Source organism: Rhinoderma darwinii, assembly GCF_050947455.1.
Source record: "Rhinoderma darwinii isolate aRhiDar2 chromosome 5 unlocalized genomic scaffold, aRhiDar2.hap1 SUPER_5_unloc_46, whole genome shotgun sequence".
In the NCBI taxonomy this organism is placed as follows: Eukaryota; Metazoa; Chordata; class Amphibia; order Anura; family Rhinodermatidae; genus Rhinoderma; species Rhinoderma darwinii.
The window spans coordinates 1-949,879 of record NW_027461805.1 but is presented as its reverse complement, the minus strand read 5'-3'; the positions used below and the strand labels follow the sequence as shown (position 1 = coordinate 949,879).

Here is a 949,879-nt window from a genome sequence, read left to right as displayed (position 1 = left end):
GTTATCGCTTCTCGGCCTTTTGGCTAAGATCAAGTGTAGTACCTGCTCAAGCTGAGGTTAGTAATCATCCCTGCCGGTGGTACGTGGGCCATCGTAGGGGGATGACAGAACGCCGAGGTGAGGGCAGGGAACCACAACGGTCATCGCTCTGGTGTACGCATTTGGTTTAAAGGTACCATTTGTAGGTGACCAGGCGACCGCCGGATCGAGGTCAGGAGGTCGGGTAGTTTGAAAGCCCGAGTTGCTATGTGCCCCAGGGCTGGTGACCCTGGGGTGCCTTAACTCACTGGGGGTGGGATCCCACTGAGTGAAGGCACACTTGCACGCACTCTTCTTTCACACTTTTAAGCACACACCTTTATTCTCCCGGCCTTCTGGCTGGGAGATGAGGAATTTTTATATACCTGGCGGATGTCCAGGCTGTATCACAGCGCACATCCACTTATTTAATTTTGTTTTTCACTGTGTGTTTGTCACGTTTGTCACAAGGATTTTGGGATGCGGTGCCCTTTTGGGACCCTCCTGAGGTCTAGGGGGAAAATGTGTGGCCTTCTGGTTCCTTTTTCCCCTGCAACCCGGCCTCCCTTCTTCGGAGGGGAGGTGCAACTAGGATGCAGGCTCCTGGGTGGACACTGGGGTGGCAGCCCAGGTAGAAGCCTAGGAGTGTGTTTGGGTCTCCCTAAGCTTCGGCGAGGGGGGACCATCGATCCTTGATCCTCTAGGCCTATGGTTTGGAGGGTCAGGGAATGGTTATGCGGGGCCTCTCTCTTTTAAGAGAAGGGCTGCGATAGACCGCATCCTTGTGCACTTTTTGTGTGGCACCTCTGCACTTTTTATGCACTTGGGTGATAGAAAGCACGGCTCGGGCTTTTTTAAAAAAAAGGAATCTGTTCTTATCAGTTTAATATCTGATACGTCCCCTATCTGGGGACCATATATTAAATGGATTTTTAGAACAGGGAGATGGAAATAGAGCTTGCTCTGTCCACTCCACGCATTGACCTGGTATTGCAGTATTTCCAGGACCGGTGCACCCTTCCCTTATGTGTTGACTAAAATCAGATTCCAAAAGTGTTTTTTCTCTTTGCCATTGTTTCTGTCTTTCTGAAGGGATCTCCCCTTTTAATCCCATTATTTCAACACCTGTTGGACAATGCATTTGTACAGTCATGTGTGATAATGAGCTCATTTATTAAATGCAATTAATGAATACATTGCCACCTCTTGTTGTGTGTGTGTGTGTGTGTGTCTTCTGTGTTTCTGTGTTTCCGGCATTTCACATTGGAACAGCTCATTCACCTTCCTTGTCTTCTCTCCGCCCTCCCTCCCTCCCTCCTAGGTAAGTTAAAGAGCTGCACCTGAGCCAGCCACTGATTGATGCAGCACCACAGTCAAATAGTGGAGTGGAGTGGAGTAGGGGAACAGCAAACAGCCATTAAAGCAGCCAGCCGCCTACCCGCCACAATGGACCTACCTGTGTACACTAGGTGGATGTGATGGAATGTACTGTCGTCCCTACATTTCAAGAAGAAGTAAGAATTGCAGTTGCAACAAACCCTTGCTTGCCTACAAAGAGAGCAGCAATTTGGATTTGTTACTATGTTACCTGGAAGAATAACAAACTGTGCAAGGATGGAGGTTGTAGGAGCAAAGAGAAGTTGTCTGTAAAGTTGGTGGATGCCTATTTTCCATTTTGCAGTCCCTTGTCTCCCTCTTGTGGCCTCCTGGAGGCAAATAAATGTGCAAAAAAAAGACAGCCTGGCGGCCGGCTGTTGCAGTGTTGCCCTCTCAGGCAACACTGAGTGACTGACTGAGCCTCACAGTCTTATATAAAGTTCAGACGGAACTTTGCACGTGTCATAGTGGAGCCCTCAGGATTCCAGAGCCAGCTTTCTGACATCATAATGGGGCCTGCCTCAGAGATAAAAGCCTGGGCCCAGGCAGTGTTGTTCAGTGCTGCTCAGCAGGCAGCACAGGACTGGATTAAAGCTGATACAAGGTGTGAAGGAACAAGGGGTGGCTGTGGGCATGCACTTGCTGCCGCTGCCAGTGTTTATCTGCATGGCAGGAGGGCATTTGGGCGTTGCCAGGAAGGCGTTTTTATGTAGATTCCTCCTCTTTCAGCACTGCATTGTGGTGCAAGCAAAAGAAGCAAATCCTGTCTGGCTTCCTCTCCGGCCTTTATTCACCTCCCGCTTAGTAGCTGTAAATGTGTGTGAGCCTGCAGGGCCCCATGGAATTGCCTAGGAGTAGGCTGAATCGCTGCAAGGGGTGAACAGCAGTATGGGACAGGCTCGGGCAAGGCAAGGGCCGCTCGGGTTATCGCTTCTCGGCCTTTTGGCTAAGATCAAGTGTAGTATCTGTTCTTATCAGTTTAATATCTGATACGTCCCCTATCTGGGGACCATATATTAAATGGATTTTTAGAACAGGGAGATGGAAATAGAGCTTGCTCTGTCCACTCCACGCATTGACCTGGTATTGCAGTATTTCCAGGACCGGTGCACCCTTCCCTTATGTGTTGACTAAAATCAGATTCCAAAAGTGTTTTTTCTCTTTGCCATTGTTTCTGTCTTTCTGAAGGGATCTCCCCTTTTAATCCCATTATTTCAACACCTGTTGGACAATGCATTTGTACAGTCATGTGTGATAATGAGCTCATTTATTAAATGCAATTAATGAATACATTGCCACCTCTTGTTGTGTGTGTGTGTGTGTGTGTCTTCTGTGTTTCTGTGTTTCCGGCATTTCACATTGGAACAGCTCATTCACCTTCCTTGTCTTCTCTCCGCCCTCCCTCCCTCCCTCCTAGGTAAGTTAAAGAGCTGCACCTGAGCCAGCCACTGATTGATGCAGCACCACAGTCAAATAGTGGAGTGGAGTGGAGTAGGGGAACAGCAAACAGCCATTAAAGCAGCCAGCCGCCTACCCGCCACAATGGACCTACCTGTGTACACTAGGTGGATGTGATGGAATGTACTGTCGTCCCTACATTTCAAGAAGAAGTAAGAATTGCAGTTGCAACAAACCCTTGCTTGCCTACAAAGAGAGCAGCAATTTGGATTTGTTACTATGTTACCTGGAAGAATAACAAACTGTGCAAGGATGGAGGTTGTAGGAGCAAAGAGAAGTTGTCTGTAAAGTTGGTGGATGCCTATTTTCCATTTTGCAGTCCCTTGTCTCCCTCTTGTGGCCTCCTGGAGGCAAATAAATGTGCAAAAAAAAGACAGCCTGGCGGCCGGCTGTTGCAGTGTTGCCCTCTCAGGCAACACTGAGTGACTGACTGAGCCTCACAGTCTTATATAAAGTTCAGACGGAACTTTGCACGTGTCATAGTGGAGCCCTCAGGATTCCAGAGCCAGCTTTCTGACATCATAATGGGGCCTGCCTCAGAGATAAAAGCCTGGGCCCAGGCAGTGTTGTTCAGTGCTGCTCAGCAGGCAGCACAGGACTGGATTAAAGCTGATACAAGGTGTGAAGGAACAAGGGGTGGCTGTGGGCATGCACTTGCTGCCGCTGCCAGTGTTTATCTGCATGGCAGGAGGGCATTTGGGCGTTGCCAGGAAGGCGTTTTTATGTAGATTCCTCCTCTTTCAGCACTGCATTGTGGTGCAAGCAAAAGAAGCAAATCCTGTCTGGCTTCCTCTCCGGCCTTTATTCACCTCCCGCTTAGTAGCTGTAAATGTGTGTGAGCCTGCAGGGCCCCATGGAATTGCCTAGGAGTAGGCTGAATCGCTGCAAGGGGTGAACAGCAGTATGGGACAGGCTCGGGCAAGGCAAGGGCCGCTCGGGTTATCGCTTCTCGGCCTTTTGGCTAAGATCAAGTGTAGTATCTGTTCTTATCAGTCCTTGTAAGGATAGATAGCTCGGAGAACCACTGGGGGCTATAAACACTAGCTTAGCGATCCAAGAGCGTTCCAGACGAAGCCGGCGACGAACTGCGGAGAAGAACCAGCGAAGACGACGATCCAGAAGGGAGAAGCCGCCATCGAGGAAGAAGCTCCGGGAGATCGCTGCCGGGAAGAAGAAGGAGAACTTCGGAGAAGAGCCGCTGCTGAAGGGGATCTTCGAAGAAGCTCGGCCGCAGAAGAAGAAGCTCGACGAGGAACCGCTGCGGAAGAAATTTCGTGGAAGAACCTCGGCCAGCAAGGAGAAGATTTGCATAGCTCCGCCCCCTTCGGGAAAGAGCTATCGAAGATCCTCCCCAAGCGACAGGAACAGCTGGAAGAAGCCATGGCCTCAACCAGCAACCCTGCCACCCAGAAGGAGAAGGCTGATGGACCAGGTGAGCCGGCCCAGGCCAGGACATCTCCTCCTGAAGCCTCCTCAAGCCAACAGGCCACCAGGAAGCCGAACCAGGCTGCTCCAACCCTGGAGCCCTGGATGAAGCAGACGGTGGCCCTGAAGCTCAAGGAGGTGGACGGGAGAGTGCCGGACATGACGGAAGAAGTGTTCTGCCAGAAGATGCTCCTGGATCAGGGCTTCGCTAAGCCGGAGACCATCAGTATCCAGGCCTTCATGACCGGGATGTTCTTCGTGACCTTCGCTTCGATCAACATCTGCAGAAGGTACTGGGAGATGGTGAAAGCGGCGAGGCCTGAATCCCCATTCTCTCGCTTTGTGGGCAACTGCCCTGTCCAAAGAGAGGAAAGGCGGGTGACGGTCTCAATGCGGAACCCACACACCCCCGGCAAAGACATCACCACGCTCCTGAAGCGGTTCTGCACAGTGGTGAGGGAACCCACCCACATCCTGAACGGACTCGGCTTCTGGACTGGCAAGTGGTCGGTAATCGTCCGACTGAACAAGGATTCGAGCGCGGAAGACGGCCTCCAGCACCTGCCCCAGTCATTCTCGCTGGGCAACTCCTACGGCCTCATCTATTACCCGGACATGCCGCAGATCTGCAGGAGATGCAGCAAGAAGGGTCATTCGGTGAAGGACTGCAAGGAGGACGCCTGCAAGAACTGCCGGGTAACAGGACACGAGACCAAAGACTGCCCGAAACGGACAATGTGCAACCTCTGCGGACAAGCAGCCCACTCTTACAAGGACTGCCCGAAGAGGGATCGATCCTGGGCAACTGTAGCAGCGAAAGCTCCAGCCAGAGGGAACCCCGCCCCAGCCAGAGCTCCAGCGGCACAGAAGACCGGGAAAAAGAAGGATGGTAAGAAGACGACAGTCCCTCCCCCCCCTCTCCCGGCCCTCCCTCGCCCTACCCTTCCCACCCTCCCTCGCCCGGCCCCCCCCTCCCCCCCGTCCCCAACCCCTGTCACCCCCACTGAGGCTCTCACCTTCTCCTACCCACCCATCTCAGTGGTCCTGTCACCTGCACCTCTCCCAACCCAGCCTCCCTTCTCCCCAGCTCCAGCAGCACTAACATCTTCCCCTCCAGCTGCTGGAGTCCTCTCCCTGGAGGATTTTCCCCCTCTTGTCTCCTCAGGTGCCATCCAGAGGAAGAGAAAGGTGAGGGACAGCCCAGCTGCTGAGTCCTCAAAGAGACAAGTCGTGGAAATCTGCGAAGATTCCCTTGCGCAGCAGGAGGAAATGGAGCAGATGGTGGAGGAACTCGTGTCTGAACCTGAGGTCATCGACTTCACAACAGACATCCAGGTGGCTACAATCCTGGAACAATTTTTGTCAGAGGGCCTGCTGGATCTTCCGGACCCGCCAGGCTCCAGAGAGGAGGATCCGCCCGACCGGACTGGTAACTAAGGTGTATCGTTTGCACTAACCTTCTTTATTCTCCCCCATGGCTGCTAAACTTAACATCTTTAGCCTCAATGTGAGGAGTGTTAGAGATAGGACTAGATGTCAGATGGTGCTAACTTTTCTTTCCAAGCAGTCGAGTGATGTATTTATGCTGCAGGAATGTACTCTCCCCTCTTCCAGGTCATACCATCATCTGGCCAGGCAGTGGACCCATGGTCCGTCCTACTGGTCTGGTGGGGGCGACTGTAAGTCTGCAGGGGTTGCCATCCTGATTAGGGGAAGCGTATTTACTGTTGACTCTGTCCAGGAGCTCGTCTGCGGCCGCTTGTTGGTCGTAGACGGTTCCTGGGCGGGAGAGCCGATTAGGCTCATCAACGTGTACGCTCCCCCTATGAAGGCTGAGCGCCTGGAACTATTCCAGACCCTGCGGACCCAGCTCGCCACCACTAGGGCAGTGGTGATGGCCGGGGACTTCAACTGCCCCATCGAAGAGGATGGACGAAGTTCCGGCACTTCAATCAAGCTGGATGTCAGTTCCAAACTGCTTATCGAGATGGTAACCGAAGCATCCTTGCAGGACGTTGTGGGCTCCATGGGGATCGGCTCTGTGAACTATTCATGGAGCCGACCCGATGGCTCACTTCGTTCTCGGATTGACTTTGTGTTCACCTCCCGGGCAGTCAAGCAGCATGGGCACTCCATGGTCCCCTGCTTCTTCTCTGACCACAGGGCCATTCTCTTCCAGGGTGCCATCGGCCACGGTTTTCCTCCCGGCCCTGGCTCCTGGAAGCTGAATTGTGCCCTGCTGGAAAGAGAAGAGGTACTGGCGGAACTTAGAGACGCCTATATTGTTTGGAGGAATGATAAAGTTTTCTTTGACAAAACCTGTGACTGGTGGGAATATGTTAAAGTTGAATTTCGTTGTTTCTTTCAGGCAAAAAGTCGTCAACAGGCGTGTGAGAGGAAGAGAGACTTCAGAGAGATGCAGCGTCAGCTGCGATCCCTGCAAGACCTCCTTCAATGCGGCTGGGACGTCAGGAAGGAGCTGGAGGAAGCCAAAAAGGGCCTGAAAAGGCACTTTGAGGAGGAATCCAAGCGAATTGTCTTTCGTTCCAAGGTGGAGAACCTGGAGAAGGGTGAGAAATGTAACTCGTTCTTTTTCAGGAAACTCCATGCCGGCCACACGCCCCTGAAGGAACTCCGAGATGAGACCGGAAACATGCATTCTGGGAAGAAGGAGGTGATGGGAGTCGTCACAGACTACTACCGAAGCCTCTACTCCCGGAAAACCACTGACCCCGAAGCCGCCGATAAATTCCTGTCAGGTATCACTAATCATCTTGATCCTGCAGGTACGGAGGCTATGGACGTACCCCTGACGGTGGAGGAACTGCTCTCTGCCGCTAAATCCTTCAGACCCGGCAGGACCCCGGGCAGTGATGGTCTCCCAGCAGAGCTCTATGTAGCGCTGGGGGACTTGATCTGTCCGGACCTGCTGGAGCTCTATGAGGAGATGGTGGTGGAGGGTAGAATGCCACCGTCCTTGAGAGAAGGCATGATCACGATCTTGTATAAGCGGAAGGGGGAGAGATGTGACCTGAAAAACTGGCGTCCCATCTCTCTCCTGAACGTGGACTACAAGATCCTCGCCAAAGTATTGACCAACAGACTGAAGGTTGTCATCGGACAGATCATCGGATCGGACCAAACCTGCGGCATTCCTGGCCGTAGGGTGGCCGACAGTCTTGCCCTGGTGAGGGACACGGTGCATTACATGCAAAGCCGCCGTACACACGCGGCCCTGGTCAGTCTGGATCAGGAGAAGGCTTTTGACCGGGTCTCTCACGAATTCATGGGTAAGGCTCTGCGTAGGCTGCGGCTTGGCAGGTTGTTCTGTTTGTATGTTAACCTGATGTATTGCGACATTTACAGCTCGGTGCTGGTGAACGGCTGGAAGACTGACCCCTTTCCTGTATCGTCGGGGGTTAGACAAGGCTGTCCTCTTTCACCTCTCCTTTTTGTTTGTGTTATAGAGCTCTTCGCAGAGGCTATCCGGCAGAATGGAGAGATCAGAGGGATCACCGCACCAGGTCCAGGACACTTCGAGGTCAAATGCTCGCTGTACATGGACGACGTGACCGTCTTCTGCGCTGACCAGAGTTCGGTGACTGCACTCGTCCAGACCTGTGAGGAGTTCGGACGCGCTTCAGGGGCAAAAGTCAACTGCGGGAAGTCGGAAGCCATGCTCTTCGGAAAGTGGTACCTGCCTTCTCCTGCCTCCTTCCCGTTTACTATCAAGCCGGACTTCATCAAAATTCTGGGAGTCTGGTTCGGTAAGGAAGGTGCAGCCCTAAAGTCGTGGGAAGAACGCTTGGCCAAAGTCAACCAAAGGATCGGACTGTGGAGCCTCAGACAACTCACTATTGAGGGCAAAGCAATGGTCCTGCGTAACGAAGTCTTGCCTGTGCTACAATACACTGCACAGGCATGGCCCCCTCTTGCCACCGTCTCGAGGGCCATTACCAGGACTGTGTTTCGCTTCATCTGGGGCTCGAAAATGGACAGAGTAAAGCGGACTGTTATGTACAAGGAGCCCCGCAAAGGTGGGAAGGGTATACCCGACATTCCCACTCTGCTGCGGATCGCTTTTGTATGTGACTGTGTTCGTAGGACTCTGAGGACAGCAAACGGCTCTGCGGGCAAGGCCATGTCCCGCTACTTCCTCCTTCCCCTCTGGCGAGGTTTTGGCTGGGACAAGTGGGACAGCTCCTTCCCTTACAACTGGCACGCTCCCTGGTTCTACGGAGATGTCGTCCGGTTCGTGAGGGAGCATCAACTGGAGGGTCTTAAGCCCGACTTGTGGAAACCTAAGACGATCCACAAGCACATCAGAGCAAAGGACTCACTGGAGTCTGTTCCAGGGCTTCATGCCGACACGTTGGAGACTGTTTGGACTAACGTGTCATCTGGCAGGTTGACCAACGGGCACAAGGACATTTCATGGATGGCCATCCAGGGAGGACTGCCTCTTAGGTCATTCATGCATGCCCGCAACCTGTGCAAGACCCGGTACTGCCCCAGGTGCCCCTTCACGGAGGAAACATCTTTGCACATTTTCTGGCAGTGCCCCTTTGCACAGGGTCTGTTGAAAGCCTTGGAACATGAACTCAAGGACTCAGTACCCAGGAACAGACTGTCGTACCGCTCGGTACTTTATGGACTATTTCCTGGGAATACCACGGATGGAGCAATCCAGGAAGCCTGGCGCCTTATGAACTGCTTTAAGGACGCTATATGGTTCGCCAGGAACCGTCTGATTTTGCGGAGAGAGAGTGTGTCCGTCCAGGACTGCCGCAGGCTGATCCACAGCCTGCTCAGAGACTATTCCACCTGGGACAGCCCGGACGTCGATGAGGAAGAGGACTGATACTCCCCTTCCCCCCACCCTCCCTTCTTGTGTGTTGTCTTTCAATAAAGCTTCGGGCCTGTGATTTCCCCCTTCCCTATCCCCTCCTACCCACTCCCCTATCCCATCACTTGTCTGTAATGCTTTGTTGTTTGGCTTTAGTGAATGCAAGAATGTTAGTGTAGCATGTGGTGTAATGTATAGCATAGGCTAGCCTGTACTGTGTATTATACTGTCATGTTATGTTTGACGACTGTTATTATTTATTATTTGCTGCTTCATGGCTTGCGCTGCGTCGCAGTAATGTTTGTATGATGACGATTGATTGTCAATAAAGCATTTTTCAATCAAAAAATCTGTTCTTATCAGTTTAATATCTGATACGTCCCCTATCTGGGGACCATATATTAAATGGATTTTTAGAACAGGGAGATGGAAATAGAGCTTGCTCTGTCCACTCCACGCATTGACCTGGTATTGCAGTATTTCCAGGACCGGTGCACCCTTCCCTTATGTGTTGACTAAAATCAGATTCCAAAAGTGTTTTTTCTCTTTGCCATTGTTTCTGTCTTTCTGAAGGGATCTCCCCTTTTAATCCCATTATTTCAACACCTGTTGGACAATGCATTTGTACAGTCATGTGTGATAATGAGCTCATTTATTAAATGCAATTAATGAATACATTGCCACCTCTTGTTGTGTGTGTGTGTGTGTGTGTCTTCTGTGTTTCTGTGTTTCCGGCATTTCACATTGGAACAGCTCATTCACCTTCCTTGTCTTCTCTCCGCCCTCCCTCCCTCCCTCCTAGGTAAGTTAAAGAGCTGCACCTGAGCCAGCCACTGATTGATGCAGCACCACAGTCAAATAGTGGAGTGGAGTGGAGTAGGGGAACAGCAAACAGCCATTAAAGCAGCCAGCCGCCTACCCGCCACAATGGACCTACCTGTGTACACTAGGTGGATGTGATGGAATGTACTGTCGTCCCTACATTTCAAGAAGAAGTAAGAATTGCAGTTGCAACAAACCCTTGCTTGCCTACAAAGAGAGCAGCAATTTGGATTTGTTACTATGTTACCTGGAAGAATAACAAACTGTGCAAGGATGGAGGTTGTAGGAGCAAAGAGAAGTTGTCTGTAAAGTTGGTGGATGCCTATTTTCCATTTTGCAGTCCCTTGTCTCCCTCTTGTGGCCTCCTGGAGGCAAATAAATGTGCAAAAAAAAGACAGCCTGGCGGCCGGCTGTTGCAGTGTTGCCCTCTCAGGCAACACTGAGTGACTGACTGAGCCTCACAGTCTTATATAAAGTTCAGACGGAACTTTGCACGTGTCATAGTGGAGCCCTCAGGATTCCAGAGCCAGCTTTCTGACATCATAATGGGGCCTGCCTCAGAGATAAAAGCCTGGGCCCAGGCAGTGTTGTTCAGTGCTGCTCAGCAGGCAGCACAGGACTGGATTAAAGCTGATACAAGGTGTGAAGGAACAAGGGGTGGCTGTGGGCATGCACTTGCTGCCGCTGCCAGTGTTTATCTGCATGGCAGGAGGGCATTTGGGCGTTGCCAGGAAGGCGTTTTTATGTAGATTCCTCCTCTTTCAGCACTGCATTGTGGTGCAAGCAAAAGAAGCAAATCCTGTCTGGCTTCCTCTCCGGCCTTTATTCACCTCCCGCTTAGTAGCTGTAAATGTGTGTGAGCCTGCAGGGCCCCATGGAATTGCCTAGGAGTAGGCTGAATCGCTGCAAGGGGTGAACAGCAGTATGGGACAGGCTCGGGCAAGGCAAGGGCCGCTCGGGTTATCGCTTCTCGGCCTTTTGGCTAAGATCAAGTGTAGTATCTGTTCTTATCAGTTTAATATCTGATACGTCCCCTATCTGGGGACCATATATTAAATGGATTTTTAGAACAGGGAGATGGAAATAGAGCTTGCTCTGTCCACTCCACGCATTGACCTGGTATTGCAGTATTTCCAGGACCGGTGCACCCTTCCCTTATGTGTTGACTAAAATCAGATTCCAAAAGTGTTTTTTCTCTTTGCCATTGTTTCTGTCTTTCTGAAGGGATCTCCCCTTTTAATCCCATTATTTCAACACCTGTTGGACAATGCATTTGTACAGTCATGTGTGATAATGAGCTCATTTATTAAATGCAATTAATGAATACATTGCCACCTCTTGTTGTGTGTGTGTGTGTGTGTGTCTTCTGTGTTTCTGTGTTTCCGGCATTTCACATTGGAACAGCTCATTCACCTTCCTTGTCTTCTCTCCGCCCTCCCTCCCTCCCTCCTAGGTAAGTTAAAGAGCTGCACCTGAGCCAGCCACTGATTGATGCAGCACCACAGTCAAATAGTGGAGTGGAGTGGAGTAGGGGAACAGCAAACAGCCATTAAAGCAGCCAGCCGCCTACCCGCCACAATGGACCTACCTGTGTACACTAGGTGGATGTGATGGAATGTACTGTCGTCCCTACATTTCAAGAAGAAGTAAGAATTGCAGTTGCAACAAACCCTTGCTTGCCTACAAAGAGAGCAGCAATTTGGATTTGTTACTATGTTACCTGGAAGAATAACAAACTGTGCAAGGATGGAGGTTGTAGGAGCAAAGAGAAGTTGTCTGTAAAGTTGGTGGATGCCTATTTTCCATTTTGCAGTCCCTTGTCTCCCTCTTGTGGCCTCCTGGAGGCAAATAAATGTGCAAAAAAAAGACAGCCTGGCGGCCGGCTGTTGCAGTGTTGCCCTCTCAGGCAACACTGAGTGACTGACTGAGCCTCACAGTCTTATATAAAGTTCAGACGGAACTTTGCACGTGTCATAGTGGAGCCCTCAGGATTCCAGAGCCAGCTTTCTGACATCATAATGGGGCCTGCCTCAGAGATAAAAGCCTGGGCCCAGGCAGTGTTGTTCAGTGCTGCTCAGCAGGCAGCACAGGACTGGATTAAAGCTGATACAAGGTGTGAAGGAACAAGGGGTGGCTGTGGGCATGCACTTGCTGCCGCTGCCAGTGTTTATCTGCATGGCAGGAGGGCATTTGGGCGTTGCCAGGAAGGCGTTTTTATGTAGATTCCTCCTCTTTCAGCACTGCATTGTGGTGCAAGCAAAAGAAGCAAATCCTGTCTGGCTTCCTCTCCGGCCTTTATTCACCTCCCGCTTAGTAGCTGTAAATGTGTGTGAGCCTGCAGGGCCCCATGGAATTGCCTAGGAGTAGGCTGAATCGCTGCAAGGGGTGAACAGCAGTATGGGACAGGCTCGGGCAAGGCAAGGGCCGCTCGGGTTATCGCTTCTCGGCCTTTTGGCTAAGATCAAGTGTAGTATCTGTTCTTATCAGTTTAATATCTGATACGTCCCCTATCTGGGGACCATATATTAAATGGATTTTTAGAACAGGGAGATGGAAATAGAGCTTGCTCTGTCCACTCCACGCATTGACCTGGTATTGCAGTATTTCCAGGACCGGTGCACCCTTCCCTTATGTGTTGACTAAAATCAGATTCCAAAAGTGTTTTTTCTCTTTGCCATTGTTTCTGTCTTTCTGAAGGGATCTCCCCTTTTAATCCCATTATTTCAACACCTGTTGGACAATGCATTTGTACAGTCATGTGTGATAATGAGCTCATTTATTAAATGCAATTAATGAATACATTGCCACCTCTTGTTGTGTGTGTGTGTGTGTGTGTCTTCTGTGTTTCTGTGTTTCCGGCATTTCACATTGGAACAGCTCATTCACCTTCCTTGTCTTCTCTCCGCCCTCCCTCCCTCCCTCCTAGGTAAGTTAAAGAGCTGCACCTGAGCCAGCCACTGATTGATGCAGCACCACAGTCAAATAGTGGAGTGGAGTGGAGTAGGGGAACAGCAAACAGCCATTAAAGCAGCCAGCCGCCTACCCGCCACAATGGACCTACCTGTGTACACTAGGTGGATGTGATGGAATGTACTGTCGTCCCTACATTTCAAGAAGAAGTAAGAATTGCAGTTGCAACAAACCCTTGCTTGCCTACAAAGAGAGCAGCAATTTGGATTTGTTACTATGTTACCTGGAAGAATAACAAACTGTGCAAGGATGGAGGTTGTAGGAGCAAAGAGAAGTTGTCTGTAAAGTTGGTGGATGCCTATTTTCCATTTTGCAGTCCCTTGTCTCCCTCTTGTGGCCTCCTGGAGGCAAATAAATGTGCAAAAAAAAGACAGCCTGGCGGCCGGCTGTTGCAGTGTTGCCCTCTCAGGCAACACTGAGTGACTGACTGAGCCTCACAGTCTTATATAAAGTTCAGACGGAACTTTGCACGTGTCATAGTGGAGCCCTCAGGATTCCAGAGCCAGCTTTCTGACATCATAATGGGGCCTGCCTCAGAGATAAAAGCCTGGGCCCAGGCAGTGTTGTTCAGTGCTGCTCAGCAGGCAGCACAGGACTGGATTAAAGCTGATACAAGGTGTGAAGGAACAAGGGGTGGCTGTGGGCATGCACTTGCTGCCGCTGCCAGTGTTTATCTGCATGGCAGGAGGGCATTTGGGCGTTGCCAGGAAGGCGTTTTTATGTAGATTCCTCCTCTTTCAGCACTGCATTGTGGTGCAAGCAAAAGAAGCAAATCCTGTCTGGCTTCCTCTCCGGCCTTTATTCACCTCCCGCTTAGTAGCTGTAAATGTGTGTGAGCCTGCAGGGCCCCATGGAATTGCCTAGGAGTAGGCTGAATCGCTGCAAGGGGTGAACAGCAGTATGGGACAGGCTCGGGCAAGGCAAGGGCCGCTCGGGTTATCGCTTCTCGGCCTTTTGGCTAAGATCAAGTGTAGTATCTGTTCTTATCAGTTTAATATCTGATACGTCCCCTATCTGGGGACCATATATTAAATGGATTTTTAGAACAGGGAGATGGAAATAGAGCTTGCTCTGTCCACTCCACGCATTGACCTGGTATTGCAGTATTTCCAGGACCGGTGCACCCTTCCCTTATGTGTTGACTAAAATCAGATTCCAAAAGTGTTTTTTCTCTTTGCCATTGTTTCTGTCTTTCTGAAGGGATCTCCCCTTTTAATCCCATTATTTCAACACCTGTTGGACAATGCATTTGTACAGTCATGTGTGATAATGAGCTCATTTATTAAATGCAATTAATGAATACATTGCCACCTCTTGTTGTGTGTGTGTGTGTGTGTGTCTTCTGTGTTTCTGTGTTTCCGGCATTTCACATTGGAACAGCTCATTCACCTTCCTTGTCTTCTCTCCGCCCTCCCTCCCTCCCTCCTAGGTAAGTTAAAGAGCTGCACCTGAGCCAGCCACTGATTGATGCAGCACCACAGTCAAATAGTGGAGTGGAGTGGAGTAGGGGAACAGCAAACAGCCATTAAAGCAGCCAGCCGCCTACCCGCCACAATGGACCTACCTGTGTACACTAGGTGGATGTGATGGAATGTACTGTCGTCCCTACATTTCAAGAAGAAGTAAGAATTGCAGTTGCAACAAACCCTTGCTTGCCTACAAAGAGAGCAGCAATTTGGATTTGTTACTATGTTACCTGGAAGAATAACAAACTGTGCAAGGATGGAGGTTGTAGGAGCAAAGAGAAGTTGTCTGTAAAGTTGGTGGATGCCTATTTTCCATTTTGCAGTCCCTTGTCTCCCTCTTGTGGCCTCCTGGAGGCAAATAAATGTGCAAAAAAAAGACAGCCTGGCGGCCGGCTGTTGCAGTGTTGCCCTCTCAGGCAACACTGAGTGACTGACTGAGCCTCACAGTCTTATATAAAGTTCAGACGGAACTTTGCACGTGTCATAGTGGAGCCCTCAGGATTCCAGAGCCAGCTTTCTGACATCATAATGGGGCCTGCCTCAGAGATAAAAGCCTGGGCCCAGGCAGTGTTGTTCAGTGCTGCTCAGCAGGCAGCACAGGACTGGATTAAAGCTGATACAAGGTGTGAAGGAACAAGGGGTGGCTGTGGGCATGCACTTGCTGCCGCTGCCAGTGTTTATCTGCATGGCAGGAGGGCATTTGGGCGTTGCCAGGAAGGCGTTTTTATGTAGATTCCTCCTCTTTCAGCACTGCATTGTGGTGCAAGCAAAAGAAGCAAATCCTGTCTGGCTTCCTCTCCGGCCTTTATTCACCTCCCGCTTAGTAGCTGTAAATGTGTGTGAGCCTGCAGGGCCCCATGGAATTGCCTAGGAGTAGGCTGAATCGCTGCAAGGGGTGAACAGCAGTATGGGACAGGCTCGGGCAAGGCAAGGGCCGCTCGGGTTATCGCTTCTCGGCCTTTTGGCTAAGATCAAGTGTAGTATCTGTTCTTATCAGTTTAATATCTGATACGTCCCCTATCTGGGGACCATATATTAAATGGATTTTTAGAACAGGGAGATGGAAATAGAGCTTGCTCTGTCCACTCCACGCATTGACCTGGTATTGCAGTATTTCCAGGACCGGTGCACCCTTCCCTTATGTGTTGACTAAAATCAGATTCCAAAAGTGTTTTTTCTCTTTGCCATTGTTTCTGTCTTTCTGAAGGGATCTCCCCTTTTAATCCCATTATTTCAACACCTGTTGGACAATGCATTTGTACAGTCATGTGTGATAATGAGCTCATTTATTAAATGCAATTAATGAATACATTGCCACCTCTTGTTGTGTGTGTGTGTGTGTGTGTCTTCTGTGTTTCTGTGTTTCCGGCATTTCACATTGGAACAGCTCATTCACCTTCCTTGTCTTCTCTCCGCCCTCCCTCCCTCCCTCCTAGGTAAGTTAAAGAGCTGCACCTGAGCCAGCCACTGATTGATGCAGCACCACAGTCAAATAGTGGAGTGGAGTGGAGTAGGGGAACAGCAAACAGCCATTAAAGCAGCCAGCCGCCTACCCGCCACAATGGACCTACCTGTGTACACTAGGTGGATGTGATGGAATGTACTGTCGTCCCTACATTTCAAGAAGAAGTAAGAATTGCAGTTGCAACAAACCCTTGCTTGCCTACAAAGAGAGCAGCAATTTGGATTTGTTACTATGTTACCTGGAAGAATAACAAACTGTGCAAGGATGGAGGTTGTAGGAGCAAAGAGAAGTTGTCTGTAAAGTTGGTGGATGCCTATTTTCCATTTTGCAGTCCCTTGTCTCCCTCTTGTGGCCTCCTGGAGGCAAATAAATGTGCAAAAAAAAGACAGCCTGGCGGCCGGCTGTTGCAGTGTTGCCCTCTCAGGCAACACTGAGTGACTGACTGAGCCTCACAGTCTTATATAAAGTTCAGACGGAACTTTGCACGTGTCATAGTGGAGCCCTCAGGATTCCAGAGCCAGCTTTCTGACATCATAATGGGGCCTGCCTCAGAGATAAAAGCCTGGGCCCAGGCAGTGTTGTTCAGTGCTGCTCAGCAGGCAGCACAGGACTGGATTAAAGCTGATACAAGGTGTGAAGGAACAAGGGGTGGCTGTGGGCATGCACTTGCTGCCGCTGCCAGTGTTTATCTGCATGGCAGGAGGGCATTTGGGCGTTGCCAGGAAGGCGTTTTTATGTAGATTCCTCCTCTTTCAGCACTGCATTGTGGTGCAAGCAAAAGAAGCAAATCCTGTCTGGCTTCCTCTCCGGCCTTTATTCACCTCCCGCTTAGTAGCTGTAAATGTGTGTGAGCCTGCAGGGCCCCATGGAATTGCCTAGGAGTAGGCTGAATCGCTGCAAGGGGTGAACAGCAGTATGGGACAGGCTCGGGCAAGGCAAGGGCCGCTCGGGTTATCGCTTCTCGGCCTTTTGGCTAAGATCAAGTGTAGTACCTGCTCAAGCTGAGGTTAGTAATCATCCCTGCCGGTGGTACGTGGGCCATCGTAGGGGGATGACAGAACGCCGAGGTGAGGGCAGGGAACCACAACGGTCATCGCTCTGGTGTACGCATTTGGTTTAAAGGTACCATTTGTAGGTGACCAGGCGACCGCCGGATCGAGGTCATTAGGCCGGGTAGTTTGGAAGCCCGAGTTGCTATGTGCCCCAGGGCTGGTGACCCTGGGGTGCCCTAACTCACTGGGGGTGGGATCCCACTGAGTGAAGGCACACTTGCACGCACTCTCTTTCACGCTATATGAGCACACACCTTTATTCTCCCGGCCTTCTGGCTGGGAGATGAGGAATTTTTTTATACCTGGCGGATGTCCAGGCTGTATCACAGCGCACATCCACTTATTTAATTTTGTTTTTCACTGTGTGTTTGTCACGTTTGTCACAAGGATTTTGGGATGCGGTGCCCTTTTGGGACCCTCCTGAGGTCTAGGGGGAAAATGTGTGGCCTTCTGGTTCCTTTTTCCCCTGCAACCCGGCCTCCCTTCTTCGGAGGGGAGGTGCAACTAGGATGCAGGCTCCTAGGTGGACACTGGGGTGGCAGCCCAGGTAGAAGCCTAGGAGTGTGTTTGGGTCTCCCTAAGCTTCGGCGAGGGGGGACCATCGATCCTTGATCCTCTAGGCCTATGGTTTGGAGGGTCAGGGAATGGTTATGCGGGGCCTCTCTCTTTTAAGAGAAGGGCTGCGATAGACCGCATCCTTGTGCACTTTTTGTGTGGCACCTCTGCACTTTTTATGCACTTGGGTGATAGAAAGCACGACTCGGGCTTTCAATAAAAAAAAAAAAAATCTGTTCTTATCAGTTTAATATCTGATACGTCCCCTATCTGGGGACCATATATTAAATGGATTTTTAGAACAGGGAGATGGAAATAGAGCTTGCTCTGTCCACTCCACGCATTGACCTGGTATTGCAGTATTTCCAGGACCGGTGCACCCTTCCCTTATGTGTTGACTAAAATCAGATTCCAAAAGTGTTTTTTCTCTTTGCCATTGTTTCTGTCTTTCTGAAGGGATCTCCCCTTTTAATCCCATTATTTCAACACCTGTTGGACAATGCATTTGTACAGTCATGTGTGATAATGAGCTCATTTATTAAATGCAATTAATGAATACATTGCCACCTCTTGTTGTGTGTGTGTGTGTGTGTGTCTTCTGTGTTTCTGTGTTTCCGGCATTTCACATTGGAACAGCTCATTCACCTTCCTTGTCTTCTCTCCGCCCTCCCTCCCTCCCTCCTAGGTAAGTTAAAGAGCTGCACCTGAGCCAGCCACTGATTGATGCAGCACCACAGTCAAATAGTGGAGTGGAGTGGAGTAGGGGAACAGCAAACAGCCATTAAAGCAGCCAGCCGCCTACCCGCCACAATGGACCTACCTGTGTACACTAGGTGGATGTGATGGAATGTACTGTCGTCCCTACATTTCAAGAAGAAGTAAGAATTGCAGTTGCAACAAACCCTTGCTTGCCTACAAAGAGAGCAGCAATTTGGATTTGTTACTATGTTACCTGGAAGAATAACAAACTGTGCAAGGATGGAGGTTGTAGGAGCAAAGAGAAGTTGTCTGTAAAGTTGGTGGATGCCTATTTTCCATTTTGCAGTCCCTTGTCTCCCTCTTGTGGCCTCCTGGAGGCAAATAAATGTGCAAAAAAAAGACAGCCTGGCGGCCGGCTGTTGCAGTGTTGCCCTCTCAGGCAACACTGAGTGACTGACTGAGCCTCACAGTCTTATATAAAGTTCAGACGGAACTTTGCACGTGTCATAGTGGAGCCCTCAGGATTCCAGAGCCAGCTTTCTGACATCATAATGGGGCCTGCCTCAGAGATAAAAGCCTGGGCCCAGGCAGTGTTGTTCAGTGCTGCTCAGCAGGCAGCACAGGACTGGATTAAAGCTGATACAAGGTGTGAAGGAACAAGGGGTGGCTGTGGGCATGCACTTGCTGCCGCTGCCAGTGTTTATCTGCATGGCAGGAGGGCATTTGGGCGTTGCCAGGAAGGCGTTTTTATGTAGATTCCTCCTCTTTCAGCACTGCATTGTGGTGCAAGCAAAAGAAGCAAATCCTGTCTGGCTTCCTCTCCGGCCTTTATTCACCTCCCGCTTAGTAGCTGTAAATGTGTGTGAGCCTGCAGGGCCCCATGGAATTGCCTAGGAGTAGGCTGAATCGCTGCAAGGGGTGAACAGCAGTATGGGACAGGCTCGGGCAAGGCAAGGGCCGCTCGGGTTATCGCTTCTCGGCCTTTTGGCTAAGATCAAGTGTAGTATCTGTTCTTATCAGTTTAATATCTGATACGTCCCCTATCTGGGGACCATATATTAAATGGATTTTTAGAACAGGGAGATGGAAATAGAGCTTGCTCTGTCCACTCCACGCATTGACCTGGTATTGCAGTATTTCCAGGACCGGTGCACCCTTCCCTTATGTGTTGACTAAAATCAGATTCCAAAAGTGTTTTTTCTCTTTGCCATTGTTTCTGTCTTTCTGAAGGGATCTCCCCTTTTAATCCCATTATTTCAACACCTGTTGGACAATGCATTTGTACAGTCATGTGTGATAATGAGCTCATTTATTAAATGCAATTAATGAATACATTGCCACCTCTTGTTGTGTGTGTGTGTGTGTGTGTCTTCTGTGTTTCTGTGTTTCCGGCATTTCACATTGGAACAGCTCATTCACCTTCCTTGTCTTCTCTCCGCCCTCCCTCCCTCCCTCCTAGGTAAGTTAAAGAGCTGCACCTGAGCCAGCCACTGATTGATGCAGCACCACAGTCAAATAGTGGAGTGGAGTGGAGTAGGGGAACAGCAAACAGCCATTAAAGCAGCCAGCCGCCTACCCGCCACAATGGACCTACCTGTGTACACTAGGTGGATGTGATGGAATGTACTGTCGTCCCTACATTTCAAGAAGAAGTAAGAATTGCAGTTGCAACAAACCCTTGCTTGCCTACAAAGAGAGCAGCAATTTGGATTTGTTACTATGTTACCTGGAAGAATAACAAACTGTGCAAGGATGGAGGTTGTAGGAGCAAAGAGAAGTTGTCTGTAAAGTTGGTGGATGCCTATTTTCCATTTTGCAGTCCCTTGTCTCCCTCTTGTGGCCTCCTGGAGGCAAATAAATGTGCAAAAAAAAGACAGCCTGGCGGCCGGCTGTTGCAGTGTTGCCCTCTCAGGCAACACTGAGTGACTGACTGAGCCTCACAGTCTTATATAAAGTTCAGACGGAACTTTGCACGTGTCATAGTGGAGCCCTCAGGATTCCAGAGCCAGCTTTCTGACATCATAATGGGGCCTGCCTCAGAGATAAAAGCCTGGGCCCAGGCAGTGTTGTTCAGTGCTGCTCAGCAGGCAGCACAGGACTGGATTAAAGCTGATACAAGGTGTGAAGGAACAAGGGGTGGCTGTGGGCATGCACTTGCTGCCGCTGCCAGTGTTTATCTGCATGGCAGGAGGGCATTTGGGCGTTGCCAGGAAGGCGTTTTTATGTAGATTCCTCCTCTTTCAGCACTGCATTGTGGTGCAAGCAAAAGAAGCAAATCCTGTCTGGCTTCCTCTCCGGCCTTTATTCACCTCCCGCTTAGTAGCTGTAAATGTGTGTGAGCCTGCAGGGCCCCATGGAATTGCCTAGGAGTAGGCTGAATCGCTGCAAGGGGTGAACAGCAGTATGGGACAGGCTCGGGCAAGGCAAGGGCCGCTCGGGTTATCGCTTCTCGGCCTTTTGGCTAAGATCAAGTGTAGTATCTGTTCTTATCAGTTTAATATCTGATACGTCCCCTATCTGGGGACCATATATTAAATGGATTTTTAGAACAGGGAGATGGAAATAGAGCTTGCTCTGTCCACTCCACGCATTGACCTGGTATTGCAGTATTTCCAGGACCGGTGCACCCTTCCCTTATGTGTTGACTAAAATCAGATTCCAAAAGTGTTTTTTCTCTTTGCCATTGTTTCTGTCTTTCTGAAGGGATCTCCCCTTTTAATCCCATTATTTCAACACCTGTTGGACAATGCATTTGTACAGTCATGTGTGATAATGAGCTCATTTATTAAATGCAATTAATGAATACATTGCCACCTCTTGTTGTGTGTGTGTGTGTGTGTGTCTTCTGTGTTTCTGTGTTTCCGGCATTTCACATTGGAACAGCTCATTCACCTTCCTTGTCTTCTCTCCGCCCTCCCTCCCTCCCTCCTAGGTAAGTTAAAGAGCTGCACCTGAGCCAGCCACTGATTGATGCAGCACCACAGTCAAATAGTGGAGTGGAGTGGAGTAGGGGAACAGCAAACAGCCATTAAAGCAGCCAGCCGCCTACCCGCCACAATGGACCTACCTGTGTACACTAGGTGGATGTGATGGAATGTACTGTCGTCCCTACATTTCAAGAAGAAGTAAGAATTGCAGTTGCAACAAACCCTTGCTTGCCTACAAAGAGAGCAGCAATTTGGATTTGTTACTATGTTACCTGGAAGAATAACAAACTGTGCAAGGATGGAGGTTGTAGGAGCAAAGAGAAGTTGTCTGTAAAGTTGGTGGATGCCTATTTTCCATTTTGCAGTCCCTTGTCTCCCTCTTGTGGCCTCCTGGAGGCAAATAAATGTGCAAAAAAAAGACAGCCTGGCGGCCGGCTGTTGCAGTGTTGCCCTCTCAGGCAACACTGAGTGACTGACTGAGCCTCACAGTCTTATATAAAGTTCAGACGGAACTTTGCACGTGTCATAGTGGAGCCCTCAGGATTCCAGAGCCAGCTTTCTGACATCATAATGGGGCCTGCCTCAGAGATAAAAGCCTGGGCCCAGGCAGTGTTGTTCAGTGCTGCTCAGCAGGCAGCACAGGACTGGATTAAAGCTGATACAAGGTGTGAAGGAACAAGGGGTGGCTGTGGGCATGCACTTGCTGCCGCTGCCAGTGTTTATCTGCATGGCAGGAGGGCATTTGGGCGTTGCCAGGAAGGCGTTTTTATGTAGATTCCTCCTCTTTCAGCACTGCATTGTGGTGCAAGCAAAAGAAGCAAATCCTGTCTGGCTTCCTCTCCGGCCTTTATTCACCTCCCGCTTAGTAGCTGTAAATGTGTGTGAGCCTGCAGGGCCCCATGGAATTGCCTAGGAGTAGGCTGAATCGCTGCAAGGGGTGAACAGCAGTATGGGACAGGCTCGGGCAAGGCAAGGGCCGCTCGGGTTATCGCTTCTCGGCCTTTTGGCTAAGATCAAGTGTAGTATCTGTTCTTATCAGTTTAATATCTGATACGTCCCCTATCTGGGGACCATATATTAAATGGATTTTTAGAACAGGGAGATGGAAATAGAGCTTGCTCTGTCCACTCCACGCATTGACCTGGTATTGCAGTATTTCCAGGACCGGTGCACCCTTCCCTTATGTGTTGACTAAAATCAGATTCCAAAAGTGTTTTTTCTCTTTGCCATTGTTTCTGTCTTTCTGAAGGGATCTCCCCTTTTAATCCCATTATTTCAACACCTGTTGGACAATGCATTTGTACAGTCATGTGTGATAATGAGCTCATTTATTAAATGCAATTAATGAATACATTGCCACCTCTTGTTGTGTGTGTGTGTGTGTGTGTCTTCTGTGTTTCTGTGTTTCCGGCATTTCACATTGGAACAGCTCATTCACCTTCCTTGTCTTCTCTCCGCCCTCCCTCCCTCCCTCCTAGGTAAGTTAAAGAGCTGCACCTGAGCCAGCCACTGATTGATGCAGCACCACAGTCAAATAGTGGAGTGGAGTGGAGTAGGGGAACAGCAAACAGCCATTAAAGCAGCCAGCCGCCTACCCGCCACAATGGACCTACCTGTGTACACTAGGTGGATGTGATGGAATGTACTGTCGTCCCTACATTTCAAGAAGAAGTAAGAATTGCAGTTGCAACAAACCCTTGCTTGCCTACAAAGAGAGCAGCAATTTGGATTTGTTACTATGTTACCTGGAAGAATAACAAACTGTGCAAGGATGGAGGTTGTAGGAGCAAAGAGAAGTTGTCTGTAAAGTTGGTGGATGCCTATTTTCCATTTTGCAGTCCCTTGTCTCCCTCTTGTGGCCTCCTGGAGGCAAATAAATGTGCAAAAAAAAGACAGCCTGGCGGCCGGCTGTTGCAGTGTTGCCCTCTCAGGCAACACTGAGTGACTGACTGAGCCTCACAGTCTTATATAAAGTTCAGACGGAACTTTGCACGTGTCATAGTGGAGCCCTCAGGATTCCAGAGCCAGCTTTCTGACATCATAATGGGGCCTGCCTCAGAGATAAAAGCCTGGGCCCAGGCAGTGTTGTTCAGTGCTGCTCAGCAGGCAGCACAGGACTGGATTAAAGCTGATACAAGGTGTGAAGGAACAAGGGGTGGCTGTGGGCATGCACTTGCTGCCGCTGCCAGTGTTTATCTGCATGGCAGGAGGGCATTTGGGCGTTGCCAGGAAGGCGTTTTTATGTAGATTCCTCCTCTTTCAGCACTGCATTGTGGTGCAAGCAAAAGAAGCAAATCCTGTCTGGCTTCCTCTCCGGCCTTTATTCACCTCCCGCTTAGTAGCTGTAAATGTGTGTGAGCCTGCAGGGCCCCATGGAATTGCCTAGGAGTAGGCTGAATCGCTGCAAGGGGTGAACAGCAGTATGGGACAGGCTCGGGCAAGGCAAGGGCCGCTCGGGTTATCGCTTCTCGGCCTTTTGGCTAAGATCAAGTGTAGTATCTGTTCTTATCAGTTTAATATCTGATACGTCCCCTATCTGGGGACCATATATTAAATGGATTTTTAGAACAGGGAGATGGAAATAGAGCTTGCTCTGTCCACTCCACGCATTGACCTGGTATTGCAGTATTTCCAGGACCGGTGCACCCTTCCCTTATGTGTTGACTAAAATCAGATTCCAAAAGTGTTTTTTCTCTTTGCCATTGTTTCTGTCTTTCTGAAGGGATCTCCCCTTTTAATCCCATTATTTCAACACCTGTTGGACAATGCATTTGTACAGTCATGTGTGATAATGAGCTCATTTATTAAATGCAATTAATGAATACATTGCCACCTCTTGTTGTGTGTGTGTGTGTGTGTGTCTTCTGTGTTTCTGTGTTTCCGGCATTTCACATTGGAACAGCTCATTCACCTTCCTTGTCTTCTCTCCGCCCTCCCTCCCTCCCTCCTAGGTAAGTTAAAGAGCTGCACCTGAGCCAGCCACTGATTGATGCAGCACCACAGTCAAATAGTGGAGTGGAGTGGAGTAGGGGAACAGCAAACAGCCATTAAAGCAGCCAGCCGCCTACCCGCCACAATGGACCTACCTGTGTACACTAGGTGGATGTGATGGAATGTACTGTCGTCCCTACATTTCAAGAAGAAGTAAGAATTGCAGTTGCAACAAACCCTTGCTTGCCTACAAAGAGAGCAGCAATTTGGATTTGTTACTATGTTACCTGGAAGAATAACAAACTGTGCAAGGATGGAGGTTGTAGGAGCAAAGAGAAGTTGTCTGTAAAGTTGGTGGATGCCTATTTTCCATTTTGCAGTCCCTTGTCTCCCTCTTGTGGCCTCCTGGAGGCAAATAAATGTGCAAAAAAAAGACAGCCTGGCGGCCGGCTGTTGCAGTGTTGCCCTCTCAGGCAACACTGAGTGACTGACTGAGCCTCACAGTCTTATATAAAGTTCAGACGGAACTTTGCACGTGTCATAGTGGAGCCCTCAGGATTCCAGAGCCAGCTTTCTGACATCATAATGGGGCCTGCCTCAGAGATAAAAGCCTGGGCCCAGGCAGTGTTGTTCAGTGCTGCTCAGCAGGCAGCACAGGACTGGATTAAAGCTGATACAAGGTGTGAAGGAACAAGGGGTGGCTGTGGGCATGCACTTGCTGCCGCTGCCAGTGTTTATCTGCATGGCAGGAGGGCATTTGGGCGTTGCCAGGAAGGCGTTTTTATGTAGATTCCTCCTCTTTCAGCACTGCATTGTGGTGCAAGCAAAAGAAGCAAATCCTGTCTGGCTTCCTCTCCGGCCTTTATTCACCTCCCGCTTAGTAGCTGTAAATGTGTGTGAGCCTGCAGGGCCCCATGGAATTGCCTAGGAGTAGGCTGAATCGCTGCAAGGGGTGAACAGCAGTATGGGACAGGCTCGGGCAAGGCAAGGGCCGCTCGGGTTATCGCTTCTCGGCCTTTTGGCTAAGATCAAGTGTAGTATCTGTTCTTATCAGTTTAATATCTGATACGTCCCCTATCTGGGGACCATATATTAAATGGATTTTTAGAACAGGGAGATGGAAATAGAGCTTGCTCTGTCCACTCCACGCATTGACCTGGTATTGCAGTATTTCCAGGACCGGTGCACCCTTCCCTTATGTGTTGACTAAAATCAGATTCCAAAAGTGTTTTTTCTCTTTGCCATTGTTTCTGTCTTTCTGAAGGGATCTCCCCTTTTAATCCCATTATTTCAACACCTGTTGGACAATGCATTTGTACAGTCATGTGTGATAATGAGCTCATTTATTAAATGCAATTAATGAATACATTGCCACCTCTTGTTGTGTGTGTGTGTGTGTGTGTCTTCTGTGTTTCTGTGTTTCCGGCATTTCACATTGGAACAGCTCATTCACCTTCCTTGTCTTCTCTCCGCCCTCCCTCCCTCCCTCCTAGGTAAGTTAAAGAGCTGCACCTGAGCCAGCCACTGATTGATGCAGCACCACAGTCAAATAGTGGAGTGGAGTGGAGTAGGGGAACAGCAAACAGCCATTAAAGCAGCCAGCCGCCTACCCGCCACAATGGACCTACCTGTGTACACTAGGTGGATGTGATGGAATGTACTGTCGTCCCTACATTTCAAGAAGAAGTAAGAATTGCAGTTGCAACAAACCCTTGCTTGCCTACAAAGAGAGCAGCAATTTGGATTTGTTACTATGTTACCTGGAAGAATAACAAACTGTGCAAGGATGGAGGTTGTAGGAGCAAAGAGAAGTTGTCTGTAAAGTTGGTGGATGCCTATTTTCCATTTTGCAGTCCCTTGTCTCCCTCTTGTGGCCTCCTGGAGGCAAATAAATGTGCAAAAAAAAGACAGCCTGGCGGCCGGCTGTTGCAGTGTTGCCCTCTCAGGCAACACTGAGTGACTGACTGAGCCTCACAGTCTTATATAAAGTTCAGACGGAACTTTGCACGTGTCATAGTGGAGCCCTCAGGATTCCAGAGCCAGCTTTCTGACATCATAATGGGGCCTGCCTCAGAGATAAAAGCCTGGGCCCAGGCAGTGTTGTTCAGTGCTGCTCAGCAGGCAGCACAGGACTGGATTAAAGCTGATACAAGGTGTGAAGGAACAAGGGGTGGCTGTGGGCATGCACTTGCTGCCGCTGCCAGTGTTTATCTGCATGGCAGGAGGGCATTTGGGCGTTGCCAGGAAGGCGTTTTTATGTAGATTCCTCCTCTTTCAGCACTGCATTGTGGTGCAAGCAAAAGAAGCAAATCCTGTCTGGCTTCCTCTCCGGCCTTTATTCACCTCCCGCTTAGTAGCTGTAAATGTGTGTGAGCCTGCAGGGCCCCATGGAATTGCCTAGGAGTAGGCTGAATCGCTGCAAGGGGTGAACAGCAGTATGGGACAGGCTCGGGCAAGGCAAGGGCCGCTCGGGTTATCGCTTCTCGGCCTTTTGGCTAAGATCAAGTGTAGTATCTGTTCTTATCAGTTTAATATCTGATACGTCCCCTATCTGGGGACCATATATTAAATGGATTTTTAGAACAGGGAGATGGAAATAGAGCTTGCTCTGTCCACTCCACGCATTGACCTGGTATTGCAGTATTTCCAGGACCGGTGCACCCTTCCCTTATGTGTTGACTAAAATCAGATTCCAAAAGTGTTTTTTCTCTTTGCCATTGTTTCTGTCTTTCTGAAGGGATCTCCCCTTTTAATCCCATTATTTCAACACCTGTTGGACAATGCATTTGTACAGTCATGTGTGATAATGAGCTCATTTATTAAATGCAATTAATGAATACATTGCCACCTCTTGTTGTGTGTGTGTGTGTGTGTGTCTTCTGTGTTTCTGTGTTTCCGGCATTTCACATTGGAACAGCTCATTCACCTTCCTTGTCTTCTCTCCGCCCTCCCTCCCTCCCTCCTAGGTAAGTTAAAGAGCTGCACCTGAGCCAGCCACTGATTGATGCAGCACCACAGTCAAATAGTGGAGTGGAGTGGAGTAGGGGAACAGCAAACAGCCATTAAAGCAGCCAGCCGCCTACCCGCCACAATGGACCTACCTGTGTACACTAGGTGGATGTGATGGAATGTACTGTCGTCCCTACATTTCAAGAAGAAGTAAGAATTGCAGTTGCAACAAACCCTTGCTTGCCTACAAAGAGAGCAGCAATTTGGATTTGTTACTATGTTACCTGGAAGAATAACAAACTGTGCAAGGATGGAGGTTGTAGGAGCAAAGAGAAGTTGTCTGTAAAGTTGGTGGATGCCTATTTTCCATTTTGCAGTCCCTTGTCTCCCTCTTGTGGCCTCCTGGAGGCAAATAAATGTGCAAAAAAAAGACAGCCTGGCGGCCGGCTGTTGCAGTGTTGCCCTCTCAGGCAACACTGAGTGACTGACTGAGCCTCACAGTCTTATATAAAGTTCAGACGGAACTTTGCACGTGTCATAGTGGAGCCCTCAGGATTCCAGAGCCAGCTTTCTGACATCATAATGGGGCCTGCCTCAGAGATAAAAGCCTGGGCCCAGGCAGTGTTGTTCAGTGCTGCTCAGCAGGCAGCACAGGACTGGATTAAAGCTGATACAAGGTGTGAAGGAACAAGGGGTGGCTGTGGGCATGCACTTGCTGCCGCTGCCAGTGTTTATCTGCATGGCAGGAGGGCATTTGGGCGTTGCCAGGAAGGCGTTTTTATGTAGATTCCTCCTCTTTCAGCACTGCATTGTGGTGCAAGCAAAAGAAGCAAATCCTGTCTGGCTTCCTCTCCGGCCTTTATTCACCTCCCGCTTAGTAGCTGTAAATGTGTGTGAGCCTGCAGGGCCCCATGGAATTGCCTAGGAGTAGGCTGAATCGCTGCAAGGGGTGAACAGCAGTATGGGACAGGCTCGGGCAAGGCAAGGGCCGCTCGGGTTATCGCTTCTCGGCCTTTTGGCTAAGATCAAGTGTAGTATCTGTTCTTATCAGTCCTTGTAAGGATAGATAGCTCGGAGAACCACTGGGGGCTATAAACACTAGCTTAGCGATCCAAGAGCGTTCCAGACGAAGCCGGCGACGAACTGCGGAGAAGAACCAGCGAAGACGACGATCCAGAAGGGAGAAGCCGCCATCGGGGAAGAAGCTCCGGGAGATCGCTGCCGGGAAGAAGAAGGAGAACTGCGACAGAGACCTTCGGAGAAGAGCCGCTGCTGAAGGGGATCTTTGAAGAAGCTCGGCCGCAGAAGAAGCTCGACGAGGAACCGCTGCGGAAGAAATTTCGTGGAAGAACCTCGGCCAGCAAGGAGAAGATTTGCATAGCTCCGCCCCCTTCGGGAAAGAGCTATCGAAGATCCTCCCCAAGCGACAGGAACAGCTGGAAGAAGCCATGGCCTCAACCAGCAACCCTGCCACCCAGAAGAAGAAGGCTGATGGACCAGGTGAGCCGGCCCAGGCCAGGACATCTCCTCCTGAAGCCTCCTCAAGCCAACAGGCCACCAGGAAGCCGAACCAGGCTGCTCCAACCCTGGAGCCCTGGATGAAGCAGACGGTGGCCCTGAAGCTGAAGGAGGTGGACGGGAGAGTGCCGGACATGACGGAAGAAGTGTTCTGCCAGAAGATGCTCCTGGACCAGGGCTTCGCTAAGCCGGAGACCATCAGCATCCAGGCCTTCATGACCGGGATGTTCTTCGTGACCTTCGCTTCGATCAACATCTGCAGAAGGTACTGGGAGATGGTGAAAGCGGCGAGGCCTGAATCCCCTTTCTCTCGCTTTGTGGGCAACTGCCCTGTCCAAAGAGAGGAAAGGCGGGTGACGGTCTCAATGCGGAACCCACACACCCCCGGCAAAGACATCACCACGCTCCTGAAGCGGTTCTGCACAGTGGTGAGGGAACCCACCCACATCCTGAACGGACTCGGCTTCTGGACTGGCAAGTGGTCGGTAATCGTCCGACTGAACAAGGATTCCAGCGCGGAAGACGGCCTCCAACACCTGCCCCAGTCATTCTCGCTGGGCAACTCCTACGGCCTCATCTACTACCCGGACATGCCGCAGATCTGCAGGAGATGCAGCAAGAAGGGTCATTCGGTGAAGGACTGCAAGGAGGACGCCTGCAAGAACTGCCGGGTAACAGGACACGAGACCAAAGACTGCCCGAAACGGACAATGTGCAACCTCTGCGGACAAGCAGCCCACTCCTACAAGGACTGCCCGAAGAGGGATCGATCCTGGGCAACTGTAGCGGCGAAAGCTCCGGCCAGAGGGAACCCCGCCCCAGCCAGAGCTCCAGCGGCGCAGAAGACCGGGAATAAGAAGGATGGTAAGAAGACGACAGTCCCTCCCCCCCGTCTCCCGGCCCTCCCTCGCCCTACCCTTCCCACCCTCCCTCGCCCGGCCCTCCCCACCCCCCCGTCCCCAACCCCTGTCACCCCCACTGAGGCTCTCACCTTCTCCTACCCACCCATCTCAGTGGTCCTGTCACCTGCACCTCTCCCAACCCAGCCTCCCTTCTCCCCAGCTCCAGCAGCACTAACATCTTCCCCTCCAGCTGCTGGAGTCCTCTCCCTGGAGGATTTTCCCCCTCTTGTCTCCTCAGGTGCCATCCAGAGGAAGAGAAAGGTGAGGGACAGCCCAGCTGCTGAGTCCTCAAAGCGACAAGTCGTGGAAATCTGCGAAGATTCCCTTGCGCAGCAGGAGGAAATGGAGCAGATGGTGGAGGAACTCGTGTCTGAACCTGAGGTCATCGACTTCACAACAGACATCCAGGTGGCTACAATCCTGGAACAATTTTTGTCAGAGGGCCTGCTGGATCTTTCGGACCCGCCAGGAGAGGAGGATCCGCCCGACCGGACTGGTAACTAAGGTGTATCGTTTGCACTAACCTTCTTTATTCTCCCCCATGGCTGCTAAACTTAACATCTTTAGCCTCAATGTGAGGAGTGTTAGAGATAGGACTAGATGTCAGATGGTGCTAACTTTTCTTTCCAAGCAGTCGAGTGATGTATTTATGCTGCAGGAATGTACTCTCCCCTCTTCCAGGTCATACCATCATCTGGCCAGGCAGTGGACCCATGGCCCGTCCTACTGGTCTGGTGGGGGCGACTGTAAGTCTGCAGGGGTTGCCATCCTGATTAGGGGAAGCGTATTTACTGTTGACTCTGTCCAGGAGCTCGCCTGCGGCCGCTTGTTGGTCGTAGACGGTTCCTGGGCAGGAGAGCCGATTAGGCTCATCAACGTGTACGCTCCCCCTATGAAGGCTGAGCGCCTGGAACTATTCCAGACCCTGCGGACCCAGCTCGCCACCACTAGGGCAGTGGTGATGGCCGGGGACTTCAACTGCCCCATCGAAGAGGATGGACGAAGTTCCGGCACTTCAATCAAACTGGATGTCAGTTCCAAACTGCTTATCGAGATGGTAACCGAAGCATCCTTGCAGGACGTTGTGGGCTCCATGGGGATTGGCTCTGTGAACTATTCATGGAGCCGACCCGATGGCTCACTTCGTTCTCGGATTGACTTTGTGTTCACCTCCCGGGCAGTCAAGCAGCATGGGCACTCCATGGTCCCCTGCTTCTTCTCTGACCACAGGGCCATTCTCTTCCAGGGTGCCATCGGCCACGGTTTTCCTCCCGGCCCTGGCTCCTGGAAGCTGAATTGTGCCCTGCTGGAAAGAGAGGAGGTACTGGCGGAACTTAGAGACGCCTATATTGTTTGGAGGAATGATAAAGTTTTCTTTGACAAAACCTGTGACTGGTGGGAATATGTTAAAGTTGAATTTCGTTGTTTCTTTCAGGCAAAAAGTCGTCAACAGGCGTGTGAGAGGAAGAGAGACTTCAGAGAGATGCAGCGTCAGCTGCGATCCCTTCAAGACCTCCTTCAATGCGGCTGGGACGTCAGGAAGGAGCTGGAGGAAGCCAAAAAGGGCCTGAAAAGGCACTTTGAGGAGGAATCCAAGCGAATTGTCTTTCGTTCCAAGGTGGAGAACCTGGAGAAGGGTGAGAAATGTAACTCGTTCTTTTTCAGGAAACTCCATGCCGGCCACACGCCCCTGAAGGAACTTCGAGATGAGACCGGAAACATGCATTCTGGGAAGAAGGAGGTGATGGGAGTCGTCACAGACTACTACCAAAGCCTCTACTCCCGGAAAACCACTGACCCCGAAGCCGCCGATAAATTCCTGTCAGGTATCACTAATCATCTTGATCCTGCAGGTACGGAGGCTATGGATGTACCCCTGACGGTGGAGGAACTGCTCTCTGCCGCTAAATCCTTCAGACCCGGCAGGACCCCGGGCAGTGATGGTCTCCCAGCAGAGCTCTATGTAGCGCTGGGGGACTTGATCAGTCCGGACCTGCTGGAGCTCTATGAGGAGATGGTGGTGGAGGGTAGAATGCCACCGTCCTTGAGAGAAGGCATGATCACGATCTTGTATAAGCGGAAGGGGGAGAGATGTGACCTGAAAAACTGGCGTCCCATCTCTCTCCTGAACGTGGACTACAAGATCCTCGCCAAAGTATTGGCCAACAGACTGAAGGTTGTCATCGGACAGATCATCGGATCGGACCAAACCTGCGGCATTCCTGGCCGTAGGGTGGCCGACAGTCTTGCCCTGGTGAGGGACACGGTGCATTACATGCAAAGCCGCCGTACACACGCGGCCCTGGTCAGTCTGGATCAGGAGAAGGCTTTTGACCGGGTCTCTCACGAATTCATGGGTAAGGCTCTGCGTAGGCTGCGGCTTGGCAGGTTGTTCTGTTTGTATGTTAACCTGATGTATTGCGACATTTACAGCTCGGTGCTGGTGAACGGCTGGAAGACTGACCCCTTTCCTGTATCGTCGGGGGTTAGACAAGGCTGTCCTCTTTCACCTCTCCTTTTTGTTTGTGTTATAGAGCTCTTCGCAGAGGCTATCCGGCAGAATGGAGAGATCAGAGGGATCACCGCACCAGGTCCAGGACACTTCGAGGTCAAATGCTCGCTGTACATGGACGACGTGACCGTCTTCTGCGCTGACCAGAGTTCGGTGACTGCACTCGTCCAGACCTGTGAGGAGTTCGGACACGCTTCAGGGGCAAAAGTCAACTGCGGGAAGTCGGAAGCCATGCTCTTCGGAAAGTGGTACCTGCCTTCTCCTGCCTCCTTCCCGTTTACTATCAAGCCGGACTTCATCAAAATTCTGGGAGTCTGGTTCGGTAAGGAAGGTGCAGCCCTAAAGTCGTGGGAAGAACGCTTGGCCAAAGTCAACCAAAGGATCGGACTGTGGAGCCTCAGACAACTCACTATTGAGGGCAAAGCAATGGTCCTGCGTAACGAAGTCTTGCCTGTGCTACAATACACTGCACAGGCATGGCCCCCTCTTGCCACCGTCTCGAGGGCCATTACCAGGACTGTGTTTCGCTTCATCTGGGGCTCGAAAATGGACAGAGTAAAGCGGACTGTTATGTACAAGGAGCCCCGCAAAGGTGGGAAGGGTATACCCGACATTCCCACTCTGCTACGGATCGCTTTTGTATGTGACTGTGTTCGTAGGACTCTGAGGACAGCAAACGGCTCTGCGGGCAAGGCCATGTCCCGCTACTTCCTCCTTCCCCTCTGGCGAGGTTTTGGCTGGGACAAGTGGGACAGCTCCTTCCCTTACAACTGGCACGCTCCCTGGTTCTACGGAGATGTCGTCCGGTTCGTGAGGGAGCATCAACTGGAGGGTCTTAAGCCCGACTTGTGGAAACCTAAGACGATCCACAAGCACATCAGAGCAAAGGACTCACTGGAGTCTGTTCCAGGGCTTCATGCCGACACGTTGGAGACTGTTTGGACTAACGTGTCATCTGGCAGGTTGACCAACGGGCACAAGGACATTTCATGGATGGCCATCCAGGGAGGACTGCCTCTTAGGTCATTCATGCATGCCCGCAACCTGTGCAAGACCCGGTACTGCCCCAGGTGCCCCTTCACGGAGGAAACATCTTTGCACATTTTCTGGCAGTGCCCCTTTGCACAGGGTCTGTTGAAAGCCTTGGAACACGAACTCAAGGACTCAGTTCCCAGGAACAGACTGTCGTACCGCTCGGTACTTTATGGACTATTTCCTGGGAATACCACGGATGGAGCAATCCAGGAAGCCTGGCGCCTTATGAACTGTTTTAAGGACGCTATATGGTTCGCCAGGAATCGTCTGATTTTGCGGAGAGAGAGTGTGTCCGTCCAGGACTGCCGCAGGCTGATCCACAGCCTGCTCAGAGACTATTCCACCTGGGACAGCCCGGACGTCGATGAGGAAGAGGACTGATACTCCCCTTCCCCCCACTCTCCCTTCTTGTGTGTTGTCTTTCAATAAAGCTTCGGGCCTGTGATTTCCCGCTTCCCTATCCCCTCCTACCCACTCCCCTATCCCATCACTTGTCTGTAATGCTTTGTTGTTTGGCTTTAGTGAATGCAAGAATGTTAGTGTAGCATGTGGTGTAATGTATAGCATAGGCTAGCCTGTACTGTGTATTATACTGTCATGTTATGTTTGACGACTGTTATTATTTATTATTTGCTGCTTCATGGCTCGCGCTGCGTCGCAGTAATGTTTGTATGATGACGATTGATTGTCAATAAAGCATTTTTCAATCAAAAAATCTGTTCTTATCAGTCCTTGTAAGGATAGATAGCTCGGAGAACCACTGGGGGCTATAAACACTAGCTTAGCGATCCAAGAGCGTTCCAGACGAAGCCGGCGACGAACTGCGGAGAAGAACCAGCGAAGACGACGATCCAGAAGGGAGAAGCCGCCATCGGGGAAGAAGCTCCGGGAGATCGCTGCCGGGAAGAAGAAGGAGAACTTCGGAGAAGAGCCGCTGCTGAAGGGGATCTTCGAAGAAGCTCGGCCGCAGAAGAAGAAGCTCGACGAGGAACCGCTGCGGAAGAAATTTCGTGGAAGAACCTCGGCCAGCAAGGAGAAGATTTGCATAGCTCCGCCCCCTTCGGGAAAGAGCTATCGAAGATCCTCCCCAAGCGACAGGAACAGCTGGAAGAAGCCATGGCCTCAACCAGCAACCCTGCCACCCAGAAGAAGAAGGCTGATGGACCAGGTGAGCCGACCCAGGCCAGGACATCTCCTCCTGAAGCCTCCTCAAGCCAACAGGCCACCAGGAAGCCGAACCAGGCTGCTCCAACCCTGGAGCCCTGGATGAAGCAGACGGTGGCCCTGAAGCTGAAGGAGGTGGACGGGAGAGTGCCGGACATGACGGAAGAAGTGTTCTGCCAGAAGATGCTCCTGGACCAGGGCTTCGCTAAGCCGGAGACCATCAGCATCCAGGCCTTCATGACCGGGATGTTCTTCGTGACCTTTGCTTCGATCAACATCTGCAGAAGGTACTGGGAGATGGTGAAAGCGGCGAGGCCTGAATCCCCTTTCTCTCGCTTTGTGGGCAACTGCCCTGTCCAAAGAGAGGAAAGGCGGGTGACGGTCTCAATGCGGAACCCACACACCCCCGGCAAAGACATCACCACGCTCCTGAAGCGGTTCTGCACAGTGGTGAGGGAACCCACCCACATCCTGAACGGACTCGGCTTCTGGACTGGCAAGTGGTCGGTAATCGTCCGACTGAACAAGGATTCGAGCGCGGAAGACGGCCTCCAGCACCTGCCCCAGTCATTCTCGCTGGGCAACTCCTACGGCCTCATCTACTACCCGGACATGCCGCAGATCTGCAGGAGATGCAGCAAGAAGGGTCATTCGGTGAAGGACTGCAAGGAGGACGCCTGCAAGAACTGCCGGGTAACAGGACACGAGACCAAAGACTGCCCGAAACGGACAATGTGCAACCTCTGCGGACAAGCAGCCCACTCTTACAAGGACTGCCCGAAGAGGGATCGATCCTGGGCAACTGTAGCGGCGAAAGCTCCGGCCAGAGGGAACCCCGCCCCAACCAGAGCTCCAGCGGCGCAGAAGACCGGGAATAAGAAGGATGGTAAGAAGACGACAGTCCCTCCCCCCCGCCTCCCGGCCCTCCCTCGCCCTACCCTTCCCACCCTCCCTCGCCCGGCCCTCCCCACCCCCCCGTCCCCAACCCCTGTCACCCCCACTGAGGCTCTCACCTTCTCCTACCCACCCATCTCAGTGGTCCTGTCACCTGCACCTCTCCCAACCCAGCCTCCCTTCTCCCCAGCTCCAGCAGCACTAACATCTTCCCCTCCAGCTGCTGGAGTCCTCTCCCTGGAGGATTTTCCCCCTCTTGTCTCCTCAGGTGCCATCCAGAGGAAGAGAAAGGTGAGGGACAGCCCAGCGGCTGAGTCCTCAAAGCGACAAGTCGTGGAAATCTGCGAAGACTCCCTTGCGCAGCAGGAGGAAATGGAGCAGATGGTGGAGGAACTCGTGTCTGAACCTGAGGTCATCGACTTCACAACAGACATCCAGGTGGCTACAATCCTGGAACAATTTCTGTCAGAGGGCCTGCTGGATCTTTCGGACCCGCCAGGCGAGGAGGATCCGCCCGACCGGACTGGTAACTAAGGTGTATCGTTTGCACTAGCCTTCTTTATTCTCCCCCATGGCTGCTAAACTTAACATCTTTAGCCTCAATGTGAGGAGTGTTAGAGATAGGACTAGATGTCAGATGGTGCTAACTTTTCTTTCCAAGCAGTCGAGTGATGTATTTATGCTGCAGGAATGTACTCTCCCCTCTTCCAGGTCATACCATCATCTGGCCAGGCAGTGGACCCATGGCCCGTCCTACTGGTCTGGTGGGGGCGACTGTAAGTCTGCAGGGGTTGCCATCCTGATTAGGGGAGGCGTATTTACTGTTGACTCTGTCCAGGAGCTCGCCTGCGGCCGCTTGTTGGTCGTAGACGGTTCCTGGGCGGGAGAGCCGATTAGGCTCATCAACGTGTACGCCCCCCCTATGAAGGCTGAGCGCCTGGAACTATTCCAGACCCTGCGGACCCAGCTCGCCACCACTAGGGCAGTGGTGATGGCCGGGGACTTCAACTGCCCCATCGAAGAGGATGGACGAAGTTCCGGCACTTCAATCAAGCTGGATGTCAGTTCCAAACTGCTTATCGAGATGGTAACCGAAGCATCCTTGCAGGACGTTGTGGGCTCCATGGGGATCGGCTCTGTGAACTATTCATGGAGCCGACCCGATGGCTCACTTCGTTCTCGGATTGACTTTGTGTTCACCTCCCGGGCAGTCAAGCAGCATGGGCACTCCATGGTCCCCTGCTTCTTCTCTGACCACAGGGCCATTCTCTTCCAGGGTGCCATCGGCCACGGTTTTCCTCCCGGCCCTGGCTCCTGGAAGCTGAATTGTGCCCTGCTGGAAAGAGAGGAGGTACTGGCGGAACTTAGAGACGCCTATATTGTTTGGAGGAATGATAAAGTTTTCTTTGACAAAACCTGTGACTGGTGGGAATATGTTAAAGTTGAATTTCGTTGTTTCTTTCAGGCAAAAAGTCGCCAACAGGCGTGTGAGAGGAAGAGAGACTTCAGAGAGATGCAGCGTCAGCTGCGATCCCTGCAAGACCTCCTTCAATGCGGCTGGGACGTCAGGAAGGAGCTGGAGGAAGCCAAAAAGGGCCTGAAAGGGCACTTTGAGGAGGAATCCAAGCGAATTGTCTTTCGTTCCAAGGTGGAGAACCTGGAGAAGGGTGAGAAATGTAACTCGTTCTTTTTCAGGAAACTCCATGCCGGCCACACGCCCCTGAAGGAACTCCGAGATGAGACCGGAAACATGCATTCTGGGAAGAAGGAGGTGATGGGAGTCGTCACAGACTACTACCGAAGCCTCTACTCCCGGAAAACCACTGACCCCGAAGCCGCCGATAAATTCCTGTCAGGTATCACTAATCATCTTGATCCTGCAGGTACGGAGGCTATGGACGTACCCCTGACGGTGGAGGAACTGCTCTCTGCCGCTAAATCCTTCAGACCCGGCAGGACCCCGGGCAGTGATGGTCTCCCAGCAGAGCTCTATGTAGCGCTGGGGGACTTGATCTGTCCGGACCTGCTGGAGCTCTATGAGGAGATGGTGGTGGAGGGTAGAATGCCACCGTCCTTGAGAGAAGGCATGATCACGATCTTGTATAAGCGGAAGGGGGAGAGATGTGACCTGAAAAACTGGCGTCCCATCTCTCTCCTGAACGTGGACTACAAGATCCTCGCCAAAGTATTGACCAACAGACTGAAGGTTGTCATCGGACAGATCATCGGATCGGACCAAACCTGCGGCATTCCTGGCCGTAGGGTGGCCGACAGTCTTGCCCTGGTGAGGGACACGGTGCATTACATGCAAAGCCGCCGTACACACGCGGCCCTGGTCAGTCTGGATCAGGAGAAGGCTTTTGACCGGGTCTCTCACGAATTCATGGGTAAGGCTCTGCGTAGGCTGCGGCTTGGCAGGTTGTTCTGTTTGTATGTTAACCTGATGTATTGCGACATTTACAGCTCGGTGCTGGTGAACGGCTGGAAGACTGACCCCTTTCCTGTATCATCTGGGGTTAGACAAGGCTGTCCTCTTTCACCTCTCCTTTTTGTGTGTGTTATAGAGCTCTTCGCAGAGGCTATCCGGCAGAATGGAGAGATCAGAGGGATCACCGCACCAGGTCCAGGACACTTCGAGGTCAAATGCTCGCTGTACATGGACGACGTGACCGTCTTCTGCGCTGACCAGAGTTCGGTGACTGCACTCGTCCAGACCTGCGAGGAGTTCGGACGCGCTTCAGGGGCAAAAGTCAACTGCGGGAAGTCGGAAGCCATGCTCTTCGGAAAGTGGTACCTGCCTTCTCCTGCCTCCTTCCCTTTTACTATCAAGCCGGACTTCATCAAAATTCTGGGAGTCTGGTTCGGTAAGGAAGGTGCAGCCCTAAAGTCGTGGGAAGAACGCTTGGCCAAAGTCAACCAAAGGATCGGACTGTGGAGCCTCAGACAACTCACTATTGAGGGCAAAGCAATGGTCCTGCGTAACGAAGTCTTGCCTGTGCTACAATACACTGCACAGGCATGGCCCCCTCTTGCAACGGTCTCGAGGGCCATTACCAGGACTGTGTTTCGCTTCATCTGGGGCTCGAAAATGGACAGAGTAAAGCGGACTGTTATGTACAAGGAGCCCCGCAAAGGTGGGAAGGGTATACCCGACATTCCCACTCTGCTGCGGATCGCTTTTGCATGTGACTGTGTTCGTAGGACTCTGAGGACAGCAAACGGCTCTGCGGGCAAGGCCATGTCCCGCTACTTCCTCCTTCCCCTCTGGCGAGGTTTTGGCTGGGACAAGTGGGACAGCTCCTTCCCTTACAACTGGCACGCTCCCTGGTTCTACGGAGATGTTGTCCGGTTTGTGAGGGAGCATCAACTGGAGGGTCTTAAGCCCGACTTGTGGAAACCTAAGACGATCCACAAGCACATCAGAGCAAAGGACTCACGGGAGTTTGTTCCAGGGCTTCATGCCGACACGTTGGAGACTGTTTGGACTAACGTGTCATCTGGCAGGTTGACCAACGGGCACAAGGACATTTCATGGATGGCCATCCAGGGAGGACTGCCTCTTAGGTCATTCATGCATGCCCGCAACCTGTGCAAGACCCGGTACTGCCCCAGGTGCCCCTTCACGGAGGAAACATCTTTGCACATTTTCTGGCAGTGCCCCTTTGCACAGGGTCTGTTGAAAGCCTTGGAACATGAACTCAAGGACTCAGTACCCAGGAACAGACTGTCGTACCGCTCGGTACTTTATGGACTATTTCCTGGGAATACCACGGATGGAGCAATCCAGGAAGCCTGGCGCCTTATGAACTGCTTTAAGGACGCTATATGGTTTGCCAGAAACCGTCTGATTTTGCGGAGAGAGAGTGTGTCCGTCCAGGACTGCCGCAGGCTGATCCACAGCCTGCTCAGAGACTATTCCACCTGGGACAGCCCGGACGTCGATGAGGAAGAGGACTGATACTCCCCTTCCCCCCACTCTCCCTTCTTGTGTGTTGTCTTTCAATAAAGCTTCGGGCCTGTGATTTCCCCCTTCCCTACCCCCTCCTACCCACTCCCCTATCCCATCACTTGTCTGTAATGCTTTGTTGTTTGGCTTTAGTGAATGCAAGAATGTTAGTGTAGCATGTGGTGTAATGTATAGCATAGGCTAGCCTGTACTGTGTATTATACTGTCATGTTATGTTTGACGACTGTTATTATTTATTATTTGCTGCTTCATGGCTTGCGCTGCGTCGCAGTAATGTTTGTATGATGACGATTGATTGTCAATAAAGCATTTTTCAATCAAAAAATCTGTTCTTATCAGTTTAATATCTGATACGTCCCCTATCTGGGGACCATATATTAAATGGATTTTTAGAACAGGGAGATGGAAATAGAGCTTGCTCTGTCCACTCCACGCATTGACCTGGTATTGCAGTATTTCCAGGACCGGTGCACCCTTCCCTTATGTGTTGACTAAAATCAGATTCCAAAAGTGCTATTTGTGTTTGCTATTGTTTTTGTCTTTCTGATGGGATCTCCCCTTTTAATCCCATTATTTCAACACCTGTTGGACAATGCATTTGTACAGTCATGTGTGATAATGAGCTCATTTATTAAATGCAATTAATTAATACATTGCCACCTCTTGTTGTGTGTGTGTGTGTGTGTGTGTGTGTGTGTGTGTGTGTGTGTGTGTGTGTGTGTGTGTGTGTGTGTGTGTGTGTGTGTGTGTGTGTCTTCTGTGTTTCTGTGTTTCCGGCATTTCACATTGGAACAGCTCATTCACCTTCCTTGTCTTCTCTCCGCCCTCCCTTTTAGGTAGGTTAAAGAGCTGCACCTGAGCCAGCCACTGATTGATTGATGCAGCACCACAGTCAAATAGTGGAGTGGAGTAGGGGGAACAGCAAACAGCCATTAAAGCAGCCCGCCCGCCACAATGGACCTACCTGTGTACACTAGATGGATGTGATGGAATGTACTGTCGTCCCTACATTTCCAAGAAGAAGTAAGAATTGCAGTTGCAACAAACCCTTGCTTGCCTACAAAGAGAGCAGCAATTTGGATTTGTTACTATGTTACCTGGAAGAATAACAAACTGTGCAAGGATGGAGGTTGTAGGAGCAAAGAGAAGTTGTCTGTAAAGTTGGTGGATGCCTATTTTCCATTTTGCAGTCCCTTGTCTCCCTCTTGTGGCCTCCTGGAGGCAAATAAATGTGCAAAAAAAAGACAGCCTGGCGGCCGGCTGTTGCAGTGTTGCCCTCTCAGGCAACACTGAGTGACTGACTGAGCCTCACCGTCTTATATAAAGTTCAGACGGAACTTTGCACGTGTCATAGTGGAGCCCTCAGGATTCCAGAGCCAGCTTTCTGACATCATAATGGGGCCTGCCTCAGAGATAGATAAAAGCCTGGGCCCAGGCAGTGTTGGTCAGTGCTGCTCAGCAGGCAGCACCGGACTGGACTGGATTACAGCTGATACAAGGTGTGAAGGAACAAGGGGTGGCTGTGGGCATGCACTTGCTGCCGCTGCCAGTGTTTATCTGCATGGCAGGAGGGCATTTGGGCGTTGCCAGGAAGGCGTTTTTATGTAGATTCCTCCTCTTTCAGCACTGCATTGTGGTGCAAGCAAAAGAAGCAAATCCTGTGTAGCTTCCTCTCCGGCCTTTATTCACCTCCCTCCCGCTTAGTAGCTGTAAATGTGTGTGAGCCTGCAGGGCCCCATGGAATTGCCTAGGAGTAGGCTGAATCAATCGCTGCAAGGGGTGAACAGCAGTATTAGGCAGGCTCGGTCAACGGCCGGCCCATTCGGGTTATCGCTTCTCGGCCTTTTGGCTAAGATCAAGTGTAGTACCTGCTCAAGCTGAGGTTAGTAATCATCCCTGCCGGTGGTACGTGGGCCATCGTAGGGGGATGACAGAACGCCGAGGTGAGGGCAGGGAACCACAACGGTCATCGCTCTGGTGTACGCATTTGGTTTAAAGGTACCATTTGTAGGTGACCAGGCGACCGCCGGATCGAGGTCATTAGGCCGGGTAGTTTGGAAGCCCGAGTTGCTATGTGCCCCAGGGCTGGTGACCCTGGGGTGCCCTAACTCACTGGGGGTGGGATCCCACTGAGTGAAGGCACACTTGCACGCACTCTCTTTCACGCTATATGAGCACACACCTTTATTCTCCCGGCCTTCTGGCTGGGAGATGAGGAATTTTTTTATACCTGGCGGATGTCCAGGCTGTATCACAGCGCACATCCACTTATTTAATTTTGTTTTTCACTGTGTGTTTGTCACGTTTGTCACAAGGATTTTGGGATGCGGTGCCCTTTTGGGACCCTCCTGAGGTCTAGGGGGAAAATGTGTGGCCTTCTGGTTCCTTTTTCCCCTGCAACCCGGCCTCCCTTCTTCGGAGGGGAGGTGCAACTAGGATGCAGGCTCCTAGGTGGACACTGGGGTGGCAGCCCAGGTAGAAGCCTAGGAGTGTGTTTGGGTCTCCCTAAGCTTCGGCGAGGGGGGACCATCGATCCTTGATCCTCTAGGCCTATGGTTTGGAGGGTCAGGGAATGGTTATGCGGGGCCTCTCTCTTTTAAGAGAAGGGCTGCGATAGACCGCATCCTTGTGCACTTTTTGTGTGGCACCTCTGCACTTTTTATGCACTTGGGTGATAGAAAGCACGACTCGGGCTTTTAAAAAAAAAAAAAAAATCTGTTCTTATCAGTTTAATATCTGATACGTCCCCTATCTGGGGACCATATATTAAATGGATTTTTAGAACAGGGAGATGGAAATAGAGCTTGCTCTGTCCACTCCACGCATTGACCTGGTATTGCAGTATTTCCAGGACCGGTGCACCCTTCCCTTATGTGTTGACTAAAATCAGATTCCAAAAGTGCTATTTGTGTTTGCTATTGTTTTTGTCTTTCTGATGGGATCTCCCCTTTTAATCCCATTATTTCAACACCTGTTGGACAATGCATTTGTACAGTCATGTGTGATAATGAGCTCATTTATTAAATGCAATTAATTAATACATTGCCACCTCTTGTTGTGTGTGTGTGTGTGTGTGTGTGTGTGTGTGTGTGTGTGTGTGTGTGTCTTCTGTGTTTCTGTGTTTCCGGCATTTCACATTGGAACAGCTCATTCACCTTCCTTGTCTTCTCTCCGCCCTCCCTTTTAGGTAGGTTAAAGAGCTGCACCTGAGCCAGCCACTGATTGATTGATGCAGCACCACAGTCAAATAGTGGAGTGGAGTAGGGGGAACAGCAAACAGCCATTAAAGCAGCCCGCCCGCCACAATGGACCTACCTGTGTACACTAGATGGATGTGATGGAATGTACTGTCGTCCCTACATTTCCAAGAAGAAGTAAGAATTGCAGTTGCAACAAACCCTTGCTTGCCTACAAAGAGAGCAGCAATTTGGATTTGTTACTATGTTACCTGGAAGAATAACAAACTGTGCAAGGATGGAGGTTGTAGGAGCAAAGAGAAGTTGTCTGTAAAGTTGGTGGATGCCTATTTTCCATTTTGCAGTCCCTTGTCTCCCTCTTGTGGCCTCCTGGAGGCAAATAAATGTGCAAAAAAAAGACAGCCTGGCGGCCGGCTGTTGCAGTGTTGCCCTCTCAGGCAACACTGAGTGACTGACTGAGCCTCACCGTCTTATATAAAGTTCAGACGGAACTTTGCACGTGTCATAGTGGAGCCCTCAGGATTCCAGAGCCAGCTTTCTGACATCATAATGGGGCCTGCCTCAGAGATAGATAAAAGCCTGGGCCCAGGCAGTGTTGGTCAGTGCTGCTCAGCAGGCAGCACCGGACTGGACTGGATTACAGCTGATACAAGGTGTGAAGGAACAAGGGGTGGCTGTGGGCATGCACTTGCTGCCGCTGCCAGTGTTTATCTGCATGGCAGGAGGGCATTTGGGCGTTGCCAGGAAGGCGTTTTTATGTAGATTCCTCCTCTTTCAGCACTGCATTGTGGTGCAAGCAAAAGAAGCAAATCCTGTGTAGCTTCCTCTCCGGCCTTTATTCACCTCCCTCCCGCTTAGTAGCTGTAAATGTGTGTGAGCCTGCAGGGCCCCATGGAATTGCCTAGGAGTAGGCTGAATCAATCGCTGCAAGGGGTGAACAGCAGTATTAGGCAGGCTCGGTCAACGGCCGGCCCATTCGGGTTATCGCTTCTCGGCCTTTTGGCTAAGATCAAGTGTAGTATCTGTTCTTATCAGTTTAATATCTGATACGTCCCCTATCTGGGGACCATATATTAAATGGATTTTTAGAACAGGGAGATGGAAATAGAGCTTGCTCTGTCCACTCCACGCATTGACCTGGTATTGCAGTATTTCCAGGACCGGTGCACCCTTCCCTTATGTGTTGACTAAAATCAGATTCCAAAAGTGCTATTTGTGTTTGCTATTGTTTTTGTCTTTCTGATGGGATCTCCCCTTTTAATCCCATTATTTCAACACCTGTTGGACAATGCATTTGTACAGTCATGTGTGATAATGAGCTCATTTATTAAATGCAATTAATTAATACATTGCCACCTCTTGTTGTGTGTGTGTGTGTGTGTGTGTGTGTGTGTGTGTGTGTGTGTGTGTGTGTGTGGGTGTGTGTGTGTGTGTGTGTGTGTGTGTGTGTCTTCTGTGTTTCTGTGTTTCCGGCATTTCACATTGGAACAGCTCATTCACCTTCCTTGTCTTCTCTCCGCCCTCCCTTTTAGGTAGGTTAAAGAGCTGCACCTGAGCCAGCCACTGATTGATTGATGCAGCACCACAGTCAAATAGTGGAGTGGAGTAGGGGGAACAGCAAACAGCCATTAAAGCAGCCCGCCCGCCACAATGGACCTACCTGTGTACACTAGATGGATGTGATGGAATGTACTGTCGTCCCTACATTTCCAAGAAGAAGTAAGAATTGCAGTTGCAACAAACCCTTGCTTGCCTACAAAGAGAGCAGCAATTTGGATTTGTTACTATGTTACCTGGAAGAATAACAAACTGTGCAAGGATGGAGGTTGTAGGAGCAAAGAGAAGTTGTCTGTAAAGTTGGTGGATGCCTATTTTCCATTTTGCAGTCCCTTGTCTCCCTCTTGTGGCCTCCTGGAGGCAAATAAATGTGCAAAAAAAAGACAGCCTGGCGGCCGGCTGTTGCAGTGTTGCCCTCTCAGGCAACACTGAGTGACTGACTGAGCCTCACCGTCTTATATAAAGTTCAGACGGAACTTTGCACGTGTCATAGTGGAGCCCTCAGGATTCCAGAGCCAGCTTTCTGACATCATAATGGGGCCTGCCTCAGAGATAGATAAAAGCCTGGGCCCAGGCAGTGTTGGTCAGTGCTGCTCAGCAGGCAGCACCGGACTGGACTGGATTACAGCTGATACAAGGTGTGAAGGAACAAGGGGTGGCTGTGGGCATGCACTTGCTGCCGCTGCCAGTGTTTATCTGCATGGCAGGAGGGCATTTGGGCGTTGCCAGGAAGGCGTTTTTATGTAGATTCCTCCTCTTTCAGCACTGCATTGTGGTGCAAGCAAAAGAAGCAAATCCTGTGTAGCTTCCTCTCCGGCCTTTATTCACCTCCCTCCCGCTTAGTAGCTGTAAATGTGTGTGAGCCTGCAGGGCCCCATGGAATTGCCTAGGAGTAGGCTGAATCAATCGCTGCAAGGGGTGAACAGCAGTATTAGGCAGGCTCGGTCAACGGCCGGCCCATTCGGGTTATCGCTTCTCGGCCTTTTGGCTAAGATCAAGTGTAGTATCTGTTCTTATCAGTTTAATATCTGATACGTCCCCTATCTGGGGACCATATATTAAATGGATTTTTAGAACAGGGAGATGGAAATAGAGCTTGCTCTGTCCACTCCACGCATTGACCTGGTATTGCAGTATTTCCAGGACCGGTGCACCCTTCCCTTATGTGTTGACTAAAATCAGATTCCAAAAGTGCTATTTGTGTTTGCTATTGTTTTTGTCTTTCTGATGGGATCTCCCCTTTTAATCCCATTATTTCAACACCTGTTGGACAATGCATTTGTACAGTCATGTGTGATAATGAGCTCATTTATTAAATGCAATTAATTAATACATTGCCACCTCTTGTTGTGTGTGTGTGTGTGTGTGTGTGTGTGTGTGTGTGTGTGTGTGTGTGTGTGTGTGTGTGTGTGTGTGTGTGTGTCTTCTGTGTTTCTGTGTTTCCGGCATTTCACATTGGAACAGCTCATTCACCTTCCTTGTCTTCTCTCCGCCCTCCCTTTTAGGTAGGTTAAAGAGCTGCACCTGAGCCAGCCACTGATTGATTGATGCAGCACCACAGTCAAATAGTGGAGTGGAGTAGGGGGAACAGCAAACAGCCATTAAAGCAGCCCGCCCGCCACAATGGACCTACCTGTGTACACTAGATGGATGTGATGGAATGTACTGTCGTCCCTACATTTCCAAGAAGAAGTAAGAATTGCAGTTGCAACAAACCCTTGCTTGCCTACAAAGAGAGCAGCAATTTGGATTTGTTACTATGTTACCTGGAAGAATAACAAACTGTGCAAGGATGGAGGTTGTAGGAGCAAAGAGAAGTTGTCTGTAAAGTTGGTGGATGCCTATTTTCCATTTTGCAGTCCCTTGTCTCCCTCTTGTGGCCTCCTGGAGGCAAATAAATGTGCAAAAAAAAGACAGCCTGGCGGCCGGCTGTTGCAGTGTTGCCCTCTCAGGCAACACTGAGTGACTGACTGAGCCTCACCGTCTTATATAAAGTTCAGACGGAACTTTGCACGTGTCATAGTGGAGCCCTCAGGATTCCAGAGCCAGCTTTCTGACATCATAATGGGGCCTGCCTCAGAGATAGATAAAAGCCTGGGCCCAGGCAGTGTTGGTCAGTGCTGCTCAGCAGGCAGCACCGGACTGGACTGGATTACAGCTGATACAAGGTGTGAAGGAACAAGGGGTGGCTGTGGGCATGCACTTGCTGCCGCTGCCAGTGTTTATCTGCATGGCAGGAGGGCATTTGGGCGTTGCCAGGAAGGCGTTTTTATGTAGATTCCTCCTCTTTCAGCACTGCATTGTGGTGCAAGCAAAAGAAGCAAATCCTGTGTAGCTTCCTCTCCGGCCTTTATTCACCTCCCTCCCGCTTAGTAGCTGTAAATGTGTGTGAGCCTGCAGGGCCCCATGGAATTGCCTAGGAGTAGGCTGAATCAATCGCTGCAAGGGGTGAACAGCAGTATTAGGCAGGCTCGGTCAACGGCCGGCCCATTCGGGTTATCGCTTCTCGGCCTTTTGGCTAAGATCAAGTGTAGTATCTGTTCTTATCAGTCCTTGTAAGGATAGATAGCTCGGAGAACCACTGGGGGCTATAAACACTAGCTTAGCGATCCAAGAGCGTTCCAGACGAAGCCGGCGACGAACTGCGGAGAAGAACCAGCGAAGACGACGATCCAGAAGGGAGAAGCCGCCATCGAGGAAGAAGCTCCGGGAGATCGCTGCCGGGAAGAAGAAGGAGAACTTCGGAGAAGAGCCGCTGCTGAAGGGGATCTTCGAAGAAGCTCGGCCGCAGAAGAAGAAGCTCGACGAGGAACCGCTGCGGAAGAAATTTCGTGTAAGAACCTCGGCCAGCAAGGAGAAGATTTGCATAGCTCCGCCCCCTTCGGGAAAGAGCTATCGAAGATCCTCCCCAAGCGACAGGAACAGCTGGAAGAAGCCATGGCCTCAACCAGCAACCCTGCCACCCAGAAGGAGAAGGCTGATGGACCAGGTGAGCCGGCCCAGGCCAGGACATCTCCTCCTGAAGCCTCCTCAAGCCAACAGGCCACCAGGAAGCCGAACCAGGCTGCTCCAACCCTGGAGCCCTGGATGAAGCAGACGGTGGCCCTGAAGCTCAAGGAGGTGGACGGGAGAGTGCCGGACATGACGGAAGAAGTGTTCTGCCAGAAGATGCTCCTGGACCAGGGCTTCGCTAAGCCGGAGACCATCAGCATCCAGGCCTTCATGACCGGGATGTTCTTCGTGACCTTCGCTTCGATCAACATCTGCAGAAGGTACTGGGAGATGGTGAAAGCGGCGAGGCCTGAATCCCCTTTCTCTCGCTTTGTGGGCAACTGCCCTGTCCAAAGAGAGGAAAGGCGGGTGACGGTCTCAATGCGGAACCCACACACCCCCGGCAAAGACATCACCACGCTCCTGAAGCGGTTCTGCACAGTGGTGAGGGAACCCACCCACATCCTGAACGGACTCGGCTTCTGGACTGGCAAGTGGTCGGTAATCGTCCGACTGAACAAGGATTCGAGCGCGGAAGACGGCCTCCAGCACCTGCCCCAGTCATTCTCGCTGGGCAACTCCTACGGCCTCATCTATTACCCGGACATGCCGCAGATCTGCAGGAGATGCAGCAAGAAGGGTCATTCGGTGAAGGACTGCAAGGAGGACGCCTGCAAGAACTGCCGGGTAACAGGACACGAGACCAAAGACTGCCCGAAACGGACAATGTGCAACCTCTGCGGACAAGCAGCCCACTCTTACAAGGACTGCCCGAAGAGGGATCGATCCTGGGCAACTGTAGCAGCGAAAGCTCCAGCCAGAGGGAACCCCGCCCCAGCCAGAGCTCCAGCGGCACAGAAGACCGGGAAAAAGAAGGATGGTAAGAAGACGACAGTCCCTCCCCCCCCTCTCCCGGCCCTCCCTCGCCCTACCCTTCCCACCCTCCCTCGCCCGGCCCTCCCCACCCCCCCGTCCCCAACCCCTGTCACCCCCACTGAGGCTCTCACCTTCTCCTACCCACCCATCTCAGTGGTCCTGTCACCTGCACCTCTCCCAACCCAGCCTCCCTTCTCCCCAGCTCCAGCAGCACTAACATCTTCCCCTCCAGCTGCTGGAGTCCTCTCCCTGGAGGATTTTCCCCCTCTTGTCTCCTCAGGTGCCATCCAGAGGAAGAGAAAGGTGAGGGACAGCCCAGCTGCTGAGTCCTCAAAGCGACAAGTCGTGGAAATCTGCGAAGATTCCCTTGCGCAGCAGGAGGAAATGGAGCAGATGGTGGAGGAACTCGTGTCTGAACCTGAGGTCATCGACTTCACAACAGACATCCAGGTGGCTACAATCCTGGAACAATTTCTGTCAGAGGGCCTGCTGGATCTTTCGGACCCGCCAGGCGAGGAGGATCCGCCCGACCGGACTGGTAACTAAGGTGTATCGTTTGCACTAACCTTCTTTATTCTCCCCCATGGCTGCTAAACTTAACATCTTTAGCCTCAATGTGAGGAGTGTTAGAGATAGGACTAGATGTCAGATGGTGCTAACTTTTCTTTCCAAGCAGTCGAGTGATGTATTTATGCTGCAGGAATGTACTCTCCCCTCTTCCAGGTCATACCATCATCTGGCCAGGCAGTGGACCCATGGCCCGTCCTACTGGTCTGGTGGGGGCGACTGTAAGTCTGCAGGGGTTGCCATCCTGATTAGGGGAAGCGTATTTACTGTTGACTCTGTCCAGGAGCTCGCCTGCGGCCGCTTGTTGGTCGTAGACGGTTCCTGGGCAGGAGAGCCGATTAGGCTCATCAACGTATACGCTCCCCCTATGAAGGCTGAGCGCCTGGAACTATTCCAGACCCTGCGGACCCAGCTCGCCACCACTAGGGCAGTGGTGATGGCCGGGGACTTCAACTGCCCCATCGAAGAGGATGGACGAAGTTCCGGCACTTCAATCAAGCTGGATGTCAGTTCCAAACTGCTTATCGAGATGGTAACCGAAGCATCCTTGCAGGACGTTGTGGGCTCCATGGGGATCGGCTCTGTGAACTATTCATGGAGCCGACCCGATGGCTCACTTCGTTCTCGGATTGACTTTGTGTTCACCTCCCGGGCAGTCAAGCAGCATGGGCACTCCATGGTCCCCTGCTTCTTCTCTGACCACAGGGCCATTCTCTTCCAGGGTGCCATCGGCCACGGTTTTCCTCCCGGCCCTGGCTCCTGGAAGCTGAATTGTGCCCTGCTGGAAAGAGAAGAGGTACTGGCGGAACTTAGAGACGCCTATATTGTTTGGAGGAATGATAAAGTTTTCTTTGACAAAACCTGTGACTGGTGGGAATATGTTAAAGTTGAATTTCGTTGTTTCTTTCAGGCAAAAAGTCGTCAACAGGCGTGTGAGAGGAAGAGAGACTTCAGAGAGATGCAGCGTCAGCTGCGATCCCTGCAAGACCTCCTTCAATGCGGCTGGGACGTCAGGAAGGAGCTGGAGGAAGCCAAAAAGGGCCTGAAAAGGCACTTTGAGGAGGAATCCAAGCGAATTGTCTTTCGTTCCAAGGTGGAGAACCTGGAGAAGGGTGAGAAATGTAACTCGTTCTTTTTCAGGAAACTCCATGCCGGCCACACGCCCCTGAAGGAACTCCGAGATGAGACCGGAAACATGCATTCTGGGAAGAAGGAGGTGATGGGAGTCGTCACAGACTACTACCGAAGCCTCTACTCCCGGAAAACCACTGACCCCGAAGCCGCCGATAAATTCCTGTCAGGTATCACTAATCATCTTGATCCTGCAGGTACGGAGGCTATGGACGTACCCCTGACGGTGGAGGAACTGCTCTCTGCCGCTAAATCCTTCAGACCCGGCAGGACCCCGGGCAGTGATGGTCTCCCAGCAGAGCTCTATGTAGCGCTGGGGGACTTGATCTGTCCGGACCTGCTGGAGCTCTATGAGGAGATGGTGGTGGAGGGTAGAATGCCACCGTCCTTGAGAGAAGGCATGATCACGATCTTGTATAAGCGGAAGGGGGAGAGATGTGACCTGAAAAACTGGCGTCCCATCTCTCTCCTGAACGTGGACTACAAGATCCTCGCCAAAGTATTGACCAACAGACTGAAGGTTGTCATCGGACAGATCATCGGATCGGACCAAACCTGCGGCATTCCTGGCCGTAGGGTGGCCGACAGTCTTGCCCTGGTGAGGGACACGGTGCATTACATGCAAAGCCGCCGTACACACGCGGCCCTGGTCAGTCTGGATCAGGAGAAGGCTTTTGACCGGGTCTCTCACGAATTCATGGGTAAGGCTCTGCGTAGGCTGCGGCTTGGCAGGTTGTTCTGTTTGTATGTTAACCTGATGTATTGCGACATTTACAGCTCGGTGCTGGTGAACGGCTGGAAGACTGACCCCTTTCCTGTATCGTCGGGGGTTAGACAAGGCTGTCCTCTTTCACCTCTCCTTTTTGTTTGTGTTATAGAGCTCTTCGCAGAGGCTATCCGGCAGAATGGAGAGATCAGAGGGATCACCGCACCAGGTCCAGGACACTTCGAGGTCAAATGCTCGCTGTACATGGACGACGTGACCGTCTTCTGCGCTGACCAGAGTTCGGTGACTGCACTCGTCCAGACCTGTGAGGAGTTCGGACGCGCTTCAGGGGCAAAAGTCAACTGCGGGAAGTCGGAAGCCATGCTCTTCGGAAAGTGGTACCTGCCTTCTCCTGCCTCCTTCCCGTTTACTATCAAGCCGGACTTCATCAAAATTCTGGGAGTCTGGTTCGGTAAGGAAGGTGCAGCCCTAAAGTCGTGGGAAGAACGCTTGGCCAAAGTCAACCAAAGGATCGGACTGTGGAGCCTCAGACAACTCACTATTGAGGGCAAAGCAATGGTCCTGCGTAACGAAGTCTTGCCTGTGCTACAATACACTGCACAGGCATGGCCCCCTCTTGCAACGGTCTCGAGGGCCATTACCAGGACTGTGTTTCGCTTCATCTGGGGCTCGAAAATGGACAGAGTAAAGCGGACTGTTATGTACAAGGAGCCCCGCAAAGGTGGGAAGGGTATACCCGACATTCCCACTCTGCTGCGGATCGCTTTTGTATGTGACTGTGTTCGTAGGACTCTGAGGACAGCAAACGGCTCTGCGGGCAAGGCCATGTCCCGCTACTTCCTCCTTCCCCTCTGGCGAGGTTTTGGCTGGGACAAGTGGGACAGCTCCTTCCCTTACAACTGGCACGCTCCCTGGTTCTACGGAGATGTCGTCCGGTTTGTGAGGGAGCATCAACTGGAGGGTCTTAAGCCCGACTTGTGGAAACCTAAGACGATCCACAAGCACATCAGAGCAAAGGACTCACTGGAGTCTGTTCCAGGGCTTCATGCCGACACGTTGGAGACTGTTTGGACTAACGTGTCATCTGGCAGGTTGACCAACGGGCACAAGGACATTTCATGGATGGCCATCCAGGGAGGACTGCCTCTTAGGTCATTCATGCATGCCCGCAACCTGTGCAAGACCCGGTACTGCCCCAGGTGCCCCTTCACGGAGGAAACATCTTTGCACATTTTCTGGCAGTGCCCCTTTGCACAGGGTCTGTTGAAAGCCTTGGAACATGAACTCAAGGACTCAGTACCCAGGAACAGACTGTCGTACCGCTCGGTACTTTATGGACTATTTCCTGGGAATACCACGGATGGAGCAATCCAGGAAGCCTGGCGCCTTATGAACTGCTTTAAGGACGCTATATGGTTTGCCAGGAACCGTCTGATTTTGCGGAGAGAGAGTGTGTCCGTCCAGGACTGCCGCAGGCTGATCCACAGCCTGCTCAGAGACTATTCCACCTGGGACAGCCCGGACGTCGACGAGGAAGAGGACTGATACTCCCCTTCCCCCCACTCTCCCTTCTTGTGTGTTGTCTTTCAATAAAGCTTCGGGCCTGTGATTTCCCCCTTCCCTATCCCCTCCTACCCACTCCCCTATCCCATCACTTGTCTGTAATGCTTTGTTGTTTGGCGTTAGTGAATGCAAGAATGTTAGTGTAGCATGTGGTGTAATGTATAGCATAGGCTAGCCTGTACTGTGTATTATACTGTCATGTTATGTTTGACGACTGTTATTATTTATTATTTGCTGCTTCATGGCTTGCGCTGCGTCGCAGTAATGTTTGTATGATGACGATTAAAAAAAAAAAAAAAAAAAAAAAAAAAAAAATCTGTTCTTATCAGTTTAATATCTGATACGTCCCCTATCTGGGGACCATATATTAAATGGATTTTTAGAACAGGGAGATGGAAATAGAGCTTGCTCTGTCCACTCCACGCATTGACCTGGTATTGCAGTATTTCCAGGACCGGTGCACCCTTCCCTTATGTGTTGACTAAAATCAGATTCCAAAAGTGCTATTTGTGTTTGCTATTGTTTTTGTCTTTCTGATGGGATCTCCCCTTTTAATCCCATTATTTCAACACCTGTTGGACAATGCATTTGTACAGTCATGTGTGATAATGAGCTCATTTATTAAATGCAATTAATTAATACATTGCCACCTCTTGTTGTGTGTGTGTGTGTGTGTGTGTGTGTGTGTGTGTGTGTGTGTGTGTGTGTGTGTGTGTGTGTGTGTGTCTTCTGTGTTTCTGTGTTTCCGGCATTTCACATTGGAACAGCTCATTCACCTTCCTTGTCTTCTCTCCGCCCTCCCTTTTAGGTAGGTTAAAGAGCTGCACCTGAGCCAGCCACTGATTGATTGATGCAGCACCACAGTCAAATAGTGGAGTGGAGTAGGGGGAACAGCAAACAGCCATTAAAGCAGCCCGCCCGCCACAATGGACCTACCTGTGTACACTAGATGGATGTGATGGAATGTACTGTCGTCCCTACATTTCCAAGAAGAAGTAAGAATTGCAGTTGCAACAAACCCTTGCTTGCCTACAAAGAGAGCAGCAATTTGGATTTGTTACTATGTTACCTGGAAGAATAACAAACTGTGCAAGGATGGAGGTTGTAGGAGCAAAGAGAAGTTGTCTGTAAAGTTGGTGGATGCCTATTTTCCATTTTGCAGTCCCTTGTCTCCCTCTTGTGGCCTCCTGGAGGCAAATAAATGTGCAAAAAAAAGACAGCCTGGCGGCCGGCTGTTGCAGTGTTGCCCTCTCAGGCAACACTGAGTGACTGACTGAGCCTCACCGTCTTATATAAAGTTCAGACGGAACTTTGCACGTGTCATAGTGGAGCCCTCAGGATTCCAGAGCCAGCTTTCTGACATCATAATGGGGCCTGCCTCAGAGATAGATAAAAGCCTGGGCCCAGGCAGTGTTGGTCAGTGCTGCTCAGCAGGCAGCACCGGACTGGACTGGATTACAGCTGATACAAGGTGTGAAGGAACAAGGGGTGGCTGTGGGCATGCACTTGCTGCCGCTGCCAGTGTTTATCTGCATGGCAGGAGGGCATTTGGGCGTTGCCAGGAAGGCGTTTTTATGTAGATTCCTCCTCTTTCAGCACTGCATTGTGGTGCAAGCAAAAGAAGCAAATCCTGTGTAGCTTCCTCTCCGGCCTTTATTCACCTCCCTCCCGCTTAGTAGCTGTAAATGTGTGTGAGCCTGCAGGGCCCCATGGAATTGCCTAGGAGTAGGCTGAATCAATCGCTGCAAGGGGTGAACAGCAGTATTAGGCAGGCTCGGTCAACGGCCGGCCCATTCGGGTTATCGCTTCTCGGCCTTTTGGCTAAGATCAAGTGTAGTATCTGTTCTTATCAGTTTAATATCTGATACGTCCCCTATCTGGGGACCATATATTAAATGGATTTTTAGAACAGGGAGATGGAAATAGAGCTTGCTCTGTCCACTCCACGCATTGACCTGGTATTGCAGTATTTCCAGGACCGGTGCACCCTTCCCTTATGTGTTGACTAAAATCAGATTCCAAAAGTGCTATTTGTGTTTGCTATTGTTTTTGTCTTTCTGATGGGATCTCCCCTTTTAATCCCATTATTTCAACACCTGTTGGACAATGCATTTGTACAGTCATGTGTGATAATGAGCTCATTTATTAAATGCAATTAATTAATACATTGCCACCTCTTGTTGTGTGTGTGTGTGTGTGTGTGTGTGTGTGTGTGTGTGTGTGTGTGTGTGTGTGTGTGTGTGTGTGTGTGTGTGTGTGTCTTCTGTGTTTCTGTGTTTCCGGCATTTCACATTGGAACAGCTCATTCACCTTCCTTGTCTTCTCTCCGCCCTCCCTTTTAGGTAGGTTAAAGAGCTGCACCTGAGCCAGCCACTGATTGATTGATGCAGCACCACAGTCAAATAGTGGAGTGGAGTAGGGGGAACAGCAAACAGCCATTAAAGCAGCCCGCCCGCCACAATGGACCTACCTGTGTACACTAGATGGATGTGATGGAATGTACTGTCGTCCCTACATTTCCAAGAAGAAGTAAGAATTGCAGTTGCAACAAACCCTTGCTTGCCTACAAAGAGAGCAGCAATTTGGATTTGTTACTATGTTACCTGGAAGAATAACAAACTGTGCAAGGATGGAGGTTGTAGGAGCAAAGAGAAGTTGTCTGTAAAGTTGGTGGATGCCTATTTTCCATTTTGCAGTCCCTTGTCTCCCTCTTGTGGCCTCCTGGAGGCAAATAAATGTGCAAAAAAAAGACAGCCTGGCGGCCGGCTGTTGCAGTGTTGCCCTCTCAGGCAACACTGAGTGACTGACTGAGCCTCACCGTCTTATATAAAGTTCAGACGGAACTTTGCACGTGTCATAGTGGAGCCCTCAGGATTCCAGAGCCAGCTTTCTGACATCATAATGGGGCCTGCCTCAGAGATAGATAAAAGCCTGGGCCCAGGCAGTGTTGGTCAGTGCTGCTCAGCAGGCAGCACCGGACTGGACTGGATTACAGCTGATACAAGGTGTGAAGGAACAAGGGGTGGCTGTGGGCATGCACTTGCTGCCGCTGCCAGTGTTTATCTGCATGGCAGGAGGGCATTTGGGCGTTGCCAGGAAGGCGTTTTTATGTAGATTCCTCCTCTTTCAGCACTGCATTGTGGTGCAAGCAAAAGAAGCAAATCCTGTGTAGCTTCCTCTCCGGCCTTTATTCACCTCCCTCCCGCTTAGTAGCTGTAAATGTGTGTGAGCCTGCAGGGCCCCATGGAATTGCCTAGGAGTAGGCTGAATCAATCGCTGCAAGGGGTGAACAGCAGTATTAGGCAGGCTCGGTCAACGGCCGGCCCATTCGGGTTATCGCTTCTCGGCCTTTTGGCTAAGATCAAGTGTAGTATCTGTTCTTATCAGGGTCTGTTGAAAGCCTTGGAACACGAACTCAAGGACTCAGTTCCCAGGAACAGACTGTCGTACCGCTCGGTACTTTATGGACTATTTCCTGGGAATACCACGGATGGAGCAATCCAGGAAGCCTGGCGCCTTATGAACTGTTTTAAGGACGCTATATGGTTCGCCAGGAATCGTCTGATTTTGCGGAGAGAGAGTGTGTCCGTCCAGGACTGCCGCAGGCTGATCCACAGCCTGCTCAGAGACTATTCCACCTGGGACAGCCCGGACGTCGATGAGGAAGAGGACTGATACTCCCCTTCCCCCCACTCTCCCTTCTTGTGTGTTGTCTTTCAATAAAGCTTCGGGCCTGTGATTTCCCCCTTCCCTATCCCCTCCTACCCACTCCCCTATCCCATCACTTGTCTGTAATGCTTTGTTGTTTGGCGTTAGTGAATGCAAGAATGTTAGTGTAGCATGTGGTGTAATGTATAGCATAGGCTAGCCTGTACTGTGTATTATACTGTCATGTTATGTTTGACGACTGTTATTATTTATTATTTGCTGCTTCATGGCTTGCGCTGCGTCGCAGTAATGTTTGTATGATGACGATTGATTGTCAATAAAGCAATTTTCAATCAAAAAATCTGTTCTTATCAGTTTAATATCTGATACGTCCCCTATCTGGGGACCATATATTAAATGGATTTTTAGAACAGGGAGATGGAAATAGAGCTTGCTCTGTCCACTCCACGCATTGACCTGGTATTGCAGTATTTCCAGGACCGGTGCACCCTTCCCTTATGTGTTGACTAAAATCAGATTCCAAAAGTGCTATTTGTGTTTGCTATTGTTTTTGTCTTTCTGATGGGATCTCCCCTTTTAATCCCATTATTTCAACACCTGTTGGACAATGCATTTGTACAGTCATGTGTGATAATGAGCTCATTTATTAAATGCAATTAATTAATACATTGCCACCTCTTGTTGTGTGTGTGTGTGTGTGTGTGTGTGTGTGTGTGTGTGTGTGTGTGTGTGTGTGTGTGTGTGTGTGTGTGTGTGTGTGTCTTCTGTGTTTCTGTGTTTCCGGCATTTCACATTGGAACAGCTCATTCACCTTCCTTGTCTTCTCTCCGCCCTCCCTTTTAGGTAGGTTAAAGAGCTGCACCTGAGCCAGCCACTGATTGATTGATGCAGCACCACAGTCAAATAGTGGAGTGGAGTAGGGGGAACAGCAAACAGCCATTAAAGCAGCCCGCCCGCCACAATGGACCTACCTGTGTACACTAGATGGATGTGATGGAATGTACTGTCGTCCCTACATTTCCAAGAAGAAGTAAGAATTGCAGTTGCAACAAACCCTTGCTTGCCTACAAAGAGAGCAGCAATTTGGATTTGTTACTATGTTACCTGGAAGAATAACAAACTGTGCAAGGATGGAGGTTGTAGGAGCAAAGAGAAGTTGTCTGTAAAGTTGGTGGATGCCTATTTTCCATTTTGCAGTCCCTTGTCTCCCTCTTGTGGCCTCCTGGAGGCAAATAAATGTGCAAAAAAAAGACAGCCTGGCGGCCGGCTGTTGCAGTGTTGCCCTCTCAGGCAACACTGAGTGACTGACTGAGCCTCACCGTCTTATATAAAGTTCAGACGGAACTTTGCACGTGTCATAGTGGAGCCCTCAGGATTCCAGAGCCAGCTTTCTGACATCATAATGGGGCCTGCCTCAGAGATAGATAAAAGCCTGGGCCCAGGCAGTGTTGGTCAGTGCTGCTCAGCAGGCAGCACCGGACTGGACTGGATTACAGCTGATACAAGGTGTGAAGGAACAAGGGGTGGCTGTGGGCATGCACTTGCTGCCGCTGCCAGTGTTTATCTGCATGGCAGGAGGGCATTTGGGCGTTGCCAGGAAGGCGTTTTTATGTAGATTCCTCCTCTTTCAGCACTGCATTGTGGTGCAAGCAAAAGAAGCAAATCCTGTGTAGCTTCCTCTCCGGCCTTTATTCACCTCCCTCCCGCTTAGTAGCTGTAAATGTGTGTGAGCCTGCAGGGCCCCATGGAATTGCCTAGGAGTAGGCTGAATCAATCGCTGCAAGGGGTGAACAGCAGTATTAGGCAGGCTCGGTCAACGGCCGGCCCATTCGGGTTATCGCTTCTCGGCCTTTTGGCTAAGATCAAGTGTAGTATCTGTTCTTATCAGTTTAATATCTGATACGTCCCCTATCTGGGGACCATATATTAAATGGATTTTTAGAACAGGGAGATGGAAATAGAGCTTGCTCTGTCCACTCCACGCATTGACCTGGTATTGCAGTATTTCCAGGACCGGTGCACCCTTCCCTTATGTGTTGACTAAAATCAGATTCCAAAAGTGCTATTTGTGTTTGCTATTGTTTTTGTCTTTCTGATGGGATCTCCCCTTTTAATCCCATTATTTCAACACCTGTTGGACAATGCATTTGTACAGTCATGTGTGATAATGAGCTCATTTATTAAATGCAATTAATTAATACATTGCCACCTCTTGTTGTGTGTGTGTGTGTGTGTGTGTGTGTGTGTGTGTGTGTGTGTGTGTGTGTGTGTGTGTGTGTGTGTGTGTGTGTGTGTGTGTCTTCTGTGTTTCTGTGTTTCCGGCATTTCACATTGGAACAGCTCATTCACCTTCCTTGTCTTCTCTCCGCCCTCCCTTTTAGGTAGGTTAAAGAGCTGCACCTGAGCCAGCCACTGATTGATTGATGCAGCACCACAGTCAAATAGTGGAGTGGAGTAGGGGGAACAGCAAACAGCCATTAAAGCAGCCCGCCCGCCACAATGGACCTACCTGTGTACACTAGATGGATGTGATGGAATGTACTGTCGTCCCTACATTTCCAAGAAGAAGTAAGAATTGCAGTTGCAACAAACCCTTGCTTGCCTACAAAGAGAGCAGCAATTTGGATTTGTTACTATGTTACCTGGAAGAATAACAAACTGTGCAAGGATGGAGGTTGTAGGAGCAAAGAGAAGTTGTCTGTAAAGTTGGTGGATGCCTATTTTCCATTTTGCAGTCCCTTGTCTCCCTCTTGTGGCCTCCTGGAGGCAAATAAATGTGCAAAAAAAAGACAGCCTGGCGGCCGGCTGTTGCAGTGTTGCCCTCTCAGGCAACACTGAGTGACTGACTGAGCCTCACCGTCTTATATAAAGTTCAGACGGAACTTTGCACGTGTCATAGTGGAGCCCTCAGGATTCCAGAGCCAGCTTTCTGACATCATAATGGGGCCTGCCTCAGAGATAGATAAAAGCCTGGGCCCAGGCAGTGTTGGTCAGTGCTGCTCAGCAGGCAGCACCGGACTGGACTGGATTACAGCTGATACAAGGTGTGAAGGAACAAGGGGTGGCTGTGGGCATGCACTTGCTGCCGCTGCCAGTGTTTATCTGCATGGCAGGAGGGCATTTGGGCGTTGCCAGGAAGGCGTTTTTATGTAGATTCCTCCTCTTTCAGCACTGCATTGTGGTGCAAGCAAAAGAAGCAAATCCTGTGTAGCTTCCTCTCCGGCCTTTATTCACCTCCCTCCCGCTTAGTAGCTGTAAATGTGTGTGAGCCTGCAGGGCCCCATGGAATTGCCTAGGAGTAGGCTGAATCAATCGCTGCAAGGGGTGAACAGCAGTATTAGGCAGGCTCGGTCAACGGCCGGCCCATTCGGGTTATCGCTTCTCGGCCTTTTGGCTAAGATCAAGTGTAGTATCTGTTCTTATCAGTTTAATATCTGATACGTCCCCTATCTGGGGACCATATATTAAATGGATTTTTAGAACAGGGAGATGGAAATAGAGCTTGCTCTGTCCACTCCACGCATTGACCTGGTATTGCAGTATTTCCAGGACCGGTGCACCCTTCCCTTATGTGTTGACTAAAATCAGATTCCAAAAGTGCTATTTGTGTTTGCTATTGTTTTTGTCTTTCTGATGGGATCTCCCCTTTTAATCCCATTATTTCAACACCTGTTGGACAATGCATTTGTACAGTCATGTGTGATAATGAGCTCATTTATTAAATGCAATTAATTAATACATTGCCACCTCTTGTGTGTGTGTGTGTGTGTGTGTGTGTGTGTGTGTGTGTGTGTGTGTGTGTGTGTGTGTGTGTGTGTGTGTGTGTGTGTCTTCTGTGTTTCTGTGTTTCCGGCATTTCACATTGGAACAGCTCATTCACCTTCCTTGTCTTCTCTCCGCCCTCCCTTTTAGGTAGGTTAAAGAGCTGCACCTGAGCCAGCCACTGATTGATTGATGCAGCACCACAGTCAAATAGTGGAGTGGAGTAGGGGGAACAGCAAACAGCCATTAAAGCAGCCCGCCCGCCACAATGGACCTACCTGTGTACACTAGATGGATGTGATGGAATGTACTGTCGTCCCTACATTTCCAAGAAGAAGTAAGAATTGCAGTTGCAACAAACCCTTGCTTGCCTACAAAGAGAGCAGCAATTTGGATTTGTTACTATGTTACCTGGAAGAATAACAAACTGTGCAAGGATGGAGGTTGTAGGAGCAAAGAGAAGTTGTCTGTAAAGTTGGTGGATGCCTATTTTCCATTTTGCAGTCCCTTGTCTCCCTCTTGTGGCCTCCTGGAGGCAAATAAATGTGCAAAAAAAAGACAGCCTGGCGGCCGGCTGTTGCAGTGTTGCCCTCTCAGGCAACACTGAGTGACTGACTGAGCCTCACCGTCTTATATAAAGTTCAGACGGAACTTTGCACGTGTCATAGTGGAGCCCTCAGGATTCCAGAGCCAGCTTTCTGACATCATAATGGGGCCTGCCTCAGAGATAGATAAAAGCCTGGGCCCAGGCAGTGTTGGTCAGTGCTGCTCAGCAGGCAGCACCGGACTGGACTGGATTACAGCTGATACAAGGTGTGAAGGAACAAGGGGTGGCTGTGGGCATGCACTTGCTGCCGCTGCCAGTGTTTATCTGCATGGCAGGAGGGCATTTGGGCGTTGCCAGGAAGGCGTTTTTATGTAGATTCCTCCTCTTTCAGCACTGCATTGTGGTGCAAGCAAAAGAAGCAAATCCTGTGTAGCTTCCTCTCCGGCCTTTATTCACCTCCCTCCCGCTTAGTAGCTGTAAATGTGTGTGAGCCTGCAGGGCCCCATGGAATTGCCTAGGAGTAGGCTGAATCAATCGCTGCAAGGGGTGAACAGCAGTATTAGGCAGGCTCGGTCAACGGCCGGCCCATTCGGGTTATCGCTTCTCGGCCTTTTGGCTAAGATCAAGTGTAGTATCTGTTCTTATCAGTCCTTGTAAGGATAGATAGCTCGGAGAACCACTGGGGGCTATAAACACTAGCTTAGCGATCCAAGAGCGTTCCAGACGAAGCCGGCGACGAACTGCGGAGAAGAACCACCGAAGACGACGATCCAGAAGGGAGAAGCCGCCATCGGGGAAGAAGCTCCGGGAGATCGCTGCCGGGAAGAAGAAGGAGAACTGCGACAGAGACCTTCGGAGAAGAGCCGCTGCTGAAGGGGATCTTTGAAGAAGCTCGGCCGCAGAAGAAGCTCGACGAGGAACCGCTGCGGAAGAAATTTCGTGGAAGAACCTCGGCCAGCAAGGAGAAGATTTGCATAGCTCCGCCCCCTTCGGGAAAGAGCTATCGAAGATCCTCCCCAAGCGACAGGAACAGCTGGAAGAAGCCATGGCCTCAACCAGCAACCCTGCCACCCAGAAGAAGAAGGCTGATGGACCAGGTGAGCCGACCCAGGCCAGGACATCTCCTCCTGAAGCCTCCTCAAGCCAACAGGCCACCAGGAAGCCGAACCAGGCTGCTCCAACCCTGGAGCCCTGGATGAAGCAGACTGTGGCCCTGAAGCTGAAGGAGGTGGACGGGAGAGTGCCGGACATGACGGAAGAAGTGTTCTGCCAGAAGATGCTCCTGGACCAGGGCTTCGCTAAGCCGGAGACCATCAGCATCCAGGCCTTCATGACCGGGATGTTCTTCGTGACCTTCGCTTCGATCAACATCTGCAGAAGGTACTGGGAGATGGTGAAAGCGGCGAGGCCTGAATCCCCTTTCTCTCGCTTTGTGGGCAACTGCCCTGTCCAAAGAGAGGAAAGGCGGGTGACGGTTTCAATGCGGAACCCACACACCCCCGGCAAAGACATCACCACGCTCCTGAAGCGGTTCTGCACAGTGGTGAGGGAACCCACCCACATCCTGAACGGACTCGGCTTCTGGACTGGCAAGTGGTCGGTAATCGTCCGACTGAACAAGGATTCGAGCGCGGAAGACGGCCTCCAGCACCTGCCCCAGTCATTCTCGCTGGGCAACTCCTACGGCCTCATCTACTACCCGGACATGCCGCAGATCTGCAGGAGATGCAGCAAGAAGGGTCATTCGATGAAGGACTGCAAGGAGGACGCCTGCAAGAACTGCCGGGTAACAGGACACGAGACCAAAGACTGCCCGAAACGGACAATGTGCAACCTCTGCGGACAAGCAGCCCACTCTTACAAGGACTGCCCGAAGAGGGATCGATCCTGGGCAACTGTAGCAGCGAAAGCTCCAGCCAGAGGGAACCCCGCCCCAGCCAGAGCTCCAGCGGCACAGAAGACCGGGAAAAAGAAGGATGGTAAGAAGACGACAGTCCCTCCCCCCCCTCTCCCGGCCCTCCCTCGCCCTACCCTTCCCACCCTCCCTCGCCCGGCCCTCCCCACCCCCCCGTCCCCAACCCCTGTCACCCCCACTGAGGCTCTCACCTTCTCCTACCCACCCATCTCAGTGGTCCTGTCACCCGCACCTCTCCCAACCCAGCCTCCCTTCTCCCCAGCTCCAGCAGCACTAACATCTTCCTCTCCAGCTGCTGGAGTCCTCTCCCTGGAGGATTTTCCCCCTCTTGTCTCCTCAGGTGCCATCCAGAGGAAGAGAAAGGTGAGGGACAGCCCAGCGGCTGAGTCCTCAAAGCGACAAGTCGTGGAAATCTGCGAAGATTCCCTTGCGCAGCAGGAGGAAATGGAGCAGATGGTGGAGGAACTCGTGTCTGAACCTGAGGTCATCGACTTCACAACAGACATCCAGGTGGCTACAATCCTGGAACAATTTTTGTCAGAGGGCCTGCTGGATCTTTCGGACCCGCCAGGCGAGGAGGATCCGCCCGACCGGACTGGTAACTAAGGTGTATCGTTTGCACTAACCTTCTTTATTCTCCCCCATGGCTGCTAAACTTAACATCTTTGGCCTCAATGTGAGGAGTGTTAGAGATAGGACTAGATGTCAGATGGTGCTAACTTTTCTTTCCAAGCAGTCGAGTGATATATTTATGCTGCAGGAATGTACTCTCCCCTCTTCCAGGTCATATCATCACCTGGCCAGGCAGTGGACCCATGGCCCGTCCTACTGGTCTGGTGGGGGCGACTGTAAGTCTGCAGGGGTTGCCATCCTGATTAGGGGAAGCGTATTTACTGTTGACTCTGTCCAGGAGCTCGTCTGCGGCCGCTTGTTGGTCGTAGACGGTTCCTGGGCGGGAGAGCCGATTAGGCTCATCAACGTGTACGCTCCCCCTATGAAGGCTGAGCGCCTGGAACTATTCCAGACCCTGCGGACCCAGCTCGCCACCACTAGGGCAGTGGTGATGGCCGGGGACTTCAACTGCCCCATCGAAGAGGATGGACGAAGTTCCGGCACTTCAATCAAGCTGGATGTCAGTTCCAAACTGCTTATCGAGATGGTAACCGAAGCATCCTTGCAGGACGTTGTGGGCTCCATGGGGATCGGCTCTGTGAACTATTCATGGAGCCGACCCGATGGCTCACTTCGTTCTCGGATTGACTTTGTGTTCACCTCCCGGGCAGTCAAGCAGCATGGGCACTCCATGATCCCCTGCTTCTTCTCTGACCACAGGGCCATTCTCTTCCAGGGTGCCATCGGCCACGGTTTTCCTCCCGGCCCTGGCTCCTGGAAGCTGAATTGGGCCCTGCTGGAAAGAGAGGAGGTACTGGCGGAACTTAGAGACGCCTATATTGTTTGGAGGAATGATAAAGTTTTCTTTGACAAAACCTGTGACTGGTGGGAATATGTTAAAGTTGAATTTCGTTGTCTCTTTCAGGCAAAAAGTCGTCAACAGGCGTGTGAGAGGAAGAGAGACTTCAGAGAGATGCAGCGTCAGCTGCGATCCCTGCAAGACCTCCTTCAATGCGGCTGGGACGTCAGGAAGGAGCTGGAGGAAGCCAAAAAGGGCCTGAAAAGGCACTTTGAGGAGGAATCCAAGCGAATTATCTTTCGTTCCAAGGTGGAGAACCTGGAGAAGGGTGAGAAATGTAACTCGTTCTTTTTCAGGAAACTCCATGCCGGCCACACGCCCCTGAAGGAACTCCGAGATGAGACCGGAAACATGCATTCTGGGAAGAAGGAGGTGATGGGAGTCGTCACAGACTACTACCGAAGCCTCTACTCCCGGAAAACCACTGACCCCGAAGCCGCCGATAAATTCCTGTCAGGTATCACTAATCATCTTGATCCTGCAGGTACGGAGGCTATGGACGTACCCCTGACGGTGGAGGAACTGCTCTCTGCCGCTAAATCCTTCAGACCCGGCAGGACCCCGGGCAGTGATGGTCTCCCAGCAGAGCTCTATGTAGCGCTGGGGGACTTGATCTGTCCGGACCTGCTGGAGCTCTATGAGGAGATGGTGGTGGAGGGTAGAATGCCACCGTCCTTGAGAGAAGGCATGATCACGATCTTGTATAAGCGGAAGGGGGAGAGATGTGACCTGAAAAACTGGCGTCCCATCTCTCTCCTGAACGTGGACTACAAGATCCTCGCCAAAGTATTGACCAACAGACTGAAGGTTGTCATCGGACAGATCATCGGATCGGACCAAACCTGCGGCATTCCTGGCCGTAGGGTGGCCGACAGTCTTGCCCTGGTGAGGGACACGGTGCATTACATGCAAAGCCGCCGTACACACGCGGCCCTGGTCAGTCTGGATCAGGAGAAGGCTTTTGACCGGGTCTCTCACGAATTCATGGGTAAGGCTCTGCGTAGGCTGCGGCTTGGCAGGTTGTTCTGTTTGTATGTTAACCTGATGTATTGCGACATTTACAGCTCGGTGCTGGTGAACGGCTGGAAGACTGACCCCTTTCCTGTATCGTCGGGGGTTAGACAAGGCTGTCCTCTTTCACCTCTCCTTTTTGTTTGTGTTATAGAACTCTTCGCAGAGGCTATCCGGCAGAATGGAGAGATCAGAGGGATCACCGCACCAGGTCCAGGACACTTCGAGGTCAAATGCTCGCTGTACATGGACGACGTGACCGTCTTCTGCGCTGACCAGAGTTCGGTGACTGCACTCGTCCAGACCTGTGAGGAGTTCGGACGCGCTTCAGGGGCAAAAGTCAACTGCGGGAAGTCGGAAGCCATGCTCTTCGGAAAGTGGTACCTGCCTCCTCCTGCCTCCTTCCCGTTTACTATCAAGCCGGACTTCATCAAAATTCTGGGAGTCTGGTTCGGTAAGGAAGGTGCAGCCCTAAAGTCGTGGGAAGAACGCTTGGCCAAAGTCAACCAAAGGATCGGACTGTGGAGCCTCAGACAACTCACTATTGAGGGCAAAGCAATGGTCCTGCGTAACGAAGTCTTGCCTGTGCTACAATACACTGCACAGGCATGGCCCCCTCTTGCAACGGTCTCGAGGGCCATTACCAGGACTGTGTTTCGCTTCATCTGGGGCTCGAAAATGGACAGAGTAAAGCGGACTGTTATGTACAAGGAGCCCCGCAAAGGTGGGAAGGGTATACCCGACATTCCCACTCTGCTGCGGATCGCTTTTGTATGTGACTGTGTTCGTAGGACTCTGAGGACAGCAAACGGCTCTGCGGGCAAGGCCATGTCCCGCTACTTCCTCCTTCCCCTCTGGCGAGGTTTTGGCTGGGATAAGTGGGACAGCTCCTTCCCTTACAACTGGCACGCTCCCTGGTTCTACGGAGATGTCGTCCGGTTTGTGAGGGAGCATCAACTGGAGGGTCTTAAGCCCGACTTGTGGAAACCTAAGACGATCCACAAGCACATCAGAGCAAAGGACTCACTGGAGTTTGTTCCAGGGCTTCATGCCGACACGTTGGAGACTGTTTGGACTAACGTGTCATCTGGCAGGTTGACCAACGGGCACAAGGACATTTCATGGATGGCCATCCAGGGAGGACTGCCTCTTAGGTCATTCATGCATGCCCGCAACCTGTGCAAGACCCGGTACTGCCCCAGGTGCCCCTTCACGGAGGAAACATCTTTGCACATTTTCTGGCAGTGCCCCTTTGCACAGGGTCTGTTGAAAGCCTTGGAACACGAACTCAAGGACTCAGTTCCCAGGAACAGACTGTCGTACCGCTCGGTACTTTATGGACTATTTCCTGGGAATACCACGGATGGAGCAATCCAGGAAGCCTGGCGCCTTATGAACTGTTTTAAGGACGCTATATGGTTCGCCAGGAATCGTCTGATTTTGCGGAGAGAGAGTGTGTCCGTCCAGGACTGCCGCAGGCTGATCCACAGCCTGCTCAGAGACTATTCCACCTGGGACAGCCCGGACGTCGATGAGGAAGAGGACTGATACTCCCCTTCCCCCCACTCTCCCTTCTTGTGTGTTGTCTTTCAATAAAGCTTCGGGCCTGTGATTTCCCGCTTCCCTATCCCCTCCTACCCACTCCCCTATCCCATCACTTGTCTGTAATGCTTTGTTGTTTGGCTTTAGTGAATGCAAGAATGTTAGTGTAGCATGTGGTGTAATGTATAGCATAGGCTAGCCTGTACTGTGTATTATACTGTCATGTTATGTTTGACGACTGTTATTATTTATTATTTGCTGCTTCATGGCTCGCGCTGCGTCGCAGTAATGTTTGTATGATGACGATTGATTGTCAATAAAGCATTTTTCAATCAAAAAATCTGTTCTTATCAGTTTAATATCTGATACGTCCCCTATCTGGGGACCATATATTAAATGGATTTTTAGAACAGGGAGATGGAAATAGAGCTTGCTCTGTCCACTCCACGCATTGACCTGGTATTGCAGTATTTCCAGGACCGGTGCACCCTTCCCTTATGTGTTGACTAAAATCAGATTCCAAAAGTGCTATTTGTGTTTGCTATTGTTTTTGTCTTTCTGATGGGATCTCCCCTTTTAATCCCATTATTTCAACACCTGTTGGACAATGCATTTGTACAGTCATGTGTGATAATGAGCTCATTTATTAAATGCAATTAATTAATACATTGCCACCTCTTGTTGTGTGTGTGTGTGTGTGTGTGTGTGTGTGTGTGTGTGTGTGTGTGTGTGTGTGTGTGTGTGTGTGTGTGTGTGTGTGTGTCTTCTGTGTTTCTGTGTTTCCGGCATTTCACATTGGAACAGCTCATTCACCTTCCTTGTCTTCTCTCCGCCCTCCCTTTTAGGTAGGTTAAAGAGCTGCACCTGAGCCAGCCACTGATTGATTGATGCAGCACCACAGTCAAATAGTGGAGTGGAGTAGGGGGAACAGCAAACAGCCATTAAAGCAGCCCGCCCGCCACAATGGACCTACCTGTGTACACTAGATGGATGTGATGGAATGTACTGTCGTCCCTACATTTCCAAGAAGAAGTAAGAATTGCAGTTGCAACAAACCCTTGCTTGCCTACAAAGAGAGCAGCAATTTGGATTTGTTACTATGTTACCTGGAAGAATAACAAACTGTGCAAGGATGGAGGTTGTAGGAGCAAAGAGAAGTTGTCTGTAAAGTTGGTGGATGCCTATTTTCCATTTTGCAGTCCCTTGTCTCCCTCTTGTGGCCTCCTGGAGGCAAATAAATGTGCAAAAAAAAGACAGCCTGGCGGCCGGCTGTTGCAGTGTTGCCCTCTCAGGCAACACTGAGTGACTGACTGAGCCTCACCGTCTTATATAAAGTTCAGACGGAACTTTGCACGTGTCATAGTGGAGCCCTCAGGATTCCAGAGCCAGCTTTCTGACATCATAATGGGGCCTGCCTCAGAGATAGATAAAAGCCTGGGCCCAGGCAGTGTTGGTCAGTGCTGCTCAGCAGGCAGCACCGGACTGGACTGGATTACAGCTGATACAAGGTGTGAAGGAACAAGGGGTGGCTGTGGGCATGCACTTGCTGCCGCTGCCAGTGTTTATCTGCATGGCAGGAGGGCATTTGGGCGTTGCCAGGAAGGCGTTTTTATGTAGATTCCTCCTCTTTCAGCACTGCATTGTGGTGCAAGCAAAAGAAGCAAATCCTGTGTAGCTTCCTCTCCGGCCTTTATTCACCTCCCTCCCGCTTAGTAGCTGTAAATGTGTGTGAGCCTGCAGGGCCCCATGGAATTGCCTAGGAGTAGGCTGAATCAATCGCTGCAAGGGGTGAACAGCAGTATTAGGCAGGCTCGGTCAACGGCCGGCCCATTCGGGTTATCGCTTCTCGGCCTTTTGGCTAAGATCAAGTGTAGTATCTGTTCTTATCAGTTTAATATCTGATACGTCCCCTATCTGGGGACCATATATTAAATGGATTTTTAGAACAGGGAGATGGAAATAGAGCTTGCTCTGTCCACTCCACGCATTGACCTGGTATTGCAGTATTTCCAGGACCGGTGCACCCTTCCCTTATGTGTTGACTAAAATCAGATTCCAAAAGTGCTATTTGTGTTTGCTATTGTTTTTGTCTTTCTGATGGGATCTCCCCTTTTAATCCCATTATTTCAACACCTGTTGGACAATGCATTTGTACAGTCATGTGTGATAATGAGCTCATTTATTAAATGCAATTAATTAATACATTGCCACCTCTTGTTGTGTGTGTGTGTGTGTGTGTGTGTGTGTGTGTGTGTGTGTGTGTGTGTGTGTGTGTCTTCTGTGTTTCTGTGTTTCCGGCATTTCACATTGGAACAGCTCATTCACCTTCCTTGTCTTCTCTCCGCCCTCCCTTTTAGGTAGGTTAAAGAGCTGCACCTGAGCCAGCCACTGATTGATTGATGCAGCACCACAGTCAAATAGTGGAGTGGAGTAGGGGGAACAGCAAACAGCCATTAAAGCAGCCCGCCCGCCACAATGGACCTACCTGTGTACACTAGATGGATGTGATGGAATGTACTGTCGTCCCTACATTTCCAAGAAGAAGTAAGAATTGCAGTTGCAACAAACCCTTGCTTGCCTACAAAGAGAGCAGCAATTTGGATTTGTTACTATGTTACCTGGAAGAATAACAAACTGTGCAAGGATGGAGGTTGTAGGAGCAAAGAGAAGTTGTCTGTAAAGTTGGTGGATGCCTATTTTCCATTTTGCAGTCCCTTGTCTCCCTCTTGTGGCCTCCTGGAGGCAAATAAATGTGCAAAAAAAAGACAGCCTGGCGGCCGGCTGTTGCAGTGTTGCCCTCTCAGGCAACACTGAGTGACTGACTGAGCCTCACCGTCTTATATAAAGTTCAGACGGAACTTTGCACGTGTCATAGTGGAGCCCTCAGGATTCCAGAGCCAGCTTTCTGACATCATAATGGGGCCTGCCTCAGAGATAGATAAAAGCCTGGGCCCAGGCAGTGTTGGTCAGTGCTGCTCAGCAGGCAGCACCGGACTGGACTGGATTACAGCTGATACAAGGTGTGAAGGAACAAGGGGTGGCTGTGGGCATGCACTTGCTGCCGCTGCCAGTGTTTATCTGCATGGCAGGAGGGCATTTGGGCGTTGCCAGGAAGGCGTTTTTATGTAGATTCCTCCTCTTTCAGCACTGCATTGTGGTGCAAGCAAAAGAAGCAAATCCTGTGTAGCTTCCTCTCCGGCCTTTATTCACCTCCCTCCCGCTTAGTAGCTGTAAATGTGTGTGAGCCTGCAGGGCCCCATGGAATTGCCTAGGAGTAGGCTGAATCAATCGCTGCAAGGGGTGAACAGCAGTATTAGGCAGGCTCGGTCAACGGCCGGCCCATTCGGGTTATCGCTTCTCGGCCTTTTGGCTAAGATCAAGTGTAGTATCTGTTCTTATCAGTTTAATATCTGATACGTCCCCTATCTGGGGACCATATATTAAATGGATTTTTAGAACAGGGAGATGGAAATAGAGCTTGCTCTGTCCACTCCACGCATTGACCTGGTATTGCAGTATTTCCAGGACCGGTGCACCCTTCCCTTATGTGTTGACTAAAATCAGATTCCAAAAGTGCTATTTGTGTTTGCTATTGTTTTTGTCTTTCTGATGGGATCTCCCCTTTTAATCCCATTATTTCAACACCTGTTGGACAATGCATTTGTACAGTCATGTGTGATAATGAGCTCATTTATTAAATGCAATTAATTAATACATTGCCACCTCTTGTTGTGTGTGTGTGTGTGTGTGTGTGTGTGTGTGTGTGTGTGTGTGTGTGTGTGTGTGTGTGTGTGTGTGTGTGTGTCTTCTGTGTTTCTGTGTTTCCGGCATTTCACATTGGAACAGCTCATTCACCTTCCTTGTCTTCTCTCCGCCCTCCCTTTTAGGTAGGTTAAAGAGCTGCACCTGAGCCAGCCACTGATTGATTGATGCAGCACCACAGTCAAATAGTGGAGTGGAGTAGGGGGAACAGCAAACAGCCATTAAAGCAGCCCGCCCGCCACAATGGACCTACCTGTGTACACTAGATGGATGTGATGGAATGTACTGTCGTCCCTACATTTCCAAGAAGAAGTAAGAATTGCAGTTGCAACAAACCCTTGCTTGCCTACAAAGAGAGCAGCAATTTGGATTTGTTACTATGTTACCTGGAAGAATAACAAACTGTGCAAGGATGGAGGTTGTAGGAGCAAAGAGAAGTTGTCTGTAAAGTTGGTGGATGCCTATTTTCCATTTTGCAGTCCCTTGTCTCCCTCTTGTGGCCTCCTGGAGGCAAATAAATGTGCAAAAAAAAGACAGCCTGGCGGCCGGCTGTTGCAGTGTTGCCCTCTCAGGCAACACTGAGTGACTGACTGAGCCTCACCGTCTTATATAAAGTTCAGACGGAACTTTGCACGTGTCATAGTGGAGCCCTCAGGATTCCAGAGCCAGCTTTCTGACATCATAATGGGGCCTGCCTCAGAGATAGATAAAAGCCTGGGCCCAGGCAGTGTTGGTCAGTGCTGCTCAGCAGGCAGCACCGGACTGGACTGGATTACAGCTGATACAAGGTGTGAAGGAACAAGGGGTGGCTGTGGGCATGCACTTGCTGCCGCTGCCAGTGTTTATCTGCATGGCAGGAGGGCATTTGGGCGTTGCCAGGAAGGCGTTTTTATGTAGATTCCTCCTCTTTCAGCACTGCATTGTGGTGCAAGCAAAAGAAGCAAATCCTGTGTAGCTTCCTCTCCGGCCTTTATTCACCTCCCTCCCGCTTAGTAGCTGTAAATGTGTGTGAGCCTGCAGGGCCCCATGGAATTGCCTAGGAGTAGGCTGAATCAATCGCTGCAAGGGGTGAACAGCAGTATTAGGCAGGCTCGGTCAACGGCCGGCCCATTCGGGTTATCGCTTCTCGGCCTTTTGGCTAAGATCAAGTGTAGTATCTGTTCTTATCAGTTTAATATCTGATACGTCCCCTATCTGGGGACCATATATTAAATGGATTTTTAGAACAGGGAGATGGAAATAGAGCTTGCTCTGTCCACTCCACGCATTGACCTGGTATTGCAGTATTTCCAGGACCGGTGCACCCTTCCCTTATGTGTTGACTAAAATCAGATTCCAAAAGTGCTATTTGTGTTTGCTATTGTTTTTGTCTTTCTGATGGGATCTCCCCTTTTAATCCCATTATTTCAACACCTGTTGGACAATGCATTTGTACAGTCATGTGTGATAATGAGCTCATTTATTAAATGCAATTAATTAATACATTGCCACCTCTTGTTGTGTGTGTGTGTGTGTGTGTGTGTGTGTGTGTGTGTGTGTGTGTGTGTGTGTGTGTGTGTGTGTGTGTGTGTGTGTCTTCTGTGTTTCTGTGTTTCCGGCATTTCACATTGGAACAGCTCATTCACCTTCCTTGTCTTCTCTCCGCCCTCCCTTTTAGGTAGGTTAAAGAGCTGCACCTGAGCCAGCCACTGATTGATTGATGCAGCACCACAGTCAAATAGTGGAGTGGAGTAGGGGGAACAGCAAACAGCCATTAAAGCAGCCCGCCCGCCACAATGGACCTACCTGTGTACACTAGATGGATGTGATGGAATGTACTGTCGTCCCTACATTTCCAAGAAGAAGTAAGAATTGCAGTTGCAACAAACCCTTGCTTGCCTACAAAGAGAGCAGCAATTTGGATTTGTTACTATGTTACCTGGAAGAATAACAAACTGTGCAAGGATGGAGGTTGTAGGAGCAAAGAGAAGTTGTCTGTAAAGTTGGTGGATGCCTATTTTCCATTTTGCAGTCCCTTGTCTCCCTCTTGTGGCCTCCTGGAGGCAAATAAATGTGCAAAAAAAAGACAGCCTGGCGGCCGGCTGTTGCAGTGTTGCCCTCTCAGGCAACACTGAGTGACTGACTGAGCCTCACCGTCTTATATAAAGTTCAGACGGAACTTTGCACGTGTCATAGTGGAGCCCTCAGGATTCCAGAGCCAGCTTTCTGACATCATAATGGGGCCTGCCTCAGAGATAGATAAAAGCCTGGGCCCAGGCAGTGTTGGTCAGTGCTGCTCAGCAGGCAGCACCGGACTGGACTGGATTACAGCTGATACAAGGTGTGAAGGAACAAGGGGTGGCTGTGGGCATGCACTTGCTGCCGCTGCCAGTGTTTATCTGCATGGCAGGAGGGCATTTGGGCGTTGCCAGGAAGGCGTTTTTATGTAGATTCCTCCTCTTTCAGCACTGCATTGTGGTGCAAGCAAAAGAAGCAAATCCTGTGTAGCTTCCTCTCCGGCCTTTATTCACCTCCCTCCCGCTTAGTAGCTGTAAATGTGTGTGAGCCTGCAGGGCCCCATGGAATTGCCTAGGAGTAGGCTGAATCAATCGCTGCAAGGGGTGAACAGCAGTATTAGGCAGGCTCGGTCAACGGCCGGCCCATTCGGGTTATCGCTTCTCGGCCTTTTGGCTAAGATCAAGTGTAGTATCTGTTCTTATCAGTTTAATATCTGATACGTCCCCTATCTGGGGACCATATATTAAATGGATTTTTAGAACAGGGAGATGGAAATAGAGCTTGCTCTGTCCACTCCACGCATTGACCTGGTATTGCAGTATTTCCAGGACCGGTGCACCCTTCCCTTATGTGTTGACTAAAATCAGATTCCAAAAGTGCTATTTGTGTTTGCTATTGTTTTTGTCTTTCTGATGGGATCTCCCCTTTTAATCCCATTATTTCAACACCTGTTGGACAATGCATTTGTACAGTCATGTGTGATAATGAGCTCATTTATTAAATGCAATTAATTAATACATTGCCACCTCTTGTTGTGTGTGTGTGTGTGTGTGTGTGTGTGTGTGTGTGTGTGTGTGTGTGTGTGTGTGTGTCTTCTGTGTTTCTGTGTTTCCGGCATTTCACATTGGAACAGCTCATTCACCTTCCTTGTCTTCTCTCCGCCCTCCCTTTTAGGTAGGTTAAAGAGCTGCACCTGAGCCAGCCACTGATTGATTGATGCAGCACCACAGTCAAATAGTGGAGTGGAGTAGGGGGAACAGCAAACAGCCATTAAAGCAGCCCGCCCGCCACAATGGACCTACCTGTGTACACTAGATGGATGTGATGGAATGTACTGTCGTCCCTACATTTCCAAGAAGAAGTAAGAATTGCAGTTGCAACAAACCCTTGCTTGCCTACAAAGAGAGCAGCAATTTGGATTTGTTACTATGTTACCTGGAAGAATAACAAACTGTGCAAGGATGGAGGTTGTAGGAGCAAAGAGAAGTTGTCTGTAAAGTTGGTGGATGCCTATTTTCCATTTTGCAGTCCCTTGTCTCCCTCTTGTGGCCTCCTGGAGGCAAATAAATGTGCAAAAAAAAGACAGCCTGGCGGCCGGCTGTTGCAGTGTTGCCCTCTCAGGCAACACTGAGTGACTGACTGAGCCTCACCGTCTTATATAAAGTTCAGACGGAACTTTGCACGTGTCATAGTGGAGCCCTCAGGATTCCAGAGCCAGCTTTCTGACATCATAATGGGGCCTGCCTCAGAGATAGATAAAAGCCTGGGCCCAGGCAGTGTTGGTCAGTGCTGCTCAGCAGGCAGCACCGGACTGGACTGGATTACAGCTGATACAAGGTGTGAAGGAACAAGGGGTGGCTGTGGGCATGCACTTGCTGCCGCTGCCAGTGTTTATCTGCATGGCAGGAGGGCATTTGGGCGTTGCCAGGAAGGCGTTTTTATGTAGATTCCTCCTCTTTCAGCACTGCATTGTGGTGCAAGCAAAAGAAGCAAATCCTGTGTAGCTTCCTCTCCGGCCTTTATTCACCTCCCTCCCGCTTAGTAGCTGTAAATGTGTGTGAGCCTGCAGGGCCCCATGGAATTGCCTAGGAGTAGGCTGAATCAATCGCTGCAAGGGGTGAACAGCAGTATTAGGCAGGCTCGGTCAACGGCCGGCCCATTCGGGTTATCGCTTCTCGGCCTTTTGGCTAAGATCAAGTGTAGTATCTGTTCTTATCAGTTTAATATCTGATACGTCCCCTATCTGGGGACCATATATTAAATGGATTTTTAGAACAGGGAGATGGAAATAGAGCTTGCTCTGTCCACTCCACGCATTGACCTGGTATTGCAGTATTTCCAGGACCGGTGCACCCTTCCCTTATGTGTTGACTAAAATCAGATTCCAAAAGTGCTATTTGTGTTTGCTATTGTTTTTGTCTTTCTGATGGGATCTCCCCTTTTAATCCCATTATTTCAACACCTGTTGGACAATGCATTTGTACAGTCATGTGTGATAATGAGCTCATTTATTAAATGCAATTAATTAATACATTGCCACCTCTTGTTGTGTGTGTGTGTGTGTGTGTGTGTGTGTGTGTGTGTGTGTGTGTGTGTGTGTGTGTGTGTGTGTGTGTCTTCTGTGTTTCTGTGTTTCCGGCATTTCACATTGGAACAGCTCATTCACCTTCCTTGTCTTCTCTCCGCCCTCCCTTTTAGGTAGGTTAAAGAGCTGCACCTGAGCCAGCCACTGATTGATTGATGCAGCACCACAGTCAAATAGTGGAGTGGAGTAGGGGGAACAGCAAACAGCCATTAAAGCAGCCCGCCCGCCACAATGGACCTACCTGTGTACACTAGATGGATGTGATGGAATGTACTGTCGTCCCTACATTTCCAAGAAGAAGTAAGAATTGCAGTTGCAACAAACCCTTGCTTGCCTACAAAGAGAGCAGCAATTTGGATTTGTTACTATGTTACCTGGAAGAATAACAAACTGTGCAAGGATGGAGGTTGTAGGAGCAAAGAGAAGTTGTCTGTAAAGTTGGTGGATGCCTATTTTCCATTTTGCAGTCCCTTGTCTCCCTCTTGTGGCCTCCTGGAGGCAAATAAATGTGCAAAAAAAAGACAGCCTGGCGGCCGGCTGTTGCAGTGTTGCCCTCTCAGGCAACACTGAGTGACTGACTGAGCCTCACCGTCTTATATAAAGTTCAGACGGAACTTTGCACGTGTCATAGTGGAGCCCTCAGGATTCCAGAGCCAGCTTTCTGACATCATAATGGGGCCTGCCTCAGAGATAGATAAAAGCCTGGGCCCAGGCAGTGTTGGTCAGTGCTGCTCAGCAGGCAGCACCGGACTGGACTGGATTACAGCTGATACAAGGTGTGAAGGAACAAGGGGTGGCTGTGGGCATGCACTTGCTGCCGCTGCCAGTGTTTATCTGCATGGCAGGAGGGCATTTGGGCGTTGCCAGGAAGGCGTTTTTATGTAGATTCCTCCTCTTTCAGCACTGCATTGTGGTGCAAGCAAAAGAAGCAAATCCTGTGTAGCTTCCTCTCCGGCCTTTATTCACCTCCCTCCCGCTTAGTAGCTGTAAATGTGTGTGAGCCTGCAGGGCCCCATGGAATTGCCTAGGAGTAGGCTGAATCAATCGCTGCAAGGGGTGAACAGCAGTATTAGGCAGGCTCGGTCAACGGCCGGCCCATTCGGGTTATCGCTTCTCGGCCTTTTGGCTAAGATCAAGTGTAGTATCTGTTCTTATCAGTTTAATATCTGATACGTCCCCTATCTGGGGACCATATATTAAATGGATTTTTAGAACAGGGAGATGGAAATAGAGCTTGCTCTGTCCACTCCACGCATTGACCTGGTATTGCAGTATTTCCAGGACCGGTGCACCCTTCCCTTATGTGTTGACTAAAATCAGATTCCAAAAGTGCTATTTGTGTTTGCTATTGTTTTTGTCTTTCTGATGGGATCTCCCCTTTTAATCCCATTATTTCAACACCTGTTGGACAATGCATTTGTACAGTCATGTGTGATAATGAGCTCATTTATTAAATGCAATTAATTAATACATTGCCACCTCTTGTTGTGTGTGTGTGTGTGTGTGTGTGTGTGTGTGTGTGTGTGTGTGTGTGTGTGTGTGTGTGTGTGTCTTCTGTGTTTCTGTGTTTCCGGCATTTCACATTGGAACAGCTCATTCACCTTCCTTGTCTTCTCTCCGCCCTCCCTTTTAGGTAGGTTAAAGAGCTGCACCTGAGCCAGCCACTGATTGATTGATGCAGCACCACAGTCAAATAGTGGAGTGGAGTAGGGGGAACAGCAAACAGCCATTAAAGCAGCCCGCCCGCCACAATGGACCTACCTGTGTACACTAGATGGATGTGATGGAATGTACTGTCGTCCCTACATTTCCAAGAAGAAGTAAGAATTGCAGTTGCAACAAACCCTTGCTTGCCTACAAAGAGAGCAGCAATTTGGATTTGTTACTATGTTACCTGGAAGAATAACAAACTGTGCAAGGATGGAGGTTGTAGGAGCAAAGAGAAGTTGTCTGTAAAGTTGGTGGATGCCTATTTTCCATTTTGCAGTCCCTTGTCTCCCTCTTGTGGCCTCCTGGAGGCAAATAAATGTGCAAAAAAAAGACAGCCTGGCGGCCGGCTGTTGCAGTGTTGCCCTCTCAGGCAACACTGAGTGACTGACTGAGCCTCACCGTCTTATATAAAGTTCAGACGGAACTTTGCACGTGTCATAGTGGAGCCCTCAGGATTCCAGAGCCAGCTTTCTGACATCATAATGGGGCCTGCCTCAGAGATAGATAAAAGCCTGGGCCCAGGCAGTGTTGGTCAGTGCTGCTCAGCAGGCAGCACCGGACTGGACTGGATTACAGCTGATACAAGGTGTGAAGGAACAAGGGGTGGCTGTGGGCATGCACTTGCTGCCGCTGCCAGTGTTTATCTGCATGGCAGGAGGGCATTTGGGCGTTGCCAGGAAGGCGTTTTTATGTAGATTCCTCCTCTTTCAGCACTGCATTGTGGTGCAAGCAAAAGAAGCAAATCCTGTGTAGCTTCCTCTCCGGCCTTTATTCACCTCCCTCCCGCTTAGTAGCTGTAAATGTGTGTGAGCCTGCAGGGCCCCATGGAATTGCCTAGGAGTAGGCTGAATCAATCGCTGCAAGGGGTGAACAGCAGTATTAGGCAGGCTCGGTCAACGGCCGGCCCATTCGGGTTATCGCTTCTCGGCCTTTTGGCTAAGATCAAGTGTAGTACTTTAGGGTATTGCCTTGTTTCTTGGTCAGGAGGTGCCCTGGTACCCTTTTCCTTGGCCTGGGGGGATCGTTTCTCTTAGGAGAGACTTCACCCCTCTGCTGCTATTGGGGAGGAGGATTAGTCCAGGGCAACGGGGAGCGATCACCTGCCTGGTACTTCGGTACTGAAGGTATTCTTTGGAGATTGCTGGAATTCGTTTGGAGCAGGATGGAGGAAATTCCCGAATATATGCGTACCAGGAATGCTGTCCGGTTTTTCGTGGAGGAATCTGAGCGACAAAGGAAGGATCTGGAGTTCATCACAAAGGTTCTTTTGTTGGATTTCTTTCAGCTGGAGAGATCATGCATTTTGGCGGTGATGGACTATCCGAGGAGAGGGTGCTTTGACGTTACCTTCGCCACAGAAGAAATTTATGCTGTCTTTTTAGAACGCTTGAAGGAAGGTAAAAGGGACCCAAGACTTGTGGGTGTGAAGGTAACACCACATTTTGTGCCAAACAAAAAGTTGGTGGTTGTAAAAATGTTTTCGCCTTACGTGGATGAAGAGGACATTAAGTTATTTCTCAATAAGTTTTGTGAGGAGGTGGTGGGAAAGGGGAAAGTGTTTAACCCTTTTGGATTTTGGACTGGGAAGTGGAAATTTCTTTGTAAATTTGTGAGAATTGGTGAATCTAGAAACCTATTGTTTCCTCCAGCGCGGTTCAAGATTGGAAGTGCGTGTGGAAATTTATTTTTTCTTGGAATGGATATGTTTTGTTTGAATTGTAAAGAGTATGGTCATGAGAGAGAAGCCTGTGAGAAAGTAATGTGTACAAAATGTCTGCAAGAGGGACATAAGTATAATGAATGTCAGAAAGGGAAAGTATGTAATATGTGTGGAGAGGAGGGGCACATATTCAAATCGTGCCCAAAGAAAAGCAAACGTGAGGTACAAGAGGAAAATAAGAAGATAGTCAAAAGAAAGGAAGCGGAAGTTAGTTTGGAAGAAGGCAAGCTTCACAAATTGGAAGGAAGTGGGCAAAGTGATGAGAAAAAAAGGAAAAAAGCAGAGAGAAAGAAAAAAAGTGTCATTTCAGAAGAGGAAAGAGCAGAAAGAGACAGGTTATTGGAAGAAGTAGAGCAGTTACGTAGTAAAATTAATTTTGAAAAAATGCGGAGGAGGGTGCGGCTCTGTGTAAGAGAAAATTTACCAGGGTTTCTTGAAAGGTATGGTGTGCCAACGTGGTTAACGTGCATTGTAAACTGTGAGTGGGATGGTAATGATTTGCAGGAACATCTAGTGGATATGTTAGGAACTATTGCTGTTAAAAAAGGAATGTTTTTTTGATTTCTTAAGAAAAAAAAAGGGAAAGAGGAAAACAAAAATTAATTGTACGTTTTCAGTTTTCATTGTGATGATCTAAGTCTTTTTTATTTTGAATTTTATGATTTTTAAGACGTGATCTGAATGAAAAAAAAAAAAAAAAAAAAATCTGTTCTTATCAGTTTAATATCTGATACGTCCCCTATCTGGGGACCATATATTAAATGGATTTTTAGAACAGGGAGATGGAAATAGAGCTTGCTCTGTCCACTCCACGCATTGACCTGGTATTGCAGTATTTCCAGGACCGGTGCACCCTTCCCTTATGTGTTGACTAAAATCAGATTCCAAAAGTGCTATTTGTGTTTGCTATTGTTTTTGTCTTTCTGATGGGATCTCCCCTTTTAATCCCATTATTTCAACACCTGTTGGACAATGCATTTGTACAGTCATGTGTGATAATGAGCTCATTTATTAAATGCAATTAATTAATACATTGCCACCTCTTGTTGTGTGTGTGTGTGTGTGTGTGTGTGTGTGTGTGTGTGTGTGTGTGTGTGTGTGTGTGTGTGTGTGTGTGTGTCTTCTGTGTTTCTGTGTTTCCGGCATTTCACATTGGAACAGCTCATTCACCTTCCTTGTCTTCTCTCCGCCCTCCCTTTTAGGTAGGTTAAAGAGCTGCACCTGAGCCAGCCACTGATTGATTGATGCAGCACCACAGTCAAATAGTGGAGTGGAGTAGGGGGAACAGCAAACAGCCATTAAAGCAGCCCGCCCGCCACAATGGACCTACCTGTGTACACTAGATGGATGTGATGGAATGTACTGTCGTCCCTACATTTCCAAGAAGAAGTAAGAATTGCAGTTGCAACAAACCCTTGCTTGCCTACAAAGAGAGCAGCAATTTGGATTTGTTACTATGTTACCTGGAAGAATAACAAACTGTGCAAGGATGGAGGTTGTAGGAGCAAAGAGAAGTTGTCTGTAAAGTTGGTGGATGCCTATTTTCCATTTTGCAGTCCCTTGTCTCCCTCTTGTGGCCTCCTGGAGGCAAATAAATGTGCAAAAAAAAGACAGCCTGGCGGCCGGCTGTTGCAGTGTTGCCCTCTCAGGCAACACTGAGTGACTGACTGAGCCTCACCGTCTTATATAAAGTTCAGACGGAACTTTGCACGTGTCATAGTGGAGCCCTCAGGATTCCAGAGCCAGCTTTCTGACATCATAATGGGGCCTGCCTCAGAGATAGATAAAAGCCTGGGCCCAGGCAGTGTTGGTCAGTGCTGCTCAGCAGGCAGCACCGGACTGGACTGGATTACAGCTGATACAAGGTGTGAAGGAACAAGGGGTGGCTGTGGGCATGCACTTGCTGCCGCTGCCAGTGTTTATCTGCATGGCAGGAGGGCATTTGGGCGTTGCCAGGAAGGCGTTTTTATGTAGATTCCTCCTCTTTCAGCACTGCATTGTGGTGCAAGCAAAAGAAGCAAATCCTGTGTAGCTTCCTCTCCGGCCTTTATTCACCTCCCTCCCGCTTAGTAGCTGTAAATGTGTGTGAGCCTGCAGGGCCCCATGGAATTGCCTAGGAGTAGGCTGAATCAATCGCTGCAAGGGGTGAACAGCAGTATTAGGCAGGCTCGGTCAACGGCCGGCCCATTCGGGTTATCGCTTCTCGGCCTTTTGGCTAAGATCAAGTGTAGTATCTGTTCTTATCAGTTTAATATCTGATACGTCCCCTATCTGGGGACCATATATTAAATGGATTTTTAGAACAGGGAGATGGAAATAGAGCTTGCTCTGTCCACTCCACGCATTGACCTGGTATTGCAGTATTTCCAGGACCGGTGCACCCTTCCCTTATGTGTTGACTAAAATCAGATTCCAAAAGTGCTATTTGTGTTTGCTATTGTTTTTGTCTTTCTGATGGGATCTCCCCTTTTAATCCCATTATTTCAACACCTGTTGGACAATGCATTTGTACAGTCATGTGTGATAATGAGCTCATTTATTAAATGCAATTAATTAATACATTGCCACCTCTTGTTGTGTGTGTGTGTGTGTGTGTGTGTGTGTGTGTGTGTGTGTGTGTGTGTGTGTGTGTGTCTTCTGTGTTTCTGTGTTTCCGGCATTTCACATTGGAACAGCTCATTCACCTTCCTTGTCTTCTCTCCGCCCTCCCTTTTAGGTAGGTTAAAGAGCTGCACCTGAGCCAGCCACTGATTGATTGATGCAGCACCACAGTCAAATAGTGGAGTGGAGTAGGGGGAACAGCAAACAGCCATTAAAGCAGCCCGCCCGCCACAATGGACCTACCTGTGTACACTAGATGGATGTGATGGAATGTACTGTCGTCCCTACATTTCCAAGAAGAAGTAAGAATTGCAGTTGCAACAAACCCTTGCTTGCCTACAAAGAGAGCAGCAATTTGGATTTGTTACTATGTTACCTGGAAGAATAACAAACTGTGCAAGGATGGAGGTTGTAGGAGCAAAGAGAAGTTGTCTGTAAAGTTGGTGGATGCCTATTTTCCATTTTGCAGTCCCTTGTCTCCCTCTTGTGGCCTCCTGGAGGCAAATAAATGTGCAAAAAAAAGACAGCCTGGCGGCCGGCTGTTGCAGTGTTGCCCTCTCAGGCAACACTGAGTGACTGACTGAGCCTCACCGTCTTATATAAAGTTCAGACGGAACTTTGCACGTGTCATAGTGGAGCCCTCAGGATTCCAGAGCCAGCTTTCTGACATCATAATGGGGCCTGCCTCAGAGATAGATAAAAGCCTGGGCCCAGGCAGTGTTGGTCAGTGCTGCTCAGCAGGCAGCACCGGACTGGACTGGATTACAGCTGATACAAGGTGTGAAGGAACAAGGGGTGGCTGTGGGCATGCACTTGCTGCCGCTGCCAGTGTTTATCTGCATGGCAGGAGGGCATTTGGGCGTTGCCAGGAAGGCGTTTTTATGTAGATTCCTCCTCTTTCAGCACTGCATTGTGGTGCAAGCAAAAGAAGCAAATCCTGTGTAGCTTCCTCTCCGGCCTTTATTCACCTCCCTCCCGCTTAGTAGCTGTAAATGTGTGTGAGCCTGCAGGGCCCCATGGAATTGCCTAGGAGTAGGCTGAATCAATCGCTGCAAGGGGTGAACAGCAGTATTAGGCAGGCTCGGTCAACGGCCGGCCCATTCGGGTTATCGCTTCTCGGCCTTTTGGCTAAGATCAAGTGTAGTATCTGTTCTTATCAGTTTAATATCTGATACGTCCCCTATCTGGGGACCATATATTAAATGGATTTTTAGAACAGGGAGATGGAAATAGAGCTTGCTCTGTCCACTCCACGCATTGACCTGGTATTGCAGTATTTCCAGGACCGGTGCACCCTTCCCTTATGTGTTGACTAAAATCAGATTCCAAAAGTGCTATTTGTGTTTGCTATTGTTTTTGTCTTTCTGATGGGATCTCCCCTTTTAATCCCATTATTTCAACACCTGTTGGACAATGCATTTGTACAGTCATGTGTGATAATGAGCTCATTTATTAAATGCAATTAATTAATACATTGCCACCTCTTGTTGTGTGTGTGTGTGTGTGTGTGTGTGTGTGTGTGTGTGTGTGTGTGTGTGTGTGTGTGTGTGTGTGTGTGTGTGTCTTCTGTGTTTCTGTGTTTCCGGCATTTCACATTGGAACAGCTCATTCACCTTCCTTGTCTTCTCTCCGCCCTCCCTTTTAGGTAGGTTAAAGAGCTGCACCTGAGCCAGCCACTGATTGATTGATGCAGCACCACAGTCAAATAGTGGAGTGGAGTAGGGGGAACAGCAAACAGCCATTAAAGCAGCCCGCCCGCCACAATGGACCTACCTGTGTACACTAGATGGATGTGATGGAATGTACTGTCGTCCCTACATTTCCAAGAAGAAGTAAGAATTGCAGTTGCAACAAACCCTTGCTTGCCTACAAAGAGAGCAGCAATTTGGATTTGTTACTATGTTACCTGGAAGAATAACAAACTGTGCAAGGATGGAGGTTGTAGGAGCAAAGAGAAGTTGTCTGTAAAGTTGGTGGATGCCTATTTTCCATTTTGCAGTCCCTTGTCTCCCTCTTGTGGCCTCCTGGAGGCAAATAAATGTGCAAAAAAAAGACAGCCTGGCGGCCGGCTGTTGCAGTGTTGCCCTCTCAGGCAACACTGAGTGACTGACTGAGCCTCACCGTCTTATATAAAGTTCAGACGGAACTTTGCACGTGTCATAGTGGAGCCCTCAGGATTCCAGAGCCAGCTTTCTGACATCATAATGGGGCCTGCCTCAGAGATAGATAAAAGCCTGGGCCCAGGCAGTGTTGGTCAGTGCTGCTCAGCAGGCAGCACCGGACTGGACTGGATTACAGCTGATACAAGGTGTGAAGGAACAAGGGGTGGCTGTGGGCATGCACTTGCTGCCGCTGCCAGTGTTTATCTGCATGGCAGGAGGGCATTTGGGCGTTGCCAGGAAGGCGTTTTTATGTAGATTCCTCCTCTTTCAGCACTGCATTGTGGTGCAAGCAAAAGAAGCAAATCCTGTGTAGCTTCCTCTCCGGCCTTTATTCACCTCCCTCCCGCTTAGTAGCTGTAAATGTGTGTGAGCCTGCAGGGCCCCATGGAATTGCCTAGGAGTAGGCTGAATCAATCGCTGCAAGGGGTGAACAGCAGTATTAGGCAGGCTCGGTCAACGGCCGGCCCATTCGGGTTATCGCTTCTCGGCCTTTTGGCTAAGATCAAGTGTAGTATCTGTTCTTATCAGTTTAATATCTGATACGTCCCCTATCTGGGGACCATATATTAAATGGATTTTTAGAACAGGGAGATGGAAATAGAGCTTGCTCTGTCCACTCCACGCATTGACCTGGTATTGCAGTATTTCCAGGACCGGTGCACCCTTCCCTTATGTGTTGACTAAAATCAGATTCCAAAAGTGCTATTTGTGTTTGCTATTGTTTTTGTCTTTCTGATGGGATCTCCCCTTTTAATCCCATTATTTCAACACCTGTTGGACAATGCATTTGTACAGTCATGTGTGATAATGAGCTCATTTATTAAATGCAATTAATTAATACATTGCCACCTCTTGTTGTGTGTGTGTGTGTGTGTGTGTGTGTGTGTGTGTGTGTGTGTGTGTGTGTGTGTGTGTGTGTGTGTGTGTGTGTGTGTGTGTGTGTCTTCTGTGTTTCTGTGTTTCCGGCATTTCACATTGGAACAGCTCATTCACCTTCCTTGTCTTCTCTCCGCCCTCCCTTTTAGGTAGGTTAAAGAGCTGCACCTGAGCCAGCCACTGATTGATTGATGCAGCACCACAGTCAAATAGTGGAGTGGAGTAGGGGGAACAGCAAACAGCCATTAAAGCAGCCCGCCCGCCACAATGGACCTACCTGTGTACACTAGATGGATGTGATGGAATGTACTGTCGTCCCTACATTTCCAAGAAGAAGTAAGAATTGCAGTTGCAACAAACCCTTGCTTGCCTACAAAGAGAGCAGCAATTTGGATTTGTTACTATGTTACCTGGAAGAATAACAAACTGTGCAAGGATGGAGGTTGTAGGAGCAAAGAGAAGTTGTCTGTAAAGTTGGTGGATGCCTATTTTCCATTTTGCAGTCCCTTGTCTCCCTCTTGTGGCCTCCTGGAGGCAAATAAATGTGCAAAAAAAAGACAGCCTGGCGGCCGGCTGTTGCAGTGTTGCCCTCTCAGGCAACACTGAGTGACTGACTGAGCCTCACCGTCTTATATAAAGTTCAGACGGAACTTTGCACGTGTCATAGTGGAGCCCTCAGGATTCCAGAGCCAGCTTTCTGACATCATAATGGGGCCTGCCTCAGAGATAGATAAAAGCCTGGGCCCAGGCAGTGTTGGTCAGTGCTGCTCAGCAGGCAGCACCGGACTGGACTGGATTACAGCTGATACAAGGTGTGAAGGAACAAGGGGTGGCTGTGGGCATGCACTTGCTGCCGCTGCCAGTGTTTATCTGCATGGCAGGAGGGCATTTGGGCGTTGCCAGGAAGGCGTTTTTATGTAGATTCCTCCTCTTTCAGCACTGCATTGTGGTGCAAGCAAAAGAAGCAAATCCTGTGTAGCTTCCTCTCCGGCCTTTATTCACCTCCCTCCCGCTTAGTAGCTGTAAATGTGTGTGAGCCTGCAGGGCCCCATGGAATTGCCTAGGAGTAGGCTGAATCAATCGCTGCAAGGGGTGAACAGCAGTATTAGGCAGGCTCGGTCAACGGCCGGCCCATTCGGGTTATCGCTTCTCGGCCTTTTGGCTAAGATCAAGTGTAGTATCTGTTCTTATCAGTTTAATATCTGATACGTCCCCTATCTGGGGACCATATATTAAATGGATTTTTAGAACAGGGAGATGGAAATAGAGCTTGCTCTGTCCACTCCACGCATTGACCTGGTATTGCAGTATTTCCAGGACCGGTGCACCCTTCCCTTATGTGTTGACTAAAATCAGATTCCAAAAGTGCTATTTGTGTTTGCTATTGTTTTTGTCTTTCTGATGGGATCTCCCCTTTTAATCCCATTATTTCAACACCTGTTGGACAATGCATTTGTACAGTCATGTGTGATAATGAGCTCATTTATTAAATGCAATTAATTAATACATTGCCACCTCTTGTTGTGTGTGTGTGTGTGTGTGTGTGTGTGTGTGTGTGTGTGTGTGTGTGTGTGTGTGTGTGTGTGTGTGTGTGTGTCTTCTGTGTTTCTGTGTTTCCGGCATTTCACATTGGAACAGCTCATTCACCTTCCTTGTCTTCTCTCCGCCCTCCCTTTTAGGTAGGTTAAAGAGCTGCACCTGAGCCAGCCACTGATTGATTGATGCAGCACCACAGTCAAATAGTGGAGTGGAGTAGGGGGAACAGCAAACAGCCATTAAAGCAGCCCGCCCGCCACAATGGACCTACCTGTGTACACTAGATGGATGTGATGGAATGTACTGTCGTCCCTACATTTCCAAGAAGAAGTAAGAATTGCAGTTGCAACAAACCCTTGCTTGCCTACAAAGAGAGCAGCAATTTGGATTTGTTACTATGTTACCTGGAAGAATAACAAACTGTGCAAGGATGGAGGTTGTAGGAGCAAAGAGAAGTTGTCTGTAAAGTTGGTGGATGCCTATTTTCCATTTTGCAGTCCCTTGTCTCCCTCTTGTGGCCTCCTGGAGGCAAATAAATGTGCAAAAAAAAGACAGCCTGGCGGCCGGCTGTTGCAGTGTTGCCCTCTCAGGCAACACTGAGTGACTGACTGAGCCTCACCGTCTTATATAAAGTTCAGACGGAACTTTGCACGTGTCATAGTGGAGCCCTCAGGATTCCAGAGCCAGCTTTCTGACATCATAATGGGGCCTGCCTCAGAGATAGATAAAAGCCTGGGCCCAGGCAGTGTTGGTCAGTGCTGCTCAGCAGGCAGCACCGGACTGGACTGGATTACAGCTGATACAAGGTGTGAAGGAACAAGGGGTGGCTGTGGGCATGCACTTGCTGCCGCTGCCAGTGTTTATCTGCATGGCAGGAGGGCATTTGGGCGTTGCCAGGAAGGCGTTTTTATGTAGATTCCTCCTCTTTCAGCACTGCATTGTGGTGCAAGCAAAAGAAGCAAATCCTGTGTAGCTTCCTCTCCGGCCTTTATTCACCTCCCTCCCGCTTAGTAGCTGTAAATGTGTGTGAGCCTGCAGGGCCCCATGGAATTGCCTAGGAGTAGGCTGAATCAATCGCTGCAAGGGGTGAACAGCAGTATTAGGCAGGCTCGGTCAACGGCCGGCCCATTCGGGTTATCGCTTCTCGGCCTTTTGGCTAAGATCAAGTGTAGTATCTGTTCTTATCAGTTTAATATCTGATACGTCCCCTATCTGGGGACCATATATTAAATGGATTTTTAGAACAGGGAGATGGAAATAGAGCTTGCTCTGTCCACTCCACGCATTGACCTGGTATTGCAGTATTTCCAGGACCGGTGCACCCTTCCCTTATGTGTTGACTAAAATCAGATTCCAAAAGTGCTATTTGTGTTTGCTATTGTTTTTGTCTTTCTGATGGGATCTCCCCTTTTAATCCCATTATTTCAACACCTGTTGGACAATGCATTTGTACAGTCATGTGTGATAATGAGCTCATTTATTAAATGCAATTAATTAATACATTGCCACCTCTTGTTGTGTGTGTGTGTGTGTGTGTGTGTGTGTGTGTGTGTGTGTGTGTGTGTGTGTGTGTGTGTGTGTGTGTGTGTGTGTGTCTTCTGTGTTTCTGTGTTTCCGGCATTTCACATTGGAACAGCTCATTCACCTTCCTTGTCTTCTCTCCGCCCTCCCTTTTAGGTAGGTTAAAGAGCTGCACCTGAGCCAGCCACTGATTGATTGATGCAGCACCACAGTCAAATAGTGGAGTGGAGTAGGGGGAACAGCAAACAGCCATTAAAGCAGCCCGCCCGCCACAATGGACCTACCTGTGTACACTAGATGGATGTGATGGAATGTACTGTCGTCCCTACATTTCCAAGAAGAAGTAAGAATTGCAGTTGCAACAAACCCTTGCTTGCCTACAAAGAGAGCAGCAATTTGGATTTGTTACTATGTTACCTGGAAGAATAACAAACTGTGCAAGGATGGAGGTTGTAGGAGCAAAGAGAAGTTGTCTGTAAAGTTGGTGGATGCCTATTTTCCATTTTGCAGTCCCTTGTCTCCCTCTTGTGGCCTCCTGGAGGCAAATAAATGTGCAAAAAAAAGACAGCCTGGCGGCCGGCTGTTGCAGTGTTGCCCTCTCAGGCAACACTGAGTGACTGACTGAGCCTCACCGTCTTATATAAAGTTCAGACGGAACTTTGCACGTGTCATAGTGGAGCCCTCAGGATTCCAGAGCCAGCTTTCTGACATCATAATGGGGCCTGCCTCAGAGATAGATAAAAGCCTGGGCCCAGGCAGTGTTGGTCAGTGCTGCTCAGCAGGCAGCACCGGACTGGACTGGATTACAGCTGATACAAGGTGTGAAGGAACAAGGGGTGGCTGTGGGCATGCACTTGCTGCCGCTGCCAGTGTTTATCTGCATGGCAGGAGGGCATTTGGGCGTTGCCAGGAAGGCGTTTTTATGTAGATTCCTCCTCTTTCAGCACTGCATTGTGGTGCAAGCAAAAGAAGCAAATCCTGTGTAGCTTCCTCTCCGGCCTTTATTCACCTCCCTCCCGCTTAGTAGCTGTAAATGTGTGTGAGCCTGCAGGGCCCCATGGAATTGCCTAGGAGTAGGCTGAATCAATCGCTGCAAGGGGTGAACAGCAGTATTAGGCAGGCTCGGTCAACGGCCGGCCCATTCGGGTTATCGCTTCTCGGCCTTTTGGCTAAGATCAAGTGTAGTATCTGTTCTTATCAGTTTAATATCTGATACGTCCCCTATCTGGGGACCATATATTAAATGGATTTTTAGAACAGGGAGATGGAAATAGAGCTTGCTCTGTCCACTCCACGCATTGACCTGGTATTGCAGTATTTCCAGGACCGGTGCACCCTTCCCTTATGTGTTGACTAAAATCAGATTCCAAAAGTGCTATTTGTGTTTGCTATTGTTTTTGTCTTTCTGATGGGATCTCCCCTTTTAATCCCATTATTTCAACACCTGTTGGACAATGCATTTGTACAGTCATGTGTGATAATGAGCTCATTTATTAAATGCAATTAATTAATACATTGCCACCTCTTGTTGTGTGTGTGTGTGTGTGTGTGTGTGTGTGTGTGTGTGTGTGTGTGTGTGTGTGTGTGTGTGTCTTCTGTGTTTCTGTGTTTCCGGCATTTCACATTGGAACAGCTCATTCACCTTCCTTGTCTTCTCTCCGCCCTCCCTTTTAGGTAGGTTAAAGAGCTGCACCTGAGCCAGCCACTGATTGATTGATGCAGCACCACAGTCAAATAGTGGAGTGGAGTAGGGGGAACAGCAAACAGCCATTAAAGCAGCCCGCCCGCCACAATGGACCTACCTGTGTACACTAGATGGATGTGATGGAATGTACTGTCGTCCCTACATTTCCAAGAAGAAGTAAGAATTGCAGTTGCAACAAACCCTTGCTTGCCTACAAAGAGAGCAGCAATTTGGATTTGTTACTATGTTACCTGGAAGAATAACAAACTGTGCAAGGATGGAGGTTGTAGGAGCAAAGAGAAGTTGTCTGTAAAGTTGGTGGATGCCTATTTTCCATTTTGCAGTCCCTTGTCTCCCTCTTGTGGCCTCCTGGAGGCAAATAAATGTGCAAAAAAAAGACAGCCTGGCGGCCGGCTGTTGCAGTGTTGCCCTCTCAGGCAACACTGAGTGACTGACTGAGCCTCACCGTCTTATATAAAGTTCAGACGGAACTTTGCACGTGTCATAGTGGAGCCCTCAGGATTCCAGAGCCAGCTTTCTGACATCATAATGGGGCCTGCCTCAGAGATAGATAAAAGCCTGGGCCCAGGCAGTGTTGGTCAGTGCTGCTCAGCAGGCAGCACCGGACTGGACTGGATTACAGCTGATACAAGGTGTGAAGGAACAAGGGGTGGCTGTGGGCATGCACTTGCTGCCGCTGCCAGTGTTTATCTGCATGGCAGGAGGGCATTTGGGCGTTGCCAGGAAGGCGTTTTTATGTAGATTCCTCCTCTTTCAGCACTGCATTGTGGTGCAAGCAAAAGAAGCAAATCCTGTGTAGCTTCCTCTCCGGCCTTTATTCACCTCCCTCCCGCTTAGTAGCTGTAAATGTGTGTGAGCCTGCAGGGCCCCATGGAATTGCCTAGGAGTAGGCTGAATCAATCGCTGCAAGGGGTGAACAGCAGTATTAGGCAGGCTCGGTCAACGGCCGGCCCATTCGGGTTATCGCTTCTCGGCCTTTTGGCTAAGATCAAGTGTAGTATCTGTTCTTATCAGTTTAATATCTGATACGTCCCCTATCTGGGGACCATATATTAAATGGATTTTTAGAACAGGGAGATGGAAATAGAGCTTGCTCTGTCCACTCCACGCATTGACCTGGTATTGCAGTATTTCCAGGACCGGTGCACCCTTCCCTTATGTGTTGACTAAAATCAGATTCCAAAAGTGCTATTTGTGTTTGCTATTGTTTTTGTCTTTCTGATGGGATCTCCCCTTTTAATCCCATTATTTCAACACCTGTTGGACAATGCATTTGTACAGTCATGTGTGATAATGAGCTCATTTATTAAATGCAATTAATTAATACATTGCCACCTCTTGTGTGTGTGTGTGTGTGTGTGTGTGTGTGTGTGTGTGTGTGTGTGTGTGTGTGTGTGTGTGTGTGTGTGTGTGTGTGTGTGTGTGTCTTCTGTGTTTCTGTGTTTCCGGCATTTCACATTGGAACAGCTCATTCACCTTCCTTGTCTTCTCTCCGCCCTCCCTTTTAGGTAGGTTAAAGAGCTGCACCTGAGCCAGCCACTGATTGATTGATGCAGCACCACAGTCAAATAGTGGAGTGGAGTAGGGGGAACAGCAAACAGCCATTAAAGCAGCCCGCCCGCCACAATGGACCTACCTGTGTACACTAGATGGATGTGATGGAATGTACTGTCGTCCCTACATTTCCAAGAAGAAGTAAGAATTGCAGTTGCAACAAACCCTTGCTTGCCTACAAAGAGAGCAGCAATTTGGATTTGTTACTATGTTACCTGGAAGAATAACAAACTGTGCAAGGATGGAGGTTGTAGGAGCAAAGAGAAGTTGTCTGTAAAGTTGGTGGATGCCTATTTTCCATTTTGCAGTCCCTTGTCTCCCTCTTGTGGCCTCCTGGAGGCAAATAAATGTGCAAAAAAAAGACAGCCTGGCGGCCGGCTGTTGCAGTGTTGCCCTCTCAGGCAACACTGAGTGACTGACTGAGCCTCACCGTCTTATATAAAGTTCAGACGGAACTTTGCACGTGTCATAGTGGAGCCCTCAGGATTCCAGAGCCAGCTTTCTGACATCATAATGGGGCCTGCCTCAGAGATAGATAAAAGCCTGGGCCCAGGCAGTGTTGGTCAGTGCTGCTCAGCAGGCAGCACCGGACTGGACTGGATTACAGCTGATACAAGGTGTGAAGGAACAAGGGGTGGCTGTGGGCATGCACTTGCTGCCGCTGCCAGTGTTTATCTGCATGGCAGGAGGGCATTTGGGCGTTGCCAGGAAGGCGTTTTTATGTAGATTCCTCCTCTTTCAGCACTGCATTGTGGTGCAAGCAAAAGAAGCAAATCCTGTGTAGCTTCCTCTCCGGCCTTTATTCACCTCCCTCCCGCTTAGTAGCTGTAAATGTGTGTGAGCCTGCAGGGCCCCATGGAATTGCCTAGGAGTAGGCTGAATCAATCGCTGCAAGGGGTGAACAGCAGTATTAGGCAGGCTCGGTCAACGGCCGGCCCATTCGGGTTATCGCTTCTCGGCCTTTTGGCTAAGATCAAGTGTAGTATCTGTTCTTATCAGTTTAATATCTGATACGTCCCCTATCTGGGGACCATATATTAAATGGATTTTTAGAACAGGGAGATGGAAATAGAGCTTGCTCTGTCCACTCCACGCATTGACCTGGTATTGCAGTATTTCCAGGACCGGTGCACCCTTCCCTTATGTGTTGACTAAAATCAGATTCCAAAAGTGCTATTTGTGTTTGCTATTGTTTTTGTCTTTCTGATGGGATCTCCCCTTTTAATCCCATTATTTCAACACCTGTTGGACAATGCATTTGTACAGTCATGTGTGATAATGAGCTCATTTATTAAATGCAATTAATTAATACATTGCCACCTCTTGTTGTGTGTGTGTGTGTGTGTGTGTGTGTGTGTGTGTGTGTGTGTGTGTGTGTGTGTGTGTGTGTGTCTTCTGTGTTTCTGTGTTTCCGGCATTTCACATTGGAACAGCTCATTCACCTTCCTTGTCTTCTCTCCGCCCTCCCTTTTAGGTAGGTTAAAGAGCTGCACCTGAGCCAGCCACTGATTGATTGATGCAGCACCACAGTCAAATAGTGGAGTGGAGTAGGGGGAACAGCAAACAGCCATTAAAGCAGCCCGCCCGCCACAATGGACCTACCTGTGTACACTAGATGGATGTGATGGAATGTACTGTCGTCCCTACATTTCCAAGAAGAAGTAAGAATTGCAGTTGCAACAAACCCTTGCTTGCCTACAAAGAGAGCAGCAATTTGGATTTGTTACTATGTTACCTGGAAGAATAACAAACTGTGCAAGGATGTGCAGCATCCCAGAAGATACCCTTCTGGTTCCCTGTTATTTGTATGTCATGCATTGTATGTGTTTTACATGTCTTTATTATTTTTCACACAGTGTGCTGTTCACCAGCTGAAGAGAAGGATGAAGGTATCAGTGGGGAGCCACTAGAGGGTGCATTGTACATCTAGCATTGTTTGAAAAGGGGGTGGAGCCTGGCTACAGCCCGAGAGCCTCACTCTGACTCTGTCTCACAGTCTGCACGGAGGAGTCGGGTCGTGTCTGTGAGGAGACAGACATGTCTGCTAGCTGCTCTGACACAGCAGATTAATACAATCCTTTCAACTGGCAACAGGTCTCAGCACCTGCAGCCCAATGCAAGAGGAGGAACAGTAAGGAGATTGTAACCAGCATATCATCTCTATCATCACCACAGCAAGTATTATTTAGCTGAAAAGCTGTCTGTTTGTTTCTGAGGAGAAGTCTATATAATATTGGGCCTCAGAACTCCTGCTGGCGCTGTTACCGGTTCTGCCGCACGCCACAATTAATATAAGAAGTGTCTATCAAGTCACTCAACTACAACCCTCATCACTGAGAAAAGTGAGTTCATTTATTACACACGCTGCTGGAAAAGTGAATGATTTCTAGATATAGCTGGACAATTGAAACCCTCATTGGTCACCCACTGGTCCCTTCTTCCCCTCAACTGTTGAAGTGGACAGAAGATAACGTGCCTCCATTTTGGAAGACTGTATAAAGTTCTTCAGTAAACGTGAGTTATTCAAATCCCCTGTGTCGTCTGGTCCCTGCACTGCATAACATCAAGGGCACCCCACATACCACCTTGCCAGGCGCACACATACTACTACCACCATCACGGGAGTTGCTACGGGGGAAAAGACTATCACCACCATCATCCATAGTGCAGCCCCCCTGTCACTGTGCCAGCCCGAGAAGGAGCGAGGGAGGAGAGGTAGAGATTCCTACAGATACCTCAGGCCATACACCGTGCACTTCACTACTGCTCCCATCCTCCTGGGAAGCTCTTCCTCGTGGTTGCTGCATATAAACTTTGGCGTCACGAACAGGATACGTTTAAATCTCATGTGGGCCCCAAACCAGAGAGACTTTGTCCCAAAGCCCTGGCCCCCACCGTACAAAGCTGCAACCGCAGCTGCAAGAGACTATTTCAGCCCCAAAAGGGGTTAAAATCACTGTTTCCCGGCAGTTCCAGCCCAAAAGGGGTTAATCCGCCATTTTACCTCACAAACTGCTGCGTCACAGTTCCATTTACCCGCTCCAGACAGGTTAACCTGCGGCGCCAGTCTAGCGCCACCATCTGGATGATTATAGGAACTCACAATATCCAGCACAGGCAAGAGGGAACGGCCGAAAACTGCTAGGCGCCGCCATCTTGGATGAGTGAAGCCTCTGCACGGCACCTCCACCGCGGATCCCCTGCAACCAGCAACTCTCCCAAAAACATCACAGGAGAGCAACGGAACAGCCCGGTAACAAAGTACAGCCCAGAGGGAAGCAACAGCATACCATCGGTGAGTCCAGATTCAATTGGCCATCAAGTTAACCCCTGCTGTACCACCACCGGTGCCCAATAAAAAGCCCGGGAGCATCCTGGACATCACTCCGGACCCAATAAAAAGTCCGGGAGCACCTTTAACAAGACCCCCGACTCAGTTAAAAGTCCGGGAGCGCCAATAATAGACATTGGAAAAATTTAAAGGGACAGTAACAATGTCGGACTCAAGTGACACGGAAGAGCCCGTTCTCAGCACGGTCACTACACCGGCCATGACAGAAAGAACAACACCTGCTGCAGCACCCTGCATCATGCCGCTGTCCATGCCCTACTATGCAGGGGCCCCATGGCTGCCCCACTACAAAGGTGAACCACACACCTTAAAAGACTTTAGAAAAAAAATGCTTGCCATGTTCCGCCTCTACCCCATTCCAGAAGAACAGAAGGTAGAGATTTTAATGGGACAACTACAAGATGTGGCCCTAAAAGAAGTGGAGTCCTGGCCACGTATCCAAAAGAAGGCTGTGGATCAGATCCTGGTCCAGCTACGTACCACCTTTGAGCCCAAATCCATCTCTGAGCTCAGGATGAGGTTCATGGACAGAGTTCAGCAACCAGGTGAGACACTCCGAAATTTTGCTCTTTCCTTACAGGAGACCATGAGGGCCATGATACAAGCCGACCCCCATGAGGCTGAAAAAGCAGACAGAATCCTGAGGGAGCAGTTCATTGAAGGAGTCGCCTCAGATTCCATGAGTCATCAACTACAAATGATGTCCGTCCAGAACCCTGACAGCACCTTCCATGAGTTTAAAGAACTGGCCATAGAGGTACTAGAAAGAAGGCCCAGAAGAAGAACAGTCAGGGCTGCCACCCCTCTTAAAGAGGCAGAAGAGGAACCTGCCCCGGTAGCACCATATCCAACACCTTGCAAGCCCATCACCTACCAGGCTACACAGGCTCAAATCACAGCTGGAGGAGATCAGTACCAAGATCAACTGAAACTCATTGCCAAAAGCCTGGAGCAAGTCTGCCAACGACTGGAGAATCTAGAAGCTAGCTCTCCAGTAAAATGTGAGCTGCCAACATCTAGAGACAGTTATCCAAATAGTCCTAGCAAGGGCTACCGCAATAGTCCCAACAAAACGTCGACAGATCGCTTTGATGAACATGGGAGACCTGCCTGCAGACACTGCCATAAGATAGGTCACCAAGAACGTCAATGCTGGGCGTTAAACGGACGTCTCCCGAGGCAGAGGACCATTCCTCGGGAGGAGAAATAATAGGTCCCAAAGATCCAAAATGGCTGCCACGGTTTGTCGGACCTCGTCCAGAAGTTACCATCCGCATCAATGGAGTACCATTTGCTGCCCTCCTGGATACGGGATCCCAAGTGACAACCATCCAGCGGGCCGCCTTTGAACAACACTGGAGTAGCGAGATCCTGATGCAACCTCCAGAAGCCTGGTTAGACGTCATCGCTACCAACGGCCAGTCCCTACCTCTGCACGGGTACTGGGAGCCTACTGTCCAAGTGGGAGGAGTGCACTTACCTCAGCAAGGAGTCCTCGTGATCAAAGTTAAAGATCAAGGACAACCCACAGTAATTCTGGGAATGAACATCCTAAAGCACTGCTATGGAGAAATGCTAGAGGCCCTACGACAATCCGTCCCCACGGCTTCCCAGGCTGCCCAGAAGGTAATACACAAGACCATCCGTGTACTGGCTGCCCAACAGCGATTCACCAACGCCAGAGGAGAGATCTGCAGAGCTCGCATCAAGGACCACCATCCAGTAACCCTAAAACCTGGCACAGAAACACTGCTATGGTGTCGGGCCCGTTCAGGCCTACAAGGACTTGACTACCAAGCCCTAGTGGAACCAATACCACTAGATGAACATCCAATGGTTATGGCTGCCCGAAGTTTAGTGACTGTGGTCGAAGGGAAAGTACCCATCCGTCTTCTCAACTTAGGAGACCATTCAGTAACCCTGAGGAAGTACTACCCTGTAGCACAGCTGTCCCAACTCAGTGTGCAAGACCTGGTGGACATTCCAACTGTCACTGCTAAACAGGCTGCACAGCAACTAAAGACGTCAGAAGAAGCACCAGTAACACCCTGGTGGGGAGAAATCCATGTGGGAACTGCAACAACACCTGCCTACCAGATCCAAGGAGTACTTGAAGTGGCTCAGGATAACCATGAAGCCTTCAGTAAGCATCCTCTGGACCATGGGAGAGCAAAAGACATTGAGCACACTATTCCCACTGGTACTCATCCTCCCATTAAGGAAAGACACAGGCCTATACCACCTGCCCTATACCAAGACGTGAAGCAGATGGTCCACGACATGAAAGAGGCTAAAGTCATCCAAGAAAGTCACAGCCCCTGGGCTGCACCACTAGTTCTTGTCAGGAAGAAAGATGGCAACCTTCGCTTCTGTGTGGATTACAGAAAAATTAATAACATTACCCACAAGGATGCCTATCCTCTTCCAAGGATTGAAGAATCTCTGACAGCCCTGGGATCAGCTGCCTACTTCTCTACACTGGATCTCACAAGTGGTTACTGGCAAGTACCAATGTCTCCAGCTGATAGGGAGAAGACAGCCTTCACCACCTCAATGGGCTTATTCGAGTTCAATTGCATGCCCTTCGGACTGTGCAATGCTCCTGGAACATTCCAAAGGCTGATGGAAAGATGCCTAGGTCACAGGAACTTTGAGACTGTGCTCCTATACCTGGATGACGTCATAGTCTACTCCAAGTCCTATGAAGATCATCTCAAGCATCTAGCTGAAGTGTTCCAGGTCCTAACCAAAAATGGCTTAAAAATCAAACCCTCCAAGTGTCACCTCCTCCAACCTCAAGTCCAGTACTTGGGACATATAGTGAGCGCAGAAGGCATAAAGCCAGATCCTGAGAAGATAGCTGCTGTCCACAGTTGGCCTACACCTACCACTGTGAAGGAAGTAAGAAGCTTTCTCGGATTTGCCGGGTACTACCGGAGATTCATTCCTCATTTTGCCCGCATCGCTGAACCGCTACAAGAACTCTTGAGGGGGCACCCTAAAGAACACTTGAAGAGGAGAATTCCCATTAACTGGAAAGAAGAACAAGAAATTGCCTTCCAGTTACTGAAAAGATTATTGACTGAACCACCCATTCTGGGCTACCCAGATTACAGCCTGCCCTTCCATCTTTACACAGATGCAAGCAACCAAGGACTTGGTGCAGTGCTGGCCCAACAACAAGGAGACAAAGAAAGAGTGATCGCCTATGCAAGTAGAGCACTCAAAGGAGCTGAAAGAAACGATCAGAACTATAGTTCCTTCAAGCTGGAGTTCCTTGCATTGGTCTGGGCCGTCACAGAGAAGTTTAAGGACTACCTTGCCGCTTCTTCCTTCACTGTCTTCACAGATAACAACCCGCTAGCACACCTGAACACCGCAAGGCTGGGAGCCTTAGAACAGAGATGGGCTTCACGATTAGCAAATTACAACTTCGTGGTCAAATACAGAACAGGCAAGTCCAACATCAATGCGGATGCCTTGTCCCGCCTGCCTACAGGAGAAGACCCGGAGAATCCTGATGATGACAACCACAAAGAGGAAGTAGAGATGCCTGCATTCTACAACCGCTTTGCAGATCCTGATGCTATCAACAACAAAACCCAGATACATTGTTCTTCCCAACAGGCCAAGAAGCAGTCACCAGAACAAGAACAATGGGCCCTGTTGCAAGCTGAGAGCAGAGTGATTGGAGATATCCTAGACTACCTGGATACCAAAAAAATACCCATTAGAATCCGCCGAGGCAACACAAACCCAGAACTACTTCGCCTTTGGAGACAAAGGAAACGTCTCTTTGAAGAGAATGGTCTGCTGCTGAGGAGAGTGCTGGATCCCATCACCAGTAATCGGCTGCACCAAATTGTCATCCCAAGGAGAGATGCCAAAGTTGTCCTTGAGGCATACCACAACAAGTCTGGACACTTTGGAGTTCAAAAGACAGAAGCTACAATTCGTAGAAGATTCTATTGGATCGGAATTAGAGGTGATGTCGAGAAATGGTGTCAAGAATGTACTGCTTGTGCCTTAGCAAGAGGAGAGAAGCCAAACCAAAAGGCCCCTCTGCATCCTATCGTGAGTCATCGACCGCTGGAGATCGTGGCCATCGACCATGTGAAAATGGAGCCAAGTAGAACAGGATACACCTATGCCATGACCATCATCGACCATTACACCAAATTCACAGTCGCAGTACCAGTAAAGGACTTGACAGCAAAGACCACCGCTGCAGTCTTCCTAAAAACTTTCCTTCTACCCTATGGCTGTCCTGAGAAGATCTTGACAGATAGAGGTTCTGCATTTGAATCCCAACTATTTCAGGAACTTTGTCAGCTGTACAACTGTAAGAAACTAAGAACAACCGCTTACCATCCCCAAGGAAATGGGTTGTGTGAGAAGATGAACCAGATTCTGATTGAGATGCTCAGAACTTTACCGCCTCATCAGAGAGCTGTCTGGCCAAATCATTTGCCTGAGTTGGTGTACATCTACAACAACACTATGCAAGCCTCCACAGGTTACACCCCATACTTCCTATTGTTCGGAAGACAAGGAAAGCTGCCTTCAGACATTTCATTGAATGTGTCCGTTCCAGATGACTTGAACCCTCTACCAACCACAGAGTGGGTGAGTGAACACCAAAGACGCATGGCTGAGGCAAATGAAATTGTTGAAGCTAGGATGGAAGAAGCGAGAAAGAAGCAACAACAAGATTATGACCAACATGCTAATGCTAAACCCTTTCAAGTTGGAGACCTTGTCTGGTTGAAAAACTTTCAAAGAACCAGCAAATTGGACACTAAGTGGGAAAGAATCCCTTATACCATCAAGGCTGTCCCATACCAAGGAACAGATATCTATGAGATCCAAAGAGATGGTAAACAACCGCAAATTGTCCACCGTAACAGGCTTAAACTGTGCCTACAAGATCAACAGTTGCCTACCATTGAACAGGAAATATCAATTGAAGAACCAGTTGCAATTGATCTACCAGAAGTAACTGAAGCTATTGAAGCAACAACTACTGAGTCCTCAACTCAAGAGCCACACTTGGACATAAAGAACCCACTGAGTTGGTGGTTTACCCCAATTTTGTCATTCCTTGCACCTGATCCTACACCTACAGTGTCTACAACTCACACAGAGGACAGATCACATCATGTACCTGCTGTTGTTGTACCTGAACCTGTCAGGAGATCAGAGAGAACCACTAAAGGAGTGAAACCAGTTCGCTATAGGGATTGAATATAATTGCAAGTAGGGAACAAGAAAGACTCTTATGTTCTAGAGCCCCTTCTTCATTTCTTCATTTATTCCTATCCAAGTTAGGCCGAAGCCTACCAACCCTTGTTACGTTCAAGAGGGAATATCCCCATAGACTCTGACGTACCAGAGCCCCTCATATCCTAAGTGCCATAAACTGTTGGACACTGCCGCTCATCTTGACTTGAGACTTCTGCCCCTCATCTTCCAACTGTTACAGAAGAAATCTTCGCCCCTATTCCCCCTTCGAGAGTCAAGAATACAGGAATACAATGTTATTAAGATGTTTGCATTTCATGTTAACCCTTTTTACATCTTTTAGGCTGTTCATATCCAAGAAAACGACGAGGACGTCTTGTCTTAAGTCCGGGAGTATGCAGCATCCCAGAAGATACCCTTCTGGTTCCCTGTTATTTGTATGTCATGCATTGTATGTGTTTTACATGTCTTTATTATTTTTCACACAGTGTGCTGTTCACCAGCTGAAGAGAAGGATGAAGGTATCAGTGGGGAGCCACTAGAGGGTGCATTGTACATCTAGCATTGTTTGAAAAGGGGGTGGAGCCTGGCTACAGCCCGAGAGCCTCACTCTGACTCTGTCTCACAGTCTGCACGGAGGAGTCGGGTCGTGTCTGTGAGGAGACAGACATGTCTGCTAGCTGCTCTGACACAGCAGATTAATACAATCCTTTCAACTGGCAACAGGTCTCAGCACCTGCAGCCCAATGCAAGAGGAGGAACAGTAAGGAGATTGTAACCAGCATATCATCTCTATCATCACCACAGCAAGTATTATTTAGCTGAAAAGCTGTCTGTTTGTTTCTGAGGAGAAGTCTATATAATATTGGGCCTCAGAACTCCTGCTGGCGCTGTTACCGGTTCTGCCGCACGCCACAATTAATATAAGAAGTGTCTATCAAGTCACTCAACTACAACCCTCATCACTGAGAAAAGTGAGTTCATTTATTACACACGCTGCTGGAAAAGTGAATGATTTCTAGATATAGCTGGACAATTGAAACCCTCATTGGTCACCCACTGGTCCCTTCTTCCCCTCAACTGTTGAAGTGGACAGAAGATAACGTGCCTCCATTTTGGAAGACTGTATAAAGTTCTTCAGTAAACGTGAGTTATTCAAATCCCCTGTGTCGTCTGGTCCCTGCACTGCATAACATCAAGGGCACCCCACATACCACCTTGCCAGGCGCACACATACTACTACCACCATCACGGGAGTTGCTACGGGGGAAAAGACTATCACCACCATCATCCATAGTGCAGCCCCCCTGTCACTGTGCCAGCCCGAGAAGGAGCGAGGGAGGAGAGGTAGAGATTCCTACAGATACCTCAGGCCATACACCGTGCACTTCACTACTGCTCCCATCCTCCTGGGAAGCTCTTCCTCGTGGTTGCTGCAGATGGAGGTTGTAGGAGCAAAGAGAAGTTGTCTGTAAAGTTGGTGGATGCCTATTTTCCATTTTGCAGTCCCTTGTCTCCCTCTTGTGGCCTCCTGGAGGCAAATAAATGTGCAAAAAAAAGACAGCCTGGCGGCCGGCTGTTGCAGTGTTGCCCTCTCAGGCAACACTGAGTGACTGACTGAGCCTCACCGTCTTATATAAAGTTCAGACGGAACTTTGCACGTGTCATAGTGGAGCCCTCAGGATTCCAGAGCCAGCTTTCTGACATCATAATGGGGCCTGCCTCAGAGATAGATAAAAGCCTGGGCCCAGGCAGTGTTGGTCAGTGCTGCTCAGCAGGCAGCACCGGACTGGACTGGATTACAGCTGATACAAGGTGTGAAGGAACAAGGGGTGGCTGTGGGCATGCACTTGCTGCCGCTGCCAGTGTTTATCTGCATGGCAGGAGGGCATTTGGGCGTTGCCAGGAAGGCGTTTTTATGTAGATTCCTCCTCTTTCAGCACTGCATTGTGGTGCAAGCAAAAGAAGCAAATCCTGTGTAGCTTCCTCTCCGGCCTTTATTCACCTCCCTCCCGCTTAGTAGCTGTAAATGTGTGTGAGCCTGCAGGGCCCCATGGAATTGCCTAGGAGTAGGCTGAATCAATCGCTGCAAGGGGTGAACAGCAGTATTAGGCAGGCTCGGTCAACGGCCGGCCCATTCGGGTTATCGCTTCTCGGCCTTTTGGCTAAGATCAAGTGTAGTATCTGTTCTTATCAGTTTAATATCTGATACGTCCCCTATCTGGGGACCATATATTAAATGGATTTTTAGAACAGGGAGATGGAAATAGAGCTTGCTCTGTCCACTCCACGCATTGACCTGGTATTGCAGTATTTCCAGGACCGGTGCACCCTTCCCTTATGTGTTGACTAAAATCAGATTCCAAAAGTGCTATTTGTGTTTGCTATTGTTTTTGTCTTTCTGATGGGATCTCCCCTTTTAATCCCATTATTTCAACACCTGTTGGACAATGCATTTGTACAGTCATGTGTGATAATGAGCTCATTTATTAAATGCAATTAATTAATACATTGCCACCTCTTGTTGTGTGTGTGTGTGTGTGTGTGTGTGTGTGTGTGTGTGTGTGTGTGTGTGTGTGTGTGTGTGTGTGTGTGTGTGTGTGTCTTCTGTGTTTCTGTGTTTCCGGCATTTCACATTGGAACAGCTCATTCACCTTCCTTGTCTTCTCTCCGCCCTCCCTTTTAGGTAGGTTAAAGAGCTGCACCTGAGCCAGCCACTGATTGATTGATGCAGCACCACAGTCAAATAGTGGAGTGGAGTAGGGGGAACAGCAAACAGCCATTAAAGCAGCCCGCCCGCCACAATGGACCTACCTGTGTACACTAGATGGATGTGATGGAATGTACTGTCGTCCCTACATTTCCAAGAAGAAGTAAGAATTGCAGTTGCAACAAACCCTTGCTTGCCTACAAAGAGAGCAGCAATTTGGATTTGTTACTATGTTACCTGGAAGAATAACAAACTGTGCAAGGATGGAGGTTGTAGGAGCAAAGAGAAGTTGTCTGTAAAGTTGGTGGATGCCTATTTTCCATTTTGCAGTCCCTTGTCTCCCTCTTGTGGCCTCCTGGAGGCAAATAAATGTGCAAAAAAAAGACAGCCTGGCGGCCGGCTGTTGCAGTGTTGCCCTCTCAGGCAACACTGAGTGACTGACTGAGCCTCACCGTCTTATATAAAGTTCAGACGGAACTTTGCACGTGTCATAGTGGAGCCCTCAGGATTCCAGAGCCAGCTTTCTGACATCATAATGGGGCCTGCCTCAGAGATAGATAAAAGCCTGGGCCCAGGCAGTGTTGGTCAGTGCTGCTCAGCAGGCAGCACCGGACTGGACTGGATTACAGCTGATACAAGGTGTGAAGGAACAAGGGGTGGCTGTGGGCATGCACTTGCTGCCGCTGCCAGTGTTTATCTGCATGGCAGGAGGGCATTTGGGCGTTGCCAGGAAGGCGTTTTTATGTAGATTCCTCCTCTTTCAGCACTGCATTGTGGTGCAAGCAAAAGAAGCAAATCCTGTGTAGCTTCCTCTCCGGCCTTTATTCACCTCCCTCCCGCTTAGTAGCTGTAAATGTGTGTGAGCCTGCAGGGCCCCATGGAATTGCCTAGGAGTAGGCTGAATCAATCGCTGCAAGGGGTGAACAGCAGTATTAGGCAGGCTCGGTCAACGGCCGGCCCATTCGGGTTATCGCTTCTCGGCCTTTTGGCTAAGATCAAGTGTAGTATCTGTTCTTATCAGTCCTTGTAAGGATAGATAGCTCGGAGAACCACTGGGGGCTATAAACACTAGCTTAGCGATCCAAGAGCGTTCCAGACGAAGCCGGCGACGAACTGCGGAGAAGAACCACCGAAGACGACGATCCAGAAGGGAGAAGCCGCCATCGGGGAAGAAGCTCCGGGAGATCGCTGCCGGGAAGAAGAAGGAGAACTTCGGAGAAGAGCCGCTGCTGAAGGGGATCTTCGAAGAAGCTCGGCCGCAGAAGAAGAAGCTCGACGAGGAACCGCTGCGGAAGAAATTTCGTGGAAGAACCTCGGCCAGCAAGGAGAAGATTTGCATAGCTCCGCCCCCTTCGGGAAAGAGCTATCAAAGATCCTCCCCAAGCGACAGGAACAGCTGGAAGAAGCCATGGCCTCAACCAGCAACCCTGCCACCCAGAAGAAGAAGGCTGATGGACCAGGTGAGCCGACCCAGGCCAGGACATCTCCTCCTGAAGCCTCCTCAAGCCAACAGGCCACCAGGAAGCCGAACCAGGCTGCTCCAACCCTGGAGCCCTGGATGAAGCAGACTGTGGCCCTGAAGCTGAAGGAGGTGGACGGGAGAGTGCCGGACATGACGGAAGAAGTGTTCTGCCAGAAGATGCTCCTGGACCAGGGCTTCGCTAAGCCGGAGACCATCAGCATCCAGGCCTTCATGACCGGGATGTTCTTCGTGACCTTCGCTTCGATCAACATCTGCAGAAGGTACTGGGAGATGGTGAAAGCGGCGAGGCCTGAATCCCCTTTCTCTCGCTTTGTGGGCAACTGCCCTGTCCAAAGAGAGGAAAGGCGGGTGACGGTCTCAATGCGGAACCCACACACCCCCGGCAAAGACATCACCACGCTCCTGAAGCGGTTCTGCACAGTGGTGAGGGAACCCACCCACATCCTGAACGGACTCGGCTTCTGGACTGGCAAGTGGTCGGTAATCGTCCGACTGAACAAGGATTCGAGCGCGGAAGACGGCCTCCAGCACCTGCCCCAGTCACTCTCGCTGGGCAACTCCTACGGCCTCATCTACTACCCGGACATGCCGCAGATCTGCAGGAGATGCAGCAAGAAGGGTCATTCGGTGAAGGACTGCAAGGAGGACGCCTGCAAGAACTGCCGGGTAACAGGACACGAGACCAAAGACTGCCCGAAACGGACAATGTGCAACCTCTGCGGACAAGCAGCCCACTCCTACAAGGACTGCCCGAAGAGGGATCGATCCTGGGCAACTGTGGCGGCGAAAGCTCCGGCCAGAGGGAACCCCGCCCCAGCCAGAGCTCCAGCGGCGCAGAAGACCGGGAATAAGAAGGATGGTAAGAAGACGACAGTCCCTCCCCCCCGTCTCCCGGCCCTCCCTCGCCCTACCCTTCCCACCCTCCCTCGCCCGGCCCTCCCCACCCCCCCGTCCCCAACCCCTGTCACCCCCACTGAGGCTCTCACCTTCTCCTACCCACCCATCTCAGTGGTCCTGTCACCTGCACCTCTCCCAACCCAGCCTCCCTTCTCCCCAGCTCCAGCAGCACTAACATCTTCCCCTCCAGCTGCTGGAGTCCTCTCCCTGGAGGATTTTCCCCCTCTTGTCTCCTCAGGTGCCATCCAGAGGAAGAGAAAGGTGAGGGACAGCCCAGCTGCTGAGTCCTCAAAGCGACAAGTCGTAGAAATCTGCGAAGATTCCCTTGCGCAGCAGGAGGAAATGGAGCAGATGGTGGAGGAACTCGTGTCTGAACCTGAGGTCATCGACTTCACAACAGACATCCAGGTGGCTACAATCCTGGAACAATTTTTGTCAGAGGGCCTGCTGGATCTTTCGGACCCGCCAGGAGAGGAGGATCCGCCCGACCGGACTGGTAACTAAGGTGTATCGTTTGCACTGACCTTCTTTATTCTCCCCCATGGCTGCTAAACTTAACATCTTTAGCCTCAATGTGAGGAGTGTTAGAGATAGGACTAGATGTCAGATGGTGCTAACTTTTCTTTCCAAGCAGTCGAGTGATGTATTTATGCTGCAGGAATGTACTCTCCCCTCTTCCAGGTCATACCATCATCTGGCCAGGCAGTGGACCCATGGCCCGTCCTACTGGTCTGGTGGGGGCGACTGTAAGTCTGCAGGGGTTGCCATCCTGATTAGGGGAGGCGTATTTACTGTTGACTCTGTCCAGGAGCTCGCCTGCGGCCGCTTGTTGGTCGTAGACGGTTCCTGGGCAGGAGAGCCGATTAGGCTCATCAACGTGTACGCTCCCCCTATGAAGGCTGAGCGCCTGGAACTATTCCAGACCCTGCGGACCCAGCTCGCCACCACTAGGGCAGTGGTGATGGCCGGGGACTTCAACTGCCCCATCGAAGAGGATGGACGAAGTTCCGGCACTTCAATCAAACTGGATGTCAGTTCCAAACTGCTTATCGAGATGGTAACCGAAGCATCCTTGCAGGACGTTGTGGGCTCCATGGGGATCGGCTCTGTGAACTATTCATGGAGCCGACCCGATGGCTCACTTCGTTCTCGGATTGACTTTGTGTTCACCTCCCGGGCAGTCAAGCAGCATGGGCACTCCATGGTCCCCTGCTTCTTCTCCGACCACAGGGCCATTCTCTTCCAGGGTGCCATCGGCCACGGTTTTCCTCCCGGCCCTGGCTCCTGGAAGCTGAATTGTGCCCTGCTGGAAAGAGAGGAGGTACTGGCGGAACTTAGAGACGCCTATATTGTTTGGAGGAATGATAAAGTTTTCTTTGACAAAACCTGTGACTGGTGGGAATATGTTAAAGTTGAATTTCGTTGTTTCTTTCAGGCAAAAAGTCGTCAACAGGCGTGTGAGAGGAAGAGAGACTTCAGAGAGATGCAGCGTCAGCTGCGATCCCTGCAAGACCTCCTTCAATGCGGCTGGGACGTCAGGAAGGAGCTGGAGGAAGCCAAAAAGGGCCTGAAAAGGCACTTTGAGGAGGAATCCAAGCGAATTGTCTTTCGTTCCAAGGTGGAGAACCTGGAGAAGGGTGAGAAATGTAACTCGTTCTTTTTCAGGAAACTCCATGCCGGCCACACGCCCCTGAAGGAACTTCGAGATGAGACCGGAAACATGCATTCTGGGAAGAAGGAGGTGATGGGAGTCGTCACAGACTACTACCGAAGCCTCTACTCCCGGAAAACCACTGACCCCGAAGCCGCCGATAAATTCCTGTCAGGTATCACTAATCATCTTGATCCTGCAGGTACGGAGGCTATGGACGTACCCCTGACGGTGGAGGAACTGCTCTCTGCCGCTAAATCCTTCAGACCCGGCAGGACCCCGGGCAGTGATGGTCTCCCAGCAGAGCTCTATGTAGCGCTGGGGGACTTGATCTGTCCGGACCTGCTGGAGCTCTATGAGGAGATGGTGGTGGAGGGTAGAATGCCACCGTCCTTGAGAGAAGGCATGATCACGATCTTGTATAAGCGGAAGGGGGAGAGATGTGACCTGAAAAACTGGCGTCCCATCTCTCTCCTGAACGTGGACTACAAGATCCTCGCCAAAGTATTGGCCAACAGACTGAAGGTTGTCATCGGACAGATCATCGGATCGGACCAAACCTGCGGCATTCCTGGCCGTAGGGTGGCCGACAGTCTTGCCCTGGTGAGGGACACGGTGCATTACATGCAAAGCCGCCGTACACACGCGGCCCTGGTCAGTCTGGATCAGGAGAAGGCTTTTGACCGGGTCTCTCACGAATTCATGGGTAAGGCTCTGCGTAGGCTGCGGCTTGGCAGGTTGTTCTGTTTGTATGTTAACCTGATGTATTGCGACATTTACAGCTCGGTGCTGGTGAACGGCTGGAAGACTGACCCCTTTCCTGTATCGTCGGGGGTTAGACAAGGCTGTCCTCTTTCACCTCTCCTTTTTGTTTGTGTTATAGAGCTCTTCGCAGAGGCTATCCGGCAGAATGGAGAGATCAGAGGGATCACCGCACCAGGTCCAGGACACTTCGAGGTCAAATGCTCGCTGTACATGGACGACGTGACCGTCTTCTGCGCTGACCAGAGTTCGGTGACTGCACTCGTCCAGACCTGCGAGGAGTTCGGACGCGCTTCAGGGGCAAAAGTCAACTGCGGGAAGTCGGAAGCCATGCTCTTCGGAAAGTGGTACCTGCCTTCTCCTGCCTCCTTCCCGTTTACTATCAAGCCGGACTTCATCAAAATTCTGGGAGTCTGGTTCGGTAAGGAAGGTGCAGCCCTAAAGTCGTGGGAAGAACGCTTGGCCAAAGTCAACCAAAGGATCGGACTGTGGAGCCTCAGACAACTCACTATTGAGGGCAAAGCAATGGTCCTGCGTAACGAAGTCTTGCCTGTGCTACAATACACTGCACAGGCATGGCCCCCTCTTGCCACCGTCTCGAGGGCCATTACCAGGACTGTGTTTCGCTTCATCTGGGGCTCGAAAATGGACAGAGTAAAGCGGACTGTTATGTACAAGGAGCCCCGCAAAGGTGGGAAGGGTATACCCGACATTCCCACTCTGCTGCGGATCGCTTTTGTATGTGACTGTGTTCGTAGGACTCTGAGGACAGCAAACGGCTCTGCGGGCAAGGCCATGTCCCGCTACTTCCTCCTTCCCCTCTGGCGAGGTTTTGGCTGGGACAAGTGGGACAGCTCCTTCCCTTACAACTGGCACGCTCCCTGGTTCTACGGAGATGTCGTCCGGTTTGTGAGGGAGCATCAACTGGAGGGTCTTAAGCCCGACTTGTGGAAACCTAAGACGATCCACAAGCACATCAGAGCAAAGGACCCACTGGAGTCTGTTCCAGGGCTTCATGCCGACACGTTGGAGACTGTTTGGACTAACGTGTCATCTGGCAGGTTGACCAACGGGCACAAGGACATTTCATGGATGGCCATCCAGGGAGGACTGCCTCTTAGGTCATTCATGCATGCCCGCAACCTGTGCAAGACCCGGTACTGCCCCAGGTGCCCCTTCACGGAGGAAACATCTTTGCACATTTTCTGGCAGTGCCCCTTTGCACAGGGTCTGTTGAAAGCCTTGGAACATGAACTCAAGGACTCAGTACCCAGGAACAGACCGTCGTACCGCTCGGTACTTTATGGACTATTTCCTGGGAATACCACGGATGGAGCAATCCAGGAAGCCTGGCGCCTTATGAACTGCTTTAAGGACGCTATATGGTTTGCCAGGAACCGTCTGATTTTGCGGAGAGAGAGTGTGTCCGTCCAGGACTGCCGCAGGCTGATCCACAGCCTGCTCAGAGACTATTCCACCTGGGACAGCCCGGACGTCGATGAGGAAGAGGACTGATACTCCCCTTCCCCCCACTCTCCCTTCTTGTGTGTTGTCTTTCAATAAAGCTTCGGGCCTGTGATTTCCCCCTTCCCTAACCCCTCCTACCCACTCCCCTATCCCATCACTTGTCTGTAATGCTTTGTTGTTTGGCGTTAGTGAATGCAAGAATGTTAGTGTAGCATGTGGTGTAATGTATAGCATAGGCTAGCCTGTACTGTGTATTATACTGTCATGTTATGTTTGACGACTGTTATTATTTATTATTTACTGCTTCATGGCTTGCGCTGCGTCGCAGTAATGTTTGTATGATGACGATTGATTGTCAATAAAGCAATTTTCAATCAAAAAATCTGTTCTTATCAGTTTAATATCTGATACGTCCCCTATCTGGGGACCATATATTAAATGGATTTTTAGAACAGGGAGATGGAAATAGAGCTTGCTCTGTCCACTCCACGCATTGACCTGGTATTGCAGTATTTCCAGGACCGGTGCACCCTTCCCTTATGTGTTGACTAAAATCAGATTCCAAAAGTGCTATTTGTGTTTGCTATTGTTTTTGTCTTTCTGATGGGATCTCCCCTTTTAATCCCATTATTTCAACACCTGTTGGACAATGCATTTGTACAGTCATGTGTGATAATGAGCTCATTTATTAAATGCAATTAATTAATACATTGCCACCTCTTGTGTGTGTGTGTGTGTGTGTGTGTGTGTGTGTGTGTGTGTGTGTGTGTGTGTGTGTGTGTGTGTGTGTGTGTGTGTGTCTTCTGTGTTTCTGTGTTTCCGGCATTTCACATTGGAACAGCTCATTCACCTTCCTTGTCTTCTCTCCGCCCTCCCTTTTAGGTAGGTTAAAGAGCTGCACCTGAGCCAGCCACTGATTGATTGATGCAGCACCACAGTCAAATAGTGGAGTGGAGTAGGGGGAACAGCAAACAGCCATTAAAGCAGCCCGCCCGCCACAATGGACCTACCTGTGTACACTAGATGGATGTGATGGAATGTACTGTCGTCCCTACATTTCCAAGAAGAAGTAAGAATTGCAGTTGCAACAAACCCTTGCTTGCCTACAAAGAGAGCAGCAATTTGGATTTGTTACTATGTTACCTGGAAGAATAACAAACTGTGCAAGGATGGAGGTTGTAGGAGCAAAGAGAAGTTGTCTGTAAAGTTGGTGGATGCCTATTTTCCATTTTGCAGTCCCTTGTCTCCCTCTTGTGGCCTCCTGGAGGCAAATAAATGTGCAAAAAAAAGACAGCCTGGCGGCCGGCTGTTGCAGTGTTGCCCTCTCAGGCAACACTGAGTGACTGACTGAGCCTCACCGTCTTATATAAAGTTCAGACGGAACTTTGCACGTGTCATAGTGGAGCCCTCAGGATTCCAGAGCCAGCTTTCTGACATCATAATGGGGCCTGCCTCAGAGATAGATAAAAGCCTGGGCCCAGGCAGTGTTGGTCAGTGCTGCTCAGCAGGCAGCACCGGACTGGACTGGATTACAGCTGATACAAGGTGTGAAGGAACAAGGGGTGGCTGTGGGCATGCACTTGCTGCCGCTGCCAGTGTTTATCTGCATGGCAGGAGGGCATTTGGGCGTTGCCAGGAAGGCGTTTTTATGTAGATTCCTCCTCTTTCAGCACTGCATTGTGGTGCAAGCAAAAGAAGCAAATCCTGTGTAGCTTCCTCTCCGGCCTTTATTCACCTCCCTCCCGCTTAGTAGCTGTAAATGTGTGTGAGCCTGCAGGGCCCCATGGAATTGCCTAGGAGTAGGCTGAATCAATCGCTGCAAGGGGTGAACAGCAGTATTAGGCAGGCTCGGTCAACGGCCGGCCCATTCGGGTTATCGCTTCTCGGCCTTTTGGCAAGATCAGGTGTAGTATTTCTGCATCTGGTTTTGTTGGGAGGTGTCCGGGGTACCCTGCTCCTTGGCCTTGGGGGATCGTCTCTTTTCACAGAGAGACTTCACCCCCTTGCTGCTATTTGGGGAGTGGGCTTAGCCCCCGGACAACGAGTTGCGATCGCGCCTTACCCAAGAGGTCAACCGGCCTTGAGGCGTTTTTCTAAGAGCGTTCCGAGGGCGTTTATCGGGCTTCGTAGGTGTCTGGGGTACCCTAATCCTTGGCCTTGGGGGAGGGTTCCACTTAATTGTGGAATCTGAGCCCTTGCTGCTATAAGGGACAGGCTTAGCCCCCAGGCACTGAAAATGCCATTTACATTTGGATTTGCATCCGGGGACACCCGGTTGCGCCAGTCCGTCCGCATCGAGGTGGAAGAAGGCCATCGCCAGCGGAAGAACCTTCGCTTCATTGTGGAGGTGATTCTGCTGGACTTCCTGGGGCTCAAGCGGGCGGACATCCTGTGTCTCAATGACCAGGAAAGCCGCGGTCGGTACACCATATCCTTTACGGCCGCGGCATGTTGCGACAACATGCACAAAAGATTGTCTGATGCGGACCAGAGTGAGGAGCGGCTAAATGGACTGAACTTTTTATTCCTCTACGGGGAGGAAGAAGTCCCGCTCGTGATGTGCATGTTCAGTCCATTTGTCTCAGAGTGTGACATTGAAACCTTCCTCAGTCGTTACTGCAGGGAGGTCCGCTTCTCACACAAAATCTTGAACACCCAGAGCTTCTGGAACGGCAAAAGGAAATATTGGGTGAAGTTCCGCCAGGATCCCAATGGCATTGGAGGCTTACATCACCCACCCCAGAACTTTGCCATTGGGAAGAATCGAGGATTCTTATTTTACCCCCAGATGCCAATAGCCTGCCGGAACTGCTTGAGATATGGCCACACCAGAGAACATTGTGACCGGCCCCATGTGGTGCAGTGTAACAGGTGTGGCCAGGTTGGACACGTGGCGGCAAAATGCAGTTCCGAGGTGTTGTGCAATCTGTGCGGCATGACTGGGCATGCTTTTAAAGATTGCCCCCGCAGAGCGAAATCTGGGCCACCCAGACCAGGGCCAGAGCGGCAGTTTGCAACATGTGCAGACGCCGCTGGTAATGCCCCAAAACGAGCATTGACGACTGAGGGGTCCAGGCCAAAGTCCTTCACAGCTCCATCGGGGGGCCCACCGATGTCAGCCTCGAGGGACGGCCATAGGGATTCCACCGGGTCCAGGCAGAGCAGGAGGAATTCTGACTCTGCTGGACATAAGTTGACCGGCACCTCTGCAAACAGGTCCTCTGCTCCGCCTGCAGTGGACCCTGTTGAGGCAGTGGTTAGCGACAGGCGTCGTGGCTCCGTAGGTTCTGCAGTAGGACCTGACGCCTGTCCCAAGAGTGTGGGCATGGAGCGGAGACACTCTGTGTCAGACGAGGGCTCCATTAAGAAAACCCTAAAATATGCTGGATTGGAGCCTCGTTTTGACCATTACCGGTCAACGGGGGGGTCGGAGCAAAGTTCCTCCACTGCGGTTGTGGAGGGGCTTGCGATGAAGGCTCCCCGTAAGCAGGCAAAGGTTGCCAAGAGTGATGGGACCTCACAGGCCCCTGTGCAGCTGCCCAGTAAGGACATCAGCGATATCTTCAGCCAGGGGCCAGAGATGGGTGAGAGCGACTTCGAGGAGATGGATAGGAGCCATTCTGCAAAGAGACAGCGAGAGGAAGAGGAGTCCGGAGTTCGGAGGAAAGCTGCCTATCGGAGTTCGGATGAGAGCAGTGTGGGGGTTGGAGCCGCCCACGTATCTGGCTCTGACCCTACCAACATCCAAGATTTATTGACCCCTCAAAAAGGGGGTCCAGACTCGCAGCTGATCTCCGAGTACGACTCTTCTGGTTCGGACTCTGACCTCAACTAAGACTATGTTGGTTCCTATCAAAGTCGCCTCACTAAATGTGAGGTCCCTAAAGAGCCCTGTCCGCAGGACTGCTTTATTTTCATTTTTAGAGACTGTGGACTTTGACCTTTGCCTGCTTCAAGAATGTGGAATCCCTAATGACTTGGAATATCAAGATTTAAAGATGGACTGGAAACTAGGCCCCTCAGTCTGGTCTGGTGGAAATGACTGTCGCTCTGCGGGGGTTGGATTGCTCTGCCGAGGTCGTTTTATCTCCATCCAAACAGTGACTGAAATCATGCCCGGCAGAGCTATTTTAATACATTTGCTTTTTAATGGAATTTTAATTCGTGTTTTAAACGTTTATGCCCCTCCTACCAAACAGGAGAGGGCAGAACTATTAGAGATTTTACCATTGTTTTGTGTTGGGTCTACCCCCCTGCTGGTGGGTGGTGATTTTAACTGTGTACGTGATGGAGAACACCGGCAGGGTGGGGATTTTAATCGAAAAATTGACCGTACTTCTTACCTGCTCAAGAATTTTATTGGTGATTTTAAATTGAAAGATTGCTGGAGGGAACTCTTGCCTGCGGACCCAGGCCCCACCTGGTCCAATGGAAGAGTGAGCTCCAGAATTGATTTTATTTTCACTTCTAATAGTTTTATTCCCAAAAAATGTTTGCTTTTAACAAATATTTTATCTGATCACAAGCTCCTTTCGGTGCACCTGGAGCTAGAGGGAGAGCAAAAAGCTTGTAGGGGTCCCTGGAGACTAAACACCACACTCCTGGAGGACCCCATCATTAAAGAGGAGTTTGTGCGGACCTACCAGTGTTGGCAGTCCCATAGAGCGCCCAGTCAGCCTATGCTACACTGGTGGGAGGGCATTAAACCCAAAATCAGAGCTTTTTTTATTCGAGCAGGTAAGAAGAAAGCAAAAGAGAAAAAACAATGGTTTTATGTTCTTAATAAACGTTTACATGTACTTTTTAAATTGAAGGAGATTGGTATGGATGTTGATGATGATATTTTAAATCTTAAAGCTGAAATAAAACATGCCATAGAAGAGAAAGGGAAACAAATAATTTTTAATTCACATGTAAAGTACCTCGAGGATGGCGAGAAGTGTTCCCGGTTCTTCTTCAAAAAGGTAATGGATAAACGAGATGTCATTTTAAACCTTGAAGGAGAAACCACTATGGTCGGCATTTTAAATTCTGCTTTTAATTTCTACCAATCTCTTTTTAACAAGAAAAATATTGATCCTTCCTTTTTAGAACATGTTCTTAATTCCCTTGATGCCAAGCTAGATATTTTAGACCAGGAAGTTTTATCCCGTAATATTACCTTGGAGGAACTTTTATTTGCTTTTAAAAGTTTTTCTAATGGGAAAGCTCCTGGGGAAGATGGTCTGCCCATCGAATTTTATCATGCTTTTTGGGAAATTTTAAAGAATGACATGTTTTTATTGTATAAGGAAGTTTTTATTACTGAAGAGCTGCCCCCTTCCTGGAGGAGGGGGATTGTGTCCTTAATTTTTAAAAAAGGTGAGAAGGACCAGTTAAAAAACTGGCGCCCTATTACTCTTTTAAACGTTGATTGTAAAATTTTAGCTAAACTAATAACAATCCGTTTTAAACCTTTTATTCATAAATTAATCCATCCAAACCAGGTATGTGGGGTACCTGGGAGGTCAATTACTGAGTCCCTGAATATTTTACGTGACATCATTTGGTATTTTAAAGAAAGGGGTCAAAGCCTTGCTATTTTATCCTTAGATTTCGAGAAGGCTTTTGACCGGGTCTCCCATGAATATCTTTTTATGGTTCTTAAAAAGATGGCTGTTCCTGAAATTATTTTAACACGTATTAAGCTTTTATATCGATCCTGTTTTAGCCAAATTTCTATCAACGGATTTTTAACTAAAGGTGTTCCTCTTTTATCAGGGGTGAAACAGGGGTGCCCGTTGTCTCCGCTCCTTTTTATTTGTGCCATTGAACCTCTGTTCACCCTAATAAGAGATGATAAAGTCATCAGAGGCGTGCCCATACCTGGAGGAAGGGGGAACCAGGTAAAAATCCTAGGCTATATGGATGACGCCACCATCCTATGCCCAGACGCCGCTTCTATGAGAAGGGCATTGAGGAACACCGGCTTTTTTTGTGAAGCCTCTGGTTTTAAATTAAACGTTGATAAATGTGACTGTTTTTATACTGGTGTATGGGATTCCTCTGTGACACCAGGAGTTAACATGCAGCAGGATCAGATAAAAATTTTAGGAATTGTTTTTAATCAAGAAAACGATGGGAGACCCAATTGGGATTCAGTAATTGCCAAAATGGAAAAAAAGGTTTTAATGTGGAATTTGAGAAATCTCACCATGGAGGGAAAAGTTTTAATAATTAAATCTGTTTTATTACCCATAATGCTTTATGTAGCTATGGTTTTCCCTCCAACAATTTTATATATTAAAAAAGTGACCAGGATCTGTTTTATGTTTTTATGGGGTTCCAAAATGGAAAAACTAAAACGTGATTTTATGTACAGATGTAAGGACAATGGCGGGAGAGATGTTCCTAACCTTTTTAACTTCTTTTACATTAAATACTTTTGCTTCTGTTTTAAAATGTATAATTCTGATGGTATTTTTAGCTACTTTTTAAAGTACGCTACGGGCATGATTTTTAAACGATGGTTTCGTGTCCCTTTGAATTCTCCTGTGCTTCTGTGTCCCCCAAAACAATATGCGGTGCTCGAAAAAACTGTCAGGCTCCTAGGTCTCCAAGAATTGGAGCCTGACATATTGGGGGACCAGAAAAAAGTGTCACTCTCCTGTAGGCGGCAGGAGGATACACTGGCAGTTTCAAATTTCTCACAGGCAAGGTCCAAGGTGGTGTGGCGGAACGTTTTCGGGAAATTTATGGCAAATGTGCACAAGGACCTTGCCTGGGCAATCGTTCACCAGTGCCTCCCTACCCGTGAATTCCAGCATAGGCGAGGACTGGTGGCGAGAGCCAAGTGCCCGAGAGACAGGTGTGGTGACGACGAGACGGTAATGCACCTGTTTTGGAACTGCCCATATGCACAGGAGGTTTGGAGGAAGGTAGGCCCATTGTTGAAATGGGCCTGCGGTCTTAAAGATCTTAAATTTGAATACGTGTTTTATGGTCTTTTTAACTGCCCAAGTTTTAAACAGCAAATGGTCTGTTGGATCATTTTAAACTGTTTTAAGAATGCCATCTGGAAGGTTAGGAACATTCTGCTTTTTAAACATGATTTTATTGATGTTAAAAATTGTGTCAAATATGCCCTAAGTGAAATGTACATTTATTATCTTAGGGACAAAAAGCAGCTAGGGGTAAAAGAAGCAACATCCATGTGGTGTTTGCAAATGTGGAATACCATAACATTGTAAATAAAAATGGTTTTATTCTTTTATGTCTTTTATGCCCTGTATAAATTTTATCCTGCTATTGTTCTGTACTTTTATTATAACATCTGTATTACTGGTCTTATTATTATTACTTTTGTATTCATTTAAATGTATGAATATTTATGTATTATGCCATTGATTTTATCTTGTGGTTTCAATTTTAAAAAAAAGTCTGTAAAATATAATATTTTTGCCAATAAAAAACTTTGTTGAAACCTTATCTGTTCTTATCAGTTTAATATCTGATACGTCCCCTATCTGGGGACCATATATTAAATGGATTTTTAGAACAGGGAGATGGAAATAGAGCTTGCTCTGTCCACTCCACGCATTGACCTGGTATTGCAGTATTTCCAGGACCGGTGCACCCTTCCCTTATGTGTTGACTAAAATCAGATTCCAAAAGTGCTATTTGTGTTTGCTATTGTTTTTGTCTTTCTGATGGGATCTCCCCTTTTAATCCCATTATTTCAACACCTGTTGGACAATGCATTTGTACAGTCATGTGTGATAATGAGCTCATTTATTAAATGCAATTAATTAATACATTGCCACCTCTTGTTGTGTGTGTGTGTGTGTGTGTGTGTGTGTGTGTGTGTGTGTGTGTGTGTGTGTGTGTGTGTGTGTGTGTGTGTGTGTGTGTGTGTCTTCTGTGTTTCTGTGTTTCCGGCATTTCACATTGGAACAGCTCATTCACCTTCCTTGTCTTCTCTCCGCCCTCCCTTTTAGGTAGGTTAAAGAGCTGCACCTGAGCCAGCCACTGATTGATTGATGCAGCACCACAGTCAAATAGTGGAGTGGAGTAGGGGGAACAGCAAACAGCCATTAAAGCAGCCCGCCCGCCACAATGGACCTACCTGTGTACACTAGATGGATGTGATGGAATGTACTGTCGTCCCTACATTTCCAAGAAGAAGTAAGAATTGCAGTTGCAACAAACCCTTGCTTGCCTACAAAGAGAGCAGCAATTTGGATTTGTTACTATGTTACCTGGAAGAATAACAAACTGTGCAAGGATGGAGGTTGTAGGAGCAAAGAGAAGTTGTCTGTAAAGTTGGTGGATGCCTATTTTCCATTTTGCAGTCCCTTGTCTCCCTCTTGTGGCCTCCTGGAGGCAAATAAATGTGCAAAAAAAAGACAGCCTGGCGGCCGGCTGTTGCAGTGTTGCCCTCTCAGGCAACACTGAGTGACTGACTGAGCCTCACCGTCTTATATAAAGTTCAGACGGAACTTTGCACGTGTCATAGTGGAGCCCTCAGGATTCCAGAGCCAGCTTTCTGACATCATAATGGGGCCTGCCTCAGAGATAGATAAAAGCCTGGGCCCAGGCAGTGTTGGTCAGTGCTGCTCAGCAGGCAGCACCGGACTGGACTGGATTACAGCTGATACAAGGTGTGAAGGAACAAGGGGTGGCTGTGGGCATGCACTTGCTGCCGCTGCCAGTGTTTATCTGGCAGGAGGGCATTTGGGCGTTGCCAGGAAGGCGTTTTTATGTAGATTCCTCCTCTTTCAGCACTGCATTGTGGTGCAAGCAAAAGAAGCAAATCCTGTGTAGCTTCCTCTCCGGCCTTTATTCACCTCCCTCCCGCTTAGTAGCTGTAAATGTGTGTGAGCCTGCAGGGCCCCATGGAATTGCCTAGGAGTAGGCTGAATCAATCGCTGCAAGGGGTGAACAGCAGTATTAGGCAGGCTCGGTCAACGGCCGGCCCATTCGGGTTATCGCTTCTCGGCCTTTTGGCTAAGATCAAGTGTAGTATCTGTTCTTATCAGTCCTTGTAAGGATAGATAGCTCGGAGAACCACTGGGGGCTATAAACACTAGCTTAGCGATCCAAGAGCGTTCCAGACGAAGCCGGCGACGAACTGCGGAGAAGAACCAGCGAAGACGACGATCCAGAAGGGAGAAGCCGCCATCGGGGAAGAAGCTCCGGGAGATCGCTGCCGGGAAGAAGAAGGAGAACTGCGACAGAGACCTTCGGAGAAGAGCCGCTGCTGAAGGGGATCTTTGAAGAAGCTCGGCCGCAGAAGAAGCTCGACGAGGAACCGCTGCGGAAGAAATTTCGTGGAAGAACCTCGGCCAGCAAGGAGAAGATTTGCATAGCTCCGCCCCCTTCGGGAAAGAGCTATCGAAGATCCTCCCCAAGCGACAGGAACAGCTGGAAGAAGCCATGGCCTCAACCAGCAACCCTGCCACCCAGAAGAAGAAGGCTGATGGACCAGGTGAGCCGGCCCAGGCCAGGACATCTCCTCCTGAAGCCTCCTCAAGCCAACAGGCCACCAGGAAGCCGAACCAGGCTGCTCCAACCCTGGAGCCCTGGATGAAGCAGACGGTGGCCCTGAAGCTGAAGGAGGTGGACGGGAGAGTGCCGGACATGACGGAAGAAGTGTTCTGCCAGAAGATGCTCCTGGACCAGGGCTTCGCTAAGCCGGAGACCATCAGCATCCAGGCCTTCATGACCGGGATGTTCTTCGTGACCTTCGCTTCGATCAACATCTGCAGAAGGTACTGGGAGATGGTGAAAGCGGCGAGGCCTGAATCCCCTTTCTCTCGCTTTGTGGGCAACTGCCCTGTCCAAAGAGAGGAAAGGCGGGTGACGGTCTCAATGCGGAACCCACACACCCCCGGCAAAGACATCACCACGCTCCTGAAGCGGTTCTGCACAGTGGTGAGGGAACCCACCCACATCCTGAACGGACTCGGCTTCTGGACTGGCAAGTGGTCGGTAATCGTCCGACTGAACAAGGATTCCAGCGCGGAAGACGGCCTCCAACACCTGCCCCAGTCATTCTCGCTGGGCAACTCCTACGGCCTCATCTACTACCCGGACATGCCGCAGATCTGCAGGAGATGCAGCAAGAAGGGTCATTCGGTGAAGGACTGCAAGGAGGACGCCTGCAAGAACTGCCGGGTAACAGGACACGAGACCAAAGACTGCCCGAAACGGACAATGTGCAACCTCTGCGGACAAGCAGCCCACTCCTACAAGGACTGCCCGAAGAGGGATCGATCCTGGGCAACTGTAGCGGCGAAAGCTCCGGCCAGAGGGAACCCCGCCCCAGCCAGAGCTCCAGCGGCGCAGAAGACCGGGAATAAGAAGGATGGTAAGAAGACGACAGTCCCTCCCCCCCGTCTCCCGGCCCTCCCTCGCCCTACCCTTCCCACCCTCCCTCGCCCGGCCCTCCCCACCCCCCCGTCCCCAACCCCTGTCACCCCCACTGAGGCTCTCACCTTCTCCTACCCACCCATCTCAGTGGTCCTGTCACCTGCACCTCTCCCAACCCAGCCTCCCTTCTCCCCAGCTCCAGCAGCACTAACATCTTCCCCTCCAGCTGCTGGAGTCCTCTCCCTGGAGGATTTTCCCCCTCTTGTCTCCTCAGGTGCCATCCAGAGGAAGAGAAAGGTGAGGGACAGCCCAGCTGCTGAGTCCTCAAAGCGACAAGTCGTGGAAATCTGCGAAGATTCCCTTGCGCAGCAGGAGGAAATGGAGCAGATGGTGGAGGAACTCGTGTCTGAACCTGAGGTCATCGACTTCACAACAGACATCCAGGTGGCTACAATCCTGGAACAATTTTTGTCAGAGGGCCTGCTGGATCTTTCGGACCCGCCAGGAGAGGAGGATCCGCCCGACCGGACTGGTAACTAAGGTGTATCGTTTGCACTAACCTTCTTTATTCTCCCCCATGGCTGCTAAACTTAACATCTTTAGCCTCAATGTGAGGAGTGTTAGAGATAGGACTAGATGTCAGATGGTGCTAACTTTTCTTTCCAAGCAGTCGAGTGATGTATTTATGCTGCAGGAATGTACTCTCCCCTCTTCCAGGTCATACCATCATCTGGCCAGGCAGTGGACCCATGGCCCGTCCTACTGGTCTGGTGGGGGCGACTGTAAGTCTGCAGGGGTTGCCATCCTGATTAGGGGAAGCGTATTTACTGTTGACTCTGTCCAGGAGCTCGCCTGCGGCCGCTTGTTGGTCGTAGACGGTTCCTGGGCAGGAGAGCCGATTAGGCTCATCAACGTGTACGCTCCCCCTATGAAGGCTGAGCGCCTGGAACTATTCCAGACCCTGCGGACCCAGCTCGCCACCACTAGGGCAGTGGTGATGGCCGGGGACTTCAACTGCCCCATCGAAGAGGATGGACGAAGTTCCGGCACTTCAATCAAACTGGATGTCAGTTCCAAACTGCTTATCGAGATGGTAACCGAAGCATCCTTGCAGGACGTTGTGGGCTCCATGGGGATTGGCTCTGTGAACTATTCATGGAGCCGACCCGATGGCTCACTTCGTTCTCGGATTGACTTTGTGTTCACCTCCCGGGCAGTCAAGCAGCATGGGCACTCCATGGTCCCCTGCTTCTTCTCTGACCACAGGGCCATTCTCTTCCAGGGTGCCATCGGCCACGGTTTTCCTCCCGGCCCTGGCTCCTGGAAGCTGAATTGTGCCCTGCTGGAAAGAGAGGAGGTACTGGCGGAACTTAGAGACGCCTATATTGTTTGGAGGAATGATAAAGTTTTCTTTGACAAAACCTGTGACTGGTGGGAATATGTTAAAGTTGAATTTCGTTGTTTCTTTCAGGCAAAAAGTCGTCAACAGGCGTGTGAGAGGAAGAGAGACTTCAGAGAGATGCAGCGTCAGCTGCGATCCCTGCAAGACCTCCTTCAATGCGGCTGGGACGTCAGGAAGGAGCTGGAGGAAGCCAAAAAGGGCCTGAAAAGGCACTTTGAGGAGGAATCCAAGCGAATTGTCTTTCGTTCCAAGGTGGAGAACCTGGAGAAGGGTGAGAAATGTAACTCGTTCTTTTTCAGGAAACTCCATGCCGGCCACACGCCCCTGAAGGAACTTCGAGATGAGACCGGAAACATGCATTCTGGGAAGAAGGAGGTGATGGGAGTCGTCACAGACTACTACCGAAGCCTCTACTCCCGGAAAACCACTGACCCCGAAGCCGCCGATAAATTCCTGTCAGGTATCACTAATCATCTTGATCCTGCAGGTACGGAGGCTATGGATGTACCCCTGACGGTGGAGGAACTGCTCTCTGCCGCTAAATCCTTCAGACCCGGCAGGACCCCGGGCAGTGATGGTCTCCCAGCAGAGCTCTATGTAGCGCTGGGGGACTTGATCAGTCCGGACCTGCTGGAGCTCTATGAGGAGATGGTGGTGGAGGGTAGAATGCCACCGTCCTTGAGAGAAGGCATGATCACGATCTTGTATAAGCGGAAGGGGGAGAGATGTGACCTGAAAAACTGGCGTCCCATCTCTCTCCTGAACGTGGACTACAAGATCCTCGCCAAAGTATTGGCCAACAGACTGAAGGTTGTCATCGGACAGATCATCGGATCGGACCAAACCTGCGGCATTCCTGGCCGTAGGGTGGCCGACAGTCTTGCCCTGGTGAGGGACACGGTGCATTACATGCAAAGCCGCCGTACACACGCGGCCCTGGTCAGTCTGGATCAGGAGAAGGCTTTTGACCGGGTCTCTCACGAATTCATGGGTAAGGCTCTGCGTAGGCTGCGGCTTGGCAGGTTGTTCTGTTTGTATGTTAACCTGATGTATTGCGACATTTACAGCTCGGTGCTGGTGAACGGCTGGAAGACTGACCCCTTTCCTGTATCGTCGGGGGTTAGACAAGGCTGTCCTCTTTCACCTCTCCTTTTTGTTTGTGTTATAGAGCTCTTCGCAGAGGCTATCCGGCAGAATGGAGAGATCAGAGGGATCACCGCACCAGGTCCAGGACACTTCGAGGTCAAATGCTCGCTGTACATGGACGACGTGACCGTCTTCTGCGCTGACCAGAGTTCGGTGACTGCACTCGTCCAGACCTGTGAGGAGTTCGGACGCGCTTCAGGGGCAAAAGTCAACTGCGGGAAGTCGGAAGCCATGCTCTTCGGAAAGTGGTACCTGCCTTCTCCTGCCTCCTTCCCGTTTACTATCAAGCCGGACTTCATCAAAATTCTGGGAGTCTGGTTCGGTAAGGAAGGTGCAGCCCTAAAGTCGTGGGAAGAACGCTTGGCCAAAGTCAACCAAAGGATCGGACTGTGGAGCCTCAGACAACTCACTATTGAGGGCAAAGCAATGGTCCTGCGTAACGAAGTCTTGCCTGTGCTACAATACACTGCACAGGCATGGCCCCCTCTTGCCACCGTCTCGAGGGCCATTACCAGGACTGTGTTTCGCTTCATCTGGGGCTCGAAAATGGACAGAGTAAAGCGGACTGTTATGTACAAGGAGCCCCGCAAAGGTGGGAAGGGTATACCCGACATTCCCACTCTGCTGCGGATCGCTTTTGTATGTGACTGTGTTCGTAGGACTCTGAGGACAGCAAACGGCTCTGCGGGCAAGGCCATGTCCCGCTACTTCCTCCTTCCCCTCTGGCGAGGTTTTGGCTGGGACAAGTGGGACAGCTCCTTCCCTTACAACTGGCACGCTCCCTGGTTCTACGGAGATGTCGTCCGGTTCGTGAGGGAGCATCAACTGGAGGGTCTTAAGCCCGACTTGTGGAAACCTAAGACGATCCACAAGCACATCAGAGCAAAGGACTCACTGGAGTCTGTTCCAGGGCTTCATGCCGACACGTTGGAGACTGTTTGGACTAACGTGTCATCTGGCAGGTTGACCAACGGGCACAAGGACATTTCATGGATGGCCATCCAGGGAGGACTGCCTCTTAGGTCATTCATGCATGCCCGCAACCTGTGCAAGACCCGGTACTGCCCCAGGTGCCCCTTCACGGAGGAAACATCTTTGCACATTTTCTGGCAGTGCCCCTTTGCACAGGGTCTGTTGAAAGCCTTGGAACATGAACTCAAGGACTCAGTACCCAGGAACAGACTGTCGTACCGCTCGGTACTTTATGGACTATTTCCTGGGAATACCACGGATGGAGCAATCCAGGAAGCCTGGCGCCTTATGAACTGCTTTAAGGACGCTATATGGTTTGCCAGGAACCGTCTGATTTTGCGGAGAGAGAGTGTGTCCGTCCAGGACTGCCGCAGGCTGATCCACAGCCTGCTCAGAGACTATTCCACCTGGGACAGCCCGGACGTCGATGAGGAAGAGGACTGATACTCCCCTTCCCCCCACTCTCCCTTCTTGTGTGTTGTCTTTCAATAAAGCTTCGGGCCTGTGATTTCCCCCTTCCCTATCCCCTCCTACCCACTCCCCTATCCCATCACTTGTCTGTAATGCTTTGTTGTTTGGCTTTAGTGAATGCAAGAATGTTAGTGTAGCATGTGGTGTAATGTATAGCATAGGCTAGCCTGTACTGTGTATTATACTGTCATGTTATGTTTGACGACTGTTATTATTTATTATTTGCTGCTTCATGGCTTGCGCTGCGTCGCAGTAATGTTTGTATGATGACGATTGATTGTCAATAAAGCATTTTTCAATCAAAAAATCTGTTCTTATCAGTTTAATATCTGATACGTCCCCTATCTGGGGACCATATATTAAATGGATTTTTAGAACAGGGAGATGGAAATAGAGCTTGCTCTGTCCACTCCACGCATTGACCTGGTATTGCAGTATTTCCAGGACCGGTGCACCCTTCCCTTATGTGTTGACTAAAATCAGATTCCAAAAGTGCTATTTGTGTTTGCTATTGTTTTTGTCTTTCTGATGGGATCTCCCCTTTTAATCCCATTATTTCAACACCTGTTGGACAATGCATTTGTACAGTCATGTGTGATAATGAGCTCATTTATTAAATGCAATTAATTAATACATTGCCACCTCTTGTTGTGTGTGTGTGTGTGTGTGTGTGTGTGTGTGTGTGTGTGTGTGTGTGTGTGTGTGTGTGTGTGTGTGTGTCTTCTGTGTTTCTGTGTTTCCGGCATTTCACATTGGAACAGCTCATTCACCTTCCTTGTCTTCTCTCCGCCCTCCCTTTTAGGTAGGTTAAAGAGCTGCACCTGAGCCAGCCACTGATTGATTGATGCAGCACCACAGTCAAATAGTGGAGTGGAGTAGGGGGAACAGCAAACAGCCATTAAAGCAGCCCGCCCGCCACAATGGACCTACCTGTGTACACTAGATGGATGTGATGGAATGTACTGTCGTCCCTACATTTCCAAGAAGAAGTAAGAATTGCAGTTGCAACAAACCCTTGCTTGCCTACAAAGAGAGCAGCAATTTGGATTTGTTACTATGTTACCTGGAAGAATAACAAACTGTGCAAGGATGGAGGTTGTAGGAGCAAAGAGAAGTTGTCTGTAAAGTTGGTGGATGCCTATTTTCCATTTTGCAGTCCCTTGTCTCCCTCTTGTGGCCTCCTGGAGGCAAATAAATGTGCAAAAAAAAGACAGCCTGGCGGCCGGCTGTTGCAGTGTTGCCCTCTCAGGCAACACTGAGTGACTGACTGAGCCTCACCGTCTTATATAAAGTTCAGACGGAACTTTGCACGTGTCATAGTGGAGCCCTCAGGATTCCAGAGCCAGCTTTCTGACATCATAATGGGGCCTGCCTCAGAGATAGATAAAAGCCTGGGCCCAGGCAGTGTTGGTCAGTGCTGCTCAGCAGGCAGCACCGGACTGGACTGGATTACAGCTGATACAAGGTGTGAAGGAACAAGGGGTGGCTGTGGGCATGCACTTGCTGCCGCTGCCAGTGTTTATCTGCATGGCAGGAGGGCATTTGGGCGTTGCCAGGAAGGCGTTTTTATGTAGATTCCTCCTCTTTCAGCACTGCATTGTGGTGCAAGCAAAAGAAGCAAATCCTGTGTAGCTTCCTCTCCGGCCTTTATTCACCTCCCTCCCGCTTAGTAGCTGTAAATGTGTGTGAGCCTGCAGGGCCCCATGGAATTGCCTAGGAGTAGGCTGAATCAATCGCTGCAAGGGGTGAACAGCAGTATTAGGCAGGCTCGGTCAACGGCCGGCCCATTCGGGTTATCGCTTCTCGGCCTTTTGGCTAAGATCAAGTGTAGTATCTGTTCTTATCAGTTTAATATCTGATACGTCCCCTATCTGGGGACCATATATTAAATGGATTTTTAGAACAGGGAGATGGAAATAGAGCTTGCTCTGTCCACTCCACGCATTGACCTGGTATTGCAGTATTTCCAGGACCGGTGCACCCTTCCCTTATGTGTTGACTAAAATCAGATTCCAAAAGTGCTATTTGTGTTTGCTATTGTTTTTGTCTTTCTGATGGGATCTCCCCTTTTAATCCCATTATTTCAACACCTGTTGGACAATGCATTTGTACAGTCATGTGTGATAATGAGCTCATTTATTAAATGCAATTAATTAATACATTGCCACCTCTTGTTGTGTGTGTGTGTGTGTGTGTGTGTGTGTGTGTGTGTGTGTGTGTGTGTGTGTGTGTGTGTGTGTGTGTGTGTCTTCTGTGTTTCTGTGTTTCCGGCATTTCACATTGGAACAGCTCATTCACCTTCCTTGTCTTCTCTCCGCCCTCCCTTTTAGGTAGGTTAAAGAGCTGCACCTGAGCCAGCCACTGATTGATTGATGCAGCACCACAGTCAAATAGTGGAGTGGAGTAGGGGGAACAGCAAACAGCCATTAAAGCAGCCCGCCCGCCACAATGGACCTACCTGTGTACACTAGATGGATGTGATGGAATGTACTGTCGTCCCTACATTTCCAAGAAGAAGTAAGAATTGCAGTTGCAACAAACCCTTGCTTGCCTACAAAGAGAGCAGCAATTTGGATTTGTTACTATGTTACCTGGAAGAATAACAAACTGTGCAAGGATGGAGGTTGTAGGAGCAAAGAGAAGTTGTCTGTAAAGTTGGTGGATGCCTATTTTCCATTTTGCAGTCCCTTGTCTCCCTCTTGTGGCCTCCTGGAGGCAAATAAATGTGCAAAAAAAAGACAGCCTGGCGGCCGGCTGTTGCAGTGTTGCCCTCTCAGGCAACACTGAGTGACTGACTGAGCCTCACCGTCTTATATAAAGTTCAGACGGAACTTTGCACGTGTCATAGTGGAGCCCTCAGGATTCCAGAGCCAGCTTTCTGACATCATAATGGGGCCTGCCTCAGAGATAGATAAAAGCCTGGGCCCAGGCAGTGTTGGTCAGTGCTGCTCAGCAGGCAGCACCGGACTGGACTGGATTACAGCTGATACAAGGTGTGAAGGAACAAGGGGTGGCTGTGGGCATGCACTTGCTGCCGCTGCCAGTGTTTATCTGCATGGCAGGAGGGCATTTGGGCGTTGCCAGGAAGGCGTTTTTATGTAGATTCCTCCTCTTTCAGCACTGCATTGTGGTGCAAGCAAAAGAAGCAAATCCTGTGTAGCTTCCTCTCCGGCCTTTATTCACCTCCCTCCCGCTTAGTAGCTGTAAATGTGTGTGAGCCTGCAGGGCCCCATGGAATTGCCTAGGAGTAGGCTGAATCAATCGCTGCAAGGGGTGAACAGCAGTATTAGGCAGGCTCGGTCAACGGCCGGCCCATTCGGGTTATCGCTTCTCGGCCTTTTGGCTAAGATCAAGTGTAGTATCTGTTCTTATCAGTTTAATATCTGATACGTCCCCTATCTGGGGACCATATATTAAATGGATTTTTAGAACAGGGAGATGGAAATAGAGCTTGCTCTGTCCACTCCACGCATTGACCTGGTATTGCAGTATTTCCAGGACCGGTGCACCCTTCCCTTATGTGTTGACTAAAATCAGATTCCAAAAGTGCTATTTGTGTTTGCTATTGTTTTTGTCTTTCTGATGGGATCTCCCCTTTTAATCCCATTATTTCAACACCTGTTGGACAATGCATTTGTACAGTCATGTGTGATAATGAGCTCATTTATTAAATGCAATTAATTAATACATTGCCACCTCTTGTTGTGTGTGTGTGTGTGTGTGTGTGTGTGTGTGTGTGTGTGTGTGTGTGTGTGTGTGTGTGTGTGTGTGTGTGTGTGTCTTCTGTGTTTCTGTGTTTCCGGCATTTCACATTGGAACAGCTCATTCACCTTCCTTGTCTTCTCTCCGCCCTCCCTTTTAGGTAGGTTAAAGAGCTGCACCTGAGCCAGCCACTGATTGATTGATGCAGCACCACAGTCAAATAGTGGAGTGGAGTAGGGGGAACAGCAAACAGCCATTAAAGCAGCCCGCCCGCCACAATGGACCTACCTGTGTACACTAGATGGATGTGATGGAATGTACTGTCGTCCCTACATTTCCAAGAAGAAGTAAGAATTGCAGTTGCAACAAACCCTTGCTTGCCTACAAAGAGAGCAGCAATTTGGATTTGTTACTATGTTACCTGGAAGAATAACAAACTGTGCAAGGATGGAGGTTGTAGGAGCAAAGAGAAGTTGTCTGTAAAGTTGGTGGATGCCTATTTTCCATTTTGCAGTCCCTTGTCTCCCTCTTGTGGCCTCCTGGAGGCAAATAAATGTGCAAAAAAAAGACAGCCTGGCGGCCGGCTGTTGCAGTGTTGCCCTCTCAGGCAACACTGAGTGACTGACTGAGCCTCACCGTCTTATATAAAGTTCAGACGGAACTTTGCACGTGTCATAGTGGAGCCCTCAGGATTCCAGAGCCAGCTTTCTGACATCATAATGGGGCCTGCCTCAGAGATAGATAAAAGCCTGGGCCCAGGCAGTGTTGGTCAGTGCTGCTCAGCAGGCAGCACCGGACTGGACTGGATTACAGCTGATACAAGGTGTGAAGGAACAAGGGGTGGCTGTGGGCATGCACTTGCTGCCGCTGCCAGTGTTTATCTGCATGGCAGGAGGGCATTTGGGCGTTGCCAGGAAGGCGTTTTTATGTAGATTCCTCCTCTTTCAGCACTGCATTGTGGTGCAAGCAAAAGAAGCAAATCCTGTGTAGCTTCCTCTCCGGCCTTTATTCACCTCCCTCCCGCTTAGTAGCTGTAAATGTGTGTGAGCCTGCAGGGCCCCATGGAATTGCCTAGGAGTAGGCTGAATCAATCGCTGCAAGGGGTGAACAGCAGTATTAGGCAGGCTCGGTCAACGGCCGGCCCATTCGGGTTATCGCTTCTCGGCCTTTTGGCTAAGATCAAGTGTAGTATCTGTTCTTATCAGTTTAATATCTGATACGTCCCCTATCTGGGGACCATATATTAAATGGATTTTTAGAACAGGGAGATGGAAATAGAGCTTGCTCTGTCCACTCCACGCATTGACCTGGTATTGCAGTATTTCCAGGACCGGTGCACCCTTCCCTTATGTGTTGACTAAAATCAGATTCCAAAAGTGCTATTTGTGTTTGCTATTGTTTTTGTCTTTCTGATGGGATCTCCCCTTTTAATCCCATTATTTCAACACCTGTTGGACAATGCATTTGTACAGTCATGTGTGATAATGAGCTCATTTATTAAATGCAATTAATTAATACATTGCCACCTCTTGTTGTGTGTGTGTGTGTGTGTGTGTGTGTGTGTGTGTGTGTGTGTGTGTGTGTGTGTGTGTGTGTGTGTGTGTCTTCTGTGTTTCTGTGTTTCCGGCATTTCACATTGGAACAGCTCATTCACCTTCCTTGTCTTCTCTCCGCCCTCCCTTTTAGGTAGGTTAAAGAGCTGCACCTGAGCCAGCCACTGATTGATTGATGCAGCACCACAGTCAAATAGTGGAGTGGAGTAGGGGGAACAGCAAACAGCCATTAAAGCAGCCCGCCCGCCACAATGGACCTACCTGTGTACACTAGATGGATGTGATGGAATGTACTGTCGTCCCTACATTTCCAAGAAGAAGTAAGAATTGCAGTTGCAACAAACCCTTGCTTGCCTACAAAGAGAGCAGCAATTTGGATTTGTTACTATGTTACCTGGAAGAATAACAAACTGTGCAAGGATGGAGGTTGTAGGAGCAAAGAGAAGTTGTCTGTAAAGTTGGTGGATGCCTATTTTCCATTTTGCAGTCCCTTGTCTCCCTCTTGTGGCCTCCTGGAGGCAAATAAATGTGCAAAAAAAAGACAGCCTGGCGGCCGGCTGTTGCAGTGTTGCCCTCTCAGGCAACACTGAGTGACTGACTGAGCCTCACCGTCTTATATAAAGTTCAGACGGAACTTTGCACGTGTCATAGTGGAGCCCTCAGGATTCCAGAGCCAGCTTTCTGACATCATAATGGGGCCTGCCTCAGAGATAGATAAAAGCCTGGGCCCAGGCAGTGTTGGTCAGTGCTGCTCAGCAGGCAGCACCGGACTGGACTGGATTACAGCTGATACAAGGTGTGAAGGAACAAGGGGTGGCTGTGGGCATGCACTTGCTGCCGCTGCCAGTGTTTATCTGCATGGCAGGAGGGCATTTGGGCGTTGCCAGGAAGGCGTTTTTATGTAGATTCCTCCTCTTTCAGCACTGCATTGTGGTGCAAGCAAAAGAAGCAAATCCTGTGTAGCTTCCTCTCCGGCCTTTATTCACCTCCCTCCCGCTTAGTAGCTGTAAATGTGTGTGAGCCTGCAGGGCCCCATGGAATTGCCTAGGAGTAGGCTGAATCAATCGCTGCAAGGGGTGAACAGCAGTATTAGGCAGGCTCGGTCAACGGCCGGCCCATTCGGGTTATCGCTTCTCGGCCTTTTGGCTAAGATCAAGTGTAGTATCTGTTCTTATCAGTTTAATATCTGATACGTCCCCTATCTGGGGACCATATATTAAATGGATTTTTAGAACAGGGAGATGGAAATAGAGCTTGCTCTGTCCACTCCACGCATTGACCTGGTATTGCAGTATTTCCAGGACCGGTGCACCCTTCCCTTATGTGTTGACTAAAATCAGATTCCAAAAGTGCTATTTGTGTTTGCTATTGTTTTTGTCTTTCTGATGGGATCTCCCCTTTTAATCCCATTATTTCAACACCTGTTGGACAATGCATTTGTACAGTCATGTGTGATAATGAGCTCATTTATTAAATGCAATTAATTAATACATTGCCACCTCTTGTTGTGTGTGTGTGTGTGTGTGTGTGTGTGTGTGTGTGTGTGTGTGTGTGTGTGTGTGTGTGTGTGTGTGTGTGTGTGTGTGTCTTCTGTGTTTCTGTGTTTCCGGCATTTCACATTGGAACAGCTCATTCACCTTCCTTGTCTTCTCTCCGCCCTCCCTTTTAGGTAGGTTAAAGAGCTGCACCTGAGCCAGCCACTGATTGATTGATGCAGCACCACAGTCAAATAGTGGAGTGGAGTAGGGGGAACAGCAAACAGCCATTAAAGCAGCCCGCCCGCCACAATGGACCTACCTGTGTACACTAGATGGATGTGATGGAATGTACTGTCGTCCCTACATTTCCAAGAAGAAGTAAGAATTGCAGTTGCAACAAACCCTTGCTTGCCTACAAAGAGAGCAGCAATTTGGATTTGTTACTATGTTACCTGGAAGAATAACAAACTGTGCAAGGATGGAGGTTGTAGGAGCAAAGAGAAGTTGTCTGTAAAGTTGGTGGATGCCTATTTTCCATTTTGCAGTCCCTTGTCTCCCTCTTGTGGCCTCCTGGAGGCAAATAAATGTGCAAAAAAAAGACAGCCTGGCGGCCGGCTGTTGCAGTGTTGCCCTCTCAGGCAACACTGAGTGACTGACTGAGCCTCACCGTCTTATATAAAGTTCAGACGGAACTTTGCACGTGTCATAGTGGAGCCCTCAGGATTCCAGAGCCAGCTTTCTGACATCATAATGGGGCCTGCCTCAGAGATAGATAAAAGCCTGGGCCCAGGCAGTGTTGGTCAGTGCTGCTCAGCAGGCAGCACCGGACTGGACTGGATTACAGCTGATACAAGGTGTGAAGGAACAAGGGGTGGCTGTGGGCATGCACTTGCTGCCGCTGCCAGTGTTTATCTGCATGGCAGGAGGGCATTTGGGCGTTGCCAGGAAGGCGTTTTTATGTAGATTCCTCCTCTTTCAGCACTGCATTGTGGTGCAAGCAAAAGAAGCAAATCCTGTGTAGCTTCCTCTCCGGCCTTTATTCACCTCCCTCCCGCTTAGTAGCTGTAAATGTGTGTGAGCCTGCAGGGCCCCATGGAATTGCCTAGGAGTAGGCTGAATCAATCGCTGCAAGGGGTGAACAGCAGTATTAGGCAGGCTCGGTCAACGGCCGGCCCATTCGGGTTATCGCTTCTCGGCCTTTTGGCTAAGATCAAGTGTAGTATCTGTTCTTATCAGTTTAATATCTGATACGTCCCCTATCTGGGGACCATATATTAAATGGATTTTTAGAACAGGGAGATGGAAATAGAGCTTGCTCTGTCCACTCCACGCATTGACCTGGTATTGCAGTATTTCCAGGACCGGTGCACCCTTCCCTTATGTGTTGACTAAAATCAGATTCCAAAAGTGCTATTTGTGTTTGCTATTGTTTTTGTCTTTCTGATGGGATCTCCCCTTTTAATCCCATTATTTCAACACCTGTTGGACAATGCATTTGTACAGTCATGTGTGATAATGAGCTCATTTATTAAATGCAATTAATTAATACATTGCCACCTCTTGTTGTGTGTGTGTGTGTGTGTGTGTGTGTGTGTGTGTGTGTGTGTGTGTGTGTGTGTGTGTGTGTGTGTGTGTGTGTGTGTGTGTGTGTGTGTGTCTTCTGTGTTTCCGGCATTTCACATTGGAACAGCTCATTCACCTTCCTTGTCTTCTCTCCGCCCTCCCTTTTAGGTAGGTTAAAGAGCTGCACCTGAGCCAGCCACTGATTGATTGATGCAGCACCACAGTCAAATAGTGGAGTGGAGTAGGGGGAACAGCAAACAGCCATTAAAGCAGCCCGCCCGCCACAATGGACCTACCTGTGTACACTAGATGGATGTGATGGAATGTACTGTCGTCCCTACATTTCCAAGAAGAAGTAAGAATTGCAGTTGCAACAAACCCTTGCTTGCCTACAAAGAGAGCAGCAATTTGGATTTGTTACTATGTTACCTGGAAGAATAACAAACTGTGCAAGGATGGAGGTTGTAGGAGCAAAGAGAAGTTGTCTGTAAAGTTGGTGGATGCCTATTTTCCATTTTGCAGTCCCTTGTCTCCCTCTTGTGGCCTCCTGGAGGCAAATAAATGTGCAAAAAAAAGACAGCCTGGCGGCCGGCTGTTGCAGTGTTGCCCTCTCAGGCAACACTGAGTGACTGACTGAGCCTCACCGTCTTATATAAAGTTCAGACGGAACTTTGCACGTGTCATAGTGGAGCCCTCAGGATTCCAGAGCCAGCTTTCTGACATCATAATGGGGCCTGCCTCAGAGATAGATAAAAGCCTGGGCCCAGGCAGTGTTGGTCAGTGCTGCTCAGCAGGCAGCACCGGACTGGACTGGATTACAGCTGATACAAGGTGTGAAGGAACAAGGGGTGGCTGTGGGCATGCACTTGCTGCCGCTGCCAGTGTTTATCTGCATGGCAGGAGGGCATTTGGGCGTTGCCAGGAAGGCGTTTTTATGTAGATTCCTCCTCTTTCAGCACTGCATTGTGGTGCAAGCAAAAGAAGCAAATCCTGTGTAGCTTCCTCTCCGGCCTTTATTCACCTCCCTCCCGCTTAGTAGCTGTAAATGTGTGTGAGCCTGCAGGGCCCCATGGAATTGCCTAGGAGTAGGCTGAATCAATCGCTGCAAGGGGTGAACAGCAGTATTAGGCAGGCTCGGTCAACGGCCGGCCCATTCGGGTTATCGCTTCTCGGCCTTTTGGCTAAGATCAAGTGTAGTATCTGTTCTTATCAGTTTAATATCTGATACGTCCCCTATCTGGGGACCATATATTAAATGGATTTTTAGAACAGGGAGATGGAAATAGAGCTTGCTCTGTCCACTCCACGCATTGACCTGGTATTGCAGTATTTCCAGGACCGGTGCACCCTTCCCTTATGTGTTGACTAAAATCAGATTCCAAAAGTGCTATTTGTGTTTGCTATTGTTTTTGTCTTTCTGATGGGATCTCCCCTTTTAATCCCATTATTTCAACACCTGTTGGACAATGCATTTGTACAGTCATGTGTGATAATGAGCTCATTTATTAAATGCAATTAATTAATACATTGCCACCTCTTGTTGTGTGTGTGTGTGTGTGTGTGTGTGTGTGTGTGTGTGTGTGTGTGTGTGTGTGTGTGTGTGTGTGTGTGTGTGTGTCTTCTGTGTTTCTGTGTTTCCGGCATTTCACATTGGAACAGCTCATTCACCTTCCTTGTCTTCTCTCCGCCCTCCCTTTTAGGTAGGTTAAAGAGCTGCACCTGAGCCAGCCACTGATTGATTGATGCAGCACCACAGTCAAATAGTGGAGTGGAGTAGGGGGAACAGCAAACAGCCATTAAAGCAGCCCGCCCGCCACAATGGACCTACCTGTGTACACTAGATGGATGTGATGGAATGTACTGTCGTCCCTACATTTCCAAGAAGAAGTAAGAATTGCAGTTGCAACAAACCCTTGCTTGCCTACAAAGAGAGCAGCAATTTGGATTTGTTACTATGTTACCTGGAAGAATAACAAACTGTGCAAGGATGGAGGTTGTAGGAGCAAAGAGAAGTTGTCTGTAAAGTTGGTGGATGCCTATTTTCCATTTTGCAGTCCCTTGTCTCCCTCTTGTGGCCTCCTGGAGGCAAATAAATGTGCAAAAAAAAGACAGCCTGGCGGCCGGCTGTTGCAGTGTTGCCCTCTCAGGCAACACTGAGTGACTGACTGAGCCTCACCGTCTTATATAAAGTTCAGACGGAACTTTGCACGTGTCATAGTGGAGCCCTCAGGATTCCAGAGCCAGCTTTCTGACATCATAATGGGGCCTGCCTCAGAGATAGATAAAAGCCTGGGCCCAGGCAGTGTTGGTCAGTGCTGCTCAGCAGGCAGCACCGGACTGGACTGGATTACAGCTGATACAAGGTGTGAAGGAACAAGGGGTGGCTGTGGGCATGCACTTGCTGCCGCTGCCAGTGTTTATCTGCATGGCAGGAGGGCATTTGGGCGTTGCCAGGAAGGCGTTTTTATGTAGATTCCTCCTCTTTCAGCACTGCATTGTGGTGCAAGCAAAAGAAGCAAATCCTGTGTAGCTTCCTCTCCGGCCTTTATTCACCTCCCTCCCGCTTAGTAGCTGTAAATGTGTGTGAGCCTGCAGGGCCCCATGGAATTGCCTAGGAGTAGGCTGAATCAATCGCTGCAAGGGGTGAACAGCAGTATTAGGCAGGCTCGGTCAACGGCCGGCCCATTCGGGTTATCGCTTCTCGGCCTTTTGGCTAAGATCAAGTGTAGTATCTGTTCTTATCAGTTTAATATCTGATACGTCCCCTATCTGGGGACCATATATTAAATGGATTTTTAGAACAGGGAGATGGAAATAGAGCTTGCTCTGTCCACTCCACGCATTGACCTGGTATTGCAGTATTTCCAGGACCGGTGCACCCTTCCCTTATGTGTTGACTAAAATCAGATTCCAAAAGTGCTATTTGTGTTTGCTATTGTTTTTGTCTTTCTGATGGGATCTCCCCTTTTAATCCCATTATTTCAACACCTGTTGGACAATGCATTTGTACAGTCATGTGTGATAATGAGCTCATTTATTAAATGCAATTAATTAATACATTGCCACCTCTTGTTGTGTGTGTGTGTGTGTGTGTGTGTGTGTGTGTGTGTGTGTGTGTGTGTGTGTGTGTGTGTGTGTGTGTGTGTGTGTGTGTGTGTGTCTTCTGTGTTTCTGTGTTTCCGGCATTTCACATTGGAACAGCTCATTCACCTTCCTTGTCTTCTCTCCGCCCTCCCTTTTAGGTAGGTTAAAGAGCTGCACCTGAGCCAGCCACTGATTGATTGATGCAGCACCACAGTCAAATAGTGGAGTGGAGTAGGGGGAACAGCAAACAGCCATTAAAGCAGCCCGCCCGCCACAATGGACCTACCTGTGTACACTAGATGGATGTGATGGAATGTACTGTCGTCCCTACATTTCCAAGAAGAAGTAAGAATTGCAGTTGCAACAAACCCTTGCTTGCCTACAAAGAGAGCAGCAATTTGGATTTGTTACTATGTTACCTGGAAGAATAACAAACTGTGCAAGGATGGAGGTTGTAGGAGCAAAGAGAAGTTGTCTGTAAAGTTGGTGGATGCCTATTTTCCATTTTGCAGTCCCTTGTCTCCCTCTTGTGGCCTCCTGGAGGCAAATAAATGTGCAAAAAAAAGACAGCCTGGCGGCCGGCTGTTGCAGTGTTGCCCTCTCAGGCAACACTGAGTGACTGACTGAGCCTCACCGTCTTATATAAAGTTCAGACGGAACTTTGCACGTGTCATAGTGGAGCCCTCAGGATTCCAGAGCCAGCTTTCTGACATCATAATGGGGCCTGCCTCAGAGATAGATAAAAGCCTGGGCCCAGGCAGTGTTGGTCAGTGCTGCTCAGCAGGCAGCACCGGACTGGACTGGATTACAGCTGATACAAGGTGTGAAGGAACAAGGGGTGGCTGTGGGCATGCACTTGCTGCCGCTGCCAGTGTTTATCTGCATGGCAGGAGGGCATTTGGGCGTTGCCAGGAAGGCGTTTTTATGTAGATTCCTCCTCTTTCAGCACTGCATTGTGGTGCAAGCAAAAGAAGCAAATCCTGTGTAGCTTCCTCTCCGGCCTTTATTCACCTCCCTCCCGCTTAGTAGCTGTAAATGTGTGTGAGCCTGCAGGGCCCCATGGAATTGCCTAGGAGTAGGCTGAATCAATCGCTGCAAGGGGTGAACAGCAGTATTAGGCAGGCTCGGTCAACGGCCGGCCCATTCGGGTTATCGCTTCTCGGCCTTTTGGCTAAGATCAAGTGTAGTATCTGTTCTTATCAGTTTAATATCTGATACGTCCCCTATCTGGGGACCATATATTAAATGGATTTTTAGAACAGGGAGATGGAAATAGAGCTTGCTCTGTCCACTCCACGCATTGACCTGGTATTGCAGTATTTCCAGGACCGGTGCACCCTTCCCTTATGTGTTGACTAAAATCAGATTCCAAAAGTGCTATTTGTGTTTGCTATTGTTTTTGTCTTTCTGATGGGATCTCCCCTTTTAATCCCATTATTTCAACACCTGTTGGACAATGCATTTGTACAGTCATGTGTGATAATGAGCTCATTTATTAAATGCAATTAATTAATACATTGCCACCTCTTGTTGTGTGTGTGTGTGTGTGTGTGTGTGTGTGTGTGTGTGTGTGTGTGTGTGTGTGTGTGTGTGTGTGTGTGTGTGTCTTCTGTGTTTCTGTGTTTCCGGCATTTCACATTGGAACAGCTCATTCACCTTCCTTGTCTTCTCTCCGCCCTCCCTTTTAGGTAGGTTAAAGAGCTGCACCTGAGCCAGCCACTGATTGATTGATGCAGCACCACAGTCAAATAGTGGAGTGGAGTAGGGGGAACAGCAAACAGCCATTAAAGCAGCCCGCCCGCCACAATGGACCTACCTGTGTACACTAGATGGATGTGATGGAATGTACTGTCGTCCCTACATTTCCAAGAAGAAGTAAGAATTGCAGTTGCAACAAACCCTTGCTTGCCTACAAAGAGAGCAGCAATTTGGATTTGTTACTATGTTACCTGGAAGAATAACAAACTGTGCAAGGATGGAGGTTGTAGGAGCAAAGAGAAGTTGTCTGTAAAGTTGGTGGATGCCTATTTTCCATTTTGCAGTCCCTTGTCTCCCTCTTGTGGCCTCCTGGAGGCAAATAAATGTGCAAAAAAAAGACAGCCTGGCGGCCGGCTGTTGCAGTGTTGCCCTCTCAGGCAACACTGAGTGACTGACTGAGCCTCACCGTCTTATATAAAGTTCAGACGGAACTTTGCACGTGTCATAGTGGAGCCCTCAGGATTCCAGAGCCAGCTTTCTGACATCATAATGGGGCCTGCCTCAGAGATAGATAAAAGCCTGGGCCCAGGCAGTGTTGGTCAGTGCTGCTCAGCAGGCAGCACCGGACTGGACTGGATTACAGCTGATACAAGGTGTGAAGGAACAAGGGGTGGCTGTGGGCATGCACTTGCTGCCGCTGCCAGTGTTTATCTGCATGGCAGGAGGGCATTTGGGCGTTGCCAGGAAGGCGTTTTTATGTAGATTCCTCCTCTTTCAGCACTGCATTGTGGTGCAAGCAAAAGAAGCAAATCCTGTGTAGCTTCCTCTCCGGCCTTTATTCACCTCCCTCCCGCTTAGTAGCTGTAAATGTGTGTGAGCCTGCAGGGCCCCATGGAATTGCCTAGGAGTAGGCTGAATCAATCGCTGCAAGGGGTGAACAGCAGTATTAGGCAGGCTCGGTCAACGGCCGGCCCATTCGGGTTATCGCTTCTCGGCCTTTTGGCTAAGATCAAGTGTAGTATCTGTTCTTATCAGTTTAATATCTGATACGTCCCCTATCTGGGGACCATATATTAAATGGATTTTTAGAACAGGGAGATGGAAATAGAGCTTGCTCTGTCCACTCCACGCATTGACCTGGTATTGCAGTATTTCCAGGACCGGTGCACCCTTCCCTTATGTGTTGACTAAAATCAGATTCCAAAAGTGCTATTTGTGTTTGCTATTGTTTTTGTCTTTCTGATGGGATCTCCCCTTTTAATCCCATTATTTCAACACCTGTTGGACAATGCATTTGTACAGTCATGTGTGATAATGAGCTCATTTATTAAATGCAATTAATTAATACATTGCCACCTCTTGTTGTGTGTGTGTGTGTGTGTGTGTGTGTGTGTGTGTGTGTGTGTGTGTGTGTGTGTGTGTGTGTGTGTGTGTGTGTGTGTGTGTCTTCTGTGTTTCTGTGTTTCCGGCATTTCACATTGGAACAGCTCATTCACCTTCCTTGTCTTCTCTCCGCCCTCCCTTTTAGGTAGGTTAAAGAGCTGCACCTGAGCCAGCCACTGATTGATTGATGCAGCACCACAGTCAAATAGTGGAGTGGAGTAGGGGGAACAGCAAACAGCCATTAAAGCAGCCCGCCCGCCACAATGGACCTACCTGTGTACACTAGATGGATGTGATGGAATGTACTGTCGTCCCTACATTTCCAAGAAGAAGTAAGAATTGCAGTTGCAACAAACCCTTGCTTGCCTACAAAGAGAGCAGCAATTTGGATTTGTTACTATGTTACCTGGAAGAATAACAAACTGTGCAAGGATGGAGGTTGTAGGAGCAAAGAGAAGTTGTCTGTAAAGTTGGTGGATGCCTATTTTCCATTTTGCAGTCCCTTGTCTCCCTCTTGTGGCCTCCTGGAGGCAAATAAATGTGCAAAAAAAAGACAGCCTGGCGGCCGGCTGTTGCAGTGTTGCCCTCTCAGGCAACACTGAGTGACTGACTGAGCCTCACCGTCTTATATAAAGTTCAGACGGAACTTTGCACGTGTCATAGTGGAGCCCTCAGGATTCCAGAGCCAGCTTTCTGACATCATAATGGGGCCTGCCTCAGAGATAGATAAAAGCCTGGGCCCAGGCAGTGTTGGTCAGTGCTGCTCAGCAGGCAGCACCGGACTGGACTGGATTACAGCTGATACAAGGTGTGAAGGAACAAGGGGTGGCTGTGGGCATGCACTTGCTGCCGCTGCCAGTGTTTATCTGCATGGCAGGAGGGCATTTGGGCGTTGCCAGGAAGGCGTTTTTATGTAGATTCCTCCTCTTTCAGCACTGCATTGTGGTGCAAGCAAAAGAAGCAAATCCTGTGTAGCTTCCTCTCCGGCCTTTATTCACCTCCCTCCCGCTTAGTAGCTGTAAATGTGTGTGAGCCTGCAGGGCCCCATGGAATTGCCTAGGAGTAGGCTGAATCAATCGCTGCAAGGGGTGAACAGCAGTATTAGGCAGGCTCGGTCAACGGCCGGCCCATTCGGGTTATCGCTTCTCGGCCTTTTGGCTAAGATCAAGTGTAGTATCTGTTCTTATCAGTTTAATATCTGATACGTCCCCTATCTGGGGACCATATATTAAATGGATTTTTAGAACAGGGAGATGGAAATAGAGCTTGCTCTGTCCACTCCACGCATTGACCTGGTATTGCAGTATTTCCAGGACCGGTGCACCCTTCCCTTATGTGTTGACTAAAATCAGATTCCAAAAGTGCTATTTGTGTTTGCTATTGTTTTTGTCTTTCTGATGGGATCTCCCCTTTTAATCCCATTATTTCAACACCTGTTGGACAATGCATTTGTACAGTCATGTGTGATAATGAGCTCATTTATTAAATGCAATTAATTAATACATTGCCACCTCTTGTTGTGTGTGTGTGTGTGTGTGTGTGTGTGTGTGTGTGTGTGTGTGTGTGTGTGTGTGTGTGTGTGTGTGTGTGTCTTCTGTGTTTCTGTGTTTCCGGCATTTCACATTGGAACAGCTCATTCACCTTCCTTGTCTTCTCTCCGCCCTCCCTTTTAGGTAGGTTAAAGAGCTGCACCTGAGCCAGCCACTGATTGATTGATGCAGCACCACAGTCAAATAGTGGAGTGGAGTAGGGGGAACAGCAAACAGCCATTAAAGCAGCCCGCCCGCCACAATGGACCTACCTGTGTACACTAGATGGATGTGATGGAATGTACTGTCGTCCCTACATTTCCAAGAAGAAGTAAGAATTGCAGTTGCAACAAACCCTTGCTTGCCTACAAAGAGAGCAGCAATTTGGATTTGTTACTATGTTACCTGGAAGAATAACAAACTGTGCAAGGATGGAGGTTGTAGGAGCAAAGAGAAGTTGTCTGTAAAGTTGGTGGATGCCTATTTTCCATTTTGCAGTCCCTTGTCTCCCTCTTGTGGCCTCCTGGAGGCAAATAAATGTGCAAAAAAAAGACAGCCTGGCGGCCGGCTGTTGCAGTGTTGCCCTCTCAGGCAACACTGAGTGACTGACTGAGCCTCACCGTCTTATATAAAGTTCAGACGGAACTTTGCACGTGTCATAGTGGAGCCCTCAGGATTCCAGAGCCAGCTTTCTGACATCATAATGGGGCCTGCCTCAGAGATAGATAAAAGCCTGGGCCCAGGCAGTGTTGGTCAGTGCTGCTCAGCAGGCAGCACCGGACTGGACTGGATTACAGCTGATACAAGGTGTGAAGGAACAAGGGGTGGCTGTGGGCATGCACTTGCTGCCGCTGCCAGTGTTTATCTGCATGGCAGGAGGGCATTTGGGCGTTGCCAGGAAGGCGTTTTTATGTAGATTCCTCCTCTTTCAGCACTGCATTGTGGTGCAAGCAAAAGAAGCAAATCCTGTGTAGCTTCCTCTCCGGCCTTTATTCACCTCCCTCCCGCTTAGTAGCTGTAAATGTGTGTGAGCCTGCAGGGCCCCATGGAATTGCCTAGGAGTAGGCTGAATCAATCGCTGCAAGGGGTGAACAGCAGTATTAGGCAGGCTCGGTCAACGGCCGGCCCATTCGGGTTATCGCTTCTCGGCCTTTTGGCTAAGATCAAGTGTAGTATCTGTTCTTATCAGTTTAATATCTGATACGTCCCCTATCTGGGGACCATATATTAAATGGATTTTTAGAACAGGGAGATGGAAATAGAGCTTGCTCTGTCCACTCCACGCATTGACCTGGTATTGCAGTATTTCCAGGACCGGTGCACCCTTCCCTTATGTGTTGACTAAAATCAGATTCCAAAAGTGCTATTTGTGTTTGCTATTGTTTTTGTCTTTCTGATGGGATCTCCCCTTTTAATCCCATTATTTCAACACCTGTTGGACAATGCATTTGTACAGTCATGTGTGATAATGAGCTCATTTATTAAATGCAATTAATTAATACATTGCCACCTCTTGTTGTGTGTGTGTGTGTGTGTGTGTGTGTGTGTGTGTGTGTGTGTGTGTGTGTGTGTGTGTGTGTGTGTGTGTGTCTTCTGTGTTTCTGTGTTTCCGGCATTTCACATTGGAACAGCTCATTCACCTTCCTTGTCTTCTCTCCGCCCTCCCTTTTAGGTAGGTTAAAGAGCTGCACCTGAGCCAGCCACTGATTGATTGATGCAGCACCACAGTCAAATAGTGGAGTGGAGTAGGGGGAACAGCAAACAGCCATTAAAGCAGCCCGCCCGCCACAATGGACCTACCTGTGTACACTAGATGGATGTGATGGAATGTACTGTCGTCCCTACATTTCCAAGAAGAAGTAAGAATTGCAGTTGCAACAAACCCTTGCTTGCCTACAAAGAGAGCAGCAATTTGGATTTGTTACTATGTTACCTGGAAGAATAACAAACTGTGCAAGGATGGAGGTTGTAGGAGCAAAGAGAAGTTGTCTGTAAAGTTGGTGGATGCCTATTTTCCATTTTGCAGTCCCTTGTCTCCCTCTTGTGGCCTCCTGGAGGCAAATAAATGTGCAAAAAAAAGACAGCCTGGCGGCCGGCTGTTGCAGTGTTGCCCTCTCAGGCAACACTGAGTGACTGACTGAGCCTCACCGTCTTATATAAAGTTCAGACGGAACTTTGCACGTGTCATAGTGGAGCCCTCAGGATTCCAGAGCCAGCTTTCTGACATCATAATGGGGCCTGCCTCAGAGATAGATAAAAGCCTGGGCCCAGGCAGTGTTGGTCAGTGCTGCTCAGCAGGCAGCACCGGACTGGACTGGATTACAGCTGATACAAGGTGTGAAGGAACAAGGGGTGGCTGTGGGCATGCACTTGCTGCCGCTGCCAGTGTTTATCTGCATGGCAGGAGGGCATTTGGGCGTTGCCAGGAAGGCGTTTTTATGTAGATTCCTCCTCTTTCAGCACTGCATTGTGGTGCAAGCAAAAGAAGCAAATCCTGTGTAGCTTCCTCTCCGGCCTTTATTCACCTCCCTCCCGCTTAGTAGCTGTAAATGTGTGTGAGCCTGCAGGGCCCCATGGAATTGCCTAGGAGTAGGCTGAATCAATCGCTGCAAGGGGTGAACAGCAGTATTAGGCAGGCTCGGTCAACGGCCGGCCCATTCGGGTTATCGCTTCTCGGCCTTTTGGCTAAGATCAAGTGTAGTATCTGTTCTTATCAGTTTAATATCTGATACGTCCCCTATCTGGGGACCATATATTAAATGGATTTTTAGAACAGGGAGATGGAAATAGAGCTTGCTCTGTCCACTCCACGCATTGACCTGGTATTGCAGTATTTCCAGGACCGGTGCACCCTTCCCTTATGTGTTGACTAAAATCAGATTCCAAAAGTGCTATTTGTGTTTGCTATTGTTTTTGTCTTTCTGATGGGATCTCCCCTTTTAATCCCATTATTTCAACACCTGTTGGACAATGCATTTGTACAGTCATGTGTGATAATGAGCTCATTTATTAAATGCAATTAATTAATACATTGCCACCTCTTGTTGTGTGTGTGTGTGTGTGTGTGTGTGTGTGTGTGTGTGTGTGTGTGTGTGTGTGTGTGTGTGTGTGTGTGTGTGTGTGTGTCTTCTGTGTTTCTGTGTTTCCGGCATTTCACATTGGAACAGCTCATTCACCTTCCTTGTCTTCTCTCCGCCCTCCCTTTTAGGTAGGTTAAAGAGCTGCACCTGAGCCAGCCACTGATTGATTGATGCAGCACCACAGTCAAATAGTGGAGTGGAGTAGGGGGAACAGCAAACAGCCATTAAAGCAGCCCGCCCGCCACAATGGACCTACCTGTGTACACTAGATGGATGTGATGGAATGTACTGTCGTCCCTACATTTCCAAGAAGAAGTAAGAATTGCAGTTGCAACAAACCCTTGCTTGCCTACAAAGAGAGCAGCAATTTGGATTTGTTACTATGTTACCTGGAAGAATAACAAACTGTGCAAGGATGGAGGTTGTAGGAGCAAAGAGAAGTTGTCTGTAAAGTTGGTGGATGCCTATTTTCCATTTTGCAGTCCCTTGTCTCCCTCTTGTGGCCTCCTGGAGGCAAATAAATGTGCAAAAAAAAGACAGCCTGGCGGCCGGCTGTTGCAGTGTTGCCCTCTCAGGCAACACTGAGTGACTGACTGAGCCTCACCGTCTTATATAAAGTTCAGACGGAACTTTGCACGTGTCATAGTGGAGCCCTCAGGATTCCAGAGCCAGCTTTCTGACATCATAATGGGGCCTGCCTCAGAGATAGATAAAAGCCTGGGCCCAGGCAGTGTTGGTCAGTGCTGCTCAGCAGGCAGCACCGGACTGGACTGGATTACAGCTGATACAAGGTGTGAAGGAACAAGGGGTGGCTGTGGGCATGCACTTGCTGCCGCTGCCAGTGTTTATCTGCATGGCAGGAGGGCATTTGGGCGTTGCCAGGAAGGCGTTTTTATGTAGATTCCTCCTCTTTCAGCACTGCATTGTGGTGCAAGCAAAAGAAGCAAATCCTGTGTAGCTTCCTCTCCGGCCTTTATTCACCTCCCTCCCGCTTAGTAGCTGTAAATGTGTGTGAGCCTGCAGGGCCCCATGGAATTGCCTAGGAGTAGGCTGAATCAATCGCTGCAAGGGGTGAACAGCAGTATTAGGCAGGCTCGGTCAACGGCCGGCCCATTCGGGTTATCGCTTCTCGGCCTTTTGGCTAAGATCAAGTGTAGTATCTGTTCTTATCAGTTTAATATCTGATACGTCCCCTATCTGGGGACCATATATTAAATGGATTTTTAGAACAGGGAGATGGAAATAGAGCTTGCTCTGTCCACTCCACGCATTGACCTGGTATTGCAGTATTTCCAGGACCGGTGCACCCTTCCCTTATGTGTTGACTAAAATCAGATTCCAAAAGTGCTATTTGTGTTTGCTATTGTTTTTGTCTTTCTGATGGGATCTCCCCTTTTAATCCCATTATTTCAACACCTGTTGGACAATGCATTTGTACAGTCATGTGTGATAATGAGCTCATTTATTAAATGCAATTAATTAATACATTGCCACCTCTTGTTGTGTGTGTGTGTGTGTGTGTGTGTGTGTGTGTGTGTGTGTGTGTGTGTGTGTGTGTGTGTGTGTGTGTGTGTGTGTGTGTCTTCTGTGTTTCTGTGTTTCCGGCATTTCACATTGGAACAGCTCATTCACCTTCCTTGTCTTCTCTCCGCCCTCCCTTTTAGGTAGGTTAAAGAGCTGCACCTGAGCCAGCCACTGATTGATTGATGCAGCACCACAGTCAAATAGTGGAGTGGAGTAGGGGGAACAGCAAACAGCCATTAAAGCAGCCCGCCCGCCACAATGGACCTACCTGTGTACACTAGATGGATGTGATGGAATGTACTGTCGTCCCTACATTTCCAAGAAGAAGTAAGAATTGCAGTTGCAACAAACCCTTGCTTGCCTACAAAGAGAGCAGCAATTTGGATTTGTTACTATGTTACCTGGAAGAATAACAAACTGTGCAAGGATGGAGGTTGTAGGAGCAAAGAGAAGTTGTCTGTAAAGTTGGTGGATGCCTATTTTCCATTTTGCAGTCCCTTGTCTCCCTCTTGTGGCCTCCTGGAGGCAAATAAATGTGCAAAAAAAAGACAGCCTGGCGGCCGGCTGTTGCAGTGTTGCCCTCTCAGGCAACACTGAGTGACTGACTGAGCCTCACCGTCTTATATAAAGTTCAGACGGAACTTTGCACGTGTCATAGTGGAGCCCTCAGGATTCCAGAGCCAGCTTTCTGACATCATAATGGGGCCTGCCTCAGAGATAGATAAAAGCCTGGGCCCAGGCAGTGTTGGTCAGTGCTGCTCAGCAGGCAGCACCGGACTGGACTGGATTACAGCTGATACAAGGTGTGAAGGAACAAGGGGTGGCTGTGGGCATGCACTTGCTGCCGCTGCCAGTGTTTATCTGCATGGCAGGAGGGCATTTGGGCGTTGCCAGGAAGGCGTTTTTATGTAGATTCCTCCTCTTTCAGCACTGCATTGTGGTGCAAGCAAAAGAAGCAAATCCTGTGTAGCTTCCTCTCCGGCCTTTATTCACCTCCCTCCCGCTTAGTAGCTGTAAATGTGTGTGAGCCTGCAGGGCCCCATGGAATTGCCTAGGAGTAGGCTGAATCAATCGCTGCAAGGGGTGAACAGCAGTATTAGGCAGGCTCGGTCAACGGCCGGCCCATTCGGGTTATCGCTTCTCGGCCTTTTGGCTAAGATCAAGTGTAGTATCTGTTCTTATCAGTTTAATATCTGATACGTCCCCTATCTGGGGACCATATATTAAATGGATTTTTAGAACAGGGAGATGGAAATAGAGCTTGCTCTGTCCACTCCACGCATTGACCTGGTATTGCAGTATTTCCAGGACCGGTGCACCCTTCCCTTATGTGTTGACTAAAATCAGATTCCAAAAGTGCTATTTGTGTTTGCTATTGTTTTTGTCTTTCTGATGGGATCTCCCCTTTTAATCCCATTATTTCAACACCTGTTGGACAATGCATTTGTACAGTCATGTGTGATAATGAGCTCATTTATTAAATGCAATTAATTAATACATTGCCACCTCTTGTTGTGTGTGTGTGTGTGTGTGTGTGTGTGTGTGTGTGTGTGTGTGTGTGTGTGTGTGTGTGTGTGTGTGTGTGTGTCTTCTGTGTTTCTGTGTTTCCGGCATTTCACATTGGAACAGCTCATTCACCTTCCTTGTCTTCTCTCCGCCCTCCCTTTTAGGTAGGTTAAAGAGCTGCACCTGAGCCAGCCACTGATTGATTGATGCAGCACCACAGTCAAATAGTGGAGTGGAGTAGGGGGAACAGCAAACAGCCATTAAAGCAGCCCGCCCGCCACAATGGACCTACCTGTGTACACTAGATGGATGTGATGGAATGTACTGTCGTCCCTACATTTCCAAGAAGAAGTAAGAATTGCAGTTGCAACAAACCCTTGCTTGCCTACAAAGAGAGCAGCAATTTGGATTTGTTACTATGTTACCTGGAAGAATAACAAACTGTGCAAGGATGGAGGTTGTAGGAGCAAAGAGAAGTTGTCTGTAAAGTTGGTGGATGCCTATTTTCCATTTTGCAGTCCCTTGTCTCCCTCTTGTGGCCTCCTGGAGGCAAATAAATGTGCAAAAAAAAGACAGCCTGGCGGCCGGCTGTTGCAGTGTTGCCCTCTCAGGCAACACTGAGTGACTGACTGAGCCTCACCGTCTTATATAAAGTTCAGACGGAACTTTGCACGTGTCATAGTGGAGCCCTCAGGATTCCAGAGCCAGCTTTCTGACATCATAATGGGGCCTGCCTCAGAGATAGATAAAAGCCTGGGCCCAGGCAGTGTTGGTCAGTGCTGCTCAGCAGGCAGCACCGGACTGGACTGGATTACAGCTGATACAAGGTGTGAAGGAACAAGGGGTGGCTGTGGGCATGCACTTGCTGCCGCTGCCAGTGTTTATCTGCATGGCAGGAGGGCATTTGGGCGTTGCCAGGAAGGCGTTTTTATGTAGATTCCTCCTCTTTCAGCACTGCATTGTGGTGCAAGCAAAAGAAGCAAATCCTGTGTAGCTTCCTCTCCGGCCTTTATTCACCTCCCTCCCGCTTAGTAGCTGTAAATGTGTGTGAGCCTGCAGGGCCCCATGGAATTGCCTAGGAGTAGGCTGAATCAATCGCTGCAAGGGGTGAACAGCAGTATTAGGCAGGCTCGGTCAACGGCCGGCCCATTCGGGTTATCGCTTCTCGGCCTTTTGGCAAGATCAGGTGTAGTATTTCTGCATCTGGTTTTGTTGGGAGGTGTCCGGGGTACCCTGCTCCTTGGCCTTGGGGGATCGTCTCTTTTCACAGAGAGACTTCACCCCCTTGCTGCTATTTGGGGAGTGGGCTTAGCCCCCGGACAACGAGTTGCGATCGCGCCTTACCCAAAAGGTCAACCGACCTTGAGGCGTTTTCCTAAGAGCGTTCCGAGGGCGTTTATCGGGCTTCGTAGGTGTCTGGGGTACCCTAATCCTTGGCCTTGGGGGAGGGTTCCACTTAATTGTGGAATCTGAGCCCTTGCTGCTATAAGGGACAGGCTTAGCCCCCAGGCACTGAAAATGCCATTTACATTTGGTTTCGCATCCGGGGACACCCGGTTGCGCCAGTCCGTCCGCATTGAGGTGGAAGAAGGCCATCGTCAGCGGAAGAACCTTCGCTTCATTGTGGAGGTGATTCTGCTGGACTTCCTGGGGCTCAAGCGGGCGGACATCCTGTGTCTCAATGACCAGGAAAGCCGCGGTCGGTACACCATCTCCTTTACGGCCGCGGCATGCTGCGAGAATATGCACAAGAGACTATCTGATGCGGACCAGAGCGAGGAGCGGCTAAATGGACTGAACTTTTTATTCCTCTACGGGGAGGAAGAAGTCCCGCTCGTGATGTGCATGTTCAGTCCATTTGTCTCAGAGTGTGACATTGAAACCTTCCTCAGTCGTTACTGCAGGGAGGTCCGCTTCTCACACAAAATCTTGAACACCCAGAGCTTCTGGAATGGCAAAAGGAAATATTGGGTGAAGTTCCGCCAGGATCCCAATGGCATTGGAGGCTTACATCACCCACCCCAGAACTTTGCCATTGGGAAGAATCGAGGATTCTTATTTTACCCCCAGATGCCAATAGCCTGCCGGAACTGCTTGAGATATGGCCACACCAGAGAACATTGTGACCGGCCCCATGTGGTGCAGTGTAATAGGTGTGGCCAGGTTGGACACGTGGCGGCAAAATGCAGTTCCGAGGTGTTGTGCAATCTGTGCGGCATGACTGGGCATGCTTTTAAAGACTGCCCCCGCAGAGCGAAATCTGGGCCACCCAGACCAGGGCCAGAGCGGCAGTTTGCAACATGTGCAGACGCTGCTGGTAATGCCCCAAAACGAGCATTGACGACTGAGGGGTCCAGGCCAAAGTCCTTCACAGCTCCATCGGGGGGCCCACCGATGTCAGCCTCGAGGGACGGCCATAGGGATTCCACCGGGTCCAGGCAGAGCAGGAGGAATTCTGACTCTGCTGGACATAAGTTGACCGGCACCTCTGCAAACAGGTCCTCTGCTCCGCCTGCAGTGGACCCTGTTGAGGCAGTGGTTAGCGACAGGCGTCGTGCCTCCGTAGGTTCTGCAGTAGGACCCGACGCCTGTCCCAAGAGTGTGGGTATGGAGCGGAGACACTCTGTGTCAAACGAGGGCTCCATTAAGAAAACCCCAAAACATGCTGGATTGGAGCCTCGTTTTGACCATTTCCGGTCAACGGGGGGGTCGGAGCAAAGTTCCTCCACTGCGGTTGTGGAGGGGCTTGCGATGAAGGCTCCCCGTAAGCAGGCAAAGGTTGCCAAAAGTGATGGGACCTCACAGGCCCCTGTGCAGCTGCCGAGTAAAGACATCAGCAATATCTTCAGCCAGGGGCCAGAGATGGGTGAGAGCGACTTCGAGGAGATGGATAGGAGCCATTCTGCAAAGAGACAGCGAGAGGAAGAGGAGTCCGGAGTTCGGAGGAAAGCTGCCTATCGGAGTTCGGATGAGAGCAGTGTGGGGGTTGGAGCCGCCCACGTATCTGGCTCTGACCCTACCAACATTCAAGATTTATTGACCCCTCAAAAAGGGGGTCCAGATTCGCAGCTGATCTCCGAGTACGACTCTTCTGGTTCGGACTCTGACCTCAACTGAGACTATGTTGGTTCCTATCAAAGTCGCCTCACTAAATGTGAGGTCCCTAAAGGGCCCTGTTCGCAGGACTGCTTTATTTTCATTTTTAGAGACTGTGGACTTTGACCTTTGCCTGCTTCAAGAATGTGGAATCCCTAATGACTTGGAATATCAAGATCTAAAGATGGACTGGAAACTAGGCCCCTCAGTCTGGTCTGGTGGAAATGACTGTCGCTCTGCGGGGGTTGGATTGCTCTGCCGAGGTCGTTTTATCTCCATCCAAACAGTGACTGAAATCATGCCCGGCAGAGCTATTTTAATACATTTGCTTTTTAATGGAATTTTAATTCGTGTTTTAAACGTTTATGCCCCTCCTACCAAACAGGAGAGGGCAGAACTATTAGAGATTTTACCATTGTTTTGTGTTGGGTCTACCCCCCTGCTGGTGGGTGGTGATTTTAACTGTGTACGAGATGGAGAACACCGGCAGGGTGGGGATTTTAATCGAAAAATTGACCGTACTTCTTACCTGCTCAAGAATTTTATTGGTGATTTTAAATTGAAAGATTGCTGGAGGGAACTCTTGCCTGCGGACCCAGGCCCCACCTGGTCCAATGGAAGAGTGAGCTCCAGAATTGATTTTATTTTCACTTCTAATAGTTTTATTCCCAAAAAATGTTTGCTTTTAACAAATATTTTATCTGATCACAAGCTCCTTTCGGTGCACCTGGAGCTAGAGGGAGAGCAAAAAGCTTGTAGGGGTCCCTGGAGACTAAACACTACACTCCTGGAGGACCCCATCATTAAAGAGGAGTTTGTGCGGACCTACCAGTGTTGGCAGTCCCATAGAGCGCCCAGTCAGCCTATGCTACACTGGTGGGAGGGCATTAAACCCAAAATCAGAGCTTTTTTTATTCGAGCAGGTAAGAAGAAAGCAAAAGAGAAAAAACAATGGTTTTATGTTCTTAATAAACGTTTACATGTACTTTTTAAATTGAAGGAGATTGGTATGGATGTTGATGATGATATCTTAAATCTTAAAGCTGAAATAAAACATGCCATAGAAGAGAAAGGGAAACAAATAATTTTTAATTCACATGTAAAGCACCTCGAGGATGGCGAGAAGTGTTCCCGGTTCTTCTTCAAAAAGGTAATGGATAAACGAGATGTCATTTTAAACCTTGAAGGAGAAACCACTATGGTCGGCATTTTAAATTCTGCTTTTAATTTCTACCAATCTCTTTTTAACAAGAAAAATATTGATCCTTCCTTTTTAGAACATGTTCTTAATTCCCTTGATGCCAAGCTAGATATTTTAGACCAGGAAGTTTTATCCCGTAATATTACCTTGGAGGAACTTTTATTTGCTTTTAAAAGTTTTTCTAATGGGAAAGCTCCTGGGGAAGATGGTCTGCCCATCGAATTTTATCATGCTTTTTGGGAAATTTTAAAGAATGACATGTTTTTATTGTATAAGGAAGTTTTTATTACTGAAGAGCTGCCCCCTTCCTGGAGGAGGGGGATTGTGTCCTTAATTTTTAAAAAAGGTGAGAAGGACCAGTTAAAAAACTGGCGTCCTATTACTCTTTTAAACGTTGATTGTAAAATTTTAGCTAAACTAATAGCAATCCGTTTTAAACCTTTTATTCATAAATTAATCCATCCAAACCAGGTATGTGGGGTACCTGGGAGGTCAATTACTGAGTCCCTGAATATTTTACGTGACATCATTTGGTATTTTAAAGAAAGGGGTCAAAGCCTTGCTATTTTATCCTTAGATTTCGAGAAGGCTTTTGACCGGGTCTCCCATGAATATCTTTTTATGGTTCTTAAAAAGATGGCTGTTCCTGAAATTATTTTAACACGTATTAAGCTTTTATATCGATCCTGTTTTAGCCAAATTTCTATCAACGGATTTTTAACTAAAGGTGTTCCTCTTTTATCAGGGGTGAAACAGGGGTGCCCGTTGTCTCCGCTCCTTTTTATTTGTGCCATAGAACCTCTGTTCACCCTAATAAGAGATGATAAAGTCATCAGAGGCGTGCCCATACCTGGAGGAAGGGGGAACCAGGTAAAAATCCTAGGCTATATGGATGACGCCACCGTCCTATGCCCAGACGCCGCTTCTATGAGACGGGCATTGAGGAACACCGGCTTTTTTTGTGAAGCCTCTGGTTTTAAATTAAACGTTGATAAGTGTGACTGTTTTTATACTGGTGTATGGGATTCCTCTGTGACACCAGGAGTTAACATGCAGCAGGATCAGATAAAAATTTTAGGAATTGTTTTTAATCAAGAAAACGATGGGAGACCCAATTGGGATTCAGTAATTGCCAAAATGGAAAAAAAGGTTTTAATGTGGAATTTGAGAAATCTCACCATGGAGGGAAAAGTTTTAATAATTAAATCTGTTTTATTACCCATAATGCTTTATGTAGCTATGGTTTTCCCTCCAACAATTTTATATATTAAAAAAGTGACCAGGATCTGTTTTATGTTTTTATGGGGTTCCAAAATGGAAAAACTAAAACGTGATTTTATGTACAGATGTAAGGACAATGGCGGGAGAGATGTTCCTAACCTTTTTAACTTCTTTTACATTAAATACTTTTGCTTCTGTTTTAAAATGTATAATTCTGATGGTATTTTTAGCTACTTTTTAAAGTACGCTACGGGCATGATTTTTAAACGATGGTTTCGTGTCCCTTTGAATTCTCCTGTGCTTCTGTGTCCCCCAAAACAATATGCGGTGCTCGAAAAAACTGTCAGGCTCCTAGGTCTCCAAGAATTGGAGCCTGACATATTGGGGGACCAGAAAAAAGTGTCACTCTCCTGTAGGCGGCAGGAGGATACACTGGCAGTTTCAAATTTCTCACAGGCAAGGTCCAAGGTGGTGTGGCGGAACGTTTTCGGGAAATTTATGGCAAATGTGCACAAGGACCTTGCCTGGGCAATCGTTCACCAGTGCCTCCCTACTCGTGAATTCCAGCATAGGCGAGGACTGGTGGCGAGAGCCAAGTGCCCGAGAGACAGGTGTGGTGACGACGAGACGGTAATGCACCTGTTTTGGAACTGCCCATATGCACAGGAGGTTTGGAGGAAGGTAGGCCCATTGCTGAAATGGGCCTGCGGTCTTAAAGATCTTAAATTTGAATACGTGTTTTATGGTCTTTTTAACTGCCCAAGTTTTAAACAGCAAATGGTCTGTTGGATCATTTTAAACTGTTTTAAGAATGCCATCTGGAAGGTTAGGAACATTCTGCTTTTTAAACATGATTTTATTGACGTTAAAAATTGTGTGAAATATGCCCTAAGTGAAATGTATATTTATTATCTTAGGGACAAAAAGCAGCTAGGGGTAAAAGAAGCAACATCCATGTGGTGTTTGCAAATGTGGAATACCATAACATTATAAATAAAAATGGTTTTATTCTTTTATGTCTTTTATGCCCTGTATAAATTTTATCCTGCTATTGTTCTGTACTTTTATTATAACATCTGTATTACTGGTCTTATTATTATTACTTTTGTATTCATTTAAATGTATGAATATTCATGTATTATGCTGTTGATTTTATCTTGTGGTTTCAATTTTAAAAAAAGTCTGTAAAATATATTATTTTTGCCAATAAAAAACTTTGTTGAAACCTTATCTGTTCTTATCAGTTTAATATCTGATACGTCCCCTATCTGGGGACCATATATTAAATGGATTTTTAGAACAGGGAGATGGAAATAGAGCTTGCTCTGTCCACTCCACGCATTGACCTGGTATTGCAGTATTTCCAGGACCGGTGCACCCTTCCCTTATGTGTTGACTAAAATCAGATTCCAAAAGTGCTATTTGTGTTTGCTATTGTTTTTGTCTTTCTGATGGGATCTCCCCTTTTAATCCCATTATTTCAACACCTGTTGGACAATGCATTTGTACAGTCATGTGTGATAATGAGCTCATTTATTAAATGCAATTAATTAATACATTGCCACCTCTTGTTGTGTGTGTGTGTGTGTGTGTGTGTGTGTGTGTGTGTGTGTGTGTGTGTGTGTGTGTGTGTGTGTGTGTGTGTGTGTGTGTGTGTGTGTGTGTGTGTCTTCTGTGTTTCTGTGTTTCCGGCATTTCACATTGGAACAGCTCATTCACCTTCCTTGTCTTCTCTCCGCCCTCCCTTTTAGGTAGGTTAAAGAGCTGCACCTGAGCCAGCCACTGATTGATTGATGCAGCACCACAGTCAAATAGTGGAGTGGAGTAGGGGGAACAGCAAACAGCCATTAAAGCAGCCCGCCCGCCACAATGGACCTACCTGTGTACACTAGATGGATGTGATGGAATGTACTGTCGTCCCTACATTTCCAAGAAGAAGTAAGAATTGCAGTTGCAACAAACCCTTGCTTGCCTACAAAGAGAGCAGCAATTTGGATTTGTTACTATGTTACCTGGAAGAATAACAAACTGTGCAAGGATGGAGGTTGTAGGAGCAAAGAGAAGTTGTCTGTAAAGTTGGTGGATGCCTATTTTCCATTTTGCAGTCCCTTGTCTCCCTCTTGTGGCCTCCTGGAGGCAAATAAATGTGCAAAAAAAAGACAGCCTGGCGGCCGGCTGTTGCAGTGTTGCCCTCTCAGGCAACACTGAGTGACTGACTGAGCCTCACCGTCTTATATAAAGTTCAGACGGAACTTTGCACGTGTCATAGTGGAGCCCTCAGGATTCCAGAGCCAGCTTTCTGACATCATAATGGGGCCTGCCTCAGAGATAGATAAAAGCCTGGGCCCAGGCAGTGTTGGTCAGTGCTGCTCAGCAGGCAGCACCGGACTGGACTGGATTACAGCTGATACAAGGTGTGAAGGAACAAGGGGTGGCTGTGGGCATGCACTTGCTGCCGCTGCCAGTGTTTATCTGCATGGCAGGAGGGCATTTGGGCGTTGCCAGGAAGGCGTTTTTATGTAGATTCCTCCTCTTTCAGCACTGCATTGTGGTGCAAGCAAAAGAAGCAAATCCTGTGTAGCTTCCTCTCCGGCCTTTATTCACCTCCCTCCCGCTTAGTAGCTGTAAATGTGTGTGAGCCTGCAGGGCCCCATGGAATTGCCTAGGAGTAGGCTGAATCAATCGCTGCAAGGGGTGAACAGCAGTATTAGGCAGGCTCGGTCAACGGCCGGCCCATTCGGGTTATCGCTTCTCGGCCTTTTGGCTAAGATCAAGTGTAGTATCTGTTCTTATCAGTTTAATATCTGATACGTCCCCTATCTGGGGACCATATATTAAATGGATTTTTAGAACAGGGAGATGGAAATAGAGCTTGCTCTGTCCACTCCACGCATTGACCTGGTATTGCAGTATTTCCAGGACCGGTGCACCCTTCCCTTATGTGTTGACTAAAATCAGATTCCAAAAGTGCTATTTGTGTTTGCTATTGTTTTTGTCTTTCTGATGGGATCTCCCCTTTTAATCCCATTATTTCAACACCTGTTGGACAATGCATTTGTACAGTCATGTGTGATAATGAGCTCATTTATTAAATGCAATTAATTAATACATTGCCACCTCTTGTTGTGTGTGTGTGTGTGTGTGTGTGTGTGTGTGTGTGTGTGTGTGTGTGTGTGTGTGTGTGTGTGTGTGTGTGTGTGTGTGTCTTCTGTGTTTCTGTGTTTCCGGCATTTCACATTGGAACAGCTCATTCACCTTCCTTGTCTTCTCTCCGCCCTCCCTTTTAGGTAGGTTAAAGAGCTGCACCTGAGCCAGCCACTGATTGATTGATGCAGCACCACAGTCAAATAGTGGAGTGGAGTAGGGGGAACAGCAAACAGCCATTAAAGCAGCCCGCCCGCCACAATGGACCTACCTGTGTACACTAGATGGATGTGATGGAATGTACTGTCGTCCCTACATTTCCAAGAAGAAGTAAGAATTGCAGTTGCAACAAACCCTTGCTTGCCTACAAAGAGAGCAGCAATTTGGATTTGTTACTATGTTACCTGGAAGAATAACAAACTGTGCAAGGATGGAGGTTGTAGGAGCAAAGAGAAGTTGTCTGTAAAGTTGGTGGATGCCTATTTTCCATTTTGCAGTCCCTTGTCTCCCTCTTGTGGCCTCCTGGAGGCAAATAAATGTGCAAAAAAAAGACAGCCTGGCGGCCGGCTGTTGCAGTGTTGCCCTCTCAGGCAACACTGAGTGACTGACTGAGCCTCACCGTCTTATATAAAGTTCAGACGGAACTTTGCACGTGTCATAGTGGAGCCCTCAGGATTCCAGAGCCAGCTTTCTGACATCATAATGGGGCCTGCCTCAGAGATAGATAAAAGCCTGGGCCCAGGCAGTGTTGGTCAGTGCTGCTCAGCAGGCAGCACCGGACTGGACTGGATTACAGCTGATACAAGGTGTGAAGGAACAAGGGGTGGCTGTGGGCATGCACTTGCTGCCGCTGCCAGTGTTTATCTGCATGGCAGGAGGGCATTTGGGCGTTGCCAGGAAGGCGTTTTTATGTAGATTCCTCCTCTTTCAGCACTGCATTGTGGTGCAAGCAAAAGAAGCAAATCCTGTGTAGCTTCCTCTCCGGCCTTTATTCACCTCCCTCCCGCTTAGTAGCTGTAAATGTGTGTGAGCCTGCAGGGCCCCATGGAATTGCCTAGGAGTAGGCTGAATCAATCGCTGCAAGGGGTGAACAGCAGTATTAGGCAGGCTCGGTCAACGGCCGGCCCATTCGGGTTATCGCTTCTCGGCCTTTTGGCTAAGATCAAGTGTAGTATCTGTTCTTATCAGTTTAATATCTGATACGTCCCCTATCTGGGGACCATATATTAAATGGATTTTTAGAACAGGGAGATGGAAATAGAGCTTGCTCTGTCCACTCCACGCATTGACCTGGTATTGCAGTATTTCCAGGACCGGTGCACCCTTCCCTTATGTGTTGACTAAAATCAGATTCCAAAAGTGCTATTTGTGTTTGCTATTGTTTTTGTCTTTCTGATGGGATCTCCCCTTTTAATCCCATTATTTCAACACCTGTTGGACAATGCATTTGTACAGTCATGTGTGATAATGAGCTCATTTATTAAATGCAATTAATTAATACATTGCCACCTCTTGTTGTGTGTGTGTGTGTGTGTGTGTGTGTGTGTGTGTGTGTGTGTGTGTGTGTGTGTGTGTGTGTGTGTGTGTGTGTGTCTTCTGTGTTTCTGTGTTTCCGGCATTTCACATTGGAACAGCTCATTCACCTTCCTTGTCTTCTCTCCGCCCTCCCTTTTAGGTAGGTTAAAGAGCTGCACCTGAGCCAGCCACTGATTGATTGATGCAGCACCACAGTCAAATAGTGGAGTGGAGTAGGGGGAACAGCAAACAGCCATTAAAGCAGCCCGCCCGCCACAATGGACCTACCTGTGTACACTAGATGGATGTGATGGAATGTACTGTCGTCCCTACATTTCCAAGAAGAAGTAAGAATTGCAGTTGCAACAAACCCTTGCTTGCCTACAAAGAGAGCAGCAATTTGGATTTGTTACTATGTTACCTGGAAGAATAACAAACTGTGCAAGGATGGAGGTTGTAGGAGCAAAGAGAAGTTGTCTGTAAAGTTGGTGGATGCCTATTTTCCATTTTGCAGTCCCTTGTCTCCCTCTTGTGGCCTCCTGGAGGCAAATAAATGTGCAAAAAAAAGACAGCCTGGCGGCCGGCTGTTGCAGTGTTGCCCTCTCAGGCAACACTGAGTGACTGACTGAGCCTCACCGTCTTATATAAAGTTCAGACGGAACTTTGCACGTGTCATAGTGGAGCCCTCAGGATTCCAGAGCCAGCTTTCTGACATCATAATGGGGCCTGCCTCAGAGATAGATAAAAGCCTGGGCCCAGGCAGTGTTGGTCAGTGCTGCTCAGCAGGCAGCACCGGACTGGACTGGATTACAGCTGATACAAGGTGTGAAGGAACAAGGGGTGGCTGTGGGCATGCACTTGCTGCCGCTGCCAGTGTTTATCTGCATGGCAGGAGGGCATTTGGGCGTTGCCAGGAAGGCGTTTTTATGTAGATTCCTCCTCTTTCAGCACTGCATTGTGGTGCAAGCAAAAGAAGCAAATCCTGTGTAGCTTCCTCTCCGGCCTTTATTCACCTCCCTCCCGCTTAGTAGCTGTAAATGTGTGTGAGCCTGCAGGGCCCCATGGAATTGCCTAGGAGTAGGCTGAATCAATCGCTGCAAGGGGTGAACAGCAGTATTAGGCAGGCTCGGTCAACGGCCGGCCCATTCGGGTTATCGCTTCTCGGCCTTTTGGCTAAGATCAAGTGTAGTATCTGTTCTTATCAGTTTAATATCTGATACGTCCCCTATCTGGGGACCATATATTAAATGGATTTTTAGAACAGGGAGATGGAAATAGAGCTTGCTCTGTCCACTCCACGCATTGACCTGGTATTGCAGTATTTCCAGGACCGGTGCACCCTTCCCTTATGTGTTGACTAAAATCAGATTCCAAAAGTGCTATTTGTGTTTGCTATTGTTTTTGTCTTTCTGATGGGATCTCCCCTTTTAATCCCATTATTTCAACACCTGTTGGACAATGCATTTGTACAGTCATGTGTGATAATGAGCTCATTTATTAAATGCAATTAATTAATACATTGCCACCTCTTGTTGTGTGTGTGTGTGTGTGTGTGTGTGTGTGTGTGTGTGTGTGTGTGTGTGTGTGTGTGTGTGTGTGTGTGTGTGTGTGTGTCTTCTGTGTTTCTGTGTTTCCGGCATTTCACATTGGAACAGCTCATTCACCTTCCTTGTCTTCTCTCCGCCCTCCCTTTTAGGTAGGTTAAAGAGCTGCACCTGAGCCAGCCACTGATTGATTGATGCAGCACCACAGTCAAATAGTGGAGTGGAGTAGGGGGAACAGCAAACAGCCATTAAAGCAGCCCGCCCGCCACAATGGACCTACCTGTGTACACTAGATGGATGTGATGGAATGTACTGTCGTCCCTACATTTCCAAGAAGAAGTAAGAATTGCAGTTGCAACAAACCCTTGCTTGCCTACAAAGAGAGCAGCAATTTGGATTTGTTACTATGTTACCTGGAAGAATAACAAACTGTGCAAGGATGGAGGTTGTAGGAGCAAAGAGAAGTTGTCTGTAAAGTTGGTGGATGCCTATTTTCCATTTTGCAGTCCCTTGTCTCCCTCTTGTGGCCTCCTGGAGGCAAATAAATGTGCAAAAAAAAGACAGCCTGGCGGCCGGCTGTTGCAGTGTTGCCCTCTCAGGCAACACTGAGTGACTGACTGAGCCTCACCGTCTTATATAAAGTTCAGACGGAACTTTGCACGTGTCATAGTGGAGCCCTCAGGATTCCAGAGCCAGCTTTCTGACATCATAATGGGGCCTGCCTCAGAGATAGATAAAAGCCTGGGCCCAGGCAGTGTTGGTCAGTGCTGCTCAGCAGGCAGCACCGGACTGGACTGGATTACAGCTGATACAAGGTGTGAAGGAACAAGGGGTGGCTGTGGGCATGCACTTGCTGCCGCTGCCAGTGTTTATCTGCATGGCAGGAGGGCATTTGGGCGTTGCCAGGAAGGCGTTTTTATGTAGATTCCTCCTCTTTCAGCACTGCATTGTGGTGCAAGCAAAAGAAGCAAATCCTGTGTAGCTTCCTCTCCGGCCTTTATTCACCTCCCTCCCGCTTAGTAGCTGTAAATGTGTGTGAGCCTGCAGGGCCCCATGGAATTGCCTAGGAGTAGGCTGAATCAATCGCTGCAAGGGGTGAACAGCAGTATTAGGCAGGCTCGGTCAACGGCCGGCCCATTCGGGTTATCGCTTCTCGGCCTTTTGGCTAAGATCAAGTGTAGTATCTGTTCTTATCAGTTTAATATCTGATACGTCCCCTATCTGGGGACCATATATTAAATGGATTTTTAGAACAGGGAGATGGAAATAGAGCTTGCTCTGTCCACTCCACGCATTGACCTGGTATTGCAGTATTTCCAGGACCGGTGCACCCTTCCCTTATGTGTTGACTAAAATCAGATTCCAAAAGTGCTATTTGTGTTTGCTATTGTTTTTGTCTTTCTGATGGGATCTCCCCTTTTAATCCCATTATTTCAACACCTGTTGGACAATGCATTTGTACAGTCATGTGTGATAATGAGCTCATTTATTAAATGCAATTAATTAATACATTGCCACCTCTTGTTGTGTGTGTGTGTGTGTGTGTGTGTGTGTGTGTGTGTGTGTGTGTGTGTGTGTGTGTGTGTGTGTGTGTGTGTGTGTGTGTGTGTGTGTGTCTTCTGTGTTTCTGTGTTTCCGGCATTTCACATTGGAACAGCTCATTCACCTTCCTTGTCTTCTCTCCGCCCTCCCTTTTAGGTAGGTTAAAGAGCTGCACCTGAGCCAGCCACTGATTGATTGATGCAGCACCACAGTCAAATAGTGGAGTGGAGTAGGGGGAACAGCAAACAGCCATTAAAGCAGCCCGCCCGCCACAATGGACCTACCTGTGTACACTAGATGGATGTGATGGAATGTACTGTCGTCCCTACATTTCCAAGAAGAAGTAAGAATTGCAGTTGCAACAAACCCTTGCTTGCCTACAAAGAGAGCAGCAATTTGGATTTGTTACTATGTTACCTGGAAGAATAACAAACTGTGCAAGGATGGAGGTTGTAGGAGCAAAGAGAAGTTGTCTGTAAAGTTGGTGGATGCCTATTTTCCATTTTGCAGTCCCTTGTCTCCCTCTTGTGGCCTCCTGGAGGCAAATAAATGTGCAAAAAAAAGACAGCCTGGCGGCCGGCTGTTGCAGTGTTGCCCTCTCAGGCAACACTGAGTGACTGACTGAGCCTCACCGTCTTATATAAAGTTCAGACGGAACTTTGCACGTGTCATAGTGGAGCCCTCAGGATTCCAGAGCCAGCTTTCTGACATCATAATGGGGCCTGCCTCAGAGATAGATAAAAGCCTGGGCCCAGGCAGTGTTGGTCAGTGCTGCTCAGCAGGCAGCACCGGACTGGACTGGATTACAGCTGATACAAGGTGTGAAGGAACAAGGGGTGGCTGTGGGCATGCACTTGCTGCCGCTGCCAGTGTTTATCTGCATGGCAGGAGGGCATTTGGGCGTTGCCAGGAAGGCGTTTTTATGTAGATTCCTCCTCTTTCAGCACTGCATTGTGGTGCAAGCAAAAGAAGCAAATCCTGTGTAGCTTCCTCTCCGGCCTTTATTCACCTCCCTCCCGCTTAGTAGCTGTAAATGTGTGTGAGCCTGCAGGGCCCCATGGAATTGCCTAGGAGTAGGCTGAATCAATCGCTGCAAGGGGTGAACAGCAGTATTAGGCAGGCTCGGTCAACGGCCGGCCCATTCGGGTTATCGCTTCTCGGCCTTTTGGCTAAGATCAAGTGTAGTATCTGTTCTTATCAGTTTAATATCTGATACGTCCCCTATCTGGGGACCATATATTAAATGGATTTTTAGAACAGGGAGATGGAAATAGAGCTTGCTCTGTCCACTCCACGCATTGACCTGGTATTGCAGTATTTCCAGGACCGGTGCACCCTTCCCTTATGTGTTGACTAAAATCAGATTCCAAAAGTGCTATTTGTGTTTGCTATTGTTTTTGTCTTTCTGATGGGATCTCCCCTTTTAATCCCATTATTTCAACACCTGTTGGACAATGCATTTGTACAGTCATGTGTGATAATGAGCTCATTTATTAAATGCAATTAATTAATACATTGCCACCTCTTGTTGTGTGTGTGTGTGTGTGTGTGTGTGTGTGTGTGTGTGTGTGTGTGTGTCTTCTGTGTTTCTGTGTTTCCGGCATTTCACATTGGAACAGCTCATTCACCTTCCTTGTCTTCTCTCCGCCCTCCCTTTTAGGTAGGTTAAAGAGCTGCACCTGAGCCAGCCACTGATTGATTGATGCAGCACCACAGTCAAATAGTGGAGTGGAGTAGGGGGAACAGCAAACAGCCATTAAAGCAGCCCGCCCGCCACAATGGACCTACCTGTGTACACTAGATGGATGTGATGGAATGTACTGTCGTCCCTACATTTCCAAGAAGAAGTAAGAATTGCAGTTGCAACAAACCCTTGCTTGCCTACAAAGAGAGCAGCAATTTGGATTTGTTACTATGTTACCTGGAAGAATAACAAACTGTGCAAGGATGGAGGTTGTAGGAGCAAAGAGAAGTTGTCTGTAAAGTTGGTGGATGCCTATTTTCCATTTTGCAGTCCCTTGTCTCCCTCTTGTGGCCTCCTGGAGGCAAATAAATGTGCAAAAAAAAGACAGCCTGGCGGCCGGCTGTTGCAGTGTTGCCCTCTCAGGCAACACTGAGTGACTGACTGAGCCTCACCGTCTTATATAAAGTTCAGACGGAACTTTGCACGTGTCATAGTGGAGCCCTCAGGATTCCAGAGCCAGCTTTCTGACATCATAATGGGGCCTGCCTCAGAGATAGATAAAAGCCTGGGCCCAGGCAGTGTTGGTCAGTGCTGCTCAGCAGGCAGCACCGGACTGGACTGGATTACAGCTGATACAAGGTGTGAAGGAACAAGGGGTGGCTGTGGGCATGCACTTGCTGCCGCTGCCAGTGTTTATCTGCATGGCAGGAGGGCATTTGGGCGTTGCCAGGAAGGCGTTTTTATGTAGATTCCTCCTCTTTCAGCACTGCATTGTGGTGCAAGCAAAAGAAGCAAATCCTGTGTAGCTTCCTCTCCGGCCTTTATTCACCTCCCTCCCGCTTAGTAGCTGTAAATGTGTGTGAGCCTGCAGGGCCCCATGGAATTGCCTAGGAGTAGGCTGAATCAATCGCTGCAAGGGGTGAACAGCAGTATTAGGCAGGCTCGGTCAACGGCCGGCCCATTCGGGTTATCGCTTCTCGGCCTTTTGGCTAAGATCAAGTGTAGTATCTGTTCTTATCAGTTTAATATCTGATACGTCCCCTATCTGGGGACCATATATTAAATGGATTTTTAGAACAGGGAGATGGAAATAGAGCTTGCTCTGTCCACTCCACGCATTGACCTGGTATTGCAGTATTTCCAGGACCGGTGCACCCTTCCCTTATGTGTTGACTAAAATCAGATTCCAAAAGTGCTATTTGTGTTTGCTATTGTTTTTGTCTTTCTGATGGGATCTCCCCTTTTAATCCCATTATTTCAACACCTGTTGGACAATGCATTTGTACAGTCATGTGTGATAATGAGCTCATTTATTAAATGCAATTAATTAATACATTGCCACCTCTTGTTGTGTGTGTGTGTGTGTGTGTGTGTGTGTGTGTGTGTGTGTGTGTGTGTGTGTGTGTGTGTGTGTGTGTGTGTGTGTCTTCTGTGTTTCTGTGTTTCCGGCATTTCACATTGGAACAGCTCATTCACCTTCCTTGTCTTCTCTCCGCCCTCCCTTTTAGGTAGGTTAAAGAGCTGCACCTGAGCCAGCCACTGATTGATTGATGCAGCACCACAGTCAAATAGTGGAGTGGAGTAGGGGGAACAGCAAACAGCCATTAAAGCAGCCCGCCCGCCACAATGGACCTACCTGTGTACACTAGATGGATGTGATGGAATGTACTGTCGTCCCTACATTTCCAAGAAGAAGTAAGAATTGCAGTTGCAACAAACCCTTGCTTGCCTACAAAGAGAGCAGCAATTTGGATTTGTTACTATGTTACCTGGAAGAATAACAAACTGTGCAAGGATGGAGGTTGTAGGAGCAAAGAGAAGTTGTCTGTAAAGTTGGTGGATGCCTATTTTCCATTTTGCAGTCCCTTGTCTCCCTCTTGTGGCCTCCTGGAGGCAAATAAATGTGCAAAAAAAAGACAGCCTGGCGGCCGGCTGTTGCAGTGTTGCCCTCTCAGGCAACACTGAGTGACTGACTGAGCCTCACCGTCTTATATAAAGTTCAGACGGAACTTTGCACGTGTCATAGTGGAGCCCTCAGGATTCCAGAGCCAGCTTTCTGACATCATAATGGGGCCTGCCTCAGAGATAGATAAAAGCCTGGGCCCAGGCAGTGTTGGTCAGTGCTGCTCAGCAGGCAGCACCGGACTGGACTGGATTACAGCTGATACAAGGTGTGAAGGAACAAGGGGTGGCTGTGGGCATGCACTTGCTGCCGCTGCCAGTGTTTATCTGCATGGCAGGAGGGCATTTGGGCGTTGCCAGGAAGGCGTTTTTATGTAGATTCCTCCTCTTTCAGCACTGCATTGTGGTGCAAGCAAAAGAAGCAAATCCTGTGTAGCTTCCTCTCCGGCCTTTATTCACCTCCCTCCCGCTTAGTAGCTGTAAATGTGTGTGAGCCTGCAGGGCCCCATGGAATTGCCTAGGAGTAGGCTGAATCAATCGCTGCAAGGGGTGAACAGCAGTATTAGGCAGGCTCGGTCAACGGCCGGCCCATTCGGGTTATCGCTTCTCGGCCTTTTGGCTAAGATCAAGTGTAGTATCTGTTCTTATCAGTTTAATATCTGATACGTCCCCTATCTGGGGACCATATATTAAATGGATTTTTAGAACAGGGAGATGGAAATAGAGCTTGCTCTGTCCACTCCACGCATTGACCTGGTATTGCAGTATTTCCAGGACCGGTGCACCCTTCCCTTATGTGTTGACTAAAATCAGATTCCAAAAGTGCTATTTGTGTTTGCTATTGTTTTTGTCTTTCTGATGGGATCTCCCCTTTTAATCCCATTATTTCAACACCTGTTGGACAATGCATTTGTACAGTCATGTGTGATAATGAGCTCATTTATTAAATGCAATTAATTAATACATTGCCACCTCTTGTTGTGTGTGTGTGTGTGTGTGTGTGTGTGTGTGTGTGTGTGTGTGTGTGTGTGTGTGTGTGTGTGTGTGTGTGTGTGTCTTCTGTGTTTCTGTGTTTCCGGCATTTCACATTGGAACAGCTCATTCACCTTCCTTGTCTTCTCTCCGCCCTCCCTTTTAGGTAGGTTAAAGAGCTGCACCTGAGCCAGCCACTGATTGATTGATGCAGCACCACAGTCAAATAGTGGAGTGGAGTAGGGGGAACAGCAAACAGCCATTAAAGCAGCCCGCCCGCCACAATGGACCTACCTGTGTACACTAGATGGATGTGATGGAATGTACTGTCGTCCCTACATTTCCAAGAAGAAGTAAGAATTGCAGTTGCAACAAACCCTTGCTTGCCTACAAAGAGAGCAGCAATTTGGATTTGTTACTATGTTACCTGGAAGAATAACAAACTGTGCAAGGATGGAGGTTGTAGGAGCAAAGAGAAGTTGTCTGTAAAGTTGGTGGATGCCTATTTTCCATTTTGCAGTCCCTTGTCTCCCTCTTGTGGCCTCCTGGAGGCAAATAAATGTGCAAAAAAAAGACAGCCTGGCGGCCGGCTGTTGCAGTGTTGCCCTCTCAGGCAACACTGAGTGACTGACTGAGCCTCACCGTCTTATATAAAGTTCAGACGGAACTTTGCACGTGTCATAGTGGAGCCCTCAGGATTCCAGAGCCAGCTTTCTGACATCATAATGGGGCCTGCCTCAGAGATAGATAAAAGCCTGGGCCCAGGCAGTGTTGGTCAGTGCTGCTCAGCAGGCAGCACCGGACTGGACTGGATTACAGCTGATACAAGGTGTGAAGGAACAAGGGGTGGCTGTGGGCATGCACTTGCTGCCGCTGCCAGTGTTTATCTGCATGGCAGGAGGGCATTTGGGCGTTGCCAGGAAGGCGTTTTTATGTAGATTCCTCCTCTTTCAGCACTGCATTGTGGTGCAAGCAAAAGAAGCAAATCCTGTGTAGCTTCCTCTCCGGCCTTTATTCACCTCCCTCCCGCTTAGTAGCTGTAAATGTGTGTGAGCCTGCAGGGCCCCATGGAATTGCCTAGGAGTAGGCTGAATCAATCGCTGCAAGGGGTGAACAGCAGTATTAGGCAGGCTCGGTCAACGGCCGGCCCATTCGGGTTATCGCTTCTCGGCCTTTTGGCTAAGATCAAGTGTAGTATCTGTTCTTATCAGTTTAATATCTGATACGTCCCCTATCTGGGGACCATATATTAAATGGATTTTTAGAACAGGGAGATGGAAATAGAGCTTGCTCTGTCCACTCCACGCATTGACCTGGTATTGCAGTATTTCCAGGACCGGTGCACCCTTCCCTTATGTGTTGACTAAAATCAGATTCCAAAAGTGCTATTTGTGTTTGCTATTGTTTTTGTCTTTCTGATGGGATCTCCCCTTTTAATCCCATTATTTCAACACCTGTTGGACAATGCATTTGTACAGTCATGTGTGATAATGAGCTCATTTATTAAATGCAATTAATTAATACATTGCCACCTCTTGTTGTGTGTGTGTGTGTGTGTGTGTGTGTGTGTGTGTGTGTGTGTGTGTGTGTGTGTGTGTGTGTGTGTGTGTGTGTGTGTCTTCTGTGTTTCTGTGTTTCCGGCATTTCACATTGGAACAGCTCATTCACCTTCCTTGTCTTCTCTCCGCCCTCCCTTTTAGGTAGGTTAAAGAGCTGCACCTGAGCCAGCCACTGATTGATTGATGCAGCACCACAGTCAAATAGTGGAGTGGAGTAGGGGGAACAGCAAACAGCCATTAAAGCAGCCCGCCCGCCACAATGGACCTACCTGTGTACACTAGATGGATGTGATGGAATGTACTGTCGTCCCTACATTTCCAAGAAGAAGTAAGAATTGCAGTTGCAACAAACCCTTGCTTGCCTACAAAGAGAGCAGCAATTTGGATTTGTTACTATGTTACCTGGAAGAATAACAAACTGTGCAAGGATGGAGGTTGTAGGAGCAAAGAGAAGTTGTCTGTAAAGTTGGTGGATGCCTATTTTCCATTTTGCAGTCCCTTGTCTCCCTCTTGTGGCCTCCTGGAGGCAAATAAATGTGCAAAAAAAAGACAGCCTGGCGGCCGGCTGTTGCAGTGTTGCCCTCTCAGGCAACACTGAGTGACTGACTGAGCCTCACCGTCTTATATAAAGTTCAGACGGAACTTTGCACGTGTCATAGTGGAGCCCTCAGGATTCCAGAGCCAGCTTTCTGACATCATAATGGGGCCTGCCTCAGAGATAGATAAAAGCCTGGGCCCAGGCAGTGTTGGTCAGTGCTGCTCAGCAGGCAGCACCGGACTGGACTGGATTACAGCTGATACAAGGTGTGAAGGAACAAGGGGTGGCTGTGGGCATGCACTTGCTGCCGCTGCCAGTGTTTATCTGCATGGCAGGAGGGCATTTGGGCGTTGCCAGGAAGGCGTTTTTATGTAGATTCCTCCTCTTTCAGCACTGCATTGTGGTGCAAGCAAAAGAAGCAAATCCTGTGTAGCTTCCTCTCCGGCCTTTATTCACCTCCCTCCCGCTTAGTAGCTGTAAATGTGTGTGAGCCTGCAGGGCCCCATGGAATTGCCTAGGAGTAGGCTGAATCAATCGCTGCAAGGGGTGAACAGCAGTATTAGGCAGGCTCGGTCAACGGCCGGCCCATTCGGGTTATCGCTTCTCGGCCTTTTGGCTAAGATCAAGTGTAGTATCTGTTCTTATCAGTTTAATATCTGATACGTCCCCTATCTGGGGACCATATATTAAATGGATTTTTAGAACAGGGAGATGGAAATAGAGCTTGCTCTGTCCACTCCACGCATTGACCTGGTATTGCAGTATTTCCAGGACCGGTGCACCCTTCCCTTATGTGTTGACTAAAATCAGATTCCAAAAGTGCTATTTGTGTTTGCTATTGTTTTTGTCTTTCTGATGGGATCTCCCCTTTTAATCCCATTATTTCAACACCTGTTGGACAATGCATTTGTACAGTCATGTGTGATAATGAGCTCATTTATTAAATGCAATTAATTAATACATTGCCACCTCTTGTTGTGTGTGTGTGTGTGTGTGTGTGTGTGTGTGTGTGTGTGTGTGTGTGTGTGTGTGTGTGTGTGTGTGTGTGTGTGTGTCTTCTGTGTTTCTGTGTTTCCGGCATTTCACATTGGAACAGCTCATTCACCTTCCTTGTCTTCTCTCCGCCCTCCCTTTTAGGTAGGTTAAAGAGCTGCACCTGAGCCAGCCACTGATTGATTGATGCAGCACCACAGTCAAATAGTGGAGTGGAGTAGGGGGAACAGCAAACAGCCATTAAAGCAGCCCGCCCGCCACAATGGACCTACCTGTGTACACTAGATGGATGTGATGGAATGTACTGTCGTCCCTACATTTCCAAGAAGAAGTAAGAATTGCAGTTGCAACAAACCCTTGCTTGCCTACAAAGAGAGCAGCAATTTGGATTTGTTACTATGTTACCTGGAAGAATAACAAACTGTGCAAGGATGGAGGTTGTAGGAGCAAAGAGAAGTTGTCTGTAAAGTTGGTGGATGCCTATTTTCCATTTTGCAGTCCCTTGTCTCCCTCTTGTGGCCTCCTGGAGGCAAATAAATGTGCAAAAAAAAGACAGCCTGGCGGCCGGCTGTTGCAGTGTTGCCCTCTCAGGCAACACTGAGTGACTGACTGAGCCTCACCGTCTTATATAAAGTTCAGACGGAACTTTGCACGTGTCATAGTGGAGCCCTCAGGATTCCAGAGCCAGCTTTCTGACATCATAATGGGGCCTGCCTCAGAGATAGATAAAAGCCTGGGCCCAGGCAGTGTTGGTCAGTGCTGCTCAGCAGGCAGCACCGGACTGGACTGGATTACAGCTGATACAAGGTGTGAAGGAACAAGGGGTGGCTGTGGGCATGCACTTGCTGCCGCTGCCAGTGTTTATCTGCATGGCAGGAGGGCATTTGGGCGTTGCCAGGAAGGCGTTTTTATGTAGATTCCTCCTCTTTCAGCACTGCATTGTGGTGCAAGCAAAAGAAGCAAATCCTGTGTAGCTTCCTCTCCGGCCTTTATTCACCTCCCTCCCGCTTAGTAGCTGTAAATGTGTGTGAGCCTGCAGGGCCCCATGGAATTGCCTAGGAGTAGGCTGAATCAATCGCTGCAAGGGGTGAACAGCAGTATTAGGCAGGCTCGGTCAACGGCCGGCCCATTCGGGTTATCGCTTCTCGGCCTTTTGGCTCAGATCAGGTTTATTGCCTGGTCTGGGCCGGGGGTTCGGTCTTTCGTGGAGTCCTCTCCGACGTTTTTGGGAGCGATCATCGTGCCGTTGGGCATTCCTCATCAAGATGGCAGCTGTGCGGAATACAATTCGTTTTGTGGTGAATGAGCAGAGGAGAGAAGAAGTGGATACTGGGCACATCATTGAGAACATCCTTCTGGACCTGGCTGGAGTCACATTGGTAGAGGTATTCTGTATCCAAGCTTTCAGCAATATTGCTACGTATGACGTATCCTTTTTTGAGGCCGCCTACTGTCTAAATGTTTTTCAGTTGCTCAAGGAGAAACACATGCATGAGGCTTTAAAATCTATTGAAGTGCAACCTCTTTTTTCAGCAGTGGAGAAATGTATTACCATCCACATGTATAACCCATTTCTGGATAGAAGGCTGGTCAGGGCCTTCTTAGCTCACTACTGTACCCATGTTAGAGGAGGTGTGGAGCAGAAGAACCTATGGGGAGTTTTCAATGGTGATATTAAGTACTGGGTCAGGCTGAAACCTGACTCCAGCTGTATTGGAGGAGTGATGAATCCTCCTGCAAATTTTTCAATTGGTGGTAATAAGGGATATCTTTATTACCAAGATATGCCATGTTTTTGCAGATCATGTTTTTCCTACGGGCATACCAAAGATGCATGCAAAGGCAAAGTATGCAGGAATTGCAAAGAAACAGGACATGAGGCTAGTACATGTATTTCCCCATCCAGGTGTGACATTTGTGGTTTGCCGGGTCATACTTGTAGGAAATGTCCAAAGGTGTTTCCCTTTTTAGGGCAAGAGAGAAGAACATGGGGCAGACAGGTGAGAACAACAAGTTCCCTTGCTGCCACTTCTGATGCAATTTCAGAGCCAGCTGGCAGTGTTTCTGTGCCTGCTTCTCAGGACCCTGGGAAAGCTGGATTAGGAGAGGTTCTAACCTCACATACTAACAGCATGGAGTTGGGTGTGGTCCCTCCTGCAGAGCAAAGTGTTGATGAAACACCTGGGGTTATGCCTATGGAAGGTGAAGACACAGCGCCACCTATTGGGTGTGCTTCCCCTGATGATGGTGCAAGTATGCAAATTTTGTCTTTTTCTAGCCCAGAGTCAAAAATGGAAGACTCAGCTAAAGTGGAGTGGTCAATATCGGAGGAGGACGAGAAGGAGGCCAGGATGCCTAGTGCCACTAGTGCTGAAATTTTTCATAAAGTGGTCTCAAAAAGGGGGAAGTCTGGAAAGGCGGTGAAGAGACTGAAGATAGGCTTATTGGAAGATTCTGCTCATGCAAATCCCTTCTCATTGCTGGACAGTGACTCTAGTTCTAGCCCTAAGTCATCTGAGGTGGCCTCAGAAGTACCCAGCTCTCCTGGGGAAGGTTTCCTCAGTGAAGTCAATGTGGCAAATCTGGAAAGAGCTATGTATTTCCCTGGGACGTGATATGTTCTGGTTATCTCATGGCTTTCCTTTGCACTAACCATACTATGCCCGCATGTCTTTGAGATTAAAGATTGTCTCTCAAAATGTACGGGTGTTCTCCTCTGCTCACAAGCGTGCTGCAGTCCTGGACTTTTTGGCCTCTAAGGGCAGTGACATTGTTTGTGTACAAGAATGTGGTTTGTCAAAAAATCCTAGTAAAGAAGAATGGAAGTTTGGGGAAGCAATTTGGTCCTTTTCTTCCACAAATAGGAACGATGGAATTGGTATTCTCTTTAAAAATAATGAGTTTGTCATCAAACAGACTCAAATCATTCAGGAAGGAAGATGTGTCTGCGTGTTACTATCCTACAAGGGGTGGCAGTTTAGGCTTATCAATATCTATGGCCATGCTGTGAAATCTGATAGGTTGGCACTTTTTGATACTTTAAAATTTTTTCTACACGGTAAAGTTCCTGTTATTATTGTCGGTGACATTAACTGTATCCTGGAGAAGCAGGCCCGAGCTGGATCCACAGAGTCTAATGTGGACGCTACCGGAGTTTTGTGGAATAAAATTTTGCAGGACTTTGCTTTGCAGGACGCTGTCACCAGGAAACCAGGTCCATTTACCTATCATGCCGATGACGGAAGAACGGATTCTCGTCTGGACTTTTTCTTTTTTTCTACCTCTGCAATGGAATGTGTAGATTATGCGCAGGAGAGAGTGTGGTTTTCAGATCACGAGTGTTTGTTGGGGGTTTTTGTTATAAATAATTTCTTTTATGGTAGAGGGGTATGGAAGATGAATGTTAGTTTTCTGAGTGATAAAAGGGAAAAAACTAGGTTTGGGAAAAAATATGGGTTTTGGGTTAGGAAGAAAAGTTCTTTCTCTAATGTGTGTGAATGGTGGGTATGGGTGAAAAAAAAGATTGGTGGGTTTTTTAGACAGATAGGGTATAGAAGAGCGAGAAGGAAAAGATTAGAATATTCACGCTTTAATATGCGGATGACGTTCCTTCAACAATGTAAAAATTTGGGTATGGATGTAAGACACGATTTGGAAAAAACAAAAAAAGATATTAAGGAGTGGTTCCGAGAGAAAGGGAAAGAAATTATATTTAGGTCTAAGGTGGAGGTTAGAGATAATCACGAGAAGTGCACTAGATTTTTCTTTAAAAAAATGTGTGGTGGAAAAAGTGGAATGAATGTATTATTGGATAAGGATGATAAAGAGGTGTTCGGTAAGGATGTGATTGATGTGGTGTCTGATTTTTATAAAAAACTGTATGATGTGAAGAAATGTGATTTGGGCGATGATGAGGAGTTTTTGGATATTGTGTGTAATTTTGTTCCTGAAAGTGAATGTGCGTTTTTGCTTGGTGAGATTATGGATGGTGAAGTAAAGGATGTGGTGGGAAGTATGGCTAAAAATAAGTCTCCAGGGATCGATGGAATACCAGCTGATTTCTATGGGAAATATTGGGACATAATTGGGAAGGATGTTATAGAAGTTATGAGAGTGTTGTTTTCTGGGACTAATATGTGTGATGTGATGAAGAAGGGTATGGTAGTTTTGTTGCATAAAAAAGGAGATAAGAGACGGTTAGAAAACTGGCGACCAATTACTTTGCTTAATACGGATTATAAAATTTTTGCCAAGCTGATTGCGAATCGTATGAGAGATGTGATTGGGTGTGTGATTGATGAGGATCAGGTATGTGCGGTACCGAAAAGGAAATTGCATGAAAACGTGGCGTTGGTGCGGGACATGCTTGAGGATTGTAAGGGTCGGAATAAGAAGGTGATTGTCTGTGCGTTAGATTTTGAGAAAGCGTTTGATCGTGTGGCGCATGTGTTTTTGTTCAAAGTGTTAGAGAGAATGGGTTTTCCGGTTCAGTTTGTGAGTTTGTTGAAGAATTTATACGCGAATGCAAAGAGCTGTGTGCAGGTGAATGGTTTTTTTTCAGAAACGTTTAATATTATGTCTGGTGTGCGACAGGGTTGTCCGTTGTCTCCCATCCTATTTATTTGTGCGATTGAACCATTGTTGCAAATGATTAGAAATGATAAGGTTGTGAAAGGTTTGGTGGTGCCCGGGTGTGATGGAAAGCGTGTGAAAGCTTTGGGATATATGGATGATATTTGCGTATTGTGTGATTCAGTGTATGATATGTCCAGAGTGAAGTTGATCGTAAATATGTTTTGTATTGCGTCTGCTTTTAAAATAAATTGGGGTAAGAGCAAATTTAAAATTTTTTTCAGTAATGAGCGGGTGAGTGATTCTGATATGGAACAGGTGAATGGTGTGAAAATTTTGGGTATTGTGTTTGATGATGAGCTGAAAGGGAGAGAAAGTTGGGATGAGTTAGGTGGTAGGATTGTGAGAAAGTTGGAAATGTGGAGAATGAGGGATCTTTCTTTTTCGGGGAAGGTTTTAATTGTCAAAAGTATTATTCTTCCTATGATTTTATATGTTGCTCTGGTTTTTCCTCCTGCTGTAGCTATGTTAAAAAAAGTGAATAGAGTTTTGTTCCTTTTTTTATGGGGGAGCGGGATTGAGAAGGCAAAGAGAGAAATTCTAATGAAAAGCAGACGTAATGGAGGCTTGGATTTCCCAAATTTGGAGATTTTCATCGGAATTAATTGTGTACGTTTTTTTGTAGAGCTTTTATTTAAAGAATCCAAGGCTTCCAGAATGTCGAAATATTTAGCTGGAACGGTGATTCAGCGTCTAAGGTGGGAAAAACGTAATTTATGTAAACCAATTGCTTTTCAGTGCACAGGGTGGTATTTGTATGTTGAAAAATTTATTAAAAAGTTCCAGCTAGAGGATGTAAGAATGGAGAGTTTTTTGAGTGAAAAGAATGTTGTGAGAAGTATGTGTATGAATAATGTGATGTGTTCTGTAAATGGTTTGAATTCAATGGAGTCTAGGTCTGTGTGGAAGAAGATTGTTACGTATGATGTGTCAAATAAGCAGAAAGATTTGTTATGGATGTCGGTACATGGAGTGTTGCCTGTAAGGAGTGTTCAGAAAAGAAGAGGTTTGGTTGCATCTGAAAGGTGTCCGAGAGAAGGTTGTGGGGATGATGAGGATGTGAGTCATGTGTTTTGGTCGTGTAAGCATGCAAAGGATGTTTGGAAAAAGTTGAGTGGGTTGTGCGAAGAATTGACTGGTTTGAAGAGTTTGACGTATGAAATTGTCTTGTTTGGTTTGTGTAGTTTGGGTAGTGAAAAGGATAGAGTGTTGTGGATTTTTTTGACTTGTGTGAAAGAGGTATTGTGGAATATGAGGAATTTGAATGTGTATAAAAGAGAAGTATTTGAGATTGAGGATGTGGTTAGTATGGTATTGGCTAAGTTGTATTTTTATTATAAATGGGATCTAGAAAAAGGTATGGATGCGGAAGGGATATGGCGAATGTTAAAATGGCGGTATTTAGTTTGAGGAATTTTGTTTGACTTATCTTGTATTTGATGGAAAAATAAAATAATGAACCAGAGTGATGAGATTTTTTGAAAAATAGAGAGGTGGTTTGAACAACTACAGTTCTCGGTTTTATTCAAAAAAACCTGAATGGTTTAATAAAAAAAAAAAAAAAAAAAAAAAAAAAAAATAAAAAAAAAAAAAAAAAAAAAAAAAAAAAAAATCTGTTCTTATCAGTTTAATATCTGATACGTCCCCTATCTGGGGACCATATATTAAATGGATTTTTAGAACAGGGAGATGGAAATAGAGCTTGCTCTGTCCACTCCACGCATTGACCTGGTATTGCAGTATTTCCAGGACCGGTGCACCCTTCCCTTATGTGTTGACTAAAATCAGATTCCAAAAGTGCTATTTGTGTTTGCTATTGTTTTTGTCTTTCTGATGGGATCTCCCCTTTTAATCCCATTATTTCAACACCTGTTGGACAATGCATTTGTACAGTCATGTGTGATAATGAGCTCATTTATTAAATGCAATTAATTAATACATTGCCACCTCTTGTTGTGTGTGTGTGTGTGTGTGTGTGTGTGTGTGTGTGTGTGTGTGTGTGTGTGTGTGTGTGTGTGTGTGTGTGTGTGTGTCTTCTGTGTTTCTGTGTTTCCGGCATTTCACATTGGAACAGCTCATTCACCTTCCTTGTCTTCTCTCCGCCCTCCCTTTTAGGTAGGTTAAAGAGCTGCACCTGAGCCAGCCACTGATTGATTGATGCAGCACCACAGTCAAATAGTGGAGTGGAGTAGGGGGAACAGCAAACAGCCATTAAAGCAGCCCGCCCGCCACAATGGACCTACCTGTGTACACTAGATGGATGTGATGGAATGTACTGTCGTCCCTACATTTCCAAGAAGAAGTAAGAATTGCAGTTGCAACAAACCCTTGCTTGCCTACAAAGAGAGCAGCAATTTGGATTTGTTACTATGTTACCTGGAAGAATAACAAACTGTGCAAGGATGGAGGTTGTAGGAGCAAAGAGAAGTTGTCTGTAAAGTTGGTGGATGCCTATTTTCCATTTTGCAGTCCCTTGTCTCCCTCTTGTGGCCTCCTGGAGGCAAATAAATGTGCAAAAAAAAGACAGCCTGGCGGCCGGCTGTTGCAGTGTTGCCCTCTCAGGCAACACTGAGTGACTGACTGAGCCTCACCGTCTTATATAAAGTTCAGACGGAACTTTGCACGTGTCATAGTGGAGCCCTCAGGATTCCAGAGCCAGCTTTCTGACATCATAATGGGGCCTGCCTCAGAGATAGATAAAAGCCTGGGCCCAGGCAGTGTTGGTCAGTGCTGCTCAGCAGGCAGCACCGGACTGGACTGGATTACAGCTGATACAAGGTGTGAAGGAACAAGGGGTGGCTGTGGGCATGCACTTGCTGCCGCTGCCAGTGTTTATCTGCATGGCAGGAGGGCATTTGGGCGTTGCCAGGAAGGCGTTTTTATGTAGATTCCTCCTCTTTCAGCACTGCATTGTGGTGCAAGCAAAAGAAGCAAATCCTGTGTAGCTTCCTCTCCGGCCTTTATTCACCTCCCTCCCGCTTAGTAGCTGTAAATGTGTGTGAGCCTGCAGGGCCCCATGGAATTGCCTAGGAGTAGGCTGAATCAATCGCTGCAAGGGGTGAACAGCAGTATTAGGCAGGCTCGGTCAACGGCCGGCCCATTCGGGTTATCGCTTCTCGGCCTTTTGGCAAGATCAGGTGTAGTATTTCTGCATCTGGTTTTGTTGGGAGGTGTCCGGGGTACCCTGCTCCTTGGCCTTGGGGGATCGTCTCTTTTCACAGAGAGACTTCACCCCCTTGCTGCTATTTGGGGAGTGGGCTTAGCCCCCGGACAACGAGTTGCGATCGCGCCTTACCCAAGAGGTCAACCGGCCTTGAGGCGTTTTTCTAAGAGCGTTCCGAGGGCGTTTATCGGGCTTCGTAGGTGTCTGGGGTACCCTAATCCTTGGCCTTGGGGGAGGGTTCCACTTAATTGTGGAATCTGAGCCCTTGCTGCTATAAGGGACAGGCTTAGCCCCCAGGCACTGAAAATGCCATATACATTTGGATTTGCATCCGGGGACACCCGGTTGCGCCAGTCCGTCCGCATCGAGGTGGAAGAAGGCCATCGCCAGCGGAAGAACCTTCGCTTCATTGTGGAGGTGATTCTGCTGGACTTCCTGGGGCTCAAGCGGGCGGACATCCTGTGTCTCAACGACCAGGAAAGCCGCGGTCGGTACACCGTATCCTTTACGGCCGCGGCATGTTGCGACAACATGCACAAAAGATTGTCTGATGCGGACCAGAGTGAGGAGCGGCTAAATGGACTGAACTTTTTATTCCTCTACGGGGAGGAAGAAGTCCCGCTCGTGATGTGCATGTTCAGTCCATTTGTCTCAGAGTGTGACATTGAAACCTTCCTCAGTCGTTACTGCAGGGAGGTCCGCTTCTCACATAAAATCTTGAACACCCAGAGCTTCTGGAATGGCAAAAGAAAATATTGGGTGAAGTTCCGCCAGGATCCCAATGGCATTGGAGGCTTACATCACCCACCCCAGAACTTTGCCATTGGGAAGAATCGAGGATTCCTATTTTACCCCCAGATGCCAATAGCCTGCCGGAACTGCTTGAGATATGGCCACACCAGAGAACATTGTGACCGGCCCCATGTGGTGCAGTGTAACAGGTGTGGCCAGGTTGGACACGTAGCGGCAAAATGCAGTTCCGAGGTGTTGTGCAATCTGTGCGGCATGACTGGGCATGCTTTTAAAGATTGCCCCCGCAGAGCGAAATCTGGGCCACCCAGACCAGGGCCAGAGCGGCAGTTTGCAACATGTGCAGACGCCGCTGGTAATGCCCCAAAACGAGCATTGACGACTGAGGGGTCCAGGCCAAAGTCCTTCACAGCTCCATCGGGGGGCCCACCGATGTCAGCCTCGAGGGACGGCCATAGGGATTCCACCGGGTCCAGGCAGAGCAGGAGGAATTCTGACTCTGCTGGACATAAGTTGACCGGCACCTCTGCAAACAGGTCCTCTGCTCCGCCTGCAGTGGACCCTGTTGAGGCAGTGGTTAGCGACAGGCGTCGTGGCTCCGTAGGTTCTGCAGTAGGACCTGACGCCTGTCCCAAGAGTGTGGGCATGGAGCGGAGACACTCTGTGTCAGACGAGGGCTCCATTAAGAAAACCCTAAAATATGCTGGATTGGAGCCTCGTTTTGACCATTTCCGGTCAACGGGGGGGTCGGAGCAAAGTTCCTCCACTGCGGTTGTGGAGGGGCTTGCGATGAAGGCTCCCCGTAAGCAGGCAAAGGTTGCCAAGAGTGATGGGACCTCACAGGCCCCTGTGCAGCTGCCCAGGAAGGACATCAGCGATATCTTCAGCCAGGGGCCAGAGATGGGTGAGAGCAACTTCGAGGAGATGGATAGGAGCCATTCTGCAAAGAGACAGCGAGAGGAAGAGGAGTCCGGAGTTCGGAGGAAAGCTGCCTATCGGAGTTCGGATGAGAGCAGTGTGGGGGTTGGAGCCGCCCACGTATCTGGCTCTGACCCTACCAACATCCAAGATTTATTGACCCCTCAAAAAGGGGGTCCAGACTCGCAGCTGATCTCCGAGTACGACTCTTCTGGTTCGGACCCTGACCTCAACTAAGACTATGTTGGTTCCTATCAAAGTCGCCTCACTAAATGTGAGGTCCCTAAAGAGCCCTGTCCGCAGGACTGCTTTATTTTCATTTTTAGAGACTGTGGACTTTGACCTTTGCCTGCTTCAAGAATGTGGAATCCCTAATGACTTGGAATATCAAGATTTAAAGATGGACTGGAAACTAGGCCCCTCAGTCTGGTCTGGTGGAAATGACTGTCGCTCTGCGGGGGTTGGATTGCTCTGCCGAGGTCGTTTTATCTCCATCCAAACAGTGACTGAAATCATGCCCGGCAGAGCTATTTTAATACATTTGCTTTTTAATGGAATTTTAATTCGTGTTTTAAACGTTTATGCCCCTCCTACCAAACAGGAGAGGGCAGAACTATTAGAGATTTTACCATTGTTTTGTGTTGGGTCTACCCCCCTGCTGGTGGGTGGTGATTTTAACTGTGTGCGAGATGGAGAACACCGGCAGGGTGGGGATTTTAATCGAAAAATTGACCGTACTTCTTACCTGCTCAAGAATTTTATTGGTGATTTTAAATTGAAAGATTGCTGGAGGGAACTCTTGCCTGCGGACCCAGGCCCCACCTGGTCCAATGGAAGAGTGAGCTCCAGAATTGATTTTATTTTCACTTCTAATAGTTTTATTCCCAAAAAATGTTTGCTTTTAACAAATATTTTATCTGATCACAAGCTCCTTTCAGTGCACCTGGAGCTAGAGGGAGAGCAAAAAGCTTGTAGGGGTCCCTGGAGACTAAACACCACACTCCTGGAGGACCCCATCATTAAAGAGGAGTTTGTGCGGACCTACCAGTGTTGGCAGTCCCATAGAGCGCCCAGTCAGCCTATGCTACACTGGTGGGAGGGCATTAAACCCAAAATCAGAGCTTTTTTTATTCGAGCAGGTAAGAAGAAAGCAAAAGAGAAAAAACAATGGTTTTATGTTCTTAATAAACGTTTACATGTACTTTTTAAATTGAAGGAGATTGGTATGGATGTTGATGATGATATCTTAAATCTTAAAGCTGAAATAAAATATGCCATAGAAGAGAAAGGGAAACAAATAATTTTTAATTCACATGTAAAGCACCTCGAGGATGGCGAGAAGTGTTCCCGGTTCTTCTTCAAAAAGGTAATGGATAAACGAGATGTCATTTTAAACCTTGAAGGAGAAACCACTATGGTCGGCATTTTAAATTCTGCTTTTAATTTCTACCAATCTCTTTTTAACAAGAAAAATATTGATCCTTCCTTTTTAGAACATGTTCTTAATTCCCTTGATGCCAAGCTAGATATTTTAGACCAGGAAGTTTTATCCCGTAATATTACCTTGGAGGAACTTTTATTTGCTTTTAAAAGTTTTTCTAATGGGAAAGCTCCTGGGGAAGATGGTCTGCCCATCGAATTTTATCATGCTTTTTGGGAAATTTTAAAGAATGACATGTTTTTATTGTATAAGGAAGTTTTTATTACTGAAGAGCTGCCCCCTTCCTGGAGGAGGGGGATTGTGTCCTTAATTTTTAAAAAAGGTGAGAGGGACCAGTTAAAAAACTGGCGCCCTATTACTCTTTTAAACGTTGATTGTAAAATTTTAGCTAAACTAATAACAATCCGTTTTAAACCTTTTATTCATAAATTAATCCATCCAAACCAGGTATGTGGGGTACCTGGGAGGTCAATTACTGAGTCCCTGAATATTTTACGTGACATCATTTGGTATTTTAAAGAAAGGGGTCAAAGCCTTGCTATTTTATCCTTAGATTTCGAGAAGGCTTTTGACCGGGTCTCCCATGAATATCTTTTTATGGTTCTTAAAAAGATGGCTGTTCCTGAAATTATTTTAACACGTATTAAGCTTTTATATCGATCCTGTTTTAGCCAAATTTCTATCAACGGATTTTTAACTAAAGGTGTTCCTCTTTTATCAGGGGTGAAACAGGGGTGCCCGTTGTCTCCGCTCCTTTTTATTTGTGCCATAGAACCTCTGTTCACCCTAATAAGAGATGATAAAGTCATCAGAGGCGTGCCCATACCTGGAGGAAGGGGGAACCAGGTAAAAATCCTAGGCTATATGGATGACGCCACCGTCCTATGCCCAGACGCCGCTTCTATGAGACGGGCATTGAGGAACACCGGCTTTTTTTGTGAAGCCTCTGGTTTTAAATTAAACGTTGATAAGTGTGACTGTTTTTATACTGGTGTATGGGATTCCTCTGTGACACCAGGAGTTAACATGCAGCAGGATCAGATAAAAATTTTAGGAATTGTTTTTAATCAAGAAAACGATGGGAGACCCAATTGGGATTCAGTAATTGCCAAAATGGAAAAAAAGGTTTTAATGTGGAATTTGAGAAATCTCACCATGGAGGGAAAAGTTTTAATAATTAAATCTGTTTTATTACCCATAATGCTTTATGTAGCTATGGTTTTCCCTCCAACAATTTTATATATTAAAAAAGTGACCAGGATCTGTTTTATGTTTTTATGGGGTTCCAAAATGGAAAAACTAAAACGTGATTTTATGTACAGATGTAAGGACAATGGCGGGAGAGATGTTCCTAACCTTTTTAACTTCTTTTACATTAAATACTTTTGCTTCTGTTTTAAAATATATAATTCTGATGGTATTTTTAGCTACTTTTTAAAGTACGCTACGGGCATGATTTTTAAACGATGGTTTCGTGTCCCTTTGAATTCTCCTGTGCTTCTGTGTCCCCCAAAACAATATGCGGTGCTCGAAAAAACTGTCAGGCTCCTAGGTCTCCAAGAATTGGAGCCTGACATATTGGGGGACCAGAAAAAAGTGTCACTCTCCTGTAGGCGGCAGGAGGATACACTGGCAGTTTCAAATTTCTCACAGGCAAGGTCCAAGGTGGTGTGGCGGAACGTTTTCGGGAAATTTATGGCAAATGTGCACAAGGACCTTGCCTGGGCAATCGTTCACCAGTGCCTCCCTACTCGTGAATTCCAGCATAGGCGAGGACTGGTGGCGAGAGCCAAGTGCCCGAGAGACAGGTGTGGTGACGACGAGACGATAATGCACCTGTTTTGGAACTGCCCATATGCACAGGAGGTTTGGAGGAAGGTAGGCCCATTGCTGAAATGGGCCTGCGGTCTTAAAGATCTTAAATTTGAATACGTGTTTTATGGTCTTTTTAACTGCCCAAGTTTTAAACAGCAAATGGTCTGTTGGATCATTTTAAACTGTTTTAAGAATGCCATTTGGAAGGTTAGGAACATTCTGCTTTTTAAACATGATTTTATTGACGTTAAAAATTGTGTGAAATATGCCCTAAGTGAAATGTATATTTATTATCTTAGGGACAAAAAGCAGCTAGGGGTAAAAGAAGCAACATCCATGTGGTGTTTGCAAATGTGGAATACCATAACATTGTAAATAAAAATGGTTTTATTCTTTTATGTCTTTTATGCCCTGTATAAATTTTATCCTGCTATTGTTCTGTACTTTTATTATAACATCTGTATTAATGGTCTTATTATTATTACTTTTGTATTCATTTAAATGTATGAATATTCATGTATTATGCTGTTGATTTTATCTTGTGGTTTCAATTTTAAAAAAAAGTCTGTAAAATATATTATTTTTGCCAATAAAAAACTTTGTTGAAACCTTATCTGTTCTTATCAGTTTAATATCTGATACGTCCCCTATCTGGGGACCATATATTAAATGGATTTTTAGAACAGGGAGATGGAAATAGAGCTTGCTCTGTCCACTCCACGCATTGACCTGGTATTGCAGTATTTCCAGGACCGGTGCACCCTTCCCTTATGTGTTGACTAAAATCAGATTCCAAAAGTGCTATTTGTGTTTGCTATTGTTTTTGTCTTTCTGATGGGATCTCCCCTTTTAATCCCATTATTTCAACACCTGTTGGACAATGCATTTGTACAGTCATGTGTGATAATGAGCTCATTTATTAAATGCAATTAATTAATACATTGCCACCTCTTGTTGTGTGTGTGTGTGTGTGTGTGTGTGTGTGTGTGTGTGTGTGTGTGTGTGTGTGTGTGTGTGTGTGTGTGTGTGTGTGTCTTCTGTGTTTCTGTGTTTCCGGCATTTCACATTGGAACAGCTCATTCACCTTCCTTGTCTTCTCTCCGCCCTCCCTTTTAGGTAGGTTAAAGAGCTGCACCTGAGCCAGCCACTGATTGATTGATGCAGCACCACAGTCAAATAGTGGAGTGGAGTAGGGGGAACAGCAAACAGCCATTAAAGCAGCCCGCCCGCCACAATGGACCTACCTGTGTACACTAGATGGATGTGATGGAATGTACTGTCGTCCCTACATTTCCAAGAAGAAGTAAGAATTGCAGTTGCAACAAACCCTTGCTTGCCTACAAAGAGAGCAGCAATTTGGATTTGTTACTATGTTACCTGGAAGAATAACAAACTGTGCAAGGATGGAGGTTGTAGGAGCAAAGAGAAGTTGTCTGTAAAGTTGGTGGATGCCTATTTTCCATTTTGCAGTCCCTTGTCTCCCTCTTGTGGCCTCCTGGAGGCAAATAAATGTGCAAAAAAAAGACAGCCTGGCGGCCGGCTGTTGCAGTGTTGCCCTCTCAGGCAACACTGAGTGACTGACTGAGCCTCACCGTCTTATATAAAGTTCAGACGGAACTTTGCACGTGTCATAGTGGAGCCCTCAGGATTCCAGAGCCAGCTTTCTGACATCATAATGGGGCCTGCCTCAGAGATAGATAAAAGCCTGGGCCCAGGCAGTGTTGGTCAGTGCTGCTCAGCAGGCAGCACCGGACTGGACTGGATTACAGCTGATACAAGGTGTGAAGGAACAAGGGGTGGCTGTGGGCATGCACTTGCTGCCGCTGCCAGTGTTTATCTGCATGGCAGGAGGGCATTTGGGCGTTGCCAGGAAGGCGTTTTTATGTAGATTCCTCCTCTTTCAGCACTGCATTGTGGTGCAAGCAAAAGAAGCAAATCCTGTGTAGCTTCCTCTCCGGCCTTTATTCACCTCCCTCCCGCTTAGTAGCTGTAAATGTGTGTGAGCCTGCAGGGCCCCATGGAATTGCCTAGGAGTAGGCTGAATCAATCGCTGCAAGGGGTGAACAGCAGTATTAGGCAGGCTCGGTCAACGGCCGGCCCATTCGGGTTATCGCTTCTCGGCCTTTTGGCTAAGATCAAGTGTAGTATCTGTTCTTATCAGTTTAATATCTGATACGTCCCCTATCTGGGGACCATATATTAAATGGATTTTTAGAACAGGGAGATGGAAATAGAGCTTGCTCTGTCCACTCCACGCATTGACCTGGTATTGCAGTATTTCCAGGACCGGTGCACCCTTCCCTTATGTGTTGACTAAAATCAGATTCCAAAAGTGCTATTTGTGTTTGCTATTGTTTTTGTCTTTCTGATGGGATCTCCCCTTTTAATCCCATTATTTCAACACCTGTTGGACAATGCATTTGTACAGTCATGTGTGATAATGAGCTCATTTATTAAATGCAATTAATTAATACATTGCCACCTCTTGTTGTGTGTGTGTGTGTGTGTGTGTGTGTGTGTGTGTGTGTGTGTGTGTGTGTGTGTGTGTGTGTGTGTGTGTGTCTTCTGTGTTTCTGTGTTTCCGGCATTTCACATTGGAACAGCTCATTCACCTTCCTTGTCTTCTCTCCGCCCTCCCTTTTAGGTAGGTTAAAGAGCTGCACCTGAGCCAGCCACTGATTGATTGATGCAGCACCACAGTCAAATAGTGGAGTGGAGTAGGGGGAACAGCAAACAGCCATTAAAGCAGCCCGCCCGCCACAATGGACCTACCTGTGTACACTAGATGGATGTGATGGAATGTACTGTCGTCCCTACATTTCCAAGAAGAAGTAAGAATTGCAGTTGCAACAAACCCTTGCTTGCCTACAAAGAGAGCAGCAATTTGGATTTGTTACTATGTTACCTGGAAGAATAACAAACTGTGCAAGGATGGAGGTTGTAGGAGCAAAGAGAAGTTGTCTGTAAAGTTGGTGGATGCCTATTTTCCATTTTGCAGTCCCTTGTCTCCCTCTTGTGGCCTCCTGGAGGCAAATAAATGTGCAAAAAAAAGACAGCCTGGCGGCCGGCTGTTGCAGTGTTGCCCTCTCAGGCAACACTGAGTGACTGACTGAGCCTCACCGTCTTATATAAAGTTCAGACGGAACTTTGCACGTGTCATAGTGGAGCCCTCAGGATTCCAGAGCCAGCTTTCTGACATCATAATGGGGCCTGCCTCAGAGATAGATAAAAGCCTGGGCCCAGGCAGTGTTGGTCAGTGCTGCTCAGCAGGCAGCACCGGACTGGACTGGATTACAGCTGATACAAGGTGTGAAGGAACAAGGGGTGGCTGTGGGCATGCACTTGCTGCCGCTGCCAGTGTTTATCTGCATGGCAGGAGGGCATTTGGGCGTTGCCAGGAAGGCGTTTTTATGTAGATTCCTCCTCTTTCAGCACTGCATTGTGGTGCAAGCAAAAGAAGCAAATCCTGTGTAGCTTCCTCTCCGGCCTTTATTCACCTCCCTCCCGCTTAGTAGCTGTAAATGTGTGTGAGCCTGCAGGGCCCCATGGAATTGCCTAGGAGTAGGCTGAATCAATCGCTGCAAGGGGTGAACAGCAGTATTAGGCAGGCTCGGTCAACGGCCGGCCCATTCGGGTTATCGCTTCTCGGCCTTTTGGCTAAGATCAAGTGTAGTATCTGTTCTTATCAGTTTAATATCTGATACGTCCCCTATCTGGGGACCATATATTAAATGGATTTTTAGAACAGGGAGATGGAAATAGAGCTTGCTCTGTCCACTCCACGCATTGACCTGGTATTGCAGTATTTCCAGGACCGGTGCACCCTTCCCTTATGTGTTGACTAAAATCAGATTCCAAAAGTGCTATTTGTGTTTGCTATTGTTTTTGTCTTTCTGATGGGATCTCCCCTTTTAATCCCATTATTTCAACACCTGTTGGACAATGCATTTGTACAGTCATGTGTGATAATGAGCTCATTTATTAAATGCAATTAATTAATACATTGCCACCTCTTGTTGTGTGTGTGTGTGTGTGTGTGTGTGTGTGTGTGTGTGTGTGTGTGTGTGTGTGTGTGTGTGTGTGTGTGTGTGTGTGTCTTCTGTGTTTCTGTGTTTCCGGCATTTCACATTGGAACAGCTCATTCACCTTCCTTGTCTTCTCTCCGCCCTCCCTTTTAGGTAGGTTAAAGAGCTGCACCTGAGCCAGCCACTGATTGATTGATGCAGCACCACAGTCAAATAGTGGAGTGGAGTAGGGGGAACAGCAAACAGCCATTAAAGCAGCCCGCCCGCCACAATGGACCTACCTGTGTACACTAGATGGATGTGATGGAATGTACTGTCGTCCCTACATTTCCAAGAAGAAGTAAGAATTGCAGTTGCAACAAACCCTTGCTTGCCTACAAAGAGAGCAGCAATTTGGATTTGTTACTATGTTACCTGGAAGAATAACAAACTGTGCAAGGATGGAGGTTGTAGGAGCAAAGAGAAGTTGTCTGTAAAGTTGGTGGATGCCTATTTTCCATTTTGCAGTCCCTTGTCTCCCTCTTGTGGCCTCCTGGAGGCAAATAAATGTGCAAAAAAAAGACAGCCTGGCGGCCGGCTGTTGCAGTGTTGCCCTCTCAGGCAACACTGAGTGACTGACTGAGCCTCACCGTCTTATATAAAGTTCAGACGGAACTTTGCACGTGTCATAGTGGAGCCCTCAGGATTCCAGAGCCAGCTTTCTGACATCATAATGGGGCCTGCCTCAGAGATAGATAAAAGCCTGGGCCCAGGCAGTGTTGGTCAGTGCTGCTCAGCAGGCAGCACCGGACTGGACTGGATTACAGCTGATACAAGGTGTGAAGGAACAAGGGGTGGCTGTGGGCATGCACTTGCTGCCGCTGCCAGTGTTTATCTGCATGGCAGGAGGGCATTTGGGCGTTGCCAGGAAGGCGTTTTTATGTAGATTCCTCCTCTTTCAGCACTGCATTGTGGTGCAAGCAAAAGAAGCAAATCCTGTGTAGCTTCCTCTCCGGCCTTTATTCACCTCCCTCCCGCTTAGTAGCTGTAAATGTGTGTGAGCCTGCAGGGCCCCATGGAATTGCCTAGGAGTAGGCTGAATCAATCGCTGCAAGGGGTGAACAGCAGTATTAGGCAGGCTCGGTCAACGGCCGGCCCATTCGGGTTATCGCTTCTCGGCCTTTTGGCTAAGATCAAGTGTAGTATCTGTTCTTATCAGTTTAATATCTGATACGTCCCCTATCTGGGGACCATATATTAAATGGATTTTTAGAACAGGGAGATGGAAATAGAGCTTGCTCTGTCCACTCCACGCATTGACCTGGTATTGCAGTATTTCCAGGACCGGTGCACCCTTCCCTTATGTGTTGACTAAAATCAGATTCCAAAAGTGCTATTTGTGTTTGCTATTGTTTTTGTCTTTCTGATGGGATCTCCCCTTTTAATCCCATTATTTCAACACCTGTTGGACAATGCATTTGTACAGTCATGTGTGATAATGAGCTCATTTATTAAATGCAATTAATTAATACATTGCCACCTCTTGTTGTGTGTGTGTGTGTGTGTGTGTGTGTGTGTGTGTGTGTGTGTGTGTGTGTGTGTGTGTGTGTGTCTTCTGTGTTTCTGTGTTTCCGGCATTTCACATTGGAACAGCTCATTCACCTTCCTTGTCTTCTCTCCGCCCTCCCTTTTAGGTAGGTTAAAGAGCTGCACCTGAGCCAGCCACTGATTGATTGATGCAGCACCACAGTCAAATAGTGGAGTGGAGTAGGGGGAACAGCAAACAGCCATTAAAGCAGCCCGCCCGCCACAATGGACCTACCTGTGTACACTAGATGGATGTGATGGAATGTACTGTCGTCCCTACATTTCCAAGAAGAAGTAAGAATTGCAGTTGCAACAAACCCTTGCTTGCCTACAAAGAGAGCAGCAATTTGGATTTGTTACTATGTTACCTGGAAGAATAACAAACTGTGCAAGGATGGAGGTTGTAGGAGCAAAGAGAAGTTGTCTGTAAAGTTGGTGGATGCCTATTTTCCATTTTGCAGTCCCTTGTCTCCCTCTTGTGGCCTCCTGGAGGCAAATAAATGTGCAAAAAAAAGACAGCCTGGCGGCCGGCTGTTGCAGTGTTGCCCTCTCAGGCAACACTGAGTGACTGACTGAGCCTCACCGTCTTATATAAAGTTCAGACGGAACTTTGCACGTGTCATAGTGGAGCCCTCAGGATTCCAGAGCCAGCTTTCTGACATCATAATGGGGCCTGCCTCAGAGATAGATAAAAGCCTGGGCCCAGGCAGTGTTGGTCAGTGCTGCTCAGCAGGCAGCACCGGACTGGACTGGATTACAGCTGATACAAGGTGTGAAGGAACAAGGGGTGGCTGTGGGCATGCACTTGCTGCCGCTGCCAGTGTTTATCTGCATGGCAGGAGGGCATTTGGGCGTTGCCAGGAAGGCGTTTTTATGTAGATTCCTCCTCTTTCAGCACTGCATTGTGGTGCAAGCAAAAGAAGCAAATCCTGTGTAGCTTCCTCTCCGGCCTTTATTCACCTCCCTCCCGCTTAGTAGCTGTAAATGTGTGTGAGCCTGCAGGGCCCCATGGAATTGCCTAGGAGTAGGCTGAATCAATCGCTGCAAGGGGTGAACAGCAGTATTAGGCAGGCTCGGTCAACGGCCGGCCCATTCGGGTTATCGCTTCTCGGCCTTTTGGCTAAGATCAAGTGTAGTATCTGTTCTTATCAGTTTAATATCTGATACGTCCCCTATCTGGGGACCATATATTAAATGGATTTTTAGAACAGGGAGATGGAAATAGAGCTTGCTCTGTCCACTCCACGCATTGACCTGGTATTGCAGTATTTCCAGGACCGGTGCACCCTTCCCTTATGTGTTGACTAAAATCAGATTCCAAAAGTGCTATTTGTGTTTGCTATTGTTTTTGTCTTTCTGATGGGATCTCCCCTTTTAATCCCATTATTTCAACACCTGTTGGACAATGCATTTGTACAGTCATGTGTGATAATGAGCTCATTTATTAAATGCAATTAATTAATACATTGCCACCTCTTGTTGTGTGTGTGTGTGTGTGTGTGTGTGTGTGTGTGTGTGTGTGTGTGTGTGTGTGTGTGTGTCTTCTGTGTTTCTGTGTTTCCGGCATTTCACATTGGAACAGCTCATTCACCTTCCTTGTCTTCTCTCCGCCCTCCCTTTTAGGTAGGTTAAAGAGCTGCACCTGAGCCAGCCACTGATTGATTGATGCAGCACCACAGTCAAATAGTGGAGTGGAGTAGGGGGAACAGCAAACAGCCATTAAAGCAGCCCGCCCGCCACAATGGACCTACCTGTGTACACTAGATGGATGTGATGGAATGTACTGTCGTCCCTACATTTCCAAGAAGAAGTAAGAATTGCAGTTGCAACAAACCCTTGCTTGCCTACAAAGAGAGCAGCAATTTGGATTTGTTACTATGTTACCTGGAAGAATAACAAACTGTGCAAGGATGGAGGTTGTAGGAGCAAAGAGAAGTTGTCTGTAAAGTTGGTGGATGCCTATTTTCCATTTTGCAGTCCCTTGTCTCCCTCTTGTGGCCTCCTGGAGGCAAATAAATGTGCAAAAAAAAGACAGCCTGGCGGCCGGCTGTTGCAGTGTTGCCCTCTCAGGCAACACTGAGTGACTGACTGAGCCTCACCGTCTTATATAAAGTTCAGACGGAACTTTGCACGTGTCATAGTGGAGCCCTCAGGATTCCAGAGCCAGCTTTCTGACATCATAATGGGGCCTGCCTCAGAGATAGATAAAAGCCTGGGCCCAGGCAGTGTTGGTCAGTGCTGCTCAGCAGGCAGCACCGGACTGGACTGGATTACAGCTGATACAAGGTGTGAAGGAACAAGGGGTGGCTGTGGGCATGCACTTGCTGCCGCTGCCAGTGTTTATCTGCATGGCAGGAGGGCATTTGGGCGTTGCCAGGAAGGCGTTTTTATGTAGATTCCTCCTCTTTCAGCACTGCATTGTGGTGCAAGCAAAAGAAGCAAATCCTGTGTAGCTTCCTCTCCGGCCTTTATTCACCTCCCTCCCGCTTAGTAGCTGTAAATGTGTGTGAGCCTGCAGGGCCCCATGGAATTGCCTAGGAGTAGGCTGAATCAATCGCTGCAAGGGGTGAACAGCAGTATTAGGCAGGCTCGGTCAACGGCCGGCCCATTCGGGTTATCGCTTCTCGGCCTTTTGGCTAAGATCAAGTGTAGTACCTGCTCAAGCTGAGGTTAGTAATCATCCCTGCCGGTGGTACGTGGGCCATCGTAGGGGGATGACAGAACGCCGAGGTGAGGGCAGGGAACCACAACGGTCATCGCTCTGGTGTACGCATTTGGTTTAAAGGTACCATTTGTAGGTGACCAGGCGACCGCCGGATCGAGGTCAGGAGGTCGGGTAGTTTGAAAGCCCGAGTTGCTATGTGCCCCAGGGCTGGTGACCCTGGGGTGCCCTAACTCACTGGGGGTGGGATCCCACTGAGTGAAGGCACACTTGCACGCACTCTCTTTCACGCTATATGAGCACACACCTTTATTCTCCCGGCCTTCTGGCTGGGAGATGAGGAATTTTTTTTATACCTGGCGGATGTCCAGGCTGTATCACAGCGCACATCCACTTATTTAATTTTGTTTTTCACTGTGTGTTTGTCACGTTTGTCACAAGGATTTTGGGATGCGGTGCCCTTTTGGGACCCTCCTGAGGTCTAGGGGGAAAATGTGTGGCCTTCTGGTTCCTTTTTCCCCTGCAACCCGGCCTCCCTTCTTCGGAGGGGAGGTGCAACTAGGATGCAGGCTCCTAGGTGGACACTGGGGTGGCAGCCCAGGTAGAAGCCTAGGAGTGTGTTTGGGTCTCCCTAAGCTTCGGCGAGGGGGGACCATCGATCCTTGATCCTCTAGGCCTATGGTTTGGAGGGTCAGGGAATGGTTATGCGGGGCCTCTCTCTTTTAAGAGAAGGGCTGCGATAGACCGCATCCTTGTGCACTTTTTGTGTGGCACCTCTGCACTTTTTATGCACTTGGGTGATAGAAAGCACGACTCGGGCTTTCAATAAAAAAAAAAAAAATCTGTTCTTATCAGTTTAATATCTGATACGTCCCCTATCTGGGGACCATATATTAAATGGATTTTTAGAACAGGGAGATGGAAATAGAGCTTGCTCTGTCCACTCCACGCATTGACCTGGTATTGCAGTATTTCCAGGACCGGTGCACCCTTCCCTTATGTGTTGACTAAAATCAGATTCCAAAAGTGCTATTTGTGTTTGCTATTGTTTTTGTCTTTCTGATGGGATCTCCCCTTTTAATCCCATTATTTCAACACCTGTTGGACAATGCATTTGTACAGTCATGTGTGATAATGAGCTCATTTATTAAATGCAATTAATTAATACATTGCCACCTCTTGTTGTGTGTGTGTGTGTGTGTGTGTGTGTGTGTGTGTGTGTGTGTGTGTGTGTGTGTGTGTGTGTGTGTGTGTGTGTCTTCTGTGTTTCTGTGTTTCCGGCATTTCACATTGGAACAGCTCATTCACCTTCCTTGTCTTCTCTCCGCCCTCCCTTTTAGGTAGGTTAAAGAGCTGCACCTGAGCCAGCCACTGATTGATTGATGCAGCACCACAGTCAAATAGTGGAGTGGAGTAGGGGGAACAGCAAACAGCCATTAAAGCAGCCCGCCCGCCACAATGGACCTACCTGTGTACACTAGATGGATGTGATGGAATGTACTGTCGTCCCTACATTTCCAAGAAGAAGTAAGAATTGCAGTTGCAACAAACCCTTGCTTGCCTACAAAGAGAGCAGCAATTTGGATTTGTTACTATGTTACCTGGAAGAATAACAAACTGTGCAAGGATGGAGGTTGTAGGAGCAAAGAGAAGTTGTCTGTAAAGTTGGTGGATGCCTATTTTCCATTTTGCAGTCCCTTGTCTCCCTCTTGTGGCCTCCTGGAGGCAAATAAATGTGCAAAAAAAAGACAGCCTGGCGGCCGGCTGTTGCAGTGTTGCCCTCTCAGGCAACACTGAGTGACTGACTGAGCCTCACCGTCTTATATAAAGTTCAGACGGAACTTTGCACGTGTCATAGTGGAGCCCTCAGGATTCCAGAGCCAGCTTTCTGACATCATAATGGGGCCTGCCTCAGAGATAGATAAAAGCCTGGGCCCAGGCAGTGTTGGTCAGTGCTGCTCAGCAGGCAGCACCGGACTGGACTGGATTACAGCTGATACAAGGTGTGAAGGAACAAGGGGTGGCTGTGGGCATGCACTTGCTGCCGCTGCCAGTGTTTATCTGCATGGCAGGAGGGCATTTGGGCGTTGCCAGGAAGGCGTTTTTATGTAGATTCCTCCTCTTTCAGCACTGCATTGTGGTGCAAGCAAAAGAAGCAAATCCTGTGTAGCTTCCTCTCCGGCCTTTATTCACCTCCCTCCCGCTTAGTAGCTGTAAATGTGTGTGAGCCTGCAGGGCCCCATGGAATTGCCTAGGAGTAGGCTGAATCAATCGCTGCAAGGGGTGAACAGCAGTATTAGGCAGGCTCGGTCAACGGCCGGCCCATTCGGGTTATCGCTTCTCGGCCTTTTGGCTAAGATCAAGTGTAGTACCTGCTCAAGCTGAGGTTAGTAATCATCCCTGCCGGTGGTACGTGGGCCATCGTAGGGGGATGACAGAACGCCGAGGTGAGGGCAGGGAACCACAACGGTCATCGCTCTGGTGTACGCATTTGGTTTAAAGGTACCATTTGTAGGTGACCAGGCGACCGCCGGATCGAGGTCAGGAGGTCGGGTAGTTTGAAAGCCCGAGTTGCTATGTGCCCCAGGGCTGGTGACCCTGGGGTGCCCTAACTCACTGGGGGTGGGATCCCACTGAGTGAAGGCACACTTGCACGCACTCTTCTTTCACACTTTTAAGCACACACCTTTATTCTCCCGGCCTTCTGGCTGGGAGATGAGGAATTTTTATATACCTGGCGGATGTCCAGGCTGTATCACAGCGCACATCCACTTATTTAATTTTGTTTTTCACTGTGTGTTTGTCACGTTTGTCACAAGGATTTTGGGATGCGGTGCCCTTTTGGGACCCTCCTGAGGTCTAGGGGGAAAATGTGTGGCCTTCTGGTTCCTTTTTCCCCTGCAACCCGGCCTCCCTTCTTCGGAGGGGAGGTGCAACTAGGATGCAGGCTCCTAGGTGGACACTGGGGTGGCAGCCCAGGTAGAAGCCTAGGAGTGTGTTTGGGTCTCCCTAAGCTTCGGCGAGGGGGGACCATCGATCCTTGATCCTCTAGGCCTATGGTTTGGAGGGTCAGGGAATGGTTATGCGGGGCCTCTCTCTTTTAAGAGAAGGGCTGCGATAGACCGCATCCTTGTGCACTTTTTGTGTGGCACCTCTGCACTTTTTATGCACTTGGGTGATAGAAAGCACGGCTCGGGCTTTCAATAAAAAAAAAAAAAATCTGTTCTTATCAGTTTAATATCTGATACGTCCCCTATCTGGGGACCATATATTAAATGGATTTTTAGAACAGGGAGATGGAAATAGAGCTTGCTCTGTCCACTCCACGCATTGACCTGGTATTGCAGTATTTCCAGGACCGGTGCACCCTTCCCTTATGTGTTGACTAAAATCAGATTCCAAAAGTGCTATTTGTGTTTGCTATTGTTTTTGTCTTTCTGATGGGATCTCCCCTTTTAATCCCATTATTTCAACACCTGTTGGACAATGCATTTGTACAGTCATGTGTGATAATGAGCTCATTTATTAAATGCAATTAATTAATACATTGCCACCTCTTGTTGTGTGTGTGTGTGTGTGTGTGTGTGTGTGTGTGTGTGTGTGTGTGTGTGTGTGTGTGTGTGTGTGTGTGTGTGTGTGTGTGTGTGTGTGTGTGTCTTCTGTGTTTCTGTGTTTCCGGCATTTCACATTGGAACAGCTCATTCACCTTCCTTGTCTTCTCTCCGCCCTCCCTTTTAGGTAGGTTAAAGAGCTGCACCTGAGCCAGCCACTGATTGATTGATGCAGCACCACAGTCAAATAGTGGAGTGGAGTAGGGGGAACAGCAAACAGCCATTAAAGCAGCCCGCCCGCCACAATGGACCTACCTGTGTACACTAGATGGATGTGATGGAATGTACTGTCGTCCCTACATTTCCAAGAAGAAGTAAGAATTGCAGTTGCAACAAACCCTTGCTTGCCTACAAAGAGAGCAGCAATTTGGATTTGTTACTATGTTACCTGGAAGAATAACAAACTGTGCAAGGATGGAGGTTGTAGGAGCAAAGAGAAGTTGTCTGTAAAGTTGGTGGATGCCTATTTTCCATTTTGCAGTCCCTTGTCTCCCTCTTGTGGCCTCCTGGAGGCAAATAAATGTGCAAAAAAAAGACAGCCTGGCGGCCGGCTGTTGCAGTGTTGCCCTCTCAGGCAACACTGAGTGACTGACTGAGCCTCACCGTCTTATATAAAGTTCAGACGGAACTTTGCACGTGTCATAGTGGAGCCCTCAGGATTCCAGAGCCAGCTTTCTGACATCATAATGGGGCCTGCCTCAGAGATAGATAAAAGCCTGGGCCCAGGCAGTGTTGGTCAGTGCTGCTCAGCAGGCAGCACCGGACTGGACTGGATTACAGCTGATACAAGGTGTGAAGGAACAAGGGGTGGCTGTGGGCATGCACTTGCTGCCGCTGCCAGTGTTTATCTGCATGGCAGGAGGGCATTTGGGCGTTGCCAGGAAGGCGTTTTTATGTAGATTCCTCCTCTTTCAGCACTGCATTGTGGTGCAAGCAAAAGAAGCAAATCCTGTGTAGCTTCCTCTCCGGCCTTTATTCACCTCCCTCCCGCTTAGTAGCTGTAAATGTGTGTGAGCCTGCAGGGCCCCATGGAATTGCCTAGGAGTAGGCTGAATCAATCGCTGCAAGGGGTGAACAGCAGTATTAGGCAGGCTCGGTCAACGGCCGGCCCATTCGGGTTATCGCTTCTCGGCCTTTTGGCTAAGATCAAGTGTAGTACTTTAGGGTATTGCCTTGTTTCTTGGTCAGGAGGTGCCCTGGTACCCTTTTCCTTGGCCTGGGGGGATCGTTTCTCTTAGGAGAGACTTCACCCCTCTGCTGCTATTGGGGAGGAGGATTAGTCCAGGGCAACGGGGAGCGATCACCTGCCTGGTACTCCGGTACTGAAGGTATTTCTTTGGAGATTGCTGGAATTCTTTTGGAGCAGGATGGAGGAAATTCCCGAACATATGCGAACCAGGAATGCGGTCCGGTTTTTCGTGGAGGAATCTGAGAGGCAAAGGAAGGATTTGGAGTACATCACGAAGGTCCTTTTGTTGGATTTCTTTCAGCTGGAGAGATCGTGCATTTTGGCGGTGATGGACTATCCGAGGAGAGGGTGCTTTGACGTTACCTTCGCTACAGAAGAAATTTATTCAGATTTTTTGGAACGCTTGAAGGAAGGTAAAAGGGACCCAAGACTTGTGGGTGTGAAGGTAACACCACATTTTGTGCCAAACAAGAAGTTGGTGGTCGTAAAGATGTTTTCGCCTTACGTGGAGGAAGAGGACATTAAGTCATTTCTCACTAAGTTTTGTGAGGAGGTGGTGGGAAAGGGGAAAGTGTTTAACCCCTTTGGATTTTGGACTGGGAAATGGAAATTTCTTTGTAAATTTGTGAGAATTGGTGAATCTAGAAACCTATTGTTTCCTCCAGCGCGGTTTAAGATTGGAAGTGCATGTGGAAATTTATTTTTTTTGGGAATGGATATGTTTTGTTTGAATTGTAAAGATTATGGTCATGAGAGAGAAACGTGTGAGAAAGTAATGTGTACAAAATGTCTGCAAGAGGGGCATAAGTATAATGAATGTCAGAAAGGGAAAGTATGTAATATGTGTGGAGAGGAGGGGCACATATTCAAATCATGCCCAAAGAAAAGCAAACGTGAGGTACAAGAGGAAAATAAGAAGATAGTCAAAAGAAAGGAAGCGGAAGTTAGTTTGGAAGAAGGAAAGCTTCAGAAATTGGAAGGAAGTGGGCAAAGTGATGAGAAAAAAAGGAAAAAAGCAGAGAGAAAGAAAAAAAGTGTCATTTCAGAAGAGGAAAGAGCAGAAAGAGACAGGTTACTGGAAGAAGTAGAGCAGTTACGTAGTAAAATTAATTTTGAAAAAATGCGGAGAAGGGTGCGGCTCTGTGTAAGAGAAAATTTACCAGGGTTTCTTGAACGGTATGGTGTGCCAACGTGGTTAGCGTGCATTGTAAACTGTGAATGGGATGGTAATGATTTGCAGGAACATTTAGTGGATATGTTAGGAACTATTGCTGTTAAAAAAGGAATGTTTTTTTGATTTCTTAAAAGGAAAAAAGGAAAGAGGAAAACAAAAGTTAATTATACGTTTTCAGTTTTCATTGTGATGATCTAAGTCTTTTTTATTTTGAATTTTATGATTTTTAAGACGTGATCTGAATGGAAAAAAAAAAAAAAAAAAAAAAAAAAAATCTGTTCTTATCAGTTTAATATCTGATACGTCCCCTATCTGGGGACCATATATTAAATGGATTTTTAGAACAGGGAGATGGAAATAGAGCTTGCTCTGTCCACTCCACGCATTGACCTGGTATTGCAGTATTTCCAGGACCGGTGCACCCTTCCCTTATGTGTTGACTAAAATCAGATTCCAAAAGTGCTATTTGTGTTTGCTATTGTTTTTGTCTTTCTGATGGGATCTCCCCTTTTAATCCCATTATTTCAACACCTGTTGGACAATGCATTTGTACAGTCATGTGTGATAATGAGCTCATTTATTAAATGCAATTAATTAATACATTGCCACCTCTTGTTGTGTGTGTGTGTGTGTGTGTGTGTGTGTGTGTGTGTGTGTGTGTGTGTGTGTGTGTGTGTGTGTGTGTGTGTCTTCTGTGTTTCTGTGTTTCCGGCATTTCACATTGGAACAGCTCATTCACCTTCCTTGTCTTCTCTCCGCCCTCCCTTTTAGGTAGGTTAAAGAGCTGCACCTGAGCCAGCCACTGATTGATTGATGCAGCACCACAGTCAAATAGTGGAGTGGAGTAGGGGGAACAGCAAACAGCCATTAAAGCAGCCCGCCCGCCACAATGGACCTACCTGTGTACACTAGATGGATGTGATGGAATGTACTGTCGTCCCTACATTTCCAAGAAGAAGTAAGAATTGCAGTTGCAACAAACCCTTGCTTGCCTACAAAGAGAGCAGCAATTTGGATTTGTTACTATGTTACCTGGAAGAATAACAAACTGTGCAAGGATGGAGGTTGTAGGAGCAAAGAGAAGTTGTCTGTAAAGTTGGTGGATGCCTATTTTCCATTTTGCAGTCCCTTGTCTCCCTCTTGTGGCCTCCTGGAGGCAAATAAATGTGCAAAAAAAAGACAGCCTGGCGGCCGGCTGTTGCAGTGTTGCCCTCTCAGGCAACACTGAGTGACTGACTGAGCCTCACCGTCTTATATAAAGTTCAGACGGAACTTTGCACGTGTCATAGTGGAGCCCTCAGGATTCCAGAGCCAGCTTTCTGACATCATAATGGGGCCTGCCTCAGAGATAGATAAAAGCCTGGGCCCAGGCAGTGTTGGTCAGTGCTGCTCAGCAGGCAGCACCGGACTGGACTGGATTACAGCTGATACAAGGTGTGAAGGAACAAGGGGTGGCTGTGGGCATGCACTTGCTGCCGCTGCCAGTGTTTATCTGCATGGCAGGAGGGCATTTGGGCGTTGCCAGGAAGGCGTTTTTATGTAGATTCCTCCTCTTTCAGCACTGCATTGTGGTGCAAGCAAAAGAAGCAAATCCTGTGTAGCTTCCTCTCCGGCCTTTATTCACCTCCCTCCCGCTTAGTAGCTGTAAATGTGTGTGAGCCTGCAGGGCCCCATGGAATTGCCTAGGAGTAGGCTGAATCAATCGCTGCAAGGGGTGAACAGCAGTATTAGGCAGGCTCGGTCAACGGCCGGCCCATTCGGGTTATCGCTTCTCGGCCTTTTGGCTAAGATCAAGTGTAGTATCTGTTCTTATCAGTTTAATATCTGATACGTCCCCTATCTGGGGACCATATATTAAATGGATTTTTAGAACAGGGAGATGGAAATAGAGCTTGCTCTGTCCACTCCACGCATTGACCTGGTATTGCAGTATTTCCAGGACCGGTGCACCCTTCCCTTATGTGTTGACTAAAATCAGATTCCAAAAGTGCTATTTGTGTTTGCTATTGTTTTTGTCTTTCTGATGGGATCTCCCCTTTTAATCCCATTATTTCAACACCTGTTGGACAATGCATTTGTACAGTCATGTGTGATAATGAGCTCATTTATTAAATGCAATTAATTAATACATTGCCACCTCTTGTTGTGTGTGTGTGTGTGTGTGTGTGTGTGTGTGTGTGTGTGTGTGTGTGTGTGTGTCTTCTGTGTTTCTGTGTTTCCGGCATTTCACATTGGAACAGCTCATTCACCTTCCTTGTCTTCTCTCCGCCCTCCCTTTTAGGTAGGTTAAAGAGCTGCACCTGAGCCAGCCACTGATTGATTGATGCAGCACCACAGTCAAATAGTGGAGTGGAGTAGGGGGAACAGCAAACAGCCATTAAAGCAGCCCGCCCGCCACAATGGACCTACCTGTGTACACTAGATGGATGTGATGGAATGTACTGTCGTCCCTACATTTCCAAGAAGAAGTAAGAATTGCAGTTGCAACAAACCCTTGCTTGCCTACAAAGAGAGCAGCAATTTGGATTTGTTACTATGTTACCTGGAAGAATAACAAACTGTGCAAGGATGGAGGTTGTAGGAGCAAAGAGAAGTTGTCTGTAAAGTTGGTGGATGCCTATTTTCCATTTTGCAGTCCCTTGTCTCCCTCTTGTGGCCTCCTGGAGGCAAATAAATGTGCAAAAAAAAGACAGCCTGGCGGCCGGCTGTTGCAGTGTTGCCCTCTCAGGCAACACTGAGTGACTGACTGAGCCTCACCGTCTTATATAAAGTTCAGACGGAACTTTGCACGTGTCATAGTGGAGCCCTCAGGATTCCAGAGCCAGCTTTCTGACATCATAATGGGGCCTGCCTCAGAGATAGATAAAAGCCTGGGCCCAGGCAGTGTTGGTCAGTGCTGCTCAGCAGGCAGCACCGGACTGGACTGGATTACAGCTGATACAAGGTGTGAAGGAACAAGGGGTGGCTGTGGGCATGCACTTGCTGCCGCTGCCAGTGTTTATCTGCATGGCAGGAGGGCATTTGGGCGTTGCCAGGAAGGCGTTTTTATGTAGATTCCTCCTCTTTCAGCACTGCATTGTGGTGCAAGCAAAAGAAGCAAATCCTGTGTAGCTTCCTCTCCGGCCTTTATTCACCTCCCTCCCGCTTAGTAGCTGTAAATGTGTGTGAGCCTGCAGGGCCCCATGGAATTGCCTAGGAGTAGGCTGAATCAATCGCTGCAAGGGGTGAACAGCAGTATTAGGCAGGCTCGGTCAACGGCCGGCCCATTCGGGTTATCGCTTCTCGGCCTTTTGGCTAAGATCAAGTGTAGTATCTGTTCTTATCAGTTTAATATCTGATACGTCCCCTATCTGGGGACCATATATTAAATGGATTTTTAGAACAGGGAGATGGAAATAGAGCTTGCTCTGTCCACTCCACGCATTGACCTGGTATTGCAGTATTTCCAGGACCGGTGCACCCTTCCCTTATGTGTTGACTAAAATCAGATTCCAAAAGTGCTATTTGTGTTTGCTATTGTTTTTGTCTTTCTGATGGGATCTCCCCTTTTAATCCCATTATTTCAACACCTGTTGGACAATGCATTTGTACAGTCATGTGTGATAATGAGCTCATTTATTAAATGCAATTAATTAATACATTGCCACCTCTTGTTGTGTGTGTGTGTGTGTGTGTGTGTGTGTGTGTGTGTGTGTGTGTGTGTGTGTGTGTGTGTGTGTGTGTGTGTGTGTGTGTGTGTGTCTTCTGTGTTTCTGTGTTTCCGGCATTTCACATTGGAACAGCTCATTCACCTTCCTTGTCTTCTCTCCGCCCTCCCTTTTAGGTAGGTTAAAGAGCTGCACCTGAGCCAGCCACTGATTGATTGATGCAGCACCACAGTCAAATAGTGGAGTGGAGTAGGGGGAACAGCAAACAGCCAATAAAGCAGCCCGCCCCGCCACAATGGACCTACCTGTGTACACTAGATGGATGTGATGGAATGTACTGTCGTCCCTACATTTCAAGAAGAAGTAAGAATTGCAGTTGCAACAAAGCCTTGCTTGCCTACAAAGAGAGCAGCAATTTGGATTTGTTACTATGTTACCTAGAAGAATAACAAACTGTGCAAGGATGGAGGTTGTAGGAGCAAGGAGAAGTTGTCTGTAAAGTTGGTGGATGCCTATTTTCCATTTTGCAGTCCCTTGTCTCCCTCTTGTGGCCTCCTGGAGGCAACTAGCTGTGCAAAAAAAAGACAGCCTGGCGGCCGGCTGTTGCAGTGTTGCCCTCTCAGGCAACACTGAGTGACTGACTGAGCCTCACCGTCTTATATAAAGTTCAGACGGAACTTTGCACGTGTCATAGTGGAGCCCTCAGGATTCCAGAGCCAGCTTTCTGACATCATAATGGGGCCTCAGAGATAAAAGCCTGGGCCCAGGCAGTGTTGGTCAGTGCTGCTCAGCAGGCAGCACTGGACTGGACTGGATTACAGCTGATACAAGGTGTGAAGGAACAAGGGGTGGCTGTGGGCATGCACTTGCTGCCGCTGCCAGTGTTTATCTGCATGGCAGCAGGGCATTTGGGCGTTGCCAGGAAGGCGTTTTTATGTAGATTCCTCCTCTTTCAGCACTGCATTGCGGTGCAAGCAAAAGAAGCAAATCCTGTCTGGCTTCCTCTCCGGCCTTTATTCACCTCCCGTGTAGCTGTGAGTGTGTGAGCCTGCAGGGCCCCATGGAATTGCCTAGAAGTAGGCTGAATCGCTGCAAGGGCTGAACAGCAGTATCGGGCAGGCTCGGGCAACGCGCGGCCCGTTCGGGTTATCGCTTCTCGGCCTTTTGGCTAAGATCAAGTGTAGTATCTGTTCTTATCAGTTTAATATCTGATACGTCCCCTATCTGGGGACCATATATTAAATGGATTTTTAGAACAGGGAGATGGAAATAGAGCTTGCTCTGTCCACTCCACGCATTGACCTGGTATTGCAGTATTTCCAGGACCGGTGCACCCTTTCCTTATGTGTTGACTAAAAGCAGATTCCAAAAGTGTTTTTTGTCTTTGCTATTGTTTCTGTCTTTCTGAAGGGATCTCCCCTTTTAATCCCATTATTTCAACACCTGTTGGACAATGCATGAGTGATAATGAGCTCATTGATTAAATGCAATTAATGAATAGATTGCCACCTCTTGTTGTGTGTCGTCTGTGTTTCTGTGTTTCCGGCATTTCACATTGGAACACCTCATTCACCTTCCTTGTCTTCTCTCCGCCCTCCCTTTTAGGTAAGTTAAAGAGCTGCACCTGAGCCAGCCACTGATTGATTGATTGATTGATTGATTGATTGATTGATTGATTGATTGATTGATTGATGCAGCACAACAGTCAAATAGTGGAGTGGAGTAGGGGAACAGCAAACAGCCAATAAAGCAGCCCGCCCGCTCGCCTGCCCGCCACAATGGACCTACCTGTGTACACTAGATGGATGTGATGGAATGTACTGTCGTCCCTACATTTCAAGAAGAAGTAAGAATTGCAGTTGCAACAAAGCCTTGCTTGCCTACAAAGAGAGCAGCAATTTGGATTTGTTACTATGTTACCTAGAAGAATAACAAACTGTGCAAGGATGGAGGTTGTAGGAGCAAGGAGAAGTTGTCTGTAAAGTTGGTGGATGCCTATTTTCCATTTTGCAGTCCCTTGTCTCCCTCTTGTGGCCTCCTGGAGGCAACTAGCTGTGCAAAAAAAAGACAGCCTGGCGGCCGGCTGTTGCAGTGTTGCCCTCTCAGGCAACACTGAGTGACTGACTGAGCCTCACCGTCTTATATAAAGTTCAGACGGAACTTTGCACGTGTCATAGTGGAGCCCTCAGGATTCCAGAGCCAGCTTTCTGACATCATAATGGGGCCTCAGAGATAAAAGCCTGGGCCCAGGCAGTGTTGGTCAGTGCTGCTCAGCAGGCAGCACTGGACTGGACTGGATTACAGCTGATACAAGGTGTGAAGGAACAAGGGGTGGCTGTGGGCATGCACTTGCTGCCGCTGCCAGTGTTTATCTGCATGGCAGCAGGGCATTTGGGCGTTGCCAGGAAGGCGTTTTTATGTAGATTCCTCCTCTTTCAGCACTGCATTGTGGTGCAAGCAAAAGAAGCAAATCCTGTCTGGCTTCCTCTCCGGCCTTTATTCACCTCCCGTGTAGCTGTGAGTGTGTGAGCCTGCAGGGCCCCATGGAATTGCCTAAAAGTAGGCTGAATCGCTGCAAGGGCTGAACAGCAGTATCGGGCAGGCTCGGGCAACGCGCGGCCCGTTCGGGTTATCGCTTCTCGGCCTTTTGGCTAAGATCAAGTGTAGTATCTGTTCTTATCAGTTTAATATCTGATACGTCCCCTATCTGGGGACCATATATTAAATGGATTTTTAGAACAGGGAGATGGAAATAGAGCTTGCTCTGTCCACTCCACGCATTGACCTGGTATTGCAGTATTTCCAGGACCGGTGCACCCTTTCCTTATGTGTTGACTAAAAGCAGATTCCAAAAGTGTTTTTTGTCTTTGCTATTGTTTCTGTCTTTCTGAAGGGATCTCCCCTTTTAATCCCATTATTTCAACACCTGTTGGACAATGCATGAGTGATAATGAGCTCATTGATTAAATGCAATTAATGAATAGATTGCCACCTCTTGTTGTGTGTCGTCTGTGTTTCTGTGTTTCCGGCATTTCACATTGGAACACCTCATTCACCTTCCTTGTCTTCTCTCCGCCCTCCCTTTTAGGTAAGTTAAAGAGCTGCACCTGAGCCAGCCACTGATTGATTGATTGATTGATTGATTGATTGATTGATTGATTGATTGATTGATGCAGCACAACAGTCAAATAGTGGAGTGGAGTAGGGGAACAGCAAACAGCCAATAAAGCAGCCCGCCCGCTCGCCTGCCCGCCACAATGGACCTACCTGTGTACACTAGATGGATGTGATGGAATGTACTGTCGTCCCTACATTTCAAGAAGAAGTAAGAATTGCAGTTGCAACAAAGCCTTGCTTGCCTACAAAGAGAGCAGCAATTTGGATTTGTTACTATGTTACCTAGAAGAATAACAAACTGTGCAAGGATGGAGGTTGTAGGAGCAAGGAGAAGTTGTCTGTAAAGTTGGTGGATGCCTATTTTCCATTTTGCAGTCCCTTGTCTCCCTCTTGTGGCCTCCTGGAGGCAACTAGCTGTGCAAAAAAAAGACAGCCTGGCGGCCGGCTGTTGCAGTGTTGCCCTCTCAGGCAACACTGAGTGACTGACTGAGCCTCACCGTCTTATATAAAGTTCAGACGGAACTTTGCACGTGTCATAGTGGAGCCCTCAGGATTCCAGAGCCAGCTTTCTGACATCATAATGGGGCCTCAGAGATAAAAGCCTGGGCCCAGGCAGTGTTGGTCAGTGCTGCTCAGCAGGCAGCACTGGACTGGACTGGATTACAGCTGATACAAGGTGTGAAGGAACAAGGGGTGGCTGTGGGCATGCACTTGCTGCCGCTGCCAGTGTTTATCTGCATGGCAGCAGGGCATTTGGGCGTTGCCAGGAAGGCGTTTTTATGTAGATTCCTCCTCTTTCAGCACTGCATTGTGGTGCAAGCAAAAGAAGCAAATCCTGTCTGGCTTCCTCTCCGGCCTTTATTCACCTCCCGTGTAGCTGTGAGTGTGTGAGCCTGCAGGGCCCCATGGAATTGCCTAGAAGTAGGCTGAATCGCTGCAAGGGCTGAACAGCAGTATCGGGCAGGCTCGGGCAACGCGCGGCCCGTTCGGGTTATCGCTTCTCGGCCTTTTGGCTAAGATCAAGTGTAGTATCTGTTCTTATCAGTTTAATATCTGATACGTCCCCTATCTGGGGACCATATATTAAATGGATTTTTAGAACAGGGAGATGGAAATAGAGCTTGCTCTGTCCACTCCACGCATTGACCTGGTATTGCAGTATTTCCAGGACCGGTGCACCCTTTCCTTATGTGTTGACTAAAAGCAGATTCCAAAAGTGTTTTTTGTCTTTGCTATTGTTTCTGTCTTTCTGAAGGGATCTCCCCTTTTAATCCCATTATTTCAACACCTGTTGGACAATGCATGAGTGATAATGAGCTCATTGATTAAATGCAATTAATGAATAGATTGCCACCTCTTGTTGTGTGTCGTCTGTGTTTCTGTGTTTCCGGCATTTCACATTGGAACACCTCATTCACCTTCCTTGTCTTCTCTCCGCCCTCCCTTTTAGGTAAGTTAAAGAGCTGCACCTGAGCCAGCCACTGATTGATTGATTGATTGATTGATTGATTGATTGATTGATTGATTGATTGATTGATGCAGCACAACAGTCAAATAGTGGAGTGGAGTAGGGGAACAGCAAACAGCCAATAAAGCAGCCCGCCCGCTCGCCTGCCCGCCACAATGGACCTACCTGTGTACACTAGATGGATGTGATGGAATGTACTGTCGTCCCTACATTTCAAGAAGAAGTAAGAATTGCAGTTGCAACAAAGCCTTGCTTGCCTACAAAGAGAGCAGCAATTTGGATTTGTTACTATGTTACCTAGAAGAATAACAAACTGTGCAAGGATGGAGGTTGTAGGAGCAAGGAGAAGTTGTCTGTAAAGTTGGTGGATGCCTATTTTCCATTTTGCAGTCCCTTGTCTCCCTCTTGTGGCCTCCTGGAGGCAACTAGCTGTGCAAAAAAAAGACAGCCTGGCGGCCGGCTGTTGCAGTGTTGCCCTCTCAGGCAACACTGAGTGACTGACTGAGCCTCACCGTCTTATATAAAGTTCAGACGGAACTTTGCACGTGTCATAGTGGAGCCCTCAGGATTCCAGAGCCAGCTTTCTGACATCATAATGGGGCCTCAGAGATAAAAGCCTGGGCCCAGGCAGTGTTGGTCAGTGCTGCTCAGCAGGCAGCACTGGACTGGACTGGATTACAGCTGATACAAGGTGTGAAGGAACAAGGGGTGGCTGTGGGCATGCACTTGCTGCCGCTGCCAGTGTTTATCTGCATGGCAGCAGGGCATTTGGGCGTTGCCAGGAAGGCGTTTTTATGTAGATTCCTCCTCTTTCAGCACTGCATTGCGGTGCAAGCAAAAGAAGCAAATCCTGTCTGGCTTCCTCTCCGGCCTTTATTCACCTCCCGTGTAGCTGTGAGTGTGTGAGCCTGCAGGGCCCCATGGAATTGCCTAGAAGTAGGCTGAATCGCTGCAAGGGCTGAACAGCAGTATCGGGCAGGCTCGGGCAACGCGCGGCCCGTTCGGGTTATCGCTTCTCGGCCTTTTGGCTAAGATCAAGTGTAGTATCTGTTCTTATCAGTTTAATATCTGATACGTCCCCTATCTGGGGACCATATATTAAATGGATTTTTAGAACAGGGAGATGGAAATAGAGCTTGCTCTGTCCACTCCACGCATTGACCTGGTATTGCAGTATTTCCAGGACCGGTGCACCCTTTCCTTATGTGTTGACTAAAAGCAGATTCCAAAAGTGTTTTTTGTCTTTGCTATTGTTTCTGTCTTTCTGAAGGGATCTCCCCTTTTAATCCCATTATTTCAACACCTGTTGGACAATGCATGAGTGATAATGAGCTCATTGATTAAATGCAATTAATGAATAGATTGCCACCTCTTGTTGTGTGTCGTCTGTGTTTCTGTGTTTCCGGCATTTCACATTGGAACACCTCATTCACCTTCCTTGTCTTCTCTCCGCCCTCCCTTTTAGGTAAGTTAAAGAGCTGCACCTGAGCCAGCCACTGATTGATTGATTGATTGATTGATTGATTGATTGATTGATTGATTGATTGATGCAGCACAACAGTCAAATAGTGGAGTGGAGTAGGGGAACAGCAAACAGCCAATAAAGCAGCCCGCCCGCTCGCCTGCCCGCCACAATGGACCTACCTGTGTACACTAGATGGATGTGATGGAATGTACTGTCGTCCCTACATTTCAAGAAGAAGTAAGAATTGCAGTTGCAACAAAGCCTTGCTTGCCTACAAAGAGAGCAGCAATTTGGATTTGTTACTATGTTACCTAGAAGAATAACAAACTGTGCAAGGATGGAGGTTGTAGGAGCAAGGAGAAGTTGTCTGTAAAGTTGGTGGATGCCTATTTTCCATTTTGCAGTCCCTTGTCTCCCTCTTGTGGCCTCCTGGAGGCAACTAGCTGTGCAAAAAAAAGACAGCCTGGCGGCCGGCTGTTGCAGTGTTGCCCTCTCAGGCAACACTGAGTGACTGACTGAGCCTCACCGTCTTATATAAAGTTCAGACGGAACTTTGCACGTGTCATAGTGGAGCCCTCAGGATTCCAGAGCCAGCTTTCTGACATCATAATGGGGCCTCAGAGATAAAAGCCTGGGCCCAGGCAGTGTTGGTCAGTGCTGCTCAGCAGGCAGCACTGGACTGGACTGGATTACAGCTGATACAAGGTGTGAAGGAACAAGGGGTGGCTGTGGGCATGCACTTGCTGCCGCTGCCAGTGTTTATCTGCATGGCAGCAGGGCATTTGGGCGTTGCCAGGAAGGCGTTTTTATGTAGATTCCTCCTCTTTCAGCACTGCATTGTGGTGCAAGCAAAAGAAGCAAATCCTGTCTGGCTTCCTCTCCGGCCTTTATTCACCTCCCGTGTAGCTGTGAGTGTGTGAGCCTGCAGGGCCCCATGGAATTGCCTAGAAGTAGGCTGAATCGCTGCAAGGGCTGAACAGCAGTATCGGGCAGGCTCGGGCAACGCGCGGCCCGTTCGGGTTATCGCTTCTCGGCCTTTTGGCTAAGATCAAGTGTAGTATCTGTTCTTATCAGTTTAATATCTGATACGTCCCCTATCTGGGGACCATATATTAAATGGATTTTTAGAACAGGGAGATGGAAATAGAGCTTGCTCTGTCCACTCCACGCATTGACCTGGTATTGCAGTATTTCCAGGACCGGTGCACCCTTTCCTTATGTGTTGACTAAAAGCAGATTCCAAAAGTGTTTTTTGTCTTTGCTATTGTTTCTGTCTTTCTGAAGGGATCTCCCCTTTTAATCCCATTATTTCAACACCTGTTGGACAATGCATGAGTGATAATGAGCTCATTGATTAAATGCAATTAATGAATAGATTGCCACCTCTTGTTGTGTGTCGTCTGTGTTTCTGTGTTTCCGGCATTTCACATTGGAACACCTCATTCACCTTCCTTGTCTTCTCTCCGCCCTCCCTTTTAGGTAAGTTAAAGAGCTGCACCTGAGCCAGCCACTGATTGATTGATTGATTGATTGATTGATTGATTGATTGATTGATGCAGCACAACAGTCAAATAGTGGAGTGGAGTAGGGGAACAGCAAACAGCCAATAAAGCAGCCCGCCCGCTCGCCTGCCCGCCACAATGGACCTACCTGTGTACACTAGATGGATGTGATGGAATGTACTGTCGTCCCTACATTTCAAGAAGAAGTAAGAATTGCAGTTGCAACAAAGCCTTGCTTGCCTACAAAGAGAGCAGCAATTTGGATTTGTTACTATGTTACCTAGAAGAATAACAAACTGTGCAAGGATGGAGGTTGTAGGAGCAAGGAGAAGTTGTCTGTAAAGTTGGTGGATGCCTATTTTCCATTTTGCAGTCCCTTGTCTCCCTCTTGTGGCCTCCTGGAGGCAACTAGCTGTGCAAAAAAAAGACAGCCTGGCGGCCGGCTGTTGCAGTGTTGCCCTCTCAGGCAACACTGAGTGACTGACTGAGCCTCACCGTCTTATATAAAGTTCAGACGGAACTTTGCACGTGTCATAGTGGAGCCCTCAGGATTCCAGAGCCAGCTTTCTGACATCATAATGGGGCCTCAGAGATAAAAGCCTGGGCCCAGGCAGTGTTGGTCAGTGCTGCTCAGCAGGCAGCACTGGACTGGACTGGATTACAGCTGATACAAGGTGTGAAGGAACAAGGGGTGGCTGTGGGCATGCACTTGCTGCCGCTGCCAGTGTTTATCTGCATGGCAGCAGGGCATTTGGGCGTTGCCAGGAAGGCGTTTTTATGTAGATTCCTCCTCTTTCAGCACTGCATTGTGGTGCAAGCAAAAGAAGCAAATCCTGTCTGGCTTCCTCTCCGGCCTTTATTCACCTCCCGTGTAGCTGTGAGTGTGTGAGCCTGCAGGGCCCCATGGAATTGCCTAGAAGTAGGCTGAATCGCTGCAAGGGCTGAACAGCAGTATCGGGCAGGCTCGGGCAACGCGCGGCCCGTTCGGGTTATCGCTTCTCGGCCTTTTGGCTAAGATCAAGTGTAGTATCTGTTCTTATCAGTTTAATATCTGATACGTCCCCTATCTGGGGACCATATATTAAATGGATTTTTAGAACAGGGAGATGGAAATAGAGCTTGCTCTGTCCACTCCACGCATTGACCTGGTATTGCAGTATTTCCAGGACCGGTGCACCCTTTCCTTATGTGTTGACTAAAAGCAGATTCCAAAAGTGTTTTTTGTCTTTGCTATTGTTTCTGTCTTTCTGAAGGGATCTCCCCTTTTAATCCCATTATTTCAACACCTGTTGGACAATGCATGAGTGATAATGAGCTCATTGATTAAATGCAATTAATGAATAGATTGCCACCTCTTGTTGTGTGTCGTCTGTGTTTCTGTGTTTCCGGCATTTCACATTGGAACACCTCATTCACCTTCCTTGTCTTCTCTCCGCCCTCCCTTTTAGGTAAGTTAAAGAGCTGCACCTGAGCCAGCCACTGATTGATTGATTGATTGATTGATTGATTGATTGATTGATTGATTGATTGATTGATTGATGCAGCACAACAGTCAAATAGTGGAGTGGAGTAGGGGAACAGCAAACAGCCAATAAAGCAGCCCGCCCGCTCGCCTGCCCGCCACAATGGACCTACCTGTGTACACTAGATGGATGTGATGGAATGTACTGTCGTCCCTACATTTCAAGAAGAAGTAAGAATTGCAGTTGCAACAAAGCCTTGCTTGCCTACAAAGAGAGCAGCAATTTGGATTTGTTACTATGTTACCTAGAAGAATAACAAACTGTGCAAGGATGGAGGTTGTAGGAGCAAGGAGAAGTTGTCTGTAAAGTTGGTGGATGCCTATTTTCCATTTTGCAGTCCCTTGTCTCCCTCTTGTGGCCTCCTGGAGGCAACTAGCTGTGCAAAAAAAAGACAGCCTGGCGGCCGGCTGTTGCAGTGTTGCCCTCTCAGGCAACACTGAGTGACTGACTGAGCCTCACCGTCTTATATAAAGTTCAGACGGAACTTTGCACGTGTCATAGTGGAGCCCTCAGGATTCCAGAGCCAGCTTTCTGACATCATAATGGGGCCTCAGAGATAAAAGCCTGGGCCCAGGCAGTGTTGGTCAGTGCTGCTCAGCAGGCAGCACTGGACTGGACTGGATTACAGCTGATACAAGGTGTGAAGGAACAAGGGGTGGCTGTGGGCATGCACTTGCTGCCGCTGCCAGTGTTTATCTGCATGGCAGCAGGGCATTTGGGCGTTGCCAGGAAGGCGTTTTTATGTAGATTCCTCCTCTTTCAGCACTGCATTGTGGTGCAAGCAAAAGAAGCAAATCCTGTCTGGCTTCCTCTCCGGCCTTTATTCACCTCCCGTGTAGCTGTGAGTGTGTGAGCCTGCAGGGCCCCATGGAATTGCCTAGAAGTAGGCTGAATCGCTGCAAGGGCTGAACAGCAGTATCGGGCAGGCTCGGGCAACGCGCGGCCCGTTCGGGTTATCGCTTCTCGGCCTTTTGGCTAAGATCAAGTGTAGTATCTGTTCTTATCAGTTTAATATCTGATACGTCCCCTATCTGGGGACCATATATTAAATGGATTTTTAGAACAGGGAGATGGAAATAGAGCTTGCTCTGTCCACTCCACGCATTGACCTGGTATTGCAGTATTTCCAGGACCGGTGCACCCTTTCCTTATGTGTTGACTAAAAGCAGATTCCAAAAGTGTTTTTTGTCTTTGCTATTGTTTCTGTCTTTCTGAAGGGATCTCCCCTTTTAATCCCATTATTTCAACACCTGTTGGACAATGCATGAGTGATAATGAGCTCATTGATTAAATGCAATTAATGAATAGATTGCCACCTCTTGTTGTGTGTCGTCTGTGTTTCTGTGTTTCCGGCATTTCACATTGGAACACCTCATTCACCTTCCTTGTCTTCTCTCCGCCCTCCCTTTTAGGTAAGTTAAAGAGCTGCACCTGAGCCAGCCACTGATTGATTGATTGATTGATTGATTGATTGATTGATTGATTGATTGATTGATTGATGCAGCACAACAGTCAAATAGTGGAGTGGAGTAGGGGAACAGCAAACAGCCAATAAAGCAGCCCGCCCGCTCGCCTGCCCGCCACAATGGACCTACCTGTGTACACTAGATGGATGTGATGGAATGTACTGTCGTCCCTACATTTCAAGAAGAAGTAAGAATTGCAGTTGCAACAAAGCCTTGCTTGCCTACAAAGAGAGCAGCAATTTGGATTTGTTACTATGTTACCTAGAAGAATAACAAACTGTGCAAGGATGGAGGTTGTAGGAGCAAGGAGAAGTTGTCTGTAAAGTTGGTGGATGCCTATTTTCCATTTTGCAGTCCCTTGTCTCCCTCTTGTGGCCTCCTGGAGGCAACTAGCTGTGCAAAAAAAAGACAGCCTGGCGGCCGGCTGTTGCAGTGTTGCCCTCTCAGGCAACACTGAGTGACTGACTGAGCCTCACCGTCTTATATAAAGTTCAGACGGAACTTTGCACGTGTCATAGTGGAGCCCTCAGGATTCCAGAGCCAGCTTTCTGACATCATAATGGGGCCTCAGAGATAAAAGCCTGGGCCCAGGCAGTGTTGGTCAGTGCTGCTCAGCAGGCAGCACTGGACTGGACTGGATTACAGCTGATACAAGGTGTGAAGGAACAAGGGGTGGCTGTGGGCATGCACTTGCTGCCGCTGCCAGTGTTTATCTGCATGGCAGCAGGGCATTTGGGCGTTGCCAGGAAGGCGTTTTTATGTAGATTCCTCCTCTTTCAGCACTGCATTGTGGTGCAAGCAAAAGAAGCAAATCCTGTCTGGCTTCCTCTCCGGCCTTTATTCACCTCCCGTGTAGCTGTGAGTGTGTGAGCCTGCAGGGCCCCATGGAATTGCCTAGAAGTAGGCTGAATCGCTGCAAGGGCTGAACAGCAGTATCGGGCAGGCTCGGGCAACGCGCGGCCCGTTCGGGTTATCGCTTCTCGGCCTTTTGGCTAAGATCAAGTGTAGTATCTGTTCTTATCAGTTTAATATCTGATACGTCCCCTATCTGGGGACCATATATTAAATGGATTTTTAGAACAGGGAGATGGAAATAGAGCTTGCTCTGTCCACTCCACGCATTGACCTGGTATTGCAGTATTTCCAGGACCGGTGCACCCTTTCCTTATGTGTTGACTAAAAGCAGATTCCAAAAGTGTTTTTTGTCTTTGCTATTGTTTCTGTCTTTCTGAAGGGATCTCCCCTTTTAATCCCATTATTTCAACACCTGTTGGACAATGCATGAGTGATAATGAGCTCATTGATTAAATGCAATTAATGAATAGATTGCCACCTCTTGTTGTGTGTCGTCTGTGTTTCTGTGTTTCCGGCATTTCACATTGGAACACCTCATTCACCTTCCTTGTCTTCTCTCCGCCCTCCCTTTTAGGTAAGTTAAAGAGCTGCACCTGAGCCAGCCACTGATTGATTGATTGATTGATTGATTGATTGATTGATTGATTGATTGATTGATGCAGCACAACAGTCAAATAGTGGAGTGGAGTAGGGGAACAGCAAACAGCCAATAAAGCAGCCCGCCCGCTCGCCTGCCCGCCACAATGGACCTACCTGTGTACACTAGATGGATGTGATGGAATGTACTGTCGTCCCTACATTTCAAGAAGAAGTAAGAATTGCAGTTGCAACAAAGCCTTGCTTGCCTACAAAGAGAGCAGCAATTTGGATTTGTTACTATGTTACCTAGAAGAATAACAAACTGTGCAAGGATGGAGGTTGTAGGAGCAAGGAGAAGTTGTCTGTAAAGTTGGTGGATGCCTATTTTCCATTTTGCAGTCCCTTGTCTCCCTCTTGTGGCCTCCTGGAGGCAACTAGCTGTGCAAAAAAAAGACAGCCTGGCGGCCGGCTGTTGCAGTGTTGCCCTCTCAGGCAACACTGAGTGACTGACTGAGCCTCACCGTCTTATATAAAGTTCAGACGGAACTTTGCACGTGTCATAGTGGAGCCCTCAGGATTCCAGAGCCAGCTTTCTGACATCATAATGGGGCCTCAGAGATAAAAGCCTGGGCCCAGGCAGTGTTGGTCAGTGCTGCTCAGCAGGCAGCACTGGACTGGACTGGATTACAGCTGATACAAGGTGTGAAGGAACAAGGGGTGGCTGTGGGCATGCACTTGCTGCCGCTGCCAGTGTTTATCTGCATGGCAGCAGGGCATTTGGGCGTTGCCAGGAAGGCGTTTTTATGTAGATTCCTCCTCTTTCAGCACTGCATTGTGGTGCAAGCAAAAGAAGCAAATCCTGTCTGGCTTCCTCTCCGGCCTTTATTCACCTCCCGTGTAGCTGTGAGTGTGTGAGCCTGCAGGGCCCCATGGAATTGCCTAGAAGTAGGCTGAATCGCTGCAAGGGCTGAACAGCAGTATCGGGCAGGCTCGGGCAACGCGCGGCCCGTTCGGGTTATCGCTTCTCGGCCTTTTGGCTAAGATCAAGTGTAGTATCTGTTCTTATCAGTTTAATATCTGATACGTCCCCTATCTGGGGACCATATATTAAATGGATTTTTAGAACAGGGAGATGGAAATAGAGCTTGCTCTGTCCACTCCACGCATTGACCTGGTATTGCAGTATTTCCAGGACCGGTGCACCCTTTCCTTATGTGTTGACTAAAAGCAGATTCCAAAAGTGTTTTTTGTCTTTGCTATTGTTTCTGTCTTTCTGAAGGGATCTCCCCTTTTAATCCCATTATTTCAACACCTGTTGGACAATGCATGAGTGATAATGAGCTCATTGATTAAATGCAATTAATGAATAGATTGCCACCTCTTGTTGTGTGTCGTCTGTGTTTCTGTGTTTCCGGCATTTCACATTGGAACACCTCATTCACCTTCCTTGTCTTCTCTCCGCCCTCCCTTTTAGGTAAGTTAAAGAGCTGCACCTGAGCCAGCCACTGATTGATTGATTGATTGATTGATTGATTGATTGATTGATTGATTGATTGATTGATTGATGCAGCACAACAGTCAAATAGTGGAGTGGAGTAGGGGAACAGCAAACAGCCAATAAAGCAGCCCGCCCGCTCGCCTGCCCGCCACAATGGACCTACCTGTGTACACTAGATGGATGTGATGGAATGTACTGTCGTCCCTACATTTCAAGAAGAAGTAAGAATTGCAGTTGCAACAAAGCCTTGCTTGCCTACAAAGAGAGCAGCAATTTGGATTTGTTACTATGTTACCTAGAAGAATAACAAACTGTGCAAGGATGGAGGTTGTAGGAGCAAGGAGAAGTTGTCTGTAAAGTTGGTGGATGCCTATTTTCCATTTTGCAGTCCCTTGTCTCCCTCTTGTGGCCTCCTGGAGGCAACTAGCTGTGCAAAAAAAAGACAGCCTGGCGGCCGGCTGTTGCAGTGTTGCCCTCTCAGGCAACACTGAGTGACTGACTGAGCCTCACCGTCTTATATAAAGTTCAGACGGAACTTTGCACGTGTCATAGTGGAGCCCTCAGGACTCCAGAGCCAGCTTTCTGACGTCATAATGGGGCCTCAGAGATAAAAGCCTGGGCCCAGGCAGTGTTGGTCAGTGCTGCTCAGCAGGCAGCACTGGACTGGACTGGATTACAGCTGATACAAGGTGTGAAGGAACAAGGGGTGGCTGTGGGCATGCACTTGCTGCCGCTGCCAGTGTTTATCTGCATGGCAGCAGGGCATTTGGGCGTTGCCAGGAAGGCGTTTTTATGTAGATTCCTCCTCTTTCAGCACTGCATTGTGGTGCAAGCAAAAGAAGCAAATCCTGTCTGGCTTCCTCTCCGGCCTTTATTCACCTCCCGTGTAGCTGTGAGTGTGTGAGCCTGCAGGGCCCCATGGAATTGCCTAGAAGTAGGCTGAATCGCTGCAAGGGCTGAACAGCAGTATCGGGCAGGCTCGGGCAACGCGCGGCCCGTTCGGGTTATCGCTTCTCGGCCTTTTGGCTAAGATCAAGTGTAGTATCTTTTCTTATCAGTTTAATATCTGATACGTCCCCTATCTGGGGACCATATATTAAATGGATTTTTAGAACAGGGAGATGGAAATAGAGCTTGCTCTGTCCACTCCACGCATTGACCTGGTATTGCAGTATTTCCAGGACCGGTGCACCCTTTCCTTATGTGTTGACTAAAAGCAGATTCCAAAAGTGTTTTTTGTCTTTGCTATTGTTTCTGTCTTTCTGAAGGGATCTCCCCTTTTAATCCCATTATTTCAACACCTGTTGGACAATGCATGAGTGATAATGAGCTCATTGATTAAATGCAATTAATGAATAGATTGCCACCTCTTGTTGTGTGTCGTCTGTGTTTCTGTGTTTCCGGCATTTCACATTGGAACACCTCATTCACCTTCCTTGTCTTCTCTCCGCCCTCCCTTTTAGGTAAGTTAAAGAGCTGCACCTGAGCCAGCCACTGATTGATTGATTGATTGATTGATTGATTGATTGATTGATTGATTGATTGATTGATTGATGCAGCACAACAGTCAAATAGTGGAGTGGAGTAGGGGAACAGCAAACAGCCAATAAAGCAGCCCGCCCGCTCGCCTGCCCGCCACAATGGACCTACCTGTGTACACTAGATGGATGTGATGGAATGTACTGTCGTCCCTACATTTCAAGAAGAAGTAAGAATTGCAGTTGCAACAAAGCCTTGCTTGCCTACAAAGAGAGCAGCAATTTGGATTTGTTACTATGTTACCTAGAAGAATAACAAACTGTGCAAGGATGGAGGTTGTAGGAGCAAGGAGAAGTTGTCTGTAAAGTTGGTGGATGCCTATTTTCCATTTTGCAGTCCCTTGTCTCCCTCTTGTGGCCTCCTGGAGGCAACTAGCTGTGCAAAAAAAAGACAGCCTGGCGGCCGGCTGTTGCAGTGTTGCCCTCTCAGGCAACACTGAGTGACTGACTGAGCCTCACCGTCTTATATAAAGTTCAGACGGAACTTTGCACGTGTCATAGTGGAGCCCTCAGGATTCCAGAGCCAGCTTTCTGACATCATAATGGGGCCTCAGAGATAAAAGCCTGGGCCCAGGCAGTGTTGGTCAGTGCTGCTCAGCAGGCAGCACTGGACTGGACTGGATTACAGCTGATACAAGGTGTGAAGGAACAAGGGGTGGCTGTGGGCATGCACTTGCTGCCGCTGCCAGTGTTTATCTGCATGGCAGCAGGGCATTTGGGCGTTGCCAGGAAGGCGTTTTTATGTAGATTCCTCCTCTTTCAGCACTGCATTGTGGTGCAAGCAAAAGAAGCAAATCCTGTCTGGCTTCCTCTCCGGCCTTTATTCACCTCCCGTGTAGCTGTGAGTGTGTGAGCCTGCAGGGCCCCATGGAATTGCCTAGAAGTAGGCTGAATCGCTGCAAGGGCTGAACAGCAGTATCGGGCAGGCTCGGGCAACGCGCGGCCCGTTCGGGTTATCGCTTCTCGGCCTTTTGGCTAAGATCAAGTGTAGTATCTGTTCTTATCAGTTTAATATCTGATACGTCCCCTATCTGGGGACCATATATTAAATGGATTTTTAGAACAGGGAGATGGAAATAGAGCTTGCTCTGTCCACTCCACGCATTGACCTGGTATTGCAGTATTTCCAGGACCGGTGCACCCTTTCCTTATGTGTTGACTAAAAGCAGATTCCAAAAGTGTTTTTTGTCTTTGCTATTGTTTCTGTCTTTCTGAAGGGATCTCCCCTTTTAATCCCATTATTTCAACACCTGTTGGACAATGCATGAGTGATAATGAGCTCATTGATTAAATGCAATTAATGAATAGATTGCCACCTCTTGTTGTGTGTCGTCTGTGTTTCTGTGTTTCCGGCATTTCACATTGGAACACCTCATTCACCTTCCTTGTCTTCTCTCCGCCCTCCCTTTTAGGTAAGTTAAAGAGCTGCACCTGAGCCAGCCACTGATTGATTGATTGATTGATTGATTGATTGATTGATTGATTGATTGATTGATTGATTGATTGATTGATTGATGCAGCACAACAGTCAAATAGTGGAGTGGAGTAGGGGAACAGCAAACAGCCAATAAAGCAGCCCGCCCGCTCGCCTGCCCGCCACAATGGACCTACCTGTGTACACTAGATGGATGTGATGGAATGTACTGTCGTCCCTACATTTCAAGAAGAAGTAAGAATTGCAGTTGCAACAAAGCCTTGCTTGCCTACAAAGAGAGCAGCAATTTGGATTTGTTACTATGTTACCTAGAAGAATAACAAACTGTGCAAGGATGGAGGTTGTAGGAGCAAGGAGAAGTTGTCTGTAAAGTTGGTGGATGCCTATTTTCCATTTTGCAGTCCCTTGTCTCCCTCTTGTGGCCTCCTGGAGGCAACTAGCTGTGCAAAAAAAAGACAGCCTGGCGGCCGGCTGTTGCAGTGTTGCCCTCTCAGGCAACACTGAGTGACTGACTGAGCCTCACCGTCTTATATAAAGTTCAGACGGAACTTTGCACGTGTCATAGTGGAGCCCTCAGGATTCCAGAGCCAGCTTTCTGACATCATAATGGGGCCTCAGAGATAAAAGCCTGGGCCCAGGCAGTGTTGGTCAGTGCTGCTCAGCAGGCAGCACTGGACTGGACTGGATTACAGCTGATACAAGGTGTGAAGGAACAAGGGGTGGCTGTGGGCATGCACTTGCTGCCGCTGCCAGTGTTTATCTGCATGGCAGCAGGGCATTTGGGCGTTGCCAGGAAGGCGTTTTTATGTAGATTCCTCCTCTTTCAGCACTGCATTGTGGTGCAAGCAAAAGAAGCACCGGCCTTTATTCACCTCCCGTGTAGCTGTGAGTGTGTGAGCCTGCAGGGCCCCATGGAATTGCCTAGAAGTAGGCTGAATCGCTGCAAGGGCTGAACAGCAGTATCGGGCAGGCTCGGGCAACGCGCGGCCCGTTCGGGTTATCGCTTCTCGGCCTTTTGGCTAAGATCAAGTGTAGTATCTGTTCTTATCAGTTTAATATCTGATACGTCCCCTATCTGGGGACCATATATTAAATGGATTTTTAGAACAGGGAGATGGAAATAGAGCTTGCTCTGTCCACTCCACGCATTGACCTGGTATTGCAGTATTTCCAGGACCGGTGCACCCTTTCCTTATGTGTTGACTAAAAGCAGATTCCAAAAGTGTTTTTTGTCTTTGCTATTGTTTCTGTCTTTCTGAAGGGATCTCCCCTTTTAATCCCATTATTTCAACACCTGTTGGACAATGCATGAGTGATAATGAGCTCATTGATTAAATGCAATTAATGAATAGATTGCCACCTCTTGTTGTGTGTTTCCGGCATTTCACATTGGAACACCTCATTCACCTTCCTTGTCTTCTCTCCGCCCTCCCTTTTAGGTAAGTTAAAGAGCTGCACCTGAGCCAGCCACTGATTGATTGATTGATTGATTGATTGATTGATTGATTGATTGATTGATTGCAGCACAACAGTCAAATAGTGGAGTGGAGTAGGGGAACAGCAAACAGCCAATAAAGCAGCCCGCCCGCTCGCCTGCCCGCCACAATGGACCTACCTGTGTACACTAGATGGATGTGATGGAATGTACTGTCGTCCCTACATTTCAAGAAGAAGTAAGAATTGCAGTTGCAACAAAGCCTTGCTTGCCTACAAAGAGAGCAGCAATTTGGATTTGTTACTATGTTACCTAGAAGAATAACAAACTGTGCAAGGATGGAGGTTGTAGGAGCAAGGAGAAGTTGTCTGTAAAGTTGGTGGATGCCTATTTTCCATTTTGCAGTCCCTTGTCTCCCTCTTGTGGCCTCCTGGAGGCAACTAGCTGTGCAAAAAAAAGACAGCCTGGCGGCCGGCTGTTGCAGTGTTGCCCTCTCAGGCAACACTGAGTGACTGACTGAGCCTCACCGTCTTATATAAAGTTCAGACGGAACTTTGCACGTGTCATAGTGGAGCCCTCAGGATTCCAGAGCCAGCTTTCTGACATCATAATGGGGCCTCAGAGATAAAAGCCTGGGCCCAGGCAGTGTTGGTCAGTGCTGCTCAGCAGGCAGCACTGGACTGGACTGGATTACAGCTGATACAAGGTGTGAAGGAACAAGGGGTGGCTGTGGGCATGCACTTGCTGCCGCTGCCAGTGTTTATCTGCATGGCAGCAGGGCATTTGGGCGTTGCCAGGAAGGCGTTTTTATGTAGATTCCTCCTCTTTCAGCACTGCATTGTGGTGCAAGCAAAAGAAGCAAATCCTGTCTGGCTTCCTCTCCGGCCTTTATTCACCTCCCGTGTAGCTGTGAGTGTGTGAGCCTGCAGGGCCCCATGGAATTGCCTAGAAGTAGGCTGAATCGCTGCAAGGGCTGAACAGCAGTATCGGGCAGGCTCGGGCAACGCGCGGCCCGTTCGGGTTATCGCTTCTCGGCCTTTTGGCTAAGATCAAGTGTAGTATCTGTTCTTATCAGTTTAATATCTGATACGTCCCCTATCTGGGGACCATATATTAAATGGATTTTTAGAACAGGGAGATGGAAATAGAGCTTGCTCTGTCCACTCCACGCATTGACCTGGTATTGCAGTATTTCCAGGACCGGTGCACCCTTTCCTTATGTGTTGACTAAAAGCAGATTCCAAAAGTGTTTTTTGTCTTTGCTATTGTTTCTGTCTTTCTGAAGGGATCTCCCCTTTTAATCCCATTATTTCAACACCTGTTGGACAATGCATGAGTGATAATGAGCTCATTGATTAAATGCAATTAATGAATAGATTGCCACCTCTTGTTGTGTGTCGTCTGTGTTTCTGTGTTTCCGGCATTTCACATTGGAACACCTCATTCACCTTCCTTGTCTTCTCTCCGCCCTCCCTTTTAGGTAAGTTAAAGAGCTGCACCTGAGCCAGCCACTGATTGATTGATTGATTGATTGATTGATTGATTGATTGATTGATTGATTGATTGATGCAGCACAACAGTCAAATAGTGGAGTGGAGTAGGGGAACAGCAAACAGCCAATAAAGCAGCCCGCCCGCTCGCCTGCCCGCCACAATGGACCTACCTGTGTACACTAGATGGATGTGATGGAATGTACTGTCGTCCCTACATTTCAAGAAGAAGTAAGAATTGCAGTTGCAACAAAGCCTTGCTTGCCTACAAAGAGAGCAGCAATTTGGATTTGTTACTATGTTACCTAGAAGAATAACAAACTGTGCAAGGATGGAGGTTGTAGGAGCAAGGAGAAGTTGTCTGTAAAGTTGGTGGATGCCTATTTTCCATTTTGCAGTCCCTTGTCTCCCTCTTGTGGCCTCCTGGAGGCAACTAGCGTGCAAAAAAAAGACAGCCTGGCGGCCGGCTGTTGCAGTGTTGCCCTCTCAGGCAACACTGAGTGACTGACTGAGCCTCACCGTCTTATATAAAGTTCAGACGGAACTTTGCACGTGTCATAGTGGAGCCCTCAGGATTCCAGAGCCAGCTTTCTGACATCATAATGGGGCCTCAGAGATAAAAGCCTGGGCCCAGGCAGTGTTGGTCAGTGCTGCTCAGCAGGCAGCACTGGACTGGACTGGATTACAGCTGATACAAGGTGTGAAGGAACAAGGGGTGGCTGTGGGCATGCACTTGCTGCCGCTGCCAGTGTTTATCTGCATGGCAGCAGGGCATTTGGGCGTTGCCAGGAAGGCGTTTTTATGTAGATTCCTCCTCTTTCAGCACTGCATTGTGGTGCAAGCAAAAGAAGCAAATCCTGTCTGGCTTCCTCTCCGGCCTTTATTCACCTCCCGTGTAGCTGTGAGTGTGTGAGCCTGCAGGGCCCCATGGAATTGCCTAGAAGTAGGCTGAATCGCTGCAAGGGCTGAACAGCAGTATCGGGCAGGCTCGGGCAACGCGCGGCCCGTTCGGGTTATCGCTTCTCGGCCTTTTGGCTAAGATCAAGTGTAGTATCTGTTCTTATCAGTTTAATATCTGATACGTCCCCTATCTGGGGACCATATATTAAATGGATTTTTAGAACAGGGAGATGGAAATAGAGCTTGCTCTGTCCACTCCACGCATTGACCTGGTATTGCAGTATTTCCAGGACCGGTGCACCCTTTCCTTATGTGTTGACTAAAAGCAGATTCCAAAAGTGTTTTTTGTCTTTGCTATTGTTTCTGTCTTTCTGAAGGGATCTCCCCTTTTAATCCCATTATTTCAACACCTGTTGGACAATGCATGAGTGATAATGAGCTCATTGATTAAATGCAATTAATGAATAGATTGCCACCTCTTGTTGTGTGTCGTCTGTGTTTCTGTGTTTCCGGCATTTCACATTGGAACACCTCATTCACCTTCCTTGTCTTCTCTCCGCCCTCCCTTTTAGGTAAGTTAAAGAGCTGCACCTGAGCCAGCCACTGATTGATTGATTGATTGATTGATTGATTGATTGATTGATTGATTGATTGATTGATTGATTGATGCAGCACAACAGTCAAATAGTGGAGTGGAGTAGGGGAACAGCAAACAGCCAATAAAGCAGCCCGCCCGCTCGCCTGCCCGCCACAATGGACCTACCTGTGTACACTAGATGGATGTGATGGAATGTACTGTCGTCCCTACATTTCAAGAAGAAGTAAGAATTGCAGTTGCAACAAAGCCTTGCTTGCCTACAAAGAGAGCAGCAATTTGGATTTGTTACTATGTTACCTAGAAGAATAACAAACTGTGCAAGGATGGAGGTTGTAGGAGCAAGGAGAAGTTGTCTGTAAAGTTGGTGGATGCCTATTTTCCATTTTGCAGTCCCTTGTCTCCCTCTTGTGGCCTCCTGGAGGCAACTAGCTGTGCAAAAAAAAGACAGCCTGGCGGCCGGCTGTTGCAGTGTTGCCCTCTCAGGCAACACTGAGTGACTGACTGAGCCTCACCGTCTTATATAAAGTTCAGACGGAACTTTGCACGTGTCATAGTGGAGCCCTCAGGATTCCAGAGCCAGCTTTCTGACATCATAATGGGGCCTCAGAGATAAAAGCCTGGGCCCAGGCAGTGTTGGTCAGTGCTGCTCAGCAGGCAGCACTGGACTGGACTGGATTACAGCTGATACAAGGTGTGAAGGAACAAGGGGTGGCTGTGGGCATGCACTTGCTGCCGCTGCCAGTGTTTATCTGCATGGCAGCAGGGCATTTGGGCGTTGCCAGGAAGGCGTTTTTATGTAGATTCCTCCTCTTTCAGCACTGCATTGTAGTGCAAGCAAAAGAAGCAAATCCTGTCTGGCTTCCTCTCCGGCCTTTATTCACCTCCCGTGTAGCTGTGAGTGTGTGAGCCTGCAGGGCCCCATGGAATTGCCTAGAAGTAGGCTGAATCGCTGCAAGGGCTGAACAGCAGTATCGGGCAGGCTCGGGCAACGCGCGGCCCGTTCGGGTTATCGCTTCTCGGCCTTTTGGCTAAGATCAAGTGTAGTATCTGTTCTTATCAGTTTAATATCTGATACGTCCCCTATCTGGGGACCATATATTAAATGGATTTTTAGAACAGGGAGATGGAAATAGAGCTTGCTCTGTCCACTCCACGCATTGACCTGGTATTGCAGTATTTCCAGGACCGGTGCACCCTTTCCTTATGTGTTGACTAAAAGCAGATTCCAAAAGTGTTTTTTGTCTTTGCTATTGTTTCTGTCTTTCTGAAGGGATCTCCCCTTTTAATCCCATTATTTCAACACCTGTTGGACAATGCATGAGTGATAATGAGCTCATTGATTAAATGCAATTAATGAATAGATTGCCACCTCTTGTTGTGTGTCGTCTGTGTTTCTGTGTTTCCGGCATTTCACATTGGAACACCTCATTCACCTTCCTTGTCTTCTCTCCGCCCTCCCTTTTAGGTAAGTTAAAGAGCTGCACCTGAGCCAGCCACTGATTGATTGATTGATTGATTGATTGATTGATTGATTGATTGATTGATTGATTGATTGATGCAGCACAACAGTCAAATAGTGGAGTGGAGTAGGGGAACAGCAAACAGCCAATAAAGCAGCCCGCCCGCTCGCCTGCCCGGCACAATGGACCTACCTGTGTACACTAGATGGATGTGATGGAATGTACTGTCGTCCCTACATTTCAAGAAGAAGTAAGAATTGCAGTTGCAACAAAGCCTTGCTTGCCTACAAAGAGAGCAGCAATTTGGATTTGTTACTATGTTACCTAGAAGAATAACAAACTGTGCAAGGATGGAGGTTGTAGGAGCAAGGAGAAGTTGTCTGTAAAGTTGGTGGATGCCTATTTTCCATTTTGCAGTCCCTTGTCTCCCTCTTGTGGCCTCCTGGAGGCAACTAGCTGTGCAAAAAAAAGACAGCCTGGCGGCCGGCTGTTGCAGTGTTGCCCTCTCAGGCAACACTGAGTGACTGACTGAGCCTCACCGTCTTATATAAAGTTCAGACGGAACTTTGCACGTGTCATAGTGGAGCCCTCAGGATTCCAGAGCCAGCTTTCTGACATCATAATGGGGCCTCAGAGATAAAAGCCTGGGCCCAGGCAGTGTTGGTCAGTGCTGCTCAGCAGGCAGCACTGGACTGGACTGGATTACAGCTGATACAAGGTGTGAAGGAACAAGGGGTGGCTGTGGGCATGCACTTGCTGCCGCTGCCAGTGTTTATCTGCATGGCAGCAGGGCATTTGGGCGTTGCCAGGAAGGCGTTTTTATGTAGATTCCTCCTCTTTCAGCACTGCATTGTGGTGCAAGCAAAAGAAGCAAATCCTGTCTGGCTTCCTCTCCGGCCTTTATTCACCTCCCGTGTAGCTGTGAGTGTGTGAGCCTGCAGGGCCCCATGGAATTGCCTAGAAGTAGGCTGAATCGCTGCAAGGGCTGAACAGCAGTATCGGGCAGGCTCGGGCAACGCGCGGCCCGTTCGGGTTATCGCTTCTCGGCCTTTTGGCTAAGATCAAGTGTAGTATCTGTTCTTATCAGTTTAATATCTGATACGTCCCCTATCTGGGGACCATATATTAAATGGATTTTTAGAACAGGGAGATGGAAATAGAGCTTGCTCTGTCCACTCCACGCATTGACCTGGTATTGCAGTATTTCCAGGACCGGTGCACCCTTTCCTTATGTGTTGACTAAAAGCAGATTCCAAAAGTGTTTTTTGTCTTTGCTATTGTTTCTGTCTTTCTGAAGGGATCTCCCCTTTTAATCCCATTATTTCAACACCTGTTGGACAATGCATGAGTGATAATGAGCTCATTGATTAAATGCAATTAATGAATAGATTGCCACCTCTTGTTGTGTGTCGTCTGTGTTTCTGTGTTTCCGGCATTTCACATTGGAACACCTCATTCACCTTCCTTGTCTTCTCTCCGCCCTCCCTTTTAGGTAAGTTAAAGAGCTGCACCTGAGCCAGCCACTGATTGATTGATTGATTGATTGATTGATTGATTGATTGATTGATTGATTGATTGATTGATGCAGCACAACAGTCAAATAGTGGAGTGGAGTAGGGGAACAGCAAACAGCCAATAAAGCAGCCCGCCCGCTCGCCTGCCCGCCACAATGGACCTACCTGTGTACACTAGATGGATGTGATGGAATGTACTGTCGTCCCTACATTTCAAGAAGAAGTAAGAATTGCAGTTGCAACAAAGCCTTGCTTGCCTACAAAGAGAGCAGCAATTTGGATTTGTTACTATGTTACCTAGAAGAATAACAAACTGTGCAAGGATGGAGGTTGTAGGAGCAAGGAGAAGTTGTCTGTAAAGTTGGTGGATGCCTATTTTCCATTTTGCAGTCCCTTGTCTCCCTCTTGTGGCCTCCTGGAGGCAACTAGCTGTGCAAAAAAAAGACAGCCTGGCGGCCGGCTGTTGCAGTGTTGCCCTCTCAGGCAACACTGAGTGACTGACTGAGCCTCACCGTCTTATATAAAGTTCAGACGGAACTTTGCACGTGTCATAGTGGAGCCCTCAGGATTCCAGAGCCAGCTTTCTGACATCATAATGGGGCCTCAGAGATAAAAGCCTGGGCCCAGGCAGTGTTGGTCAGTGCTGCTCAGCAGGCAGCACTGGACTGGACTGGATTACAGCTGATACAAGGTGTGAAGGAACAAGGGGTGGCTGTGGGCATGCACTTGCTGCCGCTGCCAGTGTTTATCTGCATGGCAGCAGGGCATTTGGGCGTTGCCAGGAAGGCGTTTTTATGTAGATTCCTCCTCTTTCAGCACTGCATTGTGGTGCAAGCAAAAGAAGCAAATCCTGTCTGGCTTCCTCTCCGGCCTTTATTCACCTCCCGTGTAGCTGTGAGTGTGTGAGCCTGCAGGGCCCCATGGAATTGCCTAGAAGTAGGCTGAATCGCTGCAAGGGCTGAACAGCAGTATCGGGCAGGCTCGGGCAACGCGCGGCTCGTTCGGGTTATCGCTTCTCGGCCTTTTGGCTAAGATCAAGTGTAGTATCTGTTCTTATCAGTTTAATATCTGATACGTCCCCTATCTGGGGACCATATATTAAATGGATTTTTAGAACAGGGAGATGGAAATAGAGCTTGCTCTGTCCACTCCACGCATTGACCTGGTATTGCAGTATTTCCAGGACCGGTGCACCCTTTCCTTATGTGTTGACTAAAAGCAGATTCCAAAAGTGTTTTTTGTCTTTGCTATTGTTTCTGTCTTTCTGAAGGGATCTCCCCTTTTAATCCCATTATTTCAACACCTGTTGGACAATGCATGAGTGATAATGAGCTCATTGATTAAATGCAATTAATGAATAGATTGCCACCTCTTGTTGTGTGTCGTCTGTGTTTCTGTGTTTCCGGCATTTCACATTGGAACACCTCATTCACCTTCCTTGTCTTCTCTCCGCCCTCCCTTTTAGGTAAGTTAAAGAGCTGCACCTGAGCCAGCCACTGATTGATTGATTGATTGATTGATTGATTGATTGATTGATTGATTGATTGATGCAGCACAACAGTCAAATAGTGGAGTGGAGTAGGGGAACAGCAAACAGCCAATAAAGCAGCCCGCCCGCTCGCCTGCCCGCCACAATGGACCTACCTGTGTACACTAGATGGATGTGATGGAATGTACTGTCGTCCCTACATTTCAAGAAGAAGTAAGAATTGCAGTTGCAACAAAGCCTTGCTTGCCTACAAAGAGAGCAGCAATTTGGATTTGTTACTATGTTACCTAGAAGAATAACAAACTGTGCAAGGATGGAGGTTGTAGGAGCAAGGAGAAGTTGTCTGTAAAGTTGGTGGATGCCTATTTTCCATTTTGCAGTCCCTTGTCTCCCTCTTGTGGCCTCCTGGAGGCAACTAGCTGTGCAAAAAAAAGACAGCCTGGCGGCCGGCTGTTGCAGTGTTGCCCTCTCAGGCAACACTGAGTGACTGACTGAGCCTCACCGTCTTATATAAAGTTCAGACGGAACTTTGCACGTGTCATAGTGGAGCCCTCAGGATTCCAGAGCCAGCTTTCTGACATCATAATGGGGCCTCAGAGATAAAAGCCTGGGCCCAGGCAGTGTTGGTCAGTGCTGCTCAGCAGGCAGCACTGGACTGGACTGGATTACAGCTGATACAAGGTGTGAAGGAACAAGGGGTGGCTGTGGGCATGCACTTGCTGCCGCTGCCAGTGTTTATCTGCATGGCAGCAGGGCATTTGGGCGTTGCCAGGAAGGCGTTTTTATGTAGATTCCTCCTCTTTCAGCACTGCATTGTGGTGCAAGCAAAAGAAGCAAATCCTGTCTGGCTTCCTCTCCGGCCTTTATTCACCTCCCGTGTAGCTGTGAGTGTGTGAGCCTGCAGGGCCCCATGGAATTGCCTAGAAGTAGGCTGAATCGCTGCAAGGGCTGAACAGCAGTATCGGGCAGGCTCGGGCAACGCGCGGCCCGTTCGGGTTATCGCTTCTCGGCCTTTTGGCTAAGATCAAGTGTAGTATCTGTTCTTATCAGTTTAATATCTGATACGTCCCCTATCTGGGGACCATATATTAAATGGATTTTTAGAACAGGGAGATGGAAATAGAGCTTGCTCTGTCCACTCCACGCATTGACCTGGTATTGCAGTATTTCCAGGACCGGTGCACCCTTTCCTTATGTGTTGACTAAAAGCAGATTCCAAAAGTGTTTTTTGTCTTTGCTATTGTTTCTGTCTTTCTGAAGGGATCTCCCCTTTTAATCCCATTATTTCAACACCTGTTGGACAATGCATGAGTGATAATGAGCTCATTGATTAAATGCAATTAATGAATAGATTGCCACCTCTTGTTGTGTGTCGTCTGTGTTTCTGTGTTTCCGGCATTTCACATTGGAACACCTCATTCACCTTCCTTGTCTTCTCTCCGCCCTCCCTTTTAGGTAAGTTAAAGAGCTGCACCTGAGCCAGCCACTGATTGATTGATTGATTGATTGATTGATTGATTGATTGATTGATTGATTGATTGATTGATGCAGCACAACAGTCAAATAGTGGAGTGGAGTAGGGGAACAGCAAACAGCCAATAAAGCAGCACGCCCGCTCGCCTGCCCGCCACAATGGACCTACCTGTGTACACTAGATGGATGTGATGGAATGTACTGTCGTCCCTACATTTCAAGAAGAAGTAAGAATTGCAGTTGCAACAAAGCCTTGCTTGCCTACAAAGAGAGCAGCAATTTGGATTTGTTACTATGTTACCTAGAAGAATAACAAACTGTGCAAGGATGGAGGTTGTAGGAGCAAGGAGAAGTTGTCTGTAAAGTTGGTGGATGCCTATTTTCCATTTTGCAGTCCCTTGTCTCCCTCTTGTGGCCTCCTGGAGGCAACTAGCTGTGCAAAAAAAAGACAGCCTGGCGGCCGGCTGTTGCAGTGTTGCCCTCTCAGGCAACACTGAGTGACTGACTGAGCCTCACCGTCTTATATAAAGTTCAGACGGAACTTTGCACGTGTCATAGTGGAGCCCTCAGGATTCCAGAGCCAGCTTTCTGACATCATAATGGGGCCTCAGAGATAAAAGCCTGGGCCCAGGCAGTGTTGGTCAGTGCTGCTCAGCAGGCAGCACTGGACTGGACTGGATTACAGCTGATACAAGGTGTGAAGGAACAAGGGGTGGCTGTGGGCATGCACTTGCTGCCGCTGCCAGTGTTTATCTGCATGGCAGCAGGGCATTTGGGCGTTGCCAGGAAGGCGTTTTTATGTAGATTCCTCCTCTTTCAGCACTGCATTGTGGTGCAAGCAAAAGAAGCAAATCCTGTCTGGCTTCCTCTCCGGCCTTTATTCACCTCCCGTGTAGCTGTGAGTGTGTGAGCCTGCAGGGCCCCATGGAATTGCCTAGAAGTAGGCTGAATCGCTGCAAGGGCTGAACAGCAGTATCGGGCAGGCTCGGGCAACGCGCGGCCCGTTCGGGTTATCGCTTCTCGGCCTTTTGGCTAAGATCAAGTGTAGTATCTGTTCTTATCAGTTTAATATCTGATACGTCCCCTATCTGGGGACCATATATTAAATGGATTTTTAGAACAGGGAGATGGAAATAGAGCTTGCTCTGTCCACTCCACGCATTGACCTGGTATTGCAGTATTTCCAGGACCGGTGCACCCTTTCCTTATGTGTTGACTAAAAGCAGATTCCAAAAGTGTTTTTTGTCTTTGCTATTGTTTCTGTCTTTCTGAAGGGATCTCCCCTTTTAATCCCATTATTTCAACACCTGTTGGACAATGCATGAGTGATAAAGAGCTCATTGATTAAATGCAATTAATGAATAGATTGCCACCTCTTGTTGTGTGTCGTCTGTGTTTCTGTGTTTCCGGCATTTCACATTGGAACACCTCATTCACCTTCCTTGTCTTCTCTCCGCCCTCCCTTTTAGGTAAGTTAAAGAGCTGCACCTGAGCCAGCCACTGATTGATTGATTGATTGATTGATTGATTGATTGATTGATTGATGCAGCACAACAGTCAAATAGTGGAGTGGAGTAGGGGAACAGCAAACAGCCAATAAAGCAGCCCGCCCGCTCGCCTGCCCGCCACAATGGACCTACCTGTGTACACTAGATGGATGTGATGGAATGTACTGTCGTCCCTACATTTCAAGAAGAAGTAAGAATTGCAGTTGCAACAAAGCCTTGCTTGCCTACAAAGAGAGCAGCAATTTGGATTTGTTACTATGTTACCTAGAAGAATAACAAACTGTGCAAGGATGGAGGTTGTAGGAGCAAGGAGAAGTTGTCTGTAAAGTTGGTGGATGCCTATTTTCCATTTTGCAGTCCCTTGTCTCCCTCTTGTGGCCTCCTGGAGGCAACTAGCTGTGCAAAAAAAAGACAGCCTGGCGGCCGGCTGTTGCAGTGTTGCCCTCTCAGGCAACACTGAGTGACTGACTGAGCCTCACCGTCTTATATAAAGTTCAGACGGAACTTTGCACGTGTCATAGTGGAGCCCTCAGGATTCCAGAGCCAGCTTTCTGACATCATAATGGGGCCTCAGAGATAAAAGCCTGGGCCCAGGCAGTGTTGGTCAGTGCTGCTCAGCAGGCAGCACTGGACTGGACTGGATTACAGCTGATACAAGGTGTGAAGGAACAAGGGGTGGCTGTGGGCATGCACTTGCTGCCGCTGCCAGTGTTTATCTGCATGGCAGCAGGGCATTTGGGCGTTGCCAGGAAGGCGTTTTTATGTAGATTCCTCATCTTTCAGCACTGCATTGTGGTGCAAGCAAAAGAAGCAAATCCTGTCTGGCTTCCTCTCCGGCCTTTATTCACCTCCCGTGTAGCTGTGAGTGTGTGAGCCTGCAGGGCCCCATGGAATTGCCTAGAAGTAGGCTGAATCGCTCCAAGGGCTGAACAGCAGTATCGGGCAGGCTCGGGCAACGCGCGGCCCGTTCGGGTTATCGCTTCTCGGCCTTTTGGCTAAGATCAAGTGTAGTATCTGTTCTTATCAGTTTAATATCTGATACGTCCCCTATCTGGGGACCATATATTAAATGGATTTTTAGAACAGGGAGATGGAAATAGAGCTTGCTCTGTCCACTCCACGCATTGACCTGGTATTGCAGTATTTCCAGGACCGGTGCACCCTTTCCTTATGTGTTGACTAAAAGCAGATTCCAAAAGTGTTTTTTGTCTTTGCTATTGTTTCTGTCTTTCTGAAGGGATCTCCCCTTTTAATCCCATTATTTCAACACCTGTTGGACAATGCATGAGTGATAATGAGCTCATTGATTAAATGCAATTAATGAATAGATTGCCACCTCTTGTTGTGTGTCGTCTGTGTTTCTGTGTTTCCGGCATTTCACATTGGAACACCTCATTCACCTTCCTTGTCTTCTCTCCGCCCTCCCTTTTAGGTAAGTTAAAGAGCTGCACCTGAGCCAGCCACTGATTGATTGATTGATTGATTGATTGATTGATGCAGCACAACAGTCAAATAGTGGAGTGGAGTAGGGGAACAGCAAACAGCCAATAAAGCAGCCCGCCCGCTCGCCTGCCCGCCACAATGGACCTACCTGTGTACACTAGATGGATGTGATGGAATGTACTGTTGTCCCTACATTTCAAGAAGAAGTAAGAATTGCAGTTGCAACAAAGCCTTGCTTGCCTACAAAGAGAGCAGCAATTTGGATTTGTTACTATGTTACCTAGAAGAATAACAAACTGTGCAAGGATGGAGGTTGTAGGAGCAAGGAGAAGTTGTCTGTAAAGTTGGTGGATGCCTATTTTCCATTTTGCAGTCCCTTGTCTCCCTCTTGTGGCCTCCTGGAGGCAACTAGCTGTGCAAAAAAAAGACAGCCTGGCGGCCGGCTGTTGCAGTGTTGCCCTCTCAGGCAACACTGAGTGACTGACTGAGCCTCACCGTCTTATATAAAGTTCAGACGGAACTTTGCACGTGTCATAGTGGAGCCCTCAGGATTCCAGAGCCAGCTTTCTGACATCATAATGGGGCCTCAGAGATAAAAGCCTGGGCCCAGGCAGTGTTGGTCAGTGCTGCTCAGCAGGCAGCACTGGACTGGACTGGATTACAGCTGATACAAGGTGTGAAGGAACAAGGGGTGGCTGTGGGCATGCACTTGCTGCCGCTGCCAGTGTTTATCTGCATGGCAGCAGGGCATTTGGGCGTTGCCAGGAAGGCGTTTTTATGTAGATTCCTCCTCTTTCAGCACTGCATTGTGGTGCAAGCAAAAGAAGCAAATCCTGTCTGGCTTCCTCTCCGGCCTTTATTCACCTCCCGTGTAGCTGTGAGTGTGTGAGCCTGCAGGGCCCCATGGAATTGCCTAGAAGTAGGCTGAATCGCTGCAAGGGCTGAACAGCAGTATCGGGCAGGCTCGGGCAACGCGCGGCCCGTTCGGGTTATCGCTTCTCGGCCTTTTGGCTAAGATCAAGTGTAGTATCTGTTCTTATCAGTTTAATATCTGATACGTCCCCTATCTGGGGACCATATATTAAATGGATTTTTAGAACAGGGAGATGGAAATAGAGCTTGCTCTGTCCACTCCACGCATTGACCTGGTATTGCAGTATTTCCAGGACCGGTGCACCCTTTCCTTATGTGTTGACTAAAAGCAGATTCCAAAAGTGTTTTTTGTCTTTGCTATTGTTTCTGTCTTTCTGAAGGGATCTCCCCTTTTAATCCCATTATTTCAACACCTGTTGGACAATGCATGAGTGATAATGAGCTCATTGATTAAATGCAATTAATGAATAGATTGCCACCTCTTGTTGTGTGTCGTCTGTGTTTCTGTGTTTCCGGCATTTCACATTGGAACACCTCATTCACCTTCCTTGTCTTCTCTCCGCCCTCCCTTTTAGGTAAGTTAAAGAGCTGCACCTGAGCCAGCCACTGATTGATTGATTGATTGATTGATTGATTGATTGATTGATTGATGCAGCACAACAGTCAAATAGTGGAGTGGAGTAGGGGAACAGCAAACAGCCAATAAAGCAGCCCGCCCGCTCGCCTGCCCGCCACAATGGACCTACCTGTGTACACTAGATGGATGTGATGGAATGTACTGTCGTCCCTACATTTCAAGAAGAAGTAAGAATTGCAGTTGCAACAAAGCCTTGCTTGCCTACAAAGAGAGCAGCAATTTGGATTTGTTACTATGTTACCTAGAAGAATAACAAACTGTGCAAGGATGGAGGTTGTAGGAGCAAGGAGAAGTTGTCTGTAAAGTTGGTGGATGCCTATTTTCCATTTTGCAGTCCCTTGTCTCCCTCTTGTGGCCTCCTGGAGGCAACTAGCTGTGCAAAAAAAAGACAGCCTGGCGGCCGGCTGTTGCAGTGTTGCCCTCTCAGGCAACACTGAGTGACTGACTGAGCCTCACCGTCTTATATAAAGTTCAGACGGAACTTTGCACGTGTCATAGTGGAGCCCTCAGGATTCCAGAGCCAGCTTTCTGACATCATAATGGGGCCTCAGAGATAAAAGCCTGGGCCCAGGCAGTGTTGGTCAGTGCTGCTCAGCAGGCAGCACTGGACTGGACTGGATTACAGCTGATACAAGGTGTGAAGGAACAAGGGGTGGCTGTGGGCATGCACTTGCTGCCGCTGCCAGTGTTTATCTGCATGGCAGCAGGGCATTTGGGCGTTGCCAGGAAGGCGTTTTTATGTAGATTCCTCCTCTTTCAGCACTGCATTGTGGTGCAAGCAAAAGAAGCAAATCCTGTCTGGCTTCCTCTCCGGCCTTTATTCACCTCCCGTGTAGCTGTGAGTGTGTGAGCCTGCAGGGCCCCATGGAATTGCCTAGAAGTAGGCTGAATCGCTGCAAGGGCTGAACAGCAGTATCGGGCAGGCTCGGGCAACGCGCGGCCCGTTCGGGTTATCGCTTCTCGGCCTTTTGGCTAAGATCAAGTGTAGTATCTGTTCTTATCAGTTTAATATCTGATACGTCCCCTATCTGGGGACCATATATTAAATGGATTTTTAGAACAGGGAGATGGAAATAGAGCTTGCTCTGTCCACTCCACGCATTGACCTGGTATTGCAGTATTTCCAGGACCGGTGCACCCTTTCCTTATGTGTTGACTAAAAGCAGATTCCAAAAGTGTTTTTTGTCTTTGCTATTGTTTCTGTCTTTCTGAAGGGATCTCCCCTTTTAATCCCATTATTTCAACACCTGTTGGACAATGCATGAGTGATAATGAGCTCATTGATTAAATGCAATTAATGAATAGATTGCCACCTCTTGTTGTGTGTCGTCTGTGTTTCTGTGTTTCCGGCATTTCACATTGGAACACCTCATTCACCTTCCTTGTCTTCTCTCCGCCCTCCCTTTTAGGTAAGTTAAAGAGCTGCACCTGAGCCAGCCACTGATTGATTGATTGATTGATTGATTGATTGATGCAGCACAACAGTCAAATAGTGGAGTGGAGTAGGGGAACAGCAAACAGCCAATAAAGCAGCCCGCCCGCTCGCCTGCCCGCCACAATGGACCTACCTGTGTACACTAGATGGATGTGATGGAATGTACTGTTGTCCCTACATTTCAAGAAGAAGTAAGAATTGCAGTTGCAACAAAGCCTTGCTTGCCTACAAAGAGAGCAGCAATTTGGATTTGTTACTATGTTACCTAGAAGAATAACAAACTGTGCAAGGATGGAGGTTGTAGGAGCAAGGAGAAGTTGTCTGTAAAGTTGGTGGATGCCTATTTTCCATTTTGCAGTCCCTTGTCTCCCTCTTGTGGCCTCCTGGAGGCAACTAGCTGTGCAAAAAAAAGACAGCCTGGCGGCCGGCTGTTGCAGTGTTGCCCTCTCAGGCAACACTGAGTGACTGACTGAGCCTCACCGTCTTATATAAAGTTCAGACGGAACTTTGCACGTGTCATAGTGGAGCCCTCAGGATTCCAGAGCCAGCTTTCTGACATCATAATGGGGCCTCAGAGATAAAAGCCTGGGCCCAGGCAGTGTTGGTCAGTGCTGCTCAGCAGGCAGCACTGGACTGGACTGGATTACAGCTGATACAAGGTGTGAAGGAACAAGGGGTGGCTGTGGGCATGCACTTGCTGCCGCTGCCAGTGTTTATCTGCATGGCAGCAGGGCATTTGGGCGTTGCCAGGAAGGCGTTTTTATGTAGATTCCTCCTCTTTCAGCACTGCATTGTGGTGCAAGCAAAAGAAGCAAATCCTGTCTGGCTTCCTCTCCGGCCTTTATTCACCTCCCGTGTAGCTGTGAGTGTGTGAGCCTGCAGGGCCCCATGGAATTGCCTAGAAGTAGGCTGAATCGCTGCAAGGGCTGAACAGCAGTATCGGGCAGGCTCGGGCAACGCGCGGCCCGTTCGGGTTATCGCTTCTCGGCCTTTTGGCTAAGATCAAGTGTAGTATCTGTTCTTATCAGTTTAATATCTGATACGTCCCCTATCTGGGGACCATATATTAAATGGATTTTTAGAACAGGGAGATGGAAATAGAGCTTGCTCTGTCCACTCCACGCATTGACCTGGTATTGCAGTATTTCCAGGACCGGTGCACCCTTTCCTTATGTGTTGACTAAAAGCAGATTCCAAAAGTGTTTTTTGTCTTTGCTATTGTTTCTGTCTTTCTGAAGGGATCTCCCCTTTTAATCCCATTATTTCAACACCTGTTGGACAATGCATGAGTGATAATGAGCTCATTGATTAAATGCAATTAATGAATAGATTGCCACCTCTTGTTGTGTGTCGTCTGTGTTTCTGTGTTTCCGGCATTTCACATTGGAACACCTCATTCACCTTCCTTGTCTTCTCTCCGCCCTCCCTTTTAGGTAAGTTAAAGAGCTGCACCTGAGCCAGCCACTGATTGATTGATTGATTGATTGATTGATTGATTGATTGATTGATTGATTGATTGATGCAGCACAACAGTCAAATAGTGGAGTGGAGTAGGGGAACAGCAAACAGCCAATAAAGCAGCCCGCCCGCTCGCCTGCCCGCCACAATGGACCTACCTGTGTACACTAGATGGATGTGATGGAATGTACTGTCGTCCCTACATTTCAAGAAGAAGTAAGAATTGCAGTTGCAACAAAGCCTTGCTTGCCTACAAAGAGAGCAGCAATTTGGATTTGTTACTATGTTACCTAGAAGAATAACAAACTGTGCAAGGATGGAGGTTGTAGGAGCAAGGAGAAGTTGTCTGTAAAGTTGGTGGATGCCTATTTTCCATTTTGCAGTCCCTTGTCTCCCTCTTGTGGCCTCCTGGAGGCAACTAGCTGTGCAAAAAAAAGACAGCCTGGCGGCCGGCTGTTGCAGTGTTGCCCTCTCAGGCAACACTGAGTGACTGACTGAGCCTCACCGTCTTATATAAAGTTCAGACGGAACTTTGCACGTGTCATAGTGGAGCCCTCAGGATTCCAGAGCCAGCTTTCTGACATCATAATGGGGCCTCAGAGATAAAAGCCTGGGCCCAGGCAGTGTTGGTCAGTGCTGCTCAGCAGGCAGCACTGGACTGGACTGGATTACAGCTGATACAAGGTGTGAAGGAACAAGGGGTGGCTGTGGGCATGCACTTGCTGCCGCTGCCAGTGTTTATCTGCATGGCAGCAGGGCATTTGGGCGTTGCCAGGAAGGCGTTTTTATGTAGATTCCTCCTCTTTCAGCACTGCATTGTGGTGCAAGCAAAAGAAGCAAATCCTGTCTGGCTTCCTCTCCGGCCTTTATTCACCTCCCGTGTAGCTGTGAGTGTGTGAGCCTGCAGGGCCCCATGGAATTGCCTAGAAGTAGGCTGAATCGCTGCAAGGGCTGAACAGCAGTATCGGGCAGGCTCGGGCAACGCGCGGCCCGTTCGGGTTATCGCTTCTCGGCCTTTTGGCTAAGATCAAGTGTAGTATCTGTTCTTATCAGTTTAATATCTGATACGTCCCCTATCTGGGGACCATATATTAAATGGATTTTTAGAACAGGGAGATGGAAATAGAGCTTGCTCTGTCCACTCCACGCATTGACCTGGTATTGCAGTATTTCCAGGACCGGTGCACCCTTTCCTTATGTGTTGACTAAAAGCAGATTCCAAAAGTGTTTTTTGTCTTTGCTATTGTTTCTGTCTTTCTGAAGGGATCTCCCCTTTTAATCCCATTATTTCAACACCTGTTGGACAATGCATGAGTGATAATGAGCTCATTGATTAAATGCAATTAATGAATAGATTGCCACCTCTTGTTGTGTGTCGTCTGTGTTTCTGTGTTTCCGGCATTTCACATTGGAACACCTCATTCACCTTCCTTGTCTTCTCTCCGCCCTCCCTTTTAGGTAAGTTAAAGAGCTGCACCTGAGCCAGCCACTGATTGATTGATTGATTGATTGATTGATTGATTGATTGATTGATTGATTGATGCAGCACAACAGTCAAATAGTGGAGTGGAGTAGGGGAACAGCAAACAGCCAATAAAGCAGCCCGCCCGCTCGCCTGCCCGCCACAATGGACCTACCTGTGTACACTAGATGGATGTGATGGAATGTACTGTCGTCCCTACATTTCAAGAAGAAGTAAGAATTGCAGTTGCAACAAAGCCTTGCTTGCCTACAAAGAGAGCAGCAATTTGGATTTGTTACTATGTTACCTAGAAGAATAACAAACTGTGCAAGGATGGAGGTTGTAGGAGCAAGGAGAAGTTGTCTGTAAAGTTGGTGGATGCCTATTTTCCATTTTGCAGTCCCTTGTCTCCCTCTTGTGGCCTCCTGGAGGCAACTAGCTGTGCAAAAAAAAGACAGCCTGGCGGCCGGCTGTTGCAGTGTTGCCCTCTCAGGCAACACTGAGTGACTGACTGAGCCTCACCGTCTTATATAAAGTTCAGACGGAACTTTGCACGTGTCATAGTGGAGCCCTCAGGATTCCAGAGCCAGCTTTCTGACATCATAATGGGGCCTCAGAGATAAAAGCCTGGGCCCAGGCAGTGTTGGTCAGTGCTGCTCAGCAGGCAGCACTGGACTGGACTGGATTACAGCTGATACAAGGTGTGAAGGAACAAGGGGTGGCTGTGGGCATGCACTTGCTGCCGCTGCCAGTGTTTATCTGCATGGCAGCAGGGCATTTGGGCGTTGCCAGGAAGGCGTTTTTATGTAGATTCCTCCTCTTTCAGCACTGCATTGTGGTGCAAGCAAAAGAAGCAAATCCTGTCTGGCTTCCTCTCCGGCCTTTATTCACCTCCCGTGTAGCTGTGAGTGTGTGAGCCTGCAGGGCCCCATGGAATTGCCTAGAAGTAGGCTGAATCGCTGCAAGGGCTGAACAGCAGTATCGGGCAGGCTCGGGCAACGCGCGGCCCGTTCGGGTTATCGCTTCTCGGCCTTTTGGCTAAGATCAAGTGTAGTATCTGTTCTTATCAGTTTAATATCTGATACGTCCCCTATCTGGGGACCATATATTAAATGGATTTTTAGAACAGGGAGATGGAAATAGAGCTTGCTCTGTCCACTCCACGCATTGACCTGGTATTGCAGTATTTCCAGGACCGGTGCACCCTTTCCTTATGTGTTGACTAAAAGCAGATTCCAAAAGTGTTTTTTGTCTTTGCTATTGTTTCTGTCTTTCTGAAGGGATCTCCCCTTTTAATCCCATTATTTCAACACCTGTTGGACAATGCATGAGTGATAATGAGCTCATTGATTAAATGCAATTAATGAATAGATTGCCACCTCTTGTTGTGTGTCGTCTGTGTTTCTGTGTTTCCGGCATTTCACATTGGAACACCTCATTCACCTTCCTTGTCTTCTCTCCGCCCTCCCTTTTAGGTAAGTTAAAGAGCTGCACCTGAGCCAGCCACTGATTGATTGATTGATTGATTGATTGATTGATTGATTGATTGATTGATTGATTGATGCAGCACAACAGTCAAATAGTGGAGTGGAGTAGGGGAACAGCAAACAGCCAATAAAGCAGCTCGCCTGCCCGCCACAATGGACCTACCTGTGTACACTAGATGGATGTGATGGAATGTACTGTCGTCCCTACATTTCAAGAAGAAGTAAGAATTGCAGTTGCAACAAAGCCTTGCTTGCCTACAAAGAGAGCAGCAATTTGGATTTGTTACTATGTTACCTAGAAGAATAACAAACTGTGCAAGGATGGAGGTTGTAGGAGCAAGGAGAAGTTGTCTGTAAAGTTGGTGGATGCCTATTTTCCATTTTGCAGTCCCTTGTCTCCCTCTTGTGGCCTCCTGGAGGCAACTAGCTGTGCAAAAAAAAGACAGCCTGGCGGCCGGCTGTTGCAGTGTTGCCCTCTCAGGCAACACTGAGTGACTGACTGAGCCTCACCGTCTTATATAAAGTTCAGACGGAACTTTGCACGTGTCATAGTGGAGCCCTCAGGATTCCAGAGCCAGCTTTCTGACATCATAATGGGGCCTCAGAGATAAAAGCCTGGGCCCAGGCAGTGTTGGTCAGTGCTGCTCAGCAGGCAGCACTGGACTGGACTGGATTACAGCTGATACAAGGTGTGAAGGAACAAGGGGTGGCTGTGGGCATGCACTTGCTGCCGCTGCCAGTGTTTATCTGCATGGCAGCAGGGCATTTGGGCGTTGCCAGGAAGGCGTTTTTATGTAGATTCCTCCTCTTTCAGCACTGCATTGTGGTGCAAGCAAAAGAAGCAAATCCTGTCTGGCTTCCTCTCCGGCCTTTATTCACCTCCCGTGTAGCTGTGAGTGTGTGAGCCTGCAGGGCCCCATGGAATTGCCTAGAAGTAGGCTGAATCGCTGCAAGGGCTGAACAGCAGTATCGGGCAGGCTCGGGCAACGCGCGGCCCGTTCGGGTTATCGCTTCTCGGCCTTTTGGCTAAGATCAAGTGTAGTATCTGTTCTTATCAGTTTAATATCTGATACGTCCCCTATCTGGGGACCATATATTAAATGGATTTTTAGAACAGGGAGATGGAAATAGAGCTTGCTCTGTCCACTCCACGCATTGACCTGGTATTGCAGTATTTCCAGGACCGGTGCACCCTTTCCTTATGTGTTGACTAAAAGCAGATTCCAAAAGTGTTTTTTGTCTTTGCTATTGTTTCTGTCTTTCTGAAGGGATCTCCCCTTTTAATCCCATTATTTCAACACCTGTTGGACAATGCATGAGTGATAATGAGCTCATTGATTAAATGCAATTAATGAATAGATTGCCACCTCTTGTTGTGTGTCGTCTGTGTTTCTGTGTTTCCGGCATTTCACATTGGAACACCTCATTCACCTTCCTTGTCTTCTCTCTGCCCTCCCTTTTAGGTAAGTTAAAGAGCTGCACCTGAGCCAGCCACTGATTGATTGATTGATTGATTGATTGATTGATTGATTGATTGATTGATGCAGCACAACAGTCAAATAGTGGAGTGGAGTAGGGGAACAGCAAACAGCCAATAAAGCAGCCCGCCCGCTCGCCTGCCCGCCACAATGGACCTACCTGTGTACACTAGATGGATGTGATGGAATGTACTGTCGTCCCTACATTTCAAGAAGAAGTAAGAATTGCAGTTGCAACAAAGCCTTGCTTGCCTACAAAGAGAGCAGCAATTTGGATTTGTTACTATGTTACCTAGAAGAATAACAAACTGTGCAAGGATGGAGGTTGTAGGAGCAAGGAGAAGTTGTCTGTAAAGTTGGTGGATGCCTATTTTCCATTTTGCAGTCCCTTGTCTCCCTCTTGTGGCCTCCTGGAGGCAACTAGCTGTGCAAAAAAAAGACAGCCTGGCGGCCGGCTGTTGCAGTGTTGCCCTCTCAGGCAACACTGAGTGACTGACTGAGCCTCACCGTCTTATATAAAGTTCAGACGGAACTTTGCACGTGTCATAGTGGAGCCCTCAGGATTCCAGAGCCAGCTTTCTGACATCATAATGGGGCCTCAGAGATAAAAGCCTGGGCCCAGGCAGTGTTGGTCAGTGCTGCTCAGCAGGCAGCACTGGACTGGACTGGATTACAGCTGATACAAGGTGTGAAGGAACAAGGGGTGGCTGTGGGCATGCACTTGCTGCCGCTGCCAGTGTTTATCTGCATGGCAGCAGGGCATTTGGGCGTTGCCAGGAAGGCGTTTTTATGTAGATTCCTCCTCTTTCAGCACTGCATTGTGGTGCAAGCAAAAGAAGCAAATCCTGTCTGGCTTCCTCTCCGGCCTTTATTCACCTCCCGTGTAGCTGTGAGTGTGTGAGCCTGCAGGGCCCCATGGAATTGCCTAGAAGTAGGCTGAATCGCTGCAAGGGCTGAACAGCAGTATCGGGCAGGCTCGGGCAACGCGCGGCCCGTTCGGGTTATCGCTTCTCGGCCTTTTGGCTAAGATCAAGTGTAGTATCTGTTCTTATCAGTTTAATATCTGATACGTCCCCTATCTGGGGACCATATATTAAATGGATTTTTAGAACAGGGAGATGGAAATAGAGCTTGCTCTGTCCACTCCACGCATTGACCTGGTATTGCAGTATTTCCAGGACCGTTGCACCCTTTCCTTATGTGTTGACTAAAAGCAGATTCCAAAAGTGTTTTTTGTCTTTGCTATTGTTTCTGTCTTTCTGAAGGGATCTCCCCTTTTAATCCCATTATTTCAACACCTGTTGGACAATGCATGAGTGATAATGAGCTCATTGATTAAATGCAATTAATGAATAGATTGCCACCTCTTGTTGTGTGTCGTCTGTGTTTCTGTGTTTCCGGCATTTCACATTGGAACACCTCATTCACCTTCCTTGTCTTCTCTCCGCCCTCCCTTTTAGGTAAGTTAACCCCTTCCCGCTCCTTGACGTACTATTACGTCATGGCAGCTGTATCGTTCGCGCTCCATGCCGTAATAGTACGTCTCGGGAGTAACGGCCGTTTCGGCCGTCCTCCCGACACATACAGGAGCTGTGACGCTGCTGTCTTGTTCAGCAGCTGTCACAGCTCCTACAGCGGGGACCGATCGCTGTGTCCCCGCTGATTAACCCCTTAAAAGCCGCGTTCTATAGAGATCGCGGCTTTTTAGGGGTTAAGCTGCCATCGCCGGCCTGCTACGCGATAGCGGCCGGCGATGGTGACTATGGCAACCGGACACCAAACAATGGCGTCCGGCTATGCCATAGACGGAAGCCTAGTGGGTCCTGACAACGTCAGGACCCACTATGCTTGCTGTCAGTGAGTAGCTGACAGTTCTAATACACTGCACTACGCATGTAGTGCAGTGTATTAGAATAGCGATCAGGGCCTCCTGCCCTCAAGTCCCCTAGTGGGACAAAGTAATAAAGTAAAAAAAAAGTTAAAAAAAGATGTGTAAAAATAAGAAAATAAAAGTTTTAAAAGTAATAAAAGTAAAAGTTCCACTTTTTCCCTTATCAGTCCTTTATTATTAATAAAAATATATAAACAAATAAATAAACTATACATAATTGGTATCGCCGCGTCCGTAACGGCCTGAACTACAAAATTATTTTGTTATTTATCCCGCACGGTGAACGCCGTAAAAAAAAATATTAATAAACCGTACCACAATCACAATTGTTTGGTCACTTCACCTCCCAAAAAATGGAATAAAAAGAGATCAAAAAGTCGCATGTACCTAAAAATGGTACTGATGGAAAATGCAGTTCGTTACGCAAAAAATAAGTCCTCGCACGGCTTTATTGATTGAAAAATAAAAACGTTCTGGCTCTTAGAATAAGGCAACACAAAAAGTGAATGATTGTTTACAAAACGTATTTTATTGTGCAAACGCCATAAGACATAAAAAAAAACTATAAACATCTGGTATCGCCGTGATCGTATCGCCCCGCAGAATAAAGTGAATATTTTATTTATAGCGCACGGTGAACGCTGTAAAAAAGAAAGAATAAAAAAACAATAGTAGAATTGCTGTTTATTAGTCACCACGCCACCTAAAAATGGAATAAAAACTGATCAAAAAGCCGCATGCACCCCATGAAAACTACAATGGATTCCTCAAGGGGTCTAGTTTCCAAATTGGGGTCACTTTTGGGGGGTTTCCAATGTTTTGGCACCACAAGACCTCTTCAAACCGGACATGGTGCCTAATAAAAAAGAGGGCTCAAAATCCTCTAGGTGCTCCTTTGCTTCGGAGGCCGGTGCTTCAGTCCATTACCGCCCGAGGGCAACATGTGGGATATTTCTCAAAACTGCAGAATCTGGGCAATAAGTATTGAGTTGCGTTTCTCTGATAAATCCTTTTGTGTTATAAAAAACAATGGTATAAAAAGAGTAAATTTCACCTCTACTTTGCTCTAAATTTCTGTGAAACACCTAAAGGGTTCATAAACTTTCTAAATGCTGTTGTGAATACTTTGAGGGGTCTAGTTTCTAAAATGGGGTGTTTGATAGGGGTTTCTAATATATGGGCCCCTCAAAGCAACTTCAGAAATGAACTGGAACCTAAAAAAATAAATAAATGAGGCAATACTTCGCTTCTTACATTATACTGATAATGAGCCGTGCCCACCCCGAGATGACCCCAGTTTTGACCGTTTGTATAAACGGAGACCCCTATTAGACCGTTCCAGTGCCCGGTTTTCCCAAGCATACACCCCCGAGAAGTGTTTTTCTATTGATGAGTCCCTGGTACATTTTAAAGGGAGGGTTCAATTCCGCCAGTACCTGCCAGGTAAGAGGGCAAGGTATGGCGTGAAGATGTATAAGCTGTGCGAGAGTGCATCAGGGTATACCTACAGGTTTAGGATATATGAAGGAAAGGCCACCCCCAAACCAGACTGCATCCTGGACTACAATAGGTACATGGGAGGGATGGACTTGTCAAATCAAGTCCTGAAGCCCTACAGCGCCATTCGGTGTGGTATAAGAAGCTGGCCGGGCACATCATACAGATGGCTTTGTACAATGCGTATGTGCTACGTCGATGTGCAGGCCAGAGGGGAACTTTCCTGGAATTTCAAGATCTATCTTTAGGGACCAGGAAGGGGGGGCACCCAGTACTTCTGGAAGCGAGGCCACACGCATCGTACCAGGGCAACACTTTCCAGGAGAAGGTCCCCAAACCGGTGGAAAGGGAAAGAGTCAAAAGAGGTGCAGAGTCTGCTATAAGAGGGGGATAAGGAAGAACACAATATACCAATGTGACACGTGTCCCGAAAAACCAGGGCTCTGTATAAAAGATTGTTTTAAAATGTATCATACATCCCTTGATTTTTAATTTACCCTGATGCACTCCGCACAGCTTACCCCCCTCATCTTTCCCTTCTGAGCCCTGCCGTATGCCCAGGCAGCTGATAACAGCCACATGTAGGGTATTGCCGTACCCAGGAGAACCCACATTACAATTTAAGGGGTGTATATCTCCGGTGGCGCATGCTGGGCACACTATATTGGACACTGAAATGGCATATACATATATAAAATTGCAAATCTCACACTGCACCATCTGCTGCGCATTATCTTTTACACAGTACCTGTGGGGTCAAAATTCTCACTACACCTCTAGATGAATGTCTTAAGGGGTGTAGTTTTTAAAATGGGGTCACTTCTCGGGGGTTTCAACTGTACTGGTACCTCAGGGGCTTCTGCACACATGACTTAGCACCAGAAAAGCTCCAGTAGGCCAAATGGTGGTCCTTTCCTTCTGAGCCCTCCCATGGGCCCAAAGGGCAGTTTATCACCACAAATGGGGTATTGCCGCACTAAGGACAAATTGGGCAACAAAATGGGGTATGTTGTTCCTTGTGAAAATAAGAAATTTTGATCAAAAATGACATCTTATTGGAAAAAATATCATTTTTTTCATTTCACAGCCCAATTCAAATAGGTGCTGTGAAAAACCTGTGCGGTCAAAATGATAAAAAAAACCATAAATGAATTCCTTGAGGGGTGTAGTTTCCAAAATGGGGTCACTTCTGGTGGGTTTCCATTGCTTTGATACCTCTGGGGCTCTGCAAATGCGACATGGCACCCGAAAACCAATCCAGCAAAATCTGGACTCCAACAAACACATAGCGCTCCTTTCCTTCTGAGCCCTCCCATGGGCCCAAACGGCAGTTTATCACCACAAATGGGGTATTGCCGCACTAAGGACAAATTGGGCAACAAAATGGGGTATGTTGTTCCCTGTGAAAATAAGAAAATTTGATCAAAAATGACATTTTATTGGAAAAAATATCATTTTTTTCATTTCACAGCCCAATTCAAATAGGTGCTATGAAAAAACTGTGCGGTCAAAATGATAACAAAAACCATAAATGAATTCCTTGAGGGGTGTAATTTCCAAAATGGGGTCACTTCTGGTGGGTTTCCATTGTTTTGATACCTCAACGCCTCTTCAAACCTGGCATGCTGCCTAAAATATATTCTAATAAAAAAGAGCCCTCAAAATGCACTAGGTGCTTCTTTGCTTCTAGGGCTTGTGTTTTAGTCCACGAGCGCAGTAGGGCCACATGTGGGGCATTTCTAAAAACTGCAGAATCTGGACAATACATATTTAGTAGTGTTTCTCTGGTAAAACCTTCTCTGTTACTAAAAAAAAAATTGAATAAAATTGAAATTCAGCAGAAAAAATGAAATTTGCAAATTTCATTTCCACTTTGCTTTAATTCCTGTGAAATGCCTGAAGGGTTAAAAAACTTTCTATATGCTGTTTTGAATACTTTGAGGGGTCTAGTTTTTAAAATGGGGTGTTTTATGGGGGTTTCTAATACATAGGCCCCTCAAATCCACTTCAGAACTGAACTGGCACCTTCAAAAAAAGGCTTTTGAAATTTTCTTAAGAATATGAGAAATTGCTGTTTATGTTCTAAGCCTTGTAACGTCCAAGAAAAATAAAATAATGTTCAAAAAACGATGCCAATCTAAAGTAGACATATGGGAAATGTGAACTAGTAACTATTTTGGGTGGTAAAACCGTCTGTTTTTCAAGCAGATGCATTTAAATTCTGAAAAATGCTTTTTTTTGTAAATTTTCTCTAAATTTTGCAATTTTTCACAAATAAAGACTGAATATATCGACCAAATTTTACCACGAACATGAAGACCAAAGTGTCACGAGAAAACAATCTCAGAATCGCTTGGATAGGTTTAAGCATTCCGACGTTATTACCACATAAAGTGAAATATGTCAGATTTGAAAAATGGGCTCTGAGCCTTAAGGCCCAAACTAGGCTGCGTCCTTAAGGGGTTAAAGAGCTGCACCTGAGCCAGCCACTGATTGATTGATTGATTGATTGATTGATTGATTGATTGATTGATTGATTGATTGATTGATTGATGCAGCACAACAGTCAAATAGTGGAGTGGAGTAGGGGAACAGCAAACAGCCAATAAAGCAGCCCGCCCGCTCGCCTGCCCGCCACAATGGACCTACCTGTGTACACTAGATGGATGTGATGGAATGTACTGTCGTCCCTACATTTCAAGAAGAAGTAAGAATTGCAGTTGCAACAAAGCCTTGCTTGCCTACAAAGAGAGCAGCAATTTGGATTTGTTACTATGTTACCTAGAAGAATAACAAACTGTGCAAGGATGGAGGTTGTAGGAGCAAGGAGAAGTTGTCTGTAAAGTTGGTGGATGCCTATTTTCCATTTTGCAGTCCCTTGTCTCCCTCTTGTGGCCTCCTGGAGGCAACTAGCTGTGCAAAAAAAAGACAGCCTGGCGGCCGGCTGTTGCAGTGTTGCCCTCTCAGGCAACACTGAGTGACTGACTGAGCCTCACCGTCTTATATAAAGTTCAGACGGAACTTTGCACGTGTCATAGTGGAGCCCTCAGGATTCCAGAGCCAGCTTTCTGACATCATAATGGGGCCTCAGAGATAAAAGCCTGGGCCCAGGCAGTGTTGGTCAGTGCTGCTCAGCAGGCAGCACTGGACTGGACTGGATTACAGCTGATACAAGGTGTGAAGGAACAAGGGGTGGCTGTGGGCATGCACTTGCTGCCGCTGCCAGTGTTTATCTGCATGGCAGCAGGGCATTTGGGCGTTGCCAGGAAGGCGTTTTTATGTAGATTCCTCCTCTTTCAGCACTGCATTGTGGTGCAAGCAAAAGAAGCAAATCCTGTCTGGCTTCCTCTCCGGCCTTTATTCACCTCCCGTGTAGCTGTGAGTGTGTGAGCCTGCAGGGCCCCATGGAATTGCCTAGAAGTAGGCTGAATCGCTGCAAGGGCTGAACAGCAGTATCGGGCAGGCTCGGGCAACGCGCGGCCCGTTCGGGTTATCGCTTCTCGGCCTTTTGGCTAAGATCAAGTGTAGTATCTGTTCTTATCAGTTTAATATCTGATACGTCCCCTATCTGGGGACCATATATTAAATGGATTTTTAGAACAGGGAGATGGAAATAGAGCTTGCTCTGTCCACTCCACGCATTGACCTGGTATTGCAGTATTTCCAGGACCGGTGCACCCTTTCCTTATGTGTTGACTAAAAGCAGATTCCAAAAGTGTTTTTTGTCTTTGCTATTGTTTCTGTCTTTCTGAAGGGATCTCCCCTTTTAATCCCATTATTTCAACACCTGTTGGACAATGCATGAGTGATAATGAGCTCATTGATTAAATGCAATTAATGAATAGATTGCCACCTCTTGTTGTGTGTCGTCTGTGTTTCTGTGTTTCCGGCATTTCACATTGGAACACCTCATTCACCTTCCTTGTCTTCTCTCCGCCCTCCCTTTTAGGTAAGTTAACCCCTTCCCGCTCCTTGACGTACTATTACGTCATGGCAGCTGTATCGTTCGCGCTCCATGCCGTAATAGTACGTCTCGGGAGTAACGGCCGTTTCGGCCGTCCTCCCGACACATACAGGAGCTGTGACGCTGCTGTCTTGTTCAGCAGCTGTCACAGCTCCTACAGCGGGGACCGATCGCTGTGTCCCCGCTGATTAACCCCTTAAAAGCCGCGTTCTATAGAGATCGCGGCTTTTTAGGGGTTAAGCTGCCATCGCCGGCCTGCTACGCGATAGCGGCCGGCGATGGTGACTATGGCAACCGGACACCAAACAATGGCGTCCGGCTATGCCATAGACGGAAGCCTAGTGGGTCCTGACAACGTCAGGACCCACTATGCTTGCTGTCAGTGAGTAGCTGACAGTTCTAATACACTGCACTACGCATGTAGTGCAGTGTATTAGAATAGCGATCAGGGCCTCCTGCCCTCAAGTCCCCTAGTGGGACAAAGTAATAAAGTAAAAAAAAAGTTAAAAAAAGATGTGTAAAAATAAGAAAATAAAAGTTTTAAAAGTAATAAAAGTAAAAGTTCCACTTTTTCCCTTATCAGTCCTTTATTATTAATAAAAATATATAAACAAATAAATAAACTATACATAATTGGTATCGCCGCGTCCGTAACGGCCTGAACTACAAAATTATTTTGTTATTTATCCCGCACGGTGAACGCCGTAAAAAAAAATATTAATAAACCGTACCACAATCACAATTGTTTGGTCACTTCACCTCCCAAAAAATGGAATAAAAAGAGATCAAAAAGTCGCATGTACCTAAAAATGGTACTGATGGAAAATGCAGTTCGTTACGCAAAAAATAAGTCCTCGCACGGCTTTATTGATTGAAAAATAAAAACGTTCTGGCTCTTAGAATAAGGCAACACAAAAAGTGAATGATTGTTTACAAAACGTATTTTATTGTGCAAACGCCATAAGACATAAAAAAAAACTATAAACATCTGGTATCGCCGTGATCGTATCGCCCCGCAGAATAAAGTGAATATTTTATTTATAGCGCACGGTGAACGCTGTAAAAAAGAAAGAATAAAAAAACAATAGTAGAATTGCTGTTTATTAGTCACCACGCCACCTAAAAATGGAATAAAAACTGATCAAAAAGCCGCATGCACCCCATGAAAACTACAATGGATTCCTCAAGGGGTCTAGTTTCCAAATTGGGGTCACTTTTGGGGGGTTTCCAATGTTTTGGCACCACAAGACCTCTTCAAACCGGACATGGTGCCTAATAAAAAAGAGGGCTCAAAATCCTCTAGGTGCTCCTTTGCTTCGGAGGCCGGTGCTTCAGTCCATTACCGCCCGAGGGCAACATGTGGGATATTTCTCAAAACTGCAGAATCTGGGCAATAAGTATTGAGTTGCGTTTCTCTGATAAATCCTTTTGTGTTATAAAAAACAATGGTATAAAAAGAGTAAATTTCACCTCTACTTTGCTCTAAATTTCTGTGAAACACCTAAAGGGTTCATAAACTTTCTAAATGCTGTTGTGAATACTTTGAGGGGTCTAGTTTCTAAAATGGGGTGTTTGATAGGGGTTTCTAATATATGGGCCCCTCAAAGCAACTTCAGAAATGAACTGGAACCTAAAAAAATAAATAAATGAGGCAATACTTCGCTTCTTACATTATACTGATAATGAGCCGTGCCCACCCCGAGATGACCCCAGTTTTGACCGTTTGTATAAACGGAGACCCCTATTAGACCGTTCCAGTGCCCGGTTTTCCCAAGCATACACCCCCGAGAAGTGTTTTTCTATTGATGAGTCCCTGGTACATTTTAAAGGGAGGGTTCAATTCCGCCAGTACCTGCCAGGTAAGAGGGCAAGGTATGGCGTGAAGATGTATAAGCTGTGCGAGAGTGCATCAGGGTATACCTACAGGTTTAGGATATATGAAGGAAAGGCCACCCCCAAACCAGACTGCATCCTGGACTACAATAGGTACATGGGAGGGATGGACTTGTCAAATCAAGTCCTGAAGCCCTACAGCGCCATTCGGTGTGGTATAAGAAGCTGGCCGGGCACATCATACAGATGGCTTTGTACAATGCGTATGTGCTACGTCGATGTGCAGGCCAGAGGGGAACTTTCCTGGAATTTCAAGATCTAATCTTTAGGGACCAGGAAGGGGGGGCACCCAGTACTTCTGGAAGCGAGGCCACACGCATCGTACCAGGGCAACACTTTCCAGGAGAAGGTCCCCAAACCGGTGGAAAGGGAAAGAGTCAAAAGAGGTGCAGAGTCTGCTATAAGAGGGGGATAAGGAAGAACACAATATACCAATGTGACACGTGTCCCGAAAAACCAGGGCTCTGTATAAAAGATTGTTTTAAAATGTATCATACATCCCTTGATTTTTAATTTACCCTGATGCACTCCGCACAGCTTACCCCCCTCATCTTTCCCTTCTGAGCCCTGCCGTATGCCCAGGCAGCTGATAACAGCCACATGTAGGGTATTGCCGTACCCAGGAGAACCCACATTACAATTTAAGGGGTGTATATCTCCGGTGGCGCATGCTGGGCACACTATATTGGACACTGAAATGGCATATACATATATAAAATTGCAAATCTCACACTGCACCATCTGCTGCGCATTATCTTTTACACAGTACCTGTGGGGTCAAAATTCTCACTACACCTCTAGATGAATGTCTTAAGGGGTGTAGTTTTTAAAATGGGGTCACTTCTCGGGGGTTTCAACTGTACTGGTACCTCAGGGGCTTCTGCACACATGACTTAGCACCAGAAAAGCTCCAGTAGGCCAAATGGTGGTCCTTTCCTTCTGAGCCCTCCCATGGGCCCAAAGGGCAGTTTATCACCACAAATGGGGTATTGCCGCACTAAGGACAAATTGGGCAACAAAATGGGGTATGTTGTTCCTTGTGAAAATAAGAAATTTTGATCAAAAATGACATCTTATTGGAAAAAATATCATTTTTTTCATTTCACAGCCCAATTCAAATAGGTGCTGTGAAAAACCTGTGCGGTCAAAATGATAAAAAAAACCATAAATGAATTCCTTGAGGGGTGTAGTTTCCAAAATGGGGTCACTTCTGGTGGGTTTCCATTGCTTTGATACCTCTGGGGCTCTGCAAATGCGACATGGCACCCGAAAACCAATCCAGCAAAATCTGGACTCCAACAAACACATAGCGCTCCTTTCCTTCTGAGCCCTCCCATGGGCCCAAACGGCAGTTTATCACCACAAATGGGGTATTGCCGCACTAAGGACAAATTGGGCAACAAAATGGGGTATGTTGTTCCCTGTGAAAATAAGAAAATTTGATCAAAAATGACATTTTATTGGAAAAAATATCATTTTTTTCATTTCACAGCCCAATTCAAATAGGTGCTATGAAAAAACTGTGCGGTCAAAATGATAACAAAAACCATAAATGAATTCCTTGAGGGGTGTAATTTCCAAAATGGGGTCACTTCTGGTGGGTTTCCATTGTTTTGATACCTCAACGCCTCTTCAAACCTGGCATGCTGCCTAAAATATATTCTAATAAAAAAGAGCCCTCAAAATGCACTAGGTGCTTCTTTGCTTCTAGGGCTTGTGTTTTAGTCCACGAGCGCAGTAGGGCCACATGTGGGGCATTTCTAAAAACTGCAGAATCTGGACAATACATATTTAGTAGTGTTTCTCTGGTAAAACCTTCTCTGTTACTAAAAAAAAATTGAATAAAATTGAAATTCAGCAGAAAAAATGAAATTTGCAAATTTCATTTCCACTTTGCTTTAATTCCTGTGAAATGCCTGAAGGGTTAAAAAACTTTCTATATGCTGTTTTGAATACTTTGAGGGGTCTAGTTTTTAAAATGGGGTGTTTTATGGGGGTTTCTAATACATAGGCCCCTCAAATCCACTTCAGAACTGAACTGGCACCTTCAAAAAAAGGCTTTTGAAATTTTCTTAAGAATATGAGAAATTGCTGTTTATGTTCTAAGCCTTGTAACGTCCAAGAAAAATAAAATAATGTTCAAAAAACGATGCCAATCTAAAGTAGACATATGGGAAATGTGAACTAGTAACTATTTTGGGTGGTAAAACCGTCTGTTTTTCAAGCAGATGCATTTAAATTCTGAAAAATGCTTTTTTTTGTAAATTTTCTCTAAATTTTGCAATTTTTCACAAATAAAGACTGAATATATCGACCAAATTTTACCACGAACATGAAGCCCAAAGTGTCACGAGAAAACAATCTCAGAATCGCTTGGATAGGTTTAAGCATTCCGACGTTATTACCACATAAAGTGAAATATGTCAGATTTGAAAAATGGGCTCTGAGCCTTAAGGCCCAAACTAGGCTGCGTCCTTAAGGGGTTAAAGAGCTGCACCTGAGCCAGCCACTGATTGATTGATTGATTGATTGATTGATTGATTGATTGATTGATTGATTGATTGATTGATTGATGCAGCACAACAGTCAAATAGTGGAGTGGAGTAGGGGAACAGCAAACAGCCAATAAAGCAGCCCGCCCGCTCGCCTGCCCGCCACAATGGACCTACCTGTGTACACTAGATGGATGTGATGGAATGTACTGTCGTCCCTACATTTCAAGAAGAAGTAAGAATTGCAGTTGCAACAAAGCCTTGCTTGCCTACAAAGAGAGCAGCAATTTGGATTTGTTACTATGTTACCTAGAAGAATAACAAACTGTGCAAGGATGGAGGTTGTAGGAGCAAGGAGAAGTTGTCTGTAAAGTTGGTGGATGCCTATTTTCCATTTTGCAGTCCCTTGTCTCCCTCTTGTGGCCTCCTGGAGGCAACTAGCTGTGCAAAAAAAAGACAGCCTGGCGGCCGGCTGTTGCAGTGTTGCCCTCTCAGGCAACACTGAGTGACTGACTGAGCCTCACCGTCTTATATAAAGTTCAGACGGAACTTTGCACGTGTCATAGTGGAGCCCTCAGGATTCCAGAGCCAGCTTTCTGACATCATAATGGGGCCTCAGAGATAAAAGCCTGGGCCCAGGCAGTGTTGGTCAGTGCTGCTCAGCAGGCAGCACTGGACTGGACTGGATTACAGCTGATACAAGGTGTGAAGGAACAAGGGGTGGCTGTGGGCATGCACTTGCTGCCGCTGCCAGTGTTTATCTGCATGGCAGCAGGGCATTTGGGCGTTGCCAGGAAGGCGTTTTTATGTAGATTCCTCCTCTTTCAGCACTGCATTGTGGTGCAAGCAAAAGAAGCAAATCCTGTCTGGCTTCCTCTCCGGCCTTTATTCACCTCCCGTGTAGCTGTGAGTGTGTGAGCCTGCAGGGCCCCATGGAATTGCCTAGAAGTAGGCTGAATCGCTGCAAGGGCTGAACAGCAGTATCGGGCAGGCTCGGGCAACGCGCGGCCCGTTCGGGTTATCGCTTCTCGGCCTTTTGGCTAAGATCAAGTGTAGTATCTGTTCTTATCAGTTTAATATCTGATACGTCCCCTATCTGGGGACCATATATTAAATGGATTTTTAGAACAGGGAGATGGAAATAGAGCTTGCTCTGTCCACTCCACGCATTGACCTGGTATTGCAGTATTTCCAGGACCGGTGCACCCTTTCCTTATGTGTTGACTAAAAGCAGATTCCAAAAGTGTTTTTTGTCTTTGCTATTGTTTCTGTCTTTCTGAAGGGATCTCCCCTTTTAATCCCATTATTTCAACACCTGTTGGACAATGCATGAGTGATAATGAGCTCATTGATTAAATGCAATTAATGAATAGATTGCCACCTCTTGTTGTGTGTCGTCTGTGTTTCTGTGTTTCCGGCATTTCACATTGGAACACCTCATTCACCTTCCTTGTCTTCTCTCCGCCCTCCCTTTTAGGTAAGTTAAAGAGCTGCACCTGAGCCAGCCACTGATTGATTGATTGATTGATTGATTGATTGATTGATTGATTGATTGATTGATTGATTGATGCAGCACAACAGTCAAATAGTGGAGTGGAGTAGGGGAACAGCAAACAGCCAATAAAGCAGCCCGCCCGCTCGCCTGCCCGCCACAATGGACCTACCTGTGTACACTAGATGGATGTGATGGAATGTACTGTCGTCCCTACATTTCAAGAAGAAGTAAGAATTGCAGTTGCAACAAAGCCTTGCTTGCCTACAAAGAGAGCAGCAATTTGGATTTGTTACTATGTTACCTAGAAGAATAACAAACTGTGCAAGGATGGAGGTTGTAGGAGCAAGGAGAAGTTGTCTGTAAAGTTGGTGGATGCCTATTTTCCATTTTGCAGTCCCTTGTCTCCCTCTTGTGGCCTCCTGGAGGCAACTAGCTGTGCAAAAAAAAGACAGCCTGGCGGCCGGCTGTTGCAGTGTTGCCCTCTCAGGCAACACTGAGTGACTGACTGAGCCTCACCGTCTTATATAAAGTTCAGACGGAACTTTGCACGTGTCATAGTGGAGCCCTCAGGATTCCAGAGCCAGCTTTCTGACATCATAATGGGGCCTCAGAGATAAAAGCCTGGGCCCAGGCAGTGTTGGTCAGTGCTGCTCAGCAGGCAGCACTGGACTGGACTGGATTACAGCTGATACAAGGTGTGAAGGAACAAGGGGTGGCTGTGGGCATGCACTTGCTGCCGCTGCCAGTGTTTATCTGCATGGCAGCAGGGCATTTGGGCGTTGCCAGGAAGGCGTTTTTATGTAGATTCCTCCTCTTTCAGCACTGCATTGTGGTGCAAGCAAAAGAAGCAAATCCTGTCTGGCTTCCTCTCCGGCCTTTATTCACCTCCCGTGTAGCTGTGAGTGTGTGAGCCTGCAGGGCCCCATGGAATTGCCTAGAAGTAGGCTGAATCGCTGCAAGGGCTGAACAGCAGTATCGGGCAGGCTCGGGCAACGCGCGGCCCGTTCGGGTTATCGCTTCTCGGCCTTTTGGCTAAGATCAAGTGTAGTATCTGTTCTTATCAGTTTAATATCTGATACGTCCCCTATCTGGGGACCATATATTAAATGGATTTTTAGAACAGGGAGATGGAAATAGAGCTTGCTCTGTCCACTCCACGCATTGACCTGGTATTGCAGTATTTCCAGGACCGGTGCACCCTTTCCTTATGTGTTGACTAAAAGCAGATTCCAAAAGTGTTTTTTGTCTTTGCTATTGTTTCTGTCTTTCTGAAGGGATCTCCCCTTTTAATCCCATTATTTCAACACCTGTTGGACAATGCATGAGTGATAATGAGCTCATTGATTAAATGCAATTAATGAATAGATTGCCACCTCTTGTTGTGTGTCGTCTGTGTTTCTGTGTTTCCGGCATTTCACATTGGAACACCTCATTCACCTTCCTTGTCTTCTCTCCGCCCTCCCTTTTAGGTAAGTTAAAGAGCTGCACCTGAGCCAGCCACTGATTGATTGATTGATTGATTGATTGATTGATTGATTGATTGATTGATTGATTGATTGATTGATTGATTGATGCAGCACAACAGTCAAATAGTGGAGTGGAGTAGGGGAACAGCAAACAGCCAATAAAGCAGCCCGCCCGCTCGCCTGCCCGCCACAATGGACCTACCTGTGTACACTAGATGGATGTGATGGAATGTACTGTCGTCCCTACATTTCAAGAAGAAGTAAGAATTGCAGTTGCAACAAAGCCTTGCTTGCCTACAAAGAGAGCAGCAATTTGGATTTGTTACTATGTTACCTAGAAGAATAACAAACTGTGCAAGGATGGAGGTTGTAGGAGCAAGGAGAAGTTGTCTGTAAAGTTGGTGGATGCCTATTTTCCATTTTGCAGTCCCTTGTCTCCCTCTTGTGGCCTCCTGGAGGCAACTAGCTGTGCAAAAAAAAGACAGCCTGGCGGCCGGCTGTTGCAGTGTTGCCCTCTCAGGCAACACTGAGTGACTGACTGAGCCTCAGCGTCTTATATAAAGTTCAGACGGAACTTTGCACGTGTCATAGTGGAGCCCTCAGGATTCCAGAGCCAGCTTTCTGACATCATAATGGGGCCTCAGAGATAAAAGCCTGGGCCCAGGCAGTGTTGGTCAGTGCTGCTCAGCAGGCAGCACTGGACTGGACTGGATTACAGCTGATACAAGGTGTGAAGGAACAAGGGGTGGCTGTGGGCATGCACTTGCTGCCGCTGCCAGTGTTTATCTGCATGGCAGCAGGGCATTTGGGCGTTGCCAGGAAGGCGTTTTTATGTAGATTCCTCCTCTTTCAGCACTGCATTGTGGTGCAAGCAAAAGAAGCAAATCCTGTCTGGCTTCCTCTCCGGCCTTTATTCACCTCCCGTGTAGCTGTGAGTGTGTGAGCCTGCAGGGCCCCATGGAATTGCCTAGAAGTAGGCTGAATCGCTGCAAGGGCTGAACAGCAGTATCGGGCAGGCTCGGGCAACGCGCGGCCCGTTCGGGTTATCGCTTCTCGGCCTTTTGGCTAAGATCAAGTGTAGTATCTGTTCTTATCAGTTTAATATCTGATACGTCCCCTATCTGGGGACCATATATTAAATGGATTTTTAGAACAGGGAGATGGAAATAGAGCTTGCTCTGTCCACTCCACGCATTGACCTGGTATTGCAGTATTTCCAGGACCGGTGCACCCTTTCCTTATGTGTTGACTAAAAGCAGATTCCAAAAGTGTTTTTTGTCTTTGCTATTGTTTCTGTCTTTCTGAAGGGATCTCCCCTTTTAATCCCATTATTTCAACACCTGTTGGACAATGCATGAGTGATAATGAGCTCATTGATTAAATGCAATTAATGAATAGATTGCCACCTCTTGTTGTGTGTCGTCTGTGTTTCTGTGTTTCCGGCATTTCACATTGGAACACCTCATTCACCTTCCTTGTCTTCTCTCCGCCCTCCCTTTTAGGTAAGTTAAAGAGCTGCACCTGAGCCAGCCACTGATTGATTGATTGATTGATTGATTGATTGATTGATTGATTGATTGATGCAGCACAACAGTCAAATAGTGGAGTGGAGTAGGGGAACAGCAAACAGCCAATAAAGCAGCCCGCCCGCTCGCCTGCCCGCCACAATGGACCTACCTGTGTACACTAGATGGATGTGATGGAATGTACTGTCGTCCCTACATTTCAAGAAGAAGTAAGAATTGCAGTTGCAACAAAGCCTTGCTTGCCTACAAAGAGAGCAGCAATTTGGATTTGTTACTATGTTACCTAGAAGAATAACAAACTGTGCAAGGATGGAGGTTGTAGGAGCAAGGAGAAGTTGTCTGTAAAGTTGGTGGATGCCTATTTTCCATTTTGCAGTCCCTTGTCTCCCTCTTGTGGCCTCCTGGAGGCAACTAGCTGTGCAAAAAAAAGACAGCCTGGCGGCCGGCTGTTGCAGTGTTGCCCTCTCAGGCAACACTGAGTGACTGACTGAGCCTCACCGTCTTATATAAAGTTCAGACGGAACTTTGCACGTGTCATAGTGGAGCCCTCAGGATTCCAGAGCCAGCTTTCTGACATCATAATGGGGCCTCAGAGATAAAAGCCTGGGCCCAGGCAGTGTTGGTCAGTGCTGCTCAGCAGGCAGCACTGGACTGGACTGGATTACAGCTGATACAAGGTGTGAAGGAACAAGGGGTGGCTGTGGGCATGCACTTGCTGCCGCTGCCAGTGTTTATCTGCATGGCAGCAGGGCATTTGGGCGTTGCCAGGAAGGCGTTTTTATGTAGATTCCTCCTCTTTCAGCACTGCATTGTGGTGCAAGCAAAAGAAGCAAATCCTGTCTGGCTTCCTCTCCGGCCTTTATTCACCTCCCGTGTAGCTGTGAGTGTGTGAGCCTGCAGGGCCCCATGGAATTGCCTAGAAGTAGGCTGAATCGCTGCAAGGGCTGAACAGCAGTATCGGGCAGGCTCGGGCAACGCGCGGCCCGTTCGGGTTATCGCTTCTCGGCCTTTTGGCTAAGATCAAGTGTAGTATCTGTTCTTATCAGTTTAATATCTGATACGTCCCCTATCTGGGGACCATATATTAAATGGATTTTTAGAACAGGGAGATGGAAATAGAGCTTGCTCTGTCCACTCCACGCATTGACCTGGTATTGCAGTATTTCCAGGACCGGTGCACCCTTTCCTTATGTGTTGACTAAAAGCAGATTCCAAAAGTGTTTTTTGTCTTTGCTATTGTTTCTGTCTTTCTGAAGGGATCTCCCCTTTTAATCCCATTATTTCAACACCTGTTGGACAATGCATGAGTGATAATGAGCTCATTGATTAAATGCAATTAATGAATAGATTGCCACCTCTTGTTGTGTGTCGTCTGTGTTTCTGTGTTTCCGGCATTTCACATTGGAACACCTCATTCACCTTCCTTGTCTTCTCTCCGCCCTCCCTTTTAGGTAAGTTAAAGAGCTGCACCTGAGCCAGCCACTGATTGATTGATTGATTGATTGATTGATTGATTGATTGATTGATTGATTGATTGATTGATTGATGCAGCACAACAGTCAAATAGTGGAGTGGAGTAGGGGAACAGCAAACAGCCAATAAAGCAGCCCGCCCGCTCGCCTGCCCGCCACAATGGACCTACCTGTGTACACTAGATGGATGTGATGGAATGTACTGTCGTCCCTACATTTCAAGAAGAAGTGAAGAAGTAAGAATTGCAGTTGCAACAAAGCCTTGCTTGCCTACAAAGAGAGCAGCAATTTGGATTTGTTACTATGTTACCTAGAAGAATAACAAACTGTGCAAGGATGGAGGTTGTAGGAGCAAGGAGAAGTTGTCTGTAAAGTTGGTGGATGCCTATTTTCCATTTTGCAGTCCCTTGTCTCCCTCTTGTGGCCTCCTGGAGGCAACTAGCTGTGCAAAAAAAAGACAGCCTGGCGGCCGGCTGTTGCAGTGTTGCCCTCTCAGGCAACACTGAGTGACTGACTGAGCCTCACCGTCTTATATAAAGTTCAGACGGAACTTTGCACGTGTCATAGTGGAGCCCTCAGGATTCCAGAGCCAGCTTTCTGACATCATAATGGGGCCTCAGAGATAAAAGCCTGGGCCCAGGCAGTGTTGGTCAGTGCTGCTCAGCAGGCAGCACTGGACTGGACTGGATTACAGCTGATACAAGGTGTGAAGGAACAAGGGGTGGCTGTGGGCATGCACTTGCTGCCGCTGCCAGTGTTTATCTGCATGGCAGCAGGGCATTTGGGCGTTGCCAGGAAGGCGTTTTTATGTAGATTCCTCCTCTTTCAGCACTGCATTGTGGTGCAAGCAAAAGAAGCAAATCCTGTCTGGCTTCCTCTCCGGCCTTTATTCACCTCCCGTGTAGCTGTGAGTGTGTGAGCCTGCAGGGCCCCATGGAATTGCCTAGAAGTAGGCTGAATCGCTGCAAGGGCTGAACAGCAGTATCGGGCAGGCTCGGGCAACGCGCGGCCCGTTCGGGTTATCGCTTCTCGGCCTTTTGGCTAAGATCAAGTGTAGTATCTGTTCTTATCAGTTTAATATCTGATACGTCCCCTATCTGGGGACCATATATTAAATGGATTTTTAGAACAGGGAGATGGAAATAGAGCTTGCTCTGTCCACTCCACGCATTGACCTGGTATTGCAGTATTTCCAGGACCGGTGCACCCTTTCCTTATGTGTTGACTAAAAGCAGATTCCAAAAGTGTTTTTTGTCTTTGCTATTGTTTCTGTCTTTCTGAAGGGATCTCCCCTTTTAATCCCATTATTTCAACACCTGTTGGACAATGCATGAGTGATAATGAGCTCATTGATTAAATGCAATTAATGAATAGATTGCCACCTCTTGTTGTGTGTCGTCTGTGTTTCTGTGTTTCCGGCATTTCACATTGGAACACCTCATTCACCTTCCTTGTCTTCTCTCCGCCCTCCCTTTTAGGTAAGTTAAAGAGCTGCACCTGAGCCAGCCACTGATTGATTGATTGATTGATTGATTGATTGATTGATTGATTGATTGATGCAGCACAACAGTCAAATAGTGGAGTGGAGTAGGGGAACAGCAAACAGCCAATAAAGCAGCCCGCCCGCTCGCCTGCCCGCCACAATGGACCTACCTGTGTACACTAGATGGATGTGATGGAATGTACTGTCGTCCCTACATTTCAAGAAGAAGTAAGAATTGCAGTTGCAACAAAGCCTTGCTTGCCTACAAAGAGAGCAGCAATTTGGATTTGTTACTATGTTACCTAGAAGAATAACAAACTGTGCAAGGATGGAGGTTGTAGGAGCAAGGAGAAGTTGTCTGTAAAGTTGGTGGATGCCTATTTTCCATTTTGCAGTCCCTTGTCTCCCTCTTGTGGCCTCCTGGAGGCAACTAGCTGTGCAAAAAAAAGACAGCCTGGCGGCCGGCTGTTGCAGTGTTGCCCTCTCAGGCAACACTGAGTGACTGACTGAGCCTCACCGTCTTATATAAAGTTCAGACGGAACTTTGCACGTGTCATAGTGGAGCCCTCAGGATTCCAGAGCCAGCTTTCTGACATCATAATGGGGCCTCAGAGATAAAAGCCTGGGCCCAGGCAGTGTTGGTCAGTGCTGCTCAGCAGGCAGCACTGGACTGGACTGGATTACAGCTGATACAAGGTGTGAAGGAACAAGGGGTGGCTGTGGGCATGCACTTGCTGCCGCTGCCAGTGTTTATCTGCATGGCAGCAGGGCATTTGGGCGTTGCCAGGAAGGCGTTTTTATGTAGATTCCTCCTCTTTCAGCACTGCATTGTGGTGCAAGCAAAAGAAGCAAATCCTGTCTGGCTTCCTCTCCGGCCTTTATTCACCTCCCGTGTAGCTGTGAGTGTGTGAGCCTGCAGGGCCCCATGGAATTGCCTAGAAGTAGGCTGAATCGCTGCAAGGGCTGAACAGCAGTATCGGGCAGGCTCGGGCAACGCGCGGCCCGTTCGGGTTATCGCTTCTCGGCCTTTTGGCTAAGATCAAGTGTAGTATCTGTTCTTATCAGTTTAATATCTGATACGTCCCCTATCTGGGGACCATATATTAAATGGATTTTTAGAACAGGGAGATGGAAATAGAGCTTGCTCTGTCCACTCCACGCATTGACCTGGTATTGCAGTATTTCCAGGACCGGTGCACCCTTTCCTTATGTGTTGACTAAAAGCAGATTCCAAAAGTGTTTTTTGTCTTTGCTATTGTTTCTGTCTTTCTGAAGGGATCTCCCCTTTTAATCCCATTATTTCAACACCTGTTGGACAATGCATGAGTGATAATGAGCTCATTGATTAAATGCAATTAATGAATAGATTGCCACCTCTTGTTGTGTGTCGTCTGTGTTTCTGTGTTTCCGGCATTTCACATTGGAACACCTCATTCACCTTCCTTGTCTTCTCTCCGCCCTCCCTTTTAGGTAAGTTAAAGAGCTGCACCTGAGCCAGCCACTGATTGATTGATTGATTGATTGATTGATTGATTGATTGATTGATTGATTGATTGATTGATTGATGCAGCACAACAGTCAAATAGTGGAGTGGAGTAGGGGAACAGCAAACAGCCAATAAAGCAGCCCGCCCGCTCGCCTGCCCGCCACAATGGACCTACCTGTGTACACTAGATGGATGTGATGGAATGTACTGTCGTCCCTACATTTCAAGAAGAAGTAAGAATTGCAGTTGCAACAAAGCCTTGCTTGCCTACAAAGAGAGCAGCAATTTGGATTTGTTACTATGTTACCTAGAAGAATAACAAACTGTGCAAGGATGGAGGTTGTAGGAGCAAGGAGAAGTTGTCTGTAAAGTTGGTGGATGCCTATTTTCCATTTTGCAGTCCCTTGTCTCCCTCTTGTGGCCTCCTGGAGGCAACTAGCTGTGCAAAAAAAAGACAGCCTGGCGGCCGGCTGTTGCAGTGTTGCCCTCTCAGGCAACACTGAGTGACTGACTGAGCCTCACCGTCTTATATAAAGTTCAGACGGAACTTTGCACGTGTCATAGTGGAGCCCTCAGGATTCCAGAGCCAGCTTTCTGACATCATAATGGGGCCTCAGAGATAAAAGCCTGGGCCCAGGCAGTGTTGGTCAGTGCTGCTCAGCAGGCAGCACTGGACTGGACTGGATTACAGCTGATACAAGGTGTGAAGGAACAAGGGGTGGCTGTGGGCATGCACTTGCTGCCGCTGCCAGTGTTTATCTGCATGGCAGCAGGGCATTTGGGCGTTGCCAGGAAGGCGTTTTTATGTAGATTCCTCCTCTTTCAGCACTGCATTGTGGTGCAAGCAAAAGAAGCAAATCCTGTCTGGCTTCCTCTCCGGCCTTTATTCACCTCCCGTGTAGCTGTGAGTGTGTGAGCCTGCAGGGCCCCATGGAATTGCCTAGAAGTAGGCTGAATCGCTGCAAGGGCTGAACAGCAGTATCGGGCAGGCTCGGGCAACGCGCGGCCCGTTCGGGTTATCGCTTCTCGGCCTTTTGGCTAAGATCAAGTGTAGTATCTGTTCTTATCAGTTTAATATCTGATACGTCCCCTATCTGGGGACCATATATTAAATGGATTTTTAGAACAGGGAGATGGAAATAGAGCTTGCTCTGTCCACTCCACGCATTGACCTGGTATTGCAGTATTTCCAGGACCGGTGCACCCTTTCCTTATGTGTTGACTAAAAGCAGATTCCAAAAGTGTTTTTTGTCTTTGCTATTGTTTCTGTCTTTCTGAAGGGATCTCCCCTTTTAATCCCATTATTTCAACACCTGTTGGACAATGCATGAGTGATAAAGAGCTCATTGATTAAATGCAATTAATGAATAGATTGCCACCTCTTGTTGTGTGTCGTCTGTGTTTCTGTGTTTCCGGCATTTCACATTGGAACACCTCATTCACCTTCCTTGTCTTCTCTCCGCCCTCCCTTTTAGGTAAGTTAAAGAGCTGCACCTGAGCCAGCCACTGATTGATTGATTGATTGATTGATTGATTGATTGATTGATTGATGCAGCACAACAGTCAAATAGTGGAGTGGAGTAGGGGAACAGCAAACAGCCAATAAAGCAGCCCGCCCGCTCGCCTGCCCGCCACAATGGACCTACCTGTGTACACTAGATGGATGTGATGGAATGTACTGTCGTCCCTACATTTCAAGAAGAAGTAAGAATTGCAGTTGCAACAAAGCCTTGCTTGCCTACAAAGAGAGCAGCAATTTGGATTTGTTACTATGTTACCTAGAAGAATAACAAACTGTGCAAGGATGGAGGTTGTAGGAGCAAGGAGAAGTTGTCTGTAAAGTTGGTGGATGCCTATTTTCCATTTTGCAGTCCCTTGTCTCCCTCTTGTGGCCTCCTGGAGGCAACTAGCTGTGCAAAAAAAAGACAGCCTGGCGGCCGGCTGTTGCAGTGTTGCCCTCTCAGGCAACACTGAGTGACTGACTGAGCCTCACCGTCTTATATAAAGTTCAGACGGAACTTTGCACGTGTCATAGTGGAGCCCTCAGGATTCCAGAGCCAGCTTTCTGACATCATAATGGGGCCTCAGAGATAAAAGCCTGGGCCCAGGCAGTGTTGGTCAGTGCTGCTCAGCAGGCAGCACTGGACTGGACTGGATTACAGCTGATACAAGGTGTGAAGGAACAAGGGGTGGCTGTGGGCATGCACTTGCTGCCGCTGCCAGTGTTTATCTGCATGGCAGCAGGGCATTTGGGCGTTGCCAGGAAGGCGTTTTTATGTAGATTCCTCCTCTTTCAGCACTGCATTGTGGTGCAAGCAAAAGAAGCAAATCCTGTCTGGCTTCCTCTCCGGCCTTTATTCACCTCCCGTGTAGCTGTGAGTGTGTGAGCCTGCAGGGCCCCATGGAATTGCCTAGAAGTAGGCTGAATCGCTGCAAGGGCTGAACAGCAGTATCGGGCAGGCTCGGGCAACGCGCGGCCCGTTCGGGTTATCGCTTCTCGGCCTTTTGGCTAAGATCAAGTGTAGCATCTGTTCTTATCAGTTTAATATCTGATACGTCCCCTATCTGGGGACCATATATTAAATGGATTTTTAGAACAGGGAGATGGAAATAGAGCTTGCTCTGTCCACTCCACGCATTGACCTGGTATTGCAGTATTTCCAGGACCGGTGCACCCTTTCCTTATGTGTTGACTAAAAGCAGATTCCAAAAGTGTTTTTTGTCTTTGCTATTGTTTCTGTCTTTCTGAAGGGATCTCCCCTTTTAATCCCATTATTTCAACACCTGTTGGACAATGCATGAGTAATAATGAGCTCATTGATTAAATGCAATTAATGAATAGATTGCCACCTCTTGTTGTGTGTCGTCTGTGTTTCTGTGTTTCCGGCATTTCACATTGGAACACCTCATTCACCTTCCTTGTCTTCTCTCCGCCCTCCCTTTTAGGTAAGTTAAAGAGCTGCACCTGAGCCAGCCACTGATTGATTGATTGATTGATTGATTGATTGATTGATTGATTGATGCAGCACAACAGTCAAATAGTGGAGTGGAGTAGGGGAACAGCAAACAGCCAATAAAGCAGCCCGCCCGCTCGCCTGCCCGCCACAATGGACCTACCTGTGTACACTAGATGGATGTGATGGAATGTACTGTCGTCCCTACATTTCAAGAAGAAGTAAGAATTGCAGTTGCAACAAAGCCTTGCTTGCCTACAAAGAGAGCAGCAATTTGGATTTGTTACTATGTTACCTAGAAGAATAACAAACTGTGCAAGGATGGAGGTTGTAGGAGCAAGGAGAAGTTGTCTGTAAAGTTGGTGGATGCCTATTTTCCATTTTGCAGTCCCTTGTCTCCCTCTTGTGGCCTCCTGGAGGCAACTAGCTGTGCAAAAAAAAGACAGCCTGGCGGCCGGCTGTTGCAGTGTTGCCCTCTCAGGCAACACTGAGTGACTGACTGAGCCTCACCGTCTTATATAAAGTTCAGACGGAACTTTGCACGTGTCATAGTGGAGCCCTCAGGATTCCAGAGCCAGCTTTCTGACATCATAATGGGGCCTCAGAGATAAAAGCCTGGGCCCAGGCAGTGTTGGTCAGTGCTGCTCAGCAGGCAGCACTGGACTGGACTGGATTACAGCTGATACAAGGTGTGAAGGAACAAGGGGTGGCTGTGGGCATGCACTTGCTGCCGCTGCCAGTGTTTATCTGCATGGCAGCAGGGCATTTGGGCGTTGCCAGGAAGGCGTTTTTATGTAGATTCCTCCTCTTTCAGCACTGCATTGTGGTGCAAGCAAAAGAAGCAAATCCTGTCTGGCTTCCTCTCCGGCCTTTATTCACCTCCCGTGTAGCTGTGAGTGTGTGAGCCTGCAGGGCCCCATGGAATTGCCTAGAAGTAGGCTGAATCGCTGCAAGGGCTGAACAGCAGTATCGGGCAGGCTCGGGCAACGCGCGGCCCGTTCGGGTTATCGCTTCTCGGCCTTTTGGCTAAGATCAAGTGTAGTATCTGTTCTTATCAGTTTAATATCTGATACGTCCCCTATCTGGGGACCATATATTAAATGGATTTTTAGAACAGGGAGATGGAAATAGAGCTTGCTCTGTCCACTCCACGCATTGACCTGGTATTGCAGTATTTCCAGGACCGGTGCACCCTTTCCTTATGTGTTGACTAAAAGCAGATTCCAAAAGTGTTTTTTTGTCTTTGCTATTGTTTCTGTCTTTCTGAAGGGATCTCCCCTTTTAATCCCATTATTTCAACACCTGTTGGACAATGCATGAGTGATAATGAGCTCATTGATTAAATGCAATTAATGAATAGATTGCCACCTCTTGTTGTGTGTCGTCTGTGTTTCTGTGTTTCCGGCATTTCACATTGGAACACCTCATTCACCTTCCTTGTCTTCTCTCCGCCCTCCCTTTTAGGTAAGTTAAGAGCTGCACCTGAGCCAGCCACTGATTGATTGATTGATTGATTGATTGATTGATTGATTGATTGATTGATTGATTGATTGATGCAGCACAACAGTCAAATAGTGGAGTGGAGTAGGGGAACAGCAAACAGCCAATAAAGCAGCCCGCCCGCTCGCCTGCCCGCCACAATGGACCTACCTGTGTACACTAGATGGATGTGATGGAATGTACTGTCGTCCCTACATTTCAAGAAGAAGTAAGAATTGCAGTTGCAACAAAGCCTTGCTTGCCTACAAAGAGAGCAGCAATTTGGATTTGTTACTATGTTACCTAGAAGAATAACAAACTGTGCAAGGATGGAGGTTGTAGGAGCAAGGAGAAGTTGTCTGTAAAGTTGGTGGATGCCTATTTTCCATTTTGCAGTCCCTTGTCTCCCTCTTGTGGCCTCCTGGAGGCAACTAGCTGTGCAAAAAAAAGACAGCCTGGCGGCCGGCTGTTGCAGTGTTGCCCTCTCAGGCAACACTGAGTGACTGACTGAGCCTCACCGTCTTATATAAAGTTCAGACGGAACTTTGCACGTGTCATAGTGGAGCCCTCAGGATTCCAGAGCCAGCTTTCTGACATCATAATGGGGCCTCAGAGATAAAAGCCTGGGCCCAGGCAGTGTTGGTCAGTGCTGCTCAGCAGGCAGCACTGGACTGGACTGGATTACAGCTGATACAAGGTGTGAAGGAACAAGGGGTGGCTGTGGGCATGCACTTGCTGCCGCTGCCAGTGTTTATCTGCATGGCAGCAGGGCATTTGGGCGTTGCCAGGAAGGCGTTTTTATGTAGATTCCTCCTCTTTCAGCACTGCATTGTGGTGCAAGCAAAAGAAGCAAATCCTGTCTGGCTTCCTCTCCGGCCTTTATTCACCTCCCGTGTAGCTGTGAGTGTGTGAGCCTGCAGGGCCCCATGGAATTGCCTAGAAGTAGGCTGAATCGCTGCAAGGGCTGAACAGCAGTATCGGGCAGGCTCGGGCAACGCGCGGCCCGTTCGGGTTATCGCTTCTCGGCCTTTTGGCTAAGATCAAGTGTAGTATCTGTTCTTATCAGTTTAATATCTGATACGTCCCCTATCTGGGGACCATATATTAAATGGATTTTTAGAACAGGGAGATGGAAATAGAGCTTGCTCTGTCCACTCCACGCATTGACCTGGTATTGCAGTATTTCCAGGACCGGTGCACCCTTTCCTTATGTGTTGACTAAAAGCAGATTCCAAAAGTGTTTTTTGTCTTTGCTATTGTTTCTGTCTTTCTGAAGGGATCTCCCCTTTTAATCCCATTATTTCAACACCTGTTGGACAATGCATGAGTGATAATGAGCTCATTGATTAAATGCAATTAATGAATAGATTGCCACCTCTTGTTGTGTGTCGTCTGTGTTTCTGTGTTTCCGGCATTTCACATTGGAACACCTCATTCACCTTCCTTGTCTTCTCTCTGCCCTCCCTTTTAGGTAAGTTAAAGAGCTGCACCTGAGCCAGCCACTGATTGATTGATTGATTGATTGATTGATTGATTGATTGATTGATTGATTGATTGATTGATTGATGCAGCACAACAGTCAAATAGTGGAGTGGAGTAGGGGAACAGCAAACAGCCAATAAAGCAGCCCGCCCGCTCGCCTGCCCGCCACAATGGACCTACCTGTGTACACTAGATGGATGTGATGGAATGTACTGTCGTCCCTACATTTCAAGAAGAAGTAAGAATTGCAGTTGCAACAAAGCCTTGCTTGCCTACAAAGAGAGCAGCAATTTGGATTTGTTACTATGTTACCTAGAAGAATAACAAACTGTGCAAGGATGGAGGTTGTAGGAGCAAGGAGAAGTTGTCTGTAAAGTTGGTGGATGCCTATTTTCCATTTTGCAGTCCCTTGTCTCCCTCTTGTGGCCTCCTGGAGGCAACTAGCTGTGCAAAAAAAAGACAGCCTGGCGGCCGGCTGTTGCAGTGTTGCCCTCTCAGGCAACACTGAGTGACTGACTGAGCCTCACCGTCTTATATAAAGTTCAGACGGAACTTTGCACGTGTCATAGTGGAGCCCTCAGGATTCCAGAGCCAGCTTTCTGACATCATAATGGGGCCTCAGAGATAAAAGCCTGGGCCCAGGCAGTGTTGGTCAGTGCTGCTCAGCAGGCAGCACTGGACTGGACTGGATTACAGCTGATACAAGGTGTGAAGGAACAAGGGGTGGCTGTGGGCATGCACTTGCTGCCGCTGCCAGTGTTTATCTGCATGGCAGCAGGGCATTTGGGCGTTGCCAGGAAGGCGTTTTTATGTAGATTCCTCCTCTTTCAGCACTGCATTGTGGTGCAAGCAAAAGAAGCAAATCCTGTCTGGCTTCCTCTCCGGCCTTTATTCACCTCCCGTGTAGCTGTGAGTGTGTGAGCCTGCAGGGCCCCATGGAATTGCCTAGAAGTAGGCTGAATCGCTGCAAGGGCTGAACAGCAGTATCGGGCAGGCTCGGGCAACGCGCGGCCCGTTCGGGTTATCGCTTCTCGGCCTTTTGGCTAAGATCAAGTGTAGTATCTGTTCTTATCAGTTTAATATCTGATACGTCCCCTATCTGGGGACCATATATTAAATGGATTTTTAGAACAGGGAGATGGAAATAGAGCTTGCTCTGTCCACTCCACGCATTGACCTGGTATTGCAGTATTTCCAGGACCGGTGCACCCTTTCCTTATGTGTTGACTAAAAGCAGATTCCAAAAGTGTTTTTTGTCTTTGCTATTGTTTCTGTCTTTCTGAAGGGATCTCCCCTTTTAATCCCATTATTTCAACACCTGTTGGACAATGCATGAGTGATAATGAGCTCATTGATTAAATGCAATTAATGAATAGATTGCCACCTCTTGTTGTGTGTCGTCTGTGTTTCTGTGTTTCCGGCATTTCACATTGGAACACCTCATTCACCTTCCTTGTCTTCTCTCCGCCCTCCCTTTTAGGTAAGTTAAAGAGCTGCACCTGAGCCAGCCACTTGATTGATTGATTGATTGATTGATTGATTGATTGATTGATTGATGCAGCACAACAGTCAAATAGTGGAGTGGAGTAGGGGAACAGCAAACAGCCAATAAAGCAGCCCGCCCGCTCGCCTGCCCGCCACAATGGACCTACCTGTGTACACTAGATGGATGTGATGGAATGTACTGTCGTCCCTACATTTCAAGAAGAAGTAAGAATTGCAGTTGCAACAAAGCCTTGCTTGCCTACAAAGAGAGCAGCAATTTGGATTTGTTACTATGTTACCTAGAAGAATAACAAACTGTGCAAGGATGGAGGTTGTAGGAGCAAGGAGAAGTTGTCTGTAAAGTTGGTGGATGCCTATTTTCCATTTTGCAGTCCCTTGTCTCCCTCTTGTGGCCTCCTGGAGGCAACTAGCTGTGCAAAAAAAAGACAGCCTGGCGGCCGGCTGTTGCAGTGTTGCCCTCTCAGGCAACACTGAGTGACTGACTGAGCCTCACCGTCTTATATAAAGTTCAGACGGAACTTTGCACGTGTCATAGTGGAGCCCTCAGGATTCCAGAGCCAGCTTTCTGACATCATAATGGGGCCTCAGAGATAAAAGCCTGGGCCCAGGCAGTGTTGGTCAGTGCTGCTCAGCAGGCAGCACTGGACTGGACTGGATTACAGCTGATACAAGGTGTGAAGGAACAAGGGGTGGCTGTGGGCATGCACTTGCTGCCGCTGCCAGTGTTTATCTGCATGGCAGCAGGGCATTTGGGCGTTGCCAGGAAGGCGTTTTTATGTAGATTACTCCTCTTTCAGCACTGCATTGTGGTGCAAGCAAAAGAAGCAAATCCTGTCTGGCTTCCTCTCCGGCCTTTATTCACCTCCCGTGTAGCTGTGAGTGTGTGAGCCTGCAGGGCCCCATGGAATTGCCTAGAAGTAGGCTGAATCGCTGCAAGGGCTGAACAGCAGTATCGGGCAGGCTCGGGCAACGCGCGGCCCGTTCGGGTTATCGCTTCTCGGCCTTTTGGCTAAGATCAAGTGTAGTATCTGTTCTTATCAGTTTAATATCTGATACGTCCCCTATCTGGGGACCATATATTAAATGGATTTTTAGAACAGGGAGATGGAAATAGAGCTTGCTCTGTCCACTCCACGCATTGACCTGGTATTGCAGTATTTCCAGGACCGGTGCACCCTTTCCTTATGTGTTGACTAAAAGCAGATTCCAAAAGTGTTTTTTGTCTTTGCTATTGTTTCTGTCTTTCTGAAGGGATCTCCCCTTTTAATCCCATTATTTCAACACCTGTTGGACAATGCATGAGTGATAATGAGCTCATTGATTAAATGCAATTAATGAATAGATTGCCACCTCTTGTTGTGTGTCGTCTGTGTTTCTGTGTTTCCGGCATTTCACATTGGAACACCTCATTCACCTTCCTTGTCTTCTCTCCGCCCTCCCTTTTAGGTAAGTTAAAGAGCTGCACCTGAGCCAGCCACTGATTGATTGCTTGATTGATTGATTGATTGATTGATTGATTGATTGATGCAGCACAACAGTCAAATAGTGGAGTGGAGTAGGGGAACAGCAAACAGCCAATAAAGCAGCCCGCCCACTCGCCTGCCCGCCACAATGGACCTACCTGTGTACACTAGATGGATGTGATGGAATGTACTGTCGTCCCTACATTTCAAGAAGAAGTAAGAATTGCAGTTGCAACAAAGCCTTGCTTGCCTACAAAGAGAGCAGCAATTTGGATTTGTTACTATGTTACCTAGAAGAATAACAAACTGTGCAAGGATGGAGGTTGTAGGAGCAAGGAGAAGTTGTCTGTAAAGTTGGTGGATGCCTATTTTCCATTTTGCAGTCCCTTGTCTCCCTCTTGTGGCCTCCTGGAGGCAACTAGCTGTGCAAAAAAAAGACAGCCTGGCGGCCGGCTGTTGCAGTGTTGCCCTCTCAGGCAACACTGAGTGACTGACTGAGCCTCACCGTCTTATATAAAGTTCAGACGGAACTTTGCACGTGTCATAGTGGAGCCCTCAGGATTCCAGAGCCAGCTTTCTGACATCATAATGGGGCCTCAGAGATAAAAGCCTGGGCCCAGGCAGTGTTGGTCAGTGCTGCTCAGCAGGCAGCACTGGACTGGACTGGATTACAGCTGATACAAGGTGTGAAGGAACAAGGGGTGGCTGTGGGCATGCACTTGCTGCCGCTGCCAGTGTTTATCTGCATGGCAGCAGGGCATTTGGGCGTTGCCAGGAAGGCGTTTTTATGTAGATTCCTCCTCTTTCAGCACTGCATTGTGGTGCAAGCAAAAGAAGCAAATCCTGTCTGGCTTCCTCTCCGGCCTTTATTCACCTCCCGTGTAGCTGTGAGTGTGTGAGCCTGCAGGGCCCCATGGAATTGCCTAGAAGTAGGCTGAATCGCTGCAAGGGCTGAACAGCAGTATCGGGCAGGCTCGGGCAACGCGCGGCCCGTTCGGGTTATCGCTTCTCGGCCTTTTGGCTAAGATCAAGTGTAGTATCTGTTCTTATCAGTTTAATATCTGATACGTCCCCTATCTGGGGACCATATATTAAATGGATTTTTAGAACAGGGAGATGGAAATAGAGCTTGCTCTGTCCACTCCACGCATTGACCTGGTATTGCAGTATTTCCAGGACCGGTGCACCCTTTCCTTATGTGTTGACTAAAAGCAGATTCCAAAAGTGTTTTTTGTCTTTGCTATTGTTTCTGTCTTTCTGAAGGGATCTCCCCTTTTAATCCCATTATTTCAACACCTGTTGGACAATGCATGAGTGATAATGAGCTCATTGATTAAATGCAATTAATGAATAGATTGCCACCTCTTGTTGTGTGTCGTCTGTGTTTCTGTGTTTCCGGCATTTCACATTGGAACACCTCATTCACCTTCCTTGTCTTCTCTCCGCCCTCCCTTTTAGGTAAGTTAAAGAGCTGCACCTGAGCCAGCCACTGATTGATTGATTGATTGATTGATTGATTGATTGATTGATGCAGCACAACAGTCAAATAGTGGAGTGGAGTAGGGGAACAGCAAACAGCCAATAAAGCAGCCCGCCCGCTCGCCTGCCCGCCACAATGGACCTACCTGTGTACACTAGATGGATGTGATGGAATGTACTGTCGTCCCTACATTTCAAGAAGAAGTAAGAATTGCAGTTGCAACAAAGCCTTGCTTGCCTACAAAGAGAGCAGCAATTTGGATTTGTTACTATGTTACCTAGAAGAATAACAAACTGTGCAAGGATGGAGGTTGTAGGAGCAAGGAGAAGTTGTCTGTAAAGTTGGTGGATGCCTATTTTCCATTTTGCAGTCCCTTGTCTCCCTCTTGTGGCCTCCTGGAGGCAACTAGCTGTGCAAAAAAAAGACAGCCTGGCGGCCGGCTGTTGCAGTGTTGCCCTCTCAGGCAACACTGAGTGACTGACTGAGCCTCACCGTCTTATATAAAGTTCAGACGGAACTTTGCACGTGTCATAGTGGAGCCCTCAGGATTCCAGAGCCAGCTTTCTGACATCATAATGGGGCCTCAGAGATAAAAGCCTGGGCCCAGGCAGTGTTGGTCAGTGCTGCTCAGCAGGCAGCACTGGACTGGACTGGATTACAGCTGATACAAGGTGTGAAGGAACAAGGGGTGGCTGTGGGCATGCACTTGCTGCCGCTGCCAGTGTTTATCTGCATGGCAGCAGGGCATTTGGGCGTTGCCAGGAAGGCGTTTTTATGTAGATTCCTCCTCTTTCAGCACTGCATTGTGGTGCAAGCAAAAGAAGCAAATCCTGTCTGGCTTCCTCTCCGGCCTTTATTCACCTCCCGTGTAGCTGTGAGTGTGTGAGCCTGCAGGGCCCCATGGAATTGCCTAGAAGTAGGCTGAATCGCTGCAAGGGCTGAACAGCAGTATCGGGCAGGCTCGGGCAACGCGCGGCCCGTTCGGGTTATCGCTTCTCGGCCTTTTGGCTAAGATCAAGTGTAGTATCTGTTCTTATCAGTTTAATATCTGATACGTCCCCTATCTGGGGACCATATATTAAATGGATTTTTAGAACAGGGAGATGGAAATAGAGCTTGCTCTGTCCACTCCACGCATTGACCTGGTATTGCAGTATTTCCAGGACCGGTGCACCCTTTCCTTATGTGTTGACTAAAAGCAGATTCCAAAAGTGTTTTTTGTCTTTGCTATTGTTTCTGTCTTTCTGAAGGGATCTCCCCTTTTAATCCCATTATTTCAACACCTGTTGGACAATGCATGAGTGATAATGAGCTCATTGATTAAATGCAATTAATGAATAGATTGCCACCTCTTGTTGTGTGTCGTCTGTGTTTCTGTGTTTCCGGCATTTCACATTGGAACACCTCATTCACCTTCCTTGTCTTCTCTCCGCCCTCCCTTTTAGGTAAGTTAAAGAGCTGCACCTGAGCCAGCCACTGATTGATTGATTGATTGATTGATTGATTGATTGATTGATTGATTGATTGATTGATTGATTGATGCAGCACAACAGTCAAATAGTGGAGTGGAGTAGGGGAACAGCAAACAGCCAATAAAGCAGCCCGCCCGCTCGCCTGCCCGCCACAATGGACCTACCTGTGTACACTAGATGGATGTGATGGAATGTACTGTCGTCCCTACATTTCAAGAAGAAGTAAGAATTGCAGTTGCAACAAAGCCTTGCTTGCCTACAAAGAGAGCAGCAATTTGGATTTGTTACTATGTTACCTAGAAGAATAACAAACTGTGCAAGGATGGAGGTTGTAGGAGCAAGGAGAAGTTGTCTGTAAAGTTGGTGGATGCCTATTTTCCATTTTGCAGTCCCTTGTCTCCCTCTTGTGGCCTCCTGGAGGCAACTAGCTGTGCAAAAAAAAGACAGCCTGGCGGCCGGCTGTTGCAGTGTTGCCCTCTCAGGCAACACTGAGTGACTGACTGAGCCTCACCGTCTTATATAAAGTTCAGACGGAACTTTGCACGTGTCATAGTGGAGCCCTCAGGATTCCAGAGCCAGCTTTCTGACATCATAATGGGGCCTCAGAGATAAAAGCCTGGGCCCAGGCAGTGTTGGTCAGTGCTGCTCAGCAGGCAGCACTGGACTGGACTGGATTACAGCTGATACAAGGTGTGAAGGAACAAGGGGTGGCTGTGGGCATGCACTTGCTGCCGCTGCCAGTGTTTATCTGCATGGCAGCAGGGCATTTGGGCGTTGCCAGGAAGGCGTTTTTATGTAGATTCCTCCTCTTTCAGCACTGCATTGTGGTGCAAGCAAAAGAAGCAAATCCTGTCTGGCTTCCTCTCCGGCCTTTATTCACCTCCCGTGTAGCTGTGAGTGTGTGAGCCTGCAGGGCCCCATGGAATTGCCTAGAAGTAGGCTGAATCGCTGCAAGGGCTGAACAGCAGTATCGGGCAGGCTCGGGCAACGCGCGGCCCGTTCGGGTTATCGCTTCTCGGCCTTTTGGCTAAGATCAAGTGTAGTATCTGTTCTTATCAGTTTAATATCTGATACGTCCCCTATCTGGGGACCATATATTAAATGGATTTTTAGAACAGGGAGATGGAAATAGAGCTTGCTCTGTCCACTCCACGCATTGACCTGGTATTGCAGTATTTCCAGGACCGGTGCACCCTTTCCTTATGTGTTGACTAAAAGCAGATTCCAAAAGTGTTTTTTGTCTTTGCTATTGTTTCTGTCTTTCTGAAGGGATCTCCCCTTTTAATCCCATTATTTCAACACCTGTTGGACAATGCATGAGTGATAATGAGCTCATTGATTAAATGCAATTAATGAATAGATTGCCACCTCTTGTTGTGTGTCGTCTGTGTTTCTGTGTTTCCGGCATTTCACATTGGAACACCTCATTCACCTTCCTTGTCTTCTCTCCGCCCTCCCTTTTAGGTAAGTTAAAGAGCTGCACCTGAGCCAGCCACTGATTGATTGCTTGATTGATTGATTGATTGATTGATTGATTGATTGATTGATTGATTGATTGATTGATGCAGCACAACAGTCAAATAGTGGAGTGGAGTAGGGGAACAGCAAACAGCCAATAAAGCAGCCCGCCCGCTCGCCTGCCCGCCACAATGGACCTACCTGTGTACACTAGATGGATGTGATGGAATGTACTGTCGTCCCTACATTTCAAGAAGAAGTAAGAATTGCAGTTGCAACAAAGCCTTGCTTGCCTACAAAGAGAGCAGCAATTTGGATTTGTTACTATGTTACCTAGAAGAATAACAAACTGTGCAAGGATGGAGGTTGTAGGAGCAAGGAGAAGTTGTCTGTAAAGTTGGTGGATGCCTATTTTCCATTTTGCAGTCCCTTGTCTCCCTCTTGTGGCCTCCTGGAGGCAACTAGCTGTGCAAAAAAAAGACAGCCTGGCGGCCGGCTGTTGCAGTGTTGCCCTCTCAGGCAACACTGAGTGACTGACTGAGCCTCACCGTCTTATATAAAGTTCAGACGGAACTTTGCACGTGTCATAGTGGAGCCCTCAGGATTCCAGAGCCAGCTTTCTGACATCATAATGGGGCCTCAGAGATAAAAGCCTGGGCCCAGGCAGTGTTGGTCAGTGCTGCTCAGCAGGCAGCACTGGACTGGACTGGATTACAGCTGATACAAGGTGTGAAGGAACAAGGGGTGGCTGTGGGCATGCACTTGCTGCCGCTGCCAGTGTTTATCTGCATGGCAGCAGGGCATTTGGGCGTTGCCAGGAAGGCGTTTTTATGTAGATTCCTCCTCTTTCAGCACTGCATTGTGGTGCAAGCAAAAGAAGCAAATCCTGTCTGGCTTCCTCTCCGGCCTTTATTCACCTCCCGTGTAGCTGTGAGTGTGTGAGCCTGCAGGGCCCCATGGAATTGCCTAGAAGTAGGCTGAATCGCTGCAAGGGCTGAACAGCAGTATCGGGCAGGCTCGGGCAACGCGCGGCCCGTTCGGGTTATCGCTTCTCGGCCTTTTGGCTAAGATCAAGTGTAGTATCTGTTCTTATCAGTTTAATGTCTGATACGTCCCCTATCTGGGGACCATATATTAAATGGATTTTTAGAACAGGGAGATGGAAATAGAGCTTGCTCTGTCCACTCCACGCATTGACCTGGTATTGCAGTATTTCCAGGACCGGTGCACCCTTTCCTTATGTGTTGACTAAAAGCAGATTCCAAAAGTGTTTTTTGTCTTTGCTATTGTTTCTGTCTTTCTGAAGGGATCTCCCCTTTTAATCCCATTATTTCAACACCTGTTGGACAATGCATGAGTGATAATGAGCTCATTGATTAAATGCAATTAATGAATAGATTGCCACCTCTTGTTGTGTGTCGTCTGTGTTTCTGTGTTTCCGGCATTTCACATTGGAACACCTCATTCACCTTCCTTGTCTTCTCTCCGCCCTCCCTTTTAGGTAAGTTAAAGAGCTGCACCTGAGCCAGCCACTGATTGATTGATTGATTGATTGATTGATTGATGCAGCACAACAGTCAAATAGTGGAGTGGAGTAGGGGAACAGCAAACAGCCAATAAAGCAGCCCGCCCGCTCGCCTGCCCGCCACAATGGACCTACCTGTGTACACTAGATGGATGTGATGGAATGTACTGTCGTCCCTACATTTCAAGAAGAAGTAAGAATTGCAGTTGCAACAAAGCCTTGCTTGCCTACAAAGAGAGCAGCAATTTGGATTTGTTACTATGTTACCTAGAAGAATAACAAACTGTGCAAGGATGGAGGTTGTAGGAGCAAGGAGAAGTTGTCTGTAAAGTTGGTGGATGCCTATTTTCCATTTTGCAGTCCCTTGTCTCCCTCTTGTGGCCTCCTGGAGGCAACTAGCTGTGCAAAAAAAAGACAGCCTGGCGGCCGGCTGTTGCAGTGTTGCCCTCTCAGGCAACACTGAGTGACTGACTGAGCCTCACCGTCTTATATAAAGTTCAGACGGAACTTTGCACGTGTCATAGTGGAGCCCTCAGGATTCCAGAGCCAGCTTTCTGACATCATAATGGGGCCTCAGAGATAAAAGCCTGGGCCCAGGCAGTGTTGGTCAGTGCTGCTCAGCAGGCAGCACTGGACTGGACTGGATTACAGCTGATACAAGGTGTGAAGGAACAAGGGGTGGCTGTGGGCATGCACTTGCTGCCGCTGCCAGTGTTTATCTGCATGGCAGCAGGGCATTTGGGCGTTGCCAGGAAGGCGTTTTTATGTAGATTCCTCCTCTTTCAGCACTGCATTGTGGTGCAAGCAAAAGAAGCAAATCCTGTCTGGCTTCCTCTCCGGCCTTTATTCACCTCCCGTGTAGCTGTGAGTGTGTGAGCCTGCAGGGCCCCATGGAATTGCCTAGAAGTAGGCTGAATCGCTGCAAGGGCTGAACAGCAGTATCGGGCAGGCTCGGGCAACGCGCGGCCCGTTCGGGTTATCGCTTCTCGGCCTTTTGGCTAAGATCAAGTGTAGTATCTGTTCTTATCAGTTTAATATCTGATACGTCCCCTATCTGGGGACCATATATTAAATGGATTTTTAGAACAGGGAGATGGAAATAGAGCTTGCTCTGTCCACTCCACGCATTGACCTGGTATTGCAGTATTTCCAGGACCGGTGCACCCTTTCCTTATGTGTTGACTAAAAGCAGATTCCAAAAGTGTTTTTTGTCTTTGCTATTGTTTCTGTCTTTCTGAAGGGATCTCCCCTTTTAATCCCATTATTTCAACACCTGTTGGACAATGCATGAGTGATAATGAGCTCATTGATTAAATGCAATTAATGAATAGATTGCCACCTCTTGTTGTGTGTCGTCTGTGTTTCTGTGTTTCCGGCATTTCACATTGGAACACCTCATTCACCTTCCTTGTCTTCTCTCCGCCCTCCCTTTTAGGTAAGTTAAAGAGCTGCACCTGAGCCAGCCACTGATTGATTGATTGATTGATTGATTGATTGATTGATTGATTGATTGATTGATGCAGCACAACAGTCAAATAGTGGAGTGGAGTAGGGGAACAGCAAACAGCCAATAAAGCAGCCCGCCCGCTCGCCTGCCCGCCACAATGGACCTACCTGTGTACACTAGATGGATGTGATGGAATGTACTGTCGTCCCTACATTTCAAGAAGAAGTAAGAATTGCAGTTGCAACAAAGCCTTGCTTGCCTACAAAGAGAGCAGCAATTTGGATTTGTTACTATGTTACCTAGAAGAATAACAAACTGTGCAAGGATGGAGGTTGTAGGAGCAAGGAGAAGTTGTCTGTAAAGTTGGTGGATGCCTATTTTCCATTTTGCAGTCCCTTGTCTCCCTCTTGTGGCCTCCTGGAGGCAACTAGCTGTGCAAAAAAAAGACAGCCTGGCGGCCGGCTGTTGCAGTGTTGCCCTCTCAGGCAACACTGAGTGACTGACTGAGCCTCACCGTCTTATATAAAGTTCAGACGGAACTTTGCACGTGTCATAGTGGAGCCCTCAGGATTCCAGAGCCAGCTTTCTGACATCATAATGGGGCCTCAGAGATAAAAGCCTGGGCCCAGGCAGTGTTGGTCAGTGCTGCTCAGCAGGCAGCACTGGACTGGACTGGATTACAGCTGATACAAGGTGTGAAGGAACAAGGGGTGGCTGTGGGCATGCACTTGCTGCCGCTGCCAGTGTTTATCTGCATGGCAGCAGGGCATTTGGGCGTTGCCAGGAAGGCGTTTTTATGTAGATTCCTCCTCTTTCAGCACTGCATTGTGGTGCAAGCAAAAGAAGCAAATCCTGTCTGGCTTCCTCTCCGGCCTTTATTCACCTCCCGTGTAGCTGTGAGTGTGTGAGCCTGCAGGGCCCCATGGAATTGCCTAGAAGTAGGCTGAATCGCTGCAAGGGCTGAACAGCAGTATCGGGCAGGCTCGGGCAACGCGCGGCCCGTTCGGGTTATCGCTTCTCGGCCTTTTGGCTAAGATCAAGTGTAGTATCTGTTCTTATCAGTTTAATATCTGATACGTCCCCTATCTGGGGACCATATATTAAATGGATTTTTAGAACAGGGAGATGGAAATAGAGCTTGCTCTGTCCACTCCACGCATTGACCTGGTATTGCAGTATTTCCAGGACCGGTGCACCCTTTCCTTATGTGTTGACTAAAAGCAGATTCCAAAAGTGTTTTTTGTCTTTGCTATTGTTTCTGTCTTTCTGAAGGGATCTCCCCTTTTAATCCCATTATTTCAACACCTGTTGGACAATGCATGAGTGATAATGAGCTCATTGATTAAATGCAATTAATGAATAGATTGCCACCTCTTGTTGTGTGTCGTCTGTGTTTCTGTGTTTCCGGCATTTCACATTGGAACACCTCATTCACCTTCCTTGTCTTCTCTCCGCCCTCCCTTTTAGGTAAGTTAAAGAGCTGCACCTGAGCCAGCCACTGATTGATTGATTGATTGATTGATTGATTGATTGATTGATTGATTGATTGATTGATGCAGCACAACAGTCAAATAGTGGAGTGGAGTAGGGGAACAGCAAACAGCCAATAAAGCAGCCCGCCCGCTCGCCTGCCCGCCACAATGGACCTACCTGTGTACACTAGATGGATGTGATGGAATGTACTGTCGTCCCTACATTTCAAGAAGAAGTAAGAATTGCAGTTGCAACAAAGCCTTGCTTGCCTACAAAGAGAGCAGCAATTTGGATTTGTTACTATGTTACCTAGAAGAATAACAAACTGTGCAAGGATGGAGGTTGTAGGAGCAAGGAGAAGTTGTCTGTAAAGTTGGTGGATGCCTATTTTCCATTTTGCAGTCCCTTGTCTCCCTCTTGTGGCCTCCTGGAGGCAACTAGCTGTGCAAAAAAAAGACAGCCTGGCGGCCGGCTGTTGCAGTGTTGCCCTCTCAGGCAACACTGAGTGACTGACTGAGCCTCACCGTCTTATATAAAGTTCAGACGGAACTTTGCACGTGTCATAGTGGAGCCCTCAGGATTCCAGAGCCAGCTTTCTGACATCATAATGGGGCCTCAGAGATAAAAGCCTGGGCCCAGGCAGTGTTGGTCAGTGCTGCTCAGCAGGCAGCACTGGACTGGACTGGATTACAGCTGATACAAGGTGTGAAGGAACAAGGGGTGGCTGTGGGCATGCACTTGCTGCCGCTGCCAGTGTTTATCTGCATGGCAGCAGGGCATTTGGGCGTTGCCAGGAAGGCGTTTTTATGTAGATTCCTCCTCTTTCAGCACTGCATTGTGGTGCAAGCAAAAGAAGCAAATCCTGTCTGGCTTCCTCTCCGGCCTTTATTCACCTCCCGTGTAGCTGTGAGTGTGTGAGCCTGCAGGGCCCCATGGAATTGCCTAGAAGTAGGCTGAATCGCTGCAAGGGCTGAACAGCAGTATCGGGCAGGCTCGGGCAACGCGCGGCCCGTTCGGGTTATCGCTTCTCGGCCTTTTGGCTAAGATCAAGTGTAGTATCTGTTCTTATCAGTTTAATATCTGATACGTCCCCTATCTGGGGACCATATATTAAATGGATTTTTAGAACAGGGAGATGGAAATAGAGCTTGCTCTGTCCACTCCACGCATTGACCTGGTATTGCAGTATTTCCAGGACCGGTTCCTTATGTGTTGACTAAAAGCAGATTCCAAAAGTGTTTTTTGTCTTTGCTATTGTTTCTGTCTTTCTGAAGGGATCTCCCCTTTTAATCCCATTATTTCAACACCTGTTGGACAATGCATGAGTGATAATGAGCTCATTGATTAAATGCAATTAATGAATAGATTGCCACCTCTTGTTGTGTGTCGTCTGTGTTTCTGTGTTTCCGGCATTTCACATTGGAACACCTCATTCACCTTCCTTGTCTTCTCTCCGCCCTCCCTTTTAGGTAAGTTAAAGAGCTGCACCTGAGCCAGCCACTGATTGATTGATTGATTGATTGATTGATTGATTGATTGATTGATTGATTGATTGATTGATGCAGCACAACAGTCAAATAGTGGAGTGGAGTAGGGGAACAGCAAACAGCCAATAAAGCAGCCCGCCCGCTCGCCTGCCCGCCACAATGGACCTACCTGTGTACACTAGATGGATGTGATGGAATGTACTGTCGTCCCTACATTTCAAGAAGAAGTAAGAATTGCAGTTGCAACAAAGCCTTGCTTGCCTACAAAGAGAGCAGCAATTTGGATTTGTTACTATGTTACCTAGAAGAATAACAAACTGTGCAAGGATGGAGGTTGTAGGAGCAAGGAGAAGTTGTCTGTAAAGTTGGTGGATGCCTATTTTCCATTTTGCAGTCCCTTGTCTCCCTCTTGTGGCCTCCTGGAGGCAACTAGCTGTGCAAAAAAAAGACAGCCTGGCGGCCGGCTGTTGCAGTGTTGCCCTCTCAGGCAACACTGAGTGACTGACTGAGCCTCACCGTCTTATATAAAGTTCAGACGGAACTTTGCACGTGTCATAGTGGAGCCCTCAGGATTCCAGAGCCAGCTTTCTGACATCATAATGGGGCCTCAGAGATAAAAGCCTGGGCCCAGGCAGTGTTGGTCAGTGCTGCTCAGCAGGCAGCACTGGACTGGACTGGATTACAGCTGATACAAGGTGTGAAGGAACAAGGGGTGGCTGTGGGCATGCACTTGCTGCCGCTGCCAGTGTTTATCTGCATGGCAGCAGGGCATTTGGGCGTTGCCAGGAAGGCGTTTTTATGTAGATTCCTCCTCTTTCAGCACTGCATTGTGGTGCAAGCAAAAGAAGCAAATCCTGTCTGGCTTCCTCTCCGGCCTTTATTCACCTCCCGTGTAGCTGTGAGTGTGTGAGCCTGCAGGGCCCCATGGAATTGCCTAGAAGTAGGCTGAATCGCTGCAAGGGCTGAACAGCAGTATCGGGCAGGTTCGGGCAACGCGCGGCCCGTTCGGGTTATCGCTTCTCGGCCTTTTGGCTAAGATCAAGTGTAGTATCTGTTCTTATCAGTTTAATATCTGATACGTCCCCTATCTGGGGACCATATATTAAATGGATTTTTAGAACAGGGAGATGGAAATAGAGCTTGCTCTGTCCACTCCACGCATTGACCTGGTATTGCAGTATTTCCAGGACCGGTGCACCCTTTCCTTATATGTTGACTAAAAGCAGATTCCAAAAGTGTTTTTTGTCTTTGCTATTGTTTCTGTCTTTCTGAAGGGATCTCCCCTTTTAATCCCATTATTTCAACACCTGTTGGACAATGCATGAGTGATAATGAGCTCATTGATTAAATGCAATTAATGAATAGATTGCCACCTCTTGTTGTGTGTCGTCTGTGTTTCTGTGTTTCCGGCATTTCACATTGGAACACCTCATTCACCTTCCTTGTCTTCTCTCCGCCCTCCCTTTTAGGTAAGTTAAAGAGCTGCACCTGAGCCAGCCACTGATTGATTGATTGATTGATTGATTGATTGATTGATTGATTGATTGATTGATTGATTGATTGCAGCACAACAGTCAAATAGTGGAGTGGAGTAGGGGAACAGCAAACAGCCAATAAAGCAGCCCGCCCGCTCGCCTGCCCGCCACAATGGACCTACCTGTGTACACTAGATGGATGTGATGGAATGTACTGTCGTCCCTACATTTCAAGAAGAAGTAAGAATTGCAGTTGCAACAAAGCCTTGCTTGCCTACAAAGAGAGCAGCAATTTGGATTTGTTACTATGTTACCTAGAAGAATAACAAACTGTGCAAGGATGGAGGTTGTAGGAGCAAGGAGAAGTTGTCTGTAAAGTTGGTGGATGCCTATTTTCCATTTTGCAGTCCCTTGTCTCCCTCTTGTGGCCTCCTGGAGGCAACTAGCTGTGCAAAAAAAAGACAGCCTGGCGGCCGGCTGTTGCAGTGTTGCCCTCTCAGGCAACACTGAGTGACTGACTGAGCCTCACCGTCTTATATAAAGTTCAGACGGAACTTTGCACGTGTCATAGTGGAGCCCTCAGGATTCCAGAGCCAGCTTTCTGACATCATAATGGGGCCTCAGAGATAAAAGCCTGGGCCCAGGCAGTGTTGGTCAGTGCTGCTCAGCAGGCAGCACTGGACTGGACTGGATTACAGCTGATACAAGGTGTGAAGGAACAAGGGGTGGCTGTGGGCATGCACTTGCTGCCGCTGCCAGTGTTTATCTGCATGGCAGCAGGGCATTTGGGCGTTGCCAGGAAGGCGTTTTTATGTAGATTCCTCCTCTTTCAGCACTGCATTGTGGTGCAAGCAAAAGAAGCAAATCCTGTCTGGCTTCCTCTCCGGCCTTTATTCACCTCCCGTGTAGCTGTGAGTGTGTGAGCCTGCAGGGCCCCATGGAATTGCCTAGAAGTAGGCTGAATCGCTGCAAGGGCTGAACAGCAGTATCGGGCAGGCTCGGGCAACGCGCGGCCCGTTCGGGTTATCGCTTCTCGGCCTTTTGGCTAAGATCAAGTGTAGTATCTGTTCTTATCAGTTTAATATCTGATACGTCCCCTATCTGGGGACCATATATTAAATGGATTTTTAGAACAGGGAGATGGAAATAGAGCTTGCTCTGTCCACTCCACGCATTGACCTGGTATTGCAGTATTTCCAGGACCGGTGCACCCTTTCCTTATGTGTTGACTAAAAGCAGATTCCAAAAGTGTTTTTTGTCTTTGCTATTGTTTCTGTCTTTCTGAAGGGATCTCCCCTTTTAATCCCATTATTTCAACACCTGTTGGACAATGCATGAGTGATAATGAGCTCATTGATTAAATGCAATTAATGAATAGATTGCCACCTCTTGTTGTGTGTCGTCTGTGTTTCTGTGTTTCCGGCATTTCACATTGGAACACCTCATTCACCTTCCTTGTCTTCTCTCCGCCCTCCCTTTTAGGTAAGTTAAAGAGCTGCACCTGAGCCAGCCACTGATTGATTGATTGATTGATTGATTGATTGATTGATTGATTGATTGATTGATTGATTGATTGATTGATGCAGCACAACAGTCAAATAGTGGAGTGGAGTAGGGGAACAGCAAACAGCCAATAAAGCAGCCCGCCCGCTCGCCTGCCCGCCACAATGGACCTACCTGTGTACACTAGATGGATGTGATGGAATGTACTGTCGTCCCTACATTTCAAGAAGAAGTAAGAATTGCAGTTGCAACAAAGCCTTGCTTGCCTACAAAGAGAGCAGCAATTTGGATTTGTTACTATGTTACCTAGAAGAATAACAAACTGTGCAAGGATGGAGGTTGTAGGAGCAAGGAGAAGTTGTCTGTAAAGTTGGTGGATGCCTATTTTCCATTTTGCAGTCCCTTGTCTCCCTCTTGTGGCCTCCTGGAGGCAACTAGCTGTGCAAAAAAAAGACAGCCTGGCGGCCGGCTGTTGCAGTGTTGCCCTCTCAGGCAACACTGAGTGACTGACTGAGCCTCACCGTCTTATATAAAGTTCAGACGGAACTTTGCACGTGTCATAGTGGAGCCCTCAGGATTCCAGAGCCAGCTTTCTGACATCATAATGGGGCCTCAGAGATAAAAGCCTGGGCCCAGGCAGTGTTGGTCAGTGCTGCTCAGCAGGCAGCACTGGACTGGACTGGATTACAGCTGATACAAGGTGTGAAGGAACAAGGGGTGGCTGTGGGCATGCACTTGCTGCCGCTGCCAGTGTTTATCTGCATGGCAGCAGGGCATTTGGGCGTTGCCAGGAAGGCGTTTTTATGTAGATTCCTCCTCTTTCAGCACTGCATTGTGGTGCAAGCAAAAGAAGCAAATCCTGTCTGGCTTCCTCTCCGGCCTTTATTCACCTCCCGTGTAGCTGTGAGTGTGTGAGCCTGCAGGGCCCCATGGAATTGCCTAGAAGTAGGCTGAATCGCTGCAAGGGCTGAACAGCAGTATCGGGCAGGCTCGGGCAACGCGCGGCCCGTTCGGGTTATCGCTTCTCGGCCTTTTGGCTAAGATCAAGTGTAGTATCTGTTCTTATCAGTTTAATATCTGATACGTCCCCTATCTGGGGACCATATATTAAATGGATTTTTAGAACAGGGAGATGGAAATAGAGCTTGCTCTGTCCACTCCACGCATTGACCTGGTATTGCAGTATTTCCAGGACCGGTGCACCCTTTCCTTATGTGTTGACTAAAAGCAGATTCCAAAAGTGTTTTTTGTCTTTGCTATTGTTTCTGTCTTTCTGAAGGGATCTCCCCTTTTAATCCCATTATTTCAACACCTGTTGGACAATGCATGAGTGATAATGAGCTCATTGATTAAATGCAATTAATGAATAGATTGCCACCTCTTGTTGTGTGTCGTCTGTGTTTCTGTGTTTCCGGCATTTCACATTGGAACACCTCATTCACCTTCCTTGTCTTCTCTCCGCCCTCCCTTTTAGGTAAGTTAAAGAGCTGCACCTGAGCCAGCCACTGATTGATTGATTGATTGATTGATTGATTGATTGATTGATTGATTGATTGATTGATTGATGCAGCACAACAGTCAAATAGTGGAGTGGAGTAGGGGAACAGCAAACAGCCAATAAAGCAGCCCGCCCGCTCGCCTGCCCGCCACAATGGACCTACCTGTGTACACTAGATGGATGTGATGGAATGTACTGTCGTCCCTACATTTCAAGAAGAAGTCTGTCGTCCCTACATTTCAAGAAGAAGTAAGAATTGCAGTTGCAACAAAGCCTTGCTTGCCTACAAAGAGAGCAGCAATTTGGATTTGTTACTATGTTACCTAGAAGAATAACAAACTGTGCAAGGATGGAGGTTGTAGGAGCAAGGAGAAGTTGTCTGTAAAGTTGGTGGATGCCTATTTTCCATTTTGCAGTCCCTTGTCTCCCTCTTGTGGCCTCCTGGAGGCAACTAGCTGTGCAAAAAAAAGACAGCCTGGCGGCCGGCTGTTGCAGTGTTGCCCTCTCAGGCAACACTGAGTGACTGACTGAGCCTCACCGTCTTATATAAAGTTCAGACGGAACTTTGCACGTGTCATAGTGGAGCCCTCAGGATTCCAGAGCCAGCTTTCTGACATCATAATGGGGCCTCAGAGATAAAAGCCTGGGCCCAGGCAGTGTTGGTCAGTGCTGCTCAGCAGGCAGCACTGGACTGGACTGGATTACAGCTGATACAAGGTGTGAAGGAACAAGGGGTGGCTGTGGGCATGCACTTGCTGCCGCTGCCAGTGTTTATCTGCATGGCAGCAGGGCATTTGGGCGTTGCCAGGAAGGCGTTTTTATGTAGATTCCTCCTCTTTCAGCACTGCATTGTGGTGCAAGCAAAAGAAGCAAATCCTGTCTGGCTTCCTCTCCGGCCTTTATTCACCTCCCGTGTAGCTGTGAGTGTGTGAGCCTGCAGGGCCCCATGGAATTGCCTAGAAGTAGGCTGAATCGCTGCAAGGGCTGAACAGCAGTATCGGGCAGGCTCGGGCAACGCGCGGCCCGTTCGGGTTATCGCTTCTCGGCCTTTTGGCTAAGATCAAGTGTAGTATCTGTTCTTATCAGTTTAATATCTGATACGTCCCCTATCTGGGGACCATATATTAAATGGATTTTTAGAACAGGGAGATGGAAATAGAGCTTGCTCTGTCCACTCCACGCATTGACCTGGTATTGCAGTATTTCCAGGACCGGTGCACCCTTTCCTTATGTGTTGACTAAAAGCAGATTCCAAAAGTGTTTTTTGTCTTTGCTATTGTTTCTGTCTTTCTGAAGGGATCTCCCCTTTTAATCCCATTATTTCAACACCTGTTGGACAATGCATGAGTGATAATGAGCTCATTGATTAAATGCAATTAATGAATAGATTGCCACCTCTTGTTGTGTGTCGTCTGTGTTTCTGTGTTTCCGGCATTTCACATTGGAACACCTCATTCACCTTCCTTGTCTTCTCTCCGCCCTCCCTTTTAGGTAAGTTAAAGAGCTGCACCTGAGCCAGCCACTGATTGATTGATTGATTGATTGATTGATTGATTGATTGATTGATTGATGCAGCACAACAGTCAAATAGTGGAGTGGAGTAGGGGAACAGCAAACAGCCAATAAAGCAGCCCGCCCGCTCGCCTGCCCGCCACAATGGACCTACCTGTGTACACTAGATGGATGTGATGGAATGTACTGTCGTCCCTACATTTCAAGAAGAAGTAAGAATTGCAGTTGCAACAAAGCCTTGCTTGCCTACAAAGAGAGCAGCAATTTGGATTTGTTACTATGTTACCTAGAAGAATAACAAACTGTGCAAGGATGGAGGTTGTAGGAGCAAGGAGAAGTTGTCTGTAAAGTTGGTGGATGCCTATTTTCCATTTTGCAGTCCCTTGTCTCCCTCTTGTGGCCTCCTGGAGGCAACTAGCTGTGCAAAAAAAAGACAGCCTGGCGGCCGGCTGTTGCAGTGTTGCCCTCTCAGGCAACACTGAGTGACTGACTGAGCCTCACCGTCTTATATAAAGTTCAGACGGAACTTTGCACGTGTCATAGTGGAGCCCTCAGGATTCCAGAGCCAGCTTTCTGACATCATAATGGGGCCTCAGAGATAAAAGCCTGGGCCCAGGCAGTGTTGGTCAGTGCTGCTCAGCAGGCAGCACTGGACTGGACTGGATTACAGCTGATACAAGGTGTGAAGGAACAAGGGGTGGCTGTGGGCATGCACTTGCTGCCGCTGCCAGTGTTTATCTGCATGGCAGCAGGGCATTTGGGCGTTGCCAGGAAGGCGTTTTTATGTAGATTCCTCCTCTTTCAGCACTGCATTGTGGTGCAAGCAAAAGAAGCAAATCCTGTCTGGCTTCCTCTCCGGCCTTTATTCACCTCCCGTGTAGCTGTGAGTGTGTGAGCCTGCAGGGCCCCATGGAATTGCCTAGAAGTAGGCTGAATCGCTGCAAGGGCTGAACAGCAGTATCGGGCAGGCTCGGGCAACGCGCGGCCCGTTCGGGTTATCGCTTCTCGGCCTTTTGGCTAAGATCAAGTGTAGTATCTGTTCTTATCAGTTTAATATCTGATACGTCCCCTATCTGGGGACCATATATTAAATGGATTTTTAGAACAGGGAGATGGAAATAGAGCTTGCTCTGTCCACTCCACGCATTGACCTGGTATTGCAGTATTTCCAGGACTGGTGCACCCTTTCCTTATGTGTTGACTAAAAGCAGATTCCAAAAGTGTTTTTTGTCTTTGCTATTGTTTCTGTCTTTCTGAAGGGATCTCCCCTTTTAATCCCATTATTTCAACACCTGTTGGACAATGCATGAGTGATAATGAGCTCATTGATTAAATGCAATTAATGAATAGATTGCCACCTCTTGTTGTGTGTCGTCTGTGTTTCTGTGTTTCCGGCATTTCACATTGGAACACCTCATTCACCTTCCTTGTCTTCTCTCCGCCCTCCCTTTTAGGTAAGTTAAAGAGCTGCACCTGAGCCAGCCACTGATTGATTGATTGATTGATTGATTGATTGATTGATTGATTGATTGATTGATGCAGCACAACAGTCAAATAGTGGAGTGGAGTAGGGGAACAGCAAACAGCCAATAAAGCAGCCCGCCCGCTCGCCTGCCCGCCACAATGGACCTACCTGTGTACACTAGATGGATGTGATGGAATGTACTGTCGTCCCTACATTTCAAGAAGAAGTAAGAATTGCAGTTGCAACAAAGCCTTGCTTGCCTACAAAGAGAGCAGCAATTTGGATTTGTTACTATGTTACCTAGAAGAATAACAAACTGTGCAAGGATGGAGGTTGTAGGAGCAAGGAGAAGTTGTCTGTAAAGTTGGTGGATGCCTATTTTCCATTTTGCAGTCCCTTGTCTCCCTCTTGTGGCCTCCTGGAGGCAACTAGCTGTGCAAAAAAAAGACAGCCTGGCGGCCGGCTGTTGCAGTGTTGCCCTCTCAGGCAACACTGAGTGACTGACTGAGCCTCACCGTCTTATATAAAGTTCAGACGGAACTTTGCACGTGTCATAGTGGAGCCCTCAGGATTCCAGAGCCAGCTTTCTGACATCATAATGGGGCCTCAGAGATAAAAGCCTGGGCCCAGGCAGTGTTGGTCAGTGCTGCTCAGCAGGCAGCACTGGACTGGACTGGATTACAGCTGATACAAGGTGTGAAGGAACAAGGGGTGGCTGTGGGCATGCACTTGCTGCCGCTGCCAGTGTTTATCTGCATGGCAGCAGGGCATTTGGGCGTTGCCAGGAAGGCGTTTTTATGTAGATTCCTCCTCTTTCAGCACTGCATTGTGGTGCAAGCAAAAGAAGCAAATCCTGTCTGGCTTCCTCTCCGGCCTTTATTCACCTCCCGTGTAGCTGTGAGTGTGTGAGCCTGCAGGGCCCCATGGAATTGCCTAGAAGTAGGCTGAATCGCTGCAAGGGCTGAACAGCAGTATCGGGCAGGCTCGGGCAACGCGCGGCCCGTTCGGGTTATCGCTTCTCGGCCTTTTGGCTAAGATCAAGTGTAGTATCTGTTCTTATCAGTTTAATATCTGATACGTCCCCTATCTGGGGACCATATATTAAATGGATTTTTAGAACAGGGAGATGGAAATAGAGCTTGCTCTGTCCACTCCACGCATTGACCTGGTATTGCAGTATTTCCAGGACCGGTGCACCCTTTCCTTATGTGTTGACTAAAAGCAGATTCCAAAAGTGTTTTTTGTCTTTGCTATTGTTTCTGTCTTTCTGAAGGGATCTCCCCTTTTAATCCCATTATTTCAACACCTGTTGGACAATGCATGAGTGATAATGAGCTCATTGATTAAATGCAATTAATGAATAGATTGCCACCTCTTGTTGTGTGTCGTCTGTGTTTCTGTGTTTCCGGCATTTCACATTGGAACACCTCATTCACCTTCCTTGTCTTCTCTCCGCCCTCCCTTTTAGGTAAGTGAAAGAGCTGCACCTGAGCCAGCCACTGATTGATTGATTTATTGATTGATTGATTGATTGATTGATTGATTGATTGGTTGATTGATTGATTGATTGATTGATGCAGCACAACAGTCAAATAGTGGAGTGGAGTAGGGGAACAGCAAACAGCCAATAAAGCAGCCCGCCCGCTCGCCTGCCCGCCACAATGGACCTACCTGTGTACACTAGATGGATGTGATGGAATGTACTGTCGTCCCTACATTTCAAGAAGAAGTAAGAATTGCAGTTGCAACAAAGCCTTGCTTGCCTACAAAGAGAGCAGCAATTTGGATTTGTTACTATGTTACCTAGAAGAATAACAAACTGTGCAAGGATGGAGGTTGTAGGAGCAAGGAGAAGTTGTCTGTAAAGTTGGTGGATGCCTATTTTCCATTTTGCAGTCCCTTGTCTCCCTCTTGTGGCCTCCTGGAGGCAACTAGCTGTGCAAAAAAAAGACAGCCTGGCGGCCGGCTGTTGCAGTGTTGCCCTCTCAGGCAACACTGAGTGACTGACTGAGCCTCACCGTCTTATATAAAGTTCAGACGGAACTTTGCACGTGTCATAGTGGAGCCCTCAGGATTCCAGAGCCAGCTTTCTGACATCATAATGGGGCCTCAGAGATAAAAGCCTGGGCCCAGGCAGTGTTGGTCAGTGCTGCTCAGCAGGCAGCACTGGACTGGACTGGATTACAGCTGATACAAGGTGTGAAGGAACAAGGGGTGGCTGTGGGCATGCACTTGCTGCCGCTGCCAGTGTTTATCTGCATGGCAGCAGGGCATTTGGGCGTTGCCAGGAAGGCGTTTTTATGTAGATTCCTCCTCTTTCAGCACTGCATTGTGGTGCAAGCAAAAGAAGCAAATCCTGTCTGGCTTCCTCTCCGGCCTTTATTCACCTCCCGTGTAGCTGTGAGTGTGTGAGCCTGCAGGGCCCCATGGAATTGCCTAGAAGTAGGCTGAATCGCTGCAAGGGCTGAACAGCAGTATCGGGCAGGCTCGGGCAACGCGCGGCCCGTTCGGGTTATCGCTTCTCGGCCTTTTGGCTAAGATCAAGTGTAGTATCTGTTCTTATCAGTTTAATATCTGATACGTCCCCTATCTGGGGACCATATATTAAATGGATTTTTAGAACAGGGAGATGGAAATAGAGCTTGCTCTGTCCACTCCACGCATTGACCTGGTATTGCAGTATTTCCAGGACCGGTGCACCCTTTCCTTATGTGTTGACTAAAAGCAGATTCCAAAAGTGTTTTTTGTCTTTGCTATTGTTTCTGTCTTTCTGAAGGGATCTCCCCTTTTAATCCCATTATTTCAACACCTGTTGGACAATGCATGAGTGATAATGAGCTCATTGATTAAATGCAATTAATGAATAGATTGCCACCTCTTGTTGTGTGTCGTCTGTGTTTCTGTGTTTCCGGCATTTCACATTGGAACACCTCATTCACCTTCCTTGTCTTCTCTCCGCCCTCCCTTTTAGGTAAGTTAAAGAGCTGCACCTGAGCCAGTCACTGATTGATTGATTGATTGATTGATTGATTGATTGATTGATTGATGCAGCACAACAGTCAAATAGTGGAGTGGAGTAGGGGAACAGCAAACAGCCAATAAAGCAGCCCGCCCGCTCGCCTGCCCGCCACAATGGACCTACCTGTGTACACTAGATGGATGTGATGGAATGTACTGTCGTCCCTACATTTCAAGAAGAAGTAAGAATTGCAGTTGCAACAAAGCCTTGCTTGCCTACAAAGAGAGCAGCAATTTGGATTTGTTACTATGTTACCTAGAAGAATAACAAACTGTGCAAGGATGGAGGTTGTAGGAGCAAGGAGAAGTTGTCTGTAAAGTTGGTGGATGCCTATTTTCCATTTTGCAGTCCCTTGTCTCCCTCTTGTGGCCTCCTGGAGGCAACTAGCTGTGCAAAAAAAAGACAGCCTGGCGGCCGGCTGTTGCAGTGTTGCCCTCTCAGGCAACACTGAGTGACTGACTGAGCCTCACCGTCTTATATAAAGTTCAGACGGAACTTTGCACGTGTCATAGTGGAGCCCTCAGGATTCCAGAGCCAGCTTTCTGACATCATAATGGGGCCTCAGAGATAAAAGCCTGGGCCCAGGCAGTGTTGGTCAGTGCTGCTCAGCAGGCAGCACTGGACTGGACTGGATTACAGCTGATACAAGGTGTGAAGGAACAAGGGGTGGCTGTGGGCATGCACTTGCTGCCGCTGCCAGTGTTTATCTGCATGGCAGCAGGGCATTTGGGCGTTGCCAGGAAGGCGTTTTTATGTAGATTCCTCCTCTTTCAGCACTGCATTGTGGTGCAAGCAAAAGAAGCAAATCCTGTCTGGCTTCCTCTCCGGCCTTTATTCACCTCCCGTGTAGCTGTGAGTGTGTGAGCCTGCAGGGCCCCATGGAATTGCCTAGAAGTAGGCTGAATCGCTGCAAGGGCTGAACAGCAGTATCGGGCAGGCTCGGGCAACGCGCGGCCCGTTCGGGTTATCGCTTCTCGGCCTTTTGGCTAAGATCAAGTGTAGTATCTGTTCTTATCAGTTTAATATCTGATACGTCCCCTATCTGGGGACCATATATTAAATGGATTTTTAGAACAGGGAGATGGAAATAGAGCTTGCTCTGTCCACTCCACGCATTGACCTGGTATTGCAGTATTTCCAGGACCGGTGCACCCTTTCCTTATGTGTTGACTAAAAGCAGATTCCAAAAGTGTTTTTTGTCTTTGCTATTGTTTCTGTCTTTCTGAAGGGATCTCCCCTTTTAATCCCATTATTTCAACACCTGTTGGACAATGCATGAGTGATAATGAGCTCATTGATTAAATGCAATTAATGAATAGATTGCCACCTCTTGTTGTGTGTCGTCTGTGTTTCTGTGTTTCCGGCATTTCACATTGGAACACCTCATTCACCTTCCTTGTCTTCTCTCCGCCCTCCCTTTTAGGTAAGTTAAAGAGCTGCACCTGAGCCAGCCACTGATTGATTGATTGATTGATTGATTGATTGATTGATTGATTGATTGATTGATTGATTGATGCAGCACAACAGTCAAATAGTGGAGTGGAGTAGGGGAACAGCAAACAGCCAATAAAGCAGCCCGCCCGCTCGCCTGCCCGCCACAATGGACCTACCTGTGTACACTAGATGGATGTGATGGAATGTACTGTCGTCCCTACATTTCAAGAAGAAGTAAGAATTGCAGTTGCAACAAAGCCTTGCTTGCCTACAAAGAGAGCAGCAATTTGGATTTGTTACTATGTTACCTAGAAGAATAACAAACTGTGCAAGGATGGAGGTTGTAGGAGCAAGGAGAAGTTGTCTGTAAAGTTGGTGGATGCCTATTTTCCATTTTGCAGTCCCTTGTCTCCCTCTTGTGGCCTCCTGGAGGCAACTAGCTGTGCAAAAAAAAGACAGCCTGGCGGCCGGCTGTTGCAGTGTTGCCCTCTCAGGCAACACTGAGTGACTGACTGAGCCTCACCGTCTTATATAGAGTTCAGACGGAACTTTGCACGTGTCATAGTGGAGCCCTCAGGATTCCAGAGCCAGCTTTCTGACATCATAATGGGGCCTCAGAGATAAAAGCCTGGGCCCAGGCAGTGTTGGTCAGTGCTGCTCAGCAGGCAGCACTGGACTGGACTGGATTACAGCTGATACAAGGTGTGAAGGAACAAGGGGTGGCTGTGGGCATGCACTTGCTGCCGCTGCCAGTGTTTATCTGCATGGCAGCAGGGCATTTGGGCGTTGCCAGGAAGGCGTTTTTATGTAGATTCCTCCTCTTTCAGCACTGCATTGTGGTGCAAGCAAAAGAAGCAAATCCTGTCTGGCTTCCTCTCCGGCCTTTATTCACCTCCCGTGTAGCTGTGAGTGTGTGAGCCTGCAGGGCCCCATGGAATTGCCTAGAAGTAGGCTGAATCGCTGCAAGGGCTGAACAGCAGTATCGGGCAGGCTCGGGCAACGCGCGGCCCGTTCGGGTTATCGCTTCTCGGCCTTTTGGCTAAGATCAAGTGTAGTATCTGTTCTTATCAGTTTAATATCTGATACGTCCCCTATCTGGGGACCATATATTAAATGGATTTTTAGAACAGGGAGATGGAAATAGAGCTTGCTCTGTCCACTCCACGCATTGACCTGGTATTGCAGTATTTCCAGGACCGGTGCACCCTTTCCTTATGTGTTGACTAAAAGCAGATTCCAAAAGTGTTTTTTGTCTTTGCTATTGTTTCTGTCTTTCTGAAGGGATCTCCCCTTTTAATCCCATTATTTCAACACCTGTTGGACAATGCATGAGTGATAATGAGCTCATTGATTAAATGCAATTAATGAATAGATTGCCACCTCTTGTTGTGTGTCGTCTGTGTTTCTGTGTTTCCGGCATTTCACATTGGAACACCTCATTCACCTTCCTTGTCTTCTCTCCGCCCTCCCTTTTAGGTAAGTTAAAGAGCTGCACCTGAGCCAGCCACTGATTGATTGATTGATTGATTGATTGATTGATTGATTGATTGATGCAGCACAACAGTCAAATAGTGGAGTGGAGTAGGGGAACAGCAAACAGCCAATAAAGCAGCCCGCCCGCTCGCCTGCCCGCCACAATGGACCTACCTGTGTACACTAGATGGATGTGATGGAATGTACTGTCGTCCCTACATTTCAAGAAGAAGTAAGAATTGCAGTTGCAACAAAGCCTTGCTTGCCTACAAAGAGAGCAGCAATTTGGATTTGTTACTATGTTACCTAGAAGAATAACAAACTGTGCAAGGATGGAGGTTGTAGGAGCAAGGAGAAGTTGTCTGTAAAGTTGGTGGATGCCTATTTTCCATTTTGCAGTCCCTTGTCTCCCTCTTGTGGCCTCCTGGAGGCAACTAGCTGTGCAAAAAAAAGACAGCCTGGCGGCCGGCTGTTGCAGTGTTGCCCTCTCAGGCAACACTGAGTGACTGACTGAGCCTCACCGTCTTATATAAAGTTCAGACGGAACTTTGCACGTGTCATAGTGGAGCCCTCAGGATTCCAGAGCCAGCTTTCTGACATCATAATGGGGCCTCAGAGATAAAAGCCTGGGCCCAGGCAGTGTTGGTCAGTGCTGCTCAGCAGGCAGCACTGGACTGGACTGGATTACAGCTGATACAAGGTGTGAAGGAACAAGGGGTGGCTGTGGGCATGCACTTGCTGCCGCTGCCAGTGTTTATCTGCATGGCAGCAGGGCATTTGGGCGTTGCCAGGAAGGCGTTTTTATGTAGATTCCTCCTCTTTCAGCACTGCATTGTGGTGCAAGCAAAAGAAGCAAATCCTGTCTGGCTTCCTCTCCGGCCTTTATTCACCTCCCGTGTAGCTGTGAGTGTGTGAGCCTGCAGGGCCCCATGGAATTGCCTAGAAGTAGGCTGAATCGCTGCAAGGGCTGAACAGCAGTATCGGGCAGGCTCGGGCAACGCGCGGCCCGTTCGGGTTATCGCTTCTCGGCCTTTTGGCTAAGATCAAGTGTAGTATCTGTTCTTATCAGTTTAATATCTGATACGTCCCCTATCTGGGGACCATATATTAAATGGATTTTTAGAACAGGGAGATGGAAATAGAGCTTGCTCTGTCCACTCCACGCATTGACCTGGTATTGCAGTATTTCCAGGACCGGTGCACCCTTTCCTTATGTGTTGACTAAAAGCAGATTCCAAAAGTGTTTTTTGTCTTTGCTATTGTTTCTGTCTTTCTGAAGGGATCTCCCCTTTTAATCCCATTATTTCAACACCTGTTGGACAATGCATGAGTGATAATGAGCTCATTGATTAAATGCAATTAATGAATAGATTGCCACCTCTTGTTGTGTGTCGTCTGTGTTTCTGTGTTTCCGGCATTTCACATTGGAACACCTCATTCACCTTCCTTGTCTTCTCTCCGCCCTCCCTTTTAGGTAAGTTAAAGAGCTGCACCTGAGCCAGCCACTGATTGATTGATTGATTGATTGATTGATTGATTGATTGATTGATTGATTGATTGATGCAGCACAACAGTCAAATAGTGGAGTGGAGTAGGGGAACAGCAAACAGCCAATAAAGCAGCCCGCCCGCTCGCCTGCCCGCCACAATGGACCTACCTGTGTACACTAGATGGATGTGATGGAATGTACTGTCGTCCCTACATTTCAAGAAGAAGTAAGAATTGCAGTTGCAACAAAGCCTTGCTTGCCTACAAAGAGAGCAGCAATTTGGATTTGTTACTATGTTACCTAGAAGAATAACAAACTGTGCAAGGATGGAGGTTGTAGGAGCAAGGAGAAGTTGTCTGTAAAGTTGGTGGATGCCTATTTTCCATTTTGCAGTCCCTTGTCTCCCTCTTGTGGCCTCCTGGAGGCAACTAGCTGTGCAAAAAAAAGACAGCCTGGCGGCCGGCTGTTGCAGTGTTGCCCTCTCAGGCAACACTGAGTGACTGACTGAGCCTCACCATCTTATATAAAGTTCAGACGGAACTTTGCACGTGTCATAGTGGAGCCCTCAGGATTCCAGAGCCAGCTTTCTGACATCATAATGGGGCCTCAGAGATAAAAGCCTGGGCCCAGGCAGTGTTGGTCAGTGCTGCTCAGCAGGCAGCACTGGACTGGACTGGATTACAGCTGATACAAGGTGTGAAGGAACAAGGGGTGGCTGTGGGCATGCACTTGCTGCCGCTGCCAGTGTTTATCTGCATGGCAGCAGGGCATTTGGGCGTTGCCAGGAAGGCGTTTTTATGTAGATTCCTCCTCTTTCAGCACTGCATTGTGGTGCAAGCAAAAGAAGCAAATCCTGTCTGGCTTCCTCTCCGGCCTTTATTCACCTCCCGTGTAGCTGTGAGTGTGTGAGCCTGCAGGGCCCCATGGAATTGCCTAGAAGTAGGCTGAATCGCTGCAAGGGCTGAACAGCAGTATCGGGCAGGCTCGGGCAACGCGCGGCCCGTTCGGGTTATCGCTTCTCGGCCTTTTGGCTAAGATCAAGTGTAGTATCTGTTCTTATCAGTTTAATATCTGATACGTCCCCTATCTGGGGACCATATATTAAATGGATTTTTAGAACAGGGAGATGGAAATAGAGCTTGCTCTGTCCACTCCACGCATTGACCTGGTATTGCAGTATTTCCAGGACCGGTGCACCCTTTCCTTATGTGTTGACTAAAAGCAGATTCCAAAAGTGTTTTTTGTCTTTGCTATTGTTTCTGTCTTTCTGAAGGGATCTCCCCTTTTAATCCCATTATTTCAACACCTGTTGGACAATGCATGAGTGATAATGAGCTCATTGATTAAATGCAATTAATGAATAGATTGCCACCTCTTGTTGTGTGTCGTCTGTGTTTCTGTGTTTCCGGCATTTCACATTGGAACACCTCATTCACCTTCCTTGTCTTCTCTCCGCCCTCCCTTTTAGGTAAGTTAAAGAGCTGCACCTGAGCCAGCCACTGATTGATTGATTGATTGATTGATTGATTGATTGATTGATTGATTGATTGATGCAGCACAACAGTCAAATAGTGGAGTGGAGTAGGGGAACAGCAAACAGCCAATAAAGCAGCCCGCCCGCTCGCCTGCCCGCCACAATGGACCTACCTGTGTACACTAGATGGATGTGATGGAATGTACTGTCGTCCCTACATTTCAAGAAGAAGTAAGAATTGCAGTTGCAACAAAGCCTTGCTTGCCTACAAAGAGAGCAGCAATTTGGATTTGTTACTATGTTACCTAGAAGAATAACAAACTGTGCAAGGATGGAGGTTGTAGGAGCAAGGAGAAGTTGTCTGTAAAGTTGGTGGATGCCTATTTTCCATTTTGCAGTCCCTTGTCTCCCTCTTGTGGCCTCCTGGAGGCAACTAGCTGTGCAAAAAAAAGACAGCCTGGCGGCCGGCTGTTGCAGTGTTGCCCTCTCAGGCAACACTGAGTGACTGACTGAGCCTCACCGTCTTATATAAAGTTCAGACGGAACTTTGCACGTGTCATAGTGGAGCCCTCAGGATTCCAGAGCCAGCTTTCTGACATCATAATGGGACCTCAGAGATAAAAGCCTGGGCCCAGGCAGTGTTGGTCAGTGCTGCTCAGCAGGCAGCACTGGACTGGACTGGATTACAGCTGATACAAGGTGTGAAGGAACAAGGGGTGGCTGTGGGCATGCACTTGCTGCCGCTGCCAGTGTTTATCTGCATGGCAGCAGGGCATTTGGGCGTTGCCAGGAAGGCGTTTTTATGTAGATTCCTCCTCTTTCAGCACTGCATTGTGGTGCAAGCAAAAGAAGCAAATCCTGTCTGGCTTCCTCTCCGGCCTTTATTCACCTCCCGTGTAGCTGTGAGTGTGTGAGCCTGCAGGGCCCCATGGAATTGCCTAGAAGTAGGCTGAATCGCTGCAAGGGCTGAACAGCAGTATCGGGCAGGCTCGGGCAACGCGCGGCCCGTTCGGGTTATCGCTTCTCGGCCTTTTGGCTAAGATCAAGTGTAGTATCTGTTCTTATCAGTTTAATATCTGATACGTCCCCTATCTGGGGACCATATATTAAATGGATTTTTAGAACAGGGAGATGGAAATAGAGCTTGCTCTGTCCACTCCACGCATTGACCTGGTATTGCAGTATTTCCAGGACCGGTGCACCCTTTCCTTATGTGTTGACTAAAAGCAGATTCCAAAAGTGTTTTTTGTCTTTGCTATTGTTTCTGTCTTTCTGAAGGGATCTCCCCTTTTAATCCCATTATTTCAACACCTGTTGGACAATGCATGAGTGATAATGAGCTCATTGATTAAATGCAATTAATGAATAGATTGCCACCTCTTGTTGTGTGTCGTCTGTGTTTCTGTGTTTCCGGCATTTCACATTGGAACACCTCATTCACCTTCCTTGTCTTCTCTCCGCCCTCCCTTTTAGGTAAGTTAAAGAGCTGCACCTGAGCCAGCCACTGATTGATTGATTGATTGATTGATTGATTGATTGATTGATTGATTGATTGATTGATTGATTGATGCAGCACAACAGTCAAATAGTGGAGTGGAGTAGGGGAACAGCAAACAGCCAATAAAGCAGCCCGCCCGCTCGCCTGCCCGCCACAATGGACCTACCTGTGTACACTAGATGGATGTGATGGAATGTACTGTCGTCCCTACATTTCAAGAAGAAGTAAGAATTGCAGTTGCAACAAAGCCTTGCTTGCCTACAAAGAGAGCAGCAATTTGGATTTGTTACTATGTTACCTAGAAGAATAACAAACTGTGCAAGGATGGAGGTTGTAGGAGCAAGGAGAAGTTGTCTGTAAAGTTGGTGGATGCCTATTTTCCATTTTGCAGTCCCTTGTCTCCCTCTTGTGGCCTCCTGGAGGCAACTAGCTGTGCAAAAAAAAGACAGCCTGGCGGCCGGCTGTTGCAGTGTTGCCCTCTCAGGCAACACTGAGTGACTGACTGAGCCTCACCGTCTTATATAAAGTTCAGACGGAACTTTGCACGTGTCATAGTGGAGCCCTCAGGATTCCAGAGCCAGCTTTCTGACATCATAATGGGGCCTCAGAGATAAAAGCCTGGGCCCAGGCAGTGTTGGTCAGTGCTGCTCAGCAGGCAGCACTGGACTGGACTGGATTACAGCTGATACAAGGTGTGAAGGAACAAGGGGTGGCTGTGGGCATGCACTTGCTGCCGCTGCCAGTGTTTATCTGCATGGCAGCAGGGCATTTGGGCGTTCATTTGGGCGTTGCCAGGAAGGCGTTTTTATGTAGATTCCTCCTCTTTCAGCACTGCATTGTGGTGCAAGCAAAAGAAGCAAATCCTGTCTGGCTTCCTCTCCGGCCTTTATTCACCTCCCGTGTAGCTGTGAGTGTGTGAGCCTGCAGGGCCCCATGGAATTGCCTAGAAGTAGGCTGAATCGCTGCAAGGGCTGAACAGCAGTATCGGGCAGGCTCGGGCAACGCGCGGCCCGTTCGGGTTATCGCTTCTCGGCCTTTTGGCTAAGATCAAGTGTAGTATCTGTTCTTATCAGTTTAATATCTGATACGTCCCCTATCTGGGGACCATATATTAAATGGATTTTTAGAACAGGGAGATGGAAATAGAGCTTGCTCTGTCCACTCCACGCATTGACCTGGTATTGCAGTATTTCCAGGACCGGTGCACCCTTTCCTTATGTGTTGACTAAAAGCAGATTCCAAAAGTGTTTTTTGTCTTTGCTATTGTTTCTGTCTTTCTGAAGGGATCTCCCCTTTTAATCCCATTATTTCAACACCTGTTGGACAATGCATGAGTGATAATGAGCTCATTGATTAAATGCAATTAATGAATAGATTGCCACCTCTTGTTGTGTGTCGTCTGTGTTTCTGTGTTTCCGGCATTTCACATTGGAACACCTCATTCACCTTCCTTGTCTTCTCTCCGCCCTCCCTTTTAGGTAAGTTAAAGAGCTGCACCTGAGCCAGCCACTGATTGATTGATTGATTGATTGATTGATTGATTGATTGATTGATGCAGCACAACAGTCAAATAGTGGAGTGGAGTAGGGGAACAGCAAACAGCCAATAAAGCAGCCCGCCCGCTCGCCTGCCCGCCACAATGGACCTACCTGTGTACACTAGATGGATGTGATGGAATGTACTGTTGTCCCTACATTTCAAGAAGAAGTAAGAATTGCAGTTGCAACAAAGCCTTGCTTGCCTACAAAGAGAGCAGCAATTTGGATTTGTTACTATGTTACCTAGAAGAATAACAAACTGTGCAAGGATGGAGGTTGTAGGAGCAAGGAGAAGTTGTCTGTAAAGTTGGTGGATGCCTATTTTCCATTTTGCAGTCCCTTGTCTCCCTCTTGTGGCCTCCTGGAGGCAACTAGCTGTGCAAAAAAAAGACAGCCTGGCGGCCGGCTGTTGCAGTGTTGCCCTCTCAGGCAACACTGAGTGACTGACTGAGCCTCACCGTCTTATATAAAGTTCAGACGGAACTTTGCACGTGTCATAGTGGAGCCCTCAGGATTCCAGAGCCAGCTTTCTGACATCATAATGGGACCTCAGAGATAAAAGCCTGGGCCCAGGCAGTGTTGGTCAGTGCTGCTCAGCAGGCAGCACTGGACTGGACTGGATTACAGCTGATACAAGGTGTGAAGGAACAAGGGGTGGCTGTGGGCATGCACTTGCTGCCGCTGCCAGTGTTTATCTGCATGGCAGCAGGGCATTTGGGCGTTGCCAGGAAGGCGTTTTTATGTAGATTCCTCCTCTTTCAGCACTGCATTGTGGTGCAAGCAAAAGAAGCAAATCCTGTCTGGCTTCCTCTCCGGCCTTTATTCACCTCCCGTGTAGCTGTGAGTGTGTGAGCCTGCAGGGCCCCATGGAATTGCCTAGAAGTAGGCTGAATCGCTGCAAGGGCTGAACAGCAGTATCGGGCAGGCTCGGGCAACGCGCGGCCCGTTCGGGTTATCGCTTCTCGGCCTTTTGGCTAAGATCAAGTGTAGTATCTGTTCTTATCAGTTTAATATCTGATACGTCCCCTATCTGGGGACCATATATTAAATGGATTTTTAGAACAGGGAGATGGAAATAGAGCTTGCTCTGTCCACTCCACGCATTGACCTGGTATTGCAGTATTTCCAGGACCGGTGCACCCTTTCCTTATGTGTTGACTAAAAGCAGATTCCAAAAGTGTTTTTTGTCTTTGCTATTGTTTCTGTCTTTCTGAAGGGATCTCCCCTTTTAATCCCATTATTTCAACACCTGTTGGACAATGCATGAGTGATAATGAGCTCATTGATTAAATGCAATTAATGAATAGATTGCCACCTCTTGTTGTGTGTCGTCTGTGTTTCTGTGTTTCCGGAATTTCACATTGGAACACCTCATTCACCTTCCTTGTCTTCTCTCCGCCCTCCCTTTTAGGTAAGTTAAAGAGCTGCACCTGAGCCAGCCACTGATTGATTGATTGATTGATTGATTGATTGATTGATTGATTGATTGATTGCAGCACAACAGTCAAATAGTGGAGTGGAGTAGGGGAACAGCAAACAGCCAATAAAGCAGCCCGCCCGCTCGCCTGCCCGCCACAATGGACCTACCTGTGTACACTAGATGGATGTGATGGAATGTACTGTTGTCCCTACATTTCAAGAAGAAGTAAGAATTGCAGTTGCAACAAAGCCTTGCTTGCCTACAAAGAGAGCAGCAATTTGGATTTGTTACTATGTTACCTAGAAGAATAACAAACTGTGCAAGGATGGAGGTTGTAGGAGCAAGGAGAAGTTGTCTGTAAAGTTGGTGGATGCCTATTTTCCATTTTGCAGTCCCTTGTCTCCCTCTTGTGGCCTCCTGGAGGCAACTAGCTGTGCAAAAAAAAGACAGCCTGGCGGCCGGCTGTTGCAGTGTTGCCCTCTCAGGCAACACTGAGTGACTGACTGAGCCTCACCGTCTTATATAAAGTTCAGACGGAACTTTGCACGTGTCATAGTGGAGCCCTCAGGATTCCAGAGCCAGCTTTCTGACATCATAATGGGGCCTCAGAGATAAAAGCCTGGGCCCAGGCAGTGTTGGTCAGTGCTGCTCAGCAGGCAGCACTGGACTGGACTGGATTACAGCTGATACAAGGTGTGAAGGAACAAGGGGTGGCTGTGGGCATGCACTTGCTGCCGCTGCCAGTGTTTATCTGCATGGCAGCAGGGCATTTGGGCGTTGCCAGGAAGGCGTTTTTATGTAGATTCCTCCTCTTTCAGCACTGCATTGTGGTGCAAGCAAAAGAAGCAAATCCTGTCTGGCTTCCTCTCCGGCCTTTATTCACCTCCCGTGTAGCTGTGAGTGTGTGAGCCTGCAGGGCCCCATGGAATTGCCTAGAAGTAGGCTGAATCGCTGCAAGGGCTGAACAGCAGTATCGGGCAGGCTCGGGCAACGCGCGGCCCGTTCGGGTTATCGCTTCTCGGCCTTTTGGCTAAGATCAAGTGTAGTATCTGTTCTTATCAGTTTAATATCTGATACGTCCCCTATCTGGGGACCATATATTAAATGGATTTTTAGAACAGGGAGATGGAAATAGAGCTTGCTCTGTCCACTCCACGCATTGACCTGGTATTGCAGTATTTCCAGGACCGGTGCACCCTTTCCTTATGTGTTGACTAAAAGCAGATTCCAAAAGTGTTTTTTGTCTTTGCTATTTGTTTCTGTCTTTCTGAAGGGATCTCCCCTTTTAATCCCATTATTTCAACACCTGTTGGACAATGCATGAGTGATAATGAGCTCATTGATTAAATGCAATTAATGAATAGATTGCCACCTCTTGTTGTGTGTCGTCTGTGTTTCTGTGTTTCCGGCATTTCACATTGGAACACCTCATTCACCTTCCTTGTCTTCTCTCCGCCCTCCCTTTTAGGTAAGTTAAAGAGCTGCACCTGAGCCAGCCACTGATTGATTGATTGATTGATTGATTGATTGATTGATTGATTGATTGATTGATTGATTGATGCAGCACAACAGTCAAATAGTGGAGTGGAGTAGGGGAACAGCAAACAGCCAATAAAGCAGCCCGCCCGCTCGCCTGCCCGCCACAATGGACCTACCTGTGTACACTAGATGGATGTGATGGAATGTACTGTCGTCCCTACATTTCAAGAAGAAGTAAGAATTGCAGTTGCAACAAAGCCTTGCTTGCCTACAAAGAGAGCAGCAATTTGGATTTGTTACTATGTTACCTAGAAGAATAACAAACTGTGCAAGGATGGAGGTTGTAGGAGCAAGGAGAAGTTGTCTGTAAAGTTGGTGGATGCCTATTTTCCATTTTGCAGTCCCTTGTCTCCCTCTTGTGGCCTCCTGGAGGCAACTAGCTGTGCAAAAAAAAGACAGCCTGGCGGCCGGCTGTTGCAGTGTTGCCCTCTCAGGCAACACTGAGTGACTGACTGAGCCTCACCGTCTTATATAAAGTTCAGACGGAACTTTGCACGTGTCATAGTGGAGCCCTCAGGATTCCAGAGCCAGCTTTCTGACATCATAATGGGGCCTCAGAGATAAAAGCCTGGGCCCAGGCAGTGTTGGTCAGTGCTGCTCAGCAGGCAGCACTGGACTGGACTGGATTACAGCTGATACAAGGTGTGAAGGAACAAGGGGTGGCTGTGGGCATGCACTTGCTGCCGCTGCCAGTGTTTATCTGCATGGCAGCAGGGCATTTGGGCGTTGCCAGGAAGGCGTTTTTATGTAGATTCCTCCTCTTTCAGCACTGCATTGTGGTGCAAGCAAAAGAAGCAAATCCTGTCTGGCTTCCTCTCCGGCCTTTATTCACCTCCCGTGTAGCTGTGAGTGTGTGAGCCTGCAGGGCCCCATGGAATTGCCTAGAAGTAGGCTGAATCGCTGCAAGGGCTGAACAGCAGTATCGGGCAGGCTCGGGCAACGCGCGGCCCGTTCGGGTTATCGCTTCTCGGCCTTTTGGCTAAGATCAAGTGTAGTATCTGTTCTTATCAGTTTAATATCTGATACGTCCCCTATCTGGGGACCATATATTAAATGGATTTTTAGAACAGGGAGATGGAAATAGAGCTTGCTCTGTCCACTCCACGCATTGACCTGGTATTGCAGTATTTCCAGGACCGGTGCACCCTTTCCTTATGTGTTGACTAAAAGCAGATTCCAAAAGTGTTTTTTGTCTTTGCTATTGTTTCTGTCTTTCTGAAGGGATCTCCCCTTTTAATCCCATTATTTCAACACCTGTTGGACAATGCATGAGTGATAATGAGCTCATTGATTAAATGCAATTAATGAATAGATTGCCACCTCTTGTTGTGTGTCGTCTGTGTTTCTGTGTTTCCGGCATTTCACATTGGAACACCTCATTCACCTTCCTTGTCTTCTCTCCGCCCTCCCTTTTAGGTAAGTTAAAGAGCTGCACCTGAGCCAGCCACTGATTGATTGATTGATTTATTGATTGATTGATTGATTGATTGATTGATTGATTGATTGATTGATTGATTGATTGATGCAGCACAACAGTCAAATAGTGGAGTGGAGTAGGGGAACAGCAAACAGCCAATAAAGCAGCCCGCCCGCTCGCCTGCCCGCCACAATGGACCTACCTGTGTACACTAGATGGATGTGATGGAATGTACTGTCGTCCCTACATTTCAAGAAGAAGTAAGAATTGCAGTTGCAACAAAGCCTTGCTTGCCTACAAAGAGAGCAGCAATTTGGATTTGTTACTATGTTACCTAGAAGAATAACAAACTGTGCAAGGATGGAGGTTGTAGGAGCAAGGAGAAGTTGTCTGTAAAGTTGGTGGATGCCTATTTTCCATTTTGCAGTCCCTTGTCTCCCTCTTGTGGCCTCCTGGAGGCAACTAGCTGTGCAAAAAAAAGACAGCCTGGCGGCCGGCTGTTGCAGTGTTGCCCTCTCAGGCAACACTGAGTGACTGACTGAGCCTCACCGTCTTATATAAAGTTCAGACGGAACTTTGCACGTGTCATAGTGGAGCCCTCAGGATTCCAGAGCCAGCTTTCTGACATCATAATGGGGCCTCAGAGATAAAAGCCTGGGCCCAGGCAGTGTTGGTCAGTGCTGCTCAGCAGGCAGCACTGGACTGGACTGGATTACAGCTGATACAAGGTGTGAAGGAACAAGGGGTGGCTGTGGGCATGCACTTGCTGCCGCTGCCAGTGTTTATCTGCATGGCAGCAGGGCATTTGGGCGTTGCCAGGAAGGCGTTTTTATGTAGATTCCTCCTCTTTCAGCACTGCATTGTGGTGCAAGCAAAAGAAGCAAATCCTGTCTGGCTTCCTCTCCGGCCTTTATTCACCTCCCGTGTAGCTGTGAGTGTGTGAGCCTGCAGGGCCCCATGGAATTGCCTAGAAGTAGGCTGAATCGCTGCAAGGGCTGAACAGCAGTATCGGGCAGGCTCGGGCAACGCGCGGCCCGTTCGGGTTATCGCTTCTCGGCCTTTTGGCTAAGATCAAGTGTAGTATCTGTTCTTATCAGTTTAATATCTGATACGTCCCCTATCTGGGGACCATATATTAAATGGATTTTTAGAACAGGGAGATGGAAATAGAGCTTGCTCTGTCCACTCCACGCATTGACCTGGTATTGCAGTATTTCCAGGACCGGTGCACCCTTTCCTTATGTGTTGACTAAAAGCAGATTCCAAAAGTGTTTTTTGTCTTTGCTATTGTTTCTGTCTTTCTGAAGGGATCTCCCCTTTTAATCCCATTATTTCAACACCTGTTGGACAATGCATGAGTGATAATGAGCTCATTGATTAAATGCAATTAATGAATAGATTGCCACCTCTTGTTGTGTGTCGTCTGTGTTTCTGTGTTTCCGGCATTTCACATTGGAACACCTCATTCACCTTCCTTGTCTTCTCTCCGCCCTCCCTTTTAGGTAAGTTAAAGAGCTGCACCTGAGCCAGCCACTGATTTTTTGATTGATTGATTGATTGATTGATTGATTGATTGATTGATTGATGCAGCACAACAGTCAAATAGTGGAGTGGAGTAGGGGAACAGCAAACAGCCAATAAAGCAGCCCGCCCGCTCGCCTGCCCGCCACAATGGACCGACCTGTGTACACTAGATGGATGTGATGGAATGTACTGTCGTCCCTACATTTCAAGAAGAAGTAAGAATTGCAGTTGCAACAAAGCCTTGCTTGCCTACAAAGAGAGCAGCAATTTGGATTTGTTACTATGTTACCTAGAAGAATAACAAACTGTGCAAGGATGGAGGTTGTAGGAGCAAGGAGAAGTTGTCTGTAAAGTTGGTGGATGCCTATTTTCCATTTTGCAGTCCCTTGTCTCCCTCTTGTGGCCTCCTGGAGGCAACTAGCTGTGCAAAAAAAAGACAGCCTGGCGGCCGGCTGTTGCAGTGTTGCCCTCTCAGGCAACACTGAGTGACTGACTGAGCCTCACCGTCTTATATAAAGTTCAGACGGAACTTTGCACGTGTCATAGTGGAGCCCTCAGGATTCCAGAGCCAGCTTTCTGACATCATAATGGGGCCTCAGAGATAAAAGCCTGGGCCCAGGCAGTGTTGGTCAGTGCTGCTCAGCAGGCAGCACTGGACTGGACTGGATTACAGCTGATACAAGGTGTGAAGGAACAAGGGGTGGCTGTGGGCATGCACTTGCTGCCGCTGCCAGTGTTTATCTGCATGGCAGCAGGGCATTTGGGCGTTGCCAGGAAGGCGTTTTTATGTAGATTCCTCCTCTTTCAGCACTGCATTGTGGTGCAAGCAAAAGAAGCAAATCCTGTCTGGCTTCCTCTCCGGCCTTTATTCACCTCCCGTGTAGCTGTGAGTGTGTGAGCCTGCAGGGCCCCATGGAATTGCCTAGAAGTAGGCTGAATCGCTGCAAGGGCTGAACAGCAGTATCGGGCAGGCTCGGGCAACGCGCGGCCCGTTCGGGTTATCGCTTCTCGGCCTTTTGGCTAAGATCAAGTGTAGTATCTGTTCTTATCAGTTTAATATCTGATACGTCCCCTATCTGGGGACCATATATTAAATGGATTTTTAGAACAGGGAGATGGAAATAGAGCTTGCTCTGTCCACTCCACGCATTGACCTGGTATTGCAGTATTTCCAGGACCGGTGCACCCTTTCCTTATGTGTTGACTAAAAGCAGATTCCAAAAGTGTTTTTTGTCTTTGCTATTGTTTCTGTCTTTCTGAAGGGATCTCCCCTTTTAATCCCATTATTTCAACACCTGTTGGACAATGCATGAGTGATAATGAGCTCATTGATTAAATGCAATTAATGAATAGATTGCCACCTCTTGTTGTGTGTCGTCTGTGTTTCTGTGTTTCCGGCATTTCACATTGGAACACCTCATTCACCTTCCTTGTCTTCTCTCCGCCCTCCCTTTTAGGTAAGTTAAAGAGCTGCACCTGAGCCAGCCACTGATTGATTGATTGATTGATTGATTGATTGATTGATTGATTGATTGATTGATTGATGCAGCACAACAGTCAAATAGTGGAGTGGAGTAGGGGAACAGCAAACAGCCAATAAAGCAGCCCGCCCGCTCGCCTGCCCGCCACAATGGACCTACCTGTGTACACTAGATGGATGTGATGGAATGTACTGTCGTCCCTACATTTCAAGAAGAAGTAAGAATTGCAGTTGCAACAAAGCCTTGCTTGCCTACAAAGAGAGCAGCAATTTGGATTTGTTACTATGTTACCTAGAAGAATAACAAACTGTGCAAGGATGGAGGTTGTAGGAGCAAGGAGAAGTTGTCTGTAAAGTTGGTGGATGCCTATTTTCCATTTTGCAGTCCCTTGTCTCCCTCTTGTGGCCTCCTGGAGGCAACTAGCTGTGCAAAAAAAAGACAGCCTGGCGGCCGGCTGTTGCAGTGTTGCCCTCTCAGGCAACACTGAGTGACTGACTGAGCCTCACCGTCTTATATAAAGTTCAGACGGAACTTTGCACGTGTCATAGTGGAGCCCTCAGGATTCCAGAGCCAGCTTTCTGACATCATAATGGGACCTCAGAGATAAAAGCCTGGGCCCAGGCAGTGTTGGTCAGTGCTGCTCAGCAGGCAGCACTGGACTGGACTGGATTACAGCTGATACAAGGTGTGAAGGAACAAGGGGTGGCTGTGGGCATGCACTTGCTGCCGCTGCCAGTGTTTATCTGCATGGCAGCAGGGCATTTGGGCGTTGCCAGGAAGGCGTTTTTATGTAGATTCCTCCTCTTTCAGCACTGCATTGTGGTGCAAGCAAAAGAAGCAAATCCTGTCTGGCTTCCTCTCCGGCCTTTATTCACCTCCCGTGTAGCTGTGAGTGTGTGAGCCTGCAGGGCCCCATGGAATTGCCTAGAAGTAGGCTGAATCGCTGCAAGGGCTGAACAGCAGTATCGGGCAGGCTCGGGCAACGCGCGGCCCGTTCGGGTTATCGCTTCTCGGCCTTTTGGCTAAGATCAAGTGTAGTATCTGTTCTTATCAGTTTAATATCTGATACGTCCCCTATCTGGGGACCATATATTAAATGGATTTTTAGAACAGGGAGATGGAAATAGAGCTTGCTCTGTCCACTCCACGCATTGACCTGGTATTGCAGTATTTCCAGGACCGGTGCACCCTTTCCTTATGTGTTGACTAAAAGCAGATTCCAAAAGTGTTTTTTGTCTTTGCTATTGTTTCTGTCTTTCTGAAGGGATCTCCCCTTTTAATCCCATTATTTCAACACCTGTTGGACAATGCATGAGTGATAATGAGCTCATTGATTAAATGCAATTAATGAATAGATTGCCACCTCTTGTTGTGTGTCGTCTGTGTTTCTGTGTTTCCGGCATTTCACATTGGAACACCTCATTCACCTTCCTTGTCTTCTCTCCGCCCTCCCTTTTAGGTAAGTTAAAGAGCTGCACCTGAGCCAGCCACTGATTGATTGATTGATTGATTGATTGATTGATTGATTGATTGATTGATTGATGCAGCACAACAGTCAAATAGTGGAGTGGAGTAGGGGAACAGCAAACAGCCAATAAAGCAGCCCGCCCGCTCGCCTGCCCGCCACAATGGACCTACCTGTGTACACTAGATGGATGTGATGGAATGTACTGTCGTCCCTACATTTCAAGAAGAAGTAAGAATTGCAGTTGCAACAAAGCCTTGCTTGCCTACAAAGAGAGCAGCAATTTGGATTTGTTACTATGTTACCTAGAAGAATAACAAACTGTGCAAGGATGGAGGTTGTAGGAGCAAGGAGAAGTTGTCTGTAAAGTTGGTGGATGCCTATTTTCCATTTTGCAGTCCCTTGTCTCCCTCTTGTGGCCTCCTGGAGGCAACTAGCTGTGCAAAAAAAAGACAGCCTGGCGGCCGGCTGTTGCAGTGTTGCCCTCTCAGGCAACACTGAGTGACTGACTGAGCCTCACCGTCTTATATAAAGTTCAGACGGAACTTTGCACGTGTCATAGTGGAGCCCTCAGGATTCCAGAGCCAGCTTTCTGACATCATAATGGGGCCTCAGAGATAAAAGCCTGGGCCCAGGCAGTGTTGGTCAGTGCTGCTCAGCAGGCAGCACTGGACTGGACTGGATTACAGCTGATACAAGGTGTGAAGGAACAAGGGGTGGCTGTGGGCATGCACTTGCTGCCGCTGCCAGTGTTTATCTGCATGGCAGCAGGGCATTTGGGCGTTGCCAGGAAGGCGTTTTTATGTAGATTCCTCCTCTTTCAGCACTGCATTGTGGTGCAAGCAAAAGAAGCAAATCCTGTCTGGCTTCCTCTCCGGCCTTTATTCACCTCCCGTGTAGCTGTGAGTGTGTGAGCCTGCAGGGCCCCATGGAATTGCCTAGAAGTAGGCTGAATCGCTGCAAGGGCTGAACAGCAGTATCGGGCAGGCTCGGGCAACGCGCGGCCCGTTCGGGTTATCGCTTCTCGGCCTTTTGGCTAAGATCAAGTGTAGTATCTGTTCTTATCAGTTTAATATCTGATACGTCCCCTATCTGGGGACCATATATTAAATGGATTTTTAGAACAGGGAGATGGAAATAGAGCTTGCTCTGTCCACTCCACGCATTGACCTGGTATTGCAGTATTTCCAGGACCGGTGCACCCTTTCCTTATGTGTTGACTAAAAGCAGATTCCAAAAGTGTTTTTTGTCTTTGCTATTGTTTCTGTCTTTCTGAAGGGATCTCCCCTTTTAATCCCATTATTTCAACACCTGTTGGACAATGCATGAGTGATAATGAGCTCATTGATTAAATGCAATTAATGAATAGATTGCCACCTCTTGTTGTGTGTCGTCTGTGTTTCTGTGTTTCCGGCATTTCACATTGGAACACCTCATTCACCTTCCTTGTCTTCTCTCCGCCCTCCCTTTTAGGTAAGTTAAAGAGCTGCACCTGAGCCAGCCACTGATTGATTGATTGATTGATTGATTGATTGATTGATTGATTGATGCAGCACAACAGTCAAATAGTGGAGTGGAGTAGGGGAACAGCAAACAGCCAATAAAGCAGCCCGCCCGCTCGCCTGCCCGCCACAATGGACCTACCTGTGTACACTAGATGGATGTGATGGAATGTACTGTCGTCCCTACATTTCAAGAAGAAGTAAGAATTGCAGTTGCAACAAAGCCTTGCTTGCCTACAAAGAGAGCAGCAATTTGGATTTGTTACTATGTTACCTAGAAGAATAACAAACTGTGCAAGGATGGAGGTTGTAGGAGCAAGGAGAAGTTGTCTGTAAAGTTGGTGGATGCCTATTTTCCATTTTGCAGTCCCTTGTCTCCCTCTTGTGGCCTCCTGGAGGCAACTAGCTGTGCAAAAAAAAGACAGCCTGGCGGCCGGCTGTTGCAGTGTTGCCCTCTCAGGCAACACTGAGTGACTGACTGAGCCTCACCGTCTTATATAAAGTTCAGACGGAACTTTGCACGTGTCATAGTGGAGCCCTCAGGATTCCAGAGCCAGCTTTCTGACATCATAATGGGGCCTCAGAGATAAAAGCCTGGGCCCAGGCAGTGTTGGTCAGTGCTGCTCAGCAGGCAGCACTGGACTGGACTGGATTACAGCTGATACAAGGTGTGAAGGAACAAGGGGTGGCTGTGGGCATGCACTTGCTGCCGCTGCCAGTGTTTATCTGCATGGCAGCAGGGCATTTGGGCGTTGCCAGGAAGGCGTTTTTATGTAGATTCCTCCTCTTTCAGCACTGCATTGTGGTGCAAGCAAAAGAAGCAAATCCTGTCTGGCTTCCTCTCCGGCCTTTATTCACCTCCCGTGTAGCTGTGAGTGTGTGAGCCTGCAGGGCCCCATGGAATTGCCTAGAAGTAGGCTGAATCGCTGCAAGGGCTGAACAGCAGTATCGGGCAGGCTCGGGCAACGCGCGGCCCGTTCGGGTTATCGCTTCTCGGCCTTTTGGCTAAGATCAAGTGTAGTATCTGTTCTTATCAGTTTAATATCTGATACGTCCCCTATCTGGGGACCATATATTAAATGGATTTTTAGAACAGGGAGATGGAAATAGAGCTTGCTCTGTCCACTCCACGCATTGACCTGGTATTGCAGTATTTCCAGGACCGGTGCACCCTTTCCTTATGTGTTGACTAAAAGCAGATTCCAAAAGTGTTTTTTGTCTTTGCTATTGTTTCTGTCTTTCTGAAGGGATCTCCCCTTTTAATCCCATTATTTCAACACCTGTTGGACAATGCATGAGTGATAATGAGCTCATTGATTAAATGCAATTAATGAATAGATTGCCACCTCTTGTTGTGTGTCGTCTGTGTTTCTGTGTTTCCGGCATTTCACATTGGAACACCTCATTCACCTTCCTTGTCTTCTCTCCGCCCTCCCTTTTAGGTAAGTTAAAGAGCTGCACCTGAGCCAGCCACTGATTGATTGATTGATTGATTGATTGATTGATTGATTGATTGATTGATTGATTGCAGCACAACAGTCAAATAGTGGAGTGGAGTAGGGGAACAGCAAACAGCCAATAAAGCAGCCCGCCCGCTCGCCTGCCCGCCACAATGGACCTACCTGTGTACACTAGATGGATGTGATGGAATGTACTGTCGTCCCTACATTTCAAGAAGAAGTAAGAATTGCAGTTGCAACAAAGCCTTGCTTGCCTACAAAGAGAGCAGCAATTTGGATTTGTTACTATGTTACCTAGAAGAATAACAAACTGTGCAAGGATGGAGGTTGTAGGAGCAAGGAGAAGTTGTCTGTAAAGTTGGTGGATGCCTATTTTCCATTTTGCAGTCCCTTGTCTCCCTCTTGTGGCCTCCTGGAGGCAACTAGCTGTGCAAAAAAAAGACAGCCTGGCGGCCGGCTGTTGCAGTGTTGCCCTCTCAGGCAACACTGAGTGACTGACTGAGCCTCACCGTCTTATATAAAGTTCAGACGGAACTTTGCACGTGTCATAGTGGAGCCCTCAGGATTCCAGAGCCAGCTTTCTGACATCATAATGGGGCCTCAGAGATAAAAGCCTGGGCCCAGGCAGTGTTGGTCAGTGCTGCTCAGCAGGCAGCACTGGACTGGACTGGATTACAGCTGATACAAGGTGTGAAGGAACAAGGGGTGGCTGTGGGCATGCACTTGCTGCCGCTGCCAGTGTTTATCTGCATGGCAGCAGGGCATTTGGGCGTTGCCAGGAAGGCGTTTTTATCCTCCTCTTTCAGCACTGCATTGTGGTGCAAGCAAAAGAAGCAAATCCTGTCTGGCTTCCTCTCCGGCCTTTATTCACCTCCCGTGTAGCTGTGAGTGTGTGAGCCTGCAGGGCCCCATGGAATTGCCTAGAAGTAGGCTGAATCGCTGCAAGGGCTGAACAGCAGTATCGGGCAGGCTCGGGCAACGCGCGGCCCGTTCGGGTTATCGCTTCTCGGCCTTTTGGCTAAGATCAAGTGTAGTATCTGTTCTTATCAGTTTAATATCTGATACGTCCCCTATCTGGGGACCATATATTAAATGGATTTTTAGAACAGGGAGATGGAAATAGAGCTTGCTCTGTCCACTCCACGCATTGACCTGGTATTGCAGTATTTCCAGGACCGGTGCACCCTTTCCTTATGTGTTGACTAAAAGCAGATTCCAAAAGTGTTTTTTGTCTTTGCTATTGTTTCTGTCTTTCTGAAGGGATCTCCCCTTTTAATCCCATTATTTCAACACCTGTTGGACAATGCATGAGTGATAATGAGCTCATTGATTAAATGCAATTAATGAATAGATTGCCACCTCTTGTTGTGTGTCGTCTGTGTTTCTGTGTTTCCGGCATTTCACATTGGAACACCTCATTCACCTTCCTTGTCTTCTCTCCGCCCTCCCTTTTAGGTAAGTTAAAGAGCTGCACCTGAGCCAGCCACTGATTGATTGATTGATTGATTGATTGATTGATTGATTGATTGATTGATGCAGCACAACAGTCAAATAGTGGAGTGGAGTAGGGGAACAGCAAACAGCCAATAAAGCAGCCCGCCCGCTCGCCTGCCCGCCACAATGGACCTACCTGTGTACACTAGATGGATGTGATGGAATGTACTGTCGTCCCTACATTTCAAGAAGAAGTAAGAATTGCAGTTGCAACAAAGCCTTGCTTGCCTACAAAGAGAGCAGCAATTTGGATTTGTTACTATGTTACCTAGAAGAATAACAAACTGTGCAAGGATGGAGGTTGTAGGAGCAAGGAGAAGTTGTCTGTAAAGTTGGTGGATGCCTATTTTCCATTTTGCAGTCCCTTGTCTCCCTCTTGTGGCCTCCTGGAGGCAACTAGCTGTGCAAAAAAAAGACAGCCTGGCGGCCGGCTGTTGCAGTGTTGCCCTCTCAGGCAACACTGAGTGACTGACTGAGCCTCACCGTCTTATATAAAGTTCAGACGGAACTTTGCACGTGTCATAGTGGAGCCCTCAGGATTCCAGAGCCAGCTTTCTGACATCATAATGGGGCCTCAGAGATAAAAGCCTGGGCCCAGGCAGTGTTGGTCAGTGCTGCTCAGCAGGCAGCACTGGACTGGACTGGATTACAGCTGATACAAGGTGTGAAGGAACAAGGGGTGGCTGTGGGCATGCACTTGCTGCCGCTGCCAGTGTTTATCTGCATGGCAGCAGGGCATTTGGGCGTTGCCAGGAAGGCGTTTTTATGTAGATTCCTCCTCTTTCAGCACTGCATTGTGGTGCAAGCAAAAGAAGCAAATCCTGTCTGGCTTCCTCTCCGGCCTTTATTCACCTCCCGTGTAGCTGTGAGTGTGTGAGCCTGCAGGGCCCCATGGAATTGCCTAGAAGTAGGCTGAATCGCTGCAAGGGCTGAACAGCAGTATCGGGCAGGCTCGGGCAACGCGCGGCCCGTTCGGGTTATCGCTTCTCGGCCTTTTGGCTAAGATCAAGTGTAGTATCTGTTCTTATCAGTTTAATATCTGATACGTCCCCTATCTGGGGACCATATATTAAATGGATTTTTAGAACAGGGAGATGGAAATAGAGCTTGCTCTGTCCACTCCACGCATTGACCTGGTATTGCAGTATTTCCAGGACCGGTGCACCCTTTCCTTATGTGTTGACTAAAAGCAGATTCCAAAAGTGTTTTTTGTCTTTGCTATTGTTTCTGTCTTTCTGAAGGGATCTCCCCTTTTAATCCCATTATTTCAACACCTGTTGGACAATGCATGAGTGATAATGAGCTCATTGATTAAATGCAATTAATGAATAGATTGCCACCTCTTGTTGTGTGTCGTCTGTGTTTCTGTGTTTCCGGCATTTCACATTGGAACACCTCATTCACCTTCCTTGTCTTCTCTCCGCCCTCCCTTTTAGGTAAGTTAAAGAGCTGCACCTGAGCCAGCCACTGATTGATTGATTGATTGATTGATTGATTGATTGATTGATGCAGCACAACAGTCAAATAGTGGAGTGGAGTAGGGGAACAGCAAACAGCCAATAAAGCAGCCCGCCCGCTCGCCTGCCCGCCACAATGGACCTACCTGTGTACACTAGATGGATGTGATGGAATGTACTGTCGTCCCTACATTTCAAGAAGAAGTAAGAATTGCAGTTGCAACAAAGCCTTGCTTGCCTACAAAGAGAGCAGCAATTTGGATTTGTTACTATGTTACCTAGAAGAATAACAAACTGTGCAAGGATGGAGGTTGTAGGAGCAAGGAGAAGTTGTCTGTAAAGTTGGTGGATGCCTATTTTCCATTTTGCAGTCCCTTGTCTCCCTCTTGTGGCCTCCTGGAGGCAACTAGCTGTGCAAAAAAAAGACAGCCTGGCGGCCGGCTGTTGCAGTGTTGCCCTCTCAGGCAACACTGAGTGACTGACTGAGCCTCACCGTCTTATATAAAGTTCAGACGGAACTTTGCACGTGTCATAGTGGAGCCCTCAGGATTCCAGAGCCAGCTTTCTGACATCATAATGGGGCCTCAGAGATAAAAGCCTGGGCCCAGGCAGTGTTGGTCAGTGCTGCTCAGCAGGCAGCACTGGACTGGACTGGATTACAGCTGATACAAGGTGTGAAGGAACAAGGGGTGGCTGTGGGCATGCACTTGCTGCCGCTGCCAGTGTTTATCTGCATGGCAGCAGGGCATTTGGGCGTTGCCAGGAAGGCGTTTTTATGTAGATTCCTCCTCTTTCAGCACTGCATTGTGGTGCAAGCAAAAGAAGCAAATCCTGTCTGGCTTCCTCTCCGGCCTTTATTCACCTCCCGTGTAGCTGTGAGTGTGTGAGCCTGCAGGGCCCCATGGAATTGCCTAGAAGTAGGCTGAATCGCTGCAAGGGCTGAACAGCAGTATCGGGCAGGCTCGGGCAACGCGCGGCCCGTTCGGGTTATCGCTTCTCGGCCTTTTGGCTAAGATCAAGTGTAGTATCTGTTCTTATCAGTTTAATATCTGATACGTCCCCTATCTGGGGACCATATATTAAATGGATTTTTAGAACAGGGAGATGGAAATAGAGCTTGCTCTGTCCACTCCACGCATTGACCTGGTATTGCAGTATTTCCAGGACCGGTGCACCCTTTCCTTATGTGTTGACTAAAAGCAGATTCCAAAAGTGTTTTTTGTCTTTGCTATTGTTTCTGTCTTTCTGAAGGGATCTCCCCTTTTAATCCCATTATTTCAACACCTGTTGGACAATGCATGAGTGATAATGAGCTCATTGATTAAATGCAATTAATGAATAGATTGCCACCTCTTGTTGTGTGTCGTCTGTGTTTCTGTGTTTCCGGCATTTCACATTGGAACACCTCATTCACCTTCCTTGTCTTCTCTCCGCCCTCCCTTTTAGGTAAGTTAAAGAGCTGCACCTGAGCCAGCCACTGATTGATTGATTGATTGATTGATTGATTGATTGATTGATTGATTGATTGATTGATGCAGCACAACAGTCAAATAGTGGAGTGGAGTAGGGGAACAGCAAACAGCCAATAAAGCAGCCCGCCCGCTCGCCTGCCCGCCACAATGGACCTACCTGTGTACACTAGATGGATGTGATGGAATGTACTGTCGTCCCTACATTTCAAGAAGAAGTAAGAATTGCAGTTGCAACAAAGCCTTGCTTGCCTACAAAGAGAGCAGCAATTTGGATTTGTTACTATGTTACCTAGAAGAATAACAAACTGTGCAAGGATGGAGGTTGTAGGAGCAAGGAGAAGTTGTCTGTAAAGTTGGTGGATGCCTATTTTCCATTTTGCAGTCCCTTGTCTCCCTCTTGTGGCCTCCTGGAGGCAACTAGCTGTGCAAAAAAAAGACAGCCTGGCGGCCGGCTGTTGCAGTGTTGCCCTCTCAGGCAACACTGAGTGACTGACTGAGCCTCACCGTCTTATATAAAGTTCAGACGGAACTTTGCACGTGTCATAGTGGAGCCCTCAGGATTCCAGAGCCAGCTTTCTGACATCATAATGGGGCCTCAGAGATAAAAGCCTGGGCCCAGGCAGTGTTGGTCAGTGCTGCTCAGCAGGCAGCACTGGACTGGACTGGATTACAGCTGATACAAGGTGTGAAGGAACAAGGGGTGGCTGTGGGCATGCACTTGCTGCCGCTGCCAGTGTTTATCTGCATGGCAGCAGGGCATTTGGGCGTTGCCAGGAAGGCGTTTTTATGTAGATTCCTCCTCTTTCAGCACTGCATTGTGGTGCAAGCAAAAGAAGCAAATCCTGTCTGGCTTCCTCTCCGGCCTTTATTCACCTCCCGTGTAGCTGTGAGTGTGTGAGCCTGCAGGGCCCCATGGAATTGCCTAGAAGTAGGCTGAATCGCTGCAAGGGCTGAACAGCAGTATCGGGCAGGCTCGGGCAACGCGCGGCCCGTTCGGGTTATCGCTTCTCGGCCTTTTGGCTAAGATCAAGTGTAGTATCTGTTCTTATCAGTTTAATATCTGATACGTCCCCTATCTGGGGACCATATATTAAATGGATTTTTAGAACAGGGAGATGGAAATAGAGCTTGCTCTGTCCACTCCACGCATTGACCTGGTATTGCAGTATTTCCAGGACCGGTGCACCCTTTCCTTATGTGTTGACTAAAAGCAGATTCCAAAAGTGTTTTTTGTCTTTGCTATTGTTTCTGTCTTTCTGAAGGGATCTCCCCTTTTAATCCCATTATTTCAACACCTGTTGGACAATGCATGAGTGATAATGAGCTCATTGATTAAATGCAATTAATGAATAGATTGCCACCTCTTGTTGTGTGTCGTCTGTGTTTCTGTGTTTCCGGCATTTCACATTGGAACACCTCATTCACCTTCCTTGTCTTCTCTCCGCCCTCCCTTTTAGGTAAGTTAAAGAGCTGCACCTGAGCCAGCCACTGATTGATTGATTGATTGATTGATTGATTGATTGATTGATTGATTGATTGATGCAGCACAACAGTCAAATAGTGGAGTGGAGTAGGGGAACAGCAAACAGCCAATAAAGCAGCCCGCCCGCTCGCCTGCCCGCCACAATGGACCTACCTGTGTACACTAGATGGATGTGATGGAATGTACTGTCGTCCCTACATTTCAAGAAGAAGTAAGAATTGCAGTTGCAACAAAGCCTTGCTTGCCTACAAAGAGAGCAGCAATTTGGATTTGTTACTATGTTACCTAGAAGAATAACAAACTGTGCAAGGATGGAGGTTGTAGGAGCAAGGAGAAGTTGTCTGTAAAGTTGGTGGATGCCTATTTTCCATTTTGCAGTCCCTTGTCTCCCTCTTGTGGCCTCCTGGAGGCAACTAGCTGTGCAAAAAAAAGACAGCCTGGCGGCCGGCTGTTGCAGTGTTGCCCTCTCAGGCAACACTGAGTGACTGACTGAGCCTCACCGTCTTATATAAAGTTCAGACGGAACTTTGCACGTGTCATAGTGGAGCCCTCAGGATTCCAGAGCCAGCTTTCTGACATCATAATGGGGCCTCAGAGATAAAAGCCTGGGCCCAGGCAGTGTTGGTCAGTGCTGCTCAGCAGGCAGCACTGGACTGGACTGGATTACAGCTGATACAAGGTGTGAAGGAACAAGGGGTGGCTGTGGGCATGCACTTGCTGCCGCTGCCAGTGTTTATCTGCATGGCAGCAGGGCATTTGGGCGTTGCCAGGAAGGCGTTTTTATGTAGATTCCTCCTCTTTCAGCACTGCATTGTGGTGCAAGCAAAAGAAGCAAATCCTGTCTGGCTTCCTCTCCGGCCTTTATTCACCTCCCGTGTAGCTGTGAGTGTGTGAGCCTGCAGGGCCCCATGGAATTGCCTAGAAGTAGGCTGAATCGCTGCAAGGGCTGAACAGCAGTATCGGGCAGGCTCGGGCAACGCGCGGCCCGTTCGGGTTATCGCTTCTCGGCCTTTTGGCTAAGATCAAGTGTAGTATCTGTTCTTATCAGTTTAATATCTGATACGTCCCCTATCTGGGGACCATATATTAAATGGATTTTTAGAACAGGGAGATGGAAATAGAGCTTGCTCTGTCCACTCCACGCATTGACCTGGTATTGCAGTATTTCCAGGACCGGTGCACCCTTTCCTTATGTGTTGACTAAAAGCAGATTCCAAAAGTGTTTTTTGTCTTTGCTATTGTTTCTGTCTTTCTGAAGGGATCTCCCCTTTTAATCCCATTATTTCAACACCTGTTGGACAATGCATGAGTGATAATGAGCTCATTGATTAAATGCAATTAATGAATAGATTGCCACCTCTTGTTGTGTGTCGTCTGTGTTTCTGTGTTTCCGGCATTTCACATTGGAACACCTCATTCACCTTCCTTGTCTTCTCTCCGCCCTCCCTTTTAGGTAAGTTAAAGAGCTGCACCTGAGCCAGCCACTGATTGATTGATTGATTGATTGATTGATTGATTGATTGATTGATTGATGCAGCACAACAGTCAAATAGTGGAGTGGAGTAGGGGAACAGCAAACAGCCAATAAAGCAGCCCGCCCGCTCGCCTGCCCGCCACAATGGACCTACCTGTGTACACTAGATGGATGTGATGGAATGTACTGTCGTCCCTACATTTCAAGAAGAAGTAAGAATTGCAGTTGCAACAAAGCCTTGCTTGCCTACAAAGAGAGCAGCAATTTGGATTTGTTACTATGTTACCTAGAAGAATAACAAACTGTGCAAGGATGGAGGTTGTAGGAGCAAGGAGAAGTTGTCTGTAAAGTTGGTGGATGCCTATTTTCCATTTTGCAGTCCCTTGTCTCCCTCTTGTGGCCTCCTGGAGGCAACTAGCTGTGCAAAAAAAAGACAGCCTGGCGGCCGGCTGTTGCAGTGTTGCCCTCTCAGGCAACACTGAGTGACTGACTGAGCCTCACCGTCTTATATAAAGTTCAGACGGAACTTTGCACGTGTCATAGTGGAGCCCTCAGGATTCCAGAGCCAGCTTTCTGACATCATAATGGGGCCTCAGAGATAAAAGCCTGGGCCCAGGCAGTGTTGGTCAGTGCTGCTCAGCAGGCAGCACTGGACTGGACTGGATTACAGCTGATACAAGGTGTGAAGGAACAAGGGGTGGCTGTGGGCATGCACTTGCTGCCGCTGCCAGTGTTTATCTGCATGGCAGCAGGGCATTTGGGCGTTGCCAGGAAGGCGTTTTTATGTAGATTCCTCCTCTTTCAGCACTGCATTGTGGTGCAAGCAAAAGAAGCAAATCCTGTCTGGCTTCCTCTCCGGCCTTTATTCACCTCCCGTGTAGCTGTGAGTGTGTGAGCCTGCAGGGCCCCATGGAATTGCCTAGAAGTAGGCTGAATCGCTGCAAGGGCTGAACAGCAGTATCGGGCAGGCTCGGGCAACGCGCGGCCCGTTCGGGTTATCGCTTCTCGGCCTTTTGGCTAAGATCAAGTGTAGTATCTGTTCTTATCAGTTTAATATCTGATACGTCCCCTATCTGGGGACCATATATTAAATGGATTTTTAGAACAGGGAGATGGAAATAGAGCTTGCTCTGTCCACTCCACGCATTGACCTGGTATTGCAGTATTTCCAGGACCGGTGCACCCTTTCCTTATGTGTTGACTAAAAGCAGATTCCAAAAGTGTTTTTTGTCTTTGCTATTGTTTCTGTCTTTCTGAAGGGATCTCCCCTTTTAATCCCATTATTTCAACACCTGTTGGACAATGCATGAGTGATAATGAGCTCATTGATTAAATGCAATTAATGAATAGATTGCCACCTCTTGTTGTGTGTCGTCTGTGTTTCTGTGTTTCCGGCATTTCACATTGGAACACCTCATTCACCTTCCTTGTCTTCTCTCCGCCCTCCCTTTTAGGTAAGTTAAAGAGCTGCACCTGAGCCAGCCACTGATTGATTGATTGATTGATTGATTGATTGATTGATTGATTGATTGATTGATTGATTGATGCAGCACAACAGTCAAATAGTGGAGTGGAGTAGGGGAACAGCAAACAGCCAATAAAGCAGCCCGCCCGCTCGCCTGCCCGCCACAATGGACCTACCTGTGTACACTAGATGGATGTGATGGAATGTACTGTCGTCCCTACATTTCAAGAAGAAGTAAGAATTGCAGTTGCAACAAAGCCTTGCTTGCCTACAAAGAGAGCAGCAATTTGGATTTGTTACTATGTTACCTAGAAGAATAACAAACTGTGCAAGGATGGAGGTTGTAGGAGCAAGGAGAAGTTGTCTGTAAAGTTGGTGGATGCCTATTTTCCATTTTGCAGTCCCTTGTCTCCCTCTTGTGGCCTCCTGGAGGCAACTAGCTGTGCAAAAAAAAGACAGCCTGGCGGCCGGCTGTTGCAGTGTTGCCCTCTCAGGCAACACTGAGTGACTGACTGAGCCTCACCGTCTTATATAAAGTTCAGACGGAACTTTGCACGTGTCATAGTGGAGCCCTCAGGATTCCAGAGCCAGCTTTCTGACATCATAATGGGGCCTCAGAGATAAAAGCCTGGGCCCAGGCAGTGTTGGTCAGTGCTGCTCAGCAGGCAGCACTGGACTGGACTGGATTACAGCTGATACAAGGTGTGAAGGAACAAGGGGTGGCTGTGGGCATGCACTTGCTGCCGCTGCCAGTGTTTATCTGCATGGCAGCAGGGCATTTGGGCGTTGCCAGGAAGGCATTTTTATGTAGATTCCTCCTCTTTCAGCACTGCATTGTGGTGCAAGCAAAAGAAGCAAATCCTGTCTGGCTTCCTCTCCGGCCTTTATTCACCTCCCGTGTAGCTGTGAGTGTGTGAGCCTGCAGGGCCCCATGGAATTGCCTAGAAGTAGGCTGAATCGCTGCAAGGTCTGAACAGCAGTATCGGGCAGGCTCGGGCAACGCGCGGCCCGTTCGGGTTATCGCTTCTCGGCCTTTTGGCTAAGATCAAGTGTAGTATCTGTTCTTATCAGTTTAATATCTGATACGTCCCCTATCTGGGGACCATATATTAAATGGATTTTTAGAACAGGGAGATGGAAATAGAGCTTGCTCTGTCCACTCCACGCATTGACCTGGTATTGCAGTATTTCCAGGACCGGTGCACCCTTTCCTTATGTGTTGACTAAAAGCAGATTCCAAAAGTGTTTTTTGTCTTTGCTATTGTTTCTGTCTTTCTGAAGGGATCTCCCCTTTTAATCCCATTATTTCAACACCTGTTGGACAATGCATGAGTGATAATGAGATCATTGATTAAATGCAATTAATGAATAGATTGCCACCTCTTGTTGTGTGTCGTCTGTGTTTCTGTGTTTCCGGCATTTCACATTGGAACACCTCATTCACCTTCCTTGTCTTCTCTCCGCCCTCCCTTTTAGGTAAGTTAAAGAGCTGCACCTGAGCCAGCCACTGATTGATTGATTGATTGATTGATTGATTGATTGATTGATTGATTGATTGATTGATTGATTGATTGATTGATTGATTGATTGATGCAGCACAACAGTCAAATAGTGGAGTGGAGTAGGGGAACAGCAAACAGCCAATAAAGCAGCCCGCCCGCTCGCCTGCCCGCCACAATGGACCTACCTGTGTACACTAGATGGATGTGATGGAATGTACTGTCGTCCCTACATTTCAAGAAGAAGTAAGAATTGCAGTTGCAACAAAGCCTTGCTTGCCTACAAAGAGAGCAGCAATTTGGATTTGTTACTATGTTACCTAGAAGAATAACAAACTGTGCAAGGATGGAGGTTGTAGGAGCAAGGAGAAGTTGTCTGTAAAGTTGGTGGATGCCTATTTTCCATTTTGCAGTCCCTTGTCTCCCTCTTGTGGCCTCCTAGAGGCAACTAGCTGTGCAAAAAAAAGACAGCCTGGCGGCCGGCTGTTGCAGTGTTGCCCTCTCAGGCAACACTGAGTGACTGACTGAGCCTCACCGTCTTATATAAAGTTCAGACGGAACTTTGCACGTGTCATAGTGGAGCCCTCAGGATTCCAGAGCCAGCTTTCTGACATCATAATGGGGCCTCAGAGATAAAAGCCTGGGCCCAGGCAGTGTTGGTCAGTGCTGCTCAGCAGGCAGCACTGGACTGGACTGGATTACAGCTGATACAAGGTGTGAAGGAACAATGGGTGGCTGTGGGCATGCACTTGCTGCCGCTGCCAGTGTTTATCTGCATGGCAGCAGGGCATTTGGGCGTTGCCAGGAAGGCGTTTTTATGTAGATTCCTCCTCTTTCAGCACTGCATTGTGGTGCAAGCAAAAGAAGCAAATCCTGTCTGGCTTCCTCTCCGGCCTTTATTCACCTCCCGTGTAGCTGTGAGTGTGTGAGCCTGCAGGGCCCCATGGAATTGCCTAGAAGTAGGCTGAATCGCTGCAAGGGCTGAACAGCAGTATCGGGCAGGCTCGGGCAACGCGCGGCCCGTTCGGGTTATCGCTTCTCGGCCTTTTGGCTAAGATCAAGTGTAGTATCTGTTCTTATCAGTTTAATATCTGATACGTCCCCTATCTGGGGACCATATATTAAATGGATTTTTAGAACAGGGAGATGGAAATAGAGCTTGCTCTGTCCACTCCACGCATTGACCTGGTATTGCAGTATTTCCAGGACCGGTGCACCCTTTCCTTATGTGTTGACTAAAAGCAGATTCCAAAAGTGTTTTTTGTCTTTGCTATTGTTTCTGTCTTTCTGAAGGGATCTCCCCTTTTAATCCCATCATTTCAACACCTGTTGGACAATGCATGAGTGATAATGAGCTCATTGATTAAATGCAATTAATGAATAGATTGCCACCTCTTGTTGTGTGTCGTCTGTGTTTCTGTGTTTCCGGCATTTCACATTGGAACACCTCATTCACCTTCCTTGTCTTCTCTCCGCCCTCCCTTTTAGGTAAGTTAAAGAGCTGCACCTGAGCCAGCCACTGATTGATTGATTGATTGATTGATTGATTGATTGATTGATTGATTGATTGATTGATTGATTGATGCAGCACAACAGTCAAATAGTGGAGTGGAGTAGGGGAACAGCAAACAGCCAATAAAGCAGCCCGCCCGCTCGCCTGCCCGCCACAATGGACCTACCTGTGTACACTAGATGGATGTGATGGAATGTACTGTCGTCCCTACATTTCAAGAAGAAGTAAGAATTGCAGTTGCAACAAAGCCTTGCTTGCCTACAAAGAGAGCAGCAATTTGGATTTGTTACTATGTTACCTAGAAGAATAACAAACTGTGCAAGGATGGAGGTTGTAGGAGCAAGGAGAAGTTGTCTGTAAAGTTGGTGGATGCCTATTTTCCATTTTGCAGTCCCTTGTCTCCCTCTTGTGGCCTCCTGGAGGCAACTAGCTGTGCAAAAAAAAGACAGCCTGGCGGCCGGCTGTTGCAGTGTTGCCCTCTCAGGCAACACTGAGTGACTGACTGAGCCTCACCGTCTTATATAAAGTTCAGACGGAACTTTGCACGTGTCATAGTGGAGCCCTCAGGATTCCAGAGCCAGCTTTCTGACATCATAATGGGGCCTCAGAGATAAAAGCCTGGGCCCAGGCAGTGTTGGTCAGTGCTGCTCAGCAGGCAGCACTGGACTGGACTGGATTACAGCTGATACAAGGTGTGAAGGAACAAGGGGTGGCTGTGGGCATGCACTTGCTGCCGCTGCCAGTGTTTATCTGCATGGCAGCAGGGCATTTGGGCGTTGCCAGGAAGGCGTTTTTATGTAGATTCCTCCTCTTTCAGCACTGCATTGTGGTGCAAGCAAAAGAAGCAAATCCTGTCTGGCTTCCTCTCCGGCCTTTATTCACCTCCCGTGTAGCTGTGAGTGTGTGAGCCTGCAGGGCCCCATGGAATTGCCTAGAAGTAGGCTGAATCGCTGCAAGGGCTGAACAGCAGTATCGGGCAGGCTCGGGCAACGCGCGGCCCGTTCGGGTTATCGCTTCTCGGCCTTTTGGCTAAGATCAAGTGTAGTATCTGTTCTTATCAGTTTAATATCTGATACGTCCCCTATCTGGGGACCATATATTAAATGGATTTTTAGAACAGGGAGATGGAAATAGAGCTTGCTCTGTCCACTCCACGCATTGACCTGGTATTGCAGTATTTCCAGGACCGGTGCACCCTTTCCTTATGTGTTGACTAAAAGCAGATTCCAAAAGTGTTTTTTGTCTTTGCTATTGTTTCTGTCTTTCTGAAGGGATCTCCCCTTTTAATCCCATTATTTCAACACCTGTTGGACAATGCATGAGTGATAATGAGCTCATTGATTAAATGCAATTAATGAATAGATTGCCACCTCTTGTTGTGTGTCGTCTGTGTTTCTGTGTTTCCGGCATTTCACATTGGAACACCTCATTCACCTTCCTTGTCTTCTCTCCGCCCTCCCTTTTAGGTAAGTTAAAGAGCTGCACCTGAGCCAGCCACTGATTGATTGATTGATTGATTGATTGATTGATTGATTGATTGATTGATTGATTGATGCAGCACAACAGTCAAATAGTGGAGTGGAGTAGGGGAACAGCAAACAGCCAATAAAGCAGCCCGCCCGCTCGCCTGCCCGCCACAATGGACCTACCTGTGTACACTAGATGGATGTGATGGAATGTACTGTCGTCCCTACATTTCAAGAAGAAGTAAGAATTGCAGTTGCAACAAAGCCTTGCTTGCCTACAAAGAGAGCAGCAATTTGGATTTGTTACTATGTTACCTAGAAGAATAACAAACTGTGCAAGGATGGAGGTTGTAGGAGCAAGGAGAAGTTGTCTGTAAAGTTGGTGGATGCCTATTTTCCATTTTGCAGTCCCTTGTCTCCCTCTTGTGGCCTCCTGGAGGCAACTAGCTGTGCAAAAAAAAGACAGCCTGGCGGCCGGCTGTTGCAGTGTAGCCCTCTCAGGCAACACTGAGTGACTGACTGAGCCTCACCGTCTTATATAAAGTTCAGACGGAACTTTGCACGTGTCATAGTGGAGCCCTCAGGATTCCAGAGCCAGCTTTCTGACATCATAATGGGGCCTCAGAGATAAAAGCCTGGGCCCAGGCAGTGTTGGTCAGTGCTGCTCAGCAGGCAGCACTGGACTGGACTGGATTACAGCTGATACAAGGTGTGAAGGAACAAGGGGTGGCTGTGGGCATGCACTTGCTGCCGCTGCCAGTGTTTATCTGCATGGCAGCAGGGCATTTGGGCATTGCCAGGAAGGCGTTTTTATGTAGATTCCTCCTCTTTCAGCACTGCATTGTGGTGCAAGCAAAAGAAGCAAATCCTGTCTGGCTTCCTCTCCGGCCTTTATTCACCTCCCGTGTAGCTGTGAGTGTGTGAGCCTGCAGGGCCCCATGGAATTGCCTAGAAGTAGGCTGAATCGCTGCAAGGGCTGAACAGCAGTATCGGGCAGGCTCGGGCAACGCGCGGCCCGTTCGGGTTATCGCTTCTCGGCCTTTTGGCTAAGATCAAGTGTAGTATCTGTTCTTATCAGTTTAATATCTGATACGTCCCCTATCTGGGGACCATATATTAAATGGATTTTTAGAACAGGGAGATGGAAATAGAGCTTGCTCTGTCCACTCCACGCATTGACCTGGTATTGCAGTATTTCCAGGACCGGTGCACCCTTTCCTTATGTGTTGACTAAAAGCAGATTCCAAAAGTGTTTTTTGTCTTTGCTATTGTTTCTGTCTTTCTGAAGGGATCTCCCCTTTTAATCCCATTATTTCAACACCTGTTGGACAATGCATGAGTGATAATGAGCTCATTGATTAAATGCAATTAATGAATAGATTGCCACCTCTTGTTGTGTGTCGTCTGTGTTTCTGTGTTTCCGGCATTTCACATTGGAACACCTCATTCACCTTCCTTGTCTTCTCTCCGCCCTCCCTTTTAGGTAAGTTAAAGAGCTGCACCTGAGCCAGCCACTGATTGATTGATTGATTGATTGATTGATTGATTGATTGATTGATTGATTGATTGATGCAGCACAACAGTCAAATAGTGGAGTGGAGTAGGGGAACAGCAAACAGCCAATAAAGCAGCCCGCCCGCTCGCCTGCCCGCCACAATGGACCTACCTGTGTACACTAGATGGATGTGATGGAATGTACTGTCGTCCCTACATTTCAAGAAGAAGTAAGAATTGCAGTTGCAACAAAGCCTTGCTTGCCTACAAAGAGAGCAGCAATTTGGATTTGTTACTATGTTACCTAGAAGAATAACAAACTGTGCAAGGATGGAGGTTGTAGGAGCAAGGAGAAGTTGTCTGTAAAGTTGGTGGATGCCTATTTTCCATTTTGCAGTCCCTTGTCTCCCTCTTGTGGCCTCCTGGAGGCAACTAGCTGTGCAAAAAAAAGACAGCCTGGCGGCCGGCTGTTGCAGTGTTGCCCTCTCAGGCAACACTGAGTGACTGACTGAGCCTCACCGTCTTATATAAAGTTCAGACGGAACTTTGCACGTGTCATAGTGGAGCCCTCAGGATTCCAGAGCCAGCTTTCTGACATCATAATGGGGCCTCAGAGATAAAAGCCTGGGCCCAGGCAGTGTTGGTCAGTGCTGCTCAGCAGGCAGCACTGGACTGGACTGGATTACAGCTGATACAAGGTGTGAAGGAACAAGGGGTGGCTGTGGGCATGCACTTGCTGCCGCTGCCAGTGTTTATCTGCATGGCAGCAGGGCATTTGGGCGTTGCCAGGAAGGCGTTTTTATGTAGATTCCTCCTCTTTCAGCACTGCATTGTGGTGCAAGCAAAAGAAGCAAATCCTGTCTGGCTTCCTCTCCGGCCTTTATTCACCTCCCGTGTAGCTGTGAGTGTGTGAGCCTGCAGGGCCCCATGGAATTGCCTAGAAGTAGGCTGAATCGCTGCAAGGGCTGAACAGCAGTATCGGGCAGGCTCGGGCAACGCGCGGCCCGTTCGGGTTATCGCTTCTCGGCCTTTTGGCTAAGATCAAGTGTAGTATCTGTTCTTATCAGTTTAATATCTGATACGTCCCCTATCTGGGGACCATATATTAAATGGATTTTTAGAACAGGGAGATGGAAATAGAGCTTGCTCTGTCCACTCCACGCATTGACCTGGTATTGCAGTATTTCCAGGACCGGTGCACCCTTTCCTTATGTGTTGACTAAAAGCAGATTCCAAAAGTGTTTTTTGTCTTTGCTATTGTTTCTGTCTTTCTGAAGGGATCTCCCCTTTTAATCCCATTATTTCAACACCTGTTGGACAATGCATGAGTGATAATGAGATCATTGATTAAATGCAATTAATGAATAGATTGCCACCTCTTGTTGTGTGTCGTCTGTGTTTCTGTGTTTCCGGCATTTCACATTGGAACACCTCATTCACCTTCCTTGTCTTCTCTCCGCCCTCCCTTTTAGGTAAGTTAAAGAGCTGCACCTGAGCCAGCCACTGATTGATTGATTGATTGATTGATTGATTGATTGATTGATTGATTGATTGATTGATTGATGCAGCACAACAGTCAAATAGTGGAGTGGAGTAGGGGAACAGCAAACAGCCAATAAAGCAGCCCGCCCGCTCGCCTGCCCGCCACAATGGACCTACCTGTGTACACTAGATGGATGTGATGGAATGTACTGTCGTCCCTACATTTCAAGAAGAAGTAAGAATTGCAGTTGCAACAAAGCCTTGCTTGCCTACAAAGAGAGCAGCAATTTGGATTTGTTACTATGTTACCTAGAAGAATAACAAACTGTGCAAGGATGGAGGTTGTAGGAGCAAGGAGAAGTTGTCTGTAAAGTTGGTGGATGCCTATTTTCCATTTTGCAGTCCCTTGTCTCCCTCTTGTGGCCTCCTAGAGGCAACTAGCTGTGCAAAAAAAAGACAGCCTGGCGGCCGGCTGTTGCAGTGTTGCCCTCTCAGGCAACACTGAGTGACTGACTGAGCCTCACCGTCTTATATAAAGTTCAGACGGAACTTTGCACGTGTCATAGTGGAGCCCTCAGGATTCCAGAGCCAGCTTTCTGACATCATAATGGGGCCTCAGAGATAAAAGCCTGGGCCCAGGCAGTGTTGGTCAGTGCTGCTCAGCAGGCAGCACTGGACTGGACTGGATTACAGCTGATACAAGGTGTGAAGGAACAAGGGGTGGCTGTGGGCATGCACTTGCTGCCGCTGCCAGTGTTTATCTGCATGGCAGCAGGGCATTTGGGCGTTGCCAGGAAGGCGTTTTTATGTAGATTCCTCCTCTTTCAGCACTGCATTGTGGTGCAAGCAAAAGAAGCAAATCCTGTCTGGCTTCCTCTCCGGCCTTTATTCACCTCCCGTGTAGCTGTGAGTGTGTGAGCCTGCAGGGCCCCATGGAATTGCCTAGAAGTAGGCTGAATCGCTGCAAGGGCTGAACAGCAGTATCGGGCAGGCTCGGGCAACGCGCGGCCCGTTCGGGTTATCGCTTCTCGGCCTTTTGGCTAAGATCAAGTGTAGTATCTGTTCTTATCAGTTTAATATCTGATACGTCCCCTATCTGGGGACCATATATTAAATGGATTTTTAGAACAGGGAGATGGAAATAGAGCTTGCTCTGTCCACTCCACGCATTGACCTGGTATTGCAGTATTTCCAGGACCGGTGCACCCTTTCCTTATGTGTTGACTAAAAGCAGATTCCAAAAGTGTTTTTTGTCTTTGCTATTGTTTCTGTCTTTCTGAAGGGATCTCCCCTTTTAATCCCATTATTTCAACACCTGTTGGACAATGCATGAGTGATAATGAGCTCATTGATTAAATGCAATTAATGAATAGATTGCCACCTCTTGTTGTGTGTCGTCTGTGTTTCTGTGTTTCCGGCATTTCACATTGGAACACCTCATTCACCTTCCTTGTCTTCTCTCCGCCCTCCCTTTTAGGTAAGTTAAAGAGCGGCACCTGAGCCAGCCACTGATTGATTGATTGATTGATTGATTGATTGATTGATTGATTGATTGATGCAGCACAACAGTCAAATAGTGGAGTGGAGTAGGGGAACAGCAAACAGCCAATAAAGCAGCCCGCCCGCTCGCCTGCCCGCCACAATGGACCTACCTGTGTACACTAGATGGATGTGATGGAATGTACTGTCGTCCCTACATTTCAAGAAGAAGTAAGAATTGCAGTTGCAACAAAGCCTTGCTTGCCTACAAAGAGAGCAGCAATTTGGATTTGTTACTATGTTACCTAGAAGAATAACAAACTGTGCAAGGATGGAGGTTGTAGGAGCAAGGAGAAGTTGTCTGTAAAGTTGGTGGATGCCTATTTTCCATTTTGCAGTCCCTTGTCTCCCTCTTGTGGCCTCCTGGAGGCAACTAGCTGTGCAAAAAAAAGACAGCCTGGCGGCCGGCTGTTGCAGTGTTGCCCTCTCAGGCAACACTGAGTGACTGACTGAGCCTCACCGTCTTATATAAAGTTCAGACGGAACTTTGCACGTGTCATAGTGGAGCCCTGAGGAGCCAGAGCCAGCTTTCTGACATCATAATGGGGCCTTAGAGATAAAAGCCTGGGCCCAGGCAGTGTTGGTCAGTGCTGCTCAGCAGGCAGCACTGGACTGGACTGGATTACAGCTGATACAAGGTGTGAAGGAACAAGGGGTGGCTGTGGGCATGCACTTGCTGCCGCTGCCAGTGTTTATCTGCATGGCAGCAGGGCATTTGGGCGTTGCCAGGAAGGCGTTTTTATGTAGATTCCTCCTCTTTCAGCACTGCATTGTGGTGCAAGCAAAAGAAGCAAATCCTGTCTGGCTTCCTCTCCGGCCTTTATTCACCTCCCGTGTAGCTGTGAGTGTGTGAGCCTGCAGGGCCCCATGGAATTGCCTAGAAGTAGGCTGAATCGCTGCAAGGGCTGAACAGCAGTATCGGGCAGGCTCGGGCAACGCGCGGCCCGTTCGGGTTATCGGTTCTCGGCCTTTTGGCTAAGATCAAGTGTAGTATCTGTTCTTATCAGTTTAATATCTGATACGTCCCCTATCTGGGGACCATATATTAAATGGATTTTTAGAACAGGGAGATGGAAATAGAGCTTGCTCTGTCCACTCCACGCATTGACCTGGTATTGCAGTATTTCCAGGACCGGTGCACCCTTTCCTTATGTGTTGACTAAAAGCAGATTCCAAAAGTGTTTTTTGTCTTTGCTATTGTTTCTGTCTTTCTGAAGGGATCTCCCCTTTTAATCCCATTATTTCAACACCTGTTGGACAATGCATGAGTGATAATGAGCTCATTGATTAAATGCAATTAATGAATAGATTGCCACCTCTTGTTGTGTGTCGTCTGTGTTTCTGTGTTTCCGGCATTTCACATTGGAACACCTCATTCACCTTCCTTGTCTTCTCTCCGCCCTCCCTTTTAGGTAAGTTAAAGAGCTGCACCTGAGCCAGCCACTGATTGATTGATTGATTGATTGATTGATTGATTGATTGATTGATTGATTGATTGATTGATGCAGCACAACAGTCAAATAGTGGAGTGGAGTAGGGGAACAGCAAACAGCCAATAAAGCAGCCCGCCCGCTCGCCTGCCCGCCACAATGGACCTACCTGTGTACACTAGATGGATGTGATGGAATGTACTGTCGTCCCTACATTTCAAGAAGAAGTAAGAATTGCAGTTGCAACAAAGCCTTGCTTGCCTACAAAGAGAGCAGCAATTTGGATTTGTTACTATGTTACCTAGAAGAATAACAAACTGTGCAAGGATGGAGGTTGTAGGAGCAAGGAGAAGTTGTCTGTAAAGTTGGTGGATGCCTATTTTCCATTTTGCAGTCCCTTGTCTCCCTCTTGTGGCCTCCTGGAGGCAACTAGCTGTGCAAAAAAAAGACAGCCTGGCGGCCGGCTGTTGCAGTGTTGCCCTCTCAGGCAACACTGAGTGACTGACTGAGCCTCACCGTCTTATATAAAGTTCAGACGGAACTTTGCACGTGTCATAGTGGAGCCCTCAGGATTCCAGAGCCAGCTTTCTGACATCATAATGGGGCCTCAGAGATAAAAGCCTGGGCCCAGGCAGTGTTGGTCAGTGCTGCTCAGCAGGCAGCACTGGACTGGACTGGATTACAGCTGATACAAGGTGTGAAGGAACAAGGGGTGGCTGTGGGCATGCACTTGCTGCCGCTGCCAGTGTTTATCTGCATGGCAGCAGGGCATTTGGGCGTTGCCAGGAAGGCGTTTTTATGTAGATTCCTCCTCTTTCAGCACTGCATTGTGGTGCAAGCAAAAGAAGCAAATCCTGTCTGGCTTCCTCTCCGGCCTTTATTCACCTCCCGTGTAGCTGTGAGTGTGTGAGCCTGCAGGGCCCCATGGAATTGCCTAGAAGTAGGCTGAATCGCTGCAAGGGCTGAACAGCAGTATCGGGCAGGCTCGGGCAACGCGCGGCCCGTTCGGGTTATCGCTTCTCGGCCTTTTGGCTAAGATCAAGTGTAGTATCTGTTCTTATCAGTTTAATATCTGATACGTCCCCTATCTGGGGACCATATATTAAATGGATTTTTAGAACAGGGAGATGGAAATAGAGCTTGCTCTGTCCACTCCACGCATTGACCTGGTATTGCAGTATTTTCAGGACCGGTGCACCCTTTCCTTATGTGTTGACTAAAAGCAGATTCCAAAAGTGTTTTTTGTCTTTGCTATTGTTTCTGTCTTTCTGAAGGGATCTCCCCTTTTAATCCCATTATTTCAACACCTGTTGGACAATGCATGAGTGATAATGAGCTCATTGATTAAATGCAATTAATGAATAGATTGCCACCTCTTGTTGTGTGTCGTCTGTGTTTCTGTGTTTCCGGCATTTCACATTGGAACACCTCATTCACCTTCCTTGTCTTCTCTCCGCCCTCCCTTTTAGGTAAGTTAAAGAGCTGCACCTGAGCCAGCCACTGATTGATTGATTGATTGATTGATTGATTGATTGATTGATTGATTGATTGATGCAGCACAACAGTCAAATAGTGGAGTGGAGTAGGGGAACAGCAAACAGCCAATAAAGCAGCCCGCCCGCTCGCCTGCCCGCCACAATGGACCTACCTGTGTACACTAGATGGATGTGATGGAATGTACTGTCGTCCCTACATTTCAAGAAGAAGTAAGAATTGCAGTTGCAACAAAGCCTTGCTTGCCTACAAAGAGAGCAGCAATTTGGATTTGTTACTATGTTACCTAGAAGAATAACAAACTGTGCAAGGATGGAGGTTGTAGGAGCAAGGAGAAGTTGTCTGTAAAGTTGGTGGATGCCTATTTTCCATTTTGCAGTCCCTTGTCTCCCTCTTGTGGCCTCCTGGAGGCAACTAGCTGTGCAAAAAAAAGACAGCCTGGCGGCCGGCTGTTGCAGTGTTGCCCTCTCAGGCAACACTGAGTGACTGACAGAGCCTCACCGTCTTATATAAAGTTCAGACGGAACTTTGCACGTGTCATAGTGGAGCCCTCAGGATTCCAGAGCCAGCTTTCTGACATCATAATGGGGCCTCAGAGATAAAAGCCTGGGCCCAGGCAGTGTTGGTCAGTGCTGCTCAGCAGGCAGCACTGGACTGGACTGGATTACAGCTGATACAAGGTGTGAAGGAACAAGGGGTGGCTGTGGGCATGCACTTGCTGCCGCTGCCAGTGTTTATCTGCATGGCAGCAGGGCATTTGGGCGTTGCCAGGAAGGCGTTTTTATGTAGATTCCTCCTCTTTCAGCACTGCATTGTGGTGCAAGCAAAAGAAGCAAATCCTGTCTGGCTTCCTCTCCGGCCTTTATTCACCTCCCGTGTAGCTGTGAGTGTGTGAGCCTGCAGGGCCCCATGGAATTGCCTAGAAGTAGGCTGAATCGCTGCAAGGGCTGAACAGCAGTATCGGGCAGGCTCGGGCAACGCGCGGCCCGTTCGGGTTATCGCTTCTCGGCCTTTTGGCTAAGATCAAGTGTAGTATCTGTTCTTATCAGTTTAATATCTGATACGTCCCCTATCTGGGGACCATATATTAAATGGATTTTTAGAACAGGGAGATGGAAATAGAGCTTGCTCTGTCCACTCCACGCATTGACCTGGTATTGCAGTATTTCCAGGACCGGTGCACCCTTTCCTTATGTGTTGACTAAAAGCAGATTCCAAAAGTGTTTTTTGTCTTTGCTATTGTTTCTGTCTTTCTGAAGGGATCTCCCCTTTTAATCCCATTATTTCAACACCTGTTGGACAATGCATGAGTGATAATGAGCTCATTGATTAAATGCAATTAATGAATAGATTGCCACCTCTTGTTGTGTGTCGTCTGTGTTTCTGTGTTTCCGGCATTTCACATTGGAACACCTCATTCACCTTCCTTGTCTTCTCTCCGCCCTCCCTTTTAGGTAAGTTAAAGAGCTGCACCTGAGCCAGCCACTGATTGATTGATTGATTGATTGATTGATTGATTGATTGATTGATTGATGCAGCACAACAGTCAAATAGTGGAGTGGAGTAGGGGAACAGCAAACAGCCAATAAAGCAGCCCGCCCGCTCGCCTGCCCGCCACAATGGACCTACCTGTGTACACTAGATGGATGTGATGGAATGTACTGTCGTCCCTACATTTCAAGAAGAAGTAAGAATTGCAGTTGCAACAAAGCCTTGCTTGCCTACAAAGAGAGCAGCAATTTGGATTTGTTACTATGTTACCTAGAAGAATAACAAACTGTGCAAGGATGGAGGTTGTAGGAGCAAGGAGAAGTTGTCTGTAAAGTTGGTGGATGCCTATTTTCCATTTTGCAGTCCCTTGTCTCCCTCTTGTGGCCTCCTGGAGGCAACTAGCTGTGCAAAAAAAAGACAGCCTGGCGGCCGGCTGTTGCAGTGTTGCCCTCTCAGGCAACACTGAGTGACTGACTGAGCCTCACCGTCTTATATAAAGTTCAGACGGAACTTTGCACGTGTCATAGTGGAGCCCTCAGGATTCCAGAGCCAGCTTTCTGACATCATAATGGGGCCTCAGAGATAAAAGCCTGGGCCCAGGCAGTGTTGGTTAGTGCTGCTCAGCAGGCAGCACTGGACTGGACTGGATTACAGCTGATACAAGGTGTGAAGGAACAAGGGGTGGCTGTGGGCATGCACTTGCTGCCGCTGCCAGTGTTTATCTGCATGGCAGCAGGGCATTTGGGCGTTGCCAGGAAGGCATTTTTATGTAGATTCCTCCTCTTTCAGCACTGCATTGTGGTGCAAGCAAAAGAAGCAAATCCTGTCTGGCTTCCTCTCCGGCCTTTATTCACCTCCCGTGTAGCTGTGAGTGTGTGAGCCTGCAGGGCCCCATGGAATTGCCTAGAAGTAGGCTGAATCGCTGCAAGGTCTGAACAGCAGTATCGGGCAGGCTCGGGCAACGCGCGGCCCGTTCGGGTTATCGCTTCTCGGCCTTTTGGCTAAGATCAAGTGTAGTATCTGTTCTTATCAGTTTAATATCTGATACGTCCCCTATCTGGGGACCATATATTAAATGGATTTTTAGAACAGGGAGATGGAAATAGAGCTTGCTCTGTCCACTCCACGCATTGACCTGGTATTGCAGTATTTCCAGGACCGGTGCACCCTTTCCTTATGTGTTGACTAAAAGCAGATTCCAAAAGTGTTTTTTGTCTTTGCTATTGTTTCTGTCTTTCTGAAGGGATCTCCCCTTTTAATCCCATTATTTCAACACCTGTTGGACAATGCATGAGTGATAATGAGATCATTGATTAAATGCAATTAATGAATAGATTGCCACCTCTTGTTGTGTGTCGTCTGTGTTTCTGTGTTTCCGGCATTTCACATTGGAACACCTCATTCACCTTCCTTGTCTTCTCTCCGCCCTCCCTTTTAGGTAAGTTAAAGAGCTGCACCTGAGCCAGCCACTGATTGATTGATTGATTGATTGATTGATTGATTGATTGATTGATTGATGCAGCACAACAGTCAAATAGTGGAGTGGAGTAGGGGAACAGCAAACAGCCAATAAAGCAGCCCGCCCGCTCGCCTGCCCGCCACAATGGACCTACCTGTGTACACTAGATGGATGTGATGGAATGTACTGTCGTCCCTACATTTCAAGAAGAAGTAAGAATTGCAGTTGCAACAAAGCCTTGCTTGCCTACAAAGAGAGCAGCAATTTGGATTTGTTACTATGTTACCTAGAAGAATAACAAACTGTGCAAGGATGGAGGTTGTAGGAGCAAGGAGAAGTTGTCTGTAAAGTTGGTGGATGCCTATTTTCCATTTTGCAGTCCCTTGTCTCCCTCTTGTGGCCTCCTGGAGGCAACTAGCTGTGCAAAAAAAAGACAGCCTGGCGGCCGGCTGTTGCAGTGTTGCCCTCTCAGGCAACACTGAGTGACTGACTGAGCCTCACCGTCTTATATAAAGTTCAGACGGAACTTTGCACGTGTCATAGTGGAGCCCTCAGGATTCCAGAGCCAGCTTTCTGACATCATAATGGGGCCTCAGAGATAAAAGCCTGGGCCCAGGCAGTGTTGGTCAGTGCTGCTCAGCAGGCAGCACTGGACTGGACTGGATTACAGCTGATACAAGGTGTGAAGGAACAAGGGGTGGCTGTGGGCATGCACTTGCTGCCGCTGCCAGTGTTTATCTGCATGGCAGCAGGGCATTTGGGCGTTGCCAGGAAGGCGTTTTTATGTAGATTCCTCCTCTTTCAGCACTGCATTGTGGTGCAAGCAAAAGAAGCAAATCCTGTCTGGCTTCCTCTCCGGCCTTTATTCACCTCCCGTGTAGCTGTGAGTGTGTGAGCCTGCAGGGCCCCATGGAATTGCCTAGAAGTAGGCTGAATCGCTGCAAGGGCTGAACAGCAGTATCGGGCAGGCTCGGGCAACGCGCGGCCCGTTCGGGTTATCGCTTCTCGGCCTTTTGGCTAAGATCAAGTGTAGTATCTGTTCTTATCAGTTTAATATCTGATACGTCCCCTATCTGGGGACCATATATTAAATGGATTTTTAGAACAGGGAGATGGAAATAGAGCTTGCTCTGTCCACTCCACGCATTGACCTGGTATTGCAGTATTTCCAGGACCGGTGCACCCTTTCCTTATGTGTTGACTAAAAGCAGATTCCAAAAGTGTTTTTTGTCTTTGCTATTGTTTCTGTCTTTCTGAAGGGATCTCCCCTTTTAATCCCATTATTTCAACACCTGTTGGACAATGCATGAGTGATAATGAGATCATTGATTAAATGCAATTAATGAATAGATTGCCACCTCTTGTTGTGTGTCGTCTGTGTTTCTGTGTTTCCGGCATTTCACATTGGAACACCTCATTCACCTTCCTTGTCTTCTCTCCGCCCTCCCTTTTAGGTAAGTTAAAGAGCTGCACCTGAGCCAGCCACTTGATTGATTGATTGATTGATTGATTGATTGATTGATTGATTGATTGATTGATGCAGCACAACAGTCAAATAGTGGAGTGGAGTAGGGGAACAGCAAACAGCCAATAAAGCAGCCCGCCCGCTCGCCTGCCCGCCACAATGGACCTACCTGTGTACACTAGATGGATGTGATGGAATGTACTGTCGTCCCTACATTTCAAGAAGAAGTAAGAATTGCAGTTGCAACAAAGCCTTGCTTGCCTACAAAGAGAGCAGCAATTTGGATTTGTTACTATGTTACCTAGAAGAATAACAAACTGTGCAAGGATGGAGGTTGTAGGAGCAAGGAGAAGTTGTCTGTAAAGTTGGTGGATGCCTATTTTCCATTTTGCAGTCCCTTGTCTCCCTCTTGTGGCCTCCTAGAGGCAACTAGCTGTGCAAAAAAAAGACAGCCTGGCGGCCGGCTGTTGCAGTGTTGCCCTCTCAGGCAACACTGAGTGACTGACTGAGCCTCACCGTCTTATATAAAGTTCAGACGGAACTTTGCACGTGTCATAGTGGAGCCCTCAGGATTCCAGAGCCAGCTTTCTGACATCATAATGGGGCCTCAGAGATAAAAGCCTGGGCCCAGGCAGTGTTGGTCAGTGCTGCTCAGCAGGCAGCACTGGACTGGACTGGATTACAGCTGATACAAGGTGTGAAGGAACAAGGGGTGGCTGTGGGCATGCACTTGCTGCCGCTGCCAGTGTTTATCTGCATGGCAGCAGGGCATTTGGGCGTTGCCAGGAAGGCGTTTTTATGTAGATTCCTCCTCTTTCAGCACTGCATTGTGGTGCAAGCAAAAGAAGCAAATCCTGTCTGGCTTCCTCTCCGGCCTTTATTCACCTCCCGTGTAGCTGTGAGTGTGTGAGCCTGCAGGGCCCCATGGAATTGCCTAGAAGTAGGCTGAATCGCTGCAAGGGCTGAACAGCAGTATCGGGCAGGCTCGGGCAACGCGAGGCCCGTTCGGGTTATCGCTTCTCGGCCTTTTGGCTAAGATCAAGTGTAGTATCTGTTCTTATCAGTTTAATATCTGATACGTCCCCTATCTGGGGACCATATATTAAATGGATTTTTAGAACAGGGAGATGGAAATAGAGCTTGCTCTGTCCACTCCACGCATTGACCTGGTATTGCAGTATTTCCAGGACCGGTGCACCCTTTCCTTATGTGTTGACTAAAAGCAGATTCCAAAAGTGTTTTTTGTCTTTGCTATTGTTTCTGTCTTTCTGAAGGGATCTCCCCTTTTAATCCCATTATTTCAACACCTGTTGGACAATGCATGAGTGATAATGAGCTCATTGATTAAATGCAATTAATGAATAGATTGCCACCTCTTGTTGTGTGTCGTCTGTGTTTCTGTGTTTCCGGCATTTCACATTGGAACACCTCATTCACCTTCCTTGTCTTCTCTCCGCCCTCCCTTTTAGGTAAGTTAAAGAGCGGCACCTGAGCCAGCCACTGATTGATTGATTGATTGATTGATTGATTGATTGATTGATTGATTGATTGATGCAGCACAACAGTCAAATAGTGGAGTGGAGTAGGGGAACAGCAAACAGCCAATAAAGCAGCCCGCCCGCTCGCCTGCCCGCCACAATGGACCTACCTGTGTACACTAGATGGATGTGATGGAATGTACTGTCGTCCCTACATTTCAAGAAGAAGTAAGAATTGCAGTTGCAACAAAGCCTTGCTTGCCTACAAAGAGAGCAGCAATTTGGATTTGTTACTATGTTACCTAGAAGAATAACAAACTGTGCAAGGATGGAGGTTGTAGGAGCAAGGAGAAGTTGTCTGTAAAGTTGGTGGATGCCTATTTTCCATTTTGCAGTCCCTTGTCTCCCTCTTGTGGCCTCCTGGAGGCAACTAGCTGTGCAAAAAAAAGACAGCCTGGCGGCCGGCTGTTGCAGTGTTGCCCTCTCAGGCAACACTGAGTGACTGACTGAGCCTCACCGTCTTATATAAAGTTCAGACGGAACTTTGCACGTGTCATAGTGGAGCCCTGAGGAGCCAGAGCCAGCTTTCTGACATCATAATGGGGCCTTAGAGATAAAAGCCTGGGCCCAGGCAGTGTTGGTCAGTGCTGCTCAGCAGGCAGCACTGGACTGGACTGGATTACAGCTGATACAAGGTGTGAAGGAACAAGGGGTGGCTGTGGGCATGCACTTGCTGCCGCTGCCAGTGTTTATCTGCATGGCAGCAGGGCATTTGGGCGTTGCCAGGAAGGCGTTTTTATGTAGATTCCTCCTCTTTCAGCACTGCATTGTGGTGCAAGCAAAAGAAGCAAATCCTGTCTGGCTTCCTCTCCGGCCTTTATTCACCTCCCGTGTAGCTGTGAGTGTGTGAGCCTGCAGGGCCCCATGGAATTGCCTAGAAGTAGGCTGAATCGCTGCAAGGGCTGAACAGCAGTATCGGGCAGGCTCGGGCAACGCGCGGCCCGTTCGGGTTATCGGTTCTCGGCCTTTTGGCTAAGATCAAGTGTAGTATCTGTTCTTATCAGTTTAATATCTGATACGTCCCCTATCTGGGGACCATATATTAAATGGATTTTTAGAACAGGGAGATGGAAATAGAGCTTGCTCTGTCCACTCCACGCATTGACCTGGTATTGCAGTATTTCCAGGACCGGTGCACCCTTTCCTTATGTGTTGACTAAAAGCAGATTCCAAAAGTGTTTTTTGTCTTTGCTATTGTTTCTGTCTTTCTGAAGGGATCTCCCCTTTTAATCCCATTATTTCAACACCTGTTGGACAATGCATGAGTGATAATGAGCTCATTGATTAAATGCAATTAATGAATAGATTGCCACCTCTTGTTGTGTGTCGTCTGTGTTTCTGTGTTTCCGGCATTTCACATTGGAACACCTCATTCACCTTCCTTGTCTTCTCTCCGCCCTCCCTTTTAGGTAAGTTAAAGAGCTGCACCTGAGCCAGCCACTGATTGATTGATTGATTGATTGATTGATTGATTGATTGATTGATTGATTGATTGATTGATGCAGCACAACAGTCAAATAGTGGAGTGGAGTAGGGGAACAGCAAACAGCCAATAAAGCAGCCCGCCCGCTCGCCTGCCCGCCACAATGGACCTACCTGTGTACACTAGATGGATGTGATGGAATGTACTGTCGTCCCTACATTTCAAGAAGAAGTAAGAATTGCAGTTGCAACAAAGCCTTGCTTGCCTACAAAGAGAGCAGCAATTTGGATTTGTTACTATGTTACCTAGAAGAATAACAAACTGTGCAAGGATGGAGGTTGTAGGAGCAAGGAGAAGTTGTCTGTAAAGTTGGTGGATGCCTATTTTCCATTTTGCAGTCCCTTGTCTCCCTCTTGTGGCCTCCTGGAGGCAACTAGCTGTGCAAAAAAAAGACAGCCTGGCGGCCGGCTGTTGCAGTGTTGCCCTCTCAGGCAACACTGAGTGACTGACTGAGCCTCACCGTCTTATATAAAGTTCAGACGGAACTTTGCACGTGTCATAGTGGAGCCCTCAGGATTCCAGAGCCAGCTTTCTGACATCATAATGGGGCCTCAGAGATAAAAGCCTGGGCCCAGGCAGTGTTGGTCAGTGCTGCTCAGCAGGCAGCACTGGACTGGACTGGATTACAGCTGATACAAGGTGTGAAGGAACAAGGGGTGGCTGTGGGCATGCACTTGCTGCCGCTGCCAGTGTTTATCTGCATGGCAGCAGGGCATTTGGGCGTTGCCAGGAAGGCGTTTTTATGTAGATTCCTCCTCTTTCAGCACTGCATTGTGGTGCAAGCAAAAGAAGCAAATCCTGTCTGGCTTCCTCTCCGGCCTTTATTCACCTCCCGTGTAGCTGTGAGTGTGTGAGCCTGCAGGGCCCCATGGAATTGCCTAGAAGTAGGCTGAATCGCTGCAAGGGCTGAACAGCAGTATCGGGCAGGCTCGGGCAACGCGCGGCCCGTTCGGGTTATCGCTTCTCGGCCTTTTGGCTAAGATCAAGTGTAGTATCTGTTCTTATCAGTTTAATATCTGATACGTCCCCTATCTGGGGACCATATATTAAATGGATTTTTAGAACAGGGAGATGGAAATAGAGCTTGCTCTGTCCACTCCACGCATTGACCTGGTATTGCAGTATTTTCAGGACCGGTGCACCCTTTCCTTATGTGTTGACTAAAAGCAGATTCCAAAAGTGTTTTTTGTCTTTGCTATTGTTTCTGTCTTTCTGAAGGGATCTCCCCTTTTAATCCCATTATTTCAACACCTGTTGGACAATGCATGAGTGATAATGAGCTCATTGATTAAATGCAATTAATGAATAGATTGCCACCTCTTGTTGTGTGTCGTCTGTGTTTCTGTGTTTCCGGCATTTCACATTGGAACACCTCATTCACCTTCCTTGTCTTCTCTCCGCCCTCCCTTTTAGGTAAGTTAAAGAGCTGCACCTGAGCCAGCCACTGATTGATTGATTGATTGATTGATTGATTGATTGATTGATTGATTGATTGATTGATGCAGCACAACAGTCAAATAGTGGAGTGGAGTAGGGGAACAGCAAACAGCCAATAAAGCAGCCCGCCCGCTCGCCTGCCCGCCACAATGGACCTACCTGTGTACACTAGATGGATGTGATGGAATGTACTGTCGTCCCTACATTTCAAGAAGAAGTAAGAATTGCAGTTGCAACAAAGCCTTGCTTGCCTACAAAGAGAGCAGCAATTTGGATTTGTTACTATGTTACCTAGAAGAATAACAAACTGTGCAAGGATGGAGGTTGTAGGAGCAAGGAGAAGTTGTCTGTAAAGTTGGTGGATGCCTATTTTCCATTTTGCAGTCCCTTGTCTCCCTCTTGTGGCCTCCTGGAGGCAACTAGCTGTGCAAAAAAAAGACAGCCTGGCGGCCGGCTGTTGCAGTGTTGCCCTCTCAGGCAACACTGAGTGACTGACTGAGCCTCACCGTCTTATATAAAGTTCAGACGGAACTTTGCACGTGTCATAGTGGAGCCCTCAGGATTCCAGAGCCAGCTTTCTGACATCATAATGGGGCCTCAGAGATAAAAGCCTGGGCCCAGGCAGTGTTGGTCAGTGCTGCTCAGCAGGCAGCACTGGACTGGACTGGATTACAGCTGATACAAGGTGTGAAGGAACAAGGGGTGGCTGTGGGCATGCACTTGCTGCCGCTGCCAGTGTTTATCTGCATGGCAGCAGGGCATTTGGGCGTTGCCAGGAAGGCGTTTTTATGTAGATTCCTCCTCTTTCAGCACTGCATTGTGGTGCAAGCAAAAGAAGCAAATCCTGTCTGGCTTCCTCTCCGGCCTTTATTCACCTCCCGTGTAGCTGTGAGTGTGTGAGCCTGCAGGGCCCCATGGAATTGCCTAGAAGTAGGCTGAATCGCTGCAAGGGCTGAACAGCAGTATCGGGCAGGCTCGGGCAACGCGCGGCCCGTTCGGGTTATCGCTTCTCTTCCTTTTGGCTAAGATCAAGTGTAGTATCTGTTCTTATCAGTTTAATATCTGATACGTCCCCTATCTGGGGACCATATATTAAATGGATTTTTAGAACAGGGAGATGGAAATAGAGCTTGCTCTGTCCACTCCACGCATTGACCTGGTATTGCAGTATTTCCAGGACCGGTGCACCCTTTCCTTATGTGTTGACTAAAAGCAGATTCCAAAAGTGTTTTTTGTCTTTGCTATTGTTTCTGTCTTTCTGAAGGGATCTCCCCTTTTAATCCCATTATTTCAACACCTGTTGGACAATGCATGAGTGATAATGAGCTCATTGATTAAATGCAATTAATGAATAGATTGCCACCTCTTGTTGTGTGTCGTCTGTGTTTCTGTGTTTCCGGCATTTCACATTGGAACACCTCATTCACCTTCCTTGTCTTCTCTCCGCCCTCCCTTTTAGGTAAGTTAAAGAGCTGCACCTGAGCCAGCCACTGATTGATTGATTTGATTGATTGATTGTTTGATTGATTGATTGATTGATTGATTGATTGATTGATTGATTGATTGATTGATTGATGCAGCACAACAGTCAAATAGTGGAGTGGAGTAGGGGAACAGCAAACAGCCAATAAAGCAGCCCGCCCGCTCGCCTGCCCGCCACAATGGACCTACCTGTGTACACTAGATGGATGTGATGGAATGTACTGTCGTCCCTACATTTCAAGAAGAAGTAAGAATTGCAGTTGCAACAAAGCCTTGCTTGCCTACAAAGAGAGCAGCAATTTGGATTTGTTACTATGTTACCTAGAAGAATAACAAACTGTGCAAGGATGGAGGTTGTAGGAGCAAGGAGAAGTTGTCTGTAAAGTTGGTGGATGCCTATTTTCCATTTTGCAGTCCCTTGTCTCCCTCTTGTGGCCTCCTGGAGGCAACTAGCTGTGCAAAAAAAAGACAGCCTGGCGGCCGGCTGTTGCAGTGTTGCCCTCTCAGGCAACACTGAGTGACTGACTGAGCCTCACCGTCTTATATAAAGTTCAGACGGAACTTTGCACGTGTCATAGTGGAGCCCTCAGGATTCCAGAGCCAGCTTTCTGACATCATAATGGGGCCTCAGAGATAAAAGCCTGGGCCCAGGCAGTGTTGGTCAGTGCTGCTCAGCAGGCAGCACTGGACTGGACTGGATTACAGCTGATACAAGGTGTGAAGGAACAAGGGGTGGCTGTGGGCATGCACTTGCTGCCGCTGCCAGTGTTTATCTGCATGGCAGCAGGGCATTTGGGCGTTGCCAGGAAGGCGTTTTTATGTAGATTCCTCCTCTTTCAGCACTGCATTGTGGTGCAAGCAAAAGAAGCAAATCCTGTCTGGCTTCCTCTCCGGCCTTTATTCACCTCCCGTGTAGCTGTGAGTGTGTGAGCCTGCAGGGCCCCATGGAATTGCCTAGAAGTAGGCTGAATCGCTGCAAGGGCTGAACAGCAGTATCGGGCAGGCTCGGGCAACGCGCGGCCCGTTCGGGTTATCGCTTCTCGGCCTTTTGGCTAAGATCAAGTGTAGTATCTGTTCTTATCAGTTTAATATCTGATACGTCCCCTATCTGGGGACCATATATTAAATGGATTTTTAGAACAGGGAGATGGAAATAGAGCTTGCTCTGTCCACTCCACGCATTGACCTGGTATTGCAGTATTTCCAGGACCGGTGCACCCTTTCCTTATGTGTTGACTAAAAGCAGATTCCAAAAGTGTTTTTTGTCTTTGCTATTGTTTCTGTCTTTCTGAAGGGATCTCCCCTTTTAATCCCATTATTTCAACACCTGTTGGACAATGCATGAGTGATAATGAGCTCATTGATTAAATGCAATTAATGAATAGATTGCCACCTCTTGTTGTGTGTCGTCTGTGTTTCTGTGTTTCCGGCATTTCACATTGGAACACCTCATTCACCTTCCTTGTCTTCTCTCCGCCCTCCCTTTTAGGTAAGTTAAAGAGCTGCACCTGAGCCAGCCACTGATTGATTGATTGATTGATTGATTGATTGATTGATTGATTGATTGATTGATTGATTGATTGATGCAGCACAACAGTCAAATAGTGGAGTGGAGTAGGGGAACAGCAAACAGCCAATAAAGCAGCCCGCCCGCTCGCCTGCCCGCCACAATGGACCTACCTGTGTACACTAGATGGATGTGATGGAATGTACTGTCGTCCCTACATTTCAAGAAGAAGTAAGAATTGCAGTTGCAACAAAGCCTTGCTTGCCTACAAAGAGAGCAGCAATTTGGATTTGTTACTATGTTACCTAGAAGAATAACAAACTGTGCAAGGATGGAGGTTGTAGGAGCAAGGAGAAGTTGTCTGTAAAGTTGGTGGATGCCTATTTTCCATTTTGCAGTCCCTTGTCTCCCTCTTGTGGCCTCCTGGAGGCAACTAGCTGTGCAAAAAAAAGACAGCCTGGCGGCCGGCTGTTGCAGTGTTGCCCTCTTAGGCAACACTGAGTGACTGACTGAGCCTCACCGTCTTATATAAAGTTCAGACGGAACTTTGCACGTGTCATAGTGGAGCCCTCAGGATTCCAGAGCCAGCTTTCTGACATCATAATGGGGCCTCAGAGATAAAAGCCTGGGCCCAGGCAGTGTTGGTCAGTGCTGCTCAGCAGGCAGCACTGGACTGGACTGGATTACAGCTGATACAAGGTGTGAAGGAACAAGGGGTGGCTGTGGGCATGCACTTGCTGCCGCTGCCAGTGTTTATCTGCATGGCAGCAGGGCATTTGGGCGTTGCCAGGAAGGCGTTTTTATGTAGATTCCTCCTCTTTCAGCACTGCATTGTGGTGCAAGCAAAAGAAGCAAATCCTGTCTGGCTTCCTCTCCGGCCTTTATTCACCTCCCGTGTAGCTGTGAGTGTGTGAGCCTGCAGGGCCCCATGGAATTGCCTAGAAGTAGGCTGAATCGCTGCAAGGGCTGAACAGCAGTATCGGGCAGGCTCGGGCAACGCGCGGCCCGTTCGGGTTATCGCTTCTCGGCCTTTTGGCTAAGATCAAGTGTAGTATCTGTTCTTATCAGTTTAATATCTGATACGTCCCCTATCTGGGGACCATATATTAAATGGATTTTTAGAACAGGGAGATGGAAATAGAGCTTGCTCTGTCCACTCCACGCATTGACCTGGTATTGCAGTATTTCCAGGACCGGTGCACCCTTTCCTTATGTGTTGACTAAAAGCAGATTCCAAATGTGTTTTTTGTCTTTGCTATTGTTTCTGTCTTTCTGAAGGGATCTCCCCTTTTAATCCCATTATTTCAACACCTGTTGGACAATGCATGAGTGATAATGAGCTCATTGATTAAATGCAATTAATGAATAGATTGCCACCTCTTGTTGTGTGTCGTCTGTGTTTCTGTGTTTCCGGCATTTCACATTGGAACACCTCATTCACCTTCCTTGTCTTCTCTCCGCCCTCCCTTTTAGGTAAGTTAAAGAGCTGCACCTGAGCCAGCCACTGATTGATTGATTGATTGATTGATTGATTGATTGATTGATTGATTGATTGATTGATGCAGCACAACAGTCAAATAGTGGAGTGGAGTAGGGGAACAGCAAACAGCCAATAAAGCAGCCCGCCCGCTCGCCTGCCCGCCACAATGGACCTACCTGTGTACACTAGATGGATGTGATGGAATGTACTGTCGTCCCTACATTTCAAGAAGAAGTAAGAATTGCAGTTGCAACAAAGCCTTGCTTGCCTACAAAGAGAGCAGCAATTTGGATTTGTTACTATTTTACCTAGAAGAATAACAAACTGTGCAAGGATGGAGGTTGTAGGAGCAAGGAGAAGTTGTCTGTAAAGTTGGTGGATGCCTATTTTCCATTTTGCAGTCCCTTGTCTCCCTCTTGTGGCCTCCTGGAGGCAACTAGCTGTGCAAAAAAAAGACAGCCTGGCGGCCGGCTGTTGCAGTGTTGCCCTCTCAGGCAACACTGAGTGACTGACTGAGCCTCACCGTCTTATATAAAGTTCAGACGGAACTTTGCACGTGTCATAGTGGAGCCCTCAGGATTCCAGAGCCAGCTTTCTGACATCATAATGGGGCCTCAGAGATAAAAGCCTGGGCCCAGGCAGTGTTGGTCAGTGCTGCTCAGCAGGCAGCACTGGACTGGACTGGATTACAGCTGATACAAGGTGTGAAGGAACAAGGGGTGGCTGTGGGCATGCACTTGCTGCCGCTGCCAGTGTTTATCTGCATGGCAGCAGGGCATTTGGGCGTTGCCAGGAAGGCGTTTTTATGTAGATTCCTCCTCTTTCAGCACTGCATTGTGGTGCAAGCAAAAGAAGCAAATCCTGTCTGGCTTCCTCTCCGGCCTTTATTCACCTCCCGTGTAGCTGTGAGTGTGTGAGCCTGCAGGGCCCCATGGAATTGCCTAGAAGTAGGCTGAATCGCTGCAAGGGCTGAACAGCAGTATCGGGCAGGCTCGGGCAACGCGCGGCCCGTTCGGGTTATCGCTTCTCGGCCTTTTGGCTAAGATCAAGTGTAGTATCTGTTCTTATCAGTTTAATATCTGATACGTCCCCTATCTGGGGACCATATATTAAATGGATTTTTAGAACAGGGAGATGGAAATAGAGCTTGCTCTGTCCACTCCACGCATTGACCTGGTATTGCAGTATTTCCAGGACCGGTGCACCCTTTCCTTATGTGTTGACTAAAAGCAGATTCCAAATGTGTTTTTTGTCTTTGCTATTGTTTCTGTCTTTCTGAAGGGATCTCCCCTTTTAATCCCATTATTTCAACACCTGTTGGACAATGCATGAGTGATAATGAGCTCATTGATTAAATGCAATTAATGAATAGATTGCCACCTCTTGTTGTGTGTCGTCTGTGTTTCTGTGTTTCCGGCATTTCACATTGGAACACCTCATTCACCTTCCTTGTCTTCTCTCCGCCCTCCCTTTTAGGTAAGTTAAAGAGCTGCACCTGAGCCAGCCACTGATTGATTGATTGATTGATTGATTGATTGATTGATTGATTGATTGATGCAGCACAACAGTCAAATAGTGGAGTGGAGTAGGGGAACAGCAAACAGCCAATAAAGCAGCCCGCCCGCTCGCCTGCCCGCCACAATGGACCTACCTGTGTACACTAGATGGATGTGATGGAATGTACTGTCGTCCCTACATTTCAAGAAGAAGTAAGAATTGCAGTTGCAACAAAGCCTTGCTTGCCTACAAAGAGAGCAGCAATTTGGATTTGTTACTATGTTACCTAGAAGAATAACAAACTGTGCAAGGATGGAGGTTGTAGGAGCAAGGAGAAGTTGTCTGTAAAGTTGGTGGATGCCTATTTTCCATTTTGCAGTCCCTTGTCTCCCTCTTGTGGCCTCCTGGAGGCAACTAGCTGTGCAAAAAAAAGACAGCCTGGCGGCCGGCTGTTGCAGTGTTGCCCTCTCAGGCAACACTGAGTGACTGACTGAGCCTCACCGTCTTATATAAAGTTCAGACGGAACTTTGCACGTGTCATAGTGGAGCCCTCAGGATTCCAGAGCCAGCTTTCTGACATCATAATGGGGCCTCAGAGATAAAAGCCTGGGCCCAGGCAGTGTTGGTCAGTGCTGCTCAGCAGGCAGCACTGGACTGGACTGGATTACAGCTGATACAAGGTGTGAAGGAACAAGGGGTGGCTGTGGGCATGCACTTGCTGCCGCTGCCAGTGTTTATCTGCATGGCAGCAGGGCATTTGGGCGTTGCCAGGAAGGCGTTTTTATGTAGATTCCTCCTCTTTCAGCACTGCATTGTGGTGCAAGCAAAAGAAGCAAATCCTGTCTGGCTTCCTCTACGGCCTTTATTCACCTCCCGTGTAGCTGTGAGTGTGTGAGCCTGCAGGGCCCCATGGAATTGCCTAGAAGTAGGCTGAATCGCTGCAAGGGCTGAACAGCAGTATCGGGCAGGCTCGGGCAACGCGCGGCCCGTTCGGGTTATCGCTTCTCGGCCTTTTGGCTAAGATCAAGTGTAGTATCTGTTCTTATCAGTTTAATATCTGATACGTCCCCTATCTGGGGACCATATATTAAATGGATTTTTAGAAAAGGGAGATGGAAATAGAGCTTGCTCTGTCCACTCCACGCATTGACCTGGTATTGCAGTATTTCCAGGACCGGTGCACCCTTTCCTTATGTGTTGACTAAAAGCAGATTCCAAAAGTGTTTTTTGTCTTTGCTATTGTTTCTGTCTTTCTGAAGGGATCTCCCCTTTTAATCCCATTATTTCAACACCTGTTGGACAATGCATGAGTGATAATGAGCTCATTGATTAAATGCAATTAATGAATAGATTGCCACCTCTTGTTGTGTGTCGTCTGTGTTTCTGTGTTTCCGGCATTTCACATTGGAACACCTCATTCACCTTCCTTGTCTTCTCTCCGCCCTCCCTTTTAGGTAAGTTAAAGAGCTGCACCTGAGCCAGCCACTGATTGATTGATTGATTGATTGATTGATTGATTGATTGATTGATTGATTGATGCAGCACAACAGTCAAATAGTGGAGTGGAGTAGGGGAACAGCAAACAGCCAATAAAGCAGCCCGCCCGCTCGCCTGCCCGCCACAATGGACCTACCTGTGTACACTAGATGGATGTGATGGAATGTACTGTCGTCCCTACATTTCAAGAAGAAGTAAGAATTGCAGTTGCAACAAAGCCTTGCTTGCCTACAAAGAGAGCAGCAATTTGGATTTGTTACTATGTTACCTAGAAGAATAACAAACTGTGCAAGGATGGAGGTTGTAGGAGCAAGGAGAAGTTGTCTGTAAAGTTGGTGGATGCCTATTTTCCATTTTGCAGTCCCTTGTCTCCCTCTTGTGGCCTCCTGGAGGCAACTAGCTGTGCAAAAAAAAGACAGCCTGGCGGCCGGCTGTTGCAGTGTTGCCCTCTCAGGCAACACTGAGTGACTGACTGAGCCTCACCGTCTTATATAAAGTTCAGACGGAACTTTGCACGTGTCATAGTGGAGCCCTCAGGATTCCAGAGCCAGCTTTCTGACATCATAATGGGGCCTCAGAGATAAAAGCCTGGGCCCAGGCAGTGTTGGTCAGTGCTGCTCAGCAGGCAGCACTGGACTGGACTGGATTACAGCTGATACAAGGTGTGAAGGAACAAGGGGTGGCTGTGGGCATGCACTTGCTGCCGCTGCCAGTGTTTATCTGCATGGCAGCAGGGCATTTGGGCGTTGCCAGGAAGGCGTTTTTATGTAGATTCCTCCTCTTTCAGCACTGCATTGTGGTGCAAGCAAAAGAAGCAAATCCTGTCTGGCTTCCTCTCCGGCCTTTATTCACCTCCCGTGTAGCTGTGAGTGTGTGAGCCTGCAGGGCCCCATGGAATTGCCTAGAAGTAGGCTGAATCGCTGCAAGGGCTGAACAGCAGTATCGGGCAGGCTCGGGCAACGCGCGGCCCGTTCGGGTTATCGCTTCTCGGCCTTTTGGCTAAGATCAAGTGTAGTATCTGTTCTTATCAGTTTAATATCTGATACGTCCCCTATCTGGGGACCATATATTAAATGGATTTTTAGAACAGGGAGATGGAAATAGAGCTTGCTCTGTCCACTCCACGCATTGACCTGGTATTGCAGTATTTCCAGGACCGGTGCACCCTTTCCTTATGTGTTGACTAAAAGCAGATTCCAAAAGTGTTTTTTGTCTTTGCTATTGTTTCTGTCTTTCTGAAGGGATCTCCCCTTTTAATCCCATTATTTCAACACCTGTTGGACAATGCATGAGTGATAATGAGCTCATTGATTAAATGCAATTAATGAATAGATTGCCACCTCTTGTTGTGTGTCGTCTGTGTTTCTGTGTTTCCGGCATTTCACATTGGAACACCTCATTCACCTTCCTTGTCTTCTCTCCGCCCTCCCTTTTAGGTAAGTTAAAGAGCTGCACCTGAGCCAGCCACTGATTGATTGATTGATTGATTGATTGATTGATTGATTGATTGATTGATTGATTGATGCAGCACAACAGTCAAGTAGTGGAGTGGAGTAGGGGAACAGCAAACAGCCAATAAAGCAGCCCGCCCGCTCGCCTGCCCGCCACAATGGACCTACCTGTGTACACTAGATGGATGTGATGGAATGTACTGTCGTCCCTACATTTCAAGAAGAAGTAAGAATTGCAGTTGCAACAAAGCCTTGCTTGCCTACAAAGAGAGCAGCAATTTGGATTTGTTACTATGTTACCTAGAAGAATAACAAACTGTGCAAGGATGGAGGTTGTAGGAGCAAGGAGAAGTTGTCTGTAAAGTTGGTGGATGCCTATTTTCCATTTTGCAGTCCCTTGTCTCCCTCTTGTGGCCTCCTGGAGGCAACTAGCTGTGCAAAAAAAAGACAGCCTGGCGGCCGGCTGTTGCAGTGTTGCCCTCTCAGGCAACACTGAGTGACTGACTGAGCCTCACCGTCTTATATAAAGTTCAGACGGAACTTTGCACGTGTCATAGTGGAGCCCTCAGGATTCCAGAGCCAGCTTTCTGACATCATAATGGGGCCTCAGAGATAAAAGCCTGGGCCCAGGCAGTGTTGGTCAGTGCTGCTCAGCAGGCAGCACTGGACTGGACTGGATTACAGCTGATACAAGGTGTGAAGGAACAAGGGGTGGCTGTGGGCATGCACTTGCTGCCGCTGCCAGTGTTTATCTGCATGGCAGCAGGGCATTTGGGCGTTGCCAGGAAGGCGTTTTTATGTAGATTCCTCCTCTTTCAGCACTGCATTGTGGTGCAAGCAAAAGAAGCAAATCCTGTCTGGCTTCCTCTCCGGCCTTTATTCACCTCCCGTGTAGCTGTGAGTGTGTGAGCCTGCAGGGCCCCATGGAATTGCCTAGAAGTAGGCTGAATCGCTGCAAGGGCTGAACAGCAGTATCGGGCAGGCTCGGGCAACGCGCGGCCCGTTCGGGTTATCGCTTCTCGGCCTTTTGGCTAAGATCAAGTGTAGTATCTGTTCTTATCAGTTTAATATCTGATACGTCCCCTATCTGGGGACCATATATTAAATGGATTTTTAGAACAGGGAGATGGAAATAGAGCTTGCTCTGTCCACTCCACGCATTGACCTGGTATTGCAGTATTTCCAGGACCGGTGCACCCTTTCCTTATGTGTTGACTAAAAGCAGATTCCAAAAGTGTTTTTTGTCTTTGCTATTGTTTCTGTCTTTCTGAAGGGATCTCCCCTTTTAATCCCATTATTTCAACACCTGTTGGACAATGCATGAGTGATAATGAGCTCATTGATTAAATGCAATTAATGAATAGATTGCCACCTCTTGTTGTGTGTCGTCTGTGTTTCTGTGTTTCCGGCATTTCACATTGGAACACCTCATTCACCTTCCTTGTCTTCTCTCCGCCCTCCCTTTTAGGTAAGTTAAAGAGCTGCACCTGAGCCAGCCACTGATTGATTGATTGATTGATTGATTGATTGATTGATTGATTGATTGATTGATTGATTGATGCAGCACAACAGTCAAGTAGTGGAGTGGAGTAGGGGAACAGCAAACAGCCAATAAAGCAGCCCGCCCGCTCGCCTGCCCGCCACAATGGACCTACCTGTGTACACTAGATGGATGTGATGGAATGTACTGTCGTCCCTACATTTCAAGAAGAAGTAAGAATTGCAGTTGCAACAAAGCCTTGCTTGCCTACAAAGAGAGCAGCAATTTGGATTTGTTACTATGTTACCTAGAAGAATAACAAACTGTGCAAGGATGGAGGTTGTAGGAGCAAGGAGAAGTTGTCTGTAAAGTTGGTGGATGCCTATTTTCCATTTTGCAGTCCCTTGTCTCCCTCTTGTGGCCTCCTGGAGGCAACTAGCTGTGCAAAAAAAAGACAGCCTGGCGGCCGGCTGTTGCAGTGTTGCCCTCTCAGGCAACACTGAGTGACTGACTGAGCCTCACCGTCTTATATAAAGTTCAGACGGAACTTTGCACGTGTCATAGTGGAGCCCTCAGGATTCCAGAGCCAGCTTTCTGACATCATAATGGGGCCTCAGAGATAAAAGCCTGGGCCCAGGCAGTGTTGGTCAGTGCTGCTCAGCAGGCAGCACTGGACTGGACTGGATTACAGCTGATACAAGGTGTGAAGGAACAAGGGGTGGCTGTGGGCATGCACTTGCTGCCGCTGCCAGTGTTTATCTGCATGGCAGCAGGGCATTTGGGCGTTGCCAGGAAGGCGTTTTTATGTAGATTCCTCCTCTTTCAGCACTGCATTGTGGTGCAAGCAAAAGAAGCAAATCCTGTCTGGCTTCCTCTCCGGCCTTTATTCACCTCCCGTGTAGCTGTGAGTGTGTGAGCCTGCAGGGCCCCATGGAATTGCCTAGAAGTAGGCTGAATCGCTGCAAGGGCTGAACAGCAGTATCGGGCAGGCTCGGGCAACGCGCGGCCCGTTCGGGTTATCGCTTCTCGGCCTTTTGGCTAAGATCAAGTGTAGTATCTGTTCTTATCAGTTTAATATCTGATACGTCCCCTATCTGGGGACCATATATTAAATGGATTTTTAGAACAGGGAGATGGAAATAGAGCTTGCTCTGTCCACTCCACGCATTGACCTGGTATTGCAGTATTTCCAGGACCGGTGCACCCTTTCCTTATGTGTTGACTAAAAGCAGATTCCAAATGTGTTTTTTGTCTTTGCTATTGTTTCTGTCTTTCTGAAGGGATCTCCCCTTTTAATCCCATTATTTCAACACCTGTTGGACAATGCATGAGTGATAATGAGCTCATTGATTAAATGCAATTAATGAATAGATTGCCACCTCTTGTTGTGTGTCGTCTGTGTTTCTGTGTTTCCGGCATTTCACATTGGAACACCTCATTCACCTTCCTTGTCTTCTCTCCGCCCTCCCTTTTAGGTAAGTTAAAGAGCTGCACCTGAGCCAGCCACTGATTGATTGATTGATTGATTGATTGATTGATTGATTGATTGATGCAGCACAACAGTCAAATAGTGGAGTGGAGTAGGGGAACAGCAAACAGCCAATAAAGCAGCCCGCCCGCTCGCCTGCCCGCCACAATGGACCTACCTGTGTACACTAGATGGATGTGATGGAATGTACTGTCGTCCCTACATTTCAAGAAGAAGTAAGAATTGCAGTTGCAACAAAGCCTTGCTTGCCTACAAAGAGAGCAGCAATTTGGATTTGTTACTATGTTACCTAGAAGAATAACAAACTGTGCAAGGATGGAGGTTGTAGGAGCAAGGAGAAGTTGTCTGTAAAGTTGGTGGATGCCTATTTTCCATTTTGCAGTCCCTTGTCTCCCTCTTGTGGCCTCCTGGAGGCAACTAGCTGTGCAAAAAAAAGACAGCCTGGCGGCCGGCTGTTGCAGTGTTGCCCTCTCAGGCAACACTGAGTGACTGACTGAGCCTCACCGTCTTATATAAAGTTCAGACGGAACTTTGCACGTGTCATAGTGGAGCCCTCAGGATTCCAGAGCCAGCTTTCTGACATCATAATGGGGCCTCAGAGATAAAAGCCTGGGCCCAGGCAGTGTTGGTCAGTGCTGCTCAGCAGGCAGCACTGGACTGGACTGGATTACAGCTGATACAAGGTGTGAAGGAACAAGGGGTGGCTGTGGGCATGCACTTGCTGCCGCTGCCAGTGTTTATCTGCATGGCAGCAGGGCATTTGGGCGTTGCCAGGAAGGCGTTTTTATGTAGATTCCTCCTCTTTCAGCACTGCATTGTGGTGCAAGCAAAAGAAGCAAATCCTGTCTGGCTTCCTCTACGGCCTTTATTCACCTCCCGTGTAGCTGTGAGTGTGTGAGCCTGCAGGGCCCCATGGAATTGCCTAGAAGTAGGCTGAATCGCTGCAAGGGCTGAACAGCAGTATCGGGCAGGCTCGGGCAACGCGCGGCCCGTTCGGGTTATCGCTTCTCGGCCTTTTGGCTAAGATCAAGTGTAGTATCTGTTCTTATCAGTTTAATATCTGATACGTCCCCTATCTGGGGACCATATATTAAATGGATTTTTAGAAAAGGGAGATGGAAATAGAGCTTGCTCTGTCCACTCCACGCATTGACCTGGTATTGCAGTATTTCCAGGACCGGTGCACCCTTTCCTTATGTGTTGACTAAAAGCAGATTCCAAAAGTGTTTTTTGTCTTTGCTATTGTTTCTGTCTTTCTGAAGGGATCTCCCCTTTTAATCCCATTATTTCAACACCTGTTGGACAATGCATGAGTGATAATGAGCTCATTGATTAAATGCAATTAATGAATAGATTGCCACCTCTTGTTGTGTGTCGTCTGTGTTTCTGTGTTTCCGGCATTTCACATTGGAACACCTCATTCACCTTCCTTGTCTTCTCTCCGCCCTCCCTTTTAGGTAAGTTAAAGAGCTGCACCTGAGCCAGCCACTGATTGATTGATTGATTGATTGATTGATTGATTGATTGATTGATTGATTGATTGATGCAGCACAACAGTCAAATAGTGGAGTGGAGTAGGGGAACAGCAAACAGCCAATAAAGCAGCCCGCCCGCTCGCCTGCCCGCCACAATGGACCTACCTGTGTACACTAGATGGATGTGATGGAATGTACTGTCGTCCCTACATTTCAAGAAGAAGTAAGAATTGCAGTTGCAACAAAGCCTTGCTTGCCTACAAAGAGAGCAGCAATTTGGATTTGTTACTATGTTACCTAGAAGAATAACAAACTGTGCAAGGATGGAGGTTGTAGGAGCAAGGAGAAGTTGTCTGTAAAGTTGGTGGATGCCTATTTTCCATTTTGCAGTCCCTTGTCTCCCTCTTGTGGCCTCCTGGAGGCAACTAGCTGTGCAAAAAAAAGACAGCCTGGCGGCCGGCTGTTGCAGTGTTGCCCTCTCAGGCAACACTGAGTGACTGACTGAGCCTCACCGTCTTATATAAAGTTCAGACGGAACTTTGCACGTGTCATAGTGGAGCCCTCAGGATTCCAGAGCCAGCTTTCTGACATCATAATGGGGCCTCAGAGATAAAAGCCTGGGCCCAGGCAGTGTTGGTCAGTGCTGCTCAGCAGGCAGCACTGGACTGGACTGGATTACAGCTGATACAAGGTGTGAAGGAACAAGGGGTGGCTGTGGGCATGCACTTGCTGCCGCTGCCAGTGTTTATCTGCATGGCAGCAGGGCATTTGGGCGTTGCCAGGAAGGCGTTTTTATGTAGATTCCTCCTCTTTCAGCACTGCATTGTGGTGCAAGCAAAAGAAGCAAATCCTGTCTGGCTTCCTCTCCGGCCTTTATTCACCTCCCGTGTAGCTGTGAGTGTGTGAGCCTGCAGGGCCCCATGGAATTGCCTAGAAGTAGGCTGAATCGCTGCAAGGGCTGAACAGCAGTATCGGGCAGGCTCGGGCAACGCGCGGCCCGTTCGGGTTATCGCTTCTCGGCCTTTTGGCTAAGATCAAGTGTAGTATCTGTTCTTATCAGTTTAATATCTGATACGTCCCCTATCTGGGGACCATATATTAAATGGATTTTTAGAACAGGGAGATGGAAATAGAGCTTGCTCTGTCCACTCCACGCATTGACCTGGTATTGCAGTATTTCCAGGACCGGTGCACCCTTTCCTTATGTGTTGACTAAAAGCAGATTCCAAAAGTGTTTTTTGTCTTTGCTATTGTTTCTGTCTTTCTGAAGGGATCTCCCCTTTTAATCCCATTATTTCAACACCTGTTGGACAATGCATGAGTGATAATGAGCTCATTGATTAAATGCAATTAATGAATAGATTGCCACCTCTTGTTGTGTGTCGTCTGTGTTTCTGTGTTTCCGGCATTTCACATTGGAACACCTCATTCACCTTCCTTGTCTTCTCTCCGCCCTCCCTTTTAGGTAAGTTAAAGAGCTGCACCTGAGCCAGCCACTGATTGATTGATTGATTGATTGATTGATTGATTGATTGATTGATGCAGCACAACAGTCAAGTAGTGGAGTGGAGTAGGGGAACAGCAAACAGCCAATAAAGCAGCCCGCCCGCTCGCCTGCCCGCCACAATGGACCTACCTGTGTACACTAGATGGATGTGATGGAATGTACTGTCGTCCCTACATTTCAAGAAGAAGTAAGAATTGCAGTTGCAACAAAGCCTTGCTTGCCTACAAAGAGAGCAGCAATTTGGATTTGTTACTATGTTACCTAGAAGAATAACAAACTGTGCAAGGATGGAGGTTGTAGGAGCAAGGAGAAGTTGTCTGTAAAGTTGGTGGATGCCTATTTTCCATTTTGCAGTCCCTTGTCTCCCTCTTGTGGCCTCCTGGAGGCAACTAGCTGTGCAAAAAAAAGACAGCCTGGCGGCCGGCTGTTGCAGTGTTGCCCTCTCAGGCAACACTGAGTGACTGACTGAGCCTCACCGTCTTATATAAAGTTCAGACGGAACTTTGCACGTGTCATAGTGGAGCCCTCAGGATTCCAGAGCCAGCTTTCTGACATCATAATGGGGCCTCAGAGATAAAAGCCTGGGCCCAGGCAGTGTTGGTCAGTGCTGCTCAGCAGGCAGCACTGGACTGGACTGGATTACAGCTGATACAAGGTGTGAAGGAACAAGGGGTGGCTGTGGGCATGCACTTGCTGCCGCTGCCAGTGTTTATCTGCATGGCAGCAGGGCATTTGGGCGTTGCCAGGAAGGCGTTTTTATGTAGATTCCTCCTCTTTCAGCACTGCATTGTGGTGCAAGCAAAAGAAGCAAATCCTGTCTGGCTTCCTCTCCGGCCTTTATTCACCTCCCGTGTAGCTGTGAGTGTGTGAGCCTGCAGGGCCCCATGGAATTGCCTAGAAGTAGGCTGAATCGCTGCAAGGGCTGAACAGCAGTATCGGGCAGGCTCGGGCAACGCGCGGCCCGTTCGGGTTATCGCTTCTCGGCCTTTTGGATAAGATCAAGTGTAGTATCTGTTCTTATCAGTTTAATATCTGATACGTCCCCTATCTGGGGACCATATATTAAATGGATTTTTAGAACAGGGAGATGGAAATAGAGCTTGCTCTGTCCACTCCACGCATTGACCTGGTATTGCAGTATTTCCAGGACCGGTGCACCCTTTCCTTATGTGTTGACTAAAAGCAGATTCCAAAAGTGTTTTTTGTCTTTGCTATTGTTTCTGTCTTTCTGAAGGGATCTCCCCTTTTAATCCCATTATTTCAACACCTGTTGGACAATGCATGAGTGATAATGAGCTCATTGATTAAATGCAATTAATGAATAGATTGCCACCTCTTGTTGTGTGTCGTCTGTGTTTCTGTGTTTCCGGCATTTCACATTGGAACACCTCATTCACCTTCCTTGTCTTCTCTCCGCCCTCCCTTTTAGGTAAGTTAAAGAGCTGCACCTGAGCCAGCCACTGATTGATTGATTGATTGATTGATTGATTGATTGATTGATTGATTGATTGATTGATTGATGCAGCACAACAGTCAAATAGTGGAGTGGAGTAGGGGAACACCAATAAAGCAGCCCGCCCGCTCGCCTGCCCGCCACAATGGACCTACCTGTGTACACTAGATGGATGTGATGGAATGTACTGTCGTCCCTACATTTCAAGAAGAAGTAAGAATTGCAGTTGCAACAAAGCCTTGCTTGCCTACAAAGAGAGCAGCAATTTGGATTTGTTACTATGTTACCTAGAAGAATAACAAACTGTGCAAGGATGGAGGTTGTAGGAGCAAGGAGAAGTTGTCTGTAAAGTTGGTGGATGCCTATTTTCCATTTTGCAGTCCCTTGTCTCCCTCTTGTGGCCTCCTGGAGGCAACTAGCTGTGCAAAAAAAAGACAGCCTGGCGGCCGGCTGTTGCAGTGTTGCCCTCTCAGGCAACACTGAGTGACTGACTGAGCCTCACCGTCTTATATAAAGTTCAGACGGAACTTTGCACGTGTCATAGTGGAGCCCTCAGGATTCCAGAGCCAGCTTTCTGACATCATAATGGGGCCTCAGAGATAAAAGCCTGGGCCCAGGCAGTGTTGGTCAGTGCTGCTCAGCAGGCAGCACTGGACTGGACTGGATTACAGCTGATACAAGGTGTGAAGGAACAAGGGGTGGCTGTGGGCATGCACTTGCTGCCGCTGCCAGTGTTTATCTGCATGGCAGCAGGGCATTTGGGCGTTGCCAGGAAGGCGTTTTTATGTAGATTCCTCCTCTTTCAGCACTGCATTGTGGTGCAAGCAAAAGAAGCAAATCCTGTCTGGCTTCCTCTCCGGCCTTTATTCACCTCCCGTGTAGCTGTGAGTGTGTGAGCCTGCAGGGCCCCATGGAATTGCCTAGAAGTAGGCTGAATCGCTGCAAGGGCTGAACAGCAGTATCGGGCAGGCTCGGGCAACGCGCGGCCCGTTCGGGTTATCGCTTCTCGGCCTTTTGGCTAAGATCAAGTGTAGTATCTGTTCTTATCAGTTTAATATCTGATACGTCCCCTATCTGGGGACCATATATTAAATGGATTTTTAGAACAGGGAGATGGAAATAGAGCTTGCTCTGTCCACTCCACGCATTGACCTGGTATTGCAGTATTTCCAGGACCGGTGCACCCTTTCCTTATGTGTTGACTAAAAGCAGATTCCAAAAGTGTTTTTTGTCTTTGCTATTGTTTCTGTCTTTCTGAAGGGATCTCCCCTTTTAATCCCATTATTTCAACACCTGTTGGACAATGCATGAGTGATAATGAGCTCATTGATTAAATGCAATTAATGAATAGATTGCCACCTCTTGTTGTGTGTCGTCTGTGTTTCTGTGTTTCCGGCATTTCACATTGGAACACCTCATTCACCTTCCTTGTCTTCTCTCCGCCCTCCCTTTTAGGTAAGTTAAAGAGCTGCACCTGAGCCAGCCACTGATTGATTGATTGATTGATTGATTGATTGATTGATTGATTGATTGATTGATGCAGCACAACAGTCAAATAGTGGAGTGGAGTAGGGGAACAGCAAACAGCCAATAAAGCAGCCCGCCCGCTCGCCTGCCCGCCACAATGGACCTACCTGTGTACACTAGATGGATGTGATGGAATGTACTGTCGTCCCTACATTTCAAGAAGAAGTAAGAATTGCAGTTGCAACAAAGCCTTGCTTGCCTACAAAGAGAGCAGCAATTTGGATTTGTTACTATGTTACCTAGAAGAATAACAAACTGTGCAAGGATGGAGGTTGTAGGAGCAAGGAGAAGTTGTCTGTAAAGTTGGTGGATGCCTATTTTCCATTTTGCAGTCCCTTGTCTCCCTCTTGTGGCCTCCTGGAGGCAACTAGCTGTGCAAAAAAAAGACAGCCTGGCGGCCGGCTGTTGCAGTGTTGCCCTCTCAGGCAACACTGAGTGACTGACTGAGCCTCACCGTCTTATATAAAGTTCAGACGGAACTTTGCACGTGTCATAGTGGAGCCCTCAGGATTCCAGAGCCAGCTTTCTGACATCATAATGGGGCCTCAGAGATAAAAGCCTGGGCCCAGGCAGTGTTGGTCAGTGCTGCTCAGCAGGCAGCACTGGACTGGACTGGATTACAGCTGATACAAGGTGTGAAGGAACAAGGGGTGGCTGTGGGCATGCACTTGCTGCCGCTGCCAGTGTTTATCTGCATGGCAGCAGGGCATTTGGGCGTTGCCAGGAAGGCGTTTTTATGTAGATTCCTCCTCTTTCAGCACTGCATTGTGGTGCAAGCAAAAGAAGCAAATCCTGTCTGGCTTCCTCTCCGGCCTTTATTCACCTCCCGTGTAGCTGTGAGTGTGTGAGCCTGCAGGGCCCCATGGAATTGCCTAGAAGTAGGCTGAATCGCTGCAAGGGCTGAACAGCAGTATCGGGCAGGCTCGGGCAACGCGCGGCCCGTTCGGGTTATCGCTTCTCGGCCTTTTGGCTAAGATCAAGTGTAGTATCTGTTCTTATCAGTTTAATATCTGATACGTCCCCTATCTGGGGACCATATATTAAATGGATTTTTAGAACAGGGAGATGGAAATAGAGCTTGCTCTGTCCACTCCACGCATTGACCTGGTATTGCAGTATTTCCAGGACCGGTGCACCCTTTCCTTATGTGTTGACTAAAAGCAGATTCCAAAAGTGTTTTTTGTCTTTGCTATTGTTTCTGTCTTTCTGAAGGGATCTCCCCTTTTAATCCCATTATTTCAACACCTGTTGGACAATGCATGAGTGATAATGAGCTCATTGATTAAATGCAATTAATGAATAGATTGCCACCTCTTGTTGTGTGTCGTCTGTGTTTCTGTGTTTCCGGCATTTCACATTGGAACACCTCATTCACCTTCCTTGTCTTCTCTCCGCCCTCCCTTTTAGGTAAGTTAAAGAGCTGCACCTGAGCCAGCCACTGATTGATTGATTGATTGATTGATTGATTGATTGATTGATTGATTGATTGATTGATTGATGCAGCACAACAGTCAAATAGTGGAGTGGAGTAGGGGAACAGCAAACAGCCAATAAAGCAGCCCGCCCGCTCGCCTGCCCGCCACAATGGACCTACCTGTGTACACTAGATGGATGTGATGGAATGTACTGTCGTCCCTACATTTCAAGAAGAAGTAAGAATTGCAGTTGCAACAAAGCCTTGCTTGCCTACAAAGAGAGCAGCAATTTGGATTTGTTACTATGTTACCTAGAAGAATAACAAACTGTGCAAGGATGGAGGTTGTAGGAGCAAGGAGAAGTTGTCTGTAAAGTTGGTGGATGCCTATTTTCCATTTTGCAGTCCCTTGTCTCCCTCTTGTGGCCTCCTGGAGGCAACTAGCTGTGCAAAAAAAAGACAGCCTGGCGGCCGGCTGTTGCAGTGTTGCCCTCTCAGGCAACACTGAGTGACTGACTGAGCCTCACCGTCTTATATAAAGTTCAGACGGAACTTTGCACGTGTCATAGTGGAGCCCTCAGGATTCCAGAGCCAGCTTTCTGACATCATAATGGGGCCTCAGAGATAAAAGCCTGGGCCCAGGCAGTGTTGGTCAGTGCTGCTCAGCAGGCAGCACTGGACTGGACTGGATTACAGCTGATACAAGGTGTGAAGGAACAAGGGGTGGCTGTGGGCATGCACTTCCTGCCGCTGCCAGTGTTTATCTGCATGGCAGCAGGGCATTTGGGCGTTGCCAGGAAGGCGTTTTTATGTAGATTCCTCCTCTTTCAGCACTGCATTGTGGTGCAAGCAAAAGAAGCAAATCCTGTCTGGCTTCCTCTCCGGCCTTTATTCACCTCCCGTGTAGCTGTGAGTGTGTGAGCCTGCAGGGCCCCATGGAATTGCCTAGAAGTAGGCTGAATCGCTGCAAGGGCTGAACAGCAGTATCGGGCAGGCTCGGGCAACGCGCGGCCCGTTCGGGTTATCGCTTCTCGGCCTTTTGGCTAAGATCAAGTGTAGTATCTGTTCTTATCAGTTTAATATCTGATACGTCCCCTATCTGGGGACCATATATTAAATGGATTTTTAGAACAGGGAGATGGAAATAGAGCTTGCTCTGTCCACTCCACGCATTGACCTGGTATTGCAGTATTTCCAGGACCGGTGCACCCTTTCCTTATGTGTTGACTAAAAGCAGATTCCAAAAGTGTTTTTTGTCTTTGCTATTGTTTCTGTCTTTCTGAAGGGATCTCCCCTTTTAATCCCATTATTTCAACACCTGTTGGACAATGCATGAGTGATAATGAGCTCATTGATTAAATGCAATTAATGAATAGATTGCCACCTCTTGTTGTGTGTCGTCTGTGTTTCTGTGTTTCCGGCATTTCACATTGGAACACCTCATTCACCTTCCTTGTCTTCTCTCCGCCCTCCCTTTTAGGTAAGTTAAAGAGCTGCACCTGAGCCAGCCACTGATTGATTGATTGATTGATTGATTGATTGATTGATTGATTGATGCAGCACAACAGTCAAATAGTGGAGTGGAGTAGGGGAACAGCAAACAGCCAATAAAGCAGCCAAGCCCGCTCGCCTGCCCGCCACAATGGACCTACCTGTGTACACTAGATGGATGTGATGGAATGTACTGTCGTCCCTACATTTCAAGAAGAAGTAAGAATTGCAGTTGCAACAAAGCCTTGCTTGCCTACAAAGAGAGCAGCAATTTGGATTTGTTACTATGTTACCTAGAAGAATAACAAACTGTGCAAGGATGGAGGTTGTAGGAGCAAGGAGAAGTTGTCTGTAAAGTTGGTGGATGCCTATTTTCCATTTTGCAGTCCCTTGTCTCCCTCTTGTGGCCTCCTGGAGGCAACTAGCTGTGCAAAAAAAAGACAGCCTGGCGGCCGGCTGTTGCAGTGTTGCCCTCTCAGGCAACACTGAGTGACTGACTGAGCCTCACCGTCTTATATAAAGTTCAGACGGAACTTTGCACGTGTCATAGTGGAGCCCTCAGGATTCCAGAGCCAGCTTTCTGACATCATAATGGGGCCTCAGAGATAAAAGCCTGGGCCCAGGCAGTGTTGGTCAGTGCTGCTCAGCAGGCAGCACTGGACTGGACTGGATTACAGCTGATACAAGGTGTGAAGGAACAAGGGGTGGCTGTGGGCATGCACTTGCTGCCGCTGCCAGTGTTTATCTGCATGGCAGCAGGGCATTTGGGCGTTGCCAGGAAGGCGTTTTTATGTAGATTCCTCCTCTTTCAGCACTGCATTGTGGTGCAAGCAAAAGAAGCAAATCCTGTCTGGCTTCCTCTCCGGCCTTTATTCACCTCCCGTGTAGCTGTGAGTGTGTGAGCCTGCAGGGCCCCATGGAATTGCCTAGAAGTAGGCTGAATCGCTGCAAGGGCTGAACAGCAGTATCGGGCAGGCTCGGGCAACGCGCGGCCCGTTCGGGTTATCGCTTCTCGGCCTTTTGGCTAAGATCAAGTGTAGTATCTGTTCTTATCAGTTTAATATCTGATACGTCCCCTATCTGGGGACCATATATTAAATGGATTTTTAGAACAGGGAGATGGAAATAGAGCTTGCTCTGTCCACTCCACGCATTGACCTGGTATTGCAGTATTTCCAGGACCGGTGCACCCTTTCCTTATGTGTTGACTAAAAGCAGATTCCAAAAGTGTTTTTTGTCTTTGCTATTGTTTCTGTCTTTCTGAAGGGATCTCCCCTTTTAATCCCATTATTTCAACACCTGTTGGACAATGCATGAGTGATAATGAGCTCATTGATTAAATGCAATTAATGAATAGATTGCCACCTCTTGTTGTGTGTCGTCTGTGTTTCTGTGTTTCCGGCATTTCACATTGGAACACCTCATTCACCTTCCTTGTCTTCTCTCCGCCCTCCCTTTTAGGTAAGTTAAAGAGCTGCACCTGAGCCAGCCACTGATTGATTGATTGATTGATTGATTGATTGATTGATTGATTGCAGCACAACAGTCAAATAGTGGAGTGGAGTAGGGGAACAGCAAACAGCCAATAAAGCAGCCCGCCCGCTCGCCTGCCCGCCACAATGGACCTACCTGTGTACACTAGATGGATGTGATGAAATGTACTGTCGTCCCTACATTTCAAGAAGAAGTAAGAATTGCAGTTGCAACAAAGCCTTGCTTGCCTACAAAGAGAGCAGCAATTTGGATTTGTTACTATGTTACCTAGAAGAATAACAAACTGTGCAAGGATGGAGGTTGTAGGAGCAAGGAGAAGTTGTCTGTAAAGTTGGTGGATGCCTATTTTCCATTTTGCAGTCCCTTGTCTCCCTCTTGTGGCCTCCTGGAGGCAACTAGCTGTGCAAAAAAAAGACAGCCTGGCGGCCGGCTGTTGCAGTGTTGCCCTCTCAGGCAACACTGAGTGACTGACTGAGCCTCACCGTCTTATATAAAGTTCAGACGGAACTTTGCACGTGTCATAGTGGAGCCCTCAGGATTCCAGAGCCAGCTTTCTGACATCATAATGGGGCCTCAGAGATAAAAGCCTGGGCCCAGGCAGTGTTGGTCAGTGCTGCTCAGCAGGCAGCACTGGACTGGACTGGATTACAGCTGATACAAGGTGTGAAGGAACAAGGGGTGGCTGTGGGCATGCACTTGCTGCCGCTGCCAGTGTTTATCTGCATGGCAGCAGGGCATTTGGGCGTTGCCAGGAAGGCGTTTTTATGTAGATTCCTCCTCTTTCAGCACTGCATTGTGGTGCAAGCAAAAGAAGCAAATCCTGTCTGGCTTCCTCTCCGGCCTTTATTCACCTCCCGTGTAGCTGTGAGTGTGTGAGCCTGCAGGGCCCCATGGAATTGCCTAGAAGTAGGCTGAATCGCTGCAAGGGCTGAACAGCAGTATCGGGCAGGCTCGGGCAACGCGCGGCCCGTTCGGGTTATCGCTTCTCGGCCTTTTGGCTAAGATCAAGTGTAGTATCTGTTCTTATCAGTTTAATATCTGATACGTCCCCTATCTGGGGACCATATATTAAATGGATTTTTAGAACAGGGAGATGGAAATAGAGCTTGCTCTGTCCACTCCACGCATTGACCTGGTATTGCAGTATTTCCAGGACCGGTGCACCCTTTCCTTATGTGTTGACTAAAAGCAGATTCCAAAAGTGTTTTTTGTCTTTGCTATTGTTTCTGTCTTTCTGAAGGGATCTCCCCTTTTAATCCCATTATTTCAACACCTGTTGGACAATGCATGAGTGATAATGAGCTCATTGATTAAATGCAATTAATGAATAGATTGCCACCTCTTGTTGTGTGTCGTCTGTGTTTCTGTGTTTCCGGCATTTCACATTGGAACACCTCATTCACCTTCCTTGTCTTCTCTCCGCCCTCCCTTTTAGGTAAGTTAAAGAGCTGCACCTGAGCCAGCCACTTGATTGATTGATTGATTGATTGATTGATTGATTGATTGATTGATTGATGCAGCACAACAGTCAAATAGTGGAGTGGAGTAGGGGAACAGCAAACAGCCAATAAAGCAGCCCGCCCGCTCGCCTGCCCGCCACAGTGGACCTACCTGTGTACACTAGATGGATGTGATGGAATGTACTGTCGTCCCTACATTTCAAGAAGAAGTAAGAATTGCAGTTGCAACAAAGCCTTGCTTGCCTACAAAGAGAGCAGCAATTTGGATTTGTTACTATGTTACCTAGAAGAATAACAAACTGTGCAAGGATGGAGGTTGTAGGAGCAAGGAGAAGTTGTCTGTAAAGTTGGTGGATGCCTATTTTCCATTTTGCAGTCCCTTGTCTCCCTCTTGTGGCCTCCTGGAGGCAACTAGCTGTGCAAAAAAAAGACAGCCTGGCGGCCGGCTGTTGCAGTGTTGCCCTCTCAGGCAACACTGAGTGACTGACTGAGCCTCACCGTCTTATATAAAGTTCAGACGGAACTTTGCACGTGTCATAGTGGAGCCCTCAGGATTCCAGAGCCAGCTTTCTGACATCATAATGGGGCCTCAGAGATAAAAGCCTGGGCCCAGGCAGTGTTGGTCAGTGCTGCTCAGCAGGCAGCACTGGACTGGACTGGATTACAGCTGATACAAGGTGTGAAGGAACAAGGGGTGGCTGTGGGCATGCACTTGCTGCCGCTGCCAGTGTTTATCTGCATGGCAGCAGGGCATTTGGGCGTTGCCAGGAAGGCGTTTTTATGTAGATTCCTCCTCTTTCAGCACTGCATTGTGGTGCAAGCAAAAGAAGCAAATCCTGTCTGGCTTCCTCTCCGGCCTTTATTCACCTCCCGTGTAGCTGTGAGTGTGTGAGCCTGCAGGGCCCCATGGAATTGCCTAGAAGTAGGCTGAATCGCTGCAAGGGCTGAACAGCAGTATCGGGCAGGCTCGGGCAACGCGCGGCCCGTTCGGGTTATCGCTTCTCGGCCTTTTGGCTAAGATCAAGTGTAGTATCTGTTCTTATCAGTTTAATATCTGATACGTCCCCTATCTGGGGACCATATATTAAATGGATTTTTAGAACAGGGAGATGGAAATAGAGCTTGCTCTGTCCACTCCACGCATTGACCTGGTATTGCAGTATTTCCAGGACCGGTGCACCCTTTCCTTATGTGTTGACTAAAAGCAGATTCCAAAAGTGTTTTTTGTCTTTGCTATTGTTTCTGTCTTTCTGAAGGGATCTCCCCTTTTAATCCCATTATTTCAACACCTGTTGGACAATGCATGAGTGATAATGAGCTCATTGATTAAATGCAATTAATGAATAGATTGCCACCTCTTGTTGTGTGTCGTCTGTGTTTCTGTGTTTCCGGCATTTCACATTGGAACACCTCATTCACCTTCCTTGTCTTCTCTCCGCCCTCCCTTTTAGGTAAGTTAAAGAGCTGCACCTGAGCCAGCCACTGATTGATTGATTGATTGATTGATTGATTGATTGATTGATTGATTGATTGATGCAGCACAACAGTCAAATAGTGGAGTGGAGTAGGGGAACAGCAAACAGCCAATAAAGCAGCCCGCCCGCTCGCCTGCCCGCCACAATGGACCTACCTGTGTACACTAGATGGATGTGATGGAATGTACTGTCGTCCCTACATTTCAAGAAGAAGTAAGAATTGCAGTTGCAACAAAGCCTTGCTTGCCTACAAAGAGAGCAGCAATTTGGATTTGTTACTATGTTACCTAGAAGAATAACAAACTGTGCAAGGATGGAGGTTGTAGGAGCAAGGAGAAGTTGTCTGTAAAGTTGGTGGATGCCTATTTTCCATTTTGCAGTCCCTTGTCTCCCTCTTGTGGCCTCCTGGAGGCAACTAGCTGTGCAAAAAAAAGACAGCCTGGCGGCCGGCTGTTGCAGTGTTGCCCTCTCAGGCAACACTGAGTGACTGACTGAGCCTCACCGTCTTATATAAAGTTCAGACGGAACTTTGCACGTGTCATAGTGGAGCCCTCAGGATTCCAGAGCCAGCTTTCTGACATCATAATGGGGCCTCAGAGATAAAAGCCTGGGCCCAGGCAGTGTTGGTCAGTGCTGCTCAGCAGGCAGCACTGGACTGGACTGGATTACAGCTGATACAAGGTGTGAAGGAACAAGGGGTGGCTGTGGGCATGCACTTGCTGCCGCTGCCAGTGTTTATCTGCATGGCAGCAGGGCATTTGGGCGTTGCCAGGAAGGCGTTTTTATGTAGATTCCTCCTCTTTCAGCACTGCATTGTGGTGCAAGCAAAAGAAGCAAATCCTGTCTGGCTTCCTCTCCGGCCTTTATTCACCTCCCGTGTAGCTGTGAGTGTGTGAGCCTGCAGGGCCCCATGGAATTGCCTAGAAGTAGGCTGAATCGCTGCAAGGGCTGAACAGCAGTATCGGGCAGGCTCGGGCAACGCGCGGCCCGTTCGGGTTATCGCTTCTCGGCCTTTTGGCTAAGATCAAGTGTAGTATCTGTTCTTATCAGTTTAATATCTGATACGTCCCCTATCTGGGGACCATATATTAAATGGATTTTTAGAACAGGGAGATGGAAATAGAGCTTGCTCTGTCCACTCCACGCATTGACCTGGTATTGCAGTATTTCCAGGACCGGTGCACCCTTTCCTTATGTGTTGACTAAAAGCAGATTCCAAAAGTGTTTTTTGTCTTTGCTATTGTTTCTGTCTTTCTGAAGGGATCTCCCCTTTTAATCCCATTATTTCAACACCTGTTGGACAATGCATGAGTGATAATGAGCTCATTGATTAAATGCAATTAATGAATAGATTGCCACCTCTTGTTGTGTGTCGTCTGTGTTTCTGTGTTTCCGGCATTTCACATTGGAACACCTCATTCACCTTCCTTGTCTTCTCTCCGCCCTCCCTTTTAGGTAAGTTAAAGAGCTGCACCTGAGCCAGCCACTGATTGATTGATTGATTGATTGATTGATTGATTGATTGATTGATTGATTGATTGATTGATTGATTGATTGATGCAGCACAACAGTCAAATAGTGGAGTGGAGTAGGGGAACAGCAAACAGCCAATAAAGCAGCCCGCCCGCTCGCCTGCCCGCCACAATGGACCTACCTGTGTACACTAGATGGATGTGATGGAATGTACTGTCGTCCCTACATTTCAAGAAGAAGTAAGAATTGCAGTTGCAACAAAGCCTTGCTTGCCTACAAAGAGAGCAGCAATTTGGATTTGTTACTATGTTACCTAGAAGAATAACAAACTGTGCAAGGATGGAGGTTGTAGGAGCAAGGAGAAGTTGTCTGTAAAGTTGGTGGATGCCTATTTTCCATTTTGCAGTCCCTTGTCTCCCTCTTGTGGCCTCCTGGAGGCAACTAGCTGTGCAAAAAAAAGACAGCCTGGCGGCCGGCTGTTGCAGTGTTGCCCTCTCAGGCAACACTGAGTGACTGACTGAGCCTCACCGTCTTATATAAAGTTCAGACGGAACTTTGCACGTGTCATAGTGGAGCCCTCAGGATTCCAGAGCCAGCTTTCTGACATCATAATGGGGCCTCAGAGATAAAAGCCTGGGCCCAGGCAGTGTTGGTCAGTGCTGCTCAGCAGGCAGCACTGGACTGGACTGGATTACAGCTGATACAAGGTGTGAAGGAACAAGGGGTGGCTGTGGGCATGCACTTGCTGCCGCTGCCAGTGTTTATCTGCATGGCAGCAGGGCATTTGGGCGTTGCCAGGAAGGCGTTTTTATGTAGATTCCTCCTCTTTCAGCACTGCATTGTGGTGCAAGCAAAAGAAGCAAATCCTGTCTGGCTTCCTCTCCGGCCTTTATTCACCTCCCGTGTAGCTGTGAGTGTGTGAGCCTGCAGGGCCCCATGGAATTGCCTAGAAGTAGGCTGAATCGCTGCAAGGGCTGAACAGCAGTATCGGGCAGGCTCGGGCAACGCGCGGCCCGTTCGGGTTATCGCTTCTCGGCCTTTTGGCTAAGATCAAGTGTAGTATCTGTTCTTATCAGTTTAATATCTGATACGTCCCCTATCTGGGGACCATATATTAAATGGATTTTTAGAACAGGGAGATGGAAATAGAGCTTGCTCTGTCCACTCCACGCATTGACCTGGTATTGCAGTATTTCCAGGACCGGTGCACATTTTCCTTATGTGTTGACTAAAAGCAGATTCCAAAAGTGTTTTTTGTCTTTGCTATTGTTTCTGTCTTTCTGAAGGGATCTCCCCTTTTAATCCCATTATTTCAACACCTGTTGGACAATGCATGAGTGATAATGAGCTCATTGATTAAATGCAATTAATGAATAGATTGCAACCTCTTGTTGTGTGTCATCTGTGTTTCTGTGTTTCCGGCATTTCACATTGGAACACCTCATTCACCTTCCTTGTCTTCTCTCCGCCCTCCCTTTTAGGTAAGTTAAAGAGCTGCACCTGAGCCAGCCACTGATTGATTGATTGATTGATTGATTGATTGATTGATTGATTGATTGATTGATGCAGCACAACAGTCAAATAGTGGAGTGGAGTAGGGGAACAGCAAACAGCCAATAAAGCAGCCCGCCCGCTCGCCTGCCCGCCACAATGGACCTACCTGTGTACACTAGATGGATGTGATGGAATGTACTGTCGTCCCTACATTTCAAGAAGAAGTAAGAATTGCAGTTGCAACAAAGCCTTGCTTGCCTACAAAGAGAGCAGCAATTTGGATTTGTTACTATGTTACCTAGAAGAATAACAAACTGTGCAAGGATGGAGGTTGTAGGAGCAAGGAGAAGTTGTCTGTAAAGTTGGTGGATGCCTATTTTCCATTTTGCAGTCCCTTGTCTCCCTCTTGTGGCCTCCTGGAGGCAACTAGCTGTGCAAAAAAAAGACAGCCTGGCGGCCGGCTGTTGCAGTGTTGGCCTCTCAGGCAACACTGAGTGACTGACTGAGCCTCACCGTCTTATATAAAGTTCAGACGGAACTTTGCACGTGTCATAGTGGAGCCCTCAGGATTCCAGAGCCAGCTTTCTGACATCATAATGGGGCCTCAGAGATAAAAGCCTGGGCCCAGGCAGTGTTGGTCAGTGCTGCTCAGCAGGCAGCACTGGACTGGACTGGATTACAGCTGATACAAGGTGTGAAGGAACAAGGGGTGGCTGTGGGCATGCACTTGCTGCCGCTGCCAGTGTTTATCTGCATGGCAGCAGGGCATTTGGGCGTTGCCAGGAAGGCGTTTTTATGTAGATTCCTCCTCTTTCAGCACTGCATTGTGGTGCAAGCAAAAGAAGCAAATCCTGTCTGGCTTCCTCTCCGGCCTTTATTCACCTCCCGTGTAGCTGTGAGTGTGTGAGCCTGCAGGGCCCCATGGAATTGCCTAGAAGTAGGCTGAATCGCTGCAAGGGCTGAACAGCAGTATCGGGCAGGCTCGGGCAACGCGCGGCCCGTTCGGGTTATCGCTTCTCGGCCTTTTGGCTAAGATCAAGTGTAGTATCTGTTCTTATCAGTTTAATATCTGATACGTCCCCTATCTGGGGACCATATATTAAATGGATTTTTAGAACAGGGAGATGGAAATAGAGCTTGCTCTGTCCACTCCACGCATTGACCTGGTATTGCAGTATTTCCAGGACCGGTGCACCCTTTCCTTATGTGTTGACTAAAAGCAGATTCCAAAAGTGTTTTTTGTCTTTGCTATTGTTTCTGTCTTTCTGAAGGGATCTCCCCTTTTAATCCCATTATTTCAACACCTGTTGGACAATGCATGAGTGATAATGAGCTCATTGATTAAATGCAATTAATGAATAGATTGCCACCTCTTGTTGTGTGTCGTCTGTGTTTCTGTGTTTCCGGCATTTCACATTGGAACACCTCATTCACCTTCCTTGTCTTCTCTCCGCCCTCCCTTTTAGGTAAGTTAAAGAGCTGCACCTGAGCCAGCCACTGATTGATTGATTGATTGATTGATTGATTGATTGATTGATTGATTGATGCAGCACAACAGTCAAATAGTGGAGTGGAGTAGGGGAACAGCAAACAGCCAATAAAGCAGCCCGCCCGCTCGCCTGCCCGCCACAATGGACCTACCTGTGTACACTAGATGGATGTGATGGAATGTACTGTCGTCCCTACATTTCAAGAAGAAGTAAGAATTGCAGTTGCAACAAAGCCTTGCTTGCCTACAAAGAGAGCAGCAATTTGGATTTGTTACTATGTTACCTAGAAGAATAACAAACTGTGCAAGGATGGAGGTTGTAGGAGCAAGGAGAAGTTGTCTGTAAAGTTGGTGGATGCCTATTTTCCATTTTGCAGTCCCTTGTCTCCCTCTTGTGGCCTCCTGGAGGCAACTAGCTGTGCAAAAAAAAGACAGCCTGGCGGCCGGCTGTTGCAGTGTTGCCCTCTCAGGCAACACTGAGTGACTGACTGAGCCTCACCGTCTTATATAAAGTTCAGACGGAACTTTGCACGTGTCATAGTGGAGCCCTCAGGATTCCAGAGCCAGCTTTCTGACATCATAATGGGGCCTCAGAGATAAAAGCCTGGGCCCAGGCAGTGTTGGTCAGTGCTGCTCAGCAGGCAGCACTGGACTGGACTGGATTACAGCTGATACAAGGTGTGAAGGAACAAGGGGTGGCTGTGGGCATGCACTTGCTGCCGCTGCCAGTGTTTATCTGCATGGCAGCAGGGCATTTGGGCGTTGCCAGGAAGGCGTTTTTATGTAGATTCCTCCTCTTTCAGCACTGCATTGTGGTGCAAGCAAAAGAAGCAAATCCTGTCTGGCTTCCTCTCCGGCCTTTATTCACCTCCCGTGTAGCTGTGAGTGTGTGAGCCTGCAGGGCCCCATGGAATTGCCTAGAAGTAGGCTGAATCGCTGCAAGGGCTGAACAGCAGTATCGGGCAGGCTCGGGCAACGCGCGGCCCGTTCGGGTTATCGCTTCTCGGCCTTTTGGCTAAGATCAAGTGTAGTATCTGTTCTTATCAGTTTAATATCTGATACGTCCCCTATCTGGGGACCATATATTAAATGGATTTTTAGAACAGGGAGATGGAAATAGAGCTTGCTCTGTCCACTCCACGCATTGACCTGGTATTGCAGTATTTCCAGGACCGGTGCACCCTTTCCTTATGTGTTGACTAAAAGCAGATTCCAAAAGTGTTTTTTGTCTTTGCTATTGTTTCTGTCTTTCTGAAGGGATCTCCCCTTTTAATCCCATTATTTCAACACCTGTTGGACAATGCATGAGTGATAATGAGCTCATTGATTAAATGCAATTAATGAATAGATTGCCACCTCTTGTTGTGTGTCGTCTGTGTTTCTGTGTTTCCGGCATTTCACATTGGAACACCTCATTCACCTTCCTTGTCCTCCCTTTTAGGTAAGTTAAAGAGCTGCACCTGAGCCAGCCACTGATTGATTGATTGATTGATTGATTGATTGATTGATTGATTGATTGATTGATGCAGCACAACAGTCAAATAGTGGAGTGGAGTAGGGGAACAGCAAACAGCCAATAAAGCAGCCCGCCCGCTCGCCTGCCCGCCACAATGGACCTACCTGTGTACACTAGATGGATGTGATGAAATGTACTGTCGTCCCTACATTTCAAGAAGAAGTAAGAATTGCAGTTGCAACAAAGCCTTGCTTGCCTACAAAGAGAGCAGCAATTTGGATTTGTTACTATGTTACCTAGAAGAATAACAAACTGTGCAAGGATGGAGGTTGTAGGAGCAAGGAGAAGTTGTCTGTAAAGTTGGTGGATGCCTATTTTCCATTTTGCAGTCCCTTGTCTCCCTCTTGTGGCCTCCTGGAGGCAACTAGCTGTGCAAAAAAAAGACAGCCTGGCGGCCGGCTGTTGCAGTGTTGCCCTCTCAGGCAACACTGAGTGACTGACTGAGCCTCACCGTCTTATATAAAGTTCAGACGGAACTTTGCACGTGTCATAGTGGAGCCCTCAGGATTCCAGAGCCAGCTTTCTGACATCATAATGGGGCCTCAGAGATAAAAGCCTGGGCCCAGGCAGTGTTGGTCAGTGCTGCTCAGCAGGCAGCACTGGACTGGACTGGATTACAGCTGATACAAGGTGTGAAGGAACAAGGGGTGGCTGTGGGCATGCACTTGCTGCCGCTGCCAGTGTTTATCTGCATGGCAGCAGGGCATTTGGGCGTTGCCAGGAAGGCGTTTTTATGTAGATTCCTCCTCTTTCAGCACTGCATTGTGGTGCAAGCAAAAGAAGCAAATCCTGTCTGGCTTCCTCTCCGGCCTTTATTCACCTCCCGTGTAGCTGTGAGTGTGTGAGCCTGCAGGGCCCCATGGAATTGCCTAGAAGTAGGCTGAATCGCTGCAAGGGCTGAACAGCAGTATCGGGCAGGCTCGGGCAACGCGCGGCCCGTTCGGGTTATCGCTTCTCGGCCTTTTGGCTAAGATCAAGTGTAGTATCTGTTCTTATCAGTTTAATATCTGATACGTCCCCTATCTGGGGACCATATATTAAATGGATTTTTAGAACAGGGAGATGGAAATAGAGCTTGCTCTGTCCACTCCACGCATTGACCTGGTATTGCAGTATTTCCAGGACCGGTGCACCCTTTCCTTATGTGTTGACTAAAAGCAGATTCCAAAAGTGTTTTTTGTCTTTGCTATTGTTTCTGTCTTTCTGAAGGGATCTCCCCTTTTAATCCCATTATTTCAACACCTGTTGGACAATGCATGAGTGATAATGAGCTCATTGATTAAATGCAATTAATGAATAGATTGCCACCTCTTGTTGTGTGTCGTCTGTGTTTCTGTGTTTCCGGCATTTCACATTGGAACACCTCATTCACCTTCCTTGTCTTCTCTCCGCCCTCCCTTTTAGGTAAGTTAAAGAGCTGCACCTGAGCCAGCCACTGATTGATTGATTGATTGATTGATTGATTGATTGATTGATTGATTGATTGATTGATGCAGCACAACAGTCAAATAGTGGAGTGGAGTAGGGGAACAGCAAACAGCCAATAAAGCAGCCCGCCCGCTCGCCTGCCCGCCACAGTGGACCTACCTGTGTACACTAGATGGATGTGATGGAATGTACTGTCGTCCCTACATTTCAAGAAGAAGTAAGAATTGCAGTTGCAACAAAGCCTTGCTTGCCTACAAAGAGAGCAGCAATTTGGATTTGTTACTATGTTACCTAGAAGAATAACAAACTGTGCAAGGATGGAGGTTGTAGGAGCAAGGAGAAGTTGTCTGTAAAGTTGGTGGATGCCTATTTTCCATTTTGCAGTCCCTTGTCTCCCTCTTGTGGCCTCCTGGAGGCAACTAGCTGTGCAAAAAAAAGACAGCCTGGCGGCCGGCTGTTGCAGTGTTGCCCTCTCAGGCAACACTGAGTGACTGACTGAGCCTCACCGTCTTATATAAAGTTCAGACGGAACTTTGCACGTGTCATAGTGGAGCCCTCAGGATTCCAGAGCCAGCTTTCTGACATCATAATGGGGCCTCAGAGATAAAAGCCTGGGCCCAGGCAGTGTTGGTCAGTGCTGCTCAGCAGGCAGCACTGGACTGGACTGGATTACAGCTGATACAAGGTGTGAAGGAACAAGGGGTGGCTGTGGGCATGCACTTGCTGCCGCTGCCAGTGTTTATCTGCATGGCAGCAGGGCATTTGGGCGTTGCCAGGAAGGCGTTTTTATGTAGATTCCTCCTCTTTCAGCACTGCATTGTGGTGCAAGCAAAAGAAGCAAATCCTGTCTGGCTTCCTCTCCGGCCTTTATTCACCTCCCGTGTAGCTGTGAGTGTGTGAGCCTGCAGGGCCCCATGGAATTGCCTAGAAGTAGGCTGAATCGCTGCAAGGGCTGAACAGCAGTATCGGGCAGGCTCGGGCAACGCGCGGCCCGTTCGGGTTATCGCTTCTCGGCCTTTTGGCTAAGATCAAGTGTAGTATCTGTTCTTATCAGTTTAATATCTGATACGTCCCCTATCTGGGGACCATATATTAAATGGATTTTTAGAACAGGGAGATGGAAATAGAGCTTGCTCTGTCCACTCCACGCATTGACCTGGTATTGCAGTATTTCCAGGACCGGTGCACCCTTTCCTTATGTGTTGACTAAAAGCAGATTCCAAAAGTGTTTTTTGTCTTTGCTATTGTTTCTGTCTTTCTGAAGGGATCTCCCCTTTTAATCCCATTATTTCAACACCTGTTGGACAATGCATGAGTGATAATGAGCTCATTGATTAAATGCAATTAATGAATAGATTGCCACCTCTTGTTGTGTGTCGTCTGTGTTTCTGTGTTTCCGGCATTTCACATTGGAACACCTCATTCACCTTCCTTGTCTTCTCTCCGCCCTCCCTTTTAGGTAAGTTAAAGAGCTGCACCTGAGCCAGCCACTGATTGATTGATTGATTGATTGATTGATTGATTGATTGATTGATTGATTGATGCAGCACAACAGTCAAATAGTGGAGTGGAGTAGGGGAACAGCAAACAGCCAATAAAGCAGCCCGCCCGCTCGCCTGCCCGCCACAATGGACCTACCTGTGTACACTAGATGGATGTGATGGAATGTACTGTCGTCCCTACATTTCAAGAAGAAGTAAGAATTGCAGTTGCAACAAAGCCTTGCTTGCCTACAAAGAGAGCAGCAATTTGGATTTGTTACTATGTTACCTAGAAGAATAACAAACTGTGCAAGGATGGAGGTTGTAGGAGCAAGGAGAAGTTGTCTGTAAAGTTGGTGGATGCCTATTTTCCATTTTGCAGTCCCTTGTCTCCCTCTTGTGGCCTCCTGGAGGCAACTAGCTGTGCAAAAAAAAGACAGCCTGGCGGCCGGCTGTTGCAGTGTTGCCCTCTCAGGCAACACTGAGTGACTGACTGAGCCTCACCGTCTTATATAAAGTTCAGACGGAACTTTGCACGTGTCATAGTGGAGCCCTCAGGATTCCAGAGCCAGCTTTCTGACATCATAATGGGGCCTCAGAGATAAAAGCCTGGGCCCAGGCAGTGTTGGTCAGTGCTGCTCAGCAGGCAGCACTGGACTGGACTGGATTACAGCTGATACAAGGTGTGAAGGAACAAGGGGTGGCTGTGGGCATGCACTTGCTGCCGCTGCCAGTGTTTATCTGCATGGCAGCAGGGCATTTGGGCGTTGCCAGGAAGGCGTTTTTATGTAGATTCCTCCTCTTTCAGCACTGCATTGTGGTGCAAGCAAAAGAAGCAAATCCTGTCTGGCTTCCTCTCCGGCCTTTATTCACCTCCCGTGTAGCTGTGAGTGTGTGAGCCTGCAGGGCCCCATGGAATTGCCTAGAAGTAGGCTGAATCGCTGCAAGGGCTGAACAGCAGTATCGGGCAGGCTCGGGCAACGCGCGGCCCGTTCGGGTTATCGCTTCTCGGCCTTTTGGCTAAGATCAAGTGTAGTATCTGTTCTTATCAGTTTAATATCTGATACGTCCCCTATCTGGGGACCATATATTAAATGGATTTTTAGAACAGGGAGATGGAAATAGAGCTTGCTCTGTCCACTCCACGCATTGACCTGGTATTGCAGTATTTCCAGGACCGGTGCACCCTTTCCTTATGTGTTGACTAAAAGCAGATTCCAAAAGTGTTTTTTGTCTTTGCTATTGTTTCTGTCTTTCTGAAGGGATCTCCCCTTTTAATCCCATTATTTCAACACCTGTTGGACAATGCATGAGTGATAATGAGCTCATTGATTAAATGCAATTAATGAATAGATTGCCACCTCTTGTTGTGTGTCGTCTGTGTTTCTGTGTTTCCGGCATTTCACATTGGAACACCTCATTCACCTTCCTTGTCTTCTCTCCGCCCTCCCTTTTAGGTAAGTTAAAGAGCTGCACCTGAGCCAGCCACTGATTGATTGATTGATTGATTGATTGATTGATTGATTGATTGATTGATTGATTGATTGATTGATGCAGCACAACAGTCAAATAGTGGAGTGGAGTAGGGGAACAGCAAACAGCCAATAAAGCAGCCCGCCCGCTCGCCTGCCCGCCACAATGGACCTACCTGTGTACACTAGATGGATGTGATGGAATGTACTGTCGTCCCTACATTTCAAGAAGAAGTAAGAATTGCAGTTGCAACAAAGCCTTGCTTGCCTACAAAGAGAGCAGCAATTTGGATTTGTTACTATGTTACCTAGAAGAATAACAAACTGTGCAAGGATGGAGGTTGTAGGAGCAAGGAGAAGTTGTCTGTAAAGTTGGTGGATGCCTATTTTCCATTTTGCAGTCCCTTGTCTCCCTCTTGTGGCCTCCTGGAGGCAACTAGCTGTGCAAAAAAAAGACAGCCTGGCGGCCGGCTGTTGCAGTGTTGCCCTCTCAGGCAACACTGAGTGACTGACTGAGCCTCACCGTCTTATATAAAGTTCAGACGGAACTTTGCACGTGTCATAGTGGAGCCCTCAGGATTCCAGAGCCAGCTTTCTGACATCATAATGGGGCCTCAGAGATAAAAGCCTGGGCCCAGGCAGTGTTGGTCAGTGCTGCTCAGCAGGCAGCACTGGACTGGACTGGATTACAGCTGATACAAGGTGTGAAGGAACAAGGGGTGGCTGTGGGCATGCACTTGCTGCCGCTGCCAGTGTTTATCTGCATGGCAGCAGGGCATTTGGGCGTTGCCAGGAAGGCGTTTTTATGTAGATTCCTCCTCTTTCAGCACTGCATTGTGGTGCAAGCAAAAGAAGCAAATCCTGTCTGGCTTCCTCTCCGGCCTTTATTCACCTCCCGTGTAGCTGTGAGTGTGTGAGCCTGCAGGGCCCCATGGAATTGCCTAGAAGTAGGCTGAATCGCTGCAAGGGCTGAACAGCAGTATCGGGCAGGCTCGGGCAACGCGCGGCCCGTTCGGGTTATCGCTTCTCGGCCTTTTGGCTAAGATCAAGTGTAGTATCTGTTCTTATCAGTTTAATATCTGATACGTCCCCTATCTGGGGACCATATATTAAATGGATTTTTAGAACAGGGAGATGGAAATAGAGCTTGCTCTGTCCACTCCACGCATTGACCTGGTATTGCAGTATTTCCAGGACCGGTGCACATTTTCCTTATGTGTTGACTAAAAGCAGATTCCAAAAGTGTTTTTTGTCTTTGCTATTGTTTCTGTCTTTCTGAAGGGATCTCCCCTTTTAATCCCATTATTTCAACACCTGTTGGACAATGCATGAGTGATAATGAGCTCATTGATTAAATGCAATTAATGAATAGATTGCAACCTCTTGTTGTGTGTCATCTGTGTTTCTGTGTTTCCGGCATTTCACATTGGAACACCTCATTCACCTTCCTTGTCTTCTCTCCGCCCTCCCTTTTAGGTAAGTTAAAGAGCTGCACCTGAGCCAGCCACTGATTGATTGATTGATTGATTGATTGATTGATTGATTGATTGATTGATTGATGCAGCACAACAGTCAAATAGTGGAGTGGAGTAGGGGAACAGCAAACAGCCAATAAAGCAGCCCGCCCGCTCGCCTGCCCGCCACAATGGACCTACCTGTGTACACTAGATGGATGTGATGGAATGTACTGTCGTCCCTACATTTCAAGAAGAAGTAAGAATTGCAGTTGCAACAAAGCCTTGCTTGCCTACAAAGAGAGCAGCAATTTGGATTTGTTACTATGTTACCTAGAAGAATAACAAACTGTGCAAGGATGGAGGTTGTAGGAGCAAGGAGAAGTTGTCTGTAAAGTTGGTGGATGCCTATTTTCCATTTTGCAGTCCCTTGTCTCCCTCTTGTGGCCTCCTGGAGGCAACTAGCTGTGCAAAAAAAAGACAGCCTGGCGGCCGGCTGTTGCAGTGTTGGCCTCTCAGGCAACACTGAGTGACTGACTGAGCCTCACCGTCTTATATAAAGTTCAGACGGAACTTTGCACGTGTCATAGTGGAGCCCTCAGGATTCCAGAGCCAGCTTTCTGACATCATAATGGGGCCTCAGAGATAAAAGCCTGGGCCCAGGCAGTGTTGGTCAGTGCTGCTCAGCAGGCAGCACTGGACTGGACTGGATTACAGCTGATACAAGGTGTGAAGGAACAAGGGGTGGCTGTGGGCATGCACTTGCTGCCGCTGCCAGTGTTTATCTGCATGGCAGCAGGGCATTTGGGCGTTGCCAGGAAGGCGTTTTTATGTAGATTCCTCCTCTTTCAGCACTGCATTGTGGTGCAAGCAAAAGAAGCAAATCCTGTCTGGCTTCCTCTCCGGCCTTTATTCACCTCCCGTGTAGCTGTGAGTGTGTGAGCCTGCAGGGCCCCATGGAATTGCCTAGAAGTAGGCTGAATCGCTGCAAGGGCTGAACAGCAGTATCGGGCAGGCTCGGGCAACGCGCGGCCCGTTCGGGTTATCGCTTCTCGGCCTTTTGGCTAAGATCAAGTGTAGTATCTGTTCTTATCAGTTTAATATCTGATACGTCCCCTATCTGGGGACCATATATTAAATGGATTTTTAGAACAGGGAGATGGAAATAGAGCTTGCTCTGTCCACTCCACGCATTGACCTGGTATTGCAGTATTTCCAGGACCGGTGCACCCTTTCCTTATGTGTTGACTAAAAGCAGATTCCAAAAGTGTTTTTTGTCTTTGCTATTGTTTCTGTCTTTCTGAAGGGATCTCCCCTTTTAATCCCATTATTTCAACACCTGTTGGACAATGCATGAGTGATAATGAGCTCATTGATTAAATGCAATTAATGAATAGATTGCCACCTCTTGTTGTGTGTCGTCTGTGTTTCTGTGTTTCCGGCATTTCACATTGGAACACCTCATTCACCTTCCTTGTCTTCTCTCCGCCCTCCCTTTTAGGTAAGTTAAAGAGCTGCACCTGAGCCAGCCACTGATTGATTGATTGATTGATTGATTGATTGATTGATTGATTGATTGATGCAGCACAACAGTCAAATAGTGGAGTGGAGTAGGGGAACAGCAAACAGCCAATAAAGCAGCCCGCCCGCTCGCCTGCCCGCCACAATGGACCTACCTGTGTACACTAGATGGATGTGATGGAATGTACTGTCGTCCCTACATTTCAAGAAGAAGTAAGAATTGCAGTTGCAACAAAGCCTTGCTTGCCTACAAAGAGAGCAGCAATTTGGATTTGTTACTATGTTACCTAGAAGAATAACAAACTGTGCAAGGATGGAGGTTGTAGGAGCAAGGAGAAGTTGTCTGTAAAGTTGGTGGATGCCTATTTTCCATTTTGCAGTCCCTTGTCTCCCTCTTGTGGCCTCCTGGAGGCAACTAGCTGTGCAAAAAAAAGACAGCCTGGCGGCCGGCTGTTGCAGTGTTGCCCTCTCAGGCAACACTGAGTGACTGACTGAGCCTCACCGTCTTATATAAAGTTCAGACGGAACTTTGCACGTGTCATAGTGGAGCCCTCAGGATTCCAGAGCCAGCTTTCTGACATCATAATGGGGCCTCAGAGATAAAAGCCTGGGCCCAGGCAGTGTTGGTCAGTGCTGCTCAGCAGGCAGCACTGGACTGGACTGGATTACAGCTGATACAAGGTGTGAAGGAACAAGGGGTGGCTGTGGGCATGCACTTGCTGCCGCTGCCAGTGTTTATCTGCATGGCAGCAGGGCATTTGGGCGTTGCCAGGAAGGCGTTTTTATGTAGATTCCTCCTCTTTCAGCACTGCATTGTGGTGCAAGCAAAAGAAGCAAATCCTGTCTGGCTTCCTCTCCGGCCTTTATTCACCTCCCGTGTAGCTGTGAGTGTGTGAGCCTGCAGGGCCCCATGGAATTGCCTAGAAGTAGGCTGAATCGCTGCAAGGGCTGAACAGCAGTATCGGGCAGGCTCGGGCAACGCGCGGCCCGTTCGGGTTATCGCTTCTCGGCCTTTTGGCTAAGATCAAGTGTAGTATCTGTTCTTATCAGTTTAATATCTGATACGTCCCCTATCTGGGGACCATATATTAAATGGATTTTTAGAACAGGGAGATGGAAATAGAGCTTGCTCTGTCCACTCCACGCATTGACCTGGTATTGCAGTATTTCCAGGACCGGTGCACCCTTTCCTTATGTGTTGACTAAAAGCAGATTCCAAAAGTGTTTTTTGTCTTTGCTATTGTTTCTGTCTTTCTGAAGGGATCTCCCCTTTTAATCCCATTATTTCAACACCTGTTGGACAATGCATGAGTGATAATGAGCTCATTGATTAAATGCAATTAATGAATAGATTGCCACCTCTTGTTGTGTGTCGTCTGTGTTTCTGTGTTTCCGGCATTTCACATTGGAACACCTCATTCACCTTCCTTGTCTTCTCTCCGCCCTCCCTTTTAGGTAAGTTAAAGAGCTGCACCTGAGCCAGCCACTGATTGATTGATTGATTGATTGATTGATTGATTGATTGATTGATTGATTGATTGATTGATGCAGCACAACAGTCAAATAGTGGAGTGGAGTAGGGGAACAGCAAACAGCCAATAAAGCAGCCCGCCCGCTCGCCTGCCCGCCACAATGGACCTACCTGTGTACACTAGATGGATGTGATGGAATGTACTGTCGTCCCTACATTTCAAGAAGAAGTAAGAATTGCAGTTGCAACAAAGCCTTGCTTGCCTACAAAGAGAGCAGCAATTTGGATTTGTTACTATGTTACCTAGAAGAATAACAAACTGTGCAAGGATGGAGGTTGTAGGAGCAAGGAGAAGTTGTCTGTAAAGTTGGTGGATGCCTATTTTCCATTTTGCAGTCCCTTGTCTCCCTCTTGTGGCCTCCTGGAGGCAACTAGCTGTGCAAAAAAAAGACAGCCTGGCGGCCGGCTGTTGCAGTGTTGCCCTCTCAGGCAACACTGAGTGACTGACTGAGCCTCACCGTCTTATAGTTCAGACGGAACTTTGCACGTGTCATAGTGGAGCCCTCAGGATTCCAGAGCCAGCTTTCTGACATCATAATGGGGCCTCAGAGATAAAAGCCTGGGCCCAGGCAGTGTTGGTCAGTGCTGCTCAGCAGGCAGCACTGGACTGGACTGGATTACAGCTGATACAAGGTGTGAAGGAACAAGGGGTGGCTGTGGGCATGCACTTGCTGCCGCTGCCAGTGTTTATCTGCATGGCAGCAGGGCATTTGGGCGTTGCCAGGAAGGCGTTTTTATGTAGATTCCTCCTCTTTCAGCACTGCATTGTGGTGCAAGCAAAAGAAGCAAATCCTGTCTGGCTTCCTCCCCGGCCTTTATTCACCTCCCGTGTAGCTGTGAGTGTGTGAGCCTGCAGGGCCCCATGGAATTGCCTAGAAGTAGGCTGAATCGCTGCAAGGGCTGAACAGCAGTATCGGGCAGGCTCGGGCAACGCGCGGCCCGTTCGGGTTATCGCTTCTCGGCCTTTTGGCTAAGATCAAGTGTAGTATCTGTTCTTATCAGTTTAATATCTGATACGTCCCCTATCTGGGGACCATATATTAAATGGATTTTTAGAACAGGGAGATGGAAATAGAGCTTGCTCTGTCCACTCCACGCATTGACCTGGTATTGCAGTATTTCCAGGACCGGTGCACCCTTTCCTTATGTGTTGACTAAAAGCAGATTCCAAAAGTGTTTTTTGTCTTTGCTATTGTTTCTGTCTTTCTGAAGGGATCTCCCCTTTTAATCCCATTATTTCAACACCTGTTGGACAATGCATGAGTGATAATGAGCTCATTGATTAAATGCAATTAATGAATAGATTGCCACCTCTTGTTGTGTGTCGTCTGTGTTTCTGTGTTTCCGGCATTTCACATTGGAACACCTCATTCACCTTCCTTGTCTTCTCTCCGCCCTCCCTTTTAGGTAAGTTAAAGAGCTGCACCTGAGCCAGCCACTGATTGATTGATTGATTGATTGATTGATTGATTGATTGATTGATTGATTGATTGATGCAGCACAACAGTCAAATAGTGGAGTGGAGTAGGGGAACAGCAAACAGCCAATAAAGCAGCCCGCCCGCTCGCCTGCCCGCCACAATGGACCTACCTGTGTACACTAGATGGATGTGATGGAATGTACTGTCGTCCCTACATTTCAAGAAGAAGTAAGAATTGCAGTTGCAACAAAGCCTTGCTTGCCTACAAAGAGAGCAGCAATTTGGATTTGTTACTATGTTACCTAGAAGAATAACAAACTGTGCAAGGATGGAGGTTGTAGGAGCAAGGAGAAGTTGTCTGTAAAGTTGGTGGATGCCTATTTTCCATTTTGCAGTCCCTTGTCTCCCTCTTGTGGCCTCCTGGAGGCAACTAGCTGTGCAAAAAAAAGACAGCCTGGCGGCCGGCTGTTGCAGTGTTGCCCTCTCAGGCAACACTGAGTGACTGACTGAGCCTCACCGTCTTATATAAAGTTCAGACGGAACTTTGCACGTGTCATAGTGGAGCCCTCAGGATTCCAGAGCCAGCTTTCTGACATCATAATGGGGCCTCAGAGATAAAAGCCTGGGCCCAGGCAGTGTTGGTCAGTGCTGCTCAGCAGGCAGCACTGGACTGGACTGGATTACAGCTGATACAAGGTGTGAAGGAACAAGGGGTGGCTGTGGGCATGCACTTGCTGCCGCTGCCAGTGTTTATCTGCATGGCAGCAGGGCATTTGGGCGTTGCCAGGAAGGCGTTTTTATGTAGATTCCTCCTCTTTCAGCACTGCATTGTGGTGCAAGCAAAAGAAGCAAATCCTGTCTGGCTTCCTCTCCGGCCTTTATTCACCTCCCGTGTAGCTGTGAGTGTGTGAGCCTGCAGGGCCCCATGGAATTGCCTAGAAGTAGGCTGAATCGCTGCAAGGGCTGAACAGCAGTATCGGGCAGGCTCGGGCAACGCGCGGCCCGTTCGGGTTATCGCTTCTCGGCCTTTTGGCTAAGATCAAGTGTAGTATCTGTTCTTATCAGTTTAATATCTGATACGTCCCCTATCTGGGGACCATATATTAAATGGATTTTTAGAACAGGGAGATGGAAATAGAGCTTGCTCTGTCCACTCCACGCATTGACCTGGTATTGCAGTATTTCCAGGACCGGTGCACCCTTTCCTTATGTGTTGACTAAAAGCAGATTCCAAAAGTGTTTTTTGTCTTTGCTATTGTTTCTGTCTTTCTGAAGGGATCTCCCCTTTTAATCCCATTATTTCAACACCTGTTGGACAATGCATGAGTGATAATGAGCTCATTGATTAAATGCAATTAATGAATAGATTGCCACCTCTTGTTGTGTGTCGTCTGTGTTTCTGTGTTTCCGGCATTTCACATTGGAACACCTCATTCACCTTCCTTGTCTTCTCTCCGCCCTCCCTTTTAGGTAAGTTAAAGAGCTGCACCTGAGCCAGCCACTGATTGATTGATTGATTGATTGATTGATTGATTGATTGATTGATTGATGCAGCACAACAGTCAAATAGTGGAGTGGAGTAGGGGAACAGCAAACAGCCAATAAATCAGCCCGCCCGCTCGCCTGCCCGCCACAATGGACCTACCTGTGTACACTAGATGGATGTGATGGAATGTACTGTCGTCCCTACATTTCAAGAAGAAGTAAGAATTGCAGTTGCAACAAAGCCTTGCTTGCCTACAAAGAGAGCAGCAATTTGGATTTGTTACTATGTTACCTAGAAGAATAACAAACTGTGCAAGGATGGAGGTTGTAGGAGCAAGGAGAAGTTGTCTGTAAAGTTGGTGGATGCCTATTTTCCATTTTGCAGTCCCTTGTCTCCCTCTTGTGGCCTCCTGGAGGCAACTAGCTGTGCAAAAAAAAGACAGCCTGGCGGCCGGCTGTTGCAGTGTTGCCCTCTCAGGCAACACTGAGTGACTGACTGAGCCTCACCGTCTTATATAAAGTTCAGACGGAACTTTGCACGTGTCATAGTGGAGCCCTCAGGATTCCAGAGCCAGCTTTCTGACATCATAATGGGGCCTCAGAGATAAAAGCCTGGGTCCAGGCAGTGTTGGTCAGTGCTGCTCAGCAGGCAGCACTGGACTGGACTGGATTACAGCTGATACAAGGTGTGAAGGAACAAGGGGTGGCTGTGGGCATGCACTTGCTGCCGCTGCCAGTGTTTATCTGCATGGCAGCAGGGCATTTGGGCGTTGCCAGGAAGGCGTTTTTATGTAGATTCCTCCTCTTTCAGCACTGCATTGTGGTGCAAGCAAAAGAAGCAAATCCTGTCTGGCTTCCTCTCCGGCCTTTATTCACCTCCCGTGTAGCTGTGAGTGTGTGAGCCTGCAGGGCCCCATGGAATTGCCTAGAAGTAGGCTGAATCGCTGCAAGGGCTGAACAGCAGTATCGGGCAGGCTCGGGCAACGCGCGGCCCGTTCGGGTTATCGCTTCTCGGCCTTTTGGCTAAGATCAAGTGTAGTATCTGTTCTTATCAGTTTAATATCTGATACGTCCCCTATCTGGGGACCATATATTAAATGGATTTTTAGAACAGGGAGATGGAAATAGAGCTTGCTTTGTCCACTCCACGCATTGACCTGGTATTGCAGTATTTCCAGGACCGGTGCACCCTTTCCTTATGTGTTGACTAAAAGCAGATTCCAAAAGTGTTTTTTGTCTTTGCTATTGTTTCTGTCTTTCTGAAGGGATCTCCCCTTTTAATCCCATTATTTCAACACCTGTTGGACAATGCATGAGTGATAATGAGCTCATTGATTAAATGCAATTAATGAATAGATTGCCACCTCTTGTTGTGTGTCGTCTGTGTTTCTGTGTTTCCGGCATTTCACATTGGAACACCTCATTCACCTTCCTTGTCTTCTCTCCGCCCTCCCTTTTAGGTAAGTTAAAGAGCTGCACCTGAGCCAGCCACTGATTGATTGATTGATTGATTGATTGATTGATTGATTGATTGATTGATTGATTGATGCAGCACAACAGTCAAATAGTGGAGTGGAGTAGGGGAACAGCAAACAGCCAATAAAGCAGCCCGCCCGCTCGCCTGCCCGCCACAGTGGACCTACCTGTGTACACTAGATGGATGTGATGGAATGTACTGTCGTCCCTACATTTCAAGAAGAAGTAAGAATTGCAGTTGCAACAAAGCCTTGCTTGCCTACAAAGAGAGCAGCAATTTGGATTTGTTACTATGTTACCTAGAAGAATAACAAACTGTGCAAGGATGGAGGTTGTAGGAGCAAGGAGAAGTTGTCTGTAAAGTTGGTGGATGCCTATTTTCCATTTTGCAGTCCCTTGTCTCCCTCTTGTGGCCTCCTGGAGGCAACTAGCTGTGCAAAAAAAAGACAGCCTGGCGGCCGGCTGTTGCAGTGTTGCCCTCTCAGGCAACACTGAGTGACTGACTGAGCCTCACCGTCTTATATAAAGTTCAGACGGAACTTTTCACGTGTCATAGTGGAGCCCTCAGGATTCCAGAGCCAGCTTTCTGACATCATAATGGGGCCTCAGAGATAAAAGCCTGGGCCCAGGCAGTGTTGGTCAGTGCTGCTCAGCAGGCAGCACTGGACTGGACTGGATTACAGCTGATACAAGGTGTGAAGGAACAAGGGGTGGCTGTGGGCATGCACTTGCTGCCGCTGCCAGTGTTTATCTGCATGGCAGCAGGGCATTTGGGCGTTGCCAGGAAGGCGTTTTTATGTAGATTCCTCCTCTTTCAGCACTGCATTGTGGTGCAAGCAAAAGAAGCAAATCCTGTCTGGCTTCCTCTCCGGCCTTTATTCACCTCCCGTGTAGCTGTGAGTGTGTGAGCCTGCAGGGCCCCATGGAATTGCCTAGAAGTAGGCTGAATCGCTGCAAGGGCTGAACAGCAGTATCGGGCAGGCTCGGGCAACGCGCGGCCCGTTCGGGTTATCGCTTCTCGGCCTTTTGGCTAAGATCAAGTGTAGTATCTGTTCTTATCAGTTTAATATCTGATACGTCCCCTATCTGGGGACCATATATTAAATGGATTTTTAGAACAGGGAGATGGAAATAGAGCTTGCTCTGTCCACTCCACGCATTGACCTGGTATTGCAGTATTTCCAGGACCGGTGCACCCTTTCCTTATGTGTTGACTAAAAGCAGATTCCAAAAGTGTTTTTTGTCTTTGCTATTGTTTCTGTATTTCTGAAGGGATCTCCCCTTTTAATCCCATTATTTCAACACCTGTTGGACAATGCATGAGTGATAATGAGCTCATTGATTAAATGCAATTAATGAATAGATTGCCACCTCTTGTTGTGTGTCGTCTGTGTTTCTGTGTTTCCGGCATTTCACATTGGAACACCTCATTCACCTTCCTTGTCTTCTCTCCGCCCTCCCTTTTAGGTAAGTTAAAGAGCTGCACCTGAGCCAGCCACTGATTGATTGATTGATTGATTGATTGATTGATTGATTGATTGATTGATTGATTGATTGATTGATGCAGCACAACAGTCAAATAGTGGAGTGGAGTAGGGGAACAGCAAACAGCCAATAAAGCAGCCCGCCCGCTCGCCTGCCCGCCACAATGGACCTACCTGTGTACACTAGATGGATGTGATGGAATGTACTGTCGTCCCTACATTTCAAGAAGAAGTAAGAATTGCAGTTGCAACAAAGCCTTGCTTGCCTACAAAGAGAGCAGCAATTTGGATTTGTTACTATGTTACCTAGAAGAATAACAAACTGTGCAAGGATGGAGGTTGTAGGAGCAAGGAGAAGTTGTCTGTAAAGTTGGTGGATGCCTATTTTCCATTTTGCAGTCCCTTGTCTCCCTCTTGTGGCCTCCTGGAGGCAACTAGCTGTGCAAAAAAAAGACAGCCTGGCGGCCGGCTGTTGCAGTGTTGCCCTCTCAGGCAACACTGAGTGACTGACTGAGCCTCACCGTCTTATATAAAGTTCAGACGGAACTTTGCACGTGTCATAGTGGAGCCCTCAGGATTCCAGAGCCAGCTTTCTGACATCATAATGGGGCCTCAGAGATAAAAGCCTGGGCCCAGGCAGTGTTGGTCAGTGCTGCTCAGCAGGCAGCACTGGACTGGACTGGATTACAGCTGATACAAGGTGTGAAGGAACAAGGGGTGGCTGTGGGCATGCACTTGCTGCCGCTGCCAGTGTTTATCTGCATGGCAGCAGGGCATTTGGGCGTTGCCAGGAAGGCGTTTTTATGTAGATTCCTCCTCTTTCAGCACTGCATTGTGGTGCAAGCAAAAGAAGCAAATCCTGTCTGGCTTCCTCTCCGGCCTTTATTCACCTCCCGTGTAGCTGTGAGTGTGTGAGCCTGCAGGGCCCCATGGAATTGCCTAGAAGTAGGCTGAATCGCTGCAAGGGCTGAACAGCAGTATCGGGCAGGCTCGGGCAACGCGCGGCCCGTTCGGGTTATCGCTTCTCGGCCTTTTGGCTAAGATCAAGTGTAGTATCTGTTCTTATCAGTTTAATATCTGATACGTCCCCTATCTGGGGACCATATATTAAATGGATTTTTAGAACAGGGAGATGGAAATAGAGCTTGCTCTGTCCACTCCACGCATTGACCTGGTATTGCAGTATTTCCAGGACCGGTGCACCCTTTCCTTATGTGTTGACTAAAAGCAGATTCCAAAAGTGTTTTTTGTCTTTGCTATTGTTTCTGTCTTTCTGAAGGGATCTCCCCTTTTAATCCCATTATTTCAACACCTGTTGGACAATGCATGAGTGATAATGAGCTCATTGATTAAATGCAATTAATGAATAGATTGCCACCTCTTGTTGTGTGTCGTCTGTGTTTCTGTGTTTCCGGCATTTCACATTGGAACACCTCATTCACCTTCCTTGTCTTCTCTCCGCCCTCCCTTTTAGGTAAGTTAAAGAGCTGCACCTGAGCCAGCCACTGATTGATTGATTGATTGATTGATTGATTGATTGATTGATTGATTGATTGATTGATTGATTGATGCAGCACAACAGTCAAATAGTGGAGTGGAGTAGGGGAACAGCAAACAGCCAATAAATCAGCCCGCCCGCTCGCCTGCCCGCCACAATGGACCTACCTGTGTACACTAGATGGATGTGATGGAATGTACTGTCGTCCCTACATTTCAAGAAGAAGTAAGAATTGCAGTTGCAACAAAGCCTTGCTTGCCTACAAAAGAGAGCAGCAATTTGGATTTGTTACTATGTTACCTAGAAGAATAACAAACTGTGCAAGGATGGAGGTTGTAGGAGCAAGGAGAAGTTGTCTGTAAAGTTGGTGGATGCCTATTTTCCATTTTGCAGTCCCTTGTCTCCCTCTTGTGGCCTCCTGGAGGCAACTAGCTGTGCAAAAAAAAGACAGCCTGGCGGCCGGCTGTTGCAGTGTTGCCCTCTCAGGCAACACTGAGTGACTGACTGAGCCTCACCGTCTTATATAAAGTTCAGACGGAACTTTGCACGTGTCATAGTGGAGCCCTCAGGATTCCAGAGCCAGCTTTCTGACATCATAATGGGGCCTCAGAGATAAAAGCCTGGGCCCAGGCAGTGTTGGTCAGTGCTGCTCAGCAGGCAGCACTGGACTGGACTGGATTACAGCTGATACAAGGTGTGAAGGAACAAGGGGTGGCTGTGGGCATGCACTTGCTGCCGCTGCCAGTGTTTATCTGCATGGCAGCAGGGCATTTGGGCGTTGCCAGGAAGGCGTTTTTATGTAGATTCCTCCTCTTTCAGCACTGCATTGTGGTGCAAGCAAAAGAAGCAAATCCTGTCTGGCTTCCTCTCCGGCCTTTATTCACCTCCCGTGTAGCTGTGAGTGTGTGAGCCTGCAGGGCCCCATGGAATTGCCTAGAAGTAGGCTGAATCGCTGCAAGGGCTGAACAGCAGTATCGGGCAGGCTCGGGCAACGCGCGGCCCGTTCGGGTTATCGCTTCTCGGCCTTTTGGCTAAGATCAAGTGTAGTATCTGTTCTTATCAGTTTAATATCTGATACGTCCCCTATCTGGGGACCATATATTAAATGGATTTTTAGAACAGGGAGATGGAAATAGAGCTTGCTCTGTCCACTCCACGCATTGACCTGGTATTGCAGTATTTCCAGGACCGGTGCACCCTTTCCTTATGTGTTGACTAAAAGCAGATTCCAAAAGTGTTTTTTGTCTTTGCTATTGTTTCTGTCTTTCTGAAGGGATCTCCCCTTTTAATCCCATTATTTCAACACCTGTTGGACAATGCATGAGTGATAATGAGCTCATTGATTAAATGCAATTAATGAATAGATTGCCACCTCTTGTTGTGTGTCGTCTGTGTTTCCGGCATTTCACATTGGAACACCTCATTCACCTTCCTTGTCTTCTCTCCGCCCTCCCTTTTAGGTAAGTTAAAGAGCTGCACCTGAGCCAGCCACTGATTGATTGATTGATTGATTGATTGATTGATTGATTGATTGATTGATTGATGCAGCACAACAGTCAAATAGTGGAGTGGAGTAGGGGAACAGCAAACAGCCAATAAAGCAGCCCGCCCGCTCGCCTGCCCGCCACAGTGGACCTACCTGTGTACACTAGATGGATGTGATGGAATGTACTGTCGTCCCTACATTTCAAGAAGAAGTAAGAATTGCAGTTGCAACAAAGCCTTGCTTGCCTACAAAGAGAGCAGCAATTTGGATTTGTTACTATGTTACCTAGAAGAATAACAAACTGTGCAAGGATGGAGGTTGTAGGAGCAAGGAGAAGTTGTCTGTAAAGTTGGTGGATGCCTATTTTCCATTTTGCAGTCCCTTGTCTCCCTCTTGTGGCCTCCTGGAGGCAACTAGCTGTGCAAAAAAAAGACAGCCTGGCGGCCGGCTGTTGCAGTGTTGCCCTCTCAGGCAACACTGAGTGACTGACTGAGCCTCACCGTCTTATATAAAGTTCAGACGGAACTTTTCACGTGTCATAGTGGAGCCCTCAGGATTCCAGAGCCAGCTTTCTGACATCATAATGGGGCCTCAGAGATAAAAGCCTGGGCCCAGGCAGTGTTGGTCAGTGCTGCTCAGCAGGCAGCACTGGACTGGACTGGATTACAGCTGATACAAGGTGTGAAGGAACAAGGGGTGGCTGTGGGCATGCACTTGCTGCCGCTGCCAGTGTTTATCTGCATGGCAGCAGGGCATTTGGGCGTTGCCAGGAAGGCGTTTTTATGTAGATTCCTCCTCTTTCAGCACTGCATTGTGGTGCAAGCAAAAGAAGCAAATCCTGTCTGGCTTCCTCTCCGGCCTTTATTCACCTCCCGTGTAGCTGTGAGTGTGTGAGCCTGCAGGGCCCCATGGAATTGCCTAGAAGTAGGCTGAATCGCTGCAAGGGCTGAACAGCAGTATCGGGCAGGCTCGGGCAACGCGCGGCCCGTTCGGGTTATCGCTTCTCGGCCTTTTGGCTAAGATCAAGTGTAGTATCTGTTCTTATCAGTTTAATATCTGATACGTCCCCTATCTGGGGACCATATATTAAATGGATTTTTAGAACAGGGAGATGGAAATAGAGCTTGCTCTGTCCACTCCACGCATTGACCTGGTATTGCAGTATTTCCAGGACCGGTGCACCCTTTCCTTATGTGTTGACTAAAAGCAGATTCCAAAAGTGTTTTTTGTCTTTGCTATTGTTTCTGTCTTTCTGAAGGGATCTCCCCTTTTAATCCCATTATTTCAACACCTGTTGGACAATGCATGAGTGATAATGAGCTCATTGATTAAATGCAATTAATGAATAGATTGCCACCTCTTGTTGTGTGTCGTCTGTGTTTCTGTGTTTCCGGCATTTCACATTGGAACACCTCATTCACCTTCCTTGTCTTCTCTCCGCCCTCCCTTTTAGGTAAGTTAAAGAGCTGCACCTGAGCCAGCCACTGATTGATTGATTGATTGATTGATTGATTGATTGATTGATTGATTGATTGATGCAGCACAACAGTCAAATAGTGGAGTGGAGTAGGGGAACAGCAAACAGCCAATAAAGCAGCCCGCCCGCTCGCCTGCCCGCCACAGTGGACCTACCTGTGTACACTAGATGGATGTGATGGAATGTACTGTCGTCCCTACATTTCAAGAAGAAGTAAGAATTGCAGTTGCAACAAAGCCTTGCTTGCCTACAAAGAGAGCAGCAATTTGGATTTGTTACTATGTTACCTAGAAGAATAACAAACTGTGCAAGGATGGAGGTTGTAGGAGCAAGGAGAAGTTGTCTGTAAAGTTGGTGGATGCCTATTTTCCATTTTGCAGTCCCTTGTCTCCCTCTTGTGGCCTCCTGGAGGCAACTAGCTGTGCAAAAAAAAGACAGCCTGGCGGCCGGCTGTTGCAGTGTTGCCCTCTCAGGCAACACTGAGTGACTGACTGAGCCTCACCGTCTTATATAAAGTTCAGACGGAACTTTTCACGTGTCATAGTGGAGCCCTCAGGATTCCAGAGCCAGCTTTCTGACATCATAATGGGGCCTCAGAGATAAAAGCCTGGGCCCAGGCAGTGTTGGTCAGTGCTGCTCAGCAGGCAGCACTGGACTGGACTGGATTACAGCTGATACAAGGTGTGAAGGAACAAGGGGTGGCTGTGGGCATGCACTTGCTGCCGCTGCCAGTGTTTATCTGCATGGCAGCAGGGCATTTGGGCGTTGCCAGGAAGGCGTTTTTATGTAGATTCCTCCTCTTTCAGCACTGCATTGTGGTGCAAGCAAAAGAAGCAAATCCTGTCTGGCTTCCTCTCCGGCCTTTATTCACCTCCCGTGTAGCTGTGAGTGTGTGAGCCTGCAGGGCCCCATGGAATTGCCTAGAAGTAGGCTGAATCGCTGCAAGGGCTGAACAGCAGTATCGGGCAGGCTCGGGCAACGCGCGGCCCGTTCGGGTTATCGCTTCTCGGCCTTTTGGCTAAGATCAAGTGTAGTATCTGTTCTTATCAGTTTAATATCTGATACGTCCCCTATCTGGGGACCATATATTAAATGGATTTTTAGAACAGGGAGATGGAAATAGAGCTTGCTCTGTCCACTCCACGCATTGACCTGGTATTGCAGTATTTCCAGGACCGGTGCACCCTTTCCTTATGTGTTGACTAAAAGCAGATTCCAAAAGTGTTTTTTGTCTTTGCTATTGTTTCTGTCTTTCTGAAGGGATCTCCCCTTTTAATCCCATTATTTCAACACCTGTTGGACAATGCATGAGTGATAATGAGCTCATTGATTAAATGCAATTAATGAATAGATTGCCACCTCTTGTTGTGTGTCGTCTGTGTTTCTGTGTTTCCGGCATTTCACATTGGAACACCTCATTCACCTTCCTTGTCTTCTCTCCGCCCTCCCTTTTAGGTAAGTTAAAGAGCTGCACCTGAGCCAGCCACTGATTGATTGATTGATTGATTGATTGATTGATTGATTGATTGATTGATGCAGCACAACAGTCAAATAGTGGAGTGGAGTAGGGGAACAGCAAACAGCCAATAAAGCAGCCCGCCCGCTCGCCTGCCCGCCACAATGGACCTACCTGTGTACACTAGATGGATGTGATGGAATGTACTGTCGTCCCTACATTTCAAGAAGAAGTAAGAATTGCAGTTGCAACAAAGCCTTGCTTGCCTACAAAGAGAGCAGCAATTTGGATTTGTTACTATGTTACCTAGAAGAATAACAAACTGTGCAAGGATGGAGGTTGTAGGAGCAAGGAGAAGTTGTCTGTAAAGTTGGTGGATGCCTATTTTCCATTTTGCAGTCCCTTGTCTCCCTCTTGTGGCCTCCTGGAGGCAACTAGCTGTGCAAAAAAAAGACAGCCTGGCGGCCGGCTGTTGCAGTGTTGCCCTCTCAGGCAACACTGAGTGACTGACTGAGCCTCACCGTCTTATATAAAGTTCAGACGGAACTTTGCACGTGTCATAGTGGAGCCCTCAGGATTCCAGAGCCAGCTTTCTGACATCATAATGGGGCCTCAGAGATAAAAGCCTGGGCCCAGGCAGTGTTGGTCAGTGCTGCTCAGCAGGCAGCACTGGACTGGACTGGATTACAGCTGATACAAGGTGTGAAGGAACAAGGGGTGGCTGTGGGCATGCACTTGCTGCCGCTGCCAGTGTTTATCTGCATGGCAGCAGGGCATTTGGGCGTTGCCAGGAAGGCGTTTTTATGTAGATTCCTCCTCTTTCAGCACTGCATTGTGGTGCAAGCAAAAGAAGCAAATCCTGTCTGGCTTCCTCTCCGGCCTTTATTCACCTCCCGTGTAGCTGTGAGTGTGTGAGCCTGCAGGGCCCCATGGAATTGCCTAGAAGTAGGCTGAATCGCTGCAAGGGCTGAACAGCAGTATCGGGCAGGCTCGGGCAACGCGCGGCCCGTTCGGGTTATCGCTTCTCGGCCTTTTGGCTAAGATCAAGTGTAGTATCTGTTCTTATCAGTTTAATATCTGATACGTCCCCTATCTGGGGACCATATATTAAATGGATTTTTAGAACAGGGAGATGGAAATAGAGCTTGCTCTGTCCACTCCACGCATTGACCTGGTATTGCAGTATTTCCAGGACCGGTGCACCCTTTCCTTATGTGTTGACTAAAAGCAGATTCCAAAAGTGTTTTTTGTCTTTGCTATTGTTTCTGTCTTTCTGAAGGGATCTCCCCTTTTAATCCCATTATTTCAACACCTGTTGGACAATGCATGAGTGATAATGAGCTCATTGATTAAATGCAATTAATGAATAGATTGCCACCTCTTGTTGTGTGTCGTCTGTGTTTCTGTGTTTCCGGCATTTCACATTGGAACACCTCATTCACCTTCCTTGTCTTCTCTCCGCCCTCCCTTTTAGGTAAGTTAAAGAGCTGCACCTGAGCCAGCCACTGATTGATTGATTGATTGATTGATTGATTGATTGATTGATTGATTGATTGATTGATTGATGCAGCACAACAGTCAAATAGTGGAGTGGAGTAGGGGAACAGCAAACAGCCAATAAAGCAGCCCGCCCGCTCGCCTGCCCGCCACAATGGACCTACCTGTGTACACTAGATGGATGTGATGGAATGTACTGTCGTCCCTACATTTCAAGAAGAAGTAAGAATTGCAGTTGCAACAAAGCCTTGCTTGCCTACAAAGAGAGCAGCAATTTGGATTTGTTACTATGTTACCTAGAAGAATAACAAACTGTGCAAGGATGGAGGTTGTAGGAGCAAGGAGAAGTTGTCTGTAAAGTTGGTGGATGCCTATTTTCCATTTTGCAGTCCCTTGTCTCCCTCTTGTGGCCTCCTGGAGGCAACTAGCTGTGCAAAAAAAAAGACAGCCTGGCGGCCGGCTGTTGCAGTGTTGCCCTCTCAGGCAACACTGAGTGACTGACTGAGCCTCACCGTCTTATATAAAGTTCAGACGGAACTTTGCACGTGTCATAGTGGAGCCCTCAGGATTCCAGAGCCAGCTTTCTGACATCATAATGGGGCCTCAGAGATAAAAGCCTGGGCCCAGGCAGTGTTGGTCAGTGCTGCTCAGCAGGCAGCACTGGACTGGACTGGATTACAGCTGATACAAGGTGTGAAGGAACAAGGGGTGGCTGTGGGCATGCACTTGCTGCCGCTGCCAGTGTTTATCTGCATGGCAGCAGGGCATTTGGGCGTTGCCAGGAAGGCGTTTTTATGTAGATTCCTCCTCTTTCAGCACTGCATTGTGGTGCAAGCAAAAGAAGCAAATCCTGTCTGGCTTCCTCTCCGGCCTTTATTCACCTCCCGTGTAGCTGTGAGTGTGTGAGCCTGCAGGGCCCCATGGAATTGCCTAGAAGTAGGCTGAATCGCTGCAAGGGCTGAACAGCAGTATCGGGCAGGCTCGGGCAACGCGCGGCCCGTTCGGGTTATCGCTTCTCGGCCTTTTGGCTAAGATCAAGTGTAGTATCTGTTCTTATCAGTTTAATATCTGATACGTCCCCTATCTGGGGACCATATATTAAATGGATTTTTAGAACAGGGAGATGGAAATAGAGCTTGCTCTGTCCACTCCACGCATTGACCTGGTATTGCAGTATTTCCAGGACCGGTGCACCCTTTCCTTATGTGTTGACTAAAAGCAGATTCCAAAAGTGTTTTTTGTCTTTGCTATTGTTTCTGTCTTTCTGAAGGGATCTCCCCTTTTAATCCCATTATTTCAACACCTGTTGGACAATGCATGAGTGATAATGAGCTCATTGATTAAATGCAATTAATGAATAGATTGCCACCTCTTGTTGTGTGTCGTCTGTGTTTCTGTGTTTCCGGCATTTCACATTGGAACACCTCATTCACCTTCCTTGTCTTCTCTCCGCCCTCCCTTTTAGGTAAGTTAAAGAGCTGCACCTGAGCCAGCCACTGATTGATTGATTGATTGATTGATTGATTGATTGATTGATTGATTGATTGATTGATTGATTGATTGATGTGCAGCACAACAGTCAAATAGTGGAGTGGAGTAGGGGAACAGCAAACAGCCAATAAAGCAGCCCGCCCGCTCGCCTGCCCGCCACAATGGACCTACCTGTGTACACTAGATGGATGTGATGGAATGTACTGTCGTCCCTACATTTCAAGAAGAAGTAAGAATTGCAGTTGCAACAAAGCCTTGCTTGCCTACAAAGAGAGCAGCAATTTGGATTTGTTACTATGTTACCTAGAAGAATAACAAACTGTGCAAGGATGGAGGTTGTAGGAGCAAGGAGAAGTTGTCTGTAAAGTTGGTGGATGCCTATTTTCCATTTTGCAGTCCCTTGTCTCCCTCTTGTGGCCTCCTGGAGGCAACTAGCTGTGCAAAAAAAAGACAGCCTGGCGGCCGGCTGTTGCAGTGTTGCCCTCTCAGGCAACACTGAGTGACTGACTGAGCCTCACCGTCTTATATAAAGTTCAGACGGAACTTTGCACGTGTCATAGTGGAGCCCTCAGGATTCCAGAGCCAGCTTTCTGACATCATAATGGGGCCTCAGAGATAAAAGCCTGGGCCCAGGCAGTGTTGGTCAGTGCTGCTCAGCAGGCAGCACTGGACTGGACTGGATTACAGCTGATACAAGGTGTGAAGGAACAAGGGGTGGCTGTGGGCATGCACTTGCTGCCGCTGCCAGTGTTTATCTGCATGGCAGCAGGGCATTTGGGCGTTGCCAGGAAGGCGTTTTTATGTAGATTCCTCCTCTTTCAGCACTGCATTGTGGTGCAAGCAAAAGAAGCAAATCCTGTCTGGCTTCCTCTCCGGCCTTTATTCACCTCCCGTGTAGCTGTGAGTGTGTGAGCCTGCAGGGCCCCATGGAATTGCCTAGAAGTAGGCTGAATCGCTGCAAGGGCTGAACAGCAGTATCGGGCAGGCTCGGGCAACGCGCGGCCCGTTCGGGTTATCGCTTCTCGGCCTTTTGGCTAAGATCAAGTGTAGTATCTGTTCTTATCAGTTTAATATCTGATACGTCCCCTATCTGGGGACCATATATTAAATGGATTTTTAGAACAGGGAGATGGAAATAGAGCTTGCTCTGTCCACTCCACGCATTGACCTGGTATTGCAGTATTTCCAGGACCGGTGCACCCTTTCCTTATGTGTTGACTAAAAGCAGATTCCAAAAGTGTTTTTTGTCTTTGCTATTGTTTCTGTCTTTCTGAAGGGATCTCCCCTTTTAATCCCATTATTTCAACACCTGTTGGACAATGCATGAGTGATAATGAGCTCATTGATTAAATGCAATTAATGAATAGATTGCCACCTCTTGTTGTGTGTCGTCTGTGTTTCTGTGTTTCCGGCATTTCACATTGGAACACCTCATTCACCTTCCTTGTCTTCTCTCCGCCCTCCCTTTTAGGTAAGTTAAAGAGCTGCACCTGAGCCAGCCACTGATTGATTGATTGATTGATTGATTGATTGATTGATTGATTGATTGATTGATGCAGCACAACAGTCAAATAGTGGAGTGGAGTAGGGGAACAGCAAACAGCCAATAAAGCAGCCCGCCCGCTCGCCTGCCCGCCACAATGGACCTACCTGTGTACACTAGATGGATGTGATGGAATGTACTGTCGTCCCTACATTTCAAGAAGAAGTAAGAATTGCAGTTGCAACAAAGCCTTGCTTGCCTACAAAGAGAGCAGCAATTTGGATTTGTTACTATGTTACCTAGAAGAATAACAAACTGTGCAAGGATGGAGGTTGTAGGAGCAAGGAGAAGTTGTCTGTAAAGTTGGTGGATGCCTATTTTCCATTTTGCAGTCCCTTGTCTCCCTCTTGTGGCCTCCTGGAGGCAACTAGCTGTGCAAAAAAAAAGACAGCCTGGCGGCCGGCTGTTGCAGTGTTGCCCTCTCAGGCAACACTGAGTGACTGACTGAGCCTCACCGTCTTATATAAAGTTCAGACGGAACTTTGCACGTGTCATAGTGGAGCCCTCAGGATTCCAGAGCCAGCTTTCTGACATCATAATGGGGCCTCAGAGATAAAAGCCTGGGCCCAGGCAGTGTTGGTCAGTGCTGCTCAGCAGGCAGCACTGGACTGGACTGGATTACAGCTGATACAAGGTGTGAAGGAACAAGGGGTGGCTGTGGGCATGCACTTGCTGCCGCTGCCAGTGTTTATCTGCATGGCAGCAGGGCATTTGGGCGTTGCCAGGAAGGCGTTTTTATGTAGATTCCTCCTCTTTCAGCACTGCATTGTGGTGCAAGCAAAAGAAGCAAATCCTGTCTGGCTTCCTCTCCGGCCTTTATTCACCTCCCGTGTAGCTGTGAGTGTGTGAGCCTGCAGGGCCCCATGGAATTGCCTAGAAGTAGGCTGAATCGCTGCAAGGGCTGAACAGCAGTATCGGGCAGGCTCGGGCAACGCGCGGCCCGTTCGGGTTATCGCTTCTCGGCCTTTTGGCTAAGATCAAGTGTAGTATCTGTTCTTATCAGTTTAATATCTGATACGTCCCCTATCTGGGGACCATATATTAAATGGATTTTTAGAACAGGGAGATGGAAATAGAGCTTGCTCTGTCCACTCCACGCATTGACCTGGTATTGCAGTATTTCCAGGACCGGTGCACCCTTTCCTTATGTGTTGACTAAAAGCAGATTCCAAAAGTGTTTTTTGTCTTTGCTATTGTTTCTGTCTTTCTGAAGGGATCTCCCCTTTTAATCCCATTATTTCAACACCTGTTGGACAATGCATGAGTGATAATGAGCTCATTGATTAAATGCAATTAATGAATAGATTGCCACCTCTTGTTGTGTGTCGTCTGTGTTTCTGTGTTTCCGGCATTTCACATTGGAACACCTCATTCACCTTCCTTGTCTTCTCTCCGCCCTCCCTTTTAGGTAAGTTAAAGAGCTGCACCTGAGCCAGCCACTGATTGATTGATTGATTGATTGATTGATTGATTGATTGATTGATTGATTGATTGATGCAGCACAACAGTCAAATAGTGGAGTGGAGTAGGGGAACAGCAAACAGCCAATAAAGCAGCCCGCCCGCTCGCCTGCCCGCCACAATGGACCTACCTGTGTACACTAGATGGATGTGATGGAATGTACTGTCGTCCCTACATTTCAAGAAGAAGTAAGAATTGCAGTTGCAACAAAGCCTTGCTTGCCTACAAAGAGAGCAGCAATTTGGATTTGTTACTATGTTACCTAGAAGAATAACAAACTGTGCAAGGATGGAGGTTGTAGGAGCAAGGAGAAGTTGTCTGTAAAGTTGGTGGATGCCTATTTTCCATTTTGCAGTCCCTTGTCTCCCTCTTGTGGCCTCCTGGAGGCAACTAGCTGTGCAAAAAAAAGACAGCCTGGCGGCCGGCTGTTGCAGTGTTGCCCTCTCAGGCAACACTGAGTGACTGACTGAGCCTCACCGTCTTATATAAAGTTCAGACGGAACTTTGCACGTGTCATAGTGGAGCCCTCAGGATTCCAGAGCCAGCTTTCTGACATCATAATGGGGCCTCAGAGATAAAAGCCTGGGCCCAGGCAGTGTTGGTCAGTGCTGCTCAGCAGGCAGCACTGGACTGGACTGGATTACAGCTGATACAAGGTGTGAAGGAACAAGGGGTGGCTGTGGGCATGCACTTGCTGCCGCTGCCAGTGTTTATCTGCATGGCAGCAGGGCATTTGGGCGTTGCCAGGAAGGCGTTTTTATGTAGATTCCTCCTCTTTCAGCACTGCATTGTGGTGCAAGCAAAAGAAGCAAATCCTGTCTGGCTTCCTCTCCGGCCTTTATTCACCTCCCGTGTAGCTGTGAGTGTGTGAGCCTGCAGGGCCCCATGGAATTGCCTAGAAGTAGGCTGAATCGCTGCAAGGGCTGAACAGCAGTATCGGGCAGGCTCGGGCAACGCGCGGCCCGTTCGGGTTATCGCTTCTCGGCCTTTTGGCTAAGATCAAGTGTAGTATCTGTTCTTATCAGTTTAATATCTGATACGTCCCCTATCTGGGGACCATATATTAAATGGATTTTTAGAACAGGGAGATGGAAATAGAGCTTGCTCTGTCCACTCCACGCATTGACCTGGTATTGCAGTATTTCCAGGACCGGTGCACCCTTTCCTTATGTGTTGACTAAAAGCAGATTCCAAAAGTGTTTTTTGTCTTTGCTATTGTTTCTGTCTTTCTGAAGGGATCTCCCCTTTTAATCCCATTATTTCAACACCTGTTGGACAATGCATGAGTGATAATGAGCTCATTGATTAAATGCAATTAATGAATAGATTGCCACCTCTTGTTGTGTGTCGTCTGTGTTTCTGTGTTTCCGGCATTTCACATTGGAACACCTCATTCACCTTCCTTGTCTTCTCTCCGCCCTCCCTTTTAGGTAAGTTAAAGAGCTGCACCTGAGCCAGCCACTGATTGATTGATTGATTGATTGATTGATTGATTGATTGATTGATGCAGCACAACAGTCAAATAGTGGAGTGGAGTAGGGGAACAGCAAACAGCCAATAAAGCAGCCCGCCCGCTCGCCTGCCCGCCACAATGGACCTACCTGTGTACACTAGATGGATGTGATGGAATGTACTGTCGTCCCTACATTTCAAGAAGAAGTAAGAATTGCAGTTGCAACAAAGCCTTGCTTGCCTACAAAGAGAGCAGCAATTTGGATTTGTTACTATGTTACCTAGAAGAATAACAAACTGTGCAAGGATGGAGGTTGTAGGAGCAAGGAGAAGTTGTCTGTAAAGTTGGTGGATGCCTATTTTCCATTTTGCAGTCCCTTGTCTCCCTCTTGTGGCCTCCTGGAGGCAACTAGCTGTGCAAAAAAAAGACAGCCTGGCGGCCGGCTGTTGCAGTGTTGCCCTCTCAGGCAACACTGAGTGACTGACTGAGCCTCACCGTCTTATATAAAGTTCAGACGGAACTTTGCACGTGTCATAGTGGAGCCCTCAGGATTCCAGAGCCAGCTTTCTGACATCATAATGGGGCCTCAGAGATAAAAGCCTGGGCCCAGGCAGTGTTGGTCAGTGCTGCTCAGCAGGCAGCACTGGACTGGACTGGATTACAGCTGATACAAGGTGTGAAGGAACAAGGGGTGGCTGTGGGCATGCACTTGCTGCCGCTGCCAGTGTTTATCTGCATGGCAGCAGGGCATTTGGGCGTTGCCAGGAAGGCGTTTTTATGTAGATTCCTCCTCTTTCAGCACTGCATTGTGGTGCAAGCAAAAGAAGCAAATCCTGTCTGGCTTCCTCTCCGGCCTTTATTCACCTCCCGTGTAGCTGTGAGTGTGTGAGCCTGCAGGGCCCCATGGAATTGCCTAGAAGTAGGCTGAATCGCTGCAAGGGCTGAACAGCAGTATCGGGCAGGCTCGGGCAACGCGCGGCCCGTTCGGGTTATCGCTTCTCGGCCTTTTGGCTAAGATCAAGTGTAGTATCTGTTCTTATCAGTTTAATATCTGATACGTCCCCTATCTGGGGACCATATATTAAATGGATTTTTAGAACAGGGAGATGGAAATAGAGCTTGCTCTGTCCACTCCACGCATTGACCTGGTATTGCAGTATTTCCAGGACCGGTGCACCCTTTCCTTATGTGTTGACTAAAAGCAGATTCCAAAAGTGTTTTTTGTCTTTGCTATTGTTTCTGTCTTTCTGAAGGGATCTCCCCTTTTAATCCCATTATTTCAACACCTGTTGGACAATGCATGAGTGATAATGAGCTCATTGATTAAATGCAATTAATGAATAGATTGCCACCTCTTGTTGTGTGTCGTCTGTGTTTCTGTGTTTCCGGCATTTCACATTGGAACACCTCATTCACCTTCCTTGTCTTCTCTCCGCCCTCCCTTTTAGGTAAGTTAAAGAGCTGCACCTGAGCCAGCCACTGATTGATTGATTGATTGATTGATTGATTGATTGATTGATTGATGCAGCACAACAGTCAAATAGTGGAGTGGAGTAGGGGAACAGCAAACAGCCAATAAAGCAGCCCGCCCGCTCGCCTGCCCGCCACAATGGACCTACCTGTGTACACTAGATGGATGTGATGGAATGTACTGTCGTCCCTACATTTCAAGAAGAAGTAAGAATTGCAGTTGCAACAAAGCCTTGCTTGCCTACAAAGAGAGCAGCAATTTGGATTTGTTACTATGTTACCTAGAAGAATAACAAACTGTGCAAGGATGGAGGTTGTAGGAGCAAGGAGAAGTTGTCTGTAAAGTTGGTGGATGCCTATTTTCCATTTTGCAGTCCCTTGTCTCCCTCTTGTGGCCTCCTGGAGGCAACTAGCTGTGCAAAAAAAAGACAGCCTGGCGGCCGGCTGTTGCAGTGTTGCCCTCTCAGGCAACACTGAGTGACTGACTGAGCCTCACCGTCTTATATAAAGTTCAGACGGAACTTTGCACGTGTCATAGTGGAGCCCTCAGGATTCCAGAGCCAGCTTTCTGACATCATAATGGGGCCTCAGAGATAAAAGCCTGGGCCCAGGCAGTGTTGGTCAGTGCTGCTCAGCAGGCAGCACTGGACTGGACTGGATTACAGCTGATACAAGGTGTGAAGGAACAAGGGGTGGCTGTGGGCATGCACTTGCTGCCGCTGCCAGTGTTTATCTGCATGGCAGCAGGGCATTTGGGCGTTGCCAGGAAGGCGTTTTTATGTAGATTCCTCCTCTTTCAGCACTGCATTGTGGTGCAAGCAAAAGAAGCAAATCCTGTCTGGCTTCCTCTCCGGCCTTTATTCACCTCCCGTGTAGCTGTGAGTGTGTGAGCCTGCAGGGCCCCATGGAATTGCCTAGAAGTAGGCTGAATCGCTGCAAGGGCTGAACAGCAGTATCGGGCAGGCTCGGGCAACGCGCGGCCCGTTCGGGTTATCGCTTCTCGGCCTTTTGGCTAAGATCAAGTGTAGTATCTGTTCTTATCAGTTTAATATCTGATACGTCCCCTATCTGGGGACCATATATTAAATGGATTTTTAGAACAGGGAGATGGAAATAGAGCTTGCTCTGTCCACTCCACGCATTGACCTGGTATTGCAGTATTTCCAGGACCGGTGCACCCTTTCCTTATGTGTTGACTAAAAGCAGATTCCAAAAGTGTTTTTTGTCTTTGCTATTGTTTCTGTCTTTCTGAAGGGATCTCCCCTTTTAATCCCATTATTTCAACACCTGTTGGACAATGCATGAGTGATAATGAGCTCATTGATTAAATGCAATTAATGAATAGATTGCCACCTCTTGTTGTGTGTCGTCTGTGTTTCTGTGTTTCCGGCATTTCACATTGGAACACCTCATTCACCTTCCTTGTCTTCTCTCCGCCCTCCCTTTTAGGTAAGTTAAAGAGCTGCACCTGAGCCAGCCACTGATTGATTGATTGATTGATTGATTGATTGATTGATTGATTGATGCAGCACAACAGTCAAATAGTGGAGTGGAGTAGGGGAACAGCAAACAGCCAATAAAGCAGCCCGCCCGCTCGCCTGCCCGCCACAATGGACCTACCTGTGTACACTAGATGGATGTGATGGAATGTACTGTCGTCCCTACATTTCAAGAAGAAGTAAGAATTGCAGTTGCAACAAAGCCTTGCTTGCCTACAAAGAGAGCAGCAATTTGGATTTGTTACTATGTTACCTAGAAGAATAACAAACTGTGCAAGGATGGAGGTTGTAGGAGCAAGGAGAAGTTGTCTGTAAAGTTGGTGGATGCCTATTTTCCATTTTGCAGTCCCTTGTCTCCCTCTTGTGGCCTCCTGGAGGCAACTAGCTGTGCAAAAAAAAGACAGCCTGGCGGCCGGCTGTTGCAGTGTTGCCCTCTCAGGCAACACTGAGTGACTGACTGAGCCTCACCGTCTTATATAAAGTTCAGACGGAACTTTGCACGTGTCATAGTGGAGCCCTCAGGATTCCAGAGCCAGCTTTCTGACATCATAATGGGGCCTCAGAGATAAAAGCCTGGGCCCAGGCAGTGTTGGTCAGTGCTGCTCAGCAGGCAGCACTGGACTGGACTGGATTACAGCTGATACAAGGTGTGAAGGAACAAGGGGTGGCTGTGGGCATGCACTTGCTGCCGCTGCCAGTGTTTATCTGCATGGCAGCAGGGCATTTGGGCGTTGCCAGGAAGGCGTTTTTATGTAGATTCCTCCTCTTTCAGCACTGCATTGTGGTGCAAGCAAAAGAAGCAAATCCTGTCTGGCTTCCTCTCCGGCCTTTATTCACCTCCCGTGTAGCTGTGAGTGTGTGAGCCTGCAGGGCCCCATGGAATTGCCTAGAAGTAGGCTGAATCGCTGCAAGGGCTGAACAGCAGTATCGGGCAGGCTCGGGCAACGCGCGGCCCGTTCGGGTTATCGCTTCTCGGCCTTTTGGCTAAGATCAAGTGTAGTATCTGTTCTTATCAGTTTAATATCTGATACGTCCCCTATCTGGGGACCATATATTAAATGGATTTTTAGAACAGGGAGATGGAAATAGAGCTTGCTCTGTCCACTCCACGCATTGACCTGGTATTGCAGTATTTCCAGGACCGGTGCACCCTTTCCTTATGTGTTGACTAAAAGCAGATTCCAAAAGTGTTTTTTGTCTTTGCTATTGTTTCTGTCTTTCTGAAGGGATCTCCCCTTTTAATCCCATTATTTCAACACCTGTTGGACAATGCATGAGTGATAATGAGCTCATTGATTAAATGCAATTAATGAATAGATTGCCACCTCTTGTTGTGTGTCGTCTGTGTTTCTGTGTTTCCGGCATTTCACATTGGAACACCTCATTCACCTTCCTTGTCTTCTCTCCGCCCTCCCTTTTAGGTAAGTTAAAGAGCTGCACCTGAGCCAGCCACTGATTGATTGATTGATTGATTGATTGATTGATTGATTGATTGATTGATGCAGCACAACAGTCAAATAGTGGAGTGGAGTAGGGGAACAGCAAACAGCCAATAAAGCAGCCCGCCCGCTCGCCTGCCCGCCACAATGGACCTACCTGTGTACACTAGATGGATGTGATGGAATGTACTGTCGTCCCTACATTTCAAGAAGAAGTAAGAATTGCAGTTGCAACAAAGCCTTGCTTGCCTACAAAGAGAGCAGCAATTTGGATTTGTTACTATGTTACCTAGAAGAATAACAAACTGTGCAAGGATGGAGGTTGTAGGAGCAAGGAGAAGTTGTCTGTAAAGTTGGTGGATGCCTATTTTCCATTTTGCAGTCCCTTGTCTCCCTCTTGTGGCCTCCTGGAGGCAACTAGCTGTGCAAAAAAAAGACAGCCTGGCGGCCGGCTGTTGCAGTGTTGCCCTCTCAGGCAACACTGAGTGACTGACTGAGCCTCACCGTCTTATATAAAGTTCAGACGGAACTTTGCACGTGTCATAGTGGAGCCCTCAGGATTCCAGAGCCAGCTTTCTGACATCATAATGGGGCCTCAGAGATAAAAGCCTGGGCCCAGGCAGTGTTGGTCAGTGCTGCTCAGCAGGCAGCACTGGACTGGACTGGATTACAGCTGATACAAGGTGTGAAGGAACAAGGGGTGGCTGTGGGCATGCACTTGCTGCCGCTGCCAGTGTTTATCTGCATGGCAGCAGGGCATTTGGGCGTTGCCAGGAAGGCGTTTTTATGTAGATTCCTCCTCTTTCAGCACTGCATTGTGGTGCAAGCAAAAGAAGCAAATCCTGTCTGGCTTCCTCTCCGGCCTTTATTCACCTCCCGTGTAGCTGTGAGTGTGTGAGCCTGCAGGGCCCCATGGAATTGCCTAGAAGTAGGCTGAATCGCTGCAAGGGCTGAACAGCAGTATCGGGCAGGCTCGGGCAACGCGCGGCCCGTTCGGGTTATCGCTTCTCGGCCTTTTGGCTAAGATCAAGTGTAGTATCTGTTCTTATCAGTTTAATATCTGATACGTCCCCTATCTGGGGACCATATATTAAATGGATTTTTAGAACAGGGAGATGGAAATAGAGCTTGCTCTGTCCACTCCACGCATTGACCTGGTATTGCAGTATTTCCAGGACCGGTGCACCCTTTCCTTATGTGTTGACTAAAAGCAGATTCCAAAAGTGTTTTTTGTCTTTGCTATTGTTTCTGTCTTTCTGAAGGGATCTCCCCTTTTAATCCCATTATTTCAACACCTGTTGGACAATGCATGAGTGATAATGAGCTCATTGATTAAATGCAATTAATGAATAGATTGCCACCTCTTGTTGTGTGTCGTCTGTGTTTCTGTGTTTCCGGCATTTCACATTGGAACACCTCATTCACCTTCCTTGTCTTCTCTCCGCCCTCCCTTTTAGGTAAGTTAAAGAGCTGCACCTGAGCCAGCCACTTGATTGATTGATTGATTGATTGATTGATTGATTGATTGATTGATTGATTGATTGATGCAGCACAACAGTCAAATAGTGGAGTGGAGTAGGGGAACAGCAAACAGCCAATAAAGCAGCCCGCCCGCTCGCCTGCCCGCCACAATGGACCTACCTGTGTACACTAGATGGATGTGATGGAATGTACGGTTGTCCCTACATTTCAAGAAGAAGTAAGAATTGCAGTTGCAACAAAGCCTTGCTTGCCTACAAAGAGAGCAGCAATTTGGATTTGTTACTATGTTACCTAGAAGAATAACAAACTGTGCAAGGATGGAGGTTGTAGGAGCAAGGAGAAGTTGTCTGTAAAGTTGGTGGATGCCTATTTTCCATTTTGCAGTCCCTTGTCTCCCTCTTGTGGCCTCCTGGAGGCAACTAGCTGTGCAAAAAAAAGACAGCCTGGCGGCCGGCTGTTGCAGTGTTGCCCTCTCAGGCAACACTGAGTGACTGACTGAGCCTCACCGTCTTATATAAAGTTCAGACGGAACTTTGCACGTGTCATAGTGGAGCCCTCAGGATTCCAGAGCCAGCTTTCTGACATCATAATGGGGCCTCAGAGATAAAAGCCTGGGCCCAGGCAGTGTTGGTCAGTGCTGCTCAGCAGGCAGCACTGGACTGGACTGGATTACAGCTGATACAAGGTGTGAAGGAACAAGGGGTGGCTGTGGGCATGCACTTGCTGCCGCTGCCAGTGTTTATCTGCATGGCAGCAGGGCATTTGGGCGTTGCCAGGAAGGCGTTTTTATGTAGATTCCTCCTCTTTCAGCACTGCATTGTGGTGCAAGCAAAAGAAGCAAATCCTGTCTGGCTTCCTCTCCGGCCTTTATTCACCTCCCGTGTAGCTGTGAGTGTGTGAGCCTGCAGGGCCCCATGGAATTGCCTAGAAGTAGGCTGAATCGCTGCAAGGGCTGAACAGCAGTATCGGGCAGGCTCGGGCAACGCGCGGCCCGTTCGGGTTATCGCTTCTCGGCCTTTTGGCTAAGATCAAGTGTAGTATCTGTTCTTATCAGTTTAATATCTGATACGTCCCCTATCTGGGGACCATATATTAAATGGATTTTTCGAACAGGGAGATGGAAATAGAGCTTGCTCTGTCCACTCCACGCATTGACCTGGTATTGCAGTATTTCCAGGACCGGTGCACCCTTTCCTTATGTGTTGACTAAAAGCAGATTCCAAAAGTGTTTTTTGTCTTTGCTATTGTTTCTGTCTTTCTGAAGGGATCTCCCCTTTTAATCCCATTATTTCAACACCTGTTGGACAATGCATGAGTGATAATGAGCTCATTGATTAAATGCAATTAATGAATAGATTGCCACCTCTTGTTGTGTGTCGTCTGTGTTTCTGTGTTTCCGGCATTTCACATTGGAACACCTCATTCACCTTCCTTGTCTTCTCTCCGCCCTCCCTTTTAGGTAAGTTAAAGAGCTGCACCTGAGCCAGCCACTGATTGATTGATTGATTGATTGATTGATTGATTGATTGATTGATTGATTGATTGATTGATGCAGCACAACAGTCAAATAGTGGAGTGGAGTAGGGGAACAGCAAACAGCCAATAAAGCAGCCCGCCCGCTCGCCTGCCCGCCACAATGGACCTACCTGTGTACACTAGATGGATGTGATGGAATGTACTGTCGTCCCTACATTTCAAGAAGAAGTAAGAATTGCAATTGCAACAAAGCCTTGCTTGCCTACAAAGAGAGCAGCAATTTGGATTTGTTACTATGTTACCTAGAAGAATAACAAACTGTGCAAGGATGGAGGTTGTAGGAGCAAGGAGAAGTTGTCTGTAAAGTTGGTGGATGCCTATTTTCCATTTTGCAGTCCCTTGTCTCCCTCTTGTGGCCTCCTGGAGGCAACTAGCTGTGCAAAAAAAAGACAGCCTGGCGGCCGGCTGTTGCAGTGTTGCCCTCTCAGGCAACACTGAGTGACTGACTGAGCCTCACCGTCTTATATAAAGTTCAGACGGAACTTTGCACGTGTCATAGTGGAGCCCTCAGGATTCCAGAGCCAGCTTTCTGACATCATAATGGGGCCTCAGAGATAAAAGCCTGGGCCCAGGCAGTGTTGGTCAGTGCTGCTCAGCAGGCAGCACTGGACTGGACTGGATTACAGCTGATACAAGGTGTGAAGGAACAAGGGGTGGCTGTGGGCATGCACTTGCTGCCGCTGCCAGTGTTTATCTGCATGGCAGCAGGGAATTTGGGCGTTGCCAGGAAGGCGTTTTTATGTAGATTCCTCCTCTTTCAGCACTGCATTGTGGTGCAAGCAAAAGAAGCAAATCCTGTCTGGCTTCCTCTCCGGCCTTTATTCACCTCCCGTGTAGCTGTGAGTGTGTGAGCCTGCAGGGCCCCATGGAATTGCCTAGAAGTAGGCTGAATCGCTGCAAGGGCTGAACAGCAGTATCGGGCAGGCTCGGGCAACGCGCGGCCCGTTCGGGTTATCGCTTCTCGGCCTTTTGGCTAAGATCAAGTGTAGTATCTGTTCTTATCAGTTTAATATCTGATACGTCCCCTATCTGGGGACCATATATTAAATGGATTTTTAGAACAGGGAGATGGAAATAGAGCTTGCTCTGTCCACTCCACGCATTGACCTGGTATTGCAGTATTTCCAGGACCGGTGCACCCTTTCCTTATGTGTTGACTAAAAGCAGATTCCAAAAGTGTTTTTTGTCTTTGCTATTGTTTCTGTCTTTCTGAAGGGATCTCCCCTTTTAATCCCATTATTTCAACACCTGTTGGACAATGCATGAGTGATAATGAGCTCATTGATTAAATGCAATTAATGAATAGATTGCCACCTCTTGTTGTGTGTCGTCTGTGTTTCTGTGTTTCCGGCATTTCACATTGGAACACCTCATTCACCTTCCTTGTCTTCTCTCCGCCCTCCCTTTTAGGTAAGTTAAAGAGCTGCACCTGAGCCAGCCACTGATTGATTGATTGATTGATTGATTGATTGATTGATTGATTGATTGATTGATGCAGCACAACAGTCAAATAGTGGAGTGGAGTAGGGGAACAGCAAACAGCCAATAAAGCAGCCCGCCCGCTCGCCTGCCCGCCACAATGGACCTACCTGTGTACACTAGATGGATGTGATGGAATGTACTGTCGTCCCTACATTTCAAGAAGAAGTAAGAATTGCAGTTGCAACAAAGCCTTGCTTGCCTACAAAGAGAGCAGCAATTTGGATTTGTTACTATGTTACCTAGAAGAATAACAAACTGTGCAAGGATGGAGGTTGTAGGAGCAAGGAGAAGTTGTCTGTAAAGTTGGTGGATGCCTATTTTCCATTTTGCAGTCCCTTGTCTCCCTCTTGTGGCCTCCTGGAGGCAACTAGCTGTGCAAAAAAAAGACAGCCTGGCGGCCGGCTGTTGCAGTGTTGCCCTCTCAGGCAACACTGAGTGACTGACTGAGCCTCACCGTCTTATATAAAGTTCAGACGGAACTTTGCACGTGTCATAGTGGAGCCCTCAGGATTCCAGAGCCAGCTTTCTGACATCATAATGGGGCCTCAGAGATAAAAGCCTGGGCCCAGGCAGTGTTGGTCAGTGCTGCTCAGCAGGCAGCACTGGACTGGACTGGATTACAGCTGATACAAGGTGTGAAGGAACAAGGGGTGGCTGTGGGCATGCACTTGCTGCCGCTGCCAGTGTTTATCTGCATGGCAGCAGGGCATTTGGGCGTTGCCAGGAAGGCGTTTTTATGTAGATTCCTCCTCTTTCAGCACTGCATTGTGGTGCAAGCAAAAGAAGCAAATCCTGTCTGGCTTCCTCTCCGGCCTTTATTCACCTCCCGTGTAGCTGTGAGTGTGTGAGCCTGCAGGGCCCCATGGAATTGCCTAGAAGTAGGCTGAATCGCTGCAAGGGCTGAACAGCAGTATCGGGCAGGCTCGGGCAACGCGCGGCCCGTTCGGGTTATCGCTTCTCGGCCTTTTGGCTAAGATCAAGTGTAGTATCTGTTCTTATCAGTTTAATATCTGATACGTCCCCTATCTGGGGACCATATATTAAATGGATTTTTAGAACAGGGAGATGGAAATAGAGCTTGCTCTGTCCACTCCACGCATTGACCTGGTATTGCAGTATTTCCAGGACCGGTGCACCCTTTCCTTATGTGTTGACTAAAAGCAGATTCCAAAAGTGTTTTTTGTCTTTGCTATTGTTTCTGTCTTTCTGAAGGGATCTCCCCTTTTAATCCCATTATTTCAACACCTGTTGGACAATGCATGAGTGATAATGAGCTCATTGATTAAATGCAATTAATGAATAGATTGCCACCTCTTGTTGTGTGTCGTCTGTGTTTCTGTGTTTCCGGCATTTCACATTGGAACACCTCATTCACCTTCCTTGTCTTCTCTCCGCCCTCCCTTTTAGGTAAGTTAAAGAGCTGCACCTGAGCCAGCCACTGATTGATTGATTGATTGATTGATTGATTGATTGATTGATTGATTGATTGATTGATTGATTGATTGATTGATGCAGCACAACAGTCAAATAGTGGAGTGGAGTAGGGGAACAGCAAACAGCCAATAAAGCAGCCCGCCCGCTCGCCTGCCCGCCACAATGGACCTACCTGTGTACACTAGATGGATGTGATGGAATGTACTGTCGTCCCTACATTTCAAGAAGAAGTAAGAATTGCAGTTGCAACAAAGCCTTGCTTGCCTACAAAGAGAGCAGCAATTTGGATTTGTTACTATGTTACCTAGAAGAATAACAAACTGTGCAAGGATGGAGGTTGTAGGAGCAAGGAGAAGTTGTCTGTAAAGTTGGTGGATGCCTATTTTCCATTTTGCAGTCCCTTGTCTCCCTCTTGTGGCTTCCTGGAGGCAACTAGCTGTGCAAAAAAAAGACAGCCTGGCGGCCGGCTGTTGCAGTGTTGCCCTCTCAGGCAACACTGAGTGACTGACTGAGCCTCACCGTCTTATATAAAGTTCAGACGGAACTTTGCACGTGTCATAGTGGAGCCCTCAGGATTCCAGAGCCAGCTTTCTGACATCATAATGGGGCCTCAGAGATAAAAGCCTGGGCCCAGGCAGTGTTGGTCAGTGCTGCTCAGCAGGCAGCACTGGACTGGACTGGATTACAGCTGATACAAGGTGTGAAGGAACAAGGGGTGGCTGTGGGCATGCACTTGCTGCCGCTGCCAGTGTTTATCTGCATGGCAGCAGGGCATTTGGGCGTTGCCAGGAAGGCGTTTTTATGTAGATTCCTCCTCTTTCAGCACTGCATTGTGGTGCAAGCAAAATAAGCAAATCCTGTCTGGCTTCCTCTCCGGCCTTTATTCACCTCCCGTGTAGCTGTGAGTGTGTGAGCCTGCAGGGCCCCATGGAATTGCCTAGAAGTAGGCTGAATCGCTGCAAGGGCTGAACAGCAGTATCGGGCAGGCTCGGGCAACGCGCGGCCCGTTCGGGTTATCGCTTCTCGGCCTTTTGGCTAAGATCAAGTGTAGTATCTGTTCTTATCAGTTTAATATCTGATACGTCCCCTATCTGGGGACCATATATTAAATGGATTTTTAGAACAGGGAGATGGAAATAGAGCTTGCTTCTGTCCACTCCACGCATTGACCTGGTATTGCAGTATTTCCAGGACCGGTGCACCCTTTCCTTATGTGTTGACTAAAAGCAGATTCCAAAAGTGTTTTTTGTCTTTGCTATTGTTTCTGTCTTTCTGAAGGGATCTCCCCTTTTAATCCCATTATTTCAACACCTGTTGGACAATGCATGAGTGATAATGAGCTCATTGATTAAATGCAATTAATGAATAGATTGCCACCTCTTGTTGTGTGTCGTCTGTGTTTCTGTGTTTCCGGCATTTCACATTGGAACACCTCATTCACCTTCCTTGTCTTCTCTCCGCCCTCCCTTTTAGGTAAGTTAAAGAGCTGCACCTGAGCCAGCCACTGATTGATTGATTGATTGATTGATTGATTGATTGATTGATGCAGCACAACAGTCAAATAGTGGAGTGGAGTAGGGGAACAGCAAACAGCCAATAAAGCAGCCCGCCCGCTCGCCTGCCCGCCACAATGGACCTACCTGTGTACACTAGATGGATGTGATGGAATGTACTGTCGTCCCTACATTTCAAGAAGAAGTAAGAATTGCAGTTGCAACAAAGCCTTGCTTGCCTACAAAGAGAGCAGCAATTTGGATTTGCTACTATGTTACCTAGAAGAATAACAAACTGTGCAAGGATGGAGGTTGTAGGAGCAAGGAGAAGTTGTCTGTAAAGTTGGTGGATGCCTATTTTCCATTTTGCAGTCCCTTGTCTCCCTCTTGTGGCCTCCTGGAGGCAACTAGCTGTGCAAAAAAAAGACAGCCTGGCGGCCGGCTGTTGCAGTGTTGCCCTCTCAGGCAACACTGAGTGACTGACTGAGCCTCACCGTCTTATATAAAGTTCAGACGGAACTTTGCACGTGTCATAGTGGAGCCCTCAGGATTCCAGAGCCAGCTTTCTGACATCATAATGGGGCCTCAGAGATAAAAGCCTGGGCCCAGGCAGTGTTGGTCAGTGCTGCTCAGCAGGCAGCACTGGACTGGACTGGATTACAGCTGATACAAGGTGTGAAGGAACAAGGGGTGGCTGTGGGCATGCACTTGCTGCCGCTGCCAGTGTTTATCTGCATGGCAGCAGGGCATTTGGGCGTTGCCAGGAAGGCGTTTTTATGTAGATTCCTCCTCTTTCAGCACTGCATTGTGGTGCAAGCAAAAGAAGCAAATCCTGTCTGGCTTCCTCTCCGGCCTTTATTCACCTCCCGTGTAGCTGTGAGTGTGTGAGCCTGCAGGGCCCCATGGAATTGCCTAGAAGTAGGCTGAATCGCTGCAAGGGCTGAACAGCAGTATCGGGCAGGCTCGGGCAACGCGCGGCCCGTTCGGGTTATCGCTTCTCGGCCTTTTGGCTAAGATCAAGTGTAGTATCTGTTCTTATCAGTTTAATATCTGATACGTCCCCTATCTGGGGACCATATATTAAATGGATTTTTAGAACAGGGAGATGGAAATAGAGCTTGCTCTGTCCACTCCACGCATTGACCTGGTATTGCAGTATTTCCAGGACCGGTGCACCCTTTCCTTATGTGTTGACTAAAAGCAGATTCCAAAAGTGTTTTTTGTCTTTGCTATTGTTTCTGTCTTTCTGAAGGGATCTCCCCTTTTAATCCCATTATTTCAACACCTGTTGGACAATGCATGAGTGATAATGAGCTCATTGATTAAATGCAATTAATGAATAGATTGCCACCTCTTGTTGTGTGTCGTCTGTGTTTCTGTGTTTCCGGCATTTCACATTGGAACACCTCATTCACCTTCCTTGTCTTCTCTCCGCCCTCCCTTTTAGGTAAGTTAAAGAGCTGCACCTGAGCCAGCCACTGATTGATTGATTGATTGATTGATTGATGCAGCACAACAGTCAAATAGTGGAGTGGAGTAGGGGAACAGCAAACAGCCAATAAAGCAGCCCGCCCGCTCGCCTGCCCGCCACAATGGACCTACCTGTGTACACTAGATGGATGTGATGGAATGTACTGTCGTCCCTACATTTCAAGAAGAAGTAAGAATTGCAGTTGCAACAAAGCCTTGCTTGCCTACAAAGAGAGCAGCAATTTGGATTTGTTACTATGTTACCTAGAAGAATAACAAACTGTGCAAGGATGGAGGTTGTAGGAGCAAGGAGAAGTTGTCTGTAAAGTTGGTGGATGCCTATTTTCCATTTTGCAGTCCCTTGTCTCCCTCTTGTGGCCTCCTGGAGGCAACTAGCTGTGCAAAAAAAAGACAGCCTGGCGCAGGGGCGTAACTAGGAAAGACTGGGCCCCATAGCAAACTTTTGACTGGGGCCCCCCCTCTGCTGGGAATCACACAACCCCCCCCCTTGTAGATAGTGCCTCCCTATAGATTCCACCACACAGCGCCCCCCTATAGATAGCACCATACACAGCCCCCTGCAGATAACGCCATACAGCCCCCCTGTAGATAACGCCATACAGACCCCCTCTGTAGATAACGCCATACAGACCCCCTCTGTAGATAACGCCACACAGACCCACTGTAGATAACGCCATACAGACCCCCTCTGTAGATAACGCCATACAGCCCCCCCTGTAGATAACGCCATACAGCCCCCCCTGTAGATAACGCCATACAGAACCCCTCTGTAGATAACGCCATATAGCCCCCCCCCCCAAAAAAAACGGCCTATAGTTTGTCCTACAAAAGACATGCATCCCCTATCCACAGGATAGGGGATACATGTGTGATCGCTGGCAGCGATAAGGAGAACGGGGGACCGAAAGTCCCCCGAAGTTCTCCATGACTAACCTCGGACTTCCGGCGTCTGCGCAGTTCAATAAAAATGAAAGGAGCGCTAGTCACGCATGCGCACAAGCGCGACCGGCGCTCCATTCATTTCTACGGAGCTGCCGACACAGACCCCGGGAGTCTGAGGTTTGTCATGGAGAACTTAGGGGGGACTTTTGGTCCCCTGTTCTCCTCATCCCTGCCAGCGATCACACATGTATCCCCTATCCTGTGGATAGGGGATACATGTCTTATGTAGGAACAACCCCTTCAGTGGCGTCGCGCTGTAGCAGCTATAGCGGCTGCTAGCGGAGCCTGCGGCCATGGGAGGGGGCCGTTCCGACGGGTGGCACGGGCCCCCTCATGCTGCAGGCTCTGTAGAAGTCGCTACGGCTGCTATAGCGGTAGTTACGCCACTGCGTATAGGTTTGTACGGCGTAAAACTACAGCTCCCAGCATGGCCTGAACAATGGTAAGGATATGCTGGGAGATGCGGTTTCACAAAAAAAATCCTATCACCATCATCTCGCTGCAGATCATACAGTGACTACAATACTGATTAGAGGCAGAATAAACATTTACATTAAGTGACTCACCGGTGACGTCTCAGATTCTAGTTATTTTCTTCTCCCTCCGGTACAGACATCTATGATGGATTTCTCCCGGCCATGACCCATTTCTGCAGTTTTCCGTTCAGATGTCTTCAGCTTCTCACTTTTAAAACATTTCTGCTCCTATAAACAAAGTTAAAATTCTCAACACATCTAAATATAACTGTCACAAACACACAACATGCCCCCTGTAGATAGTGACCTACATAGAAGCCCCTATAGATAGTGCCCACATATGGACTCCAGAGCTGCAAGGCAATAGTGCTAACCACTGAGCCACCGTGCTGCCCTACATATAGCTTCCCCTATAGTTAGTGCTCCACGTATAGCCCACCTCTGTATATAGTGTCTCACATATAGCTCCCCTGTATATAGTGTCCCACATATAGCCCACCCCTGTAGACTGTGCACTACATATAGCCACCCTGTTGCTAGTGCCCCACAGGTAACCCACCCCTGTATATAGTGTCCCACATATAGACCCCCCTGTATATAGTGCCCCACAGGTAACCCACCCCTGTATATAGTGTCCCACATATAGACCCCCCTGTATATAGTGCCCCACAGGTAACCCACCCCTGTATATAGTGTCCCACATATAGACCCCCCTGTATATAGTGGCCCACATATAGACCCCCCTGTATATAGTGGCCCACATATAGACCCCCACCTGTATATAGTGGCCCACATATAGAGCCCCCTGTATATAATGGCCCACATATAGAGCCCCCTGTATATAGTGGCCCACACCCCCACATATAGACCCCCCTGTATATAATGGCCCACATATAGAGCCCCCTGTATATAATGGCCCACACAACCACATATAGACCCCCCTGTAGCTACTACCCCACATATAGACCCCCCTGTAGCTACTACCCCACATATAGACCCCCCTGTAGCTACTGCCCCACATATAGACCCCCCTGTAGCTACTGCCCCACATATAGACCCCCCTGTAGCTACTGCCCCACATATAGACCCCCTATATATAATAGCCCACATAAAGATGACCCCCCCCCACTATAGATAATGCCATTCACATTTTTATGAGGGGAAAAAAAAAAACTTGACATACTCACATTCGCCGGTTCCCACGCTGTTCACTGGCGATGCAGACATGCTCTCTTCTGAGCATGTCTGCAGGAGCTGAACGAGCGTCCTCCAATGACGCCGATTGGCGGGGCAGAATGACTTGCCCCGCCAATCAGCACCTTCCAAGCATGGAAGCGGCGCGATGATGTCATCGCGCCGCTAGCCAATCAGTGTCATTGTAAGGCACTGGATGGTCAGGCACGGAACATGCCCGGCCATTCAGTGCTAATACATGTATTTGGCTGCCGCTAGCACTGGGGCCCCCTCCGGTGCTAGCGACACCTACAGGCATGAGAGGGCCTGTGTAAGGCTCGGCGTCGCGGGCCCCACAGTAGCGGCGCTACCGCTGTAGTAGCCATAACGGCTGCTAGCGGCGCCACCGGGCCCCCTCAAGCCCCGGGCCCCGTAGCAGCCGCTACTGCTGCTACCGCGGTAGTTACGCCACTGGCCTGGCGGCCGGCTGTTGCAGTGTTGCCCTCTCAGGCAACACTGAGTGACTGACTGAGCCTCACCGTCTTATATAAAGTTCAGACGGAACTTTGCACGTGTCATAGTGGAGCCCTCAGGATTCCAGAGCCAGCTTTCTGACATCATAATGGGGCCTCAGAGATAAAAGCCTGGGCCCAGGCAGTGTTGGTCAGTGCTGCTCAGCAGGCAGCACTGGACTGGACTGGATTACAGCTGATACAAGGTGTGAAGGAACAAGGGGTGGCTGTGGGCATGCACTTGCTGCCGCTGCCAGTGTTTATCTGCATGGCAGCAGGGCATTTGGGCGTTGCCAGGAAGGCGTTTTTATGTAGATTCCTCCTCTTTCAGCACTGCATTGTGGTGCAAGCAAAAGAAGCAAATCCTGTCTGGCTTCCTCTCCGGCCTTTATTCACCTCCCGTGTAGCTGTGAGTGTGTGAGCCTGCAGGGCCCCATGGAATTGCCTAGAAGTAGGCTGAATCGCTGCAAGGGCTGAACAGCAGTATCGGGCAGGCTCGGGCAACGCGCGGCCCGTTCGGGTTATCGCTTCTCGGCCTTTTGGCTAAGATCAAGTGTAGTATCTGTTCTTATCAGTTTAATATCTGATACGTCCCCTATCTGGGGACCATATATTAAATGGATTTTTAGAACAGGGAGATGGAAATAGAGCTTGCTCTGTCCACTCCACGCATTGACCTGGTATTGCAGTATTTCCAGGACCGGTGCACCCTTTCCTTATGTGTTGACTAAAAGCAGATTCCAAAAGTGTTTTTTGTCTTTGCTATTGTTTCTGTCTTTCTGAAGGGATCTCCCCTTTTAATCCCATTATTTCAACACCTGTTGGACAATGCATGAGTGATAATGAGCTCATTGATTAAATGCAATTAATGAATAGATTGCCACCTCTTGTTGTGTGTCGTCTGTGTTTCTGTGTTTCCGGCATTTCACATTGGAACACCTCATTCACCTTCCTTGTCTTCTCTCCGCCCTCCCTTTTAGGTAAGTTAAAGAGCTGCACCTGAGCCAGCCACTGATTGATTGATTGATTGATTGATTGATTGATTGATTGATTGATTGATTGATTGATTGATTGATTGATGCAGCACAACAGTCAAATAGTGGAGTGGAGTAGGGGAACAGCAAACAGCCAATAAAGCAGCCCGCCCGCTCGCCTGCCCGCCACAATGGACCTACCTGTGTACACTAGATGGATGTGATGGAATGTACTGTCGTCCCTACATTTCAAGAAGAAGTAAGAATTGCAGTTGCAACAAAGCCTTGCTTGCCTACAAAGAGAGCAGCAATTTGGATTTGTTACTATGTTACCTAGAAGAATAACAAACTGTGCAAGGATGGAGGTTGTAGGAGCAAGGAGAAGTTGTCTGTAAAGTTGGTGGATGCCTATTTTCCATTTTGCAGTCCCTTGTCTCCCTCTTGTGGCCTCCTGGAGGCAACTAGCTGTGCAAAAAAAAGACAGCCTGGCGGCCGGCTGTTGCAGTGTTGCCCTCTCAGGCAACACTGAGTGACTGACTGAGCCTCACCGTCCTATATAAAGTTCAGACGGAACTTTGCACGTGTCATAGTGGAGCCCTCAGGATTCCAGAGCCAGCTTTCTGACATCATAATGGGGCCTCAGAGATAAAAGCCTGGGCCCAGGCAGTGTTGGTCAGTGCTGCTCAGCAGGCAGCACTGGACTGGACTGGATTACAGCTGATACAAGGTGTGAAGGAACAAGGGGTGGCTGTGGGCATGCACTTGCTGCCGCTGCCAGTGTTTATCTGCATGGCAGCAGGGCATTTGGGCGTTGCCAGGAAGGCGTTTTTATGTAGATTCCTCCTCTTTCAGCACTGCATTGTGGTGCAAGCAAAAGAAGCAAATCCTGTCTGGCTTCCTCTCCGGCCTTTATTCACCTCCCGTGTAGCTGTGAGTGTGTGAGCCTGCAGGGCCCCATGGAATTGCCTAGAAGTAGGCTGAATCGCTGCAAGGGCTGAACAGCAGTATCGGGCAGGCTCGGGCAACGCGCGGCCCGTTCGGGTTATCGCTTCTCGGCCTTTTGGCTAAGATCAAGTGTAGTATCTGTTCTTATCAGTTTAATATCTGATACGTCCCCTATCTGGGGACCATATATTAAATGGATTTTTAGAACAGGGAGATGGAAATAGAGCTTGCTCTGTCCACTCCACGCATTGACCTGGTATTGCAGTATTTCCAGGACCGGTGCACCCTTTCCTTATGTGTTGACTAAAAGCAGATTCCAAAAGTGTTTTTTGTCTTTGCTATTGTTTCTGTCTTTCTGAAGGGATCTCCCCTTTTAATCCCATTATTTCAACACCTGTTGGACAATGCATGAGTGATAATGAGCTCATTGATTAAATGCAATTAATGAATAGATTGCCACCTCTTGTTGTGTGTCGTCTGTGTTTCTGTGTTTCCGGCATTTCACATTGGAACACCTCATTCACCTTCCTTGTCTTCTCTCCGCCCTCCCTTTTAGGTAAGTTAAAGAGCTGCACCTGAGCCAGCCACTGATTGATTGATTGATTGATTGATTGATTGATTGATTGATTGATTGATTGATTGATGCAGCACAACAGTCAAATAGTGGAGTGGAGTAGGGGAACAGCAAACAGCCAATAAAGCAGCCCGCCCGCTCGCCTGCCCGCCACAATGGACCTACCTGTGTACACTAGATGGATGTGATGGAATGTACTGTCGTCCCTACATTTCAAGAAGAAGTAAGAATTGCAGTTGCAACAAAGCCTTGCTTGCCTACAAAGAGAGCAGCAATTTGGATTTGTTACTATGTTACCTAGAAGAATAACAAACTGTGCAAGGATGGAGGTTGTAGGAGCAAGGAGAAGTTGTCTGTAAAGTTGGTGGATGCCTATTTTCCATTTTGCAGTCCCTTGTCTCCCTCTTGTGGCCTCCTGGAGGCAACTAGCTGTGCAAAAAAAAGACAGCCTGGCGGCCGGCTGTTGCAGTGTTGCCCTCTCAGGCAACACTGAGTGACTGACTGAGCCTCACCGTCTTATATAAAGTTCAGACGGAACTTTGCACGTGTCATAGTGGAGCCCTCAGGATTCCAGAGCCAGCTTTCTGACATCATAATGGGGCCTCAGAGATAAAAGCCTGGGCCCAGGCAGTGTTGGTCAGTGCTGCTCAGCAGGCAGCACTGGACTGGACTTGATTACAGCTGATACAAGGTGTGAAGGAACAAGGGGTGGCTGTGGGCATGCACTTGCTGCCGCTGCCAGTGTTTATCTGCATGGCAGCAGGGCATTTGGGCGTTGCCAGGAAGGCGTTTTTATGTAGATTCCTCCTCTTTCAGCACTGCATTGTGGTGCAAGCAAAAGAAGCAAATCCTGTCTGGCTTCCTCTCCGGCCTTTATTCACCTCCCGTGTAGCTGTGAGTGTGTGAGCCTGCAGGGCCCCATGGAATTGCCTAGAAGTAGGCTGAATCGCTGCAAGGGCTGAACAGCAGTATCGGGCAGGCTCGGGCAACGCGCGGCCCGTTCGGGTTATCACTTCTCGGCCTTTTGGCTAAGATCAAGTGTAGTATCTGTTCTTATCAGTTTAATATCTGATACGTCCCCTATCTGGGGACCATATATTAAATGGATTTTTAGAACAGGGAGATGGAAATAGAGCTTGCTCTGTCCACTCCACGCATTGACCTGGTATTGCAGTATTTCCAGGACCGGTGCACCCTTTCCTTATGTGTTGACTAAAAGCAGATTCCAAAAGTGTTTTTTGTCTTTGCTATTGTTTCTGTCTTTCTGAAGGGATCTCCCCTTTTAATCCCATTATTTCAACACCTGTTGGACAATGCATGAGTGATAATGAGCTCATTGATTAAATGCAATTAATGAATAGATTGCCACCTCTTGTTGTGTGTCGTCTGTGTTTCTGTGTTTCCGGCATTTCACATTGGAACACCTCATTCACCTTCCTTGTCTTCTCTCCGCCCTCCCTTTTAGGTAAGTTAAAGAGCTGCACCTGAGCCAGCCACTGATTGATTGATTGATTGATTGATTGATTGATGCAGCACAACAGTCAAATAGTGGAGTGGAGTAGGGGAACAGCAAACAGCCAATAAAGCAGCCCGCCCGCTCGCCTGCCCGCCACAATGGACCTACCTGTGTACACTAGATGGATGTGATGGAATGTACTGTCGTCCCTACATTTCAAGAAGAAGTAAGAATTGCAGTTGCAACAAAGCCTTGCTTGCCTACAAAGAGAGCAGCAATTTGGATTTGTTACTATGTTACCTAGAAGAATAACAAACTGTGCAAGGATGGAGGTTGTAGGAGCAAGGAGAAGTTGTCTGTAAAGTTGGTGGATGCCTATTTTCCATTTTGCAGTCCCTTGTCTCCCTCTTGTGGCCTCCTGGAGGCAACTAGCTGTGCAAAAAAAAGACAGCCTGGCGGCCGGCTGTTGCAGTGTTGCCCTCTCAGGCAACACTGAGTGACTGACTGAGCCTCACCGTCTTATATAAAGTTCAGACGGAACTTTGCACGTGTCATAGTGGAGCCCTCAGGATTCCAGAGCCAGCTTTCTGACATCATAATGGGGCCTCAGAGATAAAAGCCTGGGCCCAGGCAGTGTTGGTCAGTGCTGCTCAGCAGGCAGCACTGGACTGGACTGGATTACAGCTGATACAAGGTGTGAAGGAACAAGGGGTGGCTGTGGGCATGCACTTGCTGCCGCTGCCAGTGTTTATCTGCATGGCAGCAGGGCATTTGGGCGTTGCCAGGAAGGCGTTTTTATGTAGATTCCTCCTCTTTCAGCACTGCATTGTGGTGCAAGCAAAAGAAGCAAATCCTGTCTGGCTTCCTCTCCGGCCTTTATTCACCTCCCGTGTAGCTGTGAGTGTGTGAGCCTGCAGGGCCCCATGGAATTGCCTAGAAGTAGGCTGAATCGCTGCAAGGGCTGAACAGCAGTATCGGGCAGGCTCGGGCAACGCGCGGCCCGTTCGGGTTATCGCTTCTCGGCCTTTTGGCTAAGATCAAGTGTAGTATCTGTTCTTATCAGTTTAATATCTGATACGTCCCCTATCTGGGGACCATATATTAAATGGATTTTTAGAACAGGGAGATGGAAATAGAGCTTGCTCTGTCCACTCCACGCATTGACCTGGTATTGCAGTATTTCCAGGACCGGTGCACCCTTTCCTTATGTGTTGACTAAAAGCAAATTCCAAAAGTGTTTTTTGTCTTTGCTATTGTTTCTGTCTTTCTGAAGGGATCTCCCCTTTTAATCCCATTATTTCAACACCTGTTGGACAATGCATGAGTGATAATGAGCTCATTGATTAAATGCAATTAATGAATAGATTGCCACCTCTTGTTGTGTGTCGTCTGTGTTTCTGTGTTTCCGGCATTTCACATTGGAACACCTCATTCACCTTCCTTGTCTTCTCTCCGCCCTCCCTTTTAGGTAAGTTAAAGAGCTGCACCTGAGCCAGCCACTGATTGATTGATTGATTGATTGATTGATTGATTGATTGATTGATTGATTGATTGATTGATTGATTGATGCAGCACAACAGTCAAATAGTGGAGTGGAGTAGGGGAACAGCAAACAGCCAATAAAGCAGCCCGCCCGCTCGCCTGCCCGCCACAATGGACCTACCTGTGTACACTAGATGGATGTGATGGAATGTACTGTCGTCCCTACATTTCAAGAAGAAGTAAGAATTGCAGTTGCAACAAAGCCTTGCTTGCCTACAAAGAGAGCAGCAATTTGGATTTGTTACTATGTTACCTAGAAGAATAACAAACTGTGCAAGGATGGAGGTTGTAGGAGCAAGGAGAAGTTGTCTGTAAAGTTGGTGGATGCCTATTTTCCATTTTGCAGTCCCTTGTCTCCCTCTTGTGGCCTCCTGGAGGCAACTAGCTGTGCAAAAAAAAGACAGCCTGGCGGCCGGCTGTTGCAGTGTTGCCCTCTCAGGCAACACTGAGTGACTGACTGAGCCTCACCGTCTTATATAAAGTTCAGACGGAACTTTGCACGTGTCATAGTGGAGCCCTCAGGATTCCAGAGCCAGCTTTCTGACATCATAATGGGGCCTCAGAGATAAAAGCCTGGGCCCAGGCAGTGTTGGTCAGTGCTGCTCAGCAGGCAGCACTGGACTGGACTGGATTACAGCTGATACAAGGTGTGAAGGAACAAGGGGTGGCTGTGGGCATGCACTTGCTGCCGCTGCCAGTGTTTATCTGCATGGCAGCAGGGCATTTGGGCGTTGCCAGGAAGGCGTTTTTATGTAGATTCCTCCTCTTTCAGCACTGCATTGTGGTGCAAGCAAAAGAAGCAAATCCTGTCTGGCTTCCTCTCCGGCCTTTATTCACCTCCCGTGTAGCTGTGAGTGTGTGAGCCTGCAGGGCCCCATGGAATTGCCTAGAAGTAGGCTGAATCGCTGCAAGGGCTGAACAGCAGTATCGGGCAGGCTCGGGCAACGCGCGGCCCGTTCGGGTTATCGCTTCTCGGCCTTTTGGCTAAGATCAAGTGTAGTATCTGTTCTTATCAGTTTAATATCTGATACGTCCCCTATCTGGGGACCATATATTAAATGGATTTTTAGAACAGGGAGATGGAAATAGAGCTTGCTCTGTCCACTCCACGCATTGACCTGGTATTGCAGTATTTCCAGGACCGGTGCACCCTTTCCTTATGTGTTGACTAAAAGCAGATTCCAAAAGTGTTTTTTGTCTTTGCTATTGTTTCTGTCTTTCTGAAGGGATCTCCCCTTTTAATCCCATTATTTCAACACCTGTTGGACAATGCATGAGTGATAATGAGCTCATTGATTAAATGCAATTAATGAATAGATTGCCACCTCTTGTTGTGTGTCGTCTGTGTTTCTGTGTTTCCGGCATTTCACATTGGAACACCTCATTCACCTTCCTTGTCTTCTCTCCGCCCTCCCTTTTAGGTAAGTTAAAGAGCTGCACCTGAGCCAGCCACTGATTGATTGATTGATTGATTGATTGATTGATTGATTGATTGATTGATTGATTGATTGATTGATTGATGCAGCACAACAGTCAAATAGTGGAGTGGAGTAGGGGAACAGCAAACAGCCAATAAAGCAGCCCGCCCGCTCGCCTGCCCGCCACAATGGACCTACCTGTGTACACTAGATGGATGTGATGGAATGTACTGTCGTCCCTACATTTCAAGAAGAAGTAAGAATTGCAGTTGCAACAAAGCCTTGCTTGCCTACAAAGAGAGCAGCAATTTGGATTTGTTACTATGTTACCTAGAAGAATAACAAACTGTGCAAGGATGGAGGTTGTAGGAGCAAGGAGAAGTTGTCTGTAAAGTTGGTGGATGCCTATTTTCCATTTTGCAGTCCCTTGTCTCCCTCTTGTGGCCTCCTGGAGGCAACTAGCTGTGCAAAAAAAAGACAGCCTCGCGGCCGGCTGTTGCAGTGTTGCCCTCTCAGGCAACACTGAGTGACTGACTGAGCCTCACCGTCTTATATAAAGTTCAGACGGAACTTTGCACGTGTCATAGTGGAGCCCTCAGGATTCCAGAGCCAGCTTTCTGACATCATAATGGGGCCTCAGAGATAAAAGCCTGGGCCCAGGCAGTGTTGGTCAGTGCTGCTCAGCAGGCAGCACTGGACTGGACTGGATTACAGCTGATACAAGGTGTGAAGGAACAAGGGGTGGCTGTGGGCATGCACTTGCTGCCGCTGCCAGTGTTTATCTGCATGGCAGCAGGGCATTTGGGCGTTGCCAGGAAGGCGTTTTTATGTAGATTCCTCCTCTTTCAGCACTGCATTGTGGTGCAAGCAAAAGAAGCAAATCCTGTCTGGCTTCCTCTCCGGCCTTTATTCACCTCCCGTGTAGCTGTGAGTGTGTGAGCCTGCAGGGCCCCATGGAATTGCCTAGAAGTAGGCTGAATCGCTGCAAGGGCTGAACAGCAGTATCGGGCAGGCTCGGGCAACGCGCGGCCCGTTCGGGTTATCGCTTCTCGGCCTTTTGGCTAAGATCAAGTGTAGTATCTGTTCTTATCAGTTTAATATCTGATACGTCCCCTATCTGGGGACCATATATTAAATGGATTTTTAGAACAGGGAGATGGAAATAGAGCTTGCTCTGTCCACTCCACGCATTGACCTGGTATTGCAGTATTTCCAGGACCGGTGCACCCTTTCCTTATGTGTTGACTAAAAGCAGATTCCAAAAGTGTTTTTTGTCTTTGCTATTGTTTCTGTCTTTCTGAAGGGATCTCCCCTTTTAATCCCATTATTTCAACACCTGTTGGACAATGCATGAGTGATAATGAGCTCATTGATTAAATGCAATTAATGAATAGATTGCCACCTCTTGTTGTGTGTCGTCTGTGTTTCTGTGTTTCCGGCATTTCACATTGGAACACCTCATTCACCTTCCTTGTCTTCTCTCCGCCCTCCCTTTTAGGTAAGTTAAAGAGCTGCACCTGAGCCAGCCACTGATTGATTGATTGATTGATTGATTGATTGATTGATTGATTGATTGATTGATTGATTGATTGATGCAGCACAACAGTCAAATAGTGGAGTGGAGTAGGGGAACAGCAAACAGCCAATAAAGCAGCCCGCCCGCTCGCCTGCCCGCCACAATGGACCTACCTGTGTACACTAGATGGATGTGATGGAATGTACTGTCGTCCCTACATTTCAAGAAGAAGTAAGAATTGCAGTTGCAACAAAGCCTTGCTTGCCTACAAAGAGAGCAGCAATTTGGATTTGTTACTATGTTACCTAGAAGAATAACAAACTGTGCAAGGATGGAGGTTGTAGGAGCAAGGAGAAGTTGTCTGTAAAGTTGGTGGATGCCTATTTTCCATTTTGCAGTCCCTTGTCTCCCTCTTGTGGCCTCCTGGAGGCAACTAGCTGTGCAAAAAAAAGACAGCCTGGCGGCCGGCTGTTGCAGTGTTGCCCTCTCAGGCAACACTGAGTGACTGACTGAGCCTCACCGTCTTATATAAAGTTCAGACGGAACTTTGCACGTGTCATAGTGGAGCCCTCAGGATTCCAGAGCCAGCTTTCTGACATCATAATGGGGCCTCAGAGATAAAAGCCTGGGCCCAGGCAGTGTTGGTCAGTGCTGCTCAGCAGGCAGCACTGGACTGGACTGGATTACAGCTGATACAAGGTGTGAAGGAACAAGGGGTGGCTGTGGGCATGCACTTGCTGCCGCTGCCAGTGTTTATCTGCATGGCAGCAGGGCATTTGTGCGTTGCCAGGAAGGCGTTTTTATGTAGATTCCTCCTCTTTCAGCACTGCATTGTGGTGCAAGCAAAAGAAGCAAATCCTGTCTGGCTTCCTCTCCGGCCTTTATTCACCTCCCGTGTAGCTGTGAGTGTGTGAGCCTGCAGGGCCCCATGGAATTGCCTAGAAGTAGGCTGAATCGCTGCAAGGGCTGAACAGCAGTATCGGGCAGGCTCGGGCAACGCGCGGCCCGTTCGGGTTATCGCTTCTCGGCCTTTTGGCTAAGATCAAGTGTAGTATCTGTTCTTATCAGTTTAATATCTGATACGTCCCCTATCTGGGGACCATATATTAAATGGATTTTTAGAACAGGGAGATGGAAATAGAGCTTGCTCTGTCCACTCCACGCATTGACCTGGTATTGCAGTATTTCCAGGACCGGTGCACCCTTTCCTTATGTGTTGACTAAAAGCAGATTCCAAAAGTGTTTTTTGTCTTTGCTATTGTTTCTGTCTTTCTGAAGGGATCTCCCCTTTTAATCCCATTATTTCAACACCTGTTGGACAATGCATGAGTGATAATGAGCTCATTGATTAAATGCAATTAATGAATAGATTGCCACCTCTTGTTGTGTGTCGTCTGTGTTTCTGTGTTTCCGGCATTTCACATTGGAACACCTCATTCACCTTCCTTGTCTTCTCTCCGCCCTCCCTTTTAGGTAAGTTAAAGAGCTGCACCTGAGCCAGCCACTGATTGATTGATTGATTGATTGATTGATTGATTGATTGATTGATTGATTGATGCAGCACAACAGTCAAATAGTGGAGTGGAGTAGGGGAACAGCAAACAGCCAATAAAGCAGCCCGCCCGCTCGCCTGCCCGCCACAATGGACCTACCTGTGTACACTAGATGGATGTGATGGAATGTACTGTCGTCCCTACATTTCAAGAAGAAGTAAGAATTGCAGTTGCAACAAAGCCTTGCTTGCCTACAAAGAGAGCAGCAATTTGGATTTGTTACTATGTTACCTAGAAGAATAACAAACTGTGCAAGGATGGAGGTTGTAGGAGCAAGGAGAAGTTGTCTGTAAAGTTGGTGGATGCCTATTTTCCATTTTGCAGTCCCTTGTCTCCCTCTTGTGGCCTCCTGGAGGCAACTAGCTGTGCAAAAAAAAGACAGCCTGGCGGCCGGCTGTTGCAGTGTTGCCCTCTCAGGCAACACTGAGTGACTGACTGAGCCTCACCGTCTTATATAAAGTTCAGACGGAACTTTGCACGTGTCATAGTGGAGCCCTCAGGATTCCAGAGCCAGCTTTCTGACATCATAATGGGGCCTCAGAGATAAAAGCCTGGGCCCAGGCAGTGTTGGTCAGTGCTGCTCAGCAGGCAGCACTGGACTGGACTGGATTACAGCTGATACAAGGTGTGAAGGAACAAGGGGTGGCTGTGGGCATGCACTTGCTGCCGCTGCCAGTGTTTATCTGCATGGCAGCAGGGCATTTGGGCGTTGCCAGGAAGGCGTTTTTATGTAGATTCCTCCTCTTTCAGCACTGCATTGTGGTGCAAGCAAAAGAAGCAAATCCTGTCTGGCTTCCTCTCCGGCCTTTATTCACCTCCCGTGTAGCTGTGAGTGTGTGAGCCTGCAGGGCCCCATGGAATTGCCTAGAAGTAGGCTGAATCGCTGCAAGGGCTGAACAGCAGTATCGGGCAGGCTCGGGCAACGCGCGGCCCGTTCGGGTTATCGCTTCTCGGCCTTTTGGCTAAGATCAAGTGTAGTATCTGTTCTTATCAGTTTAATATCTGATACGTCCCCTATCTGGGGACCATATATTAAATGGATTTTTAGAACAGGGAGATGGAAATAGAGCTTGCTCTGTCCACTCCACGCATTGACCTGGTATTGCAGTATTTCCAGGACCGGTGCACCCTTTCCTTATGTGTTGACTAAAAGCAGATTCCAAAAGTGTTTTTTGTCTTTGCTATTGTTTCTGTCTTTCTGAAGGGATCTCCCCTTTTAATCCCATTATTTCAACACCTGTTGGACAATGCATGAGTGATAATGAGCTCATTGATTAAATGCAATTAATGAATAGATTGCCACCTCTTGTTGTGTGTCGTCTGTGTTTCTGTGTTTCCGGCATTTCACATTGGAACACCTCATTCACCTTCCTTGTCTTCTCTCCGCCCTCCCTTTTAGGTAAGTTAAAGAGCTGCACCTGAGCCAGCCACTGATTGATTGATTGATTGATTGATTGATTGATTGATTGATTGATTGATGCAGCACAACAGTCAAATAGTGGAGTGGAGTAGGGGAACAGCAAACAGCCAATAAAGCAGCCCGCCCGCTCGCCTGCCCGCCACAATGGACCTACCTGTGTACACTAGATGGATGTGATGGAATGTACTGTCGTCCCTACATTTCAAGAAGAAGTAAGAATTGCAGTTGCAACAAAGCCTTGCTTGCCTACAAAGAGAGCAGCAATTTGGATTTGTTACTATGTTACCTAGAAGAATAACAAACTGTGCAAGGATGGAGGTTGTAGGAGCAAGGAGAAGTTGTCTGTAAAGTTGGTGGATGCCTATTTTCCATTTTGCAGTCCCTTGTCTCCCTCTTGTGGCCTCCTGGAGGCAACTAGCTGTGCAAAAAAAAGACAGCCTGGCGGCCGGCTGTTGCAGTGTTGCCCTCTCAGGCAACACTGAGTGACTGACTGAGCCTCACCGTCTTATATAAAGTTCAGACGGAACTTTGCACGTGTCATAGTGGAGCCCTCAGGATTCCAGAGCCAGCTTTCTGACATCATAATGGGGCCTCAGAGATAAAAGCCTGGGCCCAGGCAGTGTTGGTCAGTGCTGCTCAGCAGGCAGCACTGGACTGGACTGGATTACAGCTGATACAAGGTGTGAAGGAACAAGGGGTGGCTGTGGGCATGCACTTGCTGCCGCTGCCAGTGTTTATCTGCATGGCAGCAGGGCATTTGGGCGTTGCCAGGAAGGCGTTTTTATGTAGATTCCTCCTCTTTCAGCACTGCATTGTGGTGCAAGCAAAAGAAGCAAATCCTGTCTGGCTTCCTCTCCGGCCTTTATTCACCTCCCGTGTAGCTGTGAGTGTGTGAGCCTGCAGGGCCCCATGGAATTGCCTAGAAGTAGGCTGAATCGCTGCAAGGGCTGAACAGCAGTATCGGGCAGGCTCGGGCAACGCGCGGCCCGTTCGGGTTATCGCTTCTCGGCCTTTTGGCTAAGATCAAGTGTAGTATCTGTTCTTATCAGTTTAATATCTGATACGTCCCCTATCTGGGGACCATATATTAAATGGATTTTTAGAACAGGGAGATGGAAATAGAGCTTGCTCTGTCCACTCCACGCATTGACCTGGTATTGCAGTATTTCCAGGACCGGTGCACCCTTTCCTTATGTGTTGACTAAAAGCAGATTCCAAAAGTGTTTTTTGTCTTTGCTATTGTTTCTGTCTTTCTGAAGGGATCTCCCCTTTTAATCCCATTATTTCAACACCTGTTGGACAATGCATGAGTGATAATGAGCTCATTGATTAAATGCAATTAATGAATAGATTGCCACCTCTTGTTGTGTGTCGTCTGTGTTTCTGTGTTTCCGGCATTTCACATTGGAACACCTCATTCACCTTCCTTGTCTTCTCTCCGCCCTCCCTTTTAGGTAAGTTAAAGAGCTGCACCTGAGCCAGCCACTGATTGATTGATTGATTGATTGATTGATTGATTGATTGATTGATTGATTGATTGATTGATTGATTGATTGATTGATTGATTGATGCAGCACAACAGTCAAATAGTGGAGTGGAGTAGGGGAACAGCAAACAGCCAATAAAGCAGCCCGCCCGCTCGCCTGCCCGCCACAATGGACCTACCTGTGTACACTAGATGGATGTGATGGAATGTACTGTCGTCCCTACATTTCAAGAAGAAGTAAGAATTGCAGTTGCAACAAAGCCTTGCTTGCCTACAAAGAGAGCAGCAATTTGGATTTGTTACTATGTTACCTAGAAGAATAACAAACTGTGCAAGGATGGAGGTTGTAGGAGCAAGGAGAAGTTGTCTGTAAAGTTGGTGGATGCCTATTTTCCATTTTGCAGTCCCTTGTCTCCCTCTTGTGGCCTCCTGGAGGCAACTAGCTGTGCAAAAAAAAGACAGCCTGGCGGCCGGCTGTTGCAGTGTTGCCCTCTCAGGCAACACTGAGTGACTGACTGAGCCTCACCGTCTTATATAAAGTTCAGACGGAACTTTGCACGTGTCATAGTGGAGCCCTCAGGATTCCAGAGCCAGCTTTCTGACATCATAATGGGGCCTCAGAGATAAAAGCCTGGGCCCAGGCAGTGTTGGTCAGTGCTGCTCAGCAGGCAGCACTGGACTGGACTGGATTACAGCTGATACAAGGTGTGAAGGAACAAGGGGTGGCTGTGGGCATGCACTTGCTGCCGCTGCCAGTGTTTATCTGCATGGCAGCAGGGCATTTGGGCGTTGCCAGGAAGGCGTTTTTATGTAGATTCCTCCTCTTTCAGCACTGCATTGTGGTGCAAGCAAAAGAAGCAAATCCTGTCTGGCTTCCTCTCCGGCCTTTATTCACCTCCCGTGTAGCTGTGAGTGTGTGAGCCTGCAGGGCCCCATGGAATTGCCTAGAAGTAGGCTGAATCGCTGCAAGGGCTGAACAGCAGTATCGGGCAGGCTCGGGCAACGCGCGGCCCGTTCGGGTTATCGCTTCTCGGCCTTTTGGCTAAGATCAAGTGTAGTATCTGTTCTTATCAGTTTAATATCTGATACGTCCCCTATCTGGGGACCATATATTAAATGGATTTTTAGAACAGGGAGATGGAAATAGAGCTTGCTCTGTCCACTCCACGCATTGACCTGGTATTGCAGTATTTCCAGGACCGGTGCACCCTTTCCTTATGTGTTGACTAAAAGCAGATTCCAAAAGTGTTTTTTGTCTTTGCTATTGTTTCTGTCTTTCTGAAGGGATCTCCCCTTTTAATCCCATTATTTCAACACCTGTTGGACAATGCATGAGTGATAATGAGCTCATTGATTAAATGCAATTAATGAATAGATTGCCACCTCTTGTTGTGTGTCGTCTGTGTTTCTGTGTTTCCGGCATTTCACATTGGAACACCTCATTCACCTTCCTTGTCTTCTCTCCGCCCTCCCTTTTAGGTAAGTTAAAGAGCTGCACCTGAGCCAGCCACTGATTGATTGATTGATTGATTGATTGATTGATTGATTGATTGATTGATTGATTGATTGATTGATTGATTGATTGATTGATTGATGCAGCACAACAGTCAAATAGTGGAGTGGAGTAGGGGAACAGCAAACAGCCAATAAAGCAGCCCGCCCGCTCGCCTGCCCGCCACAATGGACCTACCTGTGTACACTAGATGGATGTGATGGAATGTACTGTCGTCCCTACATTTCAAGAAGAAGTAAGAATTGCAGTTGCAACAAAGCCTTGCTTGCCTACAAAGAGAGCAGCAATTTGGATTTGTTACTATGTTACCTAGAAGAATAACAAACTGTGCAAGGATGGAGGTTGTAGGAGCAAGGAGAAGTTGTCTGTAAAGTTGGTGGATGCCTATTTTCCATTTTGCAGTCCCTTGTCTCCCTCTTGTGGCCTCCTGGAGGCAACTAGCTGTGCAAAAAAAAGACAGCCTGGCGGCCGGCTGTTGCAGTGTTGCCCTCTCAGGCAACACTGAGTGACTGACTGAGCCTCACCGTCTTATATAAAGTTCAGACGGAACTTTGCACGTGTCATAGTGGAGCCCTCAGGATTCCAGAGCCAGCTTTCTGACATCATAATGGGGCCTCAGAGATAAAAGCCTGGGCCCAGGCAGTGTTGGTCAGTGCTGCTCAGCAGGCAGCACTGGACTGGACTGGATTACAGCTGATACAAGGTGTGAAGGAACAAGGGGTGGCTGTGGGCATGCACTTGCTGCCGCTGCCAGTGTTTATCTGCATGGCAGCAGGGCATTTGGGCGTTGCCAGGAAGGCGTTTTTATGTAGATTCCTCCTCTTTCAGCACTGCATTGTGGTGCAAGCAAAAGAAGCAAATCCTGTCTGGCTTCCTCTCCGGCCTTTATTCACCTCCCGTGTAGCTGTGAGTGTGTGAGCCTGCAGGGCCCCATGGAATTGCCTAGAAGTAGGCTGAATCGCTGCAAGGGCTGAACAGCAGTATCGGGCAGGCTCGGGCAACGCGCGGCCCGTTCGGGTTATCGCTTCTCGGCCTTTTGGCTAAGATCAAGTGTAGTATCTGTTCTTATCAGTTTAATATCTGATACGTCCCCTATCTGGGGACCATATATTAAATGGATTTTTAGAACAGGGAGATGGAAATAGAGCTTGCTCTGTCCACTCCACGCATTGACCTGGTATTGCAGTATTTCCAGGACCGGTGCACCCTTTCCTTATGTGTTGACTAAAAGCAGATTCCAAAAGTGTTTTTTGTCTTTGCTATTGTTTCTGTCTTTCTGAAGGGATCTCCCCTTTTAATCCCATTATTTCAACACCTGTTGGACAATGCATGAGTGATAATGAGCTCATTGATTAAATGCAATTAATGAATAGATTGCCACCTCTTGTTGTGTGTCGTCTGTGTTTCTGTGTTTCCGGCATTTCACATTGGAACACCTCATTCACCTTCCTTGTCTTCTCTCCGCCCTCCCTTTTAGGTAAGTTAAAGAGCTGCACCTGAGCCAGCCACTGATTGATTGATTGATTGATTGATTGATTGATTGATTGATTGATTGATTGATTGATTGATGCAGCACAACAGTCAAATAGTGGAGTGGAGTAGGGGAACAGCAAACAGCCAATAAAGCAGCCCGCCCGCTCGCCTGCCCGCCACAATGGACCTACCTGTGTACACTAGATGGATGTGATGGAATGTACTGTCGTCCCTACATTTCAAGAAGAAGTAAGAATTGCAGTTGCAACAAAGCCTTGCTTGCCTACAAAGAGAGCAGCAATTTGGATTTGTTACTATGTTACCTAGAAGAATAACAAACTGTGCAAGGATGGAGGTTGTAGGAGCAAGGAGAAGTTGTCTGTAAAGTTGGTGGATGCCTATTTTCCATTTTGCAGTCCCTTGTCTCCCTCTTGTGGCCTCCTGGAGGCAACTAGCTGTGCAAAAAAAAGACAGCCTGGCGGCCGGCTGTTGCAGTGTTGCCCTCTCAGGCAACACTGAGTGACTGACTGAGCCTCACCGTCTTATATAAAGTTCAGACGGAACTTTGCACGTGTCATAGTGGAGCCCTCAGGATTCCAGAGCCAGCTTTCTGACATCATAATGGGGCCTCAGAGATAAAAGCCTGGGCCCAGGCAGTGTTGGTCAGTGCTGCTCAGCAGGCAGCACTGGACTGGACTTGATTACAGCTGATACAAGGTGTGAAGGAACAAGGGGTGGCTGTGGGCATGCACTTGCTGCCGCTGCCAGTGTTTATCTGCATGGCAGCAGGGCATTTGGGCGTTGCCAGGAAGGCGTTTTTATGTAGATTCCTCCTCTTTCAGCACTGCATTGTGGTGCAAGCAAAAGAAGCAAATCCTGTCTGGCTTCCTCTCCGGCCTTTATTCACCTCCCGTGTAGCTGTGAGTGTGTGAGCCTGCAGGGCCCCATGGAATTGCCTAGAAGTAGGCTGAATCGCTGCAAGGGCTGAACAGCAGTATCGGGCAGGCTCGGGCAACGCGCGGCCCGTTCGGGTTATCACTTCTCGGCCTTTTGGCTAAGATCAAGTGTAGTATCTGTTCTTATCAGTTTAATATCTGATACGTCCCCTATCTGGGGACCATATATTAAATGGATTTTTAGAACAGGGAGATGGAAATAGAGCTTGCTCTGTCCACTCCACGCATTGACCTGGTATTGCAGTATTTCCAGGACCGGTGCACCCTTTCCTTATGTGTTGACTAAAAGCAGATTCCAAAAGTGTTTTTTGTCTTTGCTATTGTTTCTGTCTTTCTGAAGGGATCTCCCCTTTTAATCCCATTATTTCAACACCTGTTGGACAATGCATGAGTGATAATGAGCTCATTGATTAAATGCAATTAATGAATAGATTGCCACCTCTTGTTGTGTGTCGTCTGTGTTTCTGTGTTTCCGGCATTTCACATTGGAACACCTCATTCACCTTCCTTGTCTTCTCTCCGCCCTCCCTTTTAGGTAAGTTAAAGAGCTGCACCTGAGCCAGCCACTGATTGATTGATTGATTGATTGATTGATTGATTGATGCAGCACAACAGTCAAATAGTGGAGTGGAGTAGGGGAACAGCAAACAGCCAATAAAGCAGCCCGCCCGCTCGCCTGCCCGCCACAATGGACCTACCTGTGTACACTAGATGGATGTGATGGAATGTACTGTCGTCCCTACATTTCAAGAAGAAGTAAGAATTGCAGTTGCAACAAAGCCTTGCTTGCCTACAAAGAGAGCAGCAATTTGGATTTGTTACTATGTTACCTAGAAGAATAACAAACTGTGCAAGGATGGAGGTTGTAGGAGCAAGGAGAAGTTGTCTGTAAAGTTGGTGGATGCCTATTTTCCATTTTGCAGTCCCTTGTCTCCCTCTTGTGGCCTCCTGGAGGCAACTAGCTGTGCAAAAAAAAGACAGCCTGGCGGCCGGCTGTTGCAGTGTTGCCCTCTCAGGCAACACTGAGTGACTGACTGAGCCTCACCGTCTTATATAAAGTTCAGACGGAACTTTGCACGTGTCATAGTGGAGCCCTCAGGATTCCAGAGCCAGCTTTCTGACATCATAATGGGGCCTCAGAGATAAAAGCCTGGGCCCAGGCAGTGTTGGTCAGTGCTGCTCAGCAGGCAGCACTGGACTGGACTGGATTACAGCTGATACAAGGTGTGAAGGAACAAGGGGTGGCTGTGGGCATGCACTTGCTGCCGCTGCCAGTGTTTATCTGCATGGCAGCAGGGCATTTGGGCGTTGCCAGGAAGGCGTTTTTATGTAGATTCCTCCTCTTTCAGCACTGCATTGTGGTGCAAGCAAAAGAAGCAAATCCTGTCTGGCTTCCTCTCCGGCCTTTATTCACCTCCCGTGTAGCTGTGAGTGTGTGAGCCTGCAGGGCCCCATGGAATTGCCTAGAAGTAGGCTGAATCGCTGCAAGGGCTGAACAGCAGTATCGGGCAGGCTCGGGCAACGCGCGGCCCGTTCGGGTTATCGCTTCTCGGCCTTTTGGCTAAGATCAAGTGTAGTATCTGTTCTTATCAGTTTAATATCTGATACGTCCCCTATCTGGGGACCATATATTAAATGGATTTTTAGAACAGGGAGATGGAAATAGAGCTTGCTCTGTCCACTCCACGCATTGACCTGGTATTGCAGTATTTCCAGGACCGGTGCACCCTTTCCTTATGTGTTGACTAAAAGCAAATTCCAAAAGTGTTTTTTGTCTTTGCTATTGTTTCTGTCTTTCTGAAGGGATCTCCCCTTTTAATCCCATTATTTCAACACCTGTTGGACAATGCATGAGTGATAATGAGCTCATTGATTAAATGCAATTAATGAATAGATTGCCACCTCTTGTTGTGTGTCGTCTGTGTTTCTGTGTTTCCGGCATTTCACATTGGAACACCTCATTCACCTTCCTTGTCTTCTCTCCGCCCTCCCTTTTAGGTAAGTTAAAGAGCTGCACCTGAGCCAGCCACTGATTGATTGATTGATTGATTGATTGATTGATTGATTGATTGATTGATTGATTGATGCAGCACAACAGTCAAATAGTGGAGTGGAGTAGGGGAACAGCAAACAGCCAATAAAGCAGCCCGCCCGCTCGCCTGCCCGCCACAATGGACCTACCTGTGTACACTAGATGGATGTGATGGAATGTACTGTCGTCCCTACATTTCAAGAAGAAGTAAGAATTGCAGTTGCAACAAAGCCTTGCTTGCCTACAAAGAGAGCAGCAATTTGGATTTGTTACTATGTTACCTAGAAGAATAACAAACTGTGCAAGGATGGAGGTTGTAGGAGCAAGGAGAAGTTGTCTGTAAAGTTGGTGGATGCCTATTTTCCATTTTGCAGTCCCTTGTCTCCCTCTTGTGGCCTCCTGGAGGCAACTAGCTGTGCAAAAAAAAGACAGCCTGGCGGCCGGCTGTTGCAGTGTTGCCCTCTCAGGCAACACTGAGTGACTGACTGAGCCTCACCGTCTTATATAAAGTTCAGACGGAACTTTGCACGTGTCATAGTGGAGCCCTCAGGATTCCAGAGCCAGCTTTCTGACATCATAATGGGGCCTCAGAGATAAAAGCCTGGGCCCAGGCAGTGTTGGTCAGTGCTGCTCAGCAGGCAGCACTGGACTGGACTGGATTACAGCTGATACAAGGTGTGAAGGAACAAGGGGTGGCTGTGGGCATGCACTTGCTGCCGCTGCCAGTGTTTATCTGCATGGCAGCAGGGCATTTGGGCGTTGCCAGGAAGGCGTTTTTATGTAGATTCCTCCTCTTTCAGCACTGCATTGTGGTGCAAGCAAAAGAAGCAAATCCTGTCTGGCTTCCTCTCCGGCCTTTATTCACCTCCCGTGTAGCTGTGAGTGTGTGAGCCTGCAGGGCCCCATGGAATTGCCTAGAAGTAGGCTGAATCGCTGCAAGGGCTGAACAGCAGTATCGGGCAGGCTCGGGCAACGCGCGGCCCGTTCGGGTTATCGCTTCTCGGCCTTTTGGCTAAGATCAAGTGTAGTATCTGTTCTTATCAGTTTAATATCTGATACGTCCCCTATCTGGGGACCATATATTAAATGGATTTTTAGAACAGGGAGATGGAAATAGAGCTTGCTCTGTCCACTCCACGCATTGACCTGGTATTGCAGTATTTCCAGGACCGGTGCACCCTTTCCTTATGTGTTGACTAAAAGCAGATTCCAAAAGTGTTTTTTGTCTTTGCTATTGTTTCTGTCTTTCTGAAGGGATCTCCCCTTTTAATCCCATTATTTCAACACCTGTTGGACAATGCATGAGTGATAATGAGCTCATTGATTAAATGCAATTAATGAATAGATTGCCACCTCTTGTTGTGTGTCGTCTGTGTTTCTGTGTTTCCGGCATTTCACATTGGAACACCTCATTCACCTTCCTTGTCTTCTCTCCGCCCTCCCTTTTAGGTAAGTTAAAGAGCTGCACCTGAGCCAGCCACTGATTGATTGATTGATTGATTGATTGATTGATTGATTGATTGATTGATTGATTGATTGATGCAGCACAACAGTCAAATAGTGGAGTGGAGTAGGGGAACAGCAAACAGCCAATAAAGCAGCCCGCCCGCTCGCCTGCCCGCCACAATGGACCTACCTGTGTACACTAGATGGATGTGATGGAATGTACTGTCGTCCCTACATTTCAAGAAGAAGTAAGAATTGCAGTTGCAACAAAGCCTTGCTTGCCTACAAAGAGAGCAGCAATTTGGATTTGTTACTATGTTACCTAGAAGAATAACAAACTGTGCAAGGATGGAGGTTGTAGGAGCAAGGAGAAGTTGTCTGTAAAGTTGGTGGATGCCTATTTTCCATTTTGCAGTCCCTTGTCTCCCTCTTGTGGCCTCCTGGAGGCAACTAGCTGTGCAAAAAAAAGACAGCCTCGCGGCCGGCTGTTGCAGTGTTGCCCTCTCAGGCAACACTGAGTGACTGACTGAGCCTCACCGTCTTATATAAAGTTCAGACGGAACTTTGCACGTGTCATAGTGGAGCCCTCAGGATTCCAGAGCCAGCTTTCTGACATCATAATGGGGCCTCAGAGATAAAAGCCTGGGCCCAGGCAGTGTTGGTCAGTGCTGCTCAGCAGGCAGCACTGGACTGGACTGGATTACAGCTGATACAAGGTGTGAAGGAACAAGGGGTGGCTGTGGGCATGCACTTGCTGCCGCTGCCAGTGTTTATCTGCATGGCAGCAGGGCATTTGGGCGTTGCCAGGAAGGCGTTTTTATGTAGATTCCTCCTCTTTCAGCACTGCATTGTGGTGCAAGCAAAAGAAGCAAATCCTGTCTGGCTTCCTCTCCGGCCTTTATTCACCTCCCGTGTAGCTGTGAGTGTGTGAGCCTGCAGGGCCCCATGGAATTGCCTAGAAGTAGGCTGAATCGCTGCAAGGGCTGAACAGCAGTATCGGGCAGGCTCGGGCAACGCGCGGCCCGTTCGGGTTATCGCTTCTCGGCCTTTTGGCTAAGATCAAGTGTAGTATCTGTTCTTATCAGTTTAATATCTGATACGTCCCCTATCTGGGGACCATATATTAAATGGATTTTTAGAACAGGGAGATGGAAATAGAGCTTGCTCTGTCCACTCCACGCATTGACCTGGTATTGCAGTATTTCCAGGACCGGTGCACCCTTTCCTTATGTGTTGACTAAAAGCAGATTCCAAAAGTGTTTTTTGTCTTTGCTATTGTTTCTGTCTTTCTGAAGGGATCTCCCCTTTTAATCCCATTATTTCAACACCTGTTGGACAATGCATGAGTGATAATGAGCTCATTGATTAAATGCAATTAATGAATAGATTGCCACCTCTTGTTGTGTGTCGTCTGTGTTTCTGTGTTTCCGGCATTTCACATTGGAACACCTCATTCACCTTCCTTGTCTTCTCTCCGCCCTCCCTTTTAGGTAAGTTAAAGAGCTGCACCTGAGCCAGCCACTGATTGATTGATTGATTGATTGATTGATTGATTGATTGATTGATTGATGCAGCACAACAGTCAAATAGTGGAGTGGAGTAGGGGAACAGCAAACAGCCAATAAAGCAGCCCGCCCGCTCGCCTGCCCGCCACAATGGACCTACCTGTGTACACTAGATGGATGTGATGGAATGTACTGTCGTCCCTACATTTCAAGAAGAAGTAAGAATTGCAGTTGCAACAAAGCCTTGCTTGCCTACAAAGAGAGCAGCAATTTGGATTTGTTACTATGTTACCTAGAAGAATAACAAACTGTGCAAGGATGGAGGTTGTAGGAGCAAGGAGAAGTTGTCTGTAAAGTTGGTGGATGCCTATTTTCCATTTTGCAGTCCCTTGTCTCCCTCTTGTGGCCTCCTGGAGGCAACTAGCTGTGCAAAAAAAAGACAGCCTGGCGGCCGGCTGTTGCAGTGTTGCCCTCTCAGGCAACACTGAGTGACTGACTGAGCCTCACCGTCTTATATAAAGTTCAGACGGAACTTTGCACGTGTCATAGTGGAGCCCTCAGGATTCCAGAGCCAGCTTTCTGACATCATAATGGGGCCTCAGAGATAAAAGCCTGGGCCCAGGCAGTGTTGGTCAGTGCTGCTCAGCAGGCAGCACTGGACTGGACTGGATTACAGCTGATACAAGGTGTGAAGGAACAAGGGGTGGCTGTGGGCATGCACTTGCTGCCGCTGCCAGTGTTTATCTGCATGGCAGCAGGGCATTTGGGCGTTGCCAGGAAGGCGTTTTTATGTAGATTCCTCCTCTTTCAGCACTGCATTGTGGTGCAAGCAAAAGAAGCAAATCCTGTCTGGCTTCCTCTCCGGCCTTTATTCACCTCCCGTGTAGCTGTGAGTGTGTGAGCCTGCAGGGCCCCATGGAATTGCCTAGAAGTAGGCTGAATCGCTGCAAGGGCTGAACAGCAGTATCGGGCAGGCTCGGGCAACGCGCGGCCCGTTCGGGTTATCGCTTCTCGGCCTTTTGGCTAAGATCAAGTGTAGTATCTGTTCTTATCAGTTTAATATCTGATACGTCCCCTATCTGGGGACCATATATTAAATGGATTTTTAGAACAGGGAGATGGAAATAGAGCTTGCTCTGTCCACTCCACGCATTGACCTGGTATTGCAGTATTTCCAGGACCGGTGCACCCTTTCCTTATGTGTTGACTAAAAGCAAATTCCAAAAGTGTTTTTTGTCTTTGCTATTGTTTCTGTCTTTCTGAAGGGATCTCCCCTTTTAATCCCATTATTTCAACACCTGTTGGACAATGCATGAGTGATAATGAGCTCATTGATTAAATGCAATTAATGAATAGATTGCCACCTCTTGTTGTGTGTCGTCTGTGTTTCTGTGTTTCCGGCATTTCACATTGGAACACCTCATTCACCTTCCTTGTCTTCTCTCCGCCCTCCCTTTTAGGTAAGTTAAAGAGCTGCACCTGAGCCAGCCACTGATTGATTGATTGATTGATTGATTGATTGATTGATTGATTGATTGATTGATTGATGCAGCACAACAGTCAAATAGTGGAGTGGAGTAGGGGAACAGCAAACAGCCAATAAAGCAGCCCGCCCGCTCGCCTGCCCGCCACAATGGACCTACCTGTGTACACTAGATGGATGTGATGGAATGTACTGTCGTCCCTACATTTCAAGAAGAAGTAAGAATTGCAGTTGCAACAAAGCCTTGCTTGCCTACAAAGAGAGCAGCAATTTGGATTTGTTACTATGTTACCTAGAAGAATAACAAACTGTGCAAGGATGGAGGTTGTAGGAGCAAGGAGAAGTTGTCTGTAAAGTTGGTGGATGCCTATTTTCCATTTTGCAGTCCCTTGTCTCCCTCTTGTGGCCTCCTGGAGGCAACTAGCTGTGCAAAAAAAAGACAGCCTGGCGGCCGGCTGTTGCAGTGTTGCCCTCTCAGGCAACACTGAGTGACTGACTGAGCCTCACCGTCTTATATAAAGTTCAGACGGAACTTTGCACGTGTCATAGTGGAGCCCTCAGGATTCCAGAGCCAGCTTTCTGACATCATAATGGGGCCTCAGAGATAAAAGCCTGGGCCCAGGCAGTGTTGGTCAGTGCTGCTCAGCAGGCAGCACTGGACTGGACTGGATTACAGCTGATACAAGGTGTGAAGGAACAAGGGGTGGCTGTGGGCATGCACTTGCTGCCGCTGCCAGTGTTTATCTGCATGGCAGCAGGGCATTTGGGCGTTGCCAGGAAGGCGTTTTTATGTAGATTCCTCCTCTTTCAGCACTGCATTGTGGTGCAAGCAAAAGAAGCAAATCCTGTCTGGCTTCCTCTCCGGCCTTTATTCACCTCCCGTGTAGCTGTGAGTGTGTGAGCCTGCAGGGCCCCATGGAATTGCCTAGAAGTAGGCTGAATCGCTGCAAGGGCTGAACAGCAGTATCGGGCAGGCTCGGGCAACGCGCGGCCCGTTCGGGTTATCGCTTCTCGGCCTTTTGGCTAAGATCAAGTGTAGTATCTGTTCTTATCAGTTTAATATCTGATACGTCCCCTATCTGGGGACCATATATTAAATGGATTTTTAGAACAGGGAGATGGAAATAGAGCTTGCTCTGTCCACTCCACGCATTGACCTGGTATTGCAGTATTTCCAGGACCGGTGCACCCTTTCCTTATGTGTTGACTAAAAGCAGATTCCAAAAGTGTTTTTTGTCTTTGCTATTGTTTCTGTCTTTCTGAAGGGATCTCCCCTTTTAATCCCATTATTTCAACACCTGTTGGACAATGCATGAGTGATAATGAGCTCATTGATTAAATGCAATTAATGAATAGATTGCCACCTCTTGTTGTGTGTCGTCTGTGTTTCTGTGTTTCCGGCATTTCACATTGGAACACCTCATTCACCTTCCTTGTCTTCTCTCCGCCCTCCCTTTTAGGTAAGTTAAAGAGCTGCACCTGAGCCAGCCACTGATTGATTGATTGATTGATTGATTGATTGATTGATTGATTGATTGATTGATGCAGCACAACAGTCAAATAGTGGAGTGGAGTAGGGGAACAGCAAACAGCCAATAAAGCAGCCCGCCCGCTCGCCTGCCCGCCACAATGGACCTACCTGTGTACACTAGATGGATGTGATGGAATGTACTGTCGTCCCTACATTTCAAGAAGAAGTAAGAATTGCAGTTGCAACAAAGCCTTGCTTGCCTACAAAGAGAGCAGCAATTTGGATTTGTTACTATGTTACCTAGAAGAATAACAAACTGTGCAAGGATGGAGGTTGTAGGAGCAAGGAGAAGTTGTCTGTAAAGTTGGTGGATGCCTATTTTCCATTTTGCAGTCCCTTGTCTCCCTCTTGTGGCCTCCTGGAGGCAACTAGCTGTGCAAAAAAAAGACAGCCTCGCGGCCGGCTGTTGCAGTGTTGCCCTCTCAGGCAACACTGAGTGACTGACTGAGCCTCACCGTCTTATATAAAGTTCAGACGGAACTTTGCACGTGTCATAGTGGAGCCCTCAGGATTCCAGAGCCAGCTTTCTGACATCATAATGGGGCCTCAGAGATAAAAGCCTGGGCCCAGGCAGTGTTGGTCAGTGCTGCTCAGCAGGCAGCACTGGACTGGACTGGATTACAGCTGATACAAGGTGTGAAGGAACAAGGGGTGGCTGTGGGCATGCACTTGCTGCCGCTGCCAGTGTTTATCTGCATGGCAGCAGGGCATTTGGGCGTTGCCAGGAAGGCGTTTTTATGTAGATTCCTCCTCTTTCAGCACTGCATTGTGGTGCAAGCAAAAGAAGCAAATCCTGTCTGGCTTCCTCTCCGGCCTTTATTCACCTCCCGTGTAGCTGTGAGTGTGTGAGCCTGCAGGGCCCCATGGAATTGCCTAGAAGTAGGCTGAATCGCTGCAAGGGCTGAACAGCAGTATCGGGCAGGCTCGGGCAACGCGCGGCCCGTTCGGGTTATCGCTTCTCGGCCTTTTGGCTAAGATCAAGTGTAGTATCTGTTCTTATCAGTTTAATATCTGATACGTCCCCTATCTGGGGACCATATATTAAATGGATTTTTAGAACAGGGAGATGGAAATAGAGCTTGCTCTGTCCACTCCACGCATTGACCTGGTATTGCAGTATTTCCAGGACCGGTGCACCCTTTCCTTATGTGTTGACTAAAAGCAGATTCCAAAAGTGTTTTTTGTCTTTGCTATTGTTTCTGTCTTTCTGAAGGGATCTCCCCTTTTAATCCCATTATTTCAACACCTGTTGGACAATGCATGAGTGATAATGAGCTCATTGATTAAATGCAATTAATGAATAGATTGCCACCTCTTGTTGTGTGTCGTCTGTGTTTCTGTGTTTCCGGCATTTCACATTGGAACACCTCATTCACCTTCCTTGTCTTCTCTCCGCCCTCCCTTTTAGGTAAGTTAAAGAGCTGCACCTGAGCCAGCCACTGATTGATTGATTGATTGATTGATTGATTGATTGATTGATTGATTGATTGATTGATGCAGCACAACAGTCAAATAGTGGAGTGGAGTAGGGGAACAGCAAACAGCCAATAAAGCAGCCCGCCCGCTCGCCTGCCCGCCACAATGGACCTACCTGTGTACACTAGATGGATGTGATGGAATGTACTGTCGTCCCTACATTTCAAGAAGAAGTAAGAATTGCAGTTGCAACAAAGCCTTGCTTGCCTACAAAGAGAGCAGCAATTTGGATTTGTTACTATGTTACCTAGAAGAATAACAAACTGTGCAAGGATGGAGGTTGTAGGAGCAAGGAGAAGTTGTCTGTAAAGTTGGTGGATGCCTATTTTCCATTTTGCAGTCCCTTGTCTCCCTCTTGTGGCCTCCTGGAGGCAACTAGCTGTGCAAAAAAAAGACAGCCTGGCGGCCGGCTGTTGCAGTGTTGCCCTCTCAGGCAACACTGAGTGACTGACTGAGCCTCACCGTCTTATATAAAGTTCAGACGGAACTTTGCACGTGTCATAGTGGAGCCCTCAGGATTCCAGAGCCAGCTTTCTGACATCATAATGGGGCCTCAGAGATAAAAGCCTGGGCCCAGGCAGTGTTGGTCAGTGCTGCTCAGCAGGCAGCACTGGACTGGACTGGATTACAGCTGATACAAGGTGTGAAGGAACAAGGGGTGGCTGTGGGCATGCACTTGCTGCCGCTGCCAGTGTTTATCTGCATGGCAGCAGGGCATTTGTGCGTTGCCAGGAAGGCGTTTTTATGTAGATTCCTCCTCTTTCAGCACTGCATTGTGGTGCAAGCAAAAGAAGCAAATCCTGTCTGGCTTCCTCTCCGGCCTTTATTCACCTCCCGTGTAGCTGTGAGTGTGTGAGCCTGCAGGGCCCCATGGAATTGCCTAGAAGTAGGCTGAATCGCTGCAAGGGCTGAACAGCAGTATCGGGCAGGCTCGGGCAACGCGCGGCCCGTTCGGGTTATCGCTTCTCGGCCTTTTGGCTAAGATCAAGTGTAGTATCTGTTCTTATCAGTTTAATATCTGATACGTCCCCTATCTGGGGACCATATATTAAATGGATTTTTAGAACAGGGAGATGGAAATAGAGCTTGCTCTGTCCACTCCACGCATTGACCTGGTATTGCAGTATTTCCAGGACCGGTGCACCCTTTCCTTATGTGTTGACTAAAAGCAGATTCCAAAAGTGTTTTTTGTCTTTGCTATTGTTTCTGTCTTTCTGAAGGGATCTCCCCTTTTAATCCCATTATTTCAACACCTGTTGGACAATGCATGAGTGATAATGAGCTCATTGATTAAATGCAATTAATGAATAGATTGCCACCTCTTGTTGTGTGTCGTCTGTGTTTCTGTGTTTCCGGCATTTCACATTGGAACACCTCATTCACCTTCCTTGTCTTCTCTCCGCCCTCCCTTTTAGGTAAGTTAAAGAGCTGCACCTGAGCCAGCCACTGATTGATTGATTGATTGATTGATTGATTGATTGATTGATTGATTGATTGATGCAGCACAACAGTCAAATAGTGGAGTGGAGTAGGGGAACAGCAAACAGCCAATAAAGCAGCCCGCCCGCTCGCCTGCCCGCCACAATGGACCTACCTGTGTACACTAGATGGATGTGATGGAATGTACTGTCGTCCCTACATTTCAAGAAGAAGTAAGAATTGCAGTTGCAACAAAGCCTTGCTTGCCTACAAAGAGAGCAGCAATTTGGATTTGTTACTATGTTACCTAGAAGAATAACAAACTGTGCAAGGATGGAGGTTGTAGGAGCAAGGAGAAGTTGTCTGTAAAGTTGGTGGATGCCTATTTTCCATTTTGCAGTCCCTTGTCTCCCTCTTGTGGCCTCCTGGAGGCAACTAGCTGTGCAAAAAAAAGACAGCCTGGCGGCCGGCTGTTGCAGTGTTGCCCTCTCAGGCAACACTGAGTGACTGACTGAGCCTCACCGTCTTATATAAAGTTCAGACGGAACTTTGCACGTGTCATAGTGGAGCCCTCAGGATTCCAGAGCCAGCTTTCTGACATCATAATGGGGCCTCAGAGATAAAAGCCTGGGCCCAGGCAGTGTTGGTCAGTGCTGCTCAGCAGGCAGCACTGGACTGGACTGGATTACAGCTGATACAAGGTGTGAAGGAACAAGGGGTGGCTGTGGGCATGCACTTGCTGCCGCTGCCAGTGTTTATCTGCATGGCAGCAGGGCATTTGGGCGTTGCCAGGAAGGCGTTTTTATGTAGATTCCTCCTCTTTCAGCACTGCATTGTGGTGCAAGCAAAAGAAGCAAATCCTGTCTGGCTTCCTCTCCGGCCTTTATTCACCTCCCGTGTAGCTGTGAGTGTGTGAGCCTGCAGGGCCCCATGGAATTGCCTAGAAGTAGGCTGAATCGCTGCAAGGGCTGAACAGCAGTATCGGGCAGGCTCGGGCAACGCGCGGCCCGTTCGGGTTATCGCTTCTCGGCCTTTTGGCTAAGATCAAGTGTAGTATCTGTTCTTATCAGTTTAATATCTGATACGTCCCCTATCTGGGGACCATATATTAAATGGATTTTTAGAACAGGGAGATGGAAATAGAGCTTGCTCTGTCCACTCCACGCATTGACCTGCTATTGCAGTATTTCCAGGACCGGTGCACCCTTTCCTTATGTGTTGACTAAAAGCAGATTCCAAAAGTGTTTTTTGTCTTTGCTATTGTTTCTGTCTTTCTGAAGGGATCTCCCCTTTTAATCCCATTATTTCAACACCTGTTGGACAATGCATGAGTGATAATGAGCTCATTGATTAAATGCAATTAATGAATAGATTGCCACCTCTTGTTGTGTGTCGTCTGTGTTTCTGTGTTTCCGGCATTTCACATTGGAACACCTCATTCACCTTCCTTGTCTTCTCTCCGCCCTCCCTTTTAGGTAAGTTAAAGAGCTGCACCTGAGCCAGCCACTGATTGATTGATTGATTGATTGATTGATTGATTGATTGATTGATTGATGCAGCACAACAGTCAAATAGTGGAGTGGAGTAGGGGAACAGCAAACAGCCAATAAAGCAGCCCGCCCGCTCGCCTGCCCGCCACAATGGACCTACCTGTGTACACTAGATGGATGTGATGGAATGTACTGTCGTCCCTACATTTCAAGAAGAAGTAAGAATTGCAGTTGCAACAAAGCCTTGCTTGCCTACAAAGAGAGCAGCAATTTGGATTTGTTACTATGTTACCTAGAAGAATAACAAACTGTGCAAGGATGGAGGTTGTAGGAGCAAGGAGAAGTTGTCTGTAAAGTTGGTGGATGCCTATTTTCCATTTTGCAGTCCCTTGTCTCCCTCTTGTGGCCTCCTGGAGGCAACTAGCTGTGCAAAAAAAAGACAGCCTGGCGGCCGGCTGTTGCAGTGTTGCCCTCTCAGGCAACACTGAGTGACTGACTGAGCCTCACCGTCTTATATAAAGTTCAGACGGAACTTTGCACGTGTCATAGTGGAGCCCTCAGGATTCCAGAGCCAGCTTTCTGACATCATAATGGGGCCTCAGAGATAAAAGCCTGGGCCCAGGCAGTGTTGGTCAGTGCTGCTCAGCAGGCAGCACTGGACTGGACTGGATTACAGCTGATACAAGGTGTGAAGGAACAAGGGGTGGCTGTGGGCATGCACTTGCTGCCGCTGCCAGTGTTTATCTGCATGGCAGCAGGGCATTTGGGCGTTGCCAGGAAGGCGTTTTTATGTAGATTCCTCCTCTTTCAGCACTGCATTGTGGTGCAAGCAAAAGAAGCAAATCCTGTCTGGCTTCCTCTCCGGCCTTTATTCACCTCCCGTGTAGCTGTGAGTGTGTGAGCCTGCAGGGCCCCATGGAATTGCCTAGAAGTAGGCTGAATCGCTGCAAGGGCTGAACAGCAGTATCGGGCAGGCTCGGGCAACGCGCGGCCCGTTCGGGTTATCGCTTCTCGGCCTTTTGGCTAAGATCAAGTGTAGTATCTGTTCTTATCAGTTTAATATCTGATACGTCCCCTATCTGGGGACCATATATTAAATGGATTTTTAGAACAGGGAGATGGAAATAGAGCTTGCTCTGTCCACTCCACGCATTGACCTGGTATTGCAGTATTTCCAGGACCGGTGCACCCTTTCCTTATGTGTTGACTAAAAGCAGATTCCAAAAGTGTTTTTTGTCTTTGCTATTGTTTCTGTCTTTCTGAAGGGATCTCCCCTTTTAATCCCATTATTTCAACACCTGTTGGACAATGCATGAGTGATAATGAGCTCATTGATTAAATGCAATTAATGAATAGATTGCCACCTCTTGTTGTGTGTCGTCTGTGTTTCTGTGTTTCCGGCATTTCACATTGGAACACCTCATTCACCTTCCTTGTCTTCTCTCCGCCCTCCCTTTTAGGTAAGTTAAAGAGCTGCACCTGAGCCAGCCACTGATTGATTGATTGATTGATTGATTGATTGATTGATTGATTGATTGATTGATTGATTGATTGATTGATTGATTGATTGATTGATGCAGCACAACAGTCAAATAGTGGAGTGGAGTAGGGGAACAGCAAACAGCCAATAAAGCAGCCCGCCCGCTCGCCTGCCCGCCACAATGGACCTACCTGTGTACACTAGATGGATGTGATGGAATGTACTGTCGTCCCTACATTTCAAGAAGAAGTAAGAATTGCAGTTGCAACAAAGCCTTGCTTGCCTACAAAGAGAGCAGCAATTTGGATTTGTTACTATGTTACCTAGAAGAATAACAAACTGTGCAAGGATGGAGGTTGTAGGAGCAAGGAGAAGTTGTCTGTAAAGTTGGTGGATGCCTATTTTCCATTTTGCAGTCCCTTGTCTCCCTCTTGTGGCCTCCTGGAGGCAACTAGCTGTGCAAAAAAAAGACAGCCTGGCGGCCGGCTGTTGCAGTGTTGCCCTCTCAGGCAACACTGAGTGACTGACTGAGCCTCACCGTCTTATATAAAGTTCAGACGGAACTTTGCACGTGTCATAGTGGAGCCCTCAGGATTCCAGAGCCAGCTTTCTGACATCATAATGGGGCCTCAGAGATAAAAGCCTGGGCCCAGGCAGTGTTGGTCAGTGCTGCTCAGCAGGCAGCACTGGACTGGACTGGATTACAGCTGATACAAGGTGTGAAGGAACAAGGGGTGGCTGTGGGCATGCACTTGCTGCCGCTGCCAGTGTTTATCTGCATGGCAGCAGGGCATTTGGGCGTTGCCAGGAAGGCGTTTTTATGTAGATTCCTCCTCTTTCAGCACTGCATTGTGGTGCAAGCAAAAGAAGCAAATCCTGTCTGGCTTCCTCTCCGGCCTTTATTCACCTCCCGTGTAGCTGTGAGTGTGTGAGCCTGCAGGGCCCCATGGAATTGCCTAGAAGTAGGCTGAATCGCTGCAAGGGCTGAACAGCAGTATCGGGCAGGCTCGGGCAACGCGCGGCCCGTTCGGGTTATCGCTTCTCGGCCTTTTGGCTAAGATCAAGTGTAGTATCTGTTCTTATCAGTTTAATATCTGATACGTCCCCTATCTGGGGACCATATATTAAATGGATTTTTAGAACAGGGAGATGGAAATAGAGCTTGCTCTGTCCACTCCACGCATTGACCTGGTATTGCAGTATTTCCAGGACCGGTGCACCCTTTCCTTATGTGTTGACTAAAAGCAGATTCCAAAAGTGTTTTTTGTCTTTGCTATTGTTTCTGTCTTTCTGAAGGGATCTCCCCTTTTAATCCCATTATTTCAACACCTGTTGGACAATGCATGAGTGATAATGAGCTCATTGATTAAATGCAATTAATGAATAGATTGCCACCTCTTGTTGTGTGTCGTCTGTGTTTCTGTGTTTCCGGCATTTCACATTGGAACACCTCATTCACCTTCCTTGTCTTCTCTCCGCCCTCCCTTTTAGGTAAGTTAAAGAGCTGCACCTGAGCCAGCCACTGATTGATTGATTGATTGATTGATTGATTGATTGATTGATTGATTGATTGATTGATTGATGCAGCACAACAGTCAAATAGTGGAGTGGAGTAGGGGAACAGCAAACAGCCAATAAAGCAGCCCGCCCGCTCGCCTGCCCGCCACAATGGACCTACCTGTGTACACTAGATGGATGTGATGGAATGTACTGTCGTCCCTACATTTCAAGAAGAAGTAAGAATTGCAGTTGCAACAAAGCCTTGCTTGCCTACAAAGAGAGCAGCAATTTGGATTTGTTACTATGTTACCTAGAAGAATAACAAACTGTGCAAGGATGGAGGTTGTAGGAGCAAGGAGAAGTTGTCTGTAAAGTTGGTGGATGCCTATTTTCCATTTTGCAGTCCCTTGTCTCCCTCTTGTGGCCTCCTGGAGGCAACTAGCTGTGCAAAAAAAAGACAGCCTGGCGGCCGGCTGTTGCAGTGTTGCCCTCTCAGGCAACACTGAGTGACTGACTGAGCCTCACCGTCTTATATAAAGTTCAGACGGAACTTTGCACGTGTCATAGTGGAGCCCTCAGGATTCCAGAGCCAGCTTTCTGACATCATAATGGGGCCTCAGAGATAAAAGCCTGGGCCCAGGCAGTGTTGGTCAGTGCTGCTCAGCAGGCAGCACTGGACTGGACTTGATTACAGCTGATACAAGGTGTGAAGGAACAAGGGGTGGCTGTGGGCATGCACTTGCTGCCGCTGCCAGTGTTTATCTGCATGGCAGCAGGGCATTTGGGCGTTGCCAGGAAGGCGTTTTTATGTAGATTCCTCCTCTTTCAGCACTGCATTGTGGTGCAAGCAAAAGAAGCAAATCCTGTCTGGCTTCCTCTCCGGCCTTTATTCACCTCCCGTGTAGCTGTGAGTGTGTGAGCCTGCAGGGCCCCATGGAATTGCCTAGAAGTAGGCTGAATCGCTGCAAGGGCTGAACAGCAGTATCGGGCAGGCTCGGGCAACGCGCGGCCCGTTCGGGTTATCACTTCTCGGCCTTTTGGCTAAGATCAAGTGTAGTATCTGTTCTTATCAGTTTAATATCTGATACGTCCCCTATCTGGGGACCATATATTAAATGGATTTTTAGAACAGTGAGATGGAAATAGAGCTTGCTCTGTCCACTCCACGCATTGACCTGGTATTGCAGTATTTCCAGGACCGGTGCACCCTTTCCTTATGTGTTGACTAAAAGCAGATTCCAAAAGTGTTTTTTGTCTTTGCTATTGTTTCTGTCTTTCTGAAGGGATCTCCCCTTTTAATCCCATTATTTCAACACCTGTTGGACAATGCATGAGTGATAATGAGCTCATTGATTAAATGCAATTAATGAATAGATTGCCACCTCTTGTTGTGTGTCGTCTGTGTTTCTGTGTTTCCGGCATTTCACATTGGAACACCTCATTCACCTTCCTTGTCTTCTCTCCGCCCTCCCTTTTAGGTAAGTTAAAGAGCTGCACCTGAGCCAGCCACTGATTGATTGATTGATTGATTGATTGATTGATTGATGCAGCACAACAGTCAAATAGTGGAGTGGAGTAGGGGAACAGCAAACAGCCAATAAAGCAGCCCGCCCGCTCGCCTGCCCGCCACAATGGACCTACCTGTGTACACTAGATGGATGTGATGGAATGTACTGTCGTCCCTACATTTCAAGAAGAAGTAAGAATTGCAGTTGCAACAAAGCCTTGCTTGCCTACAAAGAGAGCAGCAATTTGGATTTGTTACTATGTTACCTAGAAGAATAACAAACTGTGCAAGGATGGAGGTTGTAGGAGCAAGGAGAAGTTGTCTGTAAAGTTGGTGGATGCCTATTTTCCATTTTGCAGTCCCTTGTCTCCCTCTTGTGGCCTCCTGGAGGCAACTAGCTGTGCAAAAAAAAGACAGCCTGGCGGCCGGCTGTTGCAGTGTTGCCCTCTCAGGCAACACTGAGTGACTGACTGAGCCTCACCGTCTTATATAAAGTTCAGACGGAACTTTGCACGTGTCATAGTGGAGCCCTCAGGATTCCAGAGCCAGCTTTCTGACATCATAATGGGGCCTCAGAGATAAAAGCCTGGGCCCAGGCAGTGTTGGTCAGTGCTGCTCAGCAGGCAGCACTGGACTGGACTGGATTACAGCTGATACAAGGTGTGAAGGAACAAGGGGTGGCTGTGGGCATGCACTTGCTGCCGCTGCCAGTGTTTATCTGCATGGCAGCAGGGCATTTGGGCGTTGCCAGGAAGGCGTTTTTATGTAGATTCCTCCTCTTTCAGCACTGCATTGTGGTGCAAGCAAAAGAAGCAAATCCTGTCTGGCTTCCTCTCCGGCCTTTATTCACCTCCCGTGTAGCTGTGAGTGTGTGAGCCTGCAGGGCCCCATGGAATTGCCTAGAAGTAGGCTGAATCGCTGCAAGGGCTGAACAGCAGTATCGGGCAGGCTCGGGCAACGCGCGGCCCGTTCGGGTTATCGCTTCTCGGCCTTTTGGCTAAGATCAAGTGTAGTATCTGTTCTTATCAGTTTAATATCTGATACGTCCCCTATCTGGGGACCATATATTAAATGGATTTTTAGAACAGGGAGATGGAAATAGAGCTTGCTCTGTCCACTCCACGCATTGACCTGGTATTGCAGTATTTCCAGGACCGGTGCACCCTTTCCTTATGTGTTGACTAAAAGCAAATTCCAAAAGTGTTTTTTGTCTTTGCTATTGTTTCTGTCTTTCTGAAGGGATCTCCCCTTTTAATCCCATTATTTCAACACCTGTTGGACAATGCATGAGTGATAATGAGCTCATTGATTAAATGCAATTAATGAATAGATTGCCACCTCTTGTTGTGTGTCGTCTGTGTTTCTGTGTTTCCGGCATTTCACATTGGAACACCTCATTCACCTTCCTTGTCTTCTCTCCGCCCTCCCTTTTAGGTAAGTTAAAGAGCTGCACCTGAGCCAGCCACTGATTGATTGATTGATTGATTGATTGATTGATTGATTGATTGATTGATTGATTGATTGATGCAGCACAACAGTCAAATAGTGGAGTGGAGTAGGGGAACAGCAAACAGCCAATAAAGCAGCCCGCCCGCTCGCCTGCCCGCCACAATGGACCTACCTGTGTACACTAGATGGATGTGATGGAATGTACTGTCGTCCCTACATTTCAAGAAGAAGTAAGAATTGCAGTTGCAACAAAGCCTTGCTTGCCTACAAAGAGAGCAGCAATTTGGATTTGTTACTATGTTACCTAGAAGAATAACAAACTGTGCAAGGATGGAGGTTGTAGGAGCAAGGAGAAGTTGTCTGTAAAGTTGGTGGATGCCTATTTTCCATTTTGCAGTCCCTTGTCTCCCTCTTGTGGCCTCCTGGAGGCAACTAGCTGTGCAAAAAAAAGACAGCCTCGCGGCCGGCTGTTGCAGTGTTGCCCTCTCAGGCAACACTGAGTGACTGACTGAGCCTCACCGTCTTATATAAAGTTCAGACGGAACTTTGCACGTGTCATAGTGGAGCCCTCAGGATTCCAGAGCCAGCTTTCTGACATCATAATGGGGCCTCAGAGATAAAAGCCTGGGCCCAGGCAGTGTTGGTCAGTGCTGCTCAGCAGGCAGCACTGGACTGGACTGGATTACAGCTGATACAAGGTGTGAAGGAACAAGGGGTGGCTGTGGGCATGCACTTGCTGCCGCTGCCAGTGTTTATCTGCATGGCAGCAGGGCATTTGGGCGTTGCCAGGAAGGCGTTTTTATGTAGATTCCTCCTCTTTCAGCACTGCATTGTGGTGCAAGCAAAAGAAGCAAATCCTGTCTGGCTTCCTCTCCGGCCTTTATTCACCTCCCGTGTAGCTGTGAGTGTGTGAGCCTGCAGGGCCCCATGGAATTGCCTAGAAGTAGGCTGAATCGCTGCAAGGGCTGAACAGCAGTATCGGGCAGGCTCGGGCAACGCGCGGCCCGTTCGGGTTATCGCTTCTCGGCCTTTTGGCTAAGATCAAGTGTAGTATCTGTTCTTATCAGTTTAATATCTGATACGTCCCCTATCTGGGGACCATATATTAAATGGATTTTTAGAACAGGGAGATGGAAATAGAGCTTGCTCTGTCCACTCCACGCATTGACCTGGTATTGCAGTATTTCCAGGACCGGTGCACCCTTTCCTTATGTGTTGACTAAAAGCAGATTCCAAAAGTGTTTTTTGTCTTTGCTATTGTTTCTGTCTTTCTGAAGGGATCTCCCCTTTTAATCCCATTATTTCAACACCTGTTGGACAATGCATGAGTGATAATGAGCTCATTGATTAAATGCAATTAATGAATAGATTGCCACCTCTTGTTGTGTGTCGTCTGTGTTTCTGTGTTTCCGGCATTTCACATTGGAACACCTCATTCACCTTCCTTGTCTTCTCTCCGCCCTCCCTTTTAGGTAAGTTAAAGAGCTGCACCTGAGCCAGCCACTGATTGATTGATTGATTGATTGATTGATTGATTGATTGATTGATTGATTGATTGATTGATGCAGCACAACAGTCAAATAGTGGAGTGGAGTAGGGGAACAGCAAACAGCCAATAAAGCAGCCCGCCCGCTCGCCTGCCCGCCACAATGGACCTACCTGTGTACACTAGATGGATGTGATGGAATGTACTGTCGTCCCTACATTTCAAGAAGAAGTAAGAATTGCAGTTGCAACAAAGCCTTGCTTGCCTACAAAGAGAGCAGCAATTTGGATTTGTTACTATGTTACCTAGAAGAATAACAAACTGTGCAAGGATGGAGGTTGTAGGAGCAAGGAGAAGTTGTCTGTAAAGTTGGTGGATGCCTATTTTCCATTTTGCAGTCCCTTGTCTCCCTCTTGTGGCCTCCTGGAGGCAACTAGCTGTGCAAAAAAAAGACAGCCTGGCGGCCGGCTGTTGCAGTGTTGCCCTCTCAGGCAACACTGAGTGACTGACTGAGCCTCACCGTCTTATATAAAGTTCAGACGGAACTTTGCACGTGTCATAGTGGAGCCCTCAGGATTCCAGAGCCAGCTTTCTGACATCATAATGGGGCCTCAGAGATAAAAGCCTGGGCCCAGGCAGTGTTGGTCAGTGCTGCTCAGCAGGCAGCACTGGACTGGACTGGATTACAGCTGATACAAGGTGTGAAGGAACAAGGGGTGGCTGTGGGCATGCACTTGCTGCCGCTGCCAGTGTTTATCTGCATGGCAGCAGGGCATTTGGGCGTTGCCAGGAAGGCGTTTTTATGTAGATTCCTCCTCTTTCAGCACTGCATTGTGGTGCAAGCAAAAGAAGCAAATCCTGTCTGGCTTCCTCTCCGGCCTTTATTCACCTCCCGTGTAGCTGTGAGTGTGTGAGCCTGCAGGGCCCCATGGAATTGCCTAGAAGTAGGCTGAATCGCTGCAAGGGCTGAACAGCAGTATCGGGCAGGCTCGGGCAACGCGCGGCCCGTTCGGGTTATCGCTTCTCGGCCTTTTGGCTAAGATCAAGTGTAGTATCTGTTCTTATCAGTTTAATATCTGATACGTCCCCTATCTGGGGACCATATATTAAATGGATTTTTAGAACAGGGAGATGGAAATAGAGCTTGCTCTGTCCACTCCACGCATTGACCTGGTATTGCAGTATTTCCAGGACCGGTGCACCCTTTCCTTATGTGTTGACTAAAAGCAGATTCCAAAAGTGTTTTTTGTCTTTGCTATTGTTTCTGTCTTTCTGAAGGGATCTCCCCTTTTAATCCCATTATTTCAACACCTGTTGGACAATGCATGAGTGATAATGAGCTCATTGATTAAATGCAATTAATGAATAGATTGCCACCTCTTGTTGTGTGTCGTCTGTGTTTCTGTGTTTCCGGCATTTCACATTGGAACACCTCATTCACCTTCCTTGTCTTCTCTCCGCCCTCCCTTTTAGGTAAGTTAAAGAGCTGCACCTGAGCCAGCCACTGATTGATTGATTGATTGATTGATTGATTGATTGATGCAGCACAACAGTCAAATAGTGGAGTGGAGTAGGGGAACAGCAAACAGCCAATAAAGCAGCCCGCCCGCTCGCCTGCCCGCCACAATGGACCTACCTGTGTACACTAGATGGATGTGATGGAATGTACTGTCGTCCCTACATTTCAAGAAGAAGTAAGAATTGCAGTTGCAACAAAGCCTTGCTTGCCTACAAAGAGAGCAGCAATTTGGATTTGTTACTATGTTACCTAGAAGAATAACAAACTGTGCAAGGATGGAGGTTGTAGGAGCAAGGAGAAGTTGTCTGTAAAGTTGGTGGATGCCTATTTTCCATTTTGCAGTCCCTTGTCTCCCTCTTGTGGCCTCCTGGAGGCAACTAGCTGTGCAAAAAAAAGACAGCCTGGCGGCCGGCTGTTGCAGTGTTGCCCTCTCAGGCAACACTGAGTGACTGACTGAGCCTCACCGTCTTATATAAAGTTCAGACGGAACTTTGCACGTGTCATAGTGGAGCCCTCAGGATTCCAGAGCCAGCTTTCTGACATCATAATGGGGCCTCAGAGATAAAAGCCTGGGCCCAGGCAGTGTTGGTCAGTGCTGCTCAGCAGGCAGCACTGGACTGGACTGGATTACAGCTGATACAAGGTGTGAAGGAACAAGGGGTGGCTGTGGGCATGCACTTGCTGCCGCTGCCAGTGTTTATCTGCATGGCAGCAGGGCATTTGGGCGTTGCCAGGAAGGCGTTTTTATGTAGATTCCTCCTCTTTCAGCACTGCATTGTGGTGCAAGCAAAAGAAGCAAATCCTGTCTGGCTTCCTCTCCGGCCTTTATTCACCTCCCGTGTAGCTGTGAGTGTGTGAGCCTGCAGGGCCCCATGGAATTGCCTAGAAGTAGGCTGAATCGCTGCAAGGGCTGAACAGCAGTATCGGGCAGGCTCGGGCAACGCGCGGCCCGTTCGGGTTATCGCTTCTCGGCCTTTTGGCTAAGATCAAGTGTAGTATCTGTTCTTATCAGTTTAATATCTGATACGTCCCCTATCTGGGGACCATATATTAAATGGATTTTTAGAACAGGGAGATGGAAATAGAGCTTGCTCTGTCCACTCCACGCATTGACCTGGTATTGCAGTATTTCCAGGACCGGTGCACCCTTTCCTTATGTGTTGACTAAAAGCAGATTCCAAAAGTGTTTTTTGTCTTTGCTATTGTTTCTGTCTTTCTGAAGGGATCTCCCCTTTTAATCCCATTATTTCAACACCTGTTGGACAATGCATGAGTGATAATGAGCTCATTGATTAAATGCAATTAATGAATAGATTGCCACCTCTTGTTGTGTGTCGTCTGTGTTTCTGTGTTTCCGGCATTTCACATTGGAACACCTCATTCACCTTCCTTGTCTTCTCTCCGCCCTCCCTTTTAGGTAAGTTAAAGAGCTGCACCTGAGCCAGCCACTGATTGATTGATTGATTGATTGATTGATTGATTGATTGATTGATTGATGCAGCACAACAGTCAAATAGTGGAGTGGAGTAGGGGAACAGCAAACAGCCAATAAAGCAGCCCGCCCGCTCGCCTGCCCGCCACAATGGACCTACCTGTGTACACTAGATGGATGTGATGGAATGTACTGTCGTCCCTACATTTCAAGAAGAAGTAAGAATTGCAGTTGCAACAAAGCCTTGCTTGCCTACAAAGAGAGCAGCAATTTGGATTTGTTACTATGTTACCTAGAAGAATAACAAACTGTGCAAGGATGGAGGTTGTAGGAGCAAGGAGAAGTTGTCTGTAAAGTTGGTGGATGCCTATTTTCCATTTTGCAGTCCCTTGTCTCCCTCTTGTGGCCTCCTGGAGGCAACTAGCTGTGCAAAAAAAAGACAGCCTGGCGGCCGGCTGTTGCAGTGTTGCCCTCTCAGGCAACACTGAGTGACTGACTGAGCCTCACCGTCTTATATAAAGTTCAGACGGAACTTTGCACGTGTCATAGTGGAGCCCTCAGGATTCCAGAGCCAGCTTTCTGACATCATAATGGGGCCTCAGAGATAAAAGCCTGGGCCCAGGCAGTGTTGGTCAGTGCTGCTCAGCAGGCAGCACTGGACTGGACTGGATTACAGCTGATACAAGGTGTGAAGGAACAAGGGGTGGCTGTGGGCATGCACTTGCTGCCGCTGCCAGTGTTTATCTGCATGGCAGCAGGGCATTTGGGCGTTGCCAGGAAGGCGTTTTTATGTAGATTCCTCCTCTTTCAGCACTGCATTGTGGTGCAAGCAAAAGAAGCAAATCCTGTCTGGCTTCCTCTCCGGCCTTTATTCACCTCCCGTGTAGCTGTGAGTGTGTGAGCCTGCAGGGCCCCATGGAATTGCCTAGAAGTAGGCTGAATCGCTGCAAGGGCTGAACAGCAGTATCGGGCAGGCTCGGGCAACGCGCGGCCCGTTCGGGTTATCGCTTCTCGGCCTTTTGGCTAAGATCAAGTGTAGTATCTGTTCTTATCAGTTTAATATCTGATACGTCCCCTATCTGGGGACCATATATTAAATGGATTTTTAGAACAGGGAGATGGAAATAGAGCTTGCTCTGTCCACTCCACGCATTGACCTGGTATTGCAGTATTTCCAGGACCGGTGCACCCTTTCCTTATGTGTTGACTAAAAGCAGATTCCAAAAGTGTTTTTTGTCTTTGCTATTGTTTCTGTCTTTCTGAAGGGATCTCCCCTTTTAATCCCATTATTTCAACACCTGTTGGACAATGCATGAGTGATAATGAGCTCATTGATTAAATGCAATTAATGAATAGATTGCCACCTCTTGTTGTGTGTCGTCTGTGTTTCTGTGTTTCCGGCATTTCACATTGGAACACCTCATTCACCTTCCTTGTCTTCTCTCCGCCCTCCCTTTTAGGTAAGTTAAAGAGCTGCACCTGAGCCAGCCACTGATTGATTGATTGATTGATTGATTGATTGATTGATTGATTGATTGATTGATTGATTGATGCAGCACAACAGTCAAATAGTGGAGTGGAGTAGGGGAACAGCAAACAGCCAATAAAGCAGCCCGCCCGCTCGCCTGCCCGCCACAATGGACCTACCTGTGTACACTAGATGGATGTGATGGAATGTACTGTCGTCCCTACATTTCAAGAAGAAGTAAGAATTGCAGTTGCAACAAAGCCTTGCTTGCCTACAAAGAGAGCAGCAATTTGGATTTGTTACTATGTTACCTAGAAGAATAACAAACTGTGCAAGGATGGAGGTTGTAGGAGCAAGGAGAAGTTGTCTGTAAAGTTGGTGGATGCCTATTTTCCATTTTGCAGTCCCTTGTCTCCCTCTTGTGGCCTCCTGGAGGCAACTAGCTGTGCAAAAAAAAGACAGCCTGGCGGCCGGCTGTTGCAGTGTTGCCCTCTCAGGCAACACTGAGTGACTGACTGAGCCTCACCGTCTTATATAAAGTTCAGACGGAACTTTGCACGTGTCATAGTGGAGCCCTCAGGATTCCAGAGCCAGCTTTCTGACATCATAATGGGGCCTCAGAGATAAAAGCCTGGGCCCAGGCAGTGTTGGTCAGTGCTGCTCAGCAGGCAGCACTGGACTGGACTGGATTACAGCTGATACAAGGTGTGAAGGAACAAGGGGTGGCTGTGGGCATGCACTTGCTGCCGCTGCCAGTGTTTATCTGCATGGCAGCAGGGCATTTGGGCGTTGCCAGGAAGGCGTTTTTATGTAGATTCCTCCTCTTTCAGCACTGCATTGTGGTGCAAGCAAAAGAAGCAAATCCTGTCTGGCTTCCTCTCCGGCCTTTATTCACCTCCCGTGTAGCTGTGAGTGTGTGAGCCTGCAGGGCCCCATGGAATTGCCTAGAAGTAGGCTGAATCGCTGCAAGGGCTGAACAGCAGTATCGGGCAGGCTCGGGCAACGCGCGGCCCGTTCGGGTTATCGCTTCTCGGCCTTTTGGCTAAGATCAAGTGTAGTATCTGTTCTTATCAGTTTAATATCTGATACGTCCCCTATCTGGGGACCATATATTAAATGGATTTTTAGAACAGGGAGATGGAAATAGAGCTTGCTCTGTCCACTCCACGCATTGACCTGGTATTGCAGTATTTCCAGGACCGGTGCACCCTTTCCTTATGTGTTGACTAAAAGCAGATTCCAAAAGTGTTTTTTGTCTTTGCTATTGTTTCTGTCTTTCTGAAGGGATCTCCCCTTTTAATCCCATTATTTCAACACCTGTTGGACAATGCATGAGTGATAATGAGCTCATTGATTAAATGCAATTAATGAATAGATTGCCACCTCTTGTTGTGTGTCGTCTGTGTTTCTGTGTTTCCGGCATTTCACATTGGAACACCTCATTCACCTTCCTTGTCTTCTCTCCGCCCTCCCTTTTAGGTAAGTTAAAGAGCTGCACCTGAGCCAGCCACTGATTGATTGATTGATTGATTGATTGATTGATTGATTGATTGATTGATTGATTGATGCAGCACAACAGTCAAATAGTGGAGTGGAGTAGGGGAACAGCAAACAGCCAATAAAGCAGCCCGCCCGCTCGCCTGCCCGCCACAATGGACCTACCTGTGTACACTAGATGGATGTGATGGAATGTACTGTCGTCCCTACATTTCAAGAAGAAGTAAGAATTGCAGTTGCAACAAAGCCTTGCTTGCCTACAAAGAGAGCAGCAATTTGGATTTGTTACTATGTTACCTAGAAGAATAACAAACTGTGCAAGGATGGAGGTTGTAGGAGCAAGGAGAAGTTGTCTGTAAAGTTGGTGGATGCCTATTTTCCATTTTGCAGTCCCTTGTCTCCCTCTTGTGGCCTCCTGGAGGCAACTAGCTGTGCAAAAAAAAGACAGCCTGGCGGCCGGCTGTTGCAGTGTTGCCCTCTCAGGCAACACTGAGTGACTGACTGAGCCTCACCGTCTTATATAAAGTTCAGACGGAACTTTGCACGTGTCATAGTGGAGCCCTCAGGATTCCAGAGCCAGCTTTCTGACATCATAATGGGGCCTCAGAGATAAAAGCCTGGGCCCAGGCAGTGTTGGTCAGTGCTGCTCAGCAGGCAGCACTGGACTGGACTGGATTACAGCTGATACAAGGTGTGAAGGAACAAGGGGTGGCTGTGGGCATGCACTTGCTGCCGCTGCCAGTGTTTATCTGCATGGCAGCAGGGCATTTGGGCGTTGCCAGGAAGGCGTTTTTATGTAGATTCCTCCTCTTTCAGCACTGCATTGTGGTGCAAGCAAAAGAAGCAAATCCTGTCTGGCTTCCTCTCCGGCCTTTATTCACCTCCCGTGTAGCTGTGAGTGTGTGAGCCTGCAGGGCCCCATGGAATTGCCTAGAAGTAGGCTGAATCGCTGCAAGGGCTGAACAGCAGTATCGGGCAGGCTCGGGCAACGCGCGGCCCGTTCGGGTTATCGCTTCTCGGCCTTTTGGCTAAGATCAAGTGTAGTATCTGTTCTTATCAGTTTAATATCTGATACGTCCCCTATCTGGGGACCATATATTAAATGGATTTTTAGAACAGGGAGATGGAAATAGAGCTTGCTCTGTCCACTCCACGCATTGACCTGGTATTGCAGTATTTCCAGGACCGGTGCACCCTTTCCTTATGTGTTGACTAAAAGCAGATTCCAAAAGTGTTTTTTGTCTTTGCTATTGTTTCTGTCTTTCTGAAGGGATCTCCCCTTTTAATCCCATTATTTCAACACCTGTTGGACAATGCATGAGTGATAATGAGCTCATTGATTAAATGCAATTAATGAATAGATTGCCACCTCTTGTTGTGTGTCGTCTGTGTTTCTGTGTTTCCGGCATTTCACATTGGAACACCTCATTCACCTTCCTTGTCTTCTCTCCGCCCTCCCTTTTAGGTAAGTTAAAGAGCTGCACCTGAGCCAGCCACTTGATTGATTGATTGATTGATTGATTGATTGATTGATTGATTGATTGATTGATGCAGCACAACAGTCAAATAGTGGAGTGGAGTAGGGGAACAGCAAACAGCCAATAAAGCAGCCCGCCCGCTCGCCTGCCCGCCACAATGGACCTACCTGTGTACACTAGATGGATGTGATGGAATGTACTGTCGTCCCTACATTTCAAGAAGAAGTAAGAATTGCAGTTGCAACAAAGCCTTGCTTGCCTACAAAGAGAGCAGCAATTTGGATTTGTTACTATGTTACCTAGAAGAATAACAAACTGTGCAAGGATGGAGGTTGTAGGAGCAAGGAGAAGTTGTCTGTAAAGTTGGTGGATGCCTATTTTCCATTTTGCAGTCCCTTGTCTCCCTCTTGTGGCCTCCTGGAGGCAACTAGCTGTGCAAAAAAAAGACAGCCTGGCGGCCGGCTGTTGCAGTGTTGCCCTCTCAGGCAACACTGAGTGACTGACTGAGCCTCACCGTCTTATATAAAGTTCAGACGGAACTTTGCACGTGTCATAGTGGAGCCCTCAGGATTCCAGAGCCAGCTTTCTGACATCATAATGGGGCCTCAGAGATAAAAGCCTGGGCCCAGGCAGTGTTGGTCAGTGCTGCTCAGCAGGCAGCACTGGACTGGACTGGATTACAGCTGATACAAGGTGTGAAGGAACAAGGGGTGGCTGTGGGCATGCAATTGCTGCCGCTGCCAGTGTTTATCTGCATGGCAGCAGGGCATTTGGGCGTTGCCAGGAAGGCGTTTTTATGTAGATTCCTCCTCTTTCAGCACTGCATTGTGGTGCAAGCAAAAGAAGCAAATCCTGTCTGGCTTCCTCTCCGGCCTTTATTCACCTCCCGTGTAGCTGTGAGTGTGTGAGCCTGCAGGGCCCCATGGAATTGCCTAGAAGTAGGCTGAATCGCTGCAAGGGCTGAACAGCAGTATCGGGCAGGCTCGGGCAACGCGCGGCCCGTTCGGGTTATCGCTTCTCGGCCTTTTGGCTAAGATCAAGTGTAGTATCTGTTCTTATCAGTTTAATATCTGATACGTCCCCTATCTGGGGACCATATATTAAATGGATTTTTAGAACAGGGAGATGGAAATAGAGCTTGCTCTGTCCACTCCACGCATTGACCTGGTATTGCAGTATTTCCAGGACCGGTGCACCCTTTCCTTATGTGTTGACTAAAAGCAGATTCCAAAAGTGTTTTTTGTCTTTGCTATTGTTTCTGTCTTTCTGAAGGGATCTCCCCTTTTAATCCCATTATTTCAACACCTGTTGGACAATGCATGAGTGATAATGAGCTCATTGATTAAATGCAATTAATGAATAGATTGCCACCTCTTGTTGTGTGTCGTCTGTGTTTCTGTGTTTCCGGCATTTCACATTGGAACACCTCATTCACCTTCCTTGTCTTCTCTCCGCCCTCCCTTTTAGGTAAGTTAAAGAGCTGCACCTGAGCCAGCCACTGATTGATTGATTGATTGATTGATTGATTGATTGATTGATTGATTGATTGATTGATTGATTGATGCAGCACAACAGTCAAATAGTGGAGTGGAGTAGGGGAACAGCAAACAGCCAATAAAGCAGCCCGCCCGCTCGCCTGCCCGCCACAATGGACCTACCTGTGTACACTAGATGGATGTGATGGAATGTACTGTCGTCCCTACATTTCAAGAAGAAGTAAGAATTGCAGTTGCAACAAAGCCTTGCTTGCCTACAAAGAGAGCAGCAATTTGGATTTGTTACTATGTTACCTAGAAGAATAACAAACTGTGCAAGGATGGAGGTTGTAGGAGCAAGGAGAAGTTGTCTGTAAAGTTGGTGGATGCCTATTTTCCATTTTGCAGTCCCTTGTCTCCCTCTTGTGGCCTCCTGGAGGCAACTAGCTGTGCAAAAAAAAGACAGCCTGGCGGCCGGCTGTTGCAGTGTTGCCCTCTCAGGCAACACTGAGTGACTGACTGAGCCTCACCGTCTTATATAAAGTTCAGACGGAACTTTGCACGTGTCATAGTGGAGCCCTCAGGATTCCAGAGCCAGCTTTCTGACATCATAATGGGGCCTCAGAGATAAAAGCCTGGGCCCAGGCAGTGTTGGTCAGTGCTGCTCAGCAGGCAGCACTGGACTGGACTGGATTACAGCTGATACAAGGTGTGAAGGAACAAGGGGTGGCTGTGGGCATGCACTTGCTGCCGCTGCCAGTGTTTATCTGCATGGCAGCAGGGCATTTGGGCGTTGCCAGGAAGGCGTTTTTATGTAGATTCCTCCTCTTTCAGCACTGCATTGTGGTGCAAGCAAAAGAAGCAAATCCTGTCTGGCTTCCTCTCCGGCCTTTATTCACCTCCCGTGTAGCTGTGAGTGTGTGAGCCTGCAGGGCCCCATGGAATTGCCTAGAAGTAGGCTGAATCGCTGCAAGGGCTGAACAGCAGTATCGGGCAGGCTCGGGCAACGCGCGGCCCGTTCGGGTTATCGCTTCTCGGCCTTTTGGCTAAGATCAAGTGTAGTATCTGTTCTTATCAGTTTAATATCTGATACGTCCCCTATCTGGGGACCATATATTAAATGGATTTTTAGAACAGGGAGATGGAAATAGAGCTTGCTCTGTCCACTCCACGCATTGACCTGGTATTGCAGTATTTCCAGGACCGGTGCACCCTTTCCTTATGTGTTGACTAAAAGCAGATTCCAAAAGTGTTTTTTGTCTTTGCTATTGTTTCTGTCTTTCTGAAGGGATCTCCCCTTTTAATCCCATTATTTCAACACCTGTTGGACAATGCATGAGTGATAATGAGCTCATTGATTAAATGCAATTAATGAATAGATTGCCACCTCTTGTTGTGTGTCGTCTGTGTTTCTGTGTTTCCGGCATTTCACATTGGAACACCTCATTCACCTTCCTTGTCTTCTCTCCGCCCTCCCTTTTAGGTAAGTTAAAGAGCTGCACCTGAGCCAGCCACTGATTGATTGATTGATTGATTGATTGATTGATTGATTGATTGATTGATTGATGCAGCACAACAGTCAAATAGTGGAGTGGAGTAGGGGAACAGCAAACAGCCAATAAAGCAGCCCGCCCGCTCGCCTGCCCGCCACAATGGACCTACCTGTGTACACTAGATGGATGTGATGGAATGTACTGTCGTCCCTACATTTCAAGAAGAAGTAAGAATTGCAGTTGCAACAAAGCCTTGCTTGCCTACAAAGAGAGCAGCAATTTGGATTTGTTACTATGTTACCTAGAAGAATAACAAACTGTGCAAGGATGGAGGTTGTAGGAGCAAGGAGAAGTTGTCTGTAAAGTTGGTGGATGCCTATTTTCCATTTTGCAGTCCCTTGTCTCCCTCTTGTGGCCTCCTGGAGGCAACTAGCTGTGCAAAAAAAAGACAGCCTGGCGGCCGGCTGTTGCAGTGTTGCCCTCTCAGGCAACACTGAGTGACTGACTGAGCCTCACCGTCTTATATAAAGTTCAGACGGAACTTTGCACGTGTCATAGTGGAGCCCTCAGGATTCCAGAGCCAGCTTTCTGACATCATAATGGGGCCTCAGAGATAAAAGCCTGGGCCCAGGCAGTGTTGGTCAGTGCTGCTCAGCAGGCAGCACTGGACTGGACTGGATTACAGCTGATACAAGGTGTGAAGGAACAAGGGGTGGCTGTGGGCATGCACTTGCTGCCGCTGCCAGTGTTTATCTGCATGGCAGCAGGGCATTTGGGCGTTGCCAGGAAGGCGTTTTTATGTAGATTCCTCCTCTTTCAGCACTGCATTGTGGTGCAAGCAAAAGAAGCAAATCCTGTCTGGCTTCCTCTCCGGCCTTTATTCACCTTCCGTGTAGCTGTGAGTGTGTGAGCCTGCAGGGCCCCATGGAATTGCCTAGAAGTAGGCTGAATCGCTGCAAGGGCTGAACAGCAGTATCGGGCAGGCTCGGGCAACGCGCGGCCCGTTCGGGTTATCGCTTCTCGGCCTTTTGGCTAAGATCAAGTGTAGTATCTGTTCTTATCAGTTTAATATCTGATACGTCCCCTATCTGGGGACCATATATTAAATGGATTTTTAGAACAGGGAGATGGAAATAGAGCTTGCTCTGTCCACTCCACGCATTGACCTGGTATTGCAGTATTTCCAGGACCGGTGCACCCTTTCCTTATGTGTTGACTAAAAGCAGATTCCAAAAGTGTTTTTTGTCTTTGCTATTGTTTCTGTCTTTCTGAAGGGATCTCCCCTTTTAATCCCATTATTTCAACACCTGTTGGACAATGCATGAGTGATAATGAGCTCATTGATTAAATGCAATTAATGAATAGATTGCCACCTCTTGTTGTGTGTCGTCTGTGTTTCTGTGTTTCCGGCATTTCACATTGGAACACCTCATTCACCTTCCTTGTCTTCTCTCCGCCCTCCCTTTTAGGTAAGTTAAAGAGCTGCACCTGAGCCAGCCACTGATTGATTGATTGATTGATTGATTGATTGATTGATTGATTGATTGATGCAGCACAACAGTCAAATAGTGGAGTGGAGTAGGGGAACAGCAAACAGCCAATAAAGCAGCCCGCCCGCTCGCCTGCCCGCCACAATAGACCTACCTGTGTACACTAGATGGATGTGATGGAATGTACTGTCGTCCCTACATTTCAAGAAGAAGTAAGAATTGCAGTTGCAACAAAGCCTTGCTTGCCTACAAAGAGAGCAGCAATTTGGATTTGTTACTATGTTACCTAGAAGAATAACAAACTGTGCAAGGATGGAGGTTGTAGGAGCAAGGAGAAGTTGTCTGTAAAGTTGGTGGATGCCTATTTTCCATTTTGCAGTCCCTTGTCTCCCTCTTGTGGCCTCCTGGAGGCAACTAGCTGTGCAAAAAAAAGACAGCCTGGCGGCCGGCTGTTGCAGTGTTGCCCTCTCAGGCAACACTGAGTGACTGACTGAGCCTCACCGTCTTATATAAAGTTCAGACGGAACTTTGCACGTGTCATAGTGGAGCCCTCAGGATTCCAGAGCCAGCTTTCTGACATCATAATGGGGCCTCAGAGATAAAAGCCTGGGCCCAGGCAGTGTTGGTCAGTGCTGCTCAGCAGGCAGCACTGGACTGGACTGGATTACAGCTGATACAAGGTGTGAAGGAACAAGGGGTGGCTGTGGGCATGCACTTGCTGCCGCTGCCAGTGTTTATCTGCATGGCAGCAGGGCATTTGGGCGTTGCCAGGAAGGCGTTTTTATGTAGATTCCTCCTCTTTCAGCACTGCATTGTGGTGCAAGCAAAAGAAGCAAATCCTGTCTGGCTTCCTCTCCGGCCTTTATTCACCTCCCGTGTAGCTGTGAGTGTGTGAGCCTGCAGGGCCCCATGGAATTGCCTAGAAGTAGGCTGAATCGCTGCAAGGGCTGAACAGCAGTATCGGGCAGGCTCGGGCAACGCGCGGCCCGTTCGGGTTATCGCTTCTCGGCCTTTTGGCTAAGATCAAGTGTAGTATCTGTTCTTATCAGTTTAATATCTGATACGTCCCCTATCTGGGGACCATATATTAAATGGATTTTTAGAACAGGGAGATGGAAATAGAGCTTGCTCTGTCCACTCCACGCATTGACCTGGTATTGCAGTATTTCCAGGACCGGAGCACCCTTTCCTTATGTGTTGACTAAAAGCAGATTCCAAAAGTGTTTTTTGTCTTTGCTATTGTTTCTGTCTTTCTGAAGGGATCTCCCCTTTTAATCCCATTATTTCAACACCTGTTGGACAATGCATGAGTGATAATGAGCTCATTGATTAAATGCAATTAATGAATAGATTGCCACCTCTTGTTGTGTGTCGTCTGTGTTTCTGTGTTTCCGGCATTTCACATTGGAACACCTCATTCACCTACCTTGTCTTCTCTCCGCCCTCCCTTTTAGGTAAGTTAAAGAGCTGCACCTGAGCCAGCCACTGATTGATTGATTGATTGATTGATTGATTGATTGATTGATTGATTGATTGATGCAGCACAACAGTCAAATAGTGGAGTGGAGTAGGGGAACAGCAAACAGCCAATAAAGCAGCCCGCCCGCTCGCCTGCCCGCCACAATGGACCTACCTGTGTACACTAGATGGATGTGATGGAATGTACTGTCGTCCCTACATTTCAAGAAGAAGTAAGAATTGCAGTTGCAACAAAGCCTTGCTTGCCTACAAAGAGAGCAGCAATTTGGATTTGTTACTATGTTACCTAGAAGAATAACAAACTGTGCAAGGATGGAGGTTGTAGGAGCAAGGAGAAGTTGTCTGTAAAGTTGGTGGATGCCTATTTTCCATTTTGCAGTCCCTTGTCTCCCTCTTGTGGCCTCCTGGAGGCAACTAGCTGTGCAAAAAAAAGACATCCTGGCGGCCGGCTGTTGCAGTGTTGCCCTCTCAGGCAACACTGAGTGACTGACTGAGCCTCACCGTCTTATATAAAGTTCAGACGGAACTTTGCACGTGTCATAGTGGAGCCCTCAGGATTCCAGAGCCAGCTTTCTGACATCATAATGGGGCCTCAGAGATAAAAGCCTGGGCCCAGGCAGTGTTGGTCAGTGCTGCTCAGCAGGCAGCACTGGACTGGACTGGATTACAGCTGATACAAGGTGTGAAGGAACAAGGGGTGGCTGTGGGCATGCACTTGCTGCCGCTGCCAGTGTTTATCTGCATGGCAGCAGGGCATTTGGGCGTTGCCAGGAAGGCGTTTTTATGTAGATTCCTCCTCTTTCAGCACTGCATTGTGGTGCAAGCAAAAGAAGCAAATCCTGTCTGGCTTCCTCTCCGCCCTTTATTCACCTCCCGTGTAGCTGTGAGTGTGTGAGCCTGCAGGGCCCCATGGAATTGCCTAGAAGTAGGCTGAATCGCTGCAAGGGCTGAACAGCAGTATCGGGCAGGCTCGGGCAACGCGCGGCCCGTTCGGGTTATCGCTTCTCGGCCTTTTGGCTAAGATCAAGTGTAGTATCTGTTCTTATCAGTTTAATATCTGATACGTCCCCTATCTGGGGACCATATATTAAATGGATTTTTAGAACAGGGAGATGGAAATAGAGCTTGCTCTGTCCACTCCACGCATTGACCTGGTATTGCAGTATTTCCAGGACCGGTGCACCCTTTCCTTATGTGTTGACTAAAAGCAGATTCCAAAAGTGTTTTTTGTCTTTGCTATTGTTTCTGTCTTTCTGAAGGGATCTCCCCTTTTAATCCCATTATTTCAACACCTGTTGGACAATGCATGAGTGATAATGAGCTCATTGATTAAATGCAATTAATGAATAGATTGCCACCTCTTGTTGTGTGTCGTCTGTGTTTCTGTGTTTCCGGCATTTCACATTGGAACACCTCATTCACCTTCCTTGTCTTCTCTCCGCCCTCCCTTTTAGGTAAGTTAAAGAGCTGCACCTGAGCCAGCCACTGATTGATTGATTGATTGATTGATTGATTGATTGATTGATTGATTGATTGATGCAGCACAACAGTCAAATAGTGGAGTGGAGTAGGGGAACAGCAAACAGCCAATAAAGCAGCCCGCCCGCTCGCCTGCCCGCCACAATGGACCTACCTGTGTACACTAGATGGATGTGATGGAATGTACTGTCGTCCCTACATTTCAAGAAGAAGTAAGAATTGCAGTTGCAACAAAGCCTTGCTTGCCTACAAAGAGAGCAGCAATTTGGATTTGTTACTATGTTACCTAGAAGAATAACAAACTGTGCAAGGATGGAGGTTGTAGGAGCAAGGAGAAGTTGTCTGTAAAGTTGGTGGATGCCTATTTTCCATTTTGCAGTCCCTTGTCTCCCTCTTGTGGCCTCCTGGAGGCAACTAGCTGTGCAAAAAAAAGACAGCCTGGCGGCCGGCTGTTGCAGTGTTGCCCTCTCAGGCAACACTGAGTGACTGACTGAGCCTCACCGTCTTATATAAAGTTCAGACGGAACTTTGCACGTGTCATAGTGGAGCCCTCAGGATTCCAGAGCCAGCTTTCTGACATCATAATGGGGCCTCAGAGATAAAAGCCTGGGCCCAGGCAGTGTTGGTCAGTGCTGCTCAGCAGGCAGCACTGGACTGGACTGGATTACAGCTGATACAAGGTGTGAAGGAACAAGGGGTGGCTGTGGGCATGCACTTGCTGCCGCTGCCAGTGTTTATCTGCATGGCAGCAGGGCATTTGGGCGTTGCCAGGAAGGCGTTTTTATGTAGATTCCTCCTCTTTCAGCACTGCATTGTGGTGCAAGCAAAAGAAGCAAATCCTGTCTGGCTTCCTCTCCGGCCTTTATTCACCTCCCGTGTAGCTGTGAGTGTGTGAGCCTGCAGGGCCCCATGGAATTGCCTAGAAGTAGGCTGAATCGCTGCAAGGGCTGAACAGCAGTATCGGGCAGGCTCGGGCAACGCGCGGCCCGTTCGGGTTATCGCTTCTCGGCCTTTTGGCTAAGATCAAGTGTAGTATCTGTTCTTATCAGTTTAATATCTGATACGTCCCCTATCTGGGGACCATATATTAAATGGATTTTTAGAACAGGGAGATGGAAATAGAGCTTGCTCTGTCCACTCCACGCATTGACCTGGTATTGCAGTATTTCCAGGACCGGTGCACCCTTTCCTTATGTGTTGACTAAAAGCAGATTCCAAAAGTGTTTTTTGTCTTTGCTATTGTTTCTGTCTTTCTGAAGGGATCTCCCCTTTTAATCCCATTATTTCAACACCTGTTGGACAATGCATGAGTGATAATGAGCTCATTGATTAAATGCAATTAATGAATAGATTGCCACCTCTTGTTGTGTGTCGTCTGTGTTTCTGTGTTTCCGGCATTTCACATTGGAACACCTCATTCACCTTCCTTGTCTTCTCTCCGCCCTCCCTTTTAGGTAAGTTAAAGAGCTGCACCTGAGCCAGCCACTGATTGATTGATTGATTGATTGATTGATTGATTGATTGATTGATTGATTGATTGATTGATGCAGCACAACAGTCAAATAGTGGAGTGGAGTAGGGGAACAGCAAACAGCCAATAAAGCAGCCCGCCCGCTCGCCTGCCCGCCACAATGGACCTACCTGTGTACACTAGATGGATGTGATGGAATGTACGGTCGTCCCTACATTTCAAGAAGAAGTAAGAATTGCAGTTGCAACAAAGCCTTGCTTGCCTACAAAGAGAGCAGCAATTTGGATTTGTTACTATGTTACCTAGAAGAATAACAAACTGTGCAAGGATGGAGGTTGTAGGAGCAAGGAGAAGTTGTCTGTAAAGTTGGTGGATGCCTATTTTCCATTTTGCAGTCCCTTGTCTCCCTCTTGTGGCCTCCTGGAGGCAACTAGCTGTGCAAAAAAAAGACAGCCTGGCGGCCGGCTGTTGCAGTGTTGCCCTCTCAGGCAACACTGAGTGACTGACTGAGCCTCACCGTCTTATATAAAGTTCAGACGGAACTTTGCACGTGTCATAGTGGAGCCCTCAGGATTCCAGAGCCAGCTTTCTGACATCATAATGGGGCCTCAGAGATAAAAGCCTGGGCCCAGGCAGTGTTGGTCAGTGCTGCTCAGCAGGCAGCACTGGACTGGACTGGATTACAGCTGATACAAGGTGTGAAGGAACAAGGGGTGGCTGTGGGCATGCACTTGCTGCCGCTGCCAGTGTTTATCTGCATGGCAGCAGGGCATTTGGGCGTTGCCAGGAAGGCGTTTTTATGTAGATTCCTCCTCTTTCAGCACTGCATTGTGGTGCAAGCAAAAGAAGCAAATCCTGTCTGGCTTCCTCTCCGGCCTTTATTCACCTCCCGTGTAGCTGTGAGTGTGTGAGCCTGCAGGGCCCCATGGAATTGCCTAGAAGTAGGCTGAATCGCTGCAAGGGCTGAACAGCAGTATCGGGCAGGCTCGGGCAACGCGCGGCCCGTTCGGGTTATCGCTTCTCGGCCTTTTGGCTAAGATCAAGTGTAGTATCTGTTCTTATCAGTTTAATATCTGATACGTCCCCTATCTGGGGACCATATATTAAATGGATTTTTAGAACAGGGAGATGGAAATAGAGCTTGCTCTGTCCACTCCACGCATTGACCTGGTATTGCAGTATTTCCAGGACCGGTGCACCCTTTCCTTATGTGTTGACTAAAAGCAGATTCCAAAAGTGTTTTTTGTCTTTGCTATTGTTTCTGTCTTTCTGAAGGGATCTCCCCTTTTAATCCCATTATTTCAACACCTGTTGGACAATGCATGAGTGATAATGAGCTCATTGATTAAATGCAATTAATGAATAGATTGCCACCTCTTGTTGTGTGTCGTCTGTGTTTCTGTGTTTCCGGCATTTCACATTGGAACACCTCATTCACCTTCCTTGTCTTCTCTCCGCCCTCCCTTTTAGGTAAGTTAAAGAGCTGCACCTGAGCCAGCCACTGATTGATTGATTGATTGATTGATTGATTGATTGATTGATTGATTGATGCAGCACAACAGTCAAATAGTGGAGTGGAGTAGGGGAACAGCAAACAGCCAATAAAGCAGCCCGCCCGCTCACCTGCCCGCCACAATGGACCTACCTGTGTACACTAGATGGATGTGATGGAATGTACTGTCGTCCCTACATTTCAAGAAGAAGTAAGAATTGCAGTTGCAACAAAGCCTTGCTTGCCTACAAAGAGAGCAGCAATTTGGATTTGTTACTATGTTACCTAGAAGAATAACAAACTGTGCAAGGATGGAGGTTGTAGGAGCAAGGAGAAGTTGTCTGTAAAGTTGGTGGATGCCTATTTTCCATTTTGCAGTCCCTTGTCTCCCTCTTGTGGCCTCCTGGAGGCAACTAGCTGTGCAAAAAAAAGACAGCCTGGCGGCCGGCTGTTGCAGTGTTGCCCTCTCAGGCAACACTGAGTGACTGACTGAGCCTCACCGTCTTATATAAAGTTCAGACGGAACTTTGCACGTGTCATAGTGGAGCCCTCAGGATTCCAGAGCCAGCTTTCTGACATCATAATGGGGCCTCAGAGATAAAAGCCTGGGCCCAGGCAGTGTTGGTCAGTGCTGCTCAGCAGGCAGCACTGGACTGGACTGGATTACAGCTGATATTGTAGACACTGAAGCGCCTAGGGAGAGTGTCAGGGACTGCAAGGGGTTAAGAAAGGATGGAACGGTTTAAAATAATGCCCAGGATCAGGATTGGTCAACAAGGGGTAAGAGGGGCGTGGTTAAGAAGATATAGGGCAGAGGTTTGGAGCAGGAAGCCCTCTTACCTTCAAGCTGCAGTGGAAGAAACACCTTTGCTGCTGCTGTGGAGATTCAGAGCGTGGTCGTTAAGAAGATGGCAGAAGAACTGTTGCGGAAGGTGGCACAGCGGGTAGCGGCAGAGGGGCCTGCCTGGCTGGAATCCCTGTTGGAGGAAGGAGAGAGGCGAGGAGCTGATCGGGGCACGGAACAGTCGGGAGCGGCTACCCGAGGTAGGCCGCAGCGCGTTACACGCCCTCCGGTTAGACTAAGCCCTAGCCCTGTTGCTATGAGGGGTGCTGTGACTGCTGCACAGTCATGCGGTGGTCCCAGCAGGTCCCCTAGGCCTATGTCGACGGGTGCTTCGTCGGTCGACATAGTGCCCCCCTCCCCCCCCGTCCACTCGTCGCGCTGGCGTCCTTCCCCATGGCGGTAAGAGGGCGGCTGTTAAACCGGCACGGGCACGGTACAACCCGCCTCGAGCTGCTGATGCGGGCGCGGAGGCAGCGGCCGACTATCGTGACAGTGGGGTGAATATGGCGGACTCAGGCGACTGGTCCGACATGGTCGCTTACCATGCGGCATGTTCACAGGAGCTGGGACTTGCTTCTGGGGCCTGTGTGCAGCCGGGGTCGGCGCCATCTTTCCCCGTGCTGTTCTCTACGCAGCCAGAATTGGCGGCGGGGGGAACAGGGGCGGGACGTCCTGGCAGGCGCAGTGCAGCCAGGACACAAGATGGCGGCGCACGAAAAAAGAAGATGGCGGCGGGTGCGGGGAGGCGGACGGTGAGCAAGCAGCCCAGCCAGGGGGCGGGGGCTTCTGCGGTGCCTGTCGCTTCTCCACTCCGGTCCCCCCCGGGCCCCTGTCAGCACGGGTCAGGGGCAGGGGGGGAGTGTGCTAGGAAAGATAGGAGTGAGGGTGTTTTGGATGCTATTTGCCCTTCTCCTGCCTTGTCATCTTTCTCTCCTGCAGGTCCAAGAAGGGAGCGTTCCAGGCGAGGGAGGAAACGCCGGGCTGGTGGACATCGCCGGCACGGCCATCATGGACGTCGCAGGTCAGGTGACGGGAAGAGGCGTGGTCGACGGTATTCCTCGTCTTCCAGCGATGGTTTCTCCTCCTCGTCTGCGACGACGTCCGCATCATCCGGATCATGGAGGAGGTCGTCGAGGAGATCCTCACGGCCGCAGAGACGCAGTCGACGCCGGGAGGTGCAGCGCTTGTCGGTGGATCAGGAGCAGCTGTCCCAGGTTGTACCTCCCGCCGGGCCGGTGGAGGAGGTGCAGGCCGTGGTTCCAGTGCCGCGGCAAGTGGCTGAAGGACCCTCTGGAGTCGGTGGGACCTCTGGGAGCGGTGAGTCGGCCTGCGGTGACGCATGGCTTAATAAACCTAATGCAGCGGGTGCGGATTTGATTTCTGTTTTAAAAGCCGTGGTGGCTGGGTTGAAAGTGAATGAGGGAACGTCGTGTCCCTCTGTGCCACCAGAGGGAGCTATGCCCCCGTCTGAGAAAGAGAATGCTTTAGCTAGTTTGACGTTTAGAGATTCATTGTTTTGTGGAGTCGCTCCTCTCGGGACTCATTTGTCAGCTGAGGTCAAGGACAAGATTTGGAGGAATGAATTTGTGGATATTTGGTCCTTGGTCTCGGTGGAGCAGGTGACTGTCGACAAGGAGCGGGGCTTTGAGAGAGGTTCGGATAGGAAAGCAAAAGTAGCAAAAACATTTGGCAACTGGGTACAGTGTTACGCTACACTGGCTCATGTTATTTGCCAACGCTACCCTGGAAAAGGGGCCGAGTTGTTTGTCTATTTTGACACAATTTTCAGCGCCCACAGGCTGCACGGTGGTGCGGCCTGGTGGCGATATGATGAAGAATTTCGGCGACGTTTGGCTTTGTCGCCTGAGATTAGTTGGGCGACGAAGGCAACGGACGTGTGGTTGCAGCTTATTTTAGCGCAAGGGAGTAGGCAACAACGCCCCTTTCCCAGTGCGGCCGCAGCGCCGGGCCCCGCCCCTGGAGTTGCGGCCGCTAGGCCCACAGGTGCCTGTTGGCTCTACAATGAGGGCCACTGTCGTTTCTTTGCCACGTGCAAATTTCGACATGAATGCTCCATCTGTGGGGGCGCTCATTCGGCGCTCCGGTGTTTCCGGAGAGGTAAGCAGCCGGTCAAGGCACCTCCTTCCGGCGCAGCGGAGAACGCCGGTGAACGTGCTCGAGATGGGCCCATGGTTAGAGCGGTACCACAGGAGGCGGGAAGCAGAGGTGCTCACTAACGGGTTTTCGTTTGGTTTTGAGATTCCTTTTGAATATTCTGCGACATTGTCATTGGCTGACAATTTGAAGTCGATCAATGAGAATGTGGGCATTGCGCGGCTAAAATTAGCTAAAGAAGTGGAATTAGGAAGAATGGCAGGTCCATTCAGCGAGCCGCCGTATACGAATCTGCGAGTTTCCCCCCTTGGTTTAGTTCCAAAGAAGGAACGAGGAAAGTTTAGGCTGATTCATCACCTTTCTTTTCCTCGCGGTGGTTCTGTTAATGACGGTATTTCTAGGGCGGAGGCGGCGGTTTCGTATACGTCTTTTGATGTTGCAGTAAGGTTGGTACAGGCGGCTGGACAAGGGGCGTTGTTAGCCAAATCTGATATTGAAGCGGCCTTTCGTTTGCTGCCGGTTCATCCGGAGTGTTTTCACCTGCTGGGTTGTTGTTTAGACAAAGGGTTTTACGTGGATATGTGCCTTCCTATGGGTTGTTCAATATCATGCAGTTACTTTGAGATGTTTGCGTCATTTTTAGAGTGGGTAGTTCGTTTGGAGTCTGGTTGTGACTCGGTCATTCATTATCTGGATGATTTTCTTTTTGTGGGCCCGGGGGGGTCGGGGTTGTGCAGCACGTTGCTGAGAGTGTTTCGACAGGTGATGTCGCGTTTCGGGGTACCTATTTCCGAGGATAAGACGGAAGGTCCTGTAACGGTTTTGTCATTTTTGGGTATCGAAATAGATAGCGAGCGGATGATTTTTCGGTTGCCGGATGATAAATTGGCAAGGCTAGTGACGCAGGTTGACCAGGTCATGGGGTCGAAAAAAGTGACGTTAAAACAGTTACAGTCGTTAATGGGATTGCTGGTGTTTGCTTGTCGTATAATTCCAATGGGTCGTGTTTTTTCTAGGCGTTTGTCTTTAGCCACTAGAGGTATCTCGAAGCCAAATCATTTTATCCGGGTAACCTCTTGTATGAGGAAGGATTTGTTTGTCTGGCATTCCTTTTTGAGTTCGTTTAACGGGAGGTCGGTGTGTCAGGACGCTGAGTTGTCTAATGTAGATTTGGAATTATTTACGGATGCAGCCGGAAGTGATGGTTTTGGAGCAATTTTGGGCCGAAGTTGGTGTAGATCCCCTTGGCCCTTGCATTGGAGTGATTTGGGAGTCTTACGTAATTTAACGCTATTGGAATTGTTTCCTATTATAGTTGCAATAGAGTTATGGGGTAGCGTGATGGTGAACAAGAGGATTGTATTTTGGACAGACAACATGGCGGTGGTGCATGCGGTGAACGGGTTGTCGTCTAGTTCGTTGCCGGTATTAGCTTTATTAAGACGGTTGGTTTTGAAGTGTTTGCGTTTGAATGTGTGGTTTCGTGCAAAACATGTTCCGGGTGTCAGTAATGTGATGGCTGATGCTTTGTCTCGTTCACAGATGTCCCGGTTTCGGGAATTGCACCCGGCAGCTTTGGCAGAAGGGGTGTCCCCCCCCCCTTCACTTATGGGCCCTGGTCGAGGACAACTTATGAGACTGTTGAGGGGTTCGGTGGTACCGGCGACTTGGAAGAGTCATTGCAGAGCGTGGGATCGGTGGTTGGAGATTGCGGGGAATGACTTCCCATCACAGGAGGGGTGTCACCTGGACGTCACGTTAGCAAGTTTGGTACAAATACGTCAGGAAGGGGGTAGTGCGGCCACGGCGAGCAAGTTTTTAGCAGGAGTGGCCTTTATGTTAAAATTGTGGGGATGCAGAGATGTTACAAAAGAATTTGTAGTTCGGCAGTCTTTAAAAGGGTGGAAAAAAGAGGCGTGTTCAAGGGACACGAGGCGGCCAGTATCTTTTTCACTTTTGGGTCGGCTTCTAGCCGTTTTATGTTTTGTGTGTCGGGATGAATATGAAGTGTCCTTGTTCGGCGCGGCGTTTTCGTTGGCTTTCTTTGCCGCGTTACGGGTTAGTGAGCTGGTTCCGCACAGAGTAAGTGCGAGCGGTGGTCTTCTCGGATCGGATGTAGTAACGTTGGGAGATTCTCTCAGGGTCTGTGTGCGGAGGTCAAAGACTGATGTGGTAGGAAAGGGGGCTTGGCTGTCGATTGGGAGGATTGGGGGGCAGTATTGCCCGGTAAAATGGGTCCAGGAATTCGTGTTGGTCCGAGTGCCCGGGACTCAATTCTTGATCCATCAGGATGGATCCGCGATGTCGCGTTTTCAATTTGAGGCGATTTTTAAGGCCGGCTTGAGGTATCTAGGTTTGCCGCCGGGCGATTTTGGTACACATTCATTTAGGATAGGTGCGGCAACTGAGGCGGATGCCTTGGGTTTGGATTCAGCGGCTATCATGAGTCTGGGTAGATGGCGCTCTAATAGCTATAAGTCATATGTGCGACCTGATCTGGTTTTAAAGATGGTGTAAGCTGGAAGTTTTCATAAGAAAGTGTCGCCCCCTCCCCTTCCCCCCCCCCCTGTTTTCCTTCCTGTTACATGGAGTGTTATGTTAACCCTGCCGGTAATTTTCATTTGACCGGAATGTAGCTTAATTTCTTTGTTAGGGTTGCGGCGCCCCCAAGTGTGGATCTTGGGGCATTCGTATGTGCACTGGGCAGCGGTTCGAGCGGGTCGAAGGCCATTAGGTCCGAATTTGGGCCTCGCACAGGCCGACGTCCATTGGAGAGGTGTCCGGGGATTACGGTGGGTGCAGTTACTGCCAGAAGTAGTGGCAGTTACAAGGCACACGTACGGACCTGTTGTCCTAATCATCCATGCGGGTGGAAATTATATCGGCCAAGTGAAAATGGCGGAGTTATTGTCAATCATACGAACTGATTTGGCGCGTTTTCGGGATCTGTTCGCCCGTTGCGTGATAGTTTGGTCCGAAATAGTGGCGCGCACGGTGTGGCGAGGAGCGAGGAATATGGCAGCGTTGGAGAGAGTGCGCAGGTTAATTAATGTGCGGGTGTCGCGGTTCATTCGCTCTATAGGGGGGATCGGGTTGCGACACCAATCCCTGGAGGGGGATAATGCAGATCTGCTGGCGCCGGATGGAGTGCATCTGAATGATATCGGGCTCGATATCTTTTTACTGGATCTCTTGGATGGTGCCGAGAGAGGGTTGGCGTTGCTTGGTGGGGGTGGTCGGGGGACTGAGTAGGTTTCTCAGTTCCCCCTTCTTGGCGGAAAGTACGGCAGATGAAGACGGAGGTAGCACCCTACATGCCTGATGGAGACAGGGAGCATCGGCATTTCAGGAGGAGAGAAAATAAATAAATATATATATGTCTTCATGCCGATGGTTGTAAATAATAATAAAGCTGTGGCCACTTCCACATTTGCATAAAGAAGGTGTTGGTGTGTTAATTCAAAGAAGGATGGTTAAGGTCCTGGGCAGGTAAAGTGGATAATGGGTCCTTGCAGTCTTGTAGACACTGAAGCGCCTAGGGAGAGTGTCAGGGACTGCAAGGGGTTAAGAAAGGATGGAACGGTTTAAAATAATGCCCAGGATCAGGATTGGTCAACAAGGGGTAAGAGGGGCGTGGTTAAGAAGATATAGGGCAGAGGTTTGGAGCAGGAAGCCCTCTTACCTTCAAGCTGCAGTGGAAGAAACACCCGCCCTCCCTCCCCTGGTGGTTTTGGTTTTGTTTTTAAAAAAAAAAATTTTTCTACGGTTATATTCTTGTTCTGGCGTTTTTCTGGTTTTTTCGTAGATGTCACAGCTGGCGGAAAGTACGGCAGATGAAGACGGAGGTAGCACCCTACATGCCTGATGGAGACAGGGAGCATCGGCATTTCAGGAGGAGAGAAAATAAATAAATATATATATGTCTTCATGCCGATGGTTGTAAATAATAATAAAGCTGTGGCCACTTCCACATTTGCATAAAGAAGGTGTTGGTGTGTTAATTCAAAGAAGGATGGTTAAGGTCCTGGGCAGGTAAAGTGGATAATGGGTCCTTGCAGTCCAAGGTGTGAAGGAACAAGGGGTGGCTGTGGGCATGCACTTGCTGCCGCTGCCAGTGTTTATCTGCATGGCAGCAGGGCATTTGGGCGTTGCCAGGAAGGCGTTTTTATGTAGATTCCTCCTCTTTCAGCACTGCATTGTGGTGCAAGCAAAAGAAGCAAATCCTGTCTGGCTTCCTCTCCGGCCTTTATTCACCTCCCGTGTAGCTGTGAGTGTGTGAGCCTGCAGGGCCCCATGGAATTGCCTAGAAGTAGGCTGAATCGCTGCAAGGGCTGAACAGCAGTATCGGGCAGGCTCGGGCAACGCGCGGCCCGTTCGGGTTATCGCTTCTCGGCCTTTTGGCTAAGATCAAGTGTAGTATCTGTTCTTATCAGTTTAATATCTGATACGTCCCCTATCTGGGGACCATATATTAAATGGATTTTTAGAACAGGGAGATGGAAATAGAGCTTGCTCTGTCCACTCCACGCATTGACCTGGTATTGCAGTATTTCCAGGACCGGTGCACCCTTTCCTTATGTGTTGACTAAAAGCAGATTCCAAAAGTGTTTTTTGTCTTTGCTATTGTTTCTGTCTTTCTGAAGGGATCTCCCCTTTTAATCCCATTATTTCAACACCTGTTGGACAATGCATGAGTGATAATGAGCTCATTGATTAAATGCAATTAATGAATAGATTGCCACCTCTTGTTGTGTGTCGTCTGTGTTTCTGTGTTTCCGGCATTTCACATTGGAACACCTCATTCACCTTCCTTGTCTTCTCTCCGCCCTCCCTTTTAGGTAAGTTAAAGAGCTGCACCTGAGCCAGCCACTGATTGATTGATTGATTGATTGATTGATTGATTGATTGATTGATTGATGCAGCACAACAGTCAAATAGTGGAGTGGAGTAGGGGAACAGCAAACAGCCAATAAAGCAGCCCGCCCGCTCGCCTGCCCGCCACAATGGACCTACCTGTGTACACTAGATGGATGTGATGGAATGTACTGTCGTCCCTACATTTCAAGAAGAAGTAAGAATTGCAGTTGCAACAAAGCCTTGCTTGCCTACAAAGAGAGCAGCAATTTGGATTTGTTACTATGTTACCTAGAAGAATAACAAACTGTGCAAGGATGGAGGTTGTAGGAGCAAGGAGAAGTTGTCTGTAAAGTTGGTGGATGCCTATTTTCCATTTTGCAGTCCCTTGTCTCCCTCTTGTGGCCTCCTGGAGGCAACTAGCTGTGCAAAAAAAAGACAGCCTGGCGGCCGGCTGTTGCAGTGTTGCCCTCTCAGGCAACACTGAGTGACTGACTGAGCCTCACCGTCTTATATAAAGTTCAGACGGAACTTTGCACGTGTCATAGTGGAGCCCTCAGGATTCCAGAGCCAGCTTTCTGACATCATAATGGGGCCTCAGAGATAAAAGCCTGGGCCCAGGCAGTGTTGGTCAGTGCTGCTCAGCAGGCAGCACTGGACTGGACTGGATTACAGCTGATACAAGGTGTGAAGGAACAAGGGGTGGCTGTGGGCATGCACTTGCTGCCGCTGCCAGTGTTTATCTGCATGGCAGCAGGGCATTTGGGCGTTGCCAGGAAGGCGTTTTTATGTAGATTCCTCCTCTTTCAGCACTGCATTGTGGTGCAAGCAAAAGAAGCAAATCCTGTCTGGCTTCCTCTCCGGCCTTTATTCACCTCCCGTGTAGCTGTGAGTGTGTGAGCCTGCAGGGCCCCATGGAATTGCCTAGAAGTAGGCTGAATCGCTGCAAGGGCTGAACAGCAGTATCGGGCAGGCTCGGGCAACGCGCGGCCCGTTCGGGTTATCGCTTCTCGGCCTTTTGGCTAAGATCAAGTGTAGTATCTGTTCTTATCAGTTTAATATCTGATACGTCCCCTATCTGGGGACCATATATTAAATGGATTTTTAGAACAGGGAGATGGAAATAGAGCTTGCTCTGTCCACTCCACGCATTGACCTGGTATTGCAGTATTTCCAGGACCGGTGCACCCTTTCCTTATGTGTTGACTAAAAGCAGATTCCAAAAGTGTTTTTTGTCTTTGCTATTGTTTCTGTCTTTCTGAAGGGATCTCCCCTTTTAATCCCATTATTTCAACACCTGTTGGACAATGCATGAGTGATAATGAGCTCATTGATTAAATGCAATTAATGAATAGATTGCCACCTCTTGTTGTGTGTCGTCTGTGTTTCTGTGTTTCCGGCATTTCACATTGGAACACCTCATTCACCTTCCTTGTCTTCTCTCCGCCCTCCCTTTTAGGTAAGTTAAAGAGCTGCACCTGAGCCAGCCACTGATTGATTGATTGATTGATTGATTGATTGATTGATTGATTGATTGATTGATTGATTGATGCAGCACAACAGTCAAATAGTGGAGTGGAGTAGGGGAACAGCAAACAGCCAATAAAGCAGCCCGCCCGCTCGCCTGCCCGCCACAATGGACCTACCTGTGTACACTAGATGGATGTGATGGAATGTACTGTCGTCCCTACATTTCAAGAAGAAGTAAGAATTGCAGTTGCAACAAAGCCTTGCTTGCCTACAAAGAGAGCAGCAATTTGGATTTGTTACTATGTTACCTAGAAGAATAACAAACTGTGCAAGGATGGAGGTTGTAGGAGCAAGGAGAAGTTGTCTGTAAAGTTGGTGGATGCCTATTTTCCATTTTGCAGTCCCTTGTCTCCCTCTTGTGGCCTCCTGGAGGCAACTAGCTGTGCAAAAAAAAGACAGCCTGGCGGCCGGCTGTTGCAGTGTTGCCCTCTCAGGCAACACTGAGTGACTGACTGAGCCTCACCGTCTTATATAAAGTTCAGACGGAACTTTGCACGTGTCATAGTGGAGCCCTCAGGATTCCAGAGCCAGCTTTCTGACATCATAATGGGGCCTCAGAGATAAAAGCCTGGGCCCAGGCAGTGTTGGTCAGTGCTGCTCAGCAGGCAGCACTGGACTGGACTGGATTACAGCTGATACAAGGTGTGAAGGAACAAGGGGTGGCTGTGGGCATGCACTTGCTGCCGCTGCCAGTGTTTATCTGCATGGCAGCAGGGCATTTGGGCGTTGCCAGGAAGGCGTTTTTATGTAGATTCCTCCTCTTTCAGCACTGCATTGTGGTGCAAGCAAAAGAAGCAAATCCTGTCTGGCTTCCTCTCCGGCCTTTATTCACCTCCCGTGTAGCTGTGAGTGTGTGAGCCTGCAGGGCCCCATGGAATTGCCTAGAAGTAGGCTGAATCGCTGCAAGGGCTGAACAGCAGTATCGGGCAGGCTCGGGCAACGCGCGGCCCGTTCGGGTTATCGCTTCTCGGCCTTTTGGCTAAGATCAAGTGTAGTATCTGTTCTTATCAGTTTAATATCTGATACGTCCCCTATCTGGGGACCATATATTAAATGGATTTTTAGAACAGGGAGATGGAAATAGAGCTTGCTCTGTCCACTCCACGCATTGACCTGGTATTGCAGTATTTCCAGGACCGGTGCACCCTTTCCTTATGTGTTGACTAAAAGCAGATTCCAAAAGTGTTTTTTGTCTTTGCTATTGTTTCTGTCTTTCTGAAGGGATCTCCCCTTTTAATCCCAATATTTCAACACCTGTTGGACAATGCATGAGTGATAATGAGCTCATTGATTAAATGCAATTAATGAATAGATTGCCACCTCTTGTTGTGTGTCGTCTGTGTTTCTGTGTTTCCGGCATTTCACATTGGAACACCTCATTCACCTTCCTTGTCTTCTCTCCGCCCTCCCTTTTAGGTAAGTTAAAGAGCTGCACCTGAGCCAGCCACTGATTGATTGATTGATTGATTGATTGATTGATGCAGCACAACAGTCAAATAGTGGAGTGGAGTAGGGGAACAGCAAACAGCCAATAAAGCAGCCCGCCCGCTCGCCTGCCCGCCACAATGGACCTACCTGTGTACACTAGATGGATGTGATGGAATGTACTGTCGTCCCTACATTTCAAGAAGAAGTAAGAATTGCAGTTGAAACAAAGCCTTGCTTGCCTACAAAGAGAGCAGCAATTTGGATTTGTTACTATGTTACCTAGAAGAATAACAAACTGTGCAAGGATGGAGGTTGTAGGAGCAAGGAGAAGTTGTCTGTAAAGTTGGTGGATGCCTATTTTCCATTTTGCAGTCCCTTGTCTCCCTCTTGTGGCCTCCTGGAGGCAACTAGCTGTGCAAAAAAAAGACAGCCTGGCGGCCGGCTGTTGCAGTGTTGCCCTCTCAGGCAACACTGAGTGACTGACTGAGCCTCACCGTCTTATATAAAGTTCAGACGGAACTTTGCACGTGTCATAGTGGAGCCCTCAGGATTCCAGAGCCAGCTTTCTGACATCATAATGGGGCCTCAGAGATAAAAGCCTGGGCCCAGGCAGTGTTGGTCAGTGCTGCTCAGCAGGCAGCACTGGACTGGACTGGATTACAGCTGATACAAGGTGTGAAGGAACAAGGGGTGGCTGTGGGCATGCACTTGCTGCCGCTGCCAGTGTTTATCTGCATGGCAGCAGGGCATTTGGGCGTTGCCAGGAAGGCGTTTTTATGTAGATTCCTCCTCTTTCAGCACTGCATTGTGGTGCAAGCAAAAGAAGCAAATCCTGTCTGGCTTCCTCTCCGGCCTTTATTCACCTCCCGTGTAGCTGTGAGTGTGTGAGCCTGCAGGGCCCCATGGAATTGCCTAGAAGTAGGCTGAATCGCTGCAAGGGCTGAACAGCAGTATCGGGCAGGCTCGGGCAACGCGCGGCCCGTTCGGGTTATCGCTTCTCGGCCTTTTGGCTAAGATCAAGTGTAGTATCTGTTCTTATCAGTTTAATATCTGATACGTCCCCTATCTGGGGACCATATATTAAATGGATTTTTAGAACAGGGAGATGGAAATAGAGCTTGCTCTGTCCACTCCACGCATTGACCTGGTATTGCAGTATTTCCAGGACCGGTGCACCCTTTCCTTATGTGTTGACTAAAAGCAGATTCCAAAAGTGTTTTTTGTCTTTGCTATTGTTTCTGTCTTTCTGAAGGGATCTCCCCTTTTAATCCCATTATTTCAACACCTGTTGGACAATGCATGAGTGATAATGAGCTCATTGATTAAATGCAATTAATGAATAGATTGCCACCTCTTGTTGTGTGTCGTCTGTGTTTCTGTGTTTCCGGCATTTCACATTGGAACACCTCATTCACCTTCCTTGTCTTCTCTCCGCCCTCCCTTTTAGGTAAGTTAAAGAGCTGCACCTGAGCCAGCCACTGATTGATTGATTGATTGATTGATTGATTGATTGATTGATTGATTGATTGATGCAGCACAACAGTCAAATAGTGGAGTGGAGTAGGGGAACAGCAAACAGCCAATAAAGCAGCCCGCCCGCTCGCCTGCCCGCCACAATGGACCTACCTGTGTACACTAGATGGATGTGATGGAATGTACTGTCGTCCCTACATTTCAAGAAGAAGTAAGAATTGCAGTTGCAACAAAGCCTTGCTTGCCTACAAAGAGAGCAGCAATTTGGATTTGTTACTATGTTACCTAGAAGAATAACAAACTGTGCAAGGATGGAGGTTGTAGGAGCAAGGAGAAGTTGTCTGTAAAGTTGGTGGATGCCTATTTTCCATTTTGCAGTCCCTTGTCTCCCTCTTGTGGCCTCCTGGAGGCAACTAGCTGTGCAAAAAAAAGACAGCCTGGCGGCCGGCTGTTGCAGTGTTGCCCTCTCAGGCAACACTGAGTGACTGACTGAGCCTCACCGTCTTATATAAAGTTCAGACGGAACTTTGCACGTGTCATAGTGGAGCCCTCAGGATTCCAGAGCCAGCTTTCTGACATCATAATGGGGCCTCAGAGATAAAAGCCTGGGCCCAGGCAGTGTTGGTCAGTGCTGCTCAGCAGGCAGCACTGGACTGGACTGGATTACAGCTGATACAAGGTGTGAAGGAACAAGGGCCGCCCTCCCTTTTAGGTAAGTTAAAGAGCTGCACCTGAGCCAGCCACTGATTGATTGATTGATTGATTGATTGATTGATTGATTGATTGATTGATGCAGCACAACAGTCAAATAGTGGAGTGGAGTAGGGGAACAGCAAACAGCCAATAAAGCAGCCCGCCCGCTCGCCTGCCCGCCACAATGGACCTACCTGTGTACACTAGATGGATGTGATGGAATGTACTGTCGTCCCTACATTTCAAGAAGAAGTAAGAATTGCAGTTGCAACAAAGCCTTGCTTGCCTACAAAGAGAGCAGCAATTTGGATTTGTTACTATGTTACCTAGAAGAATAACAAACTGTGCAAGGATGGAGGTTGTAGGAGCAAGGAGAAGTTGTCTGTAAAGTTGGTGGATGCCTATTTTCCATTTTGCAGTCCCTTGTCTCCCTCTTGTGGCCTCCTGGAGGCAACTAGCTGTGCAAAAAAAAGACAGCCTGGCGGCCGGCTGTTGCAGTGTTGCCCTCTCAGGCAACACTGAGTGACTGACTGAGCCTCACCGTCTTATATAAAGTTCAGACGGAACTTTGCACGTGTCATAGTGGAGCCCTCAGGATTCCAGAGCCAGCTTTCTGACATCATAATGGGGCCTCAGAGATAAAAGCCTGGGCCCAGGCAGTGTTGGTCAGTGCTGCTCAGCAGGCAGCACTGGACTGGACTGGATTACAGCTGATACAAGGTGTGAAGGAACAAGGGGTGGCTGTGGGCATGCACTTGCTGCCGCTGCCAGTGTTTATCTGCATGGCAGCAGGGCATTTGGGCGTTGCCAGGAAGGCGTTTTTATGTAGATTCCTCCTCTTTCAGCACTGCATTGTGGTGCAAGCAAAAGAAGCAAATCCTGTCTGGCTTCCTCTCCGGCCTTTATTCACCTCCCGTGTAGCTGTGAGTGTGTGAGCCTGCAGGGCCCCATGGAATTGCCTAGAAGTAGGCTGAATCGCTGCAAGGGCTGAACAGCAGTATCGGGCAGGCTCGGGCAACGCGCGGCCCGTTCGGGTTATCGCTTCTCGGCCTTTTGGCTAAGATCAAGTGTAGTATCTGTTCTTATCAGTTTAATATCTGATACGTCCCCTATCTGGGGACCATATATTAAATGGATTTTTAGAACAGGGAGATGGAAATAGAGCTTGCTCTGTCCACTCCACGCATTGACCTGGTATTGCAGTATTTCCAGGACCGGTGCACCCTTTCCTTATGTGTTGACTAAAAGCAGATTCCAAAAGTGTTTTTTGTCTTTGCTATTGTTTCTGTCTTTCTGAAGGGATCTCCCCTTTTAATCCCATTATTTCAACACCTGTTGGACAATGCATGAGTGATAATGAGCTCATTGATTAAATGCAATTAATGAATAGATTGCCACCTCTTGTTGTGTGTCGTCTGTGTTTCTGTGTTTCCGGCATTTCACATTGGAACACCTCATTCACCTTCCTTGTCTTCTCTCCGCCCTCCCTTTTAGGTAAGTTAAAGAGCTGCACCTGAGCCAGCCACTGATTGATTGATTGATTGATTGATTGATTGATTGATTGATTGATTGATTGATTGATGCAGCACAACAGTCAAATAGTGGAGTGGAGTAGGGGAACAGCAAACAGCCAATAAAGCAGCCCGCCCGCTCGCCTGCCCGCCACAATGGACCTACCTGTGTACACTAGATGGATGTGATGGAATGTACTGTCGTCCCTACATTTCAAGAAGAAGTAAGAATTGCAGTTGCAACAAAGCCTTGCTTGCCTACAAAGAGAGCAGCAATTTGGATTTGTTACTATGTTACCTAGAAGAATAACAAACTGTGCAAGGATGGAGGTTGTAGGAGCAAGGAGAAGTTGTCTGTAAAGTTGGTGGATGCCTATTTTCCATTTTGCAGTCCCTTGTCTCCCTCTTGTGGCCTCCTGGAGGCAACTAGCTGTGCAAAAAAAAGACAGCCTGGCGGCCGGCTGTTGCAGTGTTGCCCTCTCAGGCAACACTGAGTGACTGACTGAGCCTCACCGTCTTATATAAAGTTCAGACGGAACTTTGCACGTGTCATAGTGGAGCCCTCAGGATTCCAGAGCCAGCTTTCTGACATCATAATGGGGCCTCAGAGATAAAAGCCTGGGCCCAGGCAGTGTTGGTCAGTGCTGCTCAGCAGGCAGCACCGGACTGGACTGGATTACAGCTGATACAAGGTGTGAAGGAACAAGGGGTGGCTGTGGGCATGCACTTGCTGCCGCTGCCAGTGTTTATCTGCATGGCAGCAGGGCATTTGGGCGTTGCCAGGAAGGCGTTTTTATGTAGATTCCTCCTCTTTCAGCACTGCATTGTGGTGCAAGCAAAAGAAGCAAATCCTGTCTGGCTTCCTCTCCGGCCTTTATTCACCTCCCGTGTAGCTGTGAGTGTGTGAGCCTGCAGGGCCCCATGGAATTGCCTAGAAGTAGGCTGAATCGCTGCAAGGGCTGAACAGCAGTATCGGGCAGGCTCGGGCAACGCGCGGCCCGTTCGGGTTATCGCTTCTCGGCCTTTTGGCTAAGATCAAGTGTAGTATCTGATCTTATCAGTTTAATATCTGATACGTCCCCTATCTGGGGACCATATATTAAATGGATTTTTAGAACAGGGAGATGGAAATAGAGCTTGCTCTGTCCACTCCACGCATTGACCTGGTATTGCAGTATTTCCAGGACCGGTGCACCCTTTCCTTATGTGTTGACTAAAAGCAGATTCCAAAAGTGTTTTTTGTCTTTGCTATTGTTTCTGTCTTTCTGAAGGGATCTCCCCTTTTAATCCCATTATTTCAACACCTGTTGGACAATGCATGAGTGATAATGAGCTCATTGATTAAATGCAATTAATGAATAGATTGCCACCTCTTGTTGTGTGTCGTCTGTGTTTCTGTGTTTCCGGCATTTCACATTGGAACACCTCATTCACCTTCCTTGTCTTCTCTCCGCCCTCCCTTTTAGGTAAGTTAAAGAGCTGCACCTGAGCCAGCCACTGATTGATTGATTGATTGATTGATTGATTGATTGATTGATTGATTGATTGATGCAGCACAACAGTCAAATAGTGGAGTGGAGTAGGGGAACAGCAAACAGCCAATAAAGCAGCCCGCCCGCTCGCCTGCCCGCCACAATGGACCTACCTGTGTACACTAGATGGATGTGATGGAATGTACTGTCGTCCCTACATTTCAAGAAGAAGTAAGAATTGCAGTTGCAACAAAGCCTTGCTTGCCTACAAAGAGAGCAGCAATTTGGATTTGTTACTATGTTACCTAGAAGAATAACAAACTGTGCAAGGATGGAGGTTGTTGGAGCAAGGATGGAGGTTGTTGGAGCAAGGAGAAGTTGTCTGTAAAGTTGGTGGATGCCTATTTTCCATTTTGCAGTCCCTTGTCTCCCTCTTGTGGCCTCCTGGAGGCAACTAGCTGTGCAAAAAAAAGACAGCCTGGCGGCCGGCTGTTGCAGTGTTGCCCTCTCAGGCAACACTGAGTGACTGACTGAGCCTCACCGTCTTATATAAAGTTCAGACGGAACTTTGCACGTGTCATAGTGGAGCCCTCAGGATTCCAGAGCCAGCTTTCTGACATCATAATGGGGCCTCAGAGATAAAAGCCTGGGCCCAGGCAGTGTTGGTCAGTGCTGCTCAGCAGGCAGCACCGGACTGGACTGGATTACAGCTGATACAAGGTGTGAAGGAACAAGGGGTGGCTGTGGGCATGCACTTGCTGCCGCTGCCAGTGTTTATCTGCATGGCAGCAGGGCATTTGGGCGTTGCCAGGAAGGCGTTTTTATGTAGATTCCTCCTCTTTCAGCACTGCATTGTGGTGCAAGCAAAAGAAGCAAATCCTGTCTGGCTTCCTCTCCGGCCTTTATTCACCTCCCGTGTAGCTGTGAGTGTGTGAGCCTGCAGGGCCCCATGGAATTGCCTAGAAGTAGGCTGAATCGCTGCAAGGGCTGAACAGCAGTATCGGGCAGGCTCGGGCAACGCGCGGCCCGTTCGGGTTATCGCTTCTCGGCCTTTTGGCTAAGATCAAGTGTAGTATCTGATCTTATCAGTTTAATATCTGATACGTCCCCTATCTGGGGACCATATATTAAATGGATTTTTAGAACAGGGAGATGGAAATAGAGCTTGCTCTGTCCACTCCACGCATTGACCTGGTATTGCAGTATTTCCAGGACCGGTGCACCCTTTCCTTATGTGTTGACTAAAAGCAGATTCCAAAAGTGTTTTTTGTCTTTGCTATTGTTTCTGTCTTTCTGAAGGGATCTCCCCTTTTAATCCCATTATTTCAACACCTGTTGGACAATGCATGAGTGATAATGAGCTCATTGATTAAATGCAATTAATGAATAGATTGCCACCTCTTGTTGTGTGTCGTCTGTGTTTCTGTGTTTCCGGCATTTCACATTGGAACACCTCATTCACCTTCCTTGTCTTCTCTCCGCCCTCCCTTTTAGGTAAGTTAAAGAGCTGCACCTGAGCCAGCCACTGATTGATTGATTGATTGATTGATTGATTGATTGATTGATTGATTGATGCAGCACAACAGTCAAATAGTGGAGTGGAGTAGGGGAACAGCAAACAGCCAATAAAGCAGCCCGCCCGCTCGCCTGCCCGCCACAATGGACCTACCTGTGTACACTAGATGGATGTGATGGAATGTACTGTCGTCCCTACATTTCAAGAAGAAGTAAGAATTGCAGTTGCAACAAAGCCTTGCTTGCCTACAAAGAGAGCAGCAATTTGGATTTGTTACTATGTTACCTAGAAGAATAACAAACTGTGCAAGGATGGAGGTTGTTGGAGCAAGGATGGAGGTTGTTGGAGCAAGGAGAAGTTGTCTGTAAAGTTGGTGGATGCCTATTTTCCATTTTGCAGTCCCTTGTCTCCCTCTTGTGGCCTCCTGGAGGCAACTAGCTGTGCAAAAAAAAGACAGCCTGGCGGCCGGCTGTTGCAGTGTTGCCCTCTCAGGCAACACTGAGTGACTGACTGAGCCTCACCGTCTTATATAAAGTTCAGACGGAACTTTGCACGTGTCATAGTGGAGCCCTCAGGATTCCAGAGCCAGCTTTCTGACATCATAATGGGGCCTCAGAGATAAAAGCCTGGGCCCAGGCAGTGTTGGTCAGTGCTGCTCAGCAGGCAGCACTGGACTGGACTGGATTACAGCTGATACAAGGTGTGAAGGAACAAGGGGTGGCTGTGGGCATGCACTTGCTGCCGCTGCCAGTGTTTATCTGCATGGCAGCAGGGCATTTGGGCGTTGCCAGGAAGGCGTTTTTATGTAGATTCCTCCTCTTTCAGCACTGCATTGTGGTGCAAGCAAAAGAAGCAAATCCTGTCTGGCTTCCTCTCCGGCCTTTATTCACCTCCCGTGTAGCTGTGAGTGTGTGAGCCTGCAGGGCCCCATGGAATTGCCTAGAAGTAGGCTGAATCGCTGCAAGGGCTGAACAGCAGTATCGGGCAGGATCGGGCAACGCGCGGCCCGTTCGGGTTATCGCTTCTCGGCCTTTTGGCTAAGATCAAGTGTAGTATCTGTTCTTATCAGTTTAATATCTGATACGTCCCCTATCTGGGGACCATATATTAAATGGATTTTTAGAACAGGGAGATGGAAATAGAGCTTGCTCTGTCCACTCCACGCATTGACCTGGTATTGCAGTATTTCCAGGACCGGTGCACCCTTTCCTTATGTGTTGACTAAAAGCAGATTCCAAAAGTGTTTTTTGTCTTTGCTATTGTTTCTGTCTTTCTGAAGGGATCTCCCCTTTTAATCCCATTATTTCAACACCTGTTGGACAATGCATGAGTGATAATGAGCTCATTGATTAAATGCAATTAATGAATAGATTGCCACCTCTTGTTGTGTGTCGTCTGTGTTTCTGTGTTTCCGGCATTTCACATTGGAACACCTCATTCACCTTCCTTGTCTTCTCTCCGCCCTCCCTTTTAGGTAAGTTAAAGAGCTGCACCTGAGCCAGCCACTGATTGATTGATTGATTGATTGATTGATTGATTGATTGATTGATTGATTGATTGATTGCAGCACAACAGTCAAATAGTGGAGTGGAGTAGGGGAACAGCAAACAGCCAATAAAGCAGCCCGCCCGCTCGCCTGCCCGCCACAATGGACCTACCTGTGTACACTAGATGGATGTGATGGAATGTACTGTCGTCCCTACATTTCAAGAAGAAGTAAGAATTGCAGTTGCAACAAAGCCTTGCTTGCCTACAAAGAGAGCAGCAATTTGGATTTGTTACTATGTTACCTAGAAGAATAACAAACTGTGCAAGGATGGAGGTTGTAGGAGCAAGGAGAAGTTGTCTGTAAAGTTGGTGGATGCCTATTTTCCATTTTGCAGTCCCTTGTCTCCCTCTTGTGGCCTCCTGGAGGCAACTAGCTGTGCAAAAAAAAGACAGCCTGGCGGCCGGCTGTTGCAGTGTTGCCCTCTCAGGCAACACTGAGTGACTGACTGAGCCTCACCGTCTTATATAAAGTTCAGACGGAACTTTGCACGTGTCATAGTGGAGCCCTCAGGATTCCAGAGCCAGCTTTCTGACATCATAATGGGGCCTCAGAGATAAAAGCCTGGGCCCAGGCAGTGTTGGTCAGTGCTGCTCAGCAGGCAGCACTGGACTGGACTGGATTACAGCTGATACAAGGTGTGAAGGAACAAGGGGTGGCTGTGGGCATGCACTTGCTGCCGCTGCCAGTGTTTATCTGCATGGCAGCAGGGCATTTGGGCGTTGCCAGGAAGGCGTTTTTATGTAGATTCCTCCTCTTTCAGCACTGCATTGTGGTGCAAGCAAAAGAAGCAAATCCTGTCTGGCTTCCTCTCCGGCCTTTATTCACCTCCCGTGTAGCTGTGAGTGTGTGAGCCTGCAGGGCCCCATGGAATTGCCTAGAAGTAGGCTGAATCGCTGCAAGGGCTAAACAGCAGTATCGGGCAGGCTCGGGCAACGCGCGGCCCGTTCGGGTTATCGCTTCTCGGCCTTTTGGCTAAGATCAAGTGTAGTATCTGTTCTTATCAGTTTAATATCTGATACGTCCCCTATCTGGGGACCATATATTAAATGGATTTTTAGAACAGGGAGATGGAAATAGAGCTTGCTCTGTCCACTCCACGCATTGACCTGGTATTGCAGTATTTCCAGGACCGGTGCACCCTTTCCTTATGTGTTGACTAAAAGCAGATTCCAAAAGTGTTTTTTGTCTTTGCTATTGTTTCTGTCTTTCTGAAGGGATCTCCCCTTTTAATCCCATTATTTCAACACCTGTTGGACAATGCATGAGTGATAATGAGCTCATTGATTAAATGCAATTAATGAATAGATTGCCACCTCTTGTTGTGTGTCGTCTGTGTTTCTGTGTTTCCGGCATTTCACATTGGAACACCTCATTCACCTTCCTTGTCTTCTCTCCGCCCTCCCTTTTAGGTAAGTTAAAGAGCTGCACCTGAGCCAGCCACTGATTGATTGATTGATTGATTGATTGATTGATTGATTGATTGATTGATTGATGCAGCACAACAGTCAAATAGTGGAGTGGAGTAGGGGTGGAGTAGGGGAACAGCAAACAGCCAATAAAGCAGCCCGCCCGCTCGCCTGCCCGCCACAATGGACCTACCTGTGTACACTAGATGGATGTGATGGAATGTACTGTCGTCCCTACATTTCAAGAAGAAGTAAGAATTGCAGTTGCAACAAAGCCTTGCTTGCCTACAAAGAGAGCAGCAATTTGGATTTGTTACTATGTTACCTAGAAGAATAACAAACTGTGCAAGGATGGAGGTTGTAGGAGCAAGGAGAAGTTGTCTGTAAAGTTGGTGGATGCCTATTTTCCATTTTGCAGTCCCTTGTCTCCCTCTTGTGGCCTCCTGGAGGCAACTAGCTGTGCAAAAAAAAGACAGCCTGGCGGCCGGCTGTTGCAGTGTTGCCCTCTCAGGCAACACTGAGTGACTGACTGAGCCTCACCGTCTTATATAAAGTTCAGACGGAACTTTGCACGTGTCATAGTGGAGCCCTCAGGATTCCAGAGCCAGCTTTCTGACATCATAATGGGGCCTCAGAGATAAAAGCCTGGGCCCAGGCAGTGTTGGTCAGTGCTGCTCAGCAGGCAGCACTGGACTGGACTGGATTACAGCTGATACAAGGTGTGAAGGAACAAGGGGTGGCTGTGGGCATGCACTTGCTGCCGCTGCCAGTGTTTATCTGCATGGCAGCAGGGCATTTGGGCGTTGCCAGGAAGGCGTTTTTATGTAGATTCCTCCTCTTTCAGCACTGCATTGTGGTGCAAGCAAAAGAAGCAAATCCTGTCTGGCTTCCTCTCCGGCCTTTATTCACCTCCCGTGTAGCTGTGAGTGTGTGAGCCTGCAGGGCCCCATGGAATTGCCTAGAAGTAGGCTGAATCGCTGCAAGGGCTGAACAGCAGTATCGGGCAGGCTCGGGCAACGCGCGGCCCGTTCGGGTTATCGCTTCTCGGCCTTTTGGCTAAGATCAAGTGTAGTATCTGTTCTTATCAGTTTAATATCTGATACGTCCCCTATCTGGGGACCATATATTAAATGGATTTTTAGAACAGGGAGATGGAAATAGAGCTTGCTCTGTCCACTCCACGCATTGACCTGGTATTGCAGTATTTCCAGGACCGGTGCACCCTTTCCTTATGTGTTGACTAAAAGCAGATTCCAAAAGTGTTTTTTGTCTTTGCTATTGTTTCTGTCTTTCTGAAGGGATCTCCCCTTTTAATCCCATTATTTCAACACCTGTTGGACAATGCATGAGTGATAATGAGCTCATTGATTAAATGCAATTAATGAATAGATTGCCACCTCTTGTTGTGTGTCGTCTGTGTTTCTGTGTTTCCGGCATTTCACATTGGAACACCTCATTCACCTTCCTTGTCTTCTCTCCGCCCTCCCTTTTAGGTAAGTTAAAGAGCTGCACCTGAGCCAGCCACTGATTGATTGATTGATTGATTGATTGATTGATTGATTGATTGATTGATTGATTGATGCAGCACAACAGTCAAATAGTGGAGTGGAGTAGGGGAACAGCAAACAGCCAATAAAGCAGCCCGCCCGCTCGCCTGCCCGCCACAATGGACCTACCTGTGTACACTAGATGGATGTGATGGAATGTACTGTCGTCCCTACATTTCAAGAAGAAGTAAGAATTGCAGTTGCAACAAAGCCTTGCTTGCCTACAAAGAGAGCAGCAATTTGGATTTGTTACTATGTTACCTAGAAGAATAACAAACTGTGCAAGGATGGAGGTTGTAGGAGCAAGGAGAAGTTGTCTGTAAAGTTGGTGGATGCCTATTTTCCATTTTGCAGTCCCTTGTCTCCCTCTTGTGGCCTCCTGGAGGCAACTAGCTGTGCAAAAAAAAGACAGCCTGGCGGCCGGCTGTTGCAGTGTTGCCCTCTCAGGCAACACTGAGTGACTGACTGAGCCTCACCGTCTTATATAAAGTTCAGACGGAACTTTGCACGTGTCATAGTGGAGCCCTCAGGATTCCAGAGCCAGCTTTCTGACATCATAATGGGGCCTCAGAGATAAAAGCCTGGGCCCAGGCAGTGTTGGTCAGTGCTGCTCAGCAGGCAGCACTGGACTGGACTGGATTACAGCTGATACAAGGTGTGAAGGAACAAGGGCCGCCCTCCCTTTTAGGTAAGTTAAAGAGCTGCACCTGAGCCAGCCACTGATTGATTGATTGATTGATTGATTGATTGATTGATTGATTGATTGATTGATTGATTGATTGATTGATGCAGCACAACAGTCAAATAGTGGAGTGGAGTAGGGGAACAGCAAACAGCCAATAAAGCAGCCCGCCCGCTCGCCTGCCCGCCACAATGGACCTACCTGTGTACACTAGATGGATGTGATGGAATGTACTGTCGTCCCTACATTTCAAGAAGAAGTAAGAATTGCAGTTGCAACAAAGCCTTGCTTGCCTACAAAGAGAGCAGCAATTTGGATTTGTTACTATGTTACCTAGAAGAATAACAAACTGTGCAAGGATGGAGGTTGTAGGAGCAAGGAGAAGTTGTCTGTAAAGTTGGTGGATGCCTATTTTCCATTTTGCAGTCCCTTGTCTCCCTCTTGTGGCCTCCTGGAGGCAACTAGCTGTGCAAAAAAAAGACAGCCTGGCGGCCGGCTGTTGCAGTGTTGCCCTCTCAGGCAACACTGAGTGACTGACTGAGCCTCACCGTCTTATATAAAGTTCAGACGGAACTTTGCACGTGTCATAGTGGAGCCCTCAGGATTCCAGAGCCAGCTTTCTGACATCATAATGGGGCCTCAGAGATAAAAGCCTGGGCCCAGGCAGTGTTGGTCAGTGCTGCTCAGCAGGCAGCACTGGACTGGACTGGATTACAGCTGATACAAGGTGTGAAGGAACAAGGGGTGGCTGTGGGCATGCACTTGCTGCCGCTGCCAGTGTTTATCTGCATGGCAGCAGGGCATTTGGGCGTTGCCAGGAAGGCGTTTTTATGTAGATTCCTCCTCTTTCAGCACTGCATTGTGGTGCAAGCAAAAGAAGCAAATCCTGTCTGGCTTCCTCTCCGGCCTTTATTCACCTCCCGTGTAGCTGTGAGTGTGTGAGCCTGCAGGGCCCCATGGAATTGCCTAGAAGTAGGCTGAATCGCTGCAAGGGCTGAACAGCAGTATCGGGCAGGCTCGGGCAACGCGCGGCCCGTTCGGGTTATCGCTTCTCGGCCTTTTGGCTAAGATCAAGTGTAGTATCTGTTCTTATCAGTTTAATATCTGATACGTCCCCTATCTGGGGACCATATATTAAATGGATTTTTAGAACAGGGAGATGGAAATAGAGCTTGCTCTGTCCACTCCACGCATTGACCTGGTATTGCAGTATTTCCAGGACCGGTGCACCCTTTCCTTATGTGTTGACTAAAAGCAGATTCCAAAAGTGTTTTTTGTCTTTGCTATTGTTTCTGTCTTTCTGAAGGGATCTCCCCTTTTAATCCCATTATTTCAACACCTGTTGGACAATGCATGAGTGATAATGAGCTCATTGATTAAATGCAATTAATGAATAGATTGCCACCTCTTGTTGTGTGTCGTCTGTGTTTCTGTGTTTCCGGCATTTCACATTGGAACACCTCATTCACCTTCCTTGTCTTCTCTCCGCCCTCCCTTTTAGGTAAGTTAAAGAGCTGCACCTGAGCCAGCCACTGATTGATTGATTGATTGATTGATTGATTGATTGATTGATTGATTGATTGATTGATTGATTGATTGATGCAGCACAACAGTCAAATAGTGGAGTGGAGTAGGGGAACAGCAAACAGCCAATAAAGCAGCCCGCCCGCTCGCCTGCCCGCCACAATGGACCTACCTGTGTACACTAGATGGATGTGATGGAATGTACTGTCGTCCCTACATTTCAAGAAGAAGTAAGAATTGCAGTTGCAACAAAGCCTTGCTTGCCTACAAAGAGAGCAGCAATTTGGATTTGTTACTATGTTACCTAGAAGAATAACAAACTGTGCAAGGATGGAGGTTGTAGGAGCAAGGAGAAGTTGTCTGTAAAGTTGGTGGATGCCTATTTTCCATTTTGCAGTCCCTTGTCTCCCTCTTGTGGCCTCCTGGAGGCAACTAGCTGTGCAAAAAAAAGACAGCCTGGCGGCCGGCTGTTGCAGTGTTGCCCTCTCAGGCAACACTGAGTGACTGACTGAGCCTCACCGTCTTATATAAAGTTCAGACGGAACTTTGCACGTGTCATAGTGGAGCCCTCAGGATTCCAGAGCCAGCTTTCTGACATCATAATGGGGCCTCAGAGATAAAAGCCTGGGCCCAGGCAGTGTTGGTCAGTGCTGCTCAGCAGGCAGCACCGGACTGGACTGGATTACAGCTGATACAAGGTGTGAAGGAACAAGGGGTGGCTGTGGGCATGCACTTGCTGCCGCTGCCAGTGTTTATCTGCATGGCAGCAGGGCATTTGGGCGTTGCCAGGAAGGCGTTTTTATGTAGATTCCTCCTCTTTCAGCACTGCATTGTGGTGCAAGCAAAAGAAGCAAATCCTGTCTGGCTTCCTCTCCGGCCTTTATTCACCTCCCGTGTAGCTGTGAGTGTGTGAGCCTGCAGGGCCCCATGGAATTGCCTAGAAGTAGGCTGAATCGCTGCAAGGGCTGAACAGCAGTATCGGGCAGGCTCGGGCAACGCGCGGCCCGTTCGGGTTATCGCTTCTCGGCCTTTTGGCTAAGATCAAGTGTAGTATCTGATCTTATCAGTTTAATATCTGATACGTCCCCTATCTGGGGACCATATATTAAATGGATTTTTAGAACAGGGAGATGGAAATAGAGCTTGCTCTGTCCACTCCACGCATTGACCTGGTATTGCAGTATTTCCAGGACCGGTGCACCCTTTCCTTATGTGTTGACTAAAAGCAGATTCCAAAAGTGTTTTTTGTCTTTGCTATTGTTTCTGTCTTTCTGAAGGGATCTCCCCTTTTAATCCCATTATTTCAACACCTGTTGGACAATGCATGAGTGATAATGAGCTCATTGATTAAATGCAATTAATGAATAGATTGCCACCTCTTGTTGTGTGTCGTCTGTGTTTCTGTGTTTCCGGCATTTCACATTGGAACACCTCATTCACCTTCCTTGTCTTCTCTCCGCCCTCCCTTTTAGGTAAGTTAAAGAGCTGCACCTGAGCCAGCCACTGATTGATTGATTGATTGATTGATTGATTGATTGATTGATTGATGCAGCACAACAGTCAAATAGTGGAGTGGAGTAGGGGAACAGCAAACAGCCAATAAAGCAGCCCGCCCGCTCGCCTGCCCGCCACAATGGACCTACCTGTGTACACTAGATGGATGTGATGGAATGTACTGTCGTCCCTACATTTCAAGAAGAAGTAAGAATTGCAGTTGCAACAAAGCCTTGCTTGCCTACAAAGAGAGCAGCAATTTGGATTTGTTACTATGTTACCTAGAAGAATAACAAACTGTGCAAGGATGGAGGTTGTTGGAGCAAGGATGGAGGTTGTTGGAGCAAGGAGAAGTTGTCTGTAAAGTTGGTGGATGCCTATTTTCCATTTTGCAGTCCCTTGTCTCCCTCTTGTGGCCTCCTGGAGGCAACTAGCTGTGCAAAAAAAAGACAGCCTGGCGGCCGGCTGTTGCAGTGTTGCCCTCTCAGGCAACACTGAGTGACTGACTGAGCCTCACCGTCTTATATAAAGTTCAGACGGAACTTTGCACGTGTCATAGTGGAGCCCTCAGGATTCCAGAGCCAGCTTTCTGACATCATAATGGGGCCTCAGAGATAAAAGCCTGGGCCCAGGCAGTGTTGGTCAGTGCTGCTCAGCAGGCAGCACTGGACTGGACTGGATTACAGCTGATACAAGGTGTGAAGGAACAAGGGGTGGCTGTGGGCATGCACTTGCTGCCGCTGCCAGTGTTTATCTGCATGGCAGCAGGGCATTTGGGCGTTGCCAGGAAGGCGTTTTTATGTAGATTCCTCCTCTTTCAGCACTGCATTGTGGTGCAAGCAAAAGAAGCAAATCCTGTCTGGCTTCCTCTCCGGCCTTTATTCACCTCCCGTGTAGCTGTGAGTGTGTGAGCCTGCAGGGCCCCATGGAATTGCCTAGAAGTAGGCTGAATCGCTGCAAGGGCTGAACAGCAGTATCGGGCAGGATCGGGCAACGCGCGGCCCGTTCGGGTTATCGCTTCTCGGCCTTTTGGCTAAGATCAAGTGTAGTATCTGTTCTTATCAGTTTAATATCTGATACGTCCCCTATCTGGGGACCATATATTAAATGGATTTTTAGAACAGGGAGATGGAAATAGAGCTTGCTCTGTCCACTCCACGCATTGACCTGGTATTGCAGTATTTCCAGGACCGGTGCACCCTTTCCTTATGTGTTGACTAAAAGCAGATTCCAAAAGTGTTTTTTGTCTTTGCTATTGTTTCTGTCTTTCTGAAGGGATCTCCCCTTTTAATCCCATTATTTCAACACCTGTTGGACAATGCATGAGTGATAATGAGCTCATTGATTAAATGCAATTAATGAATAGATTGCCACCTCTTGTTGTGTGTCGTCTGTGTTTCTGTGTTTCCGGCATTTCACATTGGAACACCTCATTCACCTTCCTTGTCTTCTCTCCGCCCTCCCTTTTAGGTAAGTTAAAGAGCTGCACCTGAGCCAGCCACTGATTGATTGATTGATTGATTGATTGATTGATTGATTGATTGATTGATTGATTGATTGATGCAGCACAACAGTCAAATAGTGGAGTGGAGTAGGGGAACAGCAAACAGCCAATAAAGCAGCCCGCCCGCTCGCCTGCCCGCCACAATGGACCTACCTGTGTACACTAGATGGATGTGATGGAATGTACTGTCGTCCCTACATTTCAAGAAGAAGTAAGAATTGCAGTTGCAACAAAGCCTTGCTTGCCTACAAAGAGAGCAGCAATTTGGATTTGTTACTATGTTACCTAGAAGAATAACAAACTGTGCAAGGATGGAGGTTGTAGGAGCAAGGAGAAGTTGTCTGTAAAGTTGGTGGATGCCTATTTTCCATTTTGCAGTCCCTTGTCTCCCTCTTGTGGCCTCCTGGAGGCAACTAGCTGTGCAAAAAAAAGACAGCCTGGCGGCCGGCTGTTGCAGTGTTGCCCTCTCAGGCAACACTGAGTGACTGACTGAGCCTCACCGTCTTATATAAAGTTCAGACGGAACTTTGCACGTGTCATAGTGGAGCCCTCAGGATTCCAGAGCCAGCTTTCTGACATCATAATGGGGCCTCAGAGATAAAAGCCTGGGCCCAGGCAGTGTTGGTCAGTGCTGCTCAGCAGGCAGCACTGGACTGGACTGGATTACAGCTGATACAAGGTGTGAAGGAACAAGGGGTGGCTGTGGGCATGCACTTGCTGCCGCTGCCAGTGTTTATCTGCATGGCAGCAGGGCATTTGGGCGTTGCCAGGAAGGCGTTTTTATGTAGATTCCTCCTCTTTCAGCACTGCATTGTGGTGCAAGCAAAAGAAGCAAATCCTGTCTGGCTTCCTCTCCGGCCTTTATTCACCTCCCGTGTAGCTGTGAGTGTGTGAGCCTGCAGGGCCCCATGGAATTGCCTAGAAGTAGGCTGAATCGCTGCAAGGGCTAAACAGCAGTATCGGGCAGGCTCGGGCAACGCGCGGCCCGTTCGGGTTATCGCTTCTCGGCCTTTTGGCTAAGATCAAGTGTAGTATCTGTTCTTATCAGTTTAATATCTGATACGTCCCCTATCTGGGGACCATATATTAAATGGATTTTTAGAACAGGGAGATGGAAATAGAGCTTGCTCTGTCCACTCCACGCATTGACCTGGTATTGCAGTATTTCCAGGACCGGTGCACCCTTTCCTTATGTGTTGACTAAAAGCAGATTCCAAAAGTGTTTTTTGTCTTTGCTATTGTTTCTGTCTTTCTGAAGGGATCTCCCCTTTTAATCCCATTATTTCAACACCTGTTGGACAATGCATGAGTGATAATGAGCTCATTGATTAAATGCAATTAATGAATAGATTGCCACCTCTTGTTGTGTGTCGTCTGTGTTTCTGTGTTTCCGGCATTTCACATTGGAACACCTCATTCACCTTCCTTGTCTTCTCTCCGCCCTCCCTTTTAGGTAAGTTAAAGAGCTGCACCTGAGCCAGCCACTGATTGATTGATTGATTGATTGATTGATTGATTGATTGATTGATTGATTGATTGATGCAGCACAACAGTCAAATAGTGGAGTGGAGTAGGGGAACAGCAAACAGCCAATAAAGCAGCCCGCCCGCTCGCCTGCCCGCCACAATGGACCTACCTGTGTACACTAGATGGATGTGATGGAATGTACTGTCGTCCCTACATTTCAAGAAGAAGTAAGAATTGCAGTTGCAACAAAGCCTTGCTTGCCTACAAAGAGAGCAGCAATTTGGATTTGTTACTATGTTACCTAGAAGAATAACAAACTGTGCAAGGATGGAGGTTGTAGGAGCAAGGAGAAGTTGTCTGTAAAGTTGATGGATGCCTATTTTCCATTTTGCAGTCCCTTGTCTCCCTCTTGTGGCCTCCTGGAGGCAACTAGCTGTGCAAAAAAAAGACAGCCTGGCGGCCGGCTGTTGCAGTGTTGCCCTCTCAGGCAACACTGAGTGACTGACTGAGCCTCACCGTCTTATATAAAGTTCAGACGGAACTTTGCACGTGTCATAGTGGAGCCCTCAGGATTCCAGAGCCAGCTTTCTGACATCATAATGGGGCCTCAGAGATAAAAGCCTGGGCCCAGGCAGTGTTGGTCAGTGCTGCTCAGCAGGCAGCACTGGACTGGACTGGATTACAGCTGATACAAGGTGTGAAGGAACAAGGGGTGGCTGTGGGCATGCACTTGCTGCCGCTGCCAGTGTTTATCTGCATGGCAGCAGGGCATTTGGGCGTTGCCAGGAAGGCGTTTTTATGTAGATTCCTCCTCTTTCAGCACTGCATTGTGGTGCAAGCAAAAGAAGCAAATCCTGTCTGGCTTCCTCTCCGGCCTTTATTCACCTCCCGTGTAGCTGTGAGTGTGTGAGCCTGCAGGGCCCCATGGAATTGCCTAGAAGTAGGCTGAATCGCTGCAAGGGCTGAACAGCAGTATCGGGCAGGCTCGGGCAACGCGCGGCCCGTTCGGGTTATCGCTTCTCGGCCTTTTGGCTAAGATCAAGTGTAGTATCTGTTCTTATCAGTTTAATATCTGATACGTCCCCTATCTGGGGACCATATATTAAATGGATTTTTAGAACAGGGAGATGGAAATAGAGCTTGCTCTGTCCACTCCACGCATTGACCTGGTATTGCAGTATTTCCAGGACCGGTGCACCCTTTCCTTATGTGTTGACTAAAAGCAGATTCCAAAAGTGTTTTTTGTCTTTGCTATTGTTTCTGTCTTTCTGAAGGGATCTCCCCTTTTAATCCCATTATTTCAACACCTGTTGGACAATGCATGAGTGATAATGAGCTCATTGATTAAATGCAATTAATGAATAGATTGCCACCTCTTGTTGTGTGTCGTCTGTGTTTCTGTGTTTCCGGCATTTCACATTGGAACACCTCATTCACCTTCCTTGTCTTCTCTCCGCCCTCCCTTTTAGGTAAGTTAAAGAGCTGCACCTGAGCCAGCCACTGATTGATTGATTGATTGATTGATTGATTGATTGATTGATTGATTGATTGATTGATGCAGCACAACAGTCAAATAGTGGAGTGGAGTAGGGGAACAGCAAACAGCCAATAAAGCAGCCCGCCCGCTCGCCTGCCCGCCACAATGGACCTACCTGTGTACACTAGATGGATGTGATGGAATGTACTGTCGTCCCTACATTTCAAGAAGAAGTAAGAATTGCAGTTGCAACAAAGCCTTGCTTGCCTACAAAGAGAGCAGCAATTTGGATTTGTTACTATGTTACCTAGAAGAATAACAAACTGTGCAAGGATGGAGGTTGTAGGAGCAAGGAGAAGTTGTCTGTAAAGTTGGTGGATGCCTATTTTCCATTTTGCAGTCCCTTGTCTCCCTCTTGTGGCCTCCTGGAGGCAACTAGCTGTGCAAAAAAAAGACAGCCTGGCGGCCGGCTGTTGCAGTGTTGCCCTCTCAGGCAACACTGAGTGACTGACTGAGCCTCACCGTCTTATATAAAGTTCAGACGGAACTTTGCACGTGTCATAGTGGAGCCCTCAGGATTCCAGAGCCAGCTTTCTGACATCATAATGGGGCCTCAGAGATAAAAGCCTGGGCCCAGGCAGTGTTGGTCAGTGCTGCTCAGCAGGCAGCACTGGACTGGACTGGATTACAGCTGATACAAGGTGTGAAGGAACAAGGGGTGGCTGTGGGCATGCACTTGCTGCCGCTGCCAGTGTTTATCTGCATGGCAGCAGGGCATTTGGGCGTTGCCAGGAAGGCGTTTTTATGTAGATTCCTCCTCTTTCAGCACTGCATTGTGGTGCAAGCAAAAGAAGCAAATCCTGTCTGGCTTCCTCTCCGGCCTTTATTCACCTCCCGTGTAGCTGTGAGTGTGTGAGCCTGCAGGGCCCCATGGAATTGCCTAGAAGTAGGCTGAATCGCTGCAAGGGCTGAACAGCAGTATCGGGCAGGCTCGGGCAACGCGCGGCCCGTTCGGGTTATCGCTTCTCGGCCTTTTGGCTAAGATCAAGTGTAGTATCTGTTCTTATCAGTTTAATATCTGATATGTCCCCTATCTGGGGACCATATATTAAATGGATTTTTAGAACAGGGAGATGGAAATAGAGCTTGCTCTGTCCACTCCACGCATTGACCTGGTATTGCAGTATTTCCAGGACCGGTGCACCCTTTCCTTATGTGTTGACTAAAAGCAGATTCCAAAAGTGTTTTTTGTCTTTGCTATTGTTTCTGTCTTTCTGAAGGGATCTCCCCTTTTAATCCCATTATTTCAACACCTGTTGGACAATGCATGAGTGATAATGAGCTCATTGATTAAATGCAATTAGTGAATAGATTGCCACCTCTTGTTGTGTGTCGTCTGTGTTTCTGTGTTTCCGGCATTTCACATTGGAACACCTCATTCACCTTCCTTGTCTTCTCTCCGCCCTCCCTTTTAGGTAAGTTAAAGAGCTGCACCTGAGCCAGCCACTGATTGATTGATTGATTGATTGATTGATTGATTGATTGATTGATTGATTGATTGATGCAGCACAACAGTCAAATAGTGGAGTGGAGTAGGGGAACAGCAAACAGCCAATAAAGCAGCCCGCCCGCTCGCCTGCCCGCCACAATGGACCTACCTGTGTACACTAGATGGATGTGATGGAATGTACTGTCGTCCCTACATTTCAAGAAGAAGTAAGAATTGCAGTTGCAACAAAGCCTTGCTTGCCTACAAAGAGAGCAGCAATTTGGATTTGTTACTATGTTACCTAGAAGAATAACAAACTGTGCAAGGATGGAGGTTGTAGGAGCAAGGAGAAGTTGTCTGTAAAGTTGGTGGATGCCTATTTTCCATTTTGCAGTCCCTTGTCTCCCTCTTGTGGCCTCCTGGAGGCAACTAGCTGTGCAAAAAAAAGACAGCCTGGCGGCCGGCTGTTGCAGTGTTGCCCTCTCAGGCAACACTGAGTGACTGACTGAGCCTCACCGTCTTATATAAAGTTCAGACGGAACTTTGCACGTGTCATAGTGGAGCCCTCAGGATTCCAGAGCCAGCTTTCTGACATCATAATGGGGCCTCAGAGATAAAAGCCTGGGCCCAGGCAGTGTTGGTCAGTGCTGCTCAGCAGGCAGCACTGGACTGGACTGGATTACAGCTGATACAAGGTGTGAAGGAACAAGGGGTGGCTGTGGGCATGCACTTGCTGCCGCTGCCAGTGTTTATCTGCATGGCAGCAGGGCATTTGGGCGTTGCCAGGAAGGCGTTTTTATGTAGATTCCTCCTCTTTCAGCACTGCATTGTGGTGCAAGCAAAAGAAGCAAATCCTGTCTGGCTTCCTCTCCGGCCTTTATTCACCTCCCGTGTAGCTGTGAGTGTGTGAGCCTGCAGGGCCCCATGGAATTGCCTAGAAGTAGGCTGAATCGCTGCAAGGGCTGAACAGCAGTATCGGGCAGGCTCGGGCAACGCGCGGCCCGTTCGGGTTATCGCTTCTCGGCCTTTTGGCTAAGATCAAGTGTAGTATCTGTTCTTATCAGTTTAATATCTGATACGTCCCCTATCTGGGGACCATATATTAAATGGATTTTTAGAACAGGGAGATGGAAATAGAGCTTGCTCTGTCCACTCCACGCATTGACCTGGTATTGCAGTATTTCCAGGACCGGTGCACCCTTTCCTTATGTGTTGACTAAAAGCAGATTCCAAAAGTGTTTTTTGTCTTTGCTATTGTTTCTGTCTTTCTGAAGGGATCTCCCCTTTTAATCCCATTATTTCAACACCTGTTGGACAATGCATGAGTGATAATGAGCTCATTGATTAAATGCAATTAATGAATAGATTGCCACCTCTTGTTGTGTGTCGTCTGTGTTTCTGTGTTTCCGGCATTTCACATTGGAACACCTCATTCACCTTCCTTGTCTTCTCTCCGCCCTCCCTTTTAGGTAAGTTAAAGAGCTGCACCTGAGCCAGCCACTGATTGATTGATTGATTGATTGATTGATTGATTGATTGATTGATTGATGCAGCACAACAGTCAAATAGTGGAGTGGAGTAGGGGAACAGCAAACAGCCAATAAAGCAGCCCGCCCGCTCGCCTGCCCGCCACAATGGACCTACCTGTGTACACTAGATGGATGTGATGGAATGTACTGTCGTCCCTACATTTCAAGAAGAAGTAAGAATTGCAGTTGCAACAAAGCCTTGCTTGCCTACAAAGAGAGCAGCAATTTGGATTTGTTACTATGTTACCTAGAAGAATAACAAACTGTGCAAGGATGGAGGTTGTAGGAGCAAGGAGAAGTTGTCTGTAAAGTTGGTGGATGCCTATTTTCCATTTTGCAGTCCCTTGTCTCCCTCTTGTGGCCTCCTGGAGGCAACTAGCTGTGCAAAAAAAAGACAGCCTGGCGGCCGGCTGTTGCAGTGTTGCCCTCTCAGGCAACACTGAGTGACTGACTGAGCCTCACCGTCTTATATAAAGTTCAGACGGAACTTTGCACGTGTCATAGTGGAGCCCTCAGGATTCCAGAGCCAGCTTTCTGACATCATAATGGGGCCTCAGAGATAAAAGCCTGGGCCCAGGCAGTGTTGGTCAGTGCTGCTCAGCAGGCAGCACTGGACTGGACTGGATTACAGCTGATACAAGGTGTGAAGGAACAAGGGGTGGCTGTGGGCATGCACTTGCTGCCGCTGCCAGTGTTTATCTGCATGGCAGCAGGGCATTTGGGCGTTGCCAGGAAGGCGTTTTTATGTAGATTCCTCCTCTTTCAGCACTGCATTGTGGTGCAAGCAAAAGAAGCAAATCCTGTCTGGCTTCCTCTCCGGCCTTTATTCACCTCCCGTGTAGCTGTGAGTGTGTGAGCCTGCAGGGCCCCATGGAATTGCCTAGAAGTAGGCTGAATCGCTGCAAGGGCTGAACAGCAGTATCGGGCAGGCTCGGGCAACGCGCGGCCCGTTCGGGTTATCGCTTCTCGGCCTTTTGGCTAAGATCAAGTGTAGTATCTGTTCTTATCAGTTTAATATCTGATACGTCCCCTATCTGGGGACCATATATTAAATGGATTTTTAGAACAGGGAGATGGAAATAGAGCTTGCTCTGTCCACTCCACGCATTGACCTGGTATTGCAGTATTTCCAGGACCGGTGCACCCTTTCCTTATGTGTTGACTAAAAGCAGATTCCAAAAGTGTTTTTTGTCTTTGCTATTGTTTCTGTCTTTCTGAAGGGATCTCCCCTTTTAATCCCATTATTTCAACACCTGTTGGACAATGCATGAGTGATAATGAGCTCATTGATTAAATGCAATTAATGAATAGATTGCCACCTCTTGTTGTGTGTCGTCTGTGTTTCTGTGTTTCCGGCATTTCACATTGGAACACCTCATTCACCTTCCTTGTCTTCTCTCCGCCCTCCCTTTTAGGTAAGTTAAAGAGCTGCACCTGAGCCAGCCACTGATTGATTGATTGATTGATTGATTGATTGATTGATTGATTGATTGATTGATTGATTGATTGATTGATGCAGCACAACAGTCAAATAGTGGAGTGGAGTAGGGGAACAGCAAACAGCCAATAAAGCAGCCCGCCCGCTCGCCTGCCCGCCACAATGGACCTACCTGTGTACACTAGATGGATGTGATGGAATGTACTGTCGTCCCTACATTTCAAGAAGAAGTAAGAATTGCAGTTGCAACAAAGCCTTGCTTGCCTACAAAGAGAGCAGCAATTTGGATTTGTTACTATGTTACCTAGAAGAATAACAAACTGTGCAAGGATGGAGGTTGTAGGAGCAAGGAGAAGTTGTCTGTAAAGTTGGTGGATGCCTATTTTCCATTTTGCAGTCCCTTGTCTCCCTCTTGTGGCCTCCTGGAGGCAACTAGCTGTGCAAAAAAAAGACAGCCTGGCGGCCGGCTGTTGCAGTGTTGCCCTCTCAGGCAACACTGAGTGACTGACTGAGCCTCACCGTCTTATATAAAGTTCAGACGGAACTTTGCACGTGTCATAGTGGAGCCCTCAGGATTCCAGAGCCAGCTTTCTGACATCATAATGGGGCCTCAGAGATAAAAGCCTGGGCCCAGGCAGTGTTGGTCAGTGCTGCTCAGCAGGCAGCACTGGACTGGACTGGATTACAGCTGATACAAGGTGTGAAGGAACAAGGGGTGGCTGTGGGCATGCACTTGCTGCCGCTGCCAGTGTTTATCTGCATGGCAGCAGGGCATTTGGGCGTTGCCAGGAAGGCGTTTTTATGTAGATTCCTCCTCTTTCAGCACTGCATTGTGGTGCAAGCAAAAGAAGCAAATCCTGTCTGGCTTCCTCTCCGGCCTTTATTCACCTCCCGTGTAGCTGTGAGTGTGTGAGCCTGCAGGGCCCCATGGAATTGCCTAGAAGTAGGCTGAATCGCTGCAAGGGCTGAACAGCAGTATCGGGCAGGCTCGGGCAACGCGCGGCCCGTTCGGGTTATCGCTTCTCGGCCTTTTGGCTAAGATCAAGTGTAGTATCTGTTCTTATCAGTTTAATATCTGATACGTCCCCTATCTGGGGACCATATATTAAATGGATTTTTAGAACAGGGAGATGGAAATAGAGCTTGCTCTGTCCACTCCACGCATTGACCTGGTATTGCAGTATTTCCAGGACCGGTGCACCCTTTCCTTATGTGTTGACTAAAAGCAGATTCCAAAAGTGTTTTTTGTCTTTGCTATTGTTTCTGTCTTTCTGAAGGGATCTCCCCTTTTAATCCCATTATTTCAACACCTGTTGGACAATGCATGAGTGATAATGAGCTCATTGATTAAATGCAATTAATGAATAGATTGCCACCTCTTGTTGTGTGTCGTCTGTGTTTCTGTGTTTCCGGCATTTCACATTGGAACACCTCATTCACCTTCCTTGTCTTCTCTCCGCCCTCCCTTTTAGGTAAGTTAAAGAGCTGCACCTGAGCCAGCCACTGATTGATTGATTGATTGATTGATTGATTGATTGATTGATTGATTGATTGATTGATGCAGCACAACAGTCAAATAGTGGAGTGGAGTAGGGGAACAGCAAACAGCCAATAAAGCAGCCCGCCCGCTCGCCTGCCCGCCACAATGGACCTACCTGTGTACACTAGATGGATGTGATGGAATGTACTGTCGTCCCTACATTTCAAGAAGAAGTAAGAATTGCAGTTGCAACAAAGCCTTGCTTGCCTACAAAGAGAGCAGCAATTTGGATTTGTTACTATGTTACCTAGAAGAATAACAAACTGTGCAAGGATGGAGGTTGTAGGAGCAAGGAGAAGTTGTCTGTAAAGTTGGTGGATGCCTATTTTCCATTTTGCAGTCCCTTGTCTCCCTCTTGTGGCCTCCTGGAGGCAACTAGCTGTGCAAAAAAAAGACAGCCTGGCGGCCGGCTGTTGCAGTGTTGCCCTCTCAGGCAACACTGAGTGACTGACTGAGCCTCACCGTCTTATATAAAGTTCAGACGGAACTTTGCACGTGTCATAGTGGAGCCCTCAGGATTCCAGAGCCAGCTTTCTGACATCATAATGGGGCCTCAGAGATAAAAGCCTGGGCCCAGGCAGTGTTGGTCAGTGCTGCTCAGCAGGCAGCACTGGACTGGACTGGATTACAGCTGATACAAGGTGTGAAGGAACAAGGGGTGGCTGTGGGCATGCACTTGCTGCCGCTGCCAGTGTTTATCTGCATGGCAGCAGGGCATTTGGGCGTTGCCAGGAAGGCGTTTTTATGTAGATTCCTCCTCTTTCAGCACTGCATTGTGGTGCAAGCAAAAGAAGCAAATCCTGTCTGGCTTCCTCTCCGGCCTTTATTCACCTCCCGTGTAGCTGTGAGTGTGTGAGCCTGCAGGGCCCCATGGAATTGCCTAGAAGTAGGCTGAATCGCTGCAAGGGCTGAACAGCAGTATCGGGCAGGCTCGGGCAACGCGCGGCCCGTTCGGGTTATCGCTTCTCGGCCTTTTGGCTAAGATCAAGTGTAGTATCTGTTCTTATCAGTTTAATATCTGATACGTCCCCTATCTGGGGACCATATATTAAATGGATTTTTAGAACAGGGAGATGGAAATAGAGCTTGCTCTGTCCACTCCACGCATTGACCTGGTATTGCAGTATTTCCAGGACCGGTGCACCCTTTCCTTATGTGTTGACTAAAAGCAGATTCCAAAAGTGTTTTTTGTCTTTGCTATTGTTTCTGTCTTTCTGAAGGGATCTCCCCTTTTAATCCCATTATTTCAACACCTGTTGGACAATGCATGAGTGATAATGAGCTCATTGATTAAATGCAATTAATGAATAGATTGCCACCTCTTGTTGTGTGTCGTCTGTGTTTCTGTGTTTCCGGCATTTCACATTGGAACACCTCATTCACCTTCCTTGTCTTCTCTCCGCCCTCCCTTTTAGGTAAGTTAAAGAGCTGCACCTGAGCCAGCCACTGATTGATTGATTGATTGATTGATTGATTGATTGATTGATTGATTGATGCAGCACAACAGTCAAATAGTGGAGTGGAGTAGGGGAACAGCAAACAGCCAATAAAGCAGCCCGCCCGCTCGCCTGCCCGCCACAATGGACCTACCTGTGTACACTAGATGGATGTGATGGAATGTACTGTCGTCCCTACATTTCAAGAAGAAGTAAGAATTGCAGTTGCAACAAAGCCTTGCTTGCCTACAAAGAGAGCAGCAATTTGGATTTGTTACTATGTTACCTAGAAGAATAACAAACTGTGCAAGGATGGAGGTTGTAGGAGCAAGGAGAAGTTGTCTGTAAAGTTGGTGGATGCCTATTTTCCATTTTGCAGTCCCTTGTCTCCCTCTTGTGGCCTCCTGGAGGCAACTAGCTGTGCAAAAAAAAGACAGCCTGGCGGCCGGCTGTTGCAGTGTTGCCCTCTCAGGCAACACTGAGTGACTGACTGAGCCTCACCGTCTTATATAAAGTTCAGACGGAACTTTGCACGTGTCATAGTGGAGCCCTCAGGATTCCAGAGCCAGCTTTCTGACATCATAATGGGGCCTCAGAGATAAAAGCCTGGGCCCAGGCAGTGTTGGTCAGTGCTGCTCAGCAGGCAGCACTGGACTGGACTGGATTACAGCTGATACAAGGTGTGAAGGAACAAGGGGTGGCTGTGGGCATGCACTTGCTGCCGCTGCCAGTGTTTATCTGCATGGCAGCAGGGCATTTGGGCGTTGCCAGGAAGGCGTTTTTATGTAGATTCCTCCTCTTTCAGCACTGCATTGTGGTGCAAGCAAAAGAAGCAAATCCTGTCTGGCTTCCTCTCCGGCCTTTATTCACCTCCCGTGTAGCTGTGAGTGTGTGAGCCTGCAGGGCCCCATGGAATTGCCTAGAAGTAGGCTGAATCGCTGCAAGGGCTGAACAGCAGTATCGGGCAGGCTCGGGCAACGCGCGGCCCGTTCGGGTTATCGCTTCTCGGCCTTTTGGCTAAGATCAAGTGTAGTATCTGTTCTTATCAGTTTAATATCTGATACGTCCCCTATCTGGGGACCATATATTAAATGGATTTTTAGAACAGGGAGATGGAAATAGAGCTTGCTCTGTCCACTCCACGCATTGACCTGGTATTGCAGTATTTCCAGGACCGGTGCACCCTTTCCTTATGTGTTGACTAAAAGCAGATTCCAAAAGTGTTTTTTGTCTTTGCTATTGTTTCTGTCTTTCTGAAGGGATCTCCCCTTTTAATCCCATTATTTCAACACCTGTTGGACAATGCATGAGTGATAATGAGCTCATTGATTAAATGCAATTAATGAATAGATTGCCACCTCTTGTTGTGTGTCGTCTGTGTTTCTGTGTTTCCGGCATTTCACATTGGAACACCTCATTCACCTTCCTTGTCTTCTCTCCGCCCTCCCTTTTAGGTAAGTTAAAGAGCTGCACCTGAGCCAGCCACTGATTGATTGATTGATTGATTGATTGATTGATTGATTGATTGATTGATTGATGCAGCACAACAGTCAAATAGTGGAGTGGAGTAGGGGAACAGCAAACAGCCAATAAAGCAGCCCGCCCGCTCGCCTGCCCGCCACAATGGACCTACCTGTGTACACTAGATGGATGTGATGGAATGTACTGTCGTCCCTACATTTCAAGAAGAAGTAAGAATTGCAGTTGCAACAAAGCCTTGCTTGCCTACAAAGAGAGCAGCAATTTGGATTTGTTACTATATTACCTAGAAGAATAACAAACTGTGCAAGGATGGAGGTTGTAGGAGCAAGGAGAAGTTGTCTGTAAAGTTGGTGGATGCCTATTTTCCATTTTGCAGTCCCTTGTCTCCCTCTTGTGGCCTCCTGGAGGCAACTAGCTGTGCAAAAAAAAGACAGCCTGGCGGCCGGCTGTTGCAGTGTTGCCCTCTCAGGCAACACTGAGTGACTGACTGAGCCTCACCGTCTTATATAAAGTTCAGACGGAACTTTGCACGTGTCATAGTGGAGCCCTCAGGATTCCAGAGCCAGCTTTCTGACATCATAATGGGGCCTCAGAGATAAAAGCCTGGGCCCAGGCAGTGTTGGTCAGTGCTGCTCAGCAGGCAGCACTGGACTGGACTGGATTACAGCTGATACAAGGTGTGAAGGAACAAGGGGTGGCTGTGGGCATGCACTTGCTGCCGCTGCCAGTGTTTATCTGCATGGCAGCAGGGCATTTGGGCGTTGCCAGGAAGGCGTTTTTATGTAGATTCCTCCTCTTTCAGCACTGCATTGTGGTGCAAGCAAAAGAAGCAAATCCTGTCTGGCTTCCTCTCCGGCCTTTATTCACCTCCCGTGTAGCTGTGAGTGTGTGAGCCTGCAGGGCCCCATGGAATTGCCTAGAAGTAGGCTGAATCGCTGCAAGGGCTGAACAGCAGTATCGGGCAGGCTCGGGCAACGCGCGGCCCGTTCGGGTTATCGCTTCTCGGCCTTTTGGCTAAGATCAAGTGTAGTATCTGTTCTTATCAGTTTAATATCTGATACGTCCCCTATCTGGGGACCATATATTAAATGGATTTTTAGAACAGGGAGATGGAAATAGAGCTTGCTCTGTCCACTCCACGCATTGACCTGGTATTGCAGTATTTCCAGGACCGGTGCACCCTTTCCTTATGTGTTGACTAAAAGCAGATTCCAAAAGTGTTTTTTGTCTTTGCTATTGTTTCTGTCTTTCTGAAGGGATCTCCCCTTTTAATCCCATTATTTCAACACCTGTTGGACAATGCATGAGTGATAATGAGCTCATTGATTAAATGCAATTAATGAATAGATTGCCACCTCTTGTTGTGTGTCGTCTGTGTTTCTGTGTTTCCGGCATTTCACATTGGAACACCTCATTCACCTTCCTTGTCTTCTCTCCGCCCTCCCTTTTAGGTAAGTTAAAGAGCTGCACCTGAGCCAGCCACTGATTGATTGATTGATTGATTGATTGATTGATTGATTGATTGATTGATTGATTGATTGATGCAGCACAACAGTCAAATAGTGGAGTGGAGTAGGGGAACAGCAAACAGCCAATAAAGCAGCCCGCCCGCTCGCCTGCCCGCCACAATGGACCTACCTGTGTACACTAGATGGATGTGATGGAATGTACTGTCGTCCCTACATTTCAAGAAGAAGTAAGAATTGCAGTTGCAACAAAGCCTTGCTTGCCTACAAAGAGAGCAGCAATTTGGATTTGTTACTATGTTACCTAGAAGAATAACAAACTGTGCAAGGATGGAGGTTGTAGGAGCAAGGAGAAGTTGTCTGTAAAGTTGGTGGATGCCTATTTTCCATTTTGCAGTCCCTTGTCTCCCTCTTGTGGCCTCCTGGAGGCAACTAGCTGTGCAAAAAAAAGACAGCCTGGCGGCCGGCTGTTGCAGTGTTGCCCTCTCAGGCAACACTGAGTGACTGACTGAGCCTCACCGTCTTATATAAAGTTCAGACGGAACTTTGCACGTGTCATAGTGGAGCCCTCAGGATTCCAGAGCCAGCTTTCTGACATCATAATGGGGCCTCAGAGATAAAAGCCTGGGCCCAGGCAGTGTTGGTCAGTGCTGCTCAGCAGGCAGCACTGGACTGGACTGGATTACAGCTGATACAAGGTGTGAAGGAACAAGGGGTGGCTGTGGGCATGCACTTGCTGCCGCTGCCAGTGTTTATCTGCATGGCAGCAGGGCATTTGGGCGTTGCCAGGAAGGCGTTTTTATGTAGATTCCTCCTCTTTCAGCACTGCATTGTGGTGCAAGCAAAAGAAGCAAATCCTGTCTGGCTTCCTCTCCGGCCTTTATTCACCTCCCGTGTAGCTGTGAGTGTGTGAGCCTGCAGGGCCCCATGGAATTGCCTAGAAGTAGGCTGAATCGCTGCAAGGGCTGAACAGCAGTATCGGGCAGGCTCGGGCAACGCGCGGCCCGTTCGGGTTATCGCTTCTCGGCCTTTTGGCTAAGATCAAGTGTAGTATCTGTTCTTATCAGTTTAATATCTGATACGTCCCCTATCTGGGGACCATATATTAAATGGATTTTTAGAACAGGGAGATGGAAATAGAGCTTGCTCTGTCCACTCCACGCATTGACCTGGTATTGCAGTATTTCCAGGACCGGTGCACCCTTTCCTTATGTGTTGACTAAAAGCAGATTCCAAAAGTGTTTTTTGTCTTTGCTATTGTTTCTGTCTTTCTGAAGGGATCTCCCCTTTTAAGCCCATTATTTCAACACCTGTTGGACAATGCATGAGTGATAATGAGCTCATTGATTAAATGCAATTAATGAATAGATTGCCACCTCTTGTTGTGTGTCGTCTGTGTTTCTGTGTTTCCGGCATTTCACATTGGAACACCTCATTCACCTTCCTTGTCTTCTCTCCGCCCTCCCTTTTAGGTAAGTTAAAGAGCTGCACCTGAGCCAGCCACTGATTGATTGATTGATTGATTGATTGATTGATTGATTGATTGATTGATTGATTGATTGATTGATTGATGCAGCACAACAGTCAAATAGTGGAGTGGAGTAGGGGAACAGCAAACAGCCAATAAAGCAGCCCGCCCGCTCGCCTGCCCGCCACAATGGACCTACCTGTGTACACTAGATGGATGTGATGGAATGTACTGTCGTCCCTACATTTCAAGAAGAAGTAAGAATTGCAGTTGCAACAAAGCCTTGCTTGCCTACAAAGAGAGCAGCAATTTGGATTTGTTACTATGTTACCTAGAAGAATAACAAACTGTGCAAGGATGGAGGTTGTAGGAGCAAGGAGAAGTTGTCTGTAAAGTTGGTGGATGCCTATTTTCCATTTTGCAGTCCCTTGTCTCCCTCTTGTGGCCTCCTGGAGGCAACTAGCTGTGCAAAAAAAAGACAGCCTGGCGGCCGGCTGTTGCAGTGTTGCCCTCTCAGGCAACACTGAGTGACTGACTGAGCCTCACCGTCTTATATAAAGTTCAGACGGAACTTTGCACGTGTCATAGTGGAGCCCTCAGGATTCCAGAGCCAGCTTTCTGACATCATAATGGGGCCTCAGAGATAAAAGCCTGGGCCCAGGCAGTGTTGGTCAGTGCTGCTCAGCAGGCAGCACTGGACTGGACTGGATTACAGCTGATACAAGGTGTGAAGGAACAAGGGGTGGCTGTGGGCATGCACTTGCTGCCGCTGCCAGTGTTTATCTGCATGGCAGCAGGGCATTTGGGCGTTGCCAGGAAGGCGTTTTTATGTAGATTCCTCCTCTTTCAGCACTGCATTGTGGTGCAAGCAAAAGAAGCAAATCCTGTCTGGCTTCCTCTCCGGCCTTTATTCACCTCCCGTGTAGCTGTGAGTGTGTGAGCCTGCAGGGCCCCATGGAATTGCCTAGAAGTAGGCTGAATCGCTGCAAGGGCTGAACAGCAGTATCGGGCAGGCTCGGGCAACGCGCGGCCCGTTCGGGTTATCGCTTCTCGGCCTTTTGGCTAAGATCAAGTGTAGTATCTGTTCTTATCAGTTTAATATCTGATACGTCCCCTATCTGGGGACCATATATTAAATGGATTTTTAGAACAGGGAGATGGAAATAGAGCTTGCTCTGTCCACTCCACGCATTGACCTGGTATTGCAGTATTTCCAGGACCGGTGCACCCTTTCCTTATGTGTTGACTAAAAGCAGATTCCAAAAGTGTTTTTTGTCTTTGCTATTGTTTCTGTCTTTCTGAAGGGATCTCCCCTTTTAATCCCATTATTTCAACACCTGTTGGACAATGCATGAGTGATAATGAGCTCATTGATTAAATGCAATTAATGAATAGATTGCCACCTCTTGTTGTGTGTCGTCTGTGTTTCTGTGTTTCCGGCATTTCACATTGGAACACCTCATTCACCTTCCTTGTCTTCTCTCCGCCCTCCCTTTTAGGTAAGTTAAAGAGCTGCACCTGAGCCAGCCACTGATTGATTGATTGATTGATTGATTGATTGATTGATTGATTGATTGATTGATTGATGCAGCACAACAGTCAAATAGTGGAGTGGAGTAGGGGAACAGCAAACAGCCAATAAAGCAGCCCGCCCGCTCGCCTGCCCGCCACAATGGACCTACCTGTGTACACTAGATGGATGTGATGGAATGTACTGTCGTCCCTACATTTCAAGAAGACGTAAGAATTGCAGTTGCAACAAAGCCTTGCTTGCCTACAAAGAGAGCAGCAATTTGGATTTGTTACTATGTTACCTAGAAGAATAACAAACTGTGCAAGGATGGAGGTTGTAGGAGCAAGGAGAAGTTGTCTGTAAAGTTGGTGGATGCCTATTTTCCATTTTGCAGTCCCTTGTCTCCCTCTTGTGGCCTCCTGGAGGCAACTAGCTGTGCAAAAAAAAGACAGCCTGGCGGCCGGCTGTTGCAGTGTTGCCCTCTCAGGCAACACTGAGTGACTGACTGAGCCTCACCGTCTTATATAAAGTTCAGACGGAACTTTGCACGTGTCATAGTGGAGCCCTCAGGATTCCAGAGCCAGCTTTCTGACATCATAATGGGGCCTCAGAGATAAAAGCCTGGGCCCAGGCAGTGTTGGTCAGTGCTGCTCAGCAGGCAGCACTGGACTGGACTGGATTACAGCTGATACAAGGTGTGAAGGAACAAGGGGTGGCTGTGGGCATGCACTTGCTGCCGCTGCCAGTGTTTATCTGCATGGCAGCAGGGCATTTGGGCGTTGCCAGGAAGGCGTTTTTATGTAGATTCCTCCTCTTTCAGCACTGCATTGTGGTGCAAGCAAAAGAAGCAAATCCTGTCTGGCTTCCTCTCCGGCCTTTATTCACCTCCCGTGTAGCTGTGAGTGTGTGAGCCTGCAGGGCCCCATGGAATTGCCTAGAAGTAGGCTGAATCGCTGCAAGGGCTGAACAGCAGTATCGGGCAGGCTCGGGCAACGCGCGGCCCGTTCGGGTTATCGCTTCTCGGCCTTTTGGATAAGATCAAGTGTAGTATCTGTTCTTATCAGTTTAATATCTGATACGTCCCCTATCTGGGGACCATATATTAAATGGATTTTTAGAACAGGGAGATGGAAATAGAGCTTGCTCTGTCCACTCCACGCATTGACCTGGTATTGCAGTATTTCCAGGACCGGTGCACCCTTTCCTTATGTGTTGACTAAAAGCAGATTCCAAAAGTGTTTTTTGTCTTTGCTATTGTTTCTGTCTTTCTGAAGGGATCTCCCCTTTTAAGCCCATTATTTCAACACCTGTTGGACAATGCATGAGTGATAATGAGCTCATTGATTAAATGCAATTAATGAATAGATTGCCACCTCTTGTTGTGTGTCGTCTGTGTTTCTGTGTTTCCGGCATTTCACATTGGAACACCTCATTCACCTTCCTTGTCTTCTCTCCGCCCTCCCTTTTAGGTAAGTTAAAGAGCTGCACCTGAGCCAGCCACTGATTGATTGATTGATTGATTGATTGATTGATTGATTGATTGATTGATTGATGCAGCACAACAGTCAAATAGTGGAGTGGAGTAGGGGAACAGCAAACAGCCAATAAAGCAGCCCGCCCGCTCGCCTGCCCGCCACAATGGACCTACCTGTGTACACTAGATGGATGTGATGGAATGTACTGTCGTCCCTACATTTCAAGAAGACGTAAGAATTGCAGTTGCAACAAAGCCTTGCTTGCCTACAAAGAGAGCAGCAATTTGGATTTGTTACTATGTTACCTAGAAGAATAACAAACTGTGCAAGGATGGAGGTTGTAGGAGCAAGGAGAAGTTGTCTGTAAAGTTGGTGGATGCCTATTTTCCATTTTGCAGTCCCTTGTCTCCCTCTTGTGGCCTCCTGGAGGCAACTAGCTGTGCAAAAAAAAGACAGCCTGGCGGCCGGCTGTTGCAGTGTTGCCCTCTCAGGCAACACTGAGTGACTGACTGAGCCTCACCGTCTTATATAAAGTTCAGACGGAACTTTGCACGTGTCATAGTGGAGCCCTCAGGATTCCAGAGCCAGCTTTCTGACATCATAATGGGGCCTCAGAGATAAAAGCCTGGGCCCAGGCAGTGTTGGTCAGTGCTGCTCAGCAGGCAGCACTGGACTGGACTGGATTACAGCTGATACAAGGTGTGAAGGAACAAGGGGTGGCTGTGGGCATGCACTTGCTGCCGCTGCCAGTGTTTATCTGCATGGCAGCAGGGCATTTGGGCGTTGCCAGGAAGGCGTTTTTATGTAGATTCCTCCTCTTTCAGCACTGCATTGTGGTGCAAGCAAAAGAAGCAAATCCTGTCTGGCTTCCTCTCCGGCCTTTATTCACCTCCCGTGTAGCTGTGAGTGTGTGAGCCTGCAGGGCCCCATGGAATTGCCTAGAAGTAGGCTGAATCGCTGCAAGGGCTGAACAGCAGTATCGGGCAGGCTCGGGCAACGCGCGGCCCGTTCGGGTTATCGCTTCTCGGCCTTTTGGCTAAGATCAAGTGTAGTATCTGTTCTTATCAGTTTAATATCTGATACGTCCCCTATCTGGGGACCATATATTAAATGGATTTTTAGAACAGGGAGATGGAAATAGAGCTTGCTCTGTCCACTCCACGCATTGACCTGGTATTGCAGTATTTCCAGGACCGGTGCACCCTTTCCTTATGTGTTGACTAAAAGCAGATTCCAAAAGTGTTTTTTGTCTTTGCTATTGTTTCTGTCTTTCTGAAGGGATCTCCCCTTTTAAGCCCATTATTTCAACACCTGTTGGACAATGCATGAGTGATAATGAGCTCATTGATTAAATGCAATTAATGAATAGATTGCCACCTCTTGTTGTGTGTCGTCTGTGTTTCTGTGTTTCCGGCATTTCACATTGGAACACCTCATTCACCTTCCTTGTCTTCTCTCCGCCCTCCCTTTTAGGTAAGTTAAAGAGCTGCACCTGAGCCAGCCACTGATTGATTGATTGATTGATTGATTGATTGATTGATTGATTGATTGATTGATGCAGCACAACAGTCAAATAGTGGAGTGGAGTAGGGGAACAGCAAACAGCCAATAAAGCAGCCCGCCCGCTCGCCTGCCCGCCACAATGGACCTACCTGTGTACACTAGATGGATGTGATGGAATGTACTGTCGTCCCTACATTTCAAGAAGAAGTAAGAATTGCAGTTGCAACAAAGCCTTGCTTGCCTACAAAGAGAGCAGCAATTTGGATTTGTTACTATGTTACCTAGAAGAATAACAAACTGTGCAAGGATGGAGGTTGTAGGAGCAAGGAGAAGTTGTCTGTAAAGTTGGTGGATGCCTATTTTCCATTTTGCAGTCCCTTGTCTCCCTCTTGTGGCCTCCTGGAGGCAACTAGCTGTGCAAAAAAAAGACAGCCTGGCGGCCGGCTGTTGCAGTGTTGCCCTCTCAGGCAACACTGAGTGACTGACTGAGCCTCACCGTCTTATATAAAGTTCAGACGGAACTTTGCACGTGTCATAGTGGAGCCCTCAGGATTCCAGAGCCAGCTTTCTGACATCATAATGGGGCCTCAGAGATAAAAGCCTGGGCCCAGGCAGTGTTGGTCAGTGCTGCTCAGCAGGCAGCACTGGACTGGACTGGATTACAGCTGATACAAGGTGTGAAGGAACAAGGGGTGGCTGTGGGCATGCACTTGCTGCCGCTGCCAGTGTTTATCTGCATGGCAGCAGGGCATTTGGGCGTTGCCAGGAAGGCGTTTTTATGTAGATTCCTCCTCTTTCAGCACTGCATTGTGGTGCAAGCAAAAGAAGCAAATCCTGTCTGGCTTCCTCTCCGGCCTTTATTCACCTCCCGTGTAGCTGTGAGTGTGTGAGCCTGCAGGGCCCCATGGAATTGCCTAGAAGTAGGCTGAATCGCTGCAAGGGCTGAACAGCAGTATCGGGCAGGCTCGGGCAACGCGCGGCCCGTTCGGGTTATCGCTTCTCGGCCTTTTGGCTAAGATCAAGTGTAGTATCTGTTCTTATCAGTTTAATATCTGATACGTCCCCTATCTGGGGACCATATATTAAATGGATTTTTAGAACAGGGAGATGGAAATAGAGCTTGCTCTGTCCACTCCACGCATTGACCTGGTATTGCAGTATTTCCAGGACCGGTGCACCCTTTCCTTATGTGTTGACTAAAAGCAGATTCCAAAAGTGTTTTTTTGTCTTTGCTATTGTTTCTGTCTTTCTGAAGGGATCTCCCCTTTTAATCCCATTATTTCAACACCTGTTGGACAATGCATGAGTGATAATGAGCTCATTGATTAAATGCAATTAATGAATAGATTGCCACCTCTTGTTGTGTGTCGTCTGTGTTTCTGTGTTTCCGGCATTTCACATTGGAACACCTCATTCACCTTCCTTGTCTTCTCTCCGCCCTCCCTTTTAGGTAAGTTAAAGAGCTGCACCTGAGCCAGCCACTGATTGATTGATTGATTGATTGATTGATTGATTGATTGATTGATTGATGCAGCACAACAGTCAAATAGTGGAGTGGAGTAGGGGAACAGCAAACAGCCAATAAAGCAGCCCGCCCGCTCGCCTGCCCGCCACAATGGACCTACCTGTGTACACTAGATGGATGTGATGGAATGTACTGTCGTCCCTACATTTCAAGAAGAAGTAAGAATTGCAGTTGCAACAAAGCCTTGCTTGCCTACAAAGAGAGCAGCAATTTGGATTTGTTACTATGTTACCTAGAAGAATAACAAACTGTGCAAGGATGGAGGTTGTAGGAGCAAGGAGAAGTTGTCTGTAAAGTTGGTGGATGCCTATTTTCCATTTTGCAGTCCCTTGTCTCCCTCTTGTGGCCTCCTGGAGGCAACTAGCTGTGCAAAAAAAAGACAGCCTGGCGGCCGGCTGTTGCAGTGTTGCCCTCTCAGGCAACACTGAGTGACTGACTGAGCCTCACCGTCTTATATAAAGTTCAGACGGAACTTTGCACGTGTCATAGTGGAGCCCTCAGGATTCCAGAGCCAGCTTTCTGACATCATAATGGGGCCTCAGAGATAAAAGCCTGGGCCCAGGCAGTGTTGGTCAGTGCTGCTCAGCAGGCAGCACTGGACTGGACTGGATTACAGCTGATACAAGGTGTGAAGGAACAAGGGGTGGCTGTGGGCATGCACTTGCTGCCGCTGCCAGTGTTTATCTGCATGGCAGCAGGGCATTTGGGCGTTGCCAGGAAGGCGTTTTTATGTAGATTCCTCCTCTTTCAGCACTGCATTGTGGTGCAAGCAAAAGAAGCAAATCCTGTCTGGCTTCCTCTCCGGCCTTTATTCACCTCCCGTGTAGCTGTGAGTGTGTGAGCCTGCAGGGCCCCATGGAATTGCCTAGAAGTAGGCTGAATCGCTGCAAGGGCTGAACAGCAGTATCGGGCAGGCTCGGGCAACGCGCGGCCCGTTCGGGTTATCGCTTCTCGGCCTTTTGGCTAAGATCAAGTGTAGTATCTGTTCTTATCAGTTTAATATCTGATACGTCCCCTATCTGGGGACCATATATTAAATGGATTTTTAGAACAGGGAGATGGAAATAGAGCTTGCTCTGTCCACTCCACGCATTGACCTGGTATTGCAGTATTTCCAGGACCGGTGCACCCTTTCCTTATGTGTTGACTAAAAGCAGATTCCAAAAGTGTTTTTTGTCTTTGCTATTGTTTCTGTCTTTCTGAAGGGATCTCCCCTTTTAATCCCATTATTTCAACACCTGTTGGACAATGCATGAGTGATAATGAGCTCATTGATTAAATGCAATTAATGAATAGATTGCCACCTCTTGTTGTGTGTCGTCTGTGTTTCTGTGTTTCCGGCATTTCACATTGGAACACCTCATTCACCTTCCTTGTCTTCTCTCCGCCCTCCCTTTTAGGTAAGTTAAAGAGCTGCACCTGAGCCAGCCACTGATTGATTGATTGATTGATTGATTGATTGATTGATTGATTGATTGATTGATTGATTGATTGATTGATTGATTGATGCAGCACAACAGTCAAATAGTGGAGTGGAGTAGGGGAACAGCAAACAGCCAATAAAGCAGCCCGCCCGCTCGCCTGCCCGCCACAATGGACCTACCTGTGTACACTAGATGGATGTGATGGAATGTACTGTCGTCCCTACATTTCAAGAAGAAGTAAGAATTGCAGTTGCAACAAAGCCTTGCTTGCCTACAAAGAGAGCAGCAATTTGGATTTGTTACTATGTTACCTAGAAGAATAACAAACTGTGCAAGGATGGAGGTTGTAGGAGCAAGGAGAAGTTGTCTGTAAAGTTGGTGGATGCCTATTTTCCATTTTGCAGTCCCTTGTCTCCCTCTTGTGGCCTCCTGGAGGCAACTAGCTGTGCAAAAAAAAGACAGCCTGGCGGCCGGCTGTTGCAGTGTTGCCCTCTCAGGCAACACTGAGTGACTGACTGAGCCTCACCGTCTTATATAAAGTTCAGACGGAACTTTGCACGTGTCATAGTGGAGCCCTCAGGATTCCAGAGCCAGCTTTCTGACATCATAATGGGGCCTCAGAGATAAAAGCCTGGGCCCAGGCAGTGTTGGTCAGTGCTGCTCAGCAGGCAGCACTGGACTGGACTGGATTACAGCTGATACAAGGTGTGAAGGAACAAGGGGTGGCTGTGGGCATGCACTTGCTGCCGCTGCCAGTGTTTATCTGCATGGCAGCAGGGCATTTGGGCGTTGCCAGGAAGGCGTTTTTATGTAGATTCCTCCTCTTTCAGCACTGCATTGTGGTGCAAGCAAAAGAAGCAAATCCTGTCTGGCTTCCTCTCCGGCCTTTATTCACCTCCCGTGTAGCTGTGAGTGTGTGAGCCTGCAGGGCCCCATGGAATTGCCTAGAAGTAGGCTGAATCGCTGCAAGGGCTGAACAGCAGTATCGGGCAGGCTCGGGCAACGCGCGGCCCGTTCGGGTTATCGCTTCTCGGCCTTTTGGCTAAGATCAAGTGTAGTATCTGTTCTTATCAGTTTAATATCTGATACGTCCCCTATCTGGGGACCATATATTAAATGGATTTTTAGAACAGGGAGATGGAAATAGAGCTTGCTCTGTCCACTCCACGCATTGACCTGGTATTGCAGTATTTCCAGGACCGGTGCACCCTTTCCTTATGTGTTGACTAAAAGCAGATTCCAAAAGTGTTTTTTGTCTTTGCTATTGTTTCTGTCTTTCTGAAGGGATCTCCCCTTTTAATCCCATTATTTCAACACCTGTTGGACAATGCATGAGTGATAATGAGCTCATTGATTAAATGCAATTAATGAATAGATTGCCACCTCTTGTTGTGTGTCGTCTGTGTTTCTGTGTTTCCGGCATTTCACATTGGAACACCTCATTCACCTTCCTTGTCTTCTCTCCGCCCTCCCTTTTAGGTAAGTTAAAGAGCTGCACCTGAGCCAGCCACTGATTGATTGATTGATTGATTGATTGATTGATTGATTGATTGATGCAGCACAACAGTCAAATAGTGGAGTGGAGTAGGGGAACAGCAAACAGCCAATAAAGCAGCCCGCCCGCTCGCCTGCCCGCCACAATGGACCTACCTGTGTACACTAGATGGATGTGATGGAATGTACTGTCGTCCCTACATTTCAAGAAGAAGTAAGAATTGCAGTTGCAACAAAGCCTTGCTTGCCTACAAAGAGAGCAGCAATTTGGATTTGTTACTATGTTACCTAGAAGAATAACAAACTGTGCAAGGATGGAGGTTGTAGGAGCAAGGAGAAGTTGTCTGTAAAGTTGGTGGATGCCTATTTTCCATTTTGCAGTCCCTTGTCTCCCTCTTGTGGCCTCCTGGAGGCAACTAGCTGTGCAAAAAAAAGACAGCCTGGCGGCCGGCTGTTGCAGTGTTGCCCTCTCAGGCAACACTGAGTGACTGACTGAGCCTCACCGTCTTATATAAAGTTCAGACGGAACTTTGCACGTGTCATAGTGGAGCCCTCAGGATTCCAGAGCCAGCTTTCTGACATCATAATGGGGCCTCAGAGATAAAAGCCTGGGCCCAGGCAGTGTTGGTCAGTGCTGCTCAGCAGGCAGCACTGGACTGGACTGGATTACAGCTGATACAAGGTGTGAAGGAACAAGGGGTGGCTGTGGGCATGCACTTGCTGCCGCTGCCAGTGTTTATCTGCATGGCAGCAGGGCATTTGGGCGTTGCCAGGAAGGCGTTTTTATGTAGATTCCTCCTCTTTCAGCACTGCATTGTGGTGCAAGCAAAAGAAGCAAATCCTGTCTGGCTTCCTCTCCGGCCTTTATTCACCTCCCGTGTAGCTGTGAGTGTGTGAGCCTGCAGGGCCCCATGGAATTGCCTAGAAGTAGGCTGAATCGCTGCAAGGGCTGAACAGCAGTATCGGGCAGGCTCGGGCAACGCGCGGCCCGTTCGGGTTATCGCTTCTCGGCCTTTTGGCTAAGATCAAGTGTAGTATCTGTTCTTATCAGTTTAATATCTGATACGTCCCCTATCTGGGGACCATATATTAAATGGATTTTTAGAACAGGGAGATGGAAATAGAGCTTGCTCTGTCCACTCCACGCATTGACCTGGTATTGCAGTATTTCCAGGACCGGTGCACCCTTTCCTTATGTGTTGACTAAAAGCAGATTCCAAAAGTGTTTTTTGTCTTTGCTATTGTTTCTGTCTTTCTGAAGGGATCTCCCCTTTTAATCCCATTATTTCAACACCTGTTGGACAATGCATGAGTGATAATGAGCTCATTGATTAAATGCAATTAATGAATAGATTGCCACCTCTTGTTGTGTGTCGTCTGTGTTTCTGTGTTTCCGGCATTTCACATTGGAACACCTCATTCACCTTCCTTGTCTTCTCTCCGCCCTCCCTTTTAGGTAAGTTAAAGAGCTGCACCTGAGCCAGCCACTGATTGATTGATTGATTGATTGATTGATTGATTGATTGATTGATTGATTGATGCAGCACAACAGTCAAATAGTGGAGTGGAGTAGGGGAACAGCAAACAGCCAATAAAGCAGCCCGCCCGCTCGCCTGCCCGCCACAATGGACCTACCTGTGTACACTAGATGGATGTGATGGAATGTACTGTCGTCCCTACATTTCAAGAAGAAGTAAGAATTGCAGTTGCAACAAAGCCTTGCTTGCCTACAAAGAGAGCAGCAATTTGGATTTGTTACTATGTTACCTAGAAGAATAACAAACTGTGCAAGGATGGAGGTTGTAGGAGCAAGGAGAAGTTGTCTGTAAAGTTGGTGGATGCCTATTTTCCATTTTGCAGTCCCTTGTCTCCCTCTTGTGGCCTCCTGGAGGCAACTAGCTGTGCAAAAAAAAGACAGCCTGGCGGCCGGCTGTTGCAGTGTTGCCCTCTCAGGCAACACTGAGTGACTGACTGAGCCTCACCATCTTATATAAAGTTCAGACGGAACTTTGCACGTGTCATAGTGGAGCCCTCAGGATTCCAGAGCCAGCTTTCTGACATCATAATGGGGCCTCAGAGATAAAAGCCTGGGCCCAGGCAGTGTTGGTCAGTGCTGCTCAGCAGGCAGCACTGGACTGGACTGGATTACAGCTGATACAAGGTGTGAAGGAACAAGGGGTGGCTGTGGGCATGCACTTGCTGCCGCTGCCAGTGTTTATCTGCATGGCAGCAGGGCATTTGGGCGTTGCCAGGAAGGCGTTTTTATGTAGATTCCTCCTCTTTCAGCACTGCATTGTGGTGCAAGCAAAAGAAGCAAATCCTGTCTGGCTTCCTCTCCGGCCTTTATTCACCTCCCGTGTAGCTGTGAGTGTGTGAGCCTGCAGGGCCCCATGGAATTGCCTAGAAGTAGGCTGAATCGCTGCAAGGGCTGAACAGCAGTATCGGGCAGGCTCGGGCAACGCGCGGCCCGTTCGGGTTATCGCTTCTCGGCCTTTTGGCTAAGATCAAGTGTAGTATCTGTTCTTATCAGTTTAATATCTGATACGTCCCCTATCTGGGGACCATATATTAAATGGATTTTTAGAACAGGGAGATGGAAATAGAGCTTGCTCTGTCCACTCCACGCATTGACCTGGTATTGCAGTATTTCCAGGACCGGTGCACCCTTTCCTTATGTGTTGACTAAAAGCAGATTCCAAAAGTGTTTTTTGTCTTTGCTATTGTTTCTGTCTTTCTGAAGGGATCTCCCCTTTTAATCCCATTATTTCAACACCTGTTGGACAATGCATGAGTGATAATGAGCTCATTGATTAAATGCAATTAATGAATAGATTGCCACCTCTTGTTGTGTGTCGTCTGTGTTTCTGTGTTTCCGGCATTTCACATTGGAACACCTCATTCACCTTCCTTGTCTTCTCTCCGCCCTCCCTTTTAGGTAAGTTAAAGAGCTGCACCTGAGCCAGCCACTGATTGATTGATTGATTGATTGATTGATTGATTGATTGATTGATTGATTGATTGCAGCACAACAGTCAAATAGTGGAGTGGAGTAGGGGAACAGCAAACAGCCAATAAAGCAGCCCGCCCGCTCGCCTGCCCGCCACAATGGACCTACCTGTGTACACTAGATGGATGTGATGGAATGTACTGTCGTCCCTACATTTCAAGAAGAAGTAAGAATTGCAGTTGCAACAAAGCCTTGCTTGCCTACAAAGAGAGCAGCAATTTGGATTTGTTACTATGTTACCTAGAAGAATAACAAACTGTGCAAGGATGGAGGTTGTAGGAGCAAGGAGAAGTTGTCTGTAAAGTTGGTGGATGCCTATTTTCCATTTTGCAGTCCCTTGTCTCCCTCTTGTGGCCTCCTGGAGGCAACTAGCTGTGCAAAAAAAAGACAGCCTGGCGGCCGGCTGTTGCAGTGTTGCCCTCTCAGGCAACACTGAGTGACTGACTGAGCCTCACCGTCTTATATAAAGTTCAGACGGAACTTTGCACGTGTCATAGTGGAGCCCTCAGGATTCCAGAGCCAGCTTTCTGACATCATAATGGGGCCTCAGAGATAAAAGCCTGGGCCCAGGCAGTGTTGGTCAGTGCTGCTCAGCAGGCAGCACTGGACTGGACTGGATTACAGCTGATACAAGGTGTGAAGGAACAAGGGGTGGCTGTGGGCATGCACTTGCTGCCGCTGCCAGTGTTTATCTGCATGGCAGCAGGGCATTTGGGCGTTGCCAGGAAGGCGTTTTTATGTAGATTCCTCCTCTTTCAGCACTGCATTGTGGTGCAAGCAAAAGAAGCAAATCCTGTCTGGCTTCCTCTCCGGCCTTTATTCACCTCCCGTGTAGCTGTGAGTGTGTGAGCCTGCAGGGCCCCATGGAATTGCCTAGAAGTAGGCTGAATCGCTGCAAGGGCTGAACAGCAGTATCGGGCAGGCTCGGGCAACGCGCGGCCCGTTCGGGTTATCGCTTCTCGGCCTTTTGGCTAAGATCAAGTGTAGTATCTGTTCTTATCAGTTTAATATCTGATACGTCCCCTATCTGGGGACCATATATTAAATGGATTTTTAGAACAGGGAGATGGAAATAGAGCTTGCTCTGTCCACTCCACGCATTGACCTGGTATTGCAGTATTTCCAGGACCGGTGCACCCTTTCCTTATGTGTTGACTAAAAGCAGATTCCAAAAGTGTTTTTTGTCTTTGCTATTGTTTCTGTCTTTCTGAAGGGATCTCCCCTTTTAATCCCATTATTTCAACACCTGTTGGACAATGCATGAGTGATAATGAGCTCATTGATTAAATGCAATTAATGAATAGATTGCCACCTCTTGTTGTGTGTCGTCTGTGTTTCTGTGTTTCCGGCATTTCACATTGGAACACCTCATTCACCTTCCTTGTCTTCTCTCCGCCCTCCCTTTTAGGTAAGTTAAAGAGCTGCACCTGAGCCAGCCACTGATTGATTGATTGATTGATTGATTGATTGATTGATTGATTGATTGATTGATTGATGCAGCACAACAGTCAAATAGTGGAGTGGAGTAGGGGAACAGCAAACAGCCAATAAAGCAGCCCGCCCGCTCGCCTGCCCGCCACAATGGACCTACCTGTGTACACTAGATGGATGTGATGGAATGTACTGTCGTCCCTACATTTCAAGAAGAAGTAAGAATTGCAGTTGCAACAAAGCCTTGCTTGCCTACAAAGAGAGCAGCAATTTGGATTTGTTACTATGTTACCTAGAAGAATAACAAACTGTGCAAGGATGGAGGTTGTAGGAGCAAGGAGAAGTTGTCTGTAAAGTTGGTGGATGCCTATTTTCCATTTTGCAGTCCCTTGTCTCCCTCTTGTGGCCTCCTGGAGGCAACTAGCTGTGCAAAAAAAAGACAGCCTGGCGGCCGGCTGTTGCAGTGTTGCCCTCTCAGGCAACACTGAGTGACTGACTGAGCCTCACCGTCTTATATAAAGTTCAGACGGAACTTTGCACGTGTCATAGTGGAGCCCTCAGGATTCCAGAGCCAGCTTTCTGACATCATAATGGGGCCTCAGAGATAAAAGCCTGGGCCCAGGCAGTGTTGGTCAGTGCTGCTCAGCAGGCAGCACTGGACTGGACTGGATTACAGCTGATACAAGGTGTGAAGGAACAAGGGGTGGCTGTGGGCATGCACTTGCTGCCGCTGCCAGGCATGGCAGCAGGGCATTTGGGCGTTGCCAGGAAGGCGTTTTTATGTAGATTCCTCCTCTTTCAGCACTGCATTGTGGTGCAAGCAAAAGAAGCAAATCCTGTCTGGCTTCCTCTCCGGCCTTTATTCACCTCCCGTGTAGCTGTGAGTGTGTGAGCCTGCAGGGCCCCATGGAATTGCCTAGAAGTAGGCTGAATCGCTGCAAGGGCTGAACAGCAGTATCGGGCAGGCTCGGGCAACGCGCGGCCCGTTCGGGTTATCGCTTCTCGGCCTTTTGGCTAAGATCAAGTGTAGTATCTGTTCTTATCAGTTTAATATCTGATACGTCCCCTATCTGGGGACCATATATTAAATGGATTTTTAGAACAGGGAGATGGAAATAGAGCTTGCTCTGTCCACTCCACGCATTGACCTGGTATTGCAGTATTTCCAGGACCGGTGCACCCTTTCCTTATGTGTTGACTAAAAGCAGATTCCAAAAGTGTTTTTTGTCTTTGCTATTGTTTCTGTCTTTCTGAAGGGATCTCCCCTTTTAATCCCATTATTTCAACACCTGTTGGACAATGCATGAGTGATAATGAGCTCATTGATTAAATGCAATTAATGAATAGATTGCCACCTCTTGTTGTGTGTCGTCTGTGTTTCTGTGTTTCCGGCATTTCACATTGGAACACCTCATTCACCTTCCTTGTCTTCTCTCCGCCCTCCCTTTTAGGTAAGTTAAAGAGCTGCACCTGAGCCAGCCACTTGATTGATTGATTGATTGATTGATTGATTGATTGATTGATTGATTGATTGATTGATGCAGCACAACAGTCAAATAGTGGAGTGGAGTAGGGGAACAGCAAACAGCCAATAAAGCAGCCCGCCCGCTCGCCTGCCCGCCACAATGGACCTACCTGTGTACACTAGATGGATGTGATGGAATGTACTGTCGTCCCTACATTTCAAGAAGAAGTAAGAATTGCAGTTGCAACAAAGCCTTGCTTGCCTACAAAGAGAGCAGCAATTTGGATTTGTTACTATGTTACCTAGAAGAATAACAAACTGTGCAAGGATGGAGGTTGTAGGAGCAAGGAGAAGTTGTCTGTAAAGTTGGTGGATGCCTATTTTCCATTTTGCAGTCCCTTGTCTCCCTCTTGTGGCCTCCTGGAGGCAACTAGCTGTGCAAAAAAAAGACAGCCTGGCGGCCGGCTGTTGCAGTGTTGCCCTCTCAGGCAACACTGAGTGACTGACTGAGCCTCACCGTCTTATATAAAGTTCAGACGGAACTTTGCACGTGTCATAGTGGAGCCCTCAGGATTCCAGAGCCAGCTTTCTGACATCATAATGGGGCCTCAGAGATAAAAGCCTGGGCCCAGGCAGTGTTGGTCAGTGCTGCTCAGCAGGCAGCACTGGACTGGACTGGATTACAGCTGATACAAGGTGTGAAGGAACAAGGGGTGGCTGTGGGCATGCACTTGCTGCCGCTGCCAGTGTTTATCTGCATGGCAGCAGGGCATTTGGGCATTGCCAGGAAGGCGTTTTTATGTAGATTCCTCCTCTTTCAGCACTGCATTGTGGTGCAAGCAAAAGAAGCAAATCCTGTCTGGCTTCCTCTCCGGCCTTTATTCACCTCCCGTGTAGCTGTGAGTGTGTGAGCCTGCAGGGCCCCATGGAATTGCCTAGAAGTAGGCTGAATCGCTGCAAGGGCTGAACAGCAGTATCGGGCAGGCTCGGGCAACGCGCGGCCCGTTCGGGTTATCGCTTCTCGGCCTTTTGGCTAAGATCAAGTGTAGTATCTGTTCTTATCAGTTTAATATCTGATACGTCCCCTATCTGGGGACCATATATTAAATGGATTTTTAGAACAGGGAGATGGAAATAGAGCTTGCTCTGTCCACTCCACGCATTGACCTGGTATTGCAGTATTTCCAGGACCGGTGCACCCTTTCCTTATGTGTTGACTAAAAGCAGATTCCAAAAGTGTTTTTTGTCTTTGCTATTGTTTCTGTCTTTCTGAAGGGATCTCCCCTTTTAATCCCATTATTTCAACACCTGTTGGACAATGCATGAGTGATAATGAGCTCATTGATTAAATGCAATTAATGAATAGATTGCCACCTCTTGTTGTGTGTCGTCTGTGTTTCTGTGTTTCCGGCATTTCACATTGGAACACCTCATTCACCTTCCTTGTCTTCTCTCCGCCCTCCCTTTTAGGTAAGTTAAAGAGCTGCACCTGAGCCAGCCACTGATTGATTGATTGATTGATTGATTGATTGATTGATTGATTGATTGATTGATTGATGCAGCACAACAGTCAAATAGTGGAGTGGAGTAGGGGAACAGCAAACAGCCAATAAAGCAGCCCGCCCGCTCGCCTGCCCGCCACAATGGACCTACCTGTGTACACTAGATGGATGTGATGGAATGTACTGTCGTCCCTACATTTCAAGAAGAAGTAAGAATTGCAGTTGCAACAAAGCCTTGCTTGCCTACAAAGAGAGCAGCAATTTGGATTTGTTACTATGTTACCTAGAAGAATAACAAACTGTGCAAGGATGGAGGTTGTAGGAGCAAGGAGAAGTTGTCTGTAAAGTTGGTGGATGCCTATTTTCCATTTTGCAGTCCCTTGTCTCCCTCTTGTGGCCTCCTGGAGGCAACTAGCTGTGCAAAAAAAAGACAGCCTGGCGGCCGGCTGTTGCAGTGTTGCCCTCTCAGGCAACACTGAGTGACTGACTGAGCCTCACCGTCTTATATAAAGTTCAGACGGAACTTTGCACGTGTCATAGTGGAGCCCTCAGGATTCCAGAGCCAGCTTTCTGACATCATAATGGGGCCTCAGAGATAAAAGCCTGGGCCCAGGCAGTGTTGGTCAGTGCTGCTCAGCAGGCAGCACTGGACTGGACTGGATTACAGCTGATACAAGGTGTGAAGGAACAAGGGGTGGCTGTGGGCATGCACTTGCTGCCGCTGCCAGTGTTTATCTGCATGGCAGCAGGGCATTTGGGCGTTGCCAGGAAGGCGTTTTTATGTAGATTCCTCCTCTTTCAGCACTGCATTGTGGTGCAAGCAAAAGAAGCAAATCCTGTCTGGCTTCCTCTCCGGCCTTTATTCACCTCCCGTGTAGCTGTGAGTGTGTGAGCCTGCAGGGCCCCATGGAATTGCCTAGAAGTAGGCTGAATCGCTGCAAGGGCTGAACAGCAGTATCGGGCAGGCTCGGGCAACGCGCGGCCCGTTCGGGTTATCGCTTCTCGGCCTTTTGGCTAAGATCAAGTGTAGTATCTGTTCTTATCAGTTTAATATCTGATACGTCCCCTATCTGGGGACCATATATTAAATGGATTTTTAGAACAGGGAGATGGAAATAGAGCTTGCTCTGTCCACTCCACGCATTGACCTGGTATTGCAGTATTTCCAGGACCGGTGCACCCTTTCCTTATGTGTTGACTAAAAGCAGATTCCAAAAGTGTTTTTTGTCTTTGCTATTGTTTCTGTCTTTCTGAAGGGATCTCCCCTTTTAATCCCATTATTTCAACACCTGTTGGACAATGCATGAGTGATAATGAGCTCATTGATTAAATGCAATTAATGAATAGATTGCCACCTCTTGTTGTGTGTCGTCTGTGTTTCTGTGTTTCCGGCATTTCACATTGGAACACCTCATTCACCTTCCTTGTCTTCTCTCCGCCCTCCCTTTTAGGTAAGTTAAAGAGCTGCACCTGAGCCAGCCACTGATTGATTGATTGATTGATTGATTGATTGATTGATTGATTGATTGATTGATTGATTGATTGATGCAGCACAACAGTCAAATAGTGGAGTGGAGTAGGGGAACAGCAAACAGCCAATAAAGCAGCCCGCCCGCTCGCCTGCCCGCCACAATGGACCTACCTGTGTACACTAGATGGATGTGATGGAATGTACTGTCGTCCCTACATTTCAAGAAGAAGTAAGAATTGCAGTTGCAACAAAGCCTTGCTTGCCTACAAAGAGAGCAGCAATTTGGATTTGTTACTATGTTACCTAGAAGAATAACAAACTGTGCAAGGATGGAGGTTGTAGGAGCAAGGAGAAGTTGTCTGTAAAGTTGGTGGATGCCTATTTTCCATTTTGCAGTCCCTTGTCTCCCTCTTGTGGCCTCCTGGAGGCAACTAGCTGTGCAAAAAAAAGACAGCCTGGCGGCCGGCTGTTGCAGTGTTGCCCTCTCAGGCAACACTGAGTGACTGACTGAGCCTCACCGTCTTATATAAAGTTCAGACGGAACTTTGCACGTGTCATAGTGGAGCCCTCAGGATTCCAGAGCCAGCTTTCTGACATCATAATGGGGCCTCAGAGATAAAAGCCTGGGCCCAGGCAGTGTTGGTCAGTGCTGCTCAGCAGGCAGCACTGGACTGGACTGGATTACAGCTGATACAAGGTGTGAAGGAACAAGGGGTGGCTGTGGGCATGCACTTGCTGCCGCTGCCAGTGTTTATCTGCATGGCAGCAGGGCATTTGGGCGTTGCCAGGAAGGCGTTTTTATGTAGATTCCTCCTCTTTCAGCACTGCATTGTGGTGCAAGCAAAAGAAGCAAATCCTGTCTGGCTTCCTCTCCGGCCTTTATTCACCTCCCGTGTAGCTGTGAGTGTGTGAGCCTGCAGGGCCCCATGGAATTGCCTAGAAGTAGGCTGAATCGCTGCAAGGGCTGAACAGCAGTATCGGGCAGGCTCGGGCAACGCGCGGCCCGTTCGGGTTATCGCTTCTCGGCCTTTTGGCTAAGATCAAGTGTAGTATCTGTTCTTATCAGTTTAATATCTGATACGTCCCCTATCTGGGGACCATATATTAAATGGATTTTTAGAACAGGGAGATGGAAATAGAGCTTGCTCTGTCCACTCCACGCATTGACCTGGTATTGCAGTATTTCCAGGACCGGTGCACCCTTTCCTTATGTGTTGACTAAAAGCAGATTCCAAAAGTGTTTTTTGTCTTTGCTATTGTTTCTGTCTTTCTGAAGGGATCTCCCCTTTTAATCCCATTATTTCAACACCTGTTGGACAATGCATGAGTGATAATGAGCTCATTGATTAAATGCAATTAATGAATAGATTGCCACCTCTTGTTGTGTGTCGTCTGTGTTTCTGTGTTTCCGGCATTTCACATTGGAACACCTCATTCACCTTCCTTGTCTTCTCTCCGCCCTCCCTTTTAGGTAAGTTAAAGAGCTGCACCTGAGCCAGCCACTGATTGATTGATTGATTGATTGATTGATTGATTGATTGATTGATTGATTGATTGATGCAGCACAACAGTCAAATAGTGGAGTGGAGTAGGGGAACAGCAAACAGCCAATAAAGCAGCCCGCCCGCTCGCCTGCCCGCCACAATGGACCTACCTGTGTACACTAGATGGATGTGATGGAATGTACTGTCGTCCCTACATTTCAAGAAGAAGTAAGAATTGCAGTTGCAACAAAGCCTTGCTTGCCTACAAAGAGAGCAGCAATTTGGATTTGTTACTATGTTACCTAGAAGAATAACAAACTGTGCAAGGATGGAGGTTGTAGGAGCAAGGAGAAGTTGTCTATTTTCCATTTTGCAGTCCCTTGTCTCCCTCTTGTGGCCTCCTGGAGGCAACTAGCTGTGCAAAAAAAAGACAGCCTGGCGGCCGGCTGTTGCAGTGTTGCCCTCTCAGGCAACACTGAGTGACTGACTGAGCCTCACCGTCTTATATAAAGTTCAGACGGAACTTTGCACGTGTCATAGTGGAGCCCTCAGGATTCCAGAGCCAGCTTTCTGACATCATAATGGGGCCTCAGAGATAAAAGCCTGGGCCCAGGCAGTGTTGGTCAGTGCTGCTCAGCAGGCAGCACTGGACTGGACTGGATTACAGCTGATACAAGGTGTGAAGGAACAAGGGGTGGCTGTGGGCATGCACTTGCTGCCGCTGCCAGTGTTTATCTGCATGGCAGCAGGGCATTTGGGCGTTGCCAGGAAGGCGTTTTTATGTAGATTCCTCCTCTTTCAGCACTGCATTGTGGTGCAAGCAAAAGAAGCAAATCCTGTCTGGCTTCCTCTCCGGCCTTTATTCACCTCCCGTGTAGCTGTGAGTGTGTGAGCCTGCAGGGCCCCATGGAATTGCCTAGAAGTAGGCTGAATCGCTGCAAGGGCTGAACAGCAGTATCGGGCAGGCTCGGGCAACGCGCGGCCCGTTCGGGTTATCGCTTCTCGGCCTTTTGGCTAAGATCAAGTGTAGTATCTGTTCTTATCAGTTTAATATCTGATACGTCCCCTATCTGGGGACCATATATTAAATGGATTTTTAGAACAGGGAGATGGAAATAGAGCTTGCTCTGTCCACTCCACGCATTGACCTGGTATTGCAGTATTTCCAGGACCGGTGCACCCTTTCCTTATGTGTTGACTAAAAGCAGATTCCAAAAGTGTTTTTTGTCTTTGCTATTGTTTCTGTCTTTCTGAAGGGATCTCCCCTTTTAATCCCATTATTTCAACACCTGTTGGACAATGCATGAGTGATAATGAGCTCATTGATTAAATGCAATTAATGAATAGATTGCCACCTCTTGTTGTGTGTCGTCTGTGTTTCTGTGTTTCCGGCATTTCACATTGGAACACCTCATTCACCTTCCTTGTCTTCTCTCCGCCCTCCCTTTTAGGTAAGTTAAAGAGCTGCACCTGAGCCAGCCACTGATTGATTGATTGATTGATTGATTGATTGATTGATTGATTGATTGATTGATTGATGCAGCACAACAGTCAAATAGTGGAGTGGAGTAGGGGAACAGCAAACAGCCAATAAAGCAGCCCGCCCGCTCGCCTGCCCGCCACAATGGACCTACCTGTGTACACTAGATGGATGTGATGGAATGTACTGTCGTCCCTACATTTCAAGAAGAAGTAAGAATTGCAGTTGCAACAAAGCCTTGCTTGCCTACAAAGAGAGCAGCAATTTGGATTTGTTACTATGTTACCTAGAAGAATAACAAACTGTGCAAGGATGGAGGTTGTAGGAGCAAGGAGAAGTTGTCTGTAAAGTTGGTGGATGCCTATTTTCCATTTTGCAGTCCCTTGTCTCCCTCTTGTGGCCTCCTGGAGGCAACTAGCTGTGCAAAAAAAAGACAGCCTGGCGGCCGGCTGTTGCAGTGTTGCCCTCTCAGGCAACACTGAGTGACTGACTGAGCCTCACCGTCTTATATAAAGTTCAGACGGAACTTTGCACGTGTCATAGTGGAGCCCTCAGGATTCCAGAGCCAGCTTTCTGACATCATAATGGGGCCTCAGAGATAAAAGCCTGGGCCCAGGCAGTGTTGGTCAGTGCTGCTCAGCAGGCAGCACTGGACTGGACTGGATTACAGCTGATACAAGGTGTGAAGGAACAAGGGGTGGCTGTGGGCATGCACTTGCTGCCGCTGCCAGTGTTTATCTGCATGGCAGCAGGGCATTTGGGCGTTGCCAGGAAGGCGTTTTTATGTAGATTCCTCCTCTTTCAGCACTGCATTGTGGTGCAAGCAAAAGAAGCAAATCCTGTCTGGCTTCCTCTCCGGCCTTTATTCACCTCCCGTGTAGCTGTGAGTGTGTGAGCCTGCAGGGCCCCATGGAATTGCCTAGAAGTAGGCTGAATCGCTGCAAGGGCTGAACAGCAGTATCGGGCAGGCTCGGGCAACGCGCGGCCCGTTCGGGTTATCGCTTCTCGGCCTTTTGGCTAAGATCAAGTGTAGTATCTGTTCTTATCAGTTTAATATCTGATACGTCCCCTATCTGGGGACCATATATTAAATGGATTTTTAGAACAGGGAGATGGAAATAGAGCTTGCTCTGTCCACTCCACGCATTGACCTGGTATTGCAGTATTTCCAGGACCGGTGCACCCTTTCCTTATGTGTTGACTAAAAGCAGATTCCAAAAGTGTTTTTTGTCTTTGCTATTGTTTCTGTCTTTCTGAAGGGATCTCCCCTTTTAATCCCATTATTTCAACACCTGTTGGACAATGCATGAGTGATAATGAGCTCATTGATTAAATGCAATTAATGAATAGATTGCCACCTCTTGTTGTGTGTCGTCTGTGTTTCTGTGTTTCCGGCATTTCACATTGGAACACCTCATTCACCTTCCTTGTCTTCTCTCCGCCCTCCCTTTTAGGTAAGTTAAAGAGCTGCACCTGAGCCAGCCACTGATTGATTGATTGATTGATTGATTGATTGATTGATTGATTGATTGATTGATTGATGCAGCACAACAGTCAAATAGTGGAGTGGAGTAGGGGAACAGCAAACAGCCAATAAAGCAGCCCGCCCGCTCGCCTGCCCGCCACAATGGACCTACCTGTGTACACTAGATGGATGTGATGGAATGTACTGTCGTCCCTACATTTCAAGAAGAAGTAAGAATTGCAGTTGCAACAAAGCCTTGCTTGCCTACAAAGAGAGCAGCAATTTGGATTTGTTACTATGTTACCTAGAAGAATAACAAACTGTGCAAGGATGGAGGTTGTAGGAGCAAGGAGAAGTTGTCTGTAAAGTTGGTGGATGCCTATTTTCCATTTTGCAGTCCCTTGTCTCCCTCTTGTGGCCTCCTGGAGGCAACTAGCTGTGCAAAAAAAAGACAGCCTGGCGGCCGGCTGTTGCAGTGTTGCCCTCTCAGGCAACACTGAGTGACTGACTGAGCCTCACCGTCTTATATAAAGTTCAGACGGAACTTTGCACGTGTCATAGTGGAGCCCTCAGGATTCCAGAGCCAGCTTTCTGACATCATAATGGGGCCTCAGAGATAAAAGCCTGGGCCCAGGCAGTGTTGGTCAGTGCTGCTCAGCAGGCAGCACTGGACTGGACTGGATTACAGCTGATACAAGGTGTGAAGGAACAAGGGGTGGCTGTGGGCATGCACTTGCTGCCGCTGCCAGTGTTTATCTGCATGGCAGCAGGGCATTTGGGCGTTGCCAGGAAGGCGTTTTTATGTAGATTCCTCCTCTTTCAGCACTGCATTGTGGTGCAAGCAAAAGAAGCAAATCCTGTCTGGCTTCCTCTCCGGCCTTTATTCACCTCCCGTGTAGCTGTGAGTGTGTGAGCCTGCAGGGCCCCATGGAATTGCCTAGAAGTAGGCTGAATCGCTGCAAGGGCTGAACAGCAGTATCGGGCAGGCTCGGGCAACGCGCGGCCCGTTCGGGTTATCGCTTCTCGGCCTTTTGGCTAAGATCAAGTGTAGTATCTGTTCTTATCAGTTTAATATCTGATACGTCCCCTATCTGGGGACCATATATTAAATGGATTTTTAGAACAGGGAGATGGAAATAGAGCTTGCTCTGTCCACTCCACGCATTGACCTGGTATTGCAGTATTTCCAGGACCGGTGCACCCTTTCCTTATGTGTTGACTAAAAGCAGATTCCAAAAGTGTTTTTTGTCTTTGCTATTGTTTCTGTCTTTCTGAAGGGATCTCCCCTTTTAATCCCATTATTTCAACACCTGTTGGACAATGCATGAGTGATAATGAGCTCATTGATTAAATGCAATTAATGAATAGATTGCCACCTCTTGTTGTGTGTCGTCTGTGTTTCTGTGTTTCCGGCATTTCACATTGGAACACCTCATTCACCTTCCTTGTCTTCTCTCCGCCCTCCCTTTTAGGTAAGTTAAAGAGCTGCACCTGAGCCAGCCACTGATTGATTGATTGATTGATTGATTGATTGATTGATTGATTGATTGATTGATTGATGCAGCACAACAGTCAAATAGTGGAGTGGAGTAGGGGAACAGCAAACAGCCAATAAAGCAGCCCGCCCGCTCGCCTGCCCGCCACAATGGACCTACCTGTGTACACTAGATGGATGTGATGGAATGTACTGTCGTCCCTACATTTCAAGAAGAAGTAAGAATTGCAGTTGCAACAAAGCCTTGCTTGCCTACAAAGAGAGCAGCAATTTGGATTTGTTACTATGTTACCTAGAAGAATAACAAACTGTGCAAGGATGGAGGTTGTAGGAGCAAGGAGAAGTTGTCTGTAAAGTTGGTGGATGCCTATTTTCCATTTTGCAGTCCCTTGTCTCCCTCTTGTGGCCTCCTGGAGGCAACTAGCTGTGCAAAAAAAAGACAGCCTGGCGGCCGGCTGTTGCAGTGTTGCCCTCTCAGGCAACACTGAGTGACTGACTGAGCCTCACCGTCTTATATAAAGTTCAGACGGAACTTTGCACGTGTCATAGTGGAGCCCTCAGGATTCCAGAGCCAGCTTTCTGACATCATAATGGGGCCTCAGAGATAAAAGCCTGGGCCCAGGCAGTGTTGGTCAGTGCTGCTCAGCAGGCAGCACTGGACTGGACTGGATTACAGCTGATACAAGGTGTGAAGGAACAAGGGGTGGCTGTGGGCATGCACTTGCTGCCGCTGCCAGTGTTTATCTGCATGGCAGCAGGGCATTTGGGCGTTGCCAGGAAGGCGTTTTTATGTAGATTCCTCCTCTTTCAGCACTGCATTGTGGTGCAAGCAAAAGAAGCAAATCCTGTCTGGCTTCCTCTCCGGCCTTTATTCACCTCCCGTGTAGCTGTGAGTGTGTGAGCCTGCAGGGCCCCATGCAATTGCCTAGAAGTAGGCTGAATCGCTGCAAGGGCTGAACAGCAGTATCGGGCAGGCTCGGGCAACGCGCGGCCCGTTCGGGTTATCGCTTCTCGGCCTTTTGGCTAAGATCAAGTGTAGTATCTGTTCTTATCAGTTTAATATCTGATACGTCCCCTATCTGGGGACCATATATTAAATGGATTTTTAGAACAGGGAGATGGAAATAGAGCTTGCTCTGTCCACTCCACGCATTGACCTGGTATTGCAGTATTTCCAGGACCGGTGCACCCTTTCCTTATGTGTTGACTAAAAGCAGATTCCAAAAGTGTTTTTTGTCTTTGCTATTGTTTCTGTCTTTCTGAAGGGATCTCCCCTTTTAATCCCATTATTTCAACACCTGTTGGACAATGCATGAGTGATAATGAGCTCATTGATTAAATGCAATTAATGAATAGATTGCCACCTCTTGTTGTGTGTCGTCTGTGTTTCTGTGTTTCCGGCATTTCACATTGGAACACCTCATTCACCTTCCTTGTCTTCTCTCCGCCCTCCCTTTTAGGTAAGTTAAAGAGCTGCACCTGAGCCAGCCACTGATTGATTGATTGATTGATTGATTGATTGATTGATTGATTGATTGATGCAGCACAACAGTCAAATAGTGGAGTGGAGTAGGGGAACAGCAAACAGCCAATAAAGCAGCCCGCCCGCTCGCCTGCCCGCCACAATGGACCTACCTGTGTACACTAGATGGATGTGATGGAATGTACTGTCGTCCCTACATTTCAAGAAGAAGTAAGAATTGCAGTTGCAACAAAGCCTTGCTTGCCTACAAAGAGAGCAGCAATTTGGATTTGTTACTATGTTACCTAGAAGAATAACAAACTGTGCAAGGATGGAGGTTGTAGGAGCAAGGAGAAGTTGTCTGTAAAGTTGGTGGATGCCTATTTTCCATTTTGCAGTCCCTTGTCTCCCTCTTGTGGCCTCCTGGAGGCAACTAGCTGTGCAAAAAAAAGACAGCCTGGCGGCCGGCTGTTGCAGTGTTGCCCTCTCAGGCAACACTGAGTGACTGACTGAGCCTCACCGTCTTATATAAAGTTCAGACGGAACTTTGCACGTGTCATAGTGGAGCCCTCAGGATTCCAGAGCCAGCTTTCTGACATCATAATGGGGCCTCAGAGATAAAAGCCTGGGCCCAGGCAGTGTTGGTCAGTGCTGCTCAGCAGGCAGCACTGGACTGGACTGGATTACAGCTGATACAAGGTGTGAAGGAACAAGGGGTGGCTGTGGGCATGCACTTGCTGCCGCTGCCAGTGTTTATCTGCATGGCAGCAGGGCATTTGGGCGTTGCCAGGAAGGCGTTTTTATGTAGATTCCTCCTCTTTCAGCACTGCATTGTGGTGCAAGCAAAAGAAGCAAATCCTGTCTGGCTTCCTCTCCGGCCTTTATTCACCTCCCGTGTAGCTGTGAGTGTGTGAGCCTGCAGGGCCCCATGGAATTGCCTAGAAGTAGGCTGAATCGCTGCAAGGGCTGAACAGCAGTATCGGGCAGGCTCGGGCAACGCGCGGCCCGTTCGGGTTATCGCTTCTCGGCCTTTTGGCTAAGATCAAGTGTAGTATCTGTTGTTATCAGTTTAATATCTGATACGTCCCCTATCTGGGGACCATATATTAAATGGATTTTTAGAACAGGGAGATGGAAATAGAGCTTGCTCTGTCCACTCCACGCATTGACCTGGTATTGCAGTATTTCCAGGACCGGTGCACCCTTTCCTTATGTGTTGACTAAAAGCAGATTCCAAAAGTGTTTTTTGTCTTTGCTATTGTTTCTGTCTTTCTGAAGGGATCTCCCCTTTTAATCCCATTATTTCAACACCTGTTGGACAATGCATGAGTGATAATGAGCTCATTGATTAAATGCAATTAATGAATAGATTGCCACCTCTTGTTGTGTGTCGTCTGTGTTTCTGTGTTTCCGGCATTTCACATTGGAACACCTCATTCACCTTCCTTGTCTTCTCTCCGCCCTCCCTTTTAGGTAAGTTAAAGAGCTGCACCTGAGCCAGCCACTGATTGATTGATTGATTGATTGATTGATTGATTGATTGATTGATTGATTGATTGATTGATGCAGCACAACAGTCAAATAGTGGAGTGGAGTAGGGGAACAGCAAACAGCCAATAAAGCAGCCCGCCCGCTCGCCTGCCCGCCACAATGGACCTACCTGTGTACACTAGATGGATGTGATGGAATGTACTGTCGTCCCTACATTTCAAGAAGAAGTAAGAATTGCAGTTGCAACAAAGCCTTGCTTGCCTACAAAGAGAGCAGCAATTTGGATTTGTTACTATGTTACCTAGAAGAATAACAAACTGTGCAAGGATGGAGGTTGTAGGAGCAAGGAGAAGTTGTCTGTAAAGTTGGTGGATGCCTATTTTCCATTTTGCAGTCCCTTGTCTCCCTCTTGTGGCCTCCTGGAGGCAACTAGCTGTGCAAAAAAAAGACAGCCTGGCGGCCGGCTGTTGCAGTGTTGCCCTCTCAGGCAACACTGAGTGACTGACTGAGCCTCACCGTCTTATATAAAGTTCAGACGGAACTTTGCACGTGTCATAGTGGAGCCCTCAGGATTCCAGAGCCAGCTTTCTGACATCATAATGGGGCCTCAGAGATAAAAGCCTGGGCCCAGGCAGTGTTGGTCAGTGCTGCTCAGCAGGCAGCACTGGACTGGACTGGATTACAGCTGATACAAGGTGTGAAGGAACAAGGGGTGGCTGTGGGCATGCACTTGCTGCCGCTGCCAGTGTTTATCTGCATGGCAGCAGGGCATTTGGGCGTTGCCAGGAAGGCGTTTTTATGTAGATTCCTCCTCTTTCAGCACTGCATTGTGGTGCAAGCAAAAGAAGCAAATCCTGTCTGGCTTCCTCTCCGGCCTTTATTCACCTCCCGTGTAGCTGTGAGTGTGTGAGCCTGCAGGGCCCCATGGAATTGCCTAGAAGTAGGCTGAATCGCTGCAAGGGCTGAACAGCAGTATCGGGCAGGCTCGGGCAACGCGCGGCCCGTTCGGGTTATCGCTTCTCGGCCTTTTGGCTAAGATCAAGTGTAGTATCTGTTCTTATCAGTTTAATATCTGATACGTCCCCTATCTGGGGACCATATATTAAATGGATTTTTAGAACAGGGAGATGGAAATAGAGCTTGCTCTGTCCACTCCACGCATTGACCTGGTATTGCAGTATTTCCAGGACCGGTGCACCCTTTCCTTATGTGTTGACTAAAAGCAGATTCCAAAAGTGTTTTTTGTCTTTGCTATTGTTTCTGTCTTTCTGAAGGGATCTCCCCTTTTAATCCCATTATTTCAACACCTGTTGGACAATGCATGAGTGATAATGAGCTCATTGATTAAATGCAATTAATGAATAGATTGCCACCTCTTGTTGTGTGTCGTCTGTGTTTCTGTGTTTCCGGCATTTCACATTGGAACACCTCATTCACCTTCCTTGTCTTCTCTCCGCCCTCCCTTTTAGGTAAGTTAAAGAGCTGCACCTGAGCCAGCCACTGATTGATTGATTGATTGATTGATTGATTGATTGATTGATTGATTGATTGATTGATTGATGCAGCACAACAGTCAAATAGTGGAGTGGAGTAGGGGAACAGCAAACAGCCAATAAAGCAGCCCGCCCGCTCGCCTGCCCGCCACAATGGACCTACCTGTGTACACTAGATGGATGTGATGGAATGTACTGTCGTCCCTACATTTCAAGAAGAAGTAAGAATTGCAGTTGCAACAAAGCCTTGCTTGCCTACAAAGAGAGCAGCAATTTGGATTTGTTACTATGTTACCTAGAAGAATAACAAACTGTGCAAGGATGGAGGTTGTAGGAGCAAGGAGAAGTTGTCTGTAAAGTTGGTGGATGCCTATTTTCCATTTTGCAGTCCCTTGTCTCCCTCTTGTGGCCTCCTGGAGGCAACTAGCTGTGCAAAAAAAAGACAGCCTGGCGGCCGGCTGTTGCAGTGTTGCCCTCTCAGGCAACACTGAGTGACTGACTGAGCCTCACCGTCTTATATAAAGTTCAGACGGAACTTTGCACGTGTCATAGTGGAGCCCTCAGGATTCCAGAGCCAGCTTTCTGACATCATAATGGGGCCTCAGAGATAAAAGCCTGGGCCCAGGCAGTGTTGGTCAGTGCTGCTCAGCAGGCAGCACTGGACTGGACTGGATTACAGCTGATACAAGGTGTGAAGGAACAAGGGGTGGCTGTGGGCATGCACTTGCTGCCGCTGCCAGTGTTTATCTGCATGGCAGCAGGGCATTTGGGCGTTGCCAGGAAGGCGTTTTTATGTAGATTCCTCCTCTTTCAGCACTGCATTGTGGTGCAAGCAAAAGAAGCAAATCCTGTCTGGCTTCCTCTCCGGCCTTTATTCACCTCCCGTGTAGCTGTGAGTGTGTGAGCCTGCAGGGCCCCATGGAATTGCCTAGAAGTAGGCTGAATCGCTGCAAGGGCTGAACAGCAGTATCGGGCAGGCTCGGGCAACGCGCGGCCCGTTCGGGTTATCGCTTCTCGGCCTTTTGGCTAAGATCAAGTGTAGTATCTGTTCTTATCAGTTTAATATCTGATACGTCCCCTATCTGGGGACCATATATTAAATGGATTTTTAGAACAGGGAGATGGAAATAGAGCTTGCTCTGTCCACTCCACGCATTGACCTGGTATTGCAGTATTTCCAGGACCGGTGCACCCTTTCCTTATGTGTTGACTAAAAGCAGATTCCAAAAGTGTTTTTTGTCTTTGCTATTGTTTCTGTCTTTCTGAAGGGATCTCCCCTTTTAATCCCATTATTTCAACACCTGTTGGACAATGCATGAGTGATAATGAGCTCATTGATTAAATGCAATTAATGAATAGATTGCCACCTCTTGTTGTGTGTCGTCTGTGTTTCTGTGTTTCCGGCATTTCACATTGGAACACCTCATTCACCTTCCTTGTCTTCTCTCCGCCCTCCCTTTTAGGTAAGTTAAAGAGCTGCACCTGAGCCAGCCACTGATTGATTGATTGATTGATTGATTGATTGATTGATTGATTGATGCAGCACAACAGTCAAATAGTGGAGTGGAGTAGGGGAACAGCAAACAGCCAATAAAGCAGCCCGCCCGCTCGCCTGCCCGCCACAATGGACCTACCTGTGTACACTAGATGGATGTGATGGAATGTACTGTCGTCCCTACATTTCAAGAAGAAGTAAGAATTGCAGTTGCAACAAAGCCTTGCTTGCCTACAAAGAGAGCAGCAATTTGGATTTGTTACTATGTTACCTAGAAGAATAACAAACTGTGCAAGGATGGAGGTTGTAGGAGCAAGGAGAAGTTGTCTGTAAAGTTGGTGGATGCCTATTTTCCATTTTGCAGTCCCTTGTCTCCCTCTTGTGGCCTCCTGGAGGCAACTAGCTGTGCAAAAAAAAGACAGCCTGGCGGCCGGCTGTTGCAGTGTTGCCCTCTCAGGCAACACTGAGTGACTGACTGAGCCTCACCGTCTTATATAAAGTTCAGACGGAACTTTGCACGTGTCATAGTGGAGCCCTCAGGATTCCAGAGCCAGCTTTCTGACATCATAATGGGGCCTCAGAGATAAAAGCCTGGGCCCAGGCAGTGTTGGTCAGTGCTGCTCAGCAGGCAGCACTGGACTGGACTGGATTACAGCTGATACAAGGTGTGAAGGAACAAGGGGTGGCTGTGGGCATGCACTTGCTGCCGCTGCCAGTGTTTATCTGCATGGCAGCAGGGCATTTGGGCGTTGCCAGGAAGGCGTTTTTATGTAGATTCCTCCTCTTTCAGCACTGCATTGTGGTGCAAGCAAAAGAAGCAAATCCTGTCTGGCTTCCTCTCCGGCCTTTATTCACCTCCCGTGTAGCTGTGAGTGTGTGAGCCTGCAGGGCCCCATGGAATTGCCTAGAAGTAGGCTGAATCGCTGCAAGGGCTGAACAGCAGTATCGGGCAGGCTCGGGCAACGCGCGGCCCGTTCGGGTTATCGCTTCTCGGCCTTTTGGCTAAGATCAAGTGTAGTATCTGTTCTTATCAGTTTAATATCTGATACGTCCCCTATCTGGGGACCATATATTAAATGGATTTTTAGAACAGGGAGATGGAAATAGAGCTTGCTCTGTCCACTCCACGCATTGACCTGGTATTGCAGTATTTCCAGGACCGGTGCACCCTTTCCTTATGTGTTGACTAAAAGCAGATTCCAAAAGTGTTTTTTGTCTTTGCTATTGTTTCTGTCTTTCTGAAGGGATCTCCCCTTTTAATCCCATTATTTCAACACCTGTTGGACAATGCATGAGTGATAATGAGCTCATTGATTAAATGCAATTAATGAATAGATTGCCACCTCTTGTTGTGTGTCGTCTGTGTTTCTGTGTTTCCGGCATTTCACATTGGAACACCTCATTCACCTTCCTTGTCTTCTCTCCGCCCTCCCTTTTAGGTAAGTTAAAGAGCTGCACCTGAGCCAGCCACTGATTGATTGATTGATTGATTGATTGATTGATTGATGCAGCACAACAGTCAAATAGTGGAGTGGAGTAGGGGAACAGCAAACAGCCAATAAAGCAGCCCGCCCGCTCGCCTGCCCGCCACAATGGACCTACCTGTGTACACTAGATGGATGTGATGGAATGTACTGTCGTCCCTACATTTCAAGAAGAAGTAAGAATTGCAGTTGCAACAAAGCCTTGCTTGCCTACAAAGAGAGCAGCAATTTGGATTTGTTACTATGTTACCTAGAAGAATAACAAACTGTGCAAGGATGGAGGTTGTAGGAGCAAGGAGCAGTTGTCTGTAAAGTTGGTGGATGCCTATTTTTCATTTTGCAGTCCCTTGTCTCCCTCTTGTGGCCTCCTGGAGGCAACTAGCTGTGCAAAAAAAAGACAGCCTGGCGGCCGGCTGTTGCAGTGTTGCCCTCTCAGGCAACACTGAGTGACTGACTGAGCCTCACCGTCTTATATAAAGTTCAGACGGAACTTTGCACGTGTCATAGTGGAGCCCTCAGGATTCCAGAGCCAGCTTTCTGACATCATAATGGGGCCTCAGAGATAAAAGCCTGGGCCCAGGCAGTGTTGGTCAGTGCTGCTCAGCAGGCAGCACTGGACTGGACTGGATTACAGCTGATACAAGGTGTGAAGGAACAAGGGGTGGCTGTGGGCATGCACTTGCTGCCGCTGCCAGTGTTTATCTGCATGGCAGCAGGGCATTTGGGCGTTGCCAGGAAGGCGTTTTTATGTAGATTCCTCCTCTTTCAGCACTGCATTGTGGTGCAAGCAAAAGAAGCAAATCCTGTCTGGCTTCCTCTCCGGCCTTTATTCACCTCCCGTGTAGCTGTGAGTGTGTGAGCCTGCAGGGCCCCATGGAATTGCCTAGAAGTAGGCTGAATCGCTGCAAGGGCTGAACAGCAGTATCGGGCAGGCTCGGGCAACGCGCGGCCCGTTCGGGTTATCGCTTCTCGGCCTTTTGGCTAAGATCAAGTGTAGTATCTGTTCTTATCAGTTTAATATCTGATACGTCCCCTATCTGGGGACCATATATTAAATGGATTTTTAGAACAGGGAGATGGAAATAGAGCTTGCTCTGTCCACTCCACGCATTGACCTGGTATTGCAGTATTTCCAGGACCGGTGCACCCTTTCCTTATGTGTTGACTAAAAGCAGATTCCAAAAGTGTTTTTTGTCTTTGCTATTGTTTCTGTCTTTCTGAAGGGATCTCCCCTTTTAATCCCATTATTTCAACACCTGTTGGACAATGCATGAGTGATAATGAGCTCATTGATTAAATGCAATTAATGAATAGATTGCCACCTCTTGTTGTGTGTCGTCTGTGTTTCTGTGTTTCCGGCATTTCACATTGGAACACCTCATTCACCTTCCTTGTCTTCTCTCCGCCCTCCCTTTTAGGTAAGTTAAAGAGCTGCACCTGAGCCAGCCACTGATTGATTGATTGATTGATTGATTGATTGATTGATTGATGCAGCACAACAGTCAAATAGTGGAGTGGAGTAGGGGAACAGCAAACAGCCAATAAAGCAGCCCGCCCGCTCGCCTGCCCGCCACAATGGACCTACCTGTGTACACTAGATGGATGTGATGGAATGTACTGTCGTCCCTACATTTCAAGAAGAAGTAAGAATTGCAGTTGCAACAAAGCCTTGCTTGCCTACAAAGAGAGCAGCAATTTGGATTTGTTACTATGTTACCTAGAAGAATAACAAACTGTGCAAGGATGGAGGTTGTAGGAGCAAGGAGAAGTTGTCTGTAAAGTTGGTGGATGCCTATTTTCCATTTTGCAGTCCCTTGTCTCCCTCTTGTGGCCTCCTGGAGGCAACTAGCTGTGCAAAAAAAAGACAGCCTGGCGGCCGGCTGTTGCAGTGTTGCCCTCTCAGGCAACACTGAGTGACTGACTGAGCCTCACCGTCTTATATAAAGTTCAGACGGAACTTTGCACGTGTCATAGTGGAGCCCTCAGGATTCCAGAGCCAGCTTTCTGACATCATAATGGGGCCTCAGAGATAAAAGCCTGGGCCCAGGCAGTGTTGGTCAGTGCTGCTCAGCAGGCAGCACTGGACTGGACTGGATTACAGCTGATACAAGGTGTGAAGGAACAAGGGGTGGCTGTGGGCATGCACTTGCTGCCGCTGCCAGTGTTTATCTGCATGGCAGCAGGGCATTTGGGCGTTGCCAGGAAGGCGTTTTTATGTAGATTCCTCCTCTTTCAGCACTGCATTGTGGTGCAAGCAAAAGAAGCAAATCCTGTCTGGCTTCCTCTCCGGCCTTTATTCACCTCCCGTGTAGCTGTGAGTGTGTGAGCCTGCAGGGCCCCATGGAATTGCCTAGAAGTAGGCTGAATCGCTGCAAGGGCTGAACAGCAGTATCGGGCAGGCTCGGGCAACGCGCGGCCCGTTCGGGTTATCGCTTCTCGGCCTTTTGGCTAAGATCAAGTGTAGTATCTGTTCTTATCAGTTTAATATCTGATACGTCCCCTATCTGGGGACCATATATTAAATGGATTTTTAGAACAGGGAGATGGAAATAGAGCTTGCTCTGTCCACTCCACGCATTGACCTGGTATTGCAGTATTTCCAGGACCGGTGCACCCTTTCCTTATGTGTTGACTAAAAGCAGATTCCAAAAGTGTTTTTTGTCTTTGCTATTGTTTCTGTCTTTCTGAAGGGATCTCCCCTTTTAATCCCATTATTTCAACACCTGTTGGACAATGCATGAGTGATAATGAGCTCATTGATTAAATGCAATTAATGAATAGATTGCCACCTCTTGTTGTGTGTCGTCTGTGTTTCTGTGTTTCCGGCATTTCACATTGGAACACCTCATTCACCTTCCTTGTCTTCTCTCCGCCCTCCCTTTTAGGTAAGTTAAAGAGCTGCACCTGAGCCAGCCACTGATTGATTGATTGATTGATTGATTGATTGATTGATTGATTGATGCAGCACAACAGTCAAATAGTGGAGTGGAGTAGGGGAACAGCAAACAGCCAATAAAGCAGCCCGCCCGCTCGCCTGCCCGCCACAATGGACCTACCTGTGTACACTAGATGGATGTGATGGAATGTACTGTCGTCCCTACATTTCAAGAAGAAGTAAGAATTGCAGTTGCAACAAAGCCTTGCTTGCCTACAAAGAGAGCAGCAATTTGGATTTGTTACTATGTTACCTAGAAGAATAACAAACTGTGCAAGGATGGAGGTTGTAGGAGCAAGGAGAAGTTGTCTGTAAAGTTGGTGGATGCCTATTTTCCATTTTGCAGTCCCTTGTCTCCCTCTTGTGGCCTCCTGGAGGCAACTAGCTGTGCAAAAAAAAGACAGCCTGGCGGCCGGCTGTTGCAGTGTTGCCCTCTCAGGCAACACTGAGTGACTGACTGAGCCTCACCGTCTTATATAAAGTTCAGACGGAACTTTGCACGTGTCATAGTGGAGCCCTCAGGATTCCAGAGCCAGCTTTCTGACATCATAATGGGGCCTCAGAGATAAAAGCCTGGGCCCAGGCAGTGTTGGTCAGTGCTGCTCAGCAGGCAGCACTGGACTGGACTGGATTACAGCTGATACAAGGTGTGAAGGAACAAGGGGTGGCTGTGGGCATGCACTTGCTGCCGCTGCCAGTGTTTATCTGCATGGCAGCAGGGCATTTGGGCGTTGCCAGGAAGGCGTTTTTATGTAGATTCCTCCTCTTTCAGCACTGCATTGTGGTGCAAGCAAAAGAAGCAAATCCTGTCTGGCTTCCTCTCCGGCCTTTATTCACCTCCCGTGTAGCTGTGAGTGTGTGAGCCTGCAGGGCCCCATGGAATTGCCTAGAAGTAGGCTGAATCGCTGCAAGGGCTGAACAGCAGTATCGGGCAGGCTCGGGCAACGCGCGGCCCGTTCGGGTTATCGCTTCTCGGCCTTTTGGCTAAGATCAAGTGTAGTATCTGTTCTTATCAGTTTAATATCTGATACGTCCCCTATCTGGGGACCATATATTAAATGGATTTTTAGAACAGGGAGATGGAAATAGAGCTTGCTCTGTCCACTCCACGCATTGACCTGGTATTGCAGTATTTCCAGGACCGGTGCACCCTTTCCTTATGTGTTGACTAAAAGCAGATTCCAAAAGTGTTTTTTGTCTTTGCTATTGTTTCTGTCTTTCTGAAGGGATCTCCCCTTTTAATCCCATTATTTCAACACCTGTTGGACAATGCATGAGTGATAATGAGCTCATTGATTAAATGCAATTAATGAATAGATTGCCACCTCTTGTTGTGTGTCGTCTGTGTTTCTGTGTTTCCGGCATTTCACATTGGAACACCTCATTCACCTTCCTTGTCTTCTCTCCGCCCTCCCTTTTAGGTAAGTTAAAGAGCTGCACCTGAGCCAGCCACTGATTGATTGATTGATTGATTGATTGATTGATTGATTGATGCAGCACAACAGTCAAATAGTGGAGTGGAGTAGGGGAACAGCAAACAGCCAATAAAGCAGCCCGCCCGCTCGCCTGCCCGCCACAATGGACCTACCTGTGTACACTAGATGGATGTGATGGAATGTACTGTCGTCCCTACATTTCAAGAAGAAGTAAGAATTGCAGTTGCAACAAAGCCTTGCTTGCCTACAAAGAGAGCAGCAATTTGGATTTGTTACTATGTTACCTAGAAGAATAACAAACTGTGCAAGGATGGAGGTTGTAGGAGCAAGGAGCAGTTGTCTGTAAAGTTGGTGGATGCCTATTTTTCATTTTGCAGTCCCTTGTCTCCCTCTTGTGGCCTCCTGGAGGCAACTAGCTGTGCAAAAAAAAGACAGCCTGGCGGCCGGCTGTTGCAGTGTTGCCCTCTCAGGCAACACTGAGTGACTGACTGAGCCTCACCGTCTTATATAAAGTTCAGACGGAACTTTGCACGTGTCATAGTGGAGCCCTCAGGATTCCAGAGCCAGCTTTCTGACATCATAATGGGGCCTCAGAGATAAAAGCCTGGGCCCAGGCAGTGTTGGTCAGTGCTGCTCAGCAGGCAGCACTGGACTGGACTGGATTACAGCTGATACAAGGTGTGAAGGAACAAGGGGTGGCTGTGGGCATGCACTTGCTGCCGCTGCCAGTGTTTATCTGCATGGCAGCAGGGCATTTGGGCGTTGCCAGGAAGGCGTTTTTATGTAGATTCCTCCTCTTTCAGCACTGCATTGTGGTGCAAGCAAAAGAAGCAAATCCTGTCTGGCTTCCTCTCCGGCCTTTATTCACCTCCCGTGTAGCTGTGAGTGTGTGAGCCTGCAGGGCCCCATGGAATTGCCTAGAAGTAGGCTGAATCGCTGCAAGGGCTGAACAGCAGTATCGGGCAGGCTCGGGCAACGCGCGGCCCGTTCGGGTTATCGCTTCTCGGCCTTTTGGCTAAGATCAAGTGTAGTATCTGTTCTTATCAGTTTAATATCTGATACGTCCCCTATCTGGGGACCATATATTAAATGGATTTTTAGAACAGGGAGATGGAAATAGAGCTTGCTCTGTCCACTCCACGCATTGACCTGGTATTGCAGTATTTCCAGGACCGGTGCACCCTTTCCTTATGTGTTGACTAAAAGCAGATTCCAAAAGTGTTTTTTGTCTTTGCTATTGTTTCTGTCTTTCTGAAGGGATCTCCCCTTTTAATCCCATTATTTCAACACCTGTTGGACAATGCATGAGTGATAATGAGCTCATTGATTAAATGCAATTAATGAATAGATTGCCACCTCTTGTTGTGTGTCGTCTGTGTTTCTGTGTTTCCGGCATTTCACATTGGAACACCTCATTCACCTTCCTTGTCTTCTCTCCGCCCTCCCTTTTAGGTAAGTTAAAGAGCTGCACCTGAGCCAGCCACTGATTGATTGATTGATTGATTGATTGATTGATTGATTGATTGATGCAGCACAACAGTCAAATAGTGGAGTGGAGTAGGGGAACAGCAAACAGCCAATAAAGCAGCCCGCCCGCTCGCCTGCCCGCCACAATGGACCTACCTGTGTACACTAGATGGATGTGATGGAATGTACTGTCGTCCCTACATTTCAAGAAGAAGTAAGAATTGCAGTTGCAACAAAGCCTTGCTTGCCTACAAAGAGAGCAGCAATTTGGATTTGTTACTATGTTACCTAGAAGAATAACAAACTGTGCAAGGATGGAGGTTGTAGGAGCAAGGAGAAGTTGTCTGTAAAGTTGGTGGATGCCTATTTTCCATTTTGCAGTCCCTTGTCTCCCTCTTGTGGCCTCCTGGAGGCAACTAGCTGTGCAAAAAAAAGACAGCCTGGCGGCCGGCTGTTGCAGTGTTGCCCTCTCAGGCAACACTGAGTGACTGACTGAGCCTCACCGTCTTATATAAAGTTCAGACGGAACTTTGCACGTGTCATAGTGGAGCCCTCAGGATTCCAGAGCCAGCTTTCTGACATCATAATGGGGCCTCAGAGATAAAAGCCTGGGCCCAGGCAGTGTTGGTCAGTGCTGCTCAGCAGGCAGCACTGGACTGGACTGGATTACAGCTGATACAAGGTGTGAAGGAACAAGGGGTGGCTGTGGGCATGCACTTGCTGCCGCTGCCAGTGTTTATCTGCATGGCAGCAGGGCATTTGGGCGTTGCCAGGAAGGCGTTTTTATGTAGATTCCTCCTCTTTCAGCACTGCATTGTGGTGCAAGCAAAAGAAGCAAATCCTGTCTGGCTTCCTCTCCGGCCTTTATTCACCTCCCGTGTAGCTGTGAGTGTGTGAGCCTGCAGGGCCCCATGGAATTGCCTAGAAGTAGGCTGAATCGCTGCAAGGGCTGAACAGCAGTATCGGGCAGGCTCGGGCAACGCGCGGCCCGTTCGGGTTATCGCTTCTCGGCCTTTTGGCTAAGATCAAGTGTAGTATCTGTTCTTATCAGTTTAATATCTGATACGTCCCCTATCTGGGGACCATATATTAAATGGATTTTTAGAACAGGGAGATGGAAATAGAGCTTGCTCTGTCCACTCCACGCATTGACCTGGTATTGCAGTATTTCCAGGACCGGTGCACCCTTTCCTTATGTGTTGACTAAAAGCAGATTCCAAAAGTGTTTTTTGTCTTTGCTATTGTTTCTGTCTTTCTGAAGGGATCTCCCCTTTTAATCCCATTATTTCAACACCTGTTGGACAATGCATGAGTGATAATGAGCTCATTGATTAAATGCAATTAATGAATAGATTGCCACCTCTTGTTGTGTGTCGTCTGTGTTTCTGTGTTTCCGGCATTTCACATTGGAACACCTCATTCACCTTCCTTGTCTTCTCTCCGCCCTCCCTTTTAGGTAAGTTAAAGAGCTGCACCTGAGCCAGCCACTGATTGATTGATTGATTGATTGATTGATTGATTGATTGATTGATTGATTGATGCAGCACAACAGTCAAATAGTGGAGTGGAGTAGGGGAACAGCAAACAGCCAATAAAGCAGCCCGCCCGCTCGCCTGCCCGCCACAATGGACCTACCTGTGTACACTAGATGGATGTGATGGAATGTACTGTCGTCCCTACATTTCAAGAAGAAGTAAGAATTGCAGTTGCAACAAAGCCTTGCTTGCCTACAAAGAGAGCAGCAATTTGGATTTGTTACTATGTTACCTAGAAGAATAACAAACTGTGCAAGGATGGAGGTTGTAGGAGCAAGGAGAAGTTGTCTGTAAAGTTGGTGGATGCCTATTTTCCATTTTGCAGTCCCTTGTCTCCCTCTTGTGGCCTCCTGGAGGCAACTAGCTGTGCAAAAAAAAGACAGCCTGGCGGCCGGCTGTTGCAGTGTTGCCCTCTCAGGCAACACTGAGTGACTGACTGAGCCTCACCGTCTTATATAAAGTTCAGACGGAACTTTGCACGTGTCATAGTGGAGCCCTCAGGATTCCAGAGCCAGCTTTCTGACATCATAATGGGGCCTCAGAGATAAAAGCCTGGGCCCAGGCAGTGTTGGTCAGTGCTGCTCAGCAGGCAGCACTGGACTGGACTGGATTACAGCTGATACAACGTGTGAAGGAACAAGGGGTGGCTGTGGGCATGCACTTGCTGCCGCTGCCAGTGTTTATCTGCATGGCAGCAGGGCATTTGGGCGTTGCCAGGAAGGCGTTTTTATGTAGATTCCTCCTCTTTCAGCACTGCATTGTGGTGCAAGCAAAAGAAGCAAATCCTGTCTGGCTTCCTCTCCGGCCTTTATTCACCTCCCGTGTAGCTGTGAGTGTGTGAGCCTGCAGGGCCCCATGGAATTGCCTAGAAGTAGGCTGAATCGCTGCAAGGGCTGAACAGCAGTATCGGGCAGGCTCGGGCAACGCGCGGCCCGTTCGGGTTATCGCTTCTCGGCCTTTTGGCTAAGATCAAGTGTAGTATCTGTTCTTATCAGTTTAATATCTGATACGTCCCCTATCTGGGGACCATATATTAAATGGATTTTTAGAACAGGGAGATGGAAATAGAGCTTGCTCTGTCCACTCCACGCATTGACCTGGTATTGCAGTATTTCCAGGACCGGTGCACCCTTTCCTTATGTGTTGACTAAAAGCAGATTCCAAAAGTGTTTTTTGTCTTTGCTATTGTTTCTGTCTTTCTGAAGGGATCTCCCCTTTTAATCCCATTATTTCAACACCTGTTGGACAATGCATGAGTGATAATGAGCTCATTGATTAAATGCAATTAATGAATAGATTGCCACCTCTTGTTGTGTGTCGTCTGTGTTTCTGTGTTTCCGGCATTTCACATTGGAACACCTCATTCACCTTCCTTGTCTTCTCTCCGCCCTCCCTTTTAGGTAAGTTAAAGAGCTGCACCTGAGCCAGCCACTGATTGATTGATTGATTGATTGATTGATTGATTGATTGATTGATTGATTGATGCAGCACAACAGTCAAATAGTGGAGTGGAGTAGGGGAACAGCAAACAGCCAATAAAGCAGCCCGCCCGCTCGCCTGCCCGCCACAATGGACCTACCTGTGTACACTAGATGGATGTGATGGAATGTACTGTCGTCCCTACATTTCAAGAAGAAGTAAGAATTGCAGTTGCAACAAAGCCTTGCTTGCCTACAAAGAGAGCAGCAATTTGGATTTGTTACTATGTTACCTAGAAGAATAACAAACTGTGCAAGGATGGAGGTTGTAGGAGCAAGGAGAAGTTGTCTGTAAAGTTGGTGGATGCCTATTTTCCATTTTGCAGTCCCTTGTCTCCCTCTTGTGGCCTCCTGGAGGCAACTAGCTGTGCAAAAAAAAGACAGCCTGGCGGCCGGCTGTTGCAGTGTTGCCCTCTCAGGCAACACTGAGTGACTGACTGAGCCTCACCGTCTTATATAAAGTTCAGACGGAACTTTGCACGTGTCATAGTGGAGCCCTCAGGATTCCAGAGCCAGCTTTCTGACATCATAATGGGGCCTCAGAGATAAAAGCCTGGGCCCAGGCAGTGTTGGTCAGTGCTGCTCAGCAGGCAGCACTGGACTGGACTGGATTACAGCTGATACAACGTGTGAAGGAACAAGGGGTGGCTGTGGGCATGCACTTGCTGCCGCTGCCAGTGTTTATCTGCATGGCAGCAGGGCATTTGGGCGTTGCCAGGAAGGCGTTTTTATGTAGATTCCTCCTCTTTCAGCACTGCATTGTGGTGCAAGCAAAAGAAGCAAATCCTGTCTGGCTTCCTCTCCGGCCTTTATTCACCTCCCGTGTAGCTGTGAGTGTGTGAGCCTGCAGGGCCCCATGGAATTGCCTAGAAGTAGGCTGAATCGCTGCAAGGGCTGAACAGCAGTATTGGGCAGGCTCGGGCAACGCGCGGCCCGTTCGGGTTATCGCTTCTCGGCCTTTTGGCTAAGATCAAGTGTAGTATCTGTTCTTATCAGTTTAATATCTGATACGTCCCCTATCTGGGGACCATATATTAAATGGATTTTTAGAACAGGGAGATGGAAATAGAGCTTGCTCTGTCCACTCCACGCATTGACCTGGTATTGCAGTATTTCCAGGACCGGTGCACCCTTTCCTTATGTGTTGACTAAAAGCAGATTCCAAAAGTGTTTTTTGTCTTTGCTATTGTTTCTGTCTTTCTGAAGGGATCTCCCCTTTTAATCCCATTATTTCAACACCTGTTGGACAATGCATGAGTGATAATGAGCTCATTGATTAAATGCAATTAATGAATAGATTGCCACCTCTTGTTGTGTGTCGTCTGTGTTTCTGTGTTTCCGGCATTTCACATTGGAACACCTCATTCACCTTCCTTGTCTTCTCTCCGCCCTCCCTTTTAGGTAAGTTAAAGAGCTGCACCTGAGCCAGCCACTGATTGATTGATTGATTGATTGATTGATTGATTGATTGATTGATGCAGCACAACAGTCAAATAGTGGAGTGGAGTAGGGGAACAGCAAACAGCCAATAAAGCAGCCCGCCCGCTCGCCTGCCCGCCACAATGGACCTACCTGTGTACACTAGATGGATGTGATGGAATGTACTGTCGTCCCTACATTTCAAGAAGAAGTAAGAATTGCAGTTGCAACAAAGCCTTGCTTGCCTACAAAGAGAGCAGCAATTTGGATTTGTTACTATGTTACCTAGAAGAATAACAAACTGTGCAAGGATGGAGGTTGTAGGAGCAAGGAGAAGTTGTCTGTAAAGTTGGTGGATGCCTATTTTCCATTTTGCAGTCCCTTGTCTCCCTCTTGTGGCCTCCTGGAGGCAACTAGCTGTGCAAAAAAAAGACAGCCTGGCGGCCGGCTGTTGCAGTGTTGCCCTCTCAGGCAACACTGAGTGACTGACTGAGCCTCACCGTCTTATATAAAGTTCAGACGGAACTTTGCACGTGTCATAGTGGAGCCCTCAGGATTCCAGAGCCAGCTTTCTGACATCATAATGGGGCCTCAGAGATAAAAGCCTGGGCCCAGGCAGTGTTGGTCAGTGCTGCTCAGCAGGCAGCACTGGACTGGACTGGATTACAGCTGATACAAGGTGTGAAGGAACAAGGGGTGGCTGTGGGCATGCACTTGCTGCCGCTGCCAGTGTTTATCTGCATGGCAGCAGGGCATTTGGGCGTTGCCAGGAAGGCGTTTTTATGTAGATTCCTCCTCTTTCAGCACTGCATTGTGGTGCAAGCAAAAGAAGCAAATCCTGTCTGGCTTCCTCTCCGGCCTTTATTCACCTCCCGTGTAGCTGTGAGTGTGTGAGCCTGCAGGGCCCCATGGAATTGCCTAGAAGTAGGCTGAATCGCTGCAAGGGCTGAACAGCAGTATCGGGCAGGCTCGGGCAACGCGCGGCCCGTTCGGGTTATCGCTTCTCGGCCTTTTGGCTAAGATCAAGTGTAGTATCTGTTCTTATCAGTTTAATATCTGATACGTCCCCTATCTGGGGACCATATATTAAATGGATTTTTAGAACAGGGAGATGGAAATAGAGCTTGCTCTGTCCACTCCACGCATTGACCTGGTATTGCAGTATTTCCAGGACCGGTGCACCCTTTCCTTATGTGTTGACTAAAAGCAGATTCCAAAAGTGTTTTTTGTCTTTGCTATTGTTTCTGTCTTTCTGAAGGGATCTCCCCTTTTAATCCCATTATTTCAACACCTGTTGGACAATGCATGAGTGATAATGAGCTCATTGATTAAATGCAATTAATGAATAGATTGCCACCTCTTGTTGTGTGTCGTCTGTGTTTCTGTGTTTCCGGCATTTCACATTGGAACACCTCATTCACCTTCCTTGTCTTCTCTCCGCCCTCCCTTTTAGGTAAGTTAAAGAGCTGCACCTGAGCCAGCCACTGATTGATTGATTGATTGATTGATTGATTGATTGATTGATTGATTGATGCAGCACAACAGTCAAATAGTGGAGTGGAGTAGGGGAACAGCAAACAGCCAATAAAGCAGCCCGCCCGCTCGCCTGCCCGCCACAATGGACCTACCTGTGTACACTAGATGGATGTGATGGAATGTACTGTCGTCCCTACATTTCAAGAAGAAGTAAGAATTGCAGTTGCAACAAAGCCTTGCTTGCCTACAAAGAGAGCAGCAATTTGGATTTGTTACTATGTTACCTAGAAGAATAACAAACTGTGCAAGGATGGAGGTTGTAGGAGCAAGGAGAAGTTGTCTGTAAAGTTGGTGGATGCCTATTTTCCATTTTGCAGTCCCTTGTCTCCCTCTTGTGGCCTCCTGGAGGCAACTAGCTGTGCAAAAAAAAGACAGCCTGGCGGCCGGCTGTTGCAGTGTTGCCCTCTCAGGCAACACTGAGTGACTGACTGAGCCTCACCGTCTTATATAAAGTTCAGACGGAACTTTGCACGTGTCATAGTGGAGCCCTCAGGATTCCAGAGCCAGCTTTCTGACATCATAATGGGGCCTCAGAGATAAAAGCCTGGGCCCAGGCAGTGTTGGTCAGTGCTGCTCAGCAGGCAGCACTGGACTGGACTGGATTACAGCTGATACAAGGTGTGAAGGAACAAGGGGTGGCTGTGGGCATGCACTTGCTGCCGCTGCCAGTGTTTATCTGCATGGCAGCAGGGCATTTGGGCGTTGCCAGGAAGGCGTTTTTATGTAGATTCCTCCTCTTTCAGCACTGCATTGTGGTGCAAGCAAAAGAAGCAAATCCTGTCTGGCTTCCTCTCCGGCCTTTATTCACCTCCCGTGTAGCTGTGAGTGTGTGAGCCTGCAGGGCCCCATGCAATTGCCTAGAAGTAGGCTGAATCGCTGCAAGGGCTGAACAGCAGTATCGGGCAGGCTCGGGCAACGCGCGGCCCGTTCGGGTTATCGCTTCTCGGCCTTTTGGCTAAGATCAAGTGTAGTATCTGTTGTTATCAGTTTAATATCTGATACGTCCCCTATCTGGGGACCATATATTAAATGGATTTTTAGAACAGGGAGATGGAAATAGAGCTTGCTCTGTCCACTCCACGCATTGACCTGGTATTGCAGTATTTCCAGGACCGGTGCACCCTTTCCTTATGTGTTGACTAAAAGCAGATTCCAAAAGTGTTTTTTGTCTTTGCTATTGTTTCTGTCTTTCTGAAGGGATCTCCCCTTTTAATCCCATTATTTCAACACCTGTTGGACAATGCATGAGTGATAATGAGCTCATTGATTAAATGCAATTAATGAATAGATTGCCACCTCTTGTTGTGTGTCGTCTGTGTTTCTGTGTTTCCGGCATTTCACATTGGAACACCTCATTCACCTTCCTTGTCTTCTCTCCGCCCTCCCTTTTAGGTAAGTTAAAGAGCTGCACCTGAGCCAGCCACTGATTGATTGATTGATTGATTGATTGATTGATTGATTGATTGATTGATTGATGCAGCACAACAGTCAAATAGTGGAGTGGAGTAGGGGAACAGCAAACAGCCAATAAAGCAGCCCGCCCGCTCGCCTGCCCGCCACAATGGACCTACCTGTGTACACTAGATGGATGTGATGGAATGTACTGTCGTCCCTACATTTCAAGAAGAAGTAAGAATTGCAGTTGCAACAAAGCCTTGCTTGCCTACAAAGAGAGCAGCAATTTGGATTTGTTACTATGTTACCTAGAAGAATAACAAACTGTGCAAGGATGGAGGTTGTAGGAGCAAGGAGAAGTTGTCTGTAAAGTTGGTGGATGCCTATTTTCCATTTTGCAGTCCCTTGTCTCCCTCTTGTGGCCTCCTGGAGGCAACTAGCTGTGCAAAAAAAAGACAGCCTGGCGGCCGGCTGTTGCAGTGTTGCCCTCTCAGGCAACACTGAGTGACTGACTGAGCCTCACCGTCTTATATAAAGTTCAGACGGAACTTTGCACGTGTCATAGTGGAGCCCTCAGGATTCCAGAGCCAGCTTTCTGACATCATAATGGGGCCTCAGAGATAAAAGCCTGGGCCCAGGCAGTGTTGGTCAGTGCTGCTCAGCAGGCAGCACTGGACTGGACTGGATTACAGCTGATACAAGGTGTGAAGGAACAAGGGGTGGCTGTGGGCATGCACTTGCTGCCGCTGCCAGTGTTTATCTGCATGGCAGCAGGGCATTTGGGCGTTGCCAGGAAGGCGTTTTTATGTAGATTCCTCCTCTTTCAGCACTGCATTGTGGTGCAAGCAAAAGAAGCAAATCCTGTCTGGCTTCCTCTCCGGCCTTTATTCACCTCCCGTGTAGCTGTGAGTGTGTGAGCCTGCAGGGCCCCATGGAATTGCCTAGAAGTAGGCTGAATCGCTGCAAGGGCTGAACAGCAGTATCGGGCAGGCTCGGGCAACGCGCGGCCCGTTCGGGTTATCGCTTCTCGGCCTTTTGGCTAAGATCAAGTGTAGTATCTGTTCTTATCAGTTTAATATCTGATACGTCCCCTATCTGGGGACCATATATTAAATGGATTTTTAGAACAGGGAGATGGAAATAGAGCTTGCTCTGTCCACTCCACGCATTGACCTGGTATTGCAGTATTTCCAGGACCGGTGCACCCTTTCCTTATGTGTTGACTAAAAGCAGATTCCAAAAGTGTTTTTTGTCTTTGCTATTGTTTCTGTCTTTCTGAAGGGATCTCCCCTTTTAATCCCATTATTTCAACACCTGTTGGACAATGCATGAGTGATAATGAGCTCATTGATTAAATGCAATTAATGAATAGATTGCCACCTCTTGTTGTGTGTCGTCTGTGTTTCTGTGTTTCCGGCATTTCACATTGGAACACCTCATTCACCTTCCTTGTCTTCTCTCCGCCCTCCCTTTTAGGTAAGTTAAAGAGCTGCACCTGAGCCAGCCACTGATTGATTGATTGATTGATTGATTGATTGATTGATTGATTGATTGATTGATTGATTGATTGATGCAGCACAACAGTCAAATAGTGGAGTGGAGTAGGGGAACAGCAAACAGCCAATAAAGCAGCCCGCCCGCTCGCCTGCCCGCCACAATGGACCTACCTGTGTACACTAGATGGATGTGATGGAATGTACTGTCGTCCCTACATTTCAAGAAGAAGTAAAAATTGCAGTTGCAACAAAGCCTTGCTTGCCTACAAAGAGAGCAGCAATTTGGATTTGTTACTATGTTACCTAGAAGAATAACAAACTGTGCAAGGATGGAGGTTGTAGGAGCAAGGAGAAGTTGTCTGTAAAGTTGGTGGATGCCTATTTTCCATTTTGCAGTCCCTTGTCTCCCTCTTGTGGCCTCCTGGAGGCAACTAGCTGTGCAAAAAAAAGACAGCCTGGCGGCCGGCTGTTGCAGTGTTGCCCTCTCAGGCAACACTGAGTGACTGACTGAGCCTCACCGTCTTATATAAAGTTCAGACGGAACTTTGCACGTGTCATAGTGGAGCCCTCAGGATTCCAGAGCCAGCTTTCTGACATCATAATGGGGCCTCAGAGATAAAAGCCTGGGCCCAGGCAGTGTTGGTCAGTGCTGCTCAGCAGGCAGCACTGGACTGGACTGGATTACAGCTGATACAAGGTGTGAAGGAACAAGGGGTGGCTGTGGGCATGCACTTGCTGCCGCTGCCAGTGTTTATCTGCATGGCAGCAGGGCATTTGGGCGTTGCCAGGAAGGCGTTTTTATGTAGATTCCTCCTCTTTCAGCACTGCATTGTGGTGCAAGCAAAAGAAGCAAATCCTGTCTGGCTTCCTCTCCGGCCTTTATTCACCTCCCGTGTAGCTGTGAGTGTGTGAGCCTGCAGGGCCCCATGCAATTGCCTAGAAGTAGGCTGAATCGCTGCAAGGGCTGAACAGCAGTATCGGGCAGGCTCGGGCAACGCGCGGCCCGTTCGGGTTATCGCTTCTCGGCCTTTTGGCTAAGATCAAGTGTAGTATCTGTTCTTATCAGTTTAATATCTGATACGTCCCCTATCTGGGGACCATATATTAAATGGATTTTTAGAACAGGGAGATGGAAATAGAGCTTGCTCTGTCCACTCCACGCATTGACCTGGTATTGCAGTATTTCCAGGACCGGTGCACCCTTTCCTTATGTGTTGACTAAAAGCAGATTCCAAAAGTGTTTTTTGTCTTTGCTATTGTTTCTGTCTTTCTGAAGGGATCTCCCCTTTTAATCCCATTATTTCAACACCTGTTGGACAATGCATGAGTGATAATGAGCTCATTGATTAAATGCAATTAATGAATAGATTGCCACCTCTTGTTGTGTGTCGTCTGTGTTTCTGTGTTTCCGGCATTTCACATTGGAACACCTCATTCACCTTCCTTGTCTTCTCTCCGCCCTCCCTTTTAGGTAAGTTAAAGAGCTGCACCTGAGCCAGCCACTGATTGATTGATTGATTGATTGATTGATTGATTGATTGATTGATTGATTGATTGATTGATTGATTGATGCAGCACAACAGTCAAATAGTGGAGTGGAGTAGGGGAACAGCAAACAGCCAATAAAGCAGCCCGCCCGCTCGCCTGCCCGCCACAATGGACCTACCTGTGTACACTAGATGGATGTGATGGAATGTACTGTCGTCCCTACATTTCAAGAAGAAGTAAGAATTGCAGTTGCAACAAAGCCTTGCTTGCCTACAAAGAGAGCAGCAATTTGGATTTGTTACTATGTTACCTAGAAGAATAACAAACTGTGCAAGGATGGAGGTTGTAGGAGCAAGGAGAAGTTGTCTGTAAAGTTGGTGGATGCCTATTTTCCATTTTGCAGTCCCTTGTCTCCCTCTTGTGGCCTCCTGGAGGCAACTAGCTGTGCAAAAAAAAGACAGCCTGGCGGCCGGCTGTTGCAGTGTTGCCCTCTCAGGCAACACTGAGTGACTGACTGAGCCTCACCGTCTTATATAAAGTTCAGACGGAACTTTGCACGTGTCATAGTGGAGCCCTCAGGATTCCAGAGCCAGCTTTCTGACATCATAATGGGGCCTCAGAGATAAAAGCCTGGGCCCAGGCAGTGTTGGTCAGTGCTGCTCAGCAGGCAGCACTGGACTGGACTGGATTACAGCTGATACAAGGTGTGAAGGAACAAGGGGTGGCTGTGGGCATGCACTTGCTGCCGCTGCCAGTGTTTATCTGCATGGCAGCAGGGCATTTGGGCGTTGCCAGGAAGGCGTTTTTATGTAGATTCCTCCTCTTTCAGCACTGCATTGTGGTGCAAGCAAAAGAAGCAAATCCTGTCTGGCTTCCTCTCCGGCCTTTATTCACCTCCCGTGTAGCTGTGAGTGTGTGAGCCTGCAGGGCCCCATGGAATTGCCTAGAAGTAGGCTGAATCGCTGCAAGGGCTGAACAGCAGTATCGGGCAGGCTCGGGCAACGCGCGGCCCGTTCGGGTTATCGCTTCTCGGCCTTTTGGCTAAGATCAAGTGTAGTATCTGTTCTTATCAGTTTAATATCTGATACGTCCCCTATCTGGGGACCATATATTAAATGGATTTTTAGAACAGGGAGATGGAAATAGAGCTTGCTCTGTCCACTCCACGCATTGACCTGGTATTGCAGTATTTCCAGGACCGGTGCACCCTTTCCTTATGTGTTGACTAAAAGCAGATTCCAAAAGTGTTTTTTGTCTTTGCTATTGTTTCTGTCTTTCTGAAGGGATCTCCCCTTTTAATCCCATTATTTCAACACCTGTTGGACAATGCATGAGTGATAATGAGCTCATTGATTAAATGCAATTAATGAATAGATTGCCACCTCTTGTTGTGTGTCGTCTGTGTTTCTGTGTTTCCGGCATTTCACATTGGAACACCTCATTCACCTTCCTTGTCTTCTCTCCGCCCTCCCTTTTAGGTAAGTTAAAGAGCTGCACCTGAGCCAGCCACTGATTGATTGATTGATTGATTGATTGATTGATGCAGCACAACAGTCAAATAGTGGAGTGGAGTAGGGGAACAGCAAACAGCCAATAAAGCAGCCCGCCCGCTCGCCTGCCCGCCACAATGGACCTACCTGTGTACACTAGATGGATGTGATGGAATGTACTGTCGTCCCTACATTTCAAGAAGAAGTAAGAATTGCAGTTGCAACAAAGCCTTGCTTGCCTACAAAGAGAGCAGCAATTTGGATTTGTTACTATGTTACCTAGAAGAATAACAAACTGTGCAAGGATGGAGGTTGTAGGAGCAAGGAGAAGTTGTCTGTAAAGTTGGTGGATGCCTATTTTCCATTTTGCAGTCCCTTGTCTCCCTCTTGTGGCCTCCTGGAGGCAACTAGCTGTGCAAAAAAAAGACAGCCTGGCGGCCGGCTGTTGCAGTGTTGCCCTCTCAGGCAACACTGAGTGACTGACTGAGCCTCACCGTCTTATATAAAGTTCAGACGGAACTTTGCACGTGTCATAGTGGAGCCCTCAGGATTCCAGAGCCAGCTTTCTGACATCATAATGGGGCCTCAGAGATAAAAGCCTGGGCCCAGGCAGTGTTGGTCAGTGCTGCTCAGCAGGCAGCACTGGACTGGACTGGATTACAGCTGATACAAGGTGTGAAGGAACAAGGGGTGGCTGTGGGCATGCACTTGTTGCCGCTGCCAGTGTTTATCTGCATGGCAGCAGGGCATTTGGGCATTGCCAGGAAGGCGTTTTTATGTAGATTCCTCCTCTTTCAGCACTGCATTGTGGTGCAAGCAAAAGAAGCAAATCCTGTCTGGCTTCCTCTCCGGCCTTTATTCACCTCCCGTGTAGCTGTGAGTGTGTGAGCCTGCAGGGCCCCATGGAATTGCCTAGAAGTAGGCTGAATCGCTGCAAGGGCTGAACAGCAGTATCGGGCAGGCTCGGGCAACGCGCGGCCCGTTCGGGTTATCGCTTCTCGGCCTTTTGGCTAAGATCAAGTGTAGTATCTGTTCTTATCAGTTTAATATCTGATACGTCCCCTATCTGGGGACCATATATTAAATGGATTTTTAGAACAGGGAGATGGAAATAGAGCTTGCTCTGTCCACTCCACGCATTGACCTGGTATTGCAGTATTTCCAGGACCGGTGCACCCTTTCCTTATGTGTTGACTAAAAGCAGATTCCAAAAGTGTTTTTTGTCTTTGCTATTGTTTCTGTCTTTCTGAAGGGATCTCCCCTTTTAATCCCATTATTTCAACACCTGTTGGACAATGCATGAGTGATAATGAGCTCATTGATTAAATGCAATTAATGAATAGATTGCCACCTCTTGTTGTGTGTCGTCTGTGTTTCTGTGTTTCCGGCATTTCACATTGGAACACCTCATTCACCTTCCTTGTCTTCTCTCCGCCCTCCCTTTTAGGTAAGTTAAAGAGCTGCACCTGAGCCAGCCACTGATTGATTGATTGATTGATTGATTGATTGATTGATTGATTGATTGATGCAGCACAACAGTCAAATAGTGGAGTGGAGTAGGGGAACAGCAAACAGCCAATAAAGCAGCCCGCCCGCTCGCCTGCCCGCCACAATGGACCTACCTGTGTACACTAGATGGATGTGATGGAATGTACTGTCGTCCCTACATTTCAAGAAGAAGTAAGAATTGCAGTTGCAACAAAGCCTTGCTTGCCTACAAAGAGAGCAGCAATTTGGATTTGTTACTATGTTACCTAGAAGAATAACAAACTGTGCAAGGATGGAGGTTGTAGGAGCAAGGAGAAGTTGTCTGTAAAGTTGGTGGATGCCTATTTTCCATTTTGCAGTCCCTTGTCTCCCTCTTGTGGCCTCCTGGAGGCAACTAGCTGTGCAAAAAAAAGACAGCCTGGCGGCCGGCTGTTGCAGTGTTGCCCTCTCAGGCAACACTGAGTGACTGACTGAGCCTCACCGTCTTATATAAAGTTCAGACGGAACTTTGCACGTGTCATAGTGGAGCCCTCAGGATTCCAGAGCCAGCTTTCTGACATCATAATGGGGCCTCAGAGATAAAAGCCTGGGCCCAGGCAGTGTTGGTCAGTGCTGCTCAGCAGGCAGCACTGGACTGGACTGGATTACAGCTGATACAAGGTGTGAAGGAACAAGGGGTGGCTGTGGGCATGCACTTGCTGCCGCTGCCAGTGTTTATCTGCATGGCAGCAGGGCATTTGGGCGTTGCCAGGAAGGCGTTTTTATGTAGATTCCTCCTCTTTCAGCACTGCATTGTGGTGCAAGCAAAAGAAGCAAATCCTGTCTGGCTTCCTCTCCGGCCTTTATTCACCTCCCGTGTAGCTGTGAGTGTGTGAGCCTGCAGGGCCCCATGGAATTGCCTAGAAGTAGGCTGAATCGCTGCAAGGGCTGAACAGCAGTATCGGGCAGGCTCGGGCAACGCGCGGCCCGTTCGGGTTATCGCTTCTCGGCCTTTTGGCTAAGATCAAGTGTAGTATCTGTTCTTATCAGTTTAATATCTGATACGTCCCCTATCTGGGGACCATATATTAAATGGATTTTTAGAACAGGGAGATGGAAATAGAGCTTGCTCTGTCCACTCCACGCATTGACCTGGTATTGCAGTATTTCCAGGACCGGTGCACCCTTTCCTTATGTGTTGACTAAAAGCAGATTCCAAAAGTGTTTTTTGTCTTTGCTATTGTTTCTGTCTTTCTGAAGGGATCTCCCCTTTTAATCCCATTATTTCAACACCTGTTGGACAATGCATGAGTGATAATGAGCTCATTGATTAAATGCAATTAATGAATAGATTGCCACCTCTTGTTGTGTGTCGTCTGTGTTTCTGTGTTTCCGGCATTTCACATTGGAACACCTCATTCACCTTCCTTGTCTTCTCTCCGCCCTCCCTTTTAGGTAAGTTAAAGAGCTGCACCTGAGCCAGCCACTGATTGATTGATTGATTGATTGATTGATTGATTGATTGATTGATTGATTGATGCAGCACAACAGTCAAATAGTGGAGTGGAGTAGGGGAACAGCAAACAGCCAATAAAGCAGCCCGCCCGCTCGCCTGCCCGCCACAATGGACCTACCTGTGTACACTAGATGGATGTGATGGAATGTACTGTCGTCCCTACATTTCAAGAAGAAGTAAGAATTGCAGTTGCAACAAAGCCTTGCTTGCCTACAAAGAGAGCAGCAATTTGGATTTGTTACTATGTTACCTAGAAGAATAACAAACTGTGCAAGGATGGAGGTTGTAGGAGCAAGGAGAAGTTGTCTGTAAAGTTGGTGGATGCCTATTTTCCATTTTGCAGTCCCTTGTCTCCCTCTTGTGGCCTCCTGGAGGCAACTAGCTGTGCAAAAAAAAGACAGCCTGGCGGCCGGCTGTTGCAGTGTTGCCCTCTCAGGCAACACTGAGTGACTGACTGAGCCTCACCGTCTTATATAAAGTTCAGACGGAACTTTGCACGTGTCATAGTGGAGCCCTCAGGATTCCAGAGCCAGCTTTCTGACATCATAATGGGGCCTCAGAGATAAAAGCCTGGGCCCAGGCAGTGTTGGTCAGTGCTGCTCAGCAGGCAGCACTGGACTGGACTGGATTACAGCTGATACAAGGTGTGAAGGAACAAGGGGTGGCTGTGGGCATGCACTTGCTGCCGCTGCCAGTGTTTATCTGCATGGCAGCAGGGCATTTGGGCGTTGCCAGGAAGGCGTTTTTATGTAGATTCCTCCTCTTTCAGCACTGCATTGTGGTGCAAGCAAAAGAAGCAAATCCTGTCTGGCTTCCTCTCCGGCCTTTATTCACCTCCCGTGTAGCTGTGAGTGTGTGAGCCTGCAGGGCCCCATGGAATTGCCTAGAAGTAGGCTGAATCGCTGCAAGGGCTGAACAGCAGTATCGGGCAGGCTCGGGCAACGCGCGGCCCGTTCGGGTTATCGCTTCTCGGCCTTTTGGCTAAGATCAAGTGTAGTATCTGTTCTTATCAGTTTAATATCTGATACGTCCCCTATCTGGGGACCATATATTAAATGGATTTTTAGAACAGGGAGATGGAAATAGAGCTTGCTCTGTCCACTCCACGCATTGACCTGGTATTGCAGTATTTCCAGGACCGGTGCACCCTTTCCTTATGTGTTGACTAAAAGCAGATTCCAAAAGTGTTTTTTGTCTTTGCTATTGTTTCTGTCTTTCTGAAGGGATCTCCCCTTTTAATCCCATTATTTCAACACCTGTTGGACAATGCATGAGTGATAATGAGCTCATTGATTAAATGCAATTAATGAATAGATTGCCACCTCTTGTTGTGTGTCGTCTGTGTTTCTGTGTTTCCGGCATTTCACATTGGAACACCTCATTCACCTTCCTTGTCTTCTCTCCGCCCTCCCTTTTAGGTAAGTTAAAGAGCTGCACCTGAGCCAGCCACTGATTGATTGATTGATTGATTGATTGATTGATTGATTGATTGATTGATTGATTGATGCAGCACAACAGTCAAATAGTGGAGTGGAGTAGGGGAACAGCAAACAGCCAATAAAGATGGACCTACCTGTGTACACTAGATGGATGTGATGGAATGTACTGTCGTCCCTACATTTCAAGAAGAAGTAAGAATTGCAGTTGCAACAAAGCCTTGCTTGCCTACAAAGAGAGCAGCAATTTGGATTTGTTACTATGTTACCTAGAAGAATAACAAACTGTGCAAGGATGGAGGTTGTAGGAGCAAGGAGAAGTTGTCTGTAAAGTTGGTGGATGCCTATTTTCCATTTTGCAGTCCCTTGTCTCCCTCTTGTGGCCTCCTGGAGGCAACTAGCTGTGCAAAAAAAAGACAGCCTGGCGGCCGGCTGTTGCAGTGTTGCCCTCTCAGGCAACACTGAGTGACTGACTGAGCCTCACCGTCTTATATAAAGTTCAGACGGAACTTTGCACGTGTCATAGTGGAGCCCTCAGGATTCCAGAGCCAGCTTTCTGACATCATAATGGGGCCTCAGAGATAAAAGCCTGGGCCCAGGCAGTGTTGGTCAGTGCTGCTCAGCAGGCAGCACTGGACTGGACTGGATTACAGCTGATACAAGGTGTGAAGGAACAAGGGGTGGCTGTGGGCATGCACTTGCTGCCGCTGCCAGTGTTTATCTGCATGGCAGCAGGGCATTTGGGCGTTGCCAGGAAGGCGTTTTTATGTAGATTCCTCCTCTTTCAGCACTGCATTGTGGTGCAAGCAAAAGAAGCAAATCCTGTCTGGCTTCCTCTCCGGCCTTTATTCACCTCCCGTGTAGCTGTGAGTGTGTGAGCCTGCAGGGCCCCATGGAATTGCCTAGAAGTAGGCTGAATCGCTGCAAGGGCTGAACAGCAGTATCGGGCAGGCTCGGGCAACGCGCGGCCCGTTCGGGTTATCGCTTCTCGGCCTTTTGGCTAAGATCAAGTGTAGTATCTGTTCTTATCAGTTTAATATCTGATACGTCCCCTATCTGGGGACCATATATTAAATGGATTTTTAGAACAGGGAGATGGAAATAGAGCTTGCTCTGTCCACTCCACGCATTGACCTGGTATTGCAGTATTTCCAGGACCGGTGCACCCTTTCCTTATGTGTTGACTAAAAGCAGATTCCAAAAGTGTTTTTTGTCTTTGCTATTGTTTCTGTCTTTCTGAAGGGATCTCCCCTTTTAATCCCATTATTTCAACACCTGTTGGACAATGCATGAGTGATAATGAGCTCATTGATTAAATGCAATTAATGAATAGATTGCCACCTCTTGTTGTGTGTCGTCTGTGTTTCTGTGTTTCCGGCATTTCACATTGGAACACCTCATTCACCTTCCTTGTTTTCTCTCCGCCCTCCCTTTTAGGTAAGTTAAAGAGCTGCACCTGAGCCAGCCACTGATTGATTGATTGATTGATTGATTGATTGATTGATTGATTGATTGATTGATTGATGCAGCACAACAGTCAAATAGTGGAGTGGAGTAGGGGAACAGCAAACAGCCAATAAAGCAGCCCGCCCGCTCGCCTGCCCGCCACAATGGACCTACCTGTGTACACTAGATGGATGTGATGGAATGTACTGTCGTCCCTACATTTCAAGAAGAAGTAAGAATTGCAGTTGCAACAAAGCCTTGCTTGCCTACAAAGAGAGCAGCAATTTGGATTTGTTACTATGTTACCTAGAAGAATAACAAACTGTGCAAGGATGGAGGTTGTAGTAGCAAGGAGAAGTTGTCTGTAAAGTTGGTGGATGCCTATTTTCCATTTTGCAGTCCCTTGTCTCCCTCTTGTGGCCTCCTGGAGGCAACTAGCTGTGCAAAAAAAAGACAGCCTGGCGGCCGGCTGTTGCAGTGTTGCCCTCTCAGGCAACACTGAGTGACTGACTGAGCCTCACCGTCTTATATAAAGTTCAGACGGAACTTTGCACGTGTCATAGTGGAGCCCTCAGGATTCCAGAGCCAGCTTTCTGACATCATAATGGGGCCTCAGAGATAAAAGCCTGGGCCCAGGCAGTGTTGGTCAGTGCTGCTCAGCAGGCAGCACTGGACTGGACTGGATTACAGCTGATACAAGGTGTGAAGGAACAAGGGGTGGCTGTGGGCATGCACTTGCTGCCGCTGCCAGTGTTTATCTGCATGGCAGCAGGGCATTTGGGCGTTGCCAGGAAGGCGTTTTTATGTAGATTCCTCCTCTTTCAGCACTGCATTGTGGTGCAAGCAAAAGAAGCAAATCCTGTCTGGCTTCCTCTCCGGCCTTTATTCACCTCCCGTGTAGCTGTGAGTGTGTGAGCCTGCAGGGCCCCATGGAATTGCCTAGAAGTAGGCTGAATCGCTGCAAGGGCTGAACAGCAGTATCGGGCAGGCTCGGGCAACGCGCGGCCCGTTCGGGTTATCGCTTCTCGGCCTTTTGGCTAAGATCAAGTGTAGTATCTGTTCTTATCAGTTTAATATCTGATACGTCCCCTATCTGGGGACCATATATTAAATGGATTTTTAGAACAGGGAGATGGAAATAGAGCTTGCTCTGTCCACTCCACGCATTGACCTGGTATTGCAGTATTTCCAGGACCGGTGCACCCTTTCCTTATGTGTTGACTAAAAGCAGATTCCAAAAGTGTTTTTTGTCTTTGCTATTGTTTCTGTCTTTCTGAAGGGATCTCCCCTTTTAATCCCATTATTTCAACACCTGTTGGACAATGCATGAGTGATAATGAGCTCATTGATTAAATGCAATTAATGAATAGATTGCCACCTCTTGTTGTGTGTCGTCTGTGTTTCTGTGTTTCCGGCATTTCACATTGGAACACCTCATTCACCTTCCTTGTCTTCTCTCCGCCCTCCCTTTTAGGTAAGTTAAAGAGCTGCACCTGAGCCAGCCACTGATTGATTGATTGATTGATTGATTGATTGATTGATTGATTGATTGATTGATTGATTGATGCAGCACAACAGTCAAATAGTGGAGTGGAGTAGGGGAACAGCAAACAGCCAATAAAGCAGCCCGCCCGCTCGCCTGCCCGCCACAATGGACCTACCTGTGTACACTAGATGGATGTGATGGAATGTACTGTCGTCCCTACATTTCAAGAAGAAGTAAGAATTGCAGTTGCAACAAAGCCTTGCTTGCCTACAAAGAGAGCAGCAATTTGGATTTGTTACTATGTTACCTAGAAGAATAACAAACTGTGCAAGGATGGAGGTTGTAGGAGCAAGGAGAAGTTGTCTGTAAAGTTGGTGGATGCCTATTTTTCATTTTGCAGTCCCTTGTCTCCCTCTTGTGGCCTCCTGGAGGCAACTAGCTGTGCAAAAAAAAGACAGCCTGGCGGCCGGCTGTTGCAGTGTTGCCCTCTCAGGCAACACTGAGTGACTGACTGAGCCTCACCGTCTTATATAAAGTTCAGACGGAACTTTGCACGTGTCATAGTGGAGCCCTCAGGATTCCAGAGCCAGCTTTCTGACATCATAATGGGGCCTCAGAGATAAAAGCCTGGGCCCAGGCAGTGTTGGTCAGTGCTGCTCAGCAGGCAGCACTGGACTGGACTGGATTACAGCTGATACAAGGTGTGAAGGAACAAGGGGTGGCTGTGGGCATGCACTTGCTGCCGCTGCCAGTGTTTATCTGCATGGCAGCAGGGCATTTGGGCGTTGCCAGGAAGGCATTTTTATGTAGATTCCTCCTCTTTCAGCACTGCATTGTGGTGCAAGCAAAAGAAGCAAATCCTGTCTGGCTTCCTCTCCGGCCTTTATTCACCTCCCGTGTAGCTGTGAGTGTGTGAGCCTGCAGGGCCCCATGGAATTGCCTAGAAGTAGGCTGAATCGCTGCAAGGGCTGAACAGCAGTATCGGGCAGGCTCGGGCAACGCGCGGCCCGTTCGGGTTATCGCTTCTCGGCCTTTTGGCTAAGATCAAGTGTAGTATCTGTTCTTATCAGTTTAATATCTGATACGTCCCCTATCTGGGGACCATATATTAAATGGATTTTTAGAACAGGGAGATGGAAATAGAGCTTGCTCTGTCCACTCCACGCATTGACCTGGTATTGCAGTATTTCCAGGACCGGTGCACCCTTTCCTTATGTGTTGACTAAAAGCAGATTCCAAAAGTGTTTTTTGTCTTTGCTATTGTTTCTGTCTTTCTGAAGGGATCTCCCCTTTTAATCCCATTATTTCAACACCTGTTGGACAATGCATGAGTGATAATGAGCTCATTGATTAAATGCAATTAATGAATAGATTGCCACCTCTTGTTGTGTGTCGTCTGTGTTTCTGTGTTTCCGGCATTTCACATTGGAACACCTCATTCACCTTCCTTGTCTTCTCTCCGCCCTCCCTTTTAGGTAAGTTAAAGAGCTGCACCTGAGCCAGCCACTGATTGATTGATTGATTGATTGATTGATTGATTGATTGATTGATTGATTGATTGATTGATGCAGCACAACAGTCAAATAGTGGAGTGGAGTAGGGGAACAGCAAACAGCCAATAAAGCAGCCCGCCCGCTCGCCTGCCCGCCACAATGGACCTACCTGTGTACACTAGATGGATGTGATGGAATGTACTGTCGTCCCTACATTTCAAGAAGAAGTAAGAATTGCAGTTGCAACAAAGCCTTGCTTGCCTACAAAGAGAGCAGCAATTTGGATTTGTTACTATGTTACCTAGAAGAATAACAAACTGTGCAAGGATGGAGGTTGTAGGAGCAAGGAGAAGTTGTCTGTAAAGTTGGTGGATGCCTATTTTCCATTTTGCAGTCCCTTGTCTCCCTCTTGTGGCTTCCTGGAGGCAACTAGCTGTGCAAAAAAAAGACAGCCTGGCGGCCGGCTGTTGCAGTGTTGCCCTCTCAGGCAACACTGAGTGACTGACTGAGCCTCACCGTCTTATATAAAGTTCAGACGGAACTTTGCACGTGTCATAGTGGAGCCCTCAGGATTCCAGAGCCAGCTTTCTGACATCATAATGGGGCCTCAGAGATAAAAGCCTGGGCCCAGGCAGTGTTGGTCAGTGCTGCTCAGCAGGCAGCACTGGACTGGACTGGATTACAGCTGATACAAGGTGTGAAGGAACAAGGGGTGGCTGTGGGCATGCACTTGCTGCCGCTGCCAGTGTTTATCTGCATGGCAGCAGGGCATTTGGGCGTTGCCAGGAAGGCGTTTTTATGTAGATTCCTCCTCTTTCAGCACTGCATTGTGGTGCAAGCAAAAGAAGCAAATCCTGTCTGGCTTCCTCTCCGGCCTTTATTCACCTCCCGTGTAGCTGTGAGTGTGTGAGCCTGCAGGGCCCCATGGAATTGCCTAGAAGTAGGCTGAATCGCTGCAAGGGCTGAACAGCAGTATCGGGCAGGCTCGGGCAACGCGCGGCCCGTTCGGGTTATCGCTTCTCGGCCTTTTGGCTAAGATCAAGTGTAGTATCTGTTCTTATCAGTTTAATATCTGATACGTCCCCTATCTGGGGACCATATATTAAATGGATTTTTAGAACAGGGAGATGGAAATAGAGCTTGCTCTGTCCACTCCACGCATTGACCTGGTATTGCAGTATTTCCAGGACCGGTGCACCCTTTCCTTATGTGTTGACTAAAAGCAGATTCCAAAAGTGTTTTTTGTCTTTGCTATTGTTTCTGTCTTTCTGAAGGGATCTCCCCTTTTAATCCCATTATTTCAACACCTGTTGGACAATGCATGAGTGATAATGAGCTCATTGATTAAATGCAATTAATGAATAGATTGCCACCTCTTGTTGTGTGTCGTCTGTGTTTCTGTGTTTCCGGCATTTCACATTGGAACACCTCATTCACCTTCCTTGTCTTCTCTCCGCCCTCCCTTTTAGGTAAGTTAAAGAGCTGCACCTGAGCCAGCCACTGATTGATTGATTGATTGATTGATTGATTGATTGATTGATTGATTGATTGATTGATTGATTGATTGATTGATGCAGCACAACAGTCAAATAGTGGAGTGGAGTAGGGGAACAGCAAACAGCCAATAAAGCAGCCCGCCCGCTCGCCTGCCCGCCACAATGGACCTACCTGTGTACACTAGATGGATGTGATGGAATGTACTGTCGTCCCTACATTTCAAGAAGAAGTAAGAATTGCAGTTGCAACAAAGCCTTGCTTGCCTACAAAGAGAGCAGCAATTTGGATTTGTTACTATGTTACCTAGAAGAATAACAAACTGTGCAAGGATGGAGGTTGTAGGAGCAAGGAGAAGTTGTCTGTAAAGTTGGTGGATGCCTATTTTCCATTTTGCAGTCCCTTGTCTCCCTCTTGTGGCCTCCTGGAGGCAACTAGCTGTGCAAAAAAAAGACAGCCTGGCGGCCGGCTGTTGCAGTGTTGCCCTCTCAGGCAACACTGAGTGACTGACTGAGCCTCACCGTCTTATATAAAGTTCAGACGGAACTTTGCACGTGTCATAGTGGAGCCCTCAGGATTCCAGAGCCAGCTTTCTGACATCATAATGGGGCCTCAGAGATAAAAGCCTGGGCCCAGGCAGTGTTGGTCAGTGCTGCTCAGCAGGCAGCACTGGACTGGACTGGATTACAGCTGATACAAGGTGTGAAGGAACAAGGGGTGGCTGTGGGCATGCACTTGCTGCCGCTGCCAGTGTTTATCTGCATGGCAGCAGGGCATTTGGGCGTTGCCAGGAAGGCGTTTTTATGTAGATTCCTCCTCTTTCAGCACTGCATTGTGGTGCAAGCAAAAGAAGCAAATCCTGTCTGGCTTCCTCTCCGGCCTTTATTCACCTCCCGTGTAGCTGTGAGTGTGTGAGCCTGCAGGGCCCCATGGAATTGCCTAGAAGTAGGCTGAATCGCTGCAAGGGCTGAACAGCAGTATCGGGCAGGCTCGGGCAACGCGCGGCCCGTTCGGGTTATCGCTTCTCGGCCTTTTGGCTAAGATCAAGTGTAGTATCTGTTCTTATCAGTTTAATATCTGATACGTCCCCTATCTGGGGACCATATATTAAATGGATTTTTAGAACAGGGAGATGGAAATAGAGCTTGCTCTGTCCACTCCACGCATTGACCTGGTATTGCAGTATTTCCAGGACCGGTGCACCCTTTCCTTATGTGTTGACTAAAAGCAGATTCCAAAAGTGTTTTTTGTCTTTGCTATTGTTTCTGTCTTTCTGAAGGGATCTCCCCTTTTAATCCCATTATTTCAACACCTGTTGGACAATGCATGAGTGATAATGAGCTCATTGATTAAATGCAATTAATGAATAGATTGCCACCTCTTGTTGTGTGTCGTCTGTGTTTCTGTGTTTCCGGCATTTCACATTGGAACACCTCATTCACCTTCCTTGTCTTCTCTCCGCCCTCCCTTTTAGGTAAGTTAAAGAGCTGCACCTGAGCCAGCCACTGATTGATTGATTGATTGATTGATTGATTGATTGATTGATTGATTGATTGATGCAGCACAACAGTCAAATAGTGGAGTGGAGTAGGGGAACAGCAAACAGCCAATAAAGCAGCCCGCCCGCTCGCCTGCCCGCCACAATGGACCTACCTGTGTACACTAGATGGATGTGATGGAATGTACTGTCGTCCCTACATTTCAAGAAGAAGTAAGAATTGCAGTTGCAACAAAGCCTTGCTTGCCTACAAAGAGAGCAGCAATTTGGATTTGTTACTATGTTACCTAGAAGAATAACAAACTGTGCAAGGATGGAGGTTGTAGGAGCAAGGAGAAGTTGTCTGTAAAGTTGGTGGATGCCTATTTTCCATTTTGCAGTCCCTTGTCTCCCTCTTGTGGCCTCCTGGAGGCAACTAGCTGTGCAAAAAAAAGACAGCCTGGCGGCCGGCTGTTGCAGTGTTGCCCTCTCAGGCAACACTGAGTGACTGACTGAGCCTCACCGTCTTATATAAAGTTCAGACGGAACTTTGCACGTGTCATAGTGGAGCCCTCAGGATTCCAGAGCCAGCTTTCTGACATCATAATGGGGCCTCAGAGATAAAAGCCTGGGCCCAGGCAGTGTTGGTCAGTGCTGCTCAGCAGGCAGCACTGGACTGGACTGGATTACAGCTGATACAAGGTGTGAAGGAACAAGGGGTGGCTGTGGGCATGCACTTGCTGCCGCTGCCAGTGTTTATCTGCATGGCAGCAGGGCATTTGGGCGTTGCCAGGAAGGCGTTTTTATGTAGATTCCTCCTCTTTCAGCACTGCATTGTGGTGCAAGCAAAAGAAGCAAATCCTGTCTGGCTTCCTCTCCGGCCTTTATTCACCTCCCGTGTAGCTGTGAGTGTGTGAGCCTGCAGGGCCCCATGGAATTGCCTAGAAGTAGGCTGAATCGCTGCAAGGGCTGAACAGCAGTATCGGGCAGGCTCGGGCAACGCGCGGCCCGTTCGGGTTATCGCTTCTCGGCCTTTTGGCTAAGATCAAGTGTAGTATCTGTTCTTATCAGTTTAATATCTGATACGTCCCCTATCTGGGGACCATATATTAAATGGATTTTTAGAACAGGGAGATGGAAATAGAGCTTGCTCTGTCCACTCCACGCATTGACCTGGTATTGCAGTATTTCCAGGACCGGTGCACCCTTTCCTTATGTGTTGACTAAAAGCAGATTCCAAAAGTGTTTTTTGTCTTTGCTATTGTTTCTGTCTTTCTGAAGGGATCTCCCCTTTTAATCCCATTATTTCAACACCTGTTGGACAATGCATGAGTGATAATGAGCTCATTGATTAAATGCAATTAATGAATAGATTGCCACCTCTTGTTGTGTGTCGTCTGTGTTTCTGTGTTTCCGGCATTTCACATTGGAACACCTCATTCACCTTCCTTGTCTTCTCTCCGCCCTCCCTTTTAGGTAAGTTAAAGAGCTGCACCTGAGCCAGCCACTGATTGATTGATTGATTGATTGATTGATTGATTGATTGATTGATTGATTGATTGATGCAGCACAACAGTCAAATAGTGGAGTGGAGTAGGGGAACAGCAAACAGCCAATAAAGCAGCCCGCCCGCTCGCCTGCCCGCCACAATGGACCTACCTGTGTACACTAGATGGATGTGATGGAATGTACTGTCGTCCCTACATTTCAAGAAGAAGTAAGAATTGCAGTTGCAACAAAGCCTTGCTTGCCTACAAAGAGAGCAGCAATTTGGATTTGTTACTATGTTACCTAGAAGAATAACAAACTGTGCAAGGATGGAGGTTGTAGGAGCAAGGAGAAGTTGTCTGTAAAGTTGGTGGATGCCTATTTTCCATTTTGCAGTCCCTTGTCTCCCTCTTGTGGCCTCCTGGAGGCAACTAGCTGTGCAAAAAAAAGACAGCCTGGCGGCCGGCTGTTGCAGTGTTGCCCTCTCAGGCAACACTGAGTGACTGACTGAGCCTCACCGTCTTATATAAAGTTCAGACGGAACTTTGCACGTGTCATAGTGGAGCCCTCAGGATTCCAGAGCCAGCTTTCTGACATCATAATGGGGCCTCAGAGATAAAAGCCTGGGCCCAGGCAGTGTTGGTCAGTGCTGCTCAGCAGGCAGCACTGGACTGGACTGGATTACAGCTGATACAAGGTGTGAAGGAACAAGGGGTGGCTGTGGGCATGCACTTGCTGCCGCTGCCAGTGTTTATCTGCATGGCAGCAGGGCATTTGGGCGTTGCCAGGAAGGCGTTTTTATGTAGATTCCTCCTCTTTCAGCACTGCATTGTGGTGCAAGCAAAAGAAGCAAATCCTGTCTGGCTTCCTCTCCGGCCTTTATTCACCTCCCGTGTAGCTGTGAGTGTGTGAGCCTGCAGGGCCCCATGGAATTGCCTAGAAGTAGGCTGAATCGCTGCAAGGGCTGAACAGCAGTATCGGGCAGGCTCGGGCAACGCGCGGCCCGTTCGGGTTATCGCTTCTCGGCCTTTTGGCTAAGATCAAGTGTAGTATCTGTTCTTATCAGTTTAATATCTGATACGTCCCCTATCTGGGGACCATATATTAAATGGATTTTTAGAACAGGGAGATGGAAATAGAGCTTGCTCTGTCCACTCCACGCATTGACCTGGTATTGCAGTATTTCCAGGACCGGTGCACCCTTTCCTTATGTGTTGACTAAAAGCAGATTCCAAAAGTGTTTTTTGTCTTTGCTATTGTTTCTGTCTTTCTGAAGGGATCTCCCTTTTTAATCCCATTATTTCAACACCTGTTGGACAATGCATGAGTGATAATGAGCTCATTGATTAAATGCAATTAATGAATAGATTGCCACCTCTTGTTGTGTGTCGTCTGTGTTTCTGTGTTTCCGGCATTTCACATTGGAACACCTCATTCACCTTCCTTGTCTTCTCTCCGCCCTCCCTTTTAGGTAAGTTAAAGAGCTGCACCTGAGCCAGCCACTGATTGATTGATTGATTGATTGATTGATTGATTGATTGATTGATTGATGCAGCACAACAGTCAAATAGTGGAGTGGAGTAGGGGAACAGCAAACAGCCAATAAAGCAGCCCGCCCGCTCGCCTGCCCGCCACAATGGACCTACCTGTGTACACTAGATGGATGTGATGGAATGTACTGTCGTCCCTACATTTCAAGAAGAAGTAAGAATTGCAGTTGCAACAAAGCCTTGCTTGCCTACAAAGAGAGCAGCAATTTGGATTTGTTACTATGTTACCTAGAAGAATAACAAACTGTGCAAGGATGGAGGTTGTAGGAGCAAGGAGAAGTTGTCTGTAAAGTTGGTGGATGCCTATTTTCCATTTTGCAGTCCCTTGTCTCCCTCTTGTGGCCTCCTGGAGGCAACTAGCTGTGCAAAAAAAAGACAGCCTGGTGGCCGGCTGTTGCAGTGTTGCCCTCTCAGGCAACACTGAGTGACTGACTGAGCCTCACCGTCTTATATAAAGTTCAGACGGAACTTTGCACGTGTCATAGTGGAGCCCTCAGGATTCCAGAGCCAGCTTTCTGACATCATAATGGGGCCTCAGAGATAAAAGCCTGGGCCCAGGCAGTGTTGGTCAGTGCTGCTCAGCAGGCAGCACTGGACTGGACTGGATTACAGCTGATACAAGGTGTGAAGGAACAAGGGGTGGCTGTGGGCATGCACTTGCTGCCGCTGCCAGTGTTTATCTGCATGGCAGCAGGGCATTTGGGCGTTGCCAGGAAGGCGTTTTTATGTAGATTCCTCCTCTTTCAGCACTGCATTGTGGTGCAAGCAAAAGAAGCAAATCCTGTCTGGCTTCCTCTCCGGCCTTTATTCACCTCCCGTGTAGCTGTGAGTGTGTGAGCCTGCAGGGCCCCATGGAATTGCCTAGAAGTAGGCTGAATCGCTGCAAGGGCTGAACAGCAGTATCGGGCAGGCTCGGGCAACGCGCGGCCCGTTCGGGTTATCGCTTCTCGGCCTTTTGGCTAAGATCAAGTGTAGTATCTGTTCTTATCAGTTTAATATCTGATACGTCCCCTATCTGGGGACCATATATTAAATGGATTTTTAGAACAGGGAGATGGAAATAGAGCTTGCTCTGTCCACTCCACGCATTGACCTGGTATTGCAGTATTTCCAGGACCGGTGCACCCTTTCCTTATGTGTTGACTAAAAGCAGATTCCAAAAGTGTTTTTTGTCTTTGCTATTGTTTCTGTCTTTCTGAAGGGATCTCCCCTTTTAATCCCATTATTTCAACACCTGTTGGACAATGCATGAGTGATAATGAGCTCATTGATTAAATGCAATTAATGAATAGATTGCCACCTCTTGTTGTGTGTCGTCTGTGTTTCTGTGTTTCCGGCATTTCACATTGGAACACCTCATTCACCTTCCTTGTCTTCTCTCCGCCCTCCCTTTTAGGTAAGTTAAAGAGCTGCACCTGAGCCAGCCACTGATTGATTGATTGATTGATTGATTGATTGATTGATGCAGCACAACAGTCAAATAGTGGAGTGGAGTAGGGGAACAGCAAACAGCCAATAAAGCAGCCCGCCCGCTCGCCTGCCCGCCACAATGGACCTACCTGTGTACACTAGATGGATGTGATGGAATGTACTGTCGTCCCTACATTTCAAGAAGAAGTAAGAATTGCAGTTGCAACAAAGCCTTGCTTGCCTACAAAGAGAGCAGCAATTTGGATTTGTTACTATGTTACCTAGAAGAATAACAAACTGTGCAAGGATGGAGGTTGTAGGAGCAAGGAGAAGTTGTCTGTAAAGTTGGTGGATGCCTATTTTCCATTTTGCAGTCCCTTGTCTCCCTCTTGTGGCCTCCTGGAGGCAACTAGCTGTGCAAAAAAAAGACAGCCTGGCGGCCGGCTGTTGCAGTGTTGCCCTCTCAGGCAACACTGAGTGACTGACTGAGCCTCACCGTCTTATATAAAGTTCAGACGGAACTTTGCACGTGTCATAGTGGAGCCCTCAGGATTCCAGAGCCAGCTTTCTGACATCATAATGGGGCCTCAGAGATAAAAGCCTGGGCCCAGGCAGTGTTGGTCAGTGCTGCTCAGCAGGCAGCACTGGACTGGACTGGATTACAGCTGATACAAGGTGTGAAGGAACAAGGGGTGGCTGTGGGCATGCACTTGCTGCCGCTGCCAGTGTTTATCTGCATGGCAGCAGGGCATTTGGGCGTTGCCAGGAAGGCGTTTTTATGTAGATTCCTCCTCTTTCAGCACTGCATTGTGGTGCAAGCAAAAGAAGCAAATCCTGTCTGGCTTCCTCTCCGGCCTTTATTCACCTCCCGTGTAGCTGTGAGTGTGTGAGCCTGCAGGGCCCCATGGAATTGCCTAGAAGTAGGCTGAATCGCTGCAAGGGCTGAACAGCAGTATCGGGCAGGCTCGGGCAACGCGCGGCCCGTTCGGGTTATCGCTTCTCGGCCTTTTGGCTAAGATCAAGTGTAGTATCTGTTCTTATCAGTTTAATATCTGATACGTCCCCTATCTGGGGACCATATATTAAATGGATTTTTAGAACAGGGAGATGGAAATAGAGCTTGCTCTGTCCACTCCACGCATTGACCTGGTATTGCAGTATTTCCAGGACCGGTGCACCCTTTCCTTATGTGTTGACTAAAAGCAGATTCCAAAAGTGTTTTTTGTCTTTGCTATTGTTTCTGTCTTTCTGAAGGGATCTCCCCTTTTAATCCCATTATTTCAACACCTGTTGGACAATGCATGAGTGATAATGAGCTCATTGATTAAATGCAATTAATGAATAGATTGCCACCTCTTGTTGTGTGTCGTCTGTGTTTCTGTGTTTCCGGCATTTCACATTGGAACACCTCATTCACCTTCCTTGTCTTCTCTCCGCCCTCCCTTTTAGGTAAGTTAAAGAGCTGCACCTGAGCCAGCCACTTGATTGATTGATTGATTGATTGATTGATTGATTGATTGATTGATTGATGCAGCACAACAGTCAAATAGTGGAGTGGAGTAGGGGAACAGCAAACAGCCAATAAAGCAGCCCGCCCGCTCGCCTGCCCGCCACAATGGACCTACCTGTGTACACTAGATGGATGTGATGGAATGTACTGTCGTCCCTACATTTCAAGAAGAAGTAAGAATTGCAGTTGCAACAAAGCCTTGCTTGCCTACAAAGAGAGCAGCAATTTGGATTTGTTACTATGTTACCTAGAAGAATAACAAACTGTGCAAGGATGGAGGTTGTAGGAGCAAGGAGAAGTTGTCTGTAAAGTTGGTGGATGCCTATTTTCCATTTTGCAGTCCCTTGTCTCCCTCTTGTGGCCTCCTGGAGGCAACTAGCTGTGCAAAAAAAAGACAGCCTGGCGGCCGGCTGTTGCAGTGTTGCCCTCTCAGGCAACACTGAGTGACTGACTGAGCCTCACCGTCTTATATAAAGTTCAGACGGAACTTTGCACGTGTCATAGTGGAGCCCTCAGGATTCCAGAGCCAGCTTTCTGACATCATAATGGGGCCTCAGAGATAAAAGCCTGGGCCCAGGCAGTGTTGGTCAGTGCTGCTCAGCAGGCAGCACTGGACTGGACTGGATTACAGCTGATACAAGGTGTGAAGGAACAAGGGGTGGCTGTGGGCATGCACTTGCTGCCGCTGCCAGTGTTTATCTGCATGGCAGCAGGGCATTTGGGCGTTGCCAGGAAGGCGTTTTTATGTAGATTCCTCCTCTTTCAGCACTGCATTGTGGTGCAAGCAAAAGAAGCAAATCCTGTCTGGCTTCCTCTCCGGCCTTTATTCACCTCCCGTGTAGCTGTGAGTGTGTGAGCCTGCAGGGCCCCATGGAATTGCCTAGAAGTAGGCTGAATCGCTGCAAGGGCTGAACAGCAGTATCGGGCAGGCTCGGGCAACGCGCGGCCCGTTCGGGTTATCGCTTCTCGGCCTTTTGGCTAAGATCAAGTGTAGTATCTGTTCTTATCAGTTTAATATCTGATACGTCCCCTATCTGGGGACCATATATTAAATGGATTTTTAGAACAGGGAGATGGAAATAGAGCTTGCTCTGTCCACTCCACGCATTGACCTGGTATTGCAGTATTTCCAGGACCGGTGCACCCTTTCCTTATGTGTTGACTAAAAGCAGATTCCAAAAGTGTTTTTTGTCTTTGCTATTGTTTCTGTCTTTCTGAAGGGATCTCCCCTTTTAATCCCATTATTTCAACACCTGTTGGACAATGCATGAGTGATAATGAGCTCATTGATTAAATGCAATTAATGAATAGATTGCCACCTCTTGTTGTGTGTCGTCTGTGTTTCTGTGTTTCCGGCATTTCACATTGGAACACCTCATTCACCTTCCTTGTCTTCTCTCCGCCCTCCCTTTTAGGTAAGTTAAAGAGCTGCACCTGAGCCAGCCACTGATTGATTGATTGATTGATTGATTGATTGATTGATTGATTGATTGATTGATTGATGCAGCACAACAGTCAAATAGTGGAGTGGAGTAGGGGAACAGCAAACAGCCAATAAAGCAGCCCGCCCGCTCGCCTGCCCGCCACAATGGACCTACCTGTGTACACTAGATGGATGTGATGGAATGTACTGTCGTCCCTACATTTCAAGAAGAAGTAAGAATTGCAGTTGCAACAAAGCCTTGCTTGCCTACAAAGAGAGCAGCAATTTGGATTTGTTACTATGTTACCTAGAAGAATAACAAACTGTGCAAGGATGGAGGTTGTAGGAGCAAGGAGAAGTTGTCTGTAAAGTTGGTGGATGCCTATTTTCCATTTTGCAGTCCCTTGTCTCCCTCTTGTGGCCTCCTGGAGGCAACTAGCTGTGCAAAAAAAAGACAGCCTGGCGGCCGGCTGTTGCAGTGTTGCCCTCTCAGGCAACACTGAGTGACTGACTGAGCCTCACCGTCTTATATAAAGTTCAGACGGAACTTTGCACGTGTCATAGTGGAGCCCTCAGGATTCCAGAGCCAGCTTTCTGACATCATAATGGGGCCTCAGAGATAAAAGCCTGGGCCCAGGCAGTGTTGGTCAGTGCTGCTCAGCAGGCAGCACTGGACTGGACTGGATTACAGCTGATACAAGGTGTGAAGGAACAAGGGGTGGCTGTGGGCATGCACTTGCTGCCGCTGCCAGTGTTTATCTGCATGGCAGCAGGGCATTTGGGCGTTGCCAGGAAGGCGTTTTTATGTAGATTCCTCCTCTTTCAGCACTGCATTGTGGTGCAAGCAAAAGAAGCAAATCCTGTCTGGCTTCCTCTCCGGCCTTTATTCACCTCCCGTGTAGCTGTGAGTGTGTGAGCCTGCAGGGCCCCATGGAATTGCCTAGAAGTAGGCTGAATCGCTGCAAGGGCTGAACAGCAGTATCGGGCAGGCTCGGGCAACGCGCGGCCCGTTCGGGTTATCGCTTCTCGGCCTTTTGGCTAAGATCAAGTGTAGTATCTGTTCTTATCAGTTTAATATCTGATACGTCCCCTATCTGGGGACCATATATTAAATGGATTTTTAGAACAGGGAGATGGAAATAGAGCTTGCTCTGTCCACTCCACGCATTGACCTGGTATTGCAGTATTTCCAGGACCGGTGCACCCTTTCCTTATGTGTTGACTAAAAGCAGATTCCAAAAGTGTTTTTTGTCTTTGCTATTGTTTCTGTCTTTCTGAAGGGATCTCCCCTTTTAATCCCATTATTTCAACACCTGTTGGACAATGCATGAGTGATAATGAGCTCATTGATTAAATGCAATTAATGAATAGATTGCCACCTCTTGTTGTGTGTCGTCTGTGTTTCTGTGTTTCCGGCATTTCACATTGGAACACCTCATTCACCTTCCTTGTCTTCTCTCCGCCCTCCCTTTTAGGTAAGTTAAAGAGCTGCACCTGAGCCAGCCACTGATTGATTGATTGATTGATTGATTGATTGATTGATTGATTGATTGATTGATTGATGCAGCACAACAGTCAAATAGTGGAGTGGAGTAGGGGAACAGCAAACAGCCAATAAAGCAGCCCGCCCGCTCGCCTGCCCGCCACAATGGACCTACCTGTGTACACTAGATGGATGTGATGGAATGTACTGTCGTCCCTACATTTCAAGAAGAAGTAAGAATTGCAGTTGCAACAAAGCCTTGCTTGCCTACAAAGAGAGCAGCAATTTGGATTTGTTACTATGTTACCTAGAAGAATAACAAACTGTGCAAGGATGGAGGTTGTAGGAGCAAGGAGAAGTTGTCTGTAAAGTTGGTGGATGCCTATTTTCCATTTTGCAGTCCCTTGTCTCCCTCTTGTGGCCTCCTGGAGGCAACTAGCTGTGCAAAAAAAAGACAGCCTGGCGGCCGGCTGTTGCAGTGTTGCCCTCTCAGGCAACACTGAGTGACTGACTGAGCCTCACCGTCTTATATAAAGTTCAGACGGAACTTTGCACGTGTCATAGTGGAGCCCTCAGGATTCCAGAGCCAGCTTTCTGACATCATAATGGGGCCTCAGAGATAAAAGCCTGGGCCCAGGCAGTGTTGGTCAGTGCTGCTCAGCAGGCAGCACTGGACTGGACTGGATTACAGCTGATACAAGGTGTGAAGGAACAAGGGGTGGCTGTGGGCATGCACTTGCTGCCGCTGCCAGTGTTTATCTGCATGGCAGCAGGGCATTTGGGCGTTGCCAGGAAGGCGTTTTTATGTAGATTCCTCCTCTTTCAGCACTGCATTGTGGTGCAAGCAAAAGAAGCAAATCCTGTCTGGCTTCCTCTCCGGCCTTTATTCACCTCCCGTGTAGCTGTGAGTGTGTGAGCCTGCAGGGCCCCATGGAATTGCCTAGAAGTAGGCTGAATCGCTGCAAGGGCTGAACAGCAGTATCGGGCAGGCTCGGGCAACGCGCGGCCCGTTCGGGTTATCGCTTCTCGGCCTTTTGGCTAAGATCAAGTGTAGTATCTGTTCTTATCAGTTTAATATCTGATACGTCCCCTATCTGGGGACCATATATTAAATGGATTTTTAGAACAGGGAGATGGAAATAGAGCTTGCTCTGTCCACTCCACGCATTGACCTGGTATTGCAGTATTTCCAGGACCGGTGCACCCTTTCCTTATGTGTTGACTAAAAGCAGATTCCAAAAGTGTTTTTTGTCTTTGCTATTGTTTCTGTCTTTCTGAAGGGATCTCCCCTTTTAATCCCATTATTTCAACACCTGTTGGACAATGCATGAGTGATAATGAGCTCATTGATTAAATGCAATTAATGAATAGATTGCCACCTCTTGTTGTGTGTCGTCTGTGTTTCTGTGTTTCCGGCATTTCACATTGGAACACCTCATTCACCTTCCTTGTCTTCTCTCCGCCCTCCCTTTTAGGTAAGTTAAAGAGCTGCACCTGAGCCAGCCACTGATTGATTGATTGATTGATTGATTGATTGATTGATTGATTGATTGATTGATGCAGCACAACAGTCAAATAGTGGAGTGGAGTAGGGGAACAGCAAACAGCCAATAAAGCAGCCCGCCCGCTCGCCTGCCCGCCACAATGGACCTACCTGTGTACACTAGATGGATGTGATGGAATGTACTGTCGTCCCTACATTTCAAGAAGAAGTAAGAATTGCAGTTGCAACAAAGCCTTGCTTGCCTACAAAGAGAGCAGCAATTTGGATTTGTTACTATGTTACCTAGAAGAATAACAAACTGTGCAAGGATGGAGGTTGTAGGAGCAAGGAGAAGTTGTCTGTAAAGTTGGTGGATGCCTATTTTCCATTTTGCAGTCCCTTGTCTCCCTCTTGTGGCCTCCTGGAGGCAACTAGCTGTGCAAAAAAAAGACAGCCTGGCGGCCGGCTGTTGCAGTGTTGCCCTCTCAGGCAACACTGAGTGACTGACTGAGCCTCACCGTCTTATATAAAGTTCAGACGGAACTTTGCACGTGTCATAGTGGAGCCCTCAGGATTCCAGAGCCAGCTTTCTGACATCATAATGGGGCCTCAGAGATAAAAGCCTGGGCCCAGGCAGTGTTGGTCAGTGCTGCTCAGCAGGCAGCACTGGACTGGACTGGATTACAGCTGATACAAGGTGTGAAGGAACAAGGGGTGGCTGTGGGCATGCACTTGCTGCCGCTGCCAGTGTTTATCTGCATGGCAGCAGGGCATTTGGGCGTTGCCAGGAAGGCGTTTTTATGTAGATTCCTCCTCTTTCAGCACTGCATTGTGGTGCAAGCAAAAGAAGCAAATCCTGTCTGGCTTCCTCTCCGGCCTTTATTCACCTCCCGTGTAGCTGTGAGTGTGTGAGCCTGCAGGGCCCCATGGAATTGCCTAGAAGTAGGCTGAATCGCTGCAAGGGCTGAACAGCAGTATCGGGCAGGCTCGGGCAACGCGCGGCCCGTTCGGGTTATCGCTTCTCGGCCTTTTGGCTAAGATCAAGTGTAGTATCTGTTCTTATCAGTTTAATATCTGATACGTCCCCTATCTGGGGACCATATATTAAATGGATTTTTAGAACAGGGAGATGGAAATAGAGCTTGCTCTGTCCACTCCACGCATTGACCTGGTATTGCAGTATTTCCAGGACCGGTGCACCCTTTCCTTATGTGTTGACTAAAAGCAGATTCCAAAAGTGTTTTTTGTCTTTGCTATTGTTTCTGTCTTTCTGAAGGGATCTCCCCTTTTAATCCCATTATTTCAACACCTGTTGGACAATGCATGAGTGATAATGAGCTCATTGATTAAATGCAATTAATGAATAGATTGCCACCTCTTGTTGTGTGTCGTCTGTGTTTCTGTGTTTCCGGCATTTCACATTGGAACACCTCATTCACCTTCCTTGTCTTCTCTCCGCCCTCCCTTTTAGGTAAGTTAAAGAGCTGCACCTGAGCCAGCCACTGATTGATTGATTGATTGATTGATTGATTGATTGATTGATTGATTGATTGATTGATGCAGCACAACAGTCAAATAGTGGAGTGGAGTAGGGGAACAGCAAACAGCCAATAAAGCAGCCCGCCCGCTCGCCTGCCCGCCACAATGGACCTACCTGTGTACACTAGATGGATGTGATGGAATGTACTGTCGTCCCTACATTTCAAGAAGAAGTAAGAATTGCAGTTGCAACAAAGCCTTGCTTGCCTACAAAGAGAGCAGCAATTTGGATTTGTTACTATGTTACCTAGAAGAATAACAAACTGTGCAAGGATGGAGGTTGTAGGAGCAAGGAGAAGTTGTCTGTAAAGTTGGTGGATGCCTATTTTCCATTTTGCAGTCCCTTGTCTCCCTCTTGTGGCCTCCTGGAGGCAACTAGCTGTGCAAAAAAAAGACAGCCTGGCGGCCGGCTGTTGCAGTGTTGCCCTCTCAGGCAACACTGAGTGACTGACTGAGCCTCACCGTCTTATATAAAGTTCAGACGGAACTTTGCACGTGTCATAGTGGAGCCCTCAGGATTCCAGAGCCAGCTTTCTGACATCATAATGGGGCCTCAGAGATAAAAGCCTGGGCCCAGGCAGTGTTGGTCAGTGCTGCTCAGCAGGCAGCACTGGACTGGACTGGATTACAGCTGATACAAGGTGTGAAGGAACAAGGGGTGGCTGTGGGCATGCACTTGCTGCCGCTGCCAGTGTTTATCTGCATGGCAGCAGGGCATTTGGGCGTTGCCAGGAAGGCGTTTTTATGTAGATTCCTCCTCTTTCAGCACTGCATTGTGGTGCAAGCAAAAGAAGCAAATCCTGTCTGGCTTCCTCTCCGGCCTTTATTCACCTCCCGTGTAGCTGTGAGTGTGTGAGCCTGCAGGGCCCCATGGAATTGCCTAGAAGTAGGCTGAATCGCTGCAAGGGCTGAACAGCAGTATCGGGCAGGCTCGGGCAACGCGCGGCCCGTTCGGGTTATCGCTTCTCGGCCTTTTGGCTAAGATCAAGTGTAGTATCTGTTCTTATCAGTTTAATATCTGATACGTCCCCTATCTGGGGACCATATATTAAATGGATTTTTAGAACAGGGAGATGGAAATAGAGCTTGCTCTGTCCACTCCACGCATTGACCTGGTATTGCAGTATTTCCAGGACCGGTGCACCCTTTCCTTATGTGTTGACTAAAAGCAGATTCCAAAAGTGTTTTTTGTCTTTGCTATTGTTTCTGTCTTTCTGAAGGGATCTCCCCTTTTAATCCCATTATTTCAACACCTGTTGGACAATGCATGAGTGATAATGAGCTCATTGATTAAATGCAATTAATGAATAGATTGCCACCTCTTGTTGTGTGTCGTCTGTGTTTCTGTGTTTCCGGCATTTCACATTGGAACACCTCATTCACCTTCCTTGTCTTCTCTCCGCCCTCCCTTTTAGGTAAGTTAAAGAGCTGCACCTGAGCCAGCCACTTGATTGATTGATTGATTGATTGATTGATTGATTGATTGATTGATTGATTGATGCAGCACAACAGTCAAATAGTGGAGTGGAGTAGGGGAACAGCAAACAGCCAATAAAGCAGCCCGCCCGCTCGCCTGCCCGCCACAATGGACCTACCTGTGTACACTAGATGGATGTGATGGAATGTACTGTCGTCCCTACATTTCAAGAAGAAGTAAGAATTGCAGTTGCAACAAAGCCTTGCTTGCCTACAAAGAGAGCAGCAATTTGGATTTGTTACTATGTTACCTAGAAGAATAACAAACTGTGCAAGGATGGAGGTTGTAGGAGCAAGGAGAAGTTGTCTGTAAAGTTGGTGGATGCCTATTTTCCATTTTGCAGTCCCTTGTCTCCCTCTTGTGGCCTCCTGGAGGCAACTAGCTGTGCAAAAAAAAGACAGCCTGGCGGCCGGCTGTTGCAGTGTTGCCCTCTCAGGCAACACTGAGTGACTGACTGAGCCTCACCGTCTTATATAAAGTTCAGACGGAACTTTGCACGTGTCATAGTGGAGCCCTCAGGATTCCAGAGCCAGCTTTCTGACATCATAATGGGGCCTCAGAGATAAAAGCCTGGGCCCAGGCAGTGTTGGTCAGTGCTGCTCAGCAGGCAGCACTGGACTGGACTGGATTACAGCTGATACAAGGTGTGAAGGAACAAGGGGTGGCTGTGGGCATGCACTTGCTGCCGCTGCCAGTGTTTATCTGCATGGCAGCAGGGCATTTGGGCGTTGCCAGGAAGGCGTTTTTATGTAGATTCCTCCTCTTTCAGCACTGCATTGTGGTGCAAGCAAAAGAAGCAAATCCTGTCTGGCTTCCTCTCCGGCCTTTATTCACCTCCCGTGTAGCTGTGAGTGTGTGAGCCTGCAGGGCCCCATGGAATTGCCTAGAAGTAGGCTGAATCGCTGCAAGGGCTGAACAGCAGTATCGGGCAGGCTCGGGCAACGCGCGGCCCGTTCGGGTTATCGCTTCTCGGCCTTTTGGCTAAGATCAAGTGTAGTATCTGTTCTTATCAGTTTAATATCTGATACGTCCCCTATCTGGGGACCATATATTAAATGGATTTTTAGAACAGGGAGATGGAAATAGAGCTTGCTCTGTCCACTCCACGCATTGACCTGGTATTGCAGTATTTCCAGGACCGGTGCACCCTTTCCTTATGTGTTGACTAAAAGCAGATTCCAAAAGTGTTTTTTGTCTTTGCTATTGTTTCTGTCTTTCTGAAGGGATCTCCCCTTTTAATCCCATTATTTCAACACCTGTTGGACAATGCATGAGTGATAATGAGCTCATTGATTAAATGCAATTAATGAATAGATTGCCACCTCTTGTTGTGTGTCGTCTGTGTTTCTGTGTTTCCGGCATTTCACATTGGAACACCTCATTCACCTTCCTTGTCTTCTCTCCGCCCTCCCTTTTAGGTAAGTTAAAGAGCTGCACCTGAGCCAGCCACTGATTGATTGATTGATTGATTGATTGATGCAGCACAACAGTCAAATAGTGGAGTGGAGTAGGGGAACAGCAAACAGCCAATAAAGCAGCCCGCCCGCTCGCCTGCCCGCCACAATGGACCTACCTGTGTACACTAGATGGATGTGATGGAATGTACTGTCGTCCCTACATTTCAAGAAGAAGTAAGAATTGCAGTTGCAACAAAGCCTTGCTTGCCTACAAAGAGAGCAGCAATTTGGATTTGTTACTATGTTACCTAGAAGAATAACAAACTGTGCAAGGATGGAGGTTGTAGGAGCAAGGAGAAGTTGTCTGTAAAGTTGGTGGATGCCTATTTTCCATTTTGCAGTCCCTTGTCTCCCTCTTGTGGCCTCCTGGAGGCAACTAGCTGTGCAAAAAAAAGACAGCCTGGCGGCCGGCTGTTGCAGTGTTGCCCTCTCAGGCAACACTGAGTGACTGACTGAGCCTCACCGTCTTATATAAAGTTCAGACGGAACTTTGCACGTGTCATAGTGGAGCCCTCAGGATTCCAGAGCCAGCTTTCTGACATCATAATGGGGCCTCAGAGATAAAAGCCTGGGCCCAGGCAGTGTTGGTCAGTGCTGCTCAGCAGGCAGCACTGGACTGGACTGGATTACAGCTGATACAAGGTGTGAAGGAACAAGGGGTGGCTGTGGGCATGCACTTGCTGCCGCTGCCAGTGTTTATCTGCATGGCAGCAGGGCATTTGGGCGTTGCCAGGAAGGCGTTTTTATGTAGATTCCTCCTCTTTCAGCACTGCATTGTGGTGCAAGCAAAAGAAGCAAATCCTGTCTGGCTTCCTCTCCGGCCTTTATTCACCTCCCGTGTAGCTGTGAGTGTGTGAGCCTGCAGGGCCCCATGGAATTGCCTAGAAGTAGGCTGAATCGCTGCAAGGGCTGAACAGCAGTATCGGGCAGGCTCGGGCAACGCGCGGCCCGTTCGGGTTATCGATTCTCGGCCTTTTGGCTAAGATCAAGTGTAGTATCTGTTCTTATCAGTTTAATATCTGATACGTCCCCTATCTGGGGACCATATATTAAATGGATTTTTAGAACAGGGAGATGGAAATAGAGCTTGCTCTGTCCACTCCACGCATTGACCTGGTATTGCAGTATTTCCAGGACCGGTGCACCCTTTCCTTATGTGTTGACTAAAAGCAGATTCCAAAAGTGTTTTTTGTCTTTGCTATTGTTTCTGTCTTTCTGAAGGGATCTCCCCTTTTAATCCCATTATTTCAACACCTGTTGGACAATGCATGAGTGATAATGAGCTCATTGATTAAATGCAATTAATGAATAGATTGCCACCTCTTGTTGTGTGTCGTCTGTGTTTCTGTGTTTCCGGCATTTCACATTGGAACACCTCATTCACCTTCCTTGTCTTCTCTCCGCCCTCCCTTTTAGGTAAGTTAAAGAGCTGCACCTGAGCCAGCCACTGATTGATTGATTGATTGATTGATTGATTGATTGATTGATTGATTGATGCAGCACAACAGTCAAATAGTGGAGTGGAGTAGGGGAACAGCAAACAGCCAATAAAGCAGCCCGCCCGCTCGCCTGCCCGCCACAATGGACCTACCTGTGTACACTAGATGGATGTGATGGAATGTACTGTCGTCCCTACATTTCAAGAAGAAGTAAGAATTGCAGTTGCAACAAAGCCTTGCTTGCCTACAAAGAGAGCAGCAATTTGGATTTGTTACTATGTTACCTAGAAGAATAACAAACTGTGCAAGGATGGATGTTGTAGGAGCAAGGAGAAGTTGTCTGTAAAGTTGGTGGATGCCTATTTTCCATTTTGCAGTCCCTTGTCTCCCTCTTGTGGCCTCCTGGAGGCAACTAGCTGTGCAAAAAAAAGACAGCCTGGCGGCCGGCTGTTGCAGTGTTGCCCTCTCAGGCAACACTGAGTGACTGACTGAGCCTCACCGTCTTATATAAAGTTCAGACGGAACTTTGCACGTGTCATAGTGGAGCCCTCAGGATTCCAGAGCCAGCTTTCTGACATCATAATGGGGCCTCAGAGATAAAAGCCTGGGCCCAGGCAGTGTTGGTCAGTGCTGCTCAGCAGGCAGCACTGGACTGGACTGGATTACAGCTGATACAAGGTGTGAAGGAACAAGGGGTGGCTGTGGGCATGCACTTGCTGCCGCTGCCAGTGTTTATCTGCATGGCAGCAGGGCATTTGGGCGTTGCCAGGAAGGCGTTTTTATGTAGATTCCTCCTCTTTCAGCACTGCATTGTGGTGCAAGCAAAAGAAGCAAATCCTGTCTGGCTTCCTCTCCGGCCTTTATTCACCTCCCGTGTAGCTGTGAGTGTGTGAGCCTGCAGGGCCCCATGGAATTGCCTAGAAGTAGGCTGAATCGCTGCAAGGGCTGAACAGCAGTATCGGGCAGGCTCGGGCAACGCGCGGCCCGTTCGGGTTATCGCTTCTCGGCCTTTTGGCTAAGATCAAGTGTAGTATCTGTTCTTATCAGTTTAATATCTGATACGTCCCCTATCTGGGGACCATATATTAAATGGATTTTTAGAACAGGGAGATGGAAATAGAGCTTGCTCTGTCCACTCCACGCATTGACCTGGTATTGCAGTATTTCCAGGACCGGTGCACCCTTTCCTTATGTGTTGACTAAAAGCAGATTCCAAAAGTGTTTTTTGTCTTTGCTATTGTTTCTGTCTTTCTGAAGGGATCTCCCCTTTTAATCCCATTATTTCAACACCTGTTGGACAATGCATGAGTGATAATGAGCTCATTGATTAAATGCAATTAATGAATAGATTGCCACCTCTTGTTGTGTGTCGTCTGTGTTTCTGTGTTTCCGGCATTTCACATTGGAACACCTCATTCACCTTCCTTGTCTTCTCTCCGCCCTCCCTTTTAGGTAAGTTAAAGAGCTGCACCTGAGCCAGCCACTGATTGATTGATTGATTGATTGATTGATTGATTGATTGATTGATTGATTGATTGATTGATTGATTGATTGATGCAGCACAACAGTCAAATAGTGGAGTGGAGTAGGGGAACAGCAAACAGCCAATAAAGCAGCCCGCCCGCTCGCCTGCCCGCCACAATGGACCTACCTGTGTACACTAGATGGATGTGATGGAATGTACTGTCGTCCCTACATTTCAAGAAGAAGTAAGAATTGCAGTTGCAACAAAGCCTTGCTTGCCTACAAAGAGAGCAGCAATTTGGATTTGTTACTATGTTACCTAGAAGAATAACAAACTGTGCAAGGATGGAGGTTGTAGGAGCAAGGAGAAGTTGTCTGTAAAGTTGGTGGATGCCTATTTTCCATTTTGCAGTCCCTTGTCTCCCTCTTGTGGCCTCCTGGAGGCAACTAGCTGTGCAAAAAAAAGACAGCCTGGCGGCCGGCTGTTGCAGTGTTGCCCTCTCAGGCAACACTGAGTGACTGACTGAGCCTCACCGTCTTATATAAAGTTCAGACGGAACTTTGCACGTGTCATAGTGGAGCCCTCAGGATTCCAGAGCCAGCTTTCTGACATCATAATGGGGCCTCAGAGATAAAAGCCTGGGCCCAGGCAGTGTTGGTCAGTGCTGCTCAGCAGGCAGCACTGGACTGGACTGGATTACAGCTGATACAAGGTGTGAAGGAACAAGGGGTGGCTGTGGGCATGCACTTGCTGCCGCTGCCAGTGTTTATCTGCATGGCAGCAGGGCATTTGGGCGTTGCCAGGAAGGCGTTTTTATGTAGATTCCTCCTCTTTCAGCACTGCATTGTGGTGCAAGCAAAAGAAGCAAATCCTGTCTGGCTTCCTCTCCGGCCTTTATTCACCTCCCGTGTAGCTGTGAGTGTGTGAGCCTGCAGGGCCCCATGGAATTGCCTAGAAGTAGGCTGAATCGCTGCAAGGGCTGAACAGCAGTATCGGGCAGGCTCGGGCAACGCGCGGCCCGTTCGGGTTATCGCTTCTCGGCCTTTTGGCTAAGATCAAGTGTAGTATCTGTTCTTATCAGTTTAATATCTGATACGTCCCCTATCTGGGGACCATATATTAAATGGATTTTTAGAACAGGGAGATGGAAATAGAGCTTGCTCTGTCCACTCCACGCATTGACCTGGTATTGCAGTATTTCCAGGACCGGTGCACCCTTTCCTTATGTGTTGACTAAAAGCAGATTCCAAAAGTGTTTTTTGTCTTTGCTATTGTTTCTGTCTTTCTGAAGGGATCTCCCCTTTTAATCCCATTATTTCAACACCTGTTGGACAATGCATGAGTGATAATGAGCTCATTGATTAAATGCAATTAATGAATAGATTGCCACCTCTTGTTGTGTGTCGTCTGTGTTTCTGTGTTTCCGGCATTTCACATTGGAACACCTCATTCACCTTCCTTGTCTTCTCTCCGCCCTCCCTTTTAGGTAAGTTAAAGAGCTGCACCTGAGCCAGCCACTGATTGATTGATTGTTTGATTGATTGATTGATTGATTGATTGATTGATTGATTGATTGATTGATGCAGCACAACAGTCAAATAGTGGAGTGGAGTAGGGGAACAGCAAACAGCCAATAAAGCAGCCCGCCCGCTCGCCTGCCCGCCACAATGGACCTACCTGTGTACACTAGATGGATGTGATGGAATGTACTGTCGTCCCTACATTTCAAGAAGAAGTAAGAATTGCAGTTGCAACAAAGCCTTGCTTGCCTACAAAGAGAGCAGCAATTTGGATTTGTTACTATGTTACCTAGAAGAATAACAAACTGTGCAAGGATGGAGGTTGTAGGAGCAAGGAGAAGTTGTCTGTAAAGTTGGTGGATGCCTATTTTCCATTTTGCAGTCCCTTGTCTCCCTCTTGTGGCCTCCTGGAGGCAACTAGCTGTGCAAAAAAAAGACAGCCTGGCGGCCGGCTGTTGCAGTGTTGCCCTCTCAGGCAACACTGAGTGACTGACTGAGCCTCACCGTCTTATATAAAGTTCAGACGGAACTTTGCACGTGTCATAGTGGAGCCCTCAGGATTCCAGAGCCAGCTTTCTGACATCATAATGGGGCCTCAGAGATAAAAGCCTGGGCCCAGGCAGTGTTGGTCAGTGCTGCTCAGCAGGCAGCACTGGACTGGACTGGATTACAGCTGATACAAGGTGTGAAGGAACAAGGGGTGGCTGTGGGCATGCACTTGCTGCCGCTGCCAGTGTTTATCTGCATGGCAGCAGGGCATTTGGGCGTTGCCAGGAAGGCGTTTTTATGTAGATTCCTCCTCTTTCAGCACTGCATTGTGGTGCAAGCAAAAGAAGCAAATCCTGTCTGGCTTCCTCTCCGGCCTTTATTCACCTCCCGTGTAGCTGTGAGTGTGTGAGCCTGCAGGGCCCCATGGAATTGCCTAGAAGTAGGCTGAATCGCTGCAAGGGCTGAACAGCAGTATCGGGCAGGCTCGGGCAACGCGCGGCCCGTTCGGGTTATCGCTTCTCGGCCTTTTGGCTAAGATCAAGTGTAGTATCTGTTCTTATCAGTTTAATATCTGATACGTCCCCTATCTGGGGACCATATATTAAATGGATTTTTAGAACAGGGAGATGGAAATAGAGCTTGCTCTGTCCACTCCACGCATTGACCTGGTATTGCAGTATTTCCAGGACCGGTGCACCCTTTCCTTATGTGTTGACTAAAAGCAGATTCCAAAAGTGTTTTTTGTCTTTGCTATTGTTTCTGTCTTTCTGAAGGGATCTCCCCTTTTAATCCCATTATTTCAACACCTGTTGGACAATGCATGAGTGATAATGAGCTCATTGATTAAATGCAATTAATGAATAGATTGCCACCTCTTGTTGTGTGTCGTCTGTGTTTCTGTGTTTCCGGCATTTCACATTGGAACACCTCATTCACCTTCCTTGTCTTCTCTCCGCCCTCCCTTTTAGGTAAGTTAAAGAGCTGCACCTGAGCCAGCCACTGATTGATTGATTGATTGATTGATTGATTGATTGATTGATTGATTGATGCAGCACAACAGTCAAATAGTGGAGTGGAGTAGGGGAACAGCAAACAGCCAATAAAGCAGCCCGCCCGCTCGCCTGCCCGCCACAATGGACCTACCTGTGTACACTAGATGGATGTGATGGAATGTACTGTCGTCCCTACATTTCAAGAAGAAGTAAGAATTGCAGTTGCAACAAAGCCTTGCTTGCCTACAAAGAGAGCAGCAATTTGGATTTGTTACTATGTTACCTAGAAGAATAACAAACTGTGCAAGGATGGAGGTTGTAGGAGCAAGGAGAAGTTGTCTGTAAAGTTGGTGGATGCCTATTTTCCATTTTGCAGTCCCTTGTCTCCCTCTTGTGGCCTCCTGGAGGCAACTAGCTGTGCAAAAAAAAGACAGCCTGGCGGCCGGCTGTTGCAGTGTTGCCCTCTCAGGCAACACTGAGTGACTGACTGAGCCTCACCGTCTTATATAAAGTTCAGACGGAACTTTGCACGTGTCATAGTGGAGCCCTCAGGATTCCAGAGCCAGCTTTCTGACATCATAATGGGGCCTCAGAGATAAAAGCCTGGGCCCAGGCAGTGTTGGTCAGTGCTGCTCAGCAGGCAGCACTGGACTGGACTGGATTACAGCTGATACAAGGTGTGAAGGAACAAGGGGTGGCTGTGGGCATGCACTTGCTGCCGCTGCCAGTGTTTATCTGCATGGCAGCAGGGCATTTGGGCGTTGCCAGGAAGGCGTTTTTATGTAGATTCCTCCTCTTTCAGCACTGCATTGTGGTGCAAGCAAAAGAAGCAAATCCTGTCTGGCTTCCTCTCCGGCCTTTATTCACCTCCCGTGTAGCTGTGAGTGTGTGAGCCTGCAGGGCCCCATGGAATTGCCTAGAAGTAGGCTGAATCGCTGCAAGGGCTGAACAGCAGTATCGGGCAGGCTCGGGCAACGCGCGGCCCGTTCGGGTTATCGCTTCTCGGCCTTTTGGCTAAGATCAAGTGTAGTATCTGTTCTTATCAGTTTAATATCTGATACGTCCCCTATCTGGGGACCATATATTAAATGGATTTTTAGAACAGGGAGATGGAAATAGAGCTTGCTCTGTCCACTCCACGCATTGACCTGGTATTGCAGTATTTCCAGGACCGGTGCACCCTTTCCTTATGTGTTGACTAAAAGCAGATTCCAAAAGTGTTTTTTGTCTTTGCTATTGTTTCTGTCTTTCTGAAGGGATCTCCCCTTTTAATCCCATTATTTCAACACCTGTTGGACAATGCATGAGTGATAATGAGCTCATTGATTAAATGCAATTAATGAATAGATTGCCACCTCTTGTTGTGTGTCGTCTGTGTTTCTGTGTTTCCGGCATTTCACATTGGAACACCTCATTCACCTTCCTTGTCTTCTCTCCGCCCTCCCTTTTAGGTAAGTTAAAGAGCTGCACCTGAGCCAGCCACTGATTGATTGATTGATTGATTGATTGATTGATTGATTGATTGATTGATTGATTGATTGATTGATTGATGCAGCACAACAGTCAAATAGTGGAGTGGAGTAGGGGAACAGCAAACAGCCAATAAAGCAGCCCGCCCGCTCGCCTGCCCGCCACAATGGACCTACCTGTGTACACTAGATGGATGTGATGGAATGTACTGTCGTCCCTACATTTCAAGAAGAAGTAAGAATTGCAGTTGCAACAAAGCCTTGCTTGCCTACAAAGAGAGCAGCAATTTGGATTTGTTACTATGTTACCTAGAAGAATAACAAACTGTGCAAGGATGGAGGTTGTAGGAGCAAGGAGAAGTTGTCTGTAAAGTTGGTGGATGCCTATTTTCCATTTTGCAGTCCCTTGTCTCCCTCTTGTGGCCTCCTGGAGGCAACTAGCTGTGCAAAAAAAAGACAGCCTGGCGGCCGGCTGTTGCAGTGTTGCCCTCTCAGGCAACACTGAGTGACTGACTGAGCCTCACCGTCTTATATAAAGTTCAAACGGAACTTTGCACGTGTCATAGTGGAGCCCTCAGGATTCCAGAGCCAGCTTTCTGACATCATAATGGGGCCTCAGAGATAAAAGCCTGGGCCCAGGCAGTGTTGGTCAGTGCTGCTCAGCAGGCAGCACTGGACTGGACTGGATTACAGCTGATACAAGGTGTGAAGGAACAAGGGGTGGCTGTGGGCATGCACTTGCTGCCGCTGCCAGTGTTTATCTGCATGGCAGCAGGGCATTTGGGCGTTGCCAGGAAGGCGTTTTTATGTAGATTCCTCCTCTTTCAGCACTGCATTGTGGTGCAAGCAAAAGAAGCAAATCCTGTCTGGCTTCCTCTCCGGCCTTTATTCACCTCCCGTGTAGCTGTGAGTGTGTGAGCCTGCAGGGCCCCATGGAATTGCCTCGAAGTAGGCTGAATCGCTGCAAGGGCTGAACAGCAGTATCGGGCAGGCTCGGGCAACGCGCGGCCCGTTCGGGTTATCGCTTCTCGGCCTTTTGGCTAAGATCAAGTGTAGTATCTGTTCTTATCAGTTTAATATCTGATACGTCCCCTATCTGGGGACCATATATTAAATGGATTTTTAGAACAGGGAGATGGAAATAGAGCTTGCTCTGTCCACTCCACGCATTGACCTGGTATTGCAGTATTTCCAGGACCGGTGCACCCTTTCCTTATGTGTTGACTAAAAGCAGATTCCAAAAGTGTTTTTTGTCTTTGCTATTGTTTCTGTCTTTCTGAAGGGATCTCCCCTTTTAATCCCATTATTTCAACACCTGTTGGACAATGCATGAGTGATAATGAGCTCATTGATTAAATGCAATTAATGAATAGATTGCCACCTCTTGTTGTGTGTCGTCTGTGTTTCTGTGTTTCCGGCATTTCACATTGGAACACCTCATTCACCTTCCTTGTCTTCTCTCCGCCCTCCCTTTTAGGTAAGTTAAAGAGCTGCACCTGAGCCAGCCACTGATTGATTGATTGATTGATTGATTGATTGATTGATTGATTGATTGATTGATTGATGCAGCACAACAGTCAAATAGTGGAGTGGAGTAGGGGAACAGCAAACAGCCAATAAAGCAGCCCGCCCGCTCGCCTGCCCGCCACAATGGACCTACCTGTGTACACTAGATGGATGTGATGGAATGTACTGTCGTCCCTACATTTCAAGAAGAAGTAAGAATTGCAGTTGCAACAAAGCCTTGCTTGCCTACAAAGAGAGCAGCAATTTGGATTTGTTACTATGTTACCTAGAAGAATAACAAACTGTGCAAGGATGGAGGTTGTAGGAGCAAGGAGAAGTTGTCTGTAAAGTTGGTGGATGCCTATTTTCCATTTTGCAGTCCCTTGTCTCCCTCTTGTGGCCTCCTGGAGGCAACTAGCTGTGCAAAAAAAAGACAGCCTGGCGGCCGGCTGTTGCAGTGTTGCCCTCTCAGGCAACACTGAGTGACTGACTGAGCCTCACCGTCTTATATAAAGTTCAGACGGAACTTTGCACGTGTCATAGTGGAGCCCTCAGGATTCCAGAGCCAGCTTTCTGACATCATAATGGGGCCTCAGAGATAAAAGCCTGGGCCCAGGCAGTGTTGGTCAGTGCTGCTCAGCAGGCAGCACTGGACTGGACTGGATTACAGCTGATACAAGGTGTGAAGGAACAAGGGGTGGCTGTGGGCATGCACTTGCTGCCGCTGCCAGTGTTTATCTGCATGGCAGCAGGGCATTTGGGCGTTGCCAGGAAGGCGTTTTTATGTAGATTCCTCCTCTTTCAGCACTGCATTGTGGTGCAAGCAAAAGAAGCAAATCCTGTCTGGCTTCCTCTCCGGCCTTTATTCACCTCCCGTGTAGCTGTGAGTGTGTGAGCCTGCAGGGCCCCATGGAATTGCCTAGAAGTAGGCTGAATCGCTGCAAGGGCTGAACAGCAGTATCGGGCAGGCTCGGGCAACGCGCGGCCCGTTCGGGTTATCGCTTCTCGGCCTTTTGGCTAAGATCAAGTGTAGTATCTGTTCTTATCAGTTTAATATCTGATACGTCCCCTATCTGGGGACCATATATTAAATGGATTTTTAGAACAGGGAGATGGAAATAGAGCTTGCTCTGTCCACTCCACGCATTGACCTGGTATTGCAGTATTTCCAGGACCGGTGCACACCCTTTCCTTATGTGTTGACTAAAAGCAGATTCCAAAAGTGTTTTTTGTCTTTGCTATTGTTTCTGTCTTTCTGAAGGGATCTCCCCTTTTAATCCCATTATTTCAACACCTGTTGGACAATGCATGAGTGATAATGAGCTCATTGATTAAATGCAATTAATGAATAGATTGCCACCTCTTGTTGTGTGTCGTCTGTGTTTCTGTGTTTCCGGCATTTCACATTGGAACACCTCATTCACCTTCCTTGTCTTCTCTCCGCCCTCCCTTTTAGGTAAGTTAAAGAGCTGCACCTGAGCCAGCCACTGATTGATTGATTGATTGATTGATTGATTGATTGATTGATTGATTGATTGATGCAGCACAACAGTCAAATAGTGGAGTGGAGTAGGGGAACAGCAAACAGCCAATAAAGCAGCCCGCCCGCTCGCCTGCCCGCCACAATGGACCTACCTGTGTACACTAGATGGATGTGATGGAATGTACTGTCGTCCCTACATTTCAAGAAGAAGTAAGAATTGCAGTTGCAACAAAGCCTTGCTTGCCTACAAAGAGAGCAGCAATTTGGATTTGTTACTATGTTACCTAGAAGAATAACAAACTGTGCAAGGATGGAGGTTGTAGGAGCAAGGAGAAGTTGTCTGTAAAGTTGGTGGATGCCTATTTTCCATTTTGCAGTCCCTTGTCTCCCTCTTGTGGCCTCCTGGAGGCAACTAGCTGTGCAAAAAAAAGACAGCCTGGCGGCCGGCTGTTGCAGTGTTGCCCTCTCAGGCAACACTGAGTGACTGACTGAGCCTCACCGTCTTATATAAAGTTCAGACGGAACTTTGCACGTGTCATAGTGGAGCCCTCAGGATTCCAGAGCCAGCTTTCTGACATCATAATGGGGCCTCAGAGATAAAAGCCTGGGCCCAGGCAGTGTTGGTCAGTGCTGCTCAGCAGGCAGCACTGGACTGGACTGGATTACAGCTGATACAAGGTGTGAAGGAACAAGGGGTGGCTGTGGGCATGCACTTGCTGCCGCTGCCAGTGTTTATCTGCATGGCAGCAGGGCATTTGGGCGTTGCCAGGAAGGCGTTTTTATGTAGATTCCTCCTCTTTCAGCACTGCATTGTGGTGCAAGCAAAAGAAGCAAATCCTGTCTGGCTTCCTCTCCGGCCTTTATTCACCTCCCGTGTAGCTGTGAGTGTGTGAGCCTGCAGGGCCCCATGGAATTGCCTAGAAGTAGGCTGAATCGCTGCAAGGGCTGAACAGCAGTATCGGGCAGGCTCGGGCAACGCGCGGCCCGTTCGGGTTATCGCTTCTCGGCCTTTTGGCTAAGATCAAGTGTAGTATCTGTTCTTATCAGTTTAATATCTGATACGTCCCCTATCTGGGGACCATATATTAAATGGATTTTTAGAACAGGGAGATGGAAATAGAGCTTGCTCTGTCCACTCCACGCATTGACCTGGTATTGCAGTATTTCCAGGACCGGTGCACCCTTTCCTTATGTGTTGACTAAAAGCAGATTCCAAAAGTGTTTTTTGTCTTTGCTATTGTTTCTGTCTTTCTGAAGGGATCTCCCCTTTTAATCCCATTATTTCAACACCTGTTGGACAATGCATGAGTGATAATGAGCTCATTGATTAAATGCAATTAATGAATAGATTGCCACCTCTTGTTGTGTGTCGTCTGTGTTTCTGTGTTTCCGGCATTTCACATTGGAACACCTCATTCACCTTCCTTGTCTTCTCTCCGCCCTCCCTTTTAGGTATTAAAGAGCTGCACCTGAGCCAGCCACTGATTGATTGATTGATTGATTGATTGATTGATTGATTGATTGATTGATTGATTGATTGATTGATTGATGCAGCACAACAGTCAAATAGTGGAGTGGAGTAGGGGAACAGCAAACAGCCAATAAAGCAGCCCGCCCGCTCGCCTGCCCGCCACAATGGACCTACCTGTGTACACTAGATGGATGTGATGGAATGTACTGTCGTCCCTACATTTCAAGAAGAAGTAAGAATTGCAGTTGCAACAAAGCCTTGCTTGCCTACAAAGAGAGCAGCAATTTGGATTTGTTACTATGTTACCTACAAGAATAACAAACTGTGCAAGGATGGAGGTTGTAGGAGCAAGGAGAAGTTGTCTGTAAAGTTGGTGGATGCCTATTTTCCATTTTGCAGTCCCTTGTCTCCCTCTTGTGGCCTCCTGGAGGCAACTAGCTGTGCAAAAAAAAGACAGCCTGGCGGCCGGCTGTTGCAGTGTTGCCCTCTCAGGCAACACTGAGTGACTGACTGAGCCTCACCGTCTTATATAAAGTTCAGACGGAACTTTGCACGTGTCATAGTGGAGCCCTCAGGATTCCAGAGCCAGCTTTCTGACATCATAATGGGGCCTCAGAGATAAAAGCCTGGGCCCAGGCAGTGTTGGTCAGTGCTGCTCAGCAGGCAGCACTGGACTGGACTGGATTACAGCTGATACAAGGTGTGAAGGAACAAGGGGTGGCTGTGGGCATGCACTTGCTGCCGCTGCCAGTGTTTATCTGCATGGCAGCAGGGCATTTGGGCGTTGCCAGGAAGGCGTTTTTATGTAGATTCCTCCTCTTTCAGCACTGCATTGTGGTGCAAGCAAAAGAAGCAAATCCTGTCTGGCTTCCTCTCCGGCCTTTATTCACCTCCCGTGTAGCTGTGAGTGTGTGAGCCTGCAGGGCCCCATGGAATTGCCTAGAAGTAGGCTGAATCGCTGCAAGGGCTGAACAGCAGTATCGGGCAGGCTCGGGCAACGCGCGGCCCGTTCGGGTTATCGCTTCTCGGCCTTTTGGCTAAGATCAAGTGTAGTATCTGTTCTTATCAGTTTAATATCTGATACGTCCCCTATCTGGGGACCATATATTAAATGGATTTTTAGAACAGGGAGATGGAAATAGAGCTTGCTCTGTCCACTCCACGCATTGACCTGGTATTGCAGTATTTCCAGGACCGGTGCACCCTTTCCTTATGTGTTGACTAAAAGCAGATTCCAAAAGTGTTTTTTGTCTTTGCTATTGTTTCTGTCTTTCTGAAGGGATCTCCCCTTTTAATCCCATTATTTCAACACCTGTTGGACAATGCATGAGTGATAATGAGCTCATTGATTAAATGCAATTAATGAATAGATTGCCACCTCTTGTTGTGTGTCGTCTGTGTTTCTGTGTTTCCGGCATTTCACATTGGAACACCTCATTCACCTTCCTTGTCTTCTCTCCGCCCTCCCTTTTAGGTAAGTTAAAGAGCTGCACCTGAGCCAGCCACTGATTGATTGATTGATTGATTGATTGATTGATTGATTGATTGATTGATTGATTGATTGATTGATTGATTGATGCAGCACAACAGTCAAATAGTGGAGTGGAGTAGGGGAACAGCAAACAGCCAATAAAGCAGCCCGCCCGCTCGCCTGCCCGCCACAATGGACCTACCTGTGTACACTAGATGGATGTGATGGAATGTACTGTCGTCCCTACATTTCAAGAAGAAGTAAGAATTGCAGTTGCAACAAAGCCTTGCTTGCCTACAAAGAGAGCAGCAATTTGGATTTGTTACTATGTTACCTAGAAGAATAACAAACTGTGCAAGGATGGAGGTTGTAGGAGCAAGGAGAAGTTGTCTGTAAAGTTGGTGGATGCCTATTTTCCATTTTGCAGTCCCTTGTCTCCCTCTTGTGGCCTCCTGGAGGCAACTAGCTGTGCAAAAAAAAGACAGCCTGGCGGCCGGCTGTTGCAGTGTTGCCCTCTCAGGCAACACTGAGTGACTGACTGAGCCTCACCGTCTTATATAAAGTTCAGACGGAACTTTGCACGTGTCATAGTGGAGCCCTCAGGATTCCAGAGCCAGCTTTCTGACATCATAATGGGGCCTCAGAGATAAAAGCCTGGGCCCAGGCAGTGTTGGTCAGTGCTGCTCAGCAGGCAGCACTGGACTGGACTGGATTACAGCTGATACAAGGTGTGAAGGAACAAGGGGTGGCTGTGGGCATGCACTTGCTGCCGCTGCCAGTGTTTATCTGCATGGCAGCAGGGCATTTGGGCGTTGCCAGGAAGGCGTTTTTATGTAGATTCCTCCTCTTTCAGCACTGCATTGTGGTGCAAGCAAAAGAAGCAAATCCTGTCTGGCTTCCTCTCCGGCCTTTATTCACCTCCCGTGTAGCTGTGAGTGTGTGAGCCTGCAGGGCCCCATGGAATTGCCTAGAAGTAGGCTGAATCGCTGCAAGGGCTGAACAGCAGTATCGGGCAGGCTCGGGCAACGCGCGGCCCGTTCGGGTTATCGCTTCTCGGCCTTTTGGCTAAGATCAAGTGTAGTATCTGTTCTTATCAGTTTAATATCTGATACGTCCCCTATCTGGGGACCATATATTAAATGGATTTTTAGAACAGGGAGATGGAAATAGAGCTTGCTCTGTCCACTCCACGCATTGACCTGGTATTGCAGTATTTCCAGGACCGGTGCACCCTTTCCTTATGTGTTGACTAAAAGCAGATTCCAAAAGTGTTTTTTGTCTTTGCTATTGTTTCTGTCTTTCTGAAGGGATCTCCCCTTTTAATCCCATTATTTCAACACCTGTTGGACAATGCATGAGTGATAATGAGCTCATTGATTAAATGCAATTAATGAATAGATTGCCACCTCTTGTTGTGTGTCGTCTGTGTTTCTGTGTTTCCGGCATTTCACATTGGAACACCTCATTCACCTTCCTTGTCTTCTCTCCGCCCTCCCTTTTAGGTAAGTTAAAGAGCTGCACCTGAGCCAGCCACTGATTGATTGATTGATTGATTGATTGATTGATTGATTGATTGATTGATTGATTGATTGATTGATGCAGCACAACAGTCAAATAGTGGAGTGGAGTAGGGGAACAGCAAACAGCCAATAAAGCAGCCCGCCCGCTCGCCTGCCCGCCACAATGGACCTACCTGTGTACACTAGATGGATGTGATGGAATGTACTGTCGTCCCTACATTTCAAGAAGAAGTAAGAATTGCAGTTGCAACAAAGCCTTGCTTGCCTACAAAGAGAGCAGCAATTTGGATTTGTTACTATGTTACCTAGAAGAATAACAAACTGTGCAAGGATGGAGGTTGTAGGAGCAAGGAGAAGTTGTCTGTAAAGTTGGTGGATGCCTATTTTCCATTTTGCAGTCCCTTGTCTCCCTCTTGTGGCCTCCTGGAGGCAACTAGCTGTGCAAAAAAAAGACAGCCTGGCGGCCGGCTGTTGCAGTGTTGCCCTCTCAGGCAACACTGAGTGACTGACTGAGCCTCACCGTCTTATATAAAGTTCAGACGGAACTTTGCACGTGTCATAGTGGAGCCCTCAGGATTCCAGAGCCAGCTTTCTGACATCATAATGGGGCCTCAGAGATAAAAGCCTGGGCCCAGGCAGTGTTGGTCAGTGCTGCTCAGCAGGCAGCACTGGACTGGACTGGATTACAGCTGATACAAGGTGTGAAGGAACAAGGGGTGGCTGTGGGCATGCACTTGCTGCCGCTGCCAGTGTTTATCTGCATGGCAGCAGGGCATTTGGGCGTTGCCAGGAAGGCGTTTTTATGTAGATTCCTCCTCTTTCAGCACTGCATTGTGGTGCAAGCAAAAGAAGCAAATCCTGTCTGGCTTCCTCTCCGGCCTTTATTCACCTCCCGTGTAGCTGTGAGTGTGTGAGCCTGCAGGGCCCCATGGAATTGCCTAGAAGTAGGCTGAATCGCTGCAAGGGCTGAACAGCAGTATCGGGCAGGCTCGGGCAACGCGTGGCCCGTTCGGGTTATCGCTTCTCGGCCTTTTGGCTAAGATCAAGTGTAGTATCTGTTCTTATCAGTTTAATATCTGATACGTCCCCTATCTGGGGACCATATATTAAATGGATTTTTAGAACAGGGAGATGGAAATAGAGCTTGCTCTGTCCACTCCACGCATTGACCTGGTATTGCAGTATTTCCAGGCCCGGTGCACCCTTTCCTTATGTGTTGACTAAAAGCAGATTCCAAAAGTGTTTTTTGTCTTTGCTATTGTTTCTGTCTTTCTGAAGGGATCTCCCCTTTTAATCCCATTATTTCAACACCTGTTGGACAATGCATGAGTGATAATGAGCTCATTGATTAAATGCAATTAATGAATAGATTGCCACCTCTTGTTGTGTGTCGTCTGTGTTTCTGTGTTTCCGGCATTTCACATTGGAACACCTCATTCACCTTCCTTGTCTTCTCTCCGCCCTCCCTTTTAGGTAAGTTAAAGAGCTGCACCTGAGCCAGCCACTGATTGATTGATTGATTGATTGATTGATTGATTGATTGATTGATTGATTGATTGATTGATTGATGCAGCACAACAGTCAAATAGTGGAGTGGAGTAGGGGAACAGCAAACAGCCAATAAAGCAGCCCGCCCGCTCGCCTGCCCGCCACAATGGACCTACCTGTGTACACTAGATGGATGTGATGGAATGTACTGTCGTCCCTACATTTCAAGAAGAAGTAAGAATTGCAGTTGCAACAAAGCCTTGCTTGCCTACAAAGAGAGCAGCAATTTGGATTTGTTACTATGTTACCTAGAAGAATAACAAACTGTGCAAGGATGGAGGTTGTAGGAGCAAGGAGAAGTTGTCTGTAAAGTTGGTGGATGCCTATTTTCCATTTTGCAGTCCCTTGTCTCCCTCTTGTGGCCTCCTGGAGGCAACTAGCTGTGCAAAAAAAAGACAGCCTGGCGGCCGGCTGTTGCAGTGTTGCCCTCTCAGGCAACACTGAGTGACTGACTGAGCCTCACCGTCTTATATAAAGTTCAGACGGAACTTTGCACGTGTCATAGTGGAGCCCTCAGGATTCCAGAGCCAGCTTTCTGACATCATAATGGGGCCTCAGAGATAAAAGCCTGGGCCCAGGCAGTGTTGGTCAGTGCTGCTCAGCAGGCAGCACTGGACTGGACTGGATTACAGCTGATACAAGGTGTGAAGGAACAAGGGGTGGCTGTGGGCATGCACTTGCTGCCGCTGCCAGTGTTTATCTGCATGGCAGCAGGGCATTTGGGCGTTGCCAGGAAGGCGTTTTTATGTAGATTCCTCCTCTTTCAGCACTGCATTGTGGTGCAAGCAAAAGAAGCAAATCCTGTCTGGCTTCCTCTCCGGCCTTTATTCACCTCCCGTGTAGCTGTGAGTGTGTGAGCCTGCAGGGCCCCATGGAATTGCCTAGAAGTAGGCTGAATCGCTGCAAGGGCTGAACAGCAGTATCGGGCAGGCTCGGGCAACGCGCGGCCCGTTCGGGTTATCGCTTCTCGGCCTTTTGGCTAAGATCAAGTGTAGTATCTGTTCTTATCAGTTTAATATCTGATACGTCCCCTATCTGGGGACCATATATTAAATGGATTTTTAGAACAGGGAGATGGAAATAGAGCTTGCTCTGTCCACTCCACGCATTGACCTGGTATTGCAGTATTTCCAGGACCGGTGCACCCTTTCCTTATGTGTTGACTAAAAGCAGATTCCAAAAGTGTTTTTTGTCTTTGCTATTGTTTCTGTCTTTCTGAAGGGATCTCCCCTTTTAATCCCATTATTTCAACACCTGTTGGACAATGCATGAGTGATAATGAGCTCATTGATTAAATGCAATTAATGAATAGATTGCCACCTCTTGTTGTGTGTCGTCTGTGTTTCTGTGTTTCCGGCATTTCACATTGGAACACCTCATTCACCTTCCTTGTCTTCTCTCCGCCCTCCCTTTTAGGTAAGTTAAAGAGCTGCACCTGAGCCAGCCACTGATTGATTGATTGATTGATTGATTGATGCAGCACAACAGTCAAATAGTGGAGTGGAGTAGGGGAACAGCAAACAGCCAATAAAGCAGCCCGCCCGCTCGCCTGCCCGCCACAATGGACCTACCTGTGTACACTAGATGGATGTGATGGAATGTACTGTCGTCCCTACATTTCAAGAAGAAGTAAGAATTGCAGTTGCAACAAAGCCTTGCTTGCCTACAAAGAGAGCAGCAATTTGGATTTGTTACTATGTTACCTAGAAGAATAACAAACTGTGCAAGGATGGAGGTTGTAGGAGCAAGGAGAAGTTGTCTGTAAAGTTGGTGGATGCCTATTTTCCATTTTGCAGTCCCTTGTCTCCCTCTTGTGGCCTCCTGGAGGCAACTAGCTGTGCAAAAAAAAGACAGCCTGGCGGCCGGCTGTTGCAGTGTTGCCCTCTCAGGCAACACTGAGTGACTGACTGAGCCTCACCGTCTTATATAAAGTTCAGACGGAACTTTGCACGTGTCATAGTGGAGCCCTCAGGATTCCAGAGCCAGCTTTCTGACATCATAATGGGGCCTCAGAGATAAAAGCCTGGGCCCAGGCAGTGTTGGTCAGTGCTGCTCAGCAGGCAGCACTGGACTGGACTGGATTACAGCTGATACAAGGTGTGAAGGAACAAGGGGTGGCTGTGGGCATGCACTTGCTGCCGCTGCCAGTGTTTATCTGCATGGCAGCAGGGCATTTGGGCGTTGCCAGGAAGGCGTTTTTATGTAGATTCCTCCTCTTTCAGCACTGCATTGTGGTGCAAGCAAAAGAAGCAAATCCTGTCTGGCTTCCTCTCCGGCCTTTATTCACCTCCCGTGTAGCTGTGAGTGTGTGAGCCTGCAGGGCCCCATGGAATTGCCTAGAAGTAGGCTGAATCGCTGCAAGGGCTGAACAGCAGTATCGGGCAGGCTCGGGCAACGCGCGGCCCGTTCGGGTTATCGCTTCTCGGCCTTTTGGCTAAGATCAAGTGTAGTATCTGTTCTTATCAGTTTAATATCTGATACGTCCCCTATCTGGGGACCATATATTAAATGGATTTTTAGAACAGGGAGATGGAAATAGAGCTTGCTCTGTCCACTCCACGCATTGACCTGGTATTGCAGTATTTCCAGGACCGGTGCACCCTTTCCTTATGTGTTGACTAAAAGCAGATTCCAAAAGTGTTTTTTGTCTTTGCTATTGTTTCTGTCTTTCTGAAGGGATCTCCCCTTTTAATCCCATTATTTCAACACCTGTTGGACAATGCATGAGTGATAATGAGCTCATTGATTAAATGCAATTAATGAATAGATTGCCACCTCTTGTTGTGTGTCGTCTGTGTTTCTGTGTTTCCGGCATTTCACATTGGAACACCTCATTCACCTTCCTTGTCTTCTCTCCGCCCTCCCTTTTAGGTAAGTTAAAGAGCTGCACCTGAGCCAGCCACTGATTGATTGATTGATTGATTGATTGATTGATTGATTGATTGATTGATGCAGCACAACAGTCAAATAGTGGAGTGGAGTAGGGGAACAGCAAACAGCCAATAAAGCAGCCCGCCCGCTCGCCTGCCCGCCACAATGGACCTACCTGTGTACACTAGATGGATGTGATGGAATGTACTGTCGTCCCTACATTTCAAGAAGAAGTAAGAATTGCAGTTGCAACAAAGCCTTGCTTGCCTACAAAGAGAGCAGCAATTTGGATTTGTTACTATGTTACCTAGAAGAATAACAAACTGTGCAAGGATGGAGGTTGTACGAGCAAGGAGAAGTTGTCTGTAAAGTTGGTGGATGCCTATTTTCCATTTTGCAGTCCCTTGTCTCCCTCTTGTGGCCTCCTGGAGGCAACTAGCTGTGCAAAAAAAAGACAGCCTGGCGGCCGGCTGTTGCAGTGTTGCCCTCTCAGGCAACACTGAGTGACTGACTGAGCCTCACCGTCTTATATAAAGTTCAGACGGAACTTTGCACGTGTCATAGTGGAGCCCTCAGGATTCCAGAGCCAGCTTTCTGACATCATAATGGGGCCTCAGAGATAAAAGCCTGGGCCCAGGCAGTGTTGGTCAGTGCTGCTCAGCAGGCAGCACTGGACTGGACTGGATTACAGCTGATACAAGGTGTGAAGGAACAAGGGGTGGCTGTGGGCATGCACTTGCTGCCGCTGCCAGTGTTTATCTGCATGGCAGCAGGGCATTTGGGCGTTGCCAGGAAGGCGTTTTTATGTAGATTCCTCCTCTTTCAGCACTGCATTGTGGTGCAAGCAAAAGAAGCAAATCCTGTCTGGCTTCCTCTCCGGCCTTTATTCACCTCCCGTGTAGCTGTGAGTGTGTGAGCCTGCAGGGCCCCATGGAATTGCCTAGAAGTAGGCTGAATCGCTGCAAGGGCTGAACAGCAGTATCGGGCAGGCTCGGGCAACGCGCGGCCCGTTCGGGTTATCGCTTCTCGGCCTTTTGGCTAAGATCAAGTGTAGTATCTGTTCTTATCAGTTTAATATCTGATACGTCCCCTATCTGGGGACCATATATTAAATGGATTTTTAGAACAGGGAGATGGAAATAGAGCTTGCTCTGTCCACTCCACGCATTGACCTGGTATTGCAGTATTTCCAGGACCGGTGCACCCTTTCCTTATGTGTTGACTAAAAGCAGATTCCAAAAGTGTTTTTTGTCTTTGCTATTGTTTCTGTCTTTCTGAAGGGATCTCCCCTTTTAATCCCATTATTTCAACACCTGTTGGACAATGCATGAGTGATAATGAGCTCATTGATTAAATGCAATTAATGAATAGATTGCCACCTCTTGTTGTGTGTCGTCTGTGTTTCTGTGTTTCCGGCATTTCACATTGGAACACCTCATTCACCTTCCTTGTCTTCTCTCCGCCCTCCCTTTTAGGTAAGTTAAAGAGCTGCACCTGAGCCAGCCACTGATTGATTGATTGATTGATTGATTGATTGATTGATTGATTGATTGATTGATGCAGCACAACAGTCAAATAGTGGAGTGGAGTAGGGGAACAGCAAACAGCCAATAAAGCAGCCCGCCCGCTCGCCTGCCCGCCACAATGGACCTACCTGTGTACACTAGATGGATGTGATGGAATGTACTGTCGTCCCTACATTTCAAGAAGAAGTAAGAATTGCAGTTGCAACAAAGCCTTGCTTGCCTACAAAGAGAGCAGCAATTTGGATTTGTTACTATGTTACCTAGAAGAATAACAAACTGTGCAAGGATGGAGGTTGTAGGAGCAAGGAGAAGTTGTCTGTAAAGTTGGTGGATGCCTATTTTTCATTTTGCAGTCCCTTGTCTCCCTCTTGTGGCCTCCTGGAGGCAACTAGCTGTGCAAAAAAAAGACAGCCTGGCGGCCGGCTGTTGCAGTGTTGCCCTCTCAGGCAACACTGAGTGACTGACTGAGCCTCACCGTCTTATATAAAGTTCAGACGGAACTTTGCACGTGTCATAGTGGAGCCCTCAGGATTCCAGAGCCAGCTTTCTGACATCATAATGGGGCCTCAGAGATAAAAGCCTGGGCCCAGGCAGTGTTGGTCAGTGCTGCTCAGCAGGCAGCACTGGACTGGACTGGATTACAGCTGATACAAGGTGTGAAGGAACAAGGGGTGGCTGTGGGCATGCACTTGCTGCCGCTGCCAGTGTTTATCTGCATGGCAGCAGGGCATTTGGGCGTTGCCAGGAAGGCGTTTTTATGTAGATTCCTCCTCTTTCAGCACTGCATTGTGGTGCAAGTGTAACCCAGCAAAAGGATTGTATGGCATTGAGAAATGGGAGGTTGTGGCCGGCCACTAGAGGGCGCTGTGAGGTTAGTACATCGACAGTGTTTTGTGTGTGGAGTGATATTCAAGAGAGGTCTAGTGAGGAAGTGTCTGGAGAGAGGTCTGAGAAGCGCTGGACAGGAAGAGACAGAGACTGGACTGAGAGAGCTGTAGCAAGTAAGGAAGACATTGTGACTCAGATAACTGTAAAAGATAAAGAGCATTCTGGCCAGCAGCAGAGCATAAGTAATGTGAAGTATCAGACACGCATTTACTGGAGTTCCAAGTTAAGGAGATCCGGCTGAGTTAAGAAGAGAGTGTTTAGAGCAAGAAGCTGAAGACGCCATTTTGAGCATAAGGTAACATAGAGCCATTAACTGCCGGATCATCAGAGAGTGCATTGTATTACATTGCCGGACCTCAAAGATCACATTACACTAAACCTGGAAGCTAAGAGACTTTATTATCCTAAGGCACCGGATAAAGAGAACATATTTTAATCATTACGGATTATAAGAGACTGTGTTATATTGAAGTGCCGGATAAAAGCAGAGACTGTATTGTTTACCGAGCACCAGTTATATTTTGCCTAGAGCTCAAGTTTTTGACTGTTGTCATATTTTCTGCATGTTCAGTAAAGACAAAACGAATATAATCCCGGTGTCAGTAATTATTGTCCTTAAAGTCATATTACAACTTGGCGTAGTCGGCAAGGATGGATGCAGATACAATGGACGAGACAACATTATCATCCAGTGTGACCCATCCAATGATACCGGTGGGAGCCCTCTTAAATCATTTGCCAAAGTTTAATGGATCTGATCTATTGTTGGAAGATTGGAGTGAACGGCTGGAAGGAGCGGCACGGCTCTGTAATGTCGCTCCACATTTAAAAGTAGAATTGGCGCTAAGTACCTTAGAAGGAGAAGCTAGGAAAACCGTTTTGTTACAGCCAGCACGACACCGACAAACCTTCGAACAAATTCGGCAGCTATTAGATGATGTGTATGGGGATACGTCCTCTGAAGGCATGATAAGGAAGCGATTCTTTGCCCGCCAGCAGAAAGAAGAAGAGACACTGGCGCAGTTTGCAAATGGATTACAGGAAATAATGGCAATGTTGCAACGTAAAGAAGAACAATCAGCCGGGTCCTTTACCAATGTACACGTAGTATTGCGGGATCAGTTTGTAATAGGTCTCAAGAATCCACCGTTAAGGAGAACTCTGAAGGAAAAGTTAAAGAAAGAACCAGATATGACGATTCATCAATTATTGACGGAAGCTATCGCATTGGAAAAAGAGGAATCGGCCAGCACTGATACGGTGGTCAGGCAAGCAGAAATTGTAACCAAGAAGAACCCCGACATGGAGGCAAGGATGGAGTCATTGGAAGGTGCCATGAGAGAGTTGAAAGCCGCTATTACTAATAAGCCTGACCCTGGAACTCCAGTTCGATACTCACAAGAGAGACAGTCGTTTGCAGATAGGAGGAATCAAGGTAGGAATGCTCCAGACCCTACCATCTGCTATAATTGTGGCCGAGCAGGACACATTGCTAGAAATTGCATGCGTTCTCACTATCAGAGCAATCGCAGGAATTTAAACTAGAACGACCTGTAGTTGAGGGGCAAACTACAGGGGAGTCCACGGATACATGCCCTGCGTTAGATGCTACAGATATAGTGGGGGAATGTCCCGTCGTCGTAGCAAAATTCAATGGCGTTGAGTTGTCATGTTTAATCGATACTGGATCTCAAGTGACCACTATGGATAAAGTTGTGTTTGAAACTTATTTCCCTTCCTTGTTATGTGAGAAGAGTGACACTTGGATAAGACTCAAGGCAGCTAATAGTTTACCTATCCCTATCCTGGGAGTTATACAAATGGACATTTCAATATGGAATCGTGATTTGAACAAAAAGGGGGTTATCATAGTAGAAAAAGCTATGGACTCTGAAATTCCCGTGATTCTAGGAATGAATATATTGCGGGACTTAGATGGAGTAATGTCACAAGAGCTGGGCCCAAAATACTGGAAACAAATACCCACTCAACGACCTTCTCAAATGGCTTTACAGCGCACTTTAAAACATTGTCGCATTAATGGAGAACTGTTAAATTGGCCTGGAAGGGTAGGACTGGTTAAGATACCAGCCTCTCGAAGTATACAAGTACCAGCAGGCCATGAAATGTTGTTACCCTTGCCAGTGGGTACTAATAAAGTGTTAAAGGGCACCACTGTGTTAATTGAATCAGCTCTGCAGAAAGAAGGAGTAGCCGTGGCCCGGTCGATATGCAAGGTACAGGCTGGACAAGTATTATTACGAGTGGTTAATATCACGAAACAAAATGTAACCTTATTTCCCCGGGAACTAGTAGCTGAAGTGTTTCCGGTGAGGGAGGAACAGGTGGAAAGCCGTTCAGATTGGCAAGTGAGTTATCCTTGTGAAAGTGTAGCTGTGGTTACAGTGTGTCGAGCCACCACTCAAGCTAATGACACCATTGGGAGGCGATTACTGGAGCAAATACCTTTAGAAGGAACGGATTTGACTACCAGACAAATAGATGAAGTGGCGGGAGTGTTAGGAGAGCACTCCAAGGCTTTTTCCAAGAATGAAGCAGACTTTGGGTTGACAACAACTTTAGAACATGAAATACATACGGGAAATGCTCACCCGGTACGAGAACGATACCGTACCATTCCGCCCGCTTTTTATCAAGAAGCCAAAGTGTTGCTAAAACGCATGCTAGACAGTCATGTTATCCGACCCAGTAAAAGTCCATGGGCTTCTCCCATAGTATTAGTAAAGAAGAAAGATGGAAGCTTGCGGTTCTGTGTAGATTACCGGCGATTGAATGCCTGCACCGTCAGAGATGCATACCCTTTACCACGAATAGAAGACTCTTTGCTGGCTTTGGGTAAGGCCAAATACTTCTCTACCCTGGATTTGGCCAGTGGGTACTGGCAAGTACCAGTTGCAGAAGAAGATCGAGAAAAGACTGCATTCATCACCCCTATGGGGTTATACGAATTTTTGAGAATGCCGTTCGGTCTAACCAATGCACCAGCTACATTTCAGCGCTTGATGGAAGTTTGTTTGGGAGATTTAAACTTTGAATGTTTGCTCATCTACCTAGATGACATCATTATCTTCTCAGCCACTTTCACAGAACATTTGGAAAGATTGAAAGTGGTACTTACGCGTATCGAAGAACATGGTCTAAAACTAAAACCGGGCAAATGTCACTTGTTTAAAGAAAGAATTGAGTACCTGGGACACGTGGTTACTAGAGACGGTGTACAACCAATGGATGCCAAAGTACGAGCCGTGCAACAATGGCCGGTACCAAAGACAGTAACAGAGCTTAGAAGTTTCCTAGGACTGATTGGATATTACAGACGGTTCATACAGAATTTTGCTAAGGTGGCTGCTCCCCTATATGTGTTACTGAATGGAACCAAACCGGGAGTCGATCATAAGAGAAGTATCACTTGGGGAATAGAGGCTGAACAAGCCTTCCAAGAGTTAAAAAGACGACTAACTGGTGCTCCTGTCTTGGCGTATGCAGATTACTCTCTACCATTTGTTTTGTGTACCGATGGAAGTTTAAAAGGATTAGGAGCTGTTCTTTCTCAAGTGCAGAATGGACGGGAACGTGTCATTGCTTATGCCAGTCGGACGCTGAGAGATGGGGAAAAGAATCCGGACAACTATAGCTCATTCCGGTTGGAACTTTTGGCAGTCGTATGGGCGGTTACCGAGCGATTTGCAGATATCTTGCTGGGCGCAGAGTGTGTGTTATGGACTGACAATAATCCATTGGTTCATTTAGACTCGGCCAAATTGGGTGCTATGGAGCAACGTTGGCGAGCACGACTTAGCAAATTTAAATTTACTGTGAAGTACCGCCCAGGACGAGCTAATGGGAATGCAGATGCCCTGTCCCGTAATCCAGTAGATTTGCCTGAAGGACTGACTGAAGAGGAGTTAGAGGAAACAGAGACTCCTAATTTCCTTGCCAATGAAGTACATGATCAGATGCCAGGTGAGAATATTCAAAGTGCTCCGGTGCATACTGTGGAGCCCATAAGAGAAACCATCGATCAATGGACTGCTGAAGAATGGAAGAAACAGCAGTTGCAAGATATTCCAATTCGGACTGTAAGAAGATGGGTGCTAGAGAGATACCGACCCAATCAACGAGAGCGATTGCGATTGTCTGGAGTGGGACAGAGAATATATCGCCAACGAGATAGATTGGCAGTAAAACAAGGGATATTGTACCGCCGAGTATTCCTACCGACCATGGAAGGACCCGTCTGGCAAGCTGTGTTGCCGGAGCGAGAGTTAGAAAGTACGGTTAAGTGGATGCATGAGAAAAAGGGGCATTATGGTCCTGAAAAGACTTTCCGTTGGTTGCAACAATTCTACTATCATCCTTTGCTGTTTGCAGTGGCACAGAAAGTGTGTCAGAACTGTAGAAATTGCACCCTGGCCAGAGCGGCTGAACAACAAGCTCCGGTGGGGCATATACAGACGCATTATCCATTACAGTTGGTCATGATGGACTATTTGACAGTAGATGAGTCTTTACAAGGGTACAGATATTTATTGGTTGTGATAGACCACTTCACCAAATTCACAGTGGCCGTACCTACCAGAGATCAAACGGCTGAATCTGCGGCACAGGGATTGTGGACTCATTTCATCTTACCCTATGGATGTCCTTCACAGCTTCACTCTGATCAAGGAGCTTGTTTTGAGGGGCGAGTAATAGAAGAATTATGCAGATTGTACCAGATTAAAAAGACCCGCACGACCCCGTATCACCCTCAGGGGAACGGGGCCTGTGAAAGGATGAATCGGACCATATTGCAGTTGTTGCGAACACTGGAGAAACAAAAAAAAGAGAGATGGCCTGACTACATTGCAGAATTAATCTGGATCTATAATAACACTGTACATGCCACTACTGGATATTCTCCTTTTCTGTTAATGTTCGGAAGAAATGGACGATGTCCCCTAAATTTAATGATGCCTATCCCGGAAGAACAAGAAGAGTGGATTCCGCAGACCTGGATGTGGGGTCATCGACGCAAGGTACAAGAAATGTATAATTTAGTGGCGCAGAGACTGGGGCCTCATGATCTTACAGTAAATCAGAAATTGAAGGAACTACCTTTGCAAGTGGGTGATAGAGTAATCGTGCGAAACCAGGGTGCAAGAAGAGCAGGAAAGCTGCAATGGAAGTGGGAAACCTTGGCGTATGAGGTGGTGCGTCAGCCCAATCCATATATTCCTGTATTTGTGATCAAGCCGGAGGGTAGTAGTGGCCCTTTGAAAACCGTACACAGAAATATGCTGAGACCCTGCACATTTATAAGTCGTGAACCAGAAGCAAACACTAGAGATCCTCCTGTTGCAACACCCGTTCCCGTAGATGAAGGTTGGTGGAGTCCGCCGGTTCAAGTACCAGAGAGACAAGAAAGTACCAGTGAAGTACAAGAAGAGAATGTTACTCCTGTGGAAGAAGAGTTGTCACAGGTACGTCATTCTCAGCGATCCAATTTTGGAAGACTTCCTTCTAGGTTTGAAGGATTTGTGACGCCACAGCAAGTTGCCGGGACGGCAACTGATAAACCTGGGGGAAAAGATGTAACCCAGCAAAAGGATTGTATGGCATTGAGAAATGGGAGGTTGTGGCCGGCCACTAGAGGGCGCTGTGAGGTTAGTACATCGACAGTGTTTTGTGTGTGGAGTGATATTCAAGAGAGGTCTAGTGAGGAAGTGTCTGGAGAGAGGTCTGAGAAGCGCTGGACAGGAAGAGACAGAGACTGGACTGAGAGAGCTGTAGCAAGTAAGGAAGACATTGTGACTCAGATAACTGTAAAAGATAAAGAGCATTCTGGCCAGCAGCAGAGCATAAGTAATGTGAAGTATCAGACACGCATTTACTGGAGTTCCAAGTTAAGGAGATCCGGCTGAGTTAAGAAGAGAGTGTTTAGAGCAAGAAGCTGAAGACGCCATTTTGAGCATAAGGTAACATAGAGCCATTAACTGCCGGATCATCAGAGAGTGCATTGTATTACATTGCCGGACCTCAAAGATCACATTACACTAAACCTGGAAGCTAAGAGACTTTATTATCCTAAGGCACCGGATAAAGAGAACATATTTTAATCATTACGGATTATAAGAGACTGTGTTATATTGAAGTGCCGGATAAAAGCAGAGACTGTATTGTTTACCGAGCACCAGTTATATTTTGCCTAGAGCTCAAGTTTTTGACTGTTGTCATATTTTCTGCATGTTCAGTAAAGACAAAACGAATATAATCCCGGTGTCAGTAATTATTGTCCTTAAAGTCATATTACACAAGCAAAAGAAGCAAATCCTGTCTGGCTTCCTCTCCGGCCTTTATTCACCTCCCGTGTAGCTGTGAGTGTGTGAGCCTGCAGGGCCCCATGGAATTGCCTAGAAGTAGGCTGAATCGCTGCAAGGGCTGAACAGCAGTATCGGGCAGGCTCGGGCAACGCGCGGCCCGTTCGGGTTATCGCTTCTCGGCCTTTTGGCTAAGATCAAGTGTAGTATCTGTTCTTATCAGTTTAATATCTGATACGTCCCCTATCTGGGGACCATATATTAAATGGATTTTTTAGAACAGGGAGATGGAAATAGAGCTTGCTCTGTCCACTCCACGCATTGACCTGGTATTGCAGTATTTCCAGGACCGGTGCACCCTTTCCTTATGTGTTGACTAAAAGCAGATTCCAAAAGTGTTTTTTGTCTTTGCTATTGTTTCTGTCTTTCTGAAGGGATCTCCCCTTTTAATCCCATTATTTCAACACCTGTTGGACAATGCATGAGTGATAATGAGCTCATTGATTAAATGCAATTAATGAATAGATTGCCACCTCTTGTTGTGTGTCGTCTGTGTTTCTGTGTTTCCGGCATTTCACATTGGAACACCTCATTCACCTTCCTTGTCTTCTCTCCGCCCTCCCTTTTAGGTAAGTTAAAGAGCTGCACCTGAGCCAGCCACTTGATTGATTGATTGATTGATTGATTGATTGATTGATTGATTGATTGATGCAGCACAACAGTCAAATAGTGGAGTGGAGTAGGGGAACAGCAAACAGCCAATAAAGCAGCCCGCCCGCTCGCCTGCCCGCCACAATGGACCTACCTGTGTACACTAGATGGATGTGATGGAATGTACTGTCGTCCCTACATTTCAAGAAGAAGTAAGAATTGCAGTTGCAACAAAGCCTTGCTTGCCTACAAAGAGAGCAGCAATTTGGATTTGTTACTATGTTACCTAGAAGAATAACAAACTGTGCAAGGATGGAGGTTGTAGGAGCAAGGAGAAGTTGTCTGTAAAGTTGGTGGATGCCTATTTTCCATTTTGCAGTCCCTTGTCTCCCTCTTGTGGCCTCCTGGAGGCAACTAGCTGTGCAAAAAAAAGACAGCCTGGCGGCCGGCTGTTGCAGTGTTGCCCTCTCAGGCAACACTGAGTGACTGACTGAGCCTCACCGTCTTATATAAAGTTCAGACGGAACTTTGCACGTGTCATAGTGGAGCCCTCAGGATTCCAGAGCCAGCTTTCTGACATCATAATGGGGCCTCAGAGATAAAAGCCTGGGCTCAGGCAGTGTTGGTCAGTGCTGCTCAGCAGGCAGCACTGGACTGGACTGGATTACAGCTGATACAAGGTGTGAAGGAACAAGGGGTGGCTGTGGGCATGCACTTGCTGCCGCTGCCAGTGTTTATCTGCATGGCAGCAGGGCATTTGGGCGTTGCCAGGAAGGCGTTTTTATGTAGATTCCTCCTCTTTCAGCACTGCATTGTGGTGCAAGCAAAAGAAGCAAATCCTGTCTGGCTTCCTCTCCGGCCTTTATTCACCTCCCGTGTAGCTGTGAGTGTGTGAGCCTGCAGGGCCCCATGGAATTGCCTAGAAGTAGGCTGAATCGCTGCAAGGGCTGAACAGCAGTATCGGGCAGGCTCGGGCAACGCGCGGCCCGTTCGGGTTATCGCTTCTCGGCCTTTTGGCTAAGATCAAGTGTAGTATCTGTTCTTATCAGTTTAATATCTGATACGTCCCCTATCTGGGGACCATATATTAAATGGATTTTTAGAACAGGGAGATGGAAATAGAGCTTGCTCTGTCCACTCCACGCATTGACCTGGTATTGCAGTATTTCCAGGACCGGTGCACCCTTTCCTTATGTGTTGACTAAAAGCAGATTCCAAAAGTGTTTTTTGTCTTTGCTATTGTTTCTGTCTTTCTGAAGGGATCTCCCCTTTTAATCCCATTATTTCAACACCTGTTGGACAATGCATGAGTGATAATGAGCTCATTGATTAAATGCAATTAATGAATAGATTGCCACCTCTTGTTGTGTGTCGTCTGTGTTTCTGTGTTTCCGGCATTTCACATTGGAACACCTCATTCACCTTCCTTGTCTTCTCTCCGCCCTCCCTTTTAGGTAAGTTAAAGAGCTGCACCTGAGCCAGCCACTGATTGATTGATTGATTGATTGATTGATTGATTGATTGATTGATTGATGCAGCACAACAGTCAAATAGTGGAGTGGAGTAGGGGAACAGCAAACAGCCAATAAAGCAGCCCGCCCGCTCGCCTGCCCGCCACAATGGACCTACCTGTGTACACTAGATGGATGTGATGGAATGTACTGTCGTCCCTACATTTCAAGAAGAAGTAAGAATTGCAGTTGCAACAAAGCCTTGCTTGCCTACAAAGAGAGCAGCAATTTGGATTTGTTACTATGTTACCTAGAAGAATAACAAACTGTGCAAGGATGGAGGTTGTAGGAGCAAGGAGAAGTTGTCTGTAAAGTTGGTGGATGCCTATTTTCCATTTTGCAGTCCCTTGTCTCCCTCTTGTGGCCTCCTGGAGGCAACTAGCTGTGCAAAAAAAAGACAGCCTGGCGGCCGGCTGTTGCAGTGTTGCCCTCTCAGGCAACACTGAGTGACTGACTGAGCCTCACCGTCTTATATAAAGTTCAGACGGAACTTTGCACGTGTCATAGTGGAGCCCTCAGGATTCCAGAGCCAGCTTTCTGACATCATAATGGGGCCTCAGAGATAAAAGCCTGGGCCCAGGCAGTGTTGGTCAGTGCTGCTCAGCAGGCAGCACTGGACTGGACTGGATTACAGCTGATACAAGGTGTGAAGGAACAAGGGGTGGCTGTGGGCATGCACTTGCTGCCGCTGCCAGTGTTTATCTGCATGGCAGCAGGGCATTTGGGCGTTGCCAGGAAGGCGTTTTTATGTAGATTCCTCCTCTTTCAGCACTGCATTGTGGTGCAAGCAAAAGAAGCAAATCCTGTCTGGCTTCCTCTCCGGCCTTTATTCACCTCCCGTGTAGCTGTGAGTGTGTGAGCCTGCAGGGCCCCATGGAATTGCCTAGAAGTAGGCTGAATCGCTGCAAGGGCTGAACAGCAGTATCGGGCAGGCTCGGGCAACGCGCGGCCCGTTCGGGTTATCGCTTCTCGGCCTTTTGGCTAAGATCAAGTGTAGTGTCTGTTCTTATCAGTTTAATATCTGATACGTCCCCTATCTGGGGACCATATATTAAATGGATTTTTAGAACAGGGAGATGGAAATAGAGCTTGCTCTGTCCACTCCACGCATTGACCTGGTATTGCAGTATTTCCAGGACCGGTGCACCCTTTCCTTATGTGTTGACTAAAAGCAGATTCCAAAAGTGTTTTTTGTCTTTGCTATTGTTTCTGTCTTTCTGAAGGGATCTCCCCTTTTAATCCCATTATTTCAACACCTGTTGGACAATGCATGAGTGATAATGAGCTCATTGATTAAATGCAATTAATGAATAGATTGCCACCTCTTGTTGTGTGTCGTCTGTGTTTCTGTGTTTCCGGCATTTCACATTGGAACACCTCATTCACCTTCCTTGTCTTCTCTCCGCCCTCCCTTTTAGGTAAGTTAAAGAGCTGCACCTGAGCCAGCCACTGATTGATTGATTGATTGATTGATTGATTGATTGATTGATTGATTGATTGATTGCAGCACAACAGTCAAATAGTGGAGTGGAGTAGGGGAACAGCAAACAGCCAATAAAGCAGCCCGCCCGCTCGCCTGCCCGCCACAATGGACCTACCTGTGTACACTAGATGGATGTGATGGAATGTACTGTCGTCCCTACATTTCAAGAAGAAGTAAGAATTGCAGTTGCAACAAAGCCTTGCTTGCCTACAAAGAGAGCAGCAATTTGGATTTGTTACTATGTTACCTAGAAGAATAACAAACTGTGCAAGGATGGAGGTTGTAGGAGCAAGGAGAAGTTGTCTGTAAAGTTGGTGGATGCCTATTTTCCATTTTGCAGTCCCTTGTCTCTTGTCTCCCTCTTGTGGCCTCCTGGAGGCAACTAGCTGTGCAAAAAAAAGACAGCCTGGCGGCCGGCTGTTGCAGTGTTGCCCTCTCAGGCAACACTGAGTGACTGACTGAGCCTCACCGTCTTATATAAAGTTCAGACGGAACTTTGCACGTGTCATAGTGGAGCCCTCAGGATTCCAGAGCCAGCTTTCTGACATCATAATGGGGCCTCAGAGATAAAAGCCTGGGCCCAGGCAGTGTTGGTCAGTGCTGCTCAGCAGGCAGCACTGGACTGGACTGGATTACAGCTGATACAAGGTGTGAAGGAACAAGGGGTGGCTGTGGGCATGCACTTGCTGCCGCTGCCAGTGTTTATCTGCATGGCAGCAGGGCATTTGGGCGTTGCCAGGAAGGCGTTTTTATGTAGATTCCTCCTCTTTCAGCACTGCATTGTGGTGCAAGCAAAAGAAGCAAATCCTGTCTGGCTTCCTCTCCGGCCTTTATTCACCTCCCGTGTAGCTGTGAGTGTGTGAGCCTGCAGGGCCCCATGGAATTGCCTAGAAGTAGGCTGAATCGCTGCAAGGGCTGAACAGCAGTATCGGGCAGGCTCGGGCAACGCGCGGCCCGTTCGGGTTATCGCTTCTCGGCCTTTTGGCTAAGATCAAGTGTAGTATCTGTTCTTATCAGTTTAATATCTGATACGTCCCCTATCTGGGGACCATATATTAAATGGATTTTTAGAACAGGGAGATGGAAATAGAGCTTGCTCTGTCCACTCCACGCATTGACCTGGTATTGCAGTATTTCCAGGACCGGTGCACCCTTTCCTTATGTGTTGACTAAAAGCAGATTCCAAAAGTGTTTTTTGTCTTTGCTATTGTTTCTGTCTTTCTGAAGGGATCTCCCCTTTTAATCCCATTATTTCAACACCTGTTGGACAATGCATGAGTGATAATGAGCTCATTGATTAAATGCAATTAATGAATAGATTGCCACCTCTTGTTGTGTGTCGTCTGTGTTTCTGTGTTTCCGGCATTTCACATTGGAACACCTCATTCACCTTCCTTGTCTTCTCTCCGCCCTCCCTTTTAGGTAAGTTAAAGAGCTGCACCTGAGCCAGCCACTGATTGATTGATTGATTGATTGATTGATTGATTGATTGATTGATTGATTGATTGATGCAGCACAACAGTCAAATAGTGGAGTGGAGTAGGGGAACAGCAAACAGCCAATAAAGCAGCCCGCCCGCTCGCCTGCCCGCCACAATGGACCTACCTGTGTACACTAGATGGATGTGATGGAATGTACTGTCGTCCCTACATTTCAAGAAGAAGTAAGAATTGCAGTTGCAACAAAGCCTTGCTTGCCTACAAAGAGAGCAGCAATTTGGATTTGTTACTATGTTACCTAGAAGAATAACAAACTGTGCAAGGATGGAGGTTGTAGGAGCAAGGAGAAGTTGTCTGTAAAGTTGGTGGATGCCTATTTTCCATTTTGCAGTCCCTTGTCTCCCTCTTGTGGCCTCCTGGAGGCAACTAGCTGTGCAAAAAAAAGACAGCCTGGCGGCCGGCTGTTGCAGTGTTGCCCTCTCAGGCAACACTGAGTGACTGACTGAGCCTCACCGTCTTATATAAAGTTCAGACGGAACTTTGCACGTGTCATAGTGGAGCCCTCAGGATTCCAGAGCCAGCTTTCTGACATCATAATGGGGCCTCAGAGATAAAAGCCTGGGCCCAGGCAGTGTTGGTCAGTGCTGCTCAGCAGGCAGCACTGGACTGGACTGGATTACAGCTGATACAAGGTGTGAAGGAACAAGGGGTGGCTGTGGGCATGCACTTGCTGCCGCTGCCAGTGTTTATCTGCATGGCAGCAGGGCATTTGGGCGTTGCCAGGAAGGCGTTTTTATGTAGATTCCTCCTCTTTCAGCACTGCATTGTGGTGCAAGCAAAAGAAGCAAATCCTGTCTGGCTTCCTCTCCGGCCTTTATTCACCTCCCGTGTAGCTGTGAGTGTGTGAGCCTGCAGGGCCCCATGGAATTGCCTAGAAGTAGGCTGAATCGCTGCAAGGGCTGAACAGCAGTATCGGGCAGGCTCGGGCAACGCGCGGCCCGTTCGGGTTATCGCTTCTCGGCCTTTTGGCTAAGATCAAGTGTAGTATCTGTTCTTATCAGTTTAATATCTGATACGTCCCCTATCTGGGGACCATATATTAAATGGATTTTTAGAACAGGGAGATGGAAATAGAGCTTGCTCTGTCCACTCCACGCATTGACCTGGTATTGCAGTATTTCCAGGACCGGTGCACCCTTTCCTTATGTGTTGACTAAAAGCAGATTCCAAAAGTGTTTTTTGTCTTTGCTATTGTTTCTGTCTTTCTGAAGGGATCTCCCCTTTTAATCCCATTATTTCAACACCTGTTGGACAATGCATGAGTGATAATGAGCTCATTGATTAAATGCAATTAATGAATAGATTGCCACCTCTTGTTGTGTGTCGTCTGTGTTTCTGTGTTTCCGGCATTTCACATTGGAACACCTCATTCACCTTCCTTGTCTTCTCTCCGCCCTCCCTTTTAGGTAAGTTAAAGAGCTGCACCTGAGCCAGCCACTGATTGATTGATTGATTGATTGATTGATTGATTGATTGATTGATTGATGCAGCACAACAGTCAAATAGTGGAGTGGAGTAGGGGAACAGCAAACAGCCAATAAAGCAGCCCGCCCGCTCGCCTGCCCGCCACAATGGACCTACCTGTGTACACTAGATGGATGTGATGGAATGTACTGTCGTCCCTACATTTCAAGAAGAAGTAAGAATTGCAGTTGCAACAAAGCCTTGCTTGCCTACAAAGAGAGCAGCAATTTGGATTTGTTACTATGTTACCTAGAAGAATAACAAACTGTGCAAGGATGGAGGTTGTAGGAGCAAGGAGAAGTTGTCTGTAAAGTTGGTGGATGCCTATTTTCCATTTTGCAGTCCCTTGTCTCCCTCTTGTGGCCTCCTGGAGGCAACTAGCTGTGCAAAAAAAAGACAGCCTGGCGGCCGGCTGTTGCAGTGTTGCCCTCTCAGGCAACACTGAGTGACTGACTGAGCCTCACCGTCTTATATAAAGTTCAGACGGAACTTTGCACGTGTCATAGTGGAGCCCTCAGGATTCCAGAGCCAGCTTTCTGACATCATAATGGGGCCTCAGAGATAAAAGCCTGGGCCCAGGCAGTGTTGGTCAGTGCTGCTCAGCAGGCAGCACTGGACTGGACTGGATTACAGCTGATACAAGGTGTGAAGGAACAAGGGGTGGCTGTGGGCATGCACTTGCTGCCGCTGCCAGTGTTTATCTGCATGGCAGCAGGGCATTTGGGCGTTGCCAGGAAGGCGTTTTTATGTAGATTCCTCCTCTTTCAGCACTGCATTGTGGTGCAAGCAAAAGAAGCAAATCCTGTCTGGCTTCCTCTCCGGCCTTTATTCACCTCCCGTGTAGCTGTGAGTGTGTGAGCCTGCAGGGCCCCATGGAATTGCCTAGAAGTAGGCTGAATCGCTGCAAGGGCTGAACAGCAGTATCGGGCAGGCTCGGGCAACGCGCGGCCCGTTCGGGTTATCGCTTCTCGGCCTTTTGGCTAAGATCAAGTGTAGTATCTGTTCTTATCAGTTTAATATCTGATACGTCCCCTATCTGGGGACCATATATTAAATGGATTTTTAGAACAGGGAGATGGAAATAGAGCTTGCTCTGTCCACTCCACGCATTGACCTGGTATTGCAGTATTTCCAGGACCGGTGCACCCTTTCCTTATGTGTTGACTAAAAGCAGATTCCAAAAGTGTTTTTTGTCTTTGCTATTGTTTCTGTCTTTCTGAAGGGATCTCCCCTTTTAATCCCATTATTTCAACACCTGTTGGACAATGCATGAGTGATAATGAGCTCATTGATTAAATGCAATTAATGAATAGATTGCCACCTCTTGTTGTGTGTCGTCTGTGTTTCTGTGTTTCCGGCATTTCACATTGGAACACCTCATTCACCTTCCTTGTCTTCTCTCCGCCCTCCCTTTTAGGTTAGTTAAAGAGCTGCACCTGAGCCAGCCACTGATTGATTGATTGATTGATTGATTGATTGATTGATTGATTGATTGATTGATTGATGCAGCACAACAGTCAAATAGTGGAGTGGAGTAGGGGAACAGCAAACAGCCAATAAAGCAGCCCGCCCGCTCGCCTGCCCGCCACAATGGACCTACCTGTGTACACTAGATGGATGTGATGGAATGTACTGTCGTCCCTACATTTCAAGAAGAAGTAAGAATTGCAGTTGCAACAAAGCCTTGCTTGCCTACAAAGAGAGCAGCAATTTGGATTTGTTACTATGTTACCTAGAAGAATAACAAACTGTGCAAGGATGGAGGTTGTAGGAGCAAGGAGAAGTTGTCTGTAAAGTTGGTGGATGCCTATTTTCCATTTTGCAGTCCCTTGTCTCCCTCTTGTGGCCTCCTGGAGGCAACTAGCTGTGCAAAAAAAAGACAGCCTGGCGGCCGGCTGTTGCAGTGTTGCCCTCTCAGGCAACACTGAGTGACTGACTGAGCCTCACCGTCTTATATAAAGTTCAGACGGAACTTTGCACGTGTCATAGTGGAGCCCTCAGGATTCCAGAGCCAGCTTTCTGACATCATAATGGGGCCTCAGAGATAAAAGCCTGGGCCCAGGCAGTGTTGGTCAGTGCTGCTCAGCAGGCAGCACTGGACTGGACTGGATTACAGCTGATACAAGGTGTGAAGGAACAAGGGGTGGCTGTGGGCATGCACTTGCTGCCGCTGCCAGTGTTTATCTGCATGGCAGCAGGGCATTTGGGCGTTGCCAGGAAGGCGTTTTTATGTAGATTCCTCCTCTTTCAGCACTGCATTGTGGTGCAAGCAAAAGAAGCAAATCCTGTCTGGCTTCCTCTCCGGCCTTTATTCACCTCCCGTGTAGCTGTGAGTGTGTGAGCCTGCAGGGCCCCATGGAATTGCCTAGAAGTAGGCTGAATCGCTGCAAGGGCTGAACAGCAGTATCGGGCAGGCTCGGGCAACGCGCGGCCCGTTCGGGTTATCGCTTCTCGGCCTTTTGGCTAAGATCAAGTGTAGTATCTGTTCTTATCAGTTTAATATCTGATACGTCCCCTATCTGGGGACCATATATTAAATGGATTTTTAGAACAGGGAGATGGAAATAGAGCTTGCTCTGTCCACTCCACGCATTGACCTGGTATTGCAGTATTTCCAGGACCGGTGCACCCTTTCCTTATGTGTTGACTAAAAGCAGATTCCAAAAGTGTTTTTTGTCTTTGCTATTGTTTCTGTCTTTCTGAAGGGATCTCCCCTTTTAATCCCATTATTTCAACACCTGTTGGACAATGCATGAGTGATAATGAGCTCATTGATTAAATGCAATTAATGAATAGATTGCCACCTCTTGTTGTGTGTCGTCTGTGTTTCTGTGTTTCCGGCATTTCACATTGGAACACCTCATTCACCTTCCTTGTCTTCTCTCCGCCCTCCCTTTTAGGTAAGTTAAAGAGCTGCACCTGAGCCAGCCACTGATTGATTGATTGATTGATTGATTGATTGATTGATTGATTGATTGATTGATTGATGCAGCACAACAGTCAAATAGTGGAGTGGAGTAGGGGAACAGCAAACAGCCAATAAAGCAGCCCGCCCGCTCGCCTGCCCGCCACAATGGACCTACCTGTGTACACTAGATGGATGTGATGGAATGTACTGTCGTCCCTACATTTCAAGAAGAAGTAAGAATTGCAGTTGCAACAAAGCCTTGCTTGCCTACAAAGAGAGCAGCAATTTGGATTTGTTACTATGTTACCTAGAAGAATAACAAACTGTGCAAGGATGGAGGTTGTAGGAGCAAGGAGAAGTTGTCTGTAAAGTTGGTGGATGCCTATTTTCCATTTTGCAGTCCCTTGTCTCCCTCTTGTGGCCTCCTGGAGGCAACTAGCTGTGCAAAAAAAAGACAGCCTGGCGGCCGGCTGTTGCAGTGTTGCCCTCTCAGGCAACACTGAGTGACTGACTGAGCCTCACCGTCTTATATAAAGTTCAGACGGAACTTTGCACGTGTCATAGTGGAGCCCTCAGGATTCCAGAGCCAGCTTTCTGACATCATAATGGGGCCTCAGAGATAAAAGCCTGGGCCCAGGCAGTGTTGGTCAGTGCTGCTCAGCAGGCAGCACTGGACTGGACTGGATTACAGCTGATACAAGGTGTGAAGGAACAAGGGGTGGCTGTGGGCATGCACTTGCTGCCGCTGCCAGTGTTTATCTGCATGGCAGCAGGGCATTTGGGCGTTGCCAGGAAGGCGTTTTTATGTAGATTCCTCCTCTTTCAGCACTGCATTGTGGTGCAAGCAAAAGAAGCAAATCCTGTCTGGCTTCCTCTCCGGCCTTTATTCACCTCCCGTGTAGCTGTGAGTGTGTGAGCCTGCAGGGCCCCATGGAATTGCCTAGAAGTAGGCTGAATCGCTGCAAGGGCTGAACAGCAGTATCGGGCAGGCTCGGGCAACGCGCGGCCCGTTCGGGTTATCGCTTCTCGGCCTTTTGGCTAAGATCAAGTGTAGTATCTGTTCTTATCAGTTTAATATCTGATACGTCCCCTATCTGGGGACCATATATTAAATGGATTTTTAGAACAGGGAGATGGAAATAGAGCTTGCTCTGTCCACTCCACGCATTGACCTGGTATTGCAGTATTTCCAGGACCGGTGCACCCTTTCCTTATGTGTTGACTAAAAGCAGATTCCAAAAGTGTTTTTTGTCTTTGCTATTGTTTCTGTCTTTCTGAAGGGATCTCCCCTTTTAATCCCATTATTTCAACACCTGTTGGACAATGCATGAGTGATAATGAGCTCATTGATTAAATGCAATTAATGAATAGATTGCCACCTCTTGTTGTGTGTCGTCTGTGTTTCTGTGTTTCCGGCATTTCACATTGGAACACCTCATTCACCTTCCTTGTCTTCTCTCCGCCCTCCCTTTTAGGTAAGTTAAAGAGCTGCACCTGAGCCAGCCACTGATTGATTGATTGATTGATTGATTGATTGATTGATTGATTGATTGATTGATTGATGCAGCACAACAGTCAAATAGTGGAGTGGAGTAGGGGAACAGCAAACAGCCAATAAAGCAGCCCGCCCGCTCGCCTGCCCGCCACAATGGACCTACCTGTGTACACTAGATGGATGTGATGGAATGTACTGTCGTCCCTACATTTCAAGAAGAAGTAAGAATTGCAGTTGCAACAAAGCCTTGCTTGCCTACAAAGAGAGCAGCAATTTGGATTTGTTACTATGTTACCTAGAAGAATAACAAACTGTGCAAGGATGGAGGTTGTAGGAGCAAGGAGAAGTTGTCTGTAAAGTTGGTGGATGCCTATTTTCCATTTTGCAGTCCCTTGTCTCCCTCTTGTGGCCTCCTGGAGGCAACTAGCTGTGCAAAAAAAAGACAGCCTGGCGGCCGGCTGTTGCAGTGTTGCCCTCTCAGGCAACACTGAGTGACTGACTGAGCCTCACCGTCTTATATAAAGTTCAGACGGAACTTTGCACGTGTCATAGTGGAGCCCTCAGGATTCCAGAGCCAGCTTTCTGACATCATAATGGGGCCTCAGAGATAAAAGCCTGGGCCCAGGCAGTGTTGGTCAGTGCTGCTCAGCAGGCAGCACTGGACTGGACTGGATTACAGCTGATACAAGGTGTGAAGGAACAAGGGGTGGCTGTGGGCATGCACTTGCTGCCGCTGCCAGTGTTTATCTGCATGGCAGCAGGGCATTTGGGCGTTGCCAGGAAGGCGTTTTTATGTAGATTCCTCCTCTTTCAGCACTGCATTGTGGTGCAAGCAAAAGAAGCAAATCCTGTCTGGCTTCCTCTCCGGCCTTTATTCACCTCCCGTGTAGCTGTGAGTGTGTGAGCCTGCAGGGCCCCATGGAATTGCCTAGAAGTAGGCTGAATCGCTGCAAGGGCTGAACAGCAGTATCGGGCAGGCTCGGGCAACGCGCGGCCCGTTCGGGTTATCGCTTCTCGGCCTTTTGGCTAAGATCAAGTGTAGTATCTGTTCTTATCAGTTTAATATCTGATACGTCCCCTATCTGGGGACCATATATTAAATGGATTTTTAGAACAGGGAGATGGAAATAGAGCTTGCTCTGTCCACTCCACGCATTGACCTGGTATTGCAGTATTTCCAGGACCGGTGCACCCTTTCCTTATGTGTTGACTAAAAGCAGATTCCAAAAGTGTTTTTTGTCTTTGCTATTGTTTCTGTCTTTCTGAAGGGATCTCCCCTTTTAATCCCATTATTTCAACACCTGTTGGACAATGCATGAGTGATAATGAGCTCATTGATTAAATGCAATTAATGAATAGATTGCCACCTCTTGTTGTGTGTCGTCTGTGTTTCTGTGTTTCCGGCATTTCACATTGGAACACCTCATTCACCTTCCTTGTCTTCTCTCCGCCCTCCCTTTTAGGTAAGTTAAAGAGCTGCACCTGAGCCAGCCACTGATTGATTGATTGATTGATTGATTGATTGATTGATTGATTGATTGATTGATTGATGCAGCACAACAGTCAAATAGTGGAGTGGAGTAGGGGAACAGCAAACAGCCAATAAAGCAGCCTGCCCGCTCGCCTGCCCGCCACAATGGACCTACCTGTGTACACTAGATGGATGTGATGGAATGTACTGTCGTCCCTACATTTCAAGAAGAAGTAAGAATTGCAGTTGCAACAAAGCCTTGCTTGCCTACAAAGAGAGCAGCAATTTGGATTTGTTACTATGTTACCTAGAAGAATAACAAACTGTGCAAGGATGGAGGTTGTAGGAGCAAGGAGAAGTTGTCTGTAAAGTTGGTGGATGCCTATTTTCCATTTTGCAGTCCCTTGTCTCCCTCTTGTGGCCTCCTGGAGGCAACTAGCTGTGCAAAAAAAAGACAGCCTGGCGGCCGGCTGTTGCAGTGTTGCCCTCTCAGGCAACACTGAGTGACTGACTGAGCCTCACCGTCTTATATAAAGTTCAGACGGAACTTTGCACGTGTCATAGTGGAGCCCTCAGGATTCCAGAGCCAGCTTTCTGACATCATAATGGGGCCTCAGAGATAAAAGCCTGGGCCCAGGCAGTGTTGGTCAGTGCTGCTCAGCAGGCAGCACTGGACTGGACTGGATTACAGCTGATACAAGGTGTGAAGGAACAAGGGGTGGCTGTGGGCATGCACTTGCTGCCGCTGCCAGTGTTTATCTGCATGGCAGCAGGGCATTTGGGCGTTGCCAGGAAGGCGTTTTTATGTAGATTCCTCCTCTTTCAGCACTGCATTGTGGTGCAAGCAAAAGAAGCAAATCCTGTCTGGCTTCCTCTCCGGCCTTTATTCACCTCCCGTGTAGCTGTGAGTGTGTGAGCCTGCAGGGCCCCATGGAATTGCCTAGAAGTAGGCTGAATCGCTGCAAGGGCTGAACAGCAGTATCGGGCAGGCTCGGGCAACGCGCGGCCCGTTCGGGTTATCGCTTCTCGGCCTTTTGGCTAAGATCAAGTGTAGTATCTGTTCTTATCAGTTTAATATCTGATACGTCCCCTATCTGGGGACCATATATTAAATGGATTTTTAGAACAGGGAGATGGAAATAGAGCTTGCTCTGTCCACTCCACGCATTGACCTGGTATTGCAGTATTTCCAGGACCGGTGCACCCTTTCCTTATGTGTTGACTAAAAGCAGATTCCAAAAGTGTTTTTTGTCTTTGCTATTGTTTCTGTCTTTCTGAAGGGATCTCCCCTTTTAATCCCATTATTTCAACACCTGTTGGACAATGCATGAGTGATAATGAGCTCATTGATTAAATGCAATTAATGAATAGATTGCCACCTCTTGTTGTGTGTCGTCTGTGTTTCTGTGTTTCCGGCATTTCACATTGGAACACCTCATTCACCTTCCTTGTCTTCTCTCCGCCCTCCCTTTTAGGTAAGTTAAAGAGCTGCACCTGAGCCAGCCACTGATTGATTGATTGATTGATTGATTGATTGATTGATTGATTGATTGATTGATGCAGCACAACAGTCAAATAGTGGAGTGGAGTAGGGGAACAGCAAACAGCCAATAAAGCAGCCCGCCCGCTCGCCTGCCCGCCACAATGGACCTACCTGTGTACACTAGATGGATGTGATGGAATGTACTGTCGTCCCTACATTTCAAGAAGAAGTAAGAATTGCAGTTGCAACAAAGCCTTGCTTGCCTACAAAGAGAGCAGCAATTTGGATTTGTTACTATGTTACCTAGAAGAATAACAAACTGTGCAAGGATGGAGGTTGTAGGAGCAAGGAGAAGTTGTCTGTAAAGTTGGTGGATGCCTATTTTCCATTTTGCAGTCCCTTGTCTCCCTCTTGTGGCCTCCTGGAGGCAACTAGCTGTGCAAAAAAAAGACAGCCTGGCGGCCGGCTGTTGCAGTGTTGCCCTCTCAGGCAACACTGAGTGACTGACTGAGCCTCACCGTCTTATATAAAGTTCAGACGGAACTTTGCACGTGTCATAGTGGAGCCCTCAGGATTCCAGAGCCAGCTTTCTGACATCATAATGGGGCCTCAGAGATAAAAGCCTGGGCCCAGGCAGTGTTGGTCAGTGCTGCTCAGCAGGCAGCACTGGACTGGACTGGATTACAGCTGATACAAGGTGTGAAGGAACAAGGGGTGGCTGTGGGCATGCACTTGCTGCCGCTGCCAGTGTTTATCTGCATGGCAGCAGGGCATTTGGGCGTTGCCAGGAAGGCGTTTTTATGTAGATTCCTCCTCTTTCAGCACTGCATTGTGGTGCAAGCAAAAGAAGCAAATCCTGTCTGGCTTCCTCTCCGGCCTTTATTCACCTCCCGTGTAGCTGTGAGTGTGTGAGCCTGCAGGGCCCCATGGAATTGCCTAGAAGTAGGCTGAATCGCTGCAAGGGCTGAACAGCAGTATCGGGCAGGCTCGGGCAACGCGCGGCCCGTTCGGGTTATCGCTTCTCGGCCTTTTGGCTAAGATCAAGTGTAGTATCTGTTCTTATCAGTTTAATATCTGATACGTCCCCTATCTGGGGACCATATATTAAATGGATTTTTAGAACAGGGAGATGGAAATAGAGCTTGCTCTGTCCACTCCACGCATTGACCTGGTATTGCAGTATTTCCAGGACCGGTGCACCCTTTCCTTATGTGTTGACTAAAAGCAGATTCCAAAAGTGTTTTTTGTCTTTGCTATTGTTTCTGTCTTTCTGAAGGGATCTCCCCTTTTAATCCCATTATTTCAACACCTGTTGGACAATGCATGAGTGATAATGAGCTCATTGATTAAATGCAATTAATGAATAGATTGCCACCTCTTGTTGTGTGTCGTCTGTGTTTCTGTGTTTCCGGCATTTCACATTGGAACACCTCATTCACCTTCCTTGTCTTCTCTCCGCCCTCCCTTTTAGGTAAGTTAAAGAGCTGCACCTGAGCCAGCCACTGATTGATTGATTGATTGATTGATTGATTGATTGATTGATTGATTGATTGATTGATGCAGCACAACAGTCAAATAGTGGAGTGGAGTAGGGGAACAGCAAACAGCCAATAAAGCAGCCCGCCCGCTCGCCTGCCCGCCACAATGGACCTACCTGTGTACACTAGATGGATGTGATGGAATGTACTGTCGTCCCTACATTTCAAGAAGAAGTAAGAATTGCAGTTGCAACAAAGCCTTGCTTGCCTACAAAGAGAGCAGCAATTTGGATTTGTTACTATGTTACCTAGAAGAATAACAAACTGTGCAAGGATGGAGGTTGTAGGAGCAAGGAGAAGTTGTCTGTAAAGTTGGTGGATGCCTATTTTCCATTTTGCAGTCCCTTGTCTCCCTCTTGTGGCCTCCTGGAGGCAACTAGCTGTGCAAAAAAAAGACAGCCTGGCGGCCGGCTGTTGCAGTGTTGCCCTCTCAGGCAACACTGAGTGACTGACTGAGCCTCACCGTCTTATATAAAGTTCAGACGGAACTTTGCACGTGTCATAGTGGAGCCCTCAGGATTCCAGAGCCAGCTTTCTGACATCATAATGGGGCCTCAGAGATAAAAGCCTGGGCCCAGGCAGTGTTGGTCAGTGCTGCTCAGCAGGCAGCACTGGACTGGACTGGATTACAGCTGATACAAGGTGTGAAGGAACAAGGGGTGGCTGTGGGCATGCACTTGCTGCCGCTGCCAGTGTTTATCTGCATGGCAGCAGGGCATTTGGGCGTTGCCAGGAAGGCGTTTTTATGTAGATTCCTCCTCTTTCAGCACTGCATTGTGGTGCAAGCAAAAGAAGCAAATCCTGTCTGGCTTCCTCTCCGGCCTTTATTCACCTCCCGTGTAGCTGTGAGTGTGTGAGCCTGCAGGGCCCCATGGAATTGCCTAGAAGTAGGCTGAATCGCTGCAAGGGCTGAACAGCAGTATCGGGCAGGCTCGGGCAACGCGCGGCCCGTTCGGGTTATCGCTTCTCGGCCTTTTGGCTAAGATCAAGTGTAGTATCTGTTCTTATCAGTTTAATATCTGATACGTCCCCTATCTGGGGACCATATATTAAATGGATTTTTAGAACAGGGAGATGGAAATAGAGCTTGCTCTGTCCACTCCACGCATTGACCTGGTATTGCAGTATTTCCAGGACCGGTGCACCCTTTCCTTATGTGTTGACTAAAAGCAGATTCCAAAAGTGTTTTTTGTCTTTGCTATTGTTTCTGTCTTTCTGAAGGGATCTCCCCTTTTAATCCCATTATTTCAACACCTGTTGGACAATGCATGAGTGATAATGAGCTCATTGATTAAATGCAATTAATGAATAGATTGCCACCTCTTGTTGTGTGTCGTCTGTGTTTCTGTGTTTCCGGCATTTCACATTGGAACACCTCATTCACCTTCCTTGTCTTCTCTCCGCCCTCCCTTTTAGGTAAGTTAAAGAGCTGCACCTGAGCCAGCCACTGATTGATTGATTGATTGATTGATTGATTGATTGATTGATTGATGCAGCACAACAGTCAAATAGTGGAGTGGAGTAGGGGAACAGCAAACAGCCAATAAAGCAGCCCGCTCGCCTGCCCGCCACAATGGACCTACCTGTGTACACTAGATGGATGTGATGGAATGTACTGTCGTCCCTACATTTCAAGAAGAAGTAAGAATTGCAGTTGCAACAAAGCCTTGCTTGCCTACAAAGAGAGCAGCAATTTGGATTTGTTACTATGTTACCTAGAAGAATAACAAACTGTGCAAGGATGGAGGTTGTAGGAGCAAGGAGAAGTTGTCTGTAAAGTTGGTGGATGCCTATTTTCCATTTTGCAGTCCCTTGTCTCCCTCTTGTGGCCTCCTGGAGGCAACTAGCTGTGCAAAAAAAAGACAGCCTGGCGGCCGGCTGTTGCAGTGTTGCCCTCTCAGGCAACACTGAGTGACTGACTGAGCCTCACCGTCTTATATAAAGTTCAGACGGAACTTTGCACGTGTCATAGTGGAGCCCTCAGGATTCCAGAGCCAGCTTTCTGACATCATAATGGGGCCTCAGAGATAAAAGCCTGGGCCCAGGCAGTGTTGGTCAGTGCTGCTCAGCAGGCAGCACTGGACTGGACTGGATTACAGCTGATACAAGGTGTGAAGGAACAAGGGGTGGCTGTGGGCATGCACTTGCTGCCGCTGCCAGTGTTTATCTGCATGGCAGCAGGGCATTTGGGCGTTGCCAGGAAGGCGTTTTTATGTAGATTCCTCCTCTTTCAGCACTGCATTGTGGTGCAAGCAAAAGAAGCAAATCCTGTCTGGCTTCCTCTCCGGCCTTTATTCACCTCCCGTGTAGCTGTGAGTGTGTGAGCCTGCAGGGCCCCATGGAATTGCCTAGAAGTAGGCTGAATCGCTGCAAGGGCTGAACAGCAGTATCGGGCAGGCTCGGGCAACGCGCGGCCCGTTCGGGTTATCGCTTCTCGGCATTTTGGCTAAGATCAAGTGTAGTATCTGTTCTTATCAGTTTAATATCTGATACGTCCCCTATCTGGGGACCATATATTAAATGGATTTTTAGAACAGGGAGATGGAAATAGAGCTTGCTCTGTCCACTCCACGCATTGACCTGGTATTGCAGTATTTCCAGGACCGGTGCACCCTTTCCTTATGTGTTGACTAAAAGCAGATTCCAAAAGTGTTTTTTGTCTTTGCTATTGTTTCTGTCTTTCTGAAGGGATCTCCCCTTTTAATCCCATTATTTCAACACCTGTTGGACAATGCATGAGTGATAATGAGCTCATTGATTAAATGCAATTAATGAATAGATTGCCACCTCTTGTTGTGTGTCGTCTGTGTTTCTGTGTTTCCGGCATTTCACATTGGAGCACCTCATTCACCTTCCTTGTCTTCTCTCCGCCCTCCCTTTTAGGTAAGTTAAAGAGCTGCACCTGAGCCAGCCACTGATTGATTGATTGATTGATTGATTGATTGATTGATTGATGCAGCACAACAGTCAAATAGTGGAGTGGAGTAGGGGAACAGCAAACAGCCAATAAAGCAGCCCGCCCGCTCGCCTGCCCGCCACAATGGACCTACCTGTGTACACTAGATGGATGTGATGGAATGTACTGTCGTCCCTACATTTCAAGAAGAAGTAAGAATTGCAGTTGCAACAAAGCCTTGCTTGCCTACAAAGAGAGCAGCAATTTGGATTTGTTACTATGTTACCTAGAAGAATAACAAACTGTGCAAGGATGGAGGTTGTAGGAGCAAGGAGAAGTTGTCTGTAAAGTTGGTGGATGCCTATTTTCCATTTTGCAGTCCCTTGTCTCCCTCTTGTGGCCTCCTGGAGGCAACTAGCTGTGCAAAAAAAAGACAGCCTGGCGGCCGGCTGTTGCAGTGTTGCCCTCTCAGGCAACACTGAGTGACTGACTGAGCCTCACCGTCTTATATAAAGTTCAGACGGAACTTTGCACGTGTCATAGTGGAGCCCTCAGGATTCCAGAGCCAGCTTTCTGACATCATAATGGGGCCTCAGAGATAAAAGCCTGGGCCCAGGCAGTGTTGGTCAGTGCTGCTCAGCAGGCAGCACTGGACTGGACTGGATTACAGCTGATACAAGGTGTGAAGGAACAAGGGGTGGCTGTGGGCATGCACTTGCTGCCGCTGCCAGTGTTTATCTGCATGGCAGCAGGGCATTTGGGCGTTGCCAGGAAGGCGTTTTTATGTAGATTCCTCCTCTTTCAGCACTGCATTGTGGTGCAAGCAAAAGAAGCAAATCCTGTCTGGCTTCCTCTCCGGCCTTTATTCACCTCCCGTGTAGCTGTGAGTGTGTGAGCCTGCAGGGCCCCATGGAATTGCCTAGAAGTAGGCTGAATCGCTGCAAGGGCTGAACAGCAGTATCGGGCAGGCTCGGGCAACGCGCGGCCCGTTCGGGTTATCGCTTCTCGGCCTTTTGGCTAAGATCAAGTGTAGTATCTGTTCTTATCAGTTTAATATCTGATACGTCCCCTATCTGGGGACCATATATTAAATGGATTTTTAGAACAGGGAGATGGAAATAGAGCTTGCTCTGTCCACTCCACGCATTGACCTGGTATTGCAGTATTTCCAGGACCGGTGCACCCTTTCCTTATGTGTTGACTAAAAGCAGATTCCAAAAGTGTTTTTTGTCTTTGCTATTGTTTCTGTCTTTCTGAAGGGATCTCCCCTTTTAATCCCATTATTTCAACACCTGTTGGACAATGCATGAGTGATAATGAGCTCATTGATTAAATGCAATTAATGAATAGATTGCCACCTCTTGTTGTGTGTCGTCTGTGTTTCTGTGTTTCCGGCATTTCACATTGGAACACCTCATTCACCTTCCTTGTCTTCTCTCCGCCCTCCCTTTTAGGTAAGTTAAAGAGCTGCACCTGAGCCAGCCACTGATTGATTGATTGATTGATTGATTGATTGATTGATTGATTGATTGATTGATTGATTGATTGATTGATTGATTGATGCAGCACAACAGTCAAATAGTGGAGTGGAGTAGGGGAACAGCAAACAGCCAATAAAGCAGCCCGCCCGCTCGCCTGCCCGCCACAATGGACCTACCTGTGTACACTAGATGGATGTGATGGAATGTACTGTCGTCCCTACATTTCAAGAAGAAGTAAGAATTGCAGTTGCAACAAAGCCTTGCTTGCCTACAAAGAGAGCAGCAATTTGGATTTGTTACTATGTTACCTAGAAGAATAACAAACTGTGCAAGGATGGAGGTTGTAGGAGCAAGGAGAAGTTGTCTGTAAAGTTGGTGGATGCCTATTTTCCATTTTGCAGTCCCTTGTCTCCCTCTTGTGGCCTCCTGGAGGCAACTAGCTGTGCAAAAAAAAGACAGCCTGCTGTTGCAGTGTTGCCCTCTCAGGCAACACTGAGTGACTGACTGAGCCTCACCGTCTTATATAAAGTTCAGACGGAACTTTGCACGTGTCATAGTGGAGCCCTCAGGATTCCAGAGCCAGCTTTCTGACATCATAATGGGGCCTCAGAGATAAAAGCCTGGGCCCAGGCAGTGTTGGTCAGTGCTGCTCAGCAGGCAGCACTGGACTGGACTGGATTACAGCTGATACAAGGTGTGAAGGAACAAGGGGTGGCTGTGGGCATGCACTTGCTGCCGCTGCCAGTGTTTATCTGCATGGCAGCAGGGCATTTGGGCGTTGCCAGGAAGGCGTTTTTATGTAGATTCCTCCTCTTTCAGCACTGCATTGTGGTGCAAGCAAAAGAAGCAAATCCTGTCTGGCTTCCTCTCCGGCCTGTATTCACCTCCCGTGTAGCTGTGAGTGTGTGAGCCTGCAGGGCCCCATGGAATTGCCTAGAAGTAGGCTGAATCGCTGCAAGGGCTGAACAGCAGTATCGGGCAGGCTCGGGCAACGCGCGGCCCGTTCGGGTTATCGCTTCTCGGCCTTTTGGCTAAGATCAAGTGTAGTATCTGTTCTTATCAGTTTAATATCTGATACGTCCCCTATCTGGGGACCATATATTAAATGGATTTTTAGAACAGGGAGATGGAAATAGAGCTTGCTCTGTCCACTCCACGCATTGACCTGGTATTGCAGTATTTCCAGGACCGGTGCACCCTTTCCTTATGTGTTGACTAAAAGCAGATTCCAAAAGTGTTTTTTGTCTTTGCTATTGTTTCTGTCTTTCTGAAGGGATCTCCCCTTTTAATCCCATTATTTCAACACCTGTTGGACAATGCATGAGTGATAATGAGCTCATTGATTAAATGCAATTAATGAATAGATTGCCACCTCTTGTTGTGTGTCGTCTGTGTTTCTGTGTTTCCGGCATTTCACATTGGAACACCTCATTCACCTTCCTTGTCTTCTCTCCGCCCTCCCTTTTAGGTAAGTTAAAGAGCTGCACCTGAGCCAGCCACTGATTGATTGATTGATTGATTGATTGATTGATTGATTGATTGATTGATTGATTGATGTGCAGCACAACAGTCAAATAGTGGAGTGGAGTAGGGGAACAGCAAACAGCCAATAAAGCAGCCCGCCCGCTCGCCTGCCCGCCACAATGGACCTACCTGTGTACACTAGATGGATGTGATGGAATGTACTGTCGTCCCTACATTTCAAGAAGAAGTAAGAATTGCAGTTGCAACAAAGCCTTGCTTGCCTACAAAGAGAGCAGCAATTTGGATTTGTTACTATGTTACCTAGAAGAATAACAAACTGTGCAAGGATGGAGGTTGTAGGAGCAAGGAGAAGTTGTCTGTAAAGTTGGTGGATGCCTATTTTCCATTTTGCAGTCCCTTGTCTCCCTCTTGTGGCCTCCTGGAGGCAACTAGCTGTGCAAAAAAAAGACAGCCTGGCGGCCGGCTGTTGCAGTGTTGCCCTCTCAGGCAACACTGAGTGACTGACTGAGCCTCACCGTCTTATATAAAGTTCAGACGGAACTTTGCACGTGTCATAGTGGAGCCCTCAGGATTCCAGAGCCAGCTTTCTGACATCATAATGGGGCCTCAGAGATAAAAGCCTGGGCCCAGGCAGTGTTGGTCAGTGCTGCTCAGCAGGCAGCACTGGACTGGACTGGATTACAGCTGATACAAGGTGTGAAGGAACAAGGGGTGGCTGTGGGCATGCACTTGCTGCCGCTGCCAGTGTTTATCTGCATGGCAGCAGGGCATTTGGGCGTTGCCAGGAAGGCGTTTTTATGTAGATTCCTCCTCTTTCAGCACTGCATTGTGGTGCAAGCAAAAGAAGCAAATCCTGTCTGGCTTCCTCTCCGGCCTTTATTCACCTCCCGTGTAGCTGTGAGTGTGTGAGCCTGCAGGGCCCCATGGAATTGCCTAGAAGTAGGCTGAATCGCTGCAAGGGCTGAACAGCAGTATCGGGCAGGCTCGGGCAACGCGCGGCCCGTTCGGGTTATCGCTTCTCGGCCTTTTGGCTAAGATCAAGTGTAGTATCTGTTCTTATCAGTTTAATATCTGATACGTCCCCTATCTGGGGACCATATATTAAATGGATTTTTAGAACAGGGAGATGGAAATAGAGCTTGCTCTGTCCACTCCACGCATTGACCTGGTATTGCAGTATTTCCAGGACCGGTGCACCCTTTCCTTATGTGTTGACTAAAAGCAGATTCCAAAAGTGTTTTTTGTCTTTGCTATTGTTTCTGTCTTTCTGAAGGGATCTCCCCTTTTAATCCCATTATTTCAACACCTGTTGGACAATGCATGAGTGATAATGAGCTCATTGATTAAATGCAATTAATGAATAGATTGCCACCTCTTGTTGTGTGTCGTCTGTGTTTCTGTGTTTCCGGCATTTCACATTGGAACACCTCATTCACCTTCCTTGTCTTCTCTCCGCCCTCCCTTTTAGGTAAGTTAAAGAGCTGCACCTGAGCCAGCCACTGATTGATTGATTGATTGATTGATTGATTGATTGATTGATTGATTGATTGATTGATGCAGCACAACAGTCAAATAGTGGAGTGGAGTAGGGGAACAGCAAACAGCCAATAAAGCAGCCCGCCCGCTCGCCTGCCCGCCACAATGGACCTACCTGTGTACACTAGATGGATGTGATGGAATGTACTGTCGTCCCTACATTTCAAGAAGAAGTAAGAATTGCAGTTGCAACAAAGCCTTGCTTGCCTACAAAGAGAGCAGCAATTTGGATTTGTTACTATGTTACCTAGAAGAATAACAAACTGTGCAAGGATGGAGGTTGTAGGAGCAAGGAGAAGTTGTCTGTAAAGTTGGTGGATGCCTATTTTCCATTTTGCAGTCCCTTGTCTCCCTCTTGTGGCCTCCTGGAGGCAACTAGCTGTGCAAAAAAAAGACAGCCTGGCGGCCGGCTGTTGCAGTGTTGCCCTCTCAGGCAACACTGAGTGACTGACTGAGCCTCACCGTCTTATATAAAGTTCAGACGGAACTTTGCACGTGTCATAGTGGAGCCCTCAGGATTCCAGAGCCAGCTTTCTGACATCATAATGGGGCCTCAGAGATAAAAGCCTGGGCCCAGGCAGTGTTGGTCAGTGCTGCTCAGCAGGCAGCACTGGACTGGACTGGATTACAGCTGATACAAGGTGTGAAGGAACAAGGGGTGGCTGTGGGCATGCACTTGCTGCCGCTGCCAGTGTTTATCTGCATGGCAGCAGGGCATTTGGGCGTTGCCAGGAAGGCGTTTTTATGTAGATTCCTCCTCTTTCAGCACTGCATTGTGGTGCAAGCAAAAGAAGCAAATCCTGTCTGGCTTCCTCTCCGGCCTTTATTCACCTCCCGTGTAGCTGTGAGTGTGTGAGCCTGCAGGGCCCCATGGAATTGCCTAGAAGTAGGCTGAATCGCTGCAAGGGCTGAACAGCAGTATCGGGCAGGCTCGGGCAACGCGCGGCCCGTTCGGGTTATCGCTTCTCGGCCTTTTGGCTAAGATCAAGTGTAGTATCTGTTCTTATCAGTTTAATATCTGATACGTCCCCTATCTGGGGACCATATATTAAATGGATTTTTAGACCTATCTGGGGACCATATATTAAATGGATTTTTAGAACAGGGAGATGGAAATAGAGCTTGCTCTGTCCACTCCACGCATTGACCTGGTATTGCAGTATTTCCAGGACCGGTGCACCCTTTCCTTATGTGTTGACTAAAAGCAGATTCCAAAAGTGTTTTTTGTCTTTGCTATTGTTTCTGTCTTTCTGAAGGGATCTCCCCTTTTAATCCCATTATTTCAACACCTGTTGGACAATGCATGAGTGATAATGAGCTCATTGATTAAATGCAATTAATGAATAGATTGCCACCTCTTGTTGTGTGTCGTCTGTGTTTCTGTGTTTCCGGCATTTCACATTGGAACACCTCATTCACCTTCCTTGTCTTCTCTCCGCCCTCCCTTTTAGGTAAGTTAAAGAGCTGCACCTGAGCCAGCCACTGATTGATTGATTGATTGATTGATTGATTGATTGATTGATTGATGCAGCACAACAGTCAAATAGTGGAGTGGAGTAGGGGAACAGCAAACAGCCAATAAAGCAGCCCGCCCGCTCGCCTGCCCGCCACAATGGACCTACCTGTGTACACTAGATGGATGTGATGGAATGTACTGTCGTCCCTACATTTCAAGAAGAAGTAAGAATTGCAGTTGCAACAAAGCCTTGCTTGCCTACAAAGAGAGCAGCAATTTGGATTTGTTACTATGTTACCTAGAAGAATAACAAACTGTGCAAGGATGGAGGTTGTAGGAGCAAGGAGAAGTTGTCTGTAAAGTTGGTGGATGCCTATTTTCCATTTTGCAGTCCCTTGTCTCCCTCTTGTGGCCTCCTGGAGGCAACTAGCTGTGCAAAAAAAAGACAGCCTGGCGGCCGGCTGTTGCAGTGTTGCCCTCTCAGGCAACACTGAGTGACTGACTGAGCCTCACCGTCTTATATAAAGTTCAGACGGAACTTTGCACGTGTCATAGTGGAGCCCTCAGGATTCCAGAGCCAGCTTTCTGACATCATAATGGGGCCTCAGAGATAAAAGCCTGGGCCCAGGCAGTGTTGGTCAGTGCTGCTCAGCAGGCAGCACTGGACTGGACTGGATTACAGCTGATACAAGGTGTGAAGGAACAAGGGGTGGCTGTGGGCATGCACTTGCTGCCGCTGCCAGTGTTTATCTGCATGGCAGCAGGGCATTTGGGCGTTGCCAGGAAGGCGTTTTTATGTAGATTCCTCCTCTTTCAGCACTGCATTGTGGTGCAAGCAAAAGAAGCAAATCCTGTCTGGCTTCCTCTCCGGCCTTTATTCACCTCCCGTGTAGCTGTGAGTGTGTGAGCCTGCAGGGCCCCATGGAATTGCCTAGAAGTAGGCTGAATCGCTGCAAGGGCTGAACAGCAGTATCGGGCAGGCTCGGGCAACGCGCGGCCCGTTCGGGTTATCGCTTCTCGGCCTTTTGGCTAAGATCAAGTGTAGTATCTGTTCTTATCAGTTTAATATCTGATACGTCCCCTATCTGGGGACCATATATTAAATGGATTTTTAGAACAGGGAGATGGAAATAGAGCTTGCTCTGTCCACTCCACGCATTGACCTGGTATTGCAGTATTTCCAGGACCGGTGCACCCTTTCCTTATGTGTTGACTAAAAGCAGATTCCAAAAGTGTTTTTTGTCTTTGCTATTGTTTCTGTCTTTCTGAAGGGATCTCCCCTTTTAATCCCATTATTTCAACACCTGTTGGACAATGCATGAGTGATAATGAGCTCATTGATTAAATGCAATTAATGAATAGATTGCCACCTCTTGTTGTGTGTCGTCTGTGTTTCTGTGTTTCCGGCATTTCACATTGGAACACCTCATTCACCTTCCTTGTCTTCTCTCCGCCCTCCCTTTTAGGTAAGTTAAAGAGCTGCACCTGAGCCAGCCACTGATTGATTGATTGATTGATTGATTGATTGATTGATTGATTGATTGATTGATTGATTGATTGATTGATGCAGCACAACAGTCAAATAGTGGAGTGGAGTAGGGGAACAGCAAACAGCCAATAAAGCAGCCCGCCCGCTCGCCTGCCCGCCACAATGGACCTACCTGTGTACACTAGATGGATGTGATGGAATGTACTGTCGTCCCTACATTTCAAGAAGAAGTAAGAATTGCAGTTGCAACAAAGCCTTGCTTGCCTACAAAGAGAGCAGCAATTTGGATTTGTTACTATGTTACCTAGAAGAATAACAAACTGTGCAAGGATGGAGGTTGTAGGAGCAAGGAGAAGTTGTCTGTAAAGTTGGTGGATGCCTATTTTCCATTTTGCAGTCCCTTGTCTCCCTCTTGTGGCCTCCTGGAGGCAACTAGCTGTGCAAAAAAAAGACAGCCTGGCGGCCGGCTGTTGCAGTGTTGCCCTCTCAGGCAACACTGAGTGACTGACTGAGCCTCACCGTCTTATATAAAGTTCAGACGGAACTTTGCACGTGTCATAGTGGAGCCCTCAGGATTCCAGAGCCAGCTTTCTGACATCATAATGGGGCCTCAGAGATAAAAGCCTGGGCCCAGGCAGTGTTGGTCAGTGCTGCTCAGCAGGCAGCACTGGACTGGACTGGATTACAGCTGATACAAGGTGTGAAGGAACAAGGGGTGGCTGTGGGCATGCACTTGCTGCCGCTGCCAGTGTTTATCTGCATGGCAGCAGGGCATTTGGGCGTTGCCAGGAAGGCGTTTTTATGTAGATTCCTCCTCTTTCAGCACTGCATTGTGGTGCAAGCAAAAGAAGCAAATCCTGTCTGGCTTCCTCTCCGGCCTTTATTCACCTCCCGTGTAGCTGTGAGTGTGTGAGCCTGCAGGGCCCCATGGAATTGCCTAGAAGTAGGCTGAATCGCTGCAAGGGCTGAACAGCAGTATCGGGCAGGCTCGGGCAACGCGCGGCCCGTTCGGGTTATCGCTTCTCGGCCTTTTGGCTAAGATCAAGTGTAGTATCTGTTCTTATCAGTTTAATATCTGATACGTCCCCTATCTGGGGACCATATATTAAATGGATTTTTAGAACAGGGAGATGGAAATAGAGCTTGCTCTGTCCACTCCACGCATTGACCTGGTATTGCAGTATTTCCAGGACCGGTGCACCCTTTCCTTATGTGTTGACTAAAAGCAGATTCCAAAAGTGTTTTTTGTCTTTGCTATTGTTTCTGTCTTTCTGAAGGGATCTCCCCTTTTAATCCCATTATTTCAACACCTGTTGGACAATGCATGAGTGATAATGAGCTCATTGATTAAATGCAATTAATGAATAGATTGCCACCTCTTGTTGTGTGTCGTCTGTGTTTCTGTGTTTCCGGCATTTCACATTGGAACACCTCATTCACCTTCCTTGTCTTCTCTCCGCCCTCCCTTTTAGGTAAGTTAAAGAGCTGCACCTGAGCCAGCCACTGATTGATTGATTGATTGATTGATTGATTGATGCAGCACAACAGTCAAATAGTGGAGTGGAGTAGGGGAACAGCAAACAGCCAATAAAGCAGCCCGCCCGCTCGCCTGCCCGCCACAATGGACCTACCTGTGTACACTAGATGGATGTGATGGAATGTACTGTCGTCCCTACATTTCAAGAAGAAGTAAGAATTGCAGTTGCAACAAAGCCTTGCTTGCCTACAAAGAGAGCAGCAATTTGGATTTGTTACTATGTTACCTAGAAGAATAACAAACTGTGCAAGGATGGAGGTTGTAGGAGCAAGGAGAAGTTGTCTGTAAAGTTGGTGGATGCCTATTTTCCATTTTGCAGTCCCTTGTCTCCCTCTTGTGGCCTCCTGGAGGCAACTAGCTGTGCAAAAAAAAGAAAGCCTGGCGGCCGGCTGTTGCAGTGTTGCCCTCTCAGGCAACACTGAGTGACTGACTGAGCCTCACCGTCTTATATAAAGTTCAGACGGAACTTTGCACGTGTCATAGTGGAGCCCTCAGGATTCCAGAGCCAGCTTTCTGACATCATAATGGGGCCTCAGAGATAAAAGCCTGGGCCCAGGCAGTGTTGGTCAGTGCTGCTCAGCAGGCAGCACTGGACTGGACTGGATTACAGCTGATACAAGGTGTGAAGGAACAAGGGGTGGCTGTGGGCATGCACTTGCTGCCGCTGCCAGTGTTTATCTGCATGGCAGCAGGGCATTTGGGCGTTGCCAGGAAGGCGTTTTTATGTAGATTCCTCCTCTTTCAGCACTGCATTGTGGTGCAAGCAAAAGAAGCAAATCCTGTCTGGCTTCCTCTCCGGCCTTTATTCACCTCCCGTGTAGCTGTGAGTGTGTGAGCCTGCAGGGCCCCATGGAATTGCCTAGAAGTAGGCTGAATCGCTGCAAGGGCTGAACAGCAGTATCGGGCAGGCTCGGGCAACGCGCGGCCCGTTCGGGTTATCGCTTCTCGGCCTTTTGGCTAAGATCAAGTGTAGTATCTGTTCTTATCAGTTTAATATCTGATACGTCCCCTATCTGGGGACCATATATTAAATGGATTTTTAGAACAGGGAGATGGAAATAGAGCTTGCTCTGTCCACTCCACGCATTGACCTGGTATTGCAGTATTTCCAGGACCGGTGCACCCTTTCCTTATGTGTTGACTAAAAGCAGATTCCAAAAGTGTTTTTTGTCTTTGCTATTGTTTCTGTCTTTCTGAAGGGATCTCCCCTTTTAATCCCATTATTTCAACACCTGTTGGACAATGCATGAGTGATAATGAGCTCATTGATTAAATGCAATTAATGAATAGATTGCCACCTCTTGTTGTGTGTCGTCTGTGTTTCTGTGTTTCCGGCATTTCACATTGGAACACCTCATTCACCTTCCTTGTCTTCTCTCCGCCCTCCCTTTTAGGTAAGTTAAAGAGCTGCACCTGAGCCAGCCACTGATTGATTGATTGATTGATTGATTGATTGATTGATTGATTGATTGATTGATTGATGCAGCACAACAGTCAAATAGTGGAGTGGAGTAGGGGAACAGCAAACAGCCAATAAAGCAGCCCGCCCGCTCGCCTGCCCGCCACAATGGACCTACCTGTGTACACTAGATGGATGTGATGGAATGTACTGTCGTCCCTACATTTCAAGAAGAAGTAAGAATTGCAGTTGCAACAAAGCCTTGCTTGCCTACAAAGAGAGCAGCAATTTGGATTTGTTACTATGTTACCTAGAAGAATAACAAACTGTGCAAGGATGGAGGTTGTAGGAGCAAGGAGAAGTTGTCTGTAAAGTTGGTGGATGCCTATTTTCCATTTTGCAGTCCCTTGTCTCCCTCTTGTGGCCTCCTGGAGGCAACTAGCTGTGCAAAAAAAAGACAGCCTGGCGGCCGGCTGTTGCAGTGTTGCCCTCTCAGGCAACACTGAGTGACTGACTGAGCCTCACCGTCTTATATAAAGTTCAGACGGAACTTTGCACGTGTCATAGTGGAGCCCTCAGGATTCCAGAGCCAGCTTTCTGACATCATAATGGGGCCTCAGAGATAAAAGCCTGGGCCCAGGCAGTGTTGGTCAGTGCTGCTCAGCAGGCAGCACTGGACTGGACTGGATTACAGCTGATACAAGGTGTGAAGGAACAAGGGGTGGCTGTGGGCATGCACTTGCTGCCGCTGCCAGTGTTTATCTGCATGGCAGCAGGGCATTTGGGCGTTGCCAGGAAGGCGTTTTTATGTAGATTCCTCCTCTTTCAGCACTGCATTGTGGTGCAAGCAAAAGAAGCAAATCCTGTCTGGCTTCCTCTCCGGCCTTTATTCACCTCCCGTGTAGCTGTGAGTGTGTGAGCCTGCAGGGCCCCATGGAATTGCCTAGAAGTAGGCTGAATCGCTGCAAGGGCTGAACAGCAGTATCGGGCAGGCTCGGGCAACGCGCGGCCCGTTCGGGTTATCGCTTCTCGGCCTTTTGGCTAAGATCAAGTGTAGTATCTGTTCTTATCAGTTTAATATCTGATACGTCCCCTATCTGGGGACCATATATTAAATGGATTTTTAGAACAGGGAGATGGAAATAGAGCTTGCTCTGTCCACTCCACGCATTGACCTGGTATTGCAGTATTTCCAGGACCGGTGCACCCTTTCCTTATGTGTTGACTAAAAGCAGATTCCAAAAGTGTTTTTTGTCTTTGCTATTGTTTCTGTCTTTCTGAAGGGATCTCCCCTTTTAATCCCATTATTTCAACACCTGTTGGACAATGCATGAGTGATAATGAGCTCATTGATTAAATGCAATTAATGAATAGATTGCCACCTCTTGTTGTGTGTCGTCTGTGTTTCTGTGTTTCCGGCATTTCACATTGGAACACCTCATTCACCTTCCTTGTCTTCTCTCCGCCCTCCCTTTTAGGTAAGTTAAAGAGCTGCACCTGAGCCAGCCACTGATTGATTGATTGATTGATTGATTGATTGATTGATTGATTGATTGATTGATTGATTGATTGATGCAGCACAACAGTCAAATAGTGGAGTGGAGTAGGGGAACAGCAAACAGCCAATAAAGCAGCCCGCCCGCTCGCCTGCCCGCCACAATGGACCTACCTGTGTACACTAGATGGATGTGATGGAATGTACTGTCGTCCCTACATTTCAAGAAGAAGTAAGAATTGCAGTTGCAACAAAGCCTTGCTTGCCTACAAAGAGAGCAGCAATTTGGATTTGTTACTATGTTACCTAGAAGAATAACAAACTGTGCAAGGATGGAGGTTGTAGGAGCAAGGAGAAGTTGTCTGTAAAGTTGGTGGATGCCTATTTTCCATTTTGCAGTCCCTTGTCTCCCTCTTGTGGCCTCCTGGAGGCAACTAGCTGTGCAAAAAAAAGACAGCCTGGCGGCCGGCTGTTGCAGTGTTGCCCTCTCAGGCAACACTGAGTGACTGACTGAGCCTCACCGTCTTATATAAAGTTCAGACGGAACTTTGCACGTGTCATAGTGGAGCCCTCAGGATTCCAGAGCCAGCTTTCTGACATCATAATGGGGCCTCAGAGATAAAAGCCTGGGCCCAGGCAGTGTTGGTCAGTGCTGCTCAGCAGGCAGCACTGGACTGGACTGGATTACAGCTGATACAAGGTGTGAAGGAACAAGGGGTGGCTGTGGGCATGCACTTGCTGCCGCTGCCAGTGTTTATCTGCATGGCAGCAGGGCATTTGGGCGTTGCCAGGAAGGCGTTTTTATGTAGATTCCTCCTCTTTCAGCACTGCATTGTGGTGCAAGCAAAAGAAGCAAATCCTGTCTGGCTTCCTCTCCGGCCTTTATTCACCTCCCGTGTAGCTGTGAGTGTGTGAGCCTGCAGGGCCCCATGGAATTGCCTAGAAGTAGGCTGAATCGCTGCAAGGGCTGAACAGCAGTATCGGGCAGGCTCGGGCAACGCGCGGCCCGTTCGGGTTATCGCTTCTCGGCCTTTTGGCTAAGATCAAGTGTAGTATCTGTTCTTATCAGTTTAATATCTGATACGTCCCCTATCTGGGGACCATATATTAAATGGATTTTTAGAACAGGGAGATGGAAATAGAGCTTGCTCTGTCCACTCCACGCATTGACCTGGTATTGCAGTATTTCCAGGACCGGTGCACCCTTTCCTTATGTGTTGACTAAAAGCAGATTCCAAAAGTGTTTTTTGTCTTTGCTATTGTTTCTGTCTTTCTGAAGGGATCTCCCCTTTTAATCCCATTATTTCAACACCTGTTGGACAATGCATGAGTGATAATGAGCTCATTGATTAAATGCAATTAATGAATAGATTGCCACCTCTTGTTGTGTGTCGTCTGTGTTTCTGTGTTTCCGGCATTTCACATTGGAACACCTCATTCACCTTCCTTGTCTTCTCTCCGCCCTCCCTTTTAGGTAAGTTAAAGAGCTGCACCTGAGCCAGCCACTGATTGATTGATTGATTGATTGATTGATTGATTGATTGATTGATTGATTGATTGATGCAGCACAACAGTCAAATAGTGGAGTGGAGTAGGGGAACAGCAAACAGCCAATAAAGCAGCCCGCCCGCTCGCCTGCCCGCCACAATGGACCTACCTGTGTACAAGAAGTAAGAATTGCAGTTGCAACAAAGCCTTGCTTGCCTACAAAGAGAGCAGCAATTTGGATTTGTTACTATGTTACCTAGAAGAATAACAAACTGTGCAAGGATGGAGGTTGTAGGAGCAAGGAGAAGTTGTCTGTAAAGTTGGTGGATGCCTATTTTCCATTTTGCAGTCCCTTGTCTCCCTCTTGTGGCCTCCTGGAGGCAACTAGCTGTGCAAAAAAAAGACAGCCTGGCGGCCGGCTGTTGCAGCGTTGCCCTCTCAGGCAACACTGAGTGACTGACTGAGCCTCACCGTCTTATATAAAGTTCAGACGGAACTTTGCACGTGTCATAGTGGAGCCCTCAGGATTCCAGAGCCAGCTTTCTGACATCATAATGGGGCCTCAGAGATAAAAGCCTGGGCCCAGGCAGTGTTGGTCAGTGCTGCTCAGCAGGCAGCACTGGACTGGACTGGATTACAGCTGATACAAGGTGTGAAGGAACAAGGGGTGGCTGTGGGCATGCACTTGCTGCCGCTGCCAGTGTTTATCTGCATGGCAGCAGGGCATTTGGGCGTTGCCAGGAAGGCGTTTTTATGTAGATTCCTCCTCTTTCAGCACTGCATTGTGGTGCAAGCAAAAGAAGCAAATCCTGTCTGGCTTCCTCTCCGGCCTTTATTCACCTCCCGTGTAGCTGTGAGTGTGTGAGCCTGCAGGGCCCCATGGAATTGCCTAGAAGTAGGCTGAATCGCTGCAAGGGCTGAACAGCAGTATCGGGCAGGCTCGGGCAACGCGCGGCCCGTTCGGGTTATCGCTTCTCGGCCTTTTGGCTAAGATCAAGTGTAGTATCTGTTCTTATCAGTTTAATATCTGATACGTCCCCTATCTGGGGACCATATATTAAATGGATTTTTAGAACAGGGAGATGGAAATAGAGCTTGCTCTGTCCACTCCACGCATTGACCTGGTATTGCAGTATTTCCAGGACCGGTGCACCCTTTCCTTATGTGTTGACTAAAAGCAGATTCCAAAAGTGTTTTTTGTCTTTGCTATTGTTTCTGTCTTTCTGAAGGGATCTCCCCTTTTAATCCCATTATTTCAACACCTGTTGGACAATGCATGAGTGATAATGAGCTCATTGATTAAATGCAATTAATGAATAGATTGCCACCTCTTGTTGTGTGTCGTCTGTGTTTCTGTGTTTCCGGCATTTCACATTGGAACACCTCATTCACCTTCCTTGTCTTCTCTCCGCCCTCCCTTTTAGGTAAGTTAAAGAGCTGCACCTGAGCCAGCCACTGATTGATTGATTGATTGATTGATTGATTGATTGATTGATTGATTGATTGATTGATGCAGCACAACAGTCAAATAGTGGAGTGGAGTAGGGGAACAGCAAACAGCCAATAAAGCAGCCCGCCCGCTCGCCTGCCCGCCACAATGGACCTACCTGTGTACACTAGATGGATGTGATGGAATGTACTGTCGTCCCTACATTTCAAGAAGAAGTAAGAATTGCAGTTGCAACAAAGCCTTGCTTGCCTACAAAGAGAGCAGCAATTTGGATTTGTTACTATGTTACCTAGAAGAATAACAAACTGTGCAAGGATGGAGGTTGTAGGAGCAAGGAGAAGTTGTCTGTAAAGTTGGTGGATGCCTATTTTCCATTTTGCAGTCCCTTGTCTCCCTCTTGTGGCCTCCTGGAGGCAACTAGCTGTGCAAAAAAAAGACAGCCTGGCGGCCGGCTGTTGCAGCGTTGCCCTCTCAGGCAACACTGAGTGACTGACTGAGCCTCACCATCTTATATAAAGTTCAGACGGAACTTTGCACGTGTCATAGTGGAGCCCTCAGGATTCCAGAGCCAGCTTTCTGACATCATAATGGGGCCTCAGAGATAAAAGCCTGGGCCCAGGCAGTGTTGGTCAGTGCTGCTCAGCAGGCAGCACTGGACTGGACTGGATTACAGCTGATACAAGGTGTGAAGGAACAAGGGGTGGCTGTGGGCATGCACTTGCTGCCGCTGCCAGTGTTTATCTGCATGGCAGCAGGGCATTTGGGCGTTGCCAGGAAGGCGTTTTTATGTAGATTCCTCCTCTTTCAGCACTGCATTGTGGTGCAAGCAAAAGAAGCAAATCCTGTCTGGCTTCCTCTCCGGCCTTTATTCACCTCCCGTGTAGCTGTGAGTGTGTGAGCCTGCAGGGCCCCATGGAATTGCCTAGAAGTAGGCTGAATCGCTGCAAGGGCTGAACAGCAGTATCGGGCAGGCTCGGGCAACGCGCGGCCCGTTCGGGTTATCGCTTCTCGGCCTTTTGGCTAAGATCAAGTGTAGTATCTGTTCTTATCAGTTTAATATCTGATACGTCCCCTATCTGGGGACCATATATTAAATGGATTTTTAGAACAGGGAGATGGAAATAGAGCTTGCTCTGTCCACTCCACGCATTGACCTGGTATTGCAGTATTTCCAGGACCGGTGCACCCTTTCCTTATGTGTTGACTAAAAGCAGATTCCAAAAGTGTTTTTTGTCTTTGCTATTGTTTCTGTCTTTCTGAAGGGATCTCCCCTTTTAATCCCATTATTTCAACACCTGTTGGACAATGCATGAGTGATAATGAGCTCATTGATTAAATGCAATTAATGAATAGATTGCCACCTCTTGTTGTGTGTCGTCTGTGTTTCTGTGTTTCCGGCATTTCACATTGGAACACCTCATTCACCTTCCTTGTCTTCTCTCCGCCCTCCCTTTTAGGTAAGTTAAAGAGCTGCACCTGAGCCAGCCACTGATTGATTGATTGATTGATTGATTGATTGATTGATTGATTGATTGATGCAGCACAACAGTCAAATAGTGGAGTGGAGTAGGGGAACAGCAAACAGCCAATAAAGCAGCCCGCCCGCTCGCCTGCCCGCCACAATGGACCTACCTGTGTACACTAGATGGATGTGATGGAATGTACTGTCGTCCCTACATTTCAAGAAGAAGTAAGAATTGCAGTTGCAACAAAGCCTTGCTTGCCTACAAAGAGAGCAGCAATTTGGATTTGTTACTATGTTACCTAGAAGAATAACAAACTGTGCAAGGATGGAGGTTGTAGGAGCAAGGAGAAGTTGTCTGTAAAGTTGGTGGATGCCTATTTTCCATTTTGCAGTCCCTTGTCTCCCTCTTGTGGCCTCCTGGAGGCAACTAGCTGTGCAAAAAAAAGACAGCCTGGCGGCCGGCTGTTGCAGTGTTGCCCTCTCAGGCAACACTGAGTGACTGACTGAGCCTCACCGTCTTATATAAAGTTCAGACGGAACTTTGCACGTGTCATAGTGGAGCCCTCAGGATTCCAGAGCAAGCTTTCTGACATCATAATGGGGCCTCAGAGATAAAAGCCTGGGCCCAGGCAGTGTTGGTCAGTGCTGCTCAGCAGGCAGCACTGGACTGGACTGGATTACAGCTGATACAAGGTGTGAAGGAACAAGGGGTGGCTGTGGGCATGCACTTGCTGCCGCTGCCAGTGTTTATCTGCATGGCAGCAGGGCATTTGGGCGTTGCCAGGAAGGCGTTTTTATGTAGATTCCTCCTCTTTCAGCACTGCATTGTGGTGCAAGCAAAAGAAGCAAATCCTGTCTGGCTTCCTCTCCGGCCTTTATTCACCTCCCGTGTAGCTGTGAGTGTGTGAGCCTGCAGGGCCCCATGGAATTGCCTAGAAGTAGGCTGAATCGCTGCAAGGGCTGAACAGCAGTATCGGGCAGGCTCGGGCAACGCGCGGCCCGTTCGGGTTATCGCTTCTCGGCCTTTTGGCTAAGATCAAGTGTAGTATCTGTTCTTATCAGTTTAATATCTGATACGTCCCCTATCTGGGGACCATATATTAAATGGATTTTTAGAACAGGGAGATGGAAATAGAGCTTGCTCTGTCCACTCCACGCATTGACCTGGTATTGCAGTATTTCCAGGACCGGTGCACCCTTTCCTTATGTGTTGACTAAAAGCAGATTCCAAAAGTGTTTTTTGTCTTTGCTATTGTTTCTGTCTTTCTGAAGGGATCTCCCCTTTTAATCCCATTATTTCAACACCTGTTGGACAATGCATGAGTGATAATGAGCTCATTGATTAAATGCAATTAATGAATAGATTGCCACCTCTTGTTGTGTGTCGTCTGTGTTTCTGTGTTTCCGGCATTTCACATTGGAACACCTCATTCACCTTCCTTGTCTTCTCTCCGCCCTCCCTTTTAGGTAAGTTAAAGAGCTGCACCTGAGCCAGCCACTGATTGATTGATTGATTGATTGATTGATTGATTGATTGATTGATTGATTGATGCAGCACAACAGTCAAATAGTGGAGTGGAGTAGGGGAACAGCAAACAGCCAATAAAGCAGCCCGCCCGCTCGCCTGCCCGCCACAATGGACCTACCTGTGTACACTAGATGGATGTGATGGAATGTACTGTCGTCCCTACATTTCAAGAAGAAGTAAGAATTGCAGTTGCAACAAAGCCTTGCTTGCCTACAAAGAGAGCAGCAATTTGGATTTGTTACTATGTTACCTAGAAGAATAACAAACTGTGCAAGGATGGAGGTTGTAGGAGCAAGGAGAAGTTGTCTGTAAAGTTGGTGGATGCCTATTTTCCATTTTGCAGTCCCTTGTCTCCCTCTTGTGGCCTCCTGGAGGCAACTAGCTGTGCAAAAAAAAGACAGCCTGGCGGCCGGCTGTTGCAGTGTTGCCCTCTCAGGCAACACTGAGTGACTGACTGAGCCTCACCGTCTTATATAAAGTTCAGACGGAACTTTGCACGTGTCATAGTGGAGCCCTCAGGATTCCAGAGCCAGCTTTCTGACATCATAATGGGGCCTCAGAGATAAAAGCCTGGGCCCAGGCAGTGTTGGTCAGTGCTGCTCAGCAGGCAGCACTGGACTGGACTGGATTACAGCTGATACAAGGTGTGAAGGAACAAGGGGTGGCTGTGGGCATGCACTTGCTGCCGCTGCCAGTGTTTATCTGCATGGCAGCAGGGCATTTGGGCGTTGCCAGGAAGGCGTTTTTATGTAGATTCCTCCTCTTTCAGCACTGCATTGTGGTGCAAGCAAAAGAAGCAAATCCTGTCTGGCTTCCTCTCCGGCCTTTATTCACCTCCCGTGTAGCTGTGAGTGTGTGAGCCTGCAGGGCCCCATGGAATTGCCTAGAAGTAGGCTGAATCGCTGCAAGGGCTGAACAGCAGTATCGGGCAGGCTCGGGCAACGCGCGGCCCGTTCGGGTTATCGCTTCTCGGCCTTTTGGCTAAGATCAAGTGTAGTATCTGTTCTTATCAGTTTAATATCTGATACGTCCCCTATCTGGGGACCATATATTAAATGGATTTTTAGAACAGGGAGATGGAAATAGAGCTTGCTCTGTCCACTCCACGCATTGACCTGGTATTGCAGTATTTCCAGGACCGGTGCACCCTTTCCTTATGTGTTGACTAAAAGCAGATTCCAAAAGTGTTTTTTGTCTTTGCTATTGTTTCTGTCTTTCTGAAGGGATCTCCCCTTTTAATCCCATTATTTCAACACCTGTTGGACAATGCATGAGTGATAATGAGCTCATTGATTAAATGCAATTAATGAATAGATTGCCACCTCTTGTTGTGTGTCGTCTGTGTTTCTGTGTTTCCGGCATTTCACATTGGAACACCTCATTCACCTTCCTTGTCTTCTCTCCGCCCTCCCTTTTAGGTAAGTTAAAGAGCTGCACCTGAGCCAGCCACTGATTGATTGATTGATTGATTGATTGATTGATTGATTGATTGATTTATTGATTGATTGATTGATTGATTGATGCAGCACAACAGTCAAATAGTGGAGTGGAGTAGGGGAACAGCAAACAGCCAATAAAGCAGCCCGCCCGCTCGCCTGCCCGCCACAATGGACCTACCTGTGTACACTAGATGGATGTGATGGAATGTACTGTCGTCCCTACATTTCAAGAAGAAGTAAGAATTGCAGTTGCAACAAAGCCTTGCTTGCCTACAAAGAGAGCAGCAATTTGGATTTGTTACTATGTTACCTAGAAGAATAACAAACTGTGCAAGGATGGAGGTTGTAGGAGCAAGGAGAAGTTGTCTGTAAAGTTGGTGGATGCCTATTTTCCATTTTGCAGTCCCTTGTCTCCCTCTTGTGGCCTCCTGGAGGCAACTAGCTGTGCAAAAAAAAGACAGCCTGGCGGCCGGCTGTTGCAGTGTTGCCCTCTCAGGCAACACTGAGTGACTGACTGAGCCTCACCGTCTTATATAAAGTTCAGACGGAACTTTGCACGTGTCATAGTGGAGCCCTCAGGATTCCAGAGCCAGCTTTCTGACATCATAATGGGGCCTCAGAGATAAAAGCCTGGGCCCAGGCAGTGTTGGTCAGTGCTGCTCAGCAGGCAGCACTGGACTGGACTGGATTACAGCTGATACAAGGTGTGAAGGAACAAGGGGTGGCTGTGGGCATGCACTTGCTGCCGCTGCCAGTGTTTATCTGCATGGCAGCAGGGCATTTGGGCGTTGCCAGGAAGGCGTTTTTATGTAGATTCCTCCTCTTTCAGCACTGCATTGTGGTGCAAGCAAAAGAAGCAAATCCTGTCTGGCTTCCTCTCCGGCCTTTATTCACCTCCCGTGTAGCTGTGAGTGTGTGAGCCTGCAGGGCCCCATGGAATTGCCTAGAAGTAGGCTGAATCGCTGCAAGGGCTGAACAGCAGTATCGGGCAGGCTCGGGCAACGCGCGGCCCGTTCGGGTTATCGCTTCTCGGCCTTTTGGCTAAGATCAAGTGTAGTATCTGTTCTTATCAGTTTAATATCTGATACGTCCCCTATCTGGGGACCATATATTAAATGGATTTTTAGAACAGGGAGATGGAAATAGAGCTTGCTCTGTCCACTCCACGCATTGACCTGGTATTGCAGTATTTCCAGGACCGGTGCACCCTTTCCTTATGTGTTGACTAAAAGCAGATTCCAAAAGTGTTTTTTGTCTTTGCTATTGTTTCTGTCTTTCTGAAGGGATCTCCCCTTTTAATCCCATTATTTCAACACCTGTTGGACAATGCATGAGTGATAATGAGCTCATTGATTAAATGCAATTAATGAATAGATTGCCACCTCTTGTTGTGTGTCGTCTGTGTTTCTGTGTTTCCGGCATTTCACATTGGAACACCTCATTCACCTTCCTTGTCTTCTCTCCGCCCTCCCTTTTAGGTAAGTTAAAGAGCTGCACCTGAGCCAGCCACTGATTGATTGATTGATTGATTGATTGATTGATTGATTGATTGATTGATTGATTGATTGATGCAGCACAACAGTCAAATAGTGGAGTGGAGTAGGGGAACAGCAAACAGCCAATAAAGCAGCCCGCCCGCTCGCCTGCCCGCCACAATGGACCTACCTGTGTACACTAGATGGATGTGATGGAATGTACTGTCGTCCCTACATTTCAAGAAGAAGTAAGAATTGCAGTTGCAACAAAGCCTTGCTTGCCTACAAAGAGAGCAGCAATTTGGATTTGTTACTATGTTACCTAGAAGAATAACAAACTGTGCAAGGATGGAGGTTGTAGGAGCAAGGAGAAGTTGTCTGTAAAGTTGGTGGATGCCTATTTTCCATTTTGCAGTCCCTTGTCTCCCTCTTGTGGCCTCCTGGAGGCAACTAGCTGTGCAAAAAAAAGACAGCCTGGCGGCCGGCTGTTGCAGTGTTGCCCTCTCAGGCAACACTGAGTGACTGACTGAGCCTCACCGTCTTATATAAAGTTCAGACGGAACTTTGCACGTGTCATAGTGGAGCCCTCAGGATTCCAGAGCCAGCTTTCTGACATCATAATGGGGCCTCAGAGATAAAAGCCTGGGCCCAGGCAGTGTTGGTCAGTGCTGCTCAGCAGGCAGCACTGGACTGGACTGGATTACAGCTGATACAAGGTGTGAAGGAACAAGGGGTGGCTGTGGGCATGCACTTGCTGCCGCTGCCAGTGTTTATCTGCATGGCAGCAGGGCATTTGGGCGTTGCCAGGAAGGCGTTTTTATGTAGATTCCTCCTCTTTCAGCACTGCATTGTGGTGCAAGCAAAAGAAGCAAATCCTGTCTGGCTTCCTCTCCGGCCTTTATTCACCTCCCGTGTAGCTGTGAGTGTGTGAGCCTGCAGGGCCCCATGGAATTGCCTAGAAGTAGGCTGAATCGCTGCAAGGGCTGAACAGCAGTATCGGGCAGGCTCGGGCAACGCGCGGCCCGTTCGGGTTATCGCTTCTCGGCCTTTTGGCTAAGATCAAGTGTAGTATCTGTTCTTATCAGTTTAATATCTGATACGTCCCCTATCTGGGGACCATATATTAAATGGATTTTTAGAACAGGGAGATGGAAATAGAGCTTGCTCTGTCCACTCCACGCATTGACCTGGTATTGCAGTATTTCCAGGACCGGTGCACCCTTTCCTTATGTGTTGACTAAAAGCAGATTCCAAAAGTGTTTTTTGTCTTTGCTATTGTTTCTGTCTTTCTGAAGGGATCTCCCCTTTTAATCCCATTATTTCAACACCTGTTGGACAATGCATGAGTGATAATGAGCTCATTGATTAAATGCAATTAATGAATAGATTGCCACCTCTTGTTGTGTGTCGTCTGTGTTTCTGTGTTTCCGGCATTTCACATTGGAACACCTCATTCACCTTCCTTGTCTTCTCTCCGCCCTCCCTTTTAGGTAAGTTAAAGAGCTGCACCTGATTGATTGATTGATTGATTGATTGATTGATTGATTGATTGATTGATGCAGCACAACAGTCAAATAGTGGAGTGGAGTAGGGGAACAGCAAACAGCCAATAAAGCAGCCCGCCCGCTCGCCTGCCCGCCACAATGGACCTACCTGTGTACACTAGATGGATGTGATGGAATGTACTGTCGTCCCTACATTTCAAGAAGAAGTAAGAATTGCAGTTGCAACAAAGCCTTGCTTGCCTACAAAGAGAGCAGCAATTTGGATTTGTTACTATGTTACCTAGAAGAATAACAAACTGTGCAAGGATGGAGGTTGTAGGAGCAAGGAGAAGTTGTCTGTAAAGTTGGTGGATGCCTATTTTCCATTTTGCAGTCCCTTGTCTCCCTCTTGTGGCCTCCTGGAGGCAACTAGCTGTGCAAAAAAAAAGACAGCCTGGCGGCCGGCTGTTGCAGTGTTGCCCTCTCAGGCAACACTGAGTGACTGACTGAGCCTCACCGTCTTATATAAAGTTCAGACGGAACTTTGCACGTGTCATAGTGGAGCCCTCAGGATTCCAGAGCCAGCTTTCTGACATCATAATGGGGCCTCAGAGATAAAAGCCTGGGCCCAGGCAGTGTTGGTCAGTGCTGCTCAGCAGGCAGCACTGGACTGGACTGGATTACAGCTGATACAAGGTGTGAAGGAACAAGGGGTGGCTGTGGGCATGCACTTGCTGCCGCTGCCAGTGTTTATCTGCATGGCAGCAGGGCATTTGGGCGTTGCCAGGAAGGCATTTTTATGTAGATTCCTCCTCTTTCAGCACTGCATTGTGGTGCAAGCAAAAGAAGCAAATCCTGTCTGGCTTCCTCTCCGGCCTTTATTCACCTCCCGTGTAGCTGTGAGTGTGTGAGCCTGCAGGGCCCCATGGAATTGCCTAGAAGTAGGCTGAATCGCTGCAAGGGCTGAACAGCAGTATCGGGCAGGCTCGGGCAACGCGCGGCCCGTTCGGGTTATCGCTTCTCGGCCTTTTGGCTAAGATCAAGTGTAGTATCTGTTCTTATCAGTTTAATATCTGATACGTCCCCTATCTGGGGACCATATATTAAATGGATTTTTAGAACAGGGAGATGGAAATAGAGCTTGCTCTGTCCACTCCACGCATTGACCTGGTATTGCAGTATTTCCAGGACCGGTGCACCCTTTCCTTATGTGTTGACTAAAAGCAGATTCCAAAAGTGTTTTTTGTCTTTGCTATTGTTTCTGTCTTTCTGAAGGGATCTCCCCTTTTAATCCCATTATTTCAACACCTGTTGGACAATGCATGAGTGATAATGAGCTCATTGATTAAATGCAATTAATGAATAGATTGCCACCTCTTGTTGTGTGTCGTCTGTGTTTCTGTGTTTCCGGCATTTCACATTGGAACACCTCATTCACCTTCCTTGTCTTCTCTCCGCCCTCCCTTTTAGGTAAGTTAAAGAGCTGCACCTGAGCCAGCCACTGATTGATTGATTGATTGATTGATTGATTGATTGATTGATTGATTGATTGATGCAGCACAACAGTCAAATAGTGGAGTGGAGTAGGGGAACAGCAAACAGCCAATAAAGCAGCCCGCCCGCTCGCCTGCCCGCCACAATGGACCTACCTGTGTACACTAGATGGATGTGATGGAATGTACTGTCGTCCCTACATTTCAAGAAGAAGTAAGAATTGCAGTTGCAACAAAGCCTTGCTTGCCTACAAAGAGAGCAGCAATTTGGATTTGTTACTATGTTACCTAGAAGAATAACAAACTGTGCAAGGATGGAGGTTGTAGGAGCAAGGAGAAGTTGTCTGTAAAGTTGGTGGATGCCTATTTTCCATTTTGCAGTCCCTTGTCTCCCTCTTGTGGCCTCCTGGAGGCAACTAGCTGTGCAAAAAAAAAGACAGCCTGGCGGCCGGCTGTTGCAGTGTTGCCCTCTCAGGCAACACTGAGTGACTGACTGAGCCTCACCGTCTTATATAAAGTTCAGACGGAACTTTGCACGTGTCATAGTGGAGCCCTCAGGATTCCAGAGCCAGCTTTCTGACATCATAATGGGGCCTCAGAGATAAAAGCCTGGGCCCAGGCAGTGTTGGTCAGTGCTGCTCAGCAGGCAGCACTGGACTGGACTGGATTACAGCTGATACAAGGTGTGAAGGAACAAGGGGTGGCTGTGGGCATGCACTTGCTGCCGCTGCCAGTGTTTATCTGCATGGCAGCAGGGCATTTGGGCGTTGCCAGGAAGGCATTTTTATGTAGATTCCTCCTCTTTCAGCACTGCATTGTGGTGCAAGCAAAAGAAGCAAATCCTGTCTGGCTTCCTCTCCGGCCTTTATTCACCTCCCGTGTAGCTGTGAGTGTGTGAGCCTGCAGGGCCCCATGGAATTGCCTAGAAGTAGGCTGAATCGCTGCAAGGGCTGAACAGCAGTATCGGGCAGGCTCGGGCAACGCGCGGCCCGTTCGGGTTATCGCTTCTCGGCCTTTTGGCTAAGATCAAGTGTAGTATCTGTTCTTATCAGTTTAATATCTGATACGTCCCCTATCTGGGGACCATATATTAAATGGATTTTTAGAACAGGGAGATGGAAATAGAGCTTGCTCTGTCCACTCCACGCATTGACCTGGTATTGCAGTATTTCCAGGACCGGTGCACCCTTTCCTTATGTGTTGACTAAAAGCAGATTCCAAAAGTGTTTTTTGTCTTTGCTATTGTTTCTGTCTTTCTGAAGGGATCTCCCCTTTTAATCCCATTATTTCAACACCTGTTGGACAATGCATGAGTGATAATGAGCTCATTGATTAAATGCAATTAATGAATAGATTGCCACCTCTTGTTGTGTGTCGTCTGTGTTTCTGTGTTTCCGGCATTTCACATTGGAACACCTCATTCACCTTCCTTGTCTTCTCTCCGCCCTCCCTTTTAGGTAAGTTAAAGAGCTGCACCTGAGCCAGCCACTGATTGATTGATTGATTGATTGATTGATTGATTGATTGATTGATTGATGCAGCACAACAGTCAAATAGTGGAGTGGAGTAGGGGAACAGCAAACAGCCAATAAAGCAGCCCGCCCGCTCGCCTGCCCGCCACAATGGACCTACCTGTGTACACTAGATGGATGTGATGGAATGTACTGTCGTCCCTACATTTCAAGAAGAAGTAAGAATTGCAGTTGCAACAAAGCCTTGCTTGCCTACAAAGAGAGCAGCAATTTGGATTTGTTACTATGTTACCTAGAAGAATAACAAACTGTGCAAGGATGGAGGTTGTAGGAGCAAGGAGAAGTTGTCTGTAAAGTTGGTGGATGCCTATTTTCCATTTTGCAGTCCCTTGTCTCCCTCTTGTGGCCTCCTGGAGGCAACTAGCTGTGCAAAAAAAAGACAGCCTGGCGGCCGGCTGTTGCAGTGTTGCCCTCTCAGGCAACACTGAGTGACTGACTGAGCCTCACCGTCTTATATAAAGTTCAGACGGAACTTTGCACGTGTCATAGTGGAGCCCTCAGGATTCCAGAGCCAGCTTTCTGACATCATAATGGGGCCTCAGAGATAAAAGCCTGGGCCCAGGCAGTGTTGGTCAGTGCTGCTCAGCAGGCAGCACTGGACTGGACTGGATTACAGCTGATACAAGGTGTGAAGGAACAAGGGGTGGCTGTGGGCATGCACTTGCTGCCGCTGCCAGTGTTTATCTGCATGGCAGCAGGGCATTTGGGCGTTGCCAGGAAGGCGTTTTTATGTAGATTCCTCCTCTTTCAGCACTGCATTGTGGTGCAAGCAAAAGAAGCAAATCCTGTCTGGCTTCCTCTCCGGCCTTTATTCACCTCCCGTGTAGCTGTGAGTGTGTGAGCCTGCAGGGCCCCATGGAATTGCCTAGAAGTAGGCTGAATCGCTGCAAGGGCTGAACAGCAGTATCGGGCAGGCTCGGGCAACGCGCGGCCCGTTCGGGTTATCGCTTCTCGGCCTTTTGGCTAAGATCAAGTGTAGTATCTGTTCTTATCAGTTTAATATCTGATACGTCCCCTATCTGGGGACCATATATTAAATGGATTTTTAGAACAGGGAGATGGAAATAGAGCTTGCTCTGTCCACTCCACGCATTGACCTGGTATTGCAGTATTTCCAGGACCGGTGCACCCTTTCCTTATGTGTTGACTAAAAGCAGATTCCAAAAGTGTTTTTTGTCTTTGCTATTGTTTCTGTCTTTCTGAAGGGATCTCCCCTTTTAATCCCATTATTTCAACACCTGTTGGACAATGCATGAGTGATAATGAGCTCATTGATTAAATGCAATTAATGAATAGATTGCCACCTCTTGTTGTGTGTCGTCTGTGTTTCTGTGTTTCCGGCATTTCACATTGGAACACCTCATTCACCTTCCTTGTCTTCTCTCCGCCCTCCCTTTTAGGTAAGTTAAAGAGCTGCACCTGAGCCAGCCACTGATTGATTGATTGATTGATTGATTGATTGATTGATTGATTGATTGATTGATTGATTGATGCAGCACAACAGTCAAATAGTGGAGTGGAGTAGGGGAACAGCAAACAGCCAATAAAGCAGCCCGCCCGCTCGCCTGCCCGCCACAATGGACCTACCTGTGTACACTAGATGGATGTGATGGAATGTACTGTCGTCCCTACATTTCAAGAAGAAGTAAGAATTGCAGTTGCAACAAAGCCTTGCTTGCCTACAAAGAGAGCAGCAATTTGGATTTGTTACTATGTTACCTAGAAGAATAACAAACTGTGCAAGGATGGAGGTTGTAGGAGCAAGGAGAAGTTGTCTGTAAAGTTGGTGGATGCCTATTTTCCATTTTGCAGTCCCTTGTCTCCCTCTTGTGGCCTCCTGGAGGCAACTAGCTGTGCAAAAAAAAGACAGCCTGGCGGCCGGCTGTTGCAGTGTTGCCCTCTCAGGCAACACTGAGTGACTGACTGAGCCTCACCGTCTTATATAAAGTTCAGACGGAACTTTGCACGTGTCATAGTGGAGCCCTCAGGATTCCAGAGCCAGCTTTCTGACATCATAATGGGGCCTCAGAGATAAAAGCCTGGGCCCAGGCAGTGTTGGTCAGTGCTGCTCAGCAGGCAGCACTGGACTGGACTGGATTACAGCTGATACAAGGTGTGAAGGAACAAGGGGTGGCTGTGGGCATGCACTTGCTGCCGCTGCCAGTGTTTATCTGCATGGCAGCAGGGCATTTGGGCGTTGCCAGGAAGGCGTTTTTATGTAGATTCCTCCTCTTTCAGCACTGCATTGTGGTGCAAGCAAAAGAAGCAAATCCTGTCTGGCTTCCTCTCCGGCCTTTATTCACCTCCCGTGTAGCTGTGAGTGTGTGAGCCTGCAGGGCCCCATGGAATTGCCTAGAAGTAGGCTGAATCGCTGCAAGGGCTGAACAGCAGTATCGGGCAGGCTCGGGCAACGCGCGGCCCGTTCGGGTTATCGCTTCTCGGCCTTTTGGCTAAGATCAAGTGTAGTATCTGTTCTTATCAGTTTAATATCTGATACGTCCCCTATCTGGGGACCATATATTAAATGGATTTTTAGAACAGGGAGATGGAAATAGAGCTTGCTCTGTCCACTCCACGCATTGACCTGGTATTGCAGTATTTCCAGGACCGGTGCACCCTTTCCTTATGTGTTGACTAAAAGCAGATTCCAAAAGTGTTTTTTGTCTTTGCTATTGTTTCTGTCTTTCTGAAGGGATCTCCCCTTTTAATCCCATTATTTCAACACCTGTTGGACAATGCATGAGTGATAATGAGCTCATTGATTAAATGCAATTAATGAATAGATTGCCACCTCTTGTTGTGTGTCGTCTGTGTTTCTGTGTTTCCGGCATTTCACATTGGAACACCTCATTCACCTTCCTTGTCTTCTCTCCGCCCTCCCTTTTAGGTAAGTTAAATAGCTGCACCTGAGCCAGCCACTGATTGATTGATTGATTGATTGATTGATTGATTGATTGATTGCAGCACAACAGTCAAATAGTGGAGTGGAGTAGGGGAACAGCAAACAGCCAATAAAGCAGCCCGCCCGCTCGCCTGCCCGCCACAATGGACCTACCTGTGTACACTAGATGGATGTGATGGAATGTACTGTCGTCCCTACATTTCAAGAAGAAGTAAGAATTGCAGTTGCAACAAAGCCTTGCTTGCCTACAAAGAGAGCAGCAATTTGGATTTGTTACTATGTTACCTAGAAGAATAACAAACTGTGCAAGGATGGAGGTTGTAGGAGCAAGGAGAAGTTGTCTGTAAAGTTGGTGGATGCCTATTTTCCATTTTGCAGTCCCTTGTCTCCCTCTTGTGGCCTCCTGGAGGCAACTAGCTGTGCAAAAAAAAGACAGCCTGGCGGCCGGCTGTTGCAGTGTTGCCCTCTCAGGCAACACTGAGTGACTGACTGAGCCTCACCGTCTTATATAAAGTTCAGACGGAACTTTGCACGTGTCATAGTGGAGCCCTCAGGATTCCAGAGCCAGCTTTCTGACATCATAATGGGGCCTCAGAGATAAAAGCCTGGGCCCAGGCAGTGTTGGTCAGTGCTGCTCAGCAGGCAGCACTGGACTGGACTGGATTACAGCTGATACAAGGTGTGAAGGAACAAGGGGTGGCTGTGGGCATGCACTTGCTGCCGCTGCCAGTGTTTATCTGCATGGCAGCAGGGCATTTGGGCGTTGCCAGGAAGGCGTTTTTATGTAGATTCCTCCTCTTTCAGCACTGCATTGTGGTGCAAGCAAAAGAAGCAAATCCTGTCTGGCTTCCTCTCCGGCCTTTATTCACCTCCCGTGTAGCTGTGAGTGTGTGAGCCTGCAGGGCCCCATGGAATTGCCTAGAAGTAGGCTGAATCGCTGCAAGGGCTGAACAGCAGTATCGGGCAGGCTCGGGCAACGCGCGGCCCGTTCGGGTTATCGCTTCTCGGCCTTTTGGCTAAGATCAAGTGTAGTATCTGTTCTTATCAGTTTAATATCTGATACGTCCCCTATCTGGGGACCATATATTAAATGGATTTTTAGAACAGGGAGATGGAAATAGAGCTTGCTCTGTCCACTCCACGCATTGACCTGGTATTGCAGTATTTCCAGGACCGGTGCACCCTTTCCTTATGTGTTGACTAAAAGCAGATTCCAAAAGTGTTTTTTGTCTTTGCTATTGTTTCTGTCTTTCTGAAGGGATCTCCCCTTTTAATCCCATTATTTCAACACCTGTTGGACAATGCATGAGTGATAATGAGCTCATTGATTAAATGCAATTAATGAATAGATTGCCACCTCTTGTTGTGTGTCGTCTGTGTTTCTGTGTTTCCGGCATTTCACATTGGAACACCTCATTCACCTTCCTTGTCTTCTCTCCGCCCTCCCTTTTAGGTAAGTTAAAGAGCTGCACCTGAGCCAGCCACTGATTGATTGATTGATTGATTGATTGATTGATTGATTGATTGATGCAGCACAACAGTCAAATAGTGGAGTGGAGTAGGGGAACAGCAAACAGCCAATAAAGCAGCCCGCCCGCTCGCCTGCCCGCCACAATGGACCTACCTGTGTACACTAGATGGATGTGATGGAATGTACTGTCGTCCCTACATTTCAAGAAGAAGTAAGAATTGCAGTTGCAACAAAGCCTTGCTTGCCTACAAAGAGAGCAGCAATTTGGATTTGTTACTATGTTACCTAGAAGAATAACAAACTGTGCAAGGATGGAGGTTGTAGGAGCAAGGAGAAGTTGTCTGTAAAGTTGGTGGATGCCTATTTTCCATTTTGCAGTCCCTTGTCTCCCTCTTGTGGCCTCCTGGAGGCAACTAGCTGTGCAAAAAAAAGACAGCCTGGCGGCCGGCTGTTGCAGTGTTGCCCTCTCAGGCAACACTGAGTGACTGACTGAGCCTCACCGTCTTATATAAAGTTCAGACGGAACTTTGCACGTGTCATAGTGGAGCCCTCAGGATTCCAGAGCCAGCTTTCTGACATCATAATGGGGCCTCAGAGATAAAAGCCTGGGCCCAGGCAGTGTTGGTCAGTGCTGCTCAGCAGGCAGCACTGGACTGGACTGGATTACAGCTGATACAAGGTGTGAAGGAACAAGGGGTGGCTGTGGGCATGCACTTGCTGCCGCTGCCAGTGTTTATCTGCATGGCAGCAGGGCATTTGGGCGTTGCCAGGAAGGCGTTTTTATGTAGATTCCTCCTCTTTCAGCACTGCATTGTGGTGCAAGCAAAAGAAGCAAATCCTGTCTGGCTTCCTCTCCGGCCTTTATTCACCTCCCGTGTAGCTGTGAGTGTGTGAGCCTGCAGGGCCCCATGGAATTGCCTAGAAGTAGGCTGAATCGCTGCAAGGGCTGAACAGCAGTATCGGGCAGGCTCGGGCAACGCGCGGCCCGTTCGGGTTATCGCTTCTCGGCCTTTTGGCTAAGATCAAGTGTAGTATCTGTTCTTATCAGTTTAATATCTGATACGTCCCCTATCTGGGGACCATATATTAAATGGATTTTTAGAACAGGGAGATGGAAATAGAGCTTGCTCTGTCCACTCCACGCATTGACCTGGTATTGCAGTATTTCCAGGACCGGTGCACCCTTTCCTTATGTGTTGACTAAAAGCAGATTCCAAAAGTGTTTTTTGTCTTTGCTATTGTTTCTGTCTTTCTGAAGGGATCTCCCCTTTTAATCCCATTATTTCAACACCTGTTGGACAATGCATGAGTGATAATGAGCTCATTGATTAAATGCAATTAATGAATAGATTGCCACCTCTTGTTGTGTGTCGTCTGTGTTTCTGTGTTTCCGGCATTTCACATTGGAACACCTCATTCACCTTCCTTGTCTTCTCTCCGCCCTCCCTTTTAGGTAAGTTAAAGAGCTGCACCTGAGCCAGCCACTGATTGATTGATTGATTGATTGATTGATTGATTGATTGATGCAGCACAACAGTCAAATAGTGGAGTGGAGTAGGGGAACAGCAAACAGCCAATAAAGCAGCCCGCCCGCTCGCCTGCCCGCCACAATGGACCTACCTGTGTACACTAGATGGATGTGATGGAATGTACTGTCGTCCCTACATTTCAAGAAGAAGTAAGAATTGCAGTTGCAACAAAGCCTTGCTTGCCTACAAAGAGAGCAGCAATTTGGATTTGTTACTATGTTACCTAGAAGAATAACAAACTGTGCAAGGATGGAGGTTGTAGGAGCAAGGAGAAGTTGTCTGTAAAGTTGGTGGATGCCTATTTTCCATTTTGCAGTCCCTTGTCTCCCTCTTGTGGCCTCCTGGAGGCAACTAGCTGTGCAAAAAAAAGACAGCCTGGCGGCCGGCTGTTGCAGTGTTGCCCTCTCAGGCAACACTGAGTGACTGACTGAGCCTCACCGTCTTATATAAAGTTCAGACGGAACTTTGCACGTGTCATAGTGGAGCCCTCAGGATTCCAGAGCCAGCTTTCTGACATCATAATGGGGCCTCAGAGATAAAAGCCTGGGCCCAGGCAGTGTTGGTCAGTGCTGCTCAGCAGGCAGCACTGGACTGGACTGGATTACAGCTGATACAAGGTGTGAAGGAACAAGGGGTGGCTGTGGGCATGCACTTGCTGCCGCTGCCAGTGTTTATCTGCATGGCAGCAGGGCATTTGGGCGTTGCCAGGAAGGCGTTTTTATGTAGATTCCTCCTCTTTCAGCACTGCATTGTGGTGCAAGCAAAAGAAGCAAATCCTGTCTGGCTTCCTCTCCGGCCTTTATTCACCTCCCGTGTAGCTGTGAGTGTGTGAGCCTGCAGGGCCCCATGGAATTGCCTAGAAGTAGGCTGAATCGCTGCAAGGGCTGAACAGCAGTATCGGGCAGGCTCGGGCAACGCGCGGCCCGTTCGGGTTATCGCTTCTCGGCCTTTTGGCTAAGATCAAGTGTAGTATCTGTTCTTATCAGTTTAATATCTGATACGTCCCCTATCTGGGGACCATATATTAAATGGATTTTTAGAACAGGGAGATGGAAATAGAGCTTGCTCTGTCCACTCCACGCATTGACCTGGTATTGCAGTATTTCCAGGACCGGTGCACCCTTTCCTTATGTGTTGACTAAAAGCAGATTCCAAAAGTGTTTTTTGTCTTTGCTATTGTTTCTGTCTTTCTGAAGGGATCTCCCCTTTTAATCCCATTATTTCAACACCTGTTGGACAATGCATGAGTGATAATGAGCTCATTGATTAAATGCAATTAATGAATAGATTGCCACCTCTTGTTGTGTGTCGTCTGTGTTTCTGTGTTTCCGGCATTTCACATTGGAACACCTCATTCACCTTCCTTGTCTTCTCTCCGCCCTCCCTTTTAGGTAAGTTAAAGAGCTGCACCTGAGCCAGCCACTGATTGATTGATTGATTGATTGATTGATTGATTGATTGATTGATTGATGCAGCACAACAGTCAAATAGTGGAGTGGAGTAGGGGAACAGCAAACAGCCAATAAAGCAGCCCGCCCGCTCGCCTGCCCGCCACAATGGACCTACCTGTGTACACTAGATGGATGTGATGGAATGTACTGTCGTCCCTACATTTCAAGAAGAAGTAAGAATTGCAGTTGCAACAAAGCCTTGCTTGCCTACAAAGAGAGCAGCAATTTGGATTTGTTACTATGTTACCTAGAAGAATAACAAACTGTGCAAGGATGGAGGTTGTAGGAGCAAGGAGAAGTTGTCTGTAAAGTTGGTGGATGCCTATTTTCCATTTTGCAGTCCCTTGTCTCCCTCTTGTGGCCTCCTGGAGGCAACTAGCTGTGCAAAAAAAAGACAGCCTGGCGGCCGGCTGTTGCAGTGTTGCCCTCTCAGGCAACACTGAGTGACTGACTGAGCCTCACCGTCTTATATAAAGTTCAGACGGAACTTTGCACGTGTCATAGTGGAGCCCTCAGGATTCCAGAGCCAGCTTTCTGACATCATAATGGGGCCTCAGAGATAAAAGCCTGGGCCCAGGCAGTGTTGGTCAGTGCTGCTCAGCAGGCAGCACTGGACTGGACTGGATTACAGCTGATACAAGGTGTGAAGGAACAAGGGGTGGCTGTGGGCATGCACTTGCTGCCGCTGCCAGTGTTTATCTGCATGGCAGCAGGGCATTTGGGCGTTGCCAGGAAGGCGTTTTTATGTAGATTCCTCCTCTTTCAGCACTGCATTGTGGTGCAAGCAAAAGAAGCAAATCCTGTCTGGCTTCCTCTCCGGCCTTTATTCACCTCCCGTGTAGCTGTGAGTGTGTGAGCCTGCAGGGCCCCATGGAATTGCCTAGAAGTAGGCTGAATCGCTGCAAGGGCTGAACAGCAGTATCGGGCAGGCTCGGGCAACGCGCGGCCCGTTCGGGTTATCGCTTCTCGGCCTTTTGGCTAAGATCAAGTGTAGTATCTGTTCTTATCAGTTTAATATCTGATACGTCCCCTATCTGGGGACCATATATTAAATGGATTTTTAGAACAGGGAGATGGAAATAGAGCTTGCTCTGTCCACTCCACGCATTGACCTGGTATTGCAGTATTTCCAGGACCGGTGCACCCTTTCCTTATGTGTTGACTAAAAGCAGATTCCAAAAGTGTTTTTTGTCTTTGCTATTGTTTCTGTCTTTCTGAAGGGATCTCCCCTTTTAATCCCATTATTTCAACACCTGTTGGACAATGCATGAGTGATAATGAGCTCATTGATTAAATGCAATTAATGAATAGATTGCCACCTCTAGAAGAGGCTGGACGCAGCTGCAGGCTTGAGGGAAGCCGACATGACCGTCGGCTTGAGGGAAGCCGACATGACCGTCCTGGTAGGGAAAGGGTTAATGTTAAGAGGTGAGGGAAAGGTGAAGGAGCTGAAGGAGGGACGGGGAGGAGCTAGGGGGGACGGGGGGGCCGTTACTGCGCTTCCCGCTGTTTCTCGGCATTGAGCCGGAAGCAGCGGGAGGAGTAATACACAAGAAGCAAAGCTCCCCGTTGCCCGGCTTTTTAGTATGGCAGAGGCCCTGATTTTAGAGCGGCTGCGTGCCGCTGCTGTGCACCACGGTCCCGGATGGCTGGAGGAGACCGTGGCTGCATTAACGCGGATCCCGGACGCCGTTTCGCCACGTCGGGCACGGCGTTCGGGGTCTGTTGTAAGGGACAGGCTCCCCTCCCCCGGCCCCCCTACGAGCATGGCTATGGCGGCGGGGGGGGAGTCGGCAACAACCGCTCCTGCGCTGGGCAGGCAGAGAGCGGTAGCAGGGGTGACGGCGATGAAGGCTGTGTCGACCCGTCCCTCTCGGCGGTCCCGACCTCCAGAGCGCCTGAGTCCGGAGGTAGTCCCGCGGACACGGCGTCGCAGAGGGAGCCCGATCCCGGACGCTGCAGGCCAGGCAGCTGGGAGGACCGCCCCTTCCCAGGCCCTGCGTCCTGGCAGGAATCCCAGGCCGCGACGGGGTCCGGCGGTAAGCAGGGAGTCGCAGGCCGGGCTCCCTGTCACCCCTCCCCCATCAGATGGAAGATGTCGAGAGCAAGGTACGGCCGCCCCGCATGGTGATGTTCCGGCCAGGGGGCAGGCTTCGTCAGGATCGTCTAGACGGACGACTAGATCTGCAGCGACGTCGAGGCAACAGGTCCGGTCGGAAGTCTGGGTCCCGGCGGTCGGGCGGCAGGTTGCCGGCCCATCGGTCAGCGCGTCCTCATCCCCTTTCCGAAGAGGTCGTTGGGAGGGACAGTCGTCGGCGAGAGAAGAACTGGAGGAAGGTGAACTGGACGTCTATCGTCGAGGTCAGGATGGTCCGGCTGACGGGAACACAGCGCCTGTGCAGCCCGGTGAGTGTATAACTCCATTATTGTCTTATCCAGCGATTTTTATGTCGGGTGTCGGCGGGGGGGCTGCTAGCATAGCATCGGGGGCCGGTAGTGGCGCGGGCGGACGCGACGGAGCGGGTTTGGCAGATTTAGTGGGTTGCTTACGGGAGCTGGTGGGGCGCCTGGATAGGGCCGCGGCGCCGGTAGTAACGGAAGTGTCCCCTGCGGTAGTTTGGGAAGGCCCCAGGGAAGTGGGATCGTTGCAGGCGCGTCCTGTGGTGGCGGTTAGAGAGGCGGTCGCGGTGTCGGTGCAGACTGAGGCACAGAAGGACGGCGATCGAGTGCGCATGGACGATCGTGCTCGGGGGGAGGTGTATGTTTGTTTTGAGGGTCCGTTGGGGGCGCATTTAAAGCAGGAGGTGCGTGATCGGATCTGGAAAGATGAATATGTTGAAATTTTTTCTCTCTTGCCGCTGGCTAAATTCAATTTGGATAAGAGCAAGCGGGATGAGAGTAAAAAGGACGAGGAGGAACGGCGGCGGTATAGGCTTATCCCGCAGACGTTCGTTAATTGGTCGCAGGCGTTCGCCATATTGGCTAGTGTGATAGGGGAAAAGGCGCCGGAAAATTGTTCGGCGTTATTTTGTTATTTTGATGCTATTGGGGAGGCTCATAGGGCGTATGGGGGTCAGGCGTGGCTGCGATATGATGAGCAATTCCGTCAGCGGAAGGCGGTTCGGCCGGCGATTCGGTGGGACCAGAAGGATATTGCTCTCTGGTTACGGGTTACGGCTCCGGTTAGGCAGCCCTTTCCCGGGAGCGGTGGCCAGGGAGGCCAGACTAGTCAGAGTGGACCAAGCGGCGGGGGAAAGGCGGGGTTTTGCTGGCAATTCAATGAAGGCCAGTGCAAGTTCGGGGCCACGTGCAAGTTCAAGCACGTGTGCTCCGAGTGTAATGGGGCATCACACGGGGCGGCAAAATGTCTGCGGAAAAAGAGGTCCGGGAACCAGCACGGGGCTGGTCAAGGGGGTGTCGCCGGTGAGGGTGGAAAGGATGGCCCCTTATCTAAATGAGTATCCGGATAGGGCGGCAGCTAAGTTGCTTTATGAAGGGTTTAGTGTTGGTTTTGTTATTCCTCCGCCTCCTTATGAGGTTCCGGTTACGCGGAGAAATTTAAAATCGGCTTACTTGCATGCGGAAGTCGTGTCGGAAAAGTTGTTAAAAGAAGTTTCGTTGGGGCGCATGTCGGGGCCATTTGTGGAGTCGCCGGTGAAAGATTTAGTTGTGTCCCCTTTGGGTATTGTCCCTAAACGCGAGCCCGGAAAGTTTCGTTTGATTCAACATTTATCGTATCCCAAAGGTTCGTCGGTAAATGACGGGATTGATCACGAGTTGTGTTCCGTAGTTTATACCTCATTCGATAAGGCGGTGGGGTTAGTGCGGGCTGCGGGTCCGGGGGCGCTGCTAGCAAAAACCGACATCGAGGCGGCGTTCAGGTTGTTGCCGGTGCATCCAGAAAGCCAACGGCTGTTGGGTTGTTTTTGGAATGGGGCCTTTTACGTGGATCGGTGCCTTCCGATGGGGTGTTCTCTTTCTTGTGCATACTTCGAGGCGTTTAGTAGCTTCGTGGAGTGGGTAACGAGGGGAGTATCCGGGGTCGATTCGTTGATCCATTACTTAGATGATTTTTTGTGCGTTGGCCCGGGGGGTTCGCCGGTTTGCGGTAACTTGCTTCATGCCCTGCAGAAGGTGGCGAGGGATTTTGGGATCCCTTTGGCGCCGGAAAAAACGGAGGGCCCGGTAGCGACGATTTGTTTCTTGGGAATCGAAATTGACTCGGTGGCAATGGAGTGTCGGCTCCCGGCGGATAAGCTGGGTGCTTTGAGGCTGGAGGTGCGACGGGCTTGTAGAAGGAAGAAAATGTCGCTGAGGGAGCTTCAGTCGCTGCTGGGGAAGTTGAATTTCGCCTGCCGGATTATGCCGATGGGGAGGGTGTTTGGTAGAAGGTTGGCGGCGGCAACGGCGGGAGTGCGGGCGCCGCATCATTTTGTGAGGCTCAAGGAGGAGCACCGAGCTGATCTTCAGGTTTGGGATGACTTCTTGGGCCAGTACAATGGTCGCTCGCTATGGATGGCCCCAGCGCAGGATACGAGTGATCTGAATATTTTCACGGATGCGGCTGGGGCGGGTGGCTTTGGAGCTTACGGGGGAGGTCCGTGGTGCGCAGGTCAATGGCCGGCTAGCTGGGTGTCCAGTGGATTGACGCGGAATCTGGCCCTGCTCGAGCTGTTTCCCATCGTGGTGGCGGCTACCATTTGGGGGGACAGGCTCAGGGATAAGAAGGTCCGTTTTTACTGCGACAACATGGGGGTGGTGCTTGCCATTAATAACATCACGGCGTCCTCTCCTCCGGTAGTTCAATTGTTGCGACATTTAGTGTTGGTGTGTTTGTCGCTGAACGCGTGGGTGGTGGCGGTGCATGTCCCGGGTGTACGGAATTGTGTTGCTGATGCTCTTTCTCGCTCGCAGTGGGACCGGTTTCGGCAATTGGCCCCGGGAGCGGAACGTCTCGGTTTGGCGTGTCCGGATCATCTATGGGATCTGGTATCGGTCCCGTAGAGCAGCTGTTACAAAGGTCTTTGGCGCGCACGACGTGGAGGGCTTATGCTGCTTGTTGGAGGCAGTGGGAGGAGTGGGTAAGAGAGTTGGGTGATGTTAATACGGATAGAGACAGGTTGGTGGCACTTTTGTATTGGTTAGGGGATGCCTGGGAGGGGGGGTTTTCAGTAGCGAAGGTGAACCGGTTTATATCCGCGGTGGCGTTTGGGCTTAAGTTGCGGGGCTTGCGGGATGTATCGAAGGAATTTCTGGTATCGCAGGCTTTGAAGGGGTTGCGCAGAGGTAGGGTGGAGGCGGATAGTAGAAGGCCGGTGTCGTTTGCTTTGCTGGGCTTGTTGGGCGGTTCATTGGCATCGGTATGTCGTTCTTCAGATGAAAGGGATTTGTTTCGGTTGGCTTTCTCGTTGGCGTTCTTCGGAGCATTTAGAATAGGTGAGTTGGTGTCGCCAAGTACTAAACAGGCAGGGGGGCTGAGATCTGGGGAGGTGAGCCTTTTTGCAGATCGGTTGGAGGTATGGTGGCGTAGATCAAAAACTGACCAATTAGGGAAGGGAAAACTGATAGTTTTGTTCGCTCTCCCGGGGTCGGTCATGTGCCCAGTAGAGTGCATGCGGGGTTTTACAAAAAACAGGGGGTCTCCAGATTTGCCTTTGTTACGTCATGTGGACGGGTCGTTCTTGTCCAGGTTTCAGTTTGGAGCTGTTTTTAAAAAATGTTTGACGGCGGTTGGGGTTGCGGCAGGCTCATATTCATCTCATTCCTTCCGGATTGGCGCAGCAACGGAAGCAGGGCGCTGGGGGTTGGATGATGAGGGGGTGAGGCGTATTGGTCGTTGGGAGTCAAAAAGGTTTAAGTCCTATGTCCGCCCCCATATGTGGTAATTTTGTTGTTTATGCTTGCAAATGTTATATGGTGGTGCCTAACTGTGTTTTCCGTTTCAGATTCGCCTCCTTGTCTGGTGTGGTTGATGGGTCATTCGTACGTGCACTGGGGGGCTTTGAGGGCGGACGTCCGCCCGGATGGTCGCCAGTTGCGCATTCCGCGACAGGATGCGGTTGTGCATTGGCTGGGGTTTAGAGGTATGTCGTGGAACAGGGTGTTGGCGGAATTCCAGACATATGTGCGGCTTGATAGGGTTCCGGAGGTTTTAGTGTTGCACGTGGGTGGGAATGACTTAGGAGTCCGCCCTTTTCGTGAGTTGGTGCGGGATATCAAACATGATTTGTTGTGTTTGTGGGTATCTTATCCCAAGTTGGTGGTAGTGTGGTCGGACATAGTCCCAAGGAAGCATTGGCGGTTAGCTAGATCGGTGGAGAGAGTCAATAAGGCTCGGATAAAAGTTAACCGGGCGGTGTCCCGTTTTGTGGCAAAGAACGGGGGCATTTGCGTGAGGCATAGGGATTTGGAGTCAGGATTGGGGAATTTCTGGAGGAGTGACGGGGTTCATCTGACCGAGGTTGGCATTGATATTTGGAGCTTGGCTATAGCAGAAGGCATAGAAAGGGCGGTGGTGGTGTGGAGGAACTCACAGGCTTAAGGTGGTCAAGGCCTGTTTCGCGGTGGCGGGGGGAGTCCTTGAGGCCAGTCAGTACAAAATGGTGGGGGGGTCGCATCGGGGGTATGCGTCCCCCAAAAAAGGTACATGGTTGAAGACTTCATCGGGTGTTATCCCTTTGAAGTGGTCTTCTGGTAGAAGGTATGTCACTTGAAGGCTTCATCGGGTGTTATCCCTTTGAAGTGGACTTCTAGTGGTCGGTATATCACTTGAGGGCTTCAACGGGTGTTATCCCCTTGAAGTGGACTTCTAGTGGTTGGAGCCATCTGCAGAGGTGAACGGTGCTTCCGAGCTGGTTTACGGCTGGAGGTAATTAGTGGTTTGCAGATGGCTAATTCGGTGTGTTCTTGAAAGGAACATCTGAAGGGGCTTCAAGGACTTCCTCTGCTCGGGTTAATGTTAACGTTTAATTGTTATTTATGATTCTGACCCATGTTGGGTCATGTGAATTATTAGGAGGAATTCTCTGGTGGATTCCTAACTAGTTATCCGAATGTTTCGGATTTAAATTGTTTTTATAAAACTGTGAAATTAATAAACGGCTGCTGTGGCCATTTCACATCCAACCTCGGTGTCATGTGTCGTTACTAAATGGGGGTGGGGGATAGTATGGTTTAAGGTTAACACACGACTCTACCTAGGCAGGTCAAGAAGAGGCTGGACGCAGCTGCAGGCTTGAGGGAAGCCGACATGACCGTCCTGGTAGGGAAAGGGTTAATGTTAAGAGGTGAGGGAAAGGTGAAGGAGCTGAAGGAGGGACGGGGAGGAGCTAGGGGGGACGGGGGGGCCGTTACTGCGCTTCCCGCTGTTTCTCGGCATTGAGCCGGAAGCAGCGGGAGGAGTAATACACAAGAAGCAAAGCTCCCACCCTCCCACCCTTGTTTTGTTACTCCTTAGGTCTTCTGTACGTCCGTATATAAGCGTTGTGTTTTATTTTGTGTGTTTATTTAACATGTTTTTCTTTTTTCCGGAGTAGGTTCTGTTGTCATGGCAGCTGGCGGGGGGAGTCCTTGAGGCCAGTCAGTACAAAATGGTGGGGGGGTCGCATCGGGGGTATGCGTCCCCCAAAAAAGGTACATGGTTGAAGACTTCATCGGGTGTTATCCCTTTGAAGTGGTCTTCTGGTAGAAGGTATGTCACTTGAAGGCTTCATCGGGTGTTATCCCTTTGAAGTGGACTTCTAGTGGTCGGTATATCACTTGAGGGCTTCAACGGGTGTTATCCCCTTGAAGTGGACTTCTAGTGGTTGGAGCCATCTGCAGAGGTGAACGGTGCTTCCGAGCTGGTTTACGGCTGGAGGTAATTAGTGGTTTGCAGATGGCTAATTCGGTGTGTTCTTGAAAGGAACATCTGAAGGGGCTTCAAGGACTTCCTCTGCTCGGGTTAATGTTAACGTTTAATTGTTATTTATGATTCTGACCCATGTTGGGTCATGTGAATTATTAGGAGGAATTCTCTGGTGGATTCCTAACTAGTTATCCGAATGTTTCGGATTTAAATTGTTTTTATAAAACTGTGAAATTAATAAACGGCTGCTGTGGCCATTTCACATCCAACCTCGGTGTCATGTGTCGTTACTAAATGGGGGTGGGGGATAGTATGGTTTAAGGTTAACACACGACTCTACCTAGGCAGGTCATGTTGTGTGTCGTCTGTGTTTCTGTGTTTCCGGCATTTCACATTGGAACACCTCATTCACCTTCCTTGTCTTCTCTCCGCCCTCCCTTTTAGGTAAGTTAAAGAGCTGCACCTGAGCCAGCCACTGATTGATTGATTGATTGATTGATTGATTGATTGATTGATTGATTGATTGATTGATTGATTGATGCAGCACAACAGTCAAATAGTGGAGTGGAGTAGGGGAACAGCAAACAGCCAATAAAGCAGCCCGCCCGCTCGCCTGCCCGCCACAATGGACCTACCTGTGTACACTAGATGGATGTGATGGAATGTACTGTCGTCCCTACATTTCAAGAAGAAGTAAGAATTGCAGTTGCAACAAAGCCTTGCTTGCCTACAAAGAGAGCAGCAATTTGGATTTGTTACTATGTTACCTAGAAGAATAACAAACTGTGCAAGGATGGAGGTTGTAGGAGCAAGGAGAAGTTGTCTGTAAAGTTGGTGGATGCCTATTTTCCATTTTGCAGTCCCTTGTCTCCCTCTTGTGGCCTCCTGGAGGCAACTAGCTGTGCAAAAAAAAGACAGCCTGGCGGCCGGCTGTTGCAGTGTTGCCCTCTCAGGCAACACTGAGTGACTGACTGAGCCTCACCGTCTTATATAAAGTTCAGACGGAACTTTGCACGTGTCATAGTGGAGCCCTCAGGATTCCAGAGCCAGCTTTCTGACATCATAATGGGGCCTCAGAGATAAAAGCCTGGGCCCAGGCAGTGTTGGTCAGTGCTGCTCAGCAGGCAGCACTGGACTGGACTGGATTACAGCTGATACAAGGTGTGAAGGAACAAGGGGTGGCTGTGGGCATGCACTTGCTGCCGCTGCCAGTGTTTATCTGCATGGCAGCAGGGCATTTGGGCGTTGCCAGGAAGGCGTTTTTATGTAGATTCCTCCTCTTTCAGCACTGCATTGTGGTGCAAGCAAAAGAAGCAAATCCTGTCTGGCTTCCTCTCCGGCCTTTATTCACCTCCCGTGTAGCTGTGAGTGTGTGAGCCTGCAGGGCCCCATGGAATTGCCTAGAAGTAGGCTGAATCGCTGCAAGGGCTGAACAGCAGTATCGGGCAGGCTCGGGCAACGCGCGGCCCGTTCGGGTTATCGCTTCTCGGCCTTTTGGCTAAGATCAAGTGTAGTATCTGTTCTTATCAGTTTAATATCTGATACGTCCCCTATCTGGGGACCATATATTAAATGGATTTTTAGAACAGGGAGATGGAAATAGAGCTTGCTCTGTCCACTCCACGCATTGACCTGGTATTGCAGTATTTCCAGGACCGGTGCACCCTTTCCTTATGTGTTGACTAAAAGCAGATTCCAAAAGTGTTTTTTGTCTTTGCTATTGTTTCTGTCTTTCTGAAGGGATCTCCCCTTTTAATCCCATTATTTCAACACCTGTTGGACAATGCATGAGTGATAATGAGCTCATTGATTAAATGCAATTAATGAATAGATTGCCACCTCTTGTTGTGTGTCGTCTGTGTTTCTGTGTTTCCGGCATTTCACATTGGAACACCTCATTCACCTTCCTTGTCTTCTCTCCGCCCTCCCTTTTAGGTAAGTTAAAGAGCTGCACCTGAGCCAGCCACTGATTGATTGATTGATTGATTGATTGATTGATTGATTGATTGATTGATTGATTGATGCAGCACAACAGTCAAATAGTGGAGTGGAGTAGGGGAACAGCAAACAGCCAATAAAGCAGCCCGCCCGCTCGCCTGCCCGCCACAATGGACCTACCTGTGTACACTAGATGGATGTGATGGAATGTACTGTCGTCCCTACATTTCAAGAAGAAGTAAGAATTGCAGTTGCAACAAAGCCTTGCTTGCCTACAAAGAGAGCAGCAATTTGGATTTGTTACTATGTTACCTAGAAGAATAACAAACTGTGCAAGGATGGAGGTTGTAGGAGCAAGGAGAAGTTGTCTGTAAAGTTGGTGGATGCCTATTTTCCATTTTGCAGTCCCTTGTCTCCCTCTTGTGGCCTCCTGGAGGCAACTAGCTGTGCAAAAAAAAGACAGCCTGGCGGCCGGCTGTTGCAGTGTTGCCCTCTCAGGCAACACTGAGTGACTGACTGAGCCTCACCGTCTTATATAAAGTTCAGACGGAACTTTGCACGTGTCATAGTGGAGCCCTCAGGATTCCAGAGCCAGCTTTCTGACATCATAATGGGGCCTCAGAGATAAAAGCCTGGGCCCAGGCAGTGTTGGTCAGTGCTGCTCAGCAGGCAGCACTGGACTGGACTGGATTACAGCTGATACAAGGTGTGAAGGAACAAGGGGTGGCTGTGGGCATGCACTTGCTGCCGCTGCCAGTGTTTATCTGCATGGCAGCAGGGCATTTGGGCGTTGCCAGGAAGGCGTTTTTATGTAGATTCCTCCTCTTTCAGCACTGCATTGTGGTGCAAGCAAAAGAAGCAAATCCTGTCTGGCTTCCTCTCCGGCCTTTATTCACCTCCCGTGTAGCTGTGAGTGTGTGAGCCTGCAGGGCCCCATGGAATTGCCTAGAAGTAGGCTGAATCGCTGCAAGGGCTGAACAGCAGTATCGGGCAGGCTCGGGCAACGCGCGGCCCGTTCGGGTTATCGCTTCTCGGCCTTTTGGCTAAGATCAAGTGTAGTATCTGTTCTTATCAGTTTAATATCTGATACGTCCCCTATCTGGGGACCATATATTAAATGGATTTTTAGAACAGGGAGATGGAAATAGAGCTTGCTCTGTCCACTCCACGCATTGACCTGGTATTGCAGTATTTCCAGGACCGGTGCACCCTTTCCTTATGTGTTGACTAAAAGCAGATTCCAAAAGTGTTTTTTGTCTTTGCTATTGTTTCTGTCTTTCTGAAGGGATCTCCCCTTTTAATCCCATTATTTCAACACCTGTTGGACAATGCATGAGTGATAATGAGCTCATTGATTAAATGCAATTAATGAATAGATTGCCACCTCTTGTTGTGTGTCGTCTGTGTTTCTGTGTTTCCGGTATTTCACATTGGAACACCTCATTCACCTTCCTTGTCTTCTCTCCGCCCTCCCTTTTAGGTAAGTTAAAGAGCTGCACCTGAGCCAGCCACTGATTGATTGATTGATTGATTGATTGATTGATTGATTGATTGATTGATTTATTGATTGATTGATTGATTGATGCAGCACAACAGTCAAATAGTGGAGTGGAGTAGGGGAACAGCAAACAGCCAATAAAGCAGCCCGCCCGCTCGCCTGCCCGCCACAATGGACCTACCTGTGTACACTAGATGGATGTGATGGAATGTACTGTCGTCCCTACATTTCAAGAAGAAGTAAGAATTGCAGTTGCAACAAAGCCTTGCTTGCCTACAAAGAGAGCAGCAATTTGGATTTGTTACTATGTTACCTAGAAGAATAACAAACTGTGCAAGGATGGAGGTTGTAGGAGCAAGGAGAAGTTGTCTGTAAAGTTGGTGGATGCCTATTTTCCATTTTGCAGTCCCTTGTCTCCCTCTTGTGGCCTCCTGGAGGCAACTAGCTGTGCAAAAAAAAGACAGCCTGGCGGCCGGCTGTTGCAGTGTTGCCCTCTCAGGCAACACTGAGTGACTGACTGAGCCTCACCGTCTTATATAAAGTTCAGACGGAACTTTGCACGTGTCATAGTGGAGCCCTCAGGATTCCAGAGCCAGCTTTCTGACATCATAATGGGGCCTCAGAGATAAAAGCCTGGGCCCAGGCAGTGTTGGTCAGTGCTGCTCAGCAGGCAGCACTGGACTGGACTGGATTACAGCTGATACAAGGTGTGAAGGAACAAGGGGTGGCTGTGGGCATGCACTTGCTGCCGCTGCCAGTGTTTATCTGCATGGCAGCAGGGCATTTGGGCGTTGCCAGGAAGGCGTTTTTATGTAGATTCCTCCTCTTTCAGCACTGCATTGTGGTGCAAGCAAAAGAAGCAAATCCTGTCTGGCTTCCTCTCCGGCCTTTATTCACCTCCCGTGTAGCTGTGAGTGTGTGAGCCTGCAGGGCCCCATGGAATTGCCTAGAAGTAGGCTGAATCGCTGCAAGGGCTGAACAGCAGTATCGGGCAGGCTCGGGCAACGCGCGGCCCGTTCGGGTTATCGCTTCTCGGCCTTTTGGCTAAGATCAAGTGTAGTATCTGTTCTTATCAGTTTAATATCTGATACGTCCCCTATCTGGGGACCATATATTAAATGGATTTTTAGAACAGGGAGATGGAAATAGAGCTTGCTCTGTCCACTCCACGCATTGACCTGGTATTGCAGTATTTCCAGGACCGGTGCACCCTTTCCTTATGTGTTGACTAAAAGCAGATTCCAAAAGTGTTTTTTGTCTTTGCTATTGTTTCTGTCTTTCTGAAGGGATCTCCCCTTTTAATCCCATTATTTCAACACCTGTTGGACAATGCATGAGTGATAATGAGCTCATTGATTAAATGCAATTAATGAATAGATTGCCACCTCTTGTTGTGTGTCGTCTGTGTTTCTGTGTTTCCGGCATTTCACATTGGAACACCTCATTCACCTTCCTTGTCTTCTCTCCGCCCTCCCTTTTAGGTAAGTTAAAGAGCTGCACCTGAGCCAGCCACTGATTGATTGATTGATTGATTGATTGATTGATTGATTGATTGATTGATTGATTGATTGCAGCACAACAGTCAAATAGTGGAGTGGAGTAGGGGAACAGCAAACAGCCAATAAAGCAGCCCGCCCGCTCGCCTGCCCGCCACAATGAACCTACCTGTGTACACTAGATGGATGTGATGGAATGTACTGTCGTCCCTACATTTCAAGAAGAAGTAAGAATTGCAGTTGCAACAAAGCCTTGCTTGCCTACAAAGAGAGCAGCAATTTGGATTTGTTACTATGTTACCTAGAAGAATAACAAACTGTGCAAGGATGGAGGTTGTAGGAGCAAGGAGACGTTGTCTGTAAAGTTGGTGGATGCCTATTTTCCATTTTGCAGTCCCTTGTCTCCCTCTTGTGGCCTCCTGGAGGCAACTAGCTGTGCAAAAAAAAGACAGCCTGGCGGCCGGCTGTTGCAGTGTTGCCCTCTCAGGCAACACTGAGTGACTGACTGAGCCTCACCGTCTTATATAAAGTTCAGACGGAACTTTGCACGTGTCATAGTGGAGCCCTCAGGATTCCAGAGCCAGCTTTCTGACATCATAATGGGGCCTCAGAGATAAAAGCCTGGGCCCAGGCAGTGTTGGTCAGTGCTGCTCAGCAGGCAGCACTGGACTGGACTGGATTACAGCTGATACAAGGTGTGAAGGAACAAGGGGTGGCTGTGGGCATGCACTTGCTGCCGCTGCCAGTGTTTATCTGCATGGCAGCAGGGCATTTGGGCGTTGCCAGGAAGGCGTTTTTATGTAGATTCCTCCTCTTTCAGCACTGCATTGTGGTGCAAGCAAAAGAAGCAAATCCTGTCTGGCTTCCTCTCCGGCCTTTATTCACCTCCCGTGTAGCTGTGAGTGTGTGAGCCTGCAGGGCCCCATGGAATTGCCTAGAAGTAGGCTGAATCGCTGCAAGGGCTGAACAGCAGTATCGGGCAGGCTCGGGCAACGCGCGGCCCGTTCGGGTTATCGCTTCTCGGCCTTTTGGCTAAGATCAAGTGTAGTATCTGTTCTTATCAGTTTAATATCTGATACGTCCCCTATCTGGGGACCATATATTAAATGGATTTTTAGAACAGGGAGATGGAAATAGAGCTTGCTCTGTCCACTCCACGCATTGACCTGGTATTGCAGTATTTCCAGGACCGGTGCACCCTTTCCTTATGTGTTGACTAAAAGCAGATTCCAAAAGTGTTTTTTGTCTTTGCTATTGTTTCTGTCTTTCTGAAGGGATCTCCCCTTTTAATCCCATTATTTCAACACCTGTTGGACAATGCATGAGTGATAATGAGCTCATTGATTAAATGCAATTAATGAATAGATTGCCACCTCTTGTTGTGTGTCGTCTGTGTTTCTGTGTTTCCGGCATTTCACATTGGAACACCTCATTCACCTTCCTTGTCTTCTCTCCGCCCTCCCTTTTAGGTAAGTTAAAGAGCTGCACCTGAGCCAGCCACTGATTGATTGATTGATTGATTGATTGATTGATTGATTGATTGATTGATTGATTGATTGATTGATTGATTGATTGATGCAGCACAACAGTCAAATAGTGGAGTGGAGTAGGGGAACAGCAAACAGCCAATAAAGCAGCCCGCCCGCTCGCCTGCCCGCCACAATGGACCTACCTGTGTACACTAGATGGATGTGATGGAATGTACTGTCGTCCCTACATTTCAAGAAGAAGTAAGAATTGCAGTTGCAACAAAGCCTTGCTTGCCTACAAAGAGAGCAGCAATTTGGATTTGTTACTATGTTACCTAGAAGAATAACAAACTGTGCAAGGATGGAGGTTGTAGGAGCAAGGAGAAGTTGTCTGTAAAGTTGGTGGATGCCTATTTTCCATTTTGCAGTCCCTTGTCTCCCTCTTGTGGCCTCCTGGAGGCAACTAGCTGTGCAAAAAAAAGACAGCCTGGCGGCCGGCTGTTGCAGTGTTGCCCTCTCAGGCAACACTGAGTGACTGACTGAGCCTCACCGTCTTATATAAAGTTCAGACGGAACTTTGCACGTGTCATAGTGGAGCCCTCAGGATTCCAGAGCCAGCTTTCTGACATCATAATGGGGCCTCAGAGATAAAAGCCTGGGCCCAGGCAGTGTTGGTCAGTGCTGCTCAGCAGGCAGCACTGGACTGGACTGGATTACAGCTGATACAAGGTGTGAAGGAACAAGGGGTGGCTGTGGGCATGCACTTGCTGCCGCTGCCAGTGTTTATCTGCATGGCAGCAGGGCATTTGGGCGTTGCCAGGAAGGCGTTTTTATGTAGATTCCTCCTCTTTCAGCACTGCATTGTGGTGCAAGCAAAAGAAGCAAATCCTGTCTGGCTTCCTCTCCGGCCTTTATTCACCTCCCGTGTAGCTGTGAGTGTGTGAGCCTGCAGGGCCCCATGGAATTGCCTAGAAGTAGGCTGAATCGCTGCAAGGGCTGAACAGCAGTATCGGGCAGGCTCGGGCAACGCGCGGCCCGTTCGGGTTATCGCTTCTCGGCCTTTTGGCTAAGATCAAGTGTAGTATCTGTTCTTATCAGTTTAATATCTGATACGTCCCCTATCTGGGGACCATATATTAAATGGATTTTTAGAACAGGGAGATGGAAATAGAGCTTGCTCTGTCCACTCCACGCATTGACCTGGTATTGCAGTATTTCCAGGACCGGTGCACCCTTTCCTTATGTGTTGACTAAAAGCAGATTCCAAAAGTGTTTTTTGTCTTTGCTATTGTTTCTGTCTTTCTGAAGGGATCTCCCCTTTTAATCCCATTATTTCAACACCTGTTGGACAATGCATGAGTGATAATGAGCTCATTGATTAAATGCAATTAATGAATAGATTGCCACCTCTTGTTGTGTGTCGTCTGTGTTTCTGTGTTTCCGGCATTTCACATTGGAACACCTCATTCACCTTCCTTGTCTTCTCTCCGCCCTCCCTTTTAGGTAAGTTAAAGAGCTGCACCTGAGCCAGCCACTGATTGATTGATTGATTGATTGATTGATTGATTGATTGATTGATTGATTGATTGATTGATTGATGCAGCACAACAGTCAAATAGTGGAGTGGAGTAGGGGAACAGCAAACAGCCAATAAAGCAGCCCGCCCGCTCGCCTGCCCGCCACAATGGACCTACCTGTGTACACTAGATGGATGTGATGGAATGTACTGTCGTCCCTACATTTCAAGAAGAAGTAAGAATTGCAGTTGCAACAAAGCCTTGCTTGCCTACAAAGAGAGCAGCAATTTGGATTTGTTACTATGTTACCTAGAAGAATAACAAACTGTGCAAGGATGGAGGTTGTAGGAGCAAGGAGAAGTTGTCTGTAAAGTTGGTGGATGCCTATTTTCCATTTTGCAGTCCCTTGTCTCCCTCTTGTGGCCTCCTGGAGGCAACTAGCTGTGCAAAAAAAAGACAGCCTGGCGGCCGGCTGTTGCAGTGTTGCCCTCTCAGGCAACACTGAGTGACTGACTGAGCCTCACCGTCTTATATAAAGTTCAGACGGAACTTTGCACGTGTCATAGTGGAGCCCTCAGGATTCCAGAGCCAGCTTTCTGACATCATAATGGGGCCTCAGAGATAAAAGCCTGGGCCCAGGCAGTGTTGGTCAGTGCTGCTCAGCAGGCAGCACTGGACTGGACTGGATTACAGCTGATACAAGGTGTGAAGGAACAAGGGGTGGCTGTGGGCATGCACTTGCTGCCGCTGCCAGTGTTTATCTGCATGGCAGCAGGGCATTTGGGCGTTGCCAGGAAGGCGTTTTTATGTAGATTCCTCCTCTTTCAGCACTGCATTGTGGTGCAAGCAAAAGAAGCAAATCCTGTCTGGCTTCCTCTCCGGCCTTTATTCACCTCCCGTGTAGCTGTGAGTGTGTGAGCCTGCAGGGCCCCATGGAATTGCCTAGAAGTAGGCTGAATCGCTGCAAGGGCTGAACAGCAGTATCGGGCAGGCTCGGGCAACGCGCGGCCCGTTCGGGTTATCGCTTCTCGGCCTTTTGGCTAAGATCAAGTGTAGTATCTGTTCTTATCAGTTTAATATCTGATACGTCCCCTATCTGGGGACCATATATTAAATGGATTTTTAGAACAGGGAGATGGAAATAGAGCTTGCTCTGTCCACTCCACGCATTGACCTGGTATTGCAGTATTTCCAGGACCGGTGCACCCTTTCCTTATGTGTTGACTAAAAGCAGATTCCAAAAGTGTTTTTTGTCTTTGCTATTGTTTCTGTCTTTCTGAAGGGATCTCCCCTTTTAATCCCATTATTTCAACACCTGTTGGACAATGCATGAGTGATAATGAGCTCATTGATTAAATGCAATTAATGAATAGATTGCCACCTCTTGTTGTGTGTCGTCTGTGTTTCTGTGTTTCCGGCATTTCACATTGGAACACCTCATTCACCTTCCTTGTCTTCTCTCCGCCCTCCCTTTTAGGTAAGTTAAAGAGCTGCACCTGAGCCAGCCACTGATTGATTGATTGATTGATTGATTGATTGATTGATTGATTGATGCAGCACAACAGTCAAATAGTGGAGTGGAGTAGGGGAACAGCAAACAGCCAATAAAGCAGCCCGCCCGCTCGCCTGCCCGCCACAATGGACCTACCTGTGTACACTAGATGGATGTGATGGAATGTACTGTCGTCCCTACATTTCAAGAAGAAGTAAGAATTGCAGTTGCAACAAAGCCTTGCTTGCCTACAAAGAGAGCAGCAATTTGGATTTGTTACTATGTTACCTAGAAGAATAACAAACTGTGCAAGGATGGAGGTTGTAGGAGCAAGGAGAAGTTGTCTGTAAAGTTGGTGGATGCCTATTTTCCATTTTGCAGTCCCTTGTCTCCCTCTTGTGGCCTCCTGGAGGCAACTAGCTGAGCAAAAAAAAGACAGCCTGGCGGCCGGCTGTTGCAGTGTTGCCCTCTCAGGCAACACTGAGTGACTGACTGAGCCTCACCGTCTTATATAAAGTTCAGACGGAACTTTGCACGTGTCATAGTGGAGCCCTCAGGATTCCAGAGCCAGCTTTCTGACATCATAATGGGGCCTCAGAGATAAAAGCCTGGGCCCAGGCAGTGTTGGTCAGTGCTGCTCAGCAGGCAGCACTGGACTGGACTGGATTACAGCTGATACAAGGTGTGAAGGAACAAGGGGTGGCTGTGGGCATGCACTTGCTGCCGCTGCCAGTGTTTATCTGCATGGCAGCAGGGCATTTGGGCGTTGCCAGGAAGGCGTTTTTATGTAGATTCCTCCTCTTTCAGCACTGCATTGTGGTGCAAGCAAAAGAAGCAAATCCTGTCTGGCTTCCTCTCCGGCCTTTATTCACCTCCCGTGTAGCTGTGAGTGTGTGAGCCTGCAGGGCCCCATGGAATTGCCTAGAAGTAGGCTGAATCGCTGCAAGGGCTGAACAGCAGTATCGGGCAGGCTCGGGCAACGCGCGGCCCGTTCGGGTTATCGCTTCTCGGCCTTTTGGCTAAGATCAAGTGTAGTATCTGTTCTTATCAGTTTAATATCTGATACGTCCCCTATCTGGGGACCATATATTAAATGGATTTTTAGAACAGGGAGATGGAAATAGAGCTTGCTCTGTCCACTCCACGCATTGACCTGGTATTGCAGTATTTCCAGGACCGGTGCACCCTTTCCTTATGTGTTGACTAAAAGCAGATTCCAAAAGTGTTTTTTGTCTTTGCTATTGTTTCTGTCTTTCTGAAGGGATCTCCCCTTTTAATCCCATTATTTCAACACCTGTTGGACAATGCATGAGTGATAATGAGCTCATTGATTAAATGCAATTAATGAATAGATTGCCACCTCTTGTTGTGTGTCGTCTGTGTTTCTGTGTTTCCGGCATTTCACATTGGAACACCTCATTCACCTTCCTTGTCTTCTCTCCGCCCTCCCTTTTAGGTAAGTTAAAGAGCTGCACCTGAGCCAGCCACTGATTGATTGATTGATTGATTGATTGATTGATTGATTGATTGATTGATTGATGCAGCACTACAGTCAAATAGTGGAGTGGAGTAGGGGAACAGCAAACAGCCAATAAAGCAGCCCGCCCGCTCGCCTGCCCGCCACAATGGACCTACCTGTGTACACTAGATGGATGTGATGGAATGTACTGTCGTCCCTACATTTCAAGAAGAAGTAAGAATTGCAGTTGCAACAAAGCCTTGCTTGCCTACAAAGAGAGCAGCAATTTGGATTTGTTACTATGTTACCTAGAAGAATAACAAACTGTGCAAGGATGGAGGTTGTAGGAGCAAGGAGAAGTTGTCTGTAAAGTTGGTGGATGCCTATTTTCCATTTTGCAGTCCCTTGTCTCCCTCTTGTGGCCTCCTGGAGGCAACTAGCTGTGCAAAAAAAAGACAGCCTGGCGGCCGGCTGTTGCAGTGTTGCCCTCTCAGGCAACACTGAGTGACTGACTGAGCCTCACCGTCTTATATAAAGTTCAGACGGAACTTTGCACGTGTCATAGTGGAGCCCTCAGGATTCCAGAGCCAGCTTTCTGACATCATAATGGGGCCTCAGAGATAAAAGCCTGGGCCCAGGCAGTGTTGGTCAGTGCTGCTCAGCAGGCAGCACTGGACTGGACTGGATTACAGCTGATACAAGGTGTGAAGGAACAAGGGGTGGCTGTGGGCATGCACTTGCTGCCGCTGCCAGTGTTTATCTGCATGGCAGCAGGGCATTTGGGCGTTGCCAGGAAGGCGTTTTTATGTAGATTCCTCCTCTTTCAGCACTGCATTGTGGTGCAAGCAAAAGAAGCAAATCCTGTCTGGCTTCCTCTCCGGCCTTTATTCACCTCCCGTGTAGCTGTGAGTGTGTGAGCCTGCAGGGCCCCATGGAATTGCCTAGAAGTAGGCTGAATCGCTGCAAGGGCTGAACAGCAGTATCGGGCAGGCTCGGGCAACGCGCGGCCCGTTCGGGTTATCGCTTCTCGGCCTTTTGGCTAAGATCAAGTGTAGTATCTGTTCTTATCAGTTTAATATCTGATACGTCCCCTATCTGGGGACCATATATTAAATGGATTTTTAGAACAGGGAGATGGAAATAGAGCTTGCTCTGTCCACTCCACGCATTGACCTGGTATTGCAGTATTTCCAGGACCGGTGCACCCTTTCCTTATGTGTTGACTAAAAGCAGATTCCAAAAGTGTTTTTTGTCTTTGCTATTGTTTCTGTCTTTCTGAAGGGATCTCCCCTTTTAATCCCATTATTTCAACACCTGTTGGACAATGCATGAGTGATAATGAGCTCATTGATTAAATGCAATTAATGAATAGATTGCCACCTCTTGTTGTGTGTCGTCTGTGTTTCTGTGTTTCCGGCATTTCACATTGGAACACCTCATTCACCTTCCTTGTCTTCTCTCCGCCCTCCCTTTTAGGTAAGTTAAAGAGCTGCACCTGAGCCAGCCACTGATTGATTGATTGATTGATTGATTGATTGATTGATTGATGCAGCACAACAGTCAAATAGTGGAGTGGAGTAGGGGAACAGCAAACAGCCAATAAAGCAGCCCGCCCGCTCGCCTGCCCGCCACAATGGACCTACCTGTGTACACTAGATGGATGTGATGGAATGTACTGTCGTCCCTACATTTCAAGAAGAAGTAAGAATTGCAGTTGCAACAAAGCCTTGCTTGCCTACAAAGAGAGCAGCAATTTGGATTTGTTACTATGTTACCTAGAAGAATAACAAACTGTGCAAGGATGGAGGTTGTAGGAGCAAGGAGAAGTTGTCTGTAAAGTTGGTGGATGCCTATTTTCCATTTTGCAGTCCCTTGTCTCCCTCTTGTGGCCTCCTGGAGGCAACTAGCTGAGCAAAAAAAAGACAGCCTGGCGGCCGGCTGTTGCAGTGTTGCCCTCTCAGGCAACACTGAGTGACTGACTGAGCCTCACCGTCTTATATAAAGTTCAGACGGAACTTTGCACGTGTCATAGTGGAGCCCTCAGGATTCCAGAGCCAGCTTTCTGACATCATAATGGGGCCTCAGAGATAAAAGCCTGGGCCCAGGCAGTGTTGGTCAGTGCTGCTCAGCAGGCAGCACTGGACTGGACTGGATTACAGCTGATACAAGGTGTGAAGGAACAAGGGGTGGCTGTGGGCATGCACTTGCTGCCGCTGCCAGTGTTTATCTGCATGGCAGCAGGGCATTTGGGCGTTGCCAGGAAGGCGTTTTTATGTAGATTCCTCCTCTTTCAGCACTGCATTGTGGTGCAAGCAAAAGAAGCAAATCCTGTCTGGCTTCCTCTCCGGCCTTTATTCACCTCCCGTGTAGCTGTGAGTGTGTGAGCCTGCAGGGCCCCATGGAATTGCCTAGAAGTAGGCTGAATCGCTGCAAGGGCTGAACAGCAGTATCGGGCAGGCTCGGGCAACGCGCGGCCCGTTCGGGTTATCGCTTCTCGGCCTTTTGGCTAAGATCAAGTGTAGTATCTGTTCTTATCAGTTTAATATCTGATACGTCCCCTATCTGGGGACCATATATTAAATGGATTTTTAGAACAGGGAGATGGAAATAGAGCTTGCTCTGTCCACTCCACGCATTGACCTGGTATTGCAGTATTTCCAGGACCGGTGCACCCTTTCCTTATGTGTTGACTAAAAGCAGATTCCAAAAGTGTTTTTTGTCTTTGCTATTGTTTCTGTCTTTCTGAAGGGATCTCCCCTTTTAATCCCATTATTTCAACACCTGTTGGACAATGCATGAGTGATAATGAGCTCATTGATTAAATGCAATTAATGAATAGATTGCCACCTCTTGTTGTGTGTCGTCTGTGTTTCTGTGTTTCCGGCATTTCACATTGGAACACCTCATTCACCTTCCTTGTCTTCTCTCCGCCCTCCCTTTTAGGTAAGTTAAAGAGCTGCACCTGAGCCAGCCACTGATTGATTGATTGATTGATTGATTGATTGATTGATTGATTGATTGATTGATTGATTGATTGATTGATGCAGCACTACAGTCAAATAGTGGAGTGGAGTAGGGGAACAGCAAACAGCCAATAAAGCAGCCCGCCCGCTCGCCTGCCCGCCACAATGGACCTACCTGTGTACACTAGATGGATGTGATGGAATGTACTGTCGTCCCTACATTTCAAGAAGAAGTAAGAATTGCAGTTGCAACAAAGCCTTGCTTGCCTACAAAGAGAGCAGCAATTTGGATTTGTTACTATGTTACCTAGAAGAATAACAAACTGTGCAAGGATGGAGGTTGTAGGAGCAAGGAGAAGTTGTCTGTAAAGTTGGTGGATGCCTATTTTCCATTTTGCAGTCCCTTGTCTCCCTCTTGTGGCCTCCTGGAGGCAACTAGCTGTGCAAAAAAAAGACAGCCTGGCGGCCGGCTGTTGCAGTGTTGCCCTCTCAGGCAACACTGAGTGACTGACTGAGCCTCACCGTCTTATATAAAGTTCAGACGGAACTTTGCACGTGTCATAGTGGAGCCCTCAGGATTCCAGAGCCAGCTTTCTGACATCATAATGGGGCCTCAGAGATAAAAGCCTGGGCCCAGGCAGTGTTGGTCAGTGCTGCTCAGCAGGCAGCACTGGACTGGACTGGATTACAGCTGATACAAGGTGTGAAGGAACAAGGGGTGGCTGTGGGCATGCACTTGCTGCCGCTGCCAGTGTTTATCTGCATGGCAGCAGGGCATTTGGGCGTTGCCAGGAAGGCGTTTTTATGTAGATTCCTCCTCTTTCAGCACTGCATTGTGGTGCAAGCAAAAGAAGCAAATCCTGTCTGGCTTCCTCTCCGGCCTTTATTCACCTCCCGTGTAGCTGTGAGTGTGTGAGCCTGCAGGGCCCCATGGAATTGCCTAGAAGTAGGCTGAATCGCTGCAAGGGCTGAACAGCAGTATCGGGCAGGCTCGGGCAACGCGCGGCCCGTTCGGGTTATCGCTTCTCGGCCTTTTGGCTAAGATCAAGTGTAGTATCTGTTCTTATCAGTTTAATATCTGATACGTCCCCTATCTGGGGACCATATATTAAATGGATTTTTAGAACAGGGAGATGGAAATAGAGCTTGCTCTGTCCACTCCACGCATTGACCTGGTATTGCAGTATTTCCAGGACCGGTGCACCCTTTCCTTATGTGTTGACTAAAAGCAGATTCCAAAAGTGTTTTTTGTCTTTGCTATTGTTTCTGTCTTTCTGAAGGGATCTCCCCTTTTAATCCCATTATTTCAACACCTGTTGGACAATGCATGAGTGATAATGAGCTCATTGATTAAATGCAATTAATGAATAGATTGCCACCTCTTGTTGTGTGTCGTCTGTGTTTCTGTGTTTCCGGCATTTCACATTGGAACACCTCATTCACCTTCCTTGTCTTCTCTCCGCCCTCCCTTTTAGGTAAGTTAAAGAGCTGCACCTGAGCCAGCCACTGATTGATTGATTGATTGATTGATTGATTGATTGATTGATTGATTGATTGATTGATTGATTGATTGATTGATTGATGCAGCACAACAGTCAAATAGTGGAGTGGAGTAGGGGAACAGCAAACAGCCAATAAAGCAGCCCGCCCGCTCGCCTGCCCGCCACAATGGACCTACCTGTGTACACTAGATGGATGTGATGGAATGTACTGTCGTCCCTACATTTCAAGAAGAAGTAAGAATTGCAGTTGCAACAAAGCCTTGCTTGCCTACAAAGAGAGCAGCAATTTGGATTTGTTACTATGTTACCTAGAAGAATAACAAACTGTGCAAGGATGGAGGTTGTAGGAGCAAGGAGAAGTTGTCTGTAAAGTTGGTGGATGCCTATTTTCCATTTTGCAGTCCCTTGTCTCCCTCTTGTGGCCTCCTGGAGGCAACTAGCTGTGCAAAAAAAAGACAGCCTGGCGGCCGGCTGTTGCAGTGTTGCCCTCTCAGGCAACACTGAGTGACTGACTGAGCCTCACCGTCTTATATAAAGTTCAGACGGAACTTTGCACGTGTCATAGTGGAGCCCTCAGGATTCCAGAGCCAGCTTTCTGACATCATAATGGGGCCTCAGAGATAAAAGCCTGGGCCCAGGCAGTGTTGGTCAGTGCTGCTCAGCAGGCAGCACTGGACTGGACTGGATTACAGCTGATACAAGGTGTGAAGGAACAAGGGGTGGCTGTGGGCATGCACTTGCTGCCGCTGCCAGTGTTTATCTGCATGGCAGCAGGGCATTTGGGCGTTGCCAGGAAGGCGTTTTTATGTAGATTCCTCCTCTTTCAGCACTGCATTGTGGTGCAAGCAAAAGAAGCAAATCCTGTCTGGCTTCCTCTCCGGCCTTTATTCACCTCCCGTGTAGCTGTGAGTGTGTGAGCCTGCAGGGCCCCATGGAATTGCCTAGAAGTAGGCTGAATCGCTGCAAGGGCTGAACAGCAGTATCGGGCAGGCTCGGGCAACGCGCGGCCCGTTCGGGTTATCGCTTCTCGGCCTTTTGGCTAAGATCAAGTGTAGTATCTGTTCTTATCAGTTTAATATCTGATACGTCCCCTATCTGGGGACCATATATTAAATGGATTTTTAGAACAGGGAGATGGAAATAGAGCTTGCTCTGTCCACTCCACGCATTGACCTGGTATTGCAGTATTTCCAGGACCGGTGCACCCTTTCCTTATGTGTTGACTAAAAGCAGATTCCAAAAGTGTTTTTTGTCTTTGCTATTGTTTCTGTCTTTCTGAAGGGATCTCCCCTTTTAATCCCATTATTTCAACACCTGTTGGACAATGCATGAGTGATAATGAGCTCATTGATTAAATGCAATTAATGAATAGATTGCCACCTCTTGTTGTGTGTCGTCTGTGTTTCTGTGTTTCCGGCATTTCACATTGGAACACCTCATTCACCTTCCTTGTCTTCTCTCCGCCCTCCCTTTTAGGTAAGTTAAAGAGCTGCACCTGAGCCAGCCACTGATTGATTGATTGATTGATTGATTGATTGATTGATTGATTGATTGATGCAGCACAACAGTCAAATAGTGGAGTGGAGTAGGGGAACAGCAAACAGCCAATAAAGCAGCCCGCCCGCTCGCCTGCCCGCCACAATGGACCTACCTGTGTACACTAGATGGATGTGATGGAATGTACTGTCGTCCCTACATTTCAAGAAGAAGTAAGAATTGCAGTTGCAACAAAGCCTTGCTTGCCTACAAAGAGAGCAGCAATTTGGATTTGTTACTATGTTACCTAGAAGAATAACAAACTGTGCAAGGATGGAGGTTGTAGGAGCAAGGAGAAGTTGTCTGTAAAGTTGGTGGATGCCTATTTTCCATTTTGCAGTCCCTTGTCTCCCTCTTGTGGCCTCCTGGAGGCAACTAGCTGTGCAAAAAAAAGACAGCCTGGCGGCCGGCTGTTGCAGTGTTGCCCTCTCAGGCAACACTGAGTGACTGACTGAGCCTCACCGTCTTATATAAAGTTCAGACGGAACTTTGCACGTGTCATAGTGGAGCCCTCAGGATTCCAGAGCCAGCTTTCTGACATCATAATGGGGCCTCAGAGATAAAAGCCTGGGCCCAGGCAGTGTTGGTCAGTGCTGCTCAGCAGGCAGCACTGGACAGGACTGGATTACAGCTGATACAAGGTGTGAAGGAACAAGGGGTGGCTGTGGGCATGCACTTGCTGCCGCTGCCAGTGTTTATCTGCATGGCAGCAGGGCATTTGGGCGTTGCCAGGAAGGCGTTTTTATGTAGATTCCTCCTCTTTCAGCACTGCATTGTGGTGCAAGCAAAAGAAGCAAATCCTGTCTGGCTTCCTCTCCGGCCTTTATTCACCTCCCGTGTAGCTGTGAGTGTGTGAGCCTGCAGGGCCCCATGGAATTGCCTAGAAGTAGGCTGAATCGCTGCAAGGGCTGAACAGCAGTATCGGGCAGGCTCGGGCAACGCGCGGCCCGTTCGGGTTATCGCTTCTCGGCCTTTTGGCTAAGATCAAGTGTAGTATCTGTTCTTATCAGTTTAATATCTGATACGTCCCCTATCTGGGGACCATATATTAAATGGATTTTTAGAACAGGGAGATGGAAATAGAGCTTGCTCTGTCCACTCCACGCATTGACCTGGTATTGCAGTATTTCCAGGACCGGTGCACCCTTTCCTTATGTGTTGACTAAAAGCAGATTCCAAAAGTGTTTTTTGTCTTTGCTATTGTTTCTGTCTTTCTGAAGGGATCTCCCCTTTTAATCCCATTATTTCAACACCTGTTGGACAATGCATGAGTGATAATGAGCTCATTGATTAAATGCAATTAATGAATAGATTGCCACCTCTTGTTGTGTGTCGTCTGTGTTTCTGTGTTTCCGGCATTTCACATTGGAACACCTCATTCACCTTCCTTGTCTTCTCTCCGCCCTCCCTTTTAGGTAAGTTAAAGAGCTGCACCTGAGCCAGCCACTGATTGATTGATTGATTGATTGATTGATTGATTGATTGATTGATTGATTGATTGATTGATTGATGCAGCACAACAGTCAAATAGTGGAGTGGAGTAGGGGAACAGCAAACAGCCAATAAAGCAGCCCGCCCGCTCGCCTGCCCGCCACAATGGACCTACCTGTGTACACTAGATGGATGTGATGGAATGTACTGTCGTCCCTACATTTCAAGAAGAAGTAAGAATTGCAGTTGCAACAAAGCCTTGCTTGCCTACAAAGAGAGCAGCAATTTGGATTTGTTACTATGTTACCTAGAAGAATAACAAACTGTGCAAGGATGGAGGTTGTAGGAGCAAGGAGAAGTTGTCTGTAAAGTTGGTGGATGCCTATTTTCCATTTTGCAGTCCCTTGTCTCCCTCTTGTGGCCTCCTGGAGGCAACTAGCTGTGCAAAAAAAAGACAGCCTGGCGGCCGGCTGTTGCAGTGTTGCCCTCTCAGGCAACACTGAGTGACTGACTGAGCCTCACCGTCTTATATAAAGTTCAGACGGAACTTTGCACGTGTCATAGTGGAGCCCTCAGGATTCCAGAGCCAGCTTTCTGACATCATAATGGGGCCTCAGAGATAAAAGCCTGGGCCCAGGCAGTGTTGGTCAGTGCTGCTCAGCAGGCAGCACTGGACTGGACTGGATTACAGCTGATACAAGGTGTGAAGGAACAAGGGGTGGCTGTGGGCATGCACTTGCTGCCGCTGCCAGTGTTTATCTGCATGGCAGCAGGGCATTTGGGCGTTGCCAGGAAGGCGTTTTTATGTAGATTCCTTCTCTTTCAGCACTGCATTGTGGTGCAAGCAAAAGAAGCAAATCCTGTCTGGCTTCCTCTCCGGCCTTTATTCACCTCCCGTGTAGCTGTGAGTGTGTGAGCCTGCAGGGCCCCATGGAATTGCCTAGAAGTAGGCTGAATCGCTGCAAGGGCTGAACAGCAGTATCGGGCAGGCTCGGGCAACGCGCGGCCCGTTCGGGTTATCGCTTCTCGGCCTTTTGGCTAAGATCAAGTGTAGTATCTGTTCTTATCAGTTTAATATCTGATACGTCCCCTATCTGGGGACCATATATTAAATGGATTTTTAGAACAGGGAGATGGAAATAGAGCTTGCTCTGTCCACTCCACGCATTGACCTGGTATTGCAGTATTTCCAGGACCGGTGCACCCTTTCCTTATGTGTTGACTAAAAGCAGATTCCAAAAGTGTTTTTTGTCTTTGCTATTGTTTCTGTCTTTCTGAAGGGATCTCCCCTTTTAATCCCATTATTTCAACACCTGTTGGACAATGCATGAGTGATAATGAGCTCATTGATTAAATGCAATTAATGAATAGATTGCCACCTCTTGTTGTGTGTCGTCTGTGTTTCTGTGTTTCCGGCATTTCACATTGGAACACCTCATTCACCTTCCTTGTCTTCTCTCCGCCCTCCCTTTTAGGTAAGTTAAAGAGCTGCACCTGAGCCAGCCACTGATTGATTGATTGATTGATTGATTGATTGATTGATTGATTGATTGATTGATTGATGCAGCACAACAGTCAAATAGTGGAGTGGAGTAGGGGAACAGCAAACAGCCAATAAAGCAGCCCGCCCGCTCGCCTGCCCGCCACAATGAACCTACCTGTGTATTCAAGAAGAAGTAAGAATTGCAGTTGCAACAAAGCCTTGCTTGCCTACAAAGAGAGCAGCAATTTGGATTTGTTACTATGTTACCTAGAAGAATAACAAACTGTGCAAGGATGGAGGTTGTAGGAGCAAGGAGAAGTTGTCTGTAAAGTTGGTGGATGCCTATTTTCCATTTTGCAGTCCCTTGTCTCCCTCTTGTGGCCTCCTGGAGGCAACTAGCTGTGCAAAAAAAAGACAGCCTGGCGGACGGCTGTTGCAGTGTTGCCCTCTCAGGCAACACTGAGTGACTGACTGAGCCTCACCGTCTTATATAAAGTTCAGACGGAACTTTGCACGTGTCATAGTGGAGCCCTCAGGATTCCAGAGCCAGCTTTCTGACATCATAATGGGGCCTCAGAGATAAAAGCCTGGGCCCAGGCAGTGTTGGTCAGTGCTGCTCAGCAGGCAGCACTGGACTGGACTGGATTACAGCTGATACAAGGTGTGAAGGAACAAGGGGTGGCTGTGGGCATGCACTTGCTGCCGCTGCCAGTGTTTATCTGCATGGCAGCAGGGCATTTGGGCGTTGCCAGGAAGGCGTTTTTATGTAGATTCCTCCTCTTTCAGCACTGCATTGTGGTGCAAGCAAAAGAAGCAAATCCTGTCTGGCTTCCTCTCCGGCCTTTATTCACCTCCCGTGTAGCTGTGAGTGTGTGAGCCTGCAGGGCCCCATGGAATTGCCTAGAAGTAGGCTGAATCGCTGCAAGGGCTGAACAGCAGTATCGGGCAGGCTCGGGCAACGCGCGGCCCGTTCGGGTTATCGCTTCTCGGCCTTTTGGCTAAGATCAAGTGTAGTATCTGTTCTTATCAGTTTAATATCTGATACGTCCCCTATCTGGGGACCATATATTAAATGGATTTTTAGAACAGGGAGATGGAAATAGAGCTTGCTCTGTCCACTCCACGCATTGACCTGGTATTGCAGTATTTCCAGGACCGGTGCACCCTTTCCTTATGTGTTGACTAAAAGCAGATTCCAAAAGTGTTTTTTGTCTTTGCTATTGTTTCTGTCTTTCTGAAGGGATCTCCCCTTTTAATCCCATTATTTCAACACCTGTTGGACAATGCATGAGTGATAATGAGCTCATTGATTAAATGCAATTAATGAATAGATTGCCACCTCTTGTTGTGTGTCGTCTGTGTTTCTGTGTTTCCGGCATTTCACATTGGAACACCTCATTCACCTTCCTTGTCTTCTCTCCGCCCTCCCTTTTAGGTAAGTTAAAGAGCTGCACCTGAGCCAGCCACTGATTGATTGATTGATTGATTGATTGATTGATTGATTGATTGATTGATTGATTGATTGATGCAGCACAACAGTCAAATAGTGGAGTGGAGTAGGGGAACAGCAAACAGCCAATAAAGCAGCCCGCCCGCTCGCCTGCCCGCCACAATGGACCTACCTGTGTACACTAGATGGATGTGATGGAATGTACTGTCGTCCCTACATTTCAAGAAGAAGTAAGAATTGCAGTTGCAACAAAGCCTTGCTTGCCTACAAAGAGAGCAGCAATTTGGATTTGTTACTATTGTGATCGCAATTTGAGGTCACGTTACGCCTTGATCTCCATGCAGGTTCAAATCAGGTGGGGGGGGGCGAGCTGCTCGGAGAAGTAACAGATACACTGAGACGTTTCTCAAGGCAAAATACTTCTGACTTTATTTAACCATAGTGGTCGCTTTTATAGCATCACAACAAAAACATTCCATAACATATGAGTCATCTGTATATTCAATAAAACCCATTGGTGGAACACAAGGTATTCCCTTTTATGCTTAGGGGGGTTGGTCAAGTGATTGACCGCCATCTGTTCGCAATTTCAAGAGACAGCAGAGCAGCTGCAAACTATTTCCTCTCTTACCCTTTCTAAAATACCCATTCTATTGTAACACATGTTCTCCTCTATAACATTTCACTCCTTGGGGCCCCAGATACATTATACATATATTTATTCCATAACAATCCCTCCTTTTGTGATTTTACCAACACCTAAATTCCAATGCTACTTCTATCTCCTGATAGCAAGGCTTCGATCCATTTCTTCACTTGATTCACACAGGTATGTAGGTGGGGTAATCTCACAACACTCTTTCATCATAATGTATAGGCCTCTGTTTGAATGCTTCCCTTATTTTGCAAAATGTATAACAATTGAAACATGTAAGCAATATAAACAATATTATGAAACATATCAAGGGTTGGAATAACACGTGCAGTATCTTAGTGGCAGTGGGGGAAAATCCTGTAAATATGTCATACCAGTGATGGGCACTAGCATCTTTTATTGCTGACGATAAATTTATTACTTCCTTAGCTGCTATTGTAGCCAATATTTTCACTTTACTTAGAGTTACATTATGGGCTGCTATCAATTTCTTTACGTCTTTAGACTTTTGTAACACTTGTTTTAACTCTTCCAGTGGCAAACTAGAATTTCCATAGGGCAAAGGCTCAGGTACCCATACAGTGGACATTATTTCTTCTAAAGTAGGCAGGAACACTATAGTTTGGTTCCCCCAAGTCAAATGCGTCACATTGTATAGACATCCTGAAAATGGTCCTATGAGATTAAACTGGCTAAGGGTCTGCTTGTTGTTAGTTATTAAACATACATGCTGTGGACCTACTTCAATATAAACCTGTAGGTTATCTTCTGGGATTATAGTGAGTGTGCATACATTATCCTGGTGCTGCATTAGACAGGGTTCTCATATCCCTGACTGCTGATTACATACATATCCTTGCTCTGTTAATTGGCATAAATCTATATTCCTTGTCTTATTTTGAGAATCTATGTGTGTTCCTTTCATTTCTGGCATCCAATATTGTCCTAATAATGTCACCGGATCAATCATTACCATTGGCATAACAATAAATTTGCATAATAGAGTAGGATTTTTCACATTGAATGCTATTAGTCTTCCTGCGCACCATTTAGGTGTACACTCAGTATACTCAGGCTGTAACAATAACCACGTATCATTTCTCTCTCCTATGGGCAGAATGTCTGTCCATTGCCTAACATGACTACTAAACAATTTATTCTTAAAATTATTCATCTGTTCTTGTTGCCACATCGTTTTAAGCGTACATACTGTCCAATTTACAAAAGTTGATACATTCTGTAATGTTCTATATTCGGTTAGCATACTTTCATTAAAAACATTTAGAAACAGTTCATCTATAGCTAACCCTTTCTGTTGTATGGCAAAGGTAGTAGGTAACCATGAGGCACCTATCCTTAATGCAGTAGATGTGTCGTCTCCCACTGAGTTTAATTTGTTCATAACTGTTTCTACCTGTATACCATTCAATACTCCTAATCCCGTTCCTGCCCCTCCTAATAGCGGGTCATACCATTCTCTTTTTTGTCTATGACAGCTGGGGGATTCAGGGAAGGAAATATTGAAGTGTACATTCTTTTTCTGCTGTTGGGTTACAGCGCTCTTACAAGTGTGTGGGATTCTTTCCAGACTTTGTACTGTTATATGTGGCTTAAAACTATCTCTTAAAATTGTTATCAAGAATACAAAATATCTTCTATTTCTTATTTGGCTATTATTCATACATAATATCATCCCATCAGTTTCTTTTATTACAATCGTAGAGTTGAGCCTCTCCTTGTTGCATCTTTCATAAATCTTATTTATCATTTCATTTCTATTTTTACTGGTTGTATATTTCTATAGATACTGTAAATCTGGTTCATAACAACAAAACAACAGCCGTCTCTTCTTGTATGCTAATGTTGGCTGTTTTGTCTATGTGAAGGTACACAGTCCCTCCATGTGGTCCTTTTCTCCAAGTCCCTTCGGTTGTAGTCACATTTGTAGTATAACACGGGTCATTGGCCTTACAGGTGTAGTTACCCTGCTTTCTATCCACTGTGGCATTCGCCCACACTGTCCTGAAATGTTCCAGTGATTCTGTACTGATTACGTGTACAGGAGTAGCAGTTCTGCCTTTTTGTATAAGAGCACACGCAACAACCGCCGCAACAACCGCAAAGATCTTCATTCTTCTGGCTGAAGAACCTTTTTACAATGACTGGCGTGAATCCAGCTTGCCTTTCCTTCGAGCTTCACTGAGGTGCTTGTAACGAGTAGGACTTGAAAAGGACCATCAAATCTTGGGTCTAGACTTTTCCTCACGTGTCTTTTAACAACGACCCAATCTGCTGGTTCTAGCTTATACGTCAACTGAATCAGGACCTGGAATGGAAGCAAAGACTTGTGCATGCACCTTAGTCACTTGTTTGTTCAGCGTTTATACATAATCTGTTAGTCTACCATACTGCATTTGGAGCACCTGTGGAAAATAACATCCTAATCTGGGAGCCGACCCAAATAAGATCTCATATGGGCTGAGACCTGTTCTTTTTGTGGGCGTGTATCTTACTGAGAACAAGGCTAATGGTAGACACTCGGTCCATGGTTTCCCGGTTTCTACCATTACTTTTTGGATTTTCAATTTGAGAGTCCCATTTAGTCTCTCAACCTTCCCACTACTTTGTGGATGGTATGGTGTATATAGGGCTTGACTTATGCCTAGAGCTGACAAAACATAGTTCATGATTTCACCCGTAAAATGAGTTCCTCTGTCGCTCTCGATCACCTCTGGAACTCCATATCTGCACACCACCTCGTTGATCAGTTTCTTTGCTGTGGCTACGGCTGTAGCTTTGGTTACTGGAAAAGCTTCTGGCCATCCTGAAAAGAGATCAATACAAACAAGCACATACTCATAGGTACCGACTTTTGGTAATTGAATATAGTCTATCTGCAGTCTCTGGAACGGATATATAGGTCTGGGTGTGTGCTTCTGTGGTACTTTTACAGTTCTTCCAATATTATGTGTTGCACAGATCATACATCCTTGTGTAAAACTGCTGGCCATCACACTAAACCCTGGAGCATACCAGGTTTTGTTAACCAAGTCCATCATTGCCGTTTTTGACTGGTGTGTCTCTCCATGTGTTATCTGGGCCATCATTGGGAACATTGTCTTAGGCAGGCACAGTTTATTCTGGCACTGCCAGAGGCCATCTTTTCGTAGCGTTGCTCCTTGGGCCGTCCACTTGTCTTTTTCTTCTTTTGTTGCTTGTCCTTGAAGTTTTTGCAGTAGTTCCGGGCTTACAGCTGGTCTTGTTTCCTCTGGATCGTTTATCTGACATACGGCTGCTAACACGGGTAGCTTCTGTGCTGCTTGCTTTGCTGCTTCGTCCGCCAGGGCATTTCCCCTTTTGTCTCTGGTGAACTCACCTTAGTGTGAGCTTTTAATTTTTACTACTGCTACTTCTGTGGGTAACATCAGGGTCTCCATCAAGTATTTTACAAAGTCTGCATTTTTTACAGGTGTACCTGCAGGGGTCAAAAACTGTCTTGCCCTCCATATGGGGCCATAATCGTGTGCAATCCCAAAAGCATATCGAGAGTCAGTGTATATATTTGCTGTCTTTCCTTCTGCATGTTGGCATGCTGCTGCCAGGGCCTTAAGCTCCGCTTCTTGTGCTGAGCGGGACGCTGGTAAGGAGGCTGCTTCTAGGACTACATCTTCGGTGGTTACTGCATATCCTGTAAGAAAAGATCCTTCTACACAATACCTTGAACCATCCACAAAGAGTCTGGGTTTTGGAGTGGGGTATCTTTTACATGTGCGAACCCCACTGTTTCCTGGGCCATAAGGGCCATACAATCATGTTCATCAGTTTCAGGCAAAAATTGTGACCATACTTTACCTACGTCTTCTCCCCCTTGCTCCAAAGGCAGTAAGGTAGCTGCGTTCAATGTAGTACAGCTATGGAGTGTGACCTGCTCAGGGAGAAGGAGTGCACAGGTTAATCTCAAATGTCTTGCAGTTGACAAATGCTTAGGTTGTACTTGAGTTAGAATAGCAGTAATATACAAGTTTTGTTTTGCCTTCTCCCTCATCTAAATCCATAAAAACTCGTGTGAGTGACGTCACATCACCTCCTGTGTAACTTTGCTGGAGGGGGATGGTCTCTTACACATAAACCACAATTGTACCTGATCAGTTCCTTCACCCTTCCCCCCTTTGTGGACTCTGCGAGAGTAATGTAGCAGAGTTCAAAACTACATCTCAACATAACACTAGTTTAACCCCTTGTAATGTACAACAGCCTGAAACAAAAATGACTTTTTCCTGACAAACATTTGATCTTTACAATGACATAATTCATGTGTGAAATAAAAAATAAAACAATTGTAGTTAGTTATTCAATAAAACAGAAAATATTATCTCTGATAACATTAATTACTGCAAACCAATAAACAGTATAACGGTGGGGGCACATACATTTTCAAAACCCCCGTGTCTCACAGTATCTGTAGTTTAATACGTCTGAATTATCAAAACACATGAAATCTGATCACATCATAACACATAATTATCGTAACTTTTATAACCAACAGCGCTTGCGCAAAAGAGAGGAAATGTATTTCGGTTTGTAGACATTACTGATATATATATATCTCAGCAGTGCATATTGAGATCCCTTTGTCTCATCAGCCCTGCAGACTGCACCCAGTCAGCCCCCCTCCTCCTCCTCCCAAACACAGCACACTTTAGGGGGGAGGGAGGGGGGTCACACACTCAAAGCTTCTCACAACTTCTCACAACTTAACACTTTCAATGCCGGCAAAACAACATACGTATCTGCAATCATTTATCACACCATTGTATAGAAATTATCTACGTTAATGTTTATCCGTACAATCTGTCGGCCACCATCTCTATATTATGATGACGTGTTGTTTCATCAGTGAACTAAAACTGGAACTTCTGTAAATAGAAAAGACACTACAAATGACAAAATTAACAAGGTGATTATTTCATACTGATTTGGATGGGCCGGGCGTGGCCACATCAGGGGCAGGGGGGGGGCAGCCTCTCCCATTGGAAACAGTGTACGCAGGGGGTTTCCCACCAACAATGAGGACACACTCAACATGAGGTACGGACGCCATTACCGGGCGTCGGCTGGTCCTGTTTTCTAATACATACAATATGACACAAAGTCATACAAAATATCTATATCAGCATTTAATGTTGTGTCCATTCATTTCAAGAATAAGATTACATTTCTTATCTCACCAGCAGCTGTTCTCCACCTCCCCCTTCTCTTATCACACTAGTTGATTCTAAATTATACCATATGGGAATTTACTATAAGGTCATTTGCAACATTAAAACAGCTACTACTTCTATCACTTCCTTTGCTTTAAACTTTACTTTATAAAATATGAATTTCCTCTGACAACCTCCTCGTACTACTTCTTCTGACACTTTTCTCCATGCTTCTGCTTTCCCCTGTAACTTTTTATCTTTCAACCATCCACGTTTTGTGTCACAACATTCATTCCATTTTTCTGCGTCTAACCGTCCATGGGATTCTAGACCACATGCTTTCATTAATTTTTTTTTTTTATTTTTTTTATTTTTTTTAATTTATTTATTTGTTCCCTGCGTTGCCTTTTTACCTTCTCTTTCTGCTACTACCTGTTTGGCGGTTTGTCCTTTGGGGTGCTCATCTCGTACTCTTGTTACAGATTCTAGCTACTGACAGATGAATTCCATTCTCATCTATTTTAGACAGTTTCTAATTTCCGTACTTACTCTTATTACAGATTCTAGCTGACAGACGAATTCCATTCTCATCTGTTTTAGACAGTTTCTAGTCTCCGTACTTAATAGGGACACCAGTTCCCCATTGTCTAGTTATAAGTGGTCGCCTATAGGCAGACCCTAAGTTATGTAGGGGGTAGTTTTCCTGATAGGTGAATTTCTGGATTTACGATCCCCTAGTAAGCTTACACCCTTTTAACAGGTGCTTGCTCACCCATATGCCATACCTCAAACTCTCGTTTGCCGTGACTGTTTCCCATAGCCCTGCTATGATGGAGGGGACTCTTACCCTTCTCTCTCAGTTTTTATCTTCACTAACAAACACTATGGCTATTGGCTGTTAGGGAAAGTCCCACACTACCTTTCTCACCTATTTTATACAGTTACTTATCCCCTCAAAACCCTTTTAAACCTTCTTCTACTCTGGCCAGAGAATTAAATTCCTTTTATAACTAGCTTACTTTCTTCTTATTCACTTTAAACACCACTCAAGGAGATATCCTCCACACCATAACAGTAATATGACAAATATTCCTGATCCAAATAATAAGGAAAACGTAAAATCAAGCTGTTCATTTGACATGCCGGATTATCGGATTGCAGAAAATTCTGGAATTTTGAGCTGAAAATCAGTGCATGATAATCCCCGCAAGTACCTCAATGCTGTACACACATTTTCGGTATTTTGCCAGATTATCAGATTGCACAAAATTTTCGATTTTCGGGCTAAAATTTAGCCTATCATAATCCCCGTAGTCACCTGAAGCATGTACACATGTTTCTGGTAATTTGCCGGATTATCGGAAGTTTTTTCCAAAAACAATTTCCTTATTCTAAAATGCATTTGTGACACAAAACTGGGTTTCTACAACATTCATACAAATACTGCCATGGAGATCAGGCACTTTATCCTGAGGGTAGGATTACATATAGACTTGACCAGATTTTTACACTAAAAATACCCTCATGTGGCCCCTCTATCCCTCAGGAGTACTACCGGGAAGGTGACCTACCAGACAGGAAGGTGCAGAGCAGAGTTTGTAAGAATTAAGTCTACTTACCTTGCTGCAGCAGTGGTCTGCACGTTCCTTCGTCCGGGTGGTCGCCATTCAAGTCCCGGGAGATCCCCTAGGTGGGGTGCCGTCCTTCTGGTCAAGTCCCTGTTCGGGCGCCAATTTCTGTGATCGCAATTTGAGTCACGTTACGCCTTGATCTCCATGCAGGTTCAAATCAGGTGGGGGGGGGGCGAGCTGCTCGGAGAAGTAACAGATACACTGAGACGTTTCTCAAGGCAAAATACTTCTGACTTTATTTAACCATAGTGGTCGCTTTTATAGCATCACAACAAAAACATTCCATAACATATGAGTCATCTGTATATTCAATAAAACCCATTGGTGGAACACAAGGTATTCCCTTTTATGCTTAGGGGGGTTGGTCAAGTGATTGACCGCCATCTGTTCGCAATTTCAAGAGACAGCAGAGCAGCTGCAAACTATTTCCTCTCTTACCCTTTCTAAAATACCCATTCTATTGTAACACATGTTCTCCTCTATAACATTTCACTCCTTGGGGCCCCAGATACATTATACATATATTTATTCCATAACACTATGTTACCTAGAAGAATAACAAACTGTGCAAGGATGGAGGTTGTAGGAGCAAGGAGAAGTTGTCTGTAAAGTTGGTGGATGCCTATTTTCCATTTTGCAGTCCCTTGTCTCCCTCTTGTGGCCTCCTGGAGGCAACTAGCTGTGCAAAAAAAAAGACAGCCTGGCGGCCGGCTGTTGCAGTGTTGCCCTCTCAGGCAACACTGAGTGACTGACTGAGCCTCACCGTCTTATATAAAGTTCAGACGGAACTTTGCACGTGTCATAGTGGAGCCCTCAGGATTCCAGAGCCAGCTTTCTGACATCATAATGGGGCCTCAGAGATAAAAGCCTGGGCCCAGGCAGTGTTGGTCAGTGCTGCTCAGCAGGCAGCACTGGACTGGACTGGATTACAGCTGATACAAGGTGTGAAGGAACAAGGGGTGGCTGTGGGCATGCACTTGCTGCCGCTGCCAGTGTTTATCTGCATGGCAGCAGGGCATTTGGGCGTTGCCAGGAAGGCGTTTTTATGTAGATTCCTCCTCTTTCAGCACTGCATTGTGGTGCAAGCAAAAGAAGCAAATCCTGTCTGGCTTCCTCTCCGGCCTTTATTCACCTCCCGTGTAGCTGTGAGTGTGTGAGCCTGCAGGGCCCCATGGAATTGCCTAGAAGTAGGCTGAATCGCTGCAAGGGCTGAACAGCAGTATCGGGCAGGCTCGGGCAACGCGCGGCCCGTTCGGGTTATCGCTTCTCGGCCTTTTGGCTAAGATCAAGTGTAGTATCTGTTCTTATCAGTTTAATATCTGATACGTCCCCTATCTGGGGACCATATATTAAATGGATTTTTAGAACAGGGAGATGGAAATAGAGCTTGCTCTGTCCACTCCACGCATTGACCTGGTATTGCAGTATTTCCAGGACCGGTGCACCCTTTCCTTATGTGTTGACTAAAAGCAGATTCCAAAAGTGTTTTTTGTCTTTGCTATTGTTTCTGTCTTTCTGAAGGGATCTCCCCTTTTAATCCCATTATTTCAACACCTGTTGGACAATGCATGAGTGATAATGAGCTCATTGATTAAATGCAATTAATGAATAGATTGCCACCTCTTGTTGTGTGTCGTCTGTGTTTCTGTGTTTCCGGCATTTCACATTGGAACACCTCATTCACCTTCCTTGTCTTCTCTCCGCCCTCCCTTTTAGGTAAGTTAAAGAGCTGCACCTGAGCCAGCCACTGATTGATTGATTGATTGATTGATTGATTGATTGATTGATTGATTGATGCAGCACAACAGTCAAATAGTGGAGTGGAGTAGGGGAACAGCAAACAGCCAATAAAGCAGCCCGCCCGCTCGCCTGCCCGCCACAATGGACCTACCTGTGTACACTAGATGGATGTGATGGAATGTACTGTCGTCCCTACATTTCAAGAAGAAGTAAGAATTGCAGTTGCAACAAAGCCTTGCTTGCCTACAAAGAGAGCAGCAATTTGGATTTGTTACTATGTTACCTAGAAGAATAACAAACTGTGCAAGGATGGAGGTTGTAGGAGCAAGGAGAAGTTGTCTGTAAAGTTGGTGGATGCCTATTTTCCATTTTGCAGTCCCTTGTCTCCCTCTTGTGGCCTCCTGGAGGCAACTAGCTGTGCAAAAAAAAGACAGCCTGGCGGCCGGCTGTTGCAGTGTTGCCCTCTCAGGCAACACTGAGTGACTGACTGAGCCTCACCGTCTTATATAAAGTTCAGACGGAACTTTGCACGTGTCATAGTGGAGCCCTCAGGATTCCAGAGCCAGCTTTCTGACATCATAATGGGGCCTCAGAGATAAAAGCCTGGGCCCAGGCAGTGTTGGTCAGTGCTGCTCAGCAGGCAGCACTGGACTGGACTGGATTACAGCTGATACAAGGTGTGAAGGAACAAGGGGTGGCTGTGGGCATGCACTTGCTGCCGCTGCCAGTGTTTATCTGCATGGCAGCAGGGCATTTGGGCGTTGCCAGGAAGGCGTTTTTATGTAGATTCCTCCTCTTTCAGCACTGCATTGTGGTGCAAGCAAAAGAAGCAAATCCTGTCTGGCTTCCTCTCCGGCCTTTATTCACCTCCCGTGTAGCTGTGAGTGTGTGAGCCTGCAGGGCCCCATGGAATTGCCTAGAAGTAGGCTGAATCGTTGCAAGGGCTGAACAGCAGTATCGGGCAGGCTCGGGCAACGCGCGGCCCGTTCGGGTTATCGCTTCTCGGCCTTTTGGCTAAGATCAAGTGTAGTATCTGTTCTTATCAGTTTAATATCTGATACGTCCCCTATCTGGGGACCATATATTAAATGGATTTTTAGAACAGGGAGATGGAAATAGAGCTTGCTCTGTCCACTCCACGCATTGACCTGGTATTGCAGTATTTCCAGGACCGGTGCACCCTTTCCTTATGTGTTGACTAAAAGCAGATTCCAAAAGTGTTTTTTGTCTTTGCTATTGTTTCTGTCTTTCTGAAGGGATCTCCCCTTTTAATCCCATTATTTCAACACCTGTTGGACAATGCATGAGTGATAATGAGCTCATTGATTAAATGCAATTAATGAATAGATTGCCACCTCTTGTTGTGTGTCGTCTGTGTTTCTGTGTTTCCGGCATTTCACATTGGAACACCTCATTCACCTTCCTTGTCTTCTCTCCGCCCTCCCTTTTAGGTAAGTTAAAGAGCTGCACCTGAGCCAGCCACTGATTGATTGATTGATTGATTGATTGATTGATTGATTGATTGATTGATTGATTGATTGATGCAGCACAACAGTCAAATAGTGGAGTGGAGTAGGGGAACAGCAAACAGCCAATAAAGCAGCCCGCCCGCTCGCCTGCCCGCCACAATGGACCTACCTGTGTACACTAGATGGATGTGATGGAATGTACTGTTGTCCCTACATTTCAAGAAGAAGTAAGAATTGCAGTTGCAACAAAGCCTTGCTTGCCTACAAAGAGAGCAGCAATTTGGATTTGTTACTATGTTACCTAGAAGAATAACAAACTGTGCAAGGATGGAGGTTGTAGGAGCAAGGAGAAGTTGTCTGTAAAGTTGGTGGATGCCTATTTTCCATTTTGCAGTCCCTTGTCTCCCTCTTGTGGCCTCCTGGAGGCAACTAGCTGTGCAAAAAAAAGACAGCCTGGCGGCCGGCTGTTGCAGTGTTGCCCTCTCAGGCAACACTGAGTGACTGACTGAGCCTCACCGTCTTATATAAAGTTCAGACGGAACTTTGCACGTGTCATAGTGGAGCCCTCAGGATTCCAGAGCCAGCTTTCTGACATCATAATGGGGCCTCAGAGATAAAAGCCTGGGCCCAGGCAGTGTTGGTCAGTGCTGCTCAGCAGGCAGCACTGGACTGGACTGGATTACAGCTGATACAAGGTGTGAAGGAACAAGGGGTGGCTGTGGGCATGCACTTGCTGCCGCTGCCAGTGTTTATCTGCATGGCAGCAGGGCATTTGGGCGTTGCCAGGAAGGCGTTTTTATGTAGATTCCTCCTCTTTCAGCACTGCATTGTGGTGCAAGCAAAAGAAGCAAATCCTGTCTGGCTTCCTCTCCGGCCTTTATTCACCTCCCGTGTAGCTGTGAGTGTGTGAGCCTGCAGGGCCCCATGGAATTGCCTAGAAGTAGGCTGAATCGCTGCAAGGGCTGAACAGCAGTATCGGGCAGGCTCGGGCAACGCGCGGCCCGTTCGGGTTATCGCTTCTCGGCCTTTTGGCTAAGATCAAGTGTAGTATCTGTTCTTATCAGTTTAATATCTGATACGTCCCCTATCTGGGGACCATATATTAAATGGATTTTTAGAACAGGGAGATGGAAATAGAGCTTGCTCTGTCCACTCCACGCATTGACCTGGTATTGCAGTATTTCCAGGACCGGTGCACCCTTTCCTTATGTGTTGACTAAAAGCAGATTCCAAAAGTGTTTTTTGTCTTTGCTATTGTTTCTGTCTTTCTGAAGGGATCTCCCCTTTTAATCCCATTATTTCAACACCTGTTGGACAATGCATGAGTGATAATGAGCTCATTGATTAAATGCAATTAATGAATAGATTGCCACCTCTTGTTGTGTGTCGTCTGTGTTTCTGTGTTTCCGGCATTTCACATTGGAACACCTCATTCACCTTCCTTGTCTTCTCTCCGCCCTCCCTTTTAGGTAAGTTAAAGAGCTGCACCTGAGCCAGCCACTTGATTGATTGATTGATTGATTGATTGATTGATTGATTGATTGATTGATTGATTGATGCAGCACAACAGTCAAATAGTGGAGTGGAGTAGGGGAACAGCAAACAGCCAATAAAGCAGCCCGCCCGCTCGCCTGCCCGCCACAATGGACCTACCTGTGTACACTAGATGGATGTGATGGAATGTACTGTCGTCCCTACATTTCAAGAAGAAGTAAGAATTGCAGTTGCAACAAAGCCTTGCTTGCCTACAAAGAGAGCAGCAATTTGGATTTGTTACTATGTTACCTAGAAGAATAACAAACTGTGCAAGGATGGAGGTTGTAGGAGCAAGGAGAAGTTGTCTGTAAAGTTGGTGGATGCCTATTTTCCATTTTGCAGTCCCTTGTCTCCCTCTTGTGGCCTCCTGGAGGCAACTAGCTGTGCAAAAAAAAGACAGCCTGGCGGCCGGCTGTTGCTGTGTTGCCCTCTCAGGCAACACTGAGTGACTGACTGAGCCTCACCGTCTTATATAAAGTTCAGACGGAACTTTGCACGTGTCATAGTGGAGCCCTCAGGATTCCAGAGCCAGCTTTCTGACATCATAATGGGGCCTCAGAGATAAAAGCCTGGGCCCAGGCAGTGTTGGTCAGTGCTGCTCAGCAGGCAGCACTGGACTGGACTGGATTACAGCTGATACAAGGTGTGAAGGAACAAGGGGTGGCTGTGGGCATGCACTTGCTGCCGCTGCCAGTGTTTATCTGCATGGCAGCAGGGCATTTGGGCGTTGCCAGGAAGGCGTTTTTATGTAGATTCCTCCTCTTTCAGCACTGCATTGTGGTGCAAGCAAAAGAAGCAAATCCTGTCTGGCTTCCTCTCCGGCCTTTATTCACCTCCCGTGTAGCTGTGAGTGTGTGAGCCTGCAGGGCCCCATGGAATTGCCTAGAAGTAGGCTGAATCGCTGCAAGGGCTGAACAGCAGTATCGGGCAGGCTCGGGCAACGCGCGGCCCGTTCGGGTTATCGCTTCTCGGCCTTTTGGCTAAGATCAAGTGTAGTATCTGTTCTTATCAGTTTAATATCTGATACGTCCCCTATCTGGGGACCATATATTAAATGGATTTTTAGAACAGGGAGATGGAAATAGAGCTTGCTCTGTCCACTCCACGCATTGACCTGGTATTGCAGTATTTCCAGGACCGGTGCACCCTTTCCTTATGTGTTGACTAAAAGCAGATTCCAAAAGTGTTTTTTGTCTTTGCTATTGTTTCTGTCTTTCTGAAGGGATCTCCCCTTTTAATCCCATTATTTCAACACCTGTTGGACAATGCATGAGTGATAATGAGCTCATTGATTAAATGCAATTAATGAATAGATTGCCACCTCTTGTTGTGTGTCGTCTGTGTTTCTGTGTTTCCGGCATTTCACATTGGAACACCTCATTCACCTTCCTTGTCTTCTCTCCGCCCTCCCTTTTAGGTAAGTTAAAGAGCTGCACCTGAGCCAGCCACTGATTGATTGATTGATTGATTGATTGATTGATTGATTGATTGATTGATTGATTGATGCAGCACAACAGTCAAATAGTGGAGTGGAGTAGGGGAACAGCAAACAGCCAATAAAGCAGCCCGCCCGCTCGCCTGCCCGCCACAATGGACCTACCTGTGTACACTAGATGGATGTGATGGAATGTACTGTCGTCCCTACATTTCAAGAAGAAGTAAGAATTGCAGTTGCAACAAAGCCTTGCTTGCCTACAAAGAGAGCAGCAATTTGGATTTGTTACTATGTTACCTAGAAGAATAACAAACTGTGCAAGGATGGAGGTTGTAGGAGCAAGGAGAAGTTGTCTGTAAAGTTGGTGGATGCCTATTTTCCATTTTGCAGTCCCTTGTCTCCCTCTTGTGGCCTCCTGGAGGCAACTAGCTGTGCAAAAAAAAGACAGCCTGGCGGCCGGCTGTTGCAGTGTTGCCCTCTCAGGCAACACTGAGTGACTGACTGAGCCTCACCGTCTTATATAAAGTTCAGACGGAACTTTGCACGTGTCATAGTGGAGCCCTCAGGATTCCAGAGCCAGCTTTCTGACATCATAATGGGGCCTCAGAGATAAAAGCCTGGGCCCAGGCAGTGTTGGTCAGTGCTGCTCAGCAGGCAGCACTGGACTGGACTGGATTACAGCTGATACAAGGTGTGAAGGAACAAGGGGTGGCTGTGGGCATGCACTTGCTGCCGCTGCCAGTGTTTATCTGCATGGCAGCAGGGCATTTGGGCGTTGCCAGGAAGGCGTTTTTATGTAGATTCCTCCTCTTTCAGCACTGCATTGTGGTGCAAGCAAAAGAAGCAAATCCTGTCTGGCTTCCTCTCCGGCCTTTATTCACCTCCCGTGTAGCTGTGAGTGTGTGAGCCTGCAGGGCCCCATGGAATTGCCTAGAAGTAGGCTGAATCGCTGCAAGGGCTGAACAGCAGTATCGGGCAGGCTCGGGCAACGCGCGGCCCGTTCGGGTTATCGCTTCTCGGCCTTTTGGCTAAGATCAAGTGTAGTATCTGTTCTTATCAGTTTAATATCTGATACGTCCCCTATCTGGGGACCATATATTAAATGGATTTTTAGAACAGGGAGATGGAAATAGAGCTTGCTCTGTCCACTCCACGCATTGACCTGGTATTGCAGTATTTCCAGGACCGGTGCACCCTTTCCTTATGTGTTGACTAAAAGCAGATTCCAAAAGTGTTTTTTGTCTTTGCTATTGTTTCTGTCTTTCTGAAGGGATCTCCCCTTTTAATCCCATTATTTCAACACCTGTTGGACAATGCATGAGTGATAATGAGCTCATTGATTAAATGCAATTAATGAATAGATTGCCACCTCTTGTTGTGTGTCGTCTGTGTTTCTGTGTTTCCGGCATTTCACATTGGAACACCTCATTCACCTTCCTTGTCTTCTCTCCGCCCTCCCTTTTAGGTAAGTTAAAGAGCTGCACCTGAGCCAGCCACTGATTGATTGATTGATTGATTGATTGATTGATTGATTGATTGATTGATTGATTGATGCAGCACAACAGTCAAATAGTGGAGTGGAGTAGGGGAACAGCAAACAGCCAATAAAGCAGCCCGCCCGCTCGCCTGCCCGCCACAATGGACCTACCTGTGTACACTAGATGGATGTGATGGAATGTACTGTCGTCCCTACATTTCAAGAAGAAGTAAGAATTGCAGTTGCAACAAAGCCTTGCTTGCCTACAAAGAGAGCAGCAATTTGGATTTGTTACTATGTTACCTAGAAGAATAACAAACTGTGCAAGGATGGAGGTTGTAGGAGCAAGGAGAAGTTGTCTGTAAAGTTGGTGGATGCCTATTTTCCATTTTGCAGTCCCTTGTCTCCCTCTTGTGGCCTCCTGGAGGCAACTAGCTGTGCAAAAAAAAGACAGCCTGGCGGCCGGCTGTTGCAGTGTTGCCCTCTCAGGCAACACTGAGTGACTGACTGAGCCTCACCGTCTTATATAAAGTTCAGACGGAACTTTGCACGTGTCATAGTGGAGCCCTCAGGATTCCAGAGCCAGCTTTCTGACATCATAATGGGGCCTCAGAGATAAAAGCCTGGGCCCAGGCAGTGTTGGTCAGTGCTGCTCAGCAGGCAGCACTGGACTGGACTGGATTACAGCTGATACAAGGTGTGAAGGAACAAGGGGTGGCTGTGGGCATGCACTTGCTGCCGCTGCCAGTGTTTATCTGCATGGCAGCAGGGCATTTGGGCGTTGCCAGGAAGGCGTTTTTATGTAGATTCCTCCTCTTTCAGCACTGCATTGTGGTGCAAGCAAAAGAAGCAAATCCTGTCTGGCTTCCTCTCCGGCCTTTATTCACCTCCCGTGTAGCTGTGAGTGTGTGAGCCTGCAGGGCCCCATGGAATTGCCTAGAAGTAGGCTGAATCGCTGCAAGGGCTGAACAGCAGTATCGGGCAGGCTCGGGCAACGCGCGGCCCGTTCGGGTTATCGCTTCTCGGCCTTTTGGCTAAGATCAAGTGTAGTATCTGTTCTTATCAGTTTAATATCTGATACGTCCCCTATCTGGGGACCATATATTAAATGGATTTTTAGAACAGGGAGATGGAAATAGAGCTTGCTCTGTCCACTCCACGCATTGACCTGGTATTGCAGTATTTCCAGGACCGGTGCACCCTTTCCTTATGTGTTGACTAAAAGCAGATTCCAAAAGTGTTTTTTGTCTTTGCTATTGTTTCTGTCTTTCTGAAGGGATCTCCCCTTTTAATCCCATTATTTCAACACCTGTTGGACAATGCATGAGTGATAATGAGCTCATTGATTAAATGCAATTAATGAATAGATTGCCACCTCTTGTTGTGTGTCGTCTGTGTTTCTGTGTTTCCGGCATTTCACATTGGAACACCTCATTCACCTTCCTTGTCTTCTCTCCGCCCTCCCTTTTAGGTAAGTTAAAGAGCTGCACCTGAGCCAGCCACTGATTGATTGATTGATTGATTGATTGATTGATTGATTGATTGCAGCACAACAGTCAAATAGTGGAGTGGAGTAGGGGAACAGCAAACAGCCAATAAAGCAGCCCGCCCGCTCGCCTGCCCGCCACAATGGACCTACCTGTGTACACTAGATGGATGTGATGGAATGTACTGTCGTCCCTACATTTCAAGAAGAAGTAAGAATTGCAGTTGCAACAAAGCCTTGCTTGCCTACAAAGAGAGCAGCAATTTGGATTTGTTACTATGTTACCTAGAAGAATAACAAACTGTGCAAGGATGGAGGTTGTAGGAGCAAGGAGAAGTTGTCTGTAAAGTTGGTGGATGCCTATTTTCCATTTTGCAGTCCCTTGTCTCCCTCTTGTGGCCTCCTGGAGGCAACTAGCTGTGCAAAAAAAAGACAGCCTGGCGGCCGGCTGTTGCAGTGTTGCCCTCTCAGGCAACACTGAGTGACTGACTGAGCCTCACCGTCTTATATAAAGTTCAGACGGAACTTTGCACGTGTCATAGTGGAGCCCTCAGGATTCCAGAGCCAGCTTTCTGACATCATAATGGGGCCTCAGAGATAAAAGCCTGGGCCCAGGCAGTGTTGGTCAGTGCTGCTCAGCAGGCAGCACTGGACTGGACTGGATTACAGCTGATACAAGGTGTGAAGGAACAAGGGGTGGCTGTGGGCATGCACTTGCTGCCGCTGCCAGTGTTTATCTGCATGGCAGCAGGGCATTTGGGCGTTGCCAGGAAGGCGTTTTTATGTAGATTCCTCCTCTTTCAGCACTGCATTGTGGTGCAAGCAAAAGAAGCAAATCCTGTCTGGCTTCCTCTCCGGCCTTTATTCACCTCCCGTGTAGCTGTGAGTGTGTGAGCCTGCAGGGCCCCATGGAATTGCCTAGAAGTAGGCTGAATCGCTGCAAGGGCTGAACAGCAGTATCGGGCAGGCTCGGGCAACGCGCGGCCCGTTCGGGTTATCGCTTCTCGGCCTTTTGGCTAAGATCAAGTGTAGTATCTGTTCTTATCAGTTTAATATCTGATACGTCCCTATCTGGGGACCATATATTAAATGGATTTTTAGAACAGGGAGATGGAAATAGAGCTTGCTCTGTCCACTCCACGCATTGACCTGGTATTGCAGTATTTCCAGGACCGGTGCACCCTTTCCTTATGTGTTGACTAAAAGCAGATTCCAAAAGTGTTTTTTGTCTTTGCTATTGTTTCTGTCTTTCTGAAGGGATCTCCCCTTTTAATCCCATTATTTCAACACCTGTTGGACAATGCATGAGTGATAATGAGCTCATTGATTAAATGCAATTAATGAATAGATTGCCACCTCTTGTTGTGTGTCGTCTGTGTTTCTGTGTTTCCGGCATTTCACATTGGAACACCTCATTCACCTTCCTTGTCTTCTCTCCGCCCTCCCTTTTAGGTAAGTTAAAGAGCTGCACCTGAGCCAGCCACTGATTGATTGATTGATTGATTGATTGATTGATTGATTGATTGATTGATTGATTGATTGATTGATGCAGCACAACAGTCAAATAGTGGAGTGGAGTAGGGGAACAGCAAACAGCCAATAAAGCAGCCCGCCCGCTCGCCTGCCCGCCACAATGGACCTACCTGTGTACACTAGATGGATGTGATGGAATGTACTGTCGTCCCTACATTTCAAGAAGAAGTAAGAATTGCAGTTGCAACAAAGCCTTGCTTGCCTACAAAGAGAGCAGCAATTTGGATTTGTTACTATGTTACCTAGAAGAATAACAAACTGTGCAAGGATGGAGGTTGTAGGAGCAAGGAGAAGTTGTCTGTAAAGTTGGTGGATGCCTATTTTCCATTTTGCAGTCCCTTGTCTCCCTCTTGTGGCCTCCTGGAGGCAACTAGCTGTGCAAAAAAAAGACAGCCTGGCGGCCGGCTGTTGCAGTGTTGCCCTCTCAGGCAACACTGAGTGACTGACTGAGCCTCACCGTCTTATATAAAGTTCAGACGGAACTTTGCACGTGTCATAGTGGAGCCCTCAGGATTCCAGAGCCAGCTTTCTGACATCATAATGGGGCCTCAGAGATAAAAGCCTGGGCCCAGGCAGTGTTGGTCAGTGCTGCTCAGCAGGCAGCACTGGACTGGACTGGATTACAGCTGATACAAGGTGTGAAGGAACAAGGGGTGGCTGTGGGCATGCACTTGCTGCCGCTGCCAGTGTTTATCTGCATGGCAGCAGGGCATTTGGGCGTTGCCAGGAAGGCGTTTTTATGTAGATTCCTCCTCTTTCAGCACTGCATTGTGGTGCAAGCAAAAGAAGCAAATCCTGTCTGGCTTCCTCTCCGGCCTTTATTCACCTCCCGTGTAGCTGTGAGTGTGTGAGCCTGCAGGGCCCCATGGAATTGCCTAGAAGTAGGCTGAATCGCTGCAAGGGCTGAACAGCAGTATCGGGCAGGCTCGGGCAACGCGCGGCCCGTTCGGGTTATCGCTTCTCGGCCTTTTGGCTAAGATCAAGTGTAGTATCTGTTCTTATCAGTTTAATATCTGATACGTCCCCTATCTGGGGACCATATATTAAATGGATTTTTAGAACAGGGAGATGGAAATAGAGCTTGCTCTGTCCACTCCACGCATTGACCTGGTATTGCAGTATTTCCAGGACCGGTGCACCCTTTCCTTATGTGTTGACTAAAAGCAGATTCCAAAAGTGTTTTTTGTCTTTGCTATTGTTTCTGTCTTTCTGAAGGGATCTCCCCTTTTAATCCCATTATTTCAACACCTGTTGGACAATGCATGAGTGATAATGAGCTCATTGATTAAATGCAATTAATGAATAGATTGCCACCTCTTGTTGTGTGTCGTCTGTGTTTCTGTGTTTCCGGCATTTCACATTGGAACACCTCATTCACCTTCCTTGTCTTCTCTCCGCCCTCCCTTTTAGGTAAGTTAAAGAGCTGCACCTGAGCCAGCCACTGATTGATTGATTGATTGATTGATTGATTGATTGATTGATTGATGCAGCACAACAGTCAAATAGTGGAGTGGAGTAGGGGAACAGCAAACAGCCAATAAAGCAGCCCGCCCGCTCGCCTGCCCGCCACAATGGACCTACCTGTGTACACTAGATGGATGTGATGGAATGTACTGTCGTCCCTACATTTCAAGAAGAAGTAAGAATTGCAGTTGCAACAAAGCCTTGCTTGCCTACAAAGAGAGCAGCAATTTGGATTTGTTACTATGTTACCTAGAAGAATAACAAACTGTGCAAGGATGGAGGTTGTAGGAGCAAGGAGAAGTTGTCTGTAAAGTTGGTGGATGCCTATTTTCCATTTTGCAGTCCCTTGTCTCCCTCTTGTGGCCTCCTGGAGGCAACTAGCTGTGCAAAAAAAAGACAGCCTGGCGGCCGGCTGTTGCAGTGTTGCCCTCTCAGGCAACACTGAGTGACTGACTGAGCCTCACCGTCTTATATAAAGTTCAGACGGAACTTTGCACGTGTCATAGTGGAGCCCTCAGGATTCCAGAGCCAGCTTTCTGACATCATAATGGGGCCTCAGAGATAAAAGCCTGGGCCCAGGCAGTGTTGGTCAGTGCTGCTCAGCAGGCAGCACTGGACTGGACTGGATTACAGCTGATACAAGGTGTGAAGGAACAAGGGGTGGCTGTGGGCATGCACTTGCTGCCGCTGCCAGTGTTTATCTGCATGGCAGCAGGGCATTTGGGCGTTGCCAGGAAGGCGTTTTTATGTAGATTCCTCCTCTTTCAGCACTGCATTGTGGTGCAAGCAAAAGAAGCAAATCCTGTCTGGCTTCCTCTCCGGCCTTTATTCACCTCCCGTGTAGCTGTGAGTGTGTGAGCCTGCAGGGCCCCATGGAATTGCCTAGAAGTAGGCTGAATCGCTGCAAGGGCTGAACAGCAGTATCGGGCAGGCTCGGGCAACGCGCGGCCCGTTCGGGTTATCGCTTCTCGGCCTTTTGGCTAAGATCAAGTGTAGTATCTGTTCTTATCAGTTTAATATCTGATACGTCCCCTATCTGGGGACCATATATTAAATGGATTTTTAGAACAGGGAGATGGAAATAGAGCTTGCTCTGTCCACTCCACGCATTGACCTGGTATTGCAGTATTTCCAGGACCGGTGCACCCTTTCCTTATGTGTTGACTAAAAGCAGATTCCAAAAGTGTTTTTTGTCTTTGCTATTGTTTCTGTCTTTCTGAAGGGATCTCCCCTTTTAATCCCATTATTTCAACACCTGTTGGACAATGCATGAGTGATAATGAGCTCATTGATTAAATGCAATTAATGAATAGATTGCCACCTCTTGTTGTGTGTCGTCTGTGTTTCTGTGTTTCCGGCATTTCACATTGGAACACCTCATTCACCTTCCTTGTCTTCTCTCCGCCCTCCCTTTTAGGTAAGTTAAAGAGCTGCACCTGAGCCAGCCACTGATTGATTGATTGATTGATTGATTGATTGATTGATTGATTGATTGATTGATTGATTGATGCAGCACAACAGTCAAATAGTGGAGTGGAGTAGGGGAACAGCAAACAGCCAATAAAGCAGCCCGCCCGCTCGCCTGCCCGCCACAATGGACCTACCTGTGTACACTAGATGGATGTGATGGAATGTACTGTCGTCCCTACATTTCAAGAAGAAGTAAGAATTGCAGTTGCAACAAAGCCTTGCTTGCCTACAAAGAGAGCAGCAATTTGGATTTGTTACTATGTTACCTAGAAGAATAACAAACTGTGCAAGGATGGAGGTTGTAGGAGCAAGGAGAAGTTGTCTGTAAAGTTGGTGGATGCCTATTTTCCATTTTGCAGTCCCTTGTCTCCCTCTTGTGGCCTCCTGGAGGCAACTAGCTGTGCAAAAAAAAGACAGCCTGGCGGCCGGCTGTTGCAGTGTTGCCCTCTCAGGCAACACTGAGTGACTGACTGAGCCTCACCGTCTTATATAAAGTTCAGACGGAACTTTGCACGTGTCATAGTGGAGCCCTCAGGATTCCAGAGCCAGCTTTCTGACATCATAATGGGGCCTCAGAGATAAAAGCCTGGGCCCAGGCAGTGTTGGTCAGTGCTGCTCAGCAGGCAGCACTGGACTGGACTGGATTACAGCTGATACAAGGTGTGAAGGAACAAGGGGTGGCTGTGGGCATGCACTTGCTGCCGCTGCCAGTGTTTATCTGCATGGCAGCAGGGCATTTGGGCGTTGCCAGGAAGGCGTTTTTATGTAGATTCCTCCTCTTTCAGCACTGCATTGTGGTGCAAGCAAAAGAAGCAAATCCTGTCTGGCTTCCTCTCCGGCCTTTATTCACCTCCCGTGTAGCTGTGAGTGTGTGAGCCTGCAGGGCCCCATGGAATTGCCTAGAAGTAGGCTGAATCGCTGCAAGGGCTGAACAGCAGTATCGGGCAGGCTCGGGCAACGCGCGGCCCGTTCGGGTTATCGCTTCTCGGCCTTTTGGCTAAGATCAAGTGTAGTATCTGTTCTTATCAGTTTAATATCTGATACGTCCCCTATCTGGGGACCATATATTAAATGGATTTTTAGAACAGGGAGATGGAAATAGAGCTTGCTCTGTCCACTCCACGCATTGACCTGGTATTGCAGTATTTCCAGGACCGGTGCACCCTTTCCTTATGTGTTGACTAAAAGCAGATTCCAAAAGTGTTTTTTGTCTTTGCTATTGTTTCTGTCTTTCTGAAGGGATCTCCCCTTTTAATCCCATTATTTCAACACCTGTTGGACAATGCATGAGTGATAATGAGCTCATTGATTAAATGCAATTAATGAATAGATTGCCACCTCTTGTTGTGTGTCGTCTGTGTTTCTGTGTTTCCGGCATTTCACATTGGAACACCTCATTCACCTTCCTTGTCTTCTCTCCGCCCTCCCTTTTAGGTAAGTTAAAGAGCTGCACCTGAGCCAGCCACTGATTGATTGATTGATTGATTGATTGATTGATTGATTGATTGATGCAGCACAACAGTCAAATAGTGGAGTGGAGTAGGGGAACAGCAAACAGCCAATAAAGCAGCCCGCCCGCTCGCCTGCCCGCCACAATGGACCTACCTGTGTACACTAGATGGATGTGATGGAATGTACTGTCGTCCCTACATTTCAAGAAGAAGTAAGAATTGCAGTTGCAACAAAGCCTTGCTTGCCTACAAAGAGAGCAGCAATTTGGATTTGTTACTATGTTACCTAGAAGAATAACAAACTGTGCAAGGATGGAGGTTGTAGGAGCAAGGAGAAGTTGTCTGTAAAGTTGGTGGATGCCTATTTTCCATTTTGCAGTCCCTTGTCTCCCTCTTGTGGCCTCCTGGAGGCAACTAGCTGTGCAAAAAAAAGACAGCCTGGCGGCCGGCTGTTGCAGTGTTGCCCTCTCAGGCAACACTGAGTGACTGACTGAGCCTCACCGTCTTATATAAAGTTCAGACGGAACTTTGCACGTGTCATAGTGGAGCCCTCAGGATTCCAGAGCCAGCTTTCTGACATCATAATGGGGCCTCAGAGATAAAAGCCTGGGCCCAGGCAGTGTTGGTCAGTGCTGCTCAGCAGGCAGCACTGGACTGGACTGGATTACAGCTGATACAAGGTGTGAAGGAACAAGGGGTGGCTGTGGGCATGCACTTGCTGCCGCTGCCAGTGTTTATCTGCATGGCAGCAGGGCATTTGGGCGTTGCCAGGAAGGCGTTTTTATGTAGATTCCTCCTCTTTCAGCACTGCATTGTGGTGCAAGCAAAAGAAGCAAATCCTGTCTGGCTTCCTCTCTGGCCTTTATTCACCTCCCGTGTAGCTGTGAGTGTGTGAGCCTGCAGGGCCCCATGGAATTGCCTAGAAGTAGGCTGAATCGCTGCAAGGGCTGAACAGCAGTATCGGGCAGGCTCGGGCAACGCGCGGCCCGTTCGGGTTATAGCTTCTCGGCCTTTTGGCTAAGATCAAGTGTAGTATCTGTTCTTATCAGTTTAATATCTGATACGTCCCCTATCTGGGGACCATATATTAAATGGATTTTTAGAACAGGGAGATGGAAATAGAGCTTGCTCTGTCCACTCCACGCATTGACCTGGTATTGCAGTATTTCCAGGACCGGTGCACCCTTTCCTTATGTGTTGACTAAAAGCAGATTCCAAAAGTGTTTTTTGTCTTTGCTATTGTTTCTGTCTTTCTGAAGGGATCTCCCCTTTTAATCCCATTATTTCAACACCTGTTGGACAATGCATGAGTGATAATGAGCTCATTGATTAAATGCAATTAATGAATAGATTGCCACCTCTTGTTGTGTGTCGTCTGTGTTTCTGTGTTTCCGGCATTTCACATTGGAACACCTCATTCACCTTCCTTGTCTTCTCTCCGCCCTCCCTTTTAGGTAAGTTAAAGAGCTGCACCTGAGCCAGCCACTGATTGATTGATTGATTGATTGATTGATTGATTGATTGATTGATGCAGCACAACAGTCAAATAGTGGAGTGGAGTAGGGGAACAGCAAACAGCCAATAAAGCAGCCCGCCCGCTCGCCTGCCCGCCACAATGGACCTACCTGTGTACACTAGATGGATGTGATGGAATGTACTGTCGTCCCTACATTTCAAGAAGAAGTAAGAATTGCAGTTGCAACAAAGCCTTGCTTGCCTACAAAGAGAGCAGCAATTTGGATTTGTTACTATGTTACCTAGAAGAATAACAAACTGTGCAAGGATGGAGGTTGTAGGAGCAAGGAGAAGTTGTCTGTAAAGTTGGTGGATGCCTATTTTCCATTTTGCAGTCCCTTGTCTCCCTCTTGTGGCCTCCTGGAGGCAACTAGCTGTGCAAAAAAAAGACAGCCTGGCGGCCGGCTGTTGCAGTGTTGCCCTCTCAGGCAACACTGAGTGACTGACTGAGCCTCACCGTCTTATATAAAGTTCAGACGGAACTTTGCACGTGTCATAGTGGAGCCCTCAGGATTCCAGAGCCAGCTTTCTGACATCATAATGGGGCCTCAGAGATAAAAGCCTGGGCCCAGGCAGTGTTGGTCAGTGCTGCTCAGCAGGCAGCACTGGACTGGACTGGATTACAGCTGATACAAGGTGTGAAGGAACAAGGGGTGGCTGTGGGCATGCACTTGCTGCCGCTGCCAGTGTTTATCTGCATGGCAGCAGGGCATTTGGGCGTTGCCAGGAAGGCGTTTTTATGTAGATTCCTCCTCTTTCAGCACTGCATTGTGGTGCAAGCAAAAGAAGCAAATCCTGTCTGGCTTCCTCTCCGGCCTTTATTCACCTCCCGTGTAGCTGTGAGTGTGTGAGCCTGCAGGGCCCCATGGAATTGCCTAGAAGTAGGCTGAATCGCTGCAAGGGCTGAACAGCAGTATCGGGCAGGCTCGGGCAACGCGCGGCCCGTTCGGGTTATCGCTTCTCGGCCTTTTGGCTAAGATCAAGTGTAGTATCTGTTCTTATCAGTTTAATATCGTTCTTATCAGTTTAATATCTGATACGTCCCCTATCTGGGGACCATATATTAAATGGATTTTTAGAACAGGGAGATGGAAATAGAGCTTGCTCTGTCCACTCCACGCATTGACCTGGTATTGCAGTATTTCCAGGACCGGTGCACCCTTTCCTTATGTGTTGACTAAAAGCAGATTCCAAAAGTGTTTTTTGTCTTTGCTATTGTTTCTGTCTTTCTGAAGGGATCTCCCCTTTTAATCCCATTATTTCAACACCTGTTGGACAATGCATGAGTGATAATGAGCTCATTGATTAAATGCAATTAATGAATAGATTGCCACCTCTTGTTGTGTGTCGTCTGTGTTTCTGTGTTTCCGGCATTTCACATTGGAACACCTCATTCACCTTCCTTGTCTTCTCTCCGCCCTCCCTTTTAGGTAAGTTAAAGAGCTGCACCTGAGCCAGCCACTGATTGATTGATTGATTGATTGATTGATTGATTGATTGATGCAGCACAACAGTCAAATAGTGGAGTGGAGTAGGGGAACAGCAAACAGCCAATAAAGCAGCCCGCCCGCTCGCCTGCCCGCCACAATGGACCTACCTGTGTACACTAGATGGATGTGATGGAATGTACTGTCGTCCCTACATTTCAAGAAGAAGTAAGAATTGCAGTTGCAACAAAGCCTTGCTTGCCTACAAAGAGAGCAGCAATTTGGATTTGTTACTATGTTACCTAGAAGAATAACAAACTGTGCAAGGATGGAGGTTGTAGGAGCAAGGAGAAGTTGTCTGTAAAGTTGGTGGATGCCTATTTTCCATTTTGCAGTCCCTTGTCTCCCTCTTGTGGCCTCCTGGAGGCAACTAGCTGTGCAAAAAAAGACAGCCTGGCGGCCGGCTGTTGCAGTGTTGCCCTCTCAGGCAACACTGAGTGACTGACTGAGCCTCACCGTCTTATATAAAGTTCAGACGGAACTTTGCACGTGTCATAGTGGAGCCCTCAGGATTCCAGAGCCAGCTTTCTGACATCATAATGGGGCCTCAGAGATAAAAGCCTGGGCCCAGGCAGTGTTGGTCAGTGCTGCTCAGCAGGCAGCACTGGACTGGACTGGATTACAGCTGATACAAGGTGTGAAGGAACAAGGGGTGGCTGTGGGCATGCACTTGCTGCCGCTGCCAGTGTTTATCTGCATGGCAGCAGGGCATTTGGGCGTTGCCAGGAAGGCGTTTTTATGTAGATTCCTCCTCTTTCAGCACTGCATTGTGGTGCAAGCAAAAGAAGCAAATCCTGTCTGGCTTCCTCTCCGGCCTTTATTCACCTCCCGTGTAGCTGTGAGTGTGTGAGCCTGCAGGGCCCCATGGAATTGCCTAGAAGTAGGCTGAATCGCTGCAAGGGCTGAACAGCAGTATCGGGCAGGCTCGGGCAACGCGCGGCCCGTTCGGGTTATCGCTTCTCGGCCTTTTGGCTAAGATCAAGTGTAGTATCTGTTCTTATCAGTTTAATATCTGATACGTCCCCTATCTGGGGACCATATATTAAATGGATTTTTAGAACAGGGAGATGGAAATAGAGCTTGCTCTGTCCACTCCACGCATTGACCTGGTATTGCAGTATTTCCAGGACCGGTGCACCCTTTCCTTATGTGTTGACTAAAAGCAGATTCCAAAAGTGTTTTTTGTCTTTGCTATTGTTTCTGTCTTTCTGAAGGGATCTCCCCTTTTAATCCCATTATTTCAACACCTGTTGGACAATGCATGAGTGATAATGAGCTCATTGATTAAATGCAATTAATGAATAGATTGCCACCTCTTGTTGTGTGTCGTCTGTGTTTCTGTGTTTCCGGCATTTCACATTGGAACACCTCATTCACCTTCCTTGTCTTCTCTCCGCCCTCCCTTTTAGGTAAGTTAAAGAGCTGCACCTGAGCCAGCCACTGATTGATTGATTGATTGATTGATTGATTGATTGATTGATTGATTGATTGATGCAGCACAACAGTCAAATAGTGGAGTGGAGTAGGGGAACAGCAAACAGCCAATAAAGCAGCCCGCCCGCTCGCCTGCCCGCCACAATGGACCTACCTGTGTACACTAGATGGATGTGATGGAATGTACTGTCGTCCCTACATTTCAAGAAGAAGTAAGAATTGCAGTTGCAACAAAGCCTTGCTTGCCTACAAAGAGAGCAGCAATTTGGATTTGTTACTATGTTACCTAGAAGAATAACAAACTGTGCAAGGATGGAGGTTGTAGGAGCAAGGAGAAGTTGTCTGTAAAGTTGGTGGATGCCTATTTTCCATTTTGCAGTCCCTTGTCTCCCTCTTGTGGCCTCCTGGAGGCAACTAGCTGTGCAAAAAAAAGACAGCCTGGCGGCCGGCTGTTGCAGTGTTGCCCTCTCAGGCAACACTGAGTGACTGACTGAGCCTCACCGTCTTATATAAAGTTCAGACGGAACTTTGCACGTGTCATAGTGGAGCCCTCAGGATTCCAGAGCCAGCTTTCTGACATCATAATGGGGCCTCAGAGATAAAAGCCTGGGCCCAGGCAGTGTTGGTCAGTGCTGCTCAGCAGGCAGCACTGGACTGGACTGGATTACAGCTGATACAAGGTGTGAAGGAACAAGGGGTGGCTGTGGGCATGCACTTGCTGCCGCTGCCAGTGTTTATCTGCATGGCAGCAGGGCATTTGGGCGTTGCCAGGAAGGCGTTTTTATGTAGATTCCTCCTCTTTCAGCACTGCATTGTGGTGCAAGCAAAAGAAGCAAATCCTGTCTGGCTTCCTCTCCGGCCTTTATTCACCTCCCGTGTAGCTGTGAGTGTGTGAGCCTGCAGGGCCCCATGGAATTGCCTAGAAGTAGGCTGAATCGCTGCAAGGGCTGAACAGCAGTATCGGGCAGGCTCGGGCAACGCGCGGCCCGTTCGGGTTATCGCTTCTCGGCCTTTTGGCTAAGATCAAGTGTAGTATCTGTTCTTATCAGTTTAATATCTGATACGTCCCCTATCTGGGGACCATATATTAAATGGATTTTTAGAACAGGGAGATGGAAATAGAGCTTGCTCTGTCCACTCCACGCATTGACCTGGTATTGCAGTATTTCCAGGACCGGTGCACCCTTTCCTTATGTGTTGACTAAAAGCAGATTCCAAAAGTGTTTTTTGTCTTTGCTATTGTTTCTGTCTTTCTGAAGGGATCTCCCCTTTTAATCCCATTATTTCAACACCTGTTGGACAATGCATGAGTGATAATGAGCTCATTGATTAAATGCAATTAATGAATAGATTGCCACCTCTTGTTGTGTGTCGTCTGTGTTTCTGTGTTTCCGGCATTTCACATTGGAACACCTCATTCACCTTCCTTGTCTTCTCTCCGCCCTCCCTTTTAGGTAAGTTAAAGAGCTGCACCTGAGCCAGCCACTGATTGATTGATTGATTGATTGATTGATTGATTGATTGATTGATTGATTGATTGATGCAGCACAACAGTCAAATAGTGGAGTGGAGTAGGGGAACAGCAAACAGCCAATAAAGCAGCCCGCCCGCTCGCCTGCCCGCCACAATGGACCTACCTGTGTACACTAGATGGATGTGATGGAATGTACTGTCGTCCCTACATTTCAAGAAGAAGTAAGAATTGCAGTTGCAACAAAGCCTTGCTTGCCTACAAAGAGAGCAGCAATTTGGATTTGTTACTATGTTACCTAGAAGAATAACAAACTGTGCAAGGATGGAGGTTGTAGGAGCAAGGAGAAGTTGTCTGTAAAGTTGGTGGATGCCTATTTTCCATTTTGCAGTCCCTTGTCTCCCTCTTGTGGCCTCCTGGAGGCAACTAGCTGTGCAAAAAAAAGACAGCCTGGCGGCCGGCTGTTGCAGTGTTGCCCTCTCAGGCAACACTGAGTGACTGACTGAGCCTCACCGTCTTATATAAAGTTCAGACGGAACTTTGCACGTGTCATAGTGGAGCCCTCAGGATTCCAGAGCCAGCTTTCTGACATCATAATGGGGCCTCAGAGATAAAAGCCTGGGCCCAGGCAGTGTTGGTCAGTGCTGCTCAGCAGGCAGCACTGGACTGGACTGGATTACAGCTGATACAAGGTGTGAAGGAACAAGGGGTGGCTGTGGGCATGCACTTGCTGCCGCTGCCAGTGTTTATCTGCATGGCAGCAGGGCATTTGGGCGTTGCCAGGAAGGCGTTTTTATGTAGATTCCTCCTCTTTCAGCACTGCATTGTGGTGCAAGCAAAAGAAGCAAATCCTGTCTGGCTTCCTCTCCGGCCTTTATTCACCTCCCGTGTAGCTGTGAGTGTGTGAGCCTGCAGGGCCCCATGGAATTGCCTAGAAGTAGGCTGAATCGCTGCAAGGGCTGAACAGCAGTATCGGGCAGGCTCGGGCAACGCGCGGCCCGTTCGGGTTATCGCTTCTCGGCCTTTTGGCTAAGATCAAGTGTAGTATCTGTTCTTATCAGTTTAATATCTGATACGTCCCCTATCTGGGGACCATATATTAAATGGATTTTTAGAACAGGGAGATGGAAATAGAGCTTGCTCTGTCCACTCCACGCATTGACCTGGTATTGCAGTATTTCCAGGACCGGTGCACCCTTTCCTTATGTGTTGACTAAAAGCAGATTCCAAAAGTGTTTTTTGTCTTTGCTATTGTTTCTGTCTTTCTGAAGGGATCTCCCCTTTTAATCCCATTATTTCAACACCTGTTGGACAATGCATGAGTGATAATGAGCTCATTGATTAAATGCAATTAATGAATAGATTGCCACCTCTTGTTGTGTGTCGTCTGTGTTTCTGTGTTTCCGGCATTTCACATTGGAACACCTCATTCACCTTCCTTGTCTTCTCTCCGCCCTCCCTTTTAGGTAAGTTAAAGAGCTGCACCTGAGCCAGCCACTGATTGATTGATTGATTGATTGATTGATTGATTGATTGATTGATGCAGCACAACAGTCAAATAGTGGAGTGGAGTAGGGGAACAGCAAACAGCCAATAAAGCAGCCCGCCCGCTCGCCTGCCCGCCACAATGGACCTACCTGTGTACACTAGATGGATGTGATGGAATGTACTGTCGTCCCTACATTTCAAGAAGAAGTAAGAATTGCAGTTGCAACAAAGCCTTGCTTGCCTACAAAGAGAGCAGCAATTTGGATTTGTTACTATGTTACCTAGAAGAATAACAAACTGTGCAAGGATGGAGGTTGTAGGAGCAAGGAGAAGTTGTCTGTAAAGTTGGTGGATGCCTATTTTCCATTTTGCAGTCCCTTGTCTCCCTCTTGTGGCCTCCTGGAGGCAACTAGCTGTGCAAAAAAAAGACAGCCTGGCGGCCGGCTGTTGCAGTGTTGCCCTCTCAGGCAACACTGAGTGACTGACTGAGCCTCACCGTCTTATATAAACTTCAGACGGAACTTTGCACGTGTCATAGTGGAGCCCTCAGGATTCCAGAGCCAGCTTTCTGACATCATAATGGGGCCTCAGAGATAAAAGCCTGGGCCCAGGCAGTGTTGGTCAGTGCTGCTCAGCAGGCAGCACTGGACTGGACTGGATTACAGCTGATACAAGGTGTGAAGGAACAAGGGGTGGCTGTGGGCATGCACTTGCTGCCGCTGCCAGTGTTTATCTGCATGGCAGCAGGGCATTTGGGCGTTGCCAGGAAGGCGTTTTTATGTAGATTCCTCCTCTTTCAGCACTGCATTGTGGTGCAAGCAAAAGAAGCAAATCCTGTCTGGCTTCCTCTCCGGCCTTTATTCACCTCCCGTGTAGCTGTGAGTGTGTGAGCCTGCAGGGCCCCATGGAATTGCCTAGAAGTAGGCTGAATCGCTGCAAGGGCTGAACAGCAGTATCGGGCAGGCTCGGGCAACGCGCGGCCCGTTCGGGTTATCGCTTCTCGGCCTTTTGGCTAAGATCAAGTGTAGTATCTGTTCTTATCAGTTTAATATCTGATACGTCCCCTATCTGGGGACCATATATTAAATGGATTTTTAGAACAGGGAGATGGAAATAGAGCTTGCTCTGTCCACTCCACGCATTGACCTGGTATTGCAGTATTTCCAGGACCGGTGCACCCTTTCCTTATGTGTTGACTAAAAGCAGATTCCAAAAGTGTTTTTTGTCTTTGCTATTGTTTCTGTCTTTCTGAAGGGATCTCCCCTTTTAATCCCATTATTTCAACACCTGTTGGACAATGCATGAGTGATAATGAGCTCATTGATTAAATGCAATTAATGAATAGATTGCCACCTCTTGTTGTGTGTCGTCTGTGTTTCTGTGTTTCCGGCATTTCACATTGGAACACCTCATTCACCTTCCTTGTCTTCTCTCCGCCCTCCCTTTTAGGTAAGTTAAAGAGCTGCACCTGAGCCAGCCACTGATTGATTGATTGATTGATTGATTGATTGATTGATTGATTGATTGATTGATTGATTGATTGATTGATGCAGCACAACAGTCAAATAGTGGAGTGGAGTAGGGGAACAGCAAACAGCCAATAAAGCAGCCCGCCCGCTCGCCTGCCCGCCACAATGGACCTACCTGTGTACACTAGATGGATGTGATGGAATGTACTGTCGTCCCTACATTTCAAGAAGAAGTAAGAATTGCAGTTGCAACAAAGCCTTGCTTGCCTACAAAGAGAGCAGCAATTTGGATTTGTTACTATGTTACCTAGAAGAATAACAAACTGTGCAAGGATGGAGGTTGTAGGAGCAAGGAGAAGTTGTCTGTAAAGTTGGTGGATGCCTATTTTCCATTTTGCAGTCCCTTGTCTCCCTCTTGTGGCCTCCTGGAGGCAACTAGCTGTGCAAAAAAAAGACAGCCTGGCGGCCGGCTGTTGCAGTGTTGCCCTCTCAGGCAACACTGAGTGACTGACTGAGCCTCACCGTCTTATATAAAGTTCAGACGGAACTTTGCACGTGTCATAGTGGAGCCCTCAGGATTCCAGAGCCAGCTTTCTGACATCATAATGGGGCCTCAGAGATAAAAGCCTGGGCCCAGGCAGTGTTGGTCAGTGCTGCTCAGCAGGCAGCACTGGACTGGACTGGATTACAGCTGATACAAGGTGTGAAGGAACAAGGGGTGGCTGTGGGCATGCACTTGCTGCCGCTGCCAGTGTTTATCTGCATGGCAGCAGGGCATTTGGGCGTTGCCAGGAAGGCGTTTTTATGTAGATTCCTCCTCTTTCAGCACTGCATTGTGGTGCAAGCAAAAGAAGCAAATCCTGTCTGGCTTCCTCTCCGGCCTTTATTCACCTCCCGTGTAGCTGTGAGTGTGTGAGCCTGCAGGGCCCCATGGAATTGCCTAGAAGTAGGCTGAATCGCTGCAAGGGCTGAACAGCAGTATCGGGCAGGCTCGGGCAACGCGCGGCCCGTTCGGGTTATCGCTTCTCGGCCTTTTGGCTAAGATCAAGTGTAGTATCTGTTCTTATCAGTTTAATATCTGATACGTCCCCTATCTGGGGACCATATATTAAATGGATTTATAGAACAGGGAGATGGAAATAGAGCTTGCTCTGTCCACTCCACGCATTGACCTGGTATTGCAGTATTTCCAGGACCGGTGCACCCTTTCCTTATGTGTTGACTAAAAGCAGATTCCAAAAGTGTTTTTTGTCTTTGCTATTGTTTCTGTCTTTCTGAAGGGATCTCCCCTTTTAATCCCATTATTTCAACACCTGTTGGACAATGCATGAGTGATAATGAGCTCATTGATTAAATGCAATTAATGAATAGATTGCCACCTCTTGTTGTGTGTCGTCTGTGTTTCTGTGTTTCCGGCATTTCACATTGGAACACCTCATTCACCTTCCTTGTCTTCTCTCCGCCCTCCCTTTTAGGTAAGTTAAAGAGCTGCACCTGAGCCAGCCACTGATTGATTGATTGATTGATTGATTGATTGATTGATTGATTGATTGATTGATTGATTGATTGATTGATGCAGCACAACAGTCAAATAGTGGAGTGGAGTAGGGGAACAGCAAACAGCCAATAAAGCAGCCCGCCCGCTCGCCTGCCCGCCACAATGGACCTACCTGTGTACACTAGATGGATGTGATGGAATGTACTGTCGTCCCTACATTTCAAGAAGAAGTAAGAATTGCAGTTGCAACAAAGCCTTGCTTGCCTACAAAGAGAGCAGCAATTTGGATTTGTTACTATGTTACCTAGAAGAATAACAAACTGTGCAAGGATGGAGGTTGTAGGAGCAAGGAGAAGTTGTCTGTAAAGTTGGTGGATGCCTATTTTCCATTTTGCAGTCCCTTGTCTCCCTCTTGTGGCCTCCTGGAGGCAACTAGCTGTGCAAAAAAAAGACAGCCTGGCGGCCGGCTGTTGCAGTGTTGCCCTCTCAGGCAACACTGAGTGACTGACTGAGCCTCACCGTCTTATATAAAGTTCAGACGGAACTTTGCACGTGTCATAGTGGAGCCCTCAGGATTCCAGAGCCAGCTTTCTGACATCATAATGGGGCCTCAGAGATAAAAGCCTGGGCCCAGGCAGTGTTGGTCAGTGCTGCTCAGCAGGCAGCACTGGACTGGACTGGATTACAGCTGATACAAGGTGTGAAGGAACAAGGGGTGGCTGTGGGCATGCACTTGCTGCCGCTGCCAGTGTTTATCTGCATGGCAGCAGGGCATTTGGGCGTTGCCAGGAAGGCGTTTTTATGTAGATTCCTCCTCTTTCAGCACTGCATTGTGGTGCAAGCAAAAGAAGCAAATCCTGTCTGGCTTCCTCTCTGGCCTTTATTCACCTCCCGTGTAGCTGTGAGTGTGTGAGCCTGCAGGGCCCCATGAAATTGCCTAGAAGTAGGCTGAATCGCTGCAAGGGCTGAACAGCAGTATCGGGCAGGCTCGGGCAACGCGCGGCCCGTTCGGGTTATAGCTTCTCGGCCTTTTGGCTAAGATCAAGTGTAGTATCTGTTCTTATCAGTTTAATATCTGATACGTCCCCTATCTGGGGACCATATATTAAATGGATTTTTAGAACAGGGAGATGGAAATAGAGCTTGCTCTGTCCACTCCACGCATTGACCTGGTATTGCAGTATTTCCAGGACCGGTGCACCCTTTCCTTATGTGTTGACTAAAAGCAGATTCCAAAAGTGTTTTTTGTCTTTGCTATTGTTTCTGTCTTTCTGAAGGGATCTCCCCTTTTAATCCCATTATTTCAACACCTGTTGGACAATGCATGAGTGATAATGAGCTCATTGATTAAATGCAATTAATGAATAGATTGCCACCTCTTGTTGTGTGTCGTCTGTGTTTCTGTGTTTCCGGCATTTCACATTGGAACACCTCATTCACCTTCCTTGTCTTCTCTCCGCCCTCCCTTTTAGGTAAGTTAAAGAGCTGCACCTGAGCCAGCCACTGATTGATTGATTGATTGATTGATTGATTGATTGATTGATTGATGCAGCACAACAGTCAAATAGTGGAGTGGAGTAGGGGAACAGCAAACAGCCAATAAAGCAGCCCGCCCGCTCGCCTGCCCGCCACAATGGACCTACCTGTGTACACTAGATGGATGTGATGGAATGTACTGTCGTCCCTACATTTCAAGAAGAAGTAAGAATTGCAGTTGCAACAAAGCCTTGCTTGCCTACAAAGAGAGCAGCAATTTGGATTTGTTACTATGTTACCTAGAAGAATAACAAACTGTGCAAGGATGGAGGTTGTAGGAGCAAGGAGAAGTTGTCTGTAAAGTTGGTGGATGCCTATTTTCCATTTTGCAGTCCCTTGTCTCCCTCTTGTGGCCTCCTGGAGGCAACTAGCTGTGCAAAAAAAAGACAGCCTGGCGGCCGGCTGTTGCAGTGTTGCCCTCTCAGGCAACACTGAGTGACTGACTGAGCCTCACCGTCTTATATAAAGTTCAGACGGAACTTTGCACGTGTCATAGTGGAGCCCTCAGGATTCCAGAGCCAGCTTTCTGACATCATAATGGGGCCTCAGAGATAAAAGCCTGGGCCCAGGCAGTGTTGGTCAGTGCTGCTCAGCAGGCAGCACTGGACTGGACTGGATTACAGCTGATACAAGGTGTGAAGGAACAAGGGGTGGCTGTGGGCATGCACTTGCTGCCGCTGCCAGTGTTTATCTGCATGGCAGCAGGGCATTTGGGCGTTGCCAGGAAGGCGTTTTTATGTAGATTCCTCCTCTTTCAGCACTGCATTGTGGTGCAAGCAAAAGAAGCAAATCCTGTCTGGCTTCCTCTCCGGCCTTTATTCACCTCCCGTGTAGCTGTGAGTGTGTGAGCCTGCAGGGCCCCATGGAATTGCCTAGAAGTAGGCTGAATCGCTGCAAGGGCTGAACAGCAGTATCGGGCAGGCTCGGGCAACGCGCGGCCCGTTCGGGTTATCGCTTCTCGGCCTTTTGGCTAAGATCAAGTGTAGTATCTGTTCTTATCAGTTTAATATCTGATACGTCCCCTATCTGGGGACCATATATTAAATGGATTTTTAGAACAGGGAGATGGAAATAGAGCTTGCTCTGTCCACTCCACGCATTGACCTGGTATTGCAGTATTTCCAGGACCGGTGCACCCTTTCCTTATGTGTTGACTAAAAGCAGATTCCAAAAGTGTTTTTTGTCTTTGCTATTGTTTCTGTCTTTCTGAAGGGATCTCCCCTTTTAATCCCATTATTTCAACACCTGTTGGACAATGCATGAGTGATAATGAGCTCATTGATTAAATGCAATTAATGAATAGATTGCCACCTCTTGTTGTGTGTCGTCTGTGTTTCTGTGTTTCCGGCATTTCACATTGGAACACCTCATTCACCTTCCTTGTCTTCTCTCCGCCCTCCCTTTTAGGTAAGTTAAAGAGCTGCACCTGAGCCAGCCACTGATTGATTGATTGATTGATTGATTGATTGATTGATTGATTGATTGATGCAGCACAACAGTCAAATAGTGGAGTGGAGTAGGGGAACAGCAAACAGCCAATAAAGCAGCCCGCCCGCTCGCCTGCCCGCCACAATGGACCTACCTGTGTACACTAGATGGATGTGATGGAATGTACTGTCGTCCCTACATTTCAAGAAGAAGTAAGAATTGCAGTTGCAACAAAGCCTTGCTTGCCTACAAAGAGAGCAGCAATTTGGATTTGTTACTATGTTACCTAGAAGAATAACAAACTGTGCAAGGATGGAGGTTGTAGGAGCAAGGAGAAGTTGTCTGTAAAGTTGGTGGATGCCTATTTTCCATTTTGCAGTCCCTTGTCTCCCTCTTGTGGCCTCCTGGAGGCAACTAGCTGTGCAAAAAAAAGACAGCCTGGCGGCCGGCTGTTGCAGTGTTGCCCTCTCAGGCAACACTGAGTGACTGACTGAGCCTCACCGTCTTATATAAAGTTCAGACGGAACTTTGCACGTGTCATAGTGGAGCCCTCAGGATTCCAGAGCCAGCTTTCTGACATCATAATGGGGCCTCAGAGATAAAAGCCTGGGCCCAGGCAGTGTTGGTCAGTGCTGCTCAGCAGGCAGCACTGGACTGGACTGGATTACAGCTGATACAAGGTGTGAAGGAACAAGGGGTGGCTGTGGGCATGCACTTGCTGCCGCTGCCAGTGTTTATCTGCATGGCAGCAGGGCATTTGGGCGTTGCCAGGAAGGCGTTTTTATGTAGATTCCTCCTCTTTCAGCACTGCATTGTGGTGCAAGCAAAAGAAGCAAATCCTGTCTGGCTTCCTCTCCGGCCTTTATTCACCTCCCGTGTAGCTGTGAGTGTGTGAGCCTGCAGGGCCCCATGGAATTGCCTAGAAGTAGGCTGAATCGCTGCAAGGGCTGAACAGCAGTATCGGGCAGGCTCGGGCAACGCGCGGCCCGTTCGGGTTATCGCTTCTCGGCCTTTTGGCTAAGATCAAGTGTAGTATCTGTTCTTATCAGTTTAATATCTGATACGTCCCCTATCTGGGGACCATATATTAAATGGATTTTTAGAACAGGGAGATGGAAATAGAGCTTGCTCTGTCCACTCCACGCATTGACCTGGTATTGCAGTATTTCCAGGACCGGTGCACCCTTTCCTTATGTGTTGACTAAAAGCAGATTCCAAAAGTGTTTTTTGTCTTTGCAATTGTTTCTGTCTTTCTGAAGGGATCTCCCCTTTTAATCCCATTATTTCAACACCTGTTGGACAATGCATGAGTGATAATGAGCTCATTGATTAAATGCAATTAATGAATAGATTGCCACCTCTTGTTGTGTGTCGTCTGTGTTTCTGTGTTTCCGGCATTTCACATTGGAACACCTCATTCACCTTCCTTGTCTTCTCTCCGCCCTCCCTTTTAGGTAAGTTAAAGAGCTGCACCTGAGCCAGCCACTGATTGATTGATTGATTGATTGATTGATTGATTGATTGATTGATTGATTGATTGATGCAGCACAACAGTCAAATAGTGGAGTGGAGTAGGGGAACAGCAAACAGCCAATAAAGCAGCCCGCCCGCTCGCCTGCCCGCCACAATGGACCTACCTGTGTACACTAGATGGATGTGATGGAATGTACTGTCGTCCCTACATTTCAAGAAGAAGTAAGAATTGCAGTTGCAACAAAGCCTTGCTTGCCTACAAAGAGAGCAGCAATTTGGATTTGTTACTATGTTACCTAGAAGAATAACAAACTGTGCAAGGATGGAGGTTGTAGGAGCAAGGAGAAGTTGTCTGTAAAGTTGGTGGATGCCTATTTTCCATTTTGCAGTCCCTTGTCTCCCCCTTGTGGCCTCCTGGAGGCAACTAGCTGTGCAAAAAAAAGACAGCCTGGCGGCCGGCTGTTGCAGTGTTGCCCTCTCAGGCAACACTGAGTGACTGACTGAGCCTCACCGTCTTATATAAAGTTCAGACGGAACTTTGCACGTGTCATAGTGGAGCCCTCAGGATTCCAGAGCCAGCTTTCTGACATCATAATGGGGCCTCAGAGATAAAAGCCTGGGCCCAGGCAGTGTTGGTCAGTGCTGCTCAGCAGGCAGCACTGGACTGGACTGGATTACAGCTGATACAAGGTGTGAAGGAACAAGGGGTGGCTGTGGGCATGCACTTGCTGCCGCTGCCAGTGTTTATCTGCATGGCAGCAGGGCATTTGGGCGTTGCCAGGAAGGCGTTTTTATGTAGATTCCTCCTCTTTCAGCACTGCATTGTGGTGCAAGCAAAAGAAGCAAATCCTGTCTGGCTTCCTCTCCGGCCTTTATTCACCTCCCGTGTAGCTGTGAGTGTGTGAGCCTGCAGGGCCCCATGGAATTGCCTAGAAGTAGGCTGAATCGCTGCAAGGGCTGAACAGCAGTATCGGGCAGGCTCGGGCAACGCACGGCCCGTTCGGGTTATCGCTTCTCGGCCTTTTGGCTAAGATCAAGTGTAGTATCTGTTCTTATCAGTTTAATATCTGATACGTCCCCTATCTGGGGACCATATATTAAATGGATTTTTAGAACAGGGAGATGGAAATAGAGCTTGCTCTGTCCACTCCACGCATTGACCTGGTATTGCAGTATTTCCAGGACCGGTGCACCCTTTCCTTATGTGTTGACTAAAAGCAGATTCCAAAAGTGTTTTTTGTCTTTGCTATTGTTTCTGTCTTTCTGAAGGGATCTCCCCTTTTAATCCCATTATTTCAACACCTGTTGGACAATGCATGAGTGATAATGAGCTCATTGATTAAATGCAATTAATGAATAGATTGCCACCTCTTGTTGTGTGTCGTCTGTGTTTCTGTGTTTCCGGCATTTCACATTGGAACACCTCATTCACCTTCCTTGTCTTCTCTCCGCCCTCCCTTTTAGGTAAGTTAAAGAGCTGCACCTGAGCCAGCCACCGATTGATTGATTGATTGATTGATTGATTGATTGATTGATTGATTGATTGATTGATTGATGCAGCACAACAGTCAAATAGTGGAGTGGAGTAGGGGAACAGCAAACAGCCAATAAAGCAGCCCGCCCGCTCGCCTGCCCGCCACAATGGACCTACCTGTGTACACTAGATGGATGTGATGGAATGTACTGTCGTCCCTACATTTCAAGAAGAAGTAAGAATTGCAGTTGCAACAAAGCCTTGCTTGCCTACAAAGAGAGCAGCAATTTGGATTTGTTACTATGTTACCTAGAAGAATAACAAACTGTGCAAGGATGGAGGTTGTAGGAGCAAGGAGAAGTTGTCTGTAAAGTTGGTGGATGCCTATTTTCCATTTTGCAGTCCCTTGTCTCCCTCTTGTGGCCTCCTGGAGGCAACTAGCTGTGCAAAAAAAAGACAGCCTGGCGGCCGGCTGTTGCAGTGTTGCCCTCTCAGGCAACACTGAGTGACTGACTGAGCCTCACCGTCTTATATAAAGTTCAGACGGAACTTTGCACGTGTCATAGTGGAGCCCTCAGGATTCCAGAGCCAGCTTTCTGACATCATAATGGGGCCTCAGAGATAAAAGCCTGGGCCCAGGCAGTGTTGGTCAGTGCTGCTCAGCAGGCAGCACTGGACTGGACTGGATTACAGCTGATACAAGGTGTGAAGGAACAAGGGGTGGCTGTGGGCATGCACTTGCTGCCGCTGCCAGTGTTTATCTGCATGGCAGCAGGGCATTTGGGCGTTGCCAGGAAGGCGTTTTTATGTAGATTCCTCCTCTTTCAGCACTGCATTGTGGTGCAAGCAAAAGAAGCAAATCCTGTCTGGCTTCCTCTCCGGCCTTTATTCACCTCCCGTGTAGCTGTGAGTGTGTGAGCCTGCAGGGCCCCATGGAATTGCCTCGAAGTAGGCTGAATCGCTGCAAGGGCTGAACAGCAGTATCGGGCAGGCTCGGGCAACGCGCGGCCCGTTCGGGTTATCGCTTCTCGGCCTTTTGGCTAAGATCAAGTGTAGTATCTGTTCTTATCAGTTTAATATCTGATACGTCCCCTATCTGGGGACCATATATTAAATGGATTTTTAGAACAGGGAGATGGAAATAGAGCTTGCTCTGTCCACTCCACGCATTGACCTGGTATTGCAGTATTTCCAGGACCGGTGCACCCTTTCCTTATGTGTTGACTAAAAGCAGATTACAAAAGTGTTTTTTGTCTTTGCTATTGTTTCTGTCTTTCTGAAGGGATCTCCCCTTTTAATCCCATTATTTCAACACCTGTTGGACAATGCATGAGTGATAATGAGCTCATTGATTAAATGCAATTAATGAATAGATTGCCACCTCTTGTTGTGTGTCGTCTGTGTTTCTGTGTTTCCGGCATTTCACATTGGAACACCTCATTCACCTTCCTTGTCTTCTCTCCGCCCTCCCTTTTAGGTAAGTTAAAGAGCTGCACCTGAGCCAGCCACTGATTGATTGATTGATTGATTGATTGATTGATTGATTGATTGATTGATTGATGCAGCACAACAGTCAAATAGTGGAGTGGAGTAGGGGAACAGCAAACAGCCAATAAAGCAGCCCGCCCGCTCGCCTGCCCGCCACAATGGACCTACCTGTGTACACTAGATGGATGTGATGGAATGTACTGTCGTCCCTACATTTCAAGAAGAAGTAAGAATTGCAGTTGCAACAAAGCCTTGCTTGCCTACAAAGAGAGCAGCAATTTGGATTTGTTACTATGTTACCTAGAAGAATAACAAACTGTGCAAGGATGGAGGTTGTAGGAGCAAGGAGAAGTTGTCTGTAAAGTTGGTGGATGCCTATTTTCCATTTTGCAGTCCCTTGTCTCCCTCTTGTGGCCTCCTGGAGGCAACTAGCTGTGCAAAAAAAAGACAGCCTGGCGGCCGGCTGTTGCAGTGTTGCCCTCTCAGGCAACACTGAGTGACTGACTGAGCCTCACCGTCTTATATAAAGTTCAGACGGAACTTTGCACGTGTCATAGTGGAGCCCTCAGGATTCCAGAGCCAGCTTTCTGACATCATAATGGGGCCTCAGAGATAAAAGCCTGGGCCCAGGCAGTGTTGGTCAGTGCTGCTCAGCAGGCAGCACTGGACTGGACTGGATTACAGCTGATACAAGGTGTGAAGGAACAAGGGGTGGCTGTGGGCATGCACTTGCTGCCGCTGCCAGTGTTTATCTGCATGGCAGCAGGGCATTTGGGCGTTGCCAGGAAGGCGTTTTTATGTAGATTCCTCCTCTTTCAGCACTGCATTGTGGTGCAAGCAAAAGAAGCAAATCCTGTCTGGCTTCCTCTCCGGCCTTTATTCACCTCCCGTGTAGCTGTGAGTGTGTGAGCCTGCAGGGCCCCATGGAATTGCCTAGAAGTAGGCTGAATCGCTGCAAGGGCTGAACAGCAGTATCGGGCAGGCTCGGGCAACGCGCGGCCCGTTCGGGTTATCGCTTCTCGGCCTTTTGGCTAAGATCAAGTGTAGTATCTGTTCTTATCAGTTTAATATCTGATACGTCCCCTATCTGGGGACCATATATTAAATGGATTTTTAGAACAGGGAGATGGAAATAGAGCTTGCTCTGTCCACTCCACGCATTGACCTGGTATTGCAGTATTTCCAGGACCGGTGCACCCTTTCCTTATGTGTTGACTAAAAGCAGATTCCAAAAGTGTTTTTTGTCTTTGCTATTGTTTCTGTCTTTCTGAAGGGATCTCCCCTTTTAATCCCATTATTTCAACACCTGTTGGACAATGCATGAGTGATAATGAGCTCATTGATTAAATGCAATTAATGAATAGATTGCCACCTCTTGTTGTGTGTCGTCTGTGTTTCTGTGTTTCCGGCATTTCACATTGGAACACCTCATTCACCTTCCTTGTCTTCTCTCCGCCCTCCCTTTTAGGTAAGTTAAAGAGCTGCACCTGAGCCAGCCACTGATTGATTGATTGATTGATTGATTGATTGATTGATTGATTGATGCAGCACAACAGTCAAATAGTGGAGTGGAGTAGGGGAACAGCAAACAGCCAATAAAGCAGCCCGCCCGCTCGCCTGCCCGCCACAATGGACCTACCTGTGTACACTAGATGGATGTGATGGAATGTACTGTCGTCCCTACATTTCAAGAAGAAGTAAGAATTGCAGTTGCAACAAAGCCTTGCTTGCCTACAAAGAGAGCAGCAATTTGGATTTGTTACTATGTTACCTAGAAGAATAACAAACTGTGCAAGGATGGAGGTTGTAGGAGCAAGGAGAAGTTGTCTGTAAAGTTGGTGGATGCCTATTTTCCATTTTGCAGTCCCTTGTCTCCCTCTTGTGGCCTCCTGGAGGCAACTAGCTGTGCAAAAAAAAGACAGCCTGGCGGCCGGCTGTTGCAGTGTTGCCCTCTCAGGCAACACTGAGTGACTGACTGAGCCTCACCGTCTTATATAAAGTTCAGACGGAACTTTGCACGTGTCATAGTGGAGCCCTCAGGATTCCAGAGCCAGCTTTCTGACATCATAATGGGGCCTCAGAGATAAAAGCCTGGGCCCAGGCAGTGTTGGTCAGTGCTGCTCAGCAGGCAGCACTGGACTGGACTGGATTACAGCTGATACAAGGTGTGAAGGAACAAGGGGTGGCTGTGGGCATGCACTTGCTGCCGCTGCCAGTGTTTATCTGCATGGCAGCAGGGCATTTGGGCGTTGCCAGGAAGGCGTTTTTATGTAGATTCCTCCTCTTTCAGCACTGCATTGTGGTGCAAGCAAAAGAAGCAAATCCTGTCTGGCTTCCTCTCCGGCCTTTATTCACCTCCCGTGTAGCTGTGAGTGTGTGAGCCTGCAGGGCCCCATGGAATTGCCTCGAAGTAGGCTGAATCGCTGCAAGGGCTGAACAGCAGTATCGGGCAGGCTCGGGCAACGCGCGGCCCGTTCGGGTTATCGCTTCTCGGCCTTTTGGCTAAGATCAAGTGTAGTATCTGTTCTTATCAGTTTAATATCTGATACGTCCCCTATCTGGGGACCATATATTAAATGGATTTTTAGAACAGGGAGATGGAAATAGAGCTTGCTCTGTCCACTCCACGCATTGACCTGGTATTGCAGTATTTCCAGGACCGGTGCACCCTTTCCTTATGTGTTGACTAAAAGCAGATTCCAAAAGTGTTTTTTGTCTTTGCTATTGTTTCTGTCTTTCTGAAGGGATCTCCCCTTTTAATCCCATTATTTCAACACCTGTTGGACAATGCATGAGTGATAATGAGCTCATTGATTAAATGCAATTAATGAATAGATTGCCACCTCTTGTTGTGTGTCGTCTGTGTTTCTGTGTTTCCGGCATTTCACATTGGAACACCTCATTCACCTTCCTTGTCTTCTCTCCGCCCTCCCTTTTAGGTAAGTTAAAGAGCTGCACCTGAGCCAGCCACTGATTGATTGATTGATTGATTGATTGATTGATTGATTGATGCAGCACAACAGTCAAATAGTGGAGTGGAGTAGGGGAACAGCAAACAGCCAATAAAGCAGCCCGCCCGCTCGCCTGCCCGCCACAATGGACCTACCTGTGTACACTAGATGGATGTGATGGAATGTACTGTCGTCCCTACATTTCAAGAAGAAGTAAGAATTGCAGTTGCAACAAAGCCTTGCTTGCCTACAAAGAGAGCAGCAATTTGGATTTGTTACTATGTTACCTAGAAGAATAACAAACTGTGCAAGGATGGAGGTTGTAGGAGCAAGGAGAAGTTGTCTGTAAAGTTGGTGGATGCCTATTTTCCATTTTGCAGTCCCTTGTCTCCCTCTTGTGGCCTCCTGGAGGCAACTAGCTGTGCAAAAAAAAGACAGCCTGGCGGCCGGCTGTTGCAGTGTTGCCCTCTCAGGCAACACTGAGTGACTGACTGAGCCTCACCGTCTTATATAAAGTTCAGACGGAACTTTGCACGTGTCATAGTGGAGCCCTCAGGATTCCAGAGCCAGCTTTCTGACATCATAATGGGGCCTCAGAGATAAAAGCCTGGGCCCAGGCAGTGTTGGTCAGTGCTGCTCAGCAGGCAGCACTGGACTGGACTGGATTACAGCTGATACAAGGTGTGAAGGAACAAGGGGTGGCTGTGGGCATGCACTTGCTGCCGCTGCCAGTGTTTATCTGCATGGCAGCAGGGCATTTGGGCGTTGCCAGGAAGGCGTTTTTATGTAGATTCCTCCTCTTTCAGCACTGCATTGTGGTGCAAGCAAAAGAAGCAAATCCTGTCTGGCTTCCTCTCCGGCCTTTATTCACCTCCCGTGTAGCTGTGAGTGTGTGAGCCTGCAGGGCCCCATGGAATTGCCTAGAAGTAGGCTGAATCGCTGCAAGGGCTGAACAGCAGTATCGGGCAGGCTCGGGCAACGCGCGGCCCGTTCGGGTTATCGCTTCTCGGCCTTTTGGCTAAGATCAAGTGTAGTATCTGTTCTTATCAGTTTAATATCTGATACGTCCCCTATCTGGGGACCATATATTAAATGGATTTTTAGAACAGGGAGATGGAAATAGAGCTTGCTCTGTCCACTCCACGCATTGACCTGGTATTGCAGTATTTCCAGGACCGGTGCACCCTTTCCTTATGTGTTGACTAAAAGCAGATTCCAAAAGTGTTTTTTGTCTTTGCTATTGTTTCTGTCTTTCTGAAGGGATCTCCCCTTTTAATCCCATTATTTCAACACCTGTTGGACAATGCATGAGTGATAATGAGCTCATTGATTAAATGCAATTAATGAATAGATTGCCACCTCTTGTTGTGTGTCGTCTGTGTTTCTGTGTTTCCGGCATTTCACATTGGAACACCTCATTCACCTTCCTTGTCTTCTCTCCGCCCTCCCTTTTAGGTAAGTTAAAGAGCTGCACCTGAGCCAGCCACTGATTGATTGATTGATTGATTGATTGATTGATTGATTGATGCAGCACAACAGTCAAATAGTGGAGTGGAGTAGGGGAACAGCAAACAGCCAATAAAGCAGCCCGCCCGCTCGCCTGCCCGCCACAATGGACCTACCTGTGTACACTAGATGGATGTGATGGAATGTACTGTCGTCCCTACATTTCAAGAAGAAGTAAGAATTGCAGTTGCAACAAAGCCTTGCTTGCCTACAAAGAGAGCAGCAATTTGGATTTGTTACTATGTTACCTAGAAGAATAACAAACTGTGCAAGGATGGAGGTTGTAGGAGCAAGGAGAAGTTGTCTGTAAAGTTGGTGGATGCCTATTTTCCATTTTGCAGTCCCTTGTCTCCCTCTTGTGGCCTCCTGGAGGCAACTAGCTGTGCAAAAAAAAGACAGCCTGGCGGCCGGCTGTTGCAGTGTTGCCCTCTCAGGCAACACTGAGTGACTGACTGAGCCTCACCGTCTTATATAAAGTTCAGACGGAACTTTGCACGTGTCATAGTGGAGCCCTCAGGATTCCAGAGCCAGCTTTCTGACATCATAATGGGGCCTCAGAGATAAAAGCCTGGGCCCAGGCAGTGTTGGTCAGTGCTGCTCAGCAGGCAGCACTGGACTGGACTGGATTACAGCTGATACAAGGTGTGAAGGAACAAGGGGTGGCTGTGGGCATGCACTTGCTGCCGCTGCCAGTGTTTATCTGCATGGCAGCAGGGCATTTGGGCGTTGCCAGGAAGGCGTTTTTATGTAGATTCCTCCTCTTTCAGCACTGCATTGTGGTGCAAGCAAAAGAAGCAAATCCTGTCTGGCTTCCTCTCCGGCCTTTATTCACCTCCCGTGTAGCTGTGAGTGTGTGAGCCTGCAGGGCCCCATGGAATTGCCTAGAAGTAGGCTGAATCGCTGCAAGGGCTGAACAGCAGTATCGGGCAGGCTCGGGCAACGCGCGGCCCGTTCGGGTTATCGCTTCTCGGCCTTTTGGCTAAGATCAAGTGTAGTATCTGTTCTTATCAGTTTAATATCTGATACGTCCCCTATCTGGGGACCATATATTAAATGGATTTTTAGAACAGGGAGATGGAAATAGAGCTTGCTCTGTCCACTCCACGCATTGACCTGGTATTGCAGTATTTCCAGGACCGGTGCACCCTTTCCTTATGTGTTGACTAAAAGCAGATTCCAAAAGTGTTTTTTGTCTTTGCTATTGTTTCTGTCTTCATGAAGGGATCTCCCCTTTTAATCCCATTATTTCAACACCTGTTGGACAATGCATGAGTGATAATGAGCTCATTGATTAAATGCAATTAATGAATAGATTGCCACCTCTTGTTGTGTGTCGTCTGTGTTTCTGTGTTTCCGGCATTTCACATTGGAACACCTCATTCACCTTCCTTGTCTTCTCTCCGCCCTCCCTTTTAGGTAAGTTAAAGAGCTGCACCTGAGCCAGCCACTGATTGATTGATTGATTGATTGATTGATTGATTGATTGATTGATTGATTGATTGATTGATGCAGCACAACAGTCAAATAGTGGAGTGGAGTAGGGGAACAGCAAACAGCCAATAAAGCAGCCCGCCCGCTCGCCTGCCCGCCACAATGGACCTACCTGTGTACACTAGATGGATGTGATGGAATGTACTGTCGTCCCTACATTTCAAGAAGAAGTAAGAATTGCAGTTGCAACAAAGCCTTGCTTGCCTACAAAGAGAGGAGCTATTTGGATTTGTTACTATGTTACCTAGAAGAATAACAAACTGTGCAAGGATGGAGGTTGTAGGAGCAAGGAGAAGTTGTCTGTAAAGTTGGTGGATGCCTATTTTCCATTTTGCAGTCCCTTGTCTCCCTCTTGTGGCCTCCTGGAGGCAACTAGCTGTGCAAAAAAAAGACAGCCTGGCGGCCGGCTGTTGCAGTGTTGCCCTCTCAGGCAACACTGAGTGACTGACTGAGCCTCACCGTCTTATATAAAGTTCAGACGGAACTTTGCACGTGTCATAGTGGAGCCCTCAGGATTCCAGAGCCAGCTTTCTGACATCATAATGGGGCCTCAGAGATAAAAGCCTGGGCCCAGGCAGTGTTGGTCAGTGCTGCTCAGCAGGCAGCACTGGACTGGACTGGATTACAGCTGATACAAGGTGTGAAGGAACAAGGGGTGGCTGTGGGCATGCACTTGCTGCCGCTGCCAGTGTTTATCTGCATGGCAGCAGGGCATTTGGGCGTTGCCAGGAAGGCGTTTTTATGTAGATTCCTCCTCTTTCAGCACTGCATTGTGGTGCAAGCAAAAGAAGCAAATCCTGTCTGGCTTCCTCTCCGGCCTTTATTCACCTCCCGTGTAGCTGTGAGTGTGTGAGCCTGCAGGGCCCCATGGAATTGCCTAGAAGTAGGCTGAATCGCTGCAAGGGCTGAACAGCAGTATCGGGCAGGCTCGGGCAACGCGCGGCCCGTTCGGGTTATCGCTTCTCGGCCTTTTGGCTAAGATCAAGTGTAGTATCTGTTCTTATCAGTTTAATATCTGATACGTCCCCTATCTGGGGACCATATATTAAATGGATTTTTAGAACAGGGAGATGGAAATAGAGCTTGCTCTGTCCACTCCACGCATTGACCTGGTATTGCAGTATTTCCAGGACCGGTGCACCCTTTCCTTATGTGTTGACTAAAAACAGATTCCAAAAGTGTTTTTTGTCTTTGCTATTGTTTCTGTCTTTCTGAAGGGATCTCCCCTTTTAATCCCATTATTTCAACACCTGTTGGACAATGCATGAGTGATAATGAGCTCATTGATTAAATGCAATTAATGAATAGATTGCCACCTCTTGTTGTGTGTCGTCTGTGTTTCTGTGTTTCCGGCATTTCACATTGGAACACCTCATTCACCTTCCTTGTCTTCTCTCCGCCCTCCCTTTTAGGTAAGTTAAAGAGCTGCACCTGAGCCAGCCACTGATTGATTGATTGATTGATTGATTGATTGATTGATTGATGCAGCACAACAGTCAAATAGTGGAGTGGAGTAGGGGAACAGCAAACAGCCAATAAAGCAGCCCGCCCGCTCGCCTGCCCGCCACAATGGACCTACCTGTGTACACTAGATGGATGTGATGGAATGTACTGTCGTCCCTACATTTCAAGAAGAAGTAAGAATTGCAGTTGCAACAAAGCCTTGCTTGCCTACAAAGAGAGCAGCAATTTGGATTTGTTACTATGTTACCTAGAAGAATAACAAACTGTGCAAGGATGGAGGTTGTAGGAGCAAGGAGAAGTTGTCTGTAAAGTTGGTGGATGCCTATTTTCCATTTTGCAGTCCATTGTCTCCCTCTTGTGGCCTCCTGGAGGCAACTAGCTGTGCAAAAAAAAGACAGCCTGGCGGCCGGCTGTTGCAGTGTTGCCCTCTCAGGCAACACTGAGTGACTGACTGAGCCTCACCGTCTTATATAAAGTTCAGACGGAACTTTGCACGTGTCATAGTGGAGCCCTCAGGATTCCAGAGCCAGCTTTCTGACATCATAATGGGGCCTCAGAGATAAAAGCCTGGGCCCAGGCAGTGTTGGTCAGTGCTGCTCAGCAGGCAGCACTGGACTGGACTGGATTACAGCTGATACAAGGTGTGAAGGAACAAGGGGTGGCTGTGGGCATGCACTTGCTGCCGCTGCCAGTGTTTATCTGCATGGCAGCAGGGCATTTGGGCGTTGCCAGGAAGGCGTTTTTATGTAGATTCCTCCTCTTTCAGCACTGCATTGTGGTGCAAGCAAAAGAAGCAAATCCTGTCTGGCTTCCTCTCCGGCCTTTATTCACCTCCCGTGTAGCTGTGAGTGTGTGAGCCTGCAGGGCCCCATGGAATTGCCTAGAAGTAGGCTGAATCGCTGCAAGGGCTGAACAGCAGTATCGGGCAGGCTCGGGCAACGCGCGGCCCGTTCGGGTTATCGCTTCTCGGCCTTTTGGCTAAGATCAAGTGTAGTATCTGTTCTTATCAGTTTAATATCTGATACGTCCCCTATCTGGGGACCATATATTAAATGGATTTTTAGAACAGGGAGATGGAAATAGAGCTTGCTCTGTCCACTCCACGCATTGACCTGGTATTGCAGTATTTCCAGGACCGGTGCACCCTTTCCTTATGTGTTGACTAAAAACAGATTCCAAAAGTGTTTTTTGTCTTTGCTATTGTTTCTGTCTTTCTGAAGGGATCTCCCCTTTTAATCCCATTATTTCAACACCTGTTGGACAATGCATGAGTGATAATGAGCTCATTGATTAAATGCAATTAATGAATAGATTGCCACCTCTTGTTGTGTGTCGTCTGTGTTTCTGTGTTTCCGGCATTTCACATTGGAACACCTCATTCACCTTCCTTGTCTTCTCTCCGCCCTCCCTTTTAGGTAAGTTAAAGAGCTGCACCTGAGCCAGCCACTGATTGATTGATTGATTGATTGATTGATTGATTGATTGATTGATGCAGCACAACAGTCAAATAGTGGAGTGGAGTAGGGGAACAGCAAACAGCCAATAAAGCAGCCCGCCCGCTCGCCTGCCCGCCACAATGGACCTACCTGTGTACACTAGATGGATGTGATGGAATGTACTGTCGTCCCTACATTTCAAGAAGAAGTAAGAATTGCAGTTGCAACAAAGCCTTGCTTGCCTACAAAGAGAGCAGCAATTTGGATTTGTTACTATGTTACCTAGAAGAATAACAAACTGTGCAAGGATGGAGGTTGTAGGAGCAAGGAGAAGTTGTCTGTAAAGTTGGTGGATGCCTATTTTCCATTTTGCAGTCCCTTGTCTCCCTCTTGTGGCCTCCTGGAGGCAACTAGCTGTGCAAAAAAAAGACAGCCTGGCGGCCGGCTGTTGCAGTGTTGCCCTCTCAGGCAACACTGAGTGACTGACTGAGCCTCACCGTCTTATATAAAGTTCAGACGGAACTTTGCACGTGTCATAGTGGAGCCCTCAGGATTCCAGAGCCAGCTTTCTGACATCATAATGGGGCCTCAGAGATAAAAGCCTGGGCCCAGGCAGTGTTGGTCAGTGCTGCTCAGCAGGCAGCACTGGACTGGACTGGATTACAGCTGATACAAGGTGTGAAGGAACAAGGGGTGGCTGTGGGCATGCACTTGCTGCCGCTGCCAGTGTTTATCTGCATGGCAGCAGGGCATTTGGGCGTTGCCAGGAAGGCGTTTTTATGTAGATTCCTCCTCTTTCAGCACTGCATTGTGGTGCAAGCAAAAGAAGCAAATCCTGTCTGGCTTCCTCTCCGGCCTTTATTCACCTCCCGTGTAGCTGTGAGTGTGTGAGCCTGCAGGGCCCCATGGAATTGCCTAGAAGTAGGCTGAATCGCTGCAAGGGCTGAACAGCAGTATCGGGCAGGCTCGGGCAACGCGCGGCCCGTTCGGGTTATCGCTTCTCGGCCTTTTGGCTAAGATCAAGTGTAGTATCTGTTCTTATCAGTTTAATATCTGATACGTCCCCTATCTGGGGACCATATATTAAATGGATTTTTAGAACAGGGAGATGGAAATAGAGCTTGCTCTGTCCACTCCACGCATTGACCTGGTATTGCAGTATTTCCAGGACCGGTGCACCCTTTCCTTATGTGTTGACTAAAAGCAGATTCCAAAAGTGTTTTTTGTCTTTGCTATTGTTTCTGTCTTTCTGAAGGGATCTCCCCTTTTAATCCCATTATTTCAACACCTGTTGGACAATGCATGAGTGATAATGAGCTCATTGATTAAATGCAATTAATGAATAGATTGCCACCTCTTGTTGTGTGTCGTCTGTGTTTCTGTGTTTCCGGCATTTCACATTGGAACACCTCATTCACCTTCCTTGTCTTCTCTCCGCCCTCCCTTTTAGGTAAGTTAAAGAGCTGCACCTGAGCCAGCCACTGATTGATTGATTGATTGATTGATTGATTGATTGATTGATTGATTGATTGATTGATTGATGCAGCACAACAGTCAAATAGTGGAGTGGAGTAGGGGAACAGCAAACAGCCAATAAAGCAGCCCGCCCGCTCGCCTGCCCGCCACAATGGACCTACCTGTGTACACTAGATGGATGTGATGGAATGTACTGTCGTCCCTACATTTCAAGAAGAAGTAAGAATTGCAGTTGCAACAAAGCCTTGCTTGCCTACAAAGAGAGCAGCAATTTGGATTTGTTACTATGTTACCTAGAAGAATAACAAACTGTGCAAGGATGGAGGTTGTAGGAGCAAGGAGAAGTTGTCTGTAAAGTTGGTGGATGCCTATTTTCCATTTTGCAGTCCCTTGTCTCCCTCTTGTGGCCTCCTGGAGGCAACTAGCTGTGCAAAAAAAAGACAGCCTGGCGGCCGGCTGTTGCAGTGTTGCCCTCTCAGGCAACACTGAGTGACTGACTGAGCCTCACCGTCTTATATAAAGTTCAGACGGAACTTTGCACGTGTCATAGTGGAGCCCTCAGGATTCCAGAGCCAGCTTTCTGACATCATAATGGGGCCTCAGAGATAAAAGCCTGGGCCCAGGCAGTGTTGGTCAGTGCTGCTCAGCAGGCAGCACTGGACTGGACTGGATTACAGCTGATACAAGGTGTGAAGGAACAAGGGGTGGCTGTGGGCATGCACTTGCTGCCGCTGCCAGTGTTTATCTGCATGGCAGCAGGGCATTTGGGCGTTGCCAGGAAGGCGTTTTTATGTAGATTCCTCCTCTTTCAGCACTGCATTGTGGTGCAAGCAAAAGAAGCAAATCCTGTCTGGCTTCCTCTCCGGCCTTTATTCACCTCCCGTGTAGCTGTGAGTGTGTGAGCCTGCAGGGCCCCATGGAATTGCCTAGAAGTAGGCTGAATCGCTGCAAGGGCTGAACAGCAGTATCGGGCAGGCTCGGGCAACGCGCGGCCCGTTCGGGTTATCGCTTCTCGGCCTTTTGGCTAAGATCAAGTGTAGTATCTGTTCTTATCAGTTTAATATCTGATACGTCCCCTATCTGGGGACCATATATTAAATGGATTTTTAGAACAGGGAGATGGAAATAGAGCTTGCTCTGTCCACTCCACGCATTGACCTGGTATTGCAGTATTTCTAGGACCGGTGCACCCTTTCCTTATGTGTTGACTAAAAGCAGATTCCAAAAGTGTTTTTTGTCTTTGCTATTGTTTCTGTCTTTCTGAAGGGATCTCCCCTTTTAATCCCATTATTTCAACACCTGTTGGACAATGCATGAGTGATAATGAGCTCATTGATTAAATGCAATTAATGAATAGATTGCCACCTCTTGTTGTGTGTCGTCTGTGTTTCTGTGTTTCCGGCATTTCACATTGGAACACCTCATTCACCTTCCTTGTCTTCTCTCCGCCCTCCCTTTTAGGTAAGTTAAAGAGCTGCACCTGAGCCAGCCACTGATTGATTGATTGATTGATTGATTGATTGATTGATTGATTGATTGATGCAGCACAACAGTCAAATAGTGGAGTGGAGTAGGGGAACAGCAAACAGCCAATAAAGCAGCCCGCCCGCTCGCCTGCCCGCCACAATGGACCTACCTGTGTACACTAGATGGATGTGATGGAATGTACTGTCGTCCCTACATTTCAAGAAGAAGTAAGAATTGCAGTTGCAACAAAGCCTTGCTTGCCTACAAAGAGAGCAGCAATTTGGATTTGTTACTATGTTACCTAGAAGAATAACAAACTGTGCAAGGATGGAGGTTGTAGGAGCAAGGAGAAGTTGTCTGTAAAGTTGGTGGATGCCTATTTTCCATTTTGCAGTCCCTTGTCTCCCTCTTGTGGCCTCCTGGAGGCAACTAGCTGTGCAAAAAAAAGACAGCCTGGCGGCCGGCTGTTGCAGTGTTGCCCTCTCAGGCAACACTGAGTGACTGACTGAGCCTCACCGTCTTATATAAAGTTCAGACGGAACTTTGCACGTGTCATAGTGGAGCCCTCAGGATTCCAGAGCCAGCTTTCTGACATCATAATGGGGCCTCAGAGATAAAAGCCTGGGCCCAGGCAGTGTTGGTCAGTGCTGCTCAGCAGGCAGCACTGGACTGGACTGGATTACAGCTGATACAAGGTGTGAAGGAACAAGGGGTGGCTGTGGGCATGCACTTGCTGCCGCTGCCAGTGTTTATCTGCATGGCAGCAGGGCATTTGGGCGTTGCCAGGAAGGCGTTTTTATGTAGATTCCTCCTCTTTCAGCACTGCATTGTGGTGCAAGCAAAAGAAGCAAATCCTGTCTGGCTTCCTCTCCGGCCTTTATTCACCTCCCGTGTAGCTGTGAGTGTGTGAGCCTGCAGGGCCCCATGGAATTGCCTAGAAGTAGGCTGAATCGCTGCAAGGGCTGAACAGCAGTATCGGGCAGGCTCGGGCAACGCGCGGCCCGTTCGGGTTATCGCTTCTCGGCCTTTTGGCTAAGATCAAGTGTAGTATCTGTTCTTATCAGTTTAATATCTGATACGTCCCCTATCTGGGGACCATATATTAAATGGATTTTTAGAACAGGGAGATGGAAATAGAGCTTGCTCTGTCCACTCCACGCATTGACCTGGTATTGCAGTATTTCCAGGACCGGTGCACCCTTTCCTTATGTGTTGACTAAAAGCAGATTCCAAAAGTGTTTTTTGTCTTTGCTATTGTTTCTGTCTTTCTGAAGGGATCTCCCCTTTTAATCCCATTATTTCAACACCTGTTGGACAATGCATGAGTGATAATGAGCTCATTGATTAAATGCAATTAATGAATAGATTGCCACCTCTTGTTGTGTGTCGTCTGTGTTTCTGTGTTTCCGGCATTTCACATTGGAACACGTGTCGTCTGTGTTTCTGTGTTTCCGGCATTTCACATTGGAACACCTCATTCACCTTCCTTGTCTTCTCTCCGCCCTCCCTTTTAGGTAAGTTAAAGAGCTGCACCTGAGCCAGCCACTGATTGATTGATTGATTGATTGATTGATTGATTGATTGATTGATTGATTGATTGATGCAGCACAACAGTCAAATAGTGGAGTGGAGTAGGGGAACAGCAAACAGCCAATAAAGCAGCCCGCCCGCTCGCCTGCCCGCCACAATGGACCTACCTGTGTACACTAGATGGATGTGATGGAATGTACTGTCGTCCCTACATTTCAAGAAGAAGTAAGAATTGCTGTTGCAACAAAGCCTTGCTTGCCTACAAAGAGAGCAGCAATTTGGATTTGTTACTATGTTACCTAGAAGAATAACAAACTGTGCAAGGATGGAGGTTGTAGGAGCAAGGAGAAGTTGTCTGTAAAGTTGGTGGATGCCTATTTTCCATTTTGCAGTCCCTTGTCTCCCTCTTGTGGCCTCCTGGAGGCAACTAGCTGTGCAAAAAAAAGACAGCCTGGCGGCCGGCTGTTGCAGTGTTGCCCTCTCAGGCAACACTGAGTGACTGACTGAGCCTCACCGTCTTATATAAAGTTCAGACGGAACTTTGCACGTGTCATAGTGGAGCCCTCAGGATTCCAGAGCCAGCTTTCTGACATCATAATGGGGCCTCAGAGATAAAAGCCTGGGCCCAGGCAGTGTTGGTCAGTGCTGCTCAGCAGGCAGCACTGGACTGGACTGGATTACAGCTGATACAAGGTGTGAAGGAACAAGGGGTGGCTGTGGGCATGCACTTGCTGCCGCTGCCAGTGTTTATCTGCATGGCAGCAGGGCATTTGGGCGTTGCCAGGAAGGCGTTTTTATGTAGATTCCTCCTCTTTCAGCACTGCATTGTGGTGCAAGCAAAAGAAGCAAATCCTGTCTGGCTTCCTCTCCGGCCTTTATTCACCTCCCGTGTAGCTGTGAGTGTGTGAGCCTGCAGGGCCCCATGGAATTGCCTAGAAGTAGGCTGAATCGCTGCAAGGGCTGAACAGCAGTATCGGGCAGGCTCGGGCAACGCGCGGCCCGTTCGGGTTATCGCTTCTCGGCCTTTTGGCTAAGATCAAGTGTAGTATCTGTTCTTATCAGTTTAATATCTGATACGTCCCCTATCTGGGGACCATATATTAAATGGATTTTTAGAACAGGGAGATGGAAATAGAGCTTGCTCTGTCCACTCCACGCATTGACCTGGTATTGCAGTATTTCCAGGACCGGTGCACCCTTTCCTTATGTGTTGACTAAAAGCAGATTCCAAAAGTGTTTTTTGTCTTTGCTATTGTTTCTGTCTTTCTGAAGGGATCTCCCCTTTTAATCCCATTATTTCAACACCTGTTGGACAATGCATGAGTGATAATGAGCTCATTGATTAAATGCAATTAATGAATAGATTGCCACCTCTTGTTGTGTGTCGTCTGTGTTTCTGTGTTTCCGGCATTTCACATTGGAACACCTCATTCACCTTCCTTGTCTTCTCTCCGCCCTCCCTTTTAGGTAAGTTAAAGAGCTGCACCTGAGCCAGCCACTGATTGATTGATTGATTGATTGATTGATTGATTGATTGATTGATTGATTGATGCAGCACAACAGTCAAATAGTGGAGTGGAGTAGGGGAACAGCAAACAGCCAATAAAGCAGCCCGCCCGCTCGCCTGCCCGCCACAATGGACCTACCTGTGTACACTAGATGGATGTGATGGAATGTACTGTCGTCCCTACATTTCAAGAAGAAGTAAGAATTGCAGTTGCAACAAAGCCTTGCTTGCCTACAAAGAGAGCAGCAATTTGGATTTGTTACTATGTTACCTAGAAGAATAACAAACTGTGCAAGGATGAAGGTTGTAGGAGCAAGGAGAAGTTGTCTGTAAAGTTGGTGGATGCCTATTTTCCATTTTGCAGTCCCTTGTCTCCCTCTTGTGGCCTCCTGGAGGCAACTAGCTGTGCAAAAAAAAGACAGCCTGGCGGCCGGCTGTTGCAGTGTTGCCCTCTCAGGCAACACTGAGTGACTGACTGAGCCTCACCGTCTTATATAAAGTTCAGACGGAACTTTGCACGTGTCATAGTGGAGCCCTCAGGATTCCAGAGCCAGCTTTCTGACATCATAATGGGGCCTCAGAGATAAAAGCCTGGGCCCAGGCAGTGTTGGTCAGTGCTGCTCAGCAGGCAGCACTGGACTGGACTGGATTACAGCTGATACAAGGTGTGAAGGAACAAGGGGTGGCTGTGGGCATGCACTTGCTGCCGCTGCCAGTGTTTATCTGCATGGCAGCAGGGCATTTGGGCGTTGCCAGGAAGGCGTTTTTATGTAGATTCCTCCTCTTTCAGCACTGCATTGTGGTGCAAGCAAAAGAAGCAAATCCTGTCTGGCTTCCTCTCCGGCCTTTATTCACCTCCCGTGTAGCTGTGAGTGTGTGAGCCTGCAGGGCCCCATGGAATTGCCTAGAAGTAGGCTGAATCGCTGCAAGGGCTGAACAGCAGTATCGGGCAGGCTCGGGCAACGCGCGGCCCGTTCGGGTTATCGCTTCTCGGCCTTTTGGCTAAGATCAAGTGTAGTATCTGTTCTTATCAGTTTAATATCTGATACGTCCCCTATCTGGGGACCATATATTAAATGGATTTTTAGAACAGGGAGATGGAAATAGAGCTTGCTCTGTCCACTCCACGCATTGACCTGGTATTGCAGTATTTCCAGGACCGGTGCACCCTTTCCTTATGTGTTGACTAAAAGCAGATTCCAAAAGTGTTTTTTGTCTTTGCTATTGTTTCTGTCTTTCTGAAGGGATCTCCCCTTTTAATCCCATTATTTCAACACCTGTTGGACAATGCATGAGTGATAATGAGCTCATTGATTAAATGCAATTAATGAATAGATTGCCACCTCTTGTTGTGTGTCGTCTGTGTTTCTGTGTTTCCGGCATTTCACATTGGAACACCTCATTCACCTTCCTTGTCTTCTCTCCGCCCTCCCTTTTAGGTAAGTTAAAGAGCTGCACCTGAGCCAGCCACTGATTGATTGATTGATTGATTGATTGATTGATTGATTGATTGATTGATGCAGCACAACAGTCAAATAGTGGAGTGGAGTAGGGGAACAGCAAACAGCCAATAGTGGAGTGGAGTAGGGGAACAGCAAACAGCCAATAAAGCAGCCCGCCCGCTCGCCTGCCCGCCACAATGGACCTACCTGTGTACACTAGATGGATGTGATGGAATGTACTGTCGTCCCTACATTTCAAGAAGAAGTAAGAATTGCAGTTGCAACAAAGCCTTGCTTGCCTACAAAGAGAGCAGCAATTTGGATTTGTTACTATGTTACCTAGAAGAATAACAAACTGTGCAAGGATGGAGGTTGTAGGAGCAAGGAGAAGTTGTCTGTAAAGTTGGTGGATGCCTATTTTCCATTTTGCAGTCCCTTGTCTCCCTCTTGTGGCCTCCTGGAGGCAACTAGCTGTGCAAAAAAAAGACAGCCTGGCGGCCGGCTGTTGCAGTGTTGCCCTCTCAGGCAACACTGAGTGACTGACTGAGCCTCACCGTCTTATATAAAGTTCAGACGGAACTTTGCACGTGTCATAGTGGAGCCCTCAGGATTCCAGAGCCAGCTTTCTGACATCATAATGGGGCCTCAGAGATAAAAGCCTGGGCCCAGGCAGTGTTGGTCAGTGCTGCTCAGCAGGCAGCACTGGACTGGACTGGATTACAGCTGATACAAGGTGTGAAGGAACAAGGGGTGGCTGTGGGCATGCACTTGCTGCCGCTGCCAGTGTTTATCTGCATGGCAGCAGGGCATTTGGGCGTTGCCAGGAAGGCGTTTTTATGTAGATTCCTCCTCTTTCAGCACTGCATTGTGGTGCAAGCAAAAGAAGCAAATCCTGTCTGGCTTCCTCTCCGGCCTTTATTCACCTCCCGTGTAGCTGTGAGTGTGTGAGCCTGCAGGGCCCCATGGAATTGCCTAGAAGTAGGCTGAATCGCTGCAAGGGCTGAACAGCAGTATCGGGCAGGCTCGGGCAACGCGCGGCCCGTTCGGGTTATCGCTTCTCGGCCTTTTGGCTAAGATCAAGTGTAGTATCTGTTCTTATCAGTTTAATATCTGATACGTCCCCTATCTGGGGACCATATATTAAATGGATTTTTAGAACAGGGAGATGGAAATAGAGCTTGCTCTGTCCACTCCACGCATTGACCTGGTATTGCAGTATTTCCAGGACCGGTGCACCCTTTCCTTATGTGTTGACTAAAAGCAGATTCCAAAAGTGTTTTTTGTCTTTGCTATTGTTTCTGTCTTTCTGAAGGGATCTCCCCTTTTAATCCCATTATTTCAACACCTGTTGGACAATGCATGAGTGATAATGAGCTCATTGATTAAATGCAATTAATGAATAGATTGCCACCTCTTGTTGTGTGTCGTCTGTGTTTCTGTGTTTCCGGCATTTCACATTGGAACACCTCATTCACCTTCCTTGTCTTCTCTCCGCCCTCCCTTTTAGGTAAGTTAAAGAGCTGCACCTGAGCCAGCCACTGATTGATTGATTGATTGATTGATTGATTGATTGATTGATTGATTGATTGATTGATGCAGCACAACAGTCAAATAGTGGAGTGGAGTAGGGGAACAGCAAACAGCCAATAAAGCAGCCCGCCCGCTCGCCTGCCCGCCACAATGGACCTACCTGTGTACACTAGATGGATGTGATGGAATGTACTGTCGTCCCTACATTTCAAGAAGAAGTAAGAATTGCAGTTGCAACAAAGCCTTGCTTGCCTACAAAGAGAGCAGCAATTTGGATTTGTTACTATGTTACCTAGAAGAATAACAAACTGTGCAAGGATGGAGGTTGTAGGAGCAAGGAGAAGTTGTCTGTAAAGTTGGTGGATGCCTATTTTCCATTTTGCAGTCCCTTGTCTCCCTCTTGTGGCCTCCTGGAGGCAACTAGCTGTGCAAAAAAAAGACAGCCTGGCGGCTGGCTGTTGCAGTGTTGCCCTCTCAGGCAACACTGAGTGACTGACTGAGCCTCACCGTCTTATATAAAGTTCAGACGGAACTTTGCACGTGTCATAGTGGAGCCCTCAGGATTCCAGAGCCAGCTTTCTGACATCATAATGGGGCCTCAGAGATAAAAGCCTGGGCCCAGGCAGTGTTGGTCAGTGCTGCTCAGCAGGCAGCACTGGACTGGACTGGATTACAGCTGATACAAGGTGTGAAGGAACAAGGGGTGGCTGTGGGCATGCACTTGCTGCCGCTGCCAGTGTTTATCTGCATGGCAGCATGGCATTTGGGCGTTGCCAGGAAGGCGTTTTTATGTAGATTCCTCTTCTTTCAGCACTGCATTGTGGTGCAAGCAAAAGAAGCAAATCCTGTCTGGCTTCCTCTCCGGCCTTTATTCACCTCCCGTGTAGCTGTGAGTGTGTGAGCCTGCAGGGCCCCATGGAATTGCCTAGAAGTAGGCTGAATCGCTGCAAGGGCTGAACAGCAGTATCGGGCAGGCTCGGGCAACGCGCGGCCCGTTCGGGTTATCGCTTCTCGGCCTTTTGGCTAAGATCAAGTGTAGTATCTGTTCTTATCAGTTTAATATCTGATACGTCCCCTATCTGGGGACCATATATTAAATGGATTTTTAGAACAGGGAGATGGAAATAGAGCTTGCTCTGTCCACTCCACGCATTGACCTGGTATTGCAGTATTTCCAGGACCGGTGCACCCTTTCCTTATGTGTTGACTAAAAGCAGATTCCAAAAGTGTTTTTTGTCTTTGCTATTGTTTCTGTCTTTCTGAAGGGATCTCCCCTTTTAATCCCATTATTTCAACACCTGTTGGACAATGCATGAGTGATAATGAGCTCATTGATTAAATGCAATTAATGAATAGATTGCCACCTCTTGTTGTGTGTCGTCTGTGTTTCTGTGTTTCCGGCATTTCACATTGGAACACCTCATTCACCTTCCTTGTCTTCTCTCCGCCCTCCCTTTTAGGTAAGTTAAAGAGCTGCACCTGAGCCAGCCACTGATTGATTGATTGATTGATTGATTGATTGATTGATTGATTGATTGATTGATTGATGCAGCACAACAGTCAAATAGTGGAGTGGAGTAGGGGAACAGCAAACAGCTAATAAAGCAGCCCGCCCGCTCGCCTGCCCGCCACAATGGACCTACCTGTGTACACTAGATGGATGTGATGGAATGTACTGTCGTCCCTACATTTCAAGAAGAAGTAAGAATTGCAGTTGCAACAAAGCCTTGCTTGCCTACAAAGAGAGCAGCAATTTGGATTTGTTACTATGTTACCTAGAAGAATAACAAACTGTGCAAGGATGGAGGTTGTAGGAGCAAGGAGAAGTTGTCTGTAAAGTTGGTGGATGCCTATTTTCCATTTTGCAGTCCCTTGTCTCCCTCTTGTGGCCTCCTGGAGGCAACTAGCTGTGCAAAAAAAAGACAGCCTGGCGGCCGGCTGTTGCAGTGTTGCCCTCTCAGGCAACACTGAGTGACTGACTGAGCCTCACCGTCTTATATAAAGTTCAGACGGAACTTTGCACGTGTCATAGTGGAGCCCTCAGGATTCCAGAGCCAGCTTTCTGACATCATAATGGGGCCTCAGAGATAAAAGCCTGGGCCCAGGCAGTGTTGGTCAGTGCTGCTCAGCAGGCAGCACTGGACTGGACTGGATTACAGCTGATACAAGGTGTGAAGGAACAAGGGGTGGCTGTGGGCATGCACTTGCTGCCGCTGCCAGTGTTTATCTGCATGGCAGCAGGGCATTTGGGCGTTGCCAGGAAGGCATTTTTATGTAGATTCCTCCTCTTTCAGCACTGCATTGTGGTGCAAGCAAAAGAAGCAAATCCTGTCTGGCTTCCTCTCCGGCCTTTATTCACCTCCCGTGTAGCTGTGAGTGTGTGAGCCTGCAGGGCCCCATGGAATTGCCTAGAAGTAGGCTGAATCGCTGCAAGGGCTGAACAGCAGTATCGGGCAGGCTCGGGCAACGCGCGGCCCGTTCGGGTTATCGCTTCTCGGCCTTTTGGCTAAGATCAAGTGTAGTATCTGTTCTTATCAGTTTAATATCTGATACGTCCCCTATCTGGGGACCATATATTAAATGGATTTTTAGAACAGGGAGATGGAAATAGAGCTTGCTCTGTCCACTCCACGCATTGACCTGGTATTGCAGTATTTCCAGGACCGGTGCACCCTTTCCTTATGTGTTGACTAAAAGCAGATTCCAAAAGTGTTTTTTGTCTTTGCTATTGTTTCTGTCTTTCTGAAGGGATCTCCCCTTTTAATCCCATTATTTCAACACCTGTTGGACAATGCATGAGTGATAATGAGCTCATTGATTAAATGCAATTAATGAATAGATTGCCACCTCTTGTTGTGTGTCGTCTGTGTTTCTGTGTTTCCGGCATTTCACATTGGAACACCTCATTCACCTTCCTTGTCTTCTCTCCGCCCTCCCTTTTAGGTAAGTTAAAGAGCTGCACCTGAGCCAGCCACTGATTGATTGATTGATTGATTGATTGATTGATGCAGCACAACAGTCAAATAGTGGAGTGGAGTAGGGGAACAGCAAACAGCCAATAAAGCAGCCCGCCCGCTCGCCTGTCCGCCACAATGGACCTACCTGTGTACACTAGATGGATGTGATGGAATGTACTGTCGTCCCTACATTTCAAGAAGAAGTAAGAATTGCAGTTGCAACAAAGCCTTGCTTGCCTACAAAGAGAGCAGCAATTTGGATTTGTTACTATGTTACCTAGAAGAATAACAAACTGTGCAAGGATGGAGGTTGTAGGAGCAAGGAGAAGTGGTCTGTAAAGTTGGTGGATGCCTATTTTCCATTTTGCAGTCCCTTGTCTCCCTCTTGTGGCCTCCTGGAGGCAACTAGCTGTGCAAAAAAAAGACAGCCTGGCGGCCGGCTGTTGCAGTGTTGCCCTCTCAGGCAACACTGAGTGACTGACTGAGCCTCACCGTCTTATATAAAGTTCAGACGGAACTTTGCACGTGTCATAGTGGAGCCCTCAGGATTCCAGAGCCAGCTTTCTGACATCATAATGGGGCCTCAGAGATAAAAGCCTGGGCCCAGGCAGTGTTGGTCAGTGCTGCTCAGCAGGCAGCACTGGACTGGACTGGATTACAGCTGATACAAGGTGTGAAGGAACAAGGGGTGGCTGTGGGCATGCACTTGCTGCCGCTGCCAGTGTTTATCTGCATGGCAGCAGGGCATTTGGGCGTTGCCAGGAAGGCGTTTTTATGTAGATTCCTCCTCTTTCAGCACTGCATTGTGGTGCAAGCAAAAGAAGCAAATCCTGTCTGGCTTCCTCTCCGGCCTTTATTCACCTCCCGTGTAGCTGTGAGTGTGTGAGCCTGCAGGGCCCCATGGAATTGCCTAGAAGTAGGCTGAATCGCTGCAAGGGCTGAACAGCAGTATCGGGCAGGCTCGGGCAACGCGCGGCCCGTTCGGGTTATCGCTTCTCGGCCTTTTGGCTAAGATCAAGTGTAGTATCTGTTCTTATCAGTTTAATATCTGATACGTCCCCTATCTGGGGACCATATATTAAATGGATTTTTAGAACAGGGAGATGGAAATAGAGCTTGCTCTGTCCACTCCACGCATTGACCTGGTATTGCAGTATTTCCAGGACCGGTGCACCCTTTCCTTATGTGTTGACTAAAAGCAGATTCCAAAAGTGTTTTTTGTCTTTGCTATTGTTTCTGTCTTTCTGAAGGGATCTCCCCTTTTAATCCCATTATTTCAACACCTGTTGGACAATGCATGAGTGATAATGAGCTCATTGATTAAATGCAATTAATGAATAGATTGCCACCTCTTGTTGTGTGTCGTCTGTGTTTCTGTGTTTCCGGCATTTCACATTGGAACACCTCATTCACCTTCCTTGTCTTCTCTCCGCCCTCCCTTTTAGGTAAGTTAAAGAGCTGCACCTGAGCCAGCCACTGATTGATTGATTGATTGATTGATTGATTGATTGATTGATTGATTGATTGATTGATGCAGCACAACAGTCAAATAGTGGAGTGGAGTAGGGGAACAGCAAACAGCCAATAAAGCAGCCCGCCCGCTCGCCTGCCCGCCACAATGGACCTACCTGTGTACACTAGATGGATGTGATGGAATGTACTGTCGTCCCTACATTTCAAGAAGAAGTAAGAATTGCAGTTGCAACAAAGCCTTGCTTGCCTACAAAGAGAGCAGCAATTTGGATTTGTTACTATGTTACCTAGAAGAATAACAAACTGTGCAAGGATGGAGGTTGTAGGAGCAAGGAGAAGTTGTCTGTAAAGTTGGTGGATGCCTATTTTCCATTTTGCAGTCCCTTGTCTCCCTCTTGTGGCCTCCTGGAGGCAACTAGCTGTGCAAAAAAAAGACAGCCTGGCGGCCGGCTGTTGCAGTGTTGCCCTCTCAGGCAACACTGAGTGACTGACTGAGCCTCACCGTCTTATATAAAGTTCAGACGGAACTTTGCACGTGTCATAGTGGAGCCCTCAGGATTCCAGAGCCAGCTTTCTGACATCATAATGGGGCCTCAGAGATAAAAGCCTGGGCCCAGGCAGTGTTGGTCAGTGCTGCTCAGCAGGCAGCACTGGACTGGACTGGATTACAGCTGATACAAGGTGTGAAGGAACAAGGGGTGGCTGTGGGCATGCACTTGCTGCCGCTGCCAGTGTTTATCTGCATGGCAGCAGGGCATTTGGGCGTTGCCAGGAAGGCGTTTTTATGTAGATTCCTCCTCTTTCAGCACTGCATTGTGGTGCAAGCAAAAGAAGCAAATCCTGTCTGGCTTCCTCTCCGGCCTTTATTCACCTCCCGTGTAGCTGTGAGTGTGTGAGCCTGCAGGGCCCCATGGAATTGCCTAGAAGTAGGCTGAATCGCTGCAAGGGCTGAACAGCAGTATCGGGCAGGCTCGGGCAACGCGCGGCCCGTTCGGGTTATCGCTTCTCGGCCTTTTGGCTAAGATCAAGTGTAGTATCTGTTCTTATCAGTTTAATATCTGATACGTCCCCTATCTGGGGACCATATATTAAATGGATTTTTAGAACAGGGAGATGGAAATAGAGCTTGCTCTGTCCACTCCACGCATTGACCTGGTATTGCAGTATTTCCAGGACCGGTGCACCCTTTCCTTATGTGTTGACTAAAAGCAGATTCCAAAAGTGTTTTTTGTCTTTGCTATTGTTTCTGTCTTTCTGAAGGGATCTCCCCTTTTAATCCCATTATTTCAACACCTGTTGGACAATGCATGAGTGATAATGAGCTCATTGATTAAATGCAATTAATGAATAGATTGCCACCTCTTGTTGTGTGTCGTCTGTGTTTCTGTGTTTCCGGCATTTCACATTGGAACACCTCATTCACCTTCCTTGTCTTCTCTCCGCCCTCCCTTTTAGGTAAGTTAAAGAGCTGCACCTGAGCCAGCCACTGATTGATTGATTGATTGATTGATTGATTGATTGATTGATTGATTGATTGATTGATGCAGCACAACAGTCAAATAGTGGAGTGGAGTAGGGGAACAGCAAACAGCCAATAAAGCAGCCCGCCCGCTCGCCTGCCCGCCACAATGGACCTACCTGTGTACACTAGATGGATGTGATGGAATGTACTGTCGTCCCTACATTTCAAGAAGAAGTAAGAATTGCAGTTGCAACAAAGCCTTGCTTGCCTACAAAGAGAGCAGCAATTTGGATTTGTTACTATGTTACCTAGAAGAATAACAAACTGTGCAAGGATGGAGGTTGTAGGAGCAAGGAGAAGTTGTCTGTAAAGTTGGTGGATGCCTATTTTCCATTTTGCAGTCCCTTGTCTCCCTCTTGTGGCCTCCTGGAGGCAACTAGCTGTGCAAAAAAAAGACAGCCTGGCGGCCGGCTGTTGCAGTGTTGCCCTCTCAGGCAACACTGAGTGACTGACTGAGCCTCACCGTCTTATATAAAGTTCAGACGGAACTTTGCACGTGTCATAGTGGAGCCCTCAGGATTCCAGAGCCAGCTTTCTGACATCATAATGGGGCCTCAGAGATAAAAGCCTGGGCCCAGGCAGTGTTGGTCAGTGCTGCTCAGCAGGCAGCACTGGACTGGACTGGATTACAGCTGATACAAGGTGTGAAGGAACAAGGGGTGGCTGTGGGCATGCACTTGCTGCCGCTGCCAGTGTTTATCTGCATGGCAGCAGGGCATTTGGGCGTTGCCAGGAAGGCGTTTTTATGTAGATTCCTCCTCTTTCAGCACTGCATTGTGGTGCAAGCAAAAGAAGCAAATCCTGTCTGGCTTCCTCTCCGGCCTTTATTCACCTCCCGTGTAGCTGTGAGTGTGTGAGCCTGCAGGGCCCCATGGAATTGCCTAGAAGTAGGCTGAATCGCTGCAAGGGCTGAACAGCAGTATCGGGCAGGCTCGGGCAACACGCGGCCCGTTCGGGTTATCGCTTCTCGGCCTTTTGGCTAAGATCAAGTGTAGTATCTGTTCTTATCAGTTTAATATCTGATACGTCCCCTATCTGGGGACCATATATTAAATGGATTTTTAGAACAGGGAGATGGAAATAGAGCTTGCTCTGTCCACTCCACGCATTGACCTGGTATTGCAGTATTTCCAGGACCGGTGCACCCTTTCCTTATGTGTTGACTAAAAGCAGATTCCAAAAGTGTTTTTTGTCTTTGCTATTGTTTCTGTCTTTCTGAAGGGATCTCCCCTTTTAATCCCATTATTTCAACACCTGTTGGACAATGCATGAGTGATAATGAGCTGAATAGATTGCCACCTCTTGTTGTGTGTCGTCTGTGTTTCTGTGTTTCCGGCATTTCACATTGGAACACCTCATTCACCTTCCTTGTCTTCTCTCCGCCCTCCCTTTTAGGTAAGTTAAAGAGCTGCACCTGAGCCAGCCACTGATTGATTGATTGATTGATTGATTGATTGATTGATTGATTGATTGATGCAGCACAACAGTCAAATAGTGGAGTGGAGTAGGGGAACAGCAAACAGCCAATAAAGCAGCCCGCCCGCTCGCCTGCCCGCCACAATGGACCTACCTGTGTACACTAGATGGATGTGATGGAATGTACTGTCGTCCCTACATTTCAAGAAGAAGTAAGAATTGCAGTTGCAACAAAGCCTTGCTTGCCTACAAAGAGAGCAGCAATTTGGATTTGTTACTATGTTACCTAGAAGAATAACAAACTGTGCAAGGATGGAGGTTGTAGGAGCAAGGAGAAGTTGTCTGTAAAGTTGGTGGATGCCTATTTTCCATTTTGCAGTCCCTTGTCTCCCTCTTGTGGCCTCCTGGAGGCAACTAGCTGTGCAAAAAAAAGACAGCCTGGCGGCCGGCTGTTGCAGTGTTGCCCTCTCAGGCAACACTGAGTGACTGACTGAGCCTCACCGTCTTATATAAAGTTCAGACGGAACTTTGCACGTGTCATAGTGGAGCCCTCAGGATTCCAGAGCCAGCTTTCTGACATCATAATGGGGCCTCAGAGATAAAAGCCTGGGCCCAGGCAGTGTTGGTCAGTGCTGCTCAGCAGGCAGCACTGGACTGGACTGGATTACAGCTGATACAAGGTGTGAAGGAACAAGGGGTGGCTGTGGGCATGCACTTGCTGCCGCTGCCAGTGTTTATCTGCATGGCAGCAGGGCATTTGGGCGTTGCCAGGAAGGCGTTTTTATGTAGATTCCTCCTCTTTCAGCACTGCATTGTGGTGCAAGCAAAAGAAGCAAATCCTGTCTGGCTTCCTCTCCGGCCTTTATTCACCTCCCGTGTAGCTGTGAGTGTGTGAGCCTGCAGGGCCCCATGGAATTGCCTAGAAGTAGGCTGAATCGCTGCAAGGGCTGAACAGCAGTATCGGGCAGGCTCGGGCAACGCGCGGCCCATTCGGGTTATCGCTTCTCGGCCTTTTGGCTAAGATCAAGTGTAGTATCTGTTCTTATCAGTTTAATATCTGATACGTCCCCTATCTGGGGACCATATATTAAATGGATTTTTAGAACAGGGAGATGGAAATAGAGCTTGCTCTGTCCACTCCACGCATTGACCTGGTATTGCAGTATTTCCAGGACCGGTGCACCCTTTCCTTATGTGTTGACTAAAAGCAGATTCCAAAAGTGTTTTTTGTCTTTGCTATTGTTTCTGTCTTTCTGAAGGGATCTCCCCTTTTAATCCCATTATTTCAACACCTGTTGGACAATGCATGAGTGATAATGAGCTCATTGATTAAATGCAATTAATGAATAGATTGCCACCTCTTGTTGTGTGTCGTCTGTGTTTCTGTGTTTCCGGCATTTCACATTGGAACACCTCATTCACCTTCCTTGTCTTCTCTCCGCCCTCCCTTTTAGGTAAGTTAAAGAGCTGCACCTGAGCCAGCCACTGATTGATTGATTGATTGATTGATTGATTGATTGATTGATTGATTGATTGATGCAGCACAACAGTCAAATAGTGGAGTGGAGTAGGGGAACAGCAAACAGCCAATAAAGCAGCCCGCCCGCTCGCCTGCCCGCCACAATGGACCTACCTGTGTACACTAGATGGATGTGATGGAATGTACTGTCGTCCCTACATTTCAAGAAGAAGTAAGAATTGCAGTTGCAACAAAGCCTTGCTTGCCTACAAAGAGAGCAGCAATTTGGATTTGTTACTATGTTACCTAGAAGAATAACAAACTGTGCAAGGATGGAGGTTGTAGGAGCAAGGAGAAGTTGTCTGTAAAGTTGGTGGATGCCTATTTTCCATTTTGCAGTCCCTTGTCTCCCTCTTGTGGCCTCCTGGAGGCAACTAGCTGTGCAAAAAAAAGACAGCCTGGCGGCCGGCTGTTGCAGTGTTGCCCTCTCAGGCAACACTGAGTGACTGACTGAGCCTCACCGTCTTATATAAAGTTCAGACGGAACTTTGCACGTGTCATAGTGGAGCCCTCAGGATTCCAGAGCCAGCTTTCTGACATCATAATGGGGCCTCAGAGATAAAAGCCTGGGCCCAGGCAGTGTTGGTCAGTGCTGCTCAGCAGGCAGCACTGGACTGAGCACTGGACTGGACTGGATTACAGCTGATACAAGGTGTGAAGGAACAAGGGGTGGCTGTGGGCATGCACTTGCTGCCGCTGCCAGTGTTTATCTGCATGGCAGCAGGGCATTTGGGCGTTGCCAGGAAGGCGTTTTTATGTAGATTCCTCCTCTTTCAGCACTGCATTGTGGTGCAAGCAAAAGAAGCAAATCCTGTCTGGCTTCCTCTCCGGCCTTTATTCACCTCCCGTGTAGCTGTGAGTGTGTGAGCCTGCAGGGCCCCATGGAATTGCCTAGAAGTAGGCTGAATCGCTGCAAGGGCTGAACAGCAGTATCGGGCAGGCTCGGGCAACGCGCGGCCCGTTCGGGTTATCGCTTCTCGGCCTTTTGGCTAAGATCAAGTGTAGTATCTGTTCTTATCAGTTTAATATCTGATACGTCCCCTATCTGGGGACCATATATTAAATGGATTTTTAGAACAGGGAGATGGAAATAGAGCTTGCTCTGTCCACTCCACGCATTGACCTGGTATTGCAGTATTTCCAGGACCGGTGCACCCTTTCCTTATGTGTTGACTAAAAGCAGATTCCAAAAGTGTTTTTTGTCTTTGCTATTGTTTCTGTCTTTCTGAAGGGATCTCCCCTTTTAATCCCATTATTTCAACACCTGTTGGACAATGCATGAGTGATAATGAGCTCATTGATTAAATGCAATTAATGAATAGATTGCCACCTCTTGTTGTGTGTCGTCTGTGTTTCTGTGTTTCCGGCATTTCACATTGGAACACCTCATTCACCTTCCTTGTCTTCTCTCCGCCCTCCCTTTTAGGTAAGTTAAAGAGCTGCACCTGAGCCAGCCACTGATTGATTGATTGATTGATTGATTGATTGATGCAGCACAACAGTCAAATAGTGGAGTGGAGTAGGGGAACAGCAAACAGCCAATAAAGCAGCCCGCCCGCTCGCCTGCCCGCCACAATGGACCTACCTGTGTACACTAGATGGATGTGATGGAATGTACTGTCGTCCCTACATTTCAAGAAGAAGTAAGAATTGCAGTTGCAACAAAGCCTTGCTTGCCTACAAAGAGAGCAGCAATTTGGATTTGTTACTATGTTACCTAGAAGAATAACAAACTGTGCAAGGATGGAGGTTGTAGGAGCAAGGAGAAGTTGTCTGTAAAGTTGGTGGATGCCTATTTTCCATTTTGCAGTCCCTTGTCTCCCTCTTGTGGCCTCCTGGAGGCAACTAGCTGTGCAAAAAAAAGACAGCCTGGCGGCCGGCTGTTGCAGTGTTGCCCTCTCAGGCAACACTGAGTGACTGACTGAGCCTCACCGTCTTATATAAAGTTCAGACGGAACTTTGCACGTGTCATAGTGGAGCCCTCAGGATTCCAGAGCCAGCTTTCTGACATCATAATGGGGCCTCAGAGATAAAAGCCTGGGCCCAGGCAGTGTTGGTCAGTGCTGCTCAGCAGGCAGCACTGGACTGGACTGGATTACAGCTGATACAAGGTGTGAAGGAACAAGGGGTGGCTGTGGGCATGCACTTGCTGCCGCTGCCAGTGTTTATCTGCATGGCAGCAGGGCATTTGGGCGTTGCCAGGAAGGCGTTTTTATGTAGATTCCTCCTCTTTCAGCACTGCATTGTGGTGCAAGCAAAAGAAGCAAATCCTGTCTGGCTTCCTCTCCGGCCTTTATTCACCTCCCGTGTAGCTGTGAGTGTGTGAGCCTGCAGGGCCCCATGGAATTGCCTAGAAGTAGGCTGAATCGCTGCAAGGGCTGAACAGCAGTATCGGGCAGGCTCGGGCAACGCGCGGCCCATTCGGGTTATCGCTTCTCGGCCTTTTGGCTAAGATCAAGTGTAGTATCTGTTCTTATCAGTTTAATATCTGATACGTCCCCTATCTGGGGACCATATATTAAATGGATTTTTAGAACAGGGAGATGGAAATAGAGCTTGCTCTGTCCACTCCACGCATTGACCTGGTATTGCAGTATTTCCAGGACCGGTGCACCCTTTCCTTATGTGTTGACTAAAAGCAGATTCCAAAAGTGTTTTTTGTCTTTGCTATTGTTTCTGTCTTTCTGAAGGGATCTCCCCTTTTAATCCCATTATTTCAACACCTGTTGGACAATGCATGAGTGATAATGAGCTCATTGATTAAATGCAATTAATGAATAGATTGCCACCTCTTGTTGTGTGTCGTCTGTGTTTCTGTGTTTCCGGCATTTCACATTGGAACACCTCATTCACCTTCCTTGTCTTCTCTCCGCCCTCCCTTTTAGGTAAGTTAAAGAGCTGCACCTGAGCCAGCCACTGATTGATTGATTGATTGATTGATTGATTGATTGATTGATTGATTGATTGATTGATTGATGCAGCACAACAGTCAAATAGTGGAGTGGAGTAGGGGAACAGCAAACAGCCAATAAAGCAGCCCGCCCGCTCGCCTGCCCGCCACAATGGACCTACCTGTGTACACTAGATGGATGTGATGGAATGTACTGTCGTCCCTACATTTCAAGAAGAAGTAAGAATTGCAGTTGCAACAAAGCCTTGCTTGCCTACAAAGAGAGCAGCAATTTGGATTTGTTACTATGTTACCTAGAAGAATAACAAACTGTGCAAGGATGGAGGTTGTAGGAGCAAGGAGAAGTTGTCTGTAAAGTTGGTGGATGCCTATTTTCCATTTTGCAGTCCCTTGTCTCCCTCTTGTGGCCTCCTGGAGGCAACTAGCTGTGCAAAAAAAAGACAGCCTGGCGGCCGGCTGTTGCAGTGTTGCCCTCTCAGGCAACACTGAGTGACTGACTGAGCCTCACCGTCTTATATAAAGTTCAGACGGAACTTTGCACGTGTCATAGTGGAGCCCTCAGGATTCCAGAGCCAGCTTTCTGACATCATAATGGGGCCTCAGAGATAAAAGCCTGGGCCCAGGCAGTGTTGGTCAGTGCTGCTCAGCAGGCAGCACTGGACTGGACTGGATTACAGCTGATACAAGGTGTGAAGGAACAAGGGGTGGCTGTGGGCATGCACTTGCTGCCGCTGCCAGTGTTTATCTGCATGGCAGCAGGGCATTTGGGCGTTGCCAGGAAGGCGTTTTTATGTAGATTCCTCCTCTTTCAGCACTGCATTGTGGTGCAAGCAAAAGAAGCAAATCCTGTCTGGCTTCCTCTCCGGCCTTTATTCACCTCCCGTGTAGCTGTGAGTGTGTGAGCCTGCAGGGCCCCATGGAATTGCCTAGAAGTAGGCTGAATCGCTGCAAGGGCTGAACAGCAGTATCGGGCAGGCTCGGGCAACGCGCGGCCCGTTCGGGTTATCGCTTCTCGGCCTTTTGGCTAAGATCAAGTGTAGTATCTGTTCTTATCAGTTTAATATCTGATACGTCCCCTATCTGGGGACCATATATTAAATGGATTTTTAGAACAGGGAGATGGAAATAGAGCTTGCTCTGTCCACTCCACGCATTGACCTGGTATTGCAGTATTTCCAGGACCGGTGCACCCTTTCCTTATGTGTTGACTAAAAGCAGATTCCAAAAGTGTTTTTTGTCTTTGCTATTGTTTCTGTCTTTCTGAAGGGATCTCCCCTTTTAATCCCATTATTTCAACACCTGTTGGACAATGCATGAGTGATAATGAGCTCATTGATTAAATGCAATTAATGAATAGATTGCCACCTCTTGTTGTGTGTCGTCTGTGTTTCTGTGTTTCCGGCATTTCACATTGGAACACCTCATTCACCTTCCTTGTCTTCTCTCCGCCCTCCCTTTTAGGTAAGTTAAAGAGCTGCACCTGAGCCAGCCACTGATTGATTGATTGATTGATTGATTGATTGATTGATTGATTGATTGATTGATTGATTGATTGATTGATGCAGCACAACAGTCAAATAGTGGAGTGGAGTAGGGGAACAGCAAACAGCCAATAAAGCAGCCCGCCCGCTCGCCTGCCCGCCACAATGGACCTACCTGTGTACACTAGATGGATGTGATGGAATGTATTGTCGTCCCTACATTTCAAGAAGAAGTAAGAATTGCAGTTGCAACAAAGCCTTGCTTGCCTACAAAGAGAGCAGCAATTTGGATTTGTTACTATGTTACCTAGAAGAATAACAAACTGTGCAAGGATGGAGGTTGTAGGAGCAAGGAGAAGTTGTCTGTAAAGTTGGTGGATGCCTATTTTCCATTTTGCAGTCCCTTGTCTCCCTCTTGTGGCCTCCTGGAGGCAACTAGCTGTGCAAAAAAAAGACAGCCTGGCGGCCGGCTGTTGCAGTGTTGCCCTCTCAGGCAACACTGAGTGACTGACTGAGCCTCACCGTCTTATATAAAGTTCAGACGGAACTTTGCACGTGTCATAGTGGAGCCCTCAGGATTCCAGAGCCAGCTTTCTGACATCATAATGGGGCCTCAGAGATAAAAGCCTGGGCCCAGGCAGTGTTGGTCAGTGCTGCTCAGCAGGCAGCACTGGACTGGACTGGATTACAGCTGATACAAGGTGTGAAGGAACAAGGGGTGGCTGTGGGCATGCACTTGCTGCCGCTGCCAGTGTTTATCTGCATGGCAGCAGGGCATTTGGGCGTTGCCAGGAAGGCGTTTTTATGTAGATTCCTCCTCTTTCAGCACTGCATTGTGGTGCAAGCAAAAGAAGCAAATCCTGTCTGGCTTCCTCTCCGGCCTTTATTCACCTCCCGTGTAGCTGTGAGTGTGTGAGCCTGCAGGGCCCCATGGAATTGCCTAGAAGTAGGCTGAATCGCTGCAAGGGCTGAACAGCAGTATCGGGCAGGCTCGGGCAACGCGCGGCCCGTTCGGGTTATCGCTTCTCGGCCTTTTGGCTAAGATCAAGTGTAGTATCTGTTCTTATCAGTTTAATATCTGATACGTCCCCTATCTGGGGACCATATATTAAATGGATTTTTAGAACAGGGAGATGGAAATAGAGCTTGCTCTGTCCACTCCACGCATTGACCTGGTATTGCAGTATTTCCAGGACCGGTGCACCCTTTCCTTATGTGTTGACTAAAAGCAGATTCCAAAAGTGTTTTTTGTCTTTGCTATTGTTTCTGTCTTTCTGAAGGGATCTCCCCTTTTAATCCCATTATTTCAACACCTGTTGGACAATGCATGAGTGATAATGAGCTCATTGATTAAATGCAATTAATGAATAGATTGCCACCTCTTGTTGTGTGTCGTCTGTGTTTCTGTGTTTCCGGCATTTCACATTGGAACACCTCATTCACCTTCCTTGTCTTCTCTCCGCCCTCCCTTTTAGGTAAGTTAAAGAGCTGCACCTGAGCCAGCCACTGATTGATTGATTGATTGATTGATTGATTGATTGATTGATTGATGCAGCACAACAGTCAAATAGTGGAGTGGAGTAGGGGAACAGCAAACAGCCAATAAAGCAGCTCGCCTGCCCGCCACAATGGACCTACCTGTGTACACTAGATGGATGCTCTTTCTGAGCTTGGTGGTTTAAGTGGCTTGTGAACTAAGTGGAGTTCTAAAACCGGATTGTGTTGCTGTACTTCTATTCGTTCCAGCTGAACAGCTGACGAGGGGGAAGGGGTTAACTGGACACAGATTCGTTCCAGCTGAACAGCTGACGAGGGGGAAGGGGTTAACTGGACACAGATTCGTTCCAGCTGAACAGCTGACGAGGGGGAAGGGGTTAACTGGACACAGATTCGTTCCAGCTGAACAGCTGACGAGGGGGAAGGGGTTAACTGGACACAGGTGGTATAAATTAGTCAGCAGACCTCATTTTGAGCTTGCTCTTTCTGAGCTTGGTGGTTTAAGTGGCTTGTGAACTAAGTGGAGTTCTAAAACCGGAGTTGAAAAGAGGAGTTGAAGCCCCAGTAAGTACTCTTCTTTTTCTTTGACAATTGTTCGCTGTTTTGGTGTAACTTGGATAATGGATAGCAAGATTGGAGGTTTTCTTCAGTGCACAGTTTGTCATATGTATACACGACTGGAGCCGGAGTTCCAGGGTGAATATCTCTGTGGCAGATGTGAGCATGTTGTTCACCTGGAAGCTCGTATTAGAGATCTGGAGGAGCAGAATGCAACACTGAGGAGGATAGACAATTTTGAGCGGAGCTTGCTGCTCACAGAGCATGCAGTTAGTGGGTTAGAACTGGAGGGTGAAGACATGGGTGAGCAGGATCAGGTAAGTAGCTGGGTTAATGTAGTTAGGGGCAGTAGAAAGGGGTCAAAGACAAGGAAGGCCGATCCGGTTTCTGGCATTCCAAGCAAAATTGCCAGGTTGGGTGATGATGCGAGGGTGTCAGTCTCAGAAAAGGCAGCCCTAGTGGATACTGATCTCCCTAACAGCCGGGAGAACAGCCCAGCTAGTAGTCGGCGGGATGGTAATGCAGGCAAGCCAAGACAATTGATAGTTGTAGGGGATTCTATAATCAGGAAGACGGATAGAATAATTTGTCGCCAAGACCGCCTCAACCGAATGGTTTGCTGTCTCCCTGGTGCCAGGGTTCGGCATGTGGTGGAACGGGTGGACAAATTGCTGGGAGGGGCTGGTGATGATCCAGCTGTCGTGGTCCATGTCGGTACCAACGACAGAATAAATGGTAGGTGGAGGAGCCTTAAGAATAATTTTAAAGAACTAGGCTACAAGCTGAAGGGAAGGACCTCCAAGGTTGTATTCTCAGGAATACTGCCTGTGCCATGCGCATCACAGGAAAGACAGCGGGAGCTTAGGGAGTTAAATGCATGGCTGAAGTCTTGGTGTAGAGGAGAAGGATTTGGGTTCCTAGAGCACTGGGCTGACTTTTCATTGGGGTACAAACTGTATTCTGCAGATGATTTGCACCTAAATGGAAGGGGGTCCGCTGTGCTGGGGGAGAGAATTCTAGCTGGGGTGGCGGAGTATTTAAACTAGGGCTGAGGAGGGAGGTCAATGTAGAAAAAAAAGGGGTAGCCAGGTTAGAGAGGGGTCAGACTATATTGGTGGGGGGAGAAACAGAATGTGGGGAGAGGACTAGACAACAAGATAAGGAGATCCTTTCGTTACAAAACATCAGTGTAAATAAAAAGGACCGATTAATGTCAAATCACATTTCTGATAATAAAAGTGAAAAACTGACAGGCAAGTTAAAGTGTATGTTCACAAATGCCAGAAGTCTAGCAAGCAAAATGGGGGAGCTGGAGGCCTTGATACTGGAAGAAAATATAGATATAGTTGGTGTTGCTGAAACATGGCTGGACTCTTCACATGACTGGGCTGTAAATCTACAGGGTTTTACACTTTTTCGTAAAGACAGGACAAATAGGAAAGGTGGTGGTGTATGTCTGTATGTGAGAAGTGATATGAAGGCGAGTGTGAAAGAGACAATAGTGGGTCAAGACTGTGAGGAGGTTGAAACCTTGTGGGTGGAACTAGAAAGGGAGGTAAACACTGAAAAAATTACTTTTGGTGTAATCTATAGACCCCCCAATATAACTGAGGAGATGGAAGGTCAGATATATAAACAGATGGAGCGGGCTGCACAGGCGGGTACTGTAGTGATAATGGGAGATTTTAATTTCCGGGATATTAATTGGTGTCATGGTTCGGCTTCAACTGCAAAGGGGAGACATTTCCTCAACCTATTGCAGGAAAATTTTATGGGCCAGTTTGTGGAAGACCCGACTAGAGGTGAAGCTCTGTTGGATCTGGTCATTTCTAATAATGCAGATCTTGTTGGGAATGTCAATGTTCGTGAAAACCTCGGTAACAGTGATCATAATATAGTTACATTTTACCTATACTGTAAAAAACAAACGCAGGCTGGGAGGGCAAAAACATTTAATTTTAAGAAAGCCAATTTCCCCAGGATGAGGGCTGCAATTCAGGATATAGACTGGGAAGAACTAATGTCAAATAATGGAACAAATGATAAATGGGAGATTTTCAAATCTACTTTGAGTTATTATAGTGCAAAATTTATTCCTACAGGTAATAAGTATAAACGACTCAAATTAAACCCCACATGGCTTACACCTTCTGTGAAAGGGGCAATACATGACAAAAAAAGGGCATTTAAAAAATACAAATCTGAGGGTACATCTGTAGCCTTTGTAAAATATAAAGAGCTTAATAAAATCTGTAAAAATGTAATAAAATTAGCAAAAATACAAAATGAAAGGCAGGTGGCCAAGGATAGTAAAACAAATCCTAAAAAATTCTTCAAGCATATAAATGCAAAAAAGCCAAGGTCTGAACATGTAGGACCCCTAGATAATGGTAATGGGGAGTTGATCACAGGGGATCAAGAGAAGGCAGAGTTACTAAATGGGTTCTTCCGCTCTGTATATACAACAGAAGAAAGAGCAGCTGATGTAGCCGGTGCCAGTGCTGTTAATATATCAGTTGATATACTGAATTGGATGAATGTAGAGATGGTCCAAGCTAAATTAAATAAAATAAATGTGCACAAGGCTCCGGGACCAGATGGGTTACACCCTAGAATTCTTAAAGAGCTTAGTTCAGTTATTTCTGTCCCCCTTTTCATAATATTCAGAGAATCTCTAGTGACTGGTATAGTGCCAAGGGACTGGCGCAGGGCAAATGTGGTGCCTATTTTCAAAAAGGGCTCTAGGTCTTCCCCGGGTAATTATAGACCAGTAAGCTTAACATCCATCGTGGGGAAAATGTTTGAGGGGCTATTGAGGGACTATATACAGGATTATGTGACAATAAATAGCATTATAAGTGACAGCCAGCACGGTTTTACTAAGGACAGAAGTTGTCAAACTAACCTAATCTGTTTTTATGAAGAGGTGAGCAGAAGTCTAGACAGAGGGGCCGCTGTGGATTTAGTGTTTTTGGACTTTGCAAAGGCATTTGACACTGTCCCCCATAGACGCCTAATGGGTAAATTAAGGACTATAGGTTTAGAAAATATAGTTTGTAATTGGATTGAGAATTGGCTCAAGGACCGTATCCAGAGGGTTGTGGTCAATGATTCCTTCTCTGAATGGTCCCCGGTTATAAGTGGTGTACCCCAGGGTTCAGTGCTGGGACCACTATTATTCAACTTATTTATTAATGATATAGAGGAAGGGATTAATAGCACTATTTCTATTTTTGCAGATGACACCAAGCTATGTAATATAGTTCAGACTATGGAAGATGTTCATGAATTACAGGCAGATTTAAACAAACTAAGTGTTTGGGCGTCCACTTGGCAAATGAAGTTTAATGTAGATAAATGTAAAGTTATGCATCTTGGTACCAACAACCTGCATGCATCATATGTCCTAGGGGGCGCTACACTGGCGGATTCACTTGTTGAGAAGGATCTGGGTGTACTTGTAAATCATAAACTCAATAACAGCATGCAGTGTCAATCAGCTGCTTCAAAGGCCAGCAGGATATTGTCGTGTATTAAAAGAGGCATGGACTCGCGGGACAGGGATGTAATAATGCCACTTTACAAAGCATTAGTGAGGCCTCATCTAGAATATGCAGTCCAGTTCTGGGCTCCAGTTCATAGAAAGGATGCCCTGGAGTTGGAAAAAATACAAAGAAGAGCAACGAAGCTAATAAGGGGCATGGAGAATTTAAGTTATGAGGAAAGATTGAAAGAATTAAACCTATTTAGCCTTGAAAAAAGACGACTAAGGGGGGACATGATTAACTTGTATAAATATATTAATGGCACATACAAAAAATATGGTGAAATCCTGTTCCTTGTAAAACCCCCTCAAAAAACAAGGGGGCACTCCCTCCGTCTGGAGAAAAAAAGGTTCAAGCTGCAGAGGCGACAAGGCTTCTTTACAGTGAGAACTGTGAATTTATGGAATAGCCTACCGCAGGAGCTGGTCACAGCAGGGACAGTAGATGGCTTTAAAAAAGGGTTAGATAATTTCCTAGAACAAAAAAATATTAGCTCCTATGTGTAGAAATTTTTCCTTCCCTTTTCCCTTCCCTTGGTTGAACTTGATGGACATGTGTCTTTTTTCAGCCGTACTAACTATACTATGTAACTATGATGGAATGTACTGTCGTCCCTACATTTCAAGAAGAAGTAAGAATTGCAGTTGCAACAAAGCCTTGCTTGCCTACAAAGAGAGCAGCAATTTGGATTTGTTACTATGTTACCTAGAAGAATAACAAACTGTGCAAGGATGGAGGTTGTAGGAGCAAGGAGAAGTTGTCTGTAAAGTTGGTGGATGCCTATTTTCCATTTTGCAGTCCCTTGTCTCCCTCTTGTGGCCTCCTGGAGGCAACTAGCTGTGCAAAAAAAAGACAGCCTGGCGGCCGGCTGTTGCAGTGTTGCCCTCTCAGGCAACACTGAGTGACTGACTGAGCCTCACCGTCTTATATAAAGTTCAGACGGAACTTTGCACGTGTCATAGTGGAGCCCTCAGGATTCCAGAGCCAGCTTTCTGACATCATAATGGGGCCTCAGAGATAAAAGCCTGGGCCCAGGCAGTGTTGGTCAGTGCTGCTCAGCAGGCAGCACTGGACTGGACTGGATTACAGCTGATACAAGGTGTGAAGGAACAAGGGGTGGCTGTGGGCATGCACTTGCTGCCGCTGCCAGTGTTTATCTGCATGGCAGCAGGGCATTTGGGCGTTGCCAGGAAGGCGTTTTTATGTAGATTCCTCCTCTTTCAGCACTGCATTGTGGTGCAAGCAAAATAAGCAAATCCTGTCTGGCTTCCTCTCCGGCCTTTATTCACCTCCCGTGTAGCTGTGAGTGTGTGAGCCTGCAGGGCCCCATGGAATTGCCTAGAAGTAGGCTGAATCGCTGCAAGGGCTGAACAGCAGTATCGGGCAGGCTCGGGCAACGCGCGGCCCGTTCGGGTTATCGCTTCTCGGCCTTTTGGCTAAGATCAAGTGTAGTATCTGTTCTTATCAGTTTAATATCTGATACGTCCCCTATCTGGGGACCATATATTAAATGGATTTTTAGAACAGGGAGATGGAAATAGAGCTTGCTCTGTCCACTCCACGCATTGACCTGGTATTGCAGTATTTCCAGGACCGGTGCACCCTTTCCTTATGTGTTGACTAAAAGCAGATTCCAAAAGTGTTTTTTGTCTTTGCTATTGTTTCTGTCTTTCTGAAGGGATCTCCCCTTTTAATCCCATTATTTCAACACCTGTTGGACAATGCATGAGTGATAATGAGCTCATTGATTAAATGCAATTAATGAATAGATTGCCACCTCTTGTTGTGTGTCGTCTGTGTTTCTGTGTTTCCGGCATTTCACATTGGAACACCTCATTCACCTTCCTTGTCTTCTCTCCGCCCTCCCTTTTAGGTAAGTTAAAGAGCTGCACCTGAGCCAGCCACTGATTGATTGATTGATTGATTGATTGATTGATTGATTGATTGATTGATTGATTGATGCAGCACAACAGTCAAATAGTGGAGTGGAGTAGGGGAACAGCAAACAGCCAATAAAGCAGCCCGCCCGCTCGCCTGCCCGCCACAATGGACCTACCTGTGTACACTAGATGGATGTGATGGAATGTACTGTCGTCCCTACATTTCAAGAAGAAGTAAGAATTGCAGTTGCAACAAAGCCTTGCTTGCCTACAAAGAGAGCAGCAATTTGGATTTGTTACTATGTTACCTAGAAGAATAACAAACTGTGCAAGGATGGAGGTTGTAGGAGCAAGGAGAAGTTGTCTGTAAAGTTGGTGGATGCCTATTTTCCATTTTGCAGTCCCTTGTCTCCCTCTTGTGGCCTCCTGGAGGCAACTAGCTGTGCAAAAAAAAGACAGCCTGGCGGCCGGCTGTTGCAGTGTTGCCCTCTCAGGCAACACTGAGTGACTGACTGAGCCTCACCGTCTTATATAAAGTTCAGACGGAACTTTGCACGTGTCATAGTGGAGCCCTCAGGATTCCAGAGCCAGCTTTCTGACATCATAATGGGGCCTCAGAGATAAAAGCCTGGGCCCAGGCAGTGTTGGTCAGTGCTGCTCAGCAGGCAGCACTGGACTGGACTGGATTACAGCTGATACAAGGTGTGAAGGAACAAGGGGTGGCTGTGGGCATGCACTTGCTGCCGCTGCCAGTGTTTATCTGCATGGCAGCAGGGCATTTGGGCGTTGCGAGGAAGGCGTTTTTATGTAGATTCCTCCTCTTTCAGCACTGCATTGTGGTGCAAGCAAAAGAAGCAAATCCTGTCTGGCTTCCTCTCCGGCCTTTATTCACCTCCCGTGTAGCTGTGAGTGTGTGAGCCTGCAGGGCCCCATGGAATTGCCTAGAAGTAGGCTGAATCGCTGCAAGGGCTGAACAGCAGTATCGGGCAGGCTCGGGCAACGCGCGGCCCGTTCGGGTAATCGCTTCTCGGCCTTTTGGCTAAGATCAAGTGTAGTATCTGTTCTTATCAGTTTAATATCTGATACGTCCCCTATCTGGGGACCATATATTAAATGGATTTTTAGAACAGGGAGATGGAAATAGAGCTTGCTCTGTCCACTCCACGCATTGACCTGGTATTGCAGTATTTCCAGGACCGGTGCACCCTTTCCTTATGTGTTGACTAAAAGCAGATTCCAAAAGTGTTTTTTGTCTTTGCTATTGTTTCTGTCTTTCTGAAGGGATCTCCCCTTTTAATCCCATTATTTCAACACCTGTTGGACAATGCATGAGTGATAATGAGCTCATTGATTAAATGCAATTAATGAATAGATTGCCACCTCTTGTTGTGTGTCGTCTGTGTTTCTGTGTTTCCGGCATTTCACATTGGAACACCTCATTCACCTTCCTTGTCTTCTCTCCGCCCTCCCTTTTAGGTAAGTTAAAGAGCTGCACCTGAGCCAGCCACTGATTGATTGATTGATTGATTGATTGATTGATTGATTGATTGATTGATTGATTGATTGATTGATGCAGCACAACAGTCAAATAGTGGAGTGGAGTAAGGGAACAGCAAACAGCCAATAAAGCAGCCCGCCCGCTCGCCTGCCCGCCACAATGGACCTACCTGTGTACACTAGATGGATGTGATGGAATGTACTGTCGTCCCTACATTTCAAGAAGAAGTAAGAATTGCAGTTGCAACAAAGCCTTGCTTGCCTACAAAGAGAGCAGCAATTTGGATTTGTTACTATGTTACCTAGAAGAATAACAAACTGTGCAAGGATGGAGGTTGTAGGAGCAAGGAGAAGTTGTCTGTAAAGTTGGTGGATGCCTATTTTCCATTTTGCAGTCCCTTGTCTCCCTCTTGTGGCCTCCTGGAGGCAACTAGCTGTGCAAAAAAAAGACAGCCTGGCGGCCGGCTGTTGCAGTGTTGCCCTCTCAGGCAACACTGAGTGACTGACTGAGCCTCACCGTCTTATATAAAGTTCAGACGGAACTTTGCACGTGTCATAGTGGAGCCCTCAGGATTCCAGAGCCAGCTTTCTGACATCATAATGGGGCCTCAGAGATAAAAGCCTGGGCCCAGGCAGTGTTGGTCAGTGCTGCTCAGCAGGCAGCACTGGACTGGACTGGATTACAGCTGATACAAGGTGTGAAGGAACAAGGGGTGGCTGTGGGCATGCACTTGCTGCCGCTGCCAGTGTTTATCTGCATGGCAGCAGGGCATTTGGGCGTTGCCAGGAAGGCGTTTTTATGTAGATTCCTCCTCTTTCAGCACTGCATTGTGGTGCAAGCAAAAGAAGCAAATCCTGTCTGGCTTCCTCTCCGGCCTTTATTCACCTCCCGTGTAGCTGTGAGTGTGTGAGCCTGCAGGGCCCCATGGAATTGCCTAGAAGTAGGCTGAATCGCTGCAAGGGCTGAACAGCAGTATCGGGCAGGCTCGGGCAACGCGCGGCCCGTTCGGGTTATCGCTTCTCGGCCTTTTGGCTAAGATCAAGTGTAGTATCTGTTCTTATCAGTTTAATATCTGATACGTCCCCTATCTGGGGACCATATATTAAATGGATTTTTAGAACAGGGAGATGGAAATAGAGCTTGCTCTGTCCACTCCACGCATTGACCTGGTATTGCAGTATTTCCAGGACCGGTGCACCCTTTCCTTATGTGTTGACTAAAAGCAGATTCCAAAAGTGTTTTTTGTCTTTGCTATTGTTTCTGTCTTTCTGAAGGGATCTCCCCTTTTAATCCCATTATTTCAACACCTGTTGGACAATGCATGAGTGATAATGAGCTCATTGATTAAATGCAATTAATGAATAGATTGCCACCTCTTGTTGTGTGTCGTCTGTGTTTCTGTGTTTCCGGCATTTCACATTGGAACACCTCATTCACCTTCCTTGTCTTCTCTCCGCCCTCCCTTTTAGGTAAGTTAAAGAGCTGCACCTGAGCCAGCCACTGATTGATTGATTGATTGATTGATTGATTGATTGATTGATTGATTGATTGATTGATTGATTGATGCAGCACAACAGTCAAATAGTGGAGTGGAGTAGGGGAACAGCAAACAGCCAATAAAGCAGCCCGCCCGCTCGCCTGCCCGCCACAATGGACCTACCTGTGTACACTAGATGGATGTGATGGAATGTACTGTCGTCCCTACATTTCAAGAAGAAGTAAGAATTGCAGTTGCAACAAAGCCTTGCTTGCCTACAAAGAGAGCAGCAATTTGGATTTGTTACTATGTTACCTAGAAGAATAACAAACTGTGCAAGGATGGAGGTTGTAGGAGCAAGGAGAAGTTGTCTGTAAAGTTGGTGGATGCCTATTTTCCATTTTGCAGTCCCTTGTCTCCCTCTTGTGGCCTCCTGGAGGCAACTAGCTGTGCAAAAAAAAGACAGCCTGGCGGCCGGCTGTTGCAGTGTTGCCCTCTCAGGCAACACTGAGTGACTGACTGAGCCTCACCGTCTTATATAAAGTTCAGACGGAACTTTGCACGTGTCATAGTGGAGCCCTCAGGATTCCAGAGCCAGCTTTCTGACATCATAATGGGGCCTCAGAGATAAAAGCCTGGGCCCAGGCAGTGTTGGTCAGTGCTGCTCAGCAGGCAGCACTGGACTGGACTGGATTACAGCTGATACAAGGTGTGAAGGAACAAGGGGTGGCTGTGGGCATGCACTTGCTGCCGCTGCCAGTGTTTATCTGCATGGCAGCAGGGCATTTGGGCGTTGCCAGGAAGGCGTTTTTATGTAGATTCCTCCTCTTTCAGCACTGCATTGTGGTGCAAGCAAAAGAAGCAAATCCTGTCTGGCTTCCTCTCCGGCCTTTATTCACCTCCCGTGTAGCTGTGAGTGTGTGAGCCTGCAGGGCCCCATGGAATTGCCTAGAAGTAGGCTGAATCGCTGCAAGGGCTGAACAGCAGTATCGGGCAGGCTCGGGCAACGCGCGGCCCGTTCGGGTTATCGCTTCTCGGCCTTTTGGCTAAGATCAAGTGTAGTATCTGTTCTTATCAGTTTAATATCTGATACGTCCCCTATCTGGGGACCATATATTAAATGGATTTTTAGAACAGGGAGATGGAAATAGAGCTTGCTCTGTCCACTCCACGCATTGACCTGGTATTGCAGTATTTCCAGGACCGGTGCACCCTTTCCTTATGTGTTGACTAAAAGCAGATTCCAAAAGTGTTTTTTGTCTTTGCTATTGTTTATGTCTTTCTGAAGGGATCTCCCCTTTTAATCCCAATATTTCAACACCTGTTGGACAATGCATGAGTGATAATGAGCTCATTGATTAAATGCAATTAATGAATAGATTGCCACCTCTTGTTGTGTGTCGTCTGTGTTTCTGTGTTTCCGGCATTTCACATTGGAACACCTCATTCACCTTCCTTGTCTTCTCTCCGCCCTCCCTTTTAGGTAAGTTAAAGAGCTGCACCTGAGCCAGCCACTGATTGATTGATTGATTGATTGATTGATTGATGCAGCACAACAGTCAAATAGTGGAGTGGAGTAGGGGAACAGCAAACAGCCAATAAAGCAGCCCGCCCGCTCGCCTGCCCGCCACAATGGACCTACCTGTGTACACTAGATGGATGTGATGGAATGTACTGTCGTCCCTACATTTCAAGAAGAAGTAAGAATTGCAGTTGCAACAAAGCCTTGCTTGCCTACAAAGAGAGCAGCAATTTGGATTTGTTACTATGTTACCTAGAAGAATAACAAACTGTGCAAGGATGGAGGTTGTAGGAGCAAGGAGAAGTTGTCTGTAAAGTTGGTGGATGCCTATTTTCCATTTTGCAGTCCCTTGTCTCCCTCTTGTGGCCTCCTGGAGGCAACTAGCTGTGCAAAAAAAAGACAGCCTGGCGGCCGGCTGTTGCAGTGTTGCCCTCTCAGGCAACACTGAGTGACTGACTGAGCCTCACCGTCTTATATAAAGTTCAGACGGAACTTTGCACGTGTCATAGTGGAGCCCTCAGGATTCCAGAGCCAGCTTTCTGACATCATAATGGGGCCTCAGAGATAAAAGCCTGGGCCCAGGCAGTGTTGGGTCAGTGCTGCTCAGCAGGCAGCACTGGACTGGACTGGATTACAGCTGATACAAGGTGTGAAGGAACAAGGGGTGGCTGTGGGCATGCACTTGCTGCCGCTGCCAGTGTTTATCTGCATGGCAGCAGGGCATTTGGGCGTTGCCAGGAAGGCGTTTTTATGTAGATTCCTCCTCTTTCAGCACTGCATTGTGGTGCAAGCAAAAGAAGCAAATCCTGTCTGGCTTCCTCTCCGGCCTTTATTCACCTCCCGTGTAGCTGTGAGTGTGTGAGCCTGCAGGGCCCCATGGAATTGCCTAGAAGTAGGCTGAATCGCTGCAAGGGCTGAACAGCAGTATCGGGCAGGCTCGGGCAACGCGCGGCCCGTTCGGGTTATCGCTTCTCGGCCTTTTGGCTAAGATCAAGTGTAGTATCTGTTCTTATCAGTTTAATATCTGATACGTCCCCTATCTGGGGACCATATATTAAATGGATTTTTAGAACAGGGAGATGGAAATAGAGCTTGCTCTGTCCACTCCACGCATTGACCTGGTATTGCAGTATTTCCAGGACCGGTGCACCCTTTCCTTATGTGTTGACTAAAAGCAGATTCCAAAAGTGTTTTTTGTCTTTGCTATTGTTTCTGTCTTTCTGAAGGGATCTCCCCTTTTAATCCCATTATTTCAACACCTGTTGGACAATGCATGAGTGATAATGAGCTCATTGATTAAATGCAATTAATTAATAGATTGCCACCTCTTGTTGTGTGTCGTCTGTGTTTCTGTGTTTCCGGCATTTCACATTGGAACACCTCATTCACCTTCCTTGTCTTCTCTCCGCCCTCCCTTTTAGGTAAGTTAAAGAGCTGCACCTGAGCCAGCCACTGATTGATTGATTGATTGATTGATTGATTGATTGATTGATTGATTGATGCAGCACAACAGTCAAATAGTGGAGTGGAGTAGGGGAACAGCAAACAGCCAATAAAGCAGCCCGCCCGCTCGCCTGCCCGCCACAATGGACCTACCTGTGTACACTAGATGGATGTGATGGAATGTACTGTCGTCCCTACATTTCAAGAAGAAGTAAGAATTGCAGTTGCAACAAAGCCTTGCTTGCCTACAAAGAGAGCAGCAATTTGGATTTGTTACTATGTTACCTAGAAGAATAACAAACTGTGCAAGGATGGAGGTTGTAGGAGCAAGGAGAAGTTGTCTGTAAAGTTGGTGGATGCCTATTTTCCATTTTGCAGTCCCTTGTCTCCCTCTTGTGGCCTCCTGGAGGCAACTAGCTGTGCAAAAAAAAGACAGCCTGGCGGCCGGCTGTTGCAGTGTTGCCCTCTCAGGCAACACTGAGTGACTGACTGAGCCTCACCGTCTTATATAAAGTTCAGACGGAACTTTGCACGTGTCATAGTGGAGCCCTCAGGATTCCAGAGCCAGCTTTCTGACATCATAATGGGGCCTCAGAGATAAAAGCCTGGGCCCAGGCAGTGTTGGTCAGTGCTGCTCAGCAGGCAGCACTGGACTGGACTGGATTACAGCTGATACAAGGTGTGAAGGAACAAGGGGTGGCTGTGGGCATGCACTTGCTGCCGCTGCCAGTGTTTATCTGCATGGCAGCAGGGCATTTGGGCGTTGCCAGGAAGGCGTTTTTATGTAGATTCCTCCTCTTTCAGCACTGCATTGTGGTGCAAGCAAAAGAAGCAAATCCTGTCTGGCTTCCTCTCCGGCCTTTATTCACCTCCCGTGTAGCTGTGAGTGTGTGAGCCTGCGGGGCCCCATGGAATTGCCTAGAAGTAGGCTGAATCGCTGCAAGGGCTGAACAGCAGTATCGGGCAGGCTCGGGCAACGCGCGGCCCGTTCGGGTTATCGCTTCTCGGCCTTTTGGCTAAGATCAAGTGTAGTATCTGTTCTTATCAGTTTAATATCTGATACGTCCCCTATCTGGGGACCATATATTAAATGGATTTTTAGAACAGGGAGATGGAAATAGAGCTTGCTCTGTCCACTCCACGCATTGACCTGGTATTGCAGTATTTCCAGGACCGGTGCACCCTTTCCTTATGTGTTGACTAAAAGCAGATTCCAAAAGTGTTTTTTGTCTTTGCTATTGTTTCTGTCTTTCTGAAGGGATCTCCCCTTTTAATCCCATTATTTCAACACCTGTTGGACAATGCATGAGTGATAATGAGCTCATTGATTAAATGCAATTAATGAATAGATTGCCACCTCTTGTTGTGTGTCGTCTGTGTTTCTGTGTTTCCGGCATTTCACATTGGAACACCTCATTCACCTTCCTTGTCTTCTCTCCGCCCTCCCTTTTAGGTAAGTTAAAGAGCTGCACCTGAGACAGCCACTGATTGATTGATTGATTGATTGATTGATTGATTGATTGATTGATTGATGCAGCACAACAGTCAAATAGTGGAGTGGAGTAGGGGAACAGCAAACAGCCAATAAAGCAGCCCGCCCGCTCGCCTGCCCGCCACAATGGACCTACCTGTGTACACTAGATGGATGTGATGGAATGTACTGTCGTCCCTACATTTCAAGAAGAAGTAAGAATTGCAGTTGCAACAAAGCCTTGCTTGCCTACAAAGAGAGCAGCAATTTGGATTTGTTACTATGTTACCTAGAAGAATAACAAACTGTGCAAGGATGGAGGTTGTAGGAGCAAGGAGAAGTTGTCTGTAAAGTTGGTGGATGCCTATTTTCCATTTTGCAGTCCCTTGTCTCCCTCTTGTGGCCTCCTGGAGGCAACTAGCTGTGCAAAAAAAAGACAGCCTGGCGGCCGGCTGTTGCAGTGTTGCCCTCTCAGGCAACACTGAGTGACTGACTGAGCCTCACCGTCTTATATAAAGTTCAGACGGAACTTTGCACGTGTCATAGTGGAGCCCTCAGGATTCCAGAGCCAGCTTTCTGACATCATAATGGGGCCTCAGAGATAAAAGCCTGGGCCCAGGCAGTGTTGGTCAGTGCTGCTCAGCAGGCAGCACTGGACTGGACTGGATTACAGCTGATACAAGGTGTGAAGGAACAAGGGGTGGCTGTGGGCATGCACTTGCTGCCGCTGCCAGTGTTTATCTGCATGGCAGCAGGGCATTTGGGCGTTGCCAGGAAGGCGTTTTTATGTAGATTCCTCCTCTTTCAGCACTGCATTGTGGTGCAAGCAAAAGAAGCAAATCCTGTCTGGCTTCCTCTCCGGCCTTTATTCACCTCCCGTGTAGCTGTGAGTGTGTGAGCCTGCAGGGCCCCATGGAATTGCCTAGAAGTAGGCTGAATCGCTGCAAGGGCTGAACAGCAGTATCGGGCAGGCTCGGGCAACGCGCGGCCCGTTCGGGTTATCGCTTCTCGGCCTTTTGGCTAAGATCAAGTGTAGTATCTGTTCTTATCAGTTTAATATCTGATACGTCCCCTATCTGGGGACCATATATTAAATGGATTTTTAGAACAGGGAGATGGAAATAGAGCTTGCTCTGTCCACTCCACGCATTGACCTGGTATTGCAGTATTTCCAGGACCGGTGCACCCTTTCCTTATGTGTTGACTAAAAGCAGATTCCAAAAGTGTTTTTTGTCTTTGCTATTGTTTCTGTCTTTCTGAAGGGATCTCCCCTTTTAATCCCATTATTTCAACACCTGTTGGACAATGCATGAGTGATAATGAGCTCATTGATTAAATGCAATTAATGAATAGATTGCCACCTCTTGTTGTGTGTCGTCTGTGTTTCTGTGTTTCCGGCATTTCACATTGGAACACCTCATTCACCTTCCTTGTCTTCTCTCCGCCCTCCCTTTTAGGTAAGTTAAAGAGCTGCACCTGAGCCAGCCACTGATTGATTGATTGATTGATTGATTGATTGATTGATTGATTGATTGATTGATTGATTGATTGATTGATGCAGCACAACAGTCAAATAGTGGAGTGGAGTAGGGGAACAGCAAACAGCCAATAAAGCAGCCCGCCCGCTCGCCTGCCCGCCACAATGGACCTACCTGTGTACACTAGATGGATGTGATGGAATGTACTGTCGTCCCTACATTTCAAGAAGAAGTAAGAATTGCAGTTGCAACAAAGCCTTGCTTGCCTACAAAGAGAGCAGCAATTTGGATTTGTTACTATGTTACCTAGAAGAATAACAAACTGTGCAAGGATGGAGGTTGTAGGAGCAAGGAGAAGTTGTCTGTAAAGTTGGTGGATGCCTATTTTCCATTTTGCAGTCCCTTGTCTCCCTCTTGTGGCCTCCTGGAGGCAACTAGCTGTGCAAAAAAAAGACAGCCTGGCGGCCGGCTGTTGCAGTGTTGCCCTCTCAGGCAACACTGAGTGACTGACTGAGCCTCACCGTCTTATATAAAGTTCAGACGGAACTTTGCACGTGTCATAGTGGAGCCCTCAGGATTCCAGAGCCAGCTTTCTGACATCATAATGGGGCCTCAGAGATAAAAGCCTGGGCCCAGGCAGTGTTGGTCAGTGCTGCTCAGCAGGCAGCACTGGACTGGACTGGATTACAGCTGATACAAGGTGTGAAGGAACAAGGGGTGGCTGTGGGCATGCACTTGCTGCCGCTGCCAGTGTTTATCTGCATGGCAGCAGGGCATTTGGGCGTTGCCAGGAAGGCGTTTTTATGTAGATTCCTCCTCTTTCAGCACTGCATTGTGGTGCAAGCAAAAGAAGCAAATCCTGTCTGGCTTCCTCTCCGGCCTTTATTCACCTCCCGTGTAGCTGTGAGTGTGTGAGCCTGCAGGGCCCCATGGAATTGCCTAGAAGTAGGCTGAATCGCTGCAAGGGCTGAACAGCAGTATCGGGCAGGCTCGGGCAACGCGCGGCCCGTTCGGGTTATCGCTTCTCGGCCTTTTGGCTAAGATCAAGTGTAGTATCTGTTCTTATCAGTTTAATATCTGATACGTCCCCTATCTGGGGACCATATATTAAATGGATTTTTAGAACAGGGAGATGGAAATAGAGCTTGCTCTGTCCACTCCACGCATTGACCTGGTATTGCAGTATTTCCAGGACCGGTGCACCCTTTCCTTATGTGTTGACTAAAAGCAGATTCCAAAAGTGTTTTTTGTCTTTGCTATTGTTTCTGTCTTTCTGAAGGGATCTCCCCTTTTAATCCCATTATTTCAACACCTGTTGGACAATGCATGAGTGATAATGAGCTCATTGATTAAATGCAATTAATGAATAGATTGCCACCTCTTGTTGTGTGTCGTCTGTGTTTCTGTGTTTCCGGCATTTCACATTGGAACACCTCATTCACCTTCCTTGTCTTCTCTCCGCCCTCCCTTTTAGGTAAGTTAAAGAGCTGCACCTGAGCCAGCCACTGATTGATTGATTGATTGATTGATTGATTGATTGATTGATTGATTGATGCAGCACAACAGTCAAATAGTGGAGTGGAGTAGGGGAACAGCAAACAGCCAATAAAGCAGCCCGCCCGCTCGCCTGCCCGCCACAATGGACCTACCTGTGTACACTAGATGGATGTGATGGAATGTACTGTCGTCCCTACATTTCAAGAAGAAGTAAGAATTGCAGTTGCAACAAAGCCTTGCTTGCCTACAAAGAGAGCAGCAATTTGGATTTGTTACTATGTTACCTAGAAGAATAACAAACTGTGCAAGGATGGAGGTTGTAGGAGCAAGGAGAAGTTGTCTGTAAAGTTGGTGGATGCCTATTTTCCATTTTGCAGTCCCTTGTCTCCCTCTTGTGGCCTCCTGGAGGCAACTAGCTGTGCAAAAAAAAGACAGCCTGGCGGCCGGCTGTTGCAGTGTTGCCCTCTCAGGCAACACTGAGTGACTGACTGAGCCTCACCGTCTTATATAAAGTTCAGACGGAACTTTGCACGTGTCATAGTGGAGCCCTCAGGATTCCAGAGCCAGCTTTCTGACATCATAATGGGGCCTCAGAGATAAAAGCCTGGGCCCAGGCAGTGTTGGTCAGTGCTGCTCAGCAGGCAGCACTGGACTGGACTGGATTACAGCTGATACAAGGTGTGAAGGAACAAGGGGTGGCTGTGGGCATGCACTTGCTGCCGCTGCCAGTGTTTATCTGCATGGCAGCAGGGCATTTGGGCGTTGCCAGGAAGGCGTTTTTATGTAGATTCCTCCTCTTTCAGCACTGCATTGTGGTGCAAGCAAAAGAAGCAAATCCTGTCTGGCTTCCTCTCCGGCCTTTATTCACCTCCCGTGTAGCTGTGAGTGTGTGAGCCTGCAGGGCCCCATGGAATTGCCTAGAAGTAGGCTGAATCGCTGCAAGGGCTGAACAGCAGTATCGGGCAGGCTCGGGCAACGCGCGGCCCGTTCGGGTTATCGCTTCTCGGCCTTTTGGCTAAGATCAAGTGTAGTATCTGTTCTTATCAGTTTAATATCTGATACGTCCCCTATCTGGGGACCATATATTAAATGGATTTTTAGAACAGGGAGATGGAAATAGAGCTTGCTCTGTCCACTCCACGCATTGACCTGGTATTGCAGTATTTCCAGGACCGGTGCACCCTTTCCTTATGTGTTGACTAAAAGCAGATTCCAAAAGTGTTTTTTGTCTTTGCTATTGTTTCTGTCTTTCTGAAGGGATCTCCCCTTTTAATCCCATTATTTCAACACCTGTTGGACAATGCATGAGTGATAATGAGCTCATTGATTAAATGCAATTAATGAATAGATTGCCACCTCTTGTTGTGTGTCGTCTGTGTTTCTGTGTTTCCGGCATTTTACATTGGAACACCTCATTCACCTTCCTTGTCTTCTCTCCGCCCTCCCTTTTAGGTAAGTTAAAGAGCTGCACCTGAGCCAGCCACTGATTGATTGATTGATTGATTGATTGATTGATTGATTGATTGATTGATTGATTGATGCAGCACAACAGTCAAATAGTGGAGTGGAGTAGGGGAACAGCAAACAGCCAATAAAGCAGCCCGCCCGCTCGCCTGCCCGCCACAATGGACCTACCTGTGTACACTAGATGGATGTGATGGAATGTACTGTCGTCCCTACATTTCAAGAAGAAGTAAGAATTGCAGTTGCAACAAAGCCTTGCTTGCCTACAAAGAGAGCAGCAATTTGGATTTGTTACTATGTTACCTAGAAGAATAACAAACTGTGCAAGGATGGAGGTTGTAGGAGCAAGGAGAAGTTGTCTGTAAAGTTGGTGGATGCCTATTTTCCATTTTGCAGTCCCTTGTCTCCCTCTTGTGGCCTCCTGGAGGCAACTAGCTGTGCAAAAAAAAGACAGCCTGGCGGCCGGCTGTTGCAGTGTTGCCCTCTCAGGCAACACTGAGTGACTGACTGAGCCTCACCGTCTTATATAAAGTTCAGACGGAACTTTGCACGTGTCATAGTGGAGCCCTCAGGATTCCAGAGCCAGCTTTCTGACATCATAATGGGGCCTCAGAGATAAAAGCCTGGGCCCAGGCAGTGTTGGTCAGTGCTGCTCAGCAGGCAGCACTGGACTGGACTGGATTACAGCTGATACAAGGTGTGAAGGAACAAGGGGTGGCTGTGGGCATGCACTTGCTGCCGCTGCCAGTGTTTATCTGCATGGCAGCAGGGCATTTGGGCGTTGCCAGGAAGGCGTTTTTATGTAGATTCCTCCTCTTTCAGCACTGCATTGTGGTGCAAGCAAAAGAAGCAAATCCTGTCTGGCTTCCTCTCCGGCCTTTATTCACCTCCCGTGTAGCTGTGAGTGTGTGAGCCTGCAGGGCCCCATGGAATTGCCTAGAAGTAGGCTGAATCGCTGCAAGGGCTGAACAGCAGTATCGGGCAGGCTCGGGCAACGCGCGGCCCGTTCGGGTTATCGCTTCTCGGCCTTTTGGCTAAGATCAAGTGTAGTATCTGTTCTTATCAGTTTAATATCTGATACGTCCCCTATCTGGGGACCATATATTAAATGGATTTTTAGAACAGGGAGATGGAAATAGAGCTTGCTCTGTCCACTCCACGCATTGACCTGGTATTGCAGTATTTCCAGGACCGGTGCACCCTTTCCTTATGTGTTGACTAAAAGCAGATTCCAAAAGTGTTTTTTGTCTTTGCTATTGTTTCTGTCTTTCTGAAGGGATCTCCCCTTTTAATCCCATTATTTCAACACCTGTTGGACAATGCATGAGTGATAATGAGCTCATTGATTAAATGCAATTAATGAATAGATTGCCACCTCTTGTTGTGTGTCGTCTGTGTTTCTGTGTTTCCGGCATTTCACATTGGAACACCTCATTCACCTTCCTTGTCTTCTCTCCGCCCTCCCTTTTAGGTAAGTTAAAGAGCTGCACCTGAGCCAGCCACTGATTGATTGATTGATTGATTGATTGATTGATTGATTGATTGATTGATGCAGCACAACAGTCAAATAGTGGAGTGGAGTAGGGGAACAGCAAACAGCCAATAAAGCAGCCCGCCCGCTCGCCTGCCCGCCACAATGGACCTACCTGTGTACACTAGATGGATGTGATGGAATGTACTGTCGTCCCTACATTTCAAGAAGAAGTAAGAATTGCAGTTGCAACAAAGCCTTGCTTGCCTACAAAGAGAGCAGCAATTTGGATTTGTTACTATGTTACCTAGAAGAATAACAAACTGTGCAAGGATGGAGGTTGTAGGAGCAAGGAGAAGTTGTCTGTAAAGTTGGTGGATGCCTATTTTCCATTTTGCAGTCCCTTGTCTCCCTCTTGTGGCCTCCTGGAGGCAACTAGCTGTGCAAAAAAAAGACAGCCTGGCGGCCGGCTGTTGCAGTGTTGCCCTCTCAGGCAACACTGAGTGACTGACTGAGCCTCACCGTCTTATATAAAGTTCAGACGGAACTTTGCACGTGTCATAGTGGAGCCCTCAGGATTCCAGAGCCAGCTTTCTGACATCATAATGGGGCCTCAGAGATAAAAGCCTGGGCCCAGGCAGTGTTGGTCAGTGCTGCTCAGCAGGCAGCACTGGACTGGACTGGATTACAGCTGATACAAGGTGTGAAGGAACAAGGGGTGGCTGTGGGCATGCACTTGCTGCCGCTGCCAGTGTTTATCTGCATGGCAGCAGGGCATTTGGGCGTTGCCAGGAAGGCGTTTTTATGTAGATTCCTCCTCTTTCAGCACTGCATTGTGGTGCAAGCAAAAGAAGCAAATCCTGTCTGGCTTCCTCTCCGGCCTTTATTCACCTCCCGTGTAGCTGTGAGTGTGTGAGCCTGCAGGGCCCCATGGAATTGCCTAGAAGTAGGCTGAATCGCTGCAAGGGCTGAACAGCAGTATCGGGCAGGCTCGGGCAACGCGCGGCCCGTTCGGGTTATCGCTTCTCGGCCTTTTGGCTAAGATCAAGTGTAGTATCTGTTCTTATCAGTTTAATATCTGATACGTCCCCTATCTGGGGACCATATATTAAATGGATTTTTAGAACAGGGAGATGGAAATAGAGCTTGCTCTGTCCACTCCACGCATTGACCTGGTATTGCAGTATTTCCAGGACCGGTGCACCCTTTCCTTATGTGTTGACTAAAAGCAGATTCCAAAAGTGTTTTTTGTCTTTGCTATTGTTTCTGTCTTTCTGAAGGGATCTCCCCTTTTAATCCCATTATTTCAACACCTGTTGGACAATGCATGAGTGATAATGAGCTCATTGATTAAATGCAATTAATGAATAGATTGCCACCTCTTGTTGTGTGTCGTCTGTGTTTCTGTGTTTCCGGCATTTCACATTGGAACACCTCATTCACCTTCCTTGTCTTCTCTCCGCCCTCCCTTTTAGGTAAGTTAAAGAGCTGCACCTGAGCCAGCCACTGATTGATTGATTGATTGATTGATTGATTGATTGATTGATTGATGCAGCACAACAGTCAAATAGTGGAGTGGAGTAGGGGAACAGCAAACAGCCAATAAAGCAGCCCGCCCGCTCGCCTGCCCGCCACAATGGACCTACCTGTGTACACTAGATGGATGTGATGGAATGTACTGTCGTCCCTACATTTCAAGAAGAAGTAAGAATTGCAGTTGCAACAAAGCCTTGCTTGCCTACAAAGAGAGCAGCAATTTGGATTTGTTACTATGTTACCTAGAAGAATAACAAACTGTGCAAGGATGGAGGTTGTAGGAGCAAGGAGAAGTTGTCTGTAAAGTTGGTGGATGCCTATTTTCCATTTTGCAGTCCCTTGTCTCCCTCTTGTGGCCTCCTGGAGGCAACTAGCTGTGCAAAAAAAAGACAGCCTGGCGGCCGGCTGTTGCAGTGTTGCCCTCTCAGGCAACACTGAGTGACTGACTGAGCCTCACCGTCTTATATAAAGTTCAGACGGAACTTTGCACGTGTCATAGTGGAGCCCTCAGGATTCCAGAGCCAGCTTTCTGACATCATAATGGGGCCTCAGAGATAAAAGCCTGGGCCCAGGCAGTGTTGGTCAGTGCTGCTCAGCAGGCAGCACTGGACTGGACTGGATTACAGCTGATACAAGGTGTGAAGGAACAAGGGGTGGCTGTGGGCATGCACTTGCTGCCGCTGCCAGTGTTTATCTGCATGGCAGCAGGGCATTTGGGCGTTGCCAGGAAGGCGTTTTTATGTAGATTCCTCCTCTTTCAGCACTGCATTGTGGTGCAAGCAAAAGAAGCAAATCCTGTCTGGCTTCCTCTCCGGCCTTTATTCACCTCCCGTGTAGCTGTGAGTGTGTGAGCCTGCAGGGCCCCATGGAATTGCCTAGAAGTAGGCTGAATCGCTGCAAGGGCTGAACAGCAGTATCGGGCAGGCTCGGGCAACGCGCGGCCCGTTCGGGTTATCGCTTCTCGGCCTTTTGGCTAAGATCAAGTGTAGTATCTGTTCTTATCAGTTTAATATCTGATACGTCCCCTATCTGGGGACCATATATTAAATGGATTTTTAGAACAGGGAGATGGAAATAGAGCTTGCTCTGTCCACTCCACGCATTGACCTGGTATTGCAGTATTTCCAGGACCGGTGCACCCTTTCCTTATGTGTTGACTAAAAGCAGATTCCAAAAGTGTTTTTTGTCTTTGCTATTGTTTCTGTCTTTCTGAAGGGATCTCCCCTTTTAATCCCATTATTTCAACACCTGTTGGACAATGCATGAGTGATAATGAGCTCATTGATTAAATGCAATTAATGAATAGATTGCCACCTCTTGTTGTGTGTCGTCTGTGTTTCTGTGTTTCCGGCATTTTACATTGGAACACCTCATTCACCTTCCTTGTCTTCTCTCCGCCCTCCCTTTTAGGTAAGTTAAAGAGCTGCACCTGAGCCAGCCACTGATTGATTGATTGATTGATTGATTGATTGATTGATTGATTGATTGATTGATTGATTGATTGATGCAGCACAACAGTCAAATAGTGGAGTGGAGTAGGGGAACAGCAAACAGCCAATAAAGCAGCCCGCCCGCTCGCCTGCCCGCCACAATGGACCTACCTGTGTACACTAGATGGATGTGATGGAATGTACTGTCGTCCCTACATTTCAAGAAGAAGTAAGAATTGCAGTTGCAACAAAGCCTTGCTTGCCTACAAAGAGAGCAGCAATTTGGATTTGTTACTATGTTACCTAGAAGAATAACAAACTGTGCAAGGATGGAGGTTGTAGGAGCAAGGAGAAGTTGTCTGTAAAGTTGGTGGATGCCTATTTTCCATTTTGCAGTCCCTTGTCTCCCTCTTGTGGCCTCCTGGAGGCAACTAGCTGTGCAAAAAAAAGACAGCCTGGCGGCCGGCTGTTGCAGTGTTGCCCTCTCAGGCAACACTGAGTGACTGACTGAGCCTCACCGTCTTATATAAAGTTCAGACGGAACTTTGCACGTGTCATAGTGGAGCCCTCAGGATTCCAGAGCCAGCTTTCTGACATCATAATGGGGCCTCAGAGATAAAAGCCTGGGCCCAGGCAGTGTTGGTCAGTGCTGCTCAGCAGGCAGCACTGGACTGGACTGGATTACAGCTGATACAAGGTGTGAAGGAACAAGGGGTGGCTGTGGGCATGCACTTGCTGCCGCTGCCAGTGTTTATCTGCATGGCAGCAGGGCATTTGGGCGTTGCCAGGAAGGCGTTTTTATGTAGATTCCTCCTCTTTCAGCACTGCATTGTGGTGCAAGCAAAAGAAGCAAATCCTGTCTGGCTTCCTCTCCGGCCTTTATTCACCTCCCGTGTAGCTGTGAGTATGTGAGCCTGCAGGGCCCCATGGAATTGCCTAGAAGTAGGCTGAATCGCTGCAAGGGCTGAACAGCAGTATCGGGCAGGCTCGGGCAACGCGCGGCCCGTTCGGGTTATCGCTTCTCGGCCTTTTGGCTAAGATCAAGTGTAGTATCTGTTCTTATCAGTTTAATATCTGATACGTCCCCTATCTGGGGACCATATATTAAATGGATTTTTAGAACAGGGAGATGGAAATAGAGCTTGCTCTGTCCACTCCACGCATTGACCTGGTATTGCAGTATTTCCAGGACCGGTGCACCCTTTCCTTATGTGTTGACTAAAAGCAGATTCCAAAAGTGTTTTTTGTCTTTGCTATTGTTTCTGTCTTTCTGAAGGGATCTCCCCTTTTAATCCCATTATTTCAACACCTGTTGGACAATGCATGAGTGATAATGAGCTCATTGATTAAATGCAATTAATGAATAGATTGCCACCTCTTGTTGTGTGTCGTCTGTGTTTCTGTGTTTCCGGCATTTCACATTGGAACACCTCATTCACCTTCCTTGTCTTCTCTCCGCCCTCCCTTTTAGGTAAGTTAAAGAGCTGCACCTGAGCCAGCCACTGATTGATTGATTGATTGATTGATTGATTGATTGATTGATTGATTGATTGATTGATTGATGCAGCACAACAGTCAAATAGTGGAGTGGAGTAGGGGAACAGCAAACAGCCAATAAAGCAGCCCGCCCGCTCGCCTGCCCGCCACAATGGACCTACCTGTGTACACTAGATGGATGTGATGGAATGTACTGTCGTCCCTACATTTCAAGAAGAAGTAAGAATTGCAGTTGCAACAAAGCCTTGCTTGCCTACAAAGAGAGCAGCAATTTGGATTTGTTACTATGTTACCTAGAAGAATAACAAACTGTGCAAGGATGGAGGTTGTAGGAGCAAGGAGAAGTTGTCTGTAAAGTTGGTGGATGCCTATTTTCCATTTTGCAGTCCCTTGTCTCCCTCTTGTGGCCTCCTGGAGGCAACTAGCTGTGCAAAAAAAAGACAGCCTGGCGGCCGGCTGTTGCAGTGTTGCCCTCTCAGGCAACACTGAGTGACTGACTGAGCCTCACCGTCTTATATAAAGTTCAGACGGAACTTTGCACGTGTCATAGTGGAGCCCTCAGGATTCCAGAGCCAGCTTTCTGACATCATAATGGGGCCTCAGAGATAAAAGCCTGGGCCCAGGCAGTGTTGGTCAGTGCTGCTCAGCAGGCAGCACTGGACTGGACTGGATTACAGCTGATACAAGGTGTGAAGGAACAAGGGGTGGCTGTGGGCATGCACTTGCTGCCGCTGCCAGTGTTTATCTGCATGGCAGCAGGGCATTTGGGCGTTGCCAGGAAGGCGTTTTTATGTAGATTCCTCCTCTTTCAGCACTGCATTGTGGTGCAAGCAAAAGAAGCAAATCCTGTCTGGCTTCCTCTCCGGCCTTTATTCACCTCCCGTGTAGCTGTGAGTGTGTGAGCCTGCAGGGCCCCATGGAATTGCCTAGAAGTAGGCTGAATCGCTGCAAGGGCTGAACAGCAGTATCGGGCAGGCTCGGGCAACGCGCGGCCCGTTCGGGTTATCGCTTCTCGGCCTTTTGGCTAAGATCAAGTGTAGTATCTGTTCTTATCAGTTTAATATCTGATACGTCCCCTATCTGGGGACCATATATTAAATGGATTTTTAGAACAGGGAGATGGAAATAGAGCTTGCTCTGTCCACTCCACGCATTGACCTGGTATTGCAGTATTTCCAGGACCGGTGCACCCTTTCCTTATGTGTTGACTAAAAGCAGATTCCAAAAGTGTTTTTTGTCTTTGCTATTGTTTCTGTCTTTCTGAAGGGATCTCCCCTTTTAATCCCATTATTTCAACACCTGTTGGACAATGCATGAGTGATAATGAGCTCATTGATTAAATGCAATTAATGAATAGATTGCCACCTCTTGTTGTGTGTCGTCTGTGTTTCTGTGTTTCCGGCATTTCACATTGGAACACCTCATTCACCTTCCTTGTCTTCTCTCCGCCCTCCCTTTTAGGTAAGTTAAAGAGCTGCACCTGAGCCAGCCACTGATTGATTGATTGATTGATTGATTGATTGATTGATTGATTGATTGATGCAGCACAACAGTCAAATAGTGGAGTGGAGTAGGGGAACAGCAAACAGCCAATAAAGCAGCCCGCCCGCTCGCCTGCCCGCCACAATGGACCTACCTGTGTACACTAGATGGATGTGATGGAATGTACTGTCGTCCCTACATTTCAAGAAGAAGTAAGAATTGCAGTTGCAACAAAGCCTTGCTTGCCTACAAAGAGAGCAGCAATTTGGATTTGTTACTATGTTACCTAGAAGAATAACAAACTGTGCAAGGATGGAGGTTGTAGGAGCAAGGAGAAGTTGTCTGTAAAGTTGGTGGATGCCTATTTTCCATTTTGCAGTCCCTTGTCTCCCTCTTGTGGCCTCCTGGAGGCAACTAGCTGTGCAAAAAAAAGACAGCCTGGCGGCCGGCTGTTGCAGTGTTGCCCTCTCAGGCAACACTGAGTGACTGACTGAGCCTCACCGTCTTATATAAAGTTCAGACGGAACTTTGCACGTGTCATAGTGGAGCCCTCAGGATTCCAGAGCCAGCTTTCTGACATCATAATGGGGCCTCAGAGATAAAAGCCTGGGCCCAGGCAGTGTTGGTCAGTGCTGCTCAGCAGGCAGCACTGGACTGGACTGGATTACAGCTGATACAAGGTGTGAAGGAACAAGGGGTGGCTGTGGGCATGCACTTGCTGCCGCTGCCAGTGTTTATCTGCATGGCAGCAGGGCATTTGGGCGTTGCCAGGAAGGCGTTTTTATGTAGATTCCTCCTCTTTCAGCACTGCATTGTGGTGCAAGCAAAAGAAGCAAATCCTGTCTGGCTTCCTCTCCGGCCTTTATTCACCTCCCGTGTAGCTGTGAGTGTGTGAGCCTGCAGGGCCCCATGGAATTGCCTAGAAGTAGGCTGAATCGCTGCAAGGGCTGAACAGCAGTATCGGGCAGGCTCGGGCAACGCGCGGCCCGTTCGGGTTATCGCTTCTCGGCCTTTTGGCTAAGATCAAGTGTAGTATCTGTTCTTATCAGTTTAATATCTGATACGTCCCCTATCTGGGGACCATATATTAAATGGATTTTTAGAACAGGGAGATGGAAATAGAGCTTGCTCTGTCCACTCCATGCATTGACCTGGTATTGCAGTATTTCCAGGACCGGTGCACCCTTTCCTTATGTGTTGACTAAAAGCAGATTCCAAAAGTGTTTTTTGTCTTTGCTATTGTTTCTGTCTTTCTGAAGGGATCTCCCCTTTTAATCCCATTATTTCAACACCTGTTGGACAATGCATGAGTGATAATGAGCTCATTGATTAAATGCAATTAATGAATAGATTGCCACCTCTTGTTGTGTGTCGTCTGTGTTTCTGTGTTTCCGGCATTTCACATTGGAACACCTCATTCACCTTCCTTGTCTTCTCTCCGCCCTCCCTTTTAGGTAAGTTAAAGAGCTGCACCTGAGCCAGCCACTGATTGATTGATTGATTGATTGATTGATTGATTGATTGATTGATTGATTGATGCAGCACAACAGTCAAATAGTGGAGTGGAGTAGGGGAACAGCAAACAGCCAATAAAGCAGCCCGCCCGCTCGCCTGCCCGCCACAATGGACCTACCTGTGTACACTAGATGGATGTGATGGAATGTACTGTCGTCCCTACATTTCAAGAAGATGTAAGAATTGGAGTTGCAACAAAGCCTTGCTTGCCTACAAAGAGAGCAGCAATTTGGATTTGTTACTATGTTACCTAGAAGAATAACAAACTGTGCAAGGATGGAGGTTGTAGGAGCAAGGAGAAGTTGTCTGTAAAGTTGGTGGATGCCTATTTTCCATTTTGCAGTCCCTTGTCTCCCTCTTGTGGCCTCCTGGAGGCAACTAGCTGTGCAAAAAAAAGACAGCCTGGCGGCCGGCTGTTGCAGTGTTGCCCTCTCAGGCAACACTGAGTGACTGACTGAGCCTCACCGTCTTATATAAAGTTCAGACGGAACTTTGCACGTGTCATAGTGGAGCCCTCAGGATTCCAGAGCCAGCTTTCTGACATCATAATGGGGCCTCAGAGATAAAAGCCTGGGCCCAGGCAGTGTTGGTCAGTGCTGCTCAGCAGGCAGCACTGGACTGGACTGGATTACAGCTGATACAAGGTGTGAAGGAACAAGGGGTGGCTGTGGGCATGCACTTGCTGCCGCTGCCAGTGTTTATCTGCATGGCAGCAGGGCATTTGGGCGTTGCCAGGAAGGCGTTTTTATGTAGATTCCTCCTCTTTCAGCACTGCATTGTGGTGCAAGCAAAAGAAGCAAATCCTGTCTGGCTTCCTCTCCGGCCTTTATTCACCTCCCGTGTAGCTGTGAGTGTGTGAGCCTGCAGGGCCCCATGGAATTGCCTAGAAGTAGGCTGAATCGCTGCAAGGGCTGAACAGCAGTATCGGGCAGGCTCGGGCAACGCGCGGCCCGTTCGGGTTATCGCTTCTCGGCCTTTTGGCTAAGATCAAGTGTAGTATCTGTTCTTATCAGTTTAATATCTGATACGTCCCCTATCTGGGGACCATATATTAAATGGATTTTTAGAACAGGGAGATGGAAATAGAGCTTGCTCTGTCCACTCCACGCATTGACCTGGTATTGCAGTATTTCCAGGACCGGTGCACCCTTTCCTTATGTGTTGACTAAAAGCAGATTCCAAAAGTGTTTTTTGTCTTTGCTATTGTTTCTGTCTTTCTGAAGGGATCTCCCCTTTTAATCCCATTATTTCAACACCTGTTGGACAATGCATGAGTGATAATGAGCTCATTGATTAAATGCAATTAATGAATAGATTGCCACCTCTTGTTGTGTGTCGTCTGTGTTTCTGTGTTTCCGGCATTTCACATTGGAACACCTCATTCACCTTCCTTGTCTTCTCTCCGCCCTCCCTTTTAGGTAAGTTAAAGAGCTGCACCTGAGCCAGCCACTGATTGATTGATTGATTGATTGATTGATTGATTGATTGATTGATTGATTGATTGATTGATTGATTGATGCAGCACAACAGTCAAATAGTGGAGTGGAGTAGGGGAACAGCAAACAGCCAATAAAGCAGCCCGCCCGCTCGCCTGCCCGCCACAATGGACCTACCTGTGTACACTAGATGGATGTGATGGAATGTACTGTCGTCCCTACATTTCAAGAAGAAGTAAGAATTGCAGTTGCAACAAAGCCTTGCTTGCCTACAAAGAGAGCAGCAATTTGGATTTGTTACTATGTTACCTAGAAGAATAACAAACTGTGCAAGGATGGAGGTTGTAGGAGCAAGGAGAAGTTGTCTGTAAAGTTGGTGGATGCCTATTTTCCATTTTGCAGTCCCTTGTCTCCCTCTTGTGGCCTCCTGGAGGCAACTAGCTGTGCAAAAAAAAGACAGCCTGGCGGCCGGCTGTTGCAGTGTTGCCCTCTCAGGCAACACTAAGTGACTGACTGAGCCTCACCGTCTTATATAAAGTTCAGACGGAACTTTGCACGTGTCATAGTGGAGCCCTCAGGATTCCAGAGCCAGCTTTCTGACATCATAATGGGGCCTCAGAGATAAAAGCCTGGGCCCAGGCAGTGTTGGTCAGTGCTGCTCAGCAGGCAGCACTGGACTGGACTGGATTACAGCTGATACAAGGTGTGAAGGAACAAGGGGTGGCTGTGGGCATGCACTTGCTGCCGCTGCCAGTGTTTATCTGCATGGCAGCAGGGCATTTGGGCGTTGCCAGGAAGGCGTTTTTATGTAGATTCCTCCTCTTTCAGCACTGCATTGTGGTGCAAGCAAAAGAAGCAAATCCTGTCTGGCTTCCTCTCCGGCCTTTATTCACCTCCCGTGTAGCTGTGAGTGTGTGAGCCTGCAGGGCCCCATGGAATTGCCTAGAAGTAGGCTGAATCGCTGCAAGGGCTGAACAGCAGTATCGGGCAGGCTCGGGCAACGCGCGGCCCGTTCGGGTTATCGCTTCTCGGCCTTTTGGCTAAGATCAAGTGTAGTATCTGTTCTTATCAGTTTAATATCTGATACGTCCCCTATCTGGGGACCATATATTAAATGGATTTTTAGAACAGGGAGATGGAAATAGAGCTTGCTCTGTCCACTCCACGCATTGACCTGGTATTGCAGTATTTCCAGGACCGGTGCACCCTTTCCTTATGTGTTGACTAAAAGCAGATTCCAAAAGTGTTTTTTGTCTTTGCTATTGTTTCTGTCTTTCTGAAGGGATCTCCCCTTTTAATCCCATTATTTCAACACCTGTTGGACAATGCATGAGTGATAATGAGCTCATTGATTAAATGCAATTAATGAATAGATTGCCACCTCTTGTTGTGTGTCGTCTGTGTTTCTGTGTTTCCGGCATTTCACATTGGAACACCTCATTCACCTTCCTTGTCTTCTCTCCGCCCTCCCTTTTAGGTAAGTTAAAGAGCTGCACCTGAGCCAGCCACTGATTGATTGATTGATTGATTGATTGATTGATTGATTGATTGATTGATTGATGCAGCACAACAGTCAAATAGTGGAGTGGAGTAGGGGAACAGCAAACAGCCAATAAAGCAGCCCGCCCGCTCGCCTGCCCGCCACAATGGACCTACCTGTGTACACTAGATGGATGTGATGGAATGTACTGTCGTCCCTACATTTCAAGAAGAAGTAAGAATTGCAGTTGCAACAAAGCCTTGCTTGCCTACAAAGAGAGCAGCAATTTGGATTTGTTACTATGTTACCTAGAAGAATAACAAACTGTGCAAGGATGGAGGTTGTAGGAGCAAGGAGAAGTTGTCTGTAAAGTTGGTGGATGCCTATTTTCCATTTTGCAGTCCCTTGTCTCCCTCTTGTGGCCTCCTGGAGGCAACTAGCTGTGCAAAAAAAAAGACAGCCTGGCGGCCGGCTGTTGCAGTGTTGCCCTCTCAGGCAACACTGAGTGACTGACTGAGCCTCACCGTCTTATATAAAGTTCAGACGGAACTTTGCACGTGTCATAGTGGAGCCCTCAGGATTCCAGAGCCAGCTTTCTGACATCATAATGGGGCCTCAGAGATAAAAGCCTGGGCCCAGGCAGTGTTGGTCAGTGCTGCTCAGCAGGCAGCACTGGACTGGACTGGATTACAGCTGATACAAGGTGTGAAGGAACAAGGGGTGGCTGTGGGCATGCACTTGCTGCCGCTGCCAGTGTTTATCTGCATGGCAGCAGGGCATTTGGGCGTTGCCAGGAAGGCGTTTTTATGTAGATTCCTCCTCTTTCAGCACTGCATTGTGGTGCAAGCAAAAGAAGCAAATCCTGTCTGGCTTCCTCTCCGGCCTTTATTCACCTCCCGTGTAGCTGTGAGTGTGTGAGCCTGCAGGGCCCCATGGAATTGCCTAGAAGTAGGCTGAATCGCTGCAAGGGCTGAACAGCAGTATCGGGCAGGCTCGGGCAACGCGCGGCCCGTTCGGGTTATCGCTTCTCGGCCTTTTGGCTAAGATCAAGTGTAGTATCTGTTCTTATCAGTTTAATATCTGATACGTCCCCTATCTGGGGACCATATATTAAATGGATTTTTAGAACAGGGAGATGGAAATAGAGCTTGCTCTGTCCACTCCACGCATTGACCTGGTATTGCAGTATTTCCAGGACCGGTGCACCCTTTCCTTATGTGTTGACTAAAAGCAGATTCCAAAAGTGTTTTTTGTCTTTGCTATTGTTTCTGTCTTTCTGAAGGGATCTCCCCTTTTAATCCCATTATTTCAACACCTGTTGGACAATGCATGAGTGATAATGAGCTCATTGATTAAATGCAATTAATGAATAGATTGCCACCTCTTGTTGTGTGTCGTCTGTGTTTCTGTGTTTCCGGCATTTCACATTGGAACACCTCATTCACCTTCCTTGTCTTCTCTCCGCCCTCCCTTTTAGGTAAGTTAAAGAGCTGCACCTGAGCCAGCCACTGATTGATTGATTGATTGATTGATTGATTGATTGATTGATTGATTGATTGATGCAGCACAACAGTCAAATAGTGGAGTGGAGTAGGGGAACAGCAAACAGCCAATAAAGCAGCCCGCCCGCTCGCCTGCCCGCCACAATGGACCTACCTGTGTACACTAGATGGATGTGATGGAATGTACTGTCGTCCCTACATTTCAAGAAGAAGTAAGAATTGCAGTTGCAACAAAGCCTTGCTTGCCTACAAAGAGAGCAGCAATTTGGATTTGTTACTATGTTACCTAGAAGAATAACAAACTGTGCAAGGATGGAGGTTGTAGGAGCAAGGAGAAGTTGTCTGTAAAGTTGGTGGATGCCTATTTTCCATTTTGCAGTCCCTTGTCTCCCTCTTGTGGCCTCCTGGAGGCAACTAGCTGTGCAAAAAAAAGACAGCCTGGCGGCCGGCTGTTGCAGTGTTGCCCTCTCAGGCAACACTGAGTGACTGACTGAGCCTCACCGTCTTATATAAAGTTCAGACGGAACTTTGCACGTGTCATAGTGGAGCCCTCAGGATTCCAGAGCCAGCTTTCTGACATCATAATGGGGCCTCAGAGATAAAAGCCTGGGCCCAGGCAGTGTTGGTCAGTGCTGCTCAGCAGGCAGCACTGGACTGGACTGGATTACAGCTGATACAAGGTGTGAAGGAACAAGGGGTGGCTGTGGGCATGCACTTGCTGCCGCTGCCAGTGTTTATCTGCATGGCAGCAGGGCATTTGGGCGTTGCCAGGAAGGCGTTTTTATGTAGATTCCTCCTCTTTCAGCACTGCATTGTGGTGCAAGCAAAAGAAGCAAATCCTGTCTGGCTTCCTCTCCGGCCTTTATTCACCTCCCGTGTAGCTGTGAGTGTGTGAGCCTGCAGGGCCCCATGGAATTGCCTAGAAGTAGGCTGAATCGCTGCAAGGGCTGAACAGCAGTATCGGGCAGGCTCGGGCAACGCGCGGCCCGTTCGGGTTATCGCTTCTCGGCCTTTTGGCTAAGATCAAGTGTAGTATCTGTTCTTATCAGTTTAATATCTGATACGTCCCCTATCTGGGGACCATATATTAAATGGATTTTTAGAACAGGGAGATGGAAATAGAGCTTGCTCTGTCCACTCCACGCATTGACCTGGTATTGCAGTATTTCCAGGACCGGTGCACCCTTTCCTTATGTGTTGACTAAAAGCAGATTCCAAAAGTGTTTTTTGTCTTTGCTATTGTTTCTGTCTTTCTGAAGGGATCTCCCCTTTTAATCCCATTATTTCAACACCTGTTGGACAATGCATGAGTGATAATGAGCTCATTGATTAAATGCAATTAATGAATAGATTGCCACCTCTTGTTGTGTGTCGTCTGTGTTTCTGTGTTTCCGGCATTTCACATTGGAACACCTCATTCACCTTCCTTGTCTTCTCTCCGCCCTCCCTTTTAGGTAAGTTAAAGAGCTGCACCTGAGCCAGCCACTGATTGATTGATTGATTGATTGATTGATTGATTGATTGATTGATTGATGCAGCACAACAGTCAAATAGTGGAGTGGAGTAGGGGAACAGCAAACAGCCAATAAAGCAGCCCGCCCGCTCGCCTGCCCGCCACAATGGACCTACCTGTGTACACTAGATGGATGTGATGGAATGTACTGTCGTCCCTACATTTCAAGAAGAAGTAAGAATTGCAGTTGCAACAAAGCCTTGCTTGCCTACAAAGAGAGCAGCAATTTGGATTTGTTACTATGTTACCTAGAAGAATAACAAACTGTGCAAGGATGGAGGTTGTAGGAGCAAGGAGAAGTTGTCTGTAAAGTTGGTGGATGCCTATTTTCCATTTTGCAGTCCCTTGTCTCCCTCTTGTGGCCTCCTGGAGGCAACTAGCTGTGCAAAAAAAAGACAGCCTGGCGGCCGGCTGTTGCAGTGTTGCCCTCTCAGGCAACACTGAGTGACTGACTGAGCCTCACCGTCTTATATAAAGTTCAGACGGAACTTTGCACGTGTCATAGTGGAGCCCTCAGGATTCCAGAGCCAGCTTTCTGACATCATAATGGGGCCTCAGAGATAAAAGCCTGGGCCCAGGCAGTGTTGGTCAGTGCTGCTCAGCAGGCAGCACTGGACTGGACTGGATTACAGCTGATACAAGGTGTGAAGGAACAAGGGGTGGCTGTGGGCATGCACTTGCTGCCGCTGCCAGTGTTTATCTGCATGGCAGCAGGGCATTTGGGCGTTGCCAGGAAGGCGTTTTTATGTAGATTCCTCCTCTTTCAGCACTGCATTGTGGTGCAAGCAAAAGAAGCAAATCCTGTCTGGCTTCCTCTCCGGCCTTTATTCACCTCCCGTGTAGCTGTGAGTGTGTGAGCCTGCAGGGCCCCATGGAATTGCCTAGAAGTAGGCTGAATCGCTGCAAGGGCTGAACAGCAGTATCGGGCAGGCTCGGGCAACGCGCGGCCCGTTCGGGTTATCGCTTCTCGGCCTTTTGGCTAAGATCAAGTGTAGTATCTGTTCTTATCAGTTTAATATCTGATACGTCCCCTATCTGGGGACCATATATTAAATGGATTTTTAGAACAGGGAGATGGAAATAGAGCTTGCTCTGTCCACTCCACGCATTGACCTGGTATTGCAGTATTTCCAGGACCGGTGCACCCTTTCCTTATGTGTTGACTAAAAGCAGATTCCAAAAGTGTTTTTTGTCTTTGCTATTGTTTCTGTCTTTCTGAAGGGATCTCCCCTTTTAATCCCATTATTTCAACACCTGTTGGACAATGCATGAGTGATAATGAGCTCATTGATTAAATGCAATTAATGAATAGATTGCCACCTCTTGTTGTGTGTCGTCTGTGTTTCTGTGTTTCCGGCATTTCACATTGGAACACCTCATTCACCTTCCTTGTCTTCTCTCCGCCCTCCCTTTTAGGTAAGTTAAAGAGCTGCACCTGAGCCAGCCACTGATTGATTGATTGATTGATTGATTGATTGATTGATTGATTGATTGATTGATTGATTGATGCAGCACAACAGTCAAATAGTGGAGTGGAGTAGGGGAACAGCAAACAGCCAATAAAGCAGCCCGCCCGCTCGCCTGCCCGCCACAATGGACCTACCTGTGTACACTAGATGGATGTGATGGAATGTACTGTCGTCCCTACATTTCAAGAAGAAGTAAGAATTGCAGTTGCAACAAAGCCTTGCTTGCCTACAAAGAGAGCAGCAATTTGGATTTGTTACTATGTTACCTAGAAGAATAACAAACTGTGCAAGGATGGAGGTTGTAGGAGCAAGGAGAAGTTGTCTGTAAAGTTGGTGGATGCCTATTTTCCATTTTGCAGTCCCTTGTCTCCCTCTTGTGGCCTCCTGGAGGCAACTAGCTGTGCAAAAAAAAGACAGCCTGGCGGCCGGCTGTTGCAGTGTTGCCCTCTCAGGCAACACTGAGTGACTGACTGAGCCTCACCGTCTTATATAAAGTTCAGACGGAACTTTGCACGTGTCATAGTGGAGCCCTCAGGATTCCAGAGCCAGCTTTCTGACATCATAATGGGGCCTCAGAGATAAAAGCCTGGGCCCAGGCAGTGTTGGTCAGTGCTGCTCAGCAGGCAGCACTGGACTGGACTGGATTACAGCTGATACAAGGTGTGAAGGAACAAGGGGTGGCTGTGGGCATGCACTTGCTGCCGCTGCCAGTGTTTATCTGCAAGCAGGGCATTTGGGCGTTGCCAGGAAGGCGTTTTTATGTAGATTCCTCCTCTTTCAGCACTGCATTGTGGTGCAAGCAAAAGAAGCAAATCCTGTCTGGCTTCCTCTCCGGCCTTTATTCACCTCCCGTGTAGCTGTGAGTGTGTGAGCCTGCAGGGCCCCATGGAATTGCCTAGAAGTAGGCTGAATCGCTGCAAGGGCTGAACAGCAGTATCGGGCAGGCTCGGGCAACGCGCGGCCCGTTCGGGTTATCGCTTCTCGGCCTTTTGGCTAAGATCAAGTGTAGTATCTGTTCTTATCAGTTTAATATCTGATACGTCCCCTATCTGGGGACCATATATTAAATGGATTTTTAGAACAGGGAGATGGAAATAGAGCTTGCTCTGTCCACTCCACGCATTGACCTGGTATTGCAGTATTTCCAGGACCGGTGCACCCTTTCCTTATGTGTTGACTAAAAGCAGATTCCAAAAGTGTTTTTTGTCTTTGCTATTGTTTCTGTCTTTCTGAAGGGATCTCCCCTTTTAATCCCATTATTTCAACACCTGTTGGACAATGCATGAGTGATAATGAGCTCATTGATTAAATGCAATTAATGAATAGATTGCCACCTCTTGTTGTGTGTCGTCTGTGTTTCTGTGTTTCCGGCATTTCACATTGGAACACCTCATTCACCTTCCTTGTCTTCTCTCCGCCCTCCCTTTTAGGTAAGTTAAAGAGCTGCACCTGAGCCAGCCACTGATTGATTGATTGATTGATTGATTGATTGATTGATTGATTGATTGATGCAGCACAACAGTCAAATAGTGGAGTGGAGTAGGGGAACAGCAAACAGCCAATAAAGCAGCCCGCCCGCTCGCCTGCCCGCCACAATGGACCTACCTGTGTACACTAGATGGATGTGATGGAATGTACTGTCGTCCCTACATTTCAAGAAGAAGTAAGAATTGCAGTTGCAACAAAGCCTTGCTTGCCTACAAAGAGAGCAGCAATTTGGATTTGTTACTATGTTACCTAGAAGAATAACAAACTGTGCAAGGATGGAGGTTGTAGGAGCAAGGAGAAGTTGTCTGTAAAGTTGGTGGATGCCTATTTTCCATTTTGCAGTCCCTTGTCTCCCTCTTGTGGCCTCCTGGAGGCAACTAGCTGTGCAAAAAAAAGACAGCCTGGCGGCCGGCTGTTGCAGTGTTGCCCTCTCAGGCAACACTGAGTGACTGACTGAGCCTCACCGTCTTATATAAAGTTCAGACGGAACTTTGCACGTGTCATAGTGGAGCCCTCAGGATTCCAGAGCCAGCTTTCTGACATCATAATGGGGCCTCAGAGATAAAAGCCTGGGCCCAGGCAGTGTTGGTCAGTGCTGCTCAGCAGGCAGCACTGGACTGGACTGGATTACAGCTGATACAAGGTGTGAAGGAACAAGGGGTGGCTGTGGGCATGCACTTGCTGCCGCTGCCAGTGTTTATCTGCATGGCAGCAGGGCATTTGGGCGTTGCCAGGAAGGCGTTTTTATGTAGATTCCTCCTCTTTCAGCACTGCATTGTGGTGCAAGCAAAAGAAGCAAATCCTGTCTGGCTTCCTCTCCGGCCTTTATTCACCTCCCGTGTAGCTGTGAGTGTGTGAGCCTGCAGGGCCCCATGGAATTGCCTAGAAGTAGGCTGAATCGCTGCAAGGGCTGAACAGCAGTATCGGGCAGGCTCGGGCAACGCGCGGCCCGTTCGGGTTATCGCTTCTCGGCCTTTTGGCTAAGATCAAGTGTAGTATCTGTTCTTATCAGTTTAATATCTGATACGTCCCCTATCTGGGGACCATATATTAAATGGATTTTTAGAACAGGGAGATGGAAATAGAGCTTGCTCTGTCCACTCCACGCATTGACCTGGTATTGCAGTATTTCCAGGACCGGTGCACCCTTTCCTTATGTGTTGACTAAAAGCAGATTCCAAAAGTGTTTTTTGTCTTTGCTATTGTTTCTGTCTTTCTGAAGGGATCTCCCCTTTTAATCCCATTATTTCAACACCTGTTGGACAATGCATGAGTGATAATGAGCTCATTGATTAAATGCAATTAATGAATAGATTGCCACCTCTTGTTGTGTGTCGTCTGTGTTTCTGTGTTTCCGGCATTTCACATTGGAACACCTCATTCACCTTCCTTGTCTTCTCTCCGCCCTCCCTTTTAGGTAAGTTAAAGAGCTGCACCTGAGCCAGCCACTGATTGATTGATTGATTGATTGATTGATTGATTGATTGATTGATGCAGCACAACAGTCAAATAGTGGAGTGGAGTAGGGGAACAGCAAACAGCCAATAAAGCAGCTCGCCTGCCCGCCACAATGGACCTACCTGTGTACACTAGATGGATGTGATGGAATGTACTGTCGTCCCTACATTTCAAGAAGAAGTAAGAATTGCAGTTGCAACAAAGCCTTGCTTGCCTACAAAGAGAGCAGCAATTTGGATTTGTTACTATGTTACCTAGAAGAATAACAAACTGTGCAAGGATGGAGGTTGTAGGAGCAAGGAGAAGTTGTCTGTAAAGTTGGTGGATGCCTATTTTCCATTTTGCAGTCCCTTGTCTCCCTCTTGTGGCCTCCTGGAGGCAACTAGCTGTGCAAAAAAAAGACAGCCTGGCGGCCGGCTGTTGCAGTGTTGCCCTCTCAGGCAACACTGAGTGACTGACTGAGCCTCACCGTCTTATATAAAGTTCAGACGGAACTTTGCACGTGTCATAGTGGAGCCCTCAGGATTCCAGAGCCAGCTTTCTGACATCATAATGGGGCCTCAGAGATAAAAGCCTGGGCCCAGGCAGTGTTGGTCAGTGCTGCTCAGCAGGCAGCACTGGACTGGACTGGATTACAGCTGATACAAGGTGTGAAGGAACAAGGGGTGGCTGTGGGCATGCACTTGCTGCCGCTGCCAGTGTTTATCTGCATGGCAGCAGGGCATTTGGGCGTTGCCAGGAAGGCGTTTTTATGTAGATTCCTCCTCTTTCAGCACTGCATTGTGGTGCAAGCAAAAGAAGCAAATCCTGTCTGGCTTCCTCTCTGGCCTTTATTCACCTCCCGTGTAGCTGTGAGTGTGTGAGCCTGCAGGGCCCCATGGAATTGCCTAGAAGTAGGCTGAATCGCTGCAAGGGCTGAACAGCAGTATCGGGCAGGCTCGGGCAACGCGCGGCCCGTTCGGGTTATCGCTTCTCGGCCTTTTGGCTAAGATCAAGTGTAGTATCTGTTCTTATCAGTTTAATATCTGATACGTCCCCTATCTGGGGACCATATATTAAATGGATTTTTAGAACAGGGAGATGGAAATAGAGCTTGCTCTGTCCACTCCACGCATTGACCTGGTATTGCAGTATTTCCAGGACCGGTGCACCCTTTCCTTATGTGTTGACTAAAAGCAGATTCCAAAAGTGTTTTTTGTCTTTGCTATTGTTTCTGTCTTTCTGAAGGGATCTCCCCTTTTAATCCCATTATTTCAACACCTGTTGGACAATGCATGAGTGATAATGAGCTCATTGATTAAATGCAATTAATGAATAGATTGCCACCTCTTGTTGTGTGTCGTCTGTGTTTCTGTGTTTCCGGCATTTCACATTGGAACACCTCATTCACCTTCCTTGTCTTCTCTCCGCCCTCCCTTTTAGGTAAGTTAAAGAGCTGCACCTGAGCCAGCCACTGATTGATTGATTGATTGATTGATTGATTGATTGATTGATTGATTGATTGATTGATTGATGCAGCACAACAGTCAAATAGTGGAGTGGAGTAGGGGAACAGCAAACAGCCAATAAAGCAGCCCGCCCGCTCGCCTGCCCGCCACAATGGACCTACCTGTGTACACTAGATGGATGTGATGGAATGTACTGTCGTCCCTACATTTCAAGAAGAAGTAAGAATTGCAGTTGCAACAAAGCCTTGCTTGCCTACAAAGAGAGCAGCAATTTGGATTTGTTACTATGTTACCTAGAAGAATAACAAACTGTGCAAGGATGGAGGTTGTAGGAGCAAGGAGAAGTTGTCTGTAAAGTTGGTGGATGCCTATTTTCCATTTTGCAGTCCCTTGTCTCCCTCTTGTGGCCTCCTGGAGGCAACTAGCTGTGCAAAAAAAAGACAGCCTGGCGGCCGGCTGTTGCAGTGTTGCCCTCTCAGGCAACACTGAGTGACTGACTGAGCCTCACCGTCTTATATAAAGTTCAGACGGAACTTTGCACGTGTCATAGTGGAGCCCTCAGGATTCCAGAGCCAGCTTTCTGACATCATAATGGGGCCTCAGAGATAAAAGCCTGGGCCCAGGCAGTGTTGGTCAGTGCTGCTCAGCAGGCAGCACTGGACTGGACTGGATTACAGCTGATACAAGGTGTGAAGGAACAAGGGGTGGCTGTGGGCATGCACTTGCTGCCGCTGCCAGTGTTTATCTGCATGGCAGCAGGGCATTTGGGCATTGCCAGGAAGGCGTTTTTATGTAGATTCCTCCTCTTTCAGCACTGCATTGTGGTGCAAGCAAAAGAAGCAAATCCTGTCTGGCTTCCTCTCCGGCCTTTATTCACCTCCCGTGTAGCTGTGAGTGTGTGAGCCTGCAGGGCCCCATGGAATTGCCTAGAAGTAGGCTGAATCGCTGCAAGGGCTGAACAGCAGTATCGGGCAGGCTCGGGCAACGCGCGGCCCGTTCGGGTTATCGCTTCTCGGCCTTTTGGCTAAGATCAAGTGTAGTATCTGTTCTTATCAGTTTAATATCTGATACGTCCCCTATCTGGGGACCATATATTAAATGGATTTTTAGAACAGGGAGATGGAAATAGAGCTTGCTCTGTCCACTCCACGCATTGACCTGGTATTGCAGTATTTCCAGGACCGGTGCACCCTTTCCTTATGTGTTGACTAAAAGCAGATTCGAAAAGTGTTTTTTGTCTTTGCTATTGTTTCTGTCTTTCTGAAGGGATCTCCCCTTTTAATCCCATTATTTCAACACCTGTTGGACAATGCATGAGTGATAATGAGCTCATTGATTAAATGCAATTAATGAATAGATTGCCACCTCTTGTTGTGTGTCGTCTGTGTTTCTGTGTTTCCGGCATTTCACATTGGAACACCTCATTCACCTTCCTTGTCTTCTCTCCGCCCTCCCTTTTAGGTAAGTTAAAGAGCTGCACCTGAGCCAGCCACTGATTGATTGATTGATTGATTGATTGATTGATTGATTGATTGATTGATTGATTGATTGATGCAGCACAACAGTCAAATAGTGGAGTGGAGTAGGGGAACAGCAAACAGCCAATAAAGCAGCCCGCCCGCTCGCCTGCCCGCCACAATGGACCTACCTGTGTACACTAGATGGATGTGATGGAATGTACTGTCGTCCCTACATTTCAAGAAGAAGTAAGAATTGCAGTTGCAACAAAGCCTTGCTTGCCTACAAAGAGAGCAGCAATTTGGATTTGTTACTATGTTACCTAGAAGAATAACAAACTGTGCAAGGATGGAGGTTGTAGGAGCAAGGAGAAGTTGTCTGTAAAGTTGGTGGATGCCTATTTTCCATTTTGCAGTCCCTTGTCTCCCTCTTGTGGCCTCCTGGAGGCAACTAGCTGTGCAAAAAAAAGACAGCCTGGCGGCCGGCTGTTGCAGTGTTGCCCTCTCAGGCAACACTGAGTGACTGACTGAGCCTCACCGTCTTATATAAAGTTCAGACGGAACTTTGCACGTGTCATAGTGGAGCCCTCAGGATTCCAGAGCCAGCTTTCTGACATCATAATGGGGCCTCAGAGATAAAAGCCTGGGCCCAGGCAGTGTTGGTCAGTGCTGCTCAGCAGGCAGCACTGGACTGGACTGGATTACAGCTGATACAAGGTGTGAAGGAACAAGGGGTGGCTGTGGGCATGCACTTGCTGCCGCTGCCAGTGTTTATCTGCATGGCAGCAGGGCATTTGGGCGTTGCCAGGAAGGCGTTTTTATGTAGATTCCTCCTCTTTCAGCACTGCATTGTGGTGCAAGCAAAAGAAGCAAATCCTGTCTGGCTTCCTCTCCGGCCTTTATTCACCTCCCGTGTAGCTGTGAGTGTGTGAGCCTGCAGGGCCCCATGGAATTGCCTAGAAGTAGGCTGAATCGCTGCAAGGGCTGAACAGCAGTATCGGGCAGGCTCGGGCAACGCGCGGCCCGTTCGGGTTATCGCTTCTCGGCCTTTTGGCTAAGATCAAGTGTAGTATCTGTTCTTATCAGTTTAATATCTGATACGTCCCCTATCTGGGGACCATATATTAAATGGATTTTTAGAACAGGGAGATGGAAATAGAGCTTGCTCTGTCCACTCCACGCATTGACCTGGTATTGCAGTATTTCCAGGACCGGTGCACCCTTTCCTTATGTGTTGACTAAAAGCAGATTCCAAAAGTGTTTTTTGTCTTTGCTATTGTTTCTGTCTTTCTGAAGGGATCTCCCCTTTTAATCCCATTATTTCAACACCTGTTGGACAATGCATGAGTGATAATGAGCTCATTGATTAAATGCAATTAATGAATAGATTGCCACCTCTTGTTGTGTGTCGTCTGTGTTTCTGTGTTTCCGGCATTTCACATTGGAACACCTCATTCACCTTCCTTGTCTTCTCTCCGCCCTCCCTTTTAGGTAAGTTAAAGAGCTGCACCTGAGCCAGCCACTGATTGATTGATTGATTGATTGATTGATTGATTGATTGATTGATTGATTGATTGATTGATTGATTGATGCAGCACAACAGTCAAATAGTGGAGTGGAGTAGGGGAACAGCAAACAGCCAATAAAGCAGCCCGCCCGCTCGCCTGCCCGCCACAATGGACCTACCTGTGTACACTAGATGGATGTGATGGAATGTACTGTCGTCCCTACATTTCAAGAAGAAGTAAGAATTGCAGTTGCAACAAAGCCTTGCTTGCCTACAAAGAGAGCAGCAATTTGGATTTGTTACTATGTTACCTAGAAGAATAACAAACTGTGCAAGGATGGAGGTTGTAGGAGCAAGGAGAAGTTGTCTGTAAAGTTGGTGGATGCCTATTTTCCATTTTGCAGTCCCTTGTCTCCCTCTTGTGGCCTCCTGGAGGCAACTAGCTGTGCAAAAAAAAGACAGCCTGGCGGCCGGCTGTTGCAGTGTTGCCCTCTCAGGCAACACTGAGTGACTGACTGAGCCTCACCGTCTTATATAAAGTTCAGACGGAACTTTGCACGTGTCATAGTGGAGCCCTCAGGATTCCAGAGCCAGCTTTCTGACATCATAATGGGGCCTCAGAGATAAAAGCCTGGGCCCAGGCAGTGTTGGTCAGTGCTGCTCAGCAGGCAGCACTGGACTGGACTGGATTACAGCTGATACAAGGTGTGAAGGAACAAGGGGTGGCTGTGGGCATGCACTTGCTGCCGCTGCCAGTGTTTATCTGCATGGCAGCAGGGCATTTGGGCGTTGCCAGGAAGGCGTTTTTATGTAGATTCCTCCTCTTTCAGCACTGCATTGTGGTGCAAGCAAAAGAAGCAAATCCTGTCTGGCTTCCTCTCCGGCCTTTATTCACCTCCCGTGTAGCTGTGAGTGTGTGAGCCTGCAGGGCCCCATGGAATTGCCTAGAAGTAGGCTGAATCGCTGCAAGGGCTGAACAGCAGTATCGGGCAGGCTCGGGCAACGCGCGGCCCGTTCGGGTTATCGCTTCTCGGCCTTTTGGCTAAGATCAAGTGTAGTATCTGTTCTTATCAGTTTAATATCTGATACGTCCCCTATCTGGGGACCATATATTAAATGGATTTTTAGAACAGGGAGATGGAAATAGAGCTTGCTCTGTCCACTCCACGCATTGACCTGGTATTGCAGTATTTCCAGGACCGGTGCACCCTTTCCTTATGTGTTGACTAAAAGCAGATTCCAAAAGTGTTTTTTGTCTTTGCTATTGTTTCTGTCTTTCTGAAGGGATCTCCCCTTTTAATCCCATTATTTCAACACCTGTTGGACAATGCATGAGTGATAATGAGCTCATTGATTAAATGCAATTAATGAATAGATTGCCACCTCTTGTTGTGTGTCGTCTGTGTTTCTGTGTTTCCGGCATTTCACATTGGAACACCTCATTCACCTTCCTTGTCTTCTCTCCACCCTCCCTTTTAGGTAAGTTAAAGAGCTGCACCTGAGCCAGCCACTGATTGATTGATTGATTGATTGATTGATTGATTGATTGATTGATTGATTGATTGCAGCACAACAGTCAAATAGTGGAGTGGAGTAGGGGAACAGCAAACAGCCAATAAAGCAGCCCGCCCGCTCGCCTGCCCGCCACAATGGACCTACCTGTGTACACTAGATGGATGTGATGGAATGTACTGTCGTCCCTACATTTCAAGAAGAAGTAAGAATTGCAGTTGCAACAAAGCCTTGCTTGCCTACAAAGAGAGCAGCAATTTGGATTTGTTACTATGTTACCTAGAAGAATAACAAACTGTGCAAGGATGGAGGTTGTAGGAGCAAGGAGAAGTTGTCTGTAAAGTTGGTGGATGCCTATTTTCCATTTTGCAGTCCCTTGTCTCCCTCTTGTGGCCTCCTGGAGGCAACTAGCTGTGCAAAAAAAAGACAGCCTGGCGGCCGGCTGTTGCAGTGTTGCCCTCTCAGGCAACACTGAGTGACTGACTGAGCCTCACCGTCTTATATAAAGTTCAGACGGAACTTTGCACGTGTCATAGTGGAGCCCTCAGGATTCCAGAGCCAGCTTTCTGACATCATAATGGGGCCTCAGAGATAAAAGCCTGGGCCCAGGCAGTGTTGGTCAGTGCTGCTCAGCAGGCAGCACTGGACTGGACTGGATTACAGCTGATACAAGGTGTGAAGGAACAAGGGGTGGCTGTGGGCATGCACTTGCTGCCGCTGCCAGTGTTTATCTGCATGGCAGCAGGGCATTTGGGCGTTGCCAGGAAGGCGTTTTTATGTAGATTCCTCCTCTTTCAGCACTGCATTGTGGTGCAAGCAAAAGAAGCAAATCCTGTCTGGCTTCCTCTCCGGCCTTTATTCACCTCCCGTGTAGCTGTGAGTGTGTGAGCCTGCAGGGCCCCATGGAATTGCCTAGAAGTAGGCTGAATCGCTGCAAGGGCTGAACAGCAGTATCGGGCAGGCTCGGGCAACGCGCGGCCCGTTCGGGTTATCGCTTCTCGGCCTTTTGGCTAAGATCAAGTGTAGTATCTGTTCTTATCAGTTTAATATCTGATACGTCCCCTATCTGGGGACCATATATTAAATGGATTTTTAGAACAGGGAGATGGAAATAGAGCTTGCTCTGTCCACTCCACGCATTGACCTGGTATTGCAGTATTTCCAGGACCGGTGCACCCTTTCCTTATGTGTTGACTAAAAGCAGATTCCAAAAGTGTTTTTTGTCTTTGCTATTGTTTCTGTCTTTCTGAAGGGATCTCCCCTTTTAATCCCATTATTTCAACACCTGTTGGACAATGCATGAGTGATAATGAGCTCATTGATTAAATGCAATTAATGAATAGATTGCCGATTGCCACCTCTTGTTGTGTGTCGTCTGTGTTTCTGTGTTTCCGGCATTTCACATTGGAACACCTCATTCACCTTCCTTGTCTTCTCTCCGCCCTCCCTTTTAGGTAAGTTAAAGAGCTGCACCTGAGCCAGCCACTGATTGATTGATTGATTGATTGATTGATTGATTGATTGATTGATTGATTGATTGATGCAGCACAACAGTCAAATAGTGGAGTGGAGTAGGGGAACAGCAAACAGCCAATAAAGCAGCCCGCCCGCTCGCCTGCCCGCCACAATGGACCTACCTGTGTACACTAGATGGATGTGATGGAATGTACTGTCGTCCCTACATTTCAAGAAGAAGTAAGAATTGCAGTTGCAACAAAGCCTTGCTTGCCTACAAAGAGAGCAGCAATTTGGATTTGTTACTATGTTACCTAGAAGAATAACAAACTGTGCAAGGATGGAGGTTGTAGGAGCAAGGAGAAGTTGTCTGTAAAGTTGGTGGATGCCTATTTTCCATTTTGCAGTCCCTTGTCTCCCTCTTGTGGCCTCCTGGAGGCAACTAGCTGTGCAAAAAAAAGACAGCCTGGCGGCCGGCTGTTGCAGTGTTGCCCTCTCAGGCAACACTGAGTGACTGACTGAGCCTCACCGTCTTATATAAAGTTCAGACGGAACTTTGCACGTGTCATAGTGGAGCCCTCAGGATTCCAGAGCCAGCTTTCTGACATCATAATGGGGCCTCAGAGATAAAAGCCTGGGCCCAGGCAGTGTTGGTCAGTGCTGCTCAGCAGGCAGCACTGGACTGGACTGGATTACAGCTGATACAAGGTGTGAAGGAACAAGGGGTGGCTGTGGGCATGCACTTGCTGCCGCTGCCAGTGTTTATCTGCATGGCAGCAGGGCATTTGGGCGTTGCCAGGAAGGCGTTTTTATGTAGATTCCTCCTCTTTCAGCACTGCATTGTGGTGCAAGCAAAAGAAGCAAATCCTGTCTGGCTTCCTCTCCGGCCTTTATTCACCTCCCGTGTAGCTGTGAGTGTGTGAGCCTGCAGGGCCCCATGGAATTGCCTAGAAGTAGGCTGAATCGCTGCAAGGGCTGAACAGCAGTATCGGGCAGGCTCGGGCAACGCGCGGCCCGTTCGGGTTATCGCTTCTCGGCCTTTTGGCTAAGATCAAGTGTAGTATCTGTTCTTATCAGTTTAATATCTGATACGTCCCCTATCTGGGGACCATATATTAAATGGATTTTTAGAACAGGGAGATGGAAATAGAGCTTGCTCTGTCCACTCCACGCATTGACCTGGTATTGCAGTATTTCCAGGACCGGTGCACCCTTTCCTTATGTGTTGACTAAAAGCAGATTCCAAAAGTGTTTTTTGTCTTTGCTATTGTTTCTGTCTTTCTGAAGGGATCTCCCCTTTTAATCCCATTATTTCAACACCTGTTGGACAATGCATGAGTGATAATGAGCTCATTGATTAAATGCAATTAATGAATAGATTGCCACCTCTTGTTGTGTGTCGTCTGTGTTTCTGTGTTTCCGGCATTTCACATTGGAACACCTCATTCACCTTCCTTGTCTTCTCTCCGCCCTCCCTTTTAGGTAAGTTAAAGAGCTGCACCTGAGCCAGCCACTGATTGATTGATTGATTGATTGATTGATTGATTGATTGATTGATTGATTGATTGATTGATGCAGCACAACAGTCAAATAGTGGAGTGGAGTAGGGGAACAGCAAACAGCCAATAAAGCAGCCCGCCCGCTCGCCTGCCCGCCACAATGGACCTACCTGTGTACACTAGATGGATGTGATGGAATGTACTGTCGTCCCTACATTTCAAGAAGAAGTAAGAATTGCAGTTGCAACAAAGCCTTGCTTGCCTACAAAGAGAGCAGCAATTTGGATTTGTTACTATGTTACCTAGAAGAATAACAAACTGTGCAAGGATGGAGGTTGTAGGAGCAAGGAGAAGTTGTCTGTAAAGTTGGTGGATGCCTATTTTCCATTTTGCAGTCCCTTGTCTCCCTCTTGTGGCCTCCTGGAGGCAACTAGCTGTGCAAAAAAAAGACAGCCTGGCGGCCGGCTGTTGCAGTGTTGCCCTCTCAGGCAACACTGAGTGACTGACTGAGCCTCACCGTCTTATATAAAGTTCAGACGGAACTTTGCACGTGTCATAGTGGAGCCCTCAGGATTCCAGAGCCAGCTTTCTGACATCATAATGGGGCCTCAGAGATAAAAGCCTGGGCCCAGGCAGTGTTGGTCAGTGCTGCTCAGCAGGCAGCACTGGACTGGACTGGATTACAGCTGATACAAGGTGTGAAGGAACAAGGGGTGGCTGTGGGCATGCACTTGCTGCCGCTGCCAGTGTTTATCTGCATGGCAGCAGGGCATTTGGGCGTTGCCAGGAAGGCGTTTTTATGTAGATTCCTCCTCTTTCAGCACTGCATTGTGGTGCAAGCAAAAGAAGCAAATCCTGTCTGGCTTCCTCTCCGGCCTTTATTCACCTCCCGTGTAGCTGTGAGTGTGTGAGCCTGCAGGGCCCCATGGAATTGCCTAGAAGTAGGCTGAATCGCTGCAAGGGCTGAACAGCAGTATCGGGCAGGCTCGGGCAACGCGCGGCCCGTTCGGGTTATCGCTTCTCGGCCTTTTGGCTAAGATCAAGTGTAGTATCTGTTCTTATCAGTTTAATATCTGATACGTCCCCTATCTGGGGACCATATATTAAATGGATTTTTAGAACAGGGAGATGGAAATAGAGCTTGCTCTGTCCACTCCACGCATTGACCTGGTATTGCAGTATTTCCAGGACCGGTGCACCCTTTCCTTATGTGTTGACTAAAAGCAGATTCCAAAAGTGTTTTTTGTCTTTGCTATTGTTTCTGTCTTTCTGAAGGGATCTCCCCTTTTAATCCCATTATTTCAACACCTGTTGGACAATGCATGAGTGATAATGAGCTCATTGATTAAATGCAATTAATGAATAGATTGCCACCTCTTGTTGTGTGTCGTCTGTGTTTCTGTGTTTCCGGCATTTCACATTGGAACACCTCATTCACCTTCCTTGTCTTCTCTCCGCCCTCCCTTTTAGGTAAGTTAAAGAGCTGCACCTGAGCCAGCCACTGATTGATTGATTGATTGATTGATTGATTGATTGATTGATTGATTGATTGATTGATTGCAGCACAACAGTCAAATAGTGGAGTGGAGTAGGGGAACAGCAAACAGCCAATAAAGCAGCCCGCCCGCTCGCCTGCCCGCCACAATGGACCTACCTGTGTACACTAGATGGATGTGATGGAATGTACTGTCGTCCCTACATTTCAAGAAGAAGTAAGAATTGCAGTTGCAACAAAGCAAGAATTGCAGTTGCAACAAAGCCTTGCTTGCCTACAAAGAGAGCAGCAATTTGGATTTGTTACTATGTTACCTAGAAGAATAACAAACTGTGCAAGGATGGAGGTTGTAGGAGCAAGGAGAAGTTGTCTGTAAAGTTGGTGGATGCCTATTTTCCATTTTGCAGTCCCTTGTCTCCCTCTTGTGGCCTCCTGGAGGCAACTAGCTGTGCAAAAAAAAGACAGCCTGGCGGCCGGCTGTTGCAGTGTTGCCCTCTCAGGCAACACTGAGTGACTGACTGAGCCTCACCGTCTTATATAAAGTTCAGACGGAACTTTGCACGTGTCATAGTGGAGCCCTCAGGATTCCAGAGCCAGCTTTCTGACATCATAATGGGGCCTCAGAGATAAAAGCCTGGGCCCAGGCAGTGTTGGTCAGTGCTGCTCAGCAGGCAGCACTGGACTGGACTGGATTACAGCTGATACAAGGTGTGAAGGAACAAGGGGTGGCTGTGGGCATGCACTTGCTGCCGCTGCCAGTGTTTATCTGCATGGCAGCAGGGCATTTGGGCGTTGCCAGGAAGGCGTTTTTATGTAGATTCCTCCTCTTTCAGCACTGCATTGTGGTGCAAGCAAAAGAAGCAAATCCTGTCTGGCTTCCTCTCCGGCCTTTATTCACCTCCCGTGTAGCTGTGAGTGTGTGAGCCTGCAGGGCCCCATGGAATTGCCTAGAAGTAGGCTGAATCGCTGCAAGGGCTGAACAGCAGTATCGGGCAGGCTCGGGCAATGCGCGGCCCGTTCGGGTTATCGCTTCTCGGCCTTTTGGCTAAGATCAAGTGTAGTATCTGTTCTTATCAGTTTAATATCTGATACGTCCCCTATCTGGGGACCATATATTAAATGGATTTTTAGAACAGGGAGATGGAAATAGAGCTTGCTCTGTCCACTCCACGCATTGACCTGGTATTGCAGTATTTCCAGGACCGGTGCACCCTTTCCTTATGTGTTGACTAAAAGCAGATTCCAAAAGTGTTTTTTGTCTTTGCTATTGTTTCTGTCTTTCTGAAGGGATCTCCCCTTTTAATCCCATTATTTCAACACCTGTTGGACAATGCATGAGTGATAATGAGCTCATTGATTAAATGCAATTAATGAATAGATTGCCACCTCTTGTTGTGTGTCGTCTGTGTTTCTGTGTTTCCGGCATTTCACATTGGAACACCTCATTCACCTTCCTTGTCTTCTCTCCGCCCTCCCTTTTAGGTAAGTTAAAGAGCTGCACCTGAGCCAGCCACTGATTGATTGATTGATTGATTGATTGATTGATTGATTGATTGATTGATTGATGCAGCACAACAGTCAAATAGTGGAGTGGAGTAGGGGAACAGCAAACAGCCAATAAAGCAGCCCGCCCGCTCGCCTGCCCGCCACAATGGACCTACCTGTGTACACTAGATGGATGTGATGGAATGTACTGTCATCCCTACATTTCAAGAAGAAGTAAGAATTGCAGTTGCAACAAAGCCTTGCTTGCCTACAAAGAGAGCAGCAATTTGGATTTGTTACTATGTTACCTAGAAGAATAACAAACTGTGCAAGGATGGAGGTTGTAGGAGCAAGGAGAAGTTGTCTGTAAAGTTGGTGGATGCCTATTTTCCATTTTGCAGTCCCTTGTCTCCCTCTTGTGGCCTCCTGGAGGCAACTAGCTGTGCAAAAAAAAGACAGCCTGGTGGCCGGCTGTTGCAGTGTTGCCCTCTCAGGCAACACTGAGTGACTGACTGAGCCTCACCGTCTTATATAAAGTTCAGACGGAACTTTGCACGTGTCATAGTGGAGCCCTCAGGATTCCAGAGCCAGCTTTCTGACATCATAATGGGGCCTCAGAGATAAAAGCCTGGGCCCAGGCAGTGTTGGTCAGTGCTGCTCAGCAGGCAGCACTGGACTGGACTGGATTACAGCTGATACAAGGTGTGAAGGAACAAGGGGTGGCTGTGGGCATGCACTTGCTGCCGCTGCCAGTGTTTATCTGCATGGCAGCAGGGCATTTGGGCGTTGCCAGGAAGGCGTTTTTATGTAGATTCCTCCTCTTTCAGCACTGCATTGTGGTGCAAGCAAAAGAAGCAAATCCTGTCTGGCTTCCTCTCCGGCCTTTATTCACCTCCCGTGTAGCTGTGAGTGTGTGAGCCTGCAGGGCCCCATGGAATTGCCTAGAAGTAGGCTGAATCGCTGCAAGGGCTGAACAGCAGTATCGGGCAGGCTCGGGCAACGCGCGGCCCGTTCGGGTTATCGCTTCTCGGCCTTTTGGCTAAGATCAAGTGTAGTATCTGTTCTTATCAGTTTAATATCTGATACGTCCCCTATCTGGGGACCATATATTAAATGGATTTTTAGAACAGGGAGATGGAAATAGAGCTTGCTCTGTCCACTCCACGCATTGACCTGGTATTGCAGTATTTCCAGGACCGGTGCACCCTTTCCTTATGTGTTGACTAAAAGCAGATTCCAAAAGTGTTTTTTGTCTTTGCTATTGTTTCTGTCTTTCTGAAGGGATCTCCCCTTTTAATCCCATTATTTCAACACCTGTTGGACAATGCATGAGTGATAATGAGCTCATTGATTAAATGCAATTAATGAATAGATTGCCACCTCTTGTTGTGTGTCGTCTGTGTTTCTGTGTTTCCGGCATTTCACATTGGAACACCTCATTCACCTTCCTTGTCTTCTCTCCGCCCTCCCTTTTAGGTAAGTTAAAGAGCTGCACCTGAGCCAGCCACTGATTGATTGATTGATTGATTGATTGATTGATTGATTGATTGATTGATTGATTGATTGATGCAGCACAACAGTCAAATAGTGGAGTGGAGTAGGGGAACAGCAAACAGCCAATAAAGCAGCCCGCCCGCTCGCCTGCCCGCCACAATGGACCTACCTGTGTACACTAGATGGATGTGATGGAATGTACTGTCGTCCCTACATTTCAAGAAGAAGTAAGAATTGCAGTTGCAACAAAGCCTTGCTTGCCTACAAAGAGAGCAGCAATTTGGATTTGTTACTATGTTACCTAGAAGAATAACAAACTGTGCAAGGATGGAGGTTGTAGGAGCAAGGAGAAGTTGTCTGTAAAGTTGGTGGATGCCTATTTTCCATTTTGCAGTCCCTTGTCTCCCTCTTGTGGCCTCCTGGAGGCAACTAGCTGTGCAAAAAAAAGACAGCCTGGCGGCCGGCTGTTGCAGTGTTGCCCTCTCAGGCAACACTGAGTGACTGACTGAGCCTCACCGTCTTATATAAAGTTCAGACGGAACTTTGCACGTGTCATAGTGGAGCCCTCAGGATTCCAGAGCCAGCTTTCTGACATCATAATGGGGCCTCAGAGATAAAAGCCTGGGCCCAGGCAGTGTTGGTCAGTGCTGCTCAGCAGGCAGCACTGGACTGGACTGGATTACAGCTGATACAAGGTGTGAAGGAACAAGGGGTGGCTGTGGGCATGCACTTGCTGCCGCTGCCAGTGTTTATCTGCATGGCAGCAGGGCATTTGGGCGTTGCCAGGAAGGCGTTTTTATGTAGATTCCTCCTCTTTCAGCACTGCATTGTGGTGCAAGCAAAAGAAGCAAATCCTGTCTGGCTTCCTCTCCGGCCTTTATTCACCTCCCGTGTAGCTGTGAGTGTGTGAGCCTGCAGGGCCCCATGGAATTGCCTAGAAGTAGGCTGAATCGCTGCAAGGGCTGAACAGCAGTATCGGGCAGGCTCGGGCAACGCGCGGCCCGTTCGGGTTATCGCTTCTCGGCCTTTTGGCTAAGATCAAGTGTAGTATCTGTTCTTATCAGTTTAATATCTGATACGTCCCCTATCTGGGGACCATATATTAAATGGATTTTTAGAACAGGGAGATGGAAATAGAGCTTGCTCTGTCCACTCCACGCATTGACCTGGTATTGCAGTATTTCCAGGACCGGTGCACCCTTTCCTTATGTGTTGACTAAAAGCAGATTCCAAAAGTGTTTTTTGTCTTTGCTATTGTTTCTGTCTTTCTGAAGGGATCTCCCCTTTTAATCCCATTATTTCAACACCTGTTGGACAATGCATGAGTGATAATGAGCTCATTGATTAAATGCAATTAATGAATAGATTGCCACCTCTTGTTGTGTGTCGTCTGTGTTTCTGTGTTTCCGGCATTTCACATTGGAACACCTCATTCACCTTCCTTGTCTTCTCTCCGCCCTCCCTTTTAGGTAAGTTAAAGAGCTGCACCTGAGCCAGCCACTGATTGATTGATTGATTGATTGATTGATTGATTGATTGATTGATTGATTGATTGATTGATTGATGCAGCACAACAGTCAAATAGTGGAGTGGAGTAGGGGAACAGCAAACAGCCAATAAAGCAGCCCGCCCGCTCGCCTGCCCGCCACAATGGACCTACCTGTGTACACTAGATGGATGTGATGGAATGTACTGTCGTCCCTACATTTCAAGAAGAAGTAAGAATTGCAGTTGCAACAAAGCCTTGCTTGCCTACAAAGAGAGCAGCAATTTGGATTTGTTACTATGTTACCTAGAAGAATAACAAACTGTGCAAGGATGGAGGTTGTAGGAGCAAGGAGAAGTTGTCTGTAAAGTTGGTGGATGCCTATTTTCCATTTTGCAGTCCCTTGTCTCCCTCTTGTGGCCTCCTGGAGGCAACTAGCTGTGCAAAAAAAAGACAGCCTGGCGGCCGGCTGTTGCAGTGTTGCCCTCTCAGGCAACACTGAGTGACTGACTGAGCCTCACCGTCTTATATAAAGTTCAGACGGAACTTTGCACGTGTCATAGTGGAGCCCTCAGGATTCCAGAGCCAGCTTTCTGACATCATAATGGGGCCTCAGAGATAAAAGCCTGGGCCCAGGCAGTGTTGGTCAGTGCTGCTCAGCAGGCAGCACTGGACTGGACTGGATTACAGCTGATACAAGGTGTGAAGGAACAAGGGGTGGCTGTGGGCATGCACTTGCTGCCGCTGCCAGTGTTTATCTGCATGGCAGCAGGGCATTTGGGCGTTGCCAGGAAGGCGTTTTTATGTAGATTCCTCCTCTTTCAGCACTGCATTGTGGTGCAAGCAAAAGAAGCAAATCCTGTCTGGCTTCCTCTCCGGCCTTTATTCACCTCCCGTGTAGCTGTGAGTGTGTGAGCCTGCAGGGCCCCATGGAATTGCCTAGAAGTAGGCTGAATCGCTGCAAGGGCTGAACAGCAGTATCGGGCAGGCTCGGGCAACGCGCGGCCCGTTCGGGTTATCGCTTCTCGGCCTTTTGGCTAAGATCAAGTGTAGTATCTGTTCTTATCAGTTTAATATCTGATACGTCCCCTATCTGGGGACCATATATTAAATGGATTTTTAGAACAGGGAGATGGAAATAGAGCTTGCTCTGTCCACTCCACGCATTGACCTGGTATTGCAGTATTTCCAGGACCGGTGCACCCTTTCCTTATGTGTTGACTAAAAGCAGATTCCAAAAGTGTTTTTTGTCTTTGCTATTGTTTCTGTCTTTCTGAAGGGATCTCCCCTTTTAATCCCATTATTTCAACACCTGTTGGACAATGCATGAGTGATAATGAGCTCATTGATTAAATGCAATTAATGAATAGATTGCCACCTCTTGTTGTGTGTCGTCTGTGTTTCTGTGTTTCCGGCATTTCACATTGGAACACCTCATTCACCTTCCTTGTCTTCTCTCCGCCCTCCCTTTTAGGTAAGTTAAAGAGCTGCACCTGAGCCAGCCACTGATTGATTGATTGATTGATTGATTGATTGATTGATTGATTGATTGATTGATTGATTGATTGATTGATGCAGCACAACAGTCAAATAGTGGAGTGGAGTAGGGGAACAGCAAACAGCCAATAAAGCAGCCCGCCCGCTCGCCTGCCCGCCACAATGGACCTACCTGTGTACACTAGATGGATGTGATGGAATGTACTGTCGTCCCTGCATTTCAAGAAGAAGTAAGAATTGCAGTTGCAACAAAGCCTTGCTTGCCTACAAAGAGAGCAGCAATTTGGATTTGTTACTATGTTACCTAGAAGAATAACAAACTGTGCAAGGATGGAGGTTGTAGGAGCAAGGAGAAGTTGTCTGTAAAGTTGGTGGATGCCTATTTTCCATTTTGCAGTCCCTTGTCTCCCTCTTGTGGCCTCCTGGAGGCAACTAGCTGTGCAAAAAAAAGACAGCCTGGCGGCCGGCTGTTGCAGTGTTGCCCTCTCAGGCAACACTGAGTGACTGACTGAGCCTCACCGTCTTATATAAAGTTCAGACGGAACTTTGCACGTGTCATAGTGGAGCCCTCAGGATTCCAGAGCCAGCTTTCTGACATCATAATGGGGCCTCAGAGATAAAAGCCTGGGCCCAGGCAGTGTTGGTCAGTGCTGCTCAGCAGGCAGCACTGGACTGGACTGGATTACAGCTGATACAAGGTGTGAAGGAACAAGGGGTGGCTGTGGGCATGCACTTGCTGCCGCTGCCAGTGTTTATCTGCATGGCAGCAGGGCATTTGGGCGTTGCCAGGAAGGCGTTTTTATGTAGATTCCTCCTCTTTCAGCACTGCATTGTGGTGCAAGCAAAAGAAGCAAATCCTGTCTGGCTTCCTCTCCGGCCTTTATTCACCTCCCGTGTAGCTGTGAGTGTGTGAGCCTGCAGGGCCCCATGGAATTGCCTAGAAGTAGGCTGAATCGCTGCAAGGGCTGAACAGCAGTATCGGGCAGGCTCGGGCAACGCGCGGCCCGTTCGGGTTATCGCTTCTCGGCCTTTTGGCTAAGATCAAGTGTAGTATCTGTTCTTATCAGTTTAATATCTGATACGTCCCCTATCTGGGGACCATATATTAAATGGATTTTTAGAACAGGGAGATGGAAATAGAGCTTGCTCTGTCCACTCCACGCATTGACCTGGTATTGCAGTATTTCCAGGACCGGTGCACCCTTTCCTTATGTGTTGACTAAAAGCAGATTCCAAAAGTGTTTTTTGTCTTTGCTATTGTTTCTGTCTTTCTGAAGGGATCTCCCCTTTTAATCCCATTATTTCAACACCTGTTGGACAATGCATGAGTGATAATGAGCTCATTGATTAAATGCAATTAATGAATAGATTGCCACCTCTTGTTGTGTGTCGTCTGTGTTTCTGTGTTTCCGGCATTTCACATTGGAACACCTCATTCACCTTCCTTGTCTTCTCTCCGCCCTCCCTTTTAGGTAAGTTAAAGAGCTGCACCTGAGCCAGCCACTGATTGATTGATTGATTGATTGATTGATTGATTGATTGATTGATTGATTGATTGATGCAGCACAACAGTCAAATAGTGGAGTGGAGTAGGGGAACAGCAAACAGCCAATAAAGCAGCCCGCCCGCTCGCCTGCCCGCCACAATGGACCTACCTGTGTACACTAGATGGATGTGATGGAATGTACTGTCGTCCCTACATTTCAAGAAGAAGTAAGAATTGCAGTTGCAACAAAGCCTTGCTTGCCTACAAAGAGAGCAGCAATTTGGATTTGTTACTATGTTACCTAGAAGAATAACAAACTGTGCAAGGATGGAGGTTGTAGGAGCAAGGAGAAGTTGTCTGTAAAGTTGGTGGATGCCTATTTTCCATTTTGCAGTCCCTTGTCTCCCTCTTGTGGCCTCCTGGAGGCAACTAGCTGTGCAAAAAAAAGACAGCCTGGCGGCCGGCTGTTGCAGTGTTGCCCTCTCAGGCAACACTGAGTGACTGACTGAGCCTCACCATCTTATATAAAGTTCAGACGGAACTTTGCACGTGTCATAGTGGAGCCCTCAGGATTCCAGAGCCAGCTTTCTGACATCATAATGGGGCCTCAGAGATAAAAGCCTGGGCCCAGGCAGTGTTGGTCAGTGCTGCTCAGCAGGCAGCACTGGACTGGACTGGATTACAGCTGATACAAGGTGTGAAGGAACAAGGGGTGGCTGTGGGCATGCACTTGCTGCCGCTGCCAGTGTTTATCTGCATGGCAGCAGGGCATTTGGGCGTTGCCAGGAAGGCGTTTTTATGTAGATTCCTCCTCTTTCAGCACTGCATTGTGGTGCAAGCAAAAGAAGCAAATCCTGTCTGGCTTCCTCTCCGGCCTTTATTCACCTCCCGTGTAGCTGTGAGTGTGTGAGCCTGCAGGGCCCCATGGAATTGCCTAGAAGTAGGCTGAATCGCTGCAAGGGCTGAACAGCAGTATCGGGCAGGCTCGGGCAACGCGCGGCCCGTTCGGGTTATCGCTTCTCGGCCTTTTGGCTAAGATCAAGTGTAGTATCTGTTCTTATCAGTTTAATATCTGATACGTCCCCTATCTGGGGACCATATATTAAATGGATTTTTAGAACAGGGAGATGGAAATAGAGCTTGCTCTGTCCACTCCACGCATTGACCTGGTATTGCAGTATTTCCAGGACCGGTGCACCCTTTCCTTATGTGTTGACTAAAAGCAGATTCCAAAAGTGTTTTTTGTCTTTGCTATTGTTTCTGTCTTTCTGAAGGGATCTCCCCTTTTAATCCCATTATTTCAACACCTGTTGGACAATGCATGAGTGATAATGAGCTCATTGATTAAATGCAATTAATGAATAGATTGCCACCTCTTGTTGTGTGTCGTCTGTGTTTCTGTGTTTCCGGCATTTCACATTGGAACACCTCATTCACCTTCCTTGTCTTCTCTCCGCCCTCCCTTTTAGGTAAGTTAAAGAGCTGCACCTGAGCCAGCCACTGATTGATTGATTGATTGATTGATTGATTGATTGATTGATTGATTGATGCAGCACAACAGTCAAATAGTGGAGTGGAGTAGGGGAACAGCAAACAGCCAATAAAGCAGCCCGCCCGCTCGCCTGCCCGCCACAATGGACCTACCTGTGTACACTAGATGGATGTGATGGAATGTACTGTCGTCCCTACATTTCAAGAAGAAGTAAGAATTGCAGTTGCAACAAAGCCTTGCTTGCCTACAAAGAGAGCAGCAATTTGGATTTGTTACTATGTTACCTAGAAGAATAACAAACTGTGCAAGGATGGAGGTTGTAGGAGCAAGGAGAAGTTGTCTGTAAAGTTGGTGGATGCCTATTTTCCATTTTGCAGTCCCTTGTCTCCCTCTTGTGGCCTCCTGGAGGCAACTAGCTGTGCAAAAAAAAGACAGCCTGGCGGCCGGCTGTTGCAGTGTTGCCCTCTCAGGCAACACTGAGTGACTGACTGAGCCTCACCGTCTTATATAAAGTTCAGACGGAACTTTGCACGTGTCATAGTGGAGCCCTCAGGATTCCAGAGCCAGCTTTCTGACATCATAATGGGGCCTCAGAGATAAAAGCCTGGGCCCAGGCAGTGTTGGTCAGTGCTGCTCAGCAGGCAGCACTGGACTGGACTGGATTACAGCTGATACAAGGTGTGAAGGAACAAGGGGTGGCTGTGGGCATGCACTTGCTGCCGCTGCCAGTGTTTATCTGCATGGCAGCAGGGCATTTGGGCGTTGCCAGGAAGGCGTTTTTATGTAGATTCCTCCTCTTTCAGCACTGCATTGTGGTGCAAGCAAAAGAAGCAAATCCTGTCTGGCTTCCTCTCCGGCCTTTATTCACCTCCCGTGTAGCTGTGAGTGTGTGAGCCTGCAGGGCCCCATGGAATTGCCTAGAAGTAGGCTGAATCGCTGCAAGGGCTGAACAGCAGTATCGGGCAGGCTCGGGCAACGCGCGGCCCGTTCGGGTTATCGCTTCTCGGCCTTTTGGCTAAGATCAAGTGTAGTATCTGTTCTTATCAGTTTAATATCTGATACGTCCCCTATCTGGGGACCATATATTAAATGGATTTTTAGAACAGGGAGATGGAAATAGAGCTTGCTCTGTCCACTCCACGCATTGACCTGGTATTGCAGTATTTCCAGGACCGGTGCACCCTTTCCTTATGTGTTGACTAAAAGCAGATTCCAAAAGTGTTTTTTGTCTTTGCTATTGTTTCTGTCTTTCTGAAGGGATCTCCCCTTTTAATCCCATTATTTCAACACCTGTTGGACAATGCATGAGTGATAATGAGCTCATTGATTAAATGCAATTAATGAATAGATTGCCACCTCTTGTTGTGTGTCGTCTGTGTTTCTGTGTTTCCGGCATTTCACATTGGAACACCTCATTCACCTTCCTTGTCTTCTCTCCGCCCTCCCTTTTAGGTAAGTTAAAGAGCTGCACCTGAGCCAGCCACTGATTGATTGATTGATTGATTGATTGATTGATTGATTGATTGATTGATTGATTGATGCAGCACAACAGTCAAATAGTGGAGTGGAGTAGGGGAACAGCAAACAGCCAATAAAGCAGCCCGCCCGCTCGCCTGCCCGCCACAATGGACCTACCTGTGTACACTAGATGGATGTGATGGAATGTACTGTCGTCCCTACATTTCAAGAAGAAGTAAGAATTGCAGTTGCAACAAAGCCTTGCTTGCCTACAAAGAGAGCAGCAATTTGGATTTGTTACTATGTTACCTAGAAGAATAACAAACTGTGCAAGGATGGAGGTTGTAGGAGCAAGGAGAAGTTGTCTGTAAAGTTGGTGGATGCCTATTTTCCATTTTGCAGTCCCTTGTCTCCCTCTTGTGGCCTCCTGGAGGCAACTAGCTGTGCAAAAAAAAGACAGCCTGGCGGCCGGCTGTTGCAGTGTTGCCCTCTCAGGCAACACTGAGTGACTGACTGAGCCTCACCGTCTTATATAAAGTTCAGACGGAACTTTGCACGTGTCATAGTGGAGCCCTCAGGATTCCAGAGCCAGCTTTCTGACATCATAATGGGGCCTCAGAGATAAAAGCCTGGGCCCAGGCAGTGTTGGTCAGTGCTGCTCAGCAGGCAGCACTGGACTGGACTGGATTACAGCTGATACAAGGTGTGAAGGAACAAGGGGTGGCTGTGGGCATGCACTTGCTGCCGCTGCCAGTGTTTATCTGCATGGCAGCAGGGCATTTGGGCGTTGCCAGGAAGGTGTTTTTATGTAGATTCCTCCTCTTTCAGCACTGCATTGTGGTGCAAGCAAAAGAAGCAAATCCTGTCTGGCTTCCTCTCCGGCCTTTATTCACCTCCCGTGTAGCTGTGAGTGTGTGAGCCTGCAGGGCCCCATGGAATTGCCTAGAAGTAGGCTGAATCGCTGCAAGGGCTGAACAGCAGTATCGGGCAGGCTCGGGCAACGCGCGGCCCGTTCGGGTTATCGCTTCTCGGCCTTTTGGCTAAGATCAAGTGTAGTATCTGTTCTTATCAGTTTAATATCTGATACGTCCCCTATCTGGGGACCATATATTAAATGGATTTTTAGAACAGGGAGATGGAAATAGAGCTTGCTCTGTCCACTCCACGCATTGACCTGGTATTGCAGTATTTCCAGGACCGGTGCACCCTTTCCTTATGTGTTGACTAAAAGCAGATTCCAAAAGTGTTTTTTGTCTTTGCTATTGTTTCTGTCTTTCTGAAGGGATCTCCCCTTTTAATCCCATTATTTCAACACCTGTTGGACAATGCATGAGTGATAATGAGCTCATTGATTAAATGCAATTAATGAATAGATTGCCACCTCTTGTTGTGTGTCGTCTGTGTTTCTGTGTTTCCGGCATTTCACATTGGAACACCTCATTCACCTTCCTTGTCTTCTCTCCGCCCTCCCTTTTAGGTAAGTTAAAGAGCTGCACCTGAGCCAGCCACTGATTGATTGATTGATTGATTGATTGATTGATTGATTGATTGATTGATTGATTGATGCAGCACAACAGTCAAATAGTGGAGTGGAGTAGGGGAACAGCAAACAGCCAATAAAGCAGCCCGCCCGCTCGCCTGCCCGCCACAATGGACCTACCTGTGTACACTAGATGGATGTGATGGAATGTACTGTCGTCCCTACATTTCAAGAAGAAGTAAGAATTGCAGTTGCAACAAAGCCTTGCTTGCCTACAAAGAGAGCAGCAATTTGGATTTGTTACTATGTTACCTAGAAGAATAACAAACTGTGCAAGGATGGAGGTTGTAGGAGCAAGGAGAAGTTGTCTGTAAAGTTGGTGGATGCCTATTTTCCATTTTGCAGTCCCTTGTCTCCCTCTTGTGGCCTCCTGGAGGCAACTAGCTGTGCAAAAAAAAGACAGCCTGGCGGCCGGCTGTTGCAGTGTTGCCCTCTCAGGCAACACTGAGTGACTGACTGAGCCTCACCGTCTTATATAAAGTTCAGACGGAACTTTGCACGTGTCATAGTGGAGCCCTCAGGATTCCAGAGCCAGCTTTCTGACATCATAATGGGGCCTCAGAGATAAAAGCCTGGGCCCAGGCAGTGTTGGTCAGTGCTGCTCAGCAGGCAGCACTGGACTGGACTGGATTACAGCTGATACAAGGTGTGAAGGAACAAGGGGTGGCTGTGGGCATGCACTTGCTGCCGCTGCCAGTGTTTATCTGCATGGCAGCAGGGCATTTGGGCGTTGCCAGGAAGGCGTTTTTATGTAGATTCCTCCTCTTTCAGCACTGCATTGTGGTGCAAGCAAAAGAAGCAAATCCTGTCTGGCTTCCTCTCCGGCCTTTATTCACCTCCCGTGTAGCTGTGAGTGTGTGAGCCTGCAGGGCCCCATGGAATTGCCTAGAAGTAGGCTGAATCGCTGCAAGGGCTGAACAGCAGTATCGGGCAGGCTCGGGCAACGCGCGGCCCGTTCGGGTTATCGCTTCTCGGCCTTTTGGCTAAGATCAAGTGTAGTATCTGTTCTTATCAGTTTAATATCTGATACGTCCCCTATCTGGGGACCATATATTAAATGGATTTTTAGAACAGGGAGATGGAAATAGAGCTTGCTCTGTCCACTCCACGCATTGACCTGGTATTGCAGTATTTCCAGGACCGGTGCACCCTTTCCTTATGTGTTGACTAAAAGCAGATTCCAAAAGTGTTTTTTGTCTTTGCTATTGTTTCTGTCTTTCTGAAGGGATCTCCCCTTTTAATCCCATTATTTCAACACCTGTTGGACAATGCATGAGTGATAATGAGCTCATTGATTAAATGCAATTAATGAATAGATTGCCACCTCTTGTTGTGTGTCGTCTGTGTTTCTGTGTTTCCGGCATTTCACATTGGAACACCTCATTCACCTTCCTTGTCTTCTCTCCGCCCTCCCTTTTAGGTAAGTTAAAGAGCTGCACCTGAGCCAGCCACTGATTGATTGATTGATTGATTGATTGATTGATTGATTGATTGATTGATTGATTGATGCAGCACAACAGTCAAATAGTGGAGTGGAGTAGGGGAACAGCAAACAGCCAATAAAGCAGCCCGCCCGCTCGCCTGCCCGCCACAATGGACCTACCTGTGTACACTAGATGGATGTGATGGAATGTACTGTCGTCCCTACATTTCAAGAAGAAGTAAGAATTGCAGTTGCAACAAAGCCTTGCTTGCCTACAAAGAGAGCAGCAATTTGGATTTGTTACTATGTTACCTAGAAGAATAACAAACTGTGCAAGGATGGAGGTTGTAGGAGCAAGGAGAAGTTGTCTGTAAAGTTGGTGGATGCCTATTTTCCATTTTGCAGTCCCTTGTCTCCCTCTTGTGGCCTCCTGGAGGCAACTAGCTGTGCAAAAAAAAGACAGCCTGGCGGCCGGCTGTTGCAGTGTTGCCCTCTCAGGCAACACTGAGTGACTGACTGAGCCTCACCGTCTTATATAAAGTTCAGACGGAACTTTGCACGTGTCATAGTGGAGCCCTCAGGATTCCAGAGCCAGCTTTCTGACATCATAATGGGGCCTCAGAGATAAAAGCCTGGGCCCAGGCAGTGTTGGTCAGTGCTGCTCAGCAGGCAGCACTGGACTGGACTGGATTACAGCTGATACAAGGTGTGAAGGAACAAGGGGTGGCTGTGGGCATGCACTTGCTGCCGCTGCCAGTGTTTATCTGCATGGCAGCAGGGCATTTGGGCGTTGCCAGGAAGGCGTTTTTATGTAGATTCCTCCTCTTTCAGCACTGCATTGTGGTGCAAGCAAAAGAAGCAAATCCTGTCTGGCTTCCTCTCCGGCCTTTATTCACCTCCCGTGTAGCTGTGAGTGTGTGAGCCTGCAGGGCCCCATGGAATTGCCTAGAAGTAGGCTGAATCGCTGCAAGGGCTGAACAGCAGTATCGGGCAGGCTCGGGCAACGCGCGGCCCGTTCGGGTTATCGCTTCTCGGCCTTTTGGCTAAGATCAAGTGTAGTATCTGTTCTTATCAGTTTAATATCTGATACGTCCCCTATCTGGGGACCATATATTAAATGGATTTTTAGAACAGGGAGATGGAAATAGAGCTTGCTCTGTCCACTCCACGCATTGACCTGGTATTGCAGTATTTCCAGGACCGGTGCACCCTTTCCTTATGTGTTGACTAAAAGCAGATTCCAAAAGTGTTTTTTGTCTTTGCTATTGTTTCTGTCTTTCTGAAGGGATCTCCCCTTTTAATCCCATTATTTCAACACCTGTTGGACAATGCATGAGTGATAATGAGCTCATTGATTAAATGCAATTAATGAATAGATTGCCACCTCTTGTTGTGTGTCGTCTGTGTTTCTGTGTTTCCGGCATTTCACATTGGAACACCTCATTCACCTTCCTTGTCTTCTCTCCGCCCTCCCTTTTAGGTAAGTTAAAGAGCTGCACCTGAGCCAGCCACTGATTGATTGATTGATTGATTGATTGATTGATTGATTGATTGATTGATTGATGCAGCACAACAGTCAAATAGTGGAGTGGAGTAGGGGAACAGCAAACAGCCAATAAAGCAGCCCGCCCGCTCGCCTGCCCGCCACAATGGACCTACCTGTGTACACTAGATGGATGTGATGGAATGTACTGTCGTCCCTACATTTCAAGAAGAAGTAAGAATTGCAGTTGCAACAAAGCCTTGCTTGCCTACAAAGAGAGCAGCAATTTGGATTTGTTACTATGTTACCTAGAAGAATAACAAACTGTGCAAGGATGGAGGTTGTAGGAGCAAGGAGAAGTTGTCTGTAAAGTTGGTGGATGCCTATTTTCCATTTTGCAGTCCCTTGTCTCCCTCTTGTGGCCTCCTGGAGGCAACTAGCTGTGCAAAAAAAAGACAGCCTGGCGGCCGGCTGTTGCAGTGTTGCCCTCTCAGGCAACACTGAGTGACTGACTGAGCCTCACCGTCTTATATAAAGTTCAGACGGAACTTTGCACGTGTCATAGTGGAGCCCTCAGGATTCCAGAGCCAGCTTTCTGACATCATAATGGGGCCTCAGAGATAAAAGCCTGGGCCCAGGCAGTGTTGGTCAGTGCTGCTCAGCAGGCAGCACTGGACTGGACTGGATTACAGCTGATACAAGGTGTGAAGGAACAAGGGGTGGCTGTGGGCATGCACTTGCTGCCGCTGCCAGTGTTTATCTGCATGGCAGCAGGGCATTTGGGCGTTGCCAGGAAGGTGTTTTTATGTAGATTCCTCCTCTTTCAGCACTGCATTGTGGTGCAAGCAAAAGAAGCAAATCCTGTCTGGCTTCCTCTCCGGCCTTTATTCACCTCCCGTGTAGCTGTGAGTGTGTGAGCCTGCAGGGCCCCATGGAATTGCCTAGAAGTAGGCTGAATCGCTGCAAGGGCTGAACAGCAGTATCGGGCAGGCTCGGGCAACGCGCGGCCCGTTCGGGTTATCGCTTCTCGGCCTTTTGGCTAAGATCAAGTGTAGTATCTGTTCTTATCAGTTTAATATCTGATACGTCCCCTATCTGGGGACCATATATTAAATGGATTTTTAGAACAGGGAGATGGAAATAGAGCTTGCTCTGTCCACTCCACGCATTGACCTGGTATTGCAGTATTTCCAGGACCGGTGCACCCTTTCCTTATGTGTTGACTAAAAGCAGATTCCAAAAGTGTTTTTTGTCTTTGCTATTGTTTCTGTCTTTCTGAAGGGATCTCCCCTTTTAATCCCATTATTTCAACACCTGTTGGACAATGCATGAGTGATAATGAGCTCATTGATTAAATGCAATTAATGAATAGATTGCCACCTCTTGTTGTGTGTCGTCTGTGTTTCTGTGTTTCCGGCATTTCACATTGGAACACCTCATTCACCTTCCTTGTCTTCTCTCCGCCCTCCCTTTTAGGTAAGTTAAAGAGCTGCACCTGAGCCAGCCACTGATTGATTGATTGATTGATTGATTGATTGATTGATTGATTGATTGATTGATTGATGCAGCACAACAGTCAAATAGTGGAGTGGAGTAGGGGAACAGCAAACAGCCAATAAAGCAGCCCGCCCGCTCGCCTGCCCGCCACAATGGACCTACCTGTGTACACTAGATGGATGTGATGGAATGTACTGTCGTCCCTACATTTCAAGAAGAAGTAAGAATTGCAGTTGCAACAAAGCCTTGCTTGCCTACAAAGAGAGCAGCAATTTGGATTTGTTACTATGTTACCTAGAAGAATAACAAACTGTGCAAGGATGGAGGTTGTAGGAGCAAGGAGAAGTTGTCTGTAAAGTTGGTGGATGCCTATTTTCCATTTTGCAGTCCCTTGTCTCCCTCTTGTGGCCTCCTGGAGGCAACTAGCTGTGCAAAAAAAAGACAGCCTGGCGGCCGGCTGTTGCAGTGTTGCCCTCTCAGGCAACACTGAGTGACTGACTGAGCCTCACCGTCTTATATAAAGTTCAGACGGAACTTTGCACGTGTCATAGTGGAGCCCTCAGGATTCCAGAGCCAGCTTTCTGACATCATAATGGGGCCTCAGAGATAAAAGCCTGGGCCCAGGCAGTGTTGGTCAGTGCTGCTCAGCAGGCAGCACTGGACTGGACTGGATTACAGCTGATACAAGGTGTGAAGGAACAAGGGGTGGCTGTGGGCATGCACTTGCTGCCGCTGCCAGTGTTTATCTGCATGGCAGCAGGGCATTTGGGCGTTGCCAGGAAGGCGTTTTTATGTAGATTCCTCCTCTTTCAGCACTGCATTGTGGTGCAAGCAAAAGAAGCAAATCCTGTCTGGCTTCCTCTCCGGCCTTTATTCACCTCCCGTGTAGCTGTGAGTGTGTGAGCCTGCAGGGCCCCATGGAATTGCCTAGAAGTAGGCTGAATCGCTGCAAGGGCTGAACAGCAGTATCGGGCAGGCTCGGGCAACGCGCGGCCCGTTCGGGTTATCGCTTCTCGGCCTTTTGGCTAAGATCAAGTGTAGTATCTGTTCTTATCAGTTTAATATCTGATACGTCCCCTATCTGGGGACCATATATTAAATGGATTTTTAGAACAGGGAGATGGAAATAGAGCTTGCTCTGTCCACTCCACGCATTGACCTGGTATTGCAGTATTTCCAGGACCGGTGCACCCTTTCCTTATGTGTTGACTAAAAGCAGATTCCAAAAGTGTTTTTTGTCTTTGCTATTGTTTCTGTCTTTCTGAAGGGATCTCCCCTTTTAATCCCATTATTTCAACACCTGTTGGACAATGCATGAGTGATAATGAGCTCATTGATTAAATGCAATTAATGAATAGATTGCCACCTCTTGTTGTGTGTCGTCTGTGTTTCTGTGTTTCCGGCATTTCACATTGGAACACCTCATTCACCTTCCTTGTCTTCTCTCCGCCCTCCCTTTTAGGTAAGTTAAAGAGCTGCACCTGAGCCAGCCACTGATTGATTGATTGATTGATTGATTGATTGATTGATTGATTGATTGATTGATTGATTGCAGCACAACAGTCAAATAGTGGAGTGGAGTAGGGGAACAGCAAACAGCCAATAAAGCAGCCCGCCCGCTCGCCTGCCCGCCACAATGGACCTACCTGTGTACACTAGATGGATGTGATGGAATGTACTGTCGTCCCTACATTTCAAGAAGAAGTAAGAATTGCAGTTGCAACAAAGCCTTGCTTGCCTACAAAGAGAGCAGCAATTTGGATTTGTTACTATGTTACCTAGAAGAATAACAAACTGTGCAAGGATGGAGGTTGTAGGAGCAAGGAGAAGTTGTCTGTAAAGTTGGTGGATGCCTATTTTCCATTTTGCAGTCCCTTGTCTCCCTCTTGTGGCCTCCTGGAGGCAACTAGCTGTGCAAAAAAAAGACAGCCTGGCGGCCGGCTGTTGCAGTGTTGCCCTCTCAGGCAACACTGAGTGACTGACTGAGCCTCACCGTCTTATATAAAGTTCAGACGGAACTTTGCACGTGTCATAGTGGAGCCCTCAGGATTCCAGAGCCAGCTTTCTGACATCATAATGGGGCCTCAGAGATAAAAGCCTGGGCCCAGGCAGTGTTGGTCAGTGCTGCTCAGCAGGCAGCACTGGACTGGACTGGATTACAGCTGATACAAGGTGTGAAGGAACAAGGGGTGGCTGTGGGCATGCACTTGCTGCCGCTGCCAGTGTTTATCTGCATGGCAGCAGGGCATTTGGGCGTTGCCAGGAAGGCGTTTTTATGTAGATTCCTCCTCTTTCAGCACTGCATTGTGGTGCAAGCAAAAGAAGCAAATCCTGTCTGGCTTCCTCTCCGGCCTTTATTCACCTCCCGTGTAGCTGTGAGTGTGTGAGCCTGCAGGGCCCCATGGAATTGCCTAGAAGTAGGCTGAATCGCTGCAGGGCTGAACAGCAGTATCGGGCAGGCTCGGGCAACGCGCGGCCCGTTCGGGTTATCGCTTCTCGGCCTTTTGGCTAAGATCAAGTGTAGTATCTGTTCTTATCAGTTTAATATCTGATACGTCCCCTATCTGGGGACCATATATTAAATGGATTTTTAGAACAGGGAGATGGAAATAGAGCTTGCTCTGTCCACTCCACGTATTGACCTGGTATTGCAGTATTTCCAGGACCGGTGCACCCTTTCCTTATGTGTTGACTAAAAGCAGATTCCAAAAGTGTTTTTTGTCTTTGCTATTGTTTCTGTCTTTCTGAAGGGATCTCCCTTTTTAATCCCATTATTTCAACACCTGTTGGACAATGCATGAGTGATAATGAGCTCATTGATTAAATGCAATTAATGAATAGATTGCCACCTCTTGTTGTGTGTCGTCTGTGTTTCTGTGTTTCCGGCATTTCACATTGGAACACCTCATTCACCTTCCTTGTCTTCTCTCCGCCCTCCCTTTTAGGTAAGTTAAAGAGCTGCACCTGAGCCAGCCACTGATTGATTGATTGATTGATTGATTGATTGATTGATTGATTGATTGATTGATTGATGCAGCACAACAGTCAAATAGTGGAGTGGAGTAGGGGAACAGCAAACAGCCAATAAAGCAGCCCGCCCGCTCGCCTGCCCGCCACAATGGACCTACCTGTGTACACTAGATGGATGTGATGGAATGTACTGTCGTCCCTACATTTCAAGAAGAAGTAAGAATTGCAGTTGCAACAAAGCCTTGCTTGCCTACAAAGAGAGCAGCAATTTGGATTTGTTACTATGTTACCTAGAAGAATAACAAACTGTGCAAGGATGGAGGTTGTAGGAGCAAGGAGAAGTTGTCTGTAAAGTTGGTGGATGCCTATTTTCCATTTTGCAGTCCCTTGTCTCCCTCTTGTGGCCTCCTGGAGGCAACTAGCTGTGCAAAAAAAAGACAGCCTGGCGGCCGGCTGTTGCAGTGTTGCCCTCTCAGGCAACACTGAGTGACTGACTGAGCCTCACCGTCTTATATAAAGTTCAGACGGAACTTTGCACGTGTCATAGTGGAGCCCTCAGGATTCCAGAGCCAGCTTTCTGACATCATAATGGGGCCTCAGAGATAAAAGCCTGGGCCCAGGCAGTGTTGGTCAGTGCTGCTCAGCAGGCAGCACTGGACTGGACTGGATTACAGCTGATACAAGGTGTGAAGGAACAAGGGGTGGCTGTGGGCATGCACTTGCTGCCGCTGCCAGTGTTTATCTGCATGGCAGCAGGGCATTTGGGCGTTGCCAGGAAGGCGTTTTTATGTAGATTCCTCCTCTTTCAGCACTGCATTGTGGTGCAAGCAAAAGAAGCAAATCCTGTCTGGCTTCCTCTCCGGCCTTTATTCACCTCCCGTGTAGCTGTGAGTGTGTGAGCCTGCAGGGCCCCATGGAATTGCCTAGAAGTAGGCTGAATCGCTGCAAGGGCTGAACAGCAGTATCGGGCAGGCTCGGGCAACGCGCGGCCCGTTCGGGTTATCGCTTCTCGGCCTTTTGGCTAAGATCAAGTGTAGTATCTGTTCTTATCAGTTTAATATCTGATACGTCCCCTATCTGGGGACCATATATTAAATGGATTTTTAGAACAGGGAGATGGAAATAGAGCTTGCTCTGTCCACTCCACGCATTGACCTGGTATTGCAGTATTTCCAGGACCGGTGCACCCTTTCCTTATGTGTTGACTAAAAGCAGATTCCAAAAGTGTTTTTTGTCTTTGCTATTGTTTCTGTCTTTCTGAAGGGATCTCCCCTTTTAATCCCATTATTTCAACACCTGTTGGACAATGCATGAGTGATAATGAGCTCATTGATTAAATGCAATTAATGAATAGATTGCCACCTCTTGTTGTGTGTCGTCTGTGTTTCTGTGTTTCCGGCATTTCACATTGGAACACCTCATTCACCTTCCTTGTCTTCTCTCCGCCCTCCCTTTTAGGTAAGTTAAAGAGCTGCACCTGAGCCAGCCACTGATTGATTGATTGATTGATTGATTGATTGATTGATTGATTGATGCAGCACAACAGTCAAATAGTGGAGTGGAGTAGGGGAACAGCAAACAGCCAATAAAGCAGCCCGCCCGCTCGCCTGCCCGCCACAATGGACCTACCTGTGTACACTAGATGGATGTGATGGAATGTACTGTCGTCCCTACATTTCAAGAAGAAGTAAGAATTGCAGTTGCAACAAAGCCTTGCTTGCCTACAAAGAGAGCAGCAATTTGGATTTGTTACTATGTTACCTAGAAGAATAACAAACTGTGCAAGGATGGAGGTTGTAGGAGCAAGGAGAAGTTGTCTGTAAAGTTGGTGGATGCCTATTTTCCATTTTGCAGTCCCTTGTCTCCCTCTTGTGGCCTCCTGGAGGCAACTAGCTGTGCAAAAAAAAGACAGCCTGGCGGCCGGCTGTTGCAGTGTTGCCCTCTCAGGCAACACTGAGTGACTGACTGAGCCTCACCGTCTTATATAAAGTTCAGACGGAACTTTGCACGTGTCATAGTGGAGCCCTCAGGATTCCAGAGCCAGCTTTCTGACATCATAATGGGGCCTCAGAGATAAAAGCCTGGGCCCAGGCAGTGTTGGTCAGTGCTGCTCAGCAGGCAGCACTGGACTGGACTGGATTACAGCTGATACAAGGTGTGAAGGAACAAGGGGTGGCTGTGGGCATGCACTTGCTGCCGCTGCCAGTGTTTATCTGCATGGCAGCAGGGCATTTGGGCGTTGCCAGGAAGGCGTTTTTATGTAGATTCCTCCTCTTTCAGCACTGCATTGTGGTGCAAGCAAAAGAAGCAAATCCTGTCTGGCTTCCTCTCCGGCCTTTATTCACCTCCCGTGTAGCTGTGAGTGTGTGAGCCTGCAGGGCCCCATGGAATTGCCTAGAAGTAGGCTGAATCGCTGCAAGGGCTGAACAGCAGTATCGGGCAGGCTCGGGCAACGCGCGGCCCGTTCGGGTTATCGCTTCTCGGCCTTTTGGCTAAGATCAAGTGTAGTATCTGTTCTTATCAGTTTAATATCTGATACGTCCCCTATCTGGGGACCATATATTAAATGGATTTTTAGAACAGGGAGATGGAAATAGAGCTTGCTCTGTCCACTCCACGCATTGACCTGGTATTGCAGTATTTCCAGGACCGGTGCACCCTTTCCTTATGTGTTGACTAAAAGCAGATTCCAAAAGTGTTTTTTGTCTTTGCTATTGTTTCTGTCTTTCTGAAGGGATCTCCCCTTTTAATCCCATTATTTCAACACCTGTTGGACAATGCATGAGTGATAATGAGCTCATTGATTAAATGCAATTAATGAATAGATTGCCACCTCTTGTTGTGTGTCGTCTGTGTTTCTGTGTTTCCGGCATTTCACATTGGAACACCTCATTCACCTTCCTTGTCTTCTCTCCGCCCTCCCTTTTAGGTAAGTTAAAGAGCTGCACCTGAGCCAGCCACTGATTGATTGATTGATTGATTGATTGATTGATTGATTGATTGATTGATTGATTGATGCAGCACAACAGTCAAATAGTGGAGTGGAGTAGGGGAACAGCAAACAGCCAATAAAGCAGCCCGCCCGCTCGCCTGCCCGCCACAATGGACCTACCTGTGTACACTAGATGGATGTGATGGAATGTACTGTCGTCCCTACATTTCAAGAAGAAGTAAGAATTGCAGTTGCAACAAAGCCTTGCTTGCCTACAAAGAGAGCAGCAATTTGGATTTGTTACTATGTTACCTAGAAGAATAACAAACTGTGCAAGGATGGAGGTTGTAGGAGCAAGGAGAAGTTGTCTGTAAAGTTGGTGGATGCCTATTTTCCATTTTGCAGTCCCTTGTCTCCCTCTTGTGGCCTCCTGGAGGCAACTAGCTGTGCAAAAAAAAGACAGCCTGGCGGCTGGCTGTTGCAGTGTTGCCCTCTCAGGCAACACTGAGTGACTGACTGAGCCTCACCGTCTTATATAAAGTTCAGACGGAACTTTGCACGTGTCATAGTGGAGCCCTCAGGATTCCAGAGCCAGCTTTCTGACATCATAATGGGGCCTCAGAGATAAAAGCCTGGGCCCAGGCAGTGTTGGTCAGTGCTGCTCAGCAGGCAGCACTGGACTGGACTGGATTACAGCTGATACAAGGTGTGAAGGAACAAGGGGTGGCTGTGGGCATGCACTTGCTGCCGCTGCCAGTGTTTATCTGCATGGCAGCAGGGCATTTGGGCGTTGCCAGGAAGGCGTTTTTATGTAGATTCCTCCTCTTTCAGCACTGCATTGTGGTGCAAGCAAAAGAAGCAAATCCTGTCTGGCTTCCTCTCCGGCCTTTATTCACCTCCCGTGTAGCTGTGAGTGTGTGAGCCTGCAGGGCCCCATGGAATTGCCTAGAAGTAGGCTGAATCGCTGCAAGGGCTGAACAGCAGTATCGGGCAGGCTCGGGCAACGCGCGGCCCGTTCGGGTTATCGCTTCTCGGCCTTTTGGCTAAGATCAAGTGTAGTATCTGTTCTTATCAGTTTAATATCTGATACGTCCCCTATCTGGGGACCATATATTAAATGGATTTTTAGAACAGGGAGATGGAAATAGAGCTTGCTCTGTCCACTCCACGCATTGACCTGGTATTGCAGTATTTCCAGGACCGGTGCACCCTTTCCTTATGTGTTGACTAAAAGCAGATTCCAAAAGTGTTTTTTGTCTTTGCTATTGTTTCTGTCTTTCTGAAGGGATCTCCCCTTTTAATCCCATTATTTCAACACCTGTTGGACAATGCATGAGTGATAATGAGCTCATTGATTAAATGCAATTAATGAATAGATTGCCACCTCTTGTTGTGTGTCGTCTGTGTTTCTGTGTTTCCGGCATTTCACATTGGAACACCTCATTCACCTTCCTTGTCTTCTCTCCGCCCTCCCTTTTAGGTAAGTTAAAGAGCTGCACCTGAGCCAGCCACTGATTGATTGATTGATTGATTGATTGATTGATTGATTGATTGATTGATTGATTGATTGATTGATACAGCACAACAGTCAAATAGTGGAGTGGAGTAGGGGAACAGCAAACAGCCAATAAAGCAGCCCGCCCGCTCGCCTGCCCGCCACAATGGACCTACCTGTGTACACTAGATGGATGTGATGGAATGTACTGTCGTCCCTACATTTCAAGAAGAAGTAAGAATTGCAGTTGCAACAAAGCCTTGCTTGCCTACAAAGAGAGCAGCAATTTGGATTTGTTACTATGTTACCTAGAAGAATAACAAACTGTGCAAGGATGGAGGTTGTAGGAGCAAGGAGAAGTTGTCTGTAAAGTTGGTGGATGCCTATTTTCCATTTTGCAGTCCCTTGTCTCCCTCTTGTGGCCTCCTGGAGGCAACTAGCTGTGCAAAAAAAAGACAGCCTGGCGGCCGGCTGTTGCAGTGTTGCCCTCTCAGGCAACACTGAGTGACTGACTGAGCCTCACCGTCTTATATAAAGTTCAGACGGAACTTTGCACGTGTCATAGTGGAGCCCTCAGGATTCCAGAGCCAGCTTTCTGACATCATAATGGGGCCTCAGAGATAAAAGCCTGGGCCCAGGCAGTGTTGGTCAGTGCTGCTCAGCAGGCAGCACTGGACTGGACTGGATTACAGCTGATACAAGGTGTGAAGGAACAAGGGGTGGCTGTGGGCATGCACTTGCTGCCGCTGCCAGTGTTTATCTGCATGGCAGCAGGGCATTTGGGCGTTGCCAGGAAGGCGTTTTTATGTAGATTCCTCCTCTTTCAGCACTGCATTGTGGTGCAAGCAAAAGAAGCAAATCCTGTCTGGCTTCCTCTCCGGCCTTTATTCACCTCCCGTGTAGCTGTGAGTGTGTGAGCCTGCAGGGCCCCATGGAATTGCCTAGAAGTAGGCTGAATCGCTGCAAGGGCTGAACAGCAGTATCGGGCAGGCTCGGGCAACGCGCGGCCCGTTCGGGTTATCGCTTCTCGGCCTTTTGGCTAAGATCAAGTGTAGTATCTGTTCTTATCAGTTTAATATCTGATACGTCCCCTATCTGGGGACCATATATTAAATGGATTTTTAGAACAGGGAGATGGAAATAGAGCTTGCTCTGTCCACTCCACGCATTGACCTGGTATTGCAGTATTTCCAGGACCGGTGCACCCTTTCCTTATGTGTTGACTAAAAGCAGATTCCAAAAGTGTTTTTTGTCTTTGCTATTGTTTCTGTCTTTCTGAAGGGATCTCCCCTTTTAATCCCATTATTTCAACACCTGTTGGACAATGCATGAGTGATAATGAGCTCATTGATTAAATGCAATTAATGAATAGATTGCCACCTCTTGTTGTGTGTCGTCTGTGTTTCTGTGTTTCCGGCATTTCACATTGGAACACCTCATTCACCTTCCTTGTCTTCTCTCCGCCCTCCCTTTTAGGTAAGTTAAAGAGCTGCACCTGAGCCAGCCACTGATTGATTGATTGATTGATTGATTGATTGATTGATTGATTGATTGATTGATTGATGCAGCACAACAGTCAAATAGTGGAGTGGAGTAGGGGAACAGCAAACAGCCAATAAAGCAGCCCGCCCGCTCGCCTGCCAGCCACAATGGACCTACCTGTGTACACTAGATGTATGTGATGGAATGTACTGTCGTCCCTACATTTCAAGAAGAAGTAAGAATTGCAGTTGCAACAAAGCCTTGCTTGCCTACAAAGAGAGCAGCAATTTGGATTTGTTACTATGTTACCTAGAAGAATAACAAACTGTGCAAGGATGGAGGTTGTAGGAGCAAGGAGAAGTTGTCTGTAAAGTTGGTGGATGCCTATTTTCCATTTTGCAGTCCCTTGTCTCCCTCTTGTGGCCTCCTGGAGGCAACTAGCTGTGCAAAAAAAAGACAGCCTGGCGGCCGGCTGTTGCAGTGTTGCCCTCTCAGGCAACACTGAGTGACTGACTGAGCCTCACCGTCTTATATAAAGTGCAGACGGAACTTTGCACGTGTCATAGTGGAGCCCTCAGGATTCCAGAGCCAGCTTTCTGACATCATAATGGGGCCTCAGAGATAAAAGCCTGGGCCCAGGCAGTGTTGGTCAGTGCTGCTCAGCAGGCAGCACTGGACTGGACTGGATTACAGCTGATACAAGGTGTGAAGGAACAAGGGGTGGCTGTGGGCATGCACTTGCTGCCGCTGCCAGTGTTTATCTGCATGGCAGCAGGGCATTTGGGCGTTGCCAGGAAGGCGTTTTTATGTAGATTCCTCCTCTTTCAGCACTGCATTGTGGTGCAAGCAAAAGAAGCAAATCCTGTCTGGCTTCCTCTCCGGCCTTTATTCACCTCCCGTGTAGCTGTGAGTGTGTGAGCCTGCAGGGCCCCATGGAATTGCCTAGAAGTAGGCTGAATCGCTGCAAGGGCTGAACAGCAGTATCGGGCAGGCTCGGGCAACGCGCGGCCCGTTCGGGTTATCGCTTCTCGGCCTTTTGGCTAAGATCAAGTGTAGTATCTGTTCTTATCAGTTTAATATCTGATACGTCCCCTATCTGGGGACCATATATTAAATGGATTTTTAGAACAGGGAGATGGAAATAGAGCTTGCTCTGTCCACTCCACGCATTGACCTGGTATTGCAGTATTTCCAGGACCGGTGCACCCTTTCCTTATGTGTTGACTAAAAGCAGATTCCAAAAGTGTTTTTTGTCTTTGCTATTGTTTCTGTCTTTCTGAAGGGATCTCCCCTTTTAATCCCATTATTTCAACACCTGTTGGACAATGCATGAGTGATAATGAGCTCATTGATTAAATGCAATTAATGAATAGATTGCCACCTCTTGTTGTGTGTCGTCTGTGTTTCTGTGTTTCCGGCATTTCACATTGGAACACCTCATTCACCTTCCTTGTCTTCTCTCCGCCCTCCCTTTTAGGTAAGTTAAAGAGCTGCACCTGAGCCAGCCACTGATTGATTGATTGATTGATTGATTGATTGATTGATTGATTGATTGATTGATTGATTGATGCAGCACAACAGTCAAATAGTGGAGTGGAGTAGGGGAACAGCAAACAGCCAATAAAGCAGCCCGCCCGCTCGCCTGCCCGCCACAATGGACCTACCTGTGTACACTAGATGGATGTGATGGAATGTACTGTCGTCCCTACATTTCAAGAAGAAGTAAGAATTGCAGTTGCAACAAAGCCTTGCTTGCCTACAAAGAGAGCAGCAATTTGGATTTGTTACTATGTTACCTAGAAGAATAACAAACTGTGCAAGGATGGAGGTTGTAGGAGCAAGGAGAAGTTGTCTGTAAAGTTGGTGGATGCCTATTTTCCATTTTGCAGTCCCTTGTCTCCCTCTTGTGGCCTCCTGGAGGCAACTAGCTGTGCAAAAAAAAGACAGCCTGGCGGCCGGCTGTTGCAGTGTTGCCCTCTCAAGCAACACTGAGTGACTGACTGAGCCTCACCGTCTTATATAAAGTTCAGACGGAACTTTGCACGTGTCATAGTGGAGCCCTCAGGATTCCAGAGCCAGCTTTCTGACATCATAATGGGGCCTCAGAGATAAAAGCCTGGGCCCAGGCAGTGTTGGTCAGTGCTGCTCAGCAGGCAGCACTGGACTGGACTGGATTACAGCTGATACAAGGTGTGAAGGAACAAGGGGTGGCTGTGGGCATGCACTTGCTGCCGCTGCCAGTGTTTATCTGCATGGCAGCAGGGCATTTGGGCGTTGCCAGGAAGGCGTTTTTATGTAGATTCCTCCTCTTTCAGCACTGCATTGTGGTGCAAGCAAAAGAAGCAAATCCTGTCTGGCTTCCTCTCCGGCCTTTATTCACCTCCCGTGTAGCTGTGAGTGTGTGAGCCTGCAGGGCCCCATGGAATTGCCTAGAAGTAGGCTGAATCGCTGCAAGGGCTGAACAGCAGTATCGGGCAGGCTCGGGCAACGCGCGGCCCGTTCGGGTTATCGCTTCTCGGCCTTTTGGCTAAGATCAAGTGTAGTATCTGTTCTTATCAGTTTAATATCTGATACGTCCCCTATCTGGGGACCATATATTAAATGGATTTTTAGAACAGGGAGATGGAAATAGAGCTTGCTCTGTCCACTCCACGCATTGACCTGGTATTGCAGTATTTCCAGGACCGGTGCACCCTTTCCTTATGTGTTGACTAAAAGCAGATTCCAAAAGTGTTTTTTGTCTTTGCTATTGTTTCTGTCTTTCTGAAGGGATCTCCCCTTTTAATCCCATTATTTCAACACCTGTTGGACAATGCATGAGTGATAATGAGCTCATTGATTAAATGCAATTAATGAATAGATTGCCACCTCTTGTTGTGTGTCGTCTGTGTTTCTGTGTTTCCGGCATTTCACATTGGAACACCTCATTCACCTTCCTTGTCTTCTCTCCGCCCTCCCTTTTAGGTAAGTTAAAGAGCTGCACCTGAGCCAGCCACTGATTGATTGATTGATTGATTGATTGATTGATTGATTGATTGATTGATTGATTGATGCAGCACAACAGTCAAATAGTGGAGTGGAGTAGGGGAACAGCAAACAGCCAATAAAGCAGCCCGCCCGCTCGCCTGCCCGCCACAATGGACCTACCTGTGTACACTAGATGGATGTGATGGAATGTACTGTCGTCCCTACATTTCAAGAAGAAGTAAGAATTGCAGTTGCAACAAAGCCTTGCTTGCCTACAAAGAGAGCAGCAATTTGGATTTGTTACTATGTTACCTAGAAGAATAACAAACTGTGCAAGGATGGAGGTTGTAGGAGCAAGGAGAAGTTGTCTGTAAAGTTGGTGGATGCCTATTTTCCATTTTGCAGTCCCTTGTCTCCCTCTTGTGGCCTCCTGGAGGCAACTAGCTGTGCAAAAAAAAAGACAGCCTGGCGGCCGGCTGTTGCAGTGTTGCCCTCTCAGGCAACACTGAGTGACTGACTGAGCCTCACCGTCTTATATAAAGTTCAGACGGAACTTTGCACGTGTCATAGTGGAGCCCTCAGGATTCCAGAGCCAGCTTTCTGACATCATAATGGGGCCTCAGAGATAAAAGCCTGGGCCAAGGCAGTGTTGGTCAGTGCTGCTCAGCAGGCAGCACTGGACTGGACTGGATTACAGCTGATACAAGGTGTGAAGGAACAAGGGGTGGCTGTGGGCATGCACTTGCTGCCGCTGCCAGTGTTTATCTGCATGGCAGCAGGGCATTTGGGCGTTGCCAGGAAGGCGTTTTTATGTAGATTCCTCCTCTTTCAGCACTGCATTGTGGTGCAAGCAAAAGAAGCAAATCCTGTCTGGCTTCCTCTCCGGCCTTTATTCACCTCCCGTGTAGCTGTGAGTGTGTGAGCCTGCAGGGCCCCATGGAATTTCCTAGAAGTAGGCTGAATCGCTGCAAGGGCTGAACAGCAGTATCGGGCAGGCTCGGGCAACGCGCGGCCCGTTCGGGTTATCGCTTCTCGGCCTTTTGGCTAAGATCAAGTGTAGTATCTGTTCTTATCAGTTTAATATCTGATACGTCCCCTATCTGGGGACCATATATTAAATGGATTTTTAGAACAGGGAGATGGAAATAGAGCTTGCTCTGTCCACTCCACGCATTGACCTGGTATTGCAGTATTTCCAGGACCGGTGCACCCTTTCCTTATGTGTTGACTAAAAGCAGATTCCAAAAGTGTTTTTTGTCTTTGCTATTGTTTCTGTCTTTCTGAAGGGATCTCCCCTTTTAATCCCATTATTTCAACACCTGTTGGACAATGCATGAGTGATAATGAGCTCATTGATTAAATGCAATTAATGAATAGATTGCCACCTCTTGTTGTGTGTCGTCTGTGTTTCTGTGTTTCCGGCATTTCACATTGGAACACCTCATTCACCTTCCTTGTCTTCTCTCCGCCCTCCCTTTTAGGTAAGTTAAAGAGCTGCACCTGAGCCAGCCACTGATTGATTGATTGATTGATTGATTGATTGATTGATTGATTGATTGATTGATGCAGCACAACAGTCAAATAGTGGAGTGGAGTAGGGGAACAGCAAACAGCCAATAAAGCAGCCCGCCCGCTCGCCTGCCCGCCACAATGGACCTACCTGTGTACACTAGATGGATGTGATGGAATGTACTGTCGTCCCTACATTTCAAGAAGAAGTAAGAATTGCAGTTGCAACAAAGCCTTGCTTGCCTACAAAGAGAGCAGCAATTTGGATTTGTTACTATGTTACCTAGAAGAATAACAAACTGTGCAAGGATGGAGGTTGTAGGAGCAAGGAGAAGTTGTCTGTAAAGTTGGTGGATGCCTATTTTCCATTTTGCAGTCCCTTGTCTCCCTCTTGTGGCCTCCTGGAGGCAACTAGCTGTGCAAAAAAAAAGACAGCCTGGCGGCCGGCTGTTGCAGTGTTGCCCTCTCAGGCAACACTGAGTGACTGACTGAGCCTCACCGTCTTATATAAAGTTCAGACGGAACTTTGCACGTGTCATAGTGGAGCCCTCAGGATTCCAGAGCCAGCTTTCTGACATCATAATGGGGCCTCAGAGATAAAAGCCTGGGCCCAGGCAGTGTTGGTCAGTGCTGCTCAGCAGGCAGCACTGGACTGGACTGGATTACAGCTGATACAAGGTGTGAAGGAACAAGGGGTGGCTGTGGGCATGCACTTGCTGCCACTGCCAGTGTTTATCTGCATGGCAGCAGGGCATTTGGGCGTTGCCAGGAAGGCGTTTTTATGTAGATTCCTCCTCTTTCAGCACTGCATTGTGGTGCAAGCAAAAGAAGCAAATCCTGTCTGGCTTCCTCTCCGGCCTTTATTCACCTCCCGTGTAGCTGTGAGTGTGTGAGCCTGCAGGGCCCCATGGAATTGCCTAGAAGTAGGCTGAATCGCTGCAAGGGCTGAACAGCAGTATCGGGCAGGCTCGGGCAACGCGCGGCCCGTTCGGGTTATCGCTTCTCGGCCTTTTGGCTAAGATCAAGTGTAGTATCTGTTCTTATCAGTTTAATATCTGATACGTCCCCTATCTGGGGACCATATATTAAATGGATTTTTAGAACAGGGAGATGGAAATAGAGCTTGCTCTGTCCACTCCACGCATTGACCTGGTATTGCAGTATTTCCAGGACCGGTGCACCCTTTCCTTATGTGTTGACTAAAAGCAGATTCCAAAAGTGTTTTTTGTCTTTGCTATTGTTTCTGTCTTTCTGAAGGGATCTCCCCTTTTAATCCCATTATTTCAACACCTGTTGGACAATGCATGAGTGATAATGAGCTCATTGATTAAATGCAATTAATGAATAGATTGCCACCTCTTGTTGTGTGTCGTCTGTGTTTCTGTGTTTCCGGCATTTCACATTGGAACACCTCATTCACCTTCCTTGTCTTCTCTCCGCCCTCCCTTTTAGGTAAGTTAAAGAGCTGCACCTGAGCCAGCCACTGATTGATTGATTGATTGATTGATTGATTGATTGATTGATTGATTGATTGATGATGCAGCACAACAGTCAAATAGTGGAGTGGAGTAGGGGAACAGCAAACAGCCAATAAAGCAGCCCGCCCGCTCGCCTGCCCGCCACAATGGACCTACCTGTGTACACTAGATGGATGTGATGGAATGTACTGTCGTCCCTACATTTCAAGAAGAAGTAAGAATTGCAGTTGCAACAAAGCCTTGCTTGCCTACAAAGAGAGCAGCAATTTGGATTTGTTACTATGTTACCTAGAAGAATAACAAACTGTGCAAGGATGGAGGTTGTAGGAGCAAGGAGAAGTTGTCTGTAAAGTTGGTGGATGCCTATTTTCCATTTTGCAGTCCCTTGTCTCCCTCTTGTGGCCTCCTGGAGGCAACTAGCTGTGCAAAAAAAAGACAGCCTGGCGGCCGGCTGTTGCAGTGTTGCCCTCTCAGGCAACACTGAGTGACTGACTGAGCCTCACCGTCTTATATAAAGTTCAGACGGAACTTTGCACGTGTCATAGTGGAGCCCTCAGGATTCCAGAGCCAGCTTTCTGACATCATAATGGGGCCTCAGAGATAAAAGCCTGGGCCCAGGCAGTGTTGGTCAGTGCTGCTCAGCAGGCAGCACTGGACTGGACTGGATTACAGCTGATACAAGGTGTGAAGGAACAAGGGGTGGCTGTGGGCATGCACTTGCTGCCGCTGCCAGTGTTTATCTGCATGGCAGCAGGGCATTTGGGCGTTGCCAGGAAGGCGTTTTTATGTAGATTCCTCCTCTTTCAGCACTGCATTGTGGTGCAAGCAAAAGAAGCAAATCCTGTCTGGCTTCCTCTCCGGCCTTTATTCACCTCCCGTGTAGCTGTGAGTGTGTGAGCCTGCAGGGCCCCATGGAATTGCCTAGAAGTAGGCTGAATCGCTGCAAGGGCTGAACAGCAGTATCGGGCAGGCTCGGGCAACGCGCGGCCCGTTCGGGTTATCGCTTCTCGGCCTTTTGGCTAAGATCAAGTGTAGTATCTGTTCTTATCAGTTTAATATCTGATACGTCCCCTATCTGGGGACCATATATTAAATGGATTTTTAGAACAGGGAGATGGAAATAGAGCTTGCTCTGTCCACTCCACGCATTGACCTGGTATTGCAGTATTTCCAGGACCGGTGCACCCTTTCCTTATGTGTTGACTAAAAGCAGATTCCAAAAGTGTTTTTTGTCTTTGCTATTGTTTCTGTCTTTCTGAAGGGATCTCCCCTTTTAATCCCATTATTTCAACACCTGTTGGACAATGCATGAGTGATAATGAGCTCATTGATTAAATGCAATTAATGAATAGATTGCCACCTCTTGTTGTGTGTCGTCTGTGTTTCTGTGTTTCCGGCATTTCACATTGGAACACCTCATTCACCTTCCTTGTCTTCTCTCCGCCCTCCCTTTTAGGTAAGTTAAAGAGCTGCACCTGAGCCAGCCACTGATTGATTGATTGATTGATTGATTGATTGATTGATTGATTGATTGATTGATGCAGCACAACAGTCAAATAGTGGAGTGGAGTAGGGGAACAGCAAACAGCCAATAAAGCAGCCCGCCCGCTCGCCTGCCCGCCACAATGGACCTACCTGTGTACACTAGATGGATGTGATGGAATGTACTGTCGTCCCTACATTTCAAGAAGAAGTAAGAATTGCAGTTGCAACAAAGCCTTGCTTGCCTACAAAGAGAGCAGCAATTTGGATTTGTTACTATGTTACCTAGAAGAATAACAAACTGTGCAAGGATGGAGGTTGTAGGAGCAAGGAGAAGTTGTCTGTAAAGTTGGTGGATGCCTATTTTCCATTTTGCAGTCCCTTGTCTCCCTCTTGTGGCCTCCTGGAGGCAACTAGCTGTGCAAAAAAAAGACAGCCTGGCGGCCGGCTGTTGCAGTGTTGCCCTCTCAGGCAACACTGAGTGACTGACTGAGCCTCAGTCTTATATAAAGTTCAGACGGAACTTTGCACGTGTCATAGTGGAGCCCTCAGGATTCCAGAGCCAGCTTTCTGACATCATAATGGGGCCTCAGAGATAAAAGCCTGGGCCCAGGCAGTGTTGGTCAGTGCTGCTCAGCAGGCAGCACTGGACTGGACTGGATTACAGCTGATACAAGGTGTGAAGGAACAAGGGGTGGCTGTGGGCATGCACTTGCTGCCGCTGCCAGTGTTTATCTGCATGGCAGCAGGGCATTTGGGCGTTGCCAGGAAGGCGTTTTTATGTAGATTCCTCCTCTTTCAGCACTGCATTGTGGTGCAAGCAAAAGAAGCAAATCCTGTCTGGCTTCCTCTCCGGCCTTTATTCACCTCCCGTGTAGCTGTGAGTGTGTGAGCCTGCAGGGCCCCATGGAATTGCCTAGAAGTAGGCTGAATCGCTGCAAGGGCTGAACAGCAGTATCGGGCAGGCTCGGGCAACGCGCGGCCCGTTCGGGTTATCGCTTCTCGGCCTTTTGGCTAAGATCAAGTGTAGTATCTGTTCTTATCAGTTTAATATCTGATACGTCCCCTATCTGGGGACCATATATTAAATGGATTTTTAGAACAGGGAGATGGAAATAGAGCTTGCTCTGTCCACTCCACGCATTGACCTGGTATTGCAGTATTTCCAGGACCGGTGCACCCTTTCCTTATGTGTTGACTAAAAGCAGATTCCAAAAGTGTTTTTTGTCTTTGCTATTGTTTCTGTCTTTCTGAAGGGATCTCCCCTTTTAATCCCATTATTTCAACACCTGTTGGACAATGCATGAGTGATAATGAGCTCATTGATTAAATGCAATTAATGAATAGATTGCCACCTCTTGTTGTGTGTCGTCTGTGTTTCTGTGTTTCCGGCATTTCACATTGGAACACCTCATTCACCTTCCTTGTCTTCTCTCCGCCCTCCCTTTTAGGTAAGTTAAAGAGCTGCACCTGAGCCAGCCACTGATTGATTGATTGATTGATTGATTGATTGATTGATTGATTGATTGATTGATTGATTGATTGATTGATGCAGCACAACAGTCAAATAGTGGAGTGGAGTAGGGGAACAGCAAACAGCCAATAAAGCAGCCCGCCCGCTCGCCTGCCCGCCACAATGGACCTACCTGTGTACACTAGATGGATGTGATGGAATGTACTGTCGTCCCTACATTTCAAGAAGAAGTAAGAATTGCAGTTGCAACAAAGCCTTGCTTGCCTACAAAGAGAGCAGCAATTTGGATTTGTTACTATGTTACCTAGAAGAATAACAAACTGTGCAAGGATGGAGGTTGTAGGAGCAAGGAGAAGTTGTCTGTAAAGTTGGTGGATGCCTATTTTCCATTTTGCAGTCCCTTGTCTCCCTCTTGTGGCCTCCTGGAGGCAACTAGCTGTGCAAAAAAAAGACAGCCTGGCGGCCGGCTGTTGCAGTGTTGCCCTCTCAGGCAACACTGAGTGACTGACTGAGCCTCACCGTCTTATATAAAGTTCAGACGGAACTTTGCACGTGTCATAGTGGAGCCCTCAGGATTCCAGAGCCAGCTTTCTGACATCATAATGGGGCCTCAGAGATAAAAGCCTGGGCCCAGGCAGTGTTGGTCAGTGCTGCTCAGCAGGCAGCACTGGACTGGACTGGATTACAGCTGATACAAGGTGTGAAGGAACAAGGGGTGGCTGTGGGCATGCACTTGCTGCCGCTGCCAGTGTTTATCTGCATGGCAGCAGGGCATTTGGGCGTTGCCAGGAAGGCGTTTTTATGTAGATTCCTCCTCTTTCAGCACTGCATTGTGGTGCAAGCAAAAGAAGCAAATCCTGTCTGGCTTCCTCTCCGGCCTTTATTCACCTCCCGTGTAGCTGTGAGTGTGTGAGCCTGCAGGGCCCCATGGAATTGCCTAGAAGTAGGCTGAATCGCTGCAAGGGCTGAACAGCAGTATCGGGCAGGCTCGGGCAACGCGCGGCCCGTTCGGGTTATCGCTTCTCGGCCTTTTGGCTAAGATCAAGTGTAGTATCTGTTCTTATCAGTTTAATATCTGATACGTCCCCTATCTGGGGACCATATATTAAATGGATTTTTAGAACAGGGAGATGGAAATAGAGCTTGCTCTGTCCACTCCACGCATTGACCTGGTATTGCAGTATTTCCAGGACCGGTGCACCCTTTCCTTATGTGTTGACTAAAAGCAGATTCCAAAAGTGTTTTTTGTCTTTGCTATTGTTTCTGTCTTTCTGAAGGGATCTCCCCTTTTAATCCCATTATTTCAACACCTGTTGGACAATGCATGAGTGATAATGAGCTCATTGATTAAATGCAATTAATGAATAGATTGCCACCTCTTGTTGTGTGTCGTCTGTGTTTCTGTGTTTCCGGCATTTCACATTGGAACACCTCATTCACCTTCCTTGTCTTCTCTCCGCCCTCCCTTTTAGGTAAGTTAAAGAGCTGCACCTGAGCCAGCCACTGATTGATTGATTGATTGATTGATTGATTGATTGATTGATTGATTGATGCAGCACAACAGTCAAATAGTGGAGTGGAGTAGGGGAACAGCAAACAGCCAATAAAGCAGCCCGCCCGCTCGCCTGCCCGCCACAATGGACCTACCTGTGTACACTAGATGGATGTGATGGAATGTACTGTCGTCCCTACATTTCAAGAAGAAGTAAGAATTGCAGTTGCAACAAAGCCTTGCTTGCCTACAAAGAGAGCAGCAATTTGGATTTGTTACTATGTTACCTAGAAGAATAACAAACTGTGCAAGGATGGAGGTTGTAGGAGCAAGGAGAAGTTGTCTGTAAAGTTTGTGGATGCCTATTTTCCATTTTGCAGTCCCTTGTCTCCCTCTTGTGGCCTCCTGGAGGCAACTAGCTGTGCAAAAAAAAGACAGCCTGGCGGCCGGCTGTTGCAGTGTTGCCCTCTCAGGCAACACTGAGTGACTGACTGAGCCTCACCGTCTTATATAAAGTTCAGACGGAACTTTGCACGTGTCATAGTGGAGCCCTCAGGATTCCAGAGCCAGCTTTCTGACATCATAATGGGGCCTCAGAGATAAAAGCCTGGGCCCAGGCAGTGTTGGTCAGTGCTGCTCAGCAGGCAGCACTGGACTGGACTGGATTACAGCTGATACAAGGTGTGAAGGAACAAGGGGTGGCTGTGGGCATGCACTTGCTGCCGCTGCCAGTGTTTATCTGCATGGCAGCAGGGCATTTGGGCGTTGCCAGGAAGGCGTTTTTATGTAGATTCCTCCTCTTTCAGCACTGCATTGTGGTGCAAGCAAAAGAAGCAAATCCTGTCTGGCTTCCTCTCCGGCCTTTATTCACCTCCCGTGTAGCTGTGAGTGTGTGAGCCTGCAGGGCCCCATGGAATTGCCTAGAAGTAGGCTGAATCGCTGAAAGGGCTGAACAGCAGTATCGGGCAGGCTCGGGCAACGCGCGGCCCGTTCGGGTTATCGCTTCTCGGCCTTTTGGCTAAGATCAAGTGTAGTATCTGTTCTTATCAGTTTAATATCTGATACGTCCCCTATCTGGGGACCATATATTAAATGGATTTTTAGAACAGGGAGATGGAAATAGAGCTTGCTCTGTCCACTCCACGCATTGACCTGGTATTGCAGTATTTCCAGGACCGGTGCACCCTTTCCTTATGTGTTGACTAAAAGCAGATTCCAAAAGTGTTTTTTGTCTTTGCTATTGTTTCTGTCTTTCTGAAGGGATCTCCCCTTTTAATCCCATTATTTCAACACCTGTTGGACAATGCATGAGTGATAATGAGCTCATTGATTAAATGCAATTAATGAATAGATTGCCACCTCTTGTTGTGTGTCGTCTGTGTTTCTGTGTTTCCGGCATTTCACATTGGAACACCTCATTCACCTTCCTTGTCTTCTCTCCGCCCTCCCTTTTAGGTAAGTTAAAGAGCTGCACCTGAGCCAGCCACTGATTGATTGATTGATTGATTGATTGATTGATTGATTGATTGATGCAGCACAACAGTCAAATAGTGGAGTGGAGTAGGGGAACAGCAAACAGCCAATAAAGCAGCCCGCCCGCTCGCCTGCCCGCCACAATGGACCTACCTGTGTACACTAGATGGATGTGATGGAATGTACTGTCGTCCCTACATTTCAAGAAGAAGTAAGAATTGCAGTTGCAACAAAGCCTTGCTTGCCTACAAAGAGAGCAGCAATTTGGATTTGTTACTATGTTACCTAGAAGAATAACAAACTGTGCAAGGATGGAGGTTGTAGGAGCAAGGAGAAGTTGTCTGTAAAGTTGGTGGATGCCTATTTTCCATTTTGCAGTCCCTTGTCTCCCTCTTGTGGCCTCCTGGAGGCAACTAGCTGTGCAAAAAAAAGACAGCCTGGCGGCCGGCTGTTGCAGTGTTGCCCTCTCAGGCAACACTGAGTGACTGACTGAGCCTCACCGTCTTATATAAAGTTCAGACGGAACTTTGCACGTGTCATAGTGGAGCCCTCAGGATTCCAGAGCCAGCTTTCTGACATCATAATGGGGCCTCAGAGATAAAAGCCTGGGCCCAGGCAGTGTTGGTCAGTGCTGCTCAGCAGGCAGCACTGGACTGGACTGGATTACAGCTGATACAAGGTGTGAAGGAACAAGGGGTGGCTGTGGGCATGCACTTGCTGCCGCTGCCAGTGTTTATCTGCATGGCAGCAGGGCATTTGGGCGTTGCCAGGAAGGCGTTTTTATGTAGATTCCTCCTCTTTCAGCACTGCATTGTGGTGCAAGCAAAAGAAGCAAATCCTGTCTGGCTTCCTCTCCGGCCTTTATTCACCTCCCGTGTAGCTGTGAGTGTGTGAGCCTGCAGGGCCCCATGGAATTGCCTAGAAGTAGGCTGAATCGCTGCAAGGGCTGAACAGCAGTATCGGGCAGGCTCGGGCAACGCGCGGCCCGTTCGGGTTATCGCTTCTCGGCCTTTTGGCTAAGATCAAGTGTAGTATCTGTTCTTATCAGTTTAATATCTGATACGTCCCCTATCTGGGGACCATATATTAAATGGATTTTTAGAACAGGGAGATGGAAATAGAGCTTGCTCTGTCCACTCCACGCATTGACCTGGTATTGCAGTATTTCCAGGACCGGTGCACCCTTTCCTTATGTGTTGACTAAAAGCAGATTCCAAAAGTGTTTTTTGTCTTTGCTATTGTTTCTGTCTTTCTGAAGGGATCTCCCCTTTTAATCCCATTATTTCAACACCTGTTGGACAATGCATGAGTGATAATGAGCTCATTGATTAAATGCAATTAATGAATAGATTGCCACCTCTTGTTGTGTGTCGTCTGTGTTTCTGTGTTTCCGGCATTTCACATTGGAACACCTCATTCACCTTCCTTGTCTTCTCTCCGCCCTCCCTTTTAGGTAAGTTAAAGAGCTGCACCTGAGCCAGCCACTGATTGATTGATTGATTGATGCAGCACAACAGTCAAATAGTGGAGTGGAGTAGGGGAACAGCAAACAGCCAATAAAGCAGCCCGCCCGCTCGCCTGCCCGCCACAATGGACCTACCTGTGTACACTAGATGGATGTGATGGAATGTACTGTCGTCCCTACATTTCAAGAAGAAGTAAGAATTGCAGTTGCAACAAAGCCTTGCTTGCCTACAAAGAGAGCAGCAATTTGGATTTGCTACTATGTTACCTAGAAGAATAACAAACTGTGCAAGGATGGAGGTTGTAGGAGCAAGGAGAAGTTGTCTGTAAAGTTGGTGGATGCCTATTTTCCATTTTGCAGTCCCTTGTCTCCCTCTTGTGGCCTCCTGGAGGCAACTAGCTGTGCAAAAAAAAGACAGCCTGGCGGCCGGCTGTTGCAGTGTTGCCCTCTCAGGCAACACTGAGTGACTGACTGAGCCTCACCGTCTTATATAAAGTTCAGACGGAACTTTGCACGTGTCATAGTGGAGCCCTCAGGATTCCAGAGCCAGCTTTCTGACATCATAATGGGGCCTCAGAGATAAAAGCCTGGGCCCAGGCAGTGTTGGTCAGTGCTGCTCAGCAGGCAGCACTGGACTGGACTGGATTACAGCTGATACAAGGTGTGAAGGAACAAGGGGTGGCTGTGGGCATGCACTTGCTGCCGCTGCCAGTGTTTATCTGCATGGCAGCAGGGCATTTGGGCGTTGCCAGGAAGGCGTTTTTATGTAGATTCCTCCTCTTTCAGCACTGCATTGTGGTGCAAGCAAAAGAAGCAAATCCTGTCTGGCTTCCTCTCCGGCCTTTATTCACCTCCCGTGTAGCTGTGAGTGTGTGAGCCTGCAGGGCCCCATGGAATTGCCTAGAAGTAGGCTGAATCGCTGCAAGGGCTGAACAGCAGTATCGGGCAGGCTCGGGCAACGCGCGGCCCGTTCGGGTTATCGCTTCTCGGCCTTTTGGCTAAGATCAAGTGTAGTATCTGTTCTTATCAGTTTAATATCTGATACGTCCCCTATCTGGGGACCATATATTAAATGGATTTTTAGAACAGGGAGATGGAAATAGAGCTTGCTCTGTCCACTCCACGCATTGACCTGGTATTGCAGTATTTCCAGGACCGGTGCACCCTTTCCTTATGTGTTGACTAAAAGCAGATTCCAAAAGTGTTTTTTGTCTTTGCTATTGTTTCTGTCTTTCTGAAGGGATCTCCCCTTTTAATCCCATTATTTCAACACCTGTTGGACAATGCATGAGTGATAATGAGCTCATTGATTAAATGCAATTAATGAATAGATTGCCACCTCTTGTTGTGTGTCGTCTGTGTTTCTGTGTTTCCGGCATTTCACATTGGAACACCTCATTCACCTTCCTTGTCTTCTCTCCGCCCTCCCTTTTAGGTAAGTTAAAGAGCTGCACCTGAGCCAGCCACTGATTGATTGATTGATTGATTGATTGATTGATTGATTGATTGATTGATGCAGCACAACAGTCAAATAGTGGAGTGGAGTAGGGGAACAGCAAACAGCCAATAAAGCAGCCCGCCCGCTCGCCTGCCCGCCACAATGGACCTACCTGTGTACACTAGATGGATGTGATGGAATGTACTGTCGTCCCTACATTTCAAGAAGAAGTAAGAATTGCAGTTGCAACAAAGCCTTGCTTGCCTACAAAGAGAGCAGCAATTTGGATTTGCTACTATGTTACCTAGAAGAATAACAAACTGTGCAAGGATGGAGGTTGTAGGAGCAAGGAGAAGTTGTCTGTAAAGTTGGTGGATGCCTATTTTCCATTTTGCAGTCCCTTGTCTCCCTCTTGTGGCCTCCTGGAGGCAACTAGCTGTGCAAAAAAAAGACAGCCTGGCGGCCGGCTGTTGCAGTGTTGCCCTCTCAGGCAACACTGAGTGACTGACTGAGCCTCACCGTCTTATATAAAGTTCAGACGGAACTTTGCACGTGTCATAGTGGAGCCCTCAGGATTCCAGAGCCAGCTTTCTGACATCATAATGGGGCCTCAGAGATAAAAGCCTGGGCCCAGGCAGTGTTGGTCAGTGCTGCTCAGCAGGCAGCACTGGACTGGACTGGATTACAGCTGATACAAGGTGTGAAGGAACAAGGGGTGGCTGTGGGCATGCACTTGCTGCCGCTGCCAGTGTTTATCTGCATGGCAGCAGGGCATTTGGGCGTTGCCAGGAAGGCGTTTTTATGTAGATTCCTCCTCTTTCAGCACTGCATTGTGGTGCAAGCAAAAGAAGCAAATCCTGTCTGGCTTCCTCTCCGGCCTTTATTCACCTCCCGTGTAGCTGTGAGTGTGTGAGCCTGCAGGGCCCCATGGAATTGCCTAGAAGTAGGCTGAATCGCTGCAAGGGCTGAACAGCAGTATCGGGCAGGCTCGGGCAACGCGCGGCCCGTTCGGGTTATCGCTTCTCGGCCTTTTGGCTAAGATCAAGTGTAGTATCTGTTCTTATCAGTTTAATATCTGATACGTCCCCTATCTGGGGACCATATATTAAATGGATTTTTAGAACAGGGAGATGGAAATAGAGCTTGCTCTGTCCACTCCACGCATTGACCTGGTATTGCAGTATTTCCAGGACCGGTGCACCCTTTCCTTATGTGTTGACTAAAAGCAGATTCCAAAAGTGTTTTTTGTCTTTGCTATTGTTTCTGTCTTTCTGAAGGGATCTCCCCTTTTAATCCCATTATTTCAACACCTGTTGGACAATGCATGAGTGATAATGAGCTCATTGATTAAATGCAATTAATGAATAGATTGCCACCTCTTGTTGTGTGTCGTCTGTGTTTCTGTGTTTCCGGCATTTCACATTGGAACACCTCATTCACCTTCCTTGTCTTCTCTCCGCCCTCCCTTTTAGGTAAGTTAAAGAGCTGCACCTGAGCCAGCCACTGATTGATTGATTGATTGATTGATTGATTGATTGATTGATTGATTGATTGATGCAGCACAACAGTCAAATAGTGGAGTGGAGTAGGGGAACAGCAAACAGCCAATAAAGCAGCCCGCCCGCTCGCCTGCCCGCCACAATGGACCTACCTGTGTACACTAGATGGATGTGATGGAATGTACTGTCGTCCCTACATTTCAAGAAGAAGTAAGAATTGCAGTTGCAACAAAGCCTTGCTTGCCTACAAAGAGAGCAGCAATTTGGATTTGCTACTATGTTACCTAGAAGAATAACAAACTGTGCAAGGATGGAGGTTGTAGGAGCAAGGAGAAGTTGTCTGTAAAGTTGGTGGATGCCTATTTTCCATTTTGCAGTCCCTTGTCTCCCTCTTGTGGCCTCCTGGAGGCAACTAGCTGTGCAAAAAAAAGACAGCCTGGCGGCCGGCTGTTGCAGTGTTGCCCTCTCAGGCAACACTGAGTGACTGACTGAGCCTCACCGTCTTATATAAAGTTCAGACGGAACTTTGCACGTGTCATAGTGGAGCCCTCAGGATTCCAGAGCCAGCTTTCTGACATCATAATGGGGCCTCAGAGATAAAAGCCTGGGCCCAGGCAGTGTTGGTCAGTGCTGCTCAGCAGGCAGCACTGGACTGGACTGGATTACAGCTGATACAAGGTGTGAAGGAACAAGGGGTGGCTGTGGGCATGCACTTGCTGCCGCTGCCAGTGTTTATCTGCATGGCAGCAGGGCATTTGGGCGTTGCCAGGAAGGCGTTTTTATGTAGATTCCTCCTCTTTCAGCACTGCATTGTGGTGCAAGCAAAAGAAGCAAATCCTGTCTGGCTTCCTCTCCGGCCTTTATTCACCTCCCGTGTAGCTGTGAGTGTGTGAGCCTGCAGGGCCCCATGGAATTGCCTAGAAGTAGGCTGAATCGCTGCAAGGGCTGAACAGCAGTATCGGGCAGGCTCGGGCAACGCGCGGCCCGTTCGGGTTATCGCTTCTCGGCCTTTTGGCTAAGATCAAGTGTAGTATCTGTTCTTATCAGTTTAATATCTGATACGTCCCCTATCTGGGGACCATATATTAAATGGATTTTTAGAACAGGGAGATGGAAATAGAGCTTGCTCTGTCCACTCCACGCATTGACCTGGTATTGCAGTATTTCCAGGACCGGTGCACCCTTTCCTTATGTGTTGACTAAAAGCAGATTCCAAAAGTGTTTTTTGTCTTTGCTATTGTTTCTGTCTTTCTGAAGGGATCTCCCCTTTTAATCCCATTATTTCAACACCTGTTGGACAATGCATGAGTGATAATGAGCTCATTGATTAAATGCAATTAATGAATAGATTGCCACCTCTTGTTGTGTGTCGTCTGTGTTTCTGTGTTTCCGGCATTTCACATTGGAACACCTCATTCACCTTCCTTGTCTTCTCTCCGCCCTCCCTTTTAGGTAAGTTAAAGAGCTGCACCTGAGCCAGCCACTGATTGATTGATTGATTGATTGATTGATTGATTGATTGATTGATTGATTGATTGATTGATTGATTGATGCAGCACAACAGTCAAATAGTGGAGTGGAGTAGGGGAACAGCAAACAGCCAATAAAGCAGCCCGCCCGCTCGCCTGCCCGCCACAATGGACCTACCTGTGTACACTAGATGGATGTGATGGAATGTACTGTCGTCCCTACATTTCAAGAAGAAGTAAGAATTGCAGTTGCAACAAAGCCTTGCTTGCCTACAAAGAGAGCAGCAATTTGGATTTGTTACTATGTTACCTAGAAGAATAACAAACTGTGCAAGGATGGAGGTTGTAGGAGCAAGGAGAAGTTGTCTGTAAAGTTGGTGGATGCCTATTTTCCATTTTGCAGTCCCTTGTCTCCCTCTTGTGGCCTCCTGGAGGCAACTAGCTGTGCAAAAAAAAGACAGCCTGGCGGCCGGCTGTTGCAGTGTTGCCCTCTCAGGCAACACTGAGTGACTGACTGAGCCTCACCGTCTTATATAAAGTTCAGACGGAACTTTGCACGTGTCATAGTGGAGCCCTCAGGATTCCAGAGCCAGCTTTCTGACATCATAATGGGGCCTCAGAGATAAAAGCCTGGGCCCAGGCAGTGTTGGTCAGTGCTGCTCAGCAGGCAGCACTGGACTGGACTGGATTACAGCTGATACAAGGTGTGAAGGAACAAGGGGTGGCTGTGGGCATGCACTTGCTGCCGCTGCCAGTGTTTATCTGCATGGCAGCAGGGCATTTGGGCGTTGCCAGGAAGGCGTTTTTATGTAGATTCCTCCTCTTTCAGCACTGCATTGTGGTGCAAGCAAAAGAAGCAAATCCTGTCTGGCTTCCTCTCCGGCCTTTATTCACCTCCCGTGTAGCTGTGAGTGTGTGAGCCTGCAGGGCCCCATGGAATTGCCTAGAAGTAGGCTGAATCGCTGCAAGGGCTGAACAGCAGTATCGGGCAGGCTCGGGCAACGCGCGGCCCGTTCGGGTTATCGCTTCTCGGCCTTTTGGCTAAGATCAAGTGTAGTATCTGTTCTTATCAGTTTAATATCTGATACGTCCCCTATCTGGGGACCATATATTAAATGGATTTTTAGAACAGGGAGATGGAAATAGAGCTTGCTCTGTCCACTCCACGCATTGACCTGGTATTGCAGTATTTCCAGGACCGGTGCACCCTTTCCTTATGTGTTGACTAAAAGCAGATTCCAAAAGTGTTTTTTGTCTTTGCTATTGTTTCTGTCTTTCTGAAGGGATCTCCCCTTTTAATCCCATTATTTCAACACCTGTTGGACAATGCATGAGTGATAATGAGCTCATTGATTAAATGCAATTAATGAATAGATTGCCACCTCTTGTTGTGTGTCGTCTGTGTTTCTGTGTTTCCGGCATTTCACATTGGAACACCTCATTCACCTTCCTTGTCTTCTCTCCGCCCTCCCTTTTAGGTAAGTTAAAGAGCTGCACCTGAGCCAGCCACTGATTGATTGATTGATTGATTGATTGATTGATTGATTGATTGATTGATTGATTGATTGATGCAGCACAACAGTCAAATAGTGGAGTGGAGTAGGGGAACAGCAAACAGCCAATAAAGCAGCCCGCCCGCTCGCCTGCCCGCCACAATGGACCTACCTGTGTACACTAGATGGATGTGATGGAATGTACTGTCGTCCCTACATTTCAAGAAGAAGTAAGAATTGCAGCTGCAACAAAGCCTTGCTTGCCTACAAAGAGAGCAGCAATTTGGATTTGTTACTATGTTACCTAGAAGAATAACAAACTGTGCAAGGATGGAGGTTGTAGGAGCAAGGAGAAGTTGTCTGTAAAGTTGGTGGATGCCTATTTTCCATTTTGCAGTCCCTTGTCTCCCTCTTGTGGCCTCCTGGAGGCAACTAGCTGTGCAAAAAAAAGACAGCCTGGCGGCCGGCTGTTGCAGTGTTGCCCTCTCAGGCAACACTGAGTGACTGACTGAGCCTCACCGTCTTATATAAAGTTCAGACGGAACTTTGCACGTGTCATAGTGGAGCCCTCAGGATTCCAGAGCCAGCTTTCTGACATCATAATGGGGCCTCAGAGATAAAAGCCTGGGCCCAGGCAGTGTTGGTCAGTGCTGCTCAGCAGGCAGCACTGGACTGGACTGGATTACAGCTGATACAAGGTGTGAAGGAACAAGGGGTGGCTGTGGGCATGCACTTGCTGCCGCTGCCAGTGTTTATCTGCATGGCAGCAGGGCATTTGGGCGTTGCCAGGAAGGCGTTTTTATGTAGATTCCTCCTCTTTCAGCACTGCATTGTGGTGCAAGCAAAAGAAGCAAATCCTGTCTGGCTTCCTCTCCGGCCTTTATTCACCTCCCGTGTAGCTGTGAGTGTGTGAGCCTGCAGGGCCCCATGGAATTGCCTAGAAGTAGGCTGAATCGCTGCAAGGGCTGAACAGCAGTATCGGGCAGGCTCGGGCAACGCGCGGCCCGTTCGGGTTATCGCTTCTCGGCCTTTTGGCTAAGATCAAGTGTAGTATCTGTTCTTATCAGTTTAATATCTGATACGTCCCCTATCTGGGGACCATATATTAAATGGATTTTTAGAACAGGGAGATGGAAATAGAGCTTGCTCTGTCCACTCCACGCATTGACCTGGTATTGCAGTATTTCCAGGACCGGTGCACCCTTTCCTTATGTGTTGACTAAAAGCAGATTCCAAAAGTGTTTTTTGTCTTTGCTATTGTTTCTGTCTTTCTGAAGGGATCTCCCCTTTTAATCCCATTATTTCAACACCTGTTGGACAATGCATGAGTGATAATGAGCTCATTGATTAAATGCAATTAATGAATAGATTGCCACCTCTTGTTGTGTGTCGTCTGTGTTTCTGTGTTTCCGGCATTTCACATTGGAACACCTCATTCACCTTCCTTGTCTTCTCTCCGCCCTCCCTTTTAGGTAAGTTAAAGAGCTGCACCTGAGCCAGCCACTGATTGATTGATTGATTGATGCAGCACAACAGTCAAATAGTGGAGTGGAGTAGGGGAACAGCAAACAGCCAATAAAGCAGCCCGCCCGCTCGCCTGCCCGCCACAATGGACCTACCTGTGTACACTAGATGGATGTGATGGAATGTACTGTCGTCCCTACATTTCAAGAAGAAGTAAGAATTGCAATTGCAACAAAGCCTTGCTTGCCTACAAAGAGAGCAGCAATTTGGATTTGTTACTATGTTACCTAGAAGAATAACAAACTGTGCAAGGATGGAGGTTGTAGGAGCAAGGAGAAGTTGTCTGTAAAGTTGGTGGATGCCTATTTTCCATTTTGCAGTCCCTTGTCTCCCTCTTGTGGCCTCCTGGAGGCAACTAGCTGTGCAAAAAAAAGACAGCCTGGCGGCCGGCTGTTGCAGTGTTGCCCTCTCAGGCAACACTGAGTGACTGACTGAGCCTCACCGTCTTATATAAAGTTCAGACGGAACTTTGCACGTGTCATAGTGGAGCCCTCAGGATTCCAGAGCCAGCTTTCTGACATCATAATGGGGCCTCAGAGATAAAAGCCTGGGCCCAGGCAGTGTTGGTCAGTGCTGCTCAGCAGGCAGCACTGGACTGGACTGGATTACAGCTGATACAAGGTGTGAAGGAACAAGGGGTGGCTGTGGGCATGCACTTGCTGCCGCTGCCAGTGTTTATCTGCATGGCAGCAGGGCATTTGGGCGTTGCCAGGAAGGCGTTTTTATGTAGATTCCTCCTCTTTCAGCACTGCATTGTGGTGCAAGCAAAAGAAGCAAATCCTGTCTGGCTTCCTCTCCGGCCTTTATTCACCTCCCGTGTAGCTGTGAGTGTGTGAGCCTGCAGGGCCCCATGGAATTGCCTAGAAGTAGGCTGAATCGCTGCAAGGGCTGAACAGCAGTATCGGGCAGGCTCGGGCAACGCGCGGCCCGTTCGGGTTATCGCTTCTCGGCCTTTTGGCTAAGATCAAGTGTAGTATCTGTTCTTATCAGTTTAATATCTGATACGTCCCCTATCTGGGGACCATATATTAAATGGATTTTTAGAACAGGGAGATGGAAATAGAGCTTGCTCTGTCCACTCCACGCATTGACCTGGTATTGCAGTATTTCCAGGACCGGTGCACCCTTTCCTTATGTGTTGACTAAAAGCAGATTCCAAAAGTGTTTTTTGTCTTTGCTATTGTTTCTGTCTTTCTGAAGGGATCTCCCCTTTTAATCCCATTATTTCAACACCTGTTGGACAATGCATGAGTGATAATGAGCTCATTGATTAAATGCAATTAATGAATAGATTGCCACCTCTTGTTGTGTGTCGTCTGTGTTTCTGTGTTTCCGGCATTTCACATTGGAACACCTCATTCACCTTCCTTGTCTTCTCTCCGCCCTCCCTTTTAGGTAAGTTAAAGAGCTGCACCTGAGCCAGCCACTGATTGATTGATTGATTGATTGATTGATTGATTGATTGATTGATTGATTGATTGATTGATGCAGCACAACAGTCAAATAGTGGAGTGGAGTAGGGGAACAGCAAACAGCCAATAAAGCAGCCCGCCCGCTCGCCTGCCCGCCACAATGGACCTACCTGTGTACACTAGATGGATGTGATGGAATGTACTGTCGTCCCTACATTTCAAGAAGAAGTAAGAATTGCAGTTGCAACAAAGCCTTGCTTGCCTACAAAGAGAGCAGCAATTTGGATTTGTTACTATGTTACCTAGAAGAATAACAAACTGTGCAAGGATGGAGGTTGTAGGAGCAAGGAGAAGTTGTCTGTAAAGTTGGTGGATGCCTATTTTCCATTTTGCAGTCCCTTGTCTCCCTCTTGTGGCCTCCTGGAGGCAACTAGCTGTGCAAAAAAAAGACAGCCTGGCGGCCGGCTGTTGCAGTGTTGCCCTCTCAGGCAACACTGAGTGACTGACTGAGCCTCACCGTCTTATATAAAGTTCAGACGGAACTTTGCACGTGTCATAGTGGAGCCCTCAGGATTCCAGAGCCAGCTTTCTGACATCATAATGGGGCCTCAGAGATAAAAGCCTGGGCCCAGGCAGTGTTGGTCAGTGCTGCTCAGCAGGCAGCACTGGACTGGACTGGATTACAGCTGATACAAGGTGTGAAGGAACAAGGGGTGGCTGTGGGCATGCACTTGCTGCCGCTGCCAGTGTTTATCTGCATGGCAGCAGGGCATTTGGGCGTTGCCAGGAAGGCGTTTTTATGTAGATTCCTCCTCTTTCAGCACTGCATTGTGGTGCAAGCAAAAGAAGCAAATCCTGTCTGGCTTCCTCTCCGGCCTTTATTCACCTCCCGTGTAGCTGTGAGTGTGTGAGCCTGCAGGGCCCCATGGAATTGCCTAGAAGTAGGCTGAATCGCTGCAAGGGCTGAACAGCAGTATCGGGCAGGCTCGGGCAACGCGCGGCCCGTTCGGGTTATCGCTTCTCGGCCTTTTGGCTAAGATCAAGTGTAGTATCTGTTCTTATCAGTTTAATATCTGATACGTCCCCTATCTGGGGACCATATATTAAATGGATTTTTAGAACAGGGAGATGGAAATAGAGCTTGCTCTGTCCACTCCACGCATTGACCTGGTATTGCAGTATTTCCAGGACCGGTGCACCCTTTCCTTATGTGTTGACTAAAAGCAGATTCCAAAAGTGTTTTTTGTCTTTGCTATTGTTTCTGTCTTTCTGAAGGGATCTCCCCTTTTAATCCCATTATTTCAACACCTGTTGGACAATGCATGAGTGATAATGAGCTCATTGATTAAATGCAATTAATGAATAGATTGCCACCTCTTGTTGTGTGTCGTCTGTGTTTCTGTGTTTCCGGCATTTCACATTGGAACACCTCATTCACCTTCCTTGTCTTCTCTCCGCCCTCCCTTTTAGGTAAGTTAAAGAGCTGCACCTGCGCCAGCCACTGATTGATTGATTGATTGATTGATTGATTGATTGATTGATTGATGCAGCACAACAGTCAAATAGTGGAGTGGAGTAGGGGAACAGCAAACAGCCAATAAAGCAGCCCGCCCGCTCGCCTGCCCGCCACAATGGACCTACCTGTGTACACTAGATGGATGTGATGGAATGTACTGTCGTCCCTACATTTCAAGAAGAAGTAAGAATTGCAGTTGCAACAAAGCCTTGCTTGCCTACAAAGAGAGCAGCAATTTGGATTTGTTACTATGTTACCTAGAAGAATAACAAACTGTGCAAGGATGGAGGTTGTAGGAGCAAGGAGAAGTTGTCTGTAAAGCTGGTGGATGCCTATTTTCCATTTTGCAGTCCCTTGTCTCCCTCTTGTGGCCTCCTGGAGGCAACTAGCTGTGCAAAAAAAAGACAGCCTGGCGGCCGGCTGTTGCAGTGTTGCCCTCTCAGGCAACACTGAGTGACTGACTGAGCCTCACCGTCTTATATAAAGTTCAGACGGAACTTTGCACGTGTCATAGTGGAGCCCTCAGGATTCCAGAGCCAGCTTTCTGACATCATAATGGGGCCTCAGAGATAAAAGCCTGGGCCCAGGCAGTGTTGGTCAGTGCTGCTCAGCAGGCAGCACTGGACTGGACTGGATTACAGCTGATACAAGGTGTGAAGGAACAAGGGGTGGCTGTGGGCATGCACTTGCTGCCGCTGCCAGTGTTTATCTGCATGGCAGCAGGGCATTTGGGCGTTGCCAGGAAGGCGTTTTTATGTAGATTCCTCCTCTTTCAGCACTGCATTGTGGTGCAAGCAAAAGAAGCAAATCCTGTCTGGCTTCCTCTCCGGCCTTTATTCACCTCCCGTGTAGCTGTGAGTGTGTGAGCCTGCAGGGCCCCATGGAATTGCCTAGAAGTAGGCTGAATCGCTGCAAGGGCTGAACAGCAGTATCGGGCAGGCTCGGGCAACGCGCGGCCCGTTCGGGTTATCGCTTCTCGGCCTTTTGGCTAAGATCAAGTGTAGTATCTGTTCTTATCAGTTTAATATCTGATACGTCCCCTATCTGGGGACCATATATTAAATGGATTTTTAGAACAGGGAGATGGAAATAGAGCTTGCTCTGTCCACTCCACGCATTGACCTGGTATTGCAGTATTTCCAGGACCGGTGCACCCTTTCCTTATGTGTTGACTAAAAGCAGATTCCAAAAGTGTTTTTTGTCTTTGCTATTGTTTCTGTCTTTCTGAAGGGATCTCCCCTTTTAATCCCATTATTTCAACACCTGTTGGACAATGCATGAGTGATAATGAGCTCATTGATTAAATGCAATTAATGAATAGATTGCCACCTCTTGTTGTGTGTCGTCTGTGTTTCTGTGTTTCCGGCATTTCACATTGGAACACCTCATTCACCTTCCTTGTCTTCTCTCCGCCCTCCCTTTTAGGTAAGTTAAAGAGCTGCACCTGAGCCAGCCACTGATTGATTGATTGATTGATTGATTGATTGATTGATTGATTGATTGATGCAGCACAACAGTCAAATAGTGGAGTGGAGTAGGGGAACAGCAAACAGCCAATAAAGCAGCCCGCCCGCTCGCCTGCCCGCCACAATGGACCTACCTGTGTACACTAGATGGATGTGATGGAATGTACTGTCGTCCCTACATTTCAAGAAGAAGTAAGAATTGCAGTTGCAACAAAGCCTTGCTTGCCTACAAAGAGAGCAGCAATTTGGATTTGTTACTATGTTACCTAGAAGAATAACAAACTGTGCAAGGATGGAGGTTGTAGGAGCAAGGAGAAGTTGTCTGTAAAGTTGGTGGATGCCTATTTTCCATTTTGCAGTCCCTTGTCTCCCTCTTGTGGCCTCCTGGAGGCAACTAGCTGTGCAAAAAAAAGACAGCCTGGCGGCCGGCTGTTGCAGTGTTGCCCTCTCAGGCAACACTGAGTGACTGACTGAGCCTCACCGTCTTATATAAAGTTCAGACGGAACTTTGCACGTGTCATAGTGGAGCCCTCAGGATTCCAGAGCCAGCTTTCTGACATCATAATGGGGCCTCAGAGATAAAAGCCTGGGCCCAGGCAGTGTTGGTCAGTGCTGCTCAGCAGGCAGCACTGGACTGGACTGGATTACAGCTGATACAAGGTGTGAAGGAACAAGGGGTGGCTGTGGGCATGCACTTGCTGCCGCTGCCAGTGTTTATCTGCATGGCAGCAGGGCATTTGGGCGTTGCCAGGAAGGCGTTTTTATGTAGATTCCTCCTCTTTCAGCACTGCATTGTGGTGCAAGCAAAAGAAGCAAATCCTGTCTGGCTTCCTCTCCGGCCTTTATTCACCTCCCGTGTAGCTGTGAGTGTGTGAGCCTGCAGGGCCCCATGGAATTGCCTAGAAGTAGGCTGAATCGCTGCAAGGGCTGAACAGCAGTATCGGGCAGGCTCGGGCAACGCGCGGCCCGTTCGGGTTATCGCTTCTCGGCCTTTTGGCTAAGATCAAGTGTAGTATCTGTTCTTATCAGTTTAATATCTGATACGTCCCCTATCTGGGGACCATATATTAAATGGATTTTTAGAACAGGGAGATGGAAATAGAGCTTGCTCTGTCCACTCCACGCATTGACCTGGTATTGCAGTATTTCCAGGACCGGTGCACCCTTTCCTTATGTGTTGACTAAAAGCAGATTCCAAAAGTGTTTTTTGTCTTTGCTATTGTTTCTGTCTTTCTGAAGGGATCTCCCCTTTTAATCCCATTATTTCAACACCTGTTGGACAATGCATGAGTGATAATGAGCTCATTGATTAAATGCAATTAATGAATAGATTGCCACCTCTTGTTGTGTGTCGTCTGTGTTTCTGTGTTTCCGGCATTTCACATTGGAACACCTCATTCACCTTCCTTGTCTTCTCTCCGCCCTCCCTTTTAGGTAAGTTAAAGAGCTGCACCTGAGCCAGCCACTGATTGATTGATTGATTGATTGATTGATTGATGCAGCACAACAGTCAAATAGTGGAGTGGAGTAGGGGAACAGCAAACAGCCAATAAAGCAGCCCGCCCGCTCGCCTGCCCGCCACAATGGACCTACCTGTGTACACTAGATGGATGTGATGGAATGTACTGTCGTCCCTACATTTCAAGAAGAAGTAAGAATTGCAGTTGCAACAAAGCCTTGCTTGCCTACAAAGAGAGCAGCAATTTGGATTTGTTACTATGTTACCTAGAAGAATAACAAACTGTGCAAGGATGGAGGTTGTAGGAGCAAGGAGAAGTTGTCTGTAAAGTTGGTGGATGCCTATTTTCCATTTTGCAGTCCCTTGTCTCCCTCTTGTGGCCTCCTGGAGGCAACTAGCTGTGCAAAAAAAAGACAGCCTGGCGGCCGGCTGTTGCAGTGTTGCCCTCTCAGGCAACACTGAGTGACTGACTGAGCCTCACCGTCTTATATAAAGTTCAGACGGAACTTTGCACGTGTCATAGTGGAGCCCTCAGGATTCCAGAGCCAGCTTTCTGACATCATAATGGGGCCTCAGAGATAAAAGCCTGGGCCCAGGCAGTGTTGGTCAGTGCTGCTCAGCAGGCAGCACTGGACTGGACTGGATTACAGCTGATACAAGGTGTGAAGGAACAAGGGGTGGCTGTGGGCATGCACTTGCTGCCGCTGCCAGTGTTTATCTGCATGGCAGCAGGGCATTTGGGCGTTGCCAGGAAGGCGTTTTTATGTAGATTCCTCCTCTTTCAGCACTGCATTGTGGTGCAAGCAAAAGAAGCAAATCCTGTCTGGCTTCCTCTCCGGCCTTTATTCACCTCCCGTGTAGCTGTGAGTGTGTGAGCCTGCAGGGCCCCATGGAATTGCCTAGAAGTAGGCTGAATCGCTGCAAGGGCTGAACAGCAGTATCGGGCAGGCTCGGGCAACGCGCGGCCCGTTCGGGTTATCGCTTCTCGGCCTTTTGGCTAAGATCAAGTGTAGTATCTGTTCTTATCAGTTTAATATCTGATACGTCCCCTATCTGGGGACCATATATTAAATGGATTTTTAGAACAGGGAGATGGAAATAGAGCTTGCTCTGTCCACTCCACGCATTGACCTGGTATTGCAGTATTTCCAGGACCGGTGCACCCTTTCCTTATGTGTTGACTAAAAGCAGATTCCAAAAGTGTTTTTTGTCTTTGCTATTGTTTCTGTCTTTCTGAAGGGATCTCCCCTTTTAATCCCATTATTTCAACACCTGTTGGACAATGCATGAGTGATAATGAGCTCATTGATTAAATGCAATTAATGAATAGATTGCCACCTCTTGTTGTGTGTCGTCTGTGTTTCTGTGTTTCCGGCATTTCACATTGGAACACCTCATTCACCTTCCTTGTCTTCTCTCCGCCCTCCCTTTTAGGTAAGTTAAAGAGCTGCACCTGAGCCAGCCACTGATTGATTGATTGATTGATTGATTGATTGATTGATTGATGCAGCACAACAGTCAAATAGTGGAGTGGAGTAGGGGAACAGCAAACAGCCAATAAAGCAGCCTGCCCGCTCGCCTGCCCGCCACAATGGACCTACCTGTGTACACTAGATGGATGTGATGGAATGTACTGTCGTCCCTACATTTCAAGAAGAAGTAAGAATTGCAGTTGCAACAAAGCCTTGCTTGCCTACAAAGAGAGCAGCAATTTGGATTTGTTACTATGTTACCTAGAAGAATAACAAACTGTGCAAGGATGGAGGTTGTAGGAGCAAGGAGAAGTTGTCTGTAAAGTTGGTGGATGCCTATTTTCCATTTTGCAGTCCCTTGTCTCCCTCTTGTGGCCTCCTGGAGGCAACTAGCTGTGCAAAAAAAAGACAGCCTGGCGGCCGGCTGTTGCAGTGTTGCCCTCTCAGGCAACACTGAGTGACTGACTGAGCCTCACCGTCTTATATAAAGTTCAGACGGAACTTTGCACGTGTCATAGTGGAGCCCTCAGGATTCCAGAGCCAGCTTTCTGACATCATAATGGGGCCTCAGAGATAAAAGCCTGGGCCCAGGCAGTGTTGGTCAGTGCTGCTCAGCAGGCAGCACTGGACTGGACTGGATTACAGCTGATACAAGGTGTGAAGGAACAAGGGGTGGCTGTGGGCATGCACTTGCTGCCGCTGCCAGTGTTTATCTGCATGGCAGCAGGGCATTTGGGCGTTGCCAGGAAGGCGTTTTTATGTAGATTCCTCCTCTTTCAGCACTGCATTGTGGTGCAAGCAAAAGAAGCAAATCCTGTCTGGCTTCCTCTCCGGCCTTTATTCACCTCCCGTGTAGCTGTGAGTGTGTGAGCCTGCAGGGCCCCATGGAATTGCCTAGAAGTAGGCTGAATCGCTGCAAGGGCTGAACAGCAGTATCGGGCAGGCTCGGGCAACGCGCGGCCCGTTCGGGTTATCGCTTCTCGGCCTTTTGGCTAAGATCAAGTGTAGTATCTGTTCTTATCAGTTTAATATCTGATACGTCCCCTATCTGGGGACCATATATTAAATGGATTTTTAGAACAGGGAGATGGAAATAGAGCTTGCTCTGTCCACTCCACGCATTGACCTGGTATTGCAGTATTTCCAGGACCGGTGCACCCTTTCCTTATGTGTTGACTAAAAGCAGATTCCAAAAGTGTTTTTTGTCTTTGCTATTGTTTCTGTCTTTCTGAAGGGATCTCCCCTTTTAATCCCATTATTTCAACACCTGTTGGACAATGCATGAGTGATAATGAGCTCATTGATTAAATGCAATTAATGAATAGATTGCCACCTCTTGTTGTGTGTCGTCTGTGTTTCTGTGTTTCCGGCATTTCACATTGGAACACCTCATTCACCTTCCTTGTCTTCTCTCCGCCCTCCCTTTTAGGTAAGTTAAAGAGCTGCACCTGAGCCAGCCACTGATTGATTGATTGATTGATTGATTGATTGATTGATTGATTGATTGATTGATGCAGCACAACAGTCAAATAGTGGAGTGGAGTAGGGGAACAGCAAACAGCCAATAAAGCAGCCCGCCCGCTCGCCTGCCCGCCACAATGGACCTACCTGTGTACACTAGATGGATGTGATGGAATGTACTGTCGTCCCTACATTTCAAGAAGAAGTAAGAATTGCAGTTGCAACAAAGCCTTGCTTGCCTACAAAGAGAGCAGCAATTTGGATTTGTTACTATGTTACCTAGAAGAATAACAAACTGTGCAAGGATGGAGGTTGTAGGAGCAAGGAGAAGTTGTCTGTAAAGTTGGTGGATGCCTATTTTCCATTTTGCAGTCCCTTGTCTCCCTCTTGTGGCCTCCTGGAGGCAACTAGCTGTGCAAAAAAAAGACAGCCTGGCGGCCGGCTGTTGCAGTGTTGCCCTCTCAGGCAACACTGAGTGACTGACTGAGCCTCACCGTCTTATATAAAGTTCAGACGGAACTTTGCACGTGTCATAGTGGAGCCCTCAGGATTCCAGAGCCAGCTTTCTGACATCATAATGGGGCCTCAGAGATAAAAGCCTGGGCCCAGGCAGTGTTGGTCAGTGCTGCTCAGCAGGCAGCACTGGACTGGACTGGATTACAGCTGATACAAGGTGTGAAGGAACAAGGGGTGGCTGTGGGCATGCACTTGCTGCCGCTGCCAGTGTTTATCTGCATGGCAGCAGGGCATTTGGGCGTTGCCAGGAAGGCGTTTTTATGTAGATTCCTCCTCTTTCAGCACTGCATTGTGGTGCAAGCAAAAGAAGCAAATCCTGTCTGGCTTCCTCTCCGGCCTTTATTCACCTCCCGTGTAGCTGTGAGTGTGTGAGCCTGCAGGGCCCCATGGAATTGCCTAGAAGTAGGCTTAATCGCTGCAAGGGCTGAACAGCAGTATCGGGCAGGCTCGGGCAACGCGCGGCCCGTTCGGGTTATCGCTTCTCGGCCTTTTGGCTAAGATCAAGTGTAGTATCTGTTCTTATCAGTTTAATATCTGATACGTCCCCTATCTGGGGACCATATATTAAATGGATTTTTAGAACAGGGAGATGGAAATAGAGCTTGCTCTGTCCACTCCACGCATTGACCTGGTATTGCAGTATTTCCAGGACCGGTGCACCCTTTCCTTATGTGTTGACTAAAAGCAGATTCCAAAAGTGTTTTTTGTCTTTGCTATTGTTTCTGTCTTTCTGAAGGGATCTCCCCTTTTAATCCCATTATTTCAACACCTGTTGGACAATGCATGAGTGATAATGAGCTCATTGATTAAATGCAATTAATGAATAGATTGCCACCTCTTGTTGTGTGTCGTCTGTGTTTCTGTGTTTCCGGCATTTCACATTGGAACACCTCATTCACCTTCCTTGTCTTCTCTCCGCCCTCCCTTTTAGGTAAGTTAAAGAGCTGCACCTGAGCCAGCCACTGATTGATTGATTGATTGATTGATTGATTGATTGATTGATTGATTGATGCAGCACAACAGTCAAATAGTGGAGTGGAGTAGGGGAACAGCAAACAGCCAATAAAGCAGCCCGCCCGCTCGCCTGCCCGCCACAATGGACCTACCTGTGTACACTAGATGGATGTGATGGAATGTACTGTCGTCCCTACATTTCAAGAAGAAGTAAGAATTGCAGTTGCAACAAAGCCTTGCTTGCCTACAAAGAGAGCAGCAATTTGGATTTGTTACTATGTTACCTAGAAGAATAACAAACTGTGCAAGGATGGAGGTTGTAGGAGCAAGGAGAAGTTGTCTGTAAAGTTGGTGGATGCCTATTTTCCATTTTGCAGTCTCTTGTCTCCCTCTTGTGGCCTCCTGGAGGCAACTAGCTGTGCAAAAAAAAGACAGCCTGGCGGCCGGCTGTTGCAGTGTTGCCCTCTCAGGCAACACTGAGTGACTGACTGAGCCTCACCGTCTTATATAAAGTTCAGACGGAACTTTGCACGTGTCATAGTGGAGCCCTCAGGATTCCAGAGCCAGCTTTCTGACATCATAATGGGGCCTCAGAGATAAAAGCCTGGGCCCAGGCAGTGTTGGTCAGTGCTGCTCAGCAGGCAGCACTGGACTGGACTGGATTACAGCTGATACAAGGTGTGAAGGAACAAGGGGTGGCTGTGGGCATGCACTTGCTGCCGCTGCCAGTGTTTATCTGCATGGCAGCAGGGCATTTGGGCGTTGCCAGGAAGGCGTTTTTATGTAGATTCCTCCTCTTTCAGCACTGCATTGTGGTGCAAGCAAAAGAAGCAAATCCTGTCTGGCTTCCTCTCCGGCCTTTATTCACCTCCCGTGTAGCTGTGAGTGTGTGAGCCTGCAGGGCCCCATGGAATTGCCTAGAAGTAGGCTGAATCGCTGCAAGGGCTGAACAGCAGTATCGGGCAGGCTCGGGCAACGCGCGGCCCGTTCGGGTTATCGCTTCTCGGCCTTTTGGCTAAGATCAAGTGTAGTATCTGTTCTTATCAGTTTAATATCTGATACGTCCCCTATCTGGGGACCATATATTAAATGGATTTTTTAGAACAGGGAGATGGAAATAGAGCTTGCTCTGTCCACTCCACGCATTGACCTGGTATTGCAGTATTTCCAGGACCGGTGCACCCTTTCCTTATGTGTTGACTAAAAGCAGATTCCAAAAGTGTTTTTTGTCTTTGCTATTGTTTCTGTCTTTCTGAAGGGATCTCCCCTTTTAATCCCATTATTTCAACACCTGTTGGACAATGCATGAGTGATAATGAGCTCATTGATTAAATGCAATTAATGAATAGATTGCCACCTCTTGTTGTGTGTCGTCTGTGTTTCTGTGTTTCCGGCATTTCACATTGGAACACCTCATTCACCTTCCTTGTCTTCTCTCCGCCCTCCCTTTTAGGTAAGTTAAAGAGCTGCACCTGAGCCAGCCACTGATTGATTGATTGATTGATTGATTGATTGATTGATTGATTGATTGATTGATTGATTGATTGATGCAGCACAACAGTCAAATAGTGGAGTGGAGTAGGGGAACAGCAAACAGCCAATAAAGCAGCCCGCCCTCTCGCCTGCCCGCCACAATGGACCTACCTGTGTACACTAGATGGATGTGATGGAATGTACTGTCGTCCCTACATTTCAAGAAGAAGTAAGAATTGCAGTTGCAACAAAGCCTTGCTTGCCTACAAAGAGAGCAGCAATTTGGATTTGTTACTATGTTACCTAGAAGAATAACAAACTGTGCAAGGATGGAGGTTGTAGGAGCAAGGAGAAGTTGTCTGTAAAGTTGGTGGATGCCTATTTTCCATTTTGCAGTCCCTTGTCTCCCTCTTGTGGCCTCCTGGAGGCAACTAGCTGTGCAAAAAAAAGACAGCCTGGCGGCCGGCTGTTGCAGTGTTGCCCTCTCAGGCAACACTGAGTGACTGACTGAGCCTCACCGTCTTATATAAAGTTCAGACGGAACTTTGCACGTGTCATAGTGGAGCCCTCAGGATTCCAGAGCCAGCTTTCTGACATCATAATGGGGCCTCAGAGATAAAAGCCTGGGCCCAGGCAGTGTTGGTCAGTGCTGCTCAGCAGGCAGCACTGGACTGGACTGGATTACAGCTGATACAAGGTGTGAAGGAACAAGGGGTGGCTGTGGGCATGCACTTGCTGCCGCTGCCAGTGTTTATCTGCATGGCAGCAGGGCATTTGGGCGTTGCCAGGAAGGCATTTTTATGTAGATTCCTCCTCTTTCAGCACTGCATTGTGGTGCAAGCAAAAGAAGCAAATCCTGTCTGGCTTCCTCTCCGGCCTTTATTCACCTCCCGTGTAGCTGTGAGTGTGTGAGCCTGCAGGGCCCCATGGAATTGCCTAGAAGTAGGCTGAATCGCTGCAAGGGCTGAACAGCAGTATCGGGCAGGCTCGGGCAACGCGCGGCCCGTTCGGGTTATCGCTTCTCGGCCTTTTGGCTAAGATCAAGTGTAGTATCTGTTCTTATCAGTTTAATATCTGATACGTCCCCTATCTGGGGACCATATATTAAATGGATTTTTAGAACAGGGAGATGGAAATAGAGCTTGCTCTGTCCACTCCACGCATTGACCTGGTATTGCAGTATTTCCAGGACCGGTGCACCCTTTCCTTATGTGTTGACTAAAAGCAGATTCCAAAAGTGTTTTTTGTCTTTGCTATTGTTTCTGTCTTTCTGAAGGGATCTCCCCTTTTAATCCCATTATTTCAACACCTGTTGGACAATGCATGAGTGATAATGAGCTCATTGATTAAATGCAATTAATGAATAGATTGCCACCTCTTGTTGTGTGTCGTCTGTGTTTCTGTGTTTCCGGCATTTCACATTGGAACACCTCATTCACCTTCCTTGTCTTCTCTCCGCCCTCCCTTTTAGGTAAGTTAAAGAGCTGCACCTGAGCCAGCCACTGATTGATTGATTGATTGATTGATTGATTGATTGATTGATTGATTGATTGATTGATGCAGCACAACAGTCAAATAGTGGAGTGGAGTAGGGGAACAGCAAACAGCCAATAAAGCAGCCCGCCCTCTCGCCTGCCCGCCACAATGGACCTACCTGTGTACACTAGATGGATGTGATGGAATGTACTGTCGTCCCTACATTTCAAGAAGAAGTAAGAATTGCAGTTGCAACAAAGCCTTGCTTGCCTACAAAGAGAGCAGCAATTTGGATTTGTTACTATGTTACCTAGAAGAATAACAAACTGTGCAAGGATGGAGGTTGTAGGAGCAAGGAGAAGTTGTCTGTAAAGTTGGTGGATGCCTATTTTCCATTTTGCAGTCCCTTGTCTCCCTCTTGTGGCCTCCTGGAGGCAACTAGCTGTGCAAAAAAAAGACAGCCTGGCGGCCGGCTGTTGCAGTGTTGCCCTCTCAGGCAACACTGAGTGACTGACTAAGCCTCACCGTCTTATATAAAGTTCAGACGGAACTTTGCACGTGTCATAGTGGAGCCCTCAGGATTCCAGAGCCAGCTTTCTGACATCATAATGGGGCCTCAGAGATAAAAGCCTGGGCCCAGGCAGTGTTGGTCAGTGCTGCTCAGCAGGCAGCACTGGACTGGACTGGATTACAGCTGATACAAGGTGTGAAGGAACAAGGGGTGGCTGTGGGCATGCACTTGCTGCCGCTGCCAGTGTTTATCTGCATGGCAGCAGGGCATTTGGGCGTTGCCAGGAAGGCGTTTTTATGTAGATTCCTCCTCTTTCAGCACTGCATTGTGGTGCAAGCAAAAGAAGCAAATCCTGTCTGGCTTCCTCTCCGGCCTTTATTCACCTCCCGTGTAGCTGTGAGTGTGTGAGCCTGCAGGGCCCCATGGAATTGCCTAGAAGTAGGCTGAATCGCTGCAAGGGCTGAACAGCAGTATCGGGCAGGCTCGGGCAACGCGCGGCCCGTTCGGGTTATCGCTTCTCGGCCTTTTGGCTAAGATCAAGTGTAGTATCTGTTCTTATCAGTTTAATATCTGATACGTCCCCTATCTGGGGACCATATATTAAATGGATTTTTAGAACAGGGAGATGGAAATAGAGCTTGCTCTGTCCACTCCACGCATTGACCTGGTATTGCAGTATTTCCAGGACCGGTGCACCCTTTCCTTATGTGTTGACTAAAAGCAGATTCCAAAAGTGTTTTTTGTCTTTGCTATTGTTTCTGTCTTTCTGAAGGGATCTCCCCTTTTAATCCCATTATTTCAACACCTGTTGGACAATGCATGAGTGATAATGAGCTCATTGATTAAATGCAATTAATGAATAGATTGCCACCTCTTGTTGTGTGTCGTCTGTGTTTCTGTGTTTCCGGCATTTCACATTGGAACACCTCATTCACCTTCCTTGTCTTCTCTCCGCCCTCCCTTTTAGGTAAGTTAAAGAGCTGCACCTGAGCCAGCCACTGATTGATTGATTGATTGATTGATTGATTGATTGATTGATTGATTGATTGATTGATTGATTGATGCAGCACAACAGTCAAATAGTGGAGTGGAGTAGGGGAACAGCAAACAGCCAATAAAGCAGCCCGCCCGCTCGCCTGCCCGCCACAATGGACCTACCTGTGTACACTAGATGGATGTGATGGAATGTACTGTCGTCCCTACATTTCAAGAAGAAGTAAGAATTGCAGTTGCAACAAAGCCTTGCTTGCCTACAAAGAGAGCAGCAATTTGGATTTGTTACTATGTTACCTAGAAGAATAACAAACTGTGCAAGGATGGAGGTTGTAGGAGCAAGGAGAAGTTGTCTGTAAAGTTGGTGGATGCCTATTTTCCATTTTGCAGTCCCTTGTCTCCCTCTTGTGGCCTCCTGGAGGCAACTAGCTGTGCAAAAAAAAGACAGCCTGGCGGCCGGCTGTTGCAGTGTTGCCCTCTCAGGCAACACTGAGTGACTGACTGAGCCTCACCGTCTTATATAAAGTTCAGACGGAACTTTGCACGTGTCATAGTGGAGCCCTCAGGATTCCAGAGCCAGCTTTCTGACATCATAATGGGGCCTCAGAGATAAAAGCCTGGGCCCAGGCAGTGTTGGTCAGTGCTGCTCAGCAGGCAGCACTGGACTGGACTGGATTACAGCTGATACAAGGTGTGAAGGAACAAGGGGTGGCTGTGGGCATGCACTTGCTGCCGCTGCCAGTGTTTATCTGCATGGCAGCAGGGCATTTGGGCGTTGCCAGGAAGGCGTTTTTATGTAGATTCCTCCTCTTTCAGCACTGCATTGTGGTGCAAGCAAAAGAAGCAAATCCTGTCTGGCTTCCTCTCCGGCCTTTATTCACCTCCCGTGTAGCTGTGAGTGTGTGAGCCTGCAGGGCCCCATGGAATTGCCTAGAAGTAGGCTGAATCGCTGCAAGGGCTGAACAGCAGTATCGGGCAGGCTCGGGCAACGCGCGGCCCGTTCGGGTTATCGCTTCTCGGCCTTTTGGCTAAGATCAAGTGTAGTATCTGTTCTTATCAGTTTAATATCTGATACGTCCCCTATCTGGGGACCATATATTAAATGGATTTTTAGAACAGGGAGATGGAAATAGAGCTTGCTCTGTCCACTCCACGCATTGACCTGGTATTGCAGTATTTCCAGGACCGGTGCACCCTTTCCTTATGTGTTGACTAAAAGCAGATTCCAAAAGTGTTTTTTGTCTTTGCTATTGTTTCTGTCTTTCTGAAGGGATCTCCCCTTTTAATCCCATTATTTCAACACCTGTTGGACAATGCATGAGTGATAATGAGCTCATTGATTAAATTCAATTAATGAATAGATTGCCACCTCTTGTTGTGTGTCGTCTGTGTTTCTGTGTTTCCGGCATTTCACATTGGAACACCTCATTCACCTTCCTTGTCTTCTCTCCGCCCTCCCTTTTAGGTAAGTTAAAGAGCTGCACCTGAGCCAGCCACTGATTGATTGATTGATTGATTGATTGATTGATTGATTGATTGATTGATTGATTGATTGATGCACAACAGTCAAATAGTGGAGTGGAGTAGGGGAACAGCAAACAGCCAATAAAGCAGCCCGCCCGCTCGCCTGCCCGCCACAATGGACCTACCTGTGTACACTAGATGGATGTGATGGAATGTACTGTCGTCCCTACATTTCAAGAAGAAGTAAGAATTGCAGTTGCAACAAAGCCTTGCTTGCCTACAAAGAGAGCAGCAATTTGGATTTGTTACTATGTTACCTAGAAGAATAACAAACTGTGCAAGGATGGAGGTTGTAGGAGCAAGGAGAAGTTGTCTGTAAAGTTGGTGGATGCCTATTTTCCATTTTGCAGTCCCTTGTCTCCCTCTTGTGGCCTCCTGGAGGCAACTAGCTGTGCAAAAAAAAGACAGCCTGGCGGCCGGCTGTTGCAGTGTTGCCCTCTCAGGCAACACTGAGTGACTGACTGAGCCTCACCGTCTTATATAAAGCTCAGACGGAACTTTGCACGTGTCATAGTGGAGCCCTCAGGATTCCAGAGCCAGCTTTCTGACATCATAATGGGGCCTCAGAGATAAAAGCCTGGGCCCAGGCAGTGTTGGTCAGTGCTGCTCAGCAGGCAGCACTGGACTGGACTGGATTACAGCTGATACAAGGTGTGAAGGAACAAGGGGTGGCTGTGGGCATGCACTTGCTGCCGCTGCCAGTGTTTATCTGCATGGCAGCAGGGCATTTGGGCGTTGCCAGGAAGGCGTTTTTATGTAGATTCCTCCTCTTTCAGCACTGCATTGTGGTGCAAGCAAAAGAAGCAAATCCTGTCTGGCTTCCTCTCCGGCCTTTATTCACCTCCCGTGTAGCTGTGAGTGTGTGAGCCTGCAGGGCCCCATGGAATTGCCTAGAAGTAGGCTGAATCGCTGCAAGGGCTGAACAGCAGTATCGGGCAGGCTCGGGCAACGCGCGGCCCGTTCGAGTTATCGCTTCTCGGCCTTTTGGCTAAGATCAAGTGTAGTATCTGTTCTTATCAGTTTAATATCTGATACGTCCCCTATCTGGGGACCATATATTAAATGGATTTTTAGAACAGGGAGATGGAAATAGAGCTTGCTCTGTCCACTCCACGAATTGACCTGGTATTGCAGTATTTCCAGGACCGGTGCACCCTTTCCTTATGTGTTGACTAAAAGCAGATTCCAAAAGTGTTTTTTGTCTTTGCTATTGTTTCTGTCTTTCTGAAGGGATCTCCCCTTTTAATCCCATTATTTCAACACCTGTTGGACAATGCATGAGTGATAATGAGCTCATTGATTAAATGCAATTAATGAATAGATTGCCACCTCTTGTTGTGTGTCGTCTGTGTTTCTGTGTTTCCGGCATTTCACATTGGAACACCTCATTCACCTTCCTTGTCTTCTCTCCGCCCTCCCTTTTAGGTAAGTTAAAGAGCTGCACCTGAGCCAGCCACTGATTGATTGATTGATTGATTGATTGATTGATTGATTGATTGATTGATTGATTGATTGATTGATTGATTGATGCAGCACAACAGTCAAATAGTGGAGTGGAGTAGGGGAACAGCAAACAGCCAATAAAGCAGCCCGCCCGCTCGCCTGCCCGCCACAATGGACCTACCTGTGTACACTAGATGGATGTGATGGAATGTACTGTCGTCCCTACATTTCAAGAAGAAGTAAGAATTGCAGTTGCAACAAAGCCTTGCTTGCCTACAAAGAGAGCAGCAATTTGGATTTGTTACTATGTTACCTAGAAGAATAACAAACTGTGCAAGGATGGAGGTTGTAGGAGCAAGGAGAAGTTGTCTGTAAAGTTGGTGGATGCCTATTTTCCATTTTGCAGTCCCTTGTCTCCCTCTTGTGGCCTCCTGGAGGCAACTAGCTGTGCAAAAAAAAGACAGCCTGGCGGCCGGCTGTTGCAGTGTTGCCCTCTCAGGCAACACTGAGTGACTGACTGAGCCTCACCGTCTTATATAAAGTTCAGACGGAACTTTGCACGTGTCATAGTGGAGCCCTCAGGATTCCAGAGCCAGCTTTCTGACATCATAATGGGGCCTCAGAGATAAAAGCCTGGGCCCAGGCAGTGTTGGTCAGTGCTGCTCAGCAGGCAGCACTGGACTGGACTGGATTACAGCTGATACAAGGTGTGAAGGAACAAGGGGTGGCTGTGGGCATGCACTTGCTGCCGCTGCCAGTGTTTATCTGCATGGCAGCAGGGCATTTGGGCGTTGCCAGGAAGGCGTTTTTATGTAGATTCCTCCTCTTTCAGCACTGCATTGTGGTGCAAGCAAAAGAAGCAAATCCTGTCTGGCTTCCTCTCCGGCCTTTATTCACCTCCCGTGTAGCTGTGAGTGTGTGAGCCTGCAGGGCCCCATGGAATTGCCTAGAAGTAGGCTGAATCGCTGCAAGGGCTGAACAGCAGTATCGGGCAGGCTCGGGCAACGCGCGGCCCGTTCGGGTTATCGCTTCTCGGCCTTTTGGCTAAGATCAAGTGTAGTATCTGTTCTTATCAGTTTAATATCTGATACGTCCCCTATCTGGGGACCATATATTAAATGGATTTTTAGAACAGGGAGATGGAAATAGAGCTTGCTCTGTCCACTCCACGCATTGACCTGGTATTGCAGTATTTCCAGGACCGGTGCACCCTTTCCTTATGTGTTGACTAAAAGCAGATTCCAAAAGTGTTTTTTGTCTTTGCTATTGTTTCTGTCTTTCTGAAGGGATCTCCCCTTTTAATCCCATTATTTCAACACCTGTTGGACAATGCATGAGTGATAATGAGCTCATTGATTAAATGCAATTAATGAATAGATTGCCACCTCTTGTTGTGTGTCGTCTGTGTTTCTGTGTTTCCGGCATTTCACATTGGAACACCTCATTCACCTTCCTTGTCTTCTCTCCGCCCTCCCTTTTAGGTAAGTTAAAGAGCTGCACCTGAGCCAGCCACTGATTGATTGATTGATTGATTGATTGATTGATTGATTGATTGATGCAGCACAACAGTCAAATAGTGGAGTGGAGTAGGGGAACAGCAAACAGCCAATAAAGCAGCCCGCCCGCTCGCCTGCCCGCCACAATGGACCTACCTGTGTACACTAGATGGATGTGATGGAATGTACTGTCGTCCCTACATTTCAAGAAGAAGTAAGAATTGCAGTTGCAACAAAGCCTTGCTTGCCTACAAAGAGAGCAGCAATTTGGATTTGTTACTATGTTACCTAGAAGAATAACAAACTGTGCAAGGATGGAGGTTGTAGGAGCAAGGAGAAGTTGTCTGTAAAGTTGGTGGATGCCTATTTTCCATTTTGCAGTCCCTTGTCTCCCTCTTGTGGCCTCCTGGAGGCAACTAGCTGTGCAAAAAAAAGACAGCCTGGCGGCCGGCTGTTGCAGTGTTGCCCTCTCAGGCAACACTGAGTGACTGACTGAGCCTCACCGTCTTATATAAAGTTCAGACGGAACTTTGCACGTGTCATAGTGGAGCCCTCAGGATTCCAGAGCCAGCTTTCTGACATCATAATGGGGCCTCAGAGATAAAAGCCTGGGCCCAGGCAGTGTTGGTCAGTGCTGCTCAGCAGGCAGCACTGGACTGGACTGGATTACAGCTGATACAAGGTGTGAAGGAACAAGGGGTGGCTGTGGGCATGCACTTGCTGCCGCTGCCAGTGTTTATCTGCATGGCAGCAGGGCATTTGGGCGTTGCCAGGAAGGCGTTTTTATGTAGATTCCTCCTCTTTCAGCACTGCATTGTGGTGCAAGCAAAAGAAGCAAATCCTGTCTGGCTTCCTCTCCGGCCTTTATTCACCTCCCGTGTAGCTGTGAGTGTGTGAGCCTGCAGGGCCCCATGGAATTGCCTAGAAGTAGGCTGAATCGCTGCAAGGGCTGAACAGCAGTATCGGGCAGGCTCGGGCAACGCGCGGCCCGTTCGGGTTATCGCTTCTCGGCCTTTTGGCTAAGATCAAGTGTAGTATCTGTTCTTATCAGTTTAATATCTGATACGTCCCCTATCTGGGGACCATATATTAAATGGATTTTTAGAACAGGGAGATGGAAATAGAGCTTGCTCTGTCCACTCCACGCATTGACCTGGTATTGCAGTATTTCCAGGACCGGTGCACCCTTTCCTTATGTGTTGACTAAAAGCAGATTCCAAAAGTGTTTTTTGTCTTTGCTATTGTTTCTGTCTTTCTGAAGGGATCTCCCCTTTTAATCCCATTATTTCAACACCTGTTGGACAATGCATGAGTGATAATGAGCTCATTGATTAAATGCAATTAATGAATAGATTGCCACCTCTTGTTGTGTGTCGTCTGTGTTTCTGTGTTTCCGGCATTTCACATTGGAACACCTCATTCACCTTCCTTGTCTTCTCTCCGCCCTCCCTTTTAGGTAAGTTAAAGAGCTGCACCTGAGCCAGCCACTGATTGATTGATTGATTGATTGATTGATTGATTGATTGATTGATTGATTGATTGATTGATTGATTGATTGATGCAGCACAACAGTCAAATAGTGGAGTGGAGTAGGGGAACAGCAAACAGCCAATAAAGCAGCCCGCCCGCTCGCCTGCCCGCCACAATGGACCTACCTGTGTACACTAGATGGATGTGATGGAATGTACTGTCGTCCCTACATTTCAAGAAGAAGTAAGAATTGCAGTTGCAACAAAGCCTTGCTTGCCTACAAAGAGAGCAGCAATTTGGATTTGTTACTATGTTACCTAGAAGAATAACAAACTGTGCAAGGATGGAGGTTGTAGGAGCAAGGAGAAGTTGTCTGTAAAGTTGGTGGATGCCTATTTTCCATTTTGCAGTCCCTTGTCTCCCTCTTGTGGCCTCCTGGAGGCAACTAGCTGTGCAAAAAAAAGACAGCCTGGCGGCCGGCTGTTGCAGTGTTGCCCTCTCAGGCAACACTGAGTGACTGACTGAGCCTCACCGTCTTATATAAAGTTCAGACGGAACTTTGCACGTGTCATAGTGGAGCCCTCAGGATTCCAGAGCCAGCTTTCTGACATCATAATGGGGCCTCAGAGATAAAAGCCTGGGCCCAGGCAGTGTTGGTCAGTGCTGCTCAGCAGGCAGCACTGGACTGGACTGGATTACAGCTGATACAAGGTGTGAAGGAACAAGGGGTGGCTGTGGGCATGCACTTGCTGCCGCTGCCAGTGTTTATCTGCATGGCAGCAGGGCATTTGGGCGTTGCCAGGAAGGCGTTTTTATGTAGATTCCTCCTCTTTCAGCACTGCATTGTGGTGCAAGCAAAAGAAGCAAATCCTGTCTGGCTTCCTCTCCGGCCTTTATTCACCTCCCGTGTAGCTGTGAGTGTGTGAGCCTGCAGGGCCCCATGGAATTGCCTAGAAGTAGGCTGAATCGCTGCAAGGGCTGAACAGCAGTATCGGGCAGGCTCGGGCAACGCGCGGCCCGTTCGGGTTATCGCTTCTCGGCCTTTTGGCTAAGATCAAGTGTAGTATCTGTTCTTATCAGTTTAATATCTGATACGTCCCCTATCTGGGGACCATATATTAAATGGATTTTTAGAACAGGGAGATGGAAATAGAGCTTGCTCTGTCCACTCCACGCATTGACCTGGTATTGCAGTATTTCCAGGACCGGTGCACCCTTTCCTTATGTGTTGACTAAAAGCAGATTCCAAAAGTGTTTTTTGTCTTTGCTATTGTTTCTGTCTTTCTGAAGGGATCTCCCCTTTTAATCCCATTATTTCAACACCTGTTGGACAATGCATGAGTGATAATGAGCTCATTGATTAAATGCAATTAATGAATAGATTGCCACCTCTTGTTGTGTGTCGTCTGTGTTTCTGTGTTTCCGGCATTTCACATTGGAACACCTCATTCACCTTCCTTGTCTTCTCTCCGCCCTCCCTTTTAGGTAAGTTAAAGAGCTGCACCTGAGCCAGCCACTGATTGATTGATTGATTGATTGATTGATTGATGCAGCACAACAGTCAAATAGTGGAGTGGAGTAGGGGAACAGCAAACAGCCAATAAAGCAGCCCGCCCGCTCGCCTGCCCGCCACAATGGACCTACCTGTGTACACTAGATGGATGTGATGGAATGTACTGTCGTCCCTACATTTCAAGAAGAAGTAAGAATTGCAGTTGCAACAAAGCCTTGCTTGCCTACAAAGAGAGCAGCAATTTGGATTTGTTACTATGTTACCTAGAAGAATAACAAACTGTGCAAGGATGGAGGTTGTAGGAGCAAGGAGAAGTTGTCTGTAAAGTTGGTGGATGCCTATTTTCCATTTTGCAGTCCCTTGTCTCCCTCTTGTGGCCTCCTGGAGGCAACTAGCTGTGCAAAAAAAAGAAAGCCTGGCGGCCGGCTGTTGCAGTGTTGCCCTCTCAGGCAACACTGAGTGACTGACTGAGCCTCACCGTCTTATATAAAGTTCAGACGGAACTTTGCACGTGTCATAGTGGAGCCCTCAGGATTCCAGAGCCAGCTTTCTGACATCATAATGGGGCCTCAGAGATAAAAGCCTGGGCCCAGGCAGTGTTGGTCAGTGCTGCTCAGCAGGCAGCACTGGACTGGACTGGATTACAGCTGATACAAGGTGTGAAGGAACAAGGGGTGGCTGTGGGCATGCACTTGCTGCCGCTGCCAGTGTTTATCTGCATGGCAGCAGGGCATTTGGGCGTTGCCAGGAAGGCGTTTTTATGTAGATTCCTCCTCTTTCAGCACTGCATTGTGGTGCAAGCAAAAGAAGCAAATCCTGTCTGGCTTCCTCTCCGGCCTTTATTCACCTCCCGTGTAGCTGTGAGTGTGTGAGCCTGCAGGGCCCCATGGAATTGCCTAGAAGTAGGCTGAATCGCTGCAAGGGCTGAACAGCAGTATCGGGCAGGCTCGGGCAACGCGCGGCCCGTTCGGGTTATCGCTTCTCGGCCTTTTGGCTAAGATCAAGTGTAGTATCTGTTCTTATCAGTTTAATATCTGATACGTCCCCTATCTGGGGACCATATATTAAATGGATTTTTAGAACAGGGAGATGGAAATAGAGCTTGCTCTGTCCACTCCACGCATTGACCTGGTATTGCAGTATTTCCAGGACCGGTGCACCCTTTCCTTATGTGTTGACTAAAAGCAGATTCCAAAAGTGTTTTTTGTCTTTGCTATTGTTTCTGTCTTTCTGAAGGGATCTCCCCTTTTAATCCCATTATTTCAACACCTGTTGGACAATGCATGAGTGATAATGAGCTCATTGATTAAATGCAATTAATGAATAGATTGCCACCTCTTGTTGTGTGTCGTCTGTGTTTCTGTGTTTCCGGCATTTCACATTGGAACACCTCATTCACCTTCCTTGTCTTCTCTCCGCCCTCCCTTTTAGGTAAGTTAAAGAGCTGCACCTGAGCCAGCCACTGATTGATTGATTGATTGATTGATTGATTGATTGATTGATTGATTGATTGATTGATGCAGCACAACAGTCAAATAGTGGAGTGGAGTAGGGGAACAGCAAACAGCCAATAAAGCAGCCCGCCCGCTCGCCTGCCCGCCACAATGGACCTACCTGTGTACACTAGATGGATGTGATGGAATGTACTGTCGTCCCTACATTTCAAGAAGAAGTAAGAATTGCAGTTGCAACAAAGCCTTGCTTGCCTACAAAGAGAGCAGCAATTTGGATTTGTTACTATGTTACCTAGAAGAATAACAAACTGTGCAAGGATGGAGGTTGTAGGAGCAAGGAGAAGTTGTCTGTAAAGTTGGTGGATGCCTATTTTCCATTTTGCAGTCCCTTGTCTCCCTCTTGTGGCCTCCTGGAGGCAACTAGCTGTGCAAAAAAAAGACAGCCTGGCGGCCGGCTGTTGCAGTGTTGCCCTCTCAGGCAACACTGAGTGACTGACTGAGCCTCACCGTCTTATATAAAGTTCAGACGGAACTTTGCACGTGTCATAGTGGAGCCCTCAGGATTCCAGAGCCAGCTTTCTGACATCATAATGGGGCCTCAGAGATAAAAGCCTGGGCCCAGGCAGTGTTGGTCAGTGCTGCTCAGCAGGCAGCACTGGACTGGACTGGATTACAGCTGATACAAGGTGTGAAGGAACAAGGGGTGGCTGTGGGCATGCACTTGCTGCCGCTGCCAGTGTTTATCTGCATGGCAGCAGGGCATTTGGGCGTTGCCAGGAAGGCGTTTTTATGTAGATTCCTCCTCTTTCAGCACTGCATTGTGGTGCAAGCAAAAGAAGCAAATCCTGTCTGGCTTCCTCTCCGGCCTTTATTCACCTCCCGTGTAGCTGTGAGTGTGTGAGCCTGCAGGGCCCCATGGAATTGCCTAGAAGTAGGCTGAATCGCTGCAAGGGCTGAACAGCAGTATCGGGCAGGCTCGGGCAACGCGCGGCCCGTTCGGGTTATCGCTTCTCGGCCTTTTGGCTAAGATCAAGTGTAGTATCTGTTCTTATCAGTTTAATATCTGATACGTCCCCTATCTGGGGACCATATATTAAATGGATTTTTAGAACAGGGAGATGGAAATAGAGCTTGCTCTGTCCACTCCACGCATTGACCTGGTATTGCAGTATTTCCAGGACCGGTGCACCCTTTCCTTATGTGTTGACTAAAAGCAGATTCCAAAAGTGTTTTTTGTCTTTGCTATTGTTTCTGTCTTTCTGAAGGGATCTCCCCTTTTAATCCCATTATTTCAACACCTGTTGGACAATGCATGAGTGATAATGAGCTCATTGATTAAATGCAATTAATGAATAGATTGCCACCTCTTGTTGTGTGTCGTCTGTGTTTCTGTGTTTCCGGCATTTCACATTGGAACACCTCATTCACCTTCCTTGTCTTCTCTCCGCCCTCCCTTTTAGGTAAGTTAAAGAGCTGCACCTGAGCCAGCCACTGATTGATTGATTGATTGATTGATTGATTGATTGATTGATTGATTGATTGATTGATTGATTGATGCAGCACAACAGTCAAATAGTGGAGTGGAGTAGGGGAACAGCAAACAGCCAATAAAGCAGCCCGCCCGCTCGCCTGCCCGCCACAATGGACCTACCTGTGTACACTAGATGGATGTGATGGAATGTACTGTCGTCCCTACATTTCAAGAAGAAGTAAGAATTGCAGTTGCAACAAAGCCTTGCTTGCCTACAAAGAGAGCAGCAATTTGGATTTGTTACTATGTTACCTAGAAGAATAACAAACTGTGCAAGGATGGAGGTTGTAGGAGCAAGGAGAAGTTGTCTGTAAAGTTGGTGGATGCCTATTTTCCATTTTGCAGTCCCTTGTCTCCCTCTTGTGGCCTCCTGGAGGCAACTAGCTGTGCAAAAAAAAGACAGCCTGGCGGCCGGCTGTTGCAGTGTTGCCCTCTCAGGCAACACTGAGTGACTGACTGAGCCTCACCGTCTTATATAAAGTTCAGACGGAACTTTGCACGTGTCATAGTGGAGCCCTCAGGATTCCAGAGCCAGCTTTCTGACATCATAATGGGGCCTCAGAGATAAAAGCCTGGGCCCAGGCAGTGTTGGTCAGTGCTGCTCAGCAGGCAGCACTGGACTGGACTGGATTACAGCTGATACAAGGTGTGAAGGAACAAGGGGTGGCTGTGGGCATGCACTTGCTGCCGCTGCCAGTGTTTATCTGCATGGCAGCAGGGCATTTGGGCGTTGCCAGGAAGGCGTTTTTATGTAGATTCCTCCTCTTTCAGCACTGCATTGTGGTGCAAGCAAAAGAAGCAAATCCTGTCTGGCTTCCTCTCCGGCCTTTATTCACCTCCCGTGTAGCTGTGAGTGTGTGAGCCTGCAGGGCCCCATGGAATTGCCTAGAAGTAGGCTGAATCGCTGCAAGGGCTGAACAGCAGTATCGGGCAGGCTCGGGCAACGCGCGGCCCGTTCGGGTTATCGCTTCTCGGCCTTTTGGCTAAGATCAAGTGTAGTATCTGTTCTTATCAGTTTAATATCTGATACGTCCCCTATCTGGGGACCATATATTAAATGGATTTTTAGAACAGGGAGATGGAAATAGAGCTTGCTCTGTCCACTCCACGCATTGACCTGGTATTGCAGTATTTCCAGGACCGGTGCACCCTTTCCTTATGTGTTGACTAAAAGCAGATTCCAAAAGTGTTTTTTGTCTTTGCTATTGTTTCTGTCTTTCTGAAGGGATCTCCCCTTTTAATCCCATTATTTCAACACCTGTTGGACAATGCATGAGTGATAATGAGCTCATTGATTAAATGCAATTAATGAATAGATTGCCACCTCTTGTTGTGTGTCGTCTGTGTTTCTGTGTTTCCGGCATTTCACATTGGAACACCTCATTCACCTTCCTTGTCTTCTCTCCGCCCTCCCTTTTAGGTAAGTTAAAGAGCTGCACCTGAGCCAGCCACTGATTGATTGATTGATTGATTGATTGATTGATTGATTGATTGATTGATTGATTGATGCAGCACAACAGTCAAATAGTGGAGTGGAGTAGGGGAACAGCAAACAGCCAATAAAGCAGCCCGCCCGCTCGCCTGCCCGCCACAATGGACCTACCTGTGTACACTAGATGGATGTGATGGAATGTACTGTCGTCCCTACATTTCAAGAAGAAGTAAGAATTGCAGTTGCAACAAAGCCTTGCTTGCCTACAAAGAGAGCAGCAATTTGGATTTGTTACTATGTTACCTAGAAGAATAACAAACTGTGCAAGGATGGAGGTTGTAGGAGCAAGGAGAAGTTGTCTGTAAAGTTGGTGGATGCCTATTTTCCATTTTGCAGTCCCTTGTCTCCCTCTTGTGGCCTCCTGGAGGCAACTAGCTGTGCAAAAAAAAGACAGCCTGGCGGCCGGGCTGTTGCAGTGTTGCCCTCTCAGGCAACACTGAGTGACTGACTGAGCCCTCACCGTCTTATATAAAGTTCAGACGGAACTTTGCACGTGTCATAGGGAGCCCTCAGGATTCCAGAGCCAGCTTTCTGACATCATAATGGGGCCTCAGAGATAAAAGCCTGGGCCCAGGCAGTGTTGGTCAGAGCTGCTCAGCAGGCAGCACTGGACTGGACTGGATTACAGCTGATACAAGGTGTGAAGGAACAAGGGGTGGCTGTGGGCATGCACTTGCTGCCGCTGCCAGTGTTTATCTGCATGGCAGCAGGGCATTTGGGCGTTGCCAGGAAGGCGTTTTTATGTAGATTCCTCCTCTTTCAGCACTGCATTGTGGTGCAAGCAAAAGAAGCAAATCCTGTCTGGCTTCCTCTTCGGCCTTTATTCACCTCCCGTGTAGCTGTGAGTGTGTGAGCCTGCAGGGCCCCATGGAATTGCCTAGAAGTAGGCTGAATCGCTGCAAGGGCTGAACAGCAGTATCGGGCAGGCTCGGGCAACGCGCGGCCCGTTCGGGTTATCGCTTCTCGGCCTTTTGGCTAAGATCAAGTGTAGTATCTGTTCTTATCAGTTTAATATCTGATACGTCCCCTATCTGGGGACCATATATTAATGGATTTTAGAACAGGGAGATGGAAATAGAGCTTGCTCTGTCCACTCCACGCATTGACCTGGTATTGCAGTATTTCCAGGACCGGTGCACCCTTTCCTTATGTGTTGACTAAAAGCAGATTCCAAAAGTGTTTTTTGTCTTTGCTATTGTTTCTGTCTTTCTGAAGGGATCTCCCCTTTTAATCCCATTATTTCAACACCTGTTGGACAATGCATGAGTGATAATGAGCTCATTGATTAATGCAATTAATGAATAGATTGCCACCTCTTGTTGTGTGTCGTCTGTGTTTCTGTGTTTCCGGCATTTCACATTGGAACACCTCATTCACCTTCCTTGTCTTCTCTCCGCCCTCCCTTTTAGGTAAGTTAAAGAGCTGCACCTGAGCCAGCCACTGATTGATTGATTGATTGATTGATTTGATTGATTGATTGATTGATTGATTGATGCAGCACAACAGTCAAATAGTGGAGTGGAGTAGGGGAACAGCAAACAGCCAATAAAGCAGCCCGCCCGCTCGCCTGCCCGCCACAATGGACCTACCTGTGTACACTAGATGGATGTGATGGAATGTACTGTCGTCCCTACATTTCAAGAAGAAGTAAGAATTGCAGTTGCAACAAAGCCTTGCTTGCCTACAAAGAGAGCAGCAATTTGGATTGTTACTATGTTACCTAGAAGAATAACAAACTGTGCAAGGATGGAGGTTGTAGGAGCAAGGAGAAGTTGTCTGTAAAGTTGGTGGATGCCTATTTTCCATTTTGCAGTCCCTTGTCTCCCTCTTGTGGCCTCCTGGAGGCAACTAGCTGTGCAAAAAAAGACAGCCTGGCGGCCGGCTGTTGCAGTGTTGCCCTCTCAGGCAACACTGAGTGACTGACTGAGCCTCACCGTCTTATATAAAGTTCAGACGGAACTTTGCACGTGTCATAGTGGAGCCCTCAGGATTCCAGAGCCAGCTTTCTGACATCATAATGGGGCCTCAGAGATAAAAGCCTGGGCCCAGGCAGTGTTGGTCAGTGCTGCTCAGCAGGCAGCACTGGACTGGACTGGATTACAGCTGATACAAGGTGTGAAGGAACAAGGGGTGGCTGTGGGCATGCACTTGCTGCCGCTGCCAGTGTTTATCTGCATGGCAGCAGGGCATTTGGGCGTTGCCAGGAAGGCGTTTTATGTAGATTCCTCCTCTTTCAGCACTGCATTGTGGTGCAAGCAAAAGAAGCAAATCCTGTCTGGCTTCCTCTCCGGCCTTTATTCACCTCCCGTGTAGCTGTGAGTGTGTGAGCCTGCAGGGCCCCATGGAATGCCTAGAAGTAGGCTGAATCGCTGCAAGGGCTGAACAGCAGTATCGGGCAGGCTCGGGCAACGCGCGGCCCGTTCGGGTTATCGCTTCTCGGCCTTTTGGCTAAGATCAAGTGTAGTATCTGTTCTTATCAGTTTAATATCTGATACGTCCCCTATCTGGGGACCATATATTAAATGGATTTTTAGAACAGGGAGATGGAAATAGAGCTTGCTCTGTCCACTCCACGCATTGACCTGGTATTGCAGTATTTCCAGGACCGGTGCACCCTTTCCTTATGTGTTGACTAAAAGCAGATTCCAAAAGTGTTTTTGTCTTTGCTATTGTTTCTGTCTTTCTGAAGGATCTCCCCTTTTAATCCCATTATTTCAACACCTGTTGGACAATGCATGAGTGATAATGAGCTCATTGATAAATGCAATTAATGAATAGATTGCCACCTCTTGTTGTGTGTCGTCTGTGTTTCTGTGTTTCCGGCATTTCACATTGGAACACCTCATTCACCTTCCTTGTCTTCTCTCCGCCCTCCCTTTTAGGTAAGTTAAAGAGCTGCACCTGAGCCAGCCACTGATTGATTTATTGATTGATTGATTGATTGATTGATTGATTGATTGATGCAGCACAACAGTCAAATAGTGGAGTGGAGTAGGGGAACAGCAAACAGCCAATAAAGCAGCCCGCCCGCTCGCCTGCCCGCCACAATGGACCTACCTGTGTACACTAGATGGATGTGATGGAATGTACTGTCGTCCCTACATTTCAAGAAGAAGTAAGAATTGCAGTTGCAACAAAGCCTTGCTTGCCTACAAAGAGAGCAGCAATTTGGATTTGTTACTATGTTACCTAGAAGAATAACAAACTGTGCAAGGATGGAGGTTGTAGGAGCAAGGAGAAGTTGTCTGTAAAGTTGGTGGATGCCTATTTTCCATTTTGCAGTCCCTTGTCTCCCTCTTGTGGCCTCCTGGAGGCAACTAGCTGTGCAAAAAAAAGACAGCCTGGCGGCCGGCTGTTGCAGTGTTGCCCTCTCAGGCAACACTGAGTGACTGACTGAGCCTCACCGTCTTATATAAAGTTCAGACGGAACTTTGCACGTGTCATAGTGGAGCCCTCAGGATTCCAGAGCCAGCTTTCTGACATCATAATGGGGCCTCAGAGATAAAAGCCTGGGCCCAGGCAGTGTTGGTCAGTGCTGCTCAGCAGGCAGCACTGGACTGGACTGGATTACAGCTGATACAAGGTGTGAAGGAACAAGGGGTGGCTGTGGGCATGCACTTGCTGCCGCTGCCAGTGTTTATCTGCATGGCAGCAGGGCATTTGGGCGTTGCCAGGAAGGCGTTTTTATGTAGATTCCTCCTCTTTCAGCACTGCATTGTGGTGCAAGCAAAAGAAGCAAATCCTGTCTGGCTTCCTCTCCGGCCTTTATTCACCTCCCGTGTAGCTGTGAGTGTGTGAGCCTGCAGGGCCCCATGGAATTGCCTAGAAGTAGGCTGAATCGCTGCAAGGGCTGAACAGCAGTATCGGGTAGGCTCGGGCAACGCGCGGCCCGTTCGGGTTATCGCTTCTCGGCCTTTTGGCTAAGATCAAGTGTAGTATCTGTTCTTATCAGTTTAATATCTGATACGTCCCCTATCTGGGGACCATATATTAAATGGATTTTTAGAACAGGGAGATGGAAATAGAGCTTGCTCTGTCCACTCCACGCATTGACCTGGTATTGCAGTATTTCCAGGACCGGTGCACCCTTTCCTTATGTGTTGACTAAAAGCAGATTCCAAAAGTGTTTTTTGTCTTTGCTATTGTTTCTGTCTTTCTGAAGGGATCTCCCCTTTTAATCCCATTATTTCAACACCTGTTGGACAATGCATGAGTGATAATGAGCTCATTGATTAAATGCAATTAATGAATAGATTGCCACCTCTTGTTGTGTGTCGTCTGTGTTTCTGTGTTTCCGGCATTTCACATTGGAACACCTCATTCACCTTCCTTGTCTTCTCTCCGCCCTCCCTTTTAGGTAAGTTAAAGAGCTGCACCTGAGCCAGCCACTGATTGATTGATTGATTGATTGATTGATTGATTGATTGATTGATTGATGCAGCACAACAGTCAAATAGTGGAGTGGAGTAGGGGAACAGCAAACAGCCAATAAAGCAGCCCGCCCGCTCGCCTGCCCGCCACAATGGACCTACCTGTGTACACTAGATGGATGTGATGGAATGTACTGTCGTCCCTACATTTCAAGAAGAAGTAAGAATTGCAGTTGCAACAAAGCCTTGCTTGCCTACAAAGAGAGCAGCAATTTGGATTTGTTACTATGTTACCTAGAAGAATAACAAACTGTGCAAGGATGGAGGTTGTAGGAGCAAGGAGAAGTTGTCTGTAAAGTTGGTGGATGCCTATTTTCCATTTTGCAGTCCCTTGTCTCCCTCTTGTGGCCTCCTGGAGGCAACTAGCTGTGCAAAAAAAAGACAGCCTGGCGGCCGGCTGTTGCAGTGTTGCCCTCTCAGGCAACACTGAGTGACTGACTGAGCCTCACCGTCTTATATAAAGTTCAGACGGAACTTTGCACGTGTCATAGTGGAGCCCTCAGGATTCCAGAGCCAGCTTTCTGACATCATAATGGGGCCTCAGAGATAAAAGCCTGGGCCCAGGCAGTGTTGGTCAGTGCTGCTCAGCAGGCAGCACTGGACTGGACTGGATTACAGCTGATACAAGGTGTGAAGGAACAAGGGGTGGCTGTGGGCATGCACTTGCTGCCGCTGCCAGTGTTTATCTGCATGGCAGCAGGGCATTTGGGCGTTGCCAGGAAGGCGTTTTTATGTAGATTCCTCCTCTTTCAGCACTGCATTGTGGTGCAAGCAAAAGAAGCAAATCCTGTCTGGCTTCCTCTCCGGCCTTTATTCACCTCCCGTGTAGCTGTGAGTGTGTGAGCCTGCAGGGCCCCATGGAATTGCCTAGAAGTAGGCTGAATCGCTGCAAGGGCTGAACAGCAGTATCGGGCAGGCTCGGGCAACGCGCGGCCCGTTCGGGTTATCGCTTCTCGGCCTTTTGGCTAAGATCAAGTGTAGTATCTGTTCTTATCAGTTTAATATCTGATACGTCCCCTATCTGGGGACCATATATTAAATGGATTTTTAGAACAGGGAGATGGAAATAGAGCTTGCTCTGTCCACTCCACGCATTGACCTGGTATTGCAGTATTTCCAGGACCGGTGCACCCTTTCCTTATGTGTTGACTAAAAGCAGATTCCAAAAGTGTTTTTTGTCTTTGCTATTGTTTCTGTCTTTCTGAAGGGATCTCCCCTTTTAATCCCATTATTTCAACACCTGTTGGACAATGCATGAGTGATAATGAGCTCATTGATTAAATGCAATTAATGAATAGATTGCCACCTCTTGTTGTGTGTCGTCTGTGTTTCTGTGTTTCCGGCATTTCACATTGGAACACCTCATTCACCTTCCTTGTCTTCTCTCCGCCCTCCCTTTTAGGTAAGTTAAAGAGCTGCACCTGAGCCAGCCACTGATTGATTGATTGATTGATTGATTGATTGATTGATTGATTGATTGATTGATTGATTGATGCAGCACAACAGTCAAATAGTGGAGTGGAGTAGGGGAACAGCAAACAGCCAATAAAGCAGCCCGCCCGCTCGCCTGCCCGCCACAATGGACCTACCTGTGTACACTAGATGGATGTGATGGAATGTACTGTCGTCCCTACATTTCAAGAAGAAGTAAGAATTGCAGTTGCAACAAAGCCTTGCTTGCCTACAAAGAGAGCAGCAATTTGGATTTGTTACTATGTTACCTAGAAGAATAACAAACTGTGCAAGGATGGAGGTTGTAGGAGCAAGGAGAAGTTGTCTGTAAAGTTGGTGGATGCCTATTTTCCATTTTGCAGTCCCTTGTCTCCCTCTTGTGGCCTCCTGGAGGCAACTAGCTGTGCAAAAAAAAGACAGCCTGGCGGCCGGCTGTTGCAGTGTTGCCCTCTCAGGCAACACTGAGTGACTGACTGAGCCTCACCGTCTTATATAAAGTTCAGACGGAACTTTGCACGTGTCATAGTGGAGCCCTCAGGATTCCAGAGCCAGCTTTCTGACATCATAATGGGGCCTCAGAGATAAAAGCCTGGGCCCAGGCAGTGTTGGTCAGTGCTGCTCAGCAGGCAGCACTGGACTGGACTGGATTACAGCTGATACAAGGTGTGAAGGAACAAGGGGTGGCTGTGGGCATGCACTTGCTGCCGCTGCCAGTGTTTATCTGCATGGCAGCAGGGCATTTGGGCGTTGCCAGGAAGGCGTTTTTATGTAGATTCCTCCTCTTTCAGCACTGCATTGTGGTGCAAGCAAAAGAAGCAAATCCTGTCTGGCTTCCTCTCCGGCCTTTATTCACCTCCCGTGTAGCTGTGAGTGTGTGAGCCTGCAGGGCCCCATGGAATTGCCTAGAAGTAGGCTGAATCGCTGCAAGGGCTGAACAGCAGTATCGGGCAGGCTCGGGCAACGCGCGGCCCGTTCGGGTTATCGCTTCTCGGCCTTTTGGCTAAGATCAAGTGTAGTATCTGTTCTTATCAGTTTAATATCTGATACGTCCCCTATCTGGGGACCATATATTAAATGGATTTTTAGAACAGGGAGATGGAAATAGAGCTTGCTCTGTCCACTCCACGCATTGACCTGGTATTGCAGTATTTCCAGGACCGGTGCACCCACCCTTTCCTTATGTGTTGACTAAAAGCAGATTCCAAAAGTGTTTTTTGTCTTTGCTATTGTTTCTGTCTTTCTGAAGGGATCTCCCCTTTTAATCCCATTATTTCAACACCTGTTGGACAATGCATGAGTGATAATGAGCTCATTGATTAAATGCAATTAATGAATAGATTGCCACCTCTTGTTGTGTGTCGTCTGTGTTTCTGTGTTTCCGGCATTTCACATTGGAACACCTCATTCACCTTCCTTGTCTTCTCTCCGCCCTCCCTTTTAGGTAAGTTAAAGAGCTGCACCTGAGCCAGCCACTGATTGATTGATTGATTGATTGATTGATTGATTGATTGATTGATTGATTGATTGATTGATGCAGCACAACAGTCAAATAGTGGAGTGGAGTAGGGGAACAGCAAACAGCCAATAAAGCAGCCCGCCCGCTCGCCTGCCCGCCACAATGGACCTACCTGTGTACACTAGATGGATGTGATGGAATGTACTGTCGTCCCTACATTTCAAGAAGAAGTAAGAATTGCAGTTGCAACAAAGCCTTGCTTGCCTACAAAGAGAGCAGCAATTTGGATTTGTTACTATGTTACCTAGAAGAATAACAAACTGTGCAAGGATGGAGGTTGTAGGAGCAAGGAGAAGTTGTCTGTAAAGTTGGTGGATGCCTATTTTCCATTTTGCAGTCCCTTGTCTCCCTCTTGTGGCCTCCTGGAGGCAACTAGCTGTGCAAAAAAAAGACAGCCTGGCGGCCGGCTGTTGCAGTGTTGCCCTCTCAGGCAACACTGAGTGACTGACTGAGCCTCACCGTCTTATATAAAGTTCAGACGGAACTTTGCACGTGTCATAGTGGAGCCCTCAGGATTCCAGAGCCAGCTTTCTGACATCATAATGGGGCCTCAGAGATAAAAGCCTGGGCCCAGGCAGTGTTGGTCAGTGCTGCTCAGCAGGCAGCACTGGACTGGACTGGATTACAGCTGATACAAGGTGTGAAGGAACAAGGGGTGGCTGTGGGCATGCACTTGCTGCCGCTGCCAGTGTTTATCTGCATGGCAGCAGGGCATTTGGGCGTTGCCAGGAAGGCGTTTTTATGTAGATTCCTCCTCTTTCAGCACTGCATTGTGGTGCAAGCAAAAGAAGCAAATCCTGTCTGGCTTCCTCTCCGGCCTTTATTCACCTCCCGTGTAGCTGTGAGTGTGTGAGCCTGCAGGGCCCCATGGAATTGCCTAGAAGTAGGCTGAATCGCTGCAAGGGCTGAACAGCAGTATCGGGCAGGCTCGGGCAACGCGCGGCCCGTTCGGGTTATCGCTTCTCGGCCTTTTGGCTAAGATCAAGTGTAGTATCTGTTCTTATCAGTTTAATATCTGATACGTCCCCTATCTGGGGACCATATATTAAATGGATTTTTAGAACAGGGAGATGGAAATAGAGCTTGCTCTGTCCACTCCACGCATTGACCTGGTATTGCAGTATTTCCAGGACCGGTGCACCCTTTCCTTATGTGTTGACTAAAAGCAGATTCCAAAAGTGTTTTTTGTCTTTGCTATTGTTTCTGTCTTTCTGAAGGGATCTCCCCTTTTAATCCCATTATTTCAACACCTGTTGGACAATGCATGAGTGATAATGAGCTCATTGATTAAATGCAATTAATGAATAGATTGCCACCTCTTGTTGTGTGTCGTCTGTGTTTCTGTGTTTCCGGCATTTCACATTGGAACACCTCATTCACCTTCCTTGTCTTCTCTCCGCCCTCCCTTTTAGGTAAGTTAAAGAGCTGCACCTGAGCCAGCCACTGATTGATTGATTGATTGATTGATTGATTGATTGATTGATTGATGCAGCACAACAGTCAAATAGTGGAGTGGAGTAGGGGAACAGCAAACAGCCAATAAAGCAGCCCGCCCGCTCGCCTGCCCGCCACAATGGACCTACCTGTGTACACTAGATGGATGTGATGGAATGTACTGTCGTCCCTACATTTCAAGAAGAAGTAAGAATTGCAGTTGCAACAAAGCCTTGCTTGCCTACAAAGAGAGCAGCAATTTGGATTTGTTACTATGTTACCTAGAAGAATAACAAACTGTGCAAGGATGGAGGTTGTAGGAGCAAGGAGAAGTTGTCTGTAAAGTTGGTGGATGCCTATTTTCCATTTTGCAGTCCCTTGTCTCCCTCTTGTGGCCTCCTGGAGGCAACTAGCTGTGCAAAAAAAAGACAGCCTGGCGGCCGGCTGTTGCAGTGTTGCCCTCTCAGGCAACACTGAGTGACTGACTGAGCCTCACCGTCTTATATAAAGTTCAGACGGAACTTTGCACGTGTCATAGTGGAGCCCTCAGGATTCCAGAGCCAGCTTTCTGACATCATAATGGGGCCTCAGAGATAAAAGCCTGGGCCCAGGCAGTGTTGGTCAGTGCTGCTCAGCAGGCAGCACTGGACTGGACTGGATTACAGCTGATACAAGGTGTGAAGGAACAAGGGGTGGCTGTGGGCATGCACTTGCTGCCGCTGCCAGTGTTTATCTGCATGGCAGCAGGGCATTTGGGCGTTGCCAGGAAGGCGTTTTTATGTAGATTCCTCCTCTTTCAGCACTGCATTGTGGTGCAAGCAAAAGAAGCAAATCCTGTCTGGCTTCCTCTCCGGCCTTTATTCACCTCCCGTGTAGCTGTGAGTGTGTGAGCCTGCAGGGCCCCATGGAATTGCCTAGAAGTAGGCTGAATCGCTGCAAGGGCTGAACAGCAGTATCGGGCAGGCTCGGGCAACGCGCGGCCCGTTCGGGTTATCGCTTCTCGGCCTTTTGGCTAAGATCAAGTGTAGTATCTGTTCTTATCAGTTTAATATCTGATACGTCCCCTATCTGGGGACCATATATTAAATGGATTTTTAGAACAGGGAGATGGAAATAGAGCTTGCTCTGTCCACTCCACGCATTGACCTGGTATTGCAGTATTTCCAGGACCGGTGCACCCTTTCCTTATGTGTTGACTAAAAGCAGATTCCAAAAGTGTTTTTTGTCTTTGCTATTGTTTCTGTCTTTCTGAAGGGATCTCCCCTTTTAATCCCATTATTTCAACACCTGTTGGACAATGCATGAGTGATAATGAGCTCATTGATTAAATGCAATTAATGAATAGATTGCCACCTCTTGTTGTGTGTCGTCTGTGTTTCTGTGTTTCCGGCATTTCACATTGGAACACCTCATTCACCTTCCTTGTCTTCTCTCCGCCCTCCCTTTTAGGTAAGTTAAAGAGCTTCACCTGAGCCAGCCACTGATTGATTGATTGATTGATTGATTGATTGATTGATTGATTGATTGATTGATTGATTGATGCAGCACAACAGTCAAATAGTGGAGTGGAGTAGGGGAACAGCAAACAGCCAATAAAGCAGCCCGCCCGCTCGCCTGCCCGCCACAATGGACCTACCTGTGTACACTAGATGGATGTGATGGAATGTACTGTCGTCCCTACATTTCAAGAAGAAGTAAGAATTGCAGTTGAAACAAAGCCTTGCTTGCCTACAAAGAGAGCAGCAATTTGGATTTGTTACTATGTTACCTAGAAGAATAACAAACTGTGCAAGGATGGAGGTTGTAGGAGCAAGGAGAAGTTGTCTGTAAAGTTGGTGGATGCCTATTTTCCATTTTGCAGTCCCTTGTCTCCCTCTTGTGGCCTCCTGGAGGCAACTAGCTGTGCAAAAAAAAGACAGCCTGGCGGCCGGCTGTTGCAGTGTTGCCCTCTCAGGCAACACTGAGTGACTGACTGAGCCTCACCGTCTTATATAAAGTTCAGACGGAACTTTGCACGTGTCATAGTGGAGCCCTCAGGATTCCAGAGCCAGCTTTCTGACATCATAATGGGGCCTCAGAGATAAAAGCCTGGGCCCAGGCAGTGTTGGTCAGTGCTGCTCAGCAGGCAGCACTGGACTGGACTGGATTACAGCTGATACAAGGTGTGAAGGAACAAGGGGTGGCTGTGGGCATGCACTTGCTGCCGCTGCCAGTGTTTATCTGCATGGCAGCAGGGCATTTGGGCGTTGCCAGGAAGGCGTTTTTATGTAGATTCCTCCTCTTTCAGCACTGCATTGTGGTGCAAGCAAAAGAAGCAAATCCTGTCTGGCTTCCTCTCCGGCCTTTATTCACCTCCCGTGTAGCTGTGAGTGTGTGAGCCTGCAGGGCCCCATGGAATTGCCTAGAAGTAGGCTGAATCGCTGCAAGGGCTGAACAGCAGTATCGGGCAGGCTCGGGCAACGCGCGGCCCGTACCGGTTATCGCTTCTCGGCCTTTTGGCTAAGATCAAGTGTAGTATCTGTTCTTATCAGTTTAATATCTGATACGTCCCCTATCTGGGGACCATATATTAAATGGATTTTTAGAACAGGGAGATGGAAATAGAGCTTGCTCTGTCCACTCCACGCATTGACCTGGTATTGCAGTATTTCCAGGACCGGTGCACCCTTTCCTTATGTGTTGACTAAAAGCAGATTCCAAAAGTGTTTTTTGTCTTTGCTATTGTTTCTGTCTTTCTGAAGGGATCTCCCCTTTTAATCCCATTATTTCAACACCTGTTGGACAATGCATGAGTGATAATGAGCTCATTGATTAAATGCAATTAATGAATAGATTGCCACCTCTTGTTGTGTGTCGTCTGTGTTTCTGTGTTTCCGGCATTTCACATTGGAACACCTCATTCACCTTCCTTGTCTTCTCTCCGCCCTCCCTTTTAGGTAAGTTAAAGAGCTGCACCTGAGCCAGCCACTGATTGATTGATTGATTGATTGATTGATTGATGCAGCACAACAGTCAAATAGTGGAGTGGAGTAGGGGAACAGCAAACAGCCAATAAAGCAGCCCGCCCGCTCGCCTGCCCGCCACAATGGACCTACCTGTGTACACTAGATGGATGTGATGGAATGTACTGTCGTCCCTACATTTCAAGAAGAAGTAAGAATTGCAGTTGCAACAAAGCCTTGCTTGCCTACAAAGAGAGCAGCAATTTGGATTTGTTACTATGTTACCTAGAAGAATAACAAACTGTGCAAGGATGGAGGTTGTAGGAGCAAGGAGAAGTTGTCTGTAAAGTTGGTGGATGCCTATTTTCCATTTTGCAGTCCCTTGTCTCCCTCTTGTGGCCTCCTGGAGGCAACTAGCTGTGCAAAAAAAAGACAGCCTGGCGGCCGGCTGTTGCAGTGTTGCCCTCTCAGGCAACACTGAAACACTGAGTGACTGACTGAGCCTCACCGTCTTATATAAAGTTCAGACGGAACTTTGCACGTGTCATAGTGGAGCCCTCAGGATTCCAGAGCCAGCTTTCTGACATCATAATGGGGCCTCAGAGATAAAAGCCTGGGCCCAGGCAGTGTTGGTCAGTGCTGCTCAACAGGCAGCACTGGACTGGACTGGATTACAGCTGATACAAGGTGTGAAGGAACAAGGGGTGGCTGTGGGCATGCACTTGCTGCCGCTGCCAGTGTTTATCTGCATGGCAGCAGGGCATTTGGGCGTTGCCAGGAAGGCGTTTTTATGTAGATTCCTCCTCTTTCAGCACTGCATTGTGGTGCAAGCAAAAGAAGCAAATCCTGTCTGGCTTCCTCTCCGGCCTTTATTCACCTCCCGTGTAGCTGTGAGTGTGTGAGCCTGCAGGGCCCCATGGAATTGCCTAGAAGTAGGCTGAATCGCTGCAAGGGCTGAACAGCAGTATCGGGCAGGCTCGGGCAACGCGCGGCCCGTTCGGGTTATCGCTTCTCGGCCTTTTGGCTAAGATCAAGTGTAGTATCAGTTCTTATCAGTTTAATATCTGATACGTCCCCTATCTGGGGACCATATATTAAATGGATTTTTAGAACAGGGAGATGGAAATAGAGCTTGCTCTGTCCACTCCACGCATTGACCTGGTATTGCAGTATTTCCAGGACCGGTGCACCCTTTCCTTATGTGTTGACTAAAAGCAGATTCCAAAAGTGTTTTTTGTCTTTGCTATTGTTTCTGTCTTTCTGAAGGGATCTCCCCTTTTAATCCCATTATTTCAACACCTGTTGGACAATGCATGAGTGATAATGAGCTCATTGATTAAATGCAATTAATGAATAGATTGCCACCTCTTGTTGTGTGTCGTCTGTGTTTCTGTGTTTCCGGCATTTCACATTGGAACACCTCATTCACCTTCCTTGTCTTCTCTCCGCCCTCCCTTTTAGGTAAGTTAAAGAGCTGCACCTGAGCCAGCCACTGATTGATTGATTGATTGATTGATTGATTGATTGATTGATTGATTGATTGATTGATGCAGCACAACAGTCAAATAGTGGAGTGGAGTAGGGGAACAGCAAACAGCCAATAAAGCAGCCCGCCCGCTCGCCTGCCCGCCACAATGGACCTACCTGTGTACACTAGATGGATGTGATGGAATGTACTGTCGTCCCTACATTTCAAGAAGAAGTAAGAATTGCAGTTGCAACAAAGCCTTGCTTGCCTACAAAGAGAGCAGCAATTTGGATTTGTTACTATGTTACCTAGAAGAATAACAAACTGTGCAAGGATGGAGGTTGTAGGAGCAAGGAGAAGTTGTCTGTAAAGTTGGTGGATGCCTATTTTCCATTTTGCAGTCCCTTGTCTCCCTCTTGTGGCCTCCTGGAGGCAACTAGCTGTGCAAAAAAAAGACAGCCTGGCGGCCGGCTGTTGCAGTGTTGCCCTCTCAGGCAACACTGAGTGACTGACTGAGCCTCACCGTCTTATATAAAGTTCAGACGGAACTTTGCACGTGTCATAGTGGAGCCCTCAGGATTCCAGAGCCAGCTTTCTGACATCATAATGGGGCCTCAGAGATAAAAGCCTGGGCCCAGGCAGTGTTGGTCAGTGCTGCTCAGCAGGCAGCACTGGACTGGACTGGATTACAGCTGATACAAGGTGTGAAGGAACAAGGGGTGGCTGTGGGCATGCACTTGCTGCCGCTGCCAGTGTTTATCTGCATGGCAGCAGGGCATTTGGGCGTTGCCAGGAAGGCGTTTTTATGTAGATTCCTCCTCTTTCAGCACTGCATTGTGGTGCAAGCAAAAGAAGCAAATCCTGTCTGGCTTCCTCTCCGGCCTTTATTCACCTCCCGTGTAGCTGTGAGTGTGTGAGCCTGCAGGGCCCCATGGAATTGCCTAGAAGTAGGCTGAATCGCTGCAAGGGCTGAACAGCAGTATCGGGCAGGCTCGGGCAACGCGCGGCCCGTTCGGGTTATCGCTTCTCGGCCTTTTGGCTAAGATCAAGTGTAGTATCTGTTCTTATCAGTTTAATATCTGATACGTCCCCTATCTGGGGACCATATATTAAATGGATTTTTAGAACAGGGAGATGGAAATAGAGCTTGCTCTGTCCACTCCACGCATTGACCTGGTATTGCAGTATTTCCAGGACCGGTGCACCCTTTCCTTATGTGTTGACTAAAAGCAGATTCCAAAAGTGTTTTTTGTCTTTGCTATTGTTTCTGTCTTTCTGAAGGGATCTCCCCTTTTAATCCCATTATTTCAACACCTGTTGGACAATGCATGAGTGATAATGAGCTCATTGATTAAATGCAATTAATGAATAGATTGCCACCTCTTGTTGTGTGTCGTCTGTGTTTCTGTGTTTCCGGCATTTCACATTGGAACACCTCATTCACCTTCCTTGTCTTCTCTCCGCCCTCCCTTTTAGGTAAGTTAAAGAGCTGCACCTGAGCCAGCCACTGATTGATTGATTGATTGATTGATTGATTGATTGATTGATTGATTGATTGATTGATGCAGCACAACAGTCAAATAGTGGAGTGGAGTAGGGGAACAGCAAACAGCCAATAAAGCAGCCCGCCCGCTCGCCTGCCCGCCACAATGGACCTACCTGTGTACACTAGATGGATGTGATGGAATGTACTGTCGTCCCTACATTTCAAGAAGAAGTAAGAATTGCAGTTGCAACAAAGCCTTGCTTGCCTACAAAGAGAGCAGCAATTTGGATTTGTTACTATGTTACCTAGAAGAATAACAAACTGTGCAAGGATGGAGGTTGTAGGAGCAAGGAGAAGTTGTCTGTAAAGTTGGTGGATGCCTATTTTCCATTTTGCAGTCCCTTGTCTCCCTCTTGTGGCCTCCTGGAGGCAACTAGCTGTGCAAAAAAAAGACAGCCTGGCGGCCGGCTGTTGCAGTGTTGCCCTCTCAGGCAACACTGAGTGACTGACTGAGCCTCACCGTCTTATATAAAGTTCAGACGGAACTTTGCACGTGTCATAGTGGAGCCCTCAGGATTCCAGAGCCAGCTTTCTGACATCATAATGGGGCCTCAGAGATAAAAGCCTGGGCCCAGGCAGTGTTGGTCAGTGCTGCTCAGCAGGCAGCACTGGACTGGACTGGATTACAGCTGATACAAGGTGTGAAGGAACAAGGGGTGGCTGTGGGCATGCACTTGCTGCCGCTGCCAGTGTTTATCTGCATGGCAGCAGGGCATTTGGGCGTTGCCAGGAAGGCGTTTTTATGTAGATTCCTCCTCTTTCAGCACTGCATTGTGGTGCAAGCAAAAGAAGCAAATCCTGTCTGGCTTCCTCTCCGGCCTTTATTCACCTCCCGTGTAGCTGTGAGTGTGTGAGCCTGCAGGGCCCCATGGAATTGCCTAGAAGTAGGCTGAATCGCTGCAAGGGCTGAACAGCAGTATCGGGCAGGCTCGGGCAACGCGCGGCCCGTTCGGGTTATCGCTTCTCGGCCTTTTGGCTAAGATCAAGTGTAGTATCTGTTCTTATCAGTTTAATATCTGATACGTCCCCTATCTGGGGACCATATATTAAATGGATTTTTAGAACAGGGAGATGGAAATAGAGCTTGCTCTGTCCACTCCACGCATTGACCTGGTATTGCAGTATTTCCAGGACCGGTGCACCCTTTCCTTATGTGTTGACTAAAAGCAGATTCCAAAAGTGTTTTTTGTCTTTGCTATTGTTTCTGTCTTTCTGAAGGGATCTCCCCTTTTAATCCCATTATTTCAACACCTGTTGGACAATGCATGAGTGATAATGAGCTCATTGATTAAATGCAATTAATGAATAGATTGCCACCTCTTGTTGTGTGTCGTCTGTGTTTCTGTGTTTCCGGCATTTCACATTGGAACACCTCATTCACCTTCCTTGTCTTCTCTCCGCCCTCCCTTTTAGGTAAGTTAAAGAGCTGCACCTGAGCCAGCCACTGATTGATTGATTGATTGATTGATTGATTGATTGATTGATTGATTGATTGATTGATTGATTGATTGATTGATTGCAGCACAACAGTCAAATAGTGGAGTGGAGTAGGGGAACAGCAAACAGCCAATAAAGCAGCCCGCCCGCTCGCCTGCCCGCCACAATGGACCTACCTGTGTACACTAGATGGATGTGATGGAATGTACTGTCGTCCCTACATTTCAAGAAGAAGTAAGAATTGCAGTTGCAACAAAGCCTTGCTTGCCTACAAAGAGAGCAGCAATTTGGATTTGTTACTATGTTACCTAGAAGAATAACAAACTGTGCAAGGATGGAGGTTGTAGGAGCAAGGAGAAGTTGTCTGTAAAGTTGGTGGATGCCTATTTTCCATTTTGCAGTCCCTTGTCTCCCTCTTGTGGCCTCCTGGAGGCAACTAGCTGTGCAAAAAAAAGACAGCCTGGCGGCCGGCTGTTGCAGTGTTGCCCTCTCAGGCAACACTGAGTGACTGACTGAGCCTCACCGTCTTATATAAAGTTCAGACGGAACTTTGCACGTGTCATAGTGGAGCCCTCAGGATTCCAGAGCCAGCTTTCTGACATCATAATGGGGCCTCAGAGATAAAAGCCTGGGCCCAGGCAGTGTTGGTCAGTGCTGCTCAGCAGGCAGCACTGGACTGGACTGGATTACAGCTGATACAAGGTGTGAAGGAACAAGGGGTGGCTGTGGGCATGCACTTGCTGCCGCTGCCAGTGTTTATCTGCATGGCAGCAGGGCATTTGGGCGTTGCCAGGAAGGCGTTTTTATGTAGATTCCTCCTCTTTCAGCACTGCATTGTGGTGCAAGCAAAAGAAGCAAATCCTGTCTGGCTTCCTCTCCGGCCTTTATTCACCTCCCGTGTAGCTGTGAGTGTGTGAGCCTGCAGGGCCCCATGGAATTGCCTAGAAGTAGGCTGAATCGCTGCAAGGGCTGAACAGCAGTATCGGGCAGGCTCGGGCAACGCGCGGCCCGTTCGGGTTATCGCTTCTCGGCCTTTTGGCTAAGATCAAGTGTAGTATCTGTTCTTATCAGTTTAATATCTGATACGTCCCCTATCTGGGGACCATATATTAAATGGATTTTTAGAACAGGGAGATGGAAATAGAGCTTGCTCTGTCCACTCCACGCATTGACCTGGTATTGCAGTATTTCCAGGACCGGTGCACCCTTTCCTTATGTGTTGACTAAAAGCAGATTCCAAAAGTGTTTTTTGTCTTTGCTATTGTTTCTGTCTTTCTGAAGGGATCTCCCCTTTTAATCCCATTATTTCAACACCTGTTGGACAATGCATGAGTGATAATGAGCTCATTGATTAAATGCAATTAATGAATAGATTGCCACCTCTTGTTGTGTGTCGTCTGTGTTTCTGTGTTTCCGGCATTTCACATTGGAACACCTCATTCACCTTCCTTGTCTTCTCTCCGCCCTCCCTTTTAGGTAAGTTAAAGAGCTGCACCTGAGCCAGCCACTGATTGATTGATTGATTGATTGATTGATTGATTGATTGATTGATTGATTGATTGATTGATGCAGCACAACAGTCAAATAGTGGAGTGGAGTAGGGGAACAGCAAACAGCCAATAAAGCAGCCCGCCCGCTCGCCTGCCCGCCACAATGGACCTACCTGTGTACACTAGATGGATGTGATGGAATGTACTGTCGTCCCTACATTTCAAGAAGAAGTAAGAATTGCAGTTGCAACAAAGCCTTGCTTGCCTACAAAGAGAGCAGCAATTTGGATTTGTTACTATGTTACCTAGAAGAATAACAAACTGTGCAAGGATGGAGGTTGTAGGAGCAAGGAGAAGTTGTCTGTAAAGTTGGTGGATGCCTATTTTCCATTTTGCAGTCCCTTGTCTCCCTCTTGTGGCCTCCTGGAGGCAACTAGCTGTGCAAAAAAAAGACAGCCTGGCGGCCGGCTGTTGCAGTGTTGCCCTCTCAGGCAACACTGAGTGACTGACTGAGCCTCACCGTCTTATATAAAGTTCAGACGGAACTTTGCACGTGTCATAGTGGAGCCCTCAGGATTCCAGAGCCAGCTTTCTGACATCATAATGGGGCCTCAGAGATAAAAGCCTGGGCCCAGGCAGTGTTGGTCAGTGCTGCTCAGCAGGCAGCACTGGACTGGACTGGATTACAGCTGATACAAGGTGTGAAGGAACAAGGGGTGGCTGTGGGCATGCACTTGCTGCCGCTGCCAGTGTTTATCTGCATGGCAGCAGGGCATTTGGGCGTTGCCAGGAAGGCGTTTTTATGTAGATTCCTCCTCTTTCAGCACTGCATTGTGGTGCAAGCAAAAGAAGCAAATCCTGTCTGGCTTCCTCTCCGGCCTTTATTCACCTCCCGTGTAGCTGTGAGTGTGTGAGCCTGCAGGGCCCCATGGAATTGCCTAGAAGTAGGCTGAATCGCTGCAAGGGCTGAACAGCAGTATCGGGCAGGCTCGGGCAACGCGCGGCCCGTTCGGGTTATCGCTTCTCGGCCTTTTGGCTAAGATCAAGTGTAGTATCTGTTCTTATCAGTTTAATATCTGATACGTCCCCTATCTGGGGACCATATATTAAATGGATTTTTAGAACAGGGAGATGGAAATAGAGCTTGCTCTGTCCACTCCACGCATTGACCTGGTATTGCAGTATTTCCAGGACCGGTGCACCCTTTCCTTATGTGTTGACTAAAAGCAGATTCCAAAAGTGTTTTTTGTCTTTGCTATTGTTTCTGTCTTTCTGAAGGGATCTCCCCTTTTAATCCCATTATTTCAACACCTGTTGGACAATGCATGAGTGATAATGAGCTCATTGATTAAATGCAATTAATGAATAGATTGCCACCTCTTGTTGTGTGTCGTCTGTGTTTCTGTGTTTCCGGCATTTCACATTGGAACACCTCATTCACCTTCCTTGTCTTCTCTCCGCCCTCCCTTTTAGGTAAGTTAAAGAGCTGCACCTGAGCCAGCCACTGATTGATTGATTGATTGATTGATTGATTGATTGATTGATTGATTGATTGATTGCAGCACAACAGTCAAATAGTGGAGTGGAGTAGGGGAACAGCAAACAGCCAATAAAGCAGCCCGCCCGCTCGCCTGCCCGCCACAATGGACCTACCTGTGTACACTAGATGGATGTGATGGAATGTACTGTCGTCCCTACATTTCAAGAAGAAGTAAGAATTGCAGTTGCAACAAAGCCTTGCTTGCCTACAAAGAGAGCAGCAATTTGGATTTGTTACTATGTTACCTAGAAGAATAACAAACTGTGCAAGGATGGAGGTTGTAGGAGCAAGGAGAAGTTGTCTGTAAAGTTGGTGGATGCCTATTTTCCATTTTGCAGTCCCTTGTCTCCCTCTTGTGGCCTCCTGGAGGCAACTAGCTGTGCAAAAAAAAGACAGCCTGGCGGCCGGCTGTTGCAGTGTTGCCCTCTCAGGCAACACTGAGTGACTGACTGAGCCTCACCGTCTTATATAAAGTTCAGACGGAACTTTGCACGTGTCATAGTGGAGCCCTCAGGATTCCAGAGCCAGCTTTCTGACATCATAATGGGGCCTCAGAGATAAAAGCCTGGGCCCAGGCAGTGTTGGTCAGTGCTGCTCAGCAGGCAGCACTGGACTGGACTGGATTACAGCTGATACAAGGTGTGAAGGAACAAGGGGTGGCTGTGGGCATGCACTTGCTGCCGCTGCCAGTGTTTATCTGCATGGCAGCAGGGCATTTGGGCGTTGCCAGGAAGGCGTTTTTATGTAGATTCCTCCTCTTTCAGCACTGCATTGTGGTGCAAGCAAAAGAAGCAAATCCTGTCTGGCTTCCTCTCCGGCCTTTATTCACCTCCCGTGTAGCTGTGAGTGTGTGAGCCTGCAGGGCCCCATGGAATTGCCTAGAAGTAGGCTGAATCGCTGCAAGGGCTGAACAGCAGTATCGGGCAGGCTCGGGCAACGCGCGGCCCGTTCGGGTTATCGCTTCTCGGCCTTTTGGCTAAGATCAAGTGTAGTATCTGTTCTTATCAGTTTAATATCTGATACGTCCCCTATCTGGGGACCATATATTAAATGGATTTTTAGAACAGGGAGATGGAAATAGAGCTTGCTCTGTCCACTCCACGCATTGACCTGGTATTGCAGTATTTCCAGGACCGGTGCACCCTTTCCTTATGTGTTGACTAAAAGCAGATTCCAAAAGTGTTTTTTGTCTTTGCTATTGTTTCTGTCTTTCTGAAGGGATCTCCCCTTTTAATCCCATTATTTCAACACCTGTTGGACAATGCATGAGTGATAATGAGCTCATTGATTAAATGCAATTAATGAATAGATTGCCACCTCTTGTTGTGTGTCGTCTGTGTTTCTGTGTTTCCGGCATTTCACATTGGAACACCTCATTCACCTTCCTTGTCTTCTCTCCGCCCTCCCTTTTAGGTAAGTTAAAGAGCTGCACCTGAGCCAGCCACTGATTGATTGATTGATTGATTGATTGATTGATTGATTGATTGATTGATTGATTGATTGATTGCAGCACAACAGTCAAATAGTGGAGTGGAGTAGGGGAACAGCAAACAGCCAATAAAGCAGCCCGCCCGCTCGCCTGCCCGCCACAATGGACCTACCTGTGTACACTAGATGGATGTGATGGAATGTACTGTCGTCCCTACATTTCAAGAAGAAGTAAGAATTGCAGTTGCAACAAAGCCTTGCTTGCCTACAAAGAGAGCAGCAATTTGGATTTGTTACTATGTTACCTAGAAGAATAACAAACTGTGCAAGGATGGAGGTTGTAGGAGCAAGGAGAAGTTGTCTGTAAAGTTGGTGGATGCCTATTTTCCATTTTGCAGTCCCTTGTCTCCCTCTTGTGGCCTCCTGGAGGCAACTAGCTGTGCAAAAAAAAGACAGCCTGGCGGCCGGCTGTTGCAGTGTTGCCCTCTCAGGCAACACTGAGTGACTGACTGAGCCTCACCGTCTTATATAAAGTTCAGACGGAACTTTGCACGTGTCATAGTGGAGCCCTCAGGATTCCAGAGCCAGCTTTCTGACATCATAATGGGGCCTCAGAGATAAAAGCCTGGGCCCAGGCAGTGTTGGTCAGTGCTGCTCAGCAGGCAGCACTGGACTGGACTGGATTACAGCTGATACAAGGTGTGAAGGAACAAGGGGTGGCTGTGGGCATGCACTTGCTGCCGCTGCCAGTGTTTATCTGCATGGCAGCAGGGCATTTGGGCGTTGCCAGGAAGGCGTTTTTATGTAGATTCCTCCTCTTTCAGCACTGCATTGTGGTGCAAGCAAAAGAAGCAAATCCTGTCTGGCTTCCTCTCCGGCCTTTATTCACCTCCCGTGTAGCTGTGAGTGTGTGAGCCTGCAGGGCCCCATGGAATTGCCTAGAAGTAGGCTGAATCGCTGCAAGGGCTGAACAGCAGTATCGGGCAGGCTCGGGCAACGCGCGGCCCGTTCGGGTTATCGCTTCTCGGCCTTTTGGCTAAGATCAAGTGTAGTATCTGTTCTTATCAGTTTAATATCTGATACGTCCCCTATCTGGGGACCATATATTAAATGGATTTTTAGAACAGGGAGATGGAAATAGAGCTTGCTCTGTCCACTCCACGCATTGACCTGGTATTGCAGTATTTCCAGGACCGGTGCACCCTTTCCTTATGTGTTGACTAAAAGCAGATTCCAAAAGTGTTTTTTGTCTTTGCTATTGTTTCTGTCTTTCTGAAGGGATCTCCCCTTTTAATCCCATTATTTCAACACCTGTTGGACAATGCATGAGTGATAATGAGCTCATTGATTAAATGCAATTAATGAATAGATTGCCACCTCTTGTTGTGTGTCGTCTGTGTTTCTGTGTTTCCGGCATTTCACATTGGAACACCTCATTCACCTTCGTTAAAGAGCTGCACCTGAGCCAGCCACTGATTGATTGATTGATTGATTGATTGATTGATTGATTGATTGATTGATTGATGCAGCACAACAGTCAAATAGTGGAGTGGAGTAGGGGAACAGCAAACAGCCAATAAAGCAGCCCGCCCGCTCGCCTGCCCGCCACAATGGACCTACCTGTGTACACTAGATGGATGTGATGGAATGTACTGTCGTCCCTACATTTCAAGAAGAAGTAAGAATTGCAGTTGCAACAAAGCCTTGCTTGCCTACAAAGAGAGCAGCAATTTGGATTTGTTACTATGTTACCTAGAAGAATAACAAACTGTGCAAGGATGGAGGTTGTAGGAGCAAGGAGAAGTTGTCTGTAAAGTTGGTGGATGCCTATTTTCCATTTTGCAGTCCCTTGTCTCCCTCTTGTGGCCTCCTGGAGGCAACTAGCTGTGCAAAAAAAAGACAGCCTGGCGGCCGGCTGTTGCAGTGTTGCCCTCTCAGGCAACACTGAGTGACTGACTGAGCCTCACCGTCTTATATAAAGTTCAGACGGAACTTTGCACGTGTCATAGTGGAGCCCTCAGGATTCCAGAGCCAGCTTTCTGACATCATAATGGGGCCTCAGAGATAAAAGCCTGGGCCCAGGCAGTGTTGGTCAGTGCTGCTCAGCAGGCAGCACTGGACTGGACTGGATTACAGCTGATACAAGGTGTGAAGGAACAAGGGGTGGCTGTGGGCATGCACTTGCTGCCGCTGCCAGTGTTTATCTGCATGGCAGCAGGGCATTTGGGCGTTGCCAGGAAGGCGTTTTTATGTAGATTCCTCCTCTTTCAGCACTGCATTGTGGTGCAAGCAAAAGAAGCAAATCCTGTCTGGCTTCCTCTCCGGCCTTTATTCACCTCCCGTGTAGCTGTGAGTGTGTGAGCCTGCAGGGCCCCATGGAATTGCCTAGAAGTAGGCTGAATCGCTGCAAGGGCTGAACAGCAGTATCGGGCAGGCTCGGGCAACGCGCGGCCCGTTCGGGTTATCGCTTCTCGGCCTTTTGGCTAAGATCAAGTGTAGTATCTGTTCTTATCAGTTTAATATCTGATACGTCCCCTATCTGGGGACCATATATTAAATGGATTTTTAGAACAGGGAGATGGAAATAGAGCTTGCTCTGTCCACTCCACGCATTGACCTGGTATTGCAGTATTTCCAGGACCGGTGCACCCTTTCCTTATGTGTTGACTAAAAGCAGATTCCAAAAGTGTTTTTTGTCTTTGCTATTGTTTCTGTCTTTCTGAAGGGATCTCCCCTTTTAATCCCATTATTTCAACACCTGTTGGAAAATGCATGAGTGATAATGAGCTCATTGATTAAATGCAATTAATGAATAGATTGCCACCTCTTGTTGTGTGTCGTCTGTGTTTCTGTGTTTCCGGCATTTCACATTGGAACACCTCATTCACCTTCCTTGTCTTCTCTCCGCCCTCCCTTTTAGGTAAGTTAAAGAGCTGCACCTGAGCCAGCCACTGATTGATTGATTGATTGATTGATTGATTGATTGATTGATTGATTGATTGATGCAGCACAACAGTCAAATAGTGGAGTGGAGTAGGGGAACAGCAAACAGCCAATAAAGCAGCCCGCCCGCTCGCCTGCCCGCCACAATGGACCTACCTGTGTACACTAGATGGATGTGATGGAATGTACTGTCGTCCCTACATTTCAAGAAGAAGTAAGAATTGCAGTTGCAACAAAGCCTTGCTTGCCTACAAAGAGAGCAGCAATTTGGATTTGTTACTATGTTACCTAGAAGAATAACAAACTGTGCAAGGATGGAGGTTGTAGGAGCAAGGAGAAGTTGTCTGTAAAGTTGGTGGATGCCTATTTTCCATTTTGCAGTCCCTTGTCTCCCTCTTGTGGCCTCCTGGAGGCAACTAGCTGTGCAAAAAAAAGACAGCCTGGCGGCCGGCTGTTGCAGTGTTGCCCTCTCAGGCAACACTGAGTGACTGACTGAGCCTCACCGTCTTATATAAAGTTCAGACGGAACTTTGCACGTGTCATAGTGGAGCCCTCAGGATTCCAGAGCCAGCTTTCTGACATCATAATGGGGCCTCAGAGATAAAAGCCTGGGCCCAGGCAGTGTTGGTCAGTGCTGCTCAGCAGGCAGCACTGGACTGGACTGGATTACAGCTGATACAAGGTGTGAAGGAACAAGGGGTGGCTGTGGGCATGCACTTGCTGCCGCTGCCAGTGTTTATCTGCATGGCAGCAGGGCATTTGGGCGTTGCCAGGAAGGCGTTTTTATGTAGATTCCTCCTCTTTCAGCACTGCATTGTGGTGCAAGCAAAAGAAGCAAATCCTGTCTGGCTTCCTCTCCGGCCTTTATTCACCTCCCGTGTAGCTGTGAGTGTGTGAGCCTGCAGGGCCCCATGGAATTGCCTAGAAGTAGGCTGAATCGCTGCAAGGGCTGAACAGCAGTATCGGGCAGGCTCGGGCAACGCGCGGCCCGTTCGGGTTATCGCTTCTCGGCCTTTTGGCTAAGATCAAGTGTAGTATCTGTTCTTATCAGTTTAATATCTGATACGTCCCCTATCTGGGGACCATATATTAAATGGATTTTTAGAACAGGGAGATGGAAATAGAGCTTGCTCTGTCCACTCCACGCATTGACCTGGTATTGCAGTATTTCCAGGACCGGTGCACCCTTTCCTTATGTGTTGACTAAAAGCAGATTCCAAAAGTGTTTTTTGTCTTTGCTATTGTTTCTGTCTTTCTGAAGGGATCTCCCCTTTTAATCCCATTATTTCAACACCTGTTGGACAATGCATGAGTGATAATGAGCTCATTGATTAAATGCAATTAATGAATAGATTGCCACCTCTTGTTGTGTGTCGTCTGTGTTTCTGTGTTTCCGGCATTTCACATTGGAACACCTCATTCACCTTCCTTGTCTTCTCTCCGCCCTCCCTTTTAGGTAAGTTAAAGAGCTGCACCTGAGCCAGCCACTGATTGATTGATTGATTGATTGATTGATTGATTGATTGATTGATTGATTGATTGATTGATTGATTGATGCAGCACAACAGTCAAATAGTGGAGTGGAGTAGGGGAACAGCAAACAGCCAATAAAGCAGCCCGCCCGCTCGCCTGCCCGCCACAATGGACCTACCTGTGTACACTAGATGGATGTGATGGAATGTACTGTCGTCCCTACATTTCAAGAAGAAGTAAGAATTGCAGTTGCAACAAAGCCTTGCTTGCCTACAAAGAGAGCAGCAATTTGGATTTGTTACTATGTTACCTAGAAGAATAACAAACTGTGCAAGGATGGAGGTTGTAGGAGCAAGGAGAAGTTGTCTGTAAAGTTGGTGGATGCCTATTTTCCATTTTGCAGTCCCTTGTCTCCCTCTTGTGGCCTCCTGGAGGCAACTAGCTGTGCAAAAAAAAGACAGCCTGGCGGCCGGCTGTTGCAGTGTTGCCCTCTCAGGCAACACTGAGTGACTGACTGAGCCTCACCGTCTTATATAAAGTTCAGACGGAACTTTGCACGTGTCATAGTGGAGCCCTCAGGATTCCAGAGCCAGCTTTCTGACATCATAATGGGGCCTCAGAGATAAAAGCCTGGGCCCAGGCAGTGTTGGTCAGTGCTGCTCAGCAGGCAGCACTGGACTGGACTGGATTACAGCTGATACAAGGTGTGAAGGAACAAGGGGTGGCTGTGGGCATGCACTTGCTGCCGCTGCCAGTGTTTATCTGCATGGCAGCAGGGCATTTGGGCGTTGCCAGGAAGGCGTTTTTATGTCGATTCCTCCTCTTTCAGCACTGCATTGTGGTGCAAGCAAAAGAAGCAAATCCTGTCTGGCTTCCTCTCCGGCCTTTATTCACCTCCCGTGTAGCTGTGAGTGTGTGAGCCTGCAGGGCCCCATGGAATTGCCTAGAAGTAGGCTGAATCGCTGCAAGGGCTGAACAGCAGTATCGGGCAGGCTCGGGCAACGCGCGGCCCGTTCGGGTTATCGCTTCTCGGCCTTTTGGCTAAGATCAAGTGTAGTATCTGTTCTTATCAGTTTAATATCTGATACGTCCCCTATCTGGGGACCATATATTAAATGGATTTTTAGAACAGGGAGATGGAAATAGAGCTTGCTCTGTCCACTCCACGCATTGACCTGGTATTGCAGTATTTCCAGGACCGGTGCACCCTTTCCTTATGTGTTGACTAAAAGCAGATTCCAAAAGTGTTTTTTGTCTTTGCTATTGTTTCTGTCTTTCTGAAGGGATCTCCCCTTTTAATCCCATTATTTCAACACCTGTTGGACAATGCATGAGTGATAATGAGCTCATTGATTAAATGCAATTAATGAATAGATTGCCACCTCTTGTTGTGTGTCGTCTGTGTTTCTGTGTTTCCGGCATTTCACATTGGAACACCTCATTCACCTTCCTTGTCTTCTCTCCGCCCTCCCTTTTAGGTAAGTTAAAGAGCTGCACCTGAGCCAGCCACTGATTGATTGATTGATTGATTGATTGATTGATTGATTGATTGATTGATTGCAGCACAACAGTCAAATAGTGGAGTGGAGTAGGGGAACAGCAAACAGCCAATAAAGCAGCCCGCCCGCTCGCCTGCCCGCCACAATGGACCTACCTGTGTACACTAGATGGATGTGATGGAATGTACTGTCGTCCCTACATTTCAAGAAGAAGTAAGAATTGCAGTTGCAACAAAGCCTTGCTTGCCTACAAAGAGAGCAGCAATTTGGATTTGTTACTATGTTACCTAGAAGAATAACAAACTGTGCAAGGATGGAGGTTGTAGGAGCAAGGAGAAGTTGTCTGTAAAGTTGGTGGATGCCTATTTTCCATTTTGCAGTCCCTTGTCTCCCTCTTGTGGCCTCCTGGAGGCAACTAGCTGTGCAAAAAAAAGACAGCCTGGCGGCCGGCTGTTGCAGTGTTGCCCTCTCAGGCAACACTGAGTGACTGACTGAGCCTCACCGTCTTATATAAAGTTGTTCAGACGGAACTTTGCACGTGTCATAGTGGAGCCCTCAGGATTCCAGAGCCAGCTTTCTGACATCATAATGGGGCCTCAGAGATAAAAGCCTGGGCCCAGGCAGTGTTGGTCAGTGCTGCTCAGCAGGCAGCACTGGACTGGACTGGATTACAGCTGATACAAGGTGTGAAGGAACAAGGGGTGGCTGTGGGCATGCACTTGCTGCCGCTGCCAGTGTTTATCTGCATGGCAGCAGGGCATTTGGGCGTTGCCAGGAAGGCGTTTTTATGTAGATTCCTCCTCTTTCAGCACTGCATTGTGGTGCAAGCAAAAGAAGCAAATCCTGTCTGGCTTCCTCTCCGGCCTTTATTCACCTCCCGTGTAGCTGTGAGTGTGTGAGCCTGCAGGGCCCCATGGAATTGCCTAGAAGTAGGCTGAATCGCTGCAAGGGCTGAACAGCAGTATCGGGCAGGCTCGGGCAACGCGCGGCCCGTTCGGGTTATCGCTTCTCGGCCTTTTGGCTAAGATCAAGTGTAGTATCTGTTCTTATCAGTTTAATATCTGATACGTCCCCTATCTGGGGACCATATATTAAATGGATTTTTAGAACAGGGAGATGGAAATAGAGCTTGCTCTGTCCACTCCACGCATTGACCTGGTATTGCAGTATTTCCAGGACCGGTGCACCCTTTCCTTATGTGTTGACTAAAAGCAGATTCCAAAAGTGTTTTTTGTCTTTGCTATTGTTTCTGTCTTTCTGAAGGGATCTCCCCTTTTAATCCCATTATTTCAACACCTGTTGGACAATGCATGAGTGATAATGAGCTCATTGATTAAATGCAATTAATGAATAGATTGCCACCTCTTGTTGTGTGTCGTCTGTGTTTCTGTGTTTCCGGCATTTCACATTGGAACACCTCATTCACCTTCCTTGTCTTCTCTCCGCCCTCCCTTTTAGGTAAGTTAAAGAGCTGCACCTGAGCCAGCCACTGATTGATTGATTGATTGATTGATTGATTGATTGATTGATGCAGCACAACAGTCAAATAGTGGAGTGGAGTAGGGGAACAGCAAACAGCCAATAAAGCAGCCCGCCCGCTCGCCTGCCCGCCACAATGGACCTACCTGTGTACACTAGATGGATGTGATGGAATGTACTGTCGTCCCTACATTTCAAGAAGAAGTAAGAATTGCAGTTGCAACAAAGCCTTGCTTGCCTACAAAGAGAGCAGCAATTTGGATTTGTTACTATGTTACCTAGAAGAATAACAAACTGTGCAAGGATGGAGGTTGTAGGAGCAAGGAGAAGTTGTCTGTAAAGTTGGTGGATGCCTATTTTCCATTTTGCAGTCCCTTGTCTCCCTCTTGTGGCCTCCTGGAGGCAACTAGCTGTGCAAAAAAAAGACAGCCTGGCGGCCGGCTGTTGCAGTGTTGCCCTCTCAGGCAACACTGAGTGACTGACTGAGCCTCACCGTCTTATATAAAGTTCAGACGGAACTTTGCACGTGTCATAGTGGAGCCCTCAGGATTCCAGAGCCAGCTTTCTGACATCATAATGGGGCCTCAGAGATAAAAGCCTGGGCCCAGGCAGTGTTGGTCAGTGCTGCTCAGCAGGCAGCACTGGACTGGACTGGATTACAGCTGATACAAGGTGTGAAGGAACAAGGGGTGGCTGTGGGCATGCACTTGCTGCCGCTGCCAGTGTTTATCTGCATGGCAGCAGGGCATTTGGGCGTTGCCAGGAAGGCGTTTTTATGTAGATTCCTCCTCTTTCAGCACTGCATTGTGGTGCAAGCAAAAGAAGCAAATCCTGTCTGGCTTCCTCTCCGGCCTTTATTCACCTCCCGTGTAGCTGTGAGTGTGTGAGCCTGCAGGGCCCCATGGAATTGCCTAGAAGTAGGCTGAATCGCTGCAAGGGCTGAACAGCAGTATCGGGCAGGCTCGGGCAACGCGCGGCCCGTTCGGGTTATCGCTTCTCGGCCTTTTGGCTAAGATCAAGTGTAGTATCTGTTCTTATCAGTTTAATATCTGATACGTCCCCTATCTGGGGACCATATATTAAATGGATTTTTAGAACAGGGAGATGGAAATAGAGCTTGCTCTGTCCACTCCACGCATTGACCTGGTATTGCAGTATTTCCAGGACCGGTGCACCCTTTCCTTATGTGTTGACTAAAAGCAGATTCCAAAAGTGTTTTTTGTCTTTGCTATTGTTTCTGTCTTTCTGAAGGGATCTCCCCTTTTAATCCCATTATTTCAACACCTGTTGGACAATGCATGAGTGATAATGAGCTCATTGATTAAATGCAATTAATGAATAGATTGCCACCTCTTGTTGTGTGTCGTCTGTGTTTCTGTGTTTCCGGCATTTCACATTGGAACACCTCATTCACCTTCCTTGTCTTCTCTCCGCCCTCCCTTTTAGGTAAGTTAAAGAGCTGCACCTGAGCCAGCCACTGATTGATTGATTGATTGATTGATTGATTGATTGATTGATTGATTGATTGATTGATGCAGCACAACAGTCAAATAGTGGAGTGGAGTAGGGGAACAGCAAACAGCCAATAAAGCAGCCCGCCCGCTCGCCTGCCCGCCACAATGGACCTACCTGTGTACACTAGATGGATGTGATGGAATGTACTGTCGTCCCTACATTTCAAGAAGAAGTAAGAATTGCAGTTGCAACAAAGCCTTGCTTGCCTACAAAGAGAGCAGCAATTTGGATTTGTTACTATGTTACCTAGAAGAATAACAAACTGTGCAAGGATGGAGGTTGTAGGAGCAAGGAGAAGTTGTCTGTAAAGTTGGTGGATGCCTATTTTCCATTTTGCAGTCCCTTGTCTCCCTCTTGTGGCCTCCTGGAGGCAACTAGCTGTGCAAAAAAAAGACAGCCTGGCGGCCGGCTGTTGCAGTGTTGCCCTCTCAGGCAACACTGAGTGACTGACTGAGCCTCACCGTCTTATATAAAGTTCAGACGGAACTTTGCACGTGTCATAGTGGAGCCCTCAGGATTCCAGAGCCAGCTTTCTGACATCATAATGGGGCCTCAGAGATAAAAGCCTGGGCCCAGGCAGTGTTGGTCAGTGCTGCTCAGCAGGCAGCACTGGACTGGACTGGATTACAGCTGATACAAGGTGTGAAGGAACAAGGGGTGGCTGTGGGCATGCACTTGCTGCCGCTGCCAGTGTTTATCTGCATGGCAGCAGGGCATTTGGGCGTTGCCAGGAAGGCGTTTTTATGTCGATTCCTCCTCTTTCAGCACTGCATTGTGGTGCAAGCAAAAGAAGCAAATCCTGTCTGGCTTCCTCTCCGGCCTTTATTCACCTCCCGTGTAGCTGTGAGTGTGTGAGCCTGCAGGGCCCCATGGAATTGCCTAGAAGTAGGCTGAATCGCTGCAAGGGCTGAACAGCAGTATCGGGCAGGCTCGGGCAACACGCGGCCCGTTCGGGTTATCGCTTCTCGGCCTTTTGGCTAAGATCAAGTGTAGTATCTGTTCTTATCAGTTTAATATCTGATACGTCCCCTATCTGGGGACCATATATTAAATGGATCTTTAGAACAGGGAGATGGAAATAGAGCTTGCTCTGTCCACTCCACGCATTGACCTGGTATTGCAGTATTTCCAGGACCGGTGCACCCTTTCCTTATGTGTTGACTAAAAGCAGATTCCAAAAGTGTTTTTTGTCTTTGCTATTGTTTCTGTCTTTCTGAAGGGATCTCCCCTTTTAATCCCATTATTTCAACACCTGTTGGACAATGCATGAGTGATAATGAGCTCATTGATTAAATGCAATTAATGAATAGATTGCCACCTCTTGTTGTGTGTCGTCTGTGTTTCTGTGTTTCCGGCATTTCACATTGGAACACCTCATTCACCTTCCTTGTCTTCTCTCCGCCCTCCCTTTTAGGTAAGTTAAAGAGCTGCACCTGAGCCAGCCACTGATTGATTGATTGATTGATTGATTGATTGATTGATTGATTGATTGATTGATTGATTGATGCAGCACAACAGTCAAATAGTGGAGTGGAGTAGGGGAACAGCAAACAGCCAATAAAGCAGCCCGCCCGCTCGCCTGCCCGCCACAATGGACCTACCTGTGTACACTAGATGGATGTGATGGAATGTACTGTCGTCCCTACATTTCAAGAAGAAGTAAGAATTGCAGTTGCAACAAAGCCTTGCTTGCCTACAAAGAGAGCAGCAATTTGGATTTGTTACTATGTTACCTAGAAGAATAACAAACTGTGCAAGGATGGAGGTTGTAGGAGCAAGGAGAAGTTGTCTGTAAAGTTGGTGGATGCCTATTTTCCATTTTGCAGTCCCTTGTCTCCCTCTTGTGGCCTCCTGGAGGCAACTAGCTGTGCAAAAAAAAGACAGCCTGGCGGCCGGCTGTTGCAGTGTTGCCCTCTCAGGCAACACTGAGTGACTGACTGAGCCTCACCGTCTTATATAAAGTTCAGACGGAACTTTGCACGTGTCATAGTGGAGCCCTCAGGATTCCAGAGCCAGCTTTCTGACATCATAATGGGGCCTCAGAGATAAAAGCCTGGACCCAGGCAGTATTGGTCAGTGCTGCTCAGCAGGCAGCACTGGACTGGACTGGATTACAGCTGATACAAGGTGTGAAGGAACAAGGGGTGGCTGTGGGCATGCACTTGCTGCCGCTGCCAGTGTTTATCTGCATGGCAGCAGGGCATTTGGCCGTTGCCAGGAAGGCGTTTTTATGTAGATTCCTCCTCTTTCAGCACTGCATTGTGGTGCAAGCAAAAGAAGCAAATCCTGTCTGGCTTCCTCTCCGGCCTTTATTCACCTCCCGTGTAGCTGTGAGTGTGTGAGCCTGCAGGGCCCCATGGAATTGCCTAGAAGTAGGCTGAATCGCTGCAAGGGCTGAACAGCAGTATCGGGCAGGCTCGGGCAACGCGCGGCCCGTTCGGGTTATCGCTTCTCGGCCTTTTGGCTAAGATCAAGTGTAGTATCTGTTCTTATCAGTTTAATATCTGATACGTCCCCTATCTGGGGACCATATATTAAATGGATTTTTAGAACAGGGAGATGGAAATAGAGCTTGCTCTGTCCACTCCACGCATTGACCTGGTATTGCAGTATTTCCAGGACCGGTGCACCCTTTCCTTATGTGTTGACTAAAAGCAGATTCCAAAAGTGTTTTTTGTCTTTGCTATTGTTTCTGTCTTTCTGAAGGGATCTCCCCTTTTAATCCCATTATTTCAACACCTGTTGGACAATGCATGAGTGATAATGAGCTCATTGATTAAATGCAATTAATGAATAGATTGCCACCTCTTGTTGTGTGTCGTCTGTGTTTCTGTGTTTCCGGCATTTCACATTGGAACACCTCATTCACCTTCCTTGTCTTCTCTCCGCCCTCCCTTTTAGGTAAGTTAAAGAGCTGCACCTGAGCCAGCCACTGATTGATTGATTGATTGATTGATTGATTGATTGATTGATTGATTGATTGATTGATTGATTGATTGATTGATGCAGCACAACAGTCAAATAGTGGAGTGGAGTAGGGGAACAGCAAACAGCCAATAAAGCAGCCCGCCCGCTCGCCTGCCCGCCACAATGGACCTACCTGTGTACACTAGATGGATGTGATGGAATGTACTGTCGTCCCTACATTTCAAGAAGAAGTAAGAATTGCAGTTGCAACAAAGCCTTGCTTGCCTACAAAGAGAGCAGCAATTTGGATTTGTTACTATGTTACCTAGAAGAATAACAAACTGTGCAAGGATGGAGGTTGTAGGAGCAAGGAGAAGTTGTCTGTAAAGTTGGTGGATGCCTATTTTCCATTTTGCAGTCCCTTGTCTCCCTCTTGTGGCCTCCTGGAGGCAACTAGCTGTGCAAAAAAAAGACAGCCTGGCGGCCGGCTGTTGCAGTGTTGCCCTCTCAGGCAACACTGAGTGACTGACTGAGCCTCACCGTCTTATATAAAGTTCAGACGGAACTTTGCACGTGTCATAGTGGAGCCCTCAGGATTCCAGAGCCAGCTTTCTGACATCATAATGGGGCCTCAGAGATAAAAGCCTGGGCCCAGGCAGTGTTGGTCAGTGCTGCTCAGCAGGCAGCACTGGACTGGACTGGATTACAGCTGATACAAGGTGTGAAGGAACAAGGGGTGGCTGTGGGCATGCACTTGCTGCCGCTGCCAGTGTTTATCTGCATGGCAGCAGGGCATTTGGGCGTTGCCAGGAAGGCGTTTTTATGTAGATTCCTCCTCTTTCAGCACTGCATTGTGGTGCAAGCAAAAGAAGCAAATCCTGTCTGGCTTCCTCTCCGGCCTTTATTCACCTCCCGTGTAGCTGTGAGTGTGTGAGCCTGCAGGGCCCCATGGAATTGCCTAGAAGTAGGCTGAATCGCTGCAAGGGCTGAACAGCAGTATCGGGCAGGCTCGGGCAACGCGCGGCCCGTTCGGGTTATCGCTTCTCGGCCTTTTGGCTAAGATCAAGTGTAGTATCTGTTCTTATCAGTTTAATATCTGATACGTCCCCTATCTGGGGACCATATATTAAATGGATTTTTAGAACAGGGAGATGGAAATAGAGCTTGCTCTGTCCACTCCACGCATTGACCTGGTATTGCAGTATTTCCAGGACCGGTGCACCCTTTCCTTATGTGTTGACTAAAAGCAGATTCCAAAAGTGTTTTTTGTCTTTGCTATTGTTTCTGTCTTTCTGAAGGGATCTCCCCTTTTAATCCCATTATTTCAACACCTGTTGGACAATGCATGAGTGATAATGAGCTCATTGATTAAATGCAATTAATGAATAGATTGCCACCTCTTGTTGTGTGTCGTCTGTGTTTCTGTGTTTCCGGCATTTCACATTGGAACACCTCATTCACCTTCCTTGTCTTCTCTCCGCCCTCCCTTTTAGGTAAGTTAAAGAGCTGCACCTGAGCCAGCCACTGATTGATTTATTGATTGATTGATTGATTGATTGATTGATTGATTGATTGATGCAGCACAACAGTCAAATAGTGGAGTGGAGTAGGGGAACAGCAAACAGCCAATAAAGCAGCCCGCCCGCTCGCCTGCCCGCCACAATGGACCTACCTGTGTACACTAGATGGATGTGATGGAATGTACTGTCGTCCCTACATTTCAAGAAGAAGTAAGAATTGCAGTTGCAACAAAGCCTTGCTTGCCTACAAAGAGAGCAGCAATTTGGATTTGTTACTATGTTACCTAGAAGAATAACAAACTGTGCAAGGATGGAGGTTGTAGGAGCAAGGAGAAGTTGTCTGTAAAGTTGGTGGATGCCTATTTTCCATTTTGCAGTCCCTTGTCTCCCTCTTGTGGCCTCCTGGAGGCAACTAGCTGTGCAAAAAAAAGACAGCCTGGCGGCCGGCTGTTGCAGTGTTGCCCTCTCAGGCAACACTGAGTGACTGACTGAGCCTCACCGTCTTATATAAAGTTCAGACGGAACTTTGCACGTGTCATAGTGGAGCCCTCAGGATTCCAGAGCCAGCTTTCTGACATCATAATGGGGCCTCAGAGATAAAAGCCTGGGCCCAGGCAGTGTTGGTCAGTGCTGCTCAGCAGGCAGCACTGGACTGGACTGGATTACAGCTGATACAAGGTGTGAAGGAACAAGGGGTGGCTGTGGGCATGCACTTGCTGCCGCTGCCAGTGTTTATCTGCATGGCAGCAGGGCATTTGGGCGTTGCCAGGAAGGCGTTTTTATGTCGATTCCTCCTCTTTCAGCACTGCATTGTGGTGCAAGCAAAAGAAGCAAATCCTGTCTGGCTTCCTCTCCGGCCTTTATTCACCTCCCGTGTAGCTGTGAGTGTGTGAGCCTGCAGGGCCCCATGGAATTGCCTAGAAGTAGGCTGAATCGCTGCAAGGGCTGAACAGCAGTATCGGGCAGGCTCGGGCAACGCGCGGCCCGTTCGGGTTATCGCTTCTCGGCCTTTTGGCTAAGATCAAGTGTAGTATCTGTTCTTATCAGTTTAATATCTGATACGTCCCCTATCTGGGGACCATATATTAAATGGATTTTTAGAACAGGGAGATGGAAATAGAGCTTGCTCTGTCCACTCCACGCATTGACCTGGTATTGCAGTATTTCCAGGACCGGTGCACCCTTTCCTTATGTGTTGACTAAAAGCAGATTCCAAAAGTGTTTTTTGTCTTTGCTATTGTTTCTGTCTTTCTGAAGGGATCTCCCCTTTTAATCCCATTATTTCAACACCTGTTGGACAATGCATGAGTGATAATGAGCTCATTGATTAAATGCAATTAATGAATAGATTGCCACCTCTTGTTGTGTGTCGTCTGTGTTTCTGTGTTTCCGGCATTTCACATTGGAACACCTCATTCACCTTCCTTGTCTTCTCTCCGCCCTCCCTTTTAGGTAAGTTAAAGAGCTGCACCTGAGCCAGCCACTGATTGATTGATTGATTGATTGATTGATTGATTGATTGATTGATTGATTGATTGATTGATGCAGCACAACAGTCAAATAGTGGAGTGGAGTAGGGGAACAGCAAACAGCCAATAAAGCAGCCCGCCCGCTCGCCTGCCCGCCACAATGGACCTACCTGTGTACACTAGATGGATGTGATGGAATGTACTGTCGTCCCTACATTTCAAGAAGAAGTAAGAATTGCAGTTGCAACAAAGCCTTGCTTGCCTACAAAGAGAGCAGCAATTTGGATTTGTTACTATGTTACCTAGAAGAATAACAAACTGTGCAAGGATGGAGGTTGTAGGAGCAAGGAGAAGTTGTCTGTAAAGTTGGTGGATGCCTATTTTCCATTTTGCAGTCCCTTGTCTCCCTCTTGTGGCCTCCTGGAGGCAACTAGCTGTGCAAAAAAAAGACAGCCTGGCGGCCGGCTGTTGCAGTGTTGCCCTCTCAGGCAACACTGAGTGACTGACTGAGCCTCACCGTCTTATATAAAGTTCAGACGGAACTTTGCACGTGTCATAGTGGAGCCCTCAGGATTCCAGAGCCAGCTTTCTGACATCATAATGGGGCCTCAGAGATAAAAGCCTGGGCCCAGGCAGTGTTGGTCAGTGCTGCTCAGCAGGCAGCACTGGACTGGACTGGATTACAGCTGATACAAGGTGTGAAGGAACAAGGGGTGGCTGTGGGCATGCACTTGCTGCCGCTGCCAGTGTTTATCTGCATGGCAGCAGGGCATTTGGGCGTTGCCAGGAAGGCGTTTTTATGTAGATTCCTCCTCTTTCAGCACTGCATTGTGGTGCAAGCAAAAGAAGCAAATCCTGTCTGGCTTCCTCTCCGGCCTTTATTCACCTCCCGTGTAGCTGTGAGTGTGTGAGCCTGCAGGGCCCCATGGAATTGCCTAGAAGTAGGCTGAATCGCTGCAAGGGCTGAACAGCAGTATCGGGCAGGCTCGGGCAACGCGCGGCCCGTTCGGGTTATCGCTTCTCGGCCTTTTGGCTAAGATCAAGTGTAGTATCTGTTCTTATCAGTTTAATATCTGATACGTCCCCTATCTGGGGACCATATATTAAATGGATTTTTAGAACAGGGAGATGGAAATAGAGCTTGCTCTGTCCACTCCACGCATTGACCTGGTATTGCAGTATTTCCAGGACCGGTGCACCCTTTCCTTATGTGTTGACTAAAAGCAGATTCCAAAAGTGTTTTTTGTCTTTGCTATTGTTTCTGTCTTTCTGAAGGGATCTCCCCTTTTAATCCCATTATTTCAACACCTGTTGGACAATGCATGAGTGATAATGAGCTCATTGATTAAATGCAATTAATGAATAGATTGCCACCTCTTGTTGTGTGTCGTCTGTGTTTCTGTGTTTCTGGCATTTCACATTGGAACACCTCATTCACCTTCCTTGTCTTCTCTCCGCCCTCCCTTTTAGGTAAGTTAAAGAGCTGCACCTGAGCCAGCCACTGATTGATTGATTGATTGATTGATTGATTGATTGATTGATTGATTGATTGATTGATGCAGCACAACAGTCAAATAGTGGAGTGGAGTAGGGGAACAGCAAACAGCCAATAAAGCAGCCCGCCCGCTCGCCTGCCCGCCACAATGGACCTACCTGTGTACACTAGATGGATGTGATGGAATGTACTGTCGTCCCTACATTTCAAGAAGAAGTAAGAATTGCAGTTGCAACAAAGCCTTGCTTGCCTACAAAGAGAGCAGCAATTTGGATTTGTTACTATGTTACCTAGAAGAATAACAAACTGTGCAAGGATGGAGGTTGTAGGAGCAAGGAGAAGTTGTCTGTAAAGTTGGTGGATGCCTATTTTCCATTTTGCAGTCCCTTGTCTCCCTCTTGTGGCCTCCTGGAGGCAACTAGCTGTGCAAAAAAAAGACAGCCTGGCGGCCGGCTGTTGCAGTGTTGCCCTCTCAGGCAACACTGAGTGACTGACTGAGCCTCACCGTCTTATATAAAGTTCAGACGGAACTTTGCACGTGTCATAGTGGAGCCCTCAGGATTCCAGAGCCAGCTTTCTGACATCATAATGGGGCCTCAGAGATAAAAGCCTGGGCCCAGGCAGTGTTGGTCAGTGCTGCTCAGCAGGCAGCACTGGACTGGACTGGATTACAGCTGATACAAGGTGTGAAGGAACAAGGGGTGGCTGTGGGCATGCACTTGCTGCCGCTGCCAGTGTTTATCTGCATGGCAGCAGGGCATTTGGGCGTTGCCAGGAAGGCGTTTTTATGTAGATTCCTCCTCTTTCAGCACTGCATTGTGGTGCAAGCAAAAGAAGCAAATCCTGTCTGGCTTCCTCTCCGGCCTTTATTCACCTCCCGTGTAGCTGTGAGTGTGTGAGCCTGCAGGGCCCCATGGAATTGCCTAGAAGTAGGCTGAATCGCTGCAAGGGCTGAACAGCAGTATCGGGCAGGCTCGGGCAACGCGCGGCCCGTTCGGGTTATCGCTTCTCGGCCTTTTGGCTAAGATCAAGTGTAGTATCTGTTCTTATCAGTTTAATATCTGATACGTCCCCTATCTGGGGACCATATATTAAATGGATTTTTAGAACAGGGAGATGGAAATAGAGCTTGCTCTGTCCACTCCACGCATTGACCTGGTATTGCAGTATTTCCAGGACCGGTGCACCCTTTCCTTATGTGTTGACTAAAAGCAGATTCCAAAAGTGTTTTTTGTCTTTGCTATTGTTTCTGTCTTTCTGAAGGGATCTCCCCTTTTAATCCCATTATTTCAACACCTGTTGGACAATGCATGAGTGATAATGAGCTCATTGATTAAATGCAATTAATGAATAGATTGCCACCTCTTGTTGTGTGTCGTCTGTGTTTCTGTGTTTCCGGCATTTCACATTGGAACACCTCATTCACCTTCCTTGTCTTCTCTCCGCCCTCCCTTTTAGGTAAGTTAAAGAGCTGCACCTGAGCCAGCCACTGATTGATTGATTGATTGATTGATTGATTGATTGATTGATTGATTGATTGATGCAGCACAACAGTCAAATAGTGGAGTGGAGTAGGGGAACAGCAAACAGCCAATAAAGCAGCCCGCCCGCTCGCCTGCCCGCCACAATGGACCTACCTGTGTACACTAGATGGATGTGATGGAATGTACTGTTGTCCCTACATTTCAAGAAGAAGTAAGAATTGCAGTTGCAACAAAGCCTTGCTTGCCTACAAAGAGAGCAGCAATTTGGATTTGTTACTATGTTACCTAGAAGAATAACAAACTGTGCAAGGATGGAGGTTGTAGGAGCAAGGAGAAGTTGTCTGTAAAGTTGGTGGATGCCTATTTTCCATTTTGCAGTCCCTTGTCTCCCTCTTGTGGCCTCCTGGAGGCAACTAGCTGTGCAAAAAAAAGACAGCCTGGCGGCCGGCTGTTGCAGTGTTGCCCTCTCAGGCAACACTGAGTGACTGACTGAGCCTCACCGTCTTATATAAAGTTCAGACGGAACTTTGCACGTGTCATAGTGGAGCCCTCAGGATTCCAGAGCCAGCTTTCTGACATCATAATGGGGCCTCAGAGATAAAAGCCTGGGCCCAGGCAGTGCTGGTCAGTGCTGCTCAGCAGGCAGCACTGGACTGGACTGGATTACAGCTGATACAAGGTGTGAAGGAACAAGGGGTGGCTGTGGGCATGCACTTGCTGCCGCTGCCAGTGTTTATCTGCATGGCAGCAGGGCATTTGGGCGTTGCCAGGAAGGCGTTTTTATGTAGATTCCTCCTCTTTCAGCACTGCATTGTGGTGCAAGCAAAAGAAGCAAATCCTGTCTGGCTTCCTCTCCGGCCTTTATTCACCTCCCGTGTAGCTGTGAGTGTGTGAGCCTGCAGGGCCCCATGGAATTGCCTAGAAGTAGGCTGAATCGCTGCAAGGGCTGAACAGCAGTATCGGGCAGGCTCGGGCAACGCGCGGCCCGTTCGGGTTATCGCTTCTCGGCCTTTTGGCTAAGATCAAGTGTAGTATCTGTTCTTATCAGTTTAATATCTGATACGTCCCCTATCTGGGGACCATATATTAAATGGATTTTTAGAACAGGGAGATGGAAATAGAGCTTGCTCTGTCCACTCCACGCATTGACCTGGTATTGCAGTATTTCCAGGACCGGTGCACCCTTTCCTTATGTGTTGACTAAAAGCAGATTCCAAAAGTGTTTTTTGTCTTTGCTATTGTTTCTGTCTTTCTGAAGGGATCTCCCCTTTTAATCCCATTATTTCAACACCTGTTGGACAATGCATGAGTGATAATGAGCTCATTGATTAAATGCAATTAATGAATAGATTGCCACCTCTTGTTGTGTGTCGTCTGTGTTTCTGTGTTTCCGGCATTTCACATTGGAACACCTCATTCACCTTCCTTGTCTTCTCTCCGCCCTCCCTTTTAGGTAAGTTAAAGAGCTGCACCTGAGCCAGCCACTGATTGATTGATTGATTGATTGATTGATTGATTGATTGATTGATTGATGCAGCACAACAGTCAAATAGTGGAGTGGAGTAGGGGAACAGCAAACAGCCAATAAAGCAGCCCGCCCGCTCGCCTGCCCGCCACAATGGACCTACCTGTGTACACTAGATGGATGTGATGGAATGTACTGTCGTCCCTACATTTCAAGAAGAAGTAAGAATTGCAGTTGCAACAAAGCCTTGCTTGCCTACAAAGAGAGCAGCAATTTGGATTTGTTACTATGTTACCTAGAAGAATAACAAACTGTGCAAGGATGGAGGTTGTAGGAGCAAGGAGAAGTTGTCTGTAAAGTTGGTGGATGCCTATTTTCCATTTTGCAGTCCCTTGTCTCCCTCTTGTGGCCTCCTGGAGGCAACTAGCTGTGCAAAAAAAAGACAGCCTGGCGGCCGGCTGTTGCAGTGTTGCCCTCTCAGGCAACACTGAGTGACTGACTGAGCCTCACCGTCTTATATAAAGTTCAGACGGAACTTTGCACGTGTCATAGTGGAGCCCTCAGGATTCCAGAGCCAGCTTTCTGACATCATAATGGGGCCTCAGAGATAAAAGCCTGGGCCCAGGCAGTGTTGGTCAGTGCTGCTCAGCAGGCAGCACTGGACTGGACTGGATTACAGCTGATACAAGGTGTGAAGGAACAAAGGGTGGCTGTGGGCATGCACTTGCTGCCGCTGCCAGTGTTTATCTGCATGGCAGCAGGGCATTTGGGCGTTGCCAGGAAGGCGTTTTTATGTAGATTCCTCCTCTTTCAGCACTGCATTGTGGTGCAAGCAAAAGAAGCAAATCCTGTCTGGCTTCCTCTCCGGCCTTTATTCACCTCCCGTGTAGCTGTGAGTGTGTGAGCCTGCAGGGCCCCATGGAATTGCCTAGAAGTAGGCTGAATCGCTGCAAGGGCTGAACAGCAGTATCGGGCAGGCTCGGGCAACGCGCGGCCCGTTCGGGTTATCGCTTCTCGGCCTTTTGGCTAAGATCAAGTGTAGTATCTGTTCTTATCAGTTTAATATCTGATACGTCCCCTATCTGGGGACCATATATTAAATGGATTTTTAGAACAGGGAGATGGAAATAGAGCTTGCTCTGTCCACTCCACGCATTGACCTGGTATTGCAGTATTTCCAGGACCGGTGCACCCTTTCCTTATGTGTTGACTAAAAGCAGATTCCAAAAGTGTTTTTTGTCTTTGCTATTGTTTCTGTCTTTCTGAAGGGATCTCCCCTTTTAATCCCATTATTTCAACACCTGTTGGACAATGCATGAGTGATAATGAGCTCATTGATTAAATGCAATTAATGAATAGATTGCCACCTCTTGTTGTGTGTCGTCTGTGTTTCTGTGTTTCCGGCATTTCACATTGGAACACCTCATTCACCTTCCTTGTCTTCTCTCCGCCCTCCCTTTTAGGTAAGTTAAAGAGCTGCACCTGAGCCAGCCACTGATTGATTGATTGATTGATTGATTGATTGATTGATTGATTGATTGATGCAGCACAACAGTCAAATAGTGGAGTGGAGTAGGGGAACAGCAAACAGCCAATAAAGCAGCCCGCCCGCTCGCCTGCCCGCCACAATGGACCTACCTGTGTACACTAGATGGATGTGATGGAATGTACTGTCGTCCCTACATTTCAAGAAGAAGTAAGAATTGCAGTTGCAACAAAGCCTTGCTTGCCTACAAAGAGAGCAGCAATTTGGATTTGTTACTATGTTACCTAGAAGAATAACAAACTGTGCAAGGATGGAGGTTGTAGGAGCAAGGAGAAGTTGTCTGTAAAGTTAGTGGATGCCTATTTTCCATTTTGCAGTCCCTTGTCTCCCTCTTGTGGCCTCCTGGAGGCAACTAGCTGTGCAAAAAAAAGACAGCCTGGCGGCCGGCTGTTGCAGTGTTGCCCTCTCAGGCAACACTGAGTGACTGACTGAGCCTCACCGTCTTATATAAAGTTCAGACGGAACTTTGCACGTGTCATAGTGGAGCCCTCAGGATTCCAGAGCCAGCTTTCTGACATCATAATGGGGCCTCAGAGATAAAAGCCTGGGCCCAGGCAGTGTTGGTCAGTGCTGCTCAGCAGGCAGCACTGGACTGGACTGGATTACAGCTGATACAAGGTGTGAAGGAACAAGGGGTGGCTGTGGGCATGCACTTGCTGCCGCTGCCAGTGTTTATCTGCATGGCAGCAGGGCATTTGGGCGTTGCCAGGAAGGCGTTTTTATGTAGATTCCTCCTCTTTCAGCACTGCATTGTGGTGCAAGCAAAAGAAGCAAATCCTGTCTGGCTTCCTCTCCGGCCTTTATTCACCTCCCGTGTAGCTGTGAGTGTGTGAGCCTGCAGGGCCCCATGGAATTGCCTAGAAGTAGGCTGAATCGCTGCAAGGGCTGAACAGCAGTATCGGGCAGGCTCGGGCAACGCGCGGCCCGTTCGGGTTATCGCTTCTCGGCCTTTTGGCTAAGATCAAGTGTAGTATCTGTTCTTATCAGTTTAATATCTGATACGTCCCCTATCTGGGGACCATATATTAAATGGATTTTTAGAACAGGGAGATGGAAATAGAGCTTGCTCTGTCCACTCCACGCATTGACCTGGTATTGCAGTATTTCCAGGACCGGTGCACCCTTTCCTTATGTGTTGACTAAAAGCAGATTCCAAAAGTGTTTTTTGTCTTTGCTATTGTTTCTGTCTTTCTGAAGGGATCTCCCCTTTTAATCCCATTATTTCAACACCTGTTGGACAATGCATGAGTGATAATGAGCTCATTGATTAAATGCAATTAATGAATAGATTGCCACCTCTTGTTGTGTGTCGTCTGTGTTTCTGTGTTTCCGGCATTTCACATTGGAACACCTCATTCACCTTCCTTGTCTTCTCTCCGCCCTCCCTTTTAGGTAAGTTAAAGAGCTGCACCTGAGCCAGCCACTGATTGATTGATTGATTGATTGATTGATTGATTGATTGATTGATTGATTGATTGATTGCAGCACAACAGTCAAATAGTGGAGTGGAGTAGGGGAACAGCAAACAGCCAATAAAGCAGCCCGCCCGCTCGCCTGCCCGCCACAATGGACCTACCTGTGTACACTAGATGGATGTGATGGAATGTACTGTCGTCCCTACATTTCAAGAAGAAGTAAGAATTGCAGTTGCAACAAAGCCTTGCTTGCCTACAAAGAGAGCAGCAATTTGGATTTGTTACTATGTTACCTAGAAGAATAACAAACTGTGCAAGGATGGAGGTTGTAGGAGCAAGGAGAAGTTGTCTGTAAAGTTGGTGGATGCCTATTTTCCATTTTGCAGTCCCTTGTCTCCCTCTTGTGGCCTCCTGGAGGCAACTAGCTGTGCAAAAAAAAGACAGCCTGGCGGCCGGCTGTTGCAGTGTTGCCCTCTCAGGCAACACTGAGTGACTGACTGAGCCTCACCGTCTTATATAAAGTTCAGACGGAACTTTGCACGTGTCATAGTGGAGCCCTCAGGATTCCAGAGCCAGCTTTCTGACATCATAATGGGGCCTCAGAGATAAAAGCCTGGGCCCAGGCAGTGTTGGTCAGTGCTGCTCAGCAGGCAGCACTGGACTGGACTGGATTACAGCTGATACAAGGTGTGAAGGAACAAGGGGTGGCTGTGGGCATGCACTTGCTGCCGCTGCCAGTGTTTATCTGCATGGCAGCAGGGCATTTGGGCGTTGCCAGGAAGGCGTTTTTATGTAGATTCCTCCTCTTTCAGCACTGCATTGTGGTGCAAGCAAAAGAAGCAAATCCTGTCTGGCTTCCTCTCCGGCCTTTATTCAGTGTAGCTGTGAGTGTGTGAGCCTGCAGGGCCCCATGGAATTGCCTAGAAGTAGGCTGAATCGCTGCAAGGGCTGAACAGCAGTATCGGGCAGGCTCGGGCAACGCGCGGCCCGTTCGGGTTATCGCTTCTCGGCCTTTTGGCTAAGATCAAGTGTAGTATCTGTTCTTATCAGTTTAATATCTGATACGTCCCCTATCTGGGGACCATATATTAAATGGATTTTTAGAACAGGGAGATGGAAATAGAGCTTGCTCTGTCCACTCCACGCATTGACCTGGTATTGCAGTATTTCCAGGACCGGTGCACCCTTTCCTTATGTGTTGACTAAAAGCAGATTCCAAAAGTGTTTTTTGTCTTTGCTATTGTTTCTGTCTTTCTGAAGGGATCTCCCCTTTTAATCCCATTATTTCAACACCTGTTGGACAATGCATGAGTGATAATGAGCTCATTGATTAAATGCAATTAATGAATAGATTGCCACCTCTTGTTGTGTGTCGTCTGTGTTTCTGTGTTTCCGGCATTTCACATTGGAACACCTCATTCACCTTCCTTGTCTTCTCTCCGCCCTCCCTTTTAGGTAAGTTAAAGAGCTGCACCTGAGCCAGCCACTGATTGATTGATTGATTGATTGATTGATTGATTGATTGATTGATTGATTGATTGATGCAGCACAACAGTCAAATAGTGGAGTGGAGTAGGGGAACAGCAAACAGCCAATAAAGCAGCCCGCCCGCTCGCCTGCCCGCCACAATGGACCTACCTGTGTACACTAGATGGATGTGATGGAATGTACTGTCGTCCCTACATTTCAAGAAGAAGTAAGAATTGCAGTTGCAACAAAGCCTTGCTTGCCTACAAAGAGAGCAGCAATTTGGATTTGTTACTATGTTACCTAGAAGAATAACAAACTGTGCAAGGATGGAGGTTGTAGGAGCAAGGAGAAGTTGTCTGTAAAGTTGGTGGATGCCTATTTTCCATTTTGCAGTCCCTTGTCTCCCTCTTGTGGCCTCCTGGAGGCAACTAGCTGTGCAAAAAAAAGACAGCCTGGCGGCCGGCTGTTGCAGTGTTGCCCTCTCAGGCAACACTGAGTGACTGACTGAGCCTCACCGTCTTATATAAAGTTCAGACGGAACTTTGCACGTGTCATAGTGGAGCCCTCAGGATTCCAGAGCCAGCTTTCTGACATCATAATGGGGCCTCAGAGATAAAAGCCTGGGCCCAGGCAGTGTTGGTCAGTGCTGCTCAGCAGGCAGCACTGGACTGGACTGGATTACAGCTGATACAAGGTGTGAAGGAACAAGGGGTGGCTGTGGGCATGCACTTGCTGCCGCTGCCAGTGTTTATCTGCATGGCAGCAGGGCATTTGGGCGTTGCCAGGAAGGCGTTTTTATGTAGATTCCTCCTCTTTCAGCACTGCATTGTGGTGCAAGCAAAAGAAGCAAATCCTGTCTGGCTTCCTCTCCGGCCTTTATTCACCTCCCGTGTAGCTGTGAGTGTGTGAGCCTGCAGGGCCCCATGGAATTGCCTAGAAGTAGGCTGAATCGCTGCAAGGGCTGAACAGCAGTATCGGGCAGGCTCGGGCAACGCGCGGCCCGTTCGGGTTATCGCTTCTCGGCCTTTTGGCTAAGATCAAGTGTAGTATCTGTTCTTATCAGTTTAATATCTGATACGTCCCCTATCTGGGGACCATATATTAAATGGATTTTTAGAACAGGGAGATGGAAATAGAGCTTGCTCTGTCCACTCCACGCATTGACCTGGTATTGCAGTATTTCCAGGACCGGTGCACCCTTTCCTTATGTGTTGACTAAAAGCAGATTCCAAAAGTGTTTTTTGTCTTTGCTATTGTTTCTGTCTTTCTGAAGGGATCTCCCCTTTTAATCCCATTATTTCAACACCTGTTGGACAATGCATGAGTGATAATGAGCTCATTGATTAAATGCAATTAATCAATAGATTGCCACCTCTTGTTGTGTGTCGTCTGTGTTTCTGTGTTTCCGGCATTTCACATTGGAACACCTCATTCACCTTCCTTGTCTTCTCTCCGCCCTCCCTTTTAGGTAAGTTAAAGAGCTGCACCTGAGCCAGCCACTGATTGATTGATTGATTGATTGATTGATTGATTGATTGATTGATTGATTGATTGATTGATGCAGCACAACAGTCAAATAGTGGAGTGGAGTAGGGGAACAGCAAACAGCCAATAAAGCAGCCCGCCCGCTCGCCTGCCCGCCACAATGGACCTACCTGTGTACACTAGATGGATGTGATGGAATGTACTGTCGTCCCTACATTTCAAGAAGAAGTAAGAATTGCAGTTGCAACAAAGCCTTGCTTGCCTACAAAGAGAGCAGCAATTTGGATTTGTTACTATGTTACCTAGAAGAATAACAAACTGTGCAAGGATGGAGGTTGTAGGAGCAAGGAGAAGTTGTCTGTAAAGTTGGTGGATGCCTATTTTCCATTTTGCAGTCCCTTGTCTCCCTCTTGTGGCCTCCTGGAGGCAACTAGCTGTGCAAAAAAAAGACAGCCTGGCGGCCGGCTGTTGCAGTGTTGCCCTCTCAGGCAACACTGAGTGACTGACTGAGCCTCACCGTCTTATATAAAGTTCAGACGGAACTTTGCACGTGTCATAGTGGAGCCCTCAGGATTCCAGAGCCAGCTTTCTGACATCATAATGGGGCCTCAGAGATAAAAGCCTGGGCCCAGGCAGTGTTGGTCAGTGCTGCTCAGCAGGCAGCACTGGACTGGACTGGATTACAGCTGATACAAGGTGTGAAGGAACAAGGGGTGGCTGTGGGCATGCACTTGCTGCCGCTGCCAGTGTTTATCTGCATGGCAGCAGGGCATTTGGGCGTTGCCAGGAAGGCGTTTTTATGTAGATTCCTCCTCTTTCAGCACTGCATTGTGGTGCAAGCAAAAGAAGCAAATCCTGTCTGGCTTCCTCTCCGGCCTTTATTCACCTCCCGTGTAGCTGTGAGTGTGTGAGCCTGCAGGGCCCCATGGAATTGCCTAGAAGTAGGCTGAATCGCTGCAAGGGCTGAACAGCAGTATCGGGCAGGCTCGGGCAACGCGCGGCCCGTTCGGGTTATCGCTTCTCGGCCTTTTGGCTAAGATCAAGTGTAGTATCTGTTCTTATCAGTTTAATATCTGATACGTCCCCTATCTGGGGACCATATATTAAATGGATTTTTAGAACAGGGAGATGGAAATAGAGCTTGCTCTGTCCACTCCACGCATTGACCTGGTATTGCAGTATTTCCAGGACCGGTGCACCCTTTCCTTATGTGTTGACTAAAAGCAGATTCCAAAAGTGTTTTTTGTCTTTGCTATTGTTTCTGTCTTTCTGAAGGGATCTCCCCTTTTAATCCCATTATTTCAACACCTGTTGGACAATGCATGAGTGATAATGAGCTCATTGATTAAATGCAATTAATGAATAGATTGCCACCTCTTGTTGTGTGTCGTCTGTGTTTCTGTGTTTCCGGCATTTCACATTGGAACACCTCATTCACCTTCCTTGTCTTCTCTCCGCCCTCCCTTTTAGGTAAGTTAAAGAGCTGCACCTGAGCCAGCCACTGATTGATTGATTGATTGATTGATTGATTGATTGATTGATTGATTGATTGATGCAGCACAACAGTCAAATAGTGGAGTGGAGTAGGGGAACAGCAAACAGCCAATAAAGCAGCCCGCCCGCTCGCCTGCCCGCCACAATGGACCTACCTGTGTACACTAGATGGATGTGATGGAATGTACTGTCGTCCCTACATTTCAAGAAGAAGTAAGAATTGCAGTTGCAACAAAGCCTTGCTTGCCTACAAAGAGAGCAGCAATTTGGATTTGTTACTATGTTACCTAGAAGAATAACAAACTGTGCAAGGATGGAGGTTGTAGGAGCAAGGAGAAGTTGTCTGTAAAGTTGGTGGATGCCTATTTTCCATTTTGCAGTCCCTTGTCTCCCTCTTGTGGCCTCCTGGAGGCAACTAGCTGTGCAAAAAAAAGACAGCCTGGCGGCCGGCTGTTGCAGTGTTGCCCTCTCAGGCAACACTGAGTGACTGACTGAGCCTCACCGTCTTATATAAAGTTCAGACGGAACTTTGCACGTGTCATAGTGGAGCCCTCAGGATTCCAGAGCCAGCTTTCTGACATCATAATGGGGCCTCAGAGATAAAAGCCTGGGCCCAGGCAGTGTTGGTCAGTGCTGCTCAGCAGGCAGCACTGGACTGGACTGGATTACAGCTGATACAAGGTGTGAAGGAACAAGGGGTGGCTGTGGGCATGCACTTGCTGCCGCTGCCAGTGTTTATCTGCATGGCAGCAGGGCATTTGGGCGTTGCCAGGAAGGCGTTTTTATGTAGATTCCTCCTCTTTCAGCACTGCATTGTGGTGCAAGCAAAAGAAGCAAATCCTGTCTGGCTTCCTCTCCGGCCTTTATTCACCTCCCGTGTAGCTGTGAGTGTGTGAGCCTGCAGGGCCCCATGGAATTGCCTAGAAGTAGGCTGAATCGCTGCAAGGGCTGAACAGCAGTATCGGGCAGGCTCGGGCAACGCGCGGCCCGTTCGGGTTATCGCTTCTCGGCCTTTTGGCTAAGATCAAGTGTAGTATCTGTTCTTATCAGTTTAATATCTGATACGTCCCCTATCTGGGGACCATATATTAAATGGATTTTTAGAACAGGGAGATGGAAATAGAGCTTGCTCTGTCCACTCCACGCATTGACCTGGTATTGCAGTATTTCCAGGACCGGTGCACCCTTTCCTTATGTGTTGACTAAAAGCAGATTCCAAAAGTGTTTTTTGTCTTTGCTATTGTTTCTGTCTTTCTGAAGGGATCTCCCCTTTTAATCCCATTATTTCAACACCTGTTGGACAATGCATGAGTGATAATGAGCTCATTGATTAAATGCAATTAATGAATAGATTGCCACCTCTTGTTGTGTGTCGTCTGTGTTTCTGTGTTTCCGGCATTTCACATTGGAACACCTCATTCACCTTCCTTGTCTTCTCTCCGCCCTCCCTTTTAGGTAAGTTAAAGAGCTGCACCTGAGCCAGCCACTGATTGATTGATTGATTGATTGATTGATTGATTGATTGATTGATGCAGCACAACAGTCAAATAGTGGAGTGGAGTAGGGGAACAGCAAACAGCCAATAAAGCAGCCCGCCCGCTCGCCTGCCCGCCACAATGGACCTACCTGTGTACACTAGATGGATGTGATGGAATGTACTGTCGTCCCTACATTTCAAGAAGAAGTAAGAATTGCAGTTGCAACAAAGCCTTGCTTGCCTACAAAGAGAGCAGCAATTTGGATTTGTTACTATGTTACCTAGAAGAATGACAAACTGTGCAAGGATGGAGGTTGTAGGAGCAAGGAGAAGTTGTCTGTAAAGTTGGTGGATGCCTATTTTCCATTTTGCAGTCCCTTGTCTCCCTCTTGTGGCCTCCTGGAGGCAACTAGCTGTGCAAAAAAAAGACAGCCTGGCGGCCGGCTGTTGCAGTGTTGCCCTCTCAGGCAACACTGAGTGACTGACTGAGCCTCACCGTCTTATATAAAGTTCAGACAGAACTTTGCACGTGTCATAGTGGAGCCCTCAGGATTCCAGAGCCAGCTTTCTGACATCATAATGGGGCCTCAGAGATAAAAGCCTGGGCCCAGGCAGTGTTGGTCAGTGCTGCTCAGCAGGCAGCACTGGACTGGACTGGATTACAGCTGATACAAGGTGTGAAGGAACAAGGGGTGGCTGTGGGCATGCACTTGCTGCCGCTGCCAGTGTTTATCTGCATGGTAGCAGGGCATTTGGGCGTTGCCAGGAAGGCGTTTTTATGTAGATTCCTCCTCTTTCAGCACTGCATTGTGGTGCAAGCAAAAGAAGCAAATCCTGTCTGGCTTCCTCTCCGGCCTTTATTCACCTCCCGTGTAGCTGTGAGTGTGTGAGCCTGCAGGGCCCCATGGAATTGCCTAGAAGTAGGCTGAATCGCTGCAAGGGCTGAACAGCAGTATCGGGCAGGCTCGGGCAACGCGCGGCCCGTTCGGGTTATCGCTTCTCGGCCTTTTGGCTAAGATCAAGTGTAGTATCTGTTCTTATCAGTTTAATATCTGATACGTCCCCTATCTGGGGACCATATATTAAATGGATTTTTAGAACAGGGAGATGGAAATAGAGCTTGCTCTGTCCACTCCACGCATTGACCTGGTATTGCAGTATTTCCAGGACCGGTGCACCCTTTCCTTATGTGTTGACTAAAAGCAGATTCCAAAAGTGTTTTTTGTCTTTGCTATTGTTTCTGTCTTTCTGAAGGGATCTCCCCTTTTAATCCCATTATTTCAACACCTGTTGGACAATGCATGAGTGATAATGAGCTCATTGATTAAATGCAATTAATGAATAGATTGCCACCTCTTGTTGTGTGTCGTCTGTGTTTCTGTGTTTCCGGCATTTCACATTGGAACACCTCATTCACCTTCCTTGTCTTCTCTCCGCCCTCCCTTTTAGGTAAGTTAAAGAGCTGCACCTGAGCCAGCCACTGATTGATTGATTGATTGATTGATTGATTGATTGATTGATTGATTGATTGATTGATTGATTGATTGATGCAGCACAACAGTCAAATAGTGGAGTGGAGTAGGGGAACAGCAAACAGCCAATAAAGCAGCCCGCCCGCTCGCCTGCCCGCCACAATGGACCTACCTGTGTACACTAGATGGATGTGATGGAATGTACTGTCGTCCCTACATTTCAAGAAGAAGTAAGAATTGCAGTTGCAACAAAGCCTTGCTTGCCTACAAAGAGAGCAGCAATTTGGATTTGTTACTATGTTACCTAGAAGAATAACAAACTGTGCAAGGATGGAGGTTGTAGGAGCAAGGAGAAGTTGTCTGTAAAGTTGGTGGATGCCTATTTTCCATTTTGCAGTCCCTTGTCTCCCTCTTGTGGCCTCCTGGAGGCAACTAGCTGTGCAAAAAAAAGACAGCCTGGCGGCCGGCTGTTGCAGTGTTGCCCTCTCAGGCAACACTGAGTGACTGACTGAGCCTCACCGTCTTATATAAAGTTCAGACGGAACTTTGCACGTGTCATAGTGGAGCCCTCAGGATTCCAGAGCCAGCTTTCTGACATCATAATGGGGCCTCAGAGATAAAAGCCTGGGCCCAGGCAGTGTTGGTCAGTGCTGCTCAGCAGGCAGCACTGGACTGGACTGGATTACAGCTGATACAAGGTGTGAAGGAACAAGGGGTGGCTGTGGGCATGCACTTGCTGCCGCTGCCAGTGTTTATCTGCATGGCAGCAGGGCATTTGGGCGTTGCCAGGAAGGCGTTTTTATGTAGATTCCTCCTCTTTCAGCACTGCATTGTGGTGCAAGCAAAAGAAGCAAATCCTGTCTGGCTTCCTCTCCGGCCTTTATTCACCTCCCGTGTAGCTGTGAGTGTGTGAGCCTGCAGGGCCCCATGGAATTGCCTAGAAGTAGGCTGAATCGCTGCAAGGGCTGAACAGCAGTATCGGGCAGGCTCGGGCAACGCGCGGCCCGTTCGGGTTATCGCTTCTCGGCCTTTTGGCTAAGATCAAGTGTAGTATCTGTTCTTATCAGTTTAATATCTGATACGTCCCCTATCTGGGGACCATATATTAAATGGATTTTTAGAACAGGGAGATGGAAATAGAGCTTGCTCTGTCCACTCCACGCATTGACCTGGTATTGCAGTATTTCCAGGACCGGTGCACCCTTTCCTTATGTGTTGACTAAAAGCAGATTCCAAAAGTGTTTTTTGTCTTTGCTATTGTTTCTGTCTTTCTGAAGGGATCTCCCCTTTTAATCCCATTATTTCAACACCTGTTGGACAATGCATGAGTGATAATGAGCTCATTGATTAAATGCAATTAATGAATAGATTGCCACCTCTTGTTGTGTGTCGTCTGTGTTTCTGTGTTTCCGGCATTTCACATTGGAACACCTCATTCACCTTCCTTGTCTTCTCTCCGCCCTCCCTTTTAGGTAAGTTAAAGAGCTGCACCTGAGCCAGCCACTGATTGATTGATTGATTGATTGATTGATTGATTGATTGATTGATTGATGCAGCACAACAGTCAAATAGTGGAGTGGAGTAGGGGAACAGCAAACAGCCAATAAAGCAGCCCGCCCACTCGCCTGCCCGCCACAATGGACCTACCTGTGTACACTAGATGGATGTGATGGAATGTACTGTCGTCCCTACATTTCAAGAAGAAGTAAGAATTGCAGTTGCAACAAAGCCTTGCTTGCCTACAAAGAGAGCAGCAATTTGGATTTGTTACTATGTTACCTAGAAGAATAACAAACTGTGCAAGGATGGAGGTTGTAGGAGCAAGGAGAAGTTGTCTGTAAAGTTGGTGGATGCCTATTTTCCATTTTGCAGTCCCTTGTCTCCCTCTTGTGGCCTCCTGGAGGCAACTAGCTGTGCAAAAAAAAGACAGCCTGGCGGCCGGCTGTTGCAGTGTTGCCCTCTCAGGCAACACTGAGTGACTGACTGAGCCTCACCGTCTTATATAAAGTTCAGACGGAACTTTGCACGTGTCATAGTGGAGCCCTCAGGATTCCAGAGCCAGCTTTCTGACATCATAATGGGGCCTCAGAGATAAAAGCCTGGGCCCAGGCAGTGTTGGTCAGTGCTGCTCAGCAGGCAGCACTGGACTGGACTGGATTACAGCTGATACAAGGTGTGAAGGAACAAGGGGTGGCTGTGGGCATGCACTTGCTGCCGCTGCCAGTGTTTATCTGCATGGCAGCAGGGCATTTGGGCGTTGCCAGGAAGGCGTTTTTATGTAGATTCCTCCTCTTTCAGCACTGCATTGTGGTGCAAGCAAAAGAAGCAAATCCTGTCTGGCTTCCTCTCCGGCCTTTATTCACCTCCCGTGTAGCTGTGAGTGTGTGAGCCTGCAGGGCCCCATGGAATTGCCTAGAAGTAGGCTGAATCGCTGCAAGGGCTGAACAGCAGTATCGGGCAGGCTCGGGCAACGCGCGGCCCGTTCGGGTTATCGCTTCTCGGCCTTTTGGCTAAGATCAAGTGTAGTATCTGTTCTTATCAGTTTAATATCTGATACGTCCCCTATCTGGGGACCATATATTAAATGGATTTTTAGAACAGGGAGATGGAAATAGAGCTTGCTCTGTCCACTCCACGCATTGACCTGGTATTGCAGTATTTCCAGGACCGGTGCACCCTTTCCTTATGTGTTGACTAAAAGCAGATTCCAAAAGTGTTTTTTGTCTTTGCTATTGTTTCTGTCTTTCTGAAGGGATCTCCCCTTTTAATCCCATTATTTCAACACCTGTTGGACAATGCATGAGTGATAATGAGCTCATTGATTAAATGCAATTAATGAATAGATTGCCACCTCTTGTTGTGTGTCGTCTGTGTTTCTGTGTTTCCGGCATTTCACATTGGAACACCTCATTCACCTTCCTTGTCTTCTCTCCGCCCTCCCTTTTAGGTAAGTTAAAGAGCTGCACCTGAGCCAGCCACTGATTGATTGATTGATTGATTGATTGATTGATTGATTGATTGATTGATTGATTGATTGATTGATGCAGCACAACAGTCAAATAGTGGAGTGGAGTAGGGGAACAGCAAACAGCCAATAAAGCAGCCCGCCCGCTCGCCTGCCCGCCACAATGGACCTACCTGTGTACACTAGATGGATGTGATGGAATGTACTGTCGTCCCTACATTTCAAGAAGAAGTAAGAATTGCAGTTGCAACAAAGCCTTGCTTGCCTACAAAGAGAGCAGCAATTTGGATTTGTTACTATGTTACCTAGAAGAATAACAAACTGTGCAAGGATGGAGGTTGTAGGAGCAAGGAGAAGTTGTCTGTAAAGTTGGTGGATGCCTATTTTCCATTTTGCAGTCCCTTGTCTCCCTCTTGTGGCCTCCTGGAGGCAACTAGCTGTGCAAAAAAAAGACAGCCTGGCGGCCGGCTGTTGCAGTGTTGCCCTCTCAGGCAACACTGAGTGACTGACTGAGCCTCACCGTCTTATATAAAGTTCAGACGGAACTTTGCACGTGTCATAGTGGAGCCCTCAGGATTCCAGAGCCAGCTTTCTGACATCATAATGGGGCCTCAGAGATAAAAGCCTGGGCCCAGGCAGTGTTGGTCAGTGCTGCTCAGCAGGCAGCACTGGACTGGATTACAGCTGATACAAGGTGTGAAGGAACAAGGGGTGGCTGTGGGCATGCACTTGCTGCCGCTGCCAGTGTTTATCTGCATGGCAGCAGGGCATTTGGGCGTTGCCAGGAAGGCGTTTTTATGTAGATTCCTCCTCTTTCAGCACTGCATTGTAGTGCAAGCAAAAGAAGCAAATCCTGTCTGGCTTCCTCTCCGGCCTTTATTCACCTCCCGTGTAGCTGTGAGTGTGTGAGCCTGCAGGGCCCCATGGAATTGCCTAGAAGTAGGCTGAATCGCTGCAAGGGCTGAACAGCAGTATCGGGCAGGCTCGGGCAACGCGCGGCCCGTTCGGGTTATCGCTTCTCGGCCTTTTGGCTAAGATCAAGTGTAGTATCTGTTCTTATCAGTTTAATATCTGATACGTCCCCTATCTGGGGACCATATATTAAATGGATTTTTAGAACAGGGAGATGGAAATAGAGCTTGCTCTGTCCACTCCACGCATTGACCTGGTATTGCAGTATTTCCAGGACCGGTGCACCCTTTCCTTATGTGTTGACTAAAAGCAGATTCCAAAAGTGTTTTTTGTCTTTGCTATTGTTTCTGTCTTTCTGAAGGGATCTCCCCTTTTAATCCCATTATTTCAACACCTGTTGGACAATGCATGAGTGATAATGAGCTCATTGATTAAATGCAATTAATGAATAGATTGCCACCTCTTGTTGTGTGTCGTGTGTGTTTCTGTGTTTCCGGCATTTCACATTGGAACACCTCATTCACCTTCCTTGTCTTCTCTCCGCCCTCCCTTTTAGGTAAGTTAAAGAGCTGCACCTGAGCCAGCCACTGATTGATTGATTGATTGATTGATTGATTGATTGATTGATTGATTGATTGATGCAGCACAACAGTCAAATAGTGGAGTGGAGTAGGGGAACAGCAAACAGCCAATAAAGCAGCCCGCCCGCTCGCCTGCCCGCCACAATGGACCTACCTGTGTACACTAGATGGATGTGATGGAATGTACTGTCGTCCCTACATTTCAAGAAGAAGTAAGAATTGCAGTTGCAACAAAGCCTTGCTTGCCTACAAAGAGAGCAGCAATTTGGATTTGTTACTATGTTACCTAGAAGAATAACAAACTGTGCAAGGATGGAGGTTGTAGGAGCAAGGAGAAGTTGTCTGTAAAGTTGGTGGATGCCTATTTTCCATTTTGCAGTCCCTTGTCTCCCTCTTGTGGCCTCCTGGAGGCAACTAGCTGTGCAAAAAAAAGACAGCCTGGCGGCCGGCTGTTGCAGTGTTGCCCTCTCAGGCAACACTGAGTGACTGACTGAGCCTCACCGTCTTATATAAAGTTCAGACGGAACTTTGCACGTGTCATAGTGGAGCCCTCAGGATTCCAGAGCCAGCTTTCTGACATCATAATGGGGCCTCAGAGATAAAAGCCTGGGCCCAGGCAGTGTTGGTCAGTGCTGCTCAGCAGGCAGCACTGGACTGGACTGGATTACAGCTGATACAAGGTGTGAAGGAACAAGGGGTGGCTGTGGGCATGCACTTGCTGCCGCTGCCAGTGTTTATCTGCATGGCAGCAGGGCATTTGGGCGTTGCCAGGAAGGCGTTTTTATGTAGATTCCTCCTCTTTCAGCACTGCATTGTGGTGCAAGCAAAAGAAGCAAATCCTGTCTGGCTTCCTCTCCGGCCTTTATTCACCTCCCGTGTAGCTGTGAGTGTGTGAGCCTGCAGGGCCCCATGGAATTGCCTAGAAGTAGGCTGAATCGCTGCAAGGGCTGAACAGCAGTATCGGGCAGGCTCGGGCAACGCGCGGCCCGTTCGGGTTATCGCTTCTCGGCCTTTTGGCTAAGATCAAGTGTAGTATCTGTTCTTATCAGTTTAATATCTGATACGTCCCCTATCTGGGGACCATATATTAAATGGATTTTTAGAACAGGGAGATGGAAATAGAGCTTGCTCTGTCCACTCCACGCATTGACCTGGTATTGCAGTATTTCCAGGACCGGTGCACCCTTTCCTTATGTGTTGACTAAAAGCAGATTCCAAAAGTGTTTTTTGTCTTTGCTATTGTTTCTGTCTTTCTGAAGGGATCTCCCCTTTTAATCCCATTATTTCAACACCTGTTGGACAATGCATGAGTGATAATGAGCTCATTGATTAAATGCAATTAATGAATAGATTGCCACCTCTTGTTGTGTGTCGTCTGTGTTTCTGTGTTTCCGGCATTTCACATTGGAACACCTCATTCACCTTCCTTGTCTTCTCTCCGCCCTCCCTTTTAGGTAAGTTAAAGAGCTGCACCTGAGCCAGCCACTGATTGATTGATTGATTGATTGATTGATTGATTGATTGATTGATTGATGCAGCACAACAGTCAAATAGTGGAGTGGAGTAGGGGAACAGCAAACAGCCAATAAAGCAGCCCGCCCGCTCGCCTGCCCGCCACAATGGACCTACCTGTGTACACTAGATGGATGTGATGGAATGTACTGTCGTCCCTACATTTCAAGAAGAAGTAAGAATTGCAGTTGCAACAAAGCCTTGCTTGCCTACAAAGAGAGCAGCAATTTGGATTTGTTACTATGTTACCTAGAAGAATAACAAACTGTGCAAGGATGGAGGTTGTAGGAGCAAGGAGAAGTTGTCTGTAAAGTTGGTGGATGCCTATTTTCCATTTTGCAGTCCCTTGTCTCCCTCTTGTGGCCTCCTGGAGGCAACTAGCTGTGCAAAAAAAAGACAGCCTGGCGGCCGGCTGTTGCAGTGTTGCCCTCTCAGGCAACACTGAGTGACTGACTGAGCCTCACCGTCTTATATAAAGTTCAGACGGAACTTTGCACGTGTCATAGTGGAGCCCTCAGGATTCCAGAGCCAGCTTTCTGACATCATAATGGGGCCTCAGAGATAAAAGCCTGGGCCCAGGCAGTGTTGGTCAGTGCTGCTCAGCAGGCAGCACTGGACTGGACTGGATTACAGCTGATACAAGGTGTGAAGGAACAAGGGGTGGCTGTGGGCATGCACTTGCTGCCGCTGCCAGTGTTTATCTGCATGGCAGCAGGGCATTTGGGCGTTGCCAGGAAGGCGTTTTTATGTAGATTCCTCCTCTTTCAGCACTGCATTGTGGTGCAAGCAAAAGAAGCAAATCCTGTCTGGCTTCCTCTCCGGCCTTTATTCACCTCCCGTGTAGCTGTGAGTGTGTGAGCCTGCAGGGCCCCATGGAATTGCCTAGAAGTAGGCTGAATCGCTGCAAGGGCTGAACAGCAGTATCGGGCAGGCTCGGGCAACGCGCGGCCCGTTCGGGTTATCGCTTCTCGGCCTTTTGGCTAAGATCAAGTGTAGTATCTGTTCTTATCAGTTTAATATCTGATACGTCCCCTATCTGGGGACCATATATTAAATGGATTTTTAGAACAGGGAGATGGAAATAGAGCTTGCTCTGTCCACTCCACGCATTGACCTGGTATTGCAGTATTTCCAGGACCGGTGCACCCTTTCCTTATGTGTTGACTAAAAGCAGATTCCAAAAGTGTTTTTTGTCTTTGCTATTGTTTCTGTCTTTCTGAAGGGATCTCCCCTTTTAATCCCATTATTTCAACACCTGTTGGACAATGCATGAGTGATAATGAGCTCATTGATTAAATGCAATTAATGAATAGATTGCCACCTCTTGTTGTGTGTCGTCTGTGTTTCTGTGTTTCCGGCATTTCACATTGGAACACCTCATTCACCTTCCTTGTCTTCTCTCCGCCCTCCCTTTTAGGTAAGTTAAAGAGCTGCACCTGAGCCAGCCACTGATTGATTGATTGATTGATTGATTGATTGATTGATTGATTGATTGATTGATTGATTGATTGATTGATTGATGCAGCACAACAGTCAAATAGTGGAGTGGAGTAGGGGAACAGCAAACAGCCAATAAAGCAGCCCGCCCGCTCGCCTGCCCGCCACAATGGACCTACCTGTGTACACTAGATGGATGTGATGGAATGTACTGTCGTCCCTACATTTCAAGAAGAAGTAAGAATTGCAGTTGCAACAAAGCCTTGCTTGCCTACAAAGAGAGCAGCAATTTGGATTTGTTACTATGTTACCTAGAAGAATAACAAACTGTGCAAGGATGGAGGTTGTAGGAGCAAGGAGAAGTTGTCTGTAAAGTTGGTGGATGCCTATTTTCCATTTTGCAGTCCCTTGTCTCCCACTTGTGGCCTCCTGGAGGCAACTAGCTGTGCAAAAAAAAGACAGCCTGGCGGCCGGCTGTTGCAGTGTTGCCCTCTCAGGCAACACTGAGTGACTGACTGAGCCTCACCGTCTTATATAAAGTTCAGACGGAACTTTGCACGTGTCATAGTGGAGCCCTCAGGATTCCAGAGCCAGCTTTCTGACATCATAATGGGGCCTCAGAGATAAAAGCCTGGGCCCAGGCAGTGTTGGTCAGTGCTGCTCAGCAGGCAGCACTGGACTGGACTGGATTACAGCTGATACAAGGTGTGAAGGAACAAGGGGTGGCTGTGGGCATGCACTTGCTGCCGCTGCCAGTGTTTATCTGCATGGCAGCAGGGCATTTGGGCGTTGCCAGGAAGGCGTTTTTATGTAGATTCCTCCTCTTTCAGCACTGCATTGTGGTGCAAGCAAAAGAAGCAAATCCTGTCTGGCTTCCTCTCCGGCCTTTATTCACCTCCCGTGTAGCTGTGAGTGTGTGAGCCTGCAGGGCCCCATGGAATTGCCTAGAAGTAGGCTGAATCGCTGCAAGGGCTGAACAGCAGTATCGGGCAGGCTCGGGCAACGCGCGGCTCGTTCGGGTTATCGCTTCTCGGCCTTTTGGCTAAGATCAAGTGTAGTATCTGTTCTTATCAGTTTAATATCTGATACGTCCCCTATCTGGGGACCATATATTAAATGGATTTTTAGAACAGGGAGATGGAAATAGAGCTTGCTCTGTCCACTCCACGCATTGACCTGGTATTGCAGTATTTCCAGGACCGGTGCACCCTTTCCTTATGTGTTGACTAAAAGCAGATTCCAAAAGTGTTTTTTGTCTTTGCTATTGTTTCTGTCTTTCTGAAGGGATCTCCCCTTTTAATCCCATTATTTCAACACCTGTTGGACAATGCATGAGTGATAATGAGCTCATTGATTAAATGCAATTAATGAATAGATTGCCACCTCTTGTTGTGTGTCGTCTGTGTTTCTGTGTTTCCGGCATTTCACATTGGAACACCTCATTCACCTTCCTTGTCTTCTCTCCGCCCTCCCTTTTAGGTAAGTTAAAGAGCTGCACCTGAGCCAGCCACTGATTGATTGATTGATTGATTGATTGATTGATTGATTGATTGATTGATTGATTGATTGATTGATGCAGCACAACAGTCAAATAGTGGAGTGGAGTAGGGGAACAGCAAACAGCCAATAAAGCAGCCCGCCCGCTCGCCTGCCCGCCACAATGGACCTACCTGTGTACACTAGATGGATGTGATGGAATGTACTGTCGTCCCTACATTTCAAGAAGAAGTAAGAATTGCAGTTGCAACAAAGCCTTGCTTGCCTACAAAGAGAGCAGCAATTTGGATTTGTTACTATGTTACCTAGAAGAATAACAAACTGTGCAAGGATGGAGGTTGTAGGAGCAAGGAGAAGTTGTCTGTAAAGTTGGTGGATGCCTATTTTCCATTTTGCAGTCCCTTGTCTCCCTCTTGTGGCCTCCTGGAGGCAACTAGCTGTGCAAAAAAAAGACAGCCTGGCGGCCGGCTGTTGCAGTGTTGCCCTCTCAGGCAACACTGAGTGACTGACTGAGCCTCACCGTCTTATATAAAGTTCAGACGGAACTTTGCACGTGTCATAGTGGAGCCCTCAGGATTCCAGAGCCAGCTTTCTGACATCATAATGGGGCCTCAGAGATAAAAGCCTGGGCCCAGGCAGTGTTGGTCAGTGCTGCTCAGCAGGCAGCACTGGACTGGACTGGATTACAGCTGATACAAGGTGTGAAGGAACAAGGGGTGGCTGTGGGCATGCACTTGCTGCCGCTGCCAGTGTTTATCTGCATGGCAGCAGGGCATTTGGGCGTTGCCAGGAAGGCGTTTTTATGTAGATTCCTCCTCTTTCAGCACTGCATTGTGGTGCAAGCAAAAGAAGCAAATCCTGTCTGGCTTCCTCTCCGGCCTTTATTCACCTCCCGTGTAGCTGTGAGTGTGTGAGCCTGCAGGGCCCCATGGAATTGCCTAGAAGTAGGCTGAATCGCTGCAAGGGCTGAACAGCAGTATCGGGCAGGCTCGGGCAACGCGCGGCCCGTTCGGGTTATCGCTTCTCGGCCTTTTGGCTAAGATCAAGTGTAGTATCTGTTCTTATCAGTTTAATATCTGATACGTCCCCTATCTGGGGACCATATATTAAATGGATTTTTAGAACAGGGAGATGGAAATAGAGCTTGCTCTGTCCACTCCACGCATTGACCTGGTATTGCAGTATTTCCAGGACCGGTGCACCCTTTCCTTATGTGTTGACTAAAAGCAGATTCCAAAAGTGTTTTTTGTCTTTGCTATTGTTTCTGTCTTTCTGAAGGGATCTCCCCTTTTAATCCCATTATTTCAACACCTGTTGGACAATGCATGAGTGATAATGAGCTCATTGATTAAATGCAATTAATGAATAGATTGCCACCTCTTGTTGTGTGTCGTCTGTGTTTCTGTGTTTCCGGCATTTCACATTGGAACACCTCATTCACCTTCCTTGTCTTCTCTCCGCCCTCCCTTTTAGGTAAGTTAAAGAGCTGCACCTGAGCCAGCCACTGATTGATTGATTGATTGATTGATTGATTGATTGATTGATGCAGCACAACAGTCAAATAGTGGAGTGGAGTAGGGGAACAGCAAACAGCCAATAAAGCAGCCCGCCCGCTCGCCTGCCCGCCACAATGGACCTACCTGTGTACACTAGATGGATGTGATGGAATGTACTGTCGTCCCTACATTTCAAGAAGAAGTAAGAATTGCAGTTGCAACAAAGCCTTGCTTGCCTACAAAGAGAGCAGCAATTTGGATTTGTTACTATGTTACCTAGAAGAATAACAAACTGTGCAAGGATGGAGGTTGTAGGAGCAAGGAGAAGTTGTCTGTAAAGTTGGTGGATGCCTATTTTCCATTTTGCAGTCCCTTGTCTCCCTCTTGTGGCCTCCTGGAGGCAACTAGCTGTGCAAAAAAAAGACAGCCTGGCGGCCGGCTGTTGCAGTGTTGCCCTCTCAGGCAACACTGAGTGACTGACTGAGCCTCACCGTCTTATATAAAGTTCAGACGGAACTTTGCACGTGTCATAGTGGAGCCCTCAGGATTCCAGAGCCAGCTTTCTGACATCATAATGGGGCCTCAGAGATAAAAGCCTGGGCCCAGGCAGTGTTGGTCAGTGCTGCTCAGCAGGCAGCACTGGACTGGACTGGATTACAGCTGATACAAGGTGTGAAGGAACAAGGGGTGGCTGTGGGCATGCACTTGCTGCCGCTGCCAGTGTTTATCTGCATGGCAGCAGGGCATTTGGGCGTTGCCAGGAAGGCGTTTTTATGTAGATTCCTCCTCTTTCAGCACTGCATTGTGGTGCAAGCAAAAGAAGCAAATCCTGTCTGGCTTCCTCTCCGGCCTTTATTCACCTCCCGTGTAGCTGTGAGTGTGTGAGCCTGCAGGGCCCCATGGAATTGCCTAGAAGTAGGCTGAATCGCTCCAAGGGCTGAACAGCAGTATCGGGCAGGCTCGGGCAACGCGCGGCCCGTTCGGGTTATCGCTTCTCGGCCTTTTGGCTAAGATCAAGTGTAGTATCTGTTCTTATCAGTTTAATATCTGATACGTCCCCTATCTGGGGACCATATATTAAATGGATTTTTAGAACAGGGAGATGGAAATAGAGCTTGCTCTGTCCACTCCACGCATTGACCTGGTATTGCAGTATTTCCAGGACCGGTGCACCCTTTCCTTATGTGTTGACTAAAAGCAGATTCCAAAAGTGTTTTTTGTCTTTGCTATTGTTTCTGTCTTTCTGAAGGGATCTCCCCTTTTAATCCCATTATTTCAACACCTGTTGGACAATGCATGAGTGATAATGAGCTCATTGATTAAATGCAATTAATGAATAGATTGCCACCTCTTGTTGTGTGTCGTCTGTGTTTCTGTGTTTCCGGCATTTCACATTGGAACACCTCATTCACCTTCCTTGTCTTCTCTCCGCCCTCCCTTTTAGGTAAGTTAAAGAGCTGCACCTGAGCCAGCCACTGATTGATTGATTGATTGATTGATTGATTGATTGATTGATTGATTGATTGATTGATTGATGCAGCACAACAGTCAAATAGTGGAGTGGAGTAGGGGAACAGCAAACAGCCAATAAAGCAGCCCGCCCGCTCGCCTGCCCGCCACAATGGACCTACCTGTGTACACTAGATGGATGTGATGGAATGTACTGTTGTCCCTACATTTCAAGAAGAAGTAAGAATTGCAGTTGCAACAAAGCCTTGCTTGCCTACAAAGAGAGCAGCAATTTGGATTTGTTACTATGTTACCTAGAAGAATAACAAACTGTGCAAGGATGGAGGTTGTAGGAGCAAGGAGAAGTTGTCTGTAAAGTTGGTGGATGCCTATTTTCCATTTTGCAGTCCCTTGTCTCCCTCTTGTGGCCTCCTGGAGGCAACTAGCTGTGCAAAAAAAAGACAGCCTGGCGGCCGGCTGTTGCAGTGTTGCCCTCTCAGGCAACACTGAGTGACTGACTGAGCCTCACCGTCTTATATAAAGTTCAGACGGAACTTTGCACGTGTCATAGTGGAGCCCTCAGGATTCCAGAGCCAGCTTTCTGACATCATAATGGGGCCTCAGAGATAAAAGCCTGGGCCCAGGCAGTGTTGGTCAGTGCTGCTCAGCAGGCAGCACTGGACTGGACTGGATTACAGCTGATACAAGGTGTGAAGGAACAAGGGGTGGCTGTGGGCATGCACTTGCTGCCGCTGCCAGTGTTTATCTGCATGGCAGCAGGGCATTTGGGCGTTGCCAGGAAGGCGTTTTTATGTAGATTCCTCCTCTTTCAGCACTGCATTGTGGTGCAAGCAAAAGAAGCAAATCCTGTCTGGCTTCCTCTCCGGCCTTTATTCACCTCCCGTGTAGCTGTGAGTGTGTGAGCCTGCAGGGCCCCATGGAATTGCCTAGAAGTAGGCTGAATCGCTGCAAGGGCTGAACAGCAGTATCGGGCAGGCTCGGGCAACGCGCGGCCCGTTCGGGTTATCGCTTCTCGGCCTTTTGGCTAAGATCAAGTGTAGTATCTGTTCTTATCAGTTTAATATCTGATACGTCCCCTATCTGGGGACCATATATTAAATGGATTTTTAGAACAGGGAGATGGAAATAGAGCTTGCTCTGTCCACTCCACGCATTGACCTGGTATTGCAGTATTTCCAGGACCGGTGCACCCTTTCCTTATGTGTTGACTAAAAGCAGATTCCAAAAGTGTTTTTTGTCTTTGCTATTGTTTCTGTCTTTCTGAAGGGATCTCCCCTTTTAATCCCATTATTTCAACACCTGTTGGACAATGCATGAGTGATAATGAGCTCATTGATTAAATGCAATTAATGAATAGATTGCCACCTCTTGTTGTGTGTCGTCTGTGTTTCTGTGTTTCCGGCATTTCACATTGGAACACCTCATTCACCTTCCTTGTCTTCTCTCCGCCCTCCCTTTTAGGTAAGTTAAAGAGCTGCACCTGAGCCAGCCACTGATTGATTGATTGATTGATTGATTGATTGATTGATTGATTGATTGATTGATTGATGCAGCACAACAGTCAAATAGTGGAGTGGAGTAGGGGAACAGCAAACAGCCAATAAAGCAGCCCGCCCGCTCGCCTGCCCGCCACAATGGACCTACCTGTGTACACTAGATGGATGTGATGGAATGTACTGTCGTCCCTACATTTCAAGAAGAAGTAAGAATTGCAGTTGCAACAAAGCCTTGCTTGCCTACAAAGAGAGCAGCAATTTGGATTTGTTACTATGTTACCTAGAAGAATAACAAACTGTGCAAGGATGGAGGTTGTAGGAGCAAGGAGAAGTTGTCTGTAAAGTTGGTGGATGCCTATTTTCCATTTTGCAGTCCCTTGTCTCCCTCTTGTGGCCTCCTGGAGGCAACTAGCTGTGCAAAAAAAAGACAGCCTGGCGGCCGGCTGTTGCAGTGTTGCCCTCTCAGGCAACACTGAGTGACTGACTGAGCCTCACCGTCTTATATAAAGTTCAGACGGAACTTTGCACGTGTCATAGTGGAGCCCTCAGGATTCCAGAGCCAGCTTTCTGACACCATAATGGGGCCTCAGAGATAAAAGCCTGGGCCCAGGCAGTGTTGGTCAGTGCTGCTCAGCAGGCAGCACTGGACTGGACTGGATTACAGCTGATACAAGGTGTGAAGGAACAAGGGGTGGCTGTGGGCATGCACTTGCTGCCGCTGCCAGTGTTTATCTGCATGGCAGCAGGGCATTTGGGCGTTGCCAGGAAGGCATTTTTATGTAGATTCCTCCTCTTTCAGCACTGCATTGTGGTGCAAGCAAAAGAAGCAAATCCTGTCTGGCTTCCTCTCCGGCCTTTATTCACCTCCCGTGTAGCTGTGAGTGTGTGAGCCTGCAGGGCCCCATGGAATTGCCTAGAAGTAGGCTGAATCGCTGCAAGGGCTGAACAGCAGTATCGGGCAGGCTCGGGCAACGCGCGGCCCGTTCGGGTTATCGCTTCTCGGCCTTTTGGCTAAGATCAAGTGTAGTATCTGTTCTTATCAGTTTAATATCTGATACGTCCCCTATCTGGGGACCATATATTAAATGGATTTTTAGAACAGGGAGATGGAAATAGAGCTTGCTCTGTCCACTCCACGCATTGACCTGGTATTGCAGTATTTCCAGGACCGGTGCACCCTTTCCTTATGTGTTGACTAAAAGCAGATTCCAAAAGTGTTTTTTGTCTTTGCTATTGTTTCTGTCTTTCTGAAGGGATCTCCCCTTTTAATCCCATTATTTCAACACCTGTTGGACAATGCATGAGTGATAATGAGCTCATTGATTAAATGCAATTAATGAATAGATTGCCACCTCTTGTTGTGTGTCGTCTGTGTTTCTGTGTTTCCGGCATTTCACATTGGAACACCTCATTCACCTTCCTTGTCTTCTCTCCGCCCTCCCTTTTAGGTAAGTTAAAGAGCTGCACCTGAGCCAGCCACTGATTGATTGATTGATTGATTGATTGATTGATTGATTGATTGATTGATTGATGCAGCACAACAGTCAAATAGTGGAGTGGAGTAGGGGAACAGCAAACAGCCAATAAAGCAGCCCGCCCGCTCGCCTGCCCGCCACAATGGACCTACCTGTGTACACTAGATGGATGTGATGGAATGTACTGTCGTCCCTACATTTCAAGAAGAAGTAAGAATTGCAGTTGCAACAAAGCCTTGCTTGCCTACAAAGAGAGCAGCAATTTGGATTTGTTACTATGTTACCTAGAAGAATAACAAACTGTGCAAGGATGGAGGTTGTAGGAGCAAGGAGAAGTTGTCTGTAAAGTTGGTGGATGCCTATTTTCCATTTTGCAGTCCCTTGTCTCCCTCTTGTGGCCTCCTGGAGGCAACTAGCTGTGCAAAAAAAAGACAGCCTGGCGGCCGGCTGTTGCAGTGTTGCCCTCTCAGGCAACACTGAGTGACTGACTGAGCCTCACCGTCTTATATAAAGTTCAGACGGAACTTTGCACGTGTCATAGTGGAGCCCTCAGGATTCCAGAGCCAGCTTTCTGACATCATAATGGGGCCTCAGAGATAAAAGCCTGGGCCCAGGCAGTGTTGGTCAGTGCTGCTCAGCAGGCAGCACTGGACTGGACTGGATTACAGCTGATACAAGACAAGGTGTGAAGGAACAAGGGGTGGCTGTGGGCATGCACTTGCTGCCGCTGCCAGTGTTTATCTGCATGGCAGCAGGGCATTTGGGCGTTGCCAGGAAGGCGTTTTTATGTAGATTCCTCCTCTTTCAGCACTGCATTGTGGTGCAAGCAAAAGAAGCAAATCCTGTCTGGCTTCCTCTCCGGCCTTTATTCACCTCCCGTGTAGCTGTGAGTGTGTGAGCCTGCAGGGCCCCATGGAATTGCCTAGAAGTAGGCTGAATCGCTGCAAGGGCTGAACAGCAGTATCGGGCAGGCTCGGGCAACGCGCGGCCCGTTCGGGTTATCGCTTCTCGGCCTTTTGGCTAAGATCAAGTGTAGTATCTGTTCTTATCAGTTTAATATCTGATACGTCCCCTATCTGGGGACCATATATTAAATGGATTTTTAGAACAGGGAGATGGAAATAGAGCTTGCTCTGTCCACTCCACGCATTGACCTGGTATTGCAGTATTTCCAGGACCGGTGCACCCTTTCCTTATGTGTTGACTAAAAGCAGATTCCAAAAGTGTTTTTTGTCTTTGCTATTGTTTCTGTCTTTCTGAAGGGATCTCCCCTTTTAATCCCATTATTTCAACACCTGTTGGACAATGCATGAGTGATAATGAGCTCATTGATTAAATGCAATTAATGAATAGATTGCCACCTCTTGTTGTGTGTCGTCTGTGTTTCTGTGTTTCCGGCATTTCACATTGGAACACCTCATTCACCTTCCTTGTCTTCTCTCTGCCCTCCCTTTTAGGTAAGTTAAAGAGCTGCACCTGAGCCAGCCACTGATTGATTGATTGATTGATTGATTGATTGATTGATTGATTGATTGATGCAGCACAACAGTCAAATAGTGGAGTGGAGTAGGGGAACAGCAAACAGCCAATAAAGCAGCCCGCCCGCTCGCCTGCCCGCCACAATGGACCTACCTGTGTACACTAGATGGATGTGATGGAATGTACTGTCGTCCCTACATTTCAAGAAGAAGTAAGAATTGCAGTTGCAACAAAGCCTTGCTTGCCTACAAAGAGAGCAGCAATTTGGATTTGTTACTATGTTACCTAGAAGAATAACAAACTGTGCAAGGATGGAGGTTGTAGGAGCAAGGAGAAGTTGTCTGTAAAGTTGGTGGATGCCTATTTTCCATTTTGCAGTCCCTTGTCTCCCTCTTGTGGCCTCCTGGAGGCAACTAGCTGTGCAAAAAAAAGACAGCCTGGCGGCCGGCTGTTGCAGTGTTGCCCTCTCAGGCAACACTGAGTGACTGACTGAGCCTCACCGTCTTATATAAAGTTCAGACGGAACTTTGCACGTGTCATAGTGGAGCCCTCAGGATTCCAGAGCCAGCTTTCTGACATCATAATGGGGCCTCAGAGATAAAAGCCTGGGCCCAGGCAGTGTTGGTCAGTGCTGCTCAGCAGGCAGCACTGGACTGGACAGGATTACAGCTGATACAAGGTGTGAAGGAACAAGGGGTGGCTGTGGGCATGCACTTGCTGCCGCTGCCAG

At 47.9% G+C, this 949,879-nt stretch overlaps 543 non-coding genes and 28 pseudogenes across 543 annotated transcripts; all 571 read left to right on the top strand.

The window, feature by feature from the left end:
• Positions 1-3: 3 nt before the first annotated feature.
• On the top strand, positions 4-73 carry LOC142694480 (U2 spliceosomal RNA; annotated as a pseudogene).
• A 790-nt stretch (positions 74-863) lies between these two features.
• On the top strand, positions 864-1,039 carry LOC142694452 (U2 spliceosomal RNA; annotated as a pseudogene).
• Positions 1,040-2,321: 1,282 nt separating this feature from the next.
• Positions 2,322-2,512, top strand: LOC142695019 (U2 spliceosomal RNA). The gene has a single exon (XR_012863175.1). It is a non-coding gene; the product is annotated as a U2 spliceosomal RNA (small nuclear RNA).
• A 1,282-nt stretch (positions 2,513-3,794) lies between these two features.
• Positions 3,795-3,896, top strand: LOC142694470 (U2 spliceosomal RNA; annotated as a pseudogene).
• Positions 3,897-9,451: 5,555 nt separating this feature from the next.
• LOC142694445 (U2 spliceosomal RNA) lies at positions 9,452-9,626 on the top strand (annotated as a pseudogene).
• Positions 9,627-10,908: 1,282 nt separating this feature from the next.
• LOC142695017 (U2 spliceosomal RNA) lies at positions 10,909-11,099 on the top strand. Its single transcript, XR_012863173.1, has one exon. It is a non-coding gene; the product is annotated as a U2 spliceosomal RNA (small nuclear RNA).
• A 1,282-nt stretch (positions 11,100-12,381) lies between these two features.
• Positions 12,382-12,572, top strand: LOC142695016 (U2 spliceosomal RNA). Its single transcript, XR_012863172.1, has one exon. It is a non-coding gene; the product is annotated as a U2 spliceosomal RNA (small nuclear RNA).
• A 1,282-nt stretch (positions 12,573-13,854) lies between these two features.
• Positions 13,855-14,045, top strand: LOC142695014 (U2 spliceosomal RNA). Its single transcript, XR_012863171.1, has one exon. It is a non-coding gene; the product is annotated as a U2 spliceosomal RNA (small nuclear RNA).
• Positions 14,046-15,327: 1,282 nt separating this feature from the next.
• LOC142695013 (U2 spliceosomal RNA) lies at positions 15,328-15,518 on the top strand. Its single transcript, XR_012863170.1, has one exon. It is a non-coding gene; the product is annotated as a U2 spliceosomal RNA (small nuclear RNA).
• Positions 15,519-16,800: 1,282 nt separating this feature from the next.
• LOC142694479 (U2 spliceosomal RNA) lies at positions 16,801-16,870 on the top strand (annotated as a pseudogene).
• Positions 16,871-17,658: 788 nt separating this feature from the next.
• On the top strand, positions 17,659-17,839 carry LOC142694459 (U2 spliceosomal RNA; annotated as a pseudogene).
• Positions 17,840-19,121: 1,282 nt separating this feature from the next.
• Positions 19,122-19,312, top strand: LOC142695012 (U2 spliceosomal RNA). Its single transcript, XR_012863169.1, has one exon. It is a non-coding gene; the product is annotated as a U2 spliceosomal RNA (small nuclear RNA).
• Positions 19,313-20,594: 1,282 nt separating this feature from the next.
• Positions 20,595-20,785, top strand: LOC142695011 (U2 spliceosomal RNA). The gene has a single exon (XR_012863168.1). It is a non-coding gene; the product is annotated as a U2 spliceosomal RNA (small nuclear RNA).
• Positions 20,786-22,067: 1,282 nt separating this feature from the next.
• On the top strand, positions 22,068-22,258 carry LOC142695010 (U2 spliceosomal RNA). The gene has a single exon (XR_012863167.1). It is a non-coding gene; the product is annotated as a U2 spliceosomal RNA (small nuclear RNA).
• Positions 22,259-23,540: 1,282 nt separating this feature from the next.
• Positions 23,541-23,731, top strand: LOC142695009 (U2 spliceosomal RNA). The gene has a single exon (XR_012863166.1). It is a non-coding gene; the product is annotated as a U2 spliceosomal RNA (small nuclear RNA).
• Positions 23,732-25,013: 1,282 nt separating this feature from the next.
• LOC142695008 (U2 spliceosomal RNA) lies at positions 25,014-25,204 on the top strand. The gene has a single exon (XR_012863165.1). It is a non-coding gene; the product is annotated as a U2 spliceosomal RNA (small nuclear RNA).
• Positions 25,205-26,486: 1,282 nt separating this feature from the next.
• LOC142695007 (U2 spliceosomal RNA) lies at positions 26,487-26,677 on the top strand. The gene has a single exon (XR_012863164.1). It is a non-coding gene; the product is annotated as a U2 spliceosomal RNA (small nuclear RNA).
• A 1,282-nt stretch (positions 26,678-27,959) lies between these two features.
• On the top strand, positions 27,960-28,061 carry LOC142694469 (U2 spliceosomal RNA; annotated as a pseudogene).
• An 11,194-nt stretch (positions 28,062-39,255) lies between these two features.
• Positions 39,256-39,430, top strand: LOC142694444 (U2 spliceosomal RNA; annotated as a pseudogene).
• Positions 39,431-40,781: 1,351 nt separating this feature from the next.
• Positions 40,782-40,851, top strand: LOC142694478 (U2 spliceosomal RNA; annotated as a pseudogene).
• A 790-nt stretch (positions 40,852-41,641) lies between these two features.
• Positions 41,642-41,819, top strand: LOC142694457 (U2 spliceosomal RNA; annotated as a pseudogene).
• A 1,313-nt stretch (positions 41,820-43,132) lies between these two features.
• On the top strand, positions 43,133-43,323 carry LOC142695005 (U2 spliceosomal RNA). Its single transcript, XR_012863162.1, has one exon. It is a non-coding gene; the product is annotated as a U2 spliceosomal RNA (small nuclear RNA).
• A 1,351-nt stretch (positions 43,324-44,674) lies between these two features.
• On the top strand, positions 44,675-44,865 carry LOC142695003 (U2 spliceosomal RNA). The gene has a single exon (XR_012863161.1). It is a non-coding gene; the product is annotated as a U2 spliceosomal RNA (small nuclear RNA).
• A 1,339-nt stretch (positions 44,866-46,204) lies between these two features.
• LOC142694468 (U2 spliceosomal RNA) lies at positions 46,205-46,306 on the top strand (annotated as a pseudogene).
• A 5,519-nt stretch (positions 46,307-51,825) lies between these two features.
• Positions 51,826-52,029, top strand: LOC142694463 (U2 spliceosomal RNA; annotated as a pseudogene).
• Positions 52,030-53,362: 1,333 nt separating this feature from the next.
• Positions 53,363-53,553, top strand: LOC142695002 (U2 spliceosomal RNA). Its single transcript, XR_012863160.1, has one exon. It is a non-coding gene; the product is annotated as a U2 spliceosomal RNA (small nuclear RNA).
• Positions 53,554-54,896: 1,343 nt separating this feature from the next.
• On the top strand, positions 54,897-55,026 carry LOC142694471 (U2 spliceosomal RNA; annotated as a pseudogene).
• Positions 55,027-55,535: 509 nt separating this feature from the next.
• On the top strand, positions 55,536-55,723 carry LOC142694447 (U2 spliceosomal RNA). Its single transcript, XR_012862680.1, has one exon. It is a non-coding gene; the product is annotated as a U2 spliceosomal RNA (small nuclear RNA).
• Positions 55,724-57,066: 1,343 nt separating this feature from the next.
• LOC142695001 (U2 spliceosomal RNA) lies at positions 57,067-57,257 on the top strand. The gene has a single exon (XR_012863159.1). It is a non-coding gene; the product is annotated as a U2 spliceosomal RNA (small nuclear RNA).
• A 1,347-nt stretch (positions 57,258-58,604) lies between these two features.
• On the top strand, positions 58,605-58,795 carry LOC142695000 (U2 spliceosomal RNA). Its single transcript, XR_012863158.1, has one exon. It is a non-coding gene; the product is annotated as a U2 spliceosomal RNA (small nuclear RNA).
• Positions 58,796-60,135: 1,340 nt separating this feature from the next.
• On the top strand, positions 60,136-60,237 carry LOC142694467 (U2 spliceosomal RNA; annotated as a pseudogene).
• A 5,559-nt stretch (positions 60,238-65,796) lies between these two features.
• On the top strand, positions 65,797-65,971 carry LOC142694443 (U2 spliceosomal RNA; annotated as a pseudogene).
• Positions 65,972-67,316: 1,345 nt separating this feature from the next.
• LOC142694999 (U2 spliceosomal RNA) lies at positions 67,317-67,507 on the top strand. The gene has a single exon (XR_012863157.1). It is a non-coding gene; the product is annotated as a U2 spliceosomal RNA (small nuclear RNA).
• A 1,321-nt stretch (positions 67,508-68,828) lies between these two features.
• LOC142694998 (U2 spliceosomal RNA) lies at positions 68,829-69,019 on the top strand. Its single transcript, XR_012863156.1, has one exon. It is a non-coding gene; the product is annotated as a U2 spliceosomal RNA (small nuclear RNA).
• Positions 69,020-70,358: 1,339 nt separating this feature from the next.
• On the top strand, positions 70,359-70,549 carry LOC142694997 (U2 spliceosomal RNA). The gene has a single exon (XR_012863155.1). It is a non-coding gene; the product is annotated as a U2 spliceosomal RNA (small nuclear RNA).
• Positions 70,550-71,890: 1,341 nt separating this feature from the next.
• On the top strand, positions 71,891-72,081 carry LOC142694996 (U2 spliceosomal RNA). Its single transcript, XR_012863154.1, has one exon. It is a non-coding gene; the product is annotated as a U2 spliceosomal RNA (small nuclear RNA).
• A 1,323-nt stretch (positions 72,082-73,404) lies between these two features.
• LOC142694995 (U2 spliceosomal RNA) lies at positions 73,405-73,595 on the top strand. Its single transcript, XR_012863153.1, has one exon. It is a non-coding gene; the product is annotated as a U2 spliceosomal RNA (small nuclear RNA).
• Positions 73,596-74,928: 1,333 nt separating this feature from the next.
• On the top strand, positions 74,929-75,119 carry LOC142694992 (U2 spliceosomal RNA). Its single transcript, XR_012863151.1, has one exon. It is a non-coding gene; the product is annotated as a U2 spliceosomal RNA (small nuclear RNA).
• A 1,329-nt stretch (positions 75,120-76,448) lies between these two features.
• LOC142694475 (U2 spliceosomal RNA) lies at positions 76,449-76,559 on the top strand (annotated as a pseudogene).
• Positions 76,560-77,910: 1,351 nt separating this feature from the next.
• Positions 77,911-78,110, top strand: LOC142694454 (U2 spliceosomal RNA). The gene has a single exon (XR_012862685.1). It is a non-coding gene; the product is annotated as a U2 spliceosomal RNA (small nuclear RNA).
• A 1,337-nt stretch (positions 78,111-79,447) lies between these two features.
• LOC142694991 (U2 spliceosomal RNA) lies at positions 79,448-79,638 on the top strand. Its single transcript, XR_012863150.1, has one exon. It is a non-coding gene; the product is annotated as a U2 spliceosomal RNA (small nuclear RNA).
• Positions 79,639-80,961: 1,323 nt separating this feature from the next.
• Positions 80,962-81,152, top strand: LOC142694990 (U2 spliceosomal RNA). The gene has a single exon (XR_012863149.1). It is a non-coding gene; the product is annotated as a U2 spliceosomal RNA (small nuclear RNA).
• A 1,339-nt stretch (positions 81,153-82,491) lies between these two features.
• LOC142694989 (U2 spliceosomal RNA) lies at positions 82,492-82,682 on the top strand. The gene has a single exon (XR_012863148.1). It is a non-coding gene; the product is annotated as a U2 spliceosomal RNA (small nuclear RNA).
• A 1,351-nt stretch (positions 82,683-84,033) lies between these two features.
• Positions 84,034-84,224, top strand: LOC142694988 (U2 spliceosomal RNA). The gene has a single exon (XR_012863147.1). It is a non-coding gene; the product is annotated as a U2 spliceosomal RNA (small nuclear RNA).
• A 1,339-nt stretch (positions 84,225-85,563) lies between these two features.
• Positions 85,564-85,754, top strand: LOC142694987 (U2 spliceosomal RNA). Its single transcript, XR_012863146.1, has one exon. It is a non-coding gene; the product is annotated as a U2 spliceosomal RNA (small nuclear RNA).
• Positions 85,755-87,097: 1,343 nt separating this feature from the next.
• On the top strand, positions 87,098-87,288 carry LOC142694986 (U2 spliceosomal RNA). The gene has a single exon (XR_012863145.1). It is a non-coding gene; the product is annotated as a U2 spliceosomal RNA (small nuclear RNA).
• A 1,327-nt stretch (positions 87,289-88,615) lies between these two features.
• On the top strand, positions 88,616-88,806 carry LOC142694985 (U2 spliceosomal RNA). Its single transcript, XR_012863144.1, has one exon. It is a non-coding gene; the product is annotated as a U2 spliceosomal RNA (small nuclear RNA).
• Positions 88,807-90,154: 1,348 nt separating this feature from the next.
• Positions 90,155-90,345, top strand: LOC142694984 (U2 spliceosomal RNA). Its single transcript, XR_012863143.1, has one exon. It is a non-coding gene; the product is annotated as a U2 spliceosomal RNA (small nuclear RNA).
• A 9,600-nt stretch (positions 90,346-99,945) lies between these two features.
• Positions 99,946-100,136, top strand: LOC142694983 (U2 spliceosomal RNA). The gene has a single exon (XR_012863142.1). It is a non-coding gene; the product is annotated as a U2 spliceosomal RNA (small nuclear RNA).
• Positions 100,137-101,479: 1,343 nt separating this feature from the next.
• On the top strand, positions 101,480-101,581 carry LOC142694466 (U2 spliceosomal RNA; annotated as a pseudogene).
• A 5,536-nt stretch (positions 101,582-107,117) lies between these two features.
• LOC142694446 (U2 spliceosomal RNA) lies at positions 107,118-107,305 on the top strand. The gene has a single exon (XR_012862679.1). It is a non-coding gene; the product is annotated as a U2 spliceosomal RNA (small nuclear RNA).
• Positions 107,306-114,198: 6,893 nt separating this feature from the next.
• On the top strand, positions 114,199-114,390 carry LOC142694453 (U2 spliceosomal RNA). The gene has a single exon (XR_012862684.1). It is a non-coding gene; the product is annotated as a U2 spliceosomal RNA (small nuclear RNA).
• Positions 114,391-115,735: 1,345 nt separating this feature from the next.
• On the top strand, positions 115,736-115,837 carry LOC142694465 (U2 spliceosomal RNA; annotated as a pseudogene).
• A 5,559-nt stretch (positions 115,838-121,396) lies between these two features.
• Positions 121,397-121,571, top strand: LOC142694442 (U2 spliceosomal RNA; annotated as a pseudogene).
• Positions 121,572-122,906: 1,335 nt separating this feature from the next.
• Positions 122,907-123,097, top strand: LOC142694980 (U2 spliceosomal RNA). The gene has a single exon (XR_012863140.1). It is a non-coding gene; the product is annotated as a U2 spliceosomal RNA (small nuclear RNA).
• Positions 123,098-124,434: 1,337 nt separating this feature from the next.
• Positions 124,435-124,625, top strand: LOC142694979 (U2 spliceosomal RNA). The gene has a single exon (XR_012863139.1). It is a non-coding gene; the product is annotated as a U2 spliceosomal RNA (small nuclear RNA).
• A 1,341-nt stretch (positions 124,626-125,966) lies between these two features.
• On the top strand, positions 125,967-126,157 carry LOC142694978 (U2 spliceosomal RNA). Its single transcript, XR_012863138.1, has one exon. It is a non-coding gene; the product is annotated as a U2 spliceosomal RNA (small nuclear RNA).
• A 1,335-nt stretch (positions 126,158-127,492) lies between these two features.
• On the top strand, positions 127,493-127,683 carry LOC142694977 (U2 spliceosomal RNA). The gene has a single exon (XR_012863137.1). It is a non-coding gene; the product is annotated as a U2 spliceosomal RNA (small nuclear RNA).
• A 1,345-nt stretch (positions 127,684-129,028) lies between these two features.
• LOC142694976 (U2 spliceosomal RNA) lies at positions 129,029-129,219 on the top strand. The gene has a single exon (XR_012863136.1). It is a non-coding gene; the product is annotated as a U2 spliceosomal RNA (small nuclear RNA).
• Positions 129,220-130,568: 1,349 nt separating this feature from the next.
• LOC142694975 (U2 spliceosomal RNA) lies at positions 130,569-130,759 on the top strand. The gene has a single exon (XR_012863135.1). It is a non-coding gene; the product is annotated as a U2 spliceosomal RNA (small nuclear RNA).
• Positions 130,760-132,100: 1,341 nt separating this feature from the next.
• LOC142694974 (U2 spliceosomal RNA) lies at positions 132,101-132,291 on the top strand. The gene has a single exon (XR_012863134.1). It is a non-coding gene; the product is annotated as a U2 spliceosomal RNA (small nuclear RNA).
• Positions 132,292-133,642: 1,351 nt separating this feature from the next.
• LOC142694973 (U2 spliceosomal RNA) lies at positions 133,643-133,833 on the top strand. The gene has a single exon (XR_012863133.1). It is a non-coding gene; the product is annotated as a U2 spliceosomal RNA (small nuclear RNA).
• Positions 133,834-135,172: 1,339 nt separating this feature from the next.
• LOC142694972 (U2 spliceosomal RNA) lies at positions 135,173-135,363 on the top strand. The gene has a single exon (XR_012863132.1). It is a non-coding gene; the product is annotated as a U2 spliceosomal RNA (small nuclear RNA).
• Positions 135,364-136,710: 1,347 nt separating this feature from the next.
• LOC142694970 (U2 spliceosomal RNA) lies at positions 136,711-136,901 on the top strand. The gene has a single exon (XR_012863131.1). It is a non-coding gene; the product is annotated as a U2 spliceosomal RNA (small nuclear RNA).
• Positions 136,902-138,238: 1,337 nt separating this feature from the next.
• On the top strand, positions 138,239-138,429 carry LOC142694968 (U2 spliceosomal RNA). Its single transcript, XR_012863129.1, has one exon. It is a non-coding gene; the product is annotated as a U2 spliceosomal RNA (small nuclear RNA).
• Positions 138,430-139,766: 1,337 nt separating this feature from the next.
• On the top strand, positions 139,767-139,957 carry LOC142694967 (U2 spliceosomal RNA). Its single transcript, XR_012863128.1, has one exon. It is a non-coding gene; the product is annotated as a U2 spliceosomal RNA (small nuclear RNA).
• A 1,345-nt stretch (positions 139,958-141,302) lies between these two features.
• Positions 141,303-141,493, top strand: LOC142694966 (U2 spliceosomal RNA). Its single transcript, XR_012863127.1, has one exon. It is a non-coding gene; the product is annotated as a U2 spliceosomal RNA (small nuclear RNA).
• Positions 141,494-142,838: 1,345 nt separating this feature from the next.
• Positions 142,839-143,029, top strand: LOC142694965 (U2 spliceosomal RNA). Its single transcript, XR_012863126.1, has one exon. It is a non-coding gene; the product is annotated as a U2 spliceosomal RNA (small nuclear RNA).
• A 6,891-nt stretch (positions 143,030-149,920) lies between these two features.
• On the top strand, positions 149,921-150,112 carry LOC142694450 (U2 spliceosomal RNA). The gene has a single exon (XR_012862683.1). It is a non-coding gene; the product is annotated as a U2 spliceosomal RNA (small nuclear RNA).
• A 1,361-nt stretch (positions 150,113-151,473) lies between these two features.
• On the top strand, positions 151,474-151,664 carry LOC142694964 (U2 spliceosomal RNA). Its single transcript, XR_012863125.1, has one exon. It is a non-coding gene; the product is annotated as a U2 spliceosomal RNA (small nuclear RNA).
• A 1,345-nt stretch (positions 151,665-153,009) lies between these two features.
• On the top strand, positions 153,010-153,200 carry LOC142694962 (U2 spliceosomal RNA). Its single transcript, XR_012863123.1, has one exon. It is a non-coding gene; the product is annotated as a U2 spliceosomal RNA (small nuclear RNA).
• Positions 153,201-154,541: 1,341 nt separating this feature from the next.
• LOC142694961 (U2 spliceosomal RNA) lies at positions 154,542-154,732 on the top strand. The gene has a single exon (XR_012863122.1). It is a non-coding gene; the product is annotated as a U2 spliceosomal RNA (small nuclear RNA).
• A 1,345-nt stretch (positions 154,733-156,077) lies between these two features.
• LOC142694959 (U2 spliceosomal RNA) lies at positions 156,078-156,268 on the top strand. Its single transcript, XR_012863121.1, has one exon. It is a non-coding gene; the product is annotated as a U2 spliceosomal RNA (small nuclear RNA).
• Positions 156,269-157,623: 1,355 nt separating this feature from the next.
• Positions 157,624-157,814, top strand: LOC142694958 (U2 spliceosomal RNA). Its single transcript, XR_012863120.1, has one exon. It is a non-coding gene; the product is annotated as a U2 spliceosomal RNA (small nuclear RNA).
• Positions 157,815-159,127: 1,313 nt separating this feature from the next.
• LOC142694957 (U2 spliceosomal RNA) lies at positions 159,128-159,318 on the top strand. The gene has a single exon (XR_012863119.1). It is a non-coding gene; the product is annotated as a U2 spliceosomal RNA (small nuclear RNA).
• A 1,341-nt stretch (positions 159,319-160,659) lies between these two features.
• Positions 160,660-160,850, top strand: LOC142694955 (U2 spliceosomal RNA). Its single transcript, XR_012863117.1, has one exon. It is a non-coding gene; the product is annotated as a U2 spliceosomal RNA (small nuclear RNA).
• A 1,341-nt stretch (positions 160,851-162,191) lies between these two features.
• Positions 162,192-162,382, top strand: LOC142694954 (U2 spliceosomal RNA). The gene has a single exon (XR_012863116.1). It is a non-coding gene; the product is annotated as a U2 spliceosomal RNA (small nuclear RNA).
• Positions 162,383-163,725: 1,343 nt separating this feature from the next.
• LOC142694953 (U2 spliceosomal RNA) lies at positions 163,726-163,916 on the top strand. Its single transcript, XR_012863115.1, has one exon. It is a non-coding gene; the product is annotated as a U2 spliceosomal RNA (small nuclear RNA).
• Positions 163,917-170,348: 6,432 nt separating this feature from the next.
• Positions 170,349-170,519, top strand: LOC142694464 (U2 spliceosomal RNA; annotated as a pseudogene).
• A 6,896-nt stretch (positions 170,520-177,415) lies between these two features.
• Positions 177,416-177,607, top strand: LOC142694449 (U2 spliceosomal RNA). The gene has a single exon (XR_012862682.1). It is a non-coding gene; the product is annotated as a U2 spliceosomal RNA (small nuclear RNA).
• A 1,343-nt stretch (positions 177,608-178,950) lies between these two features.
• Positions 178,951-179,141, top strand: LOC142694952 (U2 spliceosomal RNA). The gene has a single exon (XR_012863114.1). It is a non-coding gene; the product is annotated as a U2 spliceosomal RNA (small nuclear RNA).
• A 1,337-nt stretch (positions 179,142-180,478) lies between these two features.
• LOC142694951 (U2 spliceosomal RNA) lies at positions 180,479-180,669 on the top strand. The gene has a single exon (XR_012863113.1). It is a non-coding gene; the product is annotated as a U2 spliceosomal RNA (small nuclear RNA).
• A 1,343-nt stretch (positions 180,670-182,012) lies between these two features.
• On the top strand, positions 182,013-182,203 carry LOC142694950 (U2 spliceosomal RNA). The gene has a single exon (XR_012863112.1). It is a non-coding gene; the product is annotated as a U2 spliceosomal RNA (small nuclear RNA).
• A 1,329-nt stretch (positions 182,204-183,532) lies between these two features.
• LOC142694948 (U2 spliceosomal RNA) lies at positions 183,533-183,723 on the top strand. The gene has a single exon (XR_012863111.1). It is a non-coding gene; the product is annotated as a U2 spliceosomal RNA (small nuclear RNA).
• Positions 183,724-185,048: 1,325 nt separating this feature from the next.
• LOC142694477 (U2 spliceosomal RNA) lies at positions 185,049-185,118 on the top strand (annotated as a pseudogene).
• Positions 185,119-185,907: 789 nt separating this feature from the next.
• Positions 185,908-186,088, top strand: LOC142694458 (U2 spliceosomal RNA; annotated as a pseudogene).
• Positions 186,089-187,427: 1,339 nt separating this feature from the next.
• LOC142694476 (U2 spliceosomal RNA) lies at positions 187,428-187,497 on the top strand (annotated as a pseudogene).
• A 788-nt stretch (positions 187,498-188,285) lies between these two features.
• LOC142694460 (U2 spliceosomal RNA) lies at positions 188,286-188,466 on the top strand (annotated as a pseudogene).
• A 1,359-nt stretch (positions 188,467-189,825) lies between these two features.
• LOC142694472 (U2 spliceosomal RNA) lies at positions 189,826-189,936 on the top strand (annotated as a pseudogene).
• Positions 189,937-191,287: 1,351 nt separating this feature from the next.
• Positions 191,288-191,495, top strand: LOC142694456 (U2 spliceosomal RNA; annotated as a pseudogene).
• Positions 191,496-192,832: 1,337 nt separating this feature from the next.
• LOC142694947 (U2 spliceosomal RNA) lies at positions 192,833-193,023 on the top strand. Its single transcript, XR_012863110.1, has one exon. It is a non-coding gene; the product is annotated as a U2 spliceosomal RNA (small nuclear RNA).
• A 1,319-nt stretch (positions 193,024-194,342) lies between these two features.
• Positions 194,343-194,533, top strand: LOC142694946 (U2 spliceosomal RNA). The gene has a single exon (XR_012863109.1). It is a non-coding gene; the product is annotated as a U2 spliceosomal RNA (small nuclear RNA).
• Positions 194,534-195,863: 1,330 nt separating this feature from the next.
• LOC142694937 (U2 spliceosomal RNA) lies at positions 195,864-196,054 on the top strand. The gene has a single exon (XR_012863101.1). It is a non-coding gene; the product is annotated as a U2 spliceosomal RNA (small nuclear RNA).
• Positions 196,055-197,346: 1,292 nt separating this feature from the next.
• Positions 197,347-197,537, top strand: LOC142694936 (U2 spliceosomal RNA). The gene has a single exon (XR_012863100.1). It is a non-coding gene; the product is annotated as a U2 spliceosomal RNA (small nuclear RNA).
• Positions 197,538-198,825: 1,288 nt separating this feature from the next.
• LOC142694935 (U2 spliceosomal RNA) lies at positions 198,826-199,016 on the top strand. The gene has a single exon (XR_012863099.1). It is a non-coding gene; the product is annotated as a U2 spliceosomal RNA (small nuclear RNA).
• Positions 199,017-200,308: 1,292 nt separating this feature from the next.
• LOC142694934 (U2 spliceosomal RNA) lies at positions 200,309-200,499 on the top strand. The gene has a single exon (XR_012863098.1). It is a non-coding gene; the product is annotated as a U2 spliceosomal RNA (small nuclear RNA).
• Positions 200,500-201,787: 1,288 nt separating this feature from the next.
• On the top strand, positions 201,788-201,978 carry LOC142694933 (U2 spliceosomal RNA). The gene has a single exon (XR_012863097.1). It is a non-coding gene; the product is annotated as a U2 spliceosomal RNA (small nuclear RNA).
• A 1,280-nt stretch (positions 201,979-203,258) lies between these two features.
• Positions 203,259-203,449, top strand: LOC142694931 (U2 spliceosomal RNA). The gene has a single exon (XR_012863095.1). It is a non-coding gene; the product is annotated as a U2 spliceosomal RNA (small nuclear RNA).
• A 1,296-nt stretch (positions 203,450-204,745) lies between these two features.
• Positions 204,746-204,936, top strand: LOC142694930 (U2 spliceosomal RNA). Its single transcript, XR_012863094.1, has one exon. It is a non-coding gene; the product is annotated as a U2 spliceosomal RNA (small nuclear RNA).
• A 1,292-nt stretch (positions 204,937-206,228) lies between these two features.
• On the top strand, positions 206,229-206,419 carry LOC142694929 (U2 spliceosomal RNA). Its single transcript, XR_012863093.1, has one exon. It is a non-coding gene; the product is annotated as a U2 spliceosomal RNA (small nuclear RNA).
• A 1,288-nt stretch (positions 206,420-207,707) lies between these two features.
• LOC142694928 (U2 spliceosomal RNA) lies at positions 207,708-207,898 on the top strand. The gene has a single exon (XR_012863092.1). It is a non-coding gene; the product is annotated as a U2 spliceosomal RNA (small nuclear RNA).
• A 1,296-nt stretch (positions 207,899-209,194) lies between these two features.
• On the top strand, positions 209,195-209,385 carry LOC142694426 (U2 spliceosomal RNA). Its single transcript, XR_012862667.1, has one exon. It is a non-coding gene; the product is annotated as a U2 spliceosomal RNA (small nuclear RNA).
• Positions 209,386-210,681: 1,296 nt separating this feature from the next.
• On the top strand, positions 210,682-210,872 carry LOC142694926 (U2 spliceosomal RNA). Its single transcript, XR_012863091.1, has one exon. It is a non-coding gene; the product is annotated as a U2 spliceosomal RNA (small nuclear RNA).
• A 1,288-nt stretch (positions 210,873-212,160) lies between these two features.
• On the top strand, positions 212,161-212,351 carry LOC142694925 (U2 spliceosomal RNA). The gene has a single exon (XR_012863090.1). It is a non-coding gene; the product is annotated as a U2 spliceosomal RNA (small nuclear RNA).
• A 1,268-nt stretch (positions 212,352-213,619) lies between these two features.
• Positions 213,620-213,810, top strand: LOC142694924 (U2 spliceosomal RNA). The gene has a single exon (XR_012863089.1). It is a non-coding gene; the product is annotated as a U2 spliceosomal RNA (small nuclear RNA).
• A 1,291-nt stretch (positions 213,811-215,101) lies between these two features.
• On the top strand, positions 215,102-215,292 carry LOC142694923 (U2 spliceosomal RNA). Its single transcript, XR_012863088.1, has one exon. It is a non-coding gene; the product is annotated as a U2 spliceosomal RNA (small nuclear RNA).
• Positions 215,293-216,592: 1,300 nt separating this feature from the next.
• On the top strand, positions 216,593-216,783 carry LOC142694922 (U2 spliceosomal RNA). The gene has a single exon (XR_012863087.1). It is a non-coding gene; the product is annotated as a U2 spliceosomal RNA (small nuclear RNA).
• A 1,296-nt stretch (positions 216,784-218,079) lies between these two features.
• Positions 218,080-218,270, top strand: LOC142694921 (U2 spliceosomal RNA). The gene has a single exon (XR_012863086.1). It is a non-coding gene; the product is annotated as a U2 spliceosomal RNA (small nuclear RNA).
• Positions 218,271-219,566: 1,296 nt separating this feature from the next.
• On the top strand, positions 219,567-219,757 carry LOC142694919 (U2 spliceosomal RNA). Its single transcript, XR_012863084.1, has one exon. It is a non-coding gene; the product is annotated as a U2 spliceosomal RNA (small nuclear RNA).
• Positions 219,758-221,045: 1,288 nt separating this feature from the next.
• On the top strand, positions 221,046-221,236 carry LOC142694918 (U2 spliceosomal RNA). Its single transcript, XR_012863083.1, has one exon. It is a non-coding gene; the product is annotated as a U2 spliceosomal RNA (small nuclear RNA).
• Positions 221,237-222,532: 1,296 nt separating this feature from the next.
• On the top strand, positions 222,533-222,723 carry LOC142694917 (U2 spliceosomal RNA). The gene has a single exon (XR_012863082.1). It is a non-coding gene; the product is annotated as a U2 spliceosomal RNA (small nuclear RNA).
• A 1,280-nt stretch (positions 222,724-224,003) lies between these two features.
• LOC142694915 (U2 spliceosomal RNA) lies at positions 224,004-224,194 on the top strand. The gene has a single exon (XR_012863081.1). It is a non-coding gene; the product is annotated as a U2 spliceosomal RNA (small nuclear RNA).
• Positions 224,195-225,462: 1,268 nt separating this feature from the next.
• On the top strand, positions 225,463-225,653 carry LOC142694914 (U2 spliceosomal RNA). Its single transcript, XR_012863080.1, has one exon. It is a non-coding gene; the product is annotated as a U2 spliceosomal RNA (small nuclear RNA).
• A 1,280-nt stretch (positions 225,654-226,933) lies between these two features.
• LOC142694913 (U2 spliceosomal RNA) lies at positions 226,934-227,124 on the top strand. The gene has a single exon (XR_012863079.1). It is a non-coding gene; the product is annotated as a U2 spliceosomal RNA (small nuclear RNA).
• A 1,268-nt stretch (positions 227,125-228,392) lies between these two features.
• Positions 228,393-228,583, top strand: LOC142694912 (U2 spliceosomal RNA). The gene has a single exon (XR_012863078.1). It is a non-coding gene; the product is annotated as a U2 spliceosomal RNA (small nuclear RNA).
• Positions 228,584-229,875: 1,292 nt separating this feature from the next.
• LOC142694911 (U2 spliceosomal RNA) lies at positions 229,876-230,066 on the top strand. Its single transcript, XR_012863077.1, has one exon. It is a non-coding gene; the product is annotated as a U2 spliceosomal RNA (small nuclear RNA).
• Positions 230,067-231,354: 1,288 nt separating this feature from the next.
• Positions 231,355-231,545, top strand: LOC142694910 (U2 spliceosomal RNA). The gene has a single exon (XR_012863076.1). It is a non-coding gene; the product is annotated as a U2 spliceosomal RNA (small nuclear RNA).
• A 1,284-nt stretch (positions 231,546-232,829) lies between these two features.
• On the top strand, positions 232,830-233,020 carry LOC142694909 (U2 spliceosomal RNA). The gene has a single exon (XR_012863075.1). It is a non-coding gene; the product is annotated as a U2 spliceosomal RNA (small nuclear RNA).
• Positions 233,021-234,304: 1,284 nt separating this feature from the next.
• LOC142694413 (U2 spliceosomal RNA) lies at positions 234,305-234,495 on the top strand. Its single transcript, XR_012862655.1, has one exon. It is a non-coding gene; the product is annotated as a U2 spliceosomal RNA (small nuclear RNA).
• A 5,686-nt stretch (positions 234,496-240,181) lies between these two features.
• LOC142694907 (U2 spliceosomal RNA) lies at positions 240,182-240,372 on the top strand. Its single transcript, XR_012863073.1, has one exon. It is a non-coding gene; the product is annotated as a U2 spliceosomal RNA (small nuclear RNA).
• A 5,686-nt stretch (positions 240,373-246,058) lies between these two features.
• Positions 246,059-246,249, top strand: LOC142694906 (U2 spliceosomal RNA). The gene has a single exon (XR_012863072.1). It is a non-coding gene; the product is annotated as a U2 spliceosomal RNA (small nuclear RNA).
• A 1,296-nt stretch (positions 246,250-247,545) lies between these two features.
• Positions 247,546-247,736, top strand: LOC142694904 (U2 spliceosomal RNA). Its single transcript, XR_012863071.1, has one exon. It is a non-coding gene; the product is annotated as a U2 spliceosomal RNA (small nuclear RNA).
• Positions 247,737-249,044: 1,308 nt separating this feature from the next.
• On the top strand, positions 249,045-249,235 carry LOC142694903 (U2 spliceosomal RNA). The gene has a single exon (XR_012863070.1). It is a non-coding gene; the product is annotated as a U2 spliceosomal RNA (small nuclear RNA).
• Positions 249,236-250,519: 1,284 nt separating this feature from the next.
• LOC142694902 (U2 spliceosomal RNA) lies at positions 250,520-250,710 on the top strand. Its single transcript, XR_012863069.1, has one exon. It is a non-coding gene; the product is annotated as a U2 spliceosomal RNA (small nuclear RNA).
• A 1,308-nt stretch (positions 250,711-252,018) lies between these two features.
• On the top strand, positions 252,019-252,209 carry LOC142694901 (U2 spliceosomal RNA). Its single transcript, XR_012863068.1, has one exon. It is a non-coding gene; the product is annotated as a U2 spliceosomal RNA (small nuclear RNA).
• Positions 252,210-253,493: 1,284 nt separating this feature from the next.
• On the top strand, positions 253,494-253,684 carry LOC142694900 (U2 spliceosomal RNA). Its single transcript, XR_012863067.1, has one exon. It is a non-coding gene; the product is annotated as a U2 spliceosomal RNA (small nuclear RNA).
• Positions 253,685-254,984: 1,300 nt separating this feature from the next.
• On the top strand, positions 254,985-255,175 carry LOC142694899 (U2 spliceosomal RNA). The gene has a single exon (XR_012863066.1). It is a non-coding gene; the product is annotated as a U2 spliceosomal RNA (small nuclear RNA).
• Positions 255,176-256,455: 1,280 nt separating this feature from the next.
• On the top strand, positions 256,456-256,646 carry LOC142694408 (U2 spliceosomal RNA). Its single transcript, XR_012862650.1, has one exon. It is a non-coding gene; the product is annotated as a U2 spliceosomal RNA (small nuclear RNA).
• A 1,280-nt stretch (positions 256,647-257,926) lies between these two features.
• LOC142694898 (U2 spliceosomal RNA) lies at positions 257,927-258,117 on the top strand. The gene has a single exon (XR_012863065.1). It is a non-coding gene; the product is annotated as a U2 spliceosomal RNA (small nuclear RNA).
• Positions 258,118-259,413: 1,296 nt separating this feature from the next.
• LOC142694897 (U2 spliceosomal RNA) lies at positions 259,414-259,604 on the top strand. The gene has a single exon (XR_012863064.1). It is a non-coding gene; the product is annotated as a U2 spliceosomal RNA (small nuclear RNA).
• Positions 259,605-260,904: 1,300 nt separating this feature from the next.
• On the top strand, positions 260,905-261,095 carry LOC142694895 (U2 spliceosomal RNA). The gene has a single exon (XR_012863062.1). It is a non-coding gene; the product is annotated as a U2 spliceosomal RNA (small nuclear RNA).
• Positions 261,096-262,376: 1,281 nt separating this feature from the next.
• On the top strand, positions 262,377-262,567 carry LOC142694893 (U2 spliceosomal RNA). The gene has a single exon (XR_012863061.1). It is a non-coding gene; the product is annotated as a U2 spliceosomal RNA (small nuclear RNA).
• Positions 262,568-263,851: 1,284 nt separating this feature from the next.
• Positions 263,852-264,042, top strand: LOC142694892 (U2 spliceosomal RNA). Its single transcript, XR_012863060.1, has one exon. It is a non-coding gene; the product is annotated as a U2 spliceosomal RNA (small nuclear RNA).
• A 1,276-nt stretch (positions 264,043-265,318) lies between these two features.
• LOC142694891 (U2 spliceosomal RNA) lies at positions 265,319-265,509 on the top strand. Its single transcript, XR_012863059.1, has one exon. It is a non-coding gene; the product is annotated as a U2 spliceosomal RNA (small nuclear RNA).
• A 1,300-nt stretch (positions 265,510-266,809) lies between these two features.
• LOC142694890 (U2 spliceosomal RNA) lies at positions 266,810-267,000 on the top strand. The gene has a single exon (XR_012863058.1). It is a non-coding gene; the product is annotated as a U2 spliceosomal RNA (small nuclear RNA).
• Positions 267,001-268,304: 1,304 nt separating this feature from the next.
• LOC142694406 (U2 spliceosomal RNA) lies at positions 268,305-268,495 on the top strand. Its single transcript, XR_012862649.1, has one exon. It is a non-coding gene; the product is annotated as a U2 spliceosomal RNA (small nuclear RNA).
• Positions 268,496-269,763: 1,268 nt separating this feature from the next.
• LOC142694889 (U2 spliceosomal RNA) lies at positions 269,764-269,954 on the top strand. The gene has a single exon (XR_012863057.1). It is a non-coding gene; the product is annotated as a U2 spliceosomal RNA (small nuclear RNA).
• A 1,288-nt stretch (positions 269,955-271,242) lies between these two features.
• On the top strand, positions 271,243-271,433 carry LOC142694888 (U2 spliceosomal RNA). The gene has a single exon (XR_012863056.1). It is a non-coding gene; the product is annotated as a U2 spliceosomal RNA (small nuclear RNA).
• Positions 271,434-272,725: 1,292 nt separating this feature from the next.
• On the top strand, positions 272,726-272,916 carry LOC142694437 (U2 spliceosomal RNA). The gene has a single exon (XR_012862677.1). It is a non-coding gene; the product is annotated as a U2 spliceosomal RNA (small nuclear RNA).
• A 1,288-nt stretch (positions 272,917-274,204) lies between these two features.
• On the top strand, positions 274,205-274,395 carry LOC142694887 (U2 spliceosomal RNA). The gene has a single exon (XR_012863055.1). It is a non-coding gene; the product is annotated as a U2 spliceosomal RNA (small nuclear RNA).
• A 1,297-nt stretch (positions 274,396-275,692) lies between these two features.
• LOC142694886 (U2 spliceosomal RNA) lies at positions 275,693-275,883 on the top strand. The gene has a single exon (XR_012863054.1). It is a non-coding gene; the product is annotated as a U2 spliceosomal RNA (small nuclear RNA).
• Positions 275,884-277,187: 1,304 nt separating this feature from the next.
• On the top strand, positions 277,188-277,378 carry LOC142694885 (U2 spliceosomal RNA). Its single transcript, XR_012863053.1, has one exon. It is a non-coding gene; the product is annotated as a U2 spliceosomal RNA (small nuclear RNA).
• Positions 277,379-278,702: 1,324 nt separating this feature from the next.
• On the top strand, positions 278,703-278,893 carry LOC142694882 (U2 spliceosomal RNA). The gene has a single exon (XR_012863051.1). It is a non-coding gene; the product is annotated as a U2 spliceosomal RNA (small nuclear RNA).
• Positions 278,894-280,177: 1,284 nt separating this feature from the next.
• LOC142695023 (U2 spliceosomal RNA) lies at positions 280,178-280,368 on the top strand. The gene has a single exon (XR_012863179.1). It is a non-coding gene; the product is annotated as a U2 spliceosomal RNA (small nuclear RNA).
• A 1,288-nt stretch (positions 280,369-281,656) lies between these two features.
• On the top strand, positions 281,657-281,847 carry LOC142694881 (U2 spliceosomal RNA). Its single transcript, XR_012863050.1, has one exon. It is a non-coding gene; the product is annotated as a U2 spliceosomal RNA (small nuclear RNA).
• A 1,312-nt stretch (positions 281,848-283,159) lies between these two features.
• LOC142694880 (U2 spliceosomal RNA) lies at positions 283,160-283,350 on the top strand. The gene has a single exon (XR_012863049.1). It is a non-coding gene; the product is annotated as a U2 spliceosomal RNA (small nuclear RNA).
• A 1,280-nt stretch (positions 283,351-284,630) lies between these two features.
• LOC142694879 (U2 spliceosomal RNA) lies at positions 284,631-284,821 on the top strand. Its single transcript, XR_012863048.1, has one exon. It is a non-coding gene; the product is annotated as a U2 spliceosomal RNA (small nuclear RNA).
• A 1,296-nt stretch (positions 284,822-286,117) lies between these two features.
• Positions 286,118-286,308, top strand: LOC142694878 (U2 spliceosomal RNA). Its single transcript, XR_012863047.1, has one exon. It is a non-coding gene; the product is annotated as a U2 spliceosomal RNA (small nuclear RNA).
• A 1,280-nt stretch (positions 286,309-287,588) lies between these two features.
• LOC142694877 (U2 spliceosomal RNA) lies at positions 287,589-287,779 on the top strand. Its single transcript, XR_012863046.1, has one exon. It is a non-coding gene; the product is annotated as a U2 spliceosomal RNA (small nuclear RNA).
• Positions 287,780-289,071: 1,292 nt separating this feature from the next.
• LOC142694876 (U2 spliceosomal RNA) lies at positions 289,072-289,262 on the top strand. Its single transcript, XR_012863045.1, has one exon. It is a non-coding gene; the product is annotated as a U2 spliceosomal RNA (small nuclear RNA).
• A 1,288-nt stretch (positions 289,263-290,550) lies between these two features.
• LOC142694875 (U2 spliceosomal RNA) lies at positions 290,551-290,741 on the top strand. Its single transcript, XR_012863044.1, has one exon. It is a non-coding gene; the product is annotated as a U2 spliceosomal RNA (small nuclear RNA).
• Positions 290,742-292,053: 1,312 nt separating this feature from the next.
• LOC142694874 (U2 spliceosomal RNA) lies at positions 292,054-292,244 on the top strand. Its single transcript, XR_012863043.1, has one exon. It is a non-coding gene; the product is annotated as a U2 spliceosomal RNA (small nuclear RNA).
• Positions 292,245-293,524: 1,280 nt separating this feature from the next.
• Positions 293,525-293,715, top strand: LOC142694873 (U2 spliceosomal RNA). The gene has a single exon (XR_012863042.1). It is a non-coding gene; the product is annotated as a U2 spliceosomal RNA (small nuclear RNA).
• Positions 293,716-295,000: 1,285 nt separating this feature from the next.
• Positions 295,001-295,191, top strand: LOC142694869 (U2 spliceosomal RNA). The gene has a single exon (XR_012863040.1). It is a non-coding gene; the product is annotated as a U2 spliceosomal RNA (small nuclear RNA).
• Positions 295,192-296,488: 1,297 nt separating this feature from the next.
• LOC142694868 (U2 spliceosomal RNA) lies at positions 296,489-296,679 on the top strand. The gene has a single exon (XR_012863039.1). It is a non-coding gene; the product is annotated as a U2 spliceosomal RNA (small nuclear RNA).
• A 1,312-nt stretch (positions 296,680-297,991) lies between these two features.
• On the top strand, positions 297,992-298,182 carry LOC142694867 (U2 spliceosomal RNA). The gene has a single exon (XR_012863038.1). It is a non-coding gene; the product is annotated as a U2 spliceosomal RNA (small nuclear RNA).
• Positions 298,183-299,470: 1,288 nt separating this feature from the next.
• Positions 299,471-299,661, top strand: LOC142694866 (U2 spliceosomal RNA). The gene has a single exon (XR_012863037.1). It is a non-coding gene; the product is annotated as a U2 spliceosomal RNA (small nuclear RNA).
• Positions 299,662-300,953: 1,292 nt separating this feature from the next.
• Positions 300,954-301,144, top strand: LOC142694865 (U2 spliceosomal RNA). Its single transcript, XR_012863036.1, has one exon. It is a non-coding gene; the product is annotated as a U2 spliceosomal RNA (small nuclear RNA).
• A 1,288-nt stretch (positions 301,145-302,432) lies between these two features.
• On the top strand, positions 302,433-302,623 carry LOC142694864 (U2 spliceosomal RNA). Its single transcript, XR_012863035.1, has one exon. It is a non-coding gene; the product is annotated as a U2 spliceosomal RNA (small nuclear RNA).
• A 1,280-nt stretch (positions 302,624-303,903) lies between these two features.
• On the top strand, positions 303,904-304,094 carry LOC142694863 (U2 spliceosomal RNA). The gene has a single exon (XR_012863034.1). It is a non-coding gene; the product is annotated as a U2 spliceosomal RNA (small nuclear RNA).
• A 1,282-nt stretch (positions 304,095-305,376) lies between these two features.
• LOC142694862 (U2 spliceosomal RNA) lies at positions 305,377-305,567 on the top strand. Its single transcript, XR_012863033.1, has one exon. It is a non-coding gene; the product is annotated as a U2 spliceosomal RNA (small nuclear RNA).
• Positions 305,568-306,851: 1,284 nt separating this feature from the next.
• On the top strand, positions 306,852-307,042 carry LOC142694861 (U2 spliceosomal RNA). The gene has a single exon (XR_012863032.1). It is a non-coding gene; the product is annotated as a U2 spliceosomal RNA (small nuclear RNA).
• A 1,276-nt stretch (positions 307,043-308,318) lies between these two features.
• Positions 308,319-308,509, top strand: LOC142694859 (U2 spliceosomal RNA). Its single transcript, XR_012863031.1, has one exon. It is a non-coding gene; the product is annotated as a U2 spliceosomal RNA (small nuclear RNA).
• Positions 308,510-309,801: 1,292 nt separating this feature from the next.
• Positions 309,802-309,992, top strand: LOC142694857 (U2 spliceosomal RNA). Its single transcript, XR_012863029.1, has one exon. It is a non-coding gene; the product is annotated as a U2 spliceosomal RNA (small nuclear RNA).
• A 1,288-nt stretch (positions 309,993-311,280) lies between these two features.
• LOC142694856 (U2 spliceosomal RNA) lies at positions 311,281-311,471 on the top strand. Its single transcript, XR_012863028.1, has one exon. It is a non-coding gene; the product is annotated as a U2 spliceosomal RNA (small nuclear RNA).
• Positions 311,472-312,755: 1,284 nt separating this feature from the next.
• Positions 312,756-312,946, top strand: LOC142694855 (U2 spliceosomal RNA). The gene has a single exon (XR_012863027.1). It is a non-coding gene; the product is annotated as a U2 spliceosomal RNA (small nuclear RNA).
• A 1,296-nt stretch (positions 312,947-314,242) lies between these two features.
• Positions 314,243-314,433, top strand: LOC142694854 (U2 spliceosomal RNA). The gene has a single exon (XR_012863026.1). It is a non-coding gene; the product is annotated as a U2 spliceosomal RNA (small nuclear RNA).
• A 1,320-nt stretch (positions 314,434-315,753) lies between these two features.
• LOC142694853 (U2 spliceosomal RNA) lies at positions 315,754-315,944 on the top strand. Its single transcript, XR_012863025.1, has one exon. It is a non-coding gene; the product is annotated as a U2 spliceosomal RNA (small nuclear RNA).
• Positions 315,945-317,244: 1,300 nt separating this feature from the next.
• LOC142694852 (U2 spliceosomal RNA) lies at positions 317,245-317,435 on the top strand. Its single transcript, XR_012863024.1, has one exon. It is a non-coding gene; the product is annotated as a U2 spliceosomal RNA (small nuclear RNA).
• Positions 317,436-318,727: 1,292 nt separating this feature from the next.
• On the top strand, positions 318,728-318,918 carry LOC142694851 (U2 spliceosomal RNA). Its single transcript, XR_012863023.1, has one exon. It is a non-coding gene; the product is annotated as a U2 spliceosomal RNA (small nuclear RNA).
• Positions 318,919-320,210: 1,292 nt separating this feature from the next.
• Positions 320,211-320,401, top strand: LOC142694850 (U2 spliceosomal RNA). The gene has a single exon (XR_012863022.1). It is a non-coding gene; the product is annotated as a U2 spliceosomal RNA (small nuclear RNA).
• A 1,296-nt stretch (positions 320,402-321,697) lies between these two features.
• LOC142694848 (U2 spliceosomal RNA) lies at positions 321,698-321,888 on the top strand. Its single transcript, XR_012863021.1, has one exon. It is a non-coding gene; the product is annotated as a U2 spliceosomal RNA (small nuclear RNA).
• A 1,283-nt stretch (positions 321,889-323,171) lies between these two features.
• Positions 323,172-323,362, top strand: LOC142694411 (U2 spliceosomal RNA). The gene has a single exon (XR_012862653.1). It is a non-coding gene; the product is annotated as a U2 spliceosomal RNA (small nuclear RNA).
• Positions 323,363-324,658: 1,296 nt separating this feature from the next.
• On the top strand, positions 324,659-324,849 carry LOC142694403 (U2 spliceosomal RNA). Its single transcript, XR_012862646.1, has one exon. It is a non-coding gene; the product is annotated as a U2 spliceosomal RNA (small nuclear RNA).
• Positions 324,850-326,137: 1,288 nt separating this feature from the next.
• Positions 326,138-326,328, top strand: LOC142694847 (U2 spliceosomal RNA). The gene has a single exon (XR_012863020.1). It is a non-coding gene; the product is annotated as a U2 spliceosomal RNA (small nuclear RNA).
• A 1,284-nt stretch (positions 326,329-327,612) lies between these two features.
• On the top strand, positions 327,613-327,803 carry LOC142694845 (U2 spliceosomal RNA). The gene has a single exon (XR_012863018.1). It is a non-coding gene; the product is annotated as a U2 spliceosomal RNA (small nuclear RNA).
• Positions 327,804-329,087: 1,284 nt separating this feature from the next.
• On the top strand, positions 329,088-329,278 carry LOC142694844 (U2 spliceosomal RNA). Its single transcript, XR_012863017.1, has one exon. It is a non-coding gene; the product is annotated as a U2 spliceosomal RNA (small nuclear RNA).
• A 1,289-nt stretch (positions 329,279-330,567) lies between these two features.
• Positions 330,568-330,758, top strand: LOC142694843 (U2 spliceosomal RNA). The gene has a single exon (XR_012863016.1). It is a non-coding gene; the product is annotated as a U2 spliceosomal RNA (small nuclear RNA).
• Positions 330,759-332,045: 1,287 nt separating this feature from the next.
• LOC142694410 (U2 spliceosomal RNA) lies at positions 332,046-332,236 on the top strand. The gene has a single exon (XR_012862652.1). It is a non-coding gene; the product is annotated as a U2 spliceosomal RNA (small nuclear RNA).
• A 1,296-nt stretch (positions 332,237-333,532) lies between these two features.
• Positions 333,533-333,723, top strand: LOC142694402 (U2 spliceosomal RNA). The gene has a single exon (XR_012862645.1). It is a non-coding gene; the product is annotated as a U2 spliceosomal RNA (small nuclear RNA).
• Positions 333,724-335,015: 1,292 nt separating this feature from the next.
• LOC142694435 (U2 spliceosomal RNA) lies at positions 335,016-335,206 on the top strand. Its single transcript, XR_012862675.1, has one exon. It is a non-coding gene; the product is annotated as a U2 spliceosomal RNA (small nuclear RNA).
• A 1,321-nt stretch (positions 335,207-336,527) lies between these two features.
• On the top strand, positions 336,528-336,718 carry LOC142694842 (U2 spliceosomal RNA). The gene has a single exon (XR_012863015.1). It is a non-coding gene; the product is annotated as a U2 spliceosomal RNA (small nuclear RNA).
• A 1,300-nt stretch (positions 336,719-338,018) lies between these two features.
• On the top strand, positions 338,019-338,209 carry LOC142694841 (U2 spliceosomal RNA). Its single transcript, XR_012863014.1, has one exon. It is a non-coding gene; the product is annotated as a U2 spliceosomal RNA (small nuclear RNA).
• A 1,292-nt stretch (positions 338,210-339,501) lies between these two features.
• LOC142694839 (U2 spliceosomal RNA) lies at positions 339,502-339,692 on the top strand. Its single transcript, XR_012863012.1, has one exon. It is a non-coding gene; the product is annotated as a U2 spliceosomal RNA (small nuclear RNA).
• A 1,284-nt stretch (positions 339,693-340,976) lies between these two features.
• On the top strand, positions 340,977-341,167 carry LOC142694940 (U2 spliceosomal RNA). Its single transcript, XR_012863103.1, has one exon. It is a non-coding gene; the product is annotated as a U2 spliceosomal RNA (small nuclear RNA).
• Positions 341,168-342,455: 1,288 nt separating this feature from the next.
• LOC142694837 (U2 spliceosomal RNA) lies at positions 342,456-342,646 on the top strand. Its single transcript, XR_012863011.1, has one exon. It is a non-coding gene; the product is annotated as a U2 spliceosomal RNA (small nuclear RNA).
• Positions 342,647-343,938: 1,292 nt separating this feature from the next.
• LOC142694836 (U2 spliceosomal RNA) lies at positions 343,939-344,129 on the top strand. The gene has a single exon (XR_012863010.1). It is a non-coding gene; the product is annotated as a U2 spliceosomal RNA (small nuclear RNA).
• A 1,296-nt stretch (positions 344,130-345,425) lies between these two features.
• LOC142694835 (U2 spliceosomal RNA) lies at positions 345,426-345,616 on the top strand. Its single transcript, XR_012863009.1, has one exon. It is a non-coding gene; the product is annotated as a U2 spliceosomal RNA (small nuclear RNA).
• A 1,280-nt stretch (positions 345,617-346,896) lies between these two features.
• LOC142694939 (U2 spliceosomal RNA) lies at positions 346,897-347,087 on the top strand. The gene has a single exon (XR_012863102.1). It is a non-coding gene; the product is annotated as a U2 spliceosomal RNA (small nuclear RNA).
• Positions 347,088-348,379: 1,292 nt separating this feature from the next.
• Positions 348,380-348,570, top strand: LOC142694834 (U2 spliceosomal RNA). The gene has a single exon (XR_012863008.1). It is a non-coding gene; the product is annotated as a U2 spliceosomal RNA (small nuclear RNA).
• Positions 348,571-349,850: 1,280 nt separating this feature from the next.
• On the top strand, positions 349,851-350,041 carry LOC142694434 (U2 spliceosomal RNA). Its single transcript, XR_012862674.1, has one exon. It is a non-coding gene; the product is annotated as a U2 spliceosomal RNA (small nuclear RNA).
• A 1,288-nt stretch (positions 350,042-351,329) lies between these two features.
• On the top strand, positions 351,330-351,520 carry LOC142694832 (U2 spliceosomal RNA). The gene has a single exon (XR_012863006.1). It is a non-coding gene; the product is annotated as a U2 spliceosomal RNA (small nuclear RNA).
• A 1,288-nt stretch (positions 351,521-352,808) lies between these two features.
• Positions 352,809-352,999, top strand: LOC142694831 (U2 spliceosomal RNA). Its single transcript, XR_012863005.1, has one exon. It is a non-coding gene; the product is annotated as a U2 spliceosomal RNA (small nuclear RNA).
• A 1,296-nt stretch (positions 353,000-354,295) lies between these two features.
• On the top strand, positions 354,296-354,486 carry LOC142694830 (U2 spliceosomal RNA). The gene has a single exon (XR_012863004.1). It is a non-coding gene; the product is annotated as a U2 spliceosomal RNA (small nuclear RNA).
• A 1,281-nt stretch (positions 354,487-355,767) lies between these two features.
• Positions 355,768-355,958, top strand: LOC142694829 (U2 spliceosomal RNA). Its single transcript, XR_012863003.1, has one exon. It is a non-coding gene; the product is annotated as a U2 spliceosomal RNA (small nuclear RNA).
• A 1,277-nt stretch (positions 355,959-357,235) lies between these two features.
• LOC142694828 (U2 spliceosomal RNA) lies at positions 357,236-357,426 on the top strand. The gene has a single exon (XR_012863002.1). It is a non-coding gene; the product is annotated as a U2 spliceosomal RNA (small nuclear RNA).
• Positions 357,427-358,711: 1,285 nt separating this feature from the next.
• On the top strand, positions 358,712-358,902 carry LOC142694826 (U2 spliceosomal RNA). The gene has a single exon (XR_012863001.1). It is a non-coding gene; the product is annotated as a U2 spliceosomal RNA (small nuclear RNA).
• Positions 358,903-360,190: 1,288 nt separating this feature from the next.
• Positions 360,191-360,381, top strand: LOC142694825 (U2 spliceosomal RNA). The gene has a single exon (XR_012863000.1). It is a non-coding gene; the product is annotated as a U2 spliceosomal RNA (small nuclear RNA).
• A 1,308-nt stretch (positions 360,382-361,689) lies between these two features.
• On the top strand, positions 361,690-361,880 carry LOC142695022 (U2 spliceosomal RNA). Its single transcript, XR_012863178.1, has one exon. It is a non-coding gene; the product is annotated as a U2 spliceosomal RNA (small nuclear RNA).
• Positions 361,881-363,168: 1,288 nt separating this feature from the next.
• On the top strand, positions 363,169-363,359 carry LOC142694824 (U2 spliceosomal RNA). Its single transcript, XR_012862999.1, has one exon. It is a non-coding gene; the product is annotated as a U2 spliceosomal RNA (small nuclear RNA).
• A 1,284-nt stretch (positions 363,360-364,643) lies between these two features.
• On the top strand, positions 364,644-364,834 carry LOC142694823 (U2 spliceosomal RNA). Its single transcript, XR_012862998.1, has one exon. It is a non-coding gene; the product is annotated as a U2 spliceosomal RNA (small nuclear RNA).
• A 1,277-nt stretch (positions 364,835-366,111) lies between these two features.
• LOC142694822 (U2 spliceosomal RNA) lies at positions 366,112-366,302 on the top strand. The gene has a single exon (XR_012862997.1). It is a non-coding gene; the product is annotated as a U2 spliceosomal RNA (small nuclear RNA).
• A 1,292-nt stretch (positions 366,303-367,594) lies between these two features.
• Positions 367,595-367,785, top strand: LOC142694820 (U2 spliceosomal RNA). The gene has a single exon (XR_012862995.1). It is a non-coding gene; the product is annotated as a U2 spliceosomal RNA (small nuclear RNA).
• A 1,288-nt stretch (positions 367,786-369,073) lies between these two features.
• On the top strand, positions 369,074-369,264 carry LOC142694819 (U2 spliceosomal RNA). Its single transcript, XR_012862994.1, has one exon. It is a non-coding gene; the product is annotated as a U2 spliceosomal RNA (small nuclear RNA).
• A 1,300-nt stretch (positions 369,265-370,564) lies between these two features.
• LOC142695021 (U2 spliceosomal RNA) lies at positions 370,565-370,755 on the top strand. The gene has a single exon (XR_012863177.1). It is a non-coding gene; the product is annotated as a U2 spliceosomal RNA (small nuclear RNA).
• A 1,288-nt stretch (positions 370,756-372,043) lies between these two features.
• On the top strand, positions 372,044-372,234 carry LOC142694818 (U2 spliceosomal RNA). The gene has a single exon (XR_012862993.1). It is a non-coding gene; the product is annotated as a U2 spliceosomal RNA (small nuclear RNA).
• Positions 372,235-373,518: 1,284 nt separating this feature from the next.
• Positions 373,519-373,709, top strand: LOC142694817 (U2 spliceosomal RNA). The gene has a single exon (XR_012862992.1). It is a non-coding gene; the product is annotated as a U2 spliceosomal RNA (small nuclear RNA).
• Positions 373,710-375,001: 1,292 nt separating this feature from the next.
• LOC142694815 (U2 spliceosomal RNA) lies at positions 375,002-375,192 on the top strand. Its single transcript, XR_012862991.1, has one exon. It is a non-coding gene; the product is annotated as a U2 spliceosomal RNA (small nuclear RNA).
• Positions 375,193-376,484: 1,292 nt separating this feature from the next.
• Positions 376,485-376,675, top strand: LOC142694814 (U2 spliceosomal RNA). Its single transcript, XR_012862990.1, has one exon. It is a non-coding gene; the product is annotated as a U2 spliceosomal RNA (small nuclear RNA).
• A 1,284-nt stretch (positions 376,676-377,959) lies between these two features.
• On the top strand, positions 377,960-378,150 carry LOC142694398 (U2 spliceosomal RNA). Its single transcript, XR_012862641.1, has one exon. It is a non-coding gene; the product is annotated as a U2 spliceosomal RNA (small nuclear RNA).
• A 1,292-nt stretch (positions 378,151-379,442) lies between these two features.
• LOC142694813 (U2 spliceosomal RNA) lies at positions 379,443-379,633 on the top strand. The gene has a single exon (XR_012862989.1). It is a non-coding gene; the product is annotated as a U2 spliceosomal RNA (small nuclear RNA).
• Positions 379,634-380,933: 1,300 nt separating this feature from the next.
• LOC142694812 (U2 spliceosomal RNA) lies at positions 380,934-381,124 on the top strand. The gene has a single exon (XR_012862988.1). It is a non-coding gene; the product is annotated as a U2 spliceosomal RNA (small nuclear RNA).
• A 1,301-nt stretch (positions 381,125-382,425) lies between these two features.
• On the top strand, positions 382,426-382,616 carry LOC142694811 (U2 spliceosomal RNA). Its single transcript, XR_012862987.1, has one exon. It is a non-coding gene; the product is annotated as a U2 spliceosomal RNA (small nuclear RNA).
• Positions 382,617-383,896: 1,280 nt separating this feature from the next.
• Positions 383,897-384,087, top strand: LOC142694810 (U2 spliceosomal RNA). The gene has a single exon (XR_012862986.1). It is a non-coding gene; the product is annotated as a U2 spliceosomal RNA (small nuclear RNA).
• Positions 384,088-385,375: 1,288 nt separating this feature from the next.
• Positions 385,376-385,566, top strand: LOC142694808 (U2 spliceosomal RNA). The gene has a single exon (XR_012862984.1). It is a non-coding gene; the product is annotated as a U2 spliceosomal RNA (small nuclear RNA).
• A 1,284-nt stretch (positions 385,567-386,850) lies between these two features.
• LOC142694807 (U2 spliceosomal RNA) lies at positions 386,851-387,041 on the top strand. Its single transcript, XR_012862983.1, has one exon. It is a non-coding gene; the product is annotated as a U2 spliceosomal RNA (small nuclear RNA).
• Positions 387,042-388,338: 1,297 nt separating this feature from the next.
• LOC142694806 (U2 spliceosomal RNA) lies at positions 388,339-388,529 on the top strand. The gene has a single exon (XR_012862982.1). It is a non-coding gene; the product is annotated as a U2 spliceosomal RNA (small nuclear RNA).
• Positions 388,530-389,835: 1,306 nt separating this feature from the next.
• LOC142694804 (U2 spliceosomal RNA) lies at positions 389,836-390,026 on the top strand. Its single transcript, XR_012862981.1, has one exon. It is a non-coding gene; the product is annotated as a U2 spliceosomal RNA (small nuclear RNA).
• Positions 390,027-391,315: 1,289 nt separating this feature from the next.
• On the top strand, positions 391,316-391,506 carry LOC142694803 (U2 spliceosomal RNA). The gene has a single exon (XR_012862980.1). It is a non-coding gene; the product is annotated as a U2 spliceosomal RNA (small nuclear RNA).
• A 1,292-nt stretch (positions 391,507-392,798) lies between these two features.
• On the top strand, positions 392,799-392,989 carry LOC142694802 (U2 spliceosomal RNA). The gene has a single exon (XR_012862979.1). It is a non-coding gene; the product is annotated as a U2 spliceosomal RNA (small nuclear RNA).
• Positions 392,990-394,269: 1,280 nt separating this feature from the next.
• Positions 394,270-394,460, top strand: LOC142694801 (U2 spliceosomal RNA). Its single transcript, XR_012862978.1, has one exon. It is a non-coding gene; the product is annotated as a U2 spliceosomal RNA (small nuclear RNA).
• A 1,280-nt stretch (positions 394,461-395,740) lies between these two features.
• On the top strand, positions 395,741-395,931 carry LOC142694800 (U2 spliceosomal RNA). The gene has a single exon (XR_012862977.1). It is a non-coding gene; the product is annotated as a U2 spliceosomal RNA (small nuclear RNA).
• A 1,280-nt stretch (positions 395,932-397,211) lies between these two features.
• Positions 397,212-397,402, top strand: LOC142694799 (U2 spliceosomal RNA). Its single transcript, XR_012862976.1, has one exon. It is a non-coding gene; the product is annotated as a U2 spliceosomal RNA (small nuclear RNA).
• A 1,284-nt stretch (positions 397,403-398,686) lies between these two features.
• LOC142694798 (U2 spliceosomal RNA) lies at positions 398,687-398,877 on the top strand. The gene has a single exon (XR_012862975.1). It is a non-coding gene; the product is annotated as a U2 spliceosomal RNA (small nuclear RNA).
• Positions 398,878-400,170: 1,293 nt separating this feature from the next.
• LOC142695020 (U2 spliceosomal RNA) lies at positions 400,171-400,361 on the top strand. The gene has a single exon (XR_012863176.1). It is a non-coding gene; the product is annotated as a U2 spliceosomal RNA (small nuclear RNA).
• A 1,296-nt stretch (positions 400,362-401,657) lies between these two features.
• Positions 401,658-401,848, top strand: LOC142694796 (U2 spliceosomal RNA). The gene has a single exon (XR_012862973.1). It is a non-coding gene; the product is annotated as a U2 spliceosomal RNA (small nuclear RNA).
• A 1,288-nt stretch (positions 401,849-403,136) lies between these two features.
• On the top strand, positions 403,137-403,327 carry LOC142694795 (U2 spliceosomal RNA). Its single transcript, XR_012862972.1, has one exon. It is a non-coding gene; the product is annotated as a U2 spliceosomal RNA (small nuclear RNA).
• A 1,308-nt stretch (positions 403,328-404,635) lies between these two features.
• Positions 404,636-404,827, top strand: LOC142694417 (U2 spliceosomal RNA). The gene has a single exon (XR_012862659.1). It is a non-coding gene; the product is annotated as a U2 spliceosomal RNA (small nuclear RNA).
• Positions 404,828-406,103: 1,276 nt separating this feature from the next.
• Positions 406,104-406,294, top strand: LOC142694793 (U2 spliceosomal RNA). Its single transcript, XR_012862971.1, has one exon. It is a non-coding gene; the product is annotated as a U2 spliceosomal RNA (small nuclear RNA).
• A 3,936-nt stretch (positions 406,295-410,230) lies between these two features.
• LOC142694792 (U2 spliceosomal RNA) lies at positions 410,231-410,421 on the top strand. The gene has a single exon (XR_012862970.1). It is a non-coding gene; the product is annotated as a U2 spliceosomal RNA (small nuclear RNA).
• A 1,304-nt stretch (positions 410,422-411,725) lies between these two features.
• Positions 411,726-411,916, top strand: LOC142694791 (U2 spliceosomal RNA). Its single transcript, XR_012862969.1, has one exon. It is a non-coding gene; the product is annotated as a U2 spliceosomal RNA (small nuclear RNA).
• A 1,292-nt stretch (positions 411,917-413,208) lies between these two features.
• LOC142694945 (U2 spliceosomal RNA) lies at positions 413,209-413,399 on the top strand. Its single transcript, XR_012863108.1, has one exon. It is a non-coding gene; the product is annotated as a U2 spliceosomal RNA (small nuclear RNA).
• A 1,268-nt stretch (positions 413,400-414,667) lies between these two features.
• Positions 414,668-414,858, top strand: LOC142694790 (U2 spliceosomal RNA). Its single transcript, XR_012862968.1, has one exon. It is a non-coding gene; the product is annotated as a U2 spliceosomal RNA (small nuclear RNA).
• A 1,304-nt stretch (positions 414,859-416,162) lies between these two features.
• On the top strand, positions 416,163-416,353 carry LOC142694789 (U2 spliceosomal RNA). Its single transcript, XR_012862967.1, has one exon. It is a non-coding gene; the product is annotated as a U2 spliceosomal RNA (small nuclear RNA).
• Positions 416,354-417,657: 1,304 nt separating this feature from the next.
• Positions 417,658-417,848, top strand: LOC142694788 (U2 spliceosomal RNA). The gene has a single exon (XR_012862966.1). It is a non-coding gene; the product is annotated as a U2 spliceosomal RNA (small nuclear RNA).
• A 1,300-nt stretch (positions 417,849-419,148) lies between these two features.
• Positions 419,149-419,339, top strand: LOC142694787 (U2 spliceosomal RNA). The gene has a single exon (XR_012862965.1). It is a non-coding gene; the product is annotated as a U2 spliceosomal RNA (small nuclear RNA).
• Positions 419,340-420,627: 1,288 nt separating this feature from the next.
• Positions 420,628-420,818, top strand: LOC142694786 (U2 spliceosomal RNA). Its single transcript, XR_012862964.1, has one exon. It is a non-coding gene; the product is annotated as a U2 spliceosomal RNA (small nuclear RNA).
• Positions 420,819-422,102: 1,284 nt separating this feature from the next.
• LOC142694784 (U2 spliceosomal RNA) lies at positions 422,103-422,293 on the top strand. The gene has a single exon (XR_012862962.1). It is a non-coding gene; the product is annotated as a U2 spliceosomal RNA (small nuclear RNA).
• A 1,320-nt stretch (positions 422,294-423,613) lies between these two features.
• Positions 423,614-423,804, top strand: LOC142694782 (U2 spliceosomal RNA). The gene has a single exon (XR_012862961.1). It is a non-coding gene; the product is annotated as a U2 spliceosomal RNA (small nuclear RNA).
• A 1,320-nt stretch (positions 423,805-425,124) lies between these two features.
• On the top strand, positions 425,125-425,315 carry LOC142694781 (U2 spliceosomal RNA). The gene has a single exon (XR_012862960.1). It is a non-coding gene; the product is annotated as a U2 spliceosomal RNA (small nuclear RNA).
• A 1,296-nt stretch (positions 425,316-426,611) lies between these two features.
• On the top strand, positions 426,612-426,802 carry LOC142694943 (U2 spliceosomal RNA). Its single transcript, XR_012863106.1, has one exon. It is a non-coding gene; the product is annotated as a U2 spliceosomal RNA (small nuclear RNA).
• Positions 426,803-428,074: 1,272 nt separating this feature from the next.
• LOC142694780 (U2 spliceosomal RNA) lies at positions 428,075-428,265 on the top strand. Its single transcript, XR_012862959.1, has one exon. It is a non-coding gene; the product is annotated as a U2 spliceosomal RNA (small nuclear RNA).
• Positions 428,266-429,557: 1,292 nt separating this feature from the next.
• On the top strand, positions 429,558-429,748 carry LOC142694779 (U2 spliceosomal RNA). The gene has a single exon (XR_012862958.1). It is a non-coding gene; the product is annotated as a U2 spliceosomal RNA (small nuclear RNA).
• Positions 429,749-431,044: 1,296 nt separating this feature from the next.
• On the top strand, positions 431,045-431,235 carry LOC142694778 (U2 spliceosomal RNA). The gene has a single exon (XR_012862957.1). It is a non-coding gene; the product is annotated as a U2 spliceosomal RNA (small nuclear RNA).
• A 1,284-nt stretch (positions 431,236-432,519) lies between these two features.
• LOC142694777 (U2 spliceosomal RNA) lies at positions 432,520-432,710 on the top strand. Its single transcript, XR_012862956.1, has one exon. It is a non-coding gene; the product is annotated as a U2 spliceosomal RNA (small nuclear RNA).
• Positions 432,711-434,002: 1,292 nt separating this feature from the next.
• Positions 434,003-434,193, top strand: LOC142694776 (U2 spliceosomal RNA). The gene has a single exon (XR_012862955.1). It is a non-coding gene; the product is annotated as a U2 spliceosomal RNA (small nuclear RNA).
• A 1,288-nt stretch (positions 434,194-435,481) lies between these two features.
• Positions 435,482-435,672, top strand: LOC142694775 (U2 spliceosomal RNA). The gene has a single exon (XR_012862954.1). It is a non-coding gene; the product is annotated as a U2 spliceosomal RNA (small nuclear RNA).
• A 1,292-nt stretch (positions 435,673-436,964) lies between these two features.
• On the top strand, positions 436,965-437,155 carry LOC142694774 (U2 spliceosomal RNA). The gene has a single exon (XR_012862953.1). It is a non-coding gene; the product is annotated as a U2 spliceosomal RNA (small nuclear RNA).
• Positions 437,156-438,443: 1,288 nt separating this feature from the next.
• LOC142694431 (U2 spliceosomal RNA) lies at positions 438,444-438,634 on the top strand. Its single transcript, XR_012862671.1, has one exon. It is a non-coding gene; the product is annotated as a U2 spliceosomal RNA (small nuclear RNA).
• A 1,284-nt stretch (positions 438,635-439,918) lies between these two features.
• LOC142694771 (U2 spliceosomal RNA) lies at positions 439,919-440,109 on the top strand. Its single transcript, XR_012862951.1, has one exon. It is a non-coding gene; the product is annotated as a U2 spliceosomal RNA (small nuclear RNA).
• A 1,320-nt stretch (positions 440,110-441,429) lies between these two features.
• On the top strand, positions 441,430-441,620 carry LOC142694770 (U2 spliceosomal RNA). Its single transcript, XR_012862950.1, has one exon. It is a non-coding gene; the product is annotated as a U2 spliceosomal RNA (small nuclear RNA).
• Positions 441,621-442,916: 1,296 nt separating this feature from the next.
• Positions 442,917-443,107, top strand: LOC142694432 (U2 spliceosomal RNA). Its single transcript, XR_012862672.1, has one exon. It is a non-coding gene; the product is annotated as a U2 spliceosomal RNA (small nuclear RNA).
• A 1,272-nt stretch (positions 443,108-444,379) lies between these two features.
• LOC142694769 (U2 spliceosomal RNA) lies at positions 444,380-444,570 on the top strand. The gene has a single exon (XR_012862949.1). It is a non-coding gene; the product is annotated as a U2 spliceosomal RNA (small nuclear RNA).
• A 1,296-nt stretch (positions 444,571-445,866) lies between these two features.
• On the top strand, positions 445,867-446,057 carry LOC142694768 (U2 spliceosomal RNA). Its single transcript, XR_012862948.1, has one exon. It is a non-coding gene; the product is annotated as a U2 spliceosomal RNA (small nuclear RNA).
• Positions 446,058-447,353: 1,296 nt separating this feature from the next.
• On the top strand, positions 447,354-447,544 carry LOC142694767 (U2 spliceosomal RNA). The gene has a single exon (XR_012862947.1). It is a non-coding gene; the product is annotated as a U2 spliceosomal RNA (small nuclear RNA).
• Positions 447,545-448,816: 1,272 nt separating this feature from the next.
• Positions 448,817-449,007, top strand: LOC142694766 (U2 spliceosomal RNA). Its single transcript, XR_012862946.1, has one exon. It is a non-coding gene; the product is annotated as a U2 spliceosomal RNA (small nuclear RNA).
• Positions 449,008-450,291: 1,284 nt separating this feature from the next.
• Positions 450,292-450,482, top strand: LOC142694765 (U2 spliceosomal RNA). The gene has a single exon (XR_012862945.1). It is a non-coding gene; the product is annotated as a U2 spliceosomal RNA (small nuclear RNA).
• Positions 450,483-451,778: 1,296 nt separating this feature from the next.
• LOC142694764 (U2 spliceosomal RNA) lies at positions 451,779-451,969 on the top strand. Its single transcript, XR_012862944.1, has one exon. It is a non-coding gene; the product is annotated as a U2 spliceosomal RNA (small nuclear RNA).
• A 1,292-nt stretch (positions 451,970-453,261) lies between these two features.
• LOC142694763 (U2 spliceosomal RNA) lies at positions 453,262-453,452 on the top strand. The gene has a single exon (XR_012862943.1). It is a non-coding gene; the product is annotated as a U2 spliceosomal RNA (small nuclear RNA).
• A 1,289-nt stretch (positions 453,453-454,741) lies between these two features.
• On the top strand, positions 454,742-454,932 carry LOC142694762 (U2 spliceosomal RNA). The gene has a single exon (XR_012862942.1). It is a non-coding gene; the product is annotated as a U2 spliceosomal RNA (small nuclear RNA).
• Positions 454,933-456,232: 1,300 nt separating this feature from the next.
• Positions 456,233-456,423, top strand: LOC142694759 (U2 spliceosomal RNA). Its single transcript, XR_012862940.1, has one exon. It is a non-coding gene; the product is annotated as a U2 spliceosomal RNA (small nuclear RNA).
• Positions 456,424-457,711: 1,288 nt separating this feature from the next.
• LOC142694758 (U2 spliceosomal RNA) lies at positions 457,712-457,902 on the top strand. Its single transcript, XR_012862939.1, has one exon. It is a non-coding gene; the product is annotated as a U2 spliceosomal RNA (small nuclear RNA).
• A 1,284-nt stretch (positions 457,903-459,186) lies between these two features.
• LOC142694409 (U2 spliceosomal RNA) lies at positions 459,187-459,377 on the top strand. The gene has a single exon (XR_012862651.1). It is a non-coding gene; the product is annotated as a U2 spliceosomal RNA (small nuclear RNA).
• A 1,288-nt stretch (positions 459,378-460,665) lies between these two features.
• Positions 460,666-460,856, top strand: LOC142694757 (U2 spliceosomal RNA). The gene has a single exon (XR_012862938.1). It is a non-coding gene; the product is annotated as a U2 spliceosomal RNA (small nuclear RNA).
• A 1,288-nt stretch (positions 460,857-462,144) lies between these two features.
• LOC142694756 (U2 spliceosomal RNA) lies at positions 462,145-462,335 on the top strand. Its single transcript, XR_012862937.1, has one exon. It is a non-coding gene; the product is annotated as a U2 spliceosomal RNA (small nuclear RNA).
• Positions 462,336-463,631: 1,296 nt separating this feature from the next.
• Positions 463,632-463,822, top strand: LOC142694755 (U2 spliceosomal RNA). Its single transcript, XR_012862936.1, has one exon. It is a non-coding gene; the product is annotated as a U2 spliceosomal RNA (small nuclear RNA).
• A 7,628-nt stretch (positions 463,823-471,450) lies between these two features.
• Positions 471,451-471,641, top strand: LOC142694754 (U2 spliceosomal RNA). Its single transcript, XR_012862935.1, has one exon. It is a non-coding gene; the product is annotated as a U2 spliceosomal RNA (small nuclear RNA).
• Positions 471,642-472,925: 1,284 nt separating this feature from the next.
• Positions 472,926-473,116, top strand: LOC142694753 (U2 spliceosomal RNA). Its single transcript, XR_012862934.1, has one exon. It is a non-coding gene; the product is annotated as a U2 spliceosomal RNA (small nuclear RNA).
• A 1,296-nt stretch (positions 473,117-474,412) lies between these two features.
• LOC142694752 (U2 spliceosomal RNA) lies at positions 474,413-474,603 on the top strand. The gene has a single exon (XR_012862933.1). It is a non-coding gene; the product is annotated as a U2 spliceosomal RNA (small nuclear RNA).
• Positions 474,604-475,871: 1,268 nt separating this feature from the next.
• LOC142694751 (U2 spliceosomal RNA) lies at positions 475,872-476,062 on the top strand. Its single transcript, XR_012862932.1, has one exon. It is a non-coding gene; the product is annotated as a U2 spliceosomal RNA (small nuclear RNA).
• Positions 476,063-478,084: 2,022 nt separating this feature from the next.
• On the top strand, positions 478,085-478,275 carry LOC142694749 (U2 spliceosomal RNA). The gene has a single exon (XR_012862931.1). It is a non-coding gene; the product is annotated as a U2 spliceosomal RNA (small nuclear RNA).
• Positions 478,276-479,567: 1,292 nt separating this feature from the next.
• LOC142694421 (U2 spliceosomal RNA) lies at positions 479,568-479,758 on the top strand. Its single transcript, XR_012862662.1, has one exon. It is a non-coding gene; the product is annotated as a U2 spliceosomal RNA (small nuclear RNA).
• Positions 479,759-481,067: 1,309 nt separating this feature from the next.
• Positions 481,068-481,258, top strand: LOC142694420 (U2 spliceosomal RNA). The gene has a single exon (XR_012862661.1). It is a non-coding gene; the product is annotated as a U2 spliceosomal RNA (small nuclear RNA).
• Positions 481,259-482,563: 1,305 nt separating this feature from the next.
• LOC142694747 (U2 spliceosomal RNA) lies at positions 482,564-482,754 on the top strand. Its single transcript, XR_012862929.1, has one exon. It is a non-coding gene; the product is annotated as a U2 spliceosomal RNA (small nuclear RNA).
• A 1,293-nt stretch (positions 482,755-484,047) lies between these two features.
• LOC142694746 (U2 spliceosomal RNA) lies at positions 484,048-484,238 on the top strand. The gene has a single exon (XR_012862928.1). It is a non-coding gene; the product is annotated as a U2 spliceosomal RNA (small nuclear RNA).
• Positions 484,239-485,537: 1,299 nt separating this feature from the next.
• On the top strand, positions 485,538-485,728 carry LOC142694745 (U2 spliceosomal RNA). Its single transcript, XR_012862927.1, has one exon. It is a non-coding gene; the product is annotated as a U2 spliceosomal RNA (small nuclear RNA).
• A 2,046-nt stretch (positions 485,729-487,774) lies between these two features.
• On the top strand, positions 487,775-487,965 carry LOC142694744 (U2 spliceosomal RNA). The gene has a single exon (XR_012862926.1). It is a non-coding gene; the product is annotated as a U2 spliceosomal RNA (small nuclear RNA).
• A 1,304-nt stretch (positions 487,966-489,269) lies between these two features.
• Positions 489,270-489,460, top strand: LOC142694419 (U2 spliceosomal RNA). Its single transcript, XR_012862660.1, has one exon. It is a non-coding gene; the product is annotated as a U2 spliceosomal RNA (small nuclear RNA).
• A 1,301-nt stretch (positions 489,461-490,761) lies between these two features.
• LOC142694743 (U2 spliceosomal RNA) lies at positions 490,762-490,952 on the top strand. Its single transcript, XR_012862925.1, has one exon. It is a non-coding gene; the product is annotated as a U2 spliceosomal RNA (small nuclear RNA).
• A 1,296-nt stretch (positions 490,953-492,248) lies between these two features.
• Positions 492,249-492,439, top strand: LOC142694742 (U2 spliceosomal RNA). Its single transcript, XR_012862924.1, has one exon. It is a non-coding gene; the product is annotated as a U2 spliceosomal RNA (small nuclear RNA).
• Positions 492,440-493,731: 1,292 nt separating this feature from the next.
• LOC142694741 (U2 spliceosomal RNA) lies at positions 493,732-493,922 on the top strand. Its single transcript, XR_012862923.1, has one exon. It is a non-coding gene; the product is annotated as a U2 spliceosomal RNA (small nuclear RNA).
• Positions 493,923-495,214: 1,292 nt separating this feature from the next.
• On the top strand, positions 495,215-495,405 carry LOC142694393 (U2 spliceosomal RNA). Its single transcript, XR_012862637.1, has one exon. It is a non-coding gene; the product is annotated as a U2 spliceosomal RNA (small nuclear RNA).
• Positions 495,406-496,697: 1,292 nt separating this feature from the next.
• On the top strand, positions 496,698-496,888 carry LOC142694740 (U2 spliceosomal RNA). Its single transcript, XR_012862922.1, has one exon. It is a non-coding gene; the product is annotated as a U2 spliceosomal RNA (small nuclear RNA).
• A 1,284-nt stretch (positions 496,889-498,172) lies between these two features.
• LOC142694738 (U2 spliceosomal RNA) lies at positions 498,173-498,363 on the top strand. The gene has a single exon (XR_012862921.1). It is a non-coding gene; the product is annotated as a U2 spliceosomal RNA (small nuclear RNA).
• Positions 498,364-499,667: 1,304 nt separating this feature from the next.
• On the top strand, positions 499,668-499,858 carry LOC142694737 (U2 spliceosomal RNA). Its single transcript, XR_012862920.1, has one exon. It is a non-coding gene; the product is annotated as a U2 spliceosomal RNA (small nuclear RNA).
• Positions 499,859-501,150: 1,292 nt separating this feature from the next.
• Positions 501,151-501,341, top strand: LOC142694735 (U2 spliceosomal RNA). Its single transcript, XR_012862918.1, has one exon. It is a non-coding gene; the product is annotated as a U2 spliceosomal RNA (small nuclear RNA).
• Positions 501,342-502,625: 1,284 nt separating this feature from the next.
• LOC142694734 (U2 spliceosomal RNA) lies at positions 502,626-502,816 on the top strand. The gene has a single exon (XR_012862917.1). It is a non-coding gene; the product is annotated as a U2 spliceosomal RNA (small nuclear RNA).
• A 1,288-nt stretch (positions 502,817-504,104) lies between these two features.
• LOC142694733 (U2 spliceosomal RNA) lies at positions 504,105-504,295 on the top strand. Its single transcript, XR_012862916.1, has one exon. It is a non-coding gene; the product is annotated as a U2 spliceosomal RNA (small nuclear RNA).
• A 1,296-nt stretch (positions 504,296-505,591) lies between these two features.
• LOC142694732 (U2 spliceosomal RNA) lies at positions 505,592-505,782 on the top strand. Its single transcript, XR_012862915.1, has one exon. It is a non-coding gene; the product is annotated as a U2 spliceosomal RNA (small nuclear RNA).
• Positions 505,783-507,086: 1,304 nt separating this feature from the next.
• On the top strand, positions 507,087-507,277 carry LOC142694731 (U2 spliceosomal RNA). Its single transcript, XR_012862914.1, has one exon. It is a non-coding gene; the product is annotated as a U2 spliceosomal RNA (small nuclear RNA).
• Positions 507,278-508,569: 1,292 nt separating this feature from the next.
• LOC142694433 (U2 spliceosomal RNA) lies at positions 508,570-508,760 on the top strand. The gene has a single exon (XR_012862673.1). It is a non-coding gene; the product is annotated as a U2 spliceosomal RNA (small nuclear RNA).
• A 1,288-nt stretch (positions 508,761-510,048) lies between these two features.
• LOC142694730 (U2 spliceosomal RNA) lies at positions 510,049-510,239 on the top strand. Its single transcript, XR_012862913.1, has one exon. It is a non-coding gene; the product is annotated as a U2 spliceosomal RNA (small nuclear RNA).
• Positions 510,240-511,527: 1,288 nt separating this feature from the next.
• On the top strand, positions 511,528-511,718 carry LOC142694729 (U2 spliceosomal RNA). Its single transcript, XR_012862912.1, has one exon. It is a non-coding gene; the product is annotated as a U2 spliceosomal RNA (small nuclear RNA).
• A 1,285-nt stretch (positions 511,719-513,003) lies between these two features.
• On the top strand, positions 513,004-513,194 carry LOC142694727 (U2 spliceosomal RNA). Its single transcript, XR_012862911.1, has one exon. It is a non-coding gene; the product is annotated as a U2 spliceosomal RNA (small nuclear RNA).
• Positions 513,195-514,506: 1,312 nt separating this feature from the next.
• LOC142694726 (U2 spliceosomal RNA) lies at positions 514,507-514,697 on the top strand. Its single transcript, XR_012862910.1, has one exon. It is a non-coding gene; the product is annotated as a U2 spliceosomal RNA (small nuclear RNA).
• Positions 514,698-515,977: 1,280 nt separating this feature from the next.
• On the top strand, positions 515,978-516,168 carry LOC142694725 (U2 spliceosomal RNA). Its single transcript, XR_012862909.1, has one exon. It is a non-coding gene; the product is annotated as a U2 spliceosomal RNA (small nuclear RNA).
• Positions 516,169-517,456: 1,288 nt separating this feature from the next.
• On the top strand, positions 517,457-517,647 carry LOC142694723 (U2 spliceosomal RNA). Its single transcript, XR_012862907.1, has one exon. It is a non-coding gene; the product is annotated as a U2 spliceosomal RNA (small nuclear RNA).
• A 1,289-nt stretch (positions 517,648-518,936) lies between these two features.
• LOC142694722 (U2 spliceosomal RNA) lies at positions 518,937-519,127 on the top strand. Its single transcript, XR_012862906.1, has one exon. It is a non-coding gene; the product is annotated as a U2 spliceosomal RNA (small nuclear RNA).
• Positions 519,128-520,410: 1,283 nt separating this feature from the next.
• Positions 520,411-520,601, top strand: LOC142694721 (U2 spliceosomal RNA). The gene has a single exon (XR_012862905.1). It is a non-coding gene; the product is annotated as a U2 spliceosomal RNA (small nuclear RNA).
• A 1,293-nt stretch (positions 520,602-521,894) lies between these two features.
• On the top strand, positions 521,895-522,085 carry LOC142694720 (U2 spliceosomal RNA). Its single transcript, XR_012862904.1, has one exon. It is a non-coding gene; the product is annotated as a U2 spliceosomal RNA (small nuclear RNA).
• Positions 522,086-523,377: 1,292 nt separating this feature from the next.
• LOC142694719 (U2 spliceosomal RNA) lies at positions 523,378-523,568 on the top strand. Its single transcript, XR_012862903.1, has one exon. It is a non-coding gene; the product is annotated as a U2 spliceosomal RNA (small nuclear RNA).
• A 1,300-nt stretch (positions 523,569-524,868) lies between these two features.
• LOC142694716 (U2 spliceosomal RNA) lies at positions 524,869-525,059 on the top strand. Its single transcript, XR_012862901.1, has one exon. It is a non-coding gene; the product is annotated as a U2 spliceosomal RNA (small nuclear RNA).
• Positions 525,060-526,332: 1,273 nt separating this feature from the next.
• LOC142694715 (U2 spliceosomal RNA) lies at positions 526,333-526,523 on the top strand. Its single transcript, XR_012862900.1, has one exon. It is a non-coding gene; the product is annotated as a U2 spliceosomal RNA (small nuclear RNA).
• Positions 526,524-527,815: 1,292 nt separating this feature from the next.
• Positions 527,816-528,006, top strand: LOC142694714 (U2 spliceosomal RNA). The gene has a single exon (XR_012862899.1). It is a non-coding gene; the product is annotated as a U2 spliceosomal RNA (small nuclear RNA).
• Positions 528,007-529,298: 1,292 nt separating this feature from the next.
• Positions 529,299-529,489, top strand: LOC142694713 (U2 spliceosomal RNA). The gene has a single exon (XR_012862898.1). It is a non-coding gene; the product is annotated as a U2 spliceosomal RNA (small nuclear RNA).
• Positions 529,490-530,781: 1,292 nt separating this feature from the next.
• Positions 530,782-530,972, top strand: LOC142694712 (U2 spliceosomal RNA). The gene has a single exon (XR_012862897.1). It is a non-coding gene; the product is annotated as a U2 spliceosomal RNA (small nuclear RNA).
• A 1,284-nt stretch (positions 530,973-532,256) lies between these two features.
• Positions 532,257-532,447, top strand: LOC142694428 (U2 spliceosomal RNA). The gene has a single exon (XR_012862669.1). It is a non-coding gene; the product is annotated as a U2 spliceosomal RNA (small nuclear RNA).
• A 1,296-nt stretch (positions 532,448-533,743) lies between these two features.
• Positions 533,744-533,934, top strand: LOC142694710 (U2 spliceosomal RNA). The gene has a single exon (XR_012862895.1). It is a non-coding gene; the product is annotated as a U2 spliceosomal RNA (small nuclear RNA).
• Positions 533,935-535,230: 1,296 nt separating this feature from the next.
• Positions 535,231-535,421, top strand: LOC142694709 (U2 spliceosomal RNA). The gene has a single exon (XR_012862894.1). It is a non-coding gene; the product is annotated as a U2 spliceosomal RNA (small nuclear RNA).
• A 1,280-nt stretch (positions 535,422-536,701) lies between these two features.
• LOC142694708 (U2 spliceosomal RNA) lies at positions 536,702-536,892 on the top strand. The gene has a single exon (XR_012862893.1). It is a non-coding gene; the product is annotated as a U2 spliceosomal RNA (small nuclear RNA).
• Positions 536,893-538,164: 1,272 nt separating this feature from the next.
• LOC142694707 (U2 spliceosomal RNA) lies at positions 538,165-538,355 on the top strand. The gene has a single exon (XR_012862892.1). It is a non-coding gene; the product is annotated as a U2 spliceosomal RNA (small nuclear RNA).
• A 1,276-nt stretch (positions 538,356-539,631) lies between these two features.
• LOC142694705 (U2 spliceosomal RNA) lies at positions 539,632-539,822 on the top strand. Its single transcript, XR_012862891.1, has one exon. It is a non-coding gene; the product is annotated as a U2 spliceosomal RNA (small nuclear RNA).
• Positions 539,823-541,102: 1,280 nt separating this feature from the next.
• LOC142694704 (U2 spliceosomal RNA) lies at positions 541,103-541,293 on the top strand. Its single transcript, XR_012862890.1, has one exon. It is a non-coding gene; the product is annotated as a U2 spliceosomal RNA (small nuclear RNA).
• A 1,276-nt stretch (positions 541,294-542,569) lies between these two features.
• On the top strand, positions 542,570-542,760 carry LOC142694703 (U2 spliceosomal RNA). Its single transcript, XR_012862889.1, has one exon. It is a non-coding gene; the product is annotated as a U2 spliceosomal RNA (small nuclear RNA).
• Positions 542,761-544,040: 1,280 nt separating this feature from the next.
• Positions 544,041-544,231, top strand: LOC142694702 (U2 spliceosomal RNA). The gene has a single exon (XR_012862888.1). It is a non-coding gene; the product is annotated as a U2 spliceosomal RNA (small nuclear RNA).
• Positions 544,232-545,519: 1,288 nt separating this feature from the next.
• On the top strand, positions 545,520-545,710 carry LOC142694701 (U2 spliceosomal RNA). The gene has a single exon (XR_012862887.1). It is a non-coding gene; the product is annotated as a U2 spliceosomal RNA (small nuclear RNA).
• Positions 545,711-546,998: 1,288 nt separating this feature from the next.
• Positions 546,999-547,189, top strand: LOC142694700 (U2 spliceosomal RNA). The gene has a single exon (XR_012862886.1). It is a non-coding gene; the product is annotated as a U2 spliceosomal RNA (small nuclear RNA).
• A 1,280-nt stretch (positions 547,190-548,469) lies between these two features.
• Positions 548,470-548,660, top strand: LOC142694698 (U2 spliceosomal RNA). The gene has a single exon (XR_012862884.1). It is a non-coding gene; the product is annotated as a U2 spliceosomal RNA (small nuclear RNA).
• Positions 548,661-549,944: 1,284 nt separating this feature from the next.
• LOC142694427 (U2 spliceosomal RNA) lies at positions 549,945-550,135 on the top strand. The gene has a single exon (XR_012862668.1). It is a non-coding gene; the product is annotated as a U2 spliceosomal RNA (small nuclear RNA).
• Positions 550,136-551,423: 1,288 nt separating this feature from the next.
• LOC142694697 (U2 spliceosomal RNA) lies at positions 551,424-551,614 on the top strand. The gene has a single exon (XR_012862883.1). It is a non-coding gene; the product is annotated as a U2 spliceosomal RNA (small nuclear RNA).
• A 1,300-nt stretch (positions 551,615-552,914) lies between these two features.
• LOC142694696 (U2 spliceosomal RNA) lies at positions 552,915-553,105 on the top strand. Its single transcript, XR_012862882.1, has one exon. It is a non-coding gene; the product is annotated as a U2 spliceosomal RNA (small nuclear RNA).
• A 1,304-nt stretch (positions 553,106-554,409) lies between these two features.
• LOC142694694 (U2 spliceosomal RNA) lies at positions 554,410-554,600 on the top strand. Its single transcript, XR_012862881.1, has one exon. It is a non-coding gene; the product is annotated as a U2 spliceosomal RNA (small nuclear RNA).
• A 1,268-nt stretch (positions 554,601-555,868) lies between these two features.
• Positions 555,869-556,059, top strand: LOC142694693 (U2 spliceosomal RNA). The gene has a single exon (XR_012862880.1). It is a non-coding gene; the product is annotated as a U2 spliceosomal RNA (small nuclear RNA).
• Positions 556,060-557,343: 1,284 nt separating this feature from the next.
• Positions 557,344-557,534, top strand: LOC142694692 (U2 spliceosomal RNA). The gene has a single exon (XR_012862879.1). It is a non-coding gene; the product is annotated as a U2 spliceosomal RNA (small nuclear RNA).
• Positions 557,535-558,822: 1,288 nt separating this feature from the next.
• LOC142694691 (U2 spliceosomal RNA) lies at positions 558,823-559,013 on the top strand. The gene has a single exon (XR_012862878.1). It is a non-coding gene; the product is annotated as a U2 spliceosomal RNA (small nuclear RNA).
• A 1,264-nt stretch (positions 559,014-560,277) lies between these two features.
• On the top strand, positions 560,278-560,468 carry LOC142694690 (U2 spliceosomal RNA). The gene has a single exon (XR_012862877.1). It is a non-coding gene; the product is annotated as a U2 spliceosomal RNA (small nuclear RNA).
• Positions 560,469-561,760: 1,292 nt separating this feature from the next.
• On the top strand, positions 561,761-561,951 carry LOC142694689 (U2 spliceosomal RNA). The gene has a single exon (XR_012862876.1). It is a non-coding gene; the product is annotated as a U2 spliceosomal RNA (small nuclear RNA).
• A 1,296-nt stretch (positions 561,952-563,247) lies between these two features.
• On the top strand, positions 563,248-563,438 carry LOC142694688 (U2 spliceosomal RNA). Its single transcript, XR_012862875.1, has one exon. It is a non-coding gene; the product is annotated as a U2 spliceosomal RNA (small nuclear RNA).
• A 1,296-nt stretch (positions 563,439-564,734) lies between these two features.
• Positions 564,735-564,925, top strand: LOC142694686 (U2 spliceosomal RNA). Its single transcript, XR_012862873.1, has one exon. It is a non-coding gene; the product is annotated as a U2 spliceosomal RNA (small nuclear RNA).
• A 1,308-nt stretch (positions 564,926-566,233) lies between these two features.
• Positions 566,234-566,424, top strand: LOC142694685 (U2 spliceosomal RNA). Its single transcript, XR_012862872.1, has one exon. It is a non-coding gene; the product is annotated as a U2 spliceosomal RNA (small nuclear RNA).
• Positions 566,425-567,712: 1,288 nt separating this feature from the next.
• LOC142694683 (U2 spliceosomal RNA) lies at positions 567,713-567,903 on the top strand. Its single transcript, XR_012862871.1, has one exon. It is a non-coding gene; the product is annotated as a U2 spliceosomal RNA (small nuclear RNA).
• Positions 567,904-569,195: 1,292 nt separating this feature from the next.
• On the top strand, positions 569,196-569,386 carry LOC142694682 (U2 spliceosomal RNA). Its single transcript, XR_012862870.1, has one exon. It is a non-coding gene; the product is annotated as a U2 spliceosomal RNA (small nuclear RNA).
• A 1,284-nt stretch (positions 569,387-570,670) lies between these two features.
• On the top strand, positions 570,671-570,861 carry LOC142694681 (U2 spliceosomal RNA). The gene has a single exon (XR_012862869.1). It is a non-coding gene; the product is annotated as a U2 spliceosomal RNA (small nuclear RNA).
• Positions 570,862-572,133: 1,272 nt separating this feature from the next.
• On the top strand, positions 572,134-572,324 carry LOC142694680 (U2 spliceosomal RNA). Its single transcript, XR_012862868.1, has one exon. It is a non-coding gene; the product is annotated as a U2 spliceosomal RNA (small nuclear RNA).
• A 1,285-nt stretch (positions 572,325-573,609) lies between these two features.
• Positions 573,610-573,800, top strand: LOC142694679 (U2 spliceosomal RNA). The gene has a single exon (XR_012862867.1). It is a non-coding gene; the product is annotated as a U2 spliceosomal RNA (small nuclear RNA).
• Positions 573,801-575,092: 1,292 nt separating this feature from the next.
• LOC142694678 (U2 spliceosomal RNA) lies at positions 575,093-575,283 on the top strand. Its single transcript, XR_012862866.1, has one exon. It is a non-coding gene; the product is annotated as a U2 spliceosomal RNA (small nuclear RNA).
• Positions 575,284-576,575: 1,292 nt separating this feature from the next.
• Positions 576,576-576,766, top strand: LOC142694677 (U2 spliceosomal RNA). Its single transcript, XR_012862865.1, has one exon. It is a non-coding gene; the product is annotated as a U2 spliceosomal RNA (small nuclear RNA).
• Positions 576,767-578,054: 1,288 nt separating this feature from the next.
• Positions 578,055-578,245, top strand: LOC142694676 (U2 spliceosomal RNA). Its single transcript, XR_012862864.1, has one exon. It is a non-coding gene; the product is annotated as a U2 spliceosomal RNA (small nuclear RNA).
• Positions 578,246-579,537: 1,292 nt separating this feature from the next.
• On the top strand, positions 579,538-579,728 carry LOC142694674 (U2 spliceosomal RNA). Its single transcript, XR_012862862.1, has one exon. It is a non-coding gene; the product is annotated as a U2 spliceosomal RNA (small nuclear RNA).
• Positions 579,729-581,017: 1,289 nt separating this feature from the next.
• LOC142694672 (U2 spliceosomal RNA) lies at positions 581,018-581,208 on the top strand. The gene has a single exon (XR_012862861.1). It is a non-coding gene; the product is annotated as a U2 spliceosomal RNA (small nuclear RNA).
• A 1,264-nt stretch (positions 581,209-582,472) lies between these two features.
• On the top strand, positions 582,473-582,663 carry LOC142694401 (U2 spliceosomal RNA). The gene has a single exon (XR_012862644.1). It is a non-coding gene; the product is annotated as a U2 spliceosomal RNA (small nuclear RNA).
• Positions 582,664-583,947: 1,284 nt separating this feature from the next.
• On the top strand, positions 583,948-584,138 carry LOC142694671 (U2 spliceosomal RNA). The gene has a single exon (XR_012862860.1). It is a non-coding gene; the product is annotated as a U2 spliceosomal RNA (small nuclear RNA).
• A 1,308-nt stretch (positions 584,139-585,446) lies between these two features.
• On the top strand, positions 585,447-585,637 carry LOC142694670 (U2 spliceosomal RNA). Its single transcript, XR_012862859.1, has one exon. It is a non-coding gene; the product is annotated as a U2 spliceosomal RNA (small nuclear RNA).
• A 1,300-nt stretch (positions 585,638-586,937) lies between these two features.
• Positions 586,938-587,128, top strand: LOC142694669 (U2 spliceosomal RNA). The gene has a single exon (XR_012862858.1). It is a non-coding gene; the product is annotated as a U2 spliceosomal RNA (small nuclear RNA).
• Positions 587,129-588,412: 1,284 nt separating this feature from the next.
• On the top strand, positions 588,413-588,603 carry LOC142694668 (U2 spliceosomal RNA). The gene has a single exon (XR_012862857.1). It is a non-coding gene; the product is annotated as a U2 spliceosomal RNA (small nuclear RNA).
• A 1,304-nt stretch (positions 588,604-589,907) lies between these two features.
• On the top strand, positions 589,908-590,098 carry LOC142694667 (U2 spliceosomal RNA). Its single transcript, XR_012862856.1, has one exon. It is a non-coding gene; the product is annotated as a U2 spliceosomal RNA (small nuclear RNA).
• A 1,292-nt stretch (positions 590,099-591,390) lies between these two features.
• LOC142694397 (U2 spliceosomal RNA) lies at positions 591,391-591,581 on the top strand. Its single transcript, XR_012862640.1, has one exon. It is a non-coding gene; the product is annotated as a U2 spliceosomal RNA (small nuclear RNA).
• A 1,290-nt stretch (positions 591,582-592,871) lies between these two features.
• Positions 592,872-593,062, top strand: LOC142694666 (U2 spliceosomal RNA). The gene has a single exon (XR_012862855.1). It is a non-coding gene; the product is annotated as a U2 spliceosomal RNA (small nuclear RNA).
• A 1,302-nt stretch (positions 593,063-594,364) lies between these two features.
• LOC142694665 (U2 spliceosomal RNA) lies at positions 594,365-594,555 on the top strand. The gene has a single exon (XR_012862854.1). It is a non-coding gene; the product is annotated as a U2 spliceosomal RNA (small nuclear RNA).
• A 1,308-nt stretch (positions 594,556-595,863) lies between these two features.
• Positions 595,864-596,054, top strand: LOC142694664 (U2 spliceosomal RNA). Its single transcript, XR_012862853.1, has one exon. It is a non-coding gene; the product is annotated as a U2 spliceosomal RNA (small nuclear RNA).
• Positions 596,055-597,354: 1,300 nt separating this feature from the next.
• LOC142694941 (U2 spliceosomal RNA) lies at positions 597,355-597,545 on the top strand. The gene has a single exon (XR_012863104.1). It is a non-coding gene; the product is annotated as a U2 spliceosomal RNA (small nuclear RNA).
• Positions 597,546-598,845: 1,300 nt separating this feature from the next.
• On the top strand, positions 598,846-599,036 carry LOC142694661 (U2 spliceosomal RNA). The gene has a single exon (XR_012862851.1). It is a non-coding gene; the product is annotated as a U2 spliceosomal RNA (small nuclear RNA).
• A 1,264-nt stretch (positions 599,037-600,300) lies between these two features.
• On the top strand, positions 600,301-600,491 carry LOC142694660 (U2 spliceosomal RNA). The gene has a single exon (XR_012862850.1). It is a non-coding gene; the product is annotated as a U2 spliceosomal RNA (small nuclear RNA).
• A 1,284-nt stretch (positions 600,492-601,775) lies between these two features.
• LOC142694659 (U2 spliceosomal RNA) lies at positions 601,776-601,966 on the top strand. Its single transcript, XR_012862849.1, has one exon. It is a non-coding gene; the product is annotated as a U2 spliceosomal RNA (small nuclear RNA).
• Positions 601,967-609,662: 7,696 nt separating this feature from the next.
• Positions 609,663-609,854, top strand: LOC142694416 (U2 spliceosomal RNA). Its single transcript, XR_012862658.1, has one exon. It is a non-coding gene; the product is annotated as a U2 spliceosomal RNA (small nuclear RNA).
• Positions 609,855-611,139: 1,285 nt separating this feature from the next.
• On the top strand, positions 611,140-611,330 carry LOC142694658 (U2 spliceosomal RNA). The gene has a single exon (XR_012862848.1). It is a non-coding gene; the product is annotated as a U2 spliceosomal RNA (small nuclear RNA).
• Positions 611,331-612,614: 1,284 nt separating this feature from the next.
• LOC142694422 (U2 spliceosomal RNA) lies at positions 612,615-612,805 on the top strand. The gene has a single exon (XR_012862663.1). It is a non-coding gene; the product is annotated as a U2 spliceosomal RNA (small nuclear RNA).
• A 1,296-nt stretch (positions 612,806-614,101) lies between these two features.
• LOC142694657 (U2 spliceosomal RNA) lies at positions 614,102-614,292 on the top strand. The gene has a single exon (XR_012862847.1). It is a non-coding gene; the product is annotated as a U2 spliceosomal RNA (small nuclear RNA).
• A 1,292-nt stretch (positions 614,293-615,584) lies between these two features.
• LOC142694656 (U2 spliceosomal RNA) lies at positions 615,585-615,775 on the top strand. Its single transcript, XR_012862846.1, has one exon. It is a non-coding gene; the product is annotated as a U2 spliceosomal RNA (small nuclear RNA).
• Positions 615,776-617,059: 1,284 nt separating this feature from the next.
• On the top strand, positions 617,060-617,250 carry LOC142694655 (U2 spliceosomal RNA). Its single transcript, XR_012862845.1, has one exon. It is a non-coding gene; the product is annotated as a U2 spliceosomal RNA (small nuclear RNA).
• Positions 617,251-618,542: 1,292 nt separating this feature from the next.
• LOC142694654 (U2 spliceosomal RNA) lies at positions 618,543-618,733 on the top strand. Its single transcript, XR_012862844.1, has one exon. It is a non-coding gene; the product is annotated as a U2 spliceosomal RNA (small nuclear RNA).
• A 1,292-nt stretch (positions 618,734-620,025) lies between these two features.
• On the top strand, positions 620,026-620,216 carry LOC142694653 (U2 spliceosomal RNA). Its single transcript, XR_012862843.1, has one exon. It is a non-coding gene; the product is annotated as a U2 spliceosomal RNA (small nuclear RNA).
• A 1,292-nt stretch (positions 620,217-621,508) lies between these two features.
• Positions 621,509-621,699, top strand: LOC142694652 (U2 spliceosomal RNA). Its single transcript, XR_012862842.1, has one exon. It is a non-coding gene; the product is annotated as a U2 spliceosomal RNA (small nuclear RNA).
• A 1,292-nt stretch (positions 621,700-622,991) lies between these two features.
• LOC142694649 (U2 spliceosomal RNA) lies at positions 622,992-623,182 on the top strand. Its single transcript, XR_012862840.1, has one exon. It is a non-coding gene; the product is annotated as a U2 spliceosomal RNA (small nuclear RNA).
• Positions 623,183-624,470: 1,288 nt separating this feature from the next.
• Positions 624,471-624,661, top strand: LOC142694648 (U2 spliceosomal RNA). Its single transcript, XR_012862839.1, has one exon. It is a non-coding gene; the product is annotated as a U2 spliceosomal RNA (small nuclear RNA).
• A 1,292-nt stretch (positions 624,662-625,953) lies between these two features.
• Positions 625,954-626,144, top strand: LOC142694647 (U2 spliceosomal RNA). The gene has a single exon (XR_012862838.1). It is a non-coding gene; the product is annotated as a U2 spliceosomal RNA (small nuclear RNA).
• Positions 626,145-627,420: 1,276 nt separating this feature from the next.
• Positions 627,421-627,611, top strand: LOC142694430 (U2 spliceosomal RNA). The gene has a single exon (XR_012862670.1). It is a non-coding gene; the product is annotated as a U2 spliceosomal RNA (small nuclear RNA).
• A 1,276-nt stretch (positions 627,612-628,887) lies between these two features.
• Positions 628,888-629,078, top strand: LOC142694646 (U2 spliceosomal RNA). Its single transcript, XR_012862837.1, has one exon. It is a non-coding gene; the product is annotated as a U2 spliceosomal RNA (small nuclear RNA).
• Positions 629,079-630,382: 1,304 nt separating this feature from the next.
• On the top strand, positions 630,383-630,573 carry LOC142694645 (U2 spliceosomal RNA). Its single transcript, XR_012862836.1, has one exon. It is a non-coding gene; the product is annotated as a U2 spliceosomal RNA (small nuclear RNA).
• A 1,294-nt stretch (positions 630,574-631,867) lies between these two features.
• LOC142694644 (U2 spliceosomal RNA) lies at positions 631,868-632,058 on the top strand. Its single transcript, XR_012862835.1, has one exon. It is a non-coding gene; the product is annotated as a U2 spliceosomal RNA (small nuclear RNA).
• A 1,292-nt stretch (positions 632,059-633,350) lies between these two features.
• Positions 633,351-633,577, top strand: LOC142694441 (U2 spliceosomal RNA; annotated as a pseudogene).
• Positions 633,578-634,857: 1,280 nt separating this feature from the next.
• LOC142694643 (U2 spliceosomal RNA) lies at positions 634,858-635,048 on the top strand. Its single transcript, XR_012862834.1, has one exon. It is a non-coding gene; the product is annotated as a U2 spliceosomal RNA (small nuclear RNA).
• Positions 635,049-636,352: 1,304 nt separating this feature from the next.
• LOC142694642 (U2 spliceosomal RNA) lies at positions 636,353-636,543 on the top strand. Its single transcript, XR_012862833.1, has one exon. It is a non-coding gene; the product is annotated as a U2 spliceosomal RNA (small nuclear RNA).
• A 1,268-nt stretch (positions 636,544-637,811) lies between these two features.
• Positions 637,812-638,002, top strand: LOC142694641 (U2 spliceosomal RNA). The gene has a single exon (XR_012862832.1). It is a non-coding gene; the product is annotated as a U2 spliceosomal RNA (small nuclear RNA).
• Positions 638,003-639,294: 1,292 nt separating this feature from the next.
• On the top strand, positions 639,295-639,485 carry LOC142694639 (U2 spliceosomal RNA). Its single transcript, XR_012862831.1, has one exon. It is a non-coding gene; the product is annotated as a U2 spliceosomal RNA (small nuclear RNA).
• A 1,300-nt stretch (positions 639,486-640,785) lies between these two features.
• On the top strand, positions 640,786-640,976 carry LOC142694637 (U2 spliceosomal RNA). The gene has a single exon (XR_012862829.1). It is a non-coding gene; the product is annotated as a U2 spliceosomal RNA (small nuclear RNA).
• Positions 640,977-642,223: 1,247 nt separating this feature from the next.
• LOC142694636 (U2 spliceosomal RNA) lies at positions 642,224-642,414 on the top strand. The gene has a single exon (XR_012862828.1). It is a non-coding gene; the product is annotated as a U2 spliceosomal RNA (small nuclear RNA).
• Positions 642,415-643,706: 1,292 nt separating this feature from the next.
• Positions 643,707-643,897, top strand: LOC142694635 (U2 spliceosomal RNA). Its single transcript, XR_012862827.1, has one exon. It is a non-coding gene; the product is annotated as a U2 spliceosomal RNA (small nuclear RNA).
• Positions 643,898-645,181: 1,284 nt separating this feature from the next.
• LOC142694634 (U2 spliceosomal RNA) lies at positions 645,182-645,372 on the top strand. Its single transcript, XR_012862826.1, has one exon. It is a non-coding gene; the product is annotated as a U2 spliceosomal RNA (small nuclear RNA).
• A 1,288-nt stretch (positions 645,373-646,660) lies between these two features.
• Positions 646,661-646,851, top strand: LOC142694633 (U2 spliceosomal RNA). The gene has a single exon (XR_012862825.1). It is a non-coding gene; the product is annotated as a U2 spliceosomal RNA (small nuclear RNA).
• Positions 646,852-648,159: 1,308 nt separating this feature from the next.
• Positions 648,160-648,350, top strand: LOC142694632 (U2 spliceosomal RNA). Its single transcript, XR_012862824.1, has one exon. It is a non-coding gene; the product is annotated as a U2 spliceosomal RNA (small nuclear RNA).
• Positions 648,351-649,646: 1,296 nt separating this feature from the next.
• Positions 649,647-649,837, top strand: LOC142694631 (U2 spliceosomal RNA). The gene has a single exon (XR_012862823.1). It is a non-coding gene; the product is annotated as a U2 spliceosomal RNA (small nuclear RNA).
• Positions 649,838-651,110: 1,273 nt separating this feature from the next.
• Positions 651,111-651,301, top strand: LOC142694630 (U2 spliceosomal RNA). The gene has a single exon (XR_012862822.1). It is a non-coding gene; the product is annotated as a U2 spliceosomal RNA (small nuclear RNA).
• Positions 651,302-652,590: 1,289 nt separating this feature from the next.
• LOC142694628 (U2 spliceosomal RNA) lies at positions 652,591-652,781 on the top strand. The gene has a single exon (XR_012862821.1). It is a non-coding gene; the product is annotated as a U2 spliceosomal RNA (small nuclear RNA).
• A 1,284-nt stretch (positions 652,782-654,065) lies between these two features.
• Positions 654,066-654,256, top strand: LOC142694627 (U2 spliceosomal RNA). Its single transcript, XR_012862820.1, has one exon. It is a non-coding gene; the product is annotated as a U2 spliceosomal RNA (small nuclear RNA).
• Positions 654,257-655,552: 1,296 nt separating this feature from the next.
• LOC142694625 (U2 spliceosomal RNA) lies at positions 655,553-655,743 on the top strand. The gene has a single exon (XR_012862818.1). It is a non-coding gene; the product is annotated as a U2 spliceosomal RNA (small nuclear RNA).
• A 1,277-nt stretch (positions 655,744-657,020) lies between these two features.
• LOC142694624 (U2 spliceosomal RNA) lies at positions 657,021-657,211 on the top strand. The gene has a single exon (XR_012862817.1). It is a non-coding gene; the product is annotated as a U2 spliceosomal RNA (small nuclear RNA).
• Positions 657,212-658,491: 1,280 nt separating this feature from the next.
• On the top strand, positions 658,492-658,682 carry LOC142694623 (U2 spliceosomal RNA). The gene has a single exon (XR_012862816.1). It is a non-coding gene; the product is annotated as a U2 spliceosomal RNA (small nuclear RNA).
• A 1,276-nt stretch (positions 658,683-659,958) lies between these two features.
• LOC142694622 (U2 spliceosomal RNA) lies at positions 659,959-660,149 on the top strand. The gene has a single exon (XR_012862815.1). It is a non-coding gene; the product is annotated as a U2 spliceosomal RNA (small nuclear RNA).
• Positions 660,150-661,433: 1,284 nt separating this feature from the next.
• On the top strand, positions 661,434-661,624 carry LOC142694621 (U2 spliceosomal RNA). Its single transcript, XR_012862814.1, has one exon. It is a non-coding gene; the product is annotated as a U2 spliceosomal RNA (small nuclear RNA).
• Positions 661,625-669,799: 8,175 nt separating this feature from the next.
• Positions 669,800-669,990, top strand: LOC142694620 (U2 spliceosomal RNA). Its single transcript, XR_012862813.1, has one exon. It is a non-coding gene; the product is annotated as a U2 spliceosomal RNA (small nuclear RNA).
• Positions 669,991-671,282: 1,292 nt separating this feature from the next.
• On the top strand, positions 671,283-671,473 carry LOC142694619 (U2 spliceosomal RNA). The gene has a single exon (XR_012862812.1). It is a non-coding gene; the product is annotated as a U2 spliceosomal RNA (small nuclear RNA).
• Positions 671,474-672,781: 1,308 nt separating this feature from the next.
• LOC142694617 (U2 spliceosomal RNA) lies at positions 672,782-672,972 on the top strand. Its single transcript, XR_012862811.1, has one exon. It is a non-coding gene; the product is annotated as a U2 spliceosomal RNA (small nuclear RNA).
• Positions 672,973-674,265: 1,293 nt separating this feature from the next.
• On the top strand, positions 674,266-674,456 carry LOC142694616 (U2 spliceosomal RNA). The gene has a single exon (XR_012862810.1). It is a non-coding gene; the product is annotated as a U2 spliceosomal RNA (small nuclear RNA).
• Positions 674,457-675,768: 1,312 nt separating this feature from the next.
• On the top strand, positions 675,769-675,959 carry LOC142694615 (U2 spliceosomal RNA). Its single transcript, XR_012862809.1, has one exon. It is a non-coding gene; the product is annotated as a U2 spliceosomal RNA (small nuclear RNA).
• A 1,300-nt stretch (positions 675,960-677,259) lies between these two features.
• LOC142694613 (U2 spliceosomal RNA) lies at positions 677,260-677,450 on the top strand. Its single transcript, XR_012862807.1, has one exon. It is a non-coding gene; the product is annotated as a U2 spliceosomal RNA (small nuclear RNA).
• Positions 677,451-678,730: 1,280 nt separating this feature from the next.
• On the top strand, positions 678,731-678,921 carry LOC142694612 (U2 spliceosomal RNA). Its single transcript, XR_012862806.1, has one exon. It is a non-coding gene; the product is annotated as a U2 spliceosomal RNA (small nuclear RNA).
• Positions 678,922-680,209: 1,288 nt separating this feature from the next.
• On the top strand, positions 680,210-680,400 carry LOC142694611 (U2 spliceosomal RNA). Its single transcript, XR_012862805.1, has one exon. It is a non-coding gene; the product is annotated as a U2 spliceosomal RNA (small nuclear RNA).
• Positions 680,401-681,676: 1,276 nt separating this feature from the next.
• On the top strand, positions 681,677-681,867 carry LOC142694610 (U2 spliceosomal RNA). Its single transcript, XR_012862804.1, has one exon. It is a non-coding gene; the product is annotated as a U2 spliceosomal RNA (small nuclear RNA).
• A 1,304-nt stretch (positions 681,868-683,171) lies between these two features.
• LOC142694609 (U2 spliceosomal RNA) lies at positions 683,172-683,362 on the top strand. Its single transcript, XR_012862803.1, has one exon. It is a non-coding gene; the product is annotated as a U2 spliceosomal RNA (small nuclear RNA).
• A 1,312-nt stretch (positions 683,363-684,674) lies between these two features.
• Positions 684,675-684,865, top strand: LOC142694608 (U2 spliceosomal RNA). Its single transcript, XR_012862802.1, has one exon. It is a non-coding gene; the product is annotated as a U2 spliceosomal RNA (small nuclear RNA).
• A 1,284-nt stretch (positions 684,866-686,149) lies between these two features.
• Positions 686,150-686,340, top strand: LOC142694606 (U2 spliceosomal RNA). Its single transcript, XR_012862801.1, has one exon. It is a non-coding gene; the product is annotated as a U2 spliceosomal RNA (small nuclear RNA).
• Positions 686,341-687,640: 1,300 nt separating this feature from the next.
• LOC142694605 (U2 spliceosomal RNA) lies at positions 687,641-687,831 on the top strand. Its single transcript, XR_012862800.1, has one exon. It is a non-coding gene; the product is annotated as a U2 spliceosomal RNA (small nuclear RNA).
• Positions 687,832-689,083: 1,252 nt separating this feature from the next.
• On the top strand, positions 689,084-689,274 carry LOC142694604 (U2 spliceosomal RNA). The gene has a single exon (XR_012862799.1). It is a non-coding gene; the product is annotated as a U2 spliceosomal RNA (small nuclear RNA).
• Positions 689,275-698,301: 9,027 nt separating this feature from the next.
• Positions 698,302-698,492, top strand: LOC142694603 (U2 spliceosomal RNA). Its single transcript, XR_012862798.1, has one exon. It is a non-coding gene; the product is annotated as a U2 spliceosomal RNA (small nuclear RNA).
• A 1,284-nt stretch (positions 698,493-699,776) lies between these two features.
• On the top strand, positions 699,777-699,967 carry LOC142694601 (U2 spliceosomal RNA). The gene has a single exon (XR_012862796.1). It is a non-coding gene; the product is annotated as a U2 spliceosomal RNA (small nuclear RNA).
• A 1,296-nt stretch (positions 699,968-701,263) lies between these two features.
• Positions 701,264-701,454, top strand: LOC142694600 (U2 spliceosomal RNA). The gene has a single exon (XR_012862795.1). It is a non-coding gene; the product is annotated as a U2 spliceosomal RNA (small nuclear RNA).
• Positions 701,455-702,747: 1,293 nt separating this feature from the next.
• LOC142694599 (U2 spliceosomal RNA) lies at positions 702,748-702,938 on the top strand. Its single transcript, XR_012862794.1, has one exon. It is a non-coding gene; the product is annotated as a U2 spliceosomal RNA (small nuclear RNA).
• Positions 702,939-704,230: 1,292 nt separating this feature from the next.
• On the top strand, positions 704,231-704,421 carry LOC142694598 (U2 spliceosomal RNA). Its single transcript, XR_012862793.1, has one exon. It is a non-coding gene; the product is annotated as a U2 spliceosomal RNA (small nuclear RNA).
• A 1,292-nt stretch (positions 704,422-705,713) lies between these two features.
• On the top strand, positions 705,714-705,904 carry LOC142694597 (U2 spliceosomal RNA). The gene has a single exon (XR_012862792.1). It is a non-coding gene; the product is annotated as a U2 spliceosomal RNA (small nuclear RNA).
• A 1,277-nt stretch (positions 705,905-707,181) lies between these two features.
• Positions 707,182-707,371, top strand: LOC142694425 (U2 spliceosomal RNA). The gene has a single exon (XR_012862666.1). It is a non-coding gene; the product is annotated as a U2 spliceosomal RNA (small nuclear RNA).
• A 1,300-nt stretch (positions 707,372-708,671) lies between these two features.
• Positions 708,672-708,862, top strand: LOC142694594 (U2 spliceosomal RNA). The gene has a single exon (XR_012862790.1). It is a non-coding gene; the product is annotated as a U2 spliceosomal RNA (small nuclear RNA).
• A 1,280-nt stretch (positions 708,863-710,142) lies between these two features.
• LOC142694593 (U2 spliceosomal RNA) lies at positions 710,143-710,333 on the top strand. The gene has a single exon (XR_012862789.1). It is a non-coding gene; the product is annotated as a U2 spliceosomal RNA (small nuclear RNA).
• Positions 710,334-711,629: 1,296 nt separating this feature from the next.
• LOC142694592 (U2 spliceosomal RNA) lies at positions 711,630-711,820 on the top strand. Its single transcript, XR_012862788.1, has one exon. It is a non-coding gene; the product is annotated as a U2 spliceosomal RNA (small nuclear RNA).
• A 1,280-nt stretch (positions 711,821-713,100) lies between these two features.
• Positions 713,101-713,291, top strand: LOC142694718 (U2 spliceosomal RNA). The gene has a single exon (XR_012862902.1). It is a non-coding gene; the product is annotated as a U2 spliceosomal RNA (small nuclear RNA).
• A 1,280-nt stretch (positions 713,292-714,571) lies between these two features.
• On the top strand, positions 714,572-714,782 carry LOC142694439 (U2 spliceosomal RNA; annotated as a pseudogene).
• Positions 714,783-716,057: 1,275 nt separating this feature from the next.
• Positions 716,058-716,248, top strand: LOC142694591 (U2 spliceosomal RNA). The gene has a single exon (XR_012862787.1). It is a non-coding gene; the product is annotated as a U2 spliceosomal RNA (small nuclear RNA).
• Positions 716,249-717,536: 1,288 nt separating this feature from the next.
• Positions 717,537-717,727, top strand: LOC142694590 (U2 spliceosomal RNA). Its single transcript, XR_012862786.1, has one exon. It is a non-coding gene; the product is annotated as a U2 spliceosomal RNA (small nuclear RNA).
• A 1,292-nt stretch (positions 717,728-719,019) lies between these two features.
• Positions 719,020-719,210, top strand: LOC142694588 (U2 spliceosomal RNA). The gene has a single exon (XR_012862784.1). It is a non-coding gene; the product is annotated as a U2 spliceosomal RNA (small nuclear RNA).
• A 1,280-nt stretch (positions 719,211-720,490) lies between these two features.
• On the top strand, positions 720,491-720,681 carry LOC142694587 (U2 spliceosomal RNA). Its single transcript, XR_012862783.1, has one exon. It is a non-coding gene; the product is annotated as a U2 spliceosomal RNA (small nuclear RNA).
• Positions 720,682-721,985: 1,304 nt separating this feature from the next.
• LOC142694399 (U2 spliceosomal RNA) lies at positions 721,986-722,176 on the top strand. Its single transcript, XR_012862642.1, has one exon. It is a non-coding gene; the product is annotated as a U2 spliceosomal RNA (small nuclear RNA).
• A 1,304-nt stretch (positions 722,177-723,480) lies between these two features.
• LOC142694595 (U2 spliceosomal RNA) lies at positions 723,481-723,671 on the top strand. Its single transcript, XR_012862791.1, has one exon. It is a non-coding gene; the product is annotated as a U2 spliceosomal RNA (small nuclear RNA).
• Positions 723,672-724,951: 1,280 nt separating this feature from the next.
• LOC142694586 (U2 spliceosomal RNA) lies at positions 724,952-725,142 on the top strand. Its single transcript, XR_012862782.1, has one exon. It is a non-coding gene; the product is annotated as a U2 spliceosomal RNA (small nuclear RNA).
• Positions 725,143-726,426: 1,284 nt separating this feature from the next.
• LOC142694584 (U2 spliceosomal RNA) lies at positions 726,427-726,617 on the top strand. Its single transcript, XR_012862781.1, has one exon. It is a non-coding gene; the product is annotated as a U2 spliceosomal RNA (small nuclear RNA).
• Positions 726,618-727,909: 1,292 nt separating this feature from the next.
• On the top strand, positions 727,910-728,100 carry LOC142694583 (U2 spliceosomal RNA). The gene has a single exon (XR_012862780.1). It is a non-coding gene; the product is annotated as a U2 spliceosomal RNA (small nuclear RNA).
• A 1,296-nt stretch (positions 728,101-729,396) lies between these two features.
• On the top strand, positions 729,397-729,587 carry LOC142694582 (U2 spliceosomal RNA). The gene has a single exon (XR_012862779.1). It is a non-coding gene; the product is annotated as a U2 spliceosomal RNA (small nuclear RNA).
• Positions 729,588-730,875: 1,288 nt separating this feature from the next.
• On the top strand, positions 730,876-731,066 carry LOC142694581 (U2 spliceosomal RNA). Its single transcript, XR_012862778.1, has one exon. It is a non-coding gene; the product is annotated as a U2 spliceosomal RNA (small nuclear RNA).
• Positions 731,067-732,346: 1,280 nt separating this feature from the next.
• LOC142694580 (U2 spliceosomal RNA) lies at positions 732,347-732,537 on the top strand. Its single transcript, XR_012862777.1, has one exon. It is a non-coding gene; the product is annotated as a U2 spliceosomal RNA (small nuclear RNA).
• Positions 732,538-733,813: 1,276 nt separating this feature from the next.
• Positions 733,814-734,004, top strand: LOC142694579 (U2 spliceosomal RNA). Its single transcript, XR_012862776.1, has one exon. It is a non-coding gene; the product is annotated as a U2 spliceosomal RNA (small nuclear RNA).
• Positions 734,005-735,280: 1,276 nt separating this feature from the next.
• Positions 735,281-735,471, top strand: LOC142694578 (U2 spliceosomal RNA). The gene has a single exon (XR_012862775.1). It is a non-coding gene; the product is annotated as a U2 spliceosomal RNA (small nuclear RNA).
• A 1,296-nt stretch (positions 735,472-736,767) lies between these two features.
• On the top strand, positions 736,768-736,958 carry LOC142694576 (U2 spliceosomal RNA). The gene has a single exon (XR_012862773.1). It is a non-coding gene; the product is annotated as a U2 spliceosomal RNA (small nuclear RNA).
• A 1,276-nt stretch (positions 736,959-738,234) lies between these two features.
• Positions 738,235-738,425, top strand: LOC142694575 (U2 spliceosomal RNA). The gene has a single exon (XR_012862772.1). It is a non-coding gene; the product is annotated as a U2 spliceosomal RNA (small nuclear RNA).
• A 1,280-nt stretch (positions 738,426-739,705) lies between these two features.
• On the top strand, positions 739,706-739,896 carry LOC142694573 (U2 spliceosomal RNA). The gene has a single exon (XR_012862771.1). It is a non-coding gene; the product is annotated as a U2 spliceosomal RNA (small nuclear RNA).
• A 1,296-nt stretch (positions 739,897-741,192) lies between these two features.
• Positions 741,193-741,383, top strand: LOC142694404 (U2 spliceosomal RNA). Its single transcript, XR_012862647.1, has one exon. It is a non-coding gene; the product is annotated as a U2 spliceosomal RNA (small nuclear RNA).
• Positions 741,384-742,667: 1,284 nt separating this feature from the next.
• On the top strand, positions 742,668-742,858 carry LOC142694572 (U2 spliceosomal RNA). Its single transcript, XR_012862770.1, has one exon. It is a non-coding gene; the product is annotated as a U2 spliceosomal RNA (small nuclear RNA).
• Positions 742,859-744,195: 1,337 nt separating this feature from the next.
• LOC142694571 (U2 spliceosomal RNA) lies at positions 744,196-744,386 on the top strand. Its single transcript, XR_012862769.1, has one exon. It is a non-coding gene; the product is annotated as a U2 spliceosomal RNA (small nuclear RNA).
• A 1,288-nt stretch (positions 744,387-745,674) lies between these two features.
• LOC142694570 (U2 spliceosomal RNA) lies at positions 745,675-745,865 on the top strand. The gene has a single exon (XR_012862768.1). It is a non-coding gene; the product is annotated as a U2 spliceosomal RNA (small nuclear RNA).
• Positions 745,866-747,184: 1,319 nt separating this feature from the next.
• On the top strand, positions 747,185-747,375 carry LOC142694569 (U2 spliceosomal RNA). The gene has a single exon (XR_012862767.1). It is a non-coding gene; the product is annotated as a U2 spliceosomal RNA (small nuclear RNA).
• Positions 747,376-748,667: 1,292 nt separating this feature from the next.
• On the top strand, positions 748,668-748,858 carry LOC142694568 (U2 spliceosomal RNA). Its single transcript, XR_012862766.1, has one exon. It is a non-coding gene; the product is annotated as a U2 spliceosomal RNA (small nuclear RNA).
• Positions 748,859-750,150: 1,292 nt separating this feature from the next.
• On the top strand, positions 750,151-750,341 carry LOC142694567 (U2 spliceosomal RNA). The gene has a single exon (XR_012862765.1). It is a non-coding gene; the product is annotated as a U2 spliceosomal RNA (small nuclear RNA).
• Positions 750,342-751,609: 1,268 nt separating this feature from the next.
• On the top strand, positions 751,610-751,800 carry LOC142694566 (U2 spliceosomal RNA). Its single transcript, XR_012862764.1, has one exon. It is a non-coding gene; the product is annotated as a U2 spliceosomal RNA (small nuclear RNA).
• Positions 751,801-753,092: 1,292 nt separating this feature from the next.
• LOC142694564 (U2 spliceosomal RNA) lies at positions 753,093-753,283 on the top strand. Its single transcript, XR_012862762.1, has one exon. It is a non-coding gene; the product is annotated as a U2 spliceosomal RNA (small nuclear RNA).
• Positions 753,284-754,575: 1,292 nt separating this feature from the next.
• LOC142694562 (U2 spliceosomal RNA) lies at positions 754,576-754,766 on the top strand. Its single transcript, XR_012862761.1, has one exon. It is a non-coding gene; the product is annotated as a U2 spliceosomal RNA (small nuclear RNA).
• A 1,263-nt stretch (positions 754,767-756,029) lies between these two features.
• Positions 756,030-756,220, top strand: LOC142694561 (U2 spliceosomal RNA). The gene has a single exon (XR_012862760.1). It is a non-coding gene; the product is annotated as a U2 spliceosomal RNA (small nuclear RNA).
• Positions 756,221-757,520: 1,300 nt separating this feature from the next.
• LOC142694560 (U2 spliceosomal RNA) lies at positions 757,521-757,711 on the top strand. Its single transcript, XR_012862759.1, has one exon. It is a non-coding gene; the product is annotated as a U2 spliceosomal RNA (small nuclear RNA).
• A 1,268-nt stretch (positions 757,712-758,979) lies between these two features.
• On the top strand, positions 758,980-759,170 carry LOC142694559 (U2 spliceosomal RNA). Its single transcript, XR_012862758.1, has one exon. It is a non-coding gene; the product is annotated as a U2 spliceosomal RNA (small nuclear RNA).
• Positions 759,171-760,466: 1,296 nt separating this feature from the next.
• Positions 760,467-760,657, top strand: LOC142694558 (U2 spliceosomal RNA). The gene has a single exon (XR_012862757.1). It is a non-coding gene; the product is annotated as a U2 spliceosomal RNA (small nuclear RNA).
• A 1,304-nt stretch (positions 760,658-761,961) lies between these two features.
• Positions 761,962-762,152, top strand: LOC142694557 (U2 spliceosomal RNA). Its single transcript, XR_012862756.1, has one exon. It is a non-coding gene; the product is annotated as a U2 spliceosomal RNA (small nuclear RNA).
• A 5,807-nt stretch (positions 762,153-767,959) lies between these two features.
• LOC142694556 (U2 spliceosomal RNA) lies at positions 767,960-768,150 on the top strand. The gene has a single exon (XR_012862755.1). It is a non-coding gene; the product is annotated as a U2 spliceosomal RNA (small nuclear RNA).
• A 1,292-nt stretch (positions 768,151-769,442) lies between these two features.
• On the top strand, positions 769,443-769,633 carry LOC142694555 (U2 spliceosomal RNA). The gene has a single exon (XR_012862754.1). It is a non-coding gene; the product is annotated as a U2 spliceosomal RNA (small nuclear RNA).
• A 1,300-nt stretch (positions 769,634-770,933) lies between these two features.
• LOC142694554 (U2 spliceosomal RNA) lies at positions 770,934-771,124 on the top strand. The gene has a single exon (XR_012862753.1). It is a non-coding gene; the product is annotated as a U2 spliceosomal RNA (small nuclear RNA).
• A 1,300-nt stretch (positions 771,125-772,424) lies between these two features.
• LOC142694551 (U2 spliceosomal RNA) lies at positions 772,425-772,615 on the top strand. The gene has a single exon (XR_012862751.1). It is a non-coding gene; the product is annotated as a U2 spliceosomal RNA (small nuclear RNA).
• A 1,269-nt stretch (positions 772,616-773,884) lies between these two features.
• Positions 773,885-774,075, top strand: LOC142694550 (U2 spliceosomal RNA). Its single transcript, XR_012862750.1, has one exon. It is a non-coding gene; the product is annotated as a U2 spliceosomal RNA (small nuclear RNA).
• A 1,284-nt stretch (positions 774,076-775,359) lies between these two features.
• On the top strand, positions 775,360-775,550 carry LOC142694549 (U2 spliceosomal RNA). The gene has a single exon (XR_012862749.1). It is a non-coding gene; the product is annotated as a U2 spliceosomal RNA (small nuclear RNA).
• A 1,284-nt stretch (positions 775,551-776,834) lies between these two features.
• On the top strand, positions 776,835-777,025 carry LOC142694548 (U2 spliceosomal RNA). The gene has a single exon (XR_012862748.1). It is a non-coding gene; the product is annotated as a U2 spliceosomal RNA (small nuclear RNA).
• A 1,304-nt stretch (positions 777,026-778,329) lies between these two features.
• On the top strand, positions 778,330-778,520 carry LOC142694547 (U2 spliceosomal RNA). Its single transcript, XR_012862747.1, has one exon. It is a non-coding gene; the product is annotated as a U2 spliceosomal RNA (small nuclear RNA).
• Positions 778,521-779,804: 1,284 nt separating this feature from the next.
• Positions 779,805-779,995, top strand: LOC142694546 (U2 spliceosomal RNA). The gene has a single exon (XR_012862746.1). It is a non-coding gene; the product is annotated as a U2 spliceosomal RNA (small nuclear RNA).
• A 1,292-nt stretch (positions 779,996-781,287) lies between these two features.
• LOC142694545 (U2 spliceosomal RNA) lies at positions 781,288-781,478 on the top strand. The gene has a single exon (XR_012862745.1). It is a non-coding gene; the product is annotated as a U2 spliceosomal RNA (small nuclear RNA).
• A 1,284-nt stretch (positions 781,479-782,762) lies between these two features.
• LOC142694544 (U2 spliceosomal RNA) lies at positions 782,763-782,953 on the top strand. The gene has a single exon (XR_012862744.1). It is a non-coding gene; the product is annotated as a U2 spliceosomal RNA (small nuclear RNA).
• A 1,280-nt stretch (positions 782,954-784,233) lies between these two features.
• On the top strand, positions 784,234-784,424 carry LOC142694543 (U2 spliceosomal RNA). The gene has a single exon (XR_012862743.1). It is a non-coding gene; the product is annotated as a U2 spliceosomal RNA (small nuclear RNA).
• A 1,300-nt stretch (positions 784,425-785,724) lies between these two features.
• On the top strand, positions 785,725-785,915 carry LOC142694542 (U2 spliceosomal RNA). Its single transcript, XR_012862742.1, has one exon. It is a non-coding gene; the product is annotated as a U2 spliceosomal RNA (small nuclear RNA).
• A 1,296-nt stretch (positions 785,916-787,211) lies between these two features.
• LOC142694538 (U2 spliceosomal RNA) lies at positions 787,212-787,402 on the top strand. Its single transcript, XR_012862740.1, has one exon. It is a non-coding gene; the product is annotated as a U2 spliceosomal RNA (small nuclear RNA).
• A 1,284-nt stretch (positions 787,403-788,686) lies between these two features.
• Positions 788,687-788,877, top strand: LOC142694942 (U2 spliceosomal RNA). The gene has a single exon (XR_012863105.1). It is a non-coding gene; the product is annotated as a U2 spliceosomal RNA (small nuclear RNA).
• A 1,288-nt stretch (positions 788,878-790,165) lies between these two features.
• Positions 790,166-790,356, top strand: LOC142694537 (U2 spliceosomal RNA). Its single transcript, XR_012862739.1, has one exon. It is a non-coding gene; the product is annotated as a U2 spliceosomal RNA (small nuclear RNA).
• A 1,304-nt stretch (positions 790,357-791,660) lies between these two features.
• Positions 791,661-791,851, top strand: LOC142694536 (U2 spliceosomal RNA). Its single transcript, XR_012862738.1, has one exon. It is a non-coding gene; the product is annotated as a U2 spliceosomal RNA (small nuclear RNA).
• Positions 791,852-793,140: 1,289 nt separating this feature from the next.
• Positions 793,141-793,331, top strand: LOC142694535 (U2 spliceosomal RNA). Its single transcript, XR_012862737.1, has one exon. It is a non-coding gene; the product is annotated as a U2 spliceosomal RNA (small nuclear RNA).
• A 1,288-nt stretch (positions 793,332-794,619) lies between these two features.
• LOC142694534 (U2 spliceosomal RNA) lies at positions 794,620-794,810 on the top strand. Its single transcript, XR_012862736.1, has one exon. It is a non-coding gene; the product is annotated as a U2 spliceosomal RNA (small nuclear RNA).
• Positions 794,811-796,094: 1,284 nt separating this feature from the next.
• Positions 796,095-796,285, top strand: LOC142694533 (U2 spliceosomal RNA). The gene has a single exon (XR_012862735.1). It is a non-coding gene; the product is annotated as a U2 spliceosomal RNA (small nuclear RNA).
• A 1,292-nt stretch (positions 796,286-797,577) lies between these two features.
• LOC142694532 (U2 spliceosomal RNA) lies at positions 797,578-797,768 on the top strand. The gene has a single exon (XR_012862734.1). It is a non-coding gene; the product is annotated as a U2 spliceosomal RNA (small nuclear RNA).
• Positions 797,769-799,052: 1,284 nt separating this feature from the next.
• On the top strand, positions 799,053-799,243 carry LOC142694531 (U2 spliceosomal RNA). The gene has a single exon (XR_012862733.1). It is a non-coding gene; the product is annotated as a U2 spliceosomal RNA (small nuclear RNA).
• A 1,272-nt stretch (positions 799,244-800,515) lies between these two features.
• Positions 800,516-800,706, top strand: LOC142694530 (U2 spliceosomal RNA). The gene has a single exon (XR_012862732.1). It is a non-coding gene; the product is annotated as a U2 spliceosomal RNA (small nuclear RNA).
• A 1,296-nt stretch (positions 800,707-802,002) lies between these two features.
• On the top strand, positions 802,003-802,193 carry LOC142694528 (U2 spliceosomal RNA). The gene has a single exon (XR_012862731.1). It is a non-coding gene; the product is annotated as a U2 spliceosomal RNA (small nuclear RNA).
• A 1,296-nt stretch (positions 802,194-803,489) lies between these two features.
• On the top strand, positions 803,490-803,680 carry LOC142694526 (U2 spliceosomal RNA). Its single transcript, XR_012862729.1, has one exon. It is a non-coding gene; the product is annotated as a U2 spliceosomal RNA (small nuclear RNA).
• A 1,304-nt stretch (positions 803,681-804,984) lies between these two features.
• Positions 804,985-805,175, top strand: LOC142694525 (U2 spliceosomal RNA). Its single transcript, XR_012862728.1, has one exon. It is a non-coding gene; the product is annotated as a U2 spliceosomal RNA (small nuclear RNA).
• Positions 805,176-806,464: 1,289 nt separating this feature from the next.
• On the top strand, positions 806,465-806,655 carry LOC142694524 (U2 spliceosomal RNA). The gene has a single exon (XR_012862727.1). It is a non-coding gene; the product is annotated as a U2 spliceosomal RNA (small nuclear RNA).
• A 1,299-nt stretch (positions 806,656-807,954) lies between these two features.
• LOC142694523 (U2 spliceosomal RNA) lies at positions 807,955-808,145 on the top strand. Its single transcript, XR_012862726.1, has one exon. It is a non-coding gene; the product is annotated as a U2 spliceosomal RNA (small nuclear RNA).
• Positions 808,146-809,441: 1,296 nt separating this feature from the next.
• On the top strand, positions 809,442-809,632 carry LOC142694522 (U2 spliceosomal RNA). The gene has a single exon (XR_012862725.1). It is a non-coding gene; the product is annotated as a U2 spliceosomal RNA (small nuclear RNA).
• Positions 809,633-810,948: 1,316 nt separating this feature from the next.
• Positions 810,949-811,139, top strand: LOC142694521 (U2 spliceosomal RNA). The gene has a single exon (XR_012862724.1). It is a non-coding gene; the product is annotated as a U2 spliceosomal RNA (small nuclear RNA).
• A 1,288-nt stretch (positions 811,140-812,427) lies between these two features.
• Positions 812,428-812,618, top strand: LOC142694520 (U2 spliceosomal RNA). The gene has a single exon (XR_012862723.1). It is a non-coding gene; the product is annotated as a U2 spliceosomal RNA (small nuclear RNA).
• Positions 812,619-813,914: 1,296 nt separating this feature from the next.
• LOC142694519 (U2 spliceosomal RNA) lies at positions 813,915-814,105 on the top strand. Its single transcript, XR_012862722.1, has one exon. It is a non-coding gene; the product is annotated as a U2 spliceosomal RNA (small nuclear RNA).
• Positions 814,106-815,405: 1,300 nt separating this feature from the next.
• On the top strand, positions 815,406-815,596 carry LOC142694517 (U2 spliceosomal RNA). Its single transcript, XR_012862721.1, has one exon. It is a non-coding gene; the product is annotated as a U2 spliceosomal RNA (small nuclear RNA).
• Positions 815,597-816,900: 1,304 nt separating this feature from the next.
• LOC142694516 (U2 spliceosomal RNA) lies at positions 816,901-817,091 on the top strand. Its single transcript, XR_012862720.1, has one exon. It is a non-coding gene; the product is annotated as a U2 spliceosomal RNA (small nuclear RNA).
• Positions 817,092-818,383: 1,292 nt separating this feature from the next.
• Positions 818,384-818,574, top strand: LOC142694514 (U2 spliceosomal RNA). Its single transcript, XR_012862718.1, has one exon. It is a non-coding gene; the product is annotated as a U2 spliceosomal RNA (small nuclear RNA).
• Positions 818,575-819,858: 1,284 nt separating this feature from the next.
• Positions 819,859-820,049, top strand: LOC142694513 (U2 spliceosomal RNA). Its single transcript, XR_012862717.1, has one exon. It is a non-coding gene; the product is annotated as a U2 spliceosomal RNA (small nuclear RNA).
• Positions 820,050-821,341: 1,292 nt separating this feature from the next.
• On the top strand, positions 821,342-821,532 carry LOC142694512 (U2 spliceosomal RNA). Its single transcript, XR_012862716.1, has one exon. It is a non-coding gene; the product is annotated as a U2 spliceosomal RNA (small nuclear RNA).
• A 1,292-nt stretch (positions 821,533-822,824) lies between these two features.
• On the top strand, positions 822,825-823,015 carry LOC142694511 (U2 spliceosomal RNA). Its single transcript, XR_012862715.1, has one exon. It is a non-coding gene; the product is annotated as a U2 spliceosomal RNA (small nuclear RNA).
• A 1,292-nt stretch (positions 823,016-824,307) lies between these two features.
• Positions 824,308-824,498, top strand: LOC142694510 (U2 spliceosomal RNA). Its single transcript, XR_012862714.1, has one exon. It is a non-coding gene; the product is annotated as a U2 spliceosomal RNA (small nuclear RNA).
• A 1,288-nt stretch (positions 824,499-825,786) lies between these two features.
• On the top strand, positions 825,787-825,977 carry LOC142694509 (U2 spliceosomal RNA). The gene has a single exon (XR_012862713.1). It is a non-coding gene; the product is annotated as a U2 spliceosomal RNA (small nuclear RNA).
• Positions 825,978-827,269: 1,292 nt separating this feature from the next.
• LOC142694508 (U2 spliceosomal RNA) lies at positions 827,270-827,460 on the top strand. The gene has a single exon (XR_012862712.1). It is a non-coding gene; the product is annotated as a U2 spliceosomal RNA (small nuclear RNA).
• A 1,292-nt stretch (positions 827,461-828,752) lies between these two features.
• LOC142694395 (U2 spliceosomal RNA) lies at positions 828,753-828,943 on the top strand. Its single transcript, XR_012862639.1, has one exon. It is a non-coding gene; the product is annotated as a U2 spliceosomal RNA (small nuclear RNA).
• Positions 828,944-830,235: 1,292 nt separating this feature from the next.
• On the top strand, positions 830,236-830,426 carry LOC142694506 (U2 spliceosomal RNA). The gene has a single exon (XR_012862711.1). It is a non-coding gene; the product is annotated as a U2 spliceosomal RNA (small nuclear RNA).
• A 1,280-nt stretch (positions 830,427-831,706) lies between these two features.
• On the top strand, positions 831,707-831,897 carry LOC142694505 (U2 spliceosomal RNA). The gene has a single exon (XR_012862710.1). It is a non-coding gene; the product is annotated as a U2 spliceosomal RNA (small nuclear RNA).
• A 1,292-nt stretch (positions 831,898-833,189) lies between these two features.
• LOC142694504 (U2 spliceosomal RNA) lies at positions 833,190-833,380 on the top strand. The gene has a single exon (XR_012862709.1). It is a non-coding gene; the product is annotated as a U2 spliceosomal RNA (small nuclear RNA).
• A 1,300-nt stretch (positions 833,381-834,680) lies between these two features.
• LOC142694502 (U2 spliceosomal RNA) lies at positions 834,681-834,871 on the top strand. Its single transcript, XR_012862707.1, has one exon. It is a non-coding gene; the product is annotated as a U2 spliceosomal RNA (small nuclear RNA).
• Positions 834,872-836,163: 1,292 nt separating this feature from the next.
• LOC142694501 (U2 spliceosomal RNA) lies at positions 836,164-836,354 on the top strand. Its single transcript, XR_012862706.1, has one exon. It is a non-coding gene; the product is annotated as a U2 spliceosomal RNA (small nuclear RNA).
• Positions 836,355-837,650: 1,296 nt separating this feature from the next.
• On the top strand, positions 837,651-837,841 carry LOC142694500 (U2 spliceosomal RNA). The gene has a single exon (XR_012862705.1). It is a non-coding gene; the product is annotated as a U2 spliceosomal RNA (small nuclear RNA).
• A 1,293-nt stretch (positions 837,842-839,134) lies between these two features.
• Positions 839,135-839,325, top strand: LOC142694499 (U2 spliceosomal RNA). The gene has a single exon (XR_012862704.1). It is a non-coding gene; the product is annotated as a U2 spliceosomal RNA (small nuclear RNA).
• Positions 839,326-840,614: 1,289 nt separating this feature from the next.
• Positions 840,615-840,805, top strand: LOC142694498 (U2 spliceosomal RNA). The gene has a single exon (XR_012862703.1). It is a non-coding gene; the product is annotated as a U2 spliceosomal RNA (small nuclear RNA).
• Positions 840,806-842,096: 1,291 nt separating this feature from the next.
• On the top strand, positions 842,097-842,287 carry LOC142694497 (U2 spliceosomal RNA). Its single transcript, XR_012862702.1, has one exon. It is a non-coding gene; the product is annotated as a U2 spliceosomal RNA (small nuclear RNA).
• Positions 842,288-843,573: 1,286 nt separating this feature from the next.
• Positions 843,574-843,764, top strand: LOC142694495 (U2 spliceosomal RNA). Its single transcript, XR_012862701.1, has one exon. It is a non-coding gene; the product is annotated as a U2 spliceosomal RNA (small nuclear RNA).
• Positions 843,765-845,068: 1,304 nt separating this feature from the next.
• On the top strand, positions 845,069-845,259 carry LOC142694494 (U2 spliceosomal RNA). Its single transcript, XR_012862700.1, has one exon. It is a non-coding gene; the product is annotated as a U2 spliceosomal RNA (small nuclear RNA).
• Positions 845,260-846,543: 1,284 nt separating this feature from the next.
• Positions 846,544-846,734, top strand: LOC142694493 (U2 spliceosomal RNA). Its single transcript, XR_012862699.1, has one exon. It is a non-coding gene; the product is annotated as a U2 spliceosomal RNA (small nuclear RNA).
• A 1,280-nt stretch (positions 846,735-848,014) lies between these two features.
• LOC142694492 (U2 spliceosomal RNA) lies at positions 848,015-848,205 on the top strand. The gene has a single exon (XR_012862698.1). It is a non-coding gene; the product is annotated as a U2 spliceosomal RNA (small nuclear RNA).
• A 1,256-nt stretch (positions 848,206-849,461) lies between these two features.
• Positions 849,462-849,652, top strand: LOC142694490 (U2 spliceosomal RNA). The gene has a single exon (XR_012862696.1). It is a non-coding gene; the product is annotated as a U2 spliceosomal RNA (small nuclear RNA).
• A 1,284-nt stretch (positions 849,653-850,936) lies between these two features.
• On the top strand, positions 850,937-851,127 carry LOC142694489 (U2 spliceosomal RNA). The gene has a single exon (XR_012862695.1). It is a non-coding gene; the product is annotated as a U2 spliceosomal RNA (small nuclear RNA).
• A 1,288-nt stretch (positions 851,128-852,415) lies between these two features.
• LOC142694488 (U2 spliceosomal RNA) lies at positions 852,416-852,606 on the top strand. Its single transcript, XR_012862694.1, has one exon. It is a non-coding gene; the product is annotated as a U2 spliceosomal RNA (small nuclear RNA).
• A 1,304-nt stretch (positions 852,607-853,910) lies between these two features.
• Positions 853,911-854,101, top strand: LOC142694487 (U2 spliceosomal RNA). The gene has a single exon (XR_012862693.1). It is a non-coding gene; the product is annotated as a U2 spliceosomal RNA (small nuclear RNA).
• Positions 854,102-855,397: 1,296 nt separating this feature from the next.
• Positions 855,398-855,588, top strand: LOC142694486 (U2 spliceosomal RNA). The gene has a single exon (XR_012862692.1). It is a non-coding gene; the product is annotated as a U2 spliceosomal RNA (small nuclear RNA).
• A 1,256-nt stretch (positions 855,589-856,844) lies between these two features.
• Positions 856,845-857,035, top strand: LOC142694483 (U2 spliceosomal RNA). The gene has a single exon (XR_012862691.1). It is a non-coding gene; the product is annotated as a U2 spliceosomal RNA (small nuclear RNA).
• A 1,296-nt stretch (positions 857,036-858,331) lies between these two features.
• Positions 858,332-858,522, top strand: LOC142694482 (U2 spliceosomal RNA). The gene has a single exon (XR_012862690.1). It is a non-coding gene; the product is annotated as a U2 spliceosomal RNA (small nuclear RNA).
• A 1,280-nt stretch (positions 858,523-859,802) lies between these two features.
• On the top strand, positions 859,803-859,993 carry LOC142694481 (U2 spliceosomal RNA). Its single transcript, XR_012862689.1, has one exon. It is a non-coding gene; the product is annotated as a U2 spliceosomal RNA (small nuclear RNA).
• A 1,284-nt stretch (positions 859,994-861,277) lies between these two features.
• On the top strand, positions 861,278-861,468 carry LOC142694474 (U2 spliceosomal RNA). The gene has a single exon (XR_012862688.1). It is a non-coding gene; the product is annotated as a U2 spliceosomal RNA (small nuclear RNA).
• A 1,268-nt stretch (positions 861,469-862,736) lies between these two features.
• Positions 862,737-862,927, top strand: LOC142694461 (U2 spliceosomal RNA). Its single transcript, XR_012862687.1, has one exon. It is a non-coding gene; the product is annotated as a U2 spliceosomal RNA (small nuclear RNA).
• Positions 862,928-864,203: 1,276 nt separating this feature from the next.
• LOC142694448 (U2 spliceosomal RNA) lies at positions 864,204-864,394 on the top strand. The gene has a single exon (XR_012862681.1). It is a non-coding gene; the product is annotated as a U2 spliceosomal RNA (small nuclear RNA).
• A 1,288-nt stretch (positions 864,395-865,682) lies between these two features.
• LOC142694436 (U2 spliceosomal RNA) lies at positions 865,683-865,873 on the top strand. The gene has a single exon (XR_012862676.1). It is a non-coding gene; the product is annotated as a U2 spliceosomal RNA (small nuclear RNA).
• A 1,284-nt stretch (positions 865,874-867,157) lies between these two features.
• LOC142694415 (U2 spliceosomal RNA) lies at positions 867,158-867,349 on the top strand. The gene has a single exon (XR_012862657.1). It is a non-coding gene; the product is annotated as a U2 spliceosomal RNA (small nuclear RNA).
• A 1,300-nt stretch (positions 867,350-868,649) lies between these two features.
• On the top strand, positions 868,650-868,840 carry LOC142694424 (U2 spliceosomal RNA). The gene has a single exon (XR_012862665.1). It is a non-coding gene; the product is annotated as a U2 spliceosomal RNA (small nuclear RNA).
• A 1,292-nt stretch (positions 868,841-870,132) lies between these two features.
• Positions 870,133-870,323, top strand: LOC142694412 (U2 spliceosomal RNA). Its single transcript, XR_012862654.1, has one exon. It is a non-coding gene; the product is annotated as a U2 spliceosomal RNA (small nuclear RNA).
• A 1,300-nt stretch (positions 870,324-871,623) lies between these two features.
• Positions 871,624-871,814, top strand: LOC142694400 (U2 spliceosomal RNA). Its single transcript, XR_012862643.1, has one exon. It is a non-coding gene; the product is annotated as a U2 spliceosomal RNA (small nuclear RNA).
• A 1,293-nt stretch (positions 871,815-873,107) lies between these two features.
• Positions 873,108-873,298, top strand: LOC142694423 (U2 spliceosomal RNA). Its single transcript, XR_012862664.1, has one exon. It is a non-coding gene; the product is annotated as a U2 spliceosomal RNA (small nuclear RNA).
• Positions 873,299-874,606: 1,308 nt separating this feature from the next.
• LOC142695018 (U2 spliceosomal RNA) lies at positions 874,607-874,797 on the top strand. The gene has a single exon (XR_012863174.1). It is a non-coding gene; the product is annotated as a U2 spliceosomal RNA (small nuclear RNA).
• Positions 874,798-876,077: 1,280 nt separating this feature from the next.
• On the top strand, positions 876,078-876,268 carry LOC142695006 (U2 spliceosomal RNA). The gene has a single exon (XR_012863163.1). It is a non-coding gene; the product is annotated as a U2 spliceosomal RNA (small nuclear RNA).
• A 1,308-nt stretch (positions 876,269-877,576) lies between these two features.
• On the top strand, positions 877,577-877,767 carry LOC142694994 (U2 spliceosomal RNA). Its single transcript, XR_012863152.1, has one exon. It is a non-coding gene; the product is annotated as a U2 spliceosomal RNA (small nuclear RNA).
• Positions 877,768-879,035: 1,268 nt separating this feature from the next.
• LOC142694981 (U2 spliceosomal RNA) lies at positions 879,036-879,226 on the top strand. Its single transcript, XR_012863141.1, has one exon. It is a non-coding gene; the product is annotated as a U2 spliceosomal RNA (small nuclear RNA).
• A 1,292-nt stretch (positions 879,227-880,518) lies between these two features.
• LOC142694969 (U2 spliceosomal RNA) lies at positions 880,519-880,709 on the top strand. Its single transcript, XR_012863130.1, has one exon. It is a non-coding gene; the product is annotated as a U2 spliceosomal RNA (small nuclear RNA).
• A 1,300-nt stretch (positions 880,710-882,009) lies between these two features.
• Positions 882,010-882,200, top strand: LOC142694956 (U2 spliceosomal RNA). Its single transcript, XR_012863118.1, has one exon. It is a non-coding gene; the product is annotated as a U2 spliceosomal RNA (small nuclear RNA).
• Positions 882,201-883,493: 1,293 nt separating this feature from the next.
• LOC142694438 (U2 spliceosomal RNA) lies at positions 883,494-883,682 on the top strand. Its single transcript, XR_012862678.1, has one exon. It is a non-coding gene; the product is annotated as a U2 spliceosomal RNA (small nuclear RNA).
• Positions 883,683-884,966: 1,284 nt separating this feature from the next.
• On the top strand, positions 884,967-885,157 carry LOC142694944 (U2 spliceosomal RNA). Its single transcript, XR_012863107.1, has one exon. It is a non-coding gene; the product is annotated as a U2 spliceosomal RNA (small nuclear RNA).
• Positions 885,158-886,438: 1,281 nt separating this feature from the next.
• Positions 886,439-886,629, top strand: LOC142694932 (U2 spliceosomal RNA). Its single transcript, XR_012863096.1, has one exon. It is a non-coding gene; the product is annotated as a U2 spliceosomal RNA (small nuclear RNA).
• A 1,284-nt stretch (positions 886,630-887,913) lies between these two features.
• Positions 887,914-888,104, top strand: LOC142694920 (U2 spliceosomal RNA). Its single transcript, XR_012863085.1, has one exon. It is a non-coding gene; the product is annotated as a U2 spliceosomal RNA (small nuclear RNA).
• Positions 888,105-889,400: 1,296 nt separating this feature from the next.
• Positions 889,401-889,591, top strand: LOC142694394 (U2 spliceosomal RNA). Its single transcript, XR_012862638.1, has one exon. It is a non-coding gene; the product is annotated as a U2 spliceosomal RNA (small nuclear RNA).
• Positions 889,592-890,891: 1,300 nt separating this feature from the next.
• LOC142694908 (U2 spliceosomal RNA) lies at positions 890,892-891,082 on the top strand. Its single transcript, XR_012863074.1, has one exon. It is a non-coding gene; the product is annotated as a U2 spliceosomal RNA (small nuclear RNA).
• A 1,280-nt stretch (positions 891,083-892,362) lies between these two features.
• Positions 892,363-892,553, top strand: LOC142694896 (U2 spliceosomal RNA). The gene has a single exon (XR_012863063.1). It is a non-coding gene; the product is annotated as a U2 spliceosomal RNA (small nuclear RNA).
• Positions 892,554-893,849: 1,296 nt separating this feature from the next.
• Positions 893,850-894,040, top strand: LOC142694884 (U2 spliceosomal RNA). Its single transcript, XR_012863052.1, has one exon. It is a non-coding gene; the product is annotated as a U2 spliceosomal RNA (small nuclear RNA).
• A 1,276-nt stretch (positions 894,041-895,316) lies between these two features.
• On the top strand, positions 895,317-895,507 carry LOC142694414 (U2 spliceosomal RNA). Its single transcript, XR_012862656.1, has one exon. It is a non-coding gene; the product is annotated as a U2 spliceosomal RNA (small nuclear RNA).
• A 1,292-nt stretch (positions 895,508-896,799) lies between these two features.
• On the top strand, positions 896,800-896,990 carry LOC142694870 (U2 spliceosomal RNA). Its single transcript, XR_012863041.1, has one exon. It is a non-coding gene; the product is annotated as a U2 spliceosomal RNA (small nuclear RNA).
• Positions 896,991-898,282: 1,292 nt separating this feature from the next.
• Positions 898,283-898,473, top strand: LOC142694858 (U2 spliceosomal RNA). Its single transcript, XR_012863030.1, has one exon. It is a non-coding gene; the product is annotated as a U2 spliceosomal RNA (small nuclear RNA).
• A 1,309-nt stretch (positions 898,474-899,782) lies between these two features.
• LOC142694846 (U2 spliceosomal RNA) lies at positions 899,783-899,973 on the top strand. Its single transcript, XR_012863019.1, has one exon. It is a non-coding gene; the product is annotated as a U2 spliceosomal RNA (small nuclear RNA).
• Positions 899,974-901,269: 1,296 nt separating this feature from the next.
• Positions 901,270-901,460, top strand: LOC142694833 (U2 spliceosomal RNA). Its single transcript, XR_012863007.1, has one exon. It is a non-coding gene; the product is annotated as a U2 spliceosomal RNA (small nuclear RNA).
• Positions 901,461-902,749: 1,289 nt separating this feature from the next.
• Positions 902,750-902,940, top strand: LOC142694821 (U2 spliceosomal RNA). The gene has a single exon (XR_012862996.1). It is a non-coding gene; the product is annotated as a U2 spliceosomal RNA (small nuclear RNA).
• A 1,297-nt stretch (positions 902,941-904,237) lies between these two features.
• On the top strand, positions 904,238-904,428 carry LOC142694809 (U2 spliceosomal RNA). The gene has a single exon (XR_012862985.1). It is a non-coding gene; the product is annotated as a U2 spliceosomal RNA (small nuclear RNA).
• Positions 904,429-905,684: 1,256 nt separating this feature from the next.
• LOC142694797 (U2 spliceosomal RNA) lies at positions 905,685-905,875 on the top strand. The gene has a single exon (XR_012862974.1). It is a non-coding gene; the product is annotated as a U2 spliceosomal RNA (small nuclear RNA).
• A 1,288-nt stretch (positions 905,876-907,163) lies between these two features.
• LOC142694785 (U2 spliceosomal RNA) lies at positions 907,164-907,354 on the top strand. Its single transcript, XR_012862963.1, has one exon. It is a non-coding gene; the product is annotated as a U2 spliceosomal RNA (small nuclear RNA).
• Positions 907,355-908,658: 1,304 nt separating this feature from the next.
• On the top strand, positions 908,659-908,849 carry LOC142694773 (U2 spliceosomal RNA). Its single transcript, XR_012862952.1, has one exon. It is a non-coding gene; the product is annotated as a U2 spliceosomal RNA (small nuclear RNA).
• Positions 908,850-910,137: 1,288 nt separating this feature from the next.
• LOC142694760 (U2 spliceosomal RNA) lies at positions 910,138-910,328 on the top strand. Its single transcript, XR_012862941.1, has one exon. It is a non-coding gene; the product is annotated as a U2 spliceosomal RNA (small nuclear RNA).
• Positions 910,329-911,604: 1,276 nt separating this feature from the next.
• On the top strand, positions 911,605-911,795 carry LOC142694748 (U2 spliceosomal RNA). Its single transcript, XR_012862930.1, has one exon. It is a non-coding gene; the product is annotated as a U2 spliceosomal RNA (small nuclear RNA).
• A 1,292-nt stretch (positions 911,796-913,087) lies between these two features.
• Positions 913,088-913,278, top strand: LOC142694405 (U2 spliceosomal RNA). Its single transcript, XR_012862648.1, has one exon. It is a non-coding gene; the product is annotated as a U2 spliceosomal RNA (small nuclear RNA).
• Positions 913,279-914,574: 1,296 nt separating this feature from the next.
• LOC142694736 (U2 spliceosomal RNA) lies at positions 914,575-914,765 on the top strand. Its single transcript, XR_012862919.1, has one exon. It is a non-coding gene; the product is annotated as a U2 spliceosomal RNA (small nuclear RNA).
• Positions 914,766-916,073: 1,308 nt separating this feature from the next.
• LOC142694724 (U2 spliceosomal RNA) lies at positions 916,074-916,264 on the top strand. The gene has a single exon (XR_012862908.1). It is a non-coding gene; the product is annotated as a U2 spliceosomal RNA (small nuclear RNA).
• A 1,288-nt stretch (positions 916,265-917,552) lies between these two features.
• Positions 917,553-917,743, top strand: LOC142694711 (U2 spliceosomal RNA). The gene has a single exon (XR_012862896.1). It is a non-coding gene; the product is annotated as a U2 spliceosomal RNA (small nuclear RNA).
• A 1,296-nt stretch (positions 917,744-919,039) lies between these two features.
• Positions 919,040-919,230, top strand: LOC142694699 (U2 spliceosomal RNA). Its single transcript, XR_012862885.1, has one exon. It is a non-coding gene; the product is annotated as a U2 spliceosomal RNA (small nuclear RNA).
• Positions 919,231-920,522: 1,292 nt separating this feature from the next.
• Positions 920,523-920,713, top strand: LOC142694687 (U2 spliceosomal RNA). Its single transcript, XR_012862874.1, has one exon. It is a non-coding gene; the product is annotated as a U2 spliceosomal RNA (small nuclear RNA).
• A 1,288-nt stretch (positions 920,714-922,001) lies between these two features.
• LOC142694675 (U2 spliceosomal RNA) lies at positions 922,002-922,192 on the top strand. Its single transcript, XR_012862863.1, has one exon. It is a non-coding gene; the product is annotated as a U2 spliceosomal RNA (small nuclear RNA).
• Positions 922,193-923,476: 1,284 nt separating this feature from the next.
• On the top strand, positions 923,477-923,667 carry LOC142694663 (U2 spliceosomal RNA). The gene has a single exon (XR_012862852.1). It is a non-coding gene; the product is annotated as a U2 spliceosomal RNA (small nuclear RNA).
• A 1,284-nt stretch (positions 923,668-924,951) lies between these two features.
• On the top strand, positions 924,952-925,142 carry LOC142694650 (U2 spliceosomal RNA). The gene has a single exon (XR_012862841.1). It is a non-coding gene; the product is annotated as a U2 spliceosomal RNA (small nuclear RNA).
• A 1,287-nt stretch (positions 925,143-926,429) lies between these two features.
• On the top strand, positions 926,430-926,620 carry LOC142694638 (U2 spliceosomal RNA). Its single transcript, XR_012862830.1, has one exon. It is a non-coding gene; the product is annotated as a U2 spliceosomal RNA (small nuclear RNA).
• Positions 926,621-927,912: 1,292 nt separating this feature from the next.
• LOC142694626 (U2 spliceosomal RNA) lies at positions 927,913-928,103 on the top strand. Its single transcript, XR_012862819.1, has one exon. It is a non-coding gene; the product is annotated as a U2 spliceosomal RNA (small nuclear RNA).
• A 1,296-nt stretch (positions 928,104-929,399) lies between these two features.
• LOC142694614 (U2 spliceosomal RNA) lies at positions 929,400-929,590 on the top strand. The gene has a single exon (XR_012862808.1). It is a non-coding gene; the product is annotated as a U2 spliceosomal RNA (small nuclear RNA).
• Positions 929,591-930,878: 1,288 nt separating this feature from the next.
• On the top strand, positions 930,879-931,069 carry LOC142694602 (U2 spliceosomal RNA). The gene has a single exon (XR_012862797.1). It is a non-coding gene; the product is annotated as a U2 spliceosomal RNA (small nuclear RNA).
• A 1,280-nt stretch (positions 931,070-932,349) lies between these two features.
• Positions 932,350-932,540, top strand: LOC142694589 (U2 spliceosomal RNA). The gene has a single exon (XR_012862785.1). It is a non-coding gene; the product is annotated as a U2 spliceosomal RNA (small nuclear RNA).
• A 1,304-nt stretch (positions 932,541-933,844) lies between these two features.
• On the top strand, positions 933,845-934,035 carry LOC142694577 (U2 spliceosomal RNA). Its single transcript, XR_012862774.1, has one exon. It is a non-coding gene; the product is annotated as a U2 spliceosomal RNA (small nuclear RNA).
• A 1,284-nt stretch (positions 934,036-935,319) lies between these two features.
• Positions 935,320-935,510, top strand: LOC142694565 (U2 spliceosomal RNA). Its single transcript, XR_012862763.1, has one exon. It is a non-coding gene; the product is annotated as a U2 spliceosomal RNA (small nuclear RNA).
• Positions 935,511-936,805: 1,295 nt separating this feature from the next.
• Positions 936,806-936,996, top strand: LOC142694553 (U2 spliceosomal RNA). Its single transcript, XR_012862752.1, has one exon. It is a non-coding gene; the product is annotated as a U2 spliceosomal RNA (small nuclear RNA).
• Positions 936,997-938,284: 1,288 nt separating this feature from the next.
• LOC142694539 (U2 spliceosomal RNA) lies at positions 938,285-938,475 on the top strand. Its single transcript, XR_012862741.1, has one exon. It is a non-coding gene; the product is annotated as a U2 spliceosomal RNA (small nuclear RNA).
• Positions 938,476-939,759: 1,284 nt separating this feature from the next.
• On the top strand, positions 939,760-939,950 carry LOC142694527 (U2 spliceosomal RNA). The gene has a single exon (XR_012862730.1). It is a non-coding gene; the product is annotated as a U2 spliceosomal RNA (small nuclear RNA).
• Positions 939,951-941,258: 1,308 nt separating this feature from the next.
• Positions 941,259-941,449, top strand: LOC142694515 (U2 spliceosomal RNA). The gene has a single exon (XR_012862719.1). It is a non-coding gene; the product is annotated as a U2 spliceosomal RNA (small nuclear RNA).
• A 1,300-nt stretch (positions 941,450-942,749) lies between these two features.
• Positions 942,750-942,940, top strand: LOC142694503 (U2 spliceosomal RNA). Its single transcript, XR_012862708.1, has one exon. It is a non-coding gene; the product is annotated as a U2 spliceosomal RNA (small nuclear RNA).
• Positions 942,941-944,216: 1,276 nt separating this feature from the next.
• On the top strand, positions 944,217-944,407 carry LOC142694491 (U2 spliceosomal RNA). Its single transcript, XR_012862697.1, has one exon. It is a non-coding gene; the product is annotated as a U2 spliceosomal RNA (small nuclear RNA).
• Positions 944,408-945,703: 1,296 nt separating this feature from the next.
• LOC142694455 (U2 spliceosomal RNA) lies at positions 945,704-945,894 on the top strand. The gene has a single exon (XR_012862686.1). It is a non-coding gene; the product is annotated as a U2 spliceosomal RNA (small nuclear RNA).
• Positions 945,895-947,186: 1,292 nt separating this feature from the next.
• Positions 947,187-947,377, top strand: LOC142694963 (U2 spliceosomal RNA). The gene has a single exon (XR_012863124.1). It is a non-coding gene; the product is annotated as a U2 spliceosomal RNA (small nuclear RNA).
• Positions 947,378-948,670: 1,293 nt separating this feature from the next.
• Positions 948,671-948,861, top strand: LOC142694840 (U2 spliceosomal RNA). Its single transcript, XR_012863013.1, has one exon. It is a non-coding gene; the product is annotated as a U2 spliceosomal RNA (small nuclear RNA).
• Positions 948,862-949,879: the final 1,018 nt, after the last annotated feature.